This window comes from Chrysemys picta, chromosome 1, assembly GCF_011386835.1.
Source record: "Chrysemys picta bellii isolate R12L10 chromosome 1, ASM1138683v2, whole genome shotgun sequence".
Lineage (NCBI taxonomy): Eukaryota > Metazoa > Chordata > Testudines > Emydidae > Chrysemys > Chrysemys picta.
The window spans coordinates 337,032,387-338,075,288 of record NC_088791.1 but is presented as its reverse complement, the minus strand read 5'-3'; the positions used below and the strand labels follow the sequence as shown (position 1 = coordinate 338,075,288).

Sequence of the window (1,042,902 nt, the reverse complement as noted above, 5' to 3'; positions counted from 1 at the left end):
CAGCAGGTGACAGGCTGGATCGAAGCAGGGCTCTGCCTAATGCAGGAGCCTGGCCTCCATGGACTCCCCTACCAGCTGCTTCAGAGGCAAACACCCTGTGGCAGGAGGCGAGGGGTTAATCTGCCCCTCTGGGAAATTCCCTTCAATTATCACCCCCAATAGGTAGAGGTTGGTTTGTGCCCAAGAGCTGGAGAGAAATGAGGGAACCATCGCAAACAACCGGGGGACCAAGAAAAGAGTCTGGACCCTGGGATGCCTGCGACGGCCTCCTTGCAATTAGCATGGGGGGGGGGGGATCGATAACCTGTCATATTATTGATTTTTAAATAATGCCACAGCGCCCATTGAAAGGGGATATGACTGCTACTGGTGACTGGTCGCTGGGTTTCATGTTACAGTGTATGATGTCCTCGCTGAAATTAGCAATGCCCTGTCAGATCTGGAAATATTGTACCTGTTCCTGTTCCCATTGAAACTCCCCTTCACCCCAGTGGTAGCCGGATTGGGCCCTAAATCTTCATTTGTTCCCTCCCCTTCTCCCCCCGCATTCTGAATTTCTTAGTGGTTATAAAGACGGTTGCATGGCCTGAGAAGCTAAAAGATGGAAATGGCTCTGATCCTGATTCTCTGCTGCTGGGGTCTCTTGGTCCTACATACCTGCAGTGCCAAGTGACTAACAGAGCAGCAGCGTGATTTAGTGCATAGAGCAGAACAGCCCTATGCTCTAGTCCTGGCTTTGCCTTAGATCTGCTTAGGCAAATCATGTCACTGCTCAGTGCCTCAGTTTCCCTTTCCATCCTTTGTCTACTTGCCTAATCTTTATGGACAGGGACTGTCTCTGAACATATGTTTGTACAGCACCTTGCACAAAAGGGCCCTGAGCTCAGTTGGGGACTGTAATACAAATAAATACTAATAATACTTGGCACTTATACAGCACCTTTCATGTAGGAATCTTCAATCACTGTAGAGTCTGTAATTAAACCTTGCAATGCCTGCGTGAGGTAGGTATGACACCCATTTCCCAGTTAAGGGAATTCCTATATTAACAAAGGCTACAGTATTTTGCGTCTATTAATCCTGAAGGAGAACACCTACAAGGCAGTCTATGCTATTTATTAGCAAGCTAGAAAAACTGATGTTTTCGGGCTCCCAATTTTTCTTCTTTTGTGGTTGACACGTAAGCATCTAAAAATGGGGTCATCTCCCCACTCAGCATCCAAGTTACATTTCTGCTCTAAAGCACATTGAAGCCAATGGGAATCCTTCCACAGACCTCAATGGGCTTTGAATCAGACCCGTGGTGTATAATGGCACCTTGGCCATGAAAACACATAGTGCCAAATTCTCAACTGGAGTTAATTGGCGTAGTCTATTGCCTGCATGGATCTACCCTGATTTATAGTAGTTCAGCATTTGGTCTGTAATCTCTCTTTGGTTTCAATGGGACTTTGGGTGTTTATTGAAAACAGCTCTGCATTGGCCCAAATTCTCCTGTCCGTTATACAAGTTTATATAACTCTGGATTAACTCTAATGAAGTTGATGGAATTACTCCAGATTTACACTGGCATAAGTGAGATCAGAACTTGGCCCAATGTCTTTTATTGCTAATATATGGAGCCATTACGGGGTGTGTGCTAATGATTCATGAGTTAAGACCTCATTCATACCCCATATTGACATGGGTGCACTGAAATTGGCCTTAAATCTGATATTACAAAGAATCCTGTCTGGATTTTGATGTTAACAAGCCCCATCATACATAGCGTTGATATGTACCATTATATACCATATACCTATACAATGATGTCTCAGGATTAAAGTGGATCAAATAATATTCATAGAATACATTATTCAACAAATTTGGTGATGTTTTATGGATAAATTATCCCATTTCTCCCCTATTTTTTATCCACTTTACTGAGCTGGTTAAATCACAAAATATATTTGAACTCATTGCAAAATCCATCCAGATGAGATACCTGATGAATTATTTCCCCATTTCTTGCCCATCCCTGCTGAAAAATCTGACAGCACACATCTGGGCGCTGTGATCTGCAAGCCAGGTGGAATATACAGAGCCGAAAGCACCATTTCCCTGTCTTGAATATGTTAGGATCCCTAAAATGAAATACAGGCCACATGCAGATGTAAGCACATACACGTCAGAAGCAAAGATGTTCCTTGGGAAGGCTCTTATCACATGCCTGTCTGATTCTGCTGTGACTCAGTATTGCAAGCCTGAGAGTGGCACGCAATTTAGCAATACGTATATGATGCAATATGTGTGCACTCAAGCTTCGAGCTGTTTATAGGGCCATGGACCCAAACTCTATCCCAACACGCTTGCCAGAGTTAAAGAGAAAAGGAGAGTATGTGGCGTGTGTTATGAGACAGCACAGGTATAAGGGCTTCACACTGGGTTCCCCGCTGCCTTGTGTTGTTACCCTTAACACTTGCAAAGTGAAGGCTGTTCTGATGTGCACATGGAGCTGACTACAGAAGGTGCAAGCTGCCCTGGCAGCCAGCCAGGGGACTGAACGAGGGGCCGCATAAAAGCTCTAGAGCTTGAGCTGAAGAGCCAGCTGCCTTGGCTGAGAGCTGTAGCAGACTCATAGCCTTTGTGGAACGGGCACAGACAGCACACACTGATCAGGGAGGTTACCGAGGCGGTGGAGAATCAGTATCTGCCAGTAAATCCAGTTGAAGAGGAAGCTAACAGGACTGGCAAGGGAGGCTAGATGGGAGATGAGCGGATGAGCTTGACTCAGTGGATTGCAGAGTAACAGGAAGGCCACTCCGGACAGCAGGCGCTTCCAAGGTAGAGACTCTGGGTGACACATGCTAGGCCCAATGAGCGGAGACAATGGTGAAATGGGATGACATCCTCTAGCACAGACTTTCTTATTGATTATCATCACCCTGATCTTACTCCCTGGCATTTAGCTGTATGGGAACGGACATGCCTGGAACTCCGAACTTCTAGGAACCATAAACTCCTGCACACTTCCAATTTGTACTTTCAAATTATTTAAATGAGGAGCTGCGCCATCTACTGGAGGAAAGCTGATGCTTCAGGCAGAATAGCTTCCCTCTAGCTCTCCAGCGGGTTATTACTGTTTAAGCAATAAGGATAGAGGCGCAGGGCATTTCCTGGAGATTAAGGAGTAGGCAGCTGCAGTGCTTTGGGCTCTTAACCCCACTCAGTCGCTAATGCCCTGTGTGGAGATCCTTATTTGTGGGATGATGCTGAAGGCAGAGGGGGAACCAGGTGATAAGAATCAGTCGGCCCAGACTGTGTTTCCCTCCTCTCCAATTCCGAGCGTGCGAGCGGTCTCACGAGCGACTCACATGGCCCCCCATCCCTGTATTGTTTGTTTGTTTATTTTGCGGTAGCACCAAGACCGCGCTGTGCTCGGCCCTGCGCACACACACAACAAAGAGAGGGGCCCTGTCCCCAGGGCCTTACAATCTAAAAGCCCCGTGGACGTCATGCTCTCCAGAGAAGGTATCTTCACCAGCTGCAGGAGATCCACAACCACCACAGGCTTGGCTGAGACTCAGGTAGAATGCCATGGGCTCTGCTCCACCCCAGCATGCCCCCATCCACACTAGGGTTACCATATTTAACAAATTAAAATAGAGGACCCTCCACGGGGCCCTGGCCCCGCCCATTTCACACCCCAGCCCCGCCCCAACTCCGCCCCTTCCTGCCCTAACTCTGCCCCTCCTCCCTCCCACTCCCAGCCACGCAAAAAGGGCTGCCCGAGCGTAGGGTGACCAGACAGCAAGTGTGAAAAATCGGGACGGGGGTGGGGGGTAATAGGATCCTATATAAGAAAAATACCCAAAAATCGGGACTGTCCCTATAAAATCGGGACATCTGGTCACCCTACCCGAGCGCTACCGGCTTCACGGTTTGCCGGGCAGCCCCCAGACCCTGCGCTCCCGGCCGGCGCTTCCCCAGCGCAGCTGGAGTCCGGGAGGGGAAGTGCCCAGCCCCCGGCCGGCGCTTCCCCAGTGCAGCTGGAGCCCGGGAGGGGAAGCGCCCAGCCGGGGGCGCAGGGTCTGGAGGCTGCCCGGCAAACCGTGAAGCCGGTAGCGCTTGGGCTTCGGGCAGCCCCTATGCCTCCGTACCCTGCGCCCCCGGCCGGGCACTTCCTCTCCCGGGCTCCGGCGGCGCAGGGTCCGGAGGTATGGGGGCTGCTCAAAGCCCGTAGCGCTCGGCTCTTAAACAGAGCTGAAGAGTCGGGGAGGAGCAGAGCCGCTGCGGGAGGGGAAGTGCCCGGCCGGCATTTTCCCAGACATGTTCGGCTTTTTGGCAATTCCCCCCGGAAGGGGGTTTGATTGCCGAAAAGCCGGACATGTCCGGGAAAAACCAGACGTATGGTAACCCTAATCCACACCCACTATGCAGAAAGGAGCGGGGGAATGGGTAGCACAGAGATGCCTGTGCTGGCTCTGTGCCAAACAGAGCCTCTCTTGTGTCAAGGACAATCCTTGCTTCTCCTTTGCGGTAGCTCTCCAGCTGCACTGCACTGCTGAGGTGGCCCAAAGCAATCAAGCCCAGGAGCAAGTCTGGGGCCTTGCATGACTTGTCCACATCTGTGACAAGGCCAGGAACTAACTCCAAGTCCAAAGCCCTAGCTGCATTGCTAGCTATTAGTCTCCTTGTTTAATTAATTTCCACATTCTGGAAGGCACCTCAGATACTGCAGTGCTGGGTGCCATATAAGAACCTGAATAGAACTGAACCACGAGACCATCCTTCCGTCTCTAGTGACGTGCAGCAGCTCCAGCACTAGTGCCCATTGTCCACACACTGGGAAGAAAATTAATGCTGAGTGCTTGTCACGTTATTGACTTGAACTGGGACCATATAGAACATGGTTGCAACCAAAGTCCTGTAGTGGCACCAAATCTTGTATAAAGGGGATCAAATGAGGTGTAGAAGACAAGGTTATGGTTTGCTAGTTATGATTATGCTGTCTATATGTGTGTATCAATTTTGTAGTTGAAGTTACGAATATTGGCTCTATACTGTCTGTGTTTCAAACTTATGCTATGCTTCTGGGTGCCATCCCAGACAAGTTGGTGTTATCTCTGCCTAGCCTGCTTGATGGCCCATTAAGGACCATCAGCTATACAACTGACCCATTGAGAGAAGGCAGATATGCCTTGTAGTCTTTTCCAGGTGTAAGGACACCTCTTTGTTCTTACTGTGGAAAATTACAGCAAAATGGAGTCTGGAGTCACATGGGCAAGTCCCTGCATACTTTGCTGAGTTACAAGGCGTATCTGTAAAAAGCAACAGAGGGTCCTGTGGCACCTTTAAGACTAACAGAAGTATTGGGAGCATAAGCTTTCGTGGGTAAGAACCTCACTTCTTCAGATGCAAGTAATGGAAATCTCCAGAGGCAGGTATACATCAGTTCTCTCAATGGGTCAATTGTATAGCTGATGGTCCTTAATGGGCCATCAAGCAGGCTAGGCAGAGCTAACACCAATTTGTCTGGGATGTCACCCAGAAGCATAGAATAAGTTTGAAATACAGACAGTATAGAGCCAATATTCATAACTTCAACTACAAAATTGCTACACACATATAGACACATAATCATAACTAGCAAACCATAACCTTGTCTTCGACACCCCATTTGACCTCCTTTATACAAGATTTGGTGCCACTACAGGACTTTGGTTGCAACCATGTTCTATATGGTCCCAGTTCAAGTCAATAACGTGACAGTGCCCATTAGCTAATTGAATGGCTTGATGCATCCCATGATAGTACATTAAAAAAGGCTGAGGCATGGCATAGCTCACATGCCGCACTGGCTACTTCATACAGACAGGGCAGTTTTATGATCAAGACCCAGGTTGCCAACTCTGCCACTGGCTTCCTGATGCAGGTTGGCACTGATAACTAGAAGCCCTCACTGGCTGATGGCTGTGATGTAAACAGATGGTCTCAGACTCAGCCCACTGCCTGTGTCTCTGGGATGGTAACTGGAGGTGTCCCCTCCAGGACAGGTATTAGTGGGGCAGTATGTGAAGGGTGCTTGAGCGGCGATGCTGTTCCTGTTCCGTGGATAAAGGTGGCCCAGGATGCAGGGCAGCCCATGCACTCTATTTGAATTGCTCTATTTGTAAATCTAGATTTAGCAGGTCCAGTCTAGGGCTCAGTCCTGCACCCATCACTGTATTGGATAGGGTGCCTTTTGGTTCATTTATTTCAGATCATTTTCCCTGGAGATGAACCAACCCCTTGGGTGCGAATGCTCTCAAACTTTGGCTCAGCATCAGAACTTCGAGCCTGTGCCTCCTCTCTATGATGAGCGGAACCAAAATTCCAGATCCAAACACTCCTGACTGGATACAGATCCAGGCTTGGCAGCTATGATTCAATCTCATTTTCACTTGTCTCGTTTCCACAGGGAAAAAAATGGAAGCGATGCCTGCATAATTTTGTTTCTCTCAGCATCACCGTAGAAGGCAGAAGCGGAGTGGATAAAAGCACTAGCCTGGGACACTCAGGCAACAGTTGGTGCTTGTCTCAGCTCTAACCGTGACCTTAAGGACGAAGGTCCCTTCATCTTTCTTTAAACTGTATGCTCTTCTGAGACAGAGCTCCATGCATTTACAGCACCTAGCACAATGGGGGCCGGATCTCAGCTGGGCCTCTAAAGTGTTAGTATAATACAAATAATAATAAAGTAGGATAGGAAAATCCATGCAAGTCTCTCCTGCCTTCTTAACTGATCCCGGTATATTTCTCACATCCCTAAGCATTATTTCGGAAGCAGATGGTGCTCTGTGGCACAGCAAATAAGCATTTACCCTACTGACACCCAGCGAGGCCTCCCTGCACGTGATCTTGAGAAGTGGCTTCACCCCAAGCTAAGAGCTGTTGTCTGGCTTTTCAGCATAATTGGATCTAATCAAGTTTAATTTTGTTGGTGCTGTAACTCCGAAGACTTTTGTAACTGGATTACTGTCAGCTCAACGATCATGTGCCATTACATCTACTGGTCAAAACAGAAGCCAGAATAAAAACAGATGCTTGTTAGTTTTTTTTTTCTTTTAATGCCACCCCTTCAGGATACGAGGTTGCACTGTGCATTTCACATAATGAACTAAAAATTCTATTAGAAAAGGAAGTAGTTGCTGCTCAGGCCTCTCCTAGAGAGTGCAAATAATTTAGAAAATGCTTCTCTACGTTTGTTTCCAATAATAAACCATGCATAGGGCTTACATCTGAAGATCAGGGCAGTTTACAAATATCAATTAAGGCTTACAAGCTCTGAAGCATGTACACATTGTTATCTTTACTATACAATGGGGAAACTGAGGCCGAGAGGTTAAGCTGTAGTCCATTTTCACACAGTGAGTCAGCGGTTGATCAGGATTAAGTCTCAGGAGTCCCATCTTCTGGTCTATGGCACATTGTAACACAGGCAGGAGCAAGGAAGACAGAGCTGCACCAGAGTAAGGGCTTTATTAATGGTAACTCAGAGTCCGCACTGCCACTCTGTGTACTGAAACCAACTATAATAGGCTTAAACGGCCTGATTTTCAGAGCCTCCTTAGCTCCCACTGACGCAGAAGCACCATTCTAGAGTGAGAAAGCCTGTTCTCACGGGATGGCCAGCCAAATACTTCAGAAGTGACATGAAAGTGCAAAGAGGCAAGGCTTAGCAAGAGCCAACAGCTAGAAGCTGAAGTTAGACAAATTCTAGAAATAGGGCATTGGGCATTTTAACATTGAGGAAATAATTTACCTAGGGATGTGGTAGATTCTCCAGCGCTTGCGGTCTTTAACTCAAGACTAAATACCTTTTTCAATGATAGGCTCTTGCTCAATCAGAAGTTATGGGCTTGATGTAGAAGTGACTAGGTGAAATTCTCTGGCATGTGCTGTGCAGGAGGGCAGATTAGATCATCATAATGGTTCCTTTTGACCTTAAAACCTTAGTTTGGGGGCTTCAATTTTTGGGTGCCCAGTGTGACGCACCTAAAGTGAAACTGAGCGGGTGCTCAGCATTCCCTGACAATCAGGCACCTTGACGGTGTCTCAGGCTCAGGCCAAGGAACCAGATTTTGGGATGCTTCTCTGTACAATTTCACTCACTTGGACATGCCCAGTTTGCACATAGCCCCATAACATTGCATAGCAATTTGGAATAATTCATTCCTAAAAAGCAGCCCTTACACATAGCAATTCTCATCCATAGATCTCAACATGATTTTCAGGTGTGGTTAGTATCATAGCGCTCATTCTACAGACCGGCATACAGCGGCCCAAAGAGGTGAAGTGACTTGCTCAAGAGAATACAACTGGTCAATTGAGCCAAGGTCTCCTGACTCCCAGCCCTATGCTCCGGCTTCTAGACAATGGTTGCTGAGTGGTAAGTGAGGGAGGCCTGAATATAAATATCTCTTTTCAACCAGATGGACACTGAGTTTCTAGTATTCTGCGAAACAAGCGTTTCATCATACAGAATCTCTGAGGGTTTAGCATACGCCTTCATTCCCCATTACCATCGCCTTGTGTACCGTGGTAGCCCCTAAACGCTACAGTCAGGGATCAGCGGCCCATAGTGCTAGGTGCTGTACACAGTCACTCTCAGCCCTAGAGAGCTTACAATCTAGTCCTGTCATGCAAGTCCTTTGAGAGGTTCATTACCAAACATGCACATGCTGCTATTTCAACGGCTGAACTCTTATGTCATAAGTCGCCACAGATAAGAAGAAGAGGGTTTGAAAGCACTGTTGGTCTTGTCTGAGGCCACCTCTATAAACAAGGTTCCCCGACATGACTTGCGTTGTGGCTGGTATTTTGAGAGTAGGTAAAGCGCCGACCTACGGGTTTATACAGAGAACACTACCCAGGACTGTCAGTGTACGTCTACACTGCATTTAAAAACCTGCGGCAGAGAGTCTTAGAGCCCGGGCTTACAGACTCAGGTTCATGGGGCTTGCACTACAGCTCTAAAACACTGCAGCTCGGGCTCTGAAACCCATCCTCCCCCTCCCCCCCCCGGGCTCTAGCTCCGCCCAAGCCGAACTGTCTACCTAGCTGTTTTTAGTGCTGTAGCATGAGCCCGAGTCCGTGGTGCCCGGCTCTGAGAGTCGCTGGTGTGGGTTTTAAAAGGCAGCGTAGACATATCTTAAGTGGGCAGGTGGACCCACATGGCGAATAGTTATGGAGCAGCCCCACTGGTAAGGAGAGTCCTTTGTTGGTGACTCTGTTGTGCCTGCGTGATATTGTTCAAACTGAGCATCAGAGCTACTCCCTTGCTAGACTCTGACCCAAGAACTAGCACGTTACCAGTTATTGACGTGCCAAAGTCTCTTCAAAGGCAAAACACTATGGGCCAGCTGGTGTCACCTAGCTTTAAGGATTCACACTGATTTACATCAGCTCAGGATCTGGCCTTATCTGACTTCACTTGGGAAGTAAGGCCTCTAGATCCTCAAAGGTATTGATGAGTTTAGCTCCCATGTAAATCAGTGGGAATTAGACCCAGATCCTTACAGGTATTTATCATAGAATTGTAAGCAGAGTCAGGATGAGCTCTACCCTGACATCTGGTGGTGAATTATGGCGAGTGTGGAAAAGAACTCCAGGGGCTGATCTTGTTTGCATAGGCACACCCTGCAATGACAGAAAAGGAAGTGATTGTCATGAGTACCTGCCTAAAAGACAGTAAGAAAACATTAGCAATGGTAGAGCAGCCGACCGAGGGAGGGCTCCCAGAAGGAGTGCTGGTTCTCAGTGGAGTCATAACCCTACCTGCTGAAGCCCAGGAAGAGGTGGCTATATTGATTGCTAATGAAACACGCCGTGACGTGTTTGTAAAACCAGGGCAGAAGATTGCAGACATCTTTGAGCCTGAAACCATCGTGAGACCCCAGTGTGAAGCTGAAGTTCCAGTGATGGATCCCGCAAAGTTTGACTTTGGGGACTCCCCACTGTCTGAGGAGTGGAAGGATCGCCTGCGGAAGAAGCTTTGCGAGAGAGCCAAGGTATTCTCACTGCATGAGTGGGACGTGGGATGTGCCAAAGGAGTGGAACACCACATCAGGCTACAAGATCCCCGACCCTTCAGGGAGAGATCTAGGAGGATTGCTCTCTCTGAGATGGAAGACGTACGCCATCATCTTCAAGAGCTGATCGCGAATGGTATCATTACAGAGTCCCGAAGCCCCTACGCCTCTCCCATTGTGGTGGTTCGTAAGAAGAGTGGGAAAATCCGGATGTGTATTGACTACCGCACTCTAAACAGGCGCACTACAGTTGACCAATACACCATGCCTCGAGTACAAGATGCCTTGGACTGTTTGCTGGGTAGCCAGTGGTTCTCTGTGTTGGATCTTCGGAGTGGATACTACCAGATCCCTCTGGGAGAAGAAGATAAGGAGAAGACAGCCTTCATCTGCCCGTTAGGGTTCTACCAGTTCGAACGCATGCCCCAAGGGATTTCTGGGGCACCTGCCACGTTTCAACGTCTCATGGAGAAAGTCGTGGGAGACATGAACTTACTACAAGTGTTAGTTTACTTGGATGACCTGATTGTGTTTGGAAGAACCTTGGAGGAGCATGAAGAAAGACTTCTTAAAGTGCTCGATAGGTTGGAGGCGTATGGTTTGAAGCTTTCAATTGACAAATGCCAGTTCTGCCGAACCTCAGTGAAGTATGTGGGTCACATTGTGTCCCAGGAGGGTGTGAGTACTGATCCTGACAAAATAGAAGCACTCACTACCTGGCCACATCCAAGTAACTACAGAGAACTCAAGACCTTTCTTGGATTTAGTGGTTACTACCGCAGATTTGTGAAGAACTACGCCACAATTGTAAAACCCCTGAATGATCTTACCAGGGGATACCAGTCCAACAAGAACAAATCTAGGACCAAGAATAAGAGGAGGCCTCCAAAGCCTCCTGTGCAGAGACATTATGGCCCCTTCGAACCGTTTGGGCCAAGGTGGGATGAGAGATGTGAGAGGGCTTTTCAGGAAATCATTAGTCGCCTAACTCATGCCCCCGTCCTAGTCTTTGCCGACCCAAGCAAACCGTTTATCCTACATACTGATGCCAGTTTGGAGGGTCTGGGAGCAGTACTGTACCAAGAAGTGGAAGGCAAACATAAACCCGTAGCCTTTGCCAGCCGAGGACTGTCTGACAGTGAAACTCGCTATCCCATCCACAAGCTGGAGTTCTTGGCCTTGAAATGGGCCATCACTGAGAAATTTCGAGACTACTTGTATGGTGCTCAGTTCCAGGTGTGGACAGACAACAACCCATTGACTTACGTGTTAACAAGTGCTAAGTTGGATGCTACAGGACAGAGATGGGTGGCCGCCTTGGCTAGCTATGAGTTCAGCATTCAATACCGATCAGGGAGAAGCAATGTAGATGCAGATGCATTGTCCCGGCGACCGCAGGCACCTGAAGTGGCTATGATACCCATGGATGGAGTGAGGGCTATTTGCAGTGTGAGTCGCCGAGAGCCAGAGGCCCATGAGAGTCTTCATGGATGTGTTGCTGAAGCTTTGGGCCTGCCCCCTGACTGCGTGCCTTCTGCTTCTGTGAACTATATTGCATTGGACCAATCTCCCTTGCCCGTGCTCAATGCGGCTGACTGGCAAGAAGCCCAGCTGCAAGATGTTGACATTCGTGATACACTACTTGCCAAAAGGGAGGGGCGAAGCCCAGCTGCGGTTGTCCCTCCTAACCCGGAGGGTAAACTACTATTGAGAGAATGGACCAAACTAAAACTGATCCAGGGAGTGTTACATCGAATGACCATCGACCCTTTACAAAAGCAACGAGCACAACTGGTGCTGCCAAAAGAGTACAGAGCCCTGGCCATGAGGGCCCTGCATGATGACTTTGGACATTTAGGGATGGAGAGGACCCTGGAACTTCTTCGTAGTAGATTCTATTGGCCCCGGATGGCTGAAGATGTTCGTAGGAAATGTGAGACTTGCGCTCGATGTGTTCAAAGGAAAACTCTGCCCACGAGGGCTGCATATCTCAAGAACATCACCAGCACCAAACCTTTGGAACTGATATGCATCGATTTCTTGTCTTTAGAAGTAGACAAGAGGAATATTGGGAACATTCTAGTAGTGACTGACCATTATACACGATATGCGCAGGCATATCCCACGCGTGATCAGAGGGCCACCACTGTTGCTCGAGTACTGTGGGAGAAATATTTCTCAGTTTATGGATTTCCAGCCCGGATACACTCGGATCAGGGGCGGGACTTTGAGAGTCATCTTCTGAAGGAGGTGCTGAGGATAGCGGGAATTAAGAAGTCTAGAACAACGCCTTATCACCCGCAAGGTGATCCTCAGCCAGAGAGGTTCAACCGAACCCTATTAGATATGTTGGGGACTTTGCGACCAGAGCAGAAAGCAACCTGGAGCCAACATGTTGCATATCTGGTGCACGCCTACAATGCCACAAAGAATGATGCTACAGGAGTCACCCCATATCTCTTAATGTTTGGACGAGAACCAAGATTACCCATAGACCTGTGCTTTGGTGTATCAGAGGATGGAGATAGCTATGAAACTCATCAGCAATATGTATCCCGACTGAGAGAAAAGCTGCGGGATGCTTATCACTTAGCTACATCTGCAGCTCGGAAGAACGCAGACCGCAACAAACATCGATATGATGCTAGGGTACGTCTGCAAGAACTCCAGCCGGGGGACAGAGTTCTGCTGCGAAATTTGGGTATTGCTGGCAAACACAAGATAGCCGACAGATGGAAGGCAATACCTTACTTGGTGATGGAAAAGCTAGGAGACCTGCCGGTCTACAAGATCAAACCTGAAGAGGGTCCAGGGCAGACAAAGACAGTGCATAGAAACCTTTTGCTCCCTGTGGGGGAATTGGTAGGCACCCCGTATGAGATGGGCCACAACAGGGCAACTGGGCAGAATGAAGGTGCTGGACCAAAGCCGCCCTCCAACGTGGACAGCCAGCCCCCTGCAGCTAACCTACCCCCAGGCAGCACATCCGAGAGTGAGTCTGAGGAGGAAGACACAACCATGGTGTATCCTGGGATGGAGACAAGATTTCAGTCTCGATCGGCTGAATCAAAAGAGAGCTCTTCTTCTTCCGCCCTAAACCCCATGGCAGAAGTATTTAGGCCCATTCCTGACACCCCTGAGCGACTGGTGGGACCCCCATGTGATGACACACCCAGGTTATTGGACAGTGGAGACATACAGGTGGAGGATGTCCTGGGCACCTTGGACCCTCCACTGTTAGAACTAGAAATGCAGGGACCTATGCCAGTAGCCGAGGGACCCTCAAAGGAAACCTCTCCATCCATCGTTCAAGAGGCTGTCCCGCGCACCACGGCAACAGAGATTCTCAATAGACGAGACAGGGTAATAAGACCAGTAAAACGGTTGACTTATGATGCACCTGGGGTAACTAGTGAGGAACCAATATGTTTAGCACACAGGCTTGTGGAAGCTAAAGTGGGCTATCTGAGGCCCTTTGGAGGGAACCAGTGAGTTGTTATAATAGGGAGTGCGATTTGTCGGGACGACAAATTTTCGGCTGGGGGGAGGATGTAAGCAGAGTCAGGATGAGCTCTACCCTGACATCTGGTGGTGAATTATGGCGAGTGTGGAAAAGAACTCCAGGGGCTGATCTTGTTTGCATAGGCACACCCACTCGCCTGGCAGGAAACAACAGCAACTCAAAGTGGTTACTTTGGCTGGTGTGGGATCCCCAGTTTCTCTGTTATTGGGGCAGGAAGAATAAAGTTTTGTTACCCTGATTCTGTGAATCAAGGCCAGTGGAACTGGTGTATGACAGAAGGACTGAGTGAGTCATTCACCATTACCTAAGTAGCATTTGCTTGTCAAGGGGCATGGGTTACAAAACCCAGTGAATTGAGAGAGGTTGGGGGCAGGTATTGGTACCTGGTGGTGTGGGTCCCTTTTGTGGGCCTGAAACACCAATTGCACCTCCTCCTCTCTCCACTGTTGAATGTCAGAGCTAACTTTGATTCCCTTAGGAGTCTAGTTACGGACTGCTGAGCTGAATTCATTCTGGGCCGATAGTGCACCAGCACTGGGGCTCCCCTACTACTAGCTGAAATCACTAAGAGCTGAAATCACAAAAGAGCTAAAGCTATTTAAGAGCTGAGATCACTGAGGCTGTGTTAACTAGTGGGGGAGCCTGAAGCTATATTGCTAAGCTAACTTAGCTTAGCGGGGGCGAGCGGAGCGGCTGGAGGAGCAGCGAGCAGAGCAGAGCCTTGTGGGAGCGGCCCAAGGGACGGGCGGAGCGGAGCGGAGCGGAGCAGTGCGGCTCACAGGTCGGTGAGCGGAGCGGAGCAGTGCGGCTCACAGGTCGGTGAGCGGAGCGGAGCGGCCTGGCTCACAGGTCGGTGAGCGGAGCGGAGCGGCTCACAGGTCGGTGAGCGGAGCGGCCTGGCTCACAGGTCGGTGAGCGGAGCGGAGCGGCGCGGCTCACAGGTCGGTGAGCGGAGCGGAGCGGAGCAGCTGCCAGAGCAGTTCGTGGGACGGCAGGAGTGGGACTGCGGGTGGAGTGGAGCAGTTCGTGGTAAGGCTGCGGTGGAACCCCACGGAGAAGCAGCCGGGTTGGCCTCGGATCACGTAAGGTGCCCCTTACCACCCTGCTCACCCCCCCCTTTTTGAACTCTGGGGCTGCACTGATCAGGGACAGAGACTTTGGGGGGTTGTCGGACTTTTGGGACTTTTGTGATTCTTGGGTTGCTGGACCCAAGAGACTTTGGGATCGGTGGACTTTTGGGACTTTGGTGATTCTTGGGTCGCTGGTTTCAAGAACCAACAGGAGAGGACACGGCCCAATTTGCTGGGGTGGGTCTTCGCTCATGGTTTGGTCTATGAACTCTAGTTGTGGTGTTTTCCCAATTTAATGCTATGTCGTTTACCTCATGTTATTAAACATTTTCTGCTACACCGAGGCTCTGTGCTTGCGAGAGGGGAAATATTGCCTCTTCGAGGCGCCTAGGGGTTTGTGTAAGATTTTCCCAGGTCACTGGGTGGGGGCTCGAGCTGGTTCTGTGTCACACTGTTGGGAAGGGACCCCTATGTACTGAACCCGGCCCTTGCTGCTATCAACTTGGCCTGGCAGAAGGGTTACAGAATCATAAGACTGGAAGGGGCCTCGAGAGGTCTAGTCCAGTTCCCTGCACTCATGGCAGGACTAAGTATTATCTAGACCCTCCCTGACAGGTGTTTGCCTAGGCTCCTCTTAAAAATCTTCAATGATGGAGATTCCATCACCTCCCTAGGCAATTTATTCCAGTGCTTAACCACCCTGACAGTTAGGAAGTTTTTCCTAATGTCCAACCTAAACTTCCCTTGCTGTAATTTAAGCCCATTGCTTCTTGTCCTATCCTCAGAGGTTAAGAAAAACAATTTTTGTCCCTCCTCCTTGTAACAACCTTTTGCGTACTTGAAAACTGTTATCATGTTCCCCCTCCGTCTTCTCTTTTCCAGACTAAACAAACCCAATTTTTTCAATCTTCCCTCATAGGACATGTTTTCTAGACCTTTAATCATTTTTGTTGCTTTTCTCTGGATTCTCTCCAATTTGTCCACATCCTTCCTGAAATGTGGCGCCCAGAACTGGACACAATACTCTAGTTGAGGCCTAATCAGCGCGGAGTAGAGCAGAAGAATTACTTCTTGTATCTTGCTTGCAACACTCCTGGTAATACATCCAGGATGATGTTCGCTTTTTTTTGCAACAGTGTTACACTGTTGACTCAGATTTAGCTTGTGGTCCACTATGACCCGCAGATCCCATTCCGCAGTACTCCTTCCTAGGCAGTCATTTCCCATTTTGTATGTGTGCAACTGATTGTTCCTTCCTAAGTGGAGTACTTTGAATTTGTCCCTATTGAATTTCATCCTATTTACTTCAGATCATTTCTCCAGTTTGTCCAGATCATTTAAAATTTTAATCCTATCCTCCAAAGCACTTGCGACCCCTCCCAGCATGGTGTGTGTTCTAAGTTCAACAACGAGAGCTAGGAACACCAACTTGCTGTGATTCTGCTTCCCAGCATAACCTCAGGCAAATCACGTAAGCTGTCCCTGACCTTGTCTGCACTAGCATTTTGCTTCACATTTCCCACTGTTGCTCTCAGACCTCCCCTCCCCCCAGTGTGGCTAGACCAATTGTAGCACTAACATAGAGGCCACCAGTATTTTAAATCATCACATCTAGACTTGCTCTGAGCCAGTCTATTGGCAGCTTGCCACTGGCCGTATTTTCCCCATATGATAATCTTGGGGTTTATTGTATAACAAACCAGTGAATGAGAAAGGAATAAAACTTTTAATTCAACAAACTAGAGAGCGTCTGTGGTGAACGGCTGCCAACAGCTACGCTGTATTCTCAACCCCAGCTTCCAAGGCACATCACAAAATTCTATATTCAGAATATTGTCCCTTATGAGGGAAAGTCTCTAAATTATAATCTTGAACAAACACATCTCTGCATCTTCCCTCCTAACCCCTCTCCCCTGCCAACAACTATCTAATAACACACACATTCCATTCTCAATCCATCTAGTACATTACCATAAACCCAACGCATCAACTACCTAGAGAGGAGAAGTTACCAGCACATTACTCTGGAGTGAGTCTTTACTACTTACTTTCCTCAAATACCCCTTCTCTAGGCAGGTTAGCAAGTCTACAGGTCTTTCAGGATGTTTAATCTCCGGCTCTGATCTTCTCAGTACCAGCCTTTCATTAGAGTCTGAGTTGTTCTCTTGTTCTCCTTTGTGTGTAGATGATAAAATATCAGTCAGATGGGAAATGCCAGAGTCCACATCTACTGTCGATGTTTTGGAACTTTCTGGATTATTCTCAGATCCCTTCGATTACATCGAAATGTATCCCCCTGGTCTGTCTGGACTACGTAAGATCTTGGATGCAGCTGTTCTTTAAGGGCATCCCTTTGGCCCCAAGTATTAGATGTGTGATACCTCAGGCACACTCTATCACCTGGGTTAATCACAGGCCCTTTTGTCAAAATAATATTTCTGCCTCCACTTCTGATTTTCTTTCATTTTCCATATGGTTTCATTGTTGTGAGATTTCAGCAAGTTAACAGTGATTGGTAAATTAGATCTGATCTTTCTTCCCATTAACAGCTGAGCTGGAGAAGAGCCATTCTCCAGAGGTGTACTTCAGTAAACCAATAAAGCTTTATACTAATCACCCCACTGTTGGAGACTTTTTCATAATGTTCTTTATGGTCTGTATAGACCCTTCCATTCGATTGGGGTAATTTGGATTTGATATTTTGTGATGAAAATCCCAATCTATGGCAAGATGCCGAAAATCTGCACTGTAAAATTGCAACCCATTATGACAAGACTTCCTCTGGAATTCCACGTCTGGAGAAGATTTCCTTCATGTTGGCTATCACTGACTTACTGTTAGTACTGTGCAGTGTGCACATTTCTGGATACAGAGTATAATCCTCTGTGACTATTAAATAATCACAGGTAAATAATTTGATTGCCAGGTAAATAAACCAATGCCTACCTTCTCATAAGGCCTTGGTGGAACTGAATAAGGTCTCAGTAGCTCTGCCTATTGGCATGCCTTGTATATTTCAGCAGGAAAAGCATTTTCCTACCACATGACTAATGTCAGGATTGATCCGCCGCCAATTCAACACCTCTTGTGTGCATCATTTGCACTTCTCAATACCTAAATGACCCTCATGGATCTTTTGTAGCATTTCTTTTCAGAAGCTCATTGGAATTACAACCTTACTGCCCTTGAAAATCACTCCATCTATCCCAGTAAGTTCATGTCTGCATTCCAATAATCTCTTATACTTGGACAGCAAAAGCTTATTTCTTCAGGCCACCTTTAATTATCACTTCCCCAAGGATCTCCAATGATTCATTTTTCTCCATTTCACCTCTTATTTGTTGCAGTTTCCTGTTAGCTATGGGAATTGACTTTACAATCAGATTCACGTAGGCTTGCAACTCTATCTCTAAGGTCCTCCCTGGTTTTGTAGTGGGAGTCACCACTCTGGAAAGTGCATCTGTAGAGAACACAAATTTACCAGGCATGTAGGTCACAACCAAATCACACTTTTGCAGCTTTATCATCATTCTTTGAATCTTTACTGTACGGTCATTCAGTAGTTTGCCAATTAGTGTTACAAGGGGCTTGTGGTCCATTTCAACATTCACTGTCTGGCCATAAATATACTGATTGAATCTCTCAGTAGCAAACAATATTCTTAAAAGCTCATTCACAATCTGGGTGTATCTGGTTTCTGCCTCAGTCAGTGATTTGGATGCATATGACACTGGTTACCAACAATCCTCATGTTTCTGTAAAATCACTGCACCTAAACCAGACTGTGAAGCATCTACTGAAATTTTAATAAGTCTCCCTGGTACATAGAACTTCAACATTGGTTCTTGTATCGGTTGTTGTTTTAAACCTTCCCATGACTCCTTATGTTCTGCACCCCAACACCATTCATTTTTATTCTCTAGGAGCTTTCTCAAAGCCACTGCTTTGGTGGGGAGATTAGGTATGAATTTTCCAAGATAATTAACCATTCCTAGGAACTGTTAAACATCTTTCTTTGACTGGGGACATGATATCATTTCAATGGCTGAAACCTTCCTCTTGTCAGGTTTTACACCTTCGTTGGAAATAACATCCCCAACAAAAGTCAGTTCTGTACCCCTAAAACATATTTCTCCCTATTCAGTTTGAGGTTTGCAGCTCTAGCTGCATCCTGGATTTCCTGAAGTCTACAATCATGCTCATCTTTCGTTGATCTCCAGATGATTATGTCATCCACTGAGGTGTCGACACCATTAATATGTTCATAGATCATATGTACAGCTTTGTGGTACACTTCTGGTGCTGAAGCTATGCTGAAGGATAAGCATAAGAATCTTTATATTCCAAATGGGGTATTAAATGTGCATAGCTGTGAGCTTATTTCAGTTAATTTTAGCTGCTAACATCTTGAGGATGCATCCAATTTATTGAAATACTGTGCTTTCGCAAATTAAGCCATACTCTCGTCTCTTGTTGGTAGTTTGAAATGTTCTCTTTTTGTAGGCTTATTGAGGTCTCTTAGATCTAAGCATGTGTGTAGCTGGCCGTTACTTTTCTCCACAATGACTAGAGAGCTCACCCATTCCGCTGGTTCCTAAATTTTCTGTATTGCATTGCTTCCATTCTTGCAAGTTTGAGTTTATCTGCATGCAAATGGCATCTTTTTACATGGATAGCTAACTGGAAGGATCTGCTTGTTTATCTGGATTGTATGTTCATCCTCCAAGCAACCCAACCCTTGAAACAGGTCATGATATTCCTGAATGAGGGCCTCATAGCCAGGTTCAGTATCTTGTAGTGAAAGCACCTGTTTTACCAGATTGAGTTTTTCACAAGCAGCCAAGCCTAAAATTGGTGTCACCTCCTGTGGCACTACAATGAACGGGAACCTGTACATGTTGTTTTTATGAATGATGCTAGCAATGCACCTCCCCTTCACTGGTATACTTGTTCCAGAATAACCAGTTACTTTTATTTTTGTTGGTCCCAGTTTTGCTCTTATTTTCAGTCTCTCATAAGCTTGTTCACACAGAATATTAACCTGAGCTCCTGTGTCCAGTTTCAGTGGAATAATTGTTCCATTCACCGTCACAGGCAGTATCCAGTCCCTCTCATAAGGCTCGATCCCAGTACGTCTATGTAAAACTCAACATGTTGCCTTCAGCTGAATGCACTTGACATCCCTGCATTTGGGATCCGCAGCATTTTGCAAAATGATTTTCCTCACATTATGACAGTTTCCGAAAGGCAAAACATGGTTTGGGGCCATGTTGTGAGCCACACCTTCCACATAACTGTTTAAACCCAGTCTCCCCCGCAGCAGTGGTTTTCACAGGGAGTGGTTCCACTTTTTGATTTGATCCTTTTGGGCTATATTCTTGTGTACTTAGCGCATGGATAACCCCCCCCTTCTGGTGAATTCAGCTTTTTGGCTTGTGCTTTCACAGTTTCTGCTGCTCTGCATATCTGGAGAGCTTTTTCTAAAGTTAAACCTCCTTCAGGGAGCAGTTTCTCTCTTAACACATTGTCTTTAATGCCACAAATGATTCCATCTCTAACCAGAGAATCTATGATCTCACCAAAGGCACAGGTTTTACTGAATCTCCTTAATTCTGTGACATATTGCTCTACGGTATCTTCAGTTTTTTCCATGCATGTAAAAAATTCTCTCTCTCAAAGGTTTCATTCCTTTTTGACATGCAATGTTCCTCAAATTTAGTCAGTATTTTGCTTAACTTCATGCTTTCACCTTCTTCAACCTTAAAGTTGTTATTAGGGCTGTAAAGCAATTACAAAAATTAATTGCACTGTTAAACAATAATAGAATACTATTTATTTAAATATTTTGGGATGGTTTCTACATTTTCAAATAGATTGATTTCAGTTACAACACAGAATACAAAGTGTACAGTGCTCACCTAATATTTATTTTTGATTACAAGTATTTGCCCTGTAAAAAAATAAAAGAAATAGTATTTTGCAATTCACCTAATACAAATACTGTAGTGCAATCTCAATCATGAAAGCTGAACTTATAAATGTAGAATATGTACAAAATAAACTGCATTAAAAAATAAAACAATGTAAAATTTTAGAGCCTGCAAGTCCTATTTCTTGTTCAGCCAATAGCTCAGACAAACAAGTTTGTTTACATTTGCATGAGATAATGCTGCCCACTTCTTGTTTACAATGTCACCTGAAAGTGAGAAGAGGCATTCTCTATTCGATAACAATCCAAAGCAGTGCGGACTAACGCATGTTCCTTTTCATTATCTCTGTCAGATGCCACCAGCAGAAGGTTGATTTTCTTTTTTGGTGGTTTGGGTTCTGTAGTTTTTGCCCTCTATTCGGCCCTGGTGAAGCCACATCTGGAGTATTGCGTCCAGTTTTGGGCCCCCACTACAGAAAGGATGTGGACAAATTGGAGAGAGTCTAGTGGAGGGCAACGAAAATGATTAGGTGGTTGGGGCACATGACTTATGAGGAGAGGCTGAGGGAACTGGGCTTCTTTAGTCTGCAGAAAAGAAGTGTGAGGGGTGATTTGATAGCAGCCTTCAACTACCTGAAGGGGGGTCCCAAAGAGGATGGAGCTAGACGGTTCTCAGTGGTGGCAGATGACAGAACAAGGAGTAATGGTCTCAAGTTGCAGTGGGGGAGGTCTAGGTTGGATATTAGGAAAAACTATTTCACTAGGAGGGTGGTGAAGCACTGGAATGGGTTACCTAGGGAGGTGGTGGAATCTCCATCCTTAGAGGTATTTAAGGTGAGGCTTGACAAAGCCCTGTCTGGGATGATTAGGTGGGGTTGGTCCTGCTTTGAGCAGGGGGTTGGACTAGATGACCTCTTGAGGTCTCTTCCAACCCTAATCTTCTATGATACTAAAAAGAGGGCAGCATTATCTCCTGTAAATGTAAACAAACTTGTTTGTCTTAGTGATTGGTTGAACAAGGACGATGACGGAGTGAACTTGTAGGTTCTGAAGTTTTACGTTGTTTTGTTTTTGTACACTTTTTGATTTCAATTACAACACAGAATACAATATACATCTCTACCTCGATATAATGCTGTTCTCGGGAGCCAAAAAATCTTACCACGTTATAGGTGAAACCATGTTATATCGAACTTGCTTTGATCCACCGGAGTGCGCAGCCCCTTCCTCCCCGCCCCCCCGGAGCACTGCTTTTCCGCGTTATATCCGAATTCATGTTATATCGAGGTAGAGGTGTATATGGAAATGTAGAAAAATATCCAAAATATTTAATAAATTTCAATTGATATTCTATTGTTTAACAGTGCAATTAAAACTGTGATTAATTGCAATTAATTTTTCTAAACCGTGATTAATTTTTTTGAGTTAATCACGAGTTAACTGCGATTAATTGACAGCCCTTGTTGTTATAAATATCTAATGCTTCCTACCAACAACATGCAAACAGACTGATTATTGTACTTTATCATTTTTCTCCTCTGTCCCATGGCTGCCAAATACAATACAAATACCAACACTGCATGACAGTTGCAGACTGTATGGAGGTTGCAACACATCCATGCTTGGTTTCCTCCCCCCTTCTTAAGCTAGTCAAGCTACTACCTTGCTCATAAAATTCCTACACAAGCCTTTGTTCTTCTCTCTTTGCTGCTCCATGTGTGCTCCCCTTTCCTCTGTTTTCAGTTTCAAACACAGGTGTTAACCTCACAATTCCTGAAGTTTCCTTTTCACTCAGCACTTCTGACACCAGTGAATGAGAAAGGAATAACACTTCTAATAAAACGAACTAGACAGCTTCTGTGGTGAACTGCTGTATCTAACTATGCTGTGTTGTTCTCCACCCCGGCTAGCTGGGCACATCTCAAAATTTCTATCTTCATAATATACTGCGCCCCTTATGAGGGAGCGCTTCTAAATTATAATCTTGCACAAACATAGCTCTACACCTCAGCAGAGTTGTACCAGTGTTAAAGCAATGTCTGAGATGTGAAAAAAAATGGCAGTGTGAGGTGGAGCTGTGTATAATTTCTTTAGCTGTAAAACACAGATAACAACTCTACTTCACACAGGGGTGTCTGGCTTACTAACCACACTTACCACTTACACCAGGCTAAGCAGCTTCACGGACATTAACTAATTAATGCCCAAAGGGCTCTGAAGGCAAAAGGCACTAGAGAGGTGTCATTACAAAGCCCTCGCTTCTATAAAATGTAGTTACTTTCCCTGTGACTTTAATTCCAGAGTGGCTTGGGAATCATGGGGGACTCTAAAGAATAATCCAAGACGGCGAAGGTTTACTCCAATGAGTCATAAAAAACTCACATTATTCCAGTTAGGTGTGTGCGTGCATGGCTGTTTGAAACTCTTCCTTAGCAGCTACCCGTGGGGCCGGCTCTGGCGCTCCCTGGAGTGGCGCTGGTCTGGCACTCTATATACGACCCTGCCGGTCCAACCCCCCCCTCAGTTCCTTCTTGCCGGCAACTCCGACAGAGGGGAAGGTGGGGGGGGGATGAGCAACACATCTCGAAGAACAACAGTTACAAAAAGGGTGAGTAACCGTTTTTTCTTCTTCGAGTGCCTGCTCATATCAATTCCAGTTAGGTGACTCCCAAGCCTTACCTCGGAGATGGGGTCGGAGTCAAGGTATTGCAGATCAAAGAACCGCTCTGCCAGAGGCCGCATTGTCCCGAGATTGGTGGACGATGGCGTAGTGCAACGTAAAGGTGTGCACTGAAGACCACGTGGCAGCCCTGCTGATCTCCTGAAGAGGTCCGTGGGCCGGGAAAGCTGTCTACGAGGCTTGTGCCCTTGTGGAGTTAGCCGTAAACAGCAGGTGGAGGAACCTTCACCAAGACATTACAAACGCGAATACATGCCGTGATCCAGGAGGAGATCCGCTGGGAAGAGACTGGCAAACCTTTCATCCACTCTGTTAAAGCGACAAACAACTGGGTTGTTTTGTGGAACGGCTTCGTTCGGTCTCTATAGAAAGTGACCGCCTTTCTAACGTCCAGCGAATGCAGCTGCTGTTCTTGAGGGCTGGCATGCGGTTTTGGGTAGAAAACTGGCAGAAAAATGTCCTGACTAACATGAAAGGGGGACATGACTTTGGGAAGGAAGGCTGGGTGAAGTCTAAGCTGCACCTTGTCCTTATGAAAAATAGCGTACGGAGGCTCAGACGTGAGGGCCCGCAGCTCAGACACGCGTCGTGCCAAGGTGATGGCCGCCAAAAAAGCAACCTTCCAAGAGAGGTAGAGGAGTGAACAGGAAGCAAATGGCTCGAAGGGAGGAGCCACGAGGCAAGAAAGGACTAAATTAAGGTCCCAGGCTGGAACAGGGGGCTTCATCGGGGGATGAATCTTCTCCAGAACTTTCAGGAAGTGTCCCACGATGGGGTGGGCAAACACCGAGTGCCCGGAAACACCCGGGTGAAAAGCCGATATAGCTGCGAGATCGACCTTGAGAGAACCGAATGCCAGGTGCTGGTCCTTCAAGTGCAGGAGATAATCCAGGATACACGGGATTGAAGCCTGGAGCGGAAGCACCTGCCTTTGGGCACACCAGATAGAAAACCTTTTCCATTTCGCTTTGTAAGTGGTGCTGGTAGACGGCTTGCGGCTCTCCAGAAGCACCTGTCTCATCGGTTGTGAACAGGCGAGCTCTGCCTGGTTCAACCACAGATCTTCCAGGCCATGAGGTGGAGTGACTGAAGGTCCGGGGTGAAGGAGATGGCCGTGATTCTGCGAGATGAGGTCAGGAGCGAGAGGTAGACGTACCAGGGACTGGACTGACAGGTCCATGAGGGTGGGATACCAGCACTGGCGAGGCCAAGCTGGAGCCACCAGTATGACATCTGCCTTATCCCTGCAGACCTTGAGAAGCACCTTGTGGATGAGTGGAAATAGTGGGAAAGCGTATAACAGTTGACCGGACCATGGAATCAGGAACACATCTGCAATCGAGCCTGGGCTGTGATCCCGGAAGGAGCAGAAGGTTGGACACTTCCTGTTGGCCCATGTGGCCAACAGGTCGATTCGGGGAAACCCCCAACTGCAGATGATGGAGTGGATGATGTCCGGACAAATTGACCACTCGTGTGTAAGGAACCGTCTGCTCAAGCTGTCCACCAGCACGTTCTGAATGCCCGGCAGGTATGAAGCGTGGAGAAGGATGGAGTGGGGTAGACAAAATTCCCACCGTAGGAAGGCTTCACGACAGCAAGGAGATGATCGGGCTCCACCTTGCCTGTTTATATAAAACATGGCCATGATATTGTCCATGAGCACTGCTACACGGTGGCCCTGCAAGCAAGACAGAAACGCTTGGCACGCAAGATGGATCGCCCTGAGCTCTTTGATATTGATATGCAAAGCCAGTTCCTCTACCTGCCACATTCCCTGAGTCGTCAAGCTCCCGAGATGTGTGCCCCAGTCCAGCGCAGATGTGTCCATTACCACAGTTAAGGTGGGCTGGGAAGGGTGGAATGGAACCCCGGCGCCCACCATGCGGGGGTAAAGCCACCATCATAGGGAATCGAGGGTATGCCTTGGAACGGTCAGCACCATGTCCAGACTGTTGCAGCCCGGGCGACACACGGACGCGAGCCACGCTTGCAGAGGCTGGAGTCGCAATCTGGCATGCTGCACCATGTAGGTGCAGGATGCCACGTTGCCCAGCAGCCTGAGACACTGCCTCGCCGTGGTGGGAAAGCTGCAAAGGCTGCTGATTATCTGCGAGAGGGCCAGACGCCGCGCCCCTGAGAGGAACGCCCTCGCTTGACTGGCATCGAGGACCACCCTGATGAACTCTATTCTTTTGAGTCGGGGTGAGGACGGATTTGCTGACATTGAGAATGATGCCTAAGCGTTCGAATGTGTCTCTGACCATTTGCATCTGCGATTCCACCTGCTGACAAAAGCAGCCTCGGAGGAGCCAGTCATCCAAGTAAGGGTAGACATGCATGTGATGGCGGCAAAGGAAGGCTGCCATGACCACCATGCATTTGGTGAAGATGCGGGGAGCTGTGCATAGACCGAATGGGAAAGCCGTGAATTGATAATGCATCTTGTTTACCACGAAGCGGAGGAACCGTCTGTGAGACGGGGTGATAGATATGTGAAAATAGGGATCCTTCATATCGAGGGCAGCGTACCAGTCTGCTGGATCCAGAGAAGGGATGATTGTGCTCAAGGGAAGAGACTGTCTAGAAAGGAGTATGGGGGAAAGGAATCTAGGGGTTATAGTGGACCACAAGTTAAATAGGAGTCAACAGTGTGATGCTGTTGCAAAAAAAGCAAACATGATTCTGGGATGCAACAGGTGTGTTGTGAGCAAGACACGAGAAGTCATTCTCCCGCTCTACTCTGCGCTGGTTAGGCCTCAACTGGAGTATTGTGTCCAGTTCTGGGCACCACATTTCAAGAAAGATGTGGAGAAATTGGAGAGGGTCCAGAGAAGAGCAACCAGAATGATTAAAGGTCTTGAGAACATGACCTATGAAGGAAGGCTGAAAGAATTGGGTTTGTTTAGTTTGGAAAAGAGAAGACTGCGAGGGGACATGATAGCAGTTTTCAGGTATCTAAAAGGGTGTCATAAGGAGGAGGGAGAAAACTTGTTCACCTTAGTCTCTAAGGATAGAACAAGAAGCAATGGGTTTAAACTGCAGCAAGGGAGGTTTAGGTTGGACATTAGGAAGAAGTTCCTGTCAGGGTGGTTAAACACTGGAATAAATTGCCTAGGGAGGTTGTGGAATCTCCATCTCTGGAGATATTTAAGAGTAGGTTAGATAAATGTCTGTCAGGGATGGTCTAGACAGTATTTGGTCCTGTCATGAGGGCAGGGGACTGGACTCGATGACCTCTCGGGGTCCCTTCTAGTCCTAGAATCTATGAATCTATGAATAAGGAGACCATGCGGCACGTCAAGCTGACGATGAACTTGTTGAGCTCCCTCAGGTCCACAATGGGCCTTAGGCCTCCCTTTGCTTTGGCGACGAGGAAGTAACAGGAGTAGAAACTCTTGCCTTTGAGCTCCTGGGGGACCTCCTCCACTGCTCCTAGAGTGAGGAGGGTCTAAACCTTCTCTATGAGAAGTTGCTCATGAGAGGGGTACCTGAAGAGGGACGGGCAAGGGGGATGGAGGGTGGGGAGGAACAGAAGTGGATAGAATATCCCGCCTCTACCTTGTGGAGCACCCACCGGTCCAACGTAATAAGGGACCTTGCACGGTAGAAGCGGGATAGATGGTTCAGGAAGGGAGGATAACTGTCCGGGTTTTGGACTGGTAATCCGTCCTCGTGCGCACCTTCAAAAGGGGCGCTTAGGGCCTGGAGGGGGCTTGGACTGGCCCTGGCCCTGCCCAGAAGGAGGGCACGATGGCCTACGCCGACTATATCTATTCCTCCTGCAGGAGAAGTCCTGCCTGGCCTAGCGGGAAAAGATCATTGCTGGGTGGTCTGCAGTTTGAAAGGCTTCCTTTGGGTTGCTGGGGTATGCATGCCGAGGGATTTAATGGTGTTATGGGAGTCCTTCAGGCTATGCAGTCTAGAGTTTGTCTGCTCAGCAAACAGGCCCTGGCCATCAAATGGGAGATCCTGAATTGTTTGCTGAGCTTCTGGAGGGAGACCTGAGGATTGGAGCCAGGCATTGCATCTCATCGCGTTACCCGACACCAGGGTACGCGCTGCTGAGTCCGTGGCATTCAAAGAACCCTGGAGGGAAGTCCGGGCTACGATTCTGCCCTCCTCAGCGATGGCCCCCAGTTCAGCCCTTGACTCGGATGGGAGAAGCTCTTTGAACTTTTGAATCGCAGACTACGAGTTGTAACTGTATCTGCAGGGTCAGCAGGAGCCCACGCCCAAATCAAGACGCCTTGATTTGTTTGGGAGAAAGTGAATCGTTCTCTTCTAGTTGAATAAACCTAACAATGGGTAACTATATACAAAGATAAGCAGAAGAGCTAGGGATTAGTGGAGCACTTGCGAGCCAGAGACCACTGTTCCAGTAACCGTCACTGGCGGTAAGAAGGAACTGAAGCGGGGTCGGGCCGGCAGGGTCGTATATAGAGTGCCAGACTGGCGCCACTCCAGAGGGCTCCACAGCCGGCCCGACAGGTAGCTGCCAGGGAAGTTTCCTACAGCTGTGCACACGGCGTGCGCACGCATCTAACTGCAATTGATATGAGCAAGCACTCGAAGAAGAACAAGTTATAACTACAACTGCCTTGTCTTTATAGGATTTTAAAACAGTTTAAAAAATGTGCCTTCCTAGTGAAGACATGGCCCAAGGGACTAGGGGCCAGATCCTCAAAGGAATTTAAGATCCTTATTGTGATTAGTTTCAATGGAAGTTAGGAGCCTAAATACCTTTGAGAATCTGCACCTAAAAGACTAGTTTTCTGTGTTCTGTTCCTGGCTCTGCCTCTGACCTGCTGGGTGAATTTAGGCGAATTAGCTAGGGCTGAGGGGTAGGAAGCTGGCAGACTGAGACCCACTGCCTCTCGCATCCACCAGTGTCGTCTCATTGTTTCCTTGTTCTCGCTCCATCTGTCAGTCTCCACCTGTTGTCTCCTGTCTTATACTCAAATTGTAAAATCTTTGGGGCAGGTCCCATCTTTTTGTGGCGCTTGTACAGCGCCTGGCACAGTGGGGTTCTGGTCCATCTCTGGGGCTCCTAAGTGCAACTAATCAACACTCAGGGAACTCAATATTTTCTGCAAAATCAGGTCATGTGGCGGGTTCTGATGGTGGGCGCCCACAAAATGAGACCCCAAAATCACTGGTGCCTTTTGAAAATGTAGGCCTACGTCGTCACAGCACCGTGCAAACGGGAATGCTTGTAAAATGGCCTGAGAGTCTTGAATGAACGACAATCAATAAATGTACAACAACATTAGTGGTGAACCAAAGAGCAAAAACCACAAAACAGATTTAGCAAATAAATGAAAGTTTATTCTTTATTTTCTTTGCAGCAATTATTCTAAACAAAATTTCATTGTAAGATTAATAAAAAGTTATTAAATGTATTGCCGCATTCTTATTGAAACCAGAAGAGTCCTCAAGACAAATAGTTAAAACATAGGCCAAGAAATTATAATAAGAGAAAACACATTGTAAACCAGATCAGTTACAAACATTCAGCATTGCTCCTAGTGGAAGAATACAACTAAAGGTAAATGGAGAGGGATGATCTTGTGCACAAGACACGGGGCTTGGAATCAACTGGTTTCGGCTCAATTCCTGGCTATGCCACAGATTTCCTACACCTCCTTGGGCAAGGTGCTTAGTCTCTCTGTGCCTCAGTTCCCCAACTATATAATGGGGACAATAATACTTAAAGATTTTAAAGTCTGAAAGGACCATTATGCTCATCTAATCTGACCTCCTGCATAGCACAGACATGGAATTCCACCCAGCAATTTCTGCCTCAAGTCCATAACTTCTGGTGGAGCTAGAGCAGGGGTCTCAAACTCAAATGACCATGAGGGCCACATGAAGACTAGTACATTGGCCCGAGGGCTGCATTACTGCAGGCTCCCTCCTGCAGCCCTCGGCCCCATCCCCACTCCACCCCTTCCATGAGGCCCCGCCTCTTCCCACCCCTTCCCTGCCCCCATTCCAACCCCTTCCCCATCTTAGACATCTTAGGTGGAAAGCAGAGGTGTTCTCATAATTGGCACCCCCTTTGTTCTGTTCCACCGCCTTTTATAGCTTTGACACAAGGCGGGAAACTTTTGTCTCTCTGGGTCCCCATCCCTCCTTCTAAAAGGAAAAGCACCAAGTTTAAGCTGGATTCCAGTATCAGGTGACATGTTCACATGTCCTGTGAGACCCCAGCCTCCATTCTTCCAGGGCTGGACTGCACGTACCCAGGTAAATAAACCATCTACACCCAATTGTCCTAGTCAATGGGAGCCATCAAGATTCTAAACCACCATTAATGGCCCACACTTTGCATAATTACATAGGACCTCAGAGTTATACTTCATATTTCTAGCTTCAGATACAAGAATGATACATGCATACAAATAGGAGGAATATAACCTTCGTAATGATTCCTTACAAGAGACCTTTTGCATAAAGCATATTCCAGTTACATCATATTCACTCATAAACATATTTCCATAAAACATATGGAGTGCAACGTCACAATCTAGGCACGACTGTAATAATAATACGTTGAGTAGCAACCACAAAACAATATCTGAACTCCTGCTCAGACCCATGTCTAGCCTGCTTCTGAAATAACTGGTACAGAACTCTTCTGTGAAATTAAACACCCCTTTCTCCCATCGGGATCATAAAATCAAACTTTATGATCCTTTGAAAGGTGCAGCTTTGCAAGGAGCGATGAAATAAAACAATAAGCTCAGCCTTGAGAAGTAACGATCTCTTGTGGTCCCCATAGCTTTGTGAAGAGCTGGGAAATTATGACTGCCAGTCTTTATATAAAATATCTCCCTTTTCCCCTCCAGTTCCATTTTGTACTGTTGAACCTCAGAGTGAGGAACTGACCAGTCAACCACACACCTCATTTGGAAGCAGAAGTACACAATCAGGCAGCAGCAGAAACAAAAAGAAAAAAGAAGAAAAAGAAAGCAAATACAGTACTGTGTTAAATGTAAACTACTATCAAAATAAAGGGAAAGTTTAAAAGAAGATTTGACCAGGTAAGGAAACTGTGTCTGTGCTTGCATTTAAATTAAGTTGGTTAAAATAAGCATTTTTTTTCTGCATAGTAAAGTTTCAAAACTGAGTTAAGCCAAGGTTCAGTTGTAAATTTCTAAAAGACCCACCATACCATTTTGTTCATAGTTACAAACATTTCAAAGTTATGAACAACCTCCATTCCCAAGGTGTTTGTAACCCTGAGATTCTACTCTAATTCTCTTTTGGTCTACGGGGCAGGCAGAGACCACAGCAATGACCAATGTTATTGGGTTTTAATGGCACAGAAACATCATTTATTATTTATTTAGACCTCACAACCATCCATTAAAAGGAAGCGTCTGTCCTTTGCGCATGACAATTCTCAAACCCCCATGGAACTTCTGTAACCCCCGCTCCCCCTTCTACAGCACCTAATACTAGCCCACAGCCAAACCCATATTTAACATCTCTGATCAGAGCTTTGCTAGCCCCTCACTTCTGGGGAAAACCAATGGGCCCCCAATGACCTCTCAACTACAGCTATTATGGGCCAAGCAGGGGAGTTGGTTCCAAACCCGTGTCCCCTGCCAGCTGCCCTATATGCTAGTGGGGCGCTAGTGCTGGTGCTCCTGCCAATGGTAACTGTGGCAGTTTTGCACGGGGAGATTGTCAGTATTTGGGGGACATGGCTGTCTTTTTTGTCCTATGCTTGTACAGCACCTAGCACAATGAGATCCTAGTCCATGACTGAAGCAGCTAGGCCCTACCATTATACAAATACTAAATAATAATCAATGGGAGAAGGTAATCCTTATGATAGATGGGCCCCAGCTCCCAGGCTGATTACTAGGCCCCTGTAATATTTAGAGGTGAGGAAGCTAAAATATTTTTTTATTTTTTGAAAGTGAAAACTGAATCTAAAAGTCTCTCTTCTCTGGGTAGTTTGGAAGAAACACAGTATCCGCACGTTTGTAGCCTTCTTGGACTCTCCTGATGTTGAATATTCTTATGGAGAAGCTCTTGGCTGCAAGAGTTTCAGTACATCAGTGTTCAGAATCAATAGCATTATTTTTATTATTGTTATTTGCATAGCTTCAAAATTCCTCTCCCACAATTCGGTGCCAGTTTCTACGCAAGCAGTTTTTGTGGACAACTAACCCAGTTTATTAAACGCATCGAGTCTAATCTCAGGCCGCTGGAGTGCTGACAAACCTGAGACGTGGCAGCGATGGCTTTGCAGGAATTGAACCCCAGATGGCTCGCTGACTGACTTTGTGATTTGCGGTTGCATGCAGTGTCTGGGCTGGAGCCCCAGACGTGAGAGCCAATCTCTTTACTGCATTCAAAAGCCCCCGGTTTCACTTGCCTTAGTACATGTTTACGTTAAGAACTGATTGCTAAGTGTCAATAATCAAGAGGATCTTACTTGCAAAAGTGAAAGTCTTTATTTTGCTGAAACCAGTAAATGAAGACAGATACTAAATGAAAACCCAGCAAGATTCTTGGCATGCTTCACTGACTATACATCCAAGAGGAACGGCCTCCCCAAACCTTTAAATTAACTTCCTTTTATTCCAAGATAAAATTTGAGGGAAATGCATGACATACCAAATGGAAATCCCAGGGAAAAACAACTCACATTCCTTGGCAATACCTGTTAGCATTACGTACACGTGGCATGAGGCTAACAATGCCAGCCTTGGAGGGGAAAGGACTCCCATACTCACTAGATACCTGGAAACCTGGCTGTAAGGGAGGTTCCAGAAGGGCTAACGGGCAGTGCAGTTCTCACAGGAACTTTTGAATGTGCAGGACTGCCAGTCACAATACTCACCTCAGGCCTGGTATACACTGGGGGGAAAGGAGGGGCACGAGCTAAATCGGTGTAAGTTACGTAACTTCAACTACGAAAATAGCTTAAGGGTGCTTAATCACTGAAACAAACTGCCAAGAGAAGTGGTGGATTCTCAATCTCTTGAAGTCTTCAAGTGAAGAGCAGATGCTTTCTGGATGATATGCTTTAGTTAAACACAAGTTATTGGGCTTGATACAGGGGTAACTGGCCTGTGTTATGCATGAGGTCGGACTAGATGATCTAATGGTTCCTTCTGGGCATAAAATCTATCAATCTCCCGCTTCATCTCAAGCCTTCACCTCTCCCTAGTTTCTCTATCACCATGGACACCACTCACCAGCCTTCAAGCCCTTAATACTGGCATCAACTTCGACCAGGCTCTCTCAACACTATGTCCAAATTTTGCTGCTTCTACAAACATAATATTTCAAAGATTTGACCTTTTCTGTTTGTCCAGACTGTCAGTGCTCTTGGCTCAGGCCATCAATATCTTATGCTATTGTGATCTCCTTCTCTTCGGCCTTGGTATTAACCACACTGCCCCCTTTAAGGCCATTCAAAACAATGCTGCCAGGATCATTGTTCCTGGCTTGTCAGGCTGCTGACATCACCCCCTTCTTTGTGTCTTCCACTGCATCAACTGTACACTCTTTACCTTTGCCTTTAAGGCCCGTCTCCATTTAGCTCGTCCTGTCATTCAGATCTGCCTGCTTACTGAGCTGTTGACTCCCCCCTTCATTCTTGTCACCGATGGCAGTCCAACAAATGTTAAATAATAACAAACAAACCATCTCAGTGCTGGGGAACTAGTTCAAATGCCTCTACTGATTGCAGCTGTGGCAGTGTGGCCATTTTGTGAGTTTAGGTTACTGATAACTTTGGCATGGATACCGCATACTTCTGGAGGCTACTTAGTAATGTCGCAAGTATGGAGCTGTCTGACTGCAGGAGTTTTTCCACATCTTGCAGCTAACCAAGGGGCAATTACAAAATTAGGGTCTGGCCCAAAGCCCACTGATGTCAATGGGAATCTTTGAATCAGGCCCTACATGTAGAGGGATAATTCCCTGGAGTACACTGAGAGCTGTACACCAACTAATGCCCAGTAAACACTTGTTTAATCAAATGAGATGGGGAACATGAGAAGAATGTAGATACAAGAGGGACTTCTCAATGTGTGTGATACATCGAGGGCCACTGGCATTGGCCTGGAGAAATAGTTTTTGGATACTCAAGGGTTGACAGTGTTAAACTGCTCCACAACACTGGTGACATCTGTGAGAGTGTAACATTATCTAATCACTGTTTTTCACTCTCTTTCACCTGCTTGGGAAAAAAAAAATATTTCAGCTCTTCTGCACCCCCTGCACACTCCATACAACTATTTACATGGTAGTCATTAAAAATAACCCTATTATTTCTGAGTCCTTTGCTGTACATATTATTTATTCTACAGCAGTGCTTAGGGTCTGTCATGATAGGCACTATACAAATGAGAGAAACAAAGACCCTGCCCCAGAGAGCTCACAGTTCAGGATTACGACACTATGTGCAAGGTAAGAAGGATGGCGCTGTGGACAGGGCCACTGGACTGCAACTCAGGAAGCCTGGGTTTAAGTCCCAACTCAACCACAGTTTTCCTGTGTGACCTTGGACAAGTCACTTAATTTACACACAATTCCCATCTGCACAATGGGGATAAATTCTTCTCTACCTAGCAGGGGTGTTAGGAGGATAAATCTATCAAAGATTGTATCAGATCCTGCAGTGAAGAGAGTCATAATGACCTGATATACAATGACTGGGAGTGTGTATTAGTTGTAGGGTGGCTTTACAAATACAGGGATATCTGCTTGGCCAGTTGAACGTGAAATCATTTCTCAAGAAAAATGGGAAGTACATGTTGGCTTCAGAGGCTCAAATGTACTTCCACTTAACCGAACATTTCTTTCTTCCCATGAATTCGCGTTCTCTTTAAGACAGTATGCATAGATCACCTCTCACAGAGCTCTGCGTCTGGTGTAAGGTAAAGAATTCAGTTGCTGAACAGGTTGAAGGAATCACCATTATGATGAATACCAAAATTTAATGACTGAAAAACAAATCATGAGAGAAAAAGCCAACTATGCATCTTTATTGACTCACAAAATCAACTGCCATCAACTCCCTCACCCCGGCAGTTACAATAGAAGAGACATTTTTCCTGGCAAGGTTCAGCTGATTAGGATCTACTTTCCAACCTCAACACGTACGTGCTTTTAATTCAGGGCAGGAGACTCTCGCTTTACAATAGCCATTTCTTAAAAGCAAACGTGTGTCAGTGATGGTAACACCGAGCAGTTCTATCACATTCAATCTTCAAAGCACTGTACAGACATGTAATTAAACCTCATAGCACTCCTGACTCCCAGTCCTGTGCTTGGGTCACACCCCCTTATTAACATCTTGCATTAAAAAAATATCAGCTCCCAACAATGCTTATTCATTATAGTCCTAACTTTTGTTCCTCCCATGAGGATTTTAACCCTTTAGTTAAGTAAGATTCATTAATGCACCTGAAGTGCTTTGAAGATTTAAAGTGCTACATAAATAATACTAAGAAGTGGTAGGGTCTAAATCTCCCAAGAAAAGTCTCGCTCCCGAACTCCCTCCATTAAATTTACCACAGGATTATTTGGTACAAAAATTCTCTCCATCTTTCCCCAATATCATCACAAGCAGTCAAATGCAGACTCATTATACATACAAACACTCCAGCGCAGACTGGTCCATGTGAGTCAGCCATGGAGCTACAAAAGACAGGAGTGAGGAAACCTCGGGAAAGGAATAACATCTTTGATATTGTCCACTCCCAAGATGCACTGCAGGTAGCGCTCAAACCCCATTCCGAAGCCTCCATGAGGGGCTGATCCAAACTGCCGGAGATCTAGATACCTGCAATTTAAATAGTTACATTTACAACATGGTTGTGCTCAGATAATGAAAGCGGTTCTTTACATTTTGAGTTTTTCCTTCATCTTAATTACTTTGCTTGACCCAGACTCTTGCAACATCAAAAGTATCTGTAGTTAGAGATGGAAGACATCTAATTAGCTCATTTAGTCCTTCCCCTACTGATGCTGAATTTTGCCCTGCAGAGATTCTTTAATTTTCCATCAAGTCCAGTTTTAAATGTGCTAAGTGATGGGGTTTAAAAATGTGCCCTGGCACGCTATTCCGTTGCCTAATAGGGCTTGGTATTAAAGGTATGTCTTCACTGTAGAGTTAACTCAGGCACTTCCTCAGGTGTTGCCCCTCGTTCCCCTCCTCTCCCATCCACACACATAACCCTCTCACATCTGGAGTTTTAAACCCAGGCTAACTGACCCAGCTGGGGGTACAGGTTAGAGCTTTCGCTCGGGCTGTTAACACACCCGCTTTGCAGTGAGGACGCAGGCTAAATCACTGAAGTGCTGGCAGATGTCCAATGCCTTCCCACAATTCTCCCCTATGTGCCAGAAGGACAGAAAGGTTCTCCCACAATTCACTAGGAAAGAATCATACAGCGGCTCAGCGTACTACAGCACAAACAACCCTGGAATATATCCCCAGAAGCCGCAGCAATGCACGCACACACACACACACACACACACACACACACTACAGCAACTTGGGTTTGGATAGGGCTTTGCAGTGAGGCTGCTCACACCTGCACTAGGCTAACCTACGCATTCAGACCTGGGTGCTGACCTAGAGCCCATTAAAGTTAACGGAAGCTCCCACTGCCTTCAATGGGCTTTGGATCAGGCACTTAACCCATTTCTGATGACTGCTACAGGAGTAGCTCTTTCCCCGTCAGCGCATCACCAGTGGTGGAGTTGAGACATTTTCAATACTGCACTGACAAGAGAAAAAGCAGGTTGTGGCAGATGCATGGAAAATTTCCTTTATGCTGGAAAATGCTCCTTGGGGGTCTCTTTATTCAACACGCTGCACCCTGTACATTTTCCACCACGAAATAGCCACGGACTAGCCCAGCATGCTGCCTCTTGCAGTGGCCCACACATGACGCTTAAGAGGCAAGCGAACCCCTCCCCCTGCACCTGGCTGATTGTACAATGTCATTCCATGAAGGGAAATATTCTTCCATGACCCCAGCTGGCAATCAGTTTATGCCCTGCAGCTGGAGAGTTGATAGCCCGTGTAACCTTTGAATCTTGCTAAACTATGTACTGCAATAACATCCCAGGGTGCGGAATTCCAGGAGTTCATTATATACCAAGTTAAAAAATCATTTCCTTTCATCCATTTCAAACACGTGTCTTTTTATCTTTGTCACGTGCCCTGTTGCTATATTACAGGGCAAGGCAAAAAGGAGCACCCTCTTTGCTACCATTCACGGTAGGATGTATTTTTACCTCCTTTCCAAACAACATAATCCATCCCTTTTAATCCCCTCATTACACTGAAATCTCCTTGCCCTCTGCTGGTTAAAGAAGCGAGCCTGAAAGAACAGAGGTGTCTAGGCACCCCATGCACCTGAACATTCAAGGCAGGGAAATGTTTTGTAAAACTGAAAGAAGTTCTAGTGAAATTACAACAATCCCAAAGAAATCTTGCTTTGTTGACTGATCCAACCCTCCCATGAGGGACGAGAGCAGAAAGAAAAGGATTTTGCTCATATCTGGGGAGAAACTGATTTTCTTCCCATTGGAAAAGGCCTTGGATCTTTGGGTTGTTCAATGCTGACCTCAAACAACCTCAGTTTTGCATCTCCAAGTTCTTCTCAGTTTCCTATGCTGTTCAGGACCCGACAGGGTGAAATACATGTGCAGGAGGCCAGATTGGATGATCAGAGTGGTGGTCCCCTTCTGGCCTTATGTATCTGTTAATGAATATTTCAGTTAATACCCAGGCTCTATTGCTACGTACTGATGGTAGGTATAATGTCTGCTTCTGTTGCACACCGGACATGCTGTGTTTGAGAGGCAGTCGGGTCAAAACTTAAGCTCTGTGAACCGAAGACAAAGGCTTGAATCAGCACTCGCTGGAGTCAATGGAAAAACTCTCCTTGATTTCAATAGGTCACTGACTTACTGCGTGCCATTATGGGCAGGTCATTTCCCCTCTCTGGGCACCATCATCTATGAAACAGGGAAGACACGATTTTCCCACCTCAGAAGGGGATTGTGAGTTTAACATTTGCATTGTGGTTCACAGAGGAGATGTGGCCTATCAATGCTGCTATTACCTATTGGTTGGAAATGCTAGAACAGATGAAGCTCACCCACTGCCAGTGAGCACTGCTGTATTTCAGGTCACCTCTGCTGCCCTGCTCTCCACTGTATAATAAAGAAGGGGAGTGGGAGTGAGAAGGCAGTGGGTCGGAAAGAGAGAAAGCAGCTGAAATGTCATGGCCCTAGATAGTTTTTACTTCTAATGGCATTACGTTCTTTCCTTCTTCTGTTGCCACAGAGGGTCACCTCTACCCTACTCAGTATATTGATAGAAAGATCACACTTGCCACTGAGACTCAGAGGAGAATATTACAACATGGAGGGGCCCAGCTTGGTTAGCCCTCCTCCTATCAAAAAGGGAATGAATTCCAATGGGACAGAGCAACCTCCACCTCCAAAGAGCAGATCACACGTACCCATCTGCTCTGTCGCTATCCCACTGAGCGAATGCTGGGAAATCCAGATCTCTAGGCAGAGATGCCAAAAGGACAAGCGTGAAGCTACTTTCAACATTTATGTCCACGATGAAAGTCAGAATGAGGAAGCGAGTCCAATATCTAGAGAACATCTGGGCTGCTCCGTGCAGTGTGGGTGGGCACGGTACAAGAACTAGCAGCTCGGGGACAAAGTGTCCCTATTATTATTATTATGGTAGCATCTAAAGGCCCCCATTGTGCTAGGCGCTGTACAAATACATAGTGAGAGAGAGTCCTTGCCCCAACAAGTTTACAATCTAAACAGGCAAGACAGACAAAGGGTGGGAGGGGAAACAAAGACACAACAGAGCCAGAAAACTCAGATCTCCTGATTCCCCCCGGAGTCCAGGGTCCTAGAAACTGGACCACTCTGCCCCTCTGATGCTTATACCCAAATTTGATAACCAGTAGCATTAAAATGAGGCGACTGAGTTCCTTGCTAGTTACAGTGTGAAAGAAAGGACAGCGGAAATAATCTTAATTAACTGCACAAATCAATGCTGAACGACCCTCTCCAATATCAGTCAAAGGAAAACCTACAACACACACACACAATGTATCCAACTGAAAGAGATCAAGATGGGTTCAGGAATTTTACTGTATTTTTTTATTAAAGCCCACTCGTCAGCTGAATAAACGATGGGACTGGGAACACTGTCTGTTTCAGATCACTGATTCTCTTCTTCCACCCTCCTCTCCCAATGGTACAATGAGTGCATTAGAGGCAAGCCACTCCTTAAATAACATACTGAGGAGTGGTCAGATTATGATTTCCGAGGTCCCACAATGATCAGTGGAAGGAAAAGGCAAACAAAGATACTCTGTTCTATGCAGGATCTCAGAAAAGGAGCATTTTAAAGCATTTCCTGTGCAAACATTCGTCATTATTTTATTTTAAAAATCATATAGCCGTTTCAATTACCCTCCAAGGAGCTATTGTGTCGAATTTGGAGACTAAATTCAATCATTAAAATGTAAAAAGAGCAAGTTCTGTCCTGCTGTAATTGTAAGTCTCAGTGCAACTGCAACTCGGGAATTTGCCACCGATCCCGCCGTAATACTGATGGATAATTAGGAGCGGATACAGCGAAGCAGATCAGCTCAATAACTGCTCGCTCTTTGGGCGGATGCTGGAGATCAGGGTTTAGGAGCACTTTTGTGCACTCCTATCCAGGCATTTCCAGCGCACCAGCCCCTGCGGAATCCAGGTACCAAATCAGAAGCTATCTCTCTGCTGAGGAGGAATAGCTTCTCCTTGCCTGAGGTTGTAAAGGCTAGGACTATAATAGGGTTTAAAAGTGAACTAGATAAATTCATGGAGGTTAAGTCCATTAATGGCTATTAGCCAGGATGGGTAAGGAATGGTGTCCCTAGCCTCTGTTTGTCAGAGGGTGGAGATGGACAGCAGGAGAGAGATCACTTGATCATTGCCTGTTAGGTTCACTCCCTCTGGGGCATCTGGCATTGGCCACTGTCGGTAGACGGGATACTGGGCTACATAGACCTTTGGTCTGACCCAGTACGGCCGTTCTTATGTTCTTAGCCGCGAATGTTACGACAGTGTTAATTGCTCCCTATGCTGTGTCCGGAGGGCACATCTTCCCTGATGGGAGGTACGGTTGGTGGGAGGGTGGACTGTGGGCACAGAATAGAAAGTGCCTCCAGAACGTGATGGAAACCCCATACACCAACACAGACAAGCTGTTGACAATAACTCCTTGTGCTTCCCCATGAAAGTTAGAAAGATATGGCACAGCCTTCCTGCTAATGTTGGTAGCCTCCCTGCCATTACAAAAATAGCCTGCCACAATCTCCCAGCATGGATCTTCATAGAACTATTGTTTCAAATCCAGCCAACCAGCAGGACCCTATTCATGCCCAGGCAGGTTGAATGCTGCAGGGCTTAAGCTAACCTCCTATGGGGAATAGTAAGAAGTTACCTCCACTCTCCAGGCACACTACAGCTTTGTGCAATTAAACTAGGTGCCACATTCCTTGGAAGCACCCGGCACTTCTGAGAGCAGCCTAATTGGTTCAGTCATCTGATGTGCTACGACAACTCCTATATCTCTATGATTTGTCTCAATCACCATTCTCTGCTCTACGGGTGCAACGAGGAAGCAGAGACCGGCTGCGGCTGTTGGACTTGAGCACCCTCCACTTCCTGAGCCGGTGGCAGCTTTCTGACAACATGTGCCGTGCAGATGAGCTGCTCTCTGCCTGCATTCTGACCTACGGATGTGGAGGATTCTCCCTCACTCGCAATCTCTAAGTCATGAGTGGATGCCTCCAAAAGATGTATCCCACGCGGGCCCTGAAGGGGCTAATGTCGGCCCGCGAGGCCAATTAACAATACCAGGCTGCGCCTAGACGAGGAGCCAGGCTTAACTGATCATGAGCCCAGCTGGTCAGGAGCAAGCTGGTTAGTATAAAGAGAGACGGTCTGTGGCAGAAAGGGGCTGACGCTCAGGAGCGGCGGTCAGACATAGTCTCAGGCCGTATGGTAATAAGAAAGGGTCTCTCCGAATGCAGAAGTGATTTAATCAATCAAATTATATTTCTAGTGACAGAGTTAGTACCGATGGGGAAACATGTAGCATTAGCCTGAATCCCAGTGCATATCGGGGTAAAGAGGGACTGAAATGATGGGACAAAGCACCTAAAAGCACTGTAAGAAAAGGAAGGATTGACATAGAAATACCATGAGTAAACGGGAATTCTAAAGCCAAGTCCAGAAAAATTTCAAAGAACGGCGGCAAAATCTTTGGATCAATGAAAAAAGAGGTAGAAGATATTCTGAACTGTGCCCTGGAGTTGAGGAGAATGACATATTTAAGGGCCTTGATAGGAAAAATGAAGTGATTTTGTTTAGAGTACTGACTGGTCACTGTGATTTAAACAAAAATCTTTTGAAAAAATAAACCCAGAGATGGACTATGTGCATGCTGTAGGGTAGAAGAAACAAACTGATCACCTTTTATGGGTATGTCGGGCTTTGATAAAGAAAAGGGAAAAGCTTGTTGAGGAATTTAAACGGCTTAAGGCAGAGGTGGGCAAACATTTTGGCCCGAGGGCCAGATCTGGGTGCGGAAATAGTATGCAGGGCCATGAATGTAGGGCTGGAGCAGGAGGTTGGGGTGTGGGAGGGAGTGCAGGAGGGGGTGCGGTGTGCAGGAAGGGGCTCAGGGCAGGGGGTTGGGGTGCAGGAGGGGTGTGACGGGGCTCAAGGCAGGGGTTGGGGTGCAGAATGCAAGAGGGGTTCAGGGTACGGGCTCCGGCCCGGTGCTGCTTACCTTGAGCAGCTCTGGGGTGGCAGCAGCACGTAGCGGGGCTAAGGCAGGCTCCCTGCCTGCCCTGGCCCTGCGCCACTCCCGGAAGTGGCTAGCATGTCTGGCAGTGGCTCCTAGGGGTGTAGTGGGGCAGGCGGCTCCACCGCATGCTACCCTCGCCTGTGGGTACCACCCCCAAAGCTCCCATTGGCCGCAGTTCCCCATTCCCAGCCAAAGGGGGCTGCGGGGAGGCAGTGCCTGGAGGTGAGGGCAATGCACGGAGCCCTCTGCCCCCCGCCGCAGGGGCCGCAGGGACGTGGTGCCGGTTGCTTCCAGGAGCGTCGCAGGGCCAGGGCCAGGGAGCCTGCCTTAGCCCTGCTGGCCCGCGGGCCATAGTGTGCCCTCCCCGGCTTTAGATAACAAAAGTCATATTATGTTACTTAGAAAAATATCACGAAAATGGGGTCGTAGCAGAAAGGCACCTGATGGACACAGGGCAGAGTGAAAGGATATAAATGGCTGAGTATTTAGCAATTATAGTTGGTGGCTATAGACTATTCAGTTAAGTCTGCTTCACCATGGAAAGAGAGAGAGAGTGAGAGTAAGAGTCTGCAGTCACTCTCTGACAATAGAGAGGCAGTGAGGAGTAAGCCCTGGGATTCTAGCTAGATGAGGGGAAGGCTGGGAAGGAAAGCTGGATTGCAGGGGAAGGGAACACCCCTGGCCAGCGGGCCTAAGAGAAGGGCAGGTCTGGGTAAGAACTTTGAAAGAGGGGGCAAGGCTAGGAAAGCTGGCAATGGAAGAAGGCACAAACTAAGGGAAAGGATCAATAGAGGGGCCTGCAGGAAGGAGCTAGGACTCTGAGACTGTTTCTGAAGGGAGAGGGCAGCTGGGGAGAAAGACTTTCTAAAGCAGGCCTGGGAGAAGGCAGGCTCCAGGGCAGAAGTCCTGAGTGTCAGAGGTTTGGGAGGAGCTGGGCCTCCAGAGAAAGCAGCTCTCTTAGACAGAGGGAGGATGAACTCTACAGAGCATGGGAGGGGGGAAAAGAAGTGAACTGACGATTGATTTGGGGAAGGATAGAAGAGTTTTTGTCCCTTTGAGTTGGGACATAATTACTCCAGAAGGGATGGACTAAATCATGATCTGGCTGAAGGGCGGAATGATGGTGAAAGAGACGACTGCAGCACTGGAGCGACCATTGGAAGGCAGCACTCAGTGAGCAGAGAACCACCATGCCATGCCTGGCCACTAGGAGGTGCTCCTGCGGTGAGTGAACTCCTCCACAATACGCCATCGTTCCAACAGAACTTACGGACTTGACACCGAAATTACTGGGTGAAATTCTATGTCTTGTGCTAAGCAGTAAGTCAGACTAGCTCATCATAATGGTCCTTCTGGCCTACAAATCCATGAAAGATGGGAAGAAGTTTCACTTGCCTTGCCTACACATTGCTGATGTAGAGGCTTATGGTACCTTGTGCTGTGCTATTCCCAAGAAGTTTCAGGATGCAGGAGGGAATCCTGCATTCATTACAGCCTCTTAATCCAAGTTATCGGTTTAAAAAGCATTCTCCTCCCTAATGGTTATTCTAGCTACTCAAGCACTTTACGATAAACTCTCCTACGTTTGAAACACTTTGCAACATCACTCCTCTACAAGATGATTAACAGATACATCCTAAGCATTATTATGATAATACAAATAATTCATAATTTTTCAAAAGGGACACAGCGTCTGGACAGTCACTTTAATAGGAGAAAACTCAGGGAGCCTATTTTTCTCTTATTAAATTTAAGGACTGTTCTATTCTATTTCTTTAGGGGGACAATTGTAACTACTTCAACTACTCTGTTGGGAAGGTGTTTTGGCCTCATTACCCTGCCAAATGCAAGTGGAGTTGTTCATGCAGCCACTAAAGATCAAAAATTGCTTGTGGTTTTTGTGCTCTATTTCTCTCATGCAACAGCACCTGGGATTTTTCAGTAATATTCTGGGTTTTTGCATACAGTTTAAGGATCTAATATTAAAAACTGTTGATGAGCAGCAAGTTAATCCATTTTGTGCAATAATGAAAGATGCAACTCCGGCTGCAACTAAACAAGTGGGAGAATAAACTTTAAGTAACGTGGTTAAACTGTGTTTAGATGAGATGGCCACTTCATTGTGACTGGCTGCAGCTCACTGAGGGCCCCAGTGAAAAGGCTTCTTCCGTAATAGTAGTAAGAGAACAGATACTGTTTGTAGACCAAGCAATATATAGTCTTACCATTGGTAGGCGTCTGCAAGTCCTAATCTGTGGAATAAACAAACTCTTGTCAGTAAATCAGCGGAGCAGATCCGTATCAGCGGTGTGATCTGTTAGCAATTTAGTGCGTGGAAATACACAGAGTAAGAAAAGGGAGGATATTACTAATTAATACAAAAAGGGGAAGAGAGGAAAGCAGCATAATCAATACCAGAGGTTTCTGAAATACAAAGTAGTACTTTGTGGGTGGTGTGGAACAGATTTTCAATGCTCTTCTTAAATGTATGGTACCAATTCTAATGCAGTAAGACCCCAATCCTGCAAAGACTTGCGCGCACACTTAACTTTACACATATGAATCGTCCTATTGACTTCAACTGGGATACTCATGTGAATGAAGTTAAGCATCATGCAAGTCTTTGCAGGCTCGGGGCCATAGTTTCTTTATACAGTTGTATTATAAAATCCAACTCTCTCTTAGTCACAATAGCTCCTGAAATGGAAGACCCCACCCAGACCCTGTACCGCTACAGAATGCCAGTGCCCTTCTTAGGTTCGTTATGCTGAAGTGGGCTTCACTGTACTTCATTAACTAGACATGTCTCAGCTGAATAGGTGACTGCTCTAAGTATTAAATGCATTTGCCAAGTGTAACTAATGTTAAACTGGGATTTCATTGCCCTCCAAAAATGCCTCCTGTATGTATGTGTCTGGCCCAAAGGGGCAGGGCTGAGTTCTGTGAAGGGTCCACTGAGAATCTGAGTTTAACCCTGTGAAGAGGATTTCCCCCCCTGCAGAATCACAGGACTGCAGCCTCAATAATTGGAGACAGGGCTGCTTCATGCTGACTTCAAAGCACCTTGAAATCACACAGATTGCTACAGGCCAGGGGAGTGGGGTGGGGTGGAGTGGAGTCAAAGAGCAGAAATCTGTGACAAACTAACATGGGTTCCACTTCCCAATTAGCTTATCAACATCTCTTAGCACAGAACAACACTTTCTGAAATGACAGCACTGAGGCTGCATCTACACTAGCAAAGCTCATAGCTGTAATTCACCGCAGTGCGGTTCCTTAGGGTTAGACAACACTGTGAAAAGAGACCCACGCCCTGTCTACACTACAGCTTCCACCTTTGCTACCACTGGTGGTGAATTACCGTGTTGGTGAGTGGGGACAAGGCCTAAGGAGGGAGTCCAGGTGCCAGACCCAATTACTAGGGCTGTCGATTAATCGCAGTTAACTCATGAGATTAACTCAAAAAGAGTAATCACGATTAATCGCAGTTTTAATTGCACTGTTAAACAATAGAATACCAATGGAAATTTATTAAATATTTTGGATGTTTTTCTCCATTTTCATATATATTGTATTCTGTGTTGTAATTGAAATCAAAGTGTATATTATTTTTGATTACAAAATATTTGTACTGTAAAAATGATAAACAAAAGAAATAGTAGATCTCTACCCCGATATAACACGAATTCGGATAGAACGCGGTAAAGCAGCGGGGAGCCCCGGGCCCTTTAAAGCGCCGCCCGAGCCCCACTGCTTTACTGCATTATATCCAAATTCGTGTGGAGCCCTGGGCCCTTTAAAGCGCTGCCAAGCCCCGCTGCTGGAGCTCCGACGGTGATTTAAAGGGCCCGGGGCTCCCCGCAGCGGCTGGAGCACCGGGCCCTTTAAATCACCGCTGGGGAAGCAGGTCCAGTCTGGCACGGCATACCGGCTCTTCCCGGCACGCCATACCGGACCGTACCCGATATAATGCGGTCTCACCTATAAGGCGGTGATATTTTTTGGCTCCCAAGGACCGCGTTGTATCGGGGTAGAGGTGTATTTTTCAATTCACCTCATACAAGTACTGACTGTAGTGCAATTTCTTTGTCGGGAAAGTGCAACTTACAAATGTAGATTTTTTTTTGTTATGTAACTGCACTCAAAAACAAAACAATGTATAACTTCGGAGCCTACAAGTCCACTCAGTCCCACTTCTTGTTCAGCCAATCGCTAAGACAAATAAATTTGTTTACATTTACGGGAGATAATGCTGCACACTTCTTATTTATAATGTCACCAGAAAGTGAGAACAGGCATTTGCATGGCACTTTTGTAGCCGGCATTGCAAGGTATTTACATGCCAAATATGCTAAACATTCGTATGCCCCTTCATGCTTTGGCCACCATTCCAGCGGACATGCTTCTATGCTGATGATGCTTGTTAAAAAAATAATGCATTAATTAAATTTGTGACTGACCTTGGGAGAGAATTGTATGTCCCCTGCTCTGTTTTACCCGCATTCTGCCATATATTTCATGTTATGGCAGTCTTGGATGATGACCCAGTACATGTGGTTCATTTTAAGAACCCTTTCACTGCAGATTTCACAAAACGCAAAGAAGGTACTAATGTGAGATTTCTAAAGATAGCTACAGCACTCGACTCAAGGTTTAAGAATCTGACGTGCCTTCCAAAATCTGAGAGCGATAAGGTGTGAAGCATGCTTTCAGGTCTTAAAAGAGCAACAGTCTGATGCGGAAACTACAGAACCTGAGCCACCAAAAAAAAAAAATCAATCTTCTGCTGGTGGCATCTCACTCAGATAATGAAAATTAACATGCATGAGTCCACACTGCTTTGGATTGTTATCGAGCAGAACCCGTCATCAGCATGGACACATGTCCCCTGGAATGGTGGTTGAAGCATGAAGGGACATATGAATCTTTAGCGCATCTGGCATGTAAATATCTTGTGACACCAGCTACAACAGTGCCATGAGAATGCCTGTTCTCACTTTCAGGTGACATTGTAAACAAGAAGCAGGCAGCATTCTCTCCTTCAAATGTAAATAAACTTGTTTGTCTGACCAATTGGCTGAACAAGAAGTAAGACTGAGTGGACTTGCAGGCTCTAAAATTTTTACATTGTTTTATTTTTTAATGGAGGTTTTTTTGTACATAATTCTACATTTGTAAGCTCAACTTTCATGATAAAGAGATTGCACTACAGTACTTGTATTAGGTGAATTGAAAAATGCTATTTCTTTTGTTTTTTTACAGTGCAAATACTTGTAATCAAAACTAAATATAAAGTGAGCACTGTACACTTTGTATTCTGTATTGTAATTGAAATCAATATATTTGAAAATAGAGAAAACATCCAAAATATTGAAATAAATGGTATTCAATTATTGTTTAACAGCGTGATTAATCACGCGATTAATATTTTTAAACGCTTGACAGCCCTAACGATTACCGATAGCTTCCTTGGAGCCCATGTGATAGGAGAGGTCCTCTCTGAGTAGCATGCAACGTTTTTCTGTGGTGAGATGATACAAAGAGGCACTTGGCATATTTACGCCGGAAGCAAGTCATCATTTGGGGATACAGCCATATTTTGCTTAGTAGATAAACAGTTGATTAACAGATTCTTCAAAGCCAATAAACATAACGGAACATCTACTGTCTGTACATCTACTCCTTCCCCCACCAAACTCCAGTGGCCTCTGAGACACTCCCTTGCCAGACTGTTCCTCCGCTACTGCTAGTAATCAGCCATAGGGTTTCTCCATACCTCTCTAAGCGTGATTGCAGAAAATGCAGTCGCTCCTCTCTCAGGCTGCCGCCACATAACTCCCCTATTCCTGGTACCAGAAGATCAACGGCTGCAACCTTAAGGGAAAGAGAGTCATAAACTGAGTCACGCCATTTAACTGTGCAGTCCAATAGTAATCCCAGGGCTGCTGGGAGGATAAATTCATTCCTGTTTGTGAAGTGCTCTGATACTATGGAGATGGACCCTATGCAAGTACACAGATAGTGATCTAACCCATTGGTAGCTGGACATCATAGTGACTAGCACAAGGTAACAGATGGCATAGCTTATATGGTATACAACAGATCAGGAATCCTAGGGTACGTCTACACTGGAGCTTTGGTGTAATTTCCAGATCAAGACAGCATAGACGCACTAATTCTGATCAAGCTAGCGTGCTAAAAAATAAAAGGGTAGCTATGGCGGTTCAAGCAGCTAGCCACCCTGAGTATGATCCTGTCTGAAACCATATAGTCGGTGTGGCTACACTTCTATGGGCGCTAACGTGATCAAAGCCAGAGGAGGTATGTCTCCTCGAGCTGGAAGTTACACGTTCCACAGAAGACATATTCTGGCTGGTCACTGGAAGAAGGGATCGAACCCAGAACCTCTGGATAGAAAAGCAGAAGCCTCTACTGCCTGAGCTAAAAAACCCGGCTGTTAGCCAAAGACTGTAGCAGACTCATGTACTCGTGTGCTCCAGTTGCTAGAGGGGGACAAAGAAGCACACTGAGGAAACATGGGCTTCTACAGGGGTCCTCACAGACCCTTTCCCAAATGCTGCTCCATCTTGCCAGGTGGGGAGGGCTCTCCCATCCAGTCACTACAACTGCGACTCGAGCTTCTGCTGTTGAGTCTAAGATACCACTTATGTAAATATATACACACTCCAGAGGAGCTTCTCCAGCCGTGATTGTTTATAGCAGCAGCAAATGTTTCATTTCGTTACCTCGGACTTGCGGAATGCATTTTGCAGAGGGGCAGGGTCACTAAATGCAACAGCCATCTGCCAGTGAGGGTAAAAAATACTAGGCTGATACCAAAATCAAATCCAAGTCGGCCCCTTTCATTCTGACATAAAAGTGTCTGCACCGAAATAACAACCCGTGTGAAATGAAACCGATTCAGTTATTTTGGTGTAAGTCTGTGTGTGCCCAAGCCCCAAAGGGTACGAAGAGCAAGCTGGGGGGGGGGGGGGCAGGCAAACGCAGATATGCCTCGACTGTCGAAGGCACAGCGGAATTCCTCCAGACACAGTGCCTGGAGTCACACAGCACAGGGACCCCATGCTGAAAGCAGAACCCAAAAGGAGTCTATTTCCTGTCACCATCTGCTGGTAGGAGGATAAAATACCCACAGACTAGGCTAGGAAGGCTGGAAAACAATGCCATGGAATACTATGGGCATTGGTTGTCATGAAAGAGGCTCCTCTTAAAAAAAACTTGTTACCGTATTTTATGTTTGAACTTCCCTTAAAAAGAAACTGACAACAGCAAACCTAACTGGCTGCCTTCCAAAGACCTAGCCTGTCCATTCTTCTCTTGACCGACTGGATTCTCTCCTGTTTTGGATCTCTCTCTAAAGGAAGGAAAGGGTCTAGCCTGGGTCTTAACTGTTGCAGTTGATTGATGTATCTTATCTCCTGCTTCTGACTGGAGACCAGAATGATGCTAATCTATTGCTACGTAGGATGAGGGAGGACAGCGCGCGTGACCAAAAGGTATGGAGATGCACACACACGAACTTACTGTGTGTTGAGGTCCATCTTCATTGTCCCGCATGTAGAAAGGTTTGAGATCATATGGGTAGTTAACCACAAACACAGGAACCTCGCCGCAGTGCTTCACCAGGTATTTCTCATGTTCAGTTTGGAGATCGCTGCCCCACTGTAAAGACAACAACATGGAGAGCAAGGGAAGTTGGACCCTGCAGTAGTGCAGTGCGTGCACGTTAGAAGACACAGTCAGACCCCACACAGTGGAGATGCACCATTTTCAAAGGCTGGATACTAGGAAGGGTGCCGCCTCTCACAGGGTCTCTAGAATGTGGAAAGATCTAGTAGGCAAATGGCACTAACATAAGTTTCCCAGATTTTTAAGGCCAGACAGGATCAAGTTGATCATCCCGTCTGACCTCCTGCATAACATGGGCCAGGGAATCCCACCCAGGAATCCCTGCATCTCTCCCAGTAACTTGTGCTTGAACTAGAGCAGATCGTTATGTTGTCTAAGTGAACAGACAACTTGGACAAAGGTTCCCCCCGCCCCCAACAAACCTGGTTAATTTTTAGCAACCTGCTAAAGTGAATTTATCCAAGCACTGCTTGTACTCATCCTGTTCCCTGTCTCTTCCCTCCCTTCCCAGACGCACCCTGGTGCATGCCACACCACCTCTGCAGCCTCTCGCTTAGGAAAACCCAATGCCCCCTGGAAGAGACCATCAAGTGTACCCGCATCCATTGCAGCAGGAGCGTGAGCCATGCACGATTTGTTGGGGGGAACTGCTCGTGTGACAGACAGCTGTATCCGGATAGAGGATTTACAACTCTCTATTAAACTCTGAGCCTATTTGTGTAAGACTAAATTATCTGTTGATCTTGGCCTATCTGCTCCGAAGGTGGGCCCAGCCAGATTTATCCTCAAAGCAATGGACTGAGGACTGTTAAGACCAATGACTATGTATACAGGATTAGAAGTAGGTGGTCAAGTGAGGACTTTGCCTACTGTGGCATCTGTTAGAAGCAGGGATGAAGTAGGAGTTTTAGGAACACTGGAATTTGTAAACTGCTTTCTCCTTGGCTACAACAGTCTTTTAGAAAAACAAAGGACTCCCTTTACCTATCTAGGCAATACAGTGTTTTGACTCAGTTTTACTACTACCTAGTTAAACCCTTGGTACGACCTAAATTCCTCTCGCCTATTAGATGGTTATGATGTGTTCCTGAAGTATACACAATGCACTAGGCACTGTCCATGCACATAGGCAGGGACAGCTCCTTCTGCAAAGGGCTTACAATCTACTGGTATGGTGCCACCTCTCTCCCTTAAGCCATTGCTTAGCTTCACTACGCACACTTCACTCTTGTAACAACTTGTTTCCTAAATTATTCAACGCTTCATCTTCCAAGCTACGGTGGTTACACTGGATTATGGCTGGTTTGCAACCGTGCAATGACACAAAACAAAAGGACTGTGTGAACTAACAACTCTGTTGCAACATCAGAAAGAGAGAAGTGAGGCTTCCCCGGGATTTAGAAATGGAGAGCATTCTGCAGACCCACCACAGAGAAGCAGGAACCAGGCTTTGGCTCTCTCACAGCCAGGGTACCCACTGACCTTTGGTTGGAAAGTGAATGTCTGAGGAGCTCGCTTTAAAATTTCCACTGCTTCAGTATACGAAATTCTGCAAGAGAAAAAAATAAGCATTTGACACTGCAAAGGAGAGTACCAAGAGGGTCCCTTCCTAAGCATTGCACTGGAAAACGAAAGGGACACTCCAGCCATGCCACCTTGGGTTGTGATCTCAGATTTCTCAATCTAAGCAAGGTCAACTCTGTTACATACCTTGGGCTTGGTCTACACTAAACCCCCAAATCGAACTAAGGTACGCAACTTCAGCTACGTGAATAACGTAGCTGAAGTCGACGTACCTTAGTTCGAACTTACCGCCGTCCAGACCCGGCAGGCAGGCTCCCCCGTCGACTCTGCGTACTCCTCGCGGCGAGCAGGATTACCGGAGTCGACGGGGAGCACTTCTGAGTTCGATTTATCGCGTCCAGACTAGACGCGATAAATCAAACCCAGAAGTTCGATTGCCTGCCGCCGAACCAGCGCGGTAAGTATAGACAAGCCCTTGGATGGAAACTTCTCTCCTAAAGGAACTCCAGAATATCACAGGAAGAGCTCCTGGTAACTTAGTAGATTACAGTTTCTCACTGAGTTAGTCACTGAACCTAGGTGCTGCTTATTGCTTTACCACACATGATGCCTTAACAATGAGCACCTGGAGAGATCAAAGATTACATGATACTCTTCTCAAGAGGGGTGTGTGTGTGTGGGGGGGAGCAGGCAAATTCCAGTTTGGAGGATTATGTTCTGCCCGCCTTCATTTCATAAGATGCTTCTTTTATACTGTTACAACACACTGTTAAACAGACTTCATGTTCCACCCTAGAGGTGGCTGCATATTGTCTGGGACTGAAGTGATTCCATTGAAATCTAGTTTGTATTAGTACATGGGAGCTCTTCAGGATGAAAGAAATCCCATCAGCCTAGCACCAACCATGTGCTCCACACACTACTCTACAAGAGGACAGATCATGCCATGAAGCGCTGACATTAATAGAAGAGTTACGATTGTCACAATGTAAAATGCCAGACTTATTTTTATCAACATGTCTGTGTCCCCAAAAAAGCAATTCTGGCACCAGATTCTCCACCATTGTAAATCAATAGAGCAATTGGCAGAGCAAACTGGGATAACAGAGTGAAGAATCTGTCCCAGTGTCTTCTTTGCAACCTGCAAAAATGGGACTGGAAATCAAAACCAAACCAAGGAAGCTGCGTGATGGATTTTCCACATACCAGGCTGTAACAACGTAAACAAGCCATCCCTGGGAAAACTAAAATAGCCTGGTAACAATAACCAAATCTCTGTGTATCACTGGCTAAATCCAGTTCTAGACCAAGCTCCCTAAAGAAGATCCACAAGGATTCAATAATACATTAAAGCTTTCTGAAATAAACAGTCAGTGAGGAATATGCTGTTCCATGTGCTTGGGTTACGGGATTCCACAATAACTCGGCTGGAAACTCACCTACTTTTGCTACCTGAAGCCTTTTGAAAGTGGCCCATAGCTCAAATGTGACTCATGGTGTTCTCTCTCTCTCTCTCTCTCTCTCTCACACACACACACACACACACACACTGCACTTCTCAGCAACGTTTTGTGGTGCTTGTGCAGATGAAAATAACACTGAAAGTTATAAATCACAAATCCATTGTCATCAAGCATGGATGTGGCAGGCTAGCTTAAGTGCAACACCCGGGAAAGTTGTGGGTGGGCGCTCTGGTACGGCTTGGCAGAATGAATGGACAGCCACCAGACGTCAAGCGCTCAGATGAGAGTGGAGCAAAAAGGAGATGCCTGGAGGCCCAGAATGGGGACTGAAGTCCTCTCTTATCTAAAAGCAGTCAAGGGCTATAGAGCTAATACAGAACAGCTGGGATTTCGAGGAAAGAGGAGCATATCACAGTCTAAAGGGGCATGGCTGAAGCCTATGAACAATTATTTATTTTGCAGTAGCGCCCAGAGCGTGGGTAGGCACTGCACAGACATACACCATCAGGAAGACAGTCCCTGTGCCAAAGTGTCTGGGAAGACAAAAACAAAGGGTAGGAGAAACAGATGCAACACACAAGCAAAGTGGTCAGGGAGACGGTAACCATTCCTGAGGCAAAGAGCACAGCTTAAATACAGGTAGGGAACTGCGATTAGGGCCTTTAAAAGACATTGTGCAGAATTAATAGTCAGTGGCATGACAAGGGGACGGGGGAAAATAACTATTGAGGAGCTCAACCAACAGCAGCATGTCGTAGGTCAGCTATCAAAAATAGTACTCACGTTATGAATTTGTTCTTCAGCATCTGTTCTAACCTGCCCTTGGTTAAAACAAAAGACAAAAAATAAAAATGTAAACCTACTCTTAATGGGTAACACAAGAGAGCTCTGTTAAATTCAGGCCTACGCACTGCCAAGAGTGTTTGCAAGATATAGGGGGGTTGCAGTTTTTTCTCTCATGTTTATTACCTTTTGAGCAGGCGATACATATTTATGAAAAAGCTCAACATCTTGAAGACATTTGGAGAGCACGATGCTTGTCGCGGTCTTGAAAAGATCCTCCATAACCTAACAGGAAAAACACAGAACAGCACGAAATTGAGACCACCTATATATCCTAGGCCAGGGGTCGGCAACCTTTCAGAAGTGGTGTGCCGAGTCTTCATTTATTCACTCTAATTTAAGGTTTCGCATGCCGGTAATACATTTTAATGTTTTTAGAAGGTCTCTTTCTATAAGTCTATATTATATAACTAAACTATTGTATGTAAAGTAAACAAGGTTTTCAAAATGTTTAAGAAGCTTCATTTAAAATTAAATTAAAATGCTGATCTTACTCCACCAGCCTGCTCAGCCCACTGCCAACCTGGGGTTCTGTTCACCTAGGCCGGCAGAGGGCTGATCAGGGCCTGCGGCCGGGACCCCAGACCTGGGGTGGGGGTGGGGGGGTGGGAGTATTTCAGGGGTCAGGGCAGAGGGCTGGGGTTCAGGGCAGAAGGCTGGGAAGTGTGTGTGTGTGGGGGGTTCAGAGATCAGGGCAGAGGGCTGTGAGGGGTGCAGGGCAGAAGGCTGGGTGTGTGTTGGGGTGTGGGGGGTTCAGGGCAGAGGGCTGGGTGTGTGTTGGGGTGGGGGGGTTCAGGGCAGAAGGCTGGAGGTGTGTGGGGGGGTTCAGGGCAGAGGGGTGTGGGGATGCAGAGCAGAGGGCTGGAGTGCTCGGCTCGCAGGGGTGCTCCCAGCCCCCTGCCCTGAGCGGCTCATGGCAGGGGGCTGGAAGGGATATGCCCTGTTCCACCCCCTTCCCCCAGGCTCCGTCCCTACCTCTCTCTGCGTCCTCTACAGAGCTGTGTGCACGCTGCCGCTCTTCCCCCTCCCCCTCATTAGGGCCATCAGCTGATTGGCCAGGGACGGAGGGGGAGGGGGGCAGGAAAGCACCACGCTGGGGGAAGAAGCGGGGGAAGGGGGAAGCTTGGCTGCCGCAGGACCAAGCTTCTGCCTCCTGCCCCCAAAGGGGAGAGCGGTGTGCGGGGGGGCTGAGTGGGGCTGGGGGCCGGGACCGCGGCAGGGAGCTGCGTGCCACTTAAAATCAGCTCGCGTGCTGTGTTTGGCACGCGTGCCATAGGTTGCCAACCCCTGTCCTAGGCTATACATAAAACGAGTTACGTGCAGGCCAAGAGTGTCTTGTCCCCCTCTAGTTGCTGGTCTACATAAGAGCCTATCAGCTTGTTCCTGCTTCCAACTAAAGGGCTTAATCCTTTAGCTCAAGAGGCCGAGGCGTGGGCTTTGAGAGCCACTCCCTGCTGATGATCTGATATTCTTAAGTATTTGCAATGAAAGTTACATATTTAAAACATTCAAACAGCAACCCAGGTCAGCAGCAAAGAAAAGTTGTTACCTCCTGTAGTTGTTGGTCTCGGGCTAGTTCATATGGGGTGTTTGCCCTTTAATGAACAGTTCTTTTTCTGCTTTGTTATTATGATTTGTAATAAGGTAGCATTTAGAGGACCCATCCAACATCAGGACCCCACTGTGCAAGGCACTGTACAATCATATAGTAAGAGACAGTTTCTGCCCTGAAGAGCTTACGCCAAACAGACAGAGGGTGGGAGAAAAGAAACATTATTCCAATTTTACAGACAAGGAGGTGAGGCACAGAGAGACTAAGAGATATATCCACAAAGGTATTTCAATGGGAGGTAGGTGCCTAAATACATTTCAGGAACTGGGCTGAAGGGACTTGCCCAGTGTGACACAGGAAGTCTGTGGTAGAGTGGGGAACTGAACTCAGAGCTCCTGAGTCCTAGCCCAGTGCACCAACCACAAGCCTGTCCTTCCTTTGGGATTTTGTTCTTCTGTGGTACATGTAGAGGAGAATGTGATACCGATGGGGTGTGAACATTTGCTAAGCCTCCTGCTTTCTCTTTCTAATTCACAGCAGTGTCCAAACTCCGCAGGCCTGTGTCAGGGATGGAATAGTGCCGTCAGGCCACAGCTGAGCTGAAGCTGGGACTAAAGATTAGCACCTCCCAATAAAAGGGCGGTTTGGTTTTAACACGTTCTGAGGCGTTCTCTCAGATCGCAAGTGGCGATTGTGCCCTCAGTAGCAGAGTCCAGATGCGGCCTGAATCTACTATTTACTCCAGGTTACCAGTAGCCATTGCCTAGCCAAACAGTGACTAACTGAACGTTTGAGGTGCAGCAATTCCCAGTCAGTAGAACCTGAGGAAACATGGGCTTCTGGGATATACACAGCCTGGCAGCAGAGCTGAGGTGTGTGGGGTATACACAGGTGTTTCAGGGAGGACGAACACATCTCTCCAAAAATCTCTCTTCTAGGGCCTCTCCACACTGGGGAAATTTCCTCCCAAAATCCTAACTGGATTTAAAACCAGTTCAGCTAAAGCAGGTTTAAAAGTGGCCTGGAATCACAGTATAGACCAGCTTTTAGGCACTCTGTCCAAGTTCTCCAGCTAGTCTCAACTGGAGAAGGTATTCTTCACCTCCTGTCACAAACTGCTGAAGTGCTGCTGTGCATTATTAAATAGTTGCTGCATTCTTCCCAAGAGGTGGCTGTATTGCCGCAGTGGGTAAATGGATTCCTACAGGGCTAAACACTGCTCTCGGTTACATCTGTACAACTCCATGGAAGGCAATGGGGATGCCTGGATATAAAACAACAGAATTTGTCCTCCAGTTTAGAAAGTGCTTGCAGATCCAAACAGCTGAAAGGCCCTACCACATGTAAATGAAGCCCGTTACCATTATTGGTACCCCTACACTGGATACATTAAAAGCCAACGTTCCTGCAGTTGAACTGATTGAGCAGCAAGTGACCCAACAGTTGACTTTGTACCCTCTTTAAACTAGCTAGAAAAAGACTTATGCAAATGAAATTAGGAAAATTCATTGATAATTATAACAGCCCGGTTTCAAACAGGCAGCGAGGAAAGGATTTTACATTAAGCTTCCTCTTTCTAGGAAATGAAAGTACCATCTGGTGCACGAAACCAAAATTTTATTTTGTTTAAGTAGGTCTATTTTTTGTTTTTGCTTTGTGCTAAAGAAAGAAGTAGGTTCCCACAGATCCAACATAAGCAGCTTGCTTCTTGCGGGGAAAAAAGTGGGTGGTCAGGGAAAAAACAAGCTGAGAAATATTTCCAAGCTTGAGACTGAGGTTATATTTTGGCAAAACCAAAACCATATGGTTCACCCATTGTCTCTTCCGGACTGCAGTTACTCTTATTTATATATGCACTGCCAAGGTACTTTATAAGGCAAACTCAAGATGAAAGATCTCTGCCCCAAAGGGGCATGTCTTCACAGCAAACTGAAGGTGTGATTGTAACACAGGTAGGCATCCCCTTGGCTAGCTTTAAACCAGGTAGCACAGGTAACAACGGTAGCCAAGACATGGTAGCATGAGCGAGCTGTGACGGGTTGGATCACAGAAACCCCCTTGGGAGCTGCCACCCGATGTGCAAAGACTACCCCTGCTTCTGTTATCCCCGCCAGCTCAGGACTCCAGTACCCTGTCTTGCTGAGCCAGACACTCCCATCTGGCTCCAGGGTCTGAATCACTTGTCCCAAAGCTGCAAGTTTACCTGAAAACAGCTCACAGTAGTGTGTTTGTCTTTAGCACTCAGATGCCCAACTCCCAATGGGGTCTAAACCCAAATAAATCCGTTTTACCCTGCATAAAGCTTATGCAGGGCAAACTCATAAATTGTTCGCCCTCTATAACACTGATAGAGAGATATGATAGAGATTAATACATACTCTGAGTAAATTACTAAGTAAAAAGTGATTTTATTAAATACAGACAGTAGGATTTAAGTGGTTCCAAGTAGTAACAGACAGAACAAAGTAAGTCACCAAGCAAAATAAAATAAAATGCGCAAATCTATGTCTAATCAAACTGAATATAGATAATCTCACCCTCAGATGCTTCAGTAAGTTTTTTCTCAGACTGGACACCTTCCAGGCCTGGGCACAATTCTTTCCCCTGGTACAGCTCTTGTTGCAGCTCAGGTGATAGCTAGGGGATTCTTCATGATGGCTCCTCTCTCCCTTGTTCTCTTCCACCCCTTTACATATCTTTTGCATAAGGCGGGAACCCTTTGTCCCTCTGGGTTTCCACCCCCCCCTCACTGGAAAAGCACCAGGTTAAAGATGGATTCCAGTTCAGGTGACATGATCACATGTCACTGCAAGACTTCATTACTCACTTGCCAGCACACACACATACAGGAAGACTCACAGGTAAATACAGCCATCTGCAGACAATGGGAGTCATCAAGATTCCAAAGCATCCTTAATGGCCCACACTTGACATAATTACAATAGGCCCTCAGAGTTATGTTTTATATTTCTAGTTTTAGATACAAGAGTGGTACATTTCTACAAATAGGATGATCACACTCAGTAGATTATGAGCTTTGTAATGATACCTTACAAGAGACCTTTTGCATGAAGCATATCCCAGTTACATTATATTCACTTATATTTTTATAAAACCATATAGACTGCACAACATCACACCCTCCTCCTGAACTTACTGCCAGAGTCTTGGACACTGACCATGGCGGAGGCAGTATACCTAAAATTCGTTTTTGGGCTCCCCTATGGGGCAGACACTCCTGTGTCCCCCAAAAGGGAAAGAGACCCTGATCCAGCTGTAGGGTCACAGCTACCAGCTATGAGAGACCTTTCGCTGGGCAGCAAAATCCCCCCCCCCTTTTACTCAGGTTGGATTTGCTTCCAGCTAGAGTCTTTGGGGTTTGTTCCCACTGCCGCAGTCACCAGGACCCCAACTTTCAGCTCCAGGATACATGTCTCTGTGCACCTCTTCCACTCCATTACAGCCAGGTCATGCTTCTGGGTCTTAATTGCTTTGTCTCTTAAGTCCAGGTTGGTGGGCAGCCTTTTCTTTTTCCAGGCCAGTCTTTTCCCGGGCAAATTGTACATCAATTTCCATTTGTCTTCCCTTGAGACCATCATTCAATGAGCTAGGATACCACAGAGAACACCCTCCTGCCAGAACAGGCACCCCTCCCCTCCTGTCTTGCTAGGTTAGACACTCCAGTCAGCTTCAGCACAGACAGAGGTTGGGCCACACGCATCTGCAGTTCACTGAAACTGAGATGCACTCAGCTCAGGGGCTTCTTAGTTAACAGAGACATTCCCAGTGCCCATTTTTCAGTCTTTCTGGGCAATTTGCAACTTGGGTAGTTTTAGCTTCTTTTGACCTTCATTCTTACTTATTTTGCTTCCTTTTTTGTCCCTACTTCCCTTTCCCGAAATAAGCAAACAGAAAATAACAAACCAGTAACCACTTTGTCTGTTCTCCAGCCACCACACTTAAAACTCACTTAAAATCACTACCAGTATCTCAAAGCAATCAGCTGTGATCCTGCTCGACTACGCCACTGTGACGGGTTGGATCACAGAAACCCCCTTGGGAGCTGCCACCCGATGTGCAAAGACTACCCCTGCTTCTGTTTTCCCTGCCAGCTCAGGACTCCAGCACCCTGTCTTGCTGAGCCAGACACTCCCGTCTGGCTCCAGACACAGACCCAGGGTCTGAATCACTTGTCCCAAAGCTGCAAGTTTACCTGAAAACAGCTCACAGTAGTGTGCTTGTCTTTAGCACTCAGATGCCCAACTCCCAATGGGATCTAAACCCAAATAAATCCGTTTTACCCTGCATAAAGCTTATGCAGGGCAAACTCATAAATTGTTCGCCCTCTGTAACACTGATAGAGAGATATGATAGAGATTAATACATACTCTGAGTAAACTACTAAATAAAAAGTGATTTTATTAAATACAGACAGTAGGATTTAAGTGGTTCCAAGTAGTAACAGACAGAACAAAGTAAGTTACCAAGTAAAATAAAATAAAATAAAATAAAATAAAATGTGCAAATCTATGCCTAATCAAACTGAATACAGATAATCTCACCCTCAGAAATGCTTCAGTAAGTTTTTTCTCAGACTGGACACCTTCCAGGCCTGGGCACAATTCTTTCCCCTGGTACAGCTCTTGTTGCAGCTCAGGTGATAGCTAGGGGATTCTTCATGATGGCTCCTCTCTCCCTTGTTCTCTTCCACCCCTTTATATATCTTTTGCATAAGGCGGAAACCCTTTGTCCCTCTGGGTTTCCACCCCCCCTCACTGGAAAAGCACCAGGTTAAAGATGGATTCCAGTTCAGGTGACATGATCACATGTCACTGCAAGACTTCATTACTCACTTGCCAGCACACACACATATACAGGAAGACTCACAGGTAAATACAGCCATCTGCAGACAATGGGAGTCATCAAGATTCCAAAGCATCCTTAATGGCCCACACTTGACATAATTACAATAGGCCCTCAGAGTTATGTTTTATATTTCTAGTTTTAGATACAAGAGTGGTACATTTCTACAAATAGGATGATCACACTCAGTAGATTATGAGCTTTGTAATGATACCTTACAAGAGACCTTTTGCATGAAGCATATCCCAGTTACATTATATTCACTTATATTTATAAAACCATATAGACTGCACAACATCACACTAGCAACCCAAGCCACAAGCCCATCGGTGACCCTGAGAGCATACATAGGTTGCTAGCCCATAGTGAAGCCCGTGCCACCATGTATACACTACTGTTGTTACTCATGCTAGATAGATTCAAGCCAGCATGCCTACCCATGCTGCTTCCTTTGCAGTAAAGACATACCAACAAGGTTACAATTTTAACAGGACAAGATGGAGGGATGGGAAATAGGATATCACAAAAGCAAGTGGAGGAGTACAACCAATGCCTTGTTAATTTCATTTCTGTTAGTACTTTGGTGATGGGATGGACTGGAGGGGCCAGGTTTTATAGGCCTCCTGCAAGAAGTGTGACCTGAAAAGGAAAATTTTTTTGTCTGTTCCCTTTATTTATTTCTTAATAAAGATGGCATAAAAGCTGGGGAGGGAGCAGTGGGGTGGTGGTGTAATTTTCCCATCCTCCACCCCAAATTTTTTTCCTGCTTTTTTCTTTTTAAACTTTAAAAGTCTCAGCAGGCCTTCCCTGATTTTGTTGGAGGACTTCTTGAAGGTCTCCAATTGGGATTCTGAGCTCAGACCTTAACTTTGTGGTACTCTGCTTGTGACTTTCGATATCCCCAATATAAAACTACACCTGAAGTGAAAACAGTAGATATTTCAACAAAGCAGTACTGTATTTGCAACAAAATTGGAGGTTTGAGACAACAGGGCTGCTGTGCAACGGAGGAGAATGTGTGAGCATCTCTGCTGTCAGCATAAGGCACAATCACCGATACACTCCCGTATGGGATTATTTGTCTACACGTTCACCCTGAATCGTGCCCAATGACGATGATGTAGTCTTCGGTCGATAGCAGGTTGCTACATGTTCAAGCAATGTCATGCACTTGTCATGATTCACCCGAGTTTTCATGCACTGATATTCCTCTCCTCTTCATACTTGCTCACACAAAATGGTGAGACTCATGTCAGATACTCACTCACCCCTGCTGTGTGCATAGCTGTCGTGTAAGGAGCTAAATTTCTAGAGAGCAAGGGCTGTGCTCACGGTGTGTCACAACAGAACAGTCAGCGGTGTCAACTGGCTGTCTACATTGGTCTGTTGCAAGTGAATGATGTAACTGAACACTCTCGTAGGCAAACACATCACCCCAGAAACCAACTCTGGGATCCCAGAGGAGCTCTCTCACCATTTTTGTACAGGAAATGTTTGCCTCAAGAAACAATTGCTCCAAAGGACCAACAGAAATAATTTGTCAGTGAAACAGCTGCAAAGAAAATATTTCTCATTGTGTTGACAATGACCTATTTCCTAATGACAAACACAAAACTTACATTAAAAGCACATTATTAAGGTTGCAAAGTCAAGCAATCAAGTTAAGAAGTGCCCAAATTAAAGTTGCCCATGCAACTTTAACTCAGCACCCTTGTGCATATGCATGATGATCTTTAATTACATCATTACATACTATTTTTTTCTACAAGACCTCTGCCTCATTAAGTGCACAGGATGAACAGTGCTCACTTAATGAGGAGCTATTTAATAGTTTGTTTTCTCCTAGGCTGCAGCCTTATTTACTACACACTATTCAAACCCTGCCCTGAAGACAGAATTATTAATTTCCTCCAGGGCTTATCTATGATGCTCATCATTATGTTATCTGAGTACTTCACAAACATTAATGATCACTACACCCCTTGTGAGGAGAGGTGTATTACCACCCCCATTTTACAGATGGGGAACTGAGGCACATAGAGCTTAAGATCAAAAGTATCCACTAATTTTGGGTGCCCAGTTTGAGATACCTAGGTTATGATTTTTCAGTGTACTTAGCATAACGTATCACTTTATTTGTTCAAAGCACAGCTCCCATTGACTTCAATTGCAGCTGTGAGTGCTCTGCGCTTCTACATATCAGACCCCAGGTGTCTCAAGCTGGGCACCCAGAAAACGAAGAACACAGAATTAGGGACCACCTGTGAAAAGTGTGGTTGAAGTGGTTTGTCTAGCATCTCACGGAAACGCTGTTGCAGAGGCAGGAATTGAATCTAATTCTTCAGGGCAGCACTCAGTTGCCTTAACTACAAGAGTGTCCTTTCTGTTCCTGCAATGCCCTGTCTCATTCACTATGCACCTTCTGACTTCAGTAACAAAAGAGGCAAATAACAGCCTCCCCTACTAAATAGCATCGATTCACTCCCAGAGCACCAGCCACCACGTGCACTGAATGAGGCAGGGGTCCTGTGGGAAAATATTATGTGACCATGTAATTAAAGACTGTATCATAAAGCATATGCACAAGCGGGTTAAATTAAGGTTGCACAGGCAACCTTAATTCTGGCATTTCCTAATTAATGAGTGTTTAACTTTGCAACCCTAATAATGTTCTTTTAATGTAGTTTTTGTGTGTGCAATTGAGTCAGATTTTATGAAAACACACTGAAATATTCCATCATGTGGTATCATATTAACACCCACATGGGTCATCAGCAGGGTTGCAACCTTTAGATACACTGCATAGACCTCTGCCACTTGAGTTAATGGAGTAACTGACAGTGGTAGTAGGTTGTAATCGCCTATGTGGACCAGCACTAGCGGAGGATGGGATGCTTTACCAGTGATGCTTTGCACCAGCAGGGGAACTGAGGACTCATGGACCTTGAGCTCCATGCCAGGTGCTGGAGGGCAGTGTGCTCTCACAGGCACAGTCTCTTTTGCTGAGAGTCTCATGTAATCATATGACTCCTGCAGCTGGGGCTTTGAGAAAAGACAATGAGTACCACAAAACGGGGGATAAAAATCACAAGAGCTGGCAACATTGTGGGATGGCTCTGGGGACTGTGTAATGCAACACAGTACCTTTCATTTTAGGAGGACAGTAAAAAAACCGATCACATCCTGGGTGATACTGAATGATAAGTGGTATGAGCTATCAGTGACCTATGCAAAATAAGTTTTGCCATCTCAGTCTGTTTCCTAGTGGGCAGGCGTCTACAGCTCCAAAGCCACCACTCCTGTGCTGGAAATAACTAGCCCTTGTTGCTTGTATCAAAGAGGTCAAGGACGGAACGGGCAGAGATCCTGAACTTTTCTTACAAACACACACGTAGCCCATCTGGATAAGAGGTCAGCCTCAATGGCAGCAGGGCAGTGTCAGGACTTAGGCCAAAATTTTCACATGCGGGAGCCTGAAGTAAGCCTTGTGTATTCATGTTTACGCCCCTAAACAAATGCCTTGATCTGAGCACCCAAAACTCCCCCTGGTGTTGATGGGAGGTTCAGGTAGTCCACACTTTGGAAAAATCAGGCTGTTTGTATTTTGGTACCAAGACATGGATTTAGAAACCTCATTTGAAACACCCACGCATGCAAATTTGGCCATTAGTCGCCAGGACTTTCAACGGGGCACCCTTTGTAAAGCACTAAACTCAGTGAACAAACTTTCAACAGAAAAGCCGCACAGTGCACTGAGCCGTGCAAGGGTGTTGAATTTAGATCAGTTTCTCTAAAGACTTATGGAGAAACAGAAACTTAATTGAGGCCTTAGTGCAGCTGTCAGATATTTGTTAATGGCTTGCCCAGTGATTTCAAGAAACAGGAACTCTACTTCTTTAAATAAAAACATCACAAGAATAAGTATTTTGCAATCCAGAATGTGACCTGTAGAATAAACCACTGTGATAGGAAGAAAAATTTCTCGCACAGCTGATGATGGTGGTCAGAGATTGAGGGGGGAGGGGAGAACCCAGAGAAATTAAGATTTTGCAAGACATTTAACAACAACAACAAAAATTCTCAAAGCCAAAGGGGCAAAGTTCTTTCCTCCTCCTAATCAGAGCAAAACCCACAAACCTTTCAGAACTTTGAATTATTTTTGAATTGTAGAACCTGAGACATTCTGAAAGATTCTAATTCTCTATTTCCTCTGGACTGACTCTTCCCCACAAGCCCCAGGAGGTGGGGTCCTCAGAACAACTAGGACCACGATGTGTAAACTGTGCTTTCTGAGAGCCAGAGGGTGGCATCTGTTTGTGCAAAATGGCTCTCATCTCAGCTTTAGTACGCAGGTAAGACCAGCAGTGATTACATGTTCCAGCCTTCTGCTAAAATCGAGGTGGACTATTACATGCTGGGAATAGTAATCTCTGCAGGTTGTTCCTTTGTATTAAAAATGAGCGCAGTCCTGGAGCACGTCGTAGAAATCTCTGTTTGGCCAATGGCTCACACAGAGCACACTGGATCAGCCCTTTTCTCAAATCCGTCCTCATTTCCCCTCAGTGGCCATTCCTCTGCCCAAAGAGACCTTAAATGCTTAGCGGTCTTCAACACAACTCCTGATTTATCTAGAAAGATTACAGTAGGTGATAGGAGGTTCAATTCCACTGCCCCTGAGGCCGACCACAGTGAATGGAGGCGAAAGCTCCAATACCTTTAAAATCACACACAAACGGGTACCTACCTGAATGATGTCCTGGAGGCTTTCAGTGAAAGACACCTCTGCTTCTACCATGTAGAACTCTGCCAGGTGCCGGCGACTTTGAGAATTCTCGGCTCGAAAGGTTGGGCCGAAGGTGAACACCTGTGTAAATGCACTGCAATGCAATAAGAAACAAGATGCATTTTAGACACAAGGTAAGACAGCAGATTTTGGACTGGGAGCAGAGATGGGTACACTCTATCCAAGCTCCACCTACAATCCCATTTTCCTCCCACCATCCCAGGGTAGCTGGGATGTTTCTGTTAACTGTTTCACTGCTGATCAGTTTATCAGCACTGTAATTTCAAATTGCCATCATTATGCTTCAGAGTTAACACACTAAGCTAAGTGAGGCAGTTCCCACTTCTTTGTTACTGAGTCAGCCTCATTCAGATAACATATGGCATTTGGATGGGTTTTGCCATCGACATTAGTGCTAGACACGTTTTTCTTAGTAAATGAGAGCTAACACTGAAGAAACAGATCAGGGTCTCAGAGACGTGCTGGCACATCACAATGCTCAGGACAGACAAAGCTCCAGCTGCCAGACACTATTGTTCCACCACGTCATTCACACCTGCTCTTCAGCAGGTTTAACTGACATCATAGTGGTCAAAATGCCTCAAGCTACTGCAATCTGGTATACACGAGGGCTCCCATCACTGATGCAGCTGAACAGGTGCTAGCGGCGACAGGAAATAGCTATAACCTTCTCTTACACAGTGTGGCTCTCTGCCCCCCTCTAATGGCTGGTCCACAGAGGTTTATAGGTCTGCAACAGCCTTTGAGATAAATAGACCCAGGTCTTTCGTTTCAGGCAGTAGAGACTCCTTCTTTTAGATTCATAGGTCCCACGTTCAATCCCCACTTCCAGTGACCCAACTGGGGCATCATGTGACTTAGATGTGCTCAAAGCTTGTCTCCTAATTGTTTGATATTTGCCCAACAGCCTTCCATGGAATCTATTTCATCCATTCTCTCTCTTATGCCACACTCACTAGCATGGAAACCGAGGGCCTTCCAAATCACCATCTTCCTCCACAAAAATCTTCCTACCAAAATTCAACCTCTTTCAGTTTAATTTGTTTTTATTTGGGGAAGGTTACATTCAAAGCAGCAAGTTTTCCATTGTGATCTGAAGACTGCCAGATTCATGGAAGTTCTAATTCAGGAGAGAGCTTCACAGCAATAGGCCAGTGGCTTAAACAGCCTTGTCACCCCCACGCTTCAGTAGAATATAGCTGTGATCGCGGACAGTAGCCTGGGTCTAGATTAGCTGTGCCCTTCAGTTTATTCTTTATCTGCCACTATCTTTAACGGTAGGCAGCATACGGGAAAACATGAACTCTCCTAGTAGAGATTAAGAGTTGCTTGATATTTACGCCAAGCTGTGAAGTGCAGGAGTTGTGCATGTAATTCGAGACGAACTCAGTAAGGGTATACACTGAAACAGGATGTGCAGCTGCTAAAAATCTGATCACAAAAGTTTCTGTTCATGTTAATTCTGATAAACAGAAGGTTAAAAAGAAAACAAAAAAAAACACAAGACCATAAAAAATTAAAAGGGTTCAAAAGCGTGTCCAAATAAAGGAACATGCATGTTATTGATCAGTCAGCTCTTCCTTCCGATCTCCATGTTGCAGAAGTGTATACGTTATTATTTGGAGGAAAGAGCCCTTCCACTGTCCAGTGATTACCAGGAATGAGACAAATGAGAATGCTGTTGGAAAGATCATTTTTCTAGCTCATCACTTATACGACAAGAGACAACAGAGGGATACAGACAGCCGGAGGAGCACAAGGAAACAAGACAAGATTGGTCAGCATGACAGACAGCACACGAGTGGCCTAACATATCACAGCAAAGGAGAATTTTAAGGAGGCATTTGAAGGAGAATAGGGAAGTAGCTTTCCGCATGTTTATGGGGAGCTCCTCCCAAGCACGAGACGCTGATCCATGACTGGGGTTCTTAAGACACTACCGCAATACAATTAATAACATTCCCAGTTCTTTAAAGACCAGTAGAGTATGTTTACACTGCAATAAAAGACCCCTGGCATGGCCGTGGCTGGCCCAGGTCAGCCTACTCTGGCTCGTGGGCTCAGGCTGCAGAGATATCAAATTGCAGCAGAGACTCAGACTTTAAAGTCAGAAGGGACCATTGTGATCCTCTAGTCTGACCTCCTGCAAATTGTAGGCCACTGAACCTCACCCACCCACTCCTGTAGTAGACCCCTAACCTCTGGCTGAGTTACTGAAATCCTCAAATCATGATTTAAAGACTTCAAGTTACAGAGAATCCACCATTTACACTAGTTTAAACCTGCAAGTGACCCATGCCCCATACTGCACAGGAAGGCAACCCCCCCCCGCCCCCCAGCATCTCTGCCAATCTGACCTGGAGGAAAATTCCTTCCAGACTGTAAATATGGTGATCAGTTAGATCCCTAGCATGTGGGCAAGACCCACCAGCCAGACACTCTGCGAAAGAGCCCTCCCCATCTAGTATCCCATCACCGGCCACTGGAGATATTTGCGGCTAGCAGTTGCAGATCGGCTACATGCCATTGTAGTCAGTCTTCTCATACAATCCCCTCCATAAATTTATCAAGCTCAGTCTTGAAGCCAGTTAGGTTTTTGCTGCCACAGATCCCCTTGGAAGGCTGGTACAGAAATTTGTTCCTCTGATGGTTAGAAACCTTCACCTAATTTCAAGCCTAAATTTATTGATGGCCAGTTTATATATGTTTGTTCTTGTGTCCATACTGGTGCTTAACTTAAATAATTCCTCTCCCCTCCCTGATATTTATCCCTCTGGTGCATTTATAGGGAGCAATCATATCTTCCCATAGCCTTCTTTTGGTTAGGCTAAACAAGCCAAGCTCTTTGAGTCTCCTCTCATTAGGTAGGTTTTCCACTCCTTGGGTCATCCTACTAGCCCTTCTCTGTACCTGTTCCAGTTCGAATTAATCTTTCTTAAACATGGGAGACCAGAATTGCACACAGTACTCCAGATGAGGAGTTACTAGTGCTTTGTAGAATGGTATTAAGACTTCTCTGTCTCTACTGGAAATACTTCGCCTGATGCATCCTAGGAGTGCATTAGCCTTTTTCACATCCGCATCACATTGGCAGCTCATAGTCATCCTGTGATCAACCAATACACCCAGGTCTTTCTCCTCCTCTGTCACTTCCTAATGATAAGTCCTCAGCTTATAGCAAAAGTTCTTGTTGTTAGTTGCTAAGTGCATGACCTTGCACTTTGCACTGTTAAATTTCACCCCATTTCTATTACTCAGTTTTCAAGGTCATCCAGATCTTCTTGTACGGTATTCCGTTTCTCCTCAATATTGGCAATACCTCCCAACTTTGTGTCACCCATAAATTTTATTAGCACACTCCCACTTTTTGTGCCAAGCTCATTATAAAAATGTTAAATAAGATTGGACCCAAGACCGATCCCTGAGGAACTCCACTAGTACCCTCCCTCCAGTCTGGCAGTTCACCTTTCAGCATGACCCATTATAGTCTCCCCTTTTAACCAATTCCTTATCCACCTTTCAATTCTCATATTAATCCCCATCTTCTCCAATTTAACTAATAATTTCCTATGTGGAACTGTATCAAATGCCTTACTGAAATCCAAGTAGATTAGATCTACTGCATTTCCTTTGTCTAAAAAAATCAGTTTTCTTCTCAAAGAAGGAGTTTACATTGGTCTGGCACAATCTACCTTTTGTAAAACCATGCTGTATTTTATCCCAATTACCATTTGGGCTTGGGGTGAAGCCCAGACTCTGAGACCTCATGTGCGGGGAGGGTCTCAGAGCCCAGACTCCAGCCCAAGCCCAAATGTTTACACTCCTATTTTAGCTCCACAGTCTGAGCAAGCTGACCCAGTCTCTGAGTCTCGGTGCCACAAGTTTTTTATCACAGTACAGACAGAACCTTAGTGTTTGAAAGTGACATTTGAAAATCAGGGGCTTAGTTTTCATAAGATTCACAGATTCCAAGGCCAGAGAGGACAACTGTGATCATCATGGGTGACCTCCAGTATAACAAAGGCCACAGAACTTCCCCAAAACAATTCCTAGGAAACAGATCCAATCTTGATTTAAAAACGGTCAGCAATGGAGAATCCCAAAAAGTACTGAGCACCCTCAATCCCAACTGAAGTCAATGGGAGCTGACGGTTCTCAGCACCTCTGAAAATCAGGACCTTTTATGTCCTCAGATGCAACGGGGGTGGGGTGTGTGTGTGGGTCGGGGGGAGGAGGGGGCGGGGGCGGGGAGAGAGAATACCAGAAAAACCCGAACATGTGCCAAAGCATGGCAGCGGGGGCATTATTGTCTGTAATACTGTCCTGAAATATGCTACCACAGGAACACAAAACAGGCTTTGAAACAAGACCCTTGGTAGCCAATTTCACACAAAGCAGGACTGAGCTGACTGTTCACATAGCTAATAGACACCGTCTGAATGAAAACAGCACTAGCAGAGTGCAGTGCTACCTTTAATAAACTGCTCTCTCCCCCAAACTGGTATTTGATTTCATTCACTCCCAGTCTGGAGCCCAACATTGCACTGTACCACACAAAGCACACATCCTAAGGCACCAGCATGTTAAATCTAGTAAGGCGTCATCCTGTAAGATGCTGAACACTCTGGCCCCGATCCAGCAAAGCGCTGAGGCACATGCTTAACTGTAGGCATGTGACTGGCCCTATCTAAGTCAATGGAACAACTTACATGTTCCAAGTTAAGCACATGCCTAAGTGCTTTGTTGGATTGGGGCCAGAGCGCTGAGCACCTTGCAGGATTGAGCCCTTGTGGTCCATGTCTTTGTACTGTACTCAGAGATCATTGGTCGAGTCCGATCTGTGTGTATATTCCCAGAACCAAGGGAAACCAAGACCCAGTGGGAAATGACCATCTCTCTCCACTCCAACAACTTGGCCTGCTAAACCCAGGGTTGTGAGTTCAATCCTTGAGGGGGCCACTTAGGGATCTGGGGCAAAATCAGTACTTGGTCCTGCTAGTGAAGGCAGGGGGCTGGACTCGATGACCTTTCAAGGTCCCTTCCAGTTCTAGGAGATGGGATATCTCCATAATAAAAGGGAAACTATTTCCCTTGCTACTGAAATCCTCCTGGTTCTCTCTCATTTGACCCATTTCGTGGGGAGTAGGCAGGCGGCTGATGGCTGGCTATCCCCACTTCCCTTTCTCAGGGCTCGTCTACATGTAGAAATTATGCTGGTTTCACTCAAATCGATTTAAAAAAACTATTTCAGGAGCATGTTAAACCGGTAAGAGCTAGGTTTAAACCAATGTAAGAGGCCCAAAGCTACACCAGTTTAAACTGGCTTAAAAGCACCCCTCTAAACCAGCATAGCAACACTGTAGACCTGGTCTCAGCCACCCAGCTCCACTGATGACTTTTAGGCTGCAATTCAAATTTAGCTAACAATTCTGCTAATCACTCATGGGCAAGGAACGGATCCAGTTCCCCCTCTCACAGCGACAGATCTGCAGGAATAATAAAGATGTACTTGTGTCACTGAACTAAGCAAATATACCTCTGAGCCATCTTACATAGTCAGCTTAATAACCATCACACAGCAAGTTAGGGACAAGGCTGGGAATAGGACCCAGGAGTCCTGACTCAGGGCTAGCTACTAGACCACACATACACACATTTATTACTTCTTATTTGTTTTGCTGCAGTGCTCCCAAAGTTGCAGGTGCATTGCCAACACAAAGAGAATCACTGCAATGGGTCTTCCGGGCAGATCTGAGCCAGAAGGCAACCTATGCTGAGTGGGAATAAATCCTTTTCCGAAACAAGAGTAAGTGGACACAGAATGAGACTTACAAGGATAGTGTTCTCTTTGCTGACCCTCCACCCCCACGGTTTGCTCCCAGATGAAAGGCCCTTTCTTAAAAGTCAGATCAAAAACCTAAAAAGTGTTTCAATCCAAGGGTGGAAAGCAAGGCATGACGTCAATAGAGAGAAGGAGCAGCAGATAAGGATGGCAAAGCACCGGAGGCTGACCTTCCTCAGCATGCTGTCCTCTCTGGAGGAAGGGGAAGCTGAAGAGGAGTGCAAAAAATGCTCATTCTTACACAGTTCCATTGTATTTCACCTGACCTTGCTCATTTTGCAAGGCTTTTATCACCGAGGGCCGACCTGCTCCCCAGGCACTGTCCATAAATGGAGGATTTTGTCCTTATGTCCAAGGCCAAGACTCCCAGTCCCTCAACTGCTGGGCACCAGCTGGCTGCCACTCTAAACTCAGGGGAGGCTGCCTTTAAGCAACGCTGCGGTTCGCGACAGGCCGTGGGACCGTTCAGGATACAAAGCACTATACGCTGTTGCTCGTTCAAGCAGGCAGAGCCAACGCACACAGCGCCAGTCTGTCAGAGAAGCTGAGCACCCACTGATCCTAAGAAAGTCAGCGGGAGGAAAGGAGATAGAACGGGGCTGCTGGCTGGAGCCGGCGCACATTCTTTATCTGAAACTCCTTTCAAGATGAAAAATGGCCTTTCTTTGAAAACAAATGTTTTCAAAAACTTGAGAAAAAGCAAAACATTTGATTTTCCCCCAACTTCCGCCCCCCCTGCCTTCATTTGAAAAATAGACATTGGGGGGGGGAAACGGACGACAAAAAGTCCATTTTTTTAGTTTTAAAAAAATGTATTTTTTCAGGTTTTGGGGATTTTTGTTGAAAAAAATCAGAAAAAATTCATTTGAAATAATTTCCGTAAAATATAGTATTTTTGATCCACTCTACCAATAACTACAGATGTGGAAAGATACACCTCGGCCATTTGCTCATGCAATGCGTGGGTGGCTTGAGGCTTTAGCAGATGGCTGCTGTTTCAATACTTGATGTGACAAGGTGGAATTATACTTCCTTCTGTACACAGCCCAAACCAAGCTGCTGTCTGAGACGGTTAGACAGGCAGGGACTGAGAAGTGCCAAACTTCTGCCATCAGCCAGTCAGATCAGGCAGCAGTCTCCCGCACCGTGACTGGCAAGGGGCAAACGGAGCTCTGCGCCCACTGCAGGATGAAGAGCAGGCCCAGAACAATAGCACAACCATACCTAGAGGCCTGACTCTCTCCAGTTGCAATTCCATCAGTTCTGCTCTTGGTGCAAGGAATTGGGGATAAAGACAGTGAAGGGGGCACCAAACAAAATTAATATAGGGTCACCCAGGTCAGCTTGACACAGATCCAGGCATATTCATATAATCTAATAAATAAATAAATATGAATCCTATACTTTGCATTTCTACAGCCACCTGCCACCCCAGGCCCTCTAAGCACTTGACATACATTAATTAATTAAGCCTCACAACACACCTGTGCATTATCCTTATTTTACAGTTGGGAAAACCACAGTGCATAGAGGTAAAGTGAATTGCTTCAAAGCCATACTGCAAGCTTATGGCTGGACCACAAATAGAACAGAGCTCTCCTAAGCACTAACTCCTCTGCATTTACTACATGACGTGTTATTTTCAATGGAGTTTTGTTTTTCCCTGGTTTTAATTTTCTTCAAATCACTTTATTTAAAAAAAAAAAAAAAATCAATAAAGCCTCCAGATTAGCCATGGTAGCTCAAATCTTCCTGATGAAAGACAGTACACCAGTTTTTAGGCACTAGTTCAAATAACCATTCTCATGTCTTAGCTAACTGGGACACTGCAGTTTCAAAATGTTCTCCAAATTTAGATAAAATATGTAGCAAAGATTTCATTCAAAACCGGATCATGAGAGGGGCAAAGAACATGACTTTAATGAAAGCTGTTGTGTCCCATCTTTACCCTCTATGCTGGAAAGAATGCACACCTTCCTCAAACTGCAGTGGAGTGGCTTTAAAGAGTATTTTAAAGCGTCAATTTTTCAAACTATGTGTAGTCCCTGTACTCTACTGATTGCCTGCACACAAACAGTGCTCAAAAATTACACACACAGCTGCACAGATATACGAATGGAGACACAGTTGAGGCCCCTTTAAAAGTTTGGATCCAAGTATTTAAGACTTCAAAACCTACAGCATGCAAAACAAATGAATGACTATACTAAAAACCTGGGGAAAAAGTGGTTATGGCAACATTCTCCAGGTAGTGTTGCCATCACTTCCACTTTCTTTTTCTTGGGGTGCAAGCACTGTTCAACTTTAAAGAAATGCTTGTTGTTGCTTGTTTTGTGATGCAATCGGTTTGTTTTAGGGGAGGTGTGGAAAGCAGCAAGAGAGTTTGCTTTTTGCCTTAAGCGAACTACAGTCAGTTCTTGAGATACAGCTGGCTCCCTACGAACCAGGCATTGGTGTGTGGGCGGAGTTTTGAAAGATGGGACAACTTCTGTTCCAGGACTGGTGTATCTACACATGCATGTGAAGCTGCCCTGTAAGGCTCTGAGCTATGGATGAAGTTCTATGGCTTGTGTCACACAGAAGGCCAGACTTCGCTGGTTTTAAAGTCTATTCATCTGTTACTACTTAGAAGAGGCGTGACAACAGGTAACCCGAGAAAGTGGGTGTTGATAATTCTTCCCTTTACAAAAGTCTTGATTCAGAATAAATACACACGACTGACTTTTGACATGAATTATACTTTGAACTTCCATAGAGAGCATCTTACAATCTATCAATCTAGTTACTGCTTGTTAAAACCAAGAGGTACCATTATGATTTAATCTGACCGCCTGCATAATACAACCCAGATAATTTCACCCAGTTAATCATAGAATCATAGGACTGGAAGGGACCTTGAGAGGTCATCTAGTCCAATCCCCGGCACTCATGGCAGGACTAAGTATTGTAGAGATCATCTCTGACAGGTGTTTGTCTAACCTGCTCTTAAAAATCTCCAATGATGGAGATTCCACAACCTCCCTAGGCAATTTATTCCAGTGCTTAACTACCCTGCCAGTTAGGAAGTTTTTCCTAATGTCCAACCTAAACCGTCCCCAACTGTTTCAACCCCAGGAGCCCTACTCTTGGCTCAGAGCTAACTATACCCATTTCTTCTTTTCCTTCTCCTCCCCCTCAGTTTACTTAATTTGCTGCTGTTAGCCTGAACTTTAAAACAACTTCACACAGTTAATTGGTTGCTTTCCACCCCAGCCCCCCTCTCACACTTTTGGTTTTTCTGAAGTTTTAAACAGATCTTAAGATGGTTAAAGAAAACTTAGTTCGATAGCATCCTGTCTGGCAAGAAATAACTTATCATTGGTTGTGAAACCCTCATTTCTATGTTTTATCTTTATGGCCCCCACTTTTCAGAACGCCACTAGCCGTCACCTACAGCCCCCAACTAAAACCTCTCCAGCGCATCATCAAGGATCTATAAGCTATCCTGGAGTACGATCCCTCACTTTCACAGACCTTCGGAGATAGCCCAGTCCTCATTTACAGACAGCCCCCCAACTCACCAGCAACTACACACCACACAACAAAAACACTAACCCAGGAACCAACCCCTGCAACAAACCCTGCTGCCAACTCTGTCCGCATATCTATTCAAGGGACACCATCATAGGACCTAATCACATCAGCCACACCATCAGGGGCTCGTTCACCTGCACATCTACCGATGTGATATATGCCATCATGTGCCAGCAATGCCCCTCTGCCATGTACATTGGCCAAACCGGACAGTCTCTACGCAAAAGAATAAATGGATACAACTCAGACATCAAGGATTGTAACATTCAAAAACCAGTAGGGAACACTTTAATCTCCCTGGACACTCAATAACAGACTTAAAAGTGGCCATTCAACAAAAAAACTTCAAAAACAAACTTCAATGAAAAACTGATGAGCTGGAATTAATTTGCAAACTTGACATCATCAAATTAGGCCAGAATAAAGACTGGGAGTGGCTGGGTCACTACAAAAAGTAATTTTCTCTCTGTTGATACTCACACCTTCTTGTCAACTGCTGAGAATGGGTCACATCCACCCTGATTGATTTGGCCTTGTTAGCACTGACCCCTTCCCCCCTCCCCACTTGGTAAGGCAACTCCCATCTTTTCATGTGCTGTATATTTATACCTGCATACTGTATTTTTCACTCCATGCATCTCATGAAGTGGGTTTTAGCCCACAAAAGCTTATGCCCAAATAAATCTGTTAGTCTCTAAGGTACCACAAGGACTCCTTGTTGTTTTTGCTGATACAAACTAACACGGCTACCCCTCTGAAACCTGCCACTTTTCTATTGTTAATCTGTCTGGCTCTCTAATTGTTTCAGTCTGCTGTATAATAAATTTTGCTAGGTGTAAGTTAATTAGGATAGTGGGATATAATTGGTTAGAGACTTAAGTTATAATATATTAGAATTGGTTAGTTAAATTTCAGTAAAATGATTGGTTAAGGTAGAGCTGAGAATATTACTATACAAACTGGGGTCAAACAGGAAGTGGGGGAAGGGAAATTAGAATCATGCTTGCTAAGGTGGGGGAACAGGAACAGCGAATGGGGAACAGGGACACAGGCAAGACTTTGCGGTGTCAGAGCTGGGAAGGGGGACACACGGTAAACGCTCTGCGGCGTCAGAGCTGGGAACGGAACACTGGGGAACAGGCTCTATCGGCGTATAGAGATAAGCCTGACTGGTGTGAAGGGCTTCGGAATATGCTTGCTTGGAAACTAACCCCAATAAACATCACCTTGTCTGCACTTCGGCCTTCTGGTCTTTGCTTGCTGTCTGCGTGACAAGAACCAGGGAAGTGGAAGGGGAAAGGGAAAGCCCTCTAACAATGGAGATTCCACAACCTCCCTAGGCAATTTATTCCAGTGCTTAACCCCCCTGACAGTTAGGAAGTTTTTCCTTGTGACCAACCTAAACCACCCTGGCTGCAATTTAAGCCCATTGCTTCTTGTCCTATCCTCAGAGGTTAAGAACAATTTTTCTCCCTCCTCCTTGTAACAACCTTTTATATACTTGAAAACTTTTATCATGTCCCCTCTCAGTCTTCTCTTCTCCAGACTAAACAAACCCAATTTTTTCAATCTTCCCTCATAAGTCATGTTTTCTAAACCTTTAATCATTTTTGTTCCTCTTCTTTGGACTTTCTCCAATTTGTCCACATCTTTCCTGAGATATGGCGCCTAGAACTGGACACAATACTCCAGTTGATCAGCACAGAGTAGCACGGAAGAATTACTTCTCGTTTCTTGCTTACAACACTCCTGCTAATACATCGCAGAATGATGTTCGCTTTTTTCGCAACAGTGTTACACTGTTTACTGATATTTAGCTTGTGGTCCACTATTACCCCCAGATCCCATTCCACAGTACCCCCTCCTAGGCAGTCATTTCCCATTTTGTATATGTGCAACTGATTACTCCTTCCTAAGTGGAGTACTTTGCATTTGTCCTTATTGAATTTCATCTTATTTACTTCAGATCATCCCTGCATCAAGCCCAATAGCGTGTGCCTCAACTAGAGGACGTCTCACCATGCCGACTGTCCACGTAGCACATCTCTTGTACTGACTGTACCCCCAGAGATGTCACCCCAGTTTACAGATGAGTAGAGAGAGGTCAAACAGCTTGTCCAAGCGAGTTGCGAACCTCTGAGCAGGAGTTCCAATTCCCAGGTCCCCTGCTTTAAACACTAAAATCGCACTCCCACCAAATAAAAAAAAGTAATTAAAAATCACTAGAGCAATTACAAACAAGACTGTAGTGTGCAGTAATTGAATTAAAACAGACATGTCATGGCTGCTTTTTATAACTCCAATTAAGTGTCTGTACCAGTCTAATTAATGGAAGTTAGTTTGCCATCTAATTACAAGAGTCTGTATTACAAGTGTGATTCAGACAAATGTTGCACAAGACACTTCATGAAGAGTTTTGTTTTAAAAGGATCCAAGATAAATTAGCCAATTACACCTTACACTTGGTAACTCTTAACAGCAGGGATGCTGAATAGGTACTATACATCATTCATGCATCTGCATCCAAAAGTATTTAAGATTGTACAAGGCAGAGCAATGATGTGCCTGAAGAGAATACAGGAGGGAATCTCCTTTCATGTGCTGCATAATTAAGAAGCCATTTAAGCATCAAATTTCATCATTCTTTAAGGCAGCATTTCCCAACCTTCTGAAAGCTAAGCCTTCTTCAGGAAAATGAAACCAACTGGGTCATCTTTCAGCCCTGCTCTGTGTTGTTAATGCCTACCCTAAAATGAGTGGTCAGTCTCAGCAAATAGTGTAGATCCTCCTAGTGTGATACTACTTCTTTCTTCCATGTTCGGATGAGCAGTGAAATATTGACATTTCAAGTATCACTGACATCTGAGCAGCCAGCAAAAGGAATAGGGCAGTTCACACCTCAGGGCTATTTTTTCAGGCTCTCAGCAAACTTAGGCAGACAATGTTGCATTGTTACACATCGGCCAAGATTTTTAGATTCTCTGTGCAACTAGAACAGCCAGAGTCTTAACCTTAAAGCTGAGACTCTGGAGAATAACTGAGAGGCCGATCTGCACCTGTAACCGCAGCTAATACTTCGCATCCTCTCGGGGTGGCATACCTAGCATTCTGGGAAAGGGGGCCCTAAGGTGAGCTGCAAATAAAATCTCAGAAGTCCTGAGTGCTTTAGTAAGGTCTCTGTTTTTAGGATTACAAAGGGACATAATTTGTGACAAATGCTAGTCAGGTTGCTTAATTATGACGACTATTGTGGCACCACCAAGAAGCCAGTCATTGATGAGCACCCCATTGTGATATGTGCTGTACAAACACAGACTACTACGGTGATGAGGGACAGACACGAACCTGAATAGAGGAATGTGTGAAGAAAAACATCCATGCCTCAGAGAAAGCAACTAGCAGGAAATACGTAGGAAATTAGGCAAAAGCTATGGCTAACTATAGTGGGACCTAGTTAAGGTCTAGACCTGCCTTCTGCTTAAATACACTCAATAGCCAATTTAAAAATGTTGGTTATAAAGGTTACTTTGATTTTACACTGAAAATCAGGCCATTCCTGTGGGATCAGACTGAGCGGTGAACATCGTCTCAGTCTTTCTCCGGGAGTAAAAGCAGTTCCTGCAGAGTCTTCTTTTTTAAACCAAGTTTCTAGATACTATGGCAGCAAAAGCTAAATACAGTTCCAGCTCTATGCAAGACCTTGTGGGTCACTAAAGAATTTGCAGTGAGGCACAGGTAAGAAAGAGAAATATCCAAAACTGTTCCCAAAGGCTATTTACCAACAAACTGTCTTCTCATCCCAATGGCTCTATGCTTGGGAAGAGCAGCTGAGGAACCTCGGCTTTTACCCATTCAACCCAACCACGCTCTCTTCCATCTTCTCAATAAGCTCTCTTCAATGCTCTTTATAAGCCCTGCTTTCCTGTTTCTTACTGCCCCCATTGGATGGTATCTGAACCCAGAGCTATTTCCTGTCTTCCATCCATCCCTGCTACTAATAGATTTCCAAAGGTATCTGCCCACTCCTGTTTCCAAAGCAAGCCAGGGCAGGACCTGGCTACATGGGGAAGATGGAACAGGGTTTTCCCCAAAAATCCTTAGGAACCAGGACAAAGCTCTTGGTTTAAAGGTCAATGTATGTCCCCATCCTCACCTATGGTCATGAACTTTGGGTAATGACAGAAAGGACGAGATCGCGGGTACAGGCGGCGGAAATGAGGTTTCTCCGCAGGGTGGGTGGGCTTACTCTCCAAGATAGGGTGAGAGGCTCGGCTATTCAGGAGAACCTTAGAGTAGAGCTGCTACTCCTCCGGATTGAGAGGAGCTAGTTGAGGTGGTTTGGGCACCTGATAAAGATGCCCGCTGGGAGGCCTCCTTTGGAACTCTACTGAGCACATCCCACTGGGAGGAGGCTCTGAGGCCGACCCAGCACATGCTGGAGGGATTATATCTCCCTGCTGGCCTGGGAACGCTGGGGAATCCCCCAGAAGCAGCTGACACCTGTTGTGGAGGAAAGGGAGATCTGGTCCTCCCTACTCTCCATGCTGGCCGCCATGACACTCACCAGGAAAAGCGGCATAAAGAAAAAAGAAGAAAGAAGAAGAAGCTTCTGTACCAGATGACTGGAAGGTAGCTAATGTCAGGCCAATTTATAAAAAGGGCTTGATAGGAGATGCTGGCAATTACAGGCTGGTGAGCCTAACTTCAGTACCAGGTAAACTATAATAAGGAACAGAATTATCCAACACATAAATGGACATGGTTTGTTGGGGAAGTGTCAACACGGTTTTTGTAAAGGGAAATCATGCCTCACCAAGCTATTAGAAGTCTTTGAGGGAGTCAACAAACATGTGGATAAGGGTGATCCAGTTGATACAGCGTACTTGGATTTTCAGAAAGCCGCTGAGAAATTCCATTACCAAAGACTCTTAAGGAAAGTAAGCAGCCATGGGATAAGAGGGAAGGTCCTCTCATGAATCAGTAACTGGTTGAAAGATAGGAAACAAAGGTTAGGAATAAACAGTCACAATGGTGAGATATGAACAGCGGGGTCCCCCAAGGATCTGTACTGGAATCTGTGTTGTTCAACATATTCATTAATATTCATTAACAGTCTGGAAAAGGGGATGAAAAGTAAAGTGGCAAAGTTTGCAGATGATAACTATCTTGAATAATTTTGTAAGCCCACAGCAGATTGCTAGGAGTCGCAAAGGGATCTCACAAAACTAGGTGACTAGGCAACAAAATGACAGATGAAATTCAACATTGATAAGTGCAAAGTAATGCACAATGAAAAAAATAACCCCAACTCTATAAATACTATGATGGGTTATACATTAGCCGTTATCACCCAAGAAAGAGATTTTGGAGTCACCGTGGACAGTTCTCTGAAAACTTTCACTCAATGCGCAGCAGCGGTCAAAAAGACTAACAGTAAGTTAGGAACTTTTAGGAAAAGGATAGATAATGAGACTGAAAATATCATAATGCCGCTATATAAATCCATGGTGAGCCCACACCTTGAATACTGTGTCCAGTTCTGGTCATCCCACCTCAAAAAAGGATATAGTGGAATTGGAAAAGATTCAGAGAAGGGCAACAAAGATGATCAAGGGTATGGAACGGCTTCCCTACATGGAGACACTAAAAAGATTAGGGTTGCTCAGCTGAGAAAAGAGAATGAAGGGGCATATGATAAAGGTCTATAAAATCATGAATGGTAGGGAAAAAGTGAATAGAGAAGTGTTTTCCCTTACACACAATACAAAAACCAGGGGTCATCCAATGAAATTAACAGGCAGCAAGAGGAAGTAATTTCTCACACAATGCACAATTAACCTGTGGAACTCGTTGTCATGGGATGTTGTGATGGCCAAAAGTATAACTGGGTTGAAAAAAGAACTAGATAAGCTAGATGGAGGATAAGTCTATCAATGGTTATTAGTCAAGATGGTCAGGGATTCCACCCCATGTTTGGAGCAACCCTAAACTTCTGACTACCAGAAGCGGAAGATAAGTGGATCACTCCTTAATTGCCCTGTTCTGTACACCCACCCCGAAGCTCTGGCATAGGCCACTGATGGAGACAGGATACTGGGCAAGATGGACCGTGGTCTGACCCAGTATGGCAGCTCTTCTGTTACAGTTAATATCTCAACGAAACTATGATGTACACCTCTACCCCGATATAACGTGACCTGTTATAACACGAATTCGGATATAACATGGTAAATCAGTGCTTCAGCGGATCAAAGCAAGTTTGATATAATGCGGTTTCACCTATAACATAGTAAGATTTTTTGGCTCCCGAAGACAGCATTATATTGGGGTAGAAGTGTATCTCAATGACTGATATTTTTGAGCCAACAGGGACTTCTCACTTGGTCTGTTTTTGAAGATTGAGCTATTTAATAGCATTTCGGTTATAAACCTCAGAAATATGTTGTGCTTAACAAAAAAAAATAAGAGGAGCAGGTTCACAGAACAGCTATAGATCATCAAGGATAAATATAGCTCATCTAAATTTAGTTGGTATTTGGTCATTTAAAATGCCTGGAAAAACAACATGTTAATGCAGAATAAAGCATGAAGCTATAACATACTGTACTGTGTGAGACAAGGACCCACATTTTTTTTCCTTTTTAGATAATGCGGAACATCTGAATGATGCCACTGGAGTAATATTTAGAAGACCCAGTATTTGTTCAATTAGTTTTCTGTCTAGTCCCAGAGTAGGCTGTGTGCTATTCTGAGAAAAGAGACTAATTGAATGGAGATGTCATTACGTTAAAATACTATTTCATCCTTATTTGATTTATAGGAGTATGTCCTCCAATAAAGGTCATTGGGCATGGATGTAATGTCACCACACACACAAATAAAATCCCACCTTTTTTCAGAGGTGCAGAAAGACACCTCCCCCCCCTACAAATAACCAGCCTTCTCTCAACTCTCTCATCAGCTCCCCATCCTGCAGACAACTGCCCTGGAGGATATACTAGCCTTAGGCTGTCAGTAAGCTCCACTTCTGTCAGAACAGCAGGGGCAGCAAGTCACAGAGCATATCAAGGCCACCCTGCCAAGCATATCCACTCTCGTGAAAACTTAGCACGAGCACCTCAGCTGACCTTAGCCGCTTTGGTGGGCTGTTAGAGCCCAAGCCAGAGAGAAGTAAAACTTCTACAGCACCTTATATCCTCAATCTCTAAGGGTGAAATCTTGGTCCTATTGCAGTGATGGGGAGTTCTGCAATTGATTTCACCGAGATCAGGATTTCACCCATAGCGTTCAATGGATATACGATACTATACAAGTTTTACTTCTCTCTGGCCTGGACTCTATCAGAGGAAGATTGTTTACTGACAATCAATTAACTTTGCAACAGCAGCGTGAAGTAGGTTATTATACCCAGTTCTTCAGTGGCCAAACTGAGGCAAGAATGCCTCTTGCCCGGGGTCACACAGCAAATATGCAGTAGAGACCACACTAGCACCCAAGTCACCCCATCCTGTTCTCTAAGTCAGAGATTTCAAACACCTGACTTGTGGGCTACATCCAGCCCGTGTGATGTATTTCTGAGGATGCCATTGAACATTCAATTCTTCAGAACCAAAGCGTTTATTAAAAAAATAAAGGTTTCTCTCCCCCGTGGTTACGAAGATAACCTTCCTAACGTGCTCTGTGTGGTAAGCTGACACACTGCTGTCTTTCTGAGGCCTGCTAAATGCTCAGTTTTTACACCAATTTCGTTCAATCGGGAGAAGCACAGACTTAATCAGTGCAACGCAGCTATAGTGAGGGCTTGTCTTCACTACCAGGGTAAGTCGACCTAAGGTACGCTACTCCAGCTACGTGAATAATGTAGCTGGAATTGATGTAGCTTAGGTTGACTTATCCTGGTGTCTTCACTGTGCTGCGTTGCTGGGAGACGCTCTCCAGTCAACTTCACTACTCAAGCTCCCCAAGAAGAGTAAGATGGGCCGACCAGAGAGCACTCTGCTGTCGATTTAGTGGGTCTTCACTAGACCCGCTAAATTGACACCCGCTGCATTGATTGCAGCAGTGTAGATCTCCCCGGTAATGAAGATAAGCCCTGAGAGAAACACCTTTGTGTCAACAGAATTACACTGACACATGGGGAGGGGGACCCACCGGTTTAATCTAACAATTAACTTAAATCATTGTGAAAGCTTAGTGTAGACCAGACCCGAGTATACAGAGAGACTGAAACAGTGGCACTGGTAGGTGTGCATTCTCACATCCCCTAAATCTCAGGGGGTGTTAACACTGAAGGCTAATGACAACACTGCAATATCATTAACTATTCAATTGCTGATTACTTTCACAGCTGGAAAAGGGGCGGTGTTGGGAGCGAAAGTATGGTAAGCACGGAGAGTTCTGCAGGGAAGAAGATGCAGAGGGAAGAAGAGAGGAAGCACACAAATACAGGGAAAAGGGATAGAAACAGAGAAAGGAGGATGGGGAAGGAAGAGAAACAAAGAACAGGAACAGCACTGGCCTAAATGGAAACAGATTTCCCCATTGAGCGATGTTGGATGTGATCATAAGGTCCTGGACAAATAACAGATAATGATAATAATTAAGTTATTACATAAAAGTCATGTCCCAGCCTGGATCTCTGTGCCAACCTCTCATTGACCACCTTCAGGGGGGATGGAGGAGTGTATGTATCTTAAATTTACATCCTAACTCGTTCTCCAGAATTCAAATGGAATCCAGCTTTCTCCAAACAGTGATTTGGACTCTCCAGCACTGACCACAAAACGTTGCCCAACTGGGTGTCTGGCAAGCACACGGAGGGTGGAACATGTGAAACAAAGTCTAGTGGATTGAAGCTGTGACAGAGTTTTATGAGACTCCATTAGGTCAAGAGAAAAGATTTCCATACCCAGCCATCACTTCTAGATGGAGTTGTCCAGAGACCGTCAGGAAGGCAGGAACATTGAAGAAATGGGAGTTTTCCCCAGGTTCCTGTACTTTATCTGATGTCTGTAAGTCAAGAACGCACAACATGCCAGACTATTAAACGACAATTAAGGATCATGGCTCCTAATTTATCATTCATGCCCCTCCTCTGAAAATTACAGGTGCTTCAATCCAAATGAAAAAAAGAACAGGACAAGGTCCCATGCTTCCAGGAGTAAAGCCATACACCAGGGGCTTGTCTACACCAGGAGCATTGTCAAATTGGTTTTAAAAGTAGTTCAAGGTAAGTCCATTTCAAAACCAGTTTGGGGCCTTTTCTAACTTGGCAATTACCTCCTGTTTCCATAGCTGCACCATGCAAACCCCTAATGTAGACAGGGAAAGCCATGATTTGCATGAGAACCTGGGGCTAATCTCCAATCTAGACAGGGCCTCAGCGTGATTTAAGATGGTATCACCTGTTGTCACTGAAGTAGTCTACAGAACATCTGTAGGGGGAGGGGGAGAGAAACCAACTCCAAAGTTGGAAATATACCAAAAAGAGATTCTTCATGGTCTCTTGAGGAGCATTTAGACCAGAGGTGGGAAAACTTTTTGGCCCAAGGGCCACATCTGTGTATGGAAATTGTATGGCGGGCCATGAATGCTCACGAAATTGGGGGTTGGGGTGCGGGAGAGGGTGAAGGCTCCGGCTGGGGGTGCAGGGTCTGGGGTGGGGCTGGGGATGAGAGGTTGGAAGTACAGGAGGATGCTCTGGGCTGAGACCGAGGAGTTTGGAGGGTGATCAGGGCTGGGAAAGGGGGTTGGGGCACCATAGGTGGTCGGGGTGCAGACTCTGGGAGGCGCTTACCTCAAGCAGCTCCCAGAAGCAGTGGCATGTCCCCCCCATGGCTCCTACGTGGAGGCATGGCCAGGCAGCTCTGCGCGCTTCCCATCCACAGATGCCGTCCCTGCAGCTCCCATTGGCCACAGTTCCCGGCCAATGAAAGCTGCGGGGGCCGCGCTTGGGCCAGGGGCAGTGTGCGGAGCCCCCTGGCTGCCCCTACGCGTAGGAACTGGAGGAAAAACATGCTGCTGCTTCCAGGAGCTGCACGGAGCGGGACAAGCCCCTGACCCTGCTCCCCAGCGGGCGCTCGAGGGCTGGATTAAAACATATGGAGGGCCGGATGCGGCCCTCAACAGTAGTTTGCCCACCCCTGATTTAGACAGTAGCTGCATGTCAATGTATTTAAGTCATTAACTAGTTATAAATTGCATATATGGGAGAGTGGAGAGGGACACATGATTTATGGATGCCTGCCTAGGTTCCCTGTAAGCTGTGTAGCTGTGCAGCCGAGCAGCAGGCTATGTAGGGCCATGCAGGTCCCCTGGCCCGGCCTGGCCCAGCCCCTCCAGAGCAGTCGGGGAGAGGCGCCTCTCCCCGTGCCCAGCCCAGCCGGATCGAGGAGCCCTTCCCCCAGCCCAGCCCTGCCAGAGCTGCTGGGGAAAGGAGCCCTTCCCCCGGCCTGGCCCAACCGGATCTGCCGTGGCGGGGAGAGGCACTCCTTCCCCCCAGCCCAGGTGCTGCTGTGGGAAGAGAGAGCTCGGGGAGTCCTCTTTCTCCACCATAGCCCTGAGACAGCCTGCACCCCAAGCCCCTCATCCCCGGCCCCACCCCAAAGCCCACACCCTCCCCGCACCCCCACCCTCTGCCCTAGCCCTGAGCACCCGCCCACATCCCAATCCCAAAGCACGCATCCCCAGCTGGAGCCCTCACCCCTCCACACACACCCCAACCCTCTGCCCCAGCTCTGAATCCTCTCCCACACTCTGAACCCCTCGGCCCTACCCCGCCACATGAATTTTGTTGTGCACCAATATGGAGGCGATGTGTAATTCTGCACATGGGTGGGAAAAAGTAGAGGGAACACTTGGACTGCCTGTTTATATAAACCATGAAAGATGGTTTATAACAAATACACATTCCTATTCCCAACCCCCCACCCCAGCAACAGAATGAACTGCATTATAAACAATTTTCTGTAAGATAACCGTGTGTTCAGCTTTTAGAAAAGTACGCAGAAAACTATGCCCCTCCCAATCTTGCACGTGTCTAAATACTCACATGAACAGTCCCATCAAAATCAACGGGATTAATCAGATGAGTCAATTTATGCATGTGCTTAAGCGTTTACAGGATTGATGCATTATAAGCACATGACTAGGCCAAATTTTGGTAGAGGCCTGGTTCCCGCTGACTTCAATGGTAGGATACATATCAAGTGCAGGATATGGCCCTTAATACTTTGTTGCATACCTACGGTTATTATATGGCTCTGAAATAATTTACTAATGTGGTAAAAGAAAGCAAAAAGACAGACAAGGGGAAAAAGCCATCGAGTGCACCTGAAAGGAGCTAGGGAGGAAGGTCTTGCGGATAATGCACTGCACTGGGACTCAGGAGAACTGGGTCTAGCTCCCTGGCTCTGCCAAAGATGCCTGGCATGACCTTGGATGAGTCACAATCTCTCTGTGCCTCAGTCTCTCATTTGTACAATGGGAAGAAGAGCACTTCCTTTGTCATGTAAGACCAAGTTCTTCAGGACACGGACCAACTCTTACTAGGTGTACAGCACAGTGGGGCCTTGATTGTTGCTGGTGCCTCCAAGCATTACTGTAATGCAAATAGCAATAATAAAGAAATTTACTTTGTAACAGAAGTGGGGGATGCATATTTATATGCCACTGTGGAGCCCTTGGAGAAAGCTAAAAATATGCAGTTCTTCTTATTTCAGTTATACAGGCCTGTAGGACTAGAAGTGGGTTAGCAACTCTGAATTTTGCTTGAAGTGTATGTAAATGGTCATGTAATTTAAGTGTATGTTATTGCAAGAGAGCATAACTTACATTGTGAGGCAATCAAAAGGCAGGGTTATAGTAGGAAGGGCAACAGAAGAGTATAACAAGATGCAATGTAAAGCACAGGGAGGGAGTGCCTCTACTCAGCCCGTTTTACAGATGGGGAAACTGAGACACAAAGAGGTGGAAGCCTGAATTTTCAGTGGTAACCTAATTTCAGGAGCTCAGACTGGGACACTTAAGGCCTGAATTTCAGAGGAGCTGACCACACACAGCTAATTGGAGCTGTATGTTCAGAACCACTGGAGGTGGGGAGTGGAAATCAGTTCCTAAGTTTTTAAGAAACGGAGGCATCCAAAATAAAGGCTTTGAATGACTTGAAAAGCTGTACAGGACAACAAACCCAGACTGTCCAATCCAGTCCTGAACCTTAAGCACAAGTTCATTCTTCTCCACAGAGATCATGGAAAATAAAATCTTTACGACTTTCTACCATTAGAATATCTTTGGTTTCACACATCACTGCCACAAAGGCTCAATTTTAAGTCTGATAAGAAAGCGTGTGTGTGTGTGTGTGTGCGGGGGGTGGGGGGGTGGGAATTTTCCATCTAAGGCAGGTGCCTCAAGTTTATTAAAAAAATTTTAATCAGTGCTATTTTCCTTTCACAGGGATATGAACTTGATTCTATCAGAAAAAGCGCTACGGTAATGAGAAAAAAAGAAAATGGAATATTCTATCGAGTATTCATTGTTATTTTATGATTGGGAAAAAAAGACTGCAGCAATATGGAGATTACACATTATACAGGCACAGAGCCACAAATGACCTTTTCTTCCAGCTCTTGCGTATCTTTTCAGGTCATTGGACAATTTGCACACAAAGAAACACCCTGGAACATTTAGCTGGGCATAGACAACATTTTTATTGGGGGAGGGCCTAGAGTTAAAAAGAAAAGAAAAGCTGTTGGATATTGCTTTAATGAGTAGTTTTGTACCATGATTACATACGTCCACTCTTAATGAATGGAAAAATTATAATGGTTTCAAACTCAGTATTTCATTTATTAACGTAATCCCTAATTTTTTTGGGGGGTGGGGTGAGGTGAGGTGGGGGAGGAGGGGTTGTCTGCGCCCATGTAAAAAATTCAAGGTTTCTTATTAAAGATTCTTAGGTAAGATCTTCTCCCTCTACCCCGTTCCTCAAGTTTACTCACTAGATTTCTTCACTTTTTTTTTTCCTCCTTCCTGATGAAGGCAGACGGTTTCCTCCCCTATTGCTGAAGTTTATTTCATTCTAAAGTACAATATTCCTTCTCCAATGTCTTTTTGGAGCTTCTGTGCCTCATCCTAAGTGCTTGTGGTCATTAATGATTCTAGAGCACTTTTCACAAGATATGGGTGCTCTGGCTAAATTCCCTCTTGGTTGGTTACATTCTGTTCTACTTCAAATTTCTCCCGTAGTTGGGCACGGTGCTCTACACTTCCTGGACTGAACTGCTTTGTACTGTCGCTGTGCACCATGCAACAACTCACAAGTTTCACCCTAGCAGTGACCACACTTCGGTGAAAAAGCAAAGCAAGCCCGATTGAAGTAGTTTCATATCAGTTTGTGAAATACCTGGTGATCCTTAGGCACTAAAGTGACTGTGTAAACATAAGGTATCCCCCTGTACTGAGGCAGGATTAAGTATACCTAGACCATCCCTGTCAGGTATTTGTCTTAAAAACTCCTACTGACAGGGATTCCACAGCCTCCCTAGGTAACCTGTTCCAGTGCTTAACTAGACTTATAGTTAGAAAGATTTTCTTAATATCTAATATAAATCTCTCTTTGCTGAAAACTAACCCAAGTACTTCTTGTCCTTCCTTCGAGGGACATGGTAAACCATTGATCACTATCCTCTTTATAAAAAAGTTTATACATACACCTCTACCCCGATATAATGCCGTCCTCGGGAGCCAAAAAAATCTTACCGTGTTATAGGTGAAACCGCGTTATATTGAACTTGCTTTGATCTGCCAGAGCATGCAGCTCCGCCTTCACTGCGTTATATCCGAATTAGTGTTGTATCGGGTCGCGTTATATTGGGGTAGAGGTGTATTTGAAGACTTATGTCCCCTCACCGCCTTCTCTTCTCTAAAAACATTTCCATTTCTTTCCCCCTTTATGCATAGGTCATATTTATTAATTCTCTTATTTTTGTTGCTTTCCTCTGACTGTCCAATTTGTCCACATCTTTTTTTACAATACTCCAGCAGAGACCTCACCAGTGCCAAGTAGAGCAGGACAATTACCTCTTCGGTCTTACATATGACACTCCTCTTAAAACACCCCATTTGCTATTTTTGCAACAGCATCCCATTGTTGACTCGTGTTCTATCTGTGATCCACTATAACCCCCACATCTTTTTCTGCAGTAATGCTGCCAAGCCAGTTATTCCCCATTTCGAATTTTTGCATTTGATTTTTCCTTTAAGCATAGTACTTTGCACCTGCCTTTACTGAATTTCGTTTTATGGAATTCACACCAAATTCTCCAATTTATCAAGATCATTTTGAATTCTAATGCTGTCTTCCAGAGTGTTTGCAACCCCTTCCAGCTTGGTATCACCTGCAAATTTTGTAAGTGTACTCTCTACTCCATGACCCAAGTAGTTAATGAAAATACTGAACAGTACCAGACCCAGGAGAGACCCTGCAGGGCCCCACTTAATATGTCCTCCCAGCTTGACAGAGAACCACTGATAACTACTTTGAGTATGGTTTTTCAACTAGTTGTGCACCCATCTGATCGTAATTTCATCTAGTCATATTTCCCTAGTTTGCTTATGAGAATGCCATGTGGAACTGTGTGAAAAGCCTAACTAAATGAGCTGACATATTACAAATAGATTGATTTTAAAATAAAATATTCAGAAGTGTTCCTCCGTCACATCATACCTGCCAACACCTGAGTTTTCCTTTCCTTTTTTTAAAAAAAAGTCACTTATAAACTCTGACAAAGGAAATACAAAAACCTGAACTCAGAACCTAGGGTGACCGGATGTCCCAATTTTATAGGGACAGTCCCGATTTTTGGGTCTTTTTCTTATATAGGCTCCTGTTATCCCCCAACCCCTGTCCCGATTTTTCACACTTGCTGTCTGGTCACCCTATCAGAACTGGACAGCTAAGTGCAAGAGGAACAGATTCTGAACTCAGGGGAGACAGCCTGGTCTGCAGGAATGTGCAAAGAGGAGGAAGACAGGATACCTGGGTGTTAAAAGATGGGCACCTAAATAAATGGCCTGCTTTTCAAAGGACCTGGGCAACCACAGTTCCCAGTGCCTTCAAATGGCGCTCTGGAGGCACATTTCTGAAAACAAAAGTCAGACCACTTATCTGGGTGTAGGATGTGGGTTCAGATGCCTAAGATATCCAGCTCAAAATTTAGGCCCCTGCATCTATTCCCAGCTTTGCCAAGGACCTGTCACATGATCTGTCACTGCCTCATTTCCCAGCTTGTAAAATAGAAGGACCTCATGGCGCGTTGCTAGGTTGAGCTCATTCAGGGTTCTAGAGCCTATGACTTCTTCAAGCTGTCATTTTTCTTACTAGCTTGGAACCTGTTTTGATTTTTTTTAAACTCTGCTGTTCACCTCTAAGGGTATGTCTACACTACCTGCCAGATTGGCGGGTAGTGATCGATCTATCGGGGATCGATTTATCACGTCTAGTGTAGACGCGATAAATTGATGCCCGATCACTCTGCTGGCGACTCTGGAACTCCACCATGGCGAGAGGCGGAAGCGGAGTTGACGGGGGAGCGGTGGCCGTCGATCTTGCGCCGCGAGGACGTGAAGTAAGTGATTCTAAGTCGATCTAAGATACGTCGACTTCAGCTACGCTATTCTCATAGCTGAAGTTGCGTATCTTAGATCAATCACCCCTCCCCGCCCCCAGTGTAGACCAGGCCTAGGACACATGGTCAGCTACCTACATTCTTAGATCAGAGGACAGTTTACCTCCATATAGGCCGTGCTTCATTATGCTCCACTGAAATCAACAGAGCTATGATAATTCACACCATTGAGGATCTGCACCTCATTTCTAGAGGGTTGCCGTTCCAGCAAAATCGGGCCAGTGATATTTTCTTCACGCAAACCAACTATTTTACGCTCAGATACAAAATATAAAAAAAACCACTGCTTTCTTTTAAAAACCTCTCCCCCAAACCGGCGCACAGATACCTTGGCGATGGGTAGAGTACAAGAATGCAAACAGGTGAATGCTGTAGGTCACCCATAAGTTATCAATTTTCATAACAGAACAAAAACTTCAATTCAATTATGTCCCTTGCTCTTTTATGATACCTAAGGGTAAGTAAAGAGAAAAGCCCAACTAAGGCCCAACTTAACTTGGGATATTGCAGAAAATGTGAATACTACAATATTAGACTTTCACCGCAATTCTGACAGCAGGAATCCTGCTGAGCATGGGGCTGACAGTCGGAGACCTGCCCCTGTCAGCCCCGGGCTCCTGCTCTCAGCCCCGGCTGGCCAACAGCGAAAAATCACAGAAAAGTAATAATGGACTTTATTACCGCAAATAATAAGATCCATTATTACTTTTCTGCAATTTTCCATGTCTTGTCTCAGCCACAATTATTTTTTTTTCTCACAATCATCCTGCAATTCAAGGAGGGCCTTATATATAATCCTTTTCAGTAGGATATGAGATATATACACCAAGTAGTAACTGGAGGAGAGCCCCAGAAAGCCAGAGATGAAAACTCAGAGTGCTCTTCCCTCTCCACAAATAGGATACAGTCATCTCTGCACCTCCAGGGACTGTGATTTGGTTTATTTATAACTATTTCATGTCACTTTCCTTTCTCTTTCTCCACAAATTTAGCCACAATTAAGGGAGGGAAGTGGGGAAGATGCAGCAATAGCAGAATATTGAAGGGAGTAGAGTATAGGGGCAGACTACAGAGGCCAAAACTATAGTTTTGGAGGGTTTAAATACATACAACCATCTTAGAAAGGAACAAAACTTCCAAGACATGATTGCATGCGGCTAGCAACTGACAGGCTGTATTCTACTGACAATTCCAGCTGAATGGTGCTTCTTCAAGCCTTCCCGTGTAGGTGCTGGCTACATCCACAACCTCCTCTGAGAGACTTGTCTTGACACAGTTGCTTGGCTGTTGGGAGGAGTGATTCAGCACCCATCATCTCCAATCTTTAATCACTTAAACCTCTAAAAACGGTTTGCTTCCCCTCCCTCCCCCACCCCCCGACCCAAAAGCTGTTTATTTCTCTCCACTCTCTCTTTAGCACTGTGCCCATTTCTGTTTGGTTCTTTGCTCACATTTTGAAAAAGTTCTTTGATCCCTTTAGTATTTCTGTAAAGCTTTGGGAGTTATCGTGAAGCATTCTGGGCCCAATCCACCTTCCACCGAGGTCAATGGAAAGAATTCCATTTTCTTCAACAGGCGTAGGATTGGACACTCTGAGCATCTCAGCAAGGAGGTATTTTAGGAGTAGAATTAATATAACTTAGCACTTCACCTCTCTAAAGCTTTGCAAACATTCACTGCCCCTCACACCCTCCACAGGAGCTGGGTATTACCTCCATTTTAGGGCTTGTCTGCACTACAGAACCTCGGCTGGTATAGCTATGCCAGATGAACCCCCTACTGGAGATGTAGCATACCCAGACAGAGTTCCGGCTGCAAAGCTACACCTCCCTAAAGGACATTAGCTACGCCAGTGGTTCTCAAACTTTTGTACTGGTGACCCCTTTCACACAGCAAGCCTCTGAGTGTGACCCCCACCCCACCTTAAAAAAGGGTTTTTAATTTATAAACATTTAACGCCATTATAAATGCTGGAGGCAAAGTGGGGTTTGGGGTGGAGGCTGAAAGCTCGCAACCCCCCCATGTAATAACCTCGTGACCCCTGAGGGGTCCTGACCCCCAGTTTGAGAACCCCTGAGCTACACCAACAGAAGCACTCTTCTATGGTCACAGTAATGCTGGTAGGATGGACTGATTTAAATAACTGATTTTAATCATGACATAAATCAACTAGTAAGAAACATTAATTCCAATCATCAATTTTAATTTTGGTTTGCATTTGTACTTTTTAGTTATTTTCCAAAGAAAAGTTGAGTCTCATTCATCGGTAACCATTACAACATGTTGATTTACAACTAAATATAGACTTTACGCTAAATATAATGTTTTTTTTTTTTTTTTGGCTAACCATGAAGACACACTATAATTATACATATTTACCTAAGCAATTACGTAACTTAGCTTACATTTATAGTATTAAAAATGCTGAGTAATGCATTTCTTATTTACTAGATTAATTTTTTTACTTGTGATTTGTGCCAAGTTCTACATGGATGGATCAAATGTGGATACATAAGAAAAAAGTTTATCAGAAAATTTGTAACAAAACACGTTTTTCATTTAAAACTAAATGATTTATTAAATAAAGGAAGTATTATCTGTAGTTAGCGAATTGAACGGATTGTTTCTGGTCACTGTGTCCTTCAAGATTTTAGAACTATTAGATCTCATCCTCACACCTAATTTTTATTCATAAATTGGAAGAGGAAAAAAACTTTTCTGCTTTTCCAACTCCCAATCAGTTTCTTAATTTTGAATGAACAGGCCATTGAATGGAGTGAACTGAATAAATTGAAATGAAGACATTTTCTCTGCACCCGCAGAGGAGGATACTATTGTCAAAAACTCATTTAAAACCTCAACAAACTCTGGCTCCAGGTTCTTAGCCAGTGCCTTTTACCAGTTCAGTGGTCTGAATTTAATTAAAATTTGGCAGTAAACATGTATTTTTTAATTTTATCTAAATCATTTTAACAGATTATAATAATTTAGGCCATAACATAGGTTGTCAATTTCAAATATTTAAAAAAACAAAAACGTATTTCATTTAAATTAAAAAATCTGATTTAAATTAAAAGAAAATCTATTTTGATTTACCCTGAGACCTATGGATATATTACTCTGACTCGAGGCTATTTGCTTTAGGAACAATAAAACACTTGATTCAACAATGCTCTCCTTACAATTCTAAGGATAGAAGAGGACAGAGAAAAAGAATCGAAAGGACCACAGGAGTCATTCCTCCAGTCCGGAAATGAGATGCTATTAAAGCTTGACAAGACGCAGAATTTTAATCCCTGCCTAAATTGCTCATCTATCACCCTTTTAGGGTATGTCTTCACTGCACAACTAACCCTGGCTCTAGCTCAAACCCCACTACTATCCACACAGAAAACCCTCTCACCTGGCTTTGGAGGTGCTTTAAGTCTGGGCTCATTTACCCAGCTGGGTTTGTGGGTCAGCATCCCAGATCCACTTTAATTAGGGTGGGAAGCTTGCAACTTTGCAGGGAGGCTGCAGTCCAAATCACTGGAGTGATGAGTCCTCCAATGCCATCCTGCAATTCCTCACCAAAGGACAGGTAAGTTCTCCTGCAATTCACTGGAAAAGAATCCTAGGCTGTTTCAAACACAGAGAACTACGAGATATGCCCCTAGGCAGACATGAGTGAGTGCAGAAATGGTGTGGACACAGTAACAGGGTAGGGCTTTGCTGTGGGAATGCTCAGACCTCGGCTAGGCTAACCCAGAGACGCAGGCCCAGGTGCCAGTCACCCAGTTTAACTCTGCAGTGAAGACACATCCCTATAGTGAAAGCTGAGAGTCAGGGCTATTTAAAAAACAAACAGAGCCCGTGAGGCAAGGCCTAACTGACCGAGTTGTAGCCTACTGCATAACAGTATCCCATTTGTTCATTGGCTTGGCTGAGGTAATCTCTCTAAGGTACTGATCAGATGTATAGGTATAGAGAGGTTAGGTACAGACTACCAGCTTGTGGATCAAGCAGAAATTTTGGTCGTCAGGAATGGAACAGACCAATATTAGCTTGGCATGAGCTCCAACTCACTCCAACTTTTGCTGAAAACCCTCCGACATCCCCGCATGAGGCAACCATAAAAGGTTGTTACAAGGACGAGGGAGAAAAATTGTTCTCCTTAACCTCTGAGGATAGGACAAGAAGCAATGGGCTTAAATTGCAGCAAGGGTGGTTTATGTTGGACATTAGGAAAAACTTCCTACCTGTCAGGGTGGTTAACCACTAGAATACATTGCCTAGGGATGCTGTGGAATCTACGTCATTGGAGATTTTTTAAGAGCAGGTGAGACAATGGTCTAGACAATACTTAGTCTTGTCATGAGAGCAGGGGACTGGACTACATGACTTCTTGAGGTCCCTTCCAGTCCTACGAGTCTATGATAACCAAAGAGCCTCACCTCCGGAATCAGTTCCCAACCAGACTGTGTTACAGCTCTGCTACTGGCTGGAAGGGAAACATTTGGCAGACACTCACTGCATCTACATTAAGCTACTTTTGCTGAGGTTAACCTCTTGAGGAAAATGGTGACTATGTTCCCCTGTGGTGTCAATAGGGTTTGTTTTGGATGTACTGAAGGAACGGTAAGGAGTTAATGTCTAGATCCAGAGTTACAGAGGCATATTTATTACAGGTTTCATCCCATCCCATGTTAAATACGGACATCCTCATATTGCTAGGAGAATGGGGAAGCGGTTATGTGGTGGCTACTTCCTGACAGGACAATACACACTGACAGCACATAATCTCTGGCCAAGTTGTTGAGATGACCGGTACTTGGAGAGTTTATGTGGTTCATAATTAGCTAAAGATGATTTGGATGCAGGAAGAATATGTAGCAATATACACTAATTGTGGGTGGAGGTTGCCTGACATAATTACTTTAAAAACTGTGCTACCGTAATTGGTCCAGGTAAACTCCCAAGTTATCCCAATCATGTGAGATGTGAATTATCCCAAGCTCACTAGTGTCCCATGACATTATAGTTTTGCTTTTCTGCAATGCCAAATTTCAGATACATCCCTCCGAGTCATTTGGATAAATGGGGTTGAACTGACATTTAAATCAATATTATTAAATTATTGCTATTGTAATAGCGCCTAAACAGTGCTCCAGTCAGGAACCAGGCCCAGCTGTACTAGGCCTGGCATGAACACATAGGATACAATGTGATCCCTACCCTGGAGAGTTTACAATCTAAGGTCTTGGAACCTGCCAACTGACCCACCCTGAGGGACCCCAGTGACCGTGTGTAGTCACATTAATATAAATGGAGCTCAGCACAAGGGTTAGAGTCTGGCCCTTCGGGGGGAGGGATAGCTCAGTGGTTTGAGCATTGGCCTGCTAAACCCAGGGTTGTGAGTTCAATCCTTGAGGGGGCCACTTGGGGATCTGGGGCAAAATCAGTACTTGGTCCTGCTAGAGAAGGCAGGGGGCTGGACTCGATGACCTTTCAAGGTCCCTTCCAGTTCTAGGAGATGGGATATCTCCATTATTTTTATTTAAATGGGACAGCTTGCCAGGCAGAGGTCTAATTTCATACACCCAAACTGTGGCTCCTATGTTCTCAGTTTTCCTGAATTTGCCCCGACTGTCTTTAGATCCACCAGCTACTCAACTGCAGTAAACTGCATAATAATTAAGTTGAGGGGGCTTCTCTGCAGTTCATGACACGTACAACTTCTCTGTATCTTCTCAGCTTCCCATCTCCTTTCGTTTTTGTCTTCAAATTTTTATGAATTCCTTAAATAAATAATTTGCCAAACAAGACAGAAAAGGATCCACACACGCAGCACAAGTATGAGAAAATCCCAACCAAAATTATGTGCAGACTAATCGGTGTACACAAATCCAAACAAAACAATAAGGAAGCTGGACATAGAATCGTAGGACTGGAAGGGAACTCAAGAGATCATCTAGTTCAGTCCCCTGCACTCATGGCAGGACTAAGTATTATATAGACCATCCCTGACAGGTGTTTAACCTGCTCTTAAAAATCTCCAATGATGAAGATTCCACAACCTCCCTAAGCAATTTATTCCAGTGCTTAACCACCCTGACAGTCAGGAAGTTTTTCCTAATGTCCAACCTAAACATCCCAGGCTGAAATTTAAGGCCATTGCTTCTTGTCCTATCCTCAGAGGTTAAGAACAAGAATTTTTCTCTCTCCTCCTTTTAACAACCTTTTATGTACTTGAAAACTTATGTCCCCTCTCAGTCGTCTCTTTTCCAGACTAAACATGTAAACAAATCCAAATCCAACGGGATTAAAAAGGTCTAAAAACCCGAGGACTATATGCCTTCAAATTCCTCAGATCTTCTTTCTAAAGCAGGAAGTTATTGTTCCATCTCTCTAAAAATCTATCTATTCTCCCTTAGCCTTTCTCCCTACCATCTCTGAGGGAACGCACGACCCTGGTCAGCTACCAGACATCATTAGTTGGAGGATTAAGCCTCCCAGTTAGAGGAAAATAGATATGAAAGATGGTGAATTGGGAGGTAAAAGCACCCTCCAGTAGAGTCCAGGGGTCACAGCTCCAGTACCTCCTACCTTTTCCCAGGAACAGGAGAGCTAAAGGATATGATTTTTGTCAGTTTAAGTGTTGCCTAAGGGATCTAAGCAACAGCAGAGAAATTGAGCAGAATCTAGTCAGTTTTACTTGCCTACTGCTTGAAGACTATGAGAAACAGCAGATGCACTAGAGGTGATGGAAGGGTCAGGAAGCAACTTTACATTGTTTTATATCCCAGTCACATGTGGAACAAACTTCAAAATCAAAAGCTACCAACTTTCTTTTAATGAAAGTTTATATTCTGCAAATGGCTCATCTGTCTATGCTCTTATCTAGGAGCCCATCATCATGGAATCTGAGCAGTAGCCAAGATTTAGACTTTGTGTACGTTAGCACTTTTGTCAGCAAAATTTTTGTCCGTCAGGAGTGTGAAAAAAACTCTCACCCCTGACTGACATAAATGTCACCAACAAAAGTGCTGGTGTGGACAGCGCTATGTCGGTGGGAAAGCGTCTCCTGCTGACATAGCTACTGCCGCTCAGAGGGTGGCTTAATTATGCCAGTAGCAGAGCTCTCTCCTGCTGGCATAGACTGGCTACCCAAGAGACCTGCAGCTGCAGCAGTACAGTTCTGCCGCTGTAAGGTCCGTAGGATAGACATACCCTAGAAATCTTGCTCCCTCCCACAGCAAGAGGCAGGCACATGGTTTGTTTATGAAGTTATTATTGAACACAGACGAGTGGGAGTGTGCATCTGAGGCAGAGTGGTGGGAAAGTCTGGGTGAAAGGTTGGATTCTGTGTTTCACTTTAAACACATTGAGCAACGAAACAGCTGACCAAACAGAAGGTGCTGGGTGGAGAGACAGGTGGTACCTCTGGTAGCTAGGACCGATTCCATGTAGGGCTTTGAAAAAAATCAGGACAGAGATCTTGAGCTGGGATCCTCTGTTCAATGGGGAGCCAGTGCAGAAAGCAAAGAATGAGGGGAAGCTCCCCCCCCTCCAGTGGTGATCAGAGCTTTGGAGCCCCACATTTGTAGCACCATGCTTCCATATACACTATTTCATAGGATAATACTTGGCACTCACACAGCACCTTTCAACCACAAATCCCACAGTGCTTTACAGATGGGGAAACCAAGGTACAAGTTTAAATGATGTGCCCATGGCCTCAGTGAACTAAAATCCAGTTTTCATGAGTTTCCCATGCCCCGTCTGCTAGATCACAGCTACCCATCCCCATCCCAATCAATATTTGCACCAGGGCTTTTGTGACTTAAGGCATTCATACTGCAGTCCTACATAATTTAATTCTGTAAAGCTTAGGGGTGGTGTGAACCCCACACAGGCCCTGAAGGGGCTAATGTGGGACTGAGAGGCCAATTATGTTATCTGGGTGCACCTGGAGGGAGAGCCTGGCTTAACTGATCATGAAGCCCGGGAGTAGGCTGGTCAGCATAAAGCTAGGAAGTTGAATGCAGAAGAGGGCTGCAGTGAGGGCATGTGCAGTCACTCTCTGGGAGCAGCGAGGTGATGAGCTGGAAACCCAGGGGGGACAATAACCCCTGGAATCCTAGCTGCTGAATAAAGGGTCAACCCAGAGAAGTCGTGGGGAAGAACGCCTGAGAACGCGGGGTCAGAAGAAGCCTAAGGAAACAGCAGGAAGGAATGGCAATGTGCAGACCATGGCTGCTGGTTACAGGGTCCCTGGGCTGCAACCCAGTGTAGAGGGAGGACCTGGGTTCCCCTACCAGCCACCAGGAAAGTAGAGACTTGGAACCAAAGACCATCTGAGGCAGACTCCGGCAAGCTAGTCCAGTGGGATTCTGTTACCCTAGTAGGGGATGATTATATAGTGACCTGGCTGGAGGAGTCGAGTGCCGAGTCATGAAAAGGAAGCACCCTGAGTCCCGGGGGGGAGAGGAGGGGCAGCAGAGGACACAGTGCAAGCAAGCGAAGGAAAGGAGCACCAGACAGGGCAAGAGATAATTCCCAGACCCAACCACAAGGAGGTGCACTTGCAGTGAGCAGAACCCTGTAACAGGTAGATATAGTTCATGCAGAAGACTAAACAGAGATATGCTGTAGGACTGAAAATTGTATAACGTGTTTACTGTCAAGCGTCACTTGTTTCCACATCTTAATTTGCATGTAACAGCCAGGAGCACACTGTGGTAGCACTAAGGTATTTCAATTAGCCAGGAGCAGATTAGCTGGGCTGTACTATCAAGAGTAAGTAGAAAGCTGGGGTACACATGTTGCTGTGCACTGGTCTGTGGGGTGTTGTCAGTGGGGCAGAGCAGGTTTTTCAATCCTGAAGAACCAGTACTGGAGGTTTCTGACCAGCAGATTAAGGAGATACAAGGAGCTGTAGACATGACACTGCAGCAGTGACATGCTACCTCAATGATTTTTTGCTTAGAGATGATTCACCAGCAAAGCTGTGACCGGTAAGTGTAAGTAGATGCAATCATTTTGTGGCCAAAGAATATATTTTCTTTTGTGAAAGGCAAAGGGGCTTATGGGCGTGCACACAATTTTGTGTGCATGGGGGTGCGGGGTGTTACTGAAAATTTAGGGAATGCTGCAATTTAGTTAGGGTTGCTCTGAAATGCACACGGGAGTTTTTGATGGGGGATGAGAATGATTTCTACAAGTGCTGAAGTCAACAGAATGTCAATTTAAAAACTGAACTTTATTTTGCAACACTGAAGAAAAGGCCAATAATTACAGCATGGGCAGCTTTTAGGAAGGGACAAAAAGAAATGAGAGAGGCAGCAAGAAATAAGCAGCTGGTGGGGAAAAAATAGGAGTCATTTTGTGGTTTATAGCAGGAGCCGATTAACATGAAGTCTAGTTAGTTTCACAGAAGTTCAACTGTGCCTGACCCAGAGGCCTCCTCCCATATTTTTATTTTACAATCACATTTTCCTGGTTATTAAGATGTTTGACCCCCTCTCCCCATTTCTCTTTAAGTTTTTCCACACAACTCAGGATAGAGAAATTGATCAATACATAAAATGCTGGGAAAAGTACAGAATAAAAGTGAAAGGGATTAAAACAGCTGTTTAATCTATTTCAGTTAGAATCATCACTTTAAGTATCACAAGGAACAGTTGCAGGTTACAAAAAGAAATCTCAGAGAAGTACATAAAAAAATAGGATATACAAAACTGATTGTCCCTTTAACACCCAGTAATTACAAAGTTGTTTTGTAAGTACAACTTACCCTGACATGAAAGAGCTCCCCCGCACCTTCGCAGTCGTTTGACGTAATTATAGGGGTATGAACGTGCACGTAGCCATTATCCTGAAACAAGAGAGAACATTGAAAGTTGCCAGTCCAAGGATATTACGTGTCAACTCCAAGGAAGATTCCAACATGCGCAAGTCAGGATTCATCTATCAGGCCAGGACCAAAGACAACATGTGTAACCTTTTAGAATAGCTTCTACGTTATGTGAGAGATATACTGGCATGTGCTAAACACTAGTTTGATTTCTGGAGCATGCAGCTTTAGTGCCAGATTCTTCACATGTTCGCACTATAGAAAAAATCCTGCAGAGGGCTCTATAACCACAACAATTCTATCATGCGAATAGAGTGCTCCATTACTTACTAGTCCACAGTGCCAAAATCTCTGTAGGAAACAAGTATTTACATCTGAAAGCCTGAGAGAGAAATAAAGGCCTCTCAGGCAAATGAGACTATGGAAAGAGCACATTTAGACTGTAAGCAGAAGGGACCACGCTTCCTGTACAGCTCCTAGCACAACGCAGCCCAACCATGGTTGGGTCTCTTGACACAAAAATAATATAAATAAATGTCAGCTCCACATTATTTATGTATGCAAAACCCCATGAGTGCACCTATGCAGGGCTCTAGGGGCCTTTCAAAATATAAACACAAACAAACACAGCAACCTCCCTGAAACAGGGAGCAGAATACCCACCCCTCCAGCCATAAATCCCATCCCTCAGCACATCCCTCCTCCCCCACAAAAGCCTGGGAAAATAAATGGGATTTGCCGCCTACCCCAAATGTCAGCGAATTGGGGCTATCTGAACCAAAGAATTGGGGGAAGGCAGGGGCACGTGAATTTGTAAAGTTCAGGGCTGGTGTACAATACATTTTACGGGAAGACATTTAAAGTAACAGGTAGGGAGTAGAGTTTCTAAAGTCCAATGTACTTTATGGCAGCTACCACCATTAAGCTGGCAGTAGAGTGCATTTTACATTAGCAGACTTCCTCCTTGACTTAGGAAGTGCCTGAGAAGTAGGCTCATCAGAGGGGTGCCCAGAACCACAGTCCCTCTCCTTAAGAGACTTAGCCCAGTTTCCATTATCAAACCACAACAAATATTATGGTAACATTAGTGGCTCTGCCATGAACCCACAGCAGCAGGGGAGTTCAGAGCTCAGAGGAGATATTCATGCTGCATACTCTTCACTGGGTGTGTCTACACTGCAATTAGACACCTGTGGCTGGCCCATGCCAGCTGATTTGGACTTGTGGGACTCGGGCTGTGGGGCTGTTTAATTAAGGTGCAAACATTCCAGCTCAGGCAGCAGTCTGAGCTCTGGGACCCTCCCCCATCGTAGCCTTAGCCTGGACATTTACACCATAGCCCCATTAAACAGCCCCACAGCCTGAGCCCCATGAACCCAAGTCAGCTTGTACATTAATATGGAGATATCCTATCTCATAGAACTGGAAGGGACCTCGAAAGGTCATCAAGTCCAGCCCCCTGCCTTCACTAGCAGGACCAAGTACTGATTTTTGCCCCAGATCCCTAAGTGGCCCCCTCAAGGTTTGTACTCACAACCCTGCGTTTAGCAGGCCGATGCTCAAACCACTGAGCTATCCCTCCCCCCCAGCATGCCAGATGTGGGTGTCTAACTGCAGTGTAGATATACCCACTATATCTAGGAGCATAGGGTCCTTAAGGCTAGGAGGGGTATTCACATCTCACAGGTATTGAACTACCCAAGGGTAAAGTTAAAGGTAGGTTTCTAACCTTAGACATCCAAAGCAAAAATTCTAGCATTAATCAGGCACTGTGTGAAAAAGTCCTTGGGATAACAGCATTTTTAAAAAATGAAAGAGGCTTGGACTACTGCATGATATAGTTAAAGATCTACTGTTTACATTTTAGCTTTGTGCTCTTTTTAGTTTTGCACGATGAACACAGACCAGTTAGTTTCGTTTTCCAGTTCTTATGCACAGTGCTGCAATGTTGGATTGCAAGTACTACATGGGAAGAATTGGATTCTTTTTTTTTAAAAAAGTCATTTCCACTGGATCACAATGAAATAAAATAAATAAGACATGTTCTTGTTGGTCTTAGCATTTGCGAAAGCTTATTTTTACAAACATCTTAGTCTGTGGCCAACTGTGACCTTGCAGTCATTGTCCCTTCAAAAATCCATTCAAGTATCATTAAGCATCTAGCTTCAAAATATATATGACGTTAAGCAGAAGAACTCCACGTGAAAAATATCACAATATTGAAAATAACTACAGACAAAGTATTTGCTTTAGTGGCAGTAAGATATACACACTTTATCAGAATTTCATGCTTATTGGTAATTCTAACAGCATTTTCCTATTGCTCTTTAAAACCTCCTTCAGGGTAAGATGTTCATCAACATCCATCTCTGTCTTTGCAACCATCAGAAGTCAAACAACTGTGGGTATTGCCATCTAGCGGGCAAACAGTAGTACTGACTTTTCTTAATGAAGTGATGATGTAGCCCTGTTGGTCCCAGGATATGAGAGACAAGGTAGGCGAGGTAATATTTTATTGGACCAACTTTTGCTGGTGGAAGAAGAGCTCTGTATAGCTCAAAAGCTTGTACCGACCAACAGAAGTCAGTCCAATCAAAGATATAACCTCACTTACCTGGTCTTTTTCTTAACCAAGTCTTTTTACCTATAAGTAAGGCTACGAATATGTCACGGAGGTCATGGAAGTCACGGAATCCGTGAATTCCTTTGACCTCTGTGACATTTTCTGCCTGGGGCTGGAGCTCCCAGCCAGCCACCCTCACCCTGCAGTTCCCAGGCCTACTCTAGTGGGGGGGACCCTGCAGCTTCCCAGCTGCAACAGGGGAACCGCCCACAAAGTTGCAGGTGGCTGGGGGTCCCTGCAGCTCCCAGCTGTGGCAGGGGACCACCCTGAGCTACCAGCTGCCCCGGGGAGCCAAGGGGACTCCATAGCAGCCCAGCCCCCACGGGCAGGGGGACCCCAGAGCTCCCATTCCCCACAGCAAGAGGGGACCTGACAGTACCAGCAAGAGTGGGTGCTGAACCCGCCTCTCCATTTTGTCAGGGATATTTTTAGTAAAAGTCAGGGACAGGTCACAGGCTTCGGTGAATTTTTGTTTATTGCCCGTGACCTGTCCCTGACATTTACTAAAGATATCTGTGACACAAACTTAGTCTTACCTATAAGGAGCTGGTACAGTACAGAAATTAACAGTAGCTTTAACTGGCACGATATTTCTATCTTAAAGCAATCCTAAAATCCATACGATATTGCAGTTCTCTCTTGAGAAGGTTAAGCTTGGCTTAGTCTAAGTTTCAGATCTGAAATACCAAGGCTCTCTGGAACTATAACTTCAAATTACAGGAGGTCTGACTCATCCTTTTATGACAGTAAACTGCCTAATAATCCACAAGTCTAGTTTTGGAGGTAGAGTGCTTGGCATGTAGTTTTAACTCGAGTCATAGAGTTTAAAGCCAGAAGGGATAACCAGATTCTCACGTAGACCACAGGCCACGCGCACACTAACCCAACAACTGAAAGAGACCAAAGTATTACAGCCCACAGGAGACTAGACCATAATGTGCCGCAGGCAGAGAACAGGGGGGATCAAGGTCCACAAGTGCCTGAGGCACCCGCAATGGGAAGGAAAGGATTAAGTGAGATATATCCAGATAATCCTGGCAAGTGACCCACATCTTGGAAAGGAAGGCAAAACCTCCCCTCCCTCCCCCCCGGATCATTGCCAATCTGTGCCGGGGAAGATTCCTTCCTGACCCACACATGGAGATGAGTTAGACACTGAGCATGTGAGCAAGAACCAGCCAGCCAAGCACCTGAGAGAATGTTCGGTACCCTCTCAGAGCCCTGGCCCTCCCCATCCAGTCTCCCATCTCCAGCTTGGGCCAACCCTGCTTGAGAGGAAGGAGATAAACAAAACAAAACAGAATGCACTGGGGGGGAGGCAGAGAATCCCTTCCAGGATCCCTCTCGTTGGCTCCAAGGAAACACATTGTATGGATCCTAGAGCAAAGTAAATAAGGTTTTTAAAATATTTAAGAAGCTTCATTTAAAATTAAATTAAAATGCAGAGCCCCCCGGACCGGTGGCCAGGACCCGCACAGTGTGAGTGCCACTGAAAATCAGCTTGCGTGCCCCCTTCGGCACGCATGCCACAGGTTGCCTACCCCTGTAACAGAGCCTGGAGATTTAAAATAAAAATGTATTTTATTTAAAAAACTTGAAAATTCTCAAAATCAAAACATTTCATTTGACCTGAAATGATTTTCATGACCTCAGGGGTCAAAGTATGTGGGGAAGAATAGTGGTAACACTTCTGCCCTCTGCCCACAAAACACAGAATCTGGGATACTAAAGGTATGTCTACACTGCAGCTGGGAGGTGTAGGGATTAGATGAGCGTAAGTACGTCACACAGGGGTGTGGATTTTTACACACCACTGAGAGACGCAGCTATGCTGATGTAAGTTCCCAGTGCACGCCGGTCCTAAGTCAGTGCCAGAACTAGGAATAGAACCTCAGAGACCTGATTCCATGTCTCCCACTGTCACCCATTACATAACTGCAATGGGAAGGCGGGAGTGTTATGTGGCACCATCATTTGTATATGTGAAAACACAGTAACAAGATCAACCGAAGAAGCAGAGCACCTTGAAAAATGAGTGGATCGCAGCAGTAGCTTCACTGCGTACCCTCAGGAGGGAGCTCAATGTGTTGGTCCTGCATCGTAAGTGAGGGAACTGCCGGCTGTATTCCAGAGGTTGCCTCTCTCTTGGTTTAAAAGGGAACGTCTAAAGAAAGGACAGGAAAAAAACAACCTTCAGAACCTGCAACTAGAATAATTTTACTGATATCCATGAAATATCATCACTGCCTATTAAAGTTCAATAAGTGATACAAGTCAGAAGCAAAATAATAGTTTTTTCCAGAATACTTTGTGGATTTTACAAAGACAACCAGAAAGAGAATGAACCACAAGGGACAAATGTTGATCACTTTTGGAAAATGCTCAGATACCACAGTAATGGTGTCCATATAAGCACTTATATAGAATTAGAATTTCAACAGGACTCAGTGCCAAAGTAAGTGGCTAGATTTTCAAAAGAACCCAGCACGGTGGGTGCCAATCACTTTCTGACATCTTGCTGTAAGTTTCACGGTGGCAACAGAGAACTTTTGGAGATCTGATTCCAATTGTGGGTGCTGAGCAGTTGGGAAATCTGGCCCACAATTCTTTAGCAAATCCAGTCCTTAGTATCAAGTTAGTTTCACAGTTTCCTCCCTATGCTCAGTCTACTAGTCAGTTTCTCCCTTAATGAAAAGGCCCTTGTCCACATCAATGGGGGAGTAGAAGACGCTTTAAAAACATTAAAAATAGAGATGACTTCAGAAAAAATAGCAGGAAATACAGTTTGAAATGTGCTCTGTCAGAAACGGGAATATTTTGAAATTAGTCATGTTCCAAAAGGTATCCTGTGAGCTTGACTGTTAAGTGCAATAACATACCAGAGTATCACAGGGTCCTACCACACGAATATTTTCAGCTTTCAATTCCACATTTTGCATCCTATGAAGACTTTTTACCAGTTTCCCTTGCACTTCCACGGCGCTTCCAAAAGTCAGATCTCTGGAAAAAACAACATTAACAACAATGTATCACTATGGCCCTGACATAAAGCCCATTGAATTTCAGGGACTCGTTGACTTCTTTGGGTTAATTTAGATCAAGCCCTATGCTTACAGTATCTATTATCACAAACAGGCAGCTTGTTACAATTTGATTGCTATATTTTATTCACATGGCACTCAATATATCCCCATGGAAAGCATCTGGTGGGTGGGTGGGGGTGTGTATGTGTGAACCCAGGCTTCCAAGAGTCTGGAGATTTTAAATTAGTTGATGCATAAACCACCAAGCTGTCCATCTTGCAAGAAATAAATTTGCACAGGATCTTCTTCTGTAGCTGAAAATTAATTAAGCCTAAATGTTTATTTTTAATTAGAAGCAAGCTCTCCATGACTGATCCAAGATGAGCCCCAATGTCTGTTCATAAGGAAAGGCCTCAAGGTTTCCACACCCTCTGTGCTCTCTCTTGTGCTGAGCCCGCAAAAGTGGTGCCTCAGCTAGAAACACTGACTGCATCTGGCGCAAAAGGCAGGAAAAGACTAAGGAGCCAGTTGAGGAAAGACTAACATGGCAACCCTAGCTTCTGATAAGGTACAGCCTGACTTACACAGGAAGAATAAGCCACCGGGGGAAGCCAACCCATGGAAAAAGCACTATGAAACCTGGCCCCAATGAGTCAATAGGAATTTTGTCACTGACTTCAGTGAAGACAAAATTTCAGTGTAAAAGTGCCCCCTACTTCCTACTCCCTTCAGAACCAGCTAACCCAGCTCCTTAACTGACAGCTATTGAACGACACCAAATGCAACACCTTCAGCAACTGCTGAATGTACCGCCCCTGCAGCACTCACATCCCTGCTGCCACAGGAGGTGAGACACCAGGCCTGGGAATCGATGCCCTTAGTCTAAGATAGCGTGGAGCTGAGCCCTACAACCATGTCATCAACCCTTTCCAAACAAGAATCTGCACAGAAATTTATTTAAATATGTAAAATCTGCAAACCTATGTTCCAAGGTTGGGTCGGCTACAACCTGGAGGCTTTCCAAAGAACTGCCATCATTTATGTGCAGGAACAAAACCTCTTTCTGGGACCGGACAGAACGAACCCAGCCCTGGAGGAGGAAGAAAATAAAAGTTGGTGATTGCCTGGTTTGAACTCAATCTAGTTATATGCAGGACCCAACTGACACTGAGCAAGTCATTTCGAGCCTGATCCAACTCCCATTGGAGTCAATGGAAAGATTCCCTTAGGACCCAATCCTGATTCCAGTGAAATCAGTGGTAGCTTTACTATAGACTTCAAAGCAAGTAGGAGTAGATCCTGAGGCAGAGGCACCAACATTTCGCCTCAGCATAACAGGGATCCATCTGAATCTCCACGGAGCTGGGAAGATTAAAGTCAGTGACAGACTTTGAAGATGAAAAGCATTCCATAAATGCTGTATCATTATTAATTAGGTCTCTTGTAAACACTCCTTATTGCAACAACAGAGACAATCAGAACACCATTCCTTTAAAGGGCAGTGTCATGGTAATTCGCACATATTGTTCTTTTTCACTGCTATGTACAACTATCTGCGGGAAGCTTGAAACCGAAATCTGTTTCCTAACTGGCTATTTGTTCATAGCCACCGTGCATATGTACTGCCTTAATAAAGAGGCCAATGTCAAGGAGATTAAGTCCAGAATGTAGGCTTTGTTTAAGGGGAAAAAATCAAAACCAATTAATATTACTATTAATTATTTGTATTATCATAGCACCTAGTCATGGACTAGAACCTATTGTGCTAGGCGCTCTACAAATGCAGAATTAACAGAAATGTTTCATTGTTTTGGGTGGTTTTCAAATTAAAAAAAGTTTTCTAGCTGGACTTAAATTTAAAATAAATAAATTGACAAAACTTTTATTAGCGCAGAGTTAAAGTTGCCTGGTGATAACATGCACCCTTCCAGAATGTCCAGTTCAGCAAAACAAGGAAATAGAGTTACGGTAAATGCCCATGAAACCTTGATTCTGTCCCCCTGGAGCTGGCAATAGTCACTAAGAATTATCTTCATGCACTCCAGCTGCATTCAGTGCGTGAGGTGTGGCTGTACTGTGGCGAAGGAATAAGATAGAGCAGCTTAGAAGAGCTGTAATTGTGATACAAGGTGATCTGGGAGACTGTGGCAGTCTGGGGGTGTGCGTGAGCTCCTCTTTCTGAGGCCTGTATGTGTGATCAAAGGGAAAAAATGCATATGAACTTTGGGAGATCTAGCATACCTCATTTCATCGCTGTGATGTATAGGCTGCATCATTAGAAGAGCCCAGAGATCATCAGCAGTGCAGAGGAGATAGGAGTGGCATGGAAGTTTAATTAAGGGGAAGCAAAAGTAGAGTGTTTGATGGTATTGTGTGTCTAGGGTTCAAGGTCTTGTAAGTGTAGATGTGGTGTTCAATTTGTGGAGCAGGTAAAGTGTAGGGAGCTCCTGTTCCATATAGGGCAAAGGCAGAATGTGAGTACGTCTTATTGGGGCATCACTCAAAGCCCCTCCCCCCATTGCCCCGCCACTATTTTTAGTACACTAGTGAGATCAGAACTAGCATGGGTATGTCTCCTCCAGCTGGAATTTACATCTTCAGTTCAAAGAAAGTAGGCAGCTGCAGAGCCCATCCAGCTACTCTGGAGAAGCCTCTGCAAGAAGATGATCTTCAGAAAGGGCTGAATTAGAGGACTAATAATAAGAACTCCACAGAAATGACTAAGTGAATTAACAACATAAATCCCCCACCCACCTGGACTTTAATATCACCAGCCAACTCCTGGGCCTCTAGTGCCTCGCAGACCCTCAGTCTTGCAGCCTGCGTGTGCTTGGGACAAGGAGTAGAGGAACAACGGCGAAGAGCCAGGAGCAGACACCGTGCCCCAAACATTGCTAAAGACCTTCTGCACTTGCCCCCCTGCTAACACCCAAGACCCCACTCAGACTCAGCTACCTTGTCCTCATATGATATGCTCCTCCTGCCTCCAGATGCCACTCCCACAAACTGTCTTCACATGCACCCTATCATGTCCTCCAACCCCCTACATCCGCCCCGCCTGGTAATGTAAAGAGACTCCACTCAGCCTCGGCAGCCTTGTTCTCAGATACCCCACCAACCCCCGCCCTACCCCCAGAGCCCCCCCAGGCCCAGCTGCCCCCTGCCCTGCCCCCAGAGCCCCCTCAGGCTCAGCTCCCCCTGCCCCCAGAGCCCTCCCAGGCCCAGCTGCCCCCTGCCCTGCCCCCAGAGCCCCCCCAGGCCCAGCTGCCCCTGCCCTACCCCCAGAGCCCCCCCAAGCCCAGCTGCCCAACCCCCCAGAGCCCCCTCAGGCTCAGCTCCCCCTGCCCCCAGAGCCCTCCCAGGCCCAGCTGCCCCCTGCCCTGCCCCCAGAGCCCTCCCAGGCCCAGCTGCCCCCTGCCCTGCCCCCAGAGCCCCCCCAGGCCCAGCTGCCCCTGCCCTACCCCCAGAGCCCCCCCAAGCCCAGCTGCCCAACCCCCCAGAGCCCCCTCAGGCTCAGCTCCCCCTGCCCCCAGAGCCCTCCCAGGCCCAGCTGCCCCCTGCCCTGCCCCCAGAGCCCCCCAAGCCCAGCTGTCCCCAGGGTCCCCCGCGCTATCTCCAGAGGGCTCCTAGGCCCAGCTTCCCCGTCCCCCTGTCTCGAGGTGTCCCTGCACCGCGGCCCCAGGAGGCCAGCGCCCCGCCCAGGCCGCAGCAGCTCTGCCCGGAGGAGGGGGCGGGGATGAAGGCCCCGGTTAAAGCGGCCCGATCCCAGGCCCGGACCGATCGACCCACGTGAGACCAAACCAAGCAGGCGGCGGCATCCCCCCCGCGTCACGCACACTCACGTGACCCCTCGTAGCCAAGGTCGCCGCAAGAGGTCAAGATGAGCCTATCAGGAGGCGGGGCGATGTCCGGAAGTACCTGCTGTAGGCGCAAGGTGCTCTGGGAATTGTAGTTCGCGGCTCAGAGGCCGGGTGGCGGGCCGCCTCCTGTAGAGATCCCGGCGCGGGGGGTGGCGCAGCCCTGGGCTGGTGCCAGGGCCAAGTGGGGGGTCGGGTTACGTATCTCGCTGCGAGGAGATGCATTATACAAATTAGCTACTTTATATGCAAATTATATGTAATATGCAGAGGTAAAATAATGACGCGGGGTTCGGGTTTGTGGAAGCGACGGCGTGACGGGCTCAGGACTCCTGGGTCCCAGCCCCAGAGCCCGGGCTGGGGGGCGGGGCTCGGGACTCCTGGGTCCCGGTCCTAGCCCCAGAGCCCGGGCTGGGGGGCGGGGCTCAGGACTCCTGGGTCCCAGCCCGGGCGGGGGCGAGAGGTCCTGTTGGAGCAGGACAAGAGTCAGGCCTCCTGTGTCTTATTCCCAGCTGTGGCAGGGAGGTACCAGCTGGTGGTTAGAGTAGGTCCGACGAGGAGACAGGACTCCTGGCCTCTGTTCGTGAAGTGGGTTCTAGCCCACGAAAGCTTGTGCCCAAATACATTTGTTAGTCTCTAAGGTGCCACAAGGACCTCTTGGTGTTTTTGCTGCTACAGACTAACGCGGCTTCCACTCTGAAACGAGTCCTTGTGTAGTCTTTGGGCAAGAAGACCCCCATCTCTGTGCCTTCCTTGCCCATTCTGGACACTGGAGATAACAGGTTTTGACTCTACCCCTGTACGCTGCTCTGAGTCCCCTGGGATGAAAGGCAGCTCTCAAGGGGGCAAGTGCTGTTAAAAGGCAGGAGTGGGACAAAGAGGGTTAAATTAACACAAACTCCTCTTGTGTCCCAGCTGCTTGGCTACTTGTTCTGCCCAGTTTGTACTTCCCTCTACAGAAACTTCTTCCTCAGAGTTTTTTGCAAAGAAGTTCTCGGTCTGGGGGGATTCCCAGTGAGACATTGGTCTTCCTGCCCTCGCTTTTCCTGTATTCTTCCCCTTCTGAGCTGCAGTGGCTTTTGGGGCTGGGCGTTGCTGAGCTGGCCCTCTAGCAGAGAAACCACATGCCTCATTGCACAGACCCTTCAGGTGAGAAAAGAGTTGGTGAGCAGAGTCCCCAGCAGTGGGAAAGAAGCCCCCTTGGGCTCTGAGAAAGGGGAGGAGAAAAGCTTTTAATCTGCCCAGCTTTGATGGTTTGCTGTTTCCCTTGTGATGCCTTCACTCATACTAAGTGCCTCTTCTCCTTCAAGCTTCTTAGGCTGCTTTACAGCCCTTCCTCTTAATTTGCCCCCAAATAGCTGATGTCCCCACATGCTGCAGAAGGCCCAGGTGAACTCAGGGCTTTGAAAACAACAAGGAGTCTGGTGGCACCTTAAAGACTAACAGATTTATTTGGGCATAAGCTTTCGTGGGTAAAAACCTCACTTCTTCAGATGCATCAAGGCTTTGAGTTTCTCTCGAAAGACCAACTGGAGGAAATAGGAATCTGGGGCAGGGGAATCAGTCTGGGGAAGGTGTAGTATTCAGGTATAGCCAGTCCTGTGATCTGGCCCAGCCAACCTCCCTAAGAGGTCAGTTCTCCAACGCCACTGAATTTTCTGGGAGAGAGACAGGTAATGAACAAATTTTTGGAACAAATTGATTAATTAAACAGTAGTAAGTCACCAGGACCAGATGGTATTCACCCAAGACTTATGAAGGAACTCAAATATGAAATTGCAGAACTACTAACTGTGGTATGTAACTTATCATTTAAATCATCTTCTGTGCTAGATGACTGGAGGATAGCTAAAGTGACACCAATTTTTTAAAAAGGCTCCAGAGGTGATCCTGCCAATTACTTGGTTGAAACTATAGTAAAGAACAGAATTATCACACACATAGATAAACATGATTTGTTGGGGAAGAGTCAACATGGTTTTTATAAAGGGAAATCATGCCTCACCAATCTACTAGAATTCTTTGAGGTGGTCAACAAGCATGTGGACAAAGGTGGATATAGTGTACTTAGACTTTCAGAAAGCCATACATCCGTATTTTCCTGGACATGTCAGGCTTTTTGGTTCTTAAATCGCCGTCCGGGAGGAATTTTTAAAATTTAAAAAATTCCTCCCGGGAAAATACGGACGTATGGTAGGTAACCCTATTAGTACAAAAAATACATACTGTGGCACATCCCTTAAATCAGAACTTTTTATAGGGAACCAGTTGCTAATAAATGAAAGGCTTTTTTTAATATGGTTTTTTTTTAGTCATCCCTGCTGGGGCCCCGCCGAAAATGTTCGAATTGGGCCCAGCACTTCCTAAAGCTGGCCCTGCTGGTAGCTGTTGGTTAGCTTGTCTGTGACAGACAAGATTGGCTTATTGCTGAAACCAAGCTGCCTTTGCCAGCTCCCTAGGAAAGTGGCTCTGAACCATTCCAGACGACTGAACCCCTTTCAGGAGTCTGATTTGTCTTGTGTACCCCCAAGTTTCACTTCACTTAAGAACCACTTGCTTACAAAATCTGACATAAAAATACAAAAGTGTCACAGCCCACTCTTACTGAAAAAATGCTGACTCTCATTTTTACCATATAATTATAAAATAAATCGATTGGAATATAAATATTGTACTTACATTTCAGTGTATAGTATATAGAGCAATATAAACAAGTCATTGTTTGTATGAAATTTTAGTTTGTACTGACTTTGCTAGTGCTTTTTATGTAACCTGTTGTAAAACTAGGCAAATATCAAGATGAATTGATGTTTCCCTGGAAGATCTCTGTGTACTCCAGGGGTACAGGTATCCCTGGTTGAGAACCACTGTTCTAGGAGAGCCTTGCCATGCATGGGAGTGGCACTGCACCATACAGTCTGATTTCCCTTCATTTACAATCTCTCTGCTTTGCAGATGAGCAATACTGTGGCCAGGAAATGCAGAAGCAGTGGGAGGGACTAGGCAGCAGCAGAATCAAATAGGAAGAGGCAGGAGAGGGCTCTTTTTAAATCTAGCAATAGCCTAAGTTCCAGATGTATTTTCTTTCTTTTTGTTTTTAATAAAATTTACCTTTTTTAAGAACAGGATTGGGTTTTTTGTGTCCTAATCGGTTTGTGCATGTGTTGTTTAATTAGCTGGTGGCAACAGCTGATTTCCTTTGTTTTCTTTCTCAGCTCTTCCCTGGGAAGGGGGGAGAATGAAAGGGCTTGAGGTACCCCACAGAGAGGAATTCCCAAGTGCGCCTTCCTGGGTCCCAAGGGGTTTTTTTGCACTTGGGTGGTGGCAGCATCTACCGATCCAAGGTCAGAGAGAAGCTGTAACTTGGAAGTTTAATACCAGCCTGGTAGGGTGACCAGACGTCCCAATTTTATCGGGACTGTCCCAATATTTGCTTCTTTGTCCCGTGTCCCGACCAATGTTTGGGACAAACAAGAAATTTTGCCCTCCCGGAGGGAATCTCGCCCCCCTCCCGCCCCGGCTCTGCCCCCTCCTTCCCCCATTGGCTCCCTCCCCAAATCCCTGCCCTGGCCCCGCCTCTTCCCCAACCACGCGGCATTCCTCCTCCCTCCCAGGCTTGCAGCTGCATGGCGGCGCAAGCCGGGAGGGAGGGGGGGGGTGGCGGCGCCTGGATCCTGGAGCTGTTGAGTCAGCGGGCAGGCAGGCAAAGGGGGGCTGTCAAGGGAGGGAGACAGGGGGCTCAGCTCTGAGGGCTCTTGCCCAGCCCCCGGGCCGCTGCACATGGGGGCCCGGGGCCGAGAGCGCAGTGCGGAGATTGCTCCAGCCCTGCAGCCCGCGGGGCAGTGCGGTGGGTCCGGGCGGGGGCAGCGCGGAGCGTGCAGGGGTCGGGTGGGCGGCACATGGGTGTGGGCCGAATCCCCACTGCTGCTGGGTAACCCCATGCCTCTCCCTCCCGCTCGCAGCTGCAGCTCCTTCCCGGCAGGACGTGCCTCCCGCCCCCCAGCCCGCCCCGGGCAAATGCGGCGCGCATCCCGCCACCGGCGGGGAGCCCCGCGCCTCTCCCTCTCGGCTGCGCTCCAGGGGCTCCTTCCCGGCGGGAGGGAGACTAGGCACGGGGGATGCGTGCCGCATGTGCCAGGGGCGGCGGGAGGCGCGTCCTGCCGCGAAGGAGCCGCAGCCGCGAGCAGGAGGGAGAGGTGCGGGTCTCCCCGGCAGCAGCGGGGATTGGGCCCGCGCTGCCCACCCGGCCCCTGCCCGCTCCGCGCTGCCCCCACTGGGACCCACCGCGCGTCGCATGTGCCCGGGGCGGGCGGCTCCGTGGGGAGGGCAGCGTGCGCGGCCAGGGTCTGCTAATGCCCCTGGCCCCTTTGAAACTCCTTTTTTTTGCGGGCCCCCACCTTCTACACTCAAAGTGCCGGAGTGGGGAATCAGCCTTGACAGCCCCAGATTGCTAATGCCACTGCCCTTGAAACTTTTAGAGAAACTGATCTGAGGGAAAAGAAATTGCAGATCCAGGATTGTACCAGTTGCTCATTTCACTAGAACCATTGACTTTGGGAAACTCTAATGTGCCAGTGGGGATCCAGCTGTTGCATGGAGACATGGATAGACAGTCAGATATTCCAAGCGCAACACATATCCAGGAGAATAAATAATAGTGACTCTCATTAATATCTGTCACTTAAAGCAACTTACCTAGGTGTCTGAAAGTGTCTGATAATGATGAGTTAATTAAATGTACTAATTAATCTGGTGTTAATCTTTAACCTCAGCTCTTTGGTAGCCTCCGGTGCTTTCTGTTGCTGTGTGCAGGGGAGGGTGTGACTCCTGTGTTCACCCCTTTCACAGGATTATGATAATTTTGTAGAAAGTATGCCTTGTGAGGTATCATTTGAAAACTCATAATTTGCTGATCATCATTGTCCTGGTAAAAATGTGTGGCAACACTGTATGTAAAGTTATAAGATTCCACTGTATGGTATTTACTAAGACATGTTTCAAGGCTGGGGATCGGCCACAAACCAGTTCCCAAAGACAAAAGGCAAGCCAACCCCTCATCCAGGTGTCAACAAAATCAAATGGACCATCACCTGGGTAAGTGGCCATTCTTTGGCCCCTGCCCTTGAGCCGCCCATGCCCCTGAGCTCCCACCTTCGCACTGCCCCTTCCCCGAGGCCCCACTCCTGTGCCGCCTCTTCCCCCAAACCCTCCTGCTTGCTCCTCTCTGCCACCTCCCCCCAGTCACTTGCCCTTACAGCCAGTAAAAAGTGGGAAGGCATAGCCCTCCCACTTTTAAAAATGATAGGGCCATGGCCCCCTGGTTCCCCCTGCAGGAGATGCTTCTTGAGGAAGAGAAAGAACCATAAGGAGAAAGAGCAGATGCCCCAAATTATTCCCCCCCTTCTCTCTGCTCACAGCACCCACGCCACCGGAAGAACAAAGGAAACAGCATTGGACTGGGAGGAGAGATCCTGACTGAAAGAAGTTCGGCCAGTAAGCCCTGGTCTACTCTACAGAATTCCTTTGGTCGAACTACGTCCCTCAGGGATATGAATAATCCACACCCCTGAGCGATGTTGTTACACTGACCTATGTGTAGACAGCGCTATGTGGCCGGGAGAACATCTCTCGCTGACATAGCTACCGCCTCTCGCAGAGGTGGAGTTATTAAGCTAACAGGGGAGCTCTCTCTCGTTGCCTGAGGGCATCTTCACCGGAAGTGCTGCACCAGCAGCGGCGCCAATGCAAGTTTGTAGAGCAGGACTGCCATAAGACTGCTGAAATGTGATGAGAGAGACCTTTGCTTTGAATTTACTCTAGTTTGTTAAGTTAGGCGTTAGTTGCATTTTACTTTTATTTTTCTTGTAACTAATTCTGACTTTTATGCCTCATTATTATATTCCCTTAAAATCTATCCTTTTGTAGTTAATAAACTTGTTTCATTATTTTATCTAAACAAGTGTGTTCGGGAAACTCTATTTGAGTTAACAGGATTTGTGCATATCATTTTCTATTAATAAAATGATGGATTTTATATGACCTTGTATTGTCCAGGAAAGAGCTGGGCAGTACAAGACATAGATTTCTGGGGGGAAGTATGGGACTGGGAATTTGCTGGTGTTGCTCTGCTGTGTAATTCATGAGTGATTGGACATGGTGCACATATATTATAACTGTGAGTAACTTACATGCTGGAGGCTGTGTGAGAGGAGAGGTAACTCTCACCATAGGCACTGACTCCATGGGTGCTCTGGGGCTGGAGTACTCACCGGCAGCTCCCCGCCCCAGCTCACCTCCACCTCCGCCTCCTCCCCTGAGCGTGCCACCACGTCCTGTTTCTCCCCCCTCCCTCCCAGTGCTTGGGGAGCTGAGGGGACACAGCTGTTCATCAGTCCAGACTGAATGCTGGATAATGTCAACCCTCATCAACAGAAAAGATCCAATTGCTAAATATATTCTGGGGAAAAAGCTGGTAGTAACAGACACTGTCACAGAACCCAGCATCACACTCAATTACCAGTGAGCTCGAAGAGGATATAAAGATGTATGTGGATGCTATCGACACATCGAGACCAGCATCAGAAAAGAGACTACTCCAGTTACAAAAAGCAACCTTGACACACATGCAATGTCAGGACATTTTACATTACATTAGGGCGGCTGGCCCAAGTATCTAAAGGACACTAAAGGAAGTGACCAGAGACTACTTTGTGGTGCGTGGACAATTAAGCAAGTCAGATGGACTCATGGTTAAAGAAAATGGCATCATCATTCCAAATGAAATGAGAGGAGAAATCTTAAGCCTCATCCATGAAGGACATTAATGATTAACTAAATGCCATGAGTGGACCAACTAGCCAATGTGGTGGCAGTGCATCAGCAAGAACATAAAGAATAAAGTATCTGTATGTGACTATTGCAGAATTAATAGACCAACACAGCACAAAGAACCTTTAATAACAACACTTCTACCAGGCAGTCCTTGGAAGAGACTAGCTGCAGATTCATGCATATTCAGAAGACATCATTACCTGGTCATCATGGACTATTTTTCCAGGTATATAGAAATAACTTAAAAGATATAACCTGTCAGTGTTATCAAGAAACTGAAGTGCACTTTTACTCACTTCAGTATTCCAGAACAACTAGTAAAGGACAACGGACCACAAGCACTGCAACAGAATTTAAGTAATTCCAAACAAAATATTATTTTGATCGTATTACTAGCAGCCTACATTACCCATTACCAGCGAATGGAGAGGCTGAGAGAGCTGTACAGACAGCTGAGACAATCTTACAGTGGGAAGATCCATTCCTTGCTCTTCTGAGTTATAGATTAACACCACCAGTAGCTACCGGATATAGTTCAGCACAACTCCTGTTGGGAAGACAACTCAGAACTACTGTTCCAGCTTTGGGAAAGAATCTATCTCCAAGGTGGCCAGACATAAAGAGAGTAGCCAAATAGGATAAAAAGGCTAAAAAAAGCTTATGAACACGTTTACTAAAGATGTTACTCAGAGAATTGCTGGGTCTAGAACCCTGGTGACTGTGTTCATGTCAATTGGGTGGAGAAAAGGGACAGACAGCCCCAGCTGTCATAAAGAAAAACAATTCAGCACCCAGATTGTGTGTGATGGAGACCGTGTGTGACAGTGGAGAGTTCAGCAGAAACTCCCAACATCTACAGTTTGTTCTTCAGAAAACAATCAACAGAGAAAACTCTACAGACAGCAGATGCAGAACAAGAAGAAGAAGACTCAAATTCTGAACAAACTACAGCCAGTTGTTGCAACTAATGGACAACCAGATGACCACTTTGTCATGCGCTTGGGTCGTGTAATTAGAAAGCCAATACAATTCAGAGACACTTAACAGACTGATACATACTGAACATCAAAGATAGTGCAATAGTGTAAATATTGTAGATGTTAGGAATGTACAACTTAAAGGGGGAGATGTAATGGGACGCTCATCTGTATTATATTGCTCGGCCACTAAGGAGCACTGTGTGTAAAATACTTTATTTAAACAAACCTCAGCCATACCTAGCAGAGCTTTGAAGTATCTTATGATGAATACATCTGGTGTGCATAAGCAATCTCTGTAGCCTATCTACATCTGGTACAGGAGCATGTCATAGCAGGCTAAAGAGACAATGAAGAAACTGCTGTGCCGTGATGCCAGGTTAAAGGGAGAGAGATCCCAGCACTGAAATGGGGATGATAGGATTGCTGGGGAGGGGAACTGATGGGGCCCCTCAAGGGCCTGGTGATGATGGAAATGGGAACATTACTGTAATGAGGAGGAGGTGTGTGGTGTGAGGGCTGCTGGCTTGCCGAGGCGGGGATGGGGTTGTGTTGTCTCTTGCCCCTTTGTCCTGTGCTGAGAGGGGAGGCAGGTGGTGGGTCTGGCAGAGGGAGAAGCACACGCTCGGCTCACTCCTGGGGACATTGGTTCTTTCTTTGTTTGCAGGTGTCCTGTCATCTGATGTCAAAGCTTCTCAGGGTGAGAAAGCTGGCGCGGCTCCCCGTGTGCGCAGCATGGGGGAAGAGCCTGACACTAGCTGAGCTCAGGTATGTCCCCGCACAGGGAGTGAGCAAAAGGCAAGGCTGGATTCTCCTCCCTGGGGTCTGAAGCTGGGATGGGGCTGTTGGCTGTTATAACAGATGTGCCTAAGGGCAAATAGTTCCAACTCTGCCAGCCCTGCCCTGCTGTGACAGCTCCCTGTGCTGTCCAATGCACAATGGGCTGCGGGCTCTGGTCCTCTCTGGGCTCTCAACACAGGGGAGTGGGAGTATGAACCAGAAACTGGGGGATGGGGCCTCATCTCTCTGGCTGTCAGCAGTTATTGCCCATCTATCCTCCACAACTTCCATGTCTCCAGTAGGAAGGACTGGGTTGTTCCCTCTTTCATAAGAATATAAGAATGGTCATACTGGGTCAGACCAAAGGTCCATCTAGCCCAGTATCCTGTCTTCCGACAGTGGCCAGTACCAGGTGCCCCAGAGGGAATGAACAGAACAGGTAATCATCAAGTGATCCATCTCCTGTTGCCCATTCCCAGCTTCTGGCAAATAGAGGCTAGGGACACGATCCCTGCCCATCCTGGCTAATAGCCATTGATGGATCTATCCTCCATGAATTTATCTAGTTCTTTTTTGAATCCTGTTATAGTCTTGGCCTTCACACCATCCTCTGACAAAGAGTTCCACAGGTTGACTGTGTGTTGTGTAAAGAAATACTTCCTTTTGTTTGTTTTAAATCTGCTGCCTATTAATTTCATTTGGTGACCCCTAGTTCTTGTGTTATTAGAAGGAGTAAATAACACTTCATTATTTACTTTTTCCACACCAGTCATGAATTTATAGACCTCTATCATATCCCCACTTAGTCATCTCTTTTCCAAGCTGAAAAATCCTAGTTTTATTAATCTCTCCCCAAATGGAAGCTGTTGCATATCCCTAATAATTTTTGTTGCCCTTTTCTGTACGTTTTCCAATTCCAATATATATTTATTGAGATGGGGCGACCACATCTGCACGCAATATTCAAGATGTGGGCATGCCATGGATTTATATAGAGGCAAGATGATATTTTCTGTCTGATTATCCCTTTCCTAATGATTCCCAACATTCTGTTTGCTTTTTTGACTGCCACTGCACATAGAGTGAATGTTTTCAGAGAACTATCCACAATGACTCCAAGATCTCTTTTTTGAGTGGTAACAACTAATTTAGACCCCATCATTTTATATGTATAATTGGGATTATGATTTCCTATGTGCATTACTTTGCATTTATCAACATTGAATTTCATCTGCCATTTTGTTGCTCAGTCCCCCAGTTTTGTGAGATCCTTTTGTAGCTCTTTGCATTCTGCTTTGGACTTAACTATCTTGAGCAGTTTTGTATTGTCTGCAGATTTTGCCACCTCACTGTTTACCCCTTTTTCCAGATCAGTTATGAATATGTTGAATGCTACTGGTCCCAGTACAGACCCCTGGGGGACACCACTATTTACCTCTCTCCATTCTGAAAATTGACCATTTATCCCTACCCTTTGTTTCCTATCTTTTAACCAGTTATTGATCCATAAGAGGACCTTCCCTCTTATCCCATAACAGTTTACTTTGCTTAAGAACCTATGGTGAGGGACCTTGTCAAAGGCTTTTTGAAAATCTAAGTACACTATATCCACTGGATCCCCCTTGTCCACATGCTTGTTGACCCCCTCAAAGAATTTTAGTAGATTGGTGAGGCATGATTTCCCTTTACAAAAACCATGTTGACTCTTCCCCAGCAAATCGTGTTCATTTATGTGTCTGATACTTCTGTTCTTTACTATAGTTTCAACCAGTTTGCCCAGTACCGAAGTTAAGCTTACTGGCCTGTAAGTACCAGGATTGCCTCTGGAGCCTTTTTTAAAAATTGGCGTCACATTAGCTATCCTCCTCTCATCTGTTACAGAAGCTGATTTAAATGACAGGTTACATACCACAATTAGTAGTTCTGCAATTTCACATTTGAGTTCCTTCAGAACTCTTGGGTGAATCCCATCTGGTGCTGGTAACTTACTACTGTTTAGTTTATCAATTTGTTCCAAAACCTCCTTTAATGACACCTCTCTCTGGGACAGTTCCTCAGATTTGTCACCTAAAAAGAATGGCTCAGGTTTGGGAATCTCCCTCACATCCTCAGCTGTGAAGACCGATGCAAAGAATTCATTTAGTTTCTCCGCAATGGCCTTTCTGTCCTTGAGTGCTCCTTTACCATCTCGTTTATCCAGTGGCCTCACTGGTTGTTTAGCAGGCTTACTGCTTCTGATGTACTTAAACATTTTTTTATTATTACTTTTTGAGTCTGACTAGCTGTTCTTCAAATTCTTTTTTGGCCTTCCTAATTATATTTTTACATTTCATTTGCCAGAGTTTCTCCTTTCTATTTTCCTCAATAGGATTTAACTTCCACTTTTTAAAGGATACCTTTTTGCCTCCTTCTGCTTCTTTTACTTTGTTGTTTAGCCACGGTGGCACTTTTTTGGTCCTCTCACTATGTTTTTTAATTTGGGGTATACATTTAAATTGAGCCTCTATTATGGTGTCTTTAAAAAGTTTCCATGGAGCTTGCAGGGATTTCACTTTTGGCACTGTACCTTTTAATTTATTTAACTAACTTCCTCATTTTTGTGTAGTTCCCCTTTCTGAAATTAAATGCTACTGTGGTCGATTGCTGTGGTATTCTCCCCCACCCCTCAGATGTTAAATTTAATTATACTGTGGTCACTGTTACCAAGTGCTTCAGCTATATTCCCCTCTTGGACCAGATCCTGTGTCCCATTTAGGACTAAATCAAGAATTGTCTCTCCTCTTGCGGGTTCCAGGACTAGCTGCTCCAAGAAGCTGTCATTTAAGGTGTCAAGAAACTTTATCTCTGCATCCCGTCCTGAGCTGCCAATCTGGGGATAGTTGATATCCCCCATTATTATTGATTTTCTTCTTTTTTATAGCATCTCAAATCTCCAAGAGCATTTCACAGTCATTGTCACAATCCTGGTCAGGTGGTCAGTAGAATATCCCTACTGCTATATTCTTATTATTCAAGCATGGAATTACTATCCATAGAGATTTTATGGTACAGTTTGGTTCATTTAAGATTTTTACTTAACTTGACTCTATGCTTTCTTTCACATATAATGCCATTCCCTCACCAGCATGACGTGTTATGTCCTTCCAATATATTTTGTACCCTGGTACTACTGTGTCCCACTGATTAGCCTCATTCCACCAAGTTTCTGTGATTCCTATTATATCAATATCCTCATTTAATACAAGGCACTCTAGTTCACCTATCTTATTATTTAGACTTCTAGCATTTGTATCTAAGTACTTAAAATATTATCACTTTTTAGCTGTCTGCCATTATGTGATGTAATTGAATGGGACTCTTTTTCATTTGACTGTTTCTCATCAGATCCTTCCCTGCCCTGACACCCACCCTCAGAGGGGGTCAGACAAATGGTCCCTCCCTGTCTGATTATGAGCTTTGAAGCTATGCTGCCCCCAGCTGCCTCTCAGCCCCCTTCGCCTGTGGGGTCCTTGCTGGTGTAGGGCTGATGCCTGGCATGCTCCAAGCCCGCAAATAGGACTTTCACCCCTGATCCTCCTGCAGCCCAGTGTGCTCCAAGATCACATCTTCTGTCATGGGCTCCGTGGATGGAGAGGGCTTGGAGACATCAGCCCCAGGAGAGAGAGGGCCGGAGCAATGGTCACAGTATCCCAGGTGCTTTGCTGCCCATTCTGCTGTGACTGCGCTCTGGGACACTGGCTGCTGCTGGGACTCTGGGTCTGTCTTGCGCTAGGAAGTTGATTCTACTGCAAAGGAGAAGCTGACCTCATTGCTGCCTAGTGACCGATGATATGGCCCAGTCCTGAGGCTGGCTGCGGCATTGGCTGAGGGCCACCCAATCCCCTGAGTATTAGGCAACTTTCTGAGTTTTTGTGGTCAGGACTTTGCAGAGAACTTCCACTTTCGAGAGCTGGAGTGAGACATTATTGTTAGCTTTGATCTCCCCATCAACTTTCCCCCTCTTGAGCAGCAATGGCCCCCGGGGGGATCCCTGGGGTCGCCAGGAACTGCTGGGCTGGGGCTCTAATAGTGGCGATAGCACTGAGAACTCACAGAGCTCATTGCACAGACCCTCCAGGTAAGCAGAGACCCCAGTGCTGGGGGGAAAAAGCCCTTTTGGGCTCTCAGGATGGGGAACACAAAAGCTTTCCCCCTGCCCAGCTCAGGGCTCAGAGATTCTCTTACAGGATCAACACAAGGGACTAGCAGATGGAGGTGGTGGGGGGGGGGGGTGCAAGGATGGGGAAAGGCTGCAGCAGACGTGGGTGGAGGTGGGTTCCTGACCTGCTCCTCTCTCCTCTCAGAGCATTTCCTGCTGCAGGAGAAGTCTGAGTGTCACTACACCAACGGCATGCAGCGGGTGAGGTATCTGAAAAGACTGATCTGGGGCCAGCAGGAGATCTGTTACTATGACAGTGACTTGGGCTTCTCGGTGGCCCGTACGGAACTGGGTCGGCCGATCGCGGAGTATTGGAACAGGCTGGAGTGGCTGAGCTACCTGTGGGCTTCAGTGGAGAAGTTCTGCAGTTATAACCATAGGAGATTTAAGAACATCACTGTGGGTAGGCAAGGTGAGCTGAATGGGGAGGAGACCAAATTGGAACTGGGAACTTTGGGTCAGCCCCCCGCAGCTGGTGGTGTTATATTTGCCTCCCTCTGCACACTCCCTACCAGGCAGCAATTGAGCGTCGGTGGGGCTGGGTTTGAACTTGCGGAGGCAGAGGGGGAGTTGGAGGATGGGACTGGAGAAGACAGAATCTTTAATAGCAAAGGGTTGCTCTCAGCTTGAATCAGGCCCCAAATCCCAGTTTTGAGGGAAATTCTCCCGAAACCTGATACTGAAGGAAATAATTTGGGTGAGCCCCACAGACAAGCCAGGATCCCAGAGCTCCACACATGGTCCTCCCCATCCTGCCAGCCCCCTCTGGCAGTGGGCACCCCATGGACTGGGACTAAGGGCAGCGGGTGAAACCCTCCCATCCGTCCCCTACCAAAGCTCTCTGCAGGAGGCACTGAGGTACCATGGGGATCCCTCACCTGGGAGATGGTGATGAGGGTGGGACTAGTGTGGCTGGAAGGGGTGTCATGCAGAGTACAGTCATGGCTGTGCATTGCAGGGTCAGGACTGCTGAAGGAGATGCAGACAGGTGGGTTTCAAGGAGAAATCCAGATGGTGTAGACTTGAGCTGCCCCGCTTTGGTCCCATTCCCACCCATGTCCCAGCAAGGAGCAATTTCTGATAGGACAGAGCAGGAGAAGGTGTGTGTTCTGTGTCTGGGCCCCTTTGCCAAGGTGTCTCTCTCTCACACACACAGTTAAGCCCAGAGTGAAAATTTCCACCCTGAAAGCAGAGTCTTCCCACCGCCCCAGCTTGCTGGTTTGCTCTGCGACAGGGTTTTATCCTTCCGAGATAGCGACCAAGTGGTTCAAAAATGGGCAGGAGGAGACAGCTGGAGTTGTATCCAGGGAGCTGCTACATAACGGAGACTGGACCTTCCAGATCCAGGTGATGCTGGAAACAAAACCCAGGTGGGGAGATGTCTACACCTGCCAAGTGGAGCACATCAGCCTGCAAACGCCCATCACCATGCAGTGGGGTAAGAGACTGACATTGGGGCAACCCCAGAGGATGCCTTGGGGTCACTCCTAGCTCTATGGAGACGACCAGAGGCTGGCCATGAAGCAGACTGGGATGGGATGCGTGGCCCATATGTGCTGTGAGAGGGTTAATATGGGCCCGAGAGGCCAATTAACCCACCTGCTTGTACCTGTTCAGGTAGGCCAGGCGTAATTGGAGATAAAGCCCAGCTGGGTTCTCCTTCCCCTCTTCCTCTCCCTCCATAAAGAGCTGGGTGAGCCCAGCTGAGAGAGGCTGGGCTGGGCTCACTCTGGGGAGCAGCCTGAAAGAAGGCTGAGCAGAGCAGGTGAACTGGAAGCAGGGACACTGCTGGGCTGCAGCCTGCCTGAACCCCCGAGCAGGGGTGCTGGAACCCAGGGCGCTGTGGGAGCAGCAGTACCCCTGACTTGAAGTGGTTTCCATCATGTACAGGGGTTACAGTTTGGTTCAATGGTTTTCAGCACCCCCACAATAAAAATTGTTCCAGCGCCACTGCCCCTGAGTGAGGGGAGGAGTGTGCCAGCCCTTGGAAATGGGGGTTGTTGGAGGCATAGGAAACTGGGGTGTGGCCTGGGGAAAAGACTGTAGCATGGCATGCCTGGGAGGGAGAGGTGGCCTGCTGAGCCCAGCTAGGATGAAAGTTTGGTTATTTCCATGTTTATTAGACTTTGGTAAAAGACACTGAGGCCCCGGAAGAGACTGGACTCTGTATAATGGTCTGGCTGGAGGGCCATGTCACTCCTACAGCTGGAGAAGGCCAAAGGAAGGTGGGGGAAATGGAGGCAACAGGTGCTGCAGTGTAACAGCCATCCAGAATGGGGCACAGTGCCCCACATACCTACTTCCTCAGACGCGTCAGTAAGACAACAAAGATACTGTAAGGGAAATCAGAGTCCAGGCTGAGCCCTAATCCTCTGTGCTCCTCTTTTGACAGTGGCACAGCCTGACTCTGCCAAGAGCAAGATGTTCATTGGAATTGGGGGCTTCGTACTGGGGTTGAGCTTCATGGTGCTGGGACTCCTCGTCTACCAGAAGAATAAGAAAGGTGAGTTTCAGGTGAATGAAGGAGGTGAAATGTGTCCCCAGTAAGATGGCCTGATAGTCTTTAGGATTTCACTATCATTTAGATTTAACAAGACAATTAACTTGAATTTCAAGGACATTTTGGATTTTTAGGGTCGAGGCAGGGCCGGCTCCAGGCACCAGCGAAGGAAGCAGGTGCTTGGGGCGGCCAATACAAAGGGGCGGCTCTCCGTCCGGTATCGGGGCAGCACCTCTGGGTCTTCGGCGGTAATTCGGCGGCGGGTCCCTCAGTCCCTCTCTCCCGCTTTGAGCTGCCGCCAAAGAGGAAGAGAGGGAGTGAAGGACCTGCTGCCGAAGAATGAAGCGGCGCGATTGAGCTACCGCTGAACGCCCTTTTTTTCCCCCCCTGCTTGGGGTGGCAGAAAAGCCCTTGGCCTATGCCAACACCTATTAAAGTCAATGTCAGTTTTAAATGACTTCTACAGACATTGGATTGGGCCTTCAGTGACTAGAGACCTTTCCAGGAACCATTTGGGCCATTATTGGGCCATGAAAGATCAGCCTTTGACCTGATATAGCTCTGAAACGGACCATCTGAATTCTGGACTATGTTGGTGGTTACTTATGGCAAATTCTCCACTTCTGCTCCACAGACTCTTGCAACATCAGTTTGTTGCAGACTGTTTGTAGACTCTGGATATGGATAAATTCATATTTATGTACAAAAGAATTAAGTAACCTCTCCTTTAAAATCAAAAGAAACCAAACCCAGCCAAGAAACCTATGAACTCTTGACCCCAAAGTTTTGGTTGGTTGTTCCTCTTGCCAACTTTTCTCTCATCTCAGTACACTAACATAAATTTAAGTTCTTTCACTTAAAATGAACTAGAACGACCGGTTTAAAATCCTGATGGTAGAGTCTCTCTCACACAAGCACTCGCAAGCTTTCTCCAGCCTAAGCCTGTCCAATGATTCTCTCTTTTCTTAAACAAGCAAACTTAGCAGGTTCTTCATTCTTGGTCTATTTCTCTTAAGAACAGGGGTCCTCAGCCAGGGGTTGTGACCACCAAGTGTCGGGGTGTTATGAGTAGAGCTGGTTGGTTGTTTTTGGATGAAACAGTTTCATTGACAGATGCTGATTCGCTGGATCAAAATGTTTTGTCATACCTATTATAGAGTCTGTGACATTTTTGTCGAAACACGGGCAGGTTTAAATTGGAAACTTACGGAGGCTCTAGGGTCCACAGCCCTGACAGGGAGCCTCTGAGCCCCCAGACACCCAGCTGGAGACTGGCAGGTTCCCTGCAACACAGCAGCCACCCTGCAAGTGCCCAGCTGGAGCCAGGATTCTGGGGGATGACTGGCTCTCTGCACCGCAGCAACAGCAGCACCCGCCCTGGGAGCCCCACCTGCAGACAGGATTCTTGCCACTGTTGGACTCCCAGCTCCAGGGCGGGGAGGCTACCAGCAATGAAATTGGCATTCTTGTCAGTTTCATGGCTGCTAGTTCACATTTTTGTCTCAGAAATACCATATTTTGCTGTTTTGTAATGAAATTTTTAGGGATCTCCAGTTCCAGTAAATGTCAGTAAATTTGCTTTCCTTCCAGATCAGAATGAAATTTACTTTGTAAATATTCAGATCCCTTAATTTCAGCCAGCTCTAGTTATGACCTCCCTGCCTGTCCCAAATTGTTTACTGGGAGGGTGTCCTTGCTAGATGCGACCAGGACCTGTGGGTTGGGTCCCAGTATGGAGAAGGTTGAGAACCACTGCCTTAGAAAAATAGTTCCCAAGCACCAGTTTCTCCTTAAATTAAGAGGAATAGGGGAACAGGGTCTGGAGACTTGACTCTGCTGGAACCAGCTCTCCAGCCTGCCTAAGGCTCTGAGCACATTTCTTTTGGTTTTTCAAGTCTTCAAATTACCCAAACTCAAGGTAACGTCAGTCTTCACTCTGCAACCCGTTAAATCCTCTCTTCCCCGTCAGAGCTCTCTGGATAGGGTGACCAGATATCCTGATTTTATAGGGACAATCCCGATATTCGGGGCTTTGTCTTATATAGGCCTTATATTTGCCCATTACCCCCCACCCCTGTCCCGATTTTTCGCACTTGCTATCTGGTCACCCTACCTCTGGATGAATGTGCTGTAGGGATGGAAAGAGGAGCAGAGAGGATGTTGGTTGAATTGGTATCACTTCAGCTACCCTTATTTGGGCCCCTCTATTGTCTCCTCTTATCTCCAGATCCTTTATACACTCAGACTATAAGGCCATATCTACACTACAAAATTATGTTGACCTAACTTACGTTGGCATACAGCCACCACAGTTATGAATTCGCTTGTGTGTGTGCACAGTTGGATCCTTGTGCTGGTGGTGCACGTCCTCACCAGGAGCGCTTGTATCGATTGTATTGTCAGTGGGGGGGGATTGTGGGACAGCTCCTGGAGGCCAGTAACAGTCAATGTAAGCAGCACATTGTCTACACTGACATGGACCGCGACTATGCCGCCTGGGGAGCTGGATGTTACTAAATCGGTGTAGAGTGGCCCTCATGTCAGCGGGAGCCAAATTTAAGTGAAGATTCTTCCACAGCTAGGTCGACACAAGGCCGCTTACATTGACCTAACCATGCAGTGTAGAACAGGCCAAACAATATTGCGAGGCTGGAGGTGGCGTGAGAATCAGGAGGATTTTGCTCCCTCCATTCAGGGTGAAGTGGGAGCCTCCCCCAGCAGCAGAATGTCCTGATTCCTGCTAGAGTATTTCCTATCCCTGAAGCTGCCAGGTAAAGTCACTGGGGAATGCCCTGGAGCCTGCAAGAGAAAATTCCCACTTGTCCCCCAGTGGTTATTTCTCTCTTCTCTTTCCCCACAGGGTACCCGTGCTTGGACACTGCAGAATCTCAGCCTGCTGGGAGTGACAGGGGCAGCTCTACAAACTTACTGCTCTGTGCCTAAATCCTTCCAAGTTCTGTGAGGGGCCATCTCTAAATCTTCCCTTAACTCTCTGTATTCATGCATGAGCCATTACTCTTTCCCTTCCCCTCGCTAGCTGTTTTTTGTGGGCTCTTGCTCAGGTCACTACTGTGCTGCCTCTGATGGAGGGAATCACCACTTTCCCTCAATCGGAGCAGGTTCCCCTCCTGCCAACTTTTCCTGCCGCCCCGCCCCAGATTTAACTGCTCTGCAATTAAAGAACAAAGTGCTTGTAGATCTGAGATTGTCCCTCAGGGGCTGATTTCATGCAAGCTGTTGACTTGGGGAATCTCCAATGGAAGAGGAGGGAAGGATCCATGTTTCATATGGAGCTGAGGATGGATGTCCCGCTACTCAGAGTGCAGCACATACCCAGATAGAAAAGAGGGGAATAAATAGTAATGTTTCTAACTAATGCTTTGCACTTAGAGAAATTTTATCTAAGGGTCTGAAAGGATTTGATAACTGTGAGTTAATGAAAAGTACTAATTAACCTGGTGTTAATCTTTAATTTCATGTGTTTGGTAACTTTCTGAAACAGATCTGTGATTCTGTATATCATGACACCCCACCCTTTGGCTAATGGAGATTGTACTGTACTCAGCTGATGAGCAGAACATGAAAACCTATGTAGAACAGCAAATTAAAGAGATAAAGCCTTCCCCAGGTAACTAACAACCCATGAGATTAGAAACATGGAGAGAATGTTTACACTCTAATTTGCCTTTCACTGTCATTGCTGGTTTGTTCTTGCTGCTGCTTTTACTCCTGGCAACGGCCTCAGTCCGCTTAGACACTGAAATTCGGCCGCTCAGTCTCCGTTCCTGTCTCTAACTAGGTTCACGGTGTGGTTCTCATGCACTAATCTGCTGCTGTTGTATTTATCGTAGGGTTTTATCCTGACACCCATCATAGATTTCATAGAATTTAATGCCAAAAAGGACCACTAGCTCTTCCAATATGATCTCCTATATAAATTTTATATATAGCCCCCTATATTGAGCCCAAAGACTTTAGTTGGACCTAAGCATTTCAGTCCTCAGGAGAATAAACTGTTTTATGCCATTGGGAAGAAACAGGAGAGACACCGGTGCCAAACTCACAGTGATAAACCAACACCTGGATTTCAGACCTCAGGGACTTGGCAGTGTCCCAGAAATGAACCAACACGAGATAAAACCCAATGACGCTTTGAAAAGTAGCATCCCCGAGGTTAAACCTACGAGAAGTCCGGTGGCACCTTAAAGACAAACAGATTTATTAGGGCATAAGCTTTCGTGGGTAAAAAACTCACTTTTTCAGATGCATGGAGTGAAAATTACAGAAACAGGCATAAATCTATATTGGCACATGAAGAGAAGGGCAATTGACAGAGCGAGATGGGTACCCAGAAGTCACCTACTACAGGACAGGCCCCAAAAGGAAAATAACAGAACATCACTGGCCATCATGTACAGCCCCCAGCTAAAACCTCTCCAGCACATCATCAACGATCTACAACCTATCCTGGAAAACAATCCCCCTCTCACAGACCTTGGGAGGCAGGCCAGTCCTCGCTTACAGACAGACCCACAACCTGAAGCAAATACTCACCAGCAATTATATACCACACCATAGAAACACTAACCCAGGAACCAATCCCTGTAACAAAACCCGTTGCCTTCTCTGTCCCCATATCCACTCTAGCGACACCATTATAGGACCCAATCACATCAGCCACACCGTCAGAGGCTCATTCAGCTGCACATCCACTAATGTGAAAAATGCCATCATGTGCCAGCAATGTCCCTTTGCCATGTACATTGGCCAAACCGGACTGTCTCTACGTAAAATGATAAATGGACACAAATCAGCCATCAGGAATGGTAACATACAAAAGCCAGTAGGAGAACACTTCAATCTCCCTGGACATTCAATAACAGATTTGAGAGTAGCCATCCTTGAACAACAACAAAAACCTTCAAAAACAGACTTCAAAGAGAAACTGCTGAACTACAAGTATCAGAGGGGTAGCCGTGTTAGTCTGAATCTGTAAAAAGCAACAGAGGGTCCTGTGGCACCTTTAAGACTAACAGAAGTACTGGGAGCATAAGCTTTCAAGGGTGAATGCCCACTTCATCAGACACAAGTCTTACGTCTGATGAAGTGGGCATTCACCCACGAAAGCTTATGCTCCAATACTTCTGTTAGTCTTAAAGGTGCCACAGGACCCTCTGTTGCTTTTTGCTGAACTTCAATTCATTTGCAAACTTAACACCATCAATTTGGGCTTGAATGGGACTGGGAGTGGCTGGCTCACTACAAAAGCAATTTTCCTTCTCTTGGTATTGACACCTCCTCATCAGTTATTGGGAGTGGACCATATCCACCCTGACTGAACTGTGGCCTTGTCACCACTGGTTCTCCACTTGTAAGGTAACTTCCTTCTCTTCATGTGCCAGTATATCTATGCCTGTATCTGTAATTTTCACTCCATGCGTCTGAAGAAGTGGGTTTTTTACCCAAAAAAGTATATGCCCTAATAATTCTGTTAGTCTTTAAGGTGCCACTGGACTCCTCGTTGTTTTTGTGGATACAGACTAACGTGGCTATCCCTCTGATACAAGGTTAAAACTAGTGTAGAGTGGAATGGATAGGTGACATAGTCATGGTAGGACCCTGATCACATGTAGGACTTAAATTGTTGTATAGCACTTAGGGACTAATCCTGCAAAACTTTCCTGGTGGGCAGGCTACTTAGCATGAGTAGATCCATTGAAGTCAAGTTAATGGGACTACTTGTTGCAAGACTGGGCCCTTAGATCTGCCACCGTAATAAGTAGTCTTTAAATGCTGATGGGCAGAAATGAACTTGTATTTGCACAGTTCATTAGATTACCCAGTGAAACAAGCTGCTGTGGGAGATGGTGAGATCACCTTAACTGGAAATATTAAAGGGACAACTGGGCATTCATCAACCTGGGATACCTAGGGATAATTAATCCATCCTACCATGATGCACGCAGTCGCAGAGGGAGCAGATGACCCACCAGACGTCTTTCAAAATGAACAAGTGGATGAAATCTTCAATCCCCCAGGGTCTCTTTGTACAGCCCCACACAGCCAGTGGAGAAAATTGGTAACTATATCCAGCAAGCCTGTTTCTAATTAACAAATAATTATCTACAAATTGCTGTAATTATTGTTTTGGATTCCAGAGAAGAGAGACGTGACAAGATGAGCATAGTTTCCTTACGAGTGAAATATTTTCCTTGTTTTATCTTGAGTGCCCCGCTGCAGCGAGGCTTGGGGACTTCGCTTAATTTTCCTTTTGAGAAGTATGATAAAATTACTCTTGCTGCCTGGGAAGGGAAGTACTGTTTAAAAGGCATGCAAGGGGGTTTCTTGCTCTCTGAATTTCTCTTATCTGCTGCTTTAATTCTGGACAGTTTTTTGGGGGTGCCATAAAAATAAAATCTGTACATTAAATACCACTGTGCTAAGCATCATCTAAGTACATAGACCATATAAAAATGGGCAAAATGAACCACCAGGGACTGAGCTGTACAATGAGGAATAAAATCTAGTGCTTGAAAGGAGGGGCCAAAATCTTTCTTCCCACTATTGCTAAACTGGAAGGACAGGAAAGTTGAATTCATTCTTTGTATTGCAGCAGTGCCTGTAAGCCCCAGTCACGGACTAGGACCCCATTGTGTTAGGTGCTGTACAAACACAGAACGAAAAGATGATCTGCTGGGTGATTGCCATCACTTTTTTGGTGTATGGGGGGGGGAGAGGGGGGAGTCAAATCACTTTCTCCCCCCAGTCTGAGCACTGCCAAAATCTAGGGCTAGTTGGACCCCTCAGTTTATTTCTTATTACAAACAGGGGTCTTGTAACAGGGGGCTTTTAAGGGCCAGAGACATAGGGCCAGCCAGCACACTTCACTAGTGAATGCGGCTGAGAAGGGGACAGGTGTTGTCTATAAAGAGCTGCAGGAGTTGGGGGCCAGAAGCCATCTAGGCTGCTGTGGGTGGTAGCCTCTCTCAGGCCAGGCCTAGAGATTGTGGTGCCCTATGCAGCCCCCCTTTGGGGGTGGCCCCGGGCCTCTGAGGGGGGGCTGCGCCCAGGTGCTTTGGGAGGCAGGAGTAGCCAGTGCAGGAAGGCAGCAGGGGTCAGGCCCACCCCCGCACTCACAGGGCAGCGGGAAGTGGAGCGACCCGGCCCCAGCCTGCTTCGCTCTACTCCCCCGGCTCCCAGGCTTGGGGGGGAGGTGGGGAACTGCTCCCCAGCACTCACCGGCGGCACGGCTGGGAGCCGGCATAGCAGGCTGGGGCCGGGTCACTCCACTTCCCACCACCCAGTGAGGGCAGGACAGGGCAGTCCCCCGGGACACATAGCTCAGGGGATGGGGGTTTGGAGGGAAGGGGTGGAGTGGGGGCGGGGCTGGAGCAGAGCAGGCGTGGAAAGAGGTGGGGCAGAGCAGGGGCGGGGGCAGCTTTCCTGGGCCCCGCTATGCACAGCCCACGAGGGGCTGGCTCAGCCGTCCGGGGGATTGGGCTGGCCGCTGGAGCTGGATGCAGCACGCAGCTGCGTAGGGCACCAGGAAATTTGGGGCAATTTGTTGCCCCAAATTTCCTGGTGCCCTAGTGTGATGTTATTGACATAAACTGGGACCGTATAGATCATTGTTGCAACCAAGGTCCTGTAGTGGCACCCAAATCTTGTATAAAGGGGGTCAAATGGGGTGTCTAGGACAAGGTTATGGTTTACTGGTTATGATTATGCTGTCTATATGTGTGTATCAGTTTTGTAGTTGAAGTTATGAATATTGGCTCTATACTGTCTGTATGGCAAACTTATGCTATGCTTCTGGGTGACATCCCAGACAAGCTGAGATTAGCTCTGCCTAGCCTGCTTGATGGCCCATTAAGGACCATCAGCTATACAATGGACCCATTGAGAGAAGGCAGATACACCTTGTAACTCAGCAAAGTATGCAGGGACTGGCCCATGTGACTCCAGACTCCATTTTGCTGTAATTTTCCACAATAAGAACAAAGAGGTGTTCTTACACCTGGAAAAGACTATATAAGGCTGATGCCTCATCTCCATCAGGTCTTCAATCCTGCTTCTTACCTCTGGAGGGACTCTGCTACAAACTGAAGCTCTGAAGAAAGGACTGAATGACCCATCCCCAGCTGGGGATGTATTCCAGAGACTTGATTTGAACCTGCAGTTTATTCCATCGCTGCTGCAAGCCTGAACCAAGAACTTTGCCATTACTGTATGTAATTGATTCCATTTAACCAATTCTAACTCTCATTTCTATCTTTTTCCTTTTATGAATAAACCTTTAGATTTTAGCTTCTAAAGGATTGGCAGTAGCGTGATTTGTGGGTAAGGTCTGACTTGTATATTGACCTGGGTCTGGGGCTTGGTCCTTTGGGATCAGGAGAACCTTTTTCTTTTACTGGGGTATTGGTTTTCATAACCATTTGTCCCCATAACGTGTGGCACTGGTGGTAATACTGGGAAACTGGAGTGTCTAAGGAGATTGCTTGTGAGACTTGCGGTTAGCCAGTGGGGTGAGACCGAAGTCTTAGTCTGGCTGGTTTGGTTTGCCTTAGAGGTGGAAAACCCCCAGCCTTGGGCTGTAACTGCCCTATTTTAGCAATTTGTCCTGAGTTGGCACTCTCAGTTGGGTTCCGCCAGAACCGCATTGTCACACCTAGACAGCTGCGTAGTTTGCATATGGTAGGGTTACCATATCTCATAAATAAAAAAAGAGGACCCTCCACGGGCCTTGGCCCCGCCCATTTCCCCACCCCTAGCCCCGCCCCAACTCCGCCCCTTCCCCACCCTAACTCTGCCCCCTCCTCCCTCTCACTCCCAGCCACGGAGAAAGGGCTGCCCCAGCGCTACCAGCTTCACGGTTTCCCGGGCAGCCCCCAGACCCTGCGCCCCCAGCCGGCGCTTCCCCAGCGCAGCTGGAGCCCGGGAGGGGAAGCGCCCAGCCGGGGGCGCAGGGTCTGGAGGCTGCCCGGCAAACCGTGAAGCCGGTAGCGCTCGGGCTTTGGGCAGCCCCTATGCCTCCGGACACTGAGCCCCCAGCCGGGAACTTCCCCTCCGGGGCTCTGGCGGCTCTGCGTAACTTTCACTGTATAAGTTACACAGAGCCGAAGAGGAGCAGAGCCCCCGCGGCTGGAGGCTCTGCTCCTCTTAGGCTCTGTTTAAGAGCCGGGCTGCCCCAGCGCTACCGGCTTCGGGCAGCCCCCATGCCTCCGGACCCTGCGCCGCCGGAGCCCGGGAGGGGAAGTGCCCGGCTGGGGGCGCAGGGTCCGGAGGCACGGGGGCTGCCCGAAGCCGATAGTTCTCGGGCAGCCCGGCTCTTAAACAGAGCCGAAGAGGAGCAGAGCCTCCAACTGACACTGTGTCAGTTACACAGAGCCCCCGCGGCTGGAGGCTCTGCTCCTCTTCGGCTCTGTGTAACTGACACTGTGTCAGTTACACAGAGCCGAAGAGGAGCAGAGCCTCCAGCCGCCGCGGCTCTGCTCCTCCCCGACTCTTCGGCTCTGTTTAAGAGCCGGGCTGCCCAAGCGCTACCGGATTTGGGCAGCCCCCTGCCTCCAGACCCTGCGCCCCCAGCCGGGCACTTCCCCTCCCGGGCTCCGGCGGCGCAGGGTCTGGAGGCACGGGGCTGCCCGAAGCCGGTAGCGTTTGGGCAGCCCGGCTCTTAAACAGAGCCGAAGAGTCGGGGAGGAGCAGAGCCGCCATTTTCCTGGACATGTTCGGCTTTTTGGCAATTCCCCCCGGACGGGGGTTTGACTGCCGAAAAGCCGGACATGTCCGGGAAAAAGAGGACGTATGGTAACCCTAGCATATGGGTAGGGATGGCCCTGTCTCAGGCTCCTTCTTGGAAACCTTATTAAAGGGACAGACTTATTCTGTTCGTTTCTTTTGGGTTTCCCCCTTGTTTGGATCCTTTACAGGCCCCATTGTGTTAGGCACTGTACAAACCCACCGTAAGAGATGCTGCCTCCTCTGAAGAATTTAACTCTAAAGGGACAGGACTGGGAAAGGGGTTGGGGGAAGAGAAGACAGGAATCATCCCCATTTTATGGATCTAGAACTGAGAGACTGACTTGGCCAAGCTCACATGGGGGAGTCTATGGCTGAGCTAGGAACCAAATCTAAATCTGAATCCTAGTCCAGTGTCTTACTCACAGAATCACACTTCCTCTCAGCAGTTGTGCCCTTAATTCAGTCACTCTTAACTGATTCCCCTAAATGATACTGCTTGCTGCCAGTGTTTCCAGGACAGCCTATACTTTGGATAGTCTGTGCTATGTTAATTATGCAGCTGCAGCATATTTGCCTGAAGTCTGTGTTTACAACACCTCTAAATTTCTGCCTGCAGAGGCAGCAACCATTTTGTTCTCAGAGTCCCTGCAGCTTGTTACAAGGAGACACTCCCACTGGGCTCTCTCCCATGGAGATTTTATTCTTCCTTGCTTGTTTTCCTTAATCTAAAATAAAAAAACCATTCAGAGTGAAGGGATGTGGGAGGGCGCTTTATTATGGAGAAACAAAAGCAGTCGGACCCAGGACTGGATTACGGCAATATGGGTCCTTGGCTCTACCCCTATGGCCCCGCCTCCACTCCATGATCCTGCCTCCCCTCATAGATTTGCAGGGGCAGCATAAGACCCCCTTATTACATCCAGGAATGGCAGCAGGCCCCCTTCACTCCTGAAGAGAGTGGTAGTAAGGAAACACCCCCACCATTTACCCCAGCTGCCAGGGAATATCTACTTGAGTGAGTGGGCCAGGCCTGCTGTTCCTGTCATTCACAGAGTCCTCTGCTGGGGGCCTTGGCAGGCCAGTGGGAGTTTCATACTCCTCTCACAGATCATTGGGAGTTAACTCCCTTGCATCTCAGTGGGGTAAATTTAATCCCTTGGAACTATTGTTTCAGGCTCTTTGTAAACTCACGCAGACGCCCCTGAATTTTCAAGCTTTTCTTCCTGACCAAGTGGGATAGAAACTTACTCTCCCCCCCTCCCCAGTGATAACTGAGATTATGCCCTTATCACATGAATCTGGGAGCTGGGGCCCTAGGCACAGACCTATAATGCCTATGCCTTAATCCAGCTCTGGTTGTACCTAGACGACGTGTTGTTAAGGAGAAGCAAATTGAAGAAAACATTTCCTGAGAAGCTCAACTACCTACAGCCAATTTTCATGGTGTTCTCATTGGAAGGAGGCCTTCCCGAGGAAGCCATGATCCGGTGTGGAAGTTCACCATCTATAGAACTCATCTCCCAGGCAGGAGGAGTGAATGGGGAATGTGTGTGGTTGAGAACGAGGTCTTCAGACAAGGGAGTTGAACCAGAACCGAATTGGAACCAGTATTTTTACTTGAACCAGAACCAAACCTGTCCCATAATTTTGTCCTACCTATTGAACCCAAACTGGCAGTTAACTAAACCAAAACTGGGTTACTGGTTAAAATAAAGGTTCAGTATTTTTTTTTAAGCTCAATATTTTAAAAAAAGTACTGTGATTTTATTTTCATTATAAAACAAGACAACAAAATAACAAATAGGCATGTGATTACTACCAGCAAGGCCTGGCCCAGTATAACGAGAAGAGAATGAGAATGGAAGGAGGCCAGCCCACCAGAGTAGGGAGGGCGAGGGGATGCTTAGGAGCTGCCTGTACACCACATGCGACAGCAGAGGCCCCAAGAAATACATGCACCATCTCTGAGACGCCCCCCTGGGGAGAGAAGTGGTGGAAGTTCCCCGGTCCCAGAATTAACAATAACTTTTCAAGCCCAAGGAAAATGGTAATGGCTCCCCTACACTTCTCCCCCTTAAACAGGCCTCTTCCCCCCATCTCCAAACCCTGGGGCAGCGCCTCCTTCAAGTTGCCCCAAACTCAAATTTATCCTTTCACCGCAGAGGTCCTGTATGACAGAGCAAACATTAGAAGATGTTATTTTAGTTCTCTCAAACAAATCAGTCATAAAACAATTGTGTTTATATGACAACACAAAAACACTAGGAACACTCATAGGGTACATCTACACTGCCATAATAAACCCACGGTACCAAGCAATGTTCCCTCTAATTTTTTACATCCATGTGCAGAATTAATTTTGTTATATGCACCAATATGGAGGTGATGTGTGGTGGGGGTGGGGCCGAGAGGTTCGGGGTGTGGGAGGGGGCTCAGGGCTAGGGCAGAAGGTTGGAGTGCGAGAAGGTGAGAGCTCCAGCTGGGGGTGTGGGCTTTGGGGTGGAGCCGGGGATGAGGGGTTTGGGGTGCAGGCTGCCCTGGGGCTGCAGCGGTAAAAGAGGACTCCCCCCAGCGCTCTCTCACTGCAGCAGCCCGGGACCGGGCGAGAGTGCCTCTCCCAGGCTGTGGCAGCTCTGGGGCTGGGGCCGGGGGAGAGGTGCCTTGCTGCGGCAGCTGTGGGGCTGGGGCCAGGGGAGAGGTGCCTCTCCTCGCTTGCGTAGCCCTTGATAGCCTGCTGCACAGCTGCACAGCTTAGAGGGAACTTAGATACCAAGTCTCAGAGCCCAGCTCAGTTGCAGGGCTAAAAATTGCAGTGTAGACATTCAGACTCGGGCTGGAGATCAGACTCAAAGATTCACCCCCTTGTGGAGCCTCTTGGGCTCCAGCCCAAACCTGAATGTTTACACTGTAATTTTATAGCCCCACAGCCAGAACCCTGTGAGCCTGAGTCAGCTGACCTGGGCTAGCCATGGCCATACTATGGTCTTTTATTGCAGTGTAGACATATTGATAGACTCATAGACTTTGAGGCCAGAAGGGACCATCATAATCATCTAGTCTGACCTCCTGCGCATTGCAGGCCACAAAACCTCCACCCACCCACTCCTGTAATAGACCCATAACCTCTGGCTGAGTTACTGAAGTCCTCAAATCTTGAGCTAAAGACTTCAAGTTACAGAGAATCCACCATTTACTCTAGTTCAAACCAGCAAGCGACCTGTACCCATGCTGCCAAGGAAGGTGAAACCCCCCCCAGGGTCTCTGCTAATCTGACCCGGGGAAAATTCCTTCCTGACCCCAAAACTCATGTAAAATTAGAGTTAAAAAATAAATACATGGTCACAAATCAAAACAGTTTCAATTTTAAGCTTCCGTTCTCTTTTTTTAATTTCCTTCTGTAGTAGGAAGAAAGCCTGAGACATAAGCCCTTGTATCAGAGGCCTCAGGCCTGAACTAAAGTAGGGGTCAAAGCTTTGCTGATATGAAGCAAAGTCAGGTTGTGAGCAAGAGGCAGGCCCTGCTCACAGAATTTGGCAAGCACAGAGCTGATATTGCATAAACACATATTCCTAAGAGGTGCTGGGCACAGAGCACTCACGCAAGCGCATTCCAGAAAGGCAGTTCTAGAACACCCTGATGCCAGCACATTCCCCAGAGATAACAGGAACACACTGACCCATCCTAAAGATACGGTCAGGATGACAGCATGGTGGATAGAGATGTTTTAATCAAACCAACATGTACAAGGCAATGGGTGGTGCCCTGATATGTCAGAGGCAATACGTACCTTATTTGTATTGGTGTATAAAGATGTATCTCAGAGGAAGTGTCTTTGGCCAGTCTAGGGGGCAGTGGAAAGTCCCGCCAGTGACTGAGCTGTGTCCATTGTCATGGGCATACATGTCTTAGTATCCTCGTAGAGTCTGCCATGTGCTATTACTGGGCTTCATCGACAATAAACCTGGCCAGATGCCTTCGCTGAAAACCGAGTCTGTGGATTTATTGGGCAGTTTAATTGAGGTCTGCTATCTCTGCTATCTGCACAGAGCAGGGACAGCACACTGAATGAACACACACACACACGCTGCCAACATCTCACCACACCTTCCTCTAAAACATTTGACATTTGATTTGAAACTGTTTGAACTGGTAACTGAACCATTAATTTTTTTTTGATGGCTTGAACCAGAACTGAACCAGAAGACACTGAATGCAATTGAACCCAAACCTAAGCCAAACCAAAATAAACATCGGTTCGACTCCCTGCTTCAGACTGCTCTCTGGCTCTGGGATTAAGAGGTGTTTTATTGCAGCTGTTCCTCTCCCCCACCCCCAAACAGATGCCGCCTAATGAATGAGAATTGGTTTGCAGATAGAGGCACTGTCGCCAGAAATGATTGGTTGTGTTCAATATTTTATGTTCCCAGATAAAAAAAATATCTTTGAAATATCCTTTGGGAGATCTGCAAATCTAACTGAGTGATTCATAGAGCTCAAGAACAAACCGAGGGTCTGTAACCAACATATTAAATCAGGGAAGTTTAAAAACATTTCATATTCAGTATCCTCTCTCCAAGCACGTTCCAGCAGAGGGGTAAAATCACAGCCAGAAACAATCTCCAGAAACAAAGGGAACCAACAGAATCACTTTCTAAAGCCCTAATAACAATAAGGAGGGAGTCATGTCCTCCTAACCTTTAGGGCAAGATAGTACTCTCAGGGGAGAGAGAAGAGCCCAGTTAATAGTATTCCTTTGTGAGGGGAGTCAATGGCAAAACATCTGTTGATTTCAACAGGGACCAGGATTTCACCTCTTCAGGCATTAACCCACAATTCCTCTGCACTCATGTGAGGTAGGCGGTTAAGAACCATTTGTGAGTTGCACTCCATGTGTTTTATGGAAATATGCTAATGAGTGTGAATATGATGTAACTGGAATATGCTTTATGCAAAAGGTCTCTTGTAAGGTATCATAACAAAGGTTATAAACTACTGAATATATTCCTCCTATTTGTATGCATGTATCATCCTTGTATCCGAATCTAGAAATATGAAGTATAACTCTGAGGTCCTATCGTAATTATGCAAAGGGTGGCCCATTAACAGTGGTTTAGAATCTTGATGGCTCCCATTGACTAGGACAATTGGTTGTAAATGGTTTATTTACCTGCAAGCCTTCCTGTGTAAGTGTGGGCCAACTCAGGAAGAATGGAAACTAGGGGTCTTACCATGACATGTGACCATGGCACATGATATTGGAATCCATCTTAATCCTTGTACTTTTGCATTGATGAGGCAGGGGTAGGGACAAGCACAGACAAAAGATTCCCGCCTTCTGCCAAAGCTATAAAAGGGGGTGGAGCAGGACAAAAGAGGCTGCCAGTCATGGGAAAATCCCTGCTTACCACCTGAGATGTCTTCTGGATCTAACAAAAACTGTACTGGGGAAAGGATAGGGCCCAGACTAGGAAGGAGTCTAGTCTGTGAAAGAAGCTTATTGGACCATCTCTGAGGGTGAGATATTACCTGTAATCAGTTTCTTAATGTATTAGGCTTAGACTTGTGTGTTTTTGCTTTATTTTGCTTGGTGACTTACTTTGTTCTGTCTGTTATTACTTGAAACCACTTAAATCCTACTTTTTATACTTAATGAAATCACTTTTGTTTATTAATAAACCCAGAGTAAGTGATTAATACCTGGGGGAGCAAAAAGCTGTGCATATCTCTCTATCAGTGTTATAGAGGGTGGACAATTTATTAATTTTCCCTGTATAAGCTTTATACAGAGTAAAACAGACTTATTTGGGGTTTGGATCCCATTGGGAACTGGGTGTCTGGCTGCTGGAGACAGGTAACCTGCTGAGCTGTTTTCAGTTAAATCTGTAGCTTTGGGGGCGTGGACCAGACCTGGGGTCTGTGTTGCAGCAGGCTAGTGTGTCTGGCTCAACAAGGCAGGGTCCTGGAGTCCCAAGCTGGCAAAGAAAATGGGCTCAGAGGTAATTTCAGCATATCAGGTGACAGTCCCAAGAGGATCTCTGTGACCAAACCCGTCACACCATTATCCCCCATTTTGTAGGGGGGAAAGAAGGTGAGGGATGGGTGAAGTGCCTTGCCATAGAATATCACAACACAATGAGCTGGTGGCACCAGTGGAATTCAGTCTCCCCTCATGCCTAACCTAATGCATATTCCTCCAGGCCACACAGCTCCTGTCTCTCTCCTACTACTCAACCCCTCCCTCCTGTAATTGCTAAACAAGCTCTTTCAACTTTGCTAATCACTCCCCTGCACACACACACACACACACACACACACACACACACCCTCACTCCATAGACAAGAAGAGCCACCTGCCTACCCTTTGTGATGTCTTAGGTCTTGAACACAGGCCTGGGTATTCCCAGATAGCCATCGTATCCTGGCCTCCACCCAATAGTTGCTGAAACCTGGTAAGGTGGGTGAGAAGCTAGTTGGACTATAGCCTCAGCCCAGGCACCACCCACGGAAGCCATGATTGGGGGATTGCCTGGCTCCACCGATTGGTCCAACCATGCTATTTAAGCCAGAAAGAGGCATCAGAAGTTGTCTGAGCAATAAGGTGATTTCTTGTTGTAGCTGCATTGGACTCTGCTTGTGCCTGCACCCAAACACTGTTCCTGATTCATGCGCTGCTCCTGCTGAACCCCTGCCTTTGCCCCTGTTCCCACCACGCTCCTGCTCCGTGTTTGCACCTTGCCTCTCCTCCAGTTCCTGCCCTTACCTTGCTTCCACCATCAGTTACCAGTCTTGGCTCTGACCCCAGTCTCTGACTCTGGCTTGACCCCTTGGCTCTGGTAATTGGCAGTTGACTCTGGTCCTGGCCCTCAGCTTTGTTCCCCAAGCTGGACACCTGCTCTGCCCCTAGACCTGACTCCTGCTCTGACTACTAGACTAGACTGCCTACATCCCAGTCCACAACAGCCTTCCCTACAGGCTGGCCACTTCGAGCTCCTGGTTCCCAGCAAGAATCAGGGACCAGGGATGGAGACAAGGCCAACTGGGGAACAAAAAGGAGGTTTCCCACTTTGCCTAGGAGTCCTGACCTAGCCCCTCCTTCCCAGCCCAGCACCCTGTAATAGCTTCCCCACAAGCCAGGAGACTGGCCTGCCTAGTTGGCATAAGATGTCTCAGCACAAGACAGTGTCCTAAAAGCTAGAGGAATCCCCCTTTGCCACAGACACCCAGTCTGTTTAGTGGGTGATCAGCTCGAAGGTGTGAAGGCAGAGATCCTCTCTCTCACTGCTGGTAGTTTATTCCACTCCAGTTGTTTACAGCACAATGTTTTTTGCTTCCCAGCGTCAGTCCCCGGCTCTCACATTAAACCCTTCCTTTCCTTTATCCATACCCGCTCACCTTCTCTCCATTTCCTGTTTTACACACTTCTACACTTGAGCCAGTAGGTGCCAGCAGAGCTCCCACCAATACTACACCCGCTAATAACTCCAAACTGATTTCAAATTCGTACCATTTAAGGTACAAATACCGCCAAGGAAATAGTAATTCATGGCTTTGACATCTTGTTAAATGTTAAACGTTGCCTTAGGGATTTGGGATGGCTATTTATTTCTGTTATGGGTTATATACGACGAGAACGTGAGCTCTGATTTTGCATTTTGTCTGTTTTAGCTTTGCTTTCACTCCTGACAGGGGCACCATGTGAAGGCAGTAGACTTACTCCCCATTTTGACCCTTGCAGTAATGGAAACTAATTCTGAATGAAACCAAGACAGTGACAACTACTTTCCATCTAAACAGTCGTCTCGCCAATTGACCCATCTTGATCCATGTCCAAGGACACATACTGCCATTCCAAACAGTTGTCACATACTTAGGAGTAAAGTTCAACCAGAGCCTGACATACTGGCCTCAACTAGAACACCTGAAAATGAAGATCTCTTCCTGTCCTGCCTCAATACAAAAACTATCTGGAAGCTCATGGGGAGCAGACCTTTCAGTACATCTGTATTGGCCCTGGAGTTTGCTCTGTGGTTTGGGGGTGCAGTTGCCACACTCAGCTTGTTGACACGGAGGTGAATTCAGGCACTCAAATTATTCGTGGTTGCTTGAATTATATACCAACCTCCAGTTTGTATGTGCTATCAGCTCCGTCAGACCTTCAACGAGATGCCAATACTATTAAGTCTGCTTGGAGAGCTGCAACAGATGGAACCAACCTATTATATCTCCAGTTGGACGATGTCCCATTCTCAGACAGGAAACCACACACAGCGCCAACTCAACAGTCTGCTCTTATTCAGGGGAGGAATCCCAATATGCAGACCAGGGTGTGACACGACAGCTGACCTCTTGACAGCCCTTTACTACGGCAGCCCATGCACTCTTGGACAAGAGCGTTATAGTCCTTTACCATGCACAGATCATCAGCACCACCGGAAGCTGAAAACTGTGTTCTTACAGAGGGGAATCATTGGTAGGAAAGAGTCCAACACACCATGTAAATTGAGGAGTCCATTGCTGCACCTGCCTCCTTGTAGACTGTAGGCCTGTTTCCTCGATTGTAGATCCTGGGCCAAGCTCAACAGGCTACTCTCTGGCTCATAGAGAGTTGCCCGGGATTGGCCCGTCTTTCTCTCCATGCCGTGACCGTGGGGCAACGTTGCAGACAATAACTCGTGCTGGAAGCGTGTCCGACCAGACATCTACAATCCCTAGCCTCCCTTGATACAGATGCTGTCCTCTGGTTATGGAACTTGGACATTGAACTCTGATGTCTGCATACAAGAAGAAGAAGTTTATATACAAACATAATAACTGACTCAAAACTGCCTGCTTGTTCTCAGAGCTAGTCTATGTAGTCATGCCCCGGTTACCGTCATTTTCCCTGTTCCATTTTTTTCTGTTTATTATACCTTTTTGGTGCATTCTTGTCTTAAATTAGTCCCCAAGGCCTCAACTCAAGAGAACACCTAAAGCTCTGGGATGAAGACTGTGATTAAAAGCTTCACTCCTCTGACCCAATAGAACAATAAGAGAAAGGTTGACTGTGCGGGAGACAGAACTTTCTTGAGGACTGGTCTGTAGAATGAACTTCCCCCCAGGAACAAAGGATCATAGCAGACCTCACCAACTTCCGCTCCAAGAGCAAGGCACATTTCTTTGACCTGCCTTCTCCAAAATAAATACAGAACAACATGTATATTTAAAAAACAACAACAACCAAACAACCCCCCCCACCCAAAAAGCCCTAATTCAAATCAAAACCACCACTATCCCCATATCAGAACAAGACACTGCCCTGCACACACTTCTCTTCCATGGCTCAGTGCACTACTGCAAGGTGCTCAGAGACTATGCTGGTAAGTGTGGTGTAAGAACCTATAGAGAAACAGAATAGAACACCTATGCATGTGAGCAGTCTCACTGAACTCAGCAGCAATGCTCATAGGCATAAGCATTTGCAGGATCAGAGCTTTAGATTGCAAATTCTTTCCTGCAATGGCAGTGTCTTACTGTATGTATATCTACACTAGCTAGCAGTACAGGGCCCTGATCCTGGCTGAGGACTATAGCAGTAGATGCCTCTCAGGGGGGATTTTTGCAGTAATCAGGAATCAGTGCCTAAATATTACAGTAAGTACCTTAGCTAGACAGGCAGATGTATAGATTTTAGTGCCTGCAGTAATTACCATTTCACAGTGTTATATGGACTAGGTAATTGAGAGGAGTTAGATAAGTGGTCAGACAGGGGCTTTTAAAAATATGATTTAATTACAAATGATTCTTTTATCAGGAATACCTTTAACAGGTACAGATGACAAGGATGAAAAGGTTAGGGGTTTTGAAACATGAGTCAATTAACAAGTTGATTCCCGCATCTGGAATGCTATTAAAGTGGGCTCAGCTAAGCCCTGATCTTGCCACAAGCTCTGTATGGGCAGAGGAGTCTGCCCATACAGAGGTATTTTCTGACTCAGATCCCCACTCTGGACAGATTCTCCATGTAGGTGAGGTGATCTATACTCTTAGCAGACGTCTGTCTAGTGGTGATAATGAAACAGAAGGAAAAAAAAATCCCAAGACACTTTGGAAAATAAATGTGATGCATATTCGCCCAGAGTTTCATAGGAGACTATGGGGCAATATTTTGTAGGGAAGGTTTTCATTATAAAATTCAAAAACCTAAATCCCCATCAACAATTTTTAGGGCCGCAGCTCTTGGATAAGCTCCTGTGTTTTGTTCTTAGGGGGGAAAAGAGAGCGCGGTAGAAATTTGAAATCATTTTACAATTTTGCAATATTTTACCATTTTACTGCAAGACTGGGGATGGGTTTCATTTTTCTTATGGGTCACCATTTTTTCCTTGTAGTGTTTGTGGTGTAGCTATGTAATGTTCATGCCTTTCTTTTCTGTGTACTATAACTTTAAATCTCAAGGGGATCAGCAGTCCATTTTGTGTTCATTTCAGTACAGACTCCATAGCTCAGCTCCTCAAAGGCAGTGGTTCTCAACCCCGGGGACGTGTATCAATGGGGGTACACAGAGGTCTTCCAGGAGGTACATCAACTCATCTAGATATTTGCCTAGTTTTACAACAGGCTACATAAAAAGCACTAGCGAAGTCAGTACAAACTAAAATTTCATCCGATGACTTTTTATACTGCTCTATATATTATACACTGAAATGTAAGTACAATATTTATATTCCAATTGATTTATTTTATAATTATATGGTAAAAATGAGAAAGTCAGCCATTTTTCAGTAATAGTGCGCTGTGACACTCTTGTATGTTTACGTCTGATTTTGTAAGCAAATAGTTTTTAAGTGAGGTGAAACTTGTTGGTATGCAGACAAAGCAGACTCGTGAAAGGGGTACAGTAGTCTGGAAAGGTTGAGACCCACTGCTCAAAGGTTTTTAGTAGGGCTGTCAAGCAATTAAAAAAATTAATCGCGATTAATCGTGTGATTAATCGCACTGTTAATAATAGAATACCATTTATTTAAATATTTTTGGATGTTTTCTATATTTTCAAATATATTGATTTCAATTACAACACAGAATACAAAGTGTACAATGCTCGCTTTATATTTATTTTTTATTACAAGTATTTGCACTGTAAAAAAACAAAATCAACATTATTTTTCAATTCACCTAATAAAAGTCCTGTAGTGCAATCTCTTTATCATGAAAGTTGAACTTACAAATGTAGAATTATGTACAAAAATTGCATTAAAAATAAAACAATGTAAAATTGTAAAGTCTGCAAGTCCACTCAGTCCTACTTCAGCCAATATCTCAGACAAATAAGTTTGTTTACATTTGCAGTAGACAGTGCTGCCCGCTTCTTGTTTACAATGTCACCTGAAAGTGAGAATAGGCGTTTGCTTGGCATTGTTGTAGCCGAAGTCGCAAGATATTTACGTGCCAGATGCGCTAAAGATTCATATGTCCCTTCATGCTTCAACCGCCATTCCAGAGGACATGCGTTCATGCTGATGATGCGTTCTGCTCGATAACAATCCAAAGCAGTGTGGACCGACGCATGTTCATTTTAATTATCTGAGTCAGATGCCACCAGCAGAAGATTGATTTTCTTTTTTGATGGTTCAGGCTCTGTATTTTCCGCATTGGAGTGCTGCTGTTTTAAGACTTCTGAAAGCATTCGCCACACCTTTTCCCTCTCAGATTTTGGAAGGCACTTCAGATTCTTAAACCGTGGGTCGAGTGCTGTAGCTATCTTTAGAAATCTCACATTGGTACCTTCTTTGCGTTTTGTGAAATCTACAGTGAAAGTGTTCTTAAAATGAACAACGTGCTGGATCATCATCCGAGACTGCTATAACATGAAATATATGGCAGAATGTGGGTAAAACAGAGTAGGAGACATACAATTCTCCCCCCAAGGAGTTCAGTCACAAATTTAATTAACACATTTTTTTTTTAACGAGCATCATCAGCATGCAAGCACATCCTCTGGAATGGTGGCTGAAGCATGAAGGGGCATACGAATGTTTAGCATATCTGGCATGTAAATACCTTGCAATGCCAGCTACAAAGGTGCCATGCAAATGTCTGATCTCACTTTCTGGTGACATTGTAAATAAGAAATAGGCAGCATTATCTCCCGTAAATGTAAATAAACTTGTTTGTCTTAGCAACTGACTGAACAAGAAGTAGGACTGAGTGGACTTGTAGGCTCTGAAGTTTTACATTGTTTTGTTTTTGAGTGCAGTTAGGTAACAAAAAAAAATCTACATTTGTAAGTTGCACTTTCACAACAAAGAGATTGCACTACACTACTTGAATGAGGTGAATTGAAAAATACTATTTCTTTTGTTTATCATTTTTAGTGCAAATATTTGTAATAAAAAATAATATACACTTTGATTTCAATTACAACACAGACTACAATCAATATGAAAATGTAGAAAAACATCCAAAATAGTGAATACATTTCAATTGGTAGTGTATTGTTTAAAAGTGTGATTAAAACTGAGATTAACCGCGATTCGTTTTTTAAATCACGATTAATTTTGTGAGTTAATCGCATGGGTTAACTGTGATTAATTGACAGCCCTAGTATTTAGGCTCCTAACTTCTGTTTAAGTCAATGGAAATGAGGAGCCTAAATCCTCTGATGTTTCGGGCTCTAGAGTTCGATACTGTGCTCACTGAAGTCAAAACACCCATTGGCATTAATGGTGCAGGATCATGTCTCATGCACTACAATGAGACATTTTCCTCTCAGCTGACCTGCTCTAGCTCCTCCAACCCGCAGCCAAGCTCCTCTGCCATTTGGGATGTGGAGGTGAGAATGAGTTATTCTTAAATCACTATACGGCCTCCTGTATGGCTATAGGGATGCAGAACTGTCTGCTCTGCAGCCTGCCTGAATAGCACACTATCAGTCCTGCTTAGTGTTTTATACTGCCACCCATCATCATAGTATCCAGGGGCCAGATCTTCAAAGGTATTTAGGCACCTGAAATTGCAGGTAGGCAGCTAGTAGGATTTTCAAAAACACCTAAGCAGGGTAGGTGCTAACTCCCACTGAGATCATGGAGAACGCTTTGTCCCCAGCTTCCATCCTGGGCTTTGTGGTGTGCATTCTCCCAGAGGAGCACAGCTGTTGTATTGGCACCTAGGCCACAATTTGGTCTTTGAAGTAGCTGGGGCTTGATCCATTAATTGCTTTGAAGATTAGGACTAAAGCCTTAAACTGGCATTGGTAGTTGACTTGCAGCCAGGGTCTTGAGCATGGAGAAGGCAGGCAGTCTTCGCCATCTGCAGCCCATGCATTTTCTTCACAGATAGTAAGCATGGTCTGAATGAGCTCTCCCTTGACATCTAGTAATGAGCAGGGGGGGAGAATTCAGGCACTGACCTTGTTTGCATGGATTCACCCACGATGCCTATGTGTGCAGCATGGTGGGGCTTGTAGTGGGGTGGACTGCCCCACTCCCTGAGAGAGTGGGCTGCAGCAGGCCAGTGGGCCTGCGCAGATGGGCAGCCAATCAAAAAAGGGCTTAATGTGAGCCAATCAGGGCCCAGATTGGAGGCAGCCAATCAGGGCCAGGCTCAGCCTTATAAAAAGGCTGCTCAGGGAGCGAGCAGTCAGTCTGTTCCAAGCCTTTGAGAGGGGAAGGTCTGTCTCCAGAAGTGGGAGACTAGCACCTGGGACAGCGCAGTGCAATGCTGGGCAGGCCCGGGGGAGCAGAAAGGAACTCCAGCCAGGTGTCTGCCAGGCTGCAGGCCCTGAGGGGAAGGGCCTAGCCGGTGCGAGGGGCCGAAGGGGAAACGGCCCAGGGATGTGGACAGATGGAGGGGGAGAAGGAGGGCAGGATGGCTGCCACTACAGGGTCCCTGGGTTGGGACCCAGAGTAGTGGGCAGGCCTGGGTCCCCCCCTTGCAGTCCACCCAGCCATTGGCCGTAGGGAGCGGCCATCATAGACTACGCCAGATCCCTGACAAGAGGGATTAGACTTTAGGGTGTGTGGTTGGACATGGTGGCTGGGGCGTAGAGACTGCTGATAACACCAGACACCCGGAAGGGGGTGAGACCGGAGCAGTGGGCACTGCTGGACAGCAATGTCCTGAAGAGGACGCTGCCGAGCGGGAAGCAACGTGGGCTCAGACACCAACCAAGGGCGAGACAGTGGGTGGGACACCACCAGAAGAGGGTGCTCCACTGGACTGAGCTAATTCCTGGAGACAACCAGCAGGAGGCACCGCGGTGGTGAGTCCCAACACCGTTACAGGGCTGCTTTGCCCTAATGATCACTTCTGGCTGGTTTTGGATTGCAAGTCACTTTATTATTATGGGGCAGGGGTAATAAAGTGTGTTACCATTGTTGTGTGACTAAAGGACAGCAGAACTGTGTTTGGCATGCCCTGATTGAGGGACTATTCCCCTCTATTCAACACTGTTGAGGCCACATCTGGAGTACTGCATCCAGTTTTGGGCCCCCCACTACAGAAGGGATGTGGAAAAATTGGAGACAGTCCAGCGGAGGGCAATGAAAATGATTAGGGAGCTGGGGCACATGACTTACGAGGAGAGGCTGAGGGAACTGGGCTTATTTAGTCTGCAGAAGAGAAGAGCGAGAGGGGATTTGATAGCAGCCTTAAATTACCCGAAGGGGGATTCCAAAGAGTACGGAGCTAGGCTGTTCTCAGTGGTGGCAGATGACAAAACAAGAAACAATGGTCTCAAATTGCAGTGGGGGAGGTCTAGGTTGGATATTAGGAAAAACTATTTCATTAGGAGGGTGGTGAAGCACTGGAATGGGTTACCTAGGGAGGTGGTAGAATCTCCTTCCTTAGAGGTTTTTAAGGTCCGGCTTGACAAAGCCTTGGCTCGGATGATTTAGTTGGTGTTGGTCCTTTGAGCAAGGCATTGGACTAGATGACCTCCTGAAGTCTCTTCCAACCCTAATCTTCTATGATTCTATGACTTAGCCGCAGCTGAATGGCACTTAGCTGAATGGCTAAGCAGGGGGTAGGGGTGCCAAAAGCCAGAGGAGATGAGAGGGTGGGGATAAGATTTGTATCTGGTGTGCGTGCTGCCTCAGGGCCTTAGGCACCATATAACCCTTCCTCTTTCCACTGTGTAATGACAGAGCTGATTAAGACACAATGGAGAGTCCTTTGTTGCAGATCAATAGAGTTGAAATAACTGATAACCAGGCCTAAGCATTAGACCTGCTTTGGGACAGTGCCTCTGGTGAAAAAGACTGCCCAGCCTGCGCTAGCAGTGAGGCTCCTCCAGTAACAGCCAAACTCACTGAGAGCTGTGTTAGCTGGTGCAGGGCTGGCTCCAGCTTTTTTGCCGCCCCAAGCAGCGAAAAACAAAACAAACAAAAAAACCCGATTGAGCTGCTGCCGAAGTGCCACCGAAGCAGAAGACGGAGTAAAGGACCTGTCGCCGAATTGCCGCCGCAGACCCGGAAGTGCTGCCCCAACAACAGACGGGTTGCTGCCCCTTTCTATTGGCCGCCCCAGGCACCTGCTTCCTTCGCTGGTGCCAGGAGCCGGCCCTAAGCTGGTGGGACCTTTAGACATCCCAGAGTGTGCAGTAGAACAGAGTGGCTGATGGTAGAGCAGCCAAAAGAGCAAACAAGGTGCTTTTACTCACCCGCTCTCCCGGTGGGAGGTGAACTCATGTGAATGCACCTCTGATCTCTGAGTTTTCACTGACCAAGGACAATAACTGTGAGTGGGGTGCTGTGGAGGGAGTGGGGAAGGGCTGGTTAAAGGAACTTTTGTTTGTTGGACTTAAGAACCTGAAGCAAAAGACGTACTCTGGGGTGGGTGTTTTGCTCATGGTCTTATGCTCAGGGCCGGCTCTGGCTTTTTTGCTGCCCTAGGCAAAAAAGCCACCCAGCGCGGCAGGGGAGGGCGCCGAGCCCGCCGCGGGCCCGCAATCCCCGACCGGCCAGAGCGCCAGGAGGAGGGCGGAGAGCCCCCGGCGGCCAGAGCGCCGGGAGGAGGGCGGCGAGCCCGGCCGGGGCTCTCCGCTCCCCCCGGCGGCCAGAGCGCCGGGAGGAGGGCGGAGAGCCCCCAGCGGCCAGAGCGCCGGGAGGAGGGCGGCGAGCCCGGCCGGGGCTCTCCGCTCCCGCCGGTGGCCAGAGCGCCGGGAGGAGGGCGGAGAGCCCCCAGCGGCCAGAGCGCCGGGAGGAGGGCGGCGAGCCCGGCCGGGGCTCTCCGCTCTCCCCGGCGGCCAAAGCGCCGGGAGCAGGGCAGAGAGCCCCCAGCGGCCAGAGCGCCGGGAGCAGGGCAGCGAGCCCGGCCGGGGCTCTCCGCTCTCCCCGGCAGCCAGAGCGCCGGGAGGAGGGCGGCGAGCCCGGCCGCGGCTCTCCGCTCTCCCCGGCAGCCAGAGCGCCGGGAGGAGAGCCCCCGGCGGCCAGAGCACCGGGAGGAGGGCAGCGAGCCCGGCTGGGGCTCTCCGCTCTCCCCAGCGGCCAGAGTGCCGGGAGGAGGTCAGAGAGCCCCTGGCGGCCAGAGCGCCAGGAGTAGGCCAGAGAGCCCGGCTGGGGCTCTCCGCTCCCCCCAGCGGCCAGAGAGCCCGGCCGGGGCTCTCCGCTCTCCCCGGCAGCCAGAGCGCCGGGAGGAGAGCCCCCGGCGGCCAGAGCACTGGGAGGAGGGCAGCGAGCCCGGCCGGGGCTCTCCGCTCTCCCCAGCGGCCAGAGTGCCGGGAGGAGGGCGGAGAGCCCCTGGCGGCCAGAGCGCCAGGAGGAGGCCAGAGAGCCCGGCCGGGGCTCTCCGCTCCCCCCAGCGGCCAGAGAGCCCGGCCGGGGCTCTCCGCTCCCCCCGGCGGCCAGAGCGCCGGGAGGAGGGCAGCGAGCCCGGCCGGGGCTCTCCGCTCCCCCCGGCGGCCAGAGCGCCAGGAGGAGGGCGGAGAGCCCCCGGCGGCCAGAGCGCCGGGGGAGGGCGGCGAGCCCAGTCACGGCCCCGCTCTCGGGCTGGAGCGCGCCGCCCCCCTCCAGGCGCCGCCGCAAGCACATGCTTGGTGGGCTGGTGCCTGGAGCCGGCCCTGCTTATGCTTATGGAACCACGCTTGCGCCGTTTTCCCAAGTTAATGCTAGGTCACTGTCCCCTTTTTAGTGAACATTTGTTTTCTACACATTCACTCAGTGCTTGCAAGAGGGGAAGCGTGTACAGGTGCCCGGGGGTGGTGTGTAATTTACCCAAGTTACTGGGTGGGGGCTTGATTCAGTTTTGTGTTGTATTGTTAAAAAAGGAGCCCCTAGATACTGAACCCAATCCTTGTTGCTGCCAGTTCCCATCTGGCAGAAGTGTTACACATTCATCTTCAGAGACAGTGAATTACAGTAATCCAGCCTGACAGTGACAAATACTCAGATCACTGTGCCCAGGTCTTCATCCAGGAGGAAGGGACTAAGTTTCCTCTTGAGCTGAAGGTGCAAGAAGGCATTTTTAGGCATTGACATTACTGGCTATCCCTATATTTCTCCTTTAGGCCATTCAACGTCCATTTCACAGTAATGGCACGGTGCATGTCCCTTGGTGCCTTCAGCTGTGGTGCTGAGAAATCCCACCAAAGCCTGAGTCCCAGGCCAAAAGCCTGCAGTCAGGCAGCTACATGTCTGTGGTAGCAAGTGAGACTTTAAATCTGAAAGCTTCTGCACCAGCAGTGATTAGATTTTATGCAATGTCTCTCATGCTACAGTATTGCTAAGCATGTCACTAAATCCTTGCACATCAAAGGAACAAAGTAAACCAAGCAAAACTGCAAAAGCTCTGTTACAATTCAGTTATAGTTAAAGATGGCTTGACAGCCCTGGAGACTGCAGTCTTTTAGCTCGCAGCAAAACTCACCCAGACCAAATAGGAGCAGTGTGCAAACTTCCCTCACTGCCGGGCAGCATACCTCAGCACTCAAGGAAGGATTAGGTACTGGACAGCTAACCAACTAGTCACGTTTAATACTGACTCTACCACCAATTTGCAAAGTGGCTGTAAGCAAGGCATTTAACCTGTTTGTATCTCAGCTTTCCTGTCTGTAAAATGGGGACAATATAGCTTACTGTAATGGGGTAAGGGCACAAAAGGTACGTACCCTGTTTTGTGTGTCTAGAGAAAGTGAATGAAGCTAAAAGAAATAACGGAAGCCAGGAGAGAAGAAGATGGTCCTGGGGAATAGTGTCCAGGAGGGTGAGGTATAGGAAAACCCAGAACATGTTCCTTTAAGGGCCTGGGACCAGGAGCCTGGAGAATGGCTGGGAGAGCAAGGATCCCCACTGGCTGGGAGAGTGGGGATCCTTGCTCTCCCAGCCAGTGGAGACAGGTGCTTGGAGTTATTAGACCCACCTGGGGAGGTCACAAGAGTGATTAGTTGACTGAGTGAGTGACTAAAAAGGGAGCTTCAATATAGGTCAAAAAAGGAACTGCTGCTAGTGTTCCTGAGAGGCAAAACTCAGGCAGGATGCTGCCCCAAGAAACTGGTCTGTGAAAACCCTGAACCTGAGCAGAGAGTCTATAGGCCAGGACTGGAAACAGTCCCCAAAAGGGGGACTGTGATCCCTAAAGCTGAAGGGTGAGTGGAAAGAGGCCATTTGGGAGTGGAGTGATATTTAATCATTTAGATCCCAAGAGAAGGGGGATATTGTTTCAAAGATCTTGGCTGTGACTGGATTAGGACTAGATTACCTGGATGGAGGAATAGAGCACACTGATTAAATTGGCAGATGATAGACATTTAGGGGGCATTGCCAACACTTCGGAAGATAGAGCTAAAATTCAGAGGGATCTTGATAAATGGGAGAATGGGGCTACAGACAACAAAATGAAATTCAGCAAAGACAAATGTAAGGTGCTACACTTAGGGAAGAAAAACCAAATGCACAAAAACAGAATGGGGGATAACCGGCGTGGTAGCAGCACCGCTGAGAAGGATCTGGGAGTTGTGATCCACCACAACCTCAACATGAGTCAGCAATGCAATGCGGTTGCAAAAAAAAAGCAAATGCAATTTTAGGGTGCATTAACAGAGGCATAGCATGCAAGTCACAAGAGGTGATTATACCGCTCTACTTGGTGCTGGTTAGGACTCAGCTGAAGCACTGTGTCCAGTTTTCAGAGTAGCAGCCGTGTTAGTCTGTATCCGCAAAAAGAACAGGAGTACTTGTGGCACCTTAGAGACTAACAAATTTGTTAGAGCATAAGCTTTTGTGGACTACAACCCACTTCTTCGGATGCTGTAGTCCACGAAAGCTTATGCTCTAACAAATTTGTTAGTCTCTAAGGTGCCACAAGTACTCCTGTTCTTTTTGTGTCCAGTTTGGTCACCAGTGTATAGAAAGGCTGTAGAGAAACTGGGAAGGATCCAGAGGTGAGTGACAAAGATGATCAAAGGGATGGAATGCAAACCATAGGAGCAATGGCTGAAGGAACTGGGTATGTTTAGTTTGGAAAAGAGGAGATTGAGGGGGGACATGACAGCGGTCTTCAAATACTTGAAAGGCTGCCATAAAAAAGATGGAGGAAAGCTGTGCTCTCTTGCCACAGAGGGCAGACAAGAGGCAATGGGTTCAAACTACAGCGTAGCAGATTTAGATTAAATCTCAGGAAAAACGTCCTCACTGTAAGAACAGTAGGACAATGGAACAGCGTCAAGGAGCTTCCACAACTTCCCTATACTGGAGATTTTTAAAAGGAGGCTGGAAAGCCATCCGTCTTGGATGGTTTAGACACAACAAATCCTGCATCTTGGAAAGGGGTTAGACTAGATGACCCTTGCGGTCCCCTTCTAATCCTAGGATTCTATTTCTAGGACCCTTCAGGGAAACTGAGGTAGGGGATTCCAGCGGCATGCTATAGCACAAGTGGGTGTGCTTGAAGAATGCAAACCCACCTACATTTATCTACCTTCCAGGGAGGTCTGAGGATTAATTGGGTAATGTAGTGCTTTGCAGATATAAAGAACTAAGTACCAGTAAACTGCCCTCAGTTATACCCATGGCAGGTGAGTTCACCTGGTCAAATAATTACAGGTCAAAAAGTGGGAGTGTGCTAATAAAATATGCAGAAGGTACAACACTGGGAGGTATTGCCAATATGGAGGAGGACCAGAATATAATACAAGACGATCTGGATGACCCAGAAAACGGGTATAATAGAAATGGGGTGAAATTGAATAGTGCAAGGTCATGCACTTAAGGACTAACAATAAGAATTTTTGCTATAAGCTCAGCACCTACCCATTGCAAGCGACAGAGGAGGAGAAAGACCTGGTTGATCACAGGATGGCTATGAGCCACCAATGTGATGCAGCCGTGAAAAAGGCCAATGTCCTAGGGATGCATCAGGGGAGGTATTTCCAGAAGATAGGGAAGTGTTAGTTCCATTATACAAGGCACTGATGAGACCTCATCTGGAACACTGTGTGCAATTCTGGTCTGCCATGTTATAGAAAGACGAATTCAAAGTGGAATAGGGCAGAGAAGGTTACTAGGATGATCCGAAGAATGGAAAGCCTACCTTATGAGAAGAGACTCAAAGAGCTTGGCTTGTTTAGTCTAACCAAATGAAGGCCAAGGGGAGATATGATTGCTTTCTATAAATACATCAGAGGGATAAATACTAGGGAGGGAGAGGAGTTATTTAAGCTAAGCACCAGCGTGGACACAAGAACAAACAGATATAAACTCGCCATCAATGAGTTTATTCTTGAAATTAGACGAAGGTTTCTAACCATCACAGGAGTGAAGTTCTGGAACTGCCTTCCAAGGGGAGTAGTGGGGGCAAAAAACCTAACTGGCTTCAAGACTGAGCTTGATAAGTTTATGGAGGGGATGGAATGACGAGATTGCCTACAATGGCATGTAGCTGATCTGTGACTGCTAGTGGCAAATATTTCCAATGGCCGATGATGGGACACTTGATGGGGAGGGCTCCGAGATACTACAGAGAATTCTTTCGCAGGTGTCTGGCTGGTGGGTCTTGCTCACATGCTCAGGGTCTAACTGATCTCCATATTTGGGGTTGGGAAGGAATTTCCCCCCAGGTCAGATTGACAGAGACGCTGGGGGTTTTCACCTTCCTCTGCAGCATGGGTCACTTGCAGTTTTAAACTGGTGTAAATAGTGGATTCTCTGTAACTTGAAGCCTTTAAATCATGATCTGAGGACTTTGGTAACTCAACCATAGGTTAGGGGTCTATTACAGGAGTGGGTGGGTGAGGTTCTGTGGCCTGCAATGTGCAGGAGGTCAGACTAGATGATCACGATGTCCTTTCTGGCCTTAAAGTCTATGAGGCCAGAATTTGCCCAAAAGTGTTTTTATTCACCCCTCTTTTGTGCTCAGCCACTCTGCTAAGCTTGTCAGTTAGGGCACCGGTTCTCAGATGTTTCAATATGTAGACCAGCTTTTCTATATGGGGGCACCTTCTCCCCCTCCCTGCCCTTTCATATAGCTAGGACTAGAGCTGGGCAGAGAAAGGTGATTCTGCCATTTCATGTATCAGAGGGGTAGCTGTGTTAGTCTGAATCTGTAAAAAGCAACAGAGTCCTGTGACACCTTTAAGACTAACGGAAGTATTTGGGCATAAGCTTTCGTGGGTAAGAACCTCACTTCTTCAGATGCAAGTAATGGAAATCTCCAGAGGCAGGTATAAATCAGTATGGAGATAACGAGGTTAGTTCAATCAGGGAGGGTGAGGTGCTCTGCTAGCAGTTGAGGTGTAAACACCAAGGGAGGAGAAACTGCTTCTGTAGTTGGATAGCCATTCACAGTCTTTGTTTAATCCTGATCTGATGGTGTCAAATTAGCAAATGAACTGGAGCTCAGCAGTTTCTCTTTGGAGAAGAGAAACTGCTGAGCTCCAGTTCTGATAAGCACCTAGACAGATAGCTTGTGTTACTGCTGATCTCTTCCTATGTCAAGAAGTGGATAGGCAGAGACACTTGGAACTGCTGCACTTTCCAGGTTATTTCCCAGGAGAGTCCAATTAGAAGCAAATGACAATATTCCAGATGGGGGGTGGGAAGGAAACAAGAAGTGACTGCAGCTTGGTCTGTTAAGTGGCAGTGGGGAGGACAGACTCTTTGGAGGGGTTGCAGATGGGAATAGCTGGAGTAGTACAACTAATAAGGCCACTGAAGCAAACAGCAAAGAGATGCTTGAGACAGCTGGACATTTTTATGGAAAAAGATGGCACTAAAGGACAGTGACAAATTAGAGAAGTTGGACTGAGACGCTGAAGCTGGAGGTGTGTGTGTGAGAGAGAATAGCCTTTTCTTGTCCAGTAACTTCCTTATGTCCTTATTATGTTCAGGAGTAAACGTTCCCAGTGCCCATGTTTTATGGGACTTAATGGAATGGTGCTTCATCCTGTAAATATGGCGGCTGTTGCTGTTATAACTGCTTCGCTCGGCATGTGCTGTACTGTCTCCTGGTCATGCCATTGACGTGCCTTTCAGCTATTGTAGGGGTGGCCAACCTGCGGCTCCGGAGCCACATGTGGCTCTTCAGAAGTTTAATATGCGGCTCCTTGTACAGGCACCGACTCCGGGGCTGGAACTACAGGTGCCAACTTCCTAATGTGCCAGGGGCTGCTCACTGCTCAACCCCTGGCTCTGCCACAGGCCCTGCCCCCTTTCCACCCCCTTCCCTGAGCCTGCTGTGCCCTTGCTCCTCCCCAGAACCTCCTGGATGCCACAAAACAGCTGATAGGGAGGGAAGGGGAGGCGTTGATTGGCAGGGCTGTTGGTGGGCAGGAGACGCTGGGAGTGGGGGGAGCTGATGAGGGGGCTGCTGACGTATTACTGGGTCTTTGGCAATGTCCATTGGTAAATTCTGGCTCCTTCTCAGGCTCAGGTTGGCCACACCTGAGCTATTGCCTACTCTGTGTTTGCCAATGAGGATCCATCCTTCGGTGATCCCCTCCATTCACCTCGTCCCTTCAGTTTGCTACTTATTTCCCCTTAAAATCTCACTTTCCTCATTACGATGAGTGGCATGTGGTTAAAAGAAATGTTAAAAAGCACGAGCAATGCCTTTAGCTTTTTATAACGAATTAGAACATTTGACCTATTTTACTCCCCCTAAGTTATTCTCTCCTTTTTAATAAATCAAATAAATCTGCAGGAGCATTGCATTTCATCTTGTCTGGACTGTTATATTTAATCTCCCGCGTGGGTGGAGGTACATGGGGAGGAGGGGAAGGGCTCAGAAGCCTGAAAATGTGAGAGATGACTCTCTTTAGTTCTTTTGATTTCACAGAAAGTTGCCAGGGAGGCTTTAATTAGGACCTATCAAAAGTGATCAGGAAAAGGAAAAAGGTTTGGCCAGTTGTTAGGCACTGCTAAGCTTTTTAGAATTTGGAGTTTTTTTGCATTATGTGGAAATTTATTCACGCTATCAATTTTACAGCTGTGTTCCCTTGGATTCCGCACATCTATCTGCATGAGAAAGCTATTCTATCATCTGCAGCTTGCTTGATCGCTAATTTTCCTGCTGGTATATGTAGGGGGACTCATGCATCTCTTGGTGGAGATTGGATTTTCACTTAGGGGAGATACTTTTCGCTCATGTGCTAAAAGCATTACACTTGTGTGCTGAATATCTTCATTACTTTTGTGTCTTCTGGACTATTGTAAAGTAGTTTTAGAAACCAACAGTGTCCTTGGTATCCACTCTGTTGTGTAAAACAGAAGAACAATAAATGACCATATGATTGTGGGGGGGGGAAAAAAATCTGGCCAGCCCTATTAGTTTAGGCTTTAAATCGACTTGGTGTCCCTGGGTGGGCTCGAACCACTAACCTTTCGGTTAACAGCCATGACATATACCCCTCATGGGAAAGCCCTGTACAATTCAAGAGAAAAAATATAACTTTTTGATAGGATTTTGGAACCATAGTACAAAAATTAATAGAAAACTTATATTTCTGCTGTAGAACTCTGTTGGGTCAAAAATGCTGTAAAAAGGATATTGTTCTGTTTGATTCTATAGATTTTTTTAGAGTGGCTTCTGGTGTAGTCAATGGGACAATTTGCATATGTCATACAGACATAGGACTGACTGGAAGGGACCTGTTGGGTCATCACATCCAGCCCCTTGATATCGCAAGCAACCCCATCATGTGACCCCTTTCATAAATGAATCCGATTCCATCTCAACTCTAGTTAGGTTGTTTGCCCCCACTTCTGGTGGGAGGCTGTTTGAGAACCTTACTCCTCTGATGGTTAGAAGCCATTGTCTAATTTCCAGCCTATCCTGGCCAGTTTATCCTCATTTGTTCTAGTCTGAACATTTTCCTTTTAATCACTCTTCTCCCTCCCTGATGTATTTACAGAGAGCAATCAGATCCCCTTTCAGCCTTTGTTTGAGTAGTCTAAACAAGCCAAGTTCTTTCAGTCTTTTCTCAGAAGATAGGCCCTCTAGTCCCTGGACCATCCTAGTAGTGCTTCTTGGCACCTGTTCCAGTTTAAAGTAATCTTTCTTGAACATGGGTGACCAGAGTTGGACACAATATTCCAGATGAGGTTTTATTGGCACCTTGGATGGTGGCGTTAATACTTCCCTATCTCCACTGGAAATACACCTCACTTGATCCATTCTAGGATGGCACTTGCCTTTTTCACAGCCACATCACATTGGTGGCTCATAGTCATCATGTGATTGACCAATACACCCAGGTCTTTCTCCTCCTCTGTCACTTCCAATTCATAAGGCCCCCAGTGTAAGGTCCAAGGGGTCTTGAATCCAGGCCAGAAGAGCTACTCAGCAGCAAACACACAGTGGCAGCTGTAACTAGCTTGTGCTCCACAACCTGCTGTGGACACAGACCATGGGAAGTCCCACCTTAAGGGATCTGAGAGGCAACATCATCATGGCTCCTGATTGGCTCCCTGCCCTATATAAACCCAAGGGTCAGGGCATTCCAGGAAGTGTCCAGGCCACAGTAGCGTTTCTGTATCTGCCATGACTGTTCTTGAACTCCTGGCTTTGAACTCAGCTTGATTTGGACCTTACCTCCTGATCTGGACCCCAAAAGCTGACTTGAACTCTGATCCTTGGTATCGACCCCACTCTGGAACATGATATGAACTCTGCTACTCTCAGCCTCAGGTTTGACCCTACTACGAGCCTTGGTCCTGAATGCCCCTGTTAGGATCCTGATGCCTAGTTTATAGCAGAAACTTTTATTGTTCCCTAAATGAATGACCTTCATTTTGTACTATTAAATTTCATCCCATTTCTGTTATTTCAGTCTGTGAGGTCATCCAATTCTTTCTATATAATATTTGGATTTCCCACTGTATGACAACTTTGTCATCAGCAAATTTCATTAGCACACTCCTACTTCTAGTGCCAATATCATTAATGAAATTATTAAATAAGATCAAGACTGATCCTTGAAGAACTCCATTAGTAACCTCCTCCAGCCTGATAGTTCTCCTTTCAGCACAATGTACTGTCATCTCCACAGGTCATGAGATAAAGAAAGGACAAAACACCATCTAAAACAAAGTGGTTAATGTAAGTGTCTAATACAGCATCAAAGGAAAAATATATGACCATCCACAGACTGTAAAACAGGCCAGGATCACTGAAGACATAGAAATCTTTTATTAACTGCTTGTAACATTATCTCTTAACCACTAAAATATGCGGGGAAAGACAAAGGACAATTATAGATTTTTAAAGCCAGAAGGGAGCATTTGTTCATCTAGTCTGACCTCCTGTATATCACAGGCAACAGAACTTTATCCATGTACTCCTGTATTGAGCCCAATAACTTGTGTTTGGGTGCCTTTCTGAAAGGTATGCTTTAGTCAATCTTGATGTGAGGACCGCAAGAAATGAACGGATACTTTGAGAGGTGGAGGGATAATTGTTTCATGTGTTTTGAAGAAGAATAAAGTTAGACTTCTAAAATCTTCTTTTTTAAAAAAAAAATCTAAAATTTGATACATTTTAATTTGTTTTAGAATAAAATATTAAAAGTGGACACATTTATTGGTATTTGTGATGGGATGTCCATCCCCCACCCCCACAGGACTGGAAGGGGATTAATGTGGCCAGGCAGGCCTTTAACTCTACAGCCTGCACCTGGAAGGAGAGCCAAGGAGCAGGGAGTTGATTGCAAGCAGGTTCAGCTGTGCAGGAATAGCCAGGAAGCTGGCAACACAGGGGCTACTGCTGGGAAAGTACAGTCACTCCCTGGGAAGAGGGGAGTGTTTTGGAGGCTGCAGAGGTGTGCAGACTGCAGTCACTTCCTGGGAAGAAGGAGGAGTGTTTAGAGCTAGTACACCCAGAGTAAGGCTGATGCTACTGCAGGGGAGAGAATGGCACTGGTGGCCTGTGGGAGAAGAGTTTGAGAAGGAGCTGGGACCTCCCCATTCCTTCTAACAGGATGCTCATGACATACTGGTAAAAGTACCTGTACTCCATTGATGTCAGCTCTGGTGCAGCTGCATTGTTGATGGAAAATGGATGCAAAGTTTTCTAGTGTAGACGGGACAAGGCCCTGCAGGTGGTCCCTGCAGCCCAGGGTTGAGAGACCCATTGACTGGGGCATGTAGATACAGCACAAGAGCCCCTTTGAGCCTATCTAATGTGTGCTTGGAGCATGGTCTTCAGTCTCCAGGGATGCTAATCAGACACTTCTCTTAAGCACTACAGTTTATTTTACAGGAAAGCAATTCATGGTGGCCCTATGAAAAGGAAGGGTGATCCAGTAGTTAGGGTACTGCCCTGGGATTTAGGAGATCAGGGTTAAATTTCTTGCCTTACTACAGACTTCTTTTGTTACCTGGGTAAGCTCCTTAGTCTTTGCCTCAGTTTCCCTCCTATACAATGGGGTTCAGAGTGCCTTGCCTCATAATGACATTTAAGACTCTGAGGTTCTGATAGTACAGTGATGGAGGGAATATAAGTACATGCATGGAGATGAGGAGAATAATGGTGAGGCAGATGTGTATGATAGTGGTATTTTGGATCTATATAATAAATGCTAGGGCCCCGGTTCAGCAAGGTCCTTGACTTCAGTTGGACTACCCATGTGCTTAAATTAGGCACATACAGGGGCCTAGTTTTGTATCCTTGTCTAGAGGAAGCTGTGGCATATACTACCCGTGGGCTACTCGAGGAGAGATTTCACCTCATAGGCACAATCCTTCCCGATCTCCCCAATGCTCAAAGGAGATGCATGCAATTCACAATCTATTAGATTGGTCCTCATGGCGCACCATTCCTGTTCCACAGACCAGTCTGGAAATGGAGCAGGGCCCATGCCCCTGTTTCTTCCCCACTCTTCTTTTGGATGACTTGTTTGCTGGTGGAAGGAGATGAGCAGGGTCTGTTCACGTAGTGGGTTACTATTTTGGATTGACCCTTACAATGGGTAGGAAGGATTTTTGTGTGTGACCACCCATGTCCCTGTACAAGAGCCAATCGTAATATAGCCCTCATTGAGGGAATACTCCAATAAATTGGAGAAGACCTCTCCAGCGGTGCTTTACAGGCTTCCTCTTCTGTATACATTGTTTGTAGATCTTGGCAAATCGGATACCACATATGGAATTAAACTCTAAGTTTATTCACTGATGTGTCTGCAGCAATCAGGACCTTTGTGAATGCTGAAGTGTGTGCAGTGTTCAAGAAACCAGCAAAAGTATCCTTGGCTGTCCACCTCCCTGCCCCAAACTACTGTCAGACAGTTTAGCATACCCTACGCGCTGTTAAATGTGCATTGATTATCTGGCTTTAACAGCATCAACATTCACTCCATCAATGTTCAAACACCACTTTGGGAAATAAATATCCATAAATCATTCGGCTAACACGACCCACCAAAAGAAGGGCAAATGATCTGAAGTAAGAATGTCTGAAATATATTCTAAATCAAGAAGCTATGTCTCATTAATCTTTTAAACATAACATGAGCTGAATAGAAAAGTGCACGCCATGTTGGAGGAGGGTATGTAGGCCCTGACTGAGCAGAGTACTTATCTATGGGTTTGGCTTTCCACATGCTCTTGCGTAAGTGCTTTGCCAAATAGAGATGGGATGACTCATCTGCTTAAGTCAACATTTCTCAAACTGATGGTCCCGACCCAAAAGGGGGTCGCAAGACTAGTGTAAGGGGGTCATGAAAGCAATGGCTGCTGGCCGGGGAGCCCAGCTCTGAAGGCAACGCTGCTGCCAGCAGCAGCGCAGAGGTAAGGGTGGTATGGTGGGGTGGGGTCATCATTTTTCAGGGTGAGGGGTTGTCACGGCCTGAAATATTTTCCTAGGGGGTCCCAACAAAAAAAGTTTGAGAACTCCTGGCTTAAGTGCTTTGCTGAACAAGAAACAGGGCTATGGACACAGGATTTTCAATTGGGATGGGGGAAGGGATCCCCACTGCTAATGCAGCTCAGGGTTGCAGTAAGGTGACTGTGAGGAGGCCCCTCTCCTCCTCACCCACAGGGGAAATGATTATTTGTATTACAGTAGTGCCTGGAGGCTGCAGCTGCAGGCATTATATATAGTAATACAGTCCCTGCCTCAAGGAGCTACAATCTGTACACGCAAGGCAGAGAGAATGTTGTTAGCCCCATTTTACAGATGACAGGGAGACTACGGGATGGCTTTTTAAAGGTACTTCGGTGCTTAACTCTTCCTGAAATCAATGGGCATTAGGTACCCAGGTACCTTTAAATCTGTCCCTAGAGTGAATGGCCCATGGTCACACATGATGGCTGGGTTCAGTTCCTAGCTTTGCCACAAATCTTGTGACTTACAAGTTCAGTGCCTTGAATAAAAACAGTGGCGCCAATGCTCCAGCACTACCCCCAGGGTGGGAGAGTTGATCTAATGGGAAGGGCATGGGTGTGGGACTTGGAGAAATTGGTGTTTAATTCTCAGCTTTGCTATAAGCTCCTGTGTGACCGTGGGCAAGTCTTAATTCACCCAGTGCCTTCATTCCCCTTCTGTGAAATGGGGAGGATTCCCTGCCCCCAACTGACCAATGCCACAGGGTCTAGGGAAACACATCAGGGAATGGAGAAATCTACTCTGCCTGCCTGCAGGGCTGGATTAACTTTTTGTGAGCCTGGCGCCAAACATATTTGTGGGCTCCCATTGGGGAAATAGGGCATGTGATGGGGGGCGGTCTGCAGAGCGAGGGGTCGGTTGGGGGGCAATGAGACACAGCTCAGCAGGAGTGGCCCCACTCAGCCCAGCACAAGGGCACTGTTTACAAACGCCAAACTGCTAGACGCACACTGGTCCACCCAGCCCTGTGCTGCCAGCGTGCCCCTTCCACACTGTGCCCTGCCCGTATGCCAGCGTCCTCACCCAGAGACTTCCCCCACAGATCCTTATGCCCAGCACCCCCTGCCTAGAGACCCCTCCCGCTGACATCCCACCACAACCGCACTGCACCCTGCACACCGTACCCCCTGCCTGCTCCCCCACTCACAGATCCCCCACTGCCCAGCACCCCCTTCACAGTCCCACCATCACAGCTGGACAGTGCCCCATATTCCTGAGGGAATTCTGCAGCAAATTCTGTGCATAATATTTTAAAATTCAGATTTTTTTTTTTATAATAAAAGTGGAAGCTCCACCATGGCAGTAGGGAGCACAGGCCACTGGCTGCATGGAGGTGGGAGAATACCCTGCAGCCCCCCCCCCACTCCCCTGGGACAGGGACTTGGCAGTGAGACTGAACCTGACCCTTACACAGCACAAGGGCCATTCCTGCCACAGAAACACCCTGGGGCCCTGCCCCTTTTGCACCAGGCCCATCAGATGTGGGCAGGGAGGCTCAGCCCGGCAGCAGGATCCAAGTGCAGAGGGACTTAGTGTGGGGGGATCCAGATGGCGGTAGGAGGGTTCTGGGGGGGGGGGTAAGAGGGTTCTGTCGGGGGAAGTCTGGGTGCAGGCAGCTCAGTGGGGGATCTGGATGCACAGGGAGGTGCCAGGTGCAGGGGCAATGGGAGTCTGCAGGGGGGACCAAGTGAAAGTGGTTGGAGCTCAGCGTGGGGACGGGGAGTCTGGGTGCAGGGGAGGTGGGGTTGCACTTAAAGTACCGCACAGGATCTTTTCAGGGGCAATAAGGCAAACGCCACATTCATTGGTAATATATGCATCAATCAACACTGTATCATATGCATATGAGCTATATTTCACTCATGCACTCACATACAAACACACTCCGTCTTGTTGTTGTTACCAACTAGTGGCTCCCCTTAACTTCATTGGCCAGGTGAGTTAGATAGGGGAGGGGTGGAGCCAGGCTTCTGCCAATCTGGATCAATGCTCCAATGTTGACAAAACCCAGCGTCCTCTGCAAGACACCTCACATTTATAGCAGCTTCCCTCTCATACAAATCTATACCAGATTCAAAATCTGTGTCCGTTGGTCCTTTGTGCTGCTTCCTTCTGGATATTGTCCCAATATTGTTCAAAGAGGGTGTCTCCAAAAGAGAGTGCTTGATCTAAACCACCTCCTCCCCTGGGGCCGTCAATATGTCTGCTCTTCTTTAGTGAGCCCACTTGACAAGTTTGATTGTCCTTGGGTCTGGCTTCCATCCCCTCTCCAACTAGCTGTCTGGAGGTGCTTGCCTTCCATGCCTTGCTCATTCACACCTCATTCATTCAACATGCCAATTGATTGAGGGAGTGTGGGGGAGGGGAAATCTTATTCTACTCCTAGCAAAAAGACATTGTTCTTCTACTTTAACTATCCTTAGGGGCTATAACATTACACCAAGGCTTAACACAAAGTTTTCTATAAGTTTTTCTACATAGGGATCTGATACAAAGTTCCTATATCAAAGGACTTGATACAAAGTTGTATGAAAATAGCTTAATATATGGTTATATGAAGAGGCAAAATACAAAGTCATATGAAAGTTATGTGAAGATGCTTAATACAGAGATTTATCTACAGGGTTCATTTGGGTGGGGTTCTAGGTGTAGGTGGTTGGGGCTCAGTGGGGAGGGTGTCTGGGGGGGCTCATCGGGGTGGTACAGATGCAGGGGAGGTGGGGCTTGTCAGGGTGAGGGTTTGATGGGCCTGCTTAACAGGGGAGCCCCAGCTGCTGCCAAGGGGATCCGCATGCTGGGACCCCATTTCCCCTATCCCAGGGATTGGTAAACTTCAGCATGTGGCCCCCCAGGGTAAGCCCCCTGGCAGGCCAGGCCGGTTTGTTTACTTGCCGCGTCCACAGGTTCAGCTGATTGCGACTCCCACTGGCCGTGGTTTGCCGCTCCAGGCCAATGGGGGCTGTGAGAAGCCGCGGCCGGCACATCCCTCGTCCTGGAATCGCGATCGGCCGAACCTGCGGACGTGGCAGGTAAACCAACCCACCAGGTTGCCGATCCCTGCTCTATCCCCTTCTCTTCCCCATCTCATGCCCCTTCCCCACCATTCCATCTCCTCCCCATCCCACCCCCCTTCCTTCCCCACTGCCTCTGTCCCTCTGCCCTGCCTGCCCCACCATGGGCACTCACTGTTGTACAAGATGAAGGATGGCTCCCAGCACACAGAAGGGAGCTCAACCAGCACTAGGACCCAGAAGGGGGTGTCCAGCAGCCGAGTCCCGGGAGCTGAGCAGCACCTTCTTTTTTCAGCCTGGCTGTGCAGCTCTGCAGGCAGAGTAGGTCTGCTCGTTCCAGCCCCTGCCCCTAGGTCCCACCCCTGCCTCTTCTCTGCCTCCTCTCCCCAGGTGAGCATGCTGCGGCTGTGCTCCTCCCCCAACCTCCTGCCGGCAAACAGCTGATTGATTGGCGGCGGGGAGGGGGGGAAGGGAGCAAGCTGTGAGGCAGGGGACGGGGAGCTTGGCTGCCCTACTGCAGCAGGAGCCTCACTGCCAGGAGCACCAAGCTTCTGCCCCCCGCAGGAGAGAGCGGGAGGCAGAGAAAAGTGGGCCTGGTCGGGGCCTCCCTGGAGTGTGGGCTCCATGGTAAAGCCAGTGGCTCCATGGTAAATCCGCTACTGCCTGCCTGCATTGCTCACTTCCCCGCCTCTTGGAGGAGGGCGACCACTTGATGTACTGAGGGACTTCTGCTCCCTCATCCCATGGAACAACTGAGCTCACCTCTCTCTTTCTTCCCCCTCCCCTTTCCCTCCTGCAAGGGCCAGGTGGATTCCTGGAGCACGCATAGACTGACCAGACAGCAAGTGTGAAAAATCGGGACAAGAGGTGTGTGTGTGTGTGTGGGGGGGTAATGGGTGCCTATATAAGAAAAAATCCCCAAAACTGGGACTGTCTCTATAAAATCGGGACATCTGGTCACCAGCCCTCCCGCAGCTGCAGTTAGGGTGACCAGATGTCCCGATTTTATAGGGACAGTCCCGATATTTGGGGCTTTTTCCTATATAGGCTCCTATTACCCCCCACCCCCTGTCCCGATTTTTCACACTTGCTATCTGGTCACCATAGCTGCAGTCCCCCTCCCACCTCCTGACTAAGAAACTCTCTCTTGGCCCATCTTTGGAGAGGGGTTGGGGGACATACTCTCAGCTGCCCCCACTCACTACCTCACCCAGCTCCAGGACGGGAGGTGAGCCGCTGGGGAAGAAGAGGAACAAAGCAAAGGGGCAGGGAGAGTGAGATAGCACAGCACTGCAGGGCATGGGGTATGCAGACCTCCCACACGCCCATGTTTTGTAGCCATAGCTGCCTGATGGTAGAGGAAAAGGGGCATGGTAGGCCCTTCATTTCAAAGATCCAGCACACAGACCAAGCGTACACAGTGTCTTCTCTAAGAAGACTGAACTTGGAGCCATTTGCAAGAGGGCTGTTTAGGTGCAAGTGTCCCACACCTCACACAACAGTGAGGGGGGTATAGTGAAAGACACAATGACAAGACATTCTGCTTATCACGCTTTCACCAGCGCTGGGAACACTTTCAAAGCATTTTCCATTTTTAAGCATGTCTTAATTTTTATCTGTACTCAGACCTGGTGAAAGGAGCCAGACTGACAGGGTTATGAAGAGAACTGGTCCAGCATGGATAAGGCCCTATCAAATTCATGGTCCATTTTGGTACATTTCATGGTCATAGTATTTTTAAAATATTGAATTTCACGGTTTCAGATATTTAAATCTTAAGTTTCATGATGTTGTAACAAAGCATGACTATGTATTTAAAAACCTAAACATATAAAGCCCTTAAGTCAGCATTTCTCAAACTGGGGGCCCCGACCCACAAGGGGGTTGCAAGGCTATTGTAGGTGGTATTGCCACCCTTACTTCTGTGCTGCCTTCAGAGCGGGGCAGCTGGAGAGCAGCAGCTGCTGACCAGATGCACAACTCTAAAGGCAGTGCCAGCAGCAGCGGCACAGAAGTAAGGGTGGCAAAACCATACCCTGCCTTCAGAGCTGGGCTCCTGGCCAGCAGCTGCCACTCTCCAGCCACCCAGCTCTGAAGGAAGCGCAGAAGTAAGGGTGGCAATACCACGACCTCCCTACAATAGCCTTGCCACGCCCTTTTGTGTCTTGACCTCCCATTTGAGTATAGGACAAAAGAACAAATTTCCTGGGGGAGACCAGATTTCCCGGTCCATGATGTGTTTTTCACGGCTGTGAATTTGGTAGGGCCCTAAACATGGACAATGGCCCTTAGGAAGTACCTATAGACCTCTGGGAACCAGGACACCTGGTTCCATTCCTGGATATATCACTGACTCATCTTATCCTGGTTAGGCTGTGTCACTGTTCTGTGCCTCAGTTTCCCAGTAAAACAGGACGATAATGTGCTTTGAAATCTACAGATGACATGCACTATATGCATGAAAATGATCAATGCTTATTATTCTCATTAACATTAATTCAAAACAAAGCAACTTGCCAATTAGCTGAAATAAAATGAGTGCGTTTTATGTAAACCAAACAAAATTAGAAAAAGCAACAGTTAAAGCTTTTCCGCTCATGCTCCTTGGAAATGCAGTCAACTAAAACCAAACATGATGCAGCATGCAAAGTCCTGCAGAACTTTAGTGGCATGTTCCTAAATATGTTTAGTAGTGGAAACTACTGTTTCCACTTGGATGGAGGATCAGGCCCTAAGTCTTTGTGAAAATGTATGAAATATTCTCATCATAAACGGTAAAGGATACAATAGGAACGGTCTCAACTAGATTAAGGACTGCATGCCATGTACCTCAGCAAAGAGGCTAGTGTTTAATGGCTGTTTCCTGCAGTGAAAGATTGTCTGGCTATCACTTCTTAAATCATAGTGGTTTGCTCTATTTTCATTTCGGGGCTCTGTGAAATTAACGTCAGCTAGGGCGCCAGCCGCCATCAGTGGAATGGACTGTAAAGCGTAGCCCCGTCACTTTCCATCTTCCTTTCTGTAAATGGACGATATTCTTCTCCCTTTATTGGGTTTCTGGAAGGCCAGTTTATTTTGCAGTTCATCACCAGATTTTTTTTTTCTCCTTTTTTTTTTTTTTTTATCGCCCCATGATGTCGTGTTGCAGAACAATAACATTGCGTCTTCCAGTCACTTTTGGGAAAATCTAAACCACCCATGGGGCATTTGTACCTTTTAAACACATTTGATATTTTGCAGGGCTCTGCTCTTTACTGGCAGAAAGCATTTGAGTCAAAACCATTTCCTTCCTCACATAGCCTTTTACAGTAATCCATTCCTGAATGTGACTCCGTATTTGCCGATCCCATCAATTACGCTATTCTAGACTGGGCCACACTCCAATAGGTTGGTCTTTCAGGAGCCCCTAAAGTACCCAGAAGTGACTGGACAACTTGATGCATCTGGTACATGATAAGTGTGGTGGAGGATCATCCTCTGACTGGGAGTTAGCAATGCTGCAACATAGAGGAGAAAGCATGAAAGGGAATGTATAAAGCCGGGACCAGATTAAAACACTGGGCCAGATCCTTGGAGTGATGCTGACTTGCACCAGCTGAGGATCTGTCCCATTGTGTTCCAAACTCCTCTTTGGTTTAAGGAGGTGTAACTCTGCTGCACTACCTGAAGGATCGTGTTCTGTGTCCCTGTCAAGACAATGCAGGTTGTCCATCTCCATTTAAAATGATCTGGGGTCTAATCCAAAGACCACTGAAGTCAAATGGAGTTTTTTCACTGAATTCAGTGGACTCTGGATCACCATGACACTGAAATGTTCTCCCCTCCCCACCCCCAGGCCAAAGTCCACCTGTGGCATCTGAGAATGATCCTGCAGGGCGAGGATCATTCTCAGACATCTGGTTTCCCTTTCTGGTTGTTACAATGGATTAAATGTACCCTGCACAAGCCCCTCCGTGCCACTTCCCTCCGGGAGCTGTATGCAGGTGCGGGGGTCACTGGCAGAGAGGCCGTGCAGGCCGTTTCAGCCTCCCCGACACCAGAGCTGGTTGAAACTGTTTGGATTTTGAAATGTCAACAAACATTTGTCCTCAATTTCAAACGTGGACAAAAATTGGCAAACAAGTAAAATTTCACGAAATGTTTAGGGATTTTTGCCCAGCTGCTCACCATTGTTCAAAGTGTCATTGAAAATGTTTGACACTGTAAACAAAATTTAAAATGACAAAACCTTTTCGATCTGTGCTTGCCCAGCTCCAGCGGAAGGTCATGGAGAAGCAGAGGTGAGAAGTCTTGCAGCCACACAGCTTGCCTGTAAACTGAGGAGTAGGCTCCATCCTCTGCCCCTCACAAAGCCTGATGACTCTGCTTTTGTGAGGAGTGGTTCATTTGCCCCTCAGCTTGTTGGTCATTGGAGTTTTAGGAGTCACATGGGCGACAGCATGGTCCTGTGAATAGGGCATCTGCATTCCATTCCTGATTCCACCCCGACCTGTTATGTAATTATGTTATGTCTCCCTTCCCACCATTTCTCTTTATTCAGATCGGTAGCTTTTCAGTGCTGGGACTCTCTCACTATGTGTTTGTACAGTATCAAGCACCAGGGAGCGGCTACGTGCTACTGTCATAATGGCACTAACAACATATAGCCTTTGTTCATTGCAATTTTGCTTTTAGACACTTTTATTAAGGCATCCTGAGGCCTTTGGGATTGGACACCGATGTAGTAACAAGAATTGTTTTATTAATGGTTGTCGTTCTAATTTAATTTGACAATAAAATATTAAGGCGGAAGTACTAACAAGTGGCTCCATTTTTCTGGCAGAGTATTTGAGTTTTTATAATTATAATTAACAAACAGTGGAGGAACGCATCCTGGCCATGTCACCTGCACTTGCAAGGGTGCAGGTGACAGCTGCAATTTAAAGGTCTGGAATAATCACATAATTACTCAGCAATGATGATAGGGTACTCACATGGTCAGCGGATAACAGAGATTATGTGACACTGGGGAACAGCTAGTGACGTACATTGCTAGTGAAGATACTCTTATTATATTAATTCTTGCTCACACCAGGAAAGTAGCATAACTTCCATAAAGGCCTGGATCCTGCAAGTCTATTCTATAGACCTAGAAAAAATATAGGTTTTTATTCCACACTCATCACCGTAATACCTGAGTGCCTTCCAGTAGCATGATTAGCCACATGACTAAACAGCTGTCACCTGTTGTAATGATGCTGCCTCTGGCGGGACACAACTGAGAGCATCAATTCAGGACAAATTGCTTAGAGCAGGGCAGTTACAGCCCAAAGCTGGAGTTCCTTTATTATTAAGGCAAACCAAACCAGCCCAACAGGGAGGACTTTGGTTTCACCCCACTGGCTAACCACAAGTCACACAAGCAATTCCCTTAGACACTCCAGTTTCCCAGTATCACCACCAGTGCCACTCATTATGGGGACGAATGCTTATGAAAACCAATACGCCAGTAAAAGAAAAAAGGTTCTCCTGATCCCAAAGGACCAAGCCCCAGATCCACGTCAATATATGTCAGATCTTACCCACAAATCACGCTGTTGCCAATCCTTTAGAATCTAAAATCTAAAGGTTTATTCATAAAAAGAAAGAAATCTAGATGAGAGCTAAAATTGGTTAAATGGAATCCATTTCATATAGTAATGGCAAAGTTCTTGGTTCAGGCTTGTAGCAGTGATAGAATAAACTGCAGGTTCAAATCAAGTCTCTGGAGTACATCCACAGCTTGGATGAGTCATTCAGTCCTTTGTTCAGAGCTTCAGTTTGTAGCGAAGTTCCTCCAGAGGTCAGAAGCAGGATTGAAGACAAAATGGAGATGCTGCTGCTGCCTTTTATAGTCCTTTTGCCATGTGGCTTGTGCTTTCTTTGCTCCAACCACAAGCTACCCAGCAGATGGCATGGAAAAACCTTAGAGTTCTGTCCATAGGCATGTCCCTGCGTGTCTTGCTGAGTCACAAGGTGTATCTGCCTTCTCTTAATGGGTTAATTGTATAGCTGATGGCCCTTAATGGGCCATCAAGCAGGCTAGGCAGTGCTGACACCACATTGTCTGCGGTGTCACTCAGAAGCATAGCACAAGTTTGAAATACAGACAGTATAGCGCCAATACTTATAACTTTAAATACAAAATGATACATGCATTTAGATAGCATAATCATAACCAGCAAATCATAACCTTTTCATAGACACCTTGGAGTGGAAAGTGGTGAGGTTTATGATGGTCCTTAGTTCCTGGGGGACTTCACTCCACAGCCTTGGACTGGCCCCCAAGAAAGGTGTCTCCTGCGCAGATGAGCTTTATTCTTATTGCAGAGATTTCTATTGTGCCAGATGAGGGTACTTGTTGATCACACTCCACCCCGGAGCTTTAGATGATCTTTTAGCTAACCTGAACCTGGGCCATGGAGTACTTTGAGGATAAGAGTTGAGACCTTGCACTTGATTTGGCAGTCTATGGGAAGCCAGTGTAGAGAGAGAGAGAACAGGTATGATGTGCTCAAAGTAGCCTGTGTTGCTGAGGGGATGCACTGTGGTATTCTGTACTAGTTGGAGTTCCCTAAATGCTGAGGGCTTTGCCTTGCTGTAATCCAGCTGAGGGGTCCCAAAGGCATGAATAACTGAGGCCGGGTTTTCGTCCATTCAAGATGGGACTGAATTTCCTAGCCAAGCAGAGATGGTAGAAAGCAAGACTCACGGATGCGTCTTTGTGAGACCTCAGCTTGAGCAAGGAATCAAAGGGTACTCCGAGACTGTGGCCTGAATTGGTCAATTGTGGGTGTGTCTCAACCACCAGAAACTGCACCAGAGCTGCAAATTCCTCAGAATACTTTCTTCTGCCCACTAGCATCACCACCGCTGTGCTCAGCTTCAGCCAGCTATTTTTCATTGAAGAGCTGATCTTACCTGAGCACTGGGCCTTCTTGGTAGTAGCAGTGCGGTCATATGTGGGGAAGGGTAGGTAGAGCTGTGTGTTGTCTGCATATTGCTGGCACTTGAGTCCAGGTCCTCTGACCAGCTCACTTAGTTGTTGCATATAGATGTTTGGAAAGGACCAGAGAAAGAACTGATCCTTGTGGGACTCTACAGGCGAGGGGTTGGTGATGAAGGTGAAGTTTTCCATCATTACTCATTGGCTGTGTCCCTCCAGGAAGACCTCAAACCATTTAGCTCATTATCCTGGATCCCTGCCACCTCTCTCAGACAAGAGAGCAGAATCTCATGGTCAGCAGCATCAGATGCTGCAGAGCGATCTAGGAGGATGAGACCTGATGTCTGGCCTCTATCTATTGATAGACCATAATTCAGTGCCACTAAAATGTTTTCAGCTCCATGTCTTGGCCTGAATCCAGATGGTGCTGGTCTAGAATGTTTGCTTTAATTAGAGGCGCTTGTAGCTGACCTAGGGTTAGCTTCTCCATTAGCTTGCTCAGGAATGAGAGGTTTGATGCTGGGCAGTAGTTGGCTAGAACTGATGCAGCAGGGGTGCGTTTCTCCTGCGTTCATCAGAGTATTGTGTGTTTGAAGAAAGAAGGGAAGTTTCCTTCTCTGAATGAGGCATTGGCTGTTTTGGTCAGGAGTGGCACCAGTTCACGGCTCTCCTTCACAAGCCAGTTTGGGTGTGGGTCTTGGGCTGAGACTCCTTTGGCTGCACAGAACTTCTTGGTGTGTGAATGTTCTGAGCAATACATGTGCTCTGGCCAAGGACTCTATCCACCCACCCACAGCCCAGCTGCATAACAGGGAGCCCAAGGTCCTCTGCTCTAGCTCCAGTGTGCAAGGAGGTTAGGTATCAGGTGTAGTGCTCCTGTTGAAGGACTAAGATATCTCAAGCGCCCTGTGAAACCACGCCCTTAGGGGCTCATCCAACCCCTTTCCATTGACTGCAATAGATTCCTATGGAAGTCAATAGGACTTGGATCAGACCCCAGTTTAAACGGTAAGCTCTGTGGAACAGGGACTCTGTTTGTGAAGTGCCTAGCACGATGGGACCTCTGAGATGCTACTGTAAATGAATAATAACGAGAACCTATTGCCTTTGTTTATTGTAACTTTGCTTTTAGCTGGCTTCATTAAAGGCATGTTAGTGCAGGGCTACAAGGATTTGGCAGGGTATGGACTTGTCTAAGGAGACATGCATTTAGTTATGTGTTCCCCTCTTTGGCCAAGGCCAGCCTCTTGCACAAGACTTGCTGTATCTACCTGCAGAGGCACTGTGCCCTGCTGGGAAGTGGAGGGGGGCAGGGAATGAATTTGTGCCCTTTGTTGCTTCATTTTTGTGTATAAAGAAGCCCTGAAAGGTTTTTATCATTTTCATTAATTAATTAAAGGGATTGTTTTGTCTTTTTGTTTTGGCTGCAGGATTTTTTTGGATGACTCAGGGACGTGAACCGAGATCTTTTGCAGCCGTCGACTGAAGGGGCTGGGATGTTGAACCCTTGCAACGAGTGGTGTTGTCCTTTTCAGAGTGAACACCCTTCAGAGCCAGGACTGTCCCACGCTCAGGGTTTGTACAGCATCTGGAACAATGGGGCCCCATTCCTGTCTGAGGCTTTTAGGTACTATTGAAACACAAATAATAGCAGCCCTATGCAGAAAAGTATTTCAGCTCCTGCTTAAAGCTAAGCACGTGCTTAGAAGGGATGCTTTCCCAAATCAGGGCTGACAAGGACTGTTTGAGTTAGAAAGGTATTAACAAAAACATGAAAAACACCCCAAAACCTCAAACAAAAAGATTTTAAAGAGTCTAAATAAAAATGTCCCCCTCATTTAATCAAGTTTCTGTCTCTGTCACAATCCTACTAGTTCTCTTGTCATCCATAATGATGTCCAGGGAACGTAAACAGGGGTAGCAAGAGCAGAATTTATAATGTTGAAAACTGCTCCCCACCCCCCAAATAAAACAGCCCGCAATCAAAACCTTCAAGGCCATCTTTATATACACCCTAAAGAAGCACAAAAACTCAATTTATATTCTTTGCAAGTCATCTTTAATTAATGTTTGTGAAAGGGTCTCTAAAGATGTGAATTGCTATTACCATATTATAGTGGATGGGGTACAGGACTGGGAGTCAGGAGACCTTGGTTCTGTTCCTGGCTCTGCCACTGACCTGCTGTGTGACCTTGAGCAAGTCACTTCACCCCTTTGTGCCTTTCATCTGTTTTTATTTAGACTGTAAACTCCTTGGGGCAGGGAGTGTCTCTTACTATGTGTACAGCGCTGAGTAGAATGGGGCCTCTAGGTGCTATTGGAATGTTATAAAAACACATTCTAGGCTCTGTTTCATTGATTTCAGTTCAAGGAATCAGTACTAACCCTGCCACGGAAAAAGAGCACAACAGGGGCAATCAGGGTCGGATTAGCGGAGACAGCATGCTCCAGTAAAGAGACCGTGGTTCCAGGAATTAGGAGACCTGATACTATTTCCAGGGCCTGCCCCATTGAATAGCTTTGTGGGACAGGGTGTCTGGTTGTAGAGCCCCACCAGAGATGCAGGGCTGTCCTGTTGAGTCATCCTGGTAATCACAGCAGGTGGGTGTCATCATCTCCCTCTCAGGATGATTAAAAGTGGAGCATCTCTATATGAAAAAAGCACTTGGGAAGAATAAATCTCTGGACATTGACGCTCAGTGTAAGGTTGGTTTGTTTTTTGTTTACCATGATACATAGGTGGTGAGTCTTGGACACTTCGTGGAGATCAGACTGGGGGCTCTGCTGGACACACTCTGGCAGTTAGCTCTCTGTGCCTCAGTTTCCACATCTGAAAAATGACAGCTAATGACACTGATTTTCTGTTGCAAAGTGCATTGAGCTGTGTGGACAAAAAGCCCTAGGTGAGTGCCAAATATCAGGTAGAGAATTGAAAATGTCCTTCTCCATAGGAAATGAATGCTGGGACTACTGGGGAAATGACCCATTGCCTCTGGAAATTAGGCCATTCTAGTTACATGGAACTTTAGGTGGAGAAACTCCCAACAAGATACAAAACCTGCTTTCAAAACATTATTGGATATTCTCCATCTTTGGCAGGGAGGAAATCCTCTATCCAAACAAAGCAGTATTATCCGTTGCCCAGGTGCAGTGCACAGGAGGTTAATGAAGACAGGATAGGAGGGGATTAGTAGTGCATTGCAAACAAGTTTGTGCTAAGTGGCTTAGGCTCCATCCTGTTCAGTTTTTAAATACAAATTTCTGCTACCGTCCCCTTCCAAAACACACAAACTGCAGATTTTGATTAGTAAATGAATTCCTACAGATAAGCTTTTACCATCTGCTTACAGCCAGACGTGCACATCAGGCCTGTCCTTTGACATTCAAAACAGAACTCGTCACTTTTCTGCCTGTGTGGGTTGGTGCAGCACATGGGGGTGGGATGGCAAAGAATTTCTGTGTGTGTGTATCTAATCTATATCTACATCTCAATGGTTTTGGCTTATGACCGGCACACAATCACGTTCCTGTTGGCCTAACCAAGATACTGTGTACATGAATGTGCCAAACTGTTTTGGGCCCAGATTTATATACCTCTGGAATGCATGCATGCTTCTAATGTCACCTAATGAATACGGTCTAAGAATTAATGTAGTTTCAATAACCTGTTTTATGGGGGCCAGGGGAAGAAATGCCCCGAAGGATTTTGAGTCAGAAATTGAAGGAGCAGATTGCAGGTGGATTGCAGATGTACCTTTTTATATGCTTGTGCTGGAAATATGTTGGATGTGAACATATCAGTTAGGTTGGGGTCACAGGTCAGAGTGAGTAATCTTCTGAGTTGTTTAGCACTGGTAGGGTGACCAGATGTCCCAATTTTATAGGGACAGTCCTGATATTTGGGGCTTTTTCTTATATAGGTGCCTATTATCCCCCCACCCCTGCCCCAATTTTTCACACTTGCTGTCTGGTCACCCTAAGCACTGGGAAGTGGAGGTGAATAGGATTTGAGAGTGCTTGTGGGGCAGGGGAAATAGACTCAACTGCTGGATTCTTTAAGGCACAGGGTTTCAAAAGGCACGAGGTGCCCCATTCCCATAGGCCACCAACTCCCAGTGAAAGTCACATCCCCTCGGAGTCCATCTGAAATCGCAGCCTAAAGTCCTAGAGCCCAAGGCCACAAAGCCTTATTCATGCTCAGAGTCTCACTGAAGTCAAGGCTTTAAATCTGGGTTTGAATATCCAAGTCAATGGCACTACTCCCACAAGTAACCATTTGCAGGATTGGGCCCCTGGGGCCCAGACCTTCACAGTGTTAGGCTCCTAACTTCCTTTGAAATCAGTGGAAGGTAGGTGCCTAAATACCGGTAGTGATCTGGGCCTTAGAGCCTAACTTTGGGACACAGTCACCCCGGCAGGCCCACATTAACTGCTGCACCAATGCACTAAGGGCTGAGAGAAGAAGCGATGCTCCTTGCCTGTCCTGGAGCTGCCTGAGGTTGGCTCAGGCCCTAGGGTAGGTTAAAATGGCCCTGAAGACTATTGACATCTGCCTTATGCCTCTGCTACAGTGAAGTATCAGGGGGTAGCCGTGTTAGTCTGTATCTACAAAAACAACAAGGAGTCTGGTGGCACCTTAAAGACTAACAGATTTATTTGGGCATAAGCTTTCTTTTCTGAAGAAGTGAGGTTTTTACCCACGAAAGCTTATGCCCAAATAAATCTGTTAATTTTTAAGGTGCCACCAGACTCCTTGTTGTCTTTATAAATGAATGCTAAACTGTACTGTGCTGTTGAGCCACTAGGTGGCGCAATGTGTAAAACACCTTATTTAAGCTAACCTCAGCCATACCTTGCAAATCATTAAAAGATCTTAGCGTGAACACATCTGGTGTGTGTCTTTTTGAGATGTAAGCTCTGTGGTCAGTATATATCTGATCCAGAAACCTGACTTGCTAGTAGCAGCCCTGCAACCTACCATGTACAAGAGGCACATGGCAGTCCAGCTAGAGTTTAGGCACATCTCATTCCTAAAGCAGCCCTTGAAAACCTCCTGCTCTAGGAGGCTCTCGCAGGAGGTGAGCACTGCCAGTTACAGCAGCTCTGCACTCTTAATATCAACCAGAAAATTCCTCCCCATAATGTAGAGGAGGAGATATGAGGAGTTCATTTACCACTCTGTTTCTTGATCTCATTTCTTATATGCTCCCTTAATATGTCCACAATGTGAAATCTATCATGCTGTACTATCTAGCTTCAATTATTTACCACTTGGGACTACAGCAACTATATGGGAGCCACTGGTGGAGCTGCCATGCTGTCACCCAGGGTCAGGTCATATTCCCGTGCTACCGCTGAGATATTTTTCCTTCCTCCATTAGCAAATCTTGGAGATCCAATTCCCCAGAAACACCTTCTTTCTCCTCTGGTAAATTCAAGATGCACATGACTGACACAAAAAGAAGAACAGGAGTACTTGTGGCACCTTAGCGACTAACAAATTTATTAGAGCATAAGCTTTCGTGGACTACAGCCCACTTCTTCGGATGCATATACATATACATACATGACTGACACAGTGAATCCTCAGGCACTACCATTAATACCAGGCATTTATATAGAATCTTTCATCACAACGGATCTCAAGGCACTTTCAGAAATAGACCCGAGTCATTTCACCCATCACTGGGGTGGAATGTGACAGCTGCCTTATTAATTTATTTATTTATTTAAGTATAAGGAGGTTCCCACCCTTCTCTGAACACACACAGGGCTCAAGTCTCTCATTTTACACCAGTTTAAAACTGGTGTAAGTGTGGGGGAGAATGGAGCTCACTATATATGGTCCAAATTTATACTCTTCCTAGTGTTTGGTTTTACAGGTAATTGAAATAAAAGCAAAACATAAGCCAAAGCTTCCCCCCCCCCCGCACCTCGGCCACCCCCAAGTTTGTCACATCTTGTTTTCCTTACAGGCCCCTTCTCCCCCTTGCAGCCCATAGTTCCCTCTAACCCAGAGGAAGGTTGGAACACCGTTCCAGCCTGGTTGGAAAAAACACAATCCGCTAGGCAGCATGACTCTGCAGTAATTACACGGCATACTTGTGCAGGGTTCCAGCTTCTGGGTTTAGGGTGGCTCGGACAAGTTTTGCGTTCCAGGATCTGCCATCCAGCTACGTTATTGCTATTGTATTGTTGTTAAAAAGGAACAGCAGCATCATACATAGGCTTGGGAGGATTAGATTTTTATCGGTAAATGTCGGTAAACATCAATTTCACCATACACACACGAGCTGCCAAAAAATGTTTCCACTGATTATCAAAATATACTGATAGGCAAAGTAAGAAAAATGCTGCTTGTAAACTTATTAGAGTTTGATTTAAGGCTCTTTACTATGTATATTTTGACTATGATGTTGACAATTTGTGTTTAAATGATTATAAAAATTTAACTTTTAAAATCTCAACAGCTACTGTCATTAAATAATTATTGACTTACCCTCCCCCAAAACCCTGCCACTGTTTGACGAACACCCCCAATTTTTCAGAACTGTGAAAATTTAAAATCAATAAAAATGGAAAAAAATGCTTGAAGGTAAAACATCAATATTATCCATCAAAATTTCAAAAATAAAAATTGAATTCTACAACAGTTTAGGACAGGAAGTGACCATGAATACGGTGTGTTCCCCTTGAAGTGATAGTTGGGCATTTAAGCATAATGTCATTGTCCAGGGTGGATGTTGGCCAGGACGCTAACTCTTGTGACCATGGACATTGGATCTTCAATAGCCACGAGCTGTCAGGGTTTCACTTTATAACTCATAACCTCCTCCCCATCCTCACCAAAAATAAATAAAAACCCACCACCTCCAGCAGCACAGCACCCCTAACGCAAATGCTAAAGCCATTATTCAATTCAGATTGAAAGGCCACTTTGCACAGCATCCTGTACTTTCCTAGGAGGTCTCTATTCTAAGCACTTGCCCTCTATCATCAGGGGTAGAGTTCCCCCTAACTCAAAGGGAAGAGGGATGACTTATCTTTTGAATCACAAGTGCGGCTTCCTCCAACACAAGGATTTTCCCTTGAAGATCTTCTGTGCAGGCCCAAACTCCGGACCTGCTGGCTCTTCCTAACATTGATAAGTCTTGTGTATCTGAATAGCCATGTGAGATTTGGGCCAGAATCCTCCATATCAGCTGAGAGCCCCAAAAATCTGAGATGTTCTTGCTCCTTTTTTGTTGTGTTTGGGGCAGGGTGACAAGATAGCAAATGTGAAAAATTGGGGTGAGGGTGGGTAATAGGTTGCCTATATGAGACACAGTCCTTAATATCATGAAAGTCCTGAAAATATCAGGACATCTGGTCACCATAGTTTGGGGGTGGGGGAGAGAGAGCCTGCCCTTTAGTTCCAGTCATACCTTACCAAGTGTTTTTCAAACATTTATAGACCTCCAAGTTAGCCTGCTCTAGGGCTTGGGCCCTGCTTCATTTCCTTATCCAAACTTGCCAAAACTCTGAGGCCCAGATTGGATTTAGAATCAATTTTAGAGCTCATTACCACTAATTTGTTTTTAATTCTTCCCTCTGAAAACCAGAAAGCCTCTAACATTATGGGGATGCGTCATGGTCTATTCCTGGTAAGTAAAACTCCTTGGAGCCAGGCAGAAGCACACCTGTAGGGATGGGAGGCAGCTGATGCCCTTATGACTGTACCAAGTCCCGACAGTCCCTGTTCAGGTGTTTGTTTCCTATAATAACTATGGGTGAAGACTGGTGTCAGTCATGGACTTTAGTCCAGCTCCTCAAAGGTATTTAGGTGCCTTGCACTTACCATTGATTTCAGTGGGAGTTAAGTGCCTAAATACTTTGAGCCTTCCTGCTTAATTGTGAGCAAATCACCTAGGCCCCAATTCAGCAGAACACGTAAGCCCATGTGTAACTTAAAGCACTTGCACTTAAGTGTCATTGACTTAAATGAGACTTCACATGCTTAAGAATCAGGGCATAACCGCTCAGTGCCTCAGTTTCTCCCTCTACTCAGGTTTGTCAAGCCATTACCCAGTCTTCATTCAAACGCTCCCTAAAGACTCTCTTCTTCAGTGATGCCTGCAAGAAAGAAGTCAATATTAGCTACGAAAAATAATTAAAATCCTTATCTTTCCCATCTCTGGGCTTCCCAGTGTGTCCTGTCTTTTCTAGACTGTAAAATCTGCAAGGCAAGGACTCTCTAAACTTTGTCTTGTCTGTGCTAATAAAAGCAATAACCTGAACATATCCTTACGTCGTGTTGGGAGGCTTACTTCATCAACGGGTGAAAACCACCCCTGTGAAGGCCTTCTGCTTGGAGGTGAATTTCACCCAAGATCTATGCATCATTTTCTTGAGCATTTAAGTGGCACATAAGCCCTGGGGCAGACTCTGCACAGGGGTGAATGTCGCCCTAAGGTTTGTGCTTTGAGCCCTTGGAGAGAAGATACTATAGAAGGGCCACATATGCCCCCCATGAAGTTATAATGATGATGTCCCAGGATGGGCTGGCCATTTAAGGGAGTCCTAGCTCCAGCCTCACCTCTGACTAGTTTCCCTCTCAGTCCAGGGCTCACGTGAAGGGGAGCGTGTGATAGGATTAGGAACCAAGCTGGCTGAGGTGGGGAATATAAGGGCTGCCTGAGGACAGTCAATGGAGACTTCCTGTTGATGAAGTAAGCCGCCCAACATGAGGCAAAGATATGTTCAGGTTATTGCTTTTATTAGCACAGACAAGACAAAGTACAGAGAGTCCTTGCCTTGCAGATTACTTCTATTACTTTTTAGGGCTGATGAGTTACAAATACACATAAAGAGCTTTAAACTTACCTGTGAATCATGATGCATTTATTAGGTCAGTGATTCTCAAACTACTAGGCATCCAGCTCTTATTTTATCAAAGGAAACAAACTAGGAGGGGGAAAAATGTCAGTGAGCTCTGGTCTACGCTACAAACTTATGTCTTTAATACCAACCTAACCCCTGGTGTAGACAGCGCTACGTCGAAAGGAGGGTTTCTCCCGTTGACATAGCTACCGTCTTTCACGGAACACGTACGCTGGCAGGAGAAACTCTTCCCCTCAGCGTAGGCAGCATCTTCACTAATCATTACAGTGGCACTGCTGTACCAGTGCAGCTGCAGCACTGTCCGTTTAGACAAGCCCTCAGGGAAACTGCCATCCATTTCTTATTACTATCTTAAGGGTGAGGAGAAGATAAGTGGAGTTCCTGCCTGAGCAGCTGGGGGGCAGTGTGCATTTTTGTGCGTGTGAAAGGTTGACTTTTTAACCTTGCTAGAAGAATAGAGGGGAGTGAAAAAGTCAAAAGACACATTTAAAAAAAACACTATTCGATTTTTGTTTGTTTTTGCTTATTACATCTTATGACATTTGGAGCTGATTTCATGATTTTTCAGTGTCTGACTCATTATTTTTGATCTCTTGAGGTTGGCAATATTGTAGATCTCTTGCAAACACTCCAGATACCTACAGTAATTGATGTAGAAAAGAGCCTGATCCAAAACTCAATGTCAGTGGAAAGTCCAACTTCAATGGCCTTTGGATCAGGCCTTACTGTAACACCTTGTTTGAGGCCATATGGTTACACTTGGCTAGACCATACATGAGCCAGTGTCTGTGCTCAGTTTATTTTGCTACACCCCTGGCAGGAACGCCCCTGTGGGAGCCTCTGCAGGTTCATGAGTCTCGTGAGCTAGAAGATTATTGGGTTTCTTGAGTAAAATGGTAGTAAAATTGCAGTAAAGTCATAAGAATTGGAGTCTCTGAGTTGCACAGCCAGAAATATTAGAGAAGAAAATCTGGTTCAGAGCGTGTGGGTGGAGGATCCCTGGAAAGCAGAGCTACTCTACATTGAAAGTTTGTCTCTTAAAGGTAACTGGCAAACAAATGGGTTTGCCCTTGTTCTTGTTTTCTTACAATATACAAAGACTTGAAGACGTTTAAAAGGCTTTGCCTTTTTCAAAGCTACGTTTAGGCCCAGTCTACTCTTCTTCCCTGGAAGATTCCGTGGACAACTGGAGAACTAGTAGGATTGACTTCACGAGTACCAGGAAGTGAAACTGAACCCATCCAACGGGTAAGGGACTCTTTCTTGTGAGACTCAACTCAAATGGCTCTTTAAACAAGAATTTTGCTCCCAACTATTAAAGAGCAAACCTTCCCACCCCTCAATTAAGTGTTGAGAGTTACTACAGTACTCCCATTCTCTGGTCTCTAAGGAGAGCTCCACTCAGAGCTGGAACGAGACGTGCAGGGGGTGCAGCAGCACCCCCTGGCTTGAAGTGGTTTCCATCATATACAGAGTTTACAGAATGGTTTTCAGCACCCCCACTATAAAAATTGTTCCAATGCCACTGCCTCCAGTCCTCCCCTGCTAGCCCCCCCCAAAGGAAGATGAGTTAATAGTCCTGCTACTGCTAAAGTTTAAAGTAGTAAAAACTTCATAAATTATCAAGAAGAAAAAGGGTCAACCCAAATTTTTGACTAGATAGGCCTGAATCCTGCCAATTGATCATCTGTGGCTGAAGAAACCCCCTTTTAAGTCGTAGGTACAGGAGTTTGAAGGATTGCAGGATTGGATGAGTCACTCAGTGCCTCTGTTCCCTCAATACTCCCTTTTGCTAAGCAGTTTGAGATGCTTAGCTGAAAAGGTGGAAAGCAGGTATCTCTGAAACATTTGTGATGGAACTGTCACAGGGGAAACTGCTACTACAAGAGCAGCTGCAATAAATGGGAAAACATGTCGGATGACTGATATACTTGTATTGCCACTTCCTGCTAAAGACACATCCACTGTTTCCTATTTCACATTCCACCCGTGAGTTTGAACTTTGAGCTTCCTTCCTATAAAACCTCCCTGCTATCTCTGAGATTACGGCATTAGTTCTCTTTCCCAGCAAGGTAACTATTTCGGCATTTAAAAATATAATATATATCTTCCTTGCTCATCTGACATACAGATTCTCACACCTTAGTGCGGGATGCAGAAAGCAGCTCTCTCCAGGTGGTGGCAGTACAGCACAGTTTTTTAAGCACATAAAGTTTGCATGGAACTATTCCAAAGGCCTGTGAAATATTTTTATCTATAGCCAAGAGTCTACAGATCTGCTTTTCGGATCTTTTTTTAAAAGTCTTTTTCCAGTCTATTCTCAATGGCATTCTTCCAGAATAAAGATCCTTAAAGCCTTGTATTTTTCACACCTGTTGAGGGTAGGGGAGCAATGGAATCCCTGCTAACTTTGTTGGCTGTGATAGAATTCCTGAGAAGTAGAAATGATCAAAATCCAGTGCAGTATAAGCAGCTTCGGAACAAGAAAAAGGGTAGAATGAATCTCCAGGAAAGAATCTGTACAATTCAACAAACCAGATTTGTCTTGTTCATAAAGTTGGGAGGAGCTCTTTGGACAGTGAGGTGTAACTGCAAAACCCTTCCCCTTGGAATAAAAAGCACTACCGTGCTGCGATCGCTCAAAGAATAGACTTAGCTAATCACACAATCAAGGGCTAGAGAGAAGAACTACATAAAGACAATTCCTCCCAACTCCAAGGGCCTGCACAGGATTGACCACCGAGTCTGGTTTGATCTAATGTTTTGTCCAGGGTAGTCTTAAATGTCTAAAGCAATGGCGCTTCTACTACTTCCCTTGGATGGCAAAACCACTTTTGGCCTAACCTTTTCCCTTCCTTAAAAGGTGACCTGAAAGGGGGTGGGGAAAATGTTTTTTTTTGCTGCTTTACAGTGTACAAAGGAGATCTAAAAGGCCGTATTCCTGCACGTTTAACCTTAAATAGACCCAATATTCTTCTTTTGGTATTGCTGGCTATCATTGGAGGACCCCTCTCCTGGGAAGGCTAGACAATGAAAATGGGATGCTAACCGCTTGCTTGGAAAAGCACTAGGTATTTATTAAAGGTCTGTTAGTGCGGCTAGTGATTGCTTAGACAGATAAAAGAACAAACAGCTGCTGGAACAGCCAGGGGAGGTGAAGTCTGTTTCTAGTTTCTATGACTTTTATGATGGGATTAAAGAGATGTCTGTAGAGCATGAGCCATGAGGAATGAAAATATCAAGGAGATGCTCGGAAAAGTGCCAGTGTCCTATATCTTGCTAATAATGATGAGGGAAACTGAAGCCGCATGGCAGAGAGGGAAGAAAAAGCTACTAAGAAGTTCGCTGGGTGACAAATGTGGGCAGTGGCTAGCAGGGCTGATTAGAAAAGTGGAGGCCAAGAAGGCAATGACTGGACTCTTAAAAGCACCTATCTCAGGGGTTCTCAAACTGGGGGTCGGGACCCCTCAGGGGGTCGCAAGGTTTTTACATGGGGGGGTCGTGAGCTGTCAGCCTCCAGCCCACACCCTGCTTTGCCTCCAGCATTTATAATGTTGTTAAATGTATAAAAAAGTGTTTTTAATTTATAAGGGGGGGGTGTAGCACTGAAAGACTTGCTATGTGAAAGGGGTCACCGGTACAAAAGTTTGAGCACTACCGACCTATCTCATTACTCCTGATCTCCTAGGAGCTGGGCACCTACCTCCTTCAGGCTTTCCTGAAAAGCCAGCCAGTGTATACTACAGATGCTGGAGAGCAGAGGATAAGCACATAGGACAGATGTAAAGATGTAGCAAATACCATGTTAACCTGTCTGTCTCTAAAGCTTCCCTGGCATTGTAGCAGTCTGCATGTTACATATTTCAACCAAAGCAGGGTTGGGCATGGTCAGTACTTGCGTAAGACCCCTCCAAAGAAATAACCTAATTGCTGCATGAAGTAATGTTGGTCATTCAGTTGGTAACACTCCTTACTGTTGATCCTGATACTGATATTTATATGGGGCCAGATTTTCAAAGGCACTTCGGTGCCTGAAGTTGTAAATGGGCTTTTGAAAATCATTGTCTACATTTTTAGGCACCTAAATGCCTTTGAAAATCATTACTGAGCCCTGGTTTAAAGTACAAACTTATGTCAGTATAACTACATCACTCTGGGAAAACCACACCCCGTAGCGATGGAGTTGTACTGACCGAACTCCGGGTGTGGCCCATGTGCTATGTCAATGGGAGGGAATCTCCCCAAGACATAGTTACTGCCTCTTGGGGAGGTGGAGTACCTACGTCGATGAGAGCAGCTCTCCTGTTGGCATCAGTAGCACCTTCCCTAAGCACGGTAGTGGCGCAGCTGCCCTGGTGCAGCGCTGCAAGTGTAGACAGGCCCTGAGCTGAGGCTCTGACTCAGAAAGGTACTTAGTCACCTGAATAAGCCCACTGACCCCAAAGATTAGTCAGGCGTTGAAGATGGAGGTGTGCTAAAGAACCTGGCTGAAGTGGGGCCCAAAGCCCTAGCATAGCAGTCCAGGCTGGAGGTGCTGTCTTCTCCTTCATTTGGAAAACCAAGGTCCCAAACACTTGAGGTCACTAGATTTCATGGCCCTTTTGCACAATGAGTGTAAACCCTGGTCTCTTGGCTCAAATCCAGTGTGGGCAAATACTGCTTGTTCTGCCTCCTTGCATTCCCCAATGTAGCAGTGCCTTCTTTTCCCCTTCTGTAAAATGGACATCAGGCTGCCGACCTCCTTTGTAAAGCTCTTTGAGATTCGACTTCCTCCAGCTAAGAGCTGAACAGTAGTTCTAGTGAACTCAATCTCTGGAAATGTTCCTTTCCTGTTCTAATCCGTTTGGTCAACGTTGCTGTGTTCTGTTAAACACCAACTGCATTTCAGTGCTTAAATGAAACGGAAAAGTTCTTGTCTGGAGCCTTTAAAATGGGGTTGGGGCAAGAATGTCTCAAATAAATTATAAATATTCTCTCTAAAGCTTGAAAACTCATTGCATGCATTCAAGGAGTCCCAAAGCTACTGACGCTTGGACTTGCCTAGGTGAGCATGATGGAACAGCTGACCTTGACAGCAAGAGGGAGGATGGATGGTCTTCTGGACTGGGGTTTAGATCTGCATTCGACTCCTACTTCTGCAAGAGACTCCCCAGCTGACCTTGGCAAATCACTTAATCTATGTGCTTAAATTCCCCATTTTCAAATTGGGGGTAATGCTTCGCTGCTTCCTCCATTTGTCTTATTTGTTTAGACTATAAGCAGCTCAGGGTAGGGCCTATGTACTGTGCTTAGCTCAACTGAGCCCTCACATTGGTTGGTTGAAATCTTTAGCTGGTAATGGAGTGATATTCTTGTCCTTCAACAATTTCTTTGGTTTTTCAAGAGGCTTCTCTGGCACTGGGTACGTACCCACGGCTGGTTCTGCTTTTCTCTTTAACAAACGTTTCTGGTAACTGGAGAGTCTGTCATATTGGCGCTCCCCATTGTCTCCCAAGGTGTTGGTGAAGCAGTGAGTACAATACCATAACACAACCCACACTAGGTAAATGTGGAGTTCTGTCTTTTAGTGGCTGGTCCATATACGAGAATAAAAGTTTGCTACAGATGCTACATGACTCACTCCTTTAGTTCAAGCAGTATTGGCTCATGTTTCCAGTGCTGGAAGTCCTAGGTGCACATCCTGCTGTTAGCTCAAACCAGGTTGCTTTTATGTGAACATTTTCATCTATAGCTCAAATTGCTCATAGATAGGCTTGGAAGGATTAGATTTTTATTGGTAAACGGTGATTTCATTGTATGCACAAACTGACAAATATTTCCATCGAGAATCAAAATTTACACAAAGGCAACGTAAGAAAAATGCTGCTTGAGAACCTAGAGTTTGATTTACTTTGTATATTTTTGCATGTGATGTTGACAATTTGTGTTTTAATGGTTTTAAAGCTTTATTTTTTTAATATCAACATCCACTGTCATTAAATAATTGTCTGTCCCCCTAATTTCCCACAACTGTGAAAATGTACACTGATAAAAATAAAGGCTTAAAAATAAACATCAATATTATTCATCAGAATTATAAAAAAAATAAATTCTGCTAAGCCTGTATATTGCTCAGGCCAGAGAATTTCCCCAAAATAATTCCTAGAGCATTAGAAAAATATCCCCGCTTGATTTTAAAAATTGCCAGTGATGGAGTTTCCATCATGATCCTTGGTAAATTGTTCCAATGTTTAATTACCCTCACTGTTAAAGTTTTACACCTTATTTAACTAGTTTCAACTTCCGGCCCTTGGATCATGTTATACCTTTGTCTGCTAGACTGAACAGCCCATTATGAAGTATTTGTTCCCACCACAGGTACTTTAACTGTGATCAAGTCACCCTTTAACATTCTCTTTTTTAAGCTAAATAGACTCAAGGAGCTCAATCTATCATGATAAGGTTTATTTTCTAACCCTTTAATCAGTCTCATGGCTCTTCTCTGAACCCCTCCAATTTATCAACCTCCATCTTGAATGGGGGGCACCAGAACTGGACCCAGGATTCCAGCAGCAGTTGCACCAGTACCAAATAATCTCTCTACTCCTACTTGAGTCCCTCTCTTTATACAGCCAAGGATTGCATTAGCCCTTTTGGCTACAGTGTCACACTTAGCTCATTATCCACCCCAACCTCCAAATCCCCTTCAGAGTCACTGCTTCCCAACATAGTGCCACATCCTGTAAGTATGGCCTACGCTCTTTGTTCCTGGAGGTATACGTTCATCTTTAGCCATATTAAAATGCATATTGTTTGCACGTGCCCTGTTTAAAGGTTGAAGTGGGGGGAGCCAAACAGTACTTGTAGAAACACTGGCGGATGCCCAAAGGCAGACCTTACACCAACCGAGGCAGGAATTCTGTGCCATGACAGAATTGGGTTGGGACTAAGTTTTACATCTTGGCCAAAATACTAAGCCTCTGTGCTGGGGAGACTGGAAAATAAGCAAGGCCAAATCACACACAAACCCATCTTCCTACTATTGTTCCTCCCTGTGCCTCCCTCAGGACCTAAGGGCCAAATTATTTCTCTCTCTTCCTTGCTGCCTCCTGGGTAGGCCATTACTCAATACCACTATCCCATCAGTTCCCAGCTGTAGTTCCTTCCACTCCATCCACTCACCCCCAGCGGAGTCCCATTGCTGGCTCATTAGGCAGAGTAATTAGGTCCTGATTGATGCACTCAGCCTGGAAACAGCTCAATGTCATTTCTGTCTGGGTGGGCTGGAGAGAAAGGAACCTTCTCAATGAGAGGAGGAATAGACAGAAGTGGAGGAAAGGATGCAAAGAAGACTCAGTAAGTTATGAAACATTATCACTTAGGAGCAAGTGTAATGTCACAGTTGTCAACTAAATGGACGATAAAGTAACCAAGGGATGGGAGAGGATTGTTGGCTGGGAAGTGCCCAGGCTGAGAGTTGCTTAGAGCAGCAAAATACCTGGGACTAGCCTTACCCCCTAGCTTTCTCCTCACTTTTCTCATCTGCTATTAATACTGGTTTTGATTAGTCCTACTTGATTAGATTCAAACTTTCCGTGAATCTGTGCTTTACTGCTGGCAATGTGCTGCAGTGTCCCTTATAGCAGGCGAGAGGTGGGATTTCTTTGAAAAGAATAAAGAGGGTAACAGACAAGACAGCAGCCCACGCAGGGCCTCCAAGTCCTGTTAGGGGCCAAATCGCGAAGAAGGGCCTGAGGCCTACAACAGAATCAGACACTGCGATCATTACCATGTTTCCATGGAACTGCAGGCAAGATGACAGAGTCCCTTGTTAGTCAGCCAGGCTGGTGTTTTGTGATGCAAACTCTGACCTAGTAAAAGATTAAGGCCTGGTATTTGGACCTGTGACATGTCTGTCAAGGGCTGTCTCCCCACGTGGCACTACTTGCATTACAGGAAAACAGGTTCCTTTGTTCTCTCCAAAGTTCCACCCACTTGTATCTGAGTAAAGCATCATCTGCCAAATCCATCCATTCCCTCCTTTGTCCTAGTGCCCCAAGATAGCAACAATAAACCCTCTCTGCTTTGATGGCCACAGCATGGCCAGCTCTCTTGATGTTGGGTGTTTTGGTAACTGCTTCAGGTGATGAGGCTTTATTTTGTGACGGTCTCAGCTTCCATTTAGAATAGTTGTTTCAAGCCCTCACAGTTGAGAAAAGCTTGCAAACATGAACCCTTAAGACTCAGAAAGCAAACTAAATATAAATAAATAAACCCAGAATTTATTCTGTCTAAAATCTCATGGTTTAAAAAAAATCCATCTTATATATAATAGGGGCAGGGGGCAGGCTGACTCTTGATTTTTCTGAATGCTTGCGGCTAGCAATACAGTAGCCATATTCCCAGTCCTACATGTGTCGTTGTTGACCTTTATGATCCTCCTACAGTACCCTTGATCCATCCTTTTGTTCACCCTAGTGAAATACAGAATCTCAAGTGAGGGTGCTGGAAAAATCCAAGGTCCGCTCTATGAGAATGAAGAATAAGGGAGAACACACACACAAAACTGTTTCACACAAAGGGTAATAAACATATGGAATAGGTTAGCAAGTAAGGTGACTGAAGGCAAGGCTATAAATAAATTCAAGAGGCATGTAGCCTGGTTTCTGGGAGAAAGGGGTAGATTGAGGGATACGGGGATGTGTGGGGGCAGTGAGAAAAATCCAAGAAGTGAGCTTAAGAGAAAGCAAGAGTAGGGTCAGGCACGTAGGAGCCATACGTCCTCTTCCTGTTCCAAACATGCTTTATGTTCTAGTGGGGCTACTAAATCCAATTCACAGCCTACGGGTAAAATGTCTTTGAGAAATGAAAGTGGGCCACATAGGGGAGGAAGTAGGCCAGCATGGTTTAATGAGAAGGGATGCTCTGTATCTAATTTGTCTCATCAGTTAAAGGGGGTGTGGATGTGATGCTTTGTTTAAAAATTGAGCAAAATACATTCTTCCACCCTCTCCTAAAAGCCTGATTCTGCTCTGGGTCACCCAATGTAAATCTAGAGTAATTCAAGTGAGGTTGAGGGAGCCACTCTAGTGTGAAACTGGAGTAAGCAAGACTAAAATCGACCTCTGAGTCAACTGACCCAGAAACAATACTTCTCAGTTGCTGTTCTCAGAGATACAAATTCAGCAGGTATAGGAGGAGGGTGAGCACTGAAGAGAGGTAAGCTGCCCACGTGCAGCAGAAGGCCATTCTGATGGATTAACAAACCACATCTTAATGACCTAAGGTTTGACCCAAAGCCCACTGAAGTCAGTGGAAAGGTTCCCAGTGATCTCAATGGACTCTGGATTAGGGTCCAAGTAGTCTTGCTTTTGATACTTGGTAGGCCAGTCTAAGTAGAACATGCCATGAAAATGCCAGCCACAAAACTAAATAGGAAACAAAAATCCTGAGCCTTACAAAGAAAGGTGTCACTGGTATGTTCAGGTCAGAACGGGTGCCAGACCCCAAGGCCCTTAGTGAAAAAGCTGGTATCACAAGATGAACAGGTCCAGAGATGCTGACCTCAGTTGCTATGACAGCCACAATCATGGCTGATACATACGGAATAGAACCAGGGATCTCCAGGATGAGAATTAAAAGCACGAGTCTTGAAGTAAGAGCCAGACTCTAACACCCACGGACCAATGGGTTTACAATAACAGGAGGTGCTGTAGACCAGGTCTATAATATTTCAGATTTTATATATTAAAAGCAAGACCCTGATGTGTACTCTGAATAGCAGGTGGCTGGCATGGTTCATAATGCCAGGGCAATGTTGGCTTTCACAAGAAGCCCTGGAGTCGTCATGCTGCCATGTTCTGCAGAAGCCGCTGAGTCTCCTAGAGCCAAAATTCTAGCTTCAGGTCTCACCTGTACACACTTAGGAAAGACCACCTAATGTGGGTGTAGAGTCTATAATCATTACAGCACAGCAAAGCCATCATGAGATGGTTCCTAAGACTTAATTCCGACATCCATTATTAATGTGTGCCTGGAAATTCAATTTACTCTCATTAAAGTGTGATTAGTAGTAAAGATATGGCAGATTACGGTCACACCACACCAGCTTCCCGTGCACTTAGCGTGACTATCATGGCAGCATTTCACTAGCAAGCTCTAGGTTGTATTCTTTTGCTTTAGGTACAAAATTGGGACTTTTTTTTCTCTAATAGCAGAGAAGAATGATCTGTCCCTAATGACTGCTTTTCACCTGCTTCTTTGAAAATGGACCTGATGGATAGAATGTTCATTGTTAGGAAAAACTAACCAGTGAAGCCTTCTCCTAAAGGGCCCGGGAGGTGGGGAATGATGGGTTTTCAGTTTGGGTGTATGATCTTGTAGGATCTGGATGAGAGAGAGCTCTCCAGTTAAAACCCAGGTGCTGAAGGAGATGTCGGTGGCCCATGGTGTTGAGGATTTTGTGCCATTGACGGTGCCACCTCTCAGATGAGGTGTTAAATTGAGTTCCACCTTGCCCTACTATGGTCACTGAACATCCTATGGCACTTCTCCTCAAAGCTGGGGTGTCTTTCCTGATATCCTGGCTGTATTCCATTCCGGGCAATTGCACTGAGCCAAATCATGGCCCCTGGTTATATGGGATTTAGGGCGTCCCAAGTACACAGGCTCTGAATGGGCCAATTGATTCCTGGAGACAGGCCAGTCAAGGGTTGGAGTGGCATATAGGGGCTGTAGGCCAAACCCACAATAGCAGGATGTGGAGTCACTCGAGGAATGGGGTTTCATGTCAGTGAGTTCCCTAACCCCAGAGACCCTACACAGGCCTGGTCCTGCTCCTTCCCACATATACAGAGAAACACAATTCCTGGTCTGTCGTGACCACCATGGAGCAGTCACAAGGATACTGGGGTTATGATACCTGGGGGATGTAGGAAGGTCTCATAGAAAAGGGGTGAGAAGAGGCTGCGTCTATGGCCTGGCTGCACACTCCAGCTGATTTTGCACTCTTGTGGAGTTTAGGGCCAGTATTTAGTCTATTGTGCCTGCCTAAACTCCCCTTATAGTTTCCACTGGAAAAGTTATTCCTCTCATCTAATATTTGTTATGCAGTACCCAGAGGGCCCGATCAAGGCTGCATTGAGCTAGGTGGGGTACAAATGCACACAGACGGTCCCTTCCCCCAAAGAATTTAGTCTGAACATTTCTTCACTTCCCTCCAAAGGCTTATACGCACACTGTTCACAAATACATTTCCTCCAGGGCAGGAAAGGAATAGATTTACGTCCTAACTCCATGTGAACAAGCACATGAGCAGATCTCCTTCACTGTCTGTGATTTATCCCATGCGGTGCAAATATTTCTCGGCCAGCGATCTGACATTCGTAACAGGTTCGTTGCTCAATAAACCTACCAATATTCATCATTGCAGTATTATAATTGTTGGGCATACTTGGTGTGACCGCTGTGCCAAACATAACATCATCGCTAGGCTCGCGTCTCATTTGCACAAAGACCTCTTCCCACTGCCAAAGCAGCCTTCCTGTGAGTCAGATTCAGGCTGGCTCTAATTTAGTTTGTACAACTTCAGTCTGAATGAGGATGAGGAAACCCCACAGCACTTGTACATAGAACAGGTGTCATGTTCCTTCCCCAGAAGTGGCTGAATTTCAGCAATGGATGGTTAATCCCTATATGTCTGCTTCTGTAAAGCACCTTGGATCCTCCTGCATGAAAGGGGAATTTTAAATGTAAGTCTTATCCCTTTTTCACTTCCAGTGTGGAGGAAATGTCCCCTTAAATGACCATCTGTCTGGCTGATCCATTCCAAACCCTCACGTGCATTATACAGCTCTGCCACTGACTGTGAGGTTCCCAGGGAGCATAAGAATTGTAGGCTAGCCAGGACAAATTGTCTGACAGCTTTCCTCTCATGAAGCATATGGTGGTGACACAGTAATGCAAACAGGTAAAAATCAAGTTATGCCTAGGAGTATTTGACGAGTGTAAATGCAGTAACCGATGCTGGCAGAATGTGGGTCTTTGTCTCCCTCTCATGGGGATGCCATAAAGAGGTTGAAGTTTGCTATTGCCTTCAAAGCACAGATCTGGGCCTTTAGCTGAAATTATAGAGCTTCTTGCTTTTCGATCCAGAGGTTCGCAGTTCCCACACATAACCCAGCCAGAGATGCCTTTGCAATTGGTGGCCACATGGGATTTGAATTGCTGCGGACCTCTGATGCTTAGGGTGAGCTTCACGACCCAGAGGAAGGTGTAACTCATTCTGGCAAAGTGAGACTCTTTGTCCCTCTCTAGTGGCTGGTTGACATAACAAGGTCTGAGGCTGTGACTGCAGCAAACAGGGAGAGAAACTAGGTAAGGTGCTGCAGGAGGATATTGACGAGAAGAAGTGGGATGAAATGAAGAAAAGGGAACGCTCTGGTTGAACATTAGGAAAAATATCCATGTGGTGACTGCTATTAGGCTGTGGAACAGCCTGGAAAATGCGTTAGTAATGGTGCAACAGGGAATTGCACTAGCTGGGGAATAGGCTAGATGATCTAATAGTGCATTTTGAGCTGCAGATTCTATGAGGAAGAGCCACCTGTGATGGCAGTAGCAATAGGGCTGCAAATGAGTCAAACTGCTGTTTGGAAAATCACCCCCCTGTAAGGTATAGTCCATGTGGTAGTGTCACATGAGGCAACGAATATTGACCATTTGGGGATAGATACTCTGCCCACTGACATCAGACAGGAAGCTTCCGTTGACTTCCAAGGAACAGGGTTAGGTACCCAGTAAGAGGGGTATCTTCCAATCAAGGCATGAGAACCCAGAGTAGTTTGGGTTCAAAGCCCCATGGAGTTTTGTGACCTTTAACCCAGTCTCCTCCACCAGCCCGAGTTCCTGGCCTGGGTGTCTGGAGTGGGTGATTTCCCTGGTAGATGCTCTTCCCTGAGACTGACTCTTTACTCTCCATGCTCCTCATATAGCTCCTAGAGCAGAGGGTTCTTCTTGGCTGACTTCTTCTCCAGGAGGCTGGCTGCAATCTGTTCCTTTTCTGTTGGGCTAGGCTCCGTCAGCGAAGGGTTCCTGCTTGGTGCTCTCCACCCAGTGCTCTGTGGCTGGGGTCCGGGAGCCCAGGATTCCTCTTGCCTTGCTAAGGCTCAGCTGCTGTCCTCCCTGGGTTCCTGGCTCAGGATCTTGGGGCATACAGCTCTTCTAAGGCCAGCTGTTGGAAATTGCCTGGCCCTCTCTTCCCCACACAGCAGGTTTGCGTCACCATGCACACATCCTTAAAAAGTGACAGCTTTCCGAGCCACGCTCCCAATGTCAGCTTGGGGTTCAGCAGAGTCTAATCTGGTCCTTGGATTTTGTCCTAAACCAATTGCTCCAGCCTTCTGTAAAGAGCCGCTCTCTCCCGCGCACTCGGAGGAGACCACGGGCAGGAATTTCGCTTCAGTGCATGCACATGTGGGAAACACTGTTGCAAATCATGCTTAAAATTCAATCTGGCAGGAAAACTCTGAAACTGCTTTGAAAGGCTACAGCGAGCTGAGCAAAACATTGACATATGACCAGGCAGCCAGTCCCTGGAGTAAGGAAAGGCTGCTGGAGTCCCAATATACTTTAGCCTGTTGGGTTTTCTCACCTGTTCCCCCCGCTTGATCCTATTCATGCTTTTTTATGGCACATGGATCTCCCTGGTAATGTGGTCCATATGTTTATTACCCTTCACATGAAAGTAACACCAAAGTTCACATTACACACTCCTCTTTTCTCATATTTTCCCAGTGTGCAGAGGTTATTAGGCGCAATTTCAGACCTTTTTATAATTTCCAAAAGCGGCAATTAGATCACTGCCCCCAGACTGCCTCTTGCAGGGAAAATAAACTCCTATTTCCTTGACTTTGCCTAATGCTAATAGCCTGGAATTTTTGAAAACGTGGTATCGTTCTCCATGGCTTTATCCCTCAAGGGTGATTATAGAGTTTCTGAGACAAGGTCAGTAATCACATACACGGTTCTCTAGTTGAGACTTAACTGTTCCCTTACATAGTAAAAACTCCTGTTCACCCTGATTTATGGGCTATTCCTCTTGCAGTGCAACTCAGCATCCTGGTTTCTTTCTTTAGTACATTACAGAGGGAAAAGGTTTCCTGCGCTAGAAAAGGAGCTTCATTTGACACCTGATGTCAAACATGGCTCCCGTGCCCCCATTACCCCCCCCCCCCCTCCTTCCCTGTGATTTGAATGTGGTTCAGCTCCTGGTGAAGAAAGAGGGCTTGTTCCCTCATTTTAAAGGGGGCTGCTCCAGCTCTGGGGTGCTGAAGACAGTTTTGCCTTCTCTACACCAGTCAAACAAAGGTGTGATCGTGGATTCTTTGAGGACATACAGTGACACATCCAGCAAAGAAGATGCACTGTGCAGATTGAGATGGGTTTGACATTCCGTCATGGTTAGGCCTTTGGACAAGTCACCCATTCAGGAAAGCCTGCTGCACTTAAGCATGGATTTAAGTTCCATGACTTTAATGGGATTTAAGTCCATGCTTAAAGTCAAGCAAATGCTTAAGTGCTTTCTTGAATTGGGGCCACAGGCTCTAGTGACCAGTGATCAATAGGCCAACCAAAGTAACTGACACAGCAATTAAATCAGTATTGAAGCACTTTGGAAAGCAGCTATTACCTTTTTTTCTGCTCTACATATTATAGTCAATTTTGTCATTTTGTTATTATAGTCAAGATTGATTTCTTTCTTGTTGATGCCATATTGCATTGATGCCTTATTCTCCGCTCCCTTATAGGAGTACTTAGAATTGAGCCCAAAGGATACATTAAACCATCCTTAGATTGTAAGGGATTGTCTCTTTGTTCTGTGTTTGTACAGCACTAGCACAATGAGCTCCTGGTCCGTGATGGAGTTCCTAGGTGCTACGATGATACAAATAATACTGTTTTGGCTAGAAGCGAGCTGCGCTCCTCAGTGTTAAATGATGAACCATTCAGTGGTGTGATTAAAAGGAATATTTCTAACTTCACTCAAGACAGATAGCACTTCCTTTGAAGCTTTGAAAACCTCGGTTAGAGAAGAATGCATGAAGCTCACTTCCCGGGAGGGACAAAGAACAGAGGAACTAAGCAGTTAAGTAAAGCAAGCAGAAGATCCAAGATCCTTCAGCTTCAGGTCTATCAATATCTCTCATAAACACTAAGTATGGACCGTGTGGTAACACTTTGGGACGTCAGGCTCCCGAGATGCGTGCCCCAGCCCAGCGCAGACGTGTCCGTTACCAGAGTCAAGGTGGGCTGGGGAGGGTGGAATGGAACCCCGGTGCCCACCATGAGGGGGTCCAGCCACCATCGTAGGGAATCGAGGGTATGCCTTGGAACGGTCAGCACCATGTCCAGTCTGTCGCAGCCCGGCTTAATATATATAGGCTTAGTAGAAAGGAAATACTAGGGGACATGGCAGAAAAACTCGTAGCCAGAAGTTTCAAAGCAGAAGGGATCAAGAATTATGTTTCTTCTGTAGTATCAAAACGAAAAAGAAAAAGGCCAATTGCAACTGAAAGCAAAGATATCAATTAATCCAGCCAGCCCTATGAATTGCTGTGTGCTGGTTCTAATAACGTTGACCAAAGAGAATTCAACAGAATCTTCACCAACTTAGATAGTTACTCACTTTCCCCAGATCTGTGCCATCAGATGGGTGGCCCAATTAACTTTGGATAAATTCAGGGTATAAAATTCATGGAAAACACCTGGACCTAACAACCTCCTTGTCCAGCTTTTAAAACAGTTAAAACTCAAATCTCTTCTTGCTACTGGAAATGACTTCATTGAGGCTGTGATTTTTCTAAGACCTTTTGCATCAGACATCTTGACTTGAGATGTGAAAACTGCCACGATTACTTTACTCTAAGGCTATGTCTGCACTAGTGACTGTCCATGTGAGGTTTGTGCCTAAACCCCTGAAGCATTTGTCTCCAGGGGAGTAGAGGGCAAACAACCTAGCATTTCTGAGGGGCGTGGGTAGTAGCATGGCCCCGTACCTGGGCCAGTTTGCAGTGTGGACAGGGGCAAGGGGCAGGTACCAAGTCTCAAGTATCAATAGTCCTCCACACTTATTCCCACAATGCACTGAACCCCTTTCTTACTGGCCCTCACCCAATCTCTAGGTGCCTGTCCCCCTATATGCCTGGGGAGTAACACAGCACTGACCACATCAGAACAGCTTCCAGCTGCACTGTTTACAGCTCAACAATGGAGCCAGCCCTGAGAGCAGCCACTGGGGCCACCGAGCATAGCAGGGAGCTGGTCAATGTCTGGGCAGAGTACGTAGTACAGCACCCTCCACAGCTTTGGCCGGAGCAGTGGGAACATTCATCTGTACTGGCAAATTTCATGGAGGCTGGAGGAGCTGGCCATTCACCAGACTGCAGGGTGGTGGTGCAGGGAGCCGATGAAGTACTTGAGGCTCCTGTACAGGAAGGCCAAGGACAGTTGGTCTAGGAGGCCTTGTTGCACCAGCCCTTGGAGCTGGACCAGGTACTGTCAAGGGCCCACAGTACTGAGCTTGAAGTAGCTCTCGATTAATCCTAAACCCAGCCAGCCTTATTGTCCAACAGGCCAGTGAGGCAGATGATGACAGTGAGGCAGGAGGGACCACGGAGGAGCCCAGGCGGACAAAGAGGAGGTTGTTCTGCACTTTTACCCAGAGATCCAGATTGTGGATGAATATCCTCTGGAGAGACTGATGCCTTTGCAGGAACCATAACCCCCGGCTGGTAAGTTACAATGATGCCCAACCTCCCCACCAATATCCCCCTCTTTGTGTGGCTAAATTCCCAGTGTTAAGATCAAGAGGATTGCAGTAATGTGCACTTATTTTTCACTGATGGATAACGGGCCATCCATTGCTCTCTGTCTGCTTGTGTGGCGCGCATTGCTGAAGCCACACCACTGTGGTGCCTGTGCTCATACCAAACCCTTCCAACGTTCCTCCCATGTGTCCAGCCTCCTCTGTTGCACCCCAGAGTGGCCAGGGTTACAATTCAACGTTTTTATGGACGTCCAAGGAACCACACTGAAAGGGTCTGTGCCCGGGCTTCTGAAGCAGATTTCTGAAACAGCAAAGTAAAAATCAGTCTGCCTCTATGTCTGTCCATTTCTCTGTCCCCTGCCAGGCAGCAGGGGTCCTGGGGCTGTGCAGCACACGTGTGTGTGTGTGTGTGTGTGTGTGTGTGTGTGTGTGTGTGTGTGTGTGTGTGTGAGAGAGAGAGAGAGAGAGAGAGAGAGAGAGAGAGAGAGAGAATGTCCTGGTTGGGGAAGGGGGAACACATGTCCAGACAACTTACACTGCTGTAAGGAAAAGGTAGTTTCAACATTGATTTTCTCCTCTGGAATCTTTGCAAAGTTAAAGTATCTGTCTCTGCCATCTCCTCACAGAGAGCCAGGAGACAAGCCAGACTGAGCGGTGGAGGAGAAGGAGGTGTTCTTCTGGCAGTCATAGACAAATCAGTATTGTGTCCCTGTGATATGACCATAGGAGATATGACCTTAGGACAGAAACATCACTTCTTTCTTTTCCTGTCCATGTCACCAGTATGGTGCAGGCACAGAGGCAGAATTCCCTGGCACTGCTGAGTGGAGGGGGCATTCATTGTTCAGATCTCCAGGGGCCTGAAAACTCCACATACTAGTTCAGAATTTAATCGACTTCCATTCTAATACCCGCCCAATCTTGTAAGCACATGTCATCAAATTTCTCATGCAACAGGAATTCCAGCTGGTTCTTAAAGTTTACTGGCAGTGTGAATGTACTCAGACCACCTTCGTAGCTGACCAAACCCCTCCATTCAGCTATATGTGGAGGGGTGATCATTAGCAGAAATATTTCCTTAGCATACAGTGCTGGATCCCCGCCCCACACAGGACTGGAAAGCCACTTCTCGTTTCCAGTGCGGTACTTTGAATACTGCTACGTTCTCCAAACGTTGGCCAGCCATAAAATAAGAACTTGTAAACTGGTAACATAGCCCCTGGAAGGACTTCTATGCCTCCCCCTGCCACGCCCCTAAGACAGCGTAAACAGTTAACATTTTTAAAATCACTCGTAAAATTTTCGCAGCATTTTGTGCCTCTGCTTGCTGCTCATGGGCTGCCAATGGCCTATGAGAACAAAGGTTGTTGAGACAAGTTGCATTGCTGAAAAGTATCAAAATGGCCTAGAAAATTGTGCCAAAGTTATGGGGTGGGGGCTGTCTTAGCTTGTTCCTGAGGACCAAACTATAATGCTCTCTTTCTCTCCCTTTGCACTGGCAAAGAGAGTAGTGAGACCAGTCTGCTCCCAGGAGTGAGAACGTTCTGCATAGAGGACGGGAACAGAATGCTGGGGAAGACAGGAGAAGGTCTGGGGGGACTTGCTCGCAGAGATGGAGAGGAGAATGGAGGAGCAATATGAGTTCCTCAGGGAAAGGAAGCAGCAGGCTCTTTGTCAGCCCCCAGCCCTATTAGTGAATGCTCACGTTCCTTCCTTCTAATATTGGTTCAGAATCCTCTCCTGCTCAGAGTGCAGCATCCGACTGCTGGCGAGCCCACAGGACCAGTTCATCAGTCACTTCCTCTGGCTGCCAGCTAGGGTGCGCGTCAGCCTGGAGACCCTCTGCCAAATACCCCCCTGACTGGACAGGAGGACAATGGTAGGACTGCAGGAGTTCTGGAACAGCAGCTTGTACCAGCCCCTGAACCTCCTGGCAGGAGATGTCCCTACATGTCACAGCCTGTCATTACTGCTTGCATAGGCGCCGACTTCCCCTTTGCCCAGTGGGTGCTTGACCCCCCGCGCCCCTGGCCCCGCCCCTTCCCCGCCTCTTCCCGCCCCTGCACTGACCTCACCCCACCCCCATTCCACTGCTTCACCAAAGTCCCTGCCCCCATTCCACCTCCTTCCCCCAAGTCCCCGCCCCGCCCCTTCTCCGCCTCCTCCCCTGAGCATGCCACGTCCCCCCTCCTCCCACTCCCTCCCGGAAAGTCCAAAGCGCCACCAAACAGCTGTTTGGTGGCAGCCGGGCAGGAAGTTCTGGGAGGTAGGTGGAGGAGCGGAGATGCAGTGCACTCAGGGGCAGAGGAGGAGGGGAGGAGGAGGAGGAGAGAAGGAGGCGGGGGGAGCTTGGCTGACGGTGGGTGCTAAGCACCTGCTAATTTTTCCCTGTTGGTGCTGCAGCCCCGGAGCACCCACAGAGTCGGTGCCTATGATTGTTTGTCATTCACCCCTTCTGATGAGGAGAGGAAGGAGACAGACACAAAGTCATTACAATCTGGGCGGTATTTTTGTTTTTCACCAACACTTTTGTTTCTTCTAAATGTTGTTTGTATTTTCAGAAAATGGTCTATAGAAAATTTCACTGCAATTGTGTAACAGTTTAATTGTTGTTTTCATTGTTCTTTTTAACTTTTTCTACAAAGTAAACCTTCAGCATCACAGTTTCAGTACATTTCCTGGTTCTGGTGAACGCTGGTGGCATGTTTTAGTTTGGAAATGGGCCTTAAGCTTTTTTAGTAATGTAATCATATTATATTTACAACTTTGGAACCATTACAATTGAAATACTTTTTTTTTTGGGTCTCTCTGCCCAAGCTTCACAAATCTCTGAAGCCACAGGGACACAGAGGACGGATGGGGGAAAGTACAGTGTAGTTTCTGCCCAGTAAAAACCTCTACCCATTCTCAGTTGCAGATATCTTACACATAGGGTAGGTCGATTTTTCTACCTTAATATTTTTATGGAACATGTTGCAATTCAAAAACTGAAAAAAGAAAGGTAACATACTGGTAATCACACACAGCATCTGTCAGCGCCCTGTACCAAAACACCCCTCTTCTCCTGCAAACCTCCCACTCCCGAAAACTTAAGCACTTCCAAGCAGACCTTGGATTAGGAGTCTCTAACACCTGTGAATTGCACTTGGTACTGGTGACAATTCTTAGTGAATAAATTAACAGGACGACTGCATTTCTCCTCGGCCTCTATCCCCCCATGGCCATCTATCAAGAACACTCTGATAACTTCAAGAACTCACGATAACAGAGGTTTCAAAAAAGGTATGAATTGTGTCATGCACTTAAGGCACTAAAACATTTGGCAGACACCCAATGACAGCCTTTGTCAACATCACTGGGATGCGGGGGGAGAGGGTGCGGGGCGGGGGAGACACAAACTGTAAACAGCTTTGGAAAGGTTTAAAGGAGAGGTTCAATCCAGTTGGGAATTGTGTTAACAGGCACAATACTTAGAAACGCAGTATTTTGCAAAAGAAGTACGAATGAGTCCTTCACCCCTTCTAATGCAAAACCATAAGCCACTGTCAGAAGTGGGCCAGCCTATACTGTTGTAAATTAAGTTAAGGACTTAGTTTTTATTTTACATGTCATATGTAAAAGAGCCAGAAACCATCATCAGTAATCCCCGTTCCTTTTTGAAAATTAATCACAAATGCTTAATTGGTTTACGGTCAGGTTTAATTATGAAATGGACAAAAACATTTCACAATGAGCGCATCACACAGCTGCCACCCTCCACAGCAGAAACCTAGCCCCAAAGCTGTTAACACAGGTGCTTGCTAATAATTGGCTTTGTACATTTTTGCAGTGTAACACACAAGAATGGATAATGATCTTCAGGAACAGCCAATCAGATGGGAACAAAACACTTGAAAATTTGTATAGCCAGGTAAGTATGATGGAATATTTCCCTCAGGTGCAGTTAAAGCAGCTTCACAGAAAGGATGTGACGGTGTCCCTTGGCACAAGGAGAAGTCAGCCTGTGCCTCACTTTTGTGACAGTATGTTGCACATATGGCGTCTCTAATTTCCCTTGCAAGCTAGGACCTGGGACCTGTATATAACATATGTGTGGGATCCAGTTGCCTGCCTAGACTTTGTAAAGCAAATGAAAATATTCTGCTTGACTCTCTCAAATGTTGTGCAGTGCACAGCAGATCACGATCCCAGGAACAGTGTTTGCCTCTGGCATCCAGATGGGTGTGCAAGCATTGCCAATGAGCCTTCAGCCTACCAAAAGCACATTCCATGCCCAGTCTGCAGCTACTTCGCTTGCAATTAAATTCCCTTTTTCCAGGGCCATCATTGCTGGGATATGGCTTCATGAGCCAGGGAAGGAGCAGGTAGGCAGGGTCACAAAATAACCATTGGCACAGATATACCATACACAACAACTGAGTTTCTGGGGAATAAAGTCCCTGCTTCCCCCTTCTCCACAGCACCCTGCTGTCATGATCCTTTCCCGTGCTCCCCATGTTGGTATTCATCAATCTGCATATGAGGTCCACCAAGTCATGCAGAATGATCAAAAGTAACCTTTTCAGTTCACATACTCACTTGTCCCTTGTGGTGGGCAAAGTGCTGGGACTTCTGAGTGCTATCAAGGGCCCCTGCACAGTTGGGAAAACCCAGCCTCTGAAAACCAGCTATTTCTGGAAAGTTTTTTGTGGCAACCACCAGTGGGTTAGCCACAGCATTAACTGCCTCACAAACTGCCACAACTTCAATCCCAACAGTTGACTTGCCAACCCCAGAGTGCTTTGCAATGGACCAGTAGCTGCCAGGGGTAGGCAGCTTTCACAGGGCAATAGCAACCTGCTTTAACATGTATGGTTTCCTTGAATCAAGGGTTCTGGCACTGGGGAGTTGGTGCAAGTTCCTCCCACAGCTCCATGAAGATCTGTTTCCTCATCTGAAAGTTCTGCAGCCACTGCTGGTCGTCCATGTTTCCAAGACAATGTGATTCCATCACTCTGTGCTTGTTCTCCTGCACCAGAAATGACAGTGAACCAAAAGGGAAATCACAGCAATAGTAGCAATCAGCATCTCTCTCAACTGTGACGTGAATTAATGTTCATTGTTCCTTGTGGCCTGCCATCTTTGACGTGTCGGAAATTGCTGCCAAAATGTCTCCTAGAGCCTCTCCTCCACTGCAGAAACCTCCCTCCTGCAATGAGGAGCAGGAACACTTCATTGTCTAGTGGGTCCATTACTTCAACCACATTTTTGAGGGAAAGATTTGTGGGGCTATGTCATCTGGAAGTGCCATTGCCACATGTGTCAAAGCACGGAGCAGTACACAATACACAACAAAGCAAGTCCTAGAGAGTCTCCCTGTGATATCACCCCTGAAAGGATAGCACCAACCTTGTGTACCTAGATGAGCAGTGTGGACGTGTGTATATGCATGTACACAGCATTATACTTGGTCCCAGTACAGCTTATGTGGACTCTTGGGGGCAAGTATGTGAAGTACTTGCAAGCATGAACATGATCCGGTACTTGGGTACATGTGCCAATGTAGACATAGCCTTATGGTGCAGGTATGTCTACACTGCCGCTGGGGGTGTACTTGCAGCACGTGTAGATATATTTGAGCTAGCTTCTTCTTCTTAGCTTGTGTACCAATAGCAGTGAAGCCATGGCAGCACAGACTTCAGTGCAGGCTCGCTACTCACGCCATTACCCACGGTCCCAGGTGGGCTTCTACTGGCTGCTGCAGCTTCACTGCTATCTGTACCCAAGCTAGCTAAAGCTAGCACAGGTCTGTCTACACCCACTGCAATCCACACCCCAATTGCAATGTAGCCATGCCCTTAGAAAAGTAAGAGAGCTGCATCTTCCCCTCTTTCCCCCAAAAGAACCTGTTCCACGCAGGGTGTCCTATGACCTGGAAGAGAGAAGCAGAGTTGGAGACTCAATCAGGACCACTAGGGCCCTTCCTATGCCAGTCTGGAAGGCACTTGGATACCACTGTGATGGGTTCCAGCCCAAAATTCTTTGTAGCTAGATAATCCATATGCAGTGTCGTGGCCTCGTTCCTTGTTAAATGCAGGATTCCAGAGATCAAGGCTACTTCAAGATCTAGGGCTTATGCATGAAAATCAACTAGTTCAGGAAGGGGAGATTCATGACCAACAACACAAGAGGGATTTCCCATCTCTTGCTCTGGTTACAGGTGATATGCATCCCAATGATTGGTCTAGCACTAGACAGAAAAAAATACATTCAGTAGGATTGACTGATCATATTTATTAGCATTTCTGAAAAATTTGGTCCATGTTACCTTAAATCTCCTGTTGGATCTGTACTGTCCGATAGTATCATTTCTGCACCATTTCCATTAGAAACCAGGATTAAGGCAGAATTGCCTCTCTTTCCAGTCTCCTTTTCAATTTCTTTCTTAAAGTATTAGCCACGCTAACCAGCCAGGACCCATACGGAGAGAGCATGCATGATGGTAAATACGTGTAATGATGCACTCAGGTTACTAGGACTCCTGTCATGTCCCTGACTCCACCCCTGTAGATGACTGACTTTGTTTTTGAACATTTTGTCTGAGCCATCAAAAACTGGGACTCATTTCACTTGAAGGAGACCCCTAGAAAGACCAAGCCTTCATATTTGGGTCTGATCCTGAAAACATTATTCACACGAGTAGTCCCATTGACCACTCGGGCAACAGGTATGACTCACGTGAGTAGAGGTTCCAGGATCCGGCTTGTTCCCATTGTGTATTAGGAAAGACCCTGCTGATCAGAAATATGTGCCAGTTTGAGCAAAAGTAGGTTCTTAAATTGCAATTACACCACAAGCCAACTAGCAAAGGAGGCTGGAAGATGCATCTCACACTCTCTGTGGAGCTGAAGCAAAAATCACCAACATAACTACAACCCCCAGGACTTCCCTGAAGAGTTGGCTCGTCTCTCCAATTGCACAAACAGATGTCTCTGAAGTTTGCAGGATGTGGGCTGAGATGCAAAGCCTGACTTCCTATAAAACTCTGAAAAGATCCTGCGTCTCCAAAAGTCCGGGATGGCCTTCGCGATCCCTGCCCAATTGTCAGGCTTACGCTGCCGGAGTGTGTCTATACTTGGATAAGGCTCAACACAAAACTGTAATTAGCAGCTCCCTTTGGTGCGCTGTACACCTTTCTGTGACCGTGATGCGTGCCTGCACCTCTGAGCAGGGTTTTTCTGGTTCCTGTGCAGAGCTCCAGCGGCGGGGGGCAAGTACCAGGTCCAGATGCAGTGGGTGCAGGGCTTTTCCTGCTTTGCTACTGAAGAATTTGGTAGCCGGGGTAAGGGCAGAGGCAGACTGAAGCCCTTATCATGGATTGGAGAGGGCACCCTACACCTGTTGGAAAGGGAAGGCATGGACCAGACAAGTGCCCAACTACTCCATCCCTTGAAGACATGGGCCCTGAGCCTCAAAGGTATTTAGGGGTCTAACTCCTCCCATTGATTTCAATGGGACTTAGGTGCGTAAATACCTTTTGAGGATGTGGGACATAGCATGTAGTGGCATATACGTGTTATGACTCTGCTTGCTGTCTCCTGCACCTACCCATGGAGTAACGCCCCATTCCCTGCTGCAGAGAAAGCAGCCATTTTGTGTTCACATGCAACCTGGCTACAAAGGACACACACTGTGTGCTCTCATGCAGGCCGGTGTTTTGTTGCTCTCTCACTACAGTCCATTCTGACTTCAAGAATAGGGTTGTTGTTTGTGAAATGGGGGGAAAAAACTGGCAAGTGGTGTAACAAGGATGTCCAAATAGAAATAGCATCCACATCTGAATATTAGGAAGTTTGCTTGTAACACACCAGCTATGAGCGAATTGGCGTAGGTGCCATCGGATGGCTAGCCCCAACATAGAATGAGACTTCTACTACTAGCAGGTAAAGAAGCTCCCCTTTAGTGCTAATGGCCTCTGAACTGGAAGCGAGGGTTTGGTCCCACTTTCCCAAATGTGTGTGATCTCCACAGTAAACTGGACATCCATGCAGACATGACTTTGGGGCGTGTTTATCCCCACAATGGAAATCTGAAACCACACCCATTGACTGTCCAATCTGAGTCGATGAATGAACTAGCTGAAAGAACCAACTGGAAGAAATCTACTGTACACTTAGAAACTGTCCCTAGGCCCATAATTCACCTAAGACACACTTACCCATTTAGTTATATCACAGGCTGTCTGGGAGCTTGTCTGTTGCTTAGCAGCAGCATGGCTACCTCTGCAGTCTGGAGAAGTAGATACAGGGCCAGCCACGGGCAGGGGACTGGAACTGGATATTTTTGCTCTCAATTGTAACATTTTTCTTAATTCACAAATTACAGCGTCAATTAATTTACAGGAAAAATGTCCTGTTCCTCAGCAATTCAGTCAGAGGACCAAAGAGATAACGCTGATGTCTCACTTGAGAGCCTGCATCATTCACAAACCTTACCTGGCTCTTCTTGCTGCCAAGATGCTCATGAACCTGTGTTTATGCATCCAGTGGGAGATGTATGGTTTGCTGATACTTTTAAGAACTGTTGGTTGTCAATGGATTATAGAGCCATTGTTTGATGATAGATCTATTGGTTGTGGTGTGTGCTTTTAGAAATTCAGACACTGTGTGATAAACCAACAGGTGCACGTTTTTGGTTTGTTCTGCATTGACATAAGCCAGGCAGAATGTCATTTTTCTAGGTAGCATTTACTAGTATCCATGAAGATGAGACACTGAAGAAATGGTGTAGGGCCAGGTCCTGGCTTTAAGCTACACCTGGCACTGGAGATAGACTTCCTCCTGAGGCAGCTAACAGTAGAACATCTTCGGAAGGGTGCAGTGTACATTCCACCCATACCGCACCGTCTCAGCTCTGACTATGGCTGGTGGGACCGTGGTTCCTCTCACCCCATCGCCTGCTAATGCAGCCGCTGGAGCTACCCTCGGGCAGCCCTTGCAATTCAGGAGCATAAGGACTATAATTGGTCAGTCTCTGTGCAGGATTATAAAGGGAGAGGAGCCCTTGTGTAGGGAAATCTGCAGATTACCTGGCCCACACGGCAGTTGACTTTACCCCATAGCATGCAGCTTCCCTACAGAGTTATGTGTGTGCACTGGCCTCTGTTCTGGTAGTGCCTTATGTAACCCAGTGATTCCTACCCACCTCTTTAAAGTAAACAATTAGGGATAAACACTTACCAATAACCTCCAATATCCAGCCCATCCATTGTGCACCACCAATGCTTATGTGATGGCCACCCTCTTGGCTGACATATTGGGGACTTAACCAGGGATTTTCAGAGCTAAAAGCATGAACTACTACAGCTGGAGCTAAAGAATCAGGCTTGTGTAACTGGGGGCTGTAACCACTCACATCCTCTGTGGATCAGCACAGAGGGGGACTTGTAACACACACTCACCAGTTGGTTACCCAACTCCAGGGTGTCAAAGACAGGAAGAGATTCTATAAAAGGCACTGTGGTGACTTATTCTCCACCAATGGTGTCTGTCTGGAATGAGCACATTTTTATAAATCAAAGCCTGACGCTTCCAGCTGCTGGCCCTGCTAGTCCGCCTGGCATCAGAGACTCAAGCTGTGTTCTCGCTGCGTTCCACCTTATCATCAACAAGGACCAGCCTGGAATCAATTGAGCTGGTAATTTGGTAGACCGTGCATGAGCCAGAATAGAACATCGTGAGTGGCTACGCATCTGTCTTGTATCACCAGTGGTCCCAGAAGCCTGAATGTGATTGTTTGACAGGATGGTAAGCAGATGTGACTTGGAAAGCAAAGAGCAAGGAGCTAAGTGCAGTAACAAAATATCCTTATTCCACTCTTGCCTTTCTGTTCATAACCAGGGAGGGAGTCATGTCTAGTGATCAGAGCACTGGATAGGTGTCAGATGAGTGGACGTGTTATTCTGGGCTCTGCCACTGACACGCAGTGTGACCTGGGCAAATCACTTTAATGTCTTTGGGTATGTCTTCACTGCAGAGTTAGCTCCGGTGTGAGCAGCCGCACCTCCTGACTGGTGCTGTACTCACCTGCGTGTGTCTGTGGGCAAAGCCTGTGATTCTTTGTGCTATTGCCAGTCAATTGTGAGAGAACTCGTTTGTCCTTCAGGGGGAATTGTGAGAGGGTGTTGGAGGACTATCAGCACATGAATGACACAGCCTCACTGCAAAGTGGGCAGATTCCAACTGGTCTTGAAACTGAGCCCAGGTTCTCTCCCATCAGGGTGAGCTAGCCTAGGCTTAAAGTACAGTACCTCCAAACCCAGATAAATGGCTTTTGCTTGTGCAGCCAGTGAGGGGATTTGAGCTAAAACCTGAGTAACAGTCTGGGCTAACCCTGAGGTGAAGACACACCCTTCCTCTCTCTTTAGCCATCTGTAAAATGCAGATAATGATCCTGACCTGCTCCACAGGAGTGTGCTACCGCTCGGTGTGTGTAAAGTGCCATGAGATTGTCTGATGACAGGTGCTCCAGAAAAGCCAAAACATTATTATAACCTCACCTTCCTGGTTGCCAGCAAAAATGCTTTGTTATTCCATTCTTGGATTTCTCCTGAACTCTGGGCTTGCAAATTGCATTGGATTATGCCAAACTGTAGGGTGGAGCTTTTTTTTGCCATGGACAAATGTTTTCTAGAGACCAAGCCGTGTGACTTCCAAACAGGTTTGGTTTAGGATGCAGATGAGATTTGAAGATCACAGCTGCTCAAAGGTGCAAAGCCAGCATGTTATGCATTTGACGCTGTGTGCCTCTAAGCAGCAAAGGGGAAGTTTGAAGACGCCACGCAGCGTAGTCAGCCAGGTGAACTCCATTCTGAGATGAGGCTATTGAAACAGTTAAGGAGATAGTAGGAGGCTTCTTAATGGGACCCCATGTGTAAGGTCACATCCTTGGGAGGGTCATTGGTGGCAGCGACTGAATTGTGATCTCTGACTCATAAAAGCGTGAGCCACTACTACTTACGCTAAAGGATCTAGCTCTGTTAGCGGTGGCTGTAACAGCTGTTCAACCTCTGATGTGTCCCAGCTACCACACGCCATGGGAGACACGCCAGGCTGACTGGCTGTGGGTTACCCATGCATTGCTCTAATTCTACCACGAGCCATCAGGGGTGGCTCTAGCTTTTTTGCCACCCCAAGCACGGCAGTGAGGCAGCCTTTGGCGGTGCGCCTGTGGGAGGTCCCGAGTCCCGCGGCTTCAGCGTACCCGCCACCGAATTGCCGCCGAATCCGCGGGACCAGCGGACCTCCCGCAGGCAAGCCACCAAAGGCTGCCTGACTGCTGCCCCCACAGCAACCGGCAGGGCACCCCCCGCGGCTTGCTGCCCCAGGCATGCGCTTGGAGCGCTGGTACCTGGAGCCGTCACTGCGAGCCATATTGCTGTAAAGCTAGTACAAGCCCTACCATGCAGTATCCCCTCATAGAAGTGAGTTCAAGTGCAGGACTCAGGCATCTTGACAAGAACAGCCCAAAACCCAGCACAGAGAATCTAAAGCGCTCCAGTCCTAAGTGAACAAAGAGACTTGTTAGAAGCACTGAAATATTCTTGGGGGGATAGCTCAGTGGTTTGAGCATTGGCCTGCTAAACCCAGGGTTGTGAGTTCAATCCTTGAGGAGGCCATTTAGGGATCTGGGGCAAAAAAATCTGTCTGGGGATTGGTCCTGCTTTGAGCAGGGGGTTGGACTAGATGACCTCCTGAGGTCCCTTCCCACTCTGATATTCTATATGGGGGTGGGGAATTAACATTGCTGGAGTCAGTAGTACCCCTAAAACTAGAAGGATGGTGAAGTGTGCCCACTGTGGGTTTGGTACTTGGAGGGCAGGATTTTGAAAGTCTAGTCTCTGTTTTTGTGCCCACAAATGGTGATCGTGGATACTCACAGGTGCAAAACTGTGCCTGCCATTAGCAGGTAAAAAATATTGAGGCTTGGTCAAATACAAGCTGAAAAGTGAGCTGCCCGGGAGCCAGCATGGTCTGAAGGATAGGGCATTGGGCTGGGAGTCAGGAGACGCGAGTTCTATAATAGTGTGTGTGATCTTAAATAACTCACTTTATGTCTCTGTGCTTCTGTTTCCTTGTCTGTAAAATGGGGAAGGTTAAAAACTAACCTTCTTTGTAAAGCACTTTGAGATCTACAGGTACAGAGTGCTATATGAGAGCTAGGTGTTACTCTTGCTGATTTCCATCTATTAAGGAACCTGCCTTTAGAAGTCCCTTATAGTACTCAGAGTAGGCGTGTGACTTCTGCTAGAGGCAAATCTTCCCGGGCAAAGGGAATGCAGGAAAACCAGCATTTCCAATTGAACAAACGCCAGGCTAGGCCGTCTGACGTGCAACACTGCTCTAAGCCGGAGAGCTCTGCTGTCGCTCAGCGAGCTGCACTAGATCTGCAACAGCTTGTTTGTCCAGGAGCAGATAAGCAGCAAGTTCTGCCTACTTGGCAGCTGTGCGCCTTTGCAGGCTGGAGGCCAATGGGAACCGTTAGGCAGCTGGTGTACTGCGACCTCTGTTTGTTATGCTAATCATAACTGGCTCGTAGTTACCTTGCACTCGTCCTGTCTGGTGTAACCACCAGTCGTCTCTTCGGCATAGGGCCCAGCTTGCCTGGCTACCCATGGTGCTCAGGGGGCAGAAGGTGTCTCCTTACTACCTTGTACTGGCTACCCATGCTGCCATTCACTGCATGGGAGGGGAAGTCGATCTGCAAAGCAGCTAAATCATAGAATATCAGGTTTGGAAGGGACCTCAGGAGGTCATCTAGTCCAACCCCCTGCTCAAAGCAGGACCAATCCCCAGACAGATTTTTGCCCTAGATCCCTAAATGGTCCCCTCAAGGATTGAACTCACAACCCTGGGTTTAGCAGGCCAATGCCCAAGCCACTGAGCTATCCCTCCCCACAAAATGGGGCAGGATGGGGAACGGAAGGAGCCTTGATCCAACCCCTGGTCAGTGGTTAGCGTAGCTGTGCTGGTGTATTGGCAGAGGCATGCTATGCTGGGTATAGACCTGGCACGGTTTACTCCTTCAGTGGGGAGACTGGGAGGTAGCTTGTCTGGGCTGCTGCGTGGGCATTATCATGGCCTAGTTCTTGGAGTATAAAGCTTTGGGCAGGGAGGGGACCATTGTTCTTTTGGGTGTACAATGCCTAGCACAACAGGGGACTGATCCTTGGCCAAGGCCTCCAGCCGCTTCCACAATACAAGCAATATCACTCAAGTACCCAGCCTCATTCCTGATTGTCTTCATCCATATTGGCTGTCCTTAATCAAGCCATGCTTCTCTCTTTGTTCCACTGTACCATCCGATATCAGAGCCCAGGAGCCTCCCTTGGCAGCGACCACTGCAAACGGTTTGTAATTTTGGAGATGGTGTAGATCCCTGTGGTAGCTGCATCAGGGAACACGTATTGTTCAGGGCTTTCCCCCAGCCTGGAGAGAACATGGACAGCTGCTAAAACATATCCAGTTTTCACTCTATTCCCATTTACACTCTAAGATCCATGTCTTCCGGATCTTCATGGCCGTCGTCGTCCGACCCAAGGACTCCTCAGTAGATGTCAGCTTCACCCTCAGCTCCTGGTTTAAATAATAAAACAACCCAACCTTACTGGTAGGTGACTACGTACTACTCAGTGGCCAAGCCACAGGACACAGAGCTAATTCCTGCTTCAGATAGGCCCAGCACCTTTGTATAACCTCTGGAAGGCAAACTGAAGAAAGCAGTTCGCTATCTGTGCTGTTGCTTAATCCGCAGTCTCCAATTCCTGCTATCAGCACATCCATGACACTTTTGTCATGTTGCAGAACAGAAGATAACATAATCCTAAATCCCAGGGACAATTTTGACCCCTCTGCAGCGCTAAGCCGTTTTTAAAGCCGTGCGTATTGCATCAAATGAATCACAGCTGGTAATATTCTTATTCAGTTCCTTATTTTCTCAGCCCCAAATGAAACCCTGTGTTTTCTGCTCTCTTTATTTTCTATTTTCAATTTTCTTTTTAAAATGTCCTTTAATGTGGCCATGTGCTTGCTGGTGACAGACATCAGAAAATACCAGGCTGCAGCCTTCCCCTTACTACACTGTGCTGATTTATGGGTAGGAAGGATTATCCTGGCTGCCCAAAAAGTAATGGTTCCAGTATGTTGGTTACATGCAGTGTAAAATTGGTTCCAGAAAGCTGTGGATTTATCAAAGTGTCTAAAAGGCACATGCGCAAAAAGAGTCTATGGGCCAATTTTTTTCTCTGTTACACAGAGTAACTCGACTAAGTTAAGTTACCTTGACTTTTATACTAATGAAACTGAGCTTGGCATCTGTCTGTGGCCATTTAGGCATTATAAAGATTACCCGTGTCCTTGTTAGCGCTAACGTTACTCTTTGTACAACAATCACACAACAATGAATAGGTTTATTTAAAAATCCTTCAGCATCTCCATGGCTGGATGCCTTACAAACAATAAGCGCCCATGAAAACTAACTTTCTTGGCTTAACGGATGGTACAGGGGAAATGTTTTAGCATGAAGACTACAAAATTTAGAGGGGGGGGGCCCTTTTCAAAAGTGCCTAAATGACGTAGGAGCCTAATTCTCATTGCAAGTCAATGGGATGTAGGTTTATAAGTCACTTGCCGTATGTCTACACGGCAGTCAGAGGAGAGACTGCAGCTTTAATCACACGAACATGGATACAAATAGCAGAGAAGCTGCAGCATCATGGTCTGTACAAGCCTGCCTGGGACTCTGGGTATGTACTCGCCTGGCCAGCTTTCGGTGCTTTTTGAAAATTCTACCCAGGGTCAGACTGTGGTTGGTCCTTGGGTGGGTACATAAAGTGGGGAGGGTGCAAGGCGCTCATACCTCTCTGCAGAGCCCAGGCCCAATTGCAGTCCTTGTGTTCTCCTAAAGGTTGTTCTGCCTCCATTGCAACTACTACAGCACTGCCAACTCCCAGCATCAAAAAATCATGAGGTTTAAAAAAATAAACAAAGTTGGGACTCATTCATTGATCTTCAGTTTTCTGAACCTTTGGGATGACTTGGGTGAAGATTTTAAGCTTTTCTCTGCAACCAGGAGGAATAGAAACATCCTTCTTCTTTTTTTTTTACACAAAAGTTGAAATGCTCACCTAACCACATGACTCCAAGAGCTGGGGCTTTAAGAAAAAAAATCAAATAATGCAAAATTTGCAATTAAAAAATCGTGAGAGTTGGCAACACCGCTGCTACTGTGAACTGCAATGATTTTCTGATCACATGGCTGCTACATATTCTTGAACAGCTCCTGCTGCCGTGGTCTGTTCAACAGCTGAGGTGGATCCACTGTCTGGCGCTTGTTTGCTACTCCTGGTGTTTTTCACCGTCACTGACTGAGCAGATGTGTGTTACTTCTGACAGTCCAGAAGCACCGCCACTATTCTGTTTTGCATCACAGGCCCTGGCTGGATAAGGGACCCTTAGTCTAGGTAGTATATAAACACAGAATAAGAAACAGATTGATTTCAATGGGAGTTAAACTCCTAGATCCCTAACTATTTACATGCATAACTCCCAGAGTGTTTTGATGTTTTGTATTTGAACAAGTGATGCTAGATTTGTAAAGGCGAGAAGGATTTGGCCTGCTAACTAAAGTGACAGTGAGGTTTAAGCCAGAATTGAGCTTGGCCTTTTTTGGCTTCAGAGGTTGTTCCAACCCTCTAGAATGGAAGCAAGATCTTGCCAGCCCGGCCAAGCCTCCCAAGCTGGTTTGTCTCCTGCTCCACTAAGATTTTTTCCCTTGGATGGGAAATGGTGGTTTGAAGGAGTCTTTCAAATCAAGTTCCAATAATAAAGCTCCTTGAGTAAGTAGGGCCAAGTTTTTCCGAAGGGACAAGTGGCTTTGGGTGCTTCCTTTGGGATGCCTGGCTTGAGCCTTCTTAAAGGGGCCAGAGTTTCAGAGAGTGCTGAGAACCCACCCTCCAAAAATCAGGCCCTTTTGATGTGTTTTGAGTTGGTCAAAATTGAGCCACTCAAAATCATCAGCTACTCTGGAAAATCACATTCCCTCTCTTCTCTCTTTGTAAATGGAGTTACTCAGCAAATACACTTGGCTATAATCTCTTTTTCCCCCCTGTTTTGGGCCTTTCAGTGCTGGCTGAACAGCTGCTGTGTTGGAGTCCAAGCAAGCCGCATGCCCTCTTTGGGACTGTAGACTTGAGTGTCATTGTTTTTCTCCTGTGCTGATTTCTAGACAGCAGGGAGGGCAGGGGCCCTGGTGCTGAAGGAATTCTACCAGCTGGCAGGGCTAGAATCTACAAAGTCAAGGTAGAGTCGCGCCCTGTAATTGATACGGGGGAGGGCATTGGCTAGAATGAAACTTTTTCCATCTTACAAAAAATCCACAGAAAGGGAGACGCGTTACGGCTCTCCCCGTTTAACTGTAACAGTGGAGCGTGTTATAAATAAAGCAGGCTCCCAACCGCCTCTGGCCGTATCACAAAAGTATCAGGTATGTGTCTCCGCCAGTACAGAGGTACCAACTCTTTCCTGATTGCATTGGCAGCAGTTGCACAAGCCAGGACTGCACGGTTACACTCTGACAGTGGGATGGCCCCTGATAGGCCGAGATCTGTTAAACGTGTGGTTCTGCTGTGAAAAGTGGCTTTGTAAAACCGGCACTGCCCTGCTCAACCAGACCACCTGCCTGCACCCACTAACAGCACTAGGGGTGCATACATGTGACTGAGGCATTATGAGAAGCCAATGGGGCTGAACGGGTGTGACAAAGGGCTTAATGTGGCTTGCAGAACCTCTTATTGCTACTGATTATGATTCTCAACAAGGAAAGAGCCCATCTTGACTCGCAAAGCACGGGCGGAGTTTGCAGGGCTTGCAGAACAGAAAAGGCATTTTTTTTTAACCTGTAATCATGGTGAAGACGCGCATGTGCTGGAGGGAGCAGTATCACAGATGCACTAATAAATTCTCAGAACCTCCACAACGTACAACTAGAGTCACAGGATTGTGGTGTTGCTCCTCTCAGCCGCCCTTCTCCCTTGCTCTAGTGTTTGTAATCACCCAGGGTCCCAATGGGACAGATCTCACTGTAGATTGTAAGCCGTTCGTGACAGGGACTCTAGACTAGCCTCTGTTATATTGGTGCAAATCCAGACTATCTCCAGTAGCCTCAATTGAGATACTCTGGATTTACACCAATGTGAGATCAGGATCTTTGTCTAGTGTGTTTGCACAATTCTAGCACTAGCTCAGTTGTAAGATTTGAAAAGAATTGTATTAATAACCCTTTTCATTCTAGCCAATGCCCTCCCCCGTATCCTCCACACACAAGCACGGCACAGGTACTTGAGGACCGCACCGTTTAAAACAATCACAATAATGACAAGATAAAACAGACTGAATTAAACCGTTCTCAAATATAATCTAGGAGGCAGATTCAAAACACCTCTGGAAAAGATGTGATTTCAAATGCAGTCAATGTTGCTGTTAGACAGCTACCATGTAAGCTGCTTCCCAAATCCCTTAACTGCTGAAATGTTAATGTTTGGCAATTTCTGATGCTTATGACAGCAGAAATTGCTCCAGCCCCAATTACCCAATGTAGCTGGCTGCTCTTCCCACTTACAAAAAAAAAAGCCAGAGTTTAACTGTGTTGAATTAGGAACTGTCATACCTTTGCATACCCCAACTTCCATTGAAGTAAATTAAATGTTACTGTAATACAAATTAGAGAGGTCACAGCTGAGATCAGGGCCCCATTGTGCTGTTCACTATACCTGCGTATCACCCTGCCTCGGCGCTAGGGTGACCAGCTGTCCCGATAAAATCGGGACTGTCCCTATATTTAACCCTTAGTCCCACGTCCCGATCAATGTACGACCGGGACGCCATTTGTCCCGATAATCAGGTAAGGAGGCGAGCGGGAGGGAGGCGCCAACTCCGTGGGTGCTCCAGGGTTGGAGCACCCACTGGGAAAAATTGCAGTCAAGCTCCCCCATCCTTGCCTCCTTCTCCCCCCCACCCCGGCATGCCGCGTCCCCGCTCCTCCCCCCTCCCAGCGCTTCCCAATGCCTAACAGCTGTTTGGCAGTGCTTAGCGCTTTCCAGGAGAGCGGGGGGAGGAGTGGAGGCGCGGCGCGCTCAGGGGAGGAGGTGGAGAAGAGGCAGGGCAGTGGCGGGGACTTGGGGGAAGGGGTGGAGGGAGGGCGGATGCTTGGGTGGGAAGAGGTGGGCGAGCACCCACCAGCAGAGAGGAAGTCGGCGCCGTAGGGGTGAGTGGCGGGTGGGGAGGGTGAAGACATGAGCAAGTGAGCGGCGTGCGGGGCGGTGAGGAGGCGAGCGGTGGGTGGGGACTGAGGCGGGACACAGCAAGCCAGTGGGGACCTGGGGGTATGAGGAAGGGCGCAGTGGGGAGGGGGCCAAGCGGGGAGGGGGTGGGACCTGGGGCAGAGTGGGGGCGGAGCCTGGGAGGAGCGGGGGTGGACTGTGAGCGGGGCTGACGGCACCCCAATGTGTCCCGATATTTTAGTGTTGTGATCTGGTCCCCCTACGCGGTGCAGGGAGATGGAATAGATGACCTGTTGAGGTCCCTTCCAGCCTGACATTATGATGATTCTATACTAAGAGTCAGTCCCTGCACTAAAAAGCTTATAATCTATATAGACAGATCAGAAAATGGCAGTATTATTATCCCCATGTTACAGATGCGGAGCTGAGGCAGAGAATTTAAGTGACTTGCCCAAGGCCTCACAAGACATTTGTGGCAGAGGTGAAAACTGATTCAGTCCAGTGTTTTAGCCACCCAATTATCCCTCCTGCTCTCAGTTACACTGCTGTGGCTACTGCTTAATGCTGCTGCCACACTAGGAGCGCTTTGCAATATAGTACCTGGGCATAGCTAGCCCAGCCAACCTTTCCAAGTGTAGGTCTGCCTGAAGCCCCAAAGTGTGAGGATTTGTGACCTTTCCAGAACTGTGTGTGTGTGTGTGTGTGTGTGTGTGTGTGTGTGTGTGTGTGTGTGTGTGTGTGTGTGTGTGTGTGTTATTTGCTATTCTAACTCTGGATAGTCTTGTTATCCAGCTAAATGTCCAATCCCCTTTGTGAGCAAAATTTAAATACAATTGCTGAACCCCTCCTCATAAATTACCAGCTTCCCCAAAACTGAAGATGGGTTCTCTACATTCTTTAAAAAAAAAAACAGTTTATTTTGAAGTGATCCCTGCATTTTCAGCTGTCAAAAACATAAATAAAATAAAATAAAAATCCTTCCCAGGGCCATTTGAGATAAACCATGGTTCCCTATCTCTTTTCAGTGAAAACACCAACACCGCCCTTTCCCGCATCCTCCTTTGGTCTCTTCCTATTAGCCTTATCATTTCTAGAGCCTCCTTTGATATATAATCCCTTTATGTTGTGCAATGATAAATCAAAATAAAGTGCACCACTGAGTGATTTTATTGTTATTAAAAGGTCAGCTGTAAGAGGGTTGCATCCAGTCGCATTTCACAAAGAATTCATGGGAGGTGGATAAAAAAGGAGATGTCGTGGTTTTTGAATACATTTAAATGCTATGAAATTCTTACAGCAGAGATCCCAGCTCACTTCCTGCCTAGCTGCAGTCAGTTCTAAGCACCACCAAAGCCTTTAATTGGGATGAATCTCCTTCTCTTCTCTCATTTCTTTTTCCCCCTTCGCCACCCTCCTTCCCTCTGTTTTATTTTTCATGAAAAACATTTCTCTTGGGACAGGGGACGTTGTGAAAATCTTTTGAATATTTGAAATTTTTCAAAAAGTTTTCACAAAAATTTTTTAAAATTGTTCTGTCGTTTTTGACCTGCTCCAGACACGATGCTCAGTGTTATAGTAGTTGTTCTGTTCTCCAAACCCACATGAGTAGTGGGGCACAGAAACCCCACAGCAGGCAGTGCCAAGTGGCCCATTAACACCTCCCCAGTCATAGGGAGGAGATGAAGGGGGAGGGAAAGTAGCAGGGTGGGGGGCATTGTTAGTGGGTTATATATTGATGTAATAAACCATACATCCAGTGTCTCTATTCAGTCCATGATTTTTAGGGTCTAGCAGAGTTATGAATTTAAGCTCCCAGGCTTGTCTTTTGAAAGTGTTGTGCAGGTTTCCTTTGAGGACGAGGACAGAGGTCAGACATAGAGCAATGGCATTGTGAAAAGTGTTCACCCACAGGTGATGTGGTGTTTTAGTCTTTTATCATTTTCCTGCGTGAGTTCCCTTGAGAGCGTAGTGATTGTCTCGTTTCATCCACTTAGTTGCTATTGGGGCATTGAATGCACTGGATGGAGCACACCACATGTTGTTACAGGCATGTGTAGGACCCATGGATCTCAAAGGGTGTGTGGTGGTGGAGGGTATTGATCATTGTAGGAGGGGAGATACGGCTGCAGGTTTTGCATCTGTTTTTTCTAGGAGGGTCTGGTGCTGCTTCGAGTTGGCAGGATAAGGGAGCAACAATAACAAAAGAGTATGTTTGCACAGACCAGTGGTATGTGCAATTCTCAGCCAGCAGTAGTGGTGAGCACAGCCAGCACCTACCATTGTCAGACGGCCTGCTCACACCAGGTGTCAATTTAGAGCCTGATTTCAGGGGTGGGGAGCACCCACAGCTCCTATCAGGCCTCTAGCCCCGGGGGCAGCTTCACCGAAGTTAATGGAATGTACACCAGCTGAAGAGCTGCCCTCTACGGTAGAATTTCAAAGCATCAAAAAGGTTGAGCTTCAAAGTCTGAACCATCCGAAACACTGGAGTTTGCAAGAGTGGAGGCTGCTCCTGCATTCTTTGTGCACCAAAGGAAATCAACGTTTAGACCAAGTTTTGGACCCCAATGGGTATCTGGTGACAATATGGGGAGTTTTGGATGACAAAGGAATGCATGATCAGACCCTTGGGCTACCCATCTCGCAAAAAATCAGGCTCCCAAATGACATTTACAACAGGGCAATTTCCCAAGTAGATCTGGGAAAGACAAAGCTCAGCAAATAAGTAACAGGTACCATGAAAAACAAACAAAAAGGCTGCTCAGAACTTTCTCCATTTCAAACAAATGTTTGACAGAGTTTGGGGCAAAGATGCTGGTCACTTCTAATTGTAAAGAGAACCACTTACTCCGCCCACTAGTCTTTCTACTCTGGTGGCCCAGGGATATCACAGATGATCCAGTGCTGGGGCCACTGGCTGGGATTTTCAAAGGAGCCTAAGGGAGGTAGGTGCCTTTTGAAAATCCCCTGGATTATTACTATTATTATTATTAGATGGCCTTAAAAGGGATGAAGCTCACTCGAAGGATTGTTGAAAACCCAAGTGGCTTCTACAAAGAGTGTTAACATCATGCTCAATTATTGAATAAAATAACTGTATACATGAAGTTACCATAAACTTTCTTTCTTTAAACTACTTCATCAGATGCTCAGTCCCTAGTGAAGACAGCGATAGCCATACATCCTGCTGCATAGCTAAAATAAAGTATTGCGGACTTAAACTATTCTGACCGAATGTTCAGTTACCTCCATAACACCATGTCTTTAATAGAATTTTAATTGCCAGCACAGTGTGTCCCATTGCCTCCCATGGATGGTCTTACGGTTAAGGCCTGGCATGAGGAGTAGAATTTGGGAGATCTGCAATTTATTCACAGCTCTACCACAAGCTTTCAGTGTGGCCTTGGGCAAGTCACTTAGCCTCTCTCTCTCTCTCTCATTTTCCCCATCCATCAGACGGGGTAATATAGTTTTCAGTATATATACACAACTATGTATTATCCCCCACACATTTCACAACGATTGTGATGACCAGCGTGATACAGGATTTCTGGAGAGGCCTACCTGACATTCTTTGGTGAACTAGCATGTAGATACCAGACCCAGTGGATCCATTGTAACCTTTATGCACCCTTGTGTCCTCTGCCAGTTGACATGACGAGGTCTGTGGATCACAACATACTTAAGTCCATTGCTGAAGCCAGGCCTATAAAAAGGAAAGAATAGGCGTTGTATTTTTTATTGGCTTTTCTGTGGCACTCAGGGTAGGACCTGAGACTCTCATAAAGAGAGCCTCTTACTCGGGTCCTTGCTGTGACGGTTGGAAACATTATATTCTTAAGGTCTGTGATTTGGCGCTGGTCACCACAGGTGAGAAACAGTTTTCTTTCAGGCGAGAGATGTTTATCTGTCCGTGTGGCTACAGGTAAATTGAGTGTTGTGTGGTTCACAATCGGCCCCCGTTTGCAGTCTGAGCAAAATTGCCCCACTCTGCTCAGCACTGGTGAGGCTCAGTTGGAGCCTGTGTCCAATTCTGGGCACCAGACTCTAGGAAAGACCAATTGGAGAGAGCCCAGAGGAAATTAAGAAGGAAAAAAAGACCTCTGAGGAAAGATGTAAAAAACTGGACATGTTTAGTCTTGAGAAAAGAAGACTGGAGGGGCGGAGGAGGGCGGGGGGACCTGATAACAAATATGTTAAGGGATGTTATAAAGAGGGCTGTGAAAAATCATTCTCCGTGTCCACTGAAGGTAGGACAAGAAGTAATGGGCTTACTCTGCAGGTTAGATATTAGGAAAAAAATTCGAACTATAAAGGTAGTTATGCTCTAGGCTTCCAAGGGAGGTTGTAGAATTCCTATCATTGGAGGTTTTTAAGAATGGGTTGGACAAACGCCTGTCAGGGTGGTGTAGTTTTACTGGTCCCGCTTCAGTGAAGGGGGCTGGACTTGATGATCTCCCGAGGCCCCTTCCAACCCTACATTTATATGATTCTATGAAAATGGCAAATCAGTTAATCTTTCCACACTTTGGTTCCCCAACCCTAAAATAGGAATATTTATGCTTCCCTATGTCTGAGAGGCATGGAAAGTAACAAACATAAATGGAGCTTAGGTGCTCTCAGTTACTACGGAGGTGGGGACCATATGAGGAGAGGGCTGTTACGTAAGTTGGACACTGTGCTGGGCTCTCAATATTACACAGTAGAAGTTTCAGGTACAAAGTCGGAACATTTCCAGCAAGTGCACTTACTAGGATCTCATGTACTGTGCGGAGCTGCCCCTTTCCCTCGGTTAGACTTAAGAAAAAGCCTTTTGTTTAAAGAGAAAAACAAATAAATGCATCCTCATGTCTCTCAGGGCGTGTCTACACTTACCTCCAGAGCGATCGATCCAGCAGGGGTCGATTTATCGTGTCTAGTGAAGACGCGATAAATCGAACGCCGAGTGCTCTCCTGTCGACTTCAGTACTCCACCAGAATGAGAAGCGTAGGCGGAGTCAACGGGGGAGTGTCAGCAGTCGACCTACCACAGTGAAGACACTGCAGTAAGTAGCTCAAAGTACGTCAACTTCAGCTATGCTATTTTCGTAGCTGAAGTTGCGTAAATTAGACCGACTTAGCTGGCCCACCTCCCCCAGTGTAGACCTGGCCTCACTCTTCCTCTCTGTGAGCACTTGCCCCTCTGATATACAGAGGGATGGGCAATCACTCAAAAGAAGAAAAGACAGTTACCTTTTCTGTAACTAGTGTTCTTCGAGATGTGTTGCTCATGTCCATTCCACAATAGGTGTGCGTGCTCGCCACGTGCATCGGTGCCGGAAGTTTTTTCCCTTAGCAGTACCCATAGGAAAGCGCCCCTAGTGACCCCTGGAGTGGCGCCGTCATGGCACAGTATAAGGGGCACTGCATGCTCCCTCACCTTCAGTTCTTTCTTGCCAGACAACTCCGACAGTGGGGAAGGAGGGCGGGATGTGGAATGGACATAAGCAACACATCTCGAAGAACACCAGTTACGGAAAAGGTAACTGTCTTTTCTTCTTAGAGTGATTGCTTATGTGCATTCCACAATAGGTGATTCCAAGCTATATCTGTTGGAAGTGGGTAGGAGTTCACAGAGACTCGGGACGGAGCACTGCCCTGCCGAACCTGGCGTCCTCCCTAGTCTGGGAGACGATCGCATAGTGCGAGGTGAACATGTGAACTGATGACCATGTGGCAGCCCTACAAGTGACCTGAATAGGGATGTGAGTCAGAAAGGCAGCCGACGAGGCTTGCGCCCTTGTTGAGTGCACCCTCACAATCAGCAGTGGGGGAACTCCTGCCAGGTCATAACAAGTGTGGATACAGGAAGTGATCCAGTTGGAGAGTCGCTGAGTGGAGATCGGCCAACCCTTCATGCATTCGGCTGTGGCGATGAACCGCTGCGAAGACTTCCTGAATGGTTTCGTCCGTTCCAGGTAAAAAGCCAGGGCCCGCCTCACATCTAGCACGTGGAGGTGGTGCTCCTCACTAGACGCGAGGGGCTTGGGACAGAGCACCGGCAGGAAAATGTGCTGGCCCATATGGTAGGCGGAGACCTCTTAGGGAGGAAGGAAGGGTGTGGGCAGAGTTGGACCTTATCCTTATGAAACACCATGTACGGTTGGAGAAGGGGAGGTCGGGTGGATCCCTGGTACAAACTGGTAAGTCGTCCCCGGGTGTCCCATCAAAACTGGCACTTACCTGCCTGCTTGCCCTTGGAGGGCTCAAGCTGGGGTGCAGGCTAAGACTGCCGCTGGGGGCGTTTCTTATAGTCCCTTGATTTGTTATAAGGGGGCTCATATCTGGAGCGGGTGGCCTGGCTGGGGGCCTGCTGTGGCTTGAACTTTGTCCTGGCCGGGGCTGGGACATAGAGAACAAGAGTCTTTAATGTCATGCGGGAGTCCTTGAGACCGTGTAACTCATGTCTGTTCCGCGAGCAGGGCCTTGCCATCGAAGGGGAAGTCCTGCAAGGAGCTCTGTGCCTCGCTGGACAACCCGGATAGCAGGAGCCGCAACACCCTTCTCATGGACACCGCAGAGGCCATCGTTCTTGCAGCCGTATCTGCAGCATCCAAGGCTGCTTGAAGGGCTGCTCCGGCAGCAGCTGTGCCCTCCTCTACCAGGGCCTTATACTCCTTTCTATCACACTTCTGGAGGGAGTCCGCAAACTTTGGTAGTGAGCCCCACAAATTAAAGTCATATCTGCCCAGCAGGGCTTGATATTTTGCCACCCTCAGTTGGAAGCGCGAGGAAGAATAAATCTTTCTACCGAACAAGTCCAGCCTCCCCGAGTCCTTATTCTTAGGGATAGGAGCGGGTTGGCCCTAATGATCATTATGGTTGACCACCTCATCCACTAGGGAGTTGGGGGCGGAGTGGGTATATAGATATTCGTGTCCCTTGGTGGGCACAAAATACTTTTGTTCAGCCCTCTTGGAGATGGCGGGCAAGGAAGCTGGGTTCTGCCATAGGGCATTTGAAATCTTCGCCACCCCTTCGTGAAGGGGGAGAGCCACCCTGGCCGGCGCTGTAGCCAAGAGGACATAAAAGAGGGAGTCCGAAGGCTCCTCCACCTCTTCAGCCTGCAGGTTGAACTTCAAGGCCATCCTTTTCAAAAGTTCTTGGTGGGCTTTTGTGTCCTCTTGGAGGACAGGAGGAGGAGGTGCCATGATCGCCTCATCGGGGGAGGATGAGGATGGGGGCGCGGTGCTCTGCATCCCCACTGGTGCCGCAGTTCCCAGCGCTTGGTCCCCATCTGAGCGCGGGGCTGGGGAAGAGCGCTTCGCTGACCCTTCCTGGGGAGTTGAGAGAGGGAGGTCAACGGTCTGTCCAAGGCTCCAGCCACTGAGCGAGCCACCACCGGGGACCACGGGGACCACTGGTACCAGGGCGCTGGCCAGGGACCCTAGTGCCACTGTAACTGCTGTGGCACCGTCAGAGCAGGCTGCCCAGCTGGACTCGCTTGGCTCACCGACTGTCGACTTCAAAGGGAGGCCGGGCTGGCATACGACTGACCGGTATCCCGGGATGGGGACAAGTGATGGTGTCACGAGCAGTGCTGAGCTTGAGACCATGATCCTGGTGTAAAGGAGCAGGAGTACCATCTATAACGGCTGCTCTGCGAACGGCTCCATCGGGCGGATCCACAACGGCCAGTTGCCAGTGATGTACACCTGGGGCTGTGGGAGCTGTGCCGTGTCAGGGACCTCGACCTGGACAAAGAGCGTGAGCGGCATCTACATCGGTACCACAAGGGGCTACGATGGCTTCTTGGAGTTGGCAATCTCTCGTGCCGTCTGTCCCAGTCCCGGCGGAGCACGCTCTGACCGCGAGGCCCGTGCTCCCTCTGCCTGGTGGGGGTTGACAGAGACTGGTGCGGGCTGCGAGCGGGATGGTCACTGTGCAGTGAACGGCATCGGGAACCTTCCCTCAACCATGAGCAGTACTGTCCGGGCGGCAACTGTGGAGGTCTGAGCGCCGGCTTGCCTCTGGACCGGGGAGCCACTGGGGTTGGTGCAGCCGGTACCAATAGAGACATCATGTCTCGAGCTGCCTGCAGGGCCTCCGGTGTGGAGGACTGGCATCCGGGGAGGTCAGCTCGGAGTGGGCTGAGCTATTCCGCTCAACTTGAGTTGGAGGCCGCGAGATCGATGGGGATCGAGAGCTGCCCAATGCGGGTCTAGTCTCGCCCCCCGCCTTGCCCTGGTGCCTTGACGGAGAAGACCTCTTCTTCGTCTTTTTAGAGTGTCCCATGTACGGGGAGCAGTACCAGCTGGTGGAAGGCACCGCCGGGTCACCGTGCTCGAATGTCGCAGCGGTATCGGGGTCAGGGCTGACTCCATCAATATGGTTCAGAACCGTATGTCCTGCTCCTTCTTGGTCCGAGGTTTAAAAGATCTGCAAATTTTGCAGTGGTCGCTGAGGTGGGTTTCCCCGAGACAGCGTAAACAGTCAGTGTGCAGATGACTTACAGGCATAGGCTGTTTACAAGTGTCGCACGACTTAAAGCCCGGGGCGCTAAGGGAAAAAACTTCCGGTACCAGTGCACGTGGTGAGCATGCACACCTATTGTGGAATGCACATGAGCAATCACTCAAAGAAGAAATATCTAAGAGCCTCTTAGGCCTTGTCTACACTAACCATGTAAATCAATTTAAATTACATTAGTCAATTTATGTAAGTATGTAACTTAAGTTGACGTAACTTACAGCGGTGTTTACACCACACTATATTGATGGGAGATGCTCTCCTGTCAACATAGCATCCGCTTCTCGGAGAGGTAGAGTACTGAAGTTGACATAAGAGCGCTCTCCCATCAACTTATCGTGTCTTCTCCAGACCCACTAAATCAATGCCTGCTGCATCGATCGCAGCACCACCGATTTAGCCCGTAAAGACAAACCCTTATTCAAATACTGGCATTGCATCACTTTGCTGAGAGTCAATAAACATGGAACTTCAAGGTGCCTTTTTATTACAAAGTAGAACGGCACTTGAAGGATACACTCTTAACTCGAGAGCAGGTGCCTTGTAATCAATGGGGTCCCATAGGTTGTAAATCAGGACATAGTTATTTTCATCATAGCAGATATAGGGGCTAAATTCTGCTTTTTGCTTTGATTCTTACACACACAAGTGCTGGGCTCTAGTCTTACCTTTACAATGTCAACTGAAGATCAGAGACTTTTATGACAATAGAGATTGCTTTGTGAGAGCCTGAGGTTTGCCAAGTCTAAGACAGCAATAGCCTTTGTAACCTAGTGGAAGCTGTTCCAAACAGATTGTGCATTTTTGCCAACTACCCAGCAGCAAGCTCCCAGCAAGAAACTTGGAAAGGTGATACATGGAGCATAGATAAAAGACATAATATGCCAAAAAAGTCTTGTTTATGGTGTCAGAAAGCTCTTGTGTGTGTGTGTGTCTACAGAGATGTACTTATTATCAGTTTCCCACATATCATTTTATACTTTCCAGCATATTTCAATTTTATATTGTATGATATAAAAATATGGACTTTCTGTACACTGTGTTACAAAAATGATTGGAAATTTCCAGCTGGAAAGCTTGTCATATGCACTATATAATACAATGGAACCACCTGGTCTTTAAAAAAACCCCACAACTGTATATTTCAAAAAGAAAAGAAAAAAGAAAAAACCCTTGTCAGACGCAATCTGTTTTCCTGGAATAGTCTGGGTGTAAAAAGTAGATCTAACAACCTTGCAGTGTATGAACAGAAAATACATGAGCTGTTAGCTCCTGCTAAATTGTAATGGGATTCCACTATCATTATGTATCAGAACCAAGTGTATGTAATGGGCTGGATTCAACCGGTGCAACTGCCTGGGTCTTCAGAAAATCTTGAAGACCCACGTTTGTATTGCCAGACCCCAATGGGGGGGAGGGGTGGGAGAGGAGGTAGCAGACACTCGGGTGGGCAGCAAATTCTTCCCAACTTCTGCACATGATGCAGCACCCTCTCTCTTGGCCCTGAAGACAGCCACCTACTGGAGATTTGATTTGTCGTAAGTAAGCAGCTGAAGACCAGGAAAAGGAGTCTTGTTTGTTCTTCTTCAGGAAAGGAAAGTACTTCTGCATTTTGTAATGGTAACGAGATACTAGGCTAATGAACCATGGCCATGTACCTCCCCCCACATTGCAGTTCTGCTGTAGGACTAGAACCAGGGACCTTCACAGCAAAAACACAGACCTTGCGTTAAAGCTAATGCCATTAGCTAGCAGTAAGTTGCAGACTGTCACAGCTAGGGCCAGATAGTAGGAGACATTAAGTAAATGTATTATGCTAGGGTGCTGATAGCTATAGGTATGTAAATGATGACAATGATGGCTAAACAAACTGGTTCAGATAATATAAGCAATCCCCAGGTACCTACTCCTGAACTATCACCCATTCTTAGAACAAAACCCTTTCAGAGGTTCTTGTACCAATAAGTGCCTTTTATGCCCTGTGATCTTGTTACCGCGGTTCTAAAAACCCAAAGCGCTTGGTAGCGATTAGTCTTGGTGAGGTGATGGCAAGAAATAAATCCACAGATTCAGGGCCATCCAGCCGATGGGTGGCTGGCACAAACAGTACAATACAAGAGTGCCTTCACTTAAAGCTGCACTTTATTCTAGTCTCAGGCACTTACACATGTCCGCAACAGATTAGTTAAACACCCCAAAAATCAATAATTACCAAAGTCTGGAGCAGTCTTCGAGCGGTAGAATAACAGCTGTTCGATTGGCCCGTCTTTCAGCTGCCATTGTGGGCCCTAAGCTGTGTCCATGAAGTGCCACTGAAGAGTCCACCTATCCCATACTTTCTCTCCTTATTTATTGGGTTAGTGTAACATAACATGTCAATAAAAAAAATAAGCAAACAATTTCAAAGCTTAAGCGAGAAGTTTCCGCAAACCATTAATTAGACAGAGGTGTTTTTGCACAGCCCGCATGATTTGAGGACCCCGACAAACACATCCCAAAGGGCAGATATAGATAAGATTCCCATTTTCTCAAAACACATATCTAAGCTATTTCAACAGAGATCTTATCGGGATGGACCGAGGCTCGGCTCCCCCCTTGACTCCCCTTCCCTCCGACGCCTGGCTTCTTGCTTAGATATGCTAAGGCCGTTGCAGAGGCCTGCTAAGACCTACTGATTAAGCTACTGATGGCCATGAGCGTAATAATCAATTTTCCAATTATCAGTAGTGGTCCAGGCATTTTGTTGGTCTGCCAAAATCTCCCCATACAACCTGAATGGGAAGCATCAAATATGGCAAAAAATTCTCTCTGAATTTCTGGTTGTGAAAGGATTGCCCACAGAAGATGGAAATGGGGGAGCTGGGCCTATCCATTAGACGCCTAAAGACCTAAGTGGATGCCGGCCAGTCACTTGCCCTCAGAAAGTGAATGGGGGAAAGGATATACCGCCTCACCCCTTGGATAGACCAGAGGGAGGGATGGCCGCTTAGTCAGTAGGGATGGGCCAATAGCATAGTGCTCTGATTCAGATGATCTCCTGATCTGGGGCTCCTCAGGTTTATGTAATACTTAGATGTTATTCTGTTTTTCCCAGCCCCCTCCTGTTATCCTGGAATTTGACATTCCTGCATGTACCCCAGAACTCGACAGTACTGCAGTCAGCCATTTTGTATGTTCAGCCACTGCCAGCTGAAAACCAAACATCACATAGCTAGGAATAATCTTAGGCATTTGTGAGACAAGGTCAGACAGGTGCATACTTGCAGTTTGTTAATCAGAATGGGAGAGTGGGACAGAAAGTTATGGAAGAGAGTGAGTGAATATTGACCTTGGTTTTAGGTGCTCCTGATATATTGTTGTTATGGCTCAGAATACTAGAAATGCTTTGTGATAATGAGTAGTTTGTTGAAATTAGGAGACTTAATGACCCAGTAGAGATTATTATGCTGACCCACTTGGAGTCATTACAGGTTAGGTCTTTTGTTAGCGTTAGCTGTAAAAGTAAATACCTCGGAACAGTCTGAGGGAGCTTTTCTTCAAGAAAGGAGCTGACATTTAAATTCCCCTTCATGTGGATGGAAAGAGGGCCCTTGGAAGCCCGGCTGGTGATCACTCGAAACCATCTCAGACTGTGGGTAACTATATCTGGGATGTCCTAAACCATGTGTGTGTGCACGCGCTTGCGCTTAATATCTAATAAATAGTAGTTTTAGATAAGAGCACGCTTTCTTGTGTCAATCATTTATCAGACAGAATTGCTGTGTTCCCATTGATTTATTCCTGACACCGCCTGCAGAGAATCAGTTACATTACCACTGCTTTGAATTCTGAAAACCCCAGGTAACATTCCCAGGTCCTCTTCTACTATATTCCCCCCTCCGTCTCCCCAAGACTTGCCAATCCCTGCCCCCTCAGCAGGCTCATTGTCACACACAACTTTACCAGATGGCCAGAACTGTTTCATTCCAATCAGTCAGGAGCTTCTCCTTTTCCTGCACTCTTCACATGGTGCTGTGCAGTTTCTTTCTTTCCAGCAGCCATCTTCAACGACTTGACGTATTGCCTAAGATAGTTGGTGTCTTCGGCTGGTGGTGCTAGTCCTGTTGGTTGAGGGCTTCTACTGGACACGGTCAAGGGCCATGGGTGTCTGATACATCTTTAAAGGATCAGCAGAAACTCTTGATTCCACTGAGTAGGAGGTTATGTTAACTCGCTTGTGCCCCCCAGCTGGGTAAGATGGTAATGCACAGAAGGACTCCAAATGTCCTGGGGCTGGTGACTCAGTGTTTTCAATGAAGGGTCCTCAACTTGTGCACTGGTGCAGCAGAGCCTGATGCTGTTGGTCTTTAAAGCATGGGGCAAGAGGTCTCTGTTTTCTCAGCTATGTGCTTGAGACGCTGATTCAAAGGAGGAGGGATTGATTTTTGGGGGGATGAGGGATGTTCTTTCCCCCCATTTTTACATACAAAAAAAAATGACAATATACAAAATCACCAGGCAGAATGCTGTCTGAGGTGGAGAAGAGGGACGGATCATAATGAACGTCCACCCTCATATTATTTTTCTTTGTGGTACTGGCTAAAACCAGAGGACATGGTCTGGCCTAGTTTTAATTGAATGGGTTGGCAGGATGCGACACTGACATCCCTTCCAGGGGATTTCCCATAGGAGGGATGCAGGACACTTAGTGTGATGATTAGACTCTAAAGTCACAAGTAGAAGGATTTGTCAAGCTCGGTGTATACTGTTCCACTCCAGCCTAGTGCTTTAGGAAGCGGAGACAGGGCAAGCAGTTGTTATTTAGATTCCTGCAATCATTCCTTCACAGAGATCATGTAAGGCTGGGGGCAGGGGATTTCATTTCTAGGAAGACTAAGCTGCTTTCATTAGATGATGGGCTAATTTGCAACCTTTGTGTGATGCAGCCTTATTTGCACTGCATTCTCATTTCATTTATGGGGACCACGAGCTCTCAGCCACTTTGGGGAACTCTCTAAATTTGCCTTTCATTAGGTATTAATGAAGTGTTAATAGCTCACAAAAGCCATTTTTGAGCAAACACCATGTGTGATTTGAGCACTCAGCCCATGTGCTACAGTAATACAGGATTAGCAGGGATGCAACATATCCTGCTTTAATACTAATTTTATTCTCCCATTATTTACCTAGCTTGCATGTAGTGTAATGGCCTCCGGAAGGGCCTGTGTCATCTCTCCAACAGGCTGAACTGCTGTATCTTAAGGACTGATCACTTTGATATCAATCTCTTTTGAGGAGTGACTGGGGTGGGATGACCTGCTTCATGATGGTTTACTGCTTAAAGGCATATTAAAACAAACATACACTCCTTTGTTCACGACAGGTCTGTTTGACCAGTTTGGTGCTTCATGAGACTGCATATGTATTTTTAACATCATGCAGGGGTGGGGTGGGGGGGACTATATAAGTTTACACATGCTGCTACACACATTTTACCGTAACATTACTGAACAGCAAATACCTCACAAGGCATACTTTGTAGAAAGATTATTGCAACAGCGTGTAGCGTGTGAATACAGAGGTGCATTCTGCCAGTGATCCTCCTTCCTTTAACCTGTCCTCCCATTCAAGTGATGCAATGCTAAAGCAAATGCACCCCTGGATGATGATATGCTCCTCAGGAGGAAAGACTGCAGGTTCAAAGCAAAACCTCTCTTGGCTTGATGGGCTTCAGTTCCTAGTTTTCAAAGGCAGGGTGCTTTAATAGCAAATCCAAATGCCACATTAGGATGTTCAAATCAACACAGGTGAATCAAGTGGGAATTTCAAGTCAAATTCTGCCCTGGTGTACTTTGATTTTAAGTCAGGGGAGTGTCCCAACAATGATCTTTCTCGGCTAGATGGTTGTATGAGCATCCAAATGCTGGATTTGGACATCCTGTTAAGAAGTCACTTGAAAACCAGGATCTTCACATTAAGTACGTTTTTCCTCCCATTTCTCAGAGTTTCTTCCTTCTGTAAATATACTAAAAGGAAAGTGGAAATGCTCATTTTCCTTCACAAAGCCAAGAGGAAAGTTTGAAATCCAGCTGAAACGCCAGATCAAATTCACACCTGGTGTGAACAGGTACACATTTACTGGAACTGCTGAAGTTAATGAGAGTCGTGTCCACTTATACGTGATCTGAAATGAGGCATCTACTTTTCTAAAACTGTCTTCCTAGTAATTGCAGTTTATATTATAGATTAGATTGACTACATTTTGGACAGTCTTCGGCTTTACTGGACATACTGGGTTACATTGAAAACAAGTTTCCCACTCAGCCTGAAGTAGAAATACTGTCTTGTGATTGGAACTGGGATTCAAGACTTCTGGGTGCTTTATTCATCTCTGCCACTAACTAATCTGTGATCTTAAGAAAGTCACTTCACCTCTACGTGCCTCAGTTACCCCAACTATAAAATGGGGGTGGCACTCTCTAGCCCCCAGGCAATTAATATTTATAAAATACTTGGTGATCCTTGGGTGGAAGATGCAGTACAGTGGCAAAGTATAAGTGATTGTATCACCCTTGCTTCTATGAGTTTGTCAACTGTAAGTTTACTTTGTATTAATTCCCTTTAACGGTAAAAATAAGCCCCTTTCAGTCTGTACCAGGTGCTATCTCTAATGGGGGTAGATTTATAAAGGAAATACCATGAGCAACTTAATCACAGCAGTTGCAAAACTCCCATAATCCTTTGCTTAGCCATGACCCTCCATGGGATGTTAACCTGGCCCTAGACTGTCTGCATAAGGCTGAGGAATGGAATTGTTCGTTAAAGAGCCTTTTCTGTCAGACTTGTCACACTCCAGCTTTCAGTTCAGGCCTGGAGGGTTTCCAAGCTCAGACTGATTGGGGCTGATGAAACATGGTTATGTAAAAATCCTGGAGGATATGAGCATCTCCTGGCTAGAAGATAGCAACTTAGCACCATGTGACCCCTTTCAGGCCATACAGTTAGAGGCGCAACTCAAAGGGGCTGTGCAGTCCCACTCGTTTACAACATTTCGCTAAGGAAGTTGGCTCTAATGAGCTGACCATAGAATTGTTTTGTATCAAGAAAACCCTTTAGGTAACAGAACATTTTCTGAACGCAAGGTTAAAAATTCGAAGTTATGATTTGAGAGACAGGCCCAAACCAAACCCGCTGAATTTTGTGGTATGTTCAAACGTCCAAACTCAGACCCGTATTTTGCAAATGACTATTCTTGTTTTTTGGGTGGGTTTTTTCGAATAATGGGTTGAACCAACTGACCAGATCCTCACACGTATTTGTAATGGGGAGGGTAATTAATCGTTGGCGCAAATCACCAAGGAATGTGGTGCATTCGCTATAGCTTAGTTTGTAAATTTAGATTGGATCTCTTCCGAAAAGATGGAGTAAAATTTTCAAAAGTGCCCGAGTCCCAGTTTCAAAAGTTACTTAGGCGCCTAGGTCTCATTGACTGTAATTGAGATGCTCCTAAGTGCCTAAATCTCTTTTGAAAATGGGACATAGAGTCCTCAGTCACTTAGGCATGCTTGAAAATGCTGCCAGTGCTCTACTGCAACCACGAATTATTGGGCTAGATGCAAGAATGACCAGTTGAAGTTCTCTGCCATGTGCTATGCAGGAGCTCAGTCTAGATGATCATAATAGTCCCTTCTGGCCTTATGAGTCAACTTGAACTTTATACTATAAATAAATAAACCAATATTGCGAACCTACTGCAATGTAATGGCACTGGAGTAGGTTAGCAAAGCTGTATAAGGCTGCCGGGTGTCAGCGCTAGCCAAACATTGACTCAGTCACTGACGTCATGCCTCTGAATTTGCACCTGCTGCGTAAGGTCACTGCAAGCGCTGCTCTGTACTGAAAAATGACTCTGTAAAATTGACTTTACACAGATGTTTGCCCTGTGCACATTCAGAGGCATAGCTGCTCAGACCAGTGACTAAGTCAAGGTTTGTATAAATCTGACCACCCCAGTGATCTTACACACTTCGGGAAAGTGAGTTGTATTCTAATTTGGTTTGCCTATCATCTAGACACCTAGTAAACAGGGTCCAACTGCAGAAGCTTTATTGTTGGTAATGATGGATGGGACAGAACACTCCCATCTTAGTTACTTCACTGGCTCCCAAAGCCCTAGTATTTTGGGGCAGGGAACCATCTGTTTGTTCTGTGTTTGTACAGCGCCGAGCACAATGGGGTCGTGGTCCATGACCACAGCTCCTAGGTACTATCACAATACAAAAAGAGACACCCCCCCCCCAAGCACCTCACCAACATTACTGCGTTAACCCTCACAGCACCTTGTGAGGTAGGTAAGTTTTCCCCTGGGTTATTATCCCTGTTGTACAGATGGAGAACTGGGGGCAGTGTGACTAAGGCCTAGCATTTCAAAGGTTTTTAGGCACCTGCAATCAATGGAAGCTAGGGACCAGCTCCCCAAAGGGATTTAGGTGCCCAACTGCCAGTTTAGGCACCTAAATCCAAACTTTAGCTTAGCTTGCTTACATGTCGTAAAATGCTGTAAGCATCAAAACACCCACAGTGCCCAGGTTTCTGCTGGTGGTCGTGTGCCAAGCCACCTTAGTTCTGATGCCTGGCACTTAGCGCATGCCTAAACCAGGGGAGGGTTCTCAGACTAGGCATTCGCCCATCTAGCTTGTCGGAGGGGCCCGTGGGGGGGGGGAAGCGGAGGGCGGAGAAGAGCAGGCCGGGCTGTGCAGGATTTTTAATGGCACGCGTGCCACAGGGAAATAAGCACAAGAAAGCAGGAAAATGAGTGAAAGCAGTGATGCGATTGCGAAGTTGGAGCTTTTTAGGCTGCAGGTTGCAGAAAAGGAGAGGGAGCACCAGAGATTATTGCAACTGAAAGGTGTGGGCAAATGGCCCCACTCTCCCGGCACGGCAAGCCATGGGGTCCGCGCTCTCGGCCAAGCACAGCAAGTCGCCGGTCCCTCCCCCACCTTCCTCCCTCCCCTGGATCCATGCCACCATGCGGGCAGTGTGTCTGGCTCTGCGTGGAGCAGAACATGCTGCTAGGAGCCTCATGGTAAGGGGGCGGGGAGGTTGGATAAGGGGTGGGGGCAGTCAGGGGACAGGGAGCAGGGTGGGTTGGCTAGGGGGTGGGACCCCGGGAGGGGTGGTTAGGGACGGGGGGTCTCTGGATGGGGCAGTCAGGGAGCAGGGTGGGGTTGGTGGGGCATGGGAATCCCGGGGTCTGTCAGGGGGCGGGGGGTGGATAGGGGTCAAGGCAGTCAGGGGACAGGGAGCAAGGAGGGTCCGGGGGGGCAGTTGGGGTGGGGGGGTCTCTGGAGGGGGTGGTCAGGGGACAAGGAGCTGGGGGTGGTTGGATGAGTCGGGAGTTCTGGGGGGGGGGCTGTCAGGAGGCAGGGGTGTGGAGAGGGGTTGGGGCAGGCAGGGAGCAGGGGGGGGTTGTATGGGTTGGGAGTTCTGGGGGTCCTGTCAGGGCGCAGGGAGTGGTTGGATGGAGTGTGGGAGTTCCGGGGCTCTGTTCTGGGGCGGGGGTGTGGATAAGGGTCGGGGCAGTCAGGGGACAGGTAGGGGGTAGGGTCCTAGGGGGGCAGAGAAGAAGTGAGGGCAGGGCCTTGGGGAAGGGGTGGGTGGGTGTAATAGGGGCATATCCCCTCCAGCCCCCTGCCCTGACCCCCCCACACACACCCCAGCCTTCTGCCCTGACCCCCCTCACACACACCCAGCCCTCTGCCCTGAGGCCCGCAGCCCTGCACACTCCCCAGGCCCCTGCCCTGAGCCCTGTACCCCTCTCATACACACCCAGCCCTCTGCTTGACTCCTTCACCCCCCCACACAACCCCCCAGCACTAACTCTGGCACCCCCACACATACCCAACCCCCCCCCGCCCTGACACCTGCACCCCGTCACATGCACCCAGCCCTCTGCCCTGACTCTTGCACCCCCCGCATCCCCACCCCAACCCTGAGCACCAAACAGGAGCTCCTGCACACCCTCCCCGCACATTCCCACCTGCACCCCTCGCATCAAATGGGAGCTGCCCAGGTAAGTGCCCCACACCCAAACCTCCTGCCCCAACCCTGAGCCCTCTCCTTCATTCTAGCTCCTGGCCAGACCCTTCACCCCCAGCCCTGTGCTCAGTGCACTCCTACCCTCAGCTCAGTGAAGAGAGAAGAAGAGAATGGGCCAGAACCAGGGAGAAGGTAGGTACCCACTGTATGTGGGCAGGGCCGGGACCCCAGACCGGCAGCGGGCTGAGCGGGTCCGGCAGCCAGGATCCTGGCTGGCAGGAGCCGGCAGATGGAACCCCTGAGCGGCAGTGGGCTGAGCCGCTCAGCCCACTGCCGGTCTGGGGTCCCGGCTACCAGCCCTGCACAGCCCGCTGCCGGTCTGGGGTTCTGGCTGCTGGACCCTTGCCAGCCGGGGTCCCGGCTGCAGGCCCCGCTCAGCCCACTGCCAGCCTAGGTGAACAGAACCCCAGACTAGCAGCGGGCTGAGCGGGCCGGCAGCGTAAGATCAACATTTTAATTTAATTTTAAATGAAGCTTCTTAAACATTTTTAAAACCTTGTTTATTTTACAATACAACACTAGTTTAGTTATATAATATATAGACTTATAGAGAGAGACCTTCTCAAAAAACATTAAAATGTATTAACTGCACGTGAAACCTTAAATTAAAGTGAATAAATGAAGACTCGGCACATCGCTTCTGAAAGGTTGCCGACCCCTGCTTTAGACTATTGTAAATTTAAAGATATTGTTTTGTGAAATTTTCAGATTACCCCTGAAACCGCCATCGCTTCATTCTTCGGTGGCAATTCGGCGGCTGGTCCTTCCCTCCGAGAGGGACTGAGGGACCCGCTGCCGAATTGCTGCCGAAGAGCCGTATGTGCTGCCCCTTTCCGTTCGCCGCCCCAAGCACCTGCTTGCTGCGCTGGTGCCTGGAGCCGACCCTGCTTTGAACAGGCCACAGAAAGAGGGGTTCAAAACTGGTGGAAAGGAAAGATCCCATTTTGCCTGGGGAAGAGAGAAGAGAGTTGGGAGCCTAAACATTCTCTTACCCCAAAACAGCCCTCTACTGCTGACCCTCGTCCCAAATCTCCTGTAAAAGCAGAAGAGCCCAAAAGGTGCTATCCGTGTAGTTCCACTGATCACCTGAGGAATAAATGCCCTGTGCTAGTAGGAAGCAGACAATCAATCGCTCATATTAGTTCTGCTGTCCTCAACACGGAACCCCCCCAGGCAATTGAAACCTATCATATTGGTTTTGTGAGATTAGCCTCTGCAGAGTCAGACATGGATCATGTGAAAGTTGTCCAAATTCATGGCAGGGAGTACTTGGGGCAGAAGGCTACAGGGGCCCAGAACTCTCTGGTTAAGCAGAGTGTGGTCCCAAAGGCCAGTATGTTGCCTGGCCAAATGGCAGAGATTGTGGAGGTGGGCAAAAGCAGATGCCTTGTACCACTAGCTAAAATCCATGTGGTGTGGGAAAGTTTGGGAAGTGTTTTGACTGTGGGAGTAATAGAACATCTCCTATTCGACCTGCTCCTTGGTAATGAGTTTTTCCATGTAGCTCAGGTTTAAGTATTTGCCTGCAGCAGGAGGGAGTTTTATGCTGGGACCCCCAAGGCAAAGAATTGTGCCTGGGACCGGAGATATTGGCTAGTGTCATTCGTGTGCACAATCCAAGCAGCTACATGCCAGAGGCTGTGCGTGAACAGCCCAGGAGTGGGGGTTCTCACAGCAGAGTAGGGTATGGCTGGCTCCCAGAGTCAAGGATTGGAGAGACCTAGCAGATCACTGGCCCAGATACACCAGGGGAATGTCACATTGTGATTCTGGGCAATGTGCAGGCCATAGAGCAGGGGTTTTCAAACTTTGGGTTGCGGCTCCGCAGGGTTAGCCACTGGCGGACCGGAGACACTTTGTTTACCCTGCGGCATCCGCAGGTATGGCTGATTGCAGCTCTCAGTGGCCACAGTTCGCTTTTCCTGGCCAATGGGAGCTGCGGGAAGGAGCGTGGGCTGGGCCACCACTTCCCACAGCTCCCATTGGCCGGGAACGTTGAACCACGGCCACTCAGAGCTGCGATCAGCCGTACCTGTGGACGCTGCAGGTAAACAAAGCATCTCCGGGCCACCAGCGGCTAACACTGACATAGAGGATGGTTATAGCTGCCTACTGTGTCCTGTATAATAGCTGTGAGGCAAAGGGGGAAAAATTTCTGCTGGGGTGGCGGGTGGAAGTGGTGCGGCTGTCTGCTGAATTTGAACAGCCAAACATAAGGGCTATAAAAGCTCAACGCAGAACTATATGGTTCAGGAAGGCTTTGAAAGACCATTTTAACAGTGTGCTGGAATCATGTGTCTGCTTCCTGGTCCTGCTCTTTTGCAACCTGGTATGAATCTTGCAGTGAGTGCTGTGTGTGTAGGAATATTACATTGCCAATGCACCTATTAGTATTGTCTGAGAATGATGCCATAGATTCTGTGATAAAATGAAGTAACAAGAAATTGGTGGGGATCAGACCTGCTCAGCACCAGCCAGCATTTGCTCCAAAAAAGAGAATTTTATTCTGTAACGTGAATCAGGAAAATAAAACGGCTTATAGGTCTTTGTAAAAGCAGAAGGTCCGTGGCTCTGCCCCAGCTCTATTGATAGCCTCCCTGGCCTTCTGGTACGCCAGCCGCAGCCACTTGGCTTGCACGTGGCACTGCTGCTGGTGCCTGTCGTACCCCTTCTCCTGCAGCCCGAGCAATCTGTGCAAAGACCCCGCTCCCCCCCAATGATCAGGAGTGGGGGGGTGCCTCTCGCAGTTTGATTCTGAGTGGCACAGCAACCAGAAGACGTATACCAATGGGACTGCAGTTTTAACAGGAAGGCACCTGGCCATCTAATCAATGTTTAATTGCTAAGTTCCTTCCCGTTAAACTGCAGCCCCACTGGGGTAAGTCTAAGGCATTGTCCGCCATTACAGGATCTTTTCTCCCGCACGCCCTGACGAGAGCTTGCTTACCCCAGTTTGAAAACCACTGCATGCCCTGGCAACCAGCAGGCCTTTCAGCCCAGGCTGTTATGTCTCCTCATGTAGGTTAGTAGGCAGCATGCTAATGGTTTAAGCTGTTTTTCAGTGCTGACCCACTGCTCTAGTGCTCATGTCGGCTGGTCCTGCAGCCTGCATGTTATACGCCATGGGGCATTCTGCGCCCAAACATTCAAAATCCTGCACACAATAGTTGAAAAGTCTGCACATTTTATTTATCAAAATAACACTACGTAATCAGGCTAGTCTCAATTATTTTAGTAATTTATTTCAAAATACCTGTCAGCAAGTATGTCTGTAACAATACAGACACTCACACACATTCCCCCAGAGTAGAGAGTGAAAGAAATCCCTATGACAACCCAGGCCCTGTTTCTCTGCCCGCTTCCCCTCACACCCTGAGCCCAGCCGTGGGGCCCTCTCCCTTCCCCCCAGAGCCCAGCCGTGCCCCCCCCAGCCTAGATACCCGCACTCTCTCCCCCCCCCGAGCCCAGCTGCGGGGCCCCCCCAGCCCAGATACCCACACTCCCTTCCCCATGGCCCTCAGGAGGTAGGGATTATTACACCCTTTCCACACAGGAAGGCAGAGACATGTTAAGTGCCTTGGTGGCAGAGGCAGGAATGGAACTGAGACTTTAGCTACACATGAAAGCTGCAGGGGTTTGACTTAAACTGATTTAGTTCAAACATTGCAAAAGTCTGTGTGGCTGCTTCTCTGTTTAAACCAGGCTTATTTCAGGTCATTTAGCATAAAACTCCTGCCTACTTGATTTAAAATTGAAATAGTCCACATTTATACTGAACCAAGTAGAATTTACAAAAACTATTTTAAGTAAACTGCCTCCACTGTCTCTTACATGCCAGGCCTGAATGCACTATGATTCCCAGGCCCTAGTCTTGTTTGTGTGAGGTATGAGCTTCCATGTAGATGGGTGTTTATGAATTCACTGCTAGAGAGTGAGAATATGTTCTTCTTTGCTTCACAAACCAGACACTAAAAATCCATTTAGTCAAGGAGAGGGTCTTTGGGGAAAGAGTTTTAGAACTGAGCTCATCTTACGTACTCCATTCTTCTGAATTACCCTGCTCATTAGCCAAGTGACTCTGGGGTCTGATATCCTTTACACAACAGCAAAAATAAAAATCCTTTAAACACAAAATATTCTTTTATTTGTCACCGAAGGCTACACACGGTCACTTCTGTTTGTTTTTCTAGAAGGTATCTACATTTGCACTTATTTACAGCCTTGTAGTATTTACACAGTCAAGAATACAGTGTTAGAAACACAAAGTGTTGAGAAAAAAAAATTCTCAAAAATTAGTTCCAGACTTCAGGAAAATTATTACACATGGTAATGACAAGAGGCTCCCGTGTTGGTATTACAGCTGCAGCTCTGATACAAAGTCCTCCTTCTAGACTAAAAGAACAGGAGTAGCTGCATTCAGAAGGCCTCATGCAAAATAAGCAGATTTATTTGTTTTAATAGAAAAGTGTGATGCTTTGATTTGTTACTTCAGTCACATCACTGAAACTGTCCTGCAGTTTGACCCAGTCTTTGCCAGAACAGTTTTGGTTGGTGTTCACTTGGAGTTTTCAGGGCTCCTCTGCTCGAATACCATTTCCCTCTGGGATGGGGGTTAACAGTTAAGCCATGTAACATTTTGTCATAAGCACAACTTTTTAAAATTGCTATAAACATGAGAGAGACAATAATTTTGCTGTCTACCCCCACCTTTTTTTTTTAACGTTTAAGACTGTTTTCAGTTCAAATAACACAGCTTCATATATATCACTATAGGAAATAAGATCACAGCCATCAGGACATGATATAGCCTTCCTTAAACAAGGTACATTTAGTGGGAGGGGCATTCTAAAACTGATCATTTTGTACAATGCAAACAGTGTGTCTTTTAAAAAATCACTCTCCAATCCTGGAGGATTTTAGTTAAACGTACCCTACAGTTAAAAGTCCATTGGCTTTATTTTGTTTAAAATCAGTAAAATCTTTGTTGTAACTTGGGAAAATAATATAGTTAAATATTTACTATGAGCTATAATAGAAAAGAAATGGTGAAAATCATTCAGTTCGAATAAGGACAGTATTAATACTAACAAAAACAAACAGGCCAGTGGTCAACACAATGGGGTCCTGTGAGGATTTCTATGCTATGCAGGGATGGTGGATTGTGTGTTTCAAGATAACAAGGTCCAAAGTTTATTTCACCAAAGGGCCTGTTACAGTGTGCACCATTATGAACATAATTTGTATGTGTCTTACCCAGGTTCAACAGTGCTAAGATACAGCCTTTCACTGCCGAAGATAAACCAAATACCAGTTAACAAGCCAAGCAATCTTTAGCTCCATTATTAACATTGTGTGTTTATGCCCCCTTGGTGTTTAAAGAGCAGCCGCATTGCTGAGATCTGTGGTCCTGGTTTCATTTACGCTGCGATTGAATCAAAACAGACGGCCGTGCTATAAATATGACGGGGGCCCTCGCTGTAAATCACAAAATCAAATTCTAAAATTTCCTGTTAAGAGTCTTGTCTTTGCATAATGGAGTGCATTGTCATTTATCATGGTGACACTTACAAGTCACAGCCGAAAAGGTGCTTTATTAGATTTTTTTTTTAACCAATTTTGATTTATTCTTGTAGCAGAGTCCGTTTAGCAGCCTAAGCAGAATCTTACCGTTCCCTCAGCTCAGTAAAGCGACCACAGATACAGTACAGAATTTCCTCACTGTTCCTAACCTACAGCCAAATGATGTCTTGAGGACAGCTCCCAGTCATTTGTCTTTTAAACCCAAATCAAGCATGAGGTCGCTTAACGGCCTCCATCTATTTTGTTCTTGCCTGGTATTTTTAAGATTTGTTGGCCCATTTTGCCATGGCTCTGATCAATAGCAGTAATGACAAAGATACGATGCGCTGTATGAGTCCCTCCGGTCACTGGTGCTTAATGATTTTTTCCAAGCTCTGGATAGACAATTTCTGTCCAAAAAAGCTTGGAGGAAACAAACATTGCAGTACATCTCACAGTGCTAAATGAGTCTAGTGGGGCTGAAATTGCTACACAAATGCGATGCCTTCTGAATAATGAAAGTCAAAGGTAGGAGTGAGCCAAACCTGCAGGGGACAAAAATCTGCACTGATTCCTCTCTGTAGTGGGTGGAAAAGGGAAAAAGCTGCAGCTATCCATCCCGCAACGTGAACTTCCTATGGGCATAGCTGGAAGCTCCACTGTTGGATCATTTAAAACAAGGTTGAAGAGTGCAGTAGAATTGTCTGCTGCAGAGACCGACCTGCTATGAGTCTGGTCCAGATGATACAGGTGCCAGGTCTAATTTTGCTACAAAATAAACACATTTCAGCACATGTGGCTTGATCCTCAAGTCGACATGCGGGCAAAAACGTCCACTAATCCAATGGGAGTTTTGTCTGAGTGCAGACTAAGACCTGTGGCCGCTTGTCCTTGATACTGCTGGCCTAGACTGTGAATTGATTAGGATAGCAGACCCCCCCAGACCTAGATGTCAAGGTCAGCAGTGGCACTTCAAACACAATTCATTGTAACTTGAAGCTGCTGATTCGCACTAGTTCCATTTTGAGGGAAATGTGCAAGGGGCGGGGGCTGGAATTCTTTTGGGGCAGGATGTGTGCTTGTTAGTCAGAAACTAAACCCAGCTGTTCCATGCTAGCCTTGGTCCTGGCAGTGGGTCCTACATGATTATCATTAAAATGAATATTTAGGGTAATGCCTCAGGGTAGAACTTAGGACTTCTGCATCTGAAAAGCACAAACCTCTACTGCCTGAGATCAAACTCTTTTAGCAAAAAGTCGGCAGCAGACCCATAAACCTCGGTGTGGTTCAGCTCCAAGAGGGGGACAGAGCCACCCACTGTACGTGAGGGATAGAAATGGAATGTCAGGCTACAGGTGCCATAGGGGAAAGATTTATTCACAGATTCCAAAGCCATAAGGGACCAGTCTGACCTCCTGTATAACACAGGCCCGAGAACTTCCCCAAAACAATTCCTGGAGCAGATCTTTTACAAAAACAGCCAATCTTAATTTAAAAATGATCAGCAATGGAAGAATCCACCACAACGCTTGGTAAATTGTTCCAATGGTTAGGTACTCTCACTGTTAGAAATGGACCCTTTATTTACAGTCTCAATTTGTCTAGCTCCAACTTCCAGCCATTCGACCGTGTTAGCCCCTTCTCTGCTAGATTAAAGAACCCGTTATTAAATATTTGTTCTCTATGTAGATACTTATACACTGTAATAAATTATGGGTAAGCTGCATGAGTATGTTGTTCAGCAGGGCAACAGTTAACAAGTGGTCAAGCGGCCCTGGAATATTTAACATTCCCCTTACCCCAGAGGGTGAACTCCACAGAAAAACACTGGACTCTTGTAGACAAGACCCTTATGGCAGGACAAGGGGAATCTTACAGTGCCAGGATAGTAAATAGCCTTTCAGGTTTTCACCCCCCTCCAGTAAGGTGAGTGGGAGATATCCCAAACCTCTCTTGATACTATTGCGCTGCTGACGACACAAGCAGTCGACTGTCTCCTTGATCGATTGTTTAGGTTTGTCTTAGTTAGTGCTAGAGGAACATCATTCTGTTGAAGGACCTTTTTAATAGTCAGGAGAGAAGAGATTCAAAATAATAACTCCTCCATTTCCTGGGCTGTGCACAGACTCCAACTCCAGGCCACTAATGGACTTTAATGGGAAGTCGGGCAGTTTTAGACCCAGCACATTGCTTGTGAACGAAGAGTTAAATCTAATTTGCACTGATTTTTGCCATGATGTGGATTTGGATTGCTCTTGGCTACAGGCAGATTTGTGAGACTCATGAAAAATGGAAGACCTACTCGGATTCATTAGTTGTGTAATAACCTGAAGACTCTGGGTAAGGCTATAAAGGTAACATCTCAGGCCAGCAAGGTTTCCATTGGGAGTGTTTCAGACTTGAATTTCCTTTCCTCTACTCCATGTAAACGTAGCAGATTTACCATCGTAAAATCCCCATTACTTTTTTAACAAACATATGTGAATGGATACACGAGACTTCCCTGTCTTCCCTGCTACACTTTGCCAGAGCAGCGTTAAAAGGAAGAGGTGGTGTATGGAACAGAGTGTCTAGCTGTTTTATAACACACAGATGGGCAGCCCATTCATTTTCAGCCAGCATTAGCTCTGCTCTGTTTCAGAACCTCCTCCTCCCAGAGAGTGAAGCCACTCTGACAGAACTGGTGCTGATTTTCAAGACTTACCACTACTTGCTATTTACTCCTGCCAATATATTTCTCCATAAAGGATACCTGCCAGTTCAGTCCTGGCCAACGCTCTTCCTGCTCTGCAAAGAATAACACTGAATTACTGTATCAAAACCACTCCCTTTCCTGCAAGCCAGGAGGAATTATTAAAACAGCAGGATGGTAGGTCAGCATCAGAGATGGTGAACTTCACATGGGTCAATGTTTGGGTTCAGTTAAGATCAGAATCTAAAACTCTGGATGCGTCTCTCACTGGGTCTGTAACATTAGGTTAAAATTTTTACGGCGAACAGGCTCTCTTGGGAGATTTCCTTCACTTCCATCTGGCAAAAGCATGAGAACAGCCAGGAGGGGGCCTTAAGGACAGAGTCAGACAAGTTCTGCATCCACAGGAAAGCTGTGATAGAACTGGGGCCACCACAATTTTCTCTATCCATGGAGTTTGTGCCCACTGAGTCCTTTCCACCCTTGTTGCTATCCTGTAACTGAGTAGACCCGGGGATACCGTCTTGGCAGAAGGCAGTGATGCTGGTGGTGGGGTTTACTGAGCTTGGTGGGTGCAGCGGAAGAGGGCGTGATTTTAGGGGACTACAGAATACCATGCTCCAAGGGCCGGCTCTGAAACCTCTCTTGTTATGATGTTTTGGCATGGCTCAGTCTGTCTCTGGTTAGAACCTGGAAGCAAAAACTGAAGATGAAAGAAGTTAAAAATTTCAGAATGTGTAAGAGGTTCTGAGCTGCTCTTTGAAAGCCGGTGAAAGTTCAGGGGTGTGTGGGTGAGGGATAGCTCAGTGGTTTGAGCATTAGCCTACTAAACCCAGGGTTGGGAGTTCAATTCTTGAGGGGTCCACTTAGGCATCTGGGGCAAAATCACTAAGTGATCCTGCTAGTGAAGGCAGGGGGCTGGACCTTTCAGGGTCCCTTCCAGCTCTATGAGATAGGAATGCTGACTCTTTCAGAGCCAGAGGTCTGGATGGCATCACACCTCTGTTTCTCTGACTGCAGCAATGTCCTGTATCAGCAGAGAATTTTCTCAGGAAGAAGCTCAGCTCAGTCTCCTTGTTCACGTGAATCACAAGGACTCTTGCACATACCATAGCACGGGCTTATGTGAGTACAAATTACATTAGCATGTCAAGCAACTTTGTCAGCGGTTTCTTGTAAACTACTTGGGCTCCTCTCTAGTGGGCATTTCTATTCAAATGCCTCCTTGTTCGCTGTTAACCCTCACTGGGCTACTCACATAATTGGAGCTCCTTCGTATCCCAGTGGGGCGGAAGGGGAAAGGAACAGTTAGAGGCTTGGGTCCAATATTTCCCCTGCTGCTGCTGCTTATTAAACCTTTTAAATTCCCTGCTGACAGAGTTCCAGAGAGGCATGTTTGCCATAGCCATAAATGATTTACCAACCTGGCACTGAAAACCAGTTTCCAGGCTAATAAAGACAGCCCCCAAAAGCAAGAATGCTGGAGTATGGATTTGCTGCACTCTTCAATGGTATGTGGGAGACTATCCTACTTTCAGACTCAAATTAGCTTCCTAAAAATGAAGTTGCTTTATTGGACACAGCCCAGCGGACTGCTGAACACACAACCTGGTGTACTGAAATACTATGCATTTAATGGGGTTATGTCTACAACTTCGGTGCATTCAACCCATCGAGAGAACAGCTCTAGGCACGAGAGAGGATGTTTTCCAATAGAGTGGGAGCATTTTTCTTGGCCTTTCCTGGCTTTTTAAACTAAAAACAGGATTTGTGCATGGACCAAAAAAGCAAGAGAAAAAAATCTACTATCATAATGAAAAAGACTGGGTTTTTTTTTAATTCCAGTTCAGGAAGGAAGAGAATCATCTTGCAAGTTAATATATTCTGCTCCTTTTGCCACTATAATCTACTTCTGTGCAGCAGGAGCCCAAGAAACACTTTCTGTCCCAAGTGAAAGGTGAAAACTCCTTGTAAGTTCTCTTTTGAGGCACACGATTCAGACAGTCACTTTAAGAGATTCGGAATCATTGTCATCTTCCGTTTCCAGCGTGCCCAGCGTTTCTGAGCTGCTCTTCGGGTGGAAGGCTAGCTGTCCCTGTGCCAAATAAGAAAGGATTAGGATGAAACAAGTTAGCACAGACACCCATTTCTCACTTCACACCGAGTAACCCATGGATGTACGTTGACAACTCCCCATTTTAAATTCCTCACAAAAGGGAAAAAAGGACAAAAGAGAGTAAATTTCACTGTGATCACACTACGGCAAAATATACCTTCTGTTCATTGCAAAAAACATGTGAAGGCCAAATTTAAAATAAAAAAAAAAGTATGTTGCATGAGTTACAGTGCAACCATATTCTTTCTCTCCTTATTTTCCTCCCCCCGCCAGGTTCAGTTTAGAAAAAGGATTGAGTACAACACAGTCAGGTAAGTGGCCACAAAAGAGTAGCTGTCTTTGGCAAGAAGTCACCGCATTGACCCTCTCTGTCACCTTCTGCCCATTTCGCTCTGTCTCATAAAATGGATGTTGTTGGCGCTGTCTGAGAGTTCTGGGTATTGCTCCACTGAGATCACAAAGTAGCCGTCATAGCCCTGCACCCGGCCCGTGTTTAGCACTTGCTGCTTCTCCCCTTCTGTCCACGAGCGAATGCCCTCCTCCCCATCCCGCAGTCTCTGCTGCTCCCTGGCCCAGGCCTGGGCTATGGCACGTTGCCTGGCCAGCTCCAGCACGCGGGCTTTCTCCTCGTCCAAGGTGGTCCCATAACGGGTGTTTAGACACAGTGCTCCATACTGGAGCTGGATGTCCGTGTAACGTCTAGTCCTTCCGCTGAGTATTGTGTTGATCTGGGACACTGTAACGTTCACGCCGTTCTCCAGGGTTCTCCGCCCGCCACTGAGGCCCAGTATGGACAAGTCGCTTTCTGATGGCCCTTGCTTAACGAAATAATGTGTGTCCACTCCCTCGATGGTGAAGTGCAAGTTCTCCAGGTAGTGGGCGTTGTTCAGTATGGCTGCGATCCGGCGCCCGTCCTCATTGGCCACACTGATGATGTCGGTGGCCACACGCCCATCCTTCATGGCAAACTTGACCCCTTTGCCAAAGACAGATCCTCCTGAGGCAAAGTTCTTGTTCTCCTTGACCGTCCGGCACCCAGCGATGCTGGAACTGTAGATCTGTTCAAAGCGCTCTAGGGTGACGAAGGCTTTCAGCTGTTTCTGCACTTCACACTGCACTCCCAAGATTGACTGGGAAGGGAGAGAAGGAGAGAGAGAGACACAAATTAGAAAGAGATGCCGGGGGACTGAAAGCACATTGGAGAGCAGAGAAATAACATGATAGGATCCAATGAGAAGAGCCAAAGGGTTCTGCTTCCTCTAGCTACTTCTTAGCGTTGGTCTGGAAAATAGTCTTTCTTTTTAATGAAACAACTGATTGAGATTCCTGTGCTTGCAGGCTATTCTCCCTAACTGCCATCATGCCAGGACACTGAACTGAATGTAACATCATCCCTTTGAAAGAGTGGATGCTGGGGTGGAGACAGACCCCAGCATGGAGGGGAGATTATGGTTTAGTGGTGACAGGGAGAGACAGTTGCATTCTACCCCACTCCTTCTGTGACCTTGGGAAAATTAATTGCTCATGCTTCAGTTTTCCTCATCTGTAAATCAGAAATGATTCATAGCTGATTACCGGGAATCTTCTAGTGATTAATATTTGTAAAATGCTTTGAGGAAAGGTGCTCAATAAGCTCAAAGTATTTAAATAGTAGCAGTTTCCTTCTGTTTTAACCTGGTTTTGATTCCACCCTGCACCGTCCTCCAAGGCTGCACATCACAGTGTGATCCTCACTCTGGCCAAAACACTCTTTTCCAGAGCCCCTCAATGCCACTTGAAGCATTGGCCGAAGTGGATATTCAGGCCAAAGTGAGGTGCTAACAATCCCCTCCCCTCACTGATACAGTGCTCCCAGTCTTCCTGTGGGATCAGGTCCTTGGCTATTAGGACCCAATCTTGAAGCTCAATTTTTACAGAGGCAAAACTCCCATTGACATCAATGGGAGCTCTGCCTGAGTAAGGACTGAATAGGGACCACAACCTGAGATCACCTGTAGACAGTTTTAATGCAAAGTGACTTTTGCTGTTAGCAATTAACGGAGCAAATGCCCTGAGTGATTCAACGGCTTATCATTCCTGCAAAATGTCTGTAGAAACATACTCATCCATTGACAGGAGTGCCGTCTTCTTTCCTACTCCTGTCCAGGAACAATTATCTGCTCAAATTTCACAAAAGCGAGACGATGCCGTAACAAAAGTCTCCTATCCCTGCCAAGGGCTTAATTCAATAAGGTAACGACAGCCAGCATTAAAAATAGGTTACAGAGGAAAGGAGGCCACCCTCACTTTTTTTTTAAAGTGAATTTAAGAGCTGTGAAAGTTGCTGGCTTAACAGCCCTGGAAGCTGAACACTCCTGTTTTCCTCAATATGCCTTAGCCCTTTCCTGGAGAGACCCTTTTTCGGGGCGACAGAGGACAATTCAGACTCCATGATTAGTCTAACTTTGGCGTCTTGGCTGAGTCAATGTTAATTTACATGGGGCTGTTATGAGCACCTGTCACTGAGGCATGTGATCGAGCAGATGCCCTATTTTGCTGTTACATATTCGATTTATAATATTCTAGCAATGAGAGGCTGAACGGCTACAGGACCATCTAGTGAAGGATCTCAATGCTTTTTACAACAATGAATGAGGTTAGCCTCGTAATGCCCAAGAGGGTATATTAGCAGCCCCATTTTAGCCACGAAGAAAGCGAGGCACAGATGATTAAGTGACTTGCTAAATATGTCACTAGAAGTTTGTGGGAGGCCCTGTGAGGCTAAATTCTACCTTGACTATCCCCTGAGCGAGACACCTGAAAGCAGCGGGGTTGTAGGCGAACTCCATTAGGACACAATGAGACCAGTGATAAAGAGGCGCAAATCCAATCCTTTCTCCAACATGACCCAATATACGACTCTACAGATGTAAATGCTATGAACTCCCAGAGGGCCTGATCCCGAGTGGGGTGGAACAGCTGAATCTCCTAGTGACTGACTGCTCTGGGATGAAAGGTGTTGGGTTAAAACAACAAAACCTCAGTCTCTGGGTGCTGCTCAGGAGACTGACTAGAGACACATGCTGAGTCTGCTCTCACTGAAGTCAAAGGAGATTTTGCCACTGACATCAGCAGCATGAGCAGGTCCAGTAATGAGCAAATCCTACATGGCTTGAACGGGCCGTGAAAAATGTGGCTGGATAAGCTTGTCCTATCGCTTTGGTCTGGAGGAACAGGTTCTCTGGGGAGGTTCTAGCCTGCCCTCCTTTTCTCAGGCTTGTCACAGAACAATAAAAGCTATGCCCTGTGTCCTGAGCTATTTCAGTCGTCTCCCTGTCGTGATTAGGGAGGGAAGAGGGGCAAGACTAGTAAATCCCACTGTTGTTAAACCCGTTTTGGGACTCAGAGCTAAACTGCATGGAGATTCTTGTAGGGTGGGACCTGGTTTTCCTGTTCTTCAATGTGTATCCCAGAACTCAAGATGATGAAGGGCTTGCTAGACCAGCCTTCCCCATGCAGTACTGGTCCCTTCCATTTATATGTAGTGCACTGTCTGGTCTAGTTCTCAACAGCCAGGTGATGGGCCTCCCTCACGAGACTACTGAGTAGTTTACTTCATTTCACTGAGAGGAAGGGTGCTGGTGTTCTGGATGTCCAGCCAAACCATGACCTTTATAGATGCAGCCCCACATGAGATTCTCCTTCACTGGCCTCGCCATTTAATTCTGGACAAACAATTCTGGGTTCCATATTGACAAAGTGCTAGTGCCCTTCAGAATCAGATGCTCTGGAGAATTTGCATAGCTGCATTTTTTCCCTTCTCCATTCCTCAGCTGTTCTGATTACCAGCTGGCGTAATGCTGGGTTCCTTATTAATCAACTCCGAGGTTCTGCTGACACTGCAAGACACAGCTGAAATGTAACTTTGCCCCATCCTGCCATAGCAGAGCAGGGCAGATATTCTCTGAATCAGGGAATACTCAGGCAGATGGCTAAGTTAAGGTACAGACAGACTAAATGTCCTTGTTTTTTATCACCAACGCAGGCCATTAAATACTAGATTTAAAATATGTGTTTAGCCTCCTTTGTGTTTTTAAAACACACGTCTTTTCCTTGACATAGTAATACACAGCCTTTGTGAGGTTCATGACGTGACATAATGTTCACTGACTCATATGGCCATCATCATTCAAAAATAAAAAACAAAACCCAAAACACATCTGGACATAATCGCTAGACTGAGGTTTAGTGGGAGTGCCCATGATATAACAGCAATAGCACTTAGCACCTTTCATCTAAAGATCACAGTGTACCACAGGACCTCAAACATCTTGCTCGTTTTGTCTGTCTAGCAAGCACCATCTCTTCCTTTAGCATTAGAAAGCACCTCACCGCAGGAGTAATTTCAATCAACAATAAGGAGGTGCAGAGAAATGAAGGGACTGCCCCAAGGTCCCACAGTGAGTTGGTGGCAGAGCCAGGAATACAAACCAGGTCTCCTGACTCCCTGTTCTGTGCCCTACCACTGGACACTGCTTAGAGCTATAATCATTCTAGCCAAGGAGTAAACTGAGGGGTTGCCTCTGAGCAACACAAGGCACTTGTGCTGGCTCGCAGAGGGGCTTGGCTGTGGTGCTGCTCTACCATTCCCAACTTTCGCTACCCAGGGACACAAGTTTGCAAACTGAGGTCTTCCACATGGCAGCGCAATGCATTATCACTCATCATCATTAAAAACGACTCGGTTAGCTTGAAAGTGAGTCCTATAATATGGGAGGACTTTGAAAACTGCTTAATTTTAAGATCTGATGACCTTGAGTGTATCCCTTTAATAACAGAGTGTATTTGGGAAAAATGATCTTCATATATATATATATATACCTCAGCCTGTATGCTACACTGTGAAAAGGGGGGAATGCAAACAGATTATGCAGAGTTCAAAGAGACAGCATATCCCTGCCTTTGAAATGCTCAATCATTTCTGTTTCATCTGACAACCCATTTTAATGAACTAGCAAGGAAGAGAAACATAAAATTACCATCTGAGCTGAAGATGGCATGGAGCAGAATTCTCTAAAAATGCTGTAGCTTTTGGCAACTGTAACCCAGAGGTACAGTGTAAAAAACAGTATTAAAGCAGGAGGAAGTTGTGGTGGGATTTATTGGTTATTTTATTTTAATATTTGTCACTATACACAACTGACATCTCTATTCTGGGTTTGTTTTTCCTTCTGATCTTTTTTAATCAGATGCCCTTAGGTGACATTTTACTTTATCTAGTAATGACCCATTGGAGACTGATCTTCATTGTTTGTTTGCTGCTGTACAGAGCTCAAGAGAATAGTACATTACAGCTAGCTTGGAATAGCCACTTGTATTTTGTCTGCAGTTCTTGAGGATTTAAAATACCACAGCTAGCTTCTACCATCTCTTGTTTTGAAATAGTGCCTTTCACTGTGATACCTAAAGCTTTCATTTCCCATCATAAATAGCCAAGATGTGAAAAGTTAAAGAAATTTGAACCCGTTTCCTCGTTTCTCCTTGTACCAATATACCATGGGTGTATATTTCCCTTACTAAAATATGGGCTTATTGTTGACTTGCTGAGTCTAGGCTCTGACTATGGAAACTATATGGAGTGACAGTAGCATTGTAGACTCAGGTAGGTATACTATGGGAGCTCAAGAACTGGGGAGAGGCACTGAGACCTCAGTTTGTGCCCAGTACCCCAAGTAAAACATCTTTGCATTAGTTACACCAGAGACTTGCCTCCTCTATGCCCCCTGACACCACTGGAAAGGGGTGAAAGTGGCCACTGGGTAAGTAAAGGAGCTTAGTTTGGCTTTATTACGCAAAATGATCCAGACACAGGGTAGCAACTGAGTCTGCTTTGTACTATGACTGCAACTGTAGTGATCCACAGAAAGAGAGGAGTGTCAATAAAAAAGCTATACAATAAAGTGGCGTAATCTGTTTAGTTTATCTAAGAGAAGATCTAGAGGTGACTCCCTCATGGTCTCCAAGTACCTACATGGGATAGAGATTTCTGATAGTAGAAAATTCGTTCATCTACCAGAGAAAGGCATAATGAGATCCAATGGTTGACAGGTGACTCTAGAAAAATTCAGATTAGAAAGAAGGCACAAATTTTACCAGTGAGGGTACTTAGCCACTGGAACAACTTATTTAGGGACCTGGTGGATTCTCCATCACTGGCAATATTTAAGTCAGGACTGCATGTCTTTCTGAAAGATATGCTATAGGTCAAACGAAAGTTACGGGCCCAATGCAGGGACTCTTGAGTGTAATTGGTTGGCCTACGCTACGCAAGAGGTCAGAGGAGATGATCTATCATTTGTGTTTCATCTTACAACCCATTTTAAGGACCTAGCAAGGAAGAGAAACAGAAAATTACCATCTGAGTTGAAGATGGCAGAGAGCAGAGCTATGGTTCTTTCTTAGCTTAAAAATCTACTGATCTGATTTTTGAAGGTGCTTGTTTTGATAATTTCAAAATGTTTCTTTACAACTTTGACCTTTAATTTTTTTAACCTGTTTTTTTTTAGTATAAAGTAATTAAAATAACCAAGAAAAAATAAATAATGAAAGAAATTACCTAGAAGAGTTTCAAAACTTTTTTTTTTTCAGTTTTTTTTTCCCCCCCGGAATTGGGAGAGTTGTCACACTTGACCCTTTATCATGAACAGGCTTGGTTTTGACACACTGGCATTTTCCAAGAAAAAACACGTTTTGTCAGAAAATTCCTGACCAGGTCTATGATTTAGTTGCCGAGCTTTAGGCCTTTAAGTTTAAGTCATTCAATCCAATTAAAACAGACTTAGTGCTTGGAATCTCCCATCGCCGTGGGCGAGGGAAGCATTATGATCACCACTTTGTAGATGGAAGAAACTGTTGCATGAAAGGTCAATTTCTACCCGGTCGTGGTAGGCACAGAGCGCTCACTTGGGGTGGAACTGGTGTGGCTTCAGTGTGGAGGAGGGGCAGAGACAGGATGCAGTGAGTTTGTACAGGGACTGTGCACCTGCACTGCAGAGCCCAGCTCCATTTGGCCACATGGAGGAGGATGGAGCAGTGGCAGGCCCGGTCCGGAGATCTGTCACTATGTCGACTCCCTCGGCCTCCCCCATTTCCTCGAGGCAGAAGTGTTAGGGCCATAGGGGCTGCAGTAGGCTCGGCGGGATCTGAGAGCACTGCAGCACCACCCTACAGAGATTCCCAGCATCCAGCCTGGGCTCTGGGGAGAGGATTTCCCCCCACGTGACACTGCACAGAACCCAGAGCTCCTTAATCCCAGTCCTGTGCATGAACTCCAAGGCCGTTTCCGTTTTTAACCCCCGACAGAGAAAAATAAGGTGGTTCTTGTTGGGGAAAAAAGAGTTGGCCCCGTTTTAAAGCTGACGGGATGGGCAGAATGCACTCCTGATCGATCAGATTTGGCAGGCCGGAAGAGTCAAGCCTTGTGGGTGTGTGGAGGATCCTCACCTGGGGAAGTTACTTTAGAATACACAGCAGCCTACTTCATTCCACGGCCAAAACAATACAGATCAGCCTCTGCCTCCGACAGTGTGCTGAGGAAAGCCAACAGCTGAGCTGGGCTACCCTTCCCCTGCAACCAACGCTACAGCCAACAAGCCCCAGGTATCAGAGCCCCAGTGCTCATGAGACCAAGAGCAGTATAGTTAATGAAATGATGACTGATTCCAGCCCCCGGGCCCCCGCAGACAGAGCTGTACGAGCGCCCGCAATTACTCGGTAATTCAACAAGACGAAAGGGAAAAAGAAGCAAAATTGGATTCAGGTGCTGCAGCTTTGCAATATGCCAGAGGTCACGAAGCATCCCCTGCTGGCCAATAACATTGAACTTGTTCAACAAACAATTTAGTGACAGCCCCACAGTCACAGGCAAAAAGTGCAGCACAAGAGAGTATTGGATTTTAAATGTCACTCTGGAGCTGCAGGGGGATAACTAAGCTAAGCTGAACCTAGTGCAAGGTTTATGGCATGCTGGATATTTCCGAGCTGGGGGATGCTCAAACTCAGCATTAGGTCTCCAACCTCCCATCCCTGCAAGGCAAGTACAGCCCAACATTATGGAAGGAGATTCTGGGATCCTGTTATGTGCTCCGAAGATAAAATGCAGTGTCTGTGAAGGGTTACTTGCCTGGTTCTTCTCTATTATTCACCCTTCTCCGAGAAGGGAACTGATTCTGATCTGTTAGGCCATTACAGTGATGTGAATCAGAAGTCGCTCCACTGGCGGCGTGGAGTAACTCAGAATTTACATTGGTGTAACTCAGGGAAGTATCTGGCCCACTGAGATCTGGAATCCAAGGAGTCAGAGAAGGGGAAGATCTGTTACACAATCTAGTTGATACCATTGAAACTAATGCAGCGTTGTCTGCAACAGTATATTTTCCAGTGCCTTGCCCAGACTAGTTTTAAATGAGCCCAGTGATGGGACGTCCACCACACACCTTGGAAGGCCATTGCACCGTTTAACCAGTCTAACTTGCAGGAAGTTTGTCCTATCCACTGGAGAGTGCTGGCTCTGAGTTTGTGCTGGGCTATTCCTAGCAGGAAGAGAGCAGTAGGCAAGACACTTGGGTTTTAAGTGACTTTTGTTTTCAAGGTGCTAATCCCATTTTGTGCATGCAGTATCGGCCACCAAAAATGAACTACAAGCATCCTGATTTAGGCCTGAATTAGTGTACAGTGATTTGGGACAAAATCAAGCCAAGTAAAATTTAAGCTGTCAGGAATAGCTTTCTTATGGAGAGATCTTTTACACTGTGGAGTAATCTCCTAAGGGAAGTAATGGGAGTTCTTTTGCTTTTAAAACCAAACTGGACAAAGCACTAGAAAATATATTGTAGAAAACAATTCTGTCTTGGGGCATGGGTGGATGATCCAACAGGTGTTTTCTATCAGCTCTGATTCCTTGGTTTAGGGAGCTAGCATGTGATCTGTGGTAACATCACATTTTTTTAAAGAAAGAAAAACAGTACAGATTAGTTTTGTTCAGCAATCACCAACAAGTATCACAGAAAGGACCCACGGCTGATAAAACCTTCAGATGGGATTATTTAGTCACATTTCATTACTGAAGTGGGGGAGGGACAGCAGCTACTTGCAGGCTGACTTTCATTCAGGTCCCTTGAGCATCTGCAATAGCAGATTGATTTTAATTTCTACAGTGAATACTGCACCTGGATCGCATGGTGACAAGTGCCATGCCGGTGCCTAAAATAGACAGACTACATAGTCACATTGCTCACCTTGCTATTGTCCCACTCTTGGGTTTTCATCTGCGTGTGGATAAGCTCATATGATGGCTCCATTGCATCTGTATCTGGCTTGGGATATCCAGGGATAACATTGTGTAGTTGGAAACCAAAGGTTAGCAGCCAGCTGTTGACATCTGGGATGTGAGAGAAGCATAAGTAGGATTTTATTGTTATTTGTACTGCAGTAGAGCCTAAAAGTCCCAGCCACTGACCAGGACCCCATTGTGCGAGGCGCTGTACAAACCCAGGACAAGACGACAGCCCTGGCCCCAAAGAGCTTACTACATTTCATGCATATGAGTAACACCATCAGAAATGATTATTTAAAGTATCACATTCCAAAACTATGGAGGATGAAGGAAATTACCAGAAAACCAAACAGCATCCAGGCCAAGTCCTCCACTTTTCCACACAGCTGAAATATACATTTTGTTAAAAATGTTAAAGGCCAAAGCAATCTTTCTGGCTCCAAAACTTCTCAGAGTTTGTAAGGCATCATGTCCAAGAATGGTGCTACGCAGAGCAAAAAGGAACAAAAAATATAATAACAAAGGTCGAGCTGCCTAAGGATTCAGATGCTCTAGGTGGCTTTGAAAAATCTCAGCTTTAATGTTGGTCACCCGGAAGCATCCCAAGTGGTTTATAGGCTATGGGATAAATTGAGGTGCTCATGAGACAGGACATAGAGGTAGGGAGTAGCAGGGCAGAAGTACTGGGCACTTGGGGCAGGGTCTGAGCGGGGGCTCATGATATACCTCTTAAAGATGTATCCACTGCTTGTGTAGGTAAAAGCCACATTTTAATTTAGCATAGGTAGGTTCCTATAGTAACATTTTTTTTTCAGTATTGTTTAAAAACAGCCTCCACATGATCATTCCATTTGCACACATTGGGTCTGCCACAGTCAAACTGACCTGCTCTTACATCGTGAGCAGCGCCATGTATATGATGGTCAAACTCAGTGGCGTACCGTTCAGGAAGCTCTTTTATTCTGTACTATGATAGAGGGGGAATGTTGGAACCAGAAGGGAAGTGATATGAAGCCCATTGCTTGGGAAGCTGAAAATTATACTGGAGAACATGCTACTAGATGAACCACAGGGAACAGTCCTACTTGGGCAGGAAGACGGACTCAATACCCTGGTAAGTCTTTTCAGGCTCTAACATCTTCGATTCCAAGGCTAACAGGAAAGACAGCCGAGTGAGTAGCTAGCTGGAGAAAATAATAACTCACTTGGCTAGCTCCTGGATCTGCCTGGCAGCAGCATATAAAAGACTTCCCTATTTATCTACTTCAGAGCATATGATGATTCTAACCTTGCTTATCTCTGTCGACTCCAGAAGGAAGGAAGGAAAAACGGACACTACTATAATCACCAATAACCTACCCATCATTTATCCAGCCTCTGAATACCATCCTTTGCTGGGAAAAGCTGAGGGGATGAGGGTCAAAGTTTAATTAACTATCAGCTCCCAAGGGGTTTAGGACTTCCATATTGTAATTAGCATTGTGTTGGTGATTCATTCATTTCAAGCTCCAGTGTATCAACAAGAGGTTTGCTGTTCATTTCATCAAATTGAGTTGACACTAGTGGGACATTCTGGATGAGGGGATTTGTTCAAAAAACATGGCTTTTTCCCCGCATGAGTTTAAATGTGTGTTTTTGAAGAGACCGTTGGAAAAGCATTAGGGATGGAAATGACAAATAATGTGCTTCCAGATGATTGGAGAATCAAAAGCCAAACAAACACACTATCTATTGCTTGTTTTCTTGCAATCCAAAATGTTGAGTTTGGGCGTGGGTCCAGAAAGCCCTTGCATTGATCTGTGTGGAAAGAGGGATTGCTGTAATAAAAACACTTCTCTCACCCCACAGACTGTTTTAGAAGCGTCTTTGGAAGGAAGGGGAGGTGTGTGCTTGGGGGGGGGGAGGGGAGGGGGGCGGAATAAAGCTTTGTTTGATTATTTTTTTCTTTGGTGATGAGGCATCCCTGTTTCCAAATCCTCCTAGTGTGAAATGAACAGCTTTGATATGCATATTCTGGACCAGGTGGCCAGGAGAACAAAGTAAATCTATATAGGGCAGAAGTTATTCACCAAACATGTTCAAAACAGTGTCAAAAGGGGCACAGAGTGGGTTGCTGAACAGCAGGAAAATATGTAACGTCTGAAAAGATTCGATCCAGTCTTTGTTGGTTGCTTCTCACAAATCTGACTTTGAAAACATCTGTAAACAGGATTTTCTCTTTTTTTTGGGTGGGTGGAGAGAGTCAGTTGGAAGGAACAGGAAAAAATAAGTAGGTGGAAGGAGAAGTTAAGAGAATGGGGGGAAATATTAATTTGCCAATGGCAATGACACCTTTTTTTCTTTTTGAAAGAAAAGTACATTTTGCATCACAGTTTTTTTCAGCAACAGTAGCCCTGCCAACACATTTCACAGCACATTCATTTGAGGGCACTGAAAGAGACTGCTTAATGCAGACACGTGTAATGGAAATGTCAGTTCAATCCATCAGGCTTCCCGACGTTGGCAGCAAAGCTCTGCGTCACGAAGTGTACGATTGCTAAAATATTCACGTTGAACAATGGGCCTCTCAGAATGTAAATACCTGCTTCGCCCACTCTCCCTGCCGCACGCTCCCAATTCCTACACACGAGCTTGGAAATCATTTACTGGGAGACTGAGGCTGGTCTACTCTGAAAATAGTGTAGCTACGTCTCTCCGGGATGTGAGAAATCCATAACCCCGAGAGATGCAGCTATGCTGCCCGAACCCACGGTATAGACAGCATTATAGCTAACTACTGCCTTCCAGGCAGATGAATTAACTACAGTGACAGGGGGAATCCCTCCCATCACTGTCGTGAGTGTCTACACTGAAGTACTATAGTGGCGCAGCTGTAGCATTTTAAGTTTAGACACAGCCTGAGGCTTGTATCATTGGTCTGCGTGCGTGCACCTGCATGGCCTCAGTGAGCCAGAGCATGCGAAGGGGTGAGGAAGGACGCTGCCCCCCTCAGTATATTGGCAGGTGTGAGCGCAATGGCTAAGGAATCCACATCATATGCGATGTGCAGCGCAGAAACCTGGGAACGTCAATGAGAGCTCTGTACACGGACGGATGTGCAGGGTTGGACCCACTAATAGTCAGAATCCTTTCGGCGCTGTCAGACATCGCAGAGGACTCAAACAAGGCTCTGACATTCCTGTCCATCATGCTGTTTGCGGAGCGGCTCCCTGGTTTTGTTTCATGACTTAACTTTTTTATGAGGATAGGTTGTTGGACTATTGTTCAGCCCCCCCGCTCTGGAGGATGAAAATTGGAAGCTTCATGCCATGGACACACCTTTGCTGCTCTAAAAGGTACTGAAACATGAGAGCTTAAAATCTTGGCATTAACGTTAATGCCAACTCTCACGATTTTTTCATGAGTCTTGGAATATGTGGTGGTGTTCTTAAAGCCCCAACCCCTGGAGTCAGGTGATTGCTTGAAAAGCTCAGCTTTCATTTCAAAACAACAACCATAAGCTTCTAGCCCTCATGGTTGTGGGGAAAAGCTTGAAGACATGTATCCTAAAGGCTCTAAAAAGAATCTAGAATTTTCTATTTTTAAAATCTCACGATTTTAAGTTCACTAATGATTTTAAAGGTTGGACTCCTGATTTTTGAATGCTGGGGTAGCCAATACTGTTACTGTATACGGAAAAGCAGATTTAGGTCTTTTTAGAGGTTTTTAAAATTAATTATAATTTGCCTCTCCCTAAGAGTTGTATACAGTTGACTCATGGTAACTGAGTCACCTTTTTTTTTTTTATAGACAAGAAGATACAGAAAAGAGTCCTGATACAATATTTTAAAACCCTTTAAAACAGCTTTCCTGTCAAATATGTGGCACATGCAGAATACACAACAGTGTGGTTGTTAAAAAGGTTTTGTCTGTGCTCATTTGGAATGGCCTACACAAACACACACACACAGAATATATATTAGAGAAGTAAGCTCGTTAATTCCATCTGATGAAATCGTATGATCATTAGCTGTGAGTGACTCAGGTCTCCTAGAATCTTTCCTGCTGAAATAAATTCACTTTGGGGAGCCATTCTTCTCACTTTTAAACACCTGCTTAGTGGATCTGTTCTGCTTATTGACATTAAGAAAGTCCTTAATCTTTCCATATTTAGATATGAAATTTAAGACACAATACTTGTTTTTGCTGGCTTTTAACAGGCAATTGTTTACTCTGTGGGGTGGATTAACTGTATTGCTATTTTAAGGGGCTCTATAATGCCTTGCTACGATAAAAGGTTTAGGTTGCTGTTGCCATTTTGCTGAAACAAGCCTATATGCAGCTTATAAACGCAAGCAAGTCTCTACCGCAAAACTGTGTTAACAAAAGTTATCCATATACAAATGAGAGGGGTTATCGAGACGTTGATCAGAAACTAAGCTGGCATTGTTTGAGGAAATGAACAATCGGAAACAAAATAAAGGGAAACATAAAAAGAGCAGGAAGGAAGAAAAAAAGAAAACCTGTTGGGTAGATTAGCAGTTCTTGGCTTAAATTTTTCATGAGTACTGTGTATGCAGCCAGCGATCCAGCTGTGGAAGGGTTAAAGGTGACCTGCAAAGGAAAAATATATTGGGCTTGTGCCCTCTTTTGTTTATTTATGTGCAAAGAAGAACAGAAAAGTTTGGTGTGTGTTTCTGTTTTTTTAAATTCTGTTTGTTGTTTTACATTAGAAATTCAGGCCGGTTTCTAGTCTGGAAGACTCTATTGCGTTTTCTTTTCCTTTCTAAAGAGAAATTCAGTCCCTGTCTAGGCTGGAAGACCCTACAATGGATGGATCGTTGAAGGAGAAGAAACCTATCCACCACCTGAGCAAAAACCAGCTTGTGTATACACTAATTAAAAACGAACCAAGAGAAGTCTTACCTGTCATGTAACATTTGATATCCTGAGCGTTGCTAATAGGGTTGTTGTTTTTGAACATATAAAGGTTGAAAGGCATTATGTTGTTGCTGCTCAGATGTTTCCACATATCATGATCTGGGCTTGTCCATCGCCCAGCTAACACATCATAGTCTCGCCGCCCCATGTGGATGAGCTTAGTGAGGGGGTCGTACAGACCTCCATGGTATCCGATGATGACCTGGAAATTGGGATTGGTGTCCATGTAGATCTCCCCGTATGCTGTGTACAGTATCTGCTTGATCATTAAGCCCGTCCCGCTGAAGACTGCCAGAGGGGTCCCGATGTTATCACAGGCTATGTAGAACTCATCTCCGCTGCTGAGCTCCATTGCAAAGAGGTGGCCTTGGAGATCATAGTAGAGGGAGGTGATCTCGGAACTGGAATGGTTGTACAAATGGGTGACCTTAGTGGGGTTGGTCAGGTCTGCATAGAAGAACTGTAAATGGTGGCCATGGGCAGTTTTGCTAGAAACTCTTCTTCCAAGGCCATCATAACGATATTTCACGCTCCAGCCGCTCGCTTTATTGTACGTTTTAATGAGCAGGCCTGCTGAGTTGTACTCAAAAATGTCATTCCCCCTTTGTCTCAGGAAGCCATCTTCGTCCATTTTGTACTGCACATCCCCCAATCTCGTAATCCTGTCCCTGAGGTCATACCTTAGTGGGGTGAGACGGGCACTGTTCCCAGGACTCAACAAATGGAGGTTTCCATTGAGGTCATAACTGTAACGCCAGAGCGGTTTGTCATTGATAGACACTGTCTGCAGTTGGCCATCAGCATCGTACTCATAAGAGTACCTCGTTGTGTTTGCATACGGTCCGACCTTCAGTTCCTTCTTCACCACTCTCCCCATGTTGTCATACTGCACAGTCATCCAGTACATGAGCGACCTGAATATTTCATACTGGACCTCCTTCATCCTGCCATAGGCGTCAAAGTGCTTAGTGTGAGTCATGACAGCGGTGGTGATAATCTGATTGATGTCATAGTAGATGACCCCAAATTTACCAAACTGCTCCGTTTTGCCTGACACATCATCGTATCTGTAGAGATCGATGGGTAACGGTGTCTCGTTGATCACTGCTTGCATGCTGGTCACTCTGAAGCTGTTATCATAATTGTAGTCAAAGCGTGCGTTCACCATGCCTTCCTCGGTGAAGCGGAAAATCTGACGGTCAATGAGTGGGCCTATCTGCCTGTATCTGATAGTACAAGTGAACCCTTCATTTTGCAGGTTTATTGTCTTCAACATGCCAGCAGTTTCATCATAGGTGAAACCAATCTTAGTAGTATCATAGAGCATTTCGGCTAGCTTGGACAACTTGCCATACTTGTAGAGGACACGCCTCCCTGTCCCCAAGTAGAAGGTGTGAAGGAGCTGCCCTTCCTCAGTGAAATCCTGAATGACGGAGGCATTGCCCTCTGGAGGCCGGTAGATGTTCCTGTAGTATCCGATGGACCGGATGGTTTCTAAGGTCTGCCGGGCGACATTAGGCATGGTGACGGATGACAATCGATCATTCTTATCAAACTCAAAGATGTACTGTCTCTGGCTGTGGAGGAGTAGCACCATGGACTAGAATTGGAGGGGAAAATGAATGAATTATTTTCTTAGTTTTAAGGCATGATCATTCTAAATTTTTCAGAGAGGAAACTATTTCAGGACATGGGTTGTCTAGCCTCCACCTCATAGTGCATACGTGGCCAGCATAATTTAAGTGACCTGCAGACCTCACAGAGGGACTAATATGTGGCCAATTGCCATCTGGACACTTTACTTGGTTGATCCTCTCCTTTCCCCTCCCCTCTGTCCCTGTTTTATACTGTTCAGCGTCAGCTCTTCGTGATGGGATTTCTACCTTATTTGGTGTCTGTACAATACCCAGCACTTAAGACACTGGGGGTGGGCACCAGAAGAAATAATAATTATAACAATAACCTTAAGTAGCGAGAGGTACACACACAGCGAGAGACTCACTTCAGTGTGAGCAGATGTGGTCAGAAGAGAATGAGGAAGGGTAACAGGTACTGGTGTAAGGTTTGGACTAAAGGCACAGAACCAGGGACCCCTTGTTAGGATTGATTCAAAAATACCCCAGCCAACTCTCCCAAGTTCACTTCCCCATTTGCCACCATGGGGCAAACAGCTTGACAAAACCAAACAGGCAACCCCTGTCTGTCTGCCGACAAAAGAAACTCATCTGCTACTAGCCACTTATCGCAAATTTTTTAACCCAGTTCCCTAACTCACTTGCACGTAATGCACATACCGGAATACAGTTTGATGCTTTATCCTCATTTATTATTTATATCATTGTAGAGCCCAAATGCAGGACCTCACTGTCCTAGGTGCTGTACAAACACATAGGAAGATACAATTCCTGCCCTAAAGAGCTCACAGATGGATTAAAAGGAGGATGGATGATATTATGGTTAAATCTCCTACTGATCCCTGCAGCGAAGAGAAAGGTATTTCCCACCACCAAAGAGCATTATATAACCGGCTAGGTGGATTGGTCTCTCTCCTTCCCCACCTGCCCCTGCCACACTTACTTCCTATGGATCTTTGCAGAAGGCAGGATGCTAGACTTTATGGACTGTTGGTTCTACATTGTGTGGAACATCCAAAATAAGTCCCTACCGTACTCTTATCTTTATTAGCACTCATGGTATCTGTAACTTGACTAGAATTGAATTTGTCTTTACTGGAAGCATTTTATTACATCCAGCCCAGCAAAGGACTATTGCATCTAAATAATCAAAGCTTTGGAGGGTCAAAACACATGCAGAGAGGGGTGGGGTTGGGAGGATAATATTGCCCTTTGGGGATACTCGGTGCTAACTTTAGCTGTCATCTGGGCTTAGTTTCTACAGTTATATGCACCTTAAAATAGGTAGATTACATAGATCTGTGTATTAGACTCTAAGGGTCAGATCCTCCATTGGTGTAAATCATTGTCACACCACTGAAGTCAAAGAAGTGAAGTCAATTTATGCCAGCTGAGAATCTAGCCCTAAGTTAGCAAACACAGTGAGTAGCCATCAGTAAGGGACAAGAGGACATATACCTTCTCTAAGTAAGTGTAGCTCCATGATTTTCCATCAGCAAAGATCCTGGATATAATTCTGCCAGCCTGATCGTATTCCATCCTTTCTGACATAGTTCCCCTCTGGATCCCTGCAATGTGTCCCCCTGGGGAATAAGTCACGTTAACTCCATTCAACCTGCTGCTAGGAGACCAGAGGCTAGGTCTGCCTGCTTGGTCATACAGGATCCGTAGAGTGAACTTGCGATGGTCATCATAGATTTTTTCTGTTCTTGTCACACGATCAAAGTCGAGGGACAGCAGGTTTCTGTTGTGAACCTAGAGGGCAGACGAAGAAAGAGAATTAGAAAGGCACAAATGGTTTTATGTGGCAAATTATAGCCTCTCCCCCACCAAACACGCCTTTGGATCAATCCCAGTACTACACAGACCTATGCATTAATTGTCTTAGGGCGAGATTTTCAAAAATATTCATTGTTGGCCTAACTCTGCTTCCACTCAAGTCAACTGGAGTTGTAACTAGTGACTTCAGTGGGTGCACAGTTAGGACAGTGTTGGATGTACCGCAAAACCATCACACATCCTTTGCTCACAAGGGGCCTAGAACTACTGCAGCAGAGATGACGTCAATCTGCATGAAGATATGCTGATACAACTTTGTTGGGGAAACTTGCAAGGTGCTTGCCTGAACTGTGCTGGAGTCATCCAAGTCCCTTGCTTTCATGGATGTCAAAGTTCACACACTTAAAAAAGGACATGGTATTGAGTCATTGTGGTTGCAAACGCTGCAAGGAACAGTGTGGACGATTCATCAGGTACAACTCGCCTCTGGAGTCAGTCCTGAATCAACTGGTGGTACAGGCTTTCCTATGAAATGTAATATGGAGGCCCTGATCATCTGTAGTCATTAAAGACCTCATGACCCTATTGCCAACAAGAGTGGGGATTGTTAACCCCAATGTCCTGGCCAATCCCACCATGGGTAATTACATTCCTGTTGCTTCAATTCCCTTTGCACTTTCAGTTGAAGGCCAGATCATATATATTTCAAAGGTAAAAGGAGAAATGTATTTTTGTTCAGAGACCGTATCCCAAAGAACTACAGATAATAACAGATAATACACTACTGTTTAGCTATGTGTGTCTACGAATTTATAAAGCCACATTACTGTTGTATCTAAGCATTGTGCAAAACCAAAAAATACGCACATTGAGAGCTGGATGGTAGGGACAATTTTCCATCCTACTCTGGATAAAATCAGGACTCCTAAATTGAATGAGATGTGGTTCTCAGCCCTGACCTAAGTTTGATCTGGGACTGTTACTTTTCAGTACACTTCTGAATTCCCTGTGGTTCTGTTTTTGGGAGGGAAAACAGAGTTAAATAGCTAACAGTAGAGGGAAGAGAAATTATTTTGTCTAGGCAAAAGGAGACAAGATACAGTTTGTCAATCAAAATTTGAAATGCAGGAGTGAGAACTACAGGAAGGCTGTTCCAAACAGTGAGAGAGCGCACAAGCAGGAACAATACTGCATGGCATTAAGCAGAGAAGGCCAGTGCCAGAGAGGACAGAGACTATGAAGCAGGCTGGAGATAAGTCTATGGATGGTTCTTAGAAGCAGAAGGGCAGTTTTAAAGTGGATCGTGAAATGCACAGGGTAGAGAAGAGTTGACTGAAGAAGGAAATGATGTAATGGTGCTTTTGTGTGAGAAGGTGGGGGGTGTTCTGCACATGATGGAGTGTGGAGAACTGGGACTCAGGGAGGGCAAAGGAGAGACTCTCAGTAGCTGAGGTGAGAGAAAGTAAAAGGCATGGATGGGCAAAGATGGAACTGAGGCAGGAGTGTGCATGTGCAGGCAGAAGATGAAGATCTACAGATAAAGAAGATATAGGAGGAAGAGGAAGAGAGGGCAGTGTTGATGATAACACCAAGGTGATGGATAACAAAGGTAATGGAGGGTCTGACTTGAGGAAAAGAAAAGGCTAATGTGGAACCAAGGTAGATAATGCTACAATTAAACGTGCAGCAGTGTTGAAAACAGACTGTAAATGGGTAATGGGAGAAACGGGAAATCAGCCAAAAGCCCAGCCTCCGCTTCCCGCAGCTCCCATTGGCCAGGAATGGTGAACCGTGGCCACTGGGAACTGTGGGCAGCTGTGCCTGAGGCTGGTCAATGTAAACACTTGCATCTGAAGAAGTGAGGTTCTTACCCACGAAAGCTTATGCTCCCAATACTTCTGTTAGTCTTAAAGATGCCACAGGACCCTCTGTTGCAATGTAAACACTGTCTCGCGCCCCCCCCCCCAGTGGATTACCCTAACTACCTTGACGGGCCACGTGCGGTCAGTGGGCCGCAGGTTGCCCACCAGTGCCGTAAGTCTTTACACAGGCAACATCCCATTAGCTTCAATGGGAGTTTGCCCAAGTAAGGACCAAATACGGACCTCTAGATCTGGCCCAGTAACAATATGTTATTTCCTTAGATTTATAAATCTAAATCTTGTGCCAACCCTCTGTCCTGTGAGCTTGACCCTGAACGATACTGAATGCTGTGGCGCATCAACGCACTTGACCGTGGGACAGATTTTTAAAGGTATTAAGGCAACTAACTCTTATTTAAATCAATGGGAGTTCGTCACACAACTACCTTTAAAAACTGGTGCCATGTACTTAACCAGAGTCTTCAGGACTGAGATCTAGGTGGGCAGCCCCTAAATTTTAATCCAAAATATACTCTTCCCACCTTTATACGTAATTAAATATCCTCCAGTTAATGTGAGGGACACTAACATAAACCCCAGGCTCGCAGCCCAGAATAGATCAATAAAACAGGTGAGCCTGCTTTGGAATTGCAGTGTCACTCATTACCAGCATTTACTTCTAACCTTCTTTTTGGGCTCCCGTAGCTAAAAATATTGTCAAAATAATGCGCATCAACATCCTCTGGGGCCAGCCTTTGCATGCGAGTTATAAAGCCCTGAAAATGAGGATTCATAATGAAAACGCAGAGGCAACCTTAACTATAAGAGTACAAATGGCACGTCTGTAATCAGAGCTCCATCCCCAGGGGTTGACTGAACACAGTTGCACAGAGAAAAAATATTGCTTGCATGGAATTCCCATGGCAAATAAGCTGTGGTTATCGGTGTGTCTGAGTCTGGGCTGGTTCTCTGTATAAATATTCTGGGGACGAGGTCAGAATGCTTTAATTGTTCGGTAATGGTTAGTAACATCATCTCCGAGATCTCTGCACTAACGCAGGCTGTGATGGGAGGTAGTGTTGTGACAACTAATGTTTCCGTGGCTGCTATCTTGCAGCCAGCATCCTGGTGAATATGAGACTATTCTCAATGGGTGCTTCCCTGGTTAAATAAATAAAACGGATTAAGCCGACAGCTCTGTAATTGTCAGCCATCCCACGTGCTCCACCGCCAGAGATTATTTTACATCCTTCTTTATTAAAAAGTTCATGCTCGTAAAAAGAAAAAAAAATGAGCTACATTATCAGGAGCAGTGTTCTAGCTAACACTCCAATCTGGGACGGAGCCTGCGCACTGCCTTTTGTTATTGGCGGAGTGGAGTTTGCAGCCAGCCGACCAGCAAGGCCATCAATCTGTTGCGCCGATAGGGCCAATTAGAGCATGGAAGCTTTCATCGAGTCCGTGCAGGATATGTAAAGGTAAAGGTTTGCTGCAAGGGCTGCAACCGATGCAGCAAACAGTCAGGTCAGCAAAGCTGGAACTACGAAGAAGGCTGACAAACACTGTTACATGCAGTGGATCAGTGAAGCTGAAAATTAACACGTGTTAAGGGCCAAATCCTCTCCCCTGTGCAAAGCCTGAATATCCAGGATCCCCGATGGATAGATTCCTTAGCTCTTCCTTCCGCAGGCTTACAGAGGGGTAGATCAACTAGTCTGTGACTACTCTTGCACCATGCAGCCGGCACCCTCAATACGCTGGCTATGGCTCGTGGATCAACATATTATTTATTAATTATGTTTATTATGGTAGCACCAAGGGACCAACTAAGAAGGGGGCTGGACACTGTACAGAGAATCCCTACCCTCAAGCGCTTCCATCTAAGCAGATCAGACAAACAACAGGTAGACGACAGGGATGGAACGTACAAAGCAGAGCGATCAATGTGATGGCAGCAAACATGTTAGTGTCACATTTCCCGCCTCCCACCCCCACAACAGATCCACCAGCCACACACTTTCCTCTCCCACTTGTTAGCCTTTCATGAACAAAGGAAGAAAACAGAAGGACGGAAGCAGAGATTTAGGGGGTGTCTATGCATACAGCGCTGCAGCAGCCCAGCTGTACCGATGCAGCTGCGCCTGGTGAAGATGCTCTACGCCGACAGGAGAGAGCATAACAAAAAGAACTAGATAAGTTCCTGGAGGATAGGTCCATCAATGGCTATTAGCCAGGATGGGGAAGACATGGGTGAAAGCTGCTTTGAACCCCAAAAGGCTTTTACACAGCTGCAGGGTTTGCAAGCCTGTCTATCCTTAGAGTACAGCTTGTTTGGTAATTTCATTATGTATTACATGGCAAAAGAATATTGGAGCCAACTGATCCACATGCACAAAAGCAGATTCTGATGAGGGGGGTTAAGATGCACATGCCCAGCTCCCAGTGACTTCTGCTTGCCAGAATGTTCTCTCTTGGTAATGAAGGAAACTGAACGGTCTGTGGTAATGTTCACGTTGGCGGACGAGGTCAGGGGTGGCTGAGCTTATACAGGCAGAGTGCGTGTTCATTTGAGTGAAGAGTAGAAATGACCCAGGAGTGGCCAGGGGCACACAGCAGGAAAGAGGAGAGGATGAGAAGCAAGGAGCAGAACATTTATATTCTGAGACCCTGGGTGTTATTATTTACTGCCTAGCCCAAGTGTGCAGAAATAACTCGAATCCCAGCTCTCAAGTGACATTAACCAACACTTTGAGCATCACTCTCGGAAGGTCTGATCCTGCCAAGGGCTGAGCACTACCCCTTAGCTGCTCAGAGCCCTCGACTCCAGGAGTGGCAGCTCATACAGCAGTGTAGTCAATATTATTATTACAGCTTCATCAGCAATCAGCAACGGAATTACAGGCTTATGGGGGTAGATCTTTAAGAGGCTCTAACTAGCACATAAAATACATTGTCCTGTGCACAGCTGTGTTTTCCAAACATGTCATTTACAAGCACAGAAACTCTGCGCCCCCCCGAAAGGGAGAACAAGAGTTAGAAGATGGGCTTTTGGTGTGCGTGGCATTCTCCGTAGGTACACAAATGCACATTCCCAGCATCCCACAGACTCAGCTCCTCAGTGCAGTCAGCAGAGTGGCAAATTTAAGGAAATAGGAAGATTTTCAGAGCCTGCATGTTGAATGAACAATGAGGTTTACAAATTGCCCTTCCTCAGACTTATGTTCAATCCAAGTGACTAGTGCAACTGGAAAGACATGTGCAGCTTTGTGCACCTGCGTTCTCATCTGTGCACTTAACGTGCCCGTTATGTATGGTTTGGATGTGTGGCATTTCCCATAATACACAGGACCTGCAGGGGAACTTGCAGTGCTATCCATGACAGCTCAGTCAGGACATAGGGAGATATAATAAAGGCTGTCTCAGCTAGGGATACAGATAGAACTACAGGGTCTGTCCATCCTCCAGGCTCAATAAAAAATCCCCATTATATTCATTGCAACTGGGTCCTGCCCCTCTCTACCACGAGACTGAGTATGTCTGAAAGATAAAATCAAGTGTCGCCCCCGCTGCCTGTTGCTCACCCTCAGCCTGCGTCCAAAGACGGTAACCTGCCCCCTAGCTTGCTCCTTCCGCTGCCTCCACTCAACCAGATTGAGGCCATTGTCGATAGGCAGGGTCACGTTCCTCTTCCCCACCGTCGGGTTCACGGTGCCAGCCAGCAGGTGGGGCTCAGTCTGCAGTGCTACTTCCATGCCGTTAGCAAGCATCAGCCTGAGCGAGCCATCGGCGCCGATGTAGTAGCTGTTTCGGACTTGATCTGGAGAAAGGTAAGAGATGGGCTCAAGCCAGTGATTGATGACAGAAACCCATATTTAATTATTTTCCTTACCTGAGTTCTTGCCAAGCGTTTTGATGACTTTTAACACTCACCTTTACTGTTCACCATGAATGTCTGTTTGGGAATTGTCCATTTCTCTTTCAAGTCTAGAGAAAGTTTCACTTTCTGGACTGCACACACTTGCACAAAAACTGTTATGCGGGTTAAACAAGACTACAGGGGAATAATGTATAATACTCTGTCATAGTATGTGTGTTCAGGTCTCCCTGTAGGGGCTGGCCGCAGCAAGGATAAAAGCCCGCTACTCTCTTAGCTAACAGAGTTACTCCTTTAGCTCACATAGTGGGCGGGTGGGGTTTTGCTGCTGAAGGTCCTGAATTCTATCCCTTCTGAAGCTCATGTGTGTTCACTGTTCGTAATTTTACATCCTAAACAAATCCTGAAACATCTGTCTCTATATCTGTACATAGATATGTCATTCTTGAAAATATGTCTGTTTATATTAAGTCTTGTAACCTCCTTTGGTGGAGACCAGGTTCTGCAAGTGGAGCCAGCTGCTCTCCTCAGCCTTGTTCCTCCACCTCAAGGATTCTCACTGTAACTCAGCGCTAACTGCTTTCCCAATGACGTGCTCCTGGCTACCCTGAAAGAGGATTCTGAGGGACCAACAGTTGCTGTGGGAGCTGTGGGTCAGGCGAGTGCATAAGCACAGGGCTTCCATATGGCCTCCAGTGGATCCTGAAAGGGATCTTAGCAGTTCTACAGATTTCACGACTCAAATCCCATCAGTTCAGAAGTGGAGGGGAAGGGCAATATTCCTGCTTTCCCTCCCCAGGCTCCCCCAGGAGAAAACCAGGCAGAACCTCCATCAGTCAAAATTCACAGTTTCCAAGCACCTAGCGGAGAAGCCTTTGGAGCGTTTGGGCTCCACTCAGTGGGAAAGGGTTGTTCAAAACCCATTATGCAGTGCATGCCAGCTCTGCAGCTCCTTCGAAGGCTGGGGAACGCTCCCATCTCTGTCTCCCTGGCTGCTGTAAATACCTAATTGTGAATACAAAAATCCCTTTAAAAATTCATGAAAACTGTTTTTCCATTTTGAAGCAAGTTACATTTGTTCACTAGCTGCTCTCCTGCAGCTCGAGGGGAAATCAGGTCAGAGCAAAATTATCATCTCTCCTCAGGCGAGGATATATTGGCAAATGGCACAACTGGATACAATTAGGAGAGGAAGCCTAAAGCTGGCTGGTCTCTTTCATTATGGGCCTGATCCAATGCCCTCTGTAGCCAAATGGAGTTTTCCAATGATCTCAGCTGGACCAGATAAGCCAAACGCATGCAGATAACTAAGCGATGGACTGACACTATTACTGCAGTGATACTGGAATTTACCAGTGCGTATCCAAGTACTGCAGTGATCCAGGACTGCAGCTCCAAAGCCCGTTGAATATCTAAATGGCATAGTTAAAGCCAACAGGAGTCTTCCCATTGACCTTCAACAGGCTCTGGATCCGACCCGTAGACACCAACGCCTTGAGACCCCAGGGGCACTGGAGAGGTAGACTGGCTAGGGCTCCCTGATTCTCAGCTGCCCAGACTTGGCATAAGAGCTGCAGCACAGCAAATTTAACTTATGCCAGTGGAGAATCAGGCATAGCAGAGACTCACTCTGCTCCTCTGCTCTCCTCACATCCGACATCCCCCCTCCTCCTCACCAGGATGGGGGGTTCTGGTGCAGGAAGTGGTAGACCTGCCTCTGGCAGCTTTACGCTGCACAGATGGGGACGCCGTCCATGGGAATCTCAGGACACTGTATGTTCGCCCTGCACCACATTAGCAGCGTCCACTGGTGCATCCAACCCCAAGAGCATGGTCTTCAGTAGCACACAGTCTGGGAAATAAAACTCTGGACCTTCTACCTCCACCATTTACCCTGACAGAGACTCTCCCCTAGAGCTAGCAAGAGGGCTTTTCCCTGGAGCTCTGTGAAATCCAGCTGTCTGTGTGAACAGGGCTTTTACGTCAGCCTCAGTGTGGGTTCTGGTTCTGCTCAGTGTCACACTGAGTCCTGCATCAAACCGTATATCAGCCCAGTTTTGCGTTTGGTTCAGCCCGAGTCTGCTCAGAGCTCAGTCCGGGTTTCTTGAAAGGTTTAAAGCCAGTTTGGGGCTCATCATGAAGCTCTGCACCAATCAACTATGCCAGAGCTCATGCTAAGAGTTCTGTCAGTACCTTACGTTCTCTGCTGAACAACCACTGAGAGGGAGAGACAGTCTTAAAACCCCCAGAGCCACTATCGTGGAGTGGCACACGCAAGACAGTAAACTGCTGCTGCTCCTCAGCCAAGCGCTGGTTGATCTGCACACGGCAGACTCCAGAAACCTCTGTTCGGCCACCCCTGTGCTGCTCCCTCTATCACTGTCCCGCTGCCTTGGAACGTGTGGTTCCCCCTCCGTGCACTAGCTGTTTTGGAATTTTTTGTGCTCTCTACCTGGGAGACCCCTAGGCTGAAGGCGTAACACCACCTCTGAGTTAGCTGAGTGTGTTAGGCATCTGGCAGGCTAACGCGCTTGGTTTATGGGCAGGGCCAGCTCCAGGGTTTTGGCTGCCCCAAGCAGCCAACCAAACAAAAAAAAAAAGCCGCGATCGCGATCTGCGGCGGCAATTCGGCGGAAGGTCCTTCGCTCCGAGCAGGAGTGAGGGACCGTCCACTAAATTGCCGCCGAACAGCTGGACGTGCTGCCCCTCTCTGAAGTGGCCACCCCAAGCACCTGCTTGGTAAGCTGGTGCCTGGAGCCGGCCCAGTTTATGGGCCAACATGCAGTAGGGTGACCAGGTGTCCCGATTTTATAGGGACAGTCCCGATTTTTGGGTCCTTTTCTTATATAGGCTCCTATTACCCCCCACCCGCTGTCCCGATTTTTCACACGTGCTGTCTGGTCACCCTAACATGCAGACTAGTTCTCTCTAACAATTTCTTCCTGAAGCCTCTTTTCTGTCCCCTGGCAGAAAGTCAGTTCTGGCTGAGCAAGGGAAAAGTATTGTTGCATCTTTTAAAGTAGGCTGCCCAACTGTGCCCTGGCCTAGACTTGCTCTGTAGGTGGTCCTTGCAAACATGGCTAATTGGGATTTGTTCCTGATGGGACTGCACACACCTTTCAGACTCTGCAAGAAAGCTAACGTACCAGAAAGTTCACTTCATGTGGGAAAAGCTCATTTCCCCGCTCAATCCGTTCTGTGAACTAAAAACACCGTCTGTCATTTCAAACTATTAAAAATGGCCTGTTGTCCTGCCTTGTCCCGTGTTGTTGGGGGATGCCACAATGAGATTTATTGGGCAATTTATTGGCCTTTGGCTCGGGAGGCATAAATCACATCACAGTCAATTATCTCACTAAAGAGCCCCCAACAGCGGGTTCTATTGCTTAATTAGGCTCCTGAGGTGAAGCCAACCTCACGTCTGAGTATTTGCCAGACATCTTAATGCGTGGATTTTTGGCCAGGCTACTTAGGGTTCCAGTTGGTGTGTGTTCTGTAGTGCACAAGGAAAAGTCACCGCACACCAGCTATGCCCTAGGGCAATGTAAGGTACAGCCTGACAAGGCCTGGGCCCCAGACTGCTTTCTCAGGGGCCAGGGAAGGTGCTCACAGACATAGGAAGCAGTTTCCTATGCAGGAGATTATCTTTAACTGTAGAAAAAAAGAGGAAATTAACTACCCAGGGATCTGGTTTTTAAGGAACCAGCATAAATGTGACTCCTGGGCTGACTGGGTCTGACGGAGACATTTCTTTCCATACAAAGGTGAAAACTGGTATTTGACCACAAGCATCTTCATTGGGCACAGGGCAGGCGTTAGCAGAGAAGGGGTGAGACAGAGCCTGCTGGCCCTTCACCCGAGGGACAGAGACTGAGCACAGCCCGACCCCCAGGGAGCAGGGCTAAGCTTCAGATTCTCAATCCTAAGAAAACTCTTGCCATCTACAAGCATTTCTGGAGTGTAACTTCTGCTCCCACCACAGTGCCCCACCTCAGCCTTCCTGCTACTCTCTCTACTCTCTTGCCTTCCCACCTCTTTCTTCCCCCTCCTACTTCCCTAACCTTCCCCCTCCCTACCTGTCCCTCCGGGCAAAGTCAGCAGAGCTGTGCCGATTTACACCAGCTGCGGATCTGGCCCAACACATGCAGCAATGACTGTGCTAACTTACCACCTTGCACACATCCCCTCATCACTCACTCCTCCTTCCTGCTGCCCCCCTTCACTTCTTGCCCAGACACTTGGGGGCAGGGACCGTGTACTGGTCGTTTCCCTGGAGGGTGCTCAGCGCACACTGCACAAAGAATGACGATCCCCAATACACAGCTTCCTTAATTGAAACCATCTCTGGTGGGGGACACAGTGACTCTTTAAGCGGGAAGCCATTAAAATAGTGAAGTAACAGGGTCTACCGGAGGAGCAGTCAGGTTTAGCTAGCCTGTGGGTTTGAATAATGATGGTAATGACGAGGGAGTATAGCATTGTACAGCTAAGAAACCAACTGAGAACCAAATGGAAAACAGCTGCAGAACTGACAGCGAGCCCTGTCGTGTTTCCTATTGCTTTGGTAAGTGGGTGCGAGTGGGAGTGCACCAGCATGTTGCAGGGCGCTGGGTGGAAGGTTTTTCTGGTGCTGGGATAATTAAGATGTCTGTTTCCTGCTGTGTAATCCTTGGCGTGCAGTTGAACGTGGGGTAGGGGCAGTCACCGGGCTCACCTTGCAGGAGGGTGTAGAAGGCGCCTGATGCTGACAGATTGGTTGTTATGGTAACGTCGTCCTTGCTGGAGGTTTCTACCTGGACGTGTACTGAGCTGTCGGTATCGCTGCGGAAGCTGCTGACTTGGCCTGTGGGGAAGGTGACGTTGGTCAGGCGGCCAAAGCTGTCGTACCTGAAAAGGAGGACGGAGTGTGATCAGTACCATGAACAGAGGAGGGGGATCTACGTGCTGCTCTACGAAGAACAGGCCAGATCCTGAAGCCCTTACACAGATTCTACTGCGGCAAAGCTCCTGCCGATTTACCTGGCTCCCAGGACCCCCACTGACTCCACTGGGAGTTTTGCTTGCATTAAAGGGGTGCAGGTTTGGCTCAATAACTCAATAAGTAGCATGACAAAGAGGGACCACACACCACCAGCCCCTTCCATCATGACATTGCCCAAGCAGTTCCCTCTGCCAGAAAATGAGCTAAAAGCAGGGAGGTAGCAAGGGGACTATACCCTGAGGAGAAGAACTTCCTAAAGCAGGATTTTCCCAAGTGTAAGCTGGGAGTAGAGAGCAATGGGAAACGAAAGTGGCACAATTCCCTCGAGCTCTTGGGCCCACTGAGGAGATACTACAGCGATGGGGTCATGGAAGCAGACAAGGAAAAGAAGGAGTAAGAATCCTGCCCCCCCTCCCCCCCAGCAAAAATAACCAATGATAAATGGGGCTTAAGCCATCCCACCACGGCCCACTAAAGCATGACGGCAACTAGAGAATATAATGACACAACGTCCCCCACCCTCAAAGATCCAAAACCAGGGAAAAGTGTCCTAGCAGCACTATCCACCAGAGCAGAAGCCTGAGAGAGGCCATGGAGTTGTTGCTAAGGCCATGCCCATCACCATGATATCTGAGCCCCTAACAATGACAGAACAAATCGCTCACCCCCAAATGCGTCTTCCCCTGCTACTTCACACCGGCAGGCCCAAATTCACGTATGTTCCATGGGACACCAAACATGAATGGGCCAAATTCGACCCCGGGGCAAGTGCCTGCCATTTCACTGAAGTCAGTGGGGTGGTGGATGCTTACACCTAAGGGATGGAGTTGGCCCCTCATCTTTAAGGATGGGATTATTTTTAACCAACTTAAATATTTAGAATAAATGAAAGTGAGCAAAAGTGGTAACTGGCCATCTTCTCTACATTCTGGGCCTCAGACAGGGGTCTCTGGAGTCAAGGTCTAAGTACATTATGGTCTTCCCATCCCCTGGGTGACAAGGAGAGTCTGGCCCACAGTCATGTCACACTCTCAGTCATGGAATTATTCACACTTGGAGAGCTGGGCACAATGCCCTGGTAATTAATTACCTTGTTGTGAAAAGAGAGGGGAAAAGAGAATAAATTCAGGACAGTTTTTGTGAGTTTGGCATAGACCAGTTAAGCCTTTCCCGAGTGACTTTAGGAGCACAGGATTTGGTCTGCATTGCTTTTTTTTTAAAGCTGGAAGTCAAACAAAGCGCTCTGAATACAGAGTAACTTTCTTTGCTCATTAGTTGTTGGTTTGTCTGCGCTGCAACGGGAACTCAAGTGTTTTGGTTGCTAAGTGTCACTGTACCTCCTGTAAGGACATTTGTGAGTCTCCTACTTGAAAACATTATGTAACTTCATACATCAGCTGAGTCCCAGCAGACATCCTTACGCCACCTGCAGCGGCAGTGAACAAGGGACATTATTTAGTGTCTTTGTCCCATGGAGGAAGCGCATCCCTGATCACTGTCCCCAATGGTGTGTTACATAACAGCACAAGCGCTTTTTATATTGACACCAGTATTTACACAGAGTGCCACCCTAAGAGTAGCGATGAGCTCAGATCCACTCCCGCCGCTCTGCCACCCAAACTTCTGTCTCTGAACCCCATAGTTCAGACCCGGAGCATTAACAACCTCAGGGCAAGGATGGTGCTAAAGAGTCAAGTCACATATAAAAACATGAGATGTTGGTCTGATACACCCCTGTTCTCCTCTTACTATGGGGCTAGTCAGGAGTAACCTCACTGAAGTCTACGGGGTTGTTACTGGCTGCTACTTCACCCAAGCCCTAAGAGCACTATGATTGATCATAAGTGAACGAGTAATGGTCTCAAGTTGCAGTGCGGGAGGTTTAGGTTGGATATTAGGAAAAACTTTTTCATTAGGAGGGTGGTGAAGCACTGGAATGGGTTACCAGGGTGGTGGTGGAATCTCCTTTCTTAGAGGTTTTTAAGGTCAGGCTTGACAAATCCCTGGCTGGGATGATTTAGTTGGGGATTGGTCCTGCTTTGAGCAGGGGGTTGGACTAGATGACCTCCTGAGGTCCCTACCAACCCTGATATTCTATGATTCTATGAATGACATTCAGCCCCATGCAGAGAGCCAGCAAAAGTCCCATACACCACAAGTGCCACTTACACATTCAAAATAAACCTCACAAAGCCTTTCAGTCCCAGTTTACTTCCCAGCTCCCCACAAACAGCCCTCCAGACAACAGCCTTCCTACCAGCACCCTCACTAAGACCTTGCCTACTCTTGGCTACACAGGTAGCGGCGTGTAACACATGCCGCAGTGAAAAGCAGGCTGCGTCCACATGCACTGCGGTGTGGAGCTACCCACCGCAGCGGAAGGCCTTTACTCGCTGCTTCCCCCTGGCCGGAGCCTTTCTCCACTTCTGGAGTCTTTCACTGCAGAAATAGCAGTGTAGACAAAAGAGGAGGCCCTATATTTAGCATATGCAATCCGTTCAAGCCAAGCCACTGCGTTCTTTATCAACAATGTTCAAGGCACGAAGACCTCCCGGAAGCGGAGTCATTTTGCAATCCTCAGCATCATCTAGGAGGCACTGCATGGGCATGAAGAGAGCCATGCAGGGTATATATCCTAGGCTTTAGACATGTGCCTTGCTGTACACACTGCTATTTATACCTGTGCTAGCTGAGCACGCAGTGTCTGTACTGTACACGCCACTGTAAGTGTAGACCTACCCTAAGTCACCAGTTTTACACCGAGCTCCCGCCAGCCCCTCAGACACCCGTTAGCAATTCCAGACTCCCTCTACTCCTCCATCTATCCAGCACCCTTAGACACTTTTCAGCACTCAACCAACCACCAGTCACAAGCACCATCCAGTTCCCACCCATCTGCACATCTCAGACACCTGCCAGCACTCACCCGTTCATGTACACTAGCAGGCCTCCAGACTCCCTCTCATCTCATCGAGCTCAATGACAGAGGCCAAGTTCTTGGCAGCTGCACATCCTAGCCCTGCCGCTGCTTGGGGCAGGAGGATTTGAAAGTCTTCAAATAATTTACACATACACAAAGTAGCTCATACATATAGAAATATAGGTATGAGTGTGTGTGTGTGTGTGAGCGAATTTGCATATATGCAAATTTTAGATGTCAAGGCACTTAGATCTTTATACAGGCTTATTATATTTACATCAGAATAAAAAAAACTAAACATAATTTAAATAAAATGTCACACATGCCGCTTAATAAAACACCACAGCTATGGTGGTGAATGTCACCCAACAGCCAGGAGAGGAATTTGGGGTTGAGAATTAGAGATAACTTGAAACATCTGCATTTTAAGTATTCTAAATGACTATTCCACCTCCATCCCATCTGCATTAGGAACCGATGTGGGTATGGTACTAGTTTACTCTGGGGGTGATATCTCACCTATTCGCAGCTGTTAAAAGGTCACATCCGACGGAGGGGAATGTGAGAAGGTAGCGCAACTGCACTATTAACATTTTTATTATTATTTTTAATTAGTGGCAGATGAAGTGTAAAAAATTCATGTCCAAACAAAAGCCTTTTAGCACTCGGATGGCAACACAAAAGAAGGCTCAATATAAACGTGAGTTATGACCGACATTCCCATTTGGACACAAAGTACTTTTCTCATGGCACATTTCTTTTTCTCCTTTCTCATTATATATTTTGCTTATGACTGGAGCACTTTGCCCTTTTGTCTTGGATTAGAGTGTATGGTACATACAGGATGCTGTTTATTATAAACCCCAACCCCATGGGTCCCTCTGACTTTAAGGCCTCCGTGTTTCTGAATAGATAATAAGTTTTAACAAGTCAAAGTGAATGACATGGATGTTTCATCTCTTTTCACCTCCGCCTCCACAAAGTCATTTATATGACAGATTCCCAGCTCCGAGAGGAAGGCCAGGTGACTGGCTCTCATGTAGCTGCAGGTGTGTCCTGGTATTTGTAGTAAGATAAATCTCCTCTAGTCAATTCATTTCAAAGCTAAGCTGCATAGACCTGTTTCCACAATCTAAGGATTTAGAGGTGGCCCAGTTTTCATCACAACCTAAGACTTTTTGTGTTCTCCAAATGCTACAAAAGCACCAGAATTAAGGAAATTCTGAAACACGGGAATGAGCACAGCAGCACTCAGAGCAATGAATTCATCACCTGAGAATGCAGCTGCTGCCTCCTATTCAAACTGACTGCAAAGACTCGGCTTTTACAATTACAGTGACAATTATTAGGCCGGCAAAGGAAGCTGTTGCCATCCATCCCCAATTGGAAATTTATTTAGCTAAGGTTCAATGCACAGAATTAAAATGGTATTTGGTACTTACGAGGCCTAATTGTTAGCTTGTAAACATTCAGAGCTTTCATTTATCACATTACTGTCGTATAGAAGCGTGATCCCTGGGAATCAAAGCAGGGTCACAAGTACTGTCTAATCAGAAAGTCAGCTTGTTCCAGGATTCCCGAGGCTTCCTCATCTTAGATTTTTCACATTTCATCAGCCTTTTGCAACTAGCAGTCAAATAGGTTGGAAAAATAAACCATACTAATGTTACATTTAGTGCTAAAGACTCTGAATGCACCTCACAAACTATATTTTGTGTGTGTTTATACACTCCACAAAGTCTAGCCTCTTCACAACTTTCCAAACAATATTTAACAAAGTTTTAAATATATAAAAACCCTATTGAACTACCCATATATTTTACATACATGCAAGCTAACCTGCTCCTTAAAAACAGCCTGCACACAAAATCAATATATTCCACCCTATTATTATTAGTACATGCCAGCTCCCCAAATGGCCAACAGAAAAGAGGAGCCAAAATATATATATTACTCATTGAATGTTAAAATCATGCAGGCCTCAAACAATAAACAACTTTGCTGTGTTTGAACTGTGGGCTCTCACTATTCTTAGGACATTAACAACTCCCTATATTTAATCCTGAGGGAATTCTGCACCAAAAAAAAAAAAAGACACAAAAAAAATAAAAATTCTGTGCGCAATATTTTAAAATTCTGTACATTTTATTTGTCAATAAGTAAATGTGGAGGCTCCAGCATGGCAGTGGGGAGCACAGGTCACTACCTGCACAGAGATGGGAGATCACCCTGTAGCCCACACCCCGGGACAGGGACTCAGCAGTGAGACTGCACCTGACCCTGACACAGCACAAGGGTCCCAGGGCCCTGTCCCTTCATGCCAGGCTAGGGTTGCCAACTTTCTAATTGCACAAAACTGAACACGCTTGCCCCGCCCCCTTTGGTAGGGGGTTGGGTGTATGGGGGGAGCAATTCCCCGTACAATGATCCCTCCCCCAACAGTTGAGGAGTGATGGGGGCAGGATGTGGGCGGGGGGAGGGAGTACGGAGCTTCCTGCAGCCGGAGTAAGTTTCTGGGAATGGGTCTGACCCAGTGATGGCCTCAGCTGCTCCTTCCAGGGGAAAAGGATCTCCTGTCCTCCCTGCCACCAGCCCAGCAGGGACTAACTGCTGAGCCAGTGCAGGATATGAGCCACTGTCTGGGGGATCCCAAGCCCTGCCCCCCTGCAGTGATTTACCTCTCTGCTGGCTGATCTGGGCACCTGAAACGACATGCTCACACTGTTGGGGAGAGTCAAGTGACTGCGTTTACGACTTCCCTTTGCTTCCCCATCAGAAAGTCATTTTTTTGCAGGAAAGCAAAGAAATCTGTGGGGGACATGAATTCTGTACGTGCAGAATGGTGCAGAATTCCCCAGGAATATATATTTTAGTACCAGGTACCCAGAACTGCTGTCCCTGTGGCACAGAACATGTCCACAGAACTTATTCTGGCGCACAGGAGAAGTGTTATATATCTCTATAATTATCTAGAATTTTACTATAACTTCTCACAAAACGACTTAGTTTGTTTATCATTAATGGTGCCACACGCAATTCAAAACTAGACACACAATTATACACATCACAAAAACAAACATTAAACAAATAAGGAAATCACAAGAGAAGGTTAACAGAAAGCAATTATAACTTCAACCTTGGCTCCAAACTCATTCACATTAATATATGGAAGCATTTCCACTTCCCAACATGCAAACAACCTTAACTCTGCCATTTTCTTGAATGGAAAAAAACCTACCCACAACTAGAAAGTTACTGTTGTTATTAATGAGTTGTGGCTTTTGCTAATTCATGGAGGGTGAAGTTCACTCCTGGGCAGAGGGCCAGCACACAGCCTTGTTGTGCATTTCATCCAACATGCTTTTGTAAGCTGCTCTTTAGAGAGTGTGTGAGGCTTGGCAACTTTTAGTCCTTTATGAGACATCATCTCCATACAACGTAAAGGCCAAAAACTCAGCTGATGTAAATGGGCATATTTCCATTAACTTCAATCTGAAGATCTGGTTCAAGAACACTTTTCCCCCTGACTGTGAGTCACCTCTTGTAGGTGAGCAGCATAAATGGGTTTGGGGTTTCTGGGCAATTTGATCCTAAGCATTAATTGCAGTGATGTGTAAACACCTATGTTTGCATCTGAGGAAGTGACCTTGAGAACTAATTGAGCAGACAAAAGACTTGAACTAAAAAGCCTTATATTGGCTAAATAATGCATGAAAGGGTTGACTTAGGCTCTGGGGGAAATTAAATTATTTAGCATACAGTGATACCATCACAATGAGCTAATCAAGATAATTACTACAGTCCTGACTTTATAAAAATATTTTTTAACAAGGCTCTGGTTTCTGAAAAAAACGACTAATAAGCTATGTCCAGATTGGTAGCAATTCTTTCAGGTCAAGCTAAAGAAAACCCAACAAACTATACATCATCCCTTCTCTCTGGCTTGAGGAGATGGACGGCGAGAGATTTTTAGCCTGATGCAGTTGCCGGGACTCGCTTCCTTTCCCATCGATTATTACTGACGAAGGTTCAGCGTGAAGGTGAGTATTTAATGCAGTTGCTTGGCAATCAGAGTCACAATAAACTTCAAAGGGGCATAGGCCTTTTTGCTGCACTGGAGTGAGTTTCTCTCTCAAAGAAGAGAAGGGTGAAAAACAGACTAACCTCCTGCTAAGTCCCATCCCAAGGGTTATGGAGCAGCTCTGTAGTCCCTGAGTACAGTAGTCCGCACAGCTCCTCTCCCCTTGATGTGTGGGGAGGAACAGCCAGTCGTTCAGTGCTGCAGCAGACCTCCCCCTCCCCAGTCTGAGTCGGGATCTGCTGGGAGTCCCTGGGGAGCTGGATTCCATGGCGTGCTCCAGACCGACCTCCAATGCTAGATCCCCACAACCTGCCTCCTGCTCCACATACTAGTGCTGCACCAACTCAGCTGTGTCTTGGGCACGTTGTGGCATAAGAGCCATGATTTACCCCAATGTTAGCAACAGGTACAGGGAGAAAACTACTTGCAAACAAATGCATGGTGAGTGGCTGGAAGTGTTCAATACGGCCATACCCTCTCTCACCATTGATCTTTGCACCTGAGTCAAAGGTATGATGTGGCCCTAGTGGCTGTCCCCAGGTTCTGACACATTCAAACTTCCCCTTGAAGCAGCACCATGTACCCAACATGCTCACACTGGCACCTACCCGCTGTTCCTTTCCACCTTCACTCAAGTATGCACCTGTTGCTCAGTACTGGACCTCTTCTCTTTTCTTATAGGGTGATCATTTAATGTCATCCTGTGCCAGCATTTGTTGATGGGAGTCAAGGTAAAGCCTATAATGCGGAAATGTCCACCGGGGCTCTGGGAGTGTTATGTAACTTGCAGTTAAATTACTTTCAACTTCTAGGGTGTTTTACATCTGAGGATCTCAAAGCACTTTCCAATCATGAATGAACATGGGATTTGTCTAAACTAGAGAAATATGCCCTGATACAAGCACAGTGATGTACATAGATTCTGGTGCACCTTAGTCTGGCAAATCAGTAACTGAGTCAGGAACACAGATCAATCCCGATTCCCACTCCTCTGTGCCAACCTCTAGCCAACCCTGGTTTCCATTTAGCTACAAAAGGTTAAAAGCTATCATGTGACTCCCCTGAAATGACCAGAGTTACACCAGGGACGCATCTGGCCCAGAATAAGTTTCACAACTTCCCCATTGAGTTGTATAGCAAGAAATAACTGCGGGCTGTCATGAATATACCCACACAGCAGCTCGCCTTTTTTTTCTCTCTTACTTAAAAATTTGCTCTTGTATTTATGTCTATGACCAAAACTATAGAGGAAGTGGAGATAAAGGTGATCGTTAATGATCCTAAAATTTCGTTTGCTTAATTTTCCATGGTTAGCTCTGTTGTCAAGTGCAGGGCCTCTTAGGGTTTGTCTCCCTTGCCACTGGAGATAGACTTGTGCTAGAGGGGCTTAAGCAAGCACACTAAGAATAGCAGTATGGACACTGCGGCTCGGGCTGGAGCTTGGGCTCTCCAACACACCTGACCCCCTAGGCTAGACATAAGCGTCGGTGTCTGTGGAGAGAGGAAATAGTGCCTTGATTTAGCACAATATTACGATGCGGTAGTGGGCTTCCACTCCTAGAGAAAAAGGAGAACTAGTTACGCTAACCCGCTCCCCAGAGAGCAACACTGGTATAGGAGGTGGAGAGATAGGAACTGTGATTCATTGAGGAATACAGAACCTAACTAACCTATTACCCCTCAGCTGATTTAGCAGAGGTTTTACACCAACCCCTTTCAAGGCAGAACCAGCAATACAGGAGGCTGTGTGGCTTAGAGCTCAGGATGCAGGAGACCTTCGTTCTAATCCTGCCCCCACTGCTGGGTAAGCGTGGCAAGTCACTGCCTCTCCGTGCCTCAGATTCCCCATCTTTAAAAGGGGCATAGATAGTGATACTTACTTCCCTTTGAGATCCACTGATGAAAAGTGCTATATAAGGCCTTGGTATTATTACTAAATATTAAGCAAAAAAAAAAAAAAAGAAAAAAAGAGTGTGGAGCATGTTAATATGAAAAGGGCCAAAATGATCCTGGGTCTAACTCAGTCAGGGACAATAGAGATACAACTGGGTAAATTAGGGGCAATGAAGTGTAAAAGCTGCAGTGAAGCACACGCCAATCTGGCCATTTATTCTTTGTTCTTTCTCTCTCTAAATCTCTGTTTCAGCCTTATCCTGCACATAGATTCAATTCCATTCAGGTTTCTATACCAAGTCACCAACCTTTCTCCCATTGCCTGCTAGAGATGCACTATCTAAACTAAACCAAACACCCGCCCCAAATCATCCTTGCCTTGGGCTTCCCAGCGCATCCTGTCTTCTCTATGCCTGTGAGTCCCCTGGGACAGGGAGTGTCCCATAAAGCACTGAGCACACGGCTGGCATGTAACAAAGCATACCAATAACAATAATAATGACATTATAATCTAATGACTGTGGAATTGTCTTCCTAGGGGAGTGGTGTCAGTCCTACACCCTGAGCCATATAAAATTAGATTGGACAAAACACTGGAGCACAGATAGTAGGAGCTCTGGCAGGGGAGTGAACAAGAGACTGTCAGATTCTTTTGCCCACTTGGAAAATATTCAAATAAGCATATTAATGCTTTCTCCCATGCTGCCCCTCAACACGTGGGAGAAGCTCCCGTACCCATCCGCACAGTAACTCATTATCGTCCTTCAGATCCCTCCTTAAAACTCTCCTTTGCCATGAAGCCTACAAATAACTTACTAACAGTTGGCCTGCTGGTGAGCTGAGACACCACCTACCAGCCTGACCAATATTGTCTCACTGTGCTCCCTTTCTGTCTGTCCCCATCTGTTGTCTCTTGTCTTATACTTAAGATTGTCAGCTCTTTGGGACATGGAGTTTCTTTTTGTTCTGTGTTTGTACAGCACCTAGCACATGGGGTCCTGATCCATGACTAGGTATCACTGGGGGTTACAGACCCATGCTGGCCTGACAACCAAGCAGTTAATTCAGCAAGTACCAGCCAGCGCTGATTAGCAGCCTCATAGCCGCTAGGAGAAAAAAAGAGCTGAGAAGCAGAGGGGAGTGGGGCCTTGAAGAGGAGCAAGCAGGCTGGAGATGTAAAGTCCTGCCAGCAAGCTGGTGAGAAGATGCCCAGAGACAACACCACAGAGAAGGGACGTCCGGATCTACAGGCTGGAGAAGCCTACAGAGCCCAGGGAGGTAGGAAGGAGCTCAGGGCACAGCAGGAGGAGTTGTGGAGGATTGATTCTGCCTGTCTGGTTTAAGGACCCTGAGCTGGAACCCAGTGGAGTGGGTGGGCCGCGATTCCCTACAGACCCCTCAATAGAGACTTAAGAACTCTTATTATTATCATCATCATCATCATCCAACATCACACCTAGGAGCCCTAGTGGGAGCTGGTGTGTCAATGCATCTGTGCCCCCTTTGGTCAGACAGAACGTTGCACAGAGTCAGCTCAGGCTGGCAGGGGCAGCCAGTCAGCTCCTCCTGGCTGAGTTTCTATAGTACTCCTGTTCTGGGCTATAGAGGGTGTTCGTTTCAGTCCCGCTGGGGTGTGCGGGTTTTCCCCTGTACTTGGTGGGGTCAGCTGATCCTGCTCCTCTGCGAGCCTGGAAACTCCTTTGGATCTTTCCCAAACCCCAGACTGAGATTTTCAAAGCTCAGTAAGATTTTTCGATATCCAGCTTAACTTTCCCGTTCCAACTAAAATTAACGGGAATTGGGCATCCACATCCTTTAAGTAGCTTTGAATATCTCAGCCTAAATCGATAGGTAAAATTCACTCAGTGCAGAGAATTCAGTCCACACTATATACCACTTAAATCCTATACTAAGAGCTTACGTGGGACCTGATGCTTTGCTCTTCGGCCATTCTACACTGGGGTGAATTTCATCCAGTGAATTTTATTCCATTAACATTACATGGAATACAAAATGGTGCCAAAGGCATATTATCCTAGCAGCACTTACTCATAAAATGTTGTCCATCCGTTTTCATTGGTCTTGGTGGCAAGAAGACCAGAGTTGCCATGGTACGTCATCAGACCCACTTCATGCCCTTGTGCTGTCACGCTCTTGAGAGCGCTGTTGGTGCCAATTGTCACCCAGTAGACCTGGCCATCTGGCACCACCAGCCAGAGTGGCATCCCAGTGGAATCTCTCCGGACATTGACTAAGTTACCATTGTTATCAGTGATCAAAGTTATGTCTCCATCTCCGGTGTAGGTAAAATTGTAAAGGTAATCTCCGGTGGGTAGGCTCTGGGTATAAAGGTGTTTACCGCTGGTGTCAAACAAGTAGAGTTCCTGGTCTATAGGAGAGGACAACTCATATAAGTTCTGTGTGTTGAGGTATGGCTTGTTTTTCCGAATAAAGCGGATTCGGATGTTTCCAAGATCAGCAACATACAACTCCCCATCTGCGCACACTGCTAGGGAGGAAGGGGCATTGAGCTTGGCATCCTTTGCATAGCCATCATCCCCAGAGAAGCAGTCACAGTTGGCATCATTTTTGCAGTCACAGCTGCTTGGTGCACCAGCAACAAGGGAGATTTCCCCATTGGTGGTGACCTGCCTGATGCGGTTGATCTTCTTCTCGTCGGTCTCAGCGATATACAGGACCCCGTTATGGGAGACGGCCAAAGCTGTGGCAGATTCCAAAGTTGCATGTATTGCCACTTTGCTGAGGAGGAAGTGATCAATGCCTGGGACCTGGCAGTGCATAGGCCTCCCGGCCACAATGCGCACTTGGTGATTTTCAGAGATCTGCAACACAACGTTATTATCGAGGACATACAGGGAATTATCCATCGGGTTGACTGCCAGATCTGTGGGCCACTCTAGACGAACCTAACAATGGAACAACACAAAGAAACTGTTAAAATGTCTATTTTTTCTATTTGCTTCCCAAAATCAGCCTTATCAATCAAATCTCTAAAAGCTTCCACTCGTCCATCCAATAGCTAGGTGCGTAGTGTGTTTGGCATGTGATTAAAAAGAGAAATAAGAGAGAGAACTAAATAAATATTTAGTTGTATTGTGAGAGCACATCAAGGTCCCCAAGCGCCATTGTGCGAGGTGGTGTACAATCAGATAACAGAAAGATGGCCCCTACTCTAAACAGATTACAATCTAAGTGTTTCAGAAGAGGTGCCTAAATTGCATGTGTAACTACACAGGCTTGTAGACAACATGGGTAGCTGTTTGTGCTACTAAACGTGCTGTGTTGTAACTGCATATTTTGTGCATGCAAGCTATGAACATCTTTTTGAAAACTTAGTACAGGCCTTGGGATCCAGGCATTGGTCCTGAAACCATGGATAAATATGAATTCTCAATCAATTCAGTTTATTTATTTCACTGCATGAAATCAAATGCGTGCTTCACAGTGTTTTTTCATGTCGTTAAGCATTATGGAAGACCAAGTTTAAGTAATAATAATGCTTTACCAACTCATTTTGTATATGGGTAAACTGAGGCAGAGAGCGGTTAAAGCCACAGTGAGTCAGGAGTAGAGGTGAGAGTCTGGGATCCCAATTTCCTGCTCTAACCATGGAACATATTGGCTCTCAATTGAGGATACTGTTTGATTTGCTAAGAATAATGCCAAACCTAAGAGAATTTTACCTCTACGTGGGTAACGTAGCTCTAACATGAAAATTTCAATATAATTTGGCATCCTTTTATATTCCAAGACATTTCAGTGTTAATGAGAGCCGTAGAAATACACTTTGAGATAATTTTATTTTGTTTCATATAAAAAGAAGGGGTTCGACATTGAGCTGAAGGGAGCCAAATAATTTTAAGAGGGTCTCCCGCAGCATGTGTGATTTTGCAGTGGGAGGGATGGAGAGCAGGTCTGTCTGGAGGATGTTTTGGTCACCTTAAAAAGAACGAGGAGTACTTGTGATACCTTAGAGACTAACAAATTTATATAAGCATAAGCTTTCGTGGACTAAAACTCACTTCATCAGATGCATGCAGTGGAAAATACAGTAGGAAGAGATATATATACACACAGAGAACATGAAAAAATGGGTGTTGCCATACCCACTATAACGAATGTAATCAGTTAAGGTGGCCTATTGTCAGCAGGAGAAAAAACAACTTTTGTAGTGATAATCAGGATGACCCATTTCCAACAATTGACAAGAACGTGTGAGTAACAGTAGGGGGAATAGTTCTACTTTGTGTAATGACCCATCCACTCCCAGTCTTTATTCAAGCCTAATTTAATGGTGTCTAGTTTGCAAATTAATTCCAATTCAGCAGTTTCTTGATGGAGTCTGTTTTTGAAGTTTTTTTGTTGTAGTATTGACACTTTTAAGTCTGTAATTGAGTGACCAGGGAGATTGAAGTGTTCTCCAGCTGGTTTTTGAATGTTATGACGTCTGATTTGTGTCCATTTATTCTTTTGCGTAGAGACTGTCTGGTTTGGCCAATGTACATGGCAGAGGGGCATTGCTGGCACATGATGGCATATATCACATTGGTAGAATCTCTCCAGGGCAGGCTTTTAAACAGTTTTTTGGCCAACCGTTCTTAAAAGATCTCTCATAGTGATAGTCCTAGTCATAGTGAAAGTTTCTAGGGTCCAGTTCCCTGATTGCCCAAGCTGCAGCAGCACCAGCCCTGGCCCTGGTGTAAGTCTGAGTTACCCGTTAGGTTGCTACAACATATGACAGCTGATTGTAGTCCCTAAGGGATCATATGCCAACTTAAAATGTGCAGAGCAGAGATGCTCATCCCCTCCCTGCTCCTGTTATGCCGCTTCCTTCCCCTGTACACTGGAGTAATGTTGCGCTGTTGTGACTTTACCATGACACATATCATGGCACAAACACTGCAGTGCAATGTTAGGGTGCCCCTCTGCCTCTCTGATACATCTCCTCTGCCACCTTATCCCTAGCTGCTGTTTCTCCTTGTCCCCACCTTCTCTAGCTCTTTGGAAGGATGTGAAGGGGTCCCCAGTAGACTGAGGCCTAGAGAACTCACTCTCACTGCTGCCTTTGTATGAGCCCAAGCAGCATTAGCGGAGCTCCTGTCAGATCCAGACAGCCCAAGAGCCCCACATGGCTCTCGAGCCACTGGCCGCGTGTCACTGCTAGAGAGCATCAAACATATGGTCTGGTTTTGATCCTTCAATCATGTTCAAACTCTTCCTACACTTATTTATTAAAGAGTGACAGTTACAACACAGGTTGGCCTTGTGACTTCTAACACCCTAGTTTGTGAGGCATGAGTCTCAGTGCTAGACCCAGCGAGCTAAGCGCCGTCTAGTCTCCCTCTGCTCCACTCTCAAAAATCCCCATCTTTTCTTGGCTCCTGGCCTACTTTAACCCTTCCTGTGGTACAACATTATAGCCTGTGGTTTTCCCTTCAATAATTAGGGTTACCATACGTCCTCTTTTTCCCGGACATGTCCGGCTTTTCGGCAGTCAAACCCCCGTCCGGGGGGAATTGCCAAAAAGCCGAACATGTCCGGGAAAATGGCGGCTCTGCTCCTCCCCGACTCTTCGGCTCTGTTTAAGAGCCGGGCTGCCCGAGCGCTACCGGCTTTGGGCAGCCCCGTGCCTCCGGACCCTGCGCCCCCAGCCGGGCACTTCCCCTCCCGGGCTCCGGCGGCGCAAGGTCCGGAGGCACGGGGGCTGCCCGAAGGCGGTAGCGCTCGGGCAGCCCGGTTCTTAAACAGAGCTGAAGAGTCAGGGAGGAGCAGAGCCGCCGCGGCTGGAGGCTCTGCTCCTCTTCGGCTCTGTTTAAGAGCCGGGCTGCCTGAGCGCTACCGGCTTCGGGCAGCCCCCGTGCCTCCAGACCCTGCGCCGCCGGAGCCCAGGAGGGGAAGTGCCCGGCTGGGGGTGCAGGGTCCGGAGGCATAGGGGCTGCCCAAAGCCCGAGCGCTACCAGCTTCACGGTTTGCCGGGCAGCCTCCAGACCCTGCGCCCCCGGCTGGGCGCTTCCCCTCCCGGGCTCCAGCTGCGCTGGGGAAGCGCCGGCCGGGGGCGCAGGGTCTGGGGGCTGCCCGGCAAACCGTGAAGCCGGTAGCGCTGGGGCAGCCCTTTCCCCGTGGCTGGGAGTGGGAGGGAGGAGGGGGCGGAGTTAGGGCAGGGCTAGGAGGTGGGGAAATGGGCGGGGCCAGGGCCCGTGGAGGGTCCTCTTTTTTTATTTATTAGATATGGTAACCCTATCAATAATGCATGTCTCCATACATTCCCATATAGTCTTTAGAGCATTGCTCCACTGCAGCCTTGAGTTAGCGTCAAGAGCAGAGTTTACTCAGAACTGACAAGGGAATTTTCAGTTCCTTAAAAGCCATTTCTTGTCAATGTTGGCAGCTAAATATTTCATGCCCTCTGGTCTCGCAATGCCTCAGGGGCCTGACTGCTGAGACTTTTCTAGTCACTATAAATGATGAAAAGATAGTTCCCCAAGCTGAGTTTTTTTAAAACTTGTCTGTTGTGTCTGTCTGTCTCAGAACTATCTGAGAACAGCTCCTTTCACTTTAAAGAATGGGGAGACGGGGGATGCAGATGGCATATTTTGAACCCATCTCAGAACTGTTTAAAGAGGACATTATTATATAAAAGCTATAAGCGAGCTGAAAATATATTTTTAAAAAGCCTGGTCCACAATAAACTTCCTCTGATTGGCACTAAGATCCTGTTAAAGAAAGGAATATGCTTGTGAGATGGGGGCCATTATGCTGCAAGATGGCCTTTAACCATCAAAATTTACCTCTATATGAGGCATGAGAGCTTTTAAACTTGTCATTTTAGCTTTTCATGAATTGCGGACAGTGGGAACCTGCTACAAAGAAGCAAGAGTAATCTTTTCAAATTAGGGGGGAAAACATGAAGAATAGATTCCATATGGGAGCATGAAAATTATGTAGGTAGTTACAAAAGGGAAACCCCATTGATATCCATTGTGGCTGAATAACAGTACTTAGCCCACCAGCTAGGATTTGTATTTTTGCAGAACGGGGTGACATTCCTCCGGCCATCCAATAATAAATGGCAAAAAAGGTTTTAAATGACTGTACCTCCAAACTGGCATTATTTGATGGGATGGGCAGCACCCCAGAAAATTGAGTCCTGGCCAGTAACAGGTTTGCCTACTGTCCCAGCCACAAATAAAGAAATAATCAAACACAGAACTTTGGGGGTTTTTTGCCTTTAACCAGCAGGACTTAAAAGCCCAGGATGACGGTAGCGACAACCAATTTGCAATTTGATGCAATTCAAAATACTTGTTTTCCAGCTGATGCTAATTTTGGCACCACAGCATCCTATCACTATTTCCCAGATGTTAATTTGATTCAGTCCTAAAACTGTGCGGTGCCAAATTGTCTAGTGACAAAAAAGCAAGCCTGCCCCTAGTCGTTATAGGACGGCAAGAGTAAAACTGGCCTGGTCTTTTGATTTGATACAAGTTTTTGTACCTGAGAAATGTCCATGGCAGAGTCACAGCTGAGAGGCCTGGCAGATGTCAAGTCATTGGAGCCCAGCATGGTTGAGATAATCCCATTCTGGTCAATACGTCTGATCATGGTGCCGTCTACAAAGTAAATCAACCCAAACTTGTCCACAGTGATGCCTAGGAAGGAGAAGAGCAGGGAAATCACAAATGAAAGGTCACCAGAGGATAACAAAATACCTTGCTGAGGCAACAAATGTTTTTTAGCATTGCTCGACATATGCCCAGGAGCGCCACCAGCTTTTCTGCTGCCCTAGGCGGCGGAAGGTCCCGCCCCGAAATGCCGCCCCCCAAAGAGGCAGCGGAAGGTCCCAGCGCCGAAATACCGCTGCAGTCGCCGCCCCCCAAATTGTAGTGCTCTAGGCGACTGCCTAGGTCGCCTAATGGGTTGCGCCGGCCCTGCATATGCCTCTTTATAAATGATGATGTCTAAAGGCTTGTGCCAACTCCCACCGGAGTGAAAGGAGTTCAGGGCCTAAGTGAATGAGGACGCTGGGAGAAATTTATTTAATGGAATAAAAGTTAATTATACTTGATTTGGCCAACTAGTGGGCCAATGAAACCTGGCACTACTCCACTGAAGTCCGTAGCAACTAACTGCAGCAGAGAACTAGGCCCTACAATTTTATTTAGGAATCACTGTCCGTTCTTTGAACGTAGTACGGGATTTTCAATGAATTGCTGAAAGAAAAAGAGAGCTTTTCCATATATTAATCCCACAGCATTTTAACTAACCTTTCTGTGAACACATGTAGACCACTTATTTCATTGTCTCATTCCCCTTTCTCATAAGACACATTCTAAATGTCTGATTTGAACTTTTCCATCTTTAGCTTCAGACCACTGCTCCACCTTTAACCACCCTCAGGCCCCTTCTAGCATCACTTCTCAAGCACTTGCCCTGTTTACACAACCTCCCTTAATTCTCTCTTTCCCAGGCTATCTGTACTCTGCATTTCTAAAGCCCCTGTCATAAGAGGCTCTCATAGGGCTTTATACTTACAAATTAGACCTCACAGCACCCTTATGGGCTAGGCATGATCATCTTCATTTTGCAGATGGGAAAAATGAGAGATAAAGTGACTCTCACAAGGTCGCACAGTGAGTCACTGGCAAAGCCCGGAACAGAAATCAAGGACCCCATTCACCTCTCTTTCATATTGGTATAAATCAAGAGTAGAAGTTAATGGAATTCTCAATCTTAGTGTTTTATACAGCTGCCCATCACTGTAATACCTTAGCCCCTTCAATATAAAATGAATGGCAATATTGAAAGTCCATGGTGGACTTCATGGAGTCTCTGACAGGTCTCCCTTTTCAGGTTAAAACTATGCTTGGGGAAGGATTTTTCCATCTTTTAGAGTCTATTAATTTCGTATTTTGGGTTCGGGTTTCTTTGTATAGGAGAAGGTAACAATGATGTGAATGTCATTCTACTGCTCAAAAGGCCTTTTTTGAAGAGGAAGGTTTTGCAGCATTTCCTATAGACAGTCAGACTCTCGGCTCCCCGATCTCCTCTGGGAGCCTGGTTCATAACCAGATCCCCTGGCTGAGAACGCTTTGTCCTCAGCTTCCACATGCTTTGTCCCAGGCTTTGTGATGTGCACTGCCCCAGAGGAGTGCAACTATACTTTGAAATTCAGTCTTTGATGTAGCTGCGGCTTGAGCCATTAATTGCTTTGAAGATTAGGACCAAAGCCTTAAACTGACATCAGAAGCTGCCTGGGCCTGACATTGGTGCATGGGCCTGATGAGCTCATGGTGACCTAAACCACGGAGAAGGCGTGCAGCCACATCCTGTATCAGCTGAAGTCTGGGCATCATCTTCACATTCAACTTCAAATACAGTGAATTACAGTCATTCAGTCTGGAGGACATGAATGCATTGATCACGGTGTCCAGGTCCTCATCTGTGCTTACGGGACAAAGATTCATAGTGAGCTGGAAGTGAAAAGGGCATTTTTAGATACTGATGCTACCTGGTCATACAAGCTTAGTGAGGGGTAAACCAGGACGCTGAGGCTTCGCAATACTTTGATGAAGGGGGCTGTACACCTTTCATGAAAGGTGGAGACAACATCTTGGCCAGTTCTTTGAAGTGTGTCCCCTTTCCGACTAGCATCACTTTGGTCTTGCTTGGGTTCAGCTTGAGCCAGCCATTCTTGAACCAGGAGTTGGATTTCTTGGCCGCATTCTGATGTTTTAGCAGTGGCAGTGGTTGCATTGGTTTAGAATGAGACATCTAGTGGAATAATACTGGCATACTGTTGGCAGCTAAGTCCTTGGCATCTCACGAACTCACCCACCAGTCTGGGACACATACATTACAGATACTTGTGGGAATCTGCAGGTGAGGACCTATGGAGAGAAGGGACAGATACCGAACACCACCCTCTGAGTTCTGCGGCAGAAGAATGATTGAAACTACTGTAGTGCTGGGCCATCTACTCCTGCGATGTCACGTAGATAGGTTGGCAGTAGCTTGTGCCCCACTGTGTCAAAGGCTGCAGAGAGGTCCAGTAATATGAGCATAGAGATCTTGCCTTTCCCATGGACTTAGGGAGGTTGTCTTTTAATGCCACTAGAACAGTTTCTGTGCAGTGCCGTGGTCTGAACCCTGATTGTGAGCCAACCAGGAGGTCACATGCCATTAGAGCTTGGTGGTTACTATTTTCTCAGTTATATTGCCCAGGAATGGGTGGTTGGACTTGGGATGGTACTGCGCTTTTCAAAGGGTTTAGTAGGTATGCATCTCTGAAGAAGGGCATCAACTATTTCCATTAGTAGTGGGCTTAGTTCTTCACTGGTTTTTATCAGCCAAGAGGGGCCGGGACTCATTTCAAAGCTTGGGGCTTTAATATTTTTCAGAGCTTCTTGAGCTTCAGCATATGTGATGGGTACAAGCTCAATCAGGGGTGGGGGTGGATAATACAATTTGGTCAGGGCTGGAATTTTCTTTCCTAGTTAGTTCCATATGTTTTCAGTTGAGCTTATCAGCCAAGTATGCTGACAGCTCTTCACAGTGGTCGATACTTGGGTCTAATGTCTGGGTAATGCAGTCTGGGCTGATTAGCCAGCTACAGCAAAATCAGGCCACGTGTATATTTGCTTCCAGGATTCGGTTCTAACCACTAACACAATACAACTTTATTTTGCAAAGTATCTTTCCTAAAAATTGTAACCCCAAATGCTCTAGTGAGTTAAACATTATACTTGTCTAGTTAAATAGTAACAGGGAAAGAGAATTCAGTGGTACAGACAAAGGAAGAAAAGGGCCTGATCCTTGGTTTAGCCTGAGTCCCCTTTTCCCTGCTGGCTTAAAGCTGCCCTAAAGGAGTAGATGGGGATTCCTGATGTAGGGAAATCCGAATGCTGCTATTATGTCACCTGCTCCATCCTGCTCTCCATGCAGGCTGTGTATGAGGGCAGTGCAGGGCCTCTGGTTATTGTGGGCCAACAGAATGGTCCCTAGTGGACTGTCCAGCTGCTCTTTAGGCTGAAGGCTGGCAGGGGAGAAAGGAAGGCTGTTTAGAGCCCTCTCAGCTTCCCCTCATTGCCCAATGAACTCACCACAGATCAAACCCAGGAGATGGGATACAGGCATTAAATAAGTGCCATCAGTCTCTCTTCGTATGGTGTATATTCCACACTAGGTCACTTTACTTGCTCTTCTTGGAATTAAACTTTCTGATGTTCTCATAATGAGGAGCTCCACCCTCCTTTAGACCGATGCCTTTGAAACGGATAGTTTTCAGTTTGGAGAGAGAGAAGTACTGATGGTTACCGTGTAGCAGACTATAGTGGTCAGGGCTATTCTCGGGCTTAATTTACCACTTCATCTCTTCAAGGAATTTTCATTTTTCCTCTCTGGAAGGGGACCCTTTTGGGGAGTTAATTACAGGAAATTCCATCTTTTGGGCAGGCTACTTACAGTAGGCACAGCTGAGGCTAGTTCACTGTCTGAACTGAAGTTCACTAGTTCACATGCTGAACTGAAGGCCTCTGAAGTGTAAGTTGCATTGGCACAAGCCTTCTCTCGTTTACCTACAGCAACACAATTAGAATGAAAGATGGTTGACCTGCAAATCAAAAGCCCAGGTGTGCAGATACCTTAATCAGATGAGATTCCCATTGATGTTACCTGAGTAAGGACTGCAGTACGGCACCTCAGAATTTTAAGATCTGGGCTGCCAAATGTGAAATCACCCCAGCTCCTCTGGGGTGGTCAACATCCTTTAGCAAGCAGGGCTTGCAGTGCCATTGAAGTGTCATGATAATGCGTTATGCTGGTGGAACGCTGTCTCATGAGGGCATTTCTTTTGTAACGTCAGGGCCTCGTGGCCTGATGACAGGACAGCACGAAGCTGCAGGGCGAACTGATACCAGAGAGTAGGAACAGCTAAAAGTAGTTACCCTACACCTGGGCACTTATTAACAAAAAATCCCAATAAGATCATGTGAAATGAATGCGGCAGCTCATGGTGCACAGCTCAGTACATACGATGCTGAATGGAGATCCTCGTCCGATGGCAGAGAAGATGTAAAGGAATGGGATCTCCTCTAATCCTCACAACCCGAATACAAGTTAGTTAGGTTCAGAAGAAACCTATACATGGAGCTTCCTTGTCTGGCTGGATAAATGCTTGTCTTTCCTGTTATTTTTTTATTCTGCTAGAATTGATGAGCACTTAGTGAACAATTGAGGTTTTGCTCATGCATGCAGTACTACACACCGACGGAAATGATCTGTCCTCAAATTAATTACTTCATTTTGCATCTCTTTTGTGGCGCTGAATGGATGGACTTTTTCCCCCCTTCTGAAACGATCTTCATATTGTGTCAGTCTTGTCACTTGGATCTCTGTTAATTGCAGGCTTCTTGGCAATTTCACTGCCACAACATTTTCGTGACAAGACACACTGGCGAGTGCTTAGATGGAAACAAAACACTCTGACAAGCTGGAGTTCTAATATTTTTTTTTGAAGCTCGCTTGTAGAATAAGATCAGTATTAGCAGATGATAATTAGAAAGTGATAACACTTTAATGTACAGAGTATACTGAAATTCATTAGCATCTGAAAGCTCTGCCACGCTCTGTGTCAAATGAATTGGAAGGGCCAGACCAGTGATTAACAAATACCACCGATCCTGCAACTGCCACCCGTGTTTTATCTATTGATCTGCTGTATTTCTAATATGCCTTGTTTCAGCAGAGGAGCCAAGGAGGGAATGGGCCATGGAGAGTCCAGGTGAGGGTTTTGATATCTTGGGCCTGACTCTTCATCGGCTACAGCTAGCTCTGCAAGATTGTCACATTCATCTTCTTGAGTATTTTCTGGCAAGTGGGAGAGATCCCCCTGCTGAAGCTGTCCATGCAAGCAAAGACCTCTGCTTCCCTGGTAGCTGCATACAAGCTGGAAAGGGGACCTTGCTTCTCTGCTGCAAACCAAAGTTCCTGCTCCCATGCCTAGATTAATATTTTGGGTCAAGACGTGGCTTCAGACTTAGAAAGAGTAGAGCCTTGCAGAGCTAGCTGCAGACTGAATCTTCCAAAAGCTTCCCTGGCCAGCAGCTGCCCGAACTGCTGGATACATTCAGCCAGCTCGGCACACAGAATTGTTTTCTACTCTCCTCTGCCCATCCACGCGCATTGGCACTCTGCTCTCCAGAGAAATAGAGAAGGTAGGGGCAAGTCTAAGGACTGCTGGTTACAGGTCTAAGAAGTCGCTTGCTTGCTCCAGTTGTATTTCATAATACTTCAAAATGAAAGAGCGTTCACTGGTACTCTAGAATGATTGGTAGTGAGCTAGTAAATGAAGTTGACATTATTTTGTCAACATTAGTTTTCAGTGTTAATAATTTATTGAGATGAATGGGGAGCAAGTCACATTAGTCAGAGCTATTTACTCAGGTGACTCTACAAATCCATGGGTGGAAGTAGAGCTGGATGAAAGTGGGGACAAAATGTATATGAAAATACACGTGACATGTTTTGGCAGTTTGTTTCTGGTGATTGCCATTCTCACCCTCGATTTGGTTTTATTTTTCAAAATTTCTGAAGGCCAAACAGGTTCTACATTGAAGCACAAGAAATATCAGAGATGCCTTAAAGCATATATTCACACTGATTTCACTTTTGAGGTGGAGGAGCAGCCTCCCAAGAGTTCAAATCATTAAGAGGATAGATCATGAAGCTGGGAGTCCAGAACTCTTGAGTTCTGCTCCCCTCAGTGGCCCCCATAATACTTTGCACAATTTTATAACAACATACTACAAATATTATTTAGGTAAGCCTCACAACACCCCTAGGAGGAAGGAAAGTATGATTTCCCCCACCTTCTAGAGGGGGAAATGTAGGAATCATAACTAGCCCACACATAACAAAGATTCACAACTGGAGCCGACACAAAAGGTCGCTAAATCAGTTCTCGTTTCTGGGATGCCATAACAATAATGTCATCTGTATGTCAAGAAAAATAATTTCCCAACCCGTCTAGCCAGGACAGACACAGCCCTGCTGTCTCCACCTCCACTGCTCCACTGTGAAAGCAACACATGAAAGGCCCCATGTATTTGTCAGGAGGTTCCCCCACTCCAGAGATTCCAGCCAGGTGCACAGGCTTGGAGATGGGAGCGCTGATGGAAAACGGGGTCCTATAACCTCTCCCTGTGACTGAGAGAGAAACCTGCCACACACTGACGTTAAATGTGCAGATGTAGCTGGGCAGGAGGCCCAAGTGTGACTTTTTTTGTTTTTAAAGCCAACACCTCGTAAATAATTCCCTAGGTTCCTAACCAACAGGCAACAAGACAGGCAACCAGAGCAGCAGAAGGGGCTCCTTGCGCATATAACTCATCTAGAACAGCAGCATCAGTCAGTCTCTGCAGAGGATCTTCCCTCACTTTTACACATGCAGCCGTCCATCATATAGTATGAATGAAGGTATTTCCTCTAAAAAAAATAAAACTGCAGGGCTGACTTCCCTTCGGCCGCAACCCAGCCACTGCATTTGAATACAATCCATCGTTAAAGTGAGAACAAGTCTTTGCAACACAAGCCTGTCAACGCTGAGCAAAACCAAATGAGTGTAAAGGCCACCATCCCAGTGAGATAACACATGCATGGGAAGCATATGTCCTACTTGGAAAGGTATCTGGGCTTTTTGGTTGAAATGTTTGAATAAAGATGTGAAAGCCAACAGTACCCTCTCTCCTACATATATCACAGCCTCACTGCAATCTGGTCTTAAGACTGGATTTATCGAGGAACAGTGGCTGGCTCAGGAGGTTGGTAACTGCATGCACAGCTCGTCAATTTTAGATTGCCAGTCTGAGGACTTGGCTACATAAAGAGTTGCACTGGTTTGACTAAATGTGTGATTTTAAACCAATTTAGTTCAACCAGTGTAAAAGTCTATGTAAACTCTCTTATTTTGGTTTAAGTGGGCTTATTTCAGTTTAGGTTAAATTGACCAGAACAGGTTTAAACTATATTGAAATAAGACACTTTTGTATCAAAATTAGTGTCCACATAGCCTTTTGCATGGGCTTAACTATAATGCTTAAAATCATATTTGTAGTTAAACCGGTGTAACTTTCTCATGTAGACAAGCCCTGTATCACAAGGGATCAAACTGCAGTGTGTAACCCTGGCTTCAACTTACCTCTGAGAGATACCTGAGGTGTTTGTCTCTATTTTATATACAGCAACACTTGCAGAGCCTTTTATGCCAATAAAGTCTCAATGAACTGAACTGAATTTAACTGAATGTAGTCCAGATGGGTAGTGATCAAAAATTGTAATTCTCTCATGGTGTTTTGGGGGGCTAAGTGGTATATGAAATGGATTGATCCTCTCAGTACAGTTCACACTGGACACAAGTCCATAAAATCACCCCCCTCCAAATTGGCACCATTCTTAGCAGTCTCAATACAAGGCTAAGGACTGGAAGGGCCTGCGGTTGAACAATCCATTCATCCCTAGCGGTGATCCCTCCAGCTCAGGACTAAGGCCTGGTCTACACTGGGGGCGGGGGGGGGGGGGGGGGGCGCGGGGGAAGGGATATTGACCTAAGATACGCAACTTTGGCTACAAGAATAGCGTAGCTGAAGTTGACGTATCTTAGGTCGACTTACCTCGTGTCCTCACGGTGTGGGGTTGACTGCTGCCACTCGCCCGTCGACTCTGCTTCCGCATCTCGCCGCAGTGGAGTACAAGAGTTGATGACAGAGGAATCAGGGATCGATTTATCGCATGTACACTAGACACAATAAATCGATCCCCGATAGATCGATCACTACCCGCCGATCTGGCGGGTAGTGTAGACGTACCCTGAGGCATGTTAGCGGGTTGCCTTGGGGAAGCTTGTATACCTGTTCTGTGGTATTCCAGAACTGTTGGTTTGGCACCTTTTTCAAAGCCCGCTTTAAAATGCTTGTAGGAAGAGGCTGCGTCTTACCCCTGGGGTTAGTGAGTGTTGCTTCGGTGCCTTTGCCCCCATCTCCGCAGCGGGTTTCATCAAAGGGAAGGCACTGATCCCCAGTCCCTGCCACCACCTCTGAATTCTTGACAACATCCTTCACGATGGAGGTCGACTTGATCTTATAGATGCGTCGGCTGTTAGTGTCAGAGAGGTAGATGGAGCCAGTGATTGGGTCTGATGTTAGGTAATACTTGTGAGCTGGGCTGTGGCTGAAAAACAAATATACAGGAGTGTTATCTTCATTGGTAGATTTCAGTATTTGTTTCCCTAAGCACACCGGGCAGCATGAATAGTTTGGAGGAATAAAACGTTGAAGGAGAAGCGCCGCAGCTCTGCATCCAGTGGATTTAGCTCATTATTGCATACACTCCAATAGTACTAACGCTGGGTACATCACACGCCAATTAAAGAGAAGCAATGTGGTCCAATATACAGGGAACTGGAGTGGGAGTCATTGCACTTTGATCTTGGGTAAGTCACTTCGCCTCTCTATGACTCGGTTTCTCCGTCTGTTAAATGGTCGTAATGAAAAAAAATAACTTCTTTTGTAAAGTGCTTTGAGATCTAGGGATAAAAGGCACTATCTAAAAGCTAAGTATTATTATTCATGTAGTGTTTGATTCTGCTGTCATTGAATTTAATGGCAAAATTCTCATTTACTTAACAGAGTCATGAGGGTCCTATTCTATGCCTGTGGAAGTAAATGGGAGTTTTGGCCATTGAATTCAACGGGGGCATCGATCAAACTCTTAAAATCACTCTCAAAGAGGTTGAATGATTTGCCCACAGTAACACTGCAGGCCAGCAGCAAAGAAGGGACCCCGATTCCAGTCTACTCTAACCACTAGACGTCGCTGCCTCCAGAAAAACTAGAAAGCAGGTTGAGAAAACACTGTGGGCAGACTGCAAAATGATATATTGTTTTATATAAATGCTACTGAGACCAAAGTCAGAAATGGATCAAGCAACAGAGTCTAAATAGAGACTGTATAATAGAATTAGACGGAAACAGCGGTAGACTTGAATTTAGGCATTTATTTAAGCCAAGGTCTTTGGAGGAAACTCTATACAGTATAATATTCTCTCTCTATTATTCAACTTAAGTGTTTGCCATCGCTAGCTATTGATTTACACTCGCTTCTGAGCCTGGGAATCAACAATGTTAAACCTATGGCATGAACCCAGCTCTACTTCCCTCTCGGAGTTGAAAGTTAACTGTCAGGACATGTTGAAAATTTCTCCTCCCACATACTCCACTTTCTCTAAATTCATCGGATCCCCACTAAATTCGTGGCAAATGTACAGGGGGTGGATTTTGCACTCAATGAGCATTAAGCCATCCTAGTGATCAGTTATTCTATGAGCTGCCAGTTGGGGATGTCGGTGTGGCAATGCTGATTCCTCGCCCCTTTATCAGGAATTGCTCTTGCCCTTTCTTTTCAAAATACTGCCTGAGTCTCAATTTTAAAAGCCATGCATTGGTTCTTCATTCAAATTACTTACTGCTTTGGAAAAAAAGCCTTTTTGATTTATCCTAGAAGATCCCTTGTGATTTATCCTATTAAAGTCTGAACAGATTTCATCTCCACAAATGACACTGATTCGTGCTAAATAAAATGCTCTGACCTTCAAGACAGCTCCACCTGGCAGTTCAGTCTCCATCTGTATTCCTTTCCAATGACAGCAGGCTGGTAGGGTATTATTTCATTTACCTACATGTCACTCACATTAAGCAAGTGGCTTCCACCCTGGTGAAAAAAAGTGCCCTATGGGAATCCACCATCCATTTTGATCAGGCCCTTGTGTTTTCAGCTAACTGCCTTTACAAGGCTCAGCTGAATGTCAGTCAGCCTTTAAGCTGTTCATAATCTCTACTATGTGAAAAAAGGTGGACAGAGGAGGACATTAATAAGAATACTTTGCCATTTTGCAGTGTCATTTGCCTGGGAACCAGGAGTCCTGACTCTCAGTCCCCGCAAAATATTACTAATGTCATTTATTATTGGACTTCATAGCCTTGCTCTGGTGGTTTGTATCCTCGTTTGTCTTAGCTGTACCTTTCTCACAAAGAGAGAGCCCCAAATAGTCCCTAATCTTAACCCCCACATAGAATGAAAGCAAAATCAACACCAAAGTCAATGCCAGTCCATTTTAACAACTGATCAGACAACCAAATAGAACAGCTCCAATTAGCAGGAAAAAAAAATCAAAATGCCAGCTCTTGCCCAAATTTCATCAGTCACTTTAACAGCTGCCCCTTCTATGTAATATTGGTAAAAGCTACTGGTAACCCAAGGTTAGAGTTACTAATCTAGGTTCTCATTTTAGATTCCTGGAATGAGTGAATGTTAATTCACAGATTCTAAGGACAAATCGGACTGGCTGCTGCTAGTGTTAATCCTCTGTAAATGCGTTATCACAGTAGCACAGTTATAATTACTAATAAAGTGAACCTCAGAAAGGTAGGAGGTAAAGATTTATTTTAAATAAACCACTCATCAGACGGTAATCGCTTTGAGTGACTTGCAGCCTGGTCTGGATTTCAACCAGTGATCCAGCAGTGAAAGGCTCCTCCGTCAACTAATCACCCTTCTAAAGCCAGCTTTGTTGTTACTATTGCAAATGGCTTTATACCAAATGCTGTCATTTCAGCTGCACTGCCCTGGACCAACAATAGGGATCAAAAAGCATCTAGTTAATTCCTATTGGTTCAAGTCTTAGTCCATCTCTCAGTCTTATGGCTTGACCCCTTTGCACTCTCAAAACAACAGAAAGCAGCAGGCAGAGCCACAATAACTGATGGAGTGAGCTATGCTGCTACACAAAATCAGAAGCTGTGCCTATCCTTTGATCTGATTACACTTGGGAGGGAGATCGCCTGTGGCAAGCAGGTCTCTGTTAGCAGCAGCAGGTCAGATGATTATGGTTACAGTCACACCAGGTAACCATCACCCTTGTGCAAAGGGCCAGCAAGTGGTATTTAGAGTGAATAGGCTTTGTGGTCGCTACCTGCAGAGAGGTGGATCTGACCCACCAGGACTAGAGGCTGCAGTCAATGCTGGCATAGACGTATGGTAGTAAAGGAGGTATCGTTACAGGTGCCATTCAGTGGATGAGATGTTGCAGAGAGTAGCACACCTTTGGTAGCTGTCCAGGTGGAAGTTAAAAATCCTATGGCATGTTTCACAAAAGCAGAGGATAACTCCACTGTCCTGGACAATGCTCCCCATGTAAATTACACTACAGTACAGTATCAGTTGGCCCATCATGCATAACTGAATCCCAGGTGCTGAGCCAAAGGCCACTGATATTATTGGAAAGGTTCTCGTTGACTTTGATGGGCCTTTAAGTTGCAAGCTTCTCAGGGCAGGAATCACATCTTTATTCCTTATGTAAAGTGACATGCGCCTCCAGGAGATCATGTACCAATGTTAAGTAGGATTTTGCCCCAATGGCCTTGGCCCAAATTTCCCACCTCAACTGTTGTGCTGAGACCTATTTAGATGCATCATTCTACTCCAGAACCAGCTGTGCATCATTTTCCAGTGTGGTTGTGGATGTATTCAGCTGTAAAAGCACTCTGAGATCCTTCAGGAAGAAAGGCGCTGAATAAACCACGTTATTACTATGAAAGTTCAAAACTATTTCCCTCCGTCAGTGAGAAGATGAGAGCAGTGAGACCGTGAAATTCCAGTTACTGGTCTTTTCTATTTATTTAATGTCCCAATCAATAGGCAAACCCAAGCAGCAAATTGGACTGAACTGAATAACAACTGAAATAAGTCTGCCTGGGGCAACACAGATCAGTTCTTTCCCTCTTTCCATCCTCTCTCATCTCTGAGATATACAATGTAGCAAAACAGACAAGGGGTTCTGTAATCATCTGAAGCCTAAATCAATTGTAGCCTCCTGATATTTATCCACCACACTGATGCTGCCACCACTGGAGATGGGCTGACAGCAAGGAGCATGAGTTGATTTTCCTTTCAGATATCTCCCTGCACATCTCCTTATTTTCAGGAGGAACCACGGGAGCCTGCTTTGGCAGTTTACTCCTCTGGGGCTATAATCTGCAGCAGCCACAATCGAGTGTACAGAATTGTAGCTAGGCTTCGGGAGATTCCATTTGGCAAGCTTTGTGGCACAGCACTATGATGCCATCTCAGTATGTCATGTGGACACTGAGGGTCAGATCCTGAACTAAAGTCATTGGACCTGTGCCTGTTTACACCAGCTGAGGACCTGGGTCCCAAAACACAGCCAGGGAGGTCTGGTTTCCTTATTCAGCATATGCTAAAGTGATGGGTTAACACTGTGCATAACACAGGCCATAGAACGTCCCCAAAATAATTCTTAGAGCAGATCCTTTAGGAAAAAAACAGCCAATCTTGATTTAAAAACTGTCAGTGATGGAGAATCCACCATGACCCTTGGTAAATTGTTCCAATGGTTAATTACTCTCACCTTTAAAAATGTATGTCTTATTTCCAGTCTGAATTTGTCTAGCTTCAATTTCCAGCCATTGGATCTTTTTATACCTTTCTCTGCTAAATTAAAAGGCCCGTTATTACATATTTGTTCCCCATGTAGATATTTATAGGCTGTAATCAAGTCACCCTTTAATCTTCTCTTTGTTAAACTAAAAAGATTGAGCTCTTTGAGTCTCTCACGATAGGGAATATTTTCTAATCCTTTAATCATTCTGGTGGCTCCTCTCTGAACCCTCTCCAATTTATCAACGTCCTTCTTGAATTATGGGCATCGCAACTAGACAGTATTAGAGCAGCAGTAACACCAGTGCCAAATACAGAGGTAAAATAATCTCTCTGACCTTACTCGAGATTCCCCTGTTCATGCACCCAAGGACGGCATTAGCTCTCTTGGCCATAGCATCACACTGGCAGCTCATGTTCAGCTGATTATCCACCACAACCCCCAAATCTTTTTCGGAGTTAATGCTTCTAAGGATAGAGTCCCCCATCATGTAAGTATGACCTACTTGCTTTATCCATAGATGTACACATTTACATTTAGATGTATTAAAACTCATTTGTTTGTGCACAGTTTACCAGGCGATCATAGAATCATAGAATATCAGGGTTGGAAGGGACCTCAGGAGTTCATCTAGTCCAACCCCCTGCTCAAAGCAGGACCAACACCAACTAAATCATCCCAGCCAGGGCTTTGTCAAGCCTGACCTTAAAAACCTCTAAGGAAGGAGATTCCATCACCTCCCTAGGTAACCCATTCAAGTGCTTCACCACCCTCCTAGTGAAAAAGTTTTTCCTAATATCCAACCTAAACCTCCCCCACTGCAACTTGAGACCATTACTCCTTGTTCTGTCATCTGCTACCACTGAGAACAGTCTAGATCCATCCTCTTTGGGACCCCCTTTCAGGTAGCTGAAAGCAGTTATCAAATCCCCCCTCATTCTTCTCTTCTGCAGACTAAATAATCCCAGTTCCCTCAGCCTCTCCTCATCAGTCATGTGGTCCAGACCCCTACCCCTAATCATTTTTGTTTCCCTCTGCTGGACTCTTTCCAATTTTTCCACATCCTTCTTGTAGTGTGGGGCCCAAAACTGGACACAGTACTCCAGATGAGGCCTCACCAATGCCGAACAGAGGGGAATGATCATGTCCCTCGATCTGCTGGCAATGCCCCTACTTATACAGCCCAAAATGCCATTAGCCTTCTTGGCAGCAAGGGCACACCATTGACTCATATCCAGCTTCTTGTCCATCGTAACCCCTAGGTCCTTTTCTGCAGAACTGCTGCCTAGCCACTCGGTCCCTAGTCTGTAGCAGTGCATGGGATTCTTCTATCCTAAGTGCAGGACTCTGCACTTGTCCTTCTTGAACTTATTCAGATTTCTTTTGGCCTAATCTTCTAATTTGTCTAGGTCCCTCTGCATGCTATCCCTACCCTCCAGCATATCTACCACTCCTCCCAGTTTAGTGTCATCAGCAAACTTGCTGAGAGTGCAATCCACACCATCCTCCAGATCATTAATGAAGATATTGAACAAAACCGGCCCCAGGACCGACCCTTGGAGCACTCTGCTTGATACCGGCTGCCAACTAGACATGGAGCCATTGATCACTACCTGTTGAGTCCAATGATCTAGCCAGCTTTCTATCCACCTTATAGGCCATTCATCTAGCCCATACTTCTTTAACTTGCTGGCAAGAATACTGTGGGAGACTGTATCAAAAGCTTTGCTAAAGTCAAGGAATAACACGTCCACTGCTTTCCCCTCATCCACAGAGCCAGTTATCTCATCATAGAAGGCAAATTAGGTTAGTCAGGCATGACTTGCCCTTGGTGAATCCATGCTGACTGTTCCTGATCACTTTCCTCTCCTCTAAGTGCTTCAGAATTGATTCCTTGAGGACCTGCTCCATGATTTTTCCTGGGACTGAGGTGAGGCTGACTGGCCTGTTGCTCCCCGGATCCTCCTTCTTCCCTTTTTGAAAGATGGGCACTACATTAGCCTTTTTCCAGTCATCCGGGACCTCCCCCGATGGCCAAGAGTTTTCAAAGATAATGGCCAATGGCTCTGGAATCACATCTGCCAACTCCTTTAGCACCCTCGGATGCAGCGCATCCAGCCCCATGGACTTGTGCTCATCCAGCTTTTCTAAATAGTCCTGAACCACTTCTTTCTCCACAGAGGGCTGGTCACCTCCTCCCCATGCTGTGCTGCCCAGTGCAGTAGTTTGGGAGCTGACCTTATTCGTGAAGACAGAGGCAAAAAAAGCATTGAGTACATTAGCTTTTTCCACATCCTCTGTCACTAGGTTGCCTCCCTCATTTAGTAAGGGGCCCACACTTTCCTTGACTTTCTTCTTGTTGCTAACATACCCGAAGAAACCCTTCTCGTTACTCTTAACATCTCTTGCTAGCTGCAACTCCAAGTGTGATTTGGCCTTCCTGATTTCACTCCTGCATGCCTGAGCAATATTTTTATACTTCTCCCTGGTCATTTGTCCAATTTTCCACTTCTTGTAAGCTTCTTTTCTGTGTTTAAGATCAGCAGGGATTTCACTGTTAAGCCAAGCTGGTCACCTGCCTATTTACTATTCTTTCTGCACATCGGGATGGTTTATTCCTGCAACCTCAATCCATATCACTCTGAATTGGTGACCTATCCTCATCATTATTTACCACTCACCCAATTTTTATTATTTGCAAATTTGATCAGTGATGATTTTATATTTTCTTTCAGGGCATTGATAAATTTTTTAAATAGCATAGGGCCAGGAACCAATCCCTACGGGACCTAACTGGAAACCCACCCACTTAGATGATGATTCTCCATTTACAATCACATTTTGAGACCCATCTGTTAGCCAGTTTTTAATCAAATTAATGTGTGCTGTTTTAATTTTATGCCATTCTAGTTTTTTAATCAAAATGTTGTGTGGGACCAACTCAAATGCCTTACAGATGTTTAAGTATATTAAATCAGCACTATTGATTTTATCTACCAAACTTATAATCTAATAAAAAAAAAAGATAACAAATTAGTTTGAGAGGACCTATTTTCCATAAACCCATGTTGATTTGCATTAATGACATTACCCTCCTTTAATTCTTTATTAATTGAGTCCCATATGAGCCTTTCCATTATCTTGTCTAGGATCGAAGTCAGGCTGACAGGCCTATAATTACCTGGGTCATCCCATTTATTCTTTTAAAACACTCGCACAACATTATTTTTCTTCCAGTTTTCTGGAACTTCCCCAGTGCTCCAAGACTTATTGAAAATCAACATTAATGGTCCAGAGAGCTCCAAGGCCAGCTCTTTTAAAACTCTTGGATGCGAATTATCTGGACCTGCTAATTTAAATATGTCTAAGATCAGTAGCTTCTGTTTAACATCCTCCAGACAGACTAGTGGAATGGAAAGAGTGTTATTACTGTAGGACGAGACTGCATCATCTGTTTTTCCCCAAATACAGAACAGAAATATTTATTGAATACTTCTGCCTTTTCTGCATTATTATTGATAATTCTAACATTTCCACCTACTAATGGACCAATACCACTGAAAGGATTCTTTTTGTCCCTAATATATTTAAAAGTAATCCTTCTTATTGTCTTTAAGTCTTCAGACCATACTTTTCTTCTTGTGTTCCTTTGCTTCTCTTACAATTTTGTACAGTCCCTAATTTATTATTTATATTCACTACTATCAACTTCCCCTTTCTTCCATTTGTTATAAAAAAAATATTTTTTTATAGCTGCCTTCACTTTACCTCTAAACCAGGTGGTTGTTTTTTAACCAGCACTGCCTTTTTTCTCAATTGTGGGATTGTCTCTTTCAGGACCTCTAGTAAGGTGTTCTTAAATGATTCCCAGTTATCACTGAAATTTTTCTGATTAAATTCTTCCTCCCAGCTCATTTGGCTCATAATTGTTTTCAGTTTTGTGAAATTGGCGCTATTAAGTATATATATTACTGAACATTATTCTGCTTGCACGTTATAAATGTGAACAAGTCATGATCACGTGTACCTAAGCTACAATTTGTTTTTAGTTCTGTAATCAGTTCCTCTTTATCTGTTAAGACAAGGTCTAATAAAAATTCCCCCGTGTTGGTTGCATTACTTTTTGAGTTAGGAAATTGTCATCTATAATGTTTAGAAATTCCAAGGATGTTTTAGTATTAGTATTAGCAGCATGAGACCTCCAGCATATGTCACTCACACTGATGTTCTCCCACTATCACCAAGTTTTTCCCCTACACATTATTGAGAAGTGTGTAAGGAGGTGATCATCCTGTTTCATAGTGTAATTTGGTGGTCTGCAGCAGATACCAACTAATACTCCATCTTGTGCTTTATCTGTTAGCACACTGATCCATAAGCATTCAAGATCTTTTTCTTCTAAGTTATCAGTGACGCAAACAGGTAATGCCATTTTTGACATAGAGTGCCATTTCACCTCCTTTTTTGCCCACTTGATCCTTCCTAAATAGGTTATAACCATTGATTTTAACATTCCAACAGTGTTTACCATCAAACCAGGTTTTTACCAACTAGATTGAATTTATGCTAAAAAATGAGCAATTCCAATTAATCTTGTTTATTACCTAGAATCCTAACATTGGTGTATAGACAATTCAAGAATTTCTTTTCTTTATGTCATTTAGTTCTTTGACTAATTTTGTTTTCAGCATCTCTATTTTGTGCTAACTGATTGCTCATAAATAAATAAATAAATATCTCCCCCCTTTGTGCTGCCCCTTTTGTGTTTAGTTTAATCCCATCCTGACTACTCTAGCCAGCCTGTCCTCAAGGAGATTGGTCCCCTTTCTCCTGCGGTGGAGGCCATCTAAAATATACAGCTCCCTCTACCCACAGAAGGTGGACCCATGTTCCACAAAACCCTACACCCTACGGCACTTACTTTGCCAGTGGTTCACGACCAGAATCATGTGTCTTTTTTCTCTCATGGGACAGGAAAAATATTAGAGGAGATTGCTTGCATATTCTTCTTCTTCATCACTTTGTTGAGTCCCCTGAAGTAATCTACTATCTGTGTGATATCCCACGACACAGTGTCATTAGTCCTTGTCTGTCGACTTCAGAAGGCTATCCAATCTTAGAGCGACGTCTAGTGTCTTGGCTCCGGGAAGGCAGCACACTGTTCTGTTGTCTGTCTGTCCTTTGCAGAATGTTCTTTTGGTTCTTCTGAGTATTGAATACCCAACAAGGATCATCTTTCTTTCTAGAATGTTTGGAAGACTCTTTGCCAGCAAGCTTGATTTTCTTATTGCTAGGGCCAAACTGCCATCCACATATGTGTCCTGTACACCTCTCCATTCCCTTGGATCTGCTGGATCTTGAGAGGTATCTTGGAAAGTTTTCATGTTGAGGACCTGATATCGATTTGAAACTTCTAGTTGTGTGGAATTCCTCTCGTTACTCTTCTCTCTGGTGGCCACCGTCTGCTCATTCTCATCTGTCTCTAGCCATGTAGAATTCCACAGTGACCTCTTGCCTCTGATGGTTATGAACCACCAGGCCTCCTCTCTGACTTCACTGAATACCCCAATTGCTTTGGGTTTGTTCGTCCTAAATGTTCTCTCATGATACATTCTCCCTTTCCTTTGGTTCTTTAGCTTTTCTTATTATTTGGACAGGATAGTGCCAACAACATATCAGGCACTTTACAGATAGATGAAAAGACATGGCCTTTGCACCCAAAGAGCTTGTGCTCTAGACAGACCACATACAAATGCAAGGGGGAGGGGGGAAGACAGGCAAGAAAAAGCAGGGTGAATGTGTAGAGCAGTGTGGCACTCAGACTTATTGCTTCCATGATATTATGGACATTTATATTGTGAACACTTCCCTCTGCAAGGACTAGGGCTTGTCAGAAGATATGTGTTTAAGGAGGATCTTTAGGAAAACCCCTCCTGCTTCAGAATATAAGCCAACTTCTAACTATTGGGGTCAGGAAGGAAACTTTCTCTGGGGGACAGGTTATTCCTTAACTACCTATTGTGGGGCTTCTTACACCTTCCCTTGAAACATTCAGTGCTGTCCACTGTCAGTGACAGGATACTGGATTAGATGGACCATGGATTGGATTCAGTCTGGAAATTTCCGTGTTCCTAGGAGGAACAGGCAGAGGTGTTGCCAAGCAGGTCAGGTGAGGGCTCTGGGCACAAGGACGACACTTTCTTCTCTGTCTCTCATATTTCATCTGTCTCCTTTAACATTTGAAACAATCTCCATAGCACTCACCCTGTGCTAGTTCCTGACTCGCCCTTTCTCCTGTGCCTGCATGATTGCCCTCCTTCCCACGCTTTCCCAGGACCTCCTACTGTGGCACTGGCCACTGCTGATGGCAGACATTTGCTGTCAACTTTAAAGTGCTGAATCCCCCTGGAGGAGGAGTTCAGTGTTGCTGGTTTCAGTAGCACAGAGCAGATCCCAGTGGGATGAATTCTACTGCCGCTTGTGTGAGGTCTACGCCATTTGTACTGGGTGACACTTGATGTGTGATTAGGCGAAGGAAATTATCTGCTGCAGGAAACAGAATTTACACTTGGCCCTGTAGCTCTTTCAAGTTGTGCTAAACAGAAAATAAAACCTCACAACAATGCCATGCATTTGGAATACAGCATAAGCTGGAAACTTGCAGACGATCCCTTAAGGGCCTGCTCCAAAGTGCTCTCCTACCCACTGTGGATCAGACACAAAGAGGGCTGCAGAACGGACACTAAGGGTACATCTACACTACCCGTGGGATCGGCGGGTAGCGATCACTCTATCGGGGATCGATTTATCCCATGTAATATAGACATGATAAATCGATCCCCGATCGCTTTCCTGTCGACTGCTGAACTCCAGCTCGGCGAGAGGCGGAAGCAAAGTCGACAGGGGAGCCGCGGCCGTAGATCCCGCGCCATGAGGATGCGAAATAAGTAATTTTAATTCGATCTAAGATACGTCGACTTCAGCTACGCTATTCTCGTAGCTGAAGTTGCGTATCTTAGATCGACCTCCCCCCCAGTGTAGACCAGCCCTAAGGGTTAAATACTTCCGAATGATAATGGAAGTTCACACCTAGTGCCCCAGGCTCACAGCCATTCTAATCGGGGCAAGTCCCAATTTTTATAACAACCATCACTGGGGATCAAACCAGGCTAAAAGTATGAGCCTCTAGAGTTTTCGCTGGGAGCTGTAACAGAGCTGTGGTTCTCTAGGGGTCAGGACATGTAACACACACTAACCAGTGCGTTACCCAGAGTTCCTTTTAAATGACATGGATAATTGTCTTTGTCTTGCCATTCACTCAATTGTTTGACAAAGCCTCCTTCCTCCCTACCTTTATACTCTATTCTGACTGACTATGACTATTTATAGACCAAGCAGAATTGCATTATGACCCTGACGCATGATTAATGGCTTCCAGTTTGGATGACTGATCGCCTACATCAGCTTTAATCACACTGGCTTCATTTGCTATTGAATCATCTGGAAATGGCACTTGTGGCTCACCATATAACAACATGCAACAAGACAGGCAGAGGCATAAAATTCTCCACTGGTTGGCTTACCTATGTCTGAAATCTTTATTTCTGACAGACGGCAGGAAAGCAGGGAATAGAAGAAAGTATGAGGTGTTAGTGGCTGAGTTAGAAGCATTATTAGCAGATTGAAAACTTGACAGTAACTGTACCATACAATGCAATAATAAATAAAGACTTAGCAGGCATGACACTGATATACTTTATATTGGATATTACTTGTCAGTGAGTTCACTTATGTACTGCTGCATATCACAAAGGAAGTATGATCTCACCAGCTCAGAGGTACTCATTTATGCAGGAGATGGGGTCAGGCACACTTCACACACAGAGACACTCACTACATTTAATTATCTGTCATGGAATATAATGTCAGGATAGAAGCCTGTTTCTTTAGTAAGCTTTACAGCTTTTTCACTGTCGCTGATTGTGGTTCTTTCTATTTTACAAGGCAATATATCAGCAGAATTGTTCTGGCCAACTTCTTTTATGTTCACTGCTTGAATCTCAGAGACACTATGGCGCAGAATTCAAGTAAGATTTTTTTTTCATGGGCCAAGTTACATACCCCATTGTAATTAGCTGGAAGCCACATTGCAGCTGCCTCCCCTCTCCAGAAAAGAGCACTACACTCTAATAAGAGACTGTACCAAACAGTGGGGGTGTGAATCTCAAAAGAAATGCTGCTTGAGGAGGCACAGATACAATCCATTTAGACCAAAATAATGGCTTTCCCCCATAGCTTTTAGTCAACCTGCATCTGTACCCATTTAATTTATAGCACACGTGAGTTAAGAAGTGCTTTTTGGCCCCTGTAACCTAAGTGTTTGCACAGATAAAGCAGTAATGGCTCCAGAAGGATTAACATGGGAGTAAATTAAACTTTGTGGCTCTTTGGAGAATCCAACAAGGTCACTTTTTCAAGGTTTCCAATTTGCTCTTTTGGAATCAGGGACTGTTCCACCAAATCTATACGCACAGGGTGTTTCTAACAATACTGAAATACAAAAAGAACTCAGGGTGGGATTTCCAAAACTCCCTAAGGAAGCGAGGCACCCAACTCCCATGCCATTACCGTGGGGTTTGGGCACCTATCTGCCTTAGGCTCCTTTGGAAATCACAGCCTCCATCACTAAAATAACCTTTCAGCACTGGAAGGATGCTCTGCACCTTAATGTAGGCCACCATGGAATCATTCCTCAATATTTGGAGTCCCACTCCGGGTATCGTACTCAAGCTGTGGCTCGCTCAGAGAAGTGACTGTAAATATGTTATCATGGAGTTCCTTGTTTGTTGACTCTCCATAATTTCCATCTTGAATGAACTCAGGTTACATAGAAAACACCATGTCTTCTAAGTGCCAGCCCTGGGATCTCAGCCTGGATTCTTTTCTTCTTGTACATCAGCACCCATAATAAAGGTCCTGCAGGCCAAATTGGGCCCTCAGTGGTACCCAATGAACTTCTGTGGGTTTGCACAGGTGTACTGACTAGTAAACAATTCTGTTGTTGATGCGCAAGAAAAAATAGAATCTAGCTCACTCTCTTTTAGCAGCATTGATTCCTCAGGCGAAAAGGAGTATAATGCAATGCAACCTCGGCACTGATCCTGCAACGAGCTGCGGTTGAGTCAATGAAGATCCTCGTTGTAGGACTGGGGCCGTATTTTTGTCAGCAGACATGACTCGAAATACAAATCTGCTGAGTAAGTAGGGACCATTTTTACAGTCACGTCTCAGGGGAGTGAGAAGTATCACACTTTTAGGCCAAATCTTGAGACATAGCAAGCACATGGGTCTTCTGGGAGCTGTGGGTGCTCAGAGCTTCTCAGAAACTGGCTCTTACAAGTATCCTGTTAGTACCGAAAAGATTCATCTATGCCCATTTCCCTTACATCCCACTGGGATGCTGTACATTATGGATGAGTTCTTGGTAGCTGTTTGTGTGTGTTGGCAGGAGGGGTTTGGTATGTTTGGGTTTCAAAAATGCAATGAATACTTTCACCAGAAAAAAAGCAGAGAAACAACAACAAGCGTTTTGGAACTACACGCCAAAAGGGAAGCATTGGGCACGTCTGCACTAGAGCTGTGGAGGGCTGTTTCAGAGCATTAAAAATAAAGTCTTATCATGTAGCATTCCACAGTCTGTGACTGGGATTCGCCAGATAACGAAATGCCATTTAAAACTAAGAAAAACTGCATGGATTTCTGTCAATAGGTTAGTCAGTGTAAAAAAAATTCAACAACCCGTCTTTATCCTCATGTGTGCAATGTACTGGTTAATGAGTGCTTGGACCAAAGCGTATCACTGACTAGACATATCTTGACACACATATCCATGTAAAACTCCCAATACAGAATTATTCACCAATGGACAGTTTAATCTCCACTCCAGTTACAAACATGTTGTATTAGGGCCTGTTCCAAAGCCCACTGAAGTCATTTGTTAGGTTCCCATTGACTTCACTGGGTTTCAGATCAGGCTCTTAAGGCAGAGTCATTGAGCCTGATTCCGATGTCCCTTACACCAGTTTAACTCTACTGCCTTCCATGGAATTAATCCTGGGTAGCCCCAGCATGAGATCAGAATCAGATCCACTGCCTTGAACAGGGCAGTGTGTTTGTCATGAAATGTCTGGGAGGGAAAATATCACAGATGAGTCAACACAAACGTTGACTCGGTCACAATATATTTTATTTCATCAACATTTATGACTCATCTGTATTCTCCGCCCCCCCCCCCCCCGATTTCCTTCCCTCCCCTCTTTTGTGCTTGCTGCTTTGCAAACCTCTCTCTTCCTACTGGAAGTTTTCTCTTCACTTTTCTGCAGGGGCAAGTGGCAGCACTTCATCTCCCTGCAGGGGGGATGGACAGAATTTCTTCACCCAGCCCCTATTTTTCAGTGGAGAATTCACTGGGGGTGTTTGTATGTTTGTCCCAAAAAACCCACCCAGAAGTCACAGACTCTGGGAGTTCCTTGGTGAGCTCACTGTCCTAGGTATGAATGATCCTCTGTGCTGAATACCCTCCACATATCATCATTAGTGATGTGTGTCCTTCCAAGTGTAGGTTATCCCGGAGGCTGACTGTTAATTTTTAGAATTCCCACTAGTCTCTCACCAGACTGAGGAGGACACATTAACTCAGTCTGAGTTAGCGGGTAAGAAATGCGATAGACTATTTTGGGCCTGTGATTCCATTCTGGATGAATTCACTAGGTCGCACGCCTTCCTGGAGTAAGTCAAAGTCAGTGGACTTGCACCAGAGGTGAATTTGGCCCATTCTGTTAGTTTAAAAAAAAAGAGTTTTGGTTTCATTTTCCCTCTGGGTACATAACATTTCTGCAGAATCAAAGGTGAACAATTATCACGGGCTGCGAGCTGCCTGGTGTACCTGAGCTCCAGTATGTTGGTGACATTGCCAGAGGGAAAGATCCTTCGGATGTAGTTGAAGTCTCCAACATAAAGGCTTCCATCAGATCCGCATGTTAGGGCAACGGGAGCCAGGAGCTTGTTCCCATCTGCAAGGCCATTACAGCTTGGACAGGAAATGCTACGCCTGCGTCCATTGCCCATAATGCTTCCTATGACAGGCGGCTGCTGAGAGACAAACTGATTTTCCCCATTTCCTTTATGCAAGATGCCTAGAAAACGATAAGAGCAGAAAGGGAATTAAACAGATGGTGAAACTGAAGCACACGGAGGGCATGTGACTTGCTCCAGGTCACAGAATGAATCAATGGCAGTACAGGAAATAGAACCCTGGCGTCCCAGCTTCCAGACTCATGTTGCACCACACCACAAAGAGATCTCTCCAGGATTGTCTCTAGGTACTGTGGGATCCTGTGAAAAATGAGATGTCCAGGGCCCATGGCAGGCTGCTGTAACTCCTAGAGCACAGTGTTTTTCAGCCTTTTCAGGTTGCCGCCTCCCACCCCCCCATTTACTATAAAGATATATCGATGCTAACAATGGTCAGCCTCTGTAATTTATTTGTGTGGGTGTTTCAAGGGGTTGGCAGAGATGACTTGACCTTAACGGTGAGTGGCTAGGTGGGAGACCAAGCTTTTCTTTGCTTTAGAGTGTAATACAATGTCCAATGCCTCACAATCCTCTGATTGCTATTTGGGGTCCTCCTGGGGGTTGCGACCACGGGTTGAGAAACACTTTGGAGATTGGAAGGTCAAGATAATTGTCACTAGTGAGAGAGGGTATCCACTGGGGTTGTCTGCTGGCAAGGGACATGCTGGGTGATAGTAGTTCACTTAGGAAAGTCTGAGTGGAGTATTAACTGGGGTAGGTTTCGTCAGCAGGGCCCAGGGGAACTTATATGTTGTTTGTGAGAAGACCAGGAAAGTTTTCATTAGTGGTGCCACCTGACCTGGGGCTACTCTCTCCGTACTCACTACAATCACACAGGGTAGTGCAAACTTTCCATCCTTTGGCCATGTTCTAGTCATTCTGCCCAGCTAAATGCCCCGTCTCTAAACACTCATCATGCGCTAAGGAATGTAGGCATTATAGCTTAAAAGAGATCTGAGCTCTAGCAGAGCAGCTGGCCACAGAAGTTGAGGGATGGGGAACTTAGGAGTGGGAAGCCTTCTGAAGCCGAGGAATTAGGTTTCCTTAAACAGGATCAAAGTCATATTGGACAGGTTCTCTCAGGTCCACATTCCAAGCTGCGTTCTCACCACTGGCAGCAAGGATGATTATTATGCCATGCTTTGCTGTGTGTGATTGTATTGGGTGGGTTTGCTTTCAATGGGGTCGACAAAGGATGGACCCTATCTGACCGTATGCATACACTGAATGTGCTTATGTAGGGTTCAGCCTTGGGACTTTTTCTGATGGACATCAAACCATTCAATCCCATTCCTTTATAGATAGTACAAAGCTGGGGCTGCACACTTCATAAAAATATACAACAGATTTACAGCAGCTGATTCCTTTCAGATTTGCCCACGCAAAGCTGCCGCTGAATGTAGGTTACAATGAATAATTTGTTAGTAGAGTGTGCATGTGTGTGTTTTCCCTTTGGTTGAATTATTAATGGTGAAAAGCAACAATGCATTGTACCGCTGCATCACCCTGCTCACGCCATTTGTTAAAGCCAACCTACCGCTCTGTATGTTGAGGGCATGGTGTTTGTCCAGGGACCATCCTCCGAGTTTGGAAGCATCAATTTCATAACCCTGAAGGACCGCCGTCCTCTTCTCCCACAGGATCAGATCAGGACATGATTCATATTCATAGCCCACGGAAACTGGGAGCAAAGGGGAAAAAAAGAAGCCCATAGGTTAATAACCTCAGAAATGCACATTCAGCACACAGCTGAGAGCTTTAATTAGTTGGGGGAAAGGCCATTTCTACAGGCAAGTGCCAATTCTATTTAAAATACCGTCACATTAATGCAGAGTCTTAATATTCTCCTCTTTAAAGGCCACTCTGCATAAAAAAGGTCAACACAGCAGTAGATGTTGGACAAATGTGCTAAATATTCAAAAGGCGCCGACTCACAGACACAATTCAAAGCAATGGGTGACCTAAGGGTTTAGCAAAAATGGTCCCAGAATTCCAAAATGGTAGTATGTTGCTTCTATTCATTACCTCATGTGCTAAGGCTGCCTGGCAGTGATGCAGGCAGAGAAACATGGCCCAGTTTAGAAAACAAAACATAATCCAAGCGGGTCTAAATCAGTAAACTCCCTTAAAGTTGACAGACAGGCCAGAGATTAATTTGGGCCGGTATCACTAATACAGACAAAATGGTTGAATGCGAGTTGGTTTTCATAATGTCCAGAGAGTCTTTAGGCCTGATTTACCTCCCTTTCATTGGTGTAAATCAGGAATAACTTCATTAAAAGTAACGTCGTTACACCACTGTAAAATCAGTTTCAGTGAGAGGAGAATCAGGCCGATTATTTTACTGAACACCTACAAGCATAGGCGCCGGCTTCTTCTGGCGCCGGTGGGTGGTTGACCCCGCTCTGCCCCCGACTCAACTCCTGTCTGGCCCCCTCCTGCCCCCATTCCAACACCTTCCCCATATCCCCGCCCCGGCCCCGCCTTTTCCCCGCCTCCTCCCCTGAGCACGCCACGTTCCCGCTCCTCCTCTATCCATCCCTCCTAGAGAGTGCTACAGCTGTTTGGCAGCAGTAAGCGCTAGGATGTAGGTGGAGGAGCGGGGACGCAGCGCGCTCAGGGGAGGAGGAGGTGAGGTGAGGTGGGGCAGGGAGCTTGGCTGCCAGTGGGTGCAGAGCACTCACTAATTTTTCCCCGGAGTCAGCGCCTATGCCTACAAGAAGGCTTCAGGTGAAACATGCTTTCCTCAAAAGCAGTAAGACCCAAAACCCAGTTCCCCACTAGTACCTGAAGCAGAGCTGGGATCTTCAGTTTTACATTGCTTAGGAGACAAGGGAAAAGCAGGATGTGGAACAACTTTTGACCCGTACAATAAGGGTCTGATCTTGCAAGGGGCCCAGTATCTCCTGAGAAGGGCTGAGCACTGATATTAGGAACTCTGCAGGATCAGACTGGACAGGAGAAATCTGCAGTACAGGGAACAGTCTTGCATTGACAAGGAGATGAGTTGGACTGAACAATCAAAAGACCTTTCCCGCCTCTTTCTGCTACGATTCTGTTTTCAGCTCTTTTGATGAAAAAATATATGTATTTGTCTATATGTGTACTTGGCTAGTAATGTGGTATTTTAAACCTCTGGGCACCTTTGGAGGTTTCCTGAATAATACAAAAAAACCTAGACACAGGTACAAAGTGAAGGGTGTCTTGTAGGTATTTGCCAGAAATAACTTTACTATATCAGAACATAAACCTTTTAGGGCCTCCTTTTCAGACCCTGCCTCTAATTTCACCCCCACCAATCAGGTAGGGAGGAAGCTAAATTCTAGCTGCAACTAACAGTGAGTGTGACATGGGGGACAGGTTGAGGCCTTCATAAAAATCTGGCCCCCAAAGTCACACCAGGTAGGTAATTCTTTCTCTATGAATAGGGCCCTACCAATTTCATGGCCATGAAAAACGTGTCATGGACTGTGAAATCTGGTCTCCCTCGGAGGAGACCAGTGTTTCTCAAATTGGGGGTCCTGACCCAAAAGGGAGTTGCAGGGTGGATCACAAAGTTATTTAGGGGGGTCACGGTATTGCCACCCTTTCTTCTGTGCTGCCTACAGAGCTGGGTGGCTGGAGAGTGGCAGCTGCTTACTGAGGGCCCAGCTCTGCAGACATCAGCGCAGAAGTAAGGGTGACAATACCACACCAGGCCATCCTTACTTCTGCATTGCTGCTGTGGCAGCCGCTCTGCCTTCAGAGCTGGGCTCCCAGCCAGCAGCCACCACTCTCCAGCTGCCCAGGTCTGAAGGCAGCGCCGCCACCAGCAGCAGCGCAGAAGTAAGGGTAGCAGTTCCGCAACCCCCCCTACAATAACCTTGTGACCCCTGCACCAACTCCTTTTTGGGTCAAGACCTCTACAATTACAACACTGCAACATTTCAGATTTAGAGAGCTGAACTCATGACATTGATGATTTTTAAAATCCTATGACGGTGAAATTGACCAAAATGGACCGTGAATTTGGTAGGACCCTAACTATGTGTTATCTGTACACGTTGCTTCATCCAGAGCCTCACTTGTGCGGTGTTACAGGGTCTCATAAGCCTCAGCAGGTCATGTCAACCAACCTCTCCCAAGGAAGCTCAGCCCCATGTATAAGTGGGAATAAGAGACTCACTCTCTCTCTCTGCAGCCTGAGAGAAAGAGCCCCCTGCATATCTCCACTCAGGCTACAGGGGAGCAAAGAGGAGTCTAGTTGCAGGGCTGCCGTTATCCCTGAATTGCTCCAAAAGCAACAAGGAAGAGCAGGATCAGGGGTGGATGTCTGTTGTTTTAAAATAGCAGTGGAGACACCTGGGGCGGGGGCCCACTCATCATGCTGTTGCCATTGCCAAGGCCTGATCTACTCCGCCTGTCTGAACCCTATTGCAGAGCTGTGAGCGAAGGATCATGGCTCCTTTAAAGATTCCTCTGTCAGTCAGACAGGGAGCAACCAGCTGCTGCACCGAGCAGTCACTATGCATGCTCAGTTCCCCTCCCGCTCCGATGTCCTTTCCGCCGCAACTGATTGACAGACATGGCATTTGGGCTGGGTGGGCTCTGTGATGTCCGCGAAAAGGGGAAGGAGCTGTAGCCATACAAGTGTTACATCGGCAGCACAGAGGAAGCTTCCTCCTCCTGTAGGACTTCAGCTTCTTCAGCTGCAGATCCCGCTGGCTACAAACCATGGATGGTGCTGTGCTCAAGAGGTGGTGCAAAGAACACACAGAGCCCGATTCTCCATTGCTTCGCACCTTGGGTAATCGTTCTACAGATGTAGAGGATCACACAATGTGCAGGGCAGTGGAGAAGCAGGCCCACAATGGTTACGCTGTGCTGACGTTCTGGAAAGGGCAGTGAAGGGAAGAAAACATAAGAGCAGGATAATCTAGGATAAGGTTTGCGTGCTGCCACTTAACAACTTCTTACGGGCAAGATGGAAAGAGAGGAATGTGTTCTGAGGTCAGCTTACCAAAGGCTTCCGACAGTCCGTACACTTTCTGGCTGTAGACATCCGTCTTATCCCAGATGAAATAATAGGAGAGGTCCGGGGCAGCTGCAAACCACTTTCTAAAGAGGCGTCCTTCTACGGCCACCATAAGGTGGACTTTCATGAGGTTGAAGGGGATGGTGGGATGGGTCATGCTGATCCTCAAGACGGACTTATAGCCAGCCGTGCGGCTGCTCAGGTAGCTCAGCTTTATTGTGCTGCCGGCAACGTTAATCTCCTCTTGCAGGGCCTGAGGAAAAACAGCCAGGAGGTGTTAAATCACCACTGAGCAGACACCAAAGTTGCAATTAATCAGACACTTACATCTTCAGAAAAGCTCTCTCAGAAGTTTCTAAACCAGCCCACTTACGAGGCATCAGTTATAAAATATTCACAATGTATAGGGTTATTCGTGGAGGCCAAGGAATGTCTCTCTGAGTGATCTGTGCGGGTGGAGTGGGGTGGGAAGGGCAGGTTAAAAATGCTTACAATGAGATCCAAGCAGAAAAAGGCTCCAACCATCTGTAACCAAAATGCCCCCAGCCAATGCTCCCTTTTCTCCGCTTTGCCCCGTATCTTGCTGTGTTCTGTTGGTGACAATCTTCATCTCCTGGACTCTTTGTGAGACTGTGAGCCTTATTTGTCCCTCTATCCCTCCTCCTGCTGCTATCTCACCTGGTTCCTACCCATCTTCTCCCACCCTGCTCCTGTCCCCTCTCTCCCCAGCTCCAGCCCCATCTCTTGCCAATGTCCCGCCATCTCTGCTTCTTTCTTCCCCTCCTGCCCTTTGCCTTCCTTCTGCTTCTATCCTTCCTCATCCCCTGCTCCTGGCCCTAGCCCCCCTCCTGACTCCTGCTCCGAGCCCCCCTCCCTTGAACTCTCCTCCCACCTTATTCCTTGTCCCTCTGCATTCCAGACATCCTGCTTCTCCTCCTCCTCCATGCTGCCTGTGCACCAGCAGGGGGAGCACTGAGAGCCCAGGAGAGAAAGTTTTCCTCCTCTCAGTCCCAGTGTCCAGTACTACTGCAGTCCCGGCCAAATGGGACAAGAAACTGCAGAAAAAGTCTTGCTCAGCCCTAGCTGCCCTAGGGATTGAGCATGCTCAGTACTAATTTAATCTTCAGAGAATTGGGCTGCTAAACTCTCACAAGTCTCTACTGAGCATATATGAACTGAGATTTTTGGGAGGGTTTATAACTTGGTTAGTTTAGGGCAAATTTTCTGGGGATGGCGAAAGGCACATCCTCGAAACTAGGGTGGGTCATCCTGCCAAATTTCCAGTCCCTGCTCCAAAACACAGAGGTGCAAGAGCTTCTCAGTGAAATGGCTGTATGATTTTTTTTAACATGAGCACAACAGTGTATTTTCCCCCAACCTTGTTCTTGGAAAAGGCCGAATCATTTTAGCTGGAACTTCCCTCTAAAAAAACAGCTTTAGACAGACAGGGGGGAGAGATAGCTCAGTGGTTTGAGCATTGGCTTGCTAAACCTAGGGTTATGAGTTTAATCCTTAAGTGGGCCATTTAGAAATCTGGGGCAAAAATCTGTCAGGGATGGTACTTGGTCCTGCTGTGAAGGCAGATGTCTAGACTCAATGACCTTTCAAGGACCCTTCCAGTTCTATGAGATAGGTATATGTCCATTTAATAATAATAGCCAGCACAGAAAATGTATTAGCAACTGAAAACAGAGTCCTGTCATGGAAACTGAAGGATCTGAAAAAAATGCTTTATAAATAAAAAACAGTCTTCACAACGGCCCTACCCATTTTATGGATGGGGAAAGTGAAAGACAGAGGAGTTAAAAGGATTTGCTAAAGGTACACAGTCAATGGCAGAGCCAAGAATAGACCACAGGAATCTGAAATTCTTTTTAGTGCACTGCTCTAACCACTAGACTTGACCCCTGTTTGTTGGAGCTTTACACAGCCTCAGTTGTGCTGGAATGCTCCTCATATATGGGTTTTAGATATAAATAACCACCCATCTGGGAAATGAAGCTCCTAAGAGCGGCTGTTTTGGGCTATTATCGAAGAGCTAATACTTTTTCAAGTGATAACTCAACCTCTGAGCGCAGCAGCACTTGACAAACTGATGCATCACAGAAGTTAAAGTACGGCTGCACCACGTCCATAAATATTTACTTTATCTAATGCAGCCTTTTCAATTTACATACCTATGCACTTACGAGGGTGAAAAATGACAGATCTGGGAAAACCCAGGAATTTTAAAATAGCTATGCTGGCAGCAGGCTCAGCTGAGCAGCGATGCAAAGAAGGCGGTCCCTTTCATCTAATCTGTCTTCACATAAAACCCCTACAGGAAAACGCCAGCCAGAAATAATTGCCACCAAGGTATTGTTTTGCAACGTCTGGTTCAATTCGGTGTATGAAATGTTTACTTCTCTCTGCCACAATTGACTTCTCTCTGTCCCTATTGACTACCATTTCAGAGGAAGGGTCAACTGAGTAGTAAATAGGCATCAAACAAATGCCAAGAATAGATTTAAAAGGATCCTGCCTCAAGAGGTGGTTCAAATCGTGAGGCTCACAAGACCTTCCAAAACGGTTGCATATTGTGCTTTGTTGCATTTCACGAGCAATACTGTCCTGGTGATGCACACCCACAGAAAAATGGCATTGGAAAAAGGATGGGCCACAAACTACCTGGAACTTACAAAAGTAACAGAGGCAGAAACTGTCCCCGTATTTCTGTCTATCTGTTAATTAGTACTGTCGCTAGATCCAGAGAGACATATATGCTGTGTTTGTGCAGCACCTAGCACAATGGGGTCCTGGTCTGTGACGGGGTTCTTACATGCATAAATAATACGCTCAATACTCTACAAAAGTGGCCAACCCACTACTAGACTGATTAGAAATAAGGACTTTCTCGTTAAACATATTAGGAATTCTCTCTGCTTCTTTCTTTTAACCCCTTGATGTCAGCCACAGTCTTGAACTCCTGCCTGTAGCAAAGCCTGCCAGTTTTGCATGCGACAAGTTGAAAAATCTTGATGCTCAATTATGTTAACCGAGTTAAATGTTTCTATTCCAGGTACTCCTTCCCCTGCCATCACACACCTACTCCACTGAGCGAGGAAACTATTACTCTGTCCAATTTCTTCAACATGACACACATAATACTCTGACCCGAAAACTGATGAGAAACAAAGACATTTGAATACTGTTATTTTGCCTTTTGGATGACAGATTAAACTGAGGTCCTGAGTGCTTGGGAATTAGCCCTGATGTCCCAGCAGAAATTTAATTTAAGAAATTACCAATCTGATTACCTAAATTCCCCTTTCAGTTGCAGGACTCTGTTATTCTGTTGTGTACAGTTAAATAGCTGCAACGCTGTACTCCAGAGATTGCTGCATTTCTGTGAAAGAGCATTTGCATTTCAGACTGCTGAGTACTTTGGAATCCTCTGTAAATGTATTATGTCTCTGCTTTGCTATAGAATAAGCATTCCTATACCCCTCAAGGAATAAATGTGATTATGTCCATTGTATCTAACATTTCTCTATTGAGAAGTGTGTCTAATAGAATGCAATGGTAGAATTTCAAGCACTTTTCCACTAGGGTGTTTTTATAATATATGCTACACAATGTGGGAATTATGCAGATGAAGGCAAAATTCGTATTGACTTCAATGGGGGCAGGATTTCACCCCAACAATATTCTCTTCAGGCTAGAAGGTTGAAAGTTCTGTTCCCAAACTGTGGGAAAGTTCAATTCCAAAATTCTGCCCCAAAGCAGAAGAGCAGCATTAGGCATTTTAGCAGTGGGTGCTGAAATGTACCCCGAAGGTCTGTTACATCCTAAAATGTGTCCCACAGCCACCCTTTTTCGGTAGACGGGAGGTGAGGACAAAGCAGAGGCAGTGCAGTTTTTGCTGCTGGTGAATAAGCACGTCATTATCTATCTGTCAGAGATGAACAAAACCAAGCATTATGGCCAAGCGTCGATTTTTGATTTTTAAAAGTCTGTAAATATACAGTGTAAATTAAGCAAGGCCTCTAGGCTTCTGGAAAGCTGCCAGTGAAGCCCAAATCGGTGTCACAAAATGTTTTAACAAGTACAGAAACGGAATAGGATGCGCATAGCTCCAAATGCACTGCTCCTCTTGACTGCCTGGAGCAAATGTTTCACGTTAGAAAGAAGATTCATACCTGAATTTCTGGAACAATGGGGCCTTTCTCGGAACAGGAACTTGCAAATGCTGTCAGGGGGGACGGGGAGACCACGGGGTTGGGACGGGCAAAGTTGCTGAGATCACAGCTTGGAATCTCATTCTCTTCATGCCTCATGACTATGGTTTCCATTACAAAAAAGCGATCCCAGGGTAGCCAGAGCGTGTGTTCCTGAGTGATGAAGGGAGCCCGCTCGAAGTGTAAGATAATGGAAATCCCACCATTAGTGACGAGATCAAAGCTGTTTTTAAGAGACAAAGTAAAAATAAAAATAAAACAAATGATACTTGATATGTCTAGAGCCTTCCAAACAGGAACCTCACTGTGAAAATATTAAAGGATTAACCCTCACAAAACCTCTGTGAGCTAGAGAAGTATTATCACTCCTATTTTACACATGGAAAAACTGAGCCACAACAAGGTTAAATGACTGGACAAGGTCATACTGTAAGTAAGTGGCAAAGCTAGGACTAGAACCCCTGGGTCTTGACAGTCAGTCAAGAGATATAGTTATTAAACCACACTCTCTTCTTTTTAAAAGACAAAATTTATGTTTGTGATTGCTCTTCTGAGTTATTGGACCTCAAAGGTTTTATTTACTATTTTTAAAAATGTGTTTAGGATCCAATATCAGTCACAGATCGCATGGACTTACACATTTAAATAAACTATCTGGAAAGCAGTTTCTCCTTCACTTACCTGCCCAGACTTCAGTTCTGGGTTATGTTTTCCCTGCAGCCATTGTTGACCTCACTAACATACTGTTTCATGTGTTAGCGACAGCATCACCCACTAGGGCAGGGAGAACATGGATCAAGAAAGAAATCATTTTGGGACAGATGAGTGGAAGGAGAAGGAGCTGATTTTACAGTAACTTGGTTTAAAATGTAACAGTCTGATTTTCAGAGGAGCTGGATGCCCACGGCTCCCACGAAGGGGAGCCCAGCACCTCTGAAAATCAGACCATGCACGGATTTGGAATTTTTATCCCTAAGTATGGACCTTGCGCTTTACACAACACAGAAAAATAAAGATGGTCCTTACTCCAAAGAGCTCATAATCCAAACTGCCCTTGCTTTGCTTCTTTATAATTTATAGCGAAGGCATAGAAGTGTTTCAGTCTGATTTTTTTCCCTTGCTTGCTTTTTCATTAGAACTTCACATCTGGAAGATTTACGAAATGCTGCAGAACTAATGACATAATGACATCACAAGAGCTAAGAAAGTGAAAGTAGAGTAATTGAAAGGGAAAGGGATTTTAGTCAGATTTTAAAGCCATTGGGGTTTTCGTTGACTTGTTTTAACATCTATTTAACTTCAATGCCTAAATAACTTTTTGGATAAAGTCTTTGTTAGACAACACCCCTGCATCTTCAATGAAGGTGTTAGGCTCTGATTTAAGATATTTAAGCATGTTCATAGGTGCTGACTCCATGGGTGCTCCAGCGCTGGCTCTGCACACACTGGCAGCCAAGCTCCCCTCACCGCCCCCCCGATCTTCTCCTCACCCCCCACCCCCCGAGCGCACCACGTCCCAGCTCCTCCGTCTACCTCCCAGTGCTTTCCACCCGGCCACCGCCAAACAGCTGTTTGGCAGCGTTAGCACGCTCCAGGAGGGAGGGGGAGGAGCGGGAATGCGGCGTGCTCAGGGGAGGAGGCGGGGCCGGGGTGGGGATTTGGGGAAGGAGGGAAAAGGGGCAGGGAGGGGGTGGAGTTGGGCGGAGACTTTGGGGAAGGGGTTGGAATGGGGGCAGGGCAGGGGTGGGGCCTCATGGAAGGGGTGGAGTTGGGGCAGCGCCAGGGACAGAGGGGGGTCAGCACCCATGGGAAAGAGGGAAAGTCGGTGCCTATGACCATGTTCATAGCTTTTAGCATGTGAATAAACCCACTGACTTCAATATAGTACTACTCATATGCTTTGAGATAAGCATGTGGTTAAGTACCATCCTGAATACCTTAAGGGCTTTTCTACACTATAGCTTAAATAGATGTAACTTACGTCGCTCCGCAGTGTGCCCCCCCCCCCCCCCCCGAGTGACATAAGTTACATTGACTTAAAGCGGTGTCTACACTGTGCTATGTTGGCAGAAGACACTCTCCCACTGACATTGCTTCTGCCTCTCATTGAGGTGTAGTAATTACATGGACGGGAGACATAGCGCGCCTTCACCAGATGTGCTACATCGGCGCAGATGTTTGCATCGGTGCAGCTGTGCCGATGTAGCGCGGCAGTGAAGACAAGCCCTAAAGTGCCCTGAAACGCCCAAATAAATCCTCAAGAAAAACCAAGAAAGTCCAGATTTGGTGCAGGTGATATTTCTAAAGAGAAAAAAAAAAAAGCAGATTTTTTTAAATTAATTAAAAAACTTTCCGACCTTCTTCATAGATCACAGAGAAGCAAAAAAGAGCTCAGCCACATTTTAAAAAGACCCTTAGCGGGTCACCGTAAAGACTTGTTTTTTCATCCATGATCGTCATTTGGATGTATCTTAGACTCTGCTTAGTGAATATAGTTATGAAAAAAAGGTTATTCAAGTCCACAGGGCACAGGGAGAGCATTTTAAAAGCTCCAGACATGTAAGGTGTTTATTCTGCAACTCAAGTGGGGCGTCAACTTCCCAGACTTATTGTAACTTGGCTTTTAAAAGCCTAATGGGTAACTCACGCCCTGGCTTGCCAGCTAGCTGAACAGCATTTGTGCATCGATGAGGACATTTTTAACAGTCAATTAGCATTTGGCAAGCCCTGCTACTAGAAGGGAAAAGCTCACTTCGCACAAGGCTGAGCACTAAAGAGGGCGAAAGAAGGAAGGGATAAATGTAAAAAAAAATTATGTTCAACAACTGTTGGAAAACCAGGAATGGTTTATTTATAGAAACATCTCTGCTTCTGTCACTGGTGAGCAGAGCTGCTAGGAGCCCTGGACTCTAATGAGCTTTGGTCAGGCATGTTAGCCTGCAGGGAAAAAAAGCTTGCTTCTCCTGTGGACGTGAAACCCAAGCCAGAAGGGAAGGCATCGATCTAATGTCAGACTCAAGCAGCTGTGAAAACACAGAGGCTTGCATTGTACGGCAAGAGACACCGCCACTCAACAGCTACTGTTTCTCGAGTTACATGGCTTAGCCTTGAAGTGTATGAATATAGAGCATTTTGGAGCCCGCGGCAGCAAACCTCTCAGCCTGGGATGATAGAGTTGGGTAACGGGGCTCGCGCTAGAACTCTAAAAATAGCTGTGTAGACAGTGCTTTTAAGTTGCAGCTCAGGCTCTGATGCTTGGGAAGGGGGGCAGGCTGGGAAGCTTGCTCCCGCAGGCTCCAAAATGCTGTGTAGACATACCCCAAGGTGCCTAGATGGAAAAAAAAAACAACCAGCAGTGAAATAAAAATTAGTATCAGCAAAATTCTCTTCAGGATGAAAGCCCTAAATAACGCTTTCAGGTGGGCTGCTGATCTCAGGGATGGGTGGGTGCGACACAGAGGCTCCCTGGCAAAGTGCCCCCTGTTCCTTGCAAACAACTCTCACCTCAGACTCGACAAACTCACTACACCAAACACATGTGTTGTGGGATACTTATCCATAAAGAGTAGCATGTAAGGTATCTACAGAACACTTGTAACTGGTCAAGATTCATAATCATTGTGAGATGTATGTGCAGGTAATATTTAAAGCATAATGTAATTATGCTGAAAGTATACTTTATGGACGTGTAGTAAAAGTGAGTCACCAGGAGATAAAATATCTCAGCAATGGCCCATCCTAGCAGGAGGGAGTTGTTACCCCGCCTTGGTTAGCCAGTGATGTAATGCAAGCCTCAATTGTCTAGCCTTGCCCCATCCCAAACCTTTCAATGGAAAACCATCAGCGAAAACTGCAAACAGTCAAAACCACTTGCGGAAAAAAAAGGAACATTACAGCAGCCAGAGAATCACCCTGCCTAGGAGTAAGACAGAAGACTGTTTCAGTATAGCACAGTGGGGAAAGGCACTCTGTGTCCTTTCACCTTGGGGAGCAGCAACGTTCCCATGAAAAATTGGATCCTGGTTCCTATGAAGCCAGCCAGCTCTGCAACAGACTGAACTTGGGGGAGGCGGGCGGAGAACCTACTTAATTAGCTAGGAAAGGTACCTATGGACAAGGGTAGACTCAACTTCGCATTATATGATTTGGTTTTGTATTGTAACCACTTGTTTCCACCATTCTCTCTTGTTTCCTGTTAATGCTCTTTCTTAACCAAACCTATTTTTGTTTTATTCAGTGCTCACAAGTGCTGTGTGATTTTACAGGAGTGGTGGTTTAAGGTCAAACTGGTAAACTGGGTACCCTGCTCCTTTGGCACAGAGGATCTGGGATTTCTGTGAGTAGCCAGTGTCAGGGTCTGGATACCACAGGGGAATGATTCAAAGGATTCGGGGACTGGAGTGCACCTCTTGTTAAACCTGCAAGGCAAAGACTGGGCTGGCACAGCCCAGAGGAGGGTGGTGGAGTGACTGAAAGGCTGGTGGTGTTAGAGAGCTGACACCCAGCCACCATGGGAAAGGCGACCTCTTGCTAGAGGCAGAGGGTAACAAGGTGACTCACAGTCCTGGGTGCCCTGAGAACTGTCACAATGGACTTTCTTCCATTTGCAAAAAGTCATATTACTATATGGACTTATTGTTTTGGTTATCTTAGAAAGATACCCAATGGACAGTCCAGGAGACTGACGTCCTCTCTTTCTCCCAGAACAGGCTCTGCAGAGATAGCAGCAGTGCACTGAGATCATCCAACACATTTCACCAACATCTATAAGATGGTAACAATTGCTGGTCACGACCCACTACCAGTGTGATCCAGCAATCTAGTGGTGAAAAGATTTATTTTAAAATATATTTTATAATCCATTACCAGGCCCCTGAGCCCTCCGGTTCTTCTATTACAGGGGTGGGCAAACTTTTTGGCCTGAGGGCCACATCGGGGAATAGAAATTGTATGGCGGGCCATGAATGTTCCCAAAATTGGGGTTGGGGTGCGGGAGGGGGTGTGGGCTCTGGGGTGGGATGGGGGATCAGAGGTTTGGGGTGCAGGAGGGTGCTCTGGGCTGGGATCAAGTGGTTTGGAGAACGGGAGGGGGATCAGGGCCAGGGAGGGGGTTGGGGCGTGGGGAGAGGCTCAGGGGGTGCAGGCTCCAAGCGGTGCTTACCTCAAGCGGCTCCCGGAAGCAGTGGCATGTCCCTTCTCCAGCTCCTACGTGGAGGCATGGCCAGGCGGCTCTGCCACTCTGCCCCGTCTGCAGGCATCGCCCCTGCAGCTCCCATTGGAGCGCGTAGGAGTCAGAGCGGGGCTATGCCACGGCTTCCAGGAGCCGTGTGGTGCGGCCCCCAACCCAGCGCTCCGGACAGAGCGGGACCGAGCCACACGGTGCGGCTCGCGGGCCGGCTTAAAACAACTCGCGAGCTGGATCTGGCCTGTGGGTCGTGTTTTGTCCACCCCGTTCTATTAGCTTTGGGTCACAGAAAAGTCAGACATACAATAGTACATTCTGAAAACTGTCTGTTTATCCTTATGCCTTGGGATCTGAAAGATACATGTATCATGATAAATAGTTTGAGAACACATATGGGCCTTTAATTTATTCTCATTTTCTGGGGTTATTTAATGCAATTTAAACTGGGATGAAGTCCTGGATCCACTGAAAACAATGGGAGTTTTGCCATTGTCTTCAATGGGGCCAGGATTTCACCCCTGGAGTTTACAGTTGACTGCTGTGACAACAGGGTGAAATCCACTTATAGTAAACCAGAATATAGTGAAACTATTTACAGCGAAGTAGAATTCAAGTCCTAATTTGTTACAGTTCATTGCAATTTGAAAATTGGAATTCCAGTTATAATGAAATTCATTTTAGGCCTTCTCTATACAAAAAAGTTGCACTGATTTAATTAGATCAGTTTAGAAACCAATTTAGTTAAATAGGCACGATTCCCTTGTGTGAACCTTCGTATTCTGAGACCACAAGGGGGTTGCACTGATTTAACAAAATTGGATTCTAAACTGATTCAGTCAAATTGGCGCAAATTGCTTGTGTAGACAATGTCTCAGGCTAAAATTGTTCTGTTGAAAAGATTATTAGAAGAGGGTCCCGCTGTTGTAACATATTGAAGTATGGAACAGCAATTGTAATAGCAATAATGCTTTCCATTTTGAAAGCACATCCCATGTAGTATTTAATCCACAAATACCCCAGCGAGGCAGGAAGGAAGTGTTACCTTCATTTTACAGGCAGGTTAACTGTGGCATAGGGAGATTAAGGGATGTATCTAAAAGCTACGTACTAGATCAGCAGCCGAGCTGTGACTAAAGCTCAGGACTTCTTGACTTTCACTCCCACCTTTAGACTATGGCACCTTCAATATTTCAAGTGATTTTATAAATAGCCCTTGTACCATATCAGTGAATAATTAACTACACCTCTACCCCGATATAACGCAACCCGATATAACACGAATTCAGATATAACGTGGTAAAGCAGCGCTCTGGGGGAGGGGGAGGGGCAGAAGGGGCTGCGCACTCCGGCGGATCAAAGCAAGTTTGATATAACACGGTTTCACCTATAACGCGGTAAGAGTTTTTGGCTCCTGAGGACAGCATTATATCGGGGTAGAGGTGTAATTTTTTGTTCTTTAAAGGAAGAATGCTTTCATCTATTCATACACTCCCTCCCTCCAGTGCACGCAGATGTAGTGTTGTGCCTGATCATGCAAGAAAATAGATGAGTGAATGTCAAAGACAATATTTTGGGGCCAATTATAGTCTCATTCTCATGTTTCAAGCTACTCAGTAATGTAATCAGACTATTTGTTGAATATCATGTTCTGAAAGGTTGTTAGCACAAAGCACCAGACCTGAACGACAGTACCACATAAGCAGAACATAATGAGGGGAAATCATAAGGAAGTATGCACGAGTGCAAGAGCTATCTAACGCCTCCCGTTCTGGGACTGGGGGTCTCCAGCAGTTACTGATAGGAATGCTAGCCTGGTGCTGGGACTTATACTCTACGTTCAGGCACTGCTGATCGCTGCCTTTTTATCACTTTAACTGAATATAGTACTAGTGATCAGTGCTGGATTTACAGCCCTTGGCAGTGAGCTCCTGGGAGCGGCTCTATCCGATGCCAGTTGGCAATGTTTCCCTAGGGACCATTAGCTAACTGGGAATTGGTGGAGGACACTGGCGCATTGGCCACACCTCTCCCTGCCCCGCTACACTGAGGTTGGGCAGGAGGTGATGTAAGAGCCAGTAAGTCTAGCTTTACACAAGCTGAGAACTCCCCTCCACCAGGGACATTCTCTGCTGGTGAGATAAGATGCCTGAGTGGTGCAAAGGGTCCAGATGGTGGCAGAGAGTGTGGCTGTGAGTGAGCACAGGACGGAAACGCTGTTTCACCTATCCTTTCTAGGGGTATTTCCTGTAGAAAATTAGTGAAGCACAGCCTGGGGTTGTATGGAAGAAGCTTGCTCTGCTGTGCTGCCTGTACTGTACCTGTTCTGTAGGGGATAAAAGTGATGTCTGTCCAGAGGGCCTGTACAAGCCCTGTGGAACACTAGCCTCCTTATTTGCTTATAAGCCCCCATGGTGGATCAGGGCCCTGACAATAGGTGGAGACCAACAGACAGAGCACAAGGAAACAATGAGATAATGCCGGTCAGCAGGAAAAACAGGGAGTTTCAGCACATCAGCTGCCTACCTATGGTTTGGTTTTTTGTAGGCATTATTATTTTTCCTTGTGTAGGCTTATGCCAGCCCTTTACACCGCAGTGAATTTGACCTCTAGGGCCTGATTCTGATCTCACTTGCACCAGTGCAAATCAGGAATTGTTCCACTGAGGGTATGGCTCCACCACAGTGGCTATAGTGCCACAGCTATGCGGCTACAGCTGTGTGCTGCTGTCGCGCTGTTGTGCAGATGCTGTGTCCAGTTTTGGGCCCCACACTACAAGAAGGATGTGGGAAAAATTGGAAAGAGTCCAGCGGAGGGCAACAAAAATGATTAGGGGTCTGGAGCACATGACTGATGAGGAGAGGCTGAGGGAACTGGGATTGTTTAGTCTCCAGAAGAGAAGAATGAGGGGGGATTTGATAGCTGCTTTCAACTACCTGAAGGGGGGTTCCAAAGAGGATGGAGCTCGGCTGTTCTCAGTGGTGGCAGATGACAGAACAAGGAGCAATGGTCTCAAGTTGCAGTGGGGGAGCTCTAGGTTGGATATTAGGAAACACTATTTCACTAGGAGGGTGATGAAGCACTGGAATGCGTTACCTATGGAGTCTCCTTCCTTGGAGGTTTTTAAGGCCCGGCTTGACAAAGCCCTGGCTGGGATGATTTAGTTGGGAATTGGTCCTGCTTTGAGCAGAGGGTTGGATTAGATGACCTCTTGAGGTCCCTTCCAACCCTGATATTCTATGATTCTATGATTCCTACATCAATGGAAGTGGTTTTTCCACCTATCCGAGAGGCAGTAGCTTGGTCAATGGAATTCTTCCCTCAAGCTAACTACACCTCTACCCTGATATAACACGACCTGATATAACACGAATTCGGATATAATGCAGTAAAGCAGTGCTCCGGGGGGTCGCGGCGGGGCTGCGCGCTCCGGCGGATCAAAGCAAGTTCAATATAACGTGGTTTCATCTATAACGTGGTAAGATTTTTTGGCTCCCGAGGGCAGCGTTATATCGGGGTAGAGATGTATGTCTACGGTGGGGTTAGGTTGACATAACTAAATTGCACGGGATGTGATATTTTTCACAGTCCTGAGCGATGTAGCTAGGTTGACCTAGGTTACACCACAGTGTAAATGGGAGAGATTCTGTATCTGTCTCTAAACCATAAGACTTGCGAAAGCACCAGCTTCTCTTATAAGGTATGCTCATTTAACTGAGATAATCCATTTTCCATGGAAATGTACCTATTACTCAAATTCTACTGTTGTATTTTCCAGTAGATGAAACATTAATGAGAACAGATCTTGAAAAGTTTCAGTGGTTCAGTAGGCACCAAGTCCCATGGGAACACGCCAAGACTACATAAGGCACACATCTCTAGCAAGTGTTCATCTCCTTCATTATCACCCTGTTGGCTATTCTAGCCAGGTCAATCCAAATCCTTAATGCTAGTGTCAGATTGGAGAGCTGTTAAAATCAGCAAAGCCGGGTCATCCTCTCCAAAGTGCTAGGGTTAATCACCATTAGCTAGAGTATGTGCAGCTCCATCAGTCAGAAACTTACTCCTTATATTTAGAAGAGAGCCAATTAGCATTGAGAGACAAAAGATTGCCCAGTTCACAGTGATTTTTTTATGGTTCAGTGGAACTGTTCAAATTTTAACCACTTGCCTTTAACAATACTGTATCTTACAGGTTTAATTATTTTTGCCCAATAATGTCTATATAAAGCAATGAAGAATATGCAGTTTGGGGCAGGAACCATCATTTCTTTATATGCGTGGACAACACCTACCACAACTGAGCCCCAGTGCTTCTACGCACTTCTGTAATAATATCAGTATCAATATTAACAATTAACTAGTGTCTTCAGGCTGCATCAGACATGACTGTGTCTTTGCTAGGATAGTCTCTCTCCAGTGCTGGCTCCACGATTTGCAGCTCTGGGTACGTACATACTGTAAAATGTATAGCAGAAACCATACCTGCCATCTTGCCTGCTGATTGTGTATCCAAAAAAAGGATTGTTGACAAAGCTGATGTTCACTCCAACTAGAGGGGTTCCATCTGATGTTATGACCTGACCTCGAATCACACATGCATGGCTGCAAGAAGGAAAGAAATTATAGGAAATGGTGAATCATGTCAAAGATGAGGGAGTGATCCCCGACTTACCCTGCTGTGAATGCCTGCACACCAGGATACCTAATACCATACACAATAAAATTCATACGCCAAATCATGCCCCCAGATGGAGGCACATAGCTCTTGCTGACTTGGGTGTTGTGCACACACATCTGAGAGCAGAATTTGGCTTCACCTTTTTTCTACTCTTGTCATAGTCAACCACTGGCAAATATACTGTTCGCTGTTATCTTCTCCTGAACAGCACATGATATACTGACATGGCTATACCTCACTCAGCTTCACAGTGCCTTGACAGTACTGGTCTGATTAAGGACAAAACATGTTTTAGAACAGAGGAGGATGGAAATGTACCAAATACTGTATGGGCAGGTTTATGGCAATTAAGTCCTCTGATGATCAAAGAGATGCACTGGCCTTGATGAGCCAGGTCTTCCATATTCCATAAGGAAGTGTTATTGCTTTGAAGAAAATATGACGACAAATTTGCCAGAATCAGATGTGTTCCTTATAGAACGTTACAGCAATTGAGCATGCAAACAACAGAACAACATGCAAACAACAGAACAGCCGGTTGTTGTAGATTACACCTACTCCATTCTACTCTGCACTTTTATGACACCTTTCCCCCAAGGATCTCGAAGTGCTTTACAACACCGATTAATTCTGTGAGGTTCGTATTTTACAGATAGGAAACTTGAAGTATGTTGAGGTTTTCAATTACTCAGGGTCACTCAGCAAATCTGTGGCAGGGCCGAACATAGAACCATAGGTCTCTATTCCAAAGTCTCTGTTCAAAGCCCTAGATTGTACATCTTACCATACGGCTATGCAAGAAGCTTCCAAAAAAGACAAAAATCTTGTGTATCTGATAGTGTCTGATCTCAATGTCTATCTCAAGGTACTTATTTTTCTGAGTGATAACAACATAATAGGACGTGTGATTTTTGCAGGCAATGTCATGCTAGCCAGCAGAGACTGGAAACCAATGTTCCTACTGCTTTAGGACCAGATCCCCTGCTGGTGTAAATCACCAGAGCTCAATTTATAATCCATCTATTTGTAGCATGAGAATTCAGTGGAGCCACATGGATTTACAGTTGCTGAAGATCTGGCCTTCAATGCCTAGGAAAGTACTTACATGATCTCTTATTACCATGGAACACCACAGAGTCCACAAGTTATTGCCTAAGGGGTGCATCAACACAGCAAAGCTTTTATGGCACAGCGAGAACCAATATTTGTAGCAAGTAAGGATTTCACTGGATATTTATTCCATGACATAGAAGATAGACTTTTTAGTTGTCATGCCATCCAGTTATAGCAGAACTCTCCATTGATTTAAGGAGAGATTTTCGTGCATATGTTGATGGTAGAGTATGACTCAAAAGTTGGCATTTAGGTAAACAGAAACAAAAGCTCAAAGTTCAACTCCAGTATCTACTCACTTGATTCCCATGTTCCCCTTGGTCAGTCCCAGAGAAAACAAGATATAATGCACCGGTTTTTTATTTCACTTATATTAGTTTTACTCTGGTGTAGCTCCAATGACTTCAACAGAATTACTCCCAATTCACACAGATGTGGAAGGAGGAGCAATCCCATCAGTAAAACAATAATAATTTCTGTATTCCATTGCACCTTCCATCCAAGGATCAAAAAGCACTGTATTAACAATTCAGCTCTGTGACATCCGAGGACACTGGGTAAATGACCATCCCTGTTTGACAGATGGGGAAATGAAGACACAGAGGACCAAATTCACCCTATTGTAACCCCACTGAAGTTGACAGAACACCACCAGGAAAGTATTTGGCTCACAGTAGTAAAGTTTGTGGACCCAGCCAGGGGCAGTACCCATAACTTCCATTCTGAGGCCTCAACATTATCCACAAAACCATTCTTCTCATCTTCTTCAGTGAGAGCTGAAGGAGAGTCTGAAATGGTCACCAAGTCCTTGAGCCTTCTGATCATCCTTACATTTTGTGGAAGGATAAGCATCACTGTGGACTCCTCTTCTGAAGCCCAAGAAATTCTTGCTATTGGGAACAATGGACTCGGCAGGCTGAATTACCATTACCTATTCAAACCAACACTAAAAGCATTACTGACGGCTGCTTGCTCATTTGAAAGTGGTTGCGCAGAAATACAAATAAAGCACATTTTTATGAGATAATGGAGAAGGGTTGCTACCTTCTTCCACTGCCTCCCTACAAACTACAAGCAAAGAGAAAAAAAGAGACTAAATGTTGTAGATGCCTTAATTGGTGCCCTAGGCAAAAGATAACTAACAATTATGATGGTAACTCTCCCAGAGTCTAAGCAGATGAAAAAGCCTGTGAGTAAAGTTGTAGCCAACACACTGGACTAGATCCTCAGCTGGTGTAAACAGAACTTTGCTGCTTTGCACCAGCTGAGGATCTGGCCCATAGCTTTCATGAGTTCAGGGGGACTCAGGACTGCAGGGATAAAGAACAGCCACACAGTTACAGGCACAATAAAAATATGCAAAAGAACTCACTCTAAAGCGGAAACTCTAACAAACACATCTGCACTTCTAGCTTCCATTGAGTGACCCCCTCCCTTTCTCAATAACTCTTCTAGTTGTCATGCTCAGCTTCTTTGCTCCATATTTTTTTGCTTGCCGATTTGGACTAAGACAGCCCATCTTCAGAGACAAGTAACTCTTAGGAAAGCCTACCTGGCCCCCAGGAATCCCCGTGAGGGCTATAACGACTCCTTTACTCCCAGAGGGTAGTTCTTCTCAGATCATAGTCATAAAAAGAAGCTGGGGCAGTGTGCGTACAAATATCTGAACTTAATTAAAGCGGGATGGAGATGAGAAAGATACTGAATCCCAGACTTTGCCTGATCAGATCCTCAAATTTTCTACTTCCCCAGTTGATAAAATTTGCCCCATTTGGGAAAAACAATTAACGCTGTGCTTTGTAAGCAGCTGGCCTCTCCAGTGTCATCGTGTCCTTTCTGGAGGCAAAATCGACTACCCACAATGCACTCAGCCCCCCAGGAACCTGGTTAATGCTAATTTAGTCAGCCATTTCCTTCAGAAGACCTTGGTCTAAATGCAATTACACTGCAAACACGTTAAGTGGTACTGCAAAGACTCTCAGCCCTGCTCGGAAGGTCTCCCAATATATTTACATAAAATTATCTCTCATGTTAATAGGGAAGATTTATTCCATCAGTCTAGTTTGGCCAGCACTGAAGATGTTTTCTGCAGTTGAGCAAAATTGAATGTCTCTTTGCTGTAGACTTGTCTTTCCAATGAATTATTAACATATTTCATCCACTGGCTGAACTATTTTTTTCAGACTGCGTTTACATGTGGCTGTGCAGATCCCTTGTTTTACAATAACCAGTTCTCCAGTCTGTTTTTTTAATTAGCCTTTCCCAACCCCTCTGGTCTTTTATTTTTCTATAGAGGTTTCCCTATAATTAGGGAACACTAAATCATTGCCGAATTGCTACCATGTGGCTTGCTAGATGGCAAGTCTGAGACAAAGTAATTTTAGACCATTGCTTTGTGAAGTAATTTGTAATCACTAGAAGATTAAGTTAATGTCCACCTGTCCCCCTGGGTATGATCTAGGGCCCAGTGCCATCAAAAGTAGAGACACATTCACTCTCCCCTTCCACAGCTATAGAGAGAGTACTGTTTTCTTTAGTAAGACCTGTATTTACATGCGGGGTGGGTGGGAATCCAAGTATGCCAATAGTTATAAAATACTAGAAATCAAAGGAAAAATCCCAACTAGGTAATTTAATCCATCTTCATGCCAAGAAAGATTGCTCCCTACAGTATGTTTCCTAGCTCTTTGTCTGGTTTAATGTTAAACATCTCAGGCAGTGGGATTTCCAAAGCTTTATTATTAATAATTATTTGTTTAGTGCTGGAAATATGCTTGGCATTGTACAGTAGACAAAATAAAGACATTCCTTTTCCTGAAGGACTTCCTTGGGAAATTTTACCATAGTCTAACATGGTCTAATGTGGTGCTTGTTGAAACTGATGGAAATACTCTCATTGACTTAAAACAGAGATTGGATGAGGCTCATAGATTTCACCATTAGGAATTATTTTCTGGTCTTTATGCTAATTTTTCCTTTTCTTAGCGTTACCCCATTACTCCTAGTCACAATCCATTGTATCACAACCCCAGCTCCTTTTTTCCTGGAAGTTGAAAGGCTTCAAATACGTTTGGATGATTAACATGACCTCCCCACCTCCTCAGCCATGTTTTGGCCATGTTATTTGTATCAAATATTTTTAATCTCCACTCAGAATTCCCCACATCCCTATATTCGTTGTTGTTACTTTTCTATAAGTTACTTCCAACTTCGTTTGACATCTTTTTGGTACCGAGGTGCCCAGAACTGAACATTCTGTTCTAGATGGGGCTCCACCAGAGCTCCACAAAGTGAATCAAGAGGAAGGACGTTTCTGTTGTTAAAGCCCTCATGTCAAAATCAGAAGATCTAGCTTCTATTCCTGGTTCTGCCACAGATTTTCAGTGTGGCCTTGGGCAAGTCACATAGACTCTCTGTGCCTCAGTTCCCTATCTGTAAAATGGGAATAATAGCATTGCTCTACCTTACCGGGACATTGTGAGGATAAACTGAGTAATGTTCTATTGTCTTAGACATAGGTACTTATACTGCTATGGTATTGTGGTACTGGTTTGTGATGTGCCCAGATACCTTGGTGATGAATGCCAGAGAAAAATCCTACCAATAAAGCAAGTCATTACAGATGTAGTCTTGGGTCACTTGCTGCTGTCATCCTTTTGCTCATTTATAGCACAGGATACAGTATAACATACAATCCCACTCTACCCCTGGAAGCTAGTGCCAATGGCAGTGCTAACCTAGTGCAGTTCCTGGACCCTGGCCTCCCAGTTATGAGGGAGAAGACTCCTTACACTCTCTTCCTGCACAGGGTGAGTCACAATCTGACTCTTCCTGTTTAGTTTAGCAGTGTGGAAAGTCGACAGCTGACAACTACTCAACAAACCTGTGGATGCCGCTTGAATCATGAAGTTTGGTAAGAAAATGGAAACGAAGGGTTCTTGAGACGTTAAACAAGAAAGACTTAAAAAAAAACAAGGAAAATTAAAATTAAAAAGTAGCCATCCAGAAAGGCTCCCACACAGCTATGTATAACACAAGCGAGTTCCTGAAAGAGTTTGGCATATGTCAGGCAGCTGGGATTCAAAACAAATTAATTAGGCTAGGCAGAGAACCTTGCCAATAAATGGAGCACCAGAATGCCAGTGTCAGGCTGAAGAGGACCTAAACATGTTGACATCCGACCAACTGTGCACTCAGGGATTTGCTGAAGTGGCACTGACAGACAGAGTCTGCGACAGCTTCCGCAGCTCCACTTCCTGAGGAGCTGATGGAGTGGAGACACAGGCGAAAAGGAATGCCAGGCAAAAAACAAAAACGACCCAGCTCAGCCCTGGGAAGTCAAAACTAGGCTGTCGGCAGGAACTAAACTCGATCGGTTCTCTTTTTTTAACCTATGCCTCTAAGTTAGCTACACATGCCCCATCACTTGAGCACCAGGAAAGCGTGATGTTCTTTTATGGGTTTGGTTTTTTAATTGTTAATATTTTGCAGAAATGCTCTACATTTTGTCACCCATTCTACAAAAATATACAGTCTCAAATAATGCAGGCAATTAATCAAAATGTTATATTCAAAACCCAATACTTAAATTGGTTAAGGAAAACTGGAGAGAAAACAACAGTATAATGCTGTCATACTTTTAGGAATACAGATAATGAAGCTGGTATCTGAAGCATCTCCATAAAGCTTTTATTTACCAAGATCTACAATAAAAGCTCTAGATTCACAGTGTACTCTAGTTGGGTTTTTGCACCAAGCCCATCACCATGGTATCTGAGCATCTCTCTACCTTGTTTTTCATAGAATCAGAAATGTAGGGCTGGAAGGGACAGTGAGAAGTCATATAATCAGGCCCCCAGTGCTGAGGCAGGACCAAATAAACTTAGACCACTCCTCACAGGTATCTGTCTAACCTGTTCTTAGAAACTTCCAATGACGGGGATTCCACAACCTCCCTTGGAAGCCTATTCCAGAGCTTAACTACCCTTATAGTTGGAACAATTTTCCTAATATCTAACCTAATCTTCCTTGCTGAAGATTAGGCCAGTTACTTCAGTCTCACCTTCTTGTCCTACCTGCAGGTCATGCCAATTACTTCTTGTGCCACCATCAGAGGAGGACTCCTGCTGAGGCATCACCAGTGACAAGTAGTGCAGGACAATTACCTCCCTTGCCTTACATATGACATTCCTGTTAATACACCCCAGAGTGATGATAGCTTTTTCTGCAACTGCATCACTTTGTGGACTCATATTTAATTTGTGATCCACTAGAACCTTCAGATCTTATACAGCAGTACTACCACTTAACCAGTTATTCCCCATTTTGTAGTTATGCATTAGATTTTTCCTTCCCAATTGAAGTACTTTGCACTTACCTTTACTGAATTTCATCTTGTTGATTTCAAACCAATTCTCCAATTTATCAAGGTCATTTTGAATTCTAATTCTGTCCTTCACACAGCTGGGTGTCATCCGCAAATATTATAAGCATACTCTCCACTTCATTATCCAAGTCATGAATCAAAATATTGAATACTATTGTCTCAGGACAGACCCCTGCAGGACCCCACTAAATACATCCCCTCTTTGACCACAAAATATTGATAACTACTCTTGGAGTACAGACTTTCAACTAGTTTTGCATCCACTTTATAATAATTTAATCTAGACCACATTTCCCTAGTTTGCTTATGAACATGTCATGTGGGACTGTGTGTCAAAAGCCTTGCTAAAATCAAGATATATCACATATACAGCTTCCCTGCATGCACTAGGCCAACAACCCTGTCAAAGAAGGAAATCAGTTTGGTTTGGCACCATTTGTTCTTGACAAATCCATGATAGCTATTACTTGTTACCCCATTGTCCTCCAGTGCTTATAAGTTGATTAATAATTTGTTCCAGTATCTTTCCAGGTATCAAAGTTAGGCTGATGGGTTTACAATTTTCTAGGTCCTCTTTGCTTCTCTCTTTTAAAGATAGAACATGTCTGCCGTTCTTTAGTCCTCTGGGACCTCACCCATCCTCCAAGAGTTCTCACAGATAATCGTGAACAGTTCTGAGATTGCTTCAGCTTGTTCCTGAAGTACTCTAGGATGAATGTCATCAGTCCCTGCCAACTTGAATACATCTAACTTATCTAAGTATTCTTTAACTTGGTCTTTCCCTATTTTGGCTTGTGTTCCTTCCTATTGTTAATATTAAGTATCTAGTTACAATTCACCTTACTGCCTTTTATGTCCCTTGCTAGGTGTAATTCATTTTGTGTTTTGCTTTTCTGAATTTGTCCTTACATGATTGTGCTATTCTTTTATACTCATCCTTAGTAATTTATCCATGTTTCCCCTTTTTGTATGATTCCTTTTTAATTTTTAGGTCATTAAAGAGCTCCTAGTGTAGCCACAATGGCCTGTTACTAGTCTTCTCTTCTTTCCTTTGCATTGGAATTGTTTGCTGTTGCACTTTAATATTGTCTCTTTGAGAAGATGCCAGCTCTCCTGAACTCCTTTTGTATTTACCTCTCTTGTGTAGATTTAGTTCCCTGGCTAGCAAGTGTCCGGTTTTTCAATCCCTGCGTTATGTATTTCTGCCATCATTCTGCTCAATGCAGACTTACACTGTAGACTTTATAGGAGTCGTTATTAGTCATTCTCAGTAGACAAAGATGTTCTCCAACACCATTGGCCACCATTCTGCTGGCAATATTGCCAGTAAGCTATTCATAGCTGTAGTTCTCCAAAATTAAAAAGGCATTTTGGTGCATGCCAGTTTAGTAACAAAATAACATTATGTGAGGAAACACTTCCCACTTGTAAAAACCCCATGATCACATAATCACCTCCACAGAACAACTCCACTTTGATGTCAGGATTTAGTTCTAAACTGCCTTATTGGTTATAGAACCCCTATTAGACTTGGTTCTATTTCACAATCCCAGGCTCTCTCTCTTCCTTCTGGAAGCACATTCTCCTCTCTGATCTGCCAAACAATTTGGCCGCTGTTGGAAGGAGAAGCTTCTGCTGCTCCTCCTGCCATCTATAATATCTTGGATCTCTCTGCCTTATCAAATCACCATTTCCAGGGAAAAATGACTTTTCAGATGAGATTTGTAATGAGAAGAAGAAAGATGAGGCAGCAGGATATAGGAAAGGTATTCCACAAAACAGGAAATTATGAGAAGACTGTTGCATTAGCAGTGACTTGAGCAATTAGATAATATTTAACGCCTACTATACTACTGAACCCTGAAAAAGTACTTTCGGACACAGTTTGCATAGAAAGTGCTATACAAAATAAAGTTATGTTATGCTATGACGTAAGGTCTACGTGGAATTCATTGCTTCCCATAATGCCCTAGATCAAAAAAGATTTAAAAGCTGATTTTCCTCTCACTTACACCGGTGTACCTCTAAGAGGAGTTGCTCCTGATTTACACTTGTGTAAGTGGAAAGATAATCAGGGCTTTAGGTTCTTAGCCCTTCAGAGGGTTTCAGTAGCTCTTATGGTGCAAGCTATTTTTGCATATAATGATGAGTTAGGTTAATTTCATATCAGGGCTGGCCCACAACATTTTGGCACCTGAGGTGGGGAGCTCAAATGACGCCCCCATACCCTCTTGCTTGGGCCAAAACTTTGAAAAGTGTCAATTCTGCCTTCTTCCTGTTCTACTTCTCTCATGGTACTGTTCTGCTACCTACCCCAATAAAGGAGAACTAACAACTTAAAATGCCTAGTTCAAAAATTTTAAATAACACTTAACTTTCAAATGCCTGAACAGCAAATGTAACTTTTCTTGTCTGCATAGTAAACACTGGCATATTTATCTGTTTGAATAATCAAAGTGGTGCGTTCTGTGCCTTCTTGGTTGCAAAGATTTGAACTGCTTCCTGAAGGTCCGCAGTCTGGGCCAGCTCATGCTCTATTGAGATGGTTGCAAGGCCGACCAGCCTCTCCTGTGTCATTGTGGAGCGTAGATGTGCTTTTATTAACTTCAGCTTGGAGAAGCTGCGTTCTCCACTGGCAACTGTTACATAGGGTTACCATATGTCCGGATTTTCCCGGACATGTCCAGCTTTTTGGGCCTCAAATCCCTGAACGGGAGAAAATCCCAAAAAGCTGGACATGTCCGGGAAAATAGGGAGGGAGGGCCCGGTGGTGCGGGGCCGGGGGCTGGGGCCGGCGGTGCGGGGCCGGAGCCGGCGGTGCTCGGCTGGGGCCGGGCCAGGGCCGGCGGTGCTCAGCCGGGGCCGGGGCCAGGGCCGGCGGTGCTCGGCTGGGGCCGGGCTGGGGCCAGGGCCGGCAGTGCTTGGCTGGGGGCCAGGGGCCGGCGCCCCAGGGCCCGAGCCAAGCCGGGTGGGAGACGCCGGGGCCAGAGCCTCTTGGCCTGGGCTGGTCAGCCGCCGGAGGGAGCTGCTCGGCCAGGGGGGCCGGACTGGGCCGCGCCACACCCCGCCCCAGCCCCAGCCCCAGCTTACCTGCTGCCTCCCTGTTTCAGGCTTCCCGCGAACATTTGAGTTGTGTAAGTGGAAAGATAATCAGGGCTTTAGGTTCTTAGCCCTTCAGAGGGTTTCAGTAGCTCTTATGGTGCAAGCTATTTTTGCATATAATGATGATTTAGGTTAATTTCATATCAGGGCCGGCCCAGGGGAGGGGGCAGAGTTGGGGCGGGGACTTTGGGGAAGGGGCGGAGTTGGGGGTGGGTAAGGGGTGGAGTTGGGGCGGGGCCGGGGCCCCGTGGAGTGTCCTCCTTTTTTAAAACTAAAATATGGTAACCCTACTGTTACAGGAAGTGTTAGAAGTTATGCGCAGAGCAACAAAAGCATTTGGAAAAAGGGCGGTCATCTTATTTGTGCACAGATATTCCAGAACAGCCGGATTTCCCCGGCCCCGCACCACCGGGCCCTCCCTCCCTATTTTTCCAGGAGTTGATCCTGCTGAAATGTATCTTGAAAGTTCATTACCTAAATCATTCGCATCAATATCGTGCACATCATCATGTGTCAACACTGTCTCTAGTGCCCTGCATTGCTGGTGTAGATCTTCTTCAGGTATAGTGAGGAGTTTTGGAATATCATACAACATAGCAAATATACTGCTGTGTTCCTTGAGCTGCATGAAACGTTCTTCAACTGACTGTATTGCACAATCTAGCACCTGGTTAAAGAATTCAACTTTGAACTGTTGTTTGGGGACTCTTATGGGATTATCTCGTGCCTTGTAATCAAAATGTATTCTTCTTCGGTGACTCTTGTATTCTTGAATGGGTGGGAAAATAGCTTCAAAGTGAAGTTCCTCTGCCAACTACTGTGCACTCTACAGAACGTTTTGAAATCCCTCATCTGACCGGTAAGACTGTAGGTATGACTTTGCTTTGTCCAGTTGATCCATTTCTCCAGATATATCAAGGTCAACACCTTGGAGTCTCTTGCTTACAACATTTATTTCAAACAGTATGTCATGCCACAACACTAAGTCACACAGAAATTTGAAGTTATGTATGTTTTTGGTGATTCCATTTCCCTCTGCCACTGTTCTCCCACGAACAGTTCCTGTCATAGCATTATCCTCCATAATGGCAACTATGGCATCATCTATCTTCCCAATTTGGTGTCTGATAGGCTTTATTGCCTCCATTCGACTTTCCCATCGCGTGGCATTCAATTGTTTCAGTGTCAAAGAGGATGTTCCCAGATGTTGCTTCAAAATTTGCCATCGATGAGTTGATGCAGAGAAAAATACAGAGATGCTTTGAATTACATTAAAAAGTTCAGCAGCCTCACTAGAAATTGATGCTGCATCACTGACCACCAAGTTCAATGAATGAGAACTGCATGGGGCAAAAACAGCTCGAGGGTTTAACTCTCGGATCCGTGTCTGCACTCCACTGTTCTTTCCTCTCATGTTGGCACCATTATCGTAGCCTTGACCTCTCATGTCAGCTATCACAATTCCCGGATCTTCCAGCTTTTTAAGACGCACATTTCTCATACCAGCTCCTGTAGTATCATCAATGTCAATAAATTCTAGAAAATGCTCTCTGACATTCACCATTGCAGGGACATTTTCACTAGGTTCTGTTGTTGTTACAAAACGCACCATTAAAGTAATTTGTTCCATATGGCTGATGTCAGGTGTGCAGTCCAGAATAACAGAGTAATCTCTTGCTGACTTCAGATCTGCCACAATCTTCTGTTTGACTTTTGTCAACAGAAAATGATCTCATTTTGAATTGTTTTTCCAAGGTAATGGTGAGTGGTGACTCTTCTTAGATGCTCCTGGAGTACAGCACCAAACTCAGCCATCAGCTCCACAATTTTGAGGAAATTTCCATTGTTTGGCACATACAGCTGATCTGAAGTGCCACGCAGTGCTAGGTTTTGGATAGCAAGCATTCTCACAATGGCAATGAGCCTTTTCAGAACATTTTGCCAGTAAAGAGACTCTGATGCAATCTTCTCTTGACGCTGATCATCTATGGTGACCTTTAACCTTAGTCTCATCTCAAGCTCTTTCCACCTATGGAATGCTCTCTGGTGATTTGCTGCCTTCTCATGGCATGCTCAGATTTCTAGTCAGATTTTTCAAGTCCTTTGTTCTTGTAGAACCCAATGTGGCTGGAACATTCGACTGGAAGAGTTTGCAACAAAAACAGTATGCAGCATGGAGGTACATAACCCATGGCCTCTCCACTTTGTCACCATTGGGGATTTCACGCCAGTAATGTGTTGGATGGAAACTTCTATTTTCATTGTTTTTGGGGAACATGAAGTTTTTCACTTGCTGTGGCACATGCAGTACAAGGATGTCTCTCAGGCTACTGCTCAAGTGGGTCCACAGTCCTGGATCATCTAAACTTAAGGAACTAAATTCAGCAGCAGCTGTTTCTTGCGCCTCCACCAAACTCTTCTCTGATCTACACTTTTCTTCAGGAATGTGCATGGTTACATTCATTTGATATGAGATATGGATGCTGCAGTAGCTGCCAGGTCACCTGCACTCTGACTAACTGAAAGATCAGGCATCTCCTCACCACTCACGTCCTCACTGGGGCCGGAAGGCTCACCGTGAACATCTGTCTCTATGTATCGCAGAAGAGTTCCTTCCTGCTTAGATAGAAAAGCTTCCTTTGCTTTCTTTCTTTTTCTGAATGCTGCCCCAGAGGGGTGTTTTCTTCTTTCACTCATGACTGCTGTTCTGTGCCCGTTATAGTGGGTGTTAACACTCAGTTGAAGGGGACAAATAAGCATGCTGGTAGCAGGGCCTGAGTGAGGGAAGATATCAGCATCTTAAGGGCCTAAATGGGTCCTACTACTTCAGTTGACTGCCTGTTCTCCTCAAGTGGATTCAGGGAAGCAGCAGGAAACAGGATGGTCCCTGAGAAGCTGGTGTTAATCAGTCCAGGCTCCTGGGGGTGCTAGAGAGGTACATAAAAGGCTCCTCCTTCTCTCTCTCCCTGCAGCTCCCACTGCTTTCTGTTATTCCCTCTTACCTTTTCTCCTGCCTGCCTGTTATGTCTCTTGTACCCTCCTCCCTCCAGCACAGCACTCCACCATCTCTGTGCATCTAGAGAAGAGAGAATACATGTGCACCAGCAGCAGACACAATTTTCTACACTCTGGGTCATAGTGGTGCCTCCCCCCCCACAGTCTGGCACTTGAGGCGGCCGCCTCAGTTCGCCTCATGGTAAGGCCAGCCCTGTTTCATACCCTACAAAAATGTGATGCTACAAGACATTGTTTCTATGAGAAGTAAGAACTTTATAGTGCAGTAAATCTCAGAAATGAATTATATGCTTATTCTTATGCCAGGTCTCATGAGGCTTGTGAAATCAAATTGTGGAAGAATTTGCTTACTGATCTCACAGATATTATAATTAGTATTACTGATAGTTATTAGTAAGCTCTTAGAAAGCTCTGGCAAGGTGCTCAATGCTGTACAAGACACAAACTAAAGGCAGTTCCTGCTCACAGTCTACACAAGACAGACACAGTGATAGAAGGACTAAATGGGACACACAAGAGGAGGAACACATTGTTTAAATATTAATGATGTAATTAGCTCACTTCTTGTGGGCACTGCAGAAAAAAGATTATTAAACAATCTACAGGCTGTTTGCTAGCATTGTAATGATATAATTTTGAATTGTGGGACTTATGAAGAGAGTAGATCAAGGAAGTATATAGATTTTTTCAATGGGAGGGGGTTGTACTAAAGCAATTTATTTATTAAGGAAGTTTTAGCAGGTTTAAAAATCATTGCCATGTAAATGTCAAACAAAATGACCATCATTACAACAGTTAGCATGGTTTCTTTTTGTTCAGAGAAACATTATGAACCAGAGAATAATCAAATCTTTTTATTTAGCAGGGTATTACCATAATACAGAGGGAGCCTCTTTAAACCATCCAGAAGATGTTACTGGCCATTTTATTAAATTGAATGGAACTACTGACCCTACTCATATTTATCAAACCAGGCACGCCTATTAAGCACTAATATTAAAAAAATTGGACAGATGTGTGGAGATTTTTGCAGGCAAATATACTTCGAGTATTGAATAAATGGTAACCCGATATTTATTTGTCCTACACTTATTTTGCTGGGGATGCAATTGATGAATTATTTTTTCCATGACAACAAGCTCCCATATTTTCTTTGAACTATTCCTCTAGGTTTGAACTAGTTTTCTTTCCCTGTTGAAAGACTATCAGTAGTCTACCAGCTACTAGCAGATGAGATCTTAATTCTTCAGCTCTTTTGAATATAACCATTTCCATTAGGAAGCCCCAGGAGAATAATCAAAGGATCATTGGTAATAAGTATCGAATATTTTGTAATCTTTGGTTACACATTGTATCCCAATACTCTCTACTGACTGGATATGTCAACCATATCACAGGATTTGTTTTTGATGACTCCGTGAACATTGCATTCAATTAAAGAATCTGCAAATGGGCAAAGATCATGGTATGGGTCGTTTTATCAATGTTGTGGAAAGAAACATACAAAAGGATTGGAACTTCATCCCTGTTTTCATGTACATGAATCCTTCTACTATCTCTATATATTTGCAGTAGCTTATGGCATAGAATTATTTATATTGAAATTTAAAAATCACAATGGTATGAAATGTCACCATACTCTACATTTTTAAGTCAAAAGGAAGGCTGAAGTCAAAGGCACATACATTTATTGTCCTCTGGAGAGGAGAGAGGATTTTTTAAAAGTACACTCTATCTTTGCTTAAGGAGAATATTACCAAAGTAAAGGAAGTTATTTTGGTCCTTCTGACCTCTTTTTTGCTCTTTTCAGTTTCAGAAAACATGATCTTTAGTTATTAAAGAGGCCACTTAAGCAGAAAGCAATAAAAGAAGATGACAAGGAGATGGTGGAAAAACATCTTGTATTTTCTTAAAACATAAAAATGTCTCCTTAATCTCAAGGCTAGGGATAGGAAATTGTTATCATTAATAAAATAATAATAATAAATAATAATAATATGTAACATATTAGATACACCATGACTCTCCACTAAGTGCACTGAATAGATCTATATCAAGGTTTATTCAAACCTATTAATGATAATGATGCAGTTCAAGTAGATAAGGTATTCTTCTTCAAACCCTGTCCTAAACTGTCTATACCGGGGATCAGCAATCTTTGGCACGCAGACCATCAGGGAAATCTGCTGCCGGGCCGGGACGGTTTGTTTACCTGCAGTGGCCGTGGTAGCCATTCCAGGCCAATGGGGGCTGTGGGAAGCGGCGTGGGCCAAGGGATGTGCTGGCCACCACTCCCCGCAGCCCCCATTGGCCTGGAACAGCGAACCGTGGCCAGTGGGAGCTGTGATCGTCCAAACCTGCGGATGCTGCAGGTAAACAAACCGTCCTGGCCCGCCAGCAGATTTCCTTGACGTGCCGAAGGTTGACGATCCCTGGTCTATACAGAGTTGCTGTGCTCTGTTAACAGCTTCTGTGTTTCACCCAAGAGGTGGCTGTATTTCATTAGTTCCATCACATGTGTGCTATTCTACTACAGACCAACATACCCAGCTCTGACAAGTGATGGGCCTCCAGGAGCCAATCCAAAGCCACATGCTGGATCAGCTGACATCAGGGAAATTATCAGCAGAACCTCACAATCCTCTCTGTTGCATCCGTCTCCTGCAGATGGTAAAATTGACCTCAGGCAGAAGCCAGCTAGCGGATGCATTACTGCATCATCACTTTGTTTTGTGTCCACATCAAGCTCTTCCAGAGGCAAAGAGGCCTAACTACAATATTTCAGATTAAAGCCAGAACAACAGAAGGCCGTATGGAGATGCAGTTACAACACAAGATTGTGAACTTGGGGACTGCATTAATCACTTTAGTTTCAGGCTCCTGTATCAGGCTTTATCCTGAGTGCTATAAAAGATGCATTTTTTGCCACAGGGTAACAAACCCATGGGAGCTATTCCATAGTGAAGACAAGGCACGTTCATTTTACCACCACGTAAAGTAGGTAAAGTAAATCCCTACCTCAGGCTAACTTTGCCTAGTTACCTCATAGTAAAACTAAAGTGCCTTGTCTTCGCAGTGCTTTTACCTCAGGATAGCTCCCCTGTGTTAGTCAGACCCCTTCCCCCCAATACACCTTTTTTAACAGTGAAGACAAGGCCTACGTGTTTGTCTGGGCAGTTGACTATCACCTGACATAGGGAGACCTGGAGAAAGCAAACAAAAGCCCCCTTCCAAGGGTACTATGAAAGCACCATGCAGATCTGCATTTTAAATCCCCGAGAACTGAGCTGAAAGGGTTAAACCACGAGACTTGGACAGCATTATCTCCCCAACTCTTCCACATTCTGTTGCTCTCTGGCCAGGATCAGCTGATTGGCTTTAGCTCTAGATCGGGGTAGGCAACCTAAGGCACGCGTGCCGAGCTGATTTTCAGCGGCACTCACACTGCCCGGGTCCTGGCCACCGGTCTGGGGGGGCTCTGCATTTTAATTTAATTTTAAATGAATCTTCTTAAACATTTTAAAAACCTTATTTACTTTACATACAACAATAGTTTCATTATATATTATAGACCAGGGGTAGGCAAACTTTCAGAAGTGGTGTGCCGAGTCTTCATTTATTCACATTAATTTAAGGTTTCGCGTGCTGATAATACATGTTAACGTTTTTTAGAAGGTGTCTCTCTCTAAGTCTATATTATATAACTAAACTATTGTTGTATGTAAAGTAAACAAGGTTTTCAAAATGTTTAAGAAGCTTCATTTAAAATTAAATTAAAATGCTGATCTTATGTCGCCAGCCTGCTCAGCCCGCTTCCAGCCTGGAGTTCTGTTCACCTAGGCCTGCAGTGGGCTGAGCGGGGCCTGTGGCCAGGATGCCAGCTGGCAAGGGGCCGGCAGCTGGGACCCCAGAGCTGGGGAGGGGTTCAGGGGTCAGGGCAGAGGGTGCAGGGCTGAAGGCTGGGTGTGTGTGGGGGGTTCAGAGGTCAGGCCAGAGGGCAGTGGGGATGTGGGGGGTTCAGGGCAGAAGGCTGGGGGTGTGGGGGGATTCAGGGGTCAGGGCAGAGGGGTGTGGGGGGGTTCAGGGGTCAGGGCAGAAGGCTGGTGGGTGTGGGGGTACAGGGCAGAAGGCTAGGGGGTGGGGGGTTCAGGGGTCAGGGCAGAGGGCTGGGGGCATGTGGGGGTATAGGGCAGAAGGCTGGGTGTTGGGGGGGACTCGATGTCAGGGCAGAGGGCTGGGGGTGTGTGGAGGTGCAGGGAGGAAGGCTGGGTGTTGGGGGGAGGTCAGGGCAGAGGGCTGGGGGCATGTGGGGGTATAGGGCAGAAGGCTGGGTGTTGGGGGGGACTCGATGTCAGGGCAGAGGGCTGGGGGTGTGTGGAGGTGCAGGGCAGAAGGCTGGGTGTTGGGGGGAGGTCAGGGCAGAGGCCTGGGGGTGTGTGGGGGTGCAGGGCAGAAGGCTGGGTGTTGGGGGCAATTTGAGGTCAGGGCAGAGGGCTGGGGTGTGTGTGGAGGTGCATGGCAGAAGGCTGGGTGTTGGGGGTGACTTGAGGTCAGGGCAGAGGGCTGGGGGGGGTGCAGGGCAGAAGGCTGGGTGTTGGGGGGAGGTCAGTGCAGAGGGCTGGGGTGTGTGTGGAGGTGCAGAGCAGAAGGCTGGGTGTTGGGGGGAGGTCAGGGCAGAGGGCTGGGGGGTGTGTGGAGGTGCAGGGCAGAAGGCTGGGTGTTGGGGGGACTCAAGGTCAGTGCAGAGGGCTGGGGGTGTGTGGAGGTGTAGGGCAGAAGGCTGGGTGTTGGTGGGAGGTCAGGGCAGAGGGCTGGGGGTGTGTGGGGGGTGCAGGGCCGAAGGCTGGGTGTTGGTGGGAGGTCAGGGCAGAGGGCTGGGGGTGTGGAGGTGAGGGCAGAAGGCTGGGTGTTGGGGGGACTCAAGGTCAGGGCAGAGGGCTGGGGGTGTGTGGGAGGTGCAGGGCAGAAGGCTGGGTGTTGGGGGGAGGTCAGGGCAGAGGGTTGGGGTGTGTGTGGAGGTGCAGGGCAGAAGGCTGGGTGTTGGGGGGAGGTCAGGGCAGAGGGTTGGGGTGTGTGTGGAGGTGCAGGGCAGAAGGCTGGGTGTTGGGGGGAGGTCAGGGCAGAGGGCTGGGGGTGTGTGGAGGTGCAGGGCAGAAGGCTGGGTGTTGGGGGGAGGTCAGGGCAGAGGGCTGGAGGTGTGTGGGGGGTGCAGGGCAGAAGGCTGGGTGTTGGGGGGAAGTCAGGGCAGAGGGCTGAGTGTGTGTGTGGGGGGGTGCAGGGTAGAGGGCTGGGGTGCTCGGCTCGTGGGGGTGCTCCCAGCCCCCTGCCCTGAGCGGCTCACGGCAGGGGGCTGGGAGGGATATGCCCTGTTCCACCCCCTGCCCCCAGGCTCCGTCCCTACCTCTCTCTGCGTCCTCTACGGAGCAGGGAGCACGCTGCCGCTCGGCTCTGCTCCGCTCCCCCTCCCCCTCGCAAAGGCCATCGCAGGCAGGGAGAGGGAGGGGGAGGAGGAGGGGCCAGAATGCACCACGCTGTGGGAAGAAACGGGGGGGGGGGAAGCTTGGCTGCCGCAGAACCAAGCTTCTGCCTCCTGCCCCTGCAGGGGAGAGCGGTGGGCGGGGGGGCTGAGTGGGGCTGGGGGCCGGGACCCCCCTACCGCTCTCCCTTGCGGAGGCAGGAGGCAAAAGCTTGGTCCTGCGGCAGCCAAGCTTCCCTCCTCCCCCACTTCTTCCCCCAGCGTGGCGCTTTCTGGCCCTTCCGCCCCTCCGCCCCTCCTCCTCCGCCTCTCACCGGGCAGGCAGCATGCCACTCAAAATTGGCTCGCGTGCCGTGTTTGGTACGCGTGCCGTAGGTTGCCAACCCCTTTTATAGACTTATAGAAAGAGACCTTCTAAAAATGTTAAAATGTATGACCGGCACGCGAAACCTTAAATTAGAGCGAATAAATGAAGACTCTGCACACCACTTCTGAAAGGTTATCTAGTGCAGGGGTAGACAATAGATGAGGTAGGATTTGATTGTGCAAAATAATAATAATAAAAAATAATAAAAAATATACACACTATATATTATAAAATACCAAACTGTTCCATTTATACAGTACTTTCCATCTCAAGAACTCAACATGCTTTTATAACCATTTACTAACTTGGTCTCAAACACTCCTCTAGGGTAGGTACATGTTGTTATCTCCATTGAATAGATGGGGAAACTGAGGCATAGAGAGGTGACATGATTAGCCTCAGGTTATATCAGGAATCAGTAGCAGAGTTGGAAAGAGAACCCAAGAAATCTGATTTCCAGTCAGAATTTTAAACCATCGGATCTTCTTCCTTCCCTGTGTATTGGCTCTAGGGAGGGAGGGCAGAGAGTCTCTCTGTAGCTAGTACCAGAGGACAATCTTCACGAGGGCACTCATACACAACACTGAGTTCTATTCCATAGGTCTTTTCCTTGTTTCCAGTTGCGCATATAATTATGGTGGGTTCACGGAAAGTGAATTATACTGACAGCACAGTATCATGGCTTTACATGACAGCTGTGTCATAATCCATCCGGGGGCCAAAAGCAGATACTCTTTCAAAACACTCTGAGTTCTTTTAAAACACACTATAGAAAAAGGTCTGTTCTATGCCTGGCTTCCAGAGGTAGCTCAGTCCTATGCTGACACTTGACATAGGAGACTCCGCGGGCCATGAATTTAGACTACTGTCTGACACTGTCCCTCAAGAGAGAACAAGGATATCAGGTGTCCCTCTTGAAAGTCAACAACTTGACATCAGTGCATCTTGCCCTGCTCTTTATGGTGACGGACAACTAAGAACGGCTTAAAGATACAAAGCAAAGAGCAAAAGTAAGTGGTTTTGAAATCAATACAAGAATGATCAAGTGGCAGAAGAGTACTTGTTATCTGTTCATCAAAATGATGCAAAAAGACATTCTGTGCATTCAGAATTTAATTTAGCTACTTGCTTTATCATCATAAACACTCATTTCAATATGGGCAGTTTTTTTTTTTTGTTTTTTTTTACCCAGACATGAATACTATATAATTGCTGGTATTTTGGAGGAGACACGGTCTTTACCTTTATCCATCAGGGTAATTTATCACTGTCTTTTTTTTCTCCCCTTTTTGCGGTGATGAGGTGGCTTGTCAGTTCAGCTTGTTCTTAAAAAGCTAGAGTGTAATTCAATAATAAATTCACTCAAAGGCTAGCTGTCATGAGATATTCGTTTATTTGTACTCCATTAGATGATCTGCACTGCTGTTCTTTCTAAAGGGTAGCTAAGCTGCGTCTCTAAAGCCCAGGGGATGTATTGTATAGGTATTCTGTCATATATTTCATTCTGTTGCCACTTCTACACAGGCCATGTAGGAAATGCAAACGTACTGTGTTGATATGGTTCCACCAGGGATGATAAACACCTCCCTTCCAACAATAGCATTACATACAAACTCAAGCAATAAATAGACAGGGAGGGCTAGATTGTGGCTTTAGAAGCTGCTGCTGCATTAGTGGGAGGGCCACAGACGGGCATCACACCAGCCACAGTGGCTGGAGGCATTCTCCCCATGGAGGACAAAAGCAGGCAGGCAGAATGCCTTCTCCAGGGCGCTGAAGGCATGGACTGCACACAGAAACAGCAACCCTGCAGCACATTTTTAAAGGCTGCTGAGTGGACCCCTCCCCCTGCTCGGACCCACTCCCCACCCTGCTCCTGTTGGGATGCCCACTACTGCCGATTCCCCCTGCTCTGCACTCCGGGGTGCTAATCTCCCCCATGCAGGAGCCGACTAACTCCTACACTGATATGGGAGTTACCTGGATTGTGCAGAAGGTAAAACAGGGGCCAGAATTCTGATCACTTCCAGTGCAGTAGACAGACTCGCTGCACCCTCTCCCCATCCACCCCCATTGTGCAGGCAGACAAGACAGGCCAGGGTATGGCCCTGGAAGGGAAAAAGGAAATGGCTACATATGTCATCGCTTAGGAACAAATGCTACCACCCTGACTCACGCCAAGCATTACTTTCCTCTGCAAGCAGTCTCACTGATAGCAGCAAGATTATTATCTGCCTATCACACACTCGACACAAGCAGCGGGGAAGATTCAACAACAAGAATCTGTGTTCTGTTTTCTGGATGTTAATGATAAATGGTGTGCATATGTGTATCCCCCTATCAGCCCTGTGGAGTGGATCCCAGAGCACTTTACTGACCACACACATTTTCTCTGGGTAGGAATTACTGATAGTGCAGAGTTGCCACCTCTCGGGTGACAAGTGATAGCTTTAAACGGCACACAGCAACAGCACCCAAAACTTCAGGATAGCAAGTATCCTGTTAGTCCAGAACATCCCAATCCCCGTGAAAAGTGACCGCAAGGGCTCAGGACCCGAGTTTTACATCTCGTCAGAATAACAGCACCTCCAGCAGCTCAGTGTCACAAGTGTCCCTGATACCGTGCTGGGGCACTGGCCTGGCACTTGCTAAGAAGAAGAAGTACCCACCTACTGAGCCACTAACATCACTTTCTGCAGCACATGGGTTTTCCTTAGAGAGCTTCTACGCTAAGATCAAGGCTGTTTAACTTGTGAGATGTGATATCACAGCTGGAGGAGGCATGTCTGCAGGCCATATTTATTGATAATCACCCAGTGTTGATATTTAAAGAATAGCAAAATGTCATAAATAACTGATGTAATTGCAGAGCTCTTCATGCTGAAAGTAGATTAAACAGGAAGGCCAATTTACTAGTTCCAATGTTATAAATGAAAAATAATCATTTATGAAACCTGTCCCATTAATTTTAATCTTTGCATTCCCTGTTCTAGCAAAGGAAGAGCTTTACGTGCCAGGGATGTTTGAAACCTCAGCCTTTTGGGTGGCAGATGTCTCTTTTGAGCTCACATCTTTCAACAGTAGGATATTTACATACTTGGAGGTGAAATCCACTCCTGAGCAGAAAAGAGAGCCAGCCCAAAGCCTATGAACCATTTAAGCCCTGTTTTTAAGGACTTAAGTGGCACTTAAGCTGTAACATAGATCTTGTACTGGGGCACAGGAGTGAATTTCACTCTCGTCATATCAGTACATTATTGGGCAGCTTCACCCACTATATGAATGGGTGACCTGAGTAATTCCTGGAATATCTGCTTGTTATTGAAAGCAGCGTAGGCTCTTAAAGAACACAAACAAATTGCATTGTAATATATGGACGGTAGAATCCGACAGTTCTTCAGTTGTCAGTGGGAAAGCTCATTAAACATGGACATAATGTTGGATCTACATATAACAAATCTTCCTGTCCTTAAAAAATGTTGTTATACATGATCTGACGTCAGATTCCCCTATAATAATGCTCGTGATTGACAGCTCAGCCTTGAGAAATGCTACCCCAAAAATATCATCTTGAAAATGAAATTTCTAGTATAATTTATTCCGTGTTCTGGTACATGCTTTTTACTGCAATAACTAAGAATCCTGGTATCTGACAGTTGAGGATCTGCTAAACTAACACTTAGACAAGAGTCTGCACTGTTTAGTATCCAGCTATAAAATTTATAGTCTTCTGAAGACTGATAAAGATAACGTTGTTTGCTACATAATGATTGCTTGGCTTTAATCCAAAGGCCTGTAGTTAGCCTTCTTGGGCTTGGCAGAGAGGCAAATCATGGACAAGGGCATATCAAGCAGAATCACTGACACTGACGTACTTTTAAGAGGCTCACGTCTGAGGTCAGCTTCCAGGACCACTCTAGATGGTGAGTCACAGAGGGTGGTGCGCATGGGGTACCGAGGGCAATATCCTTTTGTCAGCTGATCCATGGAATAACCTGGGATCAGCTTCAACAGGGCCTGTGGTGGCTGTGGAATTGCAAGTATTGAATTGGCCCTAGGAGCAGGCCAAATTAGGTGTTTACAATTCCAATGCATTTCCATGGCACAGCTACTTTCTCTGGGAAAGCGGAACATAAGGGATAATTAATTAGATTGAATTTAAACTCTGACACTGCCAAGTTTGATCAGAGATGTCTAGAACCCTTCCCATGTTAGCTTCCGAAAGACAGAACTCAGAACATAGCGAATGATCACTGAATTATCAAGAATTCAGCAAGGCACTTAAGCATGTGCTTTACTGTAAGCACAAGTCGCCCCATGACTTCAACAGAACTATTCATGTGCTTAAAGTTAGGCATTCACTTTGCTGATTTGGGGCATGAACGGCAGACGTGATTCTTGCTGTTCCCTATTTCTGATGATGATGATGATGAAGAATGTCTCAGCATTAAAAAAATTCATCCTACTTTCTGCCTTACTTTTTACATTGAGAAATATCAGGCCTTCTCTATGCTGCAGGACCTTTTCAAGCTCTTTGAAGGCCTTTAATAGTCATATGTAACATGAGGCTGTAACTCTAGTTACAACTCCTTTCTGTAACTGAGATGGGAGGGGATGCAGAGTCTGTCAACTTGGGATTGCTGTTTTCAGGGCACTGTTGCAGAGTGTGAAACATTCGTGTGAACAAAGGAAAACTACATTCGTGTGAACAAAGGAAGCCAAACCCTGGACCAAGCTGGATTAATAGCACTCACTCACTGGCTTCTTGGGCCATTTGCACAGGAAGGAAGTGTCTTATTCTCCTGCTTCCTGCCAGTGCACCGCTGTGGCAGAGCAAGCGGAAGCTTAAGTAAGCAACTGCAAAGGAACCTTGGTACTAGAGAGCAGTGGTGAGCTGGAGCCGGTTCGCGCGAGTTAAATTTAGAAACCGGTTTAGAACTGGTTGTTAAAGGGGTGGGCAAACTCCGGCCCACGGGATCGTCCTGTCTGGCCCGCCTGAGCTCCCGCCTGGGGAGGCTCCCCCTCCCCCTCCCTCACCTTCCCCCCTCTCGCAGAGCCCGGCGCCAGTGCTCTGGACCACTCCTGGGCAGCTCTGCAGCTCCTGCCTCTTTGAGAGGCACGGTAAGGGGGTGGGGTTCCGAGCTCCAGCGGGCCGTACGGCATCCATACATGCTGCCCTGAGCAGCATGGTAAGGGGGCCGGGCCGGGGCTGGGAGGAGGGGTTGGATAAGGGGCAGGGAGTGGTTGGAGGGGGCGGAGGTTCTGGGGGGGGCGGTCAGGGGACGGGGAACGGGGGGGTGGGTTGGGTACGCGTGGGAGTTTCAGGGGTCTGTCGGGGTGGTGGTGGATGGGGTCGGGGCAGTCAGGGGACAGGGAGCGGGGTGAGTTGGGAAGGGGGTGGGGCCCCGGGGGGCAGTTAGGGTGGGGGATCTCGGGCTTGTACTCACCAAGCGGCGCTTAATAACTGATTCCCTACCGGGTTGGCGGCGGCACTTCGGCAGCAGGTCGTTCACTCACTCCAGGTCTTCGGCGGCACTGAAGGACCTGGCGCCAAAGTGCCGCCAAAGACCCGGTAGGGACCCGGTTATTAACATTCTGGCAGCTCATCACTGCTAGAGAGCACATTCCGAGTGGGAAAACCACTTTCACCCAAGGTGGGGCATGGGCATGTAGTCTAAATGGAACACACTTCTGAATTAATTCTAAGGCCAACTGTGCGTGGTCTCACAGAAACCCACAGGTGGATTCTGACCCATGGGATGCACCCTGGGATGAATGTAAGATGGGAGATAGAAAGGTTTCCTGAAAAGGGCTGACTAATAAAGGAAACAGATGGACATAGAATGAACCAGATAAATTAATTCCACTACTCTACAAAGATTAGCAGAGCAACCGAGTCTTACCATTAGAGGAAAGAGTATAATGAAAAGCTGAACAGAGAGGCTATGGATTTGATAGTGCAGAAAAACGGCTCTGTCTCTTTAATTTCTCGATCTGTGTGTGCCTTACCCCTGGGAGGACCGTCAGCAGCTTTATATTAGTTATGAAATTCTTCAGATATCTATTTCCCATAGGCAGGCGTTTGGGACGGTAGTAATGACACAGTGTTTGTCTCCTGCATCTTTCTGCTGTTCTTTATTAGTATTTCATTGCACACAATTCCCCATTCTATCTCTGACTGGGAACGTAGGACTTGAGCTTTAATTCTTGTTTAAAATCCCCCCCAAACACTTACCCTCCATCGAATGGATTCTCTCCCGGGATGACGTGTGTGCTGTCCTTGCCAATCAGGAACTTGATTCGATCATAGAAAGAGTGCAAGTTCTGTTGGGATGTGGGGGTTTGAGTCTCCTGTATGATATCCAGGGGGTCAGGTGAGCCCAGGCACAGTGGGTTAACATGGCACAAAGGCTGCAAGCAGCAATCTGGGTCCATACAGTCCACCAAGCCATCTGCAGAAAGGAAAGGGAGATTTGAGAGCAGCAGTGACAAGGTGCGTGAGACACATCCAAGTGGCCAGATCCCCTGCTCGTGGACCTTTGTGAAGCTCTGCTGATTTCAATGGAGTGACACAGATTTACACCACTGCAGGGTATGGCTTGTTGTTTTAAAAGCTATTTGAATGGAAAAGATGAAACTCAAGATAGCAGATTTTTTTTAAAGAAGGAGAACTGAAAATCTCAGGGGATTGATAATAGGATACAGAATTTTTCATCTCGCTCTTGGTCACCCCGTCAAATTCAGACAGGCTGGTAGCAAGTGAAGGCTGTTACCATCTGATGGCTGTTCTTAGCTTATGTGAAATGAGTCTGGTGCCTCAGGCCTGTTCCCTAGAGACAGGAATCTAAACCTCGACCCCCACACCTGGTGCCATCAGTTCCATTTTCAGCAGACACTCAGGGCTAAGCAGGCACTGAGGCCCAGATCCTTCACTGGTGCAACTCACCATAGCTCCATTGAAGTCAGTGGAGCCACCTGCTAAAGCTCCGTGCTGGAAAGCTGAACTACAGTCTCACACTTAAAGGAGTGGTCCCTGCAAGATTCAGTGGTGGGGAAAGGGATAAAGCGGGCCTGCGGGGGGAAGTGTGCTCTGCGTCTGCTTGTGCCGTACCTATTCTCTGGATCAACAGAGGGCTTCACACTCCCCGGCTGTCAATCCTGTACCTTTCACCAGCACTCAATTTGCGATAAAAATAGCACTAGCAGTCACATGCACGAGGAAAGCCTACTAAGCATATTTTACTAGAATTAAGTATTGTTGTTTGCCAAGCAACCATATGTGTAAACAGAAGCATCTAATTTCCACAGGACTCTTCCTCTCTTCCCCAATACGTTCTGTGATGCCACAGTTCATCACAAACATCTTGGTAATAAACAACGACAGGGAAGGAAATGCAAAGAAAAAGCATGATAGCTCTGTGGGGGTTTGGTGAAGCAATACATTCAAAAATAAAAGTAGTTAGCATGCACTTGAGATGGATTCTTAAATCAGATTAAGGGACTAGACGTTTGGGGCTTGGTTAATGGGATATGGAGCCCTTCACTTCTAAGTCATCAGTTCAAATAAGGCAGTTTGATAGGGAATGAAAACTATTACCATGTGATGGCTGCTCAGAGGCTTACGTGAAATGTACGGTGCTGTCAGACCAACCCCTAGAAGCGATCCGTATCAGCCAAACCACCCTCAGTAGCTAGTATCCTATTGGCAGTCTCAGCACAGAGTCAAAAACTGAATGTGCATGGACAGTAAAACTGTCCCTCAGGTGGCAGGACAGAATATTTTCAATTTCTAAGAAATTATTGCAAAATAAACCAAATCAGCTTGCCTTTACTACACACTGTGTGTCACGGTCTGAGCCCAGTTGCACGGATATAAATCAGGAGACATTCCCCTGACTTAAAGCAATTATTCCAAATTCACACCGGGGTAACTAGGAACAGAATCTGGCCGATTGTGTGTGTGTGTGTGCGCGCGCGCGAGAGAGAGAGATTTTAAAAAGTGGTCAGTGTTGGCTAATTGCCATTGATATTAATGGGAGCTCATTTAGGCCACCGCTGAGTGCTTCTGAAAATCCAATCTATTACCTCTCTTCCTGTCGGTACTTATCTCTCTCTCTATAACTCCTTCCAAATTGTCATGACAATGCACCAGCTCACACACAAAATCTGCCCATCTGCCTTGTCTCATGATGAATGATGATAATGACAAAAGTACTAACTATATTTTAGCTGCCCATCAAAAGAAACAGATGATTGGGCTAGTAGGATTTTGCAAGGTTGAATCTCAGTTGGAATCTGAGACACAGTTTAAAAAATAAAGAACGGTGTAGCTCTAATATGTCTATCTATATCTAGCTTTTTAAAAAAAAAACAAAAAAACCCCACCCCATTACTGTAGAGATTACAGCTTCAAGTGAGATGACACCTTGTCATTTGCTCCCACACATTAATAATGTTTTCTAAGGCTGCAGACACTGTAGTGAGAGGCTGGCAAACCTGCTGTACCATACCTTTTCATTACCCTGTCTTTATTTCAGACATGAGAGCTGCAGTTTGGGATTTGAAATTGTAAGATGGCAAGGAATTTCTGTCTTCACAGAAAGCTGCAGATGTGCGTTTGAGGAGCAGATACACAGGAGAATATCTCGCAGATGCAGGAATGCTGGGAACCAGGCTACAGATTAGCCTTTCTCCTAATACTTTTCAGTCTTGTGTTTTCTAAGTTGGGTATAACTACACCAAAGGACCTTGTCACTGACATCTTATAGCCCTTAAGTTCCCTGTGAGTTGAACGCAGATTTAGCTACTCATCTCTCATTGGCTTTAATGGAAGCTATAGTGCTAAACTTCTTTCAGCTTGGAAAATGTAGGGACTGCTTGTGTCTGAGACATCCCAAAAACCTGCAAGAGTTAAAGTACAAACCAGATAATAAATAACGATGTTCAGCCACCCATCCAAGTATCTTTTTCGTTTGTTTTTTACTGTAAAAAAGCCCATCAGTTATCAATGTGGTGTCTTTCAGTGAACGGTAAGAAGAAATAAATGATGTTGCATACAGCTGTGTCTTCTCACATCCTGTGAGCTCTTACTTTCCCTGTCAAAGTCGTAAGGATAAAGTGACATTTATGAAGAGCCCTCCCAACAAAGCAAGTTGCTCAGGGAGCTACACAGATGAATAAAAACAAATTAAAATGCAATAAAAGCCACGCGCCGATAATCCAAGAGATGAAAACAAGTGAAGGGGTGCAGTATGAAAAGAGAGGCAAAGAGAATCGGGGAAGAAGGTATTGACAAGGCCAGATGGGTCCAAACCATGAGGCATGTGTTGTTGTTGAAAGGTTACCATCAGGTAATTAAAGTTGTAGCCTGTGGAGATTGTGACACCAACATTTTTCTACCACGTCCACTACGTGGTGCATCCCTTGGGGGAACAGCTTCAAAAATAATCACAAGATTCCTCACTTGACTCTCTAGCTTCAATGAATCCCTTCAACTAGGGGCAGACACGAAGGAGGACATTGCCAGAGGGACAATCTGCTCAGCAGCATGACTTCTGCTTTCCTGGCACCGAGAAAGAGGCCGCTCCAAAGCATCCAGCTGGCGTTGTTCTGAGACTTTAAGGCCAGAACAGACCGTGACAATCATCTAGCCCGATGGTCTGAATAACACAGGCCAGATAATTTCACCCAGTGATTCCTGCATTAAGCCCAATTAATTTGCGCTTGAGCTACAATACATCTTTTAGAAAGCCATCCAGGATTGTTTTAAAGACTTCAATTGATGGAGGATCTACCTTGTTGGGAAGCTGTTCTGAAGGGTTACTTGGACCATACACTCTTTGGGGGCAGGGACCATCTTTTTATTGTCTTTATGCAGCACCTAGCACAATGAATGGGGGCTCAATACAAGTAATAAGAAGAAGAACAATCAACTTCACTATTAAACACGTGTGCCCTATTTCCAGTTTGAGTCTGTCTAGCTTCAACTTCCAGCCATACTGGTTTTAGCTATTCAGTGCAAACTTTCATCGAAGGGAGAACCGGGACTTACCAATAAAGATACACAGGACCCTGCATTAATTAGGCCACCAAGCTACTACTGTCTAGAAACGAGACAGGTTACAAAGAAGGGAGTGCTCCCCTCAGTGCCTCACCAGCACGCTGGGGTGACACTTAAACCCATGTGTCTGCATACACCTCTTTTTCCATCGCACCCCAATGAGTCTTTACCCTGGGTGAGAGTGAGGGAGTATGCATAAAAAGGGGCATGGACTCTGCAGAGCAAGATTTCTCAAAATGACAAGTGATTCTGGGTGCCTCAGTGATGGGATGCCAAACCCGAGACCCCTGAAACAGGTTAGATTTTCAGGTGTTGGTGGCTCAGCACTTTCTAAAAGTGAGGCCCCTTTAAAGTGTCACAAACTGGGCACCCATAAATCGAGGTGCCCAAAATCATAAGTCACTTTTGAAAGTCTAGGTCACCATGTTCAATGCGGATGACTATGCTAACCCTATTCCTTATTTGCATCCCTGGGATAGCTTCCAGGTTAGCTGGAACACAGCCACCTTGCTTTCTCTACCTGTTCACCATGCGAAGTCTTACAGAATCAAGGCCACAAGTAATTTGCTTTAAAAAAATGTTTTGGGTGGTTTATAACAACAACATGGAGTTCCCAGTCTGGACACCGACCTCCTGGTGGCTAGCTGGACGGAGCACTTGCATATGCATGACAGGGGAGAATCCTGGATTTTGATGCCCTGCCCTTCCCTCCTAAGCATTCTGGAAGGGTTAGGCTGTTGAGCAAACAGAGATGCTTTGTGACTATACAACATCGCCTGTGAGCTTCCCTGTCTGGACTCTAATTTCTCTCAAAGCCCTCCTTGCTGAGATGGGATTAAGAGCCAGAGGCGCAAAGCTGGTCATTAACTTCTAGGAAATGATCTGTGTGTTGGGCATTATTGCTTACAGGGAGAGGCAAACTTCAATTTATTTCTCAACTTTGATGAAATAAGTGTGAAGTATTTTTTCCCCAGTACTAAAAATACGGGTCACATTCACACCCACAAGTGCATCGCAGGGGAATTCATTTCAAGCAACAGTGGGCCTCCTCTTCTTGAATTCTTTCGGTCACCTCAGTGTTTTCCGGCTGTAAAGTGCTCCCAGGAGCAGCAGGACTCTGCTTCCCCTTTCAAGCCTCATGCAGCCTAGTGATTCATTTCCAAGATTCTCCGCTTCAGCATTCACCGCCAGGATCAGAGTTTTATACAGAGGTAAAGGGCTGGTTTTGAGAGACTGCTTCTGCAGTAAACAAGATCAGCTGAGAGCTAATAAAATTTCAAATTAGTTGTGACTTTTCATGGCCCCAGAATTGTGTTGGGTGATTTAATGGGCAGCGTCTTAGCTCGCCAGGATTGAATAATGGAGCATTTCTACAGAGTTATGGATGCTGCAACAAAAATCCGTCATGCTAACATCAACAAGCAGAATGCAAATAACCTTCAGCTAGACGTGTTGTTATGTGTTTAAACAAACTATGATGGGTGCTGCATGTGGCTACTGTGATGGAACATACGGGCCATGGAAGAGGACAGAACAGTATCTACATGGACTGAATATTTTGGAGCATGACTCCTCTAATACTAGCCAGCAACCATAAAAACAGAGTCTTTCATGCTGAAAGAGGATACAAGTTCCTGATGAACCCTGATATTGGAAGAATACACATGATAAATTCAAGGCGCCTTCCTGCTCCCACTGAAGACAATGGAAATTTTGCCGCAGACCTTCAATGGGAACAGTGCCTAAGAAAAACCTTTTGTAACATACTAAGCAACAAAAATCTGTTAGCCTTTCTAATGCAGTAAGGAGCATTTCCTTTGCCTGTACAAGAGTAAGAGGCACTCCTGTCTGTCCGTCACTCCATAGAATGACAACATGACATTATCTGTTGCAATGATAATTATTTGCCCTGTAATGTTTTCAGATTTATTACTTGGACAGCAAAGAGATGGAGATTTTAACAGATGCACATCTGCGGCCAGAGTAAACACAGCTGATTATTCTTGCTGCTTCACAGCTTCATAAATTTTATGACCAGAAGGGACCATTATGATCACATAGTCTGACCTCTTGAACAGCACAGGCCAAAGAAATTCACCCCTGTGCAGAGGGCCAGCAAAAAGCTTATACCTATGGGACTTAAGCAGCCAATAGGCTTTCTGCTGGAGCTCTGTGCAGAGCTGAATTTCACCTACAAGCACTAGTCAGTGTACACGTTGCAGCATCTGGTCCTATCCTAAAATGATCTTGCAAAAACGGTGAGGAGTCAAAGGAAAACTCAACACAAATGTAACAGAATGATGGACAGGGGGCCATTCCTTCCTCAGCAACCACCTCATCTTATTATTGTAACCTTTGTCCTTCCCCTCCCTCCCCATCTGCCCTATTTTTATTTTGTTTGTTTATGTCCTAAGTTAGAGTCTACACTCTTTGAGAACAGGACTAAGTCTTTACTTCCTTCTTTGAAATGCCCAGTACACATGTATGGGCTCAAAAGAATAATCAATCATTATTTGTATTATAGAATAAGAACATAAGAACGGCCATACTGGGTCAGACCAAAGGTCCATCTAGCCCAGTATCCTGTCTTCTGACAGTGGCCAATGCCAGGTGCCCCAGAGGGAATGAACAGAACAGGTAATCATCAAGTGATCCATGCCCTGCTGCCCACTCATAGCCTCTGGCAAACAGAGCCTAGGGACACCATCAGCATCTAGAATCTATGAAACAGCAAGAATAATAAGCTGTGTTAACTCCCTCCAGATGTACCTCTTTCAGAGGATCAGAGCTCCACTGTGGTAGGTGCTGTACAGGCAGGTTATTAAAAAGACAACCCCTACTCCAGAGAGCTCACACGCTTGCTTATCACAGCACATGAATGAGACAGTGAAGTGGGATGGAAGGGGGAGGAAGGTTAACCGTAAATATTTGTTGCCCCAGTTGCTCTAACTGCCTATAATATGAAGATAATAATGGGGGTCACCCTGTCTATCTATCCTTATCCTCTGATTTCCTCTTTGCGATGAAAGTGGTGGTGGTGGTGGTGGTGGTGGTGAGGTCATGTGAACATGGGATCTCTCCGTTTCTTCAACTGAGGCTTGTCTAGAGAAGGTGCACCCCTTCCTTTGCCTCGTTCTGCATCGCTACAGTGTCATTCTGCCTTCTTTCTGAGGTAGAGACAAGTGCTCTTCTATGAATCTGCCAGCAAGAGGCATTTTGGTAAGACCCAGCCATCCGATGTGAAGTGAGACAACCAAGGTCACTCCTAGATCGCCAATTCCCTGGCTTCAACACAGTGGCTAGGGAGATGGCTCAGTGACATCCATTTCTGAGTCTCCTGATGTATGGCTCCACCTCACACTCGCACATTCCCCAAGATGACTGCCTAGCGCAAATGCTGCACAACGGCTGCTGTCCCACCCACCAGAGAGTCATGGGAGAAATGAACCCCCTGAAAATATGAACTAGTGATTCTGCTCTTTTACTGGAGGGACTAAGAGCCCTCCTTAAAGACAAAAAGAAAAGCCAATAATTTATAACAAATCACAGTGTAACAGCTGTTAGAGCTTTTCAGGGAAAGCTTGCCGTTTCCTCCTCTCTTTAGCAGTTTGCGGTTCTTCCAAGATGACCCTGTTGTCTGATTGGATGTGTTCGTGATGATAAATGTTAATTTATGAGGGCTGTTTTCCCAGGTGCGTTCAGATCTTAATACTTCCCTTAGCCTTTGTAAATTTAGCTAGCACATTACTGTATCATTTTTATGGGATCAGGGAATTGGAAAGTTCCCCTACCATGTCCAGGAGACAATATTCTTGTGCTATAAAAGCCTTGCATGCATTACGTAAATGTTCTAAACAGCATGCAGGAAACAAAAAATCTGAAATCACTAAGCACTGCAAAGCACCCATCACTTTGTCCACAGCCAACAAATTTGTTTTGGGATTCCGTCAGTTTCTTTATACTTTCTTTTACAATCCTGCCATTATTTTCCCTTCTGGCCTTACATACTGCAAAAGTACATTTAGCTCTCATACTAGCTCTCCAAAGAGAAGACTTTCATCCTCAAAGTAAAGCAGGGAGGATGGTAAAAAAAGGTGCCAGATTCCTCCTGGTGGAAGAGCGTAAAGCACCTCAGTTCCCTTCTTCTGATCATTACATACTCTTCAGCCTGCCAAGGGGCTTCCACACCCTCTGAAGGGGGCAAACAAAGTGATCAACGGAGGAAGCTGGCCTAGCTCTGAAGTTGGTGGACTGTGGTGAAGTCAATACAACAATGTATATTGCTGAGACCCTGGCCCTAGAATTTACATCTGAGGGGGGAAGAGTGTTGGTGCATCAACTTTGGTATCTTGTGCCAGCAATGGCTCATTCCAGATGCCTCAGAGAAAGGCGAAAATGCAAAATGCAACAGCTCAATTGTTTGGTGCACTGCAGTTTAAAAAAGGAGAGAATCTTGTGCTGCTAGAGGGGGTTGGAGGAAAGGGAGGCAGGATTGTGTTTTCATGCTGCGAGCTCTTGGGCAAGAACTAGTTGAGTATGGAATTGCCCTTGGAAAAACAAAGAGGAGGTCCTGTGTACTTTGGAACTCTGCATTCTTACTTGGCTACACTGTGCTAGGGTCTCATGAATAAGACATAAACTGAGGAAAGAGGAATTGCTGCAGAAGAGTTGCTGTGTGGTGCTTTTTTCACTTCTCCAGAGAAAAATACCATGCTGATATGGCAGCCCCACTGATATGGAGAAGGCATTTGAGAAAAGAAGGTTGGCAGGCTGCTTCTGTGTGCTAAACCCTGGGATGGGCCAGGGTTACTTTAGTTGAAGAAGGATACTTTTAAAATGACCTGCAGATTCCATAATCTCTACGGAGTCCCTTTCAGATCTGTTTAAACTGAGATCCCACGCTAGTGTGCTTGGGACTTATGCAGGAGGTTCAGACACATTTATCTCTCATTCATATGAAGATTGAGACATAATATTATAAATAAGGTGTTATATTTACAGAATGTTCTTCGTCCCCCTTCTGCATTTTAAGTGTGCTACACTGGAATCACTTGGTCCACCATTCTCTGGATGAGAACGCAATAGCTATTTAACACCCCACAGCCAGGCTGCATAATACTTTAAAACAAAGAAAAATTCTGTATGCAACTGAAACTGTAAGGGGAATGCCAGTAGGAAGATATAATCATCGAAGTAGAAATTAGGAAAGGAGAACAGGGAATAACAGCTCCTTGCCAAAAGTATTATGGGATCTTTAATGACCGTAAGTGGTCAGGACCTTGATTTTACCTCTTTCTTAACTGCATCTAATTGTCCCTTACTGGGAAACTGGTTAAATATTGACTCAAAAGACAGCCACTTTCCAGATAACCGGCACCTCTACTTGCAGACCCTAGAATCCTCCCTTCCCAGGTACTGACCTAGCTTCCTCAGATAAATTCAGGACCAGTGATGAATCCCTCAACCCAAAGTTAACATGTGAATTGGACAGAAACTTTTGGCAAAAAGGAGATTTCTAGCTTAATATTGATAGTTCTCCTAAGAACTCAGGGCACTGGAAGATGCTTAGACAATAAAATTGCTCAACTAGCCAAATATTTCTAAAGCTCCAGCTGTTAATACAGAGTGATTCGTGCAGGGGGAAAGCTCCCCCAAAATAGATTGCTGATGCAGGTTTGCTCATATGCAGCATGTCTGTGAGTTGGATGGGATATTCCCCCAGACTCGATCCCTGACAGAGGTGATTGCTGGTAGGAAATCTATTTTCCGGGAAGGTAATGGTCCCTATATTCTCCCTTAAGGCTCAAGGTTTTACGAGGGCCTTCAAATCAACTTCCAGGTCCTATCATGGGGCAATTAGTTTCCTTGGCTACTTTAAGGCTTCCAGGTCTGCACTGTTATAAGCATGCAGAGCTGCCAGTGTCCGCACTCCTGATATAGAGTGGTTATGTAACACAGAACAATGGCAAGAGAGTCATTCTAGGATTTTCCTCTCTGTGCACATTTTAGAAAACTTCTGCAGTTTGCTGTAATAAATTTTGTGACTCCTTGGGTGCAGCCTGCAAAACCCTTGTAACCTTAACTGCTCTGGATTGTTAAAGGTGATTCATTTTCTGCTGTTTTCCCTGTAATGACCCTGGAATAAATACCAGCTCCGGTGTAAAACCTGATGCAATGCCACTGAAATGTAACTGAAAGCAGGATTAGACCCACTGTGTTAAAACAGTACTGCCTGGCCAGCCCAATGACACATTTTTCTTGGGATTTTTCCTGGCAATATCATTGTTCTAAATGGGACAAAGATTCTCTTTCACTGAGACCATCTCTTATTCCTGCCATAGCTTGTCACTGCTTCTCTGCGGCCAAACAGCCTTCCCCTTTACTGAAGAGTTTCTGTTACCTGTCTCCCATGGAGTCCGATTTCCCCAGGACCTGAAGACTTTTTTTTAACTCCAGCTCCCATTACAGTAAGGAATTTCCAGTGGCAGTGTTCTGCACTGTACCACTGCATTAGAACCAGCTGAATGGTGAACTCGGGCAGAGTGAAACGCCACTTACTGTGAACAGGAGTCAATGCATATCACAATTCTTGTATGAGAAACTTCTGCATACACAGAAGCTGTTCTGGGAACAAAGGGCCAGATTTAACAAACAAACAAAAATTTAGATGCCTAATTCCCATTGATTTCAATGGGAGTTAGGCACAAAATACCTTCAAAAATATGACCCAAACTGACTCTTGGTTTAAACACATGCACAGATGAATATTTAAAGGCTAGACTGAAATTAGCCCTCTACTGGCATGTGAGGAAAGGTGGAAATAAACCACTCTAGTCCTCGCACCCCAAGAGAACATAAGAACAGCCATAGTGGGTCAGACCAATAGTCCACCTAGCACAGTATCCTGTCTTACGACAGTGGCCAATGCCAGGTGCTTCAGAGGGAATAAACAGAACAGGCAATTATTGAGTGATCCATCCCGTCATCCATTCCCAATTTCTGGCAATTAGAGGCTAGGGACACCCAGAGCATGGGTTTGCATCCCTGACCAGCTTGGTTAATAGCCATAGATGGACCTCTGACCAGCTTGGTTAATAGCCATAGATGGACCTATCCTCCAGGAACTTATCTAATTCTTTTTTGAACCCCGTTATAGTTTTGGCCTTCACAACATCCCCTGGCAATGAGTTCCACAGGTTGACTGTGTGTTGTGTGAAGTACTACTTCATTTTGTTTGTTTTAAACCTGCTGCCTATTAATTTAATTGGGTGACCCCTGGTTTTTGTGTTACGTGAAGGGGTAAATAACACTTCCTTATTCGCTTTCTCCATACCATTCATGATAATATAGACCTCTATCATATCCCCACTTAGTCACCTCTTTTCCAAGCTGAAAAGTCCCAGTCTTTTTAATCTCGCCTCATGTGGAAGTTGTTCCATACTCCTAATCATTTTTGTTGTCCTTCTTTGTAGGACAAATTCTTTCCAATTCTAATATATCTTTTTTGAGATGGGGCAACCAGATCTGCATGCAGTATTCAGGGTGTGAGTGTACCATGGATTCATATAGTGGCATTATGATATTTTCTGTCTTATCTATCCCTGTCCTAATGGTTCTTAACATTCTGTTTGCTTTTTTGACTGCTGCGTCACGAGTGGATGTTTTCAGAGAACTATCCACCAATGACTCCAAGATCTTTTTCTTGAGAGGTAACAGCTAATTTAGACCCCATCCTTTTATATGTATAATTGGGATTATGTTTTCCAATGTGCATTACTTTGCATTTATCAACACTGCATTTCATCTGCCATTTTATTACCCAGTTTTGTGAGGTCCCTTTGTAACTCTTCGCAGTCTGCTTTGGACTTAACTATCTCAAGTAGTTTTTTACAGTCTGCAAATTTTGCTATCTCACTGTTTTACCCTTTTCCCCAGATCATTTATGAGCACTAATGCTATCCTTCCTGTAGGAGACAGGGCTCTGGCACCCCTACACTCTGGGTGCCAATGCATTGTGCTTCCTGAAAGGGTGAAGCAGGGGCCACTCTCGCCCATGCTCCTTCAGTGGGGGTCAATGTGATTGAGGCACAATCCCCCTGGGAGATCCCACAGGGGTGGTGCAGGTCTCACTGCCGCTGATAGGGACTGCAGCTCGACAAGCCGTTAGCATGAGCGACTGAACATCTTTTCCCAGTTATCTTGCTGTACAGAGCAGAAGCTGATTTTTCAAGTAACAGGTTTAAAGATCATAGGTCAGATCGATCACTCTGGCTGCTTTGCACCATCCCAGCAATGCAGCAGGCAAGCTGGCAGATCTAGCCCCGAGGATCCCCCTGCATGGAGCCACTGTCATATTGTCTATGCCATCCTCCCTCTCGGCTCTTGGTGCAGGGGGTGTCTTCAAGCTAGTGCTATCCAGCTGTCCCCAGGATGAGGGATGGCACTTATCACAGGATAAACACAGCACTCACCTTTTGCTTCTCCAGTCTACATCTGTTGCCTTGTTGGCTGACAAGGTAATCAACAGTTCCTTTGAAATGGATAACCCAATGAGTCACCACATAAGAAGTGAACACCTCAGACCATGGAATCTCTGACTACATCCCCACAGAGCCAGAGTCTGATCACGCTCTTTTTGATGTTATGTTTATAGGCTCCATTTGCTTTGGGCTGGATTACCTCTGAGATTTTTTTGCCCTCTCTCCAAGAAACGACAATTTTTTTCCACAGAAGCTAGGATTATGCTTGGATATATTTACCATATTTTTACACATGTGGTGTGGCGAACTTTATTGGTGCCTTGTGTCAGCTGTAAATAGAAAGAACTAATACAGTGGTATTTGGTTTCATCTGAGGGAATAAGCGGGCTTTGTTCTACAGCTTGTACTCTTTGTATGGGGCACTGGGTTCCCCCCCCCCCCACATCTTTCTAAGGGGACAATTTGGTCCATTTACCATGCCAGATGTAAAAGGCATTTTAAATATTTGATCAGAAGCCTGGTCCCTGTGAAGTCTATAATCACAGGGTTGGCCTTTTTTAAAAAAAACTGTACTGTTCTTGTTAATACGATAAAACAAGACACGTGCAAAACGCAGTCTGCATTTCACAGTCTGGGTCCTGGCCCGGACTGTGGTTAACAGAGCTTTTTGCTGAGTGACAACAAAACAAATTATGCAGTCTCCCTTATGCCTCAAATTTAATATCTCATCTCCAGCCCTCTAATTCAAACCTTCACACTGTTCCAAGGTTTCCTTTGTAATGAGATAACTCTGAACATTAACGCTGCATTACGCTGAGCTATTATTCTCATGCCTGACTCATTATGTATAGAACTGGAATCAATAAAATGTGGACAGAGAGGGACTGGGTGGTTTGGGGATCAGCTAGTTAAGCCTCTAGGTTGCGGCTTCACATCCATCCCAGGTGAGTAAGGACCCTTGGTGGCAGTCTCCGGAGAGAGGCCGGGTTTCAAACAGACAGGGAAACTCACCCCTCTGTGTCATGGCTCAGGCACAAAGGTGGAGTGGGGTGGAGGGAAGCCTGCACTGCCACTGACTGTGCTGTGCCTATTGTGAGGATAAACAAACCTCAGACCCCTGCACCGAATTAATTCAATTTAAATTAATATAAAATATGGCAGAATTAGTCTGGCAAAGTTCACTCTCCATTCTCCATCAGCTGTCAAGAACAAGGATCTTCTGCACCCTAGAGTCCCCCCAGCTGGCTCTCGGCCTTGCTAAGAGAAGCAGTGTAAGGCTCTGTGACGCCTGATAAATCGCATGCACTTTCGTCCTACCTCCATCGTTGTCTTTTCCATCGCCGCATGCTGTCTCCATGGAAGTATCACAGCCCGCTCCTCTCCAGCCCAGCTGGCAGACACAGTGCCAGCCATTCATGTCCAGAGTGCATCTGCCATTGCCATTACACAGTCCAGGGCAACCCTCTGCAAGGCAAACAATCACACATTCTAATGCACTGGAAGGTGTTAGGAGGACTAGGGACATAGAAAGACAACCTGGAAACGTGGCTGGGGAACCTCTTAAAACAGCTTTTTTCTTTGCCTTCTACCTATCTCTCCTCTCCCATTTCTAAGGTTTCCTGCTTCTTTTGCCATCCAGAATCAATGGGGACTGTAGAATAAGAGAAGGGCATTACATTCATTGTACTTCAAGCTTTGGTGACTACAACTCATGGCTCCCCACCTCTGCCGCAATGATGGATTTCTGGGGTGGGGATGCAGTCTGCTTTCCTGATTCTCTTGCAACACATGCAGCAATCCACCCTACACTTTGGGTTGCCTTGCAAGAGCAGGGCTTGGAGTAACCCAAACTCCATGGCGGGTTAGAGTTCTCAGCACCGCCTGGGAGGCAGTGGGCTCTGGAAGGTACAGCCACGAATCTCAGTCTGGCAAGCTGGCACAGTGACTTGGCTTATCTGTCTGTGAAGAGAGACTACATGATTGTGAGTTGTAGTATGAAGAGTTTATCAACATGACTTTGGGATGATTGCATTGTTCCCAAGAGGCAGGGCCATGAGTGAGTTATATAAGTCATCCCATACAAGTACTGGTAAACATTCCTACAACACCATGCCCTCATGTACTCTGCACAGGTTCCAGAAGCGCCATTTCAATTTGTAAGATCTGTTTTATAGAAATTTAAACACTTTTACTGAAATAATTTTTTCTATCCATCTGCTTTCAAAGGCAGTTGCCTTACTTTGCATGGGTCCAATTGAACAAGCACCAGAGGAAGCCAGGAAAACTCTTTAAAAAGGACCTTTTTATCTTTACACACACTCACACACACACACAGTATGTCACTCCTCTAAAGTAAGAGAGTGAGTGTGTGTGTATGTGTGTGTGTTATTATAGGCAGAACTGGCAGCTCTGTCTAATGTCAAGGCTACTTGACATGTCCCATTATATAGCCCTGTCTTCAGCAGCTTGTAACTTTGCCAAACTTTAGACATTTGAGCTGAAATTTTCCATGCCCAATGTCTGTCTCTGACTGATTATTTTTTAAGTTTCAGCTAAAAAGGTTCAGCAATTTCCAAGAACAAGATTAGCAACAAAATATGTTGTTTGCCCACGTTAAAAAAAATCTTACTATAGTCTCATTGACAAACTCTAGTGTCCCCATGCTTTGGAGCACTGACTTGAAATTTGGCAGGTGGTCATCCTGGTGTCAGAGCTGTGGATGTTGCCGTCACCATGAATATCTGCTCAAATTTGTCCAAGTTATAAGGCTCTAACAACCCGCCCCCCCACACATTCTGCACATGCTCAGTAAAGTCCAGCAGCTAAATTTTTCAGAGATTCTGCCTCACTGAGCATGCTCCATCCCCCTCACAGCTGCTATGTGTCAACTGGACTCCACATGCTGCATCCACCCACAGCAACTGCACATGCTCCATCCTAAGGGTGGAGAGGCAGAATAAGAATTTCCCTGCAGAAGGGGAGGGACCAGCGCCAGAGGATTGTGTGTGTGTGTGTGTTAAAAGTGTCATAGAAAACTCTATGGGGAAATTAATAATTCTGTATTCAGTGCAGGGCTTGGATCCTGCACAGTAAACAACAAATGGGCCCACGCACTGGACGACGAGGATAAAAAGAAACAGTGAATAACTGCTCATTCAGTGAGCACAGTCTATCCTGTGCACTGAACGAGGCAGGGGTCCTGAAGAAAAAACGTGATTATGTAATTAAACCTTAATTCTGTCATTTCCTCACTTTTGAGAGCTTGACTTTGCAACCTTAACATTCTTTTAACCATCTTTTGGATGTAATTTCCTACATGTTTATATAGATATAAAACCTATTTTACATCAACTTGAATGGATTTTCATGGCTCCCACTGAACCTTGTTCAGTTGAATCCAAGGAAACCATGACAAGTGGCTTGGAAAGAAGATGGATAGAAAAACTCACCCCAGTAAAGTGTGTGTATGTGTGTGATATACACAATGTCAGTACTCTAACGTATAGTATCTTGGGCCCTTCCAGGGCCAGGAGCAAGTGCTAATTCCATTGGGAAGCTGGGAATCTCCCTTTCCCAGTGGGATAAAGCTCCTCTTCCTAACCCTGCCAAACTGTAAGATTTCAGACACTAAGGTTGCGATGTTTTAACATACCGAAATGGGAGTGGAAGAGTGAATCCTCTCCATCCTGGGACACAGGTCAGGAGGGGAAATTTAGGGGTGAAGGAAGAAACACTTGTCTCTCAGTTTGGCTTAAAAAAACCCAACTCAGGGTTGCCGGGACTCAGAAATCTGGAATGTTGGACTAGCACCCAGAGGAGATGGAGAGGGCAGGCAAGGTGCATAATAAATTCTATTTATTATGTGTCTCTGCAGGGTATGACGTGGCTATGGTCACCACACCATGGATATGATACCCACAGAATTATGCATTCCACAATAGCCCTGCACAGTAAAGAATGCTAAGAAATGACAACACAAGTGAACCTTTCTGGGGGAGGGATAGCTCAGTGGTTTGAGCATTGGCCTGCTAAATCGCAACCTTAGTGTCTGAAATCTTACAGTTTGGCAGGGTTAGGAAGAGGAGCTTTATCCCACTGGGAAAGGGAGATTCCCAGCTTCCCAATGGAACATTAGCACTTGCTCCTGGCCCTGGAAGGGCCCAAGATACTATACATTAGAGTACTGACATTGTGTATATCACACACATACACACACAACCCAGGGTTGTGAGTTCAATCCTTGAGGGGGCCATTTAGGGATCTGGGGCAAAAATCTGTTTGGGGATTGGTCCTGCTTTGAGCAGGGGGTTGGACTAGATGATCTCCTGAGGTCCCTTCCAACCCTGATATTCTATGATAAAACCTACGTACTAAAACCACAAGATAATCTGGTGTTTGAGAAGCACTTCCGACTATCAACAGTGCTGGAATATACATATGCTGTATGCTCCCCTCAGATCCAGGCCACCGTGTTTTGCGTGATCTCTGCTGGTTGGTGCTTTTGCCTGCTAGTTTTTATTAACTGAAGTTTGGGCGGGAGAGGGAATTTAAAAAATGAACGGGGATTTAGAAAAAAAAAACATTTAAGGACCTATTTCTGCTGTCCCTAAATCTGTAGAGATCTCACTGGAGACAATGGGAGCTTTACTGAGTCGGTAGTGCAAGACTGGGCCCTATGTGGGTTTCTAATTGAAACCACTTGCAGATGTTGCTATAAAAACTGGTCTTAAGAGAAAAGGGGAGGCAGCTTTGCCCATCCATGGGGACTTCAAGCATACCATGCAAAAAGCAGCCTAGACCAGGAGTACACTGGAAAAAAAGAGACTTGTTTCAACTAGACAAAAATGAATGTCATACTATCACAGGGACGTTCACCAGAACTAGCGAGAGATTACTCTGCCATTTTAAGATTGGTAGCCAGAATAACATCTTGTTAATGATCTGAAAAATTAAGGCCCCCCTAATTAGGCTCAATTATAAACTAAGTGTAGTTGGGACTTCCTTGAAGTTAAGCCTCATTGCCATATAAAATTGGGCTTAAGGGATAAGACTTACTCAGGTTTGATCGTCAAGTAGCGCCAGGAGAATTAATTTATTCTCTTCTTTGTCTTTCCCCTATCAAACTGCAAAAAAGGCACTGATGCACCTCCTGATGTGTCTCACCAGACCTGGTGGAGTTCTGAATCCAGGTGGCTGCAGCTGGATGCAACTCCGAGGAATGCAACCAGTAGTTGCAAACAAGAACAATAACTTTAAAGTTATCTAGAAAAGTTCTGTGTGCTCCAAGGGAAAGCAAAGTATTAACAGATCTTTCCATACAATGGGAACACAGTAAAATGTTTTGAAAACCACTTAACCAATGGGCCAGCAGAGTGATCCTACTAAGAGAGGGATGAAGGAGCCCAAAATCAGACGGTTCCTAGTATATTAAGGCTTAATCTTGTCTCACTCATACTAATCTCACTCACTCACCCATACTAATTGGGCAAGTACGGCAAGTAGGATTCGGCAAATGACTGCACCGGGAGCTGTGAATTCAGCACTTCTCAAACTTGGGTGCATAGAGTTATGCATCAAAATAAGTGAACTGATTTTCAGAAGACCTGAACCCTCAACAAAATTCACTGACTTCAAAGGGAGATGTGGATGTGCAGCACCTTTGAATATCAGACCATTTACTTAGGGGCCTTCCTATGGATTTAGGTGATTTTTCGGATCAGAGTTATTCACCAGTAACCAGATCTGAATTATCCTGAGCGATATTATCTGTTCCAGTGTCATTTAGGATATAGGGAAACTCTCTCAAACAAGGAGAAACTTCCAAACAGAATGAACTTTTAAGGGAGACCACTATCAATTTTGAACTTTAGTCTGGAGGGCCCAGTGCCAGTGATAAGATGAACTGATTTCAGTACAGCCCTTTGTTAGTGAAGAGCTTCTTGGTTTTAACCATGTTGAAGTTTGCTCCTGAAATTTGCTCTCCCCCTTTGAAACAAGAGGAGGCCTAGTCTAGAGTCTTGACTGACTCACTGGTTTACATTAAAACAGTAGGAAAGCCAGCAGTCAATCCTATTCAACCTCAATAAGCCAGGACTGCTGGGGAGGGATTTCAACTAGAAACATGTTAATAATTAAGAAAGCCAAAATGGCATGAGAAACGTAATTCTGAAAATTGCACACGGTGCATTTAGCCAAGTAAAAATCATGTACGTTGAAAGATTCAGCTATTGCTAATCCTTCCAAAGGAGGGAATGCAATGTAAATGGCAAGCAAATGGTTTATTCATAATATGTTGCTTAACCCGTTCCTAACTGCAAAAATCAGTAAATACAACATGCCTTTATTCCTAGCAATCAGAATCAGTCAAAAGACTGTCCAGAGCAAGAGGGTATATTTGTAGAAGACATTTTAAAAAATGGGATAGTGCGGGGAGCTACTCATTACCTCAGGTCCCTGAATCTCAAGGAGAGAGGCTCTGCACAGGGCCGGCTCCAGGCACCAGCTTAACAAGCAGGTGCTTGGGGCGGCACGTCCCTCACTCCCTCTAGGAGCAAAGGACCTGCCGCTGAACTGCTGCCGCCGATCGCAGCTTTTTTTTTTTTTTTCCAATTGCCACCGCCGATCACGATCGCGGCTTTTTTTTTTTTTTTTTTTTGCTTGGGGCGGCAGAAATGCTGGAGCCAGCCCTGGCTCTGCAAGATGATTTTTCTTCTTCTGTTACCCCTTGGTTCTTATCTGCTACCCTTTGATCCAATCTTCTCCAGTGCAAATGGAGATGAAAGGAAGAAATCCTGAGAGTTTTTGAAATGCAAAGCACTGACATGTACAACATTAGCAAGAGGTTCTGATCACACCTAGTGCTGACCTATATATTCTTTTAAGAATGCCACCACTGCTACTCCATAAAGAAAGACAAGGATCTAACAAAGACCCCCTATTTTTTTTAGTTTAAAGCAAGTCAATAGTGTTTCATTGACCCTTGCAATTAGAGAAAATTAACTGCCACTGAACAGATAGTCAATCTAAAGCCATAGAGTCAGGAACAGACACTGCTCATTGGTGCTGCTCTCTCACGAAAGGACTAATCAGTTGTTGAAACCATTGACATTTCCTTATCATTAATATGTGGCTGGCCACTCAGAGACTTTCCCTATTTGTGGTTCTACTTGAACATGCACTTTAATATCAAATGAAGCAGGAAACAGACACCAGGTCATAAATTCATCTGGAGAAGTGCAGCTGTCAGGACCACCATGTTTCTTGTCAGAAACTTAAAGCCTAAAGACAGACCCTTCATTTTAACCATTCACCGGACCACAATTTTGGCATGTTTGTCCTTCTCCATGAACCTCTAATGGTTGGTTACCATTTCTGATTGCTCACAACCGTAAAGGATCTTGAAGTCTAAATTTAGTGGTAGAAAGAGCGTCCCTTGAGCTGTTTTTTTTTTTAATGGCAAACTGACTGTTCTGTGTGGTATCAGCAGCCACCTAGAAGGACATTTGTGTCCAACTCAATCACATTTACTGTCCGTTTGTTATACTTATCTGGGAAATGTTCGTTGTCTCGACATCTTATATAGTTATTGCACATTTTGGGACTGCAGTCAATATTTCTAATTAAAAGTCAATTTGGCTGCTACAGCTACAATTTCATAAATTAAATCAGATAATGAATTGCAGCTCTGAGATAGGAACAACTGAGTGTTTTGAATATGGAAATTTGGTGTGAAAAACAATTGCACTGGTTTCCTAACAGTGTCACTCTGTTTTCTTCTGATTGACACCAAGATGAGATCAGAATCAGGCCCCAGACTTGTTTTACCAATACAAATAGGCATGTAGGGCCAGATATTCAGCTGGTGTAAATCAATACAACTCCATTAACTTCAATGGAATTTTACTGATTTACACAACTGGAGGATCTGGTCCAAAGACCATAGCATTTTCATATAAAGAAAAATATCTCCCCTTAAGCACCCCAGGAAGATTTCTCACCTAAAGACCTCATACAGAAAACACACTCACCTGCTTGTTACCATATGGATCATATACATTTAATAAAACAAACGCTGCGTAGCGCACCTGCTGTATTGCAGACATGTTTTTTTTCCTCCTGACTTTGATTACCTGGCTGGGTGGGGTGGGGATGAGAGATGTTGTGGAGGGGAGGGAGAGAGGAAGGGTACACTGATATAATGTTAACATGAGATCACAGCATCTACAAAGGATGACGCTCCAGACACATTTCCTACCGAAATGACCGGAACGTTCACCCTTCCAGGTATTAACGAAAGATTTGTGACAATGAGTAAAAGATGCAACCTCAAGACAGTGCATATTTTTAAAAAAAACACAAAGACAACAGGAAAAAAGAGGAAGGAAGACCATACCTTTCACTACCTTATCCAGATAGTGAGCTTGGGAGATAAAAGACAGGACATTTAAGGTAGGATTGAATAAGTGCAGTACAGCTTACTATGAGATTGTGCAGGTGCAAAGAAAGGCACAGGAAAGTTTGCTATGATATTAAAAGAAAAAACTTTTATTGTGGGGAGAGGAGAAGGAAGGAAAGGGTGGAACAAAACTATTCTCAATCAAAGAACTGAGGAAGGCTGTGTTCAATCATCCATTTAGTCTGGTTGCAGGGATTCAATAAGCTCAGCAAGAGAAACAGGAAGGTAAAAATAAATGGCAGAACATTGTAAGGTTCTGATCGCTTGCAACAACCCACCTCTGCGATAGGAAAAACAGTGTCTTTCCAAAATTCTTCCACCTTGCCTAACAGTATCACATTTTCTTAACAAAGATGCCTTGTTCCCCTGTGGCCCTATTGGAATTGGAAAGTCTTTTACTTTTGGATCTCCTTAACGATAACATATTGCATTTATACAGCCCAAGATTTTCACTTGCTTTCGAAAATGAAACTAACTTCACAACAGCTCTGCAAGGAAGGTAAGTGTTAATACACCCAATGTAAGGAGAGATAAAGTGAAGTACAGAGAGGTTGTGGAGGCATACAGGGCAGTCATGTGCCCAATTCTCATTGCAAGTCAACAGGAGTAGAGTGCCTTTGAAAACTGCTACCTAATCAGTCTGCCCAAGTTCACACAAGAAGTCAGTGGCAGACTAGAACACAGAAATCATGACTTGCAGCTCTTTGCTCTAGCCAGTAGACCACACTCCTTCTCTTAACATCAGTTGATCTCTGTTAACAAAGATGCTTGGGGGAATTTTCTGCTTTTCTCTCTTTTGCTCCCTCCCTCAAACCCTTTGCTCCCACAACTGTTGTTAAGTAAGAGCTGTTAAATGTTATTTCTCCAGTTCCAGCACTATTCCTAAGCTCCCTGTGATCTTGCTCTCAGAGGAGTCCTGGCACCCTAAGGGGGAGTGTCTCATTTCAGATCGGTTCATGGAGACCACCCAAGTAGAGGGTCACAAACCTTAAGCAGGATTCCCCCCCCCCCCGCTTTGAATCTAGAAACCTGTAAGTCTAATGGGTTAGTGGAAGCACAAGCCCACTTTTGAAAGTGAGCTAAGAGGGCCTTAATTCCCAGAGTTAGACACCAATGGACTGAGGTTCACAAATCACTCCTACATAGAAGGATTGAATACATGCAGCACAGCTTTGCTTACAAGCCCGGATAGCTGCAGAAGTCCAGGAATGGGCGATTCTGGTTTAAAAATTCAGAGCGGCCCAACATACAAAACCTTGGCCAAAGTTTTGCCTCACAGCTGAAATTTTCAGATGTGAAAATGTTTACAGGGGAAAAAAATGGAGGGAGTTGCCAGGCCAGCTACACCAATTATTTGCAGATGTTACCTTTTAACTTAGATGGCTTGAAGAACAATGCAGCCTCATACGAGAATATCCCGTATATGGCCCCAAACTTATGCCACACTAGTAGATTCAGACATAAATATTTCACCCTGAACGTATGTTGTTCCCATGCACGTGTCAGTGGATCAGCTGTGGCACTCCTTTGGAAAGGTGCAAAGGGACTCTGTACAACGGGCATGTAGAATGAGCTTAGGAAAGGAGCAATGGGTGCTCTAAATGTGGCCTGCTCCTGTTCTGCCTTTCACCTGAGTAAATCGGGTACAGCGTCAACGAAGTCACTGGAGTTAAAGTGGTCTAACATAAATGTAAGTGAGAGGGCAGCATGCAGCCCTTATGTGCTTAGCAAGTGGAGATAACATGAGTTTATGCCATAGTGATACTGACAAAGGCCGTGTCAGCCCTTGAAGCTGACCCATGTTTGGTATCCAATGTCAATTACAATTCCTCGCCTCATCCAGGGCCAACCTGTGTTTAAAGCTGATGCAGAAAGCGTTGGAACGAGGCATCAAACACACCTGTGCAGTGGGTGCTGACCATGGCTTGATCCTCTCCATGGAAAACACCACACTGTGTTCAGTCGTGAGCCTGGTTGTCAAACGCAGCTCAGTTTCTATGGCAGATAGGGCCAAACACTCTAGCTTGCTCAGACATCTGAACACCTAGAGTTCTGGTCGGACGGTAGCTTAGAACTTTTACCCCATAGAGAACAGAATCCTGGCTTAATGTGTCTTGTTTGGAGTCCAGCTGCTCAAGTAGAAACTGAGAGGCACTGATTACAGCCCAGACTATTCAGAGTGTGTGTGATTATTTATGCAAAGGCATTGATGAAAACCTATCCTAAAGGATAGATTTCTAAAAATCAGGAGTTTCTCTAAGTAAGACAAAACAAGGCCTGATTGTCTCATAAGCAGCCGCCCATGTTGGGAGGGATAACGTCTGTTTGTCTGTCTAGATACGTGTTGTGGCACCCATCACCATAAAATCTCACTGGTATGGAGGGATCATGCAGCATTCAGGTGGTCTCACCTGAATTACGGAGGGCAGCATGCCCTCTTCCCTCCCACACTGGCTGGTACAGAGAAGGGACCATCTCCCCAACAGCTGTGGAGAATCTAGAGCTGACTGTTCAGAGCCCACAAGGACTGTGTCTATACCGAACTCCAGTATAGGGGTGGCAACTGGGTGGGAGACTCCTTGTGCCTGCTCCTCCACGTAGGGTGACCAGATAGCAAGTGTGAAAAATCGGGACAGGGAGTGTGTGTGTGGGGGGGTTTAATAGGAGCCTATATAAGAAAAAAGACCCCCAAATCAGGACTGTCCCTATAAAATCGGGACATCTGGTCACCCTACGTGTGCATCTAGGAAGGGTAATACATAATCTGCACCAAAGCCTCCAGGATCATGTACTTGTAAACAGCGTCACAGAGGAATTCACAAAGAGGATGAAATTTGAGTCCCCTGTGTAAAGTCCAAGTTGCCAGGTAGAACCTTTCCCTTGCATCACAGAGGCAGGATGCAGAGCAATCATAACACTCAGGTACTATAGCCAATGGGTGTGGTTCATTATACCTATTATGCAAAGTTTGTGGCTAGGCTCCCATGGAGCCATGCAATTTCTGGACTCACCACCAACAACCTGGTCACACCGTGTAGTCCACTCATGGATCACCCCTAATCAATCTATAGAGTGGCCCAATGCAGAGCCAAGCTACAATTTGGCCCTTTGGAGGCAGGGGGAGGGATTTCACCTTTAAACTCAGGTTCTCCTAGAAAGCCCAGTGGTCTCTGTGGGTGGCAGATGAGTGGTGGAGCCCAATAAAACAAAATTCAATTGTTGCTACTTTACTTGGGCCAAAGGAAATGTTCTAACGTAGTGGAGACTCCACCAAGTGAGGGCTGCATTGTGTATGTTCCTTAGTTCCTGTTTTAAGAATTCAGAGTAAATAAATTAAGTAATTCTGCAGGATTTAAAGATCCCTGCAGTTATATAATCAACTTTATGTTCCACCCTCTTGCCTGAATGAAGGAAGGTTGCTGAATTAGGATGATGAACACAAGCTTCTGCATCAATTTCCTGGTTGGGAATTAACTGAGGTTACGCTAATGAAATCTCAGAACGTGAGCAATCAAGCTACTATACTTGGTAACGTAACTCTTTGTATGAGCAAACAAAATTAATCCACTGGGATCACAGTTCCCTGGTAGCATGAGAAAGTGCTTCCTATTCATTCCTTCCCAGTAAACGAGAAAATAAAAGGAATTCTTACTCTCATATGTGCTCAACAGGAAATGGAAGGAGAAACTTCCTTTACTTGTATCATCCATTTCTACCACTGTTACCTGCACACATGGCAATATTATTAAAGAATTACTTCAGCAATGGGGTTTAATGCTTCTCATTGCTAATGCAGGCTGGGCAACGACACAGACATATAAGGGATTACTGTCAACAGAACATGTTGCCATGCAGGGAAATTAAACAAGGACAAGGGGAATGCTTACCACACACTTAATGTAATTCCAAGTCAATGTCCTTTCATCTGTGCCAATATTACTAGCTTATTACTCCTTCACACGCCATTCAGTTTCCTTGGATATTTATGACTTTGTCAGATCTCCTTTATATTATACAATTACCAATGAATATTCGTAGGAAATATGGTTTACAGCTTCAGAGGCATGAGTGTATGTACAAATTTGTTGTTAAACCACAGTGTCTGGAGGGTAGGCGCGGGGAAGGAAACTGAATTACTTCTGCACTCAAAATAAGGGATGGTTCCTAAAGCCCAGACAGCACTGCAATGGGAATGTAGTACTGTATGAAAGTATAGTGGGTGCCATTAAAATCTCGATGCTTGCTGCATTGCGGTGTTTGCCTTTGCCATGATAATGTAGACTCCCTATTCTAAGAATGAGGAGTGCTGCAAACAATATGGTCACTTTAATTAGTGTGAAAGGTAAAACCCATTTGAAAGCAATCTTGGTATGTCAGCTGCAGATTGAAATATCACACACATTCTCTGTATCACTACGAAGAAATTTGTATTTTGTTTTTGAATCAGCATTAATAGAATGAGATCCATTGTATGAACTGGGTACTTTTGTGTATGAATACAGCCCAAATCAAATTGTCCTCTGGATTTAGGACATTTCCCTAAATGTAAGTATTTTCCCCAAGGATAATAATCCATCACCTCAAAGTCTACAGTTTGGTGAACCGAGTGCTGTAAATAGAACCATGAAACAATATTACACAACCATGGTTCCCCAATTAACACATGATTGCTTTCCTTTCAGTTTAAAGTCATTTGTGAGAGGGATTTTCACCCATTGTTAATGGGAAGAGCTGAAAGCTGTTAGGCACGTGGAAGAAAAACAGAATGTAATTTCTAATGAGTCGTGGGGAGTTTTTGAGTGCCAGACATTTTTCATTAGGGATGTTTGTGAAGACCATAATGTGGTAGAGGGACATTAGCCAGAACTGAGCCACAAACATGGTTTGTTGCATTATCCTATTGCTGGAATTAAAGTATTCGTGATTATGCTTCAGTTATTGACTATCTTTGCATGTGTGAATGGTGCCCAGGCTGATAACTTGGATGCTTAGCTATGTTGACAAATGAATTTAAGAATAACTGATAAAAAACAGAAGGCCAAATTCTGCACTTAGTGACACTAGTGTAAATCTGGAGTGACTCCTTGGGCGTCAGCTGAGCTACGCCAGATCCACTCTGGTGTCACTGAGACCCATTCGTGAATTCTAAGTGTAGGCTGGATACTACTAATGTTAGTGCTCGTGTGACTTGGACAGGTTGTGTAGGCAACTCCACTGAACTGGGATCAAATGGGCGACGTGATATTCAGAGAGAAGAAAAGGCAAGGTGCAGCAGGGAATCAACTTAACTCAGATGAAGAGGCAGCGTAAATCTGAACCACATTATTACTGAGCACACAGATGTCTTAAGGCAGGGACAGTGCCACTTTCTATAATGTTAAGCACATTGATGGCACCTTATAAATAATAATGATCTGTGCGCCACAAGTTCAGAGCTTAAGGTAATGCCAGGTGCATTAGATGTACGAAGATGGTGAGAAAGAAAAGTGAGATGACTAGAGAGATAGTGAGGCAGAGAGAGAATTAGCAAGACAGCTTTGAAAATCAGAGAAACATTTTCTGAATATAATTCTCCGTGTCACTGATAAATTGTGCAAATAATGGAGTGAGTCAGGGTAACAGAAACTTAAAACAGGCTGCATGTTTCTGAATAAGCGGATATCACAGTACAGAGGAGTCTTGGAGGCCAATGAAAAGACCTTTTACAAGAGTCAGAAGTGGGGCATTTTCCGAAGCCTCTAGGTAAGGTTTGATAGCTTGTGTCTGAGAGATCAAACACTATATATGTATATTTCACCTCTGATAGTAAAAATATATATATCTAACCAGGTCATCACCAAATGAAAGGACATTTTGTCTTGTTCCCACATGAAAATGTATGATGTCAGAACTTGAAATCCAAGAACAAAGGTGCTCATGCTACACTAAGTCACATAGATTCAATTCAGCATGCTTCTTTTCTCCCCCATCCTCTTCCTGCTCCTCAATTATTCTTTTAAAAGTATTTTCCCCCTACCAATAGTGCAGTGCTCTCCGTTCCAGCCCGGGCTGCATTCACATTTGCCATCCCGACATGTCCCGTGCTCATTACACCGTGGGTGACACGCCCGCTGATCACAGGCTGCGCCCATCCATCCCTCCTCGCAGCGGCAGGTGCCTCCGACACAGAGGCCGTGTCCTCCGCAATCCGCTGCACAAATCTCTGTGGGAGAGGAGAAAAGAGAGGGGGCAGGGTGCGGGGGGAGAAATCCAGAATGTTATTGTTAACAAAGCAGCCACACTTCACTACCTCGCCTTACGGGGAATGAAAGGAATTCCTGCTGCTCATAACACTAATCCTTTCTGACAATAAGAATCTAATAAGTAGATTAGAAAAAAGAGACGGACATGGATTGCAGAGGTCTGCTGCGATTGATCCTCCTCTTTGCTTTCGAATTCTATCACACTCCACAAGCTTTTGTGCTGACCACATCCAAAGGGGAAGGCTCTTCCAACAGACGGAATAAAAGTCAAATTTAATTAAAAACTGGTTAAGTGTGAAAACAATGCACCGATAAATCACTGGTGATAAAGTTAAGTGCAGGCAAAGTCTATTTGCAGCTTGTTAGCCCATGATTCTGGGGCTGTGATTCATGAAATCACCTCTTTTATTTTTGGTTAACATTAATAAAGAACATTTTTATGTAGGTTTTCTCTGTGAGGGAAGCCAGGAGTCGGTTTTACCACTCCCTCATTAAAAATCCCCTTCCAGGCATTGAGGGGCCTATATTCTTATCTGATGAGATTTATGGTCTGCTGCTTGTGGGGCTGCTAGGAGTCCTCAACGTTCCCTGATGTCACTGGAAGCCGAGGATGCTCAATGCCTTGGCACTCGTCTCCTGGCAGGATCAGCCCCTGCAGGCCCTATCTGTAGACATATTAGGTGCCCACAGCAATCATAGACTCTGGTGAGACTTGGGGTGCTTGGCATCTCTGAAAATCTAGCCCTAAAATCCTAAAACCTGGCCCCTTTCACCCACATCTTATTTTATTATTGGTCTAGGGAAAAAGGGCTGGAGGGGGCCAGACATCCATGACACAGACGGTAAGTGCCTATTTCTGCTATTATCATCGGAGACTGGCTCACAGGAAAACAATCAAACAAACCCCAAAGTGGCATTACACAGCAGATGAAATTAAATGCATCCATTGCTGCTTCACCAGACTCTGGAATGGTCAACTGACTTCTTACCTTCGATCTGTGTAACACAAACCTAATGACACTCTCCCCCTTTCAAGGCACATGTGAGTTCAAATACCTTGACTTCTTCTCAGACTAATGACTCCCTCTACTCCCTGGCAGTTCTGTACAGTACATATGAATGGGGCTGAATCTGCCCAGCAGTTCAGTATTTAACACCCGCTTAGCTGCTGTCCATTTCAAGGGACACAAGACTCTCTGCTATTATCCTCACGGAGTGGAGAGGAAGGAGGGCATAGGGAGAGGGGACAGGAACATTTTCCCTTTCAGTGCGTCCGTGCAGAGCTGGGCAGAATTCTAGCCGAGTACTCGACAGGCAGGGCAGTGGCTAATGCACCAGTTAGCATGCCACAGCTGAGAGGGGAAGGATCAGCTTGCTCGGGGTGTCATGAGGCCCCCGCAACCCTAGGAATGTATGCTGCTAGCAGGCACTAGGAACCGTGCATGACACTCTCATGTTAAGGTGCAGTAAGGTGCACTACAGAGCACATTTCCTTCCCACCGCCCATGCCATCCTGTTCTGTCCCACCAGGGTGGCTAAGGAGCCCAGGATGGCTTCAATCTCTCCTCTTTTGTGTGCCTCAGTATATTAGGGGCAGGATCTAGCCCTAGACGTTTGTGGGTGAGGAAGGGGTTGGTATTATACGAGCCATTTGCTTCAGGTCACTGACTGCACATAAAACATTCAGGACTACTCAGCCTGCATTAACATCACACCTGACTGAAATTCAGCCTTATATAAGCTTGCCTTAGTCTTTTTCTAATTAATACTGCCAGTGACAGGGATCTTCAGACATACAGAGACTTTGAGGCACTTCTGCTATGCTTGGTGGGGCCGCTGTGTTCATTTTGATTTGGAGAGGGAGATTTGGCGTGTCCATAAAGCCAGCCAGCAGGGGTTTTATGACCTTACAATTAAATGGACCCTTTCCTTCAAGGCACTCAAAGATCTTTACAGAGAGTAATTACTGTAAGAAATAATAATACTTAGCCCTTGTAGAACACACCTCATTCTCAAAATGCCTTACAAACTTTCCAGCTGTTTGCCACACACTACAATGTATGTGTTTGTAATCGTTTCATAAGAACATAAGTATATAAGAACGGCCATACTGGATCAGACCAGTGGTCCATCTAGCCCACTATCCTGTCTTCTGACAGCGCCCAGTGCTGGCCAGATGCTTCAGAGGGAATGAAAAGAGCAGAGCAATTTATCGAGTGATCCACCGAGGATTGGCAATTTTGGTTGGATGTATTCCTGGAAGTTTGTCACATGACGTAATTTTTAATTAAACATTAATCTTTAATTCCAGGCCAGTCCTGGAGAGTTGGCAACCCTAGATCCACCCCTTCTCCTCCAGCCAATTCCCTTCATTTCAGTCAGTCACAGCTCCTTGAACTCTTTCTGCTGAATCATACAGACTTCAATTTCTAATAATGTACTTTGGCTACAATTTTCAGAAGCACCAAAGTGACTCATGACCTTAAATGTCATTTTCAAAAGTGACTTAGGGCCAGATTTTCAAAAGTATTTAGGAGCCTAACGATGCAGGTAGGTGGTTAGTGGTGCTTAGGTGCTTTTGAAAAGCCCACCAGGAGCCTATCTGTATCTTTAGGTGCCTAAATACCTTTAAAATCTGGCCCTCAGGAGTCAATGGAACACAGGCTCCGAAGTGCCAAAAGCCCAGATTTTTAAAGGTTTGTAGGTTCCTGAGTCACTTATGTGTTTTTGAAAGTTTTACCCTTTGCGTGAGGAATTAACAAATTGATTCTCTCAACTCCCATGTGGAATTGTGAGTATTGTCACGTCACTGTACACACTGGAAAATGAGGCACAGACCAGTTAAGTGGCGCACTTCAGATCACCGGGATAGCTGGGAACAGAACCCAGCAATCCTTATTTCCTGCCCCCTGCTCTCATCAGCAGACAACACAGCAACGGAACTAGGCCTATTGGGGTATCATGTGATTGCACTGGATGTTCAAATTAACTAATGTCGGAGTCAAGCTGAGCACCTGCACTGGAAAAAGTTGGCTCTCCTTGGCTGACCTGTGAGATGATAAAGTCTGGGAGAAAATAAAGTAAACAGAGGAAAAACTAAACAATTTATGTCAAAGAGCCCTCAACCAGAGGAGGAGAAATGCCTTGAGACTGAAGAAGTTCAAGACTTTTTGCATTTAAGTCCAGGATAAGAAGGCAATGTTACATGAGCCTCTGGTGCTTTTCCCCATGGCTTAGCGAAGGAGTTGCTCCAGTCCTAGGTTGAAATGACTCATCTGATTATGAAAATTCCCCCTGGGCTCTACCCTACAAGGGGCTGAGCACACTTTACTGCCACTGATGTCCTAGGGATGGATGGCTTAGTGGATAGGGTCTGGGACAAGGTCTCAGGAGGTTCAATTCCTGGCTTGGCAACAGATGATGGGCATGCTGCTTTCTTCCTCTGTACCTAGGGTTGCCAGGTGCCCAGTTTTCAACCAGAACGCCCGGTCGAAAAGGCACCCTGGTGGCTCCAGTCAGCACTGCCGACTGGGCCATTGAAAGTCTGGTTGGAGCTGCTGCAGGGCTAAGGCAGGCTAGTCCCTACCTGTCCTGGCACTGTGCTGCACCTGGGAAGTGGCCAGCAGGTCTGGCTCCTGGGCGGGGGGGAACAGGGCTCCGTGCGCTGCCCCTGTCACGAGCACCGGCTCCACACTCCCATTAGCCAGGAACCGCGGCCAATGTGAGCTGGGAGGGGGGCGGTGCTGCGGATGAGAGCAGCGTGCGGAGACGCCTGGTCCCCCCAGCCTCACCCCAGAGCCCGGATCCCCAGCCAGAGCTCTCACCCCCCCCGCACCCCAACCCCTTGTCCCAGCCCAGAGCCCCTCCCACACCCTGAACCCCTCATCCCCAGCCCCACCTCAGAGCCCGCACCCCAACCCAGAACCCGTACCCCCTCCTGTACCCCAACCCTCTGCCTCAACCCGCAGCCCCCTCCTGCACTCCAAATTCCTCAGCCCCACCCCCCAGCCTGGAGCACCCTCCTGCACCCCAAACCCTTCATCCCTGGCCCCACCCCAGAGCCTGCACCCCCATTCCAGAGCCCGTACACCCCCTCCCATGCCCCAACCCCCTGCCTCAACCTGCAGCCCCCTCCCACATTCCGAAATGAAAGTGGGGACAAAAGGAGGCTATTATGAATCCATCTTGAGAAACTGATAAGAGTTATTTAAAGGTGTGAAACTAGGGTAAAGGTGTGACACTACAAAAAGGGTGAATTCAGATAAGTGTTAGGAAAAAGCTCCCAAAGGTGAATCTCTGTGGACTAAGTCTTCTGTGAAAAGGGGAGGAAGCCCCACTGCTTGGGACATTTAAATCTCAACTGGAACATCCGCTAGCACTGTAGAGAACAACTCTGCAGTGGCAGGGGCATGCACTAGACGATCTGAAACAGTGGTTCTGAACCTTTTCTACACCTTCTCCACATAAGAATCCCTCCAATCTAGCTGGGATCTAGTCAGAGCAAGGACAGGGTGGTTGTGACCATCAGGTGGAGAACCCATGATCTAATAGACCTTCTCCATCTCTAGTGTAAAAAAGCCAAATCCACAATGGAATTTTTCTAGGTGAGAATTTGGCCCTAGATATCTAGGATTCTAGTCCCAAAGAGCCCTAAATAAAGAATCTCAGCTGACAATCTATATCAATACCTGTGGGAAAAAAAGATACTTCAGACAGTCTCATTAATGTGTAATTTAATGATTCTTGACAAGGAGAGCCAGGCATTCACCAACCTAAATCTTCCATTTAACAGCCAGTTTAAAAATAGCTGTGAACTGTACGATTTAAATAGCCGTACAGCACACAGCTTGCCACACACATCAACTAGCCCTTTATAACCTGGTCTTCTTGTGCTCACAGGTGTCTAATAGATGATTAAAAGCCGGAGTAGCTTTTATTTTTATGGTGGGACTCTGAGACATGATCAAAGGGGATCTGAGATTAAGTTTTCTTTTAAATACAGGTCTTTGCAGGCAACTTGAATCGGGCAAGGTTGATTTACTGAAGAGGGCAGGTGAATTGTTACCTTATCATTTGGACCGAGCGATAGGATTTGCCATCTCCATTTTTAATTGGAGCCACATTTTTTTTTTAAAGTTTCCCAATTCTGTTGTTAAAATTAGAGTGTGATTAGCTAATATGTGAGCCGTGTGAGTGAATCAGTAGAAGAAAAGCGTTTAATTCTCCTGTTACCGTATCCACAGGCTCTGGCCAGCTGCATTATGCTGCTCCTGCCTATTTAAGCTTAGCTAGAACACTCCGCTTGGGTATAAAAGCCCTGCCTGTTAACAAATATTTTCACACCAGCTGTCCCCAAAAGGTGGCTAAATATTTCCTTTCATCTTTAATCTCTTTTACTGTTTGTACAAATAGCTTAGCCATTCCGTAGCCTATTTCTAGGGGCATTGTATATTCCCACATCCTTGCCATACTGTTTTTCTTTCTTTGCTGTCACGATGCCTGCAGCCCCTTGCAGGAATTCAAATGAGCTTGTGTCCTATATTGGGGTTTCACAAACTGCAGGCCAATTTCTGAGCTTGAATGGGGCTCCCATTGGCTCCAATAGGAGCAAACAGTCCATGCATGTCGGAGAGAAAAATCTGACTCGCCTCCACCTGTACCCCAGGAATGTCCTTATGTCCCTTCCCTATGGAACAGAATAACAGAACAAAAACAAGGTGGCGGCTGGCTTCCAAGGCCTGGCTCAGTGCTGGGTAGAAAGCAAAGAACTGGGGAATACACTCCAAACCTCTACAACAGCAGGGGGAATCAAGAAATGGAAAATCTAGAGCTTCAGACAGTTCTCCAACTGACCAGTGTGGGGCATGTAGGTTGCTAACACTACACCTTGCTCCCCACCCTCACTATTGCACCAGCTACACTAATTAGCATGAACCAGCTGATCAGCAGAAGTCAAGTTTATTTCATGGAATCACAGAATCCTAGGACTGGAAGGGTCATCTAGTTCAGTCCCCTGCACTCATAGCAGGACTAAGTATTATCTAGACCAGTGGTTCTTAACCTTTACTGCAGCCTGCACCTTTTTGGCTCTCAAAATAGGTTCTCGCACCCCTTACCAAAAATCAAAATATGTTCTCGTACCCCTTAAACCTAGATATTTTTGTTTGTATATTACAGTAATTGTTAAAAATGCATAATGTTAATAAATACATAGGTTTGATGAAACAAAGTAGTCGTACTTACGTGCCTGTGCTTAATTTGTGTTTTCAATGATTTACCTTCTAAAAAAATCTGGCCTATCTCGCACACCCAGGGGGTGCGTGCACCCCAGGTTAAGAACCACTTATCTAGACCATCCCTGACAGGTGCTTGTCCAACCTGCTCTTTAAAATCTCCAATGATGGAGATTCCACAACCTCCCTAGGCAATTTATTCCAGTGCTTAACTACCCTGACAATTATGAAGTTTTTCCTAATATCCAACCTAAACTGCCCTTTCTGCAATTTAAGCCCATTGCTTCTTGTCCTATCCTCAGAGGTTAAAGAAAACATTTTTTCTCCCTCCTCCTTGTAACAACCTTTTATGTACTTGACAAGTGTTATCATGTCCCCTCTCAACCTTATCTTATCCAGATTAAACAGAACCAATTTTTTCAGTCTTCCCTCAGAGGTCATGTTTTCTAGACCTTTAATCATTTTGTTGCTCTTCTCTGGACTTGCTCCAATTTGTCCACATCTTTCCTGAAATGTGGTGCCCAAACCTGGACACAATTCTCCAACTGAGGCCTAATCAGCGAGGAGTACAGAGGAAGAATTACTTCTCGTGTCTTGCTTACAACATGCCTGCACATCTCAGAATGATGTTTGCTTTATTTGCTACATGGTTACACTGTTAACTCATATTTAACTTGTGATCCAATATGACCCCCAGATCCCTTTCCGCAGTACTCCTTCCTAGGTAATCATTTCCCATTTCGTATGTGTGCAACTGATTGTTCTTTCCTACATGGAGTACTTTGCATTTGTCCTTATTGAATTTCATCCTATTTTCTTCAGACCATTTCTCCAGTTTGTCCAAATCATTTTGAATTTTAATCTTATCCTCCAAAGCACTTGTAACCCCTCCCAGCTTGGTATCATCCGCAAACTTTATAAGTGTACTCTCTATGCCATTATCTAAATCATTGATGAAGATATTGAACAGAACCAGACCCAGAACTGATCCCTGTGGGACCCCACTCGACATGCCCTTCCAAGCTTGACTGTGAACCACTGATAACTACTCTCTGGGAACAGTTTTCCAACCATTTATACACCCTCTTTAGGTTGCATTTCCCTAATTTGTTTATAAGAAGGTCATGCAACTTTAGGGGACTGAGTTTATTAATTTTACATTGTGGGGGCATTTGGTGATTTCTGTGACCACTCAGAACCTTTTGAATGGGTTTTGGGGTAGACTATATCCAAGGAGCTATCGAGTGCATTAATGGGGTGTGAGAAGGGGTCGTGCAGTCCTGTGGTTCAGCTATGATTACTCCTGGAGGCTCCCAGGCACTACACAAGTGTATCAGCTACACCGCCCTGGAGGAGGATCCAACCTCTCTTTGACCAGCTCTGGTTTTCGCTGAGGTGAGGGGAGCGGGGAGAAGAGGGAGTTTTGACCCTGTCCTCACCTCATTCCAATGGGATTCTGGCTATTTCTTGTGCAGGGTGCCAGGACGAGAGTGCACGATTCTTGTATCCACCTCCATTTATGCACATCCTCATAGAAGCTGACCACAATGTTTCCCTTAGAAAGTAAATAGCTTGGTTCCCTGCCTATGATGCACCAGAAGAAAGAAAACCCCATCATGCACCTAGCTACGTGCGGAATGCTTCCTTGGTGGACTCCTTCATGTCAGAATGACCCCTTTTAGTTGATATTACATATGCAATAGCCTCCATCACAGCATACGGTATAATCCTGTGTTTCAATACATTACAGAATCAGGTGGGGGGGCAAGGAATCATGATGCCAATTTTTGCTTAATTTGTCACAAATCGGTTTCTACATGTTTAAAAAAAATAAGTGCCTAATATGGACATGGCAGAATTTTAAACATTTCCAGCATAGTGAGGAGCAGTACAGATGAAGAAAAAAATGTTTAGTATTCATGTGAAGCAGAATCAGAGATTTAGCCACTTCTGACTTACCTGCTAAATCCTTTAATAAGTATGGATTTAGTGCTAAAATATAAGATCAGGTGAAATTGCCCAGAGCTTCTTGAAAACTGGGGCAGTTCCACTGACCTTCAACATATTAATAGAAAATTTAATAATTAAAACCTGTCTTAACTGGGATTTTTTGGTTTCAAGTTGGCTAATCTCAGGCAATTTCCAGCGCTGTATAGATTTTTCCAGAAATAAAGCATGGAGGGGAGATAGTGCACGGTACTAAAAGCTACGCTTGGTGAAGGGAGCAGCGCTGTATAAACAGCCTGTGTTCATTTTCCAGAGCCAGGAATGGAATAAGGTAGGAGTGGGATGTAACAGGGTGGGGGAACAGAGGGAATCAGGCTTCGTAATTAACATTATTTGGACATCAATGCAATATCCAAGGTGTTCCTTTGTGTCAAGAAACTCCCATGATTTGATTGTGACCTATAGTGAAAGCAGGATTTTGGAAGGCACAGAGCTAATTAGCCTTTTGAACGGTGCTACCTTTTAACTAATTTAAAAAGGAATTCAAAAACCCTTCGAACCATTTTGCAAAGCAAAATCCAGTAGAAGAACTTTAGAAGCCCTTTCCTTGCCGTTGAATTACCAAATTTCTAATTAAAGCCTTTAAAAAGCACTCCACCCTACTAATTACTGGATAACGGTTACGTGATTTATGTTAATATCATTAATTGAAGGTCACATGACTTTTTGATTAGCGCTGATGTATTACAATACATTCAGCGTTCTTGGCTATGGTCCTAAAAGAGAGTCCCCCACCCCCTGCATTCCCTTGCTTACCACAGCATTAGTCTGAATCAGCCTGCACTCAGCTTGAACTGACAGGAGAGAATGTGCAGTGTGATATGAAGCAAGGACCATTGGTAAGCACAATCTGCACTATTGCAGGTCATCTGAAGCATTGTCTCTTACAAACAACATACTAACACACTGCTTGCGCTTCTGTAGCACTTTCCATCTGAGGATCTCTGAGCACTTTTCGCATTTCAATTAACTAAACCTCACAGCCTACCTGAGGCCACACAGGCTTATTTCTGTCCATTTTACAGATGGAGAAACTGAGGCACATTAAGGTTACGTGACTTGCTCAGGGTCACACAAGAAAACTATGGTAGAGCCATTTGTAGGACCCACAGCTCCTGGCTCCCACTCCTGACTTTAACCCCAAGACCATCTTACTGTCCTTCACAGAAGGAAAGCTGCCCTTGTGATTACGGTGCTGAAATGTGACTCAGGAGATCTGGGTTCAACTCTAGGTTCTTCCATAGACTTTCTATGTGACGTTGGACAAGTCACTTCATCTCTCTGTGCCTCATTTCTCCATCTGCCCAATGGGTTGGGGGTGAGGTGAGGATAGTAATTCCTTCAACTGCTTACAGAGATTAGAAACTCTTTGGTGCAGGGATGGACGGTCTCTTACTGAGCGGACAGGCAGCACGTAGCATGATTGAACCCTGCTTGCGCCTCTAGGTACTACAGTAATACAAACAATGATCATCATTCCCCATGATGAGAAAAGATAGTAGACTTAATGGTTGAATGCTGTAAGCCAGTCTAGTGAATTCTATGCAACTATATAACATGCAGTACTAACAACTGAGACATCAGGATGGTCATAAAAACAAATCACATTTCCAAGAGCAATTTCAACATGCTGTCTGTATGCTCCCAACTCCTGTCTGAAAAGCGATAGCCATGTCAGATGACATTCCTTTAAACAGCAAGTCAAAATGTGCTGGGCTTTAGTTTATCAACCTCTAACTTCTGCAACATTTATAAGATTCTCTATCCCCTAATTTCATCCTCAGGGGCTGACCACCACACTGTCTAAAGATTCTCCCATATGACTGATTTACTTCTGCCCCATTGTCAATCTTTTCTAAATGTATTATTCTGAACATTATTTTAAACGGTCACTTACTGTCGGATAGCAGGGCATGAAATGCCACGTCTCCGAGGATTTTATTCCTGGGGTTAACATTCGTTAAATAAAAATAAATATCCCAACCTGCAGGATTATGTTTGAGCCTTTGATGTTTAATTGGATTTTAGCCTTTTCTGGGATGTGAGTTAAAAGCTTCCCAGAGCAGGAACAAGTCTTACTGCATAAATGAGGCTCCTAACAGGGATTCTTTTCTAGGCTAAATTTAATTTCCTCTCCCTGTCCACAAGCATAAGACAACTTTGATAGCAGTAAAGCATTTTGCTCACTCTTTCTGTCATTAATAAGAATTACATTTTGCTCCCTTCCAAATTTCAATGCAATTCGGTTTTGTTTCGTAAATAAAAATGAACAAACTATGCTCGGATGCAATCCCTAGAATCCACTGTAATTTCATTGCTCAGATTTCAGTATTGTCATGTGATCAGGCACAACTTAGTTTGCGAGCATATTTTTTGCAGGTAAGCTTCTTCTCTGCAATTTGGAACTTTTATTATTATTTTTACTATCATTCTTTTTGCTTTGTTAAATAAATACATACTGCAAATTTAGCTTTGGTGAACGGTGCCGGATTGATACACCTACAGACTAGATCCTTGAGTCCTTTATTTACCCACACAGCTAGTATACACCACCAGCAGCACTGAAAGCTTCCCCTCTCCCTTCCCCCATGCTGCTAATATTCCTCAATCCTTACCTAGAAAAATCACCTTTATGGGAAAAGGGAGTACTACATTCTCCAAGGCCCGTTCAAATGTTGACCTCTCTGCTAATGCTGCTAAAAGGATACCAATTAGTGCCAACTTTGATGGTGGTTTTTACAGCGTGGACATCAATCTACTAGTAACCGGTCAGTGCACACTATAATTGCTTCAAACTGATCACGAAACAGTAGTTAGATAGTAATGATTTTCAGTCACTGATACCCCGGTGTCCAGTGTACCATACCCCGTTATCAAACCCGAGTCTTCCAGTTCTTCCTTTTTGCTTCCTTTAAAGCTGTATGACATCTTATCAAGCCCTACTGCAATCTCCATAGTAACATATTGTCTCTTAAGCAGAACGCTTGCTTCCCTGGCTTTACCGGCAGTGCGGTGTATTCTCCTCATTGACTGACTGATCCTGCACCTATGCCTGACGTTAACAATACAGTTCCCTGTCATCAGTGATGAAGGATCAGGCACCAAACTTCTGTGCAATGTCCATAGGCATCCATGGGAGTTCCCCCAGTACAGGAAGAAAAGTATTCTCCCTGCTGAAAAACTAATCAGATTTAAAGTATATTTTCATACAGTCATTTGTTTTCTGATTAACAAAAATGTGCTTATTCAACAAGCTCTAAGTGCACACACAACATGAAATAATAGTGTATCTATACAGTATTAACTTACATGGAGTTTTAACCAAAGAATTTTATCCAGAGATTTTGAAGGCCAGCAGGGACTGTTCTGGTCATCTAGTCTGACCTCCTGCATAACACAGGCCTAGAGAATCCTGCCTAGTGATTCATGCATTAAAGCCAACAATCTGCAACCCAGCTCCACCCCCACCCGGTGCCTGACGTCTCAACAGCAGGACTGGTTGGAAATTCTCCAATGGAAGGGTTGTCTGTCACAAAGCGCCATTCATGGAACTTAAAATGTGTTGGTGAGACAGTTTGATTTTGATGAAGTTACAATGGTACGCAGGGTAGGCTGCCAAGGAGCTGGGAGGGTAAGCTGGTGGGAAACCAGACTGATGGAAAGCAGAGAGCCTAGAAGCCCTGGGAACCCTGGCTCTCAAGCTACCAGGCTCCTCTACAGCTTGCCTGGCAGCAGAGCAGAGCAAGGTCCCAGTGCTTCCAGGCCCCTGGCTCATCTTCTGCCTGCCAGGCAGTCTGAAGGACAGCCAGATGCCTGGAAGCTGTGGCTCTCAGCTCCTCCACAGCTTGTCAAGAGGTATGAGGGGGAGCTGCAGCGGGGGAGAGAGGGCAAATCCATCGCATTAGAAAGGTAAGACTACTGATATTAAAATCTGAGTTGTGTGCTTTCATTTGTAGAACAAAAAAATGTTAATTATTATTAAGGTTTTTTTTATATAGTGCTTTTATCCAAAGCGCTTTACAATAGTTAGCTAACGGTACAAACAATATTTGGAAAGATCATGAAGTGGTCCGCCAAGACCCTCAGCAATTTTCAAGTGAGCCGTGCAAAGAAAAGTTTGAGAACCATTGATCTAGGCCATCTACCGCTTGATGTCTAATTTCCCTTTGCTGAGTAAAGTGAGTGAGGTGTTGGAGGCAGGTGACCAGCCATCCTGATATTATCGGGACCGTCCTGATATTTGGGACTTTGTCTTATATAGGCAACAATTCCCCTCTCCCAGTCCTGGTTTTGTCACACTTGCTATCTGATCACCCCAACTGGAGAAGAACTGTCTCAAACTGCTCTTGGACCCATCCCAATTGGATCTGAGAACAGGGTAGATCGCAGAGATAGTGCTAGCTGCATACACATACTCAGTCTGCCAGACGTCTCAGCAGCTCCCTAGATAAGAGAGAGTATCGAGCAATAGAGGTCAAAGCTGACTCCTGACACAAAGTCACTGGCGGGTGCAGAGTGGACTTTCAGTTGTAAGCAAGTGACCTATTTGAGTTTTAAAAGGCAGGAAAATCTCCTGCCTTTTTGAGAACCTCTCAGGCTGCAGGGTAAGGGCCAATTATGACCCTGCAATACTGGGGACAGAGGGTGCAGGAAGCCCTATGTTTCTTCTCCTCTGAAGAGCACTCACAAAGGGCACAGCCACAATTTGGTTGACCTTTTCATGGTTATAGCCAGATCCGCTGGTCGCTGTGATGCACAAGATTCACCTTTCCCCAGAGCAGCTCTGCCTCGGCAGTGGCATAAGTTAGCCTCAGCGTGGGGGAGGTAGTGCCAATCAGAGCCAAATATAACTTGGCTGAGCTGAACCTGCTTTGTTCCCTAAGATGGAGATTTTGCGTCTATGCAGATAGTTAAACAGGGAGGTTCAGAACTACACGAATCAGTATGTCTTGATTACATAGGGCCTAATTCTGAAATCCTGAGTGCTGCAAAACACCCACTGAAAGCAATGGGTGTAAGGGCCTGAGGGTAGGCTTGCAGTACTGGTTCTGCATCAGAACAGACTCGGACGGTATCTTTCAGGGTCCATCTCTGAAGCCCTTTTGCCAAGCAAAGTCCTGTTGCCTTTGATGAAAGTTTTACAGGCAGGAGGGCTGCAAGAGTAGTGAGATGAACAAGTTACAAGTTGAAGGGGGATCATTTAAAGCGGTTTCTGAAACGAACGGAAGTTTATCAATTTCAGGGGCTATAACTCAGGATTTTGTTCTTTTGCTTTATCCAATGTATCTTGGAGCCAAGAAGAGGGGGAAACGGCAAACCAGTGCCCTCCTGGGCACAGCACTAACAGCTCTGCACCGCAGTGATGTGTAGGCCTATTTTCTGTGACAGCTGATGTAACATCCGTCTCATACAGACACATTCTCGCTCCTTAATGAAGGGAATGATGGTTTAAAGGTGGAATTACGCAAGCATTTTGCAGAGACGGATTTTTATTTTGGTGGCCTTGGGCGTAATGTGAATTTAACATGAGGTTTTGTTTTGTAAGGTTGACACCACTGAGCCTGGGGGAATCAATTTTTATCACACACGTTGTGTTAATCCCGATGCTGTTTGACCAATGAGATATGACACTGCCTGATAAAATATATTAGAGCTGCTGATATTCCAAGAAGAGCACGCATGTGTGTATGTGTGTGTATACATAAAATATCTGTCTGTAATAATCCCCCGCAGTCTCTGATGGAAAAAGCCATTAGGGAAAATAAAGAGACATTTTATTTGCTTTTCTTCTTTTAAACTTAATCTTTCCTGTTCTCCAGCTCTCCTAATTGGACTAAATAAAATACATGTATTTCAATGAACCAAACAAGTCAGAGGTGAGGGAAAAACAATTAGCCCGCTGCCCAAAAGGTCCTTGAATCGCTAACTTGTATGATTCAACTATAATAAATGAAACCAATCAATATTTCAATAATACCTTCACCTTATATAGACTCATAAATCCAATAATCTCAGGGTGCTTGTAAAAGGGCAAAGAAAGAACACTGAAATCAATGGTTGTCTTTCCATTGCCTTCAATGGCCTTTGCATCAGCTTTTAAGTTGCTAGCCTGCCCTCAATAGAGAATCATCATTATCATCACTCCCATAACCGCATTGGTCCTTGGGGCACCATCACTGATAAGCAATCAACCAATTGTCTCCACCCCTGACGATTGTGTGTCAGTGCTTGAGTCTCTGCAAAGTACATTCCTGTCCACTCTTTTATGTTCTCAAGCCATCTCTTCTTCAACAGAGAATACAGGTTCTGAATTAGCATCTGAACTTGCCACTTTATCTCCTATACCTGTCTGTTTCTATTGTTTCCCTCCAGGACGTCTTATGGACGTCTAACTCCTCAGGTCAGTTGTGTCTCTGTCTGTCTGTCTCCCCCCGCTCCCCTCCCCACACTTCCCTTATGTCCCAGGACTGCAGGTTTCTAATAGGCTGGGTCAGTAAAAAGCTCTGCCACCTGTTACAAACTTTTAGTAACTAAGCTTTGCAACATTTTTACCTCAATTTTTCAGAAGATGAAACTGAAGTACAGTGAGGTTAAGTTGTATCTCCCAAATAACATTGCTAGGCAGTGGCAGGAATGGAATGGAAGAGCCCTGACTCCCAGTTCCTTGCTCTGACCACACAACTTCATGGCCATTGATTTTATGTTCCCCCTACCAATTCCAGATTGCCATAGACACAGCATAATTTCTCGTATCACTTTTCCCAGTCCAGATGTAACGATCTCAAATAATTGTGACAGATGCCAACTCCATATACAAGTCAATGGGTCAATTATGTACTAGTTACTGAAACTGAGTCCACTGACTGTATGCGAGTTGATGTGTAGCAGTCATTGTCAACTACGTCAACTCTGTAGATGAGTAACTAAATGGACTAGAGAGCATCATTTTTATTGGTGCTTTTTACAGTCTAATTTTAGATGTCTCAAGTGAAGCCCACAGATGTCAGCTAGAGATCAGGAAACAATGTGGAAATCACTGCATTACACATTTTACAGAGAAAGAGTGAAAGAACTGGTGGAGCTAAGAAAGACAGAGAGGTACACAGATGAGACTTTCAGGGACACAGAATAGTGGTCCCACCACCAGTCTGACAGCCTTTGTGCCACTCAGGGCCGGCTTTAAGCCGATTTGGCCGATTCCCCGGAATGGGGCCCCGCGCCTAAGAGGGCCCCGCAACGTCCGGGGCTGCCGGCGGAGCGGGAAAAAAAAAAAGTCGCGTCTTGCTTCTCCTCCCTCCCGCTAGGGTGGGGATTTGGGGAGGGATCCAATGGGGCAGGGAAGGGGTGGGGCTGGGACGGGGCCAGGGCGAGGATTTGGGGAGGGATCCAATGGGGCAGGGAGGGGGCGGAGTAGGGGCAGCGGGGGGGCGCGAGACAATTCACGTCCCGGCATAGGGCCCCACACCTGCTAAAGCCAGCCCTGGTGCCACTGAGGAGGATGAAAGTCTCAGGGAAGGAGAATATCAAGCTGGAGCAGAGAGAAATGATCCCATAGTTGTGACCCTCCTTCTAGATGATGTCATGGTCTCCTTTAACACTACGGTTACCCCTCAAGAAGAGGAGACCCCTATTATTTGGAAAAGACAGATAAAAGTAATAGGGAATTCAATTATTAGAAATATAGATAGTTGGGTTTGTGATAACCTGGAGAACCTCCTGGGGAATTGCCTGCTGGGTGACCTCTCAGGACATCTAGATAGACTTATGTGCAGTGCTGGAGAGGAGACTGTGATCATGGTACATGCAGGTACCAATGACATAGGGAAAGGTAGGTGAGGTCCTGGAGGCCAAATTTAGGGTGCTAGGTAAGAGATGAAAGTCCAGGACCTTCTTGTTAACATTTTTGAAATGCTTCCAAGCTCCTTGCACTTAGAGAGGCAGAACCACAGGGGCTCAATACATGGATGAGATGATGTTGTTCAGCAGCGGGATTTAGATTTATAATGAACCGAGGAACCTTTGGGGGAGGAAGAGCCTGTATAGAAAGAATGGGCTTCAACTGAACCAAAATGGAACCAGATTGCTGGCATGTAAAATTAAAAAGGTCATAGAGGAGTTTTTAAACTAAGGGCTGGGGGAAAGCCAACGGGTGTGGAGGAGCACACGGTTCAGACAGAGACCTCCTTTATGGGAGTATTTATTAAAGGGAAAACTCTGTATCCCAGTAAAGAGAAGAAGACAGAAGTTGATAAACCACAGGTAGGAACTGAAGAGAAACAAACAAAAAAGAGTCCCATTCAACTACACTGCATGAAGACAGCTAAATATTGACAGATTTTATAAGTGCTTGTATACAAATGTTGGAAGTCTAAATACTAAGACTCTGGGAAGGTGCCACCTGGAAAATACATGATACATATGATAGTATAGTATCTCTCATCCGGTTCATTTTAAAATGTGTAATGAATTCTATCAAGAGGCAGAACAGATTTCTCAGAGAAAACTGGATCTGAATAGATATCAAAAGGGTTACAAGAAGAGTGGAAGCCACATTAAGTAGACCCTCCATAACTTGGATCTGACTTTCAAGCAACTGCCACCATGTTTCCCTGTTCTGCTAAATCCTGATTATCCAAACATATCTGATGATGTGTAAGTAGCTTAGAAAACTGGATGTCAAATTCAATTTTGTGATAGAACATTAGCTTATAAGTGCCTCCCTCCTCTCTCCCTTCCCCTGGCTAGACAACAAAGAGGTTAAGAGACCTTGCTCTATGAAAGCTGTATTATCTGCTGTGCTTGGAGGGAAGGGCCCTTGGCTGGGGCTCGTTAAGAAGTGTAGAGAGTTGGCCAGGCCCCGATACACGGTTTTTAAATTTTCCCTTCTGCAGTGAGCTGTTTAGCTGAACCCTGCTGCAAAGGGACTCTTTTACGTTTGTTTATGCTATCCTGCTGAGAAGGAAGAGGATGTCTGGGTTTGTTTTCCTTCTCCTTTTGGCCCTATCAACAGGGAATCCCTGTGTTTACCTCCCTTCCCAGGAGAAACAGAAATACTGACTTGGGATCCTCCTGCAGAGGGAAATAAACTGCCAGCTTGCCTGGGAAGAAAGGGATCCCAGAATGATTGTCCCCAGCACAAAAAGAGAAAAGGACTGGGTTAAGATCTGTTTTGCATCCCCCCCGCCCAAATGGTTAATGGCCCAAGTGAGTGTGGCAGCTGCCCTTCCAAAGACTGCTCCTGCAGCTGGCACAGACTTCAAAAGATATGGCACCGAACAAGCCATTAAGGTCCTCATTTTCCCCATAAGATGTAGAACAGGGCAGAATTTGCAAACTGTACTGCGCTCTTTATATACGTCAGCAAAAACAAACACCAAATACCATTAAATAAATAAATATACAACAGAGCAACACAAATCATTCTAACAACATTGCTGACTCGTGTGGAACTAAGCATCTCATCATGCTTTCCTTGTGGCCTAAGACTCCCACAGAAGTCAGATTGAGTCTACCTATTTAATCGTAGAGATTCATAGATTTTAAGGCCAGAAGGGACCAATAAATCATCTAGTCTGACCTTCCGCATAATACAGGCCATAGAATTGCATCCAGTTACTCCTGTGTTGAGTGCAATAACCGGTGTTTGACTAAAGCATCTCTTCCAGAAAGAAATCTGGTCTTAATCTGAAGACTTCAAGAGATGGAGAATCCACCATTTCCTTTGGTAGTTTGTTCCACTGGTTAATCACTCTCTCTGTTTTCACCCCATGTTACTCACTGTGGTGTCTCAGAAAAAAAGCTATCCTTAGGAATTAGCAGTCTCTGCAGACAAAGTTCTTTGGATCTCATTGGATCCTAACCACATGCTTAACTGCCTTGCTGAATAGGGATTTGATTTAACACATGTTTCAATGTTTTGCTGCGTTAGGGTTTTATACCAGTGTGACTGACCACAGAATACAGCCCCAGGTCTGTATATTTTTTCTGTTCTTTTTGTTTCTATTTTATAGAACTATAAACAATATTTAAACAAACAAACAAAAAAAGAATTTGACACATCTTCTTGGTTGTGGCCATGTGCTGTTACATACACTAATACTCTTTCACACTACATTTTAATCTCACACTCTTTCAGTGAGTAAATCTATCCTTCAGAATCCAGGCATCAATCCACTAGAGAGGTCCAGGTTATAAATGGGTGTTTATAAATGACCTTAGCTGTGAGTGTAGCTGTGAGGCAAAGCACAATACCCTTAATGTTACATGTGGTTCTATGAAGAATGAAGCCTTGAAGTGATGTTGCTGAAGTTTCTCCTGTATAACCTCTGCCAGAGAAAATTTACACTACAAGGATTTATGAATGTGGTAGAAGCAAAGGTTGTGTGTTTATATATGATCTTACAGGTGGTCATATGTAACCGAAGTAGGGATGTGTGCGTGTTTGCATGTAGAAGCAAAAATTTTCCAAACTCATCCTTGCAATCTTAAAACCACTATGTAATCTCAGAGGAAGAATTCAGTTGTGAATCATGCTGCAAAACTGCTGAAAGCTCTGCTCTCCTCTCCCCTCCCACTTACACATGTTTCAGTATAAGGAATCAAAGATGTCAATGCTGGAGGAAAAAACCCAGAGTAAATCACCCAGTCTGTCCTCTTGCCAGTGCAAGATTGTTCCCTACACTACATATGCAGGACCTTTGGCTAATCTAGTTTTAAATGTCTCAGGTGAATAGACTTCCAAATCTTTCTTTGGAAGAATATTCTTCAACCGAGTCAATTTCACTTGTAAGAGGATTTTCTTGCTATTCAGTCTAAATGTCAGTTTTTTAAATTATGTCCCATCACTCCTGGTTATACCCCCATGAACCACCTTAAATAGTTCCTCCCTAGCCGTGGAGTTTACACTCTTAAAATACTTGTAGACAGTTAACATGGTCCCACTCTCCACACACTTCAGTAATCCCTTAGCTAAACGCAGGGCCAGCCCACAACATTTTGGCACCTGAGGCAGGGAGCTCAAATGACGCCCCCATACCCCGTCGCTTGGGCCAAAACTTTGAAAGGTGTCAATTCTGCCTTCTTCCTGTTCTACTCCTCTCATGGTACTGCTCTGCTGCCTACCCCAATAAAGGAGAACTAACAACTTAAAATCCCCTGTTCAAAAATTTTAAGTAGCACTTAACTTTCAAATGCCTGATCAGCAAATGTAACTTTTCTTGTCTGCATAGTAAACACTGGCATTTTTATCTGTTTGAATAATCAAAGTGGTGCTTTCTGTGCCTTCTTCATTGCAAAGATTTGAACTGCTTCCTGAAGGTCCACAGTCTGGGCCAGCTCATGCTCTACTGAGATGAAAGAAAGGCCGACCAGCCTTTCCTGTGTCATTGTGGAGTGTAGATGTGTTTTTATAAACTTCAGCTTGGAGAAGCTGTGTTCTCCACTGGCAACTGTTACAGGAAGTGTTAGAAGTTATGCGCAGAGCAACAAAAGCATTTGGAAAAAGGGCGGTCATCTTATTTGTGCACAGATATTCCAGAACAGCCTTTGGAGTTGATCCTGCTGAAATGTATCTTGAAAGTTCATCACCTAAATCATTCGCATCAATATTGCGCACGTCATCATGTGTCAACACTGTCTCTAGTGCCCTGCATTGCTGGTGTAGATCTTCTTCAGGTATAGTGAGGAGTTTTGGAATATCATACAACATAGCAAATATACTGCTGTGTCCCTTGAGCTGCATGAAACGTTCTTCAACTGACTGTATTGCACAATCTACCACCTGGTTAAAGAATTCAACTTTGAACTGTTGTTTGGGGTCTCTTATGGGATTATCCCGTGCCTCGTAATGAAAATGTCTTCTTCTTCAGTGACTCTTGTATTCAAGAAAGGGTGGGAAAATAGTTTCAGTGTGAAGTTCCTCTGCCAACTTCTGTGCACTCTACAGAACGTTTTGAAATCCCTCATCTGACCAGTAAGACTGTAGGTATGACTTTGCTTTGTCCAGTTGTTCCATTTCTCCAGATATATCAAGGTCAACACCTTGGAGTCTCTTGCTTACAACATTTATTTCAAACAGTATGTCATGCCACAACACTAAGTCACACAGAAATTTGAAGTTATGTATGTTTCTGGTGATTCCATTTCCCTCTGCCACTGTTCTCCCATGAATAGTTCCTGTCATAGCATTATCCTCCATAATGGCAACTATGGCATCATCTATCTTCCCAATTTGGTGTTTGATAGGCTTTATTGCCTCCACTCGACTTTCCCACCATGTGGCACTCAATGGTTTCAGTATCAGAGAGGATGTTCCCAGATGTTGCTTCAAAATTTGCCATCGATGAGTTGATGCAGAGAAAAATACAGAGATGCTTTGAATTACATTAAAAAATTCAGCAGCCTCACTAGAAGCTGATGCTGCATCACTGACCACCAAGTTCAATGAATGAGAACTGCATGGGACAAAAAAAGCTCGAGGGTTTAACTCTCAGATCCGGGCCTGCACTCCTCTGTTCTTTCCTCTCATGTTGGCACCATTATCATAGCCTTGACTTCACATGTCAGCTATCGCAATTCCCGTATCTTCCAGCTTTTTAAGAAGCTCATTTGTCATACTAGCTCCTGTAGTATCATCAATGTTAATAAATTCTAGAAAATGCTCTCTGACATTCACCATTGCAGGGACATTTTCACTAGGTTCTGTTGTTGTTACAAAACACACCATTAAAGTAATTTGTTCCATATGGCTGATGTCAGGTGTGCAGTCCAGAATAACAGGGTAATATCTTGCTGACTTCAGATCTGCCACAATCTTCTGTTTAACTTTTGTTGCTAGTAACTGTCTGATCTCCTTTTGAATTGTTTTTCCAAGGTAGTGGTGTGTGTACATTTCTTGGGTGGTGACTCTTCTTAGATGATCCTGGAGTACAGCATCAAACTCAGCCATCAGCTCCACAATTTTAAGGAAGTTTCCATTGTTCGGCACATACAGCTGATCTGAAGTACCATGCAGTGCTAGGTTTTGGGTAGCAAGCATTCTCACAATGGCAATGAGCCTTTTTAGAAAATTTTGCCAGTAAAGAGACTCTGATGCAATCTTCTCTTGATGCTGATCATCTCTGGTGGCCTTTAACCTTAGTCTCATCTCAAGCTCTTTCCACCTATGGAATGCTCTCTGGTGATTTGCTGCCTTCTCACGGCATGCCAGATTTCTAGCCAGATTTTTCCAGTCCTTTGTTCCTGTAGAACCCAATGTGGCTGGAAATTAGACTGGAAGAGCTTGCAAGAAAAACAGTATGCAGCATTCTGGGTTTTTGAGTACATAAGCCATGCCCTCTCCACTTTGTCACCATTGGGGATTTCATGCCAGTAATGTGTTGGATGGAAACTTCTATTTTCATTGTCTTTCATTTTCTACACTCTGGGTCCTAGTGGTGCCCCCCCCCAACAGTCTGGCACCTGAGGCAGCCGCCTCAATTCGCTTCATGGTAAGGCCAGCCCTGGCTAAACTATCCTTATTTATTCAACTTGTCATATTTACTCCCACATCAATCCTTCCAGTTCTCTTAAGAAAGTTTTTTTTTTGTGTGCTCTGCTACAAATTCATTTAAGTTGCTTGACAATACAGACGCCCCCCAGGTTACGCAAACCCAACTTATGCAAATCCGCACTTACGGAAAAAGTTCCGTTAGCTAGAAATAGTTTGTTTGGGGTTTTTTTGTGTAATGGTCAGGTATACGTTTCCGACTTATGCAAAATTCGAGTTCTGCAAAGCGTTCCGGAATGGAATGCTTGCGTAAGTCGGGGAGCGTCTGTACCGCAGTGCCCAGAACTACACTCTGTATTTGTGGCTCAGTTCCTCAACAGCTGCATAGGGTAAAGAAACCACTACAGATGTGGTCTGCAGCTGTCTTTTTTATACTTCTTATTTGTGAACACAGAATACAGAACAAAGGCCAAGCAGACTATTGCTCCAGAGTTCCAGACTAACGTGCATATGGTATTTTCAGGATGCCATTTAGAGACTGGGTTATTCTTAAAAGAAGGGAGAAAAAGCCTGTGTATCATTTTTCTTGAGTCTCTATTTCAGATACCTACTGCTGGTGTCCAAGAAGCTTCCTGTTTAGCTGGGGAATGAGAAGTCTAAGATCGAATTTGTTAACAAACCTGGAGATGTCACGTAAAAAATACTTTCTCTGGTAGGTGTTTGCACCTTTCAAATACTTGCAGTCATTTATGTCCCTTCTTGCATGATCTTTTACAAGTGCCTACAGTTCTTCATATTAAGGCTTATTCTCTAGTTCACAGCCTACAACAGGGGTGGCCAACCTGTGGCTCCTTGTATAGGCACTGACTCCGGGGCTGGAACTACAGGCACCAACTTTCCAATGTGCTGGGGGATGCTCACTGCTTAATCCCTGGCTCTGCCACAGACTCTGCCCCCTCTCTACCCCTTCCTGCCCCCTCCCGTGAGCCTGCAGTGCCCTTGCTCCTCCCCCCACCTCCCAGAGCCTCCTGCATGCCACAAAACAACTGATCAGGAGGTGCGGGGAGGGAGGTGGAGGCGCTGATTGGTGGGGCTGCCAGTGGGTGGGTGGCACTGGGAGCGGGGGTCGGGGAAAGAGCTGATGGGGGGCTGCTGATGTATTACTGTGGCTCTTTGGCAATGTACATTGGTAAATTCTGGCTCCTTCTCAGGCTCAAGTTGGCCACCCCTGGCCTACAACATACTTCGGCTACATCTACACTACAGCCGGGATTGACGCTCTGAGATCGATCCAGTGGCGGTCGATTTAGCGGGTCTAGTGAAGACCCACCAAATTGACTGCAGATCACACTCCAGTCGACCCCTGTACTCTACCCCTGATGAGAAGAGTAAGGTAAGTCGACAGGAGAGTTTCTCCGGTCGACCTCCCGCAGTGTAGACCCCGTGGTAACTCGACCTAAGGTACATCGACTCCAGCTGTAGCGTAGGTCGACTTACCCTGTAGTGTAGACATGGCCTTCATTCAAACACTAGAGGGAGAACAGACCCGAAGTAGAACTGCCATCTCGAAGGGTTCTGTTGTCTTTTCACTGTTATATGATTGTGAGATTACTAAGTATTCTTTAGTCAAACACCAAACGCTACAAAGTCTGGAGGCTACAAAGTTTCATCAAGAATTAACACCACAACAGGCAGCTATACGCAACCTGTAAATTAAATTCATAGCATATAATGAACAATAGCAGGCCTAGGTAGCTTTAATGGGGCTAGTACTATAAATTCACCAACAGAAGCAGAATTATTTCTGTGGCTGAGTGATAGCAGGTATGCTTCCAGTCATGCCCAGTTTGCAGTGTATGTTTACAGACCCAACTGCTAATATTTTATAATTAAAAAAAAAAAAAAAAGTCACTGCTACAGTTACCGATTGAGCAATCGTGTCCGGTCCAGTTGGGATCGCAGCTGCAGAGCCCGGTATCAGGCAGAAAGGTCCCGTGTCCAGAGCACTGGTCCAAACAGGTAGCTCTTGGTGTCTCGCAATTCGTTCCTCCCCAGCCAACGGAACAGTGACATTCTCCCCGTACGCATACTCCTCGCCCAGAACAGGTGGGATCCATGCAGTCCACTACATTGGGGGGGGAAAGCAGAGATAGAAAGTTCCGGAATGACCCATTTTGATATTTATAGTTTACAATGCAGTAGCATCTTGAGGCTGTGCAGTCGAATGAGACAAAGACAGCTCCCACCCCAGGAAGCACTCAACAGTTGCTTTGCACTTCAGAAATTTCTGCATGAGAAATAGGATGGGATTCTGGAAAGAACAAAACTAAAATGAAAACAAAGGAATGTTACATGGTGAAATCCATTCTTTTGCTCATACTAATAAATTGTATGTCTAGTACCAACTGGAGGCAATCAATTATATTTATAATTATAAAATAATAATAAATACTTTGGAACTATATAGCATCTTACTTGATTGTATTATAATCATATGAATAATAATAAATATTATTAATACATTCAAGGATCTCAAAGCACTTTATGGACATGAATTAAGCCTTACAACACCCTTGTGAATTAGGCACTAGCCCCATTTTATAATAGGGAGACTGAGAATAAGCAACTTGCTCAGACCATTACAGAGCTGGGAATATGAACCCACACATCCTGCCTCCCTGTCTACCCAACAGGTACTCCCTCCACTCACCTCCATGAAAGGTGAGATCAAGTGAACTATCAGCTTTACCCCAAGATGAAAATAATTTCTGTTTCACTTATGTATTATAATACGTGGTTACAACACACCTGTCTGACACAGTGGTTATAATCTTTATTCCAAATATGTATCTATTTCTATAAAATGGACAATGCTCCTCCCCCACCATTTCTAATGCAAGTCATGAATGGCTAGATGCTCAGAAGCTGCAGTGATCAGCATGGGCTAGTAGACAGAAAGGTTAATCTCTGTGTTTAGGAGCCATTAATAATAAGATAGAACATTTATACTGATGCTAACAGAACAGTATGATGCCATGTTAATACTAAAAGGACTTTATAGATGTTGTTTTCTGGTATAGGGTAATTTTCAGAAAGTATATTAAAACCCATTCCACTGAAAGGGATTTCCAATTTAACTATTACTCTCGAGATATCAGTGTAGCCCATTGGCAGTGACAGTGAATGGCCTGAACAGCATCTTACTTGAGACAGTATTAACATAATTTCTGTTTAATGGAAATGCTTTTGAACGGTGCCATTAAGTTGACGATACTCCATCAGATATTACATTGTTGTGGAAGTCTGAGCTTTGGGCTTCTAAGAGAAATTTTCAAATAAAGATTCAGTAAAACACATAAACGTGTGCTTAACTTAAAGCCTGTGCTTAAGTCCTGTGAACTTCAGTGGGATTTGAGATTATGCTTCAAGTTAAGTCACATGCTTGCTTATTTTGCTGATCAAGGGTATAAAAGAAGAAAGAGAGATGAAATGTTATTGAATATCTTTTACTTCTGTACTTTTATTTAATACAATATTTAATTTTTAGTCTTTTTGAATGTTAGTTTTAATAAGGTCAGTCTCTTAATAGAGTTGACAGACAATCCATTTGGGCGTCCTACTTAAGAAGATCCTATTGCACGAGAATTCTATACCACTAAAGTGCCTCTTAATTTAAGTGGTGCAAAGAGGCCTTCTATTGACTGACTGCCCCTGGGTGAATTTCATCCACCAACTGAAACATACAAAACCACAAGGAATGGAGGAACTGATCATCTATTTATATAAAAGCACATAGGGCACGTGAGAGGAAGAAAAGTCCCTTCAAACTATTCCCATCTCTTGAAACTGCCGGTGGCAGTGCCCTGCGGATCAATGACAAGTATCAGGCTAAGCTGCGAGGGCAGAGTTGCCCAACTGCTGGCTCTAATACAGCAGAACACAATGCGGTCACAGCATATACTGACAGGTTTGAGGTTGTGTTATTCCTTTAGGGTTCATGAGAATTCCAATGACCTGTTTAAGTTCCAAACACCTTGAAAGGAAACACACCAGCCCATTAAGCTACTCTGATAATTCCCTGGATTCACAAAGCCTTCTGACTCTGACAAGCAATGGCTCAGCAATTACTATCCTGAGGCATGCGAGGGTATTTTCTGTTTCATAGGTTCCTGGCCCTCTGCTTATAGCTGGAACAACCTTTGAGAATCACAAGATGCTGGAAAGGATGAGCCTATAAATCTCTTCCACTATTAGTGAGCTGGGAGCTAGGGTTCCAATTTTAGCTTGAGACCCTTGGAGCCCTGGCCCTGTTCTTGCTCAGCAGTAATAAGTACAAAAGAGACTATGAAACAGACTAACAGAATCCTAGGTTCTCAGCAGATGGTTTGAACACAGAGAACAAAGATCACAGGCTAACTGACAAGAGGCTACCTCCAAGCAATTAATCATTCCCTGTGAAGGTCGATTGGGAAAAAAGGTAAGTTTTAAATGGGGCTCCATCACAGAAGGCCAGCACTCTGCTTCCTCAGCTCTAACACAGAAGATTATAGAGGGGGAATGTGTGTGTGTCAGAAGCCCCCATTTATCATAATCCCAAGGCCATTTTTCATGTTGAAATGAGCCCTTTCAAAAGATGTCACAAACAATGGCAACTTTAATCTTGCCCTTAGTAGCCATCTCTCTTTTAAGCGTTCTACACTGTGGCAAGGACCCTGGGACAGGATTAGGGACTTGTGCTTTCTTCTTATTTGCTTTGGTGGTTTTTGAGGATAATGGGACTTTTTTTTTCAGGGAGCTCTGCTTGATAAACGTAGCCACTTAGCTCAGGACGAGAAGGAGGGTGGGGAAGGAGGGTGGGGAAGGAGGGTACGAAGTCTAACATAGAACAGTTGAGTTTTGCATATATATTTGTTTTACAGGTAGGAAAACAGTCAGAATGGTCTAATTCCTGTTTAGAAAGTGTCCTATTTGTAGCTTAAACCTTTTGCATAATCTTTGCCAGTGAGATAAATCATGCAGCAAGTAATGCTATTGAAGAAACTATACTTTCCCTGATATGCTTCATTGGTCATACAAATTATTAGACTTATTTAGTACCCAAAAAGTAACTTCTCATTTTTCATTGCTTAAATTTGTTCGTCCCCTGCTTTAAGTCCTATTGGCTTGGCCTATGCCTTATAAAATATGGGGCAATAAAACTTTAGAAGAGTGAAAAGAACAACCTATGTAAGATTGTTAACTGATGTTTTATGCACATTGCCGAACTTCTATGGGGGGAGAGGGGGCATAGGAAGAAGAAATGCAAAAAGAAAACCCATTATAAACAAGGACACCAAAGAAACTGAGAAATAATAGAAGGAATCAATACCAGAAGTCCCTTCATGAAACAGAAATCAAAAACTAAACTCAATTTTTAAAAATGTATTTCATTAGATTTTAAAAAGTACCCTGCAGATTTCCTACATGGCATATTGCTAGGTTGATTCTCCCCCACGCCCCTTTGTGGCATAATACAAATTATATTTTGCGTATGAAAAACAAATGTATAATAGAAAAATACTAAAACCTCATAAGAAAAAACGTGTTCTCTTTGTTCCTCATTCTTTTTCACGTTTCCACCTAGTGGGACTGTGATACTTTCCCCTGCCATAGTGATAATATAAAACAACTGAACTGGGTTTATTCTACTGCTTCAAATGTGGATGGGGAAAGGAGGTTCATATTAGGAAAAAAACAGATCTTGCTCTGTGTTCCGTACATTAAACCTCGCTGACATCAATAGGGTTACTCATGCATCTAACTGAGGGCAGAATCTGACTCTGACTTTTAAATAGTTTCCATTTTGTCACTTTTGTTTAGATACCAGCGATGATTTAATAATGAAGAGATACAGTGACCCGCTTAGTGAATCTTTTCAGTAATAATAACTTTGAGTTTTCTCTGCTTCCCAGATCTATTACACTGTTAGCATTTTTAGCCAAGGTAAATTTTCTCAAGAGATGGCTTAGTAGCATGGAATTGACACCATCACTGTATCCAACTAACTGTTACTGAGACACAAGCCATCTAATGCTAGATGCTCAACCCAGAATTCATTTTATGCTTCTAAGAAGTGACATTTGGGTACCAGAATCCAAATCAGGTTATTCTCATTGCCATTGTATAAAAAGTAACCAGCTGAGGGGATTCTTTATTTCATACTCACTTAGCAATTGCAGGTAAATTATGGAGTGACATTCACTCTTGTCCAAAGGTCATGTCTGAAGCCTATGCACCATTTAAGGGGTTGGCTTGGCGTTTGTGGAGAGATGAATTAAACCCAGAATGAACTGTCTTTGGGGTTTTCTGCATTAAATTTTCAGAAGTGCTGCACACTTACAACTTCAAATGAAGTCACAGCAGGAGCTATGCCACCTCTGAAAATCAGGCCCTCCTGGAGATATCTCTATAACTGGCTGATTGAGGGATAATTTGTAAATATGGAAACAATTGTCCATTTTTTGGTTTTGTTTGTTTGTGTTTGTAAAGAACTGTTGCATTAAGAGGTGGTTACGAATAGGGTAAGATGAACATTTATTTTGTTCGTGTTCCAAGATGCAGACAGGATGATTACCTGCACAAACTAATTAAAGGTTTCACAGTAGCAGCCATGTTAGTCTGTAACCGTAAAAAGAACAGGAGTAATTAATAAATAATAATAATAAATAATTAAAATGCTTATTGGCACCATACTTGGGAGACACAAAAATAACTGTACATGGAAAAAATGCTTCAGGGCTAATGGGAAGTGAAAGAAATGTACGGCAGATCCATTGAAATGATATCTGGTTCTGAAGTTGAGCTTAAATTCATGTCCTGAACACATCTATGCTTTTAAACTTGAAAGGAAGCAGGGCCTCTCACATACTCCACTGTTTTATATACGGAAGCAAACACGATCACTTGGCATAGCATGCCAGAAAAATACCCTCTTAAAGTAATTATACGTTTAGATGTGTAAATGGAAATGATGCTTTAATAAGAACATTTGAACATGTGATCAGATGTTCTGGCCCCTCAACCAGATCTGTCTATCTGAAACGTTTGATGGCTTTTCACCCAATTACTGCACAAATATGACAGATAACCACAAGCTATTACAACATATCATTTTCGTGTTCCATCCATCTGTTGTATTTCTAAGGTGCCTATTACTATGGTGTCTAAGTGCCAGAACTATTCAGTACCATCTCTACATATGTAATTATAGATCAGCAATCAAAGCAAAAAAGGCTAATTGAATGTAACTTGCAAATACCTTCTTCGCAGCTCTCCCCCTTGTACCCTGGATTGCAGATACAGGTCCCCATGATGCACGTGCCATGGTTATTGCAGGATACGTCAATGCACTGGTTTGTTGGAACATCACATTCTGCCCCTTTCCAGCCACTGTGGCATAGACATCGCCCTTTCATGTACTGACCATTTCCACTGCACAGTACTGGACAAGATGCTGAGGGAAATGGAAAAGAAACAGCATTAAAACATACCTAAGTTATATGTGGGTGAGGAAAGAACCTATTCTCTTCTTCATATGTACTCTCCCACTGGGGTACCTCAACTCTGCCTTTAACACCAAGGGCAACACTTTTATATGGATCACACTCAGCTCTACATTTCCCATCTGTCTGTCTGCCTGGAATCTCTTTGCGCTTGGTTACTTCAGACCTTTCTACAAGTGAATGCTTAAAACATGAAATCATGCTTCTGGGTGAAAATGCCTCTTTATTCGGGGTCTCTGTTGTGTCCTACAGCAATCTGGAGTCAGACCTTTCATTCAATCCCGAGATCAGAAGTACTGGAGTCCTCCAGGGCCTTGAATATTTTTCCCCTGCCATATCTTCACTGCCTTTAGATCTGCTTTGCACTGTCTCTAGATCATCCGAATACTTCATCATTTCCTTGACCCTGCCTCTGCTGCAAACATTAGCTATTTATTAAGCACTCCCCCATTTGTGCTGTATAATTCCTGGTTTTATGGTCTTCAAGTTCTTTGCTGAGATGCAACCGGAAATCTGCAGCTGATTATTCTCCTACTTCAGTTCACAATAGCGCATTGCCCGGTCCTCAGCCACCCTTTATGGCCATCAGCTTCACTAGCTCTTCATCTCCAAATACAATTCAAAACTGTCCTCTGGTTTTTCAAAATGCTTCTCTCTGAATATATGTCCTGCTACTTCGCTGCTCACGAATTCCACAGCTCCAGTCATGGACTCCCCTATGCTCCTCAACATGACTCTCCTTTACTGCCAAGTCTAATTGGAAATGAGATGCTTCCTCTCTTCAAATACCATCTCAAAACCTAGAGAGACAAGGTGGGTGAGGTAATATCTTTTATTTGACCAACTTCTGTTGGTGAGAGAGACCAGCTTTCGAGCTACACAGAACTCTTCTTCAGGTCTGGGAAAGGTACTAAGAGTGTCACAGCTAAATACTGTACAAGATCGCACAGATAGTTTAGCATACCACTGCACATCTCAAAACCTATTCACTTTAGCCAGGCTCCCTTTGCCCCATTACTGCATCATTCCATTTTCTCTTCCTGAAATTCAGCTGCAAGGACATGTGTATATCCCAGTTTTCTTTTGCCCTCATCATCCTAGATGAGAGCAGCTGGATAAGCATTCGCTTTCATGTCTGCCACTCACTAAAGCATTTTCTGAACATTTTAGTGAAGAACACTATCCAGAAATTGTATACAATACTGCAGTCTGTATTGTAACCCACCTGCGCTACACTTGGGCTGGATACAATGCCCCATTTTACATTATTCCTGCATTTCAGTGCACACAGGAAGAGATATTCATTGTAGCTAAAGAAATAATCTCTCTATCTGTTACTATCCTCTCAGGATAGTATCACAATGCTTCTCCAATGTTGCTTTCATGCCTCTCATTACAGGCAAGCCAGTCTGAGTATGTGAAAGCACCATGACAGCAGTGGCCCAATATAATAAGTTACCACCACTGACATTGTATTAAACCTGCTTGATCTACAATGGAACATATTTTCCTGATTAAAATACAAGAGATTTACAGGGGAAAGGACCTTGGAAATGCTTGCTTGTTATAAAACAGTGCTTTATTTGCCTGAAATAAGGTTCATTGAGAATATATGTGTCAAGTGCATCATTTGCAAGGTGATATCTATGTGCACAGCACAAGGCATAAATTGGGTAAGATGTATTAGGCGCTACACACTGCCCAGAACAAAAGAAGCTTTGTAATTTAACTTTTTAGCTGACCTGACTGAAGGTTTCATTCACCTGTCTAAAATTTAAAACACTGAATAATGGAGCCTATTTCAAGGTACAGGGGGAAGATAGAGCCACAGTTTTCCTGAACAAGGACAAAGAATAATCCCCTTTAACCAGTGAGACTACACAGGTGCTGAGAAGGACTTACATGTGTTCTGACAAGACAGTTGATCACTCAGTACAAGATCAGATAAATTGCAGGCCACATGTGAGAAGGCTAGAGCGCTAAAGAGGCCTGTGTGAGAACACGTCCATGACTGTCTCTAAACAGCTGCTGAGAATGACAAGGCAACAGTGATTGCAATGTCTCCTTTGTTGCATCCCATAATTATAGGGAATGCAGGGATTTTTTGAATTCTTTAATCCCTTCCCTTCGTACCTCATTTTAAAAACCATGTATTTTAGCTGGACCATTATAGATGTGGAATCTTTATAATTCAGATTCTAGCCAAACAAACAATGTTAAGGATGGTTTTGTGTGCTCTTGTTTAAATTATGGTAATTCCCTTAACAAATACGATTGCAATGACCCAAACACTCACCACTTATTGTAAAGCGCAGCATTAAAGAATATCACTGCAAAATACTTCATTTGTTTGCTTGGATCTTTACAAAATAAAAGAGTCCCTTCTCCCTTGCTCTAGGAGACCCTGGGATCGAGCCAACATTCTAACTCAGCAATGTAAATCTAGCAGCCTTGTCTCCCTCATGCGGCTAAAACTAACCAGCCAGGAAAAAGTTAATAATGACCCTTGGTTCAGCCCCTGATCCCCATTTCCAGCAGCTGTGAGGCCTCATCATGCCTCTTTCCCCAAAAGATGAGCCTTGCAGCATGCAATAACAGATCCAACAATTTTAGGCCAAGCTGAAAAGCAAATGCCAAAGCTGAAATAAACCCATGGAACTACAGCCTGAGCATCTTTACTGATCTCCACAGCAGCAGTATGGCATACAGAGAGAGGTGGTCTCTCAGATAGGCAGGTCCCCAAGTCATTGAGTGATTTGCAGGCCAAAACCAACACCTTAAACTCCAACCGGAAACCAACAGGCAGCCAACCAGATTCTGGAGCACTGATACCATGACTCACAGCAAGATGCTCCCACTTAACATAACAAGTACCTCAGGGAGCACCACTGGCTGAAAATCCAACAGAAAACACATTGTAATGTGGTGCAACTCACCCCACTAAGGCGCCTCCTGCTGGCTGTCCTGGGGATCAGCTCTGCTAGCGGGTGCGCCCTCTTCTGGTGGCGTATCACCACCATCACTTCTGCTCCAGGGACCCAGGTCACTCCCAGCCCTCCAGCTGTGCCGCATTCTGTGCTCCCCTATTCTGGGGGACCTGCAGTCGGCTGACCATCCACTTCCCTCAGCTGTGACCTGATGTCTGGTCACTTCCTCAGTGGCGATGGGGGTGAACCCGGGCCCGCCCACTACTCTGGGACCCTGTATATGGCAGCCACCTGCTGCGTCCCCTACAGCTCCTCAGTAGATCTCCCTGGGCCACTTCCCATTGGCCCCAGCACCCTCTTTGCCCTTGCCTCAGGGCCTCAGCCTGCAAATCCCTGCAGCCTGCCAGGAGCTGCCTTTAGCTCCTGGGTCTCTGTCTGCTCTTTCCAGGGAGCTTGCTGCCTTCAGCCTGCAAGGCAGCCAGTCCACCTCCCTCCTCAAGCTCCAGGGAGTGACTGAAGCTCCTCTGCTCTGCAGCCCTTCTTATATGGGCCAGCCCAGCCCTGACTGGCTGCCCCTCTCTGATTGGCTGCTTCCTGCGCAGCCTCCCAAGGGCTCTATTAACTCCTTAGAGCCCAGTGTGGGGCAGGTGCCCCATCACACATACGCACAAATAGCAGCAGTCCCCCCAGATATTCCTTTCCATGTGGAGGCAGACAGTGTGATCTGGATCTACGGAGTTTTAGCCACACAATTTTTTGACAATAAGAAGGACTCAAAACAACCAGATTAATCAAGATGTCCACCTCTCTAAGCACATCTGCTGATGGAGACTCTGCAGTTGCCATGGTGGAGGTATAGAAACTCCAGTGATGTTTCTAGCCCTTGTGGTTAAGAAGCTAATGTGAACCGACTGTAACGTATACATTGGCACCTACCTGAATCTGCAGGCAGCCTGAAACAAGAGTTCTAAGAGGTGTGAATTGTCCCATTCATTTTACTGGATTGTGAACTCTGAAACCCACTGGGGCACACTTCGGACAACCAGTCGAGCAGAGAACTTTGTGTGTGCACAGAAGGAAAGGGACCCCTGTTGTCATCCCTTCCCCTGGACTGTGAGGAGGTGGCGTGAACAGGAGTCTCACACAGAGCCCTGTGCTCCGTTGGGTGGGGGTTTGCTCACCCTCCTTTGGGAACGACTCTAACCAGCCTTAAGACAGGGAGCACTGGCCCACAGGCAGAGGTGGGTTCCTTGTGTGAGCAATGCCTGTGACAACCTCCTAAAACAGGGGTGGGGCCACATGTGGTCTCACATTCCTAGTGCCATGGGTTGCCTTAATCTACCCTTGTCTGTTTTCCCCCTCACTCTGGTTGCTGCAGGTCATCTATGGTAAGCCAGGGAGACCTCTAAGGCCTAAGGCAGGGACGAGGGTGCTTAAAGACCACCTTCTTGATGGCTGAAGACAAAGGATCGTTATAAAGTCCTGCTAATCCACAGATAAAGTGGTCTGTTGGAGAAACAATAGTACAGCCTTTCTAAGCCACCTTTTCTCAACACATTCCCAAAGAGAGAGCTCCTGGTGAGTCATTATCCTCATTGTTTGCTCACATGCAGCTACGGGGTGAGGTGGGGGGCTTAGAGGTTTGTGTCACTAAGGTTACCGCAAGCATGGCAAGTAATAAACAAACAAACCCACAAAGCCAATCAGTTTCCACTCTACTGCACCATCACAATCTGCAGCAGGTTTACTTATGAATAACAGAACCATGAGCATACACTTCCAACACGCTCTGAGAATTGTAACCGGAGGAAACAACATGTATAGATGTTACTGAAACAGATACAAATGCCTACCTCTGCCGCAGTCGGGACCCAGAAAACCGAGGAAGCAATGGCAGGTTCCAGAAACACAGTCTCCATTCCCGTAGCAGTTACTGGGACAATTATCCACTGATTCTAGAAGATGAAAAGACAATTGAGATACTTTCTTTAGGCAAGAGAAATCCTCTGTCTTCAACAGAGCCCATCAGCAGTCTGATAACTTAAAGTGTGTACACAATAGCACAGATACTATAATACTATAAAAAATATGGACCGGCAAACCCATTAAAACGAGTCAAAACTTCACCCAGAGTCTAAACAATTCCTGGTAACTGGTCTCTATTATTTTTCTATGCACTTCCTATTTATGATTTGAATGGAGACAAGAAATACTAGAAACCTCCTGTCAGAACTTGTTCTCTTGGAAGATCTCCAGACCAATTTTGCAGATTCAAGAACCTTTGAATTTGGACGTATTTATCTGAAAAGAACAGAGTTGATCTGAAACTGGAATTTCCCCTAGACTAAGTGCACTACAAATGCAAATGTGGAAGTTGGAGATGGTAAAGCCCTACCGGATCATCTTGTCAATCTCCCTGCTTCCCATAGTCCGTTTTCTAGTGTGTTGTGTAAGGTGCTATTTAAAGTCCCACACAATGGGACTACCACTATTTCCCTTGGGAGACAATTCCATGCCTGATATGGTTTCAAGTTAACTCCACAAATTCCCCGACTGTGACAAAACATTAGATAATCATCTTCCAAGAACAGTTAATAGGTGAGGAAAATTATGTCTAGTGCTCTCTGTTTTGTTCCAATGCCAGCTCAGAGCATAGTGTTTACAGTTTGTCTTTAATAAAAAGAAGCACATGACTTATTAAACCTTATTTTTCAATGACAAAGGGAATGAAAACCTCTCTTTTCTTAAGTGAAGTTTGCGTAAAGGTAGGGTAGTTTTTTGTGTGTAGCTTGGAAAGATGATAACACATTACGGTTCATCCCAGGCTATTATTTCAGATTTCCTCAAAGTGAAATGCATGTTATATTAAAATTGGATTCAGTTATACAGGTTGGGAATGGTAGAGCACTGGACAATAACTCTGCACTCTCAGGTGCTTAATTCATAGGGCCTTGTGGTAGCAAACCTATTTGTAAACTTCCTGTTCGTCTAATGAGCTGAAACATCTGGAGCCAAGAGTGGCATTAGTTTCTGAACTTGACAGAAAGGAAGCCTATTTCTGATTGGCTCTGCCCTGATTGATAGGGGCTCCTGAAGGCCACAGTAATGGACAAGGTGTAATTTAATCATCTATAGAGTGCAAGGGCAGTTTTAAATAATAAAAACTGAGTTTTAGGCATTTGTGTTTTAGGACTCCGCATATAGTTCCAATAAGTCCTGAGCTTTATTGTGCAGGTAAAGAAAGACTTCTTACTTCTCTGACAATGAGGTTCTCATGCTAAGTAGACATCCACTTTATGGTGTACGGAAATAACACCACAGTTTCTAGTTAACACTCTGGGTCTGATTCACCATGCTGTTCATCCAATGCAGTAGTAATGCAGGCACTCTGGACCTTTATCAGTTTTGACACTGCTGCAGCCTTCACCTATTAGCAGATGGATTTATATATCTATCCTGACCCCAATTAAAATTTCAACTTAGCCTATGAATAGTTGCTTTTCATAACTTTATGATCCTTGTTCATACAGGTGCGATTCCATTGCCACAGCAAAAGATCCTTGTCAGGAATTTTTGTTTTCAGTAAAATTTTCTTAGACAGAGGTTGAATGATTTTTACATATTTTATATACATATAAGGGTCCCATAGAGAGGTCTTAGCTTACCATTATGGGCCCAATGCTGTAAATCTCATTCAGGCTGAGCAGTATTTACACATGCATTTCCCTTGAAGGTAATAGGAAACAGGGATACTCATTTAAGTACTACTCAGCATGATACAAGTCTCAATGTTAATAAAACGCCCACGGAATACAGAAATTTCCCATTCTTTTCAAGTTATGATTTTCAATGACTGAACAGAGAAGTTGCAGAGGCGGAGGTCCTTACAACTGTGAGGGGGCATGGAGTCTTTTGCATGTAAGAAAACAATTAATACAAACAACGAAGAGCACAGTCAGCATCTAAAGCACAATGCACCATTAGGCTTAGAACCCATGACCTTTGCTCCAAAACCACAGGCATCTACCACTTTACCCATTAATTAAAGGTCAGTCTCCATTAGTTACAGTAGTATTTCGAGTTTCTATTCTCTCTGTGACTGACACTAATAGGCAGCATGTAGTATTCACGTACAATTGTACAGACCTGGCATTCCACATAGTAGAGGGCAGGGAAACACATACATAATGACCCATGTATTAGATACAACCTTTCCCTCTCATGTACACTCAAAGTGGTAAAATTATTTCCCACTTTCTGATTTCCCAGAATGGTACTCTGCAAGTGTGGCCTCGCCGCAAATTACATCTTGACTTTGTCACTGACCATATTTACTGAAATTCTGCTCCAGTTTTCAAAGGGAAAGGACATGGGCCTTATAATTGCAATCAAAGCCAGACCATAATTCAACACTTAGGAGAAAATTCACAATAGCAAATACTCTGTAGAGTACCTCCTCAGTTTTTAATTATGTGTTGACTACCCCATTCCACTAATAAGAAGCTAGGTCCTTAAAATCACTTTGTCACGGTTAAATGCTATCTGAGGTGTTAAATTTTTCTAATGAGTCTGAGAGTGACACTTACTATAATGCCCTCATTTTATGCACATTTGCTTTTCTGCATCATTGTCCTGAAGTAACCCCTTCCAGGGAGACAGAAAGGACTGGAGAAGACTAAAATATTGTTCCCCCAGTGGCTGGTGCCATGTAACTTTTGCTTGACAGCAAAGAATACAAACCTGGCTGGTGTAACACAGGGCAATTAAGGTCCCTACATTCTTCTAAAAGCTCTCTGACAATTGAGACCAACTTCTCGGCAACAAGAAAGATCCATGTTACATGATCATCCTGTTTGCCCAAGTCAGGGTAGGAAAGGAAGCTGCTTCCACGTAGCTCAAAAAATATTTTCGAACAGCGGATGCTAAATGGACATGCTGTTCCTTCACTATCTCTGGTAGCCACTGAGACCAAACAAGCACTGTGACTGGGGGGCTGAGGAGCAGAAGTCTAAGAGCTGCGTGGCAGTGGGATATTCATTATTCATTTAATTTCTATGCATTCCAGAATGTGGCCCTACTCCGGTTCTCCAGAACTCTCCTCAACTGGGTGCTCTTTTTAATTTGGAGGCAACAACAAAACCACATCTACCAAAAGCTCCTAAGAAAATCCTGCAGTTGCATCACAAGGCTGGATCTGGTTGCAGGGGTTAGAAGTCTACATGAAAAATCTAGTAGCCTAAAGTAAAGTTTTACTAAGTTCAGTCAGTCAGGGATTGTCTTAATGTTTGCAGGAGCCATAGCTCCTGAAGGATTGAACTAGGCATGTCAGCCACCCTCTGCATCAATTTCTGATTCCAGTGCCAGAGGAGATTGGCTGACCATGTGAGTTGCCAAGTCAGAACAAGATCACAGAGCACCTAAATGCTCCTGCCTAAAGCCAGCCTGCCGACAGCATGAAAACATAAGAAGTGTGTGTCCTGAGCCACTGCACCAGCTGGAATCCTGTTAGTGTGACAATCTTACAGCTTGCACATACATTGTTCTATCCATAGCCTGGAAAATGAAAACAAGGTGAAGTGAGAGCGTTTTAAGAAAGTATGCGGAAAACATGGAAATATGAAAAATAAAACAGCTAAGTCTGCACACATGTGGCAGAAGAGAGGACTTGGCTAAAACTTCAATGGTTGCTATGATCAATTAAATTAGTCAATTCCATAAAGCACCAAAGCTAATTGAACTGGGCAAGTATTTAAAAGCACTCTTCTCCCTTAAGTATGCCTATATACCATAATATTAGTTAGGGTTTGTTTGAGTTCCAGTATCCATTCTAACCCTTATTTTTCAGCTTTGTCATAACTATACACATATCCCTAGGTATGTACAATATTATACTTGACACTCTAACTCAGTGGTTCTCAACCTTTCCAGACTACTGTACCCCTTTCAGGAGTCAGATTTGTCTTGCGCACCCCAAATTTCACCTCACTTCAAAACTACTTGCTTACAAAATCAGACATAAAAATACAGAAGTGTCCCAGCCCCCTGTTACTGAAAAATGGCTGACTTCCTCATTTTTACCATATCATTATACAATAAATCGATTGGAATATATTGTACTTACATTTCAGTGTGACACTTGAGCCTGTTTTTCACTAGTGAGCCTTGTCAGAAGCGTGAGCCCCACCACCCAGGGCTGAAGTATGTAATTTAGCCTTGTGGGGGCCCCTTTGGTGTGGCGTCCCGGGCAATTGCCTTGCTTTCCATCCCCTAATGCCAGCTCTGTACTTGCAACCCCCCTAAACCTGTCCCACGATCCCCCTGGGGATCATAACCCCCAGGTTGAGAAACACTGATCTAGATGAGTTGAGTACCCCCAGGAAGACCTCTGTGTACCCCCAGGGGTACATGTACCACTGGTTGAGAACCCACTGCTCTAACTAATTCTATGCAACTGGTGTAGAAGATTGTAGCAATGCTCTCTTTAAAGGGTGTCCAAGTTCAATATGATACTCTGGCCACATTTTAAAAATATATATATATTTATTGTTTTTAGTCTGGCTCCCATATTTTCCTCTTGGATTCTGAGTCTTTGTAGTGATTCCCCAAAATTTTACTGACAGCAGCTAGTGAGGACCAAGATTACCAACTGCAGGCTCAGCCAAGCCTGCATAACCCCAACATATGATTTTGCTATAATGGCCAAAGAGATCTTTGAAAACGTTTCCTTGCCTCCTTCCAAAATCAAATGGCAGCAGGAGTGACTTTGAGAAAGCGAGCAGATCCTACCAGGGGCAAAGCAGCAAAACTTAAATGGCTTGCCTTGGAATGGAGACCACAGGAACTTGAATGTGGAAGCACGCTGAATCATCCTGCCAGCTTCAAAACCTAATTAGCCACTGAAAAACAAGTGATTTCCTGAATCAACATTGTAAACATGCAGATCTCCTCTGAGATGAGGAATAAATGACATAATGAGACTCACTTCCTGTAGTTCCACATTGTCTCATGTTGGGAAAGAACACAAGCAATAGCGTCTCTGAGACATTAGTTACCATCACCCCACAATACACACTAGTCAAACCCACCTCGCTCAGGGAGAAGGGAAGGATTTGCAAAAGTGTCTCAGATCTATAAAAGCAAGAGGTGAAAAATATCTATTAGATAAGAACACACCTGTTCCAGAGCTACACTGCTCCCCTACTGCACACTTTCAGCATCTTCTATAGTATAGTGTTAATTGTTTCAAATGATAAGAAGCCAGATCCTCATCTGGGGTACATCGGCATAACTCCATTGGCCACACTGATTTATATCAGCTGAGGATCTGGCCCGGGTTTTTTGATCAGGTCTCATATGAGACTGTCAGTCCGAGCGAGCTCACAATTAGGAAGTTACTGGAAATTCAAACTAAATTTTTCATTGTATAACTTCATCCTATTACTCGTCTTTCCAGTGCAGCCTCTCTTTATTAAACGGGAAAATCTAGACGCCATTTTGCTGTCCATAGCAATAATAATACTTTGTTCTATATATGTCTTTCATCCAAGGACCTCAAAGGGCTTTAGTAAAGGTCAGTATGTTACTATTTCCATTTTACAGATGGGAAAACTGAGGCACAGACCAGTTATACTAATTATACCAACATTGAAAAAGCGTGACAGAGGCAGGAACTGAGCTGATGTTTGCTAGCTCCCAGGCTGGTGGTCTGCTCAGTGGATGACTGCTTCTGACAAAGAGATGTGCAAAGGTCAAATGTATTGTGGTGAGCTCTATAAACATCTATCACTCTGGCCTACAATTACCTATGTGAATTACCTTTATTCGGATGAAATACAATAAATATATTAAAGAGATGGACAAATTGCTAGACTCCGGATAGATTTTTCTTTCAGATAATTACCGTGCTCGTTGGTCAGCAGTATTGCTACTATAACTGTATATCTTGCTTATTTATTTATTCAGCTTAATAACTCGGGTCTATATCTTTGGGCCAGAGGCCAAGGCAAACATCTAGCTGACACCAAATCCTATTAGAGGCTGCAGTAACGCAATTACATGTTAAAGTTAAATATTTTATAGCTATGATAGCCACCAAGCATCATCGCTCCCTAGGCAGTTAGAGGGAATTATCTACTGGCAAAGAAAAACTAGTTATCCAGCAGGCAATGGAAAGTAGTCACTTTCCTAGGAGTTAATAAGTACCAGGGCTGTTTTCTAACTACTGATTAAATTCCACTCAATGCAGATACTCCAGCAATTTCTTTTGGTAACATCCCTAGACTGCACTTTTGAGCTGGGGCTGTCCAGCATTTGTTATATCTAGTAATAACACTGCACTGTTAACACCATAATCTTATCCACAACAAACATGATTTAATAATCAATCCTGGTGCCAACTCCTGTGAAGTAGATACAGTGAATAATATCAAACTTTAGTACAGCTGGGTAATTAAGGCACAGCAGGTATGCCTACGTGGCAGCTGCCCAGCTGTGGTAGCATAGGCGCCGACTCCGTGGGTACTCCAGCCCAGGAGCACCCACAGAAAAAAATTAGCGGGTGCTTAGCACCCACCGGCAGCCAACCTCCCCTCACTTGCCCCCTCCCCAGCACCTCCCACCCACCGGCTGCCCTGTCAATCAACTGCTCCCCCTCCCTCCCAGCGCCTCCCGCCTACTGCGGTGTGCAGGAGGTGCTGGGAGGGAGGGGGAAGGAGTAGAGATGGGGCGTGCTTGGGGAGGGAACAGAATGGGGCAGGAAGAGGCGGGGCAGAGGCAGGAAGAAGCGGGGCTGGAGCTTGGGGGAAGGAGTAGAGTGGGGGCGGGAAGAGGCGGGGCAGGGGCGGGAAGAAGCGGGGTTGGAGCTTGGGGGAAGGAGTAGAGTGGGGGCGGGAAGAGGCGGGGCAGGGGCGGGAAGAAGCGGGGTTGGAGCTTGGGGGAAGGGGTAGAGTGGGGGCGGGAAGAGGCGGGGCAGGGGCGGGAAGAAGCGGGGTTGGAGCTTGGGGGAAGGGGTAGAGTGGGGGCGGGAGGAGGCGGGGCAGGGGCGGGAAGAAGCGGGGCTGGAGCTTGGGGGAAGGGGTAGAGTGGGGGCGGGAAGAGGCGGGGCAGTGGCGGGAAGAAGCGGGGCTGGAGCTTGGCGGAAGGGGTAGAGTGGGGGCGGGAGGAGGCGGGGCAGGGGCGGGAAGAAGCGGGGCTGGAGCTTGGGGGAAGGGGTAGAGTGGGGGCGGGAAGAGGCGGGGCAGGGGCGGGAAGAAACAGGGCTGGAGCTTGGGGGAAGGGGTAGAGTGGGGGCGGGAAGAGGCGGGGCAGGGGCGGGAAGAAGTGGGGCTGGAGCTTGGCAGAAGGGGTTGAGTGGGGGCGGGAAGAGGCGGGGCAGGGGCAGGAAGAAGCGGGGCTGGAGCTTGGGGGAAGGGGTAGAGTGGGGGCGGGAAGAGGCGGGGCAGGGGCGGGAAGAAGCGGGGCTGGAGCTTGGGGGAAGGGGTAGAGTGGGGGCGGGAGGAGGCGGGGCAGAGGCAGGAAGAAGCGGGGCTGGAGCTTGGGGGAAGGGGTAGAGTGGGGGCGGGAGGAGGCGGGGCAGGGGCAGAAAGAAGCGGGGCTGGAGCTTGGGGGAAGGGGTAGAGTGGGGGCAGGAAGAGGCGGGACAGGGGCGGGAAGAAGCAGGGCTGGAGCTTGGGGGAAGGGGTAGAGTGGGGGCGGGAAGAGGCGGGGCAGGGGCGGGAAGAAGCGGGGCTGGAGCTTGGGGGAAGGGGTAGAGTGGGGGCGGGAAGAGGCGGGGCAGGGGCGGGAAGAAGCGGGGCTGGAGCTTGGGGGAAGGGGTAGAGTGGGGGCGGGAAGAGGCGGGGCAGGGGCGGGAAGAAGCGGGGCTGGAGCTTGGGGGAAGGGGTTGAGTGGGGGCGGGAAGAGGCGGGGCAGGGGCAGGAAGAAGCGGGGCTGGAGCTTGGGGGAAGGGGTAGAGTGGGGGCGGGAAGAGGCGGGGCAGGGGCGGGAAGAAGCGGGGCTGGAGCTTGGGGGAAGGGGTAGAGTGGGGGCGGGAAGAGGCGGGGCAGTGCCGGGAAGAAGCGGGGCTGGAGCTTGGGGGAAGGGGTAGAGTGGGGGCGGGAGGAGGCGGGGCAGGGGCGGGAAGAAGCGGGGCTGGAGCTTGGGGGAAGGGGTAGAGTGGGGGCGGGAAGAGGCGGGGCAGTGGCGGGAAGAAGCGGGGCTGGAGCTTGGCGGAAGGGGTAGAGTGGGGGCGGGAGGAGGCGGGGCAGGGGCGGGAAGAAGCGGGACTGGAGCTTGGGGGAAGGGGTAGAGTGGGGGCGGGAAGAGGCGGGGCAGTGCCGGGAAGAAGCGGGGCTGGAGCTTGGCGGAAGGGGTAGAGTGGGGGCGGGAAGAGGCGGGGCAGGGGCGGGAAGAAGCGGGGCTGGAGCTTGGGGGAAGGGGTAGAGTGGGGGCGGGAAGAGGCGGGGCAGGGGCGGGAAGAAACGGGGCTGGAGCTTGGGGGAAGGGGTAGAGTGGGGGCGGGAAGAGGCGGGGCAGGGGCGGGAAGAAGCGGGGCTGGAGCTTGGCAGAAGGGGTTGAGTGGGGGCGGGAAGAGGCGGGGCAGGGGCAGGAAGAAGCGGGGCTGGAGCTTGGGGGAAGGGGTAGAGTGGGGGCGGGAAGAGGCGGGGCAGGGGCGGGAAGAAGCGGGGCTGGAGCTTGGGGGAAGGGGTAGAGTGGGGGCGGGAGGAGGCGGGGCAGAGGCGGGAAGAAGCGGGGCTGGAGCTTGGGGGAAGGGGTAGAGTGGGGGCGGGAGGAGGCGGGGCAGGGGCAGGAAGAAGCGGGGCTGGAGCTTGGGGGAAGGGGTAGAGTGGGGGCAGGAAGAGGCGGGACAGGGGCGGGAAGAAGCAGGGCTGGAGCTTGGGGGAAGGGGTAGAGTGGGGGCGGGAAGAGGCGGGGCAGGGGCGGGAAGAAGCGGGGCTGGAGCTTGGGGGAAGGGGTAGAGTGGGGGCGGGAAGAGGCGGGGCAGGGGCGGGAAGAAGCGGGGCTGGAGCTTGGGGGAAGGGGTAGAGTGGGGGCGGGAAGAGGCGGGGCAGGGGCGGGAAGAAGCGGGGCTGGAGCTTGGGGGAAGGGGTTGAGTGGGGGCGGGAAGAGGCGGGGCAGGGGCGGGAAGAAGCGGGGCTGGAGCTTGGGGGAAGGGGTAGAGTGGGGGCGGGAAGAGGCGGGGCAGGGGCGGGAAGAAGCGGGGCTGGAGCTTGGGGGAAGGGGTAGAGTGGGGGCGGGAAGAGGCGGGGAAGGGGCGGGAAGAAGCGGGGCTGGAGCTTGGGGGAAGGGGGTAGAGTGGGGGCGGGAAGAGGCGGGGCAGGGGCGGGAAGAAGCGGGGCTGGAGCTTGGGGGAAGGGGTTGAGTGGGGGCGGGAAGAGGCAGGGCAGGGGCGGGAAGAAGCGGGGTTGGAGCTTGGGGGAAGGAGTAGAGTGGGGATGGGAAGAGGCGGGGCAGGGGCGGGAAGAAGCGGGGCTGGAGCTTGGGGGAAGGGGTAGAGTGGGGGCGGGAGGAGGCGGGGCAGGGGCAGGAAGAAGCGGGGCTGGAGCTTGGGGGAAGGGGTAGAGTGGGGGCGGGAAGAGGTGGGTGCTTGGGGGAAAGGGTAGAGTGGGGGCAGGGCCTGCGGCTGAGCAGGGGTTGAGCACCCCCGGGGATAGTTAGAAGCCGGCGCCTGTGTGTGGTGGACAGACTTGTGCTAGCGGGGTTCAAACTAGCACAGTAAAGACAGCAGTGTGACACTGGGGTACCTGCAGGGACTTGCGCTGGCCACCTAAGCTTGAACCCAGGCTGTTGGCAGTGGAGAATCCACCACAACACTTGGTAAAATGTCCCAATGGTTAATCACCCTCACTGTTAAAAATGTACAACTTACTGCCAGTCTGAATTTATCTTAGTTCAACTTCCAGCCACTGGACTGTCTTTCTCTGCTAGATTGAAGAGTCCAGGAGGGGTCTGAGCTGGGGGGTCTAGCCCAAGCCCCTGCCAGTCCCATAACATCCGTACTGCTATTTTTAGTATGCTAGTGTGAGCCCTTAAAGTGTGAATGTATCTACCTGCGTTGAGCATCACTCCCAGCTGCAGTGTAGACATATCCAGGGAGGTTAAATGACTAGCCTACGGACACACAGCAAGCCAGTACAAGACTAGGAATCCTGATTCCATGTCCTATGCTCTAACTAGTTGTCCACACTGCCTCTCCAGAAGAAGTGGGCTCAAAGACTTGTGCTTGCCTCTAAGGTTTCCAGCAGGCTGAGTGAATTACCATGTCAACCTGCTCACCTTCAAAGAAAAAGGTGTTCATTTAACCCTTGCTTGTGCTGGCCCTGGATGCTTAAGAAGACTGCCAAACAAAAACCAACCAACCGGGGGCGGAGAGAGCATTTACAGAAAACCAAACCATGGCACAGAACTTGCAGGAAAACCCATCTCGGCTCATGTTTTAAATCCCCTTTCCCATGTTAAAGTGATTGTTAAGCTTGGCCTGTCTATCCTAGTCCTGTTGAACAATCTTGCTACAAACATGAATGCTTTCATTAAACAAACCAACCAACCAACCAGCTGTACGTGATCCCAAGGGTTACCACAGATGGATTTTTACAAGTTAAGTAAATAAACCCAGTTATGCCCAGGCAGGAAGCCATTAGGACTGACTCTCCACAAGCACTGCCCCCACTCTAGTCCTTTAAACCTGAGTAAAGGGAGCAACAAACATGTCCATTCTGATCTGGTTGTGTTTTACCCCTGCTTTGCACCAGTGTGAATGACTGCAGCAGGGAGTCAGACCCGTGGGCCCTTGAACTCTTTTATGCCAGTGATGCCAAGGCATAAGACCCCCCCCGCCCCAACACTCTCCGGTGGAGTAACACTGACATAGAGCGTCTCCGCAGCCCTCCTCTCCCACCAGAGGCCCTGGCACAGTGCTGTGCTCTGTGTGTTTGTATGGTCATTTTTATGTTTCAGCAACCCTGTGTTGCTGCCCGGGTCCCAGCCGGCCCCAGCAAACCACCTTCTCTCTGACCTTCCTCTGGCCCAGGGGAATATTCACACCAATATTCTCACTGCAATAATTGCTCTCAGCCACAGTAAGCCTCATCACTGCTTTCCCTGTTTAACAAGTACTATAACAGCCCTTGGGAAGTAAAAGACAGCAAAAGATTCTGACCCTCAGTGAACACAACCCATAATTTCATCTGTCCAGCACATCGGGACCTCTTGGGGGTTCTTTTGCTTTCTAAGGAAACAATGCTATTCAATGAAATTCATTCTGGTGGAATTATAAATCGAAAGGACTGTCAACTGCTACAGTAATTCTGATAATGACACTAACACAGGATCATGGAGGCGAGAGGAGATAAAACAGGTTTCAGACACCTGGAAATTTCAAACTTGATACTGTGGGTAAATAAAAGACCCCACAACTAAAGCAAATGCAGACATGCTGGATCCAATATTCTCTTGCTCCTCCTTTTCCTTCCCAATTTGAAGTCTGAAAGGATTGGTTCCTTCCTCTCTGCACCTGCAGAAATTTCAATTCTTCTGCTTCATCTGTATTTTAGAATCCTTTTACTTTTCTAGTTCAAATCATCCACACCTGGCAGCTGGGATTGTGAATGTCTTGACAGCATCATGGCAACCCAGTCATTATTTCTGAGTGATCATTCTCAGTTTCCTCTTCTGCAGGACACCTAATTTGATGCTGATACTGCTAATGCCACTTGATGGTTTGCCAGATTTTGATTTTTTTCTGAAGGTTGGGAGGTCTGATTTAATTAAAGATCCATGTATGTAACCCCCCTTTTTACTCTCAAATCCCACTGGAGGTCTAACCTCCACATGCAGGTATCAGGAAGCTACATTAGGAACAGAGGATTGGGAAGACATTCCTTTAAAATGCTTCCCCAGAAAGTCAATGTGAAGTACCATAATCACACCATCCAGTTTCATTTTGATCTCCCCGCACTCCTTCTCTGCTGGAACCAATGAAACACATTTTTAATGGCAGGTACCCCATACTTCCATCAGCCTATTGGCAGCACATTCCTGCTCAATGCAGCAGTGACTCTGTTGTCTGGATTGTTTCAAACGCAGAATGAAGAAGTACATAAAGTTTGGAGTCTGGGATCAGTTTGGATAAATGTCCAAAAGCTTGGACTGCTTATCCAAACTACCTGGACTGTCTGAGTCCACCGAAGGCCCCGGCACATCATGTGAGATTTCAGCACTTCTGCTTCTAGTCCTGGCTGGAAATACTTTCTAGTTACTTATAGAGCCCTCATCAGCATACCAGCTTAGTGCAAGAGCAACCTTCTTCACAGTATTTCAGCACATCTAGTTCCAAACCAGCTGGAAAAGCTGCACAAACAGCCTTTCGTGACATATTTTTAGAACTTCTGGTTCTATTCCCAGCTGGAATCTGGAAATGGGATGGGGGAAGCCCAATCACTTCAGAAGCTTAAAGAAGGATTGATCTGAGTCTGGTTTTGGAAAGAGGGTAAGGTTTGATTTGGGAGAATGCTTATCTCTCCTGTTCATCACTCTCCTTTTTAAGAGAAATCCTGCCAGCGAGGAATGCTTGATAGATGAAGGCCGCTGTTTGCCTGGAAGCACAATGGGTGGGATTTCAAAAGCACTGAGCATTGGCCTAACTCTGCTTCCGTTGAAGTCATTGGTAATTCTGCTCTAATTGAAGTCAATGGTCAAACTCCCATCGGCTTGACCTGGACCAGAGTTAGGGCAGCATTGCAGGCTTTTGGAAAATCTCTCCCTGTGTGCCTCTGCTGTTTAGTGATGTACAACAAACACAATTTCTACTCTGGTACCTTAAGAGACACACGAACACTGAAGAAAGACACAGAAGGGACAGCAAATTACAGTTCTTAAGGAATTGCATGGGACCATTTCAAAATCTCTGATCTATCTCAGACGCTCTTACCTACTCATTTATCACAATATGTCATAAGCTAGCTGGAAGGAACTTTCAGCAAATGGAGTTCCTGGGGTGTAATAAAGCCTACTTACTTGAATACAGTTCCCACATTACTTAGGTGAAAGGGAATCTTTAAAGTGCAGTTCCTATGTATAATGAGGGTACCACATTCACCTCTGCAACTAGCATGTAAGACAATGGTGCTCTAGACCAAACTGGGGTCCATGGACACTCCAGGGGGTCTGCGGGTCCTGATGATCAATTGATCCCCAGCATGTAGGAGGCACTGGGAGGGAGGGGGAGGAGCGGGGACGGGCACGCTCAGGGGATGGGGAGGAATCATGTCCGGGGCCGCTGGCCCTGTTGATCAACTCCTCCCCCTCTCTCCCAGTACCTCCTACATGCTGGGGAACAGCTGTTCAGTGGCGTGCAGGAGGCTCTGGAAGGGAGGGGTGGAGTGGGGATAGGGCATGCTTGAGGGAGGGAGCAGAAAGAGGAGGGGAAGAGGCAGGAGTGGAGCAGGGGCGGGAAGACGTGGGGTGTGGGTGAGGCCTTGGAGGAAGGGGTGGAGTGGGGGCAGGGCCTGGGGCTGAGCGAGAGGTTTGGGGGTCTGCGAAAATTTTAAAATCAAAATGGGGGTCCTCGGGTTGCTAAAGTTTGAGACCTGCTGCTCTTTCTAGACCATACCTTGGGAATGTTTCTTTTCCTTCCTTTCTTTTTGCGAATGGCGTATTTCAAAATATGAATTATGGTCCAATAAATGACATTCTCATATCCCTGATTTGCCTAAGGGATTGCAAGCATAAATCTACTGAAATTTTTTTGTCCCTTCTCACTCATATAAATTGTTGCAAACTAATATAGGAAACAACAATTATTCAGCCTTAAGGTTTAAACTAGCAAATGGGAAGTTCAGTATGTTACATTTTCTGTGCTTGTAGCTTGGGGCAAGGCTAAAGCTGGTTTTGAGACTCATTTGAAAGGATATTGTGAATGTGTGTACGTATTCTAGGAAAAACACACACCCACCCACACACACTCACGCCCTCAACTGTGGACTGCTTCAGTTAAATAAATGTCATTAAATAAAGCAGTGCTATCATTTTAGGTACATTAAAAATAAATTCGTTTTCACTTTACACAGACTTGGGCCAATACATTATGGATGCAGTACCCAGAATGGCAAACATTTAATGGGTTACATTTTTAAAGTGGGATGGGGGTGGTGGTGTCTGAATTCCTAGTTCTGTTTCTAGCTCTCCAGGTGGCTTGCCGTGTGAACTGGGGCAAATCATTTAACCTTGTACCTCAGTTTACCCATCTATAAAATGGGTTCGACACCACTTACTGTATCTACCGTGCAGAGAGTGCTGTAAGGATTAAAGAAAGGAGTCATGAGTTCACTACGTATGCATTTGTGCATGCAGAAAAGTGGTCATTGTTAAAACATCACCATGGGCCAACGGTTACCACACAGTGGGGGGAATGAGAGGGGCAGGGAGCAGGGTGGTGACCATTTCCCCCCCTACAAAGAACAAGAGAAATCTCTGGTAACTGTTGGGAGAAGTTGACCCTCTGTTGGCTTCTACCCGACGGATGTGCTCAATTACCTGCTCGTGCATCCAAGCACATATTTTATGGGTACCCTTTAAGCACAGACATTTGAAAATTAAGCAATAAGAAGCCCGTTGTTCCAACACAAAGAGGGCTTTCCTTCTGTTTGCCAAAATATACAAGCAACTCTCAGAACCCGTATTTTTGCTCTTTACTGCTAGAGCATAAATGGAATTAAAAGTCAAGCAGCACTGTAATATGACACAGGAATAAAACAAGCTGTGCTTACATTAGCCTGCAGCCTGGGACATACAGACAGAGCTATATACAAAAATGCAAAAACTAAAACCATATGTCCTGGAGTTTCCTTGATTTGCAAATGTCTCCAGAAGGCTTCAGATAACACTAGAAGCCTTGTCATTAAAGCAGAATTCCACTGTTCTAAGAAACATAAAAAATAAAAAAAGTAACTTTAGAATTAAATAAACCTTTTCTTGACCCTAAAGCTGAGGTAATTACCCCAATCAATAAACCTTTAGTACAAACTCTATCAGATCAAGAGAACTTGTCTGCTGCAAACAGCACATTGACAAGCAGTGGGTGACTGAGGGAGTTCAAGGATACCAGCCCATGTTAGTACAGATGTAGGCAGAGCTCGTTAAAAAAAAACAACTCTTTTTTTCTCTTGCAAACTACTAATCAAAAATAGAGAGAACATTCCTTGTGCATTAACCAACATTTATTTTTCATTCCTGCAGTGTCTTCTGAAATTACAAGGACTATTCTGAAGAGGAATTCATGCCAAAAAAATTGTCCTGAGAGCGGATGCTGAATTAATTATTCCATCTGTGGTTTACTGCTAATCTAGCTTTACACAGAGTGGGACAATCCCAAAAGTTACTTTGAAACGTAGCCTTTCCACTCAGAGAATCAAGGAAGAGACACACTGTATGCAGAAACAGAGGCTGTGAAAATTGTTAGTGTCACGTGTCTGACCTTTACAGTTTCTTACTACTTAATTATCTTTGAGATGTGTCACAGATTTCCCCTTTATTTGAGATGCCGTAAGTTTCTGACTCAAAGATCCTGCAAATAACCATTATGCACACCATCAGTTGGGAGCGAGGGTTGTTATGCAAGAATTCTTTTGGACACTTGCAAAGAGGAAAAAAAGGTCATCCTATGTAAGACCTAGATTTGGACTGACTGGTCTGATTTCAGGTTTTTGGAAGCACCTTGGGCCCCAGCTGTTTAAGAAAGCCCCATTTAGCAGACAGAGTGGCGCACCGTCGGAACAGGAGTTAGACAAGAGCGCAGCCAGCCTACTTCAATTTGCACGGTGTAGCTAGAACGCCGCACATATCCTAAGACAACTCTGGCAGAAATAATAATGAAACAGTGTGGGATCTGCTTTCCGTGTTGTTTGTCTGGCAGTGACACTAGCCAAATGGCAGGATGGGAATTGGCCACTGACTGAAACTGAAAAGGACTTCAAAACCTGGAGAAGTATTAAGTCTGCAGGAAATCACAGGCAACACAGGGGCAACTAGACAGATGGGCTTTGATATTCGGAGACGCTGAGCACCCTCAGCTCACTTCAGTGGGAAATCAGAATGCTCAGCAATCACAGAATCATAGAACTGGAAGGGACCTCGAGAGGCCATCTAGTCCAGTTCCCTGCACTCAAGGCAGGACTAAGTATTATCTAGACCATCCCTGAAAGGTGTTTGTCCAACCTGCTCTTAAAAATCCCCAATATTGGAGATTCCACTATCTCCCTAGGCAATTTATTCCAGTGCTTAACCACCCTGACAGTTAGGAAGTTTTTGGAAGCCCTGCAGGACTGGGGCACAAGTGAGGGGATTTAGGGAGTTATGGTGGCTGTGGTGCCGTCACAGGAGGTACTCAGATGCTACAGTGAGGAAGGCCATATAATTACCTGGATAGACACATAGGCACTTATTTCCTGAGGGTAACATACAAGAACCTCACGGAGGATTTCAACTAAGGAAACACAAGCCAGTGTGAAAAATACAAGCCCCTCCCCACATTTCCCTCCTGAACAAAACTCCATTTCTAGACCCAAGACAAAGGTTTTTTTAAAGGATCTACATTTTAATTCCACCCCTTCCCCCCAGCTACTTTTGACCCATCCGGGGTAACTGGAAGTGCTATAACGGTGTGGGAAAGTCTTTTCTTGCAAGGCTTCAAGCTGAATTTTGCAGAGATAAGAGATCTGGGTAATTATTGGATAAGCAGCTGATCTGAGACCTGGATTGTGAACCTTTTGAAATTCATCCATTACAGTTTAAAACACAGTAATAATATCTAGATGGATAACAATATTCACAAAGGAACAAGCCTCTTGAGGAGCTAACAGGTTAGGAGGGTTGGTAATGGGACAGAAAGCATCTATTCCAGAGTTTTTACTCAACCTGATTTAGAAATGACCAAAAGCGGGTACCATCAGGGGCTGCTCAGTGGCCTGTGTAAATGACGGCTGTCAGTCCAATTCTTCATAAATATTTATTTACCTCACAGAAACCACCACTGTAGTTGGCACCAGTTGTGATGCTTCAAAGACAGCAAGGACCGAATAGGTGCCAAGAGCAAGTTGCCGTCTCAGCTCTAACCGTGGGGTAAATTTTTCAAAAGTGCCTCAGGGTACATCTACACAGCTGGCGGCAATAAGCCTCCCAGGACAGGCTGACAGGCCCGGGTTAGCCAGGCTCATGCTAGCACTCTAAAAATAGCTGTGAAGGCAGTGCTTGGAAGTTGCGAGTCGGGCCGGAGCTTGAGTTCTGAAGCTGACTCCCCATCCTTAGGCTTCAGAGCCCGAGCTTCAGCCTAGGCTGCAATTTCAAAGTCCAAAATAACTTATAAAACTAAGGCTTGGTCTATACGACACAGGAAGGTCAACATACGGCAGCTTATGTCAACGTATTTATGTCAGTGTACACACTACAGCCTTGCTCCCGCCGATGTAAGTGCCCTACTATGCCGACGTAACTCCACCTCCATGAGAGGCGTGTGGCTTATGTCGGTGTAGTTAGGGCGAAGCAGTGTCTGTGTAGAACTGTGTTACTTACGTGTCATTCTTGTCAATTTCACAGCTCCAGCACTGATGACTAAATTGGCAAGAAATCTGGGCTGTCACTGGGGCAGGTGGAGGGCTCCAGCTAGAGCCTGGCTGCCCCCGGGCTCCCCACTCCCAGCCAGGCTGCTGCCTGGAGTCTCCTGGCTCCCCATGGGGAGCCCTGGTACAGCAGGGTGGCTCTCCATGAACGCTGGTACTTCCCAGAGGCTCTCTGCTCCCTGCGGGGAGCCCAGAGGCTGCACCGAGGCTCCTGGGAGCTGCTCAGACTCTGGGCATGGAGCTCACAGCCAGGAGCCTAGCTGCGTCAGGGAGCCGAGAGCCCAGGGGGCAGCTGGGCTCCTGGTGGTGGGGAGCCGAGAGCCTGGGGGGCAGCCAGGCTCCAGGCAGGGAGCTGTATATGGAGCTGATGGCCCAGGGTCTCAGCCCCCACACTGCCCCTCTTTGGTTGGTGGAAGTGCTCCTGAAGAAGGGTAGTGTGGACATGTACCACTGCAGTAAGTAAGTCGACCTAAAATAGGCTGACTTACGTTTCTAGTGAGGACATGCCCTAAATCCTATTTTCAAAAGAGGTTTAGGCACCTAGAAGCCTAAGTGCCATTGACTTTCAATTAGATTTAGGCTTAAGTGCCTAAGTCACTTTTGAAAATGGGACTTAAGACACTTCTGAAAATGTTTCTGGTAATTCCTTTAGTTTAAGACATAGTGGTGGAGTAGCAGAGACATTTGCAATACTGCTGCCTATTATGAACCTGTTAGTAACAGGATAAATGTAAGATTTCAGTGTGCACAGCTGTCAATCTTTCATGACCACTGAATTCATATGAAAAATCCTAAACAAATGGATGACTCTGGGTTTGTGCAAAGAGTAACAGGATGCCATGTGGGTGGAAGTAACAAAGGTGTTGAGGGGTAACCCAGGATACAGAGTCTGTGATTTCACAGAAGGGGATTGTTCACAGGGCAGCAAGAGAACAAAAAAGAGGTGGGTTTTTTTGGTCTTTTAACTGAACAGAGCTCCTAACTATAATCTGACAGGGCTTTAAAATTCTGTGAGGAACCTGTGTGGGAGGTATCTGAACCGAACAGGAGGAATCCGAAGTACCAGGAAGAAGGCACTGAAGGCTTGAGGCTAATCAAAAAAGGCCATCCAATGGAGTAGCTGTTAGCAAGGGCATGCAAGGGGAATCACAGAGCTAAAGGCAAAACCTATTTGCAGACCATGCGAAGTACCACTAATAGTTTAGCAAAAGTAAAGTTGTGACTTTCCTCACCCGTCATTTTTCTTTAATTTCAATTTTTTTTCTGTACAGGTTGAGCAGCCGGAAATGTCTCTGAGCCTAGGAAGTGAAGGATTCTTAGCTACGTGCCCAGAGAATGGCCCCAGGAGGCAGAAATGCTCAGAAGTCTTGCTGTGACTCAGGAAAAGTGACACTTATTTTTGACCATGCAAATAAAAGGGAAATAGCTTTTCTGAATAGCTGGGCCCATCCAGGCAATGTGAGGTGGATGAAACCAGTCAATGTCTTTAGACTCAAGGGCCCTTAACTTTAAGCATGCACTAAAGTGCTTTGCTGGAGGAGACCCTCAGGGCCAAACTCAGAAAGAATGGATCAGATGGTGTAAGCTAGATCCTCATCTACCGAGGCTCCCTTAGACCTACTTACACCCACTCTCTCGATGTGTAAGGAAGTCTAAGTTAGTTAACTCAGAATTTGAGGAGCGGGAAGAAGGGGTGAGTTAAAGCAGATGGCATCCTATTTTAGCTTGTACCTTCTTTTGGCTCCTCCACATGTACATTTAGACTCTCTCAGACACCAACAGAGAGGGTGTGAGAATCTCTAATGGATTCCGAGTTTCTGTAAGAGGCTAAGTCGGTGGAACATAGGCACTGACTGTACTGGAACAAGTGTGAGTTACAGAAACTCCCACTAGACTTTCTTGGGAGCAACCTAAATACCGAAATCTGTGCAGAGAAATTTTCAGACAGGGTTAAGTCAGAACTCTTCATATCATTTCTCGCGCCACCTCCTGCACCCAGGACAAGTCATGCACCCTCTTTCTCCTAGTCTACACTCTAGTATTGTGACATATGCCTATGTCGATCTCCTGGCTGACAATGTCTCTACACTTTCTTGCATTTGAACTCTTGTCCCAGGGAATGTACTGGGCTTGGTTATATTTTAGGCTCCTGCAGGAAGGAGCCTGCCTTTTGATATGTACTGTAAAGTGCTGGGCACACTTACTGGGCTCTATAAATACAACCTCTAGGTCTCTTTGTACTTTGATGGAGAAAAGCACTCACTGGCAGTTTTCTTTATGGGCAGCGGAGGGGGCAGGAGGAATGACAGTACTTTTCTTAATCTTAAATCATGCCTCTTGCCGAAGCTAAAAGCTAGCTAAAACCTCACATCCCATAATGGGCGTTCTACATGCACTTCCTTTTGCTTGCTGGGGTATGAAGTTGCACCGGTAAACAGACAACCTCTCCTCCCACATGCTTTCTCTCTCTCTCCCTCTCTAGCGCATAGCTGGATGCTTTCTTCCTTTTGATTTTTCCATGGCCCTACATAGCCCATCCTGCTACAGCTCAGTGGGAACAGCTGCTGACAGGCTCCCTCTCTGACTTCACAGAGGCTGCTTTCAGGCTCTCAGATGTTTCTTGCCTCCACTGAACAGATTTTTGGCCAACATCTCTGTCTCAGATGTGCTGACTCCAGTTCTCCCTTAGCCTCCTATTTTATTCCACTTATAGCAGATTGCTCTGACTAAATCACTGCTGTCAGGTGAATCCACAAGGCACTTTTCAGAGAAGTGTTTCTATTAAAAATTTCAGAACGTGCTGCCAATGTCATTTACAAGAAGGTTAATTCATTATTGAGAGACACTGATTCTCCATTCCTTTATGATGTTTTGCGCTGTAATTTAGGGGAACGAAATGAAAAAAGGTTATTAAAAGCTGAAAACTATGCCACAATAATCTTTTCCCCCCTCCCCCGAATTGCAATTATTTAGCATCAGCATGAGTTTTGATGGGAATTATAATGCCGCATTCTCCCACGGTTTACATGTGATGCCAGGGTGCATATATAGGAAAAGATGTTGACAAAGTCCAATCCTTTTGGCTGTGATGTTTCTATGGTAGGCAAATCTACCTACTTATAGGAAACGGGCTAAGATGAAAGTGCTATCAAAGCAAATGACAATACTACTGAGTGAGTGGATTTCCTTCTAGCTTTGCAGGATTCCAAAACTCTAACTAGGCACAGCCTCGTGCTTTACTAAATTAAATGTGCCATCGAGCTGGGAATGCAGATTGCTTGCATTTTGCTCCTGTTTTCACATGAATAATGGAGAGTATGATCAGTCCAGACAGGTAGTGTACCATAATTACAGTCAGTGTTGCAATATAGAGAAACTGACCTATGCTGACTGATTTTACTGAAGGCTTGGGCAGTTACAAAGCAGAAGGTAAACTTAGCGGAATCCGTCCAAAATGTTTGATTCTGGAACATGTAACATACTCAAACAGGACTCCCACTGACGTTAGGGGAGTTTTTTCCAAGAAAAGGCTGCAGGATTTGGCCTTCTGCGGTTGTTATTAACTGTTACTCATTATTGTGAACAATTAGTAGGCATATAGCACTTTTCATCTTCAATCAATTCATTCTCACAGCACCTCTGTGAGCCAGATAGATAGTATTATCTCCATTTTACAGAGCAGGAAACTGAAGCACAGAGAGATTAAACAACATACACAAGCCTGAAGGGAGTCAGTGTCAGCACCTGGATAAAAATAGAGAGTCATGGCTCCCAATCCTGTGCTCAGACTGCTAGATCCTGCCTCTTTCTTGATAATGCTTATACATTTGAAATGTTTCTTCCCTGTATTTATTATTTCTTTGGATTTCTGCAATAAGCAAACAGAGAGTTTTCCATGTGCCACTCTCACAAAAATAAAATCAAACGACGGCCATCAGAGTTCAACACCACCCAAACACAAACCTCCCCTCCCTGCACATAAATGTAACCTGCTCATCACATATGACTTGATATATTTATATGGCACTGGAATTTTACACCCAGGTTCATAAACCTGGAATGTCAGGTTGCTGCATCCTCTTTACTATGGTGTCAACAGAAATTGCAACATAAGATGCTACAGTATTTATGGACTTAAAGGGTAGCAATTGTGTCTTGTCAGAGCTCATGAACACACTGAAAAGGGTCTGAGATTCTCCTATACATAGTGTCCTATTTAATGATTTCATAGGAAACCTCCAGCAGATATTTTTAAAGGCTGCTGTTGAAAACGACCATATAAGCAAGGCGCTGACCGCTTCTGGCCATTAAAGTTCTCTTTTTGTAAGGCGTTAGCTTAGCTGTGGTGTCCTGGTCAAATTCCTGTCAGGCAGTCACATTGTGCTTATCTAAAATTCAGACTCTAAACTCATCTGACACAGTGGTTTTCACATCCTGTGTCAAAGTGGGTCATTTGTGTCCTTTCTATGTACTGTGGCTTTGCATTATTATATGGCAACTGGTGGGTGAAATGATTCCTCAGACAGCGCAAAATCCTGCCTGCACCATCTTAGTAGGGCTGGTCTACATGGTGCATTGGTCTGCACCAGGGGGTGTAAATTCTAGTGTGCATGAGTGTGTCACACACTAACTGGCCCATATGGACCCTGCTGGCGCATACTGAAAGGGTGCGTTAATTTAGTCCCATTTCAAACAGTACTATGTAACCTGCACTAAGGAACTTTTAGCGCATGCCAGCAGGGTCCACACAGGTCAGTTGTGCAGAACGCACTAGTGCATCCTAGAATTTACACCCTTTTGGTGCAGACTAGTGCACCCATGTAGACAAGCTAGCCATGATGGATGGGGGAAGTGGGGCAGAGCTGGAAGTGCAAAGCCTTGAGCCTTCCTGCCAGCAATGGGCAGAATAATTCAAGGTAGATGGGGGAATGTAGTGGATGGCACCTTACAGGTGGTCTAAAACAAGATCACAGCCTGCGCCACATGCTATGTGGCTAACCACGGTGCACGCTCGGGTGAGCTTAACCACAGAGGACCAGGCCATCCTGAAGCTGGAGAGCACTTAAAGGCGCCTTACCCAGTCCTGCTGGGTGTATTAGCACAGTATCTTGCCCTTACACCGTGTGAGTGTATTGATGCAGGGAGAAGAGCCTGAATCCAGCTTGTACTTTGCAATCAGTTTGAAAAGTACAGTGATTATGCTTTAGAATTCTCTTCCATTGCGAGAGCTATTACTGGTTGAGTGGCATATGCCATCTGCAGGGGAATCTCTCTCAAACTGGTAGAATCCTTCAGAATAGAAGAAACTTTTTAAAATGGTTTCAGAGTAGCAGCCATGTTAGTCTGTATCCGCAAAAAGAAGAACAGGAGTACTTCTGCATCCGAAGAAGTGGGCTGTAGTCCACGAAAGCTTATGCTCTAATAAATTTGTTAGTCTCTAAGGTGCCACAAGTACTCCTGTTCTTCTTTTTTTAAATGGAACCCACTATATGAAAAGCATTTGGGGATCCTGTTGGATGAGAGGTGTCAGATAAAGGTAAAATTTGTTTCAATTACAATAATTTGCTAAAGTAAACTAAGCAAACTAATAAAACCACATTGCAGAATAAGTCTTCCATTTAATAAGTTAAAGAGCAATTATTTCTGGTGTTGCTTAATTGTGAACAGCCTTGAATACATTGAATTCTGACAGCGAAGGCCTGCTTATGTTCTAAGTTTTCATTGTAACACAATATTACAGTAGCGGTTTACTAAATAAACTTGAGAAGTAAAACTACATATTGGACCTTAATGATTTTGCTTTAATTAACCTGCCAAGACAAATTGCAACCCATAGCTCTCAGGTAGCTACTGCAGACAGGGGAGAGGAATTAATGGCAACACTGGAATGAGCCTGCTTTATGCAGTAAAGAAAAAAGATCCATTAAACAATCATTGTGGGTAGAAGAAAGCTAAGTGCTGGTTTTATGGAGTAGTATTTGAATTACAACAAAATGGATATGGGGGTATGAACCTGCTCAGTAGGTCAGTCAAATATAAAATTAAACATGACGGAGTCAGAAATAGGTTCTGGTAAAGGACTGATTGTAAACAGAGGGATATAGACCTGGGACAGGTCAGACAGAGTGATATTTATATGCTGGAAGAAGAATCCCAGGGTGCTGTGAGAAGAGGTGGTGGTTACTCAGTGCCTGGTGCTAACTGATTGCTTTACTGATGGAGAGCCTGGGTGAGATTTGGACACCCAATTCCCATCCATTTGAAAATTTCAGCCTCTTTCTTTTAGATGAGGCATAAAACAGATTCATACAATGGGCTATCCCTCCTCCCATAGTGCTTTCTGTGAGAGATTATTAACTTTATTAATTATTAGTAACTTTGGTGTCCTACTCCAACTCCAATTTGAGTAATTATGTGATGCCAGCAGTTTCAATCAGATACGGTATTCCTCACTTCCTGTCCCAAACTGCTGCTTGATGCTGCTATGTGCTGTTGAACAACTGCTCAATTCCACGCCAGAAAAAAAATATAGGCCCAACAGAAACAGAATCAAAATTCCCAAATAGAAGGATCAGGGAGGAGGGGCCACCTTTGTAATCAATAACTCTGGTCTCATCTGCAGTGGCAGGGAGCTTGTCTAGAACATAATTTTTAAATAGGTCTTTAATACAGTTATGCCCCGTCCATGCCATCATAGATATGTTAATCCTTACAGTATTTACCATTAATGTTGTGTGCAGTTTTGTTCCCAAGGGAACAATCATTGCCCAAATATCCTCACTTATGCTGAATAGTACTTTAGTCTCTAAGTAGTCTCATTAAAATCAATGAGATGGGCCAGGACTAAGATGGTACTGAAGCTATGTCTACACTACTGCGGTAAGTCAACATACACTACACAACTCCAGTTACGTGAATAACACAGCTGGAGTTGACGTGCCTTACGTCGAGTTACACCTTACCTTCTCGTCGGGGGTAGAGAACAGGGGTCGACTGGAGAGCAATCTGCAGTCGTTTGATGGGTCTTTACTAGACCCGCTAAATCGACCACGGGTGGATCGATCTCAGAGCGTCGATCCTGGCTGTAGTGTAGACCTGCCTTCAGTGTGAGTAAGGGTATGAGAAACTAGCCTTAAGGTACATAGATTAGGTAAAATAATATGGTAAATCCTTACCGATGGTAGTAGTAAGAAAAGAAACCACCTCGGACTCTTTCCCATCATTGTAGAAGGCCAGATGCCATATTCCTGTATCCAAATACTGGATAAACCCTGTCTCATGGCTGGACATTGGCACAAAGCCTCTAGGTTGCCGTTGAGGTCCTTCCAGACTCCTCACCTCCTGGGTAAGTAGCCGTCTCCCATCAAGGAGCTCAACAAAGTCAAACTGAAACACAAGGGAAAGATGTTCATTGTATACTTTAGGATGCCAGAAAATGATCATGCTTCCTGGTCCAGATCTATCTCAGGATGGGCAGAAGAGCTTTGCATTAAACATAAGACACCCAAACTTATGGAACATCATACATGATATTTCCTCTGGGTAAGTCATGACATGTTCTGATTCAACCTATAAGGAGATGACTGGAATTGTGTCTGTTCCCAGTAGTTTGCCAGATCTCCTTATCTATCTGTTGATCTGCTTCTCTCTGGTCTCCTCTCTCCACCCATTCCTCTCCTCTTGTTTCTCTCACAGCTCCTCACATACCCGTGGAAGCTCTTCTAATGCCTCCAACACACTATAGACACATGTTTTTTAATTCATAAAACCTTAAAACCAATAAAAAAATGTAAAAGAAAAAAATTGAGATTCCCACCTCAAGTACAAGACCATCTCTTGCACATGTAAAGCTAAATTCTGATGTTGAATCAGCCATTGTTTTCAACTTGACCCATACTGTATAAATGCAATTTTTTAAAAATACTTTATATGATATTAACTTTAATTTCTTAACATATACAGGCAATGAAGTCTAAATGCATCTAATACGGTAACAATAATTTTTAATCGCCTGACTTTTGTGAGTATAGAACCTTAACCATAAAGTTAGTTTTTTGCATTTTGGGGCCAAGATTTCACTCCTTATTTCTTAGCCATGTTCTTAGCAAAAGAAGTGTTCCAAATTTGTCAAATCCAAACAATGTAGGTTATCTACAACTTGTATTAACAACTAAAATAAAAAGACTCACCATTTTTTTACGACTCTCAGAAAATAATCTTCAAACTATACCTCCCAAAATCACTTTTAGGATAGGAAATGTTAGCATAAAAAGTAAGTTTCGTGGGCAAATCAGAAGCACCTGATAATAAGCGCTAATAATGAAAGTGGGCTTCATGCCTATAAACAGACACCATGTATGATTTGGGTGTATACAAGTACTTTGGGACACATGCAATCAGGCACTTGTGCAAATAAAATTGTATTATTTGGTGTATAACATTATCTGTCTACGGCTCCAACCCAGGAAATCATCCTTATTCAGGATCTGAATTGGTGCTTCATGTTGGTGAATGCATATTTTGCAGTTGTCACGTTGGCATCTATTTTTGAATATTTGAACCTCAATATCTTCCATGAACCCACAGAATTCTTGAGATAGATAACTGAAATAAAAAGTGGGGCCATCTACCTTTTCAAGGTACAAGCTACAAGCACATCAATTCTAAGGTAAGTGTTGGTTCATTGAAATGTGCTCCTGTTACCTGGGTATGTGAAGGAGGAAGGCCTTTCCTGCCATAAATCCCAACCAGAGCAGCCTTTCCTAAAGACACATTGAATTTCAGATGCACTGGATGGTCAATGAACACCTGAGATCTCCAAAAGATACCAGGAGGAATCTTCTGTGTGGCTCGTCGTCCAACATCAATTTCTCCAGAGTCTATAAAAGTGTCCTCTGGAAAGAAACTACTGGGCTTTCCTGCTGAGACATAGAAACAAAAAAAAAAAAAACCCTTGGATTAGCCTAGCGTCCTGTAAGTAATCTGATCAAGGTATCTCTGACATTGATCTACCAATGTGCTGACTTCTTCAGAATACATTATGCATCAATTATGACTATGAAAAAAAATGGATAGGATTACTCCTGGCTACGCTCCATCTTTCTATTGAAAACATGTATCTTGGAAGAGCAATATGGATTCCCAAATGGCCCTCTGCTTAAATCATAACAACAGAGCTTGTTAAATTACATTTTAATGTTAAAAATAAATCATCTTACATCACATCACATCATTAATTTATGTTATTTATGGAGAAAGTAATTATTATATTATCAAAAAATGTAGTGATTGTGAGTTTCCCATGCACCATGGAGTTGGATGAGTATGTCAAGAACATCTGTTTAAGTGATGGTGAATTATGCAGGGGGAAACTAATGGTAAAATTCACTGCTAAATTAATGGTTGGCAATTGTGGGAACACTTGGGATGGCATCCCCATTACAAAATGCCTAAATGAAGGAGGGACATACAGCAAAGATAGGGGACATAATATGCTGCACTTCTATAGTGTCTCCCATTTAAGAACTCAAAGGTGTTTTAATTAGATTTCAAAATAACTCTGTGGAGTGGGTTATGATTATTATCCCTGTTTTACAGATGGAAAAACTGAGACACAAGTTTCTAAGGCATCAGTTTCTGAAAGAGTCTACTGAGTTTAGGTGCTCACCTTGAAACACTTTGGGCTGATATCTAGAGGTGCCGAGCACCTACACTTCCAAATGAAGTCAACAAGGTGCTCGGCCCCTCTGGATATCAGGCCCTGGGCATCTCAAGTTGGGCATCCATACACTAAAGCTCTCAGAATTATGGGCACTTTGGAAAATGGGGACCCAAGGGAAGCACAGTTAATTAGGGTCAGAGAGGGAAATAAAACCCCAGACTGCTGACTCCCAGGCCTTTGCTTTAATCATTGGCTCATGATACCTCACCTGAAATTACAGCAAAACAGGAAAAGAGAGGAAGATGACAAATGTCATTGCTTAGGAGGCTGCCTTTATTTTATAATTAAACACACTTGTATTTGAAAAGTATATGTTAGCATCACCTCCCAGATTTCAGCTTTTATAGGAACAATTAGGGGCCAGGAGAATACCATGTGGACCATCATAGGCTGTCTTTATTACCCTTAGATATTCAAATCAACCTACTATTTCATCTCTTTGCTATTAAAACCCATTACTGTATGTTTCACAGATCAAATAATTCTAACAAAATGAGAAAGAATCTTTCAGGAATATAAAGTCATTTGTAACAAAATCACGTTTGTGGGAACTTTTTTTTTTTTTTTTTAATATACTCTGCATTTGGGGAATAAGACACTACAATGTCCTCCTACCCATTACGAATTCGACTCAAATACCCTCACAATGCACATTTAATGTTGAACTGGTGGTTGATAGGGAAATTCTGCAGTCATTAAATAAAATATTTTGCTGTTTTAAATAATAAAAATCCATTTAAATGTTAAATTTCTCCATATATTATCATCCTAATGTAAACTCCTCAGCAGAAACATCAGGTTCAAACTGTTAAAATGTCATCTTAATTAAAAATAGATAAAAAAGTTAAAATTCATGTTAACATTAAAAAGTACCCAATGCTGTTTCTATCTTTATTATGGAGACGAGTTTGCATTTAATTTTTTTTTAATCCAGGAATGCTATTACGCACATGCTTAACTTTCAATCCCAGTGAAACTACTCTTGCTTAAAGTTAAGCATGTACTTAAGGCTTTGTTGGATTGGAATCTTATGGAACACATATGCCTCATTATCATTATTATTTTTCAGAAACACTGTGTTACATAAAGTTAATTAATAAAAGTCTGATTTTGAAAACACCAACAAAGGAATAAAACCACATTCACAGAAACATGGATCTGCTATTATTATCAAAGCCTAATTTAGTTTTGTCCTTTGCATTCGAAGGAACAGGGAAAAGTCTAGACTCCTTATTTATCCGTGTTTAAAAATCAAGATTAATATGAACAAAAATAAACAGGGGAACAGGAAATTATAATTAAACCATTTGTAACACTGCCAATAGCATAGAATAGTATAACTGAGATCAAATTAGTTTAATTCCATCAGTTTTATTTTGTAAATTGGATTATTAGAATTTGTGTGAATCCTAAAAGTAATTTTTTCAGGATAATGTCAGTCTTAAGACAGACAGCTTGTGTGTGTAAGGCTCTGTTTCAAAACTTCCTATTCTATCACCACGGGATGCAAAGAGAGCTGCGAGAAGCTATAAAAAGATGCAAAGACTTTATTTGTTCTGGTCCACATCAAAGATACATTTCTGGGATTATTACTGATGTATTTGATACACACATGGAAATTAAAATGGAAAGTCAAAGCACACTGTGTGCTTTCTGATTGGTCATTAATGAAGATCTTACATCAGAACAAATGAGGCAGGGTGAGTTTAAAATACTAAATGCTGCTGTGCAGTAGATACCTCAGAAGAAATGAGCATAAGATGGATTCCTTGTAGTACAGTGAGCGGTGCTTGCTCAAATGAAAAAAACAAACAAACAAAACCAGTTCTGTGTTTGAGGCAAAAATGGCCATTCCACAGAAATAATTGTGAAGATTTAAGGTACATGTCTTTTCTTGACTGTCAGTAATATATAGGAAAAGGTCTGATGTACTTTTTTTCTGGAGCTAGTCAAAGCAGCTGCTTCATGTCCCCATTGGGTGAGATTTACCCCAGTGCAAAAGTTCAGAGCAAGGTTTTCTGCACAGGAGTAAATGTCACCCATTGACATCAACAGGAGTTGTCAATGGCTCCAAACAGAAAAGGATCAGGCCCTGAGAACTGGATATCCAGAAAGAAACTCAAATAAGAATACAATTTCAGTACAATTTCCAATCAGAAACTTTGTCTAACTAACGTGAAGCAAAATTAATTTCAGATCTGAATTCCTAATTGTGCTGCCAATTACTTTGCTCTTTCAACACATTACCTTGCACATGCAACACTTTAGTTTCCTTAGCAACTATTCCTAATTTATTCGGTTATCAAAATGAACTGTTTCATTTTTGGGCCCAACTGAGTTTGATTTGAATTCTGATATAGGCTTTGATTCAGTAAAGCACCTAATCCATCAAAGCCTTTTGTACATGCTTATACATCACTGACTTCAATGGCACTTAAGAAGAAGCTTAAATTTGCTGAATAGGGATGGACTTAAGCACATGCTAAAGTGCTTTGCTGGGCTGGAGGCAGACTAGAGCTGGTAACTGCCTACAGCTAGCAATACCAAATTCATTTCAGCACTAAGGAAATGTGAGCCCCAACCGGCCAATTCCACTACAGGAAAGGTAGTCTCTTTGAGGATACTTTTAAGTCAATTTTCATAATTCCAATGACATACATTCTTATTTAGAAAAGCTGTTGTGTAAGCACAGACTGGCTACCATGTTACCACCCTGCAGAGATAGTTGCATTTCAGTGGTGGACATAGTCACCCCTGTAGAGACACATACCAAGATCTTTATTTAATTTTTAATCAGGAGCAGATCACGCCCACATGGCCACAGGTTCCCCAAGACATGCAAGAAGATCATGCGGAGGCTTTGCATGGCTTTCTATCTAAAGTAGTCCCCAGAAACCCTCCTCTAAGTAAATCTCCCCAGTGCAAAGAGGGTTGGTCATAAAAGCTGACAGACTGTGTGAGCGTATACATACGCATGTATGTATATACAGACAGAGAGAGAAAGAGAGATCCACGCTCTTATTCAGACAAAACGCCTTTTGATTTCAGAGGGGGGTTTGTCTGAGAAGGACTGAGAGAAAATTGAGAAAAGACTTTTGATTTGGCCCCTTGATTATTAGATATATCATTTTTATTTTCACTTTGATCTTTGAATAGGGAAGGCAGAGATCAAATGCAATATATAGGGATTTAAACATAGCAGTTTAAACAGAAGACAAAAGAAAAATAAACTTCATCTTGAGGCCTTTTTGAATGCAGAAACATTGTGTAGTTTACTACATTGTCTAGCAAGCTTTGTCCAGGGTCCTACAGTTCTGGATTAATTGATTTACATTGTAACAATTTCATTTGACACTGACCAGTCCTTAGTAACTATGTTGCTTTTAAGGAATATGTAACTATGGCCTTTGTTTGCGTTAATAAAGACAGATAATCCCATTAAGTAAAAATGCTGTAATTAACAGACACCAAATAAGCTTACTTATATAAGGCCTGATCCCAAGCTCAATGAAATCGGTGGAAAGACTTCCACCGATTTCAGTGGGCTTTGGATCAGGCCCACATTCCTTGTCTCTTATCCAACCCCGCCTCCCCACCCCAACTACAACTTCACCAAAAGCAGCCAATAACCATAATTCTACTGGAATGAGAGATTTTTGATCTCATGGTCACTTAAATACGAAGAAAAGATGGTGCAGCATAAAGAGCTTTATTAAATTCAAAGCTGAATTCCTCATTTCTTCATCTCCCCTACGTGAATCTTAAGAGTGATGACAACCCTGTGCTTTGCAGCCCCGTAGGTATTTCTGGCACTGATGTCTCCACTGAAAACACAATTAAAGTTGCAAAACCCTTGCTTGCTTGTGGAATAGTGTATTGTTTTTGAAATTAGACCCTGATTCTGCATGGTTCTGAGTAGGCTCAGCGCCTCTAACTTCAGTGGGAATTGAAGGCGGTCAGCACCATGCAGACTTTGCAGGATTAGGCCCTTCATCTGGCTGTCCTTGAGGGTACATGGCTATTTTCACAATGCCAAAGCTTGCAATGCCAACAACTTTTAATGAATATTTTGGTACTCACAACAATGCCATCTAGTAACCAAAAGAAATACTAGGATAAGCACTGTTGTATTGTTGTAGAGAAAGCACAGTGACAATCCTCAAGGCATTACTTTAGTTCTTAAGACATGAGGATGATTTCTCTGGAATATAGCTCATAGATGACATGAAGCAGGGCTTTTGTGGTGGAATACTGTACCCATACGAGATGTGGTGCCAATATCCCCTCCTTGTGAATGGCCTTGTAGGTTTGCTTGAGGATATACACCTTATCACCATGTTAATGGACATTAAAAGGATGTGACATTTGGAAACATGTGGAAACGTGACTGACAACTAGTTCTAGACATGAAAGACTGGAAAAGCACCAGACTATGGTGCTGCAGGAAAGGCAGTATGGGGGTGATGGAGCATGAGACTGGATGGCTGGAGTTTAGAGGCAGACACAGAGGACTCACAACATGGAAACACACCAACCATACCTTCACTGGATCCTTTGCCTTTCCTGTCAGGTAACTCTAACCCTGTGCCCCCCGAGGGATATAAGGAGACGTCCGTTGGCACTGGCCAACTGCTGGCTGTGTCTTCCGTGATCTCATACATCTGCCCTTCCATCGGCTGCAGGTGCCAGTTTAGGCCAAACAGGTGCATGGCTGTAGTGAGCAATGAGAAAAGTCATCTTTTTCTGCTGGGGAGAGCTTCATAATGGCAGGGGCACTTAGTAGACTCTCACCCTACTGCTTTATACTAATCACTGCTAAAAAGAAAAGCATGGGATTTATGTTATTTGACAGCCCACACTGGTTCTGCAATACCATCAAGAATATGACAATTTCTTTGGCCTGGTTCCCCTCTCACACTAGTTTCACACTAATCTAGCACTGTTTACTTCAATGGAATTGCTCCTGATTTATGCCGGTGTGAGAAGATAATTGGACCCCAGGTCTCAGAATACACCTGAAGTTGGGATGAAAATTCAGTGAGCATTTTTAGGGATAACACTTAAGAAGAAGTCAATGTTATATGCACCAATAAATCCAGAGAAACGGAGCCTTTGCTGTGCATTGTTGTATTCACAAGCTATTGTCCAGGCTCTTAATCATTTTTTTATCCAGTCCTTATACAGGGAAAGACAGTGGGAATTTTGCCTGAGTAAGGACTGAGTACGTGGTTTAGAGGTCTGCCACATATAATTCATTCTGTTATTGTTATGGTCTTAGTTGTATGTGGATTGAGTGCAAATTCATGTGACCAAGCTCTCGCTGGTACAATTCCAGCTTTCTGCTAATCATCCTGGGGGTTTAAAAGTGAGTAACACCAATTGGATTTGCATGAGTCCACGACACAGCTTGTTGTAGGTTTCTGGGATTGCACAAGGCCATCCAGTGTATGAATCTGTTCCATGAAATTACAGAAAGGCGAGTAAAGTTAAGGAACATGACAGAACACTTAAAAAGCAAACACGGGTATGGAGAGAGGCATGCTTATGCAATTAAGACGCGCCCCCTGTAAACATTAAGGAAAACAATGTGGCTTCCTGTATCATTCCTTTCTTCCCCAACATAAACATTTCACATTTAATCACCATCCAATTTACCTTCAGGCACTCAACGGCGAAATGATCCGATATTCAATGCACTTGTAATGACATTTTCCTATTAAGGGAGCAACTCCTATTTCACAAAATAGTTTCTCCAAGAAACTGTTCAGTGATATTAACATCAGAGCTATTTAACATAAACAAAAAGGACGAGAACAGCACATTTTCACGGCCTATAGATGTCATCTTATTTATAAAAATATGTCCAAGTTTGTCAAACATCCCAATGATGAGTGCTGGGTTTAGTAAAGTCTTTACATCGGAAAGGATCCATTTCAAGTGGCTTGAAAAGGCATCTGAACAATTCTTTTAAAATAAGTAGTTTGGACATACATGGCAAAATTAGCACTTGCTTCTATTTCATAATCAATTAGGACATGAACTAGCATGAACAGGAGTGTCGTACACTAACAGGTAATGGAAGATAACTAAGCTGATTGAAATTAGAATTCCCACTTTACCATGTAAACAGGGACTGGATTTGTTATCAAAACCCTAATTAATCTATTAAAAAAGAAAAACTCACATAAACTCCCTATCAGAAAGGAGAGATGCTCAGGGATGTGTTCAAAACCAGGACATTTTTATGCAGGCACACATGCAACTTTACTAGCAACAGGAAAGCTGCAGATATAGCTGTCGATTCAAACAGGAAACTTAGCACAGACTGGCATGTAGTTTTGATTTGAAGGGGGCACCTGGGTTTCTCCAGAAATGCTACACGAAGGTACAATAAAAAAAATCAAGCAGCCCAAGTATGGATGACAAGAACTTTCAAAGAGCCTTAGATATCCATCTGCTTATCCATTATGTATTTATGTACTTCCATGGCCCTCATCATCATAGTATCTGAGCACCTCATAATCATTAGTGGATTTTATCCTCACAACATTGCATGAGGTAGGAAAGTATTATCCTCATTTCATAGATGAGGAACTGAGGCACAGTGTAGATGAAGTGATTTGCCCAAGTTCACACAGGTCATCTGCAGCTGAGTTGGGAACTGAACACAGATCTAAGTACAAGTCTAGTGCTCTCTCCAGTAGACCATCCTTCCTGCCTTATACCATGCATATTGCCACAGTATTTGAATGCCTACTAGTTAAGATACACTTAAGGGTCATTATTTCCTTCTCTCTCGCTGTCCCCCAGTAGGAATTTATTTATTGTGGATAATAATTGTGAGAAAGCTAAAATGAAGAAGCGAGCATTGTTTTGGGCGCATTGAAAAGATTATTTTCAAGAAAAGAACCAGAAAACCTTGTTCTACAAATGTGAGCGACTGACTGGAAGCCAGGAACTGCTGAGGTTTCCTTGCACACTAATTTTTTCTGTGTCCCTGGGCATGTCAGCAGGTTATTTAATGTCCGATAGACGCACAAACTTTAAGGAGAGAAGGGACCATCATGATCATCTAGTCTGACCTCCTGCACATTGCAGGCCACAGAACTTTACCTACCCACTCCTGTAACAGACCTGCTAACCTCTGGCTGAGTTACTGAGGTCCTCAAATCATGGTTTAAAGACTTCAAGTTACAGAGAGTCATGTGCATAACCCTCTGTGGAATACAATAGGGAGCCTCACTCGAAGAAGAATCCACCATTTACACTAGTTTAAACTTGCAAGTGACCCCATGCTGAAGAGGAAGATGAAACCCCCCCAGAGAATGGATCATTTGATGATTACCTGTTCTGTTCATTCCCTCTGGGGCACCTGGCATTGGCTACTGTCGGAAGACAGGATACTGGGCTAGATGGACCTTTGGTCTGAGCCAGTATGGCTGTTCTTATTTCTTATGTCTCTGCCAATCTGATCGGGGGAAAATTCCTTCCCGACCCCAAATACTGCGATCCGTTAGACCCTGAGCAAGTGGGCAAGACCCATGTGCCTGACACCTGGGAAAGAATTCTCTAGTTTCCCCATCTATGAAAGAGGGCTATTCATGTTTATCTGCCTCACATAGATGTTACGAAGCTTAGTTCATGCATGTTCGTAAAGTAGGTCCTTGGCTGGAAAGTCTGTTAGAAATGAAGAGTTGTTATAGAGGCTTTCATTAAAAAGTCAGCTTTTGCCATTAGTTAACACAGATTTCCCCTCAAATAAAATAGGAAATATCTGTGGTAGCTGTTGGCTCGTGCTGATCCCTGCACCTCACAGATGACGTGTGAGGATTATATACGGATGTTTTAAGTGCTAATGAAATAAAAATGTGTTAATTAACAACTAATTATTATTATCATAGCCTTTTGAGTACTAGGGTAGAGTAAGAGTGCCTGAGTAAGCACAACAGATTGGCAGTGGGCCATTCAGCTTGTCCTGGGGCTTTCTAATACAATACTATTGAGTGCAGTATAAATATCTGGACAGGACAGATATACAGACCCATGAGATGGGTAGATATAACGCAATTTCTGCATAAAACAGGCACCAACCATAAGACTCTACTTGAAACCAAAACAGAAAATCTGTGTTTGCTTTGGAAAGGCTCCGATTCGAGTCCTTTCTCATGAAACCATAATATCTCACCACGTGATTATGCGATTATTATTACTATTTTACAAATACCAAAACTTTATGATGTTGGAAGAAGATTCCACCTCTCATCTGCTCTCCCATAAAGGCCACCTTCTTGCTGAAATGTCAAGTAATAACAGCAATGGATGTTTTAGGTCTGTAAATCTCAGTGGGATATTTATAATTGTTGATGCACACTGTTGTTTAAATGTTTTGAGAGCAGCACAAAGAAAGGAAATTTAATCTTGTTGTTCACTAAATTGATGCAAAGGTCTTCTGAATAAAAAAGGGTAAAGAATGGGGTCTTGGAACCCTGGACAACAGACACAATCACACGCTTTGAAATGTTAATGGTTCCTACAAGCAAAGTGAAGCCGTAAAAGATGCTGAGACTCCTGATGTTCTTAGTCTCCAGGTCAATCTGAACCCATGGTTGACATTTTCTCTGGCTTTTTTCTGCTCAGCAAGATGCGAGATGTGGCTCTCACAGTGAACGTTCCATCATGACAATTTCCTTCTCCCCCCAAATGGGATGTTCAATATATGCTCTAATACTGAAGGCTCCTGGGTATTAAAAGAGCACAGTGCAATTAGCAGTCATTAAAATGTACCATTCAGTGCACTAGCATGTAGCTTCCACCACCTAAGGAAGCCATGTGGCATGTGCTTTTGAGAAGCTTTGGTTACATTTTGCATAGTTAAAAAAACTCTTCTGTTTTTTCTTGGAATTGAAATACTAGTGGACCAAATCAACCCCAATGCCATAGATCAAGACACACCAGCGAGGCAGATGGCCCACTATGCTTGAGTTTTAAAATCAAATCCTCTACTTTTAAATGAAATAAGTGCTGGTGAAAGTTGCCTGGATGCTGAAATCCTCTGAACAGGTAACAGCACACAGACAGTGGCAGGGCAAGCTTCTTTATCACCACATCCGCTGCAAGCCTCAACCCTATGATTTAGTTGGGGATTGGTCCTGCTTTCAGCAGGTGGTTGGACTAGATGACCTCCTGAGGTCCCTTCCAACCCTGATATTCTATGATTCTATTCTATGTTCTGAAGGGGTGCCTTTAGGTGGCAAAGAGTTCAATCTCCATGGCCCTTTCAAGCCTTCGCTACTCAGCTGACTATGCCAGGAAGAGTGTCAATTAATGCCAAAATACAGCGGTGATGTGTCTGTGGGCTTGTAGGCACTAACATCACACTCGTTTAAGAGAGGCCAGTAGCATGACTCTTCAGATGGGGTCCTTTTATTTCTCATAGTTGAAAAATGCTACCTTTAAAATGAAACACAATGTTGGTGGAACTGAAGATGCTGGCTCATAATTTTTATGTTAAGCAATAGCATCCCTTTTCTGCATGGCATTATTCCTATTACATTGCTCTTCTTTATGGCTGTGAGCTTCATTGTCTGTTGTTGTAACGCCCAAGGTAGTGGTAAAGTTTGCTTTTAAGAGGCACGGTCTTATGGATATGTTTCCATTACAGCCATTGTCTTATGACACAGCAAAACAAAGCAGTCAAAAAATCATGCTCAGCAGAGTAGAGAAAAGAAAACCTGGAATAACATTTAAGATAAAAAAAGACAAAGAAGGATAGTAATTCACATGGTCAACAAAATGGACATCTCTTGGGACAGGTTGATGGAGTGAGCGAGTTAGCAGAAAGAGGCAGATGATTGTGATAGATTACAGGGAGAAGAAAAGACAAGACATGTTTAGTGAAGCGTAAGAGACCCCCAGAAACCACAGAAGTCAGCAGAACACTGAAAAACACATTGCTGCCCTTTATTAGATTGTTGACTTGCCCAAACTGGCAAAGTAAGTGTAATAAATAACCAAACCAATCAATTATGATGTTTGAAATTAAGGCCCAATTGAAAGGCTATGGCTGAAGACACCAGCTGCTTTCCATTGTGTTTAAAGGGGGACTTGCAAAGTGCATTTACACGGTACGCTCACAATCTCATGCTACTTCTTGCACTGTTCTCTGAGGGTCAGACTCAGGGCCATGCCTCCCTGTTTCCTTGCTCAGAGAAAACTCCCAACAAGGCAAGGAATGCATAAAAAATTACAACTGTTTCAGGATTTGGCCCTGAATGATTAAAAAAGCATTTATCAGAATATACAGAGGATCAATGGGAACAATGAATAAATACTAATAATGATAATAGCAGGAGGAACAATGGCCTGGATTTTCAAAGGAGGGTAAGAGTGTTAGGCACCGAATTCCCACTGAAATCCAATGGGACTTGGATGCCTAATTCCCATAGCCCCCTTGAAAACACCAGCCAAATGCTCTGCATTTATATTCTGCCTTATATCTCAGAAGGTAAATACACTTTACCTGAGCCAAATATATAGGAATGCTAGAGTAGTTTAGGCTGGTGGGAGAGTGACACTATATGTGAAAGAAAGCATAGATTCAAAATCTTAAATGAATCCAACTGTACCATCGAATCTCCATGGATAGAAATTCCATGCTTGAATAATAAGAGTAAAGCAGTAGGAATATGCTACCGACCACCTGATCAGAATGGTGACAATGTGAAATGCTCAGAGAGATTAGAGAGGCTGTTAAAACAGAAAACCCAATAACAATGGAGATTTCAACTATCCCCATATTAACTGGGTACAAGTCACCTCAGGACGGGATGCAAAGATAAAATTTTGGGACACCACAAATGACTACTTCTTGGAACAGCTAGTTGTGGAACCCACAAAAGGAGAGCCAATTCTTGGTTCAGTCTTAAGTGGAGCACAGGATCTGGGCAAAGAGTCATATATATATATATACACACACACACACACACCTGGAAAGGACCCTGAAAGGTCATTGAATCCAGCCCCCTACCTTCACCAGGTCCAAGTACTGATTTTTGCCCGAGATCCCTGAGTAGCCCCCTCAAGGATTGAACTCACAACCCTGGGTTTAGCAGGCCAATGCTCAAACCACTGAGCTATCCCTCCCCTCAGTGAAAGTAGAATGTAGCTGAACTGCTTCATAATAGCAACCATAATATAATTAAATTTAACATCCTTGTAGGTGGGGAAATACCAAAGAAACCAACCACAGTAGCATTTAACTTCAAAAAGAGGAAATACAGAAAAACGAGGAAGCTAGTTAAACGAAAATTAAAAGGAACAGTCACAAGAGTGACATGCCTGCAAGCCGCAAGGAAATTGTTTAAAAACACCATAACAGAGGCTCAAACTAAATGTACACCCCCAAAAAACAAAACAGTAAGTAAAACAAAACCATGGGTAAAGTTCAGAGTGAAAGAAGCGGTTAGGGACAAAAAGGCATCCTTTAAAAGTTAGAAATAAAATCCTACTGAGGAAAACAGAAAAGAGCATAAACTCTGGCATGTCAAGCGTAAAAGTATAGTTAAGCAGGCCCAAAATGAATTTAAAGAGCCACTAGCAAAAGACAATAAAAACTAGCAGCAAAAAAAAAAAAAAGTACATTAGAAGCAGATAGCCTACCAATCAGTGGGGCAACGGGACAATCAAGGTGCACTCAAGTAAAGAGCACTCAAGGAAGAGAAGGCTTCTGCAAGAAGTTAAATTAAATCTTTGCATCAGTCTTCATGGCTGAGGATGTGAGGGAGATTCCCACATCTGAGCTATTCTTTTTAGGTGACAAATTTGAGGAACTGTCTCAGATTCTGGTGTCAATAGAAGACATTTTGGAACAAATTGATAAATTAAACAGTAATAAGTCACCAGGACCAGATAGTATTTACCCAAGAGCTCTGAAGGAACTCAAACATGAAATTGCAGAACTACTAACCTTGACATGTAACCGATCGCTTAAATCAGACTGTGTACCAGATGACTGGAGGATAGCTAATATAATGCCATTTTTAAAAAAAGGCTCCAGAGGTGATCCTGGCTATTACAGGCCAGTAAGCCTAACTGCAGTACCAGGCAAATTGGTTGAAACTATAGTAAAGAAAGGAATTATCAGATACATAGATGAACATTATTTGTTTGGGAAAAGTCAACACGGCTTCTTTAAAATAAAATTATGCCACACCAAACTATTAGAATTTTTTGAGGGAGTCAACAAACATGTGGACAAGGGTGATCCAGTGGTTATAGTGTATTTGGACTTTCAGAAAGCCTTTGACAAAGGCTCTTAAGCAAAATATGCAGTGTTGTAGCCATGTCAGTCCTCGAGGTGAGTGAGGTAATATCTGAATTGAGAAAGAGCTCTGTGTAGCTCGAAAGTTTTTCTCTCTCACAAACAGAAGTTGATCGAATAAAAGATATTACCTCACCCACCTTGTCTCCCTTGAGCAAAGCAGGCAGTCAGAGAATAAGGATGAGTAACTGTTTAAAAGAGAGGAAACAAAGGGTAGGAATAAATTATCAGTTTTCACACTGGAGAGATATAAGTAGTGGGGTCCCCCAGGGATCTGTACTGAGACCAGTGCTGTTCAACACATTCATAAATGATTGGGGAAGTGGAATAAACAGTGAAGTGGCAAACTTTTCAGATGATACTAAATTACTCAAGATAGTTAAGTCCAAAGCTGACCGCGAAGAGTTACAAAGGGATTTCACAAAACTGGGTGACTGGGCAACAAAAATGGCAGATGAAATTCAATGTTGATAAATGCAAAGCAATGCACATTGGAAAACATAATCCCCACTATACATACAAAATGAAGAGATCTAAATTAGCTGTTACCACTCAGGAAAGAGATCTTGAAGTCATCTTGGACAGTTCTCTGAAACATCTGCTCAATGTGCAGAAGCAGTCAAAAAAGCTAATATATGTTAGAAACCATTAGGAAAGGGATAGATAATAAACAGAAAATATCATAATGCCACTATATAAATCCATGGATATGATAGAGGTCTATAAAATCAAGAATGGTGTGAAGAAAGTAAATAAGGAAGTGCTATTTACCCCTTCTCACCAAAACACAAGGACCAGGGATCACCCAATTAAATGAATACGCAAGAGGTTTAAAAGAAATACAAGGAAGTACTACTTCACACAATGCACAGTCAACCTGTGGAACTCATTGCCAGGGGATGTTGTGAAGGCCAAAAGTATAACTGGGTACAAAAAAGAACTAGATAAGTTCATGGAGGATAGGTCAATCAGTGGCTATTCGCCAAGATAGTCAGGGTGTTCTGAAACCTCTGACTGCCAGAAGCTAGAAGTGGATGACAGGGGATGAATCACCTGATAATTGCCCTGTTCCGTTCATTTCCTCTGAAGCATCTGGCACTGGCCATTGTCAAAAGACAGGATACTGGGCTAGATGGACCTTTGGTCTGGTTCAGTATGGCCGCTCTTATGTTCTTATGTTAAACAGGGAAATAGAGAGAGCGCACATGCAAGCTTTGGTAAAACCAAGCTTTCCATCACAATGTCTCCTTTTTCTTCTACGTTGGAAAACTAACAGCAAAGGCTTTGGAAGTGCCTCCACTGGGCCCACTCAGCACAGCAATTCCTTCGGCTTCTATGGAACACTTCTTGGGCTTAATAATAGCTCAGCCAAAGCACATGAGAAAGGAGCACTTTTCGAATGCTAGGACTCTCTTCCCCCAGGAGCAGCCCATGGGGAGGGAGTAGAGAAGAACAGGAAGAAAAGGAACAGGGAGTTAGGACAAAAACAATGAATAAAGAGGAAACAGAATGAAGAAACAAAGAGCCAGAGAGGGACTGAGGGAATATATATGTATATATATAGAGAGAGAGACAGCAAAAAAGGATGAGACCATTAAGAGACGGAACATGTTAGAAAAGAGTAAGGGACGGAATGAGCAAGAGAAGTGATGGACAACAGCCAGGAAAAAATGTGGGGCTCAAACATGGAGTGGGAAGGCTTTTAGAACAATCCCTGTATCCATCCTTCTTTCTCCTTCTGTCTTCCATTTCTCTCTCTCTTTTTCTCCGGAAGTGAACTGGATGTAGCCTCTTCTAATGTACTCCTTAGACTGTCTGGCCTTTGGGCCAAAACATCACGCTGGCCCTTCGTAGTAACTACACCTTTCAAGTGAGAACTGGTATTTTTTTTAAAAGTTCAAATACTTTGGATTCCACCAGTAAATTACTCAGGGCTAATTTTGACTCAAGTAAATCTACTGCTTTCACTCCTATCTCTGGGATAAACTTGACTGTAATTATCTGAATAACTGTCTCTCTCTACACTGAAATTATATGATTTTTGAAGAAGTGGAAGAATTGACTGCTGCAGAATTAATCATACTTTTCTGCCATTCAATGTTGTTATGAAAAGGAGTCTTTCAGAGTGAAATAATCACCCAGTTTGTCAATCTTTCAATAAGTCATGGAAAAGGCCCATAAGATTAAGGGGAATAAAAGCAGCAAAACAGACATTAAAGGAAGCAAGCAAACAAACACACCTCTCCTCAGTGCTTGTTGACACTTTACGCAGGGGAAACGATACTTTGCCTGGAGGGGTGTGCTGGCAACATGCCAGAAGTTCAAGAGCCGAGTGACTCTCATGGCACTGTCAATAGGGAGTAAGGGTGGCAACTGCAAGACTAGGCTCCATATAAAATGCAGCACATCATGGCTCCTCACATGGTTAATATAAAGATAAGCGCATGGTGAGGTCAATTCCCAGGAGGTAATGCCTCCATGTTTTGTTCTATCCTGAACTGAAGAGAATACAGCACAGCACAGGGGTTGACTCCATTGGTGCTCCGGGGATGAAGCACCCACGGAAACAAATAGTGGGTGCTCAACATCCACCGGCAGCTCTGAGGATCAGCTCCTCAATCTTCCTCCCAGCACCTCCTGCCCGTCACGATCGGCTGTCCAGCGGTATGCAGGAGTTGCTGGGGGAAGGAGGGGAGGAGTGAGGGCAGGGCATGCTTGGGGGAGGGAGCGGAATGGGACAGGGGCGGAGCAGGGGCAGGAAGAGGTGGGGTGGGACTTGGGGGAAAGGGAGGAGTGGGGGTGGGGTCTGGGGTGGATCGGGTGTCGACTCATAAAGACGGTGCCTATGCAACACAAGTAACTGTCACCACAGAGGGCTACACCTCTATATTAATTACGAGAGAAGGGATAGGATCTGGGGTATGAGGCTCCACCTTGGTTGAAGCTGCCCTGCATTCCTATCATGATAGAGCACTGCCTGTTGGAACCTGTTCTTTGTATGAACCATTCACCCAAATTAAAAATGTGAGCAGCTATTGGGCAGGGATAACCTTAACTTATGCAGGACCAGAAGCAAGAGTTGGGGCTCCAAGCTACCATTTCAACAAGAAATCAGAGCAGAATTTTTGGATCTTCTCTGGAAACATCACCAGATGTTGTTTCCACAAACCACAACCCACGCCCCCAAGAGGTCACTTGCACTGATTGTGCCCAAGGAATGTACCTACCACACTCGTCACACTTCGACCACTTCTGACTTAACATTTTTATCTAAACAAGATGTGTCTTTCCTGTGTGTTGCAGCTACACTAGAGACTTCCAAGGTGCAAGTAAATGGCCTGCAAATAGTAACAGTTCCTTCTTAGCAGAATATTTTATATTTTCATTTAGTTGTCAATTGCTCTTAAAAGCAACAACGGAGCTTCCAGATGAAGCACCCTTTGAAAGCTTCAAGGAAGTGACTAGAAAGAAATACTATGAAATGAAGTGGTTAAACTCAATGTTTGTTCAACGTAAAGAGTCAGCACTTCCTATTCAAGGTCTCCCTAATTACCCTGGGGATCAAAGAATTTCAAGTGATTGCTTGTTCATTCAAAGTGCTAATAGATGATCACTGCCCCCACCAGGTTTATAGTGGCACACTCACAGGCTTGTCATTTCCTGCACGGAGGGACAAGATGCATTTTAAATGCTTAGCATATTTATATTCATTTCCTTAGGAGGCTATTTTCAAGTGTCAACCTATGAAAAAAAATAAACGATTTATATGTAAAGGTGTCCTGGCTTATGTATAATCTATAATTTCCTCCCCACACTTGCGGCAATGAGAAAGCAGAAGAGGAAGTCGAAAGATGAACCTCAGCAACGTTTTGCTGCTGTAGGCAGCTTACTGCACTTGTGCAGCTTATTCCAGTCCCACAGATGCTAGCAAATTTGGTGTTATACATGCTCAGGTCTTCCTCAGTAAAATAACATTTTTCCTTCCAGATTCCCTTTATGACAGAGGCCATATTAATATATATATTACTGAGATTTCTTCACGATCAAAGTCAATTATAATATGGTCCCCACCGTACCTCTAAATGGTGTTTTAATTTGTGTATAGAATATTAGCAATAGAAATTTCCCATTGGAGTATTCACTTCAATTAGAGAAATGAGCACAGACAGGGGGCTTCCCACCCTGCTTTGCAACTACTAAAATTCTGGGTTAGCCTGTTATGCACGATATAATTTTACATATACCATTTCATTAGGCACCTATAATTGCTGAACCCTAATTGAAGGACTGTAATTCACCAAGTTAAATCAGCTACAGTTCAGCACTTGTTATTTATTATTTGTACTGTGGTAGCATCTATGAGCCCCAATCACGGTTGTGATAGATGCGGTACAATCACAGAACAAAAAGCTGGTCCCTCTGATCCAGCAAAGGACTTTAAGCACATATTTAATTTTAACAACGTCAGTAGTTCCACTGACTTCCAACAGAACTACTCTTGTGCTTAACTGAATCAGGATGACATGCGCAGTAACTCACATATTGAGCCTTAAAACCCAGTCCTTACCGCCATAGAATCACAGAATATCAGGGTTGGAATAGATCTCAGGAGGTTATCTAGTCCAATCCCCTGTTCAAAGCAAGACCAACTGCAACCCAGCCAAGACTTTGTCAAGCCGGGCCTTAAAAACCTCTAAGGATGGAGATTCCACCACCTCCCTAGGTAACCCATTCCAGTGCTTCACCACCCTCCTAGTGAAAGAGTTTTTCCTAATATCCAACCTAGACCTCCCCCACTTCAACTTGAGACCATTACTTTTTGTTCAGTCATCAGCCACCAGTGAGAACAGCTGAGCTCCATCCTCTTTGGAACCCCCCTTCAGGTAGTTGAAGGCTGCTAACAAATCCCCCCTCATTCTTCTCTTCTGCAGACTGGACGCAGTACTCCAGATGTGGCCTCACCACTGTCAAATACAGGGGAATAATCACTTCCCTCGATCTGCTGGCAATGCTCCTACTAATGCAGCCCAATATGCCATTAGCCTTCTTGGCAACAAGGGCACACGGTTGACTCATATCCAGCTTCTCGTCCACTGAAATCCCCAGGTCCTTTTCTGCAGAACTGCCGCTTAGCCAGTCGGTCCCCAGCCCGTAGCAGTGCATGGGATTCTTCTGTCCTATGTGTAGGACTCTGCACTTGTCCTTGTTGAACCTCATCAGATTTCTTTTGGCCCAATCCTTCAATTTGTCTAGGTCACTCTGGACCCTATCCTTACCCTCCAGCATATCTACCTCTCTCCCCAGCTTAGTGTCATCCGCGAACTTGCTGAGGGTGCAATCCATCCCATCATCCAGATCATTAATGAAGATGTTGAACAAAACTGGCCCCAGGACAACCCCTGGGGCACTCCGCTTGATACCGGCTGCCAACTAGACACTGAGCTGTTGATCACTACCCAGGGAGCCCAACGATCTAGCCAGCTTTCTATCCACCTTATAGTCCATTCATCCAATCCATACTTCTTTAACTTGCTGGCAAGAATACTGTGGGAGACTGTATCAAAAACTTTGCTAAAGTCAAGATATATCATGTCCATTGCTTTCCCCATATCCACATCATAGAAGGCAGTCAGGTTGGTCAGGCATGACTTCCCTTGTTGAATCCATGTTGAATGTTCCTGATCACCTTTCTCTTCTCCAAGTGCTTCAAAATGGATTCCTTGAGGACCTGCTTCATGATTTTTCCAGGGACTGAGATGAGGCTGACCGGTCTGTAGTTCCCTGGATTCTCCTTCTTCTCTTTTTTAAAGATTGGCACTATATTTGCCTTTTTCCAATCGCCCGGGACCTTCCCTGATCGCCATGAGTTTTCAAAGATAATGGCCAATGGCTCTGCAATCAGCCAAATCCCTCTGCAATCAGCCAAATCCCTCAGCACCCTCAGATGCATTAGATCCGGACCCATGGAGTTGTGCATGTCCAGCTTTTCTAAATAGTCCTTAACCTGTTATTTCACCACTGAGGGCTGCTCACCTCCTCCCCATACTGTGCTACTCAGTGCAGCAGTCTAGGAGCTGACCTTGTCTGTGAAGACTGAAGCAAAAAAAAGCATAGAGTACTTCAGCTTTTTCCATATCATCTGTCACTAGGTTGCCTCCCCCATTCAGTAAGGGTGCCACACTTTCCCTGACCACCTTCTTGTTGCTAACATACTTGTAGAAACCCTTCTTGTTACCATTCACATCCCTTGCTAGCTGCAACTCCAACCGTGCTTTGGCCTTTCTGCTTACACCCCTGCATGCTCGAGCAATATTTTTATACTCCTCCCTAGTTATCTGTCCAAGGCCTTGGCTACACTTACCCGCTAGTTCGACGGCTGGAAATCGAACCTCTGGGTTCGACTTATCGCGTCTAGTCTGGACGCGATAAGTCGAACCCGGAAGTGCTCGCCGTCGACTGCGGTACTCCAGCTCGGCGAGAGGAGTACCGCGGAGTCGACGGGGGAGCCTGCCTGCCGAGTGTGGACCAAGGTAAGTTCGAACTAAGGTACTTCGACTTCAGCTACGTTATTCACGTAGCTGAAGTTGCGTACCTTAGTTCGAATTAGGGGGGTAGTGTAGACCAAGCCCAAGTTTCTACTTCTTGTAAGCTTCCTTTTTGTGTTTAAGCTCACTGAAGATTTCCCTGTTAAGCCAAGCTGGTCGCCTGCCATATTTGCTATTCTTTCTGCATATTCGGATGGTTTGTTCCTGCGCCCTCAATAAGGCTTCTTTAAAATACATCCAGCTCTCCTGGACTCCTTCCCCCCTCATATTAACCTCACAGGGGATCCTGCCCATCAGTTCCCTAAGGGAGTAAAAGTCTGCTTCTCTGAAGTCCAGGGTCTGTATTCTGCTGCTCTCCTTTCTTCCTTGTGTCAGGATCTTGAACTCGACCATCTCATGGTCACTGCTACCCAGGTTGCCACCCACTTCTACTTCCCCTACTAATTCTTCCCTGTTTGTGGGCAGCAGGTCCAGAGGACCTGCCCCTATTTGGTTCCTCCACCACTTGCATGAGGAAGTTGTCCCCAACATTCTCCAGAAACTTCCTGGATTGTCTGTGCACTGCTGTATTGCTCTCCCAGCAGATGTCAGAGTGATTGAAGTCCCCCATGAGAACCAGAGCCTGTGATCTGGAAACGTCTGTTAGTTGTCCGAAGAAAGCCTCGTCTACCTCATCCTCCTGGTCTGGTGGTCTATAGCAGATGCCCTTCACGACGTCACCCTTTTTGCTCTCACCTCTAAACTTAACCCAAAGACTCTCAACAGGCTTTTCTCCAGTTTCATACTGGAGCTCTGAGCAATCATACCACTCTCTTACATACAGTGGAACTCCTCCACCTTTTCCCCCGCGCCTGTCCTTTCTTAACAGTTTATACCCATCCATGACAGTGGTCCAGTCATGTGAGTTACCCCACCAAGTCTCTGTTATTCCAATTACATCATAGTTCCTTAACTGTGCCAGGACTTCCAGTTCTCCCTGCTTGTTTCTCAGGCTTCTTGCGTTCGTGTACAGGCACCTAATATAAGTAGCTGATTGCCCTACTTTCTCAGTATGAATAAGGAGGCTTTCCCTTTTGCACCCTCTTCCTTGTGTTTCCTCCAGGTATCCCACTTCCTCACTTACCTCTGGCCTTATCATTAAGCATATGGAAGTGAAGGTTTCATTATGTAGATGTTTTAAGGGGGCACTTCACTGTTTTAAGGAGACTTAGGAGATGAAGGTGCACTTTATTTTACTTTCTTATCTCTCTCCAAAGAAACTTGAAAAAAAACACAAGCTATTAATGGTGAAAGTTAATTTGGGCAGAAAACCCCACTTTCTCTGTACAAAAGCCTGGCAAATTGATACAAATGTACTATCTGGGAAAGCTGATTAAATGGATGACACAGCACAATTAATGATACTGGAATTTCTCCACCTCCCTAGAGACCCTGGGCAAAATCCAGCACAGGACTCAAGGGAGCTATAGATCTTAAGTGAATGGTACAGATCAGTGCTAAAAGCTCTCTCAATAACAAAATTTAACACACCTGCCAATCTGTTAATTCCAGCCTCAGGTCTAATCCAGCAGACAGAAAAAGGCAAAAACCGGTCAAATGCAACCCACAGCATTCTATAATGAGGCCCACAGCCACCTTTTTAGTTAATTACATCCCAAAAACAATGTTAAGAGAATGCAAAGGTTGCAAAGTCATGAACGTAAAAGGTAGAAAATGTCAGAATTAAAGTTGCCTGTGCAACTTTAATTTGGCTCCCTTGTGCATATGCATCAAGATAACTGTCTTTAATGACATGATCACATATTATTTTTCCCACAAGAATCCTGATAGGAGGAGTAATTGCAAGGAAAGCCTGCTCAGCCCCTGCATCTCCAAGTTGGAGAATACTCAGGCACTCTGTGGAGATGCCGGATGTGCAGTCCATTCTTAAATGGAGCATGTTTAGTTGCTTTGTGGCAATGGCACAGTCTGATCAGCATCAGGAGCTGTGAGGGGATGGAGCATGGTCAGTGCTGGTGGAATCTTCCAAGATTTTAGCTACCAGACTCAAACAAGTCTCTACTGAACATGTGTGACCAGAGATTTTTCAGAGGCTTATTATTTTGCCAAATTTGGGCCAATTTTCAGAGAGATGGCAAAAGGCTCATTGCTACCTGTACCGCTTACAAGCAGGTGTGACTTATGGACATCTAGGGTATGTCTACATTGCAGCTGGAAGTAAGCCTCCCAGCCTAAACAGAGAGACTCATGGTAGTTCAAGCCAACCTAGCATAGTAAAAACAGCACCGTGGACATTGCAGCTCTGGTGGAGACTGGGGCTAGCCACCCGAGCTCAGATACAGGGGGTCGGGTGAGCTTGAGAGCCTTAGCTGCTGCCTGAACTGCCCTGTCCACACTGCTATTTTTAACACACTAGCCACAGCCAAGCTACTGTGAGCCTCTCTACCCAGGCATAGAGCCTCACTCACAGGTATAGTGTTGACATACCGATATAGACCTGATTCTCCACTGCCGTGAACATTATGCCATCTACACCTGTGACGGGTGGGTGTAAAATGGTAGCAAATCAGAATGACTGCGTTTCACACAGCTGAATGACTATCCATGCTTAGATAATTGTGTTTGAGGCCATCTGGGCTACCCTTTTGGTCCCATCTACTCTGCAAAATAACTGTGTCAGAGGAACCAGTTACAATGGGGTTGTCCTGGGATGCAGTCCATGCCAGCCTTTTCCACACTAGCCTCGTTTCCCCAAAATTTGCTGTGGTTACTAATACTGGTTCAGCTCCCTGAGTGTTAGCAGTGGAATGAGCACTAGATAAATAAAGTGTCAATTCAATTTTTTACGCTGGTAATCTAACACTGCTTAGGTGTTTTACTTGGCAGTAAAATGTCAGGAGCCACATAAAGCCTTTTCTACACCACCACGCTAGGTGTATTTCTCTAATATTTCCCACCTTTGCTAACAATGGTTCTGCTCCTCCTTGTGGTAGAACCAGTGTAAGCAATAGCGGGAAATTTTTGAGAAATAACCTTAATATGGGCAAGGGCATTATTCCCCCTGGTACTCTTTAAAAAAATAAAAATACAGTGTCCCTTTTCATTGGATATTGAAACCATCCATGCTACAACTGTATGAGGTGGACAATGCACCATGCTCCAGCTATATTATGTACTACCATGTTTGAAACAGGTTTCCATGCACTGCTCCCACCGTCTCTTTAAATTGGGGTGTAGTTAGCATGTTTCTGATCGCAATGTGGATGGGCTTTAGTACAGGGCACGACGAAGTCAAGCAAAGAGGTATGTCAGAAAGGTTGGTAATTGGGGGAGGGGCTGTTAATTTTTAACTTGAAGATCATGGGCCATTCCCAAAACAAATCAATTCTGCTACCTAATCATTCAGGGTCAGATTCTGCCATCCTTACGTTACCTCATGCCTTACTGCATACATTTTTCAATAAAGTGTAACACACTTTGTTAGTTACCGCAGGTCACCCCACCCTGGGTCCATACATTAGTTCTGGTCAACTCTCATGCCCCTGTTCAGGAGCTACCCCCTACCCTCTTCCTGGAGCTGGGGCTATGGTTCAAATGATCACTCTCTCAGAACAGGAATCCCCTATTCTCCTCCTACTTCAAACCGTCACTTTGTCTCTCCTTAAGGCACGAAACACAGCCCTCCTCATGGAGCTAGTAACTCAGACCTTTATTCCTAGGCCAGGAGTCCCCACCTCTCCTCCTTGGAGATAGGCTGTAATTTTACCAGCTGTAGAGCCTCAGCCTGCTTCTCTTTTCGGTGGCTCTTTTCCTCTAATTAGTCCTCATGCTCAGAGGGTTCAGCAGGCAGTCTTCTCCTGCTACCAAGGAGGAGGTAGCATATATGCTGGTTCTTTAAAGCTCATCTCAACAGGTTGGGTGAGATGGGAGCATTGCCCTGCCCCCTCTGCAAGGCTCCTGGCCTCACACACTGAAAGATCAGTGATGGGATCTCCTCCCCAAAACCACTTATTTGGGGGATCGCTTCCTCTCTTTACCAGTATCTTCTAGGTCCTGGTATATACATCAGGCCTTCCAAAATTTTAAAGGGCCATGCCACTTGCTAGGGGTGGGCTGACCTCTAGGCACCATACTACCCATCACAAAGCCCAATAGAAATTTATACCAAACCCTGCACATAAGGTTCTGAAGATATTTTGTAATTTATAGTAGAAAAGGAAGGCGGGGGGTGGGGGGTGGGGGAATAATCACTGAACTCTAATTCAGGAGTATTTTTCAGTGTCACCGACATCCTTATCTGAGCCTATTATTATGACTAGTTACCCCCACACCAACGTATAGTGTTTAAAAACAGTGAAAGAAAATCCATTATGGGAAATGTTTCTCTCTCTCTTCTTAACTGTAATTAAATTACGTTATTCCCCAGTAATTAGTATGAAATAAAAACAGAGACTTGAAGAGAACTCCTTTCAGGAGATATTAAGACCTGTAAAATTGATTCCTCTTCAGCGTTCATGTGCAAAGGTCAGTCTGAGCTGTGCAATGAAGAGTCCGCCGGCACGTCTACGTCACTGTCATAAATGCTGTGCCAGCACTCGCCATGTCAAATGTGTATTTTTCGGAGGGGGGGGGGGAGATGGTAATATAACTATAAAAACTCACTACAAGTAAACTTTAGTGACCAAATCTGAGAGTCCATTTCCTTTCTTTTAATACAAGAAGAGGAAATTACATTCAGGTAACCCCTTTTATTAAACAATCCTGAACCCAGGGGTGGATTAAGCATGCAAGGGGCTGACTTTCATGTTGTGACACTGACATGTGGTTTCATAGACTTTTAAAGCCTAAAAGGACCATGATGATCATCTAGTAAATGGCCTGCACATTGCAGGCCACAGAACCTCACCCACCCGCTCCTGTAGTACAGCCATAACCTCTGGTTGAGTTTCACAACGCCACCGTGCAAATACCAAGCTCAGTGGGATCTTTATGGATGTGTAGCCCAGCTTTTGATCAGCCAGAGACTTGACTGTTTTGAGCTATTTCTAAACAGAAGCCATTCTCTCTAAGTCTGTGCACAGAATTTCTTACTGCCTGTATAACAGGGGTGGGCGGTGGGGGGAGGGATGGCATTTTCACATATTCACGTTATGTATGTATATATTTTCTAATCTGATCATTAGCAATGGGTCTCTCTGCTATAGCTAAGAATTAGCAAGGGCCCATTGCATTCACAAAAATAATTGCTTGCACACACACATACTCATTAAGCAAAAACAAGTCATTTCACAAGGCTCTAGCTATTGCTGATATTGGGACAAATTGTGTTCTCTGTTATACTGGTGAAAACTGCACTATGCATTGTTTTTCATGCTCTAAGTGTGATGGGAGCCTCATAATGATGTCATGTGTCATAATAATAAAAAGCTACAGAGGCTAAGCATGGGGCCATATAATAAATAAATAAATAAACAGACAGATTGATCAGCAGTCTAAATGCTTGAGACAGAGGTAGTATGTTAATTAATCAGGAGGTAGCTGAAAGTAGGGTTAATTTTAAAATGGCTGATGTGTCGTGTATGAGGAACTAGACCAGCACCTTGCAGTCCCAATACTGGGGAATGTCAAAGGTGACTTAGTGCCATTTTTTCCCCCAAGACCCCAAGCGCATCTGACCAGGCTGGAGGATCTGGACCATATTCTTATTATACTAAAACTGTAAAGTGTTTCTCCTTCACATAAACCTGGTATTGACCTGATTAGGTTCAATATGAGCAAGCAGAGGATAGTCCCTAACAGTATCATATATATTTGGTGTTTCAAAAGGACTAATTTCCCAAAGCTGAGGAAAATTATGAGCAAAATTGATTGGGAGGATAAATTTAGACCCAAAAATATGCATGAAAATTGAGAGTTCTTTAAGAAGAGTTTATTAAATGGTCAAAAAGCCATAATTCCCCAATCAAGAAACAAGAGAACTTTGGCTAAAAAGCCCATCCTGGCTCAGTGGCAAAGTGAACGCAGAAATTAGAAATAAAAAAAATGAAAAAAGGGGGAAATAGTTACCAATCAACATAAATCAGAAGTTATGACAAGCAGAAAATTGATAAGGGAAGCTAAAGATAGCAGAGGAAAAATCCATGGCTGGCTGGGCTAAGGTCAATAAGGAGGTTTTTTAGTATACTAGGAACAAAATAAATACTAGTAATAGAACAGACCCACTATTAGATGAAGAAGGTAAAATTGTTAATAATTATTTAGAAAAGGCAGAAGTATTCCATAAATATTTCTGTTCTGTATTTGAAAACAAGCAGGATGATGCACTCATATCACATGAGGATGACGAAGTATTTTTCAGTCTATTAATAACTAAATAGGATGTTACACAAGTTCTACTGGGCACAGACCTTTTTAAATCAGCAGGACCAGATATATTTGGTGGTGACTCGATTACAGTGTAAAAGTACCTTCATGAGGAGAAAACACTGGGTGCTGAAGCGCTCTTTAATCTAGCTGAGAAAGGCATACCAAGAACCAATGGCTAGAAGCTAAAGCCAGACAAATTTAAATTAGAAATTCAGCACACATTTTTAACGACGAGAGTGTTTAACCACTGAACCAAGATACCGGGAAGTGATGGATTCTCCATCTCTTGATGACTTCAAATCAAGGCTGGATGTCTTCCTGGGAGATATGCTTTAGTCAAACACAACTTATTGGACTCAATACGGGGGTAACTGGGTGAAATTATATGGACTGTGATATACAGGAGATCAGACTAGTTTATGTAATGATCCCTTGTGACCTTAAATTCTGTGAAAAGCCCATTGTAGCTGGATCCATTGAAGAAGAAGGGAGTCTTTCCACTGATTTCAGTAAGCACTGGATCAGGCTCAATGAGATGAGATTAATCAGCATTCTTCCCAGTGTACTTCTGAAGGACTGTTGACTGTTTCTGCAAGTAGGAATTCAATGACCTGGTTTCAGAACTTGCTGCCCTTGCATATTACAACTCCATTTTCATTGTTTGTTTTATAAAATGTATTGCTTTTTAGCATCTGGTAAGCAGTTCAACATGCTCGCATGAAGAGCCCCACAAAAATGTGACTACATGAGCACTATCAGTTTCCAGTGCAATGATTTTGCAAAACCCAGCTGGGAACGTATGTGGCTTTCATGAACATGGAAAAAGCCAAGATTTTATCCTTGTAAAACTCTGGAATCTGAGCTATAAAATGAGCATGCATTATAATTATGAAAGTTCAAAGTGCTTTTTAGGTTTTATACTTGGAACCATTTGGCTTCTTGGACAACACTACCATTGTTAGATTCATTTAAAAAGATTTCTATATTTGTTGTTTTGAGCTGCTGCTAAAACAGAAGATCATTTCTATTTCTTTTTAAGCCATATTTTCTGACAAAGAGAGATTTCGTCTTTCAACAGTTTACATACAACCATATAGTTCCTTGACCCAACGCTGTTAATGTCAAGTTACAGATATTGGTTAGGGCTGAAATTAAGGGAACCATCTATACCCGTGTGACTACAGTTAGTTCCCCAACACCCATTTGAATGAACTGATCTCCACAAGAGTAGCTAAAAGTCGGATCTTGTATCTTTAACACCTTTATTTTAAAGCTGCCATTAAAGCGTCTCCGCTTCCTGTTTCTTGGGCTATAAAGCTAACTGTGGCAGCTGTCCAAAGACAAAATGCTAAGCCAACCCCTCCACACAAAAACAAAAAGGGCTCCTCACTCTCTTATAACAAGAAAGACTCTTTCTGGATGTGGAAAGCAAGAAACAATTTCAATTATAATTATTTCACAATGTGACTAAAGCAGCAGCAGAGGAAGAAAAAGCGCGAAGGGAAGGACTGACAATGACTTGCCCTGACAAATGTTTGTCCTTCGCTTGCTTCTTCTCCCTAATGATTGCGGCCTTGCTTACAAGTACAGTCCTAAAGTGCAGCCTCCTCTGCTCTCGCAGAGATAGTGAGGCACTGCTCTGCACTTTAGAGAGACTTATGTTTTTTATATAACTTTAGGGGAAAGTTGGTAAAGTGACTTCAACGTTAAAGTGATTCACCCTAGAACTGCCCGATGAAAACTTCCATTGCCAGATCCCTGCAGGCAGCATGCTCTTGCTCAGTGCTACTCAACATGTATCTTGTACACGTTACACACAGCAGCTGCCCTAAGCGTTGTTCCTTAATAAGAGCAGAGTATAAAGGAGGCTCGCCCACAGGAAGAAAGAGCTCAGGGTTTCCCCACCTTCCTTACTGTAGGACAAAAAAAACAGAAGGGGTTCCTCTGAATTGTCTCAATCAAGCATTTTTCAAGCGTCAGTCAATAGCTCCATTTTGATGGCATCTTTCCATTTAGTTAGAGTTCTTTTCATGCCTCCGGTTCCCAGAGGTAATTCACATGGGCAAAATGTGGAGCTCAGGGGTGAGATTATCACCAAGATCACTTAACACCAGACTGAAGGGTCAGCATCCAGTTGATATATTATGCTTTCAGTCGGATCACTTTCCAGAATCACAACAGTTTTTGTTTGTAAACTTTCCTAAGGCCCCATCCAGATCCTGCTGCAATCTATGGGGGCTTTCCCATTGATTTTAATGGGACCAGACAGCATGGTTAGGATACTCTGGACTGATTTCAATCTCAGCTGCACCAGTTTTAATGTAAATGAAGTTGATCTTGTTTAATAATGATGTATGTCAGAGAAGAATCAGGCCATCGTTCTCATGCTGATAATACAGGAGTCTATGAATTACAATACTTTTAAAAATACATTTGTAGTTTGTCTTTGGGAGGTGCTCAGATGCTATGGTGATGGGCACTTGTATGAAAAACTGGAAAGACAGAAAGGAATACATTTCATTTAGCCTGTAAGCTCTTTGATGCATTGACTGTCATTTATTATATGTCTGTACAACGTTGCGCACAGTGGGACCCAACCTGATTGTGCTCTTTAGGCATTATAAGTAGGCTTGGCAGAATTCAATGTTTTTTATAACTTCAACAGATAATATTGTTGTGTATTTATAATCATTTTTAGATTTAAAATTTCACAATCGTGCAAAACTATGGATGTTAAGCATTTTTAACCATTATTTTTAACTATTTAAATTTTCACATTTGCAGGAAATTGGGGGGAGGGGTGGGAGAAGGGCCCGACAACTATTTAATGACAGTAGACGCTGAGATTCAAAAGTTAAAGCTTTCTAAACTGGTAAAACAAAATCATCAACATCACACGTCAAAATACACAGAGTAAGTATCCTTAAATCAACAAATCCGACCTGTTTTTACTATTAATTTGCTAATCCATTTATAAAAAGCTTAATTCCAAAGTTTAAATCATTGGATTCTGATTCTAAGAAGTTTTCAAGCAGCATTTTTCTCACTTGGTTTATCTGTAGATTTCTAATATTTTTTCAATGTGTGTGTGTACAGTAAAGTCAACATTTACTGTAATTTACCAATAAAAATCGAATCTAGGTCTAAATATAGGTGTTATATCGTAACAACAGTTGTGGATGAAGAATAATAATACTTGCTCTTTTATTGCACCTTTCACCACTGGGTCTCAGTGTTTTGCACAAAGTAATTAATTAAGTCTCACACTACCCATGAAATAATTGCAGGACACAAATGTTAATTGAATTGTGATGCCAAGTCCCTTGCTCTAAAAAACAGATCACAATGTATAAAGGCTTTGCCAGAAAGGATCCTTTGGTGTGTTGTTTGTGTCTTTCTTAGCTGAGATTAGATGGAAATAAGGAATGGAAAGGGTCCTCTAAATTAAAAGGAGAAGACAAACAAAACCCTTAATCCTGGATTAGAAAAGAAAAGTGAAAAAAGAAAAGGAAATTTATTGGTAGGGCAAAATATTGGGCTATATTTTAGGGTGAGTGAAAGAAAGCCTTAATATCTCAGTATAAATATAGGCTAAATAAATACAGCACAAGCTGAAGAATGAAGCATTAGTGACTTTCCTATTGATCTCAGGTGGTGCCCAGACACCATGGTAATTGCTGTATCAGAAATGCATAGCCAGATAGCTAGAAATTTCGGAAAGTTGAGCTGAACTAGGGTTAGTATACAGCGTCAAAGGATCACAGATAAACTGAGCTCAAGTTAGCTTTTGGGGACAATCTTTAAACAACAAAAAGAAAGCTGCTTTATAAACACATCACAGTGCTGGAACCGTTTTACAGTTGAAGCCTTTTGCCGGTCGTGAGCAATGCAGCTCTAAGTGAAACAGTGGCTGTAAGGAGTTTAAATAAATGGAGAGCTGAAATAGCAGAGAGCGATCTGACTCCAATCAAATGAGTGGCTGTTTTGGCTCTGTAATACATTTTCCATCCGTATCTTTAATTTGAATCAAATGCACATCTCTTTTGGTGTTTGTGAAATGCAACCGCATCACATGCTTAAAATGCAGGAAAATAGCAAGTGCTTTACTACATCAAATTATACATCCATCTGGCCTGGTAACTGGATCAGGAAGATACTTCTTCTGTTTCAGATGAAAGCAACTACTCTTCATCCCTAATTCACTTAGAAACCAATACTGTTCCTAGTATCTAGCCAAGCAGCTGGTGGACATGAAAGAGCTGGATAATCTAACAAGTCTTTTCCATTTCTAATGCCTATGATCTCTATGGGGACATAATTTTTTCTCCCAAGATGTGGAGTGATAGCAAAGCTTCTCCACAGAGCTGTCCTAGCAGCCCTTGTTCCTACCACATATTAGGGTTGCCAACCCTCCCAGATTGGCCGGGAGTCTACCAGAATTGGCCTCGATCTCCTGGGGGCTATTGAAAGCAATCTGGGAGATTTTAATAGGCTGCTAAAAGTCCGGTGGGTGGCGCAGCAGGGCTAAGGCAGGCTCTCTACCTGCCCTGGCTCCGGGCAGCTCCCGGAAGCAGACAGCATGTCTGGCTCCTAGGTGCAGAGGTGGCAAGGAGGTCTCCACGCACTGCTCCCACCTCGAGCGCTGACTCTGCTGCTCCCATTAGCCAGGAACCCCTTAGCCCCAGCCTGGAGCCCCTTCCTGCAACCCCGACCCTCTCATCCCCAGCCCCACCCCCGAGCCAGCACCCCCCAAATGGAGCCCTCATCCTCTTCCACACCCCAACCCTGTGCCCCAGCCCTGAGCTCCCTCCTGCACCCCAAACCACTCATCCCCAGCCACACCCCAGAGCCCACATCTCCAGCCGGAGCCCTCAGATCCTCACACACCCCAACCCCCTGCCCCAGCCCGGAACGACCTCCCACACCCTGAACCCCTCATGTCTGGCCCCATCCTGGAGCCCACACCCCAGCTGGAACCCTCACCCTCTCCCACACCCTAATCCCCTGCCCTAGCTCGCTGAAAGTGGGTGAGGGTGGAGAGAGCGAACAACAGAGGGAGTGGGGATGGAGTGAGCAGAGGCGGGGCCTTGGAAGAGGGGCGGGCAGGGGCATGCGGGATCCTCAAATTCTATTCAGTTACTGCACAGTGGAACCAGACTCGCTCCAGTGCAAGCAACGCCCTCCACACCTGCAGAAAAGGAGGCAGGATTTGGAGTTTGCCACTTGTGCCTTTTTGTACATGGGAGAAAAAATTCCTTCCTGACTCCCCCAACCAGCTACACAGTTTAATACTCTGGAGCACAGGATTTGTTCATCCTTGTTACTGCCGTACCTTGTATAATTGAAAATAGTACAAACAGTCCCCAAATGAACAATTTCTGTTAAAATTACAGCCACAACATGTGTTTCCATGACCTCCAGGAACAGCAAATTTGCAGATTAGTTACAGGCTGCCTAAAGTCGTCTTTCCTTTCAGTGGCTCTGATTTCACTGCCCTTGCAGTTTTTAGGTTGCAGCCTTGACCTAATACAGTTTTCTCTTTGGCGTATGCACCTTACAAGACCAGCCTGTGAAGTGTCTTCAGGATTTGGATATAAGGCTCTCCCTTTGCATTAGCTGTCAGTGCATGCAGTGCTCTGCTATTGGTGTGCATTGTTGCAATTGACTTAGTGTAGTCTCAATGAATATTTGAAAAGATAGCAGAAAGTGAATTTAAAGCTGGTTAATTCCAATGAAAAATAGCCTCTGATGCTTAATAGGCTTTTTTCTATTTTGTTTGCTATTATCTCTCAAGACCAGTGATTCAATCCTGCAAAAGCTTCAGCTAGAGCACAATGTTTACACATGCTGCCAGTCATTAAGTTTATATGGACTCTTGCTTCTTTCCCAATTGCTTCTTTCTTTCTTGCTTCTCCCCCCCCCCACCCACAGATCTTTGAAATGAAAGTACAGCAAGATAAATAAGCCACAGACTATTAAAGAGCACAAACTCTTTGGTAAAATGGAAATATACCTGCTAGTCTATGGCTTTTCAGTCTTAAATAGATGACATAGTGGATGCTGCAGATGTGTTTTACAAAAATGCAACTGTCTCCTGCAAAGAGTTTCAAAAAGGTCCAAATGGCTCTTTGGCCTAGTCTTCACTTACCGGCTGGTCCGGCGGCACGCCATCGATGTTCTGGGATCGATCCCGGAAGTGCTCACAGTCGGCGCCGGTACTCCAGCTCGCCGAGAGGAGTACGCGGCATCGACGGGGGGAGACTTCCTGCCGCGTCTGGACCGCGGTAAGTTCGGACTAAGGTACTTCGAATTCAGCTACGTTATTAACGTAGCTGAATTTGCGTACCTTAGTCCGATTTGGGGACTTAGTGGGGACCAGGCCTTTGTTTTCATGCTGATCGATGTATCCGTCCATCCATCCCAGACCTAAGCAAGAGCTCTGTGTAAGCCTGAAAGCTTGTCTCTTTCACCAACAAAAGGTGGGCCAATTAAAGATATTATCTCACCCACCTCATCTCTCTAATATCTCTGTGTGTGTCTGTTTTGTATCTGAGCACCCGTCACATAAAACATATTGGCAATAGCCAAGTCCCCAGTGGAGTTCATGAAGTCTCTGGCTCGTTTCAGGTTAAGAAAACTCTGCTTGAGGTAGTTTTTTTGTTTTTGTTTTCATTTGAATGGAGGGCTGCGCTGTGAATGGCATTCTGGTGCACTACCTTCCCCAGTGGACTGGAGCATTAGTATGGTTGGATGAAAGAGAATTAAACTCCAAATCACTGCCAGGGGCCCTGATCCAAAGCTAGCTCACTTTAATGGGAGTCTTTCCATTGACTTCAACTTCTTTTGGATTGGGCCAATGGTAATAAAAGAGAATTTCCATAATTACTTTAACTAGCAAGAGCCAGTGGCAACTCGCCAAGTTATCAACATTCACTAGACATAATCAGGGCTATATTTTGCCACTCTTACTCATGTTCAACAATACCTTAACAATTCAAACAGTCTCAGGGAAATCAATACGAGTGACATACTACTCAACATGAGTAAGGATATCTGGATTCTCTGACAAACAAATACAGAAGTACATAAATATCAGTGATCTAACAATAAATAAGCACTTATTTTGTAAACAGACCAGAAAATTAAAAAATGCATTGTTATTAAAAACGTCATAATTTTGATCAGGATACAACCCATCTTGTCAGAAGTTGATCAAAGTAAATTTTTTGGGGGAGGTGATACAATTCTTATCTGCAACTTGACAGGATGTAAAAAATAATTACAAATGAAAAGGTTATTCATAATTTTTAAATGAGTTAATTAGTAAACCCAGTCAGAGTCTCTCATTACAGTAATTAATAATTGATTATACTTGAAATTAAACACAATTTTTCATCAAAATCTAATTAAATAACTGCTTTTTTGCCTGCTGATTAAATCATTGGGCTTGGCAGTGATACTCTTTGTTAAATATGTTTATGCTGTACTGAACCGATGAATTTTATTTTTAATAATTGATAGTTCCTTTAGAAATTAGCAATAACGACCCATAATTACAACAGTTCAACCTGATCAGCATTCCTGGCACCTTGCCAGCAACACACAGTGCTTGGCAGATGCCACAGGATTCATTCAAATGGGGAAAAAAGGACCTAAGCATAACCCATGGACATAATTTTTAACCATATTAACTATGAATTAAATCAGGACTTCAAAACTGCTGGAAAAGGTTTCTGAACAGGAGACCATTAAGGGGCAAGTCAGCCTTCCAGACCTGTCTGTAACACAGCAAAGTGTATATACATCCACAGTCATAATTAATGGACACCAACGTTTTAAGTGAGCTATGAAGAGATACCTCTGACACAGAGAGACAATGTCCAATGGAACCCTGTTCAGTGCATAAGGAAAATGCTAGATAAATGAGACAGACAGGCTCAAACGTAAGTAGCAAATGATAAAACTGACTGTACATTCCATCAAACTGTTACTGATTTAATGCTGGTTAATTAATCATTTCTGCTCCTATTAGAGCAAGCACAAAAGTGACCGAAGTATAATATGAGTCAGCAGTGGAAAAGATTCAGTCATTAGAGCAGCACACATAAAGGGAACATGGTGAAACTGATCATTGGTGGTAACTGTAGGAATAATTATACACATATGAAATGAAAGCGAAAAAACTTGCAATCCAGGTAACGATTTCCTAGTTTTTATCGCAACATTTTACAGATCTTTAGCCTACAGGAAGTTACAGTGAAATCAAAGAAACAGCTTGTTTATGCCACACAGAACAGGCTCTTTCACCTGTGGCTACACAACAGTTTGCATCATTGCCATTTTAAAAGAGGAGTCTAGCAGAGAACCTATATAAACTAATACCAGGTTTATCAGCAAAGAAGGAAGAGAAATGAAAGGTAATACCTAGACCTTAGAAGTTGAGGAATACTATTCTCACCTTACTAGTTCAGTTGCTCCTTGCAATAAGCACTGGAAACCTTAGAAATCCAGGAAACCAATTGCAGACAAAACTCAAACAAAAATGTCGTTGCACAGCTGCAACAGGACAGCAAATTTTCCAGATCTTCTGTATTTCAAAGTTAATTTATTCCACTAACCCTCAAAATGTTGAGCGAAAGCCCCTGAACTACTTCCTCAGTCTACGAAAACTCCTAGACTGTTCCCCTTATTCATGCAAGTAGTTCCATTAATTTCAATAAAATTACTCGTGTAAGACAAGCAACATTTAGGCTAGGTCTACACTACAGCGGGGGGGGTCGACCTAAGATACGCAACTTCAGCTACGTGAATAGCGTAGCTGAAGTTGCGTATTTGAGGTCGACTTACCTGGCTGTGAGGACGGCGGCAAGTCGATCGCTGCCGCGCCGCCGTCGACTCCGCTGCCGCCTCTTGCTGCGGTGGATTTCCGGAGTCGACGGCAGAGCGATCAGGGATTGATTTTATCGCGATAAGTCGATCCCCAATAGATCGATTGCTACCCGCCGATCCGGCGGGTAGTGAAGACGTGCCCTTAGCTCCAAGCCAAGTGGAGATTTTGCCAGAATAAGAACAGAGCCAACATTTCAGGATTTGGAGTCTGACTTGGCTCCCACTGACTTTGATGGGAGCACAGTCGGGACCCCAGTCTCGCTACTATGGTTTATTGTAGGAGGGCTTGTCTCATTCTAGCTGATTCCAACTCTTTCTCGAGCAGAAAAGGAACAATTCAAACTCTTTACATACAGCATATGGAACAGGTTCTATTAAACCTTGGTGGTACTATTAAATGAAGTGAGCCCCACATTGCAACACCCACCAAATTCAATGGGCTTACACAGGTTTCAGGGCTTGTCAGAGAGAGAGTTAGTGCACAGCGAGCTGGCGTGTAAATCCACAGTGCACCAGCCTGCTGCGCACTAAAGATCCATGTGGACCCAGTACCTGCACATTAAAAGTTCCCTAGTGCACACTGACTTGCTGCTTTTTGAGACTGGAATATGTCAAAGCACACTAGAGAACTTTTAGTGCGCAGTTGCATGGTCCATGCAGCCAGTTAGCACACGGCAGACTAGTGTGTTGTAGATTTACACCTCAGCTTGCCACACACTAACTCTCCATCTAGGCAAGCCCCAAGAGGCCTTACTTGTTAGTTACTATGGGTGTAACCAACTTGGTCTTGCAGTTCCCAAATGTTAGCAACACTGGCGTTGAGGGTAGAGAATAAAAAGGCTGAAAAGTGGAATATGCTTACCGATAAAATAAGCAAGCAGGATCACCAGCGTGACTGAGATGATAATGGCACTCAGAGCAGCACATTTCCAGTTACAGTACTTATAGGGTTTCTTCAGATTAAAGGCAGGCCTAGAGAAGGTACTTCTGGGAAGGGGTCTAGGGGGAGGTGAGTACACAGTGCTGGACGTCAGGGGATATCCCGGTGATGTTGTACAAAAGAGGGGAGAGGTGCCTCCGGGTTTGAACAGGAAGTGCCTGAGGGAAGAAAGACAAAGAGTAGGTAACTCTTCACGAAAATAAAAGCAGAGGCAGAATTCAAAACTTAGGGATGGTGGCTGCTTCCGGAGTGAAGAAAGCAGCTTCACACAATGTTTTGTAAATACATGGATGCCATGCACAGAAGAGAAGAATAAAAAACAGACAAGTCACACAGAGTAAAGGAAAAACGTCACAGTGCCAACAATATTGCAGAGAACACTTCGACAGAAAGAGATGTCTCCACAGGAAAGCTCACATTACAGTGAAATGAGAAATCCCAAGGATAGCTAGGACAGATCAGTTCACGCAAGCAGGACTGAGGGCCTGATCCTGCTTCCAGTGAAACTTTCAATTGAATTTTAATGGGAGCAAGTTGGAGGTGGGGGAGAGCATGAACATTTATCCAAACACACTGATTGCTGCAAGAGAGCTTTGTTTTGTTTGTTTGTTTTTTGCTGTGTGGAGATGGGGAAAAGGGAGTCCTTTCACGGTGTCGAAATTGCCACAGTGTCCCCAGTTTTCCATCCCTACATTTTGACAGCAGCGATATTTTAGCCTAGTTGTTTTATGGAAGACAGTAATGTAAGGACATTGAGCAAGTCTCACTAAAATCAGAGGAAAGAATCCCATTGACTTCTATGGGAGTTGGGTCAAACTGTAAATGAAAATTCCAATTTTCAGGAAAAGCTCTTGAGAACTTTAAGGCACCTGAATCCCTCTATTCCTGGATTTTCTTCAGGAGTGAAGGGACAGGAAGGAGAAACAGTGGTAGCCTGGGTGGTAGGCCTGATGCTCCTCTCTCTACGCCAGTGTAAATCAGGAGTAACTCCACTACTGTGGGATCAGAATCAGGCCCAATGCAGCTAGTATTTTTAGTCATGATTTTATGGGCTAGATCCTGAGCAGTGATAAATCAGTACCGCCCCACTGAAGTCAATGGGGTTATGCTGGTTTATGCCAGTTCAGCATGTGGCCCAAGGTTTCCATCTCAAAGACACACATGTAATAATAGGGACGAACTCTCACATGCAGAAACATTGCTGTGAAGAAAAGTCATGGAACAATTTCTGCAGTATAAAGTGATGTGGATTTTCTTTCAGAACAATGTTTATACTACTTCTGGCAAACCCGTTCATTAACTGTACAAAATAATGGTTGCTAGAACATGACTCATTATTTCCACTATTCGTCTAGGTTAAAACTTTAATTCTTGCAGCAGTGTCTCCACTATTAATTTATTTCTTTGCTTTATTTAGCTACAGATTTATTTGGTCCCCATTGAAGAAGCATCTGCAGTGTACAAATATAACAAGCAGTATTGCAGTTGATAATTATTATTTAATTAGGAAACCACTAACACACAGCATGTCATACAAGTTCGGTGTAATGTGTAATCTTCTTAGAAGCCATTTATAACTTAAAAAGTTATATGATCAAAAGTTAAATTTAAAAAAGTGATGGTTACCATCAAAATGGGATGTTAAATCAACACCAAAGGCCTGGGTTTAAAGAAATGCCCTATCATCACTGCTATCAGTGTCAAAATGATACTTCTGTTCCTTTGTAAGGCAATGAACCTGGAAAATATCAGTTTAACATTTGCAGTATTGTTCAGCCAGCCTCATAGTAGTTTAAAGTCTTCACTGAAATGCAAGTAACCTTAGTTTGTAAAGGACTGTAAATTGCTACAGATACAGCTTATTAGTGAAATGATTTTCAAAATGGCAAAGAAAGCCAATGAGATGCTATGGATCATCAGCATATTAATGAGAGTCCCATTAATATGTACAGGATGCTGTGCTCCAAGCTCCGGAACCTCATTTTTTAAAGCCATCTTAGAAGAGGCAAAAAATGGCATTGCCCTTAAAACATCATTGAAGTGACAAATGCTTTCATGCAAAGATCATAATGACTGTACAGTAAACAGAAAGACCACATAAGTGTCACATACCCATCATTGTAAGCACCGTCATGTCGGGAGGAGGTGAGAATGTCCATCTCAATGAGGTTGTCCTGCAATGTCTCTAGGAATGTCTGCTTTGCTATGTTTCTACATACATATGGAAACATGAATGAAGCCAGTGAGTCATGCATCTATGAAGTGTGATCGTATAAACCACAATGGTTATAGTGCAGTTGTGCATGGAATTAGAATGATGGACCATATATTTATATGTATAAGATATTACACATATACATATACAGCATTTAAGAATGTTCACTTCTAAGTATGCGTATACACACATATATATGAGCGCACACACATCCCTGTGTGCATATATATAAAGTTCGGGTTTTTATGTCTATGTACATTATTATTTTGCTGACAGTGCAGAAAAAATATGTATGAAACTTTTTGATCTGCTGGATTCAAAAGACCAAATCTTAATTTAACAAAGCTGTACCCCAATAATGAGTGTGCATCAGTGTCTGTTTCTGTGCAAAGACTGAATACACTACCCAAATACCGTCAATACCGTGGTTCCATCTTGTGTCATCACTAAGGCTAAGATTTTGTCATGGTTATTTTTAGTAAAAGTCATGGACAGGTCACAGGCAATAAACAAAAATTCACGGAAGCTGTGACCTGTCTGTGACTTGCTGTTGCGATTCCATGGTTTCCCCCACCACCGTGGTGGCTGGGAGCTGTGGGGTTGCCCCTCCGCCCACAGTGGTTTGGAACTGCTGGGTGACCATATTTCCCAAAGAGAAAATGGGACACCCCCAGCCGCTCGCCCGAGGCGTCCCCTTCCCCCGTGCGAGGCTATCGCCCGTCGCTGGAACCCTGAGAAGGGCCCCCTCAGGAGTCTGTCACCTGTCACTGGAACTTTGCAGGGGGCCCCGTCGCCTGTCTCTGGAACCCTGCCAGGGCCCCACTGGCTGCCAGCTCCAGAGTCCTACAGCCCCAGAGGCTGAAGCAGAGATTGTCAGGGAGGTCTCTGGAAATCCTTAGTCATCACATATCTCCAGCCAAGCACGTAACCAGATGGATTCTCTGTTTTGTTTAAATCCTTACTTTGCACTTTGAATTGGGTAATTAACAACTGAATTAATCTAATCTTCTTTTACTGAGACAATGTTAGTCTGAGAAATATAGAAGTGGAGATATTTGGCTTTTGCTCCATGTGCACATTTTAAATAAACATTCTCTCAATTACTGAGCGGCAAAAACCGGAATAAATTATCTGTAATTCTCATAATGGATTGCTGGTGGTGGATAACTTAAACAAACGGCACCTCGGTCTGAAATACCCTGGTTTGGGTTTTGAAAAGTCTTGCCCCTTCCCAGTTTTGTTTGTACATATATGGAGATGAGCCAAATCCAGAGTCATATAGCCTAAACTCCTTAATACTTTTGGTTGGGGGGATTGGGAGTGACCCAGAGCCAACCACTCAACTTCAAATGTTTTATAATTACATTTGGAACTTCTATAGCACCATCAAGGATCTCAAAGCTCCTTACAAACACTTAAGTCTCAGTTTACAGAAAATGAGGCACAGACAGGGGAACGTGCCCAAGGTCCCACAATCGGTCAGAGGCAGAGCTGGGAACCAGAACCGAGACCTCCTGGCCTGCAGTCCTGTGCCACAAGACCAGACACAAGAACATCCGTCTCATCTTCTGCAAAATCAAATCCATCCCTGATTTTGCCATTCTCTATTTTCAAACAACAAAAGTAAATCTGAGTCTGCATCTTGAACCGTCAGTAAATTCCCAAGCCAAGACTAAAGAAGAGAAACACATCAGCCTTGTGACACTTGATCACTTATGCAGGATTAAGGGCTTACAAGATATGAGAGGCATGTGGTGAACTCTGTCACAGAAGCTGTATTCAGGTAGCAGGCTATACTAAGGGAAACTTCAGTACTGCCGCATTATGCAAACCTCCCTCTATGAAGTGTCCTTAACCTTAGTTTTCATCTCTCCTTCTCGCTAATGCCAGTACTCCTTTAGTTCAAGCCCCCGCCTTTGTTGGCTATGGGCTGCACTGACAGCACAGATCTGCAGTTGATCCCAGTGACAGGAATGTGATTCATATTCATAGCTTTCAAGTACAGTGGATCAACATGCTTGAGCTGAGACATAGCACTGGAAATATCAACCCATCTCAAAGTATTTACTGCTTCCACTCGTTCCCCAAGAATGCAGGAAAAGTTGGATGTTATTCAATGTAATAAAGAAGCTACACACTCGCACACAGAGTCTTTAATGGATAAAAGGCAAAGCACCTAACACCACAGTAATCAGTAAAGGTTCATGAACAGTTAAAATTTGTGTAAAACTGGTGATTCCATGTATTTCAATTGTGAATTGTCAATAAAATGGGAGATAACACTGGGTTACGTGAGCTTCTGATGCATGTCAGGAACACAGCAGTCACACACTGAGCTACATTGGCAATTATTATACAACTGCACTCTTCATTTACTATGGGCCAGATTCTAACCCTTTACTTAATCTGAGTAGGGGTTTACTCTGGGTAGACTTGCTAATTCTGGAGTAAAATCCTGACTCAACATGAGTCAGGGAGGTATAATCTGGTCCTCGGTGCTTACAGCCTGAAATTCTCTGGGATTAGCGTTGTCCTGAAGCTACAGCTGTGCCAAACAAATGGCTCTCTCAGCTGGCATTTATTTGCTCACTGCAAGGTCACATTTACCAGAACAGAAAGGAGAGGTCAGAGAAAAAAGGGAGGAATAAAGAGCAGAGAAAGCGTGGGGAGAAATGACTCACCTGTAAGATCTCACTGCTGAGCAAAGATGTTTTCATACAATACATTGCTTTTAAAGCAGCAAAGGAAGAAGAAGTGGAGAAAAGAGAGGCAGAAAGAGAACTAGAGGAAAAGGGGAGAGGAGTGAGGAAAAAGAAATGAAGAAAAGGAGGGAAGGAGGAGATGTGAGGAGGGGCTCTTCTTCCAGCAACATATGAAATTCTTATGGGCATAGTATTTGTAAGATTTAAGCACCTATACTTTGCATTTATGATAGCTTTTGCATTAAACTCAACCTATCCCCACCTAACCCTCCACTCTGAACAGCCCTAGGTCATTCAAAAGCTGAACCCAGATCTGAATTCTGCTAATAGTCCCAATGTTATTAAAAATCAAAACCAGACACCGTCAAATTTGGGATGGGAGAGGTTTGCAATCCAGTGTTGTATACACATTTTCTAGCTTGTGCTGGTCTCTGTTTAAAAGATATAGCTTTCTCTTTATGTTTTCTTTCTGTGCTGGCTAATGTGGAATTACAAAAATGGATATTCAACAGAAATACAGTTCCATTTTTGACATGAGATTATCACAATACCACATTTCTATACTTCAAAGGTCTTAATTCTTGGATTAATTTCTCTGGGATGGAATTTATTTTTTAAACGTTGAACTTTTTGTGGTTTACTTATTTATTATTCCACTAGTTGCTGATCTTTTTGATCCCTAAGTAGCTAGATTTTTGCAGTGGGAAGAATCTACACAGTTACTGTATGTAGCAGGAAGAATTCTGCTTTCAAGTCTGAAGGACAAACCTGAACAACGGTGTCTGGTCTCTGAGAACTCTCTCAGAAGTAAAGGTAAGATTTGTGGATGTCGGAGATGAGCCACACCGCCACACATTACTAATCCTCCATGCGATGCAGTCTCTCTTTATTATGTTGCCACTATCTCTACAACATATCTTATTATCCAAATAGTTTGTTTAGTGGGGGAACAATAGTATCTTGATGCTGTCCAACTGAATTACTAGTCAGCACGTAGAATCTTTTACCTGTTCTTTATCTGGAAAACTCTCAGGTGATACTGGTCATAACAAACATAAAGGCAATATAATGCCCTTCCAGCTGACGTGTCAGAAGCTACATAACTGCGCACCAAATAATCTGTTTTCTATACAATGTCCAGCCAGGATCAAGTAACCATGACAGTAGTTTGTGAAGCAAGTGAAAGCCTTAAACTAAATACAAAGACTTCTTCTTGTCAGTAAATTCTAGATGACCAGTCTGGTTAAGAGCAATAACACGAATTCCCCAATATGTCTATGACAGTTAAGTAATATGCAAATAAAACACACTGCTTCAGGCTTGGAGAGACATTCACCAGACCTATTATGGTGGAACAGTAGTGATGCTATAATTAAGGATGTGTCAGAGTTTTCAGTTTAACAAGGGACATAGTCTTGGCTCTAGATACCTGATAGACCACCTCTCTTTCTCTCCATGCATCAGTGTAATTGTTAAGATTTCTGATGCTCGCTCGCTCTCCCTCATGGTCCATGGGTTTGGACATCTAGGCGTGTGATGTTTTCAGGGGAGGGCCTTTAACTCTGAGGTTACACCACTGATCCCACAAAGCCAGGTTATTATTTATTTTGGGTATGGCAGCAGGTGCCCTGAGACCCCAAGTAGATTTGGTGACCCCATTGTGCTAGGCACTGTACGTCCACAAAAGAAGACAAGACCTCTCCTCCAAAGGCCTTACAATCTAAATTAAGACAAGATGCAACAAGGGAGTGTAACAAATAGCAAGAGGGAAGGGGCAGAGTAAAACCATTATAATAACATGGTTACATAGGCTAACAATTGCGTAATTTGACTGCTGTGAATCAACTGAGAGGTGTTTTTCCCCACCTTTTTCTTTTTTTAAAATGAGTACAGTCTCCCACAGTATTCTTGCCAGCAAGTTAAAGTAGTATGGGATGGATGAATGGACTATAACGTGGATAGAAAGCTGGCTAGATCGTCGGGTTCAATGGGTAGTGATCAATGGCTCCGTGTCTAGTTGGCAGCCAGTTTCAAGCAGAGTGCCCCAAGGGTAGGTCTACACTACCCGCCTGAAACGGCGGGTAGAAATCGACCTCTCAAGGATCGATTTATCGCGTCTCGTTGGGACGCGACAATCGATCCCCGAATCGACGCTCTTACTCCACCAGCAGAGGTGGGAGTAAGTGCCGTCAACGGGAAGCCACAGAGGTCGATTTTGCCGCCGTCCCTACAGCTGGGTAAGTCGGCTGCGATACGTCGAATTCAGCTACGCTATTCGCGTAGCTGAATTTGCGTATCTTAAATCGACCCCCCCCCCCCTTTAGTGAAGACCTGCCCCAAGAGTTGGTCCTGGGGCCCGTTTTGTTCAATTTCTTCATTAATGATCTGGAGGATGGCGTGGACTGCACTCTCAGCAAGTTTGCAGATGACACTAAACTGGGAGGAGTGGTAGATACGCTGGAGGGTAGGAATACGATACAGAGGGACCTAGACAAATTAGAGGATTGGGCCAAAAGAAATCTGTCGAAGTTCAACAAGGACAAGTGCAGAGTCCTGCACTTAGGATGGAAGAATCCCATTCACTGTTACAGACTAGGGACCGAATGGCTAGGAAGCAGTTCTGCAGAAAAGGACCTAGGGGTTACAGTGGACGAGAAGCTGGATATGAGTCAACAGTATGCCCTTGTTGCCAAGAAGGCTAACGGCATTTTGGGCTGTATAAGTAGGGGCATTGCCAGCAGATCAAGGGACATGATCATTCCCTTCTATTCGACATTGGTGAGGCCTCATCTGGAGTACTGTGTCCAGTTTTGGGCCCCACACTACAAAAAGGATGTGGAAAAATTGGAAAGAGTCCAACAGAGGGCAACAAAAATGATTAGGGGGCTGGAGCACATGACTTATGAGGAGGAACTGGGATTGTTTAGTCTGCAGAAGAGAAGAATGAGGGGGGATTTGATAGCTGCTTTCAACTACCTGAAAGGGGGTTCCAAAGAGGATGGATCTAGACTGTTCTCAATGGTACCTGATGACAGAACAAGGAGTAATGGTCTCAAGTTGCAGCGGGGGAGGTTTAGGTTGGCTATTAGAAAAAACTTTTTCACTAGGAGGGTGGTGAAGCACTGGAATGGGTTATCTAGAGAGGTGGTGGAATCTCCATCCTTAGAGGTTTTTAAGGCCCGGCTTGAAGTCTTGGCTGGTTGTGGTTGGTCTTGCTTTGAGCAAGGGATTGGACTAGATGACCTCCTGAGGTCCCTTCCAACCCTGATATTCTATGATTCTATGCTAGACCTGACTACTATTCAATTTAGCTATCATTTTTGGCTCAGTTTCTTCTAGGAGTTAGGGCTTTAGTTGATATTAACTATTTTCATACTGTTCATTATATATTATGTACTCAAATCCCGAGACAATATGGAAGGAGCATATTTAAAAATAGGTTAGGCCCCTACATAGCTCTGATAGCTAAGGGCCTTATCCTGGAGTAATCTCACTGAAATTAAATGGACTACTTATAGAAGGGCTGCAGAATTGGGCCCAGAATAAGCTATGATGTACATTTCCTTAGTAGAGAAACAAGCTGTAAAGTTCACTGCCTGAGCATATATGCACCAGAGTTAGTACCCTAATAAAATTACTGCAACCGTGGCCAAGTCACATTTATAGCACTAACATGTAATTTTGTCCTAATCTTTTGGGGCCAGCTTCTTAGTTGGGTCTTAATCAGCCAGTCCCCGAGAAATCAATTAGCCTGAAATGCCATGAAAATGTTAAATTGGGACATAATTTGGAGGTTCAGAGGCGCCTGCAAACATGGCTCTTACCCAGATAGATCAAAACATACACCTGCTTTTAAAAACAATGTTCTCAGCAGTGCAGCTTTGGTGACTCAACTGAGCAGATTCTGCCCTAGAGTGGATGCACAGAGCTCCCATTGAGCTCAGTGAGAGTCCATGCATGCAATGGACTGACAAATTTGGCGCTTAGCTTGGTTTTGGGATCTAGTAAATGTTATATTCTGTCTGGAATCTATCCTGGTGCTTTGTTCATCCCAACTGAGGCAGTTAAGTGAATTGATATGCCCTAGGGAGGGGGAGAAACAGATATCAAGGTTGGAACCAAAGAAGGGCTCCAGTGGCTTCCTCCTTGGGCAAAAGGAATGGTAGAGCGCGATCTCTGGAGAATGAAGAGGTAATTCTGCAAGCTGAACAGGAGTAGAGGCATTTGCCATCAGGGAAAGTCTTGAGTCAAAACTGCTGAGCAGGCCCAGATGTGAGGAAGTGGGGTTGAGGAACTATAATGAGCCCCAGCTTAGAAGCCAACAGATTTGATGGGGAGGACACAGAATTGGTGAATTGGAAAAATTGTGTGCATGCTTGTTTGTGATAGATAGTGTGTGTTAGAGCATGTCTACACGGTGAGATAGTATGCAGCAATAGGTGTAAACACAGCACAGTAACTGGCCATGTGGACCCAGCTACTGCACAGTAAAAGTTCCCTATGGCACTTTGATCTACTCTGCTTTGAAACAGAAGTAGATCAAAGCACACTTCGGAACTTTCATTGTGTGCTATCAGGGCCCACACAACCAATTAGTGCGCAGCAGGCTAGCATGCTGTGGATTTATACTCCAGCTTGCCACACACTAACTCACTATCTAGACAAGCCCTTAATGTGAGTGCATGCACATATTCAGGATTTATTTTATGTGGGTGTGTCTGTGCGAGAGAGATTGGGTGTGTCCAGGTGTGTGTGTTTTCACTTTTTCTCACCGGTGTCTCTCTTCCCACTGTGAACACAAGCAGTGGGAAAGGGACAAGAGAGTTGGCAGCTTCATCTCTTATCCAGAAGCTGCAGCAGCAAAATATCAAGAGCGGGTGAGAGGAAGGGCTAATCAGCCTCGTATTAAATAATGCCAGCGAGCATCCTTTTCATTATCCAAGTAGTTACAGGTGTGTAGCATATCTTGCAGGGGAATACGACAGGGAGCATGCACAACCATCAGGGGATACTATTATTAATTCAGTCATATCCAGCATGTCCGCAAAATCCCGGAGAGTCAAAGGGTATGGATCAACCTAAGGCTATGTGGGGGTCCAATGGTAAGTGTCTATATGCATTATAGATAGATCTGACCCTCATTTTAGCCTTCTTGTTACTCTGTGAAGAAGCACTTCTTAAACTGAATTCATAAAGGTTTATGTTTGTTGTTCTTCAAGCAAACAGTGGGTAATTTTACACATTATCCATTATTTGTGTGTACTGTGTTAGGACAAGGTAGGAGCACATCTGTTACCAGGTATCACACAGATCTACAAACCATTTCTAATTTATAGAAAGTTTACTTCTTCATAAATATGAAACTTTAATACTGTCTACATGTAAATCCAAATAAGACCATCTGCCGTCATTTCCATGAAACTGGGTAGTTTCATTCTTAGACCTTTGATATATTTGCTGAAATCTTAGTCAATGTTATGAGGAAAACACATTTTAAACGGAGCAAGTTCCTCAGGATAAATAAAGACAATACTGAGACATACAATTATCCAGTACCAGAAAGGTAGGAGACATGTGGAAAAGAACATGAGAAGTTAATGGAAGCAATATTAATTGACTCATGTGCCACTATTCAGTGTTCCATATTTCTTGAAGCAATACTGTAGGATAGTAAAATGCAGCAATATATTCCCCCCTTTCCCACTAGGTCTAACTAGATCAACCTTCCCTGCACTATATATTACAATTATATCTGCTGGATAAGGCACAGCTAGAAGGCTAACTCTTTTCAATATATTGACGGAGTTCAGTTTCATAAATAGGGTATTGACTTATCCCACCACATAGGAAGAAAATACATTAAGAAAAACATTTAAAATCTATGATTGTGGTTTTAATTTTAAATGGGGGAAAATGATAAGCGATTGTTAATACCAATGGTATTTTCAGTCTATGGAAGCAGAGCAATTTCCTGTTCTCTTAATCCAAATAAAAGACACAAAGAATAATATATACAACTTGGAAGGCATAAATTGAACATCAGTTCACAAGCTAACCCGCTCGCTAAACAGACATATTTTTCCATGTATACTGTGTTGTTGTAGACATGTTGGTCCGATGATATCAGAGAGACAAACTGGGTGAAGTAATCTCTTTTATTCGACCTACTTCTGTTGGTGAGAGACACAAGCTTTTGCACTTACACAGACCTGAAGAAGAGCTCTGTGTAAGTATGAACGTTTGTCTCTCTCACCAAAAGAAATTGGTCCAATAAAAGATATTACCTCACCCAGCTTGTCTCCCTACTATTTTTCTATGGCATACACTAAGCTGAATATAGAATACTGTAAATAACTAAAAAAAAAAAACAACCTACCTAGTCTCCAGTGGGATGTTACTGTTGAGTAACCAGTTGTCCTGAGCATGGGCTGGCTCTTGGGTGCTGGCAGGATGCTCTCCAGAAAGAGAGTGATCAGTAGGAGCAGGGCTGGGGTTGCTACGTGGCGTGAAGTTCCCTCTGTTTAGGGAGTTGATGGAGGCCGCATGATGCTGATTTGGCGTGTGAGCATGTGGTAGTGGAGGTGGAGGAGTTCGAAGTCTTGAATGGTTCTGAAGACCCGGAGGATGATCTAAAACATAAGTATTTGTAAGGTTCAGGACTCCAGCCAATGTTCATTTCGCACAAGCAGTTCAAAGAAGTATGAAGACTACGGATACGTCTACCCAGGAATTAAACAAATAACTTCCTGGCCTGGGTCAGCTGACTTGGGCTCACGGGGCTTTGGCGGTGGGGCTGTAAATTGCTGTGTAGATGTCTGACCTCGGCTGGAGCCCAAGCTCTGCCCCTCTCCCTCCGGTCGCAGCATCTTAGAGCTCGGGCTCCTGCCAAGCCTGAACGTCTACACAGCCCCGCAGCCTGAGCTCCGTGAGCCCAAGTGAGCTGACCCAGGCCAGCCGCAGTCATGCCGTGGGTCTTTTATTCCACTGTAGACATACTGTAAAAGACCACAGACACAAAATCAAACTCAAAAGACAAACATAGTCGTGTTCTATAAGTTCTAATGAAACATACAATACTTCTATACACACAAGAATGTTATAAAGAATCATAGAATATCAGGGTTGGAAGGGACCTCAGAAGGTCATCTAGTCCAACCCCCTGCTCAAAGCAGGACCAATCCCCAGACAGATTTTTACCCCAGTTCCCTAAATGGCCCCCTCGAGGATTGAACTCACAACCCTGGGTTTAGCAGGCCAATGCTCAAACCACTGAGCTATCCCTCCCCACTTAGAACAGGCTTAGAACACTGCAAGAGGTCTGTTCCTATCATCAAATTATTTCTGATCCACAACTGCAGGTGTAATTGCCAGCTTTGTAGTAACTTGTGGATAATTTATTTTGCCCATCTTTCCTGGGAAATTAAGAAAAAAGTAAAAACTGCTAATGGATCTTGTGGGAGATGGATAGCTCAGGGTACTTGGTAACGAGATACAGAATGCTTAACCTCTACATCACTGGTTTCAACAGGTTAACAAGTCATCAACATATCATAGTTGTATGAGAAATGAGATGTTCATCTTAGCTCAGATCCTGCTAACCTGGTGTCCATATCATGCAAAAATACCAAAAATGCCATTAATTCATGGTCTCAATAGAGAGGTCAAGGACTAAATAGCCACGGAAACTTGGGCATGGTACTTCTAGGTTGCCACTGAAGCCCATGGCAGGGCAATGAAGAGGAGAACCCTTGCTCAGCAACAGACACTAGGCTCTTTACAGCAGGGACCTTTTTTGTGTTCTATGTTTAAAATAAGAACGGCCATACTGGGTCAGACCAATGAGCCATCTAGCCCAGCACCCTGTCTTCTGGCAGTGGCCAATGCCAGGTGCTTCAGAGGGAATGAACAGATCAAAATGAAGAAATCTCATTGAGTTATATCACTCCCTGAAAGGGAGATCCCTGTAGCTGAGCCAATCTGTCTGCTGGTTCAGGAGTCCAGCTAGGTGGAATGCATGACTAGCTTGCAGGTGCAGCTCTGCCCAACATAGCAACTTCTCTGCAACTTCTTCCAAATTCCAGTTGTGGATACCTCCCTAGCTCTGGATATCTCCCTACCTACAAAAGCTGCATTTTCCATTTGGAGTCACAAAAGGCAATTGATTACCTGGTTCTTGGATGCTAAAAAAGCTCTGCACAAAGCCATTGAAAACACTTTGAAGTCTGTCCTGAACCATGTATCCTCAGTTGACTGGGATATAAAGAACGTAACCCAGTCTCTTCCGCTGGCTTCCAGTGTAATTGCCATAAACTGGGGATTAATTAAGAGCAACACCGATAAACACAGGTATATCAAACTCTCCACATCAGATAAATTCTTACACCAAGATCACCAATCTTTGGGTTCTGTGGAATAGTAAAGCCAACATAATTTGTCTGGAGTGGCGATGGACCCAAAGGACCAGTTACATTAAGGAGGATCTGATAACCTGGGAGATGTAGACCTTCTTGTGCTGTAGATTGGTGAGATAACCTAATTTTATTTGCCAGGTGTCCTGTTTTAGAGATATGCTCCTCTGATAGAAGGACTGTCACTAACTTGGTGTTGAAGAGGGCTCTTAAGTATATTAGCTGTTGATACAAAATTGTGAATGAGTCCTGTGTTCGATTCAGAGTCCTTTATTTTCACTAGATTTGGCAAGACTGGCAAATGAATGAAGCGGTTCCTAGAGAGGGACTGGGAGAACTCCATGGCCTGCTACAAAAAGCACCAGGACCTGTGATTAGAAAGCAGCGGCTTATGCCAAAGGTGACAGCTCATCTAAGTCTCTTCCATTGAAAAATGTTCTTTCTGAGAAGCACCTCTGAAATCTGGAAGAAAACCTTGATGTTAGGTCAGAAGCAATGAACGTTGTTTCAGTCTCTCTGAGTTGACCCCCTTAAACTTATTTAGATGCCTTTAGACTCAAAAGAGTATCAAAAGTGATGAGTGAGATCTCTGAAGGCGTCATTACACTAACTCAGAATCCCTTATCACTGCTTCTTCTTCTTCTTCCATTCCCATCCACCAGGCTGATGATGGGGCCAAATGAAGTTTTTCTACCACTTTCTAACTTGATCAAGCCTCACTGCTTCATTCATATTTAAACTTTTTTGTTCTATGTCATTCTTCACTGTATCTATCCAATGCATCCTTGTTCTCCTCTATTTCTATGTCCTTGCACGCTGGTGTGTATTGCCATATATGGTATCCTTTTGGGATCTATTCTTGACATCTGTCAAAACCATCACAGTCATCTTTCTTGAATAGTCTCTAACAGCTTTAATTCTTGGCCACACCATTTTTTCATCTCTTCATTTTTTATTTTTTGCAGTCTTGAAACTTTCACTATTCCCCAAGCCCAGTTCATGTCTGCAATGATAAGCTTTCATTCGTTGATTTCCCTCATATTCTAGCATTCCAACCCGTGAAGCAGTATGGACACAACTGTCTCATATATAAGGCCTTGGCTGAATCAGGAGATGACTGACAAATGATTTCGGCTGAGTTGCGGATAAGACATGGAAAATCATGGAAAAGTAATAATGGACCTTTATTAATTATGGTAATTTGGAAAAGCCAGAGAAGATGTATTTGTTCAAGAAAAATGCACTGGGACAATATAAACACTCAAGTTTTATGTTATGACTGCTAATTTTTTAATAACCAGACATTTTGCTGCAACTATGTTACAGTCATTAATGTACGGGGCTGAGAGCCGGAGCCCCGGCTGCCCACAGGGCTGAGAGCCAGAGCCCCAGCCGCCCGTGGGGCTGAGAGCCGGAGCCCCGGCCACCCGCAGGTCTGACAGCTGGAGATCTGCTCGCCTGCGGGCTGACAGCAGGCACCCCACTGCCCCGGGGCTGACAGCCTGAGCCTGCCACTGTCAGCTGAGATAAATGAGGTTCTACTGTACTAATGGGGGGAAAAAGTGTGTTGCAAACCTCAGAATGTATGCAAAATTGTGGACTGTGCAAAGTAAGCTAATTAAAATAAAAATTGCAGTTGAAGCCTAATATTGCAGTTTCCACAATTTCTGCAATATTGCAAATTAAGCAGAGCCTTACTCATATATATGACAGGTTTCAGAGTAGCAGCCGTGTTAGTCTGTATCCGCAAAAAGAAGAACAGGAGTACTTGTGGCACCTTAGAGACTAACAAGCCAACTAACTAATTTGTTAGTCTCTAAGGTGCCACAAGTACTCCTGTTCTTCATATATATGCTTTTTGTTTTAATTGAAATGTCTTTATTATTCCAGCTCTTGCAGAGTTTTTTTTGAATGCACTACCAGCTAGTCCAATTCTTCTTTTTATGCCATCTTCACAATTCCCATTTTTTTATGCTAGTCCTTCAAAGCACACACATTTTTCCACTTCTTTGCCTTTGAGTTTGAGCTTTATCTCTTTCTCTTGTCTTCCAATTGCCATAATTTCTGTCTTTTTTGTGCTGATCTTCAATCCAAATTTTCAGCTTTCCCGGTCTACCTTGTCAGTTATACTCTGTAAATCCTCCTTGGTCAATTCTTACCACTAATTACAAACAACTCTATCAATGTGTCAAGGAGTTTAAGCTGGCCTAACATATACACGGATAAGTCAGATGCAAGAGTAAGTTAAAGTAGTTGCCCCTATTTTAACTTATACTTTCTTCCAGATCCTCAGTTTGTAAAAGTTAAGCCAACTTGTGTTCCTTACACATGGGTAGAGTGGGTATAAATCAGTCTAGGGGAGTTTAACTGAGTGTAAGGGAACCTGACTTATCCTTAAACTCACCCCAAACTGGTAACTCCACAGCTAGATCTTCAGCCTGGTTGTCATGCAGAATTTTTCTAGAAAAGGGAAGGTCCATGATCCTGGCTTGTTTGCCATCCAGGTATATAATAAGGAGGGACTGAAGAACAGATGCAAACCAGGCCTGATTCAAGTCCTGTAGTACCATCCAGACTGGACCATCAGAGCATGCTGTGAGCCTGGTGGATCTTGGGGAATCCCACTTGTTTACAGTGCTGGGAATGAGGTTGGCAGTAAAGGGCACCAGAAAAACTGCGTCTCTGATTTAGACAACCCAGTGACATAGCCTAGGAATGTTTCTCTCTCTCCTTCCGCTTCAGAAGATGCAGCCACCCTTTTTTCTGCAGCAGCAGAACACATGTCCAATCTACTGAGAGGTAGAAGGAAGACAGGCATGTAGGCAAGGTGCACGCCAACAGATGCAGTCTTAAGAGCCAAAAATCCAACCTGCAGGAGAATCCAGCTATTTAAGAATAGAAGGTGACAAGGAACAGCCTATTAGTTGCAGACTGAGGGAGAGAAACATAAATAGAGGACTTCTGTTTCTAGTGCTCTCAATCTAGCACCTTTCAGAAGAACTTTCCAAACAAAGGTCAACGTACCAAGGGATTCCAAATCCAGTTATTCCAGTTTTCATTACAAATGATGGCTGACATTTATGGAAAGGTGCAGGAGGCAAAGGAAGGCAAACAGATGAATCCCAGTATGCACAATGTGTCTTTTGTAACATTCCTCTAGTATTGGCTGACTCTTTCTATTGGAGACATTAATTTAAGACTCTGAGTCAGAGCCTATTTCTAAAAAGCTGCTATGTAAATTCCAATTTACACCCTTTTATTGCAGACACATCGCAGATGCTATTATGGATAATGCCTTTGAACCAAGTAAAAATGTGTCATTTTTGTTCTGTATTTGCATACCCTCTGTGATTTCTTTGCTAAGTAAAGACAGCACATTTGTCTAACTCTTGTCTGTGTGATTTTTCACGGGATTTTATAGCTTACGTTCCTTTTTCTGACAGTCAGGTACCTTTTCCCCCCAGAAAAGTCTTAATTTTATTCATATACAAATTCTGAACACTTATGTCATGTCTGAGCATTACTGAACTTGATATACCTTGACTAGGATTACAGCCTATTTCTCTTGCCTTACAATCCTTTTTTTTCTTCTCAGGGTATCAAAAAGGATATCTGTCGAAAACGTAGGCTGTGAAATCCTGGTAATGAAAATCACCACAGGTGAGCAAGACTTTTGGATGAGACACAAAATCAAGGTTCTGACCACCTGTCGTCATTAAAGATCCCATGCATTTGCTAGGGTAGGAAAGTCCTGACCAAATTCCCATGTAAGGAACTAGGGCTGGTCTACACTACAAAGTTAGGCTGGCTTAACTACATCACCCTGTGATGTAATTAAGCTGACTTAATCCCCTGTTTAGACACTGCTAGGTCAGCGGAAGAATTCTTCCATCAATCTAGCTACCACCTCTCAGAGAGGTGGATTTACTACAGTGACAGAAGAACCCTGTTCATCACTGTAGTAAGTGCTGCAGTTGTGCTGCTGTAGCATTTCTAGTGTAGACAGACCCTAAAATTGTGACTGTCCTTTCAAATGAACATGGTATTCTTCACTTCCTGCCTAAACTCTTGTGTAATATTACTTGTGTGTTAAACGGCTGTCATCTTTCACCCCCTCGGCAGTAGGACTTTAGTCCTGGGTGCAATGATTCTCATAGATCATGTATGTGTATGTTTATATAATATTTGGGATCCTATTTACATGCACACTTATTAATACAGGCTTAAGCCTGTATTAACTGTTTTGCAGATCCTACTCCCTAGAGAGTCAGGGACAGGCGAAGCTGTCCCAAGCAATATAGCCAAGTGCTGCCACTGGATATCAGGGGTTCACAGCCTTTGCATGGATAATTCTAACTTCTCAAGGACTGCAAGGGCTCCACCAGGTTTGAGGGCACCCTTCCCGTGCAGGTGTAAGGTGGCCAATACTGAGCCCATCACAGGGACAATTTCAGTGAAGCTCTGAAGAATTCCAAGTAAACACTGCCCCATTTTGTGGCTTTCAACAGCAGAAAGGACAATCCCGCTCTTTATGTGCAGTCAGTATGCTGATGAAAATCATACTTGTGCCATTCACAGGGACCAGATTTTCCAGACAAAGCAAACATGGCACCAGGGAATAAAACAAATCATTCTTAAAATAAACCCCCAAACTTTCCAACAATGTCTCAAACTTCCAGCAATGCAGGCCCTGGGAGTGCTTCTGCCTTAAAGGGATGGCAAGAAAGATTTGTCAATAGTTTCACCATACATGCTTTTCATACATTTAGATGCAGGGTGCCAGTCAGAATGACAAAGTTCAGTACTCCTAAAAGACAGGCTGGCAGTGTGGAGATCTAAGCTGCTGGGGACTTAATGAAGTCCCCAGTGAGCCTCATTTTCACTAATGGATCTCTAAAGTGTGTAATACATGAAATATGATGGCATTTAATTGTAATAAAACATTAGAAACCTGATTGCTAAAAATGCCAATAGAAATCAAGTTGCTGTTGTAGATTTTTTTTAACATTAAAATGTCATTGACTATCACTGGCTTGGTAACCACAGATAAAACAGAGCAGAGCGATAACTCAGTTAATGGAGCTTGTAGAGTGAGACAATTTAGAGAGACTTGATAGAACTCTGTACGTGAGGGATCCAATAAATATGTACCATAAAAAACCCAAGGAGGAGCTAACACGAGAGAATCTGAATAGCAGATTTGAAACTAAGTCCCTTTTGTATTAAAAAAAAATCTCTATTTTATAATACAGTTCTACTCTGAAAAGAGACTATATTAAAATGGCATCTTCTGACGCCTTAGATTGGCTTTGTGATTGTGTTCAAAAACTTGAGAGACAAAAATGTTTTCACCATTTTTCTCCTGTTTGGCCTGCCGAACCAACACATCTAGAAGAGTGGGAGGTCAGGGGTATAGAGATGAGGGAACAATGGGGGTGTCACATACCTCCAATTAAACATTTGGTGACACATCGACAGGGCCGGCTCCAGGGTTTTGGCTGCCCCAAACAGCCAAAAAAAAAAAAAAAAAAAGCCACGATCGCCTTCTGTGGTGGCAATTCGGCGGGAGGTCCTTCACTCCAAGCGGGAGTGAGGGACCGTCCGCCGAATTGCCGCCGAATAGCTGGAGCTGCCGCCCCTCTCCGGAGAGGCCGCCCCAAGCACCTGCTTGCCAGGCTGGTGCCTGGAGCCGGCCCTGCACATCAATGACTATATTGATACACAGAGAAATCCTCCAATCACAAAGGGAAACAAAAAAAAATTAACTGTATTGTACATTTCAGAATTTTCTAGGGATCTGTATTTGTTGGGCTTTGTAGAATCACTGTCCTGCTAACAAGAAGCAGGACTTTTTTTGGTTTGTGCCCTGCTGCTCTGTATGTAATATGTCCCAGCTGAGACACTGGCTGCCCCCAATGATGCATAGAAACTTTCCAATCATGGAAGCAAAAATGAAACTTTTCAGTGCTATCAAAGGTATTGCGGTGGGGGCGGGGGGGAGGAAGGAAAGCAATTGTATGACTTAGAACTTTATACAGATACATTTCAGTATTGCCAACTCTCATGGTTTCATGATTCTTATGATATTTGGTGTTTTTCTTACAGTCCCAGCTCCAGGAGTCAGGTGACCAGATGAAAATCTCAGCTTTCATTTTTTTTTAAGTTAAGTTTCTACCCTAATGGTTGCATAGAAAAGCCTGAAAACATGAACCCAAAGGCTCATAAATCAGAAGACAAATAAGAAGAACCCAGGAGCTCCAGCCTCCTGTCTCATCATCCTCCCTTCCCTGTTGAACCTGCACTCTCCGTTGCTGGATTCCCTGTTGACTTCTACACTGCTTACACCAGTCTCTTCTTACGCTCCTTACCAGTCCATCAACATCCATGACTTCTCCTCTGCTCTAAGTCCCCTGCTTTCACCCTTTCTCCTCTCTCCTCCACTATCTCAGTCACTGACTCTGTCCACTTCACACTCCACCTCTCTTGTCCCTCTCTCGCATTGCAGGCTCTGCCTGACCAACTCCCAATCCCGGCTCTTCTCCTTCATCCACTGCACAGTTAGCAGGCCCTTGCCCTCCTGTTCATTTGCTGCAGCCCCCTGGTGGCTTTCACTATGTGGTAAGATGGGAGATCTTTGGGGCAGGAACCATCTTATTTAATTACATGTGTGTGCAATGCCTAGCGTTGGGGGCCTGATCCCTAATGGGAACCCCTAGGCATTACTGTAATATAAATAATCATAAAATAATCATTGTAACATTTTTGCCGGGGGGGGGGGGGGGAGGCTGGTTAGATGCAGTTTCCCTGACACACAGGCAGCAGCACAGAAGCTGCGGCTGCAAAAGTGAAATTTAACCTGCTTACCTAAGACTCAGGTTGCTCTTGGCTGAGAGCCAGAAAATGGGAGTGGATTGGAGCCAGAGGGGGAGGCAAAGAGGCAGCCTGCCCAGTGGGTGTCACATCAGCCCCTGGCGGCAGCCAGGATGAACTGCAGCCCAACTCTCTTGCTTGCCCAAAGCCCAACTGAATGTGTGACATTTGGAATCCATGAGGGGAGTGCCACACCAGCAGGTTTGCCTCAGGACTAATATAGTGTCCAAGTTGTTACTCCACTGCCACTCTGTCGTCTGGCAGAGGAGGATTCCTTCCCCCACAGGAAACCACCTATAGCGGCGGTTCTCAAACTGTGGGTCGGGACTCCCTTTGCATGGGGTCACCAGAGCTTGGTTAGACTTGGTGGGGTCTGGGGCTGAAGCCCAAGTGCCACTGCCCGGGGCCGAAGACAAAGCCCAAGGGCTTCAGCCCTGGTGGCGGGCTCAGGTTGGAGGCCCCCTGCCTGGGGCTGAAACCCTTGAGCTTCAGCTTTGGCCCCCCTGCCCAGAGCGGTGAGGCTTTGGCTTTGGCCCCCCCATCCGGGGCAGTGGGGATTGGGTGAGTTCAGGCTTCAGTCCCCCCTTCTGGGGTCATGAAGTAATTTTTGTTTTCAAAGAGGGTCGTGGTGCAATGAAGTTTGAGAATCCCTGACCTATAGCAATCTTTGCTCAAATGAGGCACTCGGCTACTCTGATGATGGGCACCGTACAAAAAGGTAGATTAGATAGCTACAAAGAACCTGGCCACTCAGGCCTGGCTCAAGGGGAAAGATTTAGCCAGTGATGAATGTTGTTCTTTTGTGGTTCCCTCATTGTTACTGGAGAACTGCAAATCAGTAATATAACTTCAGTGTCCCCGAAAGTTCTGAGAGTCTAAGACCCAGATTCTCAAGGATGTAGGCTCATTACTTCCATTGATTTCCTTTCAGGATTTGGGCCCAAACCTCCCATTAAAAACCAGATATACCAAATGTTACCTAAAAGCACACTCTTTCCCCCAATCAAGAGATGATTTTACACAGTGTAATAAAATACATATTTTGTGTTAACAGCATTTGCGTTATTCAAGTAACACCCATCTGAAATGTCATAGATGAAATCAGATGAACTGACTTAAGCCTCTGTTAAGCAGTGGATCAACAAAGGGAGGATACCTTAATGTTAGCAACTTTCTTGTTTTACAAATCAAATAATGAAATGGTAAGTAGCTAGCATCACATCAAGGGAGGTCGCTAAAGGAGACCTACTGCTCTGAATGTGTAGTTAAATCCTCCACATTTTCAAATGTGCACCCTTAAGAAATTCATTTTGTTTTTAGAGATATTACCAGTTCTAGGAGTATTCCCCAGTTTAACTTCAATGGGCTTCAGATCAGAATCTTTACCAATAACACTTTTCAGTCCTGTGTCTCACTCACCATGTTTTACTATGGGCTTACACATGCAACAAACCACGCTGGCATTTTGTGTAGGATAAACGTCTACAAATTAACTTCCTGTGCCCACTAATATTATAAAATGTAGCCTTTTATAAAATGACCAATTTGTCCTTCCTCAAACCCCCAAGCGTCTGAAAGCAGGTACAAATTAAGCATTTAATGATTCATTATTTTATGTATTTGTTTGTTATTTTTGTAATGTAAGGTGAACTAGATTTGTACAGTGCACATGTTCATCTAAACAGGCAACTTGGAGACCAAGTTTGTGTCATGGGATCTTCAAACAGCTGTTGCCTCGAAGACCAAATGCCAGAGAAGTTGTTAAAATGTAACAAATACAGTAAATTTTCAGCATGAAACTACCTACAAGTGTCCCCCCGTGAATGCTGCCAACCAGCATTTACAGTCAATTTGGACACTGTTGGCAAAACTACACATACCAGAATCAGACAATAGATGGAACAAACTTTCTGACTACTGAAGGCTAAACCTGATCTCCAGCAGCATGCCATTTGCAAAATCATTATTGTTTCCCACTTTCTCTTCTTGCAGACAGAAGATTCTGGTGGCAACCACTAGCAAATAAGAGAGGATGGATTAAAAAACATACAGTGGACAACATGACTAAAACAGAGAAACAAAATGAACCACTATAATGTCATTGATTGACAAGTCTAGTCTCTGGTACAACAAACTCAGGGCTTTATAAACTAAGAGAGCCTGATTCTGAAATGTTCCCATGCCAGTTCTAATCTAAATAGGTGTAATTTCATTGGCTTCAATGGACATCATTCTGATTTATACACGTTAGTGACACTGGAATCAGGCCCATGTTGGTGTTCTATGTGCAAGTTTAAAACTAGCTTTAGTTTTTAGTTAGCTCCAGTGAGGAACAATCTGCAATTTTTGCGCCTACAGAAAACAGTTTCTGCACACTGACAAGTTCAGTCCAACTATCTTCCCTACGTATTTCTCTGCTCAAATGTGTATGTTACAATCTGTTCTCTTATGTGGCAAAGTGCCTTTTGCAAAAGAAAAATATTGACTTTTTGGGTTTCAATCAATATTTTTTTCAATGTCGTGCTGTCGGGCTTCTGCTCTCAACATATTCATAGGGAGTTTGGATGATTTTTCCCCCCATGAGTGAGTGTGTCTGATTATGTCACATACTGTACAAATTGTGTCCTTAAAGACTCTTTGCTATCTGAAGCCAATGATATTCAGATTGCAAGCTAGTGATGCTCATAACACAAGTTAATAAAAGTGCAACAGAGGCCATTTTAAAAAAAGGCAGAGGCTTATTTATTATTATGCCATAGATTCTAAGGACAGAAGGAACCGTTTTGATCATCTAGTCTAATGTCCTGCATGACACAGGCCACAGAACTTCTCCAAAATAACTTCTAGAGCAGGTCTTTTAGAAAACATCCAATCTTGATTTAAAAATTGTCAGTGATGGAGAATCCACCATGACCTTTTGTAAATTGCACCAATGATTAATTACTCTCACTGTTATAAAATTACAACTTATTTCCAGTCTGAATTTGCCTAGTTTCAACTTTTTAGGCCTGGATAGTGTTACATCTTTCTTTGCCAGACAGAAGACCACATTATTAAATATTTTTCCCATGTAGGTATTTACAGACTGTAATAATGGAGTCCTAGAAATGTAGGGTAATCCGCTGGCGGGCCACGAGACAGATTGTTTACTTTGACCGTCCGTAGGCATGGCCGCTTGCAGCTCCCAGTGGCCGCGGTTCACCATTCCCAGCCAATGGGAGCTGCGGGAAGCTTATGCACCACCTTTGTACTTCCCTTGTTTGTTTATGAGGTCATACAAGACAGTATCAAAAGCCTTACTAAAGTCAAGATATACCACATCTACCACTTCCTCCGTATCCAGAAGGCTTGCTACCCTGTCAAAAAAAGGTACTAGGTTGGTTTGAAATGATTTGTTCTTGGCAAATCCATGCTGTTACTTACCACCTTATTCTAGGTGTTTGCTGGGTACTGAAGTTAAGCTGACTGGTCTGTAATTTTCCAGGTTGTCCTTACTCCCCTTTTTAAAGATTGGCATTATATTTGCCCTTTTCCAGTCCTCTGGAATCAATCCTGTCTTCCATGATTATTTGAAGATAATCACTAATTGCTCAGATACCTCCTTAGTTAGCTCCTTGAGTATTCTAGGAGGTATTTCATTTGGCCCTGGTGATTTGAACATATAACTTGCCTAAGTAATTTTTAACTTGTTCTTTCCCTATTTTAACCTCTGATCCTACCTCATTTTCACCTGCATTTAGTTAGATGTCCAATTGCTACTAAATGTTTTGGTTAAAACTGAAAAAAAAAAGTCATTTAGCATTAGGCATTTCCACATTTTTGTCCCCCCGCCCCCACATTGAGTAATGGGCCTATCCTGTCGTTGGTCTTTCTCTTACTTCTAATGTATTTGTAGAATGATTTCTTGTTACCCTTTATGTCTCTAGCTAGTTTAATCTCATTTTGTGCCTTGGGCTTTCTAATTCTGTCCCTCCATACTTGTGTTATTTGTTTACAATCCTTTGTTTATTTGTTTATATTATTTTGACTTAGTTTTCACTTTTTATATGACTCTTTTTTTGAGTTTCAGATCATTGAAGATCTCCTGGTTAAGTCAGGGTGGTCTCTTGCCAAACTTTCTATCTTTCCTACACAGTGGGATAGTTTGCTCTTGTGCCCTTAATAATGTCTCTTTGAAAAACTTCCAACTCTCTTGAACTGTTTTTCCCCTTAACCTTGGTTCCCATGGGATCTTATCTACCAACTCCCTGAGTTTGCGTAAGTCATAAGAACATAAGAATGGCCATACTGGGTCAGACCAAAGGTCCATCTAGCCCAGTATCCTGTCTACCAACAGTGGCCAATCCCAGGTGCCCCAAGGGGAGTGAACCCAACAGGCAATGATCAAGTGATCCCTCTCCTGCCATCCATCTCCACCCTCTGACAAACAGAGGCCAAGCTAATATCCTGACAATATCCATTAATGGACTTAACCTCCATGAATTTATCCAGTTCTCTTTTAAACACTGTTATAGTCCTAGCCTTCACAACCTCCTCAGGCAAGGAGTTCCACAAGTTGACTGTGTGCTGTGTGAAGAAGAACTTCCTTTTATTTGTTTTAAACCTGCTGCCCATTAATTTCATTTGGTGGCCCCTAGTTCTTCTATTATGGGAACAAGTAAATAACTTTTCCTTATTTACTTTCTCTACATCACTCATGATTTTATATACCTCTATCATATCCCCCCTTAGTTTCCTCTTTTCCAAGCTGAAAAGTCCTAGCCTCTTTAATCTCTCCTCATATGGGACTCGTTCCAAACCCCTAATCATTTTAGTTGCCGTTCTCTGAACCTTTTCTAATGCCAGTATATCTTTTTTGAGATGAGGAGATAGGGTGACCAGATGTCCCGATTTTATAGGGACAGTCCTGATTTTTGGGTCTTTTTCTTATATAGGCTCCCATTACCCCCCACCCCCGTCCCGATTTTTCACACTTTGTGTCTGGTCACTCTATGAGGAGACCACATCTGTACGTAGTATTCAAGATGTGGGCATACCATGGATTTATATAAGGGCAATAAAATACTCTCCGTCTTATTTTCTATCCCCTTTTTAATGATTCCTAACATCCTGTTTGCTTTTTTGACTGCCTCTGCACACTGTGTGGACATCTTTAGAGAACTATCCACGATGATGCCAAGATATTTTTCAGGTTTCAGAGTAGCAGCCGTGTTAGTCTGTATCCATAAAAAGAACAGGAGTACTTGTGGCACCTTAGAGACTAACAAATTTATTAGAGCATAAGCTTTCGTGGACTACAGCCCACTTCATCCGAAGAAGTGGGCTGTAGTCCACGAAAGCTTATGCTCTAATAAATTTGTTAGTCTCTAAGGTGCCACAAGATATTTTTCCTGATTCGTTGTAGCTAAATTAGCCCCCATCATATTGCATGTATAGTTGGGGTTATTTCTTCCAATGTGCATTATTTTACATTTATCCACATTAAATTTATTTGCCATTTTGTTGCCCAATCACTTAGTTTTATGAGATTTTTTTGAAGTTCTTCACAGTCTGCTTTGGTCTTAAGAAGTCTGCCTTCTTGAAATCCATTATCTTTACTGTGCTGTTTTCTCTTCTACCATTCCTTGGAATCAGGAACTCTACCATTTCATGATCACTTTCACCCAAGCTGCCTTCCATTTGAAAATTCTCAACTAGTTCATCCCTCAAGTATCAGGGGGTAGCCGTGTTAGTCTGTATATACAAAAACAACAAGGAGTCTGGTGGCACCTTAAAGACTAACAGATTTATTTGGGCATAAGCTTTCGTGAGTATGCCCAAATAAATCTGTTAGTCTTTAAGGTGCCACCAGACTCCTTGTTGTTTTAGTTCATCCCTATTTGTCAACATCAAATCTAGAACAGCCTCTCCCCTAGTAGCTTTCTCCACTTTCTGAAATAAAAAATTGTCTCCATCCAATACATTCCAAGAAATTCAACCCTTAATCTTCTATTTTTTAGTTACTAATTTTAGCAACTAAGTTGTTACTTTTATTGAACCAACTTCTGTTGGTGGAAGGCACAAGCTTTCGAACTACACAGGTCTGGGGAAAGAAATCAGAGTGTCTGAGTTAAATACAAGTTGGGGCAGATAATTAAGCATAAGGGGTAACGCATTTTGTAGGACGTCACTTGAGACAGAGTGGGCAACAAGGATTAGATTGTTACGCAAGAGGGGTTTGTAATAGGCCATTAGCAGGTGTGTATTACAGATTGGTGTAATAAGTCATGAAACCAGTATTCCTGTTAAGTCCATGGTTTTTAGGGTCTAGTAGCATTATGAATTTAAGCTTGTCTTCTGAAGGTGTTGTGCAGGTTTTCCTTTGAGGACAAGTATTGAAAGATCATGTATGGAGTAATCACTTTGTGAAAAGTATTGGCCCCTGCATGATATGGTGTTTTTGTTTTTTATCATTTTTCTTTGAGAGTTCATTTGAGAGCATAGTGATTTGTCTCATTTCACCCACCCAGTTGTTACTGGGGCATTTGATGCACTGGATGAGGTATACCACATGTTGTGATAGGTATGTGTGGGACCCAGGAATCTTGAAAGGTGTGTTGAGGGAGTATGTATCATTATAGCAGTAGAGATAGGTCTGCAGGTGTTGCATCTGTTGTCCTGGCAGAGTCTGATGCCACTTTGAGTTGGTGTGTTCTGGTTTGTGAGAAGCTTGCTTCTGATGAGCAGCTTGGTGGGGTCGGGAGTGGGTCTTTCACACAGCAACATGTGAAGAGAAATAGGAAAATGTAACTGTAAAAGCACACAAATGGCGTGAGGTTTAAAGGGAAGTGTAGTATAGTGCTTGAATATACTTGTAACTTTTTTTATAACTGAGTCACTTTCAAGTCGACTGTGGCAAGGATAATTGAGTTACATCCCTTTCTCCCCTTAGCTTTTCTTTCTTTCTAGCCTGTTGAGACTCTTCCACCCCCAGACACCAGAGGACATCTTCCCTCCCCCAAAAGTTAAAGAAGTTAGTATGAATGGTTTTAAACAACAACACCTAACACCATGTTAAGGTTATATTCAAATAATTTTTGGGGGAAAAGGAAATGTTAATGATATAACAATAGATGGTCCATACACAATATGGTGCTAGATACTGTTAATTCTGTATTTAGATATGTACGCATACATGTCAAGACAATGTCTTATTACAAATGATCCAAAAATATCAATAAATAAAATCTAAAAGGTTGACTGAGGCCTTGACTACACTAGAAAAGGTTTGCAGATATAGCTGTACCTGCAAATCCTCCTGGGGAAGAGACAGCTTATATTGGCAACAGTCCTTTTGTTCACTCTACAGTGCCAGTGTTCACTCTAATTTTTTCCCTCCATGTGCGGAATGAATTCTGTTATGTGCACCATATCGAGATAATGTGCAGATGTGCGCCACCAGTAGAAACCAAAAACCTAGATATAATATATATTTTTAAAAAGTTACCATAGGGATAATTACTCCAGCCAGGACAGGTTAGGCATTGTAGAACTCACTACGCAAAGAATTAAATTTAAGCATAAGAGAGAAATAAAAACTATGAAATGCACAGTCCAGTCAAAAAATGAAAATAGCACTTTGAAAGAAGTATCAAGAAGTAACAACAACAACAATACAAGTGAGTGTGGGTGTGAAAGGCAGAGTGTGTGTGTGTGACAGAGACACGCATTGCCCCTTTAAGTATGCTGACTGCACTTTAAGTACCCTGACCTTTTAAGTAGATCAGCAAGTTCAGCCAGCAAGCTCCCTCCATCCTGAGCCCTGTCGTGTGTGTCCCCCCACCCCGCTCTGTGGAGATGGGGTACAAGGATGGGGGGAGGGGGACATCCCTGACATCAGCAGCCCTCTCCTCTCCCCCCACCCATCTGCACAGCAAGCAGGAGGCTTCCGGGAGCAGCTCCAAGGCAGAGGGCAGGAGCAGCACATGGCAGTGGGGGGGGAGGAACACCTGAACTGCGTGGCGCTTGATAGCCTGCTGGGCGGCCACCCAGCCGCACAGCTTACAGGGAACTTAGGTCTACACTAGAGATTCTGCCAGCATAGCTATGTTGGCAAGAGGGATGATTTTTTCACACCACTAACTGACACAGCTAATCTGGCAAAATGTTAAGTGTAAACCAGGTCTGTGTCCCTTTAACAAGACAATTTTTCCTCCCCTAAAAATATGCAAAACAACAGTCTACATACTGCTCATATCCATTAACAGTCTCATCTAATTCTGAGGCTCTCTTGTGACTGGGCAGTACTAAAATAAAATTGTATGGGCAGATCCTCAGCGGGTGTAAAGTGCCATCGCTCCATCAATGGCGCAATGACGCCAGTTAAGGATCTGCCCAGTATTGTATAACTTGTACAGCAGCACAGGGATCAATTCATTACATAAAATAAAAAGATCCAGGGAGAGATCCTCAGTTGATAAAATTTGGGCAACAGCTCAACTGAAGTCAAGTGAGCTATACCAACGTGTGCTAGCTAAATGTCTAGACTCAAATACTTATGATGAAGGATTACATGCTCCAGAAATATTTAAGGAAACTATTGTGTTCATTATTTAATTAATACATGTGGAATAGTGGGGCTGAATTTCGCCCTCCGAGGTGCACAGAGTTCAATGAAGCCAGTGAGTCACAGCACACACATCTGAGAGCAGGAGTCCACCCCACACTTTTCATTTGTCTGTATCCTGGGCTTGTGAATGAAGCAGTCTCTGGAAATACACAATTCCATATTTCATCGGAAAGTGCTTATAGAATGTGACATGATGCGCGGTAGCACAATACCGATGAGCACTAACTCTTTCAATTATTTACTCTTGAGAAAGAAAGGGGAAAATATCACATTGGCAGCAAGGGAAATAAACTATTTAAAGTCCTTGCTGGCAACCAGTGAATCTCTCAGAACTTAGTGCCAAATTCTGCACACGCTTGATTCCCACCCAAGCTGAGTGGAGTCACAGGCCCACAGCTCAGGACAGAATTTGGCCCATTTTGCTTTCCAGCTCATCAGTTTTCCTTAGCGTTTTGTTGTCACCTCCTCTTTATCTCTCTTTTTTTTATTTTGCTGCCCATAAAAGTTTAAACAAAGCCATTTTTGTTAAATATCTGCAAAGGCCGACATAAAGTAGTGGCAATTCTGTTTGACAGCTGCGACTCTGATGTGAAGTCTGTCACAGTGATTAATACCTAGCTCCCCCGCCCCATCCACTGAGTACACAAAAGCCTGACTGATTTCCTTTGCAGAAAACCATGGGTGCAGTTAAGTGTAAAATTTCTCTGCACAGGTGGAAAACCTTATTCCCTTTGACACATGAATCTGATTTGTGAGCACTGGGCTCTGTGACCTTTCCCTTTAGGTTCTATCTGACATTCTCAGAACCATGAATGACAGAAGGCTGTGCTTCAAATAATTCTGAAACAGACATAAAAACTTTTATATTTTTATTAACACTTGAAGAAGCCACTAAAAGAAAATCAAAACTATGAATCTGTCAAGATACCCCACAGTAATATTGCGCTTTGGTGAAAAGAATGCCATGATGGAAGGTCAACATAGTTTATTTGGTCTGTCTGTCTATTTATATGGTCCCCATTACCACAACATCTGAGTGTCAACTAACTGCAATCCTTCCATCCAAGATATAAAATATTCATGATATTTATTCTCATCCATCGTGTTCTTGCGTTTGTTTCCACTTCTTGTAATATAACATGTGATTATTTCTGGCATATCATGAATATACATCAATAAACTATAAATACACACACACACTCAGCTGTATTATTGGATCATAAGGATATTTACACACATGCTCTGATGGCTAAAGGCTTTACTCTTTTCCTTCTGACTATTGCTTGTATATCTAGCTATCTCATTACAGACAGACCGACATAAATATGTACATGAAATGTTTTTTAAAATCTGTATTGACTAATGAACCGTGTAATGGTTAGTATTTCTTAATCTTTCCTAACTTTCATTTCCCTTCATCCTTTGCAAACTCTATGTACTGACATCATGCTGAAGGGAACTTAAATTTTGGGGAACTGGCTGATTTAAAAACAAATCTAGTTTTTGACAGAGCATCTGTTATAGACTGTCCTGACAATATTTTAAATGTGCCTTTAAAATAAAACAAGAATTTTTCAACTCTTTTGTTGATGTTTATCAGGATCTTTACAACAAAGAAGAAACTGAGGGAAAATGAAACTGGCTTTATAGAATGTGCTGCCAAGTTAACAAAGTAAACTGGGGAAAAAAGAGGAAAAAATAAAATTTTGTCCATAAACTTCTTCTGTTTGTCAGAGTAAACTTAGATGTAATATAATTTTTGAAGTTGATGCTTTGAAAGGCATGTAATGGGTATGATCCTACAAGCTATCACGTGCAGAACTGTCACTGGATCAATGGTGGCTCTGAACGTACCGAGGGGGAGATTTTCAGAGGCACACACGGCAATTAGGTGCTAACTCCCAGTGAAAGTCAATGGTGGCTGGGCACCTCGCTGCCATCTGCGAGTTTGAAAATCTCATCCTGTATTTTAATAGTGCTCATGCAGGTTCCTGGAGCAAAGTGTTTAGATTGTTCAATATAGTCATGTACTTTGCGATACTCTCTTATTACACTTTGGCATGAAACATGAGGCTAAAAGGGTCAGACGGATTGCCATGAAAGATGAACTTTCTCCAGTTCATACTGTTACTTTGTGTAAAAGCTCTTGACATTTGCCAATATAATTTAGGAGCTTTCTTAAATGTGGAAATAGGTTAACAGTTTTCTAAGAATTTTGTAAAGCAAAATGTTGATTTTGAAGTTTACAAACTAAGGCCCTGATCTTGCAAAGACACACATACATACTTAATATTATGTGCATGAGTAACTTCAATGGGACTAATTAGATGCATAATGGTAAAACCATATGCAAGTATTTGCAGGACTGTGGCCTAAAAAATTACCCATTGAGAAAAGGGGACATTGAATTCTGTGACCTCCTTGTGCATTTTAACTCAATATGAAACCTTAGTTCCCAACCCTGGTAGTTATTTGTTGTGCAAAGCAATTTACTTTCATATTGGAAGCATGTGCTATAAAATTGAAACCTCCTCTAACTTCCTTTAACAATATAAATCAAGTTCAGTACTAAACCCCATTAAAATACTGCCTCCCTTTTTTAGGAACAATCTTATTAAACTACTTTACTATTTGCCACAGGCACCAAAAGGCACCACTCAGGGAAAGTGACAAAAATTTGGTTTAATTACAGAGATGATAATAAAGATATATTTTATTATCTGTAACGCAAGAAGTGCATCTGCTGGTTTCTTTTTTCTTTAAAATGACTGAAACACAATGTGGAATAGGCCCATAATAAACCCAGCCTATAAATTTAGCAATAGGATGAATAAATTGACTGGAGGGTTTTTTAAACCTAAAGTAATACATGCACTTCAGTCTATTGTAGGGGAATTTTTCTGAACATTCATTTAGAAAGCAGAGGTACAATAATTGAATAAAGTAATTTAAATTAATCATGACTGGAATTTTGTATGTATAGAAGTTGAATTTCATGGCATATATAGAAATATTATTATAGAAACAAAATTACTTACTTTTATCCCAAAGGCTCCTAAAGCACGTTATACATTTACCAAAGTGATATACAAAACCTTAGAAAGGAATCACTTAACCCATCACTGAAATTCAGTCACCTCTGTAGTAGAATGTGACAGCTGTTGAATTGGGCCTAACACCTGGGGTGAAATTTTGGCTCCATTGAAGGCAACAACAAAACCCCCATGGACTTCAGTGAGGTCAGAATTTCACCCCTCATCTTTTGTAAAAAGTACCAGGGGGATTTTAATAACAACAAGTAGCTGGGACTTTGTTTTACTTTTAGTACATATTACATGATTACCTCCCCAGCCTTCCCCTTTCCTTTAATTGCAGTGATAAAGACAATGTGGAGATGGATCTGTGTATAAGTTTATTAATCAAACAGCCTATGTCCTATCTATATAACTTCTTGGAAAACATTGCATAGAAACTCTTAGGGCAATATACTGCCCGTGAGCTGTAGCAGAACTCCTCTACTATCAATACTGACCTTGATCTGCAATGCAACCTGCCTGACATCAGTGGTAGTTATGCACCCAGAGTGGGTGCAGAATATGGTTCTTAATGATCGTTTTAGAAACTGTGGATGCATTGAGAATAGTCAGTATTTGATTCCGTATTACAGTAAAGCGAACGGTTTGGGTTTATGGATGTGATGTGTGAGGAGAGGTCAGCAGCAGTCAGACAAGAGCATCAAACTGAAAAAACAAAAAGGTTCCACTTAACCAGAGAAAAGAAAAGAAAATGTGAGCCAGAGAAGGGCTGGCTGGGATGGAAGGGCCATTGATTTGGCGATCAGAAAGTCTAAGTCACAAAATGAGTTACACCTAGCATGGGATATGAAAGGCAATAAGAAGAGGTTTTTAAAATTAGGTCTGTCAAGCGATTAAAAAAATTAATAGCAATTAATCGTGCAATAAAAAAAATTAATCATGATTAATCACGCTGTTAAAAATAATAGAATACCATTTATTTAAATATTTTTGGATGTTTTCTACATTTTCAAATATATCGATTTCAATTACAACACAGAATACAAAGTGTACAGTGCTCACTTTATATTTATTTTTTATTACAAATATTTACACTGTAATAAACAAAAGAAATAGTATTTTTCAATTCAGCTAATACAAGTACTGTAGTGCAATCTCTTTATTATGAAAGTTGGACTTACAAATGTAGAATTATGTACAAGAAATAACTGCATTCAAAAATAAAACAACGTAGAACTTTAGAGCCTACAAGTCCACTCGGTCCTATTTCTTGTTCAGCCAATCGCTCAGACAAACAAGTTTGTTGCAGGAGATAATGCTGCCTGCTTCCTGTTCACAATGTCACCAGAAAGTGAAAATAGGCATTCATATGGCATTGTTGCAGCCGGCGCCGCAAGATATTTACATGCCAGATGTGCTAAAGATTCATATGTCCCTTCATGCTTCATCCACCATTCCAGAGGACATGTGTCCATGATGATGACAGGTTCTGCTCGATAACAATCCAAAGCAGTGCGGACTGACGCATGTTCATTTTCATCATCTGTCTCAGATGCCATCAACAAAAAGTTGATTTTCTTTTTTGGTGGTTCAGGTTCTGTAGTTTCTGCATCGGAGTGTTGCTCTTTTAAGACTTCTGAAAGCATGCCCCATTCCTCATCCCTCTCAGATTTTGGAAGGCACTTCAGATTCTTAAACCTGGGGTCGAGTGCTGTAGAAATCTCGCATTGGTACCTTCTTTGCATTTTGTCAAATCTGCAGCAAAAGTGTTCTTAAAATGAACAACATGTGCTGAGTCATCATTGGAGACTATTATAACATGAAATATATGGCAGAAAGCGGGTAAAACAGAACAGGAGACATACAATTCTCCCCCAAGAAGTTCAGTCACAAATTTTATTAACGCTTTTTTTTTTAAGAGCGTCATCAGCATGGAAGCATGTCCTCTGTAATAGTGGCAGAACCATGAAGGGGCATATGAATGTTTAGCATATCTGCACGTAAATATCTTGCAATGCCGGCCATAAAAGTCCCATGCAAATGCCTGTTTCCACTTTCTGGTGACACTGTAAATAAGAAGTAGGCAGCATTATCTCGCATAGAAGTAAACAAACTTATTTGTCTTAGCGATTGGCTGAACAAGAAGTAGGACCGAGTGGACTTGTAGGCTCTAAAGTTTTGCATTGTTTTGTTTTTGAGTGCAGTTATGTAACAAAAAAAAATCTACATTTGTAAGTTGCATTTTCATGATAAAGAGACTGCACTACAGAACTTGTATGAGGTGAACTGAAAAATACTATTTCTTTTATCATGTTTACAGTGCAAATATTTGTAATAAAAATAATAATATAAAGTGAGCAGTATACACTTTGTATTCTATGTTATAACTGAAATCAATATATTTGAAAATGTATAAAAACAAAAAAATATTTAATAAATTACAATTGGTATTCTATTGTTTAACAGTGCGGTGAAAACTGTGATTAATCACGATTAATTATTTTGAGTTAATCAGGTAAGATAACTGTGATTAATCGACAGCCCATTTTAAATATATTAGAAGCAAGAGAAAGACAAAGGAAAGTGTAGGTCCTCTATTTACCAAAGAAGGAGAGGAAATAACTGATTACATCAAGAAGGTTGTGGTATTTAATCACTGTTTCGCTTCAATCTTCCCTAAAAAAGGTTAATGGTGATCTGATACTTAACATAATTAATATTAACAACAAGGGGAAGGAACACAAGCCAAAATAGGGAAAGAGCAGGTTAAAGAATATTTAGGTAAGTTAGAAGTATTCAAGTCAGAAGGGCCTGATAAAGTTCATCTTAGGGTACTTAGGAACTAGCTGAAGCAATTTTGGAACCGTTACCAATGATCTTCAATAACTCATGGAAGATGGGTGAGGTCCTAGAGGGCTGGAGAGGGAAAACATAGTCCCTATTTATAAAAAAGAGAACAAAGAGGATCCAGGATATTATTGACTAGTCAGCCTATCTTCAATACCTTTAAAAAATACTGGAGCAAATGATTTAATAATTAATTAATAAGCACCTAGAGGATAATAGGGTTATAAGGAATAATCAGCATGGATTTGTCAAGAACAAATCATGCCAAACCAACCTAATGTCTTTCTTTGATGGGTTTACTGGCCTAGTGAATATTTGGGAAGCAGCAGACATAATATATCTTGATATCTTGATTTTAGCAGTTATCAATGGTTTGCTGTCAAACTGGGGGGATGTATCTAGTGGGGTTCCACAGGGGTCAGTCCTGAGTTCAGTACTAGTCAGTATTTTCATTAATTGACTTGGATAATGGAGTGGAAAGTATGCTTATAAAATACATAGATGACCTTAAACTGGGAGGGGTTGCAAGCACTTTGGAGGGCAGGATTAGAATTCAAAACAACCTTGACAAGTTAAAGAATTGGTCTGAAATCAACAAGATGAACTTCAATAAAGAAAAGTGCAAAGTACTTCACTTAGGAAGGAAAAATCAAATGCAAAATGGGGAATAACTGGCTAAATGGTAGTACTGCTGAAAAGGATCTGGGAGTTCTAGTGAATAACAAATTGAAAATGAGTCAACAATGTGATGCAGTTGTGAAAAAGGCTCATATCATTCTGGGATGTATTAAGAGGGTGGCATGTGTAAAACATAGGACGTAACTGTCCCGCTCTACTCGCACTGGTGAGGCCTCAACTGGAGTACAGTGTCCAGTTCTGGGAACCACATTTTAGGAAAAATGTGGACAAACTGGAGAGAGTACAGAGGAGAGCAACAAACAAGATAAAAGATTAGAAAACCTGCCCTATGAGGAAAGGTTAAAAAAAACTGGGTATGTTTAGTCTTGAGAAAAGAAGACTGAGGGAAGGGCTCATAACAGTCTTCAAAAACGATAAGGGCTGTTATAAAGAGGATGGGGATCAATTGTTCTCCATCTCCACTGAAGATAGGACTAGAAATCATGGGCTTAATCAGCAGGAAGGAAGATTTAGGTTAGATATTGGGGAAAAACTTTCTAACTATAAGGGTAGTTAAGTTCTTGAATAGACTTCCAAAGGAGGTTGTGGAATCCCTATCATTGGTGGATTTTAAGAACAGATTGGACAAACACCTGTCAGTGATGGTCTAGGTTTACTTGATCCTGCCTCGGCACAGGGGGCTGGATTTAACTCTCTAGTCTAGGTCTCTTCCAGATCTACATTTCCATTATTCTATGGAAATTGGGGTCCCACTATTCAGCCTGTTCTCTGATATAGTTAAAATTTAATCTGGCTCTTCTCCAATCTCTATCCCATCTGCCAGGTTTGGGGTCTATCCCCTGTCCTCCACCCAATGCAAGCCCATTTCCATTTCTGGGCACTGGAAGAAGGAACTGGAATCTATCCTGAATTTTTCTCCCTACCCTATCTACTCTCTTTTGAAAAGTGGGGCACACAGTCCTGCACCCCTTTTCAGATAGCTTATGGGGCACCAGCTGACTGGTCCTTTAGATAAATCCACAGATCTCCCGCCCCCCAATCCAATTAGTATCTTCTGGGGTGGCAGTTGGCCTGACCTCACAAACTCTGGACATCAGGGAGTTGCTCTACCTGCTCCCCATAACCTACAGTAGCGACAATAGAAATGCAAATTCCAGAAACTATTGTCCAAGGTTGTACTAGGTGCCTACCTGAGGAGTTACGTTATATTTCACCTATTTGTGAGATAAAATTTTTAAAACATTATGTCGGATTTCTATTGAGATCCTGGCCTTTCAGCAGAGACAAAGAATACTTTGCTATTATATAGCAACTTTCACCCTAGAATCTCCTAATACTTTAGAACCATTAATTAGTTACGAGCATCAGATAACAGGACTATGCCATGTTAAAATGATTGTGATTATAATTAAAGGTAATGAAATGATGAGGGAACCTGCACTCAAATTATACATTAGAATATGCACTCTAAACTAACAAAACACACTTGAATGCAGGGACTTAATGAACATGGGCTTCTGGAATGCATGTCTGCAGACCAATCCTGGATATTTGGGTATACCTTTTTGTTATCAGCCTTCCTATGGTAAAGACAGTAACCCACAACAGGTGATAAAGCCAAATCCAGCAAATCAGCATAGGCTTGACTTTAACTAATTGAAGTCAATGGAACTACTCACATGCTTGAAGTTAAACTTGTGCTTAAGTGCTTTGCTGGATCAGGGACCTAAGTGTGAGAATCTCTCTGCATTTCGCTTCCATTCGTCAAACCGTCAAGATTACATGATTATATTGACTAGACTAAAATAAAAGCTGACAATTAAATAAAATCAGAAGATCACAGGGCTTTGGTTCCAACTGAGGAATGCTCAGCAGGTTCCAGCTGCTGCTATTTGACTAATAAAACAAGCTTCTAGCCACTTTATGGATATTGGCGCGCACATGGTTTTTCTTTTATACTAGAGCAGAGGTCATGACCTGTGGTCTTGGTTGACTTCCCTAATGTTCTCCACTGGAACATGAGTGGAAAAAGAGCTTCTTTGTAAATGAGCACTGACATTTAAAGGGCTAAACTTAGTAATATCCTGCAGAACAGGACTGTTTTTACCAAATAGCTTGGGCCATATTCTGATCTCAGTGACACCATTGTGAATCTAGAGTAACTATATTGACTCAGAAGCACATTTCATGGGGGGAGACCAGCATTTCTCAAATTGGGGGTCCTGACCCAAAAGGGATTGGCAGGGGGGTCACACGGTTATTATAGGGGAGTCGCAGTATTGCCATCCTTCTGCGCTGCCTTCAGAGCTGGATGGCCAGAGAGGGGCAGCTGCTGACTGAGGGCCCAGCTCTGTAGGCAGCAGTGCATAAATAAGGGTGGCAATACCATACCATGCCATCCTTACTTCTGCATTGCTGCTGGCAGCAGCTCTGTCTCCAGACCCGAGCTCCCAGCCAGCAGCCACGGCTCTCCACCTGCCCAGCTCTAAAGGCATTGCTGCCACCAACAGCAGTGCAGAAGTAAGGGTAGCAATACAGCAACCACTCCTACAATAACCTTTTGATCACCCTACAACTCCTGTTTGGGTCAGGATCTCTACAATTACGACACTGTGAAATTTCAGATTTAAATAGCTGACATCATGAAATTTACAATTTTTATAATCCCATGACCGTAAAATTGACCAAAATGGACTGTGAATTTGGTAGGGTCCTACCTATAAATAGTCTTGGTGAAACTCTGAAAGCTTTGGTCCTTTGCAAATAAAAGTATAAGGTTCTGGAAACATCTAAAGTATGTGGACTAGCTTCTCCCTGCTTAGTGTGTGGTGTAGGGGGAAAAAAAACTCATAAAGGAATCATTTGGTTCAAATGGAAAAATGTCATTACTTCAGGAAGCAATTCATATGAGGTCTGAGTGATACCTTTATCCTCATGAAATTTTGCAGAGGGAGGGCAGCTATGAGAGTTTGCATTTCCCTGACCTTTTGGCTGATGTGTTTGCCACTAAAAAAGATGTTTTCACAGATAATTCAAGGTGCATAGGGGTTCTCATGGGGGTAGGGTGGGCATAAAGCCTGCCAGGACTACATAAAGGACTCAGGGAAGAGGAGATTCCCTGGTGAAAAAAAAACGAATAAGCCTTTAAGATATATAATTATAGTGGGGCAGGAAAAAAACCTGTGCAGCTTTCAAAAGAGGGGGAGGGGATATGCAGAAATGGCTACCAGGTGCACTCTAACAGAGCTAACAGACAGTCCTGAGCTCTTCCCAGAGAGCTCTTCCCAAGACAGTAGGGAACTGCGAGGCAACAGGCTATAACTGAGGTTATTCACACTAAATCCTAAAACTGTCTACTTTGCAGTGTAAGTTAGTCTGGTGGGATCTTTTCTGCTGTGGATCAAAATGTTCTAGACATCTGAGGAACATGATTTTGCTATGTCTGATGCCCAGACCGTAGTCAAGCTGTGAGGCAGAGAGAGGCAGGATTCAGATGAAAGATGTCCCATTTATCTTGAGATTAAGTCTGGTAGAAGAGGTAAGAATTTTGGTGGACGAATAAGAACATCTATTCTGGGTCCCAGAACTAACTCAGCAGGTGGTCACTAACGTGATGATTGTGGCAGTATCTTGTCAGATCTTTCAGAACACATTTGGAATACAGAGGTTGGAGGATAAGCATATATCACCAGTGGGGACCACTGAATGAGGAATGTGTCCACCAGAGATCCTGGTCAGAGACCTCTCCTGAAGCAGAAACTGAGACATTTCTTGTTTTTGATCTGTTGCAATCAAGTCTATTGTTCAATGTCCTCACTCCTGCAAAATGCAATTGATTAGAGACCAGTTGTGGTCTGACAAAAAATGTTTGCTCAGTCAGTCTCCTAAAGCATTTTGCACATCTGGGAGATGCATTAGTATGTGACATATTTAGTGTTGAATACACCAGTTCCATAGTTGAACTGCTTCCTGACATAAAGGAGATGGTTGGGCTTCTCCCCGCCTCTTTATATAAAACATGGCTGCCGTATTGTCATAGCTTGAATTGCCAGTCCTTGGATCATTAGTAGGAATGCTGAAGAAGGTTGTTGAACAGCTCTGAGCTGTAATACAGTTACATGTAATCAAGTCTTCTTGTGGATCTGGAGACCTTGTGCCTGATGATGGACCAGATACGCTCCCCATCACTAAATTCTTGGTTGAGGGGGGTAGAGAAAAAAGTACTCTCCTGCACACCTGATTGGGGTCTTTCCACCAATGTAATGATGCAAGAATGTTATGAGAGACTAGCAGAGGCATATCCTTGTGGTGCCTGTTTGGCATGTACACTGACTTAAACCAATCCTGCATGCCGCTTAGGTGTGGTCTTGCATGCAGTGTGACAGACATATAGCAGGCCATAAGCCTGAGCAGACTTAGATAAGTCCTGACAGTTGTATGAGGACTTTTTGAAGTTGATCGATGAGGTTGGAAACGGCTTCAAATCTGTCTTGGAGCAGACAAGCTCTGGCTGTTGTGGAATTTAACATTGACCCTATGAATTCTATCCTCTGTATTGGTGTCAACGGGGATTTCCACTGTTGAGCTTTGAGCCAAAGATAAGAAAAAGTTGGAGAATCTGGTGATGAAACTCCCACTTGTGGTGATTTTTCATGGATGAACCAGTCACCTAGATATGATTAAACTATTATTATGGGCAACAGCTAAAAATTACAAATATCATTGGGGTTGTAGTGATAACAAATGGCAAGGCCCTGTATTGATAGTGGTTCTGTCTTACCTGAAATCTTGTACCAGTTTGATGGCTCTAAGGAGATGTGGAAGTTGGCATCTTACAGGTTGAACGCTGTATGCCAGTATTGTGAATCTAGTGATGAAATTATGAAGGCTAGGGTTACCATTCTTAATCTGAAATGATGGATGAAGGCATTAAGCCACTCTCAAGTCCAGAATTGGGCACCATCTTTCCTTTTTTCTTCAGTACTAGGAAGTAATTAGAATAACCCCCCACACACACACACACATAGACACACACATCTGTGCTGTAAAGGAATCTCTTCCGTTGCTCTAAGAGACAAAAGTGACTCTACCTCCTGACACAACAGTCTCTTATGAGTGGGGTCCATGAAAAGGGTTTGACAAGGACGAGCATAGTATAGAACAGCAGAGAATCTCAGTTAGAGATTCTCTGTAGAACCCAGCAGTCTGATGTTACTTGGTTCCTTGAAACTTGGAAAAAAGTAAAGTGATTCCCAAATGGTGGGATGGAACAGTAGAAATCCAGTAGACTGATTATGGAGTAACTCCAAAGCGATCCATGAAAATGATAGTTTTGATGGAGCCAGAGCCTGGGATGAAGGCATAGCAGATCACAGAATCATAGAATATCAAGGTTGGAAGGGACCTCAGGAAGTCATCTAGACCAACCTCCTGCTCAAAGCAGGCCCAATCCCCAACTGAAGGGGATTGCTGAAGGTTTTCTTTTTAAAAACACTGCCTCTGTCTTGGAGGCGACTAGGTTCTCTGGTGGCAAAAGGTAACCGGTGACAGTCTCTGCCTACAATAAGATTGTGGTTTTCTCTTTTTTCTTTTAGGAGCCAGTGTATGAACTCCAAAGGAACAAAGTGTCTCCCAGGAGTCTTTCAGTGAATGAAGAGCCTTGGCGGTTTTTGAGATAAACAAATCCAGTGCCTCAAAGGGAAGATCTTCCACAGTCGACTGCACCTCCCCTGGGATACCAGAACTTTGGAGCCAGGATGCTCTCCCTCCTCATAACGATGGATGTTGCCATGGATCAAGAGGCAGTATCAGAGCCATTCAGAGCTGCCTGGAGGGACATTCTGGCTAATAAAAGTCCCTTAGAAATGAAAGATTTAAATGCCTCTCTTTGCTCCTGTGCAAGTTTGTCAATAAAGTATGAGAATTTATGGGTACTTTAAAAACTCATAGCGTGCCACCAACACCTGATCATTTGCAATTCAGAATTGCAGGTGGTCAGACAAATAATTCTAAGCGCAAATAAATTGAACTGCTTAGGTGCTTTATCTCTGGGAGTCATCTTTGGCTGTTATCTGCTACTTTCATTAGCCACCAGAACGTCTAGTGAGGCAACTACTGGGTGAGTGTATAAATACTCCACCCTGGTGGACGATGGTACCGGTTATCTGCCTTTTTAGAGGCTGGAGTTACTGATGCTGTGCAGGAGAGTTGACTCACCACTGGCATGCCCCCTCGTGGCATAACAAGCTCTCCTCAGCTAGTAGCCCCTGCCAACAGAAGCCCCAGCCCTGCAGTGGTCTGCCTCCTCTCATGACTCAATCCTCCAGCCTGGTCATGTTTAGGCCCACCCCTTCCAGGGTAATGGAAATTGCTGCAAACAATAGGGCAACACCCTTTACATCAGGTCTCCAGCTCTGACGCTGGGTCCGGTGATCGTTACACCTCTCGTCTCAGGGCTTCCATCGTCTTTATCCCTTTTATCAAGGGTTTCACGCCACCTTCCTGGGTGGCCGGTAGGGGAAGCCTGGTCCTCCCTCTTCTCTGGGCTCCAGTCCAGGTACTCTATAGAAAGCACTTGTGGTCTGTCAACTTAACCCCCTGCCCCAGCCTTGAGCCCCCCCAAACCCAGCCCCCTCCTTCACCCCAAATCCCTCATCCCTGGCCCCATCCCAGAGCCCACACCCCAAGCCGGAGCCCTCACACGCCCTGCACCCCAACGTCCTGCCCCACCCCTAATCCCCCTCCATCCCAGCCCGGAGCACCCTCCTGCACCCCAAACCCCGAATCCCCAGCCCCTTCCCAGAGCCCACACCCCCAGTTGGAGCTCTCACCCCCTCCCGCACCCCAACTCCCTGCCCCAGCCTGGAGCCCCCTCCCACACCCTGAAGCCCTAATTTCTGGCCCTGCCCTGGAGCCCCTACCCCCTCCCGCTCCCCAATCCCCTGCCCCAGCTCAGTGAAAGTGAGTGAGGGTGGGGACCAGTGAGCCACCGAGGAAGAGGAATGTAGTGAACAGGGGGCGGGGCCTCCGGGAAGAGGCGGGGCTAGGATGTTCGGTTTTGTGTGATTAAAAAGTTGGCAACCGTAGCCCAGAGACTTATAAGACAGCTGTAAGATCCAGTACTAGGAAGAAGTTCCCAACTTGGGGGACCTCCTTGATACCAAAATGCACTGCTGGCCAGAAAATTCTATTCTCGAGCGCATGGGGCGCATGTGCACCAAGAGTGTAATATATATGAACAAATATTTGAAGAAGAACTTTATTCCTTTCAATTTCAGACTCCCATTTATGTTAAAAAATCGAATCAACCTAGTGCGAGTTTATGAAACAAATAACACAGCTGCTGGGGAAACTTAATCAAATGCAGGAGTCATATTTTCATCCTTTGGCTTCTACTGCGGCTTCTAATTTATGCTGCCAGATTTGTCAAGAAAAGAAAACTCTCTTGGCAATTTAGGAAGACTGCAAAGGACCATTTGACAACATACATAACACACAGATCTTCGTATTTGGCATCTCAGGGATTTTAAACAAGTTCAGATTTGGATAGAATGTCCCTGAGGATTTACACCTTTACGTACATGCAATAAACTTGGTGAATTAAAAAACATAGTAAGCTTTTCACCAGAGGGTTATTTTGGTTCCCAACAAAAGAAAATTAAAACTCCTGCTGCCCACATGAGCCTGCATGTCTGGGTCTTTCTTGATAGCTAAAATTATCCCTGGCATATTAGAACCTGTCAATATTTTTAACCAGACAAACGACGTATAATTCCTAGAGGAGAGCTAAACAACTTCATTATAAAAGCTGTGAGGTAGTCACAATACATTAGGAAGAACAAATGTAGTCTGCCGTGGTTTTTAGGTTCTCTCTACACCATTGACTTACTAGAGGAGAGTGCTGCTAATTACACTTACTTGCATTGATTTTTTTTCCTGAGGATGGATTACCTTGTCCTCCCCTGAATCTAATGCTTTAAATTAGAATAAAACTGCCATCTGATGCAGGTTAGGAGTCACCCTTGAAAGGAAGACATCAAACATGACATTACAAAGAGCTTCTCTCTCCCTCTCTGCCCCCTCCCCACTTTAACTGTAGTCCTTCCAAAACATGCTGAATAAATGTCAGGTGGGAAGATATGATTTAGCAAACTCCACAGCAACATAATATAAAACACAATATAGGAAACACCAGCTACATCTCTTTCGGACAGACAAGGTTCAGTGGACCAACTTCTGATCTCATCCCACTGAAGCAAAAGGTGTTAGTGAGATCAGAATCTAGCTAAATTAATCTTATAATATTATATTCTTATGTACACACCCTCTTCTTCCTCCTCCTCCCTCTCCCTTTCATTGATACTCAGACTTTAAGGCCAGAAGGGGCCATGAGACTCACCTACTGGGACCGCGCACATAACACAGGCCACAAAATTTCATCCAGAGGTTCCTGTATCAAGCCAAATAACTTGTTACAGGGCTACAACAGATCAGCCAGTTCCCTTCCTTTCATTTGTAGTCTCTCTCTAAACCTAGACTTTTAATCAGTGTGTTATCAAAGAGCATTTGTCGGGGTACCACATCAGGCCCAATCCTGCTCCCAGGAAAATCAATGGCAAGATTCCCTTTGGCACAATCCTGGCATCCAGCCCATCTCTCTGCCATTCCTGATTACACTGGTGTTGTTCTCAGAATACACTCTTACATTGTATACTTACCTCAATTATGTGATTATTGATGTTTTAACGTTTGTAAAGTGCTATGTAAGTGCTATAATAATAATAATTATTATTGATTGACTGATTCATCCTTTATATGTACTGGCTAATAAATTACAGCACAAACACATGTGGAATCAAAAATAGCATGAGAAATAAAAAAACGGTGAGGGCGGAAACACTGAAATCAATGGAGAGCTATGTTGATCGACACCAGCTAAGCACCAGGCCTTTTTCATCTGACCTCAAATGTGCTAAGAGAATTAGAGGTAATGAAAGGCAATATGGGACGGCATTTCACAAGTGTGGGGCCAGATGTAAAATGCCCTATACTTGATTACTTCATGGGACACAGATGACATGACAAGCAACTGATCGGATATAAAAAGTACACGGCACAAGAGGGAATATACACTTAAACCAAGATACTGAAATACAAGGGAACCCAAGTGTGCAGAATTTTATATACAATTAGTAAGGTTTATGCATTATCCTCAGGTTGACAGGTAGCTAATGTCACTGCCAAAATAAAAGCCTAACCCAGCAAAGCCATACTCATGAGTACTCCTTGTGCACACAATAAAGTCAATGAGACTAACTGTGGGGCTAAGGGTTTGAAGTCTCTCTGGAATAAAATATGGACGTTATTATAACAATAACAAACAGTTAATACAATTTTACTGATAAAGAACAAAACATGGGACAGTCCCAGCACTTCTTTGATTGACACCATACATACTTACCACTATACCTACAAACTGTACTAGCTCAGAACTATGAAATCAGTGCTTTAAAAAGCTTGGGGAATTACAAGCACTTGAAACATCTTCCTCTCTAACTTATTTTCTTCATTTGCATCATCTTAGTGACATGAGTAAAACTCATGCTCTAGATTTTAATGATGGTGACCTTTGGGAGGAAGGATGAGTCAGTGCTATATTAAACATTAGCCAGTTACTCTATTATGCTTTTCCACTCTGTAGTCTAATGACAGGGTGACAAAAGTAATTACCAATTCTTTCAGCAAAGACTCCACTCTTAGGACATGCAGAGTTTCTACAAAATGGGTACTTAGATCTGTCATAACTTTATATCATCAAGCAAAAGTGGGTTGTGTTGTTGGTCACCAGCCTCAAAAAACAATGTATTTAGTCTTGGGGAAAACTATAGATAGTGAACAAAATGCTTGCTTCGCCAAGCTTTCGTGCGTGGTGCCCACACCCCTGGGTGCACGGGGCTTCTGCCCTTTGGGGACAGGAAATGTCCACATATTTGCCTTTTAAAGACATTACTCTTAAAGAGTTGTTCTGCTCTGAAAAGCTATTCTGTACTATTGGCAATACTGTGTGCATGTTTAAGAGAGGGGTGTGGGATGCCCCATGTTTAATACTCTCTCACTGATTCCCACATCAAATGTTCTCAGTTCACAAGTCCTACTGCCCACCGTGCTAACTCAGGCTGGATGCGAGAATTAACATGGGACATCCATCAGCACCAGTAAAAATTTCTGTGATCAAGTTAATGGCAATACAACCTACTCACTCCAGCTGTAACTGATTGGAATTTAGTAAATAATTCTATTAAGAATGCCAAAGATAGACAGAATCCATAGATGCTCCATCATGACATTTGCTTCCTGCCCTCTCTCTGTATCTTTGCCCACATCCATTTGAACTGCGCCCAGGACACAGTATGGACTCAGCTCCACACTAGGAGTGTTGGTCTGATCTGCATGGGGGAAACTCCAGGTTTGCTCTGGAGCAACTAAGAGCAAAATTTAGCCCATTATCTAGATATCCCCTTTAAATTAAGACATGGTATTTGACTTTCATAAAAAGCTTCAATAAAGATGGACTCTCTCATATACCAGTGTTTTCACTGGGCATGGCTATACTTGCAAATATAGAGCACTTTGAGTTAAGCCAGCCTTCATAGAGCGCAGTAGGCAAAGCGCTGCAGTCTGTCCACACTGACAGCTGCAAGCACACTGGCGTGGCCACATTTGCAGCACTTGCAGCTGCATTGGGAGTGGTGCATTATGGGCAGCTATCCCACAGAGCACCTCTTCCCATTCTGGCATTGTGCCTTGTGGGAAGGGGGTGGGGGGTGCAGGGCATTCTGGTTCCTGTCCCAATGCCCCATCATGCATCGGTTCGCACCCCAGCAATCCAAGTGCTTCTGTCCACATTTGGCGCCATCTTTCAACGTTTTTTGTACTGCGCGCTCTGTCTTCCCTTTCAGTCTGCGGGAATGGAGCCCGAACTGCTGAGGAATATGCAGATGAGTGTCGCCAGCACATCATGTTTGGCAGCTGAGTTACTCCTTAAGATCCAAACTGATAGTGAGGACTCCGACAATGATATGGACTCGAATAACGCATACGATACGAGATTCCTTGTGGCATTCACAGACATGCCTGTGTGCAACAATGGTCCCCCCGCCCCTCATGGCACAGTGGCGCAGACATGTTAGCCTGACTGGGACAAGGATCACAGTGGCTCTCCCAAGAAACCTGCACAATCGCATTGCCCAACTCCTGGATGAGACCTTTGAAGAGATCACATCAACGCCCTATTCTGCATCTAGGCATGCATGCAGCCCTAACCTTCCTCGCCCCAAGAGCCTGCACCGAATAACTTCCTTCCCAAAATAAAAGCCACTTACCAGAAACCTCCTCTTGTGTTTGTCCTTCCCCAAGCACCAGCTGCCGCAACTGGCTACCTTCCTCCTGGCTTGAGAACAGCTCCTGGCTGCATGCATCTAGGAATTCTGGGGTGTCTTCCTCCTCCTCAGCACCCTCACTCCCGCTTTCCTCCTCCTCCTGCCTTGTTGAACTGGGCTCTGAAGTGTCCATGGTGGTCCTCGCAGTGGAGATGGGGTCGCCCCCAAGTATCGCATCCAGCTCTTTGTAGAAACGGCAGGTCGTGGGGGCACCACCAGAGTAGCGGTTTGCCTCGCGGGCTTTGCGGTAGGCATTCCGCAGCTCCTTCGCTTTAACCTGCACTGCAGTACATCCCAGTCATGACCCCTTTCCATCGTATCCCTTGACATCTGCCCGAAGATATCGTAATTCCGACAGCTGGAGCGTAGCTGGGACTGGACAGCTTCCTCCCCCAAACACTGATAAGGTTCAGCACCTCGCCATTGCTCCATACTTGGGATCGCCTGGCATGTGGAGGCATGGTCACCTGGAAGGATTCACTGAGAGCACTCCATGCCTGGCTGAGCAAACAGGAAGGGGATTTTCAAAATTCCCAGAGAATTTAAAGGGTGGGTCTGACAGTTGGTCACCTGAGGGCAGGGCAATAGAGTTCAAAGTAATGACCAGAGTGGCTAGAATAGGCATTGTGGGACTTCTGGAGGCCGATCAGAGCGCGTTAACAGACCAGGGTGTCCACACTGGCGCTGCGGCGCTCCAGCGCGGGCGCATCAAACATTGTTCCACTCGCCGAGGTGGAGTACCAGGAGCGCTCTAGCCACGCAGTCCAGGTGCTCTACGTGCCTTGCCAGTGTGGACACATCATGAGTTAGAGCGCACAGCGCTGCTTTAACGCGCTCTAACTCGCAAGTGTAGCCATGCCCAGTGATTAGAAAAGTATCTTCCAACTGGCTCTAAATGTTTTAAGCAATTTCTGATCCAACACTCCAAGTTTCAAATGATAGTGACAATTATTTTTAGTATCCACTGAAAGACATTTGAAAGGGTAGCTTCTTGAGCAACAGTGCTCTTTACAAAAATTAGTGCCATTTGCACACTGGGGAAAGAGCAGCTGAGAAGGAATTTGACAAGTGCCACTGCAAGGTATTTTTCATAAATGTTAAATTTATCCAGTCCTGTAGAGTTTGGATTTTGTTTTAACTTCATTCTATTATTCAGTGTCAATACATAGACTAATTCTATGTTATGGCAATAATTTTCACTGTGGAGCTACTTCACATACTGTACCATATTTTACAGTAACTAGAGCACAATTATTATCAATTTTCATCATCAGAAAAATCAGTAGTGTAATGAACTCTACAGTAGAGCCAGATTCTGATTTGCATTGCACTTGTGTCGGTCTGAAGTATCTCCACTGACTTCAACACACTCACACTGTAATTCAGAACAGAATCTGTCCCATAGTGTGTACGCATACAATTGTTCTATGTTGGAGAGAATCAGAACTGTTCAACCCTATGTTGCTAATACTTTTACTGCTAATATTTCCCTACCTCACAGGGGTGTTCGTAAGGATAAATATATTCAAAATTGTGAGGTGCTGAGATACTACAGTGATGGGGGCCATATAAGCACAAATAGGAGAGACAGACAAACAGAGATTCTCCATTTGTTCAAGTAGTAGTGGGCTCTGCTTTTTCAGTCTCTCTTAAATGCATAATGTATGCAGCACAGCTCCTCAGTTGAACAAAAATTCTTGGATCCCTGAAGGGTGTCCCTGTCCCCTGGGTTTGTGCAGTATTCCTTTCTGAACTCCACTTTCCCCAAGCCCATGGAGCACTGAAGATTTGCTAGCCGGATTTCCCCAAGGCCTGGCTGCCAAGTGCATTGCCAAAGCTCAGCAATACTGTAATAAATACTAATAATAAGTAACAACAGTCTGCACTGGTTTAACAAGGCTCTTTTATAATTAGGAACAGTAAATCATAATTAAGCAATAAACAAATCAACACATAAGTAGAATGCTTTTTTTCTTTTGAAGGGTTGCATTATTTTCAGTTTAGAGCTCTTCCCCCAATTTCTGAATTCCCCCCACCTTCTCCATCTGTAAGCTTTTGGGAAGGTTAAGAACCCCTCCTCCAAACAGCAATTTAATTACAGAACCTATAATTATGTCTTGTATTAAATGTATCTGTATATTATTTATTATGTTTACAGCACACAATAGTAGGCAAGGCATTTTATAGACAATGGCCCTAGTTCTCCTCTCACACCAGTCTAAACCTGTTTGACTGAAATAGGGTTACTCCGGATTTTTCACTGGTGTCAGTCAGAGGATAATCAGGCTTCAGCCCCCATAGAAGTGTACAGACTAATTTTATACATGGCACAACAAGTGAGGGTTACTCAGAGGAAGCTGTGAGGATGACAACAAGAGTGACGTTAACACCATCACATAGTCTCTAAGCCCTGGCATGCACAAAACTTAAGGAGACTATTTAATTTCTGTATTTATAAATGTATTGACTTAGTGTGGGTGGCTTAACCTGCTTCCATTAAGCAAGATGGTAGAAGTGAGTGTTTAGGAAGGATTCAAAGGAGGTAGCATGGCAAACAAGTACTGGGTGGGTATTTCATGCACGGGGGCAGCTTGAAAGTAGGCACTGGGAGGAGAAGAAGGTGGCATTGTGACTGGCATCACAAGCAGAGTGGAAAGAGGCCTGAAGAATAAGGCAAGGGACAAGGGCCTGAGCAGCTCTCCAGGTTAGAATAGTGTAGGGCCTGGAAAGTGAAAACAATACATTTGACGTTGATACCGTAAACTAGGAGAGTGGGGAGCCAGCAGAGCGATTTCAAGGGGTGGTAAGTGGTGAAGAATATAGCAGTGGCATTTTTAAATAACAGACCAACGGGAGTTATCTGGGGATTAAGATGACTACGTAGGATGAAGCTGCTGTAAGAAAGAAACAGAAAAAGGTGATGCATAGGTCAGAGTAATGTATATTGTAAAGGCTAAATGTTGCCTTTAGTCACCTACACTAAAAACCTCCACTGAAGCCAATGGGAGCTGTGCACACGTAACCACTGGCAGCCTTCGACTCTGACATTGGTGACACTAGATAGTCTCATTTTTGAAAGAGGAACAATTTGCTTTCTAGGGAAGGAAAGCAGGAAAGTACTTAGAGGAGGAATCTGAGTCACTCTGTACTGACTTGCCGTATTGATCCTGGGGAAGTCACTCAACCTCTCTCTACCCAGTTTATTCATCTAGAAATAGGTAGAATTTTTTTATAGAGTGCTTTGAGAGCTTCGGATGGAACTCACTCTGGCCATGATCCAAAACTGCAGGGAATGAGCTTCAATGGATCAGGCCATATGGAAATCCAAACTGTGAATATTAATAATGTGTAGCAAAGGCTGATTTAAATATTGCCTTGCTGTATTGTGCTCATCAGTGGCTATTATTATTATTAATATAGCAAAGGCCCAGGCAAAGACAAAATATAGTAACAATGATATTTCTATATGTGATTGTCTTATTCCTCAGCTATATTGCACCAACATTGTGTGCCATTAAATTCCACCACACAAGAGAAAATGTCACAAAATATATTTAGACAGTGAAACTTACCACGCATGGGAAGTTGTGCATAATTGACATTTATACTTTGAATAGCTGTCAGGTATATCTGTTGGTTGTTAACCAGGCTCTCCTGAGGCCTTATGGCATGTTTGTGAGCAAGAATCCCATAATGCTTTGTAGTAATGTTAAGAAGAGGAAAAGTACTCACTTATGATAAGCTTCGTAATAGTTCCCAAGAGCTGATAAGTATTTTTGAATGTACACTTCACAATAACGAACGGATGTGAGAGTTAACAAAATGTGAAAGGACAAACAACAGATGTTGGATCACGCAGTTAGAAATTTATAAAACGTACTGAAAAAACAGGAGATATACTAAAATATTTCTATAAGTTGGAAAAGAAAAAATAATAGAAACGAAACTGTAAACAAGTTAGGTAAAAAAGTGCTATGCCATGACCCAATATAAAACCAGGCAATACCAAGAACAGCTGTGTTCAGGTTGCAAAGTATGGTTCCACAGATATTTGTAATGTAGGCGTTTCTGTTATGCGCTAAGCATTGCTTAATACACTCAATCAAGATGAGTTATCTGAGGTCTCTCTAATTATTGATTAAATTAAAACCCGTAAAACTTATTGATAATTAATTAACATAGATTACTGAAAGGAACTGCAGCACTGGCTACCACAATGAAATTAGGAGGTGTCACTCATTTAACACTGCTCAAGTGTCACGTAGTTTGCTATATGTTAATAGCCTGGAAATTATCTGTATTGGGCCACACTTAGCTGTGACATAAGGGGTGGTAAACAGCAGGTGTAAATTGGTTAGAAAAAGGATGTAGGTGGTATAGGACAGTATTGTAACTTGCACCAGATGAGCTTTCAGAAGGCCAGATTCTTCAATGCTTTGTGCAATCATTTCCACGGCTGTATAATCAGTGAAAAAAATGGATGCAGCATTTTCAACTCACTTTACAGAGGTGTAAATGACTAGATAAGGTTAAAAGCAATCGAGAATTAGGCTCAGAAGGTATGGAAAAATGAGTGTTATTTATAACAAGTACTTCTATATTTCAGAGTAGCAGCCAGGTTAGTCTGTATCCGCAAAAAGAACAGGAGTACTTGTGGCACCTTAGAGACTAACACCACAAGTACTCCTTTACTTCTATATTGTTATTTGATTCCAGTCCGGACCTTTTAAAGGAATTGTATCTCCTTACTGTAGTCTGCCTTTGGCTGAACTTGGCCCATTTTTGTTCTTTAAGCTGCAGAATTTCTTAGGGCTATATTCTGATCTCAGTTACTCCATTGTAACTGGCGTAACTCCTCTGACGTAGGCTGGATTTTATTTGGCATGACAGAGCAGATTTTGGCCTTAGTTTCTGTGGGCTATATCTGTGCATATTTTTTTAAGTGGGATTTGTTCTCGAGTCACATGTTGGTGGTTACTCTTGGATTGACCTGTAGCAGATTTGAGCAATGAGTTGGGTTTTAATTGCATCATCCCATGTTCTGCGTGACTTTCATTCTATTTAATCTGTAAAGCAAGTGTCATCTACACAGTGGTGTGTAGGCACTGCAGTAACGAGGAGTCATCTGAAGAAGAGAGGTTTTTACCCACGAAAGCTTATGCCCAAATAAATCTGTTACTCTTTAAGGTGCCACCAGACTCCTTGTTGTTTTAGTCCTTGTCGGCCACCAGGGTGTTGATGTAAGGGTGGATGGAGTCAAGAAGCCTGATTTGTCTGTGCCCTGCACCTTGTGTAATCTAGGGTTACCATATTTAATAAATAAAAAAAGAGGACCCTCCACGGGGCCCTGGCCCCACCCATTCCCCACCCCAGCCCCGCCCCAACTCCGCCCCTTCCCCAGCCCAACCCCGCCCTAACTCCGCCCCTCCTCCCTCCCACTCCCAGACACGCGAAAAGGGCTGCCCGAGCGCTACCGGCTTCACGGTTTGCCGGGCAGCCCCCAGACCCTACGCCCCCAGCCGGCGCTTCCCCCGCGCAGCTGGAGCCCAGGAGGGGAAGCGCCCAGCTGGGGGGGCAGGGTCTGGAGGCTGCCTGGCAAACCGTGAAGCTGGTAGCGCTTGGGCTTCAGGCAGCCCTTATGCCTCCGGACCCTGCACCCCCGGCCGGGCACTTCCCCTCCCGGGCTCCGGCGGTGTAGGGTCCGGAGGCATGGGGGCTGCCCAAAGCCCGTAGCGCTCGGCTCTTAAACAGAGCCCAAGAGTCAGGGGAGGAGCAGAGCCGCCGCGGCCGGAGGCTCTGCTCCTCCCCTGACTCTTCGGCTCTGTTTAAGAGCCGAGCTGCCCGAGCACTACCGGCTTCGGGCAGCTCCCATGCCTCCGGACCCTGCGCCGCTGGAGCCCGGGAGGGGAAGTGCCCGGCCGGCGGCTGGGGTCTGGAGGCAAGGGGGCTGCCTGAAGCCCATAGTGCTCAGGCAGCTCGGCTCTTAAACAGAGCCGAAGAGTCAGGGAGGAGCAGAGCAGCCGCAGGAGGGGAAGTGCCCGGCCGGCATTTTCCCGGACATGTTCGGCTTTTTGGCAATTCCCCCCGGACGGGGGTTTGATTGCCGAAAATCCAGACATGTCCGGGAAAAACCGGACGTATGGTAACCCTATGTAATCATTCATACAAGTGTAAAGTAGGTGTAAAATGCTACCAAACCAGAATGTCATTCCACCATTCTTGATTTGCATTTTCCATATTAGAAATGCTCCTATTGCTTCTCACATAAGTAGTGCAAGCAGCATGACTGGCACAACAACCTTCTCTTTGCAATACCTGCCCTGAATTCTACTATATTTTATTACAGAAATAGAGTAAGAGTTCAGTGGTGCAAGGTCATTAACCGAGGTATAACCAACCCAGTTGTGCTCCTCTCAGAGACTTTGCCATGCAATGAACAAAGCCTCTCATACAGAACACTTGCAACTCCCGCTGATGTCAATGGGAGCTACATGATACGGTCTCGCATGATATTCTTATCGATAAACTAGGCAAATACAAATTATATGGGGCTACTATAAGGTGGGTGCATAACTGGCTGGATAACCGTACTCAGAGAGTTGTTATTAATGGTTCCCAATCCTGCTGGAAAGGCGTAACGAGTGGGGTTCCGCAGGGGTCTGTTTTGGGACCGGCTCTGTTCAATATCTTCATCAACGACTTAGATATTGGCATAGAAAGTACGCTTATTAAGTTTGCGGATGATACCAAACTGGGAGGGATTGCAACTGCTTTGGAGGACAGGGTCATAATTCAAAATGATCTGGACAAATTGGAGAAATGGTCTGAGTTAAACAGGATGAAGTTTAACAAAGACAAATGCAAAGTGCTCCACTTAGGAAGGAAAAATCAATTTCACACATACAGAATGGGAAAAGACTGTCTAGGAAGGAGTACGGCAGAAAGGGATCTAGGGGTTATAGTGGACCACAAGCTAAATATGAGTCAACAGTGTGATGCTGTTGCAAAAAAAGCAAACATGATTCTGGGATGCATTAACAGGTGTGTTGTGAGCAAGACACGAGAAGTCATTCTTCCGCTCTACTCTGCTCTGGTTAGGCCTCAGCTGGAGTATTGTGTCCAGTTCTGGGCGCCGCATTTTAAAAAAGATGTGGAGAAATTGGAAAGGCTCCAAAGAAGAGCAACAAGAATGATTAAAGGTCTTGAGAACATGACCTATGAAGGAAGGCTGAAAGAACTGGGTTTGTTTAGTTTGGAGAAGAGAAGACTGAGAGGGGACATGATAGCAGTTTTCAGGTATCTAAAAGGGTGTCATAAGGAGGAGGGAGAGAACTTGTTCACCTTAGCCTCTAAGGATAGAACCAGAAACAATGGGTTTAAATTGCAGCAAGGGAGGTCTAGGTTGGACATTAGGAAAAAGTTCCTAACTGTCAGGGTGGTTAAACACTGGAACAAATTGCCTAGGGAGGTTGTGGAATCTCCGTCTCTGGAGATATTTAAGAGTAGGTTAGATAAATGTCTATCAGGGATGGTCTAGACAGTATTTGGTCCTGCCATGCGGGCAGGGGACTGGACTCGATGACCTCTCGAGGTCCCTTCCAGTCCTATAATCTATGAATCTATGTGTTGATCACCTCTAAAAATGGGACTCTATGCTACAGTACAAAATCTAGCTTGACACACGAGCTGTCAATCTACCATGGGTGAAAGACAGGACCCAATTTGGGCGTAGGCCCAACATGGAAAGATGCAAAAAATGTAGTAATGCAGGAACCTTTAATAATGTAGGGTTAATTTCTTCATCTTAAATGTCATTTCCATCCATCTGACTCTCATTACTTATTCAGTATATCTGAAGAAAATAAAGGGAAACTTTAGCTGATAATTGGAATCTTAAATTTAGGCTTGATATTTAGGCACTTGCCTGATTTTCAAAAGTGCTGAGCACTTAACAGCTCCCACTGAGGTTTCGAGAAACGTGGGCCTAGATGCATGCATCTTTTCACTAGGTTAAGCTATAGCACTATTCCAACAAGCATTTTAATCAAAAGGAATCCTAAGAACAGCAAAAAAACATGTAGGAAGTAATTTTTATAGCTGTTTACTGTTTTCTCTCTCCAGTCAACGTCCCAAAGAGACACGTGTGAATTGTAAGGAAGAATGTTTCACTTACAGAGAGCTCTGCATGTATGATTTGGAATTCTGTCTGCAGGGAGAGAAGGGTTAAAGTTCACCAGACATCCTACACCGTATTATCCTGTCCCTACATTTTACTTGTCTGAATCTAGCATTTGATAAAGACAAGACAAAGAGAAGTGTTCGGCCAGAAACTGTATCTCAGTCCACGCCGGAAACCTGGGTCTAGCTGGTTTTTCTTACAAGAGCAGGATAAAAACAAATTCAAAAGTGCTAACCAGGGGAATTAGCTCCTCTTTTATCTAAACTCCAGTTCTAAAGTTGATCAAGAGTCAAGAAATGGTTGGCATTGCAAGAACACTTGAGCTGGCATAAACCTGGGTTTCAGGGTAGCAGCCGTGTTTTTAGTCTCTAAGGGTACATCTACACTTACCGGAGGGTCCGGCGGCAGGCAATCGATGTTCTGGGATCGATCCCGGAAGTGCTCACCGTCGACGCCGGTACTCCAGCTCGGCGAGAGGAGTACACAGCATCGACGGGGGAGCCTCCCTGCCGCGTCTGGACCCGCGGTAAGTTCGGACTAAGGTACTTCGAATTCAGCTACGTTATTAACGTAGCTGAATTTGCGTACCTTAGTCCGAAGTGGGGACTTAGTGGGGACCAGGCCTAAGGTGCCACAAGTACTCCTGTTCTTTTTGATAAACCTGGGTGCCGCTCTTTTTTATTTACTTGAAAAAAATAAACACGAGAAATGTACAGAATTGACCAATTGGGGCCCAATCATGCAAGAGACTGAGCGTCCCCCAGGAATATTCCAGTACTCTACCCATCAACAAAGGTGTGATGGAATGGTTAAAGCACAAGGCTGTGAGGCAGGAATCCATGAGTTCTAATCCCAGCCCTGATTCTTTAGAGTTTGTGCAAGTTATTTAACCTCTATGTCTCCATCTTCCCTTTTGTACAACAGGAAAATAATTATTACCTAACTACATCTTCGGGGTTTTAGAATTAGTAAGATGTTATTTGTAAAGTGCTTTGAAGAGGAATAAAGCTGTGCAAGTGCTAAAATATTATTATTATTATTACAAAAATGTGACACATTGTTTGAGGTTAAGAAAATAGTATCTCTTTATCTTAAAAAGCTTTGCAGTGGATAATGAACTGAAATTGTGATTGCTTAATACAAGTTGCCTGCAATTTCTTAGTCTGAGTGCTCTGTATTTATTGTTTGCATTGTACTGACGTATATTGGATTAATAAGATTATACTGTATGATTGTTCTCCCCCTGGGATACTTATGAAATGAGGCAATCATAGTGAGCGCACTGTTTAAATAATTATTATTGTATATATTATAAGTGCAAAATGTAGTGTTTCCAGATCCTCGGAATATGTATTTTTAACTTTAACTAAACTCATAGTGCATTTACAGGAAATCTTGTTATTTTGGACATTAAAAACAAGAGATATATAAAGTATTTAAAAACAGACTATAGGAAACAATTCTCAAGAGGAGCAGGATGGACTAAATTATCTTTCTGATCTTTTCTAACACCTATGCTTCTTAGCTATACCATTGCTGTTTTCCAAGTAAAGAATATACACCAGAAAAAATAGGTCTCCTCTCTTTTGTATGTTCATAAAAAGTATGTCTTGTTCATTTAGAGATTATAGAAAGAAACCTCTCTCTAAACAGGATCCTGCAAGTCTTCTGTGCACCCAGCTCCAATTAATGGGCCATATGGTACTATTGATCTAGGCATGGAAATTCCCACTGAAATCAATGGAGAGTTCCATGTAAATATGCTGGTGGCAGGTATGGACCACTGAACATGAGTTGTGCAATCTGGACACAGAAAGGGGTGAGCTGAGGACAGTTTCAGCTCAAATTTTGAATTTCCTAGCATTTGCTGCCACTCCTTTACCATATTCCTTTTTACACTGGAATACACTGGCCCAGGGCCAGATTTTACAAGCTTTAAACTGAATAGTATTACACTGAGTTCAAAGGGAGCCAACACATAAGCACTACTTAAAAGTTAGAGTTACAGAATCTGGTTCTCAGGATATAAATAAAGAATTCTCGCGCATCCATTTCTCTGTGAACTTAGAACTATGTTTTGCTCTTGTTTTGGAAGCCTTAAAGGCTGCATATAAATCTAGACCACCCTGTACTGCTCCCACTGCACAAGCCATTCATCTAGAGTAAATTCAGCTGTCACTTGAAGTTGAAATGGCTGGAACAAAGAAACAGCAATCAAGCTATATCCGTGTGAGGCAGGTAATTACAGAATCTGTTAAATTATAGTGATTAGACACTGCTAAGGAGAAGCCCAAAGAAATCTGAAGCAACTTTTGTGGGGGAAAAAGTTTAATTAAACAGCTGCATGCCTCTTGCAATTGATTTGATTTTTCCCCCCTTAAAAAAGCAAGCAGGTTAACCAGAGACAAAAGGCAGATAAGGGAGTGTAAGTGGATCAAGGGGAGCCTTGGGAAATCCTCAAACAATAGGTCTGAATGTGGCATTAAATGGTTCATTTGGTGGTAAGTGATTAAATGGGAGAGGATTTCCTTTATTATGGAAATTGGTCCTCTGTGCTGTTGGACCTATGCTAATGATCTGAATTGCAGAGAAAAGGATGACTGTGTTATAATGGTTTATAATACACTACTTCATGTTGGACTATAAGGAACATTTGCATGAATACAGTCATGCAAAGAATTTGAACAGCAATAGATTTTTGTTTGGAAGGAATTATTCTCATCAGTGTCAAAAGTTCACAACCCAGAAAATGGAGTCTGGCTATACATCACTTTAAAGCAAAATGTGCCATTTTTAGTCACAACTGAGTGAAAACAAAAGCCCTCCACAGGACTCTATTTAACTGAGAAAGCTCCATTTTAAGTCTAATTAAAATTAGCTTCTTGGATGGGAAAGACTACACTGCACTCATTGGGGGGAACTGAAAACTTGTACTTAAACCGCTTAAATCCTTTAGTCTCCTAATTTATATTTTACAACATGAGCTATGTCAACAGTGATATTCCTTCAAAGTACAAAAGGAAGGAGCATTTGCTCAGCACATCAGCGAAAAGTATTTCAGCAAGATCCAACCAAGGTCCCGTTTGTTTTAAAATTTATTTACAAATTCTCTAGCTATTGTGGATTAATGTAAGCCCTCATCATATTAGCATGAAACTACTCAGTGATATTCTTGTAAAATCTCTGAGGAGGGAAAACAATACTTTTAAAATCTAATTTACACAAACATCAGAAATGCTTCAGACTTTTTAAGTGAAGAGAATGGTGTCGAAGGAAAGGAACTTCCACACGGTGGTATGGTTTAAAACATGCATTTTAAAAAGGCACACACACACTTAAGAACAAGGAAGGCATCATTAAAAGGTTCCCTCTTTCTGCCTCGGGTTCATACAAGCCAGTGGAAGGATAACAAATGGTCATGGTTTCATTTTACAGCGTTGCAATGAGGATTTAAGAATCCACAGGGCCTCCTCATCTGTTGTTCCTTAAGCAAACATCTAATGTAATTTTAAATTTCACTTCATCATTGTGATAGCTGTGAGCAATCCTCTCCTGTGTGCGAACCTAGTCTCTCAGTAGGGTCAGGTCAGTGTTTTGGAACTGCCTCAAACTGCTCACTCTACATTACACAACTCTTCTGTGGCCATAACACAGAACATGAGGTGCACTTTTAGGGAAGAATTTCATCACTCCTTTTAACTGCACTAAACTATAGCTGTTTTCAAGTAGCAGTTGAAGACCTGCATTTTGTGCATGAGAAAAGTCAATGTGTAACTACTGCCACAGTGGTAACATATTAGCCTCACAGGGGCCCGATCCTGCAAGAGGTTTAGGGCCAGACTGACAAAGGTATTTAGGTGCTTAAAGATGCAGATAGGTGCCTTAGTTGCTTTTGGAAAATTTTACTGAATGATTTGGGCTTCTAAGTCCCATTGTCAAAAGTGACTTGGCACTTGGGCCCTGATTTTTAAAAGTATGTCTGTGTGATTCTGCTCAGCGTTGCAATGCCTCACTAACTTAAGAGCCTAAAACCCATTTTCAAAAGCAACATAGGCACTTAAGAGCCTAAATCTTATTTCAGAGTAGCAGCCGTGTTAGTCTGTATCCGCAAAAAGAACAGGAGAACTTGTGGCACCTTAGAGACTAACAAATTTGTTAGTCTCTAAGGTGCCACAAGTAAATCTTACTGACAATTATGGTAGTTAGGCAACAATCCCACTAGGTGCCTATCTGCATCTATGGTCACCTAAATACCTTTTAAAATCCGGCATTTTGTGCTTCCTGAGTATCCTCTACTCCCATTTAAAGACAATGGGAATCAAGGGCACTAACAAGTCACACAAGGTACTCAGCATCTTGCAAGATGAGGCCCTGTGTAAGCCTATATGGATAGGTGCCAGTTAATTAATTTTGCTAGTGATGACTGAGATTACAGTGTGTTGTACCATGATTGTCCTGGTTGAATTTGCAGCTAATGGTAGAACAGGGGTAGGCAACCTATGGCACGTGTGCCGAAGGCGGCACGCGAGCTGATTTTCAGTGGCACTCACACTGCCCGGGTCCTGTCCGCCGGTCCGGGGGGGCTCTGCATTTTAATTTAATTTTAAATGAAGCTTCTTAAACATTTTAAAAACCTTATTTACTTTATATACAACAATAGTTTAGTTATATATTATAAATTTATAGAAAGAGACCTTCTAAAAACGTTAAAATGTATGACTGGCACGCGAAACATTAAATTAGAGTGAATAAATGAAGACTCGGCACCCCACTTCTGAAAGGTTGCTGACCCCTGTGGTAGAAGAACACCCCAGCTACAGGGAAAAATCCTGACTGTAAAGAGCCACAATTCTTCACATATCCAGAAAGCATCCTGCCACAATGCACAACACTGTGCTACCAGATATGCCTGATGACATCTGACCATGACCACACAGGGCCGACCAAAAGGAGGGCAAGTGGGGCAATTTGCCCCAGGCCCCGCAGGGGCCCCCACGAGAATATAGTATTCTATAGTATTTCAACTTTTTTTATGGAAGGGCCCCCCGAAATTGCTTTGCCCCAGGCCCCCTGAATCCTCTGGGCAGCCCTGTGACCACAAGAGCATGTTTCTGTTGAAATACAGTGAAATCACAGGTTTCAGAGTAGCAGCCGTGTTAGTCTGTATCCGCAAAAAGAACAGGAGTACTTGTGGCACCTTAGAGACTAACAAATTTATTTGAGCATAAGCTTTCGTGGGCTACAGCCTACTTCATCGGATGCATGCAGTGGAAAATACAGTAGGAAGATAGATAGATAGATAGATAGATAGATAGATAGATAGATAGATAGATAGATAGATACACACACACACACACACACACAGAACATGAAACAATGGGTGTTACTATACACACTGGTTAGAGTGTGTATGGTAACACCCATTGTTTCATGTTCTCTGTGTATATATATATATATATCTTCCTACTGTATTTCCACGATATGCATCCGAAGAAGTGGGCTGTAGTCCACGAAAGCTTATGCTCAAATAAATTTGTTAGTCTCTAAGGTTCCACAAGTACTCCTGTTCTTTTTAGTGAAATCACAGGAAGTGCAACCAATAACAGTGATCAATATGGTTGCTGCTAAAGAAGCCTTAAAATGTACCTTCTTGTGCACTGAGCTAGTACCATCCAGGGCACCGTAATCACAGCATTTCCCTTGCACTGATGTACCCCACTGTATGAGCCATGGCATGCTGGCTTGTGAGTGTATTCCTGGGATTTGGCTCACCCTGTTCTTAAGGCATTTCCGCTCTTTTCCAGGTCAAACGACCTTAACGCTATTAATTAGAGCCCCCCGTGCATAATTAATTTCAGGTGACTGTACACAGCAGGAGATACCAGGATTTTTGTCTGAATATTAAGGTTTACTCAGAGGATAAATGTGGAATAAAGTTCAAAGCACTGAAAGTGACTTTTCAAGCACAATGGTTCAGCTCCCCAACAGCCATTTACATATCAGCAGGCACTGTCCACTGTTTCAGCTACAGAGCAGATTTGCTGCCACAGAACAGTTTGGAGAGAAGTAAGTGAAAGAAAGGGTTAAAAAATAAATGTCTCTCATCAACTCTCTCTTTAGAAAAGCTGCCAGGCCAAGGCAGGGTAGGCCCCTGGGTCTTTTTCTGGGTTATCTGACACCAAAGCATGTGGCCTACAGCAGCAAATCTGTAGGTTAACAAGTGGTCCCCTGGGATAAGGTGCAGTCTGCAATTACAGCATGAGGTTTGCTGGAAACAGAAAAGTGAAGCCCCAACCTTCTCTAGGATGCCCTGGGACTCATTAAACAAGCACATCACGACAGAGCATGCCAGGTAAAGCAAGCCTTGGCTGTGGACTGGAAGCTCCTGCCCTCGCACCAAGCCATAAAACTTTCCGTTAGCTCCATTTTGGTATAGAAGGTTCCTGGTTAAAGAGAGACAGAAAGGGAAGACAGTACAAGAGAGGGGGGAATGATTGCTGAAAATTGTTCATGCTTTCCGTGGAACAGCTAAATCTGACTGCACTTGAGCAGGGTCACTGAAGGATATCCAGGAGAGCCGCACTGTTTGCTCATGTAGTTATGCGAGCTGCCCACAGGCAGAGCATTTCAAAATGAACAAGAAAGAATGTCATCTCAATGCAAATAAGAGATTGCTGATACAGATTAGATGTTTTATTATTATACACACACATGTATGTGCGCACGCATGCACACACACACACAGTTCAAATAGGCAGAACTTCAGCCGAAGGCAGAATGTCAAGAGAAGGCTTCCTACTGTGAAAGTCTTCTCAGAGAAGCAATGGAATGTCTCTCTCAAGTCCTGTAAAATGGGATGGACAAACAACTTGAAATATACTGTACCCTGGCACTCTGGCACAGGCCATATGACCTACTGGAGGAGGTCTGGTGTGCTGTGACTAATGCTTATCACCAGTATTGTCTGTTTCCTTGTTTTCTCCATCAGTCACTCAATCCATCTGTTGTCTCCTGTTTTACACTTAAATTGTAAGTTCTTTGGAGGTAGGGACTGTCTTTTTGTTCTATGTTCGTACAGCTCTTAGCACAATGGGGTCCTTGTACCCATGATTGGGGTTCCTGGTTGAAGACAACCATATGTTTTACCTTTGATGAAAAGCAGGATCAAACCCTGTGTGATTAAAAGCTTGATAACTAAATCCTGCCTTTGGATATAGTCATGTGTCCTACTGACTGTAAAGGGAACTGTGCTACCTAGACCTTTCCATTTCCCTACAATAAATTCATACCAAGAGCTGCATGGCTAAAAATAAATCAAACATTTTCATATAATAAGGATTTAAATCTAAATCTCAGTGCTGTTTTCCACACAACATTGGTCTGTTTATAGTTCCCTCTTTAGCTGTAAGAGGAAATGTTTGGGGTGTTGCACATGGAAGCACAAATATTTCCTACACAGTCATCACAAACAGAAGTGGTTGCCTACTATGGAGAATATGAGAATCACTAACTCATGCTCCATACGACCCACTGCAGGCTGAATTACTGATTTGATCTCAGTTTTTGTCACTTGTCAAAAAATTGAGAACAAAGAGTGAACTATACAGGGTTTGTTTTATTTTATTTTACGTTACTGGAAGTAAAAGCTCAACTGAATGATTCAAAAATAATTTCCAGTGTGTGAGGGTAGAAAAAAATACAAAAAATAAACATTTTAAAAAAATCAAATCAATGATCTTGCAAAACAGGGACAGCTGGGATGCATAATCATGAGCATGAGAAAGATTTTACTTTGTACGACTGAAACTTTTATATCATGGGATTTGCTCGCTCAGCAAAACGCCCAGCACTAACTTCCACTGAAAATTTGCAAGGTTAAAAGAGGTTAAAAGCAGCCCATGGGATAAGTGAGTAGGCTCATTGAGGCTGTCTAGAAAGGAGTAAGGGGAACCCAACAGTCAGATGCTTTTAGATTGTTAATAAAAATACTTTGCATTTTGGTGGCACTAAAATTGCTTTATTACATTAACTATCTGTGCCTCACAACACCACTATGAAGAAAGAGATACCCGGGGATCAGTTCACCCACCACTGACATGCAACCACCGCCGCAGTGAAACACAGCAGCTGTTTAAGACTGCACAGAATTACTGAAAAACAGTTGAGGACAGAAATTGAAAAATAATGCCACAACCAACTCCGGGAAAGATTTAGGGAGGTCGGATGGAATTACTCAAATTAGAATATAACCGGTACACCAGAGCCATTACCCCAGCTATTACAAAACGTGACATAAGATCTTTAAGGGTATGTCTACCCAGCAAACACCTAAGGCTGGCCCAGATCAGCTGACTCAGGCTCACAGGGCTTGGCGTGCATGGCTGTAAAACTGTGGTATAGATGTTCAGGCTCGGGCTCAGGCTCGAGCTCTGGGTCCCCACAAGAGGGCAGGGTCCCAGAGCATAGGCTCTAGTCTGAGCCCAAACGTCTTCACTGCTCTTTTACAGTCCCACAGTCCAAGCTCTACAAGCCCAAGTCGAGCTGACATGGGCCTGACGTGGGTGCTTAATTTCTGTGAAGACATAATGACCACAAGTGCTCCTGATTTCAGTTTTATGTCTCACCCTTCCAAAGAGAATACCTGACACTGCTGGGGCACTGATTCAGTGCAGGCTCATAGCAAAGAGTGTCACCATCTAACCTAACTGCAGCAATTCACGGTACAATATAAGTATTACCTGAAGGTTTCCCATCAAAATATTGGTCCAACCCAACACTACTTAGCTTAAGAGATCTGAGGGCATCCCAACAGAAGGTAGCATGGGGACTAGCTTGCTCAGACAATTGGGTGAAACTGTGAAATCACATAACCAGCACTTGCTTAGTATGTGGGAATATAGCATGCAACTTGCTGAACATGCTACAGTTTAAAAAGCAGCTAGCAATTAATATGTTGATATTCATTAAGATCTAAATCCAGTAATGATATGAATTATACATTCCTATTCATGTCTTATGCTCTTGTGCTAAGGAAACTGCCAATAACAATGTTTATAACAATACGCTCACACAAAGTGTTGACTGGACCAGAAGTTTCAATAGCTAACACCATGCTAGAAGTTGTGCACAAGCTCTGTTCTCTAGGATCAACTGTATAGGATAACTTATCTCTAGATGACAACCTTAATTTTCAGATAGGAAAGGCAGCTATCACATTCAGCCAACTGACCAAGTACACGTGGGATAATAGGAAACTAACATTGAACACCAAGATACAGGTTTACCAGACATGAATTTTAAGCATTTTAAGAGTCCTAGATCACCTACAGCAGGCATGAGAGAAGGCTAGATACCTTCCACCTCTGCAGTCTTCACCATATTCTCAATATCAAGCAAGAAACCAATGTTCCTGACACCCAAGTGCTTGAGGAAGCAAAATTGCCAAGTCTATTCACTACTCTCAAACACAGAAATCTTCGTTGGCTCGGTCATCTGCACTGGGTGGATGATGGACGCATTCCAAATAATCTCCCACATGGAGAACTTGCAGATGCTCCAAGGCCACTGGGCTGACCAAGGCTGAGGTTCAAGGATGTTTACAATAGGGACTTGAAAACTTTCAACATCAAGACCACTAGCTGGGAAGATACAGCTAGCAACAGGCGACCACACTGGAGGGCTGCGCTGCTCCGGGAAGTCAAAGACACTGAAGAGAGGTGGTTGAGAGAGAGGAAAGTGAAGAGAGGGAAGAGGAAAGCACCAGTAGTGCACCAGCTTCATCCTCTGGCTCTCTCACTCGAGAACTTCACTGTTTAACCATTCATGATGCTGCAGCATGACACACAGTAACTGTACTCCTTTGGTGGTTACATCATCATCTCGTGAGATGGACAGTTGCCACCAAAATTCCTTTTCTAATTCACTGTCAGTGATGGATCTATTTTATGGCTGGTAACTTGGTCGTGTCTTTTCATTATTTTTATGCGGGGGAATAGGGGGCTCTTCTGCTACCATCGCTGAGCATTTTTCAGTGTGCTTGTCACGGAGCGAACCTCTAAAGTTGGCTACGTTTAAATAATAAAATAATGGAAACCGAGAAGTTGGCACTGTATACAAACATAGATGTTCTTCCCTGGATGTTAACATGCCTATGGTCATTGAAAGGGGATACTGAGAGATGCAGTATGTGTGCATAGGAGGCAGCAGTCTCCATAGTTAACAACAATTCCTCCTATGCGCTGCTGATTTTTAAGCAGCAATGGGAATTAGGCAACGCTGATTTCTATGAAAAAACAAATTTGCTTTAGAGCACAAACAGAGATAATTAAGGGACTTGCTTGAATGGGAAGCTGCATTAGAAAACAACTTTGCACTTTTAAGAACGCACACTGTGTTTCTTGTTATGCCAATTTATTTTAATTAATCAGAAAAAAACATTTGTTCAAGATATTAGCAATGCTAATGATAGCCTGTCATTCCATTTCCCCTCTAAATGCCCAACACAGCAACTCCAAAGCAGCACACATCTGGCTTGAGGTGAGATCTCTTTCTCTGACAGGTGGCTATGATCAAGCTGTACTTTGTGCAAATACAGAAGGTCAAATCCTGGTCCTGCCATTTATGTGGAGTGGAGCCCAGCTATACTCCATAACTGCAAAGCTCCCCCCATATTGGATGGAGGTCACTACAGTGCAGAGAAACTATACACCATTTAATCCCTAAAGGGGCACTATGTGGCCCAAGGGTCTTGCATGGGGTGAATTCACCACTCCCACGGGAAAGGGGAAGTATACTGTATGGCCATTAAACCACTCCACCTCTAAACCACTGGCTGGTTCACAGCTGGGGAGAGAATGAATGGCTCAAGCAGGTCCCAGACTGCATCTGGATGACAGCCCTGAAATGGAGTGGGCAACAGGAAGACCCGCCTGGACAATCAAGGGGCAGGGAAGAGGTCATGGGTCAGCCTCTTCCTGCTCCTTGCTCCCTAACTATCCCAATGCCTCCATGGGGGCAAATGCACTGTCTGGAAGCGGAGTATCCTCTGTGGCCTCATGCAAGTAATGGGAATAATAAACAATGCTTGCCATGCCCAAAGAGGTGTACAAATGTTAACAAGAATTAAAAGGCCCCTCACCCACAAAGAATTCAGCGTTGCCCACCCCAAGGGTTCAGAAACAAGAGGCACCCCCAAAATCATGAGATTGACTTAAAAATCACAAGTTTTTTAAAAAGTAATATACTTGGGGTTCTGTTGATTTGCCTTCTGCGTTTTGAGTCTTTAGGGAACACCTGAGTTCCGTTTTCAAGCTCTTCTCCGTAGTCATGAAGAGCAGAAATTTTCTTTCTTTTTTAAAGGACAGTCAAAAATTCTCATATAATCACGACTCCAACAGCTGGGCCTTTAAGAAAAATGTCAAATATCATGAGCTGGATGTATAGAGAAGAAATTGCTATTACTAAGGCTAGGTCTACACTACCCGCCTGAATCGGCGGGTAGAAATCGACCTCTCGGGGATCGATTTATCGCGTCCCGTCGGGACGCGACAATCGATCCCCGAATGAACGCTCTTACTCCACCAGCGGAGGTGGGAGTAAACGCCGTCGACAGGAAGCCGCGGAGGTCGATTTTGCCGCCGTCCTCACAGCGGGGTAAGTCGGCTGCGATACGTCGAATTCAGCTACGCTATTCACGTAGCTGAATTTGCGTATCTTAAATCGACTCCCCCCTGTAGTGTAGATGTACCCTAAGTATCACTAGTAGCATCTTTCATCAGTATAATTACGGCTGATCTGAAACAAATAACATGCTGAAAAAACCACCTAGTCAGCCACAGGGGTACTGCAACCAATAAGAGGACAAAGAGGCCATGCCATGAGGATGAATGCAGGATAAATGGATAACTAGCTAGTAACTACAGCCAGATCTTTGGTCCAACTAAGATCCCTCTGTGCTATTAGTGCAACTCAAAGGCCTTAAACCTTTCATATATAGGCAGCCTCTGAAACGACATAGCCAGCTCTATGCTAGCCCCTCCTGCCTGCACACAGGCACCTATTTAGAATTCAAAGGTATTAAAGTTTTCAGAACAAATAACAAAACATAGCAAATCAAATGACACGTGTGAAAAGGTGACAACAGGCATGAATTTACACCAGAGCCTAATCTAGACATAGGGCCACAATGGACACCTGCTATAACATATTAGGATGTTACACGCTACAGAACGAGAGAAAGAAAGAAGAGGTTAAGAGAAATCATTCTTCCCAAACTCACAATCTGACAGACCACAAAAGCATCAGAAGGAAAGCCAGCCCAGACATCAAACAGTCCAGCAACAGTTTCCAAATTGCCTGATCCTGCATTCCTTCTGCACCCAGAACTCCCACAGAATTCAATGGGATCAGGCCCTAAATCTTAGGTGTCCAATTGCTTTTGTACTCAAGAAAGGATTCCCTTATTATTATTTTTTCCATGAGACACTGGAGTTTGTAGATCTGCACAAAAAGAATAACGTTCCCTTGAATGCGATTGCCATGGTGACATCCTAGCACCCCCATCGAGCTTGGTCCTGTGCAGAAATCAGGATAATGGCAATTGCTCCTTTTTTAACCTGCTCGGGGGGACGGGAGGGACAGCCATATTTTTCAGGAAAGGAAAGCATGCATTCAACTGTTAAGGACAAGGTTTTCTCTCACATACGATCCTATTGAAGACAAAGGGCATTGGAGAAGTGTAACGGAGGGGGGAAATTTACCTCTAACCTTTACTCTCCTCCCTGAACAATTTTATTTTCTTACCTTCAGTTCTTAACCTCTTCCATCATCACCAGTATTAACAGCCATCTTTTTTTCCCTCTGGCGGGAAGAACAAACAAACAGTTGCCTTCTTAGTCAAAGCAATGTTATTCTTTGGCTGGCTGGCATGGGTTCCAGCACACAGGGCGGTCAACACCTTTGGCTTCCATCCAGAAAGATGAATAAACCACTTTGGCAGTAACTGCAGCTTCGTCCAGGCTGTTTCCAACTTGCCTTTTCAATTTATGGCACTTTAATGCCACAGGAAGTGCACCAGGTCAATTTGAAACTCAAATGTATTTGAAACAAAACATGTTTCTATGTTCTTAGATCTCTCCTACTATTATAACCCTTCTTCCTTCCCTCCTTTTTTATTTTTGCGTAGAAAGAGGTTTATTGGACAGAAGCCTGGCTTCTGCAAAAAGCTGCATTCCACAATTGTGGGCTATTTTCTGCAAATGGACAATGGTGATAGCAGAAATCACAGATGCTCATCTTCCTCTTCTTTTCTCTTATTTCCTACCTTTTATTGGGAACATTTTCAATGGAGAGGCATTTTCCTGAAATTAAAAAACCCATAGCTCTGTAGATGTGCAGCTGGCCAGCATAAGGATTTAGACTTGAACAAGGTTCGGGCTGCAAAGCACAGGAAATCTCACAACATAAGACAAACTGTGGTTCAATAAGTGTGGCTGCTAGCTGGATAGATTAAAACCCCAGGAATGAACAGTAAGACACCCTCTAGGCTCTACTCTCTGGCAGAATAATACCAGAGGTAAAATTTCACTTTATAAACGTGGGGGTTGAGTTTCTTCTGAAAAGAGTAGCAGATGTGAATGTAAAGCTTGGGAAATTGTATTAAGCATTGAGTTTCAGTGCTCAGGTTATTATTTTCTCTTTCCTTTCCTCCCCTCATTTTTCGCTCCATTAAAATTCCACCTTAGAAATCATAGTCAAAATGAATGAACAAACATGCATTGTTCAGTATCAAAATCCATTGGAACTCATGTGGACGCTGATAATGTGGAAGTGGAACTTGAGCTGGGATAGCAGAAACCACTTGGGCAGTTCAGTGAGGGAATGCCATAATGACAGATTAAGTACATCACTAATCCATGTGTTGTGTTTCTGCTGCACAGGTGGGTTCAGGGATTATCTTTCTGACATGCAAGTCACTTATGCCAATCTTTAAGGATCCTTTCTTTTTCTTTTGGTTCCCCGATCTATCAGAAATAAACTCCCTACAGCTATTGTACTGAAAAACTTCTGAGTAAATACTTACCATAATGCTCGGTACAGTACAATTGCCTCTGGAAGATGATAATTTACCAGTCAAACTAGCATACAAACATTCCTGACCCTTAGGACCATCTATAGCCTAGCTACTAATATTAAAACAAAGTAGAGGAAAAAATTCCACATGCTTGAAAGAGACTTCCATAGTTACCTACCTTCCAATAGCCTACAGAGAACAATTTAGAAGAATTTTAATGAGTGTCTTAAGGCCATCTCTGAAACCTGTAGATCAACACTATGCTAAACAAAGATGAAGACAGAAAGTAAAATAGCTAGAAGAGAACTCTGATCTATCTGAGGTTATTGGATACACGTGTTTGGGGACACAGGCTTAAGTTAAGAGGTAAGAAAAAATTGAGGTGTTTCTATTGTATAGTGCAGTGTATTCTATTGTATAGTGTACATGTGTAGTGTAGTGAATGTGGGAATTGACTTCCAACAGAGGGGCAAAGTAGAAATGCATTGGGTTTGGGCAATGATTAAAGGACTATGTAGCATTTAATAACCTAAAGGGCTCTAGTCAGTTTTGGCATGGACTCACACTGGCATACATACTTAAGAGTTTATTGGGAAGAAATGGAAAAACTGTTCCAGATATCGCTTATAGCCTTGGCACAATCCTAAATTCTTACTCAGTCCTTATTCCAATGAAAATCCCATTGAAGTCAGTGGGGTTATGGATGGTCCTAAGAGACTATGAAGTCAATGGGAATATTATCTGAGAAAGAACTGCAGGATTTGGACCTATATAGGTACTGGCTGATGTTATTTACTTCATGTAAAGACAAAAAGGACTAGATTTTCCTCTGCCATGTACATTGGCCAAACTGGACAGTCTCTACGGAAAAGAATAAATGGACACAAATCAAACATCAAGAATCGTAACATTCAAAAACCAGTAGAACACTTCAATCTCCCTGGACACTCAATAACAGACTTAAAAGTGGCAATTCTTCAACAAAAAAACTTCAAAAACAGACTCCAACAAGAAACTGCAGATCTGGAATTAATTTGCAAACTGGACACCATCAAATTAGGCCTGAATAAAGACTGGGAGTGGATGGATCATTACAAAAAGTAATTTTCCCTCTGCTGATACTCACACCTTCTTGTCAACTGTTGGAAATAGGCCACCTTGATTGCATTGGCCTTGTTAGCACTACAAAAGTAATTTCCCCTCCCTTGTAATTCACTCTTTGTTGTCAACTGTTGAGAATAGGCCACTTCCATCTTAATTGAATTGGCTCATTAGCACTGACCCCATACTTGGTAAGGCAACTCCCATCTTTTATGTGCTATCATAAATATTCTGGTTACTGTTTTTTTTTCACTTGATGCATCTGATGAAGTGGGTTTTAGCTCACGAAAGCTTATACCCAAATACATTTGTTAGTCCCTAAGGTGCCACAAGGATTCCTCATTGTTATTACAGAGATAATTCACGCAACTGAATTTAGCTCTGAAAGAAACCCCTGTTCCCGTTGAGCCATTTTCAACTGGTGGAATCAGGCTGGGGAAATGGTCAGTTAAAAGCACGATCTGGGCTGATTCCATCAAATGTACTGTGACCCTTCTTTGTTTATACTTAAATCAGTTTGATTGAAGCAACTTCTATCTGTCTCTGACTGTTCTGGGAGAGGGAATGGTCTAGTGGTTGGAAACAGGGGGAATGGAATTATGGGCAGATAAATTTTATTCTTGATTCTGTCAAAGAATGCCTGTGTGACCTAAGGCCTAGTCACCTAGATGCTCTGTGCCTCAGTTTCCCCCTTTGTAAAATGGGGATAATACTGATCTGATTCACAGAGGTGTCAAGAGGTTTAATCAATGTTTGCAAATTACGTTGAGATCCTAGAAGGAAAGGAGCAATAGAAATATTACTATTATTAAAAAGCAGCTACATGGAACAAGTTTCTGAAGAGATCTGTTGGTGATATAACAGATCTTACCCAACTTTGTAAAGAACTACGTAAGTGCCAAGAATTGCTGATATTTTGACCTCACTAATGTGACAGAAGGATGGGTGGTCTGGTACCTTGAGCAAATTTTGGCTGGAAGTGATTACTCTTTGAGCCCACCACTTGTTTCAAGTTTCATTTGTGCATTGGAAGCATGACAAGGCAATACTGCAAGGATACCTCTAATTTAGTATACAGTATGCTGACCCTAATGTCAGCTAAGAGTTCTCTTACTTGCTACTTCTTTATATTGAGCCTAATAATTTTTTCTTAAAAAAAAAAATAGTATCAAATGAACAAAATTCCAAAAATGGAATTCCATGCTGACCCTGACCCTTCATCCTTTTTGATCCTTCTTTCTCTGAGGCTTGGTCTACACTAAACCCCCAAATCGAACTAAGGTACGCAACTTCAGCTACGTGAATAACGTAGCTGAAGTTCGAAGTACCTTAGTTCGAACTTACCTCGGTCCACACGCGGCAGGCAGGCTCCCCCCTCGACTCCGCGGTACTCCTCTCGCCGAGCTGGAGTACCGCAGTCGACGGCGAGCACTTCCGGGTTCGACTTATCGCGTCCAGACAAGACGCGATAAGTCGAACCCAGAAGTTCGATTGCCAGCCGCCGAACTAGCGGCTGGGTATAGACGTACCCTAAGTATTAACACCACATATGGAATAGTAGCATGCTGCACTGATCTGCAATAGTAGAAATGCGTAGAAAAAAAATGTAATTCAAAGAGCAATAAAAATGATCAGGCAGTACCATTATGAGGAAAGAACAAATGAAGCAAATATGTATAATTTGGATAAGCAACTACCCCGTGGAGTGGGGGCTTGGTAATTTCATACAAGAATTTGCATCTTTCAAACTTGAGGGTGGGAAATAGCTTGGGTGGTACAAGTAGGAATAAATAGATAAGTCTAAAAATCAGATCAACTATCATGGAAAACATCTGACCTATCTTAGGTTGTGGCACAGACCTTCAAGGGAAGCGGTAGACGTCCTATTGTTTAAAACTAGACTTCACAAAACTCTTGCAAAATCTACTATGTGAGAAGCAATCTTGCATTGGTAGGGTGATAAGAGACTCCCTGGTAATGCTTTGGTGCTAAGGGAAGAATCAAGGTCCAAGAGTCAGCTTTAACGCTGAACTTGAAAATAAGAAGATCTAGATTTGCCAAGATATGCAACTCGGTAGCCCACATCAATGCCACAACCCTCACACGGGCATGAATCACCATGCATCGATTAATGCAAGAGGCTTAATGCTGAATTTCTTATACAATGCTCTGTGTTCCCTCATGCTGCCACAACACCTCAACCAGATTTGCAGCTATAACTAAATCATCTGATCACACCACTTCTGTGATGTGCTTCTTTCATTACCACCTAATGTATCAAAATCACTGATTTTGCAGTTGTTAGCTTTACCTATGAAGCACTCCAAGGTCTTGGCGTACTTTATTTATTAGATCTCCTATCCACCATCATAGCTGTCATGCTAATGAGGCATGTGTTACCACCTTATCTTTTTGAACCGTGTCACAAAACTCAATTCTCCACTTGTGTGGGAGGAGCTAAAGTCCAAGTCCTGTGCTGCCATGGCTGAATGATTTGTAATAATACATATAATGATACAGAGCCTAATACCACAGCAAAACACGCACTGACAATAATAAGTAACATGCATATAAGGGACACAGGATTATATATAGCACCTATCATCTGATAATTCCACAATGCTTTACAACACTAATGTAATAAATCTCACATTTCCTGTGCGGTAAGTTGTTATTACAATACACCCATTTTAAAGATGGGGAAACTAAAGCAATGAGAAGTTAAGTGATTTGCTCACAGCTGAATGAGGAATAGTGGCTGAGACAGAAATAGATCCCAGGTCTATGGGATGCTGGGATGACAAAACAAAGCTCAGAACAAGCCCAGAATGAACAGGAGATTCTGAGTAAATAGCTGCTAGCTGTCTGCAGTCAACAACCCTGCTAGATAGCATAAGGGCCATAAGGGTGGATAAGTGTACAGGGTGAAACAAGTACCACAGGGGTTCCTCTGCTTAATGAGCCTATCCCCTATCCCCTTGCCACATCTCATAGGGCCTCCAGTTTAATTTCCAGGTACTGCCACTCTCCTGAGGGGCTATAGACTAGGAACTATATGAAGTAGTGACCAAGTCCCAGCTCCACTTTCTTACACTGAGTAGTACCTTATCAGTAGAAATACTACTGACTGAGTGATACTCAACGTGAATCGTTTTCAACCTTTCCAGACTAGTGTACTCCTCTCAAGAATCTGCTTTGTCTTGTGTACACTAAGTTTCACCTCACTTAAAATCTCAGGCTTTGGCTTCAGCCCCATGCAACGGGGCTCAGGCTTTGACTTTCTGCCCTGGGCCCCAGCGAGTCTAACATTGGACCCGGCGACCCCATTAAAATAAACTCACCCACAGTTTGAGAACCACTGATAAAGTATATAGAGCAGTATAAACAAATCTGTATGAAATGTTAGTTTGTACTGACTTCGCTAGTGCTTTTTATGTTGTCTGTTGTATAACTAGACAAATATCTAAATGAGTTGATGTACCCCCTGGAAGACCTCTGTGTATCCCCAGGGGTACACATACTCCTGGTTGAGAACCACTGCTCAGCGTGAGGAAAGGCAGCAGAATCAGGATTAAATGCTTAAAGTAAGATGGATTCTCTTGGTTTCAATGTTGCTTATCAGTTAATTGTTATATAACCCCATCAGAGCTTACAGTACTTTGGTATATTTTGTAAACAAGAATGCAATGTATTAAATGCCTGGCTTACATCAGTTACATCAGTTTCAGCTTTATGATGTAGATTGGTTCTTTTGTGTTACATTTCTCTGCTTTTTAGTAAGTTTAATTATAAAAGAGGCAGAAGGGAAACTATCCCCCATGAATTGCCACAAAGGACCTAATGGTGATATTACAGCAGGGATGCCCAAACTTTGTGACACTGAGGGCTACCTCAACAATGCCAGGAACTGAGGGCCACCCCTATTTTAAACATGAATGCACTTTTTAAATCGTTAGTAAGAATCCATGAGCTACAGCTTGGACACGCCTCCATCAGAGTACAGTGCATGCATAATAACAATGTGTTTTCATCCAAAGATAGCAAAGATGGCTAACTTTGCAACAATGGTTAACTGTTATTCTCATTTTACAGATGGGCAATGTCACAGAGCAGTTAGGTGACTTGCCCCAGGTCACAAAGGAAACTGGGAATAGCACCTGTGTCTCCTGATTCATATTCCCACGCTTTAACCATTACAAGATTTTGTGGATTTTAAATCAATGCCAATCAGAAGAACATAAAAACATAAGAACGGCCGTACTGGGTCAGACCAAAGGTCCATCCAGCCCAGTATCCTGCCTACCGACAGTGACCAATGCCAGGTGCCTCAGACTGCGCACTGTGTGAAGAACTTCCTTTTATTTGTTTTAAACCTGCGTAGACTTCATCAGTTAAGACTGAGCCGGTCACAACATGTCTTCCAATCTTCTCTCGCTCTGGCCATCCTTCGCCATGCTTGTCCATATCTCCTTGTTAGGAAATCATCCTACCTCTTTGGAGGCCGACCGTGTGGCCGTTTCAGTTCTCGCCGATACCACTCAGATATAGCTGTGGTCCATCTGTTGTCACTGAGTTGGGCCACATGTGCCGCCCACCACATTTTGCTGAGCCTGCTTTCGACAACAACGTCTCACACTCCAGACTGCTGCCTAATTATTTCATTGGGGATGCGATCACGGAGCGAAATGCCCAAAAATGTTCGTTCCATTGCCCTCTGTGTGACAGACAGTTGATGTTCTTCAGTCTTCATCAGTAACCATGTTTCGCTGCCATATAGCATCGCTGGAAGCACGATCGAGTTAAAAAGATTTGCACGAGTTGTTTTGCTGATCTTTCCTTGGAGGATGTCCCTGATGTCGTTGAATGCTCACCATCCAGCTTTTTTTCTGCGCAACAATTCGCCTTTCTGATCGTGGCACATGTTGACTTCCTGGCCCAAATAAACGTATTTGTCGACCTCTTGGATCTGCTCTCCTCCAAGAGTTATTTGGGTTCTTGGCAGAACATCCAATCTCATATATTTAGTTTTCAGCTGGTTCATTTTTAATCTGACTACTTTTCGCGTTCAGTTCTTTAAGCATTCTCTCAAGCTGAACTGTATTTTCGGCTATCAGCACCATATCATCTGCGAACCTGAGATGGTTTAGCCGCTCGCTGTTGATATTAATCCTGCCTTTCAGGTCTGCTCGTCGAAAGACCAATTCAAGACAGGCTGTGAATAATTTTGGTGAAACTGTATCTCCTTTTTCATACCTTTCTCGATGGGGATTCGGAGGGGAGTATCGAACAGCGATATATCTGTGCTGCAGCCAGAATTCGCTTCCTTTCATAATGTGATATATTTTGCGCTGACGCCCTGTTCTGAAAGAGCTTCAAGAAAGGTGTTAGTCTCCACGCTATCAAACGCCTTCTCGTAGTCCACGAAGGCAATGCACAAAAGGGAACTTGTATTCCCTTGAACGCTCTAGTAGTTGGTTTAGAGTGAAGATGTGGTCTATCGTGCTATAATTTCTTCAAAAACCCGCCTGCTCTCTAGGTTGCTGTTCATTGTTTTAAACCTGCTGCCCATTAATTTCATTTGGTGGCACCTAGTTCTTATATTATGGGAACAAGTAAATAACTTTTCCTTATTCACTGTCTCCACACTCATGATTTTATATACCTCTATCATATCCCCCCTTAGTCTCCTCTTTTCCAAACTGAAAAGTCCTAGCCTCTTTAATCTCTCCTAATATGGGACCCGTTCCAAACCCCTAATCATTTTAGTTGCCCTTTTCTGAACTTTTTCTAATGCCAGTATATCTTTTTTGAGATGAGGAGACCACATCTGTACGCAGTATTCAAGATGTGGGCGTACCATGGATCATTAGTCAAAGAGACAATAACAACTTATTCAGAGGCATTTAGGGTCTTCAGTGTAATTACAGATGATGAGAATTAAAAACAAACGAACACAAACCCTGCTAACCCTTCAAACATTTTACACACTGCAAGACAAATGGTTGCTTACATGAGGCATGTATACTTATGCTTGCAGTCCTCAAAGGCTTAACCCAACTGACTCTTAAGGAACTGTGACAATCTATCGTATAACTCCTTCCTAGATTAAAGGTATCTTCTGTGCCATGCATGGGGAAACTCCTTCCTAGATTAAAGGTATCTTCTGTGCCATGCATGGGGACTATGAACGTGGTCCTGCTGTTATATACATGGGTGACTATTGCCCTGTCTCTTGACAAAAACTACCACAGTGCTTGCACCCAGGCACACATAGTAAGTAACTTTAAGAGATACAGTGTGGTTCCCATGGGTATACCTAGGAGAATCACTGTGCTCACGTCAGTGTTCCAGAAATGATCCTCCAAACACTCTGCAGCCGTAGGAGCCATTTTTCCAATGAACTGTTTCAAATGGGTTAACTTTCCGCCTTCCCCTCCTCTTCTCCACAAACACCCCTGTGAAGATTCATCCTTGATATGTAAAGATATCCCTGTTTTATTTGGGGATTTCTTAACTGGAGAGACAGCCACATGAAGGTCTTCAAGCTGCGGGTTGAGATTAGTAGTGTGTCATAATACATATGGCAAATGATAGTGCAAACCACAGAAAATAATAGAAAGGAGGGGAAGATACATCCCCTGAGGCTGGGAAGTTATTGGATGTTTAGTTCTACGGAACAGATAGTTTGCAGGGAAAGCTATTCCTGGCTTCCTCTCTCTTACAAATCAATCAGTGGCCTATAATAGCTAGCAAATTTCAGTTTATAAATAAAGTTCAAATGGCTCAGAGTCATTTTAAAATGGAGGCGTATGCCTTGAAAACAACTAATGGAGGAAGGTATCAAAAACTTTGAATTCCTTCCCAACCGGAGATCAATTTCACTATAAAAACATGATGCAGCTGTGAGTGTATAGTCACCAAACTCCTCACCGTATTTTATAATACTTTGCCGTTCTATAGTGGCTTTTATTTGAAGGTCTCAAAGAGCTTTATGATGACTCTGCCAGGTGTAGAGAACACACAACCCAATGGGAGTTGAGAACACACAACAACCCCTAGGAGGCCCTTAACCCATTCAGGTTTAGGCTTAGACATGTTAAATAACACAGTAATATTTGTAGGGTTACCATACGTCCAGATTTTCCCAGACATGTCCGGCTTTTTGGTTCTCAAATCTCTGTCCGGGGGGAATTGCCAAAAAGCCGACCATGTCCGGGAAAATGCTGGCATCCCTGCCCCAGTCCCCTGCTTACCTGAGCGGCTCCGGCAGGCTGCGAGCTGCAGGTGGATTCCCCACTGCGGCTGCTGCTGCTCCCCCCAGACACCTCAGCTCTGTGTAGCTGAAGAGCCGAGCTGCCCGAGCGCTACCGGCTTCACGGTTTGCCGGGCAGCCCCCAGACCTCCAGACCCACTGCGCCCCTGGCCGGGCGCTTCCCCAGCGCAGCCAGAGCCCGGGAGGGGAAGCGCCCGGCTGGGGGCGCAGGGTCTGGAGATCTGGGGGCTGCCCGGCAAACCGTGAAGCCGGTAGCGCTCGGGCAGCTGTTTCGCATGTCTGGGAGGGAGGAGGGGGAATGCGGGGCGCTCAGGGGAGGGGACGGAGTTGGGGTGGGGACTTTGGGGAAGGGGCAGAATTGGGCGGGGACTTTGGGGAAGGGACGGAGTTGGGGCAGGGCCGGGCGCGGGGAAGGGGCGGGGCCAGGGCCCCGTGGAGTGTCCTCTTCTTTAAAACCTTAAATATGGTAACCCTAATATTTGGTACTTGTATAGGTGCCTTCCATCCAAGAATTTGGAAACATTTACAAAAACGATAATCTAGCCTCTTAAGGGCCCTGTGATTGGGAGTAAAGAGACATGGAGTCTGATTCACCTCTCATTCTGACCAGTGTAAACCAGAGGGAGCTTCAATGATGTTAACTGAGTTATACTGCTGTAAAAGGAGTGTGAGAAGAGAATCATAGAATCATAGAATATCAGAGTTGGAAGGGACCTCAAGAGGTCATCTAGTCCAACCCCCTGCTCAAAGCAGGACCAATTCCCAGCTAAATCATCCCAGCCAGGGCTTTGTCAAGCCGGGCCTTAAAAACCTCCAAGGAGGGAGACTCCACCACCTCCCTAGGTAACGCATTCCAGTGTTTCACCACCCTCCTAGTGAAATAGTTTTTCCTGATATCCAACCTGGACCTCCCCCACTGCAACTTGAGACCATTGCTCCTTGTTCTGTCATCTCCCACCACTGAGAACAGCCGAGCTCCATCCTCTTTGGAACCCCCCTTCAGGTAGTTGAAGGCTGCTATCAAATCCCCCCTCATTCTTCTCTTCTGGAGACTAAACAATCCCAGTTCCCTCAGCCTCTCCTCATAAGTCATGTGCTCCAGACCCCTAATCATTTTTGTTGCCCTCCACTGGACAAATCAAGCCCATGGATTATGTTCCCCGTCCTGCAACTGACTTGCCATGTTCTCATTGTACAGATGAAGAAACTGAGGTACAGATTGTTTAAGGGAAGTGACTTGCCCAAGATCACACAGGAAGTCTTGTGGCACAGCCAGATATGGATCTCAGATGACTTGTGACTCCCAGTGCTCTGCTCCAACCACTAGAAAACACTGCCTTCTCTTTATTGCCCTTCTGCAGCTGTTCAGAGAAGGACCTTCCAATGAGATCTATTCTACTTTGAGCCGTGTTTTGTGTTAGTCAGGCGTCTCCCAGCAATCTCTTTCTACGAGCATGACCTGATGTAGGTCAAAACACTGATGATCTTGTGGTGACTAAGTAACAAATGGGCAATTCATTAATATTTCATTTTCTTTAATACCGTAGCGATTAATTCCGTCTTTGGAGTGAAATGTTATTGAGCATTTAATTGTTACACGTTCAAAGAAATGAAGCAGTTTTTGAATATAGACAAACATCAAAGCCAAAACACTGCTATTTTTGTTTGTGCTCTGATATTTTAAGCCATCAAATAGGGTTGTTTTTTTTTTAATTTTGTAAACAAAATTTTTTCTTCTGAGATGAGACCCTACACAGCTTGTCAAGTTTCAGCCCACAATTAATTTTTACTGCAGATATAAACCTGTGAAAGCAGAGATTTTTAATGAAAATGCTGACATAACTTTAACTATACCAATGCTGCTGTAATGCTCAGGTTACTAGGAATATTTCTGCTGCCAATTCAGTTTAACAAATCTGAATGCATATAATTTGTTCCAGTTGTGTTTCCTCTGAGTGGGACTCCGTCGTGTACACATTTCAATCTGGCTTGTGTTAAAACAAGAAAAACAACCCCACTCCTCTGTAAATTTACTTACACAGAGATACAGTTTTATCACAGCTACAGTGCTACAAATCTGCTTTAACTGTTTCAGTGTGTTTCTTTACTAGTCTGGATAGATCTCATTTTACTGCTCCCCTACATTGAATGTGACAGTCATAACTTTCTTCTTATTCTATTAGTGATGTTTAGTATCAGCAGGAAAACAACCTTCCGTTCATTCAGCATTCCAGGTTGTTCACTCTGGACCAAACCCTCTTTTTGTTGATGACACATTGACTTCAGTGGGGTCAGGATTTGACCCTCGCTACAATAGGGGCCTGATCCAAAACCTCATGAAGTCAACCAAAAGCCTTCCACTGACTTCAGTGAGATTTGGATCAGGCCCTAGAGCATATGAGCTGAGTGTGTTGCCTCTTATTTTTGGCTCATACTTAAGCCAAACAACTGCCAGTTTTAAACAAGTCATCTCATTATACAAACCTAACACACAGGACAACCTTAAGCAAAAGCAAGGCAAGCGGCCACTTAGGGCTTCATGTCCTATAAAAGCTCTGCAGCTCACAAGCTAGCCTTGTCCTAATCATTCTCCATTGGTAGCAGGCGTGGAATGGGAGGAAAAACTCAACAGGAAAGGCTCTATCCTCTTCTCCCCCTTTGATAGGGGGACTGGAGAAGGAAAGAACTCATGATCTGATCCTCCCCATTCCTGGCAGTTTACGGCCCTTCTCTTGATTGAAGGAAGAATGGTCTTATGATAAAGACAAATGGTGGGAATCAAGAGGCTTTGCTTCTCTGCAACTCGTTTACTGTGCATTTTTTAGCAGATCACTTAGGCCCAACATTTTCAGATGTGTCTACCAATCTGGGGTGCCTTCAGTGAAGTAACTGAGCAATGGAGATGTTCAGTAACACTAGTAATCGAGCCCAAAGTGCCTCAGGTTAGATATGCAACAGCAGAAGTGCTCAAAATTAGTGTCTATAGTTAGTCAAAATATTTTGAATGGGATGGGGCAAACACCCTCTTTGTTTCTACATCAACTTTTTGTGGCAAAAATAATTTTTTGAAAATGTTCACTATTTTTTTTAATCTATCTTATTTAAAATGTTTATTGAAATTTTCAAAAAAGTTGCATTTAAATTTTGAAATAAAATGTTTGGGAACAAAACCTATCATGTGACTACGCTGACCAAAAATAATTATTAAAATATATTTCTTATTTCAAAAATGGAAAATGATAAATTAAAAAATGAGAGAAAACATATTTTTCACAATAAATAAAAATTAAAACAGTAAAGAAAATTATTCAAACATTTTTGTAGGTTTTTTTTTTTTTTTACCAGCTCTCTTCATGATGCTTTAAAAAGTGCTGGCTTCCTGTTCCTCACTTTCCCATCTTATGAGATCATGATTCGTATGCATCCGAAGAAGTGGGCTGTAGTCCACGAAAGCTTATGCTCTAATAAATTTGTTAGTCTCTAAGGTGCCACAAGTACTCCTGTTCTTCTTTTTATCATGAATCAAGTTTACTTCACAGAGATGCTGGGAGATTAATTTAAATATATATTTCTAAAGGGCACTGAGATCCTTTCATGTAAGCTGCTATATAGTATTCATTTTATTTTGAATACATGTAATGCAGTGGGAAACACTGGAATACCAGGACATACTGCCTGTTCACTCACTATGAGGACAGAGAATGGACTCTACATTAGTAGGTCTTTTTTGAGAGGGGAAATCTAGTTTTTACATGAAAGAAGATTTAATATAATGTGGATTTATTATTAATAATTAGATTGCAAAATATAAATTACTATTTACATTATCAAAGTCCTCAAAAGTTCTCTCATTCTCATTCAAATCCCTCAACATTCACTACTTCTGAGAGTCTCGTAAAGTACAATTATTTTTTAAATCCTTTAATTATTCCTTTATTTTGGGTTCCCCACTGAATGTTGTTTTCTTTGCGACTATCTTTTAAACCAGGATTCTGGTTTAAAACACTTAAGCACATGGTTAAAAAGATGGGTGTTTGACTTCAATGGAACATGCTTAAATTTAAGCACACGTCTCTATCTGCAAGAGACACAAGACCTGATTCAAAACAGACTGAAGTCAATAGGAGTCTTTCAGTTGTCTTCAGTAGGCTTTGGATCAGGTACCATGGGGCAGGGACTGTCTGTATATTTGTCATTAGCACAGCCCCAAACACATTGATGAATCTAAACATATAATGAAAAATAATGATCATAATCACAGATGCATCTGAAGCTGTGATCTCCTTGGAGCAGAGAATCTGTTGTATTTCTGTTTGGAAAGTGCCTTACACATCTTGGGTGCTAAAAGAAACAAATAATAAATAAATAATATAATAATGATAATAAAAGACTTTTCTGTCTTTAACTAATATGATCCTCAGGAAGAGTTCCTCAGCTGGCATAAATTGGCTTCACTGACTTCAATAAAGCTACACCACTTTGCGCCAGCGGAGGATCTAAGAAGCCATGAGTGAGGTTGAAATGAATTACCCCTTTAGCTTGCACGTGTGAGGGACTTGGCTGGCTGGCTGTAGCAGGGGCTAAGGAAATATGTTTGAGGGAGCAGGGGAGAGGGACTGGGGAGGTAAATTAGAGATGGAAACAAGTTTTCTGATCTTTAGCACCTCAGTGATAAACACTGCAGATAAATACACTCTATGGCCTTGTCTACACTGGCAAGTTTCTGTGCAGTAAAGCAGCTTTGAGCGGTGTAACTCCCGAGGTGTACACACTGCCAAGCCACTTAGTGCGCAGAAACTGTGCAGTTGCAGCGCTGTAAAAAAACCACCCTGATGAGAGGTGTACAGCTTTCTGCGCCGGGCTATAGCGCTGCAGTGCCCGTGTAGACACCCTGGTCGATTACAGTGCTATGATTGGCCTCCAGGAGGTGTCCCACAATGCCTGTTCTCGCCTCTCTGGTTATCGGTTTGAATTCTACTGCCCTGCCCTCAGGTGACCAACCGTGAGCCCCACCCCTCAAATTCCTTTGGAATTTTCAAAGTCCCCTTCCTGTTTGCTCAGTGATGCGGGTAGTGGTCTCAGCGCATCTTTCCAGGTGGCCCTGCCTGCTCCACGCACCAGGCAATCCCCAGCTGCTGGACCTCATCAACATTTGGGGTGAGGAGGCTGTCCAGTCCCAGCTGCGTTTCAGCCGTAGAAATTATGATACCTACGGACAGATTTAACGATGCATGACAGAAAGGGGCCATGACCGGGACACACTGCAATGCAGGGTCAAAGTGAAGGAGCTCCGGAACGCCTACCACAAGGCGCAGGAGGCAAACCGCCGCTCCGGTGTTGCACCCACAAACTGCCAGTTCTACAAAGAGCTGGACATGCTACTTGGTAGCAACCGCACCTCCATTGCGAAGGCCATTGTGGATACTTAGGTGGCTCACGTGCCAGTCGAGAGTGGACCAAGCCAGGAGAAGATCTTGGACGAGGAGGGGGATGGGGACCCACAGGCAGAGGATGACTCAGAGGCCAGAGATGCATGCAGCCAGGATCTCTTCTCTACCCCAGAGGAGGCTACCCAGTCACAGCTGTCAGAGCTTGGCGAAGCGCGAACAGGAGAGGAGGCCCCTGGTAAGTGGCTTTGATTTTGGGAATCGCTGAAGCGAGTTGTTGGAGGCAGGAGGGTTACAGAAAGCAGCCTTGTGTCTATATGATGCGCGTACCACCACATGCCTAGTCTGAATGGCGGAACAGGGTGACTTTCTGCGTGATGTCAAGATGCATTGTGCGGCCGAAAACCAAGAACTGAAGGAGTGGCAGGACAGCGAGAAGAGGGACCGAAAGGAGAATGCTGCGCACCAGAATGAAGCCAAAGAGCGGCTCTTAAACATTATGGAGTGCCAAGTGGACACGCTCCAGGTGATACTAGCACTGCAAACTGAGCAGCTCCGTGCCCGCCCTCCCCTGCAGCCGCTGTCGCAAAACTCTTTCCCATGTGCCCCCCAGACACCGCCAACACACTCTTATTAAACTCCTGGCTCCAGTCTGTACCCGCTGCATTCCACTCCTACCCCGTCACAGACCAGCACTGCGGACTCTCAGTACCCACTGCACTCAACGCCCGTCCCTGTGCAGCTTAGCCCTGCTGAACTACAGTACCTGCTCCATTGTACTCTAGAGGACAAGGTTGCATATGATACCTGGACATAGACAAATCTTTAACCGTCCTGGGACCCCACCTCCTACTGGGACCCTCCCTTCCCTCATCCTCCACAGTGCTGATGTGTTTTTTTGTTTGCCTTTCTCCTCCGGTTGTTGTTTTTTAATAAAAGGATTGTTTTGGTTTGAAAGCAATCTTTATTCCATTAACTGAAAGCAAACTGAGCCCTGTGAAGCAACAGGCAATTTTCTTAAACCTTCCCAGTGCATCATCTGCACCAATCACAGTCATCTCCTAGCATTACAAGCACTGCACTCCCGAGCATAGCAACAAATATTAGTGGATTTCAGCTTCAAATTTCTTCCTCAAGGCCCCACGCTGTGCCCCTCTAATAGCCCTGGTCTCTGGCTGTTCAAATTCAGCCTCCAGACGCTGAGCCTCAGCGATCCAGCTCTGAGTGAAGCTTTCACCCTTCCCTTCACAAATATTATGGAGCATACAGCACGCAGCTATAAGCATAGGAATATTGTCATTGGCCAGGTCAAGCCTCCCATTTAGGCAGCACCAACGGGCCTTTAAACGGCCAAAAGCACACTCAACAGTCATTCTGCACTTGCTCAACCTGTTGTTGAACCATTCCTTGCTGCTGTCAACTTGCCCCGTGTATGGCATTAAGGGATAGGCGGGATCTCACAGGATCACAATGGGCATTTTGACTTCCCCTACGGTGATCTTCTGGTCCAGGAAGAAAGTCTCTGCCTGCAGCTCCTTGCACAGGCCAGTGTTCCGAAAGATGCGTGCGTCATGCAACTTTCAAGACCAGCCTTTGTTAATGTCCGTGAAATGCCCACGGTGATCCACAAGCATCTGGAGAACCATAGAGAAATACCCCTTCCGATTAATGTACTCGGTGGCTAGGTGGTCTGGTGCCAGAATTGGAATTTGCGTGCTATCTATCGCCCCTCCACAGTTAGGGAAGCCCATTTGTTCAAAGCCACCCACAATGTCACTCACATTGCCCAGAGTCAAGGTCTTTCAGAGCAGGATACAATTAATGGCCCAGCACACTTCCATCAACACGCGTCCAACAGTCAACTTTCCAACTCCGAACTGGTCAGCAACCGATCGGTAGCAGTCTGGAGTAGCCAGCTGCCACAGTGCAATCACCACACGCTTCTCCAGCGACAGGGCAGCTCTCATTCTTGTGTCTTTGCGCCGCAGGGCTGGGGCGAGCTCATCACACAGTCCCATGAATGTGGCTTTCCTCATCCAAAAGTTCTGGAGCCACTGCTCATCATCCCAAATGTGCATGACGATATGACTCCACCACTCAATCCTTGTTTCCCAAGCCTAGAAGCAGCGTTCCACTGTGGTCAGCACTTCCGTTAATGCCACAAGCAATCTTGTGTTGTAGCTACGGAGAGTGGCGAGTTCAATGTTGAACTCCTCTTGCCTTTGTAGTTTAAGGAATAACTCCACTGCCACTTGTGACATGTTAGTGAGAGCAAGCAGCATATTGGTCAACAGTGCGGGATCCATTCCTGCAGACCGAAGAGGCAGGGCGCGCAGTACACAAACCTTTGAAAGATGGCACCAAATGCGGACGGAAGCGCAGGGATTGCTGGGATGCGAAGCAATCCATCACGGGGCATTGGAACAGGAACCAGGATGCGCCGCGCCCCCCTCCGCCTTCCCACAACTCTTAGCGGCAGAAGAGGAAGAGCTGGTCTGTGGGATAGCTGCTCAGAGTGCACCGCTCCGAATACCGCTGCAACTGCGGCAAGTGTGAACACGCTATTGCGCAGGCAGCTGACAGTGTGAACACACAACAGCAGTGTCCCTTCAGCGCTCTCTGAGCGGCGCTGTAACTCTGCCAGTGTAGACATACCCGAAGGGTTACACTGAGTGAACTCTTCACACTGCACTTCGGCCCAGAAAAGGCAAGCGGCTCGGAGGGATGGGAAAACAAAGCTTTGTGGCAGCATGTGAAGCCACTCCGGTCTCTATTCCCGCAGTTCAAAGTGACCAAAGGGTAGGCTTTAGGAAAGTGTTATCACTGTAAAGTGACCCAGCACCTAGCTTAGACAGAAGAATCGGAAAGGGGGAGCAAATTAATCTTAAGTAAAACTGGGGGACCTACAGGAACTGAGACAGCTGGTGAGGGGAAGAGCATCGGTTTTCTTGTAACTGTCTAAAGAGAAAAAAACATTTTTGCCATTGATTTGAAGGAGAGGAGGCTTGTAGGGCCTGATCCAAATCCCACTGAAGTCAATGGAAAGCGTTCCATTGATTTCAATTGGAACTGCCCCAGTCCCTCAGTCTCTGACCCTAAAAGACTAACACATATACTTAACGTTATGTTGTGAACAGTCTCGTTGACTTCAATGATTGCAAAATCTTGCTGAGGCAGGGACTGTGTTGTCTATGCCTTGCACAGCACTGAATGCAGTGTTGGCATTAAAGGTATAATAACATTGTGCCAGAGTGAATCCTACCCTTAGCTTTTCTAGGATTTTTCTATGACTCTTCTACATTCATCTTGGGTGACCTAGGCAGATGGTGTGATGTCGCTATTTGTGAAGTAACGTCCTCAGTGACAGCAAATGAAACAAGACTGGTGCAAAGGAGTGGGCAGTAAGGACAAGCAGCATTGCAAACAGTGATGTACTAATAGTCAGGAAGCATTCAAAAAGTCATTTGGGTCTAAATTTTCAATAGTGGCCTGGAAGGCCCTGATCCTGTAAATTATTCCAACAGATGGACTTCTGAGCCCGCACAGCGCCCCAATGACTTCATGGGGGGCGCTCTACAGGCACACAGACCCATGTGGGCTACCTTTCAGGATCGGGGCCTAATTCTGGATAACCATCTTTAGACCCCTGCTATTCTCATTGACTTCCACTGGAGTTGTACGTGCTCTGTCCCATGATCCCTAAAGCTTAGGACCCAGACAGTGAGAGGCTCAAAATCAGAGGTGACTTTAAAAAATGTGGACCCCCATCTTAGTTCCTGAACAGATGTGGCAGGTTATGCAGATGTTTTTTCTCTTGTATCCTCATCTGTCCTTCCTATCTGCCTAGGTGGCTTTATATAACTCATAAAAACAAAAAACCTAAAGATATCTAAAGATGTCCAGTGGTTAGGGAGTTGGAAGACCCAGGTTTAATTCCCTGCTCTGCAACAGGCTTCCTGTGTAACCTTGGGCAAGTCACTTAGATTCAGATTTTTAAAGCTATTTAGACATTGCTGCACTTAGCATTGCAACGCCTAACTGATTTAGGAGCCTAAATCTCATGAGATCAAGGATCCTAAATCAGTTAGGTGTTGCAATGCTGAGCACAGCAAACCCTAAATAATGTTAAAAATGTGGGCCTTAGTTTCTCTGTACCTCAGTTCCCCATTATCTGTAAAGTGGGGATAATGGCTTTTCCCCACCTCAGAGTGGTGTTGTGAAGATAAACAGAATAAAGATTACAAGGGCCTCAGATACTATAGTTATGTGGGCCATAAAAGTACCACAGATAGATAGATTTCCGACTATGGTATCTCATAATGTTCCTCTTTGCTTGTTAGGCAGCATGTCGGTGTAGTTGATTTTTCTTAGATTGTCATAAAGGTATTTGAGATACCTTAAAGGGGCCTGATTTTCAAGAAGTGCTGACCACCCAACACTATCCAAAAATCAGGATCTTTTATGGTCTCTCAAGTTGGGCACCCAAAAATTGAGGCACCCAAAATCACCAGTCACTTTCAAAAATATGGCTGAAAAGATTATAGGAATCTGGGAGTTCACATGAATAAGAAGCAAAGTGAAAAGTGATTTTGATTTTGAAAATTCCTTCTGTTATTAGATTTTTATTAATAACAGAGATATGGGGTTACGCTTTGATTTTAATTAGAAAAGATGGGTTTGCAATATATGGAGCACAAAAATAAAATGTTGAAGAAAGAAAATCTGTGGGTCTTTACCTACTACTTTAGTTCTTCAATATTAATTTGAAATTTTAGTTTAACATTTTCCCCCAAAATACTACTACATTAGTACCTTTTTCGATGGAGTGAAACTCAGATAAAGAATAGTCTAATGTATCTTCAAAAATATCTTTTGTTCCATGTGCATTATATTTGCAATTTACATGGGGATTTGGAACAGCAGCTCCATGGGAGTTACTTACTTTGGATGGACTCCTCTAAAGCTGAGTTTACACAGCTGTGGAAAGAAAACCTAGCAGGGATCAATTAAAAAGTGCAACACAAATCCTTAGGCAGGCATTCCCAGGCAGTCCTGCTGTTGAGACAGCCACTATACACAGAGAATGAGTGCTCTAACTGTATTAAACTTAGTCCTAACCAAAATAAGCTTTTACTAATTTTCCCCATTTAGGGGACATAAAGAGCTGCCTTTGTCATTTAAAGTCTATGCTGACTAAGCCTCATAGAAACAGAACTTTAAGGAACCAAGGCAATTAAATCCATTTAGAGAGGTCAGAAGAGCCTTAGCATTTTAGACATGATGGACTTGTATGGTCTGTGCTTCTCATTCAGGTGAACTCCCAGATTATGGGCTGATAGGATGCATAATAAGTCAATGAGGCTTTCAAAGGTCACCTTTGTTTTTTGCTGATAGCAGAGTGATGGTGACATCGTAGCGGGTCACAAATGTGCTGGATTTACCTGCACCTCTCATTACTGAACAACTCGAGTCACCAAGCAAATGAGACCCCAGACACACTGTCTCTGTGTGGGACATATTTATTACCAACCTGCAGAATTTTTACACACAAAGAAGGCCCTGGGGAATGTAAAGCCTCGACAAACTGATGCAAGGAGAGGAGGAGTATAAATAAGCAGACAGCTGAAGAGCCTAAAGTCTCACTAACTCACCAGCACATCAATAATACAATAATGTCATCAACTCACTGTAGACTCTGAACAATGCTTTTTCTGTTGTTCAGTTAATTAGTAAAAGAAGAGATTAAGGGGTTTAATCGCTCTCTCTCTCTACCTGGAGAGGGTGTCGAGACAGATAGATGGACAGATAGATAGACTATGATCACATAAGAATTACTGGTTTCAGAGTAGCAGCCGTGTTAGTCTGTATCCGCAAAAAGAAGAACAGGAGTACTTGTGGCACCTTAGAGACTAACAAATTTATTAGAGCATAAGCTTTCGTGGACTGCATCCGAAGAAGTGGGCTGTAGTCCACGAAAGCTTATGCTCTAATAAATTTGTTAGTCTCTAAGGTGCCACAAGTACTCCTGTTCTTCTTTTTATAAGAATTACTGAGGATGTTAGTTTGGGCAGCTTTTGTCTCCAACCACCATTCACTGTGTTACTGTGAACACTAAAGGGTCATCCACACCAGTGCAAACTTGACTATACTAGTGACTGAAGGGAGGTAGGAGGATATGAATTTTAAGCAGTTTCCTGAATGAATGCAACACTGTATTTTCCCACCGTTCTCCTTATGATGACAATTCACGGAAGATAACCTTCTCCACTGAAAAACCCTGAAGGAAAGTTAGTTTTTACCATAGCAAATGCAAGAAAGAGAAGAAAGAGGAAGCTGAGGAGGGGAGGAATTAATTCAATGTCAAACTTTTCCCTTTCCTTTGAAATAACACCATATTAGGAAACCTTCTTAAAAGCTCAACTGAAATGGGGCTAAGTTGTTACCAGATGCTGTAAACCTCTCTCACTTTTTTTTTTTTTTTTTTTGGTAGATGTCTGTGAATGGCTTCACCCCCATAAATCAAACCTTCCTGCAATTATCACTCTGACTGGACAGCAGTGGGCTGACTGGCCATTGTTGTTTCCCGGCTGGTATCTGCACTACATCAGGTTGCACTGTCCTTGATAAATTTAACATTGCTTTATCAATGAGCTTTGTCTCCCTTTTTACAAGTCATTGTCTTTAGGATGCGAAGTTGTAAAGCAAATCATTTTATTTCCTTTGCATTCCTTTACATCCTCATCCTTTTAGTGGGATCCCTTTCCTGGGTGGCTCCCACTGAGATAAGTGGGAGTTGGAAGCATTCAGTACCTAGTGGAATAGGGTCCTGTTGCTGCTTTTGTATGTTGCCCTTAGGAAATTTATCAAGGCTACCTGCAGAAATTTGGATCCATAACATATTTCTGGCCTGTGCGTGTGAAGGTAACGTGCTCATGTCACTTGTCACAACTCATATTTGGGTTAAAACATGCAGGCTGAGGCTTTAGACGTTAGTTTTTACATCTGTACTCTCATAATGCAGCCACTGAGAATGTCTCGCATCTGTACCAATCTGACAGTGGCAGGCCCAGCGAAACCATAAAAGCAGACCCAATTAAAAGTTTCTCATCGACTTGGAAGTCCTTCAGGACACAGTCCCCTGGCCTGTTTACAATTCAATCAAAGTAAACATTTCATAAAGCCCGAATTGCATCTGATCGCCGAACTGGTCATCTGAAAGGAAACGTTCCTGACATCCACGCACAGAACTTACACAGAAAGTTTTACAGACTGCCTGACATGCTGTCCCGCAGCGAAAACACTAACGGGAAGTTGTGTGACATTTCAGCAGGGCTGCCTCAACCACAATTAAAATTTCAGAGCTGGGCTCAGGTGCTGTCTCAAGTTAGGTGATTTGTTCTAACCAGCACAGCAATGCTTCGTGCAGCAGAGATACCAGGACACAATTCACAGGAAACACAAGGAGTTTACAACAACACACATAGTGGCTGTAAAACTGAAGCAGAAAGTCATCAAACACATGGTGAATTACTATTCAAAGTCCAGGAGACAAACCAAACCTGCATCCTACAGGCCCACACACAACTCGTAAGACAAGCAAGCAGTAAAGTAGGTAGAGAGAATAACTCACCATTGGCAGGTACACAGAGGTTTCCAGAGCCACTTTTAACTAAGAATGAATTAGGGACAAACTCTTCCTCAGAGTCAGAGTCCTGGGTTGGCTGGGCCACACCATTGCCTAGCAACCTTCTCTGGCTCTCATTGGCCGCAGGGGTAGGGGGAGGGGAAGGGGACTGCTCAATAGGGGTTGATGAAGCAGATGAACAATGCAAAGGAGGACCTGTGAACCACAAACACAAACACAGACAGAAAAATAAAAATTTATAAGGCACACAAGGAAAATCAACAGAAAACATGCACAGTGGGGGGCGGGGGGGACTTTCAAAAACAGGACATACTGCACATATTTATTAACATATCTGTGTAAATATGCACGGTGTGTGAATTTACACACTGCATATGCATGTCTATATATTTATGTATATATATATATATATACACACACTTAAATATGAATATGTTGTACAGTGTGCTTCTTATAAATCCTGTAATTTCCAATCTAATGTAGAACGAATGTCTCTAATGAAATGTACACTATCAACAAATTTAACCTTTTTTTAAAGTTTTACTAAATTTATCACTAGATATGCTTTTGTGATTTCTTAATTATTCAGAACCGTTCTTGGTTTGGATGTAATCATTCCTCTGTACTGTTTATAACCCAAAGCACCCTTACTCACATGAGTAAAGGGGGGCAGGACAGACTCAAATGCTGCAGTGATGTGCTAGTACATGTCAGCACGCCAATGAAACTGACTAGCAGCAGGCTAGAATACAAATAAATCCAGACAGTATAATTTCATGAAGTCAAGAGAGTGGCAGTATAATAAGTAGTATTTATATTGGGCCACTCCTGACTCAGGGAAAGCTCCTATTGACCTCAAAAGAAGTTAGATTGGGCCCAAAGTGAGTATTTAGGCCCCAATTCTGCAAATACACTGCAAAGAGTTTGCAGGATCTGCATCTTAATACTTAACGACAGCAAAACTATTTCAAGCAGATTTTCAAACAAAACTATCAAATCAAAAATCCCAAGTGACTAAAAGAAAGGCTGTTATATTTATTCAAGCCTGATGTCTGAATATGTGCAGTACATCACTAAAAACAGAGGGAATATAAACACAAACATATAATAAGTTAAAATACAGGACAATGCATTTAACACTGATTTTTTTCCTTGAAACACATCCTATGAAAGTAATAATGATAAATCTGTCACACTTTCCAAATACTGAAAAATCACCATGAGAAATCCATGAAAATTACTCAGTGCTGAAAAATCAGCATGGAAACTCAGTCAAACTTTCTAAAAAAAAAAAGTTTTTTAAAAGCTTTACTTGACCATAACAAAAATACATGCCACATGGTTGCACAGTATTTCTTATTAAACATAATGTTGTTTGCAGTGTTGCTGTAGCTGTATTGGTACTAGGATATTAGAGAGACAAGGTGGGTGAGGTAATATCTTTTACTGGACCAACTTCTGTTGGTGAAAGAGACCAGGTTTTGAGCTACGCAGAGCTCTGCTTCAGGTCTGAGAAAGGTACTCAGCGTGTCACAGCTAAATACAAGGTGAAACAGATTGTTTAGCACAGTGGTCCCCAACCGGTGGCGGGCGCCGGATGACTAGCTGCCAAAGAGCGCGGCCGCCGGAGAAGCAGCCGCTGAAATGCCACCGAGAAGCGGCAATGTCAAGAAGCGTTGCCGCCGAAATGCCGCCGAGAAGCAGCGTCATCAAAAGGGTCGCCGCCGAAATGCCGCCAAGAAGCAGTGGCATTTCGACGGCGACACTTCTTTACGTTGCCGCTTCTCAGCGGCATTTCGGCAGCTGCTTCTCCGGAGGCCGCACTCCTTGGCGGCGGGGCGCTCCCTTGTCAATAGGCGGGCGCACCTGGCGCCTGCGGGCACCGCGTTGGGGACCACTGGTTTAGCATAAGTAGTTAACATATTCTAAAGGACTTTTCAGTATGAAGTGGCTTGTTAACACCCCTGCAGTCACAGGACCAAAAAGGGGGGTTAATGGGTTACAGATTGTTGTCATAAGCCATAAATCCATGATTTTTAGTGAATAGCAAAGTTATGAATTTAAGTTCCCAGGCTCATCATTTGAAAGTGCTGTGCAGGTTTCCTTTGAGGACAAGGACTGGGAAGTCAGATATGGAGTGATCCTTTTGTGAAAGTGTTCACTGATGGGTGATATGCTGTTTTTGTCTTTTATCCTTTTTCTGTTTGAGTTCATTTGAGAGTATAATGATTCTCTGGTCTCACCCAGGTAACACTAATATGCCTCCAACTCTCTTCACTATGCCTAGGTCAGGCAGCACACGTTGAACATATCATTATATCTAGAGCCCAATAAGACTGACCAGTAGGCATAATGATCTGAAAAGAAGTCCTAAATTCAAAATGTCAACATTTTTGTCAGTTTATGTCAGATGGTTTATGTTATATATATAAATACACATACGTATAAAATTATACTACACACACACACACTATATATATATACTGCAGTTCATTAGATTTTATTTTCTCTGATACTAGTGAAAAGAAAAACGTGAGGAACCCCCCCTTGACAGTACTGATTTTAATCATCTGCCCCCTTACGGCTTTCACACTAAACTTTCCACAGACTTCAATGGGAGTTACACGTGCCTTAAGCGGTACATGATCAGACCTTTAATATGAAAGATTCAACTGAAATCATGCAGCAATTTGCAGGTCACCGGCTGTGTGTCCTGGAAAACCCCATCTTATGCATATGGATGCAACAGAGGATTCTACAAGCTACAGGATGAAGATGCATACCAGTCATTTACACCCATAGCAGCATGACTTGTTATACAGGGCATATAACCACTTCATATTACACATAGCAACAACTGTTATGTATGTAAGTCAAACATATCTGACAGCCTCATTAAAGAGAATTATCTACATTTAATAAATACAATTTGATTCAGTAATACAAATAAATAAATAATCTAACAAAAATAAAGCAAGAAAGAAATCCAAGATATAAGGGTAAATCCTGCCCACTTTCTCACCCAAGTAATCCCATTAAAGCCAATGGGATTACGTGCCCTGAGTAAAGCGGGCAGGATTTGGCCCATATGCTTTCATTCTGGCAGCCAGAGCAAAATTTCTAATTGATTGGTACAAAACGAATCCACAGCAACACTGGGTTGCTATGGAACCAGAGCATGTAGGCCAAGTCTGTCTGCAACATGTGCTATTTCTCCCTCAAAAAATGATAAAACAGAAGGACTAGATAACCATTCATTACGCACATTCTTGCAATTTGGAAACGAACAGAAAAATAAAACCATATTCCAACTATGGGCCCCTTGGCACCAATTTATAACAATCCCATATATCCTCTTGTATTGAATAGTCAAATTATGCTCTTTGGATTTGAGGCAGGAACAATGTAATTTGAATAGTTCTGTATGAGTGGTATGTTACTTTCTCTGGGTCAGAGAGGGCTAGCAAACTTATTTTTACCAATGTGCCAGTATTTCCGATTAAGACATTTTTGGAACAATCAGAGAAAGATATGCTAAGACCTCTAGCAGATCTATAGAATTTATTAAGAAACACAAACTTTGAAAATGGATTAACAGAAATGTTCTATTTCCCTACTTAACTAAACAACCCCGCAAAATGTATACAACCGCTTTATCACTAGGAGAAAAGACAGCCCAAAACAGACACAACGTAGTCTGAGGAAAAGGTAAAACAAATAATATGCAATAGTTCCGTTTACACTATGCATTTGGGTATAATCCTGCAAAACATGGTGCATCTCCTAAGAGTAGAGTGACAAAACGTCCTGTTTTTAAAGGGGCAGTCCCGTATTTAAGCCCTCCTGCAGGTGTCCCAACTTTTTCTTAAAAACAGGCAAATTGTCCCATATTTTCTGTCTCCCCCTCATCAGTACTGGCGGATCCTGCTGCTGGCCAGATCCCTGCTCGCCAGCCCACCAATGGTGAGTGTGTTTGTGTGTGGGGGGTGTTTCCAGTGTCCGACAATGGGGGTGGGTGTGCAAGGCTGGTGGCAGGGAGAAGATGGAGCATATAGGGCCGGCTGCTCCCCCTGCTGGTCCATCAGGGCCCCACCCCCCCGTCCCATTTCTGGCCAGTGCTGGCTGCGCACTGCGAGCTGTGGCGGCCAGTGAGTGTGAGCAGGTGCCAGGTGGTGGTTGGTTACGTGTCGCCTCTGCTGCCCACCCATCGGCCCTTTATGTGCTCTCCCTCTCACTGTCCTCTCCCTGCTTTGCCCCTTCACCCCCATATCCCCCTGGTGAGGCACATCCCACTCCCAGCGCTGTGCGGAGAACCAGCCCCTGGTCGGAGTGCTCAGCTCACCAGCAGCCTGGCCGGCAGGCTCCTTCCTTCCCCCACTGCCTCTGGCTAGCCCGGCACCCCAGGAAAGCCCAAGACCCTCCGGCCCAGGCACTGGCCAGGAGGAGCCAAACCCTGCATGTGCCAAAGCCCTGCACAGCGCTGGCATGGGGAAGCCTCTCTGCCCCTCAGTTAAGCTCTGGAGTGGCGGGGGGGGGGGGGAGGGGGGAAAGCAATTTCCAGCCTGTTCAAACCCCAGCCCTGCAGGCTGTACAGCAGCCCCCCAGTCAGGGGCTTAGAACCCTCTTCACCTGCCCCCTCTCCCCCCCCCCTGGGTCCTGCCCCAGGGAGCATGGGGCTGCTCCATCCCCTAGGCACCCACCCCTGCTGAGCCACCTCTCCCGCAGGGTTTGCTGAAACCCCTGCAATCAGGTTCCCTGGTGCACAATGCATCCTTAGGACTTAACCCCTTCCTGCCCGTGCTGTAGCCAGGGGACAGGAGGTGGCTGCGTTATGTCAGTGACCAGGAGCAGCCTGGAGGTGTTAGCTGCCTTTCAACACTGTGGGGGTAGGAAAGGACAAGCTGCTTCCAGCCACCACGGGCAGGGGTGGGGGCAGGACATGAACTCTGCAAAGACACGGGCCAGGTCATCCCTTCCCCCACTCCTCCTCCCTTGTGGCTGTAAGCAGCTCCCCTCCCATCCTGTCCCTTCCCTCCCGCACAGTGCCAAAAGGCTGCTGCTGGCCACATTGTGGTGTGAGCCCTGGCAGAAATCGAGGGGAGGGGCATGTGACCCTGCGTGCCTCCCCCCATGTTGCTGTGGGAAGACATAGCGCCAGGGTACCAGGAGAGGTAGCTTTGTCTCAGAGGCCCAGCCAGGCCTGGAGGGCAGTTTGAGCCGGGCAGGGAGGGTTGGGTCAGTCAGTCACCTTCCCTGTGTGAGAGAGGTGTATGGGAGTGTGTGTGTGTGTGTGTCACCCCTTCCCCTGTGAACCCTAAAGCCTTAAAGATAAGAAAGTAAATAAAAACAATCCATCTACACAGTATTTCTTTTTAACAGGGGCTCAGTCAACCTGATGTTAATTTGAACATTCGTACTGCATAGTTCTGCTTGATTGCCATTGAACTCGCTTGAATACGAGTAATTTTACCAGGTGTCCCGTATTCAGGATAGGGAAATATCATCACTCTACCTAAGAGGCAATGTACACCTTGCATAATCAGGCCCTTAGAAACTTTACCATACTGCAAAAAGAAGAACAGGAGTACTTGTGGCACCTTAGAGACTAACAAATTCATTAGAGCATTAGTCTCTAAGGTGCCACAAGTACTCCTGTTCTTCTTTTTGCGGATACAGACTAACACGGCTGTTACTCTGAAATTTACCATACTGGACATCAAGATGTTATTCAAAATGGGCTGCATTAACTCTAACATATATTGGAAGTGTGATGATGTATATGAACTCCACACTGGCCACGAAGAGTTAATGAGCTGCTCTGCACTCAATCAGCTTGGCCCTGCTTCACCTAAAACATCGGTCAGGCTGGATTGGGAGGTTAGAAGGAGAGAGTGAGCTGAATTGGGGACTGACCAGGAGGAAGGAGAGCACGCAGACTAGCAGCAACCATGGCATATGAGAAGCCTGTTGGGCCAGGAGCTGACTGAAAACTGCAGCCTGCCAGGGCCACCCTGTTAGTTTGATTTGTTAGCAGGAACTTGTTGATGGGTGTTAAGGCAACCTGCTGCAGCTGGGGTGTGACTGAAAGGAAAGGGGGTAAAAGCTGAGCTCAGCAGGGCCAAAGGTTCTTTTGATTTGTGTTTCTGTTGGACTTTGACTTAGGGACTCTGCTATCCTGGAAGGGGTTGACCTCTCTCAGTGACTTCGCCAAGAGGCTAAGACACATCCATAACTGAAGTGTCCGAAAGACTCTGTAAAGGAAACTGAGGCAAAGCTGCTGTAGTGCCATGCCATGCCTCAAGGAGGCATGCAGGGACGGCACCTCTGCCTCAGAGGGTTTGTCAGGAAGTGGGTAACTTGGGGCATTCGCACATGAAGTGTTATTTCCAGCTTCAGGAGACATACCTCCTGATTGAGCTAGTGTGCTATGAACAGTTTCTGTCTAAGACGGTAGGTATGTATTCAAAGTGGCTAGCCCCTCCCACTGCGGTGCTGTGCTGCTATTTCTAGCACACTCGCTTGATCAGAGCCGGCGTGGATATACCTCCTTGAGCTAGGAGTTACACCTCTAGCTCCAAGTATAGACATACCCTTAGCAAAGCAAGGGACGTGTTAAGTTTTCCTGCATAGTTAGTTATTTCTTTAAGAAGCTTCAAACACCAGTTCAGTAAAGCATCGAAACGTGCTTTACTTTCAAGAACCACATACATCCACAGTTCATCTATGTTCAGAAAAACATGTAAATCCCATTGCCTTCAATAAGGCCTAAACAAATGTCTGAAACTAAGCACATGTGTAAGTGCTTTGCTGGAGCGTTCATATAGAATTCCAAGACCATTCTGACGAGTACAGGAAGTAATGAGGACATTAAAACTCACTGATCTAACAAAACAGACACATCTAGCAACAACCTGAAACATGGCATCCTTATTATTAAATTTACAAACTAACCCCCATAAGGACACTAGAGACTCTGTGTACCCCTCTCCTACAGCAGGTAACCTACGTTATCTGTATATGGCTTCAAATTTATGTGAATACAATACCTCATATATTATGTATTGTGGCATATCCCCAAAAATCAAAAGTTCTCCAGAAATGGTTAGGAAAGTGAGTGCTGCCCAACAATGACTTTTCATGCTGCAAATACTATAAGGCACCTGTTTCAACAGGGTTTAATGTTGGTCAAAATACGCAAAAGGGTATTGCCTGCAATAAAGAAATTAAGTAACATAAGATTTTTACCTGTCTATTGTCCCTTCTATAGCACCTTTCAGCTGAAGATCTCACGTCATTTTACAAACTCTGATTTCTGCCCAGTGATACTGCTGTGAGGTTGGGGGGCGTTACTGTCCCTCTTTACAGATAAGGTACCTGAGTCAAAGCATGCTTACGTCCCTTGCCCAAAGTCACGCAGTGAGTCAGTGGCAGAAACAGAACGCAAAACTGCTATCAGTTCCATGTTCTAAACATTTGACCAACCTCCTTAGGGCCTCAAAGCCTGACCATTTCTCATCTTAAAAAAATATTGTTTTAATTAGCAAAACTATAAATACAAATAGAAAAATATGTAATCAGAAAGCAGAAAAAAGTATGGTCTCTTCTCTATAGAGTGAACATCTATACGTCTATAGTCTTAACGTTTACATGGCCCCGCAGTTCAGACTGCGGGGGTGTGAATTGCCACGCACATCAGCATGCTGTACTGTAACTCCACCATGTGGATGCTGCAGGTGCAAAATAAAAGGTACCTTGAATCTATGACCTTGTAATCATACATTCATAGATTCCAAGGCCCGAAGAGACTATTGTGATCATCTAGTCTGACCTCCTGAATAATACAGGCCACAGAACTTCCCCAAAATAATTCCTAGAGCATAGTCCTCTTTAAACATGTTAGGATTTGTGGATTACCTCATGCCAATTATAATCCTTGGTTTATTATATAGTCCTAAAAATGAAGTTTATAACAGCTATACAAGGGATCCTTAATTATACTGGCAATGGCAAGCACCATTATAATGAAATTATAACACAGCACAGGCCTTCTCTTTAAAAAATAACGCTGGTAGTCATTCTTGATTCAAATGATACAAAATGTGTACTCCATAATCTGCATCTGCTGGATGAGTTTATTACCCTGTCAAACAAAAAGGGAATCTAAACATATGTACTTTTTTTCCTCCTTGCAAAGCGCCTTTGAGCGATCCTTATTGACATCCAAATTAAATCATACTGATCTATATTAAAAATTTATTTAGTCTTGAGCTGAAGAAATCCATGACCTGCTTACACAATGGAAATATGTTTGTTCCTGTATCTGCTCCCCCTCGCCCCCCCCAAAAAAGAGTCAGTCAATTTCCCCTCACCATTCCTAATTGACTAATAATGATCAGCGTGAAGGAATGCAGTAACGGTGAGATCTTTACTGTGCACTAGGCTAGGATGAGCTGTCTCACATAGGAATCAGGAGAGTTGGAAGCTGGCATCAGGGCATTCCAACCCTGCATTTGAAATGGGTTGCTGACATGTAGAAGAATGCAGGAGGGGCTCTGCCCTGCCTCCTTAACAGTGTTAACTTGCTCTCTCTGTAGAATATAAAATACAGTAATTTGCTCCAGTTGCCTTTCAGAGCATTGGAATCCCTGCTGCTTTGAGGAGGGGAGTGGGAGAATATCTATGCCCGTCTGGTATTTTGATTTTCAAGGTGAGGGGAACATATTATTTGAAACAGCCCCCTGATTATCACTTGGAAAAATGCTTCTTTCTTAGCTTACACAAGTCTGGCTTCCTCAGACAGGGAGGTAGGGAGAGAAAGAAAGAATTCTCCTGAGGACTCTCAACAGTCACACCTTTCCTATGGGCAGCATATCATGCCTTTCATATGGACAGCATAAAACACCTCTAGAAAAAAAAAGCAAGCCGGATTAGCTGTCTGGCAAAATATGTCAGTGAATCATATGAATAAGAAGTTGTTATTGAAATTTATTGCTGTTCTTTAACAATAGGTGGTCACAACAGCGCTAGTTCAACAGGAAATATATATCTTGCACTTAGAATTGATTTTTAAAAGTAGCTTTTGAAAACTATTCTTAATCATTTCTATTTCCTGAAGTTTCACCTGAGATTTTTTTTTTTAAATAATTTTGTGTGTTGATTTACAGCTGCAGAATAAAGAGGAGCAATAAAAGGGGCAAATGAAGATCATCTGAACAAGGAAAGTCTGGGCAGTTACTACGTCACCAATATAAAGATTTAAATAGATGTGCCTTGAAAATGAAAAATAATTGCAGAGAGGTCTGGAGTATTAGAAACAGGGCAAATAAAAGGTTAGGGTGAAATACTGAACCTCACTTGAACTTCCATAGAGTTAGGGGACCATATGTTACCGATATCACCACCATGGCGGGTGTTTTGCATAGGATTCTGTGGCCCCGAAGCACATTTTTCTCTCTGCTATAAACTGCTATGATGTGTTTTATGCCATACTTTGTCAGGGTGGTATATTCATTATGAAAAAAGTCCTTCCCATGGTTGAAATAGCCGAGAGATGGGCAGGAATTTGAGAACAACCCTGTTCAAGTTTGCTGAACCCAACGTGTGTCATGCAGGTTCTTTTGGGCAGATGTTCATCATGATGAAAACAACAACAGTGCACGTACAGAGGAGTTCGTACAACAACCAGACATGAGAGCATTGTGTGGCTATGGGGAATTCAGCCCTGGGATGTGGGAAGGAATAAAAGGACCGGCTGGCTGCACACCTATGCCCTCATGCCTATTTTCTGTCACCCATACTCCAGAGATGGGCTGCTGGGGAGTAGACTCTTCTGGGCTGGCACCCTGACAGGATGCTATCTGCACTGTGCTGCTGAGGTGCATTTCTCACTGTAGATTTTGACACCGGAAGCATGCCCATGCAGGGGCATAAGGGGGAGTAGGACTCCCCCGTGCCTCTCTTGTGCAGGCTACCTGGAACTTGAGCTGGGGCCTGCTGGGGTAACATTGCATGCCCGCTTACTCCCCGCCAGAGTGGGGTGGAGGTGGGGAGAGGCAAGGAATGGACAAAGTCTTGGTTCTTCTCTCCCTGCCCCCAGCCCAGCTAAGCCAGTTCAGTAAAACAAGCCAGCAGAAAATTACCATCCCTTGAACCAGGATGGAGCGGAGGGGAGCAGGGAGGGAATTGCTGCTCCCTAAAACTCTGTTTCTCCTGTGGCCTGAGATGCTCTGTGGTGGCACAGCAATGCTCATGATGCACGGTGTGCTTGGGAGATATTTTAGCCCTGTGTATGGATGGGAGTTCACTGAAATGTGTGACTACAGTCTGAACCTCTCAGGATTCTGACAACCTAGAAACTATGGGCTAAATTTTCAGAAAATTACACAGGCCATTACATGAGCTGACTATACAGCTGAGTCATTTGTGCACACAACAGCAGAAACTGTTGCAAGGACACCCTGAAACTTTTTAAAAAACAAGCCCAGTGACTGAGATTGGGCAGTTACAACAAAATACAAGCAGGTCATCCAATTTCCAGCTACACAAGAAAATGCTTGTATAAAATAACCTTCCCATAAAGAGGGTCAATATAAACAATCCAAATCATTCTAGCCTATTCATGCTATTGCTTCTTGCTTCAGGAATATTTATGCAAATCATTTACATTTGCTAAAGTTTTATGGGAAGCACAAGCCTAATTATGGATCAGCATTACAAAGGCTCGCTCAGCTTTACTCAAAACCAACTTGTAAAAGCATAATGTAATCAGTAGGAAGGATGATGAGCTGCCCATGAAATGGCCTGTCTCAATATGACACTAATGCTGTATCTGATCAAAAACACCCAATATAAAGTCTGAGGTTCTCTGCAAATGATTACATACAAATCTGCTTAAAAGTACGTTTTCCCATAATTTAGAACCAAAGGTTAGACTTTGTAGAAATTGTTTTCACTAAGCCTAACACTAATAAAAAGGTTTACAGCAGCCCTGCAAAACTGTAGCTATTTGCTTGTGTGGGGCAAAGTTTTGTTTGTTTTTGCCAGGTGCATATAAGATCATTAGTCTGTTTTCTATGACATTGGGTCATAGTAAGCATCTTTTGTGGCCGGTCTGGTCAATTTCCATAGAAAATTTGCAAGGCTGGTTTACGCAGATTTTTTTTAAAAACCATGCCAGTGAAGACATACCAGTGGAATGCTGGAAACCAAACCACAACTCTATTGCATTAGCATGTGTGCACCAGAAAGTGAAACTTACTAGATACATGGTCCAAGCCCAAAGCTCAGCCCAGGCTCATCAAAGGGCTTGCTACATTTTATGATCCTTCCAAGTGAACCTCAGCCAATTTAGATGAGGCTTTACTGTGTTTAAACCAAGTCTGGAAAACATGTTTGAGACCAGATCATGTTACCAAAAGAGAAAGAGATGTGTATTCCCTTCTCTCTGTTAGGAGGACAGAGGGGAAGGATGAACATAGATAGGATATAAGTGTCTAGAGAATGACTGATGGTAAACAATCCCATGGAGATGCTTTCACCCCTTCCTTTTGTCAGTGGTTCTCCAAACACTTTCCTCCAAAATACTTAATGGATCCCATCAGGTGTGCGGACTTAACGTTTACCTTCCTAGCCTGTAGCCAGAAGTGTGGTATCAACCACATCAGATACCATGGGACTAGAGGCTAAATAGAGAGAGTCCACGGATCAATCAGAAATGAAGTTGGCAGCCCAGGAGATACTTTGAAGCATAGACTTAGACTTTAAGGTCAGAAGGGACCATTATGGTCATCTAGTCTGACCTCCCGCATGATGCAGGCCACAAAAGCTGACCCACCCACTTTCCCTTGACTCAGCTGTTGAAGTCTCCAGATCGTGATTTAAAGACTTCAAGTCGCAGAGAATCCTCCAACTAGCGACCCCTGCCCCATGCTGCGGAGGAAGGTGAAAAACCTCCAGGGCCTCTGCCAATCTACCCTGGAGGAAAATTCCTTCCCGACCCCAAATATGGCGATCAGTAGAACCCCGAGCATACAGGCAAGATTCTCCAGCCAGACCCTCATTTTACCAGCGATGGCACGTTTAGCCTAATTGACTAAAATCACGTTATCCCATCAAACCATTCCCTCCATAAACTTATCTAGCCTAATCTTGAAGCCAGAGAGGTCTTTTGCCCCCACTGTTTCCCTCGGAAGGCTGTTCCAAAATTTCACCCCTCTGATGGTTACAAGCAATGAGCTTATATTCTTCTTTCTGGAAGGAAGTGAATCTGTCTAAATAAGTACAGTCCATGCAAAATGAGTAGAGGCTGCTGATGCCTGGAGAGCCATAGAGGAGATGGGATAGTTAGAACGTGAAGAAAATCCTACCCATCTATCAGCAGGCTTGTTGGGGAGGAAATCACCTTCAGATGGGATGAATGGGGCCTTTAACAAAGAGGCTATTTTGGGTAAAGTTACAATCTTGGCTTTACATTTTGGTACTACACAAAGTTTCTGAGCTTATTTGTTAAGCCTTTTGTACTTATCAGGACATTCTTGATCAGATCTGATGATGTCTCCTATTACCAACTAGAGAAGGAAGCATAAAGGCTTCTTAGAATTTGATTGAAGCCATTTCCTTGTGACTTTACCATCCTGTATATCCTGGCTCATGTCCTTGACATGAGTAACTAGTAGACTATCCAGTATTAATCTCCTTTTTCCAGGACAGTTTCAAGTAGCTTTATGGAAAACAAACACCCTCTCCTAAACTTCTTAGGAGCCATCAAGTTCAGAATCAGATAATTCTCCTTCTTTAGTTGAGAAGAGCAGGATCAAAGCATCTGCCTCTCAAAAACTCTCCTTCTGCAGGCTCCCTTTGTTTGGGTTAGATCCTGAATTATCTGAGAAAGGGGAAAGCTTTCTTTTTCTAAGCCTCTTCTTTCTATAGGCTAGCAGCCCATATTAGATTTCACCAGCATATAGCGCATGGGACTTAAGAGTCGGGAGATGTGGGTGCTATTCCTAGATATGCCACTGACCTGCTGTGTGACCTTGGGAAAGACACTTCATGTCTCTGTTTCCCCTACTGCCCTGTGTCTCTTTTGTTTATATACACTGTAAGATCTTTGGGGCAGGGACTGTCTCTTACCATGTGTTTGCACAGTGATCTCAGTTAGGGCGTCTAGGTGCTACTGTAATATAAATCATAATGAAGAACAGAGGGTCAGCCCCTTGCTCTTGAGAAATCGTAGCTATTTTGAAGCAGAGTTGTTCACGATGTGCTAAAGAGAGTTAGGGGCCTGAAGACTGCCTGCGTCGCTGGAGGCAGAACAATTCATACAGTTTGGGGTCGGAATGAAGTCCTCGCTGCGGATCACAGCTGTGGTACTCCTACAAAGCTGCAGAGCGGAGACACCACACTCATCATCAGACTCTTGCTCTAAACCGGTCATCTTTAAAAACGTATCTTCGTGTTAGTAAGAAAATGAAGAGAAAAAATGAGTCACGGGTTATGTGAATGGTGCTTTTCTCTGCTGGAAAAGATTCCTAGAGTGGTGCTGATGACAGTGTTGCCAAATAGGTACTGGAATAATAAGACAGGTTGCCAGGAGAAGCTGTTTTCAGACCAAAAATAAAATCTCTGTTTTAATTTTAGTTTCATTCCAAACCTAGAACAAATAACTAGCAACCAACCAACCACAAAAACATGGATGCAAGCAATACAGGAAAATATTCCCAAGCTATTAAGGAGGGATTTACAACCATGGCAGAAAGGAAAAAATGTTTTCCCAAAAAATGACTGCACATCACTTAACTGGCTGTTGTAGGAAAACACACTGACTGGCAAAATGCGATACCGCTATTTCACACAATTTGACAGACTACGATAATGTCCTTTAACTAAGGCTTTGTAGTAAAAGCATTAAAGCAACTAAGTGAGCGCTTTAATCTCTGCTTTTAAACAATTTTTACCAAATAAGAATTTAATCTACATCCTTATCAGACTAAATCCGCTACTCACTGAAAAACCTGACCTCTTCCCAGATATTACACAAAGCAAGGCCTGCCCTTTCCTTTTTTAGGAATAGTCATAATGTTACACTAACGCGCACACACGAACATACTGTAAGAATTGCCAGACCAGAACAGACCAATGGCCCATGTAGTCTGCCATCCTTCTTTCTCCACTGGTGGCCAATTCTGGATACATAATCCTCTCATAAAACACTTAATTATACAGTACTATACTATAGGGGAAAATTTCTTCCTAACACCACCTGGTAATCAGTTTACGCAATGAAGCAAGATGATTGATAGCCATTATGATTTTTTCCTAGCTCATGTAACTGCAGGTGTGATTTCTATTCTTATCCATGACTCAGCCTTTTCTGAATCTCACTAAGCTATTTGCTTCAATAATATCCTGTGGCAGGTAGTTCCACAACCTATTTATATGTTGCATTCATTTATCCTTTTCTCCTTTCTAAATTAATTTCTTTTAATTTTATCAAATGCCCTCTGGTTCTCCTGAATGCAAAATCAAGATACACTGGAGATGGAAAAGACGTCTTACATCATCTTATCCATCTTTGCAGGCTAGGGCACGATTGTTCCCTACAGTATATAGTCCAATGCTTTATCAAGTCTAATTTTAAATATCCCAATCAATGAGGCTGCTACACTTTCACTTGACAGATCTACAGTTTAATAATCTATCTCCCACTGTCAATAGTGGTCATCATATATTCTGTACAGAACACTCTTGCACTGGCTGGTGAATGGATAGGTAATTTAGGAGGTCTTTCGATCTCTTACTTCCATCTTCTTTCTTTATTCCTTATACGTGGCATCCTTTAATCCCACATCCTTTGGCTAAATAAACTGCTTTACTTTTACTAAAAACCAATTCATTGCTGTGATTGAAATAAGAGTGACAGTCAAACCCCAGTTAAATTAATGAGCTGCAGTACATTGTCTTTCTAAAGAAGCAACAACCATAATAACTTCTATGCGTATTTCAGGAGAGGGCTGGACGCTGCAGGGAGATGTCTCTAGGGAACTCAGGAGCCGGGATTCATTGTTTGTTACCTGAAAGGCAAGGTTTGGCCTGGCAGCATCCTGAAGAGTTTGCCAGCAAGGCAGACAACCTGGTATGTCAAGGATTTGTCACACAGCTTAGGAGTAGCAAAACTCTCACTTGCTGAGCTCAGAGGAGCAGCACAGTAACTCACAATTCTGGGAATCCCAGCAGATTGTCACATTGGCAGGCGATTTGGGGGAAATTTAGAACCGGGAGGATGTTGGGGTTCTACAAAAAGTAACTGGATGGCAGAAGCCTGAGTGTGACTGGTGTGCTGGCTGGTAGTGTCAGGGCAAGTGGTGACCAAACCGTGCACTAGTCTGGGCTGAACCCCAGAGTGTCACGCTATGTTATAATTCTCACCAGAAACTGACGTAGACACAAGCTTGTACATATTAAACTTCTCAGAGAGGTTTTTTTTGCAGCCCTTTCCTGTCCTACATACAGAAAAATGCAGAGACAATCCATGAAAGCTATGTGCTGTCCTCTGTGCTCTTTCTGCAGCGTCCTGTCTAATGTCCCCTCCTGTGAAATGACCTTCGCACTCGGGAAATACAAAGTACATGATTTGCACCTACTGGGACCTCTAAGATATCCATTTACCAAACTATTATAGAAATGCTGGCAAAATGCATTTACCAAGCCTTTCTGAAGCATTTAATTCAGTCATCTAGACAAAATATGCAGGCTGATTGCAGAGAAATGCTAAAAAATCTACTTGAGAAATATTAAATAAGCACAGTACCTGCTGGGTATCAGCTAGAGAACTGAAAATAAGTAGGATTTCCTTTATTAGGATATGTAGCTTTACCCTTATTTAGTAGATTTATTTAGCTATTGTATCTAAGATATTTAATCTCTGAGTTGCCTCTGATCTGTTTGTACTGCATATGCTGTCATTAGACCAAGATATGAAAGACTAACTAAAATGAACAAGAGAAGCACGTTTTGAAGTCGTAAGCTCTGTCCGACCACATCTCCTCTATATTTTTACACATGGTTAAATGAGTTCCACACAACACGTGTTAAGAACACCAAGGGACAGTAAAATAAATGTAAACTACACTGATGCAGTAAAACGCTAGGCCCCAGTCTGCAAACATGTATGCTTAAAGAGAGGCACCTAAGTCCTTACTGAGGCTTCTAGGCTGAAATCATAGCCCCAGTGAAGTCATTGGGAGTTTTACTATTGACTTTACCGGGGCCAGGATTTCATCCCTAAACAAGTGGCCTGATTTTAGAGGTGCTGAGAACCTGCAGCTCCCAATGAAGTCAAAATGGATTGAGGTGCCAACAGATAAGTGCCTATGTTTGAAAATGTTACAATACATCTTTATAAATCTTGTTTTTTGCTTCCACACATATCTGAACAGGAATAGAAGCAGCTGGGGAACACAAAGGTGATGGAGGAAGTGACCAGTATTGGTATTTCCATTTGCCGCCCCACCCCAACTCCTTTGGGCACAGAAAAAAACATGGCACACTCAAGGAGAAAACAGGGACAGACAATAAGCAATCAGCAAGACAATAAGAGCAACAGAAAGTCCATCACTACTGCATCCCAGACTCAATACAACAGAGGGGACTTCTCTGAGTACCTTTCCTAGACCTGACAAAGTGCTCTGGGTAAGTTCGAAAGCTTTCACCAACAGAAGCTGGTCCAATAAAAAGATATTATCTCACCCACCATGTCTCACTAAGCAAGTTAAGGCACTACTGGCAAGCTGTCTTGCATCTAAAGATTCCCAATTGCATCACTAATTCAAGGATATTACGAAGGCAAGCTGAAGCCCCAAGCCCCCCCGCTCCCGCAGCTGAAGCCCCAACCTCCCTCCCCCACCCAGTGGCTGAAGTCTGGAGCCCTGAGTCCCCCCACCCCCGCAGCTGAAGCCCTGAGCCCTGCAGGTCTAAAGCCCCAAAGGCCCCACCCACACACACACACACATCCAGTGGCTGAAGCCAAGAGCCCTGAGGCCCCCTGCTAGGTCCTGGAGTGTTTATAGTATATTGGGGGGTGCCTCAGAGAGAAAAAGGTTGAGAACCCTTGCCCTAAACCAGTGTTTCTCAACGACTGATCTGTAGACCGGCACCAGTCCCTCAGATCTCCCTGCCACAGTTCAGGAAGGCAGAAGCTGGTCCCTGATATCAAAAAGATTGAGAAATACTGCCCTAAGCCACTCCCTGGTTCTGTGAGAGCAGTCCCTCACTGCCGGGAATTAACTGGAGTGGAGGCCCTGGAATCCAAAAGCAATAATTCCACTATTTCAACTAAAAAAGCATCTCCACTGTATTTGTAGCACTTATATCCTCTTTCCAGCCTCTAGGCACTAGGGGGCAAGACAGTCACAAACAGATTTCTCACCATTATTGCTTACTGGTGGGGAGCAACAATCTCCGGCAACAAAAAGGAAGCGAGGGCCTGATATATTTGATATGAAAAACAAACAGAATAAAGCCAAACCCTATGCTTTTAAAAATAAATAACTGTAGCACAGTCTTAATAAAGCATAACGAAACACAAAAGGTCTCTCAATATATCCTTATAGATAGATCTATATACTACGTACATATTTGATTTGCAACCTCCATGCACCTGTATCACCAAAGTCAGCCACAGGACCATATAACACAGCCCTGGAGGTGAGAGCCATTCAATTAGTTTGATCAAGGTGTCAAAGTGACGGCTGAGAGAAGGAAGAGTGGTATGGGAGTGGAAGCTGTGGAAGAGTCATGGACAAGGTGGGGAAAACAGCAGCTCAGAGCTGTAAGACAAGTGGAGAGCGCATCTTTCTGGAAAGCGGGGAATAGAGGAAAAGAACAAGAGAAGTGAGAGTTACAGGAGTGCTCTGGATAGAGAGGAAAAGTGGCAGCTAGGTTTAGGAAGAGCGCTAAGGAAGCAAGGATGATTCAAGTGACCATGGAAGTTGGATACGAAGGGGAAGTATCTGTAAATGATTTGCCTGCCCGTTTATTCAGTTAACTATGTGTATGTTCAGTGAATTCATCATGGGGAAAACAGCTTTTACCTGCTACAACGTACCAGCTCACCTAACTCGGGTAAAAGTGTAGCAATCTGTCCATGGCTGACCCCTATTGTGTTAATTTAGATGGAACATATGAGTAAATTTGTAGGCCCAATTATTACAGCTCCTCACCCAGCCCCAGTGAAGGTTTCAGCGACTTCTCTCATTGCTTGTCACAGAAGGGAGGGGGGCACGTTTTATTTCAGTGGTAATAATTGTATTTGATCATCCAATAATACTAAGACCTGAAGCTGAGGCGACTATGGATTTTCCCCTAAATTTGAAAAACTGGAAGTGATTAACTTCCACAACTCTTCAGGAAGGAGGTGTATTCACAATGAATTCAATCCTGCATGGCTTGCAGCCAGCAAGCACCAGAGTTATTGCTCGCTTCTTTTGTAAGGTCACAATAATTCAGTCCTGCCTATGCTGTGTGCAAACACCAACTGAAGAAGGGGGGGAGAAGGCTATTACAGTGGATTCTACTGTCTGTCCTTGGTGCTGCTGCTCCAGTGCTGTGACGCCATCCAGGAGATAGATCAATGTATTGTTTCCTTTAACCTATCATCCCGTCCATCCTGATGGGACAGGGGTAGCTGTCAAACGATGGATTGGAAAAATTACTTCAAGGCCCCTCACTGGTGGAACTGGAACTATAAAATCTTTTAGCGTAGTACTGTTAGAATCATAAGATTTTTCCCGATCTCATTGGTCCATTAAATCCAACAGCCTCTCTCTGACAGCGGCCAATACCAAAATCTATAGAAAAATTATCCATCTAGCCAAATGTGCGTTGTTGTATATGCAGGTATGAGTTCCCTCCTGATCCCTGGCAGGTGATCAACTTATGCCCTGAAGCATGAGATTCGTTGCAAACCGTCATCTAACAACTATAAATGTTGTCAGAACATGCTATGAGCAATAATAAGTCTTCTGTGTCACCTGCTGACGAGTGCATTAAATGTCACCGGAATCAACTCAAGGCAACTTTGCTGGTGGAGTCATGCAAAGTATGTACATAGCACCTTCCATCCAATGATCTCAAAGAGCTTTATAAAGGAAAGTATATTTCACAGATGTGGAAACTGAGGTTCAGTAAAGTCAACTGACCTGACCAAGGCCATGAAGTGAGTCATTTGCAGAACTTGAAGGAGAATCCAGAAAAGCAGCATTGGCAATAATGAGTTATCAGAAAGAAGGAGTAGAAAGGCAACACAACGGAAAAGAAATACCCAAAGAAATGAATCTACCCCTCAAACCATGGTTTTAATAAGAAACTGCTACCCATAGATGTATATGGTTTCAAGGTCTGGTTTAATAGACCAGTATTTCCCACAAAATGGAATAGAACCAGAATGAACTGAACACCAATAATAGAGGCGTAAGTGCTATGCTTTAAAATCCTATTTATAAGCCTGTAGATGCTAATGATCTGTCTTGTAAAATCAAGCAGAATTGTGCATCTGCTCCCCAAATGAACTCGCATGGAAAGCGTTAAAGCAGACACCACACTGATTAATGTCTGAGTTAGGTATCTACTAGCCAGGCATTTCCTGTCTGCCTCTTTATATATTTATTTTTAAATACAAGTCGCTCCTGAACCCTCTCAACCACCTTTTGTGCAACTGTCCTTCCGCTAAAGGCAGCAACACTGCAACAGTGAGCCTGGAAGACCATCCTGGAACCTGAACTTGTCAAGAAATCAAGTAGAACCAACTATGGATAACCGAGGGGAATGTGCACATTGATGATTGACCTTTGAGTCTATCCGGTGCGGGTGATTAAAAAAACAGCAGCTTTCTGAAAAGACATGGAGATGGAAAAAGTACCCAGTATGGAATAAAAAAAGAATTACATAATGTAATAGCTATCAGGTAAAATCTATTCGGTAAGCCTGGAATAGAGTTGCTACGTGTGAAACACCCAATCACAGCAGCAACAAAGGTGTTGCCACTGGATATCTTTTGGAAAAAGGGTCGGAATGCAGATGCCTCATATTTAGACAGGGCACACAGATGAACTCATATTACACCTCTGACTCATAGTGCGTGCACACAGGAGGGCAGAGGTATGGTTGTGCAACCTTCAAGCTTTGACGATCTTACTCCTGAGGGAATTCTGCGCCACTGCGCAGCAAAGGGAAGCTGCAAGAGCAATCACAGACCACTCCCTAGCTGCGCAGGTCCATCGTTTCAGGCACCTGGCACAGACGGCAGAGAGGTAAATCACCGCAGGGCTGGGGACACCCCAGCCAGTGGCTCCTACCACTGGACAGGACTTCCTCTTCCACTGCAAGGAGTCAGACCCACCCCCAGAAACCTTCCCACGCTGCAGGAAGCTCAGCATCCTCCCCTGCTTCCTTGCCCCATCACTCCTCAGCTCTGGGGGAGGGGTCACTGTACGAGGAGCTGCTCCCCCATCTGCCCAAACCCCGTGCATCCGGACCTCCCATACCCAGACACCCCCACCAAGCCTCACCCTGTACACCCAGAACCCCCCTGGCCCTCCATAACTGACCCTCACACCGTTGAACCTCAACCCCTGCATCTGGCGCCTCTTGCACCCAGACCCCCTGCCTCTGGACCCCCAGCCCTGCACCCAGACCACTGCCCCACTGAGCTCTCTGCACTTAAACTCCCACCCTGATGAGCCCCCCCTGTACCACCCTGAGTCCCCACATCCAGACCCCCATGCCACTAAGCCTCCTATTAGCTGCACCCAGACCCCCATCCCGCCAAGTCCCACTCCCCCAGTACCCAGACCACCCTGCTGAGCCCCCCCACACAGACCCCTCTGCTGAGCCCCAACCACTTTCACCTGGAAGCCCCTGCAGAGTCCCCTGCACCTGGAACCCCCCCTCCCAACGAGCCTCTGTGCATCCAGATCCCCCCATACCTAGTCCCCCCCCCACTGAGCTGCCTGCACCCAGATTGTCCCACCCAGAATCCTCTCACCCCACATCTGGATCCCCCCACACTGAGCCCCTCCACACTTGGATACTGCCTGCCCCACACCCAGTGCACCTGGTGCAGAGGGGCAGGGCCCCAGGATGTTTCTGCGGCAGGCCCAGGCCTTGTGTTCTGTAAAGGTCGGGTGCAAACTCACCATGGAGTCCGTGTCCCCGGGGTAGGAAGTGGGGAGGCTGCAGGGTGATCTCCCACCCTCGTGCAGCCGGTGGCCTGTGCTCCCCATTGCCTTGCTGGAGCCTCTGCATTTATTTATTGACAAATTAAACTTGAAGAACTTTGCAGAATTTCAAAATATTGTGCACAGAATTTTTTATTTTTGGGTGCAGGATGCCCTCAGAAGTACAATCTTAAGCAACATAAATACGGGTGACATGATCTGGTCCTTTGAGTTCTCTGGATGAGAGAGGTTTATATATATATATTATTTCCCTTTCCTATCTCCAGAATAGTATATTAAAATCCACATCATTCTCCAATGGAGATCGCTCACGCCCATACTCAATTTCAAGACACTCATCCACATCATTCTCCAGGGAAGATGGTTCTTCCCCAGTGTACCCTAGATAGCCTAAATATCAAGAGGGTAATTTATCACTAACCTATGTGCTGTTAGCAATTAATCCTCTTTTACTATGGTCTTGAGTGACCTTTCCAAAGAAGCAGTTTAAATAAAAGAGGAAGAAATTAACCAGTGTTCTATAAACAAGTAAGCTTTTGTCTTAATCTTATTGCCAGAATCATCATGAGTCTGGGAAATACAATGTTTCAGTATATAGCCCAAGAGGTACACAAGTAAGTCTAAAAAATGCCACCACTTTCTAGCAAATTGCAGGAAGAAAAAAAAAACTTTGATGTAGCTGGTAACAGGAAACTCATGACCTCTCCAAGGCTCGCCAAAGCCAGGCCATCTCTCAGATAAACTGTTTGCTGTACATTTCCTTCTTGAAAAGCTTCCTGATGAAGAGAGAAGGAAGATGCCTGTCCCTCTGTAGATACGGTGCTTCTTAAATCCTTGATCAAAATCAAATATCTCCTCTCCTCCCCTGTTAGGATGTTTAAACAGATGCATCTGTTGTATGGACATACACACTGTCAAAATGACATTCAGAACCTGCCCCTTAAGGACAGAGCCTTCTCACCGGTAGTTGTTTCATGATAACCTGCCCTCTCTTTATCTCATAGAAAATGAATCCAACACCCTGTAGGAAACATCTTTGGGAAACATAAGATGTCTGTGAAATGTGGCCCTGTTTTTTGTTTTATTTTTGTAAGTGAATTCTAGTGCTCATAAAAATCAGCACCTAAAGCAATGGATAGAAACAGGCATAGCACAGCAAGTCTTTGTACAGACTTTCTCACTTATTTCTACCACTGCCTCTCAGCCCTGATCTGTAACCACCTTGTGTTTGAATTTTGAGCTTCTCCTTACGTAGCAGGGACTTGTGTGGCCATGCTGAATAGTACCAAGATGCATGGTGGCTGCAGGATGGTAACTAGTTAACCTGGTTTTGCAGAGATTCAAATTGATACATGAAAGGTGGGTGATTTTAGGTTAAATCATTCATGTGGTTTGAGTTGTCTTTGATCTTCTTCAGCTGACACTGCTGGCAGACAATCTGAGCAGGCTAGAGAATATAAACCCACCTAATTTAGCTGAGAAGGTTAAATAAGGAACACCCTCTTTTGCAATATTTCTTTTCCTCATCTGAAAAATTGGGAACCTATCAAAAAGAATCATGGTAACTTCTCTTTGAGATATAACCATCTCTTCCTCCCCATGCTCTTTATATGTAATTTTAAGTCATGTCTAAGAGAGTTCCTTATCTATGTTAATCTTAGAAATTAGAAATTAATCCAAGAGAATTACTAGTTTCTCTCGCTCTTTTTATTTCAGTGGTGCTCAAGGTAATGGCACCTCATCTTGCTTCTAGAAAACACATGCCATCACCCTACTCTGGCTCATTTATCAAAATAAGATTGCAGTTAATCCTTCTGGAAGAACATGTTGTTCGCATAGATATTCAATGCAAGATACACAAATACCCAAGACTCTTCTGGAGGCCTGAATTTTAACATGAGGTTTTGTACAAGTAAGATGATGGAAGAACTCAGTGGACTGGTAATGAGATAGTGAGAATTTCATTTCTGAGTTGCTAGTTGAAAGCCAGCACCTATCAGTTATAACCAGAAATTATTACTTTCTAATAGGAGTTCAACGGCCTATATGAAATGGATTCAGTTGCACAATCTAGTATCGCAGGGACTGTTGTCCATATCAACAGACAAATCAAGGATTAAATGGACTGTAAGCTCTGTAGGGGCAGGGATCATGTCTTTTTCATATATCAGTAATTAGATGGATGTGGTAACTACCCTCTTGCAAGGGCTGAGACACACTGGCAAAGTGGTGTGAGGAAGCGCCACCATGTGTGTACCCATTCTGTGAATAAATACTGGGTTCCGGGACCATCAATTCAGCCCCTTCCAGCAGCACTACACCCACTATAAACAAATGAAAAAATATTGTTATTCAAGAATATTCATATCCAGGTTTTTTTCCATAGGATGATCTCAGATGGTATGTGGAAGAATCCTTAGAAGGTGCCTTGGAGAATTAAACCCTGTATTTATTCACTCGACAGATGATGAGATGTACTGTTATCAAGCTTAAAACTGGTGCACTTCTAGAGAAATGCTTAAAGAAGAATGTTTAAACAGTTCTGGTTCAATTAATATTAGTTTGTATTCAGCATCTGTAATAATGGTGCATAAAAAGTCCTCAAAATTTAACTGTTTGCACTGGAGTCCTTGGAAGTATGGAGTCTGTGGGACAGAGTCTTCTAGAAAAATTTCCTGGGTGGTTTCTTGGTTTTCTGAGTTTTCATTCATAGCAATTTCCTCAGAGAAAGCCTTGGAAGAGGCAAGATAGAATTTCCAACACAGAAGCCTGCCACATAGGGCTGCCCAGCAGGAAGGCTTCTCAGCAGGTAGTCTCACACTTTTGCAAAGACAAATGATCTCTCCTAAGTTTTCTCTAGCAGAATTTTTTGGCATGGAGGAGGGAACAAAAAACAAACAAGCAAAAGCTCAAAGACAGACAGACAGATAGATAGATCAGATTTATGAACATTAGGTTAAAACTATAAATATTAGACAGAAAAAGTCTAGCTCCCAACTTATTCCAGAAAAACGCAGGTTTTTGCATTTTGGTTATGTCATAGGAGCTAACGGTTTAACCTTCAGCCAAACTCATCAGGATGCACAGTGCTGACCTACAGAAGTTCAAGGGTCAGCTGGAAAAAAATGGTTAGAAATCATCTGTCAGAAAAAACGCCCTACTGGCATAGTGGGGAGATACATGAACTCCAGCTCAAGCCAAGTCTTATACCAAAAGAGTGGTTTAAGATCAGTGAGTTGGACAAAGTTGTAGATCCTTGGAGCATGCAAGAACGGTGCTAAAGGTGGAAGGCTACAAAGCAGCTACTGATTGAAGGGCTCAAACTTGAATGCTTAGTTGCTGGTTCGCAGAACCAGAGATATCAGTAATGGAAAAGACCTATTAGATCAGCTATGATATTTTTCTCTATTGATTTGTTCAGTCCATTTTCAGACTGGACTGTGATGAACCTTGTGAAAGCTTGTTCAGTCCATTATAGGAGGAGGCCCAAACTGCAAAGTTCAAATTGGGATTGAAGTTGGAATCAGCACTTTTTCCCAAGTTTACGGAGGTGGCAATAGTGGTGTTTTGGATCAGGCGCTCTGATTCTCTCAATTCCAGTAACAGGATTCTAATCCCTTAAGTGTGCATATACATAAAGGTCCTTATTCTTTTGTAAAGGGTTTTTGGGGAGAACATGTACTAACTAAACTGAGGTGATCACAGTGCTAATTGATTGTATTCTACACCACAAGTTCCATGAAAGAAACACTAGCTTTGTCATTCTACGTTCATTAAAGCAGGTGCATACAACTCAGGTGATTATATCCAAGCAGCACAATAAGTGACAAATCAATCAAGCCTACAAGATATTGCATTATGAATGAAGGGTCCAGGTCCTGTCACCAATTAAAAGGTGGGAAAAAAGGTTTTGTTGACTTCATAGTGGGGCAGGAGTGAGCCTGAAGGAAAAGGTGATATCTTCCGAGAAGAAGAAATCACTCAAAGAAATAAAATGGAACATGCAAAGTTCAACTTCTGATACAGCTCAGCTTGTGGCCATGAGCGGCACTTGTGGACTTGGTACATGACGATTATGCATGTTGATTTTCACTACTTTCTAGGAGAGCATGTGTCTTAAACTGGACATGAGAACAATGCCTACCCCAGTGCTCTCTTGTATAGAAATTCATGGCAAGTAAGTTACACAATTAGAGAGAGATTACAATAGACATCACAATAGACATCGCTATGCATGAAAAGAAGCAAGCAATTTATTCCCAATAGGGCCCACAGCTTTTTATTGCCTTTCTGAAATCCAGTGACGCTAGCTGTCATTTTGATTCAGGAGACTGAGCTCTGATCAAAGTTTCTCTCGGCTTTTCTTTCTTTTGACGAGACCCCAATCTCTGCATGCTGGGCCGCAACCTATCTTCCAACTCTATTACTTTATGTAAAATTTTGTAGACAGCAAGGAAGAAGGCAAGCCGGAGTCTTCTTGATTAACATCAGTTCAACCCACTAGAAAATGAAGAAGCAAGATAGGCGCATGAATACAATGAATGTAAAACCAGCCTAAACGGGTGCTAGCTGTGTTCTGAAAGTAAAAGAAATAGAATAAAAGGAGAAAAACATAACACATAATTCCATTACCACATTCTTCAAGTCTTCTGAGACTAAGGGGCCAAGGGGTCATTAAGGCAGCAGTAAGCATCCAGTCCCCTCTTGCTAATCTAACATAAAAGTGGGTTGTTTCCTGAACAGAGTAATTTGTCTGGCAAATCCCCCAGCACAGGTATTCTATACTTTTCTCCTCACAGTACAAGACAGAAAAGATGGCAGGTTACCTCTAAACCAGCTTGACTCATCTTTTGAGGGGGCTCCTTTTGGAGGGAGGAAGGTTTGGGAGAGGCACTGATTAGAAACTTATCTGACACATGAGAGATGATATAGCTAAAAGTCACTGATAATAGAGGTGAAAAAGACATATTAGGTCAGGTTGCCCATCCCTTCCCACCCTCAGAGCCACTGTGATTGTACCCTGTAATGTATTCTCAAGTGCTTTGTTCTCTCCGGCATTAAATTACACAAGTGATGAGACTTCCAGGATGCAACACACCATACAGTAATTACAGTATTTTGTGCCTGAACATTTCTACCTCAGACAGATTGCTAATCAGACTATTAATAATTTAGCTGAAGGGGTAAGTACAGTGCTGACTTTTCATAACCTTGACCCCTGACCTGAGGGAACTTAAATCCCCTCCAGAAGTGAAACAAAATTCAGTCCATCTTTGGAAAAGAAAGACTCTAATATAATGTTACTGAAATGTATATCAAAGGGGTTTTATGTGACAATGACTATTTTCTAACAAGGACTAAAACTCATTTTTAGTGAAGTTCACATCATTTTGAAGGCCATCTGCATTACAGACAAAGCTTAAGTGGAAGAATAGAAGTATCTGCACAAAATCTCTGTTCTCAAGTTCTCAGCTTTTTAAAGTGCTTTTGTTTAACATAATGCAAGCTTGAAACCATTTCTAAGAACTGACCCTAACTCCAAGGAGACATTGCTACAGAAGAGTTCCATACACAGGGTAGGTATTTATATCTCAAATGGCATCAAGGCCAATTAAAAAAAGAGTTGGCTTGAGTCAACGGACCAGCAGTTCATTTTCAAAAGCACAAACGAGACTCAGGCATCCAACTCCCATTCATGTCTTTGAAAATCTCCCTTCAGATTCCAATCTCAATTACACTGTTCTAAATCTGGAGTAACTCCAATGAGTTCATTCGCATCCCTGTAAATCCAGAGTTCAACTCAGTGGAGTTACTGTAGACTTGCATCAGTACAACTGAAATCTGAATCTAGCCCCATGAGTCTGCAATCATTTCTGGTCCTGGATGAAATGGAACAAGTGGCAGAAGACTCACAAGGGAGCCTGACATCCTGGGATTTCCAGACCCGTTTTGCAAAACTCTGATCAAGTTTTGATATTGTCCAAACTGATGCAGACCTCCATGCCTTTTAAGAAGTTCTCCCATCACTAATATTTTTCCATTCCTGCCTAAAGCTTGCTTCTGCAGATGTACGTGCTGGTCTTCGTGTAGCCTCACTCCTTGAACACGTCCAGTGTGCTTGCTGAATTTTTCATGAATTGCCTATTAAATATGCAGGCTTTCAGGTGTGCAGTGGAGCTGACATTTTTACCCTTTAGGATCAACACAACCCATATCTTTTGTAGAGAACGATCTAAAGCACAGAAACACCTTGATTTTCAACGTACATTTGGGCAAAGGAGAGAAAATTGTCCTAATTGACCCTTCAGCTGCCACATCATCATTCTTCCCAAGTGCTTTCCTTTTGCCATTTATTAGCATTGCTAATACCAAGCACCTAATTTTTATGCCACTAGCAGTGGTTCTGAAAGCCATACTGAACTTTTTAATCCATTTATCTATTAATTTATTATCTAATTAAGGTTCACAATGACAATGCTATTTGTTTAAAAGTGCCCTCAAACTAAACCAATACAGAACACACATGCATTCAAATCAATTTAAATGGTCTTTGGTAACGTTTTCCTTAATCAGCTGGTAACTGTCGCATGTTTGAAGGGAAGCAAAATTCATTTTAACTTCATCAGAATTAAGTGATTTACTTGTAGAGTGACAAACTGATAGAAATGAACGTGTGCGCTACATCGTGTAGCGATGAGACAGTATCAGTTATGTGTTTCACAAGACCCATGCAAAGGCCCCGGTGAAGTTTGCAGAAAAATTGTCTTAGGATCTGGTTTCAAACTCAACAGGAAAAAAAGTTTCAATGCGATTTAGCAATAAATCTTACACGGTAGCTTGCAAAATATCTGTGTAGATATTCTCTGCTACAACTATCTTGTTGGTACAGTAGCAAAAGAGGCTAATGCCACATGCATGCTCTGCATGATTATTACAGCAAAACAACATAAAGGATTTCTTGTGCTTTATAAACATGTACAAATTCAGTTATAATTCTTAGGAGACTAGTGAGATGTTTTGCCTGAGCCTCCATGCCTGGAGCTGTTACGCATAATATCTCCAGAGGCGAGAGAGGCAGCACAGGGAGAAGGTCCCTTGTGATGACAATACAAGAGTTATACCCAGCAGTCCCTCTACTGTAGTCTTCCTAGAACGAAGAGGACAGAGCCATGGCTGTATACTTGCCCCACCCAGGAATGCTCTCTCTGGGGACTCTTAACTGGCTGCTCTTGGCAAATGGCCAACTGGACTCAAAAATGGTCATCATGTATTCAGATACAAAATCTGCATGCACATTTGCAGTGACTGCATGTCCAGAGTAGGTACATATGACTACATGCTGATTTACAGACCTGACTCACTGGAAGATCAAGTTTTAAGTTAATTGTCTACGGTCACAAAGGGATTCTGTAGCACACTTGGAAAGGGAACCCAGGTCCCCAGACTCCCTCCCCCTCAAGAAACTGTACTAGCAGGGGTATAGACTGCCACACTGAAGGGACTTGTTTCATTTGGTTATTTACAAATACCTCAGAACATCTTTCAGACCCCACAATCATGCACGTTGACACCATGGCCTCAAATCTAAATCCCCATGGATTTATTCCGTTCCGCTCAGCCTGAAAATGCACGGAGGGACCCCCATTCATTCTTGATGTTTGTGTTTGAACATGATTAAGGACAACCACGGCTGTTTTTTTCCTCCTCTGTATGAAGCATCTTTCTGCTGGTTATTTATAGCACAGCATAAGATATTTTTAAGATAACGAAAGGCACAAGAAGCCAGGCTGAAAATGCAGTTAGCTAAGGTTTCTTTAAGTAAAAATGCATGGAGAAGTCTTCTGAAAATATTTACTTCCTAAGTATTTTTTATTTTAATACCAAACTACTTGCAAAAAGAAAATGAAAAGAAATAAATACAAGATATTTGTGCTCCAACCTGCACATAAGAAATCAATCCTCACATTAGCATAGTTTTGAAACTTCCACAGCATGTTGTCTATGCTAACTACAAAGGAAAGACATGGTCTGGGGCATGTAACCATTCACTTTGGTTGAAAATTGACACAAACCTTTAAAAATAAAAAGTGAAGAAATAAATGCGATGGGCTGTTTTTCCTTTGCATAAAACAAGGAGGCACTCGGGGCCTGCTCTAACTCTCACTGAAGGCAACAGGGAATCCATCCACCGATTTCAAGGGAAAACAGGCTCTTGGAGTAATACAGCACAAGCAAGAGCCACGCCACCCAAAGAGCTGCTCTCCTTGATCAGTGGAGACGAGATTTGGTTGAGCGGGTTTGCTGGATGATGTCTTTTTGAGTGACAGACGTGGCTTGAGTAACAGATGTGTATTCAGTACGCACATCCTGTTTCCAGAGTTTCTTTCTCTCCTTCCATACCCTATTTATCTTGGCTGACATCGAGCCGTTGAATTAGGTTTAATATTGGAAATGTTTTCTGGATTAGAGATTTCTATTTAATAATCCCAGGGAAAAGTACTAAAGGTGCCCGCCTCACAAAAGGCTCACTGGTGGGTAGCTGATCATGACAGACACTGAGCGACTCCTGAGAGGTGCTGACTTCTGTGGGCACTCAGCACCTAAAAGGACTGGCCCCTAAGATTCTTGCATTTGTTTTACTGCTAGATGCTAACATACAGGTCATCACAGAGGGCCGGCTACGGAACCCCTTACTCGACCTGGTGCACAAGGGAGGAACTGCCTGAGGAGGGAGGGATAGCTCAGTGGTTTGAGCATTGGCCTGCTAAACCCAGGGTTGTGAGTTCAATCCTTGAGGGGGCCACCTAGGGATCTGGGGCAAAATCAGTACTTGGTCCTGCTAGTGAAGGCAGGGGGCTGGACTCGATGACCCATCAGGGTCCCTTCCAGCTCTATGAGATAGGTATATCTCCATATATATATATAGGAACTGCTCATCAGTCTGCCTGAGAGGTTTGCAATCTAGCCCCTATTTTGTAACTATATTAAATGCTGCTCTCAGTCCTTAGATTCCCCACTCCAATAAAAAAGTGAATTCAGTATCAGCATATTTGACCTCAGTAAGAAGAGATAAAGGCCCCACAAGAGGAAACTAATTGATTCCTGTGCGGGTTGAGGGGGAAGGGGTCTCAAAGGTACAGTGGTCAACTAAAACAAAACAGAGAGGACAAGAGGAGGGCGCCAGTGGGTGACACTGAGTGCAGAAAATCCCAGGTGAAAGGTTCCAGGCTTCCAGCCCGGGAGATTGAAGCTCTCTGTTTAGCTACAGCCCAGAGACAGCACACACGCGGGCAGGGCAGGCTCCCCTCCCAATGCTCCACCAATTCACCTTATTCCTGACAGGGAAGAACTCTCGTGGAGTTCAGCCTCCAGAGCCGCTCGATCCCTGTCCCTTTGTGGAGATTGCCAGCAATGGCACACATTGTAATAGTGTCTGGACTAAAAACACCAACTGATAACATGTACAGAAAGCCAACAAACAGCTGTCAGATGGTAGGTAAGTCTTGATCGCTTCTGACCTGGGCTGGAACTGGACCAAGGGCCACCCAGAGAGGAAAAGCTTTGTAACCTATTACCCCTGATTGCTCCTCTTACCCAAAGAGCCAATAATTTGGGCCCTCACTCAATTTCAGGATTGCTGAATGTTGTTACTTTAGAGACCGTATCTTATAAGAGAAGCCAAATACACTCTTTTGTTTATTTTTTCCCCTTGCTTCCCTTACACGTTAAGGTCCAATCCTGCAATCAGACCTGAACGGACAGACCCTGACACCTGCACGGAGCCCCAACTTTTTCAATTGCAGACTCGATCAGGCCCTTCATTTCCAGCTATGGATATATCTTTGAGTACCTGTTACATAAAAGGAATACCAACTTTTCTGGGTAAAATGAATGCACGGGAACAAATTCTGCTCTCAATTATGGCAGCATAAACCAGGTTACATCAGTGCAACAGAGCACAAAATAAAACCCACAGGCAGGGCCGGCTCTAACTTTTTTGCTGCCCCAAGCAGCAAAAAAAAGTGCCGCCCCGCCGAGCCCCCCGCCCCCCACCAGAGCCCGCCCGAGCGCTGCGCCGCCGGAACTCCCCCCAAGCGCCACGCCCCGCGCCGCCCCCCTGCCGAGCGCCGCGTTGCTCGCTGCACCGCCAGAACCCCTCCCTGAGCGCTGCGCCGCCCCCCAGCTGAGTGCCGTGCCACCGGAGCGCCCCCACCGAGCGCCGCGCTGCCAGAGCGCCCGTCCCTCCCACGGAATGCCGCGCCGTGCTGCCCCCCGCCACCCTAAGATTGGCCGCCCCTTACCAGGTGTCGCCCCAAGCATGTGCTTGGTTGCCTGGTGCCTGGAGCCGGCCCTGCCCACAGGCTTTTATCCATATTGGGATAGGGAATGGTCATAGATTTGCAAATCAAGTGGACCAAGTGGACCAAGGTGGCATATCTCATATATACCAATAGTTCAGTGACAGCCATTAAAATGTTACATGGGATTAAATATTTGAATTTATCCTCTATAGTGGCTGTGTTCTCAATTACAACAGAACAAATTTATTAAATATCAGACTTGTATTAACATCACTCAGCAGCTATGTATTCCTGGAAAGTTTTTAGATCAGAAAAATAAAATACTGCACTATACCTAATTCAGGGGAGAGAAAGCAAAGTCGAATAGAACAGATACAGCTCAAAAGAAGAAGGATGACCTTACGGTTAAGACACAGGAGTGAGATCCAGAAGATCTGGGCTATTAATTATTAGTACGACACCAGTGTCTAGGCTCCGCCAAAGACTTCCTGTTTGAGCTTGGACAAGCCAAACCTCTCTGTGTCCCAATCAGTAAAAGGGTCATAATAATACATCCCTTCCTCAAAAGGGGATTGGCAAGGATAAATTCTCCAAATTAAACACCAGTACCAACCAATCACTTATTTAGAGTCTATAAAACCCGATGATGCATAAAGAAGGCTGAGTCATCACCATGCATGTCAATGTTTTATATGACCTCCCCCATATAGCCTTCTAGTCAAGAGAAAGTGACAGATTATTTTTCTTGTGCTGCTAATGGAGCTAAAATTAACACGGCTCTTTTGTTATCATTGGTTAACAAGATCTTAAGCTTCCATTATGCCTTATCCTGCCTAAATATCTCTGTTACCCCAATGATATCAGTACAGCACTGGTAATCTGTGGTGTCTGGTTAGCTGCTGCTAAGGAACCAGCAATGGGAGGGCAATGTATCGGTTTGTTTTTGCAAGATCTTATGCAGATAACAGCTAGCACTTTTTAAAAAAGGAAATGCCACAAGCAATGGATTGTTAGGGTTAAATCTCTCCTTAGATATTTAAAACACAGAGGAATTGCTGTCAAATTTGAGTCTAAAACACTATGTGTTTCAAATGGGCTCCTTACATTTTTAATAAAAAATCCAAAAATCCAAAGGCTCACTCACCCCAATATAAATCAGGATTAACTCCAGCTGTCAGTACAGTTACATGACTATGAGAAAGGGGTGTGAGAGACCAGACTCAGGTCCTACAAAGGCAGTTATGTGTAGGGTGACCAGATGTCCCATTTTTAAAGGGACAGTCCCGTTTTTGGGGACTTTTTCTTATTACCCCCCACCATTACCCCGCATCCCCTGTCCTGTTTTTTCACAGTTGCTATCTGGTAACTCTAGTTATGTGTGCAAGGTTATGTGCTATATGCATCCGAAGAAGTGGGCTGTAGTCCACGAAAGCTTACGCTCTAATAAATCTGTTAGTCTCTAAGGTGCCACAAGTACTCCTGTTCTTTTTGCGGATACAGACTAACACGGCTGCTACTCTGAAAGGTTATGTGTGTAAGCGTGAGCATGTATGGACTGGAGCCTAGAGGCAATTCCATACCCACAGACACTACTCAAGTCAGTGACTCAGAGGTGCGAATTAGCCTTCACTAATCACTACATTTCTGCAGAGCCTTCCAATCTCAAGGATCCCAAATCATTTTACACACTGCATGGTAAGGGTAACAGTGGAGTCTGGAACCCAGCACACAACCAACACACCGTCCTTTTCTGTCTCCGCTCATTTAATATTTCTTAGTCTAGTTTCTCCCTCCCTTCTTTCCTTCCGTGTTTTACTACCAGGCGGCTCTTTCTCCAATTCCCCACTAAGTACTCAGTTAGGTGGTGCTCAGGGTGGGAGATATCTCATTAGTTCTGTCATGCCAGACTACCAGTGTTCTGGAGGCTAAGCCAAGTAGCATCGGAACAGACATCAGAAGCTTGGGCCAGTAGACAGCTGTATGAACCACTACATATGAACATCTCTCATAGCTGCCTACATTAAGGGCACAAAGATAAGGTGGTGATATACAAGCAACTTTACTCTGCTTTGGTTGCAACAGCAGGGGCACAAAAAGCCATACAGCTTCCACTTACCCAACTGCTCCTATTCTCTGCCCTCTTTGGACTAGTCTGGTCTTTCTCCCAAGGTTGGAAAACACTTTAAAAAGGGACCTAATACATTAGTTGGTCCCTGACCTATCTCACAGAAGAAACAGCCTGTAGGTGGTGGAAGTTTCTCAAACACATAGTAGCCATTGCTGCTTTAACTACAGCCAAGGGTACATCATCTCCAATACAATTTTCTTGCTGAACTCTTTCATCAATATGTTTGTCTCTACTATACTGATCTTATTGTGATGATGGGCTGTGAGTACAATACTCAACTTTAATTATTCCTGAAAACCAAGCAAAGACCAAATTGAAAAGCACAGGCTTTCAGCTTCTTTTGGCTAAGTTAGGAAATCATTCTCTCAAACAGGTGTCTCTCTGAGAAGGAAATAAAATGGATTGATAAGCATCTCCTCTCACACTCCATTCACATTATAGACGGTCATCACCCAGCACTGCAAAAAAGAAACTCAGAAGTGACAGAGCCATGCTTCTTCTAAGAGGCAAAGAATCAATACTAGCTAAAAAAAAGATAGCACATGAAATGAAATGAAAGAAAGCACTTGGAATCAGATCTGCAGTTGGTGGAAATCGACTTCAATAGGCCGATTCACACCAGCTGACGATGTAGCCCAAGATTATCGGGGAAGGTGGTCGGTGTTTTACTGAATTAATCTCACTTGGTGAATTTTGGTCCAGGTATTCACTGTTTATTTTGTTTTTAGAAGAGAATTCTGGGATCTCCTATAGGGAAGGTACAATGTGTTAATGTGGAAGATGACAGCCTGACTTTCAATGGAACAGAACCATACGCAGTATTCCAAATGAGGGCCTACTACCACTTAATATAAGACATTAGGACACTTGCAGTATTATTTTTTAATCCCTGTCTTTATACAGCCTAGTGTTTTCTTTACTTTTCTGACTGCTATTATGCATTGGGCCCAGGATTTCAGCAAGCTGTCCACAGTGACACCTAAGGTCATTCTCCTGAGTGGTGGCAGTTCATTTAGAATCCAGCTATGTGTATAGGTAGCTCAAAGGATTCCTTCCAAAGTGCACTATCTTGCACTTGTCAAAACTAAAGTTCACCTCCCATTCACCTAGCTTTGTTACGTCACTTTGGAATTCCTCATGCTCTTCTCTAGTTTTGACTATCTCGATACCATTGTGTTATCCGCTAATGTTTCCATCTCTCCATTCACCCCATTTTTGAGTAATTAAAGAATATACTAAACACCACCAATGGCACCCCCTCCTAATTTTTTGCTGTGGTGAGAATTAAGCATTTATTCCTAATCTGTGTTTTCTGTTTCTTAGCTACTTCTGATCCACCACAGTACTTTGCCTCCCTGACCACGTTTTTTGCTTCCTTGATAGCCTCTCATCTTTTTAAAAGTCCAGATAAATAATATCCACTGACTCTCTAGTATCCATTATTTTATTCACATCCTCAAAGAATTGTAGTAGATTGAAGAATCACAATTTTTCTGTTCACATGTTTCAACTTTCTCTTTAATTACTGCGTTGATCAATAGCCATGTGGCGTTGAAGGCTCACAGGTCCATCATTCACAGGATCCCACCATACCACGTGCTACCCTCCAGACCTCTGCTACAGTAGCTGACTTTAATTAAATATTGCACATTTTTGTAAACAGCTCAATCTCAAGTACCTACAGAACTCAGAGATGAACTGCTTGGCTCAAGGGATCCTTTCACCATTTAAAATCCAACACAGGTTAGTAACGATCAAAAGTGGGCTGGTTAGCTCAGCAATCTGGCACTTATGTGAAATGAGACTGGTGGTTTCCCAGAAAGCAACTAGCTGCATGCCACACAGAAGCCAGCGCCACAATTAACATTAACTGGTAGCTATGTTGGCAAAGAAACTAAAGATTGGGGACTGGGCATGGAGACTGAACTACAACTAGCAGTGTTATCTTCCATGTCAGGGTGGAGCCATTTTGATACAGCAGGGTGGGGAGTTTACAAGCCCCCTGCTTATGCTCTACCTGATCTGTGGATAAGCAGAGAACTTCAGTCTTCAGGGCTGTCAATCAGGCACTTTTCATGAGAACCTCTAGAAGCAATTAAAAAAAAAAAAGGAATACCCCTCCCCCCCCAGCAATTACAACATTTGTCATTTTTAAAGTATTTTTAAAAAAGGTATTTGTGCCACAACCCCTGTGCCCCCAAAATAATATAAAATAAAATGGGCATTTCCCTCTCTGTGAATGCAAAGCCCCTACAGTTAGGAAGGCAGCAGAAGTACTGTGTTATGTGCTGGACAGCAAACCCATTATAGCTTTGGAGAAATCAATATGTTGTGTTTTTTAATTTCACAAAAATACCTCCCCACAATACTGTATGTAGAGTACTGTTTGTGGAAAAATGAGCTTCAGCAATGAATTATATTGATTAAGACAGAAACACTGGATGATTCAGCAGACACTGTCATTAGGGGAGTAACTGGAAAGTAACGTTGCCTTACTGTACACTCAGTGTGAATATTAAAGATGCCCAGAACTTAATATCCACAGAACTCCCATCAAAAGAAATACAGAAATTTATTTCAATGAGAAAGTGACTTGCTAAGCTTGAAAGACGCTTCCTAGCCTATACACATAAGCTGTCCCTTTTTTTTTTGCTCCTTCTACAGGAACTTAAGACCTCATTAACCCCCCGCTCCTTGCGTTTTGGGGATAGGGAAGAGGAGCCCTTTTAAAGTTCAGGAATGAAAAATGCTTGCCTTTGGGGACGAATGCATTTATGATTACGTAAACACCTTCAAAACCCCAATGATCCAGTGTAGTGCACACCTGTGGCAGTTTGTCACAACATTCAGGGGTTGGATGGGGTCTGGAGGGTTAGGGGGAGGATTCTTAAGAGCCGTGCCTGATGGAGTTAAGTATTCTAGGGCATGCCTAAATATGCCAGCTACACAAAACTGGGTAAAGACAGGGGATACCATTTTGGATGGGAGACTAGGTGGGCATAAAGTTCAGCCAAAGAAATTGGTTTATGGCTGGTCTCTTGGGGACTTAGCAGCTATTTAGTGTGAGGGCTTGTCTACATTACCTGCTTCGTGTTGGCTGATACAACAGAATTTCTAATACTCAGTGGTTTAATGGGAACTCTTCTGGAGACATTTGATTTATCACTGATAAATCACTGATGAAATCTAAAGCTCAGTTATAAAGAGAGGGTTCAGCCAGAGCCATATAAAGGGCTTCCCCCCCGGCTTATAAATAACCTAGTGAAGATACTTACTATGATAGCCCCACACAACCTCAGCACCAGTGACTGCCTGCTCCTGGCTTTCATTCTTAAGGCATAATTATTGTTTTTGGCTGCTGACTGACAAGGCCTGTACACTCAAAAACGATGAAACCAATCTACCCTTATGGCCACAGCCTTGCTTTCAATAGCTGTAATGTATTCCCTTTTCATTTCTGTGCATTCCTTGGGTGACATCTGAGTGGAAATAACACATGCACGGTTTAGCCTTCATCTCTTATAGACATGATTTATGTTCCTCATACCACAGCTCTAGGAGTGATCATTTGTATTTATACTATATTCCAGCACAGGAGCTTATCAAACAACCCCCTCACACACTCCTAAACAGAAGCAACTCCTGAACAGGAGAATGGAGTGACAGCCATTTCAGCAGGAAGGAGTGCTAAGGCATCACTGCATGCATGCCTTGGCGGCTCACAAACATCTATGCTGAAACATTTCCATTCAGACATGTATACAGGGAATTTAATCCTTGTCTACACGGTTCGTGGCTTGTTCAGGTGGGCCATGAGACGCTTTGTTTACCTGGAGCTTCCGCGGGTATGGCTACATGTAAAGTCCATGCCATAAGAGAAACTGATTTACTGAAGCATTCTAACTTTTCACATCATCAATTTCATCTCACCATTGCTTGTCTGTTGTTTAACATACAAGAGCAATATACTTCCAGACTTTGCTTGGGGCAGCTAACGATGGTGTGTTTTGTGGGATGAAATAGTAATTCATTTCAGACAGAGAGGTAATTCATTGCAGACACTCTTTAAGAGACTGGGGGGAGAAAATCAAATGACAGATGATTTTACAGTAGTTAAGGATTTTTTTTAAACTGCTGACCCTGGAACTGGAAATCGCAGGAAATGGAAAGATTAACACACAGAACCGTCATTGACGCTTGGGGGTTGACAGCCATGTTTTGCTGGGCACTTATACTTATTTTTTTAAAGCAGAAAAAACAGGGGAGTGTTTGATTTTTTTGCCCCCCACCCCATATTCACAGAGTTACAACCCTTATGGAAAAACCTGAAATAAGTTAACAGGAATGAAATCAGCAGGGTGCTACAGAAATAACGCTAAACAATCACAGAATTGAACACAGAAGGATATTCTTTTCTCACTCTAAGTTCTATCCAATCTTAAACAAAACCTATAGAAAGGTTGTCATTTTTTATCCAATTCTATATTTTTCCATAAAGGGAGTAACAGATTTTATTTATTGTTTGTTTAGCAATTACAAACTGATTGGTGCTATACAAGATGTGGAAATAATGACCATTCATGCTCAGGTGAATGTTTATCCTTTTAAAATTAGGACTAAGGAAGAGAGATTTTACTCTGGGTAAGTCAGAGCTGGTGCTAACTTGGTGGGAAGGAGTTCCTCTCATTTAAAATTAGACTCAGAGTGTCCCTTTAGAGACTGTGAGCTAACACACACAGTCAAAGATGGTTAGAGACAGACAAGTACCTGTGAAACAGCATTGTGGGGTTCGGGATTTACTGGGACTGATTCCCACTGCGGGACTCCAGTTTTTATACTGGACTAATAATAATTCCATTCAAATTTATGAAGTTACTCCACTATAAAAATGGAATAATGCAAAAGTGAATTAGGCCCACTCTCTCAATGACTTCACATCTGATTTTCTAAGTTTACAATCAAAAGATTCCCCATCTTCCCTTGCCCCCTGTTCAGCCCTAGAGCCAGCCCTGGAAACTCAAGCTAGATCTGAAAATCCAGCTGTGTTCTTTCTTCATTACCACATAGGTTCTGCATTCAAATTTATCAGATAATTGTGCTGATGATGCAACAGGTAGAATAGACTCCAGCTCCCTCTTACATAGCTGGTTTGGCTCTGCAGTGCTAATAGGAATAAAAGCTTGGTTTGGACAATAAAATCAGATATGAATTGAAGGGAGAAGATCTCTTGAAAAAAGTGGTGCTAGCTGTACTTTTTTTTTTTTTTTAACCACAATTGCACTTTAAGACAGACTGTATGGGATGAGAATAGCGTGGTTGGTTTAATTTTGGAGAATATTACAACAGTAACCAGATAAATCAGCAATCCTAACAACCAAGGACTACTAATACATTGCACTGTATGGACGTGTTAACATTATTTGCCTAATGAATAATAAAGTGTGAATTTGAAGTAGTTGTACTGAGAGTTCCTTATACCTGGAATACTGACAATGCACCCAGTTCATTACTAAAAATTGGGAACTAGGTACAAGCAGGCAATTCCCATTCCACCTGGGCATCACGTTTAGGAAACCCCACTTTTGTCCTCACAACAGTGGGAATAATACAGTGGTCAGATGTCATGTCACTGTCCTGGTTATGGCCCCTGTGTATTTTCCGACCCAAAGGGTATGCTGCCTCCATCAAAGGGAAAGAGGTTTTAAGACTTGCAAAAGAGAGTGGAACATAGTAATTTTAGCAGAAAGGCTACAAAAGAGGGGTGCAGACTTTTAAGTGGAATTCAGTGGAAGGTGGGGATGTTCAGCACATCTTTGGATCTGGCTCTTTTTAGTAGGGAGACACTGAACTTGCAGCTATAACTCCCTTCAGCGTTAATGGGAGCAGTGAGAATAAAGCACATCCAGTTGAGGATGTATTCCTTAGACCAGGGGTTCCCGAACTTGGTTCGCGGCTTGTTCAGGGTGGGCCACGAGACGCTTTGTTTACCTGGAGCTTCTGCAGGTATGGCCGTTCGCAGCTCCCAGTGGCCGCGGTTTGCCGTTCCCAGCCAATGGGAGCTGCGGGAAACGGTGGCCCAGCCTGCGCCACTTCCTGCAGCTCCCATTGGCCGGGGACGGTGAACCACGGCCACTGGGAGCTGCAAGTGGCCGTATCTGCGGACGCTTCAGGTAAACAAAGTGTCTCGCGGCCTGCCAGGGGCTTACCCTGGACAAGCCGCAAACCAAGTTTGGGAACCACTGCTTTAGACCATAAGGACAGAGGAATTACTGCATCGGCGCAGACCAGTGGTCCATTTCGTATGGTATCATATATCTGACAGTGGCCAATCCCAGATGGAACACATAAAACACTCATTATAAAATGAATCATTTTTCATTTTCACACTATTCATCATTGGGGGGAGGGATAGCTCAGTGATTTGAGCATTGGCTTGCTAAACCCAGGGTTAGAAGTTCAATCTTTGAGGGGACCACTTAGGGATCTGGGGCAAAATCAGTACTTGGTCCTGCTAGTGAAGGCAGGGGGCTGGACTTGATGATCTTTCAAGGTCCCTTCCAGTTCTAGGAGATAGGATATCTCCATAATTATTTTTATTATTAATCACGCAAAACTATAAGTGTGTGACAGGGAGCAAAAGTGAATTTCTTCCCATCTGCTGACTATCTTTGGGATTAATCCTACAAACACTTGAGAGTGGATTTACTGTTTGCCACCATGTTTGCCACTGTTTGCAGTCCTATTGACCTAACCTGGACTGCACATGGCAGCAGCAATACTCCAGGCCTGTGTATGTATAAGGATTTATAGCCATTGCAAACAGTATCCTGGTTTGCTTAGCCGTAGACACTATTATTTTTTCATATAAACATCTAATGATTTGGCTTAGATTACATACATGTTAGGTATTCAATTGCCTTCATTAATCATTTTCACTTCTTAACATTTTCCTCTGAGTGGATGAACAAATTCAAGAAAGCCCATCCATTAAAACAAATATTGGGGAGGTTTTGATCTGTCTAGATCCATCTCTGTTTGAGTACCTAGGAGAGCTAAATGCTAATAAGCCATATAACATCTGTTTGCCATCAGCTGCTTTGTCTGAAGATGTTTATTTTTTAAAAAGTTAATAAAAATGGCATTTGAAAACTGGTTTTGATTAGGCAGGTCAGATTGTGCAAACACTCTCTTTAAGGCCAGAATATTCAGAAGAGCTCAATTCCCAGTTAGGCACCCAAGGAAGTAACCGCATTTCTGGAAGATAAATCTAGACGTAAGTGTCACAATGGCAGCGGCTGGTTGTCGAGCACTTGAGAAAAATGAGCCTCAATTTTGTGCTCGGTGCACTTAGAAATCAGGGGTAAATCCTGCCCTCATTAAAGTCAATGACAAACCTTGCATTGACTTTAGTGGGGCCAGGACATCACCTTGAATTTTGTCACAGAATTTTTGTTTTCCCATCAGTCCTACTTGCCAGCACGGTATGTATAGTTGTTGTTCTGTGTGAGCCTGAAAGCTTGTCTCTTTCACCAACAGAAGTTGTCCCACCAATCTTGCACCGTATGTATAATTAGTTTCACTGATTCCCCTATTCAGTCAATTTCCCCTCTGTTTTGTGTGTGGGAGAGTGTGTGTGTGGGGGGGAGAGGGATCACCATTCTCTTTGTCTGTTCATCTGTCTTTTTTTTTTTTTTTTCATAGTTTCTCCCTTTATGTTTGCACTGTGCATAGTGGGTGCTATAAGCAGTAAATTATAAATACGATTAATTAAGGGGGGGTGGAAAGAGGAGGATAAGCATTAATTTCCCCCTTTTTCACAGATGAGGGAACTGAGCCACGGACAGGTTAAATATCAAACTTTAGCGAGTGGCCTACCATTTGGGTGCCCAACTTACACCTGGATTTTCAAAGCAGCTGAGAACCTGCACCTCCCTGTTGACTCTAAATGGAGTTGCTGTGGGACCCACAACTAGTAAACACTTAAAGAGACTTATCAAAGGTGACCCAGTGAGTCAGTGGAAAAGTCTGGACTAGAAGCCAGTTCTCCCAGCTCCCAACCTCACATTAAATCCCCATTTATGTTTAATGCATCTCTAACTGTATCCTGTATTTTATACTGTGGGTAAATCAGACAGGGCTTCAGCCCACAATAGGCAGAATGTTTATTTTAGATGAATATTTGGAATACATGCTCATTTCTAAACAGCTCATATAATGCAGATTTCTTCCCAAAGTTTGTCTTCAAGGAGCCACAGTTTCCAGAGTCTTTTACCCACGTCTCCTGACAAACAAAAGCCAGAATCCTGAAATGCTGTGATTAGTCTAAAACATGGCTTCCAGAAGTCTTATGATGGCTGTGCCAAGATTTATAGGGAAATCTAATTCTCAGATTTAAGTATAAAAACTGGGTTTAATCCATTACTGGCACACACTTAACAACAACATTACATTTTATATACTGCCATACGTCCAACAAACATGCACCTAGAGCCTATACCATTTTATAAGCACAATATATTTGATACCTACCAGGAGCTGTAGGCAAATGCCGAGGTTTATCTACCACAAAAATGCAATCAGTATCTCCACTCATCTATTGGAATTTACAAGCTATTTCTTTTTAAAATTAGTGTTTGTTGCTTAGGAACTAATTTTCATCCGCCTCTGTGGGGAGCTGAAAGAGTCACTCGGAAGCGAGCAGTTTACGATAATGCACAAAGGAAGACTCAACGGTTGTAAGGCATTTCTTTTGCGATGTAAGTACTAAAGTAACATGAATAGATATGCATGTGGGCGAATAAAGTCCAACACAAAGTGTAACAAATGACACTAAATAAGAGAGCTGCTAAACTTGCTCAGTCTCAGGCTTCCATTACTAAAACCACTATTATGTAAACAGATGTGGATGGAATATCTGGCGTAAAATGTTAAATAGGCTTGGACAGAAACCTCATCAAGTGGATTAAATTAGCCACAAGCTTGGGGCGAAGATAGCTCAGTGGGCTGAGAATTAGATACAGATTTACCTTTAAAGATTTCTAGCTTGCATCCAGCTCAGTGGTTTGATCTTGCCAACCCCTATGGCATGTGAGTAAAGTAATTCATGTGAGCAGACACACTGAAGTCAAGAGATTACTCATATAAGATATTGTATTCATCCCATCTGTCTAGGTATTTGTATATCCTCTATCGTAACCCACAAATATTAATGAACTGGGACTTGATCTTCCATCCAATGACCTCAATGGAGCAGAATCAAACCCTTCATCTTCACAATGTCCCCTTCATACAGGGATGTATTACAGTCTCCATTTTACAGGTGAGGAGCTGAGGCACTTATCATAGAATCATAGAAGATTAGGGTTAGAAGAGACCTCAGAAGATCATCTAATCCAACACCCTGCTCAAAGCAGGACCAACCCCAACTAAATCATCCCAGCCAGGGCTTTGTCAAGCCAGGCCTTAAAAACCTCTAAGGATGGAGATTCTACCACCTCCCTACGTAACCTATTCCAGTGTTTCACCACCCTCCTAGTGAATGTTTTTCCTACTATCCAACCTAGACCTCCCCCACTGCAACTTGAGACCATTGCTTCTTGTTCTGTCATCTGGTACCACTGAGAACAGCCTAGATCCATTCTCTTTGGAACGCCTCTTCAGGTAGTTGAAGGCTGCTATCAAATCCCCCCTCACTCTTCTCTTCTGCAGACTAAATAAGCCCAGTTCCCTCAGGCTCTCCTCATAAGTCATGTGTTCCAGACCCCTAATAATTTTTGTTGCCCTCCACTGGACTCTCACCAATTTGTCCACATCCTTTCTGTGGGGGGGGGGGGGGGGCAAAACTGGACGCAATATTCCAGACGTGGCCTCCCAGAGCCAAATAGAGGGGAATAATCACTTCCCTTGATCTGCTGACAATGTTCCTACTAATGCAGCCCAATATGCCATTAGCCTTCCTAGCAACAAGGGCACACTGTTGACTCATATCCAACTTCTTGTCCACTGAAATCCCCAGGTCTTTTTCTGCAGAACTGCCACTTAGCCAGTCAGTTCCCAGCCTGTAGCAGTGCATGGGATTCTTCCGTCCTGAGTGCAGTAGTGTGGGCACTTGTCCTTGTTGAACCTCATCAGATTTCTTTTGGTTCAATCCTCCAATTTGTCTAGGTCACTCTGGACCCTATCCCTACCCTCCAGCATATCTACCTCTGCCCCAAACTTAATGTCATCAGCGAACTTGCTGAGGGTGCAATCCATCCCATCCATCCAGATCATTAATGAAGATGCTGAACAAAACCAGCCCCAGGACCGACCCCTGGGGCACTCCACTTGATACCGGCTGCCAACTAGACATCGAGACGTTGATCACTACCCGTTGTGCCCGATAATCTAGCCAGCTTTCTATCCACCTTACAGTCCATTCATCCAATCCATACTTTTTAACTTGCTGGCAAAAATACTGTGGGAACCAGTATCAAAAGCTTTGCTAAAGTCAAGATATAACATGTCCACTGCTTTCCCCATATCCACTGAGCCAGTTAATTCATCATGGAAGTCAATCAGGTTGGTTAGGCAAGACTTGCCCTTGGTGAACCCATGTTGACTGTTCCTGATCACCTTCCTCTCCTCCAAGTGCTTCAAAATGAATTCCTTAAGGACTTGCTCCATGATTTTTCCAGGGACTGAGGTGAGACTGACCAGTCTGTAGTTCCCCAGATTCTCCTTCTTACCTTTTGACTATTTGCCTTTTTCCAATAGTTCGGGACCTCCCCAGATCACCACGAGTTTTCAAAGGTAGTGGCTAATGGCTCTGCAATCACATCAGCCAACTCCCTCAGCACCCTCAGATGCATTAGATCTGGACCCATGGACTTGTGCATGTCCAGCTTTTCTTAATTGTCCTTAACCTGTTCTTTTACCACTGAGGGCTGCTCACCTTCTCCCCATGCTGTGCTGCCTAGTGCAGCAGTCTGGGAGCTGAACTTGTCTGTGAAGACCAAGGCAAAGAAAGCATTGAGTACTTCAGCTTTTTCCACATCATCTGTCACTAGGTTCTCTCCCCCATTCAGTAAGGGTCCCACACTTTCGCTGAGCTTCTTCTTGTTGCTAACATACCTGTAGAAACCCTTCTTGTTACCCTTCACATCCCTTGCTACCTGCAACTCCTATTGTGCTTTGGCCTTTCCCATTATACCCCTGCATGCTTGAGCAATATTTTTATACTCCTCCCTAGTCATTCTTAGAAATTCAGGATATGAAACCAAAGCCCACAGAAGTCTATGGGAGTTTTCCATTGACTTCAGTAGTTTGTGGGACTGATCCTGTGGGTATGTCTACACTGCAGTAAAAAACCCAGGGTGCTGTGTCTCAGAGCCTGGGTCAGCTGACTTGGGCTTGCCAGGCTCAGGAGGCAGGGCTAAAAATTACAGTGTAGACATGCAGGCTTGAGCCCTGAGACCCACCCCACTTGCGGGGTTTCACAGCCCAGGCTCCAGCCTGAGCCCTAGCATCTGCACTGCAATTTTTAGCCCTGCAGCCCGAGCCCTGCGAGCCTGAGTCACCTGACCCAAGCCAGCCGCGGGTCTGTTATTGCAGTGACTCAGATAGGACTAGACCCTGAGAAAGTCTCTTGCCTATAACTGAAGGGTAAGTTACTTGGTGGTTACTTGGATAGGCTGGTGCTACCTTGGATAGGACCAAAGTCACAGAGAATGTCTAAGACAGAGCGGAGTATCAAACTCAAGTCTGAGTCCTAATCCAGTGCTGTAATCGCAAGAACAGCCTCCCCTCATATAAGTGTTTAAGGCCCCACTTTAGTACAGCAACAAACAACAAACATGCTCGTGCTCACTGGGACTTAATCACATGCTTAAGTGCTGTCCTGATCAGGGATTCTTTTTTGAATCGGGGCCTGAGGATTGGGCCTCCGACTGGTAATAAGAATACCACCTAGGTTCCTGTACAGCATTTTTCATCAGAAGATCTCAAAGTGCTTTACCAAGGAGGTCAGGATCATGAGCCCTATTTTACTGATTCGGAAACTGAGATAGAGAGGGGAACTGACTTGGCCCACTGCCACCCAGAAGCCCCTGACAGAGATGGAAATAGAATCTTGAGCACCAGTCTAGCGCTCCGGCCACTAGGACACACTATGTCCCCGGCAGCATTCTGAGGGTACCATCATCAGAACCTCGGTGAAAAGGGTTGGTGGTCTCGACCCAAGTCCTAGTGCACAGGTGTCCATGTCACAAAAACTACCACCAAAACCAGCAGTGGTAGCAGAGAATAAGGATGGTCCAGTGGTTAGGGTGCGTTCGTGGGACCTAAGAGGGCTGGGTTCAATTTCTTGCTCTGTCAGAGACTCCCCTGCGTCATCTTGGATAAATAGCTTAGCCTCTCTGTGCCTTAGTTCCTCATCAGTGACGTGGCCACAGTAGCACTGCCCTACCTCACAGGGGAGTTGTGAAAAAAAATACGTTAAAAGAATGTGAGGTTCCCCACATACAACAATGAAAGGGCCATATGATTATCTTAGAGAGTAGAGAGGCTAAAACTGCTTGGGAATGGAGACTGAACTTCTTTCTCTAGAGGTATTTCCTGCCGTGATGAATTCGGAGACAAAATGGTGGAGAATTAAGGGAAGCTTATATGGGCCCTACCTATTCAGTTCCTATTTTGTGAACACAAAGCAGTTCAGCCCCCAGGGCTGTCAAATCCAGCACCTCACATGAGAATTGCATTCTAAAAGATGTTTAGATGTTTCATTTTTCTAAAAGTTGAAACAAAAAATCATAAAAATTTCCCATAGGACAAGTAAAGGAGAAAACAGGACAAGGAGAATGTTAATGAAGACAACAGCCCTTTTTAGAATTTGCAGGGTTTTTTTAATCCACTTTGACAGACTCTCAGCTGGTATAAACTGGTGTTTATAAAACTCCCAGTTTACACCAGCTGATCTGGCCCTCTACTTTTAAAATTAATTCCCAATGACCCAAAGACATTAAAGAAAAAAACCAACCAAACAAAGTAAACCAAAAAATCCCACCCAAAACCTTCAAATCTATTTAAACAGTATTTTGAGGTCTCAACAACATTAATCAGCTTAATCTCACCTAGAAAATACAAGGCACAAACAAGGAACGAGTCTATCCAATATGATTTTACAGGCGATGGCAGAATTTGGTACCACAAAATATCCCATGGTCCATTGCCAATCACTGAGCACCATGCTAGCAAGAAAACAGACAGGGGAGAGCATCGCTAATGATATACCTTATGCAACTCCAGTCGGAGTGCCTTGAAGACTCTCCATCCTCTCCCTCTAGTTAAGTGAAAATCCTCCTAGGAGGTTCTATTATCCTGCTGCAAGTTAAATGACAAAATCAGCATGAGATCCCAAGCCTGTCAGTCGTAGTGAGGGTTTTTTTGGGGTGGTGGTGGTGGAGGGGAGCGCGGGAGGAGAGGAGGAGAGAGGAGCGGAGTTATACTGGCTTAATGCACAGCTCATTGCTGTCAAATGCTTGTGTTTAGCCAGTGTGTTACATTACAGAGCAAAAATCAAATGGAAGTATCTCCGATACATTAGATTTAAACACTATGGGTACGTCTACACTGTGATAAAAAACCTATGGCAGCAAGTCTCAGAGCCCCGGTCAATTGACATGGGCTCATGGGGCTCACGCTGCAGGGCTAAAAAATAACAGTGTAGACATTTGGGCTTGAGCTGGAGCCCGGGCTTTGAAATCTGGCAAGAGGGGTCAGGGTCTCGGAGCCCAGGCTGTGAGACTCGCCAATGTGCGTTTTTTTATTGCTGTGTAGACATTCCCGTAGAAACAAACGATGCTCTTTCCCCAGCTAAATAAATAAATACACTCCGTATATGACCCTACAAATCATCAAATGCAGCTGCACCGCACACCTCTAGCTCTTGCTGGTTTTAGAGTAGTCAAGTATTAAATGACAAACAGCAGTCTCTAGGGCTGCTGTGATAAAGCTCAGAGTTTACTAAACAATCTAGTACATATGCTTGTAATTTAGTTTTCTAAACAGTCACTTCTGCAAAATCCACAATAAGTCAGAACCAAATACAAAACACCAGCTAGGAGAAAGAGAAAAGCATAGAAGTCTGGATCCGCATTTCAACAATCTGGTTGCATTCTCTGCAGGAAACAATGATCCCTCCAAGGTATTGGTTACCTCCATTTACTGAAATTGTTAACACAAACTGTCACAGACCAAAGAAAATAGCATGTTTGTTTGACTTAACTCTTCATAAAAAAGGAACACTGTCAAGTAAGTAAAGGAATAATGAAGGAACACAGTCAAATAGATTAGCTTCAAACTTAATAGGAATAAAAATGTTTTCACTAATTTTTTAATTTTAATGTAAACAGTTTGGGGATTTTTTAAAAACATTAAAAATTCCCGTGCAGTTTTAGAGACTCAAACACAACAACTCTGTGCTAGGGCAGGGGTCGACAACCTTCGGCACGCAGCCCATCAGGGTAATCCGCTGGCGGGCCGCGAGACATTTTGTTTGGGACATCTGGTCACCCTACCCCTCGCTGGCCTGATCCTGAAAGCTGCTATGCACCTGCAATTTCCATTACTGGACCAGATCCTCAACTGGTGTAAATCGATAGACCCCCTTTACAATCAGACCCACCATGAGGAAAAGAAAATTAGATTTGTGAAACATTCTTTCAGTTTTCAAAATCTAGGACACCGTAACAGGCAGAGACTTTCCCAGCTTCTTACTTCTTACTTAATATCCATCAGATGATGCGGTGTTGCTAACTGTCACAATTTTATTGCAAGTCTTGTGGTATTTAGTTATTTTTTTAAAACCCCATTGCTTTCAGTCACTCAATAATGTTTCAAGACCTCATGATTGTGGAGAATAGCTGGGAAACATAACTTTAAAGGCTCAAAAACCAAAAGGCAAATAAAAAGACCCCACATGTTTGTATTTAAATTCATGATTTTTAAGCCACTGTCATGATTTTTGGGACCGGAGTTCAGATCTTTGAATGCTTGGGCAATACTGATTATGGCCTTTTTAACAAGAGAGGAAGAAAAAGAAAGCCTCCCACAAGCACTTTCAACCTGTGGATGGCAAAATTCCTTTCCTATCTACTTCAGTAATTACAAGCTTCTAAGCTACCTCTCATCTAAACAATAGACAAAGTAAAGCCAAAGATGCCCACCACTGTTTTATTGCTCTGATCCACTTCTCTCCCAACATCATGTTCCATCTCCGACAAGATGTTATCTGGCCATGCAAGGAAAGCAGTGTGCAAGATGACAGTTAGACTGTACGGTGAAGGCTGAGATGTGTATTTTATCCTGCTGTTGGGCTTATGGACACCGTTTTTACTTATTTTTTCATAATGCTTCATGAAGTTTCCTTCCGAGGAACGAGACAGCAGTTTGTCTTTTCTGAGAGCGAAGGTCTGCTTCAGTCCCCAAAGTGTCAGGCCTGTTCTATGGGATGGAAAAATGGACTGATCTGTCTCATCTAGCTCTACCTGAGAAACAGTAGGGCCGGCTTTCTGATTAGAGTGACCAATTTATCTGATATGTTTGTGGGTCAGATTCTCAGCTGGCAAAAATTGGTACCATTTCATTGACATTAACAGAGTTACACAGATCATCTGAAGATCTGGCATGGGCCTCTTTCTCCAGTTGTCTCTGTTAAATTATTTGTTGGGTTCCTTCTCTTCCCCCTTGCCTCCTTCCCAACCTTTTATAAAAGCAGATTGTTCAAAACTCCTTTATTTCCAATTGAAGTGGACACTGTTATACACAACAGGTCCCAGGGACCAGACAGGATTATTTATGTAATACAGAAACTTTCACCTCTAGACTGTGGGTTTGACTGCACCCTGGTTGGTAGGCAGGTATTGAGAGCTACTCACACCTGCTGACTGTTTGGTGCTTTCCAGGTAGGATACCACATTGCTATTTTAAGGAGCCACGGTACTGTTTCCACTGTCCAGGCTGAAAGACAGTTTCCATTTCAAGCTAAATTGGCAGCTTCATATAAAATTTCCATTTAAAATCCTATAATATACAAAGCCTGAAATTGATCACAATTTATCAGAGGCCAGAGTAGAATTTAGAGGCAAGCAATTCTAAAAGCATATTTTTGAGTTATACGACTAAGTAAACAGCAGTTGGTGGTTCACTGTCCAGTATGCAAATGGTGGGATCAGTGACCAATATTGGAAATTCAGATAGGACTAGACCCAGAGAAAGTCTCTTGCCTATAACTGAAGGGTAAGTGAGGATACCAGGACAGACTTAAAGTAGTGTTGGAATCTTTGTTGTAAATTTCCTGATTTCAAGTATTTAGTGGGGAATGTTGCTTTATTCTATTACCATGAGAATTTTTTATTAAGGGCAATATATTCTCAACTTTAACTCTGTCTTGAAGTTCTGGTCTGGGGATTCTAGTTTAGCAAATGAAATATATTACTTCTGTGTGGAAAAGAAGTTTATTCTTCTCACACAATGAAGTTGCAGATATCAAAGTGTGAAAGCTGCTCTGTATTAAGAAGAGATATCAAATTTGTATCTTAAAAATGTACACATTTCATAGGATACCTATCAGTCTACAAGTGCTACTAAAGCCAATGACTAAACTCCCACTGATGTCCAAATGGTACCAAAATTTTGCCCTTGAAAGAAGTAATAAAAATTTATTTAAAGAGTCTGACTGAATTCTTCTAAGTTTTGTAAGCCTTTTATCATCAACAGGACAGGGTCCAACTTGCTCTAAAATCCCTGTTGTCCATGAATGCCTAACTTTGGCATCAATTAAAATACACAATTAAAGCAAATATAGAATTAATAGTTTAATAAAAAATACATAAGTGAATGGCTAATACTATTAAAAGATTATATGTGTAAAAGAAATGGCCCCAAAATAGGTAAGATCAGATCACAGACAGCATATTTTCTCTGTTTTCAAGTGGTTTGAAATGGCTACCCCAACCAGGATGCTGGGATAATACTTTGATCCTCTCTTTGTAACGGTGTTATGCTTTTAAGTCTCTTGAGAGGCAAACTACTCAAGAATTAAGAAAACATCATGGTGAAGTCCAGCATTTAAGAGAAAAAAAAGTGTATGACTACCTGCACTAATCAAAAGAAAGGCAGAATCAGCAGTAAGGGGTGAAGGAGATTAGAGAATGTCATGATCGCCATTATTGTAAACACAGTCAGGAATGTTTCAGATGATAGTAACGTTGATGCTAATAATAGGGAGTGCTGGTGTGTGTGTTTCATAAGGCTAGAAGAGACTGTAAAAGGTTTTTGCAAAGACACACATGTTTTATTTAGTAATCCCAGAATACAGCTCAAGAAATCTGGCCTCTTGGAATAAAGATGCATTAGGTGAGATGAGCTGTTGAATCATGTACAAGACAAAGGAGGGCAAATTCCAACTGCATTCTTTCAAGAAATGAATAGTGCACTGGAAAACTGATTAATAAACATAGACATGGAGAAAGCCACTATGAATGAGAGAATGTTTTAAAACCCTTGTCGGCAAGTCTCAGAGCCAGAGTCTTGCAGACTTGGGCTGTGAGACTCACTGCTGCAAGTTTTAAAACACAGTGTGGACACACACACAAAATGTCTGACCAGACTGAGTGTCAGGTAAGACATAGGAGAGCCGGGAAAGCTTCAGTTTTGTACAGAAGGTGGGTTCATCCTCATAGGGCTTGTCTATACTTACCGCGCTGGTTCGGCGGCAGGCAATCGAACTTCTGGGTTCGATTTATCGCGTCTAGTCTGGACGCGATAAATCGAACTCAGAAGTGCTCCCCGTCGACTCCGGTAATCCTGCTCGCCGAGAGGAGTACGCGGAGTCAACGGGGGAGCCTGCCTGCCGGGTCTGGACGGCGGTAAGTTCGAACTAAGGTACGTCGACTTCAGCTACGTTATTCACGTAGCTGAAGTTGCGTACCTTAGTTCGATTTGGGGGTTTAGTGTAGACCAAGCCTTAGTATCTGATCATCTCATAAACATTAAGGGATTTATCCTCACCACAAGCCTGTGAATTAGGTCAGTAATGTACCCCAATTTCATAGATAAGGTAAACTGAGTCACTGACAGGTTAAGTGACTTAACCAAGGACAAACATGCAGTCAGAGGCAGATCCAGGAACAGACTCCCGGTCTCCTGTGTCAGAATGCAGTGCTTTATTCACATGACCCTCTTTCCGGCCCCAAAGGTTGGTTTGAAAAATTAGTTATATATTTTATAACCAAGAGACTCAGTAACAGCAGATGCCAGGGAGCAAGGATAAGGGACTAGTCAATTTCCCACTAGCCTCAACTCTTGCAAAGCCAAGGCTTTTGGAGAGATGGCCACAGAGGCCTTCCCTACTCCCAGGAATACTCTTTGGACTGGAGTCCCCAACATTTCTTAAGGGAGCTCCTTCGCCTTGGCAGAAGGGGTAGATCAAATTCAGAACCGCAGGAACCTCTAAAGTATCAGCAGATTTAGACTTCAAGGCCCAGATTTTTAAAGGTATTTAGGCTTTGCTCTTCTCCGCATTGCAACACCTAACTGATTTAGAAGCCTAAGCGGGTTAAGTCCCACTGCAAGTCAATGGGACTTAGGCTCCCAAGTCCCTAAGACACTTCTGAAAATGCAACAGGCTTCTAAGTCAGTTAGGTGTTGCAATGCTGAGCCGAGCAATGTCTAAATACCTTTAAAAATCTGGCCCTGAGCACTTTAGACCAAGTCTGGCAAATCACTTAAGCACATGCTTAACTTTCAACCGAGAACATCCCACTGAAGTCAGTGGATTTAGGCCCATGGTTAAGTGGTTTGATGAATAGGGATAAGATTGCTTACATGTTTAAAAGTTGTGCTTGTGATTCAGCGCGTTCCTGAATTGATGTTGATCTCGCTGTTAGATCTTGTATTATTTTTAAATTCTAAACTCTTTGGAGCTTAGATTTTTCTAGCTAGATCATGAGCTCTCTGGGGCATTGTTTGTCTTTTTAAATTGCATATGTAATGCCTAGAGGAGTAGGGTCCTGATACCTGATCAAGGCTTATAGGTGTTACTATAGTAACAGGCAAGGAATGTGTCTTTTATTTGATTGTCAAGTGCCTGGCACATTTTGGGTACTCACATACAACTATTAATGTACGGATTATTTCAAGACTAGAAGTGGACTATTTAGCTATAGATCTTAGGTGCTTCTAATATGCTCCTCACCATAGTTCTAAGACACAAAATTCTTATACATTTCACATACCCCATATTTTCAGAGATGGATGCATCATATCCATGGTTCAGCCCATTATAAAAGTCGGTGCCATTTACAAAATGTAGATTTTGATTTGAAATGCTTCACAAATGCATCAGTGTTTGGAACTCGGATTATAGTTCACTTGCAAACAGACAACAAAGATAATGCTGGAGAAAGACACATCATGATCGATGGTAGAGCCACAGATTTTAAGGCCAGAAGGCACCACTATGATCATCTAGTCTGAACAAGATAATACAGGCCAAAGAACCTTGGATTTTCTGCATCAAGCCCATAACTTCTGAAAGGAAAGAATAAAAAGTGAGTGACAAAAAGCGAGAGAGATGTAGTATGTTGCCCTTTTAAAACTCTATTAAACAGAAAGTTAATTAAGGATGTTGCAGTTCAACCTACTAATGCAATCAACAGTACACAACTGTTGGATTCCTTTACACTGCAAGAATTGTTACTTTACGGAAGTGACATCAGAGGTACTTTTCACCCTAACTAATAGTATAGTTCCTCACGCTAGCAATATTTCAACCTCAGTATATTATATCTATAGAGATCTATATGCACACATTCATGATAAGCAAATGCAAAGTACTCCACTTAGGAAGGAACAATCATCTGCACACATAAAATGGGACATGACTGCCTAGGAAGGAGTCCTGTGGGAAGGGATCTGGGGGTCATAGATTCATAGATTCATAGATTCTAGGACTGGAAGGGACCTCGAGAGGTCATCGAGTCCAGTCCCCTGCCCGCATGGCAGGACCAAATACTGTCTAGACCATCCCTGATAGACATTTATCTAACCTACTCTTAAATATCTCCAGAGATGGAGATTCCACAACCTCCCTAGGCAATTTATTCCAGTGTTTAACCACCCTGACAGTTAGGAACTTTTTCCTAATGTCCAACCTAGACCTCCCTTGCTGCAGTTTAAACCCATTGCTTCTGGTTTGTCATAGTGGATCACAAGCTAAATATAAGTGAACAGTGTAACACTGTTGCCAAAAAAGCAAACATCATTCTGGGATGTATTAGCAGGAGTGTTGTAAGCAAGACACAAGTAATTCTTCCGCTCTACTCTGCACTGATTAGCCTTCAATTGGAATATTGCGTCCAGTTCTGGAATATTGCGTCAATTTGTCCACATCCAAGAAAGATGTGGACAAATTGGAGAAAGTCCAGAGAAGTGCAACAAAAATGATTAAAGCTCTAGAAAACATGACCTATGAGGGAAGATTGAAAAAATTGTTTTTGTTTAGTCTGGAGAAGAGAAGACCGAGAGGGGACATGATACCAGTTTTCAAGTACATAAAAGGTTGTTGCAAGAAGGAGGGAGAAAAATTGTTCTCCTTAACCTTTGAGGATAGGACAAGAAGCAAGGGGCTTAAATTGTAGCAATGGTAGTTTAGGTTGAACATTAGCAAAAACTTCCTAACTGTCAGGGGGTTAAGCACCGTAATAAATTGCCTAGGGAGGTTGTGGAATCTCTATCATTGGAGATTTTTAAGAGCAGGTTTGGGGATGGTCTAAATAATACTTAGGCCTGCCATAAGTGCCAAGGACTGGACTAGATGACTTCTCAAGGTACCTCAGTCCAGTCCTATGATTCTATGTGCCTGCACATCCATCTAAGTTCTTAGATAGCACCCATCACACGGTATTGCGCACACTTACACCCTTAAAACAATCCACATTTGCAGAAACAAACACCACAAATATTGTTTGTAGCTCCTAAAGCCTGGCTCATTAAACACCAGGTAATGACTGGATTCTTAACTGCTTTTCTCCTCAGATATATTAAAGGCTTCTTAAACAGCTGAATACAGTATTTGGAAACAACAATCCCACTGAAATGGACTGTTAATGAATGATTTATTAGAGTGGCAGCAGCAGCTTTCTCTGGGATCATTTCTTAATTAACAACCACGAACTAGTTGATGCCTGTTTAAAAAAAAAAATGGGGAAAAAAAGTGCTTTGCCTTTTCTTTCCTCTAATGGAGCAGAAGTTTGAAGATTTCTGTTCTGTTTCCGCATCAGGGCAACCGAAACACAATGAGCCTAAATAAAATGACAGGCAATCTGTGTTACTTTCTGTTTGCATTAACTCATTCCCCCCCCCCCCCCAAAAAAAAAAAAAACCTGTTATCTGGAACCAAAGTAGGCAATCCAGGTTTGCTTTTCAACAATGGGGGCAGGGCTTGGACCTTAGAAACTAGTAGAGTGCTTAGGAACCCTCTGCCGCTGGAACAGGGAAATAGAGTTGTGAACAGTGGTGGTGCATGGGTTGTTACTCAAACTGGAGTAAGAGAAAGAGGACTCAGGAGAGATGCTGCACTGCCATGGTCCAACAGCCTCTATCATTATGTATCGAGAGCTGTAAATGCACATGGATTTGCACAAACGGTTAAGTGGTCTATACAAAGAATGCCCCATGTTTCAAACTTCAGTGTTGAAACTCAGACCAAAATCTGTATGAAGGCACCTGAATCAGCAATATTTTAGAAACCTAAATACGGTTCTGGGTGCCCAACCTAAGTCACTAAAGTTTGAAAATTGGGCCCTAATAATCATTTCTCTGAACAGATGAGAGTCTAAGATCCTGAACCTGCTCCCAGTGACCTCAATGGGTGTTTTGACAAACTACCAGGGGAGAAGGATTGGGTCCTAAGGAACTGGCCCTACAAGGTTTTGAGCACCTATTGCTCCTCTCCCACCTACTAATGCTGTAATTCTATCAAAAAAGCAATTTCAAGTGTCTGTAAACTGACTATTATTTGTTTCTAATGGCAGCCACGACATGCCAGGTGCTGTACAAGCAGTAAAGAACAGATAAGCCCTGCAATTACAAGCTAAAACCACCTCTTTCTACGTTCCCTTCATATCTCCCAGTCTTCCAGCAGCTAGTCCTCTCTTATGTGGGCATGCTGGGATCCATTTATTTAACTCCTAAATCAGACTATGGTCTGCTCCTCTGTGCCTTAAAGGAAGAGCCCTGTACTGGAGATGGTACTGCGGAGCAGTGGGAGCTCTGGGAGGCATCTTTCCAGGGCTTTGATAAGAGGAAGGGGAATACAACTGCTCCATTGCCTTTGAAGGGCATGCAGCACCCATAATCCTCTACCCCCATCCATCTCACTGATTAGTGTGGACAGGGCCCCACCCACTTCCACAGGCACAGTTTGATTTCTGTATTTGGGGAGGTGGGTGAGCTCCAGTCAGGGGAGGGGGCTGTGTGTGGGGGGAGGGAAAATTCCACGCCTGCCTGAGGTTTGCAGTTTGGGGGGGCAATACCCCCTGTACCACCACCATATTATGCCCATGCCCACTTCCTGCCTAATTTGGAGAGGCAAGAGATGGCATTTGCACTTCCCTTGAGCACCATGTTATGGCGGGTCCCAGGCAGACAGATAAGAGAGAATGGAGCTTCCTTGCATTCTATCACCTTGTGCATCTATACAGCTCCAGGTACAGTCATGTCCTGACTAATACTATAGAAATGGCTGGACCATCAGAACAGACTACAACCATCAATAGCCACATGGAGTGCAGGCCCCATCTGTGTATCCAGACATCTGCTTATTGGCTCTAATTGAGGCATTTATACTACACTCATTTCCCCCTTATTCGTACTAGAAACCCTTATTCAGGAAGACTCTGGGAAGAAGAGGGGCACAGATTCATAGATTTTGAAGGCCAGAAGGGACCATTATGGATCCATACAGGAAGGCAGAAAGCAAGAGTAAAGCAACATATAGAAGACAATGAAAGGCCCACAGTGCCATTCTGAGCATTGCACACACAGAAATGGATTAGCGCAAAGGATTCTATTTGCTACATATCAGAGCCTTGTTTCTAGTAAAAAAAAAACCAACCCTAGTTTAAATGCATTGATTCTTGTAATGCTTTTTTACCTTATAGTAATGCGTCAGTCCACAGCAATCAGCATTCTTCCAGTGCCAACTGATGGCTGGACAGAGTCCAAATTACCTTAATGGCTTTAGAATATTGCCAGGGGAAATGAAGCTGGCGTGACTCTGACCAGCACACAACTGCAGTTTCGAGTAATGATCCCTTCTGCTCCTCTGTTTGTGATACACCAAAGCGACCAGGCTATGGACTGATGGGCTACAGTTAGCGAGGTTCTTTGGTTCAAGTTACAGTCTCTTTTCCTCCCACTTACAGGATGGCATCAACACAAAGCTCAAACTATTGGTTTGTGGGGAAACAAAACAAAAACAGCTGGGGGAAGAAAAAAAAACAACAAGCTTTGAACGGAGAAGAGTGACTACTGAAATTTGAACCCAATCTCCTCTCTTTGGGACTGAGGAGAAATGCTGATTGCCTCACAGACATTTAAATGAACTCTCAGAGGGAGAAATGGGAAAGCAAAGTGCAGGGACAGCAAGGAGTTTGCCTCTAAGACGTGGTAATTGCTATTAATTCTGGTGCCTTGGGTTTCGTTGTCAGCGGCAGATGAAATGACAAAGTGCATGTTCAGTTACTCTGTCATCCCCCACAATCACTTTGTCACGTTTTGCTGAAGAGGTGACCTGACTTGCCCACCCATCATTCACCGGCTGCCTCACCTGTCACCTTGTGTGGTGACAGGGAAAAGCAGTTTATTTTCTCTTCTCAGGATTGCATTCTGGACTTGCTCTGTGTTGTTGGTTTTTTAAGTAAGCAATAGAGATAGCCAAAGCGAGAATGCAGGCAGGCTCTGGGACTGCATGCAGCAGCCCTTCCTTTGCATCTTCCAGAGAACTTTACAAATGCTTGTGAATTAAACCTCACAACTACCCTGTGAGACAATTAGATCAGTCTTCTTGTCCCCGTGTTACAGACAGTGAAACCAAAACACAGAGGGGCTATGTGCTTTGCCGCGGTCACACTGCGAATCAGTGGCAAAGTGAGGAAAAGACCCCTGAACTCTTGACTCCCAGTCCCAAGTTTTAACGAGTAAATAAAGTTCCCTCCTGATCCAGGCAGAGTGGGAGCTAATAAGTGATAGCTTCACAAGGCAGGTTCCTGGATGAGGAGCTCAAGGTCTAAACCAGGAAACACTAAGGGGGGGGGGGGGGGAGAAAGGTCTTGGTAATCAACAAGAGGTGAACAGAAATTAGCACTGGGTCAGAATTTTAAAATTTCCAAATCTCAAGAATGGCAAGATTGGATTTACTTTAGGATGCTGAATCTGAGTACTAGAGATGGGCCAAAATCACTTTCTATTTTGGGAGATGAATCTTCAGATTTGAATCCAACTTCATAGTTTTGCAGTTCTGGTTCAGAGGTGGCTGAGATCTCTTCAGTTGTTCAGTTTAGTATGTGGGTGCTGGGTGGGGTTTGTGGCCTGTGATACACAGGAGGTCAGACTAGGTGATCTGGTGGTTCCTTCTGGCCTTAAACTCTATGACTCTTGAGCAGAAGGCAATAATCTTGTGTGAATCACTTGCAAGACTCTGGGGCCATGAAATCGGAATTGAACCCAACACCTAGCCCTGATTCAGCTTCTAACCAAACTCCTTACCATAAATCTAGCCTAGATTAAGATTAGAACACTACCTCATCAGTTCACCTCTAGAAAAGAGCGCTGAGACTTGAAAACAATTTTATGTTAAGCTTCATAACAAAAAACAAACAAAGAAACAAAAAGCTGGGAGAAAGCTTCCCCCAGGCAAGGCTGAACAAAGCTTAGCAAACTTACCAGCTTACATATCCAATAAGATGAATTTTCAATATGCATTTAGATGAAATCAACTTTGTCATTTGTCAACCTGCCTAGGGAGGTTGTGGAATCTCCATCATTGGAGATTTTTAAGAGCAGGTGAGACAAACACCTGTCAGGGATGGTCTAGATAATACTTAGTCCTGCCTTGAGTACAGGGGACTGGACTAGATGACTTCTCGAGGTCCCTTTGAGTCCTATGAAAACAAAATCCCTTCAACGATACAGAGAAATCACTTCCCCCAATAGTGAAAGACATGCACAAACAGACTGCATTCTTACTGCTGTCATATTGCATACAGTTTTATGTAAAGGCCAGGGCATTTGCAGTACAGTATTTGAGTACATGTGAATTGTCAGAATAATAGTGCAAATAATTCTGGGTCAGCATTTGCTCCTTGCCCCCCTCCATACTAACTCTCATTTTGTTTTCCACATGCCTTCGACTTTTCAAAGCCTCTGATGTTAGGTAACTTCATAGAATTTGCTCCCAACAACCCTCAACGTACTCTGTTGGTGATGAGATAATGTACATTTTAAACAAAACGGGTGAGAAAATTAAAAATTAGCAGGCCAGAAAACACTAAATGACCCAGGAAGAACTTCTGGTATGTTGGAAATATTCTCATTTAGTGAAGGATTCGAAGTATAAAGCTAGTGTATATAAACCACAATCCCATTCATAATAAATATTTGGTACTTCTAAAGCCACATACTAGGTTTAACTTCTATTTTATTGTTGAAATCCATGCAGAAATGTATAATTGTGAGATTATAGAAAGTTGTTTACACTAAAAGAATGAATCCCACAGCATTATAATTTTCCTTCATGACTAATTTTTTGGGGCCCCACATTTTCAGTCCTTGTCACACACTTCATCCCACTTTTGGGTCTTGGCCGGCTAAGAGATATGCTATAGGACCTTGGATCTTATAGTGCTTTTCAGACTCTACCTAATAATTCACAACACCCTGGTGAGATAGGTCAAGAACACATAGGGAACACTTCACTGACCACCAACACTTTAGGAGTGGAAAACAGCCCCTGTTTAATAGCATACAACACCGCTATGTTAGAGATTAGAATGGGAAGTGAAGTATAATACATATGCAGTTGACATTTCAGTGGAAAATTAACCAGGATACAAAGTAACAATGTACGGCTGTGATGGGGTCATATAACTTCAGAGACAGACGCTCCCCAAGGATTATATCCCATCTACACATCCATTAGAATATTTCATGTAGCCACCCCTACTTTACCTAGTAACAAGGGATGAAAGCAACAGTGCTAATGCTCCAGCATTTTTTCAACAGAGAGATCCGACTAGAAAGCTCAGATTTAGAAGGGTGCCAGCAGTTTGTAGATCACAGACCGTGGAAATAATAAGTGTACAGATTCTCTAGCAACTTAATCAAAACAAACTGTCTGATTTCCAAGGTTGCAGATACTCCTTGCAATGAAGGGATATGGGCTCCCTGTAGAACAAGCACAGGCTCCAGTGCTCTGGGCTCTGAAGCTTTTAAAACTTATTTCTGTTTCTAAAGAAACCTCACCCAAACAATGCAAATAATGTGGATTACTAGCAGAGTTTGGAGAAAATTTAGTTACATACCCCAAACTCAGACCATGACTGCCAAAGGTTTCACTGAGATTTGAGAACCTGGGCTGAATCTGGAACAACTCTGTTCTTACAGTATCTGTGGCTTTGAGTGCAAAGCATTCAAAGTTTGGTGGTTTCATCTGGTTTCATCTAGAGGTTGAACCTCATGAATTTTGAGGTTCTGCAAACCTGCCAAACAATTTTTTTTTGTAGATCTGCAAAACAAGTCTCAATTCATGAACACTTTTTTCCTCTGTAATTTAAACCCATGGGCCAGACTCTCAGCTGGTATGAATTGGAATAGCACATGGACTTTCCAGGGATTCAGTTACAGAGAGAGAGAGATGGGCTTGATCTCCATTGCCTTAGACCTTGTTCAGTCATTTACATTAACGCAAAGTAAGTGCAAGTAGCATTAAAATGTTGCTTTATCAGACTAGTACCTTTTGATGCCCACTTTGTATTCACTTCACACTAGTATAAAAGGCTACCCAAGGGTACTCCTAGGGAAATTCGGCTCTCCTGGCACTGCAGAATTCATGTGCTGTGCAGAACTTTTTTTTTCCTCAGCAGAAAATACATTCTGCCAAGAAGTGCTGCGGTTACACCTTTCGCCCACCAGGGCGGCTGTGGCACCAGAACAGAGAGCTGCCGCTCCCAGAAGGGAGCAGCTGCAGCTGTGGATAGAGAAGAGAAGAGACTGTGTTCCTCACAGTGCTCTGCCTGTGGGGCTAGGGGAGGAGGCATGGGATATGGGGGGATGGACAGCGTGGGGCACATCAGACTGCTGGGGGTCACAGACTGGGGTTCAGATGGCCTACTGGGGGGACAGACTGGGATGGGAGCTGGAGCTGAATGGGAGATGGAGTTCAGGGATACGTGGGGTCAGAGGGGAGGAGGTGCAGGGACACATGGGGCCAGGGACAGATGTGCCTGACTGAATGAGAGAGGCTGGGGTCAGCCAGGGTCTGCATGGGGAAGGCTCCCTAACACTTCCTCCCCCCACCTGGCCAAAAAAAAAAAAAAAAAAAAAACCTTCCATACTTCTCCCTCCACAACAACCCTCCAAGTTCATACTCAGCCTCCTTCTAAGCAATTATTTCCTTCTTCCTCAGCTCCTCCATTACCCCTGACTCTCCCAAACCTTGCTTCTGTAGGGTCTGGAAATATATTTCTGTATTGTTGTGTAAATGAATTATTACTCAGAGTTCTGTATTAATATGCCTAGAATCCATTTGTCATAAAACATTTCTTGAATCTTTTCTGTTGTCTGTGTTCATACAGACATAGTCGCTGACAGGTATTTTGAAATAAATTACCAAAATAATTGAAACTGCCATGATGATATCGTGTTATTTTGACAAATAAAATATGTAGTATTTTGCAGCATTTTAAAATATTGTGTGCAGAATTTTTAATTTTTTGGTGCAGAATTCCCCCAGGAGTAGCAAGGTGCGAAGCAAGGGAGAATCAGATGCTATGTGTTTTTTCTAGCCTCTGCTAGTTGGTAGGGATAGAACAGTCATCAGAAAGCTAGACTGGCATAAGTAGCTGTTTTAGATACAATATTAACCCTGCGCACATATGCTTATTAAAGGCCTGATTAAAGGCACCGCTGACTTGCCATTTACTTCAATGAGCACAGGATCAAGCCCTACATTATTTTCTCTCTCCCACTCTGTTTCTTTTATCACCCCATCTCTATATTTGTTTTCTTCACAATGCTTTTTCAGCTGATTTTCTCTTGAGTTTTCCCTGCCGCCTTTCCCCCAGTCTCCCCTACAGTCAATGGAGCACAAACCTAATGATGATCAAATGGGAACCACTGTGCTCACATAGGTTCAAATTTAGGCTGATCTCTCATTTCAAAATGTAACTGAGTAAGATGCAGTGCTTTCAACGGAGTGTGGCTTTGAGGTTTTGGCTTTCATCAACTCCTAAACTCAAACTGAAACTCCTGGGGCACGAATGCTCGGAAACAGAAAACACTAAATTCCACACCCCTCAATCCAGGCCTCAGTCCTGGAAGGGGTTGAGTGGCCTCAACTCTCAACAACTTTGGTGGGAGATGGATGCCCTATGCTCTTCCTGGGATAGGACTCCATGGGCCTGATTCAGTAAAGCCTTTAAGCACATGCTTAATTTTAAGCGCTTGCTTAAATCCTATGGAAGTCAGTAGCTCAAGTGCTTCCTTGAACTGGGAACTAAGTTAGTAGCTTAGCCATAAAAAGGGATGCTACTAAAAGGGACCTGCCCCAGACAATTTGGAATGACACAGCAGTAGCCTGGAACCTTAGAACTCTGCACCATGGTACAAGCAGCAGTCTCAGAAGAACATGATGACCCCCTGTATGCCAAATCTGACCAACACATGTTGCAAGGCAATCCTGGAGGGAGCTAGACAGACATTCTAGAGTGAGCTACTGCAACCTCACACAAGTTAAACAAGAGAGCTGGTATGTTCACTCCGTAGCATGAGTAAGGTCAGACAGCTATGAACATATGAAACCATGTGTCTAGAAAACCAAACACGCACACAACATTAGCGTTTTGGGGGCTGTTGCCTGCGATGGTGGAAGGAAGTGATCTAACTGGTTTACTGGACAACACGTGTCCCTGAGGCACTCAGTTGGGATGATGGCCCATTTGAAGCCGTGAGTGCTGTCCATGTCCTAAGGAAGATCCAACTCTGTGAAACAACTTAGGCAGCACAGTAATATGTAAGACGCCTGACGTCTGACCAAACCCTGGCCAAGACTGAGGAAATGAGGGCAACCAGTTCCTACGTGTCTAAGAGAGTTTCTTTCCAGGTCTTGGACTAGCACAGATGAGAAAAGCAGGGTGCTTCTCTGCTGAAGCAGCTTGACTTGATGGGGACACTGAAGCACCCATTATATACACCAGCAAAGCTAAGGGCCAGACACATTGTAACTCATAGATCCAGAAACACTGCACATGTAAATGCGATCTCTGTGCACAAATAGGGCAGTGAGAAGTCTATTTTCTTCCTGCTTGTGTAGGGAAATCAGACTTCTTAGGTGGCCAAAATTGTAAGACCCTAAACTTGGGAGCCTAAAACAGAGGATAGACTCAGCCCTTTGGCTGTTCTTTGATCTGTTCTCTCCTCTTCTCAACTTCCAGATCCAGCAGATACAGATCATTCAATTAACACTTCTTTATTTTGAGTTCTTTATTGATGCTCTAACATCACCAATGATGGCAGCACAGTTCTAGGAATAGTGCTTAGAAGCATTGAGAGCCTAAACATTGCTTTGTTTTTTGGGGTCCTGCAGAAAGATCTCTAATGCTTATTTTAACTGCTTGATGCACAAGGCAGGAGGAAGATACATATACGTTTTTTAACTTAAGATCAAATTTTGTGCCTACCCTACCTGACACTATCCCCTTGAAAATCTACGTGTGCAATTTCAGTGCAATAAAGACTCAGACTCTGTCATTCAGATCTGAATTTCTCTTGGCGTTTCCCCTTTGAAACACTCAAGGAATACTACTTCTCAAGATTTGGATGGATCCAGAGAGGCTACATCCCTCATCATTTGGGGATGAGAAGAGAACTTTCCCATAACCAGACTGTATCTGCAGATCTACACACTGGCTTTGGACCCGCTCACTTGTGTGTAAGGGGTCAAGCAAACTCAAGGACATCACCGTGGAATGACGTGGGAGGCTCTTCATTTTGAACTGTGCCATCAAACTGTACAGGTGACTCGGCTGAAAAGACATCAGCCTATTGAAAACAGTTGCCAGGGGATCAGTTTAAATCACATTGGGCACTCATCGCTGTCAGTTTGGTGTGCGTGTGCGCTCTCTCTCTCTGTGCCGTCCCAGCTCTGCACGGGTAGCTGGCTCAGCAAGCCTCGATGATACTACCCAGAAAGACCGTGGACTCAGTTCAGTGGTGAAGGTACTCGCCCAGGTTTACTGCCCTCAAGACACACTACCAGCTCCCTGGATCAATGTCCACAGGTACATTAACACACGAGTGCCCAGTGGCAAGGACTCAGCTCAGTCAGCAGCTGCCCCATAGGCTGCCCCATAGGCTGGACAAAGGCTAAGGCCAGGTACCCCATTTATAGACCGAGACAAACAAACTGGGATAAACAACTTATGTACCACCCTACGAGTTTCATGACATGTTTGTTACCACCCCCCAGCTTGTATCTTTCTCCTGATGTTTCTGCCAAACATCACTATTCATCACTTCTGTCAAACCATCTTATCTTGTGCTAGGTTGGGGTGTACTTATGCTAGTCTGCTGGAATATGTTTCCAATTCAGTGTATTTTAATAATGCTTGCAGTACCTGTGCCAAGCTCATGTACTGGACACTGAACTTAGAGGTAAGGTCACGATTTAGTTACGGAGGTCACAGCAGTCATGGAATGGAAAACCTGTCGTATGAAAGGAGACTAGAGGAGCTTGGGTTGTTTAGTCTGACAAAGCGAAGGCTGAGGGGGGATATGATTGCTATCTTTAAATATATTAGAGGGATTAATACAAGGGAGGGAGAAGAATTATTCCAGCTTAGTACTAATGTGGATACGAGAACGAATGGATATAAACTGGCCGTGGGGAAGTTCAGGCTTGAAATTAGACGAAGGTTTCTGACCGTCAGAGGGGTGAAATATTGGAACGGCCTTCCGAGGGAAATGGTGGGGGCGACGGACCTGTCTGGTTTTAAGATTAAGTTAGATAAATTTATGGAGGGAATGGTTTAATGGTAAAACATAGTAGTCAAGGAAAACCAAGCAATGGTAGGTAAATAGTATAATGGCTAACAGGGGTCAGGCTGGAGACTCTTGCCTATATGCTCGGGGTCTTACTGATCGCCATATTTGGGGTCGGGAAGGAATTTTCCTCCAGGACAGATTGGCTGAGCCTCTGGAGGTTTTTCGCCTTCCTCCGCAGCATGGGGCAAGGATCGCTAGCAGGAGGGTCTCTGCCGATTGAAGTCACTAAAAACAGGATTGGGGACTTCAACAGCAGAGTCCAGGGAAGGGGTAGGGACGGTTTTATGGCCTGCAGCATGCAGGGGGTCAGACCAGATGATCATAATGGTCCCTTCTGACCTTAAAGTCTATGAGTCTATGAGTCTATGAGATTCCGTGACTTTACTGGAACTCCGTGACTTCTTTGGCTTCAGCTGTCAGCGGCTGAAGCCGGGGCTGGAGCTGTGGTGGCGGCTGGGGCTGGAGCCGGGCCGTGCGCCCCTGCCCCTGCCCCGCGGCTTGCACCGGGGACTGCAGCTGGGGCCGTGCGCCTCTGCTCTGCGGCTTGTATGGTTTTGTTTATTGCCCGTGACCTGTCCATGACTTCTACTAAAAATAACTGTGACAAAATCTTAGCCTTACTTATAGGCATTTGTTTTAATACATGGTCTGACTTTGGTTCACAGCCTCTGGTTCAGGCCTCAGGTCTTGCACCAGGCAGAATGCTCTAGGCTCTCTCTACTGCAATCACAACTGAAAATAATGGTGCCTAAATTTGTGCATGTAGGGGCCTCCAAGTGTGAGATGCAAAGGTTTCAGGTGTCTTTGCAAGTCTGTTCAAACTGAGTAACTTTCACATCCCCCTCCCCTCCTTTTCACCCTCTGCTCCCCAGCTGTGCCTGTACATCGCTAAATTGTCTCTGCAAGGAAGAGTTTTACATTTCTGGTGGTTGCCAAGGAAGGACTGCAATGCAAGGCTGCTACGGATATTCAGATTAGGGTTGTGCTAGAGACTGTACAATCATCACTACAGAATCTGATCCTGCCATCGCTGAAGACACTGGGGGCATGATGAGGCTCAAAGTCAAATGTCTGACTAACTGCTCCAAGACAAAATCTATCTGAAGACCTGTCATACCTGCCCTGCTTAAACAAAGCTGATCAATCCCTTATTATAAAGTCACAGGAATGTTTCCTGGTCTATCACCACATGTGGCCCTTTTTCAGTTTTCTTCTTTCAATAAAAAATAGTGTGTGTGTTTGCCCTCCATGCTTTCAACTGTTATACTTTACGCTTAGCTAACTTCCTTCATCCGAACCTTTCAAAGGACTTTGCAAACATTAATGAATTAAGCTTCAAAACACCCCTGTAGTAGGTATTTAGACCCCATTTAACAATGAGTAAAGTGAGATATAGAAAAGTTGAAGCTATTTGCCTAAGACCATATAGCACAATAGCAGCAAACCCGGGAAGAGACTCCAGGAGTCCTGACTCCTAGGCTGCTACTCTTACCATTAACCACACTCCCTTCTTGTACCTGGCGTCTGCTGGGAATCATTCGTCATATAACTTTCCTGTGCTTCCTTTTATTGCCTGCCAGGTAATGTTATTGCTTTGAACGTAACGAATCATTGGTCGGTCTGAGCTCAGATACAATTAAAAGAATATTCTCCCCCCTCTTAAAATGCAGAGCATCTCTGAGATTCTTAATCATCTAGGTTTTATAACTCTGTTTTATTACTTTCCAAATATACAGTGCTCATAAAAAAGGTAATTGGGTCTTTACAATAATGCCATTTCCTAATGTTCACTGACGAGGGGGAATTATCATCATATAGCAGAATATTATGTTTTAATTGTTTTGATCCCCTATCCAGAGTCAAAAAGTTTTGAGGGCAAATGTTAGGCATAAATAGTAAGCCTCTGCTACTAAAGAAAATAGATTAGACTAATAAGCAACAGGCATCCGTGTTGAAAGCAAATAGATAAAATAGTACAGTCTGCCTGGATTGAAGTAGTACAAGAAGTACATGAAACAATGATGGTCGGGATGAAAGCCTTATTGGAAATGAAAATAGAGGTCCATATTTAGACCTTGAGCCTGCATTGCATAAGTGCATGGGCAGACTGCTATGCCTGCATGGAAATCCTTAACTTACTTTAAGTACTGGAGTGAATACTACACGGTTCTGAGGAGTAACCAATGCTACATGGGAACAAATACACTCATGTGGATGGAGCACGGGTCCTGGAGTCAGAAGATGTACCACTAATGTTTTCGACAATAGAAACTGATTTGGGGTTCTTCCATTTTTTAGTGTCCAACTTCAGACACAATTTCCCTGATTTTCAGAGATGCTGAGCACCTAGATCTCTCTCTGGGTCTTACCATCTCTGTGCCTCAGTTCCCAATCTGTAAAATGGGAATAATAATCCTTCCTTTGTACATATTATCTCTTTATGTGTAAATTCTCTGGAGCAGGGATTATCTTTTACCACGTGTATGTACAGTGCCCAACTCAATTTTGGTTGGGATGCCTCAAGATGCTACCATAATCAATAAATATTTTATAATAAATCTATAAACACATATACAAATACTTTAACGATGAACTTGGGGTCAGCCAACCCTGCTTTCTTTTTGTGTTGTATGCCTTCAGACCTGGAACAGCCTACAAATTAACCTCTCTCCCCCTTGCTCTCCTACCTGGAAAAAAAACCTCTTCAACGACTGCTATTCTTTGATGCGTTCTTCGCACACTGGATCTGTATTGTATTATAACAGCTGGTGCCATTTGGGACAGGGAACCTGTCTGACACAGCTTCACTAACGTGTAGCGCTGTGCAGATCTAGGACGCCAGGGAAAGAAAAATGATGGGTTTTGCCTTGGCCTGCAGAGTAACGTCATAAAGCTAGACTGCAGAACAGGGGCTTAACAGCAGAATGAACTGGAAGGAGGTTATGTGTTTGGGTGTGCGTGCAAGAGGAATATGAGGGAGGGGTTTCTTGCAGTCAATTCCTGCCCCCTGGACAAAGCCCACTGGGAGAGGAAGGTGTGAATCTTCCATGATAGCTGGGGTTTGTCAGTTAAGAGTTCAACTGGCTTTATGACTCCCTGCCATCAGCATACGTCCTTCTGATCGGCTGAGACCGTGTTTGGCCAATGACCAAAACTGTGCAAGGAAGCCCTGCAATGGAGGTCTTGTTAAAATTCCTGCCCTAGACCGAAAAACTGGAATGGAACACTGTACTGAGTGAAGAGGACAGAGATTTAGCTTAGCCCACTGTTCTCATTGTTAATCATTTGTTTTTCTTTTCACATTTTTAGTCTGAGTCTTGTCTGCCCTTGACCTCTCCAGTGTCTTACATTGCATTTGTACCTGTGCGTATAGCTGTGGAAGTGGCGCCCACATCCATCTGCTCGCCAGCACCTGTTTCTATACACAATGGGCTCGAATGTGCCTACGGGGCATGAGTCGGCTCTGCGGGCAAGGTCACACTGGGAAGGCACAGGAGGATGTGCACCTGCCATGTCACCCCTTCATGGTGTGCACCATGCAGGACCATGGGGAGGGGGGAGAGGCCATGTCCCTGCCCCCTCCCCAGGGGTGAAAGTAAGGCAGTATGGGCCGGTACGGTGTACCGGTAAAAAGTGGCTGCAAGTACTGGCCCCTACCGCCTTACTTTAAAGTGCTGCCGCCAGGGGCGGGGGGACAAAAGGAGCAGCGATTTAAAAAGGCCCGGGGCTCCGGCTGCTGCTCCCAGGCCCTTTAAATCGCCACTGGACCCCCGGGCGGCGCAGGCCAGGCAGTCTGGAAGGGCTGGCTGGGGGACACTGACCCCCAGCCCCGCCCCTTCTGCCCGAGGCCTTACCCCTTCCAGGGGACGGGGGACAGGGGACCCGGAGCCAGCCCCATACCGGTAAGTTTTCAATTTTACTTTCATCCCTGCCCCTCTCACTGTTTGGGGGACGTGTAGGTGTACAGAGGGAGCTGTCCCCATGTTGCCTGGGAGCAGGGATTGTGATTTTGACAGGAGTTTGTGGAGGGTGCGCAAACGAGAAGAGGTGTCTTGGATGCTCTCTCCATCCTGTGAACCCACATTTGGGTCTGTCATAGTCTGGGCCTTGCTTTGTAAATATAAAGGATGGGATTTTCAAAAGCACCTATCCCTTTGGTTCTCAATTAGACTTGTCCTCCTAAACCCGCTATGCATGTTTGAAAATCTCACCCCCAGCAGCTAGCGCACATTCAATGCTATGCAAATTATAAATGATAATTTATATAGAACCCATCTCCATCAGTGCATTCATAGAATCTTAGATTCTTGGACCAGTAGGGACCATTGTGATCATCTAGTCTTGACCCCCTGTGTAACACAGGCCAGAGAACTTTCCCAAAACAGTTGCTAGAGCCGATCTATTAGAAAAAACTTCCAATCTTGATTTTAAAATTGCCACTGATAAAGAATCCACCACGATCATTGTTAAATTATTCCAGTGATTAATACCATCAAAAATATACACCTTATTCCCAGTCTGGTTTTGTCTATCTTCAACTTCCAGCCATTGGATCATGTTATACCTTTCTCTGCTGCACCGAAGAGCCAGTCATTAAATATTTGTTTCCCATGTAGGTACTTACAGACTGTAATCAAGTCACCCTTTAATCTTCTCATGTTAAACGAAATATATTGAGCTCCTAGAGTCTATATTTTCTAACCCTTTAATCATTCTCCTGACTCTTCTCTGAACCTTTTCCATTTTATCAACATCCTTCTTGAATTGTGAGCTCCAGAGGTGGACACAGGATTCCAGCAGCAGTTCCATCAGTGCCAAATACAGAGGTGTGCTAATTCCATCACAGCAGGGCTATCATGGAAGCGGGAGAACAGTTTCTAATGTCATCTTTTAATAATGTAAAGATTGTATAATAAAAAATTAATAATAAAAACTACCACCACAGCAGTTAGCAACCTAGATCTCAAAGCACATTATAAAAGCTACACATCAATATTCCCATAGGGGAAACAGAGGGACAGAGAGGTGAAGTGACTTTCCTAAAGTTACACAGCAAGACAGTGGCAGAGGCCAAAAAAGAATTCAAGTATATAACACAGTGTTCTTTATTACCTTTACTGTTGACGTCTTTTGGTCACAATAAAGGACATTCAGGCATCAGAAATGGATCTAGAAATCTGTATTTCACCCCATGCTCTTTTAAGTCTCATCCAATTTGCTCGTGAAATGAAAATCTAGCAGGAAGAGTGTTTAATGGCTGTGCATATTAATATGCACTAAAACAAGTGCCTTCATTATCATCTTCAATGCTTGCTCTTCGCTTTTACCACAGACATAGTGTGAAGGTTATTGTTAAGGTCAACCACACTCCATGTTCACTGGTTTATTCCCAGATTTTGAGTTATCGATATTGAGCTTGTTCAGGAAATCAGCCCAGTGCAATGTAAGACTAATCAATAGGCTGCAGTTCTTTTTGCATACTAAGAAAATAATCATACAGAAATATGTTTTAAAAAATAGGTTTCCGTCTCTTCCAACCTTTGAGCTAAATCTCTATGAACCTTGGGGCAGTCACTTTGGTTCGTTTCTACTTTCCCCTGCTCCCTAAGCTAGTTTTAGTGGCCAAAGCAGGTTTCCTACGTTTTTTTTTTTCCTATACGTAAACAAATATAACCACAAAGACGTTTTGCAAACTCTCCCAGCTGAATTTGCTGCATGCATATTGTCAAACTGTCTTTTCAGATCGCAGGGTTCCAAGAACGTGAAAAGGCATCATGGTACCATGGTGGCAGTTCAACTGTGGCGTGTAGTGTCTGAATGCTTCTTCACAAGAGCATCTCACCAACGTACTCTATTACATACTCCTTCTGTTTAAGATTCCACTCAAGCTGCTGCTTGGTACATCACTGTCACCGGTTTACAGAACACCCAGAAATTCACCAAGACACTGCTTTGTACACTTCTGCCTACCAATATTTCCCCCTGCAGATTCATTTGGGTATAGTATATTCTACGTCGCTTCCTGTCCTAACGTTCTGTGATATTGCTGTTTGCTGTGAAATGAAACATAATGCGATTGAACTTTTTAAAAATTATGATGACTGCTGTTAAATTTCAGAGTTGCCAGTACAAATACTGCCTTGTATTACTATTGTGCTAACACTATCCAAAAATCAGAGGGGTAGCCGTGTTAGTCTGAATCTGTAAAAAGCAACAGAGGGTCCTGTGGCACCTTTGAGACTAACAGAAGTATTGGGAGCATAAGCTTTCGTGGGTAAGAACCTCACTTCTTCAGATGCAAGTAATGGAAATCTCCAGAGGCAGGTATAAATCAGTGTGGAGATAATGAGGTTAGTTCAATCAGGGAGGGTGAGGTGCTCTGCTAGCAGTTGAGGTGTGAACACCAAGGGAGGAGAAACTGCTTCTGTAGTTGGATAGCCATTCACAGTCTTTGTTTAATCCTGATCTGATGGTGTCAAATTTGCAAATGAACTGGAGCTCAGCAGTTTCTCTTTGGAGTCTGGTCCTGAAGTTTTTTTGCTGTAAGATGGCTACCCTTACATCTGCTATTGTGTAAAAAAAGACTATCCAAAAAGAATTCTATTTTTCCTTCAAAGGCTGAGACCCTGGCCAGTTTCTATTTGATTGCTCATCCATAAGAAAAGGGAGATCCTGATTTAATGTAGTAATAATGCTGCATTACAATTCTACACTGCCTTTCATCCTATATGCTCTATAAAGTATGGACCTTTGTTATACCAAAACAAATGGATAGTACTGAAACACCTTTCAAAGCCATTTCAGATGACATATTTTATGAATCTGCCTGCTGATAAAGAGGTACTGTTTATTATATATTGAAATATGTACAACTAACAAACTGTATCACCCAGAAAAAAATCCATAAACATATTATATTTTCATTTTCCGTCTATATTAGCAATAATGATCAAGGGGCAGGGCATTACTGGAACCAATGGCTAGTTGACTTTAATGGCCCTCCACCGCATCTTCATCAACTCCTCCCAGCAGGTCATCAGTCCCCAGGGACACCCTGTACCTCAATCACTACTACTTAATCAAGGCCTGGTTTACTCACAGTCTTTGTATCAATGTGACAGTTTGGGGAATCTATGTACAACTTACGAACTCTGGTTATTTTTATGAAGTTGCTGGGTCATTAAATGCCTCAATGTTTAGTGTCCCTGACATGTATCACTCACCCTGCAAGAAGTTACAGAACAAACCAAAGGAGGTACAGTATTAATTTTAATGACTGTACTCTAGCCAGACAATGGATATGCTAAAAAGGATGCTTAAGCTAAACGAAAAACAGTTCAACCGAATTTATCTGCAGAGAGAGGGGAATGGAAAATACAAAGTCCCCAAACAGGAAAACAAAGGGACAAATACGACCGTTTTTGGATCAAGAATTTAAAGAGACGAAGGAAGTTTGGGCAGGAGAGAGGAACAAAGAGGACCAGGCTTTTGGAGGGCAAGGAATTTTTTTTGACTATGGCAGCAGCCAAAGTCAAAGGAAGCTGTCTGAAGGAGAGAGCAGACTCCATTTTCAAGAGAAGCCATGAAAAAAGAGGTGCAGGAGAAGGGATTTGGAATCCTGAAAGGACACAGACCCCAGTCCTGAAGAACACTCCAGAGTGGCGAGGAAAATGAGGCAGGGATTTTTTAAAGAGCTAGAACTGTCTATTTCTTGTGCTGACTAAAGTAAGGAGTGATTGGTTTTAAAATCTTTTTCAACATTTCTGTGTAAAGTTCTTCAATTATCACATGACCCTGGAGCGCTGAATTGTACACCAGATTGCCCACAACACTGGGGAAGAGTTTGTTTAAGCTACTGGGGAGTCTGCAGGAATTGTTCCTACTTTCGGCACCTAGCCAGTTTGACTGTAGGGTCTGAGCTCTCAGAAGAGGGTGGTAATAAGAGGATCTGCATCCTGAAAGTACGTCTAGAAACCCAGAAGCAGTGCGTGGACTCTGCCTAGATTCATGAAGATTAAAGCACTCAGTCCAGCATGCTAGGACCCAAACACAAAAGTCTGTGAGTGTCCAGAATGGGATGTGTCCTGTCCATATGGGAATAAGCTATATCAACATAATTGCGTCCACACTACTAAGGAGGGGTTGTACCACTGTAATCACACTGTATAGTTAAAGCAACACAACTCATGCATGTAGGTCAACATTTACTTTCTTTCATCTTCAATAACTTATACGATAAACCCAGTGCAACTATCCTTACAATTGAAAATGTTTCCCTATTGCCCACAACTAAGATCAGCTCCTAAACAAAACTCAAAGGCTCTCTTGGTTTGTGATCATAGGAATCAAGGTTTGGGGTAGACACGGCTTCGTGCTTACCTCTCAAGGGTCCCACATTGTGCGGGACATCTCCCATCTCGCCACGTTTTTTAAGGTTGTCCCATGGCCCCCGAATGGGCACCAGGGAGTTCCACATTGGCAGGGAAGGGAGAAGCAGGGAGATTGTAGTTGCTGGACCAGGCAGAGGAGAACCAAACTTCCTCCCCACCCCCATGCAGGTAGAGACAGGGAATGGGGGGGGGGGGGGGGGAGGGGAGTGCTGCTGCCAGACTGGGCAAAGAGCAACTCCCTCCCTTCCCTATGCAGAAGGAGGCAGTGATGCTGCCATAGCAGGTGGAGGAGAAGCCCCCTCTCCTCTGGGGGAGGAAGGATGGTACGGACGTATACGTCCCTTGGGGCTGTCATGGGGGCAGGGGGTGTCTGGAATAGAGGGAGGTTAGTAGGGAATCAATCCAATTTTTATTATTTTGGAAATTTTCATTAAAAAAAAACCTGCTGTCCCTCATTGTGCCCCTCATTCCAAGGTGCGCTGTCCCTCCCTGCCCCTCCTTCTGAGGGTCCAGGGGTTGAGAGGTATGGCTTGTGATCATTTAAGAGGGAATGGCTCAAATGTGCAGCCAACAGGGGAAAATCACAACAGCCAGTGAATATTGTGTTGACTTTGTATAGAGCCTGAAAGACAGCTTAATATTTTCTAAGGTAAGAGCTTGACTTCACTGCCAAGTTAACTTGTGTGATGACCATAACTCCAGTCCTGTCCACTCATATAAAAACCTCACCTCATGCATGGTGGTGCTTTAAATTCACGTTGGCTGCCCCAAAAGAGGCTACAGGCTAAAATTCAAGTGAGCACCACTCATCAGCTACTCATTTGACCACTGCAGTGTGAACACAGGCTAGCACCACTTGGATGACACTAATCCTCCAAAGCCATCTCACAATTCTCCCTATGTGCTCACAAAGGACAGATGTGTTCTCCCACCATTCACTGAAAGAGAATTAATAGAGCAGTTCTTTCTGCAGTGCAAAGAATCATGGGACATCTCCAGAAGTCTAAGCCCCTCACACGAATGAGTGCAGTGCCAATGTGGTCGCAGTCCCCCAAGTGTTATTTCGCAGCGTGGCTGCTCTCATTCAAGCTAGGCTAACTTGAGAGGAAATACCTGGACCTCACTCTGCAGTGAAGAGAGACTCCAAGGGTATGTCTACACAACAACTAGACAATTGCAGCTGGCCTGTGCTAGCCAACTTGAGCTCACGGGGCTTGGGCTGCGGGGCTGTTTCATTGCTGTGTAGACTTTGGGGCTCGGGTTGGGGCTCTAGGGCCCTGTGAGGTGGGAGGGTCCCAGAGCTCAAGCCCAGAAGTCTACATAGCAATGAAACAGCCCCACAACCCAAGCCCCCGGGGCCAGCTGCGGGTGTCCAGTTGCTGTGCAGACATATCCCAAGAGTGAAATACTTCAGTGCACTGAGTGTGTGACCTGTGCAATTATAAATACATGAAAACAAACGGACCATCTTATAAAATAGTGCTCTTGCACACCGGGTCAATATTTTAATACAGGTTAACAGGTGTAAGGTGTTATTTTATTTTTTAAATAAAAGATAATGATTAGGTGGGTGTCATTTTTAGAAGCTAATGAACTATCCACCATCTCTAAAGAAAACATATATCTATGTGCATATCAGCACAAATATTGTCTCTCCTTTATGAATGGGAGACACTTTTTAAAAGATAGTTTCCTGCTTTGGATTTCTCCATTATATTCCAGCCCCTTCTCTTCAGTTCCTGCACTCTGACATTTACTACATAATTCAAACAGTGGGACACCAAAAACTGAACTATGATCCTCCAGAGTATGGATCTCCAGAATTGACTAGAGAATGTCTTTTTAAATCAACCAGTTGATTTGTTCTGCGAATTTCTCCCTAAAACCTGCATTTTGTTCCCACCATGTTGACAAGGTCTTTCAGCATCTTAAACCCAACTAACCCTGACATTTCAATCATCGTTTCATGAGACATTAGGTGAAGTATTTCACCAAGTGGGTATCTTGTATGAGACTGTTGTTTTGCTTTGTGCCTCAAGCACCAGTAGTGCTAGCTTTATTTTTTTATTAACAGAGTTACCTTAGAGTGCAATTTCTTCTTCTAACGCAGAAAAAGGCAATTGCTATACAGGTACCTTTTCACGGACTTTAATAAATCAGATTTAACGCCCACCAGAAAAATGCCTTCTTTTCATTCGGGTGAATTTAGAGGGCCAGATCCTCAGCTAGCATAAATCAGTGGAGTTCCAATAGTCCAACAGCCCAGCTGAAGTCAATGGAGCTAGGCCAATACACACCTGTGGAGAATCTCACTCAGCATCTCAAAGTCTGTGGATAGAGTAGGGGACTGGATGACAGATCTCCTGAGATGTCTCTAGCCTCAGGTTTTGCCCCTGACTGAATGTGTGACTTTGGGCAAGCCATTGATGGGCACAATTTTGAAAATTAAGTAGGCATAATTACCATGACTGCAACTGCAAACAGGAGAGTTGCATGCACAAATGGCCATTTGTGTGTGTAGCTGTTCATTCACATGCACACTCAGCTGATTTGCACATACCTGTCTCACAGGAACTTTGTAAGGCTTAGTCATCATAGATATTAGAGACAGAAAAGCACTGTTAAGGCGTCAAGGCCATTCATCTCACAGGATCTCAAGAGCTCTTGTTATGTATCCAGTGCTTAAGTTGTAATGAAGAAGGTGCCGGGCTCAATCAATTAGGTGCTGGGGCTGAAGTAAATTTTTTTTTTACATTCGTAACTGATGCAGCAATCTGAGAAGTGCTGGGGCTATGAGCTGCCAAGCCTAGAGGTGCTGCGGCTTAGCCCTGCCACAAACTAAGCACTGAATGTATACATCTCTTGGGCTGGGAGTGGCAGCCAACTGGTACAATGCAAACTACATAGCATTGAAGGGAGGAACAAGTCTGGACAGAGACAATCCTTATATTACAGCAGACGGGATCAAAATCTTGATCCAGAGAGCCACACATCATATCATGCAAGTCAGTTTTCCTACCTTGGTAGGATGAAAAGCTGAATTCACTCTGCCACTATGAGCCTGACTCTTCCTCTCACATGTGGCCCCAACTGAGAGGATTCTGTTCAGACGTCAGACAAGACAAGACAACTGCTTGTGCCAATTTGTTGAGTGGACGGGACCTAGTGTTTGAGGAGTGTGGTCTTCCCGATCAGTCCCTACCTGAAGGAACCAAATGGAGCTAGCCTATATGGTCATTCACGCCATATCAGAGGTAAAAACTTCCACCATTCAAGCTAGCACTCAGTGAATCCGCTCTAAAGAAGTTTACCAGAATAAGGAGCATTAAGATTTGGCTCTATGTGACAGAGAACTTCCTTTGGAGGATGGGGAAAGTCAGAGGGATTGTGACAAACATCATTACTGGTAAGTATGTTTTTTCCCTTTCTGATGCAGCTCTTCAGTGTGTTTGTTATCTGTCTGCATGAAAGATCTTTTCAATATGTTACGAGTCCCTAAGGAGGTAGGGAGGCTAAGAGAACCTTCCCAATAATAACAGTAGAGGAAAAAAGAGTTCTCTGTATCCCTCTAACACTTGACAAGTGTTTTCTTTCCCACTCTGCCCCAGTGCTGCCCTCCAAGAACTTTGGAAAGGAAATGAGTTGGCTTGCAGCTGCTCTTGTTCTCTATCTAGAGAAACACATCTGTTTGCTGACTATAGCACAGTGAAGAAAATAAGAACATGGGTGGAACTTTGACCAGAGACACTGATAGGAATAAAGGAAAAGGATGGTTTGCCACCTGAGTGGTTCCTTGGGAAGGAAGACAGGTGGAGCAGGGAAGTAGGAAATGGGGCTGATGTTTTTTCAAAAAGGATTTTGAACACGCAATGAGGGTTAATAATTGTAAACTGTGTAAGGAAACTGGATGAAGCTTTCAAAGTCACAGGACAGATATTTTCCACAGCAATAAAAACATGCTCCATCAGAGCACACCTTCAAATTTTGTCCTGTGTGTTTGCTGTGTCAAGGGGAGCACCATTTGGGGCTAGATTGTGCCTATAAGGCACAACACAGAGTGGGGGCGAGCATGCAGATGCACCATCCCATGAGGAGCACCAGGAGGTCCCTCCTGTCCCAAAAGCCTAACAGTCCTATACTGGTTCTGGCACTGTTGACTCCCTCCTACCCACTGCCCCAGCCTGCTTAGATGTTTTGTTTACTAAGGCTCACAGAGAACAAGCAGTACCACTGGGGATGTCTTTGGGGACGCTCCCTGCTACCTCTCCTTCATCTAGCGCACTCATTCAGGAGCAGTCATACCTTGGCCCTCAGAATGCTAACCTTGGATTTCAATACACGGGGTGAAGATGTTTAGAGGTGGTGTTAAATTCAGAGCCAGAATCACTGCTCTAACAACCAAGTCCCTGCTTTAGGTGTCTTAAAAGGTTTGTTTAATAACAATACCAATTCCCTCCTACATATATCTATGGAAATAGTTCTTCTACCCATTACACAGTAGTTCTCTTAGCATAGGATCAAACCAACCATCTGAGAAATAAGAACATCTCATCCTTAAGAGAGTTCACAGATCCTGTAGAACTATCTGAACATATGCTGCATTCTATCTGTCATCTCTCCTATTGGGAATTTAGCTTATTAAGTGGCTAGATGGATTAGAACCAACCATAGAAAAAAACACTTTGCTTTCTCAAGCATTAATAATACTAATGGCTTATGCTTATATAACACCTTTCATCCCAGATGATCTCAAAGTGCTTTTATGAGCCATTATTATTTATTTATTTGTAGTATCAAAGTGCCTAGGTGCTCTGGTCAAGGACCGGGACCCCACTGTGCTAGGTGCTGTACAAACACAGAACACAAAGGTGACTCTTGCTCCAGGAGACTTTCATTCTAACTATAAGACAAGAGACAACAAATGGAGAGAGACAGACGGGGGAGTACACAGGAACAATGAGACAATATTGGTCAGCGTGACAGGTCTCTGCATATTTAGCTGCCTAACCACCGTTAAGTTTTTTTGTACTCATCGCGGCAAAGGAGAGTTTAGAGGAGGGATTTAAAGGTGGATAATGAGCTAGCGCTGCAGATATTCATGAGGAGCACCTCCCAGCTGTGTTGGGTAGCAAGGGAGAAAGCATGAAGGTGCCTGTTTGAAAATGTAACAAATGGGCAGAGAAGGCTGGCACCATGGGCTAATCGATGTGAGCACTGACAATGCAATAGCAAATGAGATATGACAGGTAGGGTGGACTGACTGTGAAGGGCGCTAAAAGTGAATATGAGCAGCTTGATGCAAAGCCAGTGGAGGGATTCACAGGGAGGGGTACATGGCCACAGTGACGGGCTCGGAGAATAATCTTTGCGGCAGCATTGTGAATGGACATAAGAAGGGCCAGACTGCCTTTGTCAAGGCCAGAGAGAAGGATGTTGCAGTAATCAAGCCGCAGAATGAGGAGAGCTTGGACAAGAGTCTGAGCTGTGAGGATGAATAAGAAAGAATAAGAATTGGAAACATTTACACAAAGCCCGGATGTGAGGCTGCAGAGAGAGAGATCCGAGACAAAGCTGATGCCTGGTTGATGGGAGCAAGTGTCTGGCTGGGAGGTGGTGTTGTCTACAGTAATCGAAAAATGAGGGAGTGGGGAGTCCTTGACAGGGAGGACGATTAGGAGCTCTGTTTTAGCCAAGCTGAGCTTGAGCTGACAGCTAGACAGCCACAGAAAGATTCAGAGAGCGAGGCTGAGATTTTAGTTTGGACAGAAATGGACAGGTGTGGATGAGCGAGGCAGATCTGTGAGCCATCAGCATAGAGACTGTGACAGGGCAATTTCCTGTCATATCCTGGGGAGACCTTATTGAATTAAGTCTAAGTAGCGTTGGGGTCCATTGTATTAAATGAATGGTTTATGTGTTATTGTGGGCTGGGATTGTCTGTAACCTCTCAAGGGGGGAGGTGAATGCAAATTCTCCATCTCCGGTGATGCAAAAACCCAGCTTTCTGAAGCTAAGCCGCAAGGAAAGGACCATTGTCAGCTGATCACCTGTTCCCGGACTCTCACAATCAACGGTCCAAGCGGTATAAAAGGAAAAACTAACTGATTCATGGGTGTGCTAGCTCTGAGCTAAGGCTGTTATGAACTTCTAACACAAAACCCACTTTGTGGTGTTTGAAGGACTGGCTCCTACCAGAGCCCTTGTTAAGAGTTGAAGAGGGGGGTGATCTCTGGTAAACTTATTAGCATGCATGTAGGTTCTTATATAATTGTTTAATGTTCACTGCAATGCTTTCAACTTAAGAATAAATGTGCTTGCTTAGAAAGAGCTGTGGGATAACTTGTAACTGCTGAAGATTATACTGTTTATATTTGAAGAGAAAGCAAAACACACACACTGGCTTGTTTAGGCAGCCTTGCTGGGAATAGCACAGAGTAGGCAGGGAACTGTGCAGCCTGGAAAATCCCTGGTCTGGAGACAGAAATGTGAGTCTCCGCCCAAGACAGTGTGAAACCTGGGTTAAAGTTCCTGGTGTAAAAGCCTTCACCCTACCTACAGTACAGATTTTTATATACAGACCCTGGAAGGTTCGGGGTGCTAGGCTAAAGAGACAGCAAGACCCAGCATAAGAATGACTCTATAGCCTGGTGATTAGAGCACTTTCCCAGGATGGGGGAGATGCGGGATCCTGTCCCCCCCAGTCCAATGACTCTGGTTATTTATCCACAGTGTAACACCTTCAACAGGAGACACTCGGGCCACATCTATACTACAATCTTAAGTTGACCTATGTTTGGCTGACTTACAGCCACCGCAGGCTGATATCCATACTACATCCTTCTGTGTGAGGTGCACATCTTCACCAGGAGCACTTCCACTGATTGAAGAGGGGCAGTGTGGGGGGCTGAGAGCCAGGGCTCTCCGCTCTGCGCAGCTCCCTACTGGGAGCCCAGCTGTCCCTGGGGCTTCTCACTCTCTGTTCCCCGCTGGGAGCGAGGGAGCAGCCGCCCGGGGCTTCTTGCCTCTGGCGGGGAGATCCATACCCAGAGTCCAGTCGACTGCCATGCTCCTGGCAGGGAGTGGGGAACCGGAACCCCGGGAGGCAACAGGACTCCCAGCAGAGAGCAGGGACATAGTTAGATCAACGCAAGCTGCTCGCATCCCAAGTGAGTACCCTAATCACTCGGCTAAACGTTGTGAGGGAGGTTGTTCTCCTCTTCCTCCCCTCCAGCTGTTTTGTGTGACCTCACCTGAGGGGCCCAATCCAGTCGGTGCGCACAGTCAGGCCCTGCACACTCCTGACGTGGCCTATCTTTCCTAGTTTGTGAATCGCTCTGGGGCTCAGGTGGGAGACAGATGCCCGGACACCGCGAGGGAGGCAGCGGTGTGCAAGCTCAGTGGCAGAACCATAGGTGCCAAGGGAACTTTTATTGCAAAAATGTAGGCACTGAGTTCAGGCACCTACAGGGTTGAGCAGGAGTTTTGGGCATCGCAGTGGTGCTGAGACAGGGACTTAGGCATCTAACTTCCTTTGTGCATCCAGGCCTAAGTGAGTTGGCCAAGCTCACACAGGACGTCTATAGCAGATCCAATAACTAAACCCCAATCTCCCGAATCCCAGTCCAGTGCCTTAACCAAAAAACTATCCCTCCTTCCAGTCACGTAAACAACATATAACGTCTACACTTGCCTTCTTACTTAGTGCCAATGCTAAACAGATATATGTTGCCCGAGCCACATTCTGTTAGTGACCAAGATATGGGCGGTCATGCCTAGTGGTTACAGTAGGCCTCCGTAGCCAGGAATCAGAGCCCATGGTCAGAACCGGAGTCAGAGGCCAGGAGCGAGAGGCAACAGTCAGAGGTCAGGAATTGGAGGTGAGAGTCAGAACTGAGTTATCTGGAGTGAGGCAAAGGAGGAGCTATCTCAGGGCAAATGCTTGGAGCAGCCACTCAACGGCTGCTACTGCTGGGCTTAAGAACAGGTCCACTGATGCTTCCAGCCAATCAGGCGGTGGAGACAATTAGGCAGCCTATTACAGGCCAGCTGTGCTTGTTAGGGTGTCCAGAGATTGGCTCTGCTGCAGGCCCTGATTCCCGACACATTTGAAGCTGTTTTTAGAAACTCTTTACTGGGAGGACGAGATGGCTTTTTTAATAGAGGGGATTGGTAATAGAGCCTTTCAAAACTAGTCAATGTTAGTACTGGCCAAGCATTGCCTTATAAATTATGACTAATGTCTACATGACTACAGTAAACACCGAAAGTATTACTAGTCTTGTGTTTTTGACCAGCACTATGGATTGGAGTCAGTGTCATTATGATCTAACAGCTAATGAACAGCATATGTGATGGGTTTTTAGATCACAAGCTCTCAGGGCAGAGGCTGCACCTTCCTTTGTTTGCATAACCACTAGCACATTGTTGCCATTACTGCAACATATGTAACAAGAATACACCAAGAATGGCATCCTAATAGAAGTGCCAGGCCCATGAATGAGCCATGCAGACTGAGCTGCTATCTTATGACTAGATGTGATCCTTCAGCCCAGGTTTGAGGCTTGATGTGAGGACAGAGGGGGAAGCCTATGATTTTCTGCCTGCATTCTGGATAAACAGATGCCTTTAGTCTCCAGTGGAGGGATCAATTGGCAATGGATATGGGCCCTGATCTACCCTTTCACAATGACAGGTTCTTCCCTGTCAGAGGTCAGACATGCCAGCAAGACATTAAAATATTCCTCAGTATGTTTGTATCAGTACCTTTCTGTATTCCCTCAAGTGCATTGGAACCAAGAGAAGAAAGTTATTTAAGGCAAAGGGAAATGGTATCAAAACTCATTACACTCAGATTTATGTATAGAATAGTTGGCGGGTTACCAGCACTATTAATAAATATTATTATTTTATATAAATATATTATTTTATATTTGGTTTCTACAAGTCCACCTATGTCAGCATCCATGATCTATTACTCAGTTTGGAGGATTTTTTTTTTTTTTACTGGTTTCAGAGTAATAATAATAGTAATAAATAACGTGAAACCAACAAACTATCCTGTCATGCAGCTTATCCTTACGGCATGTTGGCTTAGTTCCTTAAAGGCAGAGAATGAAGCAATAAGCAATATACAGGTACTAGTTTGGGACAATTTTCCCATTGGGACACATTCAGAGTTGTTTTTTTCTGGAGACTAGTTGATCAGATACTACAACTGCAAGACTCTTTGGCTTCTTCTGATCTGAATGTAATTAAAATATTCAAAGCCCAGTGAAATTGACCTCAATGGGCTTTGGCCTCCTAGTCCTTAATTCAGCAATGGAAAAAGAGAGAGAGAGAGAGAGAGATCCAAATGTTTCCTGATTTTAAATGTTGTTTTTCTACTTAGTCGACAGCTTTTTGGTTGAATGTAAAGGGAGATAATAATTAAGTAGGAAATGGTTTTCTTGTCCCAGGAACAGTTTTCAGATTTAAAAAAAAAAAATTCTCATTCTGAATCGGGGACAAAAATGTCAAAATCCTATTATTGCATTAAATCATGAAAATTTTCATGAAGCAAATTTCTGAAAAAAAAGCAGCTTAGGTCAATCAAAATGTTTCATTTAGATCATTTCAAAATGTTTTTGTTTCAATTTTGACCATTTTTAAAATAATTTGCTTAAATTCCAAAATGAACAATTGTTTCAAAATGGAAAAACAGAACATTTCTTTTGAAAATGCTGAAATCCCTTTTCAAAACCTTTTGATTTTTTTTGAGTTGAGAAATTTACCAAGCCAACCCTTTCCTGAAAAAAGATTCAGTTTCAACAAATAGTCTTTTTTCTGATGAAAAATTTTGCCACAAAATTCCCAACCAGCTCTAGTTATAGCTCTGCTATCTCTGATCCAACCAATTTAGTATCCTACCGAGATAAAGCTGTGTTAAAGACTATTCCATATCATTAGACTAAGACCATTTCACACATTTATATCTTTCAAGAGGTATCTACTCTCCTCCGATCTTGTGCCTAGACCCTAATACTAAGAAAGGGGAAGGGGAAAAAAACATGAGAGTGACACAAAGGGCGTATGAGGGATTTATCTTATATGACTTCAGCAACTACAAAGTTGGATCAAAAATAACCGAGAGGGTGTGACAGCCTTTAAAGGAACCATTTTCCAGTGGATAAGATGGCATTTGGGAGGCTTATGTAGTTAAAGTCTCCTTCAAGACAGAAGCAACAGAGGGTCCTGTGGCACCTTTAAGACTAACAGAAGTATTGGGAGCATAAGCTTTCGTGGGTAAGAACCTCACTTCTTAATCAGTATGATTTATACCTGCCTCTGGAGATTTCCATTACTTGCATCTGAAGAAGTGAGGTTCTCACCCACAAAAGCTTATGCTCCCAATACTTCTGTTAGTCTTAAAGGTGCCACAGGACCCTCTGTTGCTTTTTACAGATTCAGACTAACACGGCTACCCCTCTGATACTTCAAGACAGAGTGCACTTCATCAGAGTATCAGCAGCCTAAAGGATTGAGAGAATGGAGGTATCTCCCCCATTCATGGTCATCATCTGGGCTTCCATGATTGAGAACAGCTTCATCCACAAAGGGGGTATTATAGACTGCAATATCTAGGTAGTCCCAATAGACTATTAGAATTGCTTACTGCTCTTGAAATCTTAATTGTCTGGGCTAGTATCAGAGTTTGTAGGAGAAGGATCCTTTGTACTTGGTCCAAATCTCACTAAAGTCAGTGACTCCTAGTGATTGCAATGAGTCTTGGATCAGGCTATTTGTTTTTCCAACTCTCCTATGTTCCCTGCTATCCTATGCAATTTATCTTGTATCTGGCTTTTGGCCAGTTTTAATTTCGAGCTGAGATATCTTGTTAATATAACGTCATTGCTAGGTGAACCAAGGGATGAATGAAAGCCAGCAAGCCTTTAATCTTTCCTACATAATTCTGATTTATTCTTGTCTCTATCTACTCAAATGGTATAGGGAAAGTATAAGAACCTATAGGGTATTTTTGTTTTGAAGAAAGATTTTTTTAGATCTTTTTGAAATCTCCCTACTCTGAGTATCACATTTTTGCCTACGCCATTTGAAAATGAGAGTAAACATATCTGAGGCATGCACTCATTTACTGAGAGTACTTTCGAATGCATTATTTAATTCTGAAAAAAAGATGATGTGGCTGCAATCTGAGTAATATATTAACAACAGAGTATGAGGCCTAAAAGGAAATTAGTCAGCAAAACTTGGTAATAAAAAGAAAAGTCACCACTGATAATCAACAAGGGTATTAAGGAATAATTTGTAATGCTAAGATTACACAGTAATTCTGGTGCTGCTAATTATACTAATGTATTGAATTGTATTTTGGGCCAGTGAACTGAGTCAACATGATTTAGGAAACAAGGAAATGGACGCATACAAAAAAATCTGAAAAAAAATTATCCCCCCTCTGAGATTCAGAATGATTTAAAAGGTGTCGATCAAGGATATAGCCACTGCTGGTATTTATGGACTACATCAGATGGATGGATAACAGACCACTGCAAGGAATGAGAAAAACCCACAAAAATAAGCACAATTTGACATAGATTGCCTTAGCTGTTGTAATGTAGCTCGAAAGAGAAAATATTTGCAAAAAGCAGATGAGATTTTGATGTGTGTGGTTTGATCGTCATGACAACTTTCTGATCTCATAAAGGAACAGAAACATATACAGGAAACCTGGGGGTGGTAAATAAGGTTGCGCAGCATATTTAACTAAAGATACTGGAATTTTCTCCAAGCTGATATTCTGGCTGTTGCCCCAAACACTTTTGATATCTCCAAATTATCTAGACCTGGTTCAAAGCCCATTGAAGTCAACAGGAGTCTTCTCACTGACTACGGTGGACATTGGAACAGACCCCTAATGACTAAATAAAAGATGTAGTTATGAGTCTTATTTAAATACCAAGGAGTCATACACAATTTTATTATTTTCTTTCAGCTCAAAGGCTTATCTTTAACTTTTTGTCAGTGACATTTTCCCCTGCATTTGTCAGCCTTTCTCACTAGCAAAAACTATATTGATTCCTCCTTTGCCAAGCAATCTCTTGGATTAATTAAACGAGTACAGGTTAGGGCACTGGATGGCTCAAGGAACTGATAATGGGGCTATCTAAACTTTTTACCTCCCAATTTCCAGTAAAATTCAGTTTTGCAAAATTCTATTCGCATATTCAGGCAGAGTGAGCCATCTGTTTTGATGGGAAAGCAAAATGTCATTCATTTTTTCACCATCATCCAAGTAAGGCTGGGAGAGCAGAATTGCTCCTTGCCTGGCCAATCTTCATGAGAGCTTCGCAAAGTTCATTTAAATGCAACCCAGTAGAGTAGTGACTGAAAGGAAATTAATTTCTATCTAAAAGGTGTTGGAATGTCTGCAAGGAATGAATCAGTGTTCTTAATCTTGTCACCAAAGAGTATGTGTCCATATCACTATAGCCACCATCACCACATTTGGCACTAATCAGCAATTTCACTAGTGGAACCAAAAGCTAAATGGATGTTGAGATTCAACTACCCTTCCTGAACAGAACTGGCACTCTAAAGGGGCGGTGTAAGAGGAATGCGGCACTACACTGATCATACTGTATCCATTCCATGGTTACATTTAGGACTCTGAGCTCCAATGGTGTTATTCTGGCCCCTGTGGTGAACAAATAATTCACATGCAGTTTTTTAAAGAGGAAAAAAAAATCACATTGGTTTCATGCATGGGTTTTTCAATTTTTCAAGTGCCACCTGCAATAAAGCACAATTATATAGCCATGGGTCCAGGACACAAATTATGGATCTGGATCTGAAATCCTCTCAAGTTCAAAGGTGACTGAATCTAAGATTTTTATTTGTGCCCATCTCCAAGTCAGACGGACAAGATAATTACACTGTACCTCTTCCCCAGCACATAATAATTCCTTTGTAGAATATATCATAATTGAGCAGTTGGTTCTGTACAGTATCGGGCGATGTTGAACCATTCTGAGTCATCTGATGTTACTCATCCTGTCTGTGAGCGCCTTCTGGCCTCCTGATGCTGCGCCCACACTGTTCCCCAGAGGAGATGATCACAGAGAGAAACATCAGCTCCACTCTGCACATGTATGACATTAATCACTGCTGACTAGTACGGCTAATGAAGAAGAGCGCTCTCTCTCTCTCTCGCTTTCTCTCTCTCTCATGTTTAACCACGTGTGTACCTTGCTACAGAATAACATAGAGCCAAAACTAAATCCTAATAGTAAAAACAAACAAAACAAAACCATTCTTATTTACCTGGACTGCTTTGCAACAGCCAGATGCTGAAAAAAATGTCTGTTGCGTTTAAAATAGTATGGAACTCCCCTTTCACATAGACCTCTTTTTAAATGTTATCAGCCAGTTGTAGTGTAACCCTGCTCAGAATACTCAGAAAACAGTAAGAAGTGGTTTCCACCTAGGGGGAAGGGAATCCGTACAGATACTTCAAGCTTTTTCCATTGCTACCCAGCAAAATAGTGTCCCTTCATCTCACATGCCCCGATCCAGGATTGGGACTAGTCACATGTTTAACATTCACAATAAACTGTATTAGTGCTTTGTTGGATCAGGGCCAAAGACTCCACCACAGCTCTCGTACTGACCTGAATGATGAACTCAAGATCGAGCCTCTGGGGTGACCCGTGGTACGCCAACACTGCCCACACCTACATTGTGAGTGTTCTAACCTGCAGGGGAGCTCGAACTGCTCAAAACCCTAATCTTTGACAGGATGCCAAACTCCTGGATTCAAACCAACAGAGTTATAGGACATCCTATGGAATTGAGGCAGACAGCAGTGGAAAGGCTGGTACATCACTAAGCTAGGGAGATGCTGCAGGAGACAGGGATAAAGAAGTTACTGTCTTGTAAAGCCAAAGCTTTAGACTAGGTCTTCACAGCAGAGTTAACTCAAGTTCTTTACACGCTAGTTAATTCCTCTCCAGTGAGAGCAGCCACACTGTAAAATAACACTGGAGCTGCACTGATGACTGGGTTAACAGCACAAACCGATCGTGTTATCAATTAGCAAGTGGCTCTAACTCAAGCGATAGCCTATACCCCTGATGGGCCAGCCAATCTGAGTTAAAAGAACCACCACTTGAGCTAAGAGTTTTGTCTGTGGATGGGTCTCAAGGTCGAGGCAACAGCCGAGTTATAACTTGAGTTACTTTTGCAGTGAAGATAAGCACTTAGTCTAGCAAATGCACTCACCTGCTTGAAAAGACTGGGACCAGCTGAGTCACTGCATCTCATGGTTTTCCATGCCTGCTGCCTGCATGGGTGGTTTTGTGTATCATAGAATATCAGGGTTAAAAGGGACCTCAGGAGGTCACCTAGTCCAACCCCCTGCTCAAAGCAGGACCAATCCCTAACTAAATCCCCAAATGGCCCCCTCAAGGATTGAACTCAGAACCCTGGGTTTAGCAGGCCAATGCTCAAACCATTGAGCTATCCCCCCCATATGTAGACAATTATACACATGTCACATAACCAACACCATTGCAGCTGTCTTCCCCAGGCCAAGAGGATGGATTCTGGTGGTACAGTAGTTACTAACCAAAGTAAGCCTTCTCCTCAAGGCCATTGGCACTTGTGCAAACCTGCTTCTGAATGTGAAGAATCAAATATTTGATTTTGCAAAACCACAATTATGGCCTAACAATAAACCTGCCCAGAAGGCTTGGGATTTACAGACATTAGATGCCAATATTGCTTATTTATTTTGGATAATTAATGAACATAAAAATTGCTGACATTAGCCTGCAATGGAAAAACTGGTTTTAATGAACCCCATAAAACCTGCTATTCATGGCAGCTTCATAAAGCTCCATATTGAGTACAGCTAAAGGCTATGGCTTTTATCAATACTGTCAACCATTAATATTGACTAATAAAGGTATCCTGTAGACTGAGTCATTGCATTATGTTGCTGTACACATCTCATGTCCTCTGAAACATTTCTCCCATAAATCTGGGGTTTCTCAAAATAGCCTGTTTGATAGTTTAGGATATAGAAGCCTCGTTGCCAAAGAAGAAAAACCAACAACCTTCATATTTTCTAGACCAAACTTTTAAAATGGCCTCAAGCAGGCTTCCATCTCTGCAACTGCAGCATTAGAGATACAAGCCATTTGCTTGTAAAAATGTGACAAACTTTTATTTGAACAAACAAGCGACAGAATGTACATGCACATAACTCAGTTGTGTTCATTTTAGGCCTGCAGATAGCATGGTAATGAGAGTGATCTGGTAGATATGTATTTAGACATATGTGACTGTATAGCCTATCAATTTCGGACACCAGTGCTAACGTGTAACAATTTCACATGCAAGTGATTTTGATGTGCAAAGTTGCATTTGCCCCAACAGAGACCACATTATGGAAGCCTGGTTCCATTTTTTAAAGATGTTTTGCTGAAAAACACTCTAGGAGGCTAATGTTTTCCTGTGAAAAAGCCTAAACCTCCGTGGTTTGCTTTTCTTAGTGGGCATGAGTAAAAGAGAAAGCTGAAGGACAGGATCGCAACTGCTCAGATACCACGGGGAGGGACGCAGTAAAAGGACCAGACTACAAGAGAATGGAATAGGGATGTAAGGGTTTTGTTTTGTTTGTTAATTAATAAAGACCTAACAGGGTGCCCAAGTCAAGATCCCATAAGTCACCCAACAGTTCCACAGGTCACTTAGTAAAACACTAGACAACATAGCCCAAGGCGGGAACTAAAACTGCTGATTTTGCTACTCCATTGAAAAAGCTCGCCTGCCATAATGGGTGTGACCCTGCTGAGGATGCAGCACTTAAGGAGTAAAAAAGTACTGTAAAGATAATGAAAAAACATATCAAACCATTCCTAAATCCCATTAACAGAGGGTTGTTATCTTTGAGCCTTGTCTAACATATATCATTATCACTTAACAAAACCTTAACAGGCCTCAGCTGTAATTTTGTTGGAATTAAACAGAAAATCATGTGGGTGGCGTACGCCTTACCCTGTCATGGCTTCCCAAGTAAAAATCATCATAATTTGTCACTACAATACTCGTATCAAGAAGCATAAAGAGAACAAACAATGCAGTCACTTCATGTCAGCCTTCTTTGCTGAGCCCAAGTTCCAGAGGGGCTAGCAGACTGCAGCTATATTAAGACGCAGCAATTAAATTAAAGGTGCAAAGGCACAGGGCTGTGTGAACACTAGGGTCAAACCACAATTGTATAAAAATTCTCTCTCCTTCCCACATGGACTCGCAGAACTGCTGACCAAAAAGCTCCTGCACCAGCCAAGCCCGCAGGAGTCTCTGCAGCTGGGGAGAGACGGCTACAAAAATAAAAAAAAATTCATGACCTTCAGCTTTGAGTTCCCACAAAGGAAAGGTCTCTAAAAATATTTCACAATCGCTTCCATCAGAGAGCAGCCAGCCTATTTACATAAACCACGCAGCTACTGTCAAGGAACCAGACAGGAAGGGAGGAAAACTATCGGCCCAAAAATCTGCACAAGAGATAAGCATGGAGGGAGGGGAGATTTCAATGCTTTTTGTCTGAAATGCTCCTATGAAGAGCTGATGGGGTATTACACGGCCACTTATTGATCTCCAGTTTGTGATGAATAAGTAGGAGCCCCTCTAGCAATTCATTAATTAATATTTTGTACGGCAGTGCAGAAGGCCACACCCTGGGACGATTAAGAGCATTTTCCTCCCTTCTCCTAGTCAGATCAAAAATCAAGGCAGATTAAAATTGGACTATGAAGAGAGGCATTTGTGAAGGCCTATCTGGAGTTGTCACTTACCAGTTTCAGTGTTTTCGTGTTCCGTATCGGTGAGCGTGAGGTTGGAGTTGGCTCGGCTCGAGAGACAGGAGCTGCGGCCTGACTTAGTATTACGTCCCCAGAGCCTCACCGGGTGCTCCGGCGACATGACGGCATCTGCCTCGGTGTCAGCGTCTGAGCCAGCGCTGATGGAGTAGCCGCAGTGAGGCAGCCCTATATCAGTCCTGTATAAAGTCCCGTGTGTGGGCATGGCGTCATCAAGGCCCAGCTCTCGCAAAGAGAAGTTGGCTCCTAGGAGAGAACATGGAATTGTGATTTTAATCAAACTGGAATATTTCTTCTGTCCAGCATATGAATGATTAGCGGATAAGCAGGTGGTATAGGTTTGTAAGGACAGGTTAGACAAACCCGTCCGGGATTGTCTAGATAATACTTAGTCCTGTCTCAGTGCAGGGGTCTAGACTAGATGAGCTACTGAGGTCCCTTCCAGCCCTACTTTTCTATGCTTCTATAGTCAAGTGCTCTCAGCACAAGAGCAGGAGACAGCAACTCCTGAATTCTAATCCCTTACCTGACAGTGACTTGCTGCATGGCCTTTGGCAAGCAACTTAGGCCCCAATGTTCAAAACTTGCTTCTAATGTTGGATGCCTGAGCTGAGGCACTTAAGTCTTGATTGTCAGAGTTGGTGAGCACCTGCAACTCCCAATGAAAACCAAGCCCTAGGTGTCTCAAGTCAGCCAGCCAGCAATTAAGGCACCCAAAGTGGCCACTTTTGAAAATGAGGGCCTTAACTCTTCTTCACCAGCTTTACCATTTGAAGAATGGTGATGATATGCCTTGCCTCCCGCTTCAGATATTGTGAGGATTCTGTGAGGCATTTGAACAGCACTATGAGAATGTAAAACACTAAGAAGATATTAACTATGAGCAGTGTCACTCAACAAGCGATGAGACACCTGTTATTAGTCCTAACATATGACTCTGTACACCGTGGTATAATGAACAGTGAATTTTCAGTCCTAGTGAACAAAACATGTCTCCACCATCTTGCCTGTAATTTACTATGAATATTTATAACAAACACACCAGCTACTTTTCATATTCTTTCCTCTGAGGACTATCGTGGTTCTGGCATTTCTTGTAACAGATTTCTTTCATCTTTGGTTTCTTGGAATCTTTACTAACGCACTCATAAATAGCTGGTTTTGTCATTTACTTTTAAAAATAAATGGCAACTAGTCCACCTTTCCTCAAGAAGAGCTGGATAATGTTAATGGTCTTGTGGTTAAAGCACAGGACTGGGAATTGGAAGATATGGTTTGCTTCCTGGCTGTATCACAGCCTTCCAGTGTGACATCAGACAAGTTACTTAACCTGTCTGTGCCTCGTTTTTCCCATCTGCAAAATGGGAACAATGTTCACCGCAGTAGTGCAAAGTATTGCCAAGGTATAAATAAGTAGTGTTCACATTCTCATGCATCAGGAAACCTCATCCTCAGTGAGCGAACCAGCAAATGAGCGAAGTAACTAAACACAAAGAACAGCAGCTGCTTAGCAGCACACAGAAGAACTACACAAAAATCCTACCCAGCATTTATACAGCGCCTTACAATGTACTTTACAAATATCAGTTAAGTTAACCCATTGAGAGGTAGCTGAGTATTATTATCCCATTTTATAGATATGGATAACAACAGACAGGTTAGATGACTTTCCGAAGACGACATAGTGATAAAATTCTTGCCTCTTTGTCCCCTCCTTTAAGTAATAGACAATAGCGCCTCGACCAAATTTATCCAGTTTAAAAGTAAAGGGAAGAAACGGGGGCGGTTAAGACAGACAGAATATAATCACTCCAAACAGATTTTGACCAGAACACACCTGCTCTCGGGGGAAGTAACATGGGATGTTTACTGATCAGCAATGGTTAGGATTTTATTTTCCATATCCACTGATATCCAGCACTGTCAAATAGTCCTGGAGCACTGATTCAGTGCTGACTCAGAGGTGAGTGTGCCACCTCTTGAATCACCGAAACCACATCTTGTGGGACCTAGGTTTCCTTCGGAGGTCTCAGCTCCAAATGCTAACTACTCTCAGCCCAGCTTAGCTTATTCACTCTGACATAATCACAGCAGAAGTTATTGGGCTGCAAATAGATGCAATTGTTTTGCTGGCTAAAAATATAACCCGAAAATGACTCCTGAGTTCATGTCTAGTTACCTGCAGAGCTTCATAATCAGTCCCAGGCAGTGTGAATGGGGATTCAGTTATTAGCACTCTGTTCAGAAACTTTTCCTGAAAAACTGGGGAGAGCAATTAGTGGAGCAATTACTGGCTCCATTCTAATCCACATTTTTTTATTAATTTACATTCTCTTTTTTCAGCATTCAAAGACTTTAAAAGACTTTGGCATCCCGTGAATGGCTTTATCTGCACTGTGCATTTACCTGAAATAATGCACCCCTGCCTTTGCTCTACAGTATGCCACAATCTGATGGATTCAAGGAATGTTTTGGACCAGTAGGGGGCATTAGACGCGGTGTCTTGGCCAAACTCCAACTTGGGTAATTATATTCTTCCTAACTAACCTCCCTTGTACTTTCACTTGGATATGGCAGTTCTCACATCTTGTTGCTATGCACTGTTAAACAGTTACCATGTTTCACCTTAGAGATGGCTGAATTTCAGTTGTAGGCAAAGCGATTCTTGTAGAGGCCAGTCCTGATCTTTCTGCTTAGCCGAACTCTTGGGATACGTGTGTCATGCTCTCTGGAGCGGCTCACAACTGTGAGTGTCTACCTCATGGCAGACTGTCAGAAAACAGGGCAAACACCCGACGCTCGTGGTGTGTTCTATAATTAGATTTCACCAAGCCGGTGACAAATGTGAACTCTTGGATCATTATATCAGTCTTACCATGGAGTCACAGACAGTCCCCTTAGACACTCCAGCCTATCTTGCCACCCAGACAAACTGAATGCTGTGATAATGGTCACTTAAACAAAAAAATCACAACACATCAGGTTGCTCCCAGTCCCAAGACACCAGCCACTTACCCCCGATCAATTGGTACTCTGTATCTTACGCCAAAGACAAAACTGGCAACCAATTCTATAATGTACTAACTAAAGGTTTATTAGCTATGAAAAAAGAATGTGAGTTATTGAGAGGTTAAAGCAGGTAAAACACATGCACAGGTGAGTCAATGTTTGTAATTCCAAATGGTGGCAGTGATGTAATAAACAGCCAGTTTTCCAAAACATCTTTTCAGGGTACCCAGATTGTCTCTGGGGATCACTGCTTTGCTTCTGGTACACTTCTTTGTAAGAGTCCAAACAGTCCAGAAATGCAGGACCTTTCCTTAAATCCACACTTCTCACAGAAAACAAGCTAACAGTGTCACTACCCATGTGGGCTTTTCTTTTGATGATGGAGTGAGGAATGCATTTTAATGACCTCCGATCATCACACACAATGATCACTTGCTTTGAAATTAGCACTTTTCTGTTAAAATTCTTCATTTGCACTCCACCAGGCTTCTTTTTCGTTGGATGGGTTATTTAGTTACAGGGGTACACACAATGTAAATGTTTGCTACTACATTATAACGGGATACAGACAATTGAAAACAATGCAAGTAACTTCCTACTAGTTTTCATGAAGCTTAAAGACCACATACATTCGCATACATTTGACAATCACTTTGATCTATACTAATACAGAAGAAAATTGGCTTGTGGCTCTGGCATGAGCTGGCACCTGATCTGCCAGCATCACAGCGACTACACTGCGAAAAAAGCCCCAACAACCCTGCAGCAGTGAGTCTCACAGCTCAGATTGTCTGACTTGGCTCGTGGGGCTCACGCTACAGAGCTAAAAATAGCATAGCCTTCCCTGCTTAGGCTGAAGCCCAGGTTTTGAGACATTCCCCCTTAACCAGGTTTCAGAGTCCAAATGGAAACATCTACACTGCTCTTTTTAGCCCTGTAGTGCAAGTCCCGCGAGCCCAAGTCAGTTGACCCAGGCTTTGTGACTCGTTGCCTGGTTTGTTTGGGTTTTTTGCAGCGTAACGTACCTTTGATGACTTCAAACTCTCACTGGACATAGTTTGTACACTAAACTAGAAAAGCACTATCAGAAGTTCTGGAATAAATCTAAGATGGTTCTAATTATTACAGCCACCAAAATTTATTGGCGCAGAAAAACCTGTCTTATTATTTTTTATTATCAAAAGGGGCTAAAACCCCATATGTAAACTCAGGATGCAGATCCCTGTTCAGATGGGAGTTCTCAGCTCCTACTGGTTTCTACAATGATTTGAATTTGAACACATTAACCTAGAGACAGCTGTGTCTTGGGCTGGACTGTGAAACATTATGTTCAGGTGCATTCGGTTCTGCTCATTAGAGAGATACCAAGTTCCGCTCTGGACCTTGACTTTGGATCCAGGGCTGAGTTTTGCTCCCATCCCTACTCTAAAGCCATGTGAAAGCTTGCGATTTCCCTCAAGTTTCCATCTGTTGATGTTATACAAACTGGCCAACCCAACTAACAGCGCTGTTCTAAGCTGTACTCTGGGTTTTGTGGGTTACCGCTTAGCTGGCCCAGCAAAAGCCCTCTTCTAGCAGGTATTCTCTCCTGCAATAACCTCTGCACAGTGAATGATCCACTAACCACAGGCAGCTGGCATTTTGTTTTTTCTTCTAATAGGGAAACATCTGCTTAATTCAGTTAGCTATGGAGCTCCCAGTGGAAAGAGGGAAGGGAGGAGGGTGCACAGAAGGAGATAGAGCGATAGACCAACAAACTTGACACCAGCTCCAAATAAAAGCCGAGAAAAAACGTTTCAGCGCGAGAAGAAAATAACCGTGGTTTAGCTGGTTGAGGCACTCGGGTCTGGAATGCTCAGAGTCCATAAACCGTTCGTGAACTTCACACCTATGTAATTAACTAAAACAGATTAAGCTTTCTGACAGAGTTGACAGGCAGGGATACTCGTGGCTCATCTGCTCCACCAAGCCTTGGGAGCCAGCTCAGAGAGCACAGAGCAAGCCTGTGATAAATTAATCCAGATACCACTGCTGTGCTATCATACCGGAGAACATGTACTCCTGTTCCACAGCCTCAGCAGCAAGTGAACTTGAACTGACTGATAAAACAGATATAACCGCATCTCCCCTCTCCACCCCACCAATTCTGCCTGTGGTCCAGACCCCACAGTAAGGATTAGGCCTACACTCTACGGTTCACCAGACAGATGAGCCTTTTGTTTTTGTCCCCACATTGCAGATTTTAGTCCACCGATCAATGATCACAAAGTCCCCCTCCCTCCTGGAACAATCCACACTCAACAACCTCAAATGCATCAATGTGCAGCTTGATTGATGCTCTCCAGCAACAGCGACTCATAAATTATGAAAAACGACTGCTACAATTAACTGAAAATCAAATTTATTCGCAATAAACAGCAAGAGACACATCGATTTTCATATTCTATGCTCAGTGTAGCCTTTTAAGCTGGGAGAACTCAAGTCAATAAAAGGAAGATAATAAATATCTAAAACTTTTTTATTCAGGTCTGGTCTATTTTTTGCTATGCTGACTTGCGCGGTTTGCTTTCTTGGCACACTCACTCTGGGTAAAACCATTCAAATGCTGACTTGTTTATTTACTGAATTTATTTGGTCAATTTGAAATGTTTCCCTCCTCTCTGCCCCCTTGTCCAGCTCTAGAAAAAAATCATTTTGCCTTATTTGTATCAAGCAAAAATATCACAAGCTAATAGAGCCAGGTCTTCAGCTAGTGTAAATCAGTGAAGCCCCACCAAAGTCAACAGAGTTACACAGATTTAACCAACTGAAAATCCGGCCATAAAATCTATGGGCTAATTTTTATAATTAGGTAGGCCAATCACAGAGCTAAGGAGATAGGAAAATTCAAGCACAGAGAAAAAGAAAAAAAATATTTTTAAAAAATGGTTATTGACCTTCCATAACTGTTGTTCTTCGAGATGTGTTGTTCATGTCTATGCCACTTTAGGTGTGTATGTGCTGTGTGCACCACTGCCGGAGATTTTCCCCTCGATGGTATCCATCGGGCCAACTCTAGTGCCCTCTGGTGTCACGTGCTTATGTGCCACTATAAGGGGCACTGCCGGCCCTGCACCCTCTCAGTTCCTTCTTGCAGGCTAACTCTGACAGAGGGGTAGGAGGGTGGGTCGTGGAATGGACATATCGAAGAATAACAGTTACGGAAGGTCAGTAACTGTTTTTTCTTCTTTGACTGCTTGGTCATGTCCATTCCACATTAGGTGATTCACAAGCACTAACCAAGGAGGTGGACTCAGAGTTCATGGACATGCGTGCTGCAACACTGCTCGCCCGAACCTGGTGTCATCTGGAGTCTGCTGGGTAATGGCATAGTGGGATGTGAAGATATGCACTGACGACCTGGGCCAGAAATGCTGCTGAAGAGGCCTGAGCTCTTGTCGAATGAGTGCTCAAGTTGGCAGGTGGTTGAACATTCGCCTGCTCGTAGCATGCATGAATACAGGAGGTTATCCAGTAGGGCTTTCATCCTCTCTGCTATTGCCACAAAGAGTTATGTGGATCCGTGAAACGGTTTAGTCCCCTCAATGTAGAAGGCGAGGGCATGCCTAACATCCGATGAGTGAAGTTGCTGCTCTTCTGAATTCTGGTGTGGCTTCGTGAAGAAGACTGGCAGGAAAGTGGCTTGGTTGCCATGGAAGTGGAAGACCACCTTTGGCAGGAAGGGCAGAGGGGGGCACAGTTTAATCTTATCCTTGAAGAACACCATGTACAATGGTTCTGACGTAAGTGCCCTGATTTCAGGGACCTTTCTGGCTGAGGTAATCGCTATCAGGAATGCAACCTTGCAGGAGAAAAAGAAGACACAATGCCAGTGGCTCAAAGGGAGAGCCTGTGAATTTTGATAGGACCAAGTTCAAACCCCACGGGGGAATCGGTTCGCGAACCCGAGGGTAAAGTTTCTCTAACCCCTTAACAAAGTGGATTGTCATCTCATGGTGGGTGGAAGGCCGAAATTGCAGCTAGATGCACCTTGATGCACCTTGATAGATGTGAGGGCCAGACCTTGTTGTTTTACGTGGAGCAAGTAATCCAGAATAGACTGAAGGGAAGACCAAGTCCGAGAAAGGCCTTGTTGGGATGACCATATTGAGAAAGCTTCCACTTGGCGAGGCAGATAGCCCTAATGGACGGTTTCTTACTACTCAGCAAGACCTATTGAACTTGCTCTAAACAGGCTTGCTCCTCTGGGTTCAGTCATATAACATCCAGGCGGTCAGGTGAAGGGAGCTGAGGTTTGGGTGGAGTAAATGGCCGCGATCTTGTGAGATCAGGTCCAGGCAGTGTAGGAGCGGTAGCGAGGGTGCTACTGATAAATCTAGCAGCATGACAAACCAGTGTTGATATGGCCACGCCAGGGCTATAAGAATAACTCTTGGCTTGTCCCATTTGATTTTTAGAAGGACCTTGTGTACCGCAGGAACTGGAGGTAATGCACGAAATAGGAGTACTGTCCATGGAAGCAGGACGACATCTGAAAGGGAGCCTAGCTTGTGCCCAAGCAGTGAGCAAAACTGATGGCATTTCCTGTTCTGCTTGGTGCAAACAGGAGAGCCCTACCTTCAGAAGATGAACCTGGTGACCTCTGGGCAAAAGGAGCACTCATGGTTAGAGAAGAAAGATCTGCTGAGGTGATCTGCCAGGGTGTTCTGGGCTCCCAGAAGATGAGGAGCCTCAAGGTGGATGCTTCATGCAGAAGTCCTCTAGACAGATGGCCTCGTGACACAGGGCAGAGGAGCACACTCCTCCCTGCTTGTTGATGTAGAACATGGCTGCTGCGTTGTCCGTCAGTACTTGCACTACCTTGCCTGTGAATTGGGGAAGAAATACTTGGCAAGCTAAGTGGACCGCTCTGAGCTCCTTGACGTTTATATGCAAGGAGAGCTCTTCCTGGGACCATAGGCCCTGTGTTCTGAGGCAATCAAGATGGACTCCCCAACCTAAGTGTGAAGCATCCAACACTAGGGACACTGACTGCTGGGGGGTGACAAAGGGAATGCCCACCACTGCCGACTGGGGGTCCTTCCACCAGTCGAGGGAGGCGAGGATTGGGGCTGGAACAGCAAGTATTGAATCCAAATGGTGTCTTTTCGGTGAGTACACTGAAGCTAAGGCCTGCAGAGGCCTGAGGTGCAGCCTTGAATTCCGGACCATGTAAGTGCACACGGCCATGTATCCCAGGACTTGAGGCAAACCCGGGCTGTTGTGATTGGGTGGGCCATGACCTTGGATATCAGGTCAGACATTGTCTGGAATCAAGCCTCTGGAAGGAAGACTCTGACCTGGGTCATATTGAGCACTGCCCCGATAAACTCTATTCTCTGTAGTGAATGAGAGTTGACTTTTGTTCGTTTATCAACAGGCTCAGGGCTTGGAAGGTGGCTTGGATCTGATGCTGTTCTGATGCTGTCCTGTTACTTGGGCCTCTGAGTGACTCTTGATCAGCCAGTTGTTGAGGTATGGGTAGACTTGAACGCTTTGCCTTCTGATAAAGGTCGCTACCACACCCATGCATTTTGTAAAAACCTGGGGGCTGCAGACAGGCCTAAAGGGAGAATGGTGAATTGGTAATGAGTCTGGTTTACTATGAACCTGAAGAATCTTCTGTGGCCAAGGAAGATAGAAATGTGAAAGTAAGCATCCTTCAAGTGGAGGGCAGTGTACCAGTCCTCTGGATCCAGGGAGGGGACGATGGAGGCCAGGAGAGAGAGAGGCCTCTACTGGAGAAAAGGGGCTTCTTCCTCTTCTTCAGCCTCAACTACCTCCACGGGGTCCACATCCTGTGTATTGGTACCAGGTTTGGTACCGGAGTCAAAGTCCAGTGCCGAGCAGAGCAGTGCAGGGGCCCTCCTCTCAGAAGCAACCAAGTATGACTGGTGAGAAGATGAGCCCAGTACCGGGAGAATGGGTTCCACAGTGGCCATTGCATAGGTCACTGTCCACCAGGTACTGGTGGGAGGACCCGTACCATGGTTCGGTGGCACGTAAGACGGGTACTGGTTGTGCTTCTTTGGATGGGTGTAAGGCTCCACCTTGGATTCAGACAAAGAATCCTCCTGAGGTGACCACAGGGGAGTGGTACCCTCACTTTCACCGATTATTGTCAAGGGTCCAGTGAGCGGTGCTGGACTGGGGCCAATCTCATAGAAGAAAACAGGGTGGCTTGCCCCTGGAAGGTATTGAATGTCCCATTTTGGGGACGGAACTCGGAGCACCATGCTCTCTCCTGCTCGTGCTCGTTGGAGCCGACAGTTGTCCCATCGGAGTTGGCGGTATTGGGAGCAATAATAAGTCCCTGGCCACCGCAAAGGCTTCCAGGGTTGAAGGCATCACGATTTCACTGGTGCCACAATGACTTTCTGGCATCAGCAGGGGGTCCTGCACTGGACTCAGCATTCTGGGCGAAGTTAATGGTGCCACTTGAGACTGGGGGTGGAGGAGTGGGCTGACACGGGTTGCACTCTACTGCTTTCCCCTTGCTTGCCTTTCTTCAGCACCAGTGAGCGCTCTCTTCTTATGTTTCTTCTTGGTACCGGAGATTGAGAATGGTGCCGGGATACGCGCAGTGTCGGAAGAGCGCTTTGAACTGAGGTCAAAGTGCTCGGTGCTGAATCTGGGTGGCTTGGTTTTGAATCCGGTCTAAGAGCATCTTCCATTAGGATAACCCTGAGTCTAGCCTCTCTCTCTTTGTATGAGGCTTAAAGTCCTGACAAAGCTGACAACGCTCCCAGACACTTCAGACAACTGCAGTGCCACAGGAGGCATAAGGTTTGAAGCCCGGGAGCTGGGGGGGGGGTGCATGCCTGGCAAAGGGAGCCCCTCAATGATAAAGGAGGGGTTCTAACTATCTATACTAGTATTACACTGGTCTACAATTTTTGAGAAGTCGTCTGCTTCAGAGATAAAATGTGCTATTTATTATGTATTTTGATGTGCTGAATTCAAATATGACAATTAAAACAACGGATTGGCTACTGTTTCTAAGATATTTAAGTTTTTACATTTTATGTCTACGTATATTGTGCAGATAGTAGAGTTTTAATCATAAATTGTAAACCTAGGTCTTTTCATGTGTTTATGGTTGCTTTACAGGATAATATTTCATCTGTCCCTGTTTATGTAACACATTAAAATCAGCAAAAGGGTTATATAAATAAAATGTATTATGAAACAAAAGGCAAAAAACTATTATGTACATAGTTTAGTCCTATTCAGTGTCTACTCGGCGCTTCTTGGCTTGTCTCTTGTATTCATTAAATGGAGCATCTCTTGTCACTGTCCAGCAATAGTCTGCAAGCATTGATGGGCTCCATTTGCCCTGATAGCGTTTCTCCATTGTTGCAATGTCCTGGTGAAATCGCTCGCCGTGCTTGTCGCTAACTGTTCCGCAGTTAGGTGGAAAAAAATCTAGATGAGAGTGCAAAAAAATGTATCTTTAGTCACATGTTGCAACCAAGGCTTTTGTATGCCTTGAGGAGGTTTTCCACCAACAACCTGTAGTTGTCTTCCTTGTTGTTTCCGAGAAAATTTATTGCCACTAACTGGAAGGCCTTCCATGCCGTCTTTTCCTTGCCACGCAGTGCATGGTCAAATGCATCATCTCGAAGAAGTTCACGAATCTGAGGACCAACAAAGACACCTTCCTTTATCTTAGCTTCACTTAACCTTGGAAATTTTCCACGGAGGTACTTGAAAGCTGCTTGTGTTTTGTCAATGGCCTTGACAAAGTTCTTCATCAGACCCAGCTTGATGTGTAAGGGTGGTAACAAAATCTTCCTTGATTCAACAAGTGGTGGATGCTGAACACTTTTCCTCCCAGGCTCCAATGACTGTCGGAGTGGCCAGTCTTTCTTGATGTAGTGGGAATCTCTTGCACGACTATCCCATTCACAGAGAAAACAGCAGTACTTTGTGTATCCAGTCTGCAGACCAAGCAAGAGAGCAACAACCTTCAAATCGCCACAAAGCTGCCACTGATGTTGGTCATAGTTTATGCACCTCAAAAGTTGTTTCATGTTGTCATAGGTTTCCTTCATATGGACTTCATGACCAACTGGAATTGATGGCAAAACATTGCCATTATGCAGTAAAACAGCTTTAAGACTCGTCTTCGATGAATCAATGAACAGTCTCCACTCATCTGGATCGTGAACGATGTTGAGGGCTGCCATCACACCATCGATGTTGTTGCAGGCTACAAGATCACCTTCCATGAAGAAGAATGGGACAAGATCCTTTTGACGGTCATGGAACATGGAAACCCTAACATCACCTGCCAGGAGATTCCACTGCTGTAGGCTGGAGCCCAACAGCTCTGCCTTACTCTTGGGTAGTTCCAAATCCCTGACAAGGTCATTCAGTTCACCTTGTGTTATGAGGTGTGGTTCAGAGGAGGAGGATGGGAGAAAATGTGGGTCCTGTAACATTGATGGTTCAGGACCAGAAGTTTCATCCTTTTCCTCTTCCTTGTCTGACTCAAGTGAGAATGATTCTGGTGCATCAGGAACCGGCAGTCCTTCTCCGTGGGGTACTGGGCGTATAGCTGATGGAATGTTTGGATAATGCACAGTCCACTTTTTCTTCTTTGACACACCTTTCCCAACTGGAGGCACCATGCAGAAGTAACAATTGCTGGTATGATCTGTTGGCTTTCTCCAAATCATTGGCACTGCAAAAGGCATAGATTTCCTTTTCCTGTTCAACCACTGGCAAAGATTTGTTGCACAAGTGTTGCAGCATATGTGTGGGGCCCACCTCTTGTCCTGATCTCCAATTTTGCAGCCAAAATAAAGGTGATAGGCTTTCTTAACCATAGTGGTTGTACTGCGCTTTTGTGATGCAAAAGTCACTTCACCACAAACATAGCAGAAGTTATCTGCACTGTTCACACAAGTACGAGGCATCTCTGCTCACTTTGGCTAAACAGAAATGTGTCCCTTCGCAAAATCAAACACTGACAAATAAGACAGCACGACACTGTATGATTTCTAGAGCTGATATAGGGCAATTTGTTCAGCAGAGTGGTGTAAGCTTCGTTATGATTGCATCATCCATGACTTCTAGGAATAACATGATGCAATTCATATAATGTATGACGCAATACCAGCTTCAGATTGCATCATTCATTGTTTTGCCTAAAAAGCAAGTACTGTCCAAACCCAGTCATAGATTTATTCATCGATCCAGTCAAAGATTTATTTAGTCATTTCTGGTTTAAATTGAGATCCATTCCCTTTATAACTCACTTATCCTCCGCCATTACCAAGTCAAGGGTCGTATATATTGACCCAATAGCATATCTTGAAAACTAGAGCCAATCAACAATTTTAAGCATCATTTTCGTTCTCAGTGACTCAGAATTAGTAAAGTTTGACTACATTTATTTCAGAAGCATTTTGGCTGTAGAGCAGTATTATTTACAATATTTACATTACAATTAAACTAAGACTAATAAACTGGAATACAGAGAAGAAACCACTGAAAAACGCCTTGCCGAAGCAAGAGTTGTTGCTCCAGCAACCATCACAGGCGGTAAGAAGGAACTGGGAGGGTGCAGGGTCGGCAGGATCCCTTATACTGATGCATAAGTGTGTGGCACCAAAGGGTGCTAGAGCCAGCCCGATGGATGCCACTGAGGGAAAACTCTCCAGCAACGGTGCACACCTAACATGGAATGAATATGAGCAAGCACTTGAAGAAGAATGACAAAATCTGTAGGTGCAGTGTGCTCTAATGGTTAGAGAAGGCAATAAGGAGTCTGAACTCCTGGGTTCTATTCCTGCCTCTGTAACCTTATGCAGGTCATTTAACATCATTTTGACTCAGTGTAGCTATATCTACCTGTAGAACAGATTTGATAACCTAACAGGTCTTTCTTTTGCCTGTAATTTCATAGGTATTTAGAGATAGAGAATTGTTTTGAGATCCTGGGTTGGAAGATTATATAATTGCTCAGTATGATTAAGTTAGTTATTGCCCCTTGCAATTTCTCTGAAGAACAAAGAGCATGACTACGGGCACATGCATAAAATATCAGATTTGCATGCAATATTGTGATAGTTTCACACACAAATTAGATGTGTGCAGTTGTGTGCATCCACCTTTGAGAATCTGGCCCTATAAGTAAGGCTCCATGTTTGTCATAGAGGCCATGGAAGTCACGGATTCCATGACTTTCCATGACCTCCATGACTTCTGCAGCAGCCGGTGCACCTGGGCCAGGAGCCATCTGAGCAGCTTGGGCAGCCCCTGGGCCAGGCACACCAGCCGCTGCTGGGGAAGTCTTGGGCCCCCGCACCCTACAGCAGCAGGAGTTTGGGTGTGTGGGGGCTCAGGGCTCAGAGTTGGGGTGTGGGGCGGTGCTTACCTGGGGAGGGGGGCTCCCCAGAAGGGCGACAGGAACTCCCCTCCCGCAGCTCCTAGCTCCACGTCCTGCCTCTGCCCACAGGCACTGCTCCCACAGCACCCACTGGCCGTGGTTCCCAGCCAATGGGAGCTGCAGAACCGGGGCTTAGGGCAGAGTGGAGGCAGCATGTGGAGCAAGGAGCTGGGGTCCCTGCTTCCCAGGAGCCAGGTAGGGAGCCTGTCCCAGCCCTCCTGCCCCCCACAGCACCTGCACTTCCCCCACCCCCGAGCATGCGACCCCCTTCCCAGCACCCATGGCACCTTCCAGGCCACCCTCCCCATCTGCCATCCCCCACCCCCTAGTTTTAGTCAGGGGTATATAGTAGAAGTCATGGACAGCCTATGTCAATCTTTCTGTTCATCATTTGCACTACTGCATGTTCCATTTCACTTTAGCTGCCCATTTCACACTTTCCTGGATTGACAGGAAACCTTGTTTCTTCCAACCTAAGACTGTCTGGGCTCACTGTTGATGGTGTAGTATCTATGTGCAATCCACGCTCAAACAGTATGGCTCTTTGTCTCCCTCTAATGGCTAGAGCATGTAAAGATGTTTATGCTACTGCTTCCATGCTACTGAACTTGGTCTTTCAGTTCAGGGAATAGATGCTCATGCTCAAGAGGTCCCAGGTTCAGTCACTGCCACCACACTGTCCAGGGATGTCATTACCTATGCATACCTCAGGCAGAGGCTTTCCTTCCAACAAAGCCATGTTGATCTTCCTCTAGTGTTTTCTCTCATTGCTCTGTGCAATGTCTTAAAGACATTCCTCTGTGAGTGCCTCAGAACCCTTTATAGCTTTGAGTTATTCCCTCACCTACCTCTGGACCTCAGCATAGAGTTGATTAACTCACACTGCTTACAGCAGCACCCGATGAAATGTACTTACCCGTTCGGCAGAATTCATCAGCCTCCTGGTGCACCATGTCTTTGACCCGATTGCTGTAGGTCAGCCTGGAGTCTTGATCGTAAGCCTTCAGCGTCTCGCTGGAGCTGTAGGACTTTTGGGGTATTTTGCTGTCTTCACTCTCTGCCGAGGAGCTAGTGTAGCGTCGCTCGGTGTCACGGCGCCTGGTCAGAGATCGGTATGGTTTTCTCTCTTTCACATCCATGGCACTTTTGTCTGAGTCTTCAACATTAAAATAACAGCGTTTGTGTGGTGATCAGATTGGAATGATCTGAAAGAGAGTATAAAAGAGAGGAGACCTGAGTTCACCCCATTAGACAGGGGAGGGTTGGATTTTTTAGTTTAAGCTTTTTATTCAGTCTTACAATATGCAAAAGAAAGGGTAGCTAATGGACTACCGGGAACCCACTTATAACAACTACCGATAAAAGAAAAGTATCAATTATCGGTGTCCCAAACCATGCCTTATACCTCTCATTTATAACTGCAACTACTAAAAGAACTGCTGGTAGGCACAGCAATAAAATAAATAAATAAATAAATACTTTTAAAAAACTAACCATTTGTTCTTAGCATTAGTATGTTTCAAATGTGAACGTGGCTGAGATTTTCAAAAGTGACTAGCAATTTTGGGTGCCTCATTTTTAGTGCAACCTACTTCTAAACACCTTACAGGAGCCTCATTTCCAGAAAGCATGGAGCATTTAAGCTCTGAAAATAAGCTTCCGGCACACTGCCCTGCTAGTAGAAGCTTCCTGATGTACTTGCTCTGTGGACATTCTAGTTCAGAGTCCAGGCTGTCAGTTTGACACATGTCACCAGCTCTCAGCTTACTAATACATAAATAAAAATGAAATAATGTATATTTTGTTGGCATCTAGGTAATAGTCCTCCCCCTAGTCCTCCGTCAGGTCTGTTCTATAAATCCCGACCTCGTCGTAAATAATAGATCTGCACTGCAAACTGAAACTTTACTTCTGAACATCCTCATGACGGTTCCCTTTTAAAATAATCATTACTCCCCCTGCTAGTTTGGGACACCTAAAAAAATGGAGGCACCCATATTACTAGTCACATTTGAAAATATGGGTCTATAAATATATAAAAAAAATATAAATGGAGATATCCCATCTCCTACAACTGGAAGGGACCTTAAAAGGTCATTGAGTCCAGCCCCCTGCCTTCACTAGCAGGACCAAGTACTGATTTTTGCCCCAGACCCCCCAAGTGGCCCCCTCAAGGATTGAACTCACAACCCTGGGTTTAGCAGGCCAATGCTCAAACCACTGAGCTATCCCTCCCCCCATACTTTAAGAGGGTCTATATTTTAAGAGGGTCTTTATGGAATATTTTAGGTTAGAGAGACTGACTAGGAGAGAAAAAGAGCAGGAAAGCAAGCCACTCGAGTGCTGGGGAGTGGAAGAATGAAGTGTGAGTTTTAGAAGGAGCCCAGACAAAGATGTCTGCGGAGGCAAATGCTCCTCTTTGCTTCCTTATTTGAAATGTTGTCATGGTACCGAGTGAAGTTGAGAAGTTGCAAATAGGAGATGGTACCACTGCTTCATAGCTACGTAAGAGTGGATTTTGCTCCTGTCACTATGCCAAATAGAATATATATGCACAAGGACAAGGGGGCATATGCACACACACAGAAGAAACTGGTACGAGAAATAAACATGAAAAATATTTTGTCAAAATACTTAATTATTGAAGTAGATCAGCTTTTCACTGTAATAAAATTACCTGCAACGTTATTTGCAGGAAAAAAAAAATCAATGCATATTGTTGCAATAGCAGTAAAATATGTCTCTATGTTTCCAGACTGGTTTATTGTGCTCAAAAGAAACCAAATATTGAAGACAGGCTTACACAATTATGGCCTGATGTACTCTGGAGCTGAGCATCACAACTCACACTATATATAATAGGAATTGAAGATGAACCTCGGTATAGCAGGCTAATAATGGGTAATAATGACCATTCATTTCCCTCTATTTTTTTTTAGAGTAAAGGAAGGACAAATAAATACCTCTCATTTCCAAGGCTTGCCATATTGAGTTTAACAGTAAACCAGAGGTGGGCAAACTACGGCCTGCGGCCCACATCAGGGCCGCGGGACCGTCCTACCTGGCCCCCAAGCTCCTGGCCCGGGAGGCTAGCCCCCAGCCCCTCCCCTGCTATCCCCCCTCCCCCGCTGCCTCAGCTAGCTCGCTCCGCCACAGGCGCAATGCTCTGGACGGCGGGGCTGTGAGCTCCTGGGGCAGCGCAGCTGCAGAGCCCGGCCTGACCCGGTGCTCTGTGCTGTGCGGCGGCGGCAGTGGCGTGGCCCGGCTCCAGCCGGCTGGCACGGCGGTAGCGCCACCAGCGCTCCAGGCAGCGTGGTAAGGAGAGGCTGGACCGAGGGGAGGGGAGTTCGAGGTGGTGGTCAGGGGGGAAACAGGGGGTTGAATTGGGGCTGGGGTCCCGGGGGGTAGTCAGGAAGGAGGGGAGGTTGGATGGGGTGGCAGGGGGCAGTCAGGGGCAGGGGTACCAGGGGGCAGTCAGGGGACAGGGAAAAGGGGTGGTTGGATGGGGCAGGAGTCCCGGGGGGGCATCAGGAATGAGAGGAGGGGTTGGATGGGGTGGCGGGGGTCCAGGGTAGTCAGGGGACAGGGAGTGGGGGTGCGTGGATGGGGCAGGAGTCCCGGGGGAGGGGGGGGCAGACAAGAGGTGGGGGCTGGACCACGACCCCCTCCCCTAACCGGCCCTCCATACAATTTACGAAACCTGATGCAGCCCTCAGGCCAAAAAAGTTTGCCCGCCCCTGCAGTAAACACTTACCTCTTAAATCAAAACATACTGTGGCTTACACTCAGTTTGGTATTTATCGCAAGATTAAAAGAGTGAATGGAAATATTTAATTATTATTTAGAAGGGGCAAAAGTCAATCAAAAATCAAAGGATTGGCACTAAGGGAAAACCTTCAGCACTAGCACTAAGGGAAAGTTTGGCTAGGGGCAGATGACAACTATTTAAACTCCAAACACTACTGTTAACAACAAAATCCATAAAAATACATTTAAAGCCTGACGCGCCATGTTTATTTCAGCCAGTTGTGTCTAATCACTGCAACACAACTATATCCTCTTGGCCAAGATTGTATGTACTATCAGTTTAATATCTGCTCTGTGCCTTGTACTCACAGGGAACTGGACTAGGTATAATACATAATTTATAGCTCTAACATCTGTGCTCCTGTACTGCATCCTATACACGTGTTCTGATAACCTACAATACCAAGGCACAATGTGGTGGTTCAAAGATGGCATTTTACTGTTAGCTCACTTTCAACATCAGTGGTCCAGTGGAATGGAGCTAGAGCCAGAGAGAGGCAACTGGATGAAGCAGGCCAGTGATTGGCAGTGAAAAGGTGAATCTAGAACCAGGGAGGAAATGGGAGGACCCATCTGTGGGTCTGCCACTGTGACTCTGTTGGAACCACATTCTGGGTTTTCCTGTCATTTAGATGCTAGAATCTATCATATTGTTGGTAGTGGGAGGAACTCTGGGCCCAGTTCTGATCTCTTGTAAACTAGTATAACATATTTGACTTAAATAAAGCTATTTCCCTTTTCACATTGGCACTAATCCTGATTTACTCCAAAAATGGTGTCAGGCCCATCGACTCCATGGGTGAAATCCTGGACCCAGTGAAATCAATGACAAAATACCCACTGACTTCAGAGGAGCCAAGATTTCACCTATATTTGTGTGTAAAGCATGTAGAATACACAGCATATGAAAGGAATACTTTGTTTCCATCACATTTATCCTTACTTATATATGGGTCATCAAATACCTGAAGCTTAGAAAAGAGACGACTGAGGGGGGATATGATAGAGCGCTATAAAATCATGACCGGGGTGGGAGAAAGTAAATAAGGAAGTGTTATTTACTCCTTCTCATAACACAAGAACTAGGGGTCACCAAATGAAATTAATAGACAGTAGCTTTAAAACAAACAAAAGAAGTATTTTTTCACACAACACACAGTCAACCTGTGGAACTCCTTGCCAGAGGATGTTGTGAAGGCCAAGACTATAACAGGGTTCAAAAAACAACTAGATAAATTCATGGTGGATACGTCCATCAATGGATATTAACCAGGATGGGCAGGGATGGTGTCCCTAGCCTCTGTTTGCCAGAAGCTAGGAATGGGTGACAGGGGATGGATCGCTTGATGATTACCTGTTCTGTTCATTCCCTTGGAAGCACCTGGCATTGGTCAGTGTTGGAAGACAGGATACTGGGCTAGATGGACCACGGGTCTGACCCAGTAGGGCTGTTCTTATATTCTTATGAGGCCCTGATTCAGCAAAGCCCTTAAGCACAAGCATAACTTTAAGCATGTGTTTAAATCCCATTGAACTCAGTGACGTAAATTAAGCACATAGTTAAGTGCTTTGCTCAACAAGGATGGGATTACTCACCTGCTTAAAATTAAGCACGTGCTTCAGTACTTTGCTGAATCAAGACCTGAGAGGTGTAAACACCAATGTGGAAGAGAAATTGTCTAAGAGCAAGATGATATACTGTAGCTGTACTAAGGGGGATTACATTACATGACTAAGGAACATTTAGGCTGATTATCAAGAAGAATTTCCTAAATGTGTGGAACAGCTCTGCTAAGGAACTGGTCAACTCCCCTATCAATTAAAACTGCACCAGCCAAAAGCAGTGGAGGTTACACTGTAAGAAAAATCTTCCACTGATCAGGAGATGGTGCAGATGACCTAACAGAGACTTCACTGTTGCTCACTTCTTTTGTTCTAGGAAGATTGTATGTCATTGTTTTCCTATTTAAAAACAAAACACTCTTTTTGCTTAAAAATAGTTACCCTTTGTTTTGACTATTATTTTATTTACATCTTTTCTTTATATCATTCAAAGGGTAAGCACTTGGCTGCAAGTCCTAGAACGGAGCAAGCTTGTTATGACTTTTAACAGGCCCCTTCACTATAGCAGTGCTACTGGGAGATATTATAATGAACATCTAAATCATGGTTTACGGGTCCCTTGTGGGGACAAATGTGCGAGAAAAGCAGTTACTACATTGTACAAAAACGGGACGAGAGGGGAGGCTCCTTCTGTCTAATCAAGAGTGGTGCGACAGTGCCTACCGAGGGCCAGTTATTTAAAAACCTTCTACAAGGAGACTCGCACATGCCAAGAAAGCTCTTAGGCACAGGGAGAATCCACACGGTACAAACGGGGTCTGTAATTACCATCACTAACTATGAAATAGGAAACAGGAAAAAAAAAAACCACCAGGAAATGGAGTGAATTCCCACCAGATGAGTTTTATATGCTTTTTCTAACAGAAAAGTGTCGAAAAACTTAAGTTCCTCATACAGTATGTCAAAATAACCCCATACATTTGCAAACTTCACACATGAATTCCTCAGTAACACAGTGCTTGGATTCCCAATGCATTTGGGCCTTTATAGATTTAACTTTCCTCAGCTCACTCACTCTCTCCCCCTTTGCTTTTGTAAGCTGCTGCTTTCAAATACAAAGTCGCCCCCCCCCAAAAGAAAAGATCACAACTGGGTTCTATTTTTTTAAAGGAGGGACTGTTGTATCATCTGACCTAAGTGAATTTCCAGCACATCTCTTTGGATGTGCAATTACTATTATTTCATTTTTCTATTTAGGGCCAAAATTCCCAGTTGATGTAGCCACACTGTCTTCAGTAATGCCAGCAGGGAATTTGGCCCTTGGCATTTCTCTGCTACATTATTACTTTTCATCTGTCACTCTTTGTGTCTTACTTTGCCTCTGCGGAAGTCATCATCAATGCCATCTTCACTTCACACTTTCTCCAGGCAGGCTTCCCCAGGCACGTACAGAATGTAAAGAAGAACAATCACATCAACTACATACTCTCCCACTACTTCATTTCAGTATCCAGGTCAAAATTGTTCTTCATGCCTTTAAAAGCCTTCACAGACTTGCTAAGCGCCTGCAGGACCAACATGGTGCCTCTCTCTTTCTCCCCCATTCTCGCAGTGCAACTAGCACTGGCTTCTCTTCTATCCATCCACACACTCTCTCCCCTTTGGGCACAAGAGACTTCTGTCTGCAGCTCAGTGCATTCTGGAAGAGCCTTCCTTGCTCTATGACCTTGTGGTTCTGTTCCTGCTAGGTTCTTACACCGTATTCATCTCCACATAATCCCTGTTCAAATCTCATCTGAAAACATCTCTCTTCTCCTTTCTTTCACAACAATCAACAGAAACTCCTACTCTTTATTTTTCAACTCTGAGGGTAATGTAACTGCACGGCAGTCTGGGATACAGCTTGTATAGAAAACAACAGCCTCACCCTACAGCACCTTACTCACTCGGAGTCCATTCGAGGCCACTCATGTGAATAAGGGCTGCAGGATTAACCCCCTGTGATACAGTGCTGCGCAACAACAGCTGAGTCAGCACTCTGGTCACTGCAGCTCCAGTTAAACACTGCATGTATCTGTATCAGAAGCATGAAAAGACGAGTTAATGCTGCTGAGAGCTGAACCTGTTGCTCTAGGGAAGTGACAGGTTTCAAACTAAAAGTTGTGACAATTAAAGCCACTTCTTCACTGGTAATACATTTGACCAGATAACTAGAAATTTCTGACTCAGCTGACACTGTTTATGGTCTCCCTAAAAATAAATCTAAAAGTCCAATGAACTTGAAATCCAGAGAAGCCTAAAACACCAGATAAAGTTTAAAGCATGGTGGAAAAGTGGTGTGCAGGAGCCTAAAATGCAATTACCCCAGTTATATCTGGTTTGGGAATCCCATAGGTCTTCTTCAGTCTCCCATGGTCTGCAGCCCTCAGCCTAAACTGCTGGAAGATTTATAGATTCACAAATAAAAAAGGTTTTAAATAGTTTTTTTACTAGCGTAAGCATTTTAATGTTGCATTACTTGGAATCCTACGCTGTTCGTTAAACCCAGAGGTTTCCCAAAGAAGCTAGCACTTCTGGAGAACGTTTTACTATTTAGTCACTCAGCCGAGGCAGTCTCACACAATCCTCTATGTAACTGGCCTTTTATGAGATAGCAGTGAACTACATCCATCCCAGAATCAGTTTTAAAAGTGGGTTATTCAGACCCTCAAGTTACTAGATATACTGTAAGTGCTCTAATTAATACACATTGACTGGGTCAACTTGACAGTGCAGAGTGTCACATCACACCGGCACGTAGTGCGTGTGGCTCAGGTTTAGAAACGTATCTCTTGGGCTGATGAAAACAGCATATTTCAGATGTGGCACTTGCAGTATTCATAATAAAATGCATCCCCCACCTCCGCCACCCTTCCCTTGGTGTTCACTGAATGAACAGCATGATAGTCTCAGAGATGACTGCAGATAGTAAAAATGTCAAGAGACAGAGAGACACACGCCCCAATCTAGAAATACCCAAAATCCTGGTGAGTGGGGAAGTCAGCTGGGAAGTCTCTTGCCGTTCAGCTGCAGAAGCGAAGGACGATACAGGCATAAACTATTATTCATTATTGGCAGACCCAAGTGCAAAAAAGAAAAAAAGTTATTCAGAAACTGTGAATTTTACTTGCTACTTGAGGTTACCTCTCTTTGAATGAGAAGGGGTCACCTCATGAGCAGTTCAGCTACTGGCTGTATGCAAGGCTACTGAACAAAGCAGATGTGTTCTGATGACTGAACTCTAATTCAAATCTAAGGCGAACACTGGAGTGACTCTTAATATAGCAGATAAAGATAGGTTTCAGAGTAGCAGCCGTGTTAGTCTGTATCCGCAAAAAGAAGAACAGGAGTACTTGTGGCACCTTAGAGACTAACAAATTTATTAGAGCATAAGCTTTCGTGGACTACCGAAGAAGTGGGCTGTAGTCCACGAAAGCTTATGCTCTAATAAATTTGTTAGTTTAAGGTGCCACAAGTACTCCTGTTCTTCTTTTTGCAGATAAAGATACATCACTAGATAGAGCCACATGTGTACACTTGAAAACGTTGGTACCCATCAGTTTTTTCTTCCTTGCTTTTCAAACAGCAGTCTCTACTTCTATCATTACTACACCTCTACCCCAATATAACGCTGTCCTTGGGAGCCAAAATATCTTACCACATTATAGGTGAAACTGTGTTATATTGAACTTGCTTTGATCCGCCGGAGTGCGCAGCCCTGCCCCCCCCGGAGCACTGCTTTACTGCATTATATCCGAATTCATGTTATATCAGGTCGCGTTATATCAGGGTAGAGGTGTATTTTCTATAGAGGTGATCGGATACTATAGTCATGGGTACTAATAGAAGACTGTAAGATAGATGGACATGCATATAAGCACCTCTCATCCTGAAAGTTCCCGAAGTCCATTACAAACAAATGCATGCAATATTATTGATATGCAAGCGAGCTCTAAGGTGGGGGAGCAGAAATCAGCTGTCACACAACAAAGACGGAGAGAGTAAATTTGGAAGTTAACACAGGCACAAAGCCCTGCTCTTACAAAAAATACCATGAGGTCTTTCATGTCCAAAGAGAATGGACAAGACTTGTCTGTGTGTTTATGATATTAAGATCTCTGAAGAGAATGGCCCGTTGTTGCAGGCACTCCTGAACTGTATGGGACGTCCTCCCTTCGGAATTTCAGTCAGGGCTGTTGATTATATCCAGCCATTTGACTGGTTGTACATAAATTCAGTATTCCAAACTGGATGTTCTTCTAAAAGATCTGCTCTAGGAATTATTTTGGGGAAGTTTTATGGCATGTGTTATGCAGGAGGTCAGACTAGATCAGGGGTAGGCAACCTATGGCACGCGTGCCAAAGGCGGAACGCGAGCTGATTTTCAGTGGCACTCACACTGCCCGGGTCCCGGCCACCGGTCTGGGGTCTCTGCATTTTAATTTAATTTTAAATGAAGCTTCTTAAACATTTTAAAAACCTTATTTACTTTATATACAACAATAGTTTAGTTATATATTATAGAGACTTATAGAAAGAGACTTTCTAAAAATGTTAAAATGTATTACTGGCATGCAAAACCTTAAATTAGGGTGAATAAATGAAGACTCGGCACACCACTTCTGAAAGGTTGCCGACCCCTGGACTAGATGATGACAAATGTCCCTGCTGGCTTTGAAAGCTATGAATCTATGAAATGCTACCCAATCCTGCACAAATGAAGAGGCATTTTGCCTGTATAAAGAGAGATCAGTAGGCCCCTTGTTCTTTATTGTAAGTTAACTCTGTGGTGCTACTTTACATACCTAATTGGAGAACAAAATGCATCTCAGTTTCTTCTGGATATATCAAGGTCTTCACAGAAACCACCACCACCACCACCACCTGGGAAGGGGCTGCGGAGGAGAACTGCTCTGAAGGCATTCAAACTATTTCCTACTTCCATGTGTTTTTATTTATTTATTTTCCTTGTAAAGCATCAGTGGGCATCGGATCAGGGCCTACTGCCTCCTGGGGTGGCCGGAAAAGATTAATTCCATTTTTGAGGTTTGATTTTTTTTGCTAAAATATACAGGAAAGAAACCAATCCCAGATTGGCCAGCTGGTTAGTGCTATGTGAGACTCAAGTTGAATTCGTTGATCTGCCTCATATGAAAGACTTGCAACTGGTCTCCGACATCTCAGCTACCTCATATGGAGCAGAGACTTGAATAGACAAGACAGGCTGAGGAGAAAGAATGCATTGTCACCCACATTTTACAGATGGGGAATTGTGGCACAGGGAGATTAAGTGACTTGCCCAAGGACACATGGGCAGTCTGTAGCAGAGTCCAGGAACTGAACCCCTGCCTCCTGAGGGCCAATTTGGTGCCATGGTCACACAAACATCCTTTCCTTTCTAAATCATAGAAATGTAGAGCTAGACAGGAACCTTGACAGGTCATCTAGTCCATCCCTCTTCACTGAGGCAGAAGGAAGTATACCTAGACCATCCTTGACAGGCAAAGTTTTTAAAAAACTACAAGGATGGGAATTCCACAACTTTCCTTGGAAACCTATTCCAATTCTTTGCTATCCTTCTAGTTAAAAGATTTTCCTAATAGCTAACCTAAATCTCCCCAGCTGCAGATTAAGCCCATTATTTCTTATCCTACCTTCAGTGGACATGGAAAACAATTGATCACCGTCGTCTTTATACCAGCCCTTCACATATTTGAAGACGGTTATCGAGTCCCCCTTCAGTCTTCTTTTCTCAAGACTAAGCATGCCCGGTTATTTTTTTAACCTCTCATCACAGGTCAGGTTTTCTAAACCTTTTATCATTTTTGTTGCATGTCACCCCTCCCAGCTTCAGGTCATCTTCAAATATTATCAGCATATTCTGCACTCCATTATCCAAGTGATTAATGAAAATATTTAATAGTACACCAGATCTACCCCTGGGGGACCCCACTAGATATGCCCTCCCAGTCTGTCAGCGAATCACTGATAGCTACTCTTTGAGTACAGTCTTTCAACCAGTTGTGCACCCACCTTATAGTAATTTCATTTAGACCAAATTTCCCTCGTTTGCCTAATATTGTGTCAAAAGTGGCCTAGCTCATAGAGCCGATCCTGAAGTTATCGGATGGATAATCTGCCCCCAGCTTTCTTCAGTGGCGCAAGAAATAAGCCCATTTTTTTTCCTCCTGATAAAATCCCCCGAAGAGTCAAACTTCAAACCGAGTTTATTAAAATATGAATTATCTGCAAAAAGACTGCAAAGGCCCAGGAATTGATTTCTGATTTTCTATGGACTTATTTTAGGACTTCTCTCTGTGATAATCAGAAAGCACTGAAAGATGCTAGGGACTGATTAATCAGCACAACTCCTACTGTGTCCAAAGCTTAACTTTCAATTACAGTTCAAGCTCATGCAGCAGGCAGTATATTTTCCTTAGGTAAAATGCCTATGGGGGGGAAGTGCAGAGATAAAAATAGTTAAATAGAAAGAGAATAATCCTTATTAAAAAAAAGACTCGCCTTGTTATTCCAATTTGGAAGCCATCACCTCCAATGAAGGAATTTAAGCAGATGGAATCCTTTTCACAGGACTGGTTCTCCGTCCGAATTTCCTTCTAATCAATGTTATTCTACATGTATCAACTTCTGACAGGTGGATTTACCAATACTATCTGATGGTTGGGCCGCAGCATGGTGTTAAAATCTCTGCAGGGCAACTCAGCAGAGTACAGTTCTGACATGCTCTATCATATTTACCATTGCTGCAGGACTGGAAAATGCAGTTAGAGAGGATCTAACAGACTGGTGGAGAGTGCTACTGTGTCTCATTTGAAAACATAATTCTTTGCACTTATGTCAGCCTTGCAAAATTCTACCCTCCTGCTTGACAAAGGGACAGCAAAATATCACTAGTTCTTTTCCCCCCTTCCCATTACCATCATGGTAAAGGGTTGGAAAGTAGAGTTTGTGCCTAGCTGGTTAATTTCCCTGCAAGCTTTGAAAGGCTGCTGCACACAATGCCTTTCATCCAAGGATCGCAAAAGACTTCATAAACACATTAATGATAATAGTTATTATTATTTTCTCATAGAGCAAAGCACCGTGAAGTCACATCACAATGAACAGGAAACACAACACACGGGAGTCATTGGCCAGCAATCTCCCTCCATGCTTTATAGCCTTGAGAAGCATGCCGTACGGCATTCTGTCCTGTCAGCCACCACTCGCCACGGGCACCCTCGGTATGTGGCACCTGTCCCGGCAAAATTCACTCTGGCAATCTTCCTCTGCTCATCCAACCCACACGTCCTGCAAACTCAAGTGTACTTTGTTTGATCCCATTGACATATTAATCAGGTGTTACGCTGGTTATGCTGTAAATTCGGGCAATTACTTCTTCGTTAGTTGTGTGCAAGGTATAGTTAACACGCACCACTCATAATTGTTAGCAATTGTGTTATTGCACCTTTCCATCCATAGAGCCCAGTGCACTTTTAGAAAGGTGGATGTGCCTTTTCTCCACTTTACACATGGGGAAATTGAGGCACACACCAGTGAAGTGACTTGAAGAAGATCACACAGCAATTCAACAGCAAAGCCAGGACAACAACAAAGGTCCCATATTCACAGCCCAGTGGCCTATCTGTTGGAGTGCACTGACTCCTTGACACTAATGAAGATAGCAAAGTATTATTATTTACATTTTACTGCTAGATGTGATACACAAAACTTCAAGTGATTTATCCAAGTCCAAGTGTCAAAGCTAGGAACAGAATCTGGAGTCTTGGTTTGCAGATCCCTGCTCTAACCACTAGACAATGTTTCCTTTCATGGTAAAAAGGAAAGATTTATTAACACACCTATAATTAACAAGGAAGTCTTGGCACCATATATCTAGGGGAGAAAAACTGGGCCCAAACCTTGTATTGGTCTGCCCAAGCACAGCTGCTTCCAGAATTTAGTGCCAGAAAAGACATTAGTCTGGAGGAATACTGAAAAAGAGAAATTGCTAGAGGAAAATGAAAAAAAGACTGGAGGTGGAGTAAGGAATAGTGGGTAATAACACTTTTTTCCCTGTTAGCTTCTTAATGACTAATTTGACCAAAGATCAGAAAGTAACTAAACTAGTTCTTGGTCAACAAAAGATGCAAACAGAATATAAAGCAACACATTAATTTACACTAACTAAAAGGGTAATTGGTTAACATTTGTGTAGTGCTTAGGAAGTGTCAACTGCTATGTGTTAATTATCATTAATTAGTGTTAAATACATCTAACAAAAATAATCTAGTTCAAACTTATTACTAGGTGAAAGAGACAAAAAACACAGATAACAGGGATATATCACTTCTCTATCATCTGAGATTGAGACAAATACAGCGGGTATAGTACATAGACAGAACATGCACCTCCTGGGTGGAAAAAAAGGATATTACTTACCAGAAGGTCTTTGAGATGTGCAGTCCCATTGTGTATTCCACACATGGGTACCGTGCACGCCATGCACCTGAGTCAGAAATTCTAACAAGCTGTGTCTGTTGGCCTGTGCACATGCAGTAGAATCATAGAATCATAGAATATCAGGGTTGGAAGGGACCTCAGGAGGTCATCTAGTCCAACCCCCTGCTCAAAGCAGGACCAATCCCCAACTAAATCATCCCAGCCAGGGCTTTGTCAAGCCAGGCTGTAAAAACCGCTAAGAATGGAGATTCCACCACCTCCCTAAGGTGCCACAAGTACTCCCTCCCATCCTCCTACTGAAATAGTTTTTTTCCTAATATCCAACCTAGACCTCCCCCACTGCAACTTGAGACCATTGCTCCTTGTTCTGTCATCTGCCACCACTGAGAACAGCCTAACTCCATCTTCTTTGGAACCCCCCTTCAGGTAGTTGAAGGCTGCTATCAAATCTCCCCTCATTCTTCTCTTTTGCAGATTAAATAAGCCCAGTTCCCTCAGCCTCTCCTCATAAATAATGTGCCCCAGCCCCCTAATCATTTTCATTGCCCTCCAATTTGTCCACATCCCTTCTGTAGTGGGGGGCCCAAAACTGGACACAGTACTCCAGATGAGGCCTCACCAATGTCGAATAGAGGGGAATGATCACGTCCCTCGATCTGCTGGCAATGCCCCTACTTATACAGCCCAAAATGCCGTTAGCCTTCTTGGCAACAAGGGCACACTGTTGACTCATATCCAGCTTCTCGTCCACTGTAATCCCCAGAAAAATGCAGAACTGCTGCTTAGCCAGTCGGTCCCTAGCCTGTAGCAGTGCATGGGATTCTTCCATCCTAAGTGCAAGACTCTGCACTTGTCCTTGTTGAACCTCATCAGATTTCTTTTAGCCCAATCCTTCAATTTATCTAGGTCACTCAGGACCCTATCCCTATCCTCCAGCATATCTACCTCTCCCCCCAGCTTAGTGTCATCCACGAACTTGCTGAGGGTGCAATCCATCCCATCATTCAGATCATTAATGAAGATGATGAACAAAACCAGCCCCAGGACCGACCCCTGGGCCACTCTGCTTGATACTGGCTGCCAACTAAACATCGAGCCGTTGATCATTACCCGTCGAGCCCGACAATCTAGCCAGCTTTCTATCCACCTTATAGTCCATTCATCCAATCCATACTTCTTTAACTTGCTGGCAAGAATACTGTGGGAGACCGTATCAAAAGCTTTGCTAAAGTCAAGATATATCAAGTCCACTGCTTTCCCCATATCCACAGAGCCAGTTATCTCATCATAGAAGGTAATCAGGTTGGTCAGGCATGACTTGCCCTTGGTGAATCCAAGTTGACAGGTCTCCTTGTATTCCCGACTAAGGGAATAAGACACATTGTGGGCCAACACCTCTCCAGTTCCTCTGCTTACTGCGAATCCAACAAGATCAAAAGCAGAAGGAACAGATGGCCGGGTAGTGGAATAGATAGGGACCACACATCTCGAAGAATCTCCATTCACAGTAAGTAACCTTAATTTCTTCTTCGAGTGCTGGTCCCTAAGTGTGCCACACGTGAGCAACTGACAAGCAGTGCTCAGACTGGAGATGGGTGTGAGGAAGCCGGCAGCAAAGATGCTTGCAGTTCTGCAGATCCTACTGCTGCATCTGCAGCAGAAGCCTGAACTAACGTGTCATGTCCAGCAAACGTGTGGACGGAGCTCCAGGTGGCCACCCTGCATATGTCTTGTGTTGGGACTTCCTGGAGAGATGCTGTAGAGATGGCCTGGGCTCTCATGGAGTGAGCTGTGACATGACCACGAAGATGAATGTATGCTAACCTGCAGCACTCAATGATGCACCCAGAAACCCACATAGAGATTCTCTGAGAGGATAGAACTTGACCTCAAAATCTTTCTGCTATGGTGATAAAAGGTCTTGATGACTTTTTGATATGTTTGAAGGTAGAACGCCGGGCACATTAGCTGTTGAAGGAGGGAAGTGTGTTCTCTTTGGCAGAAGTGTGAGGTTTTGGAAAGCAGACAGGTAAGTGAATACTTTGGAGAATATGGAAATCAGACACAACCCTGGGGAGAAATTTAGGATGGAGGTGAAAGGATACCTTTCCCTTGTGAAAATACGCATACGGAGGGTCTGCCATGATGGCGCCTAACCCGATGACCCTCCTGGCCAAAGTGTTAGCCGCTAAAAATGCAACTTTCAAGGACAAGTAGGGCATGGAACATGTTGCCAAGGGTGCAAATGATGGTCTGGTGAGTGTCGACCAGTCCTGATCAGACCCTTCACGAATCTCACTGTATTTGTATCTCGTCCTAATTTGCCCCACTCCAGAGTTAGGAGGTCCAGGAAAGGGTGGATCTTGATTGGACGACAGCCTGACATTGTCAGGAGCTTTGAAAACCAAAACGGTCTGGGCCAATCAGGTACTAGGGGAATGACCCTGGCCCTGTCACGACATACCTTTCTGAGGACTTGTGGAAGCGGGGGAATGGGAGGAAAGGTCTACCTGAGATTGTTTGTCCATGACAACAGGAGAGCATTGCCTTGGGAGCCGCAGTCTGTGGCTCCCCTGGAGCAGTACAGAGGAAGTTTTCTGTTCGTTTGGGATGCAAAAGGATCCCATTGAGGTGTACCCCACTGTGTGAAAATTTCGCTCAGGACAGAATTGTGAATCTCCCACTCGTGATCCGCAGAAAAGTGCTTGCTCAGGTTGTCAGCTAAAGAGTTTGGAGCAGCTGGGAGGTATGCAGCCTGGATAGTGATGCAGCTTCTGATGCACCAGTTCCAAAGCCACGCTGCTTCCAAGCACAGGAGATGAGATCTTGCTCCACCCTGTTTATGTAAAAGACCATGGTGATATTGTCTGACGTCATTTGGATATGGAGTGAACGTATCATTGCCTGTTAGGTCCACTCCCTCTGGGGCACCTGGCATTGGCCACTGTCAGTAGACAGGATACTGGGCTAGATGGACCTTTGGTCTGACCCGGTACGGCCGTTCTTATCTTATGTTCTTATAAGTGAGACTAAGGCCTTGAAAGCAAGGAAGACTGCTCTCAGTTTTAGTATGTTGATGTGTAGTCTGCTCTCCCATGGGGTCCAGATGCCCCGAGTAGCGTGGCTGTTCAGTGGGCATGCCACCCCAGAAGGGAAGTGTCGGTTATGTTGGTGGCACTAAGGTGGGGATACTGAAGGGGATACAAACTCTCACTTTTTCCGGATTTGACCACCAAATGAGAGAGGCGATGATTCCGGTGGGAACAGTGATCCTGAGGTCCAGGGATAGTCAACAGATGGACCGCAGGCCAAATCCAGACCACCTGATGCTTTTGAATGGATCCCAAAACCTTTTTATTTACTTCTTATTATCATTATTGTTTTTTTTTCCCCTCTGGAGTATGGACCTTAGCTATACCTTGACCAAGAAATTTGGACCTTGACAAAAAATAATTGACTATCCCCTTCTCCAGTGAGCAGGCCAAGCGGAGCCAGGGCTGTAGGCATCAAATATGAAGCATGGTGAAAGGCGTCACATAAGTTAACAAGGTCATCTGACCTAACAGCGACAGGCACATTCTCACTGTAATTCTTGATCTGAAGGAAATCCAAGTGATCAGGCTGCTCATTAACTGAAACCTTTCTGTGGGGTGGAAAGCTCTTGTGGAAACAGAGTCCAGTGTCAGTCGGATAAAGTTCATCATCTCTGTGGATGATAAAACAGACCTTTCTTTCTTTATGCAAACTCCCATGGCTGCTGGAAAATGGATCAGAAACTCCCTTGTCAACTTGAATTCCTGGTAGGAGCGACCTACCAAGAGCCAGTTGTCCAGATGTGGGAAAACTGTGAAGCTCTGACATCTCATGTCACCATGGAGAAAACTTGTGAACATTCTGGGTGCTGTTGCCAACCCAAAGGGAAGGACTTCGAACTAGAAATGTTCTTGGCCCACCATAAACCGCAGGAACCTCCTGTGGCAGGGACGAATGTCTATATTAAAGTACGCGTCCTTCATGTCGATTGCCACAAACCAACCACCTGTCCTCCTGCAGGGAAGCGATTATCAATGCTAACGTAACCATCCTGAATTTCCACTTTCAAATCAAGATGTTGAGCTGCTGAAGGTCCAGAATGGGTCTCCACCCTCCGTCATTTTTGGGGACTAGGAAATATGGGGAATAGAACCCTCTCCCTTGATACTGAGGTGAGTTGTGCTGTACTGCCCCTTGAGAGTCCACCTCTTGTTGAAGAATCACCTCATGAGAATGGTGTCTGAAGGGGGACCAGAAAGGTGATTTGTGAAGGGGGAGGGAAAGGAACTCTGTGAAGTATCCTTGATGTACAGTTTTCAAGATCCAACTGTCTGTCATGATCAGCTCCCAATTGAAGGTGAAGAGTATAAGATGGCCCACAAAAATGATGGAGAAAAAGGAAGGTGGCATCAGTGGCGGTAGGCCGGTCTCGACCAAGATGTCAAAAGTAACCCTTTTCAGGTGGCTGGGAATGGGTAGACGTCATGGTGGTAGAGTGGAGACCAAGAAACAAGGCGTCTGAACCCTCTGAGGTTTCTGAGAAGGCTTGGCTGAACACTGGTACTAGAATGTATGAGGAGAAGGTGGCCTTAGTTTATAGGTTTGTCTCTAGTGTTTCCTTTTTGGGGTTGCAGTGTAGATCCTCAAGGAACATACGGTCAATCTCGAGTCCTTTAATGAGTGTAGGGACTCATCTATTTTCTCATTAAAGAGGTTCGATTCACCGAAGGGAATGTCCTGAATGGTGTTCTGGACCTCCCTACGGAAACCCGACAATGGTAACCAAGAATTCATCCTCATGACTATATCAGTGGCCAGGCCTCCACATGCCGTATGTGCTGCATCCTGAAGAGATATTTTCACCACTCACTTGCCCTCCTTTATGGAGGACTGAAATTGGGCTCTGTCCTCAGGAGGGAGCTTGTCCTTAAAATCTACCAGCCTGGAATAGTTGTTAAAGGTATATTTCACTAACAGGGCCTGATAGCTAGTGATAAGAAATTGCAGTCCCAAGGCCTCTCAGCTTTTTTATGTGTGGGGGTGCAGGATGCTGGAGTGTGCCAGAACAACCAAGCTGGTTCCATGAGGGCCTCATTAACAGGAAGGACCACCTTACTTGGCTCTGTAAGTTGCAAAATATCCAGAAGCCGATGATGTGGGTCTTTGATCTCCTCCAGTGGTAGCTGGAAGTCATTGGCAATTCTTTGCTGTAGATCCTGGTATCGCCTATGTTCGTATGGTAGAGATGGAGAGGAAGAAGTGAGCGTGTCATCCGGATATAAGGATGAGACTCCCGATGGTACCTGCAGATCTGGGTCAATATCTTCCCCCTCATACAACAATGGATCCAGTGGGTGTTGAGAAGGAGAAGTGTGGTAAGATTCCTGGGCAGGTCCTGGGCATCTGCCATAGGGATCCTATGGTCCCCAATAAGGCCAGAAAAAGACATCATCCATTTGTGGGGGACCCCATGGCACTGGGTACAAGTGGTCCCTAGGGAAGTTGTATCTGGAGGGATAGTGACTGCAACTCCTCAACTGCCTGTCAGAGCTTGGCTCCTTCAGGGAAGATGCAGGAGTGGCCAGCACATTTTATTCCTCCGAATCTGAAAACTGCTCCCCTTTGTAATGGCGGGGCTGTTGGTACCAGGGCACTCCTGCGTGATGATTGGAGATAAGATGGCTCCTGAGACACTGAAGTAGTATTGTCCTCCTGGGTAGTAGTGTCTCTAGGGGTGAGGGGCGGAGGGGGGGTCGGACTGGTGAGGAAGGGAGAGTGAGGATAAGGAAGGAATATATCCCTCCAGTGTTGTGCAAGTCTCCATATGTCCCGGTGTCCACGGAGTTCCAGCGGTCAGGACTGATTGTACTGGTGCATCCGAAGAAGTGGCTGTAGTCCACGAAAGCTTATGCTCTAATAAATTTGTTAGTCTCTAAGGTGCCACAAGTACTCCTGTTCTTTTTCCTTGGTGTAGTGCGATCCTTGGACAAATGAATCCATATCGACGACGAGTCTGGACTGGCACTTGTAGACAGAACCAGCAGATAACACTCACCAACAGATCTTTCTTCCTGCTCACTTCACCCTCCAGTCTGGGGGTTTTCAGCGGTGCTGGTCCTTTATGGTCTGAGCATGAAGGCTTACCCGACAGGCTCAGGGAAGGACTGCATCTCTTGTGAACAGTCCTCAATGGGAAGCTGTCTTTTCGCCCAGGAAAGTGCAGTCTACTCTCATGGGAAGCCCTGAAGGAAGAATCCTCAGTCTTAGGTACTGCAGACTCTGCTCCTAAGCATGTGCTTGGAAGGGCTCTGCTCATTTTTTTGGGCCGATGTACTAGGTATCTTATTGGCCCATATCAGAGATGGGCCTTATAGCCTTCTCCAATAAGGTATTTTCTTAGGCAAAACTCGTGAGCTTTGTGAATTCTTGGTGGAAATGAGCAACTAATACTACACTTTGCAGAGATACACATCAGAGGCAGAGCTGGTGATTGTCGCTGGTGGAGAAGGAGTGAGGGCAAGAGATTCAGTTCTTGAACCCCGGGACTCTGGGCATATTCCAGACGATGAGGAGGGAGTCCCCAACCAGGGAAAACAAACTATGCTAACTATAGTATAAAACTCCATCTATACTAATAGGCTAAGAAGTACAAAAACTATTTACAAATCTATTTACAAGTTTTATCAAAAAAGCTGGAGAACTCTGAGGAGACAGGATTCCAACTCAGGCCACACAGTGATTAGAAAGAACTGGACAGGCGCCGGCCCGCACTGCCTCTTATACCTTTGGTCGGGAGCATGAGATCTACTGCGCACATGCAGGCCAATGGGCACTGCTTGGTAGAATTTCCGGAGTCAGGCCCATGGCGCGCATGCATACCCACGTGTGGAATACACATAGGGAACAGCACTTGAAGAAGAATACAGTTGTTCAGTGGACACCTTTAAATCATAGTTTAGCTTCAGTTGTAGGATTAGAAAGATAAAACATGAATTTCTCTCTCTACCATGGGTAGAAAAGGAGAGGAGCACTAAGTCAAGATAGCTATCCTGACTCCACTATCTCTGCACGATACTGTGTACATTCCTGACCTTGCACAAGTCCGAAAGGCAGTGGATTTAAGTTAAGAAGATAGTGGATTTAAGTATCAAGTAAAACATCTTGATTACAGCCCATATGCCTTAGGTGAATAGGGAATTATGTCTAGTGCTTAGGAGCAAGAAACTGGGAAACAGGATTGGTTGGTTCTATTTTTGGCTGTATCACTAATTTATTGTTCAATTCTGGACAAGGCATTTAACTTCCTTTTTCCTCCATACATAAAACAGGACTAATCATTCTTACCTACTTCACAGTGATAGTATGGGGCTTAATATTTTTAAAGATCCCATGAAAGTACATTAGTCATAATCTATAAGACTTGTACTGTTCTGTGTGATTGCTTAAGACTTTGACTGAGGGTCAAACAAGATGCTTATCAGGTGACATCACCTAGATTCAGGAAAGATGCAAGATCATGAGATGCAGATCGGTTGCAACAATCTTTAGGCTACAGCCATAGGCCCTGGACATACGAGTAGTACCTAAAATGAAGTGCAATCTGCAACAAGTATCTGAACACTATTCCTTGTCTACCAAGGCAAACCCACATAGAGAAGAACTGGATAAAGCAGTAGAAAATGCACTGTAGGGAATAACCTTACCTTGGAAGGATACAAGCTAGTTACAGCACACGTTTAGCATTTTGTATTTTCAAAGCTGTGCACAAATGTATTTAGTTAGCTGGCCATTAACTAAATGGTCTTCTTCTGATCCAGATGGGAAAGATCAAATAGAGACTGTCTATTATAAGACAGCCCCTACCTTGGGCACCTTCCAATGGTGCCTAGAAATAGTCCACAAAGGCTTTCCAAGTATCTTTTAAGCCCTTGTGAGGTTAATAGATTAAAATAAATCCCACAATCTTAATCCAGAATTCCCTAGCATAATCCAAATGTCTTCAAGTCCCTGTAGTCCATCACCTCATCCCTAGCAGCATCTCTTGCCATGCTCAGGCCCTCCAGTAGAGCTCCAGCATCTCTCGCCATGCTCAGCCCCTCCGGTACAGCTCCAGCATCTCTTGCCATGCTCAGGCAAGATGCTCTGGCATCTCTCACCACACCTCACCCTTCAGCCCTCTGGCCCTCCTACTTCAGCTCTCCAGCTCAGAGAGCACACAAACATATCTCAGTCTTCAACCTTCTCCAGCCTTCTGTGGACATGGCTCTCTGGCTCAGGAAGGTATGCCGGACAACCCTGTAGTGGCTTCCTGATAATTCCTCCCTCTTTCCGGAGAGGACCTGCAGACAGACTTCTGTTCTCTGCAGCTTTCCTTGGAGATCTTCTCCTGAGCTCTGAATTGTCAGGCTCTCCTGTTTATATGGCCCAAGTGCCCTCTCTTAAAACCCAATTAGGAGGTAGCTGATGAGTCATAGGTGCCCTCCTTCTTAAAGGGGCCAGTCACCTTGTGACAGAGACCAACATTTTCAAACATGGGTTCCTGAAGCGAAGCATCTAATTCGGTATTTAGGCATTTAAATAAAAATTGGCCCAATTGGTCCTATTAGGAAATGCAGCTCCACAGTACCCTGAAAATTAGGCCATGGTTTGTATGCAGTGTTGTTGTAGCTGTGTTGGTCCAGGATATTAGACAGAAAAGGTGGGTGAGGTAATCTTTTACTCAACCAACTTCTCTTGTCAGGCCAAAGTTTGTTATTTAGGTGCCTAAGAATGGATGTAGCTACCTAATTTCATGAACCCAGGTTTGAAAATGTCATCTCTAGTGACTTGCCACACAACATGTCACTGACAGAGACAGGATTCAAATTCAGGGATTCCTGGTACCCAGCCAGCAGTTTAGTCATTATACTATGCTGCCTCTACTCAATATTCCAATAGGTGTTTTCCATCTCTAGCCCCTATCCATCCAGGATCAGAAGATACTGTATTCTGCAGCTTTAAAGGTTTGATATTAAGGTCTGTCAGCAGGAGAACTTTCTCTGCAGCTCTTGCTTCTAGGAACAGCCTTGCTGCAATGTCTGCACCTCATTTTCATCTTTCAAAACACATCTTTTCTTCTTTATTTACAACTCTAATTTCTCTTTTTCTTCTATAATTGGAATTATTGGTTAATGCTTCTGTTTATTCACTTTGCAATGTCTTTCATAGAATCACAGAATATCAGGGTTGGAAGGGACCTCAGGAGGTCATCTAGTCCAACCCCCTGCTCAAAGCAGGACCAATTCCCAACTAAATCATCCCAGCCAGGGCTTTGTCAAGCCTGACCTTAAAAACCTCTAAGGAAGGAGATTCCACCACCTCTCTAGGTAACCCATTCTAGTGCTTCACCACCCTCCTAGTGAAAAAGTTTTTCCTAATATCCAACCTAAGCCTCCCCAACTGCAACTTGAGACCATTACTCCTTGTTCTGTCATCTGCTACCACTGCGAACAGCCTAGATCCATCCTCTTTGGAACCCCCTTTCAGGTAGTTGAAAGCAGCTATCAAATCCCCCCTCATTCTTCTCTACTGGAGACTAAACAATCCCAGTTCCCTCAGCCTCTCCTCATAAGTCATTTGCTCCAGCCCCCTAATCATTTTTTTGCCCTCCGCTGGACTCTTTCCAATTTTTCCACAGCCTTCTTGTAGTGTGGGGCCCAAAACTGGACACAGTACTCCAGATGAGGCCTCACCAATGTCGAATAGAGGGGAATGATCACGTCCCTCGATCTGCTGGCAATGCCCCTACTTATACAGCCCCAAATGCCATTAGCCTTCTTGGCAACAAGGGAACACTGTTGACTCATATCCAGTTTCTCGTCCACTGTAACCCCTAGGTCCTTTTCTGCAGAACTGCTGCCTAGCCATTCGGTCCCTATTCTGTAACAGTGCTTGGGATTCTTCCATCCTAAGTGCAGGACTCTGAACTTGTCCTTGTTGAACCTCATCGGGTTTCTTTTGGCCCAATCCTCTAATTTGTCTAGGTCCCTCTGTATCCTTTCCCTACCCTCCAGCGTATCTACCACTCCTCCCAGTTTAGTGTCATCTGCAAACTTGCTGAGAGTGCAGTCCACGCCATCCTCCAGATCATTAATGAAGATATTGAACAAAACCGGCCCCAGGACCGACCCCTGGGCCACTCCACTTGAAACCGGCTGCCAACTAGACATGGAGCCGTTGATCACTACCCATTGAGCCCGACGATCTAGCCAGCTTTCTATCCACCTTATAGACCATTAATCCAGCCCATACTTCTTTAACTTGCTGGCAAGAATACTGTGGGAGACTGTACCAAAAACTTTGCTAAAGTCAAGGAATAGCACATCCACTGCTTTCCACAGAGTCAGTTATCTCCTCATAGAAGGCAATTAGGTTAATCAGGCATGACTTGCCCTTGGTGAATCCATGCTGACTGTTCCTGATCACTTTCTTCTCCTCTAAGTGCTTCAGAATTGATTCCTTGAGGACCTGCTCCATGATTTTTCCAGGGACTGAGGTGAGGCTGACTGGCCTGTAGTTCCCCGGAGCCTCCTTCTTCCCTTTTTAAAAGATGGGCACTACATTAGCCTTTTTCCAGTCATCCGCGACCTCCCCCTATCGCCATGAGTTTTCAAAGATAATGGCCAATGGCTCTGCAATCACATCTGCCAATTCCTTTAGCACCCTCGGATGCAGCGCATCCGGCCCCATGGACTTGTGCTCGTCCAGTTTTTCTAAATAGTCCTGAACCACTTCTTTCTCCACAGAGGGCAGGTCACCTTCTCCCCATACTGTGCTGCCCAGTGCAGCAGTCTGGGAGCTGACCTTGTTCGTGAAGACAGAGGCAAAAAAATCATTGAGTACATTAGCTTTTTCCACATCCTCGGTCACTAGGTTGCCTCCCTCATTCAGTAAGGGGCCCATACTTTCCTTGACTTTCTTCTTTACACTACTGTTTTCAGTCATTTATTCTAAAACAAAGTAATTAGTCAAGCAATCAGCTCATTTATTTATTACTTCAATAGGAATTATTTGTATATTATGTAGGAAAAATGAAACTTCTCTATGCTGCCCACTGTCTTCTTTTTTTATTTATTTAGTCAGCAAATCATTTGGGGACACAGTCCCTATATAAGATATTCTACAAAATAAACTTTTACTTTTGTATATGTCCACTGATGAGTTGGGAATTTAGATGTATAATGTCCCAGTTAGTGGTAATGAGAGTTCCAAATGTAAATACAATGGGAATACACACTGTATTTACTCCCATAATACTTTATGTGCACTATGGCCCAGATCCAAAACCCACTGAAATCCATGGAAGTCTTTCCCCGGACTTTACCTGGCATTGGAGTGGATCCTATAAGATTAATCTCCTACAAATTGTTTTAAAACTCAAGTTCCTTTACATCCAGAGTTAACAATATGGTATGAACTGTCATTCCATTGACCAGCAACCAAAAGTGGATAAAAATAAATAAAGACAAGAGTTTGGGTGCCTTGATTTTTGAGGGTTTAATCAGAAACACCTTAAAGGGGCCTGATTTTTAGAGGGTAAGCGCTCAGCACTTTCTGAAAATTAGGCCCTTTTGAGTTGTCACAAGTTGGGCATCCAATACCGCTAACCCACTTCTGAAAAACTCACTCCTTGGTTTTATCATACTGGGATCCTGGGCAGTCAAGCATGCAAGCTGTCAGTAAATACAGTCAATAGTGTGTTGAATTGTTAGGTTTATAATAGATTGTCCCCAAACTCTTAGGCCTGTTCCCCCAAATGTGATCTGATTTCTTGGCTAGGAAGACAGATATTTATATTTTCATTTAACTTGAGCGACACCAGCACCTGCCAGTTGCTCTAAACAGAGCAGTTAACCCATAACTCCCCCTGTCAACTACTGTTGATGGGAGCTAGTGCAGACAAGTAAGTGGCTCCCCTGAGAGAAATGAACTGAGAAGAATAATGTAAACAAATGCCTCGCAAAACAAAACAGCAGCAATAATAGAAATTTAAAAGAAAACCCTGACACTGAAGGTATGCTGAGCAGGCTAGAGGCAAAGAATTCACCCAACACCTAAACGATGCTGGCTGCTCAAGGTGAGGAAAATAAACAAACCGCTTTGTAGCTCACCATGCTCACTTGGGCAATGTCAATTACTGAATCCCCAAGACGGCCCAAATTATTTCAACCCCTCTGGTGCTGACTGCGTAAACTTCTGTGTAGGTCTCTTGAACTGCATGTGCGCGTGTGCACACACAGACACACAGACACACACACACACAGACACACACACACAGAGTGCTGCTGCTTCCTTAGAAACATGTGATAGCAAACGCACCCCACAAACTCACCCCACAAAAAAGTACATGGGATTGATTTAAAACCTGCCTTATACAGGAGCTGGCTCATTGTCTTTACCGGCCCACGGTCACATGCAATGAGAATGCTGTACTGTGAAACAAACCGAAGGGTGTTTGAATATCACCTCCAGACTCCTGAGGGCATTCTGCGCCAAAATATTAAAAATTCTGCGCTGACAAAATAAAAATTCTGTGCACAGTATTTTAAAATTCTGCAAATTTTATTCGTCAAATAAATGTGGAAGCTCCAGCATGGCATTGGGGAGCACAAGCCACTGGCTGCACAGAGGTGGGAAATCCTCCCCCCCGGGACACGGACTCAGAGGTGAGGCTGCACCCAACCCTGACACAGCGCAAGGACCAGGCCTGCCCCAGAAACAACCCCCAGGGCCCTGCCCCTCTGTGCCAGGTGCACCAGGTGTGGGCTGCCAGGCTCAGCAAGGCAGGATCCAAGTGTGGAGGGACTTAGTGTGGGGGGATCCAGGTGTGGGTTGAGAGGGTTCTGTGTGGGGCAATCTGGATGCGGATGGCTCAGTGGGGGATCTGGATGCACAGGGCCTTGTTGGGGGGTTCTGGGTGCAATGATAATGGGACTCTGCAGGGGAGTCCAGGTGAAGGTGGTTGGGGCTCACCAGGATGGAGTTTGGGCATGGGGGGGATAGAGCTCGGCGGGGGGGTCTGGGTGTGGGGAGCTCAGTGGGGGGTCCAGATGTTGGGGGAGTGGGGCTAAGTGGGGTGGGGATCCAGGTGCAGCTGGTTAGGGCTCAGTGGGGTGGGGATCTGGGTGTGGGTGGCCCGTCAGGGTGGTGCAGGGGGAGTGGGGCTCATTGCGGGGTGGGGAGGGTTCCAAGTGCGGGAGGCTTGGCTCTGCGGGCGGGTCTGAGTGTGAGGGCATCTGGATGCATGGGGGTTAGGCCGATGGGGGAGCAGCTCTCTGTACAAGGATTCCTCCCCCTGAAGCTGAGGAGCGATGGGTGCAGGAAGCAGGGGGGAGGGCGGGGAAGTTTGCAGAGCTTCCAGCAGCTGGGTGGCCTGGTCTCAGATGCTGTGCAGGGGAAGAGGAAGTCTCTCCTCCCCAGCCCATCCAGGACTAGCAGCTGAGCCCGGCACAGGGTAGAAACCACAAGCCAGGTCTTCCCCAGTCCCACCTGCTGCCACACAGTGATTTACCTCTCTGCCGGCTGCCCTGGGCAACTAAAACATGCTGCAGGGGAGGGTCACATGCCCAGTCTTGTGGCTTCCCTTTGCTTCCCTGTCAGAAAGTCATTTTTCTGCAGGGAAGCAAAGAAATCTGCAGGGTACATAAATTCTGCGCAGGTGCAGTGGCACAGAATTCTCCCAGGAGCACTGAATCAGGGACAATATCAAGGTACTCAGATATCATGGCGATGGGTGACCTTATAAAAAGCATGGTAGGTAGGTCAATAGATCAGGCCCTGGTGTGGGGGATGAATTTCATGCTCTAGGAGATCTTTTCTATTTCAAACTGTTATAATCCTCTATCTGTCAAATCCATTTATCTTATTCCCCATATCATCTAAAAACCACTCATTTCCACTTGCCTTGCCATCAACTATCTATTTGCATGACACCCATCATCATAGTATCTGAGCATCTCACAGTCATTAACGTATTTGTCCTCATAACATCCCTGTGAAGTATGGAAGTGCTGTTATCCCTGTTTTATAAACAGGGAACCGAGGCACAGAGAGATTGAGGGTAAAATGCACAAAAGCACCTAAATGACTTAGGAGTCTAAGTCCCATTTCCAAAAGTGACATGGGCACTTAGAAGCCAAAGTTTCATTGAAAGCCAATGGGATTTAGGTCTAAGAGTAAGACTGGCTTCTGGAAACGGGACTTAAGGTGCTTTTGAAAGTTTTATCTTAAGTGATGTGCCCATTGTCACACAAGGAGTCTGTGGCAGAGCAGGAAACTGAACCTGAATTATCTCCTGAGTCCAAGGCTGGTGCCCTAACCATTGGCTCATCCTTCCTCTCATCAGCTCACTGGCCACCCTTTGCTTCCAAAATCCTGGATCCAGATGCCTACTTCCATTGACTGCACTTCCTCTCCTCCAGCATATCCTTGCCTCCCTCTCATCAGTGGCCCACCCAAGCGCGGAAATATGGTGACCAGCTAGTGAGAGCTAAGAAGGTCAGAGTGTGAAGCGGCATGATTACGGGCACACTGACCATAAGAAAAGATCTCAGCTACAGCCCTAACATTCCTGACAAGACTCAAGTTCTGCTGGGACTAGACATCTGTGTATGTCTGCAGGGTCAGCACCTATGTCATCAGCTGAGCCTTTCCCCACTGCTAGAGCCTTTCACGGCGGTGGAGAAAAGCTCCGGCACCAGGACTAAAAATAGCAGACTTGGGAGGCACTCCTTGGTTGTGGAGAGAGCCACGTAAGGTATAAACCTGAGGATTCAGGTGTGCAGGGCACTCTGCTCTATTCTACTTGCATAAGCCGTGCCATTCCATCTACACTGCTATTTATACCCGTGCTAGCTGCCTGCAGTGTCTGTACCCCGCACACCCCCGCGAGCGTAGACCTACCCTGAGAAGGCTTATTAGCGGCCCCAGTGACTGCTATTGGTACAGGCTGGAGAGAACAGCAAAGCTCATACCGTGTACATGCTTTTCACGGTGACTCATGCCTGTCCAACTTCAGTTCATCCATGCTGCCCAACTTCAGCTTTTACATGCCCCTGAGGGGCAACTATTTAAGAAACAATCCTCTCCAAAGCTGGGCCATGAGACCTCTGTTTGTTTTTCATTAAGCATCTAATTACAAGGAGAATTTTGTTTGATTCATTGGCCTCAGTCCAGATGGATGCATAGATGCTAAACAATGTCTGGGTAGGAGGTAACACACATGTGAATAAGATTTCCCTTTACCACCTCTTTCCTGGTGGTGGCAATTTTCCCCCTCCCATCACAATGTGTAGTTTCCCACTTAACAGTAATCTCTGATCGAAGACTCTTCTTATAGGCATTTCCTTCACAGCGGCTGGCTACAGTGATATGTTGGGAGAGAGAAAAGGCTTGGTAGCATTCTGCCACAGGCTCAGCCAGAGGAGGTCCTAAGGAGAAGTGCTAAATTAGCACATTGTCCTGGCTGCACCCCTTTCCTAACCTGTGTCCCCCGGCTTTTTGGGCCTGTGCTGGCACCGTCACGCTGGAATGGGGCTTGTGAATATTTTCTACCATTTGCATCTTCCTGCGGGTGGACTTTCCACCAGCAGGGTTTTATGTAAATCCAGGTTGAATCTATGTTAAGGATTAAGAAAGGGGCTTAATAATTTGTCAGCTTGGGAAGAAATTTATTTAAGCTTTTTAGCAAGATGGATTTGCTTTATCTTTTAAGTATCAGGGGGTAGCGGTGTTAGTCTGTATCTACAAAAACAACAAGAAGTCTGGTGGCACCTTAAAGACTAACAGATTTATTTGGGCATAAGCTTTCGTGCGTAAAAACCTCACTTCTTCAGGTTTTTACCCATGAAAGCTTATGCCCAAATAAATCTGTTAGTCTTTAAGGTGCCACCAGACTTCTTGTTGTTTTTATCTTTTAAGTTACACTTTAGGTAAAAAACCGGAATCCATTGGACCTGATTCTGGTCTCACCCTGGTGTCACTCAGGAGCAGCTCCAGGGAAATCAAGGAGTTACAAAGCTGTGCAGCTGGCCTAAGTGAGAAGGGAATTGACGGCCATTTACCGGTTGATTTCTGCTGCTCCTGTAACTTCAAAGAAGTGATTTATTTTTAATCATGCAATCTGTGATCTGAACATGATACAAGGCCAATTTCAGACCTATGGTGACTCCGCCCACTTCAACAGAGATGTACATGCTTATACCAGGGCTGAATTTGGCCTGTCATCTTCTATTCTGTTTGATGGTGAAAACGTGATGCTAGTACATCTGTGATGTAATAAATCAGGTTTGAATGAAAAACAGAGGTGAGGCTAACACTGTGTGGACCCAGAGGCAGTTGTGTAAACAGGCTGTGTCCTAGCAGTGCTATAGGATTTTTTCACTGAGCTATCCTATCAATATTGTGAAGAGAGAAACAATCATGGGCACTGTACTAGTTTTGTCCATGCTACCATTGCTCTATCACTACTTATGAGCATTACAGTTACAATGGAACAAACAGACCATATCCTTTTAGCAGAAGTGGAATCTATACCAGTGGATCACTGGGGACTACAATGGTAGGTCAGCAGGACGGGTATTCCCAAGGAATTTCCTAAGGATAGCTTTCCCCCCCCTTGCCATTAATTTTTAAGGCTGGTCAGCATGGCTCTCAGCATTAAAATCTTCATTAAAAGGAGTACAAATAATAAATTAGCTGGAACTGATTTTTCAGTAGGCTTCTGTACATGGAGTAGCCACAGTTTAGGGCACACTGTTCCGGGATAACTGTGCAGTAGGCAGAGGAAAATACGACCAGATTTCTATTCCAGCTCTAATCTCTGATTTCAGGCTAATACATGAAGCCCTCCAAATCAGAGTAAACGATGTGAGCAATAACTACGGAGTATTTAAGAAAGAAGCCATTCCAAGGGATTAGTTGACTCACACGCCATCTCTTCTGGCTCTTGGGGAAGAACAAATTGGAATCTCAGTGTCATCAAATCAAATATTCCCAAAGCTCCCCCGGGGATTGTTTTGCAATTTTGTTAATATTTTAAAAGCATCTCTTGATCTCCCACATGTCTGCTCCGCATTAGGATTTCATTACACACTAGAACAGATGTCTTCTCTCGCTCCCTCTCTCTAGCGCTCTCTTTTCAAATGTGTGCCTTTCCAAATCAAGAAGTTTCTTAGTTTGGAGCCCAGGACCCTTGATACAGCAAAAAATGAGCAATTGATTTTGAGGTCCAGATTCACAAGCCAAGGAAGATGTTGAGTTCTGCAGGAGTCAGGGGAATTAAGCCCTGCCATGCTCATTCCTGCCTCTTAACTTGTTGCCAGCACTGGCAAGACATCAGTGTGAAAAACCTCTCAGTGAAAACAAAAAGTAGCAACTCACTCAGGCTGGCACAGAGTCTGAGGAGAGAAATGCATGGGCCAGATTGTTCTGAGTAACTGGGGGCTTGATCCTGGGAGCTCTCTCCCCAGCAAAACTCTCATTGAGGTCACAATTATCCAGATATTTCTCTAGTGGATGAAATCTGGACAAAGGGGTAGCGGTGGGGTCCAGCAATTGGAAAAAGAGTAAATAGTCAGACCTAGATTCTTTGGGAATTTTTCTATGGGAACTCCGAGCAGAAGACTTGCTGGGTCAGGCTTGATAGCCCAACAGCAATACTGACAGTTATCCTTCACATTTAACTTCAAAGTGGAGAATATAGATTATAGATTCATAGATTATAGGACTGGAAGGGACCTCGAGAGGTCATCGAGTCCAGTCCCCTGCCCGCATGGCAGGACCAAATACTGTCTAGACTATCCCTGATAGACATTTATCTAACCTACTCTTAAATATCTCCAGAGACGGAGATTCCACAACTTCCCTAGGCAATTTGTTCCAGTGTTTAACCACCCTGACAGTTAGGAACTTTTTCCTAATGTCCAACCTAGACCTCCCTTGCTGCAGTTTAAACCCATTGTTTCTGGTTCTATCCTTAGAGGCTAAGGTGAACAAGTTCTCTCCCTCCTCCTTATGACACCCTTTTAGATACCTGAAAACTGCTATCATGTCCCCTCTCAGTCTTCTCTTCTCCAAACTAAACAAACCCAGTTCTTTCAGCCTTCCTTCATAGGTCATGTTCTCAAGACCTTTAATCATTCTTGTTGCTCTTCTTTGGACCCTTTCCAATTTCTCCACATCTTTTTTAAAATGCGGCGCCCAGAACTGGACACAATACTCCAGCTGAGGCCTAACCAGAGCAGAGTAGAGCGGAAGAATGACTTCTCGTCTCTTGCTCACAACACACCTGTTAATGCATCCCAGAATCATGTTTGCTTTTTTTGCAACAGCATCACACTGTTGACTCATATTTAGCTTGTGGTCCACTATAACCCCTAGATCCCTTTCTGCCGTACTCCTTCCTAGACAGTCTTTTCCCATTCTGTATGTGTGAAATTGATTTTTCCTTCCTAAGTGGAGCACTTTGCATTTGTCTTTGTTAAACTTCATCCTGTTTAACTCAGACCATTTCTCCAATTTGTCCAGATAATAATAAATAATACTCAACATCCTTGGGAGGAAGGTTCCCTATGAGGGCTGTGACCATGACTTCCCATATGTCTAGGCATGCAGTTGACACTAAAGAGTAATCACAATTTTACAGATGAGGAAACTGGAGAAGATAGAGAGGGTAAATGACTTGCCTTGGCCATAGTGTAGTCAGTTATACAGATGTATTCTTGGCACCATGTTCCGTGCTCAGGACAAACAATGCTCTGTAAATTTTCTGTGTAAAATTTCCACTTAACCATCCCAATAAACAACAGCTGGTTAAGTCCGTCTATGTTTCCTATTTTTTAAAGATTGCATAGAGATCTAATATCAATAGATAGCTAACAAGTTAAATGGAGAGGTAACATAATTAAAGGACCCTGCATTCCTCAATAGAGGACGTTTGCTTGTTAAATAGTGAAAACAGGAGAGCAAGTGTGGTCTGGCTGTATAAGTTTGTAAAGTTACTCAGGATGCCGTGCTAACCCCGAAGTCAATAGGAGCCAGTGTCAGAGCGGTGTGTATGATTAGCCTATGCTCTGCATTAGTTTATTACTATTATTCTTTGTCCTCACTCCTGCTTCTCTCTTACTGTTTGTCACAGTCACTTGGGATTTGATCCAACATCCACTGAAGTCATTGTGAATCCTTTTACTGTTGGATCTGGACTTTGTTGTCTTATGTCAGGCCCATATCGTGCAAACACCTTAAAAGCACAGCCCTCTGCCTTTACACAGCCCCACTGAGGTCAATGGGGTTCTGCAAGGGTGCAGGTTTCACCCCAGCAGAGCAGGTTACAGGATCGGGACTCTAAGGGCCAGAATTTTAAAGGTATTTAGGAGCCTAAAGATGCAGGATGTAAGTGCCTAACTGCCATTGAAAATCAATGGGAGCTAGGTGCCCAGCATGTTTAGAAACCTAAATACCTTTAAAACTCTGTACTCTAGACTTTGAGTTCTTCAGGGCTGGGACCAATGTTTGTTCACTGGTGGCCTGATCCCGACCGGACCCTTTGGGCACCACTGCAATGTAACCAAAAATTATAAACAATGCCATGAGTTGAGAGTTGAACCCAGATCTTTCAATTTCCAGTTTCATGCTAACCACTTGACAAGACTGCCATCCGATTATTAACATAGCAACTGCCTCTAGAGACCTCCTTGAGGTTAGAGTCTCAGTCATAGATTCTAAGGCCAGAAAGGACCATTGTGATCATCTAGTCTGACCTCCCGTATCGCACAGGCCAGAGAACTTCCCCAAAATAACTCCTAGAGCAGATGTTTTAGATAAACACCCAATCTTTTTTTTAAAATTGTCATCGATGAAGACTCCACCACAACCTTTGGTAAATTGTTCAGTGGTTAAGTACTTTCACTGTTAAAAATTTAGACCTTATTGCCACCATGTAGATACTTATAGACTGTCTTTAAGTAACCCATTAGTCTTCCCTTTGTGAAGCTAAATAGATTGAGCACCTTGAGTCTATCGTTATAAGGCCTATTTTTCAGTCCTTCATTATTCTTGTGGCTCTTCTCTGAACTCTCTCCAATTTATCAACATCCTTCTTGACTTGTGGGCACCAGAACTGGACACAGTATTCCAGCAACGGTCGCACCAGTGCCAAACGTAGAGGTAAAATAATCTCTCTGCTCCTACTCGAGATTCCACTGTTTATGCATCCCAGGATCACATTGGCTTGTTAGCCACAGCATCACACTGGGAGCTCATGTTCAGCTGATTATCCACCACAACCGGCAAATCTTTTTCAGCGTTTCTGCTTCTCGGGATAGAGTCCCTCGTTCTGTAAGTTTGGCCCACAGTCTTTGCTTCCAGATATACACATTTACATTTAACCATATTAAAAGGCTTATTGCTTGGTTGAGCCCAGTTTACCAAGTGATCTAGATTTCTCTGCATCAGTGACCTGTCCTCTTCATTATTTTTCACTTCCCCAATTTTTGTGTCCTCTGCAAACTTTTATCAGTGATACTTTTATGTTTTCTTCCAGGTCATTGATAAAGATGTTAAATAATGTAGGGCCAAACCAATCCCTATGGGACCCCATGCACAAGGCAGTTTACAAACAGAGTGAGAGAGATTCTCTGCCCCAAAGAACTGACCATCTAAATAGATGATGGACCGAGGAACAGAAACATTCAGTGACTTCCCCCCAGTCCCACAGCTAGTCTAAGCAAAGCTGGGGACTCCCAGGCCTTTCTGCTTGGTATTGCCACTCATATTTCATCTAGGTGAATAATCAACTTTCCATTTCAGAGAGACTTCTGGATAATTTATGCCTTCCTGTCAGAGCACAGTACAGTATGGAAAGAGTTCTGTGCTTTGTTTAATGAAAGAAAACCAAAGCTTTCATTTGAACAGATTTAAAAAAAAAAACCTCCCTATTTGTTTGGGGTTTTTTCTGTCAGGAAACATATTTTCTTGTCATGCTTATTGACCCAACTGCTAAAATCCCCCTCTCCTCTTGCCACAAGATTGGACTCCTCCCCCCCCACCACACTTAGTTAAGCGGATTCAAATAAGCAGAGGAATTCAGTGAGTAGGATGGTAGATGTTTCAATGGAGACTCTGCAATGTTCCTTTTAAGTTTGGCTTTTAAACATTTTTTTCCCCACTTTAACTGCTTGTTAAATGAAACAGAGCTGGTCTGTGGAGCTTTTTTTAATTTGTTTTGATTTTTTAGTTTCTCAGTGACTTTATGTACAGCTCGGTGTGCAAACGACACACACACCATTTCATCTCTCCAACGTGAAAAATGAAGGGCAATTTTCACATTGGGTCCTTTCTTGCTCCTGTTGAAGACAATGTCAACCTCTCCCCCCACTCCCTGATGACGGAGGATTGAGCTCATACAGGAAACAGGACACCACACAAATACCAGGGACTGCTTCTGAAAATTAAGTTAATAATTAACTATCTATTCAGCCCTGGGGACACTGGGCCATCAAAAAGCCTGAGATCAAATGTGCATTATGTTTTCATATATTTGCATAAACTCGCTTACTTGTAGCCAGTCAGTGAGATCACACCTCTGCTCCCAGGGCAACTTGTGGGACAGTTTTCCTTCCTGGGGAGGAAGTCCTTATTCTTCCCATTTTCGTCTCCCCATCACCACCAAGCTCCTCCACCTCCTTCTCTTGGCATCGCTTCCTCCCTTCTCAGTCTGCCTCCTCTCCAAGATTTGCCCCTTTATGGGGTCTTGAATTCTCAAGGAGAAAGAGGAGACTCACGGCCTACCTCTGAACCTTCAATTCTGTCAACGATCTGTGACCCCAGCCCTCCAAATGGGTGTCAAACAGCTGAAACAGGGAACAGCCGGGTTTTGTTTAATACTGCAAGCTAATTGAACAATTGTAATGGCTGTTTAATGAGAGAGTCTGGTTTTATGGATGTCTCCATGCTGTGTGAATAAAACAAACCTGGGCTGCAATCAGTTACAGTTGGGGGAGGGTGGGGGTGGAGGGTCTGTGCCCAGATTGCTTGGGAATAGGTCCCTGCCTGGGCTTCTCGTGAGGTGTTAGGGGCTCTGAGATATCAGCTGCAGGTGAATCACTTTTAAATTGATTTAAATGGATAAATAACTGAGAACAAAATTTGGGCTATAGATTTTTTTTTTAAGAACATTGCTGAGAGGTAAGATTATATAATTATTATTATTGTTTCCATGTATGCTATCACCCTGAGTTTTTCTTAGTCAGTGTACAGTCAATAATGTAACATCAATAAACACAACAACCAAATTGCCATACCCTTGTACAATATTCTGGGCATACAGAACTATCCTACTGAGATGGAGAAGACTGAAAAAGGAGATGCGGGAACTGAATGAGAACCTCCTGCTGGACTCCCCCAGCCAATGGGAGCTGCGGGGGCCAGCTCCTGCAGCAGAGATTGCCGGCAGCGTGTCTGCCTGCGTCTCTCCTCCACGGGCCGCAGTGGGGAGGTTCTCGGGCTGCAGATGGCCCGCAGGCCGGGACTTTGAGACCCCTGGTTTAGGGAAAAACTCAGGGGTTACAGAACTGCCTTGAAGGCTATAACCCCTCCAACATCCAGTTGCTGATATAGGCAGCATGGCCTCAGGTCCCTAAGCACTGCTAATCCCCAACTGCCCTAGGCCTCCAGGTTTAGGGTACTCTAATCTATCTAAAGATCTGGCCAGGAACAGAGCTGCCCCAGGAGGGAAGCTCTGGCTGAGTGTTAGACACACTTTCTTACGTATAAATGACCATGCAAGGCAGTGGAGAATCCGACCCATTACCTAGCTTCTCCACACATTAAAATGTTCCTTGGTCATGCTCTTACTTTTGTGAAGCATCTTCACCACGGAGCTGGAACTGGCCAGCTTCATGTCACCTATGCAGCACCACGGGGAGGAAGCAAATATTCCTGATGGCTATGAAGATGTATGGTCATAATGACACGAATTAACTAGTGACTGATGAGTCAAGGCACAGCAAAGGCACTAGAACAGAGAGGCTTCTAATCTGGAGGTGCATTCCAAGGCACTAGTGGAGACAATGAAGTTTTACATTTGTAAATGTTGATGCAGACATTTGCCAATCTGCAGTATGCTTGTGCCTGAAGTTTTGGCAAGAACACAGCAGGGTGTTTAATCCCCTTTTCATGTTACACCCTCCTCCGGCAATGAGTACAACAGTTAATTAAAATACGCTCTTTGAAGTTAGTTCAGGTTTTCCGGAGAAAGGGACTATAAAGATTCACTATGTCCCACATTAATGATTATGGGCCAAATTCTACTTTCTTTAAAATAGGTGCAAATCTGCAGTAACTCAATTTCCAACATAAAAGAGAGCAGAACTTGACACATAACTGTACATTTGCTCCTTATCTCTTGTCAGAAGAACAAGAACAGGCTTTCCTCTAACCCAGTTCCCTGTGCAGTCAATCTTTCTCCAGCCTCCCAGATTAAATATGCTACCTATATGACACAATCTGTTCTCAGTCATGAAACTATTCCAAATTCAAGTCACCCAGCTAACTACACAATATAGTACTGCTACACCACTGAGGTATTGATACTTACAAGAAAATGAAATCTTCTCTTGTCTATTACCTACCCTGTATGTGCAGTGCTGTATCTCTACATAACCCAGGGCTCCATCTACAATAAAAATAGTGATATAAGTGATGGTGTAGATGGGGCTCAGGTGTTTTCAGCATCACGTCATGAAAATCTGCTGGAGAGTTTGTTCACCAAAAGGACAACGGGCACGTGGGGCAGTAAGGAAGGTCAGTATCACTGCATATGCCAGGTAGAACTGGCTGCAATTAAGCAGTTGATTGTCAATAAATTGTATCTATTTAATTTATAATTAACTACTTTTTCAAATCACTAATATTACACACTGCATATCTTGCAGGAGAATACAGAATCACATTTTCAAGTAGATTACCTAGCTGTATAACAATCACTTACCACTTGAGCTGAAGAAGTAATCCCTTAATTGGTAGCAATAATAATAAAATAATAATAATAATAATATCTAACTCTTATATAGCAATTTTCATCTGTAGATCTCAAAGCACTTAGCAATACTGAGCTCTTGTTCTCAGTGTGAGCCAGCCACGGCAGAGAGAGATGTTAAGTTACAACTATGTCCTTAATGTGATAGTGGATCCATTTTGCACCAACAAAACCCACTTGTGTGAACACAATCCAAGCACAGGATGAGGATTTTGTACATTATGGGAGGAATTAAAGAAGCCACTTGAACTTAACACTAATACTCTATTAAGAAGAGTTGGAGAGCACCTGAAGAAAAGAATGATACAAGGGAGAATCCTTGTCAGATGGTAAAAGTGAATGAAAAGAAAAGTGGATGGACCTCGTTCAAGGGTGCTTGATGCTCAAATTGTTTTCATTATGTGTTTGAAACTCCTCAGTCCACACAGGGGACAGTGAAGGAGTTAAGTATCAGAGGGGTAGCCGTGTTAGTCTGAATCTGTAAAAAGCAACAGAGGGTCCTGTGGCACCTTTGAGACTAACAGAAGTATTGGGAGCATAAGCTTTCGTGGGTAAGAACCTCACTTCTTCAGATGCAAGTAATGGAAATCTCCAGAGGCAGGTATAAATCAGTGTGGAGGTAACGAGGTTAGTGAAGGAGTTGTCAGCAAGATAGGAGGAGAATGAATGAGTGTGTCCATAACAGCAGAGGTAACAAGAGGGCTGAGCCCCTTTGCCATTGCTAAGAGGTAATCAATCAACGACCTTATTTTCAGCATAGGGGGAGGACAAAAGCAAGGTAAGAAACATGACTCTTCAGTGCCTGACACCCTCTGTGGTCATTTATAGCTTAGGCCTTGGTCTACCCTACAAAGTTAGGTCTATGCAAGGCAGCTGACATTGACGTAATTGTGCACGTGTCTACACTTAAATTTGTCTCCCAGCGATGTAAGCCCCCCATTACACCGACATAGTAACACCACTTCCCCAAGCGGGGTAGATCCACGATTGATATACTTAGGTCAACGCAGTGCAAGTACAAAGACAGAGTTATTTATGTCAACCCTAACTGTCCTCCAGCAGCTGTCCCACAATGCCCCACATTGACTGCTCTGGTGACCATTGTGTCACTGCCCAGGGGTCAGGGAGACTGGAAGCATCCTCTCCCCTTTAAAGCCCTGTCAATTTTTGACATCCCTTTTCTTGATTGCACACCTAGCAGTTCTCCATTGTTGAATGCAACTGCCCAGCTGACCATGCCAGCTACACACTCCAGCCGCACTCCTCCCTGGAGCAGACAGGAGGTCTCCTGGGCCTGTGGGGAGAAGAGGCTGTGCAGGCCCAGCTTCAAATCAGCTGTAGAAATGTGGACGCCTACAAGCAGATTGCTCAGGGGATGCAGGAGAAGCAATATGACAGGGACCAGCAGCAGTGCTGTGTGAAAGCCAAGGAGCTGCAGCAGGCATACCAGAAGGCCAGGGAGGCCAACAATTAGATCTGTGAAAGCCACGGTTGGTGTATCTGTAGCTGAAATGGACATCAATGTTCTTTCCTCTTCATAAGTTCTATTCTCTTAATTTATTAAGTTTGATTTTTTTTTATGCATTTGTTGTAAAATTGCAAAATTGCACAGTTTTGGGGGGGGGGGGGCACTGCTTCTGTTATAGAATAAAATTCTTTTATTTGGAACACAATCTTTGTTAGTTCACAACATGTGCTGCCGAGTGCGTAGCAGTTCTGAAAGCGACCAATCCCTTGTTACTGCACAATGCAACACAATTCACAGGACCATTCATAAACAAAATTAATAGGTGCACTGACAATCTTATAATCCTACATGTGCAGCAACCATCACACGATCTCTACTAGGCCACAAAAGAGCAAAGCCAGGTAAACCATACTACAACAACACACACTACTCTGACTCACTGTTAAAATGGTCTTTCAAAGCCTCCTTGAGCTGTATAGCTACGCGCTGAGCTCTTCTAATAGCTCTTATATCTGGCTGTTTAAATTCAGCAGGTCTCCACCCTGGGGGAAACTTTCCCCCCTTTGCTTCACAGATATAATGCAGGACACAGCAGGCAGCTGTAACTATTGGGATATTTTTCTCACTGAGGTCCAGTCTTATGAGTAAACAACGCCAGTGTCCCTTCAAATGACCAAAAGCTCTTTCAACTGCCATTCTGCCCCTGCTGATCCAGTAGCTGATGCATTCCTTGGTGTTGTTGAAGTGCCCAGTGTACGACTTCACGAGACAGGGGAGGAAGAGGTAGGTTGGGTCACCAGGATCACTACTGGCATTTCAATATTCCCAATAATCTACCATTCAAGTAAGAAAGTCCCTGCTTGCAGCTTTCTGAACAGTCCAGTGTGAAAGATGTGAGAGTCATGCCCCTTTCTTGACCAGCCAACATTGATATCGGTGAAGTGTTCCTGGAGATCCACCGGTGCTTGCCATAGAAAAGGAGCCCTTTCCATTGATGGACTCAGTGGCAAGGTAATCTGGTGCCAAAATAGGGATGTGTGTGCCATCTATCACGCCACCATAGCTCGGGAACCCCATTGCTGCAAATCCATCCACTATGTCCTGCACATTGCCAAGAGTCACAGTCCTGCGTAGCAGGAGATGATTAATGGCCCTGCACACTTGCATCACAATGGCTCCTGCAGTGGATTTCCCAACTCCAAATTGATTCTTGACTGACTGGTAGCTGTCAGGCATTGCAAGTTTCCACAATGCAGTCACCACCCGAAAGTTCTGTAGCCACTGCTTGTCATCCCAAACTTGCATTATGATGCAATCCCACTAGTCAGTGCTTGTTTCTTGGTCCCAGAAGTGGTGCTCCATCATCTGCAGCTGCTCTGTGAAAGCCACCAACAACCCTGAATCGATTCTTGCTATGTCCCACAGCAATTGGTTCTCCAAGGAACCGTTTCCCACTCATTCGGTTCTTCTTGCGGCTCTGCAAATACACCCTGTGTTGAACTGCTCATGACAATAGCACAGAACTGTGCAGGCTCCATGCGCTTTTGTCAGAGATGGTGGACAGTGAGGCTGGCCGTGCAGATTTGTGGGATTTTGAAAAAAAGGCACAAAAATTATGGGATACATATAACATTATGGGATGGAGACAGTTGCAAACTGGGAAGTTGACCCAATACTCCGAGTCACCCCTGTGTCACTCATTTCAGCCCCATCATGCATTGCCGAAACTTCCCAAAAGACCATGCGCTGGATGGTGGCGAATTGCACACTGGGATATGTACCCATGGTGCATGGCACTCGGCACCGATACAAGCACTCCCGGTGAGTACACGCACCGCTGACACAAGAAGCCAAGTATGCATGCACACAAGTGATATGCTAACTGCAGCATGCCAATGTAACTTGAGTAGATATAAGTTTGTAGTGTAGACCTGGCCTTAGATTTGGAAGCTCCTGGGGCAGGGATTGTCTTTTTTTTCCTGAGTATGTACAGTACCTAGTTGGGTCGTGTCTCATGACTGGAGATGCGAGGTGCTACTGCAGCACTAATAACAATAATCCTGATGGTGTACCCGTAAAGTGGTGGTAAAGAGCTACCACCCTGATTTGGTAGAGTTTTACATCCACTTTGCACAGCTGTAAATGATCACAGAAGATGCAAGGCAGTGGAGAATCAGGCTCAATGTGACTCCGGAATACACACATGCCTTCATATTTTTCCATCATGTAGCTTTACCATCTGTGGCTTTCACTTTTACAGTGGAATTTTAATAGAAACAGCATTTAAAAAAAAAACACTGCAAAAAATAAATCACCAACTGAGTGTTTGGACATATTCCTTGACTATTTCACAAATCCACCCTAATTTATTTTTGTCTCGATGGTGGAATCCGCAGCAGTTTATCCAATTGCACAGAGTGGTAATTTGTTCAACTAATGGGAAGTAAATGAAAGATAAGCAAGCAGGTTCGTTGACTCTTATGAAATGTGATATAATAATCTCCAACTCTGTGGGACTTCTCCAAAACATTAACAAAATATTACCACACGTCAACAAAACTATTCAGAGAACTACCAACAGCAGCAAATACTACTGAACGCTGCAGGGAAGGTTTTTAAACAGAGAAAGGAATGGGTGGGTTAGAGCAGTGGTCTCCGAAGTGCGAAAGAGGATCCTTGGGGGGGCGTGGCAGGAGGAGCGGTTTTTTTTGTTTTGCTTCGGCAAAAATGATAGAGCCGGCGCGGCAGGGGGTGCGTGCTCAAAATTTTTTTACTGATAGGGGTGCGCGATCAAAAAAGTTTGGAGACCACTGGGTTAGAGAAATAGCTATCTTCCACTTATGACTATAGTTAGATAGCAGTGTAATACCAAAGGGCCTGATTCCCAAGTTTTATTTTAATGCAATTCCATTGATTAATGGAGACCATGAAAACAAGCTCTTTATTTGGTATTAGCGTAGTTCTAATCTCTGCTTCAGATAGCTACTGAGCTGCAATTTAGTGCAATTTTCAAGCCTAATCAAACAGTATGTTAAAAATATACAAAACAATCTACATTAGAAGAGTAAACATCATGTTGGATCTAATTCTGATCTCATTTGCACCATTGTAAATTCTGGTGTAATCTGGTTATCTTCAGTGGAGTTACTCTGGATTTATGCCACTGGTATAACTGAAAATAGAATTTGGCCCTTTGTCATGTGTGTGTTCTGTTTTTTTAAGTGGAAGCAGGTAGAAGTAAAATAAGCCTAAGATAACCCTGTGGACTGATTTCCAATTTTTTTATATCCTTGAAAGTGCATCTAAACTCATATGAACTGAAACTTAAGGAGAACCCTGTTAGAATCATAGAATCATAGAATATCAGGGTTGGGAGGGACCTCAGGAGGTCATCTAGTCCAACCCCCTGCTCAAAGCAGGACCTAATCCCCAACTAAATCATCCCAGCCAGGGCTTTGTCAAGCCTGACCTTAAAAACCTCTAAGGAAGGAGATTCCACCACCTCCCTAGGTAACCCATTCTAGTGCTTCACCACCTTCCTAGTGAAAAAGTTTTTCCTAATATCCAAGCTAAACCTCCCCCACTGCAACTTGAGACCATTACTCCTTGTTCTGTCATCTGGTACCACTGAGAACAGCCGAGCTCCATCCTCTTTGGAACCCCCTTTCAGGTAGTTGAAAGCAGCTATCAAATCCCCCCTCATTCTTCTCTTCTGCAGACTAAACAATCCCAGTTCCCTCAGCCTCTCCTCATAAGTCATGTGCTCCAGCCCCCTAATCATTTTTGTTGCCCTCCGCTGGACTCTTTCTAATTTTTCCACATCCCTCTTGTGCTGAGTACACTCATGCTGCAGCAGTTACAATCTGGTGGCTGAGAAAAGAACTACTTCATAAAACTACACAGTGTAGCTGTTTCCAGTGCCCATCCCTCCCCACATTATCTTTTTCATACTTCTCTTTCTTTTCACTTTTTTATTTTATTTTGCCAAGAGAGAAAGGGAGGGAAAATGACGTCCCATTCTCCCAGTGATGGCAAAAAAACAGCAGTTTATTTTACTCTTACGATGCAACGGGATTGCAAGACAAATTCTAGAGGTTGTCTGCACGTGGTACAACTCCTGCGGGAGCCACTGCATCTCGTGGCTATGAAACGCTCATTTTCTGTTTTCTTATGTGCCATTATTTTCTGGTCAGTATTTGCCATCATCGTAAAAAAGAGGGGTGGGAGTCAGGAGACATGGCTTCGTGTCTGAGTCTGTGGGCCAACTATCAGCCAGTGTCCTGAAAAAATCTCCCAACAGCAGCAGAATTTCAGTCCCTTTCTTCGGGGTTTTCTTTATTGAACAAGACAGTTTGGTGTCAACTCAGCTCAACACAAATCGCGTGTCGGCTCAATAGCTGCTTCCTGAAACCCAGGACCTGCTCCCTAGCCTTTCCTAGAGCCTTTCCTAGAGCCTCTCTGTGCTACAGCTTCTTTCTCCGCTCCCAGCAGATATCTCCTTCTGCCAAGCTGGTGCAGAAAGCAAAATGCAGGTTCTCCCCCCGACTCTCTGTACCTTAAGAGGCGTTGCCTCTGATCAGTTACGTTCTCCTAGATCAGTGACCTGTTACACTCTGCCACTGACTTGCTATATGACCCTGGACAAGTCATGTCCGGGGGTTGCCTTTAAGAAACCCTATATTTGCCAACAGCTAACGCACCATGCTATCTGAACGTCCCTATAATTACAACAGGAACCAGCAGTTACTACTATTAGGAAATGGCAAGAACGGTGACCTCCCTGCAGCATAGATTTAACCCTGATATAAGTGACCGTAACTCCCAAAGACTCCCGTTTCACTTGCCCCAGCCAGCGCTGTATTTATCCCGGTGCCTGTTATTCGCCTATCTGGAGAATGGGGATAATAATACTCAGCCACCTCACAGAAGTGAAAATGAAGTAGGCCAGCATTTCCCAAAGTGTGAAGTGTACCCCATAAGGGGAGGAATTCTGAATTAAGATGGGGATGTCAGGAACTATGGGCCTGAGTTCCATCAGTGGAGGCTGAGGCGAGCTGGCTCAGTCCACTGTCCACAGCTGGGCTGCAGCAGAATCACCCGATTGGCCGGCCTATGTTCCCAGGAAAGACAGGCTCTTCAGGAAGAATTTAGATGCTTCAGGGTGACAGACTGTACTATGAGGGGTTTAAGGGGAGTATCAGCACAGTGGGGTAACATTAAAAAAGCTCTACTATGTTTGTTTAAGGATATAGAGCAGGGTAAGAAAGCGTAGTGGCATGAACGTATGATGGATGTAGCAGGTGGTACAGACTCAGCTGGTGAGACTGTTTCACCATCTAGCGGAAGAAGAAGGTCGCTGGCTGCTCCACACTTATTCCCACAGCTGTGACTGCTCCTTTGCCAGCCTGGCTTCTGCCCTGCTCGGTTTCTGACTCCTGATTCTGGGCTCTGGCTCTGACTCATGGCTCTCTTTCTGGCCGCTGACTCCTACTCTGTTCACTAGACCGGACTGCCACGGCTCCGACCACTAGACATGACCACCCACATCCTGGTCTGTGATAGGGTAGGCCTTAAACAACACACAGCACCCCTGAGACAGCAGTGTGATTGGCTTTACTTTCCTAAAGGACTGGGGGATTAACCGTCTAAAGTTTCGGAAACACTAAATTCAGCCAACATTTTCAGTTTTGAAAACCAAGTCCACGTTCAGGCACTGAATAAAGAAACCTACATTTTGGCTAGCACATTGAGATTCTAGAATGGAAGGTGCTTGGGAGGTTCATGGTCTCAATAAGCCATTTATTGGTCCTTTTTCTTTAAAAAAAAAATTCAACTCCTGATAGTTGCTGCTGCCAAGCCTATTCTGAAAAGCTGGAACTCCAGCAGTACTCTTGGCAACTGGCCCAATATAATCAAAGCTGTGAGAGACTCGGTGGCTTTCTTCTGTTCTGATCCACATGGGTTGCCACCTTGCCCAGCCACAGAATTCGATTTGAGCACTGAGATCAAGGGAACCCAGAATCCCAAAGCAAAACTCAGTGGAATCTACCAATCTCACATGATTTTGATACAAAAATTCACACACAAGCCTCAGGTGTGCTCAGAAAGGTCTGCTTTCGGGCAGGCACAGAACTGTACACTCTCAGATTCACACCGGGCCGCCAGGCCCACTCAGAGCCTTACTCTATTTGTGACAGTCACTGCAAACCGAACCCTGCGGGGTGACCAACGCCATTGTTCAGTTTATCTGACTTCGATCCCAGAATCTTTGGAGATTTGCCGAGCGCTATTCAGAGCGCTGCTTGCCGTATTTTCTTGGATCATGACAATGTAGCCATGCAAGAACCATCTGGATTTTATATCCAATGTCTGTTTCCCATTGTTCCTATCCTGGAGCAAAAGCCATGTTGTGGATATGCCTAACCATGTCCTTTTCAGCATTTGTTAAGGACAGCCAGTGGTTCCATTGACAGAGAATCCTGCTCATTTTGTTTGCTTTGTCATTTCACATCCCTCTTTCCAAAAGTCTGTATGATGCATCTCATTCAATAACCCAACATGGCATAGCCCAGCCCAGCTTTTTAATTTCCTACATAATGACAGTGCAAGCATTTGTAACACTCTTGAATCTTAGAAATATCTGTAAAAGGGGGAGATTTGCTAGATAGAGGGCCAGATTCATTGGAGCTAGTTCCCTACCCTACTTCAGCTATTCTGCCAAGGAAAGCCAGAGCCCTGCCATAAGATACCGCTGAGGTGATGCACTGAATCGGCCAGCGATGCGCACTTCTTCAGCAGCACCAGCCCTCTATTACACTCCAGTGGAGGGCAGGCTGCAGCTGCTTTGTGTTAACCAACCTCCTCTGTATATTGGCTTTCCATTGCCAGGACCCTGTGCTAAGGTACAACAAAACCCTGGCTCTGAATTCTGATCCAAACCTGATCTTTGTGACTTCCTTCTACACCAAACCAAATCAAAGCCCTAGAATGTCCTGAGAACTTAAATATAAACTCTAACTTGGTGGCTCTATATAAAGGAGGGCTTATTCAAATCTCTCAATGGCACAAATAAAGTCAACAGAGCTACCTTAGTTTAAAACTGATGTAAGTGAACTCATTATCAGCCCCAAAGGATCCTAACTGAGTTTGGAAAATCAAAGAATATCCATTTACACTTGTGCACACCCGCGGGTGTGAAATGCTGTTATTCTGATTTGGCAGCATTTTGCACAGGTATAAATGACAATATCACATGTAAGGCAGCAAAAAAACAGGGTCCCCATAGCCTTAGAGGAGAACAAAGCCATACACTCTTACCTACACAAAGAAACAATGATCTTGCTAGGTAGCACTGAAGAAAACTAAAAACAGAACGTAGTTGGATAAGACAAGCCAAATGAAGAGTTGTGATTGTTTCTTTTTTACACACTCTCACATGACTGCATGGGAAATCCAAACAATGTTAACTATAAATAGAGCAGTCAGGAAAAGAGGAAATAACCTACATCATTCATGAATATAAGTCTCAGACATTCCACTGGAGCAGAACTCAAACACTGGCTTACATCACAGTAGAGAGTGATCAAAAACAGTGGGCTTCCCTCAAGGCTTTAATATGAAACAAAAATAGAAAGGAAATCCACTCTACCTCTGTTACTAGATGTATGGCATAAATGAAAATTAGTGTAAACAGACTAGAGATAACTAAATATTAAATGCATGCAATTTATATAGCTAGGAGGAAAACCGTAATTGTTTAAAACACTAGAGAGATGAAACTCCATGCTGTATTGTCTTACTCTTTAGAAAATGCAGAATGGAATGGGTAGAAAAGTTAAGACAGCAGACAGTGATCCCCATTATGAACGTCATCATTTACCAATCAATACAACAGGGCATACAGAGAGGCACTGCAGTCTGGTGGATGGGGACTGAACGTGGATCAATGGGTATGTCTACACTGCAGCTGAGCGCGAGCCTCCCGGTTCCGCCAGACAGACTTGCACTAGCCAGCCTCGAGACAGCACGCTAAAAAAAAGCAGCATGGACACTGTGGCTCCAACAGGCTAGCTCCAGCTCACCTGACCCCGTGGGCTTGAATTCAGGTGACTAGCCAGAGTCTCTGATGGAGCAGCAAGGGCCACATAGCTATTTTTAGCGTGCCAGCTGGAGCCTCGCTAGTGTGAGCTACCCAGCTGCAGTGGAGCCATATCTTAAAAGATCTGAGTTCTGTTCCTGACAGTGCCGCTCACGTTGTGTGTGATCTTGGGCGCCTCTCTTCCCCGTCCCATCCCTTCTCCATATAGTTGGTAGGTTCTTCAGAACTGGGACTGTCTCATCTTATTCTGGGTTTTTACAGCACGATGGGGCCCGTAGGCACTACTGAAATACAAACAATGATAATAATTGTGCTATTTATTTCTAAGCAGAACTTTCCATTGGCTTCAATGGGAAATCTGGCCTAAAAACGAAGCATAACTTATATCAGGGTTAAATTTATGCAGCAGGGAGGTCACCGTTCTTGCCATTTCCTAATAGCAGTAACTGCTGGTTCCTGTTGTAATTATGGGGACATTCAGGTAGCACGGTGTGTTAGCTGTTGGCAAATATAGGGTTTCTTAAAGGCAACCCCCGGACATGACTTGTCCAGGGTCATATAGCAAGTCAGTGGCAGAGAGTAACAGGTCACTAGGAGAACATAATTGATCAGAGGCAATGCCTCTTAAGGTACAGAGAGTCGGGGGAAGTACCTGCATTTTGCTTTCTGCACCAGCTTGGCAGAAGGAGAAATCTGGCCTCTCAATGAAGTCAATGTCAAAACTCGCACTGAATACAGTGGGGCAGGATAGGGCTCTATGGTGTGATTCCCTTTGACTACATATAAATCCTTAAGCTGGGTGTTATGTTATTTACAACAGGATGTGGCCAACCTAATGGCATTTACTCAGTGTTATCACCTCAGTGTGGAGAAATTAGTCTCTTCTCCTGCCTCTGTGAATTCCTGTGAGAGCTCGTTACAGCCTCTCATTGAATAGGCTCATCTCGCTGGTTATAAATGTTAGAATTTACCACAGCAAGAGAGATCCGGGGCAGCAGCACAATTTGTCAGCTAAGGGGGATGTGGATTTGATGAAACTAGGACCTTGTTTTCTAATAATCAGCAATAATAATCAAAATACGGGGCCGGATCCCAAGGCTCTCCCCCTCCGTTTCCACTCAGACCTCTACTAAAGTCGTTGGGAGTTTGCTTGAGTAAATGGACAAAAACGGAGGGAAGGTGTCATGATTAGGCCTAAAAATATCCTCTTACATAGCATTTTTTTAATCCTAAACCAAGAAGGTTGGATACGGACTCTGTGTCATTATCCCAGTGTCACATATGGGGAAAGAGAGGCGCAGAGAAGGTAAGTGACTTATCCTAGGTCACACAGAGAGTCAGTGACAAAACCCACTTCCTCCTGACTGCCAACACTCTGCATAATCTACTAGACCACATGTGTCAAACTCAAGGCCCGCGGGCCACATCCGGCCCGCCATACAATTATATCCGGCCCGCGAAATCGTTTTATATATCTGTTTTTAATGGCCCTGTGATATGACGCCCCAATAACACACACTACAAATCCCATGATGCAGTGCAATTGCCGCCAACGGCAAGCCGCGGTTCAAGTTCGCGGTCTGTTGATGTATACAACGCTAATATCAAATCAAAGCTAGACCCCAACAATGGCCAAGAGAAAAATTGATTCTGAAAACCGAGGCTTTCAAAGCCGGTGGGAGAATGAGTATATGTTTACTGAAATTGCAGGTAAACCAGTGTGTCTCCTTTGCGGGAGTAATATCGCTGTAATGAAGGAGTATAACCTAAGACGGCACTACGAGACGAAACATGAGAACAAATTCAAAAACCTGAGCGCAGGACAGAAGCTACAAAAGGTAGAGGAGTTGAAGAAGAATTTGACATCCCAGCAGACGTTTTTCACCAAAGCAAAATCACAAAGTGAAGCTGCTGTGAAAGCAAGTTTCATTGTGGCCGAAGAGATCGCCAAATCAGGACGGCCGTTTACCGAGGGGGAATTCGTAAAGAATTGTATGATGAAAGTGTGCGACGTCCTTTGTCCAGATAAAACGCGAGCGTTTGCAAATGTAAGCCTCAGCAGAAACACTGTTGCTAATCGGGTTTGTGAGATGGCGACTGATTTGAAAACACAGTTGACTGAAAGAGCAAAAGATTTTGTTGCATACTCCCTTGCCGTGGATGAAACTACTGACGCGACTGACACTGCACAACTGGCGATATTTATCCGTGGTGTGGATTCCAATTTGTGCGTAACAGAGGAAATACTGGACATTAAATCGATGCACGGGACAACGAAAGGAGAAGACATCTTTGGAAATGTATTTCAAAGTGTAACCGACATGAAACTGCCGTGGGAAAAACTCGTTGGACTTACAACAGATGGCGCACCTGCTATGTGTGGTGAAAAAAATGGACTGGTGGGAAGGATGCGCTCAAAGATGCGGGAGGAGAACTGTGCCGGTGAGTTGACAGTGTATCACTGCATCATACACCAGGAATCGCTGAGTGCTAAAGTCCTAAAAATGGATCATGTGATGAACACTGTAACACAAACCGTCAACTTTATCAGAGCCCACGGTTTAAATCACCGCCAATTCCAGTCTTTTCTGCGGGAAATAGATAGCGAGTTTGGCGATATGCCATATCATACGGAGGTCCGGTGGCTAAGTCGGGGAAAAGTTCTCAAAAGACACTTTGAGCTGCGAGAGGAAATCTGCCAGTTCATGGACAGTAAGGGGAAAGACTGCACAGTTCTGCGGGATGAAAAGTGGAAATGTGAGTTGGCGTTCCTGGCTGACATAACGTCGCATCTTAGCGCTTTAAACCTTCAACTCCAGGGACGGGAGCACATAATAACCGATATGCATGATGCAGTGAAGGCATTTCAAGTGAAGCTGCGCTTATGGGAGACACAAATGCACCAATGCAACTTGTCTCACTTTCCCTGTTGCCAAGTAATACGGAACCAAGAAAGTGCCACAGTTTTCCCAAATGCCACCTTTGCTGAAAAACTCAGCGCGCTGCGCACTGAGTTCGCACGGCGCTTCAGTGACTTTGAGGCACAGAAAAGTAACTTCGAGCTGCTTCGCAACCCATTTGCAGTCGATGTGGAAACTGCACCTGTAGAAATGCAGATGGAGCTGATAGAACTGCAATGTAACGGGACACTGAAGGCAAAGTACGACACTGCGGGGCCAGCACAGTTCACTCGCTTCATTCCTGAAGCGATGCCGCAGCTCCGCCAACATGCGGCTCGAATCCTGTCCATGTTTGGCAGCACATATCTGTGCGAGCAGCTGTTCTCTGTGATGAAAATTAACAAAACGTCACACAGGAGTCACCTCACTGATGAACACCTGCAATCGATCCTGAGAATCTTCACAACACAGAACCTAACCCCAAACATAAACGAACTTGTTGCAAAGAAAAGACTCCAAGTATCAGGCTCTGACTAAATAGGACAAGAAAATGGAATGTTATGATTTGTTATGATTATACTTTTGCTTTAAATTCAATTTTTTATTTATATTTTCAGATTTTTTAATATTCCAGCATGTACAGATTTTGAATGTATTGTATTGACAGGATATTTTTTTATGAAGAGCAAAATATTTTAAGTTGAAATGTATTTATTTTGGAATGATATCCTGTATTTTGGTTCATATTAATGGTTAAAAAACATAAATATTTAGTCTGTTAAATAAATGGTTATACTGTTCGGCCCGCGAGTTTTGAGTTTTGGCCCCCTGTGCAATTGAGTTTGACACCCCTGTACTAGACCATTTCACCCACACCTGCATTCATTTTTTTTAATATTAAGATAACAAACCAGTACAACTCAGCAAGTAGAACCCGGCTCTTCAAAAAAACAGAAGACAAACTCAATGGTATGCATCTAATTTAAATATATTGGTAACTCTAATTTATGTGGAGTACTTGTGGCACCTTAGAGACTAACAAATTTATTTGAGCATAAGCTTTCGTGGGCTAAAACCCACTTCATCGGATGCATGCAGTGGAAAATACAGTAGGAAGAGATATATATACACACAGAGAACATGAAAAAATGGGTGTTGCCATACCCACTATAATGAGAGTGATCAGTTAAGGTGAGCTCTCTTGAGACTTTGTAAGCTCCAAGACTGTGGGCTACCTGGAAATGTACAATATGATAGGGCAAATCGTCCAATTGAAAAATATCTTGGCTTTTCTTCTTTTTTGTTTATTTGCTTTCATCTATTATTGATATTTACATACTACCCTCGTTTCACTTTTTAAGGACAGAAAAGAAAAGGTCCCTGACCCTTGGAGGGTATGTTCTACATTTTGACAAACTCAGTACAGACCATTTCAGTTGGGCAACAGGAGCAAATAGCATCAGACAGCAGGGGAGGCAAAGCAGGAGTGGGTTTTAAGGAGGAATTTGAAGGACAGAGAAGCCTGCAGGAACTTTGAAAGTGAAGATAAGGAGGCTAAATCTGATCAGGAAGTGGACCAATTGTTCTACCGATGAGAAGTAATTCAAAATATTTTTTTTAAAAATCAGACACTATTTGTGTGAAACCAACTCCTACAAAGCCATGGGATGGGTAGGGGAGACAGATGGGGAGGATCGGATGGAATAACAGGCCTGACAAAATCTGGTTTACTCAAGCTTTTGAAAACTCTGATAGTTACCCAGATAAAATCTAAAAATCTCTGATAACCAAAGTGGTAACTGACATGCACTATAGTGGAGTCCCACCCCCCTCACAATGCCCTACCCCCTAATTTGGCACTGGTGGAGCAGATGCAATTCCCACTGAAGTCAGTGAGAATTCTCTCTACATGCATTCTTGAATTCTCTGTCCTCTTGTGTAATTTTCCAGCAATTTTCCATGACATACAAACTGGAATCATATGATTTTGCACCTCTGCAGCTGCAATTAAAGCACCGACCCCCTTTCCAGACCTGTGCTGAAAACAACTGACAACAATGAAAAAGGGGCTATCCCAGAAATCACTATGTAACCTGAAGAAATTCCTCCTCTTTAAAAATATAAAATATCATAAATAAACCACCAGGATGTAAATTTCAGTTCTGGTCACACCACAAGAGGCAACGGACTCTCTCGGCTCATCTAAAATCCTACTGAGATCCTGCTCAGCCCACTCCCAAAATTTCTGTCTTGAATGCCAAATGTGCATATCGCCCCTGCAATATTCAAGGCAATACTGTGCAGTCTTTGGATGAAGGCTCATAAAAGCTGTAGTCTAGCTTCAGTAACTGCTCCATTTCCCTGCCCCTCCCTGGTTCCAAGCTCTGGCTTAGCACTGAGGATGGCGATTCAGATCCCATCAGTTCCAAGCTGGTGAGCTGAAGGAAGCAGAATTAGGAATTCTGACCTACTCATTTATATTTTCTGCATCTTCAGTGCTTCAGCTAAATAAATGGCCCACCCTCGATGCTAGGAAACAGGAGGGTGTGACCAAAAATAAAGACCAGTTTAAGGTTATACATTTTTATATTGCTTTTTAAATTGGGTTTGTTTTATTAGCCTGATTCAGGGGACAACGGTAGTCATTTGGGCAGGGACTATTGGAAGCTGGAGTACATCACTTCACTGAAGGGGAGGCAGATCCGTCACCAAGTTCAACTGCACACAGAAAAAATTACTTCTTCAGGTCCATTGATTTCTGTTTCAGTGTCCTCTCTCTCAACTAATCAGATCCTACTATGATCATCCTGGGTTTAACACACCACAATGGAAATACTCTAAGAGCTAGAATCACATGTAAATCCACAACTCAGAAATCTACAGCTTTTGATTATTTTTCTCTTCCCATTTTTGATCAAAAATATTGAACACGTGGCATAGAAAAGTAGCCAGATTCCATATCTCAATATCTATTTTAATTCTTCATTTTATCGTGACTTCAACTTGCCTTACCTTCTTTATCATTAAGTAGAGACAAAGAGTCAATATCCAGTACACATATCCCAATCTACCACAAACAAAATACCCCTCCATCCCATCCACATTGGGGGAAGCCTGGGAAAACTGACATTGCGGTGTGCTCTGCTGAGCTAGGGGGTGAAGTGACCTCTTGAGCAGATGACTTTTCACGGGAAACTAGGTGGTAGTAGGAATAAATAAAACAATATGGTTTAGAAATTAGGCTTACCTCATATGACGCTTCACAGAGGTTTGGTGAAGCACCCTCCCTACAACCAGTGTAGCACAACAAGGGAATGGTAGCTCTGCAACTGCGATGATCAATAATAGTCTGCCTTCTTTTTCACTGCAATGCTTTTAGTCACCCACATTTATAACATGCCATTTCCTGAAGTATGCATGTTTACTGGCTCCCTGGAAAAGACTGATAAGGACAATGATTAGTAGTGGCCTAGGTTCCAAGTGGCTTGCCCTCTAACTTGCTTTCCTGAGGAACTCTGGTTTGCATTTGCAAGCTCAGTTAGAGCACAGAGCCGTGCCTTGCTTAACAGTTCATTTTCTAAGTGCTCCTTCAGCAACTTGGCAGCAGACTTGAATGGAATGCAAAGTCATGCTCTTGTGTGCTGCCCTTCGGCTTCAGACTTCATTATTTACTTTACACTCTTCTACCTGAATGCATCAGAAAGAGCTTTTTTTAAAGACTCTTCCTCCCCCCTCCCCTACCCCCTTTTAGCAGGAGCCTGCTGTGTTTCAGTGTTACTCTAATTTAAACTGCAGGAAGGCCTACTCAATGGTATTGCCAGGTGCTGGCTGGAAGGGTCTTCTCATTTCAGAGTTCTGAGACGCGCTGAAAGAAAACTCCAAATCTTTGTGTTCCCCCACTTTCCAATGCTTTTCCCCTCCCCCTTTTCAACACTGCAGTCCTTTAATTGCAGTTCGGCTTCGCTCAAGCTTCTTCCGAAGGCTTTTTAACCAATTTTAGACTTGCTTTCAGTTAGGGCGGCTGAATGGGTGCCCCCGCATCATATACAAAAGATCATACAACTCTGCAAAATGGTCAACATAATGAAGGCAAGAAAAGGCTTTGTTGTGCTTTAAAAGCTTTGCTGCAAAACTGCAAGCACAACCAGTTCCTTATCATTTTGTCAGGTTAAGAAATAGTCCAAGCAACCATTCCATTTGTGGCTAATGAGGAAAAGGGGATATACTGCTCCGGAATCAGGCTCGTATGACTTGGGTCTAGAGAGAAGTTGTGGCGTTTTCTACCAAAAGCAATCAACAGAAAACCCACGCAAGCTTAGGTCAGAGCTGCCACACTTTGTAAAGCTGGCCTAAGAGCTCTAACAAAAAGTGTGGTGGTATCACACTCCATTGACAATGCCATCACATCAGCAGCAAGGCCCAGAAACAATCTCGTCAGATGGTCATTTGTCACAAACAAATTTGGAGCAATCTACCATACCAATTTACAGCCGTGGCTACACAGTAGCTATTCCCACGAGACAACAACTGTTTACATTTTGTACACATAATTGCATCTGGTTCAGTAACATTTTTCACTGGTGTGGCTGCCAAAATTATTAAACTATTAGTACAGGCTGAACTAGCGCCAAGCAAAATATATGCCAGTAAAAATGGTCTTATCTAAGTGCCAATAGGGTTTTTCAGTGTATGCATTTTAAAGAGATTTTACCCAAACTCTTCTTTGTATATAATCATTTTTAACAAAGCGATAACTTGAATTTAATGTAGTGTATTAGACAATACCAGATAGGATAATACAGTCCAGATTTTCAAACTCACTTCTGCAACTGTCCTTTCTGTACATGTGCAATAAGCAGCAGTGTTTCTGCATGCAAATCCCACCTTGGAAATGCATCCTAGGACCAAGAAGTGCACAAATTGGGTTAGTACAAATGTGCTTGCATACAGGTTTGAACATCTGAGTCTGTATTCTTTCCCTGGACTGGCTGCAGTAAGATGGTCATCAGAAAGGGATGGGATCTAGTTACTAGAAGTTAGAATTTCGTGGTTCTATTTCCAGGTCTGTCACTGACTCAATGGACTATTTTAGGCAATCCACTTAGTTCTCCATCTGTGAAACAAGGGTGATGTGTGGTTTAAAAGAGTTTCTCTGTAAAGCTCTGTGAAAACTTTGAGCAAGAAGTGGTGGATAAGTGGCAACTATTGATCACCAAGGGATGAGCATGCTGCCGCCACAAAATTATCGGCTCTTGCTTTCATGGAGCCTGATAATGCAAGACACTGAATGCTCTCAACACCCAATGACTTAAACAGGTGAGACAGGTTAGTAATTTACAGCATCAGGCCACTGAGCAATGAGCAGGATTGTAACTTTGCCCTGTGTCTCCTGAATTGCAAAGTAGAACAAAGCTGTAAACCTAGCTCCCGAATTTCATTTGAGTTAAAAACTATTTATTTTGAAGATGTGTAACTCAAGAAAATGTGAAATGGGGAGCCTATGAATCTGACACAATGATACTAATGAACCTTAAATCAAACAACAGATATACGAGCTCAATGGTGTAAAATACTGAGCACCTCCTGGGATCTGCTGAATTCCTCTAGCTCCCAATGACTTTGATGAGACTTGAGAGCACTCAACAAACTCTCAAGAGTTGCTCAATATCTTGAAACATCAGGCACTATTTGATTAAGGCAATAAAACTGAAAATCTGCAATATGTTCAAAAACCCCATGTATCCTGACCACACTTTAGCTTGGGACACGCATACAGCTCCCAGTGACTAAAAACCCAGGTTTGATTTCCCATTGACTTTCCTGGGAGCATCCGAGGTTAGGATCACATCCCAGGTTTGCAGATGGGTCTGTCTTTTTTCTTTCTTTTGTTTAGTGTCATTTTAATCATCTTCCAAGAAGGGTTGGCAAAGTTCTCCCTGGGTTTGAACTACTGTATATCTTTGAGTATGTATCAATATGGTTCTCTTTAAGAATGTTATCTCAGTGATGACTTTATCACTTCAGTGTTTGGGGGCAAGGGGCCTTTATCTTTCTAATGCCCTTAAATTGTGTAACTTGCTATGATTAATGCCCGCGTTATCCACAGTTTACATACAGCTTTTGAATCAGTCAGCATGCAACACTCATTAAGAAACTTCCACGTTAATTTTAAATGATTTTCCATCACATTAATCAGAGGGTTACATTCCTAAGGCACTAGCTATGCTACTCTATGGTATCTGTAGTACTAGTGTAAGAGTGTGGTTAGTACTGTGGACTGGAAATCGAATTCTAGGGTTACATTCTGAACAAATGGCACTAAATTATTTTGTAACCTTGGGCAAGTCACTTAACTTCTTCATGCCTCATGTCAGCCATCTATAAAATGGGTGGAGTTGTATTTATCTCCCTTGTGGTGCTAATTAGTAAAATGCTGACAAATCATAGGATGAAAGAAACATGCTATACACACAGCATGCAACACATGACTGTGGGAGTGTTGTCGTGCTAGGGGTAATGAGCATCGTGGTCCCGATGGTGCATATGCCTTACTTCTTCGTCTGTTCTTGCTGACAGTGACAACTGCCCTAGGAAAGAGTATGACCTCATATGTGCGAGGGGAGACAGACCCCCACATCCTCCTTCTCTCTCTTTCTCTCTTCTCATACACAGGCAATTGCTGACAAGTGGAAAGAATCTAGTTTAAGAACAAAACAATCATTTTTCAAATATTCAGTTTTAATGCCAGTCGAGGATAAAGCTTCTCACGTGCTAATGTGCGGCAGAGTTGCTAATCTCTGATGCTACAGAGGCACCAAGAACAGATCCTTCAGTGACGCACAGCGGGATAAGGCACACATATGGTATAACAAACGCTGGTGCTATGAGTTGTAAACCCAGTCCTATCATAGCTAGAGTTATTCCCTTATTATTATTGTGAGTCACTATGGAGGCTTCTCTGTGTTGCCTCTTAATATTAGGCTGGGTCTTCAGGTTGAACTCAGCACCTTAGTAGGGCAACTGGACTAGAGATTTTGTTTTATTTTTAATGAAAACTACAAATCCAGCTTTTATGAGCAGCAAGAGAGAGGTGGAAAGTAATCATGATGGATGACTCCAATGAGCGGAGACTGGGCCCAGATATCTATGTTGCTGATAAAGGAAATGGAATAAGATCCTGCCCCTCAGGTTCCAGAGCCTCTGATAATGAGTCACTTATTGGGGATGGGTGTGTGTGTGTTTTTTGATTTTGCAGTCGAAGTTCTAAATAGCCATTTGTTCTCGGCATCAACAACCTGCACAAACGTTGTTGACTGTCTGTAAGGGAGTGCTTCCACCGCTTGCAATTTCCCTCCCAAATTCATTTGTTTGCACCACAGACTACTGATAAGTCTGCAAAATTAGAGAGATGAAGTGGGTGAGGTAATATCTTTTATTGGACCAACTTCTGTTGGTGAGAGAGACCAGCTTTCAAGCCACGCACAGCTTCAAGCTCAAAATCTTCAAGCTCAAAACCTTTTTTTCAAGCTCAAAACCTTGCCTCTCTCACCAACAGAAATTGGTCCAATAAAAAGTACTACCTCACCCACCTGGTCTCACTAATATCCTAGGACTGACACAGCACAACATCATAGCATATAAGTCTGCAAACTGCCACGTTCAGCTTCAAGCAGCACCTTAAAGGGACCTGAGATCTGTGGTACTCCCACAGCCTCTGTTGACTTCTGTTAGAACTGTGGGGGCTGAGATCTCCTGAAAAATCAAGTTTTTGTGTTCTTGTGGTCAATGGAGACGGGTAGGAGCCAGGCGCTCTTGAGCGCTAGGCCTTACTCTGCTATTTACTCATGGCACAATTTTCAATCTTTGGGCCTACAGCTAAGCTCTGTAGGGGATTGAACAGGGGACCTGCAGAGCTAAGAGAATGAGTATCTCTACAGCTTCAGGTAAAGAGCCAAGCTCTGCAGAGGGGCGATAACAGACTGACAACCTCTGCGTGTTGGGCACATGTAATATACACTGACCAATGGGTTACACTGTCATAGGCTTCTCAACAGCGATGTAGTTGCCTAGCTCTTGGCACCCAAACTGAAAATTAGCCAAACTTCTTTATCTCTAAAAAAAGAACAGGAGTACTTGTGGCACCTTAGAGACTAACAAATTTATTTGAGCATAAGCTTTCATGGGCTACAGCCCACTTCTTCTTCTTCTCATCTCTGTTTCCCTCTCTGTAAAGTGGGCCTAATTCTGCTTTCCATCCTTTCAGGGGTACTGTTAACATGCTTTGGGATTCCGAGGCATACCAAAGTAACACTGTAGGGAACTTGGGCAGAACTATTAAAGGCAATAGGCAGTAAACATCTGGATTAGGATGCTAGGAAAGGAATGTGATACAGAAAATATCAATGAGCCTGAGACACTTCCATTTGTTCCATTTTCATACATTCATAGATTCCAAGGCTCGAAGGGACAATTGTGATCATCTACTCTGACCTCCTACATAACATAGGCCAGAGAACTTCCCCTAGAATAATTCCTACAGCATATCTTCTAGAAAACCATCCAGTATTGATTTAAAAAATTGTCAGTGATGAAAGGTTTGGATGAATTTAAGGGGATGGTGAAGCCAGAAGGCATTTTGAATGAGTCATAAAACCCAGGTCTTGACCATGTGGTTATTAAATTCCCAAGGAACATTTAACAAGAATAAGTATGTTTGGCTAACCCCTGGGCTTACTTATAACGCAGTTCATTAGATTCATGTACATTCTGCCCTATCTAAACTTTCAGCTGGATATGTTATTCTTCATTTAGTGTGGGTGGCCAAAGTAATAATACTCCGTATTCCACCCCAGGTGTGGTTACATTTTCAGTGCTGGATGCAGTGATGTGTGGACAGATACATATGAGCACATACATATCCAATCTGTATAGCACCTGGGGTCTGATGAAAGAATACAGATCTGGATGGATGTTTTTGGTTTCTAAAGTAAATGCTCTACAAAGCCAATTTTAGCTCAGAACAACATTAAAAAAATGGTGATGGGGCAAACCTCAAAAGATGCCAAGGTTCTGAGTTCAGACAAGCGCCCCAAAGTCCAGAAGCCCACATCCAAACCTTGTCCAGGCTAACCCAGTCTGGAAAAACTGATTTGAAAATGTCATGGGAACAAGTTCTTGTCGTATAGTTACGGTATTGAGTCTGAACAGACATCAATCAGCTGAGAGCAAGGTTGGTCTTGCAGCTAAGGCATCAGACAGGGGGTTTGTGAATTTAATTCCTGGCTTTGCCATCCCTGTGTGACACTGGACAAAACACTTTGGCCAAGAACCTCAAAGGTATTTAGGCATCTATCTCCTATTGCTCTGTTGAGAATCTAGGCCTTAATTTCTTTGTGCCTATTTTCCCCATCTCTAAATTTGAGATAATTTCTCCCATTCTCTGTATGGCCTGTCTATTTAGTCTATAAAATCTGTGGGACAGGGAGTGTCTTTCACAATGTGCATGTACAGTGCCAAGCATAATAGGGTCCTGATCTGAACTGGTGCCACTGTAATAAAAATACTAAATAGTTATACAGTCAAAGCTGAGTTATCCAGCACTTTATCAGCCAGAAAGCTCTATAAACTGGCATTTCTGATCTTCATTGAAAGTCCGGTTTCTAGTCCGATTGGCGCGAGGCCGGCAGGCTCCCTGCCTGACTCTGCGTAGCTCCCTGGAAGGAGCGACATGTCTTTGCTGCTCCTAGGTGGAAGAACGGACACAAGGGGTTTGGGGTGCAGGAACGGGTGTGAGGCACAGGCTCTGGGAGGGAATTTGGGTGCGGGAGGGGGCTCGGGGCATGGGGTTGGGGTGCGGGAGGGGTTTTGGGGTGCTGGATCCGGTTGGCACTCACCTCAGGCGGCTCCCCACGAGTGGCAACAAGTCCCTGCTGTTCCTAGGCAGAGGCTCAGCTAGGCGAGTCTGTGCGCTGTCACCGTCCTGCTCCGAGCCCTGGCTCCGCAGCTCCCATTGGCTGGGAACCACAGCCAATGGGAGCTGCAGGGGCGACGCCTGTGGGCGGAAGCAGCGAGCAGCAGAGACATGTCTTGGCCTGCAGGGAGCTGCCCAAGGTGAGCGTTGCCCAGATCTGGCACCCCGCATCTCCTCCCGAACCCAACCCCCCTGCCCCAAGCCCCCTCCCACAACCAAGCTCCCTCCCAGAGCCCGTGCCCTGCACCCCCCCATACCCCAAACCCCAGCCCCCCTCCAGCACCCAAACTCCCTTCCTCTTTGTTAACCGGAATTTCTGACTTCCTGGCATCCCCTATTTCCCCCAACATGCAGGATAACACAGCTTTTACTGTAGTGACCTGAGATACCTCCAAGAGAAACACTGTGGTGCTTCTGCTTCTGGTCCCTGGAAGCAAAGAAGCAGGGGGAGGGGAAGCTAACCAAACATTTTCTGATCTCTACAAAGATTTCGTTTAAGTTTTCAACCAAAGTTTCGGAGGGCTATTTTCTTCAACCAGTTTCCATACCTTACAAAACTGTCTCAAAAATCTCTCCTCTCCTCTCTCTGCCATGGACCATAGCCAGATATGACAACACTGGTTTCCACACCACATGTTTAATTGAAAACAGGAGTTTATCAGTGAAATGCTGACACAGCCTTGACTACAGGGATGTGAATGAGTAAGTATAATTACTGAAGGGTTCTTTTTCTTATCAAGGAATCTCCACTACAGCTCCCACTGACAAATTTAGGATTCAGGGCAAGACCCATTAAGCATCCAAATGTTTACATGAGGGTGGAGAAGGGGTTGCACTCCTTTTAAGCTGATCAGTACATTTCAGTCTGTAAAATATGTTGGGGCTGAACAGTACCATTTCCACTGTGTGTCTCTTTCAACAGCACCAAACCACAGGCCATGAAGAGAAAGAACATCTGACTTGGAATACATTGCAGGGTTCACACCAAATCAATCTGAGCCATGAACCCAAGTCAGTGGCAAAAGACCACCTGTTAGATGGAGATTGATTCATGCCAGCATATCTATAGTAGATACATTGATAACCAGCTCATGTAGTAAGTCTAGGAATCCCATCTCGAGAAAAGAAAACATCTGGATTATCGATCCGAGCCTAATTTGTCAAGTTGGCAACTGTCCATTGGAAATGTTTCACAGGGTGGAGCAGCCAACTGCGAGATTTGCTCAAGGTAGCCTTGATTCCAACCAGAGCAGTGTTTGTATCTCAGGGGATTGAAGAGGGCTCCTTGTGTGATGACCTGCCTACAACAAAGGCCACATTAGTTGAAGAGAAAGGAGGTGGTGGGGGAGAGGCGAGAGGCTGGATTACCTTTTGTTACATGTGACAGCTGAAAAAGTCCTAGTGAATAATTACCCTCAAAACCAACAAACAGGGAGAAAGAAAAAAAATTCAAAGAATAAAAAAAATAAAAAAAACACCTTGATCCCTTTAAAATAAATAAAATAAATAGAGAGAAGAAACCCAGGGGGAAAGAGAGAAGTTAATTTGGTTTTCCTTTCTGCTCTGCGGTGAGTGCACACATGTGGAAGTCTCCTGCTTTTGCTTCATCCTTACATTTTCCAGGCTTAGCCCATTCAGCGGCAAATCCTATGCAAAATGCCGACAGAGAACCAGGGAGGCAGCCACAGCAAAAGGCACCCTCAACTGAAGGCCCCCATTATTTTAGTCACAAAAGAGTGATTCCTGGTAAGCAGCAGTTGTCATCTGCTTTGCATATTCTTTATTTCTCTCTTAATTGGCATTATGCTGGAAACTTATCTGGAAGGCCATGGGAACTAAAAGGCAGGCTCCCCCCGTTGAACAAGCAGAGCCCAATTAAAGCACAATTATCTCCCTTTTGCCTTTAGTAGCCTTGTCTGACAGAAAGGCACAGAAAGGAGAAGTGTTATTAGTCTAGAGGGCCCCGCTACCTTTTCTTATGAAAATTCGTGTAAAGCACATAAAGAAGATGAAGGCAATACAAGTGGCCCAGTCTTTGGTGAGCTAAAGTGGATTGTTTTTTAAATGTGTGACCTGGCTCTCCAGACGACACTCTAAATATGTCTCCTCTCGCTAGGAGTAACTGACCTGAGCCTCAAACCCAGTCTGAGGAAAATAATGGGAGGACCTGAGGCAGGCAGGGATGAAGAGGGAAAAAGACTGACGTGTCTGTAACCAGAAAAGTTCAGTCTACCTCAAGAAACTGCAGATCAGATGAGACAATTCTCCTAAGGTTCCCACGGTGCCTAGACATTACAGTGACAGGGCATGAAAACTTCCTAAGGGTCCAGGACAAGATTTTGAAGACCTGGTGCTCAGAGTTTGCCTCTTAAATCCATATTTTGGCAGCGAAATCTACATGTCCCGATTTTCAAAGGGATGGAGCAGCCGCAGCTGCCACTAATAGAACTGGGATTTGTGGGTGTTTGGAACTTCTGAAAATCAGCCTGTCTGTTAAAGGTGTCTAAACATGGCTCAAATCTTTGAACTGTCCTTTCTCAGGGAAGATTCTCAGTGAGGTCATTTAGGGCGCAGTTTTGAGTCCTGCTAAGTGCCTGTGTTAGGGCTGTAAAGAGGGATAAAGAGACCCACGAAAGTGAGTGGAAGGCTGCCCGCATTGCCAGAGACTTTGTGGGTGGGAAAGTAGCTGTTATCCGGCTAGCTGTCCCCCGCCCATGCAGGTGGATGGAACCTTTGCTCAGCCTCTCCCCAAATCTGCTGGCCTACACACCAGAGCTGCACTAGGGCAGGAAACAAGCTATACCAGCAAATAGGCTTGGGTAGATTACACCCTCCCCTCCCCAGAGCCAGGGGGAATCAGGAACCCAACCAGAACTCTGAGGGTCACAATCCTTTTTCTGCTCTGCCACTTGCCCCTTAGGGAGTTTTGTTGCAGTAAGGGCCGAGAGCTACCTAAGGTCTTCAGGATTTGAACCATAGTCACAGAGAGAGCAGGATCTTTAAACTCTCATCTTCTTACCAGAATCTATCACAAAAATCATACAGGTGCCTGACGACCACCAGACTCACCCTAACTCTAGCTCTTTTATGTGACTGTATCTCAGAGTAGCTCTCACAGCTACTGTTTCTCAGCTATTCCTAGTACCTCCTCCCTTTCTCAACTACTACACTGTCATAGCATGTTTCTGCTGAGCTAGTACTTGACCACCTAGCCCTGGCTTCCCGTTATGTCTAAGTCAAAGTGGACCTTCTACACCCAAGGATAGTTCCTATTAGGTCAGAGGTCACAGTATTTCAGTTGAGTTTTTTTAAAAGATAACTTTACTGTGTGTCTTACAAACTCTGTCTCCAGTTATGCACACAGAGAGCTAATACAGACTTCAAAGAGAGATCTACATACCTTCCGCATCAGACGGTAGGGAGACAGCCCAAAGTTAGCAAACATTTGCTCTACCGCTCATCATTGCTCATCAGCAGCCCCCAGGCCTGTGCATGTGGCAGGAAGCACTTATGAATCTTATCATTTCAACAAGTCCAGTAATCACAAAGCAATATCTGTCCCACCTAAATCCTCTATTGTCTTCTCCCAGGAGGTAATCGCAGGCATTGAAAAATGGGTGAGAAAACAAACCTTTCCTCTGTTCTTGGGCTATGCCATTGCTTCATCCTTATGGGCACAACTGAGCTGTATTTTAGTGAAGGAAAACCCAGCACATCCAGTCAGACGGCAGAATAGTCTCCTTATAAATTCCATATCCCCGGAAAATTGAAGGTGCACATCTGTAGCCCTGAACAGCAGTTCTGAATGTTAAAATTCTTAAGATATGCAATTATACACTCATTGCATGGGCCTTATTAATTCAGTTAGTTTCTAAATCAAGATACATAACAGCCAGTGGACGAGTTTTAAGATGCTCTTAACGCTTCAGCATCCCTGATGTGGATTCCATTTTGTCCCCCCTCCCATTCCTGCCAGTCTGGCTACTGTAACTGAAGAAAGTTGCTGTTGGGGCTTAACAATGATACTGTTGCACATTAATCTTTGTTTCTGCCACCGCACAACAGTGGGTCACAGCTGAATGAGAGGCACAAGAGACTGTCATCTCTACAGTTGCCAGCTGGAATCCATCACAGATGCTGGCTGCTGCTGGAACAATAAAAGCCCCTGTGTGATGATGGGAATAAGCAGGATAATTGTCAATGGGGAAAACACCCCCACCCCCACCCCCACCAACTGGTTTATTCCCAAATGCTGGGAGCTCCCGATTGTGGGTTAAATGTGATGACACACCAGAAAATTGGTTAATCAAGGAGGTTCAAACAGGGAGGAGGAGTATGGAAATTATTTAAATGTATTTAAATGTGAAAACACACAATTTCATCTGTATACAGTTATAGCCTTGCCAACAGGTTAAAATTACAAGAGCTGCTTGCCAAGTAACTGGGGAAAATGAGCCGATTTCCCATTCCTCGTTGCAATGCTGAAACCCACAGGAAGACAGACTTCGGCATGCACGGTGAGGTAGACAAACAGAAGGTCAGACTGGAGGATCTAACGGTCCTCTCTGGCCGTACACTCTATGAAATGTTAAAGTCAAGCATAGGGAATGGGTATTTGTTGAGGCTTTGCTTTAGTCGCTATATGCCTTTGACATTAGAAAATGTCAAGTCGTTAAAAGATAAAAATAAAGGTAAAATAAGTCTTGATACTTTATTTTCAAATGTCTATGGACAGTCTCTGACTAACCCCATGGCCTGGTATGTAAGGGAAGATCCAAAGAGTCCTTCCCCTCATTGTAGCCCCATCCTAAGTATAACTGCTGTACCTATACTCTAAGAGCAAGCACACCCCACCTGTATACCCAGAAACCCAATGAGGCAAAGCCCCACCTGGATCTCCTCTTGGGCTACTGCAACTCTGCATTACCCAAACACGGGCCTGTGCATAATCAATATGAGCCTTACGTACTAAGTAGCTGTGGCAATCAGCAGAATTTATCACCTCTGAGTATAAAGCTACTTCCAAGACTGCCAGCATTCTACTATCCTCAGTGAGACTGAAAGAAAAACAAACTTTCTAGCAAGTAGAAAAATCTCCTAAAAATCTAGCTTCACCTTTCACTGGTGTGATGAGAATGTGGTGCTTATTGCATTGTCACCTTGCACTGGTGGACAACTGCAAATGAAGATGTAAAAGTCTAGACTTACTCCAAAAGAATTTGAGTTCTGCCAATGGCAATTGTAGTCCTCACTCACACACTCACTCACTCAATACATTGCTAGGTTTCAGAGTAGCAGCCGTGTTAGTCTGTATCCGCAAAAAGAACAGGAGTACTTGTGGCACGTCTCTAAGGTGCCACAAATACATTGCTAGTGATTCTTCTGGAAAACGAATTGTTCTAACTCAGGGGTTCTCAAACTTCTTTGCACAGTGCCCCCTTCAGACAACAAAAATTACTGCATGACCCTGGGAGAGGGAGGACTGAAGCCTGAGCCCCACTGCCCTGGGTGGTGGGGCATAGGCTTCAGCTGCAGCCCCGGGCGGTGGGGCCCCAGTTTGACTTTGGCCCCAAGCCCCAGAAAGACTAACACCAGCCCTGACGACTTTGGGGTCCTGACCCACAGTTTGAGAATTGCTTTATGGTGGGGGGCACACTTCACTTCAGTTCAGATCAGTACTTATCAAGCCTTGAGAATCTGTGGAAGGGGGCTGCAAATCTCACAGTGATGTCTGGCATATCCTGCTTCTAGTTGGGCTCCCTCATATTCCTTGGCTGTTTGGGGTCTGTCTGGAACTAGGAAGTGCTGAGATGTGAGATTATTATTAATTTCTTTAAAACCTATCCAACTTTTTTTTTTTTTAAGTTTGGGTTAAATTTGACTTCAGCATGGTTCTTTCTGTAGTTGAATCAGATTGTTCATCCCTACCAATTGGACAAAAATATTAAAACAATGGATCTGGTTCTTCTCTGACACCAGGAGTGGTGGAGCCTTCCCCAAAGTGGGGGTCAGGGGCCCCTCGCCCCAAATTAGCCTCACCCCTACCTCTCCTCTTTCCCCCGAGGCCCTGCCCCTGGCAAGCCAGAAGCCGCAGCAGGGTGGGGGGCCCCGAGAGCAGCCCCTGGCCTGTGTCCCCACCCCCAGGGCTCCTAACCAGGCCAGGTGGAGGGTCCACGGCTCCCCACAGCTGCCCATAAGAACATAAGAACAGCCATACTGGGTCAGACCAAAGGTTCATCTAGCCCTATATCCTGTCTTCCAACTGTGGCCACAGCCAGGTGTCCCAGAGGGAATGAACAGAAGAGGTAATCATCAAGTGATCCCATTCCAAGCTTCTGGCAAACAGAGGCTAGGGACACCATCCTTGTCCATCCTGGCTAATAGCCATTGATGGACCTATCCTCCATGAATTTATCTAGTTCTTTTTTGAATCCTGTTATAGTCTTGGCCTTCACCACATCCTCTGGCAAAGAATTCCATAGGTTGACTGTGCATTGTGTGAAGAAATACTTCCTTTTGTTTGTTTTAAACCTGCTGCCTATTAATTTCATTTGGTGACCCCTAGTTCTTTTGTTATGAGAAAGAGTAAAGAACATTTCCTTATTTACTTTCTTCACACTAGTCATGATTTTTATAGACCAGTTTTAAAACAAAGTAAATCCACTGCATTCACTAGTGTTATTCTCCATTTATACCAGTGCAAGTGCAATTCTCACTATGTCTGTTATACTTAAATGTAACATCCCTCTGGGCCTCAACCCAGCAAAGAATGTAAGCAGGTGAGTGGCTCCATTGACCTCAACGTGCAATTGACCTTAGCTGATTTAGGGTTAGCCTCCTGGTTCCAGCCTAGCAAAGCTTTTTTTTTTTTTTTTAAATCATCAGTTGATTTATTATTTATTTGTATTGTTGTACCACCTAGGAGTCTCATTCATGGACCACGACCCTATTGCGCTGGGCACTGTGCAAACACAGAACAGACAGTCCCTGACTCAAAAAGGTCACAATCTAAGTGCAGAACCAGATGCAACAGATGAATACAGACAAAGAGATGCGGGAGTATAAGGAAACAATACAACAGTATTGGTCAGCAAGATAGGCTGTGGTCTCATTTAATCCTATGCTTAACTCTAAGCATGTGAGTAATCCCAATTAAATCATCAGAAGTACTCATGTGCTTAAATTTAAAAACGTGCTTAAGTGTTTTATTAGTCTATGCCAAAGAAGACCCATCCAAAACCAGCTAGCGACAGAGCCTTACCTTCATTAAGTTTGAGTATTAATCCTCTGCATTTATGATGAACACCTCAATTATCGCCCCGAAATTGCTTTGCATTTCCAACTATGGTATTTTACCAAATGATATTGAGTGAGGACATGCTCCTTAAACACACAGAAAGTCCATGTCCCCAACAGTCTTGTCTAGAACAGGGTCACATACATATAAAAAAAAACTATCATTAATATTAAATCAAAAAGCCCAACCGCCTTTGTACTGAAACATTTTAGGCTCTCATTGGTCACCAATGCCCACCTGCCCCAAAGCATATTCCCTCCTCAAACACACCCAATCAGTCAACATCTAATTAGAGCTCTAATTAAATCAAGTTTAGCCTGTGACAGATAGAGCATTTGAAATGCTCCATCATGACCAGGATGTGTTTGCCTTGACACAGACAGGCAAAAGCAAAAAGGGATCAAAATCTTCCCTAGATGTATACACATAGCTCCCGCTGAGACCCAGAATGAAGTCAGCGATCCACTCCAAGACTGCCTATTACAAGCCAGGACTTGCAGAGACCCTTTGGGGGTGGCACAAGGCACCAGGGGCTGTATTAGTCAACCAGAGGTAGCGAGCAAGAAAGAACTACCTGGAGACATAAACAAACATTATCTCTGGCTGCGTTACAATGGAGTTCAGACTTGACTCTGCCCTGTGAGCATGCTATAATGCTAACAGGAGTTACACATGGGTATCCCATGGAAAACAGCTACACAGTACTGAATATGAGAGCAAGAAAGGGAATGGGGAAGGGGTACAACAGCTGTGTCTCTATCTATTTACAGTGTGCTCATCACCGTGGTATCTGGTGACCACTAGCCATCACTACAATGCACTGGATCCGCCAGCTTCACTTTCTAGTGTGGGCCACTGTCAGGTCTCTTAAAGGTACAGCCCACCAATAAAGATTTTTTGGCAAAAGCAAAGGATGGGAGAACGGAAAACGGAGTTATATTATCAGGTCTGTTACAGGCTTCACGTGTGACTTTGGGCACCTGTGCCGCAGGATCGCCATTTGTGAAATTGGGATAGTAATGTTTCCCTATTTCACCAAAGTGTTTGTGAGGCTTAACTCATTAACATTCATCAAACACTCTGAGATCCTCAGAGGGAAAGTGATATGGAAGTGCAGTGTATTATTAAGCCTAATGGGAGGCAAGGTAAATGTTTCTCTGAAGTGAAGGTTCCACTTGGATACTGCCACTGCATTAACATGGAGTAACATATGCGGTTGAATGCGCAAAGTCTATTACCTACACTCTAAGATGAAGTTCTCTCTTTTTCCAAACATTGTAACCACTGGATCTTTGCCCCAGCCTCACTGTCATGTCAGTTATTGCAGGGTGTGAAATCACATCCTTTCCTTGTCATAACAGGAGAGATAAAAACTTATAATAAAAGAGGCTTGCCACAAAGTGGTAAAAGAAAAACAAAATCTGATGTGTCCAGGAGATAGCACTGAAATTCACTTAGAAACCTGAACAGCAAGGAAGTGATTGACCGACAACGTACAAATGGATTTTTTTCTCTCCTTTCTTCCTTCTGGTTTTTATACTGTTTTATCAAATGATCAGTTACATCATTCCCATCATTTTGTCAATTTCTTCTAAGGGGATGGAAAGGAATATGGAGACTGATCTACTTGACAGAAAAAAAAAAAAAGGGAGAGGCCTTAGTAGTCAAGGAGACAAGCTTATTTCAGGCTTCTCTAACTATCTTGAGCCAAACAGCAGGACTTATTGTGGAGAAATGAAGGCCAAGAGCTTCACAGAAAGAAGCATTATTAATTAATGCTTAACTAACACTGGCTGACATACTGACTATAATAAATAGAACATTTTTTATTAATATATCTTTAAATGTTGGATCAAGGCAAGGTGCCTGGGAAGAGAACAGAGTTTTCTATTATTGTTTATATTGCTGTAACGGCTGAAAGAGATCAGGACCCAAATGTGCTAGTGGCTGTACAAACATATCCTATCCCAAAGAGCTTACAATGTAAAAAGACAATGACAAGTGGATGAGACAAACAAAGGTGGGAACCACGTGGTGTGTGTGTGTGGGGGAAGATGGAGAACAAAAGTGATAAGGTGTAAAACATTCCTGGCCAGCCAGTAGCAGTTTCTAATTTCTTTTAGCCAGACAAAGGTGAATGCAGCTAAAAGAACTTACTTAAACCTAACACCAGTACCACAAAACCAAATAAATCTTGTTGCCACCAGATGAGAGCAAAATTCTCTTAAAACAGGTAGCTATAAACAGAATAAATACTGGTTGCTTCCAATGACAGTAAAATATTACTCGAGAAGGAAATCCATTCCAAAGATTGTGGCACGATATGTGGTGGAAAGGCTAAGACCAATGCCCGACACTTTCAAACATAAGTGCCTAACTTTAAGCAGCTAAATCCATATTTTGGAACCTTAATAAAAGTGACCTGATTTTCAGAGGTGTACCACAACTCCCGCTGACATCCATAGGAACACCTCGAAAAATCCCCCCTAACCCTAACCCTAACTACAGCACATGCAAAATTAGGGCCTAGCACTGGTCATTTAACCAAAGTTTTACTAATCAAATTGGCTACCAGCATTAACGGGGTCAGTAAATAAATATGTGGTTAGATATAGTGGGTGGCTACAATCCCTCTCTCTGTTCTGCTTTGAACATTCATATTATATTTAAAAATAAGGATTTGTCACCAGTACAAACCCTCTCTGTGGAAGTGCCCTGAATTTACATAGAGCTTGCAAACACAGTTTATGTAATGTTCCCTGCCCAAAAGAACGTAGGAAATGTTAACTTAAAGCTTGCATGGTTTTTAAAGATTTTTCCCCCATTCAGTCTGCTATAGTCTGCTGCCTGGTTAGGCTGTTACATTTAATGCATCATGGATAGAAAATAAAACTCCTTGTTTTTCTGATAATTGTTACCTCTCCATTTAGATCCTTCAGGGACATTGGCTTTCTGAAACCTAACTGCACTTCTAGAAGGCAGGTGATACCTGGATTCAACTCTTCCTAGCCAATGGGCTTCCCAGTAATCTATGACCCGTCATGTTTTATAATTCATTTCAATGGGCTAGACACGTGAATATATATATATATATACGAGACAGCCTCTGAATGCCAAATTAATTCATTGTGATCAGTGTTATTACAGAGGGAAACAAATGAATTCCTTATACCAGAAAGTGGTGCCTCCCCAAAGAATGAATAAATAATGAACAATCCTGGCCATAATCTGCCAGTGTAAGTGATCAGTTCTGTGAGACAGCCGCCTGTTATTTATGTTCAATAGCTGTACTGTGCAGGTGATTAAAACACTGGTTGGTGTTCACTCATCGTTCCCATTCTATCTTGTAAGTCAACGTAACTCTGCATCAGTTTCATTTGAACGTCACTTTACATTCTGCATGACAAGTTTTACAACTACTACCCACACCCCATACTTGTATTTTTTTATTTATAGGTATTTTGGTCTTCCCATTTATCGGCCCAACAGAGACTCTGCAGGTTTAGGTGATTCTTTATTTATCATTTGTATTATAGAAGCACCTAGAGGCCTTAACCAAGATCAGAATCCTATTGTGTTAGATGTTGTACATACACATAGCGAAAGACAGTCCCTGCTGCAAAGGTCTTACCACCTAAATAGACAAAACTGAGAAGCAGTGAAAGGAAATATTATGATCCCCACTTGAGGCACAGAGTGATTTGCCCTGGTAGGAACTTTGTAACAGGGTTGAGAACTGAACCCAGCTCTCCTGAGTCCCACTTTAGGGTCTCAACTCTAAGACCATCCTTCTTCTCACAGGATCCTTCTCTCAGCAGATGGACTCACAAAAAGTATGTTAAGTACTTCAGAGCTCCTCCTCCCCAGGATTGTCTGGTACACTGAAGGTCAACCGAACTACTATCGCTGAGTGTATGGTTTCCAAAGAAACGAGATATGAAACACTCTAGTGTGGCCATCTCATCCACTTATATTTAGCTAGCACTGACAAATCTGACTTTAATAGCTGTCTAGGGGACTGGATGGCACAAGGCATTAACGTGGTACAGAGCCTTACACCTCTTGGTTATGGGGTCTTATCTGGGTAAGGCCAGCAGTCCCCTCAGGTTGTTACCATTGTTGGTTAAATGGGTGGGTGCCTTCAGCATAATTCTGACTGGAATTGTGTCATATGCCATGACCAGAACTAGCACCTTTGCTGACAGTCTCAGGGGAGAGGCCTTTCATGATTATTTACATTTTAAGGTATTTGGGCTTGTGTACAGCGCCTAGCACAATAGGGCCCCCATCCCAATTCAAAGTGTTTCCAAACTGTAAATAATGGGGAGAGAGCGAGCGTGCGTGCCTGGTCCCATGGAAGTCAATTGGAATTTTCCCTCATTCAATGGGTCAGGATTTTTCCCATAGAGTCCAAGGATTGCAGAGGCATGGAGAGCGAAGTTCTCCATTTGTACAGCCTGCATTTGTACAGTTGGAAGCACACTGACAGATCACGAGGAGGAACAAGATGACGTAACGGTCCAATCCTGCAACCTACTGAGCATTTCCTGTGAGATTCTGAACATCAGGAGATATGGAGGACTTGATAGAGTTTAGAAACAGGATTGGGCCCAAATCTAAAGACTTTACTTAATTTTGACTTCCTATTTACTCAGCCAAAATTCCATTCAAGTCAGTGGCATTTTTGCCTGAGTAAGGACTGACACTGAAGAAAGGCTTCTGGATTTGTCCCATTCACTACAAACCTTATAAAATATTGTTCCTCTTTTCATCAGTTTATAGACAGATCCAAGAGAAAGTAGCAAAACTGCTCATGTTTCCCCCTTTTCTGATCAGAGGCATTTGTTAACCCTAACCCTATCACCAGAAAATGAGAAACATTACAGTTAAATAGCATTGTTTCATTTTAAACAGTAACACACTTTAATAATCCCCCCACCCCCTAAATAAAGGAAATAACACTCACTTTTTAATTTACCTTTTTGAAGTATCTAGGAATAATCCATCAAATACTCCTTGAAGAATGCAATTTTAACCTGGACATGTGCTAAGCTCAGTCTACCTGTTGAAAGATGTACACAGAAAAAGAAATTGGTCATTTAAAAAAAAAAACTTAATTCTATACAAACCAAGAATTAGAAATAGCTACTTATAAGCCAACTGTGTCTTATATTACCAGTCTCCTTTGCTAACACAACTGCTTGGTATGAACGTTGTGCTGGGATTACACTAGATTGAATATGTTTGTGAAAAAGTAAATAATATGATTGTCAGGTACACAACATAAAGTCCATTGTTTCCCGGCAGTTAATATGTTACATGGCAAACCAAGGGTTAAAAGCAGACCTTTTCTTAAAGGATAACACACATTAAAGATGGAAAAGACCAGTTAAATCATCCAGTCCATGGCCAATGGAGGACAGTTCTGTAAAGTACCAAGTGTTGGCTCCAGTCTGTGTCTTAAGCAATGTGGTAACCATTCCTTCCCATGGAATACAATATCAGAAGTTAATAGTTAGAAGATTTTTTTTTCTTATATTCAGCCTAATCAAACCTTTTAAATCCAATTCCATTCACTGAGTTAGATCCCTATTTACCCACTAAGTAATTCCACTCCCTCCTTACTGGTTATACTCATTTCATCGTTGTAAATTCTGTCTCCCCTGGAGCTCTCTTTGCTGGTACCAGGGTGTCCCAAACCAAGTGTAATATTCCAAGTATGTGGCACCAGATCACTATACAGACAAGCTTTCACATCCCTTCTCTGTGACAAAATGCCCCTGCATATACAGACCAAAACTGCACTGCCCTTTATATATTACCATCTCACACTGCAAACTTATTTCAAACTTAGTGTTCATGACTCTGACCATCCAAGGTACAGAGGACACACCGGAATGGTTCCCCTACTCCCTCCTGTGCTCTCCTCCAGTTTACGTATCCTGAGTTCTCTTTCAACATTTCTCCTTCCCCGGCTATCCCTCCCTTTTATTGGTTGGGTGCATTCAGCATTACTTCTCCCACAATCCGATACATTTTCATGTATTATTATCCTTTGTTTGTGTCCCTTCAGACGGTTTTTAATCAACATCATTGCAGGGTCCCTCGCTAAGGCAATCTGAATAAATCTTGAGGCCTCCTCTATCTTTGGTGCTCATTTCAGAACGAGCAAAAACAACAGTAGAAGAGGCCATTAGTCACAAGAATGCCCCACTGAGCAATCTTGATGATAAAAGGAGCTGCGATCAAACTGAGATCTCTCCTTTGTCAGGAGCAGAGTATCTAATGTATTTATATGAGCTCCATCACCATAGTATCTGAAAGCCTCTATATTTTTAATGTGTTGATCCTCACAATACCAATCTGTGGAAAGAAAATGCTATTATCCCCATTGTACAGATGTGGAAGTGAGGTGCTTGTAGCCTGGTGGGCCAGCTTACCTCTATTATATTCACTGCTTCGATTATATTCTGCTTTATTATAGTTAGCAGTAATGCAAGGAACCTCCAGGCCTGCATGCTGTAAGACACTGGCTTCATCAGTTAGCATAAGGCTTGAGGCCTAGGAACTTTGGCCTAGATAAGTTTAGGGGAACTGGAAGTAGAGTGTAGGTGGGAATTTTGTCCATAATGACATCAGCCAACCACAGAAATATAAACTAACACCAGCTTCTGGAAGGTTTTGGACGGAACATCCAACCATAAGAGTGCCATGGCAACACACTGACGTATATGATAATGGGGTGAAATCATAAATATACTAACCGGTCGAAGGACACCTCAACATTGGTAAGGGGAGGAAATACAAATAAGGAAGAGGCGAGAAACCCCTATTGAATATGCATTAGACATAGGTAACGTCAGTGTAACATATTATAAAAGTGGCATCCCAGCCTGTGGGCAGGAGGAGAGAGAGATGTAGCCCTTGGGAGGGGCCAGAATGATGGCCACTGGTGAAAATGAGGAAGGTGATGGTGATGAGGAAGATAATGGCTAACATTTCATGTTGTTCTGCCAGGGATGGTGGAGTATGGATGTTCAGATGTACTTTCCCACCTGTTCATGCTCTCTGTATGTGTGTATATATATCTCCTCAATATATGTTCCACTCTATATGCATCCGAAGAAGTGGGCTGTAGTCCACGAAAGCTTATGCTCTAATACATTTGTTAGTCTCTAAGGTGCCACAAGTACTCCTGTTCTTTTTGTGGATACAGACTAACACGGCTGCTACTCTGAAACCTGTATTATCTCTATCTACCTTGCTGGGTTAAAGTATGTAAAAATCATGGAGCAGGTCCTCAAGGAATCAATTTTGAAGCATTTAGAGGAGAGGAAAGTGATCAGGAACAGTCAGCATGGATTCACCAAGGGCAAGTCATGCCTGACTAACCTAATTGCCTTCTATGAGGAGATAAGTGACTCTGTGGATGAGAAAGCAGTGGATGTGTTATTCCTTGACTTTAGCAAAGCTTTTGATACGGTCTCCCACAGTATTCTTGCCAGCAAGTTAAAGAAGTATGGGCTGGATGAATGGACTATAAGGTGGATAGAAAGCTGGCTAGATCGTTGGGCTCAACGGGTAGTGATCAACGGCTCCATATCTAGTTGGCAGCCGGTTTCAAGTGGAGTGGCCCAGGGGTCGGTCCTGGGGCCGGTTTTGTTCAATATCTTCATTAATGATCTGGAGGATGGCGTGGACTGCACTCTCAGCAAGTTTGCAGATGACACTAAACTGGGAGGAGTGGTAGATACGCTGGAGGGTAGGGACAGGATACAGAGGGACCTAGACAAATTAGAGGATTGGGCCAAAAGAAACCTGATGAGATTCAACAAGGAGAAGTGCAGAGTTCTGCAATTAGGACGGAAGAATCCCATGCACTGTTACAGACTAGGGACCGAATGGCTAGGAAGCAGTTCTGCAGAAAAGGACCTAGGGGTTACAGTGGATGAGAAGCTGGATATGAGTCAACAGTGTTCCCTTGTTGCCAAGAAGGCTAACGGCATTTTGGGCTGTATAAGTAGGGGCATTGCCAGCAGATCGAGGGACGTGATCATTCCCCTCTATTCGACATTGGTGAGGCCTCATCTGGAGTACTGTGTCCAGTTTTGGGCCCCACATTACAAGAAGGATGTGGAAAAATTGGAAAGAGTCCAGCGGAGGACAACAAAAATGATTAGGGGGCTGGAGCACATGATTTATGAGGAGAGGCTGAGGGAACTGGGATTGTTTAGTCTGCAGAAGAGAAGAATGAGGGGGGATTTCAACTACCTGAAAGGGGGTTCCAAAGAGGATGGATCTAGACTGTTCTCAGTGGTGGCAGATGGCAGAACAAGGAGTAATGGTCTCAAGTTGCAGTTAGGGAGGTTTAGGTTGGATATTAGGAAAAAACTTTTTCACTAGGAGGGTGGTGAAGCACTGGAATGGGTTACCTAGGGAGGTGGTGGAATCTCCTTCCTTAGAGGTTTTTAAGGTCAGGCTTGACAAAGCCCTGGCTGGAATGATTTAGTTGGGAATTGGTCCTACTTTGAGCAGGAGGTTGGACTAGATGACCTCCTGAGGTCCCTTCCAACCCTGATATTCTATGATTCTATGTGTGACTTTGCTAAATATATTAATAAATCATTTATTTGTAAATATAGAAGAGTTCCTATAGAGTGAGTGTTGCACCTGTGCACATCGGGGTTCCCAACTATATAATAATCTTAATAATACTTAGTCCGATTTGGTGACAAGAACGTGTCTACCCTTAAAGTGATAACTGGAAATTCTTATTCATAATCTATAGATCAGGCAATGCCCAATTCTTAGGCACCTCACAGCCCAGCGAAATACAGAGCCCTAGCTCTGACACCCAGGCTTCCCATGCATTATATGGAGAGAATTTTGTATCTAAGAGAGGATTCTCAGAAGTAGAGAGGGGAGCTGCCTAAGCTAGCCAGTAGGAAATGCTGAGGAAAGAGGCAGGATTTGGACACCCATGGATCTGGGTCCTAACTCCCATTGATCTGGACTAGGGAGGTGCCTATCTCTGCTTGCAATTCTCAGGTCATGAGCCCTCTCCTGGGTTTAGGCACCTATGCCTGGTCAGCCCTTCCTCATGGAAAACCAGAGCGACATCCCCCAACCCAGGATAGCAAATAATTCAGTGGTTAGGATGCTCGGCTGGGAGGTAGGAGACCCGTTTTTAAATCCTCACTCTGCCGAATTTGGAGCAGGGATTTGAACCCAGGACTCCCACTTTATAGGAGTGTGCTGTAACCACAGGGATATTGGCTAGTCTGGAGTAGGTCTCTCGCAGCCTCTCCTGTTGGAGCTGTTCTACTCTGTATAAATAATTATTCACTGAGCGGCAGAGAGAAAAAGTGAAAGATTGACTCTCTGGGCTTGGCACTCACTTGGGATCCTAAACCCTGTTCCAAATCAGGCACCATGGGGATTCAGATCTCCCAAATCCCAGGGGAGTGGGCACCTAAGGGGGTTTAGATGCATGCAGCAAGTGACTGGTCCTTTGGAGAGTGTAAGTGGGCCTTAAATGCTCTCGTGAATCTAGCCTTGAGGAACTTGCCCACCATCACACAGGACATTTGTAGCAGCACCTAGACTTGAACCTGGGTCTTGTAAGTCCTAAGATAGAGTGTTTTAACCACTGGGCCATGCTACCTCTCTCCATCAGCCAGCAGTGTGTAAAAGTTCACACTTATACAAATCAGGAACACTTCCTGTCCATGGTGACAGCATCATGTTGTGCTGATACTACGAGAGAAGAAGCATTTGAGAGCCCCCAAAGGTACGGATCACCCTGTCCATATGCAGGATAACCCTGGAAATCATGGGGTGAGTGTGGCCCCTAACAGTGACTACAGAAAAAGGTCCTTTCGGGTAAAGGGCAAAGGGCTGAGAATTAAATTTCTAGAGCAATCTTTTTTTGTTTGGGTTGTTTTCTTGCAGAAATGTTAACTGAAGCTTCTTAATCAGCTCTGAAATATTCTTGGAAACTCCAAGATCACATGCAGCTTAATAAGAACCAGCAGGGGAAAAAAAAACAACCATGCAAGCCAAAAAAAGAACCAGCCATTTCAAGAAGCATCAACTATGACAGAAAAAGAAATCATGAGTTAAGAGAGAGAATAACAGAGCATGGAGAGAATTAAAAAGAGCAGTGCCTGAATACTATTAGAGGGTGTTTGCAGAACCCAATTTCACAAATGTTTTTTTTTAAACACACACCACAATTAATCTGAATTGTAGTAGCTTCTGCCCTCTTCAATAACACGCTAAGCACTGAAAGACATATAGGACACCACAATATCACCACCCAAATGGGGAAATGATTATGCATGTCTTTTTCCTCTAGACTTGCAAATGAGGCCTAGCTAGAGCTGAACTCTCTTTGAATCACTAAAAATAAGCATAAGAAACTTCATCTAAATCCATCACTGCTGCAATTTAATACTGCATAGAACTTCGGTATAACATAATTAGCAAATGTATTGCAATAATTTATTTGGGGGTTAAAAAGCCTGAACAATCAGGACCTTACAGCAAAATGGGAAAATGGGAAGCTATGAGCCAGACACATTCTTCTGGCTCATATTAATTCAGTTATTTTACCTTTGGTGCACATTCATCTACCCATACAATGTGAATGCTCCATATAGAAGGCTGTTGAATATTGAACCTTTGGCTCAATTTGAAATATGAAGGCTGATGCATAGCTGCAATAAGACTTCCATTTGCATTATTATGATTAACATCCCTCTGAATAGGGAGCATCCAGCAAAATTAATTACAGAAACAGTGAGATTCAAATTGTCATAAATCATTATACAGCATGCGATAAGCTCCCCAAAACCTTATCGAAAACTAATTTTGCATGACTTTTGAAGTTGTTCCCCTATGAATTTCTACCTCATTTTCATGAGTCTTTCTAACTAGTGGCTGTTGACAAGATGGTAATAATACTTTGAACCTGATTAACACATTCTATGCAGTGAAGAAAGCTTTTACAAGGATGGATGAATTTAATAGAGTGATCCTGCATTGAAGACTTATTTTCCAACAGGTACCCAGTTATGGCCTATTGTAGAGCAGGAAGAATGGCCTGTAGTTAAGGAAGTGGACTGGGACTCAGGCAATCTGGTTGCAATTCAATGCTCTGCCACGGACTTCCTCCGTGACTCTGGGCATGCCACTTAACATCGTTATGCCTCAGTGGGCCATCTCATCACAGAGATGGTTTCCATCAGGTCAGAAGTGAAGCATATTGGAAAGGGGTGTTTGCAGAGTGAACCTTTCACTACAGAGTCCTACATGCTGTAGCTGTTCTGTTGCCATGGGACGTCAAACACATGTATTTCCAATCTATCAGGCGTACCAAATTAATTGGAAATCTAAAAATAGGGGGAAACTTGATTTAATATTTCTCCACTAAAGGGACAGATCCTATCACCTTTACACACACACTGAGTAGTACCTTACTGAGCAAGATTGAGCTAGCCCTAAATAGTCCTTACTGTTCCCCAACTTCAAAACATTTAATCCATTGCACATATGCACTGGTTGTGCCAGGAATCAGGGCCTGCAGCAGAGCCAGTCTCTGGGCAACCTAAGGAGCACATCTGGCCTGCAGTAGGCTGCCTGACTGTTGGGAAGAATCAGCAGAGATCATCTCTTAAGCCTAGTAACAGCTGGTGGCTTCTCTAAGCATTTGCCCGTGGCTGCTTGGCCCCAACCTTGCCTCACTCCAGGTAACCTGGTTCTGACTCTTGGCTCTGTCAACAGACGCTTGCTCCAACCACTAGGCATGACCCCTGCCCAAGTCCAAGTCTCTGACAGGTTGCGTGAAATGACTAAAAATCAATCAATCAGCATTTCTCTAATCATTACCATTTGTTTCACAAATATTCTTACCATGGCTGGTAATTGTCATTGATTAATCAAAACAAGCAACCTTGACATTTGGTGCATTGGCTTTCATTTGTAACAGATGTATTATGCCATGATGTATTTTGACTTACTGCATTGTACCCTGCAGAGCATCCAAAAATATAAATGGTTTCATTATCAGTGTTTTGAAAACAGTGTGTCCTGCGTCAGGGATCACACCAAAGGGAGGATAATTCCTTGCCAGCTCTGCTCTTTAATCCAGACTGGGTTTAACGAAATATTTCCAAAAGCATCATCTATTCAAGCTGTGACTGAGGGAGGCTAGATAGTACAGAGCATTGGAAATGGCTTACAGAGCTAGTCACTGCTGGACTTCCATGTCTCTATTAACACAAAGTAGGTATCATCCAGTTGGATGCCCTAAATTAACAGGAATGGCTAGTTCAGGGGTGGGCAAACTTTTTGGCCCAAGGACTACAACTGGGTGGGGAAATTGCATGCAGGGCCATGAATGTAGGGCTGGGGCAGGGGGTTGGGGTGCAGGAGGGAGTGCAGGGTGCAAGAGGGGGCTCAGGACAGGGGTGCAAGGAGTGCAGGAGGGGGCTCAAGGCAGGGGGTGGGGTGCAGGAGGGGTGTGGCAGGGGGTTGGGGTTAACGCAGGGTGCGGCAGGGGGCTCAAGACAGGCAGTTAGGTGCGGGGTGCAGGAGGGGTTTGGGGTGCAGGCTCCGGCCCGGCACCGCTTACCTGGAGCGGCTCCAGGGTGGCAGCGGCACGCACCGGGGCCAGGGCAGGATCCCCGTTCATGGCCATTGAGACCTGTGGCGGGAGGTACCCACAGATGAGGGCAGTGCGCGAAGCCCTCTGCCCCCTCCCCCCCCGTTTCCCCCAGGGGCCACAGGGACGTGGTGCCGGCCGCTTCTGTGAGTGGCGCGGGGCCCACACCACCACTGGGGTGGCAATCCTGCAGGCCGGATCCAAAGCCCTGATGGGCCGCATCCGGCCCATGGGCCATAGTTTGCCCACCCCGGTCTAGTTCCTAATGGAAAGGTGTCCACTTCACAAAAACCACCACCACATTTGGCAGGAATTAGCCCTCCTAGGCAGCTAGGGAGGGCAAGGATTTGGAGACGGATCCATTTTCACATGTCTACAAGAGGTCTCCTCACCATAAGCAAAGGCTGAGACACACTGGGGATAGGGGGCTACACTCCTACTGGTCGCCAGACCACACCCATCTTGTGCATAAGAAGAGGATTTCAGGACAAATGGTTCAGGCGTAGGCGCCTAAAGTAGAAGTGGCCTGATTTTCAGAACTGCTGAGCAGCCAACCGAACGTGCTGACTTCTCCGACAGCTGCTGGTCCTCAGCACTTTTGAGAATCAGGCCACTTCTACACAGGGCCTCAATATGGATTTAGGAAACTAACTTTAGGCCCCCCAAGTATGAATATTTTGGCCTCAGTCCTTAGGCCTGTTGAGCCAGCACTAAAGTTCACTCTGTTCAGCAAAGCATTTCAGCAAATGCTTAACTCCATCCCGCCCCAGCAAAATCATTAGGCCCCTACTTACCTGTAAGCATGCGCTAAAGTCCTATTGAAGTCAATGACACAAAAGCATATGCCTTAAATTAGGTATGTATTTAAAGTGCTTTGCTGGACAGATGAACTGGAGGGGGCTCATTCATATAGCTGAATTGTTTTTTTATAATAATAAATAATTGCTGTTATTTTAGGTTATTTCTGTGCTGTAAGGGATTCCCACAGATTAGCTGTGTAATGTGGTTGCTAAACTGAGCACTGCAAGGAGTAGTGACAACATGTACAGGACCAGGCTGCAAAGCATTCCCCAGATTTAGGGCTTCTCCCAGTAAAAACACTCATTATATTGTCCCCCTGTGGAAGACGGGAAAGACATGGCTGATAAATTCAGAGATCACAGCTACGCTCCAAGTAGAAGCAAATTAGAGCCGAGGAGATTCTCTCAAGGTACAGTAAGTCAAAGAACCTCTTTCCTTAAGTCAGCATATTGCTTTGCAATGAATGGATTCTGTTGACTGTCACAGCACACTTCAGCTATGCACATTCTGCCTTTTAAATCCATCCATAGAGAAATACTTACTGGCTTTAGCCTAGCCTTTTTCTGCCACAAACTGACAGTCACTTTGCCATCAGCAAAACAAATGTATTATAATCATCACCATCATGATCCACACAATTAATGCTTCTTGAAATAGCTAGCGAGGATAGGATAGTGCTTTGATAACTACCAGGAGGTCCTTTGCAACCCAGCTGTAACAGGCTGACAGGGATTGCCTGAAAAACCCCACTGATAGATGCTGATTGTGCTGGGAAAGGTTGTGCAGGGTGGGGCTCTGTGGACTTGCTCCCCCATCTGAGGGCTCCTTATCCCAGCTGGACAGAAGGGAGAGTAGAATGGTTCATGAAAGAGAGAGGGGATCTAGTCTGTGAGCTGAGCAGTTCTGAGGGAGGAACCCTAGACACAGCCAACCCTGGAGAACTTTCCTTTATGGTATCTTATCTTAGTTGTATTTTTTGGCTGTTTGTTTTTATCACATGAAAGGGGTAGGAGTTGAGTTTGGACTTTAAACAGTGTGTTTGTAGAGCAGGTTGGGAAAGACACCTGCTTACATGAATATACCCATTAAGAATTAAATCATTTTTCTCATCACACAATAACCCCATATGAAAAATTGAACTTCTGGAAACTGGATGCAGGGAATTCTGCTGACCATCCCCTGCCCCCTGAAAGGTACCAGCTGTCTAATATGCTTCTGCTAGTGCTTACTGCATCACAGTTTGATATCCTTCAGAGCATTGTTCCCCTTCTGCCCCATGAGTTCCAAGGGACATGTACACATCATCCTCCCCACACATCACAAATAAATGCAAGACAAATGGATACATTATGCAAAAAGTTTGGATGCAAAGATCTGTATTTATACATAATGGGTCAGATTCTCATTTATATACCGTCCCCTTGACACCACTTTGGCAGGCTAAGTTGTATTTGCATGCACAGACAGGGCAGTACAAAGGGCCCTATATTCTAAAACATAGCCACGCTTTCTCCTGCTAGCTAGGTTCCTACTGTCACCATGACTATCCTCACGCTAAGCAGTGCTCCATTAATGACAACATTCAGGACTGGCTAGTAAGAGGTGCTGTTCAGAGACATGAGAAAGCTTGTTTTACCATCCCGTAAGAATTCAGCATGTACCTTCTATAACATGACCAGCCCTTGCCAACTAAACTTAGAGAGACTAGAACTAAGTTGCCACTGGCCTAAGTGGGCACAAGTGCAATCAAATTAATGGAGTTGCTACGGCTGGGTGAACGTGGCTCTCTGAGTCTAGATCTTGAAATCATGTTCCCGAAGTGAGTCAACCAAAAATTGTATCCTTTTCAATGGTTTCTCCCTTTACTTGTAGTTGGTCGTATTCTTGCATACTTTAAAATTCACATACCCATCTGATCAAGGCTTGCTAAGCAGTTTAGAAAGCCTGCTTTGCGGCACATATAAAACCTTTCTTTAGGGCTTACTGCAAAATTTGCTTTGAAGTTCTCATAATCCATATCACCAAGTTCAAGCATTCAAATATGTCTTTTGTGCAAAATATTTTCCTGGCCTATTTTGAACAAAAAAATCTCTTTTTGGCTCCTGGATCAACAACCAGCTATTGCTTTGTGTGTGGGGAAAAAAACCACTTTACTACGAGGTTCGTCTCCTAACTGAAAAATATTTTCTTCTCATTAATACTTTACGCCAAAAATATCTTGTTAAGAAATTCTAACTTGCTGCGGTGCCTAGAAATCCTCCATGATATGGAGGGAACAGGCACGCTACTGTGGAACAGATGTTGTTATAATTGTTATTTTGATTTTTTTTCTGTAATGTTTCAGGTCTTTTACACAAGCTCCCCCAACAATAAAGCATACGTTTTCTTTAGCTAAAGGCGTTTTCTTTAGCTAAGGGCATTAAACGGAGGTTATAATAATTTGCATTTATCCAGTGCTGATATTTTATTCAAAGGTCTTAAAATGCTTTCCAAAGGAGGATAATCGCCATCCCCAGTTTTTTTGCAGTTAGGGAAACTGAAACACAGAGGAGCTTACACAAGGACAGCAAGTGAGTGGCAGAGTCAGGAATAGAGCCTAGGATTGAAATCCTGACCCCAGTGAAGTCAATGGGAATTTTGCCATTTGCTTCATTGGGGTCAGGATTTCATGCTAGGTTTCTTGACTCCAAACTACCTCTTCTAACCACTGTGTTTCACGTCCCGGTGTATGGAATAAACTGTTCAGAATTATAGATCAACTATGCACATTTTTATTTCTCTTCTGTCACAATTAAGTTTATCGGCTTGAATACATTTTGGAGATACTGGAGTAGGTGCATTCAACAGATGTGTCGTGACACACAGGTCTTGAGCATGGGTCTGCAGGGTTCTTGGGAGTGGCCACACTCCAGCCCTCCAACTGCTAGCCTGCTGACAATTGCTTACCTGGGACCCACAAAGCCCACTCCCAGTGTGAAGCTCAACCCCTGAGTCCAAATGGCAGAGTCTCAGGGGGACTGACTGGCCTGCTGGCCCTGCTTAAACCAGCAACATGACAGGAAGCTATCTGAATGACTGGGCTCCCCCCTGCTCCTGTGGCTTGATTTCCTGGCATCCTGACAAGCGTGACTCCTAGCATCTGACTCATGTTGACCCCAGTTTATCTTCTGTTTCGGACCTTCTGGTATCCTGGCCTAGCCAACCCTTGACTCCTGTCTCATGACAATGTGTGGCGTGTGAACCGCCATTCGGGGAGGCCCCACCCTCGGGCTGCCCCAGACCACCTCAGCACCAGAGCCCCAGGCAGCCCCAGAGCCCCAGGCAGCCCCGGCCCCGGAGTGCTGAGTGACCTGAGCACCCGACCATCGGCCCCAGCCACTCCAGACCACCAGCCAGCCCGCCCTGGCCCCAACCCCAGCCCCTGCCCACTTCGGGGAAGAGGAGCAGCCTGGGCTGGGGCCACAGGGGATGAGAGGGAGGCAGGAGGCGGTCTGGGGGCGGAGCATGGGCGGGGCCAAGCCTGGCTGTTTGGGAAAGCTTAGCCTCCTCTGGCCTGCGATACCCACCACCCATGCTCATGACTCTGGACTCTTGCTCTGACTGTTAGGTCTGGTGGCCCACGACCTGGCTGTGACACCATGCTGCAGAAGTGGGGATAGCTTGTAAAGGCAAATCAAAGTCAGCAGCATGGGTGCTGTCCTTATCACATGTTCTTCAGTTTCAGTCACCACCCTGAACACATGATAGCTTATGTTATAGAATTAAGCTGGAGTTAAGATTGAGTGTACATGTTAGTAATTTAAGGGCGGGGTGAAAGTAATTTACAGGACTTACCAGTACTGCCGGAGTCCTGAGGGGTGTGTGGCCTCATCCAGAAGAGGCGGGGCCTCAACCAGAAGAGGCGGGGCCTCTCAAGATTTAAAGGCCCTGGGGCACCGGCTGTGGGTGGGAGTCCCAGGGCCTTTAAATCAACCTGGGGCTCTCAGCTGCAGAGGTGGTTCGGAGCCCCTGGGGCTTAGGGGCAAATTAAAGGGTCCAGGGCTCTGGCCGCCACGGAGCTCCAGGCCCTTTAAATCTCCTGTGGCGGGAGCCCAGAGCCCTTTAAATCCCCGCTGCAGAAGCCGGTGCGATCCGGCACGGTGTACAGGCTCTTGCCAGTATGCCAGACCGGACCGGACCGGCTTACTTTCACCTCTGTTTAAGGGTAAAAAACATTACAAGGATATTGTAATTATTACTGAACCAAGCATTATAAACCCATGAAGTTCAGTAGTAAGGTTATACTTAAAATAAATATTAAAATGTCAATGTAAAAACCCTGTCCTGTACTGATGCAATATGGTAAGTATATGATTAGGGTTCCGATATTTTAGTGTTTGTGACTCCAGATTAGATCAAAATGATTTTAAAAGATTCATTAGATTTTTTTCATATTTTGCCCCCCATGGCATCACTACAAGACAGGATTAATGTTGTTTGGGTGCCTCAAGTGTAAATTTCTAACTTTACTATGTTTGATTGGGTTTTTTTTTTAAGTGCAACCTTAGCTTTGAATTTCCTGAGGTCAGAATGTTTGGTTTTGGGATAATTACAGGTTCCCTGTATGGTTTTTAATCAATAAATTAGTGGTACATACTCTCAAACTTAATTCTCCTTACTAGGATTTTTTTTCCCCCCTTTGGTCTGGGAATTTCTTTAGTTTTTTTTTTTAATATTAAAAATTTCATACGTAAACATTGACCAGGAAGCACAAAAGAATCATAGAATCATAGAATCTTAGGGTTGGAAGGGATCTCAGGAGGTCATCTAGTCCAATCCCCTGCTCAAAGCAGGACCAACACCAACTAAATCATCCCAGCCAGAGCTTTGTCAAACCGGACCTTAAAAACCTCTAAGAATGGAGATTCCACCACCTTCCCTAGGTAACCCATTCCAGTGCTTCACCTCCCTCCTAGTGAAATAGCATTTCCTAATATCCAACCTAGACCTCCCCCACTGCAACTTGAGACCATTGCTTCTTGTTCTGTCATCTGCCACCACTGAGAAGAGCCTATCTCCATCCTCTTTGGAATCCCCCTTCAGGTAGTTGAAGGCTGATATCAAATCCCCCCTCACTCTTCTCTTCTGCAGACTAAATAAGCCCGGTTCCCTCAGCCTCTCCTCGTAAGTCATGTGCCTCAGCCCCCTAATCATTTTCGTTGCCCTCCACTGGACTCTCTCCAGTTTGTCCACATCCCTAATGTAGTGGAAAATGCTACCAAGTGATATGTCTAATGATTCTCTATATAGTATCAACCTTAAATCATCTTTTAAAAAAAATTAACTGATAAGGGTAAATTCACTGGTACCCCAAAGTAGCATAAAGCAGGCAGAGCACGCTAACCAGGTCAGCTGGGTTTGCAGCTACTCTGCACTGTCAGAGCAGTGCAATGCAGCCAAAATGTACGGGATGACTCTGGCTCTTAACGTGCAATTGACTTATTGGTTTCGAAGGCTGTGTTAGTGAGCTCAGTGCTATGTGAAGAGAGAGCGTAGGGAGAACCCAGGTCCTGAATCACAATATCTCCTCGCTTTAAGGGTTGCTCCTGCCTCAGTTCCTCCAGCAATTCTGCTTCAGTGAATAAAGTAACTGAGACAGCAGTTCCGTGTGGACATGATGCCCAACCACTGATGCCCAAGCTACCATGCAGCCACAGAATCTCGAAAGAGAAGTGATAGCTGGGCCATTTAATCTACCAATGAGAACTGTTGACATGTGTGTCCAGTCTCCTTCATATCACTGCGTTATTACAACCAATAAAGTTGTTGTGCGCAAAATAGTTGCAAAGGAAAGGGGGATGATTGGTTGAGTTACCTCTGATCTCACAATGGCCCCAATTTAAGAGTTACCCGAGCCTTTCCATAGCCTATATAATCTTAACAATGAGAGATGATCATTATTCATTTAGATTAATTACTATCTAATTTCTTCAAATACTGCCTGTGCACAAGATAAGAACATAAGAATGGCCATACAGGGTCAAACCAAAGGTCCATCTAGCCCAGTATCCTGTCTTCCGACACTGGCCAATGCCAGGTGCCCCAGAGGGAATGAACAGAACAAGTAATCATCAAGTTGGGGGGGGATAGCTCAGTGGTTTGAGCATTGGCCTACTAAACCCAGAGCTGTGAGTTCAATCCTTGTGGGGATCACTTAGGGATCTGGGGCAAAATCAGTACTTGGTCCTGCTAGTGAAAGCCAGGGGCTGGACTCAATGACCTTTCAAGGTCCCTTCCAATTCTAGGAGATAGAATATTTCCATTAATTTACTTTAAGTGATCCATCTCCTGTCGCCCATTCCCAGCTTCTGGCAAACAGATTTCAAATATTAGCTACATGGAAAGCTGGAAAGGTCTGTTATTCTGTTAAGATCATTTGGGACAAAGAAGAGAGTGACATACATGCTAGCTCCCAAATATGAGGGCCCAACAGTTAGAGTTAATATGGCAGATTTTATGGAAGCATGTATTGTAATGACGCTGCCATTGGCGGCTGTAACCCCTACCAACAGGGGAGAATGCAAGACATCTCTCCTTGTCACTTGGAGTTAGTGAGGTAACTGGGTCACAGTCTCCTCTTCCTGGGTGTATCCTAAGATGCCATATTGTCTAAGCAGTTTTTTTTTTATATATAGGATACTCTGGGCCAGACTCTCAGTCAATGGAATTACTGCATTGGCCTTTCATGCTTATATTAGCATGCACTGTATAAAAGACCCCAAGTGTCTCTCAAAATTCACAATCCAAACATGCAAAGTAGCCATCAGCACATTTTCTTCAGCACCCTTAGCTTCCTCATGAAGAAGAATGGTCTTGTTGTTAAGTCCCACTGGGCTAGGACTTAGTTCAATTCTCAATTCTCAGCTCTGCCACAGATTTCCTCTGTGATTTTGGAGAAGTCACTGAATCTGTCTCTGCCTCAGTTTCACACCTGTAAAATGGGGTAATCACACCGCCTCACAGCGCTGTTGGATGGATCAGTTTGTTAATGATTGTGAGGTACTCTGATGTTCTGGTGATGAGATCGTATAAGACTCTAAATAGATAGACTGCCTTTACACCAGTATCCTCTCTCTGCTAGAGCTATCGTTTTAATAGGAATATTACATTAGATTTTTTAAACAGCATAACAAGCCTCATGACTTTTTCCCTAACAAAAAAGCATTAATAATGTATAGAGAAATAACATTTCGATTTTAATTAAAAAGTAGGAATTCTCTGGTTAACATAGCCCCCCTCTCCATTCTATCCGCACACAATATGCTGTGCAAATAACATCATGGTTTGACTTTGAGCTATTTTCCCTCATTTCATTATTTAATGTGTCTCAAGGAGAGCTCAAAGCTAATGCTCTAATCTTGAGTAAATTGATAGGATCTCTTTCCGTGCAATACAAATTGAATACAAGTAGAGATACTCTCCCTGTCCCGCTCATCCCCTGCACCACATTACCCTCCTCTCCCAACTGTTCTTTCCTTCCTGATCATCCTGAATACCGTAGAGCTGCATTTCTCTGGTTGTGCACAGATCCCCATCACTGTGTGCATGGAAGCAGCACTTCTGCTTCAGACCTGTTTTTGCATAGCCAATCCATCCAAAGGACCAATTAGCTCCCTGCTGTGAGTTTAGACATGCCAGCAATGGTGCAGCTGCTCTGTGTTGCTAGCACTAAAATTTCCCTTAGTAGTGGATCAACAGTGTTTAAACACTTTGATCTTCTTTATCTCAGCAGAAGGAATTGAAAGCCTACCAGCTGAACAAGCTTTCATTGGGTGCAACTCCTTCTCATCCACCATCTCAGCACTGACCTAAAACTTTTGTGGTTTTATATTGCAGAGGCATCACCTTTATTTGAAATGGCTTTTCACATCCTCTCAAATAAATAAATAAATAAATAAATAAATAAATTGAATAAATGCTGGGCTTACGTAATGGTACTTCAAACGGCAGATTAGAAGCACAAAGGGCGCTCCTTCTTATTTACGGTAATGCAGAATCGTCAATCTCGGTCATGTACTTTCCCATTTTCTTTTTAATCTCTCCCAGCCCAGTGAGTGCACAGACACAAGGGAAAACTTGTTTTTCAAACTACCTTATCATCAACACGCTGTGAATGAATGACGAAGGTAGTGGCGCACACAAACTAAAGCAAAGGAATGTCCCAGTTCAGATGTGACTCCCATTCGGCAACTGACTACAGGTATGGGTCAGATTCTGCCATCCTTGTTCATATTGGCTAGTACATAGCTCCTTACATAGTCCCGTTTCTCTCTATAAGACTATTTGTTGGGGCTATTCCACATGAGCAAGGGTGTTTAAATTTGGCCCGGTGTAAATGCAACAGCTTCTTACTTCAATTTAGTCATAGCTTCTGACTTCACTATCCAAAACAAGCTGTGAGGCACTGAAAGTTTGATACAGCTTTAGAATGATTTGGATTGTGTTTCAGCTCATCAAAGAAATGATCACCACAATTCTAACTGCGGAATCTTTTGGCCTAATTCTGATCTGATTTACGCTGGTGTAAATCAGGACTAACTACATTGAAATGAATGGAGTTACACCAGTGCCACAACCAGTGGGAGAAACACAATCAGGCCCAATTAGCTTTGTTTGCTAGTTTCTGCCAAAGCCTGAATGCTATTTTGAAACTAAAGGTTTGATGCTGTCAAAACTAGAGACTTAGTCCCTTCACAGAAATGCAGATTATATACAGCAGTGAGGGAGTTTTCTTTTAGCTTGATGATTACCCCTAAAGGCTATAGTAGCTTACAACCACAAGGGCAGTGTAAACAGCATAATTAGGAACTATTTTTAATATGCATTTGATTCCAAGGCATGCTATTGACATGACAGCTCATCAGAGCACTTTTGGAATCACTGAAGGTTAATTAGTCGAAATCTAGTCGAGGACTGTTTTCATCACAGATTGATCAGTTTTATTACACTCGTGGCTAGGATATGGTCTGTTCCATTTCCTAAGGATCCACACAGACTGCATAAATCAGTCAACAGGTAACTTAACCCACAGCTATTAGGACCGCTAACGTGAGGAATTGAAAAATGAAACATGTTTATCCAAAAGAAGCGATTGCTACATGGAGTGAAAAAGAAGCACAAAATTTTAGGGTGGCACCAAGACAGGAGCATAGTGGCTTGAGTAGGAAAAAGATTTGACACTACATTTTCTTAATCTTCATAAATGGGTACATTTTAATCTCCTATAAACAAGGCACTACAATTGATGGAAACAGAGTCAGTACCATTTGGACAAATATGACATTTAGAACTGGTACCCAAATTAATCTGCACCTCTAAACAATCCTAAATTAGTGGATTCAAAATCCTAACATCACCAAATTCAACGGCCCTGGTTCTGATCTCATTTACACGGAGTTCATCCTGGCAGAATTTCGTGGAGGTCAGTGGAGTTATTCTAAGTTTACAGTAGTGTAATTTAGAGCAGAAGGAAATAATCTATAAATGTCTTGTTTACACTGCAAAAGAAGGGGTGGGGGATAAAATGGAAGACACCAGTGCATGTTGCAAGTTGGACCATAAATATGCATCACCGGTGGGACAGCACCTGTTTAGAGAAATGGTTTGCTTAGGATACACAATGCAGCAGAGTGCTCACGTTTATCCTAATGCACTAACAGGAATTGCCAGCTGTGGTCAGTCATCCAGTATGCTCTCTCTCTCCCCATCTATGACACACAAAACCATACAGAATCATCTATGTATTAGGAAGAGATCATTTCCAGACAGGAATGTTTTCTAACAATATTACCAGTAGTGGCATTCCTGAGTCCAGGGACAGGCTTGGAGGTGGGGAGTGGGAGGGTGGCTTAAATAGTTAGAGGGTCATGTGAGGAAGTTTCTGTTTTTAAATCATCTATTAAAATGCTCTTTTTAAGTGTGCCTTTTATCTCTCGGATTAACCTTAACCTGGGAAGTACTGGGCTGTTTTTCCCCACAGTGGTTTGTAATGACTTGATGCTGCTGCATAAATGTTACTAATTTCCGCAAGTAAGGGTTTGAATAGTGCCAGCAAGCAAGTACATGCCTGGTTAGAAATAATCTGTTTTAGGTCAAAATACTGCCACCCTTTTTCACTGAGGTCACACTGAAATCAGTAGTATAATAATAACTGTATTTCTTTGCTGTGTAACCTACGGTTTGCACACTCCATGGGCTGAATTCAGCACCAAAGTCAAGGGATTACATCAGCATAAAACCAGTAGTGAGTCAGGCTTATATCAAGCCTACTGTATCAGTTGTATCTTGTATGCTGTATTTTCCCCAGGATATGAGAGCTGAAGAAGAGCTCTGTGTAAGCTCAAAGGCTTGTCTCTCTCATCAACAGATGTTGGTGCAGTAAAAGATACCACCTCACCCACCTTGTCTTCACAGAGACGGGATTTCCTGGCAGTCACTCTTGTATAAATCTGGAATAATTTCATAACTCTTGACTTACACCAATGTAAATGAGAACAGAATCTGGCCCTAGCTATTTAGTACCAACATTCTTTGACAAGATCAGGAGTACAATGTTTTCTATAACCAACCCTAGAGTACCTCTAATGGATATCAGCAGCTAGCCTGAGGCATCTCAGATTTTAGAATGAATAGCCATCTCACTCCTGCTTGTAGAGTGTATTTGTGATGTACTAAAACTCCAAGCTGCCAGAAATTCTATTTAGGAAACTGTATGGCACCCAAATTAGTTTAAAATCAGTAAATGTCTTTTCTAAGTAGCAATCTACCCTATGAGATGCCAGGGACCAGATTCTACTCTCATATCAATTTACTACCACTTACATCAATGCATTTAACAGGGCCACCTGGGGGAGTGGGGGGCAAGTGGGGCAACTTGCCCCAGGCCCCGCAGTGGCTTCCACGAGAGTTTTTCGGGGCCCCTGGAGCGGGGTCCTTCACTCACTCCGGAAAACTGTCGCGGGGCCTGGGCCCTGGGAGCTTCTACTGCTCCAGGTCTTCGGCAGCAATTCGGTGGCGGGGGGTCCTTCCGCTCAAGGACCCGCTGCCGAAGTGCCCTGAAGACCCGTGGCAGGGTGTCCTTCCGCCCCAGGACCCACTGTCGAAGTGCCAGGTCTTCAGCGGCAATTTGGCAGCGGGGATCCCCCGCCGCTGAAGACCCCAGGCCTCCTGAATCCTCTGGGCGGCCCTGGCATTTACTCCTGATTTACACCAATGTGACAGGAAAATCAGGTACCATATCCAATTAATCACAGAATCACTGGGGAAAAGAAGGACACCACAATCACTTTTTATATCAAGAACATCACTTCGACAGCTCTTTGTATAAACCGCACTTTAGGAAAGACAAAATTGGAGAGAGTCCAGAAAAGAGCAACAAAAAGACCTATGAAGAAAGATTAAAAATACTGGGCAAGTTTAATTCTGAGGAAAGAAGACTGAGGGGGGAACCTTATAACAATATGCAATTATGTTAAGAGCTGTTATAAAGATGACAAGGATCAGTTAAAGTTAGGACAAGACATAATGGGCTTAATTTGCAACAAGCGAGATTTATATTAGTTGTTAGGGAAAACTTTCTAACTTTAAGGATAGTTAAGCTCTAAAATAGGTTTCCATGGGATGTTGTGGAATCCCATCATTGGAGGTTTTTAAGAACAGGTTGGACAAACACCTGTCAGAGATTATCTAGGTTTACTTGGTCCTGCCTCAGCGCAAGAGGCTGGACTAGATGACTTCTGGAGATCTTTTCCAGACTGATATTTCTATGATTCTATGTTCTTCAGAAGATTTCAAACACCCCATTAACAATAAGGGGAACAATTTGTCTGCAGCATTTTTTTTTCTTTCCTTCAGAGAGCCACAACATTTCTGTTGTCAGGAAATCCTACCATCAAAACTTTGCATGTGAGTAACAAACCTGGTGCTGACCTGCAGACACTCAAGAGACTCATGTTGGGGTGGAATTCTGTCCAGAGATGAATAACCACCTCCTAGTCCCTATATCGAACACAGCAATGGGCAGTCAACATACAGTCTAGAATAAATTAACGTAATCTATAACAAAAAATTGACAGCATTAAAAGACCTTCAATACATCCAGCTCAATGGCAAACATGTGCCACGTTCAGTATGCCATAAAATACAGTAAACGCTTGTTTACAGCAACACCTTGTAAGAGCAATTGCTGCTTACGAGCAACATTTCCCCTGGGAACACTCCTTACGGTGAATCATAGAATATCAGGGTTGGAAGGGGCCTCAGGAGGTCATGTAGTCCAACCCCCTGCTCAAAGCAGGACCAATTCACAACTAAATCATCCCAGCCAGGATGGGCTTTGTCGAGCCTGACCTTAAAAACCTCTAAGGAAGGAGATTCCACCACCTCCCTAGGTAACCCATTCCAGTGCTTCACCACCCTCCTAGTGAAAGGGTTTTTCCTAATATCCAACCTAGACCGCCCCCATTGCAACTTGAGACCATTGCTCCTTGTTCTGTCATCTGCCACCACTGAGAAGAGCCTATCTCCATCCTCTTTGAAACCCCCCTTCAGGTAGTTGAAGGCTGATATCAAATCCCCCCTCACTCTTGTCTCCTGCAGACTAAGTAAGCCCAGTTCCCTCAGCCTCTCCTCATAAGTCATGTACCCCAGCCTCCTAATCATTTTCTTGCCCTCCACTGGACTCTGTCCAATTTATCCACATCCAAAACTGGGCACAATCCTCCAGATGTGGCCTCATCAGTGCCGAATAGAGGGGAATATTCACTTCCCTCGATCTGCTGGCAACGCTCCTACTAATGCAGCCCAATATGCCGTTAGCCTTCTTGGCAACAAGGGCACACTGTTGACTCATATCCAGCTTCTCGTTCACTGTAATCCCCAGATCCTTTTCTGCAGAACTGCCGCTTAGCCAGTCGGTCCCCAGCCTGTAGCACTGCATGGGATTCTTCCATCCTAAGTGCAATTGTCCTTGTTGAACCTCATCAGATTTCTTTTGGCCCAATCCGCCAATTTGTATAGGTCACTCTGGACCTATACCTACCCTCCAGCATATCTACCTCTCCCCCCAGCTTAGTGTCATCCACGAACTTGCTGAGGGTGCAATCCATCCCACCATCCAGATCATTAATAAAGATGTTGAACAAGACCGGCCGCAGGACCGACCACTGGGGCACTCCGCTTGATACCGGCTGTCAATTAGACATCGAGCCATTGATCACTACTCATTGAATGTGATGATCTAGCCAGCTTTCTATCCACCTTATAGTCCATTCATCCAATCCATACTTTTTTTTTTTACTTGCTGGCAAGAATTCCGTGGGAGACCGTATCAAAAGCTTTGCTAAATGCAAGATATATCACGTCCACCACTTTCCCCATATCCACAGAGCCAGTTATTTCATCATAGAAGGCAATCAGGTTGGTCAGGCATGACTTGCCCTTAGTGAATCCATATTGACTGTTCCTGATCACCTTCCTCTCCTCCAAGTGCTTCAAAATGGATTCTTTGAGGACCTGTTCCATGATTTTTCTGGGGACTGAGGTGAGGCTGACCGGTCTGTAGTTCCCCGAGTTCTCCTTCTTCCCTTTTTTAAAGATGGGCACTACATTTGCCCTTTTCCAATCACCAATCACCACTGAGGGCTGCTCACCTCCTCCCCATACTGCGCTGCCCAGTGCAGCAATCTGGGAGCTGCCCTTATCTGTGAAGACCGAGGCAAAAAAAGCATTCAGTACTTCAACTTTTTCCACATCATCTGTTACTAGGTTGCCTCCCCCATTCAATAAGGGTTCCACACTTTCCCTGACTTTCTTCTTGTTGCTAACATACCTGTAGAAACCCTTCTTGTTACCTTTCACATCCCTTGCTAGTTGCAACTCCAATTATGCTTTGGCCTTCCTGATTACACCTTGGCCTGCTCGAGCAATATTTTTATACTCCTCCCTAGTCATCTGTCCAAGTTTCCACTTCTTGTAAGCTTCCTTTTTGTGTTTAAGCTCACCAAATATTTCACTGTTAAGCCAAGCTGGTCGCCTGCCATATTTGCTATTCTTTCTGCACATCGGTATGGTTTGTTCCTGCACCATCAATAAGGCTTCTTTAGAATACAGCCAGATCTCCTGGACTCCTTTCCCCCTCATATTAGCCTCCCAGGGGATCCTGCCCATCGCTTCCCTGAGGGAGTCAAAGTCTGCTTTTCTGAAGTCCAGGGTCCGTATTCTGCTGCTCTCTTTTCTTCCTTTTGTCAGGATCCTGAACTCGACCATCTCATGGTCACTGCTGCCCAAGTTGCCACCCACTTCTACTTCCTCTACCAATTCTAGGGGAGTGAATTGTCAAAACTCCCCATAACAGCAACAGCCACTTAGGAGCAGCAAAGCAAACGGGCATCGTTATGTTGCTACTAATGAGTGTCTACTGTAACTGGAAAATCTACTCGTACAATGTTTCCGGCAGTGGTTCTTGTAGATGTGCAGACTGTCAGACTTTAAGGACAGAAGGTACCATTATGATCGTGTAGTCTGACATCCGCACAGCACAGGCCATAAAGCTACATAATTGCTTAAATAAATGTATATAGATATATACTATCTTTCTAGTTAGTAAAAAAAAAAAAAAAAAGCACAAAATTTAGTCCAAAGGCTATATTTATTTGCAAATCAACATATTTTAAATGGCTACCAAGCAGTGAGAATCAACTTTTCTTTAGGAAAATAACTATAAAGTACAAATGTAAAACATGATTAAAACCAGTGATTTGAATCAAGGTTTCCTGCTTGCTTATTTAAATCGTGATTAAAGTTGGTGATTTAAATCACTTTGATTTAAATCAATCCACCCTGCCCTGACATTGTAAACTGTCAGCTTTGTTGACAGACTCAGTATAGAAGACAAGGAGGGAGGCAGTGGGGCCTAGTGGATAGAGCACTGGACTGGGACTCAGAAGACATGGGCACCATTCTCAGCTCTGCTACTGGGTTGCTGAATGACCCCGGGCAAGTCTTTTCACCTCTCTGTGTCTCAGTTTGTTCATCTGTAAAATGGAGATCGTGATAATTGACCTCCTTTTTAAAGGTTTCAGAGTAGCAGCCGGGTTAGTCTGTATCCGCAAAAAGAAGAACAGGAGTACTTGTGGCACCTTAGAGACTAACAAATTTATTAGAGCATAAGCTTTCGTGGACTACAGCCCACCTTACAGACTAACAAATTTATCAGAGCATAAGCTTTCGTGGACTACAGCCCACTTCTTCGGATATGCATATGCATCCGAAGAAGTGGGCTGTAGTCCACGAAAGCTTATGCTCTAATAAATTTGTTAGTCTCTAAGGTGCCACAAGTACTCCTGTTCTTCTCCTTTTTAAAGTGCTTTGAGATTTACGGATGAAAAGTGCTATAAATATTATTAGGGACTGAATGGACCATGGAAGCTGAACTACCCCTGCCGCTAACAAATCAAGATTGAGGCACAAAGATCAAGCTTTTGTTGCAGTTCCCATGCTGTACAGTATCCAGTATGTGGAAAAGTTGAGGACATCAGTGTCCAGGGCTGTCAGCCATGCACTTTCACAAATCCTGCCTTCAACAAAAACATTTTAAAATGATAAACATTAATAGGGACTTTTTAACCTGAGTTTCAAAGTTAAGAATCCAGGCACCAAGATAAGGGAATTCATCCACCCAAGGTAGGGGCTAGTCATATGGTCTCCTCTCTCATCACAAAGCTTTCACAGCCACTTCCTGCCTATGTCTGGAGTCCTTCTGCCTGTGACCAGAACATGACAGAGACCAATTCAAACACTAACAATAATTAAGGTACCTCTTATTTTCATTTTATTTATTCTACGTGGACTAGATCCCCGAGGGTATGTTTACAGTGTAATAAAACACTCGTGCCTGGCCTGTGTCAGCTGACTTGGGCTTGGGCTGTGGAGCCATAAAACTGCAGTGTAGACATTCTGGGTTGGGCTGGAGCCCGGGCTCTGGGATCCCATGAGGACCCCACTGCAATTTTATAACCTCATAGCCTGGGCCCCTGGAGTCTGAATCCTCTGACACTGGCCAGCCATGGGTGTTTTATTGCAGTGTAGACATAGCTTAAATGCTTTGCAATGGCTCAGGCTAAACATGCACTGGCAGGTTGCAGAACAGACACTGAGCCTACTTCTGATCTCACAGCACTTTAAATCGGGAGGAACTCTGTGATTCAGATCTCTCTTACACCAGTTTTGCATTGATTGCATGGGAGTTCCCTCCCAGTTTACATTGATGGAAATCAGAATTAGGCCCAGTGTATCCCATTGCCTTTCAAATAAAATGCCACCTCTCCAAAAAGGTTCTATGGCCTGCACTGGGACCCAGCAGACCTGTGTTCTATTCCTGCCACTGCAACTCACACGATGTGTGATGCTGTCTTATGTGTTTAGCTTGTAAACTCTGGGGCAGGGACAGTCTCTGACTATGGGTTTATCTACACATAAAATTTCCACCGCTTTAACTACAGAGTTATAGTTAAAGTGGTACAATCCACACACCCCCCACCCCCCAGTGTGGACACAGTTGTATTAGTATAAAAGCACTTATACCTGTATGGGAAGAGGAATCAGCTATTCCGGTATAACGGTTCACACTAGGCTTGTACGGGTAAACCTATAACAGTAAAAAGTCACACCCTTAACTGACATAGGTATACCAGTAAAACTTGCAGGTGTAGACCAGGCCTCTGTGTTTGTATAGCGCCCAGCACAACAGGGCTACAATCTCAGCTAGTCCAATGGGTGTTATCATAATGCAAATAATAAGTAACAAAAATAACAAGACTAAAATTTTGTACAGTGTAATAGCTTGGGCAGACAACAGAAATTACCCAGACCGTCTTTCCCTGCAACCTGCATTTGATAGTCTCTTTGTTAACTTTTCCATCTCTCTGTTAGCCTTGCAAATGCCGTAGCTAGTAATTCAAGCTTCCCTAGGGGGTACGGGGAGTAAATCCTTTGCTCCTCGGTCATGTGCTTAGTTTCCTCAATCGCGTTTCCTCTCTGGATCTAATAACAAAGCAGGATAAGACACACCGGAAAGCAAATGAGACCCATAATTAACCACAAGCAACTGAGAAACAGGCCTAGTTAGCAACAGGGGAAAAATATCCCCACCACCAACAAAGTCATGTCCAACAGCAAAACACCGGTGCATCATGGCTTAAACAGGTCACATGAAAACCATGTTCCTTCTTGTCTAGTGAAATAGGAGTCCAGATCCCTACCCAGCAGAAATTGTTAAAGGGGGAGGGGGGAGGCATACCTTAAACAATCCACATTTCAGTAATCCCCCAGAGACTCAGGGGAGTACAGGATACTTCGCTTATCAAAGCTCTCAGATGTCCAGGAGCCTTCAGATAAATGGGTTGCCAGCCGGCCAGCTTTGAAAAGCCCAACAGACACTAACTAAACTTTAGCTAAACAGGGTTTAAGTCAGCCTGGGAAAACTATTATCAGTGCAGGCAGAGCTCCACACATCCACCCCTGCCCTTTATCATGGTGATTAATGACAATGAAGAAATGAATCCTAACTTACATGTCTGTCAGGGGAAAAAAATGACTCACCCTGATTGAAGTCTGGTTCTGGAGCCTACTGGAAACCAGGTTTATATCTGGGGTGAAACCCTGGCCTCACTGAGGTCAGTGCTAAAACTCCCCTTTACTTCAATAAGATAGGATTTCTCCCTAGGGCAATACTGTGACCAGAGAGGGACGGAAGTGGGTGCATGAAGCATGCTCGCTATGCACTGCTCACTAGAGCAGTCAGCCCTTCTGCTCTCTCTCCAGCGGGATGCTGAAAAGGTAGCAAGGAAGAGATAGGACTAGTTCCAGGCCCCTACGCCTGCACTGGGTCTCCGAGTGAGGCAGGTGCACTGGGGGGCGGGGTGGGGAGGAAATCTTCTCCATTTCCATGAGTGGAGAAGACTCTGCATTTCCACCTACAAGGAGAAGGAGTGGGAGGGACTGTGTGTGTCAAGGAGGAACAGAATGTAGAACACCACATTACAGAACAGAACATGGTTCCTCTATGGAACCTGCTTTGACAAACTAAACGACCCTAAGACGAGTTCTGTGTAAGCTCAAACGCTTGTCTCTTTCACCAACAGAAACTGGCCCAATAAAAGATATTGCCTCACCCACCCTGTGTCTCTCTATTAAATGGCAGAATCCTCATTTGCGCAGACCTAAGAGGCTCCATGAAGTAGTAAGGAGAGAAGATCTAACTTTCCCACTATAGAAGAGCTAGGTCCCGATTCTTGTCTGTCATTGAGAAGGACACCACACAGAGGGAGTGAAAGCCTCCTTTTTGCTTCCCTGATCTTGGGCAGTGTTTTCCAGGCTAGACCCCCTAGTGCAAATTAGAGCAGCCTAAAGGGCCATCTGAAAACTTCCAACAAAGAAAGAATTCTGATCATGAAAGCCTTCCCCAGGAATCAAATAATCTAGTGAAGGGAGATAAGGAGGGAAATTAAAAGGAAGAAGCTATAGATAAGAAAGTAAAGATGCAAGATGTACACATTTCTGCAAACAGACATCATATAGATAAAAACAATTTCTTCCAGGAGCTTTGGGGTTAATCAAGCAACAGCCTCTGACTCTTTACAACACACTAAAATTTCCAAAAAACAGCATGCATATTACATATGATCACTTTGGGCTTCTTTGTATTTATTTTCCTTTTCTCTTGTCACGTGGTCAGTGATTCTATAGATGCCCTGCACGGGATTTGCAAGCAAGAGATATCTGAGTGCATTCTGCCATGAGGCATCATGGATGGGACAGGGTTACAGGCACGGCTGTCCCACATTTGCAGTGCTCCTCTATGACTCTGCATGCACAGGGCAAAGAGATGCTGCTGTGCTTGTCCTTTCACGTTAAGTAATGATAAAATCAGGTCATTTAAGAAAAAAAAATCTAACTCACAGAAATCACAATAAAAAGAACTCATTGTAAATATAAGATGGGGGATGTTTTCTCTAGTGATCTGAGCAGAATACCGAGAGACAGAGCGTCCTAAGTTTTAATCCTGGATCTGACACTGACTCTGACGCCTACTTCGGTGGCCTAGGGCAAGTCACCTAACCTCTCTATCTCAGTTTCCTCTCTATAAAATGGGGATACTACTTACATACTTGCCTCTCAAGGTGGACAGGAGAATTAGCTGGCTATAGTTTGCAAAGTCCTTTGTAGATTAAAAGAGCTATGAAAATGCTAAGTATTATTATTAATAAATAGCTGATTTATTAATTTTCTCTCCTCTTTTAATTCAATTTATGGTCCTTTTGTTTCTTCAAGGAATGTCAACTGATCTCTATCATTCTAATTGCAGTTCAAAAGGTAAAAAGCTCTTTACTGCCTCTTCTTCTGATGGACACCACATAACTTATATAAAAATGGATCACACATTCCCTTGCTAAAACATTTTGAGAGGCATAGTAAACAGCATGTTAAACATCAACAGATATTGATTTATATTTTAATACCATGATTTCATGTTAGCTGATCAGACACTGGCATTTTGTGCACCGTCATGCTGCAGACTTAGGAAACAGATTCTGATCTCTATTCCAATCGTATAAATCCAGAGTAACTCCAACAAAGACAATGGGGTTACTTCAGATTTATATGAGAGTAACTGAAATCTAAATCTGGCTTTAAATGTCTCTGGAATGGTTGCAGTCTCACTTCCAGCCTTGAACCTGCTGATTTTTCACTCCATGGGAATTACAGTAACCCAGCAGATTTCAGGCCCTTTTCGATTATGGGCCTGAGTCATTCTCTTTTCCAACACATCCATGTTATTTGCTCCAAGCAGATTATGAAATCAGGGTCAGATTCCCCCAAGCAAAACATACTTGATTTCTGGAAAAGCCCCACCAGCATCTGCCTCCACTGAGAGCCAACAATTTCCATCAGTTTATTTTATTTGGGTTTTTTAGGTGATGTTCTTCTGGTTCCCAATAGCTTGAGGGCATGTATAGGGTGACAGCACCAACCTCACTCAGTGTCAAAATCCTCACTGGCAATGTTAGCTGACCCACTTAAACGCTGCCAAGGAGTTAATTAAGTGCTTCAATGATTGCAAGTCATTTCACCCCTTTGCCACTTCATAACACAAATCTCAATACATTTGAAACATCCCACTTCTGCTGTGTGTGTGTGTGTGTGTGTGTGTGTGTGTGTGTGTGTGTGTGTGTGTGTGTAAACTGATTGTGACTGGCTTTCTGTGGACAGCAAAGACTACTGTCTGCCCAGGGAAAAGGCAGCAAAACAATAACCCTAGGCTTTCTTCATTTATCTTGTAGATATGACACAGAGAGGATGATGACTATTATCCAACAAGTGTCTTTCAGCCTTCGATGTGTTACCAAGGTGGGCTATCTTGCAGCCATGTTCTACATCGTTTCCCTTTAATAGTGAACTCACCCAGTGCAACAGAACAGATGATGTGACACCTGGAGAGACCAGGGCACGGCTACAGACATGGGAATTGGCACCTTCAGAAAGCAAATAGGAGACGAGCCAAGGAATCAACCAAAACCAGATCTAGATCTTCTTTCCTCAGGACTAACTGAACACAATCTCATATGCCTGCACAGAAGGAGGTGAAAATACAGTATCTATTGTCTCTTGTCTCTGCTTCCTGTCTTCCCCATGTTCTCTCCATACCTGCCACAGTAGGAGAAAGAATATTTATTTTTCCTGCTGAGCTGGTGAGAAGGAAGTCCAGGTTCAATACACCACTGATCCCCTGGGACTGATGAGTGAGTGACTTACCTGGTGCCACTCTAAGAAGGATAGGAAAGCAGCCATGTGCCTTCCTAAAAGGTCCAGGAGGCCAAGATAATTGGGAAGGAAGACTTCCTAGAAGACATCAGCTGTAAGCAGGAAGGCTTTGGACATGTTGGTAATAGGTTGGATGGGGAAGGAGAGCAGATTGCCCATTGGCTGTGGGAGAACATTCCAGCAGGGTTTTCTAATTCACTTGATGTGCAAAAAGCCTCGCCACTCAGGCCATAAGATATTCTGAATCACCCAGGCGTGGTTCATTCAGCTGGGTTCAGAGCTTGATGTGAATGCTTCACCTAGCTCTAAAACAGCTGATCGGGAGGTGTGGGGGGTGGGAGTGGGGCTGCCGGTGGGTGGGAGGCGCTGGAAGCAAGGGGCAGGGGAGCAGATGCGGGGCTGCTGACGTATTACTGTGGCTCTTTGGCAATGTACATAGGTAAATTCTGGCTCCTTCTCAAGCTCAGTTTGGCCACCCCTGCTCTAAAAGACAGCAACTCACCTTCTACTGCTCAGTGTATGCCCACTAGGTCCCCTGCACGCTATTATTTATACAAACTCAATGGTTAATCTAGGTAACAGCATTAATGAAAAAACAACTCTCTCACTGTGATTTCACTCTTTAACAGCTCATTCTGTATCTGTGATGCCTTTAATTGAGGATGACAATGACACTTTTTTTTTTTTTTTAACTTCAAGCTTCAGGAGCACCTTTCATCTGAGGATCTCAAAGCACTTTAAAACAATTAGCTAATAGAATCTAACAGTACTATGTTGAGGGATATGTAGGGAGTTCATCTCCCATCAACAAAGTTCAGCCACCAGTGGGGTGGAGAATGACAACAAGTGTGTCAGCAACTCTAAACATCAAAGATTGCAAGGATCCCAAAGATTGCAATCTAAAGCGAATATAGGGCATGGTATTTACAGTAATCTCTTTCACTAGGGACCCAAAAGCCAACCATTAAAGAAAAGTCAGATAAATAAATACAGTACAGGTTGCAGGCAGGGAAAGGCATGCATTCAATTCTACTATGGCTACACTTTCTTTGTGACTTTATCCACTGATAAGATTTTAATATTTAATTCCACAGGCAAGCTAGTCCAGAAAGTACTTCCTAAATAACCTATTGCCAATAGCGATTTGAATTAAGACCAAGCTCTAAATGCAATACTATGAAATTGATTGGCATTATGCTGGAGTATTTTCCATCGTCTCCAAATGATATAAAACAATAACTGCACTTCAGAGATTTAGAGATGAGGAAATCATTCTAATTCCATTACTTGAATCTATGAAACTCACAGGTTTAAATCCAAATAGAACACATATCTCTCAGGTATTACAAGGACACTGGCAAACAGTGTTAGGATTACAATTTCAGATTTGTAAAAATAATGCTAATAGCAGCCTACACTTTTATAATGCCTTTCATTTCAGAGTATCCTGAAGAACTTTACAGATTTAAACGGGCACAGAAATTGCACACAAGAATCACTCCATCCACAGCTACAATGCACCTTTGGGGTGAAACATGGCAACTGTGTACAAGCACGCAGTAATACTACACAGTAACTTAAGTGAAGGATTCTATAACAAATGAAACTTTTGTGGGCATGTGTGAGAAACATAACATGACCAGAAACATAGTCAGGGTTTTTAAACATTTTTCTTCTTTTAAATTAAAACATCCCAGCAGCAGATGAGAAGCGGGAAATGAAACTGATTAGTTATAGAAAATAAAACCAACATCTTTTGTTTCACTGTCCAAGGGGAGTGAAATGCAAAGAGCAAACAAACAGTACATGTTTACAAAAATTCTACCTAGTGTTATTAATAACCAAGGCAAGGAATTTTTCTTAACTACTCAGTGTTGCCAATTGAAAAATTTGGTGTTTTTCTTAGCATCCCAGCTGCTGGAGGCCTGGGATTACATGAGAACCACAGCTTTCATTTAAAAAATAAAGCAAAAGTCTTTAGCGGTCATGACTGTAGAGAAAAACTTGAAATTGTGACTCACAAAAGAGAAAGCATATAAAAAGAAAATCGGTAAACTTTTTTTGGGGGGAGGGGATATAGTTAGAGCCCTGCGCAGATACAAAAATTTGGATCCACATCCGCGATAATTAACTCGTATCCGACCCGCGATCTGCACTCCACCTTTTATATGTATCCGCACCTGCGCCAGCACCCTATCTCACTATTAGAGCCCTGCATGGATACAAAAATTTGAATCTGCATCCAATCCGCAAAGTTGGTAAACAACCGCATCCGTGGAGCAGATATCCACTCTAGGTATAGTTGCATATACAAAACAAAGCCCCTATTATTGGAATGGTCCTGATAATAATGGTCTTAATCAAGTCTCACTATAATCTTGATGACATCTCTTAGAATGCTCTGTTAGAACATAAGAACGTAACATAAGTATGACCATACTGGGTCAGAACAATGGTCTATCTAGCCAAGTATTCTGTCCTCCAACAGTGACCAATGCCAGGTGCTTCGGAAAGAATGAGCAGAACAAGCAATCATCGAGTGATCCATCCCCTGTCATCCCCCCAGCTTCTGGTAGTCAGAAGTTTAGGGACACTCAGAGCATGGTGTTGCATTCCTGACCATCCTGGCTAATAGCCATTGATGGTCCTACCCTCCAGGAACTTATCTAGTTCTTTTTGGAACCCTGTTATAGTTTTGGCCTTTATGACATCCCCTAGCAATGAGTTCCACAGGTTGACGGTGCGTTAGTACTATGGCCAGAATGTTACTTGGACAACATGCACACAGCAATAAAGGCACTAGGGAACTCTTTACTCCCCTGCATATGCTACTCGAAGCTTGGACAGTGCAGGAGTAGGTGAGGCTACATGCCTGTTTACTGCCTTCCTGTAGCTCGTGGGAGAGGCAAGGGATGCACAGACCCTTGATTTGACCCCCACCCCCCAACATTTGCTGGGCAGTGCAGGTGAGCTGGCACAGGGGGTGTTGTAACTTGCTATTTTAGGCTGGCAGTAAAATACGTGTCCCTCCTGCCCTTCAATATCAGGCAGTGGGAGGAACTGTGGGTATGTCTACACCAGAAATGCTACAGCAACTCTGCGGTAGTACTGTAGCGTAGGCACTCCCTACAGTAAATTCTTCTGTCACTATCGTAAATCCACCTCCTTGAGAGGCAGTAGCTAAGCTGACAGAAAAATTCTTCCAGTGACCTAGCAGTGTCTACACCAGGGCTTAGGTCAGCTTATCTCTAAGGGGAGTGAGTTTTCAACACCCCAAAGTCAAGTGATGTAGCTAGGTCAACTTAACTGTATAGTGTAGACCAGCTGTGACTCAGAGGACTCTCTGGGAATCATGATGGCTACTCCCGGGGTGGTACAGCTTATGCACCATCTCAGGTTCCAGCATGACATAAAGTCAGAGGGGCAGATTCTCAGCTGGTGGAAACCCATAGAGCTCCACTGAGTCAATAAAACTGTATTATGAAGTCAATGGAGTTTCACCAATTCACACCAGCTCAGACACTGCCCAATAATCTAGCCCTAAGCGCTCAAAAAAGAATGCAAGTTTTGCACTGAACACTGTCAAGCCATCATGATACAAGCCATTTTCTTCGAGGGGAGAGTTGCCTGAGCAGGGAAAAGTCCTACAGGATTTATCTCCTTGATGTGTTCCTTTATCGCAAGTGTATGGTTTTTTATTTATTTAACACACATTCTAAAAAGCAGCATCATTGACCTACTTCTTAAAATGCATCATATGTTCCTCTGATTCCTTAAACGATGCGTTACAAAATGTACATTGCAAGGGTTTGCATGAGCAGGAAATGGACCAAAAGCTAAAATAAAAAATAAAATAAAAATAGACTTCTTCCTATACATGAATAATACAAACTAGGGAGATGAATTATGTAAAAACATAAACCACGTGATTTTTTTCTTCTTCTTTTAGCCGTAGAAATCCCAGCCAGCCAGCTCTCAATTGTAAAATTTCTTCTGCAATATTAAAGAAGAGACCTTCCCTCATTTGCAGAGTGATAAAAAAGACACTAAAACCTGCTCTGTCATTAGTCACAAAGCATTTTAATGTGGGTTTGCAACACTGTAAAAGGTGACCTGCAAAAGGCAAGTGGCAAGCTGTAATTCTGTGGCCTGCAAGGTAACGCTGAGATCTGTTTTGCTGATAATTGACCTTCTGGTTATATACTGATCATTTGAAACACTTTCATCCCCCGCAGTGGCTCCACCAGAACTGTGTGCTGGCCCCAATGAGATGGATAAGAGAGAACTGAGCTCCCCATATCAGGGAAATAGTAGCCACTATCTTGTTTTGAAACAAGGTTTGAGAGCCTGGGAAAGAGGGCGAGCAGCGGCGCGCGAGCGGCAGCAACGGAGGTGGGCTAGGGCAGCCTGGGCACATTTTTAAGGGCGGCATTCTGGCGTTGGCCATGCCGCCCCTAAAAATGTGCCGCCCCAAGCACCAGCTTGTTTTGCTGGTGCCTAGAGCCGGCCCTGTACGGAAGCATCAGTAGTGACTCCAAAGTTAAAGTTGTGTAGACATTTGGACTTCAGTGGAGCTGCTCCAATTTATACCAGCAGCGAATTTGGCTCTGAATTTACTTTGCAAATTTGGTACAGCTATCCTTCATAAGAAATGTAATCGATGTAATTTTTGGGGGGCGAGGGGGAGGGAGTTTTAGTAACTTCTATACAGAAAACATTTTAATATGCTCGCTCTTGGAAATCTAGACCTATTTTTCCTCATGCTTCTTTGGTTTTCTCTAACTTTAAACATAAATGTTATACAAGCATCAAATTTCACCCAGTAACTCATCTTTACAATCTGAGATACAGGCTATGTGGAGGAGCTCAAAATACTAAAGCTGTAAAGTTATTGCAGTAATTTGCCCTAACTGAATTGAGAAAGCCAAAGAAAGCTGATGGACGTGACAAGTGTCTTCAGTCACTTATGCATCTGGAAATTTACAGTGAAATGTCCAGACTAGAATCTTGGATTTTTTAATTCGTAGTAACACATGCTGTACTTCTTTGAAATATGTCTGTCTGCAAAATATCTTCATCTCCTTTGGTCATAATTAAGGTTGTGCTTTTAAGTATGACTTAGAGGAATTGGATGTGGGTGTAGTAAAAGGAAATTAGTTACAAAGTTGAAGAGTCTGTGTATGTGAATGTTATGATGTATGGGCAGTTAATGTAGCCTTTAATAGGGGTTTTCTTCCATTTTTACTGATCACGTTATTAGATATGCATTTGACCAACCTTAACTCTAAGTCAACAAAGATTTTTAAGTCAGGGAAACTTAATATGTATTATAAACATTTTTCTGATACCCACACAAATGTTAAATAAAAAGTACTTTCCTCCACACGTGATCCCAACAAAGTTGTTTAGGCTATTCATGGAGCACGGTGCTATTAACCCAGAGTACAGGTATCATGATCTGCCTCTAAATGCTTGTGACAGGATTTGCTTGAATTTATGACATCAAACTAAAAAGGACATCGTCAGTTTGAATGCAAAATCGATCTCGATCCCCTTTGCTAATTGGCAACAGTTTTTGAGACTTTTCAGCCAGTCGTTCTCCCATCGATCAAGAATACAGTGGCATGGGGTCAGGATGTATTTTCTAGTGTAACTTCTCTATTTACAAAATGTACATAATTACTGTTTAAAATGTCACAAAGTGCACCCAGGCAATTCCATTTTTCAGAAGCCTCACACCAGATCAGGGGTCGGCAACGTTTGACACGTGGCTCGCCAGGGTAAACACCCTAGCAGGCCAGGCCAGTTTATTTATCTGCTGACGCAGCAGGTTCGGCCGATCGTGGCCCCCACTGGCCGCGGTTCGCCGTCCTGGGCCAATGGGGGTGTCGGGAAGCAGCACGGGCGAGGGATGTGCTGGCCGCGGCTTCCCACCGCCCCCATTGGCCCGGGACGGCGTACCGCGGCCAGTGGGGGCCGCGATCGGCCGAACCTGCTGCATCAGCAGGTAAATAAACTGGCCCGGCCCGCCAGGGTGCTTACCCTGGCGAGCCGCATGCCAAACGTTGCCGACACCTGCACCAGATACTACCAGCCTGCCCGCGTTAGAGCACATTGTCTGTTTTTGGTCACTAACTGCTTTAGAACACTCTGTTTCCTTCTCCCATCCACGCCCCTGAGCTTTCTGGTTGGAAGACCCCTCCTCCAAAGCTTGCCTCTTACAATAGTAACACCTCTGCCACAACAACCCATGTTTTAGGAGTTTCATCCCTCCCCTGCCCAATGGGCAAGTTCAAAAGAAGATTTCCTTTTACAAACTGGGTCCCGGTGTCAAGAAGGTCCCTCCTCCCCAGAAGCCAAGAGACAGACACTCCATTATGAGACTTAAAGCTAGTTGAAAAACGGCTAAAAAAATGTTTCATAAAACAATTTCAACAATTCTTTTTGTTTTTTTCCCCCTAGAAATTTCACAAAATTTCAACCAGTGTGACCACATGTGGTTCCAGACAAAGAGAGAGCCACAAGGCACACCTGCATACACTACTCCAAGGTAAAAACCTTAGAATATCTCAATTTTTTTTTTTTCAAAATTATTTTTATTTTTTTGTAAGTAAGATTGTATTCATTGATGATAACGGATTACCTTCCCACACCTCTAGACAGGATTGGAAAACATGCACATTGGAAAACATAATCCGAACTATACATACAAAATGATGGGGTCTAAATTAGCTGTTACCACTCCAGAAAGAGATCTTGGAGTCATTGTGGATAGTTCTCTGAAAACATCTGTTCAAGTTACAGCAGCAGTCAAAAAAGCTAACAGCATGTTAGGAACCATTAGGAAAGGGATAGATAATAAGACATAAAATATAATGTCACTATATAAATCCATGGTATGCCTACACCTGGAATACTGCATGCAGTTGTGGGTGCCCCATCTGAAAAAAGATATATTAGAAATAGAAAAGGTACAGAGAAGGGCAACAAAAATTATTAAGGGTATGGAACAGCTTCCATATGGGAAGAGATTAAAAAGACTGGGACTATTTGGCTAGGAAAAGAGACTAAGGGGAGATATGACAGAGGTCTATAAAATTATGAATGGTCTGGAGAAAACGAATAAGGAAGTGTTATTTACCCCTTCACATAACACAAGAACCAGGAGTTACCCAATTAAATTAATAGGCAGCAGGTTTAAAACAAACATGGAAGCATTTTTTTCACACAACGCACAGTTAACCTGTGGAAGTCATTGCCAGGGGATGTTGGGAAGGCCAAAACTATAACTGGATTCAAAAGAGAATTAGGTAAGTTCATGAAGGACAGCCGTGGTGGACCTATTAGCCAAGATGGTCATGGATGCAATCCCATGCTCTGGGTGTCCCTATGCCTCTGAGTGCCAGAAGCTAGGACTGGATGACAGGGATCACTTGCTGATTGCCCTGGTCTGTTCATTTGAAGCATCTGGCATTGGCCGCTGTCAGAAGACAGGATCCTGTGCTAGTGGGACCATTGGTCTGACCCATTATGGTCATTCTTATATTATGTTGAATGTTCCGCTAAACATTTAACATCTTATATATTTCCATGTCTTTTAACTCCTGCAGTCTACTTGCTATGGAAAGCCCGATTTGTTTAAGGCAACCAAAACTGCTATCTTATATTATTCTGGGACAAAGTACTGTCTGGTGCTTTCAAAGACAATCATATCCTGTGCTCTGAACAGAGGCAAGTAAAACCATGAGGAGAAGGTTGGGATGACACTCCCAACTGCGTAGTGAAAAAAAGCTTTACCTTCCTAGTGACCCATTTTATGAAACACAGGTTTCTTGACTACGGAGTTATGACTCTCCCAAGGAAGACATGAATACCTTCCATTTCCCTCCCTGTCTTACCCTTTAATTTAAACAGACATATGTTCACAGAGGGATGGCCTCTGCTGTAGAAAAGGGACCTGACCACTCAGGTGAGATCTACACTAGAATCTGCCCTCTCCAATAGATCATGCTGCCTGCACTCCTTCTGTGATCAACATCTTACAGGATGTGGTTCTAATGAAATAGGGGTGAATGCCCTCCTCCCCCACACTTTTAAAGCAGGTTTACTCATCCTGTCACCACACATAGCCAGCATCACAGTATCACGAATGAGGATGACTTTACACTTTCATGCAACTCTGCTCTGACCCCTCAGACGATGAGCCCTCTGGAACAAAAATCCGTTCTGCATCACTCCCACCCTTCGCACAACAGAATTCATTTTCCCATTTGGTATTTTATTTTGATGTTCCAGGCATAAAAGGCAAATGGTTCCCTCAAGCCATTTCTTCTCTATGAAACTGTGAAATAGCTTTGCAATTTCAGAGCAGTTTAAAATGCATTGTTATGTTCAGAAAGAAAGGACTGGGGCGGGGAAAGAGCTCCTTTTCTAACTTTGAGTACTGAATGCAGCAGGAAAACCTGATTTAAATTCTTCAAATAAAGATTTTCATAGCCTCTGCAGTTATCAAGGCAGATGCCTCCCTATTTGCATACTGCCATCTATGTAAAAGAGATGAGACTCAATAGTTTTATTATAATTATAGAGCTAGGTTTTTAGTATTAATAAGTCTATTGTTATCATCTCTGCCTTTATAAAGCATGGCATTTCTGTCGTACAGACTGAAGGACTGGACTGCATTTTAAAGGAACATTCTCAAAGAAAAAAACCTTTCCCAAAGACTCTCCTTATTTTGTTGGGAACGAATTGTCTTGCTGCAGATTATCACTGACGACTGGGCTTGATGATTGGGTTTTTCAACACACCTTCCTGAGCGCTGCTCAGGATGCACGGTGCTTTGTCTAAGATTCACAGCAGTAGCACGATGCATTTTTAAAGATTTTATCGATGGCAGTTTCTGTGGGATTCCAGGCAGCTCCTTGGTGCCTGGATTGTTGTTTTATTTCTTTCTTTAAACGGGGCACCCTCCACTGAAACACAGAGGAAGGTGACTGATAATTAAGGTGAAAATGCAGCTCTCCCATCGCACTACAGAACTCTTATCTTAAGTGCAAACTCTTATCAAAAGCATCCTTATGTCACCGCCTGCATATCCTGCACCAAACCTCACACACAACTCCCATCAAGATCAATGAAAGCTCTACATAGGGAATGAAGGCGCAATCGTCAATAGAGGCTTGCAGCAAGTGTGGCTATGAAGGCACAATTGTCTAAGGGATAATGTCTATGGTGAAATTGTATTAAGAAAAATCGTTGACTTTTGAGACTGATAAAACATATAAGTGAAGCTGAGGCCCATGTGGTATCATGGCTGCAAGGAATGGCTTATAAAGTCTAAGGCTCAGGTTTTGAAACACACGGAGTCCTGAGAACCATAAGTCCAAATCCTGGCAGGATTCTTCTGAGGTAGATGAACTGAGTACTATGGAGCTCAGTTTATTAGATGGATTTTAGGACGCCCAATGCAGGGATCTTAGAAACCAGTAACATGATTTCCAGAGGTGCACGGCATCCCAATTGGACCTCTGGGTGTTCGGCATCTCTGAATATCAGCCCTCGCGATCCTACGTGCTGTGCCTGGGCATTAAAGATCCCGTGCAAACCGATGAATTCTTCATATGTATAATCAGGACCTGGGTCTTGTGCCGGTTGCTGGAAGACACTTTCCAGCAACATGCAACAGGTGATCATAATAACAAACAATATGAGAGAAGGGCTTGGAGTGGGGTACCAGAGTAACAGTGATGAAAGCATTCTCTTTAACTAGGCTGGCTCTCTGCACAGCTTGACAGTCCTCACATCACTGGCACTTTTTGAAATACCAGCAATCCCCACATGCCCTCTGCCTGGCCATTATCTGATAGGCACCGTGTTTTTTGAGTGGGCTGGAGAGAGCAAGACAGGAGTTGGCTATGCTAGCGATGAGGTTGCTGTAATAAAGACAGGAGATAATGAGGCCCTGCAGCAATCTCCTTATCAATATCAAATGCACAAGAGCCTTACTGGAATGAAACTTTGGCAATTTCTGTTTGGTGGGACTCCAGAGAGGCCACTGTGGAATATCCATAACCCCAGGTGTGGGAAGCTGCTAGTGAACAGTTTTATAGCATGTATGCTCCTCCTACAAGAAACCCCAAACCAGTTACAGACATGGCCCTAAATACCACTCGTTAACTCAAACCCTGACCTCAAAAGCACAAAGACATAGGTATATTTTCCAAAGACCTGCTACATAGGGATGTTCAGCCATGTATCTCACACTGGTTTTGATGAGTCACACAACTAAACTCTGCATAAAGCATTGAGACTATCCCCCTGGGCTTAATCCATCAATGAACATTTTCTACCCCATTCTTCACCTACCATGAAAAAAGACCTTAAATCCAGATTTCTCATCTCCAAGTTCTTGTCATCTTGCATTATAGTGACAGAACACAACAACTTAAACACATACCCTCTAGTAAGGAATTCATAGACTCCCAGAGTGGACAGGATTAAGAGAACCAAACACAGTACTTAGGCGTTCGAATGTGTAGTCTGTGGAGCATGTTCCATAGCTCTGAGGAGACAAACAAATGCAAATTAAAATCACCACTAGGAAAGGCAACGTCTTCTAGGTGTCCAAGGGAACTAAATCTTTCTACTTATTTCCCTGTTTGGGCAAACTCCACCAGCCTTCACCATATACAGAACCACTATCAAATGGGAAGAGGGGAGACGGAACTAACTGTGTTTGGCATATTTATATCTAAGACTCCAGAGGCAAGTTAGAAAAAAAGAACTGACTTTATGAAGAGTAAGAGATTAACTCGGCTGAGCTCAACTGGAATGGCAGGAGCCAGTCTGAGGGGGTAAGAGAGGATTTGAGTTCTGTCTAGAGCCACAGAAACTTCAAGCCCCAATGATCCAAATGTCAAACTTGGAGTGTTACATCAGCAGAAAAACTTGTCTGTTTAGACCTTGAGGACATTAAGCTCTTGCTGACACTTTGGGAGAAGCAGTGGCTTTCATACAGTCTGAACTACTGAGGAAACCCTGTATCTGGCAGGCCAAAGGGCAACATATTCCAGGTCCATGTTTTTCAGTTTCACTTCAATAGTCAAATTCCTTCCAACAGCAAAGAACAGCAAAGCTGAAACCCAGAAAGACTCTTGGCAACTAGTTCCTGGCTTACATGCCAATTTCAAACGTTTGCTCCTCAACACAGGGCTTACACACATCACCAACAACTCTCTGAGGTACAGTCTAAAAGACAGAAATGTAATACTAGAGGGTCCTCCAATCTTGCAGACACAGGTATAACAAGACCCAAAGGCTGGAAGTTGAAGCTAGACAAATTCTGACTGGAAATAAGGCATGGCTTTTTAACTGTGAGGGTAATTAACTCTTGGAACAAACTACCAGTGATTGTGATGGATTCCATCCCAGGCAATTTTTAAAATCATGACTGGATGGTTTTGCAAAAGCAATGCTCTAGTTCAAACAGGAATTGATTCAAGGAATGTTTGTGGCCTGTGTTGCGGCTAAGGTCAGACTACATGATCACAGCGATTCCTTCTGGCCTTAGAACCTCTCATATCACACACTAGACAGCTGCACTCCCTCTACAATTAACCCACCACAATAGAAATGATAAACAACAACCATACACAAAATAGGGAAAGCAAATTCAAGAGTAAGGTGGGGAGCAGAACTTTCTGCTCACGCTGACCTAGTATGGTGCTTTAAGAAAGTCATTTTACTTCTCCATGCCTCTCTTTTCACTCCTACCCATTCTTTTATCTATTTAGATAGTAAACTCTTCAGGGCAGGGTGATGTCTTTCACTAGATGTTGGTACAGTGCCAACACAATGGGGCCATGAACTCAGTTGGGGGTCTCTAGGTACTACCATAATGCAAATACACCACTTTTTCCTCTGTCTCTTTTCTGACTGGATTCAACAAATAGGATCAAATATGACTGTTGTTCGCAGTCAGCACAGCAAGCTACCCATGTTTTCAATCGCATCCTCCCAAATTCTTGCTGATCTAAATTCAAATTCGTTACCAATGTGTCTTGAATTAGCTCTAACCTAATATTAGTCTCTGACAAATCCTTCTTAATCCTACCTCACTTGTGCCTGATCCTGTGTCCACTGAAGTCCATGGGAATCTTTCCATTGACTCCATTGGGTACTGGATCAGGTCCTTAATCCATAGGCTGCCCAGGAATATGGAACAAAACCAGACCTGATGGCTAGTTAGAGAGAATTTAAGAGCAATTCACAGAATAGGTAGATTGGAAGATAGTTCTAGTCATCCTCTGGAGGATGACAGGCTATTATACAACCTCCGTGTATGCACTGCTTAAATGCCTGCCTCATTCAATACTGCATTTCAGTGGCGCATGGAGTGATTCCTGCAATAATTTGGTACCAGGGCATCACAGCTGGTTCTTAGCTAAGGCACCCCTGATATCAGCACTTAAAGCAAAGGATTAAATCTCTCTGTTATACAAATGGTAAGATCTCTCCTCAGAGTACAAAACGAATTTTCTGAGAATTCACAAGAGAATCTGTCAAGTAGTTTATTAGTTATGGCCCTTTCAAAATGTCGCGTTTTGCCTTTTTTTTTTTCTGGGTGGGAGATGAGTCTAAGCTTTTTTGGAGCGGTAAGTCTAACCTTTTCATTTCTCTCAGATCCTGCTAGCAAATATGGTCCTGAGGTCTGAGATTTGAAAACTGATTCACATACTTGTAGATTATTGTAATATCAAAGATATAAACTATTATTATATTATAATTATGGTCACACTTTCTATTATGATCGCACCTAGGAAGCCCAATCAAGGATCAGGGCCACATTGTGCTAGGCACTGTAAAGATGTATAGGAAAGAAAACATTCTCTGCTGCAAAGACTTTATAGTCTAAGGGTCAGACAGGCTGTGACAGGTGGATAAAAACACAGGATGGCAGGATGAGGTAAAAAAATTACATGAGTTTATCAGCTACATGGAAGTTTTGTATTAGGTTATTTGTTATGCTATTCATGTGAAAATGTTGAATTTATTAACACTCCTTGTTAGGCTTTTTTTTTTGCATTATGATACTTGTTATGTAAATATTTGCTGACGAGACCATTTGGCATCTGAAGTTTTAGAGGTCAGAACGTTGTATTCAATTGTATGTGGGAAGTCACGGACTTCTTTTCATGTCTATTGCAGTAACCCCTTAAGGCCACAACCAAATTGGGCTCCACATTATGCTGGGTGCTGCATAAATATATAGTAAATGATGGTCCCATATGAAGTTCTTTAGCTAATTCTCATTTGCTAATCTACACACCTAACAATATTCATGGAGCCCCAGTGGCCTCCCTCTACGTTACTGTGCAGACTCTGATATTGCTATGTGTTTGTACTTTTACAGTGCCTTCCATGAGAGGATCTCAAAGAGCTTTCCAAAGCTTTAAAGTCAAGATATAGTTAAATATTATTACATTCATTGCACAGAGGAAGAAACTGAGACGGGCAATGATTAGGTGACTTTCTCCAAGGTCACAGGGGAATTCTGTGTACATGCTGTTTTGCTACTCTCTGTGGTAAAGACGGGAATAGAACTCAAGTCAGCCAGCTCCCACTCCTCCGCCTTTAAACCACAAGCCAATCCAGACTTCCTAAAAAAAACAAGGCAATGTAGAATACTTACAAACAGTCTATGTGGTATTAACATAAATAATTAAAACTAACCTATGCTTGCCAAAATAAATCCAAATATTACATCTTGCAGTGCAGTAGCATTGATCTTTTTTCATCATGTTTTATCATTTGCTAACTTGCAGAATTGGTCCCCTGCTCATTAGAGCAAAAAATTAGTGACATTCTACTGTAATGTGCAAAACAGTGTAGAAATAGTTTTCCATACCTGCAGGAATTCGCTTAAACAGTAAGTAAAGCAGGGGTTTGGCTAAATGATAATATTTTGTGGTGCTCATGCACCTTCAGTCCAAGAAGTAATTCAATAAGGTTCATAGCTCACCTGTGACGTGGTGTTAACTATCTCCATTTTACATATGGGAAAACTGAGGCACAGAAAGGTTAAGTGACTTGTCTCAAGGTCACACAGCAAGTAAGGAAGGACCCTCACCAGCAGAACTAAAATCACCTGACTCTTCTTTCTGTGCTTTAACCACTAGACTAGGCTTATGTATGGCACATAAGTCTTTACGGGATATCTGATAGAGGATTCCAAAAAACAGGGAACACCATTGCCTTTGCTGTGATTAAAATTCTACCATTCCCTTACTGAAAAAGTCTACAGAAATTTAATTAGGAGTTTATAGAAAATATGCTAAAACCCTATATATTTTTCAGTAAAAAAAGAAATCCTCATTATAGGGTTTATGAACCATCCTAGCAAATTCTACACCAGGGATATAAATCTCTGTATTATGTTCTACAGAAGGGTTTATAAAAAATAACTATGGAAAACATCATTTTCTACTAAATCCTACAGATTTTCCCATAAGTGATGAATTCCCAACAAACCCCAAAGAGTGATTCTTAAGCTCTCCTATAAAGAAGGGCAATGTACATGAAAGCCAATTTCTCCCCATCATCGAAATTCTTGATAAACTAGTACTGAGACTCCCAAAACAGGTCTGTCCCCCTTTCCATCCTTTCCTTTATCCGTGGATTAATTTCATGGAAATGGCACCTTGTTACTACTGCCCCCTTATCTGGTAATGATCAGTCTTGACAAGAAGTTTCCAAGGGGTGGGCGGGGAAGCCAGGGTTTCACGCAAAACTGCAGCTTCTGAACTTCATGCTTGTCAATAGCTGTTTTAGATTATGTTCCCATACTAATGTGCCTTCTAAATATTCCTTTGGGGGGCTCTACACGCCCACACCCTGCTGTTGTCTTATTCATCAATACAATCAAAACAGGAGCAGATCCTGTCAGTTAAGGTCAGGATTTGTTTTGTTTCAGACCTCGGGAAAGGCAATGCCTCAGTCTCTTGATGTAAAATACATACATACATATATACTCTGGCATTAATTTAAAAAGGAATGATCAGGGCTCACAGATCTTCCTTGACTGCCACATTAAATTAACGTATCTCTCATAACTAGCAGAGATCTGCTCCCCACACTTTCCTCTCAACAGCCCTCCCCCTCGCAGCCCTTTTTAATATAAATGTATAATTTATCATTTAGGTTGTGGCAGTGTGCAGAGGCCCCAGCCTGGCCCCACTGTGCTGGGTGTTGCCTACACTGATAGGGAATGACAGCATTAGCCCCAAGCAGCTTACCATGTAAAAATGAATGGAGAGTCTTGTGAAAGGCCTGTGGAAGGAAGGCCTCTGTTTATCTACAGAACAGTTATAGCGCGTGGGCAATGGCCGTGCAAGCTTCCCCTGGCTGCCCCACCAGTGAGTTTCAATCCCAACCTCAAGAGACTACAGGTAACATTTTCAAAAATGCCTCAGTGACTTAGGAACTTAAATTCCTTTGAGGTCTAGGTTCCTGAGTTCCCTCAGGAAAACTTTACCCTCAGCCCTGAATTTTCAAAAGTGTTCAGCATGCACAACTGGGACCAGGTTTTCAAACAAGCACAGCTCACATCTTGGCCCTCAAACAGGCTCACACTGTGGGCTCACACTGGCTGTTCAGCTCTTTGGAAAATCTGGGTGTCAGCATCACAGCACGAGTTGCTGAGTACTGAGCATTATGGACCATACGGCCCTGCTTTAAGTATCTAAATGGGAGCAGAGCTATTTATTCTGAAAATCTGGATCCACCATGCTGAACGCTTGACAATCAAGTCCTAAGGGCCCAATCTGAAAATCTGGATCCACCATGCTGAACGCTTGACAATCAAGTCCTAAGGGCCCAATCCAATGCCTGCTGAAGTCAATGGAAAGGCTCGCACTGTTGTCAATAGGCACTGGCTCAAACCCAAGGGAAGAGTAGTTCTTGACCTCTCTGTTGAGACTAATGGCAAAGGCATGTGTCAAGTGAGTTTGTATTTTTTGTGATGTAGACTCTTGTTTACTAGGAACTGACCACCAAACTCATTTGACAGAGACCATGGGTTCTCAAACTTTTCCATAGAGCAGGCTTGCTCTTAATAGAGAAACTGTCTCCTGGATTATCTCTTCTCTCATTAACGATCACACGGCCATGGCCAACTCATTCCGTGCCAACTCCAGCAATTCTTTTCTTGGAAGAGTGATACTTAATGTATTATTAGCTGTCTTTTAATGCTACTTAGCAGCTGAAAATAAGGAGAACAGGGAGCAGATTACCAGCCAGCTCCCACAGACCACAAGTGTTCATGGACCACAGTTTAATTACCTCTGACCTAGATCACAAATGACCATTTTTTGCCAACACACAGATACAAATTAGTGTAACCTTTCTTCATATACTGCACTGCACTCCATCTTGGCGCGCGCACACACACACACACACACACACACAGCTCTAATTTTAATACTAATCATCTTCAATGAAAGACACGTCATGTCAAAAAGTCGGAGACAGCTGCCTACACAGCAAGGGTAAGACACACTCCGGTTTTCTGAAGATTTGATAAAAGCTGCAACAATAAAAAAAATGTGAAATATTGCTCCAGTTCTTATGCTTGCCTAACAAGAGGAGTAATACTTCTAAGATATGTTGCATCAGAAAATAAAGACAAGCAAACTAGAAAGAAGACATTTGTGCAAAGGGAGGAGCAGAGAGGGGAAGTTTAGGAGGCAATGGGCTGGGAGATGCAAATGTTGGAGAAGCATTGTGACACTGAGAAGTAATTGTATGGATATGATGTGCCCAGGGGTATAGCCTAGATGGACAAAATTAAACTATTAACCAAAGGAGCTGAGTTTGCATTAGCTCTCTGGATCAGTTGAACTGGACCAGACACAAGGAAAGTTACTTGCAACCAGACCAGAACTGTACACTCTGCCCTGATTAAAGAAAAGTGAATAGCTGCACCTCCCCAGGAGTAGATCAGACAATGAATTGTGACTCAGAGTTATAACTCCTCTCCTGTTCCCATTTGCCTTAGGGAATGAGCAATTTACTGAAACTTTTTTTCCCATACAGCTTACTGCCCCCTTCCCAGGGGCAGCAGGTTTGTATAATTTTTGGTGGTGCCCAGAACGGGTCCAAGTCCCCCTCCCACTCTCCACCCCCCCCCCCACACACACACACCTGCCTTGTAAGTCAGTATATATATTTTAAAATAATGCAAAAATGGACTGGAAACTGTAAGCGTTTAACAGTTTCCCTATATTGCACAATATCACTATCATAAGAAAAAAATTTTTTAACTAAGAATATCAAATTTATTAATACCCTTTTTGAATACGGAAACAACCAAGCACTCTTGGATCAATAACCCTCAAAAGCAAATACTTTCTAAAATTAAAACAAAATGTAGCCCCTTCTTTTGTGATGTTCTTCAGGAGGCAGCAAACACTTTTCGTCATTGTTCGGTTCTTGAAATGACGTCATCCAGGAGACCTACAATGTCCAATTCGGAGGTAGAGTTTTTATGAATGTGCAGAAATGCCAAGTAATTTAGATGTTCTTGGCCCATGTCGTTCGCAAATAATTTTTCAGTCTGCGCAGGCAACTGAATGATTGCTCAGTGGTGCAGGTTGTAGTAGGAATTGTGTAGAATAATTTCAGGAGAACTGTAACGTCTGACAACATGTCACTCAAGCCTTCATTTTGTTTCAGAAAATGCTTCACTTCACTCACCAAATTAAGCTGGCAATTTCTCAATCTTCAAATATTACTCAACATTTCTAAAAGAAGAGATAGCCTCTCCGTGTTAATGTCACCATGGAAAGCTTCACTGATTGGGACAATGTCCTGTTTCGAGCCATTTGCGGCATCATTTGCTTCTCCAATTTTACTGCAAATGGCTTTCTGTTGAAAACCTCTGTTCAATGGCAACTTTGCAAGCATCAATGACCGCAACATATATTTGATGAAAATACTCTTTGGCGTCACTGAAGGTGTGAGGAAGGCTTCCATGGTCGAGCCATCTTGGTGGCTTGTGTTTTCTCGGGAGTGTAGGAACATCTAAATAAAGATTTCTTGCTTCTCTACTGTTGTTTCCCAGAAGTGATTGTATGATGAGTCGGTGCACATCCCACTCAACACCTCGTGCAACAGGCCAACTTTCTTCATAACGCTTGCCAATGACACGTTTGGGCAATGAATTTTTGCATTAGCTTCTTCTATAGGACACATGGCTTTCACCAGAACTGTCAGTGTAAAGTATGTTGAAAAAGATTGACGTTGCTTCAAGAATACATTTTGAGCCAAATTCATCTGAAGAGTGACTAAATTCATCCAGGCAGTTCATCATGGCCTCATAGTCGGAAAAGGGCAAATCACACCTGAGAAGCATATCTTCCACAATTTTGAAAAGAGAAGCAGCATCCATTGCATCAGTTTGGTAAAACCCAATAAATTCCTCATAAGTCTCCTACTCGTCACAATTTGTCTTAGCACCATCATTGCCATCATTTCGATTATGTCGTTAATGACCTCATGTGATAGTCACTTGTATTTTGTGCGACTAAGCCACTGTCTTAGTTCCTCTGAATCTGTATTGCGACAAGAGCTGCATCAAATTTGAATCACTCCTATTATGTCCATGCAATGCTATTTCTTGTTGAGCTAGGTACTAAACACTGGTAAAAATTTTGTGCAGTGCATTCCTAGCTGATTGCGATTCTTTTCTGTAACTGGCCAATATTAGTGCAGAAACATTTACCTGCGATTGCAGAGCAGCATACTTCATTACCGCTTCCTTGTGACAGGAGGATTTTTCGAGTGATGTAAAACCACGCAATGCGTGTCTCCAATCTTGAAATCTGGACAAAATAAACATTGGTTCGGCCTTCATAGAAAATATTAAGATTTTCTTTTCAGAACAGTTTTTGCAGACCGAGCAAAAAGCTCTGTCTAATTCGCTATTGTACTCCAACCACATAAACCTTGATAGCCAAGAATGCTAAAAACTCCTTTTCTTATCTTGTAGATTTGCCGCATCTTTGTTTTGTATAACTTCAGTTTGCAAGCTGGGTGTCAAACTCAGGCCATCACTTGATGAATTACCCTTTTCTTCTTTTTCTCTGTGTAACTTGATTAAGAATTTATCCATTGTTGATTATTATTATTATTGGTCCTATGAATCAAGAATTTGTTGCTGGGATAAAAGGAAGCTACAGCCGGCACCACAAGATTACAAGGGCCAATTAAAAGTGGAACGTGAGAAGCCGCACTCATCTGTTTCAATACATTATATTTTGTTGTACGCTTATACAACCAATTATATACTTTAAAGAGTATAAAATAATCAAGTATTGTGCGAAACACGATCATACCCCAAACTGACCGCCAAATTGAAGTTGCATGTTTTTTCCCCTCAGGCACTCGTACAGTATACGGCGGGGTGTTCCCTCTATTTTTTCCCCACTCATGTGAGGAAAGAATCTTGTTATGTGCACCAATATGGAGGGGATGTGTGACAAATCACCTCCATATTGGTGCACATAACAAAATGTATGGGGTGGGGCTGAGAGGTTTGGAGTGTGGCTCCGTTTGGGCGGGGCTCAGGGCAGGGCAGAGGGTTGGGGTGTGGGGGGATGAGGGCTCTGGGGTGTGGGACTGGGGATGAGAGCTAGGGCAGAGGGTTCTTGGTGAGGGCTGTGGGGTGGGGCCAAGGATGAGGGGTTCAGGGCACAGGAGGGGGCTCAGGGCGGGGGCAGAGGGTTGGAATGCGGGGGGGTGAGGGCTCTGGCTGGGGGTGTGGGCTCTGGGATGGGGTGGGGCTGGGGATGAGGAGTTTGGGGTGCAGCAGGCTGCCCCGGGGCTGGGACCAGAAAGGAGGACTCCCCCCAGCCCTCTCACCGCTAGCAGAGCAAGCTCTGGGGGAGGGATCCCCTCCCCCCTACCCTCCCCCAGCAACACACTCACCCCACACCACTGTCACTGTTGCACATGCTCCTAGGGTCCCTCTCAGGTCCAGGAAGCCCCCTCGCCTCCCCTGTGGGGGGTGTCGGAGGGGAGGGGCTGCCATCACGTGTGCGCCTCCTCCCCTCCTCCCTCCACAGGGAGCGGTTCCTCAGCCTGCTGCCGATGCCACTCCCTTTTGTAGCCAGCAGCGGCAGGCGAGGGAGCACAATGCGGAGCGGCAGGGCACAGGCAGGGATGCTCTGAGGGAGGCACGCGGGGGCAGCAGGCAGGGCTGGAGGAGACACGTGGAATGGCAGGCGGGGCCGGGGGAGAGATCCAGCCCCGGACATTGGTGGAGCTGGGCCCCTGGGCCCTGAATAGTGCTGCAGCACAGGCACCATGGGCCCATATAACTCACCGCCCCTGCCCCTGTGTGATGGCTATCTACTGTGGCCAGTGAGTGTGGGGGCAGGGAATGGAACCAGCACTCCCCATCTCTTTGCCCCTCCCTGCCAGCTTACTTGCAGTAAGGAGTATTGGGTGAGCAGCACTTGCTGTCCTCCCCATGGCAAGAGTCACACTCTGAGCAGGGGTCAAACAAGGGCTATGACGATCTATCTCAGTGGTTCTCAACCGGGCTACATGTATCCCTGGGGGTACGCAGAGGTCTTCCAGGGGATACATCAACTCATTCTCTAGTTATTTGCCTAGCCAACAGGCTACATAAAAAACCCCAGTGAAGTCAGTAGAAACTAAAATTTTATACAGACAATGACTGGTTTATACTGCTCTATACTATACACTGAAATGCAAGTACAATATTTATATTCCAATCGATTTATTTTATAATGATATTGTGAGGGTTTACGCCCCTCATTGCAAGGTAGCACAGCCTTGCGGCCAGAGTCCGTAGAATTGCCCCTGGTTATGGGGTAGCGCGGCCTAGTGGCCAGAGTCTATAGCATTGCCCCGGGTTACAGGGCAGCACGGCCTAATGGCCAGAGTCCACAGAATTGCCCAGGGTTACAGGGCAGCACGGCCTAATGGCCAGAATCTATGGAGTTGCCCTGGGTTACAGGGCCGTAGGGCCATGACACTGGCTCAGCGGGGAGGTCCTACCGAAACACGCTGAGGCCTACCAGGGGCAAGGTACCAATCCATCACCCCCCCCTCTTAGTAGCTTCCTACCGTCTTGAGAGTTGGAATCTCCAACAAATCTCCAGGTTCTCCGCGGGTCTTGGGGTCCGTCGCCTCCTCGAGCTTCTCCCGCAGCAGGGCTTCGGCCAGGAGACGCTTCAGCTCCCCGCAACTTCAAGGGTGTTGGCTGGTCCTCCGCAGGAGCTTCCTGGGTAGGTCCTTCCCGTGCGGCCACCAGCCCAGACTGAGCTGAGTTCCCTCCTTTTATACTCCCAGAGCATTTGGAGCATGCCCAGTATGAACAGGGCGGGACTTCCTCCCTCAGAGCTACTGGTCTGATGCCGCTGGGGCTAATGTGGGGCGGAGTTGCCCCGTCATAGATATGATAAAAATGAAAAAAGTCAGCCTTTTTTCAGTAATAGTGTGCTGTGACACTTGTATTTTTATGTCTGATTTTGTAAGCAAGTAGGTTTTAAGTGAGGTGAAACTTGGGATATGCAAGACAAATCAGATTCTTGAAAGAGGCACAGTCATCTGGAAAGGTTGAGAGCAACTGATCTAACGCATCAGGATTGCAACCTCTAAGGTAGAGCCAAAGTATGGAGAGAAGAAATGGAGGGATGCCATTATGTTCAACACTGCCTTACTTAACCCTGACCTGGCCAGCTTCCCTCTCCCTTCAAGAGCCCAAGATCCCAAAGATCTCATGAGTATTTCCCAAAGGGAAAAGGTATGTCCATGGCTCAAATGTCACCTGTACTCTCCAATGTCCTGTGTGCCTGAGGGCACCGCAGTGCCGCTGAGTACACAGAGCAGCTTGGGATCATGTAGGATGAAAGTTATCTTCTTACACATGTCACAATGTACCAAACATTCTTACTGGATAAATAAAATAAATGACAGTCCCTACCTCAACAAGCAGTTTAAATAAGAAGAAAACAATGAGGGGCAAGACTAGGCTGACAGGGATAGGGACACACGGTGATATATATGTTACCAAAGGCCAAGATTTTCAAATGACTTTGGATGCCCAACTTGAGGCGTCTTAGAGGAGGCCTGACTTTCAGAAAGTGCTGAGCGCCGCCGTCTGATAATCAGGCCTTTTAATCATCTCTCATGTTAGCCACCCAAACACTCAAGCATCCAAAAATCACATTTAAAAACAAACAAACTAGGCAAACTTCAAAAGTGTTCTTAGTCTGACACACACAACTTAATCTTTGCCCTGGAATAACAATATGCAGTGGGGATCCTTAAATCCATGCCAAGTTGACCTAAGATAAATAGAAAAGGTTACTTCGATATCTGCACTATTCCCTTATACTTCTCTAATCTTCCTATAGAAAATATCTTGAACATGAAACACTAAGCTTAAGTGCACATACTTATCAAAATCAACGGACAAGTTTAGGGCCCATCATGGTATTTATTTGAAAAGTTCATATTATTCATTTCTGACCCGCTCTGAAATATTCTTAAAAAGAAAGTTACTGCACATTCACAACTGCATTTATAGGGCTGTACTATCCAGCTCTGCATACGGACTGTGGCATGAAACTTCCTAACTCACGCTGTCAGCAAAACTGCTCATAAATCAGAGTTTACCTAGCCGTTTGTTTTTTGTTTCCCCTAGAATGCCACAGGCTACAGACAGATGAAATAGGAATTATTATAGCCTTTCAAAAGAGCAGTATAATTCTTAAGGGAAAATTATCCTTTGGTTTGTACAACAGAGATTCCTGAACACAGCTGATATGAGAAAACACCCATGTAACAGTAACACTACCTTCAATAACAAGGCACCACAAAATAAGTGATTGTCAGGTCAAAAAGAATGAAATGTGGCATCTCTGGAAGGCTGTTCAGTAAAGAATATGAATGCACCAAAATAGCTGGTTAAACTTGGGAATTTACAATGGGTATTGGAAATTGAGATGTCTAGGAACTTTCCTCTAACTTTTAATAACAGGGATCCTTCCCGTTTCTTCTAGTTAGTGTATAATGTGGCACAGAGATTTCTCTACACTGGCATTCTCTTGTATATCTATATGTCAGATACAGGTTCAGAGAGTGCAATAAATACTTCCCAACACTGCCGTTAATTGGCACATTCTTAAATCATTTGTCCGACAAACTGTTCCCCTAATTGATGCCTCTTAAAATTGGTTTTGAAAGCTGTGTACATCCCAAGACACATTCATGGACATGAAATTCATCCCTCTGCTGAGGTACAGTATAAGGCCTATGCATTAGTGACCCTTTGCACTAGGAAGAATCTCACTCCAAGTGTGAACCTTGTAACTAGTGATGGGACCCTTATGAAAAATATGGATCCCAATCTGAATTCCTCCCAAAGTTCAGAGATATTTTGATATGTCATTTTCATTCAGGTCCATCTCTACTTACAATTTACCTAAACTTTCTACTGTGCGTGCTCAGTACTCCGTTTTCCTCTGCAGCCCCACCTGAGTCAAGCATTTAACCACATTCCTGTAGTTTGTTTAAACAAAGCAGAGCTAAATTATTTAGAAAATAAACTGCATTCCTTTCCTTGCTCTCCCATAACTATTTCAGTCCATGTGGTGGGTTTTTCAGAAAGTTTTCAGCAGGAGAAAACTGGAAACGACCATGAAAATTGATTTGTAAATCTAATTGTAACTGGGCTCTCCCAGACCAATGCAAAATACATATAATGTGTCAATGCTATTGAAAAATAGGTCACCTGTACTTAAATGATCAGTGACTGAGGCTGGCCACAGGAATAAATCTAAAATAAATTAATGACAAAATCAGAAAGAAAAGAGATTTCAATGTCAAGTCGCCATGGAATCATTTTAAAAAACCCAAGATTGTGACTTGGACTAGGTACCAGAGGACTCCTTTTCATCCGCACATGAGCTACTTAGACATCTGGAGGGGAACAGCCAGGGTTCCTCACCTGCTGACTCCCTTGCTAGAGCAGGTGGGTGGAGAATGGGAGGAGCTTTGGGTCCATGTCCCCTGCTCACTGGCTAGGTACCTGTGCCAGTGCAGAGGGGATTAGTAATTTGCCGATGGTATAGGCCAGTGGGAAAAGTACTATTGCCCCGGAGTGAGCAGCTAGGAATTGTGCCTCTGAACTGTATTTTTGAAGCTCAATGCCTTCCCAAGATACTTCTAGAGTGGTCGAACTCTTCTGCTCATGGGCACACCTACAATCACCACCCGGCATTAAGGAAACGAAGTGGGAGGGCCCTTCAAGGCATCACAGTCAACGGGACTGGGTAGCTCAGCAATTACAGAACGCAGCATCTTTCATGGGTTCAAATCCAGCCTGATGCTGGGATTGTCAAAGGAGCCTAAGGGAGTTAGGCACCCAAATCCTATCAAGTGTCAATGAGTTTTGGGATCCTAACGTCCTTAGGTCCCTTTGAAAACCTCAGTCCAAGTTATTAATGGCCAAAAGCCATTGCCACTGGATGCCCGTTCAGAGGCCTGAGAAGTTGGTGGTCTCTCCACTTCAGATGGACCCGTGTGTCTACAGCACAAGAGCTACTATTACACTTGCTACCCTCCCTGGCAATCTCAGCAGCAAGGCCAAAGCTTGAAAGGGCCCTGGAGCCTGAATTATGTCCCTTTGAACCCCCAGAAATATTCCCACTCCCAAAAAAGAGCGAGGCACACAGAAGGAGCAGCAGGGAGAACACTTACTCTATTATAGCCTGTATAGAACCTGTCCTGTGCATAAAGGATTATCAGCTTCCAGGGCTATCAATCCAACCACTAAATCCGCCCTCCAACCCCTTTCCTTTTTTAAAACCAAAAATCTACCAATAAATCCCAACACGAGTTTGTGTAACCCAGATCAGTCAGTTATTTCTGTCTCACTCAGCATTCAGTGCTTAACGAGGCATATTTCACACTGCCCAGACTCAGCCCTTGTTAAGTGATGACGGCCAGCTGAGACAGGCCGAAAGCCTTAGTCATGTTGTCAATGTTCTATTTCTAGGAGTTAGATGTACTCTGCGAGTACCCAGAATATACTTTGTGTAAGAACAAATGAACAGGAAACCCCGAAAGTAATTTGTTTTCTTTTATGCTGAACAGGAAGATGTATGAGAAAAAGGAACACAGCTTATTAATCCCAACCAAACAGCCAACTCCAGCTGAGCAAACTCTGTCATTTGGTGGACTGAATTTCTTAATCAGGGAAATGTATCGGGAGGCACTTATCAGAGACGGAAACAGGAGCATTTTGCAAATGCCTTCGATTGGTGCACCCCAGAGAGGCAAAGCAGTTTGCATGAGGCACAGGAAAACTTTTTTGCATGAGCAAACTAACGTTAAGGGAATTTAAAAGCTTCACTGCAGTGTTGTGAGAGCAGTAAAAACAGGGGAGAAACATTTTGATCATTTTATACCAAAGACATTACAATGCAAAGCTAAACCATGCCCCCTTCTGTGTCCCCCGCCGTCCTAGAAAAGCACATCAGAGAGTGAACTTTCACTCCATGCTGTCTCATCATGGGAGGAAATAGAAAACACTCCAAAAGTTGTCCATGGGTGAGACCAGGGGGCCGCAGCCCAATTTACTCCTGGACCCATATTATCATGTAGAGCAAGACTGTGACTTTGCCCAACACCAGAAGTAAGAGGTACCATTGTGGCTTTACCACCCTAGGAATGGAGAAGGAAAGTCACAACTCCTATTCCTTCCCTAGTTACCACCTTGCTCCAGGAAGAACTATTCTTCTGACTTTTACCACTAACAGATCACTTCACTTTCATGCTGGCTAGTGCATGGGTTTGGGGAAGTCAGAGACAGGGCTCCGCCCACTCCTCTGCCCACCTGCAGATACCTTACCCTCCCTGACTGCTCCCCCATCACGCTTAAACTAGTGCAGGGGCTCTCAAACTTCATTGCACTCCGACCCCTTTCTGACAACAAAAATTACTATATGACCCCAGGAGGGGGGACTGAAGCCTGAGCCCACCCGGGTCCCGCTGCCCTGGGGGGAGGGCAAAGCCAAAGCCTAAGCCCCGCCTAAGCCTCAGGTGGGGAAGGGGGCAAAACTGAAGCCCAAAAACTTCAGCCCCAGTCAGGGGGCCTGTAACCTGAGTCCCTGCCCCCAGGGCTGAATCCCTCGGGCTTTGGCTTGGGCCCCGAGCCTCAGCAAGTCTAAGCCAGCCCTGGCGACCCCAGTAAAATGGGGTCGTGATCCACTTTGTGGTCCTGACCCACAGTTTGCGAACTGATGGACTAGTGGAAGCCCATGCAACCACAAGGGTAGTCCTGATGCCACCTCGCTCCATGTGCAAGTGTGTGAAGCAAGAGACAACTTTGCCCTTAATGATCCTGTCTTGCTTCTTGTGTAAGTAGAGAATGTTGACCTCTGTCATGGCTAAATTCCACTTTGGGTCTTCTTACCCTATATACCTAAAATTTTTCCTTGCAGTTTCAGATGAAGATGGTACTTTGCCTTCACTTTCTGTCCTTAACTGCGGGAGAGTGTTGCTGTGCGCTATTGGCATAACGGCTTTTCGTGCCTCGAAAGTAGATGCATTTCAGTAGTGCATGGAGTGACTCTTCTGTACCATGCATAGTTTTCTAAGGATGATCATTTCAATAGCACCGGACGTGCACGCGGCGCTTTACAGATATAGGGCCCTAGCCTGCAAAAACATGAAGACAATGGAACTACTCACAATAGCAAGCACTATACAAGGCAGGAAGTGTCTGAAGGATCAATCCGCTACATGAGAGGGAGGCATAATTCTCCTCTTACACCAACATAAATCGGGAGTTAAGTCCACGTTCCACTGAAGCCTGTGGAGTCACACAGGTGGAAAACTGGCAGAAGTGAGTGCAGGATTAGGATACAAATCCTTTCCCCCAGGAGCTCCAGATCCAGCCAAATGCCGATTACCAGGCAAGTTGCAGATACTCCGAACTTCTCAGAATCAGGCTCTTTGTAATCCATTGAGATCCTTCTTTATGAAAGGTGCTACATAGATGCAAGATTCTCCACTAAAGTCCCAATTAAAGCTGTCCCATTGATTCTAGTAGCAAGGCTGTAACGGTCATCATCTTGATCACAAATAGGGATAAAACTGGGAGAAAATCTCCAAAGCTGGAAGTATTTGCCTTGCCAGCTTGAGCTCCAGGAATGAGTCCTCCAGCTGCCCGCTGCAGCAGATTCACATACACTGTGTATAAAAGCACAGCAGAGGGTGCAACACACATTGATCAATGCGTTATGCAGGATAAAGTACTAAATGCAAAGGTAATTAAAATCCACAGGTTTACTGAAGTCCTAATGTTTGCTGCTCAGCGAGTAGCTGGACTTTTGCCAGCAAGAGACCTTGTGTGACCTGCATTACGGCAATGCCCCCTTCCTTTCTATATTTTTGTTTACTGGCAATCGAGTGTAACAGGCTCAGATAAGATGAGAAGAGATAACAGACCTGATCCTGACTTCTTTTACACCCCCGTAAAAAAGGAGTACACTTGGGATTAGACTAGTGTGAGGGGGATCAGAATCCAGCTGGATGAATAGGTAGCACAATAGACACATGAAGCTCTGAGACCCTGAAGGGGGAAGGAAGAGGACAGCGGGGCCAAAAAGAATACAAAAAGGGAGGACATCACAGAAAAGACGGCAGTGTTGACTGTCCCACAAAGTAACTCCAGGGCTTTTTAGATCTCAGGCTGCTGCACGGACATCTGTTTGTCACTGATATTAATATAGCAACTCACCCGTCATGACAAAGAGACAGAACCAGGCAGGAGTCAAGCTCTCGAGCAGCAGCTGCCACTGCAAGGTGGCGGGAGGCCTGGGGGCATGAGAATTGTTCCTCAACAAAGCAACTCAGCTCTGACAAAGCAGGGGATAGCTTAGGACAAAGACTCCCAAGAAGGGCTGCCTACCTTCAGCCTTGACAGAGACTGACTAAGAATTTCCTAGAAGAAATAATAGCTGGCATTTGGTAAAATGCCACAGTTTTGCTGGTTTATATAGTAACCATACATTACATTTCTCTACAGCACTATTCATCAGAGGATCTCAAATCTGCATTCATTCATCAGGGACGTCTCACATCACCCCGCAGGGGGTAGGTTTTATACCCATTCCGCAGCACAGATTTTAAGAGACTTACAGCCGTGCACAAGTCAGCATCAGAGTTTGGCAGAGAACCGAGGGGTTCTGATGACTCCTACCTAGTACGGTGCTTCAAACACTAGACTAACTAACCAAAAGCAGAACAAGTTATTGCTCAGACTCAAATCTTTGCCTCTTTTCCAGAAAGGTAGCTCGGGTTGGAAGACGTGAAATGCTGTTATGTTAATCTTTATTTATGAAAATGGCAACACTTCCATGGGAGATAATTTATGCAAAACCCAATTTCAGCCATGGTGAAAACCAGACTAGATGGGTTATGGTTAAGGCTGTAGCTGGGGACTCCAGAGACCTGGGTTTAATTCCCTCCTCTGCCACAGACTCCATGTGTGACCTTGGGATGATTACTTATGGCTTAATTTTTGAAGGGGCTGAGCACCCAGGAGCTCCCATGGGAGTCAATTATATAGTGACCAGATATAAACTCAGCGGCCTAATGTTAGTCACCCATGTTTTAAAATCTTGCTCTCATTTCTCTGTACCTAAGTTCCTCCCATCTGTAAAATGGAGATAATACTTGTTTCTGCTACCCTTTGTCTTCTCTATTTCAGTTGTAAACTGTCTCTTATTATTTGTCTGGACAGTATCTGACACAACGAGAACCCAATGTCTGTTGGGGTCTTTAGGGGTTACTGTAATATTACTTCTATTTTTTCACTGTTTTCCTCTCCAAAAACTATGTTCATTGATGGAAATAGTGACATTTTTCTACAACCCAACTGTGGAGTTCTGATATGTGTGAAAAATCAGTAAGCAAAAACAGGTAATGTTGCATGCAGATCTGCATACAACTGTGGTCTCCATCCGGAACTAATGCAGCCAGAAAAGCACTCGGCCTCTATATAAATCCATGCTACACCCAGATCTTGAATACTGCAAGCAGATGTGGTCACCCCATCTCAAAAAAGACATATTGGACTTGGAAAAGGTTCAGAAAAGGAAAACAAAAAAGATTAGTGGTCTGGAACAGCTGCCGTATGAGGAGAGATTAATAAGACTGGGACTTTTCAGCTTGGAAAAGAGACAACTAAGGGGGGATATGATAGAAGTCTATAAAATCATAACTGGTGTGGAGAAAGTAAATAAGGAAGTGTTATTTATTCCTTCTCATAACACAAGAACTGGGGCCAGGAAATGAAATTAATAGGCAGCAGGTTTAAACAAGCAAAAGGAAGTATTTTTTCACACGACGCACGGTCAACCTGTGGAACTCCTTGCCAGAGGATGTTGTGAAGGCCAAGACTATCACAGGGTTCAAAAAAGAACTAGATAAATTCATGGAGGATAGGTCCATCAATGACAATTAGCCAAGATGGGCAGAGATGGTGTCCCTAGCCTCTGTTTGCCAGAAGCTGGGAATGGGTGACAGGGAATGGATCACTTGATGATTACCTGTCCTGTTCATTCCCTCTATGGTACCTGGCATTGGCCACTGTTGGAAGACAGGGTACTGGGCTAGAGGGACCTTTGGTCTGACCCAGACTTCCCATGTGACCTTGGTCCAGTCACTTAGCCTCTCTATGCTTCAATTCCCCATCAGTAAAATGGGGATAGTAGTACTTCCCTCCCTCACAGGGGAGTTATGATACTAAATAAACATTATGAAGCACTTTGAAATCTACTAATGACATAGGTAAGGAAAACATTTAAGGACACGAACTGAAGTCAATGGAAAGACACTTGTTGTTTCCAACAGACTTTAGATCAGGTCCTAACTACCAGAAATATGGTTTCTTGCTTGACAGTAAAAACAATGAGGAGTCTTTGTGGCACCTTAGAGACTAACAAATTTGGCCATTTCTTGATCGTGTCTGTCTACATTTAAATGGGAGACTTTATCCTTTATTGACTGTTCTCCATTTTAGGGTTATTGTTTATGGTTGCAAATAGCACTACAATAAATAAGGAAATAAGAATGTTTGACATCACTTTAATAGAGCTCTCTCCCTAAAAATAAGGACACTTTTGGGGGGCTACTAATGATAATTGCTGTTCTTTTTGAGAGGCTTTTCCACTGCTGGGGTTTAACAACTTTGTTCTACTGTTATGACTTACATTCACAGATCCTGTGGGGTCTAAATGAAGCTGAAGGATTAACTGCAAACAGATGCCTGCCCACTTTTCTTTGCCACAGGGTTTTCCTTTTATTAAAAAAAAATAAACAATAAAAATCCATATCATATTAGGAAAGTCAAATTTCAACCTGTAAGAACTTATGTCAGGCATGCCACACATGGAAATTCCATCTCTTGTTTTGCTTATATTTGCACATAATATATGCACAGCTAGACATGATTAACAGACAGGAAGCAAGCGCTATGATTATGCAGGATTTGGTAATTGAATCCACCAAGGATAATGATGCTGACCTTCCCATTTGGAAATAAACTAGGCATTCAGATTTTAAGTGGTTTTGTGTTAACTCTAACTGCACATATATGTCGACATAGAGATGCTGCTGGAAGGACAAAGGACAGGTAAATAATGATTACATTACAGTGGTTTACTACTAACAACAGAAGTAATGCTATTTATGACAACAGTTTCTAGACCATATAAAACCCAGATTTCAACATCTGGAGGCCCTAATTTTCACTCATATATACTGTTCGCTGATGCACCATGGTACATGGGCCATACTGCATCAGTTACTAAGGGACACTATCCAACTGCGGTGTGGAAACAGAGTTGACCACTTTGGTAAGCCAGTTCAGGGCAGCTGAGCTGTGACTGGCTAATCCAGTGGGGTGCTGCTTGTTCTTCATTCTGTCATTCTGCTTTTTGCTTTTGATGCTGTAATACAGCAGGTCACCATAGGTCAAGCTGAAACACTGGGTGACAGTATAGACAGCAGCCATGTGTCACTCACTATGGCTGTAAGGCCCTGCAATGCCTATGGATTGAAATGCTAGCCCTGGAGAGCAGTCATTGCTTAGGTGGATGGCTGCTTGAAAACTGCTGTGGGGAAATAGAACAGGGGGGCCTTCTTTTTGGTAGCCAGAGCTGTGAATCTGAAGGCCCCGGAATAAACCCTCCAACAGAGATCTGTTATGCTGACTGCCCTTACACAGAGCGGTACAGGCCCAAGCCTGAGCAAGACTGAACAACGCAGTTCTCTGCCAAACTCGGTCAAGGGTAATGGACAGAGGAGGGAGGGGGAAGGAACGATGCAAACTGCTTTAGCAATATAATAACCGCAAGTTTATGAAATACATTAAGAAATTGCTTTTGCAAAGAGCTGATCACTCTTGCAGTTGCAGCTATCTGCAAACTTTCCAATTCCAGCTATCTGCAATATTATCCAATCATAGATCGTCTTTAGGCGTCCCATGGTAACCTCCCTTTAACCCTTCACCGAACCTCCCCGGAAAATAACATGTGCCTTGCCGAGAAATGTACCCAAACTGGTGCCAAGTACCACCCCTGGGGAAACCACCAAACGCCCCTCTACCCAAATAAACACCCAATTCTTGGGAAATAATGAGAAGGGTACCGGGGGAGGGTGGGGGGGGGGGGAGAACTGACCCCAACCCCAAATTTCTTAACTCATGACGTATTGTTTGTATTTTGCTTGCAGTTTGATGAAATAAAAACCCGCCTGCGAGCGGTGCTCAGTGTGTCAGTCTTCAGACTGCACCCCAGTGCACTGGTATGTATGTCAATAAACTGGCCTCAGGCTTGAGTCTTTGAACTAAAATCACTGCGTGGGTGTCTTTGACCACGACACTGCTTCTTTCTATCCCTGCTCATGTGTCAGCTGTCCCATAGTGCCAGCCCAAATCAATGGGAGTCTTTCCATTGATTTCAGTGGGCTTTTGTATAAGGCCCTTAATACTGATGTCCAGGGAAGTAGCGTATGTGTACAAGTTCAAGCAAGGATATCACCGACCCACGCTAGGTGTTCCCATGCTGCTCAGCTCAGCCATGAGAACACACATGCTGTTGACCCCACAAAACCACGGCACACCCATCCACTAAGAAAGAAAGACAGACTGCAGCAGCCATGACAAGGAGGGGACACTACAAGAAGACTCCGACAAAAGAATAAAAATAAAGTAGGAAGCACGGCATTATGCTAGAAGAGCTGAGCTGAAGGTGACTGACTGCTAGAATTCAGAGACCGAAGAATACAGTTGTAGAACTCTCCCAGGAATCCTACCACTGCACTGCACTGACATCCTGTTCCCTTTTACATTTTGTAAGCGCAAGAAATTGGCATACAGAATGCAGAACTTTTCACCTTGAGGTCACCCACTTACTGCTTTATTTACAAGCAAGGAGATGTTATACAGTGCTCACTTACAGTATAGTTACCCTTCAAGTAATTATATACAAAAAACACACTTTCAGCTCCTTGGAGTACTCACAGGACGGAGATTCTGGGTGGCTTGAGGGGTCAGAATGGGAGACTGGGGTCACCACTTCAAATCCGGGTCAGGCTAGTGCTTACCAAAAGCCATTACTAGCTGCTGGCTGTTTGGTGCCCTACATGAAATGAACTGGTGGTCTCAGCAGAGGTTCAGGTGGTCAGACATGCATATCATTAGCTCCAAAGAGGAAGCAGCTGTAAGGAGCACAGAAGTCATGCCCCTCTCAGCACCTATGGAAGTCAGTGAGAGTCCTTCCATTGACTTCTGTGGGCATCAGATGAAGCCTTCCTAATATTTGCAGAGACTTCTTGTGTTCCCCTTTCCTGCCTCTACATCATCTAACTGAGGAATGAATACTTAGTTCCTTTACTCTCTCTTCAAAAGCCTGTCTCCCAAGGGACATATTGGGCTGAGCCCAGGACAGGGAGCAAGGAATTACTGCATTTTAATCCTAGCTCTGACACTGACTCCTGCTGCAGCCTTGCAAACCATGACCGCTCTGCTTTTAAGATGTGAGGAGAATAATATTGAAAATACCTGCCACTCCGTGATGAGCTGAGGATTAATTCATTAACACTCGCAAAGTGCTTTGGAGATGGAAAGTGCTACACTCAGTACGGTAAGTGCTAAATGTTATTACTGAACATGGATTCACACCCCGAGAGCACAGATTCCCAGTTAGAGAAGCCAAGGGATTTCCATGCAACCAGGATGGGAAACAAATGATGGTGATTTTCTAGAAAGGTTTCCAATCTGACTCTATGGGGGCGAACTCCAAAGAATGAACAACGTCCTTAGGCTCCGAAGATCTCTCCTCAATGTCCTCTGACCTTTTTGCTCTATGGGCAGGGCTGCAACCCTTTCTGGCAAAGCACAGAAACGTGTATGGTTTTAGAGTTATGGGAAAGGCAGCAATCTTCCCCAACACACCTTCCCTAATCAGCTGAAACACATACATAATTAACTAATTAATTAGATGCCAAAACCATTTTGGGAAAACGGGGGTCTGTCCACTCTCCAGAGCGATGCTTTCAGCACAGAGCTGAGAGGAAATGCATTATTAATTCCAGACGACAGAGATCTGTAATAGGGCATTTCTGGTCAGATCTTGTATTTCTTATTCTCTAGCTTCTCTAGAGCATATATTGGAGGACCAGGAATTCACTCCATATGGAATGCCACAAGGCCATAAAGGGGGGAGGAACCTTGCATCCGGGGCAGCTAACTAAAGACTAGCCAGGAACTCCAGCTCCAGCTATCAAAGGGAATGTTCCTGCACCAGAGCAGGAAGCAGCAGCTCACATCTGCAGCTTAGCACCATCTCTGCAACATGCTTTACCTCTCCCAACCTTCCTGACAGAGACACTATTTCCAGGCTCCATCCACTTGAACAAGCCACCCTGACCCTGTATTGGAGAGGGAACTCCAGTGACAAGTTGTAAAATCATAGGTAGCTAAATAAGAGGCAGCGATGTGATGTGTGTGATCAGATACCATAAAGACAGGCGACTGTAGTGACGAAGATAGGAGAGCCTGATCCTCCTCTCAGTGAAGTCAAAGAGAGTTTTGACATTAACTCCGTAGCAGTACAAGCAGACTCTAAATTCAGATATTCAGAGATTATATGGCCAGAAGGGAGTATTATGATCATATAGTCTGAACTTCTATATAACACAGGCCATAGGACTTCCCTGAATTAGTTCCTGTTTGAACTAGAGCATGTGTTTTAGAAAAAAAATCCGATCTCGATTTAAAAATTTCCAGTGATGGAAACCTAGATAAGCTGTTCCAATGGCTAATTAACCTCACTTAAAAATTTGCACCTTATTTCTAGTCTGAATGTGTCTAACTTCAACTTCCAGCCATTGGGTCTTGTTATACCTTTGTCTGCTGGAATGAAGAGCCCTCTATTATCAACTTTCTGTTCCTCGTCTAGATACTTACAGATTGTGATCAAGTCACCCCTTAATCGTCTCTGTTAAGCTAAACATACTGAGCTCCTTGAGTCTCTCACTATCAGGCATGTTTTTCAATCTTTTAATCATTCTTGTGGCTTTTCTCCAAACCTTCTGCAATTTATCAACACTTCTTGAATTGTGGACATCAGATCTGCACAAATTATTCCAGTAGCAGTCACAGCAGTGCCAAATACTAAGTTTATATAACGTCCCTACTCCCACTCAGTACTCCCATTTGTACACCCAAGGATTATATTAGCCATTTTGGTCACAGTACATTCAGCTGATTAACCACCATGACCCCCAAGTTTCTGTTTCAGAGTCACTGCTTCCCAGGATAGTCTCCCAACCTGTAAGCAGGGCTGGGGTTTCTGCGTTTTGGGGATTAGTAATTTCATTTGGGGGGAGTATTTTTAGCAATTTTTGAGTTTTATGCAGCTGACATAAAATCGAGGCATTCGGGGCTCTTTGTATATACTGGAATGAATAATGTAATGTATATATTATACACATTAAAATAGTATGAGCAATCTCTTTGTAATGTTCCCTAGTGCGCTTCAATATAGTACTGTTTCAAACAGCATTATGTTAAAGCACACTAGAGAACCTTCAGGGCACACGAGCAGGGTTTACAAAGACCAATTAATGTTCAACACATTAGCGTGCTTTAGAGATCACACCCTCATAGTCAGCATTGCTGCTCCATGTAGACAAGCTCTTAGATACAAGTAACCATTTCCGGTGTTTTTCCAATATTGACTGGATAAACACCAAATTCATTATTTTATTTTTATTTATTCATTGCATCAAGTGTGTTTTATAAATTAAAACTGAAAATTGGAAGCCCTGAGTATAGCCTACATACTTTATTCCTAGATGCATGACTTTACTTTTGGCTGTATTAAACACATATTGCTTGCTTGAGCCCTGAATACCAAGATACCAGATCAATTTGCATCAACAACCTGTCCTCTTCATTGTTTACCACTCCCTCAATCTTTGTGTTACCTGCAAACTTTATCAGTGATTATTTCTGTTTTCTTTCAGGTCATTGATAAAAACAGCAAATATCACAGGGCCAAGAACTAATCCCCACAGGACTGCATTGGAAACACACCCTTAGTGAGGATTCCATTTACCATGACATTCTGAGACCTATCAGTTAGCCAGTTTTTAACCCACTTAATGTTTGCCGTGCTGATTTTGTATTGTACTAGTTTCTTAATCAAAATGTCATGTGGCACCAAGTCAAATGCCTTATAGAAGTCTAAGTACATTAAATCAACATTCATAACTTTATCAACCAAACTTGCAGCCTCATCAATAAAAGATATCATGTTACTTTGACAAGATCTATTTCCCATAAACCCATGTTGACTAGCATTAACTATATTACTTTCCTTTAATTCTTGATTAATCAAGTCCTATACCAGCCATTCCATTATTTTGCCCAGAATCAATGGCAGACTGACAGGTCTATAACTACTTATGTAATCTCATTTACCATTTTTAAATTTTGGCACAACATTAGCTTTTCTGTAAAATTTATTAAGGAAGGAATTTTCAATAGAGTTTTTATAAATGCTGCGTCTGTTTTGGCACCTCCATTCAGTGAATGAAGCCACTGTCTCCCTCAGGGCAGCCCCCATTATAACACTTAGCAATTTGCATGCCTAAGCTTATTAGAAATAATAGGCCAAATGTATTGCCCAGAGCCTAAAAAGTCTGCCTGGAGCAGCAGTTCATGCAACTGGCACCTCCACTCTGCCAGGAGGAGATCAGGGCTGGACAGCATAGGCTACAGAACGGGGGAGGCTGGCGGGAGAGAAACCAAGGCCAAGGTACCCCGAGTATGTGGTGATTCAGCATTTCCCCCAGACACGTTCTGCTAGCAGAGGCTCCTATGAACCCGTTAGCAGAGCTGAAAGCTGCCTTCCCCGGTGAAGGATGGCAGTACCAATGTTTGCAAAAAGAAGAACAGGAGGACTTGTGGCACCTTAGAGACTAACAAATTTATTAGAGCATAAGCTTTCGTGGACTACAGCCCACTTCTTCGGATGCATATAGAATGGAACATATATTGAGGAGATATATATACACACATACAGAGAGCATAATCCCCCCCATCATCCTCACAGGCCAATTTCCCACTGAAGTGCAGCTACAGGCATAGGGCTATGGTGACAACTGTATCCTGTACCAAGTTCATACCTGAGGTAAGCAGGTACATCTCCATTAACCACTGTCAAGGCTCTTAGAATGCCAGGGGACCATGCTGTACTTGCTGTTCACATGTAGCGCTCCTACTGATATCAATGGGAGTACTCTATAAAGACCAAACCACAATCACAATGAAATGTATTCTTGAGACAGGAAGTTCAAGACACTTGTTTAAAATCTACACAACAAGGCCGTTATTTACAGCTTGTCTCTGTCGTTTAAGTATTTCCAGCACTTCACCTGTATTCTCTAGGAAACAAGGGCTTATAGTCTGACTATAACAGTTGCTCCGGGCTGCAACACAGACATTAGCCGTGCTGCCAATTTCTTTTTTTAAAATCAGTTTTATTAATGTCAATTTCATCCATAATCAGTTTTAAGCTGCCACATGATATTTGCCCAAACACTTGCTAACATCTTACTTTTTGTTAAAGAAAATTGGTTAACTGTGGCCAATGTATAGCAGGCTTTACTATGCATCCACTAAAATACAAATATAAACCATGCTCTGGAAAGCACTTACATACATGCACAACGTTAAGCATTTGAGAAGTCCCATTAAAGTCACTGGCATAGTGACATGCTTAAAGTTACGCTTAAGTCTTTTGCTGGATTTGGGTCACAGTGCAGAGATCTCAGTTTGGTGCATGAAGTGCCACATATTTCAAAAGAGGATAGCTGTGCTATGTCGGAGGTCAAAGTAGATTATCACAGTGGGCCCCTCTGGCCTTAGGATCTATGAAGTGAGGATGCAGTTGCATGATTAGCTGTGAATTTCTTTCCTTTGGTCTGCTTATCACACAGCTCACGTGGACAACATTGACATTGTGTTATATTTTACTAGACCAACATATGATGTGTAATGCAATGTGTTTTCTAGTGAATAAATCATGTATCAAAAACACCTTTTGATCATCATTAGCTGGAAGAAGGTATCAGAGCTATGGGCATACAGAGCTAAGAGAGTATCTCCCGTACACAATGGAATTGGGCCATACTGCCTCTAATTTAAATAAGACATTTTAATATGCTCCTATGTTCCTGTTGCCTAGTACTTCCAGCTTCATTGTTTTAGATAGCAATTTACATTTGATTAGAAATGTACTGAAGGCAGCAGTTAATTAAATACATAGCCAAACAATGGTGACTATCACCACACATTCTGAGATGTCTCATGTTGAACTTTTATTTATGTGACTTTAAGGAAATCTCTATTCTTTCTCCTCGTCTCTCATAATTGTACAGAATTATAGTCAATCTGTCAGGATGCATCATCTGCATTTTTGAACAGCAGACTCTCCTCTCTGACTACACAGATGATTCATTCAAGGCTACTCTACTATCCCTACAGGCGCTGAACCCATAAGAAAGCAGAATATCTACCTTGAGAACCTGCATATGGACTAGAAAGGAGGATTCAGAGCAATGTCTTGTTTGTGTATTTAATGTGATTTTTTTTAAATCTTCAAATACACCAAGCGTTGAATCAAAACCATCCTTTTCCTTTTAATAAATAATGGGCAAATTTCTCCTTCCCATTTGCCACTTGGGATCTCTGATCAGTGGGGTGAATTCTCTACTCCTTGTTCTATGTATCACCTGGCACAAATGGAGAATATACTGCAGAGAATGGTGAGAAGACCTGCACCCCCTGGTAGGTCCACTAGAAAGCGGTCACACACTATGTCCCTGAGTATCTGCTTTTACCTTGGGCACAAATATAGAACCAAATTCAACTTTGTTAAAAAATGATTCAACTCAGTTGACTTTGTTGCTATTGCATCTGCTTACCTCAGAGCTGTGTTGGGTCCATTTCCCACATCATCACAGCCTACAGCACCTATACGCAACAGAGTGTATGCATAGAACTCTTTAAGCAACTTATTGACACACCAGCATCAAGAGGACTCTTTGGAAGGCTTCTCATTACCATGTATAGAAAGATTATGGTGAAATAATTCACTTTGTCAGTACATTAAGTGCCCATATATTCAATCCAAGGCAATTACCTGCCCAACACAGTCAATTATCGAATACTAAAGCTGGACTCTTCAAGTGTTCCAACTCAACCAAAGGGTCTTCTGCAGAAGAAATGGAGTGGCCATAAAACTGTGTGCAACTTAACGCTGTTAGAGGAGTCTAAACATTTCCTGAGTCCATTTGGAATATAGATTTTTTATTTTCTTCCCAAATGACCACAGGAAACGGGTTATATCATTTTAATTATTGCTGATGCTGCTTGGGGGCACAGAGGGCAAACTGATAATGCCGAACCCAGGTCTCCTCTGATACATACAGCTTCTCATCAGCAGACCTCTTCCTCCCGTAGTAAAATTCTCCATCCACCGAATGACGCTGTCTTTTTAAGGAAGCCCCAAATATTGTGCTTAAAACACTTTACTTTTTTTTTTCTCCCTGTCGTTAACTATAAACTCTAGATTGTGAGACTCACAGGCTAATGGAATGTCTAATGCAGAGCAGCTGTACATTTTTAATGCAAAAGGGGAAAAATAAAGGCAGCATATGGTTTTATGTAATCTTCCTATGAATTTTTAACTGAGCGTCCTAATTCATGTCGGACAGAAAGAGCTTTTTTACTGGTCCTCTGTGGTTAGAGCCCGCTAGCATGAAGTACGCAGTACTTTAGTGCTGCAGTGATTGCAGGTGAGATTGCTCTGCAGTAAAAGGCTTCTGCAAATGGGGTTTGTTTTTTGTTTAACACATTGAAAATATCATGATCCGGTGGCTGTAAGAGAGGTGCCATGGTGGAGGAAGTGATCTCCTCTGGACATGCATATTCACTGTGCTGCTGTTCAGTCACCTCAGGATGTACTTCGCTAACGATGGGAGAAGGCAGGGCTGCTTCCCTCTCTTCTCCCCTTGCAGGGCATTAATTAGGTCATAAATGAAGGGTAGTTCCCAAAATCCATATTCTGGTATGATATATACACTGTGGCCTCTGAGTTGATCAGCACAGAATACAATTTTTACAGAGTTATCACCCTCAAAGTGGAATTTTACTAAGGGCAGGTCTACACTACAGAGGGGATCAACGTTCTGAGATCGATCCACCGGTGGTTGATTTAGCGGATCTAGTAAAGACCCACCAAATCGACTGCAGATCGCTCTCCAGTCGACCCCTGTACTCTACCCCAGATGAGAAGAATAAGGTAAGTCGACGGGAGATTGTATCCTGTCAACCCCCCGCGGTGTAGACCCTGTAGTAACTCGACCTAAGGTACGTCGACTCCAGCTGGAGTTGCATAGCATAGGTGCGGTAGTGTAGACATAGCTTAAGTTATGTTCTTCTTTTCATCTACTTCCTTCCCTCTCAGTCAGCCACACATCTCTCAGCCTACACTGCAGATTAGGAAGGATCAGACATCCATATTCCCCTTCCCTCTCCACTCACTCAGGTAATTAATTTTTTTGAACGCTCTATTTATTTTAAGAGCTCCCAGCCTCTCTCATCTTTCTTCTCCAAAAATTCGTATCCTCCTTAACCAAAGTTCTTTAGAAGGTACCGTGTGGTGCAGTCGGAGCTGGTTTCACACCCTTCTCCGCCACAACAGTGCTGCTCTCATTGAAAATCTGGGAAATGAGATTTTAAAATAAATATTAAAACCTCTCTCTTACATCAGAACATAAGAATGGGTCTACTGGGTCAGACCAATAGTCCATCTCGACCTGTATCATGTCTTCCGACAGTGCCGGGGGAAGAAGCTTCAGGGGAATGAACAGAACAGAGCAATTTGTCAAGTAACATCCTGTGTCATCCAGTTCCCTGTCTGACAGTCAGAAGCTTTGTTTCAGAGTAGCAGCCGTGTTAGTCTGTATCCACAAAATCCACTCTATATGCATCCGAAGAAGTGGGCTGTAGTCCACGAAAGCTTATGCTCTAATAAATTTGTTAGTCTCTAAGGTGCCACGAGTACTCCTGTTCTTTTTTTTCCAGAAGCTTTGGGACACCCAGAGCATTGGGATGCATTCCTGACCATCTTGGCTAATAGCCATTGATGGACCGGTCCTCCATGAACGTATCTAGTTCTTTTTTGAACACAGTTATAATTTTGCCCTTCACAACATCCCCTGGCAATTAGTCCCAAACGCTGACTGCGCATTGTGTGAAAAAGTATTTCCTTATGTTTATTTTAAACCTGCTGCCTATTATCTTCATTGGGGGACCCCTGGTTCTTGTGTTTTGTGAAGGGGTAAATAACACTTCCTTACTCACTTTCTCCACACCAGTCACGATTTTATAGAGCTCTATCATATCGCCCCTTAGTCGTCTCTTTTCTGAGTCTTAATCTCCTAATATAGAAGCTGTTCCATATCCCTAACCATTTTTGTTGCTCTTCTCTGTACTTTTGCCAATACTAATAAATCTTTTCACAGACAGGGCAACTAGAACTGCATGCAGTACTCAAGGTGTGGGAGTGCCATGGATTTATAAAGTGGCATTATGGTATTTTCTTTATTACCTATCACTTTTGTAATGGTTCCTAACATTCTTAGCTTTTTTTACTACATCAGCACATTGGGCACATGTTTTCAGAGAACTCTCCAAGAGCTCTTTCTTGAGTGATAACAGCTAATTTAGACCAGATCATTTTGGATGTACAGTTGGGATTATGTTTTCCAACGTGCATTACTTTGCATTTATCAACACTGAATTTCCCTGCCATTTTTCTTGCCCAGTCATCCAGTTTTGTGGGATCCCTTTGTAACTCTTGGCAATCAGCTCTGGACTTTACAAAGTAATTTTGTATCATCTGTAATCTTTGCCACCTCACTGTTCACCCCTTCTTCCAGATCATTTATGAATATGTTGAATAGCACTGGTCCCAGTAAAAATACTTGGATGATACCAGATTAGTTAGGCATGATTTCCCTTTACAAAGGCCAGGTTGAACCTTCCCCAATATAACACTTTTCATTAGCAGATCTCAACGCATTTTACAAAGGAGATTAGGATCATCATTTCACATATGGGGAAACTGAGGCATGGAGAAGTAAAATGACTTGCCCAAGGTCAGCCAGCCACAGAGTCAAGACTAGAACGAGGGTCTCCTGAATGCCAGGCCAATGTTCTAGCCACTAGGCCACACTGCCTTTGAGTTTCACTAATTACTTATGGATTCTGTGTAATCTTTTATTTACCCAAGCAGCGGGACTACAGGTAGTTGCGAGCAGAGATGTGGAAAGAGAGAAGGATGAGGAGCTGCGGAGGCCACTTTTCTTGTTGTAGTCACATGGATGTGGATTTCTAATGGGAACTGTCAACCAGAGTTTGCAGTTTCTGAGGAATAACAAAACAAACACTTCCGGTCTCCTCTTTCACATGTCAATATTGCCAACCTCCAGCATTCAAGCATTATGAATCATACCCCTCCCCCAAAAAATCATGCTATTGTCTTAAAAAAAATTTTTTTAATGACACATTTTGGGTTCCCTGTTTTTACACACATTTTCAAGCTTTTCTCCTCAACCAGAAAGGCTAAAACTAACTCCCCCCCTCTGGCCCCCACTTCCACTGAAAGTTGACAGTCGCTGTCCAGAAACTGAGGCCTTAAGAGAAACACCAAATATCCTGATACTTGTGATATCTCATGAGTTCACAACACTGAAATCCCTCCTCAACACATACAACTTACACACAGACTGCTGGTACTACTAACAAACACACACACACACACACACACACACACACACACACACACACACACGTGCTACTATTGTCTCTCTCCCCCACCCTCCATGTGCATTGTTTCATGGTGCCTTAATTCTGATCTATCCATTTTTGGTTGGTGTCCTAGATTGTGAATGTCTGTGAGAAGAGTGCAGTGTGAGAAGCCATCCATTTTAGTTTTCCATCTGAAGGCAGGTGTCAGGGGTATGGTCCTACGATGACATCAAAACATTCCATAATTCCATATGCGGGAGCCTCCTGACACTGCCCCAGAACTACTATGCTCACCTAGGATATCCTGCGCACTTCTTCGTGTGCTCCGTTTTGCTTTTAGTATCATGTTGAATCAGAATCAAAGTTCAAGATTTACTCAGGGGTTATCTCATCTCCAGAAGCAAAAACCGAACCAAAACTCAAAAACAGACTGATATAAATTGCCAGGGCATATGAACATACAACCTGATGTAACTCCACCTGCAGTCAAGAACATCTCCCGCTGACTTGAATGGGGGCTGGACAGCATCCTACAAAGACCAAAACTGCCTCAAACCCCCACCAATATATGACATTAGGTCAGTTTGTTGTCCAAGAACCAAATCCGACTGTTATACTTGTGTAAATCTGAGAAACTTCACTGAAATCAAGTCACTCTGAAGTTACTTTTCATTTACAGCAAAATGGAATTTAGTCCCATGTTTTCCCAATGATTGTGGACCTAAATCAACCAGTGGGTGTCACAGTTTTAGACGATGACATGCAACAGAGGGAACCAATTAAGAGACATGCTGAAATCCTGCAGGGTTTGGAAGCATTCAACAGTGATGTGCAATCAGAGAAATCCATAATGCTCCAGTATATTTGATCCAAAGCCAATGCAGACACAAACAAAAATATTTTCTTTCCCCCGCCTTACAAAAATATTACCAACTGTGTAAGTATCTCCTATCAATCACTTTAAGCCCTTATGGATAAACCAAAATGAAATTCAGATTTTTATGGCTTTTTTTTTTTAAATGAAACATGTTGAAATAAATAAATAAGTCTGAAATAGGGTGACCAGATGTCCTGATTTTATAGGGACAGTCCCAATTTTGGGGGCTTTTTCTTATATAGGCACCTATTATCCCCCACCCCCTATCCCGATTTTTTATACTTGCTATCTGGTCACCCTAGCCTGAAAGATTCTGTACTGCCTTTAGGGGTTAAAAGAAGATTTTTCATCCCTTCTTGGTAGTGTCTCTAGAAGAAAAGAAGACAATCTGAAACCTAACATAGACATGATGCAGTATGCACCACTTTCACAGTCTGTCCTTCGCCAACAGTTACTGCAGAGTGGTATCTGAGATAATACAGATTTCCTCTGTGCAGTACGAAGAATTGTAACATTTTCTTTTGTCTTCTAGCCCATAGATGATGTATATGATTTCAAACGGTTTTCCCTATATTGGGAGACAAGAGGTCATGTTTCTTTTTTCAGCTCTGCTGTGTTATCTCTACCACTGACCTACTATGCAATCCACTTTGTTCCTCAGTCTCCCCACCTGTAAAATGGGGATATTACCTATCCACATCCAAACCACTTTTTTTTACACCCTATTCAAAAGGTGCTGTCAATGCAAAATATGTACCATAGAACCTCAGAGTTACAGACATCTCGGGAATGCAGATTGTCCATAACTCTGAAATATTCCGTAGCTCTGAAGAGGAGATTACGGACTTCAGCCGCAGGGTGGGGTCAGGGCTGCAGCCGCAGGGTGAGGGGGGGTCAGGGCTGCAGGAGGGGGGGAGTCGGGGCATCTGACCCTCGGGGTGCCAGGGCTCCGGGCAGGGGGGCTCAGGGCTTCTGACCCACGGGAGCACCGGGGCTCAGAGCTTTAGACCTGGGGGGGGAATGCTGGGGCTCGGGGCTTTGGCTCCACTCCCTGTTTCAGCCTTGCAGGGGGCGCCAGGGATCAGGGCTTCCCACGGCTCTGCTCCTGGCTCTCCCCTCATAGCTAAAGCCCTGAGCCCAGCGCCCCCACCTCCCCTCCGCCGCGGGGCTGAAGCCGGGAATAGAGCCATGGGACTGAAGCCCTGAGCCCCAGCGCTCCTCCCTGGTCTACAGCCCTAAGCCCCAGTGCTCCCGAGGGTCAGAAGCCCTGTGACACACACCCTGCTCGAAGCCCTGATCCCCTCCTCTGCCCGCCTCCACACACACATCCTGCAGCTGCAGCCCCAACCCCCAGTGGTTGAAGCCCTGAGCCCCAAGGTTGTACAGTATTTGCTTTTTTGCTGTTGTCTGCACTGCTGCCTGATTAAGGACTGGTTGACCGGTAAGTCTGTAACTCTGGTGTTTGTATTTTTGAGTTTTGACTGTATTACAACTGAACCACACTAATAATTAAATGTACCGGGATATAGAGTTTTGATGTAATAAGGGATATAGAGTTTTGATGTAATATAATTTAATACAAATATATTTTCATTATAACCAAAGCTTGCTCTAAAATCCTTCCTCCTCAGATTCTCCTCTCATCTGCACTGTGTATTTCTATTGCAAATGTTCTTGCTCCACACGTGGATTTTCCATTGATGGCCACGTGAGGAGGGGATAAGTGCAGAGTGTGCTACAGAGATCTGAGAATCTCGCTGTACAGATAAGGAGTGTGCTGTGCAGATCAGGAAGGAAAACTTTGCCCACAGATTCTAACTAAAGCCATTTAAAAAAATAAAATACAAAACTTGGATTATTTGTAAAGGCCTAATATTAGGATCAAGGTCACATTTTTATAACAACTATCATCATGTTGGGATTACGCCAGAAATAGTCCCAGTGTAAGATTAAAGTGTTACCATTTTACAGGGTAAGTGTATTATGGTTTACTGATTGCACAACTTTATCTTCTGGCTCAGTGGGTAATTGGTTCAAGCTATGGCTTGGACTCACTCATCCTTGACATCCAAATGAGTAAAACAGAAATACGCCAAAGATTTTCTGTGATAAGCATGCCACTTTTCCAAAGAATATAATGTTACATTTGACAAAGTTTCATTGTCTCTCTTTAGACTCTGCTCTGATCCACAGCATATGCTCCTGAAGACCACAGCGATGGTCTTTGCTGCAGTATTGGGTTGAGGTAGAACCGTTGTACTCCCCACTCAGATACTGCTAGCCACAAATTAAGTCCTCTGCTGTCCTGAATTCAGGGTCTCCTCCCTGCTAGCACCTCCTAGAACACTAGCCATTCCAAAGGGGGAGGGAAGGAGGCGGGGCCATGGCAAAGAAGACGCCCTACACCCTCCTAAGGGGCGGCAACATGGACACATCCCTCCTACGCACAAGGGAGCCTGCAGCAGGGTGGTTTGCTTGGTCAGTGGGCCTAGTGGTCTTGGCCTCTGAGTCTTGTATTTCCATCAGTTCAGGGCATCCCAAACCTCTGGATGAGATTCCAGCTGGATGGGCATCGTTGCTGTGTGCTCCCCACACTGGCCCTGCAAGAACAGAATTAGTCCAGATGGGTCCACTCCGCTAATTAGGCTGCAAACAGAGGCGCTTTAGGCTGGAGACAGGGAATTAGAGAGCTCACCTGTGAGGAGCAGGTGGGGCTTCTACAAAAGACGGGAAATTTGGCAGCAGACGGGGGGCTGCTGGGAAAATCTGCCATCACTTCTGGGGAAGGGCTGTAGAGATGAGTTGACTACAGTTGCTCCTTGGGAGGAAGGAGTGAAGAGACTGGCAAACCCAGAGAAGTGGAGCGGGCTTGGAGGTATGGAAGCAGCTCATGGAATGGCAGAAAGGTGCAGGGCATGGACCTGGGTTACTGTGTGGAGGGTCCCTGAGCCAGAACCCTCAGAAGAGGGCAGGCCCGGGTTCTCCTGCCAGCCACTGCAGGAGTGGCACCGTGAGGCAGTGAAGTGGAAGACTGCCTGAGACTGCTGTAGAGCAGGAACCTTGATACGCTTCCCTCTTTCCCCACCCCGCTCCCGGAAGGGGAAACCACAATAGCGACCTGGCCGTAGGGCTGAGTCACGAAGAGGACAGCTCCGACTCCTGAGAATGAGAGAGGACACGCAGAGGAGAAACTGACAGGGTGGAACTGCTAGAGGGGGTGTCGGCCTGGCTGAGCTAATCCTCAGAACTGCCAGGAGGCAGTGCCGACCGGCGATGCGTAGAGCGACCTGTCACATGGCCCATTGCTCACCTTCTCCGGGCAACTTCCTGCCACACCCTGCATATAAGTTTGGGGCATGATCATAGTTGACGTAGATTTTACTTCAAAACCACCATGGGTAGGGCTGATGCCTGCAGCCCTCTTGTACCCCTGGCCCATGGCTCTCCCTCCCTCCTGGAGAGTGTTTAGGGACAGAGAGGAAGACTCACAACCACGTCCCCTCAGTAGCCTCTTCTTCTCCTGCAGAGCAGTGCTCCTTCAAGAAACAGTAACTGTCTTCCCCACCTTGCCTGCAGCTGCTGGTCTTCTCCCCTGAAGCATGGTTGGCAGTACCTGAGGGGTGGGGCCTTCTGGACCCAGTACTGCTCCAGACATCCTCTTGCCTTAGCCTTAGGCCATGTCTACACTTACAAGCTTACATCGGCACACTTGTACCGATACAGCTGTGAAGCTACGTTATGCCGAGCTCTCCCGTCGACACAATAAAACCAGCTCAATGAGCGGCGGTAGCTATGTCAGCGGGAGATCGTCTCCCGCCGACACAGCGCTGAGCACACGAACGCTTATGCCAGCAAAACTTACATTGCTCAGGGGAGTGTTTTTTTCACAAAAGTTTTGCCAATGTAAGTGCTAGTGTAGACATGGCCTAAGTGTGCGGTTTGCAAATCCCCTCACAGAGCCACAGGAGGCACTGTGCCTGTATGGCACATAGCATCATCCTATATTCCCTCTAGGATGGCGCAGCTGTGCCCAGTGCCCACATGCAGGAAAGAGCCTAAAAGGCATAGGACCTGTTTTTCAGTAGTGATTAGCACCCAGATGAAGTCAATGAGAGAGGTGCATGCAGAGATAGCATCTTCTCACAGGATTGCATTGTGGACCAGATTTTCAATATACATATTTTAAAGTTAGCTGAACTATTCCAACCTCTCACACACAAAAAATTCTATACAAGTTCAATTCAAGTTTGGAGCAAAGGTTTCCTTTTGTTGGGAGTCGGGGGAGGAACAAGTATGATTTTATCTCAGCTGCTTCGCACACTCCGAATAACTCTTAGTGCTGCTAAATACAAGTCAGACTCACTGGTGCACAGCCTTGCTAGCCAATATTTTATGTAAAAAGACACAGAGAAAATGGCCTGGGTAATGATGTAAAGAGTCTGAAAATTATAGGTTGTTATCAATAATTAGGATGATTCAGTGCCATTTACTTAACAAAAAAGAAAAAAACACCCAACAAAAACAGTATCTGGGTCAGTGACAGTACTCAACCCTGTCACTTTTCATCACTGGAAGTGCTCAGAGCAGACTCGAATCAGGTTACAGCTAAAAGCTTTATACACCAGTATTCACAGCCAACAGTGCATCAGCTGTGAGCATTTGGTTAACTTCTATATGTTATGGTTCCTTAAAAGGGGAACGTTCTTGATGACTAAGAATCCATTTGAGGTAATGAGAGCTCTTTTGGTGCTAACAGCCCCACCACATTAAGTAGTGCATGCAAATAACCCAGATTCTGATGCAAACTACAGAACACCCTGATGGCACCTGACACACGGACTACAATCCACAGAACCTCACTCTTATTATGTGCATTTCCTTGGCTTTTTAAAGTGAACAAGATAAATATACTGATGACCCCTGCTACTGCATATTATTTACTGGAGCATACAGTGAAGTGCAGGGAATATGCCCATAAATACATGCCTACTTGGAGAGACCTCAACATACAGTACAAGAGATCCTCAAACCTCTTCCTACTGAGGGACTACTATTTAAAATACTTACCTCCTAGCAGCTTCCCAAACCTGATCTCACACTTTCCCTACAGCCCCCTTATTGATCAGCTTGTTGAAAATCAATAGATATTATGACAACAAGTTTTGTGTTTGCTTGGATGCATTACCCCATTTTTGCAGCACCAGTCCTGTTTATTTCCTCTCACTGGATTTAAAATCTTACATTTAAAACAAAAACGAAAAACAAAATAAAACAGTCCCCAAAACGGAGATGAGATGAGCTAACAATTTTTTCCTAGGGCAGTGAGGGCATAAATTAGTGAGAATAGACACACCACAGCAACTTTCATTCACTTCTTAGAATCATAGGACTGGAAAGGACCTTGAGAGGTCATCAAGTCCAGTCCCCTGCACTCATGGCAGGACTAAGTATTATCTAGACCATCCCTGATAGGTGTTTGTCTAACCTGCTCTTAAAAATCTCCAATGATGGAGATTCCATAACCTTCCTAGGCAATTTATTCCAGTGCTTAACCACTCTGACAGTTAGGAAGTTTTTCCTAATGTCCAACCTAAACCTCCCTTGCTGCAATTTAAGCCCATTGCTTCTTGTCCTATCCTCAGAGGTTAAGAAGAACAATTTTTCTCCCTCCTCATTCTAACAATCTTTTATGTACTTGAAAACTGTTATCATGTCCCCTCTCAGTCGTCTCTTTTCCAGACTAAACAAACCCAATTTTTTCAATCTTCCCTCATAGGTCATATTTTCTAAACCTTTCATCATTTTTGTTGCTCTTCTCTGGACTCTCTCCAATTTGTCCACATCTTTCCTGAAATGTGGCTCCCAGAACTGAACACAATACTCCAGTTGAGGCCTAATCAGAGCGGAGTAGAGTGGAAGAATTACTTCTTGTGTCTTGCTTACAACATTCCTGCTAATACATCCCAGAATGATGTTCGCTTTTTTTGCAACAGCGTTACACTATTGACTCATGGGGGTCAACACACATTTTCACATTATTTTCTTAAGTCTGTTATCCTTAATTCACAAGAGGTTCACCTAAGCTAGTATAGCCACGGTAGGGCAGGCAAAAATCATTAATGTTGCTGGATCATTCCCATTTCACTAGCAGGAAGTGCTGCAGCAGGGTTCACAGGGATACTGAACTAACCTAATGATAGTTTTCGGGTGACACAAAGTCGGTGCCTCAAGATGATGTGTTGTGGTGTCAACATGTTGTATTGTAATGGGATGGGTTAGAGTCCAGAGAGGCTCTTGTGAAAGGTTTTACTGTTCTTGGACTTGCTAGATTGATCACCTGTCAATACATATGTTTTTAGCCAGTCTGTAACCTTATGTGTTGCAATGCTGCGATGCAACAGATTTATGCCTCAAGATAGTCTACAAAATAGGCCATTGCTAAGCCAAGGATCTGCAAACACCAAGGGCTCTAGCGAAGTAAAAGGCCAATTTTCACCTTCAAGAGAACAGCAGCATCACACACACAACAGTTATCCAAAATGTGCTGCAATCCAAAAGAGGCCATCAGTTACTGCGTCTAGGGAAGAAGTTCTGGAAGTGGGTCATTGTCCCTCTAAACTCCAACATACTTTTTGTAATATCCAGTATATCACTGGCACCATCTTACTTCTCAACCGGTTTTATACCGCACATGGAATTTGTGCTGCTGCAGAATTTTGGTGGTGCTTTAGGGACAGATATCGATGTGGGCGTCCAAAAACCATGACACACATTGTTGAGGACTGCAAAATAACTCAACTTCCTGTAGGTCTTCGTGCTTTGAACATTATTGATGAGAACGCGGTGGCTTGGCTTGACCGGATTGCATATGCCAAATAAATAATAAAATGCTAATAACCATTTTACTAGAAATAATCTGCCATGTTTAGAGAGATGTGGTGGGATTATTATTGCTTTTCGGTACATATTCGATTTTTTGGGTATGCAAAAGTAAGAACTTTGGCAACACCAAACTGTGTTAGCAGCCCTCATTTTAGCACGTTACTGATTGCGGCTGTCATCCAAGTTGTATATGTAACAACTTCACACTGGTTTAAAAGTATTTAATAACTTTATCCTATCATGAATAAAAGGTTAATTGTATCTCCGTGCAAATCTAGGGCTAATGGTGTAGGGCACAGATGCATTTTAGAAGAAGTTAGACAAACACCTGTCAAGGATGGTCTAGATCAGGGTTTCTCAACCATGGGTCACGACCCAAAATTGGGTTACCAGAATGTGTGAAAGGATTGCGTGGCAGCTCCTCTCCCATGGGGCTGGCTGGGCGCGCCTCCCTGCTCCTGGCAGTGCAACGTCTGGGGCCCCCACGCCATTTGAGTTTGGCCCCACCATCATCATGATGCAGGGCTGTAACCAGGGCAGGGTGAGTGGGGCAGCTGCCCAGGGTGCAAAGCTACCCAGCCTGCTGAGGCCCCTGGCTGTCCATACTGTGGGAGCCAGGGCACTGGCATGGGGCATTGCCAGACGGCGCTGGGCTCCTTCGGGGGAGAGGCAAGAGCACGTCAGTGACGCAAATAGAGAGCTGTGCCGCCAGCCCTGCCTGGGGAGCGCCCAGCTGTGCAGAGATGGCTCAGCTTGGGGAGCAGGGCAGGGAGGGCTGCTGGGCAGCCAGCCAGTGCCCAGGCTCCCACAGCACGGAGACCCAGGGGCCTGAGAGGGCCGGACGGCACCAGCTTCCAATCCACCAGCTCCTGGCAGGAGGTGGCAGTTTTCAAACTCTGGGGCGCAGGTTGCGAAGCCCAGACCGAAGAGCCAGCCCCACATCACTAGAGCTGCAGGAGCCGCCACTGTGGGGTAAATGCTGGGCAGAAACCAACCTCCCCTACCCCCCGCCAGGGTGCAGGATCCAACGGGAACCACCCCAGGGCCTCCATCCCCAGAGTATTTACTGCGTTACGGCAGGCCGTAAACATTTACAAATGGATCCTGAGCTCAAAAAGGTTGAGAACCACTGGTCTAGAGAACACTTAGTCCTATCTAAGCGGACGGGACTGGACTAGATGACCTATTGAGATCCCTTCCAGTCCTAAATATCTATGATTCTGGGAACTATAGACAGCAAGGTGCTGGCTGCTGGCAGTGCATAAAAGCAGACAAGGAAAACAGCTGATTGAAGACATAACTGTTAAGTGTGGTTTAGAATCTTTCCCTCCCTGATATTGCAACCATATTAAAAATCATAGAGCATTAAAAAAAAAACAAAAAAAAAACCCACCCAAGAACCCAGTGATTGGCAGGGCTGTAGGGAAAGTGCCAGGCAGAGTGACAACATTGGGGTGCTTGGGAAGCCATGATCAGCTACTCCTCCTGCACCCTGCTGGCAACCTCCGACCTGCCACTCAAACATCTTTCCCCACCAGCTGCATCTCAGGTGTTCTAAATTGGAGCACGAAGTAAAAGAGGTCATTTTGCAGATTGTTAAGATGGGAGAACTGGGGGCAAGAAAAGAAGAGATGAAAGAACCAAAGGGCAGTTTTCAGATAAGTTAGGAATATGAGAACCTAGCAGCCCCCAGCTCCGCCTAGATGAATTGATAAACTGTCCCTTCCAAAAATATCCAAACGTTGGCACCTACAACAAGCTGCTGTCCATGGTAGTTATTGCAGAACATGCAAAACTTCCAAAAGGAAGATAGGCAGGAAATAAAATCCACTGGGAATGCAGTTATTTTGAGAGTAAAACCTTCTATTCTGCATTTAATAATAAATGCCACAGGAGATATTGTGGAAAGCAGTTTAGGACTTGAAAAATTAAAGGGGCAGACATTTATGAACAGCACCTGTAGCTAAATCAAGTAATTATATGAAGGATAAGGGTCATGGATCATAAGGCGATCCCCAGATGTGGTCAGGATGAAATTCTGCGCCATGGTACATAGTATTCACACAATATTTTCCTCTGAAGCATCTAGGCTTGGTCACTATCAGAGACATGAAAGTAGGTGAGATGTTCATTTGTATTCTCTGGTATGCTAATCCCCAGATTGTTGTTGTTGTTGCTGTTGTGTATGTGTGTGTGTCATAGTACATTAACAGAATATATTTATATCTAATTCACCATACATAGTGGCATGCAGATGCCAAGAATGATACTACAGGTAAGTTCAACAACGTCTATTGGCCTGATGTGCTACAATCAAAATACAGGTAATTTTTCTACATTGAAATATACAAATGATTTTCCCACTTCCATATCCTCTATCCATCTATGAAGCCTTTTCTCCTTCATGCTCACCTTCCAACTTACCATATGTTGATGAAATTCTTCCCACTTATTCTTTTATATGCATATATAAGTTATGCATTAAGATAGATAGATAGATAGATAGATAGATAGATAGATAGATAGATAGATAGACATTAATCAGTAACCAAGCCCAATGAAATTAAAGGAGCAGAGTATGAAAATACAAGTGCTTCTCAGAAATCTGCATCAAATACCCAGAACAATCAATAAAATTCACGCTGAAACAGTCTAAATGCCCCTTTTTCTATATCAAAGGCTATTCTGTGCTGTTTTTCTCCAGAGAGAGCTCCATTAAAAACAAAGAAACAAAACACCACCACCAAACAACCAAACAAACCCACTCCTAGCTCTTGATCTTTCCATACCTCGAATCAGACAAAGACTCAGGTAAAAGGATGTGATGTCCATAACTGACAGCATGATCTACACTAAAACAGTATAACAAAGGGAAATGAATGGAAATTTTTTTTGCCTTCATAAAAGCATGTGCTGTCCTTGAATATTGTTAGCTATCGAGTATTGTGCTCAGTGAAATTCTTTACTTGTGTAAAATCTCAATGCCAGTGGCCTTTTATCAGTAATTACAAGGATTCAAAGACAGAGATTATACCTATGGGACAGTAAGAACAACAACAGACAGGACCAACAACAGCCATCTGAAATCACGTGGTGATCCCAACGTGTTGGTTGTGCTTTATAAACACCAAGTCTGGCATTTTCAAAGGGATATATGGGATACAAATGGCATATCAAACAGCTAGAGGCCTTCCATATGTGGTCTCTGCGCGCTATTATGGAGATCCACTGGCAAGACAAAATTACCAACCTTGAGGTTCTCTAAAAGTCAAGTGCCACAAGCATCGAGGCCATGCTGATAAAAGCCCAACTATGCTGGGCTGGACACATCATTAGGATGTCTGAACATCGACTCCCCAGAAAGATTTTTTATGGAGAATTGGCACAAGGACGTCAGAATCAAAGCCGCTCCAGAAAGTGCTACAGGGACAGCATCAAAACCAGCACACACTTCGGTGCAATAAAACCAGATGATCTTCAAGAAGGTTGCATTAAATAAGTCCGCATGGTGACACACAACACTCAGAGCTTTCCAAGCCTTTGAAGAGGACAGAAATAATCGACTGTTAGCTTCAAGGAAAAGCATCATACCCCTGGTATAGCTGCCAAGATACTCACTAATGACTTTGTTTGCCTGATCTGCTCACAAGCATGCGTGTCACACTTTAGACTGCAGAGTCATTCTAGAACCCATAAGAATGGATAACATGAAAACGTCATCATCGAACCAACGGACTACACAAACTGAATATGGGAGTTAGAGTCCCAACTCTCCTTGTATTTCAATGGGATCTGAGTTCCTAAATCCCTTTCACTCTTTTGAAATCCTCAGACTAAGTAAAGAATCCTCACAACTGAGGTAGGTAGGTCTTACTATCTCCATCTTATAGACTGATAGGTTGAGAGACAATGGTTGGTGCACAGCAAGTCAGTGATGGAGCTAGGAAATAACTCAAGAATTCCTCAAGAATTCCAATCACTTGACTAAACTGCCTTCCACAACAGAACTTGTTTTTTAGAAATAAGAATTGTCATCCTAGCTCAGATCATTCACTCAGTATCCTGTCTCTGACAATGGCCAGTGCCAGATGATTCAGCGGGAATGACCAGAATGGGAAAATTTCAAGTGATTCATCCCATCGTTCAGTTCCAACTTCTGGTAGTAAGAGCTTTAGGCTTGCGTTCCTGGCCATCTTGGCTAACAGCCATTTATGGACCTATCCTCCATGAACTTATAATAATAAACTGTTTACAACATAACAAAAAACCCTCAAAATTTATAAAAGCACCTATTTTTTAAAAAAAATGTAAAATGTATGTATGTGTCAAATTAGCTTTTTTAAAATTCCACTAAAATTCCATCCACATTTTTCATCCAAAGTTGCAAAGCTAGCACAGACACTCCTTGGTCATCAGCCAGTGTTTCCTGGCCATCTTCACTTTGTTAGTTAACCCCTCAGGTGTCTCAATGCTCTTACAAAGTTTGGCATTTTTTCTAAATTAAACCTTAAATATAAATTAATAAAAATAAAAACAAAAACCTTACCAAAAACCAAAATAAAAAAAATCTTTTTCAGTAATAAAATAACTTTAAAAGATACAACCATAAATATTAATAATATAAATTATCTATCTATCTATCTATCTATATTATGTCTTGGCAAAACCCCAAGAATTGGCAGCTACATGTACCATAACCACCAGCTCCTCCCCAGCCCTGCACATACGTCATTCTAGATGTCTTGTGAGATCCAATACTTTCGCACTCGGCAGGCAATTTACCATACAGTTCTACCAGTCATCACAAACCCAACTATCTACATTTCTAATACTCAAATCCCCCATTACTATTACCTGGCTCTTCCTAGTAACTGGGGTTACCTCCCCAGGAGGGGCATCCTCAGTGTGAGAGGAGACCATGACATCACTTGGAAGGAGGGTCCCAACTATGGGACCTCAGTTCCAGCTCTATGTTCTCCGTCCTCAAGCCTCTATCCTCCTTAACAGCACAGAGGGTTGTAATGTAAGAGATTTACTTCTTCCCAGACACTTAATAACAATACACCCCTTCAATGATTTTAGACCAGGGTTAAATTTGGCCCTCTGGAGCACATTCAGCTCACACATTCATGGAACGTCATCAGCAAGGTTACATGGATGTGAGAGGGGCAGAATTTAGTCTAATATCATCAATTAAAATAAAACTACCACTTAGGCCCTGATCTCGTAAAGATTAACATATGCACATAACTTTCCTCAAGCAATTAGTTATATTGGCTTGAGGAGCGTGGGAACTTTGCCAGGGACTTCAATGGGAACAGGAAAAAAATCCAAGTGGATAAAGATCTCTATGCTGTATAGAAACGGGCCCTTTGAGTGAAAGTCTAGGTCGAGGTAATTTTCCACATTTCAGAAGACAGTCAAATCCAACACCTACTTCCCTACTATCCCCAAAAGGTTCCACAATTTTGTCTTTTTAGAACTACCAAAACATGCATTTTTCATTAATTGCCTTTTATACAGAGTTTTCAATTAAGCCAGGAAAAGAGTTGTAGTAATTATGTTATGATATTAGCCCCCACAGATTAATACATTGCCAATAATTTGTGAATTGCCATCTGTATCCGATTACAGTCCACTCATTCCCCTGGTAATGAAACCAAAACAGAGAATGTCTCATAGATAGTAGCTGTAGCTATCTGGATGCCCTGTGGGGGTTGCTTTAATCCCAAGGATGAGCCAATGGATTTAGATAAGAGAAGGACAGAACCAGACATCTACCCCAAAACTGACATCTCTGTGGAACATTCCCCAAAAGTTCAGTTCAGTTTGTTTATTTCCTGGCCCATTTAATCTAGGCATAGAGTCATAGAAATGTAGGGCTGGAGAGGACCTTGAGAGATCCTTGAGTCCAGCTCCCTACACTGAGGCAGAACCAAGTAAGCTTAGACCAACCCTGACAGGTGCTTATCAAATCTTTTCTTAAAAACCTCCAATGATGGGGATTCCACAACCTCCCTTGGAAGCCTATTCCAGATCTTAACTATCCTTATAGTTAGAATGTTTTTTTTCTTAATATCTAACCTAAATCTCCCTTGCTGCAGATTAAGCTCATTACTTCTTGCCCTACCTTCAGTGGACTTGGAGAACAATTGACACCATCCTCTTTCTAACAGCCCTTAACATATGTGAAGACTTACCAGGTCCCCCCTCCCCTTAGTCTTCTTTTCTCAAGACTAAACATGTCCAGATTTTTTAACCTTTCCTCAGAGGTTAGGTTTTCTAAGCTTTTTATCTGTTTTTGTTGCTCTCCGCTCAACTCTCTCCAATTTGTCCACAGCTTTTCTCAAGTGTAGCACCCATACTTGGAAGCAGTACTCCACTTGAGGCCTCAGCAGTGCTGAGGAGAGTGACACTTAACTCCCATGTTTTACATACAACACTCCTGTTAATACACGCCAGAAATATATTAGTCTTTTTCACAACTGCATCACATTGTTGACTCATATTCAATTTGTGACCCACTCAAACACTCAGAGCCTTTTCAACAGTACTACCACCTAGCCAGTTATTCCCCATTTTGTAGTTATGCATTTGATTATTTGCTTCCTAAGTGAAGTACTTCGCACTGATCTTTATTGAATTTCCTCTTGTTGATTTCAGATCATTTCTCCAATTTGTCAAGGTTATTTTTAATTCTAATCCTGACCTCCAAAGTGCTTGCAACTCCTCCCAGTTTAGTGTCATCTGCAGATTTTATAAGTGTATGCTCCACTCCATTATCCAAAGGTCTCTCTCTGCAATTTCTGGTGGAGGTGCTAAAATGCCATGATAAAAGGTATTTTTGTATTCTCAAAAAAAAAAAAAAAAAAAAAAAAAAGAAAGTGAAACTTTTTAAGAAAGCCTCATCGAGGAATTTCCAGCCTAATTTGCAGAGACAACAAATTTAAAACTAATATAAGGAAATCCATTTTAAAAAAATTACACCGCATATAATTAACCTGAAAAACTCACTGCCACAAGATATTATTGGGGCCAAAAACTGAGTTATAATCACTATTTAATATTTATAATATGGTAGCACCCGAAGGCCCAAATTGGGGAAGGCACTGTACTAAGATGCAATGGTGATGGAACAATTTTTATAGTGGGGGTGCTGAAGGCAGAAACCATGTATTTGGGTTGTTATTACTATTTCAAGCCAGGGGGTGTAGGAGCACCCCCCGCATTCCTGTTCCAGCACTTATGATAAGATGTGGTACCTACCCCCCAAAAAAACTTACAATGTAACAAGATTAGCAGGATTCAAAAGAGCATTAGACATTTGTATTGAGAATTGTTAACCAGAATAAACTTTTATGAGATATTTGCTCTCAAGCACCTTGAACATAAGCCAGCCACTAATTGCCCGGGGTTGAAAAGAACTTCACCTATATGAAGGTAACTCCATAATTGTCCATGGTAGATGTTCTGCATGTTCCTATGAAGAATCTGGTACTGGCTTTTGTTAGAGACAGGATGTATGACTGGAAAGACCTGAGGCAATAAGAGGCTATACCTTAAAATAACCTAAAAATGAAAGCTGGTTCAGAATGGGGAAAACTGTTTATTCAGCAAGGTATTCTGCTATAAGCATGTGACTCTAATGCCCTATGATCTGCATTGGTTGCCTGTTGGTTTTCTAGTGGTGTTTAAGGTCTTGGTTTCTCCCCAAAGCTGCAGAGATGCTCTCAATGGAGCAACCAGGATTTAGCGAAAGCTGCCAGCAAGGTGATCCTCTGTGAGGGGCCCTCAGCTTTAGAATTTACTTGCCATCTGAGTCTGATATATCCCAAATTTGTAGATTTTCAGGGTCCCAAGTCTGCAAGTCCCAAGTATTAACCATTCTGTTGGGAAGGAAGGGGTATGATCAGGACTGGCATTTACAAGTGGAGGTGGGATATTTTGCAGGGGCTAATTTTGCTTCTGGTTGGTGACTTTCTCATTCGGGGATCAGAAGAAGATGCTGATCTTATCTTATAGAAAAGGTTCCTACAGCTTGAGAATGTTGCTTTTTTATGCTTATGTAAAATCCAAATAAACAAATTCAACGATACCAAAGCTAGAAGGGACCACTGTGATTATCTAGTCTGGCCTCCTGTATAACAGGTCATAGAGCTTTCCCAAAACAATTCCTAAAGCAGATCTTCTAGGAAAAAAAATCTGATCTGAATTTAAAAATTGTCAGTGATGGAGAATCCACCACAACCCTTGGTAAATTGTTCCAATGGTTATTATACTCACTGTTAAAAATTTATGCCTATTCCCAGTCTGAATTTGCCTGGCTTCAATTTCCAGCCACTGAATCATGTTATACCTTTCTCTGCTAGATTGAAGAGCCCATTATTAAATATTTGTTTCTCACGTAGATGCTTATAGCCTGTAATCAAGTCACCCCTTAACCTTCTGTTCATTAAGCTAAATACATTGAGCTCTCTGAGTCTGTTTACTAATCCTTTAATTATTCTCGTGGCATTTTGCTCAACCCTCTCCAATTTATCAACATCCTTCTTGAATTGTGGGCACCAGAACAGGACACCATATTCCAGTAGCAGTAGCACCAGTGCCAAATGCAGAAGTAAAATAACCTCTCTACTCCTACTTGAGATTTCCCTGTTTATGCATCCCAGGATGAAATTCACTCTTTTGGCCACAACACTACATTGGGAGCTCATAATCAACTGATTATTCACCACAACCCCAAAACTTTTTCAGAGTCACTGCTTCCCAGGATAGAGTCCCCCGTCCAATAAATATGGCCTACATTCCTTGTTCCTAACAAGTATACAGTTACATTTAGACTTAGTAATACATATATTGTTTGTTTGCACACAGTTTACCAAGTGATCTCGATTGCTCTGAATCAGCAACCTGTCATCTTCACTATTTACCACTCCCCAATTTTGGTGTCATATGCAAACTTTATCGGTGATGGTTTTATGTTTTCTTCCAGGTTACTGATAAACATACAGAATTATAGGGGAGCTGGAAAAGACACGTTGACATTATTTCTTTCAAAGTTGGTCAATTGGTTTCTAAACTTCAGCATAAATCCTGGGATTCTGTATGAAGCAACACTTCATAACAAAATGCATGCTCTGTGTATATAGTATCTGAAAGAAACAGACATACAGTAAATGCCACAAGAAGTTCATATACATCATATATCAACTGGAGGAATGGGAATCCAACATTTTTATTTCTGATATTTTAAGTTTTGGCTCATCTCAATTAGAATTGGTTAGAAGTCAATTTCACAGCTGTTGGTTTTTAAGATCTCGCAAAAATGATAATTCACTGTTAGGGCAATAATTTACTTCAATGCAGTCACTCCCAGAAAAGGCTGGTGCATTCTAACCATCTCCCTCTCCCTCCAGATCAGAGTCTGATAAACGAAAACGAGAGCATCCGTATTCAAAAGCATAGAGAGAAGCAAGGCTGCAGGGCAAATCCAGCTCCACTCACCCATACCAATAGTCTTACTGGGTTTAATGGCAATATTTGCATGTCTAAGGTGAGCAGGAGTTGACCTTCTGTTCTCCAGCAAGATCCCACAGTGCGTAGAGTTAAGCCCAAGTCATTGGAGGATTGGGGCCAGAGTATATAAACATTAGATCTACTTCTTTCTCCTGTTTAAAATATTTGGACTACACACACTATATGAAAACTGCTGTAAGCACCCTTTCTTAAGGATCAGAAAAAAAATGTGACTTGGTGGAAATTGGTTTTTAACTAACGGTCAAACAAAATTGTGCTGGAAACCTTAGACATTTTAAAGTGGTCGATTAAAACAGAAGGTCTCGCACTGAAGGTGGTGGTGGTCTTTGTGCAAGGTTAATATGTCAGTGCATATATATGTATACAATACGCTGTATATTATTTCTTCCTAATTTATTTAGCATACATTTGTGTTTATGTAATAAAAAGTAAACTGGGTAACAACTTATTAGAGAGACAAGGTGGGTGAAGTAATATCTTTTATTGGAGCCAACCTCTGGGTAGCCAATACAAGATATTACCTCATCCACCTTGCCTCTCTAATATCCTGGGACCAGCATGGCTACAACAACACAGCAAACAAAATGCCTTATCTCCACTACTGTTTATATATAGCTCCACTGAAATGCACCCATATCTTGGGTGGAGTACACAGGAGATACCATATGGGACTCAGTTTACATATCTGAGAAATATGGAAATGCTATCTTAACTCTGATGGGATTTGAACATACAGTTAGAGAGAAACTAGCTACAGTATTTCAAACCAGGAGTGTAGATCACTCAGTCAACCCTCTGACTGTATGAAGGATTGAAAACATGCGGAAACAACTGTGCATACAAACTCTAGTACATTTGTGCTTATATTACTGACATGTGGTGAAATTCTGACGTCTGTCTATTCCTCCAAAACAAAACTCTCAATATTTGCATGGCACGTATCTAAATGCTTCCTTGATCCTGAACGATGCTACTGCAGTATAAATAAATTCTAATAGCTGTGTGTGTCAATTTTGAGTAAGGATTTGGCGCATTCATATTAGCCATATAGCTCCAGAACATGTACCAAGCATCATCCAAGTTTTTGTTCCTTTCTTTAAGGACCAGGTCTTCAGCTGGTGTAAACTCAAATAGCTCCCATGAAGTCAATGGAGCTATGGCAATCTACACCAGCTGAGCATCTGACCTTTAATCTTTAAAGTACATCTATTTTCTTCAACTTTATTTCCATGTGTTCCTCTCTGTGCCTGGTTTCCACTCACTTTTAAATAAGCCACTAAAACAGATCACCATATGCCATCTGCCTTCAGCTTCATCCTCCAGTGCCTTCTTTTGACTTGGTGATGTATGGAGAGGTTTAAAGCTGTAATTAGCGTATTTCCATAATCTACTCAACACTGATACAGCCTTTGTTTTATTATGCGCAGCATTATGTGCATCGGACGATGTTTTGATGTACATTCTTAATTACTGTATCCAAATGTACCCCTTGCAAAGCATTTTTAGGTGGTTAGACATGAATGGTGCTATACAAACACTTTTACTTTTCCATTCTTGATGTGGATGAACATCCCTTGATTGAAGCCCCAGTGCTAAATAAGAATAATGATAAAAAAAAATTCTGCTTCAAAGAGTCAAACATCTGCCCAATTCCAAGAGGCAGATTCAGAGCACTTCAACAAAAACCACAGCGGGGAATTTAATCATGAGAAAACTGAAAAGAAAGAAGATTTTGCATGGGCACAGCTAGTTTTACTTCTTTCATGGCAAAAATAAAGGGGTCAGGAAGATCAAGAGGTCACTCATTCATGGGTTAAAAAAAGAACAAAAAGGAATTTTCTATAGTCTACTATTCAGTGTTAGGAAATGTCCTGATCAGGGTTTCCCCACCCTCTATTCTGCCCACCTTGAAGAATAAAGAAAACAAAATCCTTGAGCTTCAACCTCCCAGCAGGCTTTTATTGCAATACCCACTCTTCGCAAAATAGACTGGAGGTAACTTATGGGGGTGACCTCTCACCACAGTTCAAAACCAGTCTTAATGAACTAGGGTAATTCATTCCTCCGGCAGAGCTTATAAGATAAGGCAAGAGCGCACTGGTGGGCTAAGCAGACTGAAATGTTAATCTTTTGTAGCCTCTGCTCCAGAGGACTCCCGGGTCAAATTGTGGTACTGCAGAGAAGTAGCAGTCCCATTGTTCTGAGGTTGAGAAGCCTGGCTCTCGATTTCAGTGTTACCACTCACTTGGTAGAATGGAGTGTGTGTAAGTAGAAACAGCTCGTAAAGTTATTTAGAACCACACAGCAGAAATATCTGCTGAAAGACACAGCACAGAAGCCTTCAAAAAAGCTTTGAGGAATCTGAAATACAAAGCCAATGACTAGCGAACTAGCATTTGTTTCCATTGTCCCTCTCACAGAGGCGTTTAAAAAAAGGGTGGTGCTCTTATTTCAAGGGTTCGCTGTTCTTTGCTGTGCGGGAGGGGAGAAAAATCTAAACCAAACTGGATTCAAATACTGGACAAAAAACAAAAATCAAAGTCTCTCATGAAATATTGTCAGGGAATTGTGATTTGTTTTTATTGATCTTAGCTATTTATATGGCCCCCATTATTATATCAGCTTCATAATATAATAACACTCCTGTGAGGTAGGAAAGTGTTATTACTGCCATTCTGCACATAGGAAACTGAGGCACTGAATGATAAAGTGACTTGTCCAATGTCGCGAAGGAAGCGTATGGCAGAGCAAGGAATCAAATCCAGATTCTCCAAATCCCAGGCAAGTGCCCTATGTTACATAGAGGCACCTCTGCAAAGGGTTCTTTGCAAACAACTCTCATCTCAGGCCTGACAAACTCACTACACCAAACACATCTCGCACAGTATTTATCCATAAGGGCTGGCATCTACAGAAAGCTTGTAACTTATCAAGACTCAGTCATTGTGAGATTAACGCACAGGTACTATTTAAGGAATAATGTAACTATAATGAAAGTATTCTTTATGGTCTTGAAGTAAAAGTTAGTCACCAGAGGATAATATTTCTCAGAGATGGCCCATTCTACCTGGTTAGTTGGTGATGTAATGCAAGACTCAATTGTCTAGCCTTACTCAATCCCAAGACTATCAATGAAAAACAATCAGACAACGGCAAACCATCAAAACCACTTGAAGATTAAAAAAAAAAAAGGAACATTACAACAGACAGCGGATCGCGCTGTCTATGAATAAAGACTGTTTCAGCATAATACAGAGCAGGGAGAGGCGCTCTGGATCCATTCACTGAGGAGACATCTTGTGCAGATGGGATATTTTTATGGAAGTTTCTTTGGATCCTCGTTCTTGGGAAGCCAGCCAGCTCTGCACCAGACTGAACTTTGCGGGGGATAGGGGAGAATCTACTTTATTACACAGGAAACGTAACTATTAATGAGTGTAGGCCCTACTTCACATTCTATCATTGTGTTTTGTATTGTAACCATTTCCTTCCACCATTCTCTTTTGTTTCCAGTTGAATCTCTGTTAATTCTTAAATAAGCTACTTTTGTTTCATTATAAGTACTCACAAGCGCTGTGTGGATTACAGGAGCGGTGCTTTAAGGTGAAACTGGTATACTGGGGTAAATTTTCCTTTGGGGGCAGAGGATCTGGGATTTCTGTGAGCAGCCAGTGTCAGGGGCTGGATATCATAGGGGAATGCTTCAAAGGGACTCAGGGGTAACTAATGTTAACCTTCACGGTGAAGACAGGGCTGGCAGAGCCCAGAGGAGCGGGCTTGAGTGGCTAACAGGCTGATGGCGTTAACTCCCAGTCACTGCAGGCAAGGCTACCTCTTGCTAGTGGCAGGGAGAAAGAAGGTGACTCACAGTCCTGGGTACCCTGTCAACTGTCACACCTACACACTGGACTATACTCCCTTCCTGTGTTCCTTCTTCCTGACTTCCACTGCGCAGCAAAAGAACTCCTATTAGAAACACAAACCCAAGAATGACCTTGATTTCCTGCTCTTGGGACTGATAGTCAAAGAACAGAGGATCCTAAATGGGACTGTTATAAATGACAGCCTGCTTCTCCTTTCATACCAGTATAAAGTTGGAGATTGACTTTACTGAACTCAATAGAGCTTCACCGCGATAAAACTGAGGTGAGGATCAAAATAAAACAAGCTACAAACAACATCTTCCCCCATCCTGGTCACCTTGTGCTGGGCAAATTTCCTAAGTGCTGAGTTGTTTAAGAGCCAGTACGGTCAGAAGCTTATCCCAATCAGCCAAGCCTTTTGAGTCCACAGCATTAGGCAGGACTCCTGTTGAAAGAAGCCACTCTTCCCATGAAGTTCCTGTTACTTCCTGCCTCAACAGACCACAGGAATATTTGGTTTTGAGGAAGATTTGCACTTCTAGTGCCAGCTGCAAGCAGGGAGTGTTAGTCATATAGAAAATAACTCCCCAAAACAAATTGCTAGGGATCTCAAAGTAGGGGAGAGAGAAAGAATTCTGGCACAAGGACTTGTGAGGGGAAGTTGAGGAGGCCATTATTAGGAGGAAAAAGACAGAAAGTAGATAGGGGGACTTAATGCGGGTCAGAGAGATTGGGAACAGACTTGCCATCCATCACCCATTTTTTATTTTTTTTTTAAACAGAAGGGACAGGTTGGGTCTTTACAGGCAACTAGGCCTCCCCAGTAAGATCATCTCAAGAAGTGAACTGATGAAACAGGAGGGATGTGTGAAGAGGAAGGACGACGGTGCCTTCTGGGAAACTCAAACAATCACTCTGGTGCCAGTGGATCTTGGATCAGGCCCTAAATGTGGCAGTGGCCCTAAATATGGTCTAGTGCAGTGGTTCTCAACCAGGGGTCTGGAGCCCCCTGGGGGGCCACGAGCAGGTTTCAGGGGGTCCGCCAAGTAGGACCAGTGTTAGACTTGCTGGGACCCAGGGCTAGGGTTACCATATTTTGTGCCTCCAAATGGAGGACACTCCCCGGGGCCCTGGCCCCACCCCGCCCCCGCCCCCGCCCCAACTCCGCCCCCTCCCAAAGTCTCCGCCCCCTCCCCTGCTTCCCGCGAACATTTAATTCGCGGGAAGCCTGAAGCAGGTAAGGGGGGCGGGGGGGAGGAGGCGCGGCCCAGGCTGGCCCCCCGGCGGCTCCAGCCTGGGTTGGCTCGGGCCCTGGGGTGCCGGCCCCGACCGACCACCCCCCGTGGGCCCGGCGCCCCCCCCGGCTCCCCGACCCCGGCCCGGCTCCCGGCCCCGCGGGCCCGGCGCACCGACCCCGGCCCGGCTCCCGGCCCCGCGGGCCCGGCGCACCGACCCCGGCCCGGCTCCCCGACCCGGCTCCCGGCCCGAACCCCGGCCCCGCGGGCCCGGACCGGCCCCGCGCCCCCCGGCTCCTGGCCCGGACCCATGCCCCCGGCCCGGACAAAGAGGCCCCGGCCGAGCCTCCCGATTTTCCCGGACATGCCTGGCTTTTGGGGATTTCCCCCCGGACGGGGATTTGAGCCCCCAAAAGCCGGACATGTCCGGGAAAATCCGGACGTATGGTAACCCTACCCAGGGCAGAAAGCCAAAGTCCCACCGCTGAAGCCTGAGGCCCTGAGTCCGCCACCTGGGGCTGAAGCAGAAGCCTGAGCCACTTAGCTTCATGGTGCCCCTGTGGTGTGCAATTGCCAGGCATGCTACCCCTTAACACCGGCCCCGGCTTTTATATGCAGAAAACCAGTTATTGTGGCAGAGGTGGGCCGTGGAGTTTTTATAGCAAGTTTGGAGGGGCCTCAGAAGGAAAAAGATTGAGAACCCCTGGTCTAGTGATTAGAGCAGAGGACTGCGTCAGAAGACCTAGGGTGAAATCCTAGTTTAATTGAAGTCAATGGCAAATCGCTCATTAGCTTCAGTGGAACCAGGAGTTCATCCATAGATTATATTCTCTATCATGGTGATGACAACTGTGTGTGACTTTGGGCATGTCACTTAAACGTTTGAGTCACATTTTCCCTATCTAATGGGGCATAATAATAATTCTTGGGGATAGCAATCAGACTCGTTTCTCTGAAGCTGGATCTAATACTACTTCCTTATTTCTGCGAAACTCTGAGATCCATCCATGAAAGGTGCTCCAGGTATGGTAAGTGCAACATGATGATTAAAATGTTATTATTAATGAAAGGTTGCTGGAGTGTTTCAGTGTTGATTGGAGCAGCCAAACGCAGGATTTGGGCACCTGATTAAAAGTGCCTATTTTCAAAATTAGGCCCACAGCCTGCAAAACATTTGAAGATCTTTTAAGATGAAATGCTATTCAAGTAGTAAAGATTAAGATAGATGCAGATGATTAATTAACTAACACATTATTTTGTTACCCAAGAGTGATTTTGTGAGGCTTAATTAATTATATGTGTGTAAAGTGTTTGGAAACCTTCAGACAAAAGATGCTACACAAGGGCACAGTACAGCAGATAGATACACTCGACAGATTGGACAGACAGACAGATGGCTATCAATTTTATCCCTACAGGCATTTTAGCAGAATGGAGTTTCCATTTTCATTACAAGTGCCCAAGAAAGGAGCTGCAGAAAGACTTTTTCCAAGAACTTCTCAGCAAGCACTGTAATAATACCTTCCTTACTTTTCTGATGCTTCTTTTGCTGAACTTGAGACTTTCTGAATTATGAACAGCACTTTACATCACTAACTGTCATGGAAACTAGTGAATCTTCAGCTGAATATGGTCAATTCACCTGCATATTTGTGTAAGTGTGTGTGTGTGTTTCTTGTATGGAACAGCTAGATCTGCTTTCCCTAACTTCCTGGGATGTTTTATTTCCATTGGACTTTTCCTAGTGAGAATCCCAAGACCAGGCAGAAGAGTAAAAAGGCATGCCGGCCTTCCCAGCCAATGTAGGATTCTGAGGCGGGTCATAGTGTTTCACCAGTCAGCCAAAAAGACAATTTCTCTAAGAGAAGGGCTCTTGGCAGGTAATCCTGATCCCTAAAACAGGCACCTGGCTAGCACAAAGGGCAATTGATAAAAAGGGCCAAGTCAGGCAGAAGAGGGACCCCTGCCTGGACTGACCTCCATCACAAAATTCTCCACCAGATTTTCAGCTGGTGTAAAGCCACATCAGTCCTTTGATGCTAATCCACACCACAGCCCAAAGGATGTAGTGCCCCATCCTTCCTGCCCATCTGTGCCCACACCAGAGAAGGTCCACGAGAGAGCTGAGTGCAAACAGCACGCAGGACTGGATTCATATTTTACGAGTTCCTTTTGATTCTTCCTCTCCTCTTGTTAGGGCTATCTCTATGTAGTTAGCTACTTAGCTTGCTTACTTCTCTGCAGCTAAGGCCTAGTCTTCACTTACCGGCTGGTCCGGCGGCACGCCATCGATGTTCTGGGATCGATTTATCGCGTCTGGTTAAGACGCGATAAATCGATCCCGGATCGATCCCGGAAGTGCTCATAGTCGGCGCCGGTACTCCAGCTCGCCGAGAGGAGTACGCGGCGTCGACGGGGGGAGACTTCCGGCCGCGTCTGGACCGCGGTAAGTCCGGACTAAGGTACTTCGAATTCAGCTACGTTATTAACGTAGCTGAATTTGCGTACCTTAGTCCGAAGTCCGGACTAAGTGGGGACCAGGCCTTACTTACTTCTCTGTCCTTTCAAAGCCTGACTTATACGGCCATTCCTTGCATAGAAGTCCCACTGGAGACAAAAGGAAATGATGTCCAGAACTGGGATATTACAATAACTTCTGTTTAATTGAAAGGAAATGGTTAGATTTTTGTCATATGTGCAACAACAAGGATACACTATTCCAACAAGCTGGCATTTATTTTATTTTATACATAGCTTTAGAAAACATTTCAATAACTCAAGCAACTTATGTCAGTGCAAGCTGGTGATGTGGGTTTTCAGAGAAAACTTCTACTCTAAAAGCAGCATTTGTATAAAATTATAGGGGGGACCATTTTCTTCTTCTTTATTTTGTTTTTATTCTCTCTGTGAAATTGAATCCCTATTACCTTTTAGAAAAAGAGGGGAAGAAAGGTGAGATTGTGCTGTGCATCAATACAGCTGAAGCTCTAATAAAATATACAACATATAAATTAACTTGGAGTAAAACCCTATCATTATCTATATGCTTTTATTTCCTACAAGTTGGCATATTAGTAATATGCTACGAAGCCCAAGGGCCTGATCCTCAGCAGGTGTAAATCAGTGTAGCTCTACTGAAGCTAAGGATCTGGCTCAGAGGATGATATGAAACTCCTATGCATTTGCATGGATGACTAGCTAGGCAAGATAAGAGAATTTATACCAAGACAATAGACAAGCAACTTCCATAGCCTCTTCCTGGATCATGAGACTAATTTCTAAAGAGATTTGAATCAAAGTTAGTTTCTTAAAAAGAACAATCTGTGAAGGAATAAAATAAAGGAGCATCTTAAGCACATCTTGCAGCATTCCAATATGCCACAACAATGGGCTCACTCCAGAGTGAAGCCCATTTTCCTTTTGGTTCATTAGATGACATTGTGCTAAGGGGCAGCTTTGCTCTTTGCAAATAATGGTTCAGAAATTCTGTTCACAGGGTTCAGAGCCAGATGAAGAAGCCATTCATTCATCTGCTCAGGAGATCACAAGATCTGGGCTGTTGTGCGGATTCCGTGCAAACAACTACATTGAAAAAATGGAGTTTGAAAAGGGCTGCTTGTTCCAAGCACAAGTGTCTGAACTTGGCCCCCTGAAAGTATTTAAGCAGCAATTTGCCTAGAGGGACTTGTTGCCATTTGCCTTTTCTTCTCTCCTCCTCCTCCTCCTCCAGAAAGGATGCTTTTTAATGGCTGACTGGTATCTGTCCCCATTCCCCTTAAGGTGAACCTTTATGCCCTTTCAGCGGCATTGACTGAAGACAAAAATAAAGAAACAAGAGGAAACCACTCCTGGCAGGAAATATTGGGCTCTTCAAGACAACAAAACCTGAGTCTGATTCAGCAATCAGTCATCTGGGGATCACAAGACTGTGCACTAAAATATTCCTGATGCGTTACATTTAACCTATTCTAGTCCAGCACACGAAATGAAATGCCATGCTAATTGTAGCATTGGCCTAGGGATTCATTCATTTTCTGAGAAGAGGTGTCTCCACACTTCAGCTTGCTAGGTAAGCAAATGTATTTCAGTACACTTGAGAACTCTAGTTACTGACCCCTCAAAGTGATATGACATCTGTTTGCCTATCCACTGTTACACAGAACAATGCACATGGATTGTAATGCTCGCATAGATTCAGAGCATTCTCCGAAATTTGAGTGCAATTAGGAGGAGGTGATGTCAGCCTGAAGTGCTGTGACTTCTTTGACAATAACTAAAAATGGCACATTCTTACTCAACGTATTTGGTCTTCAGCTCACAACCTGAAGTCCTTCCTCAGGCAAAAGCACTGACTTCAATTGCAATTTTCCCTAAGCAGGAAATGAAGAAGGCGCTCAGGATTTGGCCCTATGTCCCCGATCCACTAACTTCAGTAGCAAAAACAAATTTCGACTGCTGTCAGCACTCCGAAGCCAATACAGCTAAGAAGAATGATCCGGGTTCTATATGTCTCATGCACCATCAACAATATTTTTTAACTAAGTTTCCATTGCAGAACCTGTATACGTGATGATGAGGTCAGAGCAAGCAGCTTGATTTTTAGATCCCAGTTGGAGTTATTAGTGCTGACATTTTTGTCTCACTTGTATGTTTGATCTGGAGTAATTGAGGGGATGCACATGGAAGCCCACAATGGCACTCTCAGGGTTCCATTTCTGTACTTAGAATTTGGTGCTTCTGTTGGTTTGTGCTACAGCCTGGATGCTAATGCACTTCTGTGCTGTATCACCAATATCTCAATTAGGAGTGATAAATGATGGTGAAGGAAGGGGGTGAAATGTTCAACAAATAATGGTGAACTCTGTCGGTCACAGTTAAAATGGATTCCTCTTAGGAAATATGCCTGAATTACAGACAAGAACACAGAGGGCTAGGTTCTGTCCAGGTGCTCTGTCTGCTTCCTATAGAGCCTGGTGGAGGAAGGTCAACCCAGAGATCCAGGGCAGGTTGCAGCTGTGCAAAAATGGCCACAGATTCTCCTTCTCCCAAGAGCCGCCCAGATCTAGCAGGGTGCAAAAAGCCATAGGTATTGGCTGGGAAGGGGACATGGCCAAGAAGGCAGCATGACCTGATTCAGCAGCCTCCACCAGCAGGACTCTTTTGGGGGCTCACCCATTGCATAAAGCTCCCCTTCCCTGCTGAGGGATTACCCCGAAGAAGAGCAGCACTTCCAACACTCCCACCCCTCTGCTGGGGTGAATCAGTGGGAACAGCAGGTGCAGAGAGGTGTAATTTACCCTGGGGTCAATCTGGCTCAGGAAGTTTGACCTGGTTTTATGTTAAAATTGCAGCTACTGCTTTTCCCCCACACTTTGAGGATGTCAAGAGAGTGGTGATCTTTCTTGTGTAGGACTTCATCTTATACCACTGCACTCCTGAGAGACAAGGCAACCATCACAAAATATTCCGGGGGGGGGGAAAGCGGGGAGAAAATGGAGGAATCGGACTAACATGTTTCCTCTCAGCTGCTCACTAAATAGCCACTTAGTGGAAGACAATGCTAAACATGTCACCTCTGGTGTGCTGCCTTGTGCATAGGGATGAAGCCAGTGGGGGGCCACTAGATGAGCCAGCTAAAGAGGGTCAAGGAGGCTGTCGTCTACTAGATAGCAGTGCATCTTAATAGCTTTCTAAAAACAGTGGGCCATCAAGTACCCAAACAATTTAATTTCGCTTCCCAGCTGGAATATAAGTACAGTAGCTGCATTCATTCAGAAAACAGACGATAAAGGAGAGCTCATCCACTCGTTTATTCATTTGCTCCCTTGTGCCTTTATTTTGACACACTGCAAACTTTCAAAAACACCGTATCTAATGCAAGGCGTGAAAATGCTCCCGTCTAGCATAAAATGCCTTCAGACAAGGGTGTCCAAATTGCTCTTCACTTCTCTGGAATGTCTCCAATTAACTTGTACAACTCAATGTATTTCAAGGACATTTTCTTTCTCTACAACTTTTCAGCCCTGGGTCGACAGAATAGTGTTGCTCTTCCAAGCTCTGCCCGCAATCCAACACTGCCCGCAGGACTGTTTTGTGGTAGCACCTAGGAGTCTCAGGCATCTTGTGACATTATACAACACATTTCAAGGTGCTATTTGCAGAAGATTGTTCAGATCTTCATAGCATGATCTTCCTTCTTTCTAGTATGCTGTGACCAGCAGTGAAATAGTTAAGAATGCTGACATTTAAGGCTGGGATGTCCAAAGGGTGCTACGTACACAACTCCCATTCAAAGTCTATGGGAGTCGGGCACCTTACTCACTTCAGCTTCTTGGAAATCTCAGCTAAATTGAATGTCAGAATTAGCATCCACTGAGAAGAAATAGAAATAATTCATTTTTCTTTCAGAGCTATAGTTTCAGGCTGTCTGCAGACTCAGGCAGAGACCAATGTCACACCACAGACCCAATTCACATTTTGGATGTTATCTTTGTAATTAAAAAAGGCAAGAGCTTTTTGTTTAAATGACATCTTAGAATCTGAAGCACATAGAGGTAACCAACAGGAAAGGTGCAAGTTTGCTGGGTTCCTACAAACGATCCAATCAGACTCATTGTCAACTTTCCACTAACATGCTGGAAATGGTACCCTGCTATCCATCCAAATGCCAGTCATAGGTGGCCTTGTTTTGTATGGTCACTTGGATGTTGCCAGGTAAGATCTTTGGGGCAGGGATTTTCTTTTTGCTATATGTTTGTACAGCACTTAACACAATGGGACTGGGACACCTTGGTGCCACCTCAATACAAATAATAAAAATAACCCAACAACAGAAGTACAGTGAATATAGACCAGATTCTGATCCAGATGCATTGAATGCAGTGGAATTACTCTAGATTTACACTACAGTAACTGAGATGTTCTAGCTGAACCACAAGATACTGGTTCAATGCAGGGATTACTGGGTGAAAATCTATGGCCTGCATTATACAGGAGGTCAGACTGCATGATCATATAGGTCCCTTTCTGGCCTTGAGGTCTATGCATCTACAAGATGAGCTCCATCAATACTGTGTGTATGTATAATGGTCAACCACAATAATAATGATACTTACCTATCTCACTGGAGCTGTTATAACGAATTAGTTAAAGTTTGCAAAGTACTGTGAAGATTTAAAGAGCTATGTAAGAACTAAGTATACTGTTATTATTAAGATGATCACAATGGCCTTATAATCTACAAAGGATGCATTTTGGGTTATTTCTAAATATGTGTGCTTTCAAATACCATATATACTCGTTCATTAGCCCGTTCGTTTATAAGCCGACCCCCCAAAATGGATAGGTAAAAATAGCAAAAACTGTATGACCCTTTCATAAGCCAACCCTATATTTCAGGGGTTGGAAAACTTTGGCTCCCAACCCGTCAGGGTAAGCCGCTGGAGGGTCGGGATGTTTTGTTTACCTAGAGCAGGGGTAGGCAACCGATGGCACGCGTGCTGATTTTCAGTGGCACTCACACTGCCCAGGTCCTAGCCACCGGTCCAGGGGGCTCTGCATTTTAATTTAATTTTAAATGAAACTTCTTAAACATTTTAAAAATCTTGTTTACTTTACATACAACAATAGTTTAGTTATATATTATAGACTTATAGAAAGAGACCTTCTAAAAATGTTAAAATGTAAATCAGAGTGAATCAATGAAGACTCGGCACACCACTTCTGAAAGGTTGCCGACCCCTGACCTAGAGCGTTCACAGGCACGGAGCCCCTCAGCTCCCAGTGGCTGCGGTTTGTCGTTTCCTGCCAATGGGAACCACGGGAAGTGGCGCCACTTCCCGCAGCTCCCGTTGGCTGGGAACAGCGAACCACAGCCACAGGGAGCTGAGGGGCTCCATGCCTGCAGGTGCTCCAGGTAAACAAAATGACAATGCATTAGATATCAATGATTCCATAGAGTTTAAAATCATCAAATTTTGGTGTACACCTGTTTATAAGCTGACCCCCGCTCTTTGATGTGTCACTTTTTTACTAAAAATATTCGGCTTATGAACGAGTATATACGGTAGTTAAAGAACTCCAGGAACCCCTTAACAAGCTGCAATCAGTGTCATACCAGCAGAGTCTTTTATATTCTGTACAATTTTGCAGACAGATCTCATCAAAGCACCAGATTGAACTGTCATGCTGCACACTGACTCCTGAACTACCGGCACGCCCTACCTGTAGTGCATGTTATTAACAACACCGAGTTGTCAGGAGCACAGTTTCCAGGTTATATTGTAAAGACATTTAATTGGCAACAATCAGTGACAGATTCCCTTTAAAGCCCTGGAAATAACTGAATGTGCCACAGGACATCGCAAAATACTGAGAAGGCAAAACCCAAGGCCTGGTTTTGGCACAGCCAAACTTCAAAGAGACTTCTCAAAGGCCAAACTGGAGATCTTCCAAAGAACCTCAAGCATCTAAGCACCAAGCACCACTTGTTGCTAGCAGGAATTGTAGGCACACAGGGTGGCAGGAGGACAGTAATTAATATATTTCACAGTAGATTATTACCCTATATTTACTATATAAAAAAAGTCGAACAAACTCACACTAGAGGCTGAATTTCTAGATGCAGCCTGAATTTCCAGAGGCACTCAGACACTACAGGGATCACAACCACATAAAACAATCAGATAGAGGAGATGAATGCACTGCACTTACATTAAAACCAAGACACTCTTCCTCTCTGCCTTTTCACTTCTCATTATTCCAAAAGGAGAACACAGTGGGAGGAGAGCTTCACAGTTAAGGTATTGGGATAACATTAATTAAATCTGTATTCAATACACAATTCTGCCACAGGCTTCCTGGAAGACTTCAGGCTAATCTCTCTGAGTGAAATTCACTCCTGGGGGAAAAGCCAGCAAAAAGTCTGTGCACCACTAAAGTCCCACCTAAATTCTGTTTTGGGGATTTAAGTAGTACATAAGTCTTGTACCATCCACTACATGGGGATGAATTTCACCTTCTGTGTCTCCGCTCCTCACCTGTAAAATGGGAATAATAATATTCTGCTACCTCACATGAATGTTCATTAATGTTTGTGAGTTGCTCAGATGCCATGGTGAAGGAGACTACAGTAATACCTGGATGAAAAAACCTGAACCTGTTTTTGAAAAAGCCCCAAACCAGGGATACATTCAGATCTGGAGACAGTCTCTACAGTTGGGCTCTAATTCTACTGTATGTATAATGGATCAATATCTTGTGGCAATGGGTTCCATGGGTTAAATTACACACTGTGTGAGAAAGTCAGTCAGTTTCTCAGTCTTAAATTTGTTCCCATTCAGTTTCATTGAATACTTCTTGTTCTTGTGTTAAGAGCAAATTTACAAGGGAGAGCCAGATTTACCTTCTCTATACCATTCATTATTTTGTACACATCTAGCAAATTCCCCTTTTATTCAATTTTCTCTAAATTAAACAGTGCCCATCTCTTTTCCTCAAGTCTAGCCATTTCCATCATCTCTCTCTCTGGATCTCTTCTATTTCTGCCATGTCTGTTGAGGCAGGACCTGAATGCAGTACCAATCATTTCTATAGGGGCACTAAAACATTTTCTGTATTATTTTCCACCCTGTCAGTTATACATTCTAATATTTGGATTGTTTTTCTGACTGCCACTGCTGAACACTGGGTAAAAGTTTTCACTGAGCTATCTGCAATTACACCCAAGTCTTTTTACTAACTGATTGCAGGTCATTTAGAACCCGCAATCAGATTTAATTAATAATTCAGGACCACCTGCAGATCCTACAAAAGTTTGAGCCTCACACCAAGGACAGACTGTGACCAGCTTTCTCTCACTTGTTTTTATTACCCTATCTCTAAGATTTCTAAGGTTTAACTTTCCTACAGCTAAAAGCACAGGTCCCTGGGACAGCAGGCTGGGGAGAAGCTGTATCTCTGAGACGCACACCAGAGCGGGATGAGGTGGGAAGAGGGTTGTTTAAGATCCTGGGCATTAAGGGAATCCCCTTTCCATCTGTGTTTTTGCCACTCACCTGAATGAGAAAAAAATCCTGCAGAATCATACATCAGCTAAGGTGAGATTGTATCTGTGCAATCTGCACAGTAGCAATTTCCTGGAAGTGCTGGCAGCAACACGAAACTAACTGGGATTGTACAATTCTAATCAGTTTCATCATGCTGCTGGCAATGCTGTGAACAGCAGTGCCATGCAGGAGCAAAGGTGCGATCAGAGTGATGGATGATTCCCCGCTGCTGCTACAGGCACTGAGAAACAGGTTTAAGAAAGACAGGAACCAAGGACCAGGAAAGGAGCCAATTAATAAACAAACCAACTGTGGGAGGGAGGAGGTAGAGATATCAAAGGGATAGCAACAAGAGCGGTGCGGAGCTCAAGTTGGGACATGGAGAGATCCTGAGATAAAGTGGGAGGAGCGGGGGGTGGGTTGGGGGTGGGAGATGCAGGTAGAAAGGGGATGAAAGAAAAAGAAGAGAAGGCAGAAATCAAAGACTAGGGCTGTGGAATGGATGGTGTATGTGAAAGAGATGCTTGCTGCTAAGAGAATCAAAACATAGGGGATAAAAATCCTGTATAATAAAACAATCATCCCCAAATTCTGGAGCTCCTGATTTAACAGAGTAGTGGAGAGCGAACCCTTCTTTCCCACCAGACAAACAGGAAATTAAGGGAAGGTGGGAAAGGATTGACCTGCCTGAGAGCGGTAACATCCAGGTTCTATTCCCAGCTCTGCCACTGACTCTCTGTGCGACCTTAGGCAAGTCACTTCATTTCTCTGTGCTTCAGTTCTCTGTTGTACACAACAGGGACAATAGTACCTGCTTCACAGTGATGATTTGAGACTTTATTTATTAATATCTGTACGGCATCAGCTTGAAAGTGTTTTATAGGCACTTATTAACCCTCACATACCACTGTGAAGCTGGTAAATCTCATTATTTCCATGTTGCTGATGTGGAAACTGAGAGGCAGTAATGATTTGCCCACAGTGAATCAGTGGCTGCTGGGATGAGACACAGGAATTCCCATCTCCATGCTCATGCTCGACAGACTAACCAAACCTTGCTTAGCCACAAAGCTTGGTTATTCAGATATTCATTACGGAGGGAAAGGGGCTGAGAGGGAGTAGATTTACTTATAACAGTGCTTAGATACTCTGATGAGGGGTGCCTAGGATACACAGAATGCAAAGAGAGTAAAAAGTCAAATGTAGCGAGCACGGTAGATCTGACGTAGTCAATGAGAGTCCGATATAGCAAGTTCCTTAGTGCCTTCAACTCCTACCAATTTCCACGGGAGTGAAGCTACTCGAAGATTGGGCCGTAAATCTCTATGCTATTTACACTTGAAAGTATCTGAATCGGACACGCATGTTTGGCACCATTTTTATTAATACCACCAAAGATGAAAACTTAGGCTGCTCTTGGGTGGTGTCCATGACAGGAGGTCTCAGCTACTGGACATAAATTGCATGTTACCAAATTCTTAATATTTTAAAAGCTCTGCTCTAAGAGCATAGCATTAAATAAAGAAATGATCCAAAAAAAGTATCCATCCATCATTAGATATAATTTAATACTTAATGACATTTGTGATCATCATGCCATGCTTGTAATTGAAAATGAATAATTGAAATTCCAATTACCACAGGGGTCAACATAGGGGGAAATCATATAGCAACTTGCTTTGCAGTAGCCTAAATCTGCAATCACATTGCGACTGCAAACAATGTACCTTCCTATTCAATTATTTATCAGGAATCTATTCTTAAGTTGCTCTCACTATTCCTCAGAAAGGACCTGCATAGAACTGCAAGGAATATAAATATAGTGCCCCTTAAAGTTAAAAACCAACGGGGAAGGTCTCCTGTTATTTCATGCTTTAACTCTGCCCATCATAGCACCAAGTATGGATTGTCCAAGAAGAACCAAGAGACACATTACCAATGGTCAGAGCTTAAAGCCAGACCTAAATAATCGATTCTGGGGTTCCAACAACATCAAGTAGAAAAATAATCAACATAACAAAAAGAGGCTCATTTTCAACCCATTAGCCGCTTGCTGTTCAAGGAACTTTCCTGACTCACTCAGAAATTTGATCCCCTAATGACTGTGTAAAGGGCATCAGAATGGAAAATAATTACAGTCTGTCAGACGGCTGGCATTCAACCTTCTACATGGGCCAGCAGATGGTGTCAAGGATCTGACCTCAGGGGGGTTTAAAGCACACTGTCTGTAAAATACTCATCTCAATGGTACAGAGCATCCCACAGCTGATCAATGTCTTAAGTGAGCAATACTTAGCAGCTGGAATGTGTTTGATTAGTACATCTAATCCCTGATTGATTGGTATTCTAAATAATTAATTGCCTTGTTCGCGGGGGAACAAAATAAAACTTTAATAAGTGACAAGGATATCGGTATCTTTGTAGCACATTCCGAAGATGTTAACTCTGCTTTTCACTCCTCTCCTTCTAATTCACTCCTCACAACCACCTGCATTTCCATTTAAAGTCACAGAATTTCAGTGTTTGTCTAGCAGCACCCTGAACATACCAGAATTCAACTCAGTTACCATTTCCATTAAATGCCGCCTATTTTCAGGGGCTTCTAGTGTCGCTCGCACATATTTTGTAGCCAAGCTGTCAATTTGAGAAATGGGTAAGGGTTCTAGAGTGAAACCCCAGCAAGGGTATCTTTAAAACACAAATATTACGTGTTTTGCTATTAGGTAATGTGTGCTAGACACTTTGTTAATAAAAAGACATGGGGCCTGATTCTTCACTCCATCTGCAGCCACTTGCACCTGTGGAAAATGGGAGTCAAATGCTATCAAGCCGGTGTGGCACATTTTAACACTCCTTTTGTGCAGGCATAAATAACTACACAAGGTGCATGGGACAGAAGAATAAGGCCCCCGGGTTCTTCCCCAGAGAACTTACAACCTTCCAGCCCAATTCAATAAACACTAATGTGCTTAGTGCTATTGAAATAAATGGTACTATTCATGGTATACAGCACTACATCCAGTAGTAAGCATTTGCTGCATCAGAGGTTAAGGCCCTAATGTAGGTACACTGTGCTGGTGCAAAATGGGATTGCACCATGAGACTTACCCACAGCACAATAATCAAATCATGTGGTTGCATGGCTGTAATGCTTAGAGACGTACACACCCCTTGCCTTATTTTGGAAGCAGGGCCTGGGATCATTGCTTTGATTACATCAACTGCGGCCTGATCCAGAGCACAGCTGAGCACCGGCTACTTCCACTGAAGTCAACTGGAATCCAACGTGCTCAGTGTTTTGCAGGAGTTATTTGCAAAAGGCCAAGCTGAGCACAGATGAAATCCCGGGCACCAGGTCAGCTGGGCTTCCGCTTCTGATTCTCTTCCTCGTCCACCGATGAGCCAGCTGGGTCTGAGGGGACTTCAATTCTGCCCTCAATCAGTTCTGCTCTGCCCAAACTAAAAATCAGTTCCGTAGCCCCCAAATCAATGAATGCTGCCCTCCCCCCGCCCAGGACATGAATTAGCACTCTTCCCTGATCAGTAACCTGTTGCTTCGCCCATCCAATAAACCCATGAATGCTGCACCCTAGCTCTTTGCAGAGTTGGTGTACCACTCACTGGGGCACTGAAAGCCCAGACTTTCTTCCTCCACTGAGGCACTCCTCTCTCTTCCTTCCCTACCCTTAAAGGAGCAGCAGCTCAGTGGCTGCTCTACTCCTTACTTACTCCCTCTCCTCCCCCAGCCCATGAAGAACAACACTGATAGCACAATGGCTGCTCTGCTCCCCTGCCCCGACCCCATCCCTGAGACTTGTGCAAAATGTAGCAGCTCCAGATGCTCTGCTCCCCTCCATCCTTAAAAACAATTAGCAGGGCCTGGAGCTATCTGCTTTCTTCCTCACCCCCATTAGAGAGGGGGAGTTAGTAGCTTCCCAGGCCATAACCAGCCAAAGCTCCTGGCGGAGGAGGTCAGTGGGTTTTTCAAGGCCCAATCACCCTCATTTTACAGATGAGAAATAACACAGTGAGGAGAAGTGACCTGCCCAAGATCACCAGGGCCAGGTGGGGTTAGGGTGACCAGATGTCCCGACATTATAGGTACAGTCCCGATTTTTGGGTCTTTTTCTTATATAGGCTCCTATTACCCCCCACCCCCTGTCCCAATTTTTCACATTTGCTGTCTGGTCACCCTAGGTGGGGTCCATCTCACCTGACTCCCAGTCCTGAATTGTAACAACTGAACACCCCCACTCCCCTAAGCACCCTCCTGGCAGTGTAGGTATAAGGTACATAAAGGGACTTACAATTCATTCTAAGCACCACTTTGAAATCTCTTTGCAGACTAAATGCAAGGCCTTTAACTTTATGTTTTTGGTGGTTGGTGGTTTTACTACTTTTGGGCCAGTTCTGCGATGTGGCTGGTCGTGTCACAACGTCATTCTGGTTGTGAAGGATCATCATCACTGACGTGCAGCGGGTGAAATGGCCTCAGCGAGGCTTTTTAAATAAACCTGTGCCAACAACACAGGAAGAAGAACTCCACATGGACTCCTCCTGAGGGTCGAAATGACAGTCTGGACCTATACATAGGATGCTTCCGCCGATGTGCACAGGCAGAAATTGTGGAAAAACAACATCGCTTGCCTCATAACCTAAGTCGTGCAGAACGCAATGCCATCCACAGCCTCAGAAACCACCCTGACATTATCATCAAAGAGGCTGATAAAGGAGGTGCTGTTGTCATCATGAACAGGTCTGACTACCAGAAGGAGGCTGCCAGACAACTCTCCAATACCAAATTCTACAGGCCACTTTCCTCAGATCCCACTGAGGAATACACTAAGAAACCGCACCATCTACTCAGGACACTCCCTACACTAACACAGGAACAAATCAACATACCCTTAGAGCCCCGACCGGGGTTATTCTATCTACTACCTAAGATCCACAAACCTGGAAATCCTGGACGCCCCATCATCTCGGGCATTGGCACTCTCACTGAAGGACTGTCTGGATATGTGGACTCCCTACTCAGACCCTATGCCACCAGCACTCCCAGCTATCTCCGTGACACCACAGATTTCCTGAGAAAACTACAATGCATTGGTGACCTCCCAGAAAACACCATCCTAGCCACCATGGATGTAGAGGCTCTCTACACAAACATCCCACATACAGATGGAATACAAGCTGTCAGGAACAGTATCCCCGATGATGACACAGCACAACTTATTGCTGAGCTCTGTGACTTTATCCTCACGCACAATTATTTCAAATTTGGTGACAATATATACCTCCAGACCAGTGGCACCGCTATGGGCACCCGCATGGCCCCACAATATGCCAACATTTTTATGGCTGACCTGGAACAACGCTTCCTCAGCTCTCATCCACTCATGCCCCTTCTCTACCTACGCTATATTGATGACATCTTCATCATCTGGACGCATGGGAAGGAGGCCCTGGAAGAATTCCACCATGCTTTCAACAGCTTCCACCCCACCATCAACCTCAGCCTGGACCAATCTACACGGGAGGTCCACTTCCTGGACACCACCGTAGAAATAAGCGATGGCCACATTAACACCACCCTATACCGAAAACCCACCGACCGCTACGCCTACCTTCATGCCTCCAGCTTCCACCCCGGTCACACCACACGATCCATCGTCTACAGCCAAGCACTGAGGTACAATCGCATCTGCTCCAACCCCTCAGACAGAGACCAACACCTACAAGATCTTCACCAAGCATTCTCAAAACTACGATACCCACACAAGGAAATAAAGAAACAAATCAACAGAGCCAGACGTGTACCCAGAAGCCTCCTGCTACAAGACAGGCCCAGAAGAGAAACCAACAGAACTCCACTGGCCATCACCTACAGTCCTCAGCTTAAACCTCTCCAACGCATCATCAGTGATCTACAACCCATCCTGGACAATGATCCCTCACTTTCACAGACCTTGGGAGGCAGGCCAGTCCTCGCCCACAGACAACCTGCCAACCTTAAGCATATTCTCACCAGCAACCACGCACCGCACCATAACAACTCTAACTCAGGAACCAACCCATGCAACAAACCTCGATGCCAACTCTGCCCACATATCTACACCAGCAACACCATCACTGGACCTAACCAGATCAGCTACAACATCACCGGCTCATTCACCTGCACGTCCACCAATGTTATATATGCCATCATATGCCAGCAATGCCCCTCTGCTATGTACATTGGCCAAACTGGACAGTCACTACGCAAGAGGATAAATGGACACAAGTCAGATATCAGGAATGGCAATATACAAAAACCTGTAGGAGAACACTTCAACCTCCCTGGCCACACAATAGCAGATGTAAAGGTAGCCATCTTACAGCAAAAAAACTTCAGGACCAGACTCCAAAGAGAAACTGCTGAGCTCCAGTTCATTTGCAAATTTGACACCATCAGATCAGGATTAAACAAAGACTGTGAATGGCTATCCAACTACAGAAACAGTTTCTCCTCCCTTGGTGTTCACACCTCAACTGCTAGCAGAGCACCTCACCCTCCCTGATTGAACTAACCTCGTTATCTCCACACTGATATATACCTGCCTCTGGAGATTTCCATTACTTGCATCTGAAGAAGTGAGGTTCTTACCCACGAAAGCTTATGCTCCCAGTACTTCTGTTAGTCTCAAAGGTGCCACAGGACCCTCTGTTGCGTTAAATAAACCTGATTTCAGATCATCATTATGTCTCTCGTGAACTGAAGAGTGCGTGTTTACACAAGAGGAAGCCACAGGCCAAAGACTGAGCACAGAAGCCCAGACAGCACCAATCAATATTTTCAACTTGATAGTTTATAGTTAAATAAACTCTGAGGCCAGGTCTTCAGCTGGTTTATATCAGCATTGTTCCAGTGAAGTCTGTGGAGCCACACCCATTTACCCCAGCTGAGGATCTGGTCCTCAATAGACAACTATTTAGATAAACTTTTTTCTGGCCAATACATCCCTCAGTTTCTCATTGTAATTAGCAGGGCTGGCTCCAGGCACCAGCTAAGGAAGCAGGTGCTTGGGGCAGCCAATGGAAAGGGGTGGTACGTCCAGGTCTTCGGTGGCAATTCGGCGGCGGGTCCCTCAGTGCTTCTCGGAGCGAAGGTCCTGCCGCCGAATTGCCGCCGAAGAATGAAGCGGCGCGGTGGAGCTGCCGCTGAAGTGCCGCCAATCGCGGCTTTATCTTTTTTTTTTTTCCTGCTTCACTGCTTGGGGCGGCAAAAAAGCTGGAGCCGGCCCTGGTAATTAGCTATTAATTCTGAATTTAAAAGGGTTACTAACCCCGGTGCTTCAGCTATTCGAGATCAGGATGACCTAGTGTGTGTGTGTGTGTGTATGTGTGTTGGGGGGGGAGGGGCGGAAGGCAGATTATTCCACATCCGCCTACTGTGGGGTTTTTAAACTTTCATCTGAGTGAAGCATCTGGTCCTGGCCACTGTCAGAGAGGACACTGGACCAGACGGACCTCGGGTCTTATCTGCTCAGCAATTCCTAAGTCTTCTGACTCCCAGTCCAGTACCCTGTCCACTGGACTATGCTATTTAGTATTCTTATTATTAAACATATTTATTATGGCAGCGCCTCAGGGCCAACCCAGAGTGGGGCCCCATTGGGCAAGGCACTGTACAGACAGGAGTAGACAGTCCCTGCTTGAAATCTCAATAGACAAGAGAGAGAGGGTTGGAGAAGGGACATCACATACAAGCAGAGTGATGGCAGAAAGTGTGCTAGTTCAATAATTGTGTTGTTTTGTTTTGCTGGTTTTTTGGGTGGGTTTCAGTGGGGGGGGGGCAAGCTAAGTGGAGAGAAAAGGGAGGGGAAGAGTGCTGACAGGGCAGGGGAGACAAGGGGAAGAGGGGCAGGTGTAGTGGAGTGAATTTGAGGGGAAGGGATTACATATAGGAAAGTCTCAGCACTCTGATGAACAACAGAGTCCACTAGGCAACAGATCTGCAAATGGTGACGAAGGAATGGACATCACACCCATATTCTACACACGCCTTAATCCCTGTCTACACTAGGCAAATGAGCTGGTTTTGACAATGATGGTCAAAATCATCTCTCCTTCCACAGACTGTTGAAAAGGGCATTTTCTGCTGTGGTGGAGTCCAGTTCCCTTTATATAACTACCAGCCATCTGGTAGAATGAGGGGTCTGGTGTGCTCTGCAACGCTGGGCATCAGAGCTGTTTACTCGTATCCAGGCGAGAAAGTCAGCCACGTTGAACATAGTTTAAGGTAGTTACTGTGGAGAGACCCATTTCTGACACCTGTTGATAAACACAGCTCAGTTGCTTAGTGAAGACATGGCCTTGGCTTGCATAGATTTTTGCAAACTGAATTTCTGAGTCAACAGTGACCCTGGCTCAGGGATATTCACTTGGGGTATCCCTACTCCAGACTCTGAATTCTGCCACAACCCTGCACAGCTGAATCTTTAGCTTTCATGAAGACATTAAATACCTATAGATCACCTACCTTCCAGGAGGATTACCATAAACCTTGTCTGGTAACATACCCAAGAAATTATAAAAAATCATTTTTTTTTCAACCAGTGAAGCTTACAAAAGGCCTTTACCTTAACCTCTGACCTACTGCATCTTTTCTTATTTCTTAGTTTTCTTGTCTTGCTTTGTACAATTTAACCTTTCGCTTACTTTTCTCTTTCTCAGAATACTCAGGATTGATTTCACTTACTAATGAAGATACCAACACTAAGGGAAACAGGTTAATTGGGGACTAACCTATTCTCCCCTTCCTTCCCCGTGAAAAGGAAAGTATTTTTGACATTCCATTAGATCATAATGGTAAGTGCTGACTCACAAGTCCTATCAATTATCAGTCCAATCAGACAATGATTATGTCATCTCCCTGATGTGCATCAGGTGGGTTTATTTATTTACATTCTGGAAGCACCCTGAGGCCAGTTGGGATTATTCTTAATACTCCTATTCCTATTTCGATTATTAAGCACTAGGCATTTCCCACACGCACATATTAAGATGCAGTCCCTAGCTCAAAGAGCTCCGTTTTAAAATCAACAGCAGGGCCGCCCAGAGGGGGGGGGGCAAGTGGGGCAATTTGCCCCAGGCCCCGGGCCCCACAGGGGCCCCCAGGAGAATATAGTATTCTATAGTATTGCAACTTTTTTTTATGGAAGGGGCCCCCAAAATTGCTTTGCCCCAGGCCCCCTGAATCCTCTGGGCGGCCCTGATCAACAGCAATATCTGCTCCACATCTGAATCTTGCATCAGTCGATCTCTGCATCACACTGTCCTTTCTTTTCTCTTTGTCCGCATTCTCTCTTTTCACTTGCTTTAGGTTTTCCAGCAACATTCCAATACTTATGTCCTGATTCAGCAAGGCACCTCAATAGGTCTTGAGCATGTGCTTTGCTGCATAGGGATGGATTTAAGCACAGGCCTGAAATTAATCATGTACTTAGGTGCTTTGCTGAACAGGGGCCTTAAAAACTAATTCAAATACTTTCCTTACTCATGTGTCAGAGGGGTAGCCATGTTAGTCTGGATCTGTAAAAAGCGACAGAGTCCTGTGGCACCTTATAGATCAGGGGTCTCAAACTCAAATGACCACGAGGGCCTCATGAGGGCTTGCTCATTGGCCCGAGGGCCGCATCACTGACACACACACCCTCGCTGCCCCCGGCCCTGCCCCCAGTCCACCCCTTCCATGAGGCCCTGCCTCTTCCCATCCCTTCCCTGCCCCCATTCCAACCCCTTCCCTGAAGTCCCCATCCCAACTCGCCCCCTCCCTGCCCCCAGAGGGTGCATGAGGGGTGTGACGGGGGCTCAGGGCAGGGAGTTGAGGTGCAGCAGGGGATTGGGGTGCAGGCAGGGGGCTCAGGGTGCAGAAGAGGTGTGGGATGCAGCAGGGGGCTCAGGCCGGGGGTTGGGGTGCAGGAGGAGTGTGGGATGTGGCAGGGGGCTCAGGGCAGGGGGTTGGGGTGCAGCAGGGAGTTGGGGTTCAGGCAGGGGGCTCAGGGCAGGAGATTGGGGTACAGAAGGGGTGTGGGATGCAGCAGGGGTTTTGGGTGTGGGGTACAACGGGGGCTCAGGGCAGGGGGTTGGGGTGCAGGAGGGGTGTGGGATGCAGCAGGCGGCTCAGGGCAGGGGGTTGGAGTGTGGGATGTGGCAGGGGGCTCAGGGCAGGGGGTTGGGGTGCAGCAGGGGGTTCAGGGCAGGGGATTGGAATACAGAAGGGGTGTGGGATGCAGCAAGGGGCTCAAGGCAGGGGGTTGGGGTGTGGGGTACAGCAGGGAGCTCAGGGCAGGGGGTTGGGGTGCAGGAGGGGTGTGGGATGCAGCAGGGGGCTCAGGGCAGGGAGTTGGGGAGCAGGGGGCAGGAGGGCTTCGGGCTCCGGGGTGGCAGCGGCGCACACCGGGGCCAGGGCAGGCTGCCGGCCCCAGCCCCGCTCCGCTCCAGGAAGTAGCTGGAACTATGTCCCTGCGGCACCTGGGGGAGAGGGATGCAGGGCTCCGCACACTGCTTGCTGCTCCTCCGGGTACCTCCCCCAAAGCTCCCATTGGCCACGGTTCCCCGTTCCCGGCCAATGTGAGCTGCGGGGGGGCTTGCCTGGAAGCCACGGCAACACACGGACAGAGCCCTCTGCTTCTCCCCCCACCCCCCTCGGCCGCAGGAACGTGATGCCAGCCGGCGCGGGGCTCGAGGGGGGCAATCCCGTGGGTGTAGTTTGCCCACCCCTGGCCTGGAGGTAGGCCGGGGGCGCGGGCGCTGGCCGCTTGGCGGGCCGCAAGGAATAGCCCATGTGTTTGAGTCCCCTGTTATAGATTAACACCCATGAAAGCTTATGCTCCAATGCGTCTGTTAGTCTAGGTGCCACAGGACTCTTTGTCGCTTCCTTACTCATGTAACTCTAATGCTATCGTTTTAATTTACCTTTGTATTGTACTTTATAATCATCTAAGATACTTATAGAGAGTCCTGTGGGTATTCACCCACGAAAGCTTATGCTCCAATACATCTGTTAGTCTTAAAAGGTGCCACTGGACTCTCTGTTGCTTTTTACAGATCCAGACTAACACGGCTACCCCGCTGATAAGATACTTATATAATCCCTGTTACCACAGTATCTGCACTTCAAAATCTTTAATGTATTTTTCCTACCACCAGCCCTGTGAGGTAGGACAGTGTTTTATCCCCATCGTATAGGGGAGACACCACGGCACAGAGAGGCTGAGACTTGCCCGAGGCCAGAGAGCAGGCAACTGGCAGAGTAAAAACTGAACTCCCACATCCAAAGCCCCAAGCTAGTGTCCTAACAACCACACCATACTTGCTAATGTATCCCTGTGCTAACTGACTGACAATTTAATACAGTTTTATTCTAACAAAAAAAGTTCAGCCAGCTGCAAACTTGAGCTTACTAAACATAGACCATTCCTTCAAATAGCCTGTTCCTTCACTTTGGGGTAAAACTTAGGTTTTGTTTAAAACAAAACAAAAAATACACACAAGCTTTTCTAAAACCTCAAATCAAAATCAAAGTAATTTCAATGGAAAACACCTGTGCTTAAACAAACATTCTCCCTTCAGTGTCTGAACCCCAACCATCACAGCCTGGAGAACTCACGAGTGAAATGATTATAAACAAAAGGGAAACTGGCTTGATTCATTATTCACCATCCAAGCTGAGGCACATGCAAAAAGCAAGCCAAGAGCATCAATACCTAGTGACAAGTAAAGTGCTTTTTTTAAATGATTTCCTTTCCTTTGTTCTCAGGTGCTATGATAGTAACCCAGGTTAATAAACTTGTTTACAACCTATGATTTTAAGTGGGTATGTCCCTTTAAAGCCAGCATTTTAATATGTTTTCAGAGGGGGAAAGAGAGACTTATGTGACCCCTATAGCTATAAATCAGATGTAACTAGATATTGCACAGGCTCTTAGAGTGCTAGTACTTAACAGTAAAATAAAATATTCTGTCTCAGAGACAGGCATGAAAGGCAGATACCACAGTGCTCCTTGCATTCAGACTATGGGCTTTGTCTCCACTGCAGAGTTCACTTGAGTTATAAACCTGGTGTTGTCCTGTCCACACACAAAAAACATTGACTCAACTGTGCTAGTGCTTGCCGCTTGAGCTGGCCGTCTTTGGAAGGGTACAGGCTACAGTTTGAGTGAGTACACACAACTCATTAGCTACTAATACAATCACTCTGTGCTGCTCCAGTGTTATTTCATAGCATAGCTGTTCTAACTCAAGCTAGGCGTTAACCCGAGGATAGATAACTTGAGTTAACTCTACAATGAAGGCCTAGCTGGACTAAACTGCCCAAATGGGAAATCCACCATGCACTTCCTTGTAGACCCAAATGCTGCAGAACATTGCCAACCAAATTATTTATATTTTGCATTTTTAATTCTTTGTGATTATTAAAAAAAAAAAACAGTACGGAAAGGATAACTCAATTCGTATTCACCAGGGTTCTAAAGTCACTACAACTGAAGGATAATTTGCCATGAAGCACTAATGTCAGTCCTCCTGTTTGCCTTTTGACATGACAGGATAAAGCTAGTGAAAACGTAGCAGATAATTACTGTTAGAATAACCCTGAGGGCTTGATTATTATTCGTCGGTCAATCATTCCGAGATAATTCCTAGGATATCACCACTGAGGACCACGCTCCCTCTGTACAATGCAATACCTGCCTCTGTCATATGACCCCTGAAAGATCCCTTTGCAGGTTCTTGCTCCGCTTTAGTCAAAGTCACTCCACTGAACTTCCTTGTGAGGGACCAGGTGGGAAGGCAGACAGGTAGGAGAGGTAAATATCACTTCACAATAAAGAACCTGGAAAGAATCTGCTGTCATTCCCAGTCAGGGCATCACAAAGCCTATAGACATGTCCATGTCATTGGACAACTAAGCACAGGATCAGGTGTTGCTACTGGAGAAGGCTGGAAATTGGCTCTAACACAAAAGGGTTTACCAGCCAAAAGGCATCTTCCCAAATAAGTGCCACTGACACTTTTATACAACAGCTCATCATCTGTTCTGCATGAGATATACTTCACAGTGATAGCAAAAAAAAGGTATTTTAGAACATTACAACTTTTTACTAATGGAATATTTTTTGTATTCTTTCACCTGGAAGTCCAGAAAATGCTATCTATTGTAAATTCAGCTGCACATGGCTGAGAGGGAAAAGTAAACTAAAACTCTGAAACATGTCCAGAAAGACTACCTAAAATATTTTTATCTATACAAATCTTACACTTTTAGGCCCCAATCCTGCAAATAATCATTCAGGTTCTTAAGTTTAAGCACTGTGATAGATCCATTGACTCAGTGCATAAAATTAAGCATCTGCTTAAGTCTTTGAAGGATCAGGACAACATTAAACTCAGCCCTAGAGAAAGGGGATTAGTCTAAATAAATAAAAGGAGATAACCTATCTCCTAGAACTGGAAGGGACCTTGAAAGATCACTGAGTCTAGCCCCCTGCCCTCACTAGCAGGACCAAGTACTGATTTTGCCCCAGATCCCTAACTAGCCCCCTCAAGGATTGAACTCACAACCGTGGGTTTAACAGGCCCCTGCTCAAACCACTGAGCTATGCCTCCCGCCAGAATGCAGAATGCAAGTGATGTGGTCAAAAGTGATTCACATGAACCACATGAGCCACACAGAGAGAGGGTTAGGGGATGTATTGGAAGGTCCTTATTAATGCCATTTATGTTATTAATAATGTATTATTTACTAATTAAATATTAATACATTATTACTTTTCCTTATGTTTCCAGGTTACATGGATCATAAAAGAACTACCGTATGCATTAAACCTGGAAGAACACATTGGTCCTGCTTCTTCTCTGATTCATATCAATGTAACCCTGTTTAATTCCACTGGTGTAAGTGATCATTCACATCAGTGTAACTGAGAAGAATCAGATAAATGCAATTATTATGTTATAGCTTATCTGGAATTATGGCTCAATAATGGACATGTTGCTCTTATATGGTGACACATTGTGATACATCTCTAAAACATACTGATTTAAATTAGAAATGTTTGGAGCTGTCTTTGAACATGTTGTGAGGAAAATACCAGCTTTCACTATTGAATTACTATTACTGGAAGTGAAAACAGCTTACTGTGTATATATGGATAATTCATTTTATTTTTCCAATACTTTGAAGCTATGCTTTCCTCCCTCATTTCTTAAGTTCACCAAGGGACCGTTATTAAGAATGTATCTTCAAAAATAAGACCGTTAAGGTGCAACTTTGAAACCTTTGAAAAGAAATCTGTAACATAAACATATAACATACATGAAATCCTGGCTCTTGTAGTTCTAGCACTGACATACAAGCAAATAATTATTTTAATATAGGATCAGTAGCTAGACAATAATACAAAACAGTTGTCAAGAACGTAAACCTGGTTCATTCAAACTTCTTGATGTCTGCTTGTAATCAACCAACTATTGGAACTAATGAGAAAAATTACAGGCTTTTGTTTGTGGCTATGTCTTGCTGAAGGCATAGTTTTAACTGGAATATAGACTAACCTAAAAAGGGAGGAATGAGGAGGGACTGAAATGCATTTGTGAAGTTTAAATTAAAAAAAAACAAAAAAAACACCCACATCCCCAGAGTCTGGACATTGTTGTACTAGCAGGTGAAAACCAGACTGTAAATTAAAGTGTAACAGAGTGGTGTACTTTCACTATCCCAGATGAGCAAAATGCAAAAACGCAAACTAACAACATTCAAAAAGAAGATCAAGATGTGACTTGACCTGGGTGTGTAAAGTAGCTTTATAGGAAGAAAATACTGGATTTTAAAGGGCTCTTTAATCTAATGGAAGAAGGCATAATAACCAATGGCTGGAAGTTAAAGCTAGAAAAATTCAAATTACAAATAAGAAACAAGAAATAAGTTAACCAAAAGTTATTGGGCTCAATACAGGAGTAACTGGATGAAATTTGATGGCCTTAACATTTATGAAACTATTAAGTGAGAATGCTAACACGGTTCCGGTTTTAGCCTGTTTGTGATTATTAATAACACAGGCTTTTTAATTATACACACACACATTTTAAATGGTCACTGTCAACTTGAAATCTGATACATTAAGAAGTTTAAAATAGTTTCACATATTAATATCTGTCTCTTTACAGTACTTTTTTTTAAATTTCTTTTCTCTGACCCATACCTGTGTGTAAGCCTCAGAGAACATGGGTGTCACAACCCTGGGTTTCTAGGACCCAGTCCTGGATACATCATCAAGCTTCTCACGTGGAAATTTTACCTCAGGGCACCCTGGTTCTCTAGTATAAGAACCCTGTTCTAGGCAGAGGTCCAGTGATAGACAGGGTATGTGTTCTTCAAAGGTTCCTGCAGACATACTCATTCACCACAACTCCATGCCAGCCTAAATTAATGAACTTGCATTTTATTATTTACAATTAAAACTGATGAATGAACTCCAGTACTGATCATTCAGTAGTGCCCACTGTTCTTCCAAAGGCCCAGAAAGTCTTATTTCATACCCCGTGTCCATGCTTTGTTTTCCATAAACCACAGAGTCTGATGTTCCCCCAATCTGGTTTCACTGCCACTCTCTTGGAAGCCTGGATCTATGATCCCTGATAGACCAGTCTCTAGAGACCTTCTTTGGCAACTTCAGCAAGTCTGGGCCAAACCACCTCCAGCTGGCCAATCTCCACATGCCCTTCTCCAATGGTCCTTCTCCCACTGCTAACATTCAAACATTCAGCTGTGGCTCCTAGCCATCCAATGGGCCCTTACAGAGTGCTTAGATTTCAAAACTTCCTCACTTCCACCCACATATTTTATATGCCACATACTTCATACCTAAAATACACATAACACATACCCCTAACATTCTCCATATGGGTGATTGGCTAAATAGGTGCCTGCATGGGAGGGCGGGGCAGGGGACCAAACTGTTCCAAAGCTCATTAAAGTAAATGGAAAGAGTCCAATTGACTGTGATCAGCGTTGCATCAGGACCACAGTGCTGTTAAAATACACAAGAAACATTCAAGAAACAGAAAACTATCTTTCCATGATAGTAACTCTAGATTTAACTTGTGATAACAGGAGGCAAAGGTTTCAGGCAGAAATATCATTTTAAATGTAATAGGGTCCCTTTCAATAGAACGATGCAGCTTAGATTGCAAGTACTGGGCAGAGTCAGTGAGCTCTTCTGAGTGGCGTGCAATTTTTTTTTTCTTGGCTTGCTCCATTTAAAATGGTAACTGCCAATGGGAAAAAAAAAGTGTAGCACTGTTTGGCATACAGTTACTTTCAGCCCTCAGTGTAGTAAAAACCTTGGAAATCTGCATTATTTCCATGTTTCCCTTATTGCCATCTCTACAATGCATCTCTTGTTTTTTTTTCTGTAATCAGCAGCATTACTGTATTATATTAAATAAATTAAATAGCGTTAATTAACTTTACTAAAGAACAAAGTAACATTTATGCAATTATAAATGAATTTAAAACAAATGAATTATTATTAATACTAAAGATTGGCACTCTTCCCAGAGTTGAGAGTCTAATTCCACTATGCATTTTTAAGGCTAAATCCATCCTCTGCGGCTGCGATCCACCCAGCAAATCTCTTGTTGCCAGTTTTGTCACACATAGGAAGAGAAGAATGGCATTGCAGAGATATGTCATGTAGACCAACAAGGATAATTTAGAGGTATAGAATTCTAGGAGATAAGTTTTCACAATAAAAGGTTTGCAGCAAAACTCAAGAAACCCCCATGAAATTCTATTGGTATTTCTACAGACTCGCCATGACATTGTGTTCAGTGAAAGCTTCCTAAAACTTTCAAGCAAACCTGATCCTACATATAGTTTTTCACTGAAATTAGTGATAGACTCAAATCCATAAAGTTCAAAAGCTGAACTCTCCCAGAATTTATGGGTGTTTAGATCCAGAGTTTTAATTCATCCTATCAACCATCTATTAAGTTGAGACTGGACACTGATTCAAACTTCCTCAAGTTTCAGGATTTTCCAGGGCTGCCCACCTTGGACTGACGTCGTGCAAAAATTGCAGCCTCATATGGTTTCAATGTAAAAACAGATGATGCTTGTGCTGAACCTGAAAATCCATGCAAATCAAGGGATTTGACCCCCAAGTGAACTGAAATTGAAGAATCCCTGAGAAGTGATACCTCAATTTGGCAAAGTTCTAAAGATCACCCGCTTCAGAGACCTCCATCCTTGTTCTCTTTCTCTTCTGAAAAGATGACTTGGGCAGAGGAAGAAGATTTGGAAAAAGCAAAGAAAGGAAGTGCAAGAGTAGGTGAGTAATTGACCACACTTAGCTAGGACTGAGAGTATATTTTTAAAAACCTGTCTGCTTAACTGTGTGCTTATTGATTTGTCAGCACAAAATGAAGGCATGATCTTAATAATGAGGCCAAGTAAACAGCCTGCTTGGTTCTGCTCACTGGCAGGGGCGGCTCTAGGCACCAGCAAAGCAAGCAGGTGCTTGGGGCAGCCCATTTGCAGGGGCGGCAGCTGGCAGGGATCCAGCCTGGGCGCTGAGAACCAACAGGGGGCCCTGGGAGCTGTAGTTCCTTGGTTAGCTCCCTGCCTATAGAGCCAGCCCTGGAGCAGGGAAAGAACTACATTTCCCAGCATTCCCTTGGCCGCTATCAACAGGAAAGGGAGGGGGAAGGAGTATGGTAGCTGAAACGTCATGCTGCAGCTTGCTGTGAATGGAGAGCTCACCGCTAGAGTGGGGTGGCACTGTGAATGGGGAACAAGTATGCCCAAGGAGTAGAAGGCTTTGGCCCAGATACCCCCTTCAGAAGACATCCCCAGACTGGTTTAGGGATACTGGTGTGACCTCACCTTGCAGCCCCCAAAGAAAGAATTGGGTGGACTAAATGGACAGTGCCCCCTCTATCTGAAGCCTAAGCAAGAGAGGTATGTGGATCCCACTAGAATTTAAAATGAAAAGTAAGGGAGGGGAGGCTCTACTGGACTTGGGCAGCTTTAGATACAGTACCAGGCACGTAGGAGAATTTCCACTTCTGAGCCATGGAAGCAGAAATTGACTTTTCCTTTCCAGATTTAGCTAATATTCAGAAAGGGAATCTAGCACCCGCCTTCCAGATTTGAACACCTCAAAATTTAGGAGTGCTCAAGCTCAATTTGGGCAGCTGTTATTTCATTTCTCCCAAATCAAATATACTGATCCACTGTAACTTGCTGTAGAAAAAGTAGGATAAAATTGAACAAGAAATACTTCCCAGTGGTTTTTAGGACTGGAATTGCTATTTTCAACAGCCATTGCCTTTTTTTTTTTTTTTTTTTTTAGTTTTATTTGTTTAAAAGGAAGACAGTGATATTGCATTGGCAAATTCCCCATAGAAAGAAAGAGTGGAACAAAAGAATAATAAAGGCATCTCACCTTTTCCTCATTTATGGAGGACAGTCTTATAATATGCATCCAGATATCCTCCAATCACACAAGCTGAAAATTGTTCCACTTTACTGCAGTTCTGTAACCATATGGGAACAAATCCTGTCTGTGTTCTGTGCACATTCAAAATTCCTGCTGAATGACCCGCCCTGGGAGCAAGTTACCAGTGACCCAGGGCTGGGGCAGAAGGAGGGTGGTGGTGGGGGGAGAGCCCAGGGCTAGGGCGGCAGGGGGTGTGTGGGTGGGGGGGCACTGGTGGGGGGAAGGGCGGGAGCCCAGAGCTGGGGCAGCATGGGGTGTGTGTGGGGGGGGGGAGAGCCCAGGGCTGGGGTGGCAGGTGGTGCAGGTGGGGGGGGGGAGAGTCCAGGGCTGGGGCAGCAGGGGGTTATGGGGGGGAGCCCAGGCCTGGGGTGAGGCAGCCAAAATTTTTTTTGCTTGGGGCGGCAAAAACCTAGAGCCGGCCCTGCTCACTGGCCAAGCAGAGCATGACTTGTTAATATTCTCGCAGGGCTAATGCTGGCATGTTGCATATCTCAACAGTGGTCATTACGCACCTAAAATAGGAAGGGGAAAATTGGTAGTCGGAAATTGTGCCCTCATGCACGGACTGAGCATCTGGGAGGCCTGACAAACAGGCCATTAAGTTTTAATTACATCCCCCACATTAGTAATTCCCCATTGGTCACACCCAATTCTGTTATTGTATTGGTTAGGCATGTTCCTAAAGGAGGTGCAGTAGACAGCAAAGCCAGCATGATGCTGGCCAGTAGGAGTGGGAGTTAAGAGTAATAATGGTGGTTGGTGACTTGTTGTGAGAAACAGGGGGTTGATAACATAAGTTACTGAGCTCAATACAGGAGCAACTGAATGAAATTCTACAGCCAGTGCTATTTAGCAGGTCAAACTAGATAATCTAATGCCTCCTTCTGGCTTGAATCTATGGATCGATGAATTTTAATATGGCTGCAGTATGTGAGGAGCAAGTTAACCGCCCTCTTTCTTCCCCCTCCCCATACCTATCAGCTTGTCTAAGGCTTGTTTAATATAGATTATCACTGTAGTAACTAGGAGCCTCTCCATCACTCCATCCTGTTGTTTCTCTCTTTTCTCCCTCTGCATTCTGTTTCTCTCCCTCTCATCTGGCTGTTTAGACTTTTCTCCTCTCTTACCTTTGTTGGGATATCATTAGGAGAATGTACTGAAAGACCAGAGCCAGGGATCAGTGAAAATGACAACTACCATGGAAGGTGGAAAAACTTCTCGCTGCCCCAGAATGTGGTAATTTGGGCCCATGTGCCAATTCTGTGTTGTCTGTTATTATTTGTATGTTCAGACACTATAGGTGACAATAATTCTGCCTGAAAGTGTATAAAGGTGAAAACTGAGTAAGCCTAAATTTGGGTGGATTTGTGACTCAGTTTCCCAACTTTTACCACCAATACCCTTCTGTTCTGTGCTTTCTCTCCTGATCTCTGCCCTTTGCCTCTTCTCCAGTTCTGTGTTTTTATCTTCCCTTCTCCCCCATCTCCCCCTCGTGTTTTCTCAGCTTTCTCTATTTCTTATGTGGCTGGCAGTGCTGGAAAGATAGGAATTCTGGTATTTATCACTTTGCTCCCCCACCTGTCAGTGGTATTAACTTATGCAGCCTGATGAAATAAAAACAAACAACCCAATAGCCCTGCTGTTATGCCATACCAGGCAGTTGCTTGATACAATTAAGTACTAATTCAGATTTGTGATGCTTTCACGGCCAATCAAATCCCAAGGCCACTTTGTCCTTTAGACATATTTATGGGGTGTTTTGTATTTAAAAAGAAAAATCTTTTTGGTACTATGGCTACTGATGGTTTTCATGCACCACAGCTAGTGTATTCTGATAGCTACTCTTTCTGAGCCCCATTCTCACCAGACTGGAAAGCAGTCAGAGGGGACGGTGCTGTTCTCAAGCTCTGCCTACAATCAACATATCCACCCACAATCCCAAAGGAGCTGGAATGTTTCTGCTAACATAGTTAACACTGTCATGTAAATTGGCGTTATTAAGCCAGACTTAACAAACCCCTACTAAGATGAATGAAGTTCGTTCTTCTTGCTGTGACACAACACACAGAGCCACAATTTCAGGGCATGTGCAGACTCAGACCTAGTCTATACAGCTTTTGTACCAGAACGACTATGTCAGTTAGGGATGTGAGAGTGACTTTTACCCAGATAGTTATACCTGTACAACCCCTCATGTGGATGCTATTACACCGGTAGAGCTTATTCCCCTTATCACATTCAAGGAGAGATACCAGTACAAAGCACCTTTATACCGACATAACTACACCCACATTAGGGAAGGCTTGTACCATTTTAACTATACTGGTCTAATTTCAGCAGTATAACGTTGATATGTAGCCAAGCCTTCAATCAGACAGCACTGCACTGAGTCACATTTGGAAAGTTTCCTTCTCAACCCTAAGGGGCTAGGATTGTTTCATTTAAAATAAATCTTCAATTCAACAGAAAAACTGGCAAGGCCCCCAAGAAAGTTCTGGTGTACTGCCTCAATTCCATCCCCCACTCTCCTATTGTCAAGCAAAATTACAACATCCAAGTAACTGAGTCATGACAAAAGGTGCAAATGTTCACACCAAAACCCAAATCTATGCTAAACTCACAAGGTTTCAAGTTTTGTTAAAAAGTCTGACTTATACCAAGTTTGTCACGGGAGGTTCTCTGAGCTTCCTGAACCTTCTGCGCAGATCGGAGACTATTTATGATTCTGCATTGAAATCTTGCTATTTTAAAGCTAAAACCTCATGAAATTCCATGTAAACTCATGTATTCCAATACTACAGAACATATGCAGGGCCGGTGCTTCCATTTAGGTGACCTAGGCGGTCGCCTAGGGCACCAGGATTTGGGGGGGCAGCATTTTGCTACCCTCGGCGGCAATTCTGCGGTGGGTCCTTCACTCGCTCCGGGACCCACCGCAGAACTGCTGACGACGACCGGGAGTGCGGAAAGACCCCCGCCTAGGGCGCCAAAAACCCTGGCGCCGCTCCTGCACATATGGCACGTAACAGAACATCACCCCTACCCCAAAGACAAACTCCTGTTTCATATCAGTGCAAGGTTCAATCTTGTGGGGGTAAAAATGTATTCAGGGGCGTGTTATTATTTTACAAATGTAATTTATTAATCTGGCAGGCTGTAAGGAGTGAATATAATGCCAATCTTTCTAACTCACAACAATATTGACAAAAATGCCATAATAAAAAGTTCCCTAGCGCAGGCATGTAAAAATTTATTATGCCAGAGGCAGTATTGGGCAGTCCTTTGGGACTGTGTTGATTGCTGATGGACATGTTCACACTTTCACCTACTGTTGCCTCAGACTATTTGATTTACTTTAACAAAACCTTTATGAGCTCCTGTTCAAATTGCATATCAAAGAGTTTAGGCACCAGCTCCAGGCAAGTAAGTGAGGATGTAGGGTTTTGTTGGCTCTGATGTAGAATAAGAAAGAGCTGATGACTAAACAGTAAACAGTTTTGCTGTTTATGGGAACCACCTACACATCTAAAATAAAATGGTATTGCTTTCATGCTCCAGAATACAATCAACATGAAAATGAATGACTAAGTCGGTGTGAAGTTAGCCTGAGATATCTATGCTATAGCCTTTAAATAAGAAATGAAATACTGATAAGCGTATTCTGCATCTGTATGACAGCTTTCCCCAAAGTGAAAAATGGTGGATATTATTAAAATCTGTCATACAGAGGCAGAACATGAGGTGCAGAGAGGTTAAATGACTGGTCACTGAAGAGACTTGGGCTCATTGTACTGTCTGTTAGCGCATGTGCATGGTTTAATGTAGGGGTCGCCAACCTGAGCCTGAAAAGGAGCCAGAATTTACCAATCTACATTGCCAAAGAGCCACAGTAATACGTCAGCAACCTCCCAAAAGCCCTTCACCCCGCCTCCCACCCACTGGCAGCCCCGCTGATTAGCACCTCCCCCTCTCTCGCCGCACCTCCCGATCACCTGTTTTGTGGCGTGCAGGAGGCTAGGAGGGGGGAAGGGGAGGAGCGAGGGCACTGCAGGCTCAGGGGAGGGGGCAGGAAGGGGTGGAGTGGGGGTAGTGCCTGTGGCAGAGCCAGGGGTTGAGCAGTGAGCGCCCCCCGGCACATTGGAAAGTTGGCGCCTGTAGCTCCAGCGCCGGAGCCGCATATTAACTTCTGAAGAGCCACATGTGGCTCCGGAGCCACAGGTTGGCCACCCCTGGTTTAATGGTTCTAGGATTTTGCAGAATCTTGGTTTCTTTGTTTTACCTGGATACTTCCAGGAGCCTCTCTCATTTTAAAAGAATGTGCTTTTGAGATATATACATCTTTCTGTCCCTTTTCCTCACCCTTCTCCTCACAATGCCCATGATTATAGGCACGGCCCAAAAAATTTTTCCAACTGAGAAGTTCAAATGTTGAAGGAGAACCACTTCACAATGCCATAGTTAAAATGCCAGGTTTGTTTGTGTCCTCCCAGTCAGATGCCAATGGAAAAAAAAAAGGTAAAAAAGGGAACAATAGCCCAGCACTGATTGACAAATTCTATCAAACATGAGTTCTTTGTTGCATATTTTATGAAAAGGCCACTGGTATTTCATTAAATTTCAAGTTTCAGAGTAGCAGCCGTGTTAGTCTGTATCCGCAAAAAGAAGAACAGGAGGACTTGTGGCACCTTAGAGACTAACAAATTTATTAGAGCATAAGCTTTCGTGGACTATAGCCCACTTCTTCGGATGCATAAAGCCATCTCCACTAAGGATAATCCATCCAAAGAAATTTAACCATTTCTGTCCTGTAGATCACAAACGAAATGCAGAGTTCATCTTTTCATGGCAGGCAGCCTCTTTCTCTGACCCTATCTGCAATGGGAAGATAAGGATTTGTGAGCCTTCTGCTTGCCTTTTATTACATGTATGCAATAAAGGAGTTTGTACACGGCCAGTGTATTAATTTTGAAATCCATCTTAAAATACATAATTGCTTTATCTGCTGATACAATATGAATCTCACTGTCTAGGCTATGCAGGAGAAAAACCCTCAAGAAAGAGATGCCACATCCCCCTTTTTTGCAAGTTCTGCAACGGATGCTCTCACAGATGGATCTTCCTTAATTATTTCTAACGACTTGGGACTTCAAATCAGGGCTTTGCAGCTGGCATCGCCAAATTACAACCATCACTGACACAGCAAAGATGGTGGCTCAAACACATCCCTCACACAAACACCCAGAACACCAAGCTTATAGAATAATAATTATCTCGATTTTATATCCAAACTACTCTGGGTAACCATGGGATTTAGAGCAGTAAGCAAGGGTTTGGTGGGTGAAAAAGAATCCATCCAAGTAGGATCGCAAACAGTCACTGCTGCTGGAGCCACCAGAAATTGCCCTGGTCCAGATGTGAGAAGGATTTTGTGGGGTGAAATCCCCTTCATGCATAGACCCTACAGACATGCCCACTCCACCTGTCCAGCTCACAAGAGCCTCCAACATCTCAGTGAGCTTAGGAGAAAGGAGAATTTAGAAGACCCTCTGCTTTGAACAGCATGATCCCGGGACTTCTGAAACAGGGGATGGTGTACAGCAGGGATCTCAAACATTCGGGCCACATGCGGCCCATGGAGTTATTTCCTGTGAGTAGTTGGGAAGAATGTTTGTTAAAAGTGGCAACTTATTTTGTATGAAGAGTTACTTTTAAAAGGTTCCTGCCATTACTGCGGTGTTGATAGACTGTTAGTGTAGATCATCATCAGTGTTACTGACCACATAAGGAATAGTCACAGGTGTTTTTATTTTATTAAAACCCCTCTTCACATTACAGTTTTTTAAAAGTTAATACATTGACTTTTAATAGCATACTATATTACTCTTCATTTTTTTCATTTTTGACTATACTTTTGTATTGCTGTATGAAAAGGTTTCAGTGATGCGGCCCTCGGGCCAATGTACTAGTCCTCAAGTGGCCCTCGTGGTGATTTGAGTTTGAGATCCGTGGTGTAGAGCTACCTGTGAAGGCAGGAAAGGGAACATGGACCCATAAAACACCCTTAAGGAGCTCTGCAACCAAACTTCAGACAGTTGTCTCCTAAAGGGCTACATGCTAAGTGAGTCAAACCCTGGCTCCCTAGCTGATAGAGAAGCAAGGAGGCAGCTAGAACCATCTGTTCCCCTCATCCCTGTTGAAGGCAGGAGAAGGAAGTGGGAGTGAAAGAAGGGTGCAGAGAGTTAAGATGAGAAGCTGGGAAGAGGTGCCAGATTAGCCCCATGAAGCTCTTGGTGTTGCCACTACTGGTGAGCTAGAAGCCACAGCCTACGGCACTGAGATAGCTGACCCTAAATTTTCAGGGGCCAAGAGACAGAGGCCTACCGTAGCTGGGGTATTCAGAGATGGCTGGAGCCATTTCAGTCACTACTGCTGAAAAAAAGCCAGCCAACCCAGAGTGAAATATGGTGGGAGGAGTGCACGAGGAAAAGAGTCTGCTTAGCAGATGAGTGTGGAAAGGCCTCCCGGCCAGAGGCACTTGATGAGATTCCAACCCAGTACCAGGCCTGGGTCTTTGCACGGGGAGCAGCTCTACTCCAGAGCCTGCAACTGTAACTCCTGACCACAGAGCTGGAGGTGACTGAGAGAATAAAAAACCCCAGATGATTAGCTCCAACTTCAGTGTGGGTGGCAGAGACTTGGCTGCCCGTCCCTAATATCGCCTCCAGGGCTGATAAAGCGCCGGGAAGTCTATTCCCCACTGAAATTAAGTTAGGTAAGCAGCAGACATGACAGCTGTGCTGTTTCCACAAGGAGGCTTGAGGCTTGTACCCTAGGGCTCTCTGTGGATGGCTGAGTCTCCATCTCCCACTCTCTTCTTTGCCCCTCTCCCGCCTATGCTCAGTCATCATTTTCTCTGTCTTCTGCATCTTCTTTCTATTTCTAAGAATTTGACTTGGCAGCACTTTCTACCCACACGACATTGGTAAAAAATGGCTACTGAAGCTGGACAACCTACGAGGCCCTACATAACTGCTAAGTATTATGATAGAACATATACCCCCAAAGTGTTGTGAATAGTTTGCCGAGGGCAGGGGGATAGAAGCACAAAGCTGTCCCCAATCTGATATCATTGGATTCCTTTCAAATCAATTATAGATATTATATTTCTAAAGATATTTCATTTTTCAGGAGAACTCTGCAGCTCAGTCTGGGGAATCTAGCAGCTCTGACGGGTTTATATCCAAGGCAAAGAATTACTGCCCAACTCAACAAACATGTTGTTTTTTTCTTCTCCCACATGTAAAAACTGCATCAGTTTTATTTGCCAGCTTTGCATCTTCCCCAAATCCTTCTGATCAGCTATCACTCAGCAATGTCCACTGTGTGCCGTAGAAATGATAAATGTCTCATGAAACAGGTACTGCACTTTAATATTTTCAGCCAAAGGACAGGGTGGTGGAAGTCAATTTATATAGCAGTGGTGGCAAAGGTTTTGCACACCCTCAGACCAAGCCAGTTTTCTGGAAACAACATAACAAAATAATAGTAAATAATAATGTAGCTCTTAAGCACTTTTTATCTCAAAGCACATTACAAAGGAGTCAAGTATCAGAGGGGTAGCCATGTTAGTCTGGATCTGTAAAAAGCGACAAAGAGCTTCGTCAGCGCATGCGTCTGACAAAGTGGGTATTCACCCACGAAAGCTTATGCTCCAATACGTCTGTTAGTCTATAAGGTGCCACAGGACTCTTTGTCGCTTATTACAAAGGAGGTCAGTATCACTATCTCTATTTTACAGATGGGGAAAATGAGGCACAGAGAAGGAAGGATTTACTCAAGATCACCCAGTGAACTAGCAGCAGGAATAGAACCCAAGTCTCCTAAATGCCAGTAGGTTGCTTCATCCTCTAGGCCATGCTACCTCCCTTAATTAAGCAGCAGAGATGGCTATACAGTTGAAATGGACCTGTAACAAATTTCAAATGGTGGTGTGGACCCCTTTGGAAATCTTAGTCATAGTCTGCGGACTCCCAGGGATCCACGGACCACAGGTCGAAAACCACTGTTCTATGGTAATGACAACTTTTCGCAGACCCCTTAGACATCCGTGGACCACAGGCTGAGAACCACTGACCTAGAATGAGGAAGCTGAGAAATTTCCTATGGACAAAGCTCACATTTCTCATTTGTAAGCATCTTCGACAATATTCCTACCTAGATGTGCTCAGCCTCCTGAATTGAAATCTGATGGTGTCCAGAGCCTGCTGATTTGTGGAGCACAGGTATTACAAATGTGAGCCACCTTGATTACTGATGATTCAACTTGTTACTTGTAGTGACTGGAATAGAATTTGCTTTTAGAGAGTACCTTTCACACTCCAGGTTTCTGAGAACACTGTACTAGCAAAACAATAGGCTTGTTCTACAGTGGCACGGTGTGGGGTTTCCCGGGTATGTTTATTATGGAATCTCAATGTTTCCAGTTTGAATTTGCTCAATATACAAATAAAGAGGATTTCCCCTCCCCCCGCAAACTTCCAGCCTTGCTTGGGATTCTTCAGATTTAAAGGCATTAGATAAATGCAAGATACTACTTTACAACTCTACCACATCTTCATCTGAGGATTTCAAAGTGCTTTGCACACATCATTTGTAAAACAATAATTAAGATATTTCTGTTACTCTTGGGGGAATTCTGCGCCACTGTGCAATGCAGAATTTTGCAGAAATTAATGTTGTGCATGCAAAATTTCCCTTTCCTCCCCACAGAAATGGGCTGCAAAAATGTTGGCCGCCACTAGGGGCTGTTGGACCTGGGTGAGCCCAGCTCACAAACAGAAGACATGGAGAGGGGGAGGAAGCTGGAGGGTTCCTAGCAGCTGCATTTCCCAGCACACCCTGAAGGAAGGAGGCAGCAGTGCACAGGAAACTCCATGCAAGCCCAGGACCCAACATCAGGCTGTTTCTCACTTTGGATCCCAGGGATCTGAGGGGGGGAAGAGGGTGTGAGTGTCTAAGCCGGGGGTGGGCCCACAGCTGGCCTCTGGGGGCGGTAAGGGGGTGCAAGTATCTGGGCTGGAGGGGCCCGTGACTGGGTTCTGGGGGGTAGTGAGTGAGAGTATCTGGGCTGTGGGGGGCCCTGCAGCTGGTGTGAGTGTCTGAGCTGGGAATGGTCATGCCTGGGTTCTGGGAGGGGGGTGGGGGGTGGGAGTGTCTGGCACCCCTGCAGGGCTCTGGAGGGAAGAAGGAGGCAGAGAAACAGGAACTGGGTCGTCACAGAATCATAGAATATCAGGGTTGGAAGGGACCTCAAGAGGTCATCTAGTCCAACCCCCTGCTCAAAGCAGGACCAATTCCCAACTAAATCATCCCAGCCAGGGCTTTGTCAAGCCGGGCCTTAAAAACTTCCAAGGAAGGAAACTCCACCACCTCCCTAGGTAACGCATTCCAGTGCTTCACCACCCTCCTAGTGAAATAGTGTTTCCTAATATCCAATCTGGACCTCCCCCACTGCAACTTGAGACCATTGCTCCTTGTTCTGTCATCTGCCACCACTGAGAACAGCCGAGCTCCATCCTCTTTGGAACCCCCCTTCAGGTAGTTGAAGGCTGCTATCAAATCCCCCCTCATTCTTCTCTTCTGGAGACTAAACAATCCCAGTTCCCTCAGCCTCTCCTCAGAAGTCATGTGCTCCAGCCCCCTAATCATTTTTGTTGCCCTCCGCTGGACTCTTTCCAATTTTTCCACATCCTTCTTGTAGTGTGGGGCCCAAAACTGGACACTGTAATCCAGATGAGGCCTCACCAATGTCGAATAAAGGGGAACAATCACGTTCCTCGATCTGCTGGCAATGCCCCTACTTATACAGCCCAAAATGCCGTTAGCCTTCTTGGCAACAAGAGCACACTGTTGACTCATATCCAGCTTCTCGTCCACTGTGACCCCTAGGTCCTTTTCTGCAGAACTGCTACCTAGCCATTCGGTCCCTAGTCTGTAGCAGTGCATGGGATTCTTCTGTCCTAAGTGCAGGACTCTGCACTTGTCCTTGTTGAACCTCATCAGGTTTTTTTTGGCCCAATCCTCTAATTTGTCTAGGTCCCTCTGTATCCGATCCCTACCCTCTAGTGTATCTACCACACCTCCTACTTTAGTGTCATCTGCAAACTTGCTGAGAGTGCAGTCCACACCATCCTCCAGATCATTAATAAAGATATTAAACAAAACCGGCCCCAGGACCGACCCTTGGGGCACTCCGCTTGAAACCGGCTGCCAACTAGATGTGGAGCCATTGATCACTACCCGTTGAGCCCAACGATCTAGCCAGCTTTCTATCCACCTTACTGTCCATTCATCCAGCCCATACTACTTTAACTTGGTGGCAAGAATACTGTGGGAGACCGTATCAAAAGCTTTGCTAAAGTCAAGGAATAACACATCCACTGCTTTCCCCTCATCCACAGAGCCAGTTATCTCATCATAGAAGGCAATTAGGTTAGTCAGGCACGACTTCCCCTTGGTGAATCCATGCTGACTGTTCCTGATCACTTTCCTCTCCTCTAAGTGTTTCAGAATTGATTCCTTGAGGACCTGCTCCATGATTTTTCCAGGGACTGAGATGAGGCTGACTGGCCTGTAGTTCCCCGGATCCTCCTTCTTCCCTTTTTTAAAGATGGGTACTACATTAGCCTTTTTCCAGTCATCCGGGACCTCCCCCGATCGCCATGAGTTTTCAAAAATAATGGCTAATGGCTCTGCAATCTCACCCGCCAACTCCTTTAGCACCCTCGGATGCAGCGCATCCGGCCCCATGGACTTGTGCACGTCCAGTTTTTCTAAATAGTCCTGAACCACTTCTTTCTCCACAGAGGGCTGGTCACCTTCTCCCCATATTGTGCTGCCCAGTGCAGCAGTCTGGGAGCTGACCTTGTTCGTGAAGACAGAGGCAAAAAAAGCGTTGAGTACATTAGCTTTTTCCACATCCTCGGTCACTAGGTTGCCTCCCTCATTCAGTAAGGGGCCCACACTTTTCTTGACTTTCTTCTTGTTGCTAACATACCTGAAGAAACCCTTCTTGTTACTCTTAACATCTCTTGCTAGCTGCAACTCCAAGTGTGATTTGGCCTTCCTGATTTCACTCCTGCATGCCTGTGCAATATTTCTATACTCCTCCCTGGTCATTTGTCCAATCTTCCACTTCTTGTAAGCTTCTTTTTTGCGTTTAAGATCAGCAAGGATTTCACTGTTTAGCCAAGCTGGTCGCCTGCCATATTTACTATTCTTTCTACACATCGGGATGGTTTGTTCCTGCAACCGCAATAAGGATTCTTTAAAATACAGCCAGCTCTCCTGGACCCCTTTGCCCTTCATGTTATTCTCATGTCCTAGGGGTTTCTTTAACTCTCTACTATTTTTGTGAGTGTCTGTATAGTTACAGACATACTTGCTGACAGGTATTTTGAAATAAATTACCAAAATCATTCAAACTGCTGTGATTATGTAGTGTTATTTTGACAAATAAAATTTGCATCATTTTGCAGAATTTTAAAATATTTTGCATAGAATTTTCAATTTTTTGGTGCAGAATGCCCCCAGGAGTATTTTGTTATCATTAGACATTTATGCCTTCTCTTATTCCAGAGTTGGGTTCTGCAATGCAGAGGTCCATCTAGATGTTTGTTCCACACTCATCACAACAATATCTGAGCACCTCAAATGAGATCCAAATGTGGTAACATTTCTGCTGGAGCTCAAAATTGGCCAGCCTCTTTCTGAACCAATCCATTTATAGCTTCCCTACATTTCCACAGGGTTATTTTCTTCCCTGAAAATACAAAACTCGGTGCTGACAAGAAGGAGGTGTGTGGTTCTGCCTACCCGGACGCCCAACCGTTGTTAACGTTCTTTCAGCAGACAGCTGACAACAGTGGTGCCCGTGATCCACTAGGATTGTGTGGGCAGCCCCAACACAATATGATCAATATTTTGATCAGTTCCTCAGGTTATCTTTATTTCTCAAAAGGACGGACTCTTGCTAGCTGGCAGTGTAATCACTGAGAACTAAGAAGAATGAATTCCCCCTTTCGCTCTCCTATACCCATACAATATCTATGACCATCTTCTTGAAAGACTGGATTACAGTTTACACCTTTCCCTTTGTTTTGCTTATACAATGCACAGGCAGTCTCAATGCACTTCACTGTGTTTTAGCCCCCCATGCACCCAGCTCCTTGTCTGTACACTTTCCAGAGACATCTCCTGTCCTTTGCTTGCAAATCTTACCTATTAGATACATACCTGTACATATAAATACATACACATACGGCAGGGTATGTGTGTAATACATCTGGCAGCGAATGGCTACTACAGGACAATGCCCATTTTTAATATAACCTTGGCTTATTTCCATAGCTGCCAAAAAGTCTGAATTAGCGTGATACATTTCTTAATAGAGAAAACTGCATTTTGTGGTAATCCAGTTTTACATCTTTCACTGTTGATATTGATACTTAAGGGGGCTTATTCTTCCCAGAAATGAGACATTTTAAGAGCTGCTAAATGAATTATGATGCAGAGGCTTTGAAAAACAGGGGTGCTGCAAGCCTCATGGTATCAACCACCTCCATTGTGTATTTTAATGTCTAAGAGGCTGGCTAGCTGCTCCATTTTATAATTTGGCAGGTCCACACCACAGGCATTCCATTTCTTTCCTGACAGGAAACGAGGGCATTCCACTATTACCTTACAAAACTTTTCACTGGTCCTGACAGTATTTTCCCCTCTAACACATTGGATAGGCCCACACCCACTTTGCTGTAAATTCGTTAGTGAAATATCTCCGGGGATTCCCAAAATAAAAATAGACGTGCCTGGCATTGTGCAGTTATGGCAGCAACTACAGCAAAGGCTAAAAAAAGAAATTCCATGTTGCCAGATCATAAAAATCTTTAAGATGCAGTTAAGTTTATAAACACATATCAAGAACTATTTGTCTCTGTTATGATGTGTGTTTTTAAAAGAACTGTCAAGTGCACCTAGAACCTGGGACAGTTCCCTTTTTACATCAATATTATAAACTGGAAAAAGATAACTTTATGTGTTGTCTGTTGACTAGGGTGTGAATGTGCAGGGGCAAAAGGACAGGTCTTTGATCTCTATTTGGTGAGTTAAAGGTGAAAAGTTGTCAATGGGAGGACCTGTAGTTGAGTGCATAAAGCATATATTAGACCAGGGGTCGGCAACCTTTCAGCAGTGGTGTGCCGAGTCTTCATTAATTCACTCTAATTTAAGGTTTCGCCTGCCAGTAATACATTTTAATGTTTTTAAAAGGTCTCTTTCTATAAGCCTGTAATATATAACTAAACTATTGTTGTATGTAAAGTAAATAAGATTTTTAAAATGTCTAAGACGCTTCATTTAAAATTAAATTAAAATGCAAAGCCCCCCGGACCGGTGGCCAGGACCTGGGCAGTGTGAGTGCCACTAAAAATCAGCTCACATGCCGCCTTTGGCACACGTGCCATAGGTTGCCTACCCCTGTATTAGACAGAATATTGGCAGCTATAATGCGATCATATTGTACATGTATGAGCATTTGTGGTGTGGGGGTTTCTGGGATATAGATATAGGTTGTTTAAAAATATGGGAAGCAGACCAAGCTTTGTTTGTGGAGCTTATACCCTGATTTTGCAGAATTTCAAACATTAACATGGAGGAGTGGCCCATTAAAACTACATATCCCAGTGTGCAATTTTCTCCCTCTTCAGTCAAGCAGATCGGTTAGCTGAACATCTTGCCAACAAAACAGAAAAAATATATTGTTTACTCCTGACACAATTAATTATATATCTTCATAAAGGTTTCCTGTTCTATTCGTTTCTACAAACAGAAGAAAGGATGGAATTAGGAAACAAATGATGATATTTTATAAGCTTACAATAATTCAAAGTATACCTTGATTTTATCAACACCACTTAGGTGCAGAGGTACTTTGAATAACACTGCAGCAAATGATAAATGTATACATTTCATGCTGGTAATAGATTAAGGATTTTATACTTGTCCTTACCTTGTTGTAGGCAAAACACCCTTAAAAACAATTAACGTCTTCACAAATTTTAGATCCTAATTTTACAGCAACAGAATGTATGTAGAGCTCACATCCTGTTTAAATCACACATGAAAATGAGTCTGGCAGTTTCTTCTCAACCCTCGTTTGAGTTCACCATCCACAAAAATCAAGGCACAGTACGGCTGGCCTGGCAATCCTCAGCAGAGAGGGATTCAAGTGTGAGTCAGAATTCTGGAAGACTCTCTAGCCATGTAAAGGATGCCAGCACATTCCTGCCTCCGACTCCCACACTTTCATAAGCACCAATTTCCTCTTCCATTTTCATCTTTAAAAAGAAATCTTATAATAGAAATGTTTGATTTTTCTCCCCCTCTCATTAGGTTTCAAGTGTAATGTGGGAAATACAGGCTTTAGGATTTCATGTAGCACCACAATCTATAAAGGCTGGATTTGCATAGTTTGAAAACAGGCTGATTCAATCACTGGGTTCCTAGAGTTTTATGCTGGTGTAACGCCAATTGTATTAATGTACTTACACCCAGGGTTAGTCTGGCCTATGGCCCCGTCCCCATATATGCTTATGCATGTGAGTAACATTGAGTTCAATAGGACTACTGACCTGTGTAATGGCATTACTAGCAGGTGTAAAGTTAAACATCTGAACAACTGTTTGTAGGATCTGGGCCTATGCTCCTTTTCAAATCAGAAAAACAATGTCCTCATTTTGCATGAAAATTAAAGTAACAGCACTTCTAAAAATGGTTCTGTTTTGCTTGGTGAGAGCTGACATGAATGGAGTCCAGTAGAGAAAACAATAAATGCTCATCACCTATAATCTCTTCTGGTTACTCTTAGAATTTAAGGGCGAGGTCCTCAACTGGGATAAATCAGTGTAGCTTCATTGACTTAAATGGAGCAATGCTGATTTCTGCAGCTAAGGATCTAGCCCAGGGGAGGCCAGCCTGTAGCTCCGGAGCCACATGCGGCTCTTCAGAAGTTAATAAGCGGCTCCTTGTATACTGGAGCTACAGGCGCCAACTTTCCAATGTGCTGGGGGGTGCTCACTGCTCAACCCCTGGCTCTGCCACAGCCCTGCCGCCACTCCACCCCTTCCCATTCCCTCCCCTAAGTTTGCCGTGCCCTCGCTCCTTCCTGCCCCGCCCCCTGACCCCCCAGCCTCCTGCACGCCACGAAAGAGCTGTTCGGGAGGTGGGGAAGGGAGAGGGAGGCACTGATCGGTGGGGCTGCCGGTGGGTGGGAGGTGCTGGGAGTGGGGATGGGAGCGGGGGTGGGGAGCTGATGGGGGGCTGCTGACATATTACTGTGGCTCTTTGGCAATGTACGTTGGTAAATTCTGGCTCCTTCTCAGGCTCAGGTTGGCCACCCCTGATCTAGCCTGATACGTCTAAACCTCCCTTTTCCACCCTCCCAGCAACTGCCTTGTTTTGTTTATCATAGGAGTTAAACAAGGAAGGAAATATATGGAAATAATACTAAGATGGAGATTTTCAAAGCAACCTAGTGGATACAGACACATCTTTCATTTATATTAATGGAGATGTGTTTATACCCCATAGGCTGCTTTGAATACCACACGTATATGTTAATGAGAAGTCATCTGTTTACCAGTGAACACCTATATTCTAGGCATAATACAAAAATCTACAAAAAAGGCAATTGTTGATTTAGTCCTAAGTGGAGCACAGGATCAGGTCCAAGAGGTGAATATAGCTGGACCGCTTGGTAATAGTGACCATCATATAATTAAATGTAACATCCCTGTGGCGGGGAAAACTCCACAGCGGCCCAACACTGTAGCATTTAATTTCAGAAAGGGGAACGACACAAACATGAGGAGGTTAGTGAAACAGAAATTACAAGGTGCAGCACCAAAAGGGAAATCCCTGCAAGCTGCATGGAAACTTTTTAAAGACGCCATAATAGAGACTCAACTTAAATGTATACCCCAAATTAAAAAACATAGTAAGAGAACCAAAAAGAACCACCGTGGCTAAACAAAGTAAAAGAAGCAATGAGAGGCAAAAAGGCATCCTTTAAAAAGTGGAAGTTAAATCTAAGGGTACGTCTATACTTATCCGCTGGTTCGGCGGCCAGCAATCAATCTTCTGGGATCGATTCATCGCGTCTTGTCTAGACGTGATAAATCGATCCCGGAAGTGCTCGCCGTCAACACCGGTAATCCTGCTCTGCGAGAGGAGTAGGCGGAGTCGACGGGGGAGCCTGCCTGCCGCGTGTGGACCCGCGGTAAGTACCTTTAAGTTCGAACTAAGATACTTTGACTTCAGCTACGTTATTCACGTAGCTGAAGTTGCGTATCTTAGTTCGAACTGGGGGCTTAGTGTGGACCAGGCCCTAGTGAGGAAAATAGAAAGGAGCATGAACTCTAGCAAATGAAGTGTAAAAATAGAATTAGGAAGGCCAAAAAAGAATTTGAAGAACAGCTAGCCAAAGATTCAAAAAGTAATAGCAATTTTTTTTAAGTACATCAAAAGCAGGGAGCATGCTAAACAACCTGTGGTGCCACCGGACAATCGAGATGCTAAAGGATGATAAGGTCCCTCACCAAAGGCTCTGAAGAAAAGTAACAAATCGTGGGATACGAGGGAAGGTTCTCTCATGGATTGGTAACTGGTTAAAAGGAAACAAAGGGTAGGAATAAATGGTTAGTTTTCAGAATGGAGAGAGGTAAATGGTGGTATCCTCCAGCAGGCTGTACTGGGACCAGTCCTATTCAACATCTGGAAAAAGGAGTAAACAGTGAGGTGGCAAAATTTGCAGATGATACAAAACTACTCAAAATAGTTAAGTCCTAGGCAGACTGCGACGAGCTACAAAAGGATCTGTCAAAACTGGGTGACTGGGCGACAAAATGGCAAATGAAATTCAGTGTTGATAAATGCAAAGTAATGGACATTGGAAAACATAATCCCAACTATATATACAAAATGATGGGATCTAAAGTATCTGTTACCACTCAAGAAAGAGATCTTGGAGTCATTGTGGAGAGTGCTCTGAAAACATCCACTCAATGTGCAGCAGCAGTCAAAAAAGCGAACAGAATGTTGGGAATCATTAGGAAAGGGATAGATAATAAGACAGAAAATATTATATTGCCTCTACATCAATCCATGGTATACCCACATCTTGAATACTGCATGCAGATGTGATCGCCCCATCTCAAAAAAAAGAGATATTGGACTTGGAAAAGGGCAACAAAAATGATTAGGGGTATGAGGAGAGATGAATAAGACTGGGACTTTTCGGCTTGGAAAAGAGATGACTAAGGGGGTATATGATAGAGGTCTATAAAATCATGACTGGTGTGGAGAAAGTAAATAAGGAAGTGTTATTTACTCCTTCTCATAACACAAGAACTAGGGGCCACCAAATGAAATTACTAGGCAGCAGGTTTAAAACAAACAAAAGGAAGTATTTTTTCACACAACGCACAGTCAACCTCTGGAACTCCTTGCCAGAGGATGTTGTGAAGGCCAAGACTATAACAGTGTTCAAAAAATAACTAGATAAATTCATGGAGGATAGGTCCATCAATGGCTATTAGCCAGGATGGGCAGGGATAGTGTCCCTAGCCTCTGTTTGCCAAAAGCTGGGAATGGGTAACAAGGGATGGATCACTTGATGATTATCTGTTCTGTTCATTCTCTCTGGGGCACCTGACACTGGCCCCTGTTGAAAGACAGGATACTGGGCTAGATGGGCCTTTGGTCTGACCCAGTACGGCCGTTCTTAGGTTCTTAATAATTTCCACCTGGATGACTCAAAATATAAAACTGTAAGGCTTGGACCACAAGTCTTAAGATATCACGAATCACCCAATTGCTGGTGTTTTCTGTAAAGACCCAGCTACTGGAGTCAGGTGATAAGGTAAGATCCTCAGGTTTCATTAAAAATTAAAGATAAGTTTCTAGCCCTTGTGGTTGCAGAAGAAACCTAGAACATGTGGGCCCTAAAGGCCCAACAACTAGAAGGCAAATTAAAATTAACCAAGAATTCATTATTTTAAGCCGTACCCAATGCCCAATTTTTTGGGCCTGCCTCAATTTTTAACTGTTTGGGGTTGGCAATACTATATACTCAAAATTACACAATCTAACAAGCTTAGCCCATTTAGAACCCTTCTTGTATATAAATCCAAAGAACAGGGGCCAATCCCATATAAAAAAATCACTATCTTTAGCTTAGGTGTTTAAAAGACTCATAACAATAGAGCAGCTCTGAATAGATCCTAGGAGGGTTGAGACTAGAAAGCCACAGGGAGATCACTAGCTGACAGCTGCAGGCCTTTGGATAGTTTAACTTGCACAAGCAAAATGATTATCACCTCTCCCACCTACCCCACCTCCAATTCCCGCAAAATGAGACAGATGGTAATTCTGTAAAATTGACAGGATGGTGTGGTAGTTTTATTAACTGTGGGACAGATCCATAGCTGGTGTACATCTGCTTGGCTCTACTGACTTCAGTGACACCATTTTACACCTGCAAAGAATTTGACCCAGAGGTGAGTGTACAGTACTAAGAATTCTGAAGCGAGCGATAACAGCTGAGTGGGCCGGACTCCCCATCTCTACCCTCTCATCTTCCTCTCCCTCCCTTATCTCACGTGCTGCTCTCCCTTTCTACCTCCCATTCCCAAGCCCCTGGCTCGTTTCATTTGCTTCTTCCACAGAGAAAGGCCCACCCATGGCCTCCACTGCCTCCCCAGCAGAGGGATTATCTCATGTAGAGAAAGGTGGCTGTCACCCAGATGGAGAGGGATTTCTGGGAGGAGGGATAGCTCAGTGGTTTGAGCGTTGGCCTGCTCAAACCCAGGGTTGTGAGTTCAATCCTTGAGGGGGCCACTTAGGGATCCGGGGCAAAATCAGTACTTGGTCCTGCTAGTGAAGGCAAGAGGCTGGACTCAATGACCTTTCAAGGTCCCTTCCAGTTCTATGAGATGGGATATCTCCATTAATGTATTTAAAAAAGCCAGAAGGTGTTCTGTGCAGGAGTAATCACACAGCCTCACCCCCCAGTCACAATCAACTCTCTCTTATCCCTGCATCCCGTCCACCCCCCTCCAATAGCCTGCCTTCCCAAGGCCAGGATACTAACAGTTAAAACTATTCAAGGCCCATTCCTACCATGTTTTCATACTTAATTTGTTGAAAATCTTTATTTTTTGGTTATAAATCATATAAATGAAGGTATCACCAAACTTCTTCCAGTCTGCTCATCAGAGTACCCCAGGTAGGGTTGCCAACTTTCTAATCGCACAAAACCAAAGACCCTTGCTCCGCTTCCTGCCCCAAGGCCCCACCCCTTCTCCAAGGCCCTGCCCTGCCCCCACTCACTCCATTCCCCTTCCCTTGCTCTCCCCCACCATCACTCACTTTCACCAGGCTGGGACAAGGAGTTGGGGTGTGGGAAGGAGCGAGGGCTCTGGCTGGTGTTGTGGGCTCTGGGGTGGGGCCAGAAATGAGGGGTTATGCGTGTGGGAGGGGTTGAGGGCTCCAGACTGGGGCAGGGGGTTGGGGTGCAGGAGGGGTGAGGGCTCCGGCTGGGGGTGCAGGCTCTGGGGTGGGGCTAGTGATAAGGGGTTTGGGTTGTAGGACGGGGTTCCAACCTGGGGCAGAGGGTTGGGGTGTGGGAGGGGGTTCAGGGTGCAGGCTCTGGCCAGGTGGCACTTACTTCAGGCTCCCGGTCAGTGGTGCAGTGGAGCTAAGACAGGCTCCCTGCCTGCCCTGGCTCCATGCCGCTCCCGGAAGTGGCCAGCATGTCCAGCTCCTAGGCTCAGGGTCCAGGGAGGCGCCACGCACTGCCCCCGCCCCAAGTGCCGGCTCCACAGCTCCCATTGGCTGGTGCCCATCACTAAGCCAATCACAACTGCATAATTGACCTTTGCTATTTTTTTAACCTAAACCATCTTTTGACAGCTATTTACCAAATCCATCTTCCTCAAAGAATTACGATGATCCATAATAGCTGAGATGTTAGATATTGAAACCCTCGGGTATATTCACAGACGATTACGTAATGCTGCAGGCACTGTGCCAGATGAACTGACAACAGCCCCATTTATCATTAGTAGGAACAGGCACATTAATCGGCAACAATATCAGTGCCATCCTGACAAAACTCTTGTTGATTCGGAATGTACCACCAGAACGTCCTTTACTGAATGAGATGAATGATAGTAAGGCCAAGGGTCTCCCTGCTTCAGCTGAGAAAGCTCAATTATTTATGGACACCTCCCTCATTAAGATGGCTACATGTTGGCAAGTTTGGCAAAAAGATTTTTTAGTCTGCAGAATAAAGTGTTTTATCCCAGATACGTGCATCTTCTGTATCATCGGGGAACCAACAGCAGAGAAGTGAAAAGGTTTAAGCCCAGCAAAGCTTTCAGAGCGTGGCCTACCAGAGCAAAGGGTTGCAATCAGGACTCCTGGGTTCTATTCCATGATCTGCCACTTATTCATTCTATCTGGCAAGATACTTAAATGTTCAAGATTGACCACTGATTGCTGCAGTTTTTGCAGGCTCAATTGGAAACACCTGGGCCCTCATTTTCTAAGCATCAGGATTTTAACTGGGCACAAAAAATGGTACCACATTATATTGGTGTCCACTTTTGCACATTTTATCCTTAGACTGTAAACTCCGTGGCAGGGACTGTCTTTTTGTTCTTGTTTTTGTACAGAACCTAATACAATAGGGCCACACCTCCTAGGTGCTACAATAATACAAATAAATAATAATAACATCCTTAAGCCTCTCTGCACTCAAGTTACCCTATCTATAATATGAGAAATACCTCACAGGGGTGTCGTAGGGGTTAACGAATGCACGTATCACACTTTGAAAGGCACTTACATAAACACAAAGTATTATATCAGCCAGATTAGATTAGTGGTGCCACACCTATATCCCTCATCCCATGGAACAGAACCCAACTCACTCTGCAGTGACTGGATATGATGGCTCTACATTGGATAGGAAAAGAGGCAAAATACTAATGTGTTTGCTGTAGAATTTACCTTGCACTGCAAGTAGTGAAAACACGCCATTCCTTCCAAGTGAGTTTTTCTGTCCGTCATTACTCCAGACAACTATAAAAATGCCATGACAATTATTGTAGGAGAATATTCTGCAACCACTGCTCCTAATATATCATGGATGCGGAAAGCCCAAACACAGAATTGGTGCAGGTCCACTGTGCTGAGTGAAACTGATGCTACCCCATGGTCTGAAAGAAAGGACTGTGTGCATTGGGCTCTTTATGCTATGCACATTGGCCTCATGATTTCATCCTAAATGGAAAAAGTGACACTCCAAATTATGACATCACTCCTAGCACCCTGATTTTTTAATATCAGCAAGAAAGCAGCTCACCCTGCTGGGTTTTTTTGCGGGGGTGGGGAAATACTTTTTCAAATAAATGTTATAAAATCTTTTCCCACCAGAGGATGCATTTTGCTTGTAAATTTACAGCTGAGTGATTATCGGGCACACCGTGTCATATTGGCAAGAACGCTTTTTACCTGCTTCGTAAGGAGGAGTGGCTAAAAGAAAACCCCACTGAACCTAGGACTGTCTCTAAACAAGGCTGGAATTTCAGAGCCTGAAACAGCCAGTGCAGTAACAGAAATGTATTGCTAATGAGCTCAGCACCATTTGGTTAGAACCAAGACTTGAAACACTCACTAGGCACCTAACAGCCAGAGAGCTAAATCGACAAGCCGAAGTAAATTTGACAGATGAGGACAGTGGTTTCCAGAAATCCAGCAGCAACACTCTGGTGGAAAAGCACAGCTTTGGCACTCTTAACTTCTCGGTAAGGGGATGGTGCTGGGGTTTCTATAAGGGTGCTGTCCCGGGCTTGGTTGCTTCATCATTTGTGATAGTAGTGGGTAAATGATACATTTAGAGAACCACACCCCAACCTTCTTGAAGGGAGAACGTATTTTCTGTGTCTTTTCTTCCTTCTAGCTTATGTGAGAAGGTAGAGGGGAGAAGTCTGTGCACCTCGCTCACAATCTCTGGGAGGGTTTGGGTCCTCCTCCCCTAAGGATAGCTCCAGGGCCTGCTTCTGGCCACAGCTTCCCCAAAGAGCAGCTGCAAGATATTGACATGATTCTTGACAGACAGGAGTTCTGAATAGCAGCAGTGAAACTGACAGAAACATGAACTTCACTCTGTACAAAAATATGAGCAGTAGCAGAGGCCTCTGGGCGGGCTGGCTGTAGACTCTGGAAGAGGGCACTGCATCGTGTATATTGGAAAAGTTACCTTTGCAAGCATAAGGGCTAGAAACAGACAAAAATTATGGGTAGGTGTACAGTACAAATTTTACAGCTCCTCAGCTGTCATGTGCAAACCTTGTACACTGTACATCACATATATAAGGTCACATAAAGGAAACTGCATAGTAGATGAAATACTAGCTACGGACCCTGTGATCCTTCCTCACTGACTCCATTAAAACACTGCGTGCTAAAGCCCCAATGGCGTTTGGTGGGGGAAGTGCCGAGAATGAGAAGGGAATCACCGGCAGCATTATCCTCTCTAAATCGAAACCTTGGCCGGGAGAGATTTGTGCAGCTGCAGTCAGGCAACTAATAGCAGCAAAGTTCCTCAGTGAGTACGGGGTTAGGAGTGGCAAGGCACATGCCAATGCCCCCATCGTCTTGGAACAACTCCATGGTGAAAGGGTCCAAAGCCTAGCATAAACTGGAGGAGATGCACAGGAAAGTGCATGTAGCAAACCTGAAATTTTAGGACTTTTGTGTTCCTTACAGGTTCTGAGCACAGAAGTTCCATGGGGTTTAACCATGAAGCTTCCAAGCCGTGAGATGGAGAGAGTTGAGTCTGGGTGGAGGAGGCGACTGAGGTCCTGAGTGATCAGGTCAGGGTGTAGTGGCAATGCAATCGGGGCGTCCACTGACAGCTCCAGGAGCGTGGTGTACCAGTATTGACGAGGCCACGCTGGGGCCACCAGGATTACCTCTGCTCTGTCCCTGCGGACCTTGAGAACAACTTTTTGCACCAGAGGGAATGGGGGAAAGGCATACTACAGGCGGCCACCCCAGGATAGCAGAGACGCGTCCGTGACCGAGCCCTGGCTGTGATTCTGGAAGGAGCAGAACATCAGGCACTTCCTGTTGCTGCGGATGCCAAACAGGTCGACCTGGGGAAACCCCCACCTTTGGAAGATGAAGTGTACAATGTCCGGATGGACGGACCACTCGTGATTGTGGAACGATCTGCTGAGGTGGTCTGCCAGGTCAGTCAGAGAGATAGGACGCTTCCAGGTGAATGGAGTGGGCTATGCAGAACTCCCATAGCTAGAGGGCTTCTCGACACAGTGGGGAGGAACGGGCTCCACTCTGCTTGTTGATGTAAAACATGGCAGTGGTGTTGTCCGTCCTCACTGCCACGCACTGGCCTTGTAGCCGGGTCCAAAAGTTTGGCATGCTAGACGTTCCACCCTGAGCTCCTTGATGTTGATATGAAGGGGGAGCTCGTCCCGTCACCATAGGCCCTGTGTTTGCAGATCTCCCAAATGCGCGCCCCATCCCAGAGTCGGCGTGTCCATTACCAGGGACAAGGAGGGCTGGGGGCTGTTGAAGGGGACTCCTTTGCACACCATCTGAGGGTTGAGCCACTACTGGAGGCACTCGAGTATGTGCTTTGAGTACCGTCACTACTAAGTCCAGGTTGTCGCATCCACACTTGCAGGGGTCTGAGCCTCAGCCTGGCATGCCGGACCACATAAGTGCAGGCTGCCTTGTGGCCGAGGAGATATAGGCAACCCCTTGCAGTAGTGGTCAGGAATCGCCTGAGGCTGTGAAAGATGTTTGACATGGCTTGGAATTGTGTCTCTGGCAGAAACGCTCTTGCCTGCACCAAGTCCAGCACTGCTCCGATGAACTCTCTTCTCTGGGTTGGTGACCAGGTTGACTTGTTCACGTTGAGGAGGAGGCCCAGTCTCTCAAAAGTGGATCTGACGTACCAGACCTGAGATTCCACCTACTCCCTGGTGTGCCCCCTGAGCAGCCAGTTGTCGAGGTAGGGATATACCTGCACCTGTCTCTTGAGAAGGAAGGCTGCTATGACTGACATGCACTTGGCGAAAACTTGGGGGGCTGTCGACAGACCGAAGGGGAGGACCATGAACTGATAGTGTTTGTGGCTGACCACAAACCTTAGAAATCACCCGTGCGCGGGGAGAATGGCTATGTGAAAGTACGTGTCTTTCATGTCGAGGGTGGCGTACCAGTCTCCCGGATCCAGGGAAGGGATAATCGTGCTCAGGGAGACCATATGGAACGTCAACTTCACCATGAATTTGTTGAGTCCTCGCAGATCTAGAATGGGTCTGAGACCCCCCTTTGCCTTGGGGATTAGGAAATAGCGGGAGTAGAATCCTTTCCCCTTAGCTCCTGAGGAACCTCCTCCACTGTCCCTATGGCGAGAAGTGACTGCACCTCCTGGATAAGGAGTTGCTTGTGAGAAGGGTCCCTGAAGACGGATGGGGAAGGGGGGTGGGAGGGATGGAGGGGAGGAGCAGAATTGGAGAGAATATCCCACTTCTACCGTGTGAAGGGCCCAGCGGTCCAATGTTATTTGGGACCAAACACGGTAGAAGAGGGATAGACAATTTAGAAAATTGGGCTCACCTTCAAAATGATAGCTTTGAGCTGACGAAGGTTTAGTCGGGCCCTGGCCCTGCCCAAACTGAGGACAGGAGGACTTGCACCTGCCATTTCTGCCCCTACTTTGTAGGGATCCTGCCTCAGCCGTGGAGGATATGACCGCAGTTGCTGCGGTTGGGGCTTAAAGGGCTTTCTTTGGGTTGCCGGGGTGTGCATACCCAAGGATTTCATTGTAGCCCTGGAATCCTTCAGGCTATGCAGCCTGGAGTCTGTCTGTTCAGCAAACAGTCCCACCCCGTCAAAAGACAGGTCCTTCATAGTTTGCCTAACCTCAGGCGGGAGCCCCGAGGCCTGCAGCCATGAGCTACGCCTCATGGCAATTCCTGAGGACAAGGTGCGCGCCACCGAGTCCACAGTGTCCAGTGAGGCTTGTAGAAGAGGTCCGTGCCACTGCCTTGCCCACCTCGACAATAGCCCCAAACTCCTCTTTGGATTCTGCTGGTATGAACTCCTTAAACTTCAGCAGCCAGTTCCAGGAATTGAAGTTGTATCTACTCAGGATTGCCTGCTGATTGGCAGTCCTGAGTTGCAAGCCCCCTGTGGAGCATACTTTGCATCCGAATAAATCCAGGCGCTTGGTGTCCTTGGACTTAGGTGCTGGGGCTTGCTGCCCCTGCCTCTCCTTCTCATTCACTGCAGCCACCACCAGGGAGCAGGGCTGCGGGTGGTACGCCCAAGGGGTCCAGAATGGCCACCGTGCTGGCCCCTGCCACTGTGCAGGCCATGGTGCCATGCCCCATGCTGGCTTGCATCAGGCTTGTACCAAGACTTTAGACCCCATCTCCGTGCCTGAAGACGTGGACCTAGACTGCGAGGACCGAGGCAGTGCAGAGCGCTGCTGAGTCGGGGAGCAGTTGCCGTGAGGCTGGAGAGCAGTACCGCGACCTGGAGCGGTACCGCGAGCAGGGTCTGCGCAATGACCCAGAACGGTGCTGTGACAGACTGCGCCGGGACCTGCTGCATGACGGCGATTGACGCTGCGAACGGGAACGCTGGTGGGACCTGGAGCAGTGCTGCGAGGGTGACCGTTGCCGCGAGTCTGATCATGCCACAAGTGTGATTGGCGTGAAGACTCCGTGTGGCACTGGGACTCTGAGCGGTGTCTTGTCCCTGATGGCACCGAGGGGAGGAGCAATGCAGGCTTTCCACAGGACGGTGCTGCACGATGTGGCATCGGGGGCTTGGCACAAAGGGCTGGGTGCCGTCATGTCTATGAGGTCTCTCGCAGCCTCAAATGTGCCTAGGGTGGAAGGCAGTTGTGCCTCCTCCACCACCTGACATGGTGAGTCCAATTACACCGGACTCAACAGCCCCCCTTGCAGGACTGACAGTGCTGGTTCTGAAATTTTCGGCACTGGGGGCTCCTCCCTGGGACCCATTGGCCGGTTCTGAGGCGTTGGGTCCCGAAGTCCGGGAACCACTCCTCCTTTGTTTCCGGTGCCACTTCTGACCTGGGAAATGAGACCGGTGCCAAGTAGTCGCTGGAGAGCGGGGGTGCCACGGATCTCATCCAGAGTCCTTCCGCGGTGCTGTCTCCGCAGCTGCTGGGGCGCTACGAACCAATGCAGTCGCTGCCGGGTCCTGCTGCGCCGATGCTGGTTGCAGTCTAAGTGCCACCTCCATGAGGAGCTGCTTCAGTCTAAAGTCCCGGTCCTTCTTCGTTCTCGGATGAAACCCTTTGCAAATCCTGCATTTATCCACCTGATGTGTTTCCCCCAGACACTTTAAGCAAGCTTCATGGGGGTCATCCGTTGGCATAGGCTTGTTGCAGGACTTGCAGGGTTTGAACCCCTGGGACTTAGGCATGCCCTGAGTCCTCCGGGAGAGTACAGCAGGGTTGAAGGGGAACCTCCCACTCCTGACAATGAACTATTAACACTATATTAATTAATAACTAACCAAACTAACTATGGAAAACAAACACTAAGTAAATCGAGCTAGGGAAACGTGGAGAGCTTGCTGAGCAAGATGCCGCAGTCCCAACGACCGTCACTGGCAGTAAGAAGGAACTGAGGAGGTGCCAGGTCGGCAGGGTCATACATAGAGCACTATGGAGGCGCCACTCCGGGGGGCTCCACAGCCAACCCAATGGGTGCTGCTAGGGGAAAAACTTTCCAACGACTGTGTACGCAGCGCGCACACACCTAACTGGAATCGTATGAGCAATCACTCGAAGAAGAAATTTTGTTCCTCTTCCCTCCCACAACACCTCCCCCCTCACCACCCCCACCCGCCCAAGAAAGAAATTCTTCATCCCATTTGGTTGAAATCACAGAGGGGTCAATTATCTCTCCAGAATGAAAATCATGTGCCATTTCACATTCTTGCATAAGATTAAGCTGCATATGATGAAACAGCAAGTTGGTCAATTAAATCTTGTGGGAAGGAGGAAGAAAACATTCAAAAATGACATTTCTATCACACACACACACAAAATACTGGACAGAGGATGCTGAGAATGTCACTATAAAGTGAAGCTGCGTGTTCACTAGATGGGGAACCACCATGTCCAAATTTGGTAATGAATCCCCCATAAGAAAGTTTAGTTGTTTCAGAGCATTTATGAAAGGCAAATGCGTTGCATGATTTTCTGTTCTGCAGCTCGCACAGTGCTTTCAGTGTCTGCGGTTGCCCAATAAGGCCTGTTCCTAGCATCAAACCAGCTTAGCCCATGTGCATGCATGCATGCTTCCTCACTTCAATTCATTAGTAAGCCACTCAAACTTTAAGTGCCTGTTTCTAAACTACCTGGCCGAGTGGGCCTGGCTCCTATCACCTATTCTTAGAACCAACAGGAATCCAAGTGTTCCATGCTGGACTGTATAGGAAAAAGGAAGGGGAGAAAATAGGACTTGAAATAGCTACATTGATTCTCAAGCTGGTAAGTCTGTGCGAACCCAAACTGCAAACCAGAAAGAAAAGCTACAGAGACACCGCCAGAGGGATACAGCGCCACTGAAGCTAAGGCCTGTTTACATTCACATACTTAATAACCCCAAGACTGATAGCTTTGTTGCTTATATCATTTCATTACCCTGTCAAAGAGCAACTTTTGTCTTTCCCAGTGAAAAAGAATAACTCTGAGAACCATTTATTCCAACAGCCTTGAAGGGCTTAGCTTGCATCAAGAGTTATATTTCAACATAGCTACACCTCCATAATGTCTAACATTTGGAAAACCTAATACCAACTAAAAAGGGGAGGAGGGAGGGAAAACACACACACACACACACACACACACACACAAAAGTCATTCTGGACTCTGCTGCATCTAGTTCTAAATAACCTTTATGGAAGAGAAGTGTGTGGGGGAGAGAAAGCATAGCATGTTATTTTTCTTCTGAATTCTATCCAAACAAAGATCCTAATGTTATCTGCTGGAATGATGTAAGAAACATGATCATTCGGTTCCAAGACCTGCACGAAACAACAGTTTTGAAAGTCTTGAATGGGCTGGAGCCAAAGTAAGAGAGATCAGATAAACTGCAATTAGAAGTGATGCAGTGAACTGGTACAAGGGGAGAGAAAGTGCTTTTAAAGATCAATATGAATACACAGGGCTTTCATCTAACCACAGCAAAGAGGGCAAAGAAGAATTTGGGCAATCTAATATGGGATAAAAGGGCGGATGGCCTCTTATTGCAATCTAAAGGCTTAATGATGCTTATTAAAAGGTTGTTACTTGGTACTGTGGAAGAATTATGCTCTTAAGTACTTTCTTTCCTGAGAATGAACGGCCTCACAGGGACTGACGATTTTTTTTTTTAAGGTCATGGGTCTCTAAAAAGTAACTGTTGTTCTCAGCTCTCTGATTTTCACCCCTTCTCCAAGTGGCACTGCAAGATCGGCCCATGGAACAAATAACCCACATGGAAGTTTAATATCTGAAAACCATTGCCTCTTGCCATGGGCAATGAAATTGGTCAGGCTGCATATTAAAAGCACCAGTGCTCGAGAAATAAGCTAGTATGATTTGACTCACTTAACAATTGTTAGGGTTAGGGTCAACTTTACTAAAGCCTAACCGGCCAGTGCTCTGATATAGTACGTTGGAGTTAGGTCAACAACGCATGGCTAAAGTCATGCCTGGGAGTGCTCCGCTGAAGTCAGTGGACGTCTACCAGGGACAAAATGCTCCTACTGTGTCTGCTGGGCAAATCTTTCTAACACTGCAGCACTTCATTATAGTTTTATAGTTGTCATTTTGCCTATGAATTATTGCTTCCTTTTCAGATTTCCCTTCCTCTCCCCTACTTCAAAACAGTCATCTAGGGAACAGGCCAACAGCAAAACAAAACCTCCTTAAGGTTAATATAGCGCAAAAAAAAAAAAAAACCCCAAACAACAACACAGCAACCCCGTCCCTGCCCTAAGTCTTAAACCAGACAGAGCCACATGGCAGTTGTTCAGTTACAATAGCTGCATTTAAAACCTAACATTTAGCCCCCACTTGTCACAGGTAAAAAGAAATGTTGGATAGTGGACTTTACATTACAAGAGAACACACACTGTAATTAATACATAGAATGCAATCTGTAATAAACATAGAATGCAAATGCATGGTCTAGAGGCTAGAGCAGAGGACTGGGAGTCAGGTTGCAGTCCCAGGTCTCATGCAGAGATTTCAGGTAAGTCACTTAACTTCTCTACGCCTGGTAGGTCTACAATGCACACGCCTGATGGTAACATGTAGAACACATACAGTGCATGCCCCCCCCCCCGCCCCGTGACCCCCTCAGCGTGAGTATAAATAGCAGCGTAGACGGTGAGGCACGGCTTAGGTGAGTAAAGACACACCTGAACCCTGTGGGTATGTACCATACATAGCTCTCTACTTGCTCAAGCAGTGCCTCCCCTGACTACGCTGCTATTTTTAGCAGTATATAGTGTCCCGTTGCCTCCCCGATGCTGGAGTCTTTTCCCACCTCAGAGAAAAGCTCAGGAAGCAGGAAAAGGCTCCAGCATCTGAGAGGCCGTGGAGAAAGACTCCAGCAGCTTGCTTTTCACTGCAGTTTGTAGCTATACATACCCTACATGCTGCGCCAGGGGTGGGCGGTGTAAATGTAACCGAAAGCGCAGCTCTTGTGAGCACATGTTTAAATTGCAGCAGTCCTACTGATTCCAGAGGGAGCACTGAAATGCTTAGAGCGCAGGTATAAGTGTTTGCAGGATCTGGGCCTAAGCTGTTTCTAGAGAGCCCATCACCTTTGTATTTAGGTGGTACTATCCAGGCACTATTTTATCTATCTGTAAAACAGGTGGAATATTATGATGTTAAGTGACTTAATATATGGGATCATCAGATGAAAGATCCTATAGAAATGAACCATATTATGGAATACAGTAATTTCTAAGTGACTACATTAGAGGGTCTAATTCTCCGTTGCACTGCTTCTTGTGTAGTCATTTATACCACGGAAAGGGAAAGGAACGAGAATGTAAAATGATACCAGATGAGAATGGCAACGTTTTACACTAATTTTGCCCTGGTATAAATGACTACATAAGGTGGAGGACAATGGAGAATCAGGCTCAGATTTACTGAAACAAACGGTGTTCTTAGTTTCTCTGGTGTAATGCCACTAAAGTCAATGGGATCGGACCCATGTAACTAACAAAAGGGGTCCACTAAACATACCCGAGCCAGACTGACTGTGGTCAATGCTCACTAATTGTGCACAATCTATCTCAGATTCCCACTTTCTTCACTTGAATAAGCAAAACGATGGTTAATTCAAAATTTAAAACAATAGGCGCAAGAGACCGTTTTAAAGTCAAGGTTTCTCAGTAATGTGGACAAATCACCTAAAACCATTTCGATGTACGCTGATGTAATTCACTTCCACTTGAAGGCCCCTTTACACTGGCAGAGTGGTATAAAAGGGCCTTAATGTAAAGTCAAATGTGTCCGAATTTGTTTAATTTACTGGAGTGTACATTTGTGTGGTGACTATTTCAAATTTAACTTTTGAAGTCAGGCTTTGGAAATGAGAAAAAGAGAGTTATTTATTCTTTAAAAAAAACAGATCAGGTTAATAACAGGAAGAGGGGAGAGAAAGAAAAAAATAAATTGCCATCACTACTCATAAATATTTAAGCAAATTAACAGATTACTAGATAAAAAAAGCAAGTGCATCTTCCATAGTTTAAGGTTCTAACAGCGTTAAGGTTCCATTTCCTGTCAACTGAGTTTAAGTTAATTGTCATTAATTTTTCATAGCTAAAATAGCAGAGGAAATGAGATTCCCACATTATTGGCCCATCTACTCTAGCTGTGAAGAGACCCCACCATAAAACAGTGGATAAATCTCATTACGGAATCATAGAAATTAGGGCTAGAAAAGACCTATTAATACATCCCCTTGTGAGTGCACATTGTTCTCTATGCTAGACTCTCTTGGGAATTGCCCTATTCAGTCAAGGGTTAAAAGGGACTCTGTGAATTAGAAAATTTTAATTGACAGAATCATTTAATAAATAGATTCTCTGACAAAAGGTCCTTTAAATAGTGTGAATGGAAAATATATATATGACACACACACTTAAAAAAACGTAACAGCCTCTCTGCTCCCCTGTTGATGACTAGAAATCTTGTGGCTTAGCACAACCACCAAACAAGCCCTTTCCTTTCTGTGCACACACCTGACTGCTGCCTCTTCAGTTTCAACTTTGCTGCTGCTGCTGGTGTGTTAAGTAAGGGCTTAGTGGGTGCTTTAGGTGTCCAAACCGATGTACAGACATTAACTAATTCATCCTTACAACACGTCACCAGTGAGGTGGCTACGCTGTATTTTCTGCTGCGGGGAGACGGGGACTCCACCAGTCTGGAAGCTGTAAACAAACACTTTTGCAGTACCTGGGTAGTGAACGCAGGACCTCTGGATCCAAAAGCATGCTCCTCATCTGCCTGACTAAGGGTATGTCTACATTGCAAAAAAAAAAAAAAACACACGTGGCACTGAGTCTCAGAGCCCAAGTCAACTGACTCAGAATTGTGGGGCTTTGGCTGCAAGACCCTCTCCCCTCCCTAGGTTTCAGAGCCCAAGCAGGAATATCTACATTGCTATTTTTAGCCCCACAACCCAAGCTGAAGTCAATTGACCTGGACTCTCAGACTCAGCGCCATGCATTTTTCTTTGCAGCGTAGCCATATCCAAAAAGACTAAGCTCTGGTAGTCAACAGCCAGTAGCTAATTCTTAAACCTCTATGTTTTCCAGGGACAGAGAGCTAGAATGAGTAAGTATGGGTTACACATGCTTGTTTCCTCCCAGCATAGTGTGACTTTATGCTAGGCCACAAGACAGGTAGTCCAAATAGCAGTAAACTATCAAACCTACTAGACACAAAGTGCTGTCAAATGCATTAAATGAACAAACTGAAGACAAAGAAGTTTTTATTAATCTAATCTCTTTCAGTTGTATTTGAGTGTTATCTGTAACAAACAGGTACAAATTTCCAGATGAGAAATAATAACTCAAGCAGCTTCCACTGCTTCTCTTGGAAGGCCAACTAAAATGTCTCGCCATTTGGCAAATATTTCTTGATATACAGCCCAATTTCCTATGCTTAACACAATCCTTTCACTCCTGTCTTTGTCACCTTGGGATAACAAACAGTTCCTCTCTTTTCCACCCTTCCATTTCTAGCACACTATTTTCTTTTTCCTCCAAGTCAAATCTTCTAGCTCCTTAATGATTTTTGCTGCTGTTCTCAGAATTCCCAACAATTTGTCAACGTATATCAACAGTATTCTAGGTGCAATTTCATCAGTGCCATCTAGAGAGAAATAACATCTCCCTATGGACAAAGAAATGATGCCTCTGCATATGTAGCCTCAAATAACACTGCCTCTTTTTGTCATGCTATGACAATTCAGGCTTATATATTGTTTGCTGTCCGCTGAAACTTGCAACGTCTCTTGATGTTTCTGCTTTCCAGGTAGCTTTGTCTCACTGAATATCTGTATTCAGTCCACCCAGATACATTAGTCTGCATTTTTTCCCGGTCAAATTTCCTTTTGTTATTTGTAGCCCACACTTCTGACATCTTCCATTCCCTTTGCATTGTTTTAATATCCTTCCTGAAGGTTAGCCATCTCTTCTCATTTTGAGGCGGCTGTCAGCTGGCCCCTTTGCAGGTGGAGGTGGCAAATGGCACAAGGAATTCAATCCCCTTGCATCTTCTGCTGGGGCTGGCCTGAATCCTGTTGAGGACTGTAGTCCCAGCTCAAGGCTAGCACCTTCTCTTTGTTCTCAGGATGAGCAAATAGGTGCCAGCTGCTCCAAAGGAGGTGAGGAGGGGTCAGGTCAAGGCCAAGGACCTTCCTCCTCCCCACATATTAGTCCCTGGATACAAAGCAGGGAGCTGGCTGTACCCCTTCAAAGGGTGGCAGAGCAGTAGTATCATCCCATTATGTGCACCCTACAATCTACCAAAAGAATTTTTAGATGATTCAACTGCATCCCCCACACCCAGCAGCCTGAGTTTGCCCAGGGCAGAATCTTGCTTTTAATATTATCGGCAAATGTAATTAACACGCTCTTTAAGATCATAAATGAAGATATTGAATGGGGCGGTGCCCAAAGCAGATACCCTTAGCACTACAATGGATGCTTCCCTGCAATAGCATACGTTGCTTTTTAATCATTCAGTTACAGTCCCTTGGCTGGAGTTCTGTCTGTATAATAAGTTCACATCCAAGGAAATTTGAACTTTAAATATTGCCTTTCAGTGCACCATATTCAGTAGGTCTCTGAATTCTGACAGAATTTCTTTCCTGAAACCCAATAACTATGTCCTGTTGCATTTTATGAACATATTCATTTGGAATTCAAATAGTTTTTACTCACTAGTTTGAAGCCTCCCTATTACTTTCACATTCTCAATGCCTTCCTATTGCTCAGAAGAAAACCCAGAATGGCTCCTTTAGGTTATAGTCTCTACTTTACACATCATAAAGTTTTTCCTCCATGTAATGTAGGAATGTCCTTGACAATCCATGTTTAACTGTGTTTGTTATTCAACAGCTGTCTAGGCAGCTAAACTATGCCATGAATACTGTATCTTGTATCCAACTCCTCAATAACGGGTCAAAGGAATTTATTTTTTCTTCCAGTTCATGGCTTGAGGCATATGTCCACTGTTATTTTAAATTCTTTGTAACTTAATCCAAAGTATTTCACCACCATGCTCTTCATTATCAAATTGTATCTCGCTGGCATTGTAAATACTTAGAGCTATTCAGAAAAACTAGACGACTCCAGTGAATAGAAGTAATGAGAAAAATGGCAGCAATACAAAAAATCCAACCCGTCACATTTACTGCCTTAACAAGTTTACATAGAGAAGTGCACCTTCCATTCTAAAGACTATGAGAAACAGTTCTTTAATTCAACAGTCTCCTACTGTTACAATTATAGCATTAAGAGCAGGTCAGGCAGATTAGCACGATTGTAACTGCAACAGTCAGCAGTTCCTGGAATTTTCAACTTCATAAATCTACCCCCTATTTAGGAGGTTGAAGGTGAAATTCAGATTAACTAACTAGCCTGCTGCAAACCAATATGTCAGTCTCTGAACCCTTATTAAACCTGCCACATTTGCAGGTACTTGCCTACCATATGACACTGTACATTAAGTTTATTTCATTGAGAGAAGTCTCTTTATGATTCGTTACAGAGATAACTATCAGTTTTACTGTTTGTTTAACAACATGGAACCTTCCATAAAGATCAGAGATACAGTTGCTCCTAATCCCTCGGATATACAGTAGAAATATATATATATATATATTTTTAAAACACTTCTCTTTGCTCTCAGGGTGACTTCTCTATTATCTGTTACTATCTCCCCCCCCTCCTCTCCCAGTTAGGAGCACATCAAACGTAATCTGGTGTGCAGCTCTGTAACGCCCACTGGATCCCATTCTTCACACTGCTTTCAGTTGTTGATGTTTGCAAAATAAGCTGCATACTTTTTGCTACCTCATAGCCTGATTTTGTAGATGTTCAAGTGCCGAAATAGGCTTCCAAGGCAGGTTGTGGAATCCCCTTCACTGGAGGATTTTAAGAACAGGATAGATAAAGGCCTGCAAGGGATGGAATAGGGCAGTGGTTCTCAAACTTTTGTACTTCCAGATAGCAAGTCTCTGAGTGCGACCCCCCCTTATACATTAAAAACACTTTTTTATATATTTAACACCATTATAAATGCTGGAGGCAAAGCGGGGTTTGGGGTGAAGGCCGACAGCCCGCGACCCCCCCCCCCCCAATGTAATAACCTCGTGACCTAGTCTAGGGTTACTTGGTCCTGCCTCAGTGCAGGGGGCTGGACTAGATGACCTCTCAAGGTTCCTTCCAGCCCTACATTTCTAGGATTCTAAGTGTGGTTCTGATATCAACAATGACTATAAAAAATGCTCCCTGACTCAGCAGATCTGCTTCCTCTATGTATTCAGAGGACTGTCGGGAACAACGTTTACACATGGATTCTCTTGTGACCCCTGCAGAACTAACGCAGCTAAGAGAGTGAGCTGGATTCTATTCCTATTCATGCATCCTCAACAGAATCAGTTACACCTGTGCACACCCACAGATGGAGCTGGGGCTGAGAACACACTCTGAAGACTACGAGGTTGCACAGATACAGGGGGCATAATATGGCCTATAGACCTTTTTCTTTTTTTAACTTGAAGGTCATGTTAGATGTCTTCAAGTCAGCAGGGTCTGATGAAATACATCCCATAATACTTAAGACACTGGATGAAGAGATCTCGGAGCCATTAGCGATTATCTTTGAGAACTCCTGGAGGACGGGCGAGATACCAGATGCCTGGAAAAGGACAAATATAGTACCTACCTATAAAAAGGGGAATAAGGACAACCCAGGGAATTACAGACCTGTCAGCTTAACTTCGGTACCCAGAAAGATAATGGAGCAAATAAACAATCAATTTGTAAGTACCTAGAAGAAATAAGTAACAGTCAACAAGGATTTGTCAAGAATAAATCATGTCAAACCAACCTACTATCCTTCTTTGACAGGGTAACAAGCCTAGAGGAGGCGGGTGTGTGTGTGTGTGGAGCACTAGATGTCATATATCTCAACTTTAATAAAGCTTTTGATACTGTCTCACATGACAGTAACTCAGCCAGAGGTTAGGGGTCTATTACAGGAGTGGGTGGGTCAGGTTGCAGGAGATCAGACTAGATGATCACGATGGTCCATTCTGACCTGCATGTCTATGAGTCTACGAGACCATCTCAAACAAACTAGAGAAATATAACCTAGATAAACAAATATAAGATGGGTGCATAATTGGCTAGAAAACCGTACTCAGAGAATAGTTATCAATGGTTCACAATGGAGCTGGAAGGGTATATCAAGTGGGGTCCCACAGGAATGTGTCCTGGTTCTGCCTCTGTTCAATGTCATCATAAATGAGCAGTATAATGGCATAGAAAATGCACTTATAAAGCTTATGGACAATACCAAGGGCGGGAGGAGTGGGGGGACTGCAAGTGCTTTGGAGGCAGGATTAGTATTCAAAATATTATGAAAAACTGGAGAAACGGTCTGAATGAAATAGGATTAAATTCAAGAAAGACAAATGTGCAAGTACTACACTAAGGAAGGAATAATCAATTGCACAAATACAAAATGGGAAATGACTTCCTAGGAAGAAGTACTGCAAAAAAGGATCTGGGGGTTATAGTAGATCTCAAACTAAATATGGGTCAATATGTGATATTGTTGCAAAAGTAGCAAACATCATTTGAGATGTATTAGGAGGTGTGTTGTAAGAAATACATGAGAAGTAATTCTTCCATGCTGCTCAGCACTGATAAGGTTCAACTTACGTTGATAGCTCAGTGATTTGCGCATTGGCCTGCTAAACCCAGGGTTGTAAATTCAATCCTTGAGGGGGCCATTTAGGGATTTGGGGCAAAAATCTGTTTGGGGATTGGTCCTGCTTTGAGCGGGGGGTTGGACTAGATGACCTCCTGAGGTCTCTTCCAACCCTGATATTCTATGATTCTATGATACTGTGTCCAGTTCTGGGCACCACACTTCAGGAAAGATGTGGACAAATTTGAGAAAGTCTAGAGGAGAGCAACAAAAGTGAGTAAAGGTCTAGAAAACATGACCTGAGAGGAAAGATTGAAAAAAAATGAGCATGTTTAGTCTGAAGAAGAGAAGACTGAGGAGAGACACATTAACAGTCTTCAAGTGCATAAGAGGTTGTTATAAAGAGGATTGATAGATTCATAGATTCTAGGACTGGAAGGGACCTCGAGAGGTCATCGAGTCCAGTCCTCTGCCCTCATGGCAGGACCAAATACTGTCTAGACCATCCCGGATAGACATTTATCTAACTCTTAAATATCTCCAGAGATGGAGATTCCACAACCCCCCAGGCAGTTTATTCCAGTGTTTAACCACCCTGACAGTTAGGAACTTTTTCCTAATGTCCAACCTAAACCTCCCTTGCTGCAGTTTAAGCCCATTGCTTCTTGTTCTATCCTTAGAGGCTAAGGTGAACAAGTTTTCTCCCTCCTCCTTATGACACCCTTTCAGATATCTGAAAACTGCTATCATGTCCCCTCTCAGTCTTCTCTTTTCCAAACCCAATTCTTTCAGCCTTCCTTCATAGGTCATGTTCTCAAGACCTTTAATCATTCTTGTTGCTCTTCTCTGGACCCTCTCCAATTTCTCCACATCTTTCTTGAAATGCGGTGCCCAGAACTGGACACAATACTCCAGTTGAGGCCTAACCAGTGCAGAGTAGAGTGGAAGAATGACTTCTCGTGTCTTGCTCACAACACACCTATTAATGCGTCCCAGAATCACGTTTGCTTTTTTTGCAACAGCATCACACTGTTGACTCGTATTTAGCTTGTGGTCCACTATAACCCCTAGATCCTTTTCTGCCGTACTCCTTCCTAGACAGTCTCTTCCCATTCTGTATGTGTGAAACTGATTGTTCCTTCCTAAGTGGAGCACTTTGCATTTGTCTTTGTTAAACTTCATCCTGTTTACCTCAGACCATTTCTCCAATTTGTCCAGATCATTTTGAATTATGACCCTGTCCTCCAAAGCAGTTGCAATCCCTCCCAGTTTGGTATCATCTGCAAACTTAATAAGCTTACTTTTTATGCCAATATCTAAGTCGTTAATGAAGATATTGAACAGAGCCGGTCCCAAAACAGACTCCTGCGGAACCCCACTTGTTATGCCTTTCCAGCAGGATTGGGAACCATTAATAACAACTCTCTGAGTACGGTTATCCAGCCAGTTATGCACCCACCTTATAGTAGCCCCATCTAAATTGTATTTGCCTAGTTTATCAATAAGAATATCATGCGAGACCGTATCAAATGCCTTACTAAAGTCTAGGTATACCACATCCACAGCTTCTCCCTTATCCACAAGGCTCGTTATCCTATCAAAGAAAGCTATCAGATTGGTTTGACACAATTTGTTCTTTACAAATCCATGCTGGCTATTCCCTATCACCTTACCACCTTCCAAGTGTTTGCAGATGATTTCCTAAATTACTTGCTCCATTATCTTCCCTGGCACAGAAGTTAAACTAACTGGTCTGTAGTTTCCTGGGTTGCACCCCCCTGTGCACCCCCCCGTTACTGCGGGCGACCCTCCCTGCACCCCCCCGCCCCAGCTCACCTCCACTCCACCTCCTTGCCTGAGCAGGCTTTTAGGTGCCCCCACCACTAGGCACCCTAGGCGGCCGCCTAGTTTGCCTAAATGGTTGCACTGGCCCTGCTGACAGGGGAACCCTGGCTTCCTGGACATGACAGCTGGGAGCTTTGGCTGCCCTGGGGCTGACAGCGGGGAGGCCCGGCCACCCTGGGGCTGGCGCTGTGGGGAGTCTGTCTTCATGGGGACCCCGCGAGGATGGGCTCCCACTGTCATCCCAGGGCGGCTGTGGCTTCCGCTGTCAGCCCCAGGGCTGGTTCACAGTGGGAGCTCCTGCAGCCTGGGGCTGACAGCGATTTCTAAGTAAAATTATTAAACCTGACTAATGATCTTGGGATAGAACTCTCAAACGTCAGGATTTTTTTTTTTTTTTTTGGTCAGCTCTATTGCAAGATCATGAATCAGGCTTAATAATTTTACTTAGAAATCACATCTCTCGCGATTCATTCGTGTGAGTTGGCATGTCTGTAAGCCAGGGGAGGAGGTTTGGAAGAGGAGAGCACTGGTGTCAGGGCCTCCAGGACAGTTGGACTGTGGAGTCCCACACCCCAAGGAATGCTGCCAGAGAGGAAGTCTGCCCCCCAGGAGTGTACCTTAGAAGCCGAGTTAGTAACAGTGGGATGCTTTACAGACCCAGCTGGCTTGGAATCATGCAGAATCCAAAGGGTGGCTCTAATTACCACTGACTGTGGTGAAGTGGGTTTTCGCCCACGAAGGCTTATGCCCAAATAAATTTGTTAGTCTCTAAGGTGCCACAAGGACTCCTAGTTGTTTTTGTCCACAGGGAGACTCAGCCAGGTCTGTAACAATCATTGAGCAAACAATTTGATCCAGAAAACACAGAGACAGAATTAACATGGATTCCCGTTATACCGTTTTCACAGTCTCTTTTCAGACTAGGGCCTCATTTTAAGGATGAAAAGTTTTCCTGAGCCTGGCATTGTTTGCTCTGTTGCTTTATATGAGCATCACAGTATGGTGTGGGAGAGTTGCCATGCGCCCCTGGGCCATTGGAAACAGTATTTTCACAGAGTTCTTGCACTTAATTGCCAAGGGACTCCTTGGTATGTCTACACTACCCGCCGGATCGGCAGGCAGTGATCGATCCAGCGGGGGTCGATTTATCGCGTCTAGTCTAGACGCGATAAATCGATCCCTGAGCACTCTCCCATCTACTCCTGTACTCCACCGCCGCAAGAGGCGCTGGTGGAGTCAACAGGGGAGCAGCAGCAGCAATCGACTCACCGCGGTGAAGACACCACGGTAAATCGATCTAAGTATGTCAACTTCAGCTACGTTATTCACATAGCTGAAGTTACGTAACTTTGATCGACCCCCCTCTCCCACTGTAGACCAGGCCTTAGAGCCCCTCCTTCTCAGGACACACCCACTCCTGTAACTACTATTGCAAAGAATAGCGCTTGCCTTAGGTTTAGTGAAATTCACACATCCAATCATCCAGCCATTAGCATTTCCTTTAGGAATTACAGTCTTTCAGCCCCTTTGGAAATGGAATCATGAGACTTGTTACTTTCCAGCCCACCTCAATGACAGTTTAGCACAGGTCTATATTCAAAGGGTCAAGAATGCAGATGGGCCTAATAAATCAGCTAATTGCAAGACTCGACAAGATATAAATAAAGAAGCATTGAGCTGACTGAAGTTGACTTCCTGGAGCACTATAACCTGGAGTGCAATCTATCAAGTAACTTATACAGAGGGCCACTCTCCAGGGAAGGGATTGCTAAATTCAGCTCATGCAAGAGGAGAGGAGAGGAGAGGAGAGGAGAGATCTTAAGATCCAGTTTCCTCTTTCACTGATTAAGTAAAGCTTGATGGGAAATGCTTTCCCATCCCATAAAAATTTTCAAGAGATCCAAACATTTTCCAATCCCAAACTGGGACAAAAAGTTGAAATCTCAAAAATGTTCATGAACCAAAAATCTACAAAAATAGAGTTAGGGTCAATCAAAATGTTTTGTATCGATTGACCTTTTAATTTTTTATATTTTTTACTATACTTAGCTTAAATTTCTAAACATAAAAGTCATTTTGACCCCAAAATAGTTTCCTTCATTCAGAAAATGTCAAAACTAAACTTTGACAATTTCTCAACTGTTTTTCCCAAAAATTTTCAAGTAAAATAACTTAATGGAAACTGATCCTTTCATGTCAACATTTCAGTTTAGAGGAATCAACATTTTCTGACAATCTGTTCTGTCAGAAAATTCCCAACCAGCTCTCTGACTGAGTCCAGGCAAGCAGTTGCCTCTGAACAATCGAGTCAAGATTCCGAAGCCACAGATGGTGATATAAATCTTTACTGATCGTTGTATTTGTAGCCAGGAAACTGCAAGCCTGTTGGATTCGTAGTCTTAATGGCCTTCCTTTGGGAGCAAAAGAAACTCTCTCTGAAGACTGGGTGAAGTGACCCTGCTAAGGGCATCTGCAGAGTCACACTCCACGAGTCACATCAGCCCCCATTTTCTCTATTGTCTCAGGTTTCTTTCAACCAAAACAAATGGAGAGCTTGGTTTAATGTAAATATGTATCAACAAGGCAGAGCAGAGACTGGTGAATTTGTTGAGAAGATCTGATAAGGCTTATTCTTGTACGTGGGAATTCACTTCTTCCATTGGCTTGATTGACAGAATGAACAGACAGAACCGCTGCACATTGGCTCCAACCCAGCAAAATAGTTAAGCAGGTGCTTAAAGTGAAGCGTGCGAGTACTCCAACTGACATCCAAATATTCTGTTAGCATGTCAAAATTTCTACTCTTTATAGCCCTGAGCCAGGAAAGTATATGAATCTTTCAAATGTGTGGTTATATCAGTGGGGTTATTCGCATGCTTAAAGTTAAGCACAAACTTTTGTGTTTGGCTGGATCAAAGCCAAAAATCAGCAGAAACAAACCTTCTAACAGACTAGTATTATAACGCTATAATATAACTACATATTATAATAGTAATACTTTTCACCCCTGTTGTGCCCTGCCTCTGCCATTAATATTGTAAATGAACTGAGCCTGTGAAGTAGTCAAGTATTGTACAATCAGCAAGCAGAGATAGGTAAAGTGAGTTGACCCATGTCACAAGGGAAGGCTGAGGCATGGCCAGGACTTCTCTTATTATTATTTATATTGCAGAACTATCTAGACATCTCAGGCCCATTGTGTAAAAGAAAGACAGTCTCTGTCCTAAAGAGCTTATAGTCTAAATGTGATTTATCATCCCATACAATCAGGGTGAAACATGGGATGGTCTATTTTCCTGTGGAAAAATGTGCTTTGATTAAAACTGCTGAGATTGGAAGCCTGTAGTATTCACTGCTAAAGCACTAAGTTAAGTATGGAAGGCAGGGTTGTTTCAATGTTTCGATGTTTTTAAAATTAGAATAATTAAACAGACTAAGCAACAGAGGGTCCAGTGGCACCTTTGAGACTAACAGAAGTATTGGGAGCATCAGCTTTCGTGGGAAAGAACCTCACTTCTTCAGATGCAAGAAGTGAGGTTCTTACCCAGAAAAGCTTATGCTCCCAATACTTCTGTTAGTCTCAAAGGTGCCACAGGACCCTCTGTTGCTTTTTACAGATTCAGACTAACATGGCTACCCCTCTGATACTAAACAGACTAAGGTTCTTGGGCTCTTTTAGCTAGACAGCTGGACATGCAATTAAGTTGTGGACAATATTTTTCTCTCACAATTACAAAATCGAACTACTATTTATCTTGGATTTTCAAGTGGAAACTGGGGCTACCTAGAAAACCTCTTCTAAACAAATTTGTAAGCCAACATTTTGCCATCCATAATGTTCTTAATTTGTTTAATAATAGCATGTTTTCTCACATACATGGAAAGAGGTTCTTTATCACAATAAAGTATATCAGTATAATATAATAATTATACTATAACAGTGATAATACTTTTCACTCGTATTGTGCCCGCCATCTTCTATCTCCATTTCACTGCTTTTAATCACTGAACGGATAGAGTACTGGTTTGCACTTCTATAGCATCTTGTATTACAAAGCACCAGGTGTACCAAGGGATCAATTCACCGGTTGCTGAAACACAACTTCCTCTGGATGGCAGACAGCATCTGGCTAGCAGTATACTTACTACCCCAAACTGCTCTGAGGAATACTATGTTCATCCGAAACTGCAAGGGGAATTTAAATAGCCAGAATTAAATTACCTGAAATCAGCAAGACAAAGATTAAAACTTAAAGCTGATTGAAATATATATTTTATTTTCCAAGTACATTTTTGATGAAAACGAGTTTTTCAGTTTCATTGACATTATTCGTAGAATTTTTTGTGTGCTTGTCAAACCAAAAAACTGAAAATGTTTTGGTTATTTTACAAAAACCCAAAACATTTGGCAAAAACAGACATTCTCATGATGTTTTCTGTTTAATTGAAAAGCCAATTTTCGTAGGAAAAATGTTTACAAAAACTGCTCAGTCATTTCTAGTTAAAAATCCTATTCGTCAAAAAAAAGTACCACCAGGTTTTGAACAACCAAAAGTGGACAGAAACACAGGTTTACATCCCACCTGAAAGGGAGGACCTCCAGCAGCACAATGACATCTTGCACATCTATTAATGAAAAAAAATTGGGAGGCTAGCCAATAAAGCTAATAATGTAAGTTATTATTTTAACAAGCTTGGCATGGTGAAGCAGACTTACAAATGGGTGTCTATTGCCATTTGAAAACCGCAGAGATGCACGCTGCCGATACTGCTACATAAGAGGGAACAAACACTCAGACTATTGCTTGGCGCTGAAAAATAACTGGTATTTATTACATTTAAGTACCCTTTATTTGACTTTTCATTTAATTTTACTTCGCACTGCATGGTCTGCATTATATTAAACATTTACTATCCTGGTTAGGATGTCGAGACATGCTTTGCCGTCTTACAGCATCATTGAACAGTGGTTCAGGGAGGAATTATTTAGGGTGGCTCAAGGATATAGAACAAGATGTAATGGGAGGAAATTAAGAAAGAGAAAACACAGGCGGCACTGCATGACAGTAATGTCTTACAGGATGTGAACAGCTTCCCAAGGGAAGAGATAGAATCCACCTCATGCAAGACTTTCAGAAGTAAACTGGATGATACAGTAATAATTGTGCAACAGGGAACAGTTCTTCACTGACAGGGAGATGGACTGGGTGGCCTTTTATACAACTTTAATATCTGCAAGGCAGCACTGTCTAGTGTATAGAGCACTGCTCTGGGAGTCAGGAGCCCGGATTTCCATTCCCAGCTCCACGACAGGCCTAACTGTGTGTCCTTGGACAAGTCACTTCTTCTCGGTTTCTTCTCCCATCTTAGTCTACATAGACTGTGAGCTATTTGGGGCAGAGATTTCTCCCTGTGAGTCCATATTGTGTCTAACACAACTGGCCTCAATTTTAGTGTGGGCATTTAAGCGCTACTGCAAATAATCTGTATCATCTCTAGCAGTGACCCATGTCGCCTTGTTGAAAATAAACCACCTCACTATGTTACTTCGTGTAACCTCCCTTTGCCCTCTCCCAAACTGCTTTACTTTAGGGCCTTGTTATGTCATACCTACACTGTAAAAACCACCCACACTATGACACAATGTACAAGTAACTTCTGTGATCCACAAAATATTTCTCTTTATAATAAGGCTTAATTACCCTCACTCTGCAGAACACAAGCCTAAACAGCAGTGGAAGTAATTTGTACCCATGTGAGAAGCCGTATTTCCCAGTGGATAGAGCACTAAACTGACTCACGAGATCTGGGTTCTGTTCCCAACTTGGTCACTGGCCTCCTGGGTGACATTCACGCCCCCCGCCTCAGTTTCCCCATCTGTAAAATGGAGATAATTATGCTGCGCTCCTTTATAAATCACTTTTGATAGTACTCATGAAAAGCACTATGTAAGAGCTATTATTACATAGGATACAATTTATTGGGCATGCACCTGAACTAGATTACATTCGTAACTTTATTCTCTTTTCGACTGCCTCTCTTTCACAGGTATGACTGATATCGGCAGGGTTCTTATCTTCACTCATTACCAAACTATAAAAAGTTCTAAAGAAAAAAAAAAGGGGGGGAGGGCAAGCTAGAAAAATCAAAGTGAACAAAAGTTCTAACGACGTAACGATATGTTCTAATGTAATGCGATAATACGGAGGTTCCTGCTAGCTACTTCCTTTGACGTCTTTTTTTAAGCATGGAAATGAAAGGTTATTGTTTATTATGATTTATTCTTTTCAGTGCAGTGGCACCTAGGGGCCCCAGTGTCGCTCGTCTGAACTACTGGACCAATTCTCATTGCACTGTTACCCCCTTTCAGTGATTCTGGGAAAACCAGAGAAAAAATCGGCCCCACTCTGCTGTGCAGTACACACAAACCACAAAGGCTGCCTGTCCCAAGGAGCTTACAATCCACAGGTGAATGTTCTCTCTTTCCCCTCACTGACACGTCTTTCCCTAGCTTCCCTCAGCCTCAGGGTGGACGGCTGTGGGACAGAATGCCTATTCTCTCTCTCTATGGCAGCAATCCACCATTTCTGAAGGCTTCCACCCCTCACCAATCACAATGCATGCCATATGGCTTCTACATTTTGTCAGAGGCCTCCACTGGGATCGCACCCAAAAGTGCCTCTGGGGGAAACTGTGGCCCTTCCCATCTGTGCGAGAAGGCGGCCCTGAGTGCGACAACTCAGTCTGAGAGCACTGTGGGCCTGAACACAGTGAAGACAGTTCATTGGGTGGGGCAACATGTGGGGATGTCTCACAGAGAGACCATTCACTGCTGTAAATCCATGACTATTTGGATCCATTGGCCAGAACCCCTCTCTGCCCAGGGTGCTACAGCAGGCACAAGGGCAAAGGTAGGGTTACCATATTTCAACAATCAAAAAAGAGGACGGGAGGAGCCCCGCCCTAGCCCCGCCCCCGTCCTGTCCTAGCCCCGCCCCCATCCTGTCCTAGCCCCGCCCCTGCCCCTTCCACTCCCTCCCACTTCCTGCCCCCTCAGAACCCCCAACCCTCCCCCCCCACTCCTTGTCCCCTAACTGCCCCCCAGGACTCCACCCCCTCCCTAAGCCTCCCTGCCTCTTGTCCCCTGACTGCCTCCTCCTGAGACCTTCCCCACATCCTAACTGGCCCCCTAGGACCCTACCTGTCCCCTGACTGCCCCAACCCTTATCCACACCCCCAACCCCTGACAGCCCCCCCCAGAACTCCTGACCCATCTAAACCCCTCTGCTCCTTGTCCCCTGACTGCCCCCTCCTGGGACCCCTGCTCCTAACTGCCCTCCAGAACCCCACCCCCTACCTAAGCCTCCCTGTTCCTTGTCCCCTAACTGCCCCCTCCTGAGACCCCCCCCACCTGTACCCTGACTGCCCAAAACCTTACACCCCCAACCCCCAAACACCCCCCCCCGCTCCTTGTCCCCTAACTGCCCCCTCCTGAGACCCACCCACCTGTACCCTGACTACCCAAAACCTTACACCCCCAACCCCCAGACAGCCCCCCCCGAACTCCCTGACCCATTCAACCCTCCCCCCTGCTCCCTGTCTCTTGACTACCCCCCCCCAACCTCCCTGCCGCTTCTCTGGCCCCCGGCCCCCTTACTGTGCTGCAGAGCAGCGCGCTCGACAGCGGGGGAGGGGAGCAGGCTCGGAGCTCCAGACGAACAGCCGGGGATCTGTGAGTGCAGGGAGGGAGGGAGGAAGAGGAGGGGAGTGGTGTCAAGTTTCAGGAGGGAGGAGGGGGAAGTGCAAGCAGGGCTCTGGCTCTGGCTTTTGGAGCACCGGCTGCTTTGTAAGCGCGCGCACGCTCTGCATGGGAGGGGGGAGGAGGGGAAGTCCGGACATTGACAAATTCCCCCCGGACGCTATTTTTAACCCGAAAAAGCCGGACATGTCCGGGGGAATCCGGACGAATGGTAACCCTAGGCAAAGGTAGACTAAAGGCTGCTGGAGTAAGTACAATGTGTAGCCTTGTGGTAGGGTGACCAGATCACCCAAGTCAAATATCGGGACGCGGGGGGAGGGGGGGAGGGTGACGCGGGGGGAGGGGCGTGGCGGGGGGGGGGGGAAACCCCAAAAAAACCCTTCCTCCGCAAGCGCTGGAGGGAGGCCCGGGAGACTCAGAGGTAGTAAGAGTAGGAGTCCGGCCTGGCCCTGAGCAGGCAGGACTCAGTTGGGTGGTAGGGAGAGGAGGGGGGCGGCCCGCGGGGCCAGGCGGCGGCTGTTCTCACCCCCGGGCAGCGGGACTCGGGAGCAGCCGCTGCTGCAGCTCCCACTGCCGCGGGGGAGGAAGCGGCCATGGCGCTTGGCGGCTGCGGCTCTGGCGCCCCCGAACCCCCCGAGCCGGGGCCTACTGCGGGAACCCAGCAGTGCGCACGCTGGGCCCAGCCCCTGGCCAGTCGTGTCTGGGCTGCTGCCCAGCTGGTGCTATCCCGCGGCGGCCCCGGAGTGGGGGCAGCAGGCCCCAGGCCCCCCGTCCCGCAGGGGAACGAACGGGGCTGGACGGCCGATGCCTCTGCCCCGGGGCCGCTGTGGGATAGTACCAGCTGGGCAGCAGCCCAGACGCGACTGGCCAGGGGCTGGGCCCAGCGTGTGCGCTGCTGGGTCCCTGCAGCAGGCCCCGGCTCGGGGGGTTCGGAGGCGCCGCAGCCGCCGAGCGCCATGGCCGCTTCCTCCCCCGCGGCAGTGGGAGCTGCAGCAGCGGCTGCTCCCGAGTCCCGCTGCCCGGGGGGGAGAACAGCCGCCGCCTGGCCCCGCGGGCCGCCCCCCTCCTCTCCCAACCACCCAACTGGGTCCTGCCTGCTCGGGGCCAGGCCGGACTCTTACTCACCCCGGCCCCGCGCTCCTTCTGAGTCTCCCGGGCCTCCCTCCAGCGCTTGCGGAGGGAGGAGGAATGGTGAGCCCGGGGAAGAGGTGGGGATTCGGGGAGGGAGCCAATGGGGGAGGAGGGGGTGGAGTCGGGGCGGGGGGGGGGGGGGGCGCGAGCACTTCCGGGCTCCAGGCTCCGGCGCATTTCCTTGTTTGTCCAGTGTCCCGACCGCACGTCGGTCAGGACGCAGGACAAACAAGGAAATATCGGGACGGTCCCGATAAAATCGGGACGTCTGGTCACCCTACCTTGTGGGTCTGGACAAACTATTCCGCCCCTTCCCACCCAGACTCCAGCACATCTCCCCTTGGCCTTAAATAACTCTCAGTGAGAATTCGGCCCACAACACTTTCCCCAGGGGGGAATGCTGCTGAATTATTCATAATACTATACCTGCACTCAATCTCAAGGCAGCTCCACTATCCTGCCTTATGTTATGGTCCTCCTATAAACAACGGGTTGGTATCTTTGCCAAATTTCTAACTCCTGACACCTGCCCTGCTATCATTTTATAACCATTAATTTCTCCCCAGCTTGTTTCAAATAATCACTTCTCCTATGCTTGTTTATTTTACCGCTGTAGATTTATTTTGATCCCAATGGGTCTCTGCCCTGGCATGAATAATCTCTTCAAAACAACAAATGCATTCCCATCTATCATCAAGAAAGCTCGCGGAAAAGAGCAGAGGAGCTCCTCTGTTCTTCTCTGAACTATTGGAGCAAGTCTTGTTACATTTTCACCCCGTTTCAGTGCTGCTTTCTCCCAGGATTCTGGGAAAACAACAGAAAGTCTGCCTGGCGAAAGGGAGACAGGAGGAGTACAGAGTCAGCAAACATGCAAAGCAACACAGATAGTTAGGGTCACAGAAACAGGATGAAAACAACAAGGAGTCTGGTGGCACCTTAAAGACTAACAGATTTATTTGGGCATAAGCTTTCGTGAGTAAAAACCTCACTTCTTCGGATGCATAGAGTGAACACTCTATGCATCCGAAGAAGTGAGGTTTTTACTCACGAAAGCTTATGCCCAAATAAATCTGTTAGTCTTTAAGGTGCCACCAGACTCCTTGTTGTTTTTGTAGATACAGACTAACACGGCTACCCCCTGATAAGAAACAGGATGGTGAACTGTGTCCATTAGAGCATTATTTTTTTAGGATGTTTTTAAACAATCTTACCATTCTTTTAACTGCTGCAAATTCTGTGTTTATCAAGAGATGAATTGTGTCTTAGTGGTTATAATAGGGGGCCGATCCTCCACCTCATCCTGACTAGCCACTGCCACTAGCCACTGCCTCAGTTCCTCCTCCCAGACAAAAGTACTTTCTCTGCCCACCCTGGGCTACAGCTCCCAGATTTTTCCCCCGTTGCCTCTCTCAGCATTGAAAGGACACATTCTTCCCTCCAATCCCCTTGTTTCAGGATCTACTAAGGGAATCCCTCTCTCTCCTACAGCTCCTCTCAAGTGAGTTCTCCCAGTCCTTTATACGTAGGGCCCTACCAAACTCATGGTCCATTTTGGTCAATTTCACAGTCATAGGAATTTAAAAATCATAAATTACATTATTTCAGTTATTTAAATGTCAGATTTCATGGTGTTGTAATTGTAGGGGTCCTGACCAAAAAAGGAGTTGGGGGGGTGTCACAAGGTTATTGTAGAAGGTGTTGCGGAACTGCTACCCTTACTTCTGCGCTGCTGCTGGCAGCGGCACTGCCTTCAGAGCTGGGCAGCTGGAGAGTGGTGGCTGCTGGCCAGGTGCCCAGTTCTGAAGGCAGAACCGCTGCCCTCTGCAGCAGCACAGAAGTAAGGGTGACATGGTATGGTATTGCCACCCTTACTTCTGCGCTGCTGCTGGCAGGGTGCTGCTTTCAGAGCTGGGCTCCCAGCTCTGAAGGCAGAAATAAGAGTGGCAATACCATGACCACTCCTAAAATAACCTTGCAATCCCCCTGCAACTCTCTTTTGGGTCAGGACCCCCAATTTGAGAAATGCTGGTCTCCTCCATGAAATCTGTATTCTATAGGGTAAAAGCACACACAAGACCAGATTTCACAGTCCATGATACGTTTTTTATGGCTGTGAATTTGGTAGGGCCCTATTTATAGGGATCATCTGACACCTCCTAGTTGGGTCTGAGAACTGAAGAGCGCTGGTTAGCTCCAGCCCCTGGTCCCTAAAGGGTCCTATTTCCAGCTGTGCCACTGACTCACTTTGTGTTCTTGAACAAGTCTCTTAACTTCTCTGTGCCTCTATTTCCTCATACATACATTTACAAGAACAAGGGGACAAACAATTACATTAACACTGATCCAAAGAAATAATTTTTCATACAACATTCCATTAGACTGGGGAACTCATTGCCACAGGAAGATATTAGGGCCAAAAACTGCACAATTCAAAAAAGGATTGGACATCTATACAGCCATCCAGCATATCCAGAGTTGTTATAAGTAATTATAAAAATATTAGAAGGGCTATTAAACCTTGTGCTTCAGGGTTCAAGCCAATCTCTAACTATTAGAGGTCAAGTATCAGAGGGGTAGCCGTGTTAGTCTGAATCTGTAAAAGCAACAGAGGGTCCTCTGTTGCTTTTATTAGAGGTCAGGATGAGATTTATGTGGGGGCAGATTATCCTCACATCTACCTACAGTGAGGTTCTCACATCATCCTCTGAAACATGTGGCCCTGGCCACTGTCCGAAATAGGCTACTGAACTAGATGGATCTCAAGTCAATACAGTCTGGCAATTCCTATGTACTTCAAAGGGATGGCGGTTGTCTCAATTCATTTATACTAAATATATTATTGCTAGTTTAGTGCTTTGAGATCTTCAGACAAAAGGTGCTTGTGAAAGTGCTCACTGTAGCACCCAGATCACTGATGTAAGGTGTAACAGAGATTACCGACTTAATTGGAATCAATTCACCTGTTATGGTGGGGATTGTTGATACATCTGGGCAACAGTTGGGCTAATGAGGTAATTAGCTCAATAAGGGGAAGATACATAACTGGCAGGACCAGAAAGTGAAGGATAGACTCAGAGAGCGTGCTGGGTGGAAGTTGTTTCTTGACACATGCCTGTGCTATATTCTGCAATGCTTACTTGGAATCTAAAGTTTAATGGTATATGGGGGGGGGGAGGAAGAAATAGACTGTGTGTACATTGTGAATAAGAGACAAACAGGCCAGGCAGCACAGCACACCGGGTGGCTGAGGGAGCATCCTGTGACAGTGCTACGCAAGTTATTATTGGTGGGCTAAAACTGGAGAAAGAAAACCCTGTAGAAAACCTACTGATATCTCAGGGACGTCTGACTAGGGGCGGAATAGAACTATGGTAATCAGTATCTGTCAGGGGTCACTGATTGCACAAAGTCACATTGTCTTTGCCCAACCGGATCTTTTTGATGGTGCACCGACACCTAACAGTGCACAGCTAGGATCTTATCACTTCCATACAGTCAGAATATCCTTAAGCCCATTGTTGGGAGGGGGGTAGCAGCAAAGGGGGAGAAAAGGCAAGTATGGCAGTCTGTGAAGATGTGGGGCTAAAAAATAGGGGGGAAATGAAAGGTGAAAGAAGGGGGGAAGTGACATCCTCTAAAAGTGCCACACGGCCCAATCAACGGAGGTGATGCATGGGAGAGGGATGGTCATGAGGGGTCACATGATCCCCCAGATTTGCTGCTTAACTTCTACTGAGCATACTGACATGGACTGAGCATGCTCAGTAACACTGTTGAAGCCGACTGCCCTCACTCTGCCCTGCCCCACCATGGGCAGACATGGGTCATCTCCGCCAATCAGCAGCAGTGTGAGGCCCAGGCAGACACTTTAAATCCACTTTCTGGTATCAAAGCTGAAGTGGGAACTGTTCAATGTCCAGCATTACCTTTCATTAAAGAACATGTTCATTACAGAATGTATGAAAAGGCAGTCGTGCTTTGAGGGAACAAGAGGAGGGGGAAGGAACAAGAAAAGAGAGGGGGAGAGAAAGGATTAGGAAAAAAAAAAAAAGTCCAAACACTCCCCTTAGTTACAGCTGTTTTACACTGGTGTAACTTCAATGATTTTACTAGTGCTACCCCCAATTTACCCTGGCATGAGAGGAGAATGAGGCCAAATAAATATATTCAAAATAGTAGGGAAAAATATTTTGGTCCTTCTATCCTTGTATTCTTTTCCCTCCTGTTTTCTCTGGCCTTTTTCTAGGAACTATTTTCATGGTGAAGGATATGGTGCATAAACTCCCACAAAAATATTGTTTTAAAAGCTTTAAAAAATTAAAAAACAACATGTAAAATTAAGGAGCCCTATGTTGACAGTAAGAAATCTAAGCAGAGTTTGCATTCATATGCCATGGATGTATTTCTCAGGTGCACCAAAAGCATGCACACTAAGCATCTGATTTTCAGAGGTGCAGAGCATCTGCATCTCGTCTCCCAGTGACTTCCGTTGGAGTTGAGGGTGCTCAGTGCTTATGAAAATCAGGGCCTAATTATCTACTAACACACTTATAACGATAAGAAAGATCCCTGGATTTGGTCCTTAGACATAGATAATGGCAGACACAAATCGGTATATTGTCCATCAGGGAAATCCATTAACAGATCCTTAAAATCAGCAAGTCTCTCCTCAGTAAACAGTGGGTGACCTTAAAACAGTCTGATTTTGCCCTAACTTCAGTATTTGCAGTGTTCTTTGTATGAAACACACCTAGGGAATACTACAAAGACTGAGGCAAGTGTTATTTAGTTAGCTAAGCAAATTGAAAAGTTTTTAAGGGCAAACATTATGTACAACGCTTGATTCTTGAGTAAACTAGTAGTCCTATGGAGAATTCTGTTCATGTGTGAAAGCGTAAAAATTACTATCAGGAAAAAAAATTAAACATTTTGTAGCTTAGCCCTTGACAGTTGAGCCTACCAGCAATATATTACACACAGATGTACATTTTGTAATGCTTTCATTTAAAAGGTTTAAGTTGTTTCCAAGGGGACTGCTCCAGCCCCTAGACAAACGGTCACTTGACAGCTCTCCTAGCGCTCAAAGCTCTCATGCAATTTTGTTCAATACACAACGTGCCAGACTGAAGGAAATTGCTGTTCCTCATCTGATGTTAAGTGATTGGCTTTCTATCTTCATTAAATGTGTGCTAGTCAATGCCTCAAAGACATTTTACCTTATCCTAGAACGTGAACTTTCACAGCTTTGTAAAATACTCAGAAGGCCTCTGTGGAAATAAGGAGAAGTCTAAATCCCAGCCACCTACTCCCTGCACCTATTACATAGATTAAAGATCAGATGGATCAGATGTTGTCTTGTTAGATTTATTGAGTTACACCTTAAAATGGATTTCCGAATTCAAGTGATATTTTAATCCCCAGGATCCAGATTTTATTTGCAAAGGTGATTTATGAATTGAGGAAAGAGAGAGGAGGAAAAAATTGCGGGGAGGGGAAGAGAGAGATTTTGGCTCTTCGGTTTTATAGTTGATCACTAAGGGCTTCTCTACCAATGAGGTTAATCAGGAATAGCTATTGCACTTTAAATTCACACTCTACCTTAATCCAAATTAACTTTCAAGTGTAGACAAGTGCTAAACCAAGGTACCCACTTTGGACCCGATTATGCAAAAATCCCCAACTGCTGGAGATGGGACACTAAATGGAGAGAGCTTTGAGTTACTACAGAGAATTCTTTCCCAGGTATCTGTCTGATGGGTATTGCCCACATTCTCAGGGTCTAATTCATCGACATATTTGGGGTCGGGGAGGAATTTTCCCCCAGGTCAGATTGGCTGAGACCCTGGGGGAATTTCATCTTCCTCTGCAGCATGGGGCACGGGTCACTTGCAGGTTTAAATTAGTGTAAATGGTGAATTTTCTGTAACTTGAAGTCTTAAAACCATGATTTGAGGTAACTTCAGTAACTCAGCCAGAGGTTAGGGGTCTATTCCAGGAGTGGGTGGGTGAGGTTCTGTGGCCTGCAATGTGCAGGAGGTCAGACTAGCCAGTGGTTCTCAAACTTTTGTACTGGTGACCCCTTTCACACAACAAGCCTCTGAGTGCAGCCCCCACCTTATACATTTAAAATACTTCTTTATATATTTAACACCATTATAAATGCTGAAGGCAAAGCGGGGTTTGGGCTGGAGGCTGACAGCTCGCGACCCCACCACGTAATAACCTCACGACCCCCTAAGGGGTCCCGACCCCCAGTTTGAGAACCTCTGGACTAGATGATCACGATGGTCCCTTCTGATCTGAAAGCCTATGAGTCTGTGAGAGAGGTGCTGAGTGTCAGTGGCCTCATTTCCACAAGGGGCTGGGGATCCTCTGTCTGAAGGGGTCTCTGATGAGGGACGAATGAGCCCCCTGTTAAGTGCCCTGAACCCCCACTGATCTTGCAGAGAGCTGTGGGATGCTCTCTCTCAGCAGCCATTAAGGAAATAAACAAACATCCTTTCCTCACTTTCGTAATAACGAGGAGCTGTTGCGCATCTGAAAATCTGAAAACGCGACTGTGCCGCTGAAAGCAGCTATAACGAGATCTCTGTTTGAGAGTCAGATCTGATCAAATAATAGGTCTTCCCTGTTTGGATTTCAGAGTAGGCAAACAATCGCAAAGCAAATCCAAGCCAGCACAAATTGCACAGATTTTTTTTTTTTTTAAATTTGTGCAGCTGGTTCATCCTGCCACTGTTGAAAATTTTACTACAACCTCAGCGGCTAAATCCTGACCCAAGTAAAACCACCACAGCCCTTTGACGGAAGGGGAGTATCAGCCTGCCTGTTGCCTGTCCACCATTCAGCAAAACCAGAGCAATCACTCAAAACGACAGGGGTCCATCACTGTGCAGGAGAACATCAACAATGCTGGGAGGCTGGAGGGAATGAAGCCTGAGACATTTTCTGTTTATTTCTTCCAGGCACAAACAAAATGGCAAGGACTTATGAGTAAAAAAGGATGCTGCATCTATAGGTCTGGGACCAGGACTGTGAGCAACAGAGGTGTGTGCTGAAACTCATCTGTGACAGGGGGCCTGAGCCAAGCTCTACCACAAAGACACGCTTCTTTGTCCTGGCCTTTGCTAATATAAATGTACGACACATGGTATATATTTTAAATTAAAAAACTGCCTCAAAATATACCCCAACCCCTGGAGAGGAACAGAAAAGGGAAAAAAAATCTTTCGACAGATGCTAGTCACACCACTTAATGCACTACTGGAAGATGATCAGATGATGAGGGCTGGATAAGAACCTGAGTAGAACAGAATAGCCAACAGTTTTGTGAGAATCTAATAAGGAAGGATTTAAATGCTATCACCAACTAATGCCAGTAGTTAGTAAAACTTGGCCCCACACTCTTTATCAGCCGTGCAATCTATTTCATAGTAGATGGTAAAGCTAAAAGAGTTCCATAGTATTAAAATAATTCCTGACAATGATTTTATAAATCAAGGGATGTGATGAAAGCACCATCACTTGGGATAGTTAAGGATAGGCAGGACAACAGTACAGTAAAGTAAAAATAAACTGAGCATTCAGATTAATCATTCCCCATGACAGCAAAAGCAGTATGGATCCATGGAACTAGAAAGAAGACTGCTTAAATGCAAATATATCAACACGAGGCTGAGAATTAGGGAAGGGAGAGACATTTGACTTTTTACGCTCCCTTTTCAAAAATAATAAATAAAAATAGTAAGAAAATAAGAAACTGACATTTTTATTTTAAAATGCAAACCTTCTCTGCTGATTAAGGAAAATACTGTATTAAATGTCAATAGTTAGTTTAAGATCGTTTGTTATGCTGCTTTCCGCATGAGGATTGGTGGAGAATCAACAGGATTAAGAAATATTTGTTCCTTACTATAACATACACTGGGGTGAGATAAGCAACCGATCTGCTCAGAAATACAATTCAAGAGGCACTTGTTTGCCGTCCTGACGGTACAATCCTAGTTTTTTATGCCACATGCGGATATAAATTTCCAGCCAGGCTCTGCGCTTACTAGCATGCAATACTTGTGAAATACTTTATTCTATAAACAATATAATGTTTCACTTTGTACGAACCAATATCTCTATGCAGATCCGCCACCGAAAAGGAGGCTACGCTATGCTGATATTATATTACCTATTAAGAACATAAAATACCAGTGGTCTGAGTACCAACCGGGAGGCAGATCCTCCTGAATTCTAACTATGGGCAAGTCACAGCCTCTCTGCTTCCTTTTTCCCCTCTACATTTTAAAATAAATTATTATTTGCAAATAATATAAATACTAATGGCCTGATTCACCACAGCAATACTCTGTCTTTCTGAGGGTCTTTGCACTGCTGCCCCATCATTGTGATATCTGAATAGCTTCCCCCCTCAGTGGACTTCATGGAGTCTCTGGCACTTCACCCTTTTGGGGGCAAAATGTCTGCTTGGGGTACTGGTCTGTTTGAGATTTTTTTGTTTGTCTCACAAGTTTTAATTTTATTTATTTGATTTTGAGGTTTGCCAGTTTTAAACCAGTAGGGACTTTGATATTTTTATTGATTTTATGTGGAAGGCACGCAGATACTACAGTGATGGCTGACAGTATAAAACCCCAACATAGAGCAATAGAGTGATATAATTCCACTGGAATCAATGGGGTAAACAGGAGTAAAAGTAGCGAATCAGATCCTACCGAAATACTCAGCAGCATGCTGGATTGTGGTGATACGAGGCTCGACTGACATCTCCATGGGCGGCTCTTTGCTTGCTTGCGCCAAAAGAGGGGGAGGGATGCAATCGCTCACATCACAGCTGAGACAAAATTTGCATTGAAGACCATGTTCACACAGGCTTTTCCACATAACTGATGTCCATATAGATGGCAGTCACTTTAACACACGGTGCATGACATGTATTTACTGAATATCCCTTGTGATTATCCCAGGGCAGGATAGCATGGAAATACTACATTAAAACGATTGCCAACAAATGATGCAACATTTTAAAATCATTCGGCAATGACTGCCATTGCCGTGGACTAATGGTAGCAGCCCGGCGGAGAACCCAGAGGTAAAGAAAACAGGGGGATCGGGGAACTTGGAACCCCAGGGGGATCAGGGAACTTGATGTCTCATGGCACCGAGTAATGGATTTAACTTTTGAGCCAGGAGGTAAATGTGAAAGTTGCTACTGGAGAACCTGTCCTGTCCCCCTGCACATCTGTGCAGCCCCTTGCTTTTCATTTTAATATAAATAGCCCACTTCAAGTAGAACAGCTTAATGATTTCCCACACAATGTAATCTAGTTTATAGATCTGTATAAAGGTTTTATGGCAACACTTGATTATGTGACGTCCCCAAAGATTTATCAAAGAAGCTGATGTAAAAGACCAGCAAGAAATGCTGGGGAGTTAACTACCTAATTCTTTCTGGGAAATAAACAACCAGTCATAGCCCTAGGAAACTTGAAATCTGTCCAGTGCTGAAAACAACTTGTAATTTGTTTGTCTTTGATGACTCTCCTTAGTCTCGGGGAATAGTGATAAATTCACAAATTGTGACAGGTAGAAAGAGGAAATGCACACACTTCACATTAACACCCTTTAATCACCTGTAGAATATGGAGACTATACAGCAAGTTGCAGGCACAATGCTTTACCCATGTAACTCGAAAGGAAGAGGGCCTGCTGCAGGATTATTCAAAAATGTTTAGATTTTCCTCTATTGATGAAACAAGAAATGTCAGGATAGGTGATGGACTCAAAATGCTGGAGAAACGGAATATCGGAAACGGATGAGATAATAAAGTTAAAGACCATCATATTAGAGAATGGTGATGTCTAACTTTTACTTTCCCCACCCCTCCATGGAAAAGCATTAGTCAGAGCTAGAAGAAATAGATGTTACCCCCAAACCAATCCCTTATAAACTACATTGCGTTTCTCTGATGTGTAACCAAGCTCTAATTGTCAGTGTTTGGGCAAGATCTTCAGCAGGTGTATATCAGCTCACTTCCACTGAAATCGATGGAGCTATGCCAACTAAGTATTTGGCCCTTGACCCAGGAGTCTATGAGTCAGATCCTGCTCTCATTGCAGTTAATAGCAAAACGACCACTGCCTTCAACTTTGCAAGATTCAGTACCTGCCATCCACACACCTCAAAATCAGAAACAGGCCCTAACCAAGCAATCAGGAATAAGAAACAAAATGATAAAAATCAAAAGGCTGGCAGTGAGCAACCCACAAACAGAAAAGGCAGAAACACACTGACTAAAATATTTGGGCGAAAGAGTCTTGACTTCATCCCCCAAACCTTTAGGTAGATCCCAGGAGAGTCAACAACCCTGTGGCTGGAATGGTGTCCTTAATAAATCATGACTTGTCAATTTAATCACAACTAAGGGAGGAAGGGGTCCACTGATCATGGCGCCATCTTGGGACTCAGGAAACCCAAGTTCAAATCCCTGCTCCATCACAGATTGCCTGTGACCGGGGGCAAGATATTTAATCTCTCTGTGCCACAGCTACTCATTTGTAAAAACGGGATAATCATACTTCCCTATATCACAGGGGTGTTGTGAGGCATTCAGATACTCTGGTAAGGGCCCTGTAACTGCTTAAGAAAGACAGACAGATGGGTTAGATAGGTGGTAGTGGCTTCCAAGAAACTGTTCATGCTGGAGATACGCAGAGCTGCATTCATTTTGGTCCTTCTCCAGCCCAGCAGCCACTATGCTGATGTCTTCAAGGGGGTGGCACAGGAGCCAGGTCTCCACTTGCTGGGGACTTCTGACACACACTGGGAAATGCCTACAAGGGGAGAGGTAGCCAAAATAGCACAAAGGCAACAGAGCAGGGCCCCTGGTCTGGCCTTTTGTGATAAATGTTTTAATGTGCTACAACTAACTGTTTGCAAAGTGATGCAACATTCCTACAAGAATCAGAAATACGTTTTGGCAAATGATTCACAAACAAGGCCAAAAATTTGACCGTTAGATGCCATAAAACTGAGCAATCAGACCCCACTGGTTCATTACTTGGAGTTGTGTGCAAGTTGAGAGTCTAACTGTGATTTAAATATACACGGGCAATATACTGACTGACAGACACACAATGATGGGACATCATTCTGATCCAAGCTACACTGGTGTAAATCCAGAGTAACTATCAGCATCAAGTATCAGAGGGGTAGCCGTGTTAGTCTGAATCTGTAAAAAGCAACAGAGGGTCCTGTGGCACCTTTAAGACTAACAGAAGTATTGGGAGCATAAGCTTTCGTGGGGAAGAACCTCACTTCCAACAGAACCATACCAGTTGAAAACCTGCATACATTTTATAGCCGGCGGGGACAATTACATCATCCAGTCTGGCCTCCTGGCTGATAAAGGTCACAAAATCTCACCCAGCGAGTCCTACGTCATACCCGACAACTTTTGGTTTCACTACGGCATGTCATTTAAAAAGACTTCCAATTTCGATTCAACATTTCCAAGAGACAAAGAATTTAACCACATCCCTTGGTGATCTGCCCCTATGGTGAACTGACCTCACTGTTAAAAATCTGCGGGTTATTTACAGTTTGAACTTTGCTGACATCAGCTTCCAGCCATTGGATCTTGAGCAATGATTGGGCTGCATAACGGAGATCAGAATGAGAGATTTGAATCGCATGCAGGCAATTTCATAAAGAGGTCGTTTGTGTTGCTGTAGCAGGGAGGAAGTTTGCTCTGATTTCCAACCAAAATTACCTGGTCTCAAAAGTTCATATTAAAGATCCCAAAGATTAGAGTCTGTTCTCAAGCCAAGGTTTTGAGCTTTGGCTGTCACTCTTAACAGGACAAAATACAACAAACAGAAAAGCAAGTCTGAGTCCAAGATGAAGATGAGTTCTTTGGTTACCAGTGAAGCTTGTGAGATGTGCAAAGTAGCACTACAGCAATGCTGCCCCCCTCAGTAAGCATTGGGATGTGAAGAATAGGATATAGCATATTCAGGGAACCAGAACATGTTGGGATTTGGTCAGGATACCATCATTTACATCCCTAACAAGAGCATCACGGGATCTTTAATGATCACAGGGTCACAGTTTTACAATTCATGCAAAAGTTGGCATTTTTAACAATGCAACATCCACAAACCTTACGCTGCACATGTGACTGGAAGTCAGGGATGCAATTCTCTGCTGTACCACTGAGCTGCCGTGTGACTTTGGGTAGGTCATGTCACTTCTCTGTGACTCAGTTTCTTTATTATAAATGGGGGAGTCATGATACCCAGTCATCTTTCTAAAGTGCTTTGAGATCTATTGATGGCTATGTAAAGGAGATCAGCATTATTAATATCTCTCCACAATACTGCAGCTCATTTTTTGTATATTTTTATATATACATTCCTTATACTACTTTCACCTTGCCAGGAATTGCCAGCCACAAAATACTGAGCTTATTTTCCCCCCCACACAATCAGCAAGCTGCCAACATGTTTAAATGAATACATAGCAGTAAAAAAAAAATGTCTATTTTAGATGGGAAAGAAGATGGCATCAAGATTCCGGTGCTAACAGTAGTACAACGATGAACCATTTCAGACACTACTGTGTGACATCTATTAGAGGGAATGTGTACACCACGTTGTTCCTTGTAGGTATGTACAAGTTGAACATACGGTGTGATGAGAACACTCAAGGTCTGATCCAAAGACCAGTGAAGTCTTTTCTGGCCTCTGTTGCAAACAAGAAATCTACAAACTGTGATGACCTCACGTTTAGGGGAAAGTCCTATAAAATTTAATAGAGATGAAGCCAAGAAGGTTCCATAGAAATTACTTGGAAAATAACCTGTGGAATTTTAAAGAGACTAGGATATTTATAACACTTACTATTAATTGCTATAGTACTTTTCCATAGGGTACCAGTACCCCGTGATTAAAACTACTCTCATAAGAGGCAAGTAGGCATAGCCTCTCGTTAATATAGTGCTTAGAGATTTTTCCATATTCTCAGAATGTTTACTGTAGCCAATCATCGTCATCATCTTATCCAGAATGAGTTTAACTCACTCGGCTTTCATCCAGGTCCCAATCTGTACCTAACATTGGAAGAGCACAGAGACAGTTGGAGTTGGGTATCACCAGCCTACAGACGACACTGTAGCCTTTACCGTCTTTCAGCTTCCCCCAGCCAGTTCACAAAAACACTGAATAAAAAGTACAACAGGATTAGTTCTGTGGGATGACTCAAGGCAAGGAGAAGTTTCCTAATATCATCCTCAGAGATCTTTCTGAGAGGAATGAGCAAATCCACTCTTAGGCAGTTCAGTCCACTCTTGCAGGGTTATGCCGTTGTGCCAACAGCACCCCATAATTAATGAAATCTCACAATACCAGCAAAGATCTCTGGCCTCTGTCTTGAAGGATGTATATAGTCTTTGTGTGGTGCTCAAATACCATGGTTGGGGCACAATATAGGACTTAAACAGAACAGACTCAAGAGCAACTGCTGTGACTAATGTAATTTCAGTGTCATGACTAGGACTGAAGCATGGCTGATTGGTGTCCAGGGAATTTGAGTATATCAAATGCTATTGGGAATTGAGAGCTGGCCTGCCACTGCCTTCTCAAAGACTCTTCTCAGTAAGGGGAAGTTAGAGACTGGGCAATAGCTGACAGGGACATCAGTTTCTAGACGTGTTTCTTGAGCTAGGTTTGACTGCAATTTGCTGCTTGCCAGAAGCTTCCATTAACATTTCTCTCCAATAAACACTCTGACCATTTAAGGGAAGCTGTACTGATCTCTCCCAATAAAGGATTAATTAATATCGTCTTTAGGCGTTGTGTCTTTGGAGACTCAATCAGCTGATACTCAGTTTCACAGCATTTTAAATAGTTGCACGTTCTTTTTTTCTACGAAACTACTGGAGAACAGTAGGAAGTACAACACTTAGGGCAGGAGGTCCATTTTTACCGAGATGACTTGGCCAAACACAGGTAACTGTAAGTTATTTCATTTTTGAAAGTGGCTATGTTTGATATACAAAAGAGATGCAGAATTAGCATTATTAGTTTAGTTATATTAGGCAAGACTTGGACCCCCAGTTATTTTAAGACGTCGGGGACTATCAGCATGGAAAATCAATTACAGAGTCTGTCTCTTTATTGATGCCTTATGACATCATCTCTGACAAAACAACAACAGCAGCAGAAACCAAAAGACCACCACAGGTACAGTGTTGTAAGTCTCTAAGACTTTAAGGCACTGGATGGAGACAAGTGCTTCTCTGACAGAAAGCAGGATGTCACATGTGTAGAGAACAAATTTATGTTCTTTGCCATGGATTATGATGCCCTGAGTCTCCAGCACTGCAAGGAAAGAGCAAATGGAGGGGGTGACAAAAACCACATCTGCCTTGTGCCACTCTTTCAGGAGAAAGTCTTTGAACAGCTCCTGATCAAAGGAAAGCACATGGAGAATTGTAGAAGAATTTGATGGAGGTAATCAATTATGTCCAATTTTTTAAATTTCTGCAATGCTAGAAAACGATTATCCCAAAGAACCCACCGTCTCTGCAACTAATGATAGTAGGCTCCTTGTAGTCACTTAGTGTGATGAATGATGTTTAGCGTTTACTGAATATAACGATTGGTCGCTCAACCTTGGACTAAAGCCAGATTGGTCAGCCATAAATTAGTAGTCACAGGTCTACAGATAGCTGGTCTGCTAAGACTTTTGCCAGTGTTTTATTATCTAGATTAATTAATGATAATGGTCAAGAGTATGGTAATACCCTGTTTGAAAATAGGAATTGGGCAATGTTCCCTGCTCAGTGGAGTGTAGGAATATTTGAAATATGTGAGGCAGTAGAAGCTCCTGAAAAGATTTATAGAACTCATTGCTAAACCTGTCAGGCCCTGCAGGCTTACTAGTTGGAAAGTCCATTATCACGTTTGGACTTCCTCAGTTGGTATCTCTGCTTCATACTGTACTTTTGTTCTTCAGTAATCTTTGGAATGTTTAGGTTCTCCAAAAACTGTGCATTTGTGTTGCTGCAAGAGGTTTCTAAAGATGAACAAAGATTTTAGTAAAATTTAAAAAGTAACTACTTTTATTTTAATCCCATTAATTAGGATATTTTTTGTTACAATTACAGGTATAATGGTCAGGGCATTAGTGGGATGACATATTTCTGGACACAGCAGATTTTATTTCCATATTCAACAAACAAACTAATATGATACAGTTCTAAAATTCTTCAGCTTTATTTCTTCGGAAGCAACAGTGAGAAGAGTTGTTATTGAAGAGACTATAATGTTTTTTCCCAGATGCATTATTTTGCTTTGGATTTTAATCACGTGCCCGTGTATAATGGTCATTCCACCATTATTTGCATAAAATACTTCCCAAACAACATGTGAGGACTGTCACTCATTTCAAAACATTGTTGTATATATTCTTAGGTAAACCAAATAAATTCTGTTTTATATTAGAGTCAACTCTCCATCTGGGTTTCTGGTCTTTGCCAAGATGTGTTTCAAGCAAGGTGAGTGCTTGATCTTCAAAGCTAAATATTTTGAGGCTGCTTCAGCCATATAAAAATCAAACCTATTCTCGATGAGGAACCACAAACTCTGGAAAGGGAAACTAAAATCTTTATCAAACTGAGCTTTGCACCCTTTAGATATTAACAAAGTCACAGAGGCAAAACTGAAGGATTTACATTTTCTTGTTTATCTGTAAATTGGGGGAGTTTTATCTCCTCAAAGAAAGAATTCAGAACTTATAAGAAGGAAGGAACTACTGAATAAATCCAACAGAAAAGTGAGACACGCACACGCACCACCAAGACCATCGAAGGTAAGGTTGTTATTAAATCAGAACTGAAATGGTTCCTTATTAATTAGATTATCACTGAATCCAAAGATGTGCATATGACTAATAAAAAACTAAATTATTTAAATTTCTGTCATTTAACAATATTGCCATTTTAATTATATAGCTGCATTGATTTAACACACACAAAGTTTCCTTCAAGACTTTTTTGAGTTAAGTTTTTCTGCTCCTGAGTCCCCATTGCAATTAGTAAGATCTATGTCCTTCATGGCAGCTTTGAACAGGAGTAGGTAGCCATAAAATATCTAGTCTGATACCTACAAGTCAGGAGCGAAGACCCTTTCATGCAGTGCAATTCATGCACCATCTATTTGTAGGTCTAGAAGTTTTGTGATATATTCAACAAAAAAAAGCTTCTTGAATCAGAACTTTCTGCCCCTTCAGAGAGACCCAAGAGTCATGTACTGAGTTGACAAGGTAGAGATGATGGCTTCTACCAATATTTTCAGTCTCTTTAGTTTTATCCTCCAAGTAACTAATTTTGTTATCATGGAGTGGCAGATTAGTGTATTCAAACACTGCTGTTTGTTTCACTCAAAAAGTGAAACTTAAACAAGACTGCAGAATCATGTGGATTTCTGAAAACATATTATCTATTAATGTGGTCCACTGTTTGGAGGATCTTACGGGCTAGATCGCAGGTCTTGCAGACTGCGTGGGTCCACCATCTTGACTGTCCTTCAAATCTACTCCCACCTTTTCAGATCTCATAGTTTTGATGATAAAATGTAAAAGGGCTGTCTTTCATAGTGCTCAGAGAACATATCACAGCGGCTTTGAAAGTTATTTCTGTGATTTAATTGGCTGAGTCAAAAATTAACACTTGAAATGAGGAAATTGGAAGGATTCAGCCAGCAGCTCACAGAGATGCATCACATGACCTTGTTCCCTCTTGTTTTGACACTGCTGCCTTGGCTCCAGAAAGACTACCCTGGATCCAATCCAATCAATTGTCTATACGAAGGAGATTGAAAGCTCCGTGCAATGAGAAATGGTTTCCTTTAAAAATTGTTAAAAAAAACATGGTGCATCCATTGTCTAAAGCAACAATCCTCCAGTATTTTTTTTAAACAAATGTCACTGCATAAGAGATGTGCTTCTTAAATATGAAACCATTTGGGGTTACATGAATTGCATAGGAAATTTAAATGACATGGGGAAAAATAATTCTGAATCACAGCTGCAGCTGCTTTGTACACACAAAATAGCAGCTCAAGAAATATGCTGCCTGGTGTTAAGTAAGGCAACATCTGCCTGACAAAAACATCTGGACTGCTGCCGTATTCAATAGACAGTAAAACCTGTCCTAAGGAGCCCCGGTGGGGATTGGCAAAAATCAGCTGCCTCGTAGCGTTGATCTTTAATGGTCAAACATAATCGTACCAGAAACCTTGGGGACGGTTTAAAATGGTCATATTAGAGAAGAGATTGCCTCTTGGAGGTTTGAACATTAGAGCAAGATTTCATTGTGTTTAAAAATATAACCAAAAGATCTTAAAGAAACATTACAATAGCTCCATTTGTGGACACTTTTCCATATTACTTTCCATTGTCCCTTACCAGTGGCAATTCATTTTCTCCCCTTCCATGTTTCTGACAACTTAAGTCAAAATGAATGCTCATGTTTACTTGCTTGCATATCACTACTGTCAGGTACATTTTGGGGAATACCTGCTGTCAATTATCATAGGGGTTGCTGTGTTAGCCTGATCTGTAAAAAGCAACAGAGAGTCCTGTGGCACCTTTAAAACAAACAGATTACCTTAATTACCTTCTGTTAAACCAAAAAGTGCACAAAACGTCATTTTCATGTCAGTATTGCGTAAACAATACCAACTGGGTTTTCCCCCTTCATGGTGTATTTGGGGCAGATTCTCTGGTATACTCTGCTCCCTTTGTGCTGCTCAGGTGGCACAAAGGGAACAGAGTTGGCCACAAACCTTATCTGAGGATTACCCAGCCTGGGAGTCCCCTGGAGGCACAAAACCAGAAGAGCTGGTGCCTACACCCATTTCCTACCAGATACCAGCTCAGGGGACATGTTAGGGGCTGGGAGGAGGAGTGGCTGGAGAACGTTACACTCTGGCGATCGCCAATTGGCAGAGGTCCTGTGAGGATCATTGCCAGCTGATACATATTAAACCAGCCCATTGCCTGCTCTGACCTGTGCCTGGATTAGAGCCAGAAACTGGCTGCAGCCGGGAATATGCCCCTTTGTTTTTCAAGGGCTACCTACAAGTCAGATGATATTCCCCAATTTATGGGAGTTTCCATTTATTTCATACACTGGCCCTTAAACTACTTGATAAAAGCCAATTAACTCCATCAATAGCCAGAGGCCTTGTGGCATTTGTCAGGATCCTTTGAATTGCCTCAGCATACAAAGCCACTGGCTCTAGAACTACATGCAAATATTGCGAAGACCACAAAAGGTTTGCGCCCTGAGGCAGGGCAAGAACACTGACCACAAGAATAAATTGCCAGGCTGCACAGTAAAAAGTGGGCTGAAGTCTCCAGGACCCTGACCTATCCCTCCCAAAAGCTAGGAGAAAAGAGGAGAGATATTGTACCACATGGAGAGGCATGGAGACACAAAATAATCATAGGTGACAACCTGACATCCAACTGTAATCTTTGCATCATGGTATTGATCAATACAGGAGAATGGCGGATTGAAATGTTACATGGCCCTGCAATAATTTTGTAGCTCTCCACAACATCATTTGATGATAAAACAGCTCTCCAGCTCTTAATCATCTAATGATGAGTACCACTTGCTTAGACAGAAAATCTCTTTTCACAGCTCCACCCCACATATGGAGACAGCAAATACCAAAATGACTTTTCAGATCAGGCCTTATTTACGCAAAGCCATTCACAGCATAACATGAAGGCCTGTATCCTTGGGGGTGAGAAGGGGTATCTTAAAAAGATTTTCACTGCAGATCATTCTGGTGGCCCGGAATGACAACAGAGTCATCTTCACATCATCCAACACACGCTTTGCTGTGCTCTGTATTGTGACCCCCATTGGGGTAGATGCTGTACAGACACAATAAAAACCTTATACTCTCCATAAAGACAGACAAAGGATGAGGGAAAGGAAGTATTAGCTACTTTTTACACATGAGGAGCAGAGGCAGAGAGAGACCCAGGCTTGTGTTTTCAAAGTGGCTCTGGGGAATCCCAGTGTTTGGCTCTTTTGGGACATCTTAAAGTCTTAATTTTTAGAATGTTGATGCTCAGCACTTTCTGAAAAACAACCCCTTTTTAAGGCATCTCCGGATGGGTACCCCGGACTCAAGAGTGCCCCAAATCACTAGTCACTTTTGAAAATCTAGGCCCATGTGACTTCCTCAAGGTCACACAGGAAACCTGTGGAGGAAGCAGGAATTGAGCCCAAACCACCAGTCTCAGGCCAGTGCCTTAAGCCATAAGGCCAGCTTCCCTATTTACCTATAACTGCTAGTTCACAGAGATGGTCTTCCTTGTTCTCAGCTGCGATGAGCACAACGGGCCAAATTCAGATCTGGTGTGACTCTGCTGATTTCAATGGAGTCACACCTGGAATGAACCTGGACAAATGCATGGCTTGGGCCATGATAGTTCAGCTGCCTTGCAACAATCCACTTCAAATACTGAAATCCTCCAATTGTAGTGTTACTATGATAATGTTTGCAGCTAGCCACTGTGCAATCAAGTTACTGGGCCAGTTCCTCTGGTGATATAAATCAGCATTGCTCCACTGACGGCTTTTATGCCAGCGGCGGAGCTGGCTCAACATATGTACCACGAGGCGATAACTGCCTTTATATGTCACAGGAGGCAAGTCCGGAACCAACGACTGGAGTTATACAAGGAAGCTGCCTTCTGCAAGGTGTAGTGCAAAGTAACTGGCCGGTGTCATAATACAGGACTACAGTGATACAGCTTACTCAGGCTAATGGCCTTGATAATATCACTGCTGAGGCCACTGTGTCAATATAAACTCCATGGCCATGGAAGTAGGGGCAATGTCTGGAGCTTCATAAGCCAAGCGGATGAAAGGAGGGAACTCTATTTTGGTGCTTAAAGGATGGAGTGAGCTACTGGTGCAGAAGGTCACAGAGATACATTAGTAAGTTGTTGAATAGGAGTAGACTCCAAGGGCACTAATGAAATAAAAGCCAGATAAGGGTCTGGAACAAGAGCCTGTACACTATCAATGCCCTGGGATAGTGTAAGAGAGACACATGGGAACTCAGACATAAGGGACGCCGGATTCTCTTGCACTGTTGACAATAAATGTTTGTTCTACAGAGGAAAAAAATAGTTGGAACAAAGAGGTCTTGCAGCTCGCTAGGGAAGAAAAGGCCGTTTGTGCTGCGCACAATGGAGAATTTGTTTACTCCAACACAGACAGCCCCATCACTGGAAAACTGAATTTGGTGTTTTGACCCCTGTTAGCTCGGTTTATTGAGTCAACCAGGCTAGTATTTTCTCCCTCAGAGTTAGCGAAACTGAGCGCTCTCCCCGTTCATGTGAAAACGGCCTGTGCAGTTACATTCCTAGAAAGCCCCAAGCCTGCACGGTGCTGGACATGCGCTCTGTTCCAGCCAGGATTGACACAATACATTGGTAGCTAGCTACGGGCTCAGTTCTCCGTAGTATCCGAACCCCATGCAGTGGAGGTGGGAGGATCACTGGCTGATGACTGCAAATCCCTAATCCTGTGACACCTGGTTCTGGCACAACTTAATGCTGCTGAAGGGCTGCTCAAAATTACGCCAGTGGGGGAGCAGCACGGGGCAACTCTGCCCTAGCATGCCCCTTCCTTGCTTCCTCCCTCCCTCCCTCCCTCAACATGCCTAGCACACTGGGGTGGAGAGGGCAACTGGTGCACAAGGCAGCTGTGTTTGATTAATGCCAGCAAAGAGTTTGCCTGTGTACTGAGAATTCTCTACTGGCTATTTCCCATCCACGTCACCCCACTCAGACACGCACAGCAGACTGGTGAATCCAAACCCAGGTTTGCTTGGTTTTTTCCTCACCACACCTGTGCTTTGGAACATGGGCTTTGCATATTAAGACTCCTAATCAGCATTTCTGCTCCTAGCCCACACTGGAGCCCAGGAGTTCAGACGTTAGCGAAGTTTAAAAAAAAAAAAATCTGGAAAAAGGGCAAAGTTAACTAAACTTTTTTTTTGAATCTCAGTAAATATTTTGATTCAGCTGGAGTTTTGGGTGAAGGGTCAAGGAGGAGGAAGAGGCCATTTTATTCCAGTCAGGCCCTTATCCAGCAAAATACTTAAAAATGTGTGCTACTTTGAACGTGAGAGTAGTCGCACTGAAATCACGACTCAGGCACTTACAAACGTGCTTTGCTGGATCAGGGCCTTATGCCTTGTAAGGAGAGGAAAGACTGTCTTTGGATTAAGGCACAAGGCTATCCCAGGCTCTATTCCTAGCTCTACCTCCAGCTTCCTATGTGATCTCTACCAAACTGCTTGAATGGCTCTGTGCCTCAGTTTCCCAACCTCTAAAATGGCAATAATAATACTTCCCTACCTCACAAGAATGCTGTGAAGCTTAATTAATTCAATGTTCTTAAATGCTTTTCGATCCTAGTATGGAAGGATCACTTCAAAATATTATTTTAAAATAAACAAAACTGTGTGAAAAATGAGGGAAGCAGGGTTGGATATTTCTGAACTAGCCTGGTGCATAAATTCATAGATTCTAAGACCAGAAGGGACCACCAGACCATCTAAGCTGATCTCCAACATAACACAGGACAAATTAAAGTTGTTACATGGTCCTCGATACCATTCATGGGCTCAGGATGGGCACAGTTTTGAAAGGGCTGAGTGCCCTTAACTCTCACTAATTTCAAGTGATTAGACAGAATGGGTGTGTCTCTGAGCTGACTAATTCCAGTTTTGTAAATTGTGCCCAGACATTTAGGACTTTGGATTTAGGACTTTGGATAGATGCTGCGTGTATTTATTATGTGCGTGGAGACACACACACACACACACACACACACACACACGTCAAGAGAGCAATATATACAACAAATAAAAATACTACTAGATAAAAGTAGACTGGAAAGCCCACAAGAATTCTTGTGAGATCTTCAAAGGTTGCCTGGTTATGGTCAGGCTGAAAATCCCAGTGGAATATGGCTCTGGTTAGGCAACTGGTGAAGTGAGATTTTGTTTTTATGCAGAAATCTGTTTGCTGTATTGCTGCTCATTTTGTCCTCTGTTTCTTCCACTTGTGACCTGTCCATCATGTGGACCATGAGCTCTCTGGGACAGGAACGGTGTTCTTTGTAACTTGTTTGTACCCCACCTAGGACACAGGTGCTCCTTAATTGGGATTCTTAGGCGCAGTAATAGAAACCACCACCAAAGAAGTACCAACCAACAGTTGGTGGAATGAGAACAGGAGTACTTGTGGCACCTCAGAGACTAACAATTTTTTATTTATTTATTTATTTATTTGCTCAAATAAATTTGTTAGTCTCTAAGGTGCCACAAGTACTCCTTTCTTTTTGTGGAAACAGACTAACACGGCTGCTACTCTGAAACCTGTTGGTGGAATATAGATCACGGTGCCTCCAACCACCCATCAGGATGGAAGAGCATAAACTGGAAAGCAAGGCAGAATTGTTAAGTCTGTATCATCATGATATGCAGAGCAGAAATGTTCGCTTTTAAATGACACGGGGTGGCTGGGAGCAGACTGTTTTTATGATTGGCATGTAGCAAGCAGATGTTCAACCCAGATCAGGGCTGCACTGTGCTAGATGCAGCACATACACACAGTAACAGACTGCCCCTGCCCCAAAGAGCTCACAGTCTAAACAGGCAAGCCAGACACAGGATGGGGGGAAAGGGAGTATTATTATACACCTCTGCCTCGATATAACGCTGTCCTCGGGAGCCAAAAAATCTTACCACGTTATAGGTGAAACCGTGTTATATTGAACTTACTTTGATCCACCGGAGTGCGCAGCCCCACCCCTCCGGAGCGCTGCTTTACCGCGTTATATCCGAATTTGTGTTATATCGGGTCGCGTTATATCGGGGTAGAGGTGTAGTTGGGAGACTTGAGGCACAGAGAGATTAAATGACTTACCCATGTTCACAAGGAGTCTCTTTTTCATAGATTCCAAGGCCGGAAGGGGTCACTGTGATGTGTCTGACCTCCTGTTTAACACAGGCCATAGAACTTCTCCAAAATAATTTCTAGAGCAGGTCTTTCAGACATCCAAGCTTGATTTTAAAATAGTCAGTGATGAAGAATCCAGCACCACCCTTGGTAAGTTGTTTCAGTGGTTAATTACTCGCACGGTTAAAAATATATGCCTTATTTCGTGTAGCTTCAACTTCCAGCCACTGGCTGGTGTTATACACCTTTTCTCTGCTAGGCTGAAGAGCAGTTATTAAATATTTGTTCCCTATGTAGATACTGATAGACTTATATGGCACAGCCAGGCACTGAACCCGATCTTCTTTAATCCCAGCTCTTCTCCTCTCCTAATCCCTCTTCCCTGGGGGTCCCTCTCCAGGTCAGGGTTTAAGTACACTGATGGGGCGTATGAGTGAGTTTACACTGTATGTCCATGTACTGCATACAAAGGATTTCAGTCTCAAGGGCTGTGAATCCACTATCTTTCATCAGTAGTAAATGCACCCAATAGTACTATTGAATGTTGACAGGCAGGTGGAGGGTTATGCTAAACACAGGCTGTGACAACAACTAACATTAGGCTTAGAAGCCAAGTTGGAGCTTTTACATTGTATTTTAAAAAAAGATTGATCATCCATGGTGTGGGTGTGTGGGGGGGAGAGTTATGTTTTGGTGGCAAAACCAAAAGAAAACACCTTCACCCGCATGATCAAAATCCCAGAAGCGTCTGGATAAACCCGAATCTCTGAGAGGATTCACTGCAGAAGCGACAAAGGTTTTATCTCCCTCCCCACCTTAGTGTTATTCCCCACCACAACCCCTCCAGATTTCCTGGGGAAAAAAATCCTGTGCCTTTGATTTTGGTCACGGCACACAGCAACTGCTGCCTCGATCAAGGCTGTGAAGCAAACACACTCAGAAGGCTCTGCAAAGCACTTGACATCCTAGGCAGCATGAAAATACAATTACACACTATAATGCTATACCACAGTATACCTCTGACAGCAGCACAAATACACCTGCTCCTTCCTCCTTCTCCTCTATGGCATCTACACTTCTTATGTCCCAGGTGCTGTATTTTGTGTTGCTGGGTTGTTTCCCTCCCACCACCCTCAGCTTACTAGCACAGCTATGGCTGACTTTTATTTTTATTTAATTTATTTTTAGAAAAATTAAAAAGAACCAAAAGGTTTGTTCCAAAAAGTTCAAACAAAATGAACTTTACTGTGGCATCTGCAGCTGCAAAATGCTGCATATGTTTGGAATGAACCGAATGATCTCTAGACATTCACCCACTGCCCTGTCCTGCTACCTCTGAAAATCAATGCTAACATATAATAATACATACAGCCTAGCTCTTATAAAGTCTTTTTAATCAGTAGATCTCAAAGCATTTACAAAGGAGGTAGGTATCATTATCCCCAATTTATAGATGGAGAAACTGAGGCACAGGGAGAGGACGTGACTTGCCTAAGGTCACCCAGCAGACCAGTGACAGAGCTGGGAACAGAACCTCGCTTTCCTGAGTCCCCGTCCATTGTTCTAGCCACAAGGCCACACGGCGTGAAACTGTCACTGACTTTACTGGGACTGGATTCAGGTACACATGTGAGGATGGAAGAATAAATCAGTCTGACCATAAGTCTGGGAAAGAATTACCCTGAATCGCTGCCTGAAATTAAACATTTTTAGTGGTCTGTAAAATAGTGAGATGTGTTTTAATGTTCAGTTGCCATTTATGTAGGGCTCTCGCGTCCTGTTTTCAGCTGGTACCAGAAGTGGGAGTATCATGAGTAAAGCTCCGTGTTTGTCATGGAAGTCATGGATTCGGTGACTGTCCATGACCTCCATGACTTCTGCAGCAGCCCATGTGGCTGACCCAGGATCCCCCCCCAGCAGCAGGATTTTGGGTGAGGGCAGCCTGGGGGGGGGCTCCCCAGAAGATGACAGGAACTCGCCTCCCTCAGCTCCTAGCTCCACGTGCTGCCTCCGCCCACAGGCACCACCCCCGTAGTTCCCATTGGCCGTGCTTCCCAGCCAATGGGAGCTGCAGAACTGGGGCTTGGGGCGGAGGCAGCATGTGGAGCTAGGAGATGGAGGTCATTGCTTCCCAGGAGCCAGGTAGGGAACCTGCCCAGCCCCTCCCCCCCCCCCCAGTACTCACAGCGTCCCCTTGAGCCGCACTCCCCCCCCCCCCCAGTACCCACGGCGGCCGCACTCCTCCCCCCAGTACCCACGGTGTCCCCTCGGCTGCACTCCGTCCCCCCCCCCCCAGTACCCATGGCAACCCCAGAGTCACACCCCCCCCCCACAAGTTTCATTTGGGGTATATAGTAAAAGTCATGGACAGGTCACGGGCCATGAATTTTTGTTTACTGCCCATGATCTGTCCATGACTTTTACTAAAAATACCCATGACTAAAATGTAGCCTTAATCATCAGATATGGGGAAATGCAAAGGATCACAAGCTAAGCAATCGCTGTGACACTCTGGACAGGGTTGTTGCCAGGAAACACTTTGTTCCCTTCATCCAGTGACCCCAAAGGCGTTTTACAAACACGACTATTATATCCCTCTGACCTAAGGAACTACACCTCTACCCCGATATAACGTTGTCCTCGGGAGCCAAAAAATCTTACCGCGTTATAGGTGAAACTGTGTTATATCAAACTTGCTTTGATCCGCCGAAGTGCGCAGCCTCCCCGCCCCCCCCGGAGCACTGCTTTACCGCGTTATATCCGAATTCATGTTATATTGGGTCACATTATTTTGGGGTAGAGGTGTATTATCATCAGCACCACTTTGCAGATAGGAAATCTTGAGTAACTGACCCCAAATCATGCAAGAATCTGTGTCAGAGCAAGGAAGAGAGCCGCCCCAACTCCCAGCCATTTTCTCAAAATACTGTCCCTCTTTTGAGAGTACCAAGCAGACCTTCAGGCAGAAGACATTGTAAACATGGATACTTTAATGGATACTTAGTATCTTTGTGGTTTCATTTGAAAAATCACCTGTAAATGTAGACATACCTTCAGACTGTAAAATAGTGGTTGGGTCAGGGATTGCTTCTGCATGTATGTGTATGGTCTAGCACATGAGACCCCCCAACTTGGTAACCTCAGGTACCGTTTCCATAAGTAGCTAAGCGAGGGAAGAGCCTAAATCCCATTTTTAAAAGTGACTTCTGCAAGTCAATGCGCCTCTATTGAAAATATTACCCTTATGTAATACAAACAAATCATCATAATTACAGGTGATTCTCTAGAAGGCATTTCCAGGACAATGCAAAACCTACTTTCATACATAGAAATGACTTCATCCACCACTGACAAGCAGCCATCTGATGAAAGAGAGCAACTCCTTAACAGCGCACAGACACGCTACACCACAAATTAGGTCAGAAAGTCAAAAGGAAAACATGAATGCAATCGAAATGGCAGGAGAAATTTATGCAGACTGAAAACAGTGATCCAAAATGGAATTTGGCCAGGACACTAGGGCTAACATCCTGGCTCTTGTGCCAAGTATCACAGGATCTTCTAGTGAAAAGGGCCATAGGATCTTTCAGCACCTCAGTTTCATACCCAGCAGGAAATGCGCATACCCTGTTTCCCCGAAAATAAGACAGTGTCTTATATTAATTTTTGTTCCCAAAGATGCGCTAGGTCTTATTTTCAGGGGATGTCTTATTTTTCAGAAATGAAAAATGCCTTATTATCGGTGGATGCCTTATTATCGGGGAGGTCTTATTATCGGGGGGATGCCTTATATTACAACGAGAGGCAAAACTGTAAGTATGCCTTATTTTCGGAGGATGTCTTATTTTCGGGGAAACAGGGTAGTAACTCATCTCCTGACCATTTTCGGAAGAGTGCAGGAGGAGAAGACACACAACAGTGCCCTGGCCAGGGCTCTGAGTGAGGGTTGCATCAAGGACACAGTGTTACACATTTCTGTCTGTTTGCCCAGATTCACACTCATTCTTCACGATCAGCGAGACAGCCGCAAAACCGCCTGGCGTCATGCCACATTTTCATTTTTCTTCATTTGATTGCCTTCGATACTAAGGCAAGGATCATCACGCAAACAACCAGACGCAGAAAGGAAATCAAGAGCTAGTCAGCAGGCCTGGCTGAGAAGATTTACTAACAAAGGGCCAGGAGCAGAGCCAGCACTACCTGATTGGGAGACTTTGGGGCTTTTTTGTTGTTGTTTTTTTAAATAACTCAGAGAAGCTGCCAGGAGACTGAATTCGGACAGAAATAATACTTCAATTCCTCATACTAGGACATAAAAGCCCAGACAAAGACATTGATTCCATTCTGAGCTTGCTTCGTAGAATGCTTCCTACGCTGTCATGGCCTCTGTATTCCAGAGATTTACAGGAGCAGAGCAAGGCCAGGTTTTATATTTTGCCATGCTGGCAAAAGACCTTTGTGGTTTAACTAAAAAGGCTTCGCTGACATGTCACTTCCTCCCCGCCCTGCCCCACGCACACACATTTCTCTCACCCTCAAGTTAGACTTTGTTTCAATGAGCAGCTTGTACATTTCAATGCAGCCTTAATTTGATTTCCCAACAGGGATTGATTCTCTCTTGCATGCGCTCTTCGTACGGCAGTGCCGCTGAATCTATTTTACTAAGTGCAGGCTGTTGATGCCTGCTCAGCTGTTTTCCAATGAGTCACTGACTCCACACAAATCAGTTATATACTGTGCCAGGAACAAACACTGAGCCCTGGTCATAAACTGATGCACTGGACAAGGCAGCCGACAGGAGAAAGCAGGCTACCTTACTGTCATAGACACGTCCACAAGCTGCAGTCATCACTATGAAAAAAAAAAGAAAAGAAACCACAACCAACCTTTTCCCCATAACTTGCTAGGGCTCAGAGCACTGCCCCTACGTTGGACAAAATGCAGTACGTGGCAGCTGCTTATCGTTTTAACGTGGAGTAGTAGCCAGTGGGAATGAAGGGTTCTTGCATGCTATGCTACTTCTTGATCTACACAGCCTCATATGCATAGTAAGAATAAAACTAAATCTAGTTCTTATAGAGCACTTTTCAACCACAGATCTCAAAGAGCTTAACAAAGAAGGTTCGTGTCTTTATCCCCATTTTACAAAGGGGGAACTGAGGCATGGAGAAGTGAAATGACTCGCCCAAAGACACCCAGCCGCTGAGCCAGGGATAGAAACCAAGTGTCCCGAAACCCAGTGCGGTGCTCGCTCCATGAGGCCGGACAGCTTCCCTGCAATTGCAAAGCTTATTACAAGCTGGACGTCCCATATGCTGCCCCCCTGTTAAAGAGGAGGAAGAAACACTGGCAGTAGCAAAACAACTCTACATGCTGTATTTGGGGGCTGAGAGGTGACTAGGAAAAGATGGGGCTTCTATTGTTCTTCTTGCGTCAGAAGGAAAGCAGGTGCGAAATTTTCTCCCGATTCTTTGGAAGACTAAATAAATAAATCCAGCAATAACCACCACCCTAAAGAGAGAGACCCATTTTCCTAGCAGCTGTCGGATGTGCACGCTGATCCTTACACCGAGCAAATGCCTTTGATAATCTTGGTATTTCGGACAGGCCTGTGGCCTAGCAGGGACAGGCTGAGTTGTGGTGGAATGGCTCTTTGTTTCTTCCTTCAGGGTTCCATTCTGTCACCCTTCCTGTTCTCAATGTCTATGTAATACTGTTGGGGGAGCTAGTGAGATGACTTGGGCAGCATGCAATCAGCATGCCGGCGGCACTCACCCCCCGTGTTGTCTTTTCATTTGATCCAGAGAATGCAGTCACTTGGCTTTCCTCGGGGGCTGACTGAGATTGGGACTAGGGTGAGATCTAGCTGGCTGAAGGAGCCCAACTCAAATAAGAAAGGTGATGTCAGCGGAGCAAGGGAAGGGACCAGAAGTGGAAGGGAGATAAATGAGCCTGTGTGCATAGGATGTGTGTGCATGTATTGTTTTATCCAACACAGATATGCCTACCCTTTGTGGCAAAGGTGTGCAAAACGGGAGTCCTGTATGGTCCCTAGCTGCTTCCAGTTCTAGAAAGTGGTAGATTCTCCATCTGTTTGGCTAGCAGACTGTGATATGGTCTGCATCCAAAAGGAATATATACCTTAGTCACCTCCAAACTAGATTATACAATGCATTCTATTCAGGTCTACAACTGAAGCCCATCCAGAAATTTCAGCCAATGCAGCATGCTGATGACCTGCTTCCTTAGTGGTGTTTCACACATGGGCCATGATACTCCCCATTCCACATACTGCACAGGTTTCTCATTCATTTCTGGGTGCAATTCAAGGTATTTGTTTAGACCGATGGTTTCACTTCTCCTGGTTACCACCAAGACTGCTTCCTTCCTTGTACTCTTGCTCTTGACGTAACATCTGTTGGTAACGCCTTGATCTATATGTCATAAGGGGAATGATCCTTGATTTTGGAAATCATTAGTTCACTCAACAGAGTCTTGCTAACCAACGGAGCATATTTCAGGATCTAGCTATTTATTCAGACATTCCCTGTTTAGCATGTTGTTGGGGATGAAAGGTTCTTTTATGATTGTTGACACTTTGTCAAGGTAACTGATTTTTTTTATTTTTGGCAGGTGGCTTTGTTTTTTTTTTTAAGTGTAGGAACATGATATTCTTTTTTTTAAATGTGCAACATGAGACATTTGGCAAAGAGGATTTGATACTATTAAAAAAGCTGCGTTTGAAAGGAAAGAAAGCTACAGATTTTTAGGGGCTTTATGCCTTCTGATATCAAATTTGTCCTCTGCTTCCTTCATCTTCTTGAACTCTTTCATCTTGACAGCAATAACTTAAGCTGCTACCTCCAAAGGCAAAGGGAAAAATAGAAGCACTCTCCAAACCAGACACCAATGTTGTACTAAAGAATTGGCTGACACACCTATGCGAGGATGGGGGATGGGTAGCGTGGCACAGCACATTCATCTGCCTTTGCCCACTTGGAAACACTGAGAACGGCAAATCCATGCATTATGCAGCCACATCACTTCAAGCTGTGATTTCGTAACATATCTCCTAAAAAAAGCGTGGTCAGACTACACAAGGATTTGGATGGACAGCATGGTGCAGGGGAAAGGAGAGACTGGCAGCACCACCTTTCAGATGAAACACAGAACTGAAGTTGTACCCTCTTGTCATTAAAGAGACTGTGACAGAAAGGATTTCATACTGTGAAACAAGCTACAGTTGAAATGAAAGAGAGAGAGAGATTCTAAGGAGATGGTTCATTATTCCTCTTTCTGCATATAATGACAGGGGATGTTAACTTTATTGTCCTGGACCAATTTCATCTTGATTTATTATATATCCCCCTGTATTGTCAATTGGTAACAGTATTTCTCACGTCCTCTCCAAATTTGCTGCGTGATGCTGCAGTGAGCTGTCCATCTGTTGCTGTTTCAGCCCAGACAGAGGTAGCTGCACTACAGAGCTAGGCACATTTTACAATCACAGTCGATAAAATCTGGAAAGCACTTTGGGTTCCAGATGGATGAAAGGGACTATGCAAATGCCAGGTCACAACCATCATAACCACGCGAGAATCATTCAGTCTTGACTGCAGTTTGGTGTTTCCCAGCTGATGGCTCAACAAGTTGCCAGAGGCCTCTAAGGGTACATCTTCACTACCTGCGGCGGGTAGCAATCGATTTATCCGGGATCGATATATCACGTCTTAATGAGACACGATATATCGATCCCTGAACACGCTCACCGTCGACTCCGGAACTCCACCAGAGCGAGCAACGGTAGCGCAGTCGACGGGGGAGCCGCGGCCGTCGATCCCGCGCCGTGTGGACTCCAGGTAATTCGATCTAAGGGTACGTCTATACTTACTTCCTGGTCCAGATGTAAGCGATCGATCTTCTGGGATCGATTTATCGCGTCTTGTCTAGACGGGATAAATCGATCCCGGAAGTGCTTGCCGTTGACGCCGGTATTCTAGCTCAGCGAGAGGAGTACGCGGCATCGACGGGGGAGCCTGCCTGCCGCGTCTGGACCCGCGGTAAGTTCGGACTAAGATACTTCGAATTTAGCTACGTTATTAACGTAGCTGAATTTGCGTACCTTAGTCCGAAGTGGGGGGTTAGTGTGGACCAGGCCTAAGATACTTTGACTTCAGCTACGCTATTCGCGTATCTTAGATCGATCCCCCCCACCCCCCAGTGTAGATCAGCCCTAAAAAAGAAACAGCGAGGGCTCACCTCAAATTATTCTTCTGCTCCATTCCCTCCAGGCACACAAATATGTCTAGAAAAATCCAGTGATTTGCAGAGAGCAATTAAGACTTGATCCTCCACTATTAATTAGCCACACTGTCTCATAAGCACTCACTCAGTTTGAGGAGCTGACTGTGTGGTCAAGTCAGCCTGAACAATGCCGGTTTCATTTATGTCAGAACGTTATATTGTCAATTTTCCTGTTTGATCCCTAACCTCTTTCCTTGCAAATGGCAACGCCATTATTAAAGCTAATTATCTTGTGCTGACGAACATGATCAACATGGAAGGAGCATCTTTGATGTATTTAAGTGAAGGCTCTGAGATGCAGTGCAGAATTGCTCTCCTATTATTCCATAATCAAATGGTATTTCCACTGATTAAAGACTCAGGGTGAAATCTCAGACCCTTTGACGCCAATGCCAAAACTCCCACTGATTTCAGTGGGGCCAAGATTTTACTCTGAGACCCTGTTTCACCTCTCATTTACCACTGTGTTCAGCAGCATTGCTGTCTGATTTACGCTGGTATAAAGCAAGAGGAAGATTAGCCTGTGTTGTCACATATTGCTGACCATTGCAACTGTTTATTCCGCCTCTCTTAGGCCTGGTCTACACTGGGGGGGGGGGAGGTCAATCTAAGTTACGCAACTTCAGCTACGTGAATAACATAGCTGAAGTTGACGTACTTAGATCTACTCACTGCGGTGTCTTCACTACGGTGAGTCGACTGCTGCCACTCCCCCGTTGACTCTGCCTGCACCTCTTGCTGAGCTGGAGTACAGGAGTCGACAGGAGAGCACTCAGGGATCGATTTATCGCATCTATGCTAGACGCGATAAATCAATCCCCACTGAATCGATCGCTGCCCGCCGATCCGGCCGGAAGTGAAGACATATCCTTAGAGTCTCCCTTTTGTCTAATCCCAGTTTTAGTCATAAGTGTCCACAAAACATAACTACTCCTTGAAGCCCATCTGACGCATCATTATCCCACATTCCTGGTCTCCATACTAGCAGCATGTGAAGCAGAATGAAACTAAGGCCTTGTCAGAACACACGTTTCCACCACTTTAGTTAAACAGGTGCAAATTCTTGTGTGCATACGCTTATTTGACTTTTATAGTGGCTTCCTTCTGGTTCAGTTTAACCAGTTCCTAATTGATTTACGCTAAACTGTGATGCTAAGCCAGGTTTGAAACCATTTAAGAGCATCTACACAGACTTTAGCACCCGTTGAACTAAACTGGTTTGCCACATCTTAAGCTAAACCAGTGCAGCTTTATATATAGACAAGCTCTCAATATAAGTTCTCCTTCAGCCTTCTCTATATAATTCATGGTATACACAGTACTATTGTGACAATCTGTATCCCAGGGGAACACCCTGCACCCCCATGTTCATCCTTATAATATGATTGTGTGGTATCCAATGCAAAGTTTGTCATGCCGGGTGTCTTCGGAAGGCTCATGATGCACTGAGCATTGTTGTTATAGTAATGTTATAGGTTGTAATTTCATGTATATAGTTATGAGGCTGAAAATGTGTCCTCATGGCTTAAAACAAGCCCAGGCAAGCCAGGGGCAGTTCACACCTCATCAGGGCATGTATGGGACAAACCCAGCCCAGCCTCACAGGAAAAAAGGACATTGGCCTAAGCAACAACAAAGGATCTGTTGGACTCTCAAGTGAGTCACCCCCCTTCCCTTGGTCAGTTTGGAACTACGATGAGGTAATGCTCACCTGACCCCGAAGGGAGGGCAAAGCCAAGAGAGAGGAAAGAACATGATAAAAGGGAGAGACGTTTGCCATGCTCTTCCTCTCTCTTCCACCTCCATCTACAGACATCACCACCAAGTGACTGAAGTGCTGATCAAAGGGGAGAGCCTGGCTGAAGGGCAACCAGCCAGCCTGTGGTGAAAAGCATCTAAGTTTGTAAGGGCACTGAACGCGTCAAGATCATCTTAGAATGTGTTTTGCTTTTATTTCATTTGACCAAATCTGACTTGTTGTACTTGGACTTATAATCAGTTAAAATCTATCTTTTGTAGCTAATATATTTGTTTGTTTATTCTACCTGAAGCAGTGCGTTTGGTTTGAAGAGTGTCAGAGACTCCCCTTGGGATAACAAGCCTGGTACATATCAATTTCTTTGTTAAATTGATGAACTCATATAAGCTTGCAGCGTCCAGCGGGCATAACTGGACACTGCAAGATGGAGGTTCCTAGGGTGGTGTCTGGGACCGGAGATATTGGCTAGTGTCATTCGATTGCACAGTTCAATCAGCGGCTGGCCAAAAGTGCTCACTCACGTAGCTGAGAGCAGCTTACATGCCAGAGGCTGTGCGTGAATGGCCCGGGAGTGGGGGTTCTCACAGCGTAGCAGGGTAAGGCTGGCTCCCAGAGTCGAGGATTGGAGTGATCTAGCAGATAATTGGTCCAGATAACATCAGGGGAACGTCACAACTATATCTTGGTATTCTCTTTTCCTTTCCAGATTAAACACTCCTAGGCTTTTTAACCTCTCCACATAGAAAAAACCTCCACCACACACCACCCTGGTTCCCGAAGAAGACCTGTTCTATTTTCTTATCCTGTTTTAGCAGATGTGACCAAAATGATACCACATTCAAAGACAGGACCTATCGCTAATGGATAGAATGGTGTGGTAGTGCTTTATGTAGTATTCTCTTCTTTCCTCACACAGTCTAACTATTTTGATCACCGCTGTGTACTGAGAGGACATCTTCACTGAGCTAGCCACAACTGGGGCCAGGATTTCCATTCCCTAGAGGTTACAGCTAATTCTGAATCTCTTCTTTCAAAATTCTATTCATCTGCTCTCGTACATCAATTCCTCCAAACCCTTCATTGTCTCAGTAGTTCTTCTGCAGAAGGAGATTATTGCCTTGTAAAAAAATGGGGCACTCAAACTATTACACCTTAATTACTGTAACAAACACTTGAAGATACAATGGTTCCTTTAATCCAAAAAGCTAATGAACCAGTTACATTTTTATCATCTAAAAGTGCCAAGTCCTGTGACAGTAAGCAATCTAAAGAACGGTATGTGTTGATAGATACATTCTGGGCGGCTCCTTCCATAGTCCAATTAAACTCATGCTAGAAGTTTCCTACTAGCTTTCTACTGCATGTGCCTTTCATAACTTCCAAGAGGTAATGACTTTTTTCTACACTCATCCTTCTCTCTTTCTCATTTGTTTGTGGATTCCAAATAGATTCTGTTTCTTGTAATTACTTTTATAACTAGAACTCACTTGCAATGCATCAGGTTAACCTTAATGGCATTCCAAGCTGACGCTCATAACATTTATTCATTCTGCTAACTTCTTCATTCCCACATTATGTAATTGTATTTTCTTAACCCTAGCCAAACTGTTTTTTCCTCTTCTTTTTTTGGGATGATTTGCATTTTTCTAGCCTCTTTATCTTACTGTGTTTATTATATCTGCATCAGTTGTTTTTACATCTTAATACCAATGGATTTTCCTTTTAATTACAGCAATCTGATCTCACTTTATTTAAATGCTGATTTATGTTTATGCTATCCCCTTGTATCAATTTTATTCCAACTAGATCCCAGTGTAACTTAATTACTTGTAGTCTTGTCATTCCAAGCTGACGCTAATTAAAAGTGTTTTATTACTGCAACTTATTAAAGATTAACCCATTTACTGGTCTATGGAAATAAAACAGTATCACAAAGGTGAAGACATTAAAATTTAAGGTTTAAAGAACCGGTGAGGAAAGTACCTAGAAAGGACTGTTGGATCTATTTAATTCCATCATACATGATGGAATTCCCAAAGTTCATTGTCTGGTGTCAAAGTAATCCTGAAAAATACCCCTGTGGCTCAACCCACTTCCTGCCAATGGTCGATCTCATTATTATACCAACATAATATACATACACTCATCTGTAGAACAAATGGCTGCCCAAATTCTCATTTAAAGCCTGCAAGAGACCAGCTTCTTCCCTTCTCACTCCCTCCTTCTCTTACTCTGTTCCCCTCCAAGTCTACCTACATCTTAATTCACTCCCTCTATGTGTACCTCACCTTCATTATCACTTCCTCTTCATCAGTCACCCCACTTCACTTTCTCTATGCTGCTCTTCCCAATCACATACTGTACCTATATTCAAATGCTCTGAAAAAGTAATTGGCATGCCAATATTTTCCCCATTGGAGAAGGGGTGTAAACTGAGGCACAGAGGTTAACTGGCTAATCCAAGGTCTCAGAGAAAAGTTATGACACAGTGAGGTAGCCCTGACACCCGGTCCCCTGACTCTAAATAGAGTGGATCACATTTATTCTTTATCCATAAACCATTAACTTACATACTCAATTATTCCATGTCAGTGCATGGAGGCAGAGCCTCACCCAGACTGTTATAGCCCCTGGTTCATAACAGACAGCTTGGGGGGTGACCATGTCTTTGACTGTAACAATGCAGTAGTATATTACCATGATGCCCTAAGCAAACTAGTAAAGTTAGTACAGAAATTTGGCAACAGTTTTCCCGCTGAACCTGAGAGCAGTTGTCGTACGCACTGTGCTTGTAAACTTTCCCTGCTATCTTGATATTTTTCAATAACCCCTCTTATCTCCACACTGACTTACATCATTGCAGACTTTCAAAGCCTCTCCCTGTCTCGTATACCACTTTCCCAGTCTCAGGCCTTGTCTACACTATGGGGGTAAGTCGCCTTAAGTTACACAACTCCAGCTACGTGAATAACGTAGCTGGAGTCGACGTAGCTTAGGTCAACTTACTACGGTGTCTACACTGCGCTGGGTCGACGGGAGACACTCTCCCGTCGATTTACCTTATGCTTCTTGTTCTGGGGGAGTATTGGAGTAGAGGAGAGAGCGATCTATGGTCGATTTAGCGGGTCTTCACTAGATCGGCTAAATCTATCGCCGGTGCATCAATTGCCGCAGCGTCGATCCCCGGTAAGTGTAGACATGCCCTCATACACCATTTCCCCAGTTCTACTGTTTCCAATCTTATATTCAGCTCCTGGCGAGATAACTCAGTTACTGCAACTGATCAACTACACTGGCCTCAATATAAACCGACTCCCCCACTCCTTTAATACCCTCACAATTTAACATAAATCTCTTGGTATGAATATGTACGGTATTCTATTTTATACAGGTGTTTGGCCCTCCAACATGATTTCCACAGGTTGCCAGGTAACTAGAACACTGTCAATACACACGTACAAGAGACACTATACTTAATTGTTTTTCACATGCACCCAAATTAAAAGACAGTTAAGGCCAGTTCTTTTTCTAGCTGATGAGTAAGTGACATCTTTGGCAACCCAGAAAGCTGCACAGTGTGTCTGTCTGGGGCTAATTGATTTATAAAACTTGCCGACAGACGGATGTGAACAAACACTCTCAATATACAACAAGATTATAAATTAGCTTCTTCTTTCAAAGGAGGTAGGTTAAAAACACACAGCAAGGATAAGTAATGGAAGCTGAAGATGACAATTATTTATTTTCTGCACTCAGTGAAGCAAAGCAAGCCATACTCCTCTTCTCTGGCCCAGTTTTCCAATGCAGTTGTGGAAAGGGGAAGGAAGGAAGAACATGAGCCATTGCTACAAACCTAGAAATATACAACCAAGGCAATCTGCAAAGCTAGGGGCAATAACTGGCTCAGTGAGTGTGTACGTATGAGTAGATAGTTTTTAGGCACAGAAAATTGATTGTTTATATTGCTATTATGGGACTCTCTGTTCTGTCTTGTTTAATGTCCTCCATGCCCCCAGCTCTCAGGGCAAAGCAATTTCAGAAACTCTGTTTTAGCTGGGAAGGGAGAGAAATCTCCAGATAAAAATTGTGTAATTGTCTTCACATTCCTTCATCCCAATCCTGATCTCCTTGAAGCAAGGGTGCTGGAACGATTTGAATAGTGGAGGTGCTGAGAGCCACTGAACCAAACTGTAAACCCTGTATATGATGGAAACCACTTCAAGCCACCCTAGTTCCAGCACCTATGCCTTGAAGTCAATGAGTGATTCCCTATTGATTTTGGTGGTAGCAGATCAGACCCCGGTGCTAACTATACATCTCTTATTTGAACGATGGAAACACTGTTCCAAACAATGCTAAGTGACTTGCTCAGTGTCACAGAGCAAGTCTGTAGCCGAACCTGGAAGAGCTCCTGACTTTCAGGGCTACCTTTCAACTGCCAGACCATCCTGTTTCTGGGCCAGGCCCCGCTGCTCTCAGCTTGAGCAGCATTTCATTCCATTTCTGAAACTGACGAGGTGTTAATTACAAAGCAAAGTGAAATTGACTACGCTAAATTGCACTGTCCGAGCTGAATGAAAACAAATAGGCGAGATAGTAAGAAGTACAAAAGAACAAAAATGATCAGGGGGCTGGAGCACATGACTTCTGAGGAGAGGCTGAGGGAACTGGGATTGTTTAGTCTGCAGAAGAGAAGAATGAGGGAGGATTTGATAGCTGCTTTCAACTACCTGAAAGGGGGTTCCAAAGAGGATTGATCTAGACTGTTCTCAGTGGTACCAGATGACAGAACAAGGAGTAATGGTCTCAAATTGCAGAGGGGGAGGTTTAGGTTGGATATTAGGAAAAACTATTTCACTAGGAGGGTGGTGAAGCACTGGAATGCGTTACCTAGGGAGGTGGTGGAATCTCCTTCCTTGGAGGTTTTTAAGGTCAGGCTTGACAAAGCCCTGGCTGGGATGATTTAGTTGGGAATTGGTCCTGCTTTGAGCAGGGGGTTGGACTAGATAACCTCCTGAGGTCCCTTCCAACCCTGATATTCTATGATTCTAAGTAGATAATCAAAATCCAGTTCCATTTTAAATAGCCTAAAGTTTCTACTAACCAAGGAAAGAAATGATTGTATTTTTAAAGATGATTGAAAATTATCGTAACAATGTCCCCCGTGGCCTCAGGGCGGCCCTGCAAGTGACCCCTCATCTCAGTTTTCTTCTTGATTCCCAGGGCCGGCTTCAGGCACCAGCTGAGCAAGCTGCTGCTTGGAGCGGCAGATTGTTCGAGGCGGCATTCTGCCCAATCCTAGGGCGGCACGGCCGCTTTTTTGTTGTTGTTGTTGTTCCGCTCCGGCCGCCCTGTAGGGGGCGGCGGCGCAGAGAACCGGAGCACCCTGGAGGGCAGTCCTCTTCCTTCCCTCCCCGCCGACCGGAGCGGAGCCCTCACGGCAGGTGGCAGGAGGTGGCGCAGCGGGAGGGGCCGCGTGGCAGCGCCCCCACTGTAGCCCTGGCCACCCCCTTCTCTCTCTCTTCTGCCCTCTCCCCCACCCCCAGCTGGTCTCCATGCACCCGTGCTCCGGCCTCGCCGCAGGTTTTTTTGTTTTTTGGTTTTTTTTTTTTGCTTGAGGCAGCCAAAAAGCCAGAGCCGGCCCTGTTGATGCCTCATAAAAACTCAGTACAGTCTTCTGAGTATATAAATATCCCTTCTGTGGAGTTATTACCAGAAAGTCCCACACCAAGTACAGCTCAAGCATCTCTCACCAAGTCCCAGCGCTCAGGTATGGCTCTGGTGTCTCTCACCACATCTCAACCCTGCTCCTCTACCTGGGTTATTTTGCCAACGTTTCCTTTCCAGAAATGGTTCCAGCTCTTGCTCAGAGACATCAGCAGGCTCACCCCGCCATCCTTCCCTAGCCCTCTCTGGCCCTCCGGCTTCAGCTCTCTAGCTCAGAGAGCCAGCAGGCATCTCCCTCTGCTACTGTCAGTCTTCAGCCCTCTCTGGCTTGGGGAAGTTTGTATGTGACCCCCGACTGCCTTTCTGCCTTCTGAGTCCAATGGCCTGATGTGGCTTCACTGCTCAACCAGGGAACTCTCACCGCTCTGCTCTTCCTCTGAGCTCTTTACTCTGAGGACTCTGATCTGCCTCCCTTTCTAAACTCTGGGTCCGAAACGCTGCTACTCAGGATCCTGGGCTCTTATTTATAACTCTCAGGAACAGACCTACCCTACTCATTACACCAAAGTAGGGAGCACCTGGACTGGAACAGGAGTGCTGGGCCCAGTTTTGTTTAATGGGCCAGTTACTTTGTTACAGTTCCTCTAACTCTCTGCTTTTCCATCCTCCACTCACACCATGGGGCTAAGGGACCTCAGTGCTGGATGTCATATACCATCTGTGCAATAGCTGGGCACAGCAGAGTGACACAAAAGGATACTGCAGAGAATTAAGGAAGGAGTTTCAGCATTTCTGTTTTTGTGGGCAGTTTGTGCCACAAAGTTAATTCCCTTTGCCTTTTGGACATATGTTGTGTGTGTGCACGTGTGTGTTTTGAAACGCGGTGGCCGTTTAGTGGCACACGGTTGACCATCCCTTTCCTGAGAAGGGAAGGGTTAACCTCTGTGCCCCTCCCCAATGTTCTGCAGAGCAAAGTGGGGGTGGGTGGGTGGAGGGGGACCTGCTATAGCTGATGTGACTGCATGAGTGTGCCCTTAAAATGGAGCCAAAAATCATTAGCTTTTAATCTTTACTACTCAACCTTACGGCTCAATGTTAAGGGACAAGAGCTGAGTTAATTCATCTCTCCATCCCTTATGCAACAACCTTGCCTCTCCTAGGGTGAACAGACAGCAAGTGTAAAAAATCGGGACGGGGATGTGGGGTAATAGGAGCCTATATAAGAAAAAGCCCCCAAAATCGGGACTGTCCCTATAAAATTGGGCCTTCTGGTCACACGAGCCTCACCCCTTCTTTCACTCCTCCTGTTAGAGCGACCCAACCCCTTCACAATCAGCAAGCACGCATGCTCTCCACTCCCCATCTCTCTCCACCATGATAGCCAGGTACCCTAGCAGGCTTCCTCCAAGCCACTTGCCCCAGTTGCTTCCACCCTGTGAGGCAGACAGCAGGCTCCAGTAGCACGAGAGGGAGAGCGAGACCCCCAGACAAGGTGGAAGATGGAGAAGAGGGTAGGTAGGGTGGAACTGGCTCCTCCGAAGGGATGGCGCGGCATGTGTGTGCAGCACAGAGCTGGGGCAGGGATTACGCTTCCCTGCTGGAGCCTCCTCAGGGGCAATGCGGCTCTGCCCTTTCTCAGGCCCATGTGCCATTTGCTTCTTTCGTTTACCTGGCCAACCTCAAGGGGAAAGATGAGCTTGTGCCTCAGGGAATCGGGAAGCTTGGGTTCTGTTCCCAGCTCTGGCTTGCCCCTGGAAAGTCAATTAGCCTCAGTTTTCCTGTCTGTAAAACAAAGAGAGTCCTTCCTCACGGGGTTTAAAGCATTGCTGTCTGCAGAGCAACCCGGATGTGGAAGAAGCTACAGAAGAGTAAAGCAGATCTGCCAAATTCTGAACTGCTCCTGGAGACATATTTCTCCCAGAGTGAGTTTTGGTAGAGGGGTGGGCATGCAGGGAAATGTCCACCCCAACTTCCCTCTCCTGCAGCCTGCCTGCAGTGAGACAGACAGACACCACAGCAGTCACCCCTCCTTTACCACCACAGGCTGGTCTCTCCTGCCTACCAGCCAGCAGGGAGGCAGGGCAGGGAGCATTGAGATGGGCAGAGAACAGGCAGACTGGCTCCCTAGATGCACACAGCTACCCAAAGCCCCCCAATGCAGACACCCCACTGTCCTCCCACCCAGCAGCCCAAAGGATGCACTCCAGGAACCCCAGCCCCCACCCAGAGCCCTATCTGCAGCGAGGGTGGGAGGCCACCAAACAGAGGGGCTAGCTAGGTGGGCGGGAGGTGGGGTGCTTTGGGGTACTTTCATAGCGGGGTGGGTAATGGGCACAGGGTAGCTGGAGATGCTAAGCAGAAGGGGTCCTGGGGTGCTGGGTGTGGTGCCAGATGGGGCTCTGGGACCTAAGGCTACTGGATATGGGCAGGTGCTGGGGCAGATGAGGATACAGCAGGAACTAGAGCACCTAGGACTGCTGGAGGAAGGTGCAGGCAGGTATGCTTGGGGCTAAAGGGGATGGGCAGGTGTTCAGGGAGGGGGGTTGTGATGCGGGAGCCTGTGCAGCTCACTAGGGGAGTTAGGGACAAAGGATCCTGGGACCAGTATTGGGTCCCTTGTGCTGAGATCCAGCAGGGGGAGCAGAGAGGCTGGCTCCCGGGGGGCCCTTAGGAGAAGCAAGCGGAGGAGGCAAATGCCTGCTGCTGGCCCAGAGTTCAGCTTAACGCTGAGGATCAGGCTGAGCCACTGGCAGGCATGACAGGGCTGTGAGATGCGTGACACTTGGCAGCTCTGGGAAAGTGTCATTAATTATTGCTGTCATTAACAGCAGCAGGATAGAATTCCTCGCAAAACAGCTTGCGACAAAAAAATATATCCCAGCCAGCCCTGAGGAGATGAGGCTGCTGCTCAGTGCAAAGGAAACTAAGTCAATATTATCTTTTAATAACAAATCCAAAAGTAGGCAATCTGTCCCAAAGAGTGAGCCAACATAAAACATGATTTGCAGGAATATGACAGATCAAGGGCCTCAGCTGAACAAATTTGCATGTGCAAATATTTGGGCCGATGAGCTTGATGGAAATTTTAATTACAGAGATTGCGTTAGCAAGCGGAGTCACAAACTTAAGCTTTTGTTAAAAAAAACACACCAACCCCCGACTTTTCTTCTGCTTAGCAGAAGAGATATTTCCCTTGTTCCGGAAGAAGCAGCCTCTTTTGGTCTCTCTTCTGATGTCTCTCCTAGTTTAACAAATTATTGTCAGATAAGTGTGATTAAAAAACTCACGTCTTCCCTTGGACACGAACAGCACAACTCTGGCAGAATGTCGCTGTCACAAGTATGATGCAACCCGAGGTAGTAGCAGTGCAAGACAAAAGCAAGGTGTTTATGGAGCACTGACGCACTGCTCCACTGCTGTGGGACATAAGCTCCAAGAAAAAAAAAATCTTCGATTTACTCTAGCCCAGCTCACCTGGGGTTTATACAGCTCTCTAAGTTAGTGGGGTGGAAACAGCAGCATGACACCATTCTAAAGAACACTGCAAAGGGGGAACACGTTACTTCTTTTGTTTTGGTTATTTTCATGCCTTCATTTTTGTCAGGAACTAAACAATGGGTAATGTAAATGGGAGCTCAATTTTCCATCTTGAGCGCACACGTGCAGGTCTGTCAAAGAAAGGTGGGTTTGCTTCACTTCTCTTCTTCACTTACATTCAGCCCTGTCTCTTCAGGGGTAAAGATGTTCAAATACCAAGCCAGGCTTTACATTTTCTCCTTTAAAACAAAATTCCATGTTCTGTGTTGTCATTCAAGTGAAGGGGAGCTGTGAGAAAACAGGCCACTAATTGGGTGTCCCAATGTGAATTAGGCACCTAACTCTACTCACCCGTGCTTGAAAACGTTCGCCGTAGTCTGCTAAATAGGTAGGGATGGCACCAGCCTTTGCGTTTATAGCTCTATCATATCTCTGCAGGCATAGGAGAGCCTTGCTGTACGTGGCATTTTGTTCTGCTCACTGCAAGAGGCTGAGAAAGAGCTTAGGAGTGCTCGGCAGGGGTATTATTTTTATTTTGGGGCAGGCTGGGATTTTTCAACGGCATTTAAGGCACTTAGGCATTGTTTTTCAGTGAGATCCGGACACCTAACTGCCTTCAGGCATCTTTCAAAATCCCAGCCACGGTGCCCCAAAACATGCAAGGCACTTCACAGTACGAGCCGAAAAACAACGTCCCTGCCACAAAGCTCTTGTAATCTAATATTCCATATTACACCTTGAAAGGCAGGTGAGGATTTAGGCAAGGGACAGGGTTTGCAGCAGTGAGGGGCCAGGCCCACCCCACACTGCTTTCAAGAGAAGTAATTAACCATTGGAACAATTTACCAAGGGTTACAGGGGATTCTTTTCTAAAAGATCTGCTCTGGGAATTATTTTGGAGAAGTTCTTTGGCCTGTGCTACACAGGTCCCCTGATAAGATCACAGTGGTCTGTTCTGGCCTTGAAATCTATGACCTGAACTCCCATCACTCCTGCACGGTGGTACCATAGCACCTGCACTACAAAGAGGGAGTATAATCCAGTAGCTAAAGCACTGGACTGGGACTCGAGACCTGAGTTTTAATTCTGGTTTTGCCACTGACCTGCTATGTGACGTTGGATCAGTCACCTGACCTCTCTGCCTTTCTTTCCTCTCCCACTCTTCTTGACTGACTTCAACTATAAGCTCTTTGGGGAAGAGACAGTATTCTGCTGTGTGTCTATACAATACAGCCCTGATCTTGGTGGAATCATCTCGGAAATATCATAATACCGATTATAAACAATAATCATTTAGTCTTCCACTCCCATGCAGGAGTTTGTGCATATATCCGAGCATGCATGCACAAGATACCTGAAAAAGTGGCTAGCCTTGATTTTGGTGAGGTTCTTTTTTTTTTTTTTTACAGCTCCTTGGCATCTGTGGGGCACAGGAATAAAGGAATTCCAGAATAAAGGAAGAGAGAATGTTGCATGAACAACTGTTCAAAAGGAAAAAAATCAACCTGCACTATCCTGAGTAACAACTAGACAACTGCAGAGGTCAGAGTTGCCAGGGCTATAAAAAGCTTCTTAAACTATAGGCACTGCTGTTGAATGGCTTTTTCCTTGTCTCTCACGCCTCCAAAGGAATTATACTCACGCTGGAGTTTTATGAAGACGAGACCAGTGTAGCTCTGGTCTGCAGCATTTCCGTCTGTACTTTACAATGCTGTTCAGGGTGTCTTTACAGACTAAAAATGAATTTAACTTTAACTTTGTGTGGGGCTCCCTCCCCTGCGACTCCCCCAACCACAGAGAAGCTAGGAGGTTTTCTGCCTTTCTTCCCTAGCCCCTCTGAAGATTATGCATAGACCCATTTCCCAATTACCCTTTCTCTAGCATGTACACATTTGCTCTTGAGAATGTCTGTAAATAACAAAGAGTTTCATTCCAATCTTCTGCTGTGCGAGAAAAGGCGGAAGACCAGAGGGGAGTCAGTGCCACAGTAAATCTGTATAATAAAAGCAACAGAGAGTCTTGTGGCACCTTTAAGACTAACAGACGTATTGGCGCATAAGCTTTCGTGGGTGAATATCCACTTCGTCAGACGCATGTAATGGAAATTTCCAGAGGCAGGTATAATCATTTTAACCTCTGATACTGTATAATAAAGTTATCTTTATTATATAGTCATTCCTTTTCTACATCCTAGTTGAAGTTATATTGGATTGTAAGCCCCTAGCAGCAGGGACTGTCTCTGACTGTGTGTTTCAATGGCCAGCATAATGAGACACTGATTCTGACTGAGGTATCTAGAAGCCACTACAGTATAAATAAATAAAGTGTTTCTTTATAATTATACTAAGTCCCTGATACAGCAAAGCACTTAATGTATTGTTCGATTTTGAGCATGTAGGTAAAGTCCATCCCTATTCAACAATGCTCTTAAGCACGTGCTTAAGGTATTTTGCTAAACTGGACCCCAATCTGGCCCCAAATTTATTTTTCATAAAAAGAAGGTATGAAATCTAAGACCAAGAGAAAGGTTACTATTGGAAAAAAACCAAACAGTTATTAAATAAATAGTCTCTTGTAGTTCAGCAAACCCAAACTCTGCAGCACTAAGAATCTGAAGAGTTAAAATGACTATAAACAGAAGTGAAATTGTTTTTATTGATTTTCATTGGCCAAGCTGAATGAAACAAAAAATAACTAAAGATCATAAACAGTGACAAGTCAACTAGATTTTTTTTTTAGAAATACTAATAACCACTTATATTTTTAAAAACGGAAAGAAAGGAGGTAAAGAAATATCTGTTTGCCGCATGCACATATATCTTTTAATTGGCTGCATCCTTTAAGCAACTGGAAGAATGGTTCATTTGCATCAGTGTTTCTCTCTTTCTTTGAGGTGGGGAAAAATATCTGGTGGAATACTGTCCCCTTCCATTCATGGGCTGTAAACTAATGGATCCAAGTAAGGCATTTATTTATTGGTAAATGCTGCATTCTGAATATGTTAGGACTTTTCAGTTCCTTGAATATCTAAACGAATCAGCCCTATCACCACCGTACATTAAGCGAATTAAAGATGGGATGGGATGGAATGGAATGGTTTCCACATTCAAATGTTAATTATATTTTCTAACACTTTGTGTTATACATATATAAAAAAAAAAGAAGAGTCACTATCATTATAATGCCTGTGCTTGGGAGCTCCGATACCATGGTGATGAGCATGGTATAAATACCTACAGTGATTTTTTTAAGGTGTGCCTCGGTTCTGATAGAAACTGAACAGTGAGCGAAGGAACCAACTCATGGAAAAATCCATGAGCCAATTTACCGCACATTTCATATTTATTTAGTCCATTTAGCAAATGTTTTCCTTTAAACATGACAGATAATAAATATTCTTAAAGACTTAATATTTAAGTAACAATAGCCAAACTTGACCTTAGAATTTTAGGCTCAGATTCAGCAAAGCACTTAGGTCCCAAATCAGGGAGGTATTTTTGCATTTGAGTAGTCCCACTGATTTAAAAAAAGTTGCACTTAAAGTTAGTGTTAATCAAGGCCTTAAGTACTTCAATGGGATTCAAGCACATGTTTAAAGTTAAATATGAACTATTATGCCCTTGTGAATCGGGGCCTTACAGTCCAATCTAGTCTTTCCTATACAGGGGAGGCCTTAAATTACATGCCCCAGAATGCAGTTTTCCACCTTGTCCTAATACAGAACTTTAATAGCTGGGACCTGTCTTCTCCACAGGTTGTCCCTTTGTAGTAAATATGAAAGTGTCATCCCCGTGTTGCACTGTAGGGTAGTTGTGACAGTTTATATTGTTATGTTAACCACTTTTACAAGACTATGATACATTGTGTACAGAGTACACCGTCTGAGGTATCATTTGAAAAAGCCATAATCTGCTGAATATCATTATCCTGTTGAAATACGTGTAGCAACACAATATGTGAGATTATAAAATTCTACTGTATGAATGTCACTGAACTATGTAGTAATTCTGGGTAACACACACAAAACCAGTTTTTCAGAGACAAAGACACACCAGCCAGGTGTTAAAGAGCTATCACCTGTTTAAGAGGCCATTCTCTATCCGGGGGGAAGAGGTAAACAAAATATTTCCATTTCATCAAAGGGATGGTTCAAACCTCAGGTCCATAAGAAAGACTGCTTGTCACCTGCAACCCAAGCTGGAGGTAATCCTCAAAGAAAGGAGATGGGTATAAGAATGAGAGACAGTGGCTTCCACCTCACCTTTTCTCCTCCCACCTCTCTGCTCATGACATCAGTGAATACCTGATGGACACTGAACTAAGGAGGAGGGGTCCCAGGCTCAAAGGAGACCTAGCCTGTGAAATTTACTGCAGCATATGGTGAGGAAAACCTTCGCTTTGGATTCAATTAGTTTGTTAAGTTAGCCAATAGTTTTTTTAGAACCAGTCCTGACTTTTATGCATCATCACTTGTAATCACTTACAATCTATCTTTCTGTAGTCGTTACATGTATCTTATCGTTTTATCTTAACCAGTGTGTTTGGCTTAAAGTGTGTGGGAAACAACATTTGGGATAACAAGACTGGTGCATTATCGTTTTCCTTTTTATGAGCTTGTATTGTTCAGGGGGGTACTGAGCAGTACAAGACGCACATTTGTGGGGGACAAGGCTGGGACTAGGAATTTGCGAGTGTTACTCTGTACGTAATTCATGAGCGATCTGTCAGAGTGCTCATATATTCAGCAGGGAGTGACTTTGCATGCTGAAGGCAGTGAGCAGACCTGGAGTGGATATTTTGACAGCAACTCAGTGTAAAAGGCACCCCAGGCTAGTGAATTCAGGGAATACAGCTGTTCAGTGGTCCCGATTGTACCTGGGTAATGTCACAGTAGTCACATGTGATCCGTGAGCTTCTGATAAGTTACAAATGTGGCTCTCAGCTGGACAAACGTTGGGTCCAACCTTGCAATTCTTCCACACACCAAATGCCCTTTCCTTTCAATGAAAGCCATACGTACATAAGGACTGCAGGATGACAGAGCTATTGTGGCATTACTGTAGCTTTCCAAAAATCACTATTTTGTTCTCAAATTTGAGGTTTCAATTCAACTTCACATTTGTATTTTGTTAAGCAATAAAGTGAGTTTAAAACAGATCTATAAAAAGGACTGATTAACTGTGATGTAGATCATGTGGTGGATACTTTTGCCTCCTGCCCAGCTTCATCAGCAATGAGACGAGGGTGAGATCTGAACAGCACACTACTTGAAGAAGTCCATACTGTGGGTTACACAGCTTGCCTCTTCCCACCTTTGCATTGCCAGTTCAGTGAAAGGTGAAATGTGTCAACACGACTTGTAGCAGTTATAGGAGGTAGACATATATAACGCTAATTAGCCTCATATCTGTCACTTTCCTCCCACCGCAACATCTGGTACAGTGGTTTGCATTGAAAAGGAAAGTGGTCTGATCCTAACAATGACCTTATTGCCACAAGGCAAAAAACCCAAAATCTCACTCCTAACGTGCAAAAGAACAGTGAGGCAATATCCAGCAGTGAAGAGATCTGTAGAATACAAACTGCATACAAGAGAGCCAGGGCTCTCAGGCCTTCCCACCAAGGCCAGGCAATCCACCACCCCACTCCAGAATCAGGAGGCAGGACAGCACCTCCACACATAATACTCCTGCCTGACTGTGGGTTGACATAGAGACTATAGCTCCCATGTGCATGCTGTGGAGGCCACTGGATCAATACAGGAACAGATCCCCTGGCTGCAATTAACACCATTCTCTGCAGGACTGGCAAGGAGACTCCTTCCTCATCTTAGAAGGGAAGTGCAGCTCTCTTTCTGACTGCAGTCCCAATGTGGGACTTGACTGGCCCCGACTTCCAGCGGAAGGCCCTCCACATCAAAATCCTACGTGAAAGAATTAACTACAATTCTCATCAGCCACAAATATACACGAGTAGCATACTGGAGTAACAGTCAAGGTCCTTTAGACTTTGATGGTACGTGCTTTGGAGCATGGGCCATTTTTTGCTCTGTCTCACCTAATGCACCAGGGAACTGTGTGTAAAAGACGCGTTCCCTCCCCCACTTGCCCTTGTGGCCAGGTGTGGCACAGCAGGTATGTCATGGCTTCCGACTGTGCCGTCAATAAGGTCAACAAGTCTTCTACGTATCCAACATTGCTCTCTTCTGAAGGTCTGATTTATGAATGGACAGTGCAACACAGACACAAGAAGGACCTTCACCCAGGCTTCTCAGCAGGGAAGGCAGATTCTGTCTGAGTCTATCATTCCCATGTCTAGGACCTCTACCCGGGAGGCGCTCTCAACCTTCGTTCCTTCCCTGGAGCCAGGAGCTCTGCAGGTCCTGCCTACTGGCTGCAGCTCTTCCCCAAGCAGCACACAGCTACTCAGTCTGGTCCCTCTGTAACTACTCTGAGTTCCCTCCCTAAGTCACTCTCCCTGGATGTGCCTCTCCTTAGGAACCTCCTCTCTCTAAGAGCACCTCCTTCAAATGAGCACTGGTAGCGGTTTCTCAGGTCAAATAGCGACCAACCAGACACCTAGGCAGTTAATTACTTAAGCGTGGGCTAAGATGGGTTCATTCTCCTTAAAGAAGCCTGTCACCGGTAGGTTCCCCTTAAAGGGGCCAGCCACTCAGTGATGCTAGACCTCCTAGTCATTATGATAATACAAACAGTAAATAATAATACTTTGAGCCCAAAGTAGCAAGGAAATGCAGATATCAGGTTGGAAATCTAGGCTACTATGCTGTTCTTTATTTAAAATAAATACATACCAGAGTATTCTTATGTAATGGTCCAAAACCTGACAGCGCAAGCTACTGGAAGCTGTATGTTTTATTCTGTAAAGTTCCCTTCCCCAACTTCCTTTTAGCCCTGTTGGTCGTTGTGGGGGTCTACGAAGATGGCCTTGTCCTATACACAGTATTATAGTACTCAGATGACTAGACATGACAAAATGAGTAACAGATAAAGCCACAGTGTAGATTTTCAGCCTTAACTCTGGATTGCCCTAGTTTTAGTGTGTATCACATAGACCCTTAATACCATATATTTATATTGGTTCGATTTCCTGAACAGCAGAATTTGGGAGAAAACACCACAAATAACCACAAAAAGCTTTACTGGGCTCAATCCACATCGCTAATAATTCCTAACCGGTGACCTGACAGTCAACATTTCGGATTGTCATTCAGGCTATCGGGTAAATGCATCTGATTTCAAAGCTTTAATGATGCAGACAGGAAGGGGTTGTTTTCTAACTCATGGACATGGAATTATAACAATATGACTTTGTACTTGGATAGCTGCTGAGATCTCAAAGCACTTAAACAAAAATTAATGCAACACAACTCAACACCTTGTGAGGCAGATAAGTATTTGCATTTCACAGACGTAAAAAATTGGGCCACTGTTATCACATGGAAAAGGTTACACCTGGTGTGGCCTCAATCCTGTCACTGCAGGATCCACATGGGGGGAACTCCACACCCAGGCACATCTTAGGGCAGGATTGGGGCCTGCAACTGCAAGTGAGGTTTAAGTTAGCAGAAAAATATGTTTATCTCTATTTTTACGCATTTGACAAACCTTTTGGTATACCTGATTTTGCTGCTTTCCTCAGTAGAGTTAGCTAGACCCCAATCCAACAACGAGACCAGCGCAGTAACCCTCATCCCCACAGGGAGCCCTCCAGATAGCAACGGGACTCCACATTGACCTCGCTGCAGGATCAGGGCCTCAGGCTATTTTTCCCTTGCTGAAAAAGACCTTTCTAACCACCATAAGGAGCTGAGAAATCTTTACAAATGCTTTCCAAAAGCTACTGAAGAATCAGAGCATGAATGGATTTACTTTTTCAATGAGTCAATTAAAATAAATTAAGTTGACATTGTCCCTTTAAGAACTTTGCCCAATGTTCCAGAAGAAGTCATTGGCAGAGTGAGGAATAAGACCTTGATCTCAGCCCTCAGGTATATGTTTTAACCACAAGACCATCCTTTTCCCTCCCAACTTACAGAGCCAGTGGTTTTCAGTGGGACAGTGCACATTAGACTTGTCGGGAATATTGTTCGTTTCTATATCGTTACAGTATCCAGCTCTTTTTAATGCATCTCCTATGTTTGGATTCAGGCTGCTTATTGGTTAGTGAGGAAATCAAATGCAAATCACACAGGTGACTCCTCTGCTCCAGGACAGTGTTGTGGCTGCCAAGGGGAAGGTAGGCTGTCTAGCTACACCGCTCCCATTGACTTTCAAATGCTGAACATGCAGATGAGAGTCAAAGTTATGGAAATGTAGTCTTTTACTGTATCATTAGTTTTGTTTCCACATGACAGAAACTCATGATTTATTTTGAATATTTAAATTTAGAGTTGGTGTAGATTGTTTTTTGAACAAGCAACCCCTACAATAGAGTTACTGTAGCATTTTGGACCATAACTGCAGAGAACTGTAGAACTTTTAATTTTATATATAGTCTAGTTTATCTACAACATGTAGACTAGTAGTAAGAGCGAGGGACTACAAGCCAGAACATCTGGGTTCTATTCCTGTCTCCGCCTTTACTGTTGGGGAAAAAAATCACTAATTTTATATGCCTCAGTTTACCCATCTGTCAAATGGAAATAATACTAATGTTACAAAGATGCTTTGAGCCTGGAGTGATGTTTGCGAAGTGCTGTGCTATCTTTGGATGCAAGAACAAGTACTAGTTCTGCCACGTGCAACTATCAGTTAGGATGAGATTAACCTACTTCCTCGGCTGACTCAGCCTTTGGGAGCACTCCTCATTGATTTCCTGGCTGCTACCTACGTGTTCCTGGTTCAAGACTTGGTGATGGAAATGTATGGGGCCCAGAGTCAATGGGACTGATCCTGCTTTCATTCAAGCTGGTATAAATCAAGCGTTAACTTCATTGAAGTCAATGGAGCTATATTAAGGGGAGACTGCTGTGAGAAGAGGCACAGCAGGTCTGCTAAATGGTGGAGATGACGCTAACCTCTCATTCCTCAGATCCTTGCACTAGATTAGTTATACAAAATTCCACACAACTCTTTGAAGACTGCTTTAACAGAGTTAACCCATGATATGATGGCTGGATTTACCAAGTCCCCAATCCAGCATGTAAGCATCTGAATAATCCTATTAACATCAGTGTGACTACTCAGGTGCAGTTACACATGTGCTAAAATGCTCTGCTGGACTGGGGCCCATATGTGTAGGGGAAGCACATTACCGCAGACAAGTCTCAAACCAAGAGCTTTGGGGCAACAAGAGGACCGACCAGGGGAGTCAAGAGGCACTCTTTGACTAAGCCAAACTGGCTTCAGATGGAAGTTGCGCTTTGCATATTTTACAGATCAAATTAGACACTGAATAGCTGAAAACCAGGCATAAAGATCTAGCCCATGCTTATTTCCCTATAATTCTCTACCCCACCGTACCTCTATATATGCAGAGTTTTACTATTTGAGACGCGTCATTTGAGTTTCTGCCTTGTGGAGATGATCTAGTGAGAGATTACGGACCCCATTCTCCTCTCAGTTACATGAGTGTAAAGCGGGAGTAGCTCCTCCAAAGTCGAAGAAACTTCACTGATGTAAAGAGGAGAATCAGGCCCTATATTTCCACAGCTCTGTCACTAGATAGTCGGGACTTTCAGCAGACAGCATCCCTGCCTCAGGACCTGCATCCCAACGTGAGCCTGATAAAGGGAGGATATTTACACTGTGTGGTGCTAGACTATTTTTTCCCACATGAGGCACGACTAAGTATTCAAATTATAAAGGAAATTGCTCTCCCCCAAACACTTTCTCTCCTTCCTGCTGGAAATTAAGACAGTACATGTCACATACTCCCCAAAACACATCTGTTTATCGATGAGACGCAACGTGGGAATTACCTTCATTTGGTCAATGACAGATTGGGGAACAAACAAACAAAAAAAGGTGTAATTAGTTATGTGTTCATCATTTTCTTTGGGTTTGTGTATAGGGGTTTCTAGTAACAATGCACTCATGTTAATACTTTGTGTCAACAGCCTGCTGAGACATTCGGGGGGGGGGGGGGAACTAAGCTATTGTCTAGTCTTTCTGATCCAAATGCTTGGGAGATGCTAGAAAAACAAAACAAGAGCGAAGTGCACACAGTTTGCTGGCAATGACAATTCACATCCCTCCCTGAAGCCTGATAATGGCAATAATTTGGGCCGCTATTATCTGTCTTTTTGGTAGAGGGGTCCTGCATTTCTAGATTGCACAAATTACCAGCCTCTGTTGAGCAGGATTAACAGCAGCAATAATCGAGTCACTTTCTGTAACTGGATATGAGTGAAGCAACTAAAGCTTTCTGCATGCAGCTGCACAAGGCAAGTGCAGTGCTCAGATAGTGGAAATTCAGCCATCTCTTGTCTTCCTGCAGCAGGGGGGACGTCTGCATGTGTGTGGGGAGGCCTGGAAAGAAATGGACACGTGGCCCCTCGTCTCACACGTGTCAAGCCTCAAGGCATGTATTGCCCCCGAGTTCATTACAAGGCTTTTAAAACAAACTTTGGTAGGAGGATCCCTGAGTTACCAGCATATGCACATCCCACATCTTCAGCAGGTTTGCTTTTTTAACATCTCCCACCAGCTCTTCTTTTAACTGCACAACAAGCAAATTCCCAAAAGGCAAAATAAAATGCTGTAGGACCATGCATCTTCTTTGAAAACCAAGATGCCGCCATGTTGGTGGGAGGTACAGTTGCTAAAACCAAAGGCATCAGAACAAAGGGAGCCAAAGAGAGGAAACAGTTTGCAGGCTAGCCAAGGCTGAAAACGTCAGTGAAGGGTTTGTAGGCACTGAAACTGAATGGATCTCGATGTGTGCAGGTTGTTACTCCCAAGTGAAGAGGAGAATGAAATCTGCATGTATAATATCTGCTCTCAGGAGTTCAGGAGGGAAAGTTTCATCTCACCAAGATTACCATTTGCTTTCAGTCCTTTCATTCTTTTTTTTTCCTCCTTCCCTGACAACTGACAAATAGGGTACAAAGAAATGGAGAGGAACAGAGGTGAGTGCTTCAATACAGCAGCCACTCAAGCTTTAAGTGGAATGCTAAAAGGACGGATACTGAAGAAGAGATGCATTCTTTTTAACTCGTTCCCTGCCGGCTTTAGCAGTTCAACAAATGTCCTATCTTGGAGAAGAAGAAGGAGAAAAACAAAAACATCCAGGTACTTCTGCTAAACTCTCACTTAATCTCTCATTGTTTTCTTGGGCCACCTTCTCCTTTAATGTCCTCTTTCGCACCCTTGACACTAGTGCTCTAGTGAGACAAAATGGTGGCAGCTAAGCTGGTGCAACAAAATGGCAGAGGCTATTTAACTACAAGTGATTGGGAGTCTTTTAAAGAACAGGCATGATCAAAATGTATATAACTGTATTGCCTATCTAACCAGGGCACACTCTTCTCAACAAATTAAGACAAGGAAAACCAAACCACTATTTAATACTTATGGTGCTTTTTATTTGCAGATCTCAAAGGACTTTGCATCGCTGGGCAAGCACTCTTGTCACCATTTCACATGCGAGGAAGCCGAAGCTGCACAGGGTCACAGTGGAAGAATGGGAACAGAACTCGGGAGTCTATCCTCCACTTGATGAAGACAAATAATAGTAATGGATTCACCCTGAATTCCTGTCAGTCTAGGCAAGGACCAGTGTCAGGGCACCACCATGTTGCGCGATGGACACTTGACAAAATTACCGTACTTAGTGACGGACATTGGGGAGTTATGTCACTCAGTCATTCAATCGTTCTTGAAAAATTACCACAGACCTCAACATTTTTACCACAGACACTTGTGTCCGTGTATGGACACGTTGCTGACCCCTGGCCAATGTAAAAGTATCTACTGGAATGCCAGGAGACAGCAGTGGGAAGGGTTTTCAACCTCACCTCACCTGAGGGGAGTGAATAAGAGACCGTGTCGATCATTTAAAAAAATTAAAATAAAATTCAGCCATAGCTAACAATGAATCTGCCAACTTGCTGCACACCAACTTCCCATTGGGTACTTGCTGTACTGTGCTTCTGAAGGTTGAATACACCGCATGGAAAGACAGGGCAGAATCACAGCTCTCTCCCCTGCCCAGACAATGCACAGAGCACAAGATTCTACCAGCCAAACCCGTATACGCAAGTCACTTTAACCGAACATACATGTGCATCAATGTGCATATAAGCAGAGTGCATAATGATAACACAAGTATCTTCCAGACTTACTGAGCAAATGTATTATTATATACTTAATTTGGCAGGGTATAAAGATGAATGAGACTTGCTCCACTACATATACGGCTATCTCCTCATCTCTGTATCATGTGGGAAGCTCTGAAATAAGACCTCAGAATATACTGTTTTTATTACGCTGGATGCCAGCGCCCCTGAAGTTCAGAAAAATTAAAACATGGAAAATGTAATGAAAGCATGCTAAGCCTAATCACTTTCCCACATGCCTCTGTTGTTCTTTGGGGGACAGACATCAATGGATTTCAAAGCCCCAGGTCAAGTTGAGACCCATAAACACCAGACCTTCTGCTTCGTAGAAAACTGGGACTAGCTCTTTTCAAATGGACAGCCTCTTGTTTTCCTCAACAAACGTGTGATCTCCACTTGGCCACAAGAGATCAAGACCTTAGCAGGATTGGCAGATGGGTTAAATATTTATATAGATAATGAAAGCACCTGGAGTTATAAGGGTAAACTCTCAAAAAACAAACAAGAGCTTTGGACGGGGTGGGAGCTCTCTTGCTTCAGTATACAAGTAACCTAGAACTACTGGGGATGGGAAGAAGGTGATCCTATAACGGCCTACTGTAGGGTTCCTTCCACTGACCCAGCTAGTAATGGCCACTGTCTAAGACAGACTATTTGACTAGATGGACCATTGGTCTGATCCAGTATGACAGTGCCTATGAATAGGCACAATTTACCACCAGAAGCTATCCCTGAACTTTACATTATCTCACAGACTTTACATTATCTCACAAGCTAAACAATACAAGACTGAGTCAGAATTTGAAGGGGAACTTCCAAGAAGCGACAGTGGGTGTGAGTGGTTTCTGGAAGAAGCAATGGTGATGACTTCATAGGATGCACTTTTCCCTTTCAGCAACAGAACTAATGGACCAGCTTGGGTTTAACGCCCTGGAAGTCTTGCCTTTGGGTTAAGTCAATGAAGGTTGATTTAGGAAGGCAGTGGAAAAGAAGTGAGTTTTCAAGGAGCCTTAGAAACAAGACACAGAAGGATGATGCTTAGCAGGAAGTGGGAGGCATCTCCAAACGTATGAAGTGCCCCAAAAGGATGTGTTGCATTGGTGCAGCTGTGCCGCTGTAAGCTCTCTAGTGTAGCCATAGCCATAGAGTGATGAAAGGAGACATGAGATGCAGGAAGACCAAAGGGGAGGAAAGCTGCAGCAGCTGAGACATGAGACACCCAGGGTATAGATCAGGGTGTTTCAGAAGTCAAGGTGGATTTTGGAGATGTCACAGAGGAAGAAAAAACAAGACTTGGCAAGACTAGGGTGACCAGATGAAAGGAAAAAAATATTGGGACACAAGCCGGGGGGGGGGGGAAAGCGGGGGAGTCCACTGGCAGAGCGAGCAAAAAAACAAAAACCAAACAAAAAAAAAGTGGAGGAAAAAAAACAAAATACTGAGTACCGCGAAACATCCGTCAGGACACAGGACAAACGCCTATGTATCGGGACGGTCCTGATACGTCTGGTCACCTTAGGCAAGACCCTGGATGTGGGGAAGAGAGAAAAGGCAAAATGGTACCCTGTAAATGGGATGGATGGCGGATTGAATACTCAATATATCATCATCATTAACTGAAAAGCCAACAATCTCATACCCACATTTCACCACCACCACCCTCCACCGTCCATCACTCAAGCAGCAAGAGGATGTTCAGTATTCACTCCACAGCACTTTCTCCTTCCTTCATCCACTGCTCCCTACATGAATAAAACATTACAGGCCAATACAGGGGTTAGAAAAGATTGGCATATGGTACAGATCAGGGTGATACAAATCAATGATTTAAAAAAAAAAAAAACCAACATATTTTTGATTTTGTTATTTAAATTATAATTAGTTTTTAAAAGAAAAACTTAACGTGTTCAAATTAAATCTGAATTTAATACACAATATGCTAAGGCCTAAACTTTATTCTCTTAAAACATTTAAATAAAAATAAATATGCTGAACCCATGAGCCACTATCAAAAACTTTATATAGAAAAGCAGCCTTTAACTCAAAGAATGAATCCGGGGAAAACATCAAACTTTATAAATATGGTACAATAGGTCAGCCTGAGTAACTTAGGAGACAGTCTCATTGTCAAGAAACTTAGACAAGTAGAAATTTAAACTCTAGTCACTTTCACTTAGGCATATCTGAAAAACTTCCCAAGCTGACCTGAAATAACCAGTTTCTTTCACTGTATACAGTATCTGTTAAATAAATCATTTAGTTGTAAATGTGAAACATGTTTTTATGAGAGAGGTTTATGTAACCAAAACATTTGAGGTTGTTTTGTTTAATAAAAATAAATTTTATATGCTGTTTTTTGTGTCTGTTTAAATTCCAGTTACCATCCTAATGCAGCCTGACGCAAACCAGGAGCAAAAAGTTAATTATGTAGTAAGTAAGGAATATGTCATTCACCATTTGCTAACATACTAAAATGTACAATAAGAATCTGAAAATATTAAGCTATATAATTGCTTAAATATATATAGTTATAGTGTACCCTCCTAGGTAGCAAAAAGATGTGCCAAATTTAGTGTAAAGGCTTTGTTTAGTTATAATGCAACATATTTTAATGGTTAGATCTACCAATAAGAATGCACCTTTCTTTAGAAAATAACTGAAGTACAAATGGAAAAGATGGTTAAAACTAAATATTTAAATTGAAGATTTTCACTTGGTCATTTAAATCATGATCTGAATCGCTGATTTAAATCGCCCTGATTCAAATCAATCCACTCTGGTACAGATTGATTTTCACAGCATTACCCTTGTGCTGTGTAATACTTTTTTGCCTTTTTAAATTCAAGAGGATGCCTAGTAAACCGATACTCAGTGGTATGTTGTGTATTCATAGCTAACAGGCCACTTGTACAGAAATATGAAACAAGAGAAGCCACAAGCTGAGCAAGCATATTAAATTGTAATTAACAGAATCACTATACGCAAAGCTCGGACAAAAGGCTCCTCCTCATGTAGCACTTAAGAGTGCATTGATATTGCTAGAGTGGTTGCCAATAAACTGTCAACATTTGCCTGCAGATAGACAACGACTGTTGCCTATTTTAAATCTAGGGCCAGATTCTGATCGCCTTACCCATGTTAGCACTTTACTCCACATTAAGTCTCCTTCGTTTCAGTGGGGCTGCTTGTGGAGTGAGATTCTTAATGGGTGAAATCCTGGTCCCACTGAAATCAAGAGGAGTTTTACCATTAACTTCAATGAGGCCAGGATTTCACCCAATATAAAGCATCAGATTCTGGCACAAAGGGAGGAAATATGAGATCTCACAGATAACCACTGTGCAATAACCGCTGACAAAACACGCTGATTTTTAATAGTGATTATTGTATACACATGGCTGCCTAATCTTCCAGAGCTGCTGTCCCAGTGCTCAAGACCAGAAGCAGAGGCCTCAAGTTTTAATTGGGTGACAAGGCTGTTTTGTGAGGCCTTTCACTACTATTCACTCTGTTTTACGCCTGAAATGTGCAATCAGGAGCAAAAGACAACACTTCCCACTCTTTGTTCCCACATCTCCATAATGTAGACCACACAGTGCAGACTGCTTTATCTCAGCCCATCTTTCACTTGCCATCAATTTTCTGCAATGAATAAATTAGAAAGAGTGTTTACTGCTGGGTATGAAGCTCCAGGAGCCCCATTGGCTAGTCTGGGTAAACATCCACAAGGCAGGGAGCCTGCCTTAACCCTGCTGTGCTGCGGATCAGGAGCCACCTGAGGTAAGTGCCGCCCGGCCAGAGTGCACACCCCAAGCCCCTGCCCCAGGTCAGAACCCTCTCCTGCATCCAAACTGCCTCCCAGAGCCTGCACCCCAACCCCCTGCTGCAGCCCTGAGTCCCGTCCTGCACCCAAACTCCCTCCTGGAGCCTGCACCCAGTACCCTCTCCTGCACCCCAAACCTCTCATCTCTGTCCCCACCCCAGAGCCCACACCCCCTCCTATACCCCAATCCCTGCCCCAGCCCTGAGCCCCCTCCTGCACCCCAAACCTCTCATCCCCAGTCACACCCCAGATCCTGTATCCCCAGCCCACGCCCTCACCCCCTCCTGTACCCAACACCCCTGCCCCAGCTTGGAGCCCCCTCCCACACCCTGAACCCCTCATTTCTGGCCCGACGCCAGAGCCCTCACCCCCAGACAGAGCCCTCTCCCCCTCCCACACCTCAACACTCTGCCCCAGCCTGGTGAAAGTGAGTGAGGGTGGGAGAGAGCAAGCGACGGAGGGAGGGGAGATGGAGTGAGCGGGGGCAGGGCCTCAGAGAAGGGGCGGGGCAAGGGTGTTCAGTTTTGTGCGATTAGAAAGTTGGCAACCCTAAAGATAAGCATTCTTAGCCCCATTTTTACAAATGGGTTAAGTGAGGCACAAAGGACCTGACCCTGAGGTTCCAATGTAAATCACTAAACAACAGTCCCTTCTCAGTTAAAGGCCTTTGTAACTTTCCACAAAGACAGCATGTGCGTGTGACACAAACAAACACACACACAAAGCGTTGAAAACTACAGAATCTTATACAACCATCACCAGCCACTGAATGGATAGATATTTTGTTTGAATTTAATTAGTCACAGAAGAAAAATGGACTGGAAGGTATGCTAGTGAACTGAGAGAACGTAGGACTATTTTTTTCCCCGCTATACAAATTGTTTTTAAAGTATCCTAGGTATTATAGGCTGTGGTCACCTACTCATATAGATGAGAGATCAGAAGATACTAGACAGAACAGTTATATATAAATGAATGTAAGCGCAAATATATATGATTTGATTTGGGCTGTGTCTTGGGTTCAGGGGTTACTTTTTTTTTCCTTTTAAAGAGAGACAGCAGAAAATGTGTTAATAGTATTCTGTACCTGCTGATTTTCTGTGAGATAGAGAGAAAGGTCCTTGTGGGCATGTGAGAGAGAGGGAGAACTATAGTGATATCCATAAAAAATGATAAGGATTTAAAATAAAGCACAGTAGTCCTTTGGCACCAAAAAGTGAGCCCCAAATGAAAGCAATCGGATTTAGGGTAAACACATATACACACAAGAATCACAGTGAAATCCCATCTGTCCCTTACAATGGATATACATCTGATATATTTTCTTTTCAACTACACTAGTGCCACTTCTCTATTCAGTCCTCTTCCCCACCTTTTAGGATTTCAGCATTATTCCTTGTGGGAATTCCACGAGAAGGGCTAATGAAGAACAAAACAGGGATTTCAAATATTCTGTGGCCACATGCACAAAAAGGATTATCCTAATTCCTTTGTTCCACAGAAGTGAGACACTATAGCTGTTAATGAATAAGCTAATTGATAAATTCATCTTTTCTTTTGTGTTCCCATTTTTGTTTTCTGTTGCAACACCACATAGCTCTTATAGGATACTGCTACTAAGCATCCAAATACATGATAGCTGGTAGGATTCCCCACTGACTTTGTTTAAAATTTCAAATCAGAAAAAAAAATGTCTGTAGTAGTAAACTGGACCTTAGAAACTTCTAATTAAGGTTAAGTTTGCATACTGATTTCAAGGTTGACAACCTTTGCCCATTCATGCAATATGGACCACATGTAAGTAACAGCAGGACGCTAATCACATTGAAAAAGTGTATTGTCCCTCCTATTTAGACTTGCTGAACTTGGTCTTTTTATATTCAATGCAGAGGCATTACTATCAGAATTTTATAAAACCCAAAACAATACCTTTTGACTGCTATTCTGTAGGATGGATTAAAAAATTATTAGCGCCAAATAGGAAAAATATAAGCTGTACCAACACATCAACGAAGGATTAGATGGTTTTACTCGGTGTCACCTTTTTTTCCATGCTAAGCAATACTCTGAACTATCTTGCAGATAAGTATCTCTTTCCTCCAAGATATTCATGCTTACATCGAAAGAACCAACGTGAAGATGCTTTCATTTGGCCTTCCCCTCTCTCAGTGCTTTTCCTTGTGTGAATTAAACACAATCCCTTCCATGTGTCAATGAGAAAATGTACACGCACAACCCTATCTGTACCCACTGTGCATGTGGAGAACAGAAAATTAAATACCTCCGGTCTGTTCTTTGCAAGCACAAATTGGACGACACAGAGGCTTTATTTTTTAATTTTTGCTGCAAATGAGGGAAAAGCAACAGAGAAGAAGAAGATGACAAACAAAGCAAAAAAGATGCTATCTAAATGCTGCTCTGACACTGCTGTGAATCTGAAATAACTGCACTCAATTTTATGTACTGTATTCCCAATTTATACCAGCAGAATTTACTCTCCACTCACCCATCCTAATTCAAATCTCCCTTGATAAGATCAACAAGGAAGGAAAAAAAGAATATGAGATAAAAATAATACTTTCTACTTATTTAACTTGAAAGAGCCAGGTGTTAGAAGCTTTTACAGAAGATGAAACTGAAGACCTGGGATTAAATCATACACCAGTCCAGGGCAGACAAAGGAGAAGCACCCACACTCCTGACTATCAATCACATGTGCTCTAACCATTAGACTACACTGCTTCTGAAAAGGTTAATTGCCTCTCAATAGAATTTTTTCCCTTCACTTTTAATAAATTGGCAACAACTCTTTAAAGCAGAATGTAATGAGCTGGGAAGGTCTCCAGTAGACTAACTGATGGGGACTTTGGAACAAACTACAGGAGGGCCCACCTCCATCCTATCCATTCTGCATTTTACACGAGCCCAGTGTTACATTCTGTGACAGCACTGTGGGCAGGCGCCAACATGATCAACAAAAATGATGATGAACCTTTAAGACGGGTCTCAGTTGCTTTGATTCAAGTAGCAAGAGACATAGTGGAATAAACAGTCTTTTCCAGTCAATGAAGCAAGAGAAAACAGTAGAGATTTCAAAGCAGCCAAAGGGATTGGGAGGCCCAGTTACTGGGCTAATATCATTAATGCATGGACAGCTGATACTAAATGCTTAAATGATTATGTATTTAAACACTACTTATCTAACAAACAAGTGTATCCTGCAGCTCCCTGCATTCCAGAGCATCGTCTTCCAAAATGAAACTCTCTGCAGCTACCTCCTGAATGCAGCAATGTCAGTTACACCCCACAATTCCCTTTGAAAATCTCAGCTTTAATTTCTGGGGTGGGAGGGGAGGAAATCATGTATAAAACCTTCTGTTTTCACAAGTTATCTCCAAGAGGATTCTTTGCATCCCAAGAACTTGCTCCATTCTCCACTAGAATGGAGTCGCCAAGTCTCAAGAATTCAAAAGCATCTGAAAGATTGAACCAAACCAGCTCAGGGAACATGCTAAGAACTCTGAATACTCTAGCTTGGTTCCCCTCATCCCCCATGCCACCCCTCGTTAAAGAAAAACAAAAGGAACACTAAGACACAAGGTAGGCTCTATGATTGCTGGATAGTTTCTAGATCATCATGCACCTAAGTAGCGATGTCTCATACATCTATGGATCTAACAGTTCTTTGGGGGTTTTTTCAAGTGTCCGAATTCCATTCCGCAGTGGCAATGGGATTCCCCAGCCAGCTTATTTCAATGCAATTATTGCACTTCGAGTGTTCAGTCACTTGGCCTTCATTGTCCGTCCTCGTGCCTTGTTAGGCACTACATAAGACTTTCAGTAGCAGCCCAGAAACACACTGCCACGTCCTAATGCTTATGCACTGAAGAATGGGAACTGTTAGCTAACTTAGCCTTGCCAGTTAGAATCTGCAGCCATTCTATCCAGTTTTAGCTCCCACTCACTACTGTTAAAGCCGCATATCTCATTCTCTTGGGTTCCCAAAGGCCTATTCCCTTCTCTTATGTGTTCATGGTCCCATCACTGAGTGCTGAGCACTTATATTTCTCTCTCCAGTTCCTGGAGCTAATCTTTTCTCCTCCCTCTCTCAGCATGCTTTGCCTACCACCTCAACACCAGTCCTTCCCCACTAAGTCTTCTCATCTCAGCCATCTCCTATATCTCTTCTTCGCTTCTGGCCACAAGTCTCTCACATGCATCCTTCCTGGAGTACTGCCCCAACCCCACCTCTACTTTTCCATCCTGTGCTTACCCCTTTCTGTTGCGCTGAACTTACTGTTCCCCTGCACTCCCACTCCATCTCCAAAAAAACACAGCATCTCCTTTGGAGGTTTTTCTTTTGCTAAGGGGTGCTGGGTTTGGAATTCTATTAGGTCATCATTTGCTGCCAAGCATGCAGGTGAGGCCAGAGTACAGTTTGGTAGGAGGCCAATGGCTCAAGTAGTTTGGGCTAATCACAAGGGGTGCTTTGAAGACCAAGTGCCAGCTCTTCAATTGGTGCAAACATGCATAATTCCATCAACTTCAAAGGAGCTGTTCTGATGTACGCCAGCTGAATCTCAGTCCCTAGCATGGAATCGTGATTTAAAAAAACCCCTCAAACATAGTTTGGGACATCCTGAAAATTACTTGCTTTGTATGTTACACCCTTAATCCAGATATAAATTCCTCCTCGCCCAAGTCCTCCCAACAAGCCATCCATTTCCAGCACTGGATGCCTCAAAACCAAGGAATTAGATATTCAGTTTGGAGTTTTGAATGCAGTGATGATATCCAGCACTTGTCAGATAATCAGACTTTTATTTCTTTGTATTATTATTTACAACTCTTGCCTGAAATGAGAGAGAACACGAGAGCTGCTTTGCAGGGGCAGCAAGCCAAGGGGGCAGCTTATAGCCTGCACTACACTCCCGGGACTAAGTCTGATCCAACCCCACCCTCCCGCACAACCCATTCGGGTTGAAAAACCACGACTGCAGTAATGACCAGTATCTTTATCTCTGTGCGTCAGCTCAGAGGGTGCTCTTCAGGGAAAATATTAAAGTGACCTTCCACTGTTGATGTGACCCAAACGTACACATATGCACAAGCTACCAGATCAATGGCTGCTGCCCGCAGGGCTGTGATGCGGAATGGCTTGTAGTGAGGATATCAAACATTTTGACCCTCCTCTGCTTCCAGCAGCTGGGTGAAGTGATCTATCTGTACCATATGTATTGGTCTCTGCTCTCATGCCACTCTAAACATCGGGTAACATTTTGTCTGCGGTGGAGTTATTCTGATTATTAAGATGGCATCAGAGCAGAATTCAGCTCACCTTGTCTAAGGCTTCAGTTCGGCAAGGTCCTAAAGCAGGGACCTAGCTCTCAGCACTTGAGTGGTGCCATTGAAGTAAATGGGATTACTCGCATGCTTGAAATTAAGCACATTCTTCAGGGCCTTTCTGAGCTGGGGCCACACTACCAGAATTTGAACAGGTCTCTCCTACAGCGTCTTTTCAGGTCTAGGTCAATGTTTCCATCCCTGGGCCAGATCCGCAGATGACATAAATCGGAGTAGCTCCTTTGAAGTCTATAGAGCTACGCAGATTTACATCAGCTGAGAATCCAGCCCCAGCTTTCAAAGCCTTCCACCTGATTAGCCCAAATGTCCTGCAGAACTGGCTCACTCAGTGCTATCCTGATCTCCCCAACTACGCATTCATCCCATTCCTACCTCGCCTGCAGCGAATGGTTACGTCATAGATTTCCAAACCCACTGAAGTCAATAGGGCTATTTCTACACTACCACTTATGTCAGTATAACTTACGTCGCTCAGAGGTGTGAATGAGCCACCCCCTGAGTGACATGAGTTACACCAACCTAAGTGCCGGTGAGGACAATGCTATGTTGGTGGGAGAGCTTCGCCCACCGACATAGCTACCGCCGCTCATTGGGGGTGGATTAAGTCGACACGAGAGTTCTCTCCTGTGGGCTTAGAGCTGCTACACTAGAGAGCTTACAGCATTGGTGCAGGTACACTGCTTCATGCTCTCCAGGGTAGCCGTAGCCTAGGATTACTCAGGTTGTTCAAGGCAAGCATGTGCTTAAGTAACTTGCTGAACTAGGCCGAAAGTACCTTCCAGATGAAAGGCACTGGAGATTTGTAAGAGAATGTACACTGGTGTAATGATTGCTGCTTTGTGGCTTCTTGGACACACATGCCCAGCCTCTCGGACGTTGACATGCCAGGGGTCAACACTCCCTCATTCATATTCCTCCTATAGACTCGCTTCTTCTTTCATGATGCCTGCAACCACTAACCTATCCCAGCCAAAAGCTCCCTTCAACCCACCCCCTAGGATAACTCCAGGCTTATATATCTGGGTGCTCAGTTTCAAGACATGCATGTTTAATCCATGCTAACAGTGTGGCTCTCTGTCTCCTTCTAGTGGCCAGACCACGCTCAGCAGGTTGTGAGGGAGAAAGGAAAGTACAGAACTGCAGTGTACACCCACGTGCTTCACAAGCGGTCAGGAAGTAGACGTCACAAAGAGCCACCACACCCCACCTTGTTTGTTATTGCAGTCCCTGTTGCTCCCTTAAGGCATATGACACCCTAACAAGAGGTAGGCTCATGCCCCAATCCCCACCACCACCCACCAACCAGAGGCACCACGTGAGGTAGAATTCCTCTCTGAGGTCACCCTGGCAACTCTTGCACATTTTTTCCCCCCAAGAGATGGGATTTTGGTTGGGACTGAAGCCAGTCTCGCAAAGAAGCTCCAGCCCCCTAGCAAATCTGAGCCTTATTATTTTCTGGCAGACTGGCAGCCTACTCTGATTGCCCGCCTCCTGCTGCAGGGAGAGGTCTCTCCCTCCCTCACCCCCCCCCCCATACAACATGAAGGCAACCTCACAAAAGGGGAGGACGGAGCTAAAGATCCCAGCAGCTCAGGGCACCTCCACTCCCTCTCCCCCCGCCCCCAAGCAACCAGCCTGGGAAGGTGCAGACCGGAGTAAAGAGTCCATGGAGCTGCTCCCAACATCCTGTAAAGGAGAAAGGGGACCCCATTGCTTGGTTTTACAAAAGGTAGATCATGCCAAACCAACCTGATCTCCTTCTTTGAGAAGGTAACAGATTTCTTAGACAAAGGAAACGCAGTGAATCTAATTTACCTCGATTTCAGTAAGGCATTTGATACAGTTCCACATGGGGAAATATTAGCTAAATTGGAAAAGATGGGAATCAATATGAAAATTGAAAGGTGGATAAGGAACTGGTTAAAAGAGAGACTACAATGGGTCATACTGAAAGGTGAACTATCAGGCTGGAGGGAGGTTACTAGTGGAGTTCCTCAGGGAACGGTTTTGGGACCAATCTTATTTAATCTTTTTATTACTGACCTTGGCACAAAAAGTGGGAATGTGCTAATAAGGTTTGCAGATGACACAAAGCTGGAAGGTATTGCCAATACAGAGAAGGACCGGGATATCATACAGGAAGATCTGGATGACCTTGTAAACTGGAGTAATAGTAATGGGATGAAATATAATAGTGAAAAGTGCAAGGTCATGTATTTAGCGATTAATAACAAGAATTTTTGTTATAAGCTGGGGACACATCAGTTGGAAGTAACAGAGGAGAAGGACTAGATTATCATAATGGTCCCTTCTGACCTTAAAGTCTATGATTCTATGATTGCAGTCCCCCAGGCCTGGAAGAGGGGGGTTAGGGGGTAAACTGATGGCGGGGGAGGCTGAGGAAGGCTGAACTGGGTGGGGTAGCACCAATTGCTGAGCAGAAAACAGTCAGGTGTGCGGGTGCAAGTTCCTTCAACACAGACCAAAAATCACCTTACCCAGTACATTTGGGAACATTGGCAACACACACACACACACACACACATACATCCCGGAGATGGAGAGTTCAAAAATCAAGAGACAGACCAGGAAATACAATATACTCTTTTTTTTAAAAAAAATCTTCTGATATTTTGGGCCAACCTCATGATTTTTTGAGGTAAAACTCATGATTTTTCATCTCTTGAAGTTGGCAAAAACTGAGTACTGCCCCCAAAGACTGACCAGGGCTAGTGAAGGATAATAGAGTCCAAAGCAATTTCATCAAGACAGGTAATAAATGCCTCATCAGATCATCTGTGGGGACTGAATAAGGGACCTGTGGATTTGAAGCATGAGCCTATATATCTTGAACAAAAGGATCAGGCCCATTAGCTCAGAGACAGTTACAGACTCACGGCCTGCCATACACAGTTTAGCCATTACAGGGGGACAGAGTCACACTATGTTAGCATGCATCAAAATTAAGTACCCAGGTACATAGGGCCTGATTTTCCACTCTCTTACGCCACTTAACAGTCCCACAGGCCTCAACTGAATATAATTCCATAGATTAAAAAAAGATAAAAAATGGATAAGACATTAAATAAAATAGGTTTTTAAGACCCGGCTTGACAAAGCCCTGGCTGGGATGATTTAGTTGGGGTTGGTCCTGCTTTGAGCAGGGGGTTGGACTAGATGACCTCCTGAGGTCTCTTCCAACCCTAATCTTCTATGATTCTAGACGGGATAGCTAGCTCAGCCCTGTATAATATGTTGGGTAATAAATAGCCTTTACCATTATTTTATGCATGGAAATCTTTACCTTAGGATGAGAGGCTACTGCGCCTGAGACAAGGGGAAGAGGAAAAAGACAAAGCCAATGACAAAGCTGGTTAAGAGTAGCACAGAAAACAAACAATAATTACTTCACAGTTTCATTAGGAGTCATCTGCTTTTTAAATTGCTAATGGCCCTCAGTCATTAAAACAATTGTGCATTATTAACCTCATTAGATATTTCGGGTCCCAGTTGGTAATAAAACCCCTTAGAAAAGGAAGAAAACATAGGTATTATTCTTCATTAATTAGGGAGAAAAGTTTCCTTTCAATTCCTTAAGTGTTTTGGGAGTGATCTGAGAGAGGAAGAAAAGGAAGAAGAAAAATTAACAAAAAAATTAGTTTAAAGTACATAAAGTTGGCGAATGTCAACAAAGTGGGTTAGACTGGGATATGAGAAGCTGCCCGTTTCCACCTTTTTGTGCTACGAGTAGGGATTTTACAATGCCAATTATTGGTTCAATACTCAATTGTCAGGGGTTTGGCCTACAATGAATACCACTGCTTGCCAAACTAAACAGTTTGAGAACAAACAACAACAAAAGGCCATATAACTTTTCACTCATGAATCACCATTGCCTGTAACTATTTGAAATAAAGATCTGCTAAGCCTCCCAAGGCCTGAGAGTTTTCCTGAAGAGAAATAATGGGGTTCCGTTGCTCCATATCCCTGAATAGCCACTTCACCTCTGCCTCTCCAGTTCCAAAAGCAGCCAAGTTGTTCACATCTATACAGGTGCCCCGCTCTTCTGTCTCTAACCCTCGGACAAGGCAAATCTTTGATAATCACTGTCCTAATTGGGAAAATTGAGCTGGACTAAGATGGGGGTACAAATAAAAGCCAGGCTGTATTCTCTTCTCCTCATTCTTTATGTGTTGCAGCCTATTAAAAGCCTATCCTTCCCTGTGTTTGACCCTAAAGCATTAAAGTCAGGGGGACAAATTCAAACAAGTGCAATTCCATTGAAGTCATCCACTTGTACCAGGGATAAATTTGGGACATACTGTTCCCTCGTTTGTCATACACTGAATAAGACCATTAAACCACATACACACAAACAGCCTGATTCTCCATTGTACAAAGGAGTGTAAAAATACTGCTACACTCTGACAGTTATACTGACCTAATTTCCTAGTGTAGACTGGGCTTTAGCCTGCACTGTAATTTATGGGTTCAAGCTAAACCAATGTAAGTCAAGTTTAAACACAAGGCCACACCAATTTAACTGAACTGGTTTAAAATTACACCTATTGTTAGACCTGTGCAAATCTGGGTGTAGATTAGGCCATGGGCCCAAACAGGTGTTCAAAACTTACATTCACACCTCATAAGTAAAGCTTCATCCATTCCTCTTTTGTCCACATTGTGTCTACTGTTGACAACACTATGACGCCCACACTTCCACTCCACCCCTGAGGAACTCCTGGGTAACACAGAAGGCTCCTTGACACTCTATTGTCATCATGCCCGGCCATTAATTCTACTATATCAACTCAATTCTATTTCACATGTTATGTAGCAGTGCATGAAATTTTGCAGACTTTATCCAATTTGAATACAGCACAATCATCACAAATGTTTCCCTCTTTCCAAGGTTGCCCCAAAGACAGACCCACACAACTCATGGGTAATGTGAGATAAGAGTCTCTTGAGTCAGACTGATCCTTGTTTCAACTCCATTGACATTATCAAAAGTAACACGAAGGACTTGTTTACACATACAGACCATCAGAAACAACCCCAAGTGTAGAAAAGTCCTAAGAGCTACAGAGATGTTACAACTGAGTTACATGAGGCATGAAGTCTGGTACTCAGTCTTTGTTCCAACAAAATGAATTGGAAGGAAAGGAAAGAACACAGCGTTTCCCCTGACTAGTCTCTCTCTTTACTTGGCAAAGAGAGAGATGAGTGTGCCAGCCCGCTCAGGTTTTGGACCCAGGCAGAACTCAGTACTAAAATAGTCAAGGTAGCATTGCACATTGGGCCAGAGGACAGCAAATTAACATGGGACCCAGGCACACATTTGAGAACAGAAACAGGCCCATAATGAGCAACCTCTGTTACTACCTTGATTTGTCTGGATTAGGGATAAGTAAACCAATTTCAGATAAAATAAAAACCACAACCCTCCCCCACCTAACATAACCTAATAAACCCATTTTTAGACCCAAATTGACCATTTTTCGAGGTTCAGAAATAATTTCATTTTTGCATCTATTTACACATTAAAATTCTGTCTGCAGCCAGAAGTGCCAGAAGTTTCAGACCTCATTCTGTTGCCCTACTCTGTGTTCCCATCCACACCTGTGCAAAATGAAGGCTGAGTGGGTATAAATTGTTATCAAATCACAAGAGATTTACATTCACTTTGCACAGATGTAAATGACAACACAAGAAATTTTCAGCTTTTTTTTCCCCCCGGATACAGGAGATGTGGGAAATTCAGACCAACTCTTGATAAGCATGCAATCTTCTGGATGGTTTTGCAAATCAAACCCAAGCTCTGAAACGTCACTCGTCACTGATCCAGAATCATATTGACAGGGTGGGGGAAAACCCTAAGGGCTAACCACACAAGGGATTATAAAGGGGTAACATGCATTCTTCTGAGCATCAAAGCCCATACATTATGTAGTCATAGATTCAAAGATTATAAAGCCAGAAGGGACCATTATGACCATCATATGACCATTATGATCATCTAGTCTGATCTCCTGTATAACATAGGCCATAGGACTTTCCTGAATTAATTCCTGTTTGAACTAGAGCTTTTCTCTTAGAAAAACATCCAATCATAGTTCAAAAATCTCCAATAAAAGAGAATCCACCATAACCCTTGGTAAATTGTCCCAATGGCTAATTAGTTCCATTGTTAAAAAATTGCACCTTAGTTCTAATCTGAATTTGTCTAGTCTCCACTTCCACTTCCAACCATTGGATCTTGTTATACCTTTGTATGCTAGATTGAAGCGCATTCTATTATCGAGCTTATATTTCCCACGTAGGTACTTATAGACTGTGATCAAATCACCCTTAACCTTCTCTGTGTTAAGCTAAACAGACTGAGCTCCTTGAGTGTATCATTAGAAAGCATGTTTTTCAACCCTTTAATCATTCTCATGTCTCTTATCTGAACCTTTTCCAATTTATCAACATCCTTCTTGAATTGTGGACACTAGAACTGGACACAGTGTTCCATAATTAGTGCCCTGAGAAAATTGTGGCTTTTTGTTTTTTTTAAAGAAAATTCACGGTAGTGTCACAGGTAAAGTACTAAATGTCAAAGAACATTCACAGAACATAGTCAGTGTAAGGTTCCTGCAGCCAGTGCTGCCGCCACTTGGAACATGTGCTACAAGCCACACTCTAGATAAGACCTATAAGCATGAATATCCACTTCCATCTCCCTGCTGAGGCCGCAGCTGCTCACGTTCCAAGTGGCAGTGGTGCTGGCTATAGTGCCTTGCATAAAACCACCAGCCAATGCGTCCTCCCTGAATTGCCGCTCCGACATCACACAGCCACTTGCTGTGAGCCACACCAACCACAAGGCCGGCTTGTGCAGATGCCTGCTTCTGCCTCCCCACTTGGGGGGAAAAGGGGGGAAAAACAGGGTTGGGTTAAGTTCATAATTTCTGTGCAGTCTGTGAAATCACAGTTTTCTCAGGGCCTTATCCTTAGTAGTCACACCAGTGCCAAATACAGAGGTGATACAGCCTCTCCTTGTTCAGTATTCCCATGTACACAGCCAAGGATTGCATTAGCCACGAGGCGCCCATGTTCAGCTTATTATCCACATCATGAATCCCCAATCTTTTTCAGAGTCACTGCTTCCCAGGGCAGAGCCCCCGACCCTGTAAGTATGGCTGGCATTTGGCTGTACTGAAACACATACCGTTTGTTTGTTTGCATTCAGCTTCACAAGTGATCCAGATTGCTCTGTATCAGTGACCTGTCCTCTTCACTATTTACCACTCCCCTAGTCTTTATCTCACCTGCAAACTTTATCAATAATGATTTTATGTTTCCCTGCAGGTCACTGACAAAAATGTTAAATAGCCCCAGGGCCAAGAACTGATCCCTCATAATCTTGGAAAAAGTTAGAGAAAGATATCTAAGAAGGGACAGTGTTCAGCAATAAAAAAAAAGGGGTTAGAGATTTAAAACACTGCACTGGAAACAACCATCTAAGGCAATAACACTTTCCTTAGAAATGCCCCCCTTGTATGGGGATTAGTACATCTAACTCTGACCTACTTATGCCACTATGTCCTATATCCTTTATAAAGAAGAAAATACATTTCAAATTAATGCACTGAGTTTATTAGGATTCAACTGACATCTACAGAGGACTAAAGATATGACAAGGGAAACTGAAAATGAGAATACCCTTGCTCCTCTCACAAAGATGTCTTAAACCTCCCAATTTTCTTCTTATTTACAGTATGGTTACTAAAGCAATTATGCTGTCAGCATAAGTTGTTGCACACGTCAGATACTGCAAGAACTTCTGGAACTTACTTTCATTATCATAACAAAATTCTGTGGTGGGTTTTTTTTTGGGGGGGGGGGAGGGTTAAAATTGAAATACATGAAATTGTTCTTCAAATGATTATCAGAAGTACCTCTGTCTTTACATCCATCCTTGAGTCGCTGTTTATCGGGGGGAAATAATATGCCTTGTAGTTATTAATGATCCCATGGCACTTTTTACCAAAACTAAGTGGGGTGTGAAGAATATATGCCAAGGAAGCCCGGATTGTTCTGATATCATCCAACCCAGTTATCAGTCTTCTTATTAGTCGTAAAGTTTTTTTAACTCGTGTCACCAAGGTACAAAGCCAATGTGGGAAAGTTAGAGGTAACTATCATTATTTCAATTTTGACATCATGCCTCTTTTCAATAATTTGATGTGGTGTTTGCCCACAGTCTAAGAATCCAGCTTATTCCACACATTGGAAACAACTACATCATACAGTCCCACCTGCCTGCCCTACATTGATATCAAGAACACAAACTGTCCCGAATTGCTGAAGGAAACCTAACTAGTATGGCTACCAGGAAGCGTGAACATTCCCTCATATGTAAATATTTATTAGCTAGAATTCCCAGTGCAAACGCCCCTTCCAAAAACCCCCATGAAGAGATGAACATAACCTATAGGATTTTTAGATTGATGAATTCTGACAGGGACAATCACCCTAACAAGACAAGGGAAGGGGAGAAGGGAGATGATCCCCTTAGGGCTGCAAAAGCTGTTTCTAGATTTCTCCTGGAGTGTCCTTGGTGAGCTCAGTGGTGTCCTTGGTGAAGAAATCCCCTCAGTCGGTACTGTAGGCTCATGAAGTCTGCTTTATCATAGAATCATAGAATATCAGTGTGGGAAGGGACCTCAAAGCAGGACCAATCCCCAGACAGATTTTTTGCCCCAGATCCCTAAATAGCCCTCTCAAGTACTGAACTCACAACACTGGGTTTAGCAGGCCAATGCTCAAACCACAGAGCTAATCCTCCCTCCCTCATCCTTTACCTGGATGAACTCTGTAAAATTTCAGAACTTGTCTGCCTAATGACTTGGCCTATGCAGAGTTTTCCCAGTCTGTCCTTACAACATGTCTCAGTACAGCACATGTGAGGAGATGGATGCATGGGATCTAATCTTGACCTTCACAGAAAATATTTTTAGGAGTTTCCTATTTTCCTTCTCTCCTTTCGGGGAGGTTCATTAGAAGGGAGATCTAAGCCCACAATGACTCTCCAGAGCAAGATCTCAAAATTAGGGCTGTCAAGCGATTAAAAAAATTGATTGTGATTAATTGCGCTGTTAAACAATAATAGAATACCATTTATTTAAATATTTCTGGATGTTTTCTTCATTTTCAAATATATTGATTTCAATTACAACACAGAATACAAAGTGTACAGTGCTCACTTTATATTTAGTTTTGATTACAAATATTTGCACTATAAAAAACAAAAGAAATAGTATTTTTCAATTAATTTTTTTTTAGTTAATCACATGAGTTAACTGTGATTAATCGGCAGTCCTACTTAAAATATTAAGGAATTTTATCAGCTTATTTTGAGATCCCTTTACCTTGTAACTCAGGCTCTGGAGACCTGACCTTCTTCCCATAAGGGTGAATTTGACTCCTCCTGCTTCTGCCTTACTGTGGGCCTTCCACCTCACTTCATCCAAGGAACATAAGGTGCATGAGGACAACAAGGATGGGTCTCTTTCTTCACCCCTTTGGGTGAGGTACCGAGGCACAAGCATGTTGGACGCGTTTCTCCCAGCTCAGTCCTGGCTCAGATTCAGAAAGTAAAATAATAGAAGTCTGGATGTGCACGGTATGACCTGCTCTGGAGCATAAGGACCCACCCAAGGATGTCCTGGGGGATGAATCCGTTCCCATTTTGGGCTCAGATTTCTCCACGTTGGTTTGGCTGCTTGTGCACCTCCCCCTCAATTTTAAAGTCTGTTGATTTAAGGGCCATAGCAGGGGCGCGGTCCAGAACAAGGGCTCTGATCCATGAGCTGAGATCCTAGGGAGTCAGCCAGTCTCAGACATTGGGTCTCTGGTGAATGAAAGGGACCCTAAGAAGGCTCCTCGGGCACCAGGCTCTAGCACAGAAGGTCCCAGGGAATTATCGTTGAAGCCGGGGACCGGTTGACTGAGTGAGGTCCGCGGAGTGTAAAGGCTGGCTGAATCCCTGGTACACAGAAAATATGGCCAGGTGGATGGTGGTGGTTAGATACCCCACACTCCTCTTCCTGATGCTGAGTGTCTCTGCTGTATCTGAGGTATGTTCCAAACCATTACTTCTGGTCATGTGGTAGTCAGGTGGGAAGGGATGGTAGACGCAGGAAAAGGGTCTACAGTTAGCGCCAGTAAAAGCAGCAAAGAGTCCTGTGGCACCTTACAGACTAACAGACATATAGGATGCATCCGAAGAAGTGGGTATTCACCCACGAAAGCTCATGCTCCTATACATCTGTTAGTCTATAAGGTGCCACAGGACTCTTTGCTGCTTTTACAAATCCTGACTAACCCGGTTACCCCTTTGATAGTTAGCACCAGGGTGATTTTGTACCTATTCTTGCATTGCTCTTTCCTCCTGGGAGGAGGGATCACCTCTAGCTAAAAAATGTCCTGTCCAGAATATACCGGGCAGTGGTTCAAATGCATGCTATTAATCTCTGAGAAATCCTGGTCCAAAGACAGGATACAAATGCATAAACTGTGGGAATGCCCAAGATTCAACTATTCTGGCAGATCAAAGAGAGAATTCAATTCATTTTTAAAAATGACATCCAATGCTGCTAAAATGTTCATGCTCGGGAATACAGCTCTACTGAACACAGTGTATCATACGAACTAACAATCCAGGATCTTCAGAGCCACTATGACAGCTACATAGCTCATCTTTCCAAAATGGAAGTAACACTCTGCCTAATGCAGAACAATGGGTTTGTAATTTACTAAAGCTAAGAACAATTTAGAAAGGACTCCTGGCTGGTGTTTAAAGGAAATTCGCATTTTACAATCAGGCCTGGAACCCTTTTCTAGAATGGCAGGGAAGGGATCCAGGCAATCACAGGTAGAAATATAATAAAACTAAATACCCCCAAAGGCAGACTGACTAGATTTTTATTTATCATCAGAGTTGCAAATATGACTCCTTATTTCAATAATGTCAGACAAAGAATGATGTTCTAAATGTCTATAATATATTTAATCTGAGAATGAGTGGCAGTCAGATATTGCTATGGTATAAATACCTGGGGGCGAAGACAGACACACAGACGACAGGATATCAGCGAGATTTGGAAAACAGCAGTTGTGCTGGTTAAAGTAATCCTAACATTCTCTGTACCGAGGAGTAAATTGAGACACAGAAAGTGACTTGCCCCAGATCACACAGCCAGTTGAGAGCTGGAAACAGAAGTCCTGACTTCCCAGTCCTTTAGCCTAAATTAAGGTCACAATGCCTCCCTACTGACTTGTTAGTGTAATTAAAACTAGAGGTGGGCTAAGAGAGAGCAGTCGGAAGCAGGTCTGCATATGTGGTTCAAGAACCACAGTGCTAGCACATAAGGAAGTGGGGGGAAAGGGATGTAGGGAACCCGTCCCTCACACACAAGCAGAAGGGCAGGGATCTCTCCACGGTAACACTCAAGAGAGCTAAGAAAGTAGGCCAGTTAACTTCCCCAATGGGAGATTGTGTGCTGGTTGGGGGGTTCCACCCCCGTCCCCGACTGTCTAGCACAGGAAGTGCATGCTAATGGAGCATGTACTCATATCCACATAGGGAGCACAGTGCGTTTTACTATGTGTCCCTGTGGAATCCTGCCCAGACGAGTAGGATCCCTACAGTTTAGGATGTACAAAACAGAATCTATGCTCAACAGGATTTATTTTTCAGTATCAATCCATCAGTCTTCTTTGTTTAGGGGGGGGTCCCTCCCAGTCAGGGTGCCCTTATCATCATTCCAAAATGATAGCGTCTTGCTTCTGATAGGAAACAGATGTACAGCCAAATACTGCTCTTACTTTCAATGGGATTATACCAATGTGAAAGCAGATTAGGGTCGGAGATGTTGCTCTATGTATTATGAATAGAGCAATGAGAACTCTGTATGGCATTCATCTGCTTTATAGCAAATATTCTAAAAGTCTTCTAAGAAATTAGTCTGAACTCAATTGCAGAGGTATAGGGTTAATATTGGAGATGAACTGCACTAAACTTCCCTTACTCACTGTTGCAGCTGCAGAAGCCTTCAGGTAAGTTACCTAGTGAGACAAGACTTATCTGGAGCTAGTCTAATTCCATCATGCTCAGAATCTAACAATCAGTGCATCATTTATGGAGAATCTGCTGAAGTTCCAGAAAGACTCCGGCAAAACCTCAAAGGTGAGCAGCGCTACAAGAAATGGGGATTTGCTTTGTAAATATACCACATGCACTACTCAGTAGGTGAAGAAAAGGGAACCCAAAATACCCCTCCTGATATCTGGTGAGAAATTTATTTTTAAAAACTTAAAATTGAAGAATTAATTGTATTTGGTAAGTGCTACTGGCAGCGATTCATGAGATAATCAACAATTATCTTATTCATCCATCAAGTGTCAGAGGATCACGCAAGGATGGAACCCTAAGAATTACATTCAAATGGCATTCTTGAACAAAGCAAAACACAAAAAGCATTTAGCTTCTCTCAAAGGTTTCTCCAGTCCCTCCAACACCTACCACACATACTATTCAAACAAAAGGATTCCTCCATCTTAGGTACTTTTCCACTCCTTGTTTGGAAACCATCAACCTTATAAATCCATTCCAATATCACACTCGGAACAGGAATGCCTGAGTCGCGCAGGATTTAATGAAGTTTCTGATTAAACTGAGAAAAATTAATGCACTCACATTAAACTTGGACACTGTTTAACCTGAAATGGATTGAAAAAATGCTGCTCCATTGACATGCAAAACCATTGTTAGTATATTGCTACTCAAAATACATATGCAATGGCAGTTATGCCAAATCACTCAAACGACAAAAACCAAGCTAATTTTCAGAGATTTACACATGTTCCTCAAAGACAGATATTTCAAGCTCACAACATAGTCACCAACCAAACTTTAATTAGAGCTACAATTAGAACACAATCCATTCCATGGAAGGAGATCTTCTATTTATAACTACATATGTGTATTTCACTCACTGATTCCCAGGTGCTCCGCACCCTCATCACTAAAATTTTGTTTAGTTAAGAAAGCTATAGGTTAGTGCTAAATATTAGCGCTGGAGAGAGATGTAAAATGTACTGTACAAATGCAAAAGGAAAGCTCTGTAGCTTGTGATCGTGGTTTCCCAAATGAAATTTCTTTCACCTCCATCTACTTCAGATCATTTTGCTTTCAGATATACCTCAAAACGATGAAGTTAAAGTAGATATGGAAGACAGATATGAGAGATAGTAAAAGGCCTAAAACTGCAGATAGATTTCCACATGCCTATGGAGCATTCCATTAATAGGAGGCGATTCCCAGACTCCAACAGGACTCCACACAGGAGTAAGGGTTCACAAATTCAGATCTGTTGGCAGGAAAATGTAGTTAAGGTACCCATTGTTAACTAAAGTAGTGTGGTTAAGAGAAGTAACTATAGTGATGCAGTGAGGGTACTGCGATTAGCTCAAGTGTTAGCTAAGTTAATCAGCTAACAGTTATATTATTAATTTCAAAGTGCAAAGGTTGAATTCAGTTGTTTCCCACCCAGAACACCAATGTTCAATGCTGCATTTTGACAGTCATATCTCAAACACAACTCCCATTGACATCAATGCCCAAGGGGGGATTTTTTGAGAATGGGGCCCATATATTGTAGAACTTCCCCTAATGTTGATATGCAGCAGTCACCCTGATAAAGTCAGCATTCGCCAACAATTTGGGAATTAGACTAATAAGGACTGAGCAGAAACTAAAGACAAAACTGTGGCCTCCCCTTCTATCGGTGTGCAGTTGGAGAGGGTGGAAACGTGGGCGAAGAAGGAGCTTCTCTCTCCCTTCTGCAGGCTGCATAATGGGTCCAGAATTGCAGCCCTTGGGCTCCAGCGAGCATGGCGTCAATAGCAAGTTACTGCCCCTTAGAGCAATTTGCTAGAAAGAAGGCAGTAAGTACATGTGGAGACACAGTTCCACTCACCTCACACACCAGCTAGCATTCCATAAAGGAGTGGCACAAACTATTTTCCCCCCAGTGCAAATGCAGAGCTCCAGAAGACACTCTTGATCCCTAGGATCTGACTATGGGCCCTGTGCTATTAGCACAATGGAGCCTCGAGTAATGACCTCAAGACTGTGCCATTAATGTTAGTGAAATAATAATGATGGGGCGCTTTTAAAAGAAAGGTGCCCCAGCTTGTTTTAAGAGCTGTGCATAAGAGCTTTCACAGAATACTCCAACCGAGATTCTATGTAATGTAAAAATTAGGAGTTCTTACCAGCTGAAAGAGCCATTTTAAATTTCACACATTGTTAAAGGGAAGCCAAAAGAATGACAAGAAGAACAATGTGAAATTTCCAAAATAGCAGAAATAAAAACAAATATTGGGTTATAGACTACAGGGCACGAGGCATGATTCCGATTTACAGAAGGCTCCCTGTCAGAGCTGGATGTCTACCTCCAAATATCCATTAAAAGCCTACAACATTAATTACGAATGGGAAAAGATAAGAGTTCAATTCATTTTGTTATTTTGTTCCAGGCACTTCATGGCTGTCAGTTTAACTTTAAAAGAGGCCCACAGTGAAGATAACCCTGTAAAGAGGATAACTTGGAACTTAAAAAAAAAAAAAAAGTGTACTTACCCCACATATGGTTCTAACAGATGTGGTTTTAAATTACCTTTGGGACCTAATAATGTTTTTTGAATGGACTGAATGCTAAATACTTGGCTTCTCCTATGACAGACATGAACGTTCAGTGGTTTAAGCAGAAAACTCCCCATTTGTGTCTTTAACTGGCACCGCTTTTCATTTGCAGCCCACATCGGTCAGCGTGATTTAATACTTTGGGCCGTAATCCCCTCACCAGCAACAAAAAAGATTAAATAGCTTTAAAGAAATAAAACAAAACAAAAAATCTTGTAAACAATACCAGTCTGACTGCATTGTTTCTTACACAACAACAACTCCTGCCGCCTGCAATGGAAACTCACCAGAGAGGACAGCTGAGGAAGAAAAATGTTAAATAATTCAAAGCCACTAACATCAAGTCTGATGTAGGTATAAAAATAGTTACAAAACACCATGCTATACATGTTTTCATTACAGGAATTTTGGCTTACTTGAAGACATAAGAACCCTCACCCTACCTAGGGTGACCAGATGTCCCGATTTTATAGGGACAGCCCTGATATTCACGGTGTTGTCTTATATAGGCGCCTATTACACTCCATCCCCGTCACACTTGCTATCTGGTCACCCTAACGCTACCACTAGTCCATTCTAGCACCCTTCATTAATCAGACATTCACAGTCCCATCTATTTCCACACCAGATCTTCAGATTTTCATAACGATTTGTGTTGCTGTATTGTGGAAAAGAGCCCTGCTCCTTTGCACAAGATAAGGGCCTGATCCAAAGTCCATTAGAGTCCATGGAAGTCTTTGAATTAAATGGGCTTTTGATCTGGCCCTGTTTTAGGCAAAGTGCCTAATACCAAACCCCAACTCCCCGTGCCCTGCCCCCCCGCCCCCGCCATAAATAAATAAATATCCTCAATGTCACATTGTCCACTCCCATATACAGTCTGAAAGATGGGCCTTTGTGAAATATTCCAGGGAATATGATGTAAGCGACCATGTAACCTGTACCATTTCTGCAAAGGTTACTCAACGTATTTTTGTTTGCATAGAGGGGAGGGACAGAGAAACAAACCTGAGCATCAGTTAAAGGAAGAGGGTGCACATTCATTTTTATCAGCAGCATGCATTTCTGAAGTTGGGGAGAGGAAGTAAGTAATATGCAGAAAAAAAATAATTAATCCAGGCCTTTTTGGTTCATGCACAGCATAGATGTTACATTATTTTATAGCTCAACGTTCTTGGGGGGAAATGGAAAACCAGGCAATCGCAACAGAACTAGCATCCCAGTACTTGACAGAAGTTGATAAGCTCCTTTCCCCCTTTTTCCCCCCCAAAGTCAGCCTCTGATATCCCTTAATTTGTTTTTTGTTCCTTTCTTCCAGCTAGACACTTGCTGCCTGATTATCTCAGAAGAAGACATAAAAAGCAAAAATTTTTCAACAAAACATTAATTATGCAGAAGACATAAAATCATGCAAAAACAAATGATGCAGGTGCATAATAACGCAATTCCCTGGAGCCTGTGATCGGCAGCTTCTAGCGCAGACATGTGCAAACAGCTGACATTTAAAGGCTTATGTGGGGTATGCACTAGAAAAGAGAGGCAGATGGGGGCCACTCCTAGATGAGCCATTTCTTCTTCTCTCCAAACCCAAATGATACTATCACCAGGACCACCAGTAAACCACTAAGTCTCCAATCCTACAATGAGCCCCATGGAGACAGACCCCTGCACCCAGATTCAGCTCCACTGAGGCACTGCAGTTCCATGTGAGGGCAATTGTCTGCCTGATCAGAACTCACTGGGCGATAAGATCCTAAACAGAATCTTGGAGAGTATCAGTAACTTCCAAACCCCACTGACCTTGACTCTTGTAGCCAGATTAATATGTTTAGCAGAATTAATTTTAATGGGTCGATATGTTCAAAAGGTGGGTTTTTTAAAAAAATCAATCATGGTGGAATTTCCGAAACACATTGCTTATAAACTTTCGGGCCAAAATTTTCAAGGCTAGGTACCTACATAGGATGTCTCAACTTGTAGACCCAAAAATGGAGGCACCTCAAATTTGTAGCTGCTTTTAAAAATTTGCACCACCTTTACATTAGATAATTTAGTCGAATATGCATCTACTACAGAACCTCCTCCATTCCAAGGTTTTATGTCCCAATGCTTTTCATAAGTGGCCAGTAATTTTGGGTCCTCAGCATGAGACACAGTGGACCTATTGCTTTAAAGGTGCCAAACACCCACAGTAAAACACTTCAGTAAAAAAACAGAGGCATCCAAAATTGGGGTCCCTTTTTGGAAACATAGGCCTAAGTGACTTGTCCAAGGTCATACAGCTAGTGTATTGCAGAGATGTGAATACAAGCCAGATCTCCCGATTCCCATTTCCAGGCCTTCATATCAAGGCTATATTCCTTCTTCTTTGTCACCCAGAGAGGATATTTAGCTTTGTTTTTTCTAAGCATATAAATAATTATGACAATATTCTTTGAATGGTGGAATCACATTAACAGCGTTTACAAAGGAACAGTGTTGTCGCCGCACAGTTCCATACATTAGCAATTTCCTTCCTGTACCTGTTTATACATATTTTCCACATGTGTTTAAAATGTGACCCCTAGTTTTAGAGAAGAGATTCTCTCAGTATTTCAGTTTGTGATCGTCACACACCTGTCCTGGGACCCAGCGTGCAATACACAACTGAGGAACCATACGTCTTGGAAAAATCCCAAAACCTGAATGTATTTAAGAGGTAGTCCACAGTAGTAATGCTATAACAGCACACAGAAATCCTGGGACAAGAGGGAGTGAATCATAGCAAATGGAGATGGAAATAGTCATTGTGATGGGGTGAATTGGCTTTAGCTCAGGGATCTCAAACTCAAATGACCACGAGGGCCACATGAGGACTAGTACATTGGCCCGAGAGCCGCATCACTGACACACACCCCTTGCAGCCCCCAGCCCCGCCTCTTCCCACCCCTTCCCCGCCCCCATTCCAACCCCTTCCCCAAAGTCCCCACCCCAACTCCGCCCCCTCCCTGCCCCTATTCCAACCCCTTCCCCAAATCCCCATCTCTGCCCCGCCTCTTCTCTGCCTCCTCCCCTGAATGTGCAGCTCCCCTCTCCTCCCCCCTCTCTCTTGGAAAGCGCTAAGCGCTGCCAAACAGCTGGCAGGTGAGGGGAGCTTGGCGGCCACAGGAAATAACTGGGGGGGAGGAGGGGCCGCGGGGAGCTTGGTGGGTTGCAGCAAATGCGGCCCGCGGGCCTGAGACCCCTGCTTTGGAGATATCCTATCCTATCTCCTAGAACTGGAAGGGACCTTGAAAGGTCATTACCAGTAACTATAGAAGTTCTCTCCCATTCAGGTCTCACACAGGTGTTCAGGGTCAAGTAATGAGGTAAGGCTGGAGCCACAATGCACTGCTCAGAGAGAATACCGGAAACTCTTAACAGCAGCAACAAAAAGCCCAAAGAAAAACCCAGCTACTCATTAGAGGAAAGGTGAAAAAAAAAAAAAACTTTTGAGATGGCAGAACACTATATCCAGCGGTTACAAGCTGAGTTGTACCATGGGCTGCAGGAGAAGAGGAACACTTTCTTTTCACTTTCATCACATTTTGCTTTGTTGATAATGTTTCTGTTCAGACAGCACGCAGAAAAGCAAGAATAAAAGCCTAACTGAGTCGGCTTTTTCATTGTCCAGCCAGCTGATCCTCTCCATAAGCTTCTACTCACAAGGTTCAAGCCCTCGGTCAAGACAGTCCAGTCTCCTGTTGAGTACGAGTGATCCACAGTGAGCTGACTGGCTAGTTAAGGGGAAGCAATGGATGGCCATTATGGGAGTGACAAAAAAACCTCAACCATGAATGGCATAAAACAGAAGAAAATGTAAGCAAGTTTTCCTCAGTACTTTACAAGGATAACCACCTTTTTGGATCGGGTGGGAAGATACAAAGAGGACACTGAGGCCTTGCTTCTAAGCCATCCTAAGGTCCTACTACGCCACTCTGGCAGCATATAGGGGGCCTTAAAGTAAGTGTAAACATAACTGCGGCTCATTTTAAGTCATCTTTACACTGCCAGAGCCATGCGAAGGGAACTTCCATGTAAATAAGAATCAGGCTTAATCTAAGTTAGGCTTGCAAAACTGCCATGAGAATTTACAAGCCCAACCACAAGATTTAGTAATCCACCCTTAACAGGAAGTTGAAGATTAAAAGAAAAAAACTAATGATATACTTTCACACATTTTTGTCATTTGTCTGTGATTTCTAATCATCAAAGCTATTGTTAGAGTAGGGCACTGTCATCTAAATGAGGATTCTTCTGACAGAAGGTGTATGCACACAGAGGTGTGAGGCTGGGCAATTTGCGTGATTGCTCTGTCAATGCTGCTTCTCTTGGGATTTCTTTCCTTTTAATCCCATTCTACAAATCCGGCAAGGCTGGATCCCTTTGATGCGACTTTGTCTGATTCTCATTAATTGTATTCCCTTCTTCCCCAGGAAGCCTGAGTTTTTGTTACCTGCTAATATATATATATATACACACGTGTGTTGATAGATAGACAAAATGTCAACTTTTATTTTATATATAATAGGTATATATACACATATATTAACCACCTATCTCATAGAACTGGGAGGGACCCTGAAAGGTCATCAAGTCCATCCCCCTGCCTTCACTAGCAGGACCAAGCACTGATTTTGCCCCAGATCCCTAAGTGGCTCTCTCAAGGATTAAACTCACAACCCTGGGTTTAGCAGGCCAGTGCTCAAACCACTGAGCTATCCCTCCCCCCAACATTGCCCATTAAGGTTGCCCAACACTTCCAATTATAAAACCCTATTTTCAGTTGCTTATAACTTGGTCAAACTACCTGTTCAGGCTGAAACTTTCCATGCTGGGTGTCTGCTTGAGGCTGATTGGTGTTTTTTTTTGTTTTTGTTTTTTTTTTAAAAAACCATCCATCAGAACGGTTCAGCTGTTTCCAACAACGAGGCTAGGGGAAACGCTCTACTGTGTTGGCCACGCTAAAAAATTCTGGTGGCCTCATTATTTGAAATGCTCTAGCACCTGATGTTTTGGAGTTGGGACTTGAAATTTGCCATAGGAGTGGCCTGTGTGTCAGGGGCATGCTTTTTGCTATACCCAAAAAAAGCCACACAAATTTGGTTACATTATAAGCCTTTGGAAAAAAAAAAATCACAGTTCACACATTGCTCACTAGAGACTTGCTAGAGTTTAACAGCTAAAATCTCCAAAGATCCCCTCCATATTGGGTGTGCTCCAGCACAGAGCTGAGCATGACTGTCCCTGCAGTTGTGAGGCTCATGCCACGTCCTGGAACTGGGTGCAGAGAGACCATCTTGCCTGTGTTCTCTATGCCCCCCTCTGTTAGGGGAAGCTGTCTGAGTCAAATGCAGGAACGGGGTTGAAGAGCCAGACCTGGAAGGGGAGTAGATTGGGACAAGGAGCAGAGGGTGAGGAGAGTTAAGAGAGAAACTGAGACTGGGAGCCAGAGAGCAGAAACTGAGACTGGCTGAGCAAGGACGGGAAAGGAAATAGCGTGAGACTTGGATCAGATGAGGAGCTGGGTGGGGTAGGGAGACAGGGACTGGCTGAGCAAGGAGACTAGGAGGCAGTGGTGGGGAATGATGGCATGGGGAGGGGAGGCAGATCAGACAAAGAGCCAGGTTACATATGTGACCATGTAATTAAAGACTATCATATTGCATATGCACAAGAGGGCCAAATGAAGGATGTAAAAGCAACCTTAATTCTGGCATTTCTCATTGTGTGAGTGCTTATCTTTGCAAGTTCAAGAATGTCCTTTTAACATAGGTTGTGCTTTTTTTGAGAGAGAGAGTTATATGTATTGTTTTGTTTAGCATTGACGCACGGAAAAAAAAGACACCGTAGTATTCAATAATAAACCCAAACCTAAACCTAAAACCAATGGACAGTCAAACAGCCACCAACTTCATGTTTTATATTGCTGTACTAGTAGTACATATGCTGCCAATACTCCAGTCTTAATTGTAGCAATGAAGCAGAATCTTGAACCATGACAGTTTTCCTATACTGTAGAAAATACCACTGTACAAAAGCTTGAGGTGATAATGAAATCTAATTGAATTCTCTCAATTTAAATAGATGGATAAATGTGAATTGGTAAGTATGGCTCAGCAGGCCTGTCCACCTAAATAGGCCATCAGCAACTTCTCCCGCTGTTTTTTCTAATCTCGTTTAAAAGTAGGATGTGTCAAAACCTAGAAAGCAAATCTTATCTTGGAATCAGCAATCTGAACTGTCAACTTTATTCATTTTTTTCCTTCTGCTGATTGCCAATATATTCATCCACCCTATGACTCAGCTCTGCAATCACACATTAAGAACAAACATTTCAGTAACCAGAACTCTTTTTTAGATCTTATCATAAAAAAATAGTTCTACCAATGTTTTCTGTTAATGGTATGAGACGAAGCGGGAATCCACCTTCAGAACAAGCAGCTTCATTCACAGCAAAGTTATATGCTAGGCATAAGGTTTTATGGGCATGAGGCTCAAACTTCTCAAGGAATGTAAACTTTCTGCAAGAAGTATTTGTCACTCAATATAGCCAAAGCAACTCGCCCTAATATTCATATTTCAACTATACTGCTGGCTTAAATTTTTTTATTTGAAACAATTATTCAAGAGAGCTGGCGAAGAAAAATATTTATAGGAAAATAATTTGACTATCAGCATAGTGACAGTGGAATGGCACAAGGAATGCAGATCCAACTTTTTTTGCTTGTATAGAACTACATCATAACAGTCTCGAATACCACCACTCCTTCTGAACTAGGGAGATTAGGTAAAAAAAAAATTGTTCACTCTGATTTCTTTTAATCTATATCAAAGTGGAAATATATTTTTAAACTATTTTTTTAGAAGCTTTTCCTCTGAAAACATATTGGTCAAGAAGGATCCATGAATACCCAATTCACTGGCAAGTGGCACATGTTATTCTGTCAAAGAGCCCAGAAATGCCAATCTGTCGGTTCAAAGCAGAAACAGAATATTTTAGCTTTTAGTTATAATAAGCTAGATTTATAGAGCTTGTAACAGGGCAGGTAACTATCAGTCTTTAAATCTGAACTGACTGAATTACAGAGTTTCATCTCTTTGAATCAAATCAGGGAGAGGCAATTTCAAATTCTGTTGTTTCAGTTTTATATATTATATATTTAAAAACACATAGACACACACAAATAGGGGTCTGTTTGAGTGTTTAAGCATCCAGTGCCAAAAGATAAACAGACAAAGTAGTGATAATACAGAAATAAAAGGAACAGGTTTGTTGTTTATTCAACTCTTATTTTTGCAGTAAGTGTTAAAAATGGCATTGATTTTAAATCCTAATAAGAAATCATTCATGTCACACAACATTAATCTTGCCAAATCTCTCTCATCATTCTATTACTGCAATATTTGTAACTTTTGATCTGGAAACATCAAGTTACATAAGATTGTGGTTCTGCTCCCTCGCAAGGATGTGATTCTGTCAGAAAATGAACCACTGAAGCAGAAATTCTAACAAAACTGGAAATGACTTTCCTGGGAAGGAGAAAGTACCTCAGCTATTTTTTGTTTATTGTTTAAGTACCTCAGCTATTTGTAAGTGGAACCACAGTCAGTGTTTTGTTTTCTTGGGTAGAAAAATGGTATAATGCCAGGTCGAAAAAAAATATGGGCAGACTATTTTAATTGAAGCACTGCACTCACTGGAGAAGGAGAGAAATGACATTTCAGTTATAACGCACCCTAGGGAGAAAAAAAGAAAAAACCTCACATCACAAGTACACCCCTTAAACAAAATGAGAATCAGTATTTCAATGATCATCATGCTACCTGCACACAAAAATAAAGTGACTGTATTTTAACTATTCTAGTTAATTACCATAATTAAGTTAGAGGTACTGCAGAAAACAAAGAATGCAACTTTGTCACTCCCAAGCTCCCTCCTCCTGCAACCCGCCAAGAAGAGAGATGGCAATTGCCCTCCCCCACCAGCTTAGTAAAATTGTCAGAGAAGGGCACGTCCCTTCCCACTCCCCTCCCCCCGAAAAAACCAGACAAGCAATTTTCCTCTCATCCACCCTTTTCTTTTCCCAGTAGCCTTCCTTTCTGCCATACCCTCTAGTGAAAGTTAATTTCTCCTCCCCTCTCAGCTTCTCGCCCCCTTTAAATTAAAAGGAAATCCGTGAAGACAACTTCCCCCTTTTCTCCTGCCATGGATTGTTAAAGATAGCTCTCCCCTCCCACCACTAGCCTTCCAAAAACCATATCTGAGAAACACCCTCTCCCCCCAAAAGATGATCTTCTTCCAACAGAACACACACACACACACACACAAAGTACGGGTGAGCTACAGAAAGAGATCTCAGCAGGATCCCCTGTATGATCAGAGCACATGTTAGTGCTGTAGTCGGAGCTCCCCACTGCAGTGGCTTTTGGAGGGAATCAGGCTGAGGGGCAAAGAGGAAACAGGTTGTTTGCAAATACCCCTCACCTCAGCTCTACATGCCTCTTTTCTGGGAAGATCCATGGCAAAGCAGTGGACCCAACCCCTGAGGTGAGCAAAAACACAGGTAATGACAAAACGCTTCCAGCAAATGCCCCCTCCATACATGCCCTCCCTGCTAGCCTCTCTCACAAACCCCAAATCTGCTGGAAGCAAACACCAGTCATTGCTTTGCACAAGCATTTGCTTCTCAATCACATTGTTAAGGATCATGGGAGCAAGAAATCCTAATGGCCCTGAACAGCCTGAGCTAGAAGGATTTATCCAGCAGCACATAAGAGGCTGGGATCGAAGAACCTAACTGGGGGACTTGCGACTGACACAAAATAGCAAACACCAGGACATCCTTATCACAAGCAGCATCACAATAGTGAGCCCAGCCCCACTCTTCTCAATCCTTGCTTTCTGGGGGAAAAAACAAACAAAACTGTATGGGTCAGCGGGATTTTTTCCCCTCTATCATACACACAAAAATATATGCTACTCTGGTTTCTTCATCAGAGCCTATAAAGTGTTACAGGCTGACACGAAGGGGGAGGCGTCTGACTCTGACATGGCCAATGAAATAAATTCAATACAAACTACTGACTTAGGACCATCCTCCCACAAATTCCCCCACCACCACCACCCAAAGAGAAGAATCTGCGTTTACTTTGGCTGATATCCTGCCCTCGACTTCTTGTTCCTTGGTCCAACGTGGGCACAACGTGCCCGGGTGCTACTGGCACACGTGACTGGTATTTTACAGGTGTATATGGTAGATCCTGGGTACTGCAGACACAGATGGTGTACACGTTGGAAACAGAACACTTTCCATGTGGGAGGGAGGGGCCATCCCAAAAGCAAACTATTTTATTGGGGCCAGATACGCAGAAAAATATGAGACTTGGGTTGGCAAGGGCATGTTAATTTGTCCTCCACAATTTCTTCAACCCATGCTCCAAAGCACCATAACATGCGATGAGCTGCAACACCACAGCACCACAGCCAACTTCAACTTGTCTTTTGCTTTTGTCATTTTGTGTCACAACCTTAACTCTATTTTAAAAGTTGACTGCTAAAAACTCATTTGAAAAAGACAGGGAGGCAGGTGTGAGGAAGGTGTTAAATCGTCATCGTAATGAATAAAACTTTCCTGAAAGCACAGGAGCTGAGCAATCTGCAACCCAAAGACTGGAAAGTTTTGGCATCAAATATTTCGGCAGATCTATTTTGAACGTATGAATAAAATATTTTAAAATGTGCTCATAATCCAGCCAATAAACTGGAAAAGACAGTAACAAATACATATTTTTAATCATTTGCAAAATATGTACCATTTCTTATGTGATTGACACCATAATGGTTTTCAACCCAAGATAGTCCAGTGTTATCCTGTAAATAAATAGCTCCACATGTAACCTTTACGACATTTCTTTTAGAAGCACTGCACATATGTTAACAGTTCCCACTTTCAAAGTCAAATATCGCAGCAATTTTATACCATTAATAAATTTTTAACAAAATACATAAATAGCACTAAGAAATGTGGCTAAGGAGCCAGTGTGTTCTATTATGTAATCACGTTTCATTTTTTCGATAGCCAAGTTGTTTAGAATTTAAAACAGAAATCTTAAAAAAAAAAATCAGATCCCCACCCCAAATCTCTTCAAAAATGCCAAACTAGTTGTGAGGGTGTTGGAGGGGCATGAGGGAGTGAAGGGGGGCAGGGGTTTAAATATAATTGCCAAGAAAGGGATTTGTCTCCCAAATTGTAGTCTGGCAGATTTTTAAAAAAGCTGGGAAATCCACCCTTTGGAAAACGTGGAACACAACCACCACTCTAACACAGATCCAAATGTAAACACACACACACACACTGATGGGGAGCGGGGTGTAGGGGTTAGAAAGAGGGGATTGTGGCGATATATAATGGCACCCTCTTTTTGCTGAGATTACTGATTACTAAATAAATCAACAACATCAATAATAAATGATTCATAGAGCTTGCAACCTGGGCAAGTCGCTGGCAGCCTTTCTGGGAGGACCTGACACCCTCGCCGACCCAGACGCGTTGGAGTGGAGGGGGGGGGGGGAAGAGGTAACCCTCCCAAACACACCCAAGAACCCACCTAAGTCTTACAGGCTCGGGGTCCCGGCTACACAGCAGGGATCCAGCCCAGCATCTCTCTCCGACGCTGGGCTCTGCTGAGCCATGAGCTCTGTCTGACTGAACTAAGGCTGCAAACAGGGCACAAGGACCGGGGAGCTGGAGCGGCAGCTCGATGTGTCTGCGAGAGGCTAGAGGGAAACCAAGCCATGCAAAGGCTGGGAGAAGCCAGCCAGAGGGGCGCTTTTCACAATGCATGGAAAGTGACCGCGGGGAGGGAGGGGGGTTTAAAGTCTCTTGCTGCACGAAAAGGGGTTTTCTTGGGGGGGGGAGGGGAATCGCGACAGATTCAGAGAGCTCTGGGTGTTCCCCAAACCCCGAGTACGTGTGTGGCGGGTGGGGGGGAGGGAGACGAGCGAGAGCTGGTGGAGGAGGACGAGAGACACATGCACTTTTCACAGCAACACGCCAGCTTACCATTTCTGCAGGCGGCAATGCCACTTCTAGGTAGGGCTCCTCCGCGCGATCCCAAACGGGGCAACTACAGCCAGGCACCGGAGCTCCTCCTCCGGCAGCTCCACACCACCGCCACCGCCAAGGCTGGTCCAGCTTCTTCCCAGGCAGAAGTCTCCCTGGTAGGGAGTACTGCCCCAAATAAGCAGCTGCAATCCAAAGGCTTTTATTTAAAGCTCCCCCTCCCCCTGCCTGCCTCGCTCGCTCCCTTACACACACATACACAGAGAGAGGAAGAGAGCCACACACAGGTTACATGAATGGGAGGCAGGAACCAATCCTACAATGCCTGGGAATGACAAGCACACATGCATTCAAAGCTGGTCTGCACCACTCAGGCGAAAAAGGCGGGGGAGGCAGGCTCCGCTCAGGTGATGCTGCCAATTGCCATCTCGGAGTGGCACCGCCACAGCGTCCCTGTTTCCACTCCCACTCCGATTTGGGGTTTATTCCTCCCTGGCAATATTCCGGGGGTTGTGTCCCTGCAGCGTCGAGCAGTGTAATTAACAAACGAACACCGTGATTCCTTCTTCCCAGCCGCTAGTTTTCTGCTACTTGTCTCATGTCTCGCCTTTTGTGTTATTTGCTCGGAGATCACAAATAGAAACACCGTCAAGCGATCTTTTTTTTTTATTTAGGTATCTATAATTATATTGCTCTTTCTCTCTTTTACAAATGTGACGGGGGGGGTGGACTGCAAACATTTAGTTGCATAACTCAAAAAAGATTATTTCTGAAGGATGAGGAAAAAATAACAGGATCAGGTGTTGCATTTTTTAAAAACATCCTCAGTCTGGATTTTCTTTTTTAAACTTCACTTCAGTGGCAGGAAATCAAAGTGAACACTTTGCCACTCAATATTCTCTTAAGAGAGGAAGGAGGGTTATGTGATTAAGATACTGCATAGGGCCTCAGATCTGGGTTTAATTTTCGGCCCTGCCACTGACATCCTGTGTGACCTTGGGCAAGTCACTTAGAACTAAGGCTCTAGCAAATTCACCGTTCATTTTGGTCACTTGCATGGTCCTAGGACTTAAAAAATTATAAATGTCATGATTTCAGCTATTTAAATCTGAAATTGCATGGTGTTGTAATTGTAGGGATCCTGACCCAAAAAAGAATTGTTGGAGAGTAGGAGGGATCGCAAGGTTATTGTAGGGGAGGTCGCAGTACTGGTACCCTTATCTCTGTGCTGATGCTGGTGGTGGCTCTGCCTTCAGAGCTGGGCAGTTGGAGAGCGGTGGGTGCTGGCCGGGATCCCAGCTCTGAAGGCAGAGCTGCTGCTAGCAGCAGCACAGAAGTAAGGATGGCATAATATGGTATTACCACGCTTACTTCTGCACTGTTGCATCCTTTTGGGTCAGGACCCCCCAATTTGAGAAATGCTGGTCTCCCCATGAAATTTGTATAGTATAGGGTAAAAGCACATCAGAGATCAGATTTCACTGGGGGAGACCAGATTTCACAGTCCGTGATGTGTTTTTCATGGCCGTGGAAGGGTCTTACTTATAATCTCTCTAAGCCTTGAATCACTGCTTGTAAAGTGGGTACAATACTGCTTCCTTTCACCCAACCCTTTGTCTATTTAGAATCCAAGTGCCTTGAGACAAGGGCTGTCTATACCATGTATTTGCACAGGGCTTAATGCAATGGGGCTCCAATCTTGGCTGGGGCATCTAGATGCTACCTTAACACAAATAAAATATATACTAATAGTAGTTTACTATGCCACAAGAGGATATACATGTAATTGTGAAATTTAATTGTAAAAGTTTAATCATTCCACGTTGCCTCCTACACTTGGACTTGTCATGTTCTCATTCATGAAACAACTGTCCTTGCCCGTGTCAAGTCTCTCCTCAAAATTCAAAACCTTTCAGTAATTACCAGGGAATGGTTTCTGCAACATCACAGACTGGAAGCCTCATGCACGGTGCTCCATACGTCTAAAATGTTTCATCTGTGTGCATATTACATGGAAGATCCTCGGGGCAGGGACTGCAGCTTCCTGTATCTTTACATCATGCTGAGCTCATTTACAACACTCAGTACTGCTTGCACAAAAGATGTGGTGCAAAACAACGGATAGATTCTATGGAAGTCCCACATGCAGGACTGAGCCCTAAAACTGTACTGTCTGAAGACTATTACTAAGACTGCAATACATAATGCAACAATTCAGTGTACACTGGAACTGGCTTTTCACAGGATACCTGTAAACTATGTAGCGGCAAGACTGCTGCATCCTGCTTTCGTTTCTCTCCAGTTCTCATCCTAACATTTCCAACCCTCAGGAAGAGCAAAACGGTTCTGTATGTTAATCCAAACCCAGAAAACAAAGCAAAAGGACACACTGCAAATCAGTATCATCATAAACCAGCAGGACGCTCACTGCTATAGGGAGCAAAGATCTATTATGCACAAGAGCTGCTGTTATTAATGCTTTTTAAAATTGTATATATTAAAAATGAACTATATTTTCATTGACGTTATCGATTCTGGAATACATGCAAACCAGGAACCCAGATTAAGGGAAAGGTAATTTGGGTCTTTAGAAGGGTAAATTTTAATAGGAAAATGTATGTATCTACCAGAATATGCCTCATCCAAATTCAATGGTAATTGTATAAGCCTTTCAAAAAATCGTACAGTATGCAAGCTTCCAAAATTTCTGAACAAGAAACATTTCCATTTAAATGCCAAGAGGCAATTTCCCCCTTCTTGTTCAATACTAAATCAGTCACATGAGCAGCTTGCATTTGATTTTAGAAAGGAAATGGAACATCTTCACTTGCAATTGCATACAACTTTTGCTGTTCCTTGTTCTTTTAGTTTGTAATACTTTCCCAGAGTTTTGAAGTTCTTCCATTTCATCAAAACGTTTACTGCAGCTATTTTATTTTTGAATAAATTTAAAAAAAATATTAATAGAAACTAGTGCGCCCGAGTGCACGGTAGTGCATTTAGTGTTTAGACTCTGGCTGATAAATTCAAATTTAACAGATCAGCATTCTTTACATGATTGGCCTTTCCTTGTTAACTGAACTAGACAATGATGCTTTTGGAAAATTGAACAATAGTAAATTTAATGGGAAATCTACTTTGCTTAGGAAAATCCCCTGCTTCAAATCAGAACAAATTACTGTGTTTGAAGAAGTGTGCTGCATGCAGATTTCCAGAATGTTTTTATGAGGCTCTTCATTTAAAAATGCCTGTGTTCACCAGCACAGACAGTCATATCATGGTACATGTTCTGTAATGTGGTAAACATGCAGCACTGCAATGCTCTATGCAAGATGCAGGGTATGGAAACACAGTGGTTTTGCAGAATTTGTAAAGAGGCTACATCTGGGGTACAAGAAGGTGATTAAAAAGACTAATGCATTAGCCTATTAGACCTTCTGCTCCAGGGGACAAGGAGATCAAGTCCTGGAGCTGCTGTTCAGATTATTACTTAATGGTCCTGATGTCAGGTTGTGTTTCCACGCTGACATTTGCTCCCAGAAAACAATGAAAACACAGATCATAAAGTTCTCATTCATCAAGCAAAAATAGCAACATCTGCTGTGGTCAAAGGTGTCTTGCTGGAGAAGTTCAGCAGCAGAGGTGTCTTTAGCTGATTAAGTATGCCCTTACCAATAGGTGCCACACCAGCTGACAGCCATTGCTAAAGCATGTATTTTTCAGGAGGGTAATCAAAAGGCATAGATGCATGTATTTTAAATCAGTGGTAGTGTAACACTGCACAGACCCTATCCAAACCCTCACCTTTTATAGAACATAAAAAGTCCATACCCATTGTTGATACTAAAATTGTCCCCGTTCTTTCTTTATATTTTTAAAGAAGAAGTTATATCCTTCATATTTTGAATTGTTTTATTCATACAGTCCTCTCCTTCAGTCCTTAAAACTTGTGCGGTCTGTGCAATCCAACTTTAGAAATACACCATTCTTCTCCCTTTCCACCACAGGAGCAAACAATGTTCCTAACAAACAGATTTTGCAAACACTTAGTCTTATGAGAGTAATCTTTTGTGAATAATTAAAGGCAATTGGACTATTCAACATAAGGGTTTGCAGGATTGGATAGTAAAGGTTTCATCCTGAAGTCCCTACTTGGGTGAGTCATCCTGTTAAAGTTAATGGGGTGACCCATGTGAATAAGGCACATAGGATCAGGCTCCGAGGACCCTATGGGACTATTCACTGAGCAAAACATTAAAGATGTGCATGTGTCTGTGAAGGGCAGAGATCCTAATCCCACAACATGTCATGCATGGACAGCCCTCTCCATCCACGTGAATGAAGATCAGGACCTGAATTGGTAGCGAAGTCTTTGGATCTGATGTAATCAAGAGTCAAAGCCCACTCAGTGTCTGACTCCCCACAAATAGGACCGGTTACATTAGGATGCAGAACACAGTGATATTTTATGGCCAAATCCTGCACTCTTGACTCCTGTCCAGATTGGGTTTTTAAGCAAAAACCCACAAAAAGGGGGATCATAGGGAGAGCTCCCTCAAACCCTTCCATTAGGGCGAGTGGGATTTCCCCATTGCTATGTGAAGAAGCGAACGGTTCTGTGCTCTGGTGCTTCCATCCTGATTGTAAGGCCCCTGGCATCTCTCCCTAGCTCAACTCATCTCTCCCTAGTTCTGCTCAAATTGCTAGGTGTTCCTCCACTGGTGGCTTTGTGATGACGGTTCCACTGACTGGAAGGGAGGGGGGGTATTATTTCTGGGATTTTATCAGCTGATTTCCTGCCAGATACTAGAGGATGGGGAATGATGCACTTCCCTCATGACCTGACATTCACAGTTCTCCACTGGATCCAAGACATGGGGAGGACAGGACTGACTAAGGGCATCAGCATTTGGCCCCAAAATAGCAGGTCTGTCACAACAGCTTGAGCTACAACACCATGCCCTATGCCTCTCTTTCCTTGATTACAAAGCGCCAATTTCTGCAGTCATGCCATAAAGCCCAATCCAATGGCCTCTGAAATCAATGCACATGAGATGGAGTGGAAGATAGGAACAGCCCCTTAATCCTTACCTAGGCAAAGCTCCTACTGAAGTCAGCTGGAGTTTTGCCTTGGTAAGCATCACAGGATTCGGCCCACATGCTTGCAAACCTTTTCATTTGTGTATCACAGAATAAGCTTACAGTACAGTGCCAATAAAACAAAACTATATACGGTAAGCACAGTAAAATCAAGAGCACTGTTAGAACCATATACAAACAGTAGCTGAGCCCTACAGCTGATATCCAGTTCTATAATTCTGTCAGGGACCATGCACTCTTACTGGTAATATGTACAAGATAATTATTTATAGGCAATTAGATGTAAGGTCCTGTAAGTGTATAGGTCTCTATTCTCCCTCGCCTGGGCCTATTATTTTCTCTTTCCTTCTGAATTATTTATAATTTAACTCTGTAAATGTATTGTTTTAAACTACAGAAAGCATTTTGCAATGCAGTTTGCATGAAAGGAGCTCACTCTACCAATAAAGTGGTTGGGTATTGTATAAACATGTTTCACAGACCATATGGGGCCAACTTAAAATGAGAGAGTGATTCTCTCATTCTAATTTCCGTGGAACCAGGGGTCTTTTGTCTCCAGAAACCCTACTCATTTCTTACTCAAAGAGCAGGACGATTTGCATAAGGAAGATGAGGATCATGTCAAAAGGAGTATAAATTGCCCAGAGGATCAAATTTCTCCTCTCTACATATGTATTTTCCTCTCTGAAAACTTAGAATACCTTTTTTTTGTAAAGAAATCCATGGGATATGACAGAACAGCCTTGAACAACTCTAATTTAGAGGATCTCCCCTGTGTCACTAGCCATAAGCACATTGAAACAGTCCCCAAACTATAATTACTCTTACTGTACCAATACATGACATTCAATTGATTTTTCTCACCTCACTATACAAAATGGACAGAATAGATCATCAACATGTTTTTATTTTTAATAATGATTTCAGGCTCAGAATCACGAATAAAGATAGTTTGAGACAGAGTCTTTTTAATAAAGGCACTTGGCTACCATGCTAATGGGTGCAGTATAAGAATCTATTTAGAAAAGCCACGAGAGTTGGAATCGCTGTTAAATTATAATGGAATATGTAGCCTATCAGACAATATTTGGAGTCAAATAAAACATAAGGCCAATTTTCCCTCCCATTTAGAGCACACCCTCATTGCAAAGGAGATTTTAGCTCACTGGCGTCTTATACACTGGTGTAATATCATCTAGTTCTTAGATAACAATGCCTAGCTCTGCTCATTTTAAATGAGTTACTCCAGAATTATGCTTGCCTAAAACAGAATCTGGCTCAGTTAACATTGTATAACATACATCAATTCACGTGCCATGGGAAGGAAACAACTATTTCTCCTCAGAACAGTCTCAGTATTATCAGAAGAATAGATCTGAATTGGGGACATTTCTTCCTTTAAAGGATAGCATGTGAGAGAGAAAATTACTAATCATACTTTGCACTTCTATAACAAACACCTTTCAGCCAAGCATCTCACAGTGCTTTAACAAACATGAACTTACTAACGACCTCTGAGGTGACAAAGCAAGCACATCGTTATCTGATTGAAGAGAGGAAAGATGGGCTTGTGGTTAAGGCACTGGGATAGGCCTGAGAAGATCTGGATTCAATTACTGACACTGACACACACTTCTTGCATCACTTGCTAATCTCTCTGGGCTCAGTCCTGAGCCTGGCTGAATGCCCACTCAAGGGAGTAAAGGGCATCAGGAACTCCCGCTGCAAGAGCTACCTACATCACCAGTCCCTGCAGGGGAAGGAGGAAGAGTCGTGCCACTGAGTGACTACTCCCCATCCTGCACAGGGGAGAAGGTAATAGACAGAGCCTTGACTCCTCCCCTCAAATAGCATCTTCTAATATAGTACAGTGGTTCTCAACTAGGGGTCCAGGGCCCCCTGGGGGGCCACGAGCAGGTTTCAGGGGTCCATGAAGCATGGCTGGTGTTAGACTTGCTAGGGCCCAGGGCAGAAAGCCAAAGCCCCGCTGTGCAGGACAGCAGCCCAGGGCCTGAAGCCCCACCACCTGCAGCTAAAGCCGAAGCCTGAGCAACTTAGCTTCTCGATGCCCCCTGTGGCATGGGGCCCCAGGCAATTGCCCTGCTTGTTACCCCCTAACGCCTGCTCTGGCTTTTATATGCAGAAAAACAGTTGTTGTGGCACAGCTGGGCCTTGGAGTTTCTATAGCATGTTGGGGAGGCCTCAGAAAGAGTGAGAACCCCAGGGGGCTGGACTAGATGGCCTCTCCAGGTCCCTTCCAGCTCTGTATTTCTATGATATATGTTTCCTGTGTGTTCTCCAGATAGATTATCTTAGTTTCCTGAGAAATCCAATACTGATAAGGAAGAATAAGCTGAAATATATACCTCATGTGTCATTAATAAATACTACTACCCATAAAAATGTAGCATTTATATAACGCTTGACATTTCCAATGCACTTATTATTAATATTAACCAATGTATCTTCAAAATACCCCATTTTAGGTAGATAGTATCATCTTCATTTTACAGAGGAGACAGACACCAGGCTAACTTCTGCTCCTAAATTACACTGGTCCGAATCTGGATGGTCCAGCTGTTAGGGTGCTAGCCTAGGACTCTGGAGATTCAGATTCTGCTCTCAGCTCTGCCACAAACTTCCTGTGTGACCTTGGCCAACCCAATGAGTCTCTCTGTGCCTCTGCTCCCTACCTGTACAAGAGGGATAATAACACTTCCTTAGTGTAAAAGATTGTGAGGTGTCTACGTGCTATAGTAATAAGGTCCATAAGAACCTAAAACAGATAGCTATAAAAGACCTGATACAAACTCAAGGACATTAGATACATATCCCTGTGTATATAAACCTTAAACCAGGGCTGAAGGAAATTCAAACCACCCTATGGAGTTAAAAACATTGCTTGCAGACATACTCCTCCTTGACTTATGCTTCACTGAAATTTATAGATAACAGACCAAATTCAGCTCTCAGTTATGCTGCAGTAGGTCTGCTAAAGTCTGGTTTTATTCCAGTTGTACACCAGCCAGAGGTGAAAGTAAGCCGGTCTGGTCGGGTCCGGCATACCGGCAAGAGCCAGTGCGCCATGCCGGACCACACCGGCTTCCGTGGCGGGGATTTAAAGGGCTTTGGGAGCCAATGTGTAAGGTCGCTCATTGTAATTTGAAACAAACAGAGAAGTCAATAGGGTTGCCTGAAGTTGAAGAAGGCCCTTTATCATTACGATATCATCACAGAAAGAATAGAGTCCAATCCTGCCAACCTTTACTCACATATGTCCATATACATGTGAACATCTAATTGAAATTAGTCACCTAACTAGGCATTAGCAGGATCAGATCTAAAATGCATTAATATCTGAGATTTCATGAGCAGACATATTCTTCCTCTAGAATTGTAACCCAGTGGAGTTTTGAAAGGACCTTAATATACTTTTAGGTAAAATATGGTTAGTTTGAATGCTATCCCATATAAGTAAGTTTCCTGAAATCTCTTGAAAGTCAAAAATAGACGAATCTGATCATGCAAATCCTTATATTCATGAGTACCCTTTAGAAGTCAGTGGCTACACTTATGTCAATAGGGGTGGAAGACTGAACCCTCTGCTCTGCAAGAGCAACATTGCCAATTGGTGATATCTAAAGAGAAGGAAGAAAAGATTGGTTACTATGCTCGGGATGTTGAGGAAGCATTAGGTTACGGAGAAATAGAGAGTGAACGTTATCCTGAATGCTACAGTAACATCTCTGCATGTTTTGTACTGTGCTGAATAATATAAGGTGTGTTCCTTATTTTATAAAGGCACGTATTGCATGGGATAACTGTTTGTAGATAGCCTACCAATCCAAATAATAATGCAACCAATGCCATCTATTTCATAATGCAATGAGCGACATTACACTGTGGAGTTTTTTATTCTCTCCCTTTTAAGGCTGAGTCTAGCACTGCAGACAACATTAATAAACAAGCATTAAGAGAACAAGTAAACAGAACATCAAACGGGATTTTAAACTCACTATTTCGTCTGTGAGTGGCTCTTCAAACCATTAAATCAGGAATTTAGGTTGACTGAGATTTGTTAGTTTACTTTTGAGTGATATATAGGGCCTGGTCTCACATCAATTGACTTTACTCCTGATACAAATCAGTGCAAATGAGATCAGCCAGACCCTCTGTAAGCCAGTGGGCTAACACACTGGCCTATGCACAAAGGTGATCCTCAAGCTATCAGCAGATCCCTGGCCTCACAGTATCAACTCTGAGGCAGCTGATTAGCCACAGGTGGGGCTATGCCGACCTGCGAATTCTCATTGCAGAGTAAAATGGGACTTTACTATCTGACATTGGCTACTTACTTATTATACGGTTACACACCCACTGAAATCAGAGTAATTGCAAAACTACCTGGAGAAATGTTTGTATTTCAGTGACCTGATTCTGCAATAGACTATGTAGCCCAATCTCCACACTGAAATCAAGGACAGATTTTTAGAATATGGTTCATGTGAAAGACGCCAAACAAAATGAGCAGCTGATCTTGCAGACTCTCAATCACATGAATAGTCCTACCGGGTAAGTGAAGGTGTAACTGTAGCATGGGTAGGCATATGCATGCAAGCTTTAATCTACCTCACACAGGTAAGAATAGTAGTGTAGGCATGGTGTCATGGACTAGTAACCAGAGTACATACCCCGGTGCCCTAGTGGGTTTATAGTCTGGCTGCTAGCCTGTTCCGCCACACTACCGTTACCCTTGCTAGGTGGATTAAAGCTAGCACAGATATACTTACCCATGCTACAATCACACCTTCACTTGCAGTGTAGACGTATCATTGAGGCCCATGGGACTTCTCATATTAGGACTGGTCATATGTAGAAGGGTTTGCAAGAACAGGGTCTGAATTTTAATTGCATTGCTTTCATTTTTAGTTTAAGTGATGATTAAATGGGGCTGGGTGAGCAACAGATCTGTGTTTGGTCTCTTTGCTTTTTCGCTCTAGGTCTAATTGGCCCATGCTGCATATTAGGCCCTGATGCTACAGTTGTAAGAGGGCAGAGAAGTCTGCCCCAGCACTATCCTTTGCAGGATCAGAGTCTCTTCTGTAATATATATATATATATTATTTATTCTATTGTGTCAGGTCCGAAAGGCCCTCATTGCCTTATAAATACTACTACTAATACAGGGCCCAACTCTGCCACTCACACTCATGTCCCATTCTTTTCAGGTGCTTAGGCTGATCTCCTCACTGTTGTGTCTGAGCACTATGAAGCACCTTTCTTCTCACGCTGAGTGAGCTGCTGTGAATTGTGAGTAAGGGCGGCAGAATCAGTCCCACGTTACCAGACAGTCAGGTGTTATAACCCATTTTACATTTTCAGATCACAGTGCAAACATTATTTAATTCATCTCGCTAACCACCCTGCGAGGGAGATAAGTATCAGTTATCCCCATTTTACAGCTACATAGACTGAGGCACAGAGCCGTTATGAGCAACATCTTCAAAACTGGAAGCCTAAAATATGAATTTACAGGCCTGATTCTCACTTATTTTTTACCTTACCCTGACAGCATAAAGGAGTCTTAAAGTGGGCTTAAATTATACTTATGGGCACTCTAAAGCCCCGTTACAGTATACGGTAGTGTTAGTGTAAATGAGAAGTAGGTCCTACGTGCCTAACCGGGGTGGCTACATTTGAAAATTTCAGTCTAAATGACTTTCCTAAGGTCACGCAACAAATCTGTGGCACTGTCAGGATTAGAACACCATGGATCTGATTGTCTGTTGCCCAGCTCCTTGTGTAGTAATTTACACCTGTGCAAAATGAGTGTAAAATGGTACCACATCAGTATGCTCCATTCACTTACAATTATGGGAGTATCTGACGGTCACTTTGCACAGGAGTAAACTATTAGCCCCGGTTGGCAGGCATTGGACACTCAGATCCTTAGTCCCTAGCTCAGCCTTATGCTCAGTCCACCAGGTCCAGCTACTCAAATACTTCTCAGTGTTATTTGGTACTACCTGCTACCTCCCTAAATGCTTGATTCCCAGTGATAATTTTTCTGGAGCGCAGTGGACTCACGTTGTATTTAACATACCCTTGTCCACATCTTAAAATACAAATAAAGCATAAAAGCACACAATATATGAATATGCAAAAGATATCTCCAGTGGAGGAAATCAATACAATTCAAAAATTTCCAACATAAAATTAAAAGGTGCCCCCTTTGGGTAAGCAAACCCTGTGATTTACCCAGATAGCTTAAGCTTCTGCAGTGCTAATTGTTATTACAACCTTAAGCTAATATTTGAGCCATTCTCCTGAGCAAGGCTGTGTAACAATTAGATTATGGGATTTGAGGCATTACAAAGTGAGATAAAAATGACAGTTTCGTCAGGGTCTATGGTATTTTGTTTACACAGAAATAATAACAACAAATAAAATAAATAATAAATGATAATAATTAATAATACCTGTCCTATTTAGACCCAAATTCTGTTCTCATTTACATGCGTAAAAATCTGGGGTAAGTCCCTTGACTTTAACAGTTATCTCAGATTTACATCAGAACAACAGAGATTGCAGTAAGGCACTTGGATCTTAATTTTGGGCCCAGCTCTGCAAACACTACGGAGTGTAGTACTTGCCACTCTGAGGAGCCTAGTTAGCTACTGACAATAGCAAACGTTGCACTGCATTTCCACAATGGGGCCCTTATGGCTCCTCAGCCAGGGATCTGTTTCTGTGTCTTGAACACTGCTGAGCACACAGATGGGATTCAAACAAGTAAGTACTTCTGCCGATGATTAAATAACAACTGTGGCAAATGAGGTGGGCTGCCAGCCCTGTGCCAACCAGATTTTTAATGGCCCGGTCAGCATCGCTGACCGGAACCACCAGGGTCTCTTTATGACTGGGCGTTCTGGTCAAAAACCAGATACCTGGCAACCCTAGACCCTGGGCAATGTTTCTTACAATCGGCACTCCTTATATTTCTCTATGTGCAAAGGTTCTGAAACAATGTGTGCTTGGATTCTATGGGAATGGGTGCTACAGAAAAAAGCTAAGATACATAGAATAACATAGGCTTGATCTAAAAGTATGCCACATTTACAACATGTTAAGTTCCAAAGGGTTGGTACAGAGATCTTTAAAGTTTTCTAGAATTTACACAAGAAAAGAAAAGACATTAACCCAGGTAAATTCTTAGGAACTGCAATGATTTTCCACATAATTTTAAAACATTCTCTTTTATCTCCTGACAATGTTGTTCCCAAAAGGATACAATAAAAAAAATCTGCTCTGTAACTTCCATGCCAGGGGCCAAATTCTCAGCAGGTATAAAATTTCGCATAGCACCATCAACCTCAACAGAGGTAGGCCAATTTACACCGGCTGAGGACTGAAGTTTGACCACCTGCCTGGAAGGCACTCAGCCACCTTTGTGCAAAAAACATTTTTAGTTTTTGCTGTAGTTTGCTGAACAAACCGGTTGCGATTGACACTTACTAGATTTCTTTTGAAATAAGTGTGAAGGCCAAATTCTTAAACCAGTGGCGCTGGTGTATATCCAGCATAGCTCCATTAAAGTCACTCTGGAACGTACACCAGTGTCACTGAAATCAGAATCTGTCCCTTTACGTTTATGAAAAGCAACATAAATAGTTTCTATGTTAAGGCTATCATAGGAGAGACAAAAATAAACATAATTAATATCAATGGAGCTGCACCAATACAGCGCAGGATCGGACCCAATATTTACAGACCAAACCAAATTTTTCTATTCAAGCAACCTATCATTTTCCTCTCATTCTATTACAGATAACTTATAAAAACTACAAAATAGGAGCACTATCCAGACATTATGATGTTTCTGCTTACCCATAGGCTCCGTTTTCTTCAAGGTCCTTTAATAGAAATTCATCCTGCAGACTGTTGATATTTGGCTGAAAACTTAAAATATGGGTTTTAAGCAAAAATTAATTTGAGAATTAGATCCAGACTCAGGAGGATAAAGACATCACTTGAAACAGCTGATTTAATTTATTCAAATAAAAGCCACATCGTTCAAAGACAGGTAGGGAGGTAAATAAGCCATCACTAGCTCTCCTCTGCAAGGAAAGCTAAAGCAAAAAGCGTGTGCTAAGTTAGATCTCCGCATGTGAAATGAAGAAGCCTCAGGTTTAGGCATTTGATTTATTTTTTTTTTAACTATGGCACAGGGGAACATGCACTGGCTCAACCTGTTGTAATAGAACATGTGGGTTGCTAGCTGTTGCAATGATATTGCAGCAGCCTGTTCATTAAAAGAGAGACTGTGTCTTTAGTGGTAACGATTAATTTCCTTTATATAAAAGTCTCTGCATTGCTAGTGCTGGTATTGATCTTTGGTTTGTTTGTTTTGGTTTTTTTCCCATTCTTTTAGCGGGCAAGAAGGAATGCTGGGAAGGAAGGACAGGGACTGTATATGATTCTAGTTTTACTGATCCGATAGTCCTTTTGCTACCTGATTTCATTTTAATAAGACATCTTCTTGTTACCCACATACTGTAGCTCAACGTAGAAAATCCATTAATCAAAAGACTGGAAGCTTGAGGCAAAAAGTTGCCTTCCTGCGGTGGCAGATGTGAGGGGTAAGGGTGGGGGAGGGAGATACATAGTCATCTGGTTGCTTTGCAAACAGGTAGGAAGGTAGCTTGAGGAAGCGTGAGATAGGGACATAATCTTCCCTAGAGGTTAATCTCCAATGGAATTCCAGCCTTTCTATGGGCAGAGGGCCAGCGGTTAAGGGAAAAGTGAAATGAACTGGGGATTCTCTGAGCATGGGATATGGACACACTTTTTTTCATCTGTGTGGGTGCGTACACGTTGGAGAGAGACAGATCTTGTGATGGGGAGACATGTATGTGAGAGAGAGAGAGAGACTGACTGACTTTTGGCAGGGAGGGTGTGTGTGTGAAAGACAACCATCGTATAACAGGGAGGCCTTTGGGGAGGTGCACATCTGTAAGTTTGAATGTGTGTGAGTGCATGCATACAGTTTTGTGTTGCTGTAGGAATTCCTATTATTACTCAGGCCTGTTTCTAAAAACGAACTCCCATGCCAAGATGTTTACTGTGTATCCCTCTCAAATCCGCCCCTGTGAGTGTCAAGCAAAGACTAGTTTAAAAGTTGGATCTCGGATATAGTGTTAAGACACTACACTTAAAACTGCAAATGGCACAAGTGTTTTGCAATGCTTAACTTAGAAATGACAATCCTCTAGCTTTGCAGGAGGCCCTCTTTCAGGGGTCAGCTTTGAGATGCTCATTTCTTGGCCCCAGGCTGTTGGAGGTTACTATTGTTGCAGGCTTTTTGCGAAGAACTAAAAGGGATTAAAATAGGGCCCCATGCCGGCTGGAGAAATTTCAACTCTGCAAAATACAACAAGAGCTGATGATGGAGTTCAGCCCTGAAAATAGCGCCAAGTTCTCTTCTCTCTCTACTGCACTCTGTGCTAATAGTAAATACTGACATAATGCAGTATTTACTTCATAAACTAGTGTGCATGCATGCCACGGCCCTCTACTGGAGGGAATCAGAAAAGCTCACCTTTGTGTTAAGGTTAACAGTTAATGGAGGCAGAGTGGTAGCCGTGTTAATCTGTATCAGCAAAAACAACGAAGAGTCCTTGTGGCCAGACTCCTTGTTGTTTTAGTTAATGGAGGCTGTCCTTTTGTTCAAGTGGTAGGAGATTCTATCCCTGCTGTGACTGAAATCCCAAGTGGCTGTGTGGTACAGTGTAGCAAAAATCCTGGCCGTGACGTGGCCATGGGTTATGACAATATCTTGCACTTACGTAGAAAACTTCAACCACAAACCAGACATACCAAAATCGGCCCCTCCCCACTGAAATGCAGCTGGCCAGAGGGGCAGAACACAGCAGCTGTTTAATAGTGCACCGAGCAAATAATGTACAGTGGAAAGTGGGGAAGAATACAGTATCCAATTGATACAGCACGGAGAATTTAGGCTGGAAAATTTCAAATTTATTGAAGCACCAGGGCTCAGGTTGGTAATATTTACAAGAAGGGCAATGATATCTTTAATGAGCATAGTTTTACAGCTCATCTCAAAGGGTGCATGCTCCAGAAGCGAAGTACCCCCTATGCCATGCTGTGCCATAGACTGAATCCAGACACAAAAGAGAACAAGTGTCCTTTGCTAAGTCACCATTAACACTCTCTGCAGCATCTTTGGTTTGTCTTTCACATACCCACCAACCGTGAACAGATCAGGTTCAGCCCTCCACAGCTTGCAAGATCAGACAAGGCCTAAAGCAATGGGTTAAGTGGTGGAAAGAAGGAAGGAACGGAAAGCTGAAGATTCTGCTCTGAAGCACTCTTTCCTTCCCCGACCAATTATCCTACGTGGAATTAGAGAGCTATCATTCAGTGATTCAATAGAATTACTGACATATAGAGTTAGATTATCATAAGGGTTGAGGCACTGCCGTTCTTTCGCCACCTGACCCCTCATTTAATTTGTCTCATCCAACCAAAGATACTAAAATGATACCGTCCAGATGTAACCTGATTATTTTCTATCTAAGGAACTGAGATGGACCCCGTTACCATAGCATCTGAGCACCTCACAATCTTTTGTTGTATTTATCTTCACAACACCCGGGGGAGGATTATTATTATTCCCATTTTATAGATGGGGAACTGAGGCACAGAGAGACTTGCCCAAGGTGGCAGAGCTGGGAATTCAACCCAGGTTTTTGACTCTGTGGTGATGTCATCTGGGTCCCTTTCACTGGTCCAGTCTGGTCAGGATATCTCAAAATTAGGGTGAAGATCTGGGGTCCCAGGAGGTGGTGAGGGTGGCAGCCATGATAGCGAAGCTCTCTCCAGTAGCCTCCACCTGTACTTTCACTTTTCCCCCTCAATGCCTTCCTTTAAGGACCCACCCAGGGAATGGTAGCTGGAATAGGCCATGCTCTCATTATTTTGTCCACCAATTCGGTCTAATATCTGACACACCAATTTTGGTTCATTAATTTCTGATTCCACATCTTGTTTTCCAAGCATGATCTCAACATAGTCCTTGAATTATATCAATGTGGCCTTTTTGTCTGAAGTAATCTAATCTCTCTGTCTGCCTCTTGTACCTTTTCCCATCAATATTCGTTCTTATAGGTTATTGTGACAGTTTATTTACTTTCACATCTTTTTTCACAGTTGAGCTCACCATTCGGGTAAATTTGTAGTCCTAATGGTCACAACAGCCCCTAACCACTGGGCCATACTTCCTCGCCATTCTGTGGCAGCGCCCCACAAGAAATCTGAGTTGCTGCTTCGTCCTCAATATATTTAAAAACTCAGTGCCCAATGGCGCACAAGATCACTGCACAAGGTGGGCCTTCTGCATGAGGCGTTCTGTCTCCTTTGAGAGAAAGGACGTCATCATCCTTCATGGTAGTGTTCCCTTCAGGCTCTGTGGCGGGCTCCAGAGACTGCAGAGTAGGAAGGGGGCAGGCCAGAGGAGAAGTGAGTGGTTGTAGTGAGGAGATGCTCACCACCCGCCCACCAACCTTGCAGAGCTCAGGAAGGAAATCTGGGCCTGTGCTGCTTTCCTGTGGCTCATATCCACATATAGAAAGGTTCCATGGGCTGCCACCAGAAGCTCTGTCAGTCCAGCTACATTGGACCTACGATGCCAGGAAGTGGGGAAACACTGGTAACCCAGAGCTGGCAGGGGGAGACAGCACCTCCATGTGACTGACCCAGGCCTCCCATCGATCCCCTAGCAAATCCTGCCCCAAAACTCCTCGCAATTTCCTCTTCTTCATCCGTGTGATGAGGTGGACTAGGCCCTGAGGCCTCTGCTGGAGACCTTGTAGCTCTGCCACACCCCATCCAAGAAAATGCCAGTAGAGAGGTCCTCCAAGCTCCCTAGAATGGCTGTGTGGGAAGCAACCAATCAGGGCCCAGCAGCCTAGTATAAGAAAACCTGGAGGGCCAGACTGAGAGCAGTTCCTTGCTAGAGCTGGAGGAGAGTAGATGGTACTCTGGGCTGGCTGCTGGGACTCCATTAGGACAAGGATAAGGGTGAAGACAGTGCAGGGAAGTGGCCAAGGAATTAGAGAAGCTGTATGATTAAGTAGGGTTACCATACGTCCGGATTTTCCCGGACATGGCCGGCTTTTCAAATCCCCGTCCGGGAGGAAATCCCAAAAGCCGGACATGTCCAGGAAAATAGGGAGGGAGGGACTGGCGGTGCTCAGCTGGGGGCCGGAGCCGCTGGGGCCGGCGTTGCGGAGCCGGGGGCCGGCGGTGCTCGGCCGGGGGCTGGGCCGGGGGTGCTCGGCCAGGGGCCAGGCCGGGGGTGCTCGGCCAGGGGCCGGCGGTGCGGGGCTGGGGTCTGGCGGTGCTTGGCCGGCGGTGCGGAGCCAGGGGCCGGGGCCGGCGGTGCGGAGCCGGGGCCGGGGGTGCTCGGCCCGGGGGCTGGGTCGGGCCCGGCGGTGCTCAGCCCAGGGGCTGCTGGCGGCGGTGCTCGGCCGGGGGCCGGGGCCGGGGGTCGGCGGTGCTCGGCCCAGGGGCCGGGGTTGGGGGTCGGCGGTGCTCGGCCCGGGGGCCGGGCCGGCGGTGCAGAGCCGGCGGTGCGGGGCTGGGGCCAGCGGTGTGGAGCCGGCAGTGTGAGCCGGGGGCCGGGGCCGGTGGTGCCCAGCCGGGGGCCGTCCAGGGGAGGGGGCGGAGTTGGGGCGGGGCCGGGAAGGGGCGGGGCTGGGGCAGGGGGCAGGGGTGGAGTTGGGGCCCGTGGAGTGTCCTCTTTTTGGACGTTAAAATATGGTAACCCTAGATTAAGTTAAAGGGACACAGCAGATGGCTGTTATCTACAGGGTCCCTGGGCTGGGACACGGAGTAGTGGGTGGGCCTGAGTCCACCCCAACCCCCATTAGCCATGGGGGAAGTGGCCTGGACATTCAAGCACCTCCAGAGGGGGGAAATGAACTGCAGTGGCCCAGCTGGAGAATTTTGGCCAGAAAGGCCCTAAGAGGGTGAAGACTTTGTCACCAGGGAGGGAGCCCTGGGGCACTGCTCTCTCCTAGAGTAGGGAAAACTTATGGGAGACATTACAGGGGGCACTCAGAGAGACCCCTGTTGGACTTGTACCCTGAAAGGGGTTTTGCTTTGCTTTCATCACACAGACAGACTGTGCGTGACTCGGCCAGAGGGATGAGTCACTAAGACACAGCACAGAGAGAGTGAGTGCAGCCACATGCACTCGGCCAGGGGGCGCTCGCGAGAGATGAGTGCAACCCTGTTACAATCCGCCTCTGATGAGTTTTCCTGCAGGAAGGGGCTCCCAGGCCCTCGCTTAGTACTGCTGTCTCACAAATACACTAGTCTTTCTAAAAAATACCTCAGGAGTCAGAAGAGTGTTTACTGACAAGTGCATGCAGGTTTCCTAGTTCATTGCAGAGCTAGAAGACAAGAGCTGTGGGGTTTTCAAAGATTTTAGTCACTGGATGACAAAAAACAGATTGTTTTAATCCTACTTCTTTTATACATCCACCTCGTTCCCCAGAACCACCTGGTTTGTATAGGATGACTGTTCGTGCCATCATAGGCTGAAGACTGAACTATGTTGTCTCTACTACATGCCTGTGCTAGCCCAGAGAATAGGTTTCCATGTTGTTTCCCATATCACGTTTACCCAGCCAGAAAGATCACTGCAGAACAAGGCCTGCCCTACCCTTAGCAGGAAAGCTTTAATCTTAAACCCACCATTGGCGAAACAGCACAGAGACACGTCTTATAATGAAAAGGAGGGGTGGAGGAGGGAATAGAACGATCTAACCTATTTTCTTGTCCTCTTTGTGACATTTCTTCTTCCTTCTTGCAGGCAAAATTTGCACTCACTAAATTCGCACCTGCAAAATTAACTTCATTGGCAAATCCAGGTACTGCCACTTCTAGCTATCTGATTTGCACTTGCATTTCAGCTGTAGGTACAAATTGCACCGGCAAAAGAGAAGCCCATGCTTTAGAAAAATGTGGCCCAGTGGGTCATCTTTTGACAATAATGGGCCAAATTCAAGCCTGGCATAACTCTACTGAAATCAGCTGTGTTACACCGGGCCTGAATTGGGCCCATTACAACTTGTATGTCAGTGGCATGGAAGAAATAGAGAAATGTAATAGAAAAATTGCCAAGTAAGCATGGATTGTGTAAAATCCATGATGGCTCCTAATGGCAGTGCTCTTTTTGCTGTAAAGAGCTTTGTACACTGGTCTCTGACAGAGCAGAAAAGAACAGATTTTCCTCTTGCTGCCTGACTGAAAACCAGAATTCCCTTACGTTCAAGCAAGGAAAAACGAGCAGAGGACTTAAGAGCAAACTGACCACAGGACAGATGCTTTATTTGCAATGGCATTTGGTATACATCTGAAATCCCTGATTATTTCCCACTGAATTCATTCATCTGGCAATAAGGATTACACATCCTTGCCGTCAGGCAGTAATGCTGCAAATGTGACGGGTAAAACTGCTGCCTTCCTGCGTCCCAGTGAGTTTGTCACTCCTGCTATACCAGGACCACACTGATCATGCACCTGTACGTAAAATCCAAAGGCAAACTACATTGGATGTTGATTTTCCTTCCAACGGGAATGTAAAGAAAAGCACTTTGTTTTCAGTGTTAGGGAAATTTGCCTTATTGCTTAGGCCTGGTCTTCACTAAGCCCCACTTCGGACTAAGGTACGCAAATTCAGCTATGTTAATAACGTAGCTGAATTCGAAGTACCTTAGTCCGAACTTACGCGGGTCCAGACGCGGCAGGGAGGCTCCCCCGTCGATGCCGCGTACTCCTCTCGCCGAGCTGGAGTACCGGCGTCGACGGCAAGCACTTCCGGGATCGATCCCAGAACATCGATTGCCTGCCGCCGGACCCTCCGGTAAGTGAAGACGTACCCTTACAATAAGCAGGGGCCTGAGACCAGGGATGTTATGGAGGGGGGAGCAGTTGCCCATGCAGCCCTTGGTCTCCTCCACCTAGCCTTTTCATTGCTCCTTGCCAGCCGTCACTGTGGTGTCTCCCCTGGGCCTGCAGGGGTTGCCTATGGCTACGTCTACATTGAAGCTAGGAGTGTGCCTCCCGGCCCACGTAGACAGACTTGTGCTAGCGTGGCTCAAGCTAGCACACTAAAATTAGCAGTGTGGACAGGGTGGCACTGTCAGCCGGTTGGGCTAGCCACTCAATTTCAGACCCACCCTCCCCCTGGAGTCCATGCTCAGGTGTCTAGCCCAAGCCAGCGCAGGTGCCACTACATCCACACTGCTATTTTTAGCATACTAGTGTGAGCCAAGCTAGTCTACCTGAGCTGGGAGGTTCATTCTCAGCTGCTGTGAAGACAGACCCAGTAGGTGGAAGGAGCCCAGGCCAGGCTGGGGCTCCTAATTGCCATGTTATCAGTTCCTCCCCCTCTGACCCTCCAACGTCTGGACGGGAAGCAGCAGTGGCAGCCTGCGCTGAGCACAGAGCGAGCTGGACCGTGATCCCTGCCCCAGGTTAGCCATCGGTCAGACACCGTCCACACACACTGCCCTACCACCCCCTCCACTCCCTGGGATAGGATCAGCCTGCCACCTCACCACCCTCTTCAGGGCAGTAGTGTAGCTAGTGGGGTGCAGGGGAAGCAGCCGCTTCCCCTCATCACATTTTTCAAAAGTGGCGCCTGAGCAGGGCCGGCCGGGCCTAAAAGAGCCCCGCAGCTGTCCACCACCCCCAGCTCACTTCCCCCTCCTCCCCTCCCCTGAATGCTCCGCCCCCCTGCTCCTCCCCCTCCCCTGCTTCCCACGAATCAGATGTTTGCGGGAAGTCTGAAAACAAGCAGGGGCAGGCCAGCGGCAGCAGCACATAAGCTGGGGCGGGGGGGGGGGCGCGAGGAGGAGGGCTCCGGGGAGGTGCGGCGCGGCCCAGTCCGGCCCTGGTTGAGCGGCTCCCTCTGGCCCTGGCCAAGCAGCTCCGGCCATGAGGAGCTCTCCGGCCTCCCCGAAGGCTGTGCCTGCTGCTCCACCGGGGGGAGCCGCCAGCCCCAGCTAGCCCTTGCCGCCAGCCCACTCTGCCTGAGCCCCTGCTGGGGAGGAGGGACGGCGAGCCCGGGACTTGCTCCCAGCCCAGGCGGAGATGAGCTGGAAGGAAGCTCCCCGCCAGAGCCACGGGGACAGACTCCGTTCCCCGTGGGGAGCCGGCTCCTAGGTTGCGCCGGACTCAGCGGGAACCAGCGGGGCCGGGCCGCACCTGGCCCCCTCCCCCCGGACCAAGCCCCTCTGAGGGGGGGGGGCGCTGCATGGCCACAGCATGGCTGGAGGAGCCAAGGGGGGGGGGGCGCGGCACGGCTGGAGGAGCCAAGAGGGGCACGTGGCCAGAGGAGGAGCTAAGGGGGGGGGGCGCCTTTTTATGTTTGCTCCCCCTGCACTTAGGACCTGGCTACGCCACTGCTTCAGGGTGGGACCATCCCCTAGCCATGCCATGAGCAGCTGCGGCCTCAGCAGGGAGGTGGAAGTGGGGATGTTTAGACAACATCCCCCGAAAAGAACTTTTCTGAAATGACAGCCCTGCCTGGGAGGGGACACCAGAGACTGAGAGAGAAACAACCATGCAACTTTCTGGGAACTGCCATGTTTGGCAGCACTATCACAAGTCCTTCATGCCTCCATGGAACAAAGGAGACTGTGAGGTTGATTGGGGATGAAGCAGTGACCTTAATCTCGTTTCCAAAGGTACTATTCCTTCTGTAAGCTGATTTGAAAAAATTGGATATGCTTTATAGAATTACAGCCCCAAATAATATGACATATGCTTAGCAGCAAGCATGTGCTATTTCTGTTTGGGTCCATTAAGGCCCGGCAGACATCCTGCCCGGGCTCTACAGTAACCGGTGTGACCTGTCTCTCCCCAGGACCAGGGATTCAGCATTGCCTAGAGCTGAGAACAGCAAACTGACTCTGCAAGACCTTGGCCAAGTCCCTGAACTCCTGTGCCTCCTTTTCCCTCATCTGTAAAAGGAGGATAAGTATTATTACCCCTTCTTCCTCCCTTCCCCCCTTTGCAAAGTGTTTTGATAACCTCAGGTAAGCAGATATATTAGCGTACAATACTGTTACCACAGCACATTTCTATCTGCGGTTTTCTGCAGTAGATTTTTTTTTTTTAAAGAAGAGCTGCGCAGAGTTTGAATATCAGTAATACAACTGTAAAAAATAATACAGCTAAACAGGCTTTTTCACTGCTCTTGTGATCCTGGGCTTGATTTGGCAAGACACGGAGTGCCCTCAATTCCTGAGAGTGCAGCACCTCTGAGGATCAGGCCCTTGCAGATGTGTTTCTTTGTGCTCTGTCCTGTAACCACATTTGTGATGGTTTGTAAGAAATCAGTGCAGAGACAGAATCAGGTGGGAATTATTAGTATCCTCACTCAGACAGGCTCACGAATTGAATTGAAAGAATACAACATATGTCAGTCACCTTTTAAGAAGGTGCCCTTTCTGACCTTCTGCTCTAGGGGTGCAAAGTCATATTCTGTCTTTAGACCCAGCCACAATGGGGCTCATGCCAAGTCAGGTAGTTCCAGGTAGTTTCAGGTCACCTGGTTTCTAACAGTATTGCCGTCCAGTGGATAACCCTCCAGAACTAGTGTTTGGAGGCCTACATCCTATTAATAGCTCTGCCACTGCGAAGCTGGTGGCCAAGTCACTTGAACCTCTTTGTGACACAGGGCAGGTCTACACTACCGCTTAAGTTGATGTAACTTGCGTTGCTCATGGGTGTGAAAAAGACATGCCCTGAGCGATGGAAGTTTCAGCGGCCTAAGTGCTGTCCACACCGGTGCTATGTGCTTTCACCTCTTGTGGAGGTAGAGTAATTATGCCGACAGGAGAGTGCTCTCCCATTGGCATAGAGCGTCTTCACCAGACACACCCCAGCGGCGCAGCTGCATTGGCACAGTTGCGCCACTGTAGTGCTTCCAGTGTAGATCTGCCCACAGTTTCTTCATGTGGAAAACAGGGAGAGTGATGCTTTGTAAAACTGCTGTGAGATTTATGGCTGAAGAGCGCTATCTAGGTGAGTTGGCCAACTAACGTAGCTGGAGCCAAACTGTCTTAGAACCATTTTAAAAACAAACCAAAACAGAACATTCCCTTAAAATCCTGAGGTCCTTATCTAGGCTGCAACATTAAAGAAAACCCCAAACTAATGTCACTGTCCATGCTAGTCAACCTGAAATAAACCATGTTTAAACAGTTTCCACATTCTCTCTAGAGGTCAACGCAAACAGGTTTTTTGATAGCTATTTACATAGGGGCAGATTCTGATACCGACACTGAATAGTGCTGTGCAAGCCACCATCACTGATTTCAAAGGGCTTCTCACAAAGTCATGTTCTACTCAACATCAGGAAGTTTTGGGGATCCATCCTGTACTGAGGATCTTGCCCTGCTGCCCCTAAAGTACAGGATTGAGCCCAAAGTCTAACATAAGGTATATAATAGATCCAATGCTTGAGCTTCGGAATCAGTTTTGACAAGTGATCAGGAAAGGTTAGATGAATCAACGGCACCTACACTGTAAAACACGTCCAATGGCAAGATTGTTTTTTTGTCCTTTGTTTTAAAAGTCTGCAATGTAATCTGCAACAGTCGCTCTTAAAGCTCAGCCCTGAAGAGGCTCCTACTACACAGCGTCAGCCCATGTGAAATTATTCCTCATCCTTGACAGCAAGTGACATTGGTGGGCCAGTGCCGGTCATATGAATTTCCACACGGATGCAGGCGTAGCATTAAATGACAAGGATGGCAGTATTGCTAATTTATGCAGGCACCGAAAGGGAATCTAACCCATAATTTTGTGATGTTTTCAGGGCTTGACTTTTGTTTTAAATGTCAATAGGGTGTGCAAATGCCACACTCGTCTCCCTTAGGGTTTGGCTCAAATTCATATGTAGAGACTTCTGATGACTCCACCGATTCATGAACCGAAGGAACACTTTCATATAAGGAGGGGGAGGGGAAAACTGACAGCAAATAAAGCATAAACACTGTAGAAGCAACGGAATATATCTGTGCAGCAGGAATGTAATGCGATTTAGATTTAAGCAATATTGACACAACACTAAAAATTCCCAAGCGAGCCGTGTCCTACTGTACCTTACTTTTCATCTTAGCGGCTTACGTTATTTTTCGGTTGTCGGTTTATACATTTTTCTTGTTTATTTTGAGAGTCAATGTAATGAAACATGCCAGACTGACAGCCCTGGAGACTGTCTGGTCACAGAAATAATGATGCACAGATCCTGGCAGTGCAAACATCCCTGAACTGCCCCAAAGAAATGACTCGGCCTGGTTTCATGTGGAGCCCCTTCTAGGCATGAGAGGGTAGTTCTGTCCTTTGTGCCGCTGTTGAATCTTGCCACCAAATAAGCGGCCAGCTTTCTAAGTGGGTCTGTGCTTCAGAGGTGAATGGAAAATGTATGTATCCTGCTCTTAGCACTACAAGAACTGGGCTCAGCAGAGCGCTCTCAGGGTGTGCTGTCCCTTTAAAGGTAAACTACAAGTGCCTGCACCTGGTTTTCTCTAAGATCAATGGCATCCTAGGTGTTGTGGTTCACACCGTGCATAAGAACTGCAGGCCTAACAGAAAGGCCTCTTGGGAAGAGAAGCTGTCTAAAGCTTGCCCAGTTCCTGGGAGAGAGGCAAGACCTGTGATGGGCTTCCCTGATGGAAAAAGCCTGGAAAGGATTCCGGGGAGAAGGCTCAGAAGGGGCTTGGGAGGCTAGGAGCCAGATGTAGCCTGGTGTGAAGAGGGTCTTGGACAAAGGAAGCACAGAAAACATGGGACACAAACTCGGCCCTACAACTTCCTGTTTTGGGACCAAGACTGGAGCTTCCCAGAGAGGATGAGTGGAAGTCCCCCTTCACTTCCACTGCACCAGAGGGCTTGGGGATCGCGCAGACCTTCAAAGGAGGGCTGTGTCCCAGAGCAGCAGAGAAACAAATCTTCTAACTGTTGCTCTCCAGCTTCGAACACGAAACCATCCCTCTTCCCAGTCCTAATCCAAGGAGTCATTGTTTCTCTTCCACTTTGCTATTACTTGGCCTCTTTGCATGGAAATATCATGGATCTGAAGCCTTGTTGTACAGGAAACGAGCATGTTATAGGTATCTATAGAGCTACAGTTTTGCCATGGGTTGTTTCACAATGCAAATAGATTTGTATCTACAGCCTTCCGTCCATGTATGCTGTAGGGTTTTTTTTTTAATTAAAAAAAAAAATCAATAACTGAAATGTTTCTTGGCCAAAGATCAGTCCCTATTGCAGTGAGTGGGTCTAGATCACTGAAAAACGTTTACACACTGTAGCAATTCCAGTCATTGGTGGAATGAGCATGGACAGTATCTTTTGGAGAGTAGTCCCTCACATCATCAAGGATGGCATGACAGAAAGAGAGGCACATTTGTGTTACTCTCATTCTCATATTGATTTCTGCAGGGACATACTCAACATAAAGCAATCAGCCTTATTCTTGGCCTGCAGGTTTTAGAGTAGAGATGAGTCCAAGAAAGTAGCTGAGATCCAGACTTCCCTGAAGATCAGATGGCGTTTGAACCCAAGTCTTTGATCAGAAAGCTGGATCCGGAACCCAACTTTCCAATAGCCCAGGGATATTCGGACCCAGCTGTGCTTCAGCCCAAGAATATCAGAAAGCACAGCGATAAGCCCGCTATAAACGCTTGTAATAAAATAATTATAAGAAGTTTAACTAGACTACACAAAAATACCTCCCAATCCTGATCTCAGAAATAAAACATCCACTATCCAAGACTTGCATGTAAAAAACTTAAATCATCCTATCCCACCACTTTCAAGGATTGTCTCTCTCTTTTGCCCATCTGCTTTCAGACTGGTTGCTTCTCAGCTCCTTTGTTGCAAATGGTTAATGTGTTTGAAGCCGACATCAGTGCTGGTCTTTTCGGCAGCACACAGAGGGGGTCCAGCATTCCAGAGGTGTTGGCAATTACCTCTTCTTGCAGCTTGAACATCACTTGGCTATGTGACATTCCCAGCAAAGTGCACAATGTCTGACAGCCTAAATCATCCCTTGTCAAAGCAGTAGCGTTACTCTATACCACAGGGCTAGCTATGTTTGCATCGCTCCTCAAAACAATGCTAGCATCCAGGGCCATCCCTAGCTATTCTGGGGCTCTATGCAGCTCCCCCCCCCCCCCCCGCGTGGGAGGGGGGCAGGCTTCCATGGGGGAGGGGGACTGGCTTGGGGGGCAGGAGGGAACCGCCCCCCCAGCACTCACCGGCGGCGCAGCTGGGGCTGGGTTGCTGCACTTTCTGCCTCCAGTGAGTGCAGGCCCGGCCCTGCTTCAGTCCTCAGGGGAGCGGGGGTGGAGGCTTTGGGGAAGGGGTGAAGGGGTGGCGGGGCTGGGGCAGAGCAGGGGCGGGGGCCCTGGGGAAGAGGCGGGGTAGGGGCTGGAGCAGCATGCAGCTGCGCAGGGCACCAGGAAATTTGGTGCCCCAAATTTCCTTGTGCCCTATGCAGCTGCATACTTTGTGTATGGGTAGGGATGGCTCTGCTAGCATCTATTGTGGTTTTGTTATTTATTCTGCAAGATGGTTTCAAAATACTCTGTTACATATCAGTACCAAGGACATGGCAGATTTTACTGCATCTCTCTCAGGCTGAAGATGAAGTTTAATGTATGTTACAATAACTGCTTTGCAAGGTTTAAATGGCTAACGAGTGTTCCCAAGAATATATCTTGGGTGCCAGAAGATATTGAGTTTCATGTTTCTGTGTAATATTATAAACTATCCGAAATTCAACCATTCAAAATAGCAAGCAGATGTTCTGATAAGAATTGAAAAATTGGACTGCTACAGGCTTGCACCAGAATTGCTGATTTAAACCATAACAGTCAGGCTGCTGAGATTGTTGGTTCCAGGGTAGTTCACATGAACCTTTCCCTGGTTTCAAATAAGGAGGTTTCCCAGGAACTGCCATTGAGTCTGATGCAAAAAATCCAGGTTCACTCAACCAAAAACATTTAGTAACACAATTATATGGGCCCGTCTTCAGCTGATATAAATGCGTGCAACTGCAGTGACTTTAATGTCACTTCACCCATTTAGTCCCAGCTGAGGATCTGGTCCTCAGAGCAGTTAGCTCAGGGGTCGGCAACCTTTCAGCAGTGGTGTGCCGAGTCTTCATTGATTCACTCTAATTTAAGGTTTCACATGCCAGTCATATATTTTAACGTTTTTAGAAGGTCTCTTTCTATAAGTCTATAATATAGAACTAACCTATTGTTGTATTTAAAGTAAATAAGGTTTTTAAAATGTTTAAGAAGCTTCATTTAAAATTAAATTAAAATGCAGAGTCCCCCGGACCGGTGGCCAGGACCCGGGCAGTGTGAGTGCCACTGAAAATCAGCTCACGTGCCGCCTTCGGCCCGCGTGCCATAGGTTGCCTACCCCTGAGTTAGCTTTTTCGTGGGAACATCAGGCCTAATCTCGTGCAATCCGTGGATGAACAGTGAAGAGAGATACAGAGAAATGAAACAGATACCGTTTGCAGACCAAAATATTTGTTTTAAGTTCAATTTGACTATTTCTCTTCACCATCTTGCAGCTCTTTTTCTCCTCCTTTTTCTCCTATTGTATCCTATTGCTGATCCATCATTAGAACATATCACAGGCCAGTCACTTAAATTTGTTCTCTCTCTCTCTTTCCTTGTGCTTCTGCACTGATCCTGGCCACATCTGACTTCCTTAAAGCACTAGATCTGCCAAAGCAGCTCTCTCTGTGCCAGCTACCCTGGAGTTCAGAACCTTTCAGTGATGCCTTCTCCACAACTCTGTCTCTGCTCACAGCAGACCACACACACACGCACTTCACCCCAGGATTTCAAAATATCCCAAGGACACAAAGTGTGACACAGCTGGGAATAAAACTCAACAGTTCCGAATCCTGGGCCCATTGAGAATCAATGGCAAAACTCCTATTGACTTCAGTAAGGGTAGTATTTTGCTCTTTGTCTCCTGTTCCGATTGCACTTGCATCTCGTCTTTGCCAGTAACTACATTTTTTGACAAGTTGAATTGTCTCCCTCCCGTTTCCCCCCCATCTCTGTTGCATACTGTGTTCACAATGCTATTGTTACCATTACTTACTGGGATAAAATCCTGTTTCCTATTCTATACCTGTCTTCTGATCTGTTTTTTTTTTTCCAAACTCCTCTACTCACCTTGTAAAGGGAGGTTCACTGGCACAGATCTGTGGGTTATCTGTCCTTTAGTTTTAACTTTGTTCTTACAAAAGCAATCACCCATTGAAGTCACTGGGAGTTTGCCTGAATAGAGCTCAGTAAAAACTTTGTAAGGTCTTCATGATTTGCCCCACCAATTGTTTGGTCTCTAACATCACAAAACTTACACTTTGCTACATTTCACTGCATGAGTCATTTCTACACCCACAAGCCTAATTAAATTTAAATCATATGGAGTTGTTGCTGAATATTCCCTATTATCATGTCATCAGCAAAGATAGCCTTTTGTACACTCCTCCAAGCAACAAGGGGCCTGATCCGGCTTTTGTATACCCACAAAACTTCCTTTGACTTCAACAGAAATGCACAAGAGAAGCAGTGTCTTCTCCAAAGAAGGGATCCCTGAAACACCCCGTTATTTCACCTTCCTCTTTGTGTCTTACCTCGTTGTTCCTCATCTATGAATCAGAGAAGAAAGCTGGTTAAAGCACAGGCCTCGCATCCAGGAAACCCTAGGCTCAATTTCTGCCGCAGACTTCGTGGGTGACCTTGGGCAAGTCAGTGCCTCACCTCTAAAATTGAGATCACAGCAATTACTTTCCCCCACTGTTTGTCTGTCATGTCTATGCAAATTGTAATCTCCTTGGGGCAAGCATTGTCTCGCACTAAGTGCAGGTACATCGCCTACCACAGCGTGGTCCTGATCTCAAGAGACATCTCTAGATGCTACTGTAATACAAACAAGTAAATCAGCATATTCATTTGTAATCAACTTCCAAAGCTCCTCTCCATTCACCATGCTGACTAACACAATCATTTGTGTAGGATAAAAGCTTTTTGGATACAACAGTCATTTTTCATAGCAAAAAGCTGGTTTTCCACATTAATCCAGTATTGTTTGGACAGGCAGGTAGAATTTGGAAACATCGCAAGAGCAGTCTTCAGCTCTCCTCTCTAAAAGCTCCATTTGAAACTGCTGCCTTCCTGTACTTTGCATTTTATTACTGTAGCACTGTAACAAGGTACTAAAAATAAACTTAAATGTATTTCCAGACGACCATCTTGCCACTTGAGGATTCGAGCCATTTATGAGATGTGATAATCTCCCTTCTCCTAACTACTTTTCTCAATTAACGAGCAAGTGCTTTCCCTCCACTATAAACAGGATTTATCTCACCAGGATAACTGACTTGGAACCAGATGTCTGTCTGTCAATCAAATCTAATCCAGTTTAGGTATTTCTAGAGCACCCATCGTGCCGACACACAAAATACTGCAGCTGTAAAGCATAAATAGAACTTTACCAAGTAAATTAATGAAAAGCCAAATGAAAAAAAAAAAGACCAGCCAAAATCCCTACAGTGTGCCTTGAAGGCTGACAACCTGGGGCAGTTGCAGAATGTCTGACACTTATCCTGAAAAGCTCCAGGCAATGACAAGAGGAGCAGCCTGTGGACACAAGTGGGTTGCAAATGTAGACCTTAAAGATATTATTTATATTCTAATAGTGGCATGAAGCCCCAGCTGAGACTGGGGTCCCAGTGTGATAGGTACGATACATAAGAAGAAAAAGGTCCTCTCCCAGAGGGCTTACAGTCGGAGGATGTGAGCTATAGGATGTGTTCCTAGATACAGGTGAAGAGACATGAACTGCTACTTTTCAGGCATACTGAAGCAAGGATTTATGGCAATCATAAAGGACGGACTAGAGATGTCTGAAGGAATTAAAGAAGAGTTTGAACAAAGAGTGGTCAAGATATCGGCTAATGCTGACAATGTTTATAGGACCTCAGATTCACACACCTGGGATATAGGTAGGTGGCAAAAGTTTCCAGGGACAAGTTGATCACCCAAGTTTCCATTCCCGTTACTAAGGGCAGCTTTCTAGAAAGTAGTGATGAGGAATGTAAACGAAAGATGTTCTCGTTATCGCAAGTACTGCAAACACTGGGCCTAGTTCTCTCACAGTAACTTAAACCAGGAGCAACTCCACTGAAGTTTAGGCCTTGTCTACACTGCCACTTAGAGTGCTGAAAATTTCTTCACTCAGGGGTGTGAAAAAACACCTCCTTGAGGGATGCACGTTTCAGCGCTGCGAACTGGCAGTGCAGATAGTGCTACAGCGCTGGGAGCTACTTCCCTCGCGGAGGTGGTTTCATTACAGCGCTGGGAGAGCTCTCTCCCAGAGCTGGAACGGCGACTACACAGCTGCGTTGAAGTCGGCTGTGTAGACATACCTTTAGGGAGTAACTCCTGCCTACTTGCGTTCTTGTGCAAATGAGATCAGAATCACAGCTGGGTGCTTAGTTGCCTCCTGCCTGCAAAATGAGGCTGGAAATCTCCATGAGAATGGCTCTGTTGTGGATCCCAGTCAGACCTGGATTGCAAATGGCATGGGGAACAGATCCTTTTGAGCCTTCCTCTCACAGCCCTGCCTCAGACCATGTAGGAAGAGAGGTGCAAAACCAAATACATAATGGGAGGGAAAGTTCACTTTGAGCTGTGGCTGAAGGGTGGAGAGGGAACCAGCAGCGGCTGCATTTCAGTGATGCCACGTATGCAGTTTGTGAGGTGCTCTGCTATTCTGACACAGGTCAGGCTGGCTCAGGAAGCCTCTCTTGAAAGGCAGCAGGGTGCACCCCTGGCTGGTGTACACTGCAGACAGCTGTGTGATCAGAAGGCTAGAGGTCACCATAATTCACTGAGCCAGCACGGTAGATTGTCCCCTGCTTCCTATCTCACTCACGAGCGCTCTGGGCTCATTCTGGCGTCCTGCTGTGCAGGCTGGAAGCTACCCATACTTCTTCCCCTGCAACAGAGAAAGATGGGGAAATTGGAAGCGATCAAATGAGAACTGACCAAATTCTTTATATGAAATCAAATGAACTTTTCTTGGATTTTTATTTCTTTTTTTCTTCACTTATGTGCATCACCACTCTTCTGGATTCCAGCCAGGGGTGGGAGGGGAACTGCCAACATTCCCGAAGAAAGATGGTTTGCATATTATATGGGTTTTTTTAATTGAAAGCAGCATGCAGTGGGAATCTTGTAAGATTCCCTGCACAGTTTTTCAGACTCAGGGGTTTTACATAAACATTGCCCTCAGGGACCCTGAACTGAATAAAACCTCCAAACATAAGGGGAGGGATAGCTCAGTGCTTTGAGCATTGGCCTACTAAACACAGGGTTGTGAGTTCAATCCTTGAGGGGGCCATTTAGGGATCTGGGGCAAAAATCTGTCTGGGGATTGGTCCTGCTTTGGGCAGGGGGTTGGATTAGATAACCTCCTGAGGTCCCTTCCAAACCTGATATTCTATGATTGAGATGTACCTCATCCTAACTGGTATGGTGGCTATGGCAGGGGACTGGGAGTGAAGATCTGGATTTCTGTTGTCTCGATCACCAATTCACCTAAACTAGGTTGGGCAGGACACTTCTCTCTGTGCCTTGGTTTCTCAACCTGGGCTAGTGATACCTCCTTTGTAAAGGGGCTTTCAGAGCTATGGAATGAAAAGCGGTTTATAAGAGCTAAGTATGACCACTCCTCTCAATTTCACAGTGGTGGTGTGAGCCTGTACACAAACTTGTGAGGCACTTTTGAGATCCTGGCAAGCAAAGTTCTGCAGTGGTGGAAAGCTGCATTAAGATATAATTATAGCAATAAAATACTAGGAAATTAAAAATAAAGACAATTTTTAAACACTGATTTTTGTAAGGAAAGCAATTTTCAGAAGAAGTAAAAAAAAAAGAAAAAGAAAATTGCCACAAGACTGTCTGATGACTTAATAACTCTGTAACTGTGATAACAAAGATGGATCAGTATGAGATATGAAAAAATAAATTCCACAAATGAAATTCAGTGGATCTGGGAATGAGTTATGTAGGTCATTTCTCATTAGTATGGATCTTTTCCATATCTCATTAGAACACCAACTTTTAACCCCTGCCTACCACGTATACCCTGCATTACTTTATTCTGGAATAGGTTTTTGTTCTCTTTTGTTTACAAATTATCTTACTGGGTTGTATGTTAAAGAACTTCAGTTTGCTGGCACATTCCCCCTTTCCCAGCCTGTAACATGTAATATAATTGATTCCCATTGTTTTTTCTTTGTGTTAAACTGCTAAAAAACAACCACCCAGCACATTAACTGCAGCCTGGTGACAGCTGCAGTGAGAGGAGAGAGGAGAGAAGATGACTTGGTAAACTAAAGAATGGCTGAGATATTGTGCAGCTGTAATAATAAATGATAATAATACTTAGCACTTCTGTGGCGCATTCCATACATCATAAAGCGGTAGTTTGGCAGTAGCTTTCTAAGCAGTCCTGCTTCCTCCTGCAGGTGTTCTCAAATTTAGGAAACGGTTATGCTTTCAAACGTCTCAATTTAAATTTCCTATTAGTCTTTGGAGATCGCTTAAAACAGTGGTTACCATCCACTGGCCCATGCACCTGCACTGTGCTTGCTAGTACACTAAACTCCCCCTCCCTACCGTGAGGACTGGTAATATGAAGCTGCCTGTGCTGTACCACTGGTGTAGAGCTAATGCACTGTGATGTAGGCTTCAGTCCCCTTCTGCCGCAGGATTCTACAAAACTGCAATTTTCCCCATTTTAAACACGGAGAAACTGAGGCACCGAGATAAAGTCTTAACGATCCTCAATTTCTGAGTGCCCAGCTTGAGGTGCTATGACGATAAGGATCATTACTCGCTTTTTTTGTTTAAATACTAGGAATTTTAAGTCAGACATCCAAAAACTGAAGCCCCCCGCCCCCAAAAATAAAGTCACTTGAAACAAGTCCTTTGGGACTAAGGCCTCTCAGAAAGCTGGTGGTAGAGACAGGACTAGAACTCTTGGCTCCCTGCTCACAGTTCTGTTAGATTGTACTGTCACCATAGCAATGCTTAGTGATAGACATACAGCACCACAGGTTACAGAGCTTGGGGCGGTCCATTCAGGCCACCACCCAGCCACTTCTGGCTGAGCCAAACCACAGTGGCACTGCAGCCCCAGGTCACAGCACTGCTGCCTGCCACACTCCTATTTATTTGTGCTGTGCTTTGTCCCAGACTCAGGATTTACTGGCTACACACCGTTCCTTAGCAATAAGTGTGATTTGAGCATTTCTAATGGTAAATGTAATTTTAAAATATATTAAATGTACTTAAATACATAGTAAAATAAATACAAAGCCCTGAGACTTGGGCACCCTTAATTAATGGTAACAATCATCTCGAACTGGATTGCTCATCTCACCAAATACAAATAATTAGTATACGACAAAGATAATAAAATAAGGCCTGTTCATAGCAGAAGCAGAAATTCCTCAGCCCACTCCCTGCGATAATAGATGTGGTAGCGTTTTGACTACCACCTCATGTTTACTGTGGGCGTTAGCCGAGACATTTCCATGTAAATAAAATACTTATCAAGCTCAGAAAAAAATGTCTGCACAGAGCAATTATTGCACAGGAATGGTGAGCATCAGGGAAAATAGGCTTATTCATTGATTTTATGCAGCTTGCTTAGGCCCACTGTAAGGAGACTGTTTATCATCATCACTGGAATTAGGTCAAGTCTCCTGTTCAGAAGCAATGTAGCCCAAGCAACAGGGCGAGGAATCGAGAGTCCTGGATGCTGTTCGCATAGCTGCTGCTGAGTCACTCTATAGACTTGGGCAAGGCCTTTTGTTTCCCCATCTGTAAAATGGGGATAATGATACTTACCTCTCCTTTATAAAGTGCCTTGAGATCCATGGAGGATAAATGTTAAAGGGCTATTTTTACTATCTAGTCCATTCCCCTGGCCACTGCAAGCCTATCTCCCAGAGTATATTTTCTACTGGTGTGATAATTATTATAGACTAGACACAGAGTAGGAGAAAGGAAGTGTTATTCCCATTTTACAGATAGGGAACAGCTTAAATAACTTGCCCAAGGTCCCACAGGAAGTCTGCAGCAGAAAGGAATTGAATGCAGGATTCTGGATCTCCAGTCCATCACCTTAACCACAAGAGCTTCCTTTCTCTGTTATAAGCAATGCAGTTCCCACCATACTCTCTGGGAGACTATACCATCATTTAGTTGATCTTGTTATCAGGGAGCCTTTCCCAGTATTCAGTCTATACTTTCCAGTGAACCCAATTTATGGCACTTTAGCTTGTACTCCGTAAATAATCGCTATTCCTACAGAAATGCCACCTGCACCATGCACTGCTGGAATAAGTAAACGGGATTTGTTAAATACTGGAATAAAGTGGCTTCCAAAACCCACTTCTATAATTTCTGAAAACGTTATGTTAGCACAGGCAGCAGATATTTGTTCCATTTTCCTCAAATTTATCCTTTAAGAAAACCCCTAGTGAATGTTCAGATCTACTAGCACCTGAAATCTCTCTTCTCTTTCTGTGGCTGGCTATAGCTTCCTCAGACTTGCATACACCTCCAGTGCATATGACTGACAGCTATCCCACATGCCTAGCAAAACAGAGTCTAATCCACCGTATGACAGACAAAGGGACTCTGACTGCTCTAGTGCTTAGCAATGTGCGCAGTAACATCCACTGAGAACTGGAACATTCCAACAAACACTATGTTACTCTGTCTCCCATGGTCATTTAGGATCTGTGTGTAATCACCTCGGCAGCATGCTGCAGACATTGGTTCTTCAGCAGGCCAGCATATGCTGGGAGAAGTTTGACTATTGCAGAAGCCTCCTGGTTCATCCTCATTAACCAAATTAGAACTACTTCCTGTGATTTATTTTTTCCTTGAGTTGCACAAAGTAAAAGAGTTAATTAAAGTGTGCTCCTCACCTCCTGTGCTCCACTCACTCCAACACTCTGAACTGTGGGCCTTCACACGTTCCATCAAGGATATATAGTCCAGTCCATAGGAATTACAGCAGCCCTACTACTAAAGCAATTCCATGAGTACTACGGGTTGCCGAAGAGAG

At 44.6% G+C, this 1,042,902-nt stretch overlaps 3 protein-coding genes across 19 annotated transcripts; 1 reads left to right on the top strand and 2 right to left on the bottom strand.

Moving 5' to 3' along the window:
* Positions 1–34,242: 34,242 nt before the first annotated feature.
* On the bottom strand, positions 34,243–108,457 carry NARS2 (asparaginyl-tRNA synthetase 2, mitochondrial). 5 transcript variants are annotated; one of them, XM_065581730.1, is made up of 14 exons: positions 108,262–108,334; positions 105,400–105,509; positions 104,276–104,396; positions 103,420–103,560; positions 98,714–98,794; positions 82,161–82,261; positions 63,778–63,910; positions 52,745–52,843; positions 52,559–52,596; positions 50,271–50,337; positions 48,684–48,821; positions 46,915–47,012; positions 43,364–43,390; positions 34,243–35,069 (listed from the first exon to the last, which is right to left on the bottom strand). In XM_065581730.1, the coding sequence occupies exons 3-14, from the start codon at positions 104,333–104,335 to the stop codon at positions 34,925–34,927; spliced, it is 1,128 nt and encodes a 375-aa protein (XP_065437802.1). In that variant the 5' UTR covers positions 104,336–104,396; positions 105,400–105,509; positions 108,262–108,334; the 3' UTR covers positions 34,243–34,924. The 5 variants fall into 5 exon arrangements, with proteins under 5 accessions (XP_065437802.1, XP_005308833.2, XP_065437805.1 ...); XM_005308776.5 differs by lacking the exon at positions 108,262–108,334 and adding an exon at positions 107,174–107,453; XM_065581733.1 differs by lacking the exons at positions 82,161–82,261; positions 108,262–108,334 and adding an exon at positions 108,338–108,457.
* Positions 108,458–116,748: 8,291 nt separating this feature from the next.
* Positions 116,749–127,182, top strand: LOC101948920 (HLA class II histocompatibility antigen, DR beta 4 chain-like). 2 transcript variants are annotated; one of them, XM_065581729.1, is made up of 5 exons: positions 116,749–116,852; positions 121,208–121,474; positions 122,219–122,500; positions 123,455–123,565; positions 126,423–127,182. In XM_065581729.1, exons 2-5 carry the CDS (start codon positions 121,255–121,257, stop codon positions 126,503–126,505), a joined length of 696 nt encoding a protein of 231 aa, XP_065437801.1. In that variant the 5' UTR covers positions 116,749–116,852; positions 121,208–121,254; the 3' UTR covers positions 126,506–127,182. The 2 variants fall into 2 exon arrangements, with proteins under 2 accessions (XP_065437801.1, XP_023966362.2); XM_024110594.3 differs by lacking the exon at positions 116,749–116,852 and adding an exon at positions 120,249–120,981.
* Positions 127,183–244,225: 117,043 nt separating this feature from the next.
* TENM4 (teneurin transmembrane protein 4) lies at positions 244,226–1,007,837 on the bottom strand. 12 transcript variants are annotated; one of them, XM_065595842.1, is made up of 33 exons: positions 1,007,515–1,007,837; positions 747,633–747,728; positions 728,647–728,841; positions 675,872–676,160; positions 661,488–661,757; positions 571,212–571,421; positions 492,102–492,354; positions 482,921–483,019; positions 480,731–480,966; positions 450,290–450,460; positions 444,732–444,949; positions 443,204–443,414; positions 418,272–418,373; positions 413,248–413,442; positions 407,875–408,075; positions 383,999–384,184; positions 370,845–370,991; positions 357,223–357,439; positions 332,333–332,452; positions 322,627–322,888; positions 318,434–318,701; positions 314,972–315,115; positions 313,247–313,496; positions 309,885–309,905; positions 297,784–298,016; positions 289,290–289,444; positions 283,824–284,701; positions 272,614–272,786; positions 267,607–267,842; positions 261,843–262,139; positions 258,736–260,350; positions 253,793–253,935; positions 244,226–245,647 (listed from the first exon to the last, which is right to left on the bottom strand). In XM_065595842.1, the coding sequence occupies exons 4-33, from the start codon at positions 676,092–676,094 to the stop codon at positions 244,889–244,891; spliced, it is 8,493 nt and encodes a 2,830-aa protein (XP_065451914.1). In that variant the 5' UTR covers positions 676,095–676,160; positions 728,647–728,841; positions 747,633–747,728; positions 1,007,515–1,007,837; the 3' UTR covers positions 244,226–244,888. The 12 variants fall into 12 exon arrangements, with proteins under 12 accessions (XP_065451914.1, XP_065451934.1, XP_065451920.1 ...); XM_065595862.1 differs by having other exon boundaries at positions 444,732–444,946; XM_065595848.1 differs by having other exon boundaries at positions 747,645–747,728.
* Between the last annotated feature and the right edge of the window lie 35,065 nt (positions 1,007,838–1,042,902).

Excerpts from the sequence above, each read along its gene's own strand:
- TENM4 (XM_065595842.1), bottom strand. The coding sequence starts at position 676,094 with ATGGATGTGAAAGAGAGAAAACCATACCGATCTCTGACCAGGCGCCGT. Across the intron at positions 443,415-444,731 it reads TTCCTCCTTCACATACCCAG|TTTGACTTTGTTGAGCTCCT; the intron begins GTAACAGGAGCA and ends CTTGTGTTTCAG. Across the intron at positions 370,992-383,998 it reads CGGAGAGCACTGCACTATTG|AGGGTTGCCCTGGACTGTGT; the intron begins GTAGGGGGAAAA and ends TTTGCCTTGCAG.
- NARS2 (XM_005308776.5), bottom strand. The coding sequence starts at position 107,311 with ATGTTTGGGGCACGGTGTCTGCTCCTGGCTCTTCGCCGTTGTTCCTCT. Across the intron at positions 52,597-52,744 it reads ATGTATCGCCTGCTCAAAAG|GGCAGGTTAGAACAGATGCT; the intron begins GTAATAAACATG and ends GTTTTAACCAAG. Across the intron at positions 43,391-46,914 it reads CTGCAATCACGCTTAGAGAG|ATTAGGACTTGCAGACGCCT; the intron begins GTATGGAGAAAC and ends TTTATTCCACAG.
- LOC101948920 (XM_024110594.3), top strand. The coding sequence starts at position 120,876 with ATGGCCCCCGGGGGGATCCCTGGGGTCGCCAGGAACTGCTGGGCTGGG. Across the intron at positions 120,982-121,207 it reads TCATTGCACAGACCCTCCAG|AGCATTTCCTGCTGCAGGAG; the intron begins GTAAGCAGAGAC and ends CTCTCCTCTCAG. Across the intron at positions 123,566-126,422 it reads CTACCAGAAGAATAAGAAAG|GGTACCCGTGCTTGGACACT; the intron begins GTGAGTTTCAGG and ends CTTTCCCCACAG.